The 1,091,339-nt window shown below is 46.7% G+C and overlaps 6 protein-coding genes and 2 non-coding genes across 20 annotated transcripts in view; 4 read left to right on the top strand and 4 right to left on the bottom strand.

Moving 5' to 3' along the window:
* Positions 1 to 93,373, bottom strand: part of PTPRE (protein tyrosine phosphatase receptor type E) — a 184,224-nt gene extending 90,851 nt beyond the window's left edge. For 2 of the 9 annotated variants that reach the window (XR_011564340.1, XR_011564341.1), the window contains exon 1: positions 93,175 to 93,373. Coding sequence is in view for 2 of the 9 variants with exons in the window: in XM_070781095.1 (XP_070637196.1) it covers positions 93,175 to 93,236 (62 nt within the window). In the remaining 7 variants the exon portion in view is untranslated. Of the gene's footprint in view, positions 910 to 17,576; positions 21,184 to 21,382; positions 21,406 to 43,884; positions 43,981 to 93,174 lie in introns of those variants that run through there. The other 7 variants (XR_011564339.1, XM_070781095.1, XM_070781097.1 and 4 more) reach the window with 6 other exon arrangements.
* Positions 93,374 to 109,038: 15,665 nt separating this feature from the next.
* On the top strand, positions 109,039 to 126,649 carry CLRN3 (clarin 3). Its single transcript, XM_070781092.1, has 3 exons — positions 109,039 to 109,771; positions 118,657 to 118,836; positions 126,369 to 126,649. Exons 1-3 carry the CDS (start codon positions 109,543 to 109,545, stop codon positions 126,647 to 126,649), a joined length of 690 nt encoding a protein of 229 aa, XP_070637193.1. The 5' UTR covers positions 109,039 to 109,542.
* A 104,948-nt stretch (positions 126,650 to 231,597) lies between these two features.
* FOXI2 (forkhead box I2) lies at positions 231,598 to 233,209 on the bottom strand. Its single transcript, XM_019988613.2, has 2 exons — positions 232,714 to 233,209; positions 231,598 to 232,040 (listed from the first exon to the last, which is right to left on the bottom strand). Exons 1-2 carry the CDS (start codon positions 233,207 to 233,209, stop codon positions 231,598 to 231,600), a joined length of 939 nt encoding a protein of 312 aa, XP_019844172.2.
* A 150,762-nt stretch (positions 233,210 to 383,971) lies between these two features.
* Positions 383,972 to 387,464, bottom strand: NPS (neuropeptide S). The gene is made up of 3 exons (XM_070780466.1): positions 387,327 to 387,464; positions 387,137 to 387,250; positions 383,972 to 384,151 (listed from the first exon to the last, which is right to left on the bottom strand). Exons 1-3 carry the CDS (start codon positions 387,462 to 387,464, stop codon positions 383,972 to 383,974), a joined length of 432 nt encoding a protein of 143 aa, XP_070636567.1.
* An 88,576-nt stretch (positions 387,465 to 476,040) lies between these two features.
* On the bottom strand, positions 476,041 to 1,033,038 carry DOCK1 (dedicator of cytokinesis 1). Of its 4 annotated transcripts, none has more exons than XM_070781087.1 (53): positions 1,032,840 to 1,033,038; positions 976,912 to 976,995; positions 969,792 to 969,832; positions 969,529 to 969,561; positions 965,992 to 966,047; positions 963,453 to 963,549; positions 960,077 to 960,225; positions 956,520 to 956,655; positions 955,474 to 955,631; positions 954,024 to 954,105; positions 953,467 to 953,602; positions 949,812 to 949,884; positions 946,619 to 946,761; positions 942,864 to 942,989; positions 938,026 to 938,150; positions 936,803 to 936,901; positions 935,797 to 935,869; positions 930,872 to 930,975; positions 929,539 to 929,722; positions 923,576 to 923,673; positions 917,146 to 917,235; positions 916,714 to 916,814; positions 912,162 to 912,296; positions 902,292 to 902,400; positions 848,910 to 848,980; positions 845,847 to 845,953; positions 821,397 to 821,524; positions 818,220 to 818,315; positions 689,638 to 689,739; positions 677,466 to 677,560; positions 594,751 to 594,829; positions 586,613 to 586,713; positions 574,639 to 574,697; positions 565,214 to 565,362; positions 556,055 to 556,140; positions 555,713 to 555,869; positions 547,918 to 547,958; positions 546,547 to 546,637; positions 542,230 to 542,349; positions 524,987 to 525,076; positions 523,890 to 523,994; positions 517,635 to 517,776; positions 517,453 to 517,531; positions 515,825 to 515,909; positions 512,222 to 512,308; positions 509,339 to 509,515; positions 508,290 to 508,373; positions 502,384 to 502,521; positions 493,611 to 493,756; positions 489,480 to 489,678; positions 485,419 to 485,572; positions 482,601 to 482,758; positions 476,041 to 477,223 (listed from the first exon to the last, which is right to left on the bottom strand). In XM_070781087.1, the coding sequence occupies exons 1-53, from the start codon at positions 1,032,883 to 1,032,885 to the stop codon at positions 477,128 to 477,130; spliced, it is 5,700 nt and encodes a 1,899-aa protein (XP_070637188.1). In that variant the 5' UTR covers positions 1,032,886 to 1,033,038; the 3' UTR covers positions 476,041 to 477,127. The 4 variants fall into 4 exon arrangements, with proteins under 4 accessions (XP_070637188.1, XP_070637190.1, XP_070637189.1 ...); XM_070781089.1 differs by having other exon boundaries at positions 946,619 to 946,698; XM_070781088.1 differs by lacking the exon at positions 969,529 to 969,561.
* TRNAR-GCG (transfer RNA arginine (anticodon GCG)) lies at positions 523,589 to 523,661 on the top strand. Its single transcript has one exon. It is a non-coding gene; the product is annotated as a tRNA-Arg (tRNA).
* On the top strand, positions 729,741 to 729,813 carry TRNAG-CCC (transfer RNA glycine (anticodon CCC)). Its single transcript has one exon. It is a non-coding gene; the product is annotated as a tRNA-Gly (tRNA).
* Positions 748,869 to 811,323, top strand: INSYN2A (inhibitory synaptic factor 2A). Of its 2 annotated transcripts, XM_070781091.1 has the most exons (4): positions 748,869 to 749,062; positions 770,297 to 771,494; positions 792,726 to 792,797; positions 808,708 to 811,323. In XM_070781091.1, the coding sequence occupies exons 2-4, from the start codon at positions 770,302 to 770,304 to the stop codon at positions 808,889 to 808,891; spliced, it is 1,449 nt and encodes a 482-aa protein (XP_070637192.1). In that variant the 5' UTR covers positions 748,869 to 749,062; positions 770,297 to 770,301; the 3' UTR covers positions 808,892 to 811,323. The 2 variants fall into 2 exon arrangements, with proteins under 2 accessions (XP_070637192.1, XP_019808366.2); XM_019952807.2 differs by lacking the exon at positions 748,869 to 749,062 and having other exon boundaries at positions 770,191 to 771,494.
* Positions 1,033,039 to 1,091,339: the final 58,301 nt, after the last annotated feature.

Below are 1,091,339 nucleotides of genomic sequence, written 5' to 3'. Positions count from 1 at the left end.
TCTGTTCACTGAGTACTTCCTATGTGTCAAGGACTGTGGTAGGTAGTTATATACTCTTTCGTTCAAGTCCCAGTTATTTCTGCCTCCAATAAAGCAAGAATCCAGAGGTGGAAAGGCCAGGAAAGACGGCAGCACAGGTTGACAACAGTCCTGTCCTGTTCGGCAGGACCACTGACCAGGCTTCCAGCAGGTCCTGGAAGAGCAGCGTGCACCGATTGCCCTTGGCACCTCCTCATCGGCTAGTCACATCATCACCCTGCCTTCCCAGATGTCTTAGATGATCACGTTACTTGTCTGTAAATCCATTCATTTTCTGAAGACGCCACTTCTTGTTCATTTTCTGTTGATAAGGAATTTCTGAAACAATCATCGGAAGCCATCTCTACTGCAGACAACCAATGCTACTTGCCTGCAACAGGATTTGAGATCTCTTTTATTCCCGAAGGGGGCCATTATTTCCACCCGTTGCCATGGTGATGTGATGCTGCAGTGTCGCTGCCGTGGTTTCACTGCTTCCCGATGCAGTCACACCACACACTTAAGTCAAACCATTTGTCTCACCTCTCGCAGGCTTTTTGGAAAACAAACACCTGACTGCAAAACTTAGACGAACGCTTCGTCTCACACGATGATGGACAGGGACAGCTGAGAGGGTCCCCGCGTGCCAGCACCCAGGTCGACAACAAGATTTCAAACAAGGAGAGGGAGCATCCAAAAATACCTTAGTTTTTCCCTTTGATAATTTAAGGAGAGATTTCTTACTATATCCAGTGACTTAAGAAATGCTTTTCAAAACCCAAAAGTAAGGAGTTTGGGATAAATGGATACATACTACTTCGTATAAAATAAACAACAAGGCCCCACTGTATAGCACAGGGAGTTGTGTTCAATATCTTGTAATAACCTATTATGGAAAAAATCCGAAAAATATGTATATACATATTATATATATATATACACACACATCTTAATCACCTTTCTGTATGCCTGAAACTAACACAACATTGTAAATAAACTTTACTTCAATTTAAAAAATGGAGAAAAGATGCAGAGCAATAAGTTGCCTGAATCTATTTACTTTGTAATGCAACCAATGTTTATTGAATGCCAGAAAAAAAAAATAAAAGCAAAAGCAACACAACTAAATGAGGAGCTGTGCATTTTTATTTTGGGGAGTTCACGTTAACTGAACCTCTGCCATATTCTTTTTTAAAGCAGCAACTGAATACTCCTATTTGTACCTCTGTTATCTTGCTTTTTTTTTGTACCTAGTAGACACACGGGGCTTCCCAGGGGGTGCTAGTGGTAAGAATCTGCCCAGGAGATTGGAGATCTCCAGTGCAGGAGACGAAGGAGATGAAGGTTCAGTCCCTGGATCAGGGAGATCCCCTGGAGAAGGACATGGCAGCCCACTCCAGCATTCTTGCCTGGAGAATCCCACGGTCAGAGGAGCCTGGTGGGCTACAGTCCCTGGGGTCACAAAGAGTCACACACGACTGAAGCGACTTAGCACGCATGCAGCAGACACACACGTTCACACACAAATACATGTTCATGTACTTATTTATGAATTCCTGAGGTCTCTAACCTGGGAATTTTGGCTTAAATAAGAAAGGTGAATATGAGCTTCCCTGGTGGCACAGTGGTGAAGAATCCACCTGCCAATGCAGGAGACACAGGTTGGATCCCTGGTCCGGGAAAACTCCACATGTCGAGAAGCAACTAAGCCTGTGAGCCACACTACTGAGTCTGTGGTCTAGAGTCGGGGAGCCACAGCTGCTGAGCACACATGCTTAGAGCCCGTGCTCTGCAACAAGAGAAACCTGTCCGCTGCAACTAGAGAGGAGCCTCCACTCACTGCCACTCGAGAGAAGCCCATGCAGCAGCAAAGACCCAGCACAGGCAAAAATAAATGAATAAAATATTATTATTTTTTTAAAGAAAGATGAATATTACTGATGGGACTTGTCCATCTGTAAGCCCTGATTTCCAAAAGGCTGACCCGTTCAAGCTGGGAACTCACGCTGAACTCAGGATGCTGGTTCTCTGCGGCTCTGGCCCTGAATCCAGGTTGTGGGAGGGTGTCTCCCCACCCTTCGGGACAGCCCCCAGCAGGGGAGGGGATGGGGGGGTTGCCAGGAACATGGCAGGTGGCAGCCTTCCTCCTGACACACGGACTCCCCAGGCTTCTTTCTGAGCAAACGCAGGACGGGTCTGGATTCAGGGCGAGCAGTACTGTGGATAGTAGGGCTGTTCTCCTGCTGCGAATCGTCTGGAGCGCCAGCTTGGACTCCTGACAAGACAGCGTTAATTGAAAGGGGCGAAATCAGATCACCTGGATGAGGTTTCAGAGGCCACTTCTTGGAAAAGGCTGGTGATTTACTAAAGCCCAACTTCCAGGAAAATGCCAAATCTAAGTCTGGCCCCAATTCATTAAGTTAATCTGAGTTGAACTCAGGTTATCTGTGTACCCTGGTCTTTTTTCCTTCCGCCACTAGATTTACTTGTTTGCTATTTGCTTTGTTTTGCTTTTTTCAATTTCTTTTTGCCACGACACTAATATTGGCCAGGCTGGGAGCTGAGAAGCCTTGTTGTGTTGGGAACAGAAAGAAAACTCTCTCCACGTAGGAAGGAATGCTGTGGGGGCCTCAAAAACCAGGCTTCAACAAAGAACAGACACACTTCTCACAACGCCCACTTTACCGAGAAGTGAGGGGGTATGGGGGGCTGCGGTTAGCAGATGTAAGCTATTATCTGTAAAAAGGATAAACAACAAGGTCCTACTGTGTAGCACAGGGAACTGTATTCAGTATCCATATCCTATGGCAAACCATAATGGGGAAGAATATTATAAAAGAACGTGTGTGTCTGTATATATATACACATGCATATATACATATGTATGTATGACTGAAATTGTATGGCAGAAATTAGTACACTGTAAATCAACTATCAATAAAAAACTAATAAAAAATAGCAAATAACACCATAGCAAGTTGAGACAGACCATGGAAGAAAGGAACAAGTTTTTTATTTTGGGATCCTCAGAATTTTTTTCCTGCTTTGCGTGCCTTTTCATTGTGAACTAGGTCCAAAACAAAAAAAGAAAGGGAAAAAAAAATGAGGATTGCAACATTTACAGGGACGCCCAGCAGCCAGGAGGGCTTCCCAGGTGGCTCAGTGGTAAAGAAACCGCCTGCCAACACAGGAAACACAGGAGATGTGGGTTCAGTCTCTGGCTTGGAAGATCCCCTGGAGGAGGAAATGGCAGCCCACTCCAGTGTTCTTGCCTAGAGAACCCCACGGACAGAGGAGCCTGGAGGGCTACAGTCCACAGGGTCGCACAGAGTCACACATGACTGAGCACAGCACACACGCCAACAGCCAGGATGCGTCAGCTGGAGTTGCGTGAGTTCACGGCCCGAGTGTGTGTGGTCGGAGCCATCCCTGGCCCTCTCTGCCTCCTCTTTTTGGGGAAAGAAGAGTCTTCCTGAGCTCAGCTCCGACAGGAAATGAGGCGGAGGGCAGCCGCCGAGTGCTGGGAGGTGTGCTGGATGGGTGAGGATCCATCGACCTGGCTTCCGGACTGAGGCACCACAGTTAGAGAACCTGGGGAACGACTTGAGAAGAAAGTGTATTCTGCTGCTTTTGGATGGAATGTCCAACAAATGTCGATCAAGTCTGTCTGGTCTAATGTGTCATTTAAGGCCTGTGTTTCCTTATTAATTTTGTGTGGAGGAGCTGCCCACTGGTACAAGCAGGGTATCGGAGACCCCACTGTTACTGGGCTACTGTCGATTCCCCCTTTTATGGGGGCAGGAGCAGCAAGCGGGAGGTGATACATGTTTACAGATAGCTGATTCATCTTGTTGTACAGCAGAAACTATCACAACATTGTAAAGCAATTCATTTCAGTTCAGATCAGTCGCTCAGTCGTGTCCGACTCTTTGTGACCCCATGAATCGCAGCACGCCAGGCCTCCCTGTCCATCACCAACTCCCGGAGTTCACTCAAACTCATGTCCATCGAGTTGGTGATGCCATCCAGCCATCTGATCCTCTGTCGTCCCCTTCTCCTCCTGCCCCCAATCCCTCCCAGCATCAGAGTCTTTTCCAATGAGTCAACTCTTCTCATGAGGTGGCCAAAGTATTGGAGTTTCAGCCTCAGCATCAGTCCTTCCAATGAACACCCAGGACTGATCTCCTTTAGGATGGACTGGTTGGATCTCCTTACAGTCCAAGGGACTCTCAAGAGTCTTCTCCAACACCACAGTTCAAAAGCATCAGTTCTTCGGTGCTCAGCTTTCTTCACATTCCAACTCTCACATCCATACATGACCACTGGAAAAACCACAGCCTTGACTAGATGGACCTTTGTTGGCAAAGTAATATCTCTGCTTTTTAATATGCTATCTAGGTTGGTCATAACTTTCCTTCCAAGGAGTAAGTGTCTTAATTTCATGGCTGCAATCACCATCTGCAGTGATTTTGGAGCCCCCCAAAATAAAGTCTGACACCGTTTCCACTGTTTCCCCATCTATTTCCCATGAAGTGAAGGGGCCAGATGCCATGATCTTCGTTTTCTGAATGTTGAGCTTTAAGCCAACTTTTTCACTCTCCTCTTTTACTTTCATCAAGAGGCTTTTTATAGTTCCTCTTCACTTTCTGCCAGAAGGGTGGTGTCATCTGCATATCTGAGGTTATTGATATTTCTCCCGGCAAACTTGATTCCAGCTTGTGCTTCTTCCAGCCCAGCGTTTCTCATGATGTACTCTGCATAGAAGTTAAATAAGCAGGGTGACAATATACAGCCTTGACATACTCCTTTTCCTATTTGGAACCAGTCTGTTCTTCCATGTCCAGTTCTAACTGTTGCTTCCTGACCTGCATATAGGTTTCTCAAGAGGCAGGTCAGGTGATCTGGTATTCCCATCTCTTTCAGAATTTTCCACAGTTTATTGTGATCCACACAGTCAAAGGCTTTGGCATAGTCAATAAAGCAGAAATAGATGTTTTTCTGGAACTCTCTTGCTTTTTCCATGATCCAGAGGATGTTGGCAATTTGATCTCTGGTTCCTCTGCCTTTTCTAAAACCAGCTTGAACATCTGGAAGTTCTCAGTTCACGTATTGCTGAAGCCTGGCTTGGAGAATTTTGAGCATTACTTTACTAGTGTGTGAGATGAGTGCAATTGTGCGGTAGTTTGAGCATTCTTTGGCATTGCCTTTGTTTGGGATTGGAATGAAAACTGACCTTTTCCAGTCCTGTGGCCACTGCTGAGTTTTCCAAATTTGCTGGCATATTGAGTGCAGCACTTTCACAGCATCATCTTTCAGGATTTGAAATAGCTCAACTGGAATTCCATTGCCTCCACTAGCTTTGTTTGTAGTGATGCTTTCTAAGGCCCACCTGACTTCACATTCCAGGATGTCTGGCTCTAGGTGAGTGATCACACCATCGTGATTATCTGGGTCATGAAGATCTTTTTTGTACAGTTCTTTTGTGTATTCTTGCCACCTCTTCTTAATATCTTCTGCTTCTGTTAGGTCCATACCATTTATGTCCTTTATCGAGCCCATCTTGGCATGAAATATTCCCTTGGTATCTCTAATTTTCTTGAAGAGACCTCTAGTGTTTCCCATTCTGTTGTTTTCCTGTATTTCTTTGAATTGATCACTGAGGAAGGCTTTCTTATCTCTCCTTGCTATTCTTTGGAAGTCTGCATTCTGATGCTTATAGCTTTCCTTTTCTCCTTTGCTTTTCACTTCTCTTCTTTTCACAGCTATTTGTAAGACCTCCTCAGACAGCCATTTTGGTTTTTTGCATCTCTTTTCCGTGGGGATGGTCTTGATTCCTGTCTCCTGTACAATGTCACAAACCTCCATCCATAGTTCATCAGGCACTCTGTCTATCAGATCTGGTCCCTTAAATCTATTTCTCACTTCCACTGTATAATCATAAGGGATTTGATTTAGGTCATACCTGAATGGTCTAGTGGTTTTCCCCACTTTTTTCAATTTAAGTCTGAATTTGGCAATAAGGTGTTCATGGTCTGAGCCACAGTCAGCTCCTGGTCTTGTTTTTGCTGACTGTATAGAGCTTCTCCATCTTTGGCCACAAAGAATATAATCAATCCGATTTTGGTGTTGACCATCTGGTGATGTCCGTGTGTAGAGTCTTCTCTTGTGTTGTTGGAAGAGAGTGTTTGCTATGACCAGTGCGTTCTCTTGGCAAAACTCTATTAGCCTTTGCCCTGCTTCATTCCGTATTCCAAGGCCAAATTTGCCTGTTACTCCAGGTGTTTCTTGACTTCCTACTTTTGCATTCCGTCCCTTATAATGAAAAGGACATCTTTTTGGGGTGTTAGTTCTAAAAGGTCTTGTAGGTCTTCATAGAATTATACTCCAATAAAAACACTTCTCTGGTGGCTCAGACGGTAAAGAATCTGCCTGCAATGCAGGAGACCCAGGTCTGATTCATAGGTCAGGAATATCCCCTGGAGAAAGGAGTGGCTATCCACTCCTGTATTCTTGCATGTTGAATTCCATGGACGGAGGAGCCTGGTGGACCGAAGTCCACAGGATTGCAAAGAGTCAGACATGACTGGGCGACTTCCACTTTCACCTTTCAAAAATAAACAAGGTACATGAATAAAATCGTAAAATTCAAAACAAAACAAAAAACCTGGGGAAGCCTCCAGGGCCGATCTTCTAGGAAAAAAAAAATCCTTTAATGCAGAATTCGTATGGTTAAAATCCTAAGCGATTTGAATAGACTTTGTCTGAAGTTAGTATCAGAAATGGGAGCACCACGGTCTCTCTCCACCCTGCCCCCTGATATGTGACATGCAGCCCCCCAACCCCTAATCCTCTCCTTGGGGTTTATTTTCTGCTGTGGAAGCAATGATTTTAGCAGAGCAGGCTGGAGACATCCCGCCTTCTCTAGTACCGCACACATGAGTGTCTTCAGCGCAGTGAACCGCCTTTGGTGAAACAGAAGTGAAGGTGTCCGTTTCAGAGCGACGGAAGTGTCCGACAGTGCAGGTCCTTCTTGGAGGCGTGCTCTCCCTTCCAGACAATTAGACGTCATTTGCTCACTGCTCCACATCCATGCTAGGAATAACAGCCTTTTGAGGCTTCCCTTGTAGCTCAGTCGGAGAAGGCAATGGCACCCCACTCCAGTACTCTTGCCTGGAAAATCCCATGGATGGAGAAGCCTGGTAGGCTGCAGTCCATGAGGTCGCTAAGAGTCGGACACGACTGAGCGACTTCACTTTCACTTTTCACTTTCATGCACTGGAGAAGGAAATGGCAACCCACTCCAGTGTTCTTGCCTGGAGAATCCCAGGGACGGGGGAGCCTGGTGGGCTGCCGTCTCTGGGGTCTCGCAGAGTCGGACACGACTGAAGCGACTTAGCAGCAGCAGCAACAGTTGTAGCTCAGTCCGTAAAGAATCTGCCTGCAATACAGGAGACTCGGGTTCGATCCCTGGGTCAGGAAGATCCCCTGGAGAAGGAAACGACAACCCACTACAGTATTCTTGCCTAGAGAAGCCCATGGACAGAGGAGCCTGGCAGGCTATTGTCCATGGGGGTTGCAAGAATCGGACATTACTGAGCAACTAAATCACCACTTTCCATCATCTTGATACGAGAGGTGAAAGGTGCCACTCCCTGGCAATGACATGTCCCTGATGTGAATTTTCTGAAAGAAACCTGACTCTCTGACACCAAGGCTGGCAGCTTGCGGAACTCTCAGAGAAAGCTCCCTATTGCACGCTAACGCACATTTAAAAACTAGAGGTCAAAACCATTTCATTCAAGGTGGCCCAGGGTTTTTTTTTTCCAGTGCATGCACAAGCATAGCCTGAGTGTCCACACGGACAGAATGCCAAATGAGCCATGTTAAGAATGATCAGGTTCCTGACCTGACAGTTTTCCTCTGACGCTCAGCAAATTCGCCACAACGCCAAGAGGGCTTGCTGTAGTCATTCTGTGATGCCATCCAGAAGTATTAATCAAACACTGCAGCATCATTGGAAAACAGCCTTTCCACGTAGGTGTTTGTAACAATCTATTGCATGGAGCTATTTCTGAAACCACAGAAGCCTTGGGTACCGTCCAGTTCCAAACCCCGCCTGCGGGCTCTGGGCCATCAGCAGAGCACCAGCTGGTAATTCTGCAGTGCTACTCTGGATCCACAGGCCCGGAGAATTTAGGGGCCTCTGGGATCCAAGTCCCTTGCATGGAGGCCCCACGAAGCTCAGGACTCACTAGCTGTTGGGCAGCCCTTGAGGGCAGAGCTGGGGGCTGAACCTGGTCTCTTGGATGTGACAGTCATTTTCTGGCAAGCCTCTGGTCTGCACCCTCTCTTCCTGGAGGAGGGGGCCACCATGGATTAACCTCCTCTGCTTCAGAAGGGAAAACAACGGCTCCATCCAGTAGAGACAATCTCTGAGAGCTAAGGGATATGCCCACCAAGCAAAGCCACCTACCAGCCTTAAACTTCCATGTCTTGAAATGGGATATGTTTGCAGTCTTTTATTTTCTCTTGTTTTTTTTTTTTTTTTTTTTACTGTACCGTGCAGCATTTGGGATCTTAGTTCCCCAAGTGGGGCTCAAACCTGTTTCCCTAGCAGTGGAAGCTCGGAGCCCTAACCACTGGGCCACCAGGGAAGTCCGGAAAAGGTTATGTCTTCAGTCAAGCAACTGAGGATGCATTCTAAATGCACTTATTTTCAGCCACACACCAGGAAGAATGAACCTGCCCTCAGGACCAATCCCGTGCTGCCGTCTCCCATCAGAGCAGAGTGACACCAATCCCCTCCCCAGGAGTCAGCATGGCCCTGGTATTCAGCCTCCAGCCACACAGATCTGAAGCCTTTCTTCTCAGGGAGGAGAACCCCAAGCATGGCTCCTGGCTGAAGGTGCTCTGAAGTTCTGAGGATAAGGAGATTGTGAGAGGCACCGAGTCCACTCATGAGATAAACCGGCCCCCCGGCTACAGCCAGGTTCCCCGGTTTTTGTTTTCCGGGATTTGCTCCAACCGTCTCCTAGCAGAGACGGCGTGCTTAGCCTTTCACTCAATGTGTCTGAAACTCAGCCAGTGAGGAGGCGGCTTCTGCAGCCGGAGCTTCCAGGATGTGACAGAGCCGGGTCAGACGTCCGAGCTGCAGGGCTCACCAGGGCTGTGAGTCATGAGGTGATGCTGCTCTCATGCTTGTAAAAATAACAGTGAAGTGGTGAGACCCAGGTTCCAAATGGAGCTCCTTCCATGAGAATAGGCTGCAAAAATGCCACCAGCTCACCTGCTTGAAATTCAGAGGGTTTGGACCAAATTGAGGGATAACAACACCAGTGTTAATTCTGAGATGCTATCCTCCACCATGCTGCAGGGGCAGTTTGGGCTGGCATGATTTATTTTGCATTCAGGTCTTTGTCATCTCATTTCCTTGTGTTTTCTTCAGTTACCCAATCACCCATTCCCTCAGGACTGGGAGGGTGAGGCGGGGACACCAGCACTTGGCGAAGGAAGGTCATAATCAGGGCTCCTGGGCACTGAGAGCTCTTGGCGTCCAGGTGCCCAGCCCTGCCCGCCTCTCCCCCTGGGCCCTGGGGCTAGCCTGAGAGCTGGTCTGGCCATCTCTTCCCACTCTCCTTCCTGCACGGTGCCCGAGGGACCCAGCTCCTGTGGGGACTTGAACCTTGGTCACTCTTCTCAGTGTGTAAACCCATGGTTGATAACAGGGCCTCACCTTAGCGTGCACGCTCAGTTGCTCGGTCATATCCAACTCTTTTGAGACCCCATGACCCGTAGCCCACTGGGCTCCTCTGTCCATGGCAACAACACTGGAATGGGTTGCCATGTCCTCCTCCAGGGGGTCTTCCCGGCCCAGGAATCCAACCTTCATCTCCTGAGCCTCCTGCATTGGCAAGCAGATTCTTTACCACTCAAGCCACTGGAGAAGCCCCTTCATCTATGACTATACACCTTTAACTGACTGACCTAAAATGTACCCCTTTCAAAGCAGGGAACTTCAAGGCTTGTAGGTGGCTTTGACTGGACAGCCTGCTCCTTCGTTCTTAGGAATCCACATGAAGTGAATGGGGGGACTGGGAAGAGAACTGCCATGCAAAACCCAAATGGGGCTGAAATGTGTAGTTCTGGCCCGGTTTGGGGACCACGGCAGACCCAAACACGGCTCTCCCCTGAGTTCAGGTAGAATGGAGCCAGAAGTACCAGCAGGCCCAGCTGACATCTGCTGCACAGCCACAGAAATCAAACAGAACCAGCTCGGCCTCATCTGTGAAAAAGCTTTACTTCTTACGCTTGGGGGTGCCGCGTGTGTGCTCAGTGGCGTCCGACTCTTTGCGACCCCGTGGACTGTAGCCCATCAGGCTCCTCTGTCCATGAAATTTTCCAGGCAAGAGTACTGGAGTGGGTTGCCATTTCCTCCTCCAGGGGGTCTTCCTGACCCAGGGATCGAACCCGCATCTCCTGTGTCTCCTGCATTGGCAGGCGGGTTCTTTACCACCGAGCCACATTAGTTGCCTTCAATCATTTATTTATGTCTCTTGCTCCAAAAAGGAGGCAAAGCCGCATAGGGAGTATTAAATCACAGTCACTCACTCACACCCCAGCACTTGTATGCAGGCCCAGAGAGACAGGGTCCCTGCTAGAAGACCTCCATGCTAGAAGGGGAGGGGGTGGATGAATACGGCTTTTCCAAAGAGTAGCGAGTAGCAGACAGTCCCCGAGAACCAGAAGTCTCATAGGGAGGACCGGCAGCTCTAGGCGTGATGGGGAGACCTTCTCAGAAACTAATGGTGAAAGCGGGAGAATTATAAAGATGTATCTGGAAGTAGAAGAGAAGGCAATGGCAGCCCACTCCAGTACTCTTGCCTGGAGAATCCCAGGGACGAGGGAGCCTGGTGGGCTGCTGTCTCTGGGGTTGCACAGAGTCGGACATGACTGAAGTGACTCCGCAGCAGCAGCTGGAAGTATATCATGTTCCCAGAAGGAAAAAAAAAAAAAGAAAGTCCTTTATTGCAAAACACCCCGGGGGAACATTCCAGTGCCCTGACCATCACTGCTTACAGCGGAGCTGGCTTCAGAGATTGAGAAGAGACACTCAGAAGGGGCTCAGGGCTTGGGGCTTACTGCCGCAGGCCCTCTCCTGAAATTTGAAAGAATTTTGTCTCTGAATCTGTGTTCAGAGAAGAGAAGTCTGACGGGACAGCTCTGCACTGTGCCGGGGGCTTGGGGGTATCGACTCACACCTTCTGCCACCTTCCCAGGCAGGATCCTGAAGGTCCGTTTCTGGCCCCCGATACACACACGCCTCCTGCTGAGTTCCAGAGCAGGCTCTGGGCATCCCTGAGGATCTTTGCACCCTGAAAGAATCCCCCTGCCCCAGGGAGTGTGGCGTTAAATGGGAGGTAGGAAACACTCTGGCAGGTCTGCAGAGAGGCCACAGAAGAAAGGAAAAAGCTCTTTTCCTGCTTTTTGAACAAGCAATCGGGCATCTTGTGCAACCAACCCTGGTCTTGCTAAGTGCCGCCCCAGGCACTGCAGAGAACGCAAAATGCGGTTTCCTTTCTGCTACCTAGTGGTCTCCTGAGTCTCCCTCAGACATTCGTTCATTTGTTCATTCATCCACGGTACACAGAGGGCTGCCAGGCGCCAGGCCGCCACGGGAGATTCGGACTGGGACATTCTGGGTCCTCCAGAAGGTGGCACGCCCCGATGTGGCCTGGTCAGCCCTGGGGCAGATCCACTGTTTTCTGTGCCTCTTCAAGGGTCCAGTCAAGTGTTAGCTTCCTGTTTTGTGTCCCACAGTACAGAAATCATGGGAAAAGTAAAAAACAGGTATTTTTAAAAATATGCATTTTTGCTAGCTAAAGAGGCAGCTCTCTACCATCTGACCATTCTCTGAATTTGGTTTTCATTCCTCAAAGTTAGCATTTCATTCTCTGTAGACCCTGCCCCTGAAGGAAAAAACCTTTCCTGTGGATTTTTGGAGCACATTGGCCAGGACCTCTGAGGCACCTCTGACACGGTTTTCCGTCTTTCCCAGAATCTGGTGGAGAAATTTCAGTGAATCATTGTCTCAGTTATCTGCTCACCCTTGGTCAAGCCCACTGAGTTCTGTGATTCGGTGCAATTTCAACTTTTTTTTTTTCAAATTCCCCGGGGATACTGTGATATATACAACAGACATATTTTTATGAGTTACAACCCAGCTGAAGTAAAAGTTATTATTATTTCTTTAACCTTTAAAGTGTGGCTCAGATGGTCAAGAATCTGCCCACCAGGCAGGAGAATTGGGTTCAATCCCTGGGTCAGGAAGATCCCCTGGAGAAGAGCATGGCAAGCCACTCCAGTATTCTTGCCTGGAGAATCCCGTGGACAGAGGAGCCTGGTGGGCTACAGTCCAGGGGGTCGCAAAGAGTCAGACCTGACCGAGTGACTAACACGTTCACTTTCAAATTGAGTTTCAGAAAGGGCTCAACCACAGCCACAGTCTGATGAAGAATGAAGACTCCCATCTGTTTACAAATGCCCAGATGCGGTGCTTGATAACCTGGCGAGGTTCTGAATTTCTGACATGATATCTGGATTTCAAGCACGGAATGGGGATGTCTGGAGCACCACCTAGACGTCTGACAGTGGTGACTCTGCTTATGGACAGAGAGAGGGAGGTGCCCACTCCAGGCCTGCAGTTTGGCCCTCAGGGCAGCTGGTTCTTCCTGAGCTTTACCAGGCCTGGGAACGGCCGCCCTGATGAAGATGTGTCTCCTGTGCAGGGAAACAGCTGGGGGAAGCGCTGAACCTGGGCCTAGGATGCTGGTTAGAAGCAGATCGTCCCCACAGAAAAGCAACGGCCTCGTGCACTTTCCAGCATCCTCACTAGGAACACAGATGACTTTTTGGCCATTCACGTTGTACTAGAACTTTTCTAGGATATTCCCTGGTGGCTCAGTGGTAAAGAATCCGCCTGCCAATGCAGGAGCCGCAGGTTCAATCCCTGGGTCGGGAAGATCCCCTGGAGAAGGAAATGGCAACCGACTCCAGTATTCTTGCCTGAGAAATCCCATGGACAGAGGAGCCTGGCAGGCTGCAGTCTATGGGGGTCACAAAAGGCACGACTTAGCGACTACACAACAGCAAGAGAACTCTTCTGTTGCTTCTGCAGCCCCGTCTCGGAAGGACAGAATCCTGGAGCCTTGCAGAGGTGGGTGGTTAAGGAGCTGGGCCACTTGACTAAAGCCACCCAGCCAGTTGGAAGAAAACAGCGAGCCTCCTGACCCCCTAGGTGGGCCCCTCCTCTGCTCCTTTGCGGGTAGCGTTATTTGATCGGACCCACTTCACAGAGCTGCCCAGCTGCCTTGCCATGGCACACCGTCTCCCTTTGTTGTTCTCTGATTGGCACCATCTCCTGCTGCCTCCAGACCTTCCTGGTCCTGGCATGTGCCATCCCGGTGCTCACCCATCTTCTCAGGCAGCACCGTGGAAATTAATGCCGGGTGCCCTGGGCGCAGGGCAGGCACCTAGACTGCTTCCCTGGAGGCTCCCTGCTCTCTGCTTGGCCCTGGTAGGAGTGCATCAAGGTGAAGACAGATGGTCTTCACTCCCCATTCATCTCAAGGAGCCGGGCTGAGCTACCTCTGAGTGGAAGCAGTCTGGCAGTGAGCCCGAGATGGGAACAGAACAGCTCTGTCCCCAAGACGATCCTGGAGCTCCTGTCACTTAAGGTGATGGACACCAGGGGTCACCAGACCCCAGCTGGGCGGACAGAGGCCACGTGGGGGGAGGCCGTGTGAACCGGCATGGACACTGACTCTCTTACTGGGCTTTCTGTTAGGGAAACCTGAAGTGAAGTGAAAGTCGCTCAGTCGTGTCTGACTCTGTGACCTCACGGACTGTAGCCTGCCAGGCTCCTCCGTCCATGGGATTCTCCAGGCAAGAATACTGGAGTGGGTTGCCATTCCCTTCTCCAGGGGATCTTCCTGACCCAGGGTTCAAACCCAGGTCACTCGCATTGTAAGTGGATTCTTTACCGACTGAGCTGCCAGGGAAGCCCTACCGCATGGCATTGCAAGTGGAGCGGATTTGCTGCAACATGGAAAAAAAAAGTTTTAAAAAATTACACAACTTACAAAAACACTGTTACAGAGAGAGATGTTTTTGGCTGTTTGACAAAGCGCCGTTCCCTCCGGTGGAGAGCGTCACAGTCACAGGGTGGCATCACTGCCATTTCTTATGAACCGGCGGAAGCTGGGTGTCTCATCTTAGTGATGCTCCTGTGTCCCCTCGCCCCAAACCCACATTACTCAGGTTCTATCAAAAATAATTTTTAAAAGGAAACATGACTTAATCCTCAGCTGCACAGGAGGAAAACATACAGCCACGGGTAGTGAATCACTCATGAAAAATTAAATAAATCCACCCACGGCGGGAAACAGCACCACAGAATGTCGGTGTTGGCTTCACGTTGGAAGGAAGCCAAAAGCAGGTCCTGGAAATCATGATGCCTCTGAATCTGATCTTGCTCACGTTATGCGCACTTGAGATCTCCAACTTCATCTCAGCAGCACACGCTTCCAGCCTGGTTTTATTTATTTCTTTGGAGAGCTGTCACAAGAGGGGAGCAGAGTGGTACTGGTGTTTCCATGGTATCCGAGGAGACTGAGCAACTCGCCCTCCTTGTCCATCACTTCTGATGAAAGAGACCCCATTGCAGGCCCCCAGAACCCTTTGCCAGGATGGATGGCAAAACAGTGGAAAAGGGACCCTTGTTTTATTAACTAATGCTTCTGCTTAAGTTTTGAAATCAAAACCCACAGTTTCCAACTTTTCTTTCCTGTATGTATGTGAGCAACATCACAGAAAGATTGCTTTTCCAAAATTGTTTTCCGGGAGCCAAATGCTCTTTTATAGGTCCCCACTTCTTCTGGGGGACAGTGGGAGAGCTACTAGAAATAAGAGGGCAGGGGCGAGAAGGCACCAAAACAGACGCTTGCTTTCCAAAGGGAAGATTATAAAACACAGACAGATTTCATCTTGGAATGGAAGGCGATGGGCCCCGGATATGGAGGACACGCAGCAGTGGTTACTTGAGGGGCATTTCTGCTGTTCATGAAAAATCCAGAGAGAAACCATCCCTGAGCACAGACCTTTGTGTCATGAAGGGACCTTTAAAAAAAATCCTCACCAGGCTCTAGACTTTTTCGACAAAGAAAGTGTGACTCAGACATGAAGGGACACGTCTAATTCATTCAGCTTTCTCCAGCTAAACTCTATTTCTGTCCACTCCTTGTCTGGGCTACTGCGCAGAACACACACTCAGAATTGCTAAAGAAAGGACTCTAATAGAGACCGTACAGGCAGTATTTCCTGAAATCAGAATGAGGATCTACCACTGTGTTTTTTCAAGGTCTGGCACAGTCATGAGCCTGCAGGAGACACCTGATAAACGCCGGGCGGGTGAATGGACAGGCTATTGGCCACAGAGAAAGGAAGCCTGGCAAGAGTGTTGGAAGAGATTAGAAAACTGGATTCAGTCAGCAGATAACATGTGGAAACATTTTGGAACCCTGGCCAAAATCAACTTAGGCGATCATAAAACTGTTCCCAAATAGAATTATCAGCCAGAAAACTGTTTGCAGAATCCATGGGATACGCTCTTAGTTAGTAATGAACTCTATTACTTTCATAACAGTAAAATCACATTTTCCATAAAAGTGTGATTTCCATTTTCGACAGGTCTGCCCCCCACCTTTGGAGAAGATGTTGAGAGCTGATTGGTTTCCAGGTGTGAAAGGAGCCTGGGCTCCGTGCAGGGGACACGGGGACTGTGAGCCCCCTCCCTACTCACTTCTCCACAGCCCCCCAAGTGTGCTTCCTCATCTTTCTTGTAGAAGGGAGAATGCACCCTAGACTGACTCCAGGCGTCGCGAGGCTCAAGGAGCTCGCTTTGCAAGCCGTTCTCTGCCCCGAGTGCGCGTGGGCTGTCAGTGCCACTCAGTTCTCAGGATAAGCCTTTTACGACATTATCTGGCAAGACAGGAAAGAGATCAAGTCCTGTTTCGGGGAATGATAATTTCCACCAACGTGATGTTTAAAAAAAAAAATTAACTTCTCAACAGCCACACAGTAGCTTTAAAAATATGTATACATATCTAACACCTGAACACAAAATCAGCACCATTTCTGAGAGCAGATGTATCTTGGGAGAGTTGTCTGAAATCAGTTAAATACCGTCAACATGTATTTTTAAAATGTTGTTAGAATGCCATCGGCCCCCATCACGAAATAACACAAATCCAAGTTCTGGCTTTGGTTTATGCTCATTTCAGTTCAAAACAAGGAGAAAAGCTACTCAGAGAATCCATTATGTGACGCATTTTGGTTCAGCAATTCGACGGGGATCTTTTCTTTTCCAACATTTTAAATAGTTGATAGCAAACTCTGCGTCGTAAGAAGCAGTCTTTAAAACAGTCACTTCCAACTGGCAATTTTGGAAAGAATGCACAGACTCTCACGGTGCCTGCATGACCCAGTTCACACAGGGCTGCCCCCCACCCCACCCGCCGCCCCTGCCGCCCAGGATGGGGCTGAACTGGGGGCGAGGCCCCCTGTCCAATGGGGACTCGTCCATGGTCCTTCAGGACTCCTTCCTGACTCTGTGGCTCAATGGGTCTGAGAATATGTTCTCCGTAAGTCACGCCCCCAACAGTTTTATAAATGTCTTATCTTCCTTCCCCCCAGCGTCAACGCTGCCTCTCGCCAGGCAGTGGGCACAGATCTGCAGCTGACTATGCCATCTGTCCCCGCAACGTCCGCCACACGGACCGGACAAGCTTGTCCCCAGACGGTCAGCCCCGCCTCGTGAGCCCAGACACCAGCTCCCGGGAGACCTGCTTGCTGCTCGACCACCCAGGCACAGCCCGCTTTCTCAGCGTGCCACCGGTAACTAAAATGCCACCCAGGCACAGCCCGCTTTCTCAGTGTGCCACCGGTAACTAAAATGCCACTTCACAAATCTAGTTGTTAAGGGAAATGAAAGGGGTGGTTTTGACTATAAAAATAGAAAATGTCTGATTTAAAACGGATAGGATTTTGATGTGTCATCCAGGCAGCCCAGGGCCCCAGCGATGGTTGGGGATTGTTTTCCTAAAAACTGAGCCTCACATGACTTCCTACCAGCCCCCAAGCAGACTGCTCTCTGGACCATCCCCACGCAGCACTTGGCCCAGCGTGGCCAAGAATCCAACAGGGCGCCGTTAAAACAGTTTCCTGAAGCATCGGTTCCAGATTTCCTGCCCAGGGCGGCACAGAGTTAACCCAAGGGCTTGCTAATGTTTCATTTAATGGATGCTTCCTGATAATATTCTTTAACCCAGTTTTTAAATACCTTAGGAATGATTGGGGTGGCCAAAAACTTCGCTTGGGTTTTTCCGTCAGATGTTACAGAAAAACCCGAACAAAGGTTTTGATCAACCCAAAATATCACATAAATATAAAACACAGCATGATTCCCCGGGGATAAAAAAGGCTGCTCTTCGGCTTCGCTTTACCTCGTGTCCCACGTCGACGATGCTGGGCACCCATCCTGGCCCGAGAGAATCCATGTCTTCCTGCCAGCTGGAAAAGGATTTCTAGAAGAATTCCAGCTCTGAGCTGGGTCTGCTGGGAGCTCAGAGATGAGAAGCGCATTTATATAGGAGATCTGTGTTCCTATTTTCCCTAAGCGGAAACTCTGACAGCTCAATATCCCTGCCTTTGCTATATGACAAATGAATACCTAGCAGACACTTTCAGGAGGCACTTCTTGGAAGAATGTTGAAACTTTCCTGGGGGTGGGAAACGGAAATGGAAATAAGCGAGGGATTAATGCATTTGTCACCATCAGATCCAAAGGCATTGTTCCAACTGGCTGTCAGCTTCTACTCTCGTCTGCGGGAAAGGAACGGCTTCATTGTTGGGAGAAACACATTTTGCTTGGACAGGACAGTCCATTCCCCAGGACGTGCCGAATGAAGGAAATAGGAATCGGATCTCTTAGAAAGTTTTCTAATCTCCTGTGCTCTGCACATGATGTTTCTCTCGTCTTCCCGTAGACTCGGAAAGCGGCACAAGCCACAGAGCCCCTGTCCTGCCAGCAGGACTGCAACCCAAGACGGACAGAAGGCACGCTTGAGGTGGTCCCCCTGCCCCGGGAGAGCAAGGCCCCTGCCCGTGATTTGAAAACCTTCAGATTCTTCATTCCTTTCAGCCAGGAAGAAAAAATGACTTGGCAGAGGACAATCGTGTGTATTGAAACTGGTAGAGTTGGAAGCACAGAGCCTTACAGAGGACAAGGCTAGTGAATGGATATTCTAAGTGAGTTTTAAAATTAAATTCACCGTTACTTATAATTAACACTTCAAATTTTCTTTTATTCCTAGGGCATTTCCATGAACCACAGTGAAATCACCAAGCTGCAGTATCATTTAGTTTTACTTACTGGTGGATACCGTTTGGTATAATAATGTATTTAACAAGACCTCAAAGAGCCTGGAGAAAATATTTAAACCTTAATTGTGTATCTTCCGTACACTCTTAATTCTGAAATTCCACTACATTTTTTTAAAACACTAAGCAACTGAGATCCTTAGAGTTGCAAGTATTCTCCAGTTGAGGGAACTTTGGTCATTTTTGATCGATATGAACTACAGTTATTACTTCCACATCTATTTAAAAATATTGAAAAAAGAAGAAAATAAGAGAATGGGTGGTTGTACTAAAAAGACTCCTCTTAATCCAGTTTAAAATTGATCTTTTTTTAAAAAAAAAAGTCAAATATTAAGCCAGTGTCTTTTTTAAATGAAAAAATCATGTTATTGCTAGACAAGGAAATGATTTTTGATATCAATTATAGTACAGCAAATATATCACTACCTTGTTACATGCCTTCATTATTTTTTTAAATAGTTTGATTTACTTATTGGTTTTGGCTGTGCCGGGTTTTCGTGGCTGAGCATGGGTTTTCTCTAGCCACCGTGTACGAGCTTCTCATTGTGGTGATGACTCTTGCTGCAGAGCACGGGCTCCAGAGCACAGGCTCAGTAGTTGTGCCGCCTGGGCTTGGTCGCTCCTGGCATGTGGGATCTTCCCAGACCAGGGATCAAACCCATGTCTCCTGTGTTGGCGTGTGGATTCTTTACCACTGAGCCACCAGGAACAAAAACAATTTTATTAAACGCTTATTCTTGGGGTCATTTCACTTAAAGTCACAAGAATCCTGGGAATTGCTGAGAGATAAGAACGAGGTTGGCAAGTTCACCCCTCTGGGGCCACTGGCCCGAGTGTGGACGGTGGCCTGGGATGGCCTCCAACCTCAAGCGGCCTTGGCCTCCAACCAAGGTGACCTATTTATTTAGCTCTAAATGACTCAAAAAGCAAGTATTCAACCTCATGAATTAAAAATAAATTCCTTTCTATTGGTTGAAACCCTGAAGCTCTGGAAGAGAAGCTCTCAACAGTTTAGCAATGAATTTGCCACAGGCTAAGAGACCTATGATTCCAAACAAAGGCAGCAATAAGCTAGCTGTGGTAGGTAGGCAAGTTCGTGCTTCTAACAGACTTCCCTCACATTGAAGAGGAAGATTCTGGAAATCAGAAACACTCTTAGTCTAAGGATTCACAGCACCCTGAGCACAACTCTACCTTCCTGCTGAAAAGGAGGCTGGGACCAGGGGGAGGAGATGCTGCCTGAAGCTCTGGCTGCCAAGCGCCCCTGGCGAGACAGAGGTCAGAAGTCGGACTCCCACACAGTCACCCAGCAGCTTTCAGGGAAGGAACTTCCAAATCTGTGACTGGTTTGAAACGGTGGGAGCTAGGGGCTCCCAAGTCATGGGGCCACTCAACTGAGAGCCAGGCTGACCCAGGCACAGCCTGGCAGCAGGTCGACCAGCTGAAAGGGCAGGAAACCTTCGGGCAAGCGGCTGTGGCAACTGGCGTAGAGGGGCTGATGCTGAGCCGAGAGCCGAGGGAGGCGAAGGTTGGCCACGTTTAATACATCACGATCCGCACCTAGTTTCAGAAGGAGATGAGTCTGGGGGCCCGCCCTCCCGCATTTCATCGCAGCATGGTTGGGACCTGCAGCTTTTCATCGGCAGCAGGTTTAACATCCTTGCCAACCCATTTGAATGAACAGTACCTCTCGCTTGGGATCCTAAGACAAGAAGGGATGGTGGACTTCCTATAATTAAGTCTCCATCCCACTAATATTGTTCCTGTAATGACCCTTTGATTCCCACCCTGGACATTTGCCCGAGGAAAGCATGCCACTCAGAACCATCCACATCCAATAATTACAGGGTAAAGAACATGGACAATGGAATGAGTTAAGTAGGAAACAGAAGTTTTCCTCTTCTTTGTCTTGATAAATCATTGACTATATTTAGCACTTTTCGAGATAAGCAGAAACAGTCCATATGACCAGAACATCCTTGATCATATACCAGGAATAACCATAAGCATGGATGCCCAGATGAAAGGCACAGCCTTGAAAAAAGGGGGCCAAAGAATTGACCCATCGGCCTTAGAATAATTCTGAACAGAGTCAAGGCTTTTCAAACAAGGTGATACATTTGAGAAAGGCAACTGCCCACATCCCGGTTCACTCACGAAAGGCACGCACACAGGAGGGCAGAACAAATGTTCCCTGCCCATAGGCTGCAGCCCCTTCAAAAGCTCTTAGATGGTCTTCCCTCAATTTCTTTAGGAACCTTGACCGCAGTAAGTTGATGAAGTGAACACAGAAAAGGTGACGGGGTTTCTTTCCTAAGTACCAGGACCTGGAGGCTGTAGCATACTGCCTCAAAAGGCAAAAACCGATGGAATGCCAACACTGGTTTTTCTTTCTTTCTTTTTTTTTTTTTTTTTTTACTAAAAGTGCAATCCAGAAAAGCTCCTTTTCAGCAGTTTTCCCCACAGTAGATCAATTTAAGAAGCAATTACCATCAAAGCAATTATGTCCCTGTGCTCCCAACAGCCCCCGAATGTGTGCCACTGAGATAAGACGAGGCCCTTTTCAGAGTGAGGACAAGTCAGTGACGGAAAGCATGTGGACACTGTGTTCTCAACAATGCATTTCAGGGCTCTGAGGAGCTGAGCCAGATTCGAAAAACCAAAAAAAAAAAAAAAAAATTATATAACCAAAAGCGTGATATGGGCCTGCTCAAGCCAGTGAAGGCATAAAATTCAAATATAACACGCTGACCACATGGCCTTCTTTCTCTAGAAGATAATGCTTCTCTAACAATGAAAGCCAACACATTCTTTTTTTCCACTAGTTAATTACACACCAGAGATAATTTTTGAAAAGTTTTGTACTCACCAAGGGAAAACGAGGGCTATAGTCTGAAAAAGAAAGAGAAAAAAAGAGAGGGTCAGTTTTCTAGCTAAAACCAGTGCTCTTTTTTGCCACTGCTTTCTCCACAGCACTGTTTGAATATGCTTATTTTTCCCTCATGATTTGGGAGCTTCAGGAGACGGAGGTTTAATTCCTGGGTCAGGAAGGTCCCCTGGAGAAGGGGATGGCTACCCAGCCCAGTATTCTTGCCTGGAGAATCCCATGGACAGAGGAGCCTGGTTGGCTACAGTCCATGGGGTCACAAAGAGTTGGACACGACTGATGAACTCACACACACACACTGACACCTTTTAATCCCGACAATAATAACGCCTTTTCCCCACAAATATCAGCTTTCAAAAGCATCCTGCCCTGAGCGCTCCTGTAGTCTCTGCTTGTCCACGGACGGGTGACCAGGAAGCGGGCACCCTGGATCTGAAGTGTTGGCCTCTGGCACCCAAGGCTCCATCTGTCAGGGGCTCCTTCTGTGACCAGCAGTGTCCCTTCCTCCCGAGCCACCCCATCAGCCCGTCTCTCCACAGACAGCCTCTTCAAACCCGCTGGGGACACCTCCCTGCACCCCAGTTTTCCAGCTCAGTCAGTATCCAGCTTACTCACCATTCATCTAGCTCTCATGCTCTTTTGGTATTCAACAACTCTACTGGGATATCATTTACATCCCATACAGCCCACCCAATTAAAATAGATAATTCAGCGGCATTTAGCACAATCACAGGCTTCCCAGGTGGCACTGTGGTGAAGAATCCACCTGCCAATGCAGGAAACGCAGAAGACGCGGGTTCGATCCCTGGGTCAGGAAGATCCCCTGGAGGAGAAAATGGCAACCCACTCCAGTATTCTTGCCTAGAGAATCCCATGGACAGAGGAGCCTGGTGAGCTACCGTCCATGGGGTCGCAAAGTCAGACACAATTGAGTAACTGAGCACGCACACGACACCCGGAAAGTCCCAGTGAATCCCCACGTGCGCCCATGCAGCACAGCCACAGTCTCACCACCTTCCTCACCATCTACCTGGAGCACACTTCATCATCCCAAAGGAAACCCCCTACCCTAGCTCCTAATTCCCCCAGCCCACCCTCTCCCCACCTATTGGCCCCAGGCAACCACTAATCTGTTTTCCGATATGGATCTGCCAATTCTGGAAAATTCATATAAACAGGGTCCAACAGCGACCGGCTGCTTTCACGGAGTACGCTTCTGAGGTTCACCCATGCCATGGCCTGTACTAGTTCTGACTCCTTTCTATGGAAGGGCACCATTCCATTATGTGGACGGACCACCTTCTGTTTATCTGCTCAGCCGAACAACATGACCGTGTTCTAGGATCTTGTGTGAGTGGCCAGTAAGGCAGCCTCGTGCCGGGGCTGGGAGCTGCACCTCCCAGTGGCTGGAGGCCTCACCCTGCTGGCATCGCCTTTCTGCCCTGGCGGACGTGGAATCATGCTTTGATGTCACTAGTGTTTAAACAGCAAACGCAGTATGCGGCATTTTCCACCAAAAGAGACTACTCATCTTAGCCACGGCCAGGCTAGACGTGTTAAACCAATTGCATTGATAACAAGTTGTTGCGCTAATTGAAAAGTTGACCTGGGAAGTAGGTTTGAAGCCAAAGCAGCAGAAGAAATCACTCTAATATTGAGGGACCTTGCGTCCGTGTATGCGTGTGTGTGTGTGCTTAGTCGCTCAGTTGAGTCCGACTCTTCTGCGACCCCAAGGACTGTAGCCCATCACGCTCCTCTGTTCAAGGAATTTTCCTGGCAAGAATACTGGAGCGGACTGGGATTGCCATTTCCTACTCCAGGGGATCTCTGACCCAAGGATAGAACCTGTGTCTCTTGCATCTCCTACATTGGCAGGCAGATTCTTCACCACTGTGCCACCTGGGAAGCCCAGTCTTGCATCTACTTATCTGTAATGATGGAAGACTGAACGCTCCCCACTAATACTGAGACAGAGGCAAGGGGGTCCACTCTCTCACTCACATTTAATATTGTCTCGGAAGTCCCAGTCAGTGTGATAAGGCAAGAAAAAAAAATACGTAGAAGTTGGAAAGGAAAAATAGGACTTTATGCTCAAATGACAAGATCATGTACATAGAAAATTCTACACATCTACAAAGAAGCAATGGAGGCCCAATCTGTTGTGTAGCCAACAGATTGTGTAACTCGATCTGTTTAAAGTCACAGAGTTCCCAGAGTGCAAAGGAGCCCAGAATCACACAAAGTGCACCGGAGCAAGACAAGTGGCCACTGAGTGTTGGGTGAGAGGGAATCACTGGGGGTACAGAAACCACTTTTATATAGAAATAACGTATTACAAGAGTCCACTTCTTCCAATCCTGCAAAAGAGCTTGGGAAGATGCTAGAAAGAGTGACTTCTGGTCTTTGTCTGGGGCCAAGTACGGGGAGAGGCCAGGGGTCCCAGGCACGCTTAATACATCAGGAGGATTCGTAGAAATGCTCACAACTCTCTTCCAATACAATGCTGAATCGTCTTAATGTAAAACAAAACCCCAAGATGTGCAGAAGCAGGCCCGCAGCCTTGAATCAAGCCGAGCTAACAACCACAAGACCAAAAGACCAGTTGGATGTAGAACCAGTTGGGCACGGTGTCAACGGATGGTTAAGGAAATGAGAAAGTACGACGGACTACATCCTAAACGAGCCCGGTCATTAATCATTTTGAATTAAACTTTGAAGCGAACTTTTTTAAACAGAGCAAAAATACACGAAACAGTGGGCTCTACAGAGAGATCACACATTGCGTTGGCTCTGGGCTCACACATGCTCGCTTGAAACCACAACTACCAGCTTCTGTGAAGGACAGAATTAGAGCAAAACCCCAGCAACCAGAATATCCTCTGAAGTCAGCTTTCATCACACAAACACTTCCTTTAGCCCAAGCCCCTTGTGCAGATGGCTACTGTCACAGTGGCCCAGATCTGAAAAGGTGAAATAAGCATGTTATATGAGGGTAGGGGAAGCTGGTCCCCGTGGGCAAACCCACTCCTCTCGGAAAGGGGTTGTCCCTGGGGAGCTTACAGGGCACAGTGCCACGGCTGGATGGGCTCCTGGTTCTCCTGGAACAGCACGATCCTCCAAAAAAGGAGAGGAGAGAAGCTGCCACTTCACTGGGCCCATCGAGTGCCTCGGTGCCTGTTTGCGGCACCCACAGCCAATAGCCACTCGCAAGAGGCAAGAGGAGGCCCATTTTAAGGATGAGAAGACTGAGGCTCGGCGAGCTCTCTGACCAGTGTCATCCAGAACAGGGAAGCAGGGGTGCTCACCCAGAGATGCTGGGACCACTCTTGGCTGGCCGCCCAGAGGAAGGCAGCCTACACCGTGGCTTCCCCTGCTTTGCTTGTGTTTTCTTTTCTCATCTCCATACCCCCACCCCCACCCCAGGGAAGCTGTCACTTCTCCAGGGACCACCTTTCTTTTCTTTACATTCCTAGTGTCTGGGGCGCTGCCTGCCAGGAGGAGGACCCACAGAAGACTTTTTGTCCAGGGTGACAGGGATACTGGAGAATTCCTTAAAGCCTCTTCTAACTCGAGAAGGAGCTCCACTTCGGTCTAAGGGCCGGAAAGATCTAGAAACGCCCAGGCTGGCCACACACTTCCTGTGGGGAAAAACAGTTGTATGGGAGAGGCTGGGCTCACAGAAGCCTGGGCTTCTGACCACAGACGTGTGGAAGTCTGTCCCCAGGATGGACAGGGCCAGCCGCTCCGCTTCAGAGAGCAGAGGCAGGGGGGATGTGGCCAGCTAGAAGCCCGGGAAAGAGGCTGTGCTGAGCGAGGCTGTGGAACAGGGGAAGTCCACCAAGGCAGGCGGGGAGGGCAGCCAAGGTCAGGCGGGCGGGCACTCCTCTGGGAAGTGACCTGGCCACAGGGCTGGTCCCGATCGCTCACGAGATATGGAAAGACCCAGTGATGTCACTGTGCATCCAGACCTCGCTCAGAAGAAAGGAAAACAGCACCATGCAGAATCAATCCATCGGGGCTGCTCCATTTAAGGCAAACATGAAGATTATTCTGACTTGTCAAGCTCTGAGCTGGGCAGCCTTTCCAAGCTCAGACAGAAGTGAAAGATCCTTTCCCTGGGCCTGAAGCATCGTATACATTCCAGTGGTTAGACTGTATGTTGCCAAGGGTGTATTGACAAGTTTTTCTTTTAAATTGGCAGTGGAATTTTTAAAAATTTTGGATGCACATTTGCATTTTATTTTTAAATATGTATATATATATATTTCTACATGTACAGTGTATCTAAAATGTGAACTTTTAGTGATGGGTTAAAATGTTATAAAACAAGGGCACACAAATAAAAATCTAACACAGGCGATTAGATACCATAAACTCTGGCCTTGGGGTCACCTTCCAGGAATGATCAGACCCTACAGTGAAGCGCCTCCATCCTGGCCGTGTTCTCTTGGGCTCTGTGTCCCCCAGAACATCACCTGGTCCCGAAGTGTTGGTCACAGCCCTTGGAAGTGTCATTTACCCTCAGTCACGGTGACGCTCCAGCACCACGACCAGGACCGTTAATGTGGATGGGGTCCCCCAGGAAGATCCCTACACCTGGGAAAGCAACTGAGAGCCCATGGCATCCACCAAAGGCAGTGGAAATGGAGGAAACCCCCCAAATGACCCATCGCTGCTTTAGCCTCATGTCCTGGGCAGAGCTCACCCTGCTTCCTGGTGCTGATCCGAAGGACAGGAGAGTAGAGAGACGCCTCTGAATCATCCGCCGCAGATCCTGGCTGACCTCATAACTCTGCCTAGTCTCGCAGCTTCCTTGTTTACCTTCCCGGCATCAGCAAAGCTGTGAGTTTCTGTATTTTCTAACGCACGAAAGGAAGGCTGGAAGTTGCTGCTGAACAGGGGACGTAACCTCCCTGAACGATGAGCAGTTTGGTAGACTCTTCTTCTGCCCACCCTGCAGAAGCAGGAGGAGGGTCCCTAAACCGACGTTGCCAAGGCTGAAAAAAAATCCATTTTCTCAAGCTCCTGTTCTGTCACTCTATGACGGACAAGCTGGCCTTCTAAATATTTGGCAACTTTTAACAATTATCCATGGGCAGCTGCTCGGAAGAAGATCCATGCCTGCTTTCCAAGAGTGTTTTCTGAGGCACAATCCCCTGCCCCCCAAACGCACATATCTCTAATTACCCCACAGTTGGGGGTCCCCTCTTTGGATGAGGAAACTATGCAAATTGGTAAGCCCAAGACTCCACTTTCAGAAGTACAAACAGCTTCTGGTTTCCACTCTTCCACGTCTGTCTAGGCCATGATCAAAGAGATGTTTTTCTTGGTCTAATGAACGTTCAGCGAAGCTCAGAGAAAAGGATTTCTGTTTGGAGGCGTTATTTCTTGGAGAGTCAGTTTGAAACGCCCTCACTTCTCACCAGGTGGCTCGAAGCCTGTGAGCAGGGCACTGACTGTGTGTGATCACCCTCCCCTCCACCATAAACGGCAGCGAGGTGCAGACGCCCGCGGCAAAGCCCTGTTCTCCAAGGGGTGGGCCACCACATTAACTCACTGTTCAGGAGGATCATTCTTCCTGTGGTCCCAGGATGAAAGGAAACTTATCATGTGCTTCTTAATTTAAAAATATCAATGTTGCTGTTATTTAAAATGTCAGTTACTAGCAATGATATACAGTTGGCAAAGGGACTAGGAAAATGTGCCACCTGGTTCGTATTAAGGGATGTGTTTGGGGGAGAAGGGATCCAGGTGTGTGTGTGGCTCAGTCCCTTCACTGTTCACCTGAAACCATCACATCATTATTAACTGGCTATATCCCAATACAAACGAAAAAGTTTTTTTGTTTTAGAAAAAGGAAAGAAATACATCAACGGAACATAATGGACTCTGAAAATAGATCCCAATAAATATGGTGGTTTATAACAAAAAAAGAGATGCGATTTTATTATTACATAGTAATAAGTATTGCTAATGATAAAGGCAACAGACTTCTGCCCATCAGATTGGCATCAGTAAGAAGAGCCAAATGTGTTGGGAAACACCCGCCCTGGATTACTTCCCAGAGCCTGAATTTCCCGGGGAAGAATCTCAGGATGCGGAGAGGCCACAGAAGTGGTACCTGGACACTCTGCAACTTGGGGGTCTACATCCTACTTCTAAGGCCTCCTACTTCTAATGCCAAGCTCCCCTTTCGGCATCCCCCTCCAAAACCCACAACGTGCTTCTCTCAACATTGTCCAGGGTAGAAATTTCTAGAGGGCTCTTCCCCAGAGAAACTGTTTTACTGCCCTCCAGACACACCAAGGTCTCCCCACACCATCCCTTTCCTCACGCTCCTCCCTGACCCAGAAAGCTCCCATCTCCCCCAGACTTGTCAGGGGGTGCTCAAGCCCTGCCCTCTCATCGAAGCCCTCTCATCGAAGCCATCAGGCTACCTTGGTCTTCTTCCTCCTGCCCCAGGGACACGCAGCTGTTCTCTGCTTCACCCTCTGCGTCTTCTTTCTCCAGCCCCATCTTTACATCAGCGTGATGTACGAGACAGTGGATGGAGATACGGCCACCCTGGCTGCCGTCTCGGCTGCCCTGTGATGTGGGCAAGCCCAGTCTACAGTTCACCGCTGACAAAAGCAGGATGCAGACACTCACCCCAAATCCACAGTCTGTGGTGAGTTCGCTGCTTTCTGAACGGACAACCTTTATCTCTAACTCGAACTTCTCTGTTACATACACAGCTCTGTGCACATACCAGAAATCCAGAAAATACTGGTTGGAAGAATGAGTAAGTGCTTTAAATCAGATGTGACTGTTCATTAAGCGTTTACATATATGCTAGGGTCATGCCAAGCACAGAGGATTTAGAGATTTTTTAAAAAGTACGTGGATGGAAGCTCCAGGTGTTTACTCTAAAGGAGTCCAGAGACAGGCTGATCAACAGGTCACTGAAGCTCTGGGGCGAGCAGGGTCTGCTCTGGTGGGTCCAGGGGCTTATGAGAGATGACAGTAGCAGTCCTAGGCCACGTGGGCTGAAGTCAGGTATCTTTCTCTGAGGATGAGATTCCCAGGCAGATGGCACAAACAGAGGCTAGGAAGCTGGGCAGCTCGCGGAGCATTCTAAGAGTAGCAAATAATTGGAATCCTGGCTTTGACCTCGGAACAAGTCGCTTCCCCTTTTTGAGCCTTAGTTTCCTCCCCTGCAAAATAAGGATACACATCCCTACTGTGCTGGGCTGATAACTGAGAGATGAACCCCACACAGGACCCTGGACTGAACTCTGTAGACACCCGAGTCACTGAGGAGGATCTGGAAGGTGAGGCAGACGGGGTCTGGGAAGCCACAGAGGCATTGGTTTGGATTTCGGCTGAAGCCACAAGTGGACTGCAGAAGTATGCCAGCCTGGAGTCCCTTTCTGCTCTCCTCCAAGGTCACTGTGGTGGCTGTGGGGTTGAGCTGAGCATGGACGGTGGGTCCCTGATGGTCCAGGTGAGGGGTGGAGGGGCACTCCTGACGTCAGTGGCATTGGGGACGGAGCTGCGGGGAGGTGACTACTTAAAGACCCAGGGGGCAGAGCCCACCAGCCTTGGGGAATGTATGTGAAAAGGAAATCAAGGGAGGAAGAAATCAAGGTGACCTTGGACTTGGGCGCCCGAAAAGACGTTCGCCACTCCTGGAGGTGGGGTGCTTGTCTCAGAGTTGCCAGGGAGTGATGTGAGTGCAAATCCCGGAGACACACAATGTCCCCAAGAGACTGAAAGCAGACACCCACATCAAAAGAGAGAGAGAACACCTTTTTGGAAATGGTACGATCATTTTTCAGGAACGTGGTACCCAGAGCAGAGAAGTTTGTCAGGTATTTCCAAGAAAGACTTTGAAAATCTGTAAACCAGCCAACCAAAAGGTCTACAGATCAACCAGTTATTTTTCCCCAGACCCCTCAAATACTTCACGATTTCCCCCCTATTTAACTGGCTTATCTGAACCATCTAACTATATTATTAAGAATTTGTGGACAATGCACAGAGAAGAGGCTGGCTTAAAACAACATGGGGAAAGGGAAGATCTCCCATATTCACTGCGTTGTCTTAAAGAGAAAAAGCTCAGTGTCTTCATCCAACAGCGAGCTCATGATGGAAGGTGAGCTTTGGGGAAATTCATCCATCGCTGAGCTTCTAACAAGAACGTCTCCAGGCTCGACGTGCGTTGTCGCTGAGGACAAGCCCCGATATCCCCCCCGGCCCGCCACAGAAGAAGTCCTGTGAACTTGTGATGAATCCCTCCTCCACACGTTAGGAACACTGCGGCATTCATGTGCAAACAAAAACGGCATTATGACACAAATATGCAGCCTCGCATCGGCAACAATATACTGCCACAGACGTGTCGTGTTTGACTGGCATTCTGTTTTGTCTACCTAGAAAGGTCAGCCCTCCTCTTCCTCAGGGAGGCAGCACACCCATCATCCTCAAGGAAAATGGTTTTCTTTCTTTACGGCTCAGGGAATCATCCTCCAATGAATGGATCTGAGCTGCTTCTACAGGCAAGCTGTACGTTCCCGGACACTGGGGCAAACGTCGTGATGTCAGAAGCAGGAAATGGAATGAGGACCCCGAGGCCCTCCCTGCCTCCCACGTGGCCGGTGGTCTGCCCTGAGGTCCGAGTCAGAGGGAGGTAGGGAGAAGCAGCGCCTTTGCGCCCCAAGTCAGGCCCTGCCCCCTGCCAACACGGGAGGCGGGGTGACCTTCCCAGCTAGGCGACCTCGGGCAGGCCTCTCATTCTCCCTGTACTTCCACGGTCTCCAGGCAGGAGGTCCCGGATGGCCTCGGAGGAAGACCCGACGTCTACAGCACTGTGAGAGGAGCTGGTAAACCGTGCAAGTGAGGGGGAGGTCCAGGTAAGGGCAGCGCAGGATCGGGGGGGCTCCTGCTGGCTCCCTGGGGGTGGTGGCGGGCTGGGGCCATGTGCACAGGGGTCAGAGGGGCCTTGATGTTCCGTCAGCCTCAAGGCTGGACACACTTACTGCAGGGGCCCCTCTAATCTGCGCGACGACCCGGAAGCCAGCTGCACGGGGTTATGAGATCAGAAAGAATTCAAGGCTGAGACCAACCCAGCTGGATTCATGCTCCCCAGCCCAGGGCAGTAAGACCCCCGAATGTTCGGGAATCCTGATGCTTCGATTCCCCAGGGCCAGGAATCACTTCCTGGGAGACGGGCTGCGTCCGAGGAGTGGCCCCCCTGGACCACGGCTGAGGAAGGGATCCTGGCCCAGCCGGCCAGAGATGCCTCCTCAGCCACAGCCCACTCACTTCCTTAAAAACCACCGTCAACCTGATGCATTGCAGCCAAGGACACCAGAGAGCCCTCTGCCTGCCTAACCTCGGGTTAGGAACTCAGGTCAGTGATTTGGGAGCAAATTCAGCTCCGCTTGATCAACACAGAGCTGGTCTCTGAAAAGGTAAAGCTCTGGGAGCTGGATTTAAAGAAGCTGTGCAGAGTTCAAGGCTAGGCCTGAGCGTGGCAGGACCTCAGGGAGTCAAGCAGACCCTCTCTCCGTCCCCTGGCCACCCCAGGAGGTGCCCCTGATTGGCCTGAGCAAGTGCCCACCCTCCTGCCCACATCTTTGGCCAACAGAGAGCTGGGGGTCTCACTCCAGGGCTGCCAAGTTTGTAACAAACCTCATTCAATTTTTAAACAGGAAACCACAGGCTCCTGGGAGCCTCTGAGAACCACCTCATGAGACAGACGCACTCAGGGCAGGACTGGACAGGACCCGCCTTCCCAGGGGTCTTTTCTGTCCGAGAACTGAAATCACTATGACCGTGAGCACAGCAAGGCTGGGGTTGCCATGCACGGGCCGGTGCACATGTGGCTCCACTGTGTATCCAGCCCCAGCTTCTCCCTGAAGCCTCCCCCTAGAGTGAAGACTGAGGCCAGCCCTCCCCGTGACCGAGGAGGAAACAGAAGCCCTGAGACTGGGTGACAGCCCTCCGTTTCGAGACAAACCTCACTCTCCACCCGAGTCTGTTACTGTAAGAGCCGTGTTCCCAAAGTTGCCTCACCCCTTGCCTGGGGCCGGATCCCACCTGTGCAGGGGACTCAGCGGGCTGTGCACATGTGGGTGACCCTCTGTACAAACGTGCCAGCCTCTGCGACCACCATGTGCATCGGGGTGCGGTGCTCACGAGGAACGAAGCTCACATCACAGGTCACATTAAGACCCTCCCTAACACTTCAGTTCCGTGTGACACAGAGGCGAGGCCTCTGCGTGCGACAAAGGAAGGGGGCTGTGCTGCTGTGTGTTAGGACAGGACGTACGATTCAGGATAATGACCACGGGTGACTTTGCTATGTCACCTACTTTTATGTACATTAAAAAATTATTTATTTGGCTGCTCTGGGTCTTAGTTGCAGCATGTGGGATTTAGTTCCTTGACCAGGGATTGAACCCACCACCCCCCTGCATTGGAAGCGTGAAATCTTAGCCCCTGGACAACCAGGGAAGTCCCCGTGTCAACTAACTTTAATGCATAGAAGCCAATCTATCCAACTACTGGCCCTAGGTAAATTTCACCTGGGGAATGGGTTATTTTTAAAATGACTAACCATTCATAACTAAAACGAAATGATCTTTCTCCCATGGGGCTTCCCAGGTTGGCTCAAATGGTAAAGAATCTGCCTGCAATGCCAAAGACGTGGGTTTGATCCCTGGATCAGGAAGATCCCCTGGAGGAGGGTATGGCAACCCACTCCAGTATTCCTGCCTGGAAAATTCCATGGACAGAGGAGCCAGGCGGGCTACAGTCCATGGGGTCACAAAGAGTCGGACATGACTGGCAAATGACTTGAGTAGGAATACTATCTACCTAAAATCTCCAGTAAGGAGGGAAACATCAAGTTATTTCATTTGTGAATGCAGCTGTTAAATGCATTAAATGTTAAATTAAATGGATAATTTAGAATCCGTTAGTGAATTTTGTATGCTGTTGGATTACTGAAAAAACTGTCAACGTTTTCAAGCTTCAGAGTTTAGAATAATAATTAAAAAAAAAAATAGGAGTCTGTAGTCTCTTTCCATCTGTGACTGCAACATGTAATCAGTTGACCAGCAGATTGTTTCTTGAATGCCTACTATGTTGTCCTGGAGCGGAAATGGCAACCCACTCCAGTACTCTTGCCTGGAAAATTCTGTGGACAGAGGAGCCTGGCGGGCCACAGTCCACAGGGTCACAAAGAGTCAGACGTGACTGAGCGCGCACGCAGGCACGCAGTCTACTACGCTGAAGCATTTGATGAGGTGCTTTGGGCCTCGCAGAACATTGGCACAGACGAGCTGCCAACAGTGGCGAGGGAAGACCCTCTCATCCTCCCACCCCCGACTCCAGGCAGCAGCCAGGGAGGACGGGGCAGCTGCCTCTCAGGACAGGACTCTGAACCCTGGTCCTGGGCGGGTGGAGGGCAGGAGCGGCGCAGTCCAGTCCCGTAGCTCTGATTCCAGCCAGCTCTGCCAGTGCAGACCTTTCACCTGCAAGGCTGGGGTTACAGTGAGAGGATCCACCCCGCCCCCTCCCGCCGCTGCCCTTCCCCGGCTTGGCCGGCTTTGAGAGCTCCGGTGCTCTCTGTGAGGCAGCAGCTTGGCTCCTGCAGGCCCCGGGAGGACAGTCCCCAGGATCCTCACAGTGCAATGGCCTCTACTTTCCCAGCCCCTCACCTCTGATTCTCCAGGTCCAGAGTCTCCATGTGTGTATGGCGGGCTCCCAGGCCACGGTGGGCCAGGGAAACCCCTTGGTTACCACCATTCTGTGTGTGTATGTAAGTTCCTCTAGGGAAAAGAAATAAAGAACTCAACCGCAATGATGTGGGCAAATGAATTCTCGTGTTTCCAGGCAGGGGAGGGGAGACACCCGTGCTTCCTTCTGCAAGGCTCCTGACCCTGGACCCGGTGCCCTTGAGCCTGGGCAGTGGAGCCCACCATAGGCACCGGCATTTCCATGAACACTGAGGACTGTGGCAGCCGCTCACTCTGGTCCTGACCGACCGGATCCTACAGATCCCAGTGCAATCGGCTTCTCTACAGATGCCGAGCCACGGGACCACCGGGTGTGGGTGTGCACGTCACCTCCTTCACCCGCACAGCGACCCTGGAAGGCTCAAGAGCACTGGGCGAACTCAAGGCTCCTCTTGTTCCTCCAGACTACACAACCTTCCATTTATGCTGTCCTTATAAGATTCCACCAGAAAGAAAAGGCGAAAGAAATGGAAGAAAAAAAAAAAAAAACAGAGTTTACTGAATCCTATGCCAAGGTATTAGCTTTCCATCCTTAGTTCAGTACGACATCCTCAGGTCTGTATTTTTTAAGTTAAGGGATTAATCCATGCTGCGGAGATAGGAAAGGGATTTCTCCACCTTCTGGGAGGGGGAGGGGCAGGCAGGGGAAATCACTGTTGCAAGCGCCATCAGCTGAATGACTCAGACTTTCAAAATAAAGTCCTCACAGAATCCAGCACCAGGAAAGTGTTGACGTTTCCTGAAAAACTAGGATGTTCTTTTAATCGTACTGGAACAATACAAGCCATTGTGTTTTCGTTTTTTGCCATGTCAGCCAGGAAGCTTAGGACTGGATTTAAGGCACAATTACAATCACATCTTATCTCCAGGGAAAGGGAGCTGGCATTTGTGGAATGCCTTACTTGTACAGGGCGCTTCCAAACAAATATTTTTAATTGAATGCTCGCAATCGCCCGGTTATTATTCCAGCTCACAGAGTAGAGCAGCGGAGTTAAAGAGGCAGACTCACCAGACCCAAACCCGCCCAAATCATGAACCACTCTGACACCGTGCAGCCTCTTGTCCCTCTGGCGTCCCGGAAACTTCTCGGTGATAAATAGCACAGGTTATCAAGACGTCACTATGGTAACTCCATCCCCAGGATGGGAATGGTGGGTGCTTCCGGCCCCAGGCTCTGACTCACAGTTCCCTCCCTGGTCCTCAGAGGCGGCCTCGAGGTGGCCAGGATGAGTGAGCGCTTTATTGGGTAGACCCCAGGCTAGGCAGGGTCCGTCCAGACAGCTGTGCCTTCGCTGGACGTCAGGCCCTGGGTGGCGGCCCCGTAAGACGATGCCCCTCCGCTTCCCCTTCCATCTCTCACTAGCGGCTGCCATTCTCCGTCATCCCCACTGGCCTTCTCCAGCCCAGAGCACAGATGACTTCAGCGTCCTGGAGATTTCCCAGCAACACAGAACCCAAAGCACTCTGCTGGATTTGTAGTTATGCTGAACAGTAAAGGGCCGATTCCCATAGCGGTGACGCCTTCCCTGAACGCACACAGCGTGTCAGCTGGTCATCCAGTGAGAACTGGCCGCTAAGACGACGACTCCGTGACCTACACAGGGACACCAGCGCCCGTAAGGACCAACTGGGATGCGGTTGAAGCCAAGCCGCAGAGATTCACTGAAAATCTGCACAATGCCTCGCGCATCGTGGGTGCTCATAAAACACGGGGGAAAAGGTGGTACACGCTCTCTGATTCCGTTTATATAAAGTTCAAAAGCAGATTGAACGAAGGTGAGGAGCAGAAGAGGGGAGAGGTGGGGAAGAAGCGGGAAAAAGCAGCAGGAGGCTTGCGTGGGGGCAGGGCCTGTCCTGTCCTCTGGCCAGGCTGGTCACCCAGGGCCTCACTCTGTGAAAATCCAAGGTTCCGCGCATTCCTCCCGACTCGTGTGTTCAGTTCTGTAGGTATGAGTTAATCTGCTATTTCAGATCACTGCTAGTACTACTTTTCGCCCTGTATAAACAAACAAATCAATTAACAAGTGTGGCTTAAAACATCAATTTGCAAATACGGTCAACTGCAAAACGTTCTCACTCAATCTGCTCCTCACTCAACAGGGGGACAGATGACCCTCAGCACTGAGAGACTTAAAGCGTCGAAGGGCACAGGACCCCTGGCCTGACTGTGCCCCAGGCGTTCGCTTGTTTGACATCAGAAGCCCGATTTCTTAGAGAGCAAGCTTGTTTACCTTTAATCATGAACTTTATTTGAAATGACTTCTGATTCTTACTGTATTTGTGTTTATTTTGTTTTTATTTCTTTCTAACCTTAACCTTTTTATTTTGCACTGGGGTTGTTCAGTCTCCCAGTCATGTCTGACTCTTTGCAGCCGCATGCACTGTAGCTTGCCAAGCCTCCCTGTCCCTCACCATCTCCCAGAGTTTTCCCAAGCTCACGTCCCTTGCATCAATGATGCCATCCAGCCATCTCATCCTCTGATGTCCTCTTCTCCTTCTGACCTCAATCTTTCCCAGCATCAGGGACTTCTTCAGTGAGTCGCTCTTCGCATCAGATAACCAAAATACTGGAGTTTCAGCTTCAGCATCAGTCCCTCCAACAAATATCCAGGGTTGATTACCCTCAAGATTGACTGGTTTGATCTCCTTGATGTCCAAGGGATTCTCAAGAGTCTTCTCCAGCACCACAGTTTGCAGGCATCAATTCTTTGGCTTTCTGCCTTCTTTATGGTCCAACTCTCACAGTCTTATGTGACCACTGGCAAGACCATAGCTTTGACCATACGGATCTTTGTTGGCAGTGTAATATCTCTGCTTTTCAACACAGTCTAGGTTGTCATAGCTTTCTTGCCAAGAAGCAAACGTCTTCTGATTTCATGGCTGCAGTCACCATCAGCAGTGATCTTAGAGCCCAAGGAGAGGAAATCTGTGACTACTTCCACCTTTTCCCCTTCTATTTGCCATGAAGTGATGGAACCAGATGCCATGATCTTAGTTTTTTTAATATTTAGTTTTAAGCCAACTCTTTATTTGAAATGACTTTTTGATTTTTATTGCATCTGTTTTTACCTTGTTTTAATTTTTTTTCTAACTTTAAACTTTTTATTTTGCATTGGGGTACAGCCCATTAACAACGTGTAATAGCTGCAGGTGAACAGTGAAGGGACTCAGCCATACGTACACGTGTCCATTCTCCTCCAAACTCCCCTCCCGTCCAGGCCGCCACATACGACTGAGCAGAATCCCATGTGCTCTACAGTAATCCATTTTAATATAGCAGTGCAGTGCGTACATGACCTTCCCAAACTCCCTGAGTATGCCTTCTCCCCGGCAACCGTAAGTTTGTTTTCTTAGTCTTCGGTAAGTAAGTTCACTTGTAGGCACAGGAATCTCCACCTTGAATGCAAATCTTTATGATGTTGACCTTGACCTTGACCTTGACCCCTCAGTGGTGGGAGAGATTGCCTCTTAGGGGCTGACTGGGTGCTCTGGTCAAAGCACCTGGATTCGGATGCCTCCTCCTGCCAGGGCAGGAGCCGGGACCGCTAACCTCCCCTTTCTGAGCTGTGGGGTTTCCATTTACAAAATGAGGGGAGTTCCCTTTGTCCTGGGGAGGTGGGTGGGGGGACTGACTAGCCCAGCTTTGCCTGGGACTTTCTGGTTCTACACTCAAAATCCTGTGTGCTTAGTTGCTCAATCATGTCTGACTTTTTGCAACCCCAAGGACTGTAGCCCGCCAGGTTCCTCAGTCCATGGGATTTCTCAGATAAGACTGCTGGAGTGGATTGCCATTTCCTTCTGTAGATCTTCTTGACCCAGGGATTGAACCCATGTCTCTTATGTCTCCTGCAATGCAGGCAGATTCTTTACCACTAGAACCACCTGAGAAGCCCACACTGAAAATCCTAGGGGCCTGTAAACCCCTCAGTTCAGTTCAGTTCAGTCGCTCAGTCGTGTCTGACTCTTTGCAACCCCATGGACTGCAGCACGCCAGGCCTCCCTGTCCATCACCAACTCCCGGAGTTTACTCAAACTCATGGTCATCGAGTCGGTGATGCCATCCAACCATCTCATCCTCTGTCGTCCCCTTCTCCTCCCGCCTTCAATCTATCCCAGCATCAGGGTCTTTTCCGATGAGTCAGCTGTTTGCATCAGGTGGCCAAAGTATTGGAGTTTCAGCTTCAGCATCAGTCCTTTCAATGAATATTCAGGACTGATTTCCTTTAGAATTGACTGGTTGGATCTCCCTGCAGTCCAAGGGACTCTCAAGAGTCTTCTCCAACACCACAGTTCAAAAGCATCAATTCTTTGGCACTCAGCTTTCTTTATAGTCCAACTCTCACAGCCATACATGACTAGTGGAAAACCCCTCACTCCCTGGCAAACTGAGTGGCTGGTCACCGGGTGGGAACGTGAGATGTGCCAGGGAACATTTGTACTGGACCCTCTGTGTATGGGGTCCGGTGCAGGCCGTGAGCTCAATAAATACAGACTCTTTATCATTACCAAGACCACAACCTTCTCCCGAAAGTCTCCCTCTGTGTGTGCTTCGACTGTCATGTCTGTTGATGCATTATACCCAAGACATCTCCCCTAGACATCCCTCCCCTTCAGTTTCCTGACCCACTTTAAAACAGAAACGCACACACCCCTTCGCGTGAACTAGAAGGTTCATTATAGTGTGTTCACTCATAACATGAGTGTTCAGAGGGGAGCGGATGCTGGCCAGAGACAGTGAACCCCGCTGACCAGGAGGCAGCGCCTGGCCTGCTGAGCTCCACTCCTCGTGTTAAAATGAGGATGAAAGCCCGTCCACATCCTCAAGTGGCTGGATGCTGTGTGAAGATCTGGTGCGCCTGCTCATTGCCCTGTTCCGTGAGTGTGGGAGCTGGTACGGCACGCAGAGTGGGGACCAGCGTGGAGACCAGCGACCATCAGAGGTATCTGGGGGCTGGGGAACTAAGGTCAGGAGGAGGGCAGTGCAGGCAAAGGAGCCAGTGAGACACAGAGGAGACCTCAGTGATCAGGGCTGTGGTTCACAGCCCATGAGCAAGGTCAGACACAGTCCTGACCCTGAGCTGGCCAAGGTCTGAACAGCGGGAACCAGACTGAGATAAGGTTTCTGGGCTCAGACCCTCACTGTATCCGATGAAGAGCTCCCCTGCTCAGCTCAAATTATGCTAGTTTTTTCATCTGATGTCTGGCCACTAAAATACATGGATACTTGTATTTTAATATAAACTGTAAGAGGAATACAAAAGGAGACTGGTTATGTGTTTACGTTTACAAAGAGCAAAAGAAAAGAAGTCATGGCTTCTTCCTAATGTAAGGAAATGGAAGCATTTTTTATCGGGGTCTGTCTCTTACCTTCTACCGCAAATACCTGGGGAAGAGAGGAAAGGAGATGGTTTATAACAGAAAAACTCCCGGCGGAGTGGACGAACTCAATCCATGCTTTTTTTTCACATTTCCACGGGGATGCAAATCAATTTAAGTACTTAAAATAGCCACAGAAAGGGGGAAAAAAAAAGATCAACCTCTATTAGTTACCATGGGAATTACTAATTGAAGCACTTCTTTTGTCTTTTCAAGATCCTTGCCATTCCTGTGACATTTAGAATGATAAAATTAAGGGAGCCAGCATCTATTTCCTGCCATTTGATGATTATTAAAATATCATTATGGAAGTTCAAATTGAAGAAGCTTCTTCGGAAGTAAAACTCACTTATTGTAGTGACATACTTATTAAGGAAAACCACCTTGGATGGAATTTCGCAAGTAGAGTCTAGAATCTTCATAGGGTTATGAGATTTGGGAAAAGAGTCATTTAAAGCCCAAATGCTTCCAGGGCGTTTCAGTGGGAGAATACACGGAAGGCCGGCTGGCTGGACCCTGTCCCTCACCCAGATCACAGCTGCCTGCCAGAGAACCTTTCCGAAAAATGCCAGCATCTACAAGAGTTCTGAAAATCAGACATCTGACCACGAGCGCTTCTTGAAAATGAAACTTTTGATGGCATTCATTAGGACAGTGCCTTTGGGGGTTGTTTTTTAAATCATTACTTGCACAGAGTCTGCAGTACCCAAAATAACACTCCCAAATGTTACCAACCTGCGTCTTCACAGGATGGACAGCCCTGTAATGCGAACACCCTTGGAATATGAGATGGGTTGCTGAGGCACTTGGGTTTAGGAACAAAAATGTAAATCTTTCCCTTAAAATTGAGAACTGTTTACTGTTAGACTCGGGCTGAATGAAGAACTTTGCTAATACTTATAGGTGACTAGACTTACCATCTATGAAAATAGATTCTTAAAAGTTTAAATTTAATAAAGAGAAAGGATACCCTGGAAGCCAGGAGTAGGCAATGAACTGCTATTACACTGGGTTCAACTTCAAATGCAATTAGCTTTGCAAGGAGTGGTCTGGACAGGAAAGAGGTTGGACAACACAAGTAGGAAGGCTTAAAACCTGGACCTGGTACTAACCCTAATGCTTGCTTTAAGAAAAGAAGACTGATTCCCTGAACCAAAGGATGAGCAGTAAAAGAGACGAAAGGTAGGGAAACTGGTTTCTCCTCCAAGAGGGAGAAACCACCTTTCCATCTTGGCACAGAGGGCAAGGCAGCTTGGGCATGGGGGTCACAGACCCTCAGCTGGGAGCAGATGCCCCTTCCTTCCTCTTGCAGAGAAGCCAGGGCCCAGGAGCCAGGCTTTCCCAGAAGGTGAGCATGCGCTGTGGTCTCAGACTGCTGGAGAGCACCCCAGCCCAGCAGCTTCTGCACACACTCACTCTCACATGCACACACAGAGACACACACACACACAAACACAGATGCGCACAGACACACAGTTACACATATACACAGATCCTTCCCCACACATACACACAAACACACACATACACACATATGTAGACACACAGACACCAACATACACAGACCCACACACACACCAACACATGCAGACACACACATATACACACAAACACACAGACATGCACATATACACACATACAGATACACACAGACACACACACACATACACAGATACACACAAACCCACAGACACACACACACACACAGACATACATACACACACAGTCACACATATAGACCCACACATACACACATACACACACCGACAGACACACACAGAGACACACACACACACACACAGTCACACACATACACAGACCTCCCTACACACAGACACACACATATACAGACACAGAGACACAAACAGACACAGACACACACAGGCACACACGCTGCTCCTCTAGGAGAGGCAGGAGGAGACCTCTCCAGGATTGGAAATGCTTCCCTCGCCCACTTTGGACTTGTCAGCTCCACTTTGTCACACAAGTGACGCAAAGAAGACCCTTCCTGAGTTATCAGAGACAAAGTGCACTCACGTATGAAGCCTTTTCTACATGCTGGGCTCTTCGCCAGCAATGGTCCGTATAGCCAAAGCTGTGGTTTCTCCAGCAGTCATGTACATGTGTGAGAGTTGGACCAAAAAGAAGGCTGAGCACCGAAGAACCAATGCTTTCCAACTGTGGTGTTGGAGAACACTCTTGAGAGTCCCTTGCACTGCAACAAGATCCAACCAGTCCATCCTAAAGGAGATCAGTCCTGAATATTCACTGGAAGGACTGATGCTGAAGCTGAAGCTCCAATACTTTGCCACCTGATGCGAAGAGCTGACTCATTGGAAAAGACCCTGATGTTGGGAAAGATTGAAGGCAGGAGGACAAGGGAGCAACAGAGGATGAGATGGTTGGACGGCATCACCGACTCGATGGCCATGAGTTTGAATAAACTCCAGGAGATAGTGAGGGACAGGGGAGCCTGGCCTGCTGCAGTCCATGGGGTCACTAAGAGTTGGGCACGACTGAGCGACTGAGCAACAACTGAAGATGCCAACGCAGTATCGACGGGCCCACACAGAGGCACCCCTGGCTCTCAGGCAGCTCACAGGGTGGGGAAGACAGACAGGAATCATGAGTTGACATCAGCAAACAAGCTGACCCAGACTAGTAGTCAGCGAAGCCTTCCTGTAGGAAGCATGGAAGTTAATTAGATGGGAGGCGGGTGGGAGAGAGCATTCCAGACAGCTCATGCAACCAGCGTGTGGAGAAAGGGCCCACACCTCCGGCCTTGGCTGCATCTGCTGGTCACAGCCCTTCGGGGGTAGGAGGCAGACCCGGGTATCTGGGTTATCTACATTTCTACGTGCCCAGGGCAGGGTGGGGCCTAACTGCCATCTCAGCGGCTGTCTGCCACGGACCCCCTTCCTCCAGTGCGCGCCTCCTCCAGCCTCAGCCAAGCTTTCTCGGCCCACGCCTGCCCAGTCGAGGTCTCTGGACCCACGTTTCTACTTCCACAGAGGAATCTGCAGGTGCCATGACTAGGCAGCACAAAGATCCCAGCCCTGGCTCCTGCGGATGGCACATCCCTCCTGTCCACCTGGCCGCTACCTTAGCCTGCGGGTTCTCCGCTTTGGCAAGATGATATCTTGGACCAGATGACCCTGTGTCCTAGGGTCTCTGTCCTGGAGTCACCGGATGTTTGGTAGTGTCCCTGCCCCCTACCCACTAAACGCCAGCAACGTCCCTCCCCCCACCTTCCCTGTCAGGACAATCAAACGCTTCTCCAGCAAATGACGGCAGGGGAGGATGCAAAATCCCCCGCAGTGAGAACCCCCGCAGTGAGAACCACTGCCATGGGCCACTCTCCCGACCCCTCAGGGCGTCCTCGGCCTCACCCCTGCCAAAGAGGATGCTGAAAGCGATCCGATCTCCACCACCTGCAGCCTCACTCAGTTCAGCTCTGGCTGCTTGTGTCCGGATTTGATCAGAGGCATCACCATTTCCAATTCACTCTCCCAGCTCTCAACACAAGCCCTGGTATACACTTCACATTTAACACACGTCTGTCTGTGTGATGAATGGACTCCTGTAATAGAGTCCCAAACACTCTCACAAGCCTCATCTCCTCTTGCCCATCTGCTGTCTTCTAAGGTGCAGAGCTGACCACACCGTGACCTTGCTCTAAAACATTCTCTGGCTCCCCACAGATGTTACGAGTTATCAGACTGGTTAACGACTTTTCCAAACCATCTCTGACTCATCTCCACGTTTACCTTGTTACTGCGACCCCACGGACTGCAGCACGCCAGGCTTCCCTGTCCTTCACTGTCTCCTGGAGTTTGCTCAAACTCATGTCCATTGAGTTGGTGATGCCATCCAACCATCTCATCCTCTGCCACCCCCTTCTCCTTTGGCCTTCAATCTTTCCTAGCATCAGGGTCTTTTTCAATGAGTAAGCTCTTTGCATCAGGTGGCCAACCCGGAGAAGAGAATGGCAAATCACTCCAGGGTTCTTGCCATGAGAACCCCATGAACAGTACGTTTGCCTTGAAATGACCTTAAACCAAATGATTGCTTTTTCACAAATATCCCTTGCCTCATTTTCAATGGTAAATGCTTGAGATCCCAGAGAGCTTGGGCATTGCCCTGGAACACACCGATGGGAGAATGGGAGAGGGTGTGGAGACTCTCCAGGTAAAGCTTTGATGTCCTTCTGAGGCCAAGAAGATAAGCCTTCATCTGTGGCACTGATCACAGTGATGAAAGCATCACCCATCCTAATCAGCCAGGGAAGCGAAACACTAGCCAAGAACTCTCTCTGTCTGGACCTATTTATTAAAGTGGTCTAGGATAGGCTATCCCAGAGGCTTGACCCAGAGAGCAGACTGTAGGGAAAAAAAAATCAACCTTCTTGATAGCAAGCATCATCAGTCTCTCAGGGCCAGTGGCATGAGCTGTCAGAGGGCTTCTTGGGATGAGGTTCATTCCTCCTTCTCCCGTAGAATGGGCAGGGTCCTAACCCCGAGCACATAGGCGTGGGGGATGGGCGGGGATCCCAGAGACCGCCTGTTGCGACTGCTCCAGGGCACCCAGTGCCGTGCTCTGAACTATAACTACCCCATAAACATTGAACTGTCATTTGACTGCAGCTGATTAAAGATGCAGGGATCTCGTCCCAACAGTGAGCTGACAGGGCAGAGGATGTGATGGTGCCTGGGAGAACCCGGAGGGGCGTCTGCAGGCCTGGCCAGTCCCCAGCCCTGCATGCGTTGCACATCAGGGCACCGCCCCTGCCCTCCGCATCAGAGTAGCCTCTGTTCCCCGGGGCAGAGCAGCTGCGGGGGGTGGGGGACCCGCTCTGGCCTGGACTCACTGTCGGGTGAGCAGGGCCGAGCCAACTGACCCTTGGGCCCAGGCTCCCTGGCTGGCCTCTCGGCTCCCTGAGAGTTCTGAGAAAGAACCCGGGACCAGGCTCCACCTTCCTGCGGGCGCAGGGGCGGTACCCGGGGCATCCCTCCCCTGGTGAGGGCCAGAGCCTTGTGCCCTGAGTGGCCAGACTTCCCTCGACCCCTGGGGCCGGGCGAGGAGGACGGGACGGACAGGTTGTTTACTGCGCTTCCCTGTCGTTACCCTAAACTTAAAGGAAAGGAAGATGATGAAGGCTTATTGTCCAATGAAATTAAAGCAACCCAGGAGTACGTGAAGGAGAGTTCGGGTCTCTCTCCCAGCCCCCAGGGCGAGCATCTCCTGGGTGGTCACTGTATGCTGGGCAGCATGCAGGGTGTGTTTCCTGCTTTCTTTCACTCATCCATTCATTCATTCCGCACTCACCTGCCAAGTATCCGCACTCAACGACCGACCTGCCCTGCCCAGGACAGCGTGGGAGCAAGAGGGTCCCGGCCCTGCTCAGTGCGGCTCACCATCGTGTGTGTCTGCGTGTAGAGAGGGACGAATGACGATGTTAACACACAATGACACATGTAACAGTGATGAAGAGATGAAGCTGGTGGGGGCAGTCACACGGCTGCAAAGGCAGCCTCCTGAGGAAGGGGAGTCCACCATAGTGAAGATGCCTCCACCCCGGGCGCCCCCTCTGTTCACTCTCAGGTGCCGGGCCCCACCTCCCACAGCCTCCTGGGGGAGCCCCATCTCTGCTGGTTCAGTGTCCTGTCGCACTGTCCCCAGTCCTGGGCAGAAAAAGAGGCGGCATCTTCCCGCAGGGAAGTGCCAAGGCTGCCATTGGCCTTTACCAAGACCCCCTTCCAAACACCACCTCCCCGCACCCCGGCCCCGAAGAGAGGGCTCTAAGGAAGCATTTCAATTCTCCAGCACCGGCGCCTTGTGGACGGCTCCCCAACAAGCCCACACTGTTCTCGCTCCCCTCCTGCTAACCCAGCTCCCAAAAGAGGAGGCTGTCACCGCTCACGGTATGAAATAATTAGGCTGCAGCTGGGATATCTTGCTGAATGTCTAATCGTTTTCATTTGTGGGAGCTTGAAAACGAGCACTTATATGCCCCAGAGAAGGCCATATGCATGCGGGACACGTGGGGAGGAGCAAAGGCTGCCTGAGACCCGGGGCTCGGCCTGGACCGGGGAGTCTCTGGCATCGTGTGAATGAGTGCTCACAGCCAACGGGAGGCGGTGGGGACCACCTGCTTCCGGGTAAGAAAAAGCTTCACATTTGGGGGTTCATAAATTCCAGCAAGGCCTGGGTGATGGCAGATTCACAAGGAGTCAGTTAGGGGTCCAAACAGGACTCGGGTCCACTCCTGGCTCCAGGGACACAGCTATGTGGTGATGAGCAAGAAGGGATCCTGAGAGGCCTAAGTCACAGCAGAGATGTCATCCTAGGGCCCAAGACCAGCAGAAGATGATATCACTGACTCCATGGACATGAGTCTGAGCAAACCCCGGGAGACAGGGAAGGACAGGGAAGGCTGGCGTGCTGCAGCCCACGGGGTCGCGAAGAGTCAGACACGACTTAGTGACTGAACAACAGCGAAGAAGTCTTGGCTTAGGAAACAGAACAGGCTTTCCTCTCTATGGTCCTTCTTGAACTTCTCTGTCTCTCTGAAATCCAGCTCAGCACCCGTTTACTCCGTGTCTGCTCGACGCAGAGGCCAGTGTAGACGCTGCAGGTGGGGGAGGTCCACTCTCCCATGGACGTCCCACTTCACCCTTCTAAGGACACTTCAGATGCCACCACCTGACCACTGAGGACCAGGCACCCTGAGTCTACCAGGCACAGGGAACGCCAGGAAGCCTGACAGGGGAAGTGGGTCTCCCTTCTGACCAGCTCTGTCACGCATTCACTTCCCTTGAACTCTGATCACTTTTCATCTGCTATAGCAACACTATGCATGCCATTCTAGCTTCCCAGGCAACTGTATTCTCCATGAGGACAGGCGCTGTGCACCCGCTGCAGCTCTGGGGAGAATCCCAACATAGCTCCACTCACATGACTTCAGAAGTACAAGAGCTTCCCCGGTGGCCTGCCAAGCCTTGTGCTAGGAGCTCTGTAACACTGTCCCATTTATCGTCACAAGTGGCCTGCATGGTTGGTATTATTTGCGTTTCACAAGTGAGATAGGGCTTCCCAGGTGGCACTAGTGGTAAAGAGCCCACCTATCTATGCAGGTAGACTTAAGAGACATGGGTTCGATCCCTAGACTGGGAAGATCCCCTGGAGGCGGGCATGGCAACCCACTCTGGTATTCTTGCCTGGAGAATCCTATGCACAGAGGAGCCTGGTGGGCTACAGTCCATGGGGTCGCACAGAGTCAGACACGACTGAAGCAACTTAGCATGCACACACGCACAAGTGAGATAAGGGAGGATTAACGGCTTCCCAAGAGCCGATTCATTGGAAAAGACCCTGATGCTGGGGAAGATTGAGGGCAGGAGGAGAAGGGGACGACAGAGGGTTAGATGGCTGGATGGCATTGCCGACTCAGTGGACAGGAGTTTGAGCAAGCTCCAGGAGACAGTGAAGGACAGGGAGGCCTGGCATGCTGCAGTCCATTGGTCACAAAGAGTCAGACATGACTTAGTGACCTAACAACACCATCACCAAGGTGGCACAAGTGGTAAAGAACCTGCCTGCTGATGCAGGAGACATAAGAGACTCGGGTTCGCTCCCTGGGTCTGGAAGATCCCCTGGAGTAGGAAATTGCAATCCACTCCAATATTCTTGCCAGGAGAATCCCATGGACAGAGGAGCCTGGCAGGCTACAGTCCATAGGGTTGCAAACAGTCAGACACGACTGAGTGACTGAGCAGACAGGACTGAGCAGTCAAGACAAGACACTAGAGAGGTGAGGAGACCATCCTAGGTCTCCCTGCTGGCAAGTGGCTGAGCCAGGGTCACTCCCAGTGTGTCTGGCTCCAGCCATGTCCGAAACCACCATGAAGAATGTGCTTAAAGCGATTTGAACAGCCTGCTGTTTCCCAACAATGGACTTACACTTCTGACTTGCCTGGTGATCCTTTTCTTTGCCTTCAGGAAGACTGCCTTCTATCAAGCTTATTTCAGTGGTTATTACAAAGTATAGAGTAATTAAATCTTAATTATTGAAGATGTGCACTTACAATTTAGAAACAAAAAGGGGTAAGAAATTCAAGAAAAAGCACAGGAGGACCCAAGAAATGCAGACACTGGCATCTTGATGCCGGGTCATCACTGTTAAACTGGCTCATTGGGTGACTGTGGAGTGAATGAATGTGAACACGAGTGGTGAGTGAGTGAGGAATGAGTGAGCCGGGTGCACATGCCTTGTACTTCTCCACTTCCCTCAAGCCCTAACCTGCAATTCACCTTGATTTTTCTTTTTTTAAAAAAATTAAGAAATAAGACAAGTTGAATAGAACTGTATCTATTTAAAGAAATTTGAAGCAATAATTAATAACCTCCAAAATCAGAAACCACCAGGCATAGACAGGTATATTCTGTTAATACCAAACATTTAAGGAATACATTATATTATACCATCTGTCTATAATCTCTTCTAGAAAGAAGCAAATACTTTCTAACCCATTCTATGAAGCCTGCATTACCTTAATATCAAAATCAGACATAGACATTACAAGAAAAGAAAACTACAGACAAATATCCCTCATGAACATAGACGCAAAACCTTCAACAAAATATCAGCAAACAGAATCCAACAATGTGTAAAACAAATTGTGTACCACAACTAGGTAGGATTTATCCTAGGTGTGTAAGGCTGGTTCAACATTTGAAAACCAATGAATGTAATCCATCACATTAATAGTCTAAAAAAGAAACATCCCATGACCATATCAATAAAAATGGAAAAACCATTTGACAAAACGTAGCACACATAAATGATAAAAACTCTCAGCAACTAAGAATAGAATGGAACTTCCTTAACTTAATAGAGAACAGCTACTAAAAAAAGCCTACGGCTTGCAATACTTGATGGTGAGAAACTTGAAGTTTTCCCATAAAAACAGGAACAAGGCAAGCATGTGCTCTCTCATTGCTCCTTCTCAACATCATACTGGAAGCCCTAGCTAACGCAATAGGACAAAAAAAAAAAAAAAAGGAAATAAAAGGTATAGTCAATGGTAAGTAAGAAATAAAAACTTTTTGTTCACAGATGACAGTAATTCTTTATGGAAAAAGTCTGAAAGAATTGGCAGGAGGAAAAGCAACTCCTGGAACTAGCAAGCAATTACAGCAAAGTTGCAAGACACAAAGCTGAGGGCAAAAGTCACTGCTCTTCCATACACCGGCAATGATCAAATGAAATGTGAAATTGAAAACACAATACCATTTGTACCAGCACGCCCCCAAAATGAAATACTTAGGTATAAATCGAACAAGATAAATTTCAAAATCTAGGTGAGGAAAACTACAAAACTATAATGAATGAACTAAAAGAATAACTCAATAAATATATATTTCATGTTCATGGGTAGGGAAACATAATATTGTGAAGATGTTCGCTCTTCCCAACTTGAGCTATTGATTCAGTGCAGTCCCAATCGAGATACCAGCAAATTATTTGTGGATATTGACAAACTGATACTACATTTATATAGAGAAGCAAAGGCCCCACAATACTAAAAGAGAAGAGCGCTGGAAGACTGACATTACCTGGATTTTATGGTTTACCATGAAACTATGGCAATCAAGACAGTGTGATGTTGGCAGAAGGACAGAAAAATGGAAGACACCAGAGAGCCTACAAAGAAACCCCCATCACTGTAGTCAACTGATCTCTGACAGAGGAACAAAGCAATGCCGCAGAGTGAAGACAGCCGTTTTCAGCAAACGGTGCTTGAACAACTGGACATCCACCAGCAAAGAAATGACTGCAGACACAGAGCTTACTCCCTTCACAAAAAGTCACTTCAAATGGATCCGTCTTGTAAAACTTAAAACTATGAAACTTCTAGAAGATAACACAGGAGAAAGTCTAGACAATCTTAGATACGATGGTGACTTTTCAGATGCAATACCAGAGACATGATACATGAGAGGAGGAACTAATAATCTGGACTTCATTAAAGTTAAAAACTTCTGCTTTGTGCAAGACAGTGTTAAGAGAAGAGAGGACAAGCCACACATGGGGAAAAGTATTTGCAAACGCCATATCTGATAAAGGGCTTTTCAAGAATATACAAAGAATCCTCAAAACTCAACAATAAGAAAACAAACAGCCTGATTAAAAAATGGGCAAAATGCCAAACAGATGCCTCAGGGAAGAAACATACAGATGACAAGCATATGAAAAAAAAATGTTTCTACATATACGCCATCAAGGAAATACAAATCAAAGAAACAAGAGATTCTACTACACACCTACTGGAATGGCCAAAACCCAAAACCCGACAGCACCAAAGGCTGGCAAGGACACGAAGAGCAGAAACTCGTTCCCCGCTGGGAATGCAGAACGGCACAGCCACTCGGAAAGACAGTTTGGTGTTTTCTTACGAAACTATAAACAGGCTTTTATCGTGTGATCCAGCACTCGTGCTTCTTGGTATTTACCCAATGAGTGGAAAACTTATGTTCACACAGAAACCTGTATACAGACGTTTACTCACAACTGCCAGAACTTAAAAGCAACTGAGAAGTCCTTCCACAGGTGAACGGATAAATAAACTGTGGTCCATTCAGTGAAACACTGGTGTTAAAATGAAGCGAGCTGTCAAGCCAGGAAAAAACATGGAGGAATCTTAAATGCACATCAGTAAGTGAAAGAGGCCAATATGAAATGGCTACATGTAGGTGTGATTCCAACCATGTGCCATTCTAGAAAAGGCAAAATGATGAGACAGTGAATAAAGATCAGGGGTTGCCAGGGGTTAGGAAGGAAGGAAGGATGAAGAGACAGAGCCAAGAGGGTTTTTAGGGCAATGAAACAATTATATAGGACACTGTAACTGTGGACACACGCCATATGCATTTGTCAAAACCCATAGAGCATAACATCCAGAGGAAACCCTAATGTAAACATGGGCTTTGGATGACACATGTCAGCGTAAGTTCACTGACTGTAACACAGGTACAGCCGTGAAAGTAAGAGACACCTGCTCCTTGGAAGAAAAGTTATGACCAACCTAGATAGCATATTACTAAAGAGCCTCTTGATGAAAGTGAAAGAGGAGAGTGAAAAAGTTGGCTTAAAGCTCAACATTCAGAAAACTAAGATCATGGCATCCGGTCCCATCACTTCATGGCAAATAGATGGGAAAACAGTGGAAACAGTGTCAGACTTTATTTTTCTGGGCTCCAAAATCACTGCAAATGGTGATTGCAGCCATGAAATTAAAAGACGCTTACTCCTTGGAAGGAAAGTTATGACCAACCTAGACAGCATATTAAAAAGCAGAGACACTACTTTGTCAACAAAGGTCCGTCTAGTCAAGGCTATGGTTTTTCCACTGGTCGTGTATGGATGTGAGAGTTGGACTATAAAGAAAGCTGAGTGCTGAAGAATTGATGCTTTTGAACTGTGGTATTGGAGAAGACTCTTGAGAGTCCCTTGGACTGCAAGGAGATCCAACCAGTCCATCCTAAAGGAGATCAGTCCTGGGTGTTCATTGGAAGGACTGATGTTGAAGCTGAAACTCCAATACTTTGGCCACCTGATGCGAAGAGTTGACTTATTTGAAAAGACCCTGATGCTGGGCAAGATTGAGGGCAGGAGGAGATGGGGACGACAGAGGATGATATGGTTGGATGACATCATCGACTCAATGGACACTGGTTTGGGTGGACTCCGGGAGTTGGTGAGGGATAGGGAGGCCTGGCGTGCTGCAGTCCATGGGGTCTCAAAGAGTGGGACACAACTGAGTGACTGAACTGAACTGAACACATGTTCTACTCTGGTGGGGGACAACGTGTGGAGGCAAGGGCTAAATAAGTCATCTCTTCACTTTCCACTCAGTTTTGCTGTGACCCTGAAATTGTTCTAAAAAATGAAGTTTATTTAAAAAAAACAAAAACAAGAGGCCATGGGGTGGGCGTGGCCCCAGCTCAGGCTCTATGCTGGTCTCTGGAGCCCAGGCCTGCCCTCCTCAACCTGCTTGCTCTTCCCCAGAGCGCTCCATGCCTTCCCAGCAGAAAACCTAAACACTTGGCCTGAGAACCCCTTCATCATGAGGTCCCCACTAACCTGAGGACTCCACCTTCCCCAGCCACATCATTCCCTTGAACTCCAAGAACACTGAGCTTCAGCGATCCACCACCAACCGTGTTCTTCCCACTTCTGGTTCCAGGGTAATGCCATTTTAGTTTGTATACTAAATTTTAAAGCACATGCGATCCAGTGCAGACACGTTATAACCCGCAGTGTGTGCCTGAATATCTTTGTCCTTGCCCACAAGTACAGAAGGACAGGTGCTCACAGGTGCAGGCTTTGGGATAATGATGCATTTGTGTATTTTGTTCTTCTTACTTATGAAGCATTGCAGACCCCCCAACCCTGCCAGCCTCTAGAGATCTGACAGATGCCTCCAAAGGGCTGCATCGTGGTCCATGATGCTGACGTGGAGACAGTCTTTTATCAACCTTTCCCTATTGACGGACCTTCACATTTTTTAAATAATTTTTATCTTTTGCCACAGGAAACATCTTTGTGCACCTGTTCCTACTTGTTGTTGCTGTTCAGTCACTCAGTTGTGTCCTCTCTTTACAATCCCATGGACTGCAGCACACCAGGCTCCCCTGTCCATCACCATCTCCCAGAGTTTGCTCAAATTCATGCCCATTGAGTCAGTGCTGCTATCTAACCATCTCATCCTCTGTCACCCCCTTCTCCTCCTGTCCTCAATCTTCGCCAACATGAGAGTCTTTCCCAATGAGTCAGTTCTTCGCATCAGGTGGCCAAAGTATTGGAGCTTCAGCTTCAGCACCAGTCCTTCCAATGAATATTCAGGGTTAATTTCCTTTAGGATTGACTGGTTTGATTTCCTTGCCATTCAAGGGACTTGGCCCTGAAATGAAGGCAGAGAGTCTGACTTCGCATCTCTTTCTTCCTATAGCCTTGAGCAGGACTGGCCACTGAGGAGGTGATCAATACTGCTCTGTAATGGCATGAATGGCTATCACACTCTCACCCGCCATGTGTTCAATGCAATTTTTGCTTTGTGTTTAGGCCTTGTGGCAGAATCTCCCACCAAATACCTAAGTAATTTGTTACTGAAGCTAAATTGGCACACATTCATTTTTAATCATTTGAGGCTTTCAAAACATTCTATGTGTTTATCCTTCAATATAAACATGGAAACTTTTAGAAGCAGCATTTCATTCACACCACGACAATTTGTCCCGAGGACAATTTTCCCAACCTTAAGCACCAACAATGTTAGATAGCATTACTGACTCACTGCACATGAATCTGACAAACTCTGGGAGATAGTGAAGGACAGAGGAGCCTGGCATGCTATAGCCCAAGGAGTTGCAAAGAATCAGACACGACTTGGCAACTGAACAATGTTACCACATTTTGGGGACAGTAAATAGAGAAAATTGAAATTCCTTTGAAGCGAGATAAGGGAAGTTCGAGAACTAAAGCTTGATGTGGGTTTTCTCAGGATGCGCTGAGCTTATGGGATCTTTCCTTTTTAACCTTTTATTTTATATTGGAGTATAACTGACTTATAACATTGCGTTAGCTTCAGGTATATAGCAAAGTGATTCAGGTACAGGTATACATATATTGATATTTTTCAGGTTCTTTTTCCATATAGGTTATTATAGAATATTGAGCGTAGAGTTCTCTGTGCTATACATAAATGGGTACTTGTTGCTTATTTGTCTTATGTATAGTAGGGTCTGTCTGCTGATCCCAAACCTCTAAATTATCCCTCCCCTAATCCTTTCCGCTTTGGAAACCATAAGTTTGTTTTCCAACCATAAGTTTGTTTTCCGCATCTGTGAGTCTGTTTTACGAATAAGTTCACTTGTGCTGTCTCTTTTAGATTGTACATATGAGAGGCGCCATCTGTATCCTTACCTTTCTCTGACTGACTTCACTCAGTAGGATAATTTATCGGTCCATCCATGTCGCTGCAAATGGCATGATTTCACTCTTTTTCATGACTCAGTAATATCCCCCTGTATATATGTGCCACACCTTCTTTATCCATTCACCCGTCCATGGACATCTAGGTTGCTTTCCCATGTCCTGGCTAATCTTTCCAACTGGACTCTGACAAGAGGGGCCCACTGAGTGCAGCTCAGCTACTTTGTCGGGAAGATGAGCGGGGACCCTGTGAGTCACCTCTGATGGTCTCAGAAGCGCCGAGGGCAGCAAATGTATTTCTGGAGTCACCATGAGGAACAAGGAGGCCCCTCTTTCTTCTGTCACAGCAGCGGATTATCAGCTTGACCCAGGTAGCTGGAGGAGCCCCACCGCCTCCTGACGCGCCTGGCCTGTCAGCCCTCACCTTCCCACGGGACGGACGGGGAGTCCTTCTCCTGACCCTGACCCACCCCCATCCCTCTGGGGCTTCCCTCAAGCCTCGGCCTCCGCACAGCAGGCCCCTCTCAGAGTCCCTCAGAGACGCCTCAGGCTCACGGGGTCACTCAGATCCAAGGCCAGTGGCCCCCAGAGGTGACGCCCCACCCTCTCCTCAGCTACAGCACAGGACCAGGAGCAGGCCCAGGGTCAGGAGGGATGGGGACAGATACACAGAGCACACGCCTGCGGGTCCGTCCACCAAAGAGCGAGCAGACAGGGAGCGGGTGACGCGTCGGGGAAGGAAGTGTGTCACCGACAGGAAAACAGAATGGCTCTGGCCCCCACCGTCGGGACTCCGAGAGGAAGCCTCGCTCAGGCCCTCGTCTCCCGGCGGCCTGGCCCCTGGGACGGGCCTGGGGACACCTGACCCACCTCCCCGAGGCCGTGTCACGGAGGTGGCTCGGCTCAGAGGCGGAAGAGGGAGACCGGTGAGTCCATCTTCAAACCCCCTGAGCTGAGCCTGGGGGACGTAGGGACATGAGCGAGGGCAGGGCAGGCCCTCAGGCCCAGGAGAGGAGGTGCTGGCCGCCAGATGGACGCCATCGCGCCTGCAGACGCTGTGAGCCTCCCAACGACCCCTCCGTTTTGCCAACCTTACCCCCTCCCTCCCGCGGCCCCCGGGCATGGTGGTGTTGCTCCCCCAAGCTGTCCAGTTGACTGGAGGCTGTCCTGATGCCTCCTGCTCTTACTCCAGTCATCTAACTAGTCATCTGACTAACTAACTTAGTGATCTAACTAAGACACTGCATCCTGAGAGCTCTGCTTCCTGAATTAATTCATGGACCTGGCCCACTGGCAGCATGCTCATGTCCCTCAACCTGACTGCAGGGCACCCACATGGCCTCTCCCCACAGCTCCTCTTCCAACTGTTCTTGGCTTCCAGCAGCCTCTTGCCTACATGGAGCCAGAAGGGACACTCAGACACAGAGATCTCCCGCTTAAACTCCGCATGTGGCTTTCCGCACTGTCCCCAGGCTTCTTACAAGCCCTTCATGATCTGATCTTGGCTCCTTTTCCAGCTTCATCAACTTTCGCATCCAGGGGTTAATTCACACACCTACCTATCCACCCACCTCTCCCTGCTCCTGCATCCAGCCACCGGTCCAATCAACGTCTGCATCCCAGAGCTGCTCACCTGGGCCTCACGGCGCTCTCATTATGACGACAGCAGCTAAGGTCTTCCTCTTAGTCCTAAGTCCTGCTTTATCCCTAGGCTGCTTTCCTAGATCCCCAGGGCACCCTCTGTGCACTTGGATCTCGGCCCTGCCGTCAGCGGGGCCCTGCTCTGCAGCCTCCCTCCACCCCGTCCACTGGTTGATGTGTGTCCCTGATAGGGACCCCTTTGTCTTCTCTTGAGCTCCCCCCACCCCTGACTTGCTGGGACAGCCGCAGGGCTCCTCACCAGGCTCCCCAGCCCCGGTCCCCGACAGGGACCCCTCCTCCTCCTTCCCCAAAGTCTGCAGCCTGAGCGGCAGACTCCTCCATGTGCCTTCCCCACCCCAGCCCTCACTGCCCACCCCAGTGGGCAGGCCCAGCTCCAGGCAGGGCCACTGCCAGCCCAGTCCGCCTGTCCAGCTACCCAAGAGCAGGGCCTCCCCAGCTCTATCGGAGTCAAAGGAGGACAGAAAAACCCCCGTGGGAAGTGCCAGCCACAGCACAGAATAAAGTGGTGCAAGTCTCCTCCCCAGCTCCATCTGTCTCAGAAACGAGATCGGGGGCACCTCTCCAGCTAGGAGACCTCCAGACCTCTCCAGGCAGCAAGACTCCCGGGGGCCCAGGTTGGGGTGGGGGTCCTCAGGTGCCTGCAGCCTGGCCTGGGTGGGGCGGGGCCTGCACCGTGCTCCCTCCCAACAAAGACTCTGAGTGAGGTGCTCCCAAGCCCCGCCCCTCCTTCCCTGCCCTTCCTTCCAAGTGTGGGAGGACACAGGGCAGGGAACTCCAGGAGTCAACAGAACAGGAACCAGAACTGGAGGGATCCCGGGGGCCCCTGTGGGAGGATCCCGGGTCCAGTGGGAGGCAGCAGCTAGGTGGGGACCAGCTGGACACTGTTCCTCCACACAGACGTCACAGACGCGCCAAGATTGGCCAGGGGAAGAATGAGAGCCTTTTGACACGGTCCTGATTTTTAGAGATGAACATCCATTTATCCAAAGCTGATGCAGACAGGACCACATTCTGCTTGGAACCACAAATGCAGAGAGGGTTTCCTTAAAAGGCCTCTTATCAAGTTTAAAGAATCTTACTGCTTTTGTTAGGACAGGATGTGGTAGTACCTGGCTGAGCAACAAGAGACGGATAAAACGGAGAAAAAAGATCACTGAGGTTTCTGCTAGACTGAAGAGGGAAGAAAATAATTCTCAAGAACCCTGTCTGTGTGATAAAAAAGAGTTTGGAGTTTCCCAGATGCTGTCCTCAGATTCTGGCGCTGGTAGGAATTTTTAAATTGTGGTGGGGACTGCTTCCCTTGTGGCTCAGTTGGTAAAGAATCCGCCTGCAATGCAGGAGACCTGGGTTCGATCCCTGGGTTGGGAAGATTCCCTGGAAAAGGGAAAGGCTACCCACTCCAGTATTCTGGCCTGGAGAATTCCATGGACTGTAGGGTCCATGGGGTCACAAAGAGTCAGACATGACTGAGTGACTTTCACTTTCAACATAGACTGAACATAAAATTTACTATTTTAAGCCTTTTTGAGTGTACAGTTCAGTGGCATTAAGTCCCCTCACAGGGCAACCTTCACCACCAGCATCTCCAGAACTTTTTCATCTTCCCAAATGGAAACCCCACACCCACTGAACATTTCCCATCCCCTCCTCCTCCAGCCTCCGGGAACCTCTTCTCTGCTTTCTGTCTCTGTGACTTTGATGATCCTAGGGACCTCCCCTGAGTGGAATCACACAGCGTTCATCCTCTGTGTCCAGCTAATCTCAATGAGCCCTCAAGGTTCACCCATTACTATAGCTGTGTCAGCATTCCCTTTTCAAGGCTGAATAATACTCCATTGCGTGGACAGACCCCATTTCCTTTATCCATTCTTCTGTTGATGGACTCTTCGCATGGCTTGGCTTTCAGATCTAAAGACAAAGGGTCAAACTGAATTTGATCCAGTTGACCTTTCAAAGGCATGGGCCTGTCAGTTAATTCAATTTTCAAAATCAAGGCTATCATACAAGTGAATGAAAAATTTTTACTTTATTAAATTTCACTACAGACAGGCCAGTACCCAGCACCCACCCCCATGACTCCCTCATTTCCTCAGTCCTCTTCCAGCCCTAGTCGTTTTTACAGCCTCTGATCACAAGCAGAGGGAGCGAGATTCCTGGATTCTCTTTCGTTAAAATGCCTTCCTACAACGTGCGGGTCTCCTCTTATTACTTCCGGCCGGGCGGTCTCGGGCTCCCTGGCAGGTCAAGCGGAGTGTCTGCATACAGTTGACATGCAGGAAAACCAGGCTGCACTGGGCGATGCTGACCTACTTTTCTCTGTGAGATATTATAAGAAGATGCTCAGCGTGGCAGCTAAGTGACAACATTTTGCTTGTCTCCTTTGCCTTTTTTTTCTCCTTCTAGGGACAGAGTCTACAGCCTCGCATCAGCTCTGCACTTGGCCTGGGGGAGGGCTGGGCTGCCTTGCCGCCTTACCTGTTTCCCACTCTTCAAATCACCTGGCTGCAGGCAAGGGCACCTGGGGCCTGAGTCCATGAGTCAAAGGAGCCTGGATATAAAGACAGAGCCTTCGAGGATGCCCGTGGGGACTTAGGGAGATGGAGGAGGCAGAGGTGCACTGTGGAAAGGACAGAGGGATGGATTTCCAGAGGTAAAGAAATGAACCAGGAATGAATCAGTTATGGGAGGAGAAAGCGACTGCCCAGAGACCACATGCAGCCAGGAGATACAGCCTGTTTAGCTCACCTGGTATAAAGAATATCCTACTCAGTTGTCTGCATTTTAAAATTATATCATATACATACACAAAGGAGATGGCCATTTATCTTGAAAAATCAGATGTTCCCCGCCCCCACCCCACCAGGCTTACCCTGAGCAGGACGCCCCCTGTGGTCAGGGCAGGTGCTGCTCTTCCCACCCCTGCTCTCCTGGTGCCCGAATACACCTGCCTTCCAGGCCTGTGCCCCATGACCTCAGCCAGGGCTAGGGGACAGGGCATAGGACAGAATGGGCATGCCGGAAATCGCTCCCATGAGCACTGGCTGTCCAGGAATGCCAGGGCGAGGAAGAAGGCGATTCTAGCTGGAAAGAAAGTTTAATCTGAAGTTCTCGACTTTAACATTTGGAGACATCCAGAATCAGTGCACTTTCTGCAGCCTGGCGCAAGTCTAGCCTTTTAAATGGTCTTGACCTTGACCTTGACCTTGATGCCTGTGGACACTGCAGAGCCTCCTGCTTCCACCAGCCCTGCCCCTCCCTCCCATCTGGTCCAGCCCTGTTCCTGGAGCTCCTGCAGACAAATGCCTGCCTCTGCCAGCTCACTGCCTCCTCCCGGCCGATGTCCTGCCCCGCATGGACCCCTGGGGAGGCCCTTCACTGTTGGTTCCCAGGCTCGTGCTGGGCCCCTTCTGAGTGCCAGGGGCTGCTCACTCACGAGGAGGGAGTGAGCCAGAGAGCATGCAGAGGATGGCGGGATTGGGGGCAGGGCGGTCAGAGGTCAGGAGGGGCCTGGTTGGAACTTGACCCTGGGGCTGAGAAGATAGGATCCTTGCACGAGGATGACAAGGGGCCTCCAGGGTGTTTAATCAAGGAAGCACCCAAGTCAGGGCAGAGTTTTCAGAAAGATGTTCTGGGAATGGACGTGCGGAGTGGACCAGAAGTATGTGTGGGCTGTCCCCACCTGCTTCTCCTCTTGACAGGGACGGAGTAAAGGGACTAAGTAGGTGATTAAATAGTGAATCCCACTAGGGGACTGTGGATGGAAAAATATGGGCGACCCCTGTAAATTAGTGATTCCTCAAGAAAGCAGCTTTGCTTAACCACAAAACCAAGCAGGCTTGCTCAGCAACAGAACCAGGAGGCAGAAGGACGAGACAAGCCCCCAGCACAACAAAACCACGGTGGCAAGAGACCCACAAGCTGCCCAGTGAGCTCTGAAGGGTAATGATCCCTAGGACACGCTCTCTGCACATGTGAAAAACAGCAATTTGTGGACCTCGCTTGACCACGCAGAGACAAGAAAATCCCCCTGCTCAGCCTGGAGGAGGAGGTGATGGTGGGAGCATGACATCTACTCAAGAAAGACAAAGAAGCTCTTCTGCCTCCCCCACTTTTCTTTTGATTATAAAACCAGAGCCCACTAAGTTCTCAGGCGTGGCATCTCTTGCCTTCCCCACTGTAGGCCTCACGAGTGTCCTATTCTAATAAATCACTTCTCACCTATCACTGCCTCTCCCTGAATCCTCCTCTGCACCGAGACATAAGGGACTGTGGTACCAGAGCTCTTCAGAGCCCCCGAAATGACAACCACATGGGTCCACTTTGCTGCCCATCTCTTCCCTCTGCTCCTCCAGGCACTGTCCCCACCCTGCCCATGTGGAAAAGTCTCCGAGGTTGCTTTCCACTTCTCACGTATCTGAACTGCCTGCCCACCTGGACTAGAATCCCAGCGAGCACTGGGCCATGCTTCCCGCCCCTCAAGTCCCCTGCAAGGAGATAGTGACCTGGGCTGAATGGACCCTTCAAAGCGTGTGCTGCACAGTGGAAACGCAGACTCAGAGAACAGACTGTGGACACAGAAGGAGAGGATGGGATGAGCTGAGGGGCCGGCATGGAAACATACATTACCACATGCAAAACAGACAGCCAGTGGGAATTTGCTGTAGAGAGCTCAGACTGGGGCTCTCTAACAACCTAGAGGGCTGGGATGGGGTGGGAGGTGGGAGACAGGGTCAGGAGGGAGGAAACATGTGTATATCTATGTGTGATTCATGTCGATGTAAGGCAGAAACCAACGCAACATTGTAAAGCAATTATCTTCCAATTGAAAATAAATAATTTAAAAAAATGTGCACTGCATGGCTGGCGATCACAAACAATCCTGTGCGTGGGCCTCTTCCTGGTTTTGTTTTTTTCTGGAATAACTAGATCTAAAGTTTGAGATTCCTTTTTGGAAAACTGCACCCTGGAGTCATCTTCCACAGTTAATCATGTCCTGCCTGCTTTTGCTATAGGAGACTAGAACGTTCGAAAAAAAAAGAAGGATGAAAGAATTTAAAAAAAAATCCCCCAAAGAATCCTACAGTTGAAGGATTGATTCCCTTTCATTTATAGGAGGGAAAAGTTCTAAGTCATTTTACTGAAAAAGCTGTACCATGAAGCACAAACAAGTGTTTCACTTGTCGAAATACCTGGAAAAGCACTTCCCTGGAATGTTGTGCTATTTAAAGATAATGAACAGTGGGGATTAGTTCATAGCTTTTGTTCAGAAAGGCATTTACAATTTTGTTTGGAGAAGGAAGCAGCTGTCTGGGGTAGCAGGCCCCACACATCAGGTTCCTCGAGTTTTTCACAAAAGGTCTGATATCAGGACATCCTAACTCACACCAACCTGGAGCACCCTGGGATTTCGAGGTCCATGCCACGTTGAAGTACACAGATTTGGGGCCTGAGGGTGGAGATATTACCTTAACAGAGGTGATGGGCTCTGTTTCTGTTTTTCCAATTTGAAATGCAGAAGCAAGGATACTAATTTCATCAATTTACACACTTCCATCCATAGCAAAAAAGAATACTAAGAGGTAATACCATGTGAAATGTACCACAATGCTGCTTTAAAAAAAAGTAAAGAGAAAAGTAATATTGATCCAGTAATCTCAGTTCTGGGTAAATATCCAAAGGAAATGAAATCATTATCTCAAAGAGGTATCTGCAACCCCATGTTCATTGCATTTATATATAAATATATCGAGACAGAGATGATTGAATATTACTCAGCCTTGAAGAAAGAAAGAAATCTTGCCATTTGCAACAACATGGGTAAACCTGGAGGACTTCATTCCGCTGAGTGAAATAAGCCAGACACAGAAAAACAAATACTGTATGATCTCACTTATATGTGGAATCTAAAAAAGTTGAACTCAGAAGCAAAGAGTTGACTGCCAGGTGGTTGCCAGGGGCTGCGGATGGGGGAGATGGAGAGATGTCATCTGTAGACACTTTCAGTTACATGATAAGTAAGTTCTAGGGATCTAACGCACAGCATGGTGACTATAGTTAATAACATGGTACTGTATACTTAAAATTTGCTAAGAGAGTAGAGCTCAAGCGTTCTCACCACACAAACACTAAAAGGTAATCACTTAACGTGAAGAGTTAAAGTGTTGATCGCTCAGTCGTGTCCAACACTTTGTGACCCCATGGACTGTAGTCTGCTAGGCTTCTCTGTCCATGAGATTCTCCAGGCAAGAATACTGGAGTGGGTAGCCATTCCCTTCTCCAGGGCATCTTTCCAATTCAGGTGTATATTAATTAGCTGGATTGCGGCAATCCTTGAAGGCAATGGCAACCCACTCCAGTACTCTTGCCTGGAAAATTCCATGGACAGAGGAGCCTGGTAGGCTACATACAGTCCAAGGGGTTGCAAAGAGTCAGACATGACTGAGGCACTTCACTTTCACAGTGTATACGTATCAAATCATGTCCTACAACTTAAACATATACAACAAAAAAGTAATGTCAATTCTAAAAATATTTTGGATCAAAGAAAACATAAGATTACTTTAAAAATGTCCATTATAACCAGCAGTTAGTCACGACTGAGCTGTGCTTCATGATTAGAGCTTAGAGGATCCCAGCTCCAAGCACACGCCCCCTAATTAAGGGGCTGTCAGGCTGGTTCGTTCACAACTATTATTTTATTGAGAAATTTTGTCAACTCTCTTCACAATGAAGAAATTGGGTCCCAACACGAAAGCAATTTTACACACAAGATTCAACAAGTACACCGGGGCTCTTGACTTTACTAGGCAGCTAGTCTGAGATATAGGAAAATGAAAGCTTTTCTTAAAAAAAAAATATGAGGACTTCTCTGGTGGTACAGAGCAGGCAATGGCACCCGACTCCAGTCCTCTTGCCTGGAAAACCCCATGGACGGAGGAGCCTGGTGGGCTGCAGTCCATGGGGTCCCAAAGAGTCAGGCACGACTGAAGCGACTTAGCAGCAGCAGCAGCTGGTGGGACAGTGGATAAGAATCTGCCTGCCAACACAGACAGAGGACATGGGTTTGATCCCTGGTCCGGGAAGATCCCACGTGTCTCAGAGCAACTAAGCCTGTGCAGCGTAACTGTTGAGTCATTACTCTAGAGGCCAGGAACCTCAACTGAGCCCACGCGCCCCAGAGCCGGTGCTCTGCAAAACAGAAGGCGCCGAAACGAGAAGAACCCGCACCACCGCGAAGTTATCCTCCACTCACCACAACCAGAAAAAGCCCATGTGTGGCAACGAAGACCCAGCGCAACCAAAGATAAACAAAGAAAAGTAAATGTTTAAAAATACGAGATAATATTATCAAATTGAATATTAGCTATACATCTTTATTAATACCTCTAGGTAGGAGCTATCGAGTCTACACACACACAGGCACACACACACTCACAAGTGCTTTATTAAAGGCACACACCAAACTAGTATATATAGAATGGATAAACATCAAGGTCCTGCTGTCTAGCACAGGGTATAGCATACTCAATATTCTGGGATAATGGAAAATAATATGAAAAAGAACGTATACATGCATAACTGAGACACCTTGCTGTACAGAAGAAATTAACACACTATAAATTGACTGTACTTCAATGAAAAAAAAAAAAAGATACACTCAAGAAATTCCCTTTTCCCCCCAGCTGAGATATTGGTTCTACTTGGGTGAGAACTGATCCTTGGGATTTCTGTCTCCTTATGAGCAATATGTCATCTCTGGTTGGGCAATTGCTAGAACTTCCATTCAGCTCAGAAAGTCTAGGTTTCTATCTACAAATTATGCTCATAGTTTTATTTGGGCAAGTGCAGATTTGCAGATCACCTGATTTTCACCAATTCCAACATGAGTGAACTGTATAGATGCTGGAAAGGCGCCAAATGATTCATGACAAAGTGCCCTTGATTTCTTCCCGAGGTGAGGTTAAGGTTATGCAGATTTTTAAAAAGAGCATTATTACCTGAAAAAAATATAGTTTAAGAGACTTCCTTGGTGGCTCAGTGGGTAAAGAACCCGCCTGCAATGCAGGAGATACAGGAGACTTGGGTATGATCCCTAGGTCAGGAAGATCCTCTGGAGAAGGGAATGGAGACCCACTCCGGTATTCTTGCCTAGGAAATCCCATGGACAGAGGAGCCTGGCAGGTTACAGTCCATAGGGTCGAAAAAGAGTCGGACATGAATTTAAATCACACGTTTAAGACCTTAATCCCATTCATAAAAATTCTGCAGCCAGAGCCTCGCAATCAGGCTTCCCAGGAGGCACTAGTGGTAAAGAACCCGCCTGCTAAGGCTGGAGATATGAGAGGCACAGGCTCGATCCCCGGGTCGGGAAGGTCCCCTGGAGGAGGGCACGGCAGCCCACTGCAGAATTCTAGCCTGGAGCACCCCATGGACAGAGGAGCCTGGTGGGCTTACAGTCCATGGGGTTGCAAAGAGCTGGACACGACTGAAGTGCCTTAGCACACACACCAGCATCGGCACCTTTAATTCTGTGTTGTGTTTGTTTTCCAAGCCTTTTCAGGCATAAAAACATCAGAGCTCTGTCTGCAGAAGGATGGAATTGCCTATGAAAGGAAAAGCATATAGATGTAGGGATTATGAGTCTCAGCTCTCAATACTCCTGACGGTTCCTACACAGGCCACATCCACTGTACCAAGAATCATTATTTCTGCCTTTTACAGGACAGCAACAAACACTTGGCCATCTTTAAACTGAACTGGAATTAGAAATTCCCAGCTAACAGCCGCTAGAATATCAGAGAATGGTTCTGAGCAGTCAGTGACTCTGGTAAGCAGTTCTGAGAGTTACAACAGCCACTAGCCTCAGAGTCAGAATCAGCTCTCTCTTCAAAAGGGTTGATGATCCAGACAAACTCAGGTACACGTCTGTGTGTGATGTACATATATACACACACACACTGGCCACTCTTAATTAAACACCATGAATGTCGAATGAACAGCTCAAATAATGTCAGGTTTCAAATTACATTTTACTTAAAAGACAAATGCCCCAATTCACAGGCATTTACAAAACAGTCTTGACGTGAACTTCATTACAGGATCACTTCTACCATGCTGTGATTGCTCGTAAGACTGTCTTCGAGTATCACATAGAATACAGTACAGTCACCATTTAAAAGGTGACATCAGATCTCCTGGGATGTCATACAAACAGAGAGTCATTTTCAAATGTATGTAAGAGATAAGAGGTGGGTTGTGTTCAGTGAAACATGATGGACTGGGCTGCAGTCTGGGGGGCCAAGGAAAGAGCACCCCAACTTCCCCCACCCACACAATGCTCTGTGGCACCAGGAGACCGAGCCCCAGAAGCTGCACATCTGAGGCTCAGGGGCCACCGTCACCGGAGCATCAGCAGTCTATAGTTACTGCCTTTGTAAGAAATCATGTGGTTTCAGGGCTTAGTTTAAATGACTGACACCAGAGCTCCTTCCAGGAGCTTCTGCCTTGGCGAGGACCCTGAGGGCGGTCCCTGGGACGGTCCAGCCTCTCAGAAGACCCTGTCTTGGGCACCGGAGGGAGACACCCTTGCCCTGATGCCCTCAGTGTGACCCTGCCAGGTGGCTGGAGCCTCTCCAAGCCAGGAGCCCTGCATAATGTGTCAAAGAAGGTGCCCCTGGGTGGAGATGGGTTGGGTCCTGAGGGAGAAGGGGGTCCCCTGGGACAGAACTGGGAGCAAAGGATAGAGCTGCAGGGTCCAGACACCAGCAGGCGGGGGGAAGGGCCCGTGTCATAATCCTTTCTGGGGGCGGGGGTTGGGGGGGGAAGGGGAGCCCCAGCCCCCACAGCACCAGAGGGCTGCTCCAGGGGGAACACCGCATGGACACTCATGTGGCCCCACTGCCAGCCCCTCCAGGGAAGCCGGAGGAGAGAAGGGCGGACGTGTGGGGGCACCCGCTAAGTAGTGGAGGTGCCAGCCCCTCCAGGGAAGCCGGAGGAGAGAAGGGCGGACGTGTGGGGGCACCCGCTAAGTAGTGGAGGTGCCAGCCCCTCCAGGGAAGCCGGAGGAGAGAAGGGCGGACGTGTGGGGGCACCCGCTAAGTAGTGGAGGCTGGGGTAGGATGGGGAGGGCAGCATGGGGGCAGAGCGGGCAGGAAATCCCCTCTCAGGAAGGATGCTCACTGTGCGGGCCCCACCCGCCAGCCCCGCGTTCAGCGCCGCCGCCAGTGAAGGACAAAGCAGGAGAAAGAAGGAGGCTGCCCAGCGGGTGCTGTCTGTGGCCACAGCCTCACAGACACCTGGCTCCCTCCCAACCTTGTGTCCCTAGGGGACAAGCGTCCATTCCCCATGAAAGGGAACAGGGGATAGAGGGAGTCTTATGCAAGCTGCATGGCGTCAGCTTCTGAGTTTCCTAAACCAGAGGGCTTCCCTGAGACCTCCGTTGGTAAAGAATCCGTCTGCAATGCAGGAGACCCCGGTTCGATTCCTAGGTTGGGAAGATCCTCTGGAGAAGGGATAGGCTACCCACTCCAGTATTCTTGGGCTTCCCTTGTGGCTTGGCTGGTAAAGAATCCGCCTGCAATGCGGGAGACCTGGGTAAGATCCCTGGGTTGGGAAGATCCTCTGGAGAAGGGAAAGGCTACCCACTTCAGTATTCTGGCCCGGAGAATTCCATGGACTGTATAGGCCATGGGCTGGCAAAGAGTCGAAACCCTAACTTTCACTTTTTCTAAACCAGGGCTGAACTAGGAGGGTGAGGAAGGGCCATCCTAAAGATGCTCTTATCCCTGGGAAGGAAGCAGAACTCAGGGAACCAGAGCCACGGAGCAAACGAGGGTTCCCAGTTTGGAGAGACAGCCCAGCTCAGTTTGCAGGCAGCATCGTATTTCCTGAGGGTGGGTTTCACAGACAAGTCCCAAATGGCAAATGTGTGTGCCTCTCTCTCCAAAGCAAAGGAACAGTCGAACCCGGGAAAAGCCAGGAGCATCCTCTTTATATAAGAGCTTCACTCTCAGGCTCTTGACTGGGAAGCAGTGACATAGAGACTGGGGAGCCCACACCCCGCCTCAAAGAAGCTGCTCCAGGGCTGAAGAAATGGCGAGGCGAACCCCACCTTTTTTGCTTTTGATTTCAAGATTAGCCCCTGCAGAGAACCTTCAGGTGAGAAACCCCATCTCCTCTATACTGGTTCCAGAAGTTGTCAGAACAAGTGTGGATTCTCTCTCTATGATTGCTTAACTTGCTCAGTCGCTAAGTCATGTCTGACTCTTTGCAACCGCCTGGACTGCAGCACGCCAGGCTCTTCTGTCCTCCAGTGTCTCCCAGAGTTTGCTCAAATTCATGTCCACTGAATCAAAGATGCTACTTTAACATTTTATCCTTAACTTGTGTGTGTGCTAAGTCACTTCAGTTGTGTCTGACTCTTTGCAACCCTGTGGACTGTAGCCCGCCAGGCTCCTCTGTCTGTGGGATTCTCTAGGCAAGAATACTGGAGTGAGCTGCCATTTCCTTCTCCAGGGGACCTTCCCCACCCAGGGATCGAACCCACCCCACCCTGGGGCTCCTGAATTGGCAGGCGGATTCTTTACCACTGAGGCACCTGGAAAGCCCTTAAATAGCAGGTATCTAACTCTTCCTGATTCACAAATTATCTTCTTCAATGCTACTTCATTTTAAAGCCTAGTCAGAATTATTCCCAGATAGTAAGACTGAGACTTGAGAACACAGAACTTGGCCCAGCCAGGAGGGGAGGAGGACTGGAGGGGGAAAATAGGATCCATTCCCTCTGGGGACGTCCCTGGCGGTACAGAGGATAAGAACGCTTGCCAGTGCAGGGGACGCAGGTTTGATCCCTGGTCCGGGAGGATTCCACATGCTGCAGGGCAGCTAAACATGTGTGCCAACTCCTGAGCCCTGCGCCCTGGAGCTGTGCCCTGCAACAAGAGAAGCCCCCACAATGAGAGGCCCACACATCTCAACTAGAGAGGAGCCCCCGCTCTCCACAGCCAGAGAAGGCTCAGGCACAGCAGTGAAGACCCAGCGCAGTCAAAAAAAAAAAACAATCCATATCCTCTGAGCCCAGCACCAGACCTCCACCACATGGGGGTGATCCGTCTTCCCAAGTGACAGAGGTGGTCCTGGGCAAGCCCACCGAGGAAGATAATATGTGTTTAGGATTCCTTTCTCTGTTAAATGCCAGAGAATCTCAGACACATATTAAGATACTAGATGATCTCATAATTAACTAGTTTGGCAATATTAATTTGTGGTTATACTGACAAGGAGGTTCCTAGGAAACCTAAAATATGCCATAGACTCGAGCACATTTCCATCTATCCTACTTCAGAATTCTCCAAGAGTTTAATTTGGTCCCTGATGTAAACAATCCCTCATTTTCATCCAGAATGTGTGGCATGTTGCTGTTTTCAGGAAAGAGACAAATCATCTTAATTTATGTAAAGAGTATTCCTAAAGATATGTATAATGGAGTCTGCAAGGCGTAAACACCAAATGTGTAAATAACACAGAATTATCTCTGCACATATTGTCTCAGAAATGGAAACAAATCCCTTTGCTGCGAACAGTCACTCAGGAGAACCTTAAATTTTGTCATTTTGATGTGAACGTGGGTGTGGAGGGAGCTGGGAGGCAGAATTTTAAAAATATCCCCCAAGAGTCCCACCCAGCGTGCAGTGATCCAGGTGCTGCTGGGAAGGGGCTTAGCAGGGGAGTTGAGATTCCTATTCTGCCGACTTTAACGTAGGAGAGAGGATCCTGGATTCTCGGGGTGGCTCCAGGGTGGTCACAGGAGTGCTTAAAAGCAGGAAAGGAGCAGAGGAGAGACATGACGGTGGGGTGGGGTCGGGGATACAGATGGTGGAAACAGGAGAGGGACTGCTGAGTCTGATGATGGAGGAAGCAGGCCTGGAGCCAGGGAATGGGGCAGCCTCTAGAACACGGAGACCACCCTCCACTGTCAGCCACCGTGGACACAGACCTCACCTGCATGACCTGAATGCAGGTCCTTCCTCCCAGAGCCTCAGCTGGGAGGCACCCTGCTGGCACACTGATCTCATTCTATGCGACCCTGGGCAGAGCCCTCCCGAGAGAAGCGTGGGGTCAGAACGGGCTGTTGCTTAAAGCTGCTAAGCTGGTGGGAACTTAACCGCAGCAGTGAGAGGAAACTGATTAAGATGAGCGGGAAGCTGGCCACGGGCACACACGTGTGTGCAAATGAGCAAAAGAGCCTTTCCCTACCCTCCTTTCTCCAAGAAAACCAGAGACGGGACAGCGAACACTGTGACACTGCGCCCACGAGAGGCCCACAAGCCGGGCCGCGGGCTCCACGAGGCGCCGCCTCACAGCTGTCCCTGTCCCTTCACCTGTGCGGCTCTGCTTCCCCAGAGGGACTGTGCACAGCTGGGAGGTACTTTCTACATCTCTGATTTCCCAAATTATAAGCACTCAACATATATTTGCATACGCTAATGTGCCAAATGTAAAATGTAGGGCATCTATTTATCACTAAAATCCACTCTAAAGCAATAACTAACACATGGAAGAATTCTTCATCATGGCATCATTTTGGGTGTGTGTGTGCCAAGCATTCATTTTCAGTACGTACACTGCGTGTACTTTTCCAATTTTTTTCTCTCCAGCGGGGAAGAAGAGAATCCTACGTAAGACACTTCATTGTAATATAATAAAATAGTGTGGCACAAATATCTGTACCTTATATCTTCTGTATATCCCTTAACAGAAGAACCACAAAACAAGACTAATCTGTTGATCATAAACAAGGATATGATTCCTAAAAACGTCAGCCACTCAAGATTATATTGAAACTTGACTCATAGATTCAGATATGACTGAGTCAATATTTAGCTACCCACTTAAAGAGTCTGCAGAGCCTTTAAAAAATAGCTCCAGTAGATTAAAAAAAAATTTTTTTGCTGGGAGATGAGTTCTGTTAGGGAGCTGGATGAAAAAGACAGATCAAGGCAGAAAAACATGTCAGTCCTCCGTGTCGTGGAGATAATCACAAACAGCCTCGTGGAGATAATCACAAACAGCGATCAAATACACAGTCAAACTTGTCTCCTGCCTGAAGAAAGAGCTCTTAATTTTGAAGGTGGAACTGGACTATTCTCTTGGAATATGTTGGTTCACTTTTTCCTACAACTTAGGATTTCTTCCATTTGGGTTAAGAATCAAAGAGGGCCAAGGGATTTCAAAAATAAAAATAGAAGAAATGCTTTACGGTTCACCAAAGAGGAGGGAGGCATAAGGGATATTGCTCACAGTTGAGAGTGATGTTGTGAAATCCTATTTTATGTACACAGAACAGAAAAAAAAGAATGATGTTATGCTCTATCATGGACAAGCTACCCACCACTTGGGACTCCATGGACCGCAGCAAGCCAGGCTTCTCTGTTGTTCACTATCTCCCTGAGTTTGCTCAAACTCATGTCCATTGAGTTGGTGATGCCATCCAATCATCTCATCCTCTGTTGCTCCTTTCTTGAAGGGAGCTAAAAATGTAAATGCCAAAGATATTTCAAAGATTGTGTGTCTCCCAAGGGCTCTTAATCTTTTTGGTGACTTGGATCCTTTTGGCCAGTGAGTGAAGAATGTCCTTGGAATAACGTTTTTAATTGTATAAAATAAATTATATAGGACTAACGACTCAATATTTTTAATGGGCAAAATATTTAAACAGACACTATCAAAGAAGATGTACAGTTAGCAAATAAACCCAGGAAAAGAGGCTCTAAGACACTGGACATTATGCAAATTAAAACTGCAACTAGATATTATGACTCACCTATAAGAATGGCAAAATTAGAAAAGTAAACAACTCCTGAAGAAAATTGGCGACATCAAGGGCACACCTCATCCAAGAACAGAAATGGTATGGACCTAATAGAAGCAGAAAAGAGTAATTTTAAGAGTAAGAAGAAGTGGCAAGAATACATAGAGGACAATAAAAAAAGGTCTTGACCCAGATAACCACAATACACTCAGAGCCAGACGCCCTGCAGTGTGAAGTCAAGTGGGCCTTAGGAAGCATCACTACAAACAAAGCTAGTGGAGGAGACAGAATTACAGCTGAGCTATTTAAAATCCTAAAAGATGATGCTGTTCAAGTGCTGAGCTCAATATGTCAGCAAATTTGGAAAACCCAGCAATAGTCACAGGACTAGAAAAGGTAAGTTTTCATTCCAATCCCAAAGAAAGGCAAGGCCAAAAAATGCTCAAACTACCGCACAACTGTGCTCATTTCACATGCTAGCAAGGTTATGCTCAAAATCCTTCAAGTTAGGCTTCAACAGTATGTAAACCAAGAACTTCCAGATATACAAACTGGGTGTAAAAAGGCAGAGGAACCAGAGATCAAATTGCCAGCATTCACTGGATCATACAGAAAATGAGGGGATTCCAGAAAAACATCTCCTTCTGCTTTATTGGCTACTCAAAAGCCTAGACTGTGTGGAGCACAACAAACTGTGGAAAATTCTTACAGATGGGAATACCAGACCACCCTACCTGCCTCCTGCGAAATCTGTATGCGGGTCAAGAAGCAACAGTTAGAACTGGACATGGAACAACAGACTGGTTCAAAATTGGGAAAGAAGTAAGACAAGACTGTACATTGTCACCCGGTTTATTTAACTTGTGTGCAGAGTACTTCATGTGAAATGTTGGGCTCGATGAATCACCAGTTGGAATCAAGATTGCCGGGAGAAATATCAACAACTTCAGATATGCAAATGACACCATTCTAGTGGCAGAAAGTGAAGAACCTCCTGATAAGGGTGAAACAGGAGAGTGAAAAGGCTGGTTGAAACTCAACATTCAAAAAACTAAGATCATGGCATCTGATCCCATCACTTCATGGCAAATAGAAGGGGGAAAAGTGGAAACAGTGACATATTTTCTTTTCTTGGGCTCCAAAATCACTGTAGACGGTGACTGCAGCCATGAAATTAGAAGACGCTTGCTCCAAGGAAGGAAAGCTATGACAAACGTAGACAGTGTATTAAAAAGCAAAGCATCACGGTGCAGACAAAGGTCCGTATAGTCAAAGCCATAGTTTTCCCAGTAGCCATGTGCAGATGTGAGAGTTGGACCACAAAGAAGGCTGAGTGCTGAAAAATGGATGCTTTCAAATTACGATGCTGGAGAAGACTCTTGAGAGTGAGTCCCTTGGACTGCAAGGAGATCAAACCAGTCAATCCTAAAGGCAGTTAATCCTGAATACTCATAAAGAAGGACTGATGCTGAAGCTGAAACTCTAATGCTTTGGCCACCTGGTGGGAAGAGCTGACTCACTGGAAAAGACTGATGCTGGGAAAGATTGAAGGCAAAAGAAGTGGGCGGTGGAGGATGAGATGGTTAGATAGCATCACTGACTCAATGGACATAAATCTGAGCAAACTCCAGGAGATAGTGAAGGACAGGGATCCTTGGGACATGACTTAGCAACCGAACAACAACAAAACAACAGACAATAACAAATGTTGGCGAAGATGCAGAGCAACTGAAACCCTCCTCCACTGCTGGCAGGAAAGCAAATAGCACATCGCTATGGAGGACCACATGCTTTTTATTTTTTTTAATAATGTTACACGCATGTGATTCAGCAATCCCATCCTGCTTACTTATCCAAGTGAAACAAAACTAGATTCACAGAGAAACTAATACGCACATGTTACAGCCATATTATTAATGTGTTTGTTAATCACTCAGTCATGTCTGACTCTTTGCGACCCTATGCACTGTAGCCTGCCAGGCTCCTATGTCCATGGAATTCTCCAGGTAAGATATACTGGAGTGGGTTGCCATTCCTTCTCTAGGGGATCTTCTGAACTCAGGGATGAAACCTGGGTCTCCTGCATTGCAGGTAGATTCTTTACTGTCTGAGCCACCAGGCAAGCCTTACTTTCTTTATAAGTGCCCCCAGCTGGAAACCACCCAAATGCAACCCCATGTGGAGAATGGTTAACCACAAGAGTATATCCATACATAGAACACTATCCAGCAATATTGATATACTCAACAGCAAGAATGACTCTTAAACCCATATGCTAAGTGAAAGCAGCCAGACCCAAAAGGCTACATATTGTCTGATTCTATTTATAGAACATTCTAGGAAAAGCAAACACTCTAGGAATGGAGGACAGATCAATGGTTGCCAGGAGTCAGGGGTGGAGTTAGAGAATCTGTAAACATACAGCCCAGGAGAGTTTTTAGTTGGGGAGGCAAAGCTTGTTTCTGGATGGTGGTGGTTACATATCTCTATGCATTTGTGAAAACTCATGCAGCTGTACACCAAAAAGAGTGCCTTTTAAAGTTTGAAAAAAAATTTTAATTGTTCCTAAGTGAAGTAAGCCAGGCACAGAAAGACCAGTATCATATATCACTTTTGTGTGAAATCTAAAAATGATACAAATGAACTTACATACAATGCAGAAATAAACTCACAGACATAACAAAGGGATGGTTAGCAAACAGGCAAGTTAGGAGTTTGGGATCAACATTAACACACTACTGTCTATAAAAGAGATAATTAACGAGGACATGCTATACAGCACAGGGAACTCTTAGTATCTTGTAATAATCTCCAAGGGAAAAAAAAATCCCCCCCAAATATATATGTGTAACTGAATCACTTTACTATACACCTGAAATTAACACAACATTGTAAATCAACCCTATTTCAATAACAAAGAGAAATTAACCATAAATTTAAAAATATATATATACATACATATTCTTCCGACCCCGAAAAAAAATGTTTAAAGATGTGAGGAATGACAAAGGAAACCAATTATATGGAAATAAAGGTGTAAATTTCCCCCCTAATCTAAATTTCCAGACCCTCTGAATTCTATCCATCGACTCCCAGGAGACTCCAGGTTAAGAATCCCAGAGTGCAGACCAACACGCTCAGGGATGTTACCAGAACAGTCCCTATGGCCAAAACTGTTTGGAAATGCGTGCTGCCTCGCTTCAGTCGTGTCCGACTCTTTGCGACCCCATGGCTGTAGTCCGTCGGGCTCCTCTGTCCATGGGAATCCTACAGGCAAGAATACTGGAGTGGGTTGCCATGCCCTCCTCAAGGGGACCTTCCCGACCCAGGGATCGAATCCACATCTCTTATGTCTCCTGCGTTGGCAGGCAGGCTCTTTAGTGCTGGAACCACCTGGGAAACCTGCTGGTGTCCTCACACCTCCCGAAGTGGTACCTGCCGCACCTACAGCTCTCAGCGCACCTGACCACACCTGGCAGAGACGCGTGGGGAGGGGATGCAGTCACCAGAGAACCCTTTGGAAATGCCGTGCCGGATCAGCACTCCTGGGCGCAGTGCCCATGGTTGCTTGCTCTTGCGGTCCCCAGCACCTGGCCCAGGTATAGACTTGATAAACACCTATATTTGTTAAACAAGGGAAATATCCATCTTTGTTGATTTCTTTACAAAAATAAATTTTACCTATTTACCATACAACTCATACTTCTGAGTAATTTACTTAAAATACCTTGTTGTTTTAACACTAAGTATTTATATAACGATTTTAACATGAATCATGATTAATAACTGTATTATTGGGGCTTCCATGGTAGCTCAGCTGGTAAAGAATTCATCTGCAATGCAGGAGACCCCAGTTCGATTCCTTGGGAAGATCTCTTGGAGAAGGGATAGGCTACCCACTCCAGTATTCTTGGGCTTCCCTGGTGACTCAGATGGTAAAGAATCTGCCTGCAATGTGGAAGACCTGGGTTTGATCCCTGGGCTGGGAAGATACCTTGGAGAAGGAAATGACAACCCATTCCAGCATTCTTGCCTGGAGAATCCCCATGGATAGAGGTGCCTGGTGGGTTACAGTCCATGGGGTTGCAAAGAATCAGATGCAATTAAGCACAGCACAGCATCTTATGGCTTTAATACTAAGGATTTATATAATAATTTTAACACGAATCAAGATTGATAACTTTATTTACATGACATATACCATGGAAATAATTAACCTGAAAAATTACAGTTGACAGAATCTAATTACATAAATCACCATGAATGCAAAGCATCTTCTAATTTTTATTTTACAGTGCATATTCAACTCCTTCCTCCCGAATACAATGGCTTACAGTTGTAACTTGAAATGTATACCAATCCAAGGTTTAATTTTGCTTTTAAGATTAAGTAGCACATGTGTTTGAAACAGCAAACAATGCCATTGGGCTTACAATTAATGAGGTTTTGACAACTGCAAACAAATTGAATGCATAAATCTATTCAAAGCAATCTCTGTATTTAACAGGCATGTCACTGTGTGTGACTATACAGTTAATTTTCGTTCTTCAGTGTGAAAGCTGATTTACAGTGACATTGACCTCATGCGAAGAGTTGACTCATTGGAAAAGACCCTGATGCTGGGAGGGATTGGGGGCAGGAGGAGAAGGGGATGACAGAGGATGAGATGGCTGGATGGCATCATGGACTCGATGGACATGAGTTTGAGTAAACTCTGGGAGTTGGTGATGGACAGGGAGGCCTGGCGTGCTGCGATTCATGGGGTCGCAGAGAGTCGGACACGACTGAGCGACTGAACTGAACTGAACTGACCTCTAATACTGCCCTCAGCATTTGGTTCACTTATGAAAGTTAGACTGGACAAAGAACATTATGAAATCAAATGCCACGATTTCTTTCTTTCTAACTTTTTTGGCCATGCCACATGGCATGCGGATCTTAATTCCCTGACCAGGAACAGAATCCGGCCCCCTGCTCTGGAAGCAGGAAGTCTTAACCACTGGACCACGAGGGAAGTCCCATGATTTTTTTTTTTTTTTTCCTGTGACTTCAGTACAGCCCTTATCTACCAAACACTGTGCTTTCCAAAATGTTATTTCAGAGATGGATACACGTTTCCAGTCCACACCTCTGAGTCTGTACTCAGAGTAAGATGTTTCCTATTTACTCAGACTGTAGACAGACTCGGCATAAACATGCGTGTGGAGCTAACCCAGCACACAAATCTGTCACACCCCCAGAACAATCGGTTCTAGGTACACAGAGAAAAACCAGTAAAGGCATGAAACAGGGGAATGGATTGGCACTGGAACGCTTCCGAAAGAAGGCCCCATGGAATCAATACGAACCGATGAGAATATGTGCATTTAAAAATGGTTAAAGAATTGCTGTATCTGCACTAAGGTTTCACCTATTTCCTTCCCACTTAGAAGTTCCAGGCTCTAAGGAAACAAAATGGCCTTGTCAATACCAAACACGATTTACTGAAAGGGAAAGAAGGCCAGGAAGCGGGCGCACAGATGAGAACTGGATAAACAAAACAGGAGAGGCCACTTTCTCTGTGAAATGAAAGGAATTTTAAAGTTTGTTCGGATGGCTGTGTGAGAATGGCTAGAAAATGAGTGAAGAACAGCAAAAAATCTTCTTTTGAAATTCTGCTCTAAGTATAAACCTGAAGGCTACCACTAACGTAATTTGCGAATCTTGGAGGGAGGAAGCAATTCAGGGTTATTGTATTAGGAAGTCAATATTCCCTCTAATAGTTTTTGCAGAGTACATTAATTTTCTTGGCCAAAAAAAATGATGGTGCTTTTTCTTATACCAAAATATATACAAAAGTATGGGGAAATCCATTTAAATAACAATAGCAAAATAATAATCATAATAAATTACACACTAAAAGGCACCCAGATTAATGGAAATTGCTATTCGCTCTTAAAAGTAATCACTTCCCGGGTGGCACTAGTGGTAAAGAACCTGCCTACCAATGCAGGAAATGTAAGACACACAGGTTCGACCCCTGGGTCCGGAAGATCCCCTGGAGAAGGAAACGGTAATCCACTCCAGGATTCTTGCCTGGTGGGCTACAGTCCACAGCGTCGCACAGAGTCGGACACGACTGAAGCGACTTAGCACGCACTTAAACGTAAAATTAAATCAGGAAAGTAATTCACTCTATGTCCCACCACAGAATCAGAATCATTTGTATTCTGACATACAGACTAAAATAACCCACTGAAAAATGTTATTTACTGTACGTTCTTTAGCCACATCTTTTATCCAAAGGGGTGGCCATCTCAGGATGTTCATCCGGAATTACAGGAGGCTCAACACAAGCTCCCTAGGTTCCCAGGCACGTCTCCTCCAAGCTGTTCTGCTCATCACAACCCCTCCTGCCTGTGTGTCGACAGGCCCTGCTCGGAAAGCCGACAGACCTGGGATGGAAGCCCAGCTCTGCCACCTTCTAGGGGACAGGGCCCTGAACGACTCATGTCCTTTGTCCAAGGCTTAGTTTTGCTAACCATAAGATGGGCTGACATCTTACGCACATTCAACTTAAGAGAATTCAGCGACACGAAGTGAATCCACTCCATCCTCCTGTGCCTTCTTAGAGGGGGCATCTTGCCACAAGGAGTATGATTCCAGGGTCTAATGTTTTGTTGTTCTTTTTAAAAAAAAAAAAAAAAACATTATTTTAAAAGGGAATCTATGCTTTAATAACAATCTCTGAAAACAGAAGTCAGTGCCTCCTCGAGTGTTCACTAATGACACTGATGGGTCCCAACTCCGGAGGAAAAAAGGGGCTGAATCAGTCTTCAGTTCAGTTCAGTCACTCAGTCGTTTCGGACTCTCTGCGACCCCATGAATCGCAGCACGCCAGGCCTCCCTGTCCATCACCAACTCCCGGAGTTCACTCAGACTCACGTCCATCGAGTCAGTGATGCCATCCAACCATCTCATCCTCTGTCGTCCCCTTCTCCTCCTGCCCCCAACCCCTCCCAGCATCAGAGTCTTTTCCAATGAGTCAACTCTTCGCATGAGGTGGCCAAAGTACTGCAGTTTCAGCTTTAGCATCATTACTGATGTAGTAACATACGTGTCACTTCCCTACAGGTGTGAGAGATCCCCCTGGGGTGGAGGTCGCCCCAGCTTTCCTGTTCCCCTTACTCTGTGCGGATGGAGACAAGAGCAGATGGACACATGTGGCACGCGGGGGCACTTGAATGGCAGCTGTCTGTCTCCAGCGTCTCTCCCCGTCTCTCCGTCTCCAGCGTCTCTCCCCGTCTCCAGCGTCTCTCCCCATCTCCAGCGTCTCTCACGTCTCCAGCGTCTCTCCCCGTATCCAGCGTCTCTCACGTCTCCAGCGTATCCCCCCAGTGTCCAGCGTATCCCCCCAGTCTCCAGCGTATCCCCCCAGTCTCCAGCGTCTCCCCCCCGTCTCCAGCGTCTCCCCCCCGCCCCGCCCCCCGTCACCACTGTCTCTCCCGTCTCCAGTGTCTCTCCCATCTCCAGTGTCTCTCCCTTTTCTCTGCATCTCTCGTCTCTCTAGTAGCTTCCGACACTAGCTTCCTGACTGCCTCCCACCCCGTTCCTCACCCGATGGCTCTCCTTGCTCCTGTTCCACCCGGATTCCTCTGCACACACGGAACCTGTCACGGTCCCCGCAGAGCTGTGCCCATGTCTCTGCCCTGCTCTCCACACCCCTCCTGTCCAGGCTCCTGCACCCAGTTAACCAGGAAACCTGAATACAGCTCTTGGAAATGGAATCAAATTTTCCTGCTATGATGTGGAAGCCTCCCACAGAAGGGGGAAAAAAAAAAACCACTAACATTAAAGGTGAATTTTCCAAATCTAATTTCCCAGGCAGAACAACTAAAAATGCTTGCTTCTTCCCTTGTTCACCACTAAACATGCTCATGTTACAACAGCCTTGTAGGCAAGAACAAAATAAAAACAAGCTCTTTAAAAATTTTAATAGCCTATGCTTCCTTCCAGAAGACAATCAATTACAGTAGAGAAGGAAAAATGAAGAAAACAAACAAACAAACCCTCAGTGCTCTTTTCTTCCGCACAGCATGAGACACTGCTAACAGTTACACATAAAGCTGTCATGGTCCCTCACTATGAGCAAAAGAGGAAACCTGAGCGGATCCTCTGCCTTGAGAAGACACAATACGCAGAGTCTTGACCTTAAAAAAATCATTACGAAGTGATTATTTGTTCCCTAAAAGGATTAGCTGCTTTACAAAAGGATTATCTACAGACTTCTAGAAGGTATTAAGCTTAGCCAGTGTATATAAACCACGATGCAAATTAACATAACTTTTCAGGAATATATTAATATGTAATACAGGGTGTACTTGGAGACAAAAATAACCCTTGGCTCAGTGCAAACCTTGCAGCATGAACGCCAGTGTTTGGGGATGCCCTCGGAGCCTCAACGCTCCTCCTGCTTTTCAGCATCCCTCTTAGGTGCACCATCGGCGGTTCAAAGCGCTCCACCTCCCAGCGCAGGATCCCACCAACACCCCGCCCTCCAAGCACCTGCAGCCCAGTTCCATCAACCCTACCAGGACTGACTCTTCAGGGTGAGCCATGGATCCAGGGAAGTCCCGAAACCACGGGCAGAGGGCGCAGCTGCAAGAGTCCAGTAGCAGCAAGGCCCAGCAGCCCCACAGGCCACATCCTCTCTGAGAGCTTCCGGTGGCCCCGCCTTGACTGCAGTTCAGACTGTGAGCCTGGGCCCTGCCCCTTTTCTGAAACTTTATCCAGCCTTCCCAGTGATTCCAAGGACCACTCTGTAACCTTCTGCCAGTTCCTTTTCTCAATTCTGTGTGGTTACAACTAAAAGCCACAACTAACACACCCAGGATAGTAAAAGTATAAAGGTTCCTCACCAACACCTTCCTCATTGGAAGGACTGATACTAAAGCTGAAGCTCCAATCCTTTGGCTACCTGAAGCAAAGAGCCAACTCATTGGGAAAGACCTTGATGATGGGAAAGACTGAAGGCAGGAGGAGAAGGGGATGACAGAGGATGAGATGGTTGGATGGCATCACTGACTCAATGGACACGAGTTTGAGCAAACTCAGGTAGATAGTGAAGGGCAGGGAAGCCTGGTGTGCTTTGGCCCATGGGGGTCACAAACAGTTGGACACGACTTCATGATTGAAAACAAGAACCAATACCTACTCTTTGGAAAGGGCTGGTCATTCTTCTCTGCATAAGTGGGGCTAACCTGTATGACCAATGGAATACTGCAGGAAAGACCCTGTGATTTCTGAGGCTAGGTCTTGTTTCAACTTCTGCCTCACTTTTTCTGGGACCACTGTCTCTGGGGAAACCAGCTGCCCCTTATGTGGATGCTCAAGTGGTCCTTTGTATGTCTCCACATGGGAAGGAACTGTGGCCTCCAACCCACAGCCAACATCAGCTTGCCAGCCATGGAAGTGGGTCTTCCAGCCAAGCCTCAGATATGCTAGCTTCAGATAGGTGTGTACGTTCAGTTGCTCAGTCGTTTCCAACTCTCTGTGACCCTATGGACTGTAGCCTACCAGGCTCCTCTGTCTGTGGGATTTTCCCATCAAGAACACTGGAGTGAGTTTCCATTTCTTCCTCCAGGGGATCTTTTTGACCCAGGGATCGAACCCGTGTTTCCTGCATTGCAGGCAGATTCTTTACTGCTGAGCCACTGGAGAAGCCCCTCAGACAGGTGAGAGGAGACAAAATCGCCAACTCTGTTCCGGAGCTTGGAAAACTGAAGTCTATGCCAAAGGCTGCATTTGGCACAGACCTTGTTTCACAGAACCACATCTTCAGTGCCCAGGAGTGTGCACTGCAAAGTAGCCCAGGGACTCCTCTGAAGGCCTCTGCTTAAAACAGCAAGGGTACTGAGGGCGGAGGTTTTCTGGCTTTGCTCATTCATTAGAGCAGCTACTTTCTAGCAAGCTCAGCTACAGTTGTACCAATGCTCCATTACTTCTAGATGTAAAAATGATACACTGTCAATAGTTTTTAGGGAAGATGAAAGCACCAAGATGAGTGGGTCAGAGCCAACATTTCCATGTTCTGTAACCAAATGGGACCCTATTGAACATCTCACCCACACTGTCCTGGTTAATCTTGCAGTTTTTATTGCTTAGGTCATGAAATAGCCCTTGAACACAGAAAGGGAAGTTGGACAGAGGGGACAGAGGGGAACAGACTGGCTGTAGGCTGACGGTGAAATCCTACTGACAATAGTTGTTTAGCCACTCAGTCCTGTCCAACTGTTTGCAACCCCATGGACTGTATCTGGCCAGGATCCTCTGCCTATGGGATTTCCCAGGCAAGAATATTGGAGCGGGTTGCCAAATTCTTCTCCAGGAGATCTTCCCGACCTAGGGATCAAACCCACATCTCTTGCATTGGCAGGCAGATTCTTTACCACTGAGCCACCAAAAACTATACATGTGCCAAATCACACATCTCAAAAACACCTTGTCCCCCTTCCCTTGTCCCCCTTCCCTTGTCCTTCCTGATGAAGAACCAGGTCTGTGACCCTATAAAAGTTAGTCACACAGTCACGTCTAACCATGTACTATAGCCCGCCAGGCTCCTCTGTCCATGGAATTCTCCAGGCAAGAATACTGGAGGGGATTGCCATTTCCTTCTCCAGTGACCCTATCACTCAGCGCCATTTCCAGCCCAAACTCTTTCTTGATAAAAACACTTAGGAGTTCGTTCCCACATGTTCCTTTGATTTGTTCAGACACGCAGTTTCCCAGAGACATGGCCCGCCTCACACCATGGTTAATTGTATTTTTTATGCATCTTGACACAGTGTTTAAATCTCCACCCAAAGGCTCCTTGTACTTGTCATGGATATTTTCCAGCTTAAGCCTCCTGCAGGCAAACATTCCCCTCCAGCCAGACCAGACAGCCCCGCGTTTACACAGACTTTATCCGGATCTGTGCTGCTCGATTAAGGGGCTAAACTCCTACCGACCAGAAATCAGGCTGGGTGGGGTGAGGGCAAAGGAGCGGGCACCCCACCTGAAGGTCAGCTCCAATCCCAGGTTCATCCAGACTCTGCCAGAGGCAACAGGAAGTGAAATATATGTTGTTTGAATTTTGCATTAAAGAAAGACCGTGACTCCAACACTAGGGTATCTCGATAGAATTTTTCCCAACGTGGAAACTCTCCATGGAGCCATTAGGACTAATTCAAAATGATTCTCCAGTCAGGAGCAATTGGGCAAATTGTTCTGGTATTCGGTTCTCCCGGGCTTGTAGCCCTCGGCCCTGGGTATCTGTGGTCCTGTGGGCAGGGTCTCTCCCACGGCCCCTGGGTGGGGGGTGGCCCGTTCCCGGAAGTCCGTCCCCCTGGCCTCCTCACATGATGAGGCAATCGGGTCTTTTTTATTTTTTGGAGACTGGACAACAGCAGGCAGGGAACAATGGGCATTTCTTGGACCAGCTTGGCTGTTACTCATTTCAAAGGAATGGCATACCAGCGGTGAAGTGCCAGCTCCCAGGGCCGCCAGCCCGGGCAGGCGTGCAGCAGGCAGGAAAGCTGCCCAAGGCACGAGGCCACAGCCCTGCCGCCCGTGGGTCCTCACTCCACAGCGTGAGTGTCCCCGATGCAGTAGGGCGAGCTCAGGAGGGCTTGGGTTCTGGGAAAAAGAAGCCCCAGGGGTGGAAGTGAGGATAGGGAAACGTGAGAGCCCAGTGGGGAGGAGGGGGCAAGGCTACTGGGTGGCCCTGCCACTCTCCCCATCTGGCCTTAAGAGTCCAGCCTCCTTCAGACGTTAAGGTTAGGAACAGAGTCCTAGGAATCTGGGTTCACTGCCAGAGAGATGGGCTCTTGAAAGAGAGCCTGGCAGAACTGCAGTTCTGTGGGGTGAGGGGGAGGGACAGTCACTCAGCCATCAACACCCAGTAGAGATGGGGTCCCCCGTGAACACACGCTGCTCCTGATTGACAGGAAGGGAGGCAGGCGCGGGAGGCCCTCTTGGTCCCGCAGGGGTGACGCCAGGACCCCGGGGTGGCCCCCTGGCCACACATGGCCTCCTGAACGAGGCTGAGCTGTGTGCCACTGGCCTCTGAGGGGAGTCCTGGGGGCAGATGGACAGACAGACAGACAGACACAGGAGCCCGGGCCCCAGGTAAAGGCTGCAAGGGCAGGATCAGTGCATTCTGTTCAGCATTGTAGCCCCAGACCCAGTAGGTCTCTCCCATTCACATTTACTGAGTGGATGAGTGGATGGATGTATGTACATGACTATGAGTCTCCTGGGGCTCACAGCGGCAGGGAGGAACGCCCTTCCCCACCCCAACCATCACCACCACCATCACCACTGCTATACACCCTTATCACCACCACAATCACCAACATCACCACCACAATCACCAACATCACCACCACAATCACCCTCATCACCACCACAATCACCCTCATCACCACCACAGTCACCCTCATCACCACCACAATCACCAACATCACCACCACAATCACCCTCATCACCACCACAATCACCAACATCACCACCACAATCACCCTCATCACCACCACAGTCACCCTCATCACCACCACAATCACCAACATCACCACCACAGTCACCCTCATCACCACCACAATCACCCTCATCACCACCACAATCACCCTCATCACCACCACAGTCACCCTCATCACCACCACAATCACCCTCATCACCACCACAGTCACCCTCATCACCACCACAGTCACCCTCATCACCACCACAATCACCCTCATCACCACCACAGTCACCCTCATCACCACCACAATCACCCTCATCACCACCACAGTCACCCTCATCACCACCACAGTCACCATCATCACCACCACAATCACCCTCATCACCACCACAGTCACCCTCATCACCACCACAATCACCCTCATCACCACCACAATCACCCTCATCACCACCACAGTCACCCTCATCACCACCACAATCACCAACATCACCACCACAATCACCCTCACCACCACCACAATCACCAACATCACCACCACAGTCACCCTCATCACCACCACAATCACCCTCATCACCACCACAATCACCCTCATCACCACCACAGTCACCCTCATCACCACCACAGTCACCCTCATCACCACCACAATCACCCTCATCACCACCACAGTCACCCTCATCACCACCACAATCACCCTCATCACCACCACAGTCACCCTCATCACCACCACAGTCACCCTCATCACCACCACAGTCACCCTCATCACCACCACAATCACCCTCATCACCACCACAATCACCCTCATCACCACCACAATCACCCTCATCACCACCACAATCACCCTCATCACCACCACAATCACCAACATCACCACCACAATCACCCTCATCACCACCATAATCACCCTCATCACCACCACCATCACCATTATCACCACCACAGTCACCCTCATCACCACCACAATCACCCTCATCACCATCACCACCATCACCCTCACACTGCCAGGAACCAACCCTCCAATGATTACTTGGCTTAGTCCTCCTCGTTCTGAAACTGTCATCTTTTAAGAAGAAACACTTGAAACTGGCCCCCAGTGAGTCCCCAACACTCGTCATGGGTCAGTCTGTCCAAGAGCTCTCATTTAGGATGGAAGTGGCTGGAGCAGGACTGAAAGAGGAGCAGAACGCAAACAAAGGAGATTCCCAAAGTTTCCAGCCGCCCTCAGGGCAGCACTCAGGACTGGTGCCCTCCCCATGATGGTTCCATTTTGGTCCTGCGAGCCACGGGTACCAGGTAACACCTCAACCCCACTGTCAGCCCTGAAAGGCACTGGTGCTTCTTCTCCACCTGCCTGGGCAGCCACGGTGCCACCCACTGCCCTCTGCCACCACGGAAAGTCCTGACCTCATTCCTGGGCCCCTGAAAAAGCCCCTGACTTTTTCTACCGGGCTACAGGTTGGGATTCCCTGGGGAGCTTTGTAAGAAATGCAGCTCCTGACCTCACGATATGCAGGGAGCTCTGGGACCTGCCCTGTGACTCAGAGGCATGGCCTCACTAGAAAAGACCACCCAGAGACTCTCCTGCCCCCTGCCCACCCCTCATCAACCGCCCCCAGAACACATTCATCATCAGCGCTTCCCTTCCTCAGAACTCTTCTTTGCGTCCCCCAGCCCAAGATGGAGCCCAAGTCCACCCACTAATTCTAAGACCATTCCTGGGTAGGTCCTAGGGATCCTCTCCTCCTCTCCCTGCATGGTCCACCCTCTTCCCTTCCCCTGAAGGCCCCAGCTGCTCCCCCCGAAGGGTACAGTGGTTTGAGAGGAGCTACTCCACCCCCGACCCCTGGCAGGATGCAGGGCCCCAGCCTGGACAATCAGAATAGGGCAAACTCTGCCCCCCAAAGTGCAAGCTTTGAGGGTAGCGAGTGACCAAGGCCTGGTGCATCAGAGCCAAGGAGACTCACTCTGGAGTCCACGGCCTCACCTGCTCGGGCAGGGGGTGGGGCTCTCTCCTGTGGGGATGATGGATACGAGGCTGCTGGAGACACAGGAGGAAGAGCCTGTCCCGAGAATGAGGAAGCGCTGGGGCCTTGACGGTGACGCTGAACCACTGGATGCCGCGCTTTCCCAACCTTCAGTTATGTAAGTCGTGAGGCCCCTCGTGAGATGAACTGTGTTCCCGTCTCTGACACCCCAAGATCCCTGATCACACGGAGCCTGCCTCTCCTAGCCTGCGGAGTGACCTCACACCTTTCTCAGCACTAGGGCCCCCGGAACTCCGGGCGGAGGGTGGGGCTGGGTGGAAGAAAGGTGGAGCAGCACCCTGAGGTCCAGACTCTCTAGCAGACCCTCCCACAGGTGGCCCTGGAGGCCACAGCCACATCAGCCATGGAAGTCGTTTCCTCTGCCCCACCACCAGGACCCCCCTCCTGGAGAGGGTGGTGACGGCAGGGCGGTGGCACACGCACCAGCATCCTGGGGACAGGCACCCTGGCTGGGGGCGGGGAGCGCAGCGGACCCTCAACCAAACTCAGAGTGGAGGCTGCAAGGGGCTCATGGCAGAAGGCACAGCCTGCTCAGGCTCCGGGGGCCACGCCTTTCCAGGGAGACCAAGGGACTCGTCTCACGGGAGCCTAACCAATGGCCCGTATCAGAGGCGACAGGGGCTAACCCCAGGTGACCAGACGCCAGTCACTCCACAGGTCTCCACACACACTGCTGCCATCGATTAGGCAACAGTGACGCGCGCACAGCCAAGCCATCCCCACTCTGTCGTTCAGGCCATCAGCTCAGAAGTCACCCCGGGAAGCACGGCCACACTCCCCACCTAGGGGGCCTGGAAACAGAGAGCACATGGAGCCTGGCTGCGCCAGTCTCCAGAATACCGGTCACGAAAGAAAGTGCCATCTCTGTACAGCACTTACAGATCATTGCCATACTGAAACAAACAAACAAACAAAAAACAAAAAAAAGGAAGAAAAGCCTTTATGCAGTACAGTAACTAGGATTGATGTCATTGATTTCTGCCCGGCACTGCCCATTCATTCAGGATGTGCATTTTAATACAACATATAATAAGTCTTCTGCTAAACAAAAGCCTGCCAGGCACAAGAAGAACATGTGTGACTGACCGCCTTCTGAAATACCGCCTGGCTGCAGCTGGCCAGGCAGAAGCCACACCCAGAGGGCTGGGCCGGCGAGACGTAGGCCAGGCGGACAGCAGAGGCAGGCCTGGGCGTGAGGTAGGAGTCGCCCCCCTCCAGGCTCCGCTGGGCAGGAACGTTCGACTCCTGGCGAAACAGACAGATAGGCTGGGCTTTCAGGTGATGGAAGTAGATGAGGGGCTTCCATTTCCTGAGACCCCAAAGCATGACCAGGGGGTCAGATACGGGAGGGAGGCGAAGGGGTCAGCCTACCTCTCATGAGAACATGAGAAAGAGGCTCGGTCCGAGTCGGGACGTGGTCCCGGGAATGGGCATCGTGACCCCGGCAAGTCTTAGGATGCTCAAAGCGGGGCAGGCATCGCCCTCGGGCTCTAAACGGGGGGATCATGTGGGTCCCCAACCACCTCAGATAAAGCCTAAAACAAAAAGGGCAGAATTGGCGTTGTCTTTTAGTTACTTCTTTATGGAGGTTTTTTTCCCATGATGATTTATCACAGGCTACTGAATACAGTTCTCTGTGCTGTACGGCAGGACTCTGCTGATTGTCCATCCTATAAATAATACTTGGCGTCTGCGAACCCCAAACTCCTACTCCGTCTCTCCCTCAACCCCCTTCTCCCTGAGAAAGCGCCAGGCTGTTCTCTCTGTCTGCGAGTCACTTTCTGTCTCATGGATCAGTGCACTTGTGGCATAGTTTAAAGTCCATATTAGACAGAGCCCAGGTGCTGGTAAGGGGATGGAGAAGGCCAAGCTCTTCCGTCTGTTTGGTTCCAGCCTCCTCACCCCTGGGCTCCAGGTCCCCTGAGTCACCTGCCGTTCCCCAGAGAGGTCATGCCACTTCTCACCGCTGGGCAAGCACAAGGAAGTCCCTCTGTATGGAATGTTCTAGGCCTGTTGGCTGCCAAGCAAACATTCTTGAAAATGATGCCTGCTCGTTGGCGAAGCTCTTCCAGGCCCCACTTCACAAGCCCTTCGCAGCAACTGTGCTCTGCCTCTGTGGCCATGCTTACATTATATACGCCCTGGAAACGATCAAGTTTGCCCTCCTATGGGTGGAGGGCAGGGGACTCCAACCTCCAGGATCTAATGCCTGATGATGTGAGGTGGAGCTGATGCAATAATTACAGAAATAAAGTGCGCAGTAAATGTAAGGCCCTTGAATCATCCCCAAACCATTCCCCACTTCCCACTTACAGAAAAGCTGTCTTCCAGGAAACCTGGTCCCAAAAAGGTTGGGGACTACTGGACGCCAGGGCGCCCGCAGGACAGGTGTCGTGACTGCATTGTAATGCCAGTGTTAAGCCCAATTTGAGTATACCACAGATACTCAATAGATGTTTACATCTCCATTTGTCCCTTCCATCCCACCTTACAGACTACTTTCCAATACTACCCACATTTGATGAAAACCAAGAAAGATCCTTTGAAAGAATATTGTTGGCTGGCTAAGAATAGGCCTAGCTTGGCACAATTCTGTGCAAAATTATTAAATTTCTGGCTCTTGCATCTTTATATTATGCTAAGCCAAAATCAGGACTCTGCTCCAAGGAATTTAAATGAGCAGAATGATACCATCTCCAATACATGACTGAGCTTTAGCTGATGTTCGCAACACGGCTGAAAAGTAATTTATTGAATTACTGATGCACTTAATAAAGTGCTGCCAAAAGCTCAGAAGGAGAGGGTGCTGAGCCAACTGCACTTGAACTTGAAGGACAGGGTGACTGTTTCAAAGCATTTTTATGTCCAGGACTTAAATGTTTGGCTGTTTATAAAACTAAGGCCACTTTCAGAGCCAGAAAAACCACCTATTGAAGAAAAGTGTCCATCACAAGGAATCATTTTATTAGTAACCAGGCAGGTTTTGAGACGACTTAAAATAACATGGTTGGAAAGGAGAGTTTCTTTTGATTAGCCAACATCTTAACGCAACTAAGATGGGTTTATTTGCACATGTTAAGAAGTTAAAATATTTAATCTCCTTGGAAGAGCACTTAAGTGTCTAAGTAAGTAAGTGTTAGTCGCTCAGTCATGCCTGACTCTTTGCGATCCCATGGACTGTAGCCCATCAGGCTCCTCTGACACTGAGATTTTCCAGGCAAGGATACTGGAGTGGGTTGCCATTTCCTTCTCCAGGGGATCTTCCTATCCCAGGGATTGAACCCGGGTCTCCTGCACTGCAGGTAGATTCTTTACCTACTGCGTTACAAGGGAAGCCCAGCAAGTGCCCTAAGGCAACAGTTTTGGAGCCCAAACTGAGTTCCTGCAAACCCTTGAATGTCATAAAAGGACACACATATTGTGGCTTCTGGTTAATTCACACTGATTCCCAACGCCTGGGATTGTGAGAGTTTCTCCTTCTGTGATTCAGTGAGCTTGGTCTAACTGGTAGCGCCTTGCTTAAAGGGAGTGACAAGTCACCCTTTTGCTCTCTGAAACCATCTGAGACTACACCCTGGAATTTAATTCCTGCCTACAGGTACCTAGATCCAGGCCTCCCATTCTGGATTGAAAGGGAGTTTGGAGGCCTCCTTAGATGACGACTGGAAGATAAAAGCTCAGTACCGGAGTCTCTCTGTCTCTCTGCTTTGTACCAAGTGCATTAGTATGAAATGGCTACGAGCAGGCCAGCCCTGGGAAAACTGTAAGAAAAACTGACCCTGGTATCCTCAGAGCCCCTCCTGAGCCATATTTCAAATGACAAAAGAAAAGCTTTATTCCATGACAAGCATCCAGACAGACTGGTGAGTGGGGTAGGGCAGAGCCGGGTAGGGTGGCCTATGACATCAAGTCACGGAAATGGGTGCCCCACTTCAAGACCAGCCTTTGGAACGGGAGCAGAAAGCAAGGCCGGAGCTCCCACAGTTTAACGGGGAGCCTGCTGGGCCAGGAGCCTGCACCCACCAGACTCTGCGCCCCCCAACTCCCAGGGCCCTCGTGCACGTTGGCCAAACAGTCAGGGCCAAGTCTGCTGGAAGCCAACTGAACTCGGCCGAGCCGACCCGTGGGAGCCCCAGCCCAGGGACACTGCCTGAAAACACCAAGTCCCTTTGGGGCAAGGGACAAAATTAAAAGGCTGAGTCCAAAGGTCACTCAGAACAACACATTGTAACCAAGTAGCTAGGCGACAGGGACATTCACAAATCCCTGCCTAGGAGAAAAATGGAACTCGTTGGCTCTCAAGTACAAATATCAGTGACTAATGTTTGGTTGGAAATGACCAAATAGATCTCAGGACATTAATAACCAAAAATGACACCTGCGTCTTAGACAGTGGACGTGGCGAGACTTGCTTTGAGGACACAGCAGATGCATCCGAACAGAGATCAGAGCTCAGGTCACCTTGAGCCTGGACACGAGGCAGTGCCGTGACCCCCTGGAAGGCTCCCACAGGTGACAGCAATCCATCCACATGACAGCCCTGTCGGGGACGTGTGATCGCGCCCATTGCAAACAGGGAGGATCACACTGGGAGGTGTGTTAAGTCACTCACCCCTAAACGCAGCGCCCGGAGCCCCAGCCTTGACCCTGTCCCTCTGGTCCAGTCTGTGCTCTGAGCCCTGGGCTGGGCGCCTCCCAGGGACGAGTGGAGCCCGGGGCTTAGATGCACTGCTGGTTCTCAGACGGAGTGAAATGACTGCAAGCAGGGAAGAGACCTCAGCACGAAGCCTCCTCCCCTGGTGCACTCTGGGGTCTGTCCACTTCCCTCAGAAGCTGGGCTATTCTGGGAGCTCCGGATACCTGGCGAGCATCCTTCATCCCTTGGGAGGATGATACAGCCACGCACCTGCCGGAGGAGGGTGGCTGACGCTCAACACTCATTCCAGCACATCACACTTACTGCTGCTGGAGCCCAGCCCCAGGGTCCAGACTAGCTTTCCTATCAATTCCTCATTCCCCACCCAATAAACATAACAGCAAACGCTTGCCCAAATCGCTTCTGGTTTTTAGCTCATGAAAAGTGAAAGTGAAAGCGTTAGTTGCTCAGTCATGTCCAGCTCTTTGCATGACCCCACAGACTGCAGCCTGCCAGGCTCCTCTGTCCATGGAATTCTCTAACCAAGGATAATTTTTCCCCTTCTGTCCCCAAATGGAGTTTATATTTGTTCCAGGGAGAAAGAAAACGTTGGTCCCTTTTTTGGTTATCTCATCCAGGTTACACCCACTGGCTACACAAACACGTCACTGACTGGGGGATTTGTGCAGAAGCTAATGCCTACAGTCAATGATGCGCTAATTGGGGTCCTTGATTATACTTGAAACATATTTAAAACACACATTGAAAAAATATATTTATTTGGTTCTTATTTTCTGGAGATCAATATAAAAGGATATGCTGCTTTTCTGAAAGATAATGTTGAAAAAAAAACTTTTTTTTCATAAGCTTCGACAACTCCTTTGAAGTGTCTGAGGAGTTGAAAGAAAGACATCAGGCTCGCATTTCTGGCTCTGAGCTGGGAGCTGTGTGAGTTCAAAGAGGCTGCGAACCACATCAAAACTCCTGGGTTTGAACACCTGGGTGGGGCAGCCCTTGATGGACGAGGTGTAGGGAACAGCAGCCAGACCGAGAGAAGCAAAGAAAGCCAGCATGGTAATCCCCAAACGAGGGCTCTCTTAGCCCAAACCCAGCAGACGCTGCCCCCCACAACTGTGAATCTGCATCTGTGAAATTCACCGAAACCCCTCCACCTCTGGTACAGCTGATCTAAAACCCCATCCATCTAGAAGGTCATCCAGCACTCTGCTATCGGAGAAAAATGTAAGTGACATGAAAAAGTGAGAAGTTAACTCTCCAGAGAAGCCTGCTGGTGTGTCTGGGGTCAGCAGGTAAAATTAGCAGCACACTAAATGTGCCTATGAGCCTACTCGTCCCCTGGGTAGGCCTGGCACCCAGAGCAGACAGAGACGCGGCCCCTGTGACGACCCAGCAATGGGAGGCAGCCCAGCTGTGGATGGGGTCGGGGGCTTGGGGGGCACTGCAGCACCTGGACCGAGTGAACAGTGTGAAATCGGTCAGCACCCCGGGGTTAGGAGGGGCTCAGAGATGGCCCAGTGCCACGCGTCTCTCTCCGGAGAAAAGAAGTGTGAAGTTCTGAGGGTTTGGGGGGAAGTCCGTGGCTTCACAGCCTTTACTTCCTAGAATAAAGAAGTCCTTCTCTTGACCCTGGGGCCACCGTAGTTCTAGATCACACTGCTTCTTGACCCCGGTTCAGCTGGCTTGCATCTTGCACACAGCCTGGTTTAATCCAGCCCGTGGACACAGGCTAATGTGCATAAATGATTGCATCTCCGCCTCCCAGACCACTCTAACATTCAAGAGTCAATGGTGTGTGTTAAAGAATGGATTGGTTCAAGGCGCACAGTTCACGTTATGAGATTAGAATACTAAATCACACAGATCTTACATCCTTCTTCAAATTATCACTAAAAAAAATAAAGTTAACTGGCATATCTCACTGCATTGACTTGAACGAGCACTTTGGATGGCATACAAAAGGCATGTTATGTATCCGTTAGAGTGGATTCTGCAAACACTAATGACCTTAGGCAGAGGGGTTAGGAAGGCTTTGTGGAGACCCGGGCTATTTGAAGCGGGCCTTGATGTATGGGTAGGAGTCCCAAAGATGGAGATAAGGGGGAAGGAGATTCAGATTAGGAGGCTGAGCAGGCTCTACCCTCAAGGATCTAGAAAGCCTGGGGGTGCCTTCAGGGAGCATGGACCCATGGGTTCACTAGAAGGCAGGATGCCAAGGCAAGGAGTGAAGGTGAACTTGGAACACACAGTTTTTCCCAGTGATCATCAAATATTAAGAAGGCCAGTCTTTATCTTAATGGATATATGTGTTCCTGTTTTGACAGCAGAACCTCTATAAGGGTAACTCAAACATTATAAATGGAAAAGACGTGTCAAATAAAGGAAGGAAAGGGACTTCCATGGTGTCCCCATTGCTCTGCAACTTGCCTCCTGGGGAGGTCATCTGAAGTCGCTTTGGTCCAAGTCAGACAGTCATTTTAGCAAGTACGTTCAGCATCTCTAGAAGCACTGGCTGTTTGGTCCCTAGGCAGGCGTCTCTTCTCTTTCCATCAATGTTAAAAAAAAAAAAAAAAAAGGTGGCTGCCTATCAGCCACAACAGACATCCCCTAAAAATACACAAACGTCTCTACATCCTCAGACCAGTTCCTAAAATGTTTCCATTTGTCCACTGATGAGTTACCAGAACCTCCTGTCAGATGCCTGGCTGGGTGCTGAGAACACGGCATTTTCCTTGGGGAAATAACAATCCAGCCCATCTTTCCACAGCAGGATGGAGGCTGGTGTGATTAGAAGGATAAAGGAAACATTAGGCAGTGTTGGGCTGGGTGGGAGGTCACAGGTGTGATTTGACACGTGTTGAGTTGGGGGCATTTGCCATCCCAGAAGAAATGTCAAGTGGGCACCTGAGCCTGGGACTTGCAGAGGACTGGCCTAGGATAGGACATGCTTCTGACCTGGAAGGAGGGAGTTTTGTTAAAAGCAGGCAGCTTGGCCTGGAGCGATGCTGCAGGAGAGACAAGCGCAGCATAGAGGAGACCCGTATCCACGTTTCAGCTCCACCACCAACCATCAACCGCGGCCAACTCCTCACACATCTGCCTTCAACACGCCCCCTCTGATGGACCCTGGGCCCCCACCCCATGGCCACTGCAGCCCCTCTCTGGGTGGATGATTTGCGCACACACACACACACCCCGGATGGACAGGAGGGGTAAAGCATGAGGCCACGGAGCTCCGGAAGGCGTCCACTGGCTTCCTTGGGGCACCGGCCGGGTCATCTCGGGGCTGGGGGAGGTCCCTCCATAAAGCTGAGAAGTGGCCCCAGCGCAGGGCTGTGGACCTGCCAGCAGCTTCACACCCTCTGCGCCTCCACAAGAGGCCTCCCAGTGACAGTCACGGGACCTCCTCATTCAGTGCCTACCACCCACGTGGCTAGGGGCGCTGAGCGGCTACGGTTTTACATCTAAAACCATCTGGATTCAGCCAACGACCCGGCCTTCTACAGGAACAAATCTAGATCTTAGCTCTTGCTGACATGCAGAAAGTTTCCGGGGTGGGGTGGGGGGACATGGTTGGTTCACAAGCATTGCTGACACCAGTGAACAAAGGCCAGAGGTCACGGTCAGAGGCAGCGCCACATCTGGGAAGGGCCTGTCCCATGTCACCACCTGGCCTGTTGCTCCCAGAAGCCTTTGAGCCTATCCTCAGAAAGCCTGGACTCCCAATGCTCTTTGCACACAGAGGGCTGCCCCAGGCCACGAAGGCTGAGTGACCGCAGCAGTCAGGACACCCACGCCCTCCCCTTTGCATCCTCCTTTGGCTGAGAGCTCTCCTTCTGCAAAGGCTCAGCCCTCCCTTCACCCGCCCCATCCCACCCCACCCACAGCTGAAATAGGCATAGGTCTTTATTTTGCAGAATCAGGATTTCACTGACCTTTGAGACACAAAGACCTCCAGGTACCCCAGGTCAAGGGACACCCAGGGTCAGGAGCTGGCTGGACAGGGGCATAGGGAACTTCTGAAACACCTGACCAGCCTTTGCTGGTTGTCATCCTGCCCCACCACCTTTCGCTCTAGAGCACAATTGAGCCACAATCCTCTTTCCTGGAGTTTCCCGGGTGGGAACTCTGGTAGAGTGGTCCTCATCTGAGATGATGGCATAATTCTGCAAGTATAATTGTTTCACCTTTCTAGAAAGGCTTGCCGAGCCAGGAAGGAATTTAGGTCAAGTTCAGCGTGATCACTCCGGGTTTGGCTCTGCTTCTCCATCCGAGGGGCTGTCCAGCCCTTCCCAGATGGTCCCGGGGAGCTGGCAGGCTTGGCTTTGTGCTGCGCTCGGGCCCAGGCGCTCTGACAGGTCACCCCGCGGACACCGTGGGCCAGCCTGGGCCAGAGGGGAGTGCCCACTTGCCCCAGAGCACCCTGCCGCATCTCTGAAGCCCCACAGCGGCACCCCACTCCCCTGCCCTCCCTGGGAAGGCCAGGGGCGCCCGGACAGCAGCCCATGCCGCTCGCGGAGTTGCTGCAACTCGGAGTCACTTTCTCCGAAGGCTCGGGTCTGACCCCTGGGTGCTGCAGCCCCCAACACACGCGCCGGCACCCCCTCTGGGTCTCGCCTGCCTTCACACACATCGCCCTGTCGCCATCGCCACCCGCAGGCACACTCACTCTGCTGGTCCGTTTACCAAGAGGGAGCCCGAGAGAGCTGCCTACCTGGTCGCCAAGTTGGGCTGGGGGGTACCCCCCCCGGGGGGGCCCGATGGCCGGGGTCGCGCGCTCCCCCAGACGCCGGCACCGGGCGCGCTCCCGGGCCGGCAGAGACCCGGTCGGGGACCCTGCACCCGGGCGCGGCCCCTCCTTCCCGCGGCGTCGGCCGAGGCGGTGTGTCCCCGGCCTGCTCGGACCGCCCCGGGCGCACGGCCACCCGCAGGGGTTCGCGGGGGCCCCGGTCCGCGCACCCTCGCGCGCGCACTCACCTCCTGGGAGCCGGGGCGCTCGCGCCGATCCCGCCGCCGCCGCCGCCGCGGCGACTCCGCATCTCCCGGGGCGCCCGCCCGCCGCCCTCCGGGGCGCCCCGCCGTCCCCGCCGTCCCCGCCGGGCGCGCAGGAGGCTCGTGGGGACGCGCGGAGGCCGCGGGGTCCGGGCGCCGCCTGCGCCGCCGCCGCCGAGCAGGAAATTTGTGGGGCCGGGTCCCCGCCGCCGCCGCCGCCGCCTCCGCGCCGCTGGCTCGGGCTCCGCGGCGGGGGCGGGGGCCGGCGCAGCGAGGAGCGGAGGCGACGCCTGGTGCCCGGCGCGGGGAGCGCACCCGGCCCGCCCCGCAGGGACCGACCGGCCGCCCCGGACCTTGACCCACGCGGCCGCCCCACGCGCGGGGACCCTGGCCGCGCGGCCCCACTGCCCGGACCCGGGCGAACTGTCGGTATCAGGGTGTGACCCTCTTGCAAGCGGGAAAGTCCCTCCCTTCTCAGCCGTGGTCCTGGACACCAGGGACTGGAGTGGCTGGACACCCGCTCTGGGTCATGCCCTTGGTTCAGGAGGGCTGAGGGCAGGCGCCCAGAACCTAGGAGAGCCCAGAAATCTCTTGAGCTGCTGTCTCCCACCCTGCAAAGAGGGAGTAAGGGTAGCCCTGGGTGGATGTTGCACAGGCTCAATTTGCCTGCAATGCAGGAGACACGGGTTCGATCCCTGGATGGGGACAATCTCCTTCAGGGGGGCATGACAACCCACTCCAGTATTCTTGGCTGGACAAGAATGGACATAGGAGCTTGGCAGGCTACAGTCCATGGGGTCGCACAGAGTCGAACAGGACTTAGCAGGCAGGCATGCATTTGTCATTAAGGCAGTAACCTGCAGGCACAGGAAGAGAGGGGACTACCAGGAAGGGTCTGAACCAGGTGTTCTCAGGGACTGCTTTCCAGAAGACTTCCTGAAAGCTCCTTGGAGAAGTTTCAGAGTGAAGGAAATCCCACGGGGAAGGGCAGAAAGGACACCTGTTGTGTCAGCTTGGTTTGAGCCTTGGTGCTGTGCCCTCCAGGTTAGTCCCAGGCTCCCGCCCTCACGTGGGAGATGCATCCTCCTTGCAGGGACCTCACCCTGGAGGGCTTGTGAATGCTGGGACCAATGGTGAGAAGGTGACACTTAGGGTATGGCACCCTACCTGCATCAGTAGCCAGCAGACACCTCCTGGGACCCCCGGCACCTGTTCTGGACAGAGCTGTGGACTCCAAGGCTGGGGAGGGTGGCCACCTATTGGCTGGGACCATTTGCAATGCTATATATGCCTTCCACATGGCGTAGAGAGAGGTGAAAGAGTGCAGAATTTGAACTCGGCGCTTTGCCCATGCTGTCCCTGGGAATCTTGTCTGGTGCCAGGGCTTTAAATACCATCTGCATGGAGGGAGCTCCAAAACAGCACAGCCTGTGTGGCCCTCTCCTCCACGCTCTGGCCTCCTGGCTGTCTGCCAGGCAGACCCAGCCCTTGCTCTGACTCTGTTTCTCCGCAGGCTTCCTGTCTCCACCTCACATCCCGCCTCTAACGCAGCCGTACGTCCAGGTCCTGTCTCGCTCCTTGGTGCCTCTTGACTATGTCCCCTCCTTTCTGCTCCACCACCTTCATCTGATGAGTGCAGGGTCCCCCAACTCCAGACTCATTCTTTTTTTAGGCAGTCCATTCTAAGCACACCATCCAGGGAGACCCCCTACAAATGAAACCAGGTCCTGCCAGTTTTCTGCTTAAAAGCTTCCATTTGGAATAAAAGCCATATTGCTGGGAGGCTCTGCCTGACGTCTCAGCAGCTCCCGGGCCCTGGGTTCCAGCCCCCAAGAACCCTCTCTCAGGGTCAGAGTCCAGCTCTTCCCCATCTGGGACTCCCCGCCTTGGTACCTGGCCTGCACCTTCCTCCTGACCGCCTCTGGGAAATGACCCTGCACCTCTCCCTTCTGCTCTGCATGTGAATACACACACAAGGTGTATCCCCTTGTTGGGACTACACTGATTCCCTTGTTGGGCATCAGTCTTTCCTCCCTCCCTGTCCTCGGGGCTGTGAGCTCTGAGACAGTCTGCGCGGTGCCTGTCTCCATCACCTCTCCATCTCTAGCTCCTGACATAACACCATAGCTGGGAGGCGCCCAATAAAAGCCTGTGGACTGACGGAGGCAGAAGGGCCCCAGCTGCAGCGCCAGGCAGCCCAGTCACCCTGGAGCCCAGCAGGGCGGTTGGCTGCCTCCAGAGCATGCCCTGGGGGGAACAGCCCAGGTCAGGCAGGGCCAGGTAGGCCGGTGACTCCGCCCAGCAGTCAATTCCCAGCCTCCGTGGCCTCCGGAGCCAGACTTCCGCACAGGAGGAGATCGTTTCAAACCCTGATGAGCACAGTTTTGCTTGTTAACACTGCAGGGCTGCAGAGGCGGAGACTGTGATGCAAGACGAGAGGACAAGTTGCCTTTGTCAGACATCTGCTGCTGGAAAGTCCACAGCCGGGGGAACACGGCGCAGGGCAGATGGCCCCACTCTCCCGGTAATGTCCTCTCTGCAGGACCCCAGGGATGCTTCCTGGAATTAAGCAATCTCCCTCAACCTCTGAAGTCTAAAGACATTCATCGCTGTCACACAAGAGCGTGTTGTCAGAGGCATGGATCCAGGGTCACGTTGATTTCCCTTTGGAAGCCCTTTGACCCTCCATATCCATCTTCCTTCCGCCCCTCCTGACATCAGAGTCAGCTCCCTTATTCCCGAGGCTCTGAGGGCCACCCCCAGCCTCTTGCCATCCTGAACACCTATGCACTCTCATCTTTATGACCCCAGAACACGGCCCTTCTTACCAACCCAGCTTCCTCTTTAACCCCCAATGCACTTCCTGTTTAAACTGTCTTCCGCCCCACTCAGGCTCTCCTCCTGCCTGTCTCCCCGCCTCCTCCTCTTCCCCAAGCCCTGCAGCCCCTTTCCTTTAAAACACAGCTGGAGGCAGTCTTCCTGTGACTGGTGAGGCGAACTGCGGTTGTGTGTCTCCCATTTTACTGGAGGACGGGGCTTCTGGATTTCTCTGCAGCAACCCAGATAATGCTCATCACGCTTTAAGGGCTCAACAGATGCCAATTAACGTTAAGATGTTGAGGCCAGAAATGGTCTCTAGAAGAAGCAAAAAAGGGCAAACTTGGGTCTGTAGAGAGAAATGAGCTTGCGTTTAAACATCAACCAGAAACATGAACATAAAATCACTCAGTGTTCAGAGATAAAAGCAGAAGGCCTTGGTGACTCTTGACTGCAGAGCAGGGGCAGGAAGGAGGGCTGGTTTCAGGACAGAAGCAGTTCAGGTTGGCTACTCCAGTCTCTAGAATATGCCAGAATGAGTAACTCTAGGGGATCCAGAATCTTCCATTTTCACATTGCCCATCTATCCTTATTCCTCTTCTTTTCCCAAATTATGCCCAGGTGTTAACACTGACTAACCAGTGAACTCACGAGGCCAGGCCCTTTGCTGGAAGTTTCCTCTATTATCCCAGAAAAACCAATAATTCTCTCCTCCAGGTCCTTGCAGCATTCTAACCCCCTTTTCCCACCTTGGATTACTTTTTGTTGGTGAATAATATGTCGTGTATTATAGAGATCACTCAACATTCAGAAAACTAGAATTATGGCATCTGGCCCCATTGTTATCATTCAGTTGCTAAGCCGTATCTGACTCTGTGACCTCATGGACTGCAGCATGCCAGGCTTCCCTGTCCTTCACTCTCTCCTGGAGTTTGCTCAAACTTGTGTCCGTCAAGTCTGTGATGCCATCCAACCATTTCATCCTCTGTCGTTCCCTTCTCCTCCTGCCTTCAATCCTTCCCAGCTTCGGGGTCTTTTCATCTTTGTATCAGGTGGCCAAAGTATTGTAGCTTCAATTCAAGGCAAGTAGTTGGGGGAAAAGTGGAAATGGTGACAAATTTTATTTTTTGAGTTCCAAAATCACTGTGGATGATGACTACAGCCACAAAATTAAAAGACATTTGCTCCTTGGAAGGAAAGCTATGACAGACCTAGACAGCATATTAAAAAGCAAAGACATCACTTTGCCAACAAAGGTCTGTAAAGTAACAGCTATGGTTTTTCCAGTAGTCATCTACAGATGTGAGAGTTGACCATAAAGAAGGCTGGGTGCTGAAGAACTGATGGCTTCGAATTGTGCTGGAGAAGACTCTTGAGAGTCCCTTGGAGAGCAAGGAGATCAAACCAGTCAATCCTAAAGGAAATCAACCTTTCAATATTCATTGAAAGGACTGATGCTGAAGCTGAAGCTCCAGTACTTTGGCCACCTGATGCAAGGAGCCGATTCGTTGGAAAAACCCCGATGAACAACAACAAATGTGCAATTTAATGAATGAAGACAAACGCATCTATCAAGATACTGAACATACCATTCTAGAAAGTTCTCTTGTGCCTTTTCCCTGAAAACTCTCCACTTCTGCTAAAGGTAGCTCCTGTTTTGATGTCTGTTACCATAAATAACAACATGATCTAGATCTTCATATAAATGGAATCATAGAGTATATACTCTTCCAATTCTAGTTTCTTTCACCCAGCAAAATCTCTTCCAAGTTTCACGGTATATTACCTATATCAGTAATTTAGGCAATGTATTTTTTTTTCCTCTCTCTACTTTATAGATTTTCTCATTGTGATTTTTTAAAAATTTTGATTAAATTACATCTGAGTGCAGTTTTCTTTGTCTCTTTCACACTTGGGATTAGTCCTGCTTCTTGGTTCATAAAGTATATCTTACAGGTTATAATATCAGTTTATAGTTTTCATCAAATTTGGAAACTTTTCAGCCATTATTTCTTCAAAAATGTTTTCTGCATGCCCCCTTTTGGGGGATTTCATTTATATGTTCATAGTATCTCCTAACATTGTCCCATAGGTCCCTGAAGCTCTTTAAAGTTTAAGACTTTTTTCTTCTGTTTCAATTTGTCCAGTTTTTACTGCTATGTACTTAAGCCTGACAATCATTCCTTTTACAGTGCTTAATCTTCTCTTAAGTCCTTCCGGAGAAATTTTCATTTCAGATATTGTATCTTTAGGTCTTAGAATTTTTATTTGGTTTATTTATTTATTTATTTATTTTAATTTATTTATAAGGTTCTTCATATTGTTTTCAGCTTTTCCTTTAAACCCTTTAATATATTCATTATAGCACTTCTAAATTCTTGGCTAATTTTAGCATCTGTGTCATCTTTGAGTGTGCATCTATTGAGTTTTTTGGTTCTTGATTTTCCTGCTTCTTTGCAGGTCTATTTTTTTTTTATATATCATTTGCTGGATGCAACACTGGTTAACTCTTTTGTTAGAATAGGTCTGTAGAAATCCTTACTGTAGGGCTAGAATACATGCGTGAGTGGTCAGTCACCTTAGCTGTGTCTGACTCTTTGCAACCCTATGGACTGTAGCTTGCCAGGCTCCTCTGTCCATGGGATTCTCCAGGCAAGAATACTGGAGTGGGTCACCATTCCCTCCTCCAGGGAATCTTCCTAACCTGGAGATTGAACCTGTATGTCTTATGTCTTTTGCATTGGCATGCAGGTTCTTTACCACTAGCATCACCTGGGAAGCCCAGGACCCTGGGAGGCCTAGGAAGACTGGCCTTCTTTCCTTTATTTTAAAATTGTATTGCATTGTTTTGTAATTATCTGTATGGATCCCTTCCCCCAAGGCTGAGTCTAAGTCATTTTTGCATCTTTAACACCTATCAATCACCATAAATGGTCAGAGTGTCAGAGTGAATGCTTTTTGAATGAATGAACTAATACTGGTGACTCAGATGGTGAAGAATCTGCCTGCAGTAGGAGACTCGTTCAATTCCTGGGTCAGGAAGAGCCCCTGGAGAAGGAAATGGCAACCCACTCCAGTATTCTTGCCTGGGAAATCCCATGGACAGAGGAGCCTGGCGGGCTGCAGGCCATAGGGTCGCAGAAAAGTCAGACACAGCTTAACAACAAATACACACAGATATATGGCAATTCAAATTTTATGTTACATGCTGTTCAGAACTGAGGTTAGTTTAGTAAAGTGCTTGTGTTATTTAAATAGCAATTGAAAGTGAAAGTGAAGTTGGTCCGACTCTTTGCGACCCCATGGATTGCAGCATGCCAGGCTCCTCCATCCTCGGAATTTTCCAGGCAAGAGTACTGGAATGGGTTGCCATTTCCTTCTCCAGGGGATCTTCCTGACTCAGGGATGGAACCTTGGTCTCCTGAATTGCAGGCAGACGCTTTACTGTCTGAGCCACCAGGGAAGCCCTTAAATAGCAGTTAACTTTATACTTAAAAAAATCAGGAACACACATGCATGGCTCAAAATGAAAAAGGTTCAACAAGTATAACAATGAAGAATCTAAGTCTCCTTGCTTCCTTATTCCCCAGACAACCAGTTCGCCTTTTTTGAGACAAACTTAGTTACCAGTTCCTCGTCTGTCCTTCCAGAGTAAACATATATGCATATGGATTTTCTGTTACCTAAGTTGCATGATATGGGTATTTTTCCACACTGGTACTTCTAGACTTGCTTTGTTCATTTAGCCACTGGAGCGAAGATGCGGTGCCACACAAAGTGTTTAACTCTGCTTCTGTTGTAGACCACACAGGCTATTCCCAGTCATTTTCTAATGCAGTGTGGAGTATATGTGTTCATATGTCATTTCAGGTATATGAGAGTATGTATGAATATAGAATTATTGGCCACCATATAGTTTTTTATTGGAGTATAGTTGATTTATAATGTTGTGTTGATTTCTGCTGAACAACCAAGTGACTCAGCTCCATGTAGACATAGACCCCCTCCCTCCTGAACCTCCCTCCCACTTCCCCACCCCACCCATCTAGGTTATCCCAGAGCGCTATGCAGAGGTTATCTCTCTTGTGCACTATACAGGTTATTTTTTAAAAACAGATGAGCAGTATGTCTCTCTCTCTCTCTGTGATTCTTTGGAGGTAAGTTTTCACAAATGTGAGTATGAGTGCAGTGGCCAGTCCACCTGTAATGACAAATTGCTTAATTACTTCTTATATGATTAAAAAAGTTGGAATCAATCCCTTAAGTAAACGGACATCTAGAAGTTGGAGTAAATTCCACCAGAAGGCCAAACAATGAAACAATTCAATGCCTTCCATGACCCGCTTCAAGTGATGCATGGAACTCCCACCTAGACCTCATTCAAAAAATCATAGAGCTTTATGCTTTGGAAAAGTGTCTTTCCCCCTAACTTCTTTGAGAAACTTGAAGACCTTCAACAGATTTCTAGCAGAAAGAAATGAGTTAATTTTTTTTCATCATGAAGTTAATATCTGTAATCCACAGAAAGTTTTCACTCGTGGAATGATTTAGTATTCACCTAGTTTTTGCCTTACTTTTGGTTTGCTTCAGGAGCCAAGGAAAATGTTGGTAATGTAATATAATACAGAATTGAGATACCAAGTAAAGTTTCTCAAGAAACAGGAGATAGAGAACCATTTCTTATCAGCTATTAAAGCAGGATAGAAATTTGGTTTTTAAATATTTAGTTGTATGAAACATCTCAATGTTAAGAAAGACTTGTATGTATTAAAAAAATGACTCTTTGAAAAACAAATGCCACATGATATCACTTACTTGTGGAATCTAAAATAGCACACAAATGAACTTATCTAAGAAATAGAAACAGAGAGACATGCAGATTAGACCTGTGGTTGCCAAGGGGGAGGAGGGAGAAGGGAGAAGTGGGAGTTTGGGGTTAGCAGATGCCAATTATTACACACACACACACACACACACACACACACACACACACACATATATATATAGACAGAGAGAGAGAGAGAAACTGGATAAACAAGGTCCTACTGCAAGATGGGCTGGTCATGGTGGAGAGGTCTGACAGAATGTGGTCCATTGGAGAAGGGAATGGCAAACCACTTCAGTATTCTTGCCTTGAGAACCCCATGAACAGTGTGAAAAGGCAAAAAGATAGGACACTGAAAGATGAACTCTGCAGGTCAGTAGGTGCCCAATATGCTACTGGAGATCAGTGGAGAAATAACACCAGAAAGAATGAAGAGATGGAGCCAAAGCAAAAACAACATCCAGTTGTGGATGTGACTGGTGATAGAAGCAAGGTTCGATGCTATAAGGAGCAATATTGCAAAGGAATCTGGAATGTTAGGTCCATGAATCAAGGCAAATTAGAAGTGGTCAAACAGGAGATGGCAAGAGTGAATGTCAACATTCTAGAAATCAGCAAACTAAGATGGACTGGAATGGGTGAATTTAACTCAGATGACCATTATATCTACTCCTGTGGGCAGGAATCCCTTAGAAGAAATGGAGTAGCCATCATAGTTAACAAAAGAGTCCAAAATGCAGTACTTGGATGCAATCTCAAAAACGACAGAATGATTTCTGTTCATTTCCAAGGCAAACCATTCAATATCATGGTAATCCAAGTCTATGCCCCAACCAGTAACGCTGAAGAAGCTGAAGTTGAACAATTCTATGAAGACATACAAGACCTGCTAGAACTAACACCCCAAAAAGATGTCCTTTTCATTATAGGGGACTGGAATGCAAAAGTAGGAAGTCAAGAAACACCTGGAGTAACAGGCAAATTTGGCCTTGGAATGCAGAATGAAGCAGGGCAAAGGCTAATAGAGTTTTGCCAAGAGAACGCACTGGTCATAGCAAACACCCTCTTCCAACAACACAGGCGAAGACTCTACACATGGACATCACCAGATGGTCAACACCGAAATCAGATTGATTATATCCTTTTCAGCCAAAGATGGAGAAGCTCTATACAGTCAGCAAAGGTAAGACCGGGAGCTGACTGTGGCTCAGATCATGAACTCCTTATTGCCAAATTCAGACTTAAATTGAAGAAAGTGGGGAAAACCACTAGACCATTCAGGTATGACCTAAATCAAATCCCTTATGACTATACAGTGGAAGTCAGAAATAGGTTTAAGGGACTAGATCTGATAGAGTGTGTGATGAACTATGGATGGAGGTTCATGACATTGTACAGGAGACAGGAAGCAAGACCATCCCCAAGGGAAAAAAAAATGCAAAACAAAATGGCTGTCTGAGGAGGCCTTACAAATAGCTGTGAAAAGAAGAGAAGTGAAAAGCAAAGGAGAAAAGGAAAGATATACCCATTTGAATGCAGAATTCCAAAGAATTAGCAAGGAGAGATAAAAAAGCCTTCCTCAGCAATCAATGCAAAGAAATAGAGGAAAACACTAGAATGGGAAAGACTAGAGATTTCTTCAAGAACATTAGAGATACCAAGGGACCTTTTCATGCAAAGATGGGCTCAATAAAGGACAGAAATGGCAGGGACCTAACAGAAGCAGAAGATATTAAGAAGAAGTGGCAAGAATACACAGAAGAACTGTACAAAAAAGATCTTCATGACCCAGATAATCATGAAGGTGTGATCACTCCTCTTCATCTAGAGCTGGACATCCTGGAATGTGAAGTCAAGTGGCCCTTAGGAAGCATCACTACGAACTAGTGGAGGTGATGGAATTCTAGTTGAGCTATTTCAAATTCTAAAAGATGATGCTGTGAAAGTGCTGCACTCAATATGTCAGCAAATTTGGAAAACTCAGCAGTGGCCACAGGACTGGAAAAAGTCAGTTTTCATTTCAATCCCAAAGAAAGGTAATGCCAAAGAATGCTCAAACTATCTCACAATTGCACTCATCTCACATGCTAATAAAGTAATGCTCAAAATTCTCCAAGCCAGGCTTCAGCAATATGTGAACTGTGAAATTCCAGATGTTCAAGCTGGTTTTAGGAAAGGCAGAGGAACCAGAGATCAAATTGCCAACATCCACTGGATCATCAAAAAAGCAAGAGAGTTCCAGAAAAACATCTATTTCTGCTTTATGGACTATGCCAAAGCCTTTGACTGTGTGGATCACAATAAACTGTGGAAATTTCTGAAAGAGATGGGAATACCAGACCACCTGACCTGCCTCTTGAGAAACCTGTATGCAGGTCCAGAAGCAACAGTTAGAACTGGACAAGGAACAACAGACTGGTTCCAAATAGGAAAAGGAATACATCAAGGCTGTATATTGTCACCCTGCTTATTTAACTTATATGCAGAGTACATCATGAGAAATGCTGGGCTGGAGGAAGCATAAGCTGGAATCAAGATTGCCAGAAGAAATCTCAATAACCTCAGATATGCAGATGACACCACCTTTATGGCAGAAAGTGAAGAAGAACTAAAGAGCCTCTTGATGAAAGTGAAAGAAGAGAGTGAAAAAATTGGCTTAAGACTCAAGATTCAGAAAACTAAGATCATGGCATCTGGTTCCATCACTTCATGGCAAATAGATGGGGAAACAGTGGAAACAGTGTCAGACTTTATTTTTCTGGGCTCCAAAATCACTGCAGATGGAATTTGCAGCCATGAAATTAAAAGACGCTTGCTCCTTGGAAGGAAAGTTATGACCAACCTAGACAGCATATTAAAAAGCAGAGACATTACTTTGCCAACAAAGTATGGCTTTTCCAGTAGTCATGTATGGATGTGAGAGTTGGACTATAAAGAAAGGTGAGCACCGAAGAATTGATGCTTTTAAACTGTGGTGTTGGAGAAGATTCTTGAGAGTCGCTTGGACTGCAAGCAGATCCAACCAGTCCATTCTGAAGGAGATCAGTCCTGGGTGTTCATTGGAAGGACTGATGTTGAAGCTGAAACTCCAATACTTTGGCCACCTGATGCAAAGAGCTGACTCATTTGAAAAGACCCTGATGCTGGGAAAGATTGAGGGTGGGAGGAGAAAGGGATGACAGAGGATGAGATGGCTGGATGGCATCACTGACTCAATGGCATGGGTTTGGGTGGACTCCAGGAGTTGGTGATGGACAGGGAGGCCTGGCATGCTGCAGTCCATGGAGTCGCAAAGAGCTGGACACAACTGAGTGACTGAACTGAACTGAACTGAAACTCACAATGAACCTAAAGCAATTCCAGTAACAAGACCCCCCTCCCTCCAACTCTAGGATGTAGGTGTGCAACAGCATTAGAGCTAATAAAGTGCAAAGAGACTTCTGGGGCAGAGGCATTTATTTTACTTATGTTTTTGCAATAGTTTAAAGCTGAGAGGTTGAAAGTTCTGGACAAGGATGAAAGTTCATGAACTCAGGAGCAGAGCGTAAAGAAACGTAGCCAGGAAAGAGAACAAGACAGGTGCCCTGTCTCTGGCCCTGCAGAAGATTTGCATGGGCTTCCATTACCTGAGATGTGTGTGAGCTTACGTCAACTTGATTTACGTATTTTGTCAAAGCTCTGTACATTCTTTCTTCCTGGATGCATTTGGAGAGAAAAAATGCAAGAAAGTCATCCAGCCAAAAGCTGAAGCTTGGGGAAGATGAGACAAAGTGACCCCAGATAAGGTAAGAAAAATTTCAAGGGAATCATTTGCAACCTACTAGAGCACAGCAATGGTTGGACAGAACTGCCCAGGTTAAAAATAAGCAAGATAAAAAAAAAGAAAGTGCCAAGGCAACTATGCAGATATACAACAAAAGGAAACAAAGACAGAAGAAACTACCTTCAGCTGGGAAAGCATGCAATTCACTGAATTGTTTTTTCTGCATGTATTATGTGGCTCCCCTGGTGGCTCAGATGGTAAAGAATTCTTTTTGTAGCTCAAACAGTAAGGAATCTGCCTGCAATGCAGGAGACCCAGGTTCGATCCCTGGGTCTGGAAGATCCCCTGGAGGAGGGCGTGGCTACCCACTCCAGTACTCTTGCCTGGAGAATCCCATGGACAGGGGAGCCTGATGGGCTATAGTCCATGGGGTCACAAAGAGTTGGACACGACTGACTGACTAACTACTACTACTACTACTACGCTATGTAAGGACTTATAATAAGAGTTTATTAAAGTAAGAAATGAATGATGAGATGGCAAAGGAAGAAAACCCAAATGAAAGGAAAGCTTCAGAGCGAGGGAGAGAAACTGAAATTCCAAACTGCACCATTTTGGATTAAATACATAAGCTAGAATAAGACTTGACTGAAAGATGAGCTAGCCTCACGGAAGAAAGGAACGGTGAGGCAGGAGAAGAAGACAAAGAGACCAAAGCTATCAGGAGAGATGGTGGATGTGGAGGTCAATGATAACCCAACGCGTGAGTGACTGGTGTGCCTCAAGGTAGGATTTCAATGAATACAGAAATAGGATACAAAAAAAAACACAACAACTGTATCTGCAATGAACCGAATGAGATCTTGAAAAGACAATCCCAGAATAAGAAGCAAAAAGAGATACAGAGCAATCTATACAAAATACATTCAGGTCAAGCAACTGCATTTCATGAATAAAGACTTTGGCAACTATGCTATGAGAATAAGAAAGTCATAATCAGAGAGAAGAAACAGATCTGACCCCAGACTCCTGCATGGCAGCATTCAATGTTAAAACACAACAGCGTAATACATGCAAAATTTTGAGGGGAAGAACATGGGGCAACCATGCTGATTCAAGAATAAACACTGACTGCCTCTTCTGGCCCTGATGGAAGAATAGGGAGCAGATTGGCCCTCGGCAATAAAGCAGAAAATTACACATAAAAGGATGGTTTCTAGACACTGGACATCTGGCCACATACGGGCTTTCATTCCTGAGGGAAAAGAAAGGAATGAGGTGCAACTGACCCCTGCATCAGAAAGTTTCCAAGGAGGATTCCTCAGGGCATGGTAGAGAACCAATAGTCATCTTGAGGTGAAGAGACAGAAATCAGAGTTTGGGGAAGCAAAAGTGGCTAAAATTGGTGTAAGACCCTGGAGAGAGAAAGAAGCAAAAGCAAGCTCTCAAGATCTGCAGAGGGCATCCCTCGAATCTTTGAGGGTTGGTCCATACAGGTGGGAGGAACGTATCTGAGGTCACAGATAAGAGCCTCTGGAAAGCAGGGTGACCAACAGTGCTTGGAGTTGACACAGAGCTGGGAAGATAGACTTTGTAATGGAGAATCCAGAAAGAGACCCACGCAAATGTGGTCATCTGATTTCTAACAGGGACGCCAAGACGATCCACCAGGGAAAGGATACATTTTTCAAGAAATCAAGCTTAAACAATTGTATAGCCACATGTATAAGAGTGAACCTCAGCCCTTACTTCATACTATTTTGAAAAAAACTCAAAATAAGAAAATAATCTTAAGTGTAAGAACTAAATTCATGAATATTCTAGAACAAACCAGGGGGAAAATACCTTTGTGATCTTGGGTTAGGCAAAGCCCACATTGCAGGCGGATTCTTCACCAGCTGTGAGCCACAAGGGAAGCCCAGACATTTAAAGCACAATCCATACAATGAAAGCAATTGGTACTTAGTGTGTGTGTGTACGTGTGCTCAGTCACCCAGTCGTGTTCAACTTTTTGCAGCCCCATGGTCTGCAGCCCACCCAGCTCCTCTGTCCTCTGTCTTACTGGTACTTAGACTTCACCCAAATTATAAAATGTTTCTCTTTGAAAGATACTGTAAAGAAAATAAAGATGCAAGCCAGAGATTGGGAGAAAATGTTTGCAAAACATAAACCTAATAAATGGCTTATACGAAAAACACACGTGTGCTGCTGCTGCTAAGTCGCTTTAGTCGTGTCCAACTCTGTGCGACCCCAGAGACGGCTGCCCACTAGGCTCCCCCATCCCTGGGATTCTCCAGGCAAGAACACTGGAGTGGGTTGCCATTTCCTTCTGCAATGCATGAAAGTGGAAAGTGAAAGTAAAGTTGCTCACTCGTGTCCGACTCCTAGCGACCTCATGGACTGCAGCCTACCAGGCTCCTCTGTCTATGGGATTTTCCAGGCAAGAGTACTGGAGTGGGGTGCCATTACCTTCTCCGAAATACACGTATAAAAAGCTCTTAAAACTGAACAAAAAGGACTCAAACCAATTTAAGGAAAGAGCAAAAGATTCAAATAGATACTTCTCCAAACAAAGGATATAGGTAAAAAATAAGCTCATAAAAAGATGTCCAACACCATTAATATTTGTGAAACCATCAAAACCATAGTGAGATACCACGAAGCACTTGTTACAATCCCATTTTTAAAAAACACTGGTAATAGCAAATGTTGGTGAGGACATAAAGCAACTGGAAATACCACGCATTGCTTGTGGGAATGCATATGGGTACAGACACTTCGGAAAACGCTCCATCAGTTTCTTCAGCAGTTAAATACGGTTACTGGATGTCTGGGTCGAGAAGATCCTCTGGAGAAGGAAATGGCGCCCCACTCCAGTACTCCTGCCTGGAAATCCAATGGACAGAGGAGCCTGGGAGGCTGCAGTCCGTGGGGTCACAAAGAGTGGGACACGACTGAGCAACTTCACTTTCACTTTATGTCCCAGCAATTTTTCTCCTGTACATTTAAGTAAAAGAAAGGAAAGTGTATATTCACAGAAAGACTAGTACTTAAATGTTCAGAACAACTTTATTCAAAATAGCCAATAACTTTTAGTTCAGTTCAGTTCAGTAGCTCAGTCATGTCCGACTCTTTGGGACCCCGTGGACTGCAGCACACCAGGCCTCCCTGTCCATCACCAACTCCCGGAGTTTACTCAAACTCATGTCCATTGAGTTGGTGATGCCATCCAACCATCTCATCCTCTGTCATCCCCTTTTCCGCTTGTCTTCAATCTTTCCCAGCATTAGGGTCTTTTCAAATGAGTCAGTTCTTCTCATCAGGTGGCCAAAGTATTGGAGTTTTCAGCCAATAACTTAAATTTACCCAAATATCCATCAATTGCTGAACAGATAAATTTAGAGGTAGTCGGGTGAATCTCAAACTGGGAAAGGAAGACTACATACTGTAAGGAACCATTTCTATGAAATTCTGGAAAAGGCAAAACTGTAGGGACAGAAAATCATAGAATTGCAATATAATGCAACATTTCCTATAAAAATTGCCACAATTTATGAACTTAAGAGCCAGCATCTTCTAGTCCTGTAGGAAAGAGGACTTCCATTGCTGGCGGGCTTATCAGTGAGAGGCCTATTTGGCTTTGGTATTGAAATGTCCGTTTGAACCAGCAACTCTTAACCTGTTCTCAAGCAAGTTTATATGAACAAAAAAACTAATAATACGCAAAATGGCCAGAAAAGAGCATTTTTAAATGAGTGATGGCCTGGTTATTTTACTGGGAAAAACAGACATTATCAACTCATTCCACAAACAAGTTAGGTGCTACCCAAGAAAAGCGCAGGATGAAAATGTATATATACAATATGACTTTAACTTTAGAGCCAGAGAAAAAGTGTTAGTCACTCAGTTGTGTCCGGCTCCTTGAGACCTTGTGGACTGTAGCCTGCCAGGCTCTTCTGTCCATGGGGATTCTCCAGGTAAGAATACTGGAGTGGATTGCCGTTCCCTTCTCCAGGGGATCTTCCGACCCAGGGATTGAACCCGGGTCTTCTGCATTGCAGGCAGATTCTTTAGTCCATGAGCCACCAGGGAAGTCCTGGATACAGAGTATAATAAAAAGAAGTGTACCTAATATGCTGTGAACATCTGTTTATTAACTCAAGAAATGATCTTCTTGACAAATGGAGGACTTCCTCTAAGGGCCAGAAAGGATCGTTTACAAACTATTCACCGCTCAACAGAGAGAACGGAGTCGCAAAGACAAAGCAGGATTGTTCAGAATCAGGTCCATCAGAGAACTAACGAGAGAGATGAAACCTCTCAAGTTACAGTTTAACGGAGGAGTGTGATCCAGTTTGAAAGAGGAAATTTGAAAGGCGCACTTCTTTATCAAAGTCTAAAAACAAGGTGTCAGCTTTCCTCTTCCCAATCCCTAGGACCTGCAGCAAGAGCTTCATCTCCTTAGGATTTCCTTTGGAACCTTTGTTAGGGTCACATCATTAACCCTCGGCTGATGGGACTCTGTGTTGTTGGCTGCTAGAATCGGTAACATTTGAGGGGTACAGGGCACATTATTTAGGAATTCTACTTCTGTCCTGATGTGGTAGGCTGATTTTGTTTCCAAAGCACTTGAAAAAAAAGAGCCCTAAGTTAGTTGTGTGATTGGCGATGTCTCGGGAAGACAGTGTTTATCCCTTGTTCCTCCCGGTTGGCTGTAACCATAGCAACCCGTCACTCCAGACCAAAGTTCAGCTACCGTAAATCTTTATGGCCGTAGTCACAGTCCAATGTTCATCAGTGTAACCCTTCCTCTTGAAGAGTGAGGTTTTATATCTCACAAGAAAGTGTGAGACTCCATTTCTAAACACTGGACTCCAAATGAGAAGGCCCCAAAATAGTGTAAAAAGATCTCTGCTTAAAACCCGAGGACCCTTATTGTCCTGAGAAAATGCCGACGGCAAAGAAAACACTGACGTTCTTACTCAGCTTCGTCACCAGCCTGGGGGCTTTCATCGTCCTTTGCTTCGTTCTGGCGACCCAACAGTGGATCCGCAGTACGATCGCCATCAGCGACTCTTCTTCGAATGGTAGTGTGATCATCACCTATGGACTCCTTCGTGGGAAGAGTGTTCAAGAACTGAATCACGGACTTGCAGAGTCGGACAAAAATTTTGAAGGTAATTATAGCTCTTTGAATGCGCGCAGTGAGGCTGAAATAACTGGGTAAAATTCACGCCATCCTGTATTCTGGTCAAATAGCCCTTCAGAAATAATTTCCTGGTAAATTTTAATTGGGCTGTAGATACGATCTCATATTTTTAATCTTGAAAATTCGCCAAATTTTTTCAGCTTCCTCCGGTCTGGTTGGGTCTATTAGCAAAACAGTTTAAATCCTTCTAGTAGAGTTGTGTTTAAACAGTGTGTGTGTGTGTGTGTGTGTGTGTGTGTGTGTGTGTGTGTGTGTGTTAGTCGCTCAGTCATCTCCGACTCTTTGCGACCCCATGGATCTTAGCCCACCAGGCTCCTCTGTCTTTGGGATTTCCCAGACAAGAATACTTGGGTGGGTTGCTGTTCTCTTCTCCAGGAGAATCTTCCCAACCCAGGTATTGAACCTGAGTCTCCTGCATTGCAGGCAGATTCTTTACCATCTGAGCCACAGGGAAGGCTTAAACAGCACCAGAGTTTATTGACAAGAAAATATGAAGTAGAAAATATGGGCAATTTCTTACCCCTGTATCTCAGCCTCATTTCTTTCAATGATTTGAATTTGCATTCTTACTTCCAAACAATCTCATTGCTGTTGGAATTGATATCAAATTTCCATCACTTATATTAATTGAATATTTTACAGAAATTCCTATTTTTTTTATTTTGTACACACTACTGCTCTACTCTCAATGTGTAGACAACAAAAATTCATTGCGAATAAGCAGAATTTAGCTACTTACTTGGCATTCGAAGTTTAAATACATACCATTGCTTTCTAAATTTAAAAACATAATTTATAAACTATTTAGCACCTTAAATAGATTTTGTTCTGAATAATGTTTCAATGCAGCTTACTATACAGGCTTTATCAGGTATTAGGCAATCATCACCTTTTTCCTTGTAAACATACGTCATTTTTTTTTAAACTAGTGTTTCCTGAGGCCATAAGATGGTAGGTTTATAAGACACAAAAAGCTCTCAGCTATATTACAGAAGTCTAATTCTGTTCAAGTGCTGACTTGCCTTTTTTAGTGTTTATTTTTATTCATTTATTTATTTTCAGCACCAGATCTTAGTTGTGGGACTAAGTTGTGTGACTCCCACTTGGTCGTGGGACCTTTTACTTACAGCATGTGGCTCTTTAGTTGCTGCGTGTGGGATCCAGTTTCCTGACCAGGGACCGAACTTGGGCCCCCTGCACTGGGAGCTTGGAGTCTTAGCCGCTAGACCACCAGGGAAGCCCTAAACTTGCATCATTTTCTGTCTTTCGCAAATGGAGTGTTTAGTCCTCATGCCACGCATAATGTTGGGAGTTTGAGCCTTTGACCGTAACTCCAAGTTCTAGCTCTAATTCGTGACCTTATTAATGAAATGATTTCCTTAATTCCAGAGCAGCATAATTATATTTAAAAATTATGAATCTGCATTTTAGACCTTAGCAAAAGCAGTCTCTGCCAGTATTTTAGCAGCGTTACACATCTCTTCTGGTACCGACCTCAGCTCCTCGGGAAAAGGAGAATTCACTTCGTGGCAACAAGAGACAAAGACTTTCAAAGACTCAGTCCCACTTTCAGTTCTGTGAATACAATTTGCGAAACCAAAACTCCCTCCAGCTCCTGAATTTCCAGATACGTGTTCAAGTCTGAAAGTACGAGTTAACAGTCTGGGAATTTTTAAATTTTCGTAGTGTCTGTTTACAGCCAGTTGGTTCCCATTTGAGGTAAAGGGCTTCAGTGGGCTCCCTGACTCCCTGCCCCCTGGGGCGCTCAGAGGAGATCTGGGTGGGCCAGCCTGTCTCTAGAGCCCTGTGGGGGTGACGTGAGCCCGGTGACTGTCGGAGGGTGGGGACAGCCGTGGGCAATGATAACCCTGAAGGCGGCAGGGCCCGGTGGGCACTGCAGGGCAGTGTGTGCCCACAAAGGAGGCAGAGTATTTGCATTTGCCTTGCCTGGCTCTCCTTTTTTATTCTCGGTCCCCAGAGACCCACATTCCAGCTTCAGGTCCTTGCCTCCAGCCACACAGGTGTTTAGACAGCACTCCACCTCCCAGACACTGAGGTGCTGCTCAATTTCAGGGGGTAACAATCTGCTTGGGACCGCTCAGAACCCAGGGGGCCTTCAGTGCAGGCAGCTTTAGCAGTCATTGAAGTGGGAACACTTGCCAACTGTCCTTGCAGAGAGGGGAAAAGCCACTTAGCCACAGGGTAGATGGTGCCTTGGCTGGTGTAGGTGTGTGGACACAGTCCCCAGGGAGCAGAGTTACAAGCCTGCAATGAGATGGTTTCCTCAGGACCACACAGGCTCATTTCCAATCAGAAACCGGCCATTGGCAGCACAGTAAAGTCATTGATATGAATGCCACTTTTCTGCCCTGCAGTGATGGATTGCCTTTTCACATAAGAAGTTAACCAGGTCAGTTTCTTAGCCAGGAAGAGTTCTGACTGAAACCTCCAAAGCGTTATAAATATTGCTAAAACCCTGTTCTGTTCCAGCCTAAGATTTATCACATGGTGCCAGTCTGGGGCTGTCGATTTCTGAAATGAAAGAGCAGCATGAAGCGACAGTGGCTGAGCTCAACGTGCAAAAATAATTCAGCCAACGGTGTGTCACCCGGGGGAAAATAATCAGTCCAACCTGGGGAGGAACCTCTCCATGGTATAACTAGACTGTTTGGGCAGCTCAGCTTCACCGGGAGCTCCACCAGCCTCATCCTGAGAATCCCAGCTTGCCCAACACCCAGATGAAAAGGACCATGTGTCCATGAGTGAGCACGTTGCCTGGCTACGCCAAAAGTTCTAGTTATTTAATTTCAGTTAAAAAAAATCCTCCCTGGGCAGCTGTTACATAAGTGAGGGGCTTGGATCCTGAGTGGAACTGCACAGAGCCCCTGCCTGGGTGGATTCACCACTCGGTCTTCCTAGAGAAAGACACCCTTATCGGTTAAATCCAGGAGCCTGCCCTACTTGTAGGTTAAAGGCATGTGCAGGTCGCTATGAGAACACTGGGGTGTTTCACCCCAAATGTGCCTCTCCTCCTCCAAGTCTATTTCCCATCCCTTTTTGTTCTCAGGGAACTTAGAGTTGTACTATTGGCTCACATTTAAAATGATGAAGGAAGTGAATCTGGAGCAGAAAAATCAAGTAACTGCAAGAACAAAGAAAGGAGGTTTATCTCTCCAGAATGTACAAAAAGTCCCTTCTTAACACTCCAACCCACCAGTCCTACCCCACATACATCCCATACTTTCCCTCGGGTAGGAGTGACTTCTTATTTGCCACTAGAGATGTGACCCCACTGGGAGGTGGAGCATAAAGGGGCAGAAAAGGCTTTTCCCTACTCTTCTCACAGAGATGTGTGTGTATGCATGCTCAGTCGCTCAGTTGTGTTTGACTCTTTGTGACCCCATGGACTGTAGCCCACCAGGCTCCTCTGTCCATGGACTTTCCCAGGCAAGATAACTGGAGCTCTCCACTTCAGCCCACTGAAGTGGGTTGCCATTTGCTCCTCCAAGGGATCTTCCCAACCCAGGGATTCTAAACCACTGCATCGAGCCACCTTGGAAGCCACCTGCCCCCCTTCCCCGACTGAGATAACCCTGGTCAGTTTCCCAGGCCAGCAGCTGGGACGTCCCGGGAGAGCTCCCAGGCCACACTCTGGTGTCTGTGAAGTCAATGAGCCCTTCCAGGGGTACACTGGGGCCCAGAGACTCAGGAGTTCCCTTGGGTCAGGCCCCCTGGTGTCCAGATGCTTGAGTGGGGCATGGAGGCTGCTCCTCCCCAATAAAAGCCAGCGGCTCTGCCTCAGTTTCTCACAGACTAGAAGGGCCAGGTGGCCAGCGGGGCTTGAATATAAATCTTTAGGCCCAGGAAGCCCGGATGTTCAGATGACCCCTCACTTCCGCACTGCCCACCTCCCAGTGCATTCTGGCCTCTTTGCCGGAGCTGCCAGAATCCGGACAATTGGGTCCAATTGTGAGATGGCTTTCTCAATTCTGACGCTTGGGCCCCTCAAAACAAGAAAAAAAGAACTGAATGTATTTGCTAATTTTGTAGGCAGAAAGCAGCTGTCAGATGCTGTGGAGGTTGATTGTGATTTCATTCTTACTCAACTTTCACCGAATTTCTAGCTTTCACTCTCTGAGTTCTAAGCGGGGTTGAGAGGAAGGTTGGGTGGCTGGAAGGTGCAGGAGATACGGCTGTCACACCTGTGCGGCAGGGGACTCAGAAGCTGAAATACAATTTTGAAATGTGGCAGTTAAACTTAATATAAATTGTCACATTAATTCATAGAAAAGTATGAGTCAAATTGACTCCCCTTTGAGAACTGATGTCTGGGTATGTGCCCAGTCGCTCGGTCATGTCTGACTCTTTGTGGCCCCATGGACTGTAGCCCACCAGGCTTCCCTGTCCGTAGGATTCTCCAGGCAAGAATAGTGGAGTGGAATTCCTACTCCAGGGGATCTTCCCAACCCAGGGATCGAACCCAGGACTCCTGCATCAGCAAGTGGATTCTTTACCACTGAGCTTCACCAGATTGTTCCTTTCTAATTTACTCTAAAATGTTCACCATTCACAAATGACCCCCCATTTACAGAGTTAGTAAGAAAGTTTCCCTAGGGGACTTCAGGCACTTGGACACGTGACATTTTTCCCATGCTGAAATTTTTATTTTCTAGTTGTGCCCGGTTGCTCAGTCATATCCGACTCATTGCAACCCTATAGACTGTTGCCTGCCAGGTGGCTCTGTCCATAGAATTTTCCAGGCAAGGATACTGGAGTGGGTTGCCAGTTCCTCCTCCAGGGGACCTAGGGATTGAATCTGCATCTTCTGTGTCTCCTGCATTGACAGACGGGTTCTTTACCACGAGTGCCCTCTGGGAAGCCCTATTTTCTAGTTAAGTATCCAAATTATGTCCCATTGGCTAAGGACAGAGTTCCCTTAGTCCCCAGGAAACTCCTGATCTGGTGCTGGAGCTTCCTCCTTGATGCTGAGGCAGAGCCAGAGGGTCGTGGAACGCAGGAGAAGCAGTTCTTCCCGGGGATGACTAAGTTTGGAAGGATCCACAGCATTTGACCTTGTGCCTTGAAACAGGTGTGTCCTGCTTCTTGTTTTTTACTCTGGCGTCATCTTCCACAAGTTGTTAAATACTTGTGTGCTGCCTCACAGCCTGGCAAAGCTCCTCACTCGTCTCTGGGGTGAGACAGACCAAGAAGCCCGAGCCTCGGGCTTGAGGGCTGGACCCTGGAACAGTCTCAGTGCAGGTGGTCCCTCCTCCCGGGAGGGCAGGGCTCCTCACCTGGGCATCAGTGGGTGACAGAGAGGACCATGTCCTCAGTTAAGCCAAGGCCTGTCAGAGTTCTTACCGAGCGCATCACCCAGAGGACATATCCAGAGTGTGTAAACCAGCGAGCTGTGCAGAGCACTGAGCCCCGCCCATGGGTCACTAACAGAAATCCCCGCCCATGGGTCACTAACAGAAATCCCCGCCCATGGGTCACTAACAGAAATCCCCGCCCATGGGTCACTAACAGAAATAGTGACAGGGCCAGACAGTACCAGGGAGGAGCGGACCAGCCGTGTGTGCGCTGGACTCTGCCCCCAGGGCCCGGCTCCCTGGGCAGTGAGCTCATGGCCTGCATGTTGCTGAGATGGTATTTCCCTCTCCCGTCCTTCCTGGTCTCCTGTGGGGTTGGCAGGGCTGTGGCTGCTCACCAGAGACCACACCCGTGTCTCCCTCCTGGCCGTTTCCTTTCCTGCCTCTGTCCTCTTCTGCAGGCTTCAGCTGCCACGCTCGCCTACCTTCTGCTCAGCCCTGCACGCCTGGCATTGCGTCCCTGCTCCATCCAGCCAGGGACGCTTCCAGCCCAGGCCGGGCCACGTGACCTGACCATCAGGATGAATTCTCTCATGCACGAGGGTCTTTACGACCATATCCCCACTGCCGGGATGTCTGAAGGCAGACTTGCTGGTTCAAATCTCTTTCACATCTACCCTCTGTCCGTTGATGACAAATTTAGCTCCTTCACAGAATACTGCTGGTTTAAAATAAAAATGTCTGAGCAACTAACACGTAGGTGTTAGAGATAGACAGAGGATGGCGCAGGGAGTGTCACATCTTAACAGGAGTGCTGAGCCCATCTGGCCATCATGAATGGGAAGGACGGTCAGACTAGAGTGTGTGTAGAGTCAGGGCCAGGATGGCAGGAGCTGTGGGATCTCATTTTATGAATAACACACTGGGTTTACATCCTCTTTTCAAATATTGGGAGAAGCTCCAGGCAGGAGAGGATGGAGTGGATTCTGCATTGGTCCCAAAGGAGCATTAAGACCCAGGGTTAATATCATAGAAATGCAGGATGAAGAACCTTTGAATGGATACGATACCACAGGGATGAAAAGGGCCACCTTGCAGATGGAGGGCTCCTTGTTCCCAGGACACGGGCTGGCATGACACTCTGCAGCTCCTGCTTGCACAGCATCCGGGGTCCCCTCTGGCTTCCAGGGCCCTGTTCCTTAAAACTCGCCACCCACAGCAGAACAAGAAATCTTCCGTGGCTGTTTCGGTTTTTGTTCTTTTAAGCTGCTTTGGCTGAAGGTGTGAGAAACTCCGGCTGTCTCCTCGGGGCCCTGAGAAACAGGAATGAAAAGAAGGAAGCTCTGACCCTTTCTCTCCCGCCCCCACCCTGGTTCCTCAGTTCAGTTCAGTCACTCAGTCGTGTCTGACTCTTTGGGACCCCATGGGCGGCAGGCCTCCCTGTCCATCACCAACTCCCAGAGTTTGCTCAAACTCATGTCCATTGAGTCGGTGATGCCATCCAACTGTCTCATCCTCTGTCACCCCCTTCTCCTCCTACCCTCAATCTTTCCCAGCATCAGGGTCTTTTCCAATGAGTCAGTTCTTCACATCAGGTGGCCAAAGTATTGGAGTTTCAGCTTCAGCATCAGTCCTTCCAGTCAACACCCAGGACTGATCTCCTTCAGGATGGACGGGTTGGATCTCCTTGCAGTCCAAGGTACTCTTAAGAGTCTTCTCCAACACCGCAGTTCCAAAGCATCAATTCTTCGGTGCTCAGCTTTCTTTATAATCCAACTCTCACATCCATACATGACTACTGGAAAAACCGTAGCTTTGACTAGACAGACCTTTGTCTCTGCTTTTTAACATGCTGTCTAGTTTAGTCATAGCTTTTCTTCCAAGGAGCAAGAGTCTTTTAATTTCATGGCTGCAGTCACAATCTGCAGTGATTTTGGAGCCCCAGAAAATAAAGTCTATCACTGTTTCCATCGTTTCCCCATCTATTTGTCATGAAGTGATGGGACCGGACGCCATGATCTTAGTTTTTTGAACGTTGAGTTTTAAGCGAGGTTTTTCACTCTCCTCTTTCACTTTCATCAAGAGGCTCTTTAGTTCTTCACTTTCTGCCATAAGGGTGGTGTCATCTGCATATCTGAGGTTATTGATTTTTCTCCCGGCAATCTTGACTCCAGCTTATGCTTCAGCTTGCTTGACATTTCTCGTGATATACTCAGCATATAAATTAAATAAGCAGGGTGACAGTATACAGCCTTGACATACTCCTTTCCCAATTTGGAACCAGTCTGTTGTTCCATGTCTGGTTCTAACTGTTGCTTCTTACCTGCATTCAGATTTCTCTGGTAAGGTGATCTGGTATTCCCTTTTCTTTCAGAATTTTCCACAGTTTATTGTGATCCACCCAGTCAAAGGCTTTAGTATAGTCAATGATGCATAAGTAGATGTTTTTCTGGAACTCTCTTGTTTTTTTCGATGATCCAACGGATGTTGGCAATTGATTTCCAGTTCCTCTGCCTTTTCTAAATCCAGAATGAACATCTGGAAGTTCTCAGTTCACTTACTACTGACGGATTCTGAGCATTCCTTTGCTAGCATGTGAGATGATGATAGTTCTTCTGTGTATTCCTGCCACCTCTTCTTAATATCTTCTGCTTCTGTTAGGTCCATACCATTTCTGTCCTTTATTGAGCCCATCTTTGCATGAAATGTTCCCTTGGTATCTCTAATTTTCTTGCAGATATCTCTAGTCTTTCCCATTCTAGTGTTTTCCTCTATTTCTTTGCATTGATCTTTAAGGAAGGCTTTCCATCTGAACTCTGCATTCAGATGGATATATCTTTCCTTTTCTCCTTTGCCTGTTGCTTCTCTTCTTGTCTCAGCTATTTGTAAGGCCTCCTCAGACAACCGTTTTGCCTTTTCCAGTCCTTTTTCTTGGGACTGGTTGAGCGCTGAGGAAGGCTTTCTCATCTCGCCTACCAAGGTTCCCACCCTTGCTCTTCCCGTGATGCTGTTAGCGGATTACTGAGGACTCCGAAATCTTACTCCCAGTCTGGTTCTACCTTCTTTCACGGAACGTCCTGGTAAACACTGTACTGACTGTAACGGCAGTCTCCTAAGGGGCTCAATGCACAGACAGCTCTTGGAGATGTGCTATAAACGCGTGGCTGGGCTTCCAGGTAAGAGTGGGGCCACTGCGCCTCTGGTGTCTGACCATCTTGTATTGTAAACGCGAAGGGAACGGGGAAAGCAGATGGACTCCAGGGGAGGCTGGCTGGTGGTCAGAGAAAGGAGGGTGACAAAAGCAGGAACTGATGGCAGAGGGCACAGGACATCCGTGTTTCATTTTACATGTGTGCAAATCCACGTTGGGCACTCCCCTGCACTCCAGAAATATGGAACTGTTATGAAAAGGCTGAGGGTGTCTAGCCCCAGTGCCTAAGCAGGCGAAGTGGGAAGGGGCCCCGGGAGGGTGGAGCAGCCCTTGGGCCCAGAGCTGGTCTTTGGGTTGGGGGCACCACATACTTACCAGACCTTGTTTCAGTTTTAGGGACATTGACCAATTCTTCTCCGAAGACTCTTCACTCGGTGGTCATCGTGTTTCTGGCGCTTGGTTTGTTTAGTTCGCTGCTGAGTGCTGGGTTCACCTTCTGCAACAGCGTCAGCAACCCCTACCAGACGTTCCTGGGGCCGACGGGCGTGTACACCTGGAGCGGGCTCAGCGGTCAGTACCGGCCAGTCCCGGCCTCTGTCCCCCTGGTTCCCTCTCACACAAGGACACACACGCTCACGGTCGGACCCTGGGCGTTAAGAGTGTGCTGAGTCGAGTGTGGAGGGCTGAGGCTTATTTTCGCAAACCTACAGCATTTATTCAGCATCTTCAGATGTGTTTTGGGTGCCCTGGGGAGGGGCAGACTGTGGGTAAGTTGGGCGTGTTAGGTGTTAAAAATGTATGATATACCCAGTCTTTGCCTTAGAGTATCTAGGGTGAGGCGTTAAACAGAAACACGCACGTCAATAAAGCATTCACTGGGCTCCTGCTGCATGCTTGACTGCAAAGGAGGCTCCATGTGATGTGGAGAGGCACACACGTGCACACACACACATGCACATTTATTTAGCCCGCTTCTTTTTTTTTTTTTTTTTTTTTTACAGAATAAAAAGTCATTTACTTAGAAATATCATGAATATATTTTCATCTTAAATTTCTCATAGCAGGAAGCACCACATGTATATTCATTTTTCCACAATACCTGACAAGAAGAAATGCTTATTTATTTTAATACACTAAGACTACTCACTAAAATAAGTACCTGAAAAACTTTGAATATTTGTTAATATTGAAGAAAAAGTTCATGCTTGTTACCACTTCTTAAGAATGATGGAGACCTGACTTCCTGTTGCTGTTGTTAATCTGCATCATGTTAGAAAGAAGGAATAGGCAGAGGTTCCAGGAAGGTGTGATGATTCTTAATTCGGTTTAGAAGCTGCTGTGCCACCGGTCTGAATTCTGTTTCCCAGTGGAGTTTGTGATAGTTTTTTAGGTCTTGGTCAAAACTCCCATTCAATGCTAGTTCTTCATCTAAAAATGATGACAGCAGGGCTAAGAGTGTGTTGGCAGCCTCATCTCCAAAACAGGATGAAGCATTGGTAATGTTTTCACTGAAGTTCCATAGCGTTTTGCAAACCAAGGAGGCCAGCTGCCAATCAGTAGGCCCAAAATCTCTTAAACAATCCACTAACTTTTTAATGCCGCCTCCTTCTTTTAGGATGAGTCGCTTGTCTCTATCCACTGTGAGGTTTAGGAGAACACCACAGGCAGAAAAGCAAATATCCTGATGCTTAGCATCCAGCAGAGCAATCATGAACTTGTGGACTGCTCCCCGCCCCCCAGGGTCCCTGTTCCCAGGTACTGCTGTATCCACCGCAGCATCAGCTCTCCCTTCCAGTGGTAAAGTCCCTGCCCGTGGAGAGGAGGGAACCACCTCCTATTTAGCCCGCTTCTTGCCCCCATAGAACAGCAGTCAACTTGGCCTAACATCTGAACATGATGGTGGTGCAGAGCCTCCAAGAAGGCCATTGGAGCATCTGGGCCAACGCCCTTGCTGTGGGCGACCTGTGAATCCCGGGTGTTGGCTGGGTGGTGCTGCGAGGTTGTGTTGTCTGTTTGGGGGGAAAGGTGTTGGGGTGGGGAATGGGAAGTGGGGTCCAGTTGCGGTCACAGTGTTTTGAACTCTCTGAGGTCTCATGGGTTCTGGGGCCACTGTGTTTGCCCAGGGGCTTGGTCCAGTGGGAGCCTTGTTGCCCCTGCCTGACAGTGGGGCTTCTCCTGCTCTGTCCTTCTCTCCACCACAAGAACCTGATCTCAAGAGTGGATCAAAAATGGCCCATCCTACTAATGGGATGCCGGCCTGGATGAACCACAAGCTGGAATCAAGATTGCCAGGAAAAATATCAATAACCTCAGATATGCAGATGACACCACCCTTATGGCAGAAAACATAAAGGAACTAAAGAGCCTCTTGATGAAAGTGAAAGAGGAGAGTGAAAAAGCTGGCTTAAAACTCAAAATTCACAAAACTAAGATCATGGCGTCCGGTCCCATCACTTCATGACAAATAGATGGGGAAACAGTGGAAATAGTGAGAGACTTTATTTTCTTGGGGCTCCAAGATCACTGCAGATTTTGACTGCAGCCATGAAATGAAAAGATGTTTGTTCTTTGGAAGAAAAGTTATGACCAACCTAGACAGCATATTAAAAAGCAGAGACATTACTTTGCCAACAAAGGTCTGTCTAGTCAAAGCTATGGTTTTTCCACTAGTCATGTATGAATGTGAGATTTGGACCATAAAGAAAGCTGAGCGCCGAAGAATTGATGCTTTTGAACTGTGGTGTTGGAGAAGACTCTTGAGAGTCCCTTGGACTGCAAGGAGATCCAACCAGTTAATCCTAAAGGAGATCAGTCCTGAATATTCATTGGAAGGACTGATGCTGAAGCTGAAACTCCAATACTTTGGCCACCTGATGTGAAGAACTGACTCATTTGAAAAGCCCCTGATGCTGGGAAAGATTGAAGGCGGGAGGAGAAGGGGATAACAGAGGATGAGATGGTTGCATGGCATCACCGACTCAGTGGACATGAGTTTGAGTAAGCTCTGGGAGTTGGTGATGGACAGCGAGGCCTGGCATGCAGCAGTCCATGAGATCACAAAGAGTTGGACACGACTGAGTGACTGAACTGAACTGAATTAATGGGATGGCCCTGGCAGTGGTCATGTGTGTGTTGCAGGTGGTATATTTAAACACAGACCAGGAACTTTCAGGGAGAAGATAGGAGCTCTGGATATGGGGGTATCAAGACGCCTCGGATGACGAGCTCTAGGCAGCTTCCTGTCCTTCTGTGAGGCCATCGTCACACTGGCCAGTGTAGGTGGCTGGAGGCGCCGCTGTGCTGTGGATCCCCACAGTGCTGTGCTGAGACCATGAACACCTGGCTCTCCGGGGAGGGAAGCCCTGAGCACAGCCCTGGCTGGTGTGAGTGCACACACACTTCCGCTGTGGCCTTTTTCAAGCTCATATTTAAGAAGCCAACCCCATTCTGGCATGGATACAAGGGAGAGCCTCTCAACACTCTGACCAAACAAGCTGGGATTCCTAAACATCATGCAGGACAACAGGTGGAAATCCGGGCTGCCCTGGGCAGGCCTGCACACCCACCTCTCAGCTCTGAGAGTCTGGGATCAGGCTGGTGTAGCCACATCTGCACATGACCAGCCCTTTCCTTTCTTTCTGTGCATTTGTGATCAAAACAAGCAGATGCCCAACTTAAAGGGCATGAGCTGCCAGCCAGGACTGAGCGTTTGGGCTTCCCATCTCTCGGTGGACCTGGAGGGGTTGGTTCCAAACTCAGAGACCCTCATCTGGACACCAGGGTTCTGTGCCCCAAGCTGCTTCTATGACTGTAGTTCACGTCTGTCAACCAAACCAAAGGCAAGACTCATTGGCACTCATTCCCAGGGTGAAAAAAATAGATTGTTTTAATTCTTGCTCATGTGATGAAGAAGCTGAGGGAAGTGGTGGCTTCAGGTACAGCTGGATCCAGGATTTCAGCCTGAGCCATCAGACCTCTGCTTCCTCCAGTGTTCCCTCTGTCAGTAGGTAGCCGTCCTCCTAAAGGCAAGACATCTGCCAGTTCTTTCTGGCCCATCACAGATGCAGCAACTGCAGGAAAAAAGAAACTTTTTCCCCCCAAAACCTGACTCTTGCTGGAGTTGGCCTCCTCCATTTCTGGAGCCATCTCCATAGCTGGCAGGGTTGAATTCACTGACTGACCCACCTTGGCTGAGGACACTGAGCACCTGGAGCTGGGTCTGAGGCGGGGATCTGAGAGCAATGTCAATCACTAGGACCAGAGGGGTGGGTTGGGTGTGAGGCCAGCAGGACAAAATCCACCCTCGTTGCTCCGTCTACACCCGCAGGGTCCAGAACCCATCCCCTCGTCTCTGCAGGAGGAAGCCCCTGGCTTCAGTGTCTTCCTCCACTGTTGAGTATGAGCTGGCTTTGCCCAGGGCAGAGGCCTGATGCATGTTTGTCGAGGAAGACACGGGAAGCAAGGCCAGCAGCCTCCCCACCCCCAGTCCACACCTGGTTCTAACAACAAAGAATTGTTTGACGGGCAGCAAGCTCCTGCCACATTCCTCCCCAGGCTCGGGGCAAGTTCTGACACACAGAGCGGCTGTGAGGTGGGCAGAAGCACAATCAGAGACTTTGATGTGTAGGGTGGAGGTGAGCAGCCTCCAACTCTCAAAGGGCAGACTTGGGCCCTGTTTGGTTGAAGAACTTGCTGAAAACTCGGGTCCCTCTGAGGCTCAGCCTGCAGCGGGCTTTGTGCACAAATATGCCATCTCTGGGTCCCTGCCTTGGGTCACTCTGGCACCGGGGGCGGGGTCAGGCTGCCCTGAGGTGCCCTGGAGGCCGAGAGAAGGGCCGCACACGCCTCTCCAGGCTGGGCTTGGACACAGGCTCCTTGGCTACAGGAGGAAGGGGAGCAGTTTGCTGGCTTGTCTCTGAAGCAACAGGAAGAGATGCTGCTTTGAGGACAAAAACATGAAGTGCAGCCTCACCTCCCGGGCCCCTGTGCCCTCTGAGCCCAGCCTGGCGTGGTGACCCTGACCACAGGGGACAGAACTGTAGTCTGAGAGGTGCTGGAGATGACAGCGGAGCCAGGGAGAGCACTGCAGATGGTCTGCTCCGACACGCTTGGTCCTCAGCCCGGGAACCCGAGAGCAGGGAGGAATTTGCGTGCCGACTATTTCCTGTGCTTCTTCCTCACACCTCCGTCTCATGTCTGTCGGCTGATCTGCAGGCTGGAGCCCTCGGTCTGGAGGAAGTTCACAGCAGTACTGTTGAACTTTATGCAAAACTTCGTTCAGGTCCTTGTTCAGCTGTTCAAGCTCTAAAACAAACCATTGCATATCTCTGTTGAAATTCAATGCCAATGGGCATGGAATATGATTTCACTTGAATAAGGAATTCTACTGGAAAACCACCTAGTGTTTCAGTGTCAGAGCCAGGAATTTTAAGGGCTTCCCTGGTGGCTCAGATGGTAAAGCATCTGCCTACAATGCAGGCGACCTGTGTTCGATCCCTGGGTCAGGAAGATCCCCTGGAGAAGGAATTGGCAACCCACTCCAGTACTCTTGCCTGGAAAATTCCATGGACAGAGGAACCTGGTAGGCTACTGTCCATGGGGTTGCAAAGAGTCGGACATGACTGAGCGACTTCACTTTCACTTTCAAGGTGACTGCCCTGATAAGGGATCATTACCTGTAATCGGCAGGTCCCATGCCCACAGGGACAGGCCAGGGGGGTGGAAGGCCAGCGCCCTGAGCCCTCCGGTGCTCCTCCATCTGCCACGGGGCTTCCTCCAGGCCCCGTAAACCTTCTGTCCCAGGAACCACAGAAGCAGGCAGTGAGCGGCGTCCCCTTCTGCTGGGGGCTCAGCTCAGTGTCTGTGTCCGTTGGTGGGTGCCCCTCACGGTTCAAGTCAAAGTCGTGAGCATACACTTCAGAGAACAGCGTGTAGCCCATTTCTGGGTTTTGCTCCTTTCTGACTAAAGCTTTTAGAAGAAACTTCCCAAGAGCAGAATGAGGGATAATTGTGGGGTGTGAGACACAGTGCAGAGGGGAGGGGCTTCGTGCACTCCCACTCCTGTTATTATTAAGAAATAAAAGCATTAGGTTTAAGATGAAAGACTCATCACGGGGAATGAAAACGCCTCACCCAGAAGCCCTCTAATTAGGGCCTCTGGAGGGCTGCTCCCTGGGTCTGGGTTATGACCAGGGCACGCTGGGTGCCAAATGTCCTCCTAGTTTTGGGTAAATGTCAGCAGAGGAAGAGTCAGAGAGCGTGTGTCAGTCTGGACCTCTGTCCTGGGGACTCCTGGATGGCCGCCTGGCACGGTCAGCCCGACTCCGCTGCACGGCTCATCACAAATCCAGCACAGCTGCCGTCTGACCCTCCTTCCTCTGCCTTTTTGAACAATCTATTGAGATATGACTCACATACTGTACAGTCTACCCATTTAAGGGCACCATTCAGTGATTTCTAGTGTATTCGCGGATCTGTTCAACCATCACCACCATCACCACGGTTGATTTTAGGATATCCTCCTGACCGCGAAAGGAAACCCATCCCCCAGCGACCCCCCCCACAGACCCAAGCAGCCTCGAAGCTCCCTGGGGTTTGTAGCTCCCCACCTTTGGAAGATGAGGATCGAGGTTCAGAGCAGCTGAGCGCATCTCCCAAGACCTGCAGCTGGAGGCCTTGACCCTGCTCTCTCTGACTCCAGAACCACGGTTGAAGCCAAGGGGGCTTTCCGAAGCCAAGACTGGGGAAAGTTCTCTAGTGCAGGACATTGTGAAGAATAAGGATGAGTTTACTAAAGAGGGCTTCCCTCATAGCTCAGTTGGTAAAGAATCCACCTGCAATGCGGGAGACCCTGGTTCAATTCCTGGGTTGGGAAGATCTGCTGGAGAAGGGATAGGCTACCCACTCCAGTATTCTTCGACTTCCCTATGGCCCAGCCGGTAAAGAATCCACCTGCAATGTGGGAGACTTGGGTTCAATCCCTGGGTTGGGAAGATACCCTGAAGGGAAAGGCTACCCACTCCAGGATTCTGGCCTGGAGAATTCCATGGACTGTATAGTCCATGGGGTCGCAAAGAGTCAGGCACGACTGAGTGGTTTTCACTCACTTACTAAAGAGAGCTTTCCTGGTTAAATGCTGTCCCCTGTTGTGGGTGGAATGAGACCCCAGTTGCCAGGCTGGTGCTCAGAGCTGCCCAGGTGGGCTCGACCTCTGTATCCGGTGCTCAGAACCCTCCAGACCCCTCCCCATCAGCTGGACTTGTGTCTCCCAGACCCAGATGCTCTGAGCTCACTGTGCCTCACGATGGATGGATGTTCGGGCTGGCTCTTTTCCTCGTCCTGCCTCAGCCTCCCCACCACACTGGTCCTCTCTGGACAGTTGTCCTGTCGACCCCTGTGATCAGTCACTTGTCCCGTCGCTCACGCAGTGCACAGGCTCAGTTCATCGCTCTGGGAAGTGGGCAGGGTTCAACTCGTTCTGAAAGGGCTTGAGCTGAATGTTTGCTCCTGGGCACAGCTGCCCTGTGTTATCGTTAGCTTTTGGGGTCTAGAGTCTAGCATGCGTTTTTCATTTCTTTTACCTTCTCCCTAACGCGGAGAAGAGAGTAAATCCCAGTGTAGATGGTCAGTGAATGCCCACAGAGTACATGTTTGATAAAGGGGAAAAAAATGAACTTAAAAATGTACATTAATACATATATATGGAATCCAGGAAAACGGTACAAATGAAACTATTTCCAAGGCAGAAATAGAGACACAGATGTAGGCAACAGGGGAAGGGGAGGGTGGGAGGAAAGGGGAGATTAGGCGGACATACACACGCCACCGTGTGTAAACAGGTAGCTTGGCGGGAACCTGCTCTATAGCACAGGGAGTCGGCTCAAGGCCCTGTGGTGACCTAGAGGGCTGGAGTTGGGGTAGGGGGGCGGGACGTCCAACAGGGAGGGGACACATGCACGCATGGGGCCGATTCGCTTCATTGTACAGCCGAAACTAACACAACGTTGAAAAGCAACTAACCTCCACTAAAAAAAGGTCTTAAATATAAAAATATTCATTGAAATATACCACCGTGTTATTTACAAACTCTTTCTTCCCTTCAGCATCCTTCACATTCATAACCATGGTGCTCTTTGTGGGGAACACGCAGTCCAATCGTCTCTCGGAAGAGCTGGCCCAGAGGCTGTACCCACTCTATCCAGCTGCCACTCAGCAAGGGACGACCCACGCTTACAGATACTCGTTCTGGCTCACCCTGCTGGTCATCCTCCTAAACGTGGTCACCACGGTCATCATCATCTTCTACCAGAAAGCCAGATACCAGCGGAAGCAGGAGCAGAGAAAGCCCATGGAGTCTGCGCCGAGGGATGGAATTTTATTCTGAAGTGTGTGTCTTCGTTTGGTGGCTAGGTTTCCTGTTGTACGCCAGCTCTCAGAGCAGTAACTGGCTGGCGTGGCTGAGTCAGTCAGCAGGTAAAAGTGTAGCCCTGTCCGACTGCCACTCGGGGATAATTTTCACATCTCACGACACTACACTCTTCATAAATGATGCACCCTTGACAAAAGACGCTTCCCATGAGGGTGGGGAAGGTGAAGAAGAAAGCTCTGTGGTCCGTGTCGTGTTCAAAGCAGGGCCATGATTCTGAGCCTGTCGACCTTCTGACCCGGCCTCACTCTCTTAAGTAATAAAGGCTTGTGTTACACGCCTCCCCTTTGAGTTGCTCAAAGCACTTTGCTACCTGTGACCTCATTCCCCACAGGAGGGACCACGCATTTTGATTCCACTCTGTGAATGGAGACTTGTAGACACAGAGGATCCAGAAATTGTTTTTCCTAGACTGGGTGTTAGAAGGGAAAGGAGAGACTTAGGGGTGTGTGACCTGGGCTTCTGGACCCTCCGCCTCTGATCTAACTTAAACCCAGTGCTGGGTAGAGACGCTGACATTCAGTTTTGAGTTTCCAAGGTAGACTTTTGGCAGGGAAAAGACGAGGAAGGGAGAAGATCAAGGAAAGATGGAAATTATAGCCCCATAGCCTCATGCTAAGAAGCTTAAATATGTTTTTGCTTTAAAAAGACTGTGGTTAGTTCAGTCAAAATAGAAATGTCATTTTGTGGTGAGTTCTGAAAACCCCATCAGCTGACGCTCTGCTCGGTTGCTGCAGTGTCCCCGATATGGGTGAGAGAGCATCACCCATCGCAGACTCCTGGCGGCCGGAGGCTCAGTAAGCAGTGGGGTCCTGGTCTGTGACTTGCAGGTATATCCTGAGTCAGAGCCAGGGCAGGTGCACAGTGCAGAGATGGGTTGCCTTCCAAGCACAGGCGGGAGGAACTAGCTCATGGCTCACGAGGGGACGGTGGATGCCCTGGGATATTTTTTAAAAAACACCAGGTGGATTTGGCCTACTTTGCCTGTAGGATATTCTCTCAGAAAATCACTTTGAGAATCTTTTAGGCTTGAATATCCTACACTTTAGCCGGGTCAATGTTGTCAGGATTCTGAAATAATCACCTTTCACATTGTGATAGAACCAGAGCCTAAGGGAACAGAATTCCCATAGTGTAATTTACAAAGCAGCAGTTCTTTGGACAGAAGGATACATCCTTTAGGAAACTAGCAGAGATGAACAATCTGCCCTAGAAATAACATTGTTTTCCTTCGAGAAGCTCTGCGTACCTGCGATGTGGTTAACACCTAAGCCAGGTACCCGCCCCCAGGGAAATTGCCGTTGAACAGTCAAGACAGATCATCAAAAAGCAGTCAAAATTCCCTGTGAAATGTGTACTTAGTCACAAAATTGTGTTCAGTCTTTGAAAAGTCAGTTCTCCATAACCTCTCACCCCCAAGTTGTACAAAGTCAAAATTATAATTCTAATAAATTATTCTAATAATTCTAATAAATTAACCTATTGTGAAACTGAATGTATTAAAAATATGATTAACCTCAGTGAAAATGTTCTAAATTCTTTGACACTAAAAGCATCTATGTTCTTTGGAGGCTTGAACTTTATATCAGATTTTAATAATAGGGACAGGTAACAAGGAAGCTAAGGGTAATAATTACATCTCATTTCATGTATAACATTTGTGCAAAGGACACGGCAAGAGGTAAAGCCTGCATTTACTCATCTCAGCGTTTGAGCAGAGCTTGGTGTCTCTAGAGGACAAACTATCTCACTCCTTAGATCATACAGGGATTTGAGGAAACATTTAAGACATAGGAAAATCAGGTAAGTGGAACTACAGCTCACAGTTAGGGCGATGAAGAGATAGGCTCCCTTATTACGTCTGAAGGTAGAAGGTAAAGAAGCCATGTGTGTATTCAGTGAAAACCTTGGGCTTCCCCTGTGGCTCAGCTGGTAAAGAATTTGCCTGCGATGCAGGAGACCTGGGTTCAATCCCTGGGTTGGGAAGATCCCCTGGAGAAGGGAAAGGCTTCCCACTCCAGTATTTTGGCCTGGAGAATTCCATGGACTGGTCCATGGGGTCGCAGAGTCGGACACGACTGAGCGACTTTTACTTCACTCACTTCTTAAGGAACAACCAGGCCAGCTGCCTCTTCCAGACTCAGCCACTCCTGACAGACCCAATCCTGGCCTCTTGCCCCGGCCTCCTGTCCAGGGAGCTGTGAGGGACTTTTTTTTTCAGGGAAAAAGGGCCACTGAGTAATGCTTTGCTGCTCTTTCGTTGTTCAGTTGCTCCCTGGTGTCTGACTCTTCTGCGACCCCATGGATGCCCCCCACCAGGCTCCTCTGCTTACGGAATTTCCCACTCCGTAAGGAGTGGGTTGCCGTTTCCTTCTCCATCTTCCCGACCTAGGGATCAAACCTTCGTCTCCTGCACTGCAGGTGGATTCTTTACCCTGGGCCACCTGGAAAGCCTTGCTCTTCTAAACCTGCTTAACAAACGTGCCTTCTCTTACTTTTGTGTTAATGGAACCAGCTGAAATATTATTTGGCAGGGGTCCAGACTGTTCTATGAAACTTGAATGTTTCAGGGATTGTCGTAGGAACTCCAGTCAACCCACGTGGTCCTGTTATGATGAGCTAGGTTACAATAGAGAATACTGTGCTCTTCCATTTTATAAGAACATAGAGGCTATGATAATGATGCTAGAGAAAGTTACTAATTAATGTCAAAGGGATGGGATTTCTCTAATGAGCTGATGCTTGCAAAGCATGCTGGGAGAAAGGAGTGACCTCCAGGTAATCCAGGTTAGCTTGACCATCAGCAATACAATTTCATTTGATCATCTCACCAAAGCCTGTGGATTGGAGTTGTCTCCTTGGGTCTGACACTTCTCTGGGTCTAAATAACCATCCTGCAGCCAGCCCCAGGTGCTGTATTGGTGCCCCTGTGTGTGGCTCGTAGCCACACAGGTAGACCCGGCAGCCTCCTGCTTTCTGGTTGGCCTCTTGGAAGCCCTGGAAACTGGCTGTTCTGCAAAGTGTAGGCAGACACCTACCAATTTCCAGAACAGGCTCTCCTACTGCCCTCATCCACCCTGAGACCATCTTCTTCGTCCCTGAAACCAGCCACTGAGTGCAGACCTGAAGCCAGGTTCTTAGTGGTCTAATCTGATGGCTTTCTACAGCGTGGGAGAGGATGTGTGGGAGAGGATGTCTAGAGTCAGTTCAGAATCGGGAGAGGATGTGTGGGAGAGGATGTCTAGAGTCAGTTCAGAATCAGAAACTCTAGCTTGGAGAGGAGCCAGGCTCCTTGGTCCCCAAGCCCCTCCAGGCTCTCCCAACCATGGCACCCAAGTCCCCCACCCCAGAAGGCATGGTATGCATAGGTCCCCTGGCCAAGGGTGCTGAGGGCCAGTGCCTCCCTAGCAGCTGGGGCTGTGGTCTGTCGTCTGGTCCTCATCCTCTGTCCTCACCCCAAACCCCTCCTCCCCCAGGACACGGGGACCCAATTGGAGACTCCATTTGTAGACTGCTCTGACATCTCATCTTTTCTCTTCTCCTTTGCCTTTTGCGTCTCTTCTTTTCATAGCAATTTGTAAGACCTCTTCAGACAGACATTTTGGTTTTTTGCATTTCTTTTTCTTGGGGATGGTCTTGATCCCTGTCTCCTGTACAATGTCACGAACCTCCATCCATAGTTCATCACACACTCTATCAGATCTAGTCCCTTAAATCTATTTCTCACTTCCACTGTATAATCATAAGGGATTTGATTTAGGTCATGCCTGAATGGTCTAGTGGTTTTCCACTTTCTTCAATTTAAGTCTAAATTTGGCAATAAAGAGTTCATGATCTGAGCCACAGTCAGCTCCCGATCTTGTTTTTGCTGACTGTATAGAGTTTCTTCATATTTGGCTACAAAGAATATAGTCAATCTGATTTTGGTATTGACCATCTTGTGATGTCCATGTATAGAGTCTTCTCCTGTGTTGTTGGAAAAGGGTATTTGCTATGACCAGTGCATTCTCTTGGCAAAACTATTAGACAGAGAGGCCTGGTGTGCTGCAGTCCATGGGGTCACAAAGGGTTGGACACGACTGAGTGACTGAACTAAACTGAATTGAACTGATATCTCATAGCTAGCCACGAGAAGCCAGCAAAGCCATCAGCTTCTCTGAGCATCTGTTTTCTCAAGATGAAAAAACAACAAATAATTAATATTAGAAATGACAACCAATGTGGGGTTGAGCAGAGGAAGTCTGCAGTCAGGGTGCCTGGACTGGAGGAGTTAGTCTCAGCAGGCCTCCTTCTAATTATCTGTGAAATGGGATCACAGTAGTAGCAGCATTGCTCTCAGAGGTGTGAGAATGAACTGCGATGAGGGATGTAAAGAGGTCTTGATAACTGACAGCTAGGCCCCTCCCCATGGAACCGGGAGCAGGCAGAGAGTGATGGCGATTGCAAAAGCTAGAGCCTGTTGCCCCTTTAGCAACCACATTAATAATTCTTTCGTTCTGCCAACGAGCAACAAACAACTTAAACCCAGGGAGGTTAGTAAACTTGCCCAGGCATCCAAAGCTGGCAAGTGGCAAAGAGACAAGAAACACAGGTCTCCAGGGCCTTGTTCTTTTTTTTTTTCTTAACCAATATTTGATTCTGTTCCACAAACATGTGTCTGTGTCTTAGTGAGGGTAGAGGCTGAGGGTGGAGGCTGAGAGTAGAGGCTGGGGGTGGAGGCTGGGGGTGGAGTGCAGGGACCAAGGAAGGGGTCCCTGCCCCTGAGCCCTGCCCAGCAGAACCCATAGCCTTCCTGGCATTGCCCATGGGGCTCAGCCCCTCATTTCCACATCTGTGTGCCTCACAGGGGACCCAGATCTGGTTCATTCAGAACAAAAAGGAGCCGCTTGCTCAGGTGAAACAGATCCAACTTGCTTCAAGTACATCCTCTGCCTGACCGCAGAGGGTGGAGTCTCCCCGACATGACCCTCCCAGGCACGCCCAGACCAGGCAGCAGCCAGTGACCTCAGGACTTTGTGCTTTCTTAAAATAGAAAGCGAGGCCCGGTTAGTCATGCTGACCTGGGTCACTGGATTATTAAAGCTGAACCCAAGGAGGAACCAAGACCTGGGAAGTCTGTGGAGCATTCAGTGCCCTGAACGCGATTTTGCACGAAAGGACGGTCAGCCCAGCCCAGGCTGCTCCTTGCCCTTCCTGCACTGGGGGCTCACGCCACCCACAGACTGATCATCCTTAGAGCATCACTGAGAATTCCAGACCACGTCCTAGTCACCAAAAAAGAAAAGTGAATTTGTCCTTGTGACAGGCTTCAGACCACAGAAGTTTCATTTTCAAAGTGCTTACATGTTTAGCAGAGACCTTACTTTGCCAACAAAGGTCTGTATAGTCAAAGCTATGGTTTTTCCAGTCGTCATGTACGAATGTGAGAGTTAGACCATAAAGAAGGCTAAGTGTCAGTTGCTCAGTTGTGTCCGACTCTCTGCGATCCCATGGACTGTAGCCCACCAGGCTCTTCTGTCCATGGGATTCACCAAGCAAGAATATTGGAGCAGGTTGCCATTCCCTTCTCCAGGAGATCTTTCCACCCAAGGGATCGAACCCAGGTCTCCCCCATTGTGGGAAGATTCTTTACCGTCTGAACTACAGGGAGGAACCAGAAGGCTAAGCGCCAAAGAATTGATGCTTTCTAATTATGGTGCTGGAGAAGACTCTTGAGAATCCCTTGGACAGTAAGGAGATCAAACCAGTCAATCCTAAAGGAAATCAACCCTGAATATTCATTGGAAGGACTGATGCTGAAGCTGAAGCTCCAATACTTAGGCCACTTGATGTGAAGAACTGACTTCATTAGAAAAGACCCTGATTCTGGGGAAGACTGAGGGCAGGAGGAAAAGGAGGTGATAGAGGATGAGATGGTTGGATGGCATCACCGACTCAATGGGCATGAGTCTGAGCAGGGATAATGAAGGACAGAGAAGCCTGGCGTGCTGCCGTCCATGCGGTGGCAAAGAGTCAGACACGATTGAGCAGCTGAACAACAACACAAATAAAGATGCAGCTAGAAATATGCTGTCTTTTCTGACTGCTCACTTAGAGGAACTACTTTAAAAACAGACATCTCTCGCGCCTCCACCTCCCACTGCTCACCACGAGGGGTAGACATAATTCTTCACCTTGACTCTTTCCTCTGCCCCTCTGGCTGGCCTGAAGCAGGACACTTCCCCCACACGGTCAGCTCGGGCACCTCTCTTCTGGAAGAGAGGGTTCTGCTTTTCTAATTCAGTGCACGGATGGCGGGGTTTCCAGAAAAGTGTGGCCCCACAGACATCGCTGCCTGTCCGTGTGTGCTTCCCCTAAACACCCTGCAGGAGGGAGTTCAGTGAATCCCGCTGAAACCAGATACCTCAGACTGGGACTCTAACCCACGTGGCCGGGACTCAAACCCAGCCAAAAGCCAGGGTCTTCCAAGATCACAGACCTGGTTTCAGGATCTGATGAAGCTCAGCTTCTTGATGTCTCATTGCAGAAAGAATTCAATGAGAGACAAAGTGATAGGTAAGAAGTGGATTTATTCAGAGAGAAACACACTCCATAGTCAGAGTGTGGGCCATCACAGAGGGCGAGTGAGGCCTCGAAATGTGGCGTGGCTAGCTTTTAAGAGCTGGTAATTTCACAGGCTAATGAGTAAGAGGATTATTCCAACTATTTTGGAGGGGTAGAGATTTCCAGGAATTGGGCCATGGCCTACTTTTTGGAAACCCAGCAAAATTGGGCACCGGTTTAGAATTAACCCATTTCACAGATGAGGACTGAGGCTTACACTGGTGAAACGCTGTGTCTGCCATCCCAAAGCAAGGGAGAGACTGAGCAGAGAGAGATTCCAGCACAGACCATCCGCCATATCTCAGGTGAGACATGCAGCCTGGGCCGATCACCTCCAGGTGGGCCCTTGTGTGTGTGTCAAAGCATCGCACAAAGTCCCAGGTGTGCATTCAAGCACTGGGCCCTGCCCACCAGAAGGGTCCTCCTGGTATGTGACCCTTAGGGTCAACTGAGTGGGCTGAATTCTTGATGTGCTCAATCATCTTCCTGTGACGCTGACTGTTTTCACCAGTGTTATCTTTATGATCTCATCTTACGACAGACAAGCTTCTTGATGGCTCCATCACTGTGCTAAGCAGGGATTATGTGTTCTGTTGACGGCAGGTGGTGACGTGCAGAAAGCACATGCTTTCTGTGTTGAGACTTGGGTCTTAGTGAGGGTTGGTGAGCAAATAGTTACTGAGTGCTTGGTCAATTTAGGGGCTTCCCAGGTGGCGCAGTGGTAAAGAACCCATCTGCCAATGCAGAAGACACAAGAGACACAGGTTTGATCCCCGGGTGAGGAAGACCCCTTGAAAAAGGAATTGGCAATCCACTCCAGTGTTCTTGCCAGGGAGGGCCCCATGGACAGAGAAGCCTGGTGGGCTACAGTCCACAGGGTTGTAAAGAGTCAGACATGACTGAGCATGCATGCTCTTAGTCCATTTAAGACAGGAGACAGGAGCTGGGAACCTAGCTGGATGGACATGGAGTCAGACCTGATGAGGCTTTCAAGCAGAAACTCTTTGGGAGCATCTTGAAGGGGAACCTGAACTAATTGGGAATGTTCCCCTGAGAAAGACCTGGCCTTCACTCCACCCCGAATTCTGGACCTTAGAGAAGAGCTAATCTAATCTGCTGGTCATATGGAAAGCCAGGGGAGCTCAGATCTAGGAACTCGAGAGATTCATGTCTCTGTTTCCTCATTTGAAAAGAAATAAAAGGGTAGAAGGAGATTTAAAATCCTTTAGGTTTTTTCTTTTTTCTTAATTTCATCAAGCTTATTGTTTAAAGAAACATTTGCATAAACAAACAGAAAATGTGAACAGGTCAATGTTCCAAGTACAGGATGCATGGTAAGTGTTTCTGAGAGAACGTTTCTATCAGTATTTTTTGTGAATTCTGCTGCTATTATATTCCATGAGGATATGATCAGCCTTTTATGTGGGGGTCTTACTTTGCGGTATGGTGTTGTTGAAACGTTCCCTTCAGCATTTGCCGAAAGAAAAGTCAAATAATGTGGTCTGCAGCAACATGGATGGCCCTAGAGATTATCCTACTAAGTAAGACAGGCAGAGACAGACAGATGTCACATGATATCACTTGTATGTGGAATCTAAAATATGACACAAATTAACCTATCCCTGAGACAGAAACAGACTCACAGACATAGAGAACAGACTTGTGTTTGCCAGGGGGAAGGAGAGCAGGGGAGGGATGATGAGAGATTGAGATTAGCTGATGCAAATTAGCATAGACAGAATGAATATACTACAAGGTCCTACTGTAGAGCACAGGGAAATATATTCAGTATCCCGTGATAAACCCTAATGGAAAAGAATATGAAAAAGAATATATAAATATATATATATATATATGTATATCTGAGTCACTTGCAGCAAAAGGGATACATAGTATACAGTAGAAATTAACACAACATTGTAAATCAACTACACTTCAATAAAATACATTTAAAAAAGGAAAAGCAGGCCCAAGAACCGCGAAAAAGGGACAATGAGTGAATGATGATGACATTCATGTACACTTAACAGAGTATGAAAAAGTTATTCTTTTGGGGAAAATGAGGGTTCTTTGAAATAGATTCCTAATTTCCAGAGTCCTCCATTTTTTATACAAATAAATGCCCTGGAGCTGGTGGTATACTGTTGAGGCAATTCCAAGGTCATGTGTCTGGGAGCTCTGGCTTTTTACTGAGTGTCCCAACCCATGCGTGTCTCATGCCCTGCTGTGAATACAGCGCCTATGGCAGGTTTCTTTGGCTATAATATGACCCAAGTCAGTTAACTGGTAAACCGCCACTCCCAACACTGCCCAATGAATGCAAACATCTAGCTTAATACCTTTATGAAAATGTGGCCATCATGGATGCCTTCAGTTAAATAAAATCTTGTAGAGAATTTTGATAACCAGATAGATGACGCATCACTTTTTCAGAGGATAGTAGAGATCAGTGGCATTCAAGATGCTCAGGGCTGAAGACAAACCTTCTGGGCTCAGGAGGACCCCTTGAAGGTGTCCACAGATGGCTTGAGAACCCTAGGGAGCTTTTCTTCATGTGGGCTGATGCTGTCGGTAGCATATTAGAAATTAGAACTGCTAAGTGTTCATCTTTTATTTATTGAAAAATAAATCCATGGCATGTTAATATAAGCAACATGTTTTAAAGAAAAATAGCTATTTCTAAAAACAAAAAGTAATTTAGAGAGAAGAGTGGCATTCTTTTGTGTTTCTGTGGATCTCTACAACGTCTGACTTAACAGAAAACGGCTGGATCCTTCTGTCTGCTCCGTCTACCATCTGTCATCAGTTGTCGTGGTTGAAGAAAATTTAGCCTTGCGTGGAGATGCGGTCAGGACAGAGTAGGGTGTTTTATGGGCCTTTATGTGTCTTTGCTTTAAGGTCAGTTTCAATATGGAATCTAAAACCGTATGAGTGCATTTTCCCTTCTCCGTTACGTTAACACATTGCATTCTTTGCACTGGTCTCTTGCCTACTGTGCCTGGATCATTTAACTGTGCATGCTTTTCTAACATCACATATTGATGACTTAAAAAATACTGGTTCACTGACTTACACAGATCTTCCAAATGTTGACACATTCATTATATATACTGAAAATTCACGTTTGTTAATTTTACCATCTATCTCATCAGAAAGGTCTTTAAAGATTGGGAAGCTGGTAAGCTCAGAATGGCAGATACAAGTTCTCCAGGATTCGAATCTTTGCTTGAAAGCTCAGATTGTTTCATTGGCAACAAATACTGTCAGTTGTTTTCCGTGAAGTGACAGACTCACTTTATTCATTTCTGAGAAAATGTTGCCGAATACTGCACACTGAATAACCGTCGTTTGTCAGTCATTCTTTCGGATCGAATGGAGCTGCATGGAAAAGGCAGTAAGTTTAGTTCACGATTCAGCCGAGTTCACAAGTGCTTTTCCTGGAGACAATCACTGTGCTTCGATATGTAGCAAACACACTGTGTGCAGATTTCTGTTTTGATCAAAGGTGTCCTAACTAGAACTGACCCCTCGACCCCCCACCATCTGGTGGTTTGATGAGTACGTCTTGATTTGTGCCAAAGTGGAAGTGTTGGTCATTCAGTCATGTCCAGCTCTTTTCTACCCTGTGGACTATAGCCCGGCTCCTCTGTCCATGGAATTTTCCAGGCAGGAATACTGGAGTGGGTAGCCATTAGCTTCTCCAGGAGGTCTTCCTGACTCAGGGAACGAACCCCGATCTCCCGCATTGCAGGCAGATTCTTTACCGTCTGAGCCACCAGGGAAGCCCCTGATTTGTGACAAGGTGCAAGGAATTTTACCCACCAGTGCAAGTATCAACCTAGTTCAGAAGGCAGGTAGCATTTCCCTTTGTTGCTGTTCGGTCACTCAGTCGTGTCTGACTCTTTGCGACCACGTGGACTGCGGCACTCCAGGCTTCCCTGCCCTTCACTGTCTCCCAGAGTTTGCTCAGACCCATGTCCATTGAGTAGGTGACGCCATCCAACCATCTCATCCTCTGTCATTCCCTTCTCTTCCTGCCTTCAGTCTTTCCCACCATCAGGGTCTTTTCAAATGAGTCAGTTCTTTGTATCAGGTGGCCAAAGTATTGGGGCTTCAGCTTCAGCATCAATCCTTCCAATGAATATTCAAAGTTGATTTCCTTTAGGATAGACTGGTTTGATCTCCTTGCTGTCCGAGGGACTCTCAAGAGTCTTCTTCAACACCACAGTTCAAAAGCATCAGTTCTTCAGCCCTCAGCTTTCTTTAGAATCCAGCTCTCACATCCATACACGACTACTAGAAAAACCATAGCTTTGACTAGACGGACCTTTGTCCGCAAAATAATGTCTCTGTAGCATCTTACTACCATGATGAAAATAGTTTTGACCAGAACACAGAACTCTATGGGAACAATATTTGAAAAGGAAGGTTAGACAGTTTCCAAGATGTAAGTGAGAATCTATGTCTTTAAAAAGCTTCAGAAATGGACAGCCATGTCTTTCTCTGTTTCTCCAGATACTGACAATTCTGGGGGTTGGAAACAGGTAAAATGTAATTATATCCACATCATTGGATGTAATGAAGCCACTGAAAGTGATGATTGAGAAGAAAATATGTACAAATAATGTTGTGTGAAAGAGGCAGTTCTCCTATCGATCGGGGTATCTCTCCAGATGGGGGGAAGCAGTGGGTTTTATTTTTTCTTACATTCTCCTGTGGTTCCTACAATCGGCATGCATTACTTTCATATTTGGAAATGACCACCAACATTCTTTCATTCTTTTTCAAAAGGCAGAGGACTTCTCAGGCGGTCCAGTGGTTTAGAATCCTCTTGCCAATGCAGGGACACAGGTTTGACCCCTGGGCCACAGGGCAACTAAGTCTGTGCCCCACGACTACTGAGCCTGCGTTCCAGAACCTGTGAGCCACAACTGCCGAAGCCTGAGGGCCTGAAGCCCAAACTCTGAAACGAGGGAAACCACCGCAGTGAGAGGCTTGCTTGCTGCAGCTAGAGAAGCCATGTGCAGCAACAAAGATACAGCAAGGCCAAAAATACATAAAATTTTTAATGCTAAAAAAGTGAAATAAATAAATAAAATAAAAAAGGCAGAGAACAGGAAATGAGGAAAATCACTCACTGATCACAGGGTCTATAGTGTCATAGACTAAGGCATGTCATAGACTTGTCATGTCCAAGTGTCATAACCAGACTCATAGAAAAAAGGTAAAATCTGAGTTGTGCACCTTCTTGAGTCTGAGTCCCATGGCAAAGCTGGAAGGACAAAAAGATGAAGGTCACCCCCACCGTGGAGGGGGTTCACTGGGATGAGAGATGGCCCCGCCTCGTCACTGTCAGCTGGATGCCGGCAGTGGCGGCTCTGGATGTTTATCTGTAGTATTTGTATATGTAAACAGTCTCCTGTGTTTATCTGCTACAATCCCCAGTGGCAAGAGGTATCTCCCAGGATGACCTTGAAAGCTTCCCACATTCTTTTGGTGAAGTTCTGTTGGGGGCTAAATGCTTACATCTCTCCAAGTTCTTATGTCAAATCCCTAAACCCAACATGATGGAACTTGGAGGTGGGCTTTGAGGTGGAGCAGACTCAACGGATATAAGTTTGAGCCAACTCCGGGAGGTAGTGGAGGACAGAGGAGCCTGGAGCGCTGCTATCCACAGGGACGCAGAACAGCAGACAATAGCAAATGCTGACAGAGATGGAGAGCAAGTGGAACGCTCCGCCACTGCTCGCGGGAAAGCAAATAGTATGTTACTATGGAGAACAAAGTTGCTTTTTAAAAATATTACACATGTGATTCAGCAATCCCATTCTGCTTACTTATCCAAGTGATTTAGATGAGGTCCTGAGGCCAGGCCCTCCTGATGGATCAGGATCCTTAAGGAAAACGATGAGGACCCAGCTCTGTCTGTCCCTCTGTGAGCATGCCCTGAGGAAAGGCCAAGACGTCAACAAGGTGATGTCTGGAAACCAGGACGTGAGTCCCCACGAGAAGCTGAGTCTGCAGGGACCTTGACATTGGACTTTCCAGCCTCCTGACCTGGAAGAATTACATGTCTGCTGTTTGGGCCCCTAGAAGGTGGTACATTGTTAGCAGCCTGAGCTGACAAACATGGGCTCTTTGGACCCATTCATTGGTGGAGGGCATGGTGAACTTGAGCAGACTGGAGACGCAAAGGTAGCTGTGTTTTCTGATAAGCCCTGGAAATCGGGGCTTATTAAACAACATGCGTAACTAGGCAATGGAATAGTATTCACCCACAGAAAGGACTGAAGTACTGACATTTGCTGCAACATGAACAGGCCTTGAAAGCATGATGTTCAGTGAAGACTGCAGACTCGAGTCCACATGCTGTAGAATTCCAGTCATATGTGATGTTCACACCACAGAGAGATCAGGAAAGACAGAAAGAAGACCAGTCACTTAGAGCTGGGAGTGGGGACAGATGGAGCCAGGAGTGATCCATCAAGAGTACAAGGTTTCTTTGTGAGATTGTGAAAATTTTCTAAAATTACAGTGATAATTTCACCTCTGTGTAAATATACTGAAAACCATTGAACTGTACATTTTCAGTGTGTGAGTTGTATGGTATGTTAATTATATCTCCATAAAGTATCTCTTCCAACAACACAAAAGAAGACTCTACACATGGACATCACCAGATGGCCAATACCGAAATCAGGTTGATTATATTCCTTGCAGCCAGAGATGGAAAAGCTCTATACAGTCAGCAAAAACAAGACTGGGGACTGACTGTGGCTTAGATCATGAACTCAGATTATGAACTTACTGCCAAATTCAGACTTAAATTGAAGAAAGTAGGGAAAACCACTAGATCATTCAGGTATGACCTAAATCAAAGCCCTTACGACTATACAGTGGAAGTGACAAATAGATTCAAGGGTTTAGATCTGATAAACAGAGTGCCTGAAGAACTATGGACAGAAGTTCGTGGCATTGTATAGGAAGGAGGCAGGGATCAAGACCTTCCCCAAGAAAAAGAAATGCAAAAAAGGCAAAATGGTTCTCTGAGGAGGTCTTACAAATAGCTGAGCAAAGAAGCGAAAGGCAAAGGAGAAAAGGAAAGATACAGCCATTTGAGTGCAGAGTTCCAAAGAAGAGCAAGGAGAGATAAGAAAGCCTTCCTCAGTGATCAATGCAAAGAAATAGAGGAAAACAATAGAATGAGAAAGACTAGATATCTCTTCAAGAAAACTAGAAATACCAAGGGAATATTTCATGCAAGGATGGGAAAAATAAAGGACAGAAATGGTATGGACCTAACAGAAGCAGAAGATATTAAGAAAAGGTGGTAAGAATACACAGAAGAGCTATACAAAAAAGAGCTTCATGACCCAGATAACCACAATGGTTATGTGATCACTCACCTACAGCCTGACATCCTGGAATGTGAAGTCAAGTAGGCCTTAGGAAGCATCACTACAAACAAAGCTAGTGGAGGTGATGGAATTCCAGCTGAGCTATATCAAATCCTTAAAAATGACGCTGTGAAAGTGCTGCACTCAATATGTCAGCAAATTTAGAAAATTTGGCAGTGGCTACAGGACTGGAAAAGGTCAGTTTTCATTTCAATCCCAAAGAAAGGCAATGCCAAAGAATGCTCAAACTACCACACAACTGTACTCATCTCACATGCTAGCAAAGTAATGCTCAAAATTCTCCAAGCCAGGCTTCCACAGTACATGAACCGTGAACTTCCAGATGTTCAAGCTGGTTTTAGAAAAGGCAGAGGAACCAGAGATCAAATTGCCAGCATCTGCTGGATCATGGAAAAAGCAAGAGAGTTCCAGGAAAACATCTATTTCTGCTTTATTGACTATGCCAAAGCCTTTGACTGTGTGGATCACAATAAACTGTGGAAATTTCTGAAAGAGATGGGAATACCAGACCACCTGACCTGCATCTTGAGAAATCTATATGTGGATCAGGAAGCAACAGTTAGAACTGGACAGGGAACAACAGACTGGTTCCAAATAGGAAAAGGAGTACATCAAGGCTGTATATTGTCACCCTGCTTATTTAACTTCTATGCAGAGTACATCATGAGAAACGCTGGGCTGGAAGAAACACAAGCTGAAATCAAGATTGCCAGGAGAAATATCAATAGCCTCAGATGTGTAGATGACACCACCCTTATGGCAGAAAGTGAAGAGGAACTAAAAAGCCTCTTGATTAAAGTGAAAGAGGAGAGTGAAAAAGATGGCTTAAAACTCAACATTCAACATCACTTCATGGCAAATAGATGGGGAAACAATGGAAACAGTGAGAGACTTTATTTTGGGGGGCTCCAAAATCACTGCAGATGGTGACTGCAGCCATGAAATTAAAAGACACTTGCTCCTTGGAAGAAAAGCTATGACCAACCTAGATAGCATATTAAAAAGCAGAGACATTACTTTGCCAACAAAGGTCTGTCTAGTCAAAGCTATGGTTTTTCCAGTAGTCATGTATGGATGTGAGAGTTGGACTATAAAGAAATCTTAGTGCCAAAGAATTGATGCTTTTGAACTGTGGTGTTAGAGAAGACTCTTGCGAGTCCCTTGGACAGCAAGGAGATCCAACCAGTCCATCCTAAAGGAGATTAGTCCTAAATTTTCATTGGAAGGACTGAGGCTGAAGCTGAAATTCCAATAGTTTGGCCACCTGATGTGAAGAACTGACTTACTGGAAAAGACCCTGATGCTGGGAAAGATTGAAGATGGGAGGAGAAGGGGACGACTGAGGATGAGATGGTTGGATGGCATCACTGACGCAATGGACATGAGTTTGAGCAAGCTCTGGGAGTTGGTGACGGACAGGGATGCCTGGCCTTCTGCAGTCCATGGGGTCACAAAGAGTTGGACACGACTGAGCAACTGAACTGAAAGTTATTTTAAAAGTCTCTTACATTCTCTTCTAATATTTTTACATAAAGTAAGGAGATCCACCCAGTCCATTCTAAAGGAGATCAGTCCTGGGTGTTCTTTGGAAGGAATGATGCTAAAGCTGAAACTCCAGTACTTTGGCCACCTCATGTGACGAGTTGACTCATTGGAAAAGACTCTGATGCTGGGAGGGATTGGGGGCAGGAGGAGAAGGGGACGACAGAGGATGAGATGGCTGGATGGCATCACCAACTCTATAGACGTGAGTTTTCGTGAACTCTGGGAGTTGGTGATGGACAGGGAGGCTTGGCGTGCTGCGATTCATGGGGTCGCAGAGTCAGACACGACTGAGCGACTGAACTGAACTAAACTGAACTGAAGTGAAAACAAAAAATTGCTGAGAATATGGGTGGAAGCCTCCTTTCTACCCAGTTCCCGGGTCTGCTCCCCTCCTTCTTCACCAAGGCAGCCACGGTCACGGATTCTGTCCTTCTGTCTGTGGTCTAGGTCACTGTTCCACAGCTTCAAAGCGTCTTTTATTTCCACCACAAGAGTTCTGGGAGACAGAATCATTATTTGCTCATGTACACTTGACAGATGAGCAGACTGAGGTCCCAAAGGTCAAAACTGAGCTGCCCAAGGTCAAAACTCCAAGTCAACTCCCACAAGACACAATTGTGCTGTGTTACCAACCTGTTTCTTGTTCCCTATTTTCCAAGCCTCTTTGGCAAAATCTCACAAGTGATCCCATTAATCTGTTTCCATGAAAAGAACGTTATGCATAACATTAGCAGTGAATATGTTACACACAGAAATCTCAAAACATCTCCGGTATTTTTCAGGAAACATTTTTACAGTCTTAAGGTGATTTTACAAATCCTTCTCTAAAAGGTGAGAATTGCTATTCTGAACAGCTCGAGCAGACGATCCAGGTTTCTTAAGTAGAATTCGATTAATTCACACCTGCCGGACCTGCAAATGTCGCAAATCTCCCAACAAGCCTTGAACATTTTACAGCTTTTGTCGGCAAAGGGTGAGAAACAGGAGGAGCTGAGAGGCTTTGCATTTCACATATTTCATCACAGAGGCAATGGACGTGCTATGAGCCATGAAATATGTGCTCGGAAAGGGATGAATAAAACCCGCAAACTCTGCTAGAATCCTAATTCGGGCAGCCCCTGACCACTTCCACACCAGCACCCCTCTATGACTCACCCTAAAACCAGCCACTGTGCCTCGGACAAGCCACTATGCCCGCTGACTTTCGTGGGGCCCCCAGGATCTGCAAGGCATCCTGGGTAGACACAGAGATGGACAAGACTTGGCCCTTGCCTTCAGCGTAGTGTTACTTGTTAATTGATGCTGACTTGCTTCTTACGAAACTGTGGCCCAGAATAGTGAGAAGTAACGTTTTTTAAAGGGGCCCTTTATATCCACGAATAGAGATGCACACATTGGCTGGGGCCTCAGTGCACGGCGTCTGGCAGACGAGCCAGAGGCCCCGGAACCCCAGCTCCACGTGGACAATCCAGGTGCCTGTGACCTTACATGACCTTGTATGGAAACGGGATCCTTGCAGATGGCATTAGTGAAGATGAGGTCTTCCTGGATTTAAGTGGGCCCTTAATCCAGCTTCCCTGGTGGCTCAGTGGGTAAAGAGTCCGCCTGCAGTGTGGCAGAGCCGTGTTCGATCCCTGGCTTGAGAAGATCCCCTAGAGAAGGAAAGGCAACCCACTCCAGTATTCTTGCCTGGAGAATCCCCTGGACAGAGGAGCCTGGCGGGCTACCGTCCATGGGGTCAGAAAGAGTCGGACACGACTGAGCGACTAACACTTTCACTTTCACACCTAATCCAGTACGGTGTCCTTATAAGACCTGGGGAATTTGGACAGAGAGGCACTCACCGGGGAGACGGAGACGCTGGGATAAGACAGCTACATGAGAACAAGGCAGAGACGGAAGAGATGCAGCCACAGCCGGGGGATGCCTGGGACCACCGGGAGCTGGAAGAGGCAGGAAGATCGCCCGGGTCTCAGAGGGAACGTGGCCCTTCCGTCACCTGGATTTAGGATTCCTGGCATCCAGGACTGTGAGACTATAAGCCCCCCAGCATGTGGCACCGTGAAACGCAGCCCTGGCAAAGCAGCATTCATCCATCTGAAATCCCGAGGTCCCCTCTCCTGGGACCCTGTTCCTCACCTTGCTGAGCATGGTGTCCCGGACTTGGTTTTTTCCCTGCTCTCCGCTATGCTAGGTGGTCACCCCCACTCCTGAGCCCTGGACCCTAACCCGCCTGCCTGCCCTCGATGACCAGGGGTCCTAGCCTAGCCTCCTCCATCCCAGGGCCCCCCCAGGAGCCATGGAGCCACGCTTGTGGGTTTCAGGAGCACAGACCTCGCCGTCCCTCCCTGAGAGGCTGTGACAGGGACAGGACACAGAGCCGAACCGGCCGAGCCTCCTGACTAGGCAAGGTTCTCAATCAGGGGTCCAGACAAGTTCCCCCAGGACTGGAGACGCTGGTCTACTATTTCCAGGAACCCGGGGGCCCAGGCCCTGCAGGACCATCTCAGGTTTCCAGGCCCCTGCAGCCTTCTGTCTCCGGTTCTGCAGCTTCCAGCCTCCCTGCCCCTCCCAGAGGTGTGGTTCTCCCCAGCAATGGCACCCATCTGGTAGGAGGTCCCCTATCCTGGACCTGGGTCCTTGCGCCCCCCCAATGGTGCATCTGCAGCTGTGCTGAGCGCTCCAGCCAGACGGGGTTCCCGGTGACCCAGGGCCACTCCTGAGGGGACACTCCTCACCGGTGCAGCAGCCACCAGTGACCGTGATCGCAGGGACAGGCACGGCCACAGCACTTCAACCAGAGCACCAGGCCCTGGGTTCCAAGGTGCGTCCTGAGAATGATGATCCCCAGACCTCAGGAGCACCCCCCGCCATCCCCGGCTGACTCGGCTGACCCGAGCTAAGGTTGCAGACAGCTTTGCAAAGGAGCCAGAGGACCCTTTCCAGACTTGGGGCCACAGGCCTTTTGCTGTCTGCCCATTGGGAGGCAAAGAGAGGGACTGATGGCTTAGAAAGTTTAACAGACATGCAGCAGAGTGAGTTGATGCCCATTTAATCTAATTATACATCTGATAGGCTTTTTTTTTTACAACATTTTCCAGCTTTCATATTTAATGATTTTTTTCAGAAGTATCAATCCAAGAGGAACTGAACAAAAGAAACAAAACCTATCCTTAACCACAGAGCGTTTGGGATGCACTGGTCTACATCTCGGCCCAGAAGCAAGTAGATCCTGGGTGTGCGGGAACCCTGGTGGTGTGGCTGGGGGGTTGGCCCCACCAGACTGTATGGCCAGGTCACGATGCTGAGTACCTGCTTCGGGACCAGATGCCCTGGGAGACGTGGAGGCAAACAGGAAAACCCCAGAGCTGCCCGTGTGGCTGCTGGGGGAGCTGGGGCGCTGGCCACTGTCTCTAAGGCAATGGCTGTGCCCTGAGGGGGCAGGCTCGGTGGGAGGGCAGGCCTGAGGCCGGAGTGAGCAGGTTCACCAAAGGCCTGAGTGAATGAATGAATGAATGAGCGTTGGAGTGGGTCAGAGGGCGCCTGGAGGGACCCCCGGGGTCGGAGCTGAGCCCACTCCTCATCACCCCTCACCCCCCTGACCCTCACCACACCCAGCTGAGTGACACACTGGGGGCTCCAGGCAAGGAGGGGTGGGGTCAAGGAACTTGGCTTTGCTCTCACTGGGTCAGAACCTCATTCTTAGCCTTGGCCACTCTCTGCCTGCTCGCCCCAGCCCTGCACCCATGGACAGCCACCCCCTCCCAAGTTTTCCTTACCTGTAACTTGAAGCTCTAGACCAGGGGTCATGGGTTAAATCCAGCCAGGCCCCTGCTTTTGCAGACATTTTACTGGCATATAGCAAAGCTGGGTGGAGGTCCCCTAGGGTGAGGGCTCGTGATGACAACCCACAGACCCGCAAAGCCCTTGTCTATAAGCGAAAGGCACTCAGTCATGTCCGACTTTTTGTGACCCTATTGATTATACAGTCCATGGAATTCTCCAGGCCAGAATACTTGAATGGGTAGACGTTCCCTTCTCCAGGGAATCTTCCCTACCCAGGGATCGAACCCAGGTCTCCCACATTGCAGGTAGATTCTTATCAGTTGAGCCACCAGGGAAGCCCAAGAACACTGGAGTGGGTAGCCTATCCTTTCTCCAGGGGATCTTCCCAACCCAGGAATCGAACTGGGGTCTCCTGCATTGCAGGTGGATTCTTAACTGAGCTGTCAGGGAAAGTGAAAGTGAAAGTGAAGTCGCTCAGTCATATAGGACTCTTTGCGACCCCGTTCACTTTCATGCATTGGAGAAGGAAATGGCAACCCACTCCAATGTTCTTGCCTGGAGAATCCCAGGGATGGGGGAGCCTGGTGGGTTGCTGTCTATGGGGTCGCACAGAGTCGGACATGACTGAAGCGACTTAGCAGCAGCAGCAGACTGCAGCCCACCAGGCTCCTCCGTCCATGAGATTCTCCAGGCAAGAATACTGGAGTGGGTTGCCATTTCCTTCTCCGGGGGATCTTCCCCACCCAGGGATTGAACCCAGTCTCCTGCAATGCAGGCAGACGCTTTAACTTCTGAGAGACCAGGGACTGCTGCTGCTGCTAAGTCACTTTAGTCGTGTCCGACTCTGTGCGACCCCATAGACAGCAGCCCACCAGGCTCCGCTGTCGCTGGGATTCTCCAGGCAAGAATACTGGAGTGGGTTGCCATTTCCTTCTCCAGTGCATGAAAGTGAAAAGTGAAAGTGAAGTCGCTCAGTTGTGTCCGACTCTTAGTGACCCCATGGACTGCAGCCCACCAGGCTCCTCCATCCGTGGGATTTTCCAGGCAAGAGTACTGGAGTGGGGTGCCATTGCCTTCTCCGAGACACCAGGGAAGCCCCTCTCAAAATAGTCTGAGGCAAAATAGTTAAGGCAAAGCCCTTAACTATTAATATTTGCATATTTACTCTGAGTCTCCTGCGATAGATGCACCTTTCTCAGTCGGAGCAGCACTGTCTCCTAGCAGGCAATCTGGAAACTGTTTCTGGTGAGTCACGGAAATACTCTTTCTAGTATATTTAACTTATTTTCCTTTCTGTTCTTGTACCTCCGCTGCCTAGTGGAGTCAAGGAAATATGTTTATCTTTTTGAAATTCGGCGCATAAGCAGGTGAGAGTCTCTATGCGTTCGTGGCAGAGGCCTCAGAGACGATTTTTCACAACAGGGGGACCACCGCATCCCTCCAGCCCCCGGCATCCGCATCCCGCTGCCCTTCCGAGGCGCAGCCACGAGAGGGCGGTACAAGCCCGCGAGAGCGCGGCGGAAGCCTGGCCCGCGGCCCCGCTGATGTGCACGCGCCCGGGACTGGCAGGCGGTCCTGAGTTCTCAGCGGGAGTCGCTGAAAGGTCTGCGTCCGAACCACTGAAGGGACCGCTCTAGTATGTGAGACACACGCTGGAGCAGATGCCCATCTGGATGCTCCCGCCCCCAGTGACTCGAGATGGCTTGTCCTCAGGGAATCTCTTGGCCTGCAGTTCAGTTCAGTTCAGTTCAGTTGCTCAGTCGTGTCCGACTCTTTGCGACCCCATGAATCGCAGCAAGCCAGGCCTCCCTGTCCATCACCAACTCCCGGAGTTCACTCAGACTCACGTCCATCGAGTCAGTGATGCCATCCAGCCATCTCATCCTCTGTCGTCCCCTTCTCCTCCTGCCCCCAATCCCTCCCAGCATCAGAGTCTTTTCCAATGAGTCAACTCTTCGCATGAAGTGGCCAAAGTACTGGAGTTTCAGCTTTAGGAGATCCAACCAGTCCGTCCTCAAGGAAATCAGTCCTGGGTGTTCCTTGTAAGGACTGATGCTGAATCTGAAACTCCAATACTTTGGCCACCTGATGCGAAGAACTGACTGATTTGAAAAGACCCTGATGCTGGGAAAGATTGAAGGCAGGAGGAGAAGGGGACGACAGAGGATGAGATGGTTGGATGCTATCACCGACTCTATGGACGTGAGTTTGAGTAAACTCCGGGAGTTGGTGATGGACAGGGAGGCCTGGTGTGCTGCAGTCCATGGGATTGCAAAGAGTCGGACACGACTGAACGACTGCCCTGCCCTGCCCTGCCCTGTCCTCAGAGATACTCCTCCTGGGAGGGTTCTGCCTGGCCCTCCCCTGCAGAGTCACGTTTACACTCTCATGCTCCCAGAGGTCAGGCAGTGAAGGCATCCGCCCCTTCAGCTAAGCTGAGTCTTCCTCCAGTGTATTTGATGCAAGGGTCTTGTGTGTGTGTGTGTATAACACCCACAATATAACACCCACACCATGAAACATACATTGGTAAATGCTAACTGGCCATTTTGGAGAACACTTGGCTTTGGCTTTGGCTTTTGCTTGTTTTAAGTTGGGTTTCTTGTTCATTTTCCAGCCATCTTTGCCAGTAACCCAGGGCTGGGGGGTGGGCGGTGGAGCCTGCTCAGTGCTGGTTGGCAGGTCCTGTCCCGGCAGCACTGGAGGGAGCAGACCCCAGGTTGTGGGGTGAAGGAGCACCTGCCAAGAAGGGGAACAGGGCTGGTGGAGTCCACGGGCTCTGGGACCATGTCCGTCACCACCGGGCGTCAATCTGTCTCTCCGGATTTCCATGTCTCCCTTCAGCCCCCTCTTGTCTGGGGAAGAGAGGGATGACTGGTAAAAGCAGCAGGTGAGTAACAAGAGAAAGTTACCCAGGAAATGAGCAAGGACCGCCCCTCTGAGCATCGTGGTCCTGCTCTTCCCCTCGGCCTGAGGATGGTGAGCCGCCTGGGATGGCTCCTGGGATGGGCGATGGGAGGGCTGGGGGCCGTGTAGTCCTCCTCTCCACCTCCCCAGCCTGGGAACACAGACGGGGCCGTGGATGAGGTCACTGGGTGATGCGACCAGGGGACATGCAGACCTCTGCATCCCAAGGCTGATGGCCTCAGGCTGGCGGCAGCCCCTGAGCAGCTGGACTAACATCCCTCCTCCAGGAAGTGGAGGGTCTCCTGCCAGACAGCTGCCCAGGGATGTCGCCATCGCCCTAATGGGTGTCTCTGTGTGGCTGACTTTTGTTGAGATCCTTTTGAAATTCCGTGCCTGTTACATCCTTGTAGATTGGGAGTGCTGGAAACCACCCCTGCATTCTCCCCCTGGCCTCAAGCGCTGACCTTGAGGTGACCTCATCACCCCGCAGGGGGCCTTCTCAGCTCCACCTCACGTGACCATGAGAACCTAAGCCTCTTCATTCTTCCGCAGCGCGTTGTTCAAGGCCGTGAGAGTATGCCACTTCCTCCAAGAAGCCCTCTGGGACTTCCTTTGTGTTATGCACCCCCAGGGTTTTATTTGCATCTCCTGGGGGCCCACTATGACAGACTGGGGGTGGGTGGGGTCCTTCTTGTGTGGAGCAAGCTAATTGGATTAAGCAAGCAGCAATGAAATAATTTGTTTCTCCTGAAACTGTCACTTCTGAAGAGAGACGCGTTCCTCACAGCTGCTCCAATGAGCGGGAATACTGGTCCCTAACAAGAGTGTTGTTAGACACACCATGAGTAAGCAGGCCTGCAGCTCTACCAGGACTTAGCAGCGAGGCTGTGGGCTCTGTGTGGGGGGTTTGTCCCCTTCCCATTGACCAGCCCCCCTTGGGGGTCCCTCCCCCCATGGGCTGGTGTCCCCCCCACTGCATCCAGAGGGGCAGTTCCCTGGTTCCCCCCTCCCTCAGGCCCCTCTGCCCTCTCCTCATGGCGGATGCTGCCTTTTCCCAACTGGGGTCTGTCTTCTCCTAGCAGAAGAGAGGGGAGAGTAACCGGGGGGTCCTGCCTCCCTCCGGAGGCTCAGTCCTTCCACTGTGGCCTGTCCTGCTGGACACCACTTCCTCCTGCTCCCAGGATGCTCTCAGACATCCCCACCAAGGCGGGGCCTCGTCACCTCCCGTCCCTCCAGGAAAGCTCTCAGCTCGGAGTGGAGACTACGGAAAGCTCTGCAGAAGGCTGGAGAAGTCTTTGCACCCCAGACAGAGCCCCCTCTCTGACCTGGCTCCTCCTTCCTGAACCCCTACCTCCCCATCTGCAGCTCCACACAGCACCTGTGAGCATCCTCTGGGCCCTGTGTTCAAGGCAGGCCTCTCAGGGAGCCTCACACCTGGCCTTACCTCCCCGACCTTCTTGTGGAGCCCCTGCCGCAGCCCAGCCTTCCCCTGCCTGCCTGCTGCCCTGCCCCGGCCCGTGGCCCCAGGCGGCCTCATCACCCCATGCTGTGCTCTCCCAGCTCCACCTCCTGTGACCTCAGCCCTTGCTTCCTCTGGGGCATCTGAGCTCCTCTGGCACCACATCCCAGCCAGGACCCTGTACCCCCATCTCTCTGCGCCCCGCTGCTGGCTGCAGCCCTCAGGGTGCTCCTGGGGTTGGGAGGCGCTCTGGAGGTGACGTCTGATCCCTGCTTACCTTTGATATGGGCTGGTGGGACCTGCCCAGAATTCTGCGCCCCCCTAAATCTCGGACTTTCACCCCTACACCCAGCCCAGCCGAGGTGCATCCTCTGCCTGACCAAGTCCCCTGGCTCCTGTGGACAGAAGGTGACAGGGGCCGCCCCAGAGCAGTGGTTAGGGGTTGATAGACCCCACTTGGAATTTACCTGAAATCCGCGTGCTCTGACCATTTGATGGCATACGCACGCTCAGATTTGAGTGTTCACTTCGTCCATCTCAGAGAGTGACTTTTATGAGAACCTCTTTCTTCTCTGCCTGTGAGATGGACGGTGGCCACCTCTGGCCTCTGACCATCTGTCCTCCCGTGAAGAGCAGTCACCACCAGCAAAGCCCCAGGAGTCCCCGATGCAGAAAGCAAGTCCCCACAGCCTGCGCCCCTGGGCCCCTGACCACCTCCCCACCTCCACGCAGGCCTCCTTTCTTTCTCACAGAGGCTTCCACCAGCCAGGGCGCTGCTTGGGGAGACCAGCTCTCTGGTGTGGAAATTGAGCTGTAAAAGTTAATTGTTTTATTGGGCTTTAAAGAGCAGAAGAAGAAAACCACACAGCAGAAGTGCTTGGGAGTTGTTTTCTAATTTATTTTTGTAATGAGTTTTCACTTGTTATTGATTTTCGCGGGCTCTGGGGGGGCGAGGGGGAACCTGTGCCTTGGCCCCTCTGAAGGGCTCACGGAGTGGAAGGGCAACGTGGCTTCTGGTTTATAATTAATTCCTTTATTTTTTAAGGAAAATAATCAGGAGGGCTCTCATGAAGTTGAGTATTTTCCCAGAGTGGAATAGCCTCAGAGGCATTGTCCCGGGCTTTCTGGAACAGATCAGAGCAACTCCTGGGGGCCAGTGGAGCAGAACAGCAGCTAGGGGGGCAGTTATCAGGAGCTTTGGGTTCCTGTGAGTCTTGCTAATCCTTCCTGGAGTAGAAATCTGCTTGCTTTTGGAGCAAAGGACTTCCTTCCCGGCCCGTGGTGGGGTGACCACACCGGCTCCCCCCAACTCTCTCTCCCTGCTTTGATGGGATTAAGTGGCTGGGGAGATTCATTTCAGCTAACAGGCTCTGACTGACAGCCTCTGGCAGGGTCAGCACCGAAACATCCCCCGGCCCCAGGGAGAAACTCACGTTTCCTCTTCTTGAAAAATTACTCCTCGCAGGCTCCATTTAAATTCTTTCTCAATAGAAATTTCCCATAAATTTACCGCTCTTAGAGAGTCTCATTTTCTCCAACAGAACCCGAGGAAGGAAAATAGATTCTTCTTTTTTGTGGGGGCGGGGGGGGATGTCTTTCCTTTCAGGTGTTAAATGTCCATGAGTGATTTATTTGAACGAACACGGGTGGGTTAATTCTATAAGCATGGACCCCAGAGGGGCCGGCATTGCTGTAAACGCAGCGGAACTGTTTAGAGAGACAGGCTGTGGAACGGCGTTGACGGGCTCAGAGGATGTGTACACAACGCCTCCGCCAGCTGCCAGCCCAGAGGCTACTGAGCAGGACCTGGGAAGGCTGAGGACCCAGTGACCCTCAGGGGCTGCGGCTGGCTCTTCCCTGCGCTGGTCACTCTTCCACCGTCCGTCCTTCTCACCCGCCAGGCCTCTGAGCAGGCCCACCCCCCCAACACCTCTCCTCACCCCCTCACCCCTGACGCTCTCTGCCTGGTACCCCTATATCCCATCACCAGCACTTTATCTTCCACTTGGTCTGATATTCCGTCTCTACCTTCTGGCTCTAAAACCTGAGTTGCTGGAGGGCAGGCTTAGGGCTGGCTGTGCCAGAAATGGCCCTGGACCACAGTCAAGCCCCGGCTGGTGGCTGATGGGTGAGCAGAGGATGTGGACGACCTGGGCGGGGGGCGTCTGGTTAAGGCAGCCCTGTCTGGCTCTCGGGGGAGCCTTTGGAGTCCAGACATCAGAGCCCCACCTGCGCTCTGTAGCTGCTCGGGGAGGGCTAGAAGGGGGCTCCGGAGCCTACCTCCTGGCCCCGAGGACTAAAGGGAGAAGGGCGGACCCCTTCTCTCCAGGTCCTCATCGTGGGACGGGGCAGGGAGCACCAAGGTGAGCAGAGAAGCCTGAGCACATTCCCTGATGGGAAGTGTAAGGGGGAGGAAGCGTCCAGGGCGATTGGATGGAAGAGACCATGTTTCTCGGACATGGACGCAGGGGCCAGGCTGGGGCGGGGGCTCCTGAGGAGCGTCCCTCAGGGATGAGGCGTTGTCTCCTGGGAACCGCTCTCCGTGGACTCCCGGGGCGCCGGGCACCTCTGGGCACTTTGTCACACAACAGCATCCTTGTCCAGTTGCCTGTGGCCCCCGCCTCCTGCCCTGACCTGCCAGCTTGTGAGACGGACGCGTCTTGTTGATGTTGGCATCCCGGTGTCCAGCAGAGTGGGTGCCACGCAGGAGGACCCCCTCAGCCAGTGGCTATTCAGTACAGGTCTGAGATGGGCCCCAAGGCGGCAGTGGGGTGCCTGTGTGTCTCCATGCACTAAGTCTCTGATGGGTAGGGCAACGGGTGAGGACGGAGCCGGAAAAGTGGCCAAAGGCAGGGGTCGAGCATCCTTTCAAAACTGCTGAGCGGCCTGGGGTCACTCGCCGAGTTCTGTCTTCTCAGGATCTGCCCTGCCGGGCCGCTAGCTGCCCAAGCCCGCCACTGGCTCCAGGTGACAGGCAGCCCGTCCTACACGATTCAGCTGGGACAGGACACCCCGGTTTTCCTCTTCCAGGTAGATTCTAAGCGAAAACTATTTGAGAAAAGAAAAACAGGCAGAGTCCCCCTTGTGGAGTAATGCAATCCTACAACTGCTGAGAGGTTGCTGTCCAAACACCCCGCACTTCGGGGTTTGAGAAGAGTGCATGGAAATGTAAAAAGATGAATCTGCACAGCCTGTCACTGAAGACCACGGGGAGGAGACACTCGGCAGAGGAACATGGGTGAATCTGCACAGCCTGTCACTGAAGACCACGGGGAGGAGACGCTCAGCAGAGGACACGGGTGAATCTGCACAGCCTGTCACTGAAGACCACGGGGAGGAGGCCCTCGGCAGAGGAACATGGGTGAATCTGCACAGCCTGTCACTGAAGACCACGGGGAGGAGACGCTCGGCAGAGGACACGGCTGTTAGGTTAAGTGAAACAGAGCCAGAGAGCTGTGGTTCCCCAAGCCAGAGCTCCTGGACCCCTGTCTTATTATGGCATTATATAACTTCATAGATGTAATATGAATATGAACACAACTTCATAGATGTAAAGTTGTATGTTCTATATGTGTGTGTACATGTGTGTGTACATGTGTACATGTGATAAAGATGGGCTATAAAATTTGTTATTTTGTATACATGTAAAGGCAAGAGGAGAAGGGGATGACAGAGGATGAGATGGCTGGATGGCATCACCAACTCGATGGACATGAGTTTGAATAAACTCAGGGAGTTGGCGATGGACAGGGAGGCCTGGCGTGCTGCAGTCCATGCGGTTGCAAAGAGTCGAACATGACTGAGTGACTGAACTGAACTGAATACATGTAAATATAATCACATATATAACACACATATACACTATACCTGTGCCTGCTAAGTCACTTCAGTCGTGCCTGACGCTTTATGAGCCTATGGACTGTAGCCTGCCAGGCTCCTCTGTCCATGGGGTTCTCCAGGCAGGAATACTGGAGTGGGTTGCCATGCCCTCCTCCAGGGGATCTTCCTGACAAGGAGGCCCTCGTGGCTTCTGGGGATGGGGCAGGGTGTAGGGGGTGGGCCTTCCCCTCGGGAAGGGTGGCTGAAGGAGGAGCAGGTCCCGGCTGGTGGGGCACACTTCACTGTTGGAGATGCTGGATTCAGGTGTGTGGGAGACGTGGGAGGGAGGCAGGCTGTCCAGGAGGCAAATAGATGGTCATGCCAGCTGGCAGCCCGAGGATGATCTGCGGATGCTTCTGGAGTCATTGTTCTGGGGACGGTGGTGGAGGAAGACACACGGGAAGACATTCCTCGGCCAGAACACGAGACTGGGAGCTGAGTTCAGGAGGTGTGAAGTCCCTGCCCCAGAGCACACTCTCCAAGGCCCAGGAGGCGGTCCCCCTGATACTGCAGCCCTGAGTGGGGGGCGGAGAGTGGGAGGCCCCCTGCCGCCCCCCAGGACCCTCTTTCCAGCGCTGGGAGCTGCTCTCAGTCCAGCAGACTGTGCCCGAGGAAAGGTGAACCTGCAGAGCCTCTGGTCCGTTTCAGAGCCGTGGCCGCTGCAGAAGGGGCGGCTGACAGCCTACCCTAGAGATCTCTTCCTGTTTACCTGAAAGCAGAAACCTGCTAATCTCTTCCTCTCCTGCCCTTTCATTAGGCAGAAGGTGATGGGGATGAAAAGGTCCCCAGAGAGGGCAGAAGTGTTGGGCTTTGTTCTTTTCTGAGGGAGATGGGGGCCTGGAACCGTCCCCCACTCCATCCAGGGACTCGTTTCCCTTTTCTGTCCACGCAGTCCCAGCACAGGTTTTGAGCCAAGCTGGTTGTGGACAAACTGAGCACGTGGACTGGTGAATAACAAAGGGAATGTGAGTCAGGTTTCTGCAGGAAAACTTGCTGTTGAACTGTGGTGCTGGAGAAGCCTCTTGAGAGTCCCTTGGACTGCAAGGAGATCCAACCAGTCTATCCTAAAGGGAATCAGTCCTGAATATTCATTGGAAGGACTGATGCTGAAGCTGAAAATCCAATACTGTGGCCACCTGATGCAAAGAACTGACTCACTGGAAAAGACCCTAATGCTGGGAAAGATTGAATGTGGGAGGAGAAGGGGATGACAGAGGATGAGATGGTTGGGTGGCATCATCGACACGATGGACATGAGTTTGAGCAAGCTTCAGGAGTTGGTGATGGACAGGGATGTCTGGTGGGCTGCGGTCCATGGTGTTGCAGAGTCGGACATGACTGAGCGACTGAACTGAACTGAACTGAATCAGGTTTCTGCAGGAAAACCGATGAACTTGGAGATGCTACCACTGGGGGCGCTGAGGGGAGGAGAAGCTGATTGCCCCAGAAGTTGTTGGCAAAATGCCTTGCAGGGTGTTCTCTGGGTAAAGGGGCTCCCTCTGCTCTGGCAGAGTCTCCCCAGGTTGACCTCTCACCTCTACCACACAGGATGGCCCTGGAACCCCAGTTCCTCTCTTTGTCTACAGGGAAGAGAAAGCATCTTGTGCAGAGTTTGCAGCAGGGTCTCTGCTGGGCTTCTGCATTTTCTCATTTACCTCTCATTTCTATTGATTGCACTTATTCTTTGGCTAAAATTCTGAAGACGAGAGACGCAGGAGGAGGGCATAGAGCTGGGGTGTTTTATGGGAAGGCCCCAGAGGGTCCTGCTCAGGTCCAGCTGGACCGTCTCTCATCATCTTCTTTTTGTTTTAATATTTATTTAGGTATTGGCTGTCTTGGGTCTTCCTTGCTGCACAGGGCTCTTCTCTAGTTTCGGTGACTGGGGGCTCCTCTCTAGTTGCGGTGTGCGGGCTTCTCCTGGCGGTGGCTTCTCTGGTCATGGAGCACCGGCTCTAGGGTGCACATAGGCTCGTTAGTTGCTCTTCCAGGCTCTAGAGCGCAGGCTCAGTAGCTGTGTCCTATGGGCTAAGTTGCTCCATGGCATGTGGGATCTTCCCGGACCAGGATTGAACCCATGTCTTCTGCATTGGCAGGTAGATTCTTTACCACTGAGCCAGCAGGGAAGCCCCCTTCACTCAGCTTGTGTTGTCTGGTCTGGCCAGATCGGCTGTGGTGTCCATCAGCGGGAAGGCTCACAGCGATCGCTCAGCACACGAACCTTCATTCACTATTTGTTTACACACCCTCTGCTGAGTGCGGTCTCCTGGGTAACAGGACACAATGACCAAGGACAGGACTGTCCCGCAGACCTGCCGGCGTCTCATAAGCCTCCCTTAAACCTCTGCACACTCGCCTGCTTTCCAGGTTTACGGAGGAAACAGCTGTAGGATAAACCCTTCCCTGAGAAGCACTCTTTCAAACTAGGCGCGCGCACACACACACACACACACACACAGGCACACTGTCTCTGTCACACAGACACGCATTGTGTTTTGCAAGTCACTTCAGCGTGCCCTAGAAAACCTCAGTCATACATTCTGCACTTATGTGATGGGAGATTTCCAAATACCACCTTTATTTTAATCTCGGGATATGGGCCTGTGGTTTTCTCCTTCTTTCAAAGCACGTATTTATAAAACAGAACAAAAAAAAGTCTCTTTCAGAGACGGAAGCGTCATTCGAGGGAACAGCTGAAGTCAGGTTCCCGCTTCCGGGTGCGTCACGCCGCACTAGGGGCTGACCCTGGGGACAGCACTGAGCGCGTACGGCGTCCTCAAGGGAACCGTGGTCACCACAGCCCTGCTTTCTAAGCTGGCCTCCCCAGATCAGGTCAGTTCCGCTCAGCTCAGTTCAGTCGCTCGGTTGTGTCCGACTCTTTGCGACCCCATGGACTGCAGGACGCCAGGCCTCCCTGTCCATCACCAACTCCCTGAGCTTGCTCAAACCCACGTCCATTGAGTTGGTGATGCCATCCAACCATCTCATCCTGTTGTCTCCTTCTCCTCCCACCTTCAATGTTTCCCAGCAACAGGGGCTTTTCCAATGACTCAGTTCTTCACATCAGGCGGCCAAAGTATTGGAGTTTCAGCTTCAGCATCAGTCCTTCCAATGAATATTCAGGATTGATTTCCTTTAGGATGGACTGGTTGGATCTCCTTGCAGTCCAAGGGACTCTCAAGAGTCTCCTCCAACACCACAGTTCAAAGACATCACTTCTTCGGCGCTCAGCTTTCTTTATGGCCCAGCTCTCACATCCATACAGGACTCCTGGATCAGCAGCGGGTGATCCACTTGCAGAACAGTGACGCCTGCTAACAACCGTGGTGGAGGAGGAGGCTGTGCTGGGGGGTCCAGGCCTGTGACTGGCTTGAGCCTGGCTTTGCTTTGCTGCTCATCAGCCCTGGAACCTTGACACGTCGGTTCTGTGGCTCCCGCCTGTTTCTCCCTGGATCTGAAGGGTCAGTTTCCTGCAGTTCAGAGACAAATGACTCCAGGATGCAGAGCCTGGGGACCCATCCTGTATCCTTACTGACCTGTGCTTTGGATTCACCTGGCCCCCTGGTGAAAGCCACATCGAGGTCCCGTAAATCACACTGACAGGGCGCCTGCCAAGCCTGCCCCGTCTGTCTTCATTTATCCTTCACCAGCTCGGGAAAAGGGCTCAGCCAGTGGGGCCTCCAGCCCACCCTGCCCTCGTAGGAGGGGATTTTAGAAGCCCTCAAAACAAACAGAATGAACCTGCTGATGGCGATTCCTCACGGAGTTTCTGAGCTTGCCTTCTCTTTCTGAGAAGAAACATATCTACCTGAACACACTTACTGGGCGTTGTTGACGGAGTGAGATGAACACTCTCCCTCTTGCCCCAGGAACTCCTTGCCACTTCTGGTTTTAATCTTTAGGAAAGGAACGGCCGTTCCTATTACAAACTAAGTGACTAGAGAAATTTTAAAAGCACTGTAATTTATATTTAAGAATATCGTGGCTTATATGCCCCATGAGGAAGGGATGGGAAGCACACAGTGAAAATTCCATTCTCTCCAGAGTAAAGGTTTTGCTCAGATATTGTGTTTAATAAACCTGCTTAGTAAAATGCAGGGACAGCCTTCTCTTCTCAGAACAAGGTAGTGTTTTCAGCTTTATATGAGTGCATGCGTGCTTAGTTGCTGCATCATGTCTGATTCTTTGCAACCACGTGGATTGTAGCCCACAAGGCCCCTCTGTCCATGGGATTTTTCAGGCAAGAATACTGGAGTATTCTTCCAGTATTTCCTCCTCCGGGGGATCTTCCTGACCCAGGGATCAAACCCAGGTCTCTTGCACTGCAGGTGGGTTCTTTACCGTCTGAGCCACCAGGGAAGCCCCTTTCAGCATTATGCAAGGGTTATTTTTGGCCATACTTGGTCTTCATTGCAGCGAGCGGGCTTTCTCTAGTTTTGGCCCATTGACTTATTTGCCCCGTGGCATGTGGGATCTTAGTTCCTCGACCAGGGAGTGAACCCATGTCTCCTGCCTTGGAAGGTGGATTCTTCATCACCGGACCACCAGGGAAGTCCCAGCTTTATGAAATTGATGTAAATACCTGGGAGCTAAGGACCTGTGGGATGAGTGATGCTTTGAAACTGAAGCCAGAAACCAGCATCTGCCTGGAAGGAGGGAGTCTGGGAAGCAGGTGTTGGGGGTGGTCCAGAGGGAGCCCCAGGAGGTGATGGTCTCCTGCAGACCCCCTCTGACTGGACTGAGTGCTGCTTTCCCTACGGAATGTCAACTCTCGGCAAGTCCAGTGGATTCCTTGAGTCCTTGTAGTTGTTCAGTCGCTCAGTCGTGTCTGACTCTTCACGATCCCATGGGCTACAGCACACGGGGCTTCCCTGTCCCTCACCATCTCCCAGAGTTTGCCCAAGTTCATGTCTACTGAATCATGTCCATTGCATCCTTGAGTCCTATATTTCCCTAGACGGAGGTCTAGGCAGCTCTGTCCCACGAGGCTGCAGCTCTGGAATGGAGTCTGGGTCTCCCCTGGAGCTGAATCCCTTCCACCTCCCTCTGGATCCCACTTGGCCCAGTCTTGGCTGCTTCACCTCTTGCCATCACAGGAGGTACCAGAAAAAGCATTTCTGCAGAGCTCGCTTTGCTGCACCTGTTCTCCAAGAAGAGTATCTAGTGAAGAGGTGCGTTTCTTCCCTAAAGAAACTATTTCAGGCAAGTGTCCAAGGATCTATCTGTTGTATACTTTCAGTAGTAAAAATTCATCAGGATTTCTTAAACTGGTGTTCTGAGAATTTGGAAAGCTTATCAGCACACACACAAAAGAAAAAAGAAAGGAGAAGTGAGCATGTTTGGAGGTTCCTTTTTGTTGTATCTCTTTAAACAGAAAACCAGTTGAAACCTCCCCAGGGAAGTTCAAGTGTCCCGTCCTTAGAGCAGTCCATTCCCTACGTACTTTCAAAGACGCGAACGAGCCTTCGGTCGGTGTCAGGTGTGAGTGAGCTGGCAGCTGGCCCGCCACCTCCTGTTGCTGGCGATGCTTCAGCTCTACCATCTCCCATCTCCTCTCCTTCCTCCAGTCACTGAGCCTTCCTGCCTGTTCGCTCGATGCCAGCCCCCGCATGCCAGCTCTTGCCCTGCATCACCGAACTTCTCAGGGTGCTCTGCTGTAAGGTCAAAAGTGTTTCTGTATTCCTTGTGCTCGTTTTTATGCATCATTTGTGTGAAAAGTACGATAACCCATTAGAGTGGGACACTGCTGTATAGCCGGTTGAGTTAGCTGGGTACCTAGGCTAACTTTGTTGAACTTGCAAACAAACTGGACTCACAAACACGCTCCAGGGATGGAATTTGTTTGTATGTGGGGGACTGGCAGTGATTCACACCACCAACCAGGAGAAATGAAGGAGAACTGAATTTCTCCTTCAAACTCTTCCAAATTGAAAGAAGAGTTTCTAGGATTTTTAAAGCATGATGTCACAGCCATGAGAAAACTGGACACTCCCTCCATCTGGCTTTTCCTCAGGGTTTCAGATGAAGACGAGGAACCAAAGTCCCTGAGCGAAGAAGGCAGAATGCTTTTCTCTGCAAGAAATTTGCTTGGCGGCCTTCATTTGTACTGAAAGCAAGGCGACCCTGTTGAGAATCTCCATGGCAGTGGAGGGTAATTGCAGTGAAAAATGAGGCTAAATTAGTGAAAAGACAAATGCTGCCATCTGTCAAGTGACATTTCAGTTGTCTTAACATCATCATCCATCTTTTAAAGTTTGAGCCTTTCAACCCGAAGAAGCTTTTGAACACCAAACAGAAAGAAGATGTACTCTCGATTCGTATTTCCACTCTGCATATGAGGGGGCAAGAAATTACACCCTCACATGGATCACACCATCCTGAGAATTTTTCTAACTTCCTTAGTGACTGGCAATTTTTAAGGGCTCTGAGTGTGTCTCTGTGATCACTCTCAACATTGCCAAAGGGACTGGACTTAGGGTTTCCACTAGGAGAAAGAAATAGGCTGTGTGTTCTCAAGGGAAGGTGTTTGGTGTGTGTGTGTATATGTGTGTGTGTGTGTGTGTGTGTGCACCTACAGAATCTCACAAAGTGGTTGAGAAAGAGGGCTGACTTTATCAAAAGCAGACATCTGCATAGACTGATGTCAACAGCGCATGTATGTATGACTGGTAGAGCCTTGCCATGGTCCTTTCAGGGAATCGGACCAGAAATCTCAAGGTCTTTTTAGCACAAACTTGTAGGCGGCTTCGTCATTTTAGAGCAGGGATTCTCACCCCCAGTACAGCTGACGTGTCGGGCCCGATGATTCTCTGTCTCAAGGACTGTCCGCTGCATCACAGGATGTTTAGCAGCACCCCTGACCGCTACTCACTGGGTACCCGTAGCATCCTTCCCCACCCTAAGCTGTGACAAGCAAAGATGTGTCCAGACGTGGCTTCATGTCCCTGGGGGCAAAACTACCTGAGTGAGGTCTACCAGTGTACCGACATGTGTGTGTTGGCGGGGGGGCGGGGGGTGGGGAGTGTGTGTGTTTCTGGTGATGAGATGTTAAAAGGCCCCACGTACCCCAGAAAGCCCTCCATGGGGCTGTCTGTGTACGAGCCATCTGACACGTCTCTAAAGGACAGTGATCTCTTTCGTCCTGTTTACCTTACTGGCAGGTGGCTGGCCAGGGTCTTTGGAAAGATCAATCAGATGCCTCCAGAGAAGCTGCCCTGACTTTGCCTTCGGGCTCTGCCTTCTGCCCCGCTAAGCCCCTTTCCTCCACCCCTATCTGGTCCTCGGGATTCTTTGGGACGATGGTGACAGGGAGTGTTGATTTCAGAAGATGCATGAGCTTGGGGAGCGCCTGGCGGTTCCCAGGACCCGTGTCTCTGCCCTCAGCCCTGCCCTGACCCACCTGGCCAGTCTCCATGGCCCCTGACACCACTCTCCTGATCGGTGAGGGACAGCTCGCCCCAGGACACGGCTCCTCCTTCACGTTCTCTGAGGCCTGCGGACCGTCCTACGTCCCCACGGGTGTGACCGCCTGGCTTTTGTGCAGCCACATTCTGCCGTCCCCTGGCCCTGGGAACCACCTGTGCTCTGGTTCCTGGCGGTGATGCTGTTGATTACAAAGCTGGAAAAGGTTAGCACCAAACAGACCATTCTGGAAGATGAGGGAAACCGAGTCAGCTAGCGTGGACTGAGTGCCCACGTGGGCTGCCTGTTCTGAGTCTCTCTTGGCCTCCACGAAGCCAGAAAAGGGTGCCATCTATCCATAAGAAAGACCACACAGAGCAGGTCCATCAGCCGTCCCTTTGGGATGCGTCGCCACTCTGAGGACCAGACCCCAGGGATTCAGAGAGGAAGGACCCACCTGTCCGGGCCTTGAGGATAGAGCTTCATGGTGCACAGATGGAGGTGGGGAGAGGGGGGGTGATGAGGGACCCAGATTGATCTCCAAAGACTTTTCTCAGTGATCTGCCCACCAGCCAGCCACAGATCACAGACCACCTGCTCTGCCAAGCATGTGTGTTTGTGTTAAGTCTCTTCAGTCGTGCTGGACTCTTTGTGACCCCATAGACTGTAGCCCACCAGGCTCCTCTGCCCACGGGCTTCTGCAGGTGAGAATACTGGAGTAGGTTGCCGTGCCCTTCTGCCGGAGCTCTTCCCCACTCAGGGACGGAACCTGCATCTCTAATGTCTCCTGCGTTGGTAGGCGGGTCTCTTTACCCCCAGCGCCACCTGGGAAGCCGGCCAAGCATTCTGCTGGGACTCAAAGATGCAAGAGATGGCTCCTTCTCTCCAGGGGCTCAAGATCAAGTGGACCATCAACACTACTATGATCAGACGTGGGGACCCTGCAGACCTGGGCAGGCAGCTGGCACGCACCTCCTCTCCCTAAGGAGGGCCCCCACCCAGTCCCTGGAAGGTGACTGTCCCTGCCAGGATGGGCTTGGCAGAGCTCTGAGCCTGGTGGGCAGAGATGTGGCCCGCTCTGCACCCCTGGGGGAGCCTCCTTCAGAGGACCTTGGGTGTTGCTGAGGAATCTAAGTGGTTGTTTAGAGAAAGAATTAAATGACCACCTTTTTGAAAAGGGGGCTTCCCTGATAGCTCAGTTGGTAAAGAATCCATCTGTAATGCAGGAGACCCCAGTTTGATCCCTGGGTAGGGAAGATCCACTGGAGAAGGGATAGGCTACTCACTCTAATGTTCTTGGCTTCCCTGGTAGCTCAGCTGGTAAAGAATCTGCCTACAATGCAGGGAGACCTGGGTTCGATCCCTGTGTTGGGAAGATCCCCTGGAGAAGGGAACAGCTACCCACTCCAGTATTCTGGCCTGGAGAATTCCATGGGCTGTACAGTCCATGGGGTTGCAAAGAGTCGGACACGACTGAGGGACTGTCACTTTTCACTTCTTTTGTTTAAAGACAAATATCATATGATATCACCTATATGTAAAATTTTTAAAAAAATGATATAAATGAACGTATTTACAAAGCAGAAACAGACTCACTGATGTAGAAAATAAACATATGGTTACCAAATGGGAAAGGGGAGGAGGGATAAATTAGAATTTTGGGATTAACATGTATACATCATTATATATAAAACAGATAACGAATAAGGACCTGCAGTATAGCACAGGGAACTATACTCAGTATTCTGTAAGAACCTGTAATGAAACAGAACCGAAAAAAGAACAGATGCGTATAAATGTATAACCAAATCACTTTGCTGTATTCCTGAAACTAACACAACTTTGTATATCAACTAAATTTCAGTAAATTTCTCTTTTTCTTTTTTTTTTTAGAAAAGAAAGAATTACTTGGCTGAGGACCAGGGGGAGCGGGCTTGAGGACAGGGGCTATGGCTCTTCTTAAGCAGCGTCATGCAGATGCTTGACCATGTCTCTGCTCCCTGGGGACTGACGTCTGGTTCTCTGGCCTCGTTCGGGGGACAGAGGATGGTGGAAGCCTGACAACACAAGAAGCTCAACTGGAGAGTCGTTTGCCCCTGGAGGCCTCGGCCAGCCCAGGGCCCGGGCAGCAGAGTTGCCCCGCTGAGCAAATAAAAATACAGGAAAACCAAATTAAATTTGAATTTTGGATAAGTAACAAATGAGACACATTTATACTAAAATTATTTGCTGTTTCTCAAAAATTCAAACTTAACCTGGCACTCCCACCTGGTGCACGGGGTCAGTGGTCTCCTAGGAGGCCCCCGCACCCCGGGTCTTACCCCAGGGGCGCCCAAGAGGTGGGTGTCCATCTCAGCCCCATGCTAACTGCCATCAGGTGACCTGAAGTGATTCATTCACGTCTCAGCTTCCCCTTGTGGACAAGATAAGCTTACCCAAGCCATCTCCAAATTATCAGTTCACAATTTCATCTCCCTTTGCTTTTTAAAGGGTACCATCCATTACACTGGCCTACCCCAGTGGCTCAGTTGGTAAAGAATTTATCTGCAATGCAGGAGACATAAGAGATGTGGGTTCAATCCCTGAGTCAGGAAGATCCCCTGGAGAAGGGAATGGTAACCACTCCAGTATTCACGCCTGGAGAATCCCATGGACAGAGGAGCCGAGCCGGCTATATGGTCCATAGAGTCACAGAGAGTCAGACACGACTGAAGCGACTGAGCACGCATGCACCCATTACATTAAAGCCTATACAAGTTGGTAAAAAAAACACCTTCCCTGAAGCTGCCTGGTTTATAGATCCAATGTCATTATTTTCCAAACTGTATTCTTTCAGTTCAGTTCAGTTCAGTCACTCAGTCATGTCCGACTCTTTGTGACCCCATGAATTGCAGCACGCCAGGCTTCCCTGTCCATCACCAACTCCTGGAGTTCACCCAGACTCACATCCATCGAGTCAGTGATGCCATCCAGCCATCTCATCCTGTGTCGTCCCCTTATCCTCCTGCCCCCAATCCCTCCCAGCATCAGAGTCTTTTCCAATGAGTCAACTCTTCTCATCAGGTGGCCAAAGCACTGGAGTTTCAGCTTAGGACAGCCATAGTTTAGACAAAAATGAAATATATTTTCTCTACCCAAAAGTACATTAAGAATGGCCAAAAGGAAACTGAAACTATTCTACAACTCTCTTTTCAAAGAAAAGCTACCTGTCAACATGAAGTAAGGCATGCCAGTTGCTAAGCCCAGTATTCAATGAAGTTGCAAATACATTTTAAAATGAAATTTGAGTAATCTCTAGCAAGTCCTTAATTTATGCAACTTACATGGGGTCAGTCAGAAGACATTCTAAGAGAGAAACAGTGTGATTGATCTGCATCCAGTTCTTCCCAAATGCATGCTCCAGAGTGGGTATGGGCCGTGGTACACCCTGAGGGCCTGCAGGTCTCTGCTGCAGGCGGGGGAGTGGGATTCTAGCCCCTGTGGCTGTGGATGCAAAGTTGGCCCATATGGCACCTTGAGATACAAGGTGATTATTTCAACTGCACTCAGAATGGACCAGCCCTGCTCTGCACATACCAGTCTCCAATGGTACCTTGGTAATTCCAGCCGAGTTACCTAAGGGAATGTCATGTTAGTTTCCAGTGAGGCATCCCCTTAAAGAATGTTCAAAGTAATGTTCTAGGCTAATTTTGATCAAACTCTCTCTCTTTCAAAAATATTTATTCATCACTTTGGCTGTGCCAGGCCTCACTTGTGGCAGAATCTTCAGTTGTAGCTCTTGAACTCTTGGTTATCATTTGTGGGATCTAGTTCCCTGCCAGGGATCCAACCTGGGTCCCCTGCAGTAAGAGTGAGGATTCTTAGCCACTGGACCTCCAGGGAAGTCCTGATGGTCTCTTTAAACTTAGCAGTCAATTATTGACCTCCAACTAAGCACCTCAAAACTACAAAAAATCAGCTTTTACCTCATATTCTCTATTATTATTATTATTATCTCATGTTGTCTCATGTTGCTGCTGTGGGTCAGGAATTTGGGCATTGCTTGCTGGATGATTCTATCTTGGGATGTCTTTTGAAGTTGCAGTGAGGATTTCAGGAGGCTGTGCAAGGATTCACAGGGATTTCAGGAACTGGAAGGGGGCTGAAATTAGCTACCTGCAGGCTGGACTGGGGCTGGAGGAACCATGTCTGAGATGATGCCTTCATGTAGCCACTGGCAGGAAGCCTCAGCTCCTGGCCACGTGGAACTCTCCAAAAGACTGATTGAGCATCCTTACAACATGGCGGCTGCCCTTCCCCATAGCAAAGGAACCAAAACAGAAAACAAGGAATGTTCTAGCCAGGGACCACGGTAGCCTTCTCTGTATTTTTCCCTTCTATTATATGCACTGCTCTACACCTGAAGCCCTGGTGGCTCAGACGGTGAAGAATTGGCCTGCAATGCAGGAAACCTGGGTTCTACCCCTGGGTCAGGAAGATCCCCTGGAGAAGGAAATGGCAACCCACTCTAGTATTCTTCCCTGGAGAATTCCATGGACAGAGGAGCCTGGAGGGCTACAGTCCATGGGGTCACAGAGTCGGACACGACTGAGTGACTCATACTGAACTACTGGACATCTGAAATGAATACACTGTTAATCAACTATACTCCAATATAAAATGAAAAAGTTCCTGAAGCCTTTTATAACTTAGTCATACCCACCATGGTTTATTCATTGGCACTGAACAGCAACATCCAGCCCACGCCCACAGGGAAAAGAATTGGGGCCCACGTGTTGAAGAGAACTGTGTTGGAGAATGCGTGTAAGCAGTTTAGAACTACCGCAAGGGTGACAGATTCTAAAGCGACTCACCTAAACCTCAGACAGGCGGGGCTTCAGGCTTTAGCTGGAGGGAACGCAAGGGTTGGATCTGGGCTCCTGGATCCTCAGCTCCCAGGTGGCTGGCTCTGCCTCTGCTTGGTGACCGAGAGGTTGCCTCTCAGGGCCCCTCGGGGGGCATCCCCGGAAGCCCTGGGCAGGGGGAGTCACACCTGCAGCCTGGGAATCCGGAATGTGAATGAATCTCCCCCAGGGCAGTCCCCTTGGTGCCCACAGGGCTGAAGGCAGAGGTACTGATGGGGAAGGGCAGGCCACATGGGCTCGGGGTTCCCCTTTCTTCTAGAACAGACCGTGCTGAGTGGGGGCTCCCCAGAGCCCCTGAGGAGTCTGGGAAAGGACATTCTGAGACCAGCTAGGGCTTGAGAGAAAGGAAAAGGAAGCGAGAAATGACAACACAGAGGCTGGGCCCGAGGGACCCATTTCTGGAGAGGCTGTCGTGGACAGGGACAGACGGAGGCAGGCTCAGCTCTCAGGTCTCAGCGATTCTGACTCTGGGGAACAGGAGGTCGTCTGGCCGATCCACTGTTCAAGACTAGGGCTCACTAGGAAGCCCAAGAGCCTCTTCTGGGCCACGCAGCCTGGGCCTCCGTGGCACCCGGGGTTTGTATGTTGTACTGAGCAATTTTGGGATGGTCCCAGGACAGTATGCGACAGCCGTCATAACTGTCCCCCTCAAGCAGCATCTCAGGATGAGCCCCCGGGTCTGAGGAGCATCATAGCTCCCTGTGCCCCTGTCCCATCTGCTCAGACCCCTTCTTCCCCACCCCGAGGCTGGTGAGCAGGGGTCTCTCCTGGGCCCTGCAGCCCTCCGCTCTCCTCATCACAGGCTGCATCTCCTCTGGGCCTGTTTCCCCCTCGGGGTGGTGTTCTCTGGTCCAGTGAATCACCCTCTTCCAGGTCTCCTGGGGGCTTTTGTTCATGGGCAGCGCTCCTGAGGACTCCAAACAGTAGCAAAGCTGACGGTCGGTTACCGATTCTTACATGTGGTGCTGGTGGTTAAGAACACGCCTGCCAATACAGGAGACATGAGAGCTGTGGGTTTGATCCCTGGATTGAGAAGATCCCCTGGAGGAGGGCAGGGAAACCCACTCCAGTATTCTGGCCTGGAGAATCCTGTGGATACTTCCTCTGAAGCACAAGCCCTGAAGACCTCCCTCCATGCCTGAACCTTGCAACAACCCCAGGAGGAGGAAGCAGGAGGTGGGCGGAGCTTCCAGACCCAGTGGGCGGAGCACCAGCCCTGGGAACTCAGGGCCTCTGACCCAGTGCTGCCTCACAAATCTCTCAGCCAAGGTGGAAATGCTGTGTCGCCCGCACTGTCCAATATGCAGGCATCAGTCACAAGCGGCTGCTGAGCCCTTGAAGCATGGCCGGTGCAACTGGAGAGCAGAGCTTTCACTCTTCTTTAATTTTAACTTCCTTAGACAGCCACAGCAACTGTGGTGCAGGAGAAGACTCTTGAGAGTCCCTTGGGCTGCAAGGAGATTCAACCAGTCCATCCTAAAGGAACTCAGTCCTGAATATTCACTGCAAGGACTGATGCTGAAGCTCCAATACTTTGGCCACCTAATGTGAAGAACTGACTTACTGGAAAAGCCCCTGATGCTGGGAAAGATTGAGGGCGGGAGGAGAAGGGGACGACAGAGGATGAGATGGTTGGATGGCATCACTGACTCGATGGACATGAGTCTGAGCAAGCTTCGAGCGTTGATGATGGACAGGGAGGCCTGGCGTGCTGCAGTCCACGGGGTCGCAAAGAGTTGGACACGACTGAGCGACTGAACTGAGCTGAACAGCCACGTCTGGTGGTCCTGCCCCTTCATTTCACGCCCATGGAAACTGAGATGCAGTGAGAGGAAGTGGATGGCATCAGACCCCTCGGGAATCCCAGAGAGGAGATTCCCTCTGGCAGCAGGGTCCTTGTCACCCACAGCAACTTGCTCACAGAGGTCAGCATCTGCCGGGCTGACTGGCTGGTGGGGACAGGGCCCAGGTGGGCAGGGAATCCCTGCTTTGTCCGGACAGATGCTCAACTCTGCTGAGAGTGCAGAATCAAGACCCTCGACCTCTAAACAGCAGGGGAGGGTCAAGTGCTGGGGCCTCACAGCTTGGGGTCCCAATGTGGCCCCCATGAGGTCCGGCCTCCTTTGGGGTCTTCTTTGGAGTCTCTTTTTGGGCTTGAGCACTCTGATGACTCTCCCCAGCCGACTCCCTCAGACACACAGAACCCTGAATGGATATGCAGCCTGCACTCACCCCTCCAAGCAAAGTAAAGGTCTATGAAAGACGTGCCAAGCAGTGAGTCCCGGGGGGATTTATTTTTTCCACTTAAGCACAACGACGATGCTCTTTTATTATGTAGCCATTTGGGGACCATACAGGCCAGGGACGTAGGCAACGCAGTCAAGCCTGTTAGCCTCAAGCAGTCGGAAAAGCCCAGAGTCACTACTCCTCTTAAATGAAATGGGGATCAGGGTGAGGAAAAGACTAACTTGAGCTAAATGTTTATAATTTACAAAATTACGCAAAAGTCAAAGACTTCAATTTCCTTCCCATCAAGGCATATTCTGTGGGAAAAATCAAATCGCCTCATATCTCTGCATTTGTGCTGTTAGGTGCTAGGACTAATTTGAGGGAATTATTTTGTTGAACTCTGAGCAGTTCACCCCAGGAAGCCTATGAAAACTCTCAGGGGCTACTTCGGAGTGCTGCAAACACAATGAACTTCTATCAGCAATAATTTGCCCTCATTTCCTGTGGGCTGTTACCCTGGCAACCCTCCCGTGGTACCTCATTGCTCCTCCCTAGGTGTTCTAGAATGAAGAGCTTCTTTTCAGAGCTGGGGCAGCTCTCAGGTGCCAGATCCTCTGCAGGAAATAGCTTTACTTTCCTGAGAGTAAAATCCCACTCTTACACCGTCCTAAATTGACAAAGACAAAACTTAATTTTGTGGTCTGAGGACCCTAACAGAAGCCAGCAGTGAGCTCCACAGGATTGTTGTTCCCTGATTGTCACCAGCCCCCTGCCCCAATCCATTTCCAGCCTGTCTGTCCTGCTCTGGGCCCAGGAGACCCACCTCCCCGCTGTTGGAACAGAGGACTGTGTGCCTGCCTCGAGTCCCAGCGCTGCCCTGGAGGTGTTGGGTCCCTCGGTGACTCTGTTCCTTTGAAATGGGCCCTGTGCACACAGGATGTCGACGGGCCCCTCATGTCACAAGCATGCACACACATCGGTGTCCTGTGGGACAAGAGGTCACCTCTGCCACTGGAGAAGGGGGCTGGAACCCCCACCCAAAGTGGGCCTCTCTGTCATGGCAATTATTTTGATCTAAAGGCAACAGAGAAAAGGCAGATGCGGGGAAAAGCTCTTTACTTCCTTAACTGCCTAAAAATAGAGTAAATTCCTCTGCCGTAAAGAGAATTTCCACTTAAAAAGATTTCTCCCTCCAGGAAGACAGCGATTCCTGGAGACAAAGTCCATCACCTGAGAAAATGTATCTCTGCTCAAGAGGACCCGTGTTTAACGTACATTTCCTCCCCTCCCAGGACTCCCCTCCCAACCTAGAGGCCTGATCCCGTTTTCTATTTTTTTTTAATATAGTTTGAATTAATGCTCACATTATTCATCTACTTATGTATCTTTGGCTGGCTGGGTCTGCGTGGCTGTGCGGGCTCTTCTCTGGTTGCAGTGAGCGGGCTTCTGGTTGCGGCGGCTTCTCTTGCAGCAGAGCATGGGCTCTCGATGCACCGGCTGTGGTAGTTCCAGCACTTGGGCTCAGTAGTTGTGGTTCTCGGACTCTAGAGCTCAGGCGCAATAGTTGTGGCACGCAGGCTTAGTTGCTCCACAGCATGCGGGATCTTCCCAGACCAGGGATCCAACCCGTGTCTCCTGCATTGGCAGGTGGATTCATTACCACTGAACCACCAGGGACACCTCTGAGTACTCTTTCTCTGTTTAGTCTAAGATGATATATAAGTCCCAGTCTCCTGGCTACCTCCAAGAGCCACATTTTTTCATGGCAATCTCCTTTAAAACTGTGTTCTCTTTCTTGTCTGGATTTGGGGGCTGTACCACCTCCAAGAAAAGTCAGAGGAGAGTCAGATTAATTCCTCACCAAAACCTTCCTCTCAAGGGCAGCTGGGTGCCCTTGGACTGCAAGGAGATCCAACCAGTCCATTCTGAAGGAGATCAGCCCTGGGATTTCTTTTGAAGGAATGATGCTAAAGCTGAAACTCCAGTACTTTGGCCACCTCATGCGAAGTGTTGACTCCTTGGAAAAGACTCTGATGCTGGGAGGGATTGGGGGCAGGAGGAGAAGGGGACGACAGGGGATGAGATGGCTGGATGGCATCACTGACTCGATGGACGTGAGTCTGAGTGAACTCCGGGAGGTGGTGATGGACAGGGAGGCCTGGCGTGCTGTGATTCATGGGGTCACAAAGAGTCAGACATGACTGAGCGACTGAACTGAACTGAACAATACCATATTACTATTTCAGTTTTCTTTATAGAATTCCAGCACTGAAAAATTTGAAGGAGGAAAGAAAAACTTACACTGAGTACATCTATATGTTGTTTTAAGATACATGAAATTGCTTAATAAGTAAGAGTAATTTACATGATAATCTTAACACATTGTGAGTGTTTTTCAGTAAGGAAAATTTATCATGGGAGATCCCATTATAATGTATTAGTGTGATACGTAAAATTTGTGGTTTCTTTGTGAATTTAATCATTGCTTAAAATGTTATTGCCTGTTCCAGTTGCTACTGCCTCAGCAAGGCAAACATCCCCCAAATTGAACTTAAGAAAATATGTAACTAAGAACTACATTAACTCTAGAAATGTTGTCTAACTTGGCATTATTGTCTATATTAAAAAAAAGAGTACAACTTTTCTTTTGTAAAACTTTTCTTTGTGAAACTCTTTTATATTAAACATAATTTGTGATTTTCCTAAAACAGAACGAAGGAAAACAGATCTTGTGGGTTAAGTATATTAAAATGTATGGATTTACATAAGCATTTTGCTATTCATCTGTATATGGCTAGCCTATCAGAATCCTCAGAAAGGCGTAATAGTAATTAAATTTAGTTAAATTCGTTGGTATTTTGTTGGCTTTATAGCTTTACCTGTACTTTTCTATTTAGTCATCTTGTGGATCCATTTATCATGGTAGGAGGGTAAAACAAGCTTTATCTAGCAATTTGCTAGCTGAGAACATCACATGAAGATGTTTAGATTTGTGGCACGTGGGCCTCTGTCTCTGCTTGCTGGGGCCTCAGGGCTCCCTTTTCCACCCCCAGGCTCTCTGTGACCAAGTTTCATCCTCTCCCAGCCCCTTCAGGCCCAGAAGGTTCTGCCTGCCTCTTGTTACTAGTTGCTGGGGCCTCAGTCTCCTTGGGGATCCCCAAAGCCAGCCCATACCTCCACAAGGGCCCTTTCCTTCAGCAGTTTTCAGATCATCTTCTTAACCCCTAGCCAGCCTCTCTCCAGAACCCTAACTGATACCCCTGGTGTTAGAACATTTAACAACACACCCCATCGTCACGCATCTTGCATCCTTCCAAATTGCTGCGTTTTCTTCACAACACTGATCTCCTCTTGACATTCTAGGATGTCCTGGTGGATGCTGGTTGCTTGTCTCTGCCCTAGGCTGGGAGCTCCCCAAGGGCAAGTCTCTGGCTGGTCTTCTGCCGGAGACCCAGAGATAGGAAGGGTGCCCGTCACTTACATGCTTGATAAAGATTTGCTAAGTGACTTTGATGGAAGAAGAGCACATATAAGGAAGGTCTGTAAGAACATCCAGAATTCTAAACAACATCTAAAATTCTCCAAGAACTGGCCCAGGGTATGATTTTATATATAAGTCAGGGAAATGTGAGTGAAAGTGGGAAATGTCTCAAAAGGACCTAGACACCCACCAACCATGGAGTGTCTGACCACAGCCATCTCAACAGCAGAATATGGTTGGTGGGTGTCTAGGTCCTTTTGAGACATTTCCCACTTTCACTCACATTTCCCTGACTTATATATAAAATCACACCCTGGGCCAGTTCTGGCTTCTGGCGGGCATTCAATCCGCACAGTTTCCCAAACGTCCTTTTCTTTGTTAAGAAACGGGAAGGGGGGCTTCGCTGATGGTCAGTGGTGAAGACTTTACCTTCCAATGCAGGGAGTACGGGTTCCATCGCTGGCTAAGACTGACATGCTTCTTGGCCAAAAAATAAAACAGAAGCAATATTGTAACAAGTCAGATAAAGACTTTAAAAGTGGTTCACACTAAAAAAAAAAAAAAAAAAAAATCTTCAAACAAAGAAACGGGAGGGATTTCTCAAGGTTGATCCCTACATCAGTCACTTTCTTGAATCAACTACTTTAAAAGTGGGGTACAGGATGCTAAATCAATGAGGATAAAATTGGCTGAGTGGAGAATTATAATCTTAAGTTGAAACAAACAGCATGTGGATCAGAAGTGCCCCATGTGTCCATTTAAATAGGACTTTTATTAAAATAAAAGTTGCCTGATGTTTGACTCACCTAGATCTTTTTTTTTTTTTTCTTTCTCCCATAATGAGCTGCCAAGAACTGAGATGTGTAATCACACAGCAATTATTTAGAACCTGTGACCTGATGAACAGTGTTTATGAGTTGCAGGGATTCCTGCAAGGAGTGGATGGAATTGTGCCAGGGTTGGGCTGCCTGATGAGGCCCACTCTGATCCCTGCCACTCACAGGAGAGCGGGTCAACAGCTCCAACTAGGGAAATTGCTACTTGGCAGCTCAGGGTGACAGGCACGCACGGCGGGACTGTTGGAGCGGCATGGGAAATAAACGGGTGTCATGGCGAGGTGTCAGGAGGTAATTAGTAGCCCCTCGGCTGTCTGTAAACAAACATTTCTGATGCATGCCGTGAAGAGCTGGAGCTATTTTGGTGATCAATTTTGCACTCGCGGGAAGTGGAATTTAATTACTTGTCTGATCTCCAGAGCCCGTCGTCAAGCCTGCACCAATGCAGGAAACAGACACCCCACCTGCAGAGGTGGCAGCTCTGGGTCTTTATTGGGTCGTTTTTTTCACTCGTTTACAACAGATCGTCTGTCTCCACCAGTTCTTACTTAAGAATAAATAAGATTTTTAAGTTTTCGTTTCTAAAGTCAATCAAGAAGGCTCAAAGCATCATTGAAAGGCAGCAGGAGATGAATATAACAGTCACACAAACGTTTACTGAACGTCTCCTATGAACTGCATTCCTGGCTCTGTGTAGGGGCTGCGAAGACGAAGCGGAGTCAAGATCCAGTGTCCAGGCTCCAGGAGCTTATCGTGAAAGGGGAGAGGTGGCGCATTAAACACGAAATGTCGATACATGGTTTAGAATAGAGTTTCATTTCCCATCTCGTGTGTCTTAGCCCCAACTAACTCCAATACTTTGGCCACCTGATGCAAAACACTGACTCACTTGAAAAGACCCTGATGCTGGGAAAGATTGAAGGTGGGAGGAGAAGGGGATGATAGAGGATGAGATGGCTGGATGGCATCACCGACTCAATGGACATGAGTTTGAGTAGGCTCCGGGAGTTGGTGATGGACAGGGAGGCCTGGCATGCTACAGTCCATGGGGTTGCAGAGAGTCGGACACGACTGAGTGACTAAACTGAACTGAAGTTTATCTATGTGTTTTTTACTTTATCTATTTATTTGTTGGCTATGCTGGGTCTTCGTCGCTGTGCAGGACTTTCGCTCGTGGCGGGTAGGGGCTACTCTCACGTGTGTGTGGCTTCTCTTGTTGCGAGAAGGCGAGAGGGTTTCAGTAGTCTTGGCTCCGGGGTTCTAGAGCACAGGCTCAGCAGTTGTGGCGTGCCCCGGCTTAGTTGCTCTGCAGCACGTGGGATCTTCCTAGATCAGGGATGGAACCCGTGTCTCTTGAATTGGCACATGGATTCCTTACCACTGAGTCACCAGGGAATCCCAGCACATTTTTTGGTTGTTGTTGTCTTTTTTAAATCTCTGCTTCTGTCTGGGCCTCTGCTGCACCATCTTGGGTCAAAGAGTGAAAAGTAACCAGGCTGCACATCACCTTCCAGTTAAGAACTCTCCTCAGACTAAGTCGGTCTGGGTATCTTTGAGTTGTCTGCTGCTGCTGCTGCTGCTAAGTCATTTCAGTTGTGTCCGACTCTGTGTGACCCCATAGACGACAGCCCTGAGTTGTCTAGAGTGAACGAATCAGAAAGGTTCAGACCAGCTACTGGCTTCTTTTCTCTGGAGTCAGCTGTGGTCTTTCATCCCATTCGGTACAAACAGAGCACCCGAGACAGTGGGAGACAGATTCTCCCAGAAGACTGTGGGCCAGCGAAGGCAACGACAGGCCTCGTGTGGGCTGGGATATCTGAAACAGGGAGCCTGGGAGTGCAGATCTGACAAGAAGAGTCACCAGGTGCAGATTTGCCGAAGTCCGGGGGACGTGGGCTTAAAGGTGAACACCCTCTCATTTTCAAATCATTCTCTCCAACCTTTGAGACGTTTTACCAGGAGAGAGAGTATGTTTTCAGCCATATGGGTTCAACCTTTCTAGTTTAATACCTGTCTGAAAATTAGGGAGCATTAAATCTCTCAGTTAATGACCCTTTTCCCTCCTTTCATCTAAGCAATTAAATATCTGCTAATAGTGTGTATCTCCCAAAACTAAGAGGACTTCACCTGTAAATGTATTTTTAGTCCAGCAGCTGCCACAGCTATGTACCAGTCGCTATTCAAATTGTGCTTTTAATGAGCCACAGTGAGAACTTTCCTCTTTCTTCTTTACCCACTCTCTCTGTCTGTCAAAATGAGGCAATAAGACAACCCCAAACTTGACGTGTGATTCAGAAAGCGAAGAGGACAGCTGTGCAGACTCCAGAGATCCGGAAGTATGTGGAGTTCGTGGAGGGCCCACAGGGCTTTCCTTCTAAAAGATACATGCGGGCATCTTCTGTACCTTTGTCTCTGCAGCCAGAGGTGGAAAAGAGCTGAACCTAAGTTTCCACGGGCTCCTGACCGATGAACGCCTGAGCCATTCTGACATCTCACTGATCAAGGAAGTGAGATGTGTGTCTAACAATGAACGCCTGAGCCATTCCGACATCTCACTGATCAAGGAAGTGAGATGTGTGTCTGACAATGAACGCCTGAGCCATTCCGACATCTCACTGATCAAGGAAGTGAGATGTGTGTCTAACAATGCAGGTTTTCTGTAATGCTTGTGGCCTTTTTATCAATTGGCCACTCTTTGAAGTTGGAACACGCTCAGGTTCAATCCCTGGTCACAGAACTAAGACTCCACATGCCATGTACCCCCCAAAATGATTATATTATTTAAAGCAAAACAACCCCAACTTTCTCCCTGCCTACTACCCTCAGAGATGTGGTAACAAGGAACTTCAAGATGTTGGCACAGTTTTTCAGAACAGAAGGGCTCCCTGCCCCAACTACATGCCAAGCCTCCAAAATGCAGTAACAGAACACATTTCTTCAAAATCTTATTTGAAAGCAGGTTTAACATTGGTAAGTAGAGAATGGTTAAGATGACCTTACAGAAGCTCTGTGCCCTAGAGGAGATGGGAGGCTGGCCTCACCCTTGAGAGGCACACTCATCAGCGGGCAGCAGGAGAGAAACCCAGCGGCAGTGAAACCAAATGGTCAGTTAGGATTTGTCAGCCTGGCCTTCCACAGAAGGAATGAGCTCTGGGCTGGCACCAGGGGCCGGCCTGCCTTCATCTTCTTACAAACTCAGGTTCAGCTGCTCAGCACTTGAAAGTCAATACTCAAAAGACAAGTGTCAATAGGAAAGGAAAGTTTGCTTTATTCTGGAGGCCAGCAGCCTGGGGAGAAGACAGACTCATGTCCAAAAGCCAGCTCCCAACAGCTGGTCAGGGAGTAAGAGCTTCTCATGGAGAATTTCAGGGGTGCTCAGGCGGAGGGGGGCTACGTACATGAAAGCACAGTCAGCTCCAAAAACCAACTTGAAATTGGTCCTGGTCAGCATCATCTGGATTGTCTTAAGTACAATTAATCTTCAGCTCCAGGGTTGGATTGTTCCTATTTCTTTAAAATCAGTTCTCGGAATTGTGCAAGATGGAGTAGCTTATGTTGTAGCTACAGTCTGGTCATCAAGTAGCTAACTTCTTCCACCTGGTGGGAGTTTCAGTATCTGCAAAACAGCTCAAAGGTTATGGCTCAGAATATCGTCTACAGCCCCCGAGGAGGAGCTGAAGGTACTTGACTTTATTTAATGACTAAACCACGGGGTCACAAAGAGTCAGATGCAACTTAACGAGTAAGCACGAGCAAGAATCTGTTAGTATTTTGTCTTACTTGACTGTTTTCATTTGTTTCTGCATTTTATCACTTCTCTTATTAAACTTGTTCTTTGGCTAAAGTTTTTCTACAGACAAAAGGCAGGTGGAGGATCTTGGTGGCGGGGCGGGTGGTGGTGGGGGTCTGTCCTGAGAAGGCCCCGCAGGGTCCAGCCCTGTTTCTCTCTCTTTCACTCTTTCTTTCCTTCCATCCATCCTTCCCTTTTTATCCCTCTCTGCCTCATTCTTTTCCTCCTCTTCTTCAGTCAGTTCATTTCTTCTTTCCCTTCCTTCCCTCTTCCTTCCTAGTCTTGGTGAATCCCAAACATCTTCCAGCAGAGGTCACACTTTCCTTTGAAATGAAGCAAGGCATTTTTCGCTTTGAGAGAATAACTTAGCTGCTTACTCTGGGCTGGAAATTTCCACACTGCTTGGAGAGACTCCACAGTGAACCGAGGCCATTGGAGAGCCAGGGGCATAGTTTCAGAAATACAAGACCACCGACCAGCTGCACATCACACATCATGAACAAGATGATAACACCCACGCTGACCATGTCCGGGTGCCCAGGACTGGCCTTTCATGAGACCTTAGTGTTTATCCCCTCTTGATGTGTTGGCTGAGATAGTGATGGGGACCCCTGGACATTAGCCTTTCCTTCAGGGGTGTAGGTATCACTGGGGCTTATCAAACCTACCTTGTCCACAGATGGAAGGGGTCCCATGAATTCCTTAGGACGACTGCTGAGGGGTCTGACCTTAACAATAGCTGTCTAGGTACTTCTGGTTTGGTGGGATGTGAATTCATCATTCATGAGTTTAGAGAGGGCTTAATGGTAGAGGTGAGAACAGAGCACAGCTTTAGGAGATGTGTCAAAACTAGACTGGCAGAGGGAAAGAGGTGAGACATGACTCGGGAAAAGTCCAAGCAGTTTCCTTGGGAAGTCACATGGGGCATGTTTCTGGGTGACAAGTCCATTTGGCTTCTAGCTCTAAATGCATTGGAGAAGGAAATGGCTACCCACTCCAGTGTTCTTGGAGAATCCCAGGGACGGGGAGCCTGATGGGCTATCATCTATGGGGTCGCACAGAGTCAGACATGACTGAAGCGACTTAGCAGCAGCAGCAGCAAGATTTACTGAGCACGTCCTAAATCCACTCCTCTGAGCTAAGTACCTTCTATTCATTAGCTTGATTGGGTTCTACAGTTAGGAAAACCAAGGTTAAGCAGCCAGCTTGAGATTGTGCAGCTTCTCAGCAGCAGAGTCTACAGTCAGACCCAGCAACCTAATTGAAGAGACTGAGCTTTTAACCTTTATTCTAACCTGTCCTCTTGCCACAGCTCAGCTCATAGCACGATCACTCAGCATTGCTTGGACTGGTGAACTGGTGTTTAATACATTTAAAATATGACAATCTTTTGTCATGGTCAGCTTCCCAATACTACCCAACTCCCTTCAACTTCTTTACACTCAATTTACAAACAATTCACACACACATGCACGCACCTACCTACCAATTTTAATACTTTAAAATGAGCTGTATATAAGTTTCCTAGAGTTTGGCTCTTGAGTACTTGACTGATGTAAATTTGATGTCACATATCTACAAAAATACCCTGATGTTGGGAAATATGGAAGGCAGGAGGAGAAGGGGACGACAGAGGATGAGATGGTTGGATGGCATCACTCACTCGATGGACATGAGTTAATACAAGCTCCGGGAGTTGGTGAAGGGCAGGGAAACCCGGCGTGCTGCAGTCCATGGGGTTGCATAGAGCTGAACACGACTTAGTGGCTGAGCAACAACAAATCTACAAACTGAAGGTCCCAGGACTCCAAAAAGAGATAAGAGCCGGTGATGCCCTGATGCGTCTTCTTCTAAGCTTCCTCATTCCTTACAAGCTACAGCAGTTCCTGCCAGGATTTATGACCTCCTTGTGCTGCTGGTGTATGGATTACAAAGAAGAAATATTCTTCAGTGGCTGATTTTGGGGACAGGAGGAGAGTTTAATGGTGTCACACAGGAGGTACCATGAACTTACCCAACAGAGGCCCTGTTTTTCACTTGGACTGCATACAGATTTCTAAGGGATTTCTCCATCTCTCTCTTATCAGCACCGCCCACAGAACCCTGCCCATGGCAGGAGATTTGGGACAAGGTTTGCGCTGGAGTGGTCACGGAGCAGAGGCCAAGTAAGTGGTGAATAAAGCATGGTGTTTCAAGGCTGGTCCCAGCAAGGTGTGAAAATGTTCGTCGCTCAGTCGTGTCTGACTCTTTACGCCCCCATGGACTGTAGCCCACCAGGCTTCTCCATTTAGGGAATTCTCCAGGCAACAATACTGGAGCCATTCCCTTCTACAGGGGATCTTCCCAACCCAGGGATTGAACCTGGGTCTCCTGCATGGCAGGCAGATTCTTTACTGTCTGAGCCACCAGGGACCCAAAGGCTAAGACACACAGATGGAACTCACAGAAGAAAACCCACCAGAGCTGTGCCTGCAGGCCCTGACAAGGGCTATCACCAGTCCCTCAGGGAGAAGAAACTAAGATTGCACCTCAGGGCCTGCTACGTATACGCTTCGCATGACCTTGCATAAAGATACGCAGAGGAAACACACATAATTGTCATTGAGAACCGCCTAGACCCCAGTCGTTGGCTACCAATGTTTCTGGCTCATCTTGGAGTCTTTAAAAAAGAACCCCTTGAAATAGTTTTATATTTTTACCTAAGGAGTCTCTGTGTAACCATAAAAGTATAGATTCTGGAATAATGAGTGGGCAAACTAGAAAAAAACAAAGCACCCCAAAAAAACCCTATCTCCTACCACGAGTTTGTCCTAATCGCAGCCATGTGGTCTGACTCCAGGTAGACTCCATGCACACAATCGAGCAGTTATTTCTTTTCCTTTTTTTTTGGAAAAAATTATTAATTTATTTTTGGCTGTGCTGGGTCTTTGTTATTGGGGGCAGGCTTCCTCTCGTTGTGGTGAGCAGGGGCTACTCTCTAGTTGGGACGTGAGTGCGTCTCATTGCTACGGCTTCTCTTGTTGCCGAGTACAGGCTCTAGAGTCCGGGCTCAGGAGTGGTGGAGCACGGGCTAGTTGCCCCTGGGCATGTGGAATCTTCCCAGACCAGAAATGGAACCTATGTCCCCTGCACGGGCAGACGGATTCTTATCCACCGGACCACCAGGGAAGTCCTTGAATGGGTACTTCTAACCTAGGTTTTTTATGCCTTGCACACATTTGAAGGTTTCAATTCACTGTCTACCTTAGGGGAAGGAGCACAAATGGGGAAAGTTCTTGTACGGGGTGGGCAGGTAGGCATGCTGGAAAATCAGAATGCTAGCCCATCAAGATCAGAGATCAGATCAAGATCAGAGGGTGATCATTCTCGCCCACAATGGACACTCCATGTGAATGAATAAAAATTACACTTTAATCCCATCTGTGAGGATCCTGGAGTTAACATATACCCTATACTACAGAGCCTATGTACACAGATCCTATATATATGAGTTCTATACTTTATACAGAAACCCAGAGAAAGTCTGAAATGCTGAGCAGAAGAAAAGGCTGGAACATCAAATAGTCTGAATATAGAGACTCTGAAGGAGCTTCCCAGGTGGTGCTAGTGGTGAAGAATCCACGTGCCAATACAGGAGACATTAGAGACGTGGATTTGATCCCTGGGTCAGGAAGATCCCCTGGAGGAGAACATGGCAACCCACTCCAGTATTCCTGCCTGGAGGATCCCATGGATACGAGCAAGCTACAGCCCATGGACACTACTGGAGCAACTTGAGCACACGTGCAGACTCTAAAGCACCTCCTTGCGTGGACAGCATCCGGTGAACCGCGTGTCAGATCCAAAGTGCTCAAGCGCTTTGGAATTATTCATTAAAATCTCTGTGACACAGAGTTTTCTTCTAGAACAACCCAGAACCCAGGTCCACTCGGAGGAGCTGGAGGAAACTAAGTCTTCTCTGTGGTCAATTTGGGGACACCAGGTCACTTTTCAGAGAAGAGTTGCTTGCCCTGGGGTCCTGACCAAATCTGTGAATTTTCAGTGAAAACTCACAGAAGCCTCAAACCAACTCTTCTTTACTTAGTTTGTGGGGACTGCCTTCTGACTTGATGGTTTGTCATCTCCTCTAATGTTTCCCCTTTTAAGGGGATTAACGCCTCCAATATTTTCTGGTTAAGTGATGATTTGTTGATTTCCTGTCCTCCCATTCAGTCTCTGGAATGTTGACACGTGGTTAATTTCAGCTTCTGTTAAATCACCATGGCCCTTAGGGCTCAGATCCCATGGTCCCGGGGCCTAGCTAAGACATTTGAGAGCCAAGGTCTGGGGCAGGGGAGGTGAAACTGGAGAAGCCTGGGTTTAAACTTACATTATCTGTCACACTGCTAGTGGGAGGTCACGGCTGCACTGTTCCAAGATTTTTGGTCTCCACAGCAGGGTGCTTATCACAAGAAAATGTTAAAGGAATTACGCTGTGGGCTTCCAGAGTCACTACATGGATCTCGGGAGAACCAAGAACTGGACCTTTAATCTCCTTTCTTGGCCTTCTCTCATCTGTGCAAACCTGAGATTGAAATGCAGGCGGGTGGAACTCACCCCACGAAGAGTGGAAGCCCCAGGAAGCAGAGATCCGGCTGTTCTCTGAAGGGTTTGAGTCAGTGTTATCTATCGACTCAAATTGACCACAGCAGCAAAAGATTCCTTTTTCAATTACTTATAATAGTCCAATCACACACTAGCTTACTCTACACATTTTTATTTCTCCCTTGTACAGACTCTCCCAGATTTTCCAGGCTGTTTAGGAAATAATTGCCGTATAGCACCATTCGCTCCATAGGTTAACAACTCCTGAAGCTTTTACCCAGTACCAGGTACCATTGAAGTAAAAAGTATGCTTTTCTTAATCATTTGCTCCTGAGATAATAGAGGTTTTTTCCAAAACAGAGCAGCATTCCTTTATTCAACAAGTTCTTATTAATAACCTACTATGCTCCGGAAACTCAGCTTGGTGCAGACAAGCCCTTCCTGCCATCCGTCCTATATGACATTGTTAGTTAAGCAAACTGACATGATATGTGAGCAAAACACAGTGTGGTGGGAAGTGCTGTGGAGCAGCTAAGCAGAGAAGGGGGCTTGGAGAGCCAGGAGCCTCTTTCTGAGAAGGCGACATGTGAGTTTCAATGCCAGATGCTCCATCAACAGCTCAAGGCTTCTCGTGGTGGAGTCTGGGCCGCTCGAAGCTTGGATTGGACTAGATGTGCCTAAAAACAGTAAAAGGCTATGACTGGAAGTGCCCCTGCTGTGCAGCCCTGTCCATTGCACTAGTAGAGACACCAGCCCCTGAGAGGTTACCTGACCTGAGTGTCCCCACTCAGCCACGCCCCTGTACACTGTGCCTCACGTGTGGACACTTAGGTCTAATTACCTTTCCTCTCCCTGAGAATCTGGAGTCCACTTGCCCTACCCTGACATTGCTTATGGAACAACCTCTAGTCTTTGCCAGGAACCAAAAGGCAAGCAACACCCCGAAACCATGTCCCTTGTCTTGGACCCAGCATTGGCTGCAGCTCCCCATCAGGGTTCATCAGGACATCTTCTCCCTGGAGTGGAATTTTACCTTTACCTCTTTAGCTTTCAGAGCAGGTATCGTGCGTGCTCCCTCAGGCACCTGAAATATAAGCTGCTACCTGCCTTGATCTCCAAGCAGGAGGTGAATTACATAGAGGACCATGCACACCTCTGCTATCTTAACACACCAGCACATCTTTAGCTAACGTGTTATGACGCTAAAAGCGCTGGCTCTTCTCTCTATGGTTTTATAATGTATGTCAAACATCCGTGCCTTCTTTCTACCTGCTTGAGAAAGAGCAGGTGCAGTATTTGACACGTGTAAGTAACTGGGGCTCTTCTGCGGTCAGCGTGTGCTACAGGGTGGCAGGTCTTCAGTGTTCTATCAGCCAAGCCTATGCAGCCCAGGGGCTGTCATATCTTTGAGCAAAGTGAGAGTGAGGCTTCTGCTCAACCATCCAGACAAATAGGGGACAAAAGAAGACACTCATACTTTGGATGACCTGTCTCCTGAGAAATCTATATGCAGGTCAAGAAGCAACAGTTCGAACTGGACATGGAACAACAGGCTGGTTCCAAATAGGAAAGGGATATGTCAAGGCTGGATATTGTCACCCTGTTTTTTTTAACTTATATGCAGAGTACATCATGTGAAGTGCTGGGCTGTATGAAGCCCAAGCTGGAATCAAGATTGCCAGGAGAAATATCAATAACCTCAGATATGCAGATGACACCACACTTATGGCAGAAAGTGAAGAGGAACTAAAGAACCTCTTGATGAAAGTGAAAGAGGAGAGTAAAAAAGTTGGCTTAAAACTCAACATTCATAAAACTAAGATCATGGCATCTGGTTCCATCACTTCATGGCACATAGATGGGGAAACAATAGAAACAGTGGCAGACTTTATTTTGGGGGTCTCCAAAATCACTGCAGATGGTGACTGCAGCCATGAAATTAAAAGATGCTTGCTCCTTGGAAGAAAAGTTATGACCAACATAAACAGTATGTTAAAAAGCAGAGAGGTTACTTTGCAAACAAAGGTTTGTCTAGTCAAAACTATGGTTTTTCCAGTAGTCATGTATGGATGTGAGAGTTGGACTATAAGGAAAGCTGAGCACTGAATTGATGCTTTTGAGCTGTGGTGTTGGAGAAGACTCTTGAGAGTCCCTTGGACTGCAAGGAGATCAGACCAGTCCATCCTAAAGAAATCAGTCCTGAATGTTCATCAGAAGGATTGATGTTGAAGCTGAAACTCCAATACTTTGGCCACCTGATACAAAGAGCTGACTAATTTGAAAAGGCCCTGGTGCCGAGAAAGATTGAAGGCAGGAGGAGAAGGGGACGACAGAGGATGAGATGGTTGGATGGCATCACTGACTCAATGGATATGAGTTTGAGTAAACTCCAGGAGCTGGTGATGGGCAGGGAAGCCTGGCGTGCTGCAGTCTATGGTGTCACAAAGAATCAGACACGACTGAGCAACTGAACTGAACTGAGCCGATACCTTGGATGAAAAGCTCGTAAGATGCTAGTATTTGCCGGGATATTAAAGTTAACATATCATCCTGATCCAGTTATCCTTTAATTCCTCAAGTGGGGGGAAAGAAGTCCTGTGAATAAATAGTTCAGCTTGCTAAATGCTATAAATGTGATAGGTTACCAAATCCCATAGGGTTACAGAGAAGAGGAACATAAGCCCTGCTTGGGTTGGAGTCAAGGAAAGCTTTTTACAGGAGGTGAAATTCAAGCTGGGTCTTGACGGATGGGAACTCATTGTTGGAGGAAAGAAAAGGCATTGGGGGAAGCAGGCACACCACGCATGAAGGCATGGAATTCTGCGAGAATAGACATGGGTCCAGGAACAGGAGTCATTCCAGATGGTTGGAGTTTGAAGTGTGGACAGGACAGTGGAGTGAGCGCTGAGGCCACAAGCCAACAGGACCCCAGGAAAAGGGTCTATGTGTCCCCTGTTCTTTGGTGGGTGGATCGTTACCTGTACAAATCCCCATCTTCAAAGGTGAAGACTGTCTCAACCACGTGCCCATCAGAATCATGAACTTACACTTCACACCAGGCTCCTACGAATGTCCAGATGTGCCCACTGCTTCCGAGGGTCGTCATCTTTCATGGGTCCACGGCAGAGCAGCAGGTTTTCAGCTGTTCTGGAACTGGTGAGCTTTAGCTCTTTACCAAAGACTGTCTTTGCACACCAGCTCTTGCCAGCATCACTGGGCAGCCTGAGCTCTCTCAGTGGCTGCGATCGCTATCATCCTAATCATGAGATGGGGCCCCATCATGGAACCAGACCTTGTTACACACAGGTGCTCAGCTTAGCCTGGGGTCTCCACGTCACCGTCGGATGCGGCACTGGCAGACAGAGCTCACTGGGAGCTGGCAGCTTCGCCAGCCCTGAGACAGGACCGCGTCACTGCAGTGATTTCACAGGAGAGCGGAGGGCAGCTTTGGGTGGTCTCCATCTTTCTCTGTGAAGCAATAGAGCTGTTTGAACGTATCTTGGGGCAGGAGCAGAGGGTGGGCAAAGCTGCAGCAGATGTGACAGCCGGACCTCCAAGCGGAGTCCTTCATGTGCTCCTGATGGCTGCCTGGACCGAAGATGGAGACAGATGGAGGCACACTTTCTTTCTTCCTCTGCCTCTGCGGTCCTCCTTCCCAACCGCACCTTTTGTGTGAGGGGACAATCAATTAGACCACAGCCAAGAAGCACCCACATGCTAATCCCCTCTTAAGGAAACCAAAGGCACATTTAAAATCCCTTACAGTAAACCTCAGTGCAAGGAACAAACCTCATTTAAAAAAAAAAAAAAAGCCTATTCACACTCTTCCTAGAGTATTGGTTTCATGGCTGTAATTAAAAAACTAGGATCTTATTAAAAACTTATATTCCATTAAAAACACACACACAGGATGAACAATCCCACACACACGGGCTCAAAAATAGAGGGCTGTGGATGGAGGAGGTTGCATTTTAAAAGTACAGATGGAGAGAACCAAATGGTTGTCGTGGTAGAAGTGCCCCCAATCTGTCAATCAACTCTATAAGATTTACTGAGGGCAGAATAGGGCATTATTGCTTAGGATGAAAATAAGCAGAGAAGACAGTATCCTTACCCAGTAGGAGAAAAAGCTTTTTTTGAGGAATATTTGCAAGAAGTCCAAACAATAGATGTGTTCCAAATAATGGAGTGCATTGTAGAGTGATGCAGTGGACAGCACGCAGAGGGGGGCTCTGACCATGAACCTGTCCCCCCAGACAGGTCGGTTCTGGAGACCCAGCATTCTGTGGTTGCGGGGAGACTGGCAGAGATTGGGAAGCAAAAAGACTCACAGGCTGGGCAGTGAGGTTCCAAGACCCTGCTTAGGAGTTTGCAGAGGGAAAGGGGAGTCTGGTCAAGGAGGAGGTGGGGCACATGGCCAGGGCTGGGCAGAAGTTGTCACAGGGAGAGAGGCAGGAAGTCTTCCCAGGAGCCTCAGATGAACCCTCCTCAGTTCCCTGTGGAGGCCCAGGGCTGTTTGCTTTGCACATCTTCCCATCTGCTGGCATCCAGACTCAACGGATTCCCAACACTTTCCTCTCTCAGAGTAACCACAGAGCAGCCACAATTATGATCCCGTCTTATCCACTGTTTCTCTCCCTTCCCAACTCCAGTCCACTTCCGGGTTTATTCCCCCAGATCTTCAGGAAGGAATGCCATGGGAGTTTCGAGAACAGAAAAACAAAAAACAAAAAACAAAACAAAACAAAAACCCTCTTTTGGACTTTTTCACTAGCCCTGTGGTTGGAGCACCGCCTTTGGAGGCTGAGGTCCTAATGATGCCCACTGGAGGTGACCTTGGGAGGTGCCCCTGTGCTTTGCCCACTGTATTGACAGTCAACAAGGAAGGAGTTGCCCAGCTGTTTAGAATGTCAGTGAAGGCAGGTGTGGTGGTGTTATTCTCACCAGCATAAAAATAATATTTACTGTAAATCCTTTGAGTTGCTTCCTATCTGCCAAACACAATCAAAAAGGAAATTAGGTTCTCTGTTCGATAGCAAATATTATATCCCAGGTAAGTGACTGGGCGGTCAATTCACTTTCATCCTGGAGCTCTGGGCATTGGGGTGGAAAGAGAAAAACTACAGAAGGTTCATTGTCAACTCCAACGTCATTGAAGGAAAGCTCTGGTGTTGGACAGCCTAATATTTTAGTCCCCAGAGAAATACTCTGATGAAGAAATTAAGCCAGACTGATATGCCTCACATCAGAGTTCTGAACACAGATTTAGGAAAGCTGTGTTGTTTTTTCACTGGAAATGAGACAACATATCGGTGTTTACCAGGCTGTAGGCTGTGTCAGAAGCTCAATGCTGTTACCGTGGCAACCAGATGCGCTCACACATCTCTGCAGTACAGCCTTGGCTTTGCTCGGGCCATTCCCCAAAGTGTCCAGAGGGTTATTTCCAAGTGCTTATTCTGACCTGACATTGCACTTACAAAATCTACCAAAGAACTCATGCAGAGTATTCATCTTAGATTCAGAAAAGCCCAGAAATTTCACCAAAGGAAAAAAGAACAAACGATGGTCACTCAAAAGTCCATGTAAAGTCTAGCTTAGCAGTTGGGCCAAGGTAAAAAGTCAGCACATTCTCTACTGAAGAGGCATGAATTTGGTCCAAGGAAAAACAAAGGAACCATTTGTCATACATTGTAGATAATGTCAACCTTAAGAAAAAGCGAAGACCCAACACAAGATCCCAAAGCCTCTGACTGAGCTTGCAGAAACCCCAGAGGAAAAAAAAGCAGGAGCAGCTAGAAGAAGAGAGAGATTCTAGAAAAATAGATACACAGGTGTAATCTTGAGAGACTGTTCAGTTCCGCCTAAGAGGCTGTGGTCTTTAGCATAACATGGGCTATGCTTGCTATAGGTTCTACCAAGTATTACTTCAATAACTTTGAGAAGGTTACTTGACCCTTCTGAGCATCAGTTTCCTTATTGGAAAAGTGTAGTTTATAATTTTAACCTCTGCAGGCTTTTGGGAGACGCCATTACTGTACCACAAGCACTGTGTCATGGGGTCTAACATGCTGTAAGGGCTCAGTGACCCCACCCGGCTTTCTCATTCACTGTCTGTTGGGTGTTGTCAAGTGAGGCAGACATGCACATAAGCATGTTTCAATTCCTACCATCAAGGAGCTGAAAATTTAACTGGGGTGGGAGGAGGGGGATGGGTATTCATCGAATGGTCATGCACCGTGACCAGTCTAAGAGCAAAGGAACAGATGGAGTGGCTAACCATATTAGAGGAGTTGGGAAAGGCCCCAGAAGAAGAGGGCCCTGAACCCTGCCTTGCAAGAAGCACCAGAATTTACCAATAGAGGCGTAGCTGAAAGGGGATTTTTGGCCAGAATGGCACTGGTGCAGAGAGTGGGACTTCCTGGTGCATGGAGGAGGTTCAAGTGCCCAGATGAGGTTGCCACACTGGGCGGTCACCCAATGCCCTTCAGCACCAAGGCCTCTTGGACAGTTCCCTGATCCCTGTGTGTGTTTGGGGGTGGGAATGGCTGGGGTGCTGAGGGACCATAGTCCACCTTGTCTAAAAGTAATCAACATACACTAACCACCAACAGGAAGAAAGACTTCTCTTTGGGCCTGACAAGGAATCAGCCAATGAAAAGTCACAGATTTCTTGTTCACTCCTGACTTCCTTGTCCCCTCTATAAAAGTATCTCCTTTCTTTGCTGTTCAGCAACTTGCACGTGGCTCACCATGGTTGCAGGCTCCAAGTTGTAGTTCTCTGCTGACTCTGAATAAACCCATCTTTGCTGAAGAATATCTGGCAGTCTATTCACTTCAGGTCAACACATCCAAGGTCACACAGTAAATTGTGAAGTGGAATGGATTTGAACCCAGAAGGTACTGGCTCCGATACCTGTTCTTTTTCTACCATGAATGTATCATACCATCATAATGCATAAAAAGTCTTGCGGATAATTTTGTTAAAACCCTATTCTACAAAGAGCACTCACAGAGTGTCAAGTGATTTGGTGGAAACTCAGAGTAAAGGAATCAATGATATTTCCTGAAAGTGTGAGGTTATGAGGTTTTCTTTCTGTTGTTTGCAAGTTGAAACTTGTCTGGATGCCATTTGATTAATGACATAAAATTTCACTTATGAATTAAATTCCAGAAAAGAGCATTCTAGAGCAAGAGGGGAAGTCAGCCAAGGTGATGAAGAGGGTATAGGGAGGTTGATGTGAGAATTGCATAATATCAGAGGTGAAAACCACCCCTCCCCCTAGAATGAATGACACTTCTGGCACCTCATTTTTCAGAAGACCTGGTCAGAGGGGTGGTGGCTTGGTGGAAGCTCTTTGCAGGGCTCTTTTGTCCTTGGCATCAACCTGGTAATGTCGCCTCAAGCAATTCATCCTGAGAAGCCATTGCAGTAGACCCTAGAATCAGAAATTGATTATTTTGATGTGGACCAGATGTGAAGAGCTGACTTACTTGAAAAGACCCTGATGCTGGGAAAGATTGAAGGCAGGAGGAGAAGGGGACTACAGAGGATGAGATGTTGGATGGTATCACCAACTCAATGGACATGAGTTTGAGTAAACTCAGAGAGTTGGTGATGGACAGGGAGGCCTGGCGTGCTGCGGTGAATGGGGTCGCAAAGAGTCGGACACAACTGAGGGACTGAACTGAGCTGATTTTTAAAGTCTGTACTGAATTTGTTACTATATTGCTGCTTCTTCTTCTTCTTCTTTTTTTTTTTTAATGCTTTGGGTTTTCCTGGCCTGGAGGCATGTGGACTCTTAGCTCCCCATCCAGGGATTGAACCGGCACGCTCTACATTGGAAGGTGAAGCTTAACCACTGGCTCACCAGGAAAGTCCCATGAAAGTAATTATTTTGAAGTGCTGGTTAACATGCACTTTGGCAGGAGTGGAATGCTGCAGGACCGTGAGTTTAACTGATTACAAGAGGTGGTTTTTTCTTGAAATGACAAGCCGCCTCATGCATTCATTTTCTGCTGACACATGTCAGGCAGGCAGGATCTGAGAGTGGGAAGTCTTTGCTCCCTGCGAGTGGGAACGACATTCATTAAGGTGACCGATTTCCTCGCTGGTCCTGGGGCAGTTCCTGTCCTGAGTGATAAGGAAGCATTTAAGGCCCCAACAGCCCCCTTGAAAAGGCTCTCCGCCAGGACTAAACCAGCATCCCTCCCCCAGTGCCCTGGGTTCTGGCCTCCCTGCCCCATCACTGTGCAAATCCAGGGTGCCGGCTTGCCCTTCCCCAAGCCAGAGCAGGCGTCAGAGTTGGCCCCGGGGCTGCCAGAACCCGGGTCAGCGTCACCCCCCGCTGTTTCTGTACCCGGAGGGTGGAGCTGTGCTGGGCTGGGCTCCCCCGTGGACCCGGCTGGAGTGGTGCCTGGGGTAAAAGCCCTCGGTCCGAAGCACCTCTCCCCACGGCACCGTCTACCTGGCAGGAGGGAACCGCAGAGTTCTGCTTTTCACGTTTAGTTTCCTGTCGAGTTCATAAACGTTTCTATGTTTCTGGGGACACTGCCAATTCCTCCAGTGGAAAAAACACCCTTTCAGCTATTTCAAGTGTGATTTGGCCTTTGGACAAAATCCCTAAGAAGAAAAATTTCCCAAGACTGCCTTTTTTTCCTTCTGATGAACAGCACCAGTTTCTGTGCAAAATGAAGTTTGGGGAAAACAAAAAGAAACAAAAATAACAACAAAAATCCCCTAACTGTTGCTTTAGACTAAATGAATGCTTGTCCCAAGCCTCCAGCTTTCCAAAGACCACATTCAGGTATCTGTGAAGAACACCGGTGGTTCCTGGCAGGCTTACACAGCCTTTGCCCTGGAGGGATGCTCATAGGAGGGTCTGGCCCACTGCCAGCTTGCAGGCAAGGAGGCCTCTGACCCTGAGCCCTCCTTCCATCGCAGGGAGGGACAGCAGCTGTGTGGCATCCTTGGACGCAATTTCCATGGGAAGTTCTGCTCTGCTCCAGGGAGGTGAGGTTCCCTGGTCCCCAAGGGGACCTCACCACTTCCCTACTCCTTCATCTCTTTCCAGTTCTGTTTTTAAAGAAGACCCATCTGGTGGCATAATTCAGAGATGTTTCTTAATCATTGATAATTTATTTTATCCACCAGGTGACATCCTTCATGGATGAAGGGAATGTACAGATAACATTACCCAGGCCTCTTAGTTTTAGAAATAAGACCCAGAGAAGTCAATTTTCGGTTCCAGTCACGGATGGCAGACCTAAAACTAGACCATGGTCTCCTGACTCCCATCCAGGGCTTGCTTGGCTGAGACGGTCTCCATATTATATTTTAAATGGTGGCCAGGTTGGGGCTCAGCATTGAGGCGGTTGGAGACTGGAGGAACAACATGGTTTTGACCAAGTGAAGTAACTGACAAAATGGTGGGAAGTTCAGACCAGCTGGGCCTCTAGTCTTCTCTCCCAGACCAAGAGGTCAGTATCTCCAGCTTCAGGCAGGCTTGAAGGGTAAGGAGCGCAAGGAAGGGCTTAGCTTATGTTGAAGAGTGGCTTAGCTGACTTTCTTCACGTGTTTGATTCTCAAGATCACTAAAATGACCAAAGCCTAGTGCTGGCGGGATTTGTGAATTTTAAGTCGCAAAATGAACCTGTGTCTTTAAGGCCCTCGAGGAAGTGGATGCGATGTCATTGCTTCTGCCGTCTTTATCCTATCTGGACCCGAGTTGTCGTTCGCGTCCAATTTTCCTCGTGTTCTGGCATTCTCTAACGCGAGGATGGAGACTGAGAATGTTTGTCCAAACTCCTGTCACCTTGCACACTATTGACTTGATGTGAAATTTTAAGAAAGAGCAAGTGTCTGATACTAGGGATTGAAATGTGCTTTGAAATGTTCTCATGAACAAGAATGTCCAATATCGTTGACTTCCAGAGAGACTGGAGAACTGTTTTCATGAAAGAAATCTCCTTGACCCCTGGTGCCTAAAGGTGTCTGGGCCTGAGGGAAAAAGCCAATAAATGTATTTGCAAAATGAAAGCTGGAGCCCTTCAAAGACAAGTCTGCCCCAGCCTTGGCACACGTTCCTATGGGCATTGGGTTTCAGTTGAAAAGTATCAGTAAATAATATTTGCTTTGCAGGTAAATAGTGGGTTAGGAGGCTAAGGAGCAACAACTAGTTTGCTCTGCTGCTGCTAAGTCAGTTTAGTCGTGTCCGACTCTGTGTGACCCCATAGACGGCAGCCCACCAGGCTTCCCCGTCCCTGGGATTCTCCAGGCAAGAACACTGGAGTGGGTTGCCATTTCCTTCTTCAATGCAGGAAAGTGAAAAGTGAAAGTGAAGTCGCTCAGTCGTGTCCGACCCTCAGCGACCCCATAGGCTGGAGCCTACCAGGCTCCTCCATCCAAGGGATTTTCCAAGCAAGAGTACTGGAGTGCGGTGCCATTGCCTTCTCCTAGTTTGCTCTGGTTGTATGCAAATTGCTAGCTAAGGTACAAGCCAAGGGCTCTAAGTGGTTAAACCCATACAGCACTACTGGGCTGAGCCACCCCAGATGGTGTGTGTGTGTGTGTGTGTGTGTGTGTGTGTGTGTGTGTGTTGTGTGTGAGTGTGTGGTTGGAGTGGGGTGGTGGTGGTTTAGTTGCTAAGTGGTGTCTCTTGTGACCCCATAGAGACCCCATAGACTGTAGCCTGCCAGGCTCTTCTATCCTTGGGATTTCCCAGGCAAGAGTGCTGGAGTGGGTTGCCATTTCCTTCTCCAGGGGATCTTCCTGACCCAGGAACCAAACCCAGGCCTCCTGCATTACAGGCAGATTCTTTACTGACTGAGCTATGAAGGAAGCCAGAATTTAAAAGTTATTGTCTCTAGGCAGATGAGTAGAACCTTCCTCCCCAACCCACCCCTGTTTTATATCTCTTCTTTCTTCCTTCCCTCCTCAATGAATCAAGCCTATGAAGTATCTCTCCAACCCAGGCATAAAATGATGTTTTCAATGTCTTCTCTTTGCCAACACAGGTTGGGCTCCAAGCCCGAGTGGCCTGACACCAGGGCTGGCATGCCACTGCTTGTCACTGGATCTCCAGACCCCACGCATGGCGCTGCATAGGCTGGACACTCGACGAACGCTTGAGGAAGAGTTGGGAGAACTGGCCCCCCCATCGTCATCTTCTTGGCGGCGCGATGCAGGTGCAAACTGGCCATTTCCCTTGGTCCAGTCTGACAGTGAGTGAGGCAGAGCTTGGTGCGCCTTCATCACCTGCTCCCACCCTCACATGCCACTTTCCAGGCTACAAGAGCTTTTCACGTCCCATACATTTATTTTGAATTTTGAGTAATTTTCCTTGGAAAGTCATGTTGAGGATGAGCTGAGAGTTTGCACACTCTAGCCAGACTAAATAGAACTCTTGTTTTGCTTTGATGTAAAAATCATCTGCAGGAGGCCAGTCAGGCCTGGTAAGGTAGTGTTTCCACAAAATCATCCAGGCTTCAGACACCTTCCACCTTCCTTCTTTGCCATTCTCCAGGGATGCCGCTCATTCTTGCGCTCTCCAAGTGGCTTCTGGGGCTCCAGCCTGTATTCCAGGCAGGGCAAAGGGGCAGCACACAGCCTGAAAATGCCCCTCCCGCCCCAGTTGTAAGATTTTTCCAGACCTTCACCAAACAACTTATTATCATATTTCATTTATCAGAACTTAGTCACAGGGTTACTGTATTTCCATAGGAGAATGAGAAATGCAGGTTTTTTTTTTTTTTTAAAACCAGGTATGTCTCCGCCTTCCCCAATAACAATGAGATCTTATAGATAAAAAAGAGGAGATTAGCTATTAGGAATGACTATCTCTATTTTCAACTGAAGCACTTGATGAACTTGGAGGATGAAGCCCTGTCTCCCATATACGTAAAATATATATAAGCCACTAAATTAAAACACACATGACAATAACCTTTTTGTCATGACTCAGTTACATAAGCAGTTTAAAAACAACTGGGTGACATTGCTGGGTATTTTTAAAAGGAGACTTTGGCTTAGAAAACAAAGTTGGAATTGCAAACGTTCTAACAGTGCATTGTGATCCATGTCTAAGATTTATTACATTTCGTAAGACTCCTTTAGAAACTTTTTAAAGAATGTTGTTAGTTAAAGGGTCATTAAAATGTTAAACTCAGAATTTCATCCCAAAGGCGGAATGACACGGCGAGGAGAGTTCACGTAACTGTTTGAAGAAGGGGGGGCTCTTAATGTTTGTGTGTCGACAGCTCCGTTTTTATTTTAAGAGTTGCACTTACTGAAATTCATCCGTATACAGCATTTTAAAAGCCCTGGGATGTGTTCTCCATTTAGCCATCAGTTATTATTTAGACTCAGAATGTACAAAATAGCATGAGGCTCTAGAATGCCACATTGTAAAGAATTCATACTTGCTTTTCTCTATTGTGTATCGCTGTCCTTAGAGCAACCACTGAAAATCATGCCAAGAGCTATCTACAGGAACCTCCTGGTGGTCCAGTGGCTAAGACCCCATGCTCCCAACGAGGGGGGCCCTGGTCAGGGAACTGGATGCCGCATGCCACAGCTAAAGATCCCGAGTGCTGCAATGAAGACCCAGTGCAGCCAAATAAAAAAATAAAAGAGAAATCTACAAAGCCACCAGATAAATTAAAAATGAAATATAAACATGTCTGATGAACACCTACACATACGCATACAGGGGAATAAAGAAGAGATGAAAAATACACTGACAACAAATAGCAGAATGACAATCTTAAATCAAATGTCAGTATTAAATTAAAGGCAAATGGACTGAATGCCTGACCAAATGACAGGATAAAATTCAAGAACTAACTTTATAATGTTACAAGATATTTACTGTGTATACAGAAACAAATAGACTGAAATAGACGATAAAGACATACGATGAAAATTTGAAACAGAATTGTCTACATTAGCATCACACAAATACACCTGAATGTATTGGCCACCTGATGCAAAGAACTGACTCATTTGAAAAGACCCTGATGCTGCGAAAGATTGAAGGCGGGAGGAGAAGGGGACGACAGAGGATGAGATGGTTGGATGACATCACCGACTCAATGGCAATGAGTTTGAGTAAACTTCAGGAGTTGGTGATGGACAGGGAGGCCTGGTGTGCTGCAGTCCATGGGGTCACAGAGTCAGACACGACTGAGGGATTGAACTGAACTGAACTGAACACTTAAGTGAACCTATTTGCAGGGCAGCAATGGAGACAGAGACACAGAGAAGAGACTCCTGGATACAGAAGGGGAAGGAGAGGGAAGGATGAATGGAAACAGCAACACTGAAACATACACATCCCCGCATATGAAAGATCACCAATGGGAATTTGCTGTATGATGCAGGGAGCTCAAACCCGGGGCTCTGTGACCACCTAGAGGGGTGGGAGGGGGTGGGAGGTGGGAGGGAGGTTCAAGAATAAGGGACATATGTATACCTATGGCTGATTCATGTGGATGGATGGCAGAAACTAACACAATAGTGTAATAATTATCCTCCAATTAAAAATGTTAAAAATTATTTTTAAAAAGCCAAGGAATATTACTACAAAGAAGAATGCTTTTTATATCAAAGTGAAGTTGCTCAGTCGTGTGCGACTCGTTGCGACCCTGTGGACTGTAGCCCACCAGGCTCCTCCATCCATGGGATTCTCCAGGCAAGAATACTAGAGTGGGTTGCCATTTCCTTCTCCAGGTTTTATATCAAGGCAGTATAAATTTACTGTTTTTGCAATGCAAAACTCTTCTTGTGAAATCAAAGTTATCTTTATCCTTATTGATTGTGGATTTTGAGTTTTTCGCACTTAACCTGTATCAACTTATATAGAGAAATTCATTTAGATTTTCATCCAGTATTTAAAAGTTTTTATTCTTAAAATATTTATATCTCTGATCCATTTTTATAGGGATTTAAACTGTAGAATTGTCATTAGAAATTCTTGCCTCAAAATAAACAAAAGGTCTTGATTCGGTGCAACTGAATTAAGCTGACATTTGTTAGTTAAGAATGATTGTATTTTTACAATTGCATTTTCCTGTGCATTTAACTGACGAATAACCAGCATTTTATTGGATATGAAAGCAAAGTTCTCCAAACACAGTCCCTTTTCACTATCAAAGGGTGGGAAATTTTACAAGCTTGAACTAGCTCAGGCTCCTTACTGCTTTCTGTTAGCTTACTTTATAGTCAGCCGGAATTTGCTCAGGTGTGGTTTGGAAAGGATCATTTCTAGAAAAGACTGCGCTGTGACTTTGGTTTCCCAGCGTGATCACAGCCCTTGAGTCCCTCTTTGGAATAAGTCACTTTCAGCGTCTCCTGTAACTGTCTAGCAGGTGATGTGTGGCTCCATGCTAAGCCCTGCCCTAAAGCATGAAGACGGGTCAGGTTATACAGTAGCAATGAGCCAGGCAGACACCCGTGGAGGAATGGATGAGGCTGTCTTGATTCCACGGGGTTTCCATGTCTGGCTTTTCACAGCTATAATTTCTTAAAGGCGTTAGTGAAGTCCTGGTTAAGTTTCTCATTTTACAGAGGACTCAGGAAGCGCGTATTTTTGCCTTTTTAGAAAACTACTTTCAGGATTAGACTATACATATACATGTGCACACAGACACAGCCTGTCTTCTATCTCATCTGTCTCTAGGATCAAGATTCAGTGCTCTGTTGCGTCTTTTGAAAGCCAAGTTGATTTGGATATCTATAATTATTATCAAATAGCCTGTGTAAATAGTATATGCAATTTATGTATAAATTATATGTGATATTATATATATATGGCTTTTCTGTTGGCTCATTTGATAAAGAATCCACCTGCAATGCAGGAAACCCAGGTTGAATCCCTGGGTCAGGAAGATTCCCCTGGAGAAGGAAATGACAACCCACTTTAGTATTCTTGCCCAGGAAACCCCATGGACAGAGGAGCCTGGTGGGTTACAATCCACGAGATCACAAAAACTCAAATATGACTTAGCAACTAAACCACCACCACCATACATATGTATATATATGTATTGAGTTAGCTAAAAAGTTTGTCCAGGTTTTTCAGTAAGATAGTACAGAAAAATGTGAACAAACTTTTTGGCCAGCCCAATAAATCATCAGTATAAATCACAGTTCCTGTGACATACAAATGTTGGAACATGTGAAGACCTCACAGTCAAAGGCACTAAGTCAAACACTGTTAATGTCACACAGGCACCAAGCCTGGGGAAGGAGGGTGAGTGATCTTGGACTATCCCTCAGTTACTAGATGTTTTAAGAGAGTGGAGAACAGATGTGTGTTCCAGCAGTGAAACTTGAGTCTGCTTTCCCTTATCTCTGGGAGGTGGGCCTCCCCTAGAATACGGTAGAAAGGGTCCAGAAATCAGTCCTCTGGCCGAGTGCTGATGTGGATTCCTCAAGGTTAACTGCTCAGGCAGAGACCAGCCACTCAGACTGTCAGCCTTGACTTCTGCGTGTGGAAGGTCATGATGAAAAGAGCCTCCCTTAGGGCTTGTTTGGTAGGCTCATTTATATGTAATAGTCCAGCTGCTTTCATGGTGGACTCGAGCTGCACCATACGGGTTCACATCCCAGCCCTACACTTAGTAGCTGTGTTGTTTGGGCGAGTTACTCAGACCTCTCTGAGCTTCAGTCTCCTTGTCTGTAAGATGAGCGACAAGTCATATTTCACTGGGTGGGAGGGTTACACAAATTCATTGACAAAAACCAGTTAGAATAAAGTCTGGCACATAGTATGTTAGCTATTATGATTACAAATAAAGACAATTTTAGAAAAATCCTAGAAGTGTAGAGCTTTCTTTGGCATTGCCTTTCTTTGGGATTGGAATGAAAACTGACCTGTTCCAGCCCTGTGGCCACTGCTGAGCTTTCCAAATTTGCTGGCATATTGAGTGCAGCACTTTCACAGCATCATCTTTCAGGATTTGAAATAGCTCAGCTGGAATTCCATCACCTCCACTAGCTTTGTTTGTAGTGATGCTTCCTAAGGCCCACTTGACTTCACATTCCAGGATGTCTGGCTCTAGATGAGTGATCACACCATCGTGATTATCTGGGTCATGAAGATCTTTTTTGTACAGTTGTTCTGTGTATTCTTGCCACCTTTTATTAATATCTGCTGCTTCTGTTAGGTCCGCCACTTCTGTCCTTTATCGAGCCCATCTTTGCATGAAATGTTCCCTTGGTATCTCCAATTTTCTTGAAGAGATCTCTAGTCTTTTCTATTCTATTGTTTTCCTCTATTTCTTTGCACTGATCACTGAAGCTCAGTTTGGCTTAAAGCTCAACATTCAGAAAACAAAGAGCATGGCATCCAGTCCTGTCACTTCATGGCAAATAGATGGAGAACCTGGAAACATAGCATTTCTGGGCGCTCCAAAATTACTGCAGATGGTGACCGCAGCCTTAAAATAAAAAGACACTTCTCCTTGGAAGAAAAGTTATGACTAACCTAAATAGCATATTAAAAAGCAGAGACATTACTTTGCCAACAAAGGTCCATCTAGTCAAGGCTATGGTTTTTCTAGTGGTCATGTATGGATGTGAGAGTTGGACCATAAAGAAATCTGAGCACCAAAGAATTGATGCTTTTGAACTGTGGTGTTGGAGAAGACTCTGGAGAGTCCCTTGGACTGCAAGGAGATCCAACCAGTCCATCCTAAAGGAAATCAGTCCTGAATGTTCATTAGAAGGACTGATTTTGAAGCTGAAACTCCAATACTTTGGCCACCTGATGCAAAGAGCTGACTCATTTGAAAAGATCCTGATGCTGGGAAAGATTGAAGGAGGAGAAGGGGATGACAGAGGATGAGATGGTTGGATGGCATCACCAACTCAATGGACATGAGTTTGAGTGAACTCTGGGAGTTGGCGATGGACAGGGAGGCCTGGTGTGCTGCAGTCCATGGGGTCGCAAAGAGTCGGACACGACTGAGGGATTGAGCTGAACTAACCTGAGAAGCATTGAATAAGTAATTAAGAGGTATTGTGCCCCTACCAAGTACCAGGCACATTGCAAGTGCTTTATGTACATTCTCCATTCGATTCTCCCAGAATTGCTGTAAGGTGTCTTTTACCCTGGGGGAAAGAGAGACCCAGGGATCTTAGGAATTAAATGATTTCCTCCAAATAATCCTGATGGTAAACGTAGAGCCAGTGTGTGAAGCCAACGTCCAGGGGCTATGCACTCGACAAAAACTGCTTCTAAAAGAGACCACTATGTCTAATCACATCTTCATGAGGCCAGTCCTTCTTGGCACTGAAAAGTGAAAGTGAAGTCGTTCAGTCGTGCCCAACTCTTTGTGACCCGGTGGGCTGTAGCCTACAAGGCTCCTCTGTCCATGGGATTTTCCAGGCAGTAGTCCTGGAGTGGATTTCCATTTCCTTCTCCAGGGGATCTTCCCAACCCAGGGATCAAACCCGGATCTCCTGCATTGTAGGCAGACGCTTTACCATCTGAGCCACCAGGGAAGTCCTTGGTACTGCAAGGACCTACCCTTTTCCCCTGGGGGTCAAGTCCTAACTGCCCAGAGGACTCAGCCCATGTTTAGCCTTTCGCCTCTTCTTTTATCTACCTATTTATATCTACATTATATCTCTTTATATGTATATGTGCGGATGTGCGTGTGTGTGTGTGTGTGTGTGTGTTATTTACTCAGTCATGTCTGAGTCTTTGCAACCCCATGGACTGTAGCCCATCAGGCTCTTATGTCCAAAGGATTTCCCAGGCAAGAATGCTAGAGTAGGTTGCCATCTCTTTCTCCAGGGGATTTTCCCAATCCAGGGGTCAAATCTGGGTCTCCTACTTTGCAGGCAAATTCTTTACCTTGTGAGCCACCAGGAAAGCCCATGTGTGTGTGTGTGTGTGCGCACGCACACTCACACACATTAAGTCACTTCAGTGAGCCCACCAGGCTCCTCTGTCCATGGGATTCTCCAGGCAAGAGTATTGGAGTGGGTTACCATGCCCTCCCCCAGGGAATCTTCCTGACCCAGAGATAGAAACCAAGTCACTTGTGTCTCCTGCTTTGGCAGGTGGGTTCTTTACCACTAGCACCACTGGGGAAGCGTGTGTGAGTGTGACCGTGTGCGTGCGTGCGTGTGTGTGAGAGTGTGAGCGTGCGTGTGTGTGTGTGCGTGTGTGTGTGAGTATGAGTGTGAGCGTGTGTGTGTTTGTGTGAGTCTGTGTGCGTGTGTGTGTGTATGCATATATTTGGCTGTGCAGGATGTTTAGTTGCAGCGTGTGGGATCTAGTTCCCTGATCGGACTTGGGCCACTTGCACTGGCAGCTCCAAGTCTTAGCCACCAGACCACCAGGGAAGTGCTCAGTCTCTTCTGTTAGTGCCCCCACGCTGGGCACCACCACACTGATCTTTCATGTCCCTGGAACATGCTGGCTACTTTCTTGCTTCCAGGTCTTCATACAGTCCTGCTGCCAGGAATTCTTTTGCATTCTTGTTCAACATTTTATTTATACAAAAGTATAGGTCACCATGAAACACAGGCAAAAGGCTTGGAAAACAACCTCAAGGGCCTAACAAGCCTTCCCTTTGTGAGTGGGCTGTGCTGAAAGTTGTCTTACTCTGCAAGAGAAAATAGACAAGGACGCAGAATATTTATTACTCGGTGGGCTAAACACAGAAAGCTGTTTATCTGACTAATCAGGATGAAGCCGTGGACTTAAGGAAGAATCAACTTGACTGTCCTTTGTTCTCTTTCGTTAATTAGAGATTCTCTTCTGTGTTCCTTGACATTCAATGTACGGAAGGCATGACTCCCTGAAATGTCAACTTATTTTACTACAGAGCCTGTTTTAATTTCTTAGGAATATAACCTTTCAAGGAAAGGCTTATGTGAACTCTGAAGTTGGTAAAATATGTTTTGGAAAAGTAGCATGAAATCATTAAAATGTTGATTCCAGGATAAAAGAATATACAGCAGTACTTCATAAAAGACATCTGTGATTATTGGATTACACTGGAAGAAAACACCCTCGGCTTTTATCTTTTCTTCTTTTGTTCCTCCAAAAATGGAGCTATATCTTGGGAACTTACTGGTGAGGAAAAAAATACACCCACGTCCAGCTACTTGTGTTTAAAAGGCCTCTGAAAGTTTCTGATGCAAAAGATAACACACAGATGTCTTTCTTCCATCCCCTAAATCCTGTGTCAGAGACAATTTTCCGATGCTTCCAACTGCCAGGCCCAGAAGGTGCAGCTCTGTCTATGCCAGTTTGCTCATGGGTCGTGAAGAGCACTTCTCCAAGACAGCGCAGTCCATGTGCACACAACTGTGAACACTTGAATCATAAGAAAATGTTTAGAGTTGTTGTTCAGTTGCTAAGTTGTATCTGACTCTTTGCGACCCCACGGACTGCAGCATGCCAGGCCTCCCTGTCCTTCACCATCTCTTGGAGTTTGCTCAAACTCATGTCCATTGAGTTGGTGATGCCATCCATCCATCTCATCCTCTGTTGCCCCCTTCTCCTCCTGCCCTCAATCTTTCCCAGCATCAGGGTCTTTTCCAACGTGTTGGCTCTCTGCATCAGGCGACCAAAGTGCTGGAGCTTCAGCTTCAACATCAGTCCTTCCAGTGGATATTCAGGGTTGATTTCCTTTAGGATTGATTGATTGGATCTCCTTGCTGCCCAAGGGACTTTCAAGAGTCTTCTCCAACACCATAGTTCAAAAGCATCAATTCTTCAGCACTCAGCCTTCTTTATAGTCCAAGTCTCACATCTGTACATGACTACTGGAACAACCATAGCTTTGGCTATATGAACATTTGTCAGCAAAGTGATGTCTCTACTTTTTAATATACTGTCTAGGTTCATCATAGCTTTTCTTCCAAGGAGCAAGCATCTTTTAATCTCATGGCTGCAGTCACCATCCACAAGCATTTCAACAAGGACAAGGAAATGCTTACTGAGCACTTACTAGGGGCCAGACTGCATTCCTACCAGAGCTCCAGGCTTTGCAAGTCACACAGAGTGTCATTAGATGTCCTTCTTTGTTCTTTCTTTGTTTGACTTTGTTTCCGACCCTCTAGGAACTTAAAACCCATTCCTAGCTCAGGGCTATACAAAAACAGGCAGTGGACTGCATTTGGCTCCTGGTGATATTTCCAGGTGTTTCGGTAATGATAAATCTAAATACAGCGCCATCCTCTATAGGTGATGGAGAGTGATGAGTCATCTACGGGAGGAAGTAAGGGGTTATGAAAACAAAGACCCAAAGACCAAACCCAGAGAGGCTTCCTGGAGGAGGGACACTGCCTGTGGGGGGTTCATCGGGGTTGTGAGGATGACTGCAGTGGGCACCCTGGCAGGGGGAACTGGGGCTGAAAAAGCTGTGTGCACAAAGTCAGTGAGGCAGGAGAGAAAAAGAGTAAGGCCCTGTATGGCTGCACTCAGTAGACGGGAGTGTTGTTGTGGCCTGAGGAAAGATAGCCTTTCAATATGGATTTAAAAGGAAGAATGAGTGACTGCAAAGTGGGCAGCCAGGAGGCCAGGAGTCATCAGCCTGGGGCTGCAGAGGTGGGCAGGCAGAGGGGACCACAGGGCCAGACAGTGTCCACAGAGGGGCGGTGGGGGAGCAGGGGCGAGGCAATGGGGTGTGGACTGACCTTGAGGCCTGCCAGCCCCTCTTAGGTTAATAAGAGGCCAGAGAGAATGACTGGGGTGTGAGCCTAAGCACTCTCCTTGTAGGAGAATTGCTTGGAGAAGGAGAGACGGAGTTTGAGATCAGCCTGGGATCTTTCCCACAGCCCTTTGGACCCTCCAGAGATGAATCAAGCCCCCACACTTCCCCAGTTGCTTAGTGATGGGAAGTGAGATTCTGCTAACAGACAAAAATGTGCCCAAATTTTTGTCCTGTGTTTACTGAGTGTGCCTGAGGCCTGGGCCTTGGGGGTCTTAAAGAGTAGCTAGCCTACTTTTTTTACACAGAGTTAACAGTCCGGTTAGGGTGACAGGTAGGCAACATAGCCACAACACAAGAAAGAATGAAATGAGGTTAATCATTAGTTTTACGAAGGAAATGCTGTGGGAGGAGATGGGATGACAGTCTGATGGGAAGACAGCTTCCCAAAGGCTGGTGCCCGAAGCTGGAAGAACTATTACTGCCTCTTCTAATGGAATGTGAATCCAGAAAAAGGTCACAGTTTTCTGGACACCCCGGATATTTCCGGAGGTGAATCAAGTGACCTCTGTTTTGATCTGAATCACATGTTGGGAAGAGGAGTGACCAGTGCGACTGTTGTCTTTGTTGATTGGTTGCTAAGCTGTATCTGACTCTTGGCGACCTCATGGACTGTAGCCCACCAGGCTCCTCTGTCCATGAGATTTTCCAGGCAAGGATACTGGAGTGGGTTGCCATTTGCTTCTTCATTGGTGGGGCAGAAAGTGAAAGTGAAGTCGCTCAGTCGTGTCCGACTCTTCGTGACCCCATGGACTGTAGCCTATCAGGCTCCTCCGTCCATGGGATTTTCCAGGCAAGAGTGCTAGAGTGGATTGCCATTTCCTTCTCCAGGGGATCTTCCCGACCCAGGAATCGAACCTGGGTCTCCCGCATTGCAGGCAGACGCTTTACCGTCTGAGCCACCAGGGAAGCCCCAAGGACCTACCTAAACGCTGTTGGTATCTTAGCCACCTTGATGAACTTGGCTCCCTGTCCATCAGTTTGGGCCTAAAAAGTAAGGCAACAAAGCAAATGAATCTTCCCTTTCTTGTGTTATTTCAAGCTAACAGCAGCTCCTGTCCTGAGTTCTGGAAGGAGTTGCTAACAATCTTAGGCCAGAAAGATGGGAGCTGCTTGATGATAATGACTCACATCCATTATGGAGTGTCAGTGATGATTCAGGGGAGACCAATGACAAATTTTCTTTCCCTCAAAAAAGCAACTTTGTGAAAACTGGTTTTTGATGAGGCTTGAAAGATACTAAGAGGTCATTAAAACTCTTTTCCCAGTTTTGTGTTTCTGGTGCATAAAACTTTTAAAGAATCAGGTAGATTTACAATGGATAAAAACCTGTAGAACTCTAGATCTGATTTTTTTTTTGGTTATGTATTTGTTGATGAAATGTACAGAAATATACATGTGATTTAGCCAGACCTCTGATTATGCTTTTCACTAATATATTTTCTCCATAATTATGGGATCTTCAGTATGATGCTGAACTGGGGCATAGAAGTACAAACGGGATGCCCTTTCACAGTCTACACTGACTAGAGGACCATTTGCCACCCTCCTGGGAAAACAAAGACCCCAGATAGAGACACATTTTATGGCCCATGGGGACAACCAGATGAAGAGGGGCCCTCTTGTAACTTCACATAGTTCCTGTAGGTGGAGGACTTGGGTTCTATTATTAGGATGAATTACTCCTATTTATAAAATTAGTGAAAATGAAAACTTGGGCTTCCTGGTGGCTCAGATGATAAAGAACTCGCCTGCAGTACAGGAGACCTGGGTTTGATCCCTGGGTCAGGAAGATCCCCTGGAGAAAGAAATGGCTACCCACTGCTATATTCTTGCCTGGAGAATTCCATGGACAGAGGAACCTGGTGGGCTATAATCCACGGGGTCACAAAGAATCAGACATGACTGAGCAACTAACACTTTCACTTTCTTTTCATAAATTTCAGTGAGGTTGAAACAATGAGCCTGTGACCAACGGAGCCGTCAGCTAGCAAGAGAAATGAAATACAGACAATCTTTTTAAAAACCTTTTTATTTTGTATTGGAGTATACTCTATTTACTGACTTGTTGGAGAGGATCCTGATGCTGGGAAAGATTGAAGACAGGAGGAGAAGGGGACGCAGAGGCTGAGATGGTTGGATGGCATCACCGACTCAATGGTCATGAGTTTGAGCAAGCTCTGGGAGTTGGTGATGGAAGGGAAGCCTCACATGCTGCAGTCCATGGGGTCGCAGAGTCGGACACAACTGAGCGACTGAGCTGAACTGAACTGAGAATCTATTAACAAGTGATAATTTCAGGTGGAGAGCAGAGGGACTCTGCCATACATATGCTACTGCTAAGTCGCTTCAGTCGTGTCCGACTCTGTGCGACCCCATAGACGGCAGCCCACCAGGCTCCCCCATCCCTGGGATTCTCCAGGCAAGAACACTGGAGTGGGTTGCCGTTTCCTTCTCCAATGCATGAAAGTGAAAAGTGAAAGTGAAGTCGCTCAGTTGTGTCTGACCCTCAGCGATCCCATGGACTGCAGCCTACCAGGCCCCTCCGTCCATGGGGTTTTCCAGGCAAGAGTACTGGAGTGGGGTGCCATCGCCTTCTCCGTGCCATACATATACATGTACCCATGAGAAGGCAATGGCACCCCACTCCAGTACTCTTGCCTGGAAAATCCCATGGACAGAGGAGCCTGGAAGGCTGCAGTCCATGGGGTTGCTAAGAGTCAGACACGACTGAGCGACTTCACTTTCACTTTTCACTTTCATGCACTGGAGGAGGAAACGGCAACCCACTCCAGTGTTCTTGCCTGGAGAATCCCGGGGACGGCAGGGCCTGGTGGGCTGCCGTCTATGGGGTCGCACAGAGTCGGACACGACTGAAGCGACTTAGTAGCAGCAGCATTCACCCCCAAACTCCCCTCCCATCCAGGTTGCGCATGACATTGAGCAGAGTGCTCTGTGCTCTACAGTGGGTCCTTGTTGGTTATCCATTTTAAATACAGCAGTATGTACATGTCCACCCCCAACTCTCTATCCCTCCCCCCTCTTTTCTCCCCTGGTAATTATAAATTCATGAAAGAGAGACATTCTGACAAAAGCATTTTGGAGGCTTGTCTGATGGAGGAAAGTTGGGTTAGAGGAAGGAGAGAAGCAAGTGTCAACTTGACACGCCCCCCGCCCCCCACTCCAGCTCGTGTCCTGACGCTAGCATGACATTGCCATCGGACTGGGCACCCAGGCATCGGCACCACTGCTGAGACAAGCTACAAGCCTGGTTTGCAGCCAGTATAGCCAAATCGAGCTACCTTAAGTATTTCATATAAAATTCATTTTAAAGAGGTTTTCCTAGTTATATTTTCCTAGTTTATTTCCAATGTTTATCAACTTATCTGTAAGTCTAAGTGGAAAATACTATTCAGAGAAACGACATCAGAAGAAATAGTCTTAAAAGCTATTTTATTGTGTTTTTATCCCTTCTGACTTCAAGAGAACAATAAAACTTGATCATGTATGTAATCCATGCAGATTTTTCACTGTAAACTTATAGAAGCTGTAAGTTTACTATCTTGATTATTGTCAGTTAAATATCTGAAGTCAATAGGGAGGATTTAGGAAAGAATTTTGCCTATCAGATATCACCTTCAGAAGCTGTGCTGCACCATCAGCTCTGAATTACTTCTGCTGATATTCAATGCTTAAGCTTGACTAAATCCGGGTCATGGTAATGCCCCCTACGGCCCAAGTGGTGAGATGTCTCACTTGCAAAAAAGAGACAGCAAGATTTACCCAGTGTCTGACTGCTGGCTCATCATTCATAAAGAATCTGAGTGTCAGTGTTGGGACAGAGTAAACACACCCGTGAAAATTGCCTAGACCAGTTGAAATTGGAGTAAAATAGAAATATGAATAATAGCGGTTGGAGACCCTCTTCACCTGAAAGATTATCATGTTGCTGGGAGCAGTCTTCTTCAGTGGAAGCAACTAGTTCTGGGCCTGGAATGAACAGATGCTCAATATTGAGGGAAGTCAGAAGAAGCAGAGAAGATTCAGTGATGATTAAGTGAAAACAGTTGAACTGAGCTTCACTAAAAAAAAAAAAAAAATCTAGCTCCATTAAGCCCTTTCTGTGGGAAGGTCTGAGAGGTTAATCTGGATTCATCTCTCAGCACCAGTGCCCTTGGACTTGATTTCTAGTTCTTTTTCGTATCAGGTCTGTGACCAGAGCCATCTCATGTTTTACTGCCTCAATCCCCTACTCAAGGGATGGAACCCAGGAATATGGGTCACATGTTCACCCCCACATTCCTCCCACATCTAACTGCTGTTTCAAGATTCTCAAGCCGTAGCTCGCCTAGTTGCTGTCACCAGGGGTGCCTGCCCCTCAGCTTGCGTGGTGAATCTCCACTTAACCTTCTAGGGCTCACAGTGTGAAGTGAAAGTCGCTCAGTTGTGTCCGACTCTTTGCGACCCCATGGCCTATACAGTCCATGGAATTCTCCAGGCCTAGAATACTGGAGTGGGTAGCCTTTCCCTTCTCCAGGGGGTCTTCCCAACCCAGGCATTGAACCCAGCACTGAGGTTGCCCACATTGCAGGTGGATTCTTTACCAGCTGAGCCACCAGGGAAGCCCAAGAATACTGGAGTGGGTAGCCTATCCCTTCTCCAGCAGATCTTCCTGATCCAGGAATCAAACCAGGGTCTCCTGCATTGCAGGCGGATTCTTTACCAACTGAGCTATCAGGGAAGGGCTCACCATGAGGCTCCCTCATAATGAGGTCTTTGCTGGGCCAGATGTTGCCATGGAGATGATAACAGCCCCCTTTCCCAGTTTTATTGACCCTCTTGATTTAGTTACTCCCTTTTTTGATGCTCCTTCAGGCTGTTTTTGTAGAGTCCCAAATATATATCAAGCACTCAGTCAAGGATTTTTTTTTAGTTTTTTTAATTTATTTATTTTTAATTGAGGGCTAATTGTTTTACGGCATTGCGTTGGTTTCTACCAAACATCAGCATGAATCAGCCTTAGATTTACCCATGTCCCCTCCCTCTTGGAGAAGGAAATGGCAACCCACTCTAGTACTCTTGTTCCTACTCAAGGGATGGAACCCAGGAATATGGGTTCCATCCCATATTGTGATATGTGAAGTGACTTTCACTTCACATCGTGAGCCCTAGAAGTCATATGTGAAGTGACTTTCACTTCACATCGTGAGCCCTAGAAGGTTAAGTGGAGATTCACCACGCAAGCTGAGGGGCAGGCATCCCTGGTGGCAGCAACTAGGCAAGCTACGGCTTGAGAGTCTTGAAACAGCAGTTAGATGTGGGAGGAATGTGGGGGTGAACATGTGACCCATATTCCTGGGTTCCATCCCTTGAAAATTCCATGGATGGAAGGATCCTGGTGGGCTACAGTCCATGGGGTTGCAAAGAATCGGACACAACTGAGCAATTTCATTTCACTTCACTTTACTTCCTCCCTCTTGAACCTCCCTCCCACCTCCCTCCCCACCCTACCCCTCTAGGTTGCTACAGAGCCCCAGCTTGAGTTCCCTGAGTCATACAGCAAATTCCCATTGGCTTTCCATTGAAGGGGATGACAGAGGATGAGATGGCTGGATGGCATCACTGACTCGATGGACATGAGTCTGGGTGAACTCCGGGAGCTGGTGATGGACAGGGAGGCCTGGCGTGCTGCGATTCATGGGGTTGCAAAGAGTCGGACACGACTGAGCAACTGAACTGAACTGAACTGAGTGTATGTTTCCATGTTACCCTCTCCATACATCCTTCCCTCTCCTTCCTCCTCCCCTGCCAACCGTGTCCATAGGAGTGTTCTCTATGTCTGAAGCACTCAGTCAAGGCTTGCTGAGAAAATAATTACATAGATTTGTTCATAATTTTATCCAAGTCCCTCCAATATAGCATCAGTTCAGTCCCCAAGTAATTAATCTGCCTGGTATTTCCGCCCCCGCTCCTCAACTATTTAAAATATAGCTTGACTCCAGCTTAATTAACCAGAAGCTGCTGTCTATAGTTTTATGAGGCGAGTCTGACTAGATTTTAAAACACATTAATGGAGAGTTCGCTTATCTCTTCTCTTTCTCAGTGAACGCACAGCAGTCCTTCATGTTGGGTCTCCTACATTTATGTCTCATATGTCCCCAAGAAATTAAAAACATGCAAAATGAGACAAACAAATGTTTAAAGATGCATGGGATCTTGCTTATTTTTCCCAAGTTGTGATATTGGTTAATGCAAAGTCTAACTGTTTTCTCAGTGCCTTTCTCTGAGGCTGTGATAATAAGTGTCCAGTGGGCGAAGGCAGACCTAGAAATCAGCCAGGTGACCTTCAGGCGGGGAAGATGAAGTCAGTGGTAAGTGCAGATCCTTCCATTTTATAATAGCAAGCATGGTTTCTGTGCAATAAAAATCCCATTTTCAACTAAAAATTTCAATTTTCACATTGGGGCTTAGTGGGAGAGCTAATGTTTTTCGCTTGTGGTATACTCTCAGCTCCTCAGATAGCAAGAGGTAAATGGCAGATGCGTGTTCTCAAAAAAAGTGAATTTTTTTTTTTTTTTTTTTAGCGGAAGAGAAAAATAGGACAAATCATGCCTTGGGTGTGCTGCGGGCTGAATGTCCGTGTCTCCCCCGTTATTCATACGCTGAAATCCTAATGTCCAAAGCAATGGTAATAGAGGCAGGGCCTTTGGGAGGGGCTTAGGTCAGTGAGGGTAGAATCCTCACTGAATGGGGTCAGCGCTCTTAGAAGAGACCCCACAGAGCCCCCTTGCCCACCCCTGTGTGGGGGGTTAAAGAGAAAGACAGCCATCTATCAGGAAACAGGCCCTCCCCAGATACCAAATCTGCTGGCACCGTGTTCTTGGACTGCAGGCTTCCAGAATGGTGAGAAAGAAATTTCTGTTGTCTATAAGTCACCTTGTGTGTGGTATTTTGGGATAGCAGGTGAAAGGGACTGAGACAGGGTGTCAGGTGTCACACAAAGTGTGCGTGCAGGGGAGGGGGCGGGGAGACATGGCTAGGGAGCTGATCCATTCCGTCTGGGAAATGAGGTAAGACCTTTAAGGATTAATAGGGATGCGGTGAAAGCTGACGAAAGAGAACAGACACTCAGCAGAGGGGTTTGCCCTGGTGGGGGTGGTGGGAGGAGTCACCGAGGATGGGGACCGAAGCGATGCAGGGTCAGGCAGTAAAGGGCCTTGTGACAAGGTCCAAATGATAAGGAATTGGGGCTTTATCTGATGCTCGTGGTATTTTAAGGATAGTGGTCAAAAGACTGGAGGCCACTGAAGTCAGGACACCATTGGACACCCTAGTCAGAGACGGTAGAAACCTAAGCCAACCTTGGGGCAGTAAGGATGGAGAGAAAGCCTTCGAGTTAAGAGTTCTCTAAGAATTAGGCTTGCTCCTGTGGCTGATTCATGCTGATACTTGGTAGAAACCAATGCACCATTGTAAAGCAATTGTCCTTCAGTTAAAAATAAATAAATATATACAATCCAGCTGTAAATAAAATAAAAAGCAGAAAGAAAAGAGTGGATACGTGTATGTATAACTGATTCACTTTCCTCTACGTCTGAAACTAACATAATATTGTAAATCAGCTATACTCCAATAAAAATGTTTTAAAGTTAAGAAAAAAAATAAAGAATTAGGTTTGTTGACAAAATAGAGAGGAGGAGGAGGGAGTGGTCCAGGGTCTCGGTGGACCGTGGTGAGTACAAGGCTAGCAGTCAGCTTGGTGGAGGGCGCACCCAGGCCCAGGTGGCAACGCGGAATTGGAAAGGCTGATGTGACATCTCCTAGTAGCTGGAGACACAGGTCAGAAGGAAAAGGACAACCTTTCTCAGGGACCGTTGTTCCTTGTGTTCACCACCTCATGACCAGGCGCGTCATGGGCATCCGATAAACTCTGAAAAAGATAGGACGAGGGCTTCCAATGTCAGCTGTATCTGTAAAGAGCTTATAAGTCATCACTCCCCTCCTCACCACAAGAAAAAGTTGAACCCACTGAAGACCAATGACCTATCTGCGAGCCCTCAGAGCGCTGAGGTCACAGAGCAAACCACCACCCTAGGATTTAGAGAGAAAGGTCTGCTTACCTGGAGTAGAAGCAGCCCCTGGAGCTATGAACTGTTAGACACCCTTAAAGTGGGGATTTGATAAATTGCTCAAGGCTGAATGCAGACGAGAATAAGAGTGAAAAGCCTTCGGAAGGTCACAGTTAGAGAGTTGCTCTAGACTTTTCAGGAACCCCTCCACGTTAAAATGACAAGGAGCCAAGACAATCCCTTGAAAGTCAAAAAGAAAAGGACAGTTGCTGAGAACACACTGAGTGCCCTCCCTAGTGAAGCCCTACTTTCCAGGGAAGACGAACACCACCAGAGCCTGGCCTCCCCTGTGTGTGTTTGCTAGTCGCTCACCACCAGGCTCCTCTGTGTATGAAATTCTCCAGGCAAGAATACGGGAGGGGTGGTCATTTCCCTTCTCCAGGGGATCTTTCCGACCCATGGATCAGACTGCGTGGCAGGCAGATTCTTTGCCTTGTGAGCCATGAGGCAAGCCCCACGGTGGAAAAGCACTTCCCTGACTCTAGTGCCCTCTGGCATTTGTGCCTAAGAAAAGTGAGGTGGGTTAGTAAGCAACACCTGTGTCGGTCACAGCACAAGGACACAGACACACTCAGAGACTAAGACGGAAGCACAGAGCGACAGAAATGTCTCCCCTCTCTCACACAGTGGATTAGAGCCTAAACAACTGCAAGATGCAGGCTTCTAAGGAAGGGGGCTTCTAAAAACCCAAGGGCAAGGGGAGCCAAAACAGAGAAATGGGAAGCTTCGGCACCTCCACCAAATGTTAAATGCAGCCCCGCCTCTAGCCAGGTTTCCCCATACAGCCTCACCACGAAGGCCAGTTTATCCCATCTATCGTGTTTGGCTTTCAGCGAAAAACAACCGGGCTTGCTAAGAGGCAAGAAGAAGCATAGTCTGAGGAGACAAAGCAAACATCAGAACAAGTCTCAAATATGACATAGACGTTGGGATTATCAGATAGGTGATTTAAAATAATTATAATTAATATCATTATGTGAAAGACTTTAATGAAAAATATAGACAACACGTAAAAACATGGGTAATGGAAGCAAAGAGATGGACCCTAAGAAAAAATTCAAAGGAAGTGCTGGAAATCAAAGAAATGAAGAATGTCTTTGATTGGCTCGTCAGTAGACTGGCCAAGCAAAGACTCTGTCATTCTCTGAAAAATGTTGGCAAATTTTTTTCTGCAAAAGGCAAATGGTAGACATTTTAAGCTTAGCAGACCAAGGGGCAAAATCAAGGATATTTTGTGATACTTATACAGCAAGAAAGAAAAGAGATTTCCACAAAATTTTATTGATGACATTCGACTTCTAGTACCTAATTACAATAGAACAAAACTGAGGATGAAAGCTAATAGTCTTAAATAAGTTTGTATTTTCTGGACATTTTCTGGGCACATTTCTGCAGTTGCTGCTCTCAAACCTGATTTAATGAACTCATTATGAGTAAAAGTAGCTTTTTTTGCCCAGAAACTTGCTTCAATCGCAGCTGCATTTTCATTTTTTGAATTTTTGTGAAGAAATTCTGCTGCAGTGAGATGGGATACACTTTCTAATTTTTCTGACCATCACCGTGCTGAATGAGGAAATGCTTAGTCTGGTAATACTGATGTAAGAGCGTGTCCTTCCACACGTGTCTGGAGTCATTGCCTGATAAACCTGGTGCCTGACCATAGCAACATAATCCCCCCTCTCTTGTGTCTTAAAATTGCGACACATGACGTCCACTTTTCACTCCTTTTCCTGTCTTTATATGGGCTTCCTGATGGCCCGGGGATAAAGAATCCACCTGCAATGCAGGAGCAACCGGAGACACAGGTTCGATTCCTGGGTTGGGAAGATGCACTGGAGTAGGAAATGGCAAGCCACTCCAGTATTCTCGCCTGAGAAATCCCATGGACTGAGGAGTCTGGCAGGTTATAGTCCACGGCATCCCAAGAGCCAGACATGGCTGAGCTCACATGCGGCTGTTTTGATATAATGGGTATGCACTAGTATCAGGCTTCCCTGATTGCTCAGTTAGTAAATAATCCATGTGCAATGCAGGAGACCCTGGTTCGATCCCTGGGTTGGGAAGATCCCCTGGAGAAGGGATAGGCTACCCACTCCAGTATTCTTGGGCTTCCCTGGTGGCTCAGCTGGTAAAGAATCCGCCTGCAATGTGGGAGACCTGGGTTTGATTCCTGGGTTGGGAAGATCCCCTTTAGAAGGGGACAGCTTCCCACTAAAATGTTCTGGCCTGGAGAATTCAGAATACAGTCCATGGGTTGCAAAGAGTCAGACATGACTGAGAGAATTTCACTTTCACTAGTAGTAAAAAAAAGTCTTGGAACATTAACATGCATGATCCTTAAGATGCAGGCTACAGCTATTGATTCTGTATCTGCCTCTTGGATCTGCAGGGTGGGGCCAGGAGAGGCACCAGGGTCTCAGGAGCAGCTCTGGTCTCCGATGCAAGACCAGTGCAGCCATGGACAGGCATGACCAAGTGGGCAGGCTGTGTTCAGGAAATTTGTATTTACTGGTGCCAGAAAATGTAATTTCATGTAATTTTCTTTTTTTTTTTTTTATATTTAGTATATTTATTTTATTTTATTTTTTTTCTCTAATTTTATTTTATTTTTTAAACTTTACATAATTGTATTAGTTTTGCCAAATATCAAAATGAATCCGCCACAGGTATACATGTGCTCCCCATCCCGAACCCTCCTCCCTCCTCCCTCCCCATACCATCCCTCTGGGCCGTCCCAGTGCACCAGCCCCCAGCATCCAGCATCATGCATCGAACCTGGACTGGCAACTCGTTTCCTACATGATATTTTACATGTTTCATTGCCATTCTCCCAAATCTTCCCACCCTCTCCCTCTCCCACAGAGTCCATAAGACTGTTCTATACATCAGTGCCTCTTTTGCTGTCTCGTACACCGGGTTATTGTTACCATCTTTCTAAATTCCATATATATGCGTTAGTATACTGTATTTATGTTTTTCCTTCTGGCTTACTTCACTCTGTATAATAGGCTCCAGTTTCATCCACCTAATTAGAACTGATTCAAATGTATTCTTTTTAATGGCTGAGTAATACTCCATTGTGTATATGTACCACAGCTTTCTTATCCATTCATCTGCTGATGGACATCTAGGTTGCTTCCATGTCTTGGCTATTATAAACAGTGCTGCGATGAACATTGGGGTACACGTGTCTCTTTCCCTTCTGGTTTCCTCAGTGTGTATGCCCAGCAGTGGGGTTGCTGGATCATAAGGCAGTTCTATTTCCAGTTTTTTAAGGAATCTCCACACTGTTCTCCATAGTGGCTGTACTAGTTTGCATTCCCACCAACAGTGTAAAAGGGTTCCCTTTTCTCCACACCCTCTCCAGCATTTATTATTTGTAGACTTTTGGATCGCAGCCATTCTGACTGGTGTGAAATGGTACCTCATAGTGGTTTTGATTTGCATTTCTCTGATAATGAGTGATGTTGAGCATCTTTTCATGTGTTTGTTAGCCATCTGTATGTCTTTTTTGGAGAAATGTCTATTTAGTTCTTTGGCCCATTTTTTGATTGGGTCGTTTATTTTTCTGGAGTTGAGCTGTAGGAGTTGCTTGTATATTTTTGAGATTAGTTGTTTGTCCGTTGCTTCATTTGCTATTATTTTCTCCCATTCTGAAGGCTGTCTTTTCACCTTGCTAATAGTTTCCTTTGATGTGCAGAAGCTTTTAAGGTTAATTAGGTCCCATTTGTTTATTTTTGCTTTTATTTCCAATATTCTGGGAGGTGGGTCATAGAGGATCCTGCTGTGATGTATGTCGGAGAGTGTTTTGCCTATGTTCTCCTCTAGGAGTTTTATAGTTTCTGGTCTTACGTTTAGATCTTTAATCCATTTTGAGTTTATTTTTGTGTATGGTGTTAGAAAGTGGTCCAGTTTCATTCTTTTACAAGTGGTTGACCAGATTTCCCAGCACCACTTGTTAAAGAGATTGTCTTTACTCCATTGTATATTCTTGCCTCCTTTGTCAAAGATAAGGTGTCCATATGTGCGTGGATTTATCTCTGGGCTTTCTATTTTATTCCATTGATCAATATTTCTGTCTTTGTGCCAGTACCATACTGTCTTGATGACTGTGGCTTTGTAGTAGAGCCTGAAGTCAGGTAGGTTGATTCCTCCAGTTCCATTCTTCTTTCTCAAGATCGCTTTGGCTATTCGAGGTTTTTTGTATTTCCATACAAATTGTGAAATTATTTGTTCTAGCTCTGTGAAGAATACTGTTGGTAGCTTGATAGGGATTGCGTTGAATCTATAAATTGCTTTGGGTAGTATACTCATTTTCACTATATTGATTCTTCCAATCCATGAACATGGTATATTTCTCCATCTATTAGTGTCCTCTTTGATTTCTTTCACCAGTGTTTTATAGTTTTCTATATATAGGTCTTTAGTTTCTTTAGGTAGATATATTCCTAAGTATTTTATTCTTTCCGTTGCAATGGTGAATGGAATTGTTTCCTTAATTTCTCTTTCTGTTTTCTCATTATTAGTGTATAGGAATGCAAGGGATTTCTGTGTGTTGATTTTATATCCTGCAACTTTACTGTAGTCATTGATTATTTCTAGTAATTTTCTGGTGGATTCTTTAGGGTTTTCTATGTAGAGGATCATGTCATCTGCAAATAGTGAGAGTTTTACTTCTTCTTTTCCAATTTGGATTCCTTTTATTTCTTTTTCTGCTCTGATTGCTGTGGCCAAAACTTCCAAAACTATGTTGAATAGTAATGGTGAAAGTGGGCACCCTTGTCTTGTTCCTGACTTTAGAGGAAATGCTTTCAATTTTTCACCATTGAGGATAATGTTTGCTGTGGGTTTGTCATATATAGCTTTTATTATGTTGAGGTATGTTCCTTCTATTCCTGCTTTCTGGAGAGTTTTTATCATAAATGGATGTTGAATTTTGTCAAAGGCTTTCTCTGCATCTATTGAGATAATCATATGGTTTTTATTTTTCAATTTGTTAATGTGGTGTATTACATTGATTGATTTGCGGATATTGAAGAATCCTTGCATCCCTGGGATAAAGCCCACTTGATCATGGTGTATGATCTTTTTAATGTGTTGTTGGATTCTGATTGCTAGAATTTTGTTAAGGATTTTTGCATCTATGTTCATCAGTGATATTGGCCTGTAGTTTTCTTTTTTTGTGGGATCTTTGTCAGGTTTTGGTATTAGGGTGATGGTGGCCTCATAGAATGAGTTTGGAAGTTTGCCTTCCTCTGCAATTTTCTGGAAGAGTTTGAGCAGGATAGGTGTCAGCTCTTCTCTAAATTTTTGGTAGAATTCAGCTGTGAAGCCGTCTGGACCTGGGCTTTTGTTTGCTGGAAGATTTTTGATTACAGTTTCAATTTCCGTGCTTGTGATGGGTCTGTTAAGATTTTCTATTTCTTCCTGGTCCAGTTTTGGAAAGTTGTACTTTTCTAAGAATTTGTCCATTTCTTCCACGTTGTCCATTTTATTGGCATATAATTGTTGATAGTAGTCTCTTATGATCCTTTGTATTTCTGTGTTGTCTGTTGTGATCTCTCCATTTTCGTTTCTAATTTTGTTGATTTGATTTTTCTCCCTTTGTTTCTTGATGAGTCTGGCTAATGGTTTGTCAATTTTATTTATCCTTTCAAAGAACCAGCTTTTGGTTTTGTTGATTTTTGCTATGGTCTCTTTTGTTTCTTTTGCATTTATTTCTGCTCTAATTTTTAAGATTTCTTTCCTTCTACTAACCCTGGGGTTCTTCATTTCTTCCTTTTCTAGTTGCTTTAGGTGTAGAGTTAGGTTATTTATTTGACTTTTTTCTTGTTTCTTGAGGTGTGCCTGTATTGCTATGAACTTTCCCCTTAGGACTGCTTTTACCGTGTCCCACAGGTTTTGGGTTGTTGTGTTTTCATTTTCATTCGTTTCTATGCAAATTTTGATTTCTTTTTTGATTTCTTCTGTGATTTGTTGGTTATTCAGCAGCGTGTTGTTCAGCCTCCATATGTTGGAATTTTTAATAGTTTTTCTCCTGTAATTGAGATCTAATCTTACTGCATTGTGGTCAGAAAAAATGCTTGGAATGATTTCTATTTTTTTGAATTTACCAAGGCTAGCTTTATGGCCCAGCATGTGATCTATCCTGGAGAAGGTTCCATGTGCGCTTGAGAAAAAGGTGAAATTCATTGTTTTGGGATGAAATGACCTATAGATATCAATTAGGTCTAACTGGTCTATTGTATCGTTTAAAGTTTGTGTTTCCTTGTTAATTTTCTGTTTAGTTGATCTATCCATAGGTGTAAGTGGGGTATTAAAGTCTCCCACTATTATTGTGTTATTGTTAATTTCTCCTTTCATACTTGTTAGCATTTGTCTTACGTACTGTGGTGCTCCCGTGTTGGGTGCATATATATTTATAATTGTTATATCTTCTTCTTGGATTGATCCTTTGATCATTATGTAGTGACCTTCTTTGTCTCTTTTCACAGCCTTTGTTTTAAAGTCTATTTTATCTGATATGAGTATTGCTACTCCTGCTTTCTTTTGGTCCCTATTTGCATGGAAAATCTTTTTCCAGCCCTTCACTTTCAGTCTGTATGTGTCCCCTGTTTTGAGGTGGGTCTCTTGTAGACAACATATGTAGGGGTCTTGTTTTTGTATCCATTCAGCCAGTCTTTGTCTTTTGGTTGGGGCATTCAACCCATTTACATTTAAGGTAATTACTGATAAGTATGTTCCCGTTGCCATTTGCTTTATTGTTTTGGGTTCGAGTTTATACACCGTTTTTGTGTTTCCTGTCTAGAGAATATCCTTTAGTATTTGTTGGAGAGCTGGTTTGGTGGTGCAGAATTCTCTCAGCTTTTGCTTGTCTGAAAAGCTTTTGATTTCTCCTTCATACTTGAATGAGATCCTTGCTGGGTACAATAATCTGGGCTGTAGGTTATTTTCTTTCATCATTTTAAGTATGTCTTGCCATTCCCTCCTGGCTTGAAGAGTTTCTATTGAAAGATCAGCTGTTATCCTTATGGGAATTCCCTTGTGTGTTATTTGTTGTTTTTCCCTTGCTGCTTTTAATATTTGTTCTTTGTGTTTGATCTTTGTTAATTTGATTAATATGTGTCTTGGGGTGTTTCTCCTTGGGTTTATCCTGTTTGGTACTCTCTGGGTTTCTTGGACTTGGGTGATTATTTCCTTCCCCATTTTAGGGAAGTTTTCCACTATTATCTCCTCAAGTATTTTCTCATGGTCTTTCTTTTTGTCTTCTTCTTCTGGAATCCCTATGATTCGAATGTTGTAGCGTTTAATATTGTCCTGGAGGTCTCTGAGATTGTCCTCATTTCTTTTAATTCGTTGTTCTTTTATCCTCTCTGATTCATTTATTTCTACCATTCTATCTTCTAATTCACTAATCCTGTCTTCTGCCTCTGTTATTCTACTATTTGTTGCCTCCAGAGTGTTTTTAATTTCACTTATTGCATTATTCATTATATATTGACTCTTTTTTATTTCTTCTAGGTCCTTGTTAAACCTTTCTTGCATCTTCTCAATCCTTGTCTCCAGGCTATTTATCTGTGATTCCATTTTAGTTTCAAGATTTTGGATCAATTTCACTATCATTATTCGGAATTCTTTATCAGGTAGATTCCCTATCTCTTCCTCTTTTGTTTGGTTTGGTGGGCATTTATCCTGTTCCTTTATCTGCTGAGTATTCCTCTGTCTCTTCATCTTGTTTAAATTGCTGAGTTTGGGGTGTCCTTTCTGTATTCTGGCAGTCTGTGGAGTTCTCTTTATTGTGGCTTTTCCTCACTGTGTGTGGGTTTGTACAGGTGGCTTGTCAAGGTTTCCTGGTTAGGGAAGCTTGTGTCGGTGTTCTGGTGGGTGGAGCTGTATTACTTCTCTCTGGAGTGCAATGAAATGTCCAGTAATGAGTTATGAGATGTCTATAGTTTTGGGGTGACTTTGGGCAGCCTGTATCTTGAAGCTCAGGGCTGTGTTCCTTTGTTGCTGGAGAATTTGCTTGGTATGTCTTGCCCTGGAACTTATTGGCCCTTGTGTGGTGCTTGGTTTCAGTGTCGGTATGGAGGCATTTGATGAGCTCCTGTCAATGAATGTTCCTTGGAGTCAGGAGTTCCCTGGAGTCAGGGTTTGGACTTAAGTCTCCTGCTTCCGATTATCGGTCTTATTTTTACAGTAGTTTCAAAACTTCTCCTTCTATATAACACCATTGATAAAACATCTACATTAAAGATGATAAGTTTCTCTACAGTGAGGGTCACTCAGAGAGGTTCACAGGGTTACATGGAGAAGAGAAGAGGGAGGAGGGAGTTAGAGGTGACCCAAATGAGATGAGGTGAATCAATAGTGGAGAGAGTGGGCTAGCCAGTAGTCACTTCCTTATGTGCACTCCACAACTGGACCACTCAGAGATGTTCACGGGGTTATACAGAGAAGGGAAGGAGGAAGGTAACTGAGGTGGCCAGAAGGATAAAAGGGGGGAATGAAAAGGAGGGAGACAGATCCAGCCAGTAATCAGTTCCCTAAGTGTTCTCCACCGTCTGGAACACACAGAAATTCACAGAGTTGGGTAGAGTAGAGAGGGGTTAGGGAGGAGACACAGGCGACCTGGTGGAGAAAAAGGAGGGTCCAAAGGGAGAGAGAGCAGTCAAGCCAGTAATCTCACTCCCTAGTGAAAAATGGGTCCTGAAGATTGGGTCCTTAAAGGTACAAAATTGGTAACAAATACATAAAAGCAAAAATTAAAAATCTAGAGTAGAGTTTGGAATTTCAAAAATACGACGTTAAAGAAAAGAAGAAGGAAAAGAAAGAGAGAAAAAACGAACAAACAAAAACAAACAAGGTCGCGAAAATTATAAAGAAAGTACAGGTACAAAATTGATAACTAATACCAGAAAGCAAAAATTAAAAATCTAGAGTAGAGTTTGGAATTTCAAAAATACAATGTTTAAAAAAAAAAAAAAAAGAAGAAGAAGAAGAAAAATAAAGAGAGAAAACAAACAAACAAATACGAACAATGTCACAAAAGTTATAAAGAAAATATAGGTACAAAATTGACATCAAATACCAAAAAGCATAAATTAAAAATCTAGAGTAAAGTTTGGAATTTCAGATATACAATGTTATATAAAAGAAGAAGAGAAAGAAACAGAGAAGAAGAAAAAAAAAAAAAAAAGTCACAGAAATTATATAAAAAAAAAAACTATAGGTACAAAATTGATAACATATACCAAAAAGCGAAAATTAAAAATCTAGAGTAGAGTTTGGAATTTCAAAAATACAATGTTAAAGAAAAGAAGAAAAAAACAAAGACCAAAAAAAAAAAAAAAAACCAAGGTCAAAAAATGATAAAATATATATATATGAAGTTTGCTGAAGAAGAAAAAAATAGGGTCTTTTTTTTTTTTTGCAAAGTAATAGGTTATAAAAGTGAAAATTGAAGGAACAATAGAGGACTTAAATTTTTTTTTTTTTAATTAAAAAAAAAGAAAGAATGATCGTAAAAATAATAAAAATATATCTAGGACTTTTTTGTTTTTTTTTTTTGTGGGTGTTGTGGGTTCAGTTCATTTTTGGCTAGTTCTTTGGTCAGATTTATATTTCTCAAGATCTATAGGCCCCTTCCTATGTAGTCCGTAGTAACCACAGGGTTTTGATCTATTGCCTGTAGCTTCCAAGGCGTTTCCCTCTGTTATATCTTCTTCTGTTTGCTAGTCTCTTCAGTATCTGGTTTCCGCCCTGACTCAAAGGGCACGGTGGAGGACACTTTTTTTTTTTTTTTTTAGGCTTACTTGTTCAGTCGCGCTGTGGGGAGGAAGGGAGGGATGCTGCAAACAAATAACACTGGCGTGGGCTCGCAGTGCCTCAGCCACCCTGGGTCTGCCCCCGCTCACGGCGCGTGTAGCCTCCCTGTCCACACTGCTCAGACTCTAGGTTGTTCCGCCGGGAACAATCCGAGGCTGGCCCTGGGCTGCATGCACCTCCCAGGTCCAAGCCGCTCAGGTTCAGGCACTCGGGTAGTCCTCAGAGGCACAGACTCAGTTGGGCCTGCGTTTTGTGCTCTTCCCAGGTCCGAGCGCCAATTTGCTCTTCCCAGGCGAGCGCCAATGCTGCGACTTATCGCCTCCCCGCCACTCGGTTATCTGGATGTAAAACCGGCGCACCTTCTCAGGCAGATGTTGACCGTCCAGACCCCCAAGAAGTTTTAGTTAGCAAAGAAGCCTGCTTACAATTTTATAGATAATGTCTCTCTGGGGCTGCGATTGCCCCCTTCCGGCTCTGGCTGCCTGTCACCGGAGGGGGAAGGTCTGCAGCCGGCTATCTCTGTTCAGTCCTTTGTTTCGTGCGCGGGCCTGGCGGTCTTAGGTTAGGGCTGGCTTTTCGCGTGGTAGGTATCCCACAGTCTGGTTTGCTAGCCCAAATTATTTCGCTCAGATAGCGCTCAGGGTATTCAGGTCAGATTCTTACTCTCAGCGATGCAGCCCACGCCGCGCCTCCCTGCCCAGCCCCGGTTTGCTAATGGCGGATGCAGGCGTCTGCGCTGCTTCTCTGCTGGGGGAGTTACCGTAGGGCTCGCAATCTGCGAGTTTTAAATTGTTTATTTATTTCTTCTCCCTGTTATGTTGCCCTCTGTGCTTCCAAAGCTCGGCACAGATTCGGCAGTGAGAAGGTTTCCTGATGTTTGGAAACTTCTCTCTTTTTAAGATTCCCTTCCCGGGACGGAACTCCGTCCCTCCCTCTTTTGTCTCTTTTTTTTTGTTTTTAATATTTTTTCCTACCTCCTTTCGAAGAGTTGGGTTGCTTTTCTGGGTGCCTGATGTCCTCTGCCGGCATTCAGAAGTTGTTTTGTGGAATTTACTCGACGTTTAAATGCTCTTTTGATGAATTTGTGGGGGAGAAAGTGTTCTCCCCGTCCTACTCCTCCGCCATCTTGGCTCCTCCCTCTCTCATGTAATTTTCACGTCATGAAATATTTTTCTCTTATGTTCTTTGTAAGTCATTAAACAATATAAAAGAACTTTTAGTTCATGGGCCATACAGAAGCAGCTGGTGTGCCAAATCCAGTCATTTGGAATTTCCCGGCTATAATTTTCTGTTCCTTCGCTCCTGTTTGAAACTTATACATTGTATTTCTACTCATTCAATGACGTCCCTTAATTTTAAAAATTATGCTACTAAAATTCTTTTCTATAATAAAGAACAGTCATGTTTCTAGTTTTTTAATCATGCCTAAAGAATTATGTTGTTTTATACAATGAAGTCCAAAGATAGTAATGTTTCCTTCCTGTGCCTGAGCTTTCTTGGAAATGGGATCAACATCTCTGGGACTGAATTTGAGGACAGAGAATGTGGCTTTTCTCTGCCGCTCCCTTCCCTGCTCTTTGTTACAAGAAAGGCAGTGTGGATGGTGGGAAAACCAGTGAGTTTTGGAGTCCGGGTAGTTAAGCTTTAAACCTCGGTCTCCAGCACTCTGCCTCCCTCGGGTGAGTCACTTGACCTCTCTAAGCCTAACTTTTGCATTTGTAAAGCTGAGTTAATACCACCCTCCTTGTTTATCAGTTCAGTAGAAGCCATGTCTTTAAGGCCCTTGCTGGCAGTGGGCACTCAGTACCAGGGCACCATCCCTCATGACCCAGGCCTGCCCAGTGCATCTTATAGGATTTCATTTCCACAGCAGGGGTCTGTGTTCCTACATTCAAAACCCCAGCTCTGCAGCTTTGCTCTCTCTTGAAGCTGGCACCTATTTTGGAAGTATGAATGAAGCCTCTAAACTGAACATCTTGACTTCACAACGTCCACAGCACCCTGTCTGGATTTATCAAAGCCTTCTCCAGTGGACGGTGCACAGGGCAGGCTTCTCAGCACCAGCTCTTGTCATTCTACACCCAGTTATGCTGAAAGTCTTTTTTTTTTTTTTTAAAGTGTAGATGCCCCAAAGGGAGCCATGGGTTTGCTGTATGAAAGAGCCCAGGTGAAATCTGAGCCAGAGTAGGGTCCCTCCTGAGATGTCAGAAGAATTCAAAAACATCCATCTTACTAGATACTGGAAAATGTGTGACTTTTTCCTGTTATAAATCTCACTTTAATTTTGTGCCTGCAATGCATGCATAAATATGATATGTGTACTAACAGACTGACACATTCAAGCCCTGAAAATGAAGAAACATTCCTGCCAGAAATGAAAAAAAATTCTTGCTAATTAAGAAATATTATTACTGTAGATTCTTACATGTCTTACATTTCTTTACACATCGTTCACGTATTATATATCCTAGCCAGGACATTGTAGAAAAACTTAAAGCAATTGAATGAAAAAAAAAAAAAAGGTTAAGGATAGTGTATTTCTTAAAATTTGCATTACAAATGATTTTTTTAAAGTTTTCTTCTTTCCTTCCCTTATAATTCCTTTCTTACATTGTATTGTTTAAGTAACATACCAAATTGTTTTTAATTTCACTGAATTAAATGCATGATGAAAAATGTACAATGTGATTTATTCTTCTTGACAAAAATTTTAAAACAGTAAGTCAAACAAACCAAAGTAAGTAAAACAGCAAGGCCATTCTGTTGCACTCAGAATTCCAAAAAGAGCAGAAAGAATTAAGCTCCAGCTTTTCAAGAATCCTGAAACAGAAACCGTTCATTAAAGTATTAATTCTGTTGCCTTGAGAAGTCTAGCTTCCCCTAAACCGACCTGCCCTTAGGCTGCAAGGACTGAAGTGTTCCCAGCCCAGCAGAGCGAGGTCCAGTCAAAGGGCATCCTTTGGTTCAGGTGGAGAAGTTAATGTTCGCCTTAGGCAGAGGCAAACCACCCGTGCGTGCAGAGGTGAGGGCTGGCTGCAGCTGATGAAGTGCTGGGACAGATCGGGGCCCTGGGAGCCAGGCAGACACCTGACTAGAAGATGTCTAGACACCTTCTAGAAGATGCAGTCGAAATTATGAGTCATACACAAACTCAGAAATGGTATGGACCTAACAGAAGCAGAAGATATTAAAAAGAGATGGCAAGAATACACAGAACACAAAAAATCTTCAAGATCCAGATAATCACAATGGTGTGATCACTCACCTAGAGCCAGACATCCTGGAATGTGAAGTCAAGTAGGCCTTAGGAAGCATCACTACGAACAAAGCTAGTGGAGGTGATGGAATTCCAGTTGAGCTATTTCAAATTCTGAAAGATGATGCTGTGAAAGTGCTGCACTCAATATGCCAGCAAATTTGAAAAATTCACCAGTGGCCACAGGACTGGAAAGGGTCAGTTTTCATTCCAATCCCAAAGAAAGGCAATGCCAAAGAATGCTCAAACTACTGCACGATTGCACTCATCTCACATGCTAGTAAAGTAATGCTCAAAATTCTCCAAGCCAGGCTTCAACAGTACCTGAACCGTGAACTTTCAGATACTCAAGCTGGATTTAGAAAAGGCAGAGGAACCAGAGATCAAATTGCCAACATCTGTTGGATCATCTAAACAGCAAGAGAGTTCCAGAAAAACATTTACTTCTGCTTTATTGACTATGCCAAAGCCTTTGACCATGTGGATCACAACAAACTGTGGAAAATCCCAAAAGAGATGGGAATACCAGACCACCTGACCTGCCTCTTGAGAAACCTGTATGCAGGTCAAGAAGCAACAGTTAGAACTGGACACGGAACAACAGACTGGTTCCAAATAGGGAAAAGAGTACATCAAGGCTGTATATTGTCACCCTGCTTGTTTAACTTATATGCAAAGTACATAATAAGAAACACTGGACTGGATGAAGCACAAGCTGGAATCAAGATTGCTGGGAGAAATATCAATAACCTCAGATATGCAGATGACACCACCCTTATGGCAGAAAGAACCCTTATGGCACCACCCTTATGAAGAAGAACTAAAGAGCTTCTTGATGAAAGTGAAAGAGGAGAGTGAAAAAAGTTGGCTTAAAACTCAACATTCAGAAAACTAAGTATAGTTTTCTGAAACTATACTTAGTATAAACATAGTATCTGGTCCCATGACTTCATGGCAAATAGATGGGGAAACAAGGGAAACAGCAACCGACTTCATTTTGGGGGCTCCAGAATCACTGCAGATGGTGTCTGCAGCCATGAAATTAAAAGACGCTTGCTCCTTGGAAGAAAAGTGATGGCCAACCTAGATAGCATATTAAAAAACAGAAACATTACTTTGCCAACAAAGGTCCATCTGGTAAAAGCTATGGTTTGTCCAGTAGTCATGCATGGATGTGAGAGTTGGACTATAAAGAAAGCTGAGCACCGAAGAATTGATGCTTTTGAATTGTGGTGTTGGAGAAGACTCTTGAGAGTCCCTTCAACTGCAAGGAGATCCAATCAGTCCATCCTAAAGGAGATCAGTCCTGAATATTCATTGAAGGGACTGATGTTGAAGCTGAAATTCTAATACTTTGGATACCTGATGCGAAGAACTGACTCATCGGAAAAGACCCTGATGCTGGGAAAGATTGAAGGTGGGAGAAGGGAATTACAGAGGATGAGATGGTTGGATGGCATCGCCAACTCGATGAACATGAGTTTGAGTAGCCTCTGGGAGTTGGTGATGGACAGGGAGGCCTGCCGTGCTACGGTCCATGGCGTCACAAAGAGTAGGACACGACAGAGTGACTGAACTGAACTGATCACACACTCTTTGCCTCTCTCCATCTTTAAGTTGCATTAAGCCCAGGCCCTGTGTGAGGAACACAGAGCATGAACCCATTTGTATCTTTAAATTCTTCCTGCCTTCTTGGAATCTCAGCCTCGTTCTAATAATGGGATTAAAGTCTGGGAAGAGCAGAGGTGGTAGGAAAAGGCCCAGGCATCTTTGGCAAATAAGAACTTGTGTGGCCTTGGAGGTGTCAGCCTGGATTCTCTAGGACATTGTATTATTACAGTTGCTCTCATGTTCAAAGGGAGAGATTAATCAGCCATTCTTGGCCTCAGCATCTCCCATCACATCGCTGGCTTTTCCTACCTGCAGCTCCACACTCCTTGGTACGCAGCCTGTCCGCACAGGGCACTCTGCACAACAGTGGTCTCCAGGGCTGTGTCTGCTCCTGTTTTGTATCTGCAGGGTCCAGCTGAAGGTCTGGCTCTACGTAAGGAGGAATCAGGCCTGTTACAGGAGACTAGAGGACCCACGAAGGGAGGGAGAGTGTGCGGAAAGCTTAGGGTACAACTGCCAGCTCACGTACTTATTCATTCATTCAACTGCTACCCCAGGTGTTTGATTAAATAGAGCATGTGACTCCTGCCCACATAGACCCAAGAGGACCTAGGCAAGACCAGGGCCTTCTGGAGGTATGATACAGTCCATCCAAGGGCCACAGGTACAGAGCAGAGAGACACTTAACTTCGATGCCAGGGAAGGATCCTTGAAAAGTGAGATATCTCTCAGACCTGAAGGACAGAGTTGGAGGGGAGAGAGTGAGGGCAAGTGGTAGGCATGTTCTTGCTGCCACAACTCTATGTAGCTGTGGCCTCTGGGAAGCAACCACTTAATCTTCCTGAGCCTCAGTTTCTGCATCAGTGAAATGGGGATAATAATACTTGCCTCCTTGGGAAGTTGTGAGGGCTTAATGAGATGATGTCCAATAAGCAGGTAACAGAGTCCTTGTCACCTTGATATTTAGCATTGGATGGATGCACGGGTGATTCTTGGGAGAAGAGAAAGCCTCCAAGACTCATCAATTCAATTAGCTCCATATTAAAGAACAGATATAACTCTGATTTTTGTAATGAAAATCTAATTTAATATTCTATTCATTTACCCTCCGCAAACTGAATGAGATCATTTCACATTCTTTGTGTTCAGTCCCTGATGAGCTTACCAGAGAGAGCAGTCAGCTTACGGCAGGTGCCAGGAAATTAGCCTTGAGGAACGTTCTTTAGCAAATTTTACATTAGATTAAAAGAGAGAGTTCTTCAAGCTTCAACGAATGGATGTAGAGATGCACCAGAAGAATCCATACCCAAGGGCCTTGGGGAAAAACCAGCTCGGGTCACATGAGTGGCTGTCTCCTGTGATGCTCAGTTGATAGATCTTCTTCTAAGAGCACAGGAGTTATGTTAAAGTTTTTGAATAAACCTATGGAGAAGGGAGCAGGCCACACTGGCTCCAGCCCAGGGCAGTACTCAACTCCTAGCCTAAGTCACAAGTAAGTTAAGAACCCTAGAAGGCAAACCAACACTTCCAAGCTTTCAGGGTATAGGAAACACAGCATTGCGGTGATTTGGTATTTACAAGTGAGATGGCTTATGGACTTGATCATAAAGCCGTTGTTTTGGAGCCGAATAGCTGCCGTCCAGCCTGTAACTACCCACTCCAGTATTCTTGCCTGGAGAATCCCAGGGACAGAGGAGCCTAGTGGGCTGCTGTCTATGGGGTCGCACAGAGTCAGACACGACTGAAGTGACTTAGCAGCAGCAGCCTGTAACTGCTCCCTGATCTCTGCCTCTCCAACTGGGAGGAGGCCTTGGGAAGGGTGTTCACTGCAGGGCTGAATGCAAAGCCAGACACATAGCTGACACTCAGAAGATTTACTGAACACACCAGTTTTCCTGCGATGTGTGGCCAGGCCCCTACTGCATTCTGTGATCGTTGCACATGCTCCTCTCCACCTAAAACCAAACCCAAGTGCAAATGAGATATTCACACAGTATATCTCAGAAAATACTCACAGAAAACACTGTGCCTCTGAGTATCGTGGGTTGGTGCTGTCAAGGCTTTCCCCTTGAGGATCCTGGCCAAGGCCTGGCTCTATGATTTGCATCGTGTGTGTGTGTGTGTGTGTGTGTGTGTGTGTGTGTGCACGCGCATGCGCGTGGGCACGCTCAGCTATGTACATATGAAGGTGCATTTCTGAGTATGGACCATAAAAAGGTTGCGTGTCTATCAAGAGTCCTTTTTAGTTCTCATTAGATGAATTTCTGAAGATCATCTAACCCTTTCCCCCCCTTTTTTGTTTTTTAATTTGTACAATATTGTGTTGGTTTCTGCCATACAGCAACACGAATCATATACCCTCTGTCTTGAGCCTCCCTCCCTTCCCCACATCTCACACCTCCACATCATCTCAGAGCACCAGACTGGGCTCCCCATGTTACACAGAAACTTTTCACCAGCTACCCACCCTACACACGATAGTGTACCTGTGTTGATGCTACTCTCCCCATTCGTCTCATCCTCTCCTGCCCCCACTGTGCCCACAAGTCCATCCTCTACATCTGCCTCTCTGATCCCTTCCTGCAAACAGGCGCATCAGTACCATTTTTCTTGATTCCATATATATGCATTAACACACTGTATGTGTTTTTCTCTTTCTGACTTCACTCTGTATAGGGCTCTCTGGATAGCTTAAGTGGTAAAGAATCTGCCTGCAATGTGGGAAACCTGGGTTCAATCCCTGGGTCAGGACGATCCCCAGCAGAAGGCAGGAATGGCAACCCACTCCAGTATTCTTGCCTGGAGAATCCCATGGACAGAGGAGCCTGGCGGGCTACAGTCCATGAAGTTGCAAAGAGTCGGACATGACTAAATGAATAATACTTTAACTTTTCTTTCACTCTGTATAACAGGCTCTGGTTTCATCCACCTCCCTAGAACCGACTCAAATTAATTCTTTTTGTGGCTGAGTAATATTCCATTGCATATATGTACTGTATCTTCTTTATCCATTCATCTGTCTATGGACATCTAGGTTGCCTCCATATTCTGGCTGTTGTAAAGAGTGCTGCAATGAACATTGGGGGGTACACGTGTCTTTTTCAATTGTGGTTCTCTCAGGGTATAAACCCAGTAGTGGGGTTGCTGGGTCATATGGTAGATTTATTCCTAGTTTTTTAAAGGAATCTCCATGTTGTTCTCCATAATGGCTGTATAAGTTCACATTCTCACACCAGTCAGAATGGCCGTCATCAAAAAATCTTCACTTAATCCTTTGACTCAGCTTTTCTATTGACAGAATCACAATGAACTTCAGACTCTTGTTTCAGTGAAGAGTTACAATAATTACTATAAGGTTATTTCATTGAATAAAACAAAGTCACTTGATACCACTGGAGGTACTTAGGAAATTAAAGATTGGAAGTTGAAGATGAATATGCCAAGGCAGCATCACCAAAGTGCAAAATTGTATTCATCATAGATGGACACCTTCAATATTTAATCCATACGGGAATTCCTATCTTGAAATCCAGTGCCCACTTCTTAAATTTTAGTTACTACATTTAAAGAAATACTTTTAACAAATATTTGAGTCTTCGTCACAAATGGTTCTTTTCTGCCTGAGGACTTCTTGCCACCCCACTGACAATTTCCATAGGAGGTAATGCCACAATTTACATTATTATTATGTGCTTTGGTTTTCAACCACCTGTAGATTTCCACTACTGTTTGGCAAAACGAAAAGAATTCCTAAGAACCCATAGTAGTTTGGGTTCTTAGGAATAGTTTCAAATAAAGAAACATGCCATTCCTTTATTTGAAACTGTTCAATGCCACCGAAATGCTGATTCAGATGAAGAACTGAGTGTTTCAATGATACTTGTTGCGTGCCTAGACCATCATACCAAGGCACTCTTTTTAGAAAGGTTTGCACTTAGTTTTAAAACAACTTGAAATTTCCTCAAGAGAAAAGCCATAGCTTACAGCACCTACCCTCGATATGCAGAAGCACAGTATTTTACTACTTCAAAGACGCAAGAGACAAACATGTGTAGACGGGGTCTGGGTACCAACACGGGGCTCCAAGGCCCGGGGAGAGGATTCTCCTGGCACAGTCCCTCCATCTATCTGCCCAACAGCAGCTGGTCCTTCGGCTGCCCACATGCAGCTTGCTTGGGAACTAAGGTCAAATTCACGAGACCTGGCCCAAAGAAGATATTTAGTTATAAACCGATGACAAGCTGCTTTGCTTTTCTTACTTATTTTGATTTCAGCAGTTTCTTTCCTCTGAGAAAATCTATCTTTGGGATCATGTGAAGTGGGATCATTTGGGATCATTCCAAAGTTGACTGCCCCAGGGCCCAGGAAATGCATTTTGGCTGCCCCTCACCCCCACGCAGACCCCCTTCATTGTGAAAATACTTCGAGACAAATAAACTGTCATGGAAATGAGACGGTTTCTGATCCCCAAATACCTTGCATTGTTAGAAGTAAACTATGCATTTCTCAGAAGACTCATCTCTTTGGTTATACCATTACCAATTAATGGTGTAAAGCAGGAATGGAAGCACCATTTTTCAACATCAAAAATTGATTTTTAGTCAAACAAACTAAAAGTGGAAAGATCTTTGTGAAGCCCTTTTCAGAAAAATCACTGTTGGAAGAATAAAAATGGCAGCTTCATACCAGTTTCGAACAGCCATGCAGCTTTGATGTGTGATGTTTATATATATTTATCAGCCAATTTTCTGAAAGCTCCATTAATTGTAAAAGTGTGCATTGTACTTTCTCAGTGTTGTCAAGCTTCTTTTTAAAAATTCCTTTACTCCAAGGTTCCTGCAAATGCAGAATCTAGACTGAAAACGCTGAAAACAGTGGAGAATCCCTCAAATGTACAGAACAGCAGGTACATTCAAGTTACAGTCTGTTGGTGTTTATTTTTAGCATTTTTGTTAATTAAATAGGCCTGAGAGAAGAAAATTCTTTCCTTTTGTAATGCGAGGATTTTCCTTTTCCTTGCTGGTTTTCTTAAACTGTATTACCTTTGGGGGAGCACTTAGGGTTGACTGTCAGTTTGGTAACAAAGTATCAGGCAACAGAGCTCCGCAGCAGCTCTCCTTCCCGAGCCCGGAGGCAGAGATGAGATGAGAAGCAGCCACTCTATGCTTCCAGAGAGGCTCGAAGGAACACCACCGGGGGCTCCAAACTCACTCCAACACTTGGCTAGTTCTATTCACACCCAAGCTCCTTCCCTTCCTCTCTCTTTCTCCCCTCCATCCCGCCGCCTCCCTTACACACACGCATCAGGATCACAACTGGCTCAGCCTTAAGAAACCGACAACCCTTTGGCATCCTTTCCAGCGGCAGCGGCTGCGCTGGGCCCCGAGGTCAGTCTTTGGAAAACTGCTGCAGCTCCCTGGAGGCAGCGGCGCTGCTCGGCTCGCCAAATCCTCTGCCCTCCCCCAAGTTCATGGGGTCCTCTCCCCGCTCGGCCTCCCGGGGAAGACACCTCTCCTGCCCAGCGCACAGAGGGTGGGTGTGCCCTGCCAAGAGCCCTCTGCTCCAGGATAAACCAAATGACCCCGGGGCCCGGGCGACAGAAACTCAGGGAGCTACCGAGGCAAACATGTCTCTTCCCAAGGCTGCTGGCTCCAGAGATGACCTTCTGAGCAAATACAAATGAGGGGAGAGGCTTACATTTGCACCGAAGGCTCAGGGGTGGGAGAGCTGAGGCCCAAACTGGGGGGTGAGGGGTGGGCGCAGAGAGGAAAACAGGAGTGGTTTCCCCCGGTGTGAGCTTGGCTGGGGAGGCGGGAGGGAGGCGGGAGGCAGGCGGGGAGGTGGGAGGGAGCAAATCCAAACCCAGCCTGCCACTCCAGGGCGCTAGGCACTGCTCTTGGCTGCCCCCGAGGTGATGACCTGGCCCTAGGACCCGGTGAGGGAGGTGGGAGCTGAGTGGCAGGGAAGGAGCTGGGGTTCGCAGGACCAATGCAGCGTCAGCCATCAGGAAGTCCCTCTTACTAGACTTCAGTTCCAGACCACCCTCGATGGCTGACCGACCGCACACGCCGCTGAGGGTGAGGGGACCCACTCGGCCTCCCGGGGGTGCTCCTAAACCCCGCGGGCTTCCCTGGAGCACCAAGGAAAGGGCCTGTGCGCCGGGTGGGCCAGGCTGGAAAGGTGGGAAAAAATCCCACCCAGACGGGCCCGGGGGTCCCCAGTAGCACCTGTCTAAGACACCAAAGTATCTTTGGGGGTGGGTCAGGCTCCCCTCGGAAAATCTGGGGTGAGCGCCAGCCTGTCGCCCCTTTCAGATGGAACCCTCTGGGAGCATGGGTTCCAGGGACAGGCCAAACTGGAAGGACAGGGGGAGCGCCCACTCGCCCCACCTGGATGGTCGCTGGGTGAGGGGTGCACGGCAGCGGGGACCCTGGGCCCTGCACCCCAGCCCTGCCCTGACCCCTGCCGGGGCGCTCGTGGGGCCTTGAGCTCAGCGCCTGTGGACCCCGCACTCGGGAACACTCCCCGGCCTTCCATCAAACTTCGGTCCCTTCCCGGGTGTAGACGAAGTGACTGACGCGGAAGCCGGTGGCCGCCGTCTGCTGGCCAGCGGCGAAGCCGGGCGCGGGGCGGGGGACCTGGGGGCTGTGAGTGGCGATCGTCGCGGGTCTCCCGAAGGAAAAGTCTCCCGCCAGGCCCCCGGGTAAGGGGTTGAAGCCGCCAGCTAGGGCGCCCACGGCCGAGGCCAAACTGGAGAAGCAGGCTGCGGCCTCGGGCGCGGGCGGGGACGCCGAGGCCCGCAGGTCCGGGGAGGCGGCGCCCAGGGGCTCCAGCTCTGGCGCCCTGGCTCCGGCCTGGCTCCGGGGACCCGAGGGTGCGACTGCGCCCGCCTCCCCCCTCCGCTTCCTCTTCCTTCGGAAGTTCCCGTTGTCAAACATCTTCTCGCAGTTTGGATCCAGGGTCCAGTAATTGCCTTTACCTGCGGAAGAAGAAAGGGACCGGCTCAGAAAAATCGGGGTCTGGCCGAGGTGATGGGTGAGAAGGTGAGAAATGGAGGTCAGCTCCAGAAGGATTCCCACCGGCCCCTCCATGAACCCTTACCCCCACCCCAAACCTTGAGGGGACGCTGTGTACCGGATCGGGCGTCCACAGCGAAGGACGATGCCCGGGAAATACAGAGCCTCGCAGAGGGCAAGGCCAGAGAGAAGGCCTATGAAATGAAGAAAGGAACCTGCTCTCCTCGGGCCACCGCTTCGCCCGTGGGGCGGAGCACACCTCGCCAGGCCTCTCTGCAGCCTCCCAAAGCGGCATCGCCTTTGTCTTAACCTTCGTGGGGAGAGCCGCCGTCTTCCCCACCTTAAGCAGAGGACATGCGCCCCCGAGAGAGGCAATTCCTAAGGTCGCCCCGGCAGGCTAGCTCTCCCGGGCTTCTTCATTCTGGAGAGCGCGCCGAGAATTAGAGACTCAGTTGCCCTGGATGTGAAGTCAGGGCTGCGGGGGTCTGCCGGCTTCCTGGAGCCCGTGCGCGGCTCCCCACCCTCCTCCCGCCTCGGCTCCCCTAGCTGGGAAGTCTGGACGGTCCAGGACCGCCGGGTCCCTCGAGTGCCCGCAGCCCGGAGTCCTGGACTCGCAAGGGGGCGCGCCTCTGTTACCTGGGTCGTCCTCGTCGCGGGGCACCTTCTTGAAGCAGTCGTTGAGGGACAGGTTGTGGCGGATGGAGTTCTGCCAGCCCGCCTTGCTGCGCTTGTAGAAGGGGAAGTTGCCGGCCACGTACTGGTAGATCTGGCTGAGCGTCAGCTTGCGCCGCGGCGCGCTCTGGATGGCCATGGCGATGAGCGCCGAGTACGAGTAGGGCGGCCGCACCAGCCTCAGCAGCTCCTGTTGGCCGGGCAGGCTCAGCCACGCCAGGTCGGCGCCTGCCAGGCCGCCGGGGGCCGCGAGGAGCGGGCCGGGGGCTCCGAAGGGGGCCGCGGGCACTGGGCCCGGCGCGTAGGGCGCGGAGCTGAGAGCGGGCGCGTTCAGCCACAGGCGCGGGCCGGCGCCCGCTGCGCCCAAATCTCCGCGCGCGTATCCAGAGGGGCGCGCGGCCGCCCGGGCCTGGCTCTGCGGGGCCGCAGAGGGCCCCGAGCCGTCGCCGTACTCGGCCATGTCCTGCCGCTCCCGGGCCGGGGCAGGTGGCTCGGCGCCCAAGCTCACGGGCGCACCATCCAGTGCGGCCGCCCGCAGCAGCTCCAGGTGTGGCGGCCGGGCCTCGCCCTCCGCCCTTTAAATGCCGTCGGGGGCCAGAGACCCAGGTGAGTGTCGGCGCACCGAGCCCCCGCCCGCGACAGCTTTGGAGGAGTGCTGTCTGCATCCCCGCCCAGGGTCAGCTTTCCGCCCCGCCCAGGTCCAGATGCGCTCGGGCCGAGTAGCTCCGGTAATTCCCAGACCCCGTGTCTCCTGCGCCGCCTGACACCTGCACCCCGGGCCCCCGGCGATACCACCCCGTCAGACCTTTAGGGCCCCGCGGCCCTGGTTGTCCGCACCCTCCAGCAGCCACCGCGTGTCCTCCTTCAGGCCCCAAGGGTGCAGCGTGGGATTCCCTTCCAACGCGGTGTCCCCTTGCTCGCCCGCCAGAGACTCCCTCCCGGCGTCTTGGGGGACACCCGGCAAGGAGCTAAGGCCCGCTGTGTGAGGCACAGAGTCGAGGGGTCGAGGCAGCGCGGCGGCGGAGGACGCGAAGGCGGGAGGGCAGGCCTGGCTGGAAGCGGACCGTGGCGCTGGAGTCGTCGGATGTCCCCCCGCGATCTGCTTCGAGGTGGATCAGACCCCACTGTAGAGGAGGCTGGAGACGCTGGAAGCTCAGGACACCTCGCTCATCTAGGGAGCCCGAGATGCGGCCCAGCTAGGCTGCGCGGTGGCCTTGGGCACAGGGTGCCGTGGGTGGCAAAACCCTCCGCTGGGTTTCCCAGGACGCAGGGAAAACAGGGACGTCCGGGTGGGGCGCCCGACGCCCTCCCTCGGGCCCTGGCTCCCGGCTTCGCTTCCCCGCGCGGAGGCTGATGCGGGGAAGACCAGGAGCCCCTGTACCCCACGTGCCCTCGCTCGGAGGAGCGATGATCAACGTTCAGAGATAATTAGAGGGGCCCCGAAATTCAGCGCCCGCGGTGGTAATACCCATGTTGGAGAAATCGGTCTCCCCTGGGACTTCCCCAATGTCTCCGCACTTTTGGAGATGAGGAGGGAGCAGGAGGCGGCCCGCGGGTGGCGCTAGAGGTTAGAGTGAAAAGACGGGAGCTCTGGGGGAAAAGGGGGCCAGGCTGGAGTTCCCTGTCTCTCTCCTGTGGTCTTAGGCCGCTCAGGTTGTAATTTAGAATTTAATGTAAAACAACCAGTTTGTGGAACTGTTTCACAAGTAGTGGAAGGGAGGGTCCTCTATTGGCACACGGGATTCTCCTCTAAGAAGTAACAGCCTGTTGGGAAGTGGTTGGTGAACTACTCGAACTACACCTATTTCTGCCTTTGGAGTGAGTAGAGCCAGAAATCCTGGTCATTTGGCCAAGGACAGGAAAGCAACAGACCCAACCAGATCATTGAAGTCAGTGCCTCATCTCTCCCTGCGCCCCCTTCTGGAAGATTTCTAATTGCAAAGGCTTAGGAGATGGGAAGACCCTAAGGCCTTTCAGATCACCATCCCCATCGCTGCAGGGGAGGAGGACAGTAGTACCTTCTTTGGGAAGCATGCCCCTGATTTTTCTTGTTTCTGTCAAGAAACAGCAGCCAGAACCATCGGTCTGCCAGTTAAGAGATCTTCAGAATGTCCTCACAGTGTTAAACACACTGTCTCTGTAGACATGACAAGTTTTCTGGTGGCTGCCCTGCCTAGGAGTCCTAAATAGGACTGGTCCTCTTCCTCGCATCTTTAACCCATACCCTTTTCCTTTATTCTCAAACGTGGCCCCACTGCTTACTTTGCGGGTAGCTCCCCATCCTTCCTCTGTCAGATTTTCAGGCACACCTGTTTTCCTTCCTCTGGTCCCCATGGGAGAGGTGTCCCTGCTTCATCATGTCCATCTCTCCTTGCTTCTCTTTAGCAGCCCAGCCTCCCAAAGGTTTGTCTCTGTCGGCTGTTGATGTCCCTTTTGTCTGGAGAACACTCTAGTGGGGCCCAGATAGGCATCCACCCCTAGGACTCCGCTGAAACTGCTCAGACACAGTCTCCAGTGGCCTCTGTCTCCCCGAGTCCAACGATAGCTCTTCCTCATGTTGCTCAGCTCTCAGCAGCTCCCGACACTTTCCAGAATCAACACCCTCTTCCCACCGGCTTCTGAACACTGTCCTCTGGTTTACCTCCACTTCTGCAGCTCCTTCTCGGACTCAGCTCTATTCCAGGCCCTTTCCTCCCTCTTTTTGCTTGGATTACTGGCCCTTAACTCACGGTTTCTCAGCCTCATCACTATTGGAATATCGGGCTAGATAATTCTGTGCCGTTCTGTGCACTTTAGGATGTTTAGAAGCATCTCTGACCTCAACCCACTAGATGTTGGCAACACTGCTCTGCTGAGACAACCGAAGCTGTCTTAAAACATTGCCAACTGTTGCTTGTGGGGCCAAGTCACTCCTGATTGAAAATGTCTGCATTAACTAATGACTCTGTCATCTTTATCATCCATTTGGATGTCTTCCTCTCCAATACCTCGTGTCTCTTGCTAATTTATTATCTTCTACATGAGAGTGGCCTCCAGCAGATGAGAGCTCCTCTAGTCCCCACAGCCACTGAGGAAGTAGGAACTTCGGTCCTGCAATCACAAGGAATTGAATTCTGTCAGTAGCAGGAATGACCTCGGAAGAGGACTGAGACCCAGATGCAATAACCAACACCTTATTTTAGCCTGAGCAGAGAAGCTGCCATACTTTGCTTGACGTTTGACCTAAAGAATGTGAGATAGTGAATGGGCATTGTTTTGAGCTGTTAAGTTTGTGGTTATTTGTCACAGAGCAAAAAATAAAATAAAAAATTTTAAAAAGCCCTTAAAGATAACAACTCCAAAACCAAAAGGAGCATGTCATCCCAGTTTAGTACCCTACCTTTGTGGTCAGAAGGAGGTTCTCACTTCTCATGGGGGTTGTGACTCCCCCGAGAAAAGCCCTGCTCTGCCCTGACTTCTCACCATCTCCTGTGTTAGAACTCCACACAGCCACTGATGTCCAAGGCTGATTAGTGAGGTCTACGTAACTTTTTTTAAACATTCAAGACTGGAGAGACCTCGAGGGTTTTTCTGTCATTGAATAGATCATTTACAACATCAACAAAAGCCGTCCTTGACTTCTGCAATTCTGTCTACAAAATAATTAGCTATGGGTTTACAGTTCCTCCCTCTAGAAGGGGTCGGGTCAGGGGTAACTGTGGCCAAGAGCCTAGACCCAGGTCAACTGGATTTTGGCTTGAGCCTTGCCTCCATCAATGAGAATTTAAGTCGATGATTCCACCTCTGAGTTCCATTTTTTCTAGCGCCTGTGAAGTGCTTTGAGGTATTAGGTTTCTCAATGAACATACATATCCTAGTTCATAACCAGAATTTACCTCAAACTCTTATCACTTAGAGAAAAACTGAAGCAACATTCAGACTGTGCAGACTTCCAACCTTTTTTCAGCTGACAAATGAAGAAGGTGAGAGCTTTAGCTGCAGATAGACCTGGATTCAAATCCTGGCTCTGGTCCCAAACACCTGTAGGTGTAGTCTGCTTGACTTTTCCAAGTCTTAAGTTTTTCTCTCTGCAGAGTGGGCCTAATACTGCCCAGTTAATAGGTTATTAGAAAGACTAAGTGAACCATGCGTGCCAAACACTTACGCATAAGCAATAAGTGCTTACAGTATAGGATCTACTGGCATTTTCTCTGTGTCATTCAATCATTCACTGGTTTGGAGATCATATCCTGAGCTTATGGTTTGTCTCCTTACATGTTAAGTACACTTTCATACCTAAAAGTGTCATCCACATTCTTAACATGAAACTGAGGAAAGGTTTTATTACGATGTTTTCTCCATTTTAGCTTTTTTCTTTTCAAATCAGAATCCAATGTGCTCACAAGAGCTGACTTGTACTTGTCAGGTCCCTTCAGTTTCTTTTGTTCTAGAACAGCCCCTTGGGCAATGACTGCAGCCATGAAATTAAATGACACTTGCTTCTTGGAAGGAAAGTTATGACCAAACTAGGCAGTGTGTTAAAAAGCAGAGACATTACTTTGTCAACCAAGGTCTGTTGAGTCAAAGCTATGGTTTTTCCAGTAGTCATGCACAGATGCGAGATTTGGACCACAGAGAAGACTGAGCACTGAAGAATTGATGCTTTCGAACTGTGGTGCTGGAGAAGACTCTTGAGAGTCCCTTGGACTGCAAAGAGATCAAACCAGTCAATCCTAAAGGAAATTAATCCTGAGTATTCATTAGAAGGACTGATGCTTAAGCTGAAGCTCCAATACTTTGGCCACTTGATATGAAGAGCCCCTGATTCTGGGAAAGACTGAGGGAATGAGGAGAAGGGGACAACAGAGGATGGGACAGTTGGATGGCATCATTGCCACAATGGACATGAGTTTGAGCAAACTCTAGGAGATAGTGGAGGACAGGGAAGCCTGTTGTGCTGCAGTTCATGGGATCACAAAGAATCGGACACGACTGAGCAACTAAACAACGATAAGAACAGCCCCTACCTCGCTGCTCTCAAATTGCTTGTTTTTAAATGCCTTCAGGCATTGACTCTTTGCAAAGATCAGTCCCACCATCTGGATGTGTCTGTTTTCTCCTGCTGATGTTTAACTTATTACCATATTCCCTCCATTTCCTTTATATAGAAGTTAGGTCTCAACATTGGTGCAGATTCAGGTTACATGGATTTTCCACATCTCATCAGGAAGCACAAGATGCCAGGTTGGTCCTCTCTCACTGACTCTGAGCTTTTTTGCATGTTCAGTTGCGCAGTCGTGTCCGATTCTTTGCAGCCCCATGCACTGTAGCCCACCAGGATCCTCTGTCTCTGGAATTTTCCAGGCAAGAATACTGGAGAGTTACCATTTCCTACTCCAGGGGATCTTCTGGACCCAAGGATCGAATCTGTGTCTCCTGAGTCTCCTGCATTGGCAGGTGGATTCTTTACCATTGAGCCAACTCTGAGTTTGATCACTGGGCTAAAGGAGTGACTCTGGAAATGCAGTTGGGAACTAACCCATGGGGTGATGCTTGGAGATGATAAACGTTCCCTGGTGGTCCAGTGGTTAGCACTCACGTGCGTTCACTGCTGCAGCCTGAGTTCAGTCCCTGGTGGGAGAACTAAGATCCTACAATCCACGCAACACGCCTCCCCCCACACCAAAAACAAAAACAAAAACACCCAACTCCGTGTGTAAAGTTGTCCTTCCCAGGTGAGAATTGCTATTGATTTTCCTTTCCATTGATGGTTGCTAGCTAAATCAACTCTGTTGGAAGTTGCAAAATATAAATTTTCTCATTCTGTCATTCTTTTACATTCATTGTCTCATTTTTCTGTAAAACAGAGCTTTCTGTCACCAACTGAATTTATCTAGTTTCCCTGCTGCTGCTGCTAAGTCGCTTCAGTCATGTCCGACTCTGTGTGACCCCATAGACAGCAGCCCACCCGGCTCCCCCATCCCTGAGATTCTCCAGGCAAGAACTCTGAACTGTATATTAAAAAGACCAGAAAATTGCATGGTTTTTTTCTGTTTATTGATCTATTTTAAGATTATGGTGTTGCTAAAGCAGTCATCTTAATTGGAAACAGTGTTTTCATTTTGCTTCATTGGCTTTCCCTGTGAGTAGCATTATGGACTCCTAAATGTTTACATATTTAATATTTTAATAAGTTATCATTATTTTTGTGATATTTATATTGTCCAAAACTGAGGCATTGGAAGCCCCTTGGAGCCAGCCTCTGTATCCTTTTGTTATGGCCCCAGCAGGCTTTGAACTTTTTTTGCTGTTTGATACAAGCAGGTCTGGGATTATTTTGTACTTTCCTGACCTAGATCTGTAATCAGCTATTTCTCCAGGGGGCCTTGGTTCCTTTTTAGAAGGAATAGTACTAAGAAACTAAAATACATGCCATAGGATATTTTGGTGGAAAAGGGATAGCATTGCTTATAGAGTTTTCAATGGGCAAATATAGGAAATGCATTTTAAAAAATCATGGTTGATATACTTCTTATGAAAGTTTAACCCTTACAAGATTTTTTCTTTTTTAAAAACTTTTACTCTATACCTGTGTCTTCTTTCTCTTACACTGGAGATCTGATTCCTAGTAACTTTAGCACAATTAATTCTTGCTTGATCTCACAGCCTACCTCTGTGGTTTCCAATACCATATCTGTATCATTATTAATAGAGAAACTATTGAATGATTTCCCTGAGCTCTTTTTATCCTTAAAATACATGCAGCCATGAAATTAAAAGATGCTTACTCCTTGGAAGGAAAGTTATGACCAACCTAGATAGCATATTCAAAAGCAGAGACATTACTTTGCCAACAAAGGTCCATCTAGTCAAAGCTATGGTTTTTCCAGTAGTCATGTATGGATGTGAGAGTTGGACTGTGAAAAAAGCTGAGCGTCGAAGAATTGATGCTTTTGAACTGTGGTGTTGGAGAAGACCCTTGAGAGTCCCTTGGGCTGCAAGAAGATCTAACCAGTCAGTTCTAAAGGAGATCAGTCCTGGGTGTTCTTTGGAAGGACTGATGCTAAAGCTGAAACTCCAATACTTTGGCCACCTGATGTGAAGAGTTGACTCTTTGGAAAAGACTCTGATGCTGGGAGGGATTGGGGGCAGGAGGAGAAGGGGATGACAGAGGATGAGATGGCTGGATGGCATCACTGACTCGATGGACATGAGTTTGAGTGAACTCCAGGAGATGGTGACAGACAGGGAGGCCTGGCATGCTGCAACTCATGGGGTGGCAAAGAGTTGAACATGACTGAGCAACTGAACTGAACTGAAGGAAATATAGTGAAAGGAACATTTTATAAAGCCCCTTGAACATTTTCTTTTCTCTGTGAGGTCTGTTGATGTTTTGGCAGATTGTTGAGTTCATTATATTTCATTCCATGTATGTTTAAAGCCTGGAATTTCCTAAGAAGTTGGGAAGCACCTTGGTCATTAAACTACACAATGATTATTTTCTTTCCTGTATGTATTTCGTAAATAGATGTGGTAGAATTCATATGGGGGTTTCCTGACTGTTAAAAGTTATGGGAATACACTGTTAGTGGCACTGTAAACTGGAGCAGCCACTGTGGAGAGCAGTATGGAGGCTATGGAGGGTCCCCCTCCTGGGCAGGTATCTGGAGAAAACCACGGTCTGGAAAGATGCGGGCATCCAGCTTTTCACTGAAGCACTGTGTAGCCAAGATATGGGAGCAACCTGAGCGTCCATTGTCAGAGGAATGGACAAAGAGGATGTAGTACATATTTACAACGGAATATTACGCAGTCATGAAAAAGCATGAAATAATGCCACTTGCAGCAACATGGATGGGCCTAGAGAGTGTCATACTGAGAGAAGTAAGTCAGACAAAGGAGGAGAATTATTGTGTGACATCCTTTATATGTGGAATCTAAAAAGAAATGATAGAAATGAACTTATTTACAAAACAGGAAGAGATTCACAGGCTTTGAAAACAGATTTACAGTTGCTGGTGGGGAAGAGATAGTTAGGGAGTTCGGGATGGTCATGTACACAATGCTATATTTAAAACTGGTAACCAACAAGGACCTGTTGTTTAGCACACGGAACTCTACTTGATGTTATGCGGCAGCCTGGATGGGGGGGGTTTGGGGTAGAATGGATGCATGTATATGTATGGCTGAGTCAAGCTGTTCATCTGAAACTATCACAACATTGTTAATTGCCTATGTTGTTGTTTAGTCATTAAGTTATGTTCAGCTCTTTGCAACCCCATAATTGGCTATACCTCAATATCAAATTAAAAGGTCAAAAGAAAAAGAAAGTAATGGCAACCTTTGGGATCATGTAAGGCACCCCACTCCAGTACTCTTGCCTGGAAAATCCCATGGATGGAGGAGCCTGGTGGGCTGCAGTCCATGGGGTTGCTAAGAGTCAGACACGACTGAGCGACTTCACTTTCACTTTTCACTTTCATGCATTGGAGAAGGAAATGGCACCCCACTCCAGTGTTCTTGCCTGGAGAATCCCAGGGATGGGGGAGCCTGGTGGGCTGCCGTCTCTGGGGTCACACAGAGTCGGACACGACTGAAGCGACTTAGTAGCAAGGATGTTCTAATTTTCATAGTAATATTAATTATCTTGTATCTCTGCAGAGAGGCAGATACTGTCAGACTGAGTGGGACCATGCTAACAGTGGTTGATTTTGATGGCAAGGAACTGTCCGATGGATTCAGGTTTGAATCCTGGTCCCGTCAATTATTAGCTATTTGATTCTGGATGAGTTAACCTGGGCTTTTATTTTCTTCATCAGTAATAGAATAATACTAACCATCTCCCAGGTCCTTCCATCCCCAATGGGGCAGAATGACATCACGCATATAAAGCACTGTGCACGTGTCCTGGCAAAAATACATGGCAGTGAATGTTACTAGGGCATCAAATAATAGTGCTTTTTCTCTCTTCACTAGTTTTTTTTTTTTTTATTTTTTAAAATAACGAATATTCCCTTCCTTCATTGTAGCAAACAAACAGCAAACTACAATATGCTTGGTGGGACAATGATTTTATTCTCTTTAGAATCACGTAATGACTTTGTTTATTCATCTGGCCTCTTCCCTCTGTAATTATGTGACTGTACTGCCATCTAGTGAAAAGTTTTAGAGTCTATTTCCTCAAGTAGCCCCATTTCATAGAGAAAAATCCCATGTTTATGTTGCAAAATGGCTTCAGTTCCATTGCTTCCTTGTTAGAAAGGTAGCAAAATAAACAAGAGGAAATAATAAGATTCAGAACGCACAGTCGTCACCAAAGATGTTTTCAGATGAAAGAAGCAAGGAATACGGACACGACTGAGCGACTTCACTTTCACTTTTCACTTTCATGCATTGGAGAAGCAAATGGCACCCCACTCCAGTGTTCTTGCCTGGAGAATCCCAGGGACAGGGGGAGCCTGGTGGGCTACCATCTATGGGGTCACACAGAGTCAGACACGACTGAGGTGACTTAGCAGCAGCAGTAACCTACACTTCTCAAGGTTTTTTAAACATTTTTTATGTTTGTATTAATTTTAATGTCAATTTTCATGATCATTCTCTTGAATATTTTTAACATAATAGATACACGTGACTTTTTAACGAGTGAAGACATTTTATTGACGAGAGAGACCTATTTAAGTACCATGAATATTCCTTTGATTTTTTTTTTTTAAATGAGTGAGACACTGGGAATGAGTATAACGTCACACCGATCGTGACGCTAAGCCCGTCCAGTGTAGTGGTGACAGCGGGAGTGTCTGGGACCCAGCGAAACAGAGCTCCCGTCTGGGTCGTGCCTCTCCCGTCTCGAGTGACATTTGGTGGGCAGAGTCCCCATCTGAGCTTCATCTGTAAATGGCCAGGTTGGAAGAGAGGGTCTGTCATCTTCCATCTGTTGGATCCTTTAATCCTTGGCTACTGGTTTCTGAAAGTGTGGCCTGCTCCTTATGGCTATGACCAATGTTGTGAATATCTAAGTCATACATTTCCTACGAAATGTGTATGGCCACACACACAAAATAGATCAGGTTGGTGACTAAGATGCTCCCAACTAATGGATGGGACATTTCTGCTCCTTCTTTGCTTCCCGCCCAGCTGTAACTCTGAGCTGCATCTCGTAATGACTAAAGGTCAGAAAATAATTTTCTTTTCAATTTCTCATCTAGTTTATTTCTTAACCTTAATCTATGTCCCCTGATCCCTGACCACTCTGGTTCAGGACTGAAGTGTTCATGTTAGTCGCTCAGTCGTGTCCAACTCTTTGCGACCTCATAGCCTTCCAGTCTCCTCTGTCCCTGGGATTCTCCAGGCAAGAATACTGGAGTGGGTTGCCATGCTCTTCTACAGGGGATCTTCCCGACCTGGAGATTGAACCCTGGTCTCCTGCATTGCAGGCAGATTCTTTTCTGTCCCAGCTGAATCGGACCAGCAAATGCAGAAGGGCAAAGGGGCTGGGTTTCCGGCTGCTTCTCCCCGAGATGCAGATGGAGATGCTGTGAACGTTGAAAGGAACAGTGCCATTTATCCATCACCAGCACTTGGTCTGTCTAGGGGCCACAAAGAGAAGGTCCAGCTGTCATTTCTGGAGACTGCTGCCCCTCGAAGAAGAGAAGTCTCCCAGACCTGGCTGATGCTCAGACTGCTTTTGACTGTTCTCCCATCCTGACCCAGAGTGTAAACCGAGGGTGCTTGTGCCGGGAACCAGAAGGACACAAGAGCTCACACCTTGCCTAAGCAGCAGGGAAATCAGCATTTAAGAGCGTGGGCTCTGAAGCTAGGAAGTCCTGGCTTTGACTCTGGGTCCCTGCCCTGTGCCTTTGCTTAAGATGCTAAACCTCTCTGAGTCTCATTATATTCGTGTGACATGCATATCATGATACTACCTGCTTCGCTGGGTCATGGGAGTGACTGCAAGCACCTGGTTAGTGCTTAACACATTGTGATTAAAGTCATGAGTATACATACATATTATTAAATCAAATATATCAATATGAATAATGCAGTAATTACATCTTTATATTTCATTGCATATTTTGTTGTATGGTATACAATATATACCTATTGTATGAATATACTATTAATATATTAATTATTATATGCTATATAAATTTGGGCTTCCCAGGTAGCTCAGTGGGAAAGAATCTGCTTGCCCCTGGGTTGGGAAGATTCCCCTGGAGGAGGAAATGGCAACCCACTCCAGTATTCTTGCCTGGGAAATCCCATGGACAGAGGAGGCTGGTGGGATGCAGTCTATAGGGTCACAAAAGAATCGGATATGACTGGGCAACTGAGCACATTATATAAATTATTATACACTATATTATTAAGCAATATATTAAATTAGATTAAAATGTTGAATTAACTGTTTATGATAATATAGCATAATACTAAGATGTGAGAATTTATTGATGATTTATTTACTGGGTCGGTTTCCTGGGATTCCTGGCCGAAGAAGACTATGTTCCCGTTTCCACGTAATGATTCCTTGTACCTCAGTCCTAAACCTCTGCCATTGGCATGTGTATGTCAATCAGATCAGTCTGGTTCTCCTCTCTTCTGTTGCCCTTTCCAAAACTGCAGCATTTCTCAGGGGTTATACCTGTAGAGTTTGCTTGCTCAGTATTTTTTAAACCTTTGGATTTCTGCACTTTGGTCAATTTTGCCTGTAGACTCCAGAGACGTGCTCTGGAATGGACTGGTTTTCTCAGCTCATTCCCTCTGACTTCTTGGACTTCATCTGGAGGTCCCCCGTACCCACATCAGCTCAAGCAGATTATCTGTGAGGATCTGGAATTGAATAAAAATGCTCTGAGTCCAGAGGGTTTCCAACCAGAACCCTTTCCTGTGCCAGGCACCGCTTTCGCTCTAGTTAATGGCCGGGCATTGCTCTATGTTCATCAGATTCTCCCAGGGGCCATTGGGAAAGAAGTCATTTTCTTTGGTGTTTTAGGAAGTCCCCTGGGTCTCTGGTTACCATTAGCTGCTTCTCACAGAATGGCAACTCTGCAGACATCTGTCCAGTGAGGTTGCACATCTGTACAGAATTGCATTTAAAAAAAAAGGAAACTGGTCTAATTACAAGACGATAATTAGCTGTGTGTCTCTCCAGGAGCATTGTAGAGGGTGGGGCATGGTTTGAGGTTGGCCCATTTACCCTGAGGCATCACTGGATGGGAGGGACCCACCTGGCCTACATAGGTTATGAGGAACCGGGCTGGTGGTCCAGCTTCCTTTCACACCAGGCCTGGCCTTTTCTGTTTTACTGGCACTTCTCTTACTTTAGAGACGCTCCTGAGGGACAGAGAGCCTGGTCAGGGAGGAGCATGGGCTGCCCCCACTACCCAGTTAGGCCACCAACCTTCCCAGTGCCATTGGGGACATCCCTTCAACTTTTCCCAGCCTCAGTTTCTCTATCTGTGAAACATGCCCTATTTCAGAGGGGTTTTGCAAAGGATGAAAAAAGCAATTGTAAAAGCACTTTTAATGTGCTGTCCAAGACTGTGCTTTTCCCCCACCACCAGAGAAAGTAGTCAGTGTTGATCGTTAAGTCGTGTCTGACTTTTTGTGACCCCATGAACTGTACCCCACCGGACGACTTCTGTTTATGGAATTCTCCAGGCAGGAATACTGGAGGTGGGTTGCCATTCCCTTCTGCAAAGGATCTTACCAACCTGGGTCTCCTGCATTGCAGGCAGATTCTTTACCATCTGAGCCACCAGGGAAGCTCTGAAAAGTAAATATGCACACCTTTTAAAAAGAAATCATATTCAATGAAACTTTTACAAAACCAGCAGCATTTTAAAGGTCTACACTTCTTAGCACTTATTTATAAAAGAAGAAAATGTAAAACTAACTTCAGCATGATGGGTTTAATTTCTCCTTAGAAACCAATGTGGTTGCAGTGATCAGGGCTGGTTACTTTTAAAAACTAACAAATATTTGCTATTTAGAAAGCACATATTGTCTGTAGTACTCATTTATACTTCTTCCCCTTTAGGTTTTTTGTCTGTTCTTTCCTTCTTCCAGGAGACAAGCCTTCAGGAGCAGCTTTCCCTTTCAAGCACTGTTTCAGCTGTTGTTCAGTCACTCAGTCGTGTCCGACTCTTTGTGACCCCATGGACTGCATCGCGCCAGGCTTCCCTGTCCTTCACCAGCTCCCAGAGTTTGCTCAAACTCATGTCCATTGAGTCGGTGATGCCATCTGACCGTCTCATCCTCTGTTGCCCCCTTCTCCTCCTGCCCTCAATCTTCCCCAGCATCAGGGTCTTTTTCAGTGAGTCGGCTCTTCATATCAGGTGGCCAAAGTATCGGAGCTTCAGCTTCAGTATCAGTGATGGACAGGGAATAAATAAATAAATATTTATTTATCCTTCCATTAAATATTCAGAGTTGATTCAGTGTTTCAGTGAGCTGCAAATGGGAGGTTGAACAGGCAGAGGAAGGTAAGAGCTGCTGTATTTCGGATGGTGCCTCCAGCCAAGACGGGGCTGGGGCAGCTGCAAGCCCTGCCAGGAGCACCCGTGGCCATGGCAGGTGGGCTGAGCTCTTTCCATGGAGTTGGGGGCCAGTAGAACATGACTCTTGGAACCCCGCTCAAGAGAGCAGAGACACTGAACCGTGGGCTCAGATGAGCACTGGCTCCAGCAGGGATGTGACGGCTTTCTGCAGCTCCTGATGTATTGTAGCACCACCTTTATGTCATTAGTTTGTTATCTAATTCTCTGTTAATCCTCTCTGTTCATAATACCTGGAGTAGTCTCTGTCTCCTAATTAGACACTGATACTGGAAGAGTTCAATTCAGTTCAGTTCAGTTGCTCAGTCGTGTCCAACTCTTCGCGACCCCATGGACTGCAGCATGCCAGGCCTCCCTGTCCATCACCAACTCCCAGAGTTTACTCAAACTCACGTCCATTGAGTCGGTGATGCCATCCAACCATCTCATCCTCTGTCGTCCCCTTCTCCTCCCACCTTCAATCTTTCCCAGCATCAGGGTCTTTTCCAATGAGTCAGCTCTTCACATCAGTGGCCAAAGTATTGGAGTTTCAGCTTCAACATCAGTCCTTCCAATGAACACCTAGGACTGATCTCCTTTAGGATGGACTGGTTGGATCTCCTTGAAGTCCAAGGGACTCTCAAGAGTCTTCTCCAACACCACAGCTCAATATGGTGCTAATTGTTTGATTATTTGCTGTTGCTGTGTTACTGTTAATGGTATGATTCTGAATCTGTGTGTGTGTGCGTGCACACTCAGTCATTCAGTTGTGTCTGACTCTTTGTGACTGCAAGGACTGCAGCTCTCCAGGCTCCTCTGTCCATGGATTCTCCAGGCAACAATACTGGAGAGGGTTGCCATGTCCTCCTCCAGGGGATCTTCCCAACCCAGGAATCGAACCTGAGTCTCCTGTGTCTCCTGCATTAGCAGGCATATTCTGAATCAGTGCTATCAGCAAAAATGATAATTCTTCTCATCTGGATGTCCTTTGGAACATACAAAACAACCTTACAGATGTTGTCTCATTTGAATTGTTCTGGTAGTCCACGAGACAGGAAAAGTGGGTGGTCTTCTTACCTTTATACAAGTAAGGAAACAGACCAGAGGTGGTTCCGTCAAGTCCCTGATCTGTAAATCTCCTGCTGCAGGGTTGGTTCACCTCTCTGCAGCTGAGGTGTGGTACCCAGAGGCTGATGTGCTACTGTTCATGTACGCTCCTCGAGAAAGCAGTCCCAGAGGGAGAAGGTGATTCTCCACTTTAAACTTCACAGCCTCCTCCACACTTGATTGCACAATGCCCTTGGGATCGTTTATTTTTCCTCAAGGCTTGACCATGGTCATCACTTTAACGAGGTAGCAGCTGCATGAAATGTGCAAGGCTGTGCCAGTTTCTGTGATTTTTTTTCCTTATCCACACATCCTAGTTCTCATAAATTACCACAAGACCACGTGTTAATTCTCAGTCACTGGGAATTTACCCAATACCTACTGTAGGCCAAGATCTGCTAGGTTCTGGAAGGCATGACACTGTTGAGAAGCCTGCAAGCCCGTGAGGAAGATCTGAGGTAAGCGTCTAACTGCAGTGTAGGGCAGCAAAGGATTGGAGGGTGCAAGGGTGTCATATTGACTCACTGTGGAGACATGATGTTGGCAGGGTCATGGGGGCAAGAACAAGGAAGCAGGGAGAGAGACAGCACAAGTACGAAGACAGAAAAACCTAGGCCAAAACTTTGCCGTGGATGAGGACAGCTCAGCTTGTTACGGTGAGATGTATATGCACTAATGTAATACTTGTGTCTCTAACCCAGGAGTTTTATAAGGTCCTCAAGTTGAGCTGGAGGTGGACCTGCCTAAGAAGATATCAAGACTTCTTCTCTGATTCAATTTGTGAGTTTTTTTTTCTGTTTTTGGTAAAGGTTATTGCTATATGTACAGAAAAGCCCACGAATCAGGTGTACAGATTGACAAACTTTCAGGGTGAATTCGTCTATGCCATCAGCACCCAGAATGTTACAGCATGATAGAGAATTCCAGAAGGCCCTCCTGTCCTCAGTCGAGACTGCGCCTTTTGGGGAGTAACCAAGACTCCTAATTTTGATAAGTGTCCCTGGTTCTGACCGTTACATAAACGCTAACATCAGCATCTGCTGTTTTATCTAGTTCCTTCATTCAACAATTATTTTTTATTGGTGAAATTCAGCTATCTTGTTGCAAGGACCATAGCTCGTTCATTCTTCCTTTTTTTCTGTAGCATATTCCACTGTGTGACCATACCAAAATTCATTTACCCATCTCTCCTCTTGGTGGATAGTCTTATCGTTTCCAGTATTTTGGCTATTAGATATAGTGCCCCTATGGACACCGTAGACAAATCTCTGAGTGTAAATGTGTATGAATTTCTAGAGTAAAATTACAGACTCAAGAGGTACATATATGTTCAGATTTATTATCTATTGACAGTTTTCCAAAGTGGTTGTGCAAATTTATATACCAGCCCCATCTGAAATTTCTAATTGCCCTGGTCCTCACCAACCCTTGATACATCCAACTTTTCATTGTATTGGCTCAGTACCCTTGGGTGGATGGTAGATGTAGGGTAGGTTTGTTTTTAAGATGCATAGTGGTTCGGTTCATAAATGAAGTATCTTGCCCTGAACCCCAGTAATTTAGATTGGCAGCGGACTTTCTTTCTCTGGATCACATCACTGAATTTTCAAACCTCTGACTTTTTCTTCCCTGATCGCTCGTATTTCTAAAATGAGAGCTTCTTATAGCCTGATGTAACCAAATACCCTAACACAGACCCCCAAATCCAAGTTCTGGAGGAATATTTTTTTTTCCACATACATGCTTTTATGTGAAGAAGAAGTTTAGCAAAAGTGAAATGTAAGATGTGAAAAGCTAGTCAGAAATGTCTTCAGACCATTTTTCATTTCTGCTGCCATTTTGATAGAGAAAGACCGTGAATCCTTTTTGTATCTGTCTACCTGTGGAAGAGTAACATGGTGATGCTAAGTGGCATCACTTTCTGGCTAGGGATTCAGTTCAGTTCAGTCGCTCAGTTGTGTCCAACTCCTTGTGACTCCACAGACTACATACAGCATGCCAGGCTTCCCTGTCCATCACCAACTCCCAGAGTTTACTCAAACTCATGTTCATCGAGTCGGTGATGCCATCCAACCATCTCATCCTCTGTCGCCCCTTCTCCTCCTGCCTTCAATCTTTCCCAGCATCAGAGTCTTTTCAAATTAGTCAGTTCTTCACATCAGGTAGCCAAAGTATAGGAGTTTCAGCTTCAGCATCAGTCCTTGAAATGAATATTCAAGACTGATTTCCTTGAGGATGGACTGGTTGGATCTCCTTGCAGTCCAAGGGACTCTCAAGAGTCTTCTCCAACACCACAGTTCAAAAGCATCAATTCTTCAGGGCTCAGCTTTCTTTATAGTCCAACTCTCACATCCATACATGACTACTGGAAAAACCATAGCTTTGACTAGACTGACCTTTGTTGGCAAAGTAATGCTTCTGCTTTTTAATATGCTGTCTAGGTTGGTCATAACTTTTCTTCCAAGGAGCAAGTGTCTTAATTTCGTGGCTGCAGTCACCATCTGCTGTGATTTTGGAGCCCAAAATGTCTGTCACTGTTTCCATTGTTTCCCCATCTATTTGCCATGAAGTGATGGGACCGGATGCCATGATCTTAGTTTTCTGAATGTCGAGTTTTAAGCCAATGTTTTCACTCTCCTCTTTCACTTTCATCAAGAGGCTCTTTAGTTCTTCTTTACTTTCTTCCATAAGGGTGATATCATCTGTGTATCTGAGGTTATTGATATTTCTCCCGGCAATCTTGATTCCAGCTTGTACTTCATCCAGCCCCGTGTTTCTCATGATGCACTCTGCATATAAGTTAAATAAGCAGGGTGACAATATACAGCCTTGACGTACTCCTTTCCCGATTTGGAACCAGTCTGTTATGAATCCTCCTCCACCATGACTTGTAACTAATCAAGTTACCTAACCTAAACTTTAACTTACTTATGAGTTAAATTGGGAATAAGTCAGCAGCAACCACCCATGGCATTTTATTTAAACATCAAACATGGTGACTCACTTAAGAGCATTTAGCATTTAGGACCAATTTCAGTAACTGGCCCTCAGTAAGCATTCAATATTTGTTAGTTTGTGTTCAAACTCTCCTTTTGGTGGGTTGCTGGATATTTTGGTATCTATTTTTTAAATTACTATAATAAACTTAAATATATTAATTTTAATCCTGCAGTAATTTTGTTTTTATTTGTTATTAAAGTAATGTGTGCATAATGCTAAAGATTTAAAGTGAAACTTTAAAATCTCCTCCCCCTCCAATTTTTTCAAAAGAAAAAAAACCATTAAAAATAAAAAGATAAAAAACAAGAGTACAAACAAAATCTTCTCACCTATCACCAATCTTATTCCCAGAGGTAATCACTTTTTTTTTTTATTAAATGTATCTTTTATTTTTAAAAAAGTTTTTATTTTATATTAGAGTATAATTGATTAACAATGTTGTGTTAGTTTCAGATGTACAACAAAGTGGCTCAGTTATACATATACATGTATCTGTTCTTTTTCAAATTCTTTTCCCAGTTAGGTTGTTACAGGATGTTGAGCAGAGTTCCCTGTGCTGTACAGGAGGTCCTTGTTGGTTAGAGGTGAACACTTTTCATTCTCACCGTGTTAGATATTCTGAAGTTTCCTCTCTAACTCTAAATTACATGCCTGTACCAGTTTCCTTAAAAAATTTTTATTAATCAGAATAATATTATAGCAAAACCTATCTCCTTTCCCACTCACATGCTACATTCTGCTTCACAGAAATAATAGCTTTTAAGCACTCTTACCTGATTTTTAAAACATTGACCTCCACATTTCAAATAACATGCAGATAGTGTTACTACCCAATTCATCAATTTTCAGCTTTACCCATGGGCTTTAAGAGAGATGAAGTTTTGGTTCACTTATACCTAATCCTCCAACTCATTGCCCCGGTGTGGTCTCTTAATTTTTATTTAAATCATTTTCAGTGTTTTAGCTATTTTAATTATGTAAATATTACTCACTCTGACCAAGCAGAATGGTGTGATTATATTTTATTGTATGTACATTTTTATTTTTCCAAGTTAACAATTGCCTCAGCTTTTAAAATTTACATTGTTTTTCTTGAACAGCTGATTGAGTTTTCTAAACCTCCAGTACTTCCTCCAAGGCTTACTGGTACAATTTTTTACATAGTCTAACTCGTGAGATAATAAATTACCTAGCTTATAGTCTTTCTGGAATCCTTTTAATTAATTTCTCTAAACCTGGCTGTCTGCTGTTTTCATGGGAAATTTTGTCATTATCCTGGGAATTTCTTTTTTCTCTTTCCTTTTTGAATCTCCTGCTTTCTGTATCTCATATCTTTCTCTTTCTTGGATTATTCACTTCTTTGAATGTAGAATACTTCTTGTTGCTTCTCAAAAATGGTGGTTGGGAAGTACTTGCTTTTCAGAATTTCACCCTGTGAAATTTCTTCCTTCACTTTGATTAGTAGTCTATTGGAGTATAGATTTATATGTTGAAAATTATTTTTGCGTAGAATTTTGAAGATATTTTCCCATTATAATCCAGCTTCCAAAATTGCTGAGTTTCTTGATCCTTGGGCTGCGGTGTATTTTTCCCCTTCGAAATATACAAGCTCTTCATTCTGTTCTTGGGATTCTGAAGATTCATGATTATAGTCTATTTTCTCTGATTACCTTTCTATCCAGTGGCTCCTGTCCTTTTATTATGACAATAATCATATTGACATTGTTTTTAGATCATTTTATTCCATTCTTCTCTCCTCACTCTTTCTTTAATGCCTACTGGTCAGATGTTGGACATCTTAGATTGCTCTACTATTTTCTTGTCTTTTCTGTCCTATTAATTCTCCCTTTTCTTATTATTGTTCTATTTCTTGGGAGAATTCCTTGACTTTATGTTTCAATTCTTCTATTAATTTAAAAAATTTTTCATGGATCTTTTTAGTAACATTTTTAACCAGAGTACTTTCTTATTCTTTGACTGTTCCTTTTTGTAGCTTCTTGTTCTTGTTTAATGGATGCAAAATTCTCTCTTACCTCTTTTAGGATATTGGCTGTAATTCTTTTGAAACTATCTTCTTCATCCTGCATTGCCTCTACTTCCTCCAAATTCATTTAAACTTTTAAATGTTTTATTCATCTCCATATCTATCTTTCATGTTGGAATCTGTCATTAAAGGTTTACTTATCCTTGGCTGACCAATCATATCTGGGAGTAAGATAATAAAAATGTTGGTCAGTAGCTGCATGTGTGTGTATGTGTGTGTGTGTATGTGTATGCAGAAATCAGGGCATCTTTTGATTTGAACTCTGGATGTCAACTCAGAAAAAAATATGTTATGGAGCTGGGGAGGGAAGAGGACTTATGTCTCACTGTTCATTTTGTGGACTCCTAGTTAATCTCCCCGGTGTGACATTTTTCTCCCATCTTTCTATGTGTCTGATGTCCTTAGTCTGAGACCCTCTGGTTTAGTGTTCTTTCTTTTTTCTCTTACATTACACTTATCTAATTGTCTTTAAAAGAAAATACTAGCGTTATTTCTTCTATGAATAAATGTGCTCACAAACATTGGATGGTATACCTGGTCTCTCACATGGGCTTTTAAACAAACCATCCCTCTGCCTTTAGCTGCTTAGCCATCCCTGCCTTTCTCTGTTGTAAGTATTTTCTGTTAACATGTATTAACCTGTTCCCAACAACATGTTGAGTCTAAAGTTTTCTAAGGACTAATACTTGGGGACTGTATTCTCAGCATTTCCTGCATCCCAGTCCCTGCCTTAATCAGCCACCCTTTTATCCTTGCATATCTAAATTTCAAAACCTGTGAGAAGTTACAGAATTCCTAAAGCAATGGTTGAAACCAGAGCTTCTGACCTCTTCCCTTTAAAACAGCTAGTCCAGGCATTAGATCGAGACCTCTCTGAGTCAAGACTCAAAGCTTGTTTTACCATATTAAGTGACAGGCGAATAACTATGTGTGGGAACCAGAAGTGTATTGGCTGAGTGTCTGTGATCTTGGGTTAGGGTGAGGTGTAATTTCCCAGACACTTGAGTGTCGAGGAGGAGGAAATGAATGGAAAGACAATCCCCCTTGTGCTTTAGGGAAAGATTCTCCACCTGAGTCTCTGCAGGGCACCGCAGGGGTGCAGGTTAGAGGACGGCCTCTGGTTCTAAGGAAGCAGCTGACACTGCCTCCCAAGCACTAAACAGACCTGTTGGATACCTCTGGGGGGTCATTACAGCATTTGTTCTTAATGAGCAGCTCCCCCTGCCTCAGCAAGAGCCAGCCCCAGGTAACGTAATCCTCAGGACACCTTCACAGATGACACAGAAAACCTGGGAACGGGAGGCTTGAACAAGGACACAGTTTAATTGTTCACAGTGAGCACTGCTCTTGGCTGGTGAGCCAACACCCCAGATGGCAGGACTCCGCCTGTCAGCAACTAATCACTCAGAGGGCAAAAGAACCAGGGCTTCCCATCAAGTCAAAGCAGGATGGATGAACGTGCTTTCAAGAAGTTATCCTGGGGCCTAGAATCTGCGTTGAAGGAATCATCGTTTTATTTTCCAAGTCCCTTCCTTTAAGTACAGAGGTGATCAGGTTACTAATTACAAAGGATAGTTCCAGTTCGGAATGAACAGCCCAAACCACCTTTGAACCTTTGTGGTATTAACTTCCTATAATGTGCTTGAGTGTCATTTTGCCAGAAGCTACAGCAGATTGAATCTCCAGGAAGGCTCTCCAGCTCTGTAACAAGCACTGATGACACTTTAGTTGATAACAGTGTTATTTCTAAAAGAGAAGGTCACGGGCTTAGTCTTTGCTTAAGCAAGGTGGATGTGCATTGTTCGGCCCCTTACAAAGCTGCTGCTTTCAGGAAAAAAAAAAAAAAAACAACAGCTGTATCATGTGTCCTGTACAGTAACTGGTGAAACAGCTGTCAAAACCCAGACTGCATCCTTCTGGTTCTGATTTTGTCAGAGGCATAACTGGGAAGCACGAGGTTTAGTGCAGCATCCCTGAAGCCCTGGGCGGTGACCCCACCTTTCCTGTCCCCCGCTGCCTCGTAGAAGACGTGGCAGAACAAAGTCACTTTTTAGAAAGCTCTGTATTTATTCACCAAGTGTTATTTCTGTATGTTGCATTTCAAAGAAGGGTTCATACATATTGCATAATTCCTTTAAATACTGAATTAGTTTTTGTAAACAGAGAAAGAGATTTTAAAAAGTGTGTCTTATAGTAATTTTCCTGGTGAGCAAATGTACGTGAAATTACTGTGAAGGATGATGTTGTCAGAATGCGTTTTACGGGTTTAAAGGCAAGTGTTAAAATATGTTTTTTTCACAGATGAGTCATATCCTTAATGTAAGAGATTGTTGCTACTTTTTTTCTTAGACTGAAGTCATTGGAGGGGGATTTGTGTTGGTAGAAATTTACTCTTCCCTTAAACTATGTTTTAAAATGTGTCCTGTACACCTGTGAAGAGCAGACTCTTTGGAAAAGACCCTGATGCTGGGAAAGACTGAGGGCAGAAAGAGAAGGGGGCAACAGAGGACGAGATGGTTGGATGGTATCATCGACTCAACGGAGATGAGTTTGGGCAAGCTCCAGGAGATGGTAAAGGGCAGGAAAGCCTAGCTTGTTGCAGTTCATGGAGTTGCAAAGAGTCAAACACAACTTAGTGACTGGACAATATCACCACCTTATAAAGTGGAGTGGTTTTTCATTGGTGTTTGATTAAAGTGCTGTTAATGATTCTTTCTGAAAACATATTTTTTTAAGAAATAAAATATCCCAAATCATCAATATACACTTTCATCTCTTCACTGAAGTTTCAGAAAAAAAAAAAATAGGAAGCAGAGACATCTATATGAGAGTGTACATTCAAAATGAACAGGCAAGCCTAATTTTAGGACTATCAACCTTGACAGCTCCTTTTTAATCATTTGGTTTTGAACAGATATGCAAATAAAGGAGTCAGAAGTAAAAAATTCACAGCTTAGAAGTCACATCAGGGCTGAAATTGCTTGAGAGGTGCATAGATTTGTAATTCATTCATTACGCTCTGATTCCAGAAATCTATGGTTCTATTAAAAATGGAAAGCAGAAACCATGTATAATGGTCAAATCCATATGAATGACATGCTTGTTTGTAAATGTCAAATGTGAGGAGCCACAGACGTGCTCTCCACAGAAAAGCCTAGCCTTGCCTGTGGGTGGAGTGTCCACCCACCCCTTGGCACTGGGAAAATGAAGACTTAAATAAACGTAACCTTTAGCATCCTCCTACACAAGTCTTTAGGGGATAAGATGGCCTTTTTAAAAACACCATAACAGAGTCTTTTAAACTTGAACTTCTCCCAGTCTTCTTATTCCCAAGTCAGAATCGGTCATGTACTTTATACCAGTTGAGTAATGCTATGGTTTAACCTTGATACAAATAGAGGACATAAGAATCTAAAAGGTATATCGTCTAGGGATCGAATGAACCTCACGATTCTACAGTTGTGTATAACATGAAAGTAGAAAGCACTTAGCCAGGTGAGCTCTGTGTTTTATCTTCTAGATGGAGCAGGACGCTGCGTGGCTGGCTGTTGTCCAGAGGCACTTTCATTAAATCACGGGTTCTCTGAGCCCTCAATGCTCAAGATATGGTGCCATGCAAGCCATTCATCTTCCAGGCTAGTAAACCACCGTATGATCAATTCCTCTGCAAAGGATGGTCATAAACATTTTTCAGAGGTAACTGCAGAATTCCCATTTCATGAAACATCATGAAGTGATGCATTATGATCAATGTTTAATCAAAGGCAGGGATTAAAATATACAGCCCAGGCGTGTCATGGCTGAGGAGGTGCCTCTGAAATGCTGGTGCTAAGCAGACACGAAGCAGGTCCAGCCGAGTTGCCAATGGGCCTGGCCATCTCCATCATGCAGCTTCTGTGAAATGACTTCAGGCTTTATCTGGCACGTCCTCCTCCTCACTCCTCCCACCCCATTCCACCCAGCTGGCCCTTGTCCTGTGAAAACTTCACACTTGCATTAACTCATATCTCTGCTGGAATTCTCTGGCCATCAGGTTTGAACTCACCAGGCAGGAGGACTGAGCCACCCACATAGAACCAGGACAGAAAGGATGCTGGATGCCTCAGAGACAGCGGTCCAAGAGGATGCTCTGGGCTGGCTGCATGCTCCAGGGCCAAGTAGCAGCATTTCTCTCTCTCTCTCTCTCAAGTCTCTCCCAACTCTTTGTGACTCCATGGACTATAGGCCACCAGGCTCCTCTGTCCATAGAGTGCCCCTGGCAAGAATACTGGGAGCAGAGAGCCCCTTCTCCAGGGGATCTTCCCAACCCAGAGATGGAACCTGGGTCCCTCGCACTGCAGGCTGATTCTTTAAGATCTGAGCCACCAGGAAGAAGCCCATTTCTTTCTCTATGACCTTTGAAAATAGGAGAGGTATAGGAGTGGATGTTCTAGAAGCCTCTTCAAGTTCTAGGGTGTTGACGTCTCATTACTACTCAGCTTCATCATAGAGAAGCCTGGACAGAATGTGCATACCTCATTATTCACATGGCACCATGTCGGGGGCTCTCATATCACTCTGTTGGGTGCCAGTCTCCCTTGAGGTTTTATGAATAACCTTATAATATGGGGGGAAAGGGCATCCCAGGTGGCTCAGTGGTAAAGAAGCTGCCTGTAATGCAGGAGACTCAGGTTCAATCCCTGGGTCGGGAAGATCCCCTGGAGGAGGGCGCAGCAACCGACTCCAGTATTCTTGCCCGGAGAATCCCATGGACAGAGGAGCCTGGTGGGCTGCAGTCCATGGGGTCGCAAAGAGCAGGACACGACTGAGCAACTGAACAGTAAGAACAAATGGGGAATGAAGAAAACAATAGTGCCTGGTAAAGCACTCTGATTTCAGAGGGGTTTCCGGGAGGAGGGAGACTTGCCTTAACAGACAGGACTTGAACATATACAGGAGCTGATGAATGTTGCCAATTTCAGAATTCCCAGCTCCTGTGGAGTGAACGGCTCGCTCTGCTCCCGCTCTCCAAAATCAGCCAGTGGAAGTGATCGTCTTTTGATGGGATCATTTCTGGCAGCCAGGATGCCCTTAACTCACCTCTCACTGTCAGCTAACACTCATTTTCTCTTTTTCTTTTCCTGTTCTTTCTTCTTCCTTCCAAGTGATACACACACAGCTGCCCTTGTGATGGGCATTTCCTTCACGTGACCTTCCCTTTATGACTTGCAACGCAAAGGCTTCTGCTAGCATTTCCTCCATGGGTAATTCTCACCATCTTTGGAAACGTATTTTATGTGGGTGAGTAGGTTGTCCCTGCTACCTGGCACCCTTCAGGGACGTTGATTTCTGTTTTGTGGACTTTTACAGACACTTGTCTAAATTACCATTTACAGGTAACTTGTGACCTATTGCATAAGAAAGTGACTCAAACATTTTTCTGTATTTCAAAGTTTATGAGTCAGTAATTTGGCTTCCATTCTTGACATAAGCTTTTTGTGTGTGTGAAAAAGTAAAGAAAATCTATACCTAGCCATCATCTTGTTGTGGTTCAGTCACTAAGTCATGCCCAACTCTGCGATCCCATGAACTTCAGCATGCCAGGCTTCTCTGTCCTTCACTTAATCAAACTCATGTCCACTGAGCTGATGATGCCATTGAGTCTCTACTATTGTTAAATATTTTCTGTGTTTTAAAGTTGTATTCTGGTAGCATCAGCAGGCTGATAAAATTATGGTAAATGGTATTTTAAGAAGCTAGATAATATACCTTTCAGTGAAAACATAAAGTGCCAAGTACCATTTTAAAAAGCAGTAGTAGATAAAACTAAAAATATATGCATAAACACATGTCTTTATAAACACACATATATGTATATAAAAACAGACATATGCATAGACGCACATTTGCACATGTAGAAATGTATGTGTGCACACATAGTTTTAAAAAATTATGTCTGTTGCTTGGCATTTTGGTTCCTTAATTTTACAGAGTCTCAGTTGCTTATCTCCTTTGCAAGAGTGAATTGGTTTCTTAAATATTTTCCTATGGTTTATTGCATTTTATTTGCTGCTATTGAAACCCTGCTTCATTTTCTCTGAAAAATAATAAATAGCAACAGGAAAAATGACTCGCATCCTTCTGAGTTTTCAATATGTACTTTTATTTATTTTGTTTAATCACCAATTCCTTTTAACTTTCGTATTTTCACTCATCCCACCAAGAAGTAGATTTCATTGAAAAGTAAAATTTCTGTGGATGTTTAAAACTAACTCAGCTGTGTGTTTCCCGCCCTCTCACTCCAGTACTCCTGCCTGGAAAATCCCATGGATGGAGCAGCCTGGTGGGCTGCAGTCTGTGGGGTCGCGAAGAGTCAGACACGACTGAGCGACTTCACTTTCACTTTTCACTTTCACGCATTGGAGAAGGAAATGGCAACCTGCTCCAGTGTTCTTGCCTGGAGAATCCCAGGGACAGAGGAGCCTAGTGGGTTGCCGTTTATGGGGTCGCACAGAGTCGGACACGACTGAAGCGACTTAGCAGCAGCAGCAGCAATCCTCTGTAGCAGGAATGCTTTTGCATCCAAATAAATAAATGTCAGCAAACAAACATCTTGCATTGGAATGAAATAAAGTCTCCTAAATATATATAAAACTCAGTATTGTTTTTAAGTTTGCAATCCTTAAAAGATATTTTTCACTCTATGATTCTGATTTTCAGCATACTGTAGTTTGGTTTTAGGCTTGTAGGTCATCTGCGTATTCATTTACTCAGTGAATGAATTTATACTTTGGTAAAGATCACTTGTTACAACTGAATAGATCTAATTTTTATAGTATATGAATTTACCTTGATACACTTTTAAAAATGGACTTGGTAAATGTGATTGATATTATTTCGGTGCTTAGTCGCTCAGTTGTGTCCTGCTCTTTGCGACCCCGTGGACTGTAGCCCACCAGGCTCCTCTGTCCGTGGCATTTCCCAGGCAAGAACCCTGGAGTGGGCTGCCATTTCCTCTCCAGGGGACCTTCGCTGTTGCCATGTGAACGCTGTCAGCAGGAAGCTGGCACTTGCTGCAGCCAGATCACCGTAATGGCCATAATTAGTAAATAGGTGTAGAAAAGTGTTCACAGAAGTGGGCTATTAGAGCAGAATACATTTAAAGCAATTGCTCCTTAAGACGAGTCCTAATAGATGTTAACGTGTTAAATCAAGTCCCATTATTGAATCTAGTCCGGCCCTGAAAAAAGGTGGACAATCCACTGGAACAGAGCAGCAGATGAACAAGAGAAACAAACTCAGAAGGTAATTTGTAATATAGTATAGGTAAGTGCTTCAACCAAATAGGGAAAGAAAAGATGAGTTATTCAAAAGTATAACCAAACTATAGACTGGCCTATAGAAATAAGAGAGGGATTTCTATTCGCTTCTTATATCATAATCAGTCCTAAATAGACTGGAGAATAAAGCATAAATACAATAAAATGAAATAAAGCCATAAACGACAAAAACCCTCTACACATGAATTTTCACATAATCTTGCAGTGTGGAAACCCTTCTTAAGCAAGGCATGGAACTCAAAGACATACAAGAATATTGAAAAGTTCCATCACTTTCAAAATTAAAATTTCAGTGTGATAAGATACGGCAAGTAATGTCAAAAGGCAAATGGCAAACTGGGAAGAAATACTTGTGGCATGCACGGCAAATTCAGGGCCAATTTCCTTAATTTACAAAAAGCTTGTAAAATAAACACAAGAAAGATAACCCAATAGGAAATGAAACAAAGGCAGTAAACACAAAGTTTGTGGCAAAGAAAGTCTCTAATCTAAGAAAGTCTTATGCATAATTAAATAAACGTGACATAGCGTCTAAAAATTTATCTGGGGACTTCCCTGGCGGTCTGTGGTTTCCAGTGGTTAAGAATCTGCCTGCCAGAACGGAGGACATGGGTTTGATTCCACATGCCGTGTGGTAAATAAGCCTGCGCACCACTGCTGCTGAAGCCCAGGAGCCTAAAGCCCCTGTTCTGCAGCGAGAAGCCTCCACAGTGAGAAGCCCACACACAACTAGAGTAGCCCCCACTCTCTGCAACTAGAGAAAGCCAGCACGTAGCAAGGAAGACCGGCCACGGCCAGAAACGAACACTCATTTAGAAAATCTACCTGGTGGTTAAAATCTGACAGTGTGAAACCTGGAACCTCAGTGACTATTGCTCAGATTATCTATTATGACGACAATTCTTCGAGGGCTTTGTTCTAATATTTTGAGATTTAAGAAAACATGAACTAAGATTTCTGCTTACACTAATGATGGAGTAGCTTACTTTAGGGGCTTGCCTGGTGGCTCAGATGGTTAAGAATCTGCCTGCAAAGCAGATGTGGGTTCAATCCCTGGGTCAGGAGGATCCCCTGCAGGAGGAATGGCAACCCACTCCAGTATTCTTGCCACTTCCAGTATTCATGGGAAATCCCATGAATAGAGGAGCCTGGCAGGTTACAGTCCATGGTGTTGCAATGAGTCAGATACGACCGAGTGTCTAATACTGCTGCTACTCCTACTAGCTTAGATTAATCCACACAAAAGAATCATCATATATTTTTAAAATAATTATTCAAGTGTACTAGAAAGTGACCCCAAAATACATGAATGCTGAATGTTTACATGAGGGGAATGCATCGGGTGGTATTTGCATCTCTGGAGCCTTTCGCTTGAAGGTGCTCACCAGTCTTCACTGGGTAAGGTAACTAGGAATGAAAATGAAACCTTTTATTGCACTGTGAGCAAATGAGACCCGAAACGAGGGGAGAAAGCCCTTCTTCTGCCGGGCACGTCAGGGCTTGGTGGGCAGAGTTGGGGAGGAGACTTAGACTTCGCTTGACCCCTTGGCTGGGCAAAATCGTCCCCTTTCAAACTGCCCAGCTGTACACACAGCCCTGGAGGAAGCCACAATACCCTGACTCTAGCCAAGGGCTCCAGCTTGGACCTTGGACAGCTGTGATCTTTGTGTCCAACCGCGGCCGCCCTAGCTCCATCACTTGGTAGATATGAGATTTAGAGCAAAATATTTAAAGGCTCCTTAACAAGAGAAGAGAAAGTCTAAATATTACTTTTGCTCATTTATCATTTCTGAGTTTCCCATTGTTTTTCTCTTCAAATGAAAATGTCTGGAGGCGTTTAGGCCTTAATGTTCTTTTTCAAAAAGTAGCAGCATTATTGAGATATTACTCACACGGAATTCGCTCATTTAAACAACTCAGTCGTTTACTAAAAAGGCAGTTCTGCAACCATTGCCACAATTTTCGAACAGTTTTATCATTCCAAAAAAGAAAACCCCTAGTGTTTTAAGAAGACCGAGCTGCACACCCTGACCTACATACATATTCCAGACACAATAGAAGTGAAATCATAAGATATGTGAGCTTTTGTGACTGGCTTCTTACACTTAGCATATTATTTTCAAGGTTCACCCATCCTGTAGCATGAGTCACTATTTTATTCCTTTTTATTGCCAGATAATATTTTATTATTGGACTTCCCTTGTGGCTCAATGGTAAAGAATCTCTCTGCCAAGCAGGGAACACAGGTTTGATCTCTGGGTCTGGAAGATCCCCTGGAGAAAAAAAGGCAACCCCTCTGGTATTCTTGCCAGCGAAATCCCATGGACAGAGGAGCCTGGCAGGCTATGGTCCATGGGGACACAAAAGAGCTGGACATGACTTAGTGACTAAACAAGAACAGTTATTGTATGAATGAAGAACAGCTTGTATGAAGAACAGCTTATTGTATGAATATACTGTCTTTTAAATCCACTTGCCAGTAAATGAATCTTAGGTTTGTTTCCATCTTTCAGCTCTTCGGAATATTGTAGCTATCAACATTCTTGGACAAGTTTTTGTGTGAACATATGTTTTCATTTGTATTTATACTTAAGATAAAACCACAAACCCATGTTTTTATTGTTTAGTTTGCTAAGTCATGTCTGACTCTTTTGAGACCCCATGGACTATAGCCCACCAAACTCCTCTGTCCATGGGATTCTCCAGGCGAGAATACTGAAGTGGGTAGCCGTTCCCTTCTCCACGGGATCTTTCTGACCCAGGGATCGAACCTGAGTCTCTTGCATTGGCAGGCAGATTCCTTAGCACTGAGCCACCAGCAAAGCCCAAAGCCACAAACCCATGTCCTAAAGGCCCCACCTGGTTGTCTGCAGACATTCTTGCTCCTTTCCTAAGCCCCAGACATTTGACAACGTCCAGCTCCTTGAAGAAACCCCACCGGGTTCTCTGCCTGGGAAGTTTATCTGCCTAGAATGACCATCCTGCAGGAGTTCCCTGCCCAGACCTACTCTTTCTTCAGATTTCAAGTTCAGAGTCACTCCTTGGAGCAGCCTTCCCTGATCCCCTTCAGAAACCAGTCCCCTTGGAATCCTCGTAGTCCTTGTGCTTTTTCTCGATAATCTTTATTGCAATCTGTAGCTCTGTTTTTATCTGTGTGATTTTTATTTGTAATGTCAGTCTTCTGAAGGGGTGAGCTCTCCTGTAGGACAGGGGTCAAGTATGCTCTGATTTTCATTGTTTTCCAAGCACTTAATATAAGCCCTGACGTGTGGCTAGAGGGTTGGTAAGTACTGAGTGAGTGAGGGAACAAATGAGTGAATGATGCACGGATGGAGGGATGAATGTATGAGGCAGAGGGAGATCTCTTAGAAAAATCAAAAGCCCAGACATCTAGGTCTTAGGGATGAACCAAGCAAGACTCAGTGTCACAAAAGGGCAGTCTGAGCACAGACAGAAGTGGGTCTCTTGGCATCACTCTCCCTGTGGATTCCGAACATTCATTGCCTTTCACTTCATCCCCTTAGCAATTTAGTGGTTTCTGGTGCTTGATTCCAACCAAGTTAATGCAAATCACATCACAGCCTTGATGTGTCCTTTCTGAGAGCACTAGCAATCAGTTGCCTTCCTGATTACCTCTACCACCATGAATAATTATTAATGTTATTATTAGACTTAAAATGTGACTAACAAACAGCCCTCTTAAAAGGCCTCTTACATTATATATAAAGATCCTCAAGATGCTATTGACATTTGGTCTGTAAGACTGGGAGCTCTCCCTGGACTTTCTTTTAAGGTCGGAGAAGAAAATGGGCTCTTTAAAGGAGGTTTCTAAGACCTTGCTCCTCCAAGGTTAGTTAGTGATAGATTCTGAAATTCTGCTCACTGCATGCAGAGCACCAGCTCAAGGACTCTGCATATGATTCCTCATTGAAGCTGCACATTAACCCAACAGGAGGTGGGTGATATCATTATGGCCATCTTGTGGGTGAAGGAACAAGCCAAGTGGTGTGAGATAGCTTGTTCCAGGACACCCAGGGAACCAGTGCCCAAGCTGGCAGGATCAAACATAGCTCAAGACCACTCTCTCAAGAGCAATCTTACTTGTTGGACTTGAGAGAGAATTCTGCTCCTTGACACCATGAAAAATTCCAGCCATAATCTTTAAAAGGTTCAGCAAAGTCGTATCCATAGTCTTTCCTTAATCACTGTTCACAGTGTGGGTTATTGAAGAAGAGTCTGGACCACCCTGGTATTTCCCTTATAGGCACCCCTGTGTTTCCCATGAGATTCACACGCAAGATCATTTTGGCCCAAGAGGGTAAACAATTATTGTGTCTTTACTATTCTTCACAAGGCTTCCCTGGTGACTCAGTGGTAAAGAATCCGCCTGCCAATGCAAGAGACTCAAGGGACATGGCTTTGATCCCTGGGTCAGGAAGATGCCCTGGAGTAGGAAATGGCAACCCTTCCAGTATTCTTGCCTGGGAAATCCCATGGACAGAGGAGCCTGGCAGGCCACGCCATGGGGTCGAAAAAGAGTTGGACATGACTTAGCCACTAAACACAAAAACAAATTCTTCACAAAGTGGTTAAAATAAAAATTTAATATCCTATTAAAAATACAATTCTTCTAGATTTATATACTTTTATTATCTACTCCTATGAGAAACCGTGAAACTTCACACAAAATAGGTCTTTGCCTAAAAGGAAAGAAATGTGAGGATTTCCGGCTGGTCCAGTGTTACGACTTCGCCTTGCCAGGCAAGGAGCACAAGGTCAGTCCCTGGTTGGGGAGCTTGGATCCCACATGCCTCACGGCCAAAAAACCAAAACATGAAACAGAAGCCGTGCGTAAGAAATTCAATAAAGGCTTTAAATGTGGTCCACATTAAAAAAAAAAAAAACTTCATAGAAAAATAAGAGAAATGGGAAAATTGGGTGTATTAAAGATAAGATTTCTTAATTTAGAGAAGCACAACTATTGTTGATGGGAAGATTAGTGAAATACTCAGGAAACTAATTTCAGTAGCAGGGAGGGTGGATTAATTCCTTTCAGATTGTGAAGGCATTAGGGAAATAGCCAGAGTGAAGGAGCCTCAGGGCTTGAGGTGACATTAGAGATAATCTCACTCAATATGTTCGTTTCACTGATGAAGATCCAAGTGGGATCACTCCCCACATGCACACCTGATTGTCTCTTTAACACAGAGCTCCTCTGCTGAGAGAGGACTCTAATTTCTACCATGTAACAGTGGTATTAAATTGGCAAAACAGGAGAGAATTGTCTTGTCTTGAGTTCATTGTCAGTTGGCTCCTGGCTTGTGTTCAACTCGACTTTCTCTTAAAGCCAAAGGACCCTAGGATAGTTATTCTTTTATGATGTGACTCAAATGTTAAGCTAGATGTTTGTACTTTTTTTTTTTTTTTTTTTTTGTCCTCTCCAGAAGCAACCATGGAGCCTGACGATCCAGCGATTTGTTGAAGGAAAGTGTATAACAGAGACGCTCAAGCAAACAGATCTGCAGGCACAAGAGAACTAAATCATTTTTAGCCCAAATGTTACTGATAGCTTCAGTAGATACAATTTACACTTCAAGCATTTTTATTTGCAAGAGAGTCACAAAAGAGTTTATACATTTTCTTTCCAAGAAAAAAATAACTTGAGGAAAGAAAAATTTGATCTAATATAGTCCATGAGTTGAAGTCAATATTTAGAAACTTTTTATTTTCTGTTCTTGATAGCAAGTGCCTCACCCACTCTTATTTAGAGTGATTCCTGGAGACAGAAAACAAACTGTTTCTGTTTTGTTGTTTCTTTTTACTGTATATTGTGATCATCACTCTACATTACAACACTCAGCATATAGAAATTCAAAAGCCGATTTCCAACCTTCTCATTAGACTTTGTGTGTGTTGAAAATAAGCATGTTCTCATTCCATACCACATTTAATTGGAAGCATTTTGGCTTCATTTTTAATTCCTAGTCAGAACCGTGTGTTACAGAGTCATTTAAAACAGACTTGAGCTGGGTGATGATCAAATAAATTCATTCCACAGAAAGGAGATCTGTTCTGCTGTGTGTTTGGGAATTATACCTTTTAGCTCATATGTACCACACACAGCAAAACTGGTAGCAAGCTGCAGGCTGTGTTGTACTCTTGGGGATTTGGGGAAGGGAAAGAAGTCAAGGACATCTTGCCAGAAGAATGTTTCTACATGAGGCAAAACGCATATGTGATATTCCATGGGAACTTCCTTCCTCCTCGCAGCCTCTAAAAGTACTGCAAGAAGGGTGATTCGGCCTTCTTTCTTTATTTTTTGTTACTTATTTAACTTTTGGTTGTGCTGGGTCTTCCTTGCTTTCTGTGGGCTTTCTCAGCTGCAGCAAGCCAAGTGACGGCTACTTTTCTCATTCCAGTGGCTTCTCTTGTGGCAGAACAGACTCGGGTCTTCAGGCTTCAGCAGTTGCAGCACACGGGCTCAGAAGTTGTGCATGAGTTCAGTTGCTCTGTGTTCTTATGAAATCTTCCTGAACCAGGAATCAAACCCATATCTCCTGCATTGGCAGGCAGATTCTTATCTACTGGGCCATGAGGGAAATCCCGACATCTTCTTTCTGCCTCCCCCCAGTGCCTTGAATGAGAGCCAGGGCCCTGGGCTCCATGTCAGAGCTCTGGGTGGACTGACTGTCTTAGTGAAGGATGGACATTATTGGAATTCATACGAAAGGGCTTTCAGACTCCATTACTCCAGGTCAAGCTGCCTCTGACCTGAGCACAGAAAATGAATTTCAAGAAAGAAATGAAAGCTCAATTTTCAGGCCCATCAGATCCCTGGCCTCTTCATAAGACCCACTGGTCCTGCAGGAGAGCTTCTTGGTAGGTTCAGTTCACTTCAGTTGCTCACTCATGTCCGACTCTTTGCGACCCCATGGATTGCAGCACGCCAGGCTTCCCTATCCATCACCAACTCCCGGAGTTTACCCAAACTCATGTCCATTGTGTTGGTGATGCCATCCAACCATCTCATCCTCTGTCATGCCCTTCTTCTCCTGCCCTCAATCTTTCCCAGCATCAGGGTCTTTTCAAATGAGTCAGCTCTTTGCATCAGGTGGCCAAAGTATTGGAGTTTCAGCTTCAGCATCAGTCCTTCCACTGAACACCCAGGACTGATCTCCTTTGGGATAGACTGTTTGGATCCCCTTGCAGTCTAAGGGACTCTCAAGAGTCTTCTCCAACACCACAGTTTGGGGGGGGTATGATTTGGGAGAATGGCATTAAAACATGTATAATATCATATAAGAAACGAATCGCCAGTCTAGGTTCGATGCAGGATACAGGAAGCTTAGGGATGGTGCACTGGGATGACCCAGAGGGATGGTATGGGGAGGGAGGTGGGAGCGGGGCTCAGGACGGGGAACACGTGTACACCCGTGGCGGATGCATGTTGATGTATGGCAAAACCAATACAATAATGTAAAGTAAAAAAAAAAAAGTATCAATTCTTCTGCGCTCAGCTTTCCTTACAGTCCAACTCTCACATCTATACATGGCTACTGGAAAAGCCATAGCCTTGACTAGACGGACCTTTGTTGACAAGTTAATTTGTCTGACAGAATGTGGTCTACTGGAGAAAGGAATGGCAAACCACTTCAGTATTCTTGCCTTGAGAACCCCATGAACAGTATGAAAAGGCAAAAAGATAGGACACTGAAAGATGAACTCCCCAGGTTGGTAGGTACCCAATAGGCTACTAGAGATCAGTGGAGAAATAACTCCAGAAGGAATGAAGGGATGGAGCCAAAGCAAAACAACACCCAGTTGTGGATGTGACTGGTGATAGAAGCAAGGTCCAATGCTGTAAAGAGCAATATTGCACAGGAACCTGGAGTGTCAGGTCCATGAATCAAGGCAAATTGGAAGTGGTCAAACAGGAGATGTCAAGAGTAAATGTCGACATTCTAGGAATCAGCAAACTAAAATGGACTGGATTGGGTGAATTTAACTTAGATGACCATTATATCTACTACTGTGGGTAGGAATCCCTTAGAAGAAATAGAATAGCCATCATGGTCAACAAAAGAGTCCGAGATGCAGTACTGGGTAGGTTGGGGAACCTTTTTGTGCCTATGGCAGCCTCTTGTCTGGTGGATGGTGAGGGGGTTCAAGAAGCTTCCTTGTTCAAGACGTGTTTCTGGTTGTCTACAAGAGCAGTGTGCTGTCACTGACAATTTGGGCCTCCTTTAAAGTAATTAAAAGATTTCAACTAATGCTCAACACAGGAGAAAGGGAAGGAAATCCAGTGTTAATGCTCTTGAATTTTAGCAGAGAGGATGGGTAGGAATGGGGGAACTGTGAAGTGGGTAAGTCCATAGAATGCTGGAATCAGGAAGGGCTTCAGAAAGTGATGGTGCTAGTGGTGAAGACCCTGCCTGCCAATGCAAGAGACGCAAGGGACATGGGTTCAAACCCTGGGTGGGGAAGGTCCCCTGGAGGAGGACATGCCAATCCACTCCAGTATTCTTGCCTGGAGAATCCCATGGACAGAGGAGCCTGGTGGGCTACAGTCCATAGCATTGCGAAGAGTTGGACACGACTGAAGCGAAACATTCTCATTCCTTCTTCGGAAAGTAAGTATCTGGAACATTTACTCCATTTCATGGATGAGAAAATTGAGACTGTATGGGGAAGAACTTCAAGGTTATGAAGTAAGTTTGCCCTTTTGATCATAAACTTTGTTCAACACTGAGTATAAAGACTGGACCTTTCACAAGATGTGGGGACTAGATGCAGCAAGAAATTCTGGAGACAGAGGAATAGAGAGGTTGCAAACTCCAAGGCTTAGTGGAATCTGGCACATAAAGTAATGGAATGGCTATAAGGCCAGTGGTAACCTCAGTGTTGGGAGGGCGACAGGGAATGGTGGGGTTTCCTATCCAAAGAGGACAGCTCCTATCCAGCTCCGGCTGGCGTTGTCTGTTAGGAGAGAGAACCAGGGTACCACTTCTTTCTCCTTTCCACAAGAAGCCAGGAAATGAAATGTTTGTGTGGAATTCTCAATTTTAAAATGTCAATAATCAGTCTGATTGTGAACTTTGGTTAAGCTGAACCAAGCACGTCTGCATGGGCTTCCCTGGTGGTCCAGTGGCTTGGATTCCATGCTCTCCATACAGGGGACTCGGGCTTGATCCCTGGTCAGGGAACTAGATCCCACATGCTGCAATGAAAGATCCCGCATGCCATAACTGGGACCCAGGGCAGAGCTCTGCTGTGTCACTTCAGTCGTGTCTGACTCTTTGTGAGCCCATGCACTCTAGTCCACCAGGCTTCTCTGTCCATGGGATTCTCCGGACAAGAATACTGGAGTGAATTGCCACGCCCTCCTCCAGGGGATCTTCCTGAGTCAGAGACTGAACCGGGGTCTCTCATGTCTCCTGCGTTGGCAGGTGGGTTCTCTACCACTAGAACTACCTGGAAAGCCCAAGACCCAGTGTAGCCAAGTAACTAAATATCGAGACAAAACAAAACAAAATACCCGTAGGCTAAGTTTAGCTCGTGACCTACAGTTTGAGACTTCTGGTGTAGAGGGTAAAGAGACCTGCAGTCCAGAAGCCCTGTCTCCTAGGGACCTGCCAGCCTATGGACCAAGGACTTTACAGGCATGGAGATCTTTGCCTTCTTGGTTCGTGGGCAGCTGTGAGTCGAGGCTTGAGAGATGACATACAGCCTCTTGGCACAAAGAACTTTGTTCAGCTGTTCCTTTTTCCAGTCGTAGCTATAGCACAGGCCTCTAAGGAAACTTCCCTATCCTTTAGCATTGCTCAGCCCATAGAGGTTTCCATTCATTCATGCTGCTTTTAGGGGCTGGATTTGACACCCAGTGTTGGATACAGAGCATGGATGTAATAGAAGCTATTGTTTGGTTGACCAGATGTTTCTTGTAACTCTGGGGTCCTTATAATTTTGCATTAAAATGCTTCTGCATTATGTCAAGGAAACATGTAGTATGTTAACCTACTTCCAAGGAGAGAGGAAATATTCTGTCCTTTCTCTTGGACTCCCAAATAAGGAAATGCCATAGGGATTTTTAAATGATAAAATATGTTTGCATGTTGTACAAATTTGCAATTATTTCCCTACCCTCCAGATAAAAAGAAACAAAACAATAAATGCTAAATTAATACCTGTAGCTGTTATCAATGCATGAGACTCATTTTTTTTTCATTCTTGCTTCTTCTCTTAAATTTTTTTCTTTCCCTTAGTGTATTTTTCCTTGTGAGCCATTTTATTTTCTAGTAATTCCACCCTGCATGACTTGAAATGAGTTCAATAACCTTTGCCAATGGGAAGTTTCTTTATTTATAACCTAAGAGCTCCCTGTAATGGGTTAAACCTTTATTTATTTTTCCTATAAGGGTTGAGAATGTGATGAGAACCCTGAGATTTAATTCCACATGTGCCACTAATGAATTGGATGCCTTTAGGAAATTCCTTAGCATCCCTGGGATCTGCTTTCTTTGTATAAAATCTGGGTGGGAATATATTGGACTGTGCACTGCTATTAGAATGTAAGCTGGTTAGTGCAACTGTGAAGGCAAGGAAGAAATTTGCTTTACCCAGTACTACGCACTTGCTGGATTAGTGCATGGAACATATATTTAGTCATGAATAAATTGGAAAAGCAATTCAATAGGTGCATATGCTGATTGTCAAGAAGCAGTTTTATATATGAAAGGTATAATAGTATATCAAACATTTCATTAATATAACTCTAAAATTAAATTGCAGCCTGGCTCCTCTGCCTTATTGTCCAGTTCATTTAATCATCTTTATGGCTTTCTTATGGAGCCTGTCACAAAATCCCTGTATTTCTTATATTTTTTACCAAACTAATTTCCATCATCTTTAAATGAAACTTCCAGAGGATAAAAATTTCACTTATATTTACACAATTCAAAACCCATTATTTTATTTTTCTGTTTACTAATAATATTTATCCATGTATCGAACTTAGTATAGGTATCTAATCATGATAAATATTTTATGTTTTGATTTATTGAATCATTTTCAAAATACATTTTGTGCTTCTTCTTCACTTTTATAAATTTTAGTGTTATTAAACTACCTCATGGGCTTCCCAGGTGGCTCAGTGGTAAAGATTCCACCTGCCAAGCAGGAGATGTGGGTTCAATCCCTTGGCTGGGAAAATTCTCTAGAGAAGGAAATAGCAACCCACTCCAGTATTCTTGCCTGGGAAATCCCCTGGACAGAGGAGCCTGGAGGGCTACAGTCCACGGGCTTGCAAAAGAATAGACACAACTTAGGGACTAAACAACAGACGACCTCATAAGTTGTTTCATTAGTGTTAATATACCTTCATTCCTAAAACACTCCTATTGGTGTATGCTTAGGTAGTATTTTCCATGTTTTAACCTTTTATGCCTGACTACAAACTCAGACCCTGAAACCAGGCTTTGTTCACCATTTGTAATTGTCAACGTTCCATGCAAGAGACCAAAAGCAAGATATTTCAAGAAGATAGAGATTTAGTACAGGGAAGTAATGGTTACAACTGTGATGTAAAGGCTAAAGGCTAACAAATGAGGAATTAGAGACAGTCACAGGGACCACTCTTTTAAAGGAAACAACACCTCAAGAAGCCAAGAAGGCTGCCACTGCCCCACCTCGTAAGATCCATGTCTCCACGCCTGGTCTCACTACACGATTAGCCAAGAAGCAGAATCAACAATGGCCTCCACTCACCTTCTCCTTCCTTTGACTCATGAGTACATCGAATTTCTGGGTCATAATTTGCATCTGGGTTCCCAACTGCCAGAGAGTCTATAAAATGTGAGTTCTCACCTTTCCAGCTTCTGCAGTGAGCCTTTCCAGTTTCTTCCCACACTAGAAAGAAATGGGTATAGATGTTGAAAGGCCACTTTCATATCACACACCACCCATCACCATCCACTACCAAGAATGACGCTGGGCATGAGGAGGTGCTCAGTTATTCTGTTCCGAGTGACTGTATTTGTAGCTAGGTCTCCTTTTTGAGGTGTTTGTGGCCCATCTGGCAGACAATATGATTCAACCTACAATACAAAGCCAGTCAAATGATTTCTCAAGGAAGGAAGTAACCACTTGCTGATTAGAAAGACAGAGACAGACCTTTATAAAGGATTATTATTAATTATATGCGATACTAAAAGATACTTAAAAGTGAGCTCAAACATCATTCTTTTGCACGTGGATATCCGGTTTTTTCAACGGCTTCCCTAGTGGCTCAGTGGTAAAGAATCTGCTTGCGATACAGAAGACTCAGGAGGAGATGCGGGTTGGATCCCTGGGTCAGGGAAGATCCCCTGGAGAAGGAAATGGCAACCCACTCCGGTATTCTTGCCTAAAAAATCCCATAGACAGTCCATGGGGTCACAAAAGAGTCAGACATGACTTAGGAAACAACAATCTGGTTTTTTCAGCATCATATGTTGAGGAGAGTATCCTTTCCCCATTGTGTAGATTTGGTTCAACAGAATTTTAAAATAAAGATTGCTTGAGAAGGTGTGGTTGGTTTAAGCTCCGTTAATTTCTGTTGTTTAAACTCCCCAGTTGTGGTCTTTGTTATAGCAGCCCTAATAAAGTAACACAAGAGGGATGTTGTGGGGAAAGTGGTTGAAAAAGGCCATTAAGGGCCACATCAAGGAATTTGGCTGGAAAAGGTCAGTTTTCATTCTGAACCCAAAGAAAGGCAATGCCAAAGAATGCTCAAACTACCGCACAATTGCACTCATCTCACATGCTAGTAAAGTAATGCTCAAAATTCTCCAAGCCAGGCTTCAGCAATATGTGAACCATGAACTTCCAGATGTTCAAGCTGGCTTTAGAAAAGGCAGAGGAACCAGAGATCCAATTGCCAACATCTGCTGGATCATGGAAAAAGCAAGAGAGTTCCAGAAAAACATCTATTTCTGCTTTATTGACTATGCCAAAGCCTTTGACTGTGTGGATCACAATAAACTGTGGAAAATTCTGAAAGAGATGGGAATACCAGACCACCTGATCTGCCTCTTGAGAAACCTATATGCAGGTCTGGAAGCAACAGTTAGAACTGGACATGGAACCACAGACTGGTTGCAAATAGGAAAAGGAGTACATCAAGGCTGTATATTGTTACCCTGCTTATTTAACTTATATGCAGAGTACAGCATGAGAAACGCTGGACTGGAAGAAACACAAGCTGGAATCAAGATTGCCGGGAGAAATATCCTTAACCTCAGATATGCAGATGACACCACCCTTATGGCAGAAAGTGAAGAAGAACTAAAAAGCCTCTTGATGAAAGTGAAGGTGGAGAGTGAAAAAGTTGGCTGAAAGCTCAACATTCAGAAAACGAAGATCATGGCATCTGGTCCCACCACTTCATGGGAAATAGATGGGGAAACAGTGGAAACAGTGTCAGACTTTATTTTTTTGGGCTCCAAAATCACTGCAGATGGTGACTGCAGCCATGAAATTAAAAGACTCTTACTCCTTGGAAGGAAAGTTATGACCAACCTAGATAGCATATTCAAAAGCAGAGACATTACTTTGCCAACAAAAGTCTGTCTAGTCAAGGGTATGGTTTTTCCAGTGGTCATGTATGGATCTGAGAGTTGGACTGTGAAGAAGGCTGAGCACTGAAGAATTGATGCTTTTGAACTGTGGTGTTGAAGAAGACTCTTGAGAGTCCCTTGGACTGCAAGGAGATCCAACCAGTCCATTCTGAAGGAGATCAGCCCTGGGATTTCTTTGGAAGGAATGATGCTAAAGCTGAAACTCCAGTACTTTGGCCACCTCATGCGAAGAGTTGACTCATTGGAAAAGACTCTGATGATGGGAGGGATTGGGGGCAAGAGGAGAAGGGGACGACAGAGGATGAGATGGCTGGATGGCATCACTGACTCGATGGACGTGAGTCTCAATGAACTCCGGGAGTTGGCGATGGACAGGGAGGCCTGGCATACTGCGATTCATGGGGTCACAAAGAGTCGGACAGGACTGAGCGACTGATAGGATCTGATCTGATCTGATTACATTTTAAAATCTATCTGTGGTCTGTGCTTTGAGCCATCAATGACTTCCTGGGGTAGCTATTGCTTCTTTAAGGTGAACTAGTCTCTGAATTCATGACTTGATTTCCTTGATTTTTTTTGTATAGAAATTACATGAAGAGAGAAGTGAGAGTGATAGTTTGGAGTAGAAAAGGGAAGCACGCGCTTTGTGTGTCAGGAAAACATCAAGTGGGGAGCTGGCTGCGGTGGCTGGGATGGGAGGCAGGGAGCTAAGGGACTCGCCCATGGTCCAGGCAGGAGGAGGAGAGCCTGGCAGAGGCAGGGCTGTGGGGCAGGAGGCCTTGTTGCTGACGGATTCAAAGGTTCTGCAGGGGAGGTGGCCAACCGGGTGCTGAGGTTGCAGCCTGGTCAGAGCAAGGAGGAAGGGGGCTGTCAGGGACTCGTTTTGGAAAAAATTGGTCTTGTGAAAAAATCCCTCCATATGGAAACTGCTCAGTCAGTCATCAAGTTGGAACTGGACCTGAGGGCAAAGGTAGAGATGTCTATTCCAGACCTGGCAGCTTTGGGGTGAAGCTGAAGCTGCCACTGTGGACCAAAGCAGAAAAAGCATCAAAGGGAACAATGGGCAGAGGGAAGAGAGCACAGTGTTTGCCTTTAAATAGGTCCCTTAGGTGAGATTCTCAGAAAGTCCATGCACATTTTTATGCCTCTTAAGATGTGTTGCTAAATAGCTCTTGAAAAGGACTGTACCAATTTATGATGTCACAGACCAGCATTGCACAAGTAGATCATTTATTACATTTTACAATCTATTTGTGGTCTGTGCTGTGAGCCATCACTGACTTCCTGGGGTAACTATTGCTTCTTTAAGATGAACTATTCTCTGAAGTCATAACTTGATTTCCTTTATTAGAGTTATACTGTGGTTCACATCCTTTGTTGCTATGTTTTCCATGATCACCATCACCGTTGCCATCAATACCACTACCATGCTGGCAGAAAAGCTTGGGCTCACCCAGTGTTTTGGGGTGGCTGCCCGGGTGGTCCTAAATCCATGGATGCAGTGGTTGCTGTTGTTTAGTTGCTATGTTGTGTCCCCATGAACTCATTGCGGCCCCATGGATTGAGCATGCCAGTCTTCCCCGCCTTTCACTCTCTCCTGGAGTTTGCTCAAACTCACGTCCATTGAGTTGGTGATGCCATCCAACCATCTCATCCTCTGTTGCCCCCTTCTGCTCCTGCCCTCAATCTTTCCCATCATCAGTGGCTTTTCCAGTGAGTCAGCTCTTTACATCAGGTGGCTAAACTATCGGAATGTCAGCTTCAACATCAGTCCTTCCAATGAATATTCAGGGTTGATTTCCTTTATGATTTGGAAATTTTGGTTTGATCTCCTTGCTGTCCAAAGGACTGTCAAGAGTCTTTTCCAGCACCACAATTCAAAGGCATCAGTTTTTTGGTTCTCAGCCTTCCTAATCATTCAGCTCTCACATCCATACATGACTACTGGAAAAACCATAGCTTTAACTATATGGACCTTTGTCGGCAAAGTGAGGTCTCTGCTTTTAATATGCTGTCTAGGTTTGTCATAAGTTTCCCTCCAAGGAGCAAGCATCTTTTAATTTCATGGCTGCAGTCACTGTCCACAGTAATTTTGGAGCCCAAGAAAATAAAATCTGTCACAGTTTCCACTTTTTCCCCTTCTATTTACCATGAAGTGATGGGACTGCATACCATGATCTTAGTTTTTTGAATGTTGAGTTCCAAGCCAGCTTTTTCACTCTCCTCTTCACCCTCATAAAGATGCTCATTAGTTCCTCTTGTCTTTCTGCCATTAGAGTGGTATCATCTGCATATCTGAGGTTGTTGATATTTCTCCTGGCAATCTTGATTCCAGCTTGTGATTCATCTAGCCCAGCATTTCACATGATGCCAAAGAATGTTCAAACTACCACAAAATTACACTGATTTCACACACTAGCAAGGTAATGCCCCCAATCCTTCAAGGCTTCAGAAGTATATGCACCAGGAACTGCCAAGTGTACAAACTGGGTTTAGAAAAGTTAGAAAAGGCAGAGGAGCCAGAGATCATATTGCCAACATTTGTGGGATCATAGACAAAATAATGATCCAATATATAGGCTTGCATATGGGCTTCCCTGATGGCTCAGATGGTAAAGAATCTGCTTGCGATGCAGTAGAGCCTGAGTTCAATCACTGAGTTGGGAAGATTCCCTGGAGGAGGAAACGGCACCTCACTCCAGTATTCTTGCCTGGAAAATTCCATGGACAGAAGACCCTGGTGGACTACAGTTCTTGGGGTTGCGAACAGCCAGTCATTGCTTCTTGACCTGCATACAGGTTTCTCAGGAGCCAGGTAAGGTGATCTGGTATTCCCATCTCTTTAAGAATTTTCTACAATTTGTTGTGATACACACAGCCAAAGGCTTTCATGTAGTCAATAAAGCAGAAGTAAATGTTTTTCTGGAATTCTATTGCTTTGTCTATGATCCATTGATGGCAACATGATCTCTGGCTCCTCTGCCTTTTCTAAATCCAGATTGTACATCTGGAAGTTCTTGGTTCACAAACTTCTGAAGCCTAGCTTCAAGGATTTGGGGCATTACCTTGCTAGCATGTGAATGAGCACAATTTTTTGGTAGTTTGAACATTCTTTGGCCACCTGATGAGAAGAACTGACTCAATGGAAAAGACCCTGATGCTGGGAAAGATTGAAGATGGGAGGACAAGGGGACGACAGAGGATGAGATGGTTGGATGGCATTACCGACTCAATGGACATGAGTTTGAGTAAACTCCAGGAGTTGGTGATGGACAGGAAAGTCTGGCGTGCTACAGTCCATGGGGTGGCAAAAAGTCAGACACAACTGAGTGACTGAACTGAACTGAACATTCTTTGGCATTGTCCTTGTTTGGGTTTGGAATGAATACTACCCTTGTCAGTCTTGTGGCCACTGCTGAGTTTTCCAACTTCGCTGACATATTGAGTACAACACTTTGACAGCTGTGGACCTTCATGTATCGATTCCTTTCTTTTACAATCTCTGCCTTTTCAGACACTGAATATAACAAGGAATGTGGCGTGGGAACAGCCATGCCCCATGCTGGAGTGAGTTCAGTTGGGAACTGAGAAGAGAAGAAATGGAAGCTGAGGCAGCCAAGGAAAAGGAGGCTGGATAGGAAGGAGTATGTTCTGCTGGTGATCCAGTAGCCTGATACCATTGTTCTGTTCAACTAGCAGACAAACAGAAGCATGGAAGGATAGATCCATGCTTACCTAAGTAGGCTCGTGTAGAGCATCCTTTGTGGTCACCAACCTAAAGCACCATTCTGAAGGTCAGACATTCTGCCTTGTTTTCCTGAGAACCCAGCCCACAGCTTCAGGATCCTCTGGGCTCAAGTGCGGTCAAGGGAGGTTGTTCCATGTGCACTTGGAGGCAGAGACTGAGGCTTGGAGAGAGACAGGGAGACCAGCCCCACCCATGGGAGCACTCTGAGATCTACTGGACTGCCGCATTGCTCTCCGCTACCCCCCGACCTCCCGTGATTAGCTTCCTTTGTGACAATTACGTGCCTAATTCAATGCTCAGTGAACACCTCCACCACTGCAAATGCTGCCTAAAGAACTCATCTCTGCCGCAAGACCAATTATGTCCATAGAGAACAGTTTGTAGGGTGGACTTTTTCACTTATGGGCTGTGATCCTTCTATTATTCCTTTACCGAGTGCATTTGTTGTGATGTAAATACTGTGCTTTAATTAGTTTCTATACATCTGCTAATCCAGTTAGCAGCATGTTCTCCATGCCCATGATGAGCGGAGTTTAGCTAATGAAGTGCACATGTGCACAGGGGGCGGGAAGAGATGATCGATGGCCCCACACACGTGGCAGATAAAACATTTGACAAGCAATCTTCTGTTTTTAATAACAGGAAACATTTTGAGGGGAGGGAAACCGGGAGGAAAATAAATCTATTTTTATAGAGCAGAAGAAGCAATGAAACACCATAGGAGAAGGCCAAGTATGTGTTCATAAGATGATCGTTATAGGTGATTTCAATTATTCCAAACTAATTGAAAAATCTCTTAAGATATTCCGCACCACAACCCCCTGTAAGAAAGAGACACGCAGGAGAGAGCTTGGCTGTCTTCTGATTCAGAAACTCCCCAGAGCAAAATTCCACATTCCTCGCCCCTGACCAAGATGGTGCCTGCAAATTAGAATTAGCCAAAGACACCAAGGTCAGATCGAGCTGCAGATTTATTACAAAGATGACGGGAGGTTTAATTTAAAAACAGTATTTCTCTCCACTCCTTGGAAAGTGCCTTCCATCGTTTGGTGCTCGCTGGCTGATTGTACACGGGATAGAAGCCTTCCAGTCGCCTTCTAGGGTACCCGGGCTCTTCTTGAAGCCTTACTTCCGTAAGTAGGGCCATCTTTCCAGTAATACATCATCTGTGTGTCCTGTGCGGATTATTGCACTAATATATCATTAGACCAACAACTTGCCTTGGTGATGGATGGTATAATAGACCCTGGGAGGTGCAATTCGCTCGGTGATGGAATGCCCCCTCGTTCTAATATACACTCACAACACTGCCCTTTGGGTCCTCGGCGAAGGCGAGAGGACGGACTTCAGAGTGGGTTTTGTTTAAGGAAGCACAAATGAAGCACTTCACAGCGGAGTGTTCCCTGTAGATCATCCCAGAACATGATTCATATTCTGATTGTCAGGCGATAAAAGGACAAAAGCATATAAATCCAGCCTTCAGCTAGATTCTAAAAAATCCTTTCTTGGGTAAGCTCTAGGGCAAGTTTCAAAGGGAGTGACCTCTTTAGGACTTGTGTGCCTCGACTCTTGGGACAACACTGCTCTTTAATGCTCATGAATGTGTTACCCTTGGTGTCCTGCATGTAAGCTGTGAGTGGAGAGCTACAGCAGTCCTATTTTCTGATAGATTAGGTCCACTCTTAGGTAAGGGAGACATTCCTAAAAGTCAAGCTGTATCAATTATAAGGGTTTGATTTCTGCCTTCTTTAGCTATGGATTGTAGGTGGGCCCACCTGAGCACGGGAAGAGGGACACCACATTCATATACGGGTGTCATTCACACCCAATCTTCTGCTATTCACAGTCCTCAGGGTTGTCATTCAGTCAGTCAACTAAGATTTCCCAAATGTCTGAATGATTCTTTTAAAAGAAGCTCATAGCGCAAGGGCCAACCTTGGGGGCATCTTTTAACCTTGAGGCTTGTTCCAGTTCAAGATTATTTCAGTGAATAGGCACAGTGAAAGATACTAATATAATATACTGACCTACATGTTTTTTATTGTTATGGAAATGATTAACAACAAACAGTAATCTCTTATTGTGTGACTTCTCTGGTGGCTCAGATGGTAAAGAATCCACCTGCAATGCCAGAGACCTGAGTTTGATCCCTGGGTCGGGAAGACCTACTGGAGAAGGGAATGGCAACCCACTCCAGTATTCCTGCCTGGAGAAATCCATAGACAGAAGAGACTTGCGAGCCATGGTCCATGAGGCTGCAAAGGGTAGGACACAACTGAATGACTAACACTTTCTTCTTAGAGGGGCTTTATAAATGAGGATTTCCAAATGAAGATTTCTTGTGTTTCTATCATTCATGAAAACAGTGGATTGGAATGATTCCAAGAGCATGCTCTTCTTATGTATAATACAGTTTCTTCAATGGGTTAATTTTTCTGGAGAGGTGTACACACTTTGATTTTATTTTTATTTTATTCTGTCTTGCAGAACTTTAAATTTCCTCCTCTTTTTCCACTCATTACCGGCCTCCAAAGTCTCTTCTTTGTTATTCTTTTTCTTTCAGAAACGTAACTTTGCAAACTCTCTATATGGGTCCCAGGTTCAGCTTCACATTTATTCCTGTTAGTGCTCTGGTCTACAAGGACTCTTTTGCAGTATTTTTATACTCACAGTGAAATTTCTATTTCTGAGGGTACTGTAACTCAGATCCTTTTGTTCTTTTCTGTGCAGCTTTTTCAGAGTCTTTGCTAGTCTCCTAACAAAGTTTTGTAGTAGATGTTTGAAAAGAAGTTCTGCTGGACTTGACATACATGGGTAAAGAATCCAGCTGCAGTGCAGGAGAGACAAGAGATGTGGGTTCAGTCCCATGGTTGGGAAGATCCCCTGGAGGAGGAAAGTGGAAATTCATTCAAGTATTTTTGCCTGAAAAATCTTGTGGACAGAAGGGCCTGTCTGGTTAGCATACAAAGGGTCGCAAAGAGTCGGACATGACTGAGCATCTAAGCACAATCCATAAAGGAAGTCCTGTTGTAACCACAGTGTGCTTGGAGAGAGGGAAAACAGCATTTAGTGTTCTCTGGCTTTTATATTTTGCAGAAAACATAGGCTTTATGTCATTTTATATGTTCTTATTGATTGGTAAAGTTTGTGGCAGATGTGTGGAGATCATTTGTTAAGTGTTCAGTCTCCATTGCTTTGGCTGACAGGAAATTCCTTTGATTCAGTTTTAATTTATTCTTTCAGTTCAGTTCAGTTCAGTCGCTCAGTCACGTCCGACTCTTTGCGACCCCATGAATTGCAGCACGCCAGGCCTCCCTGTCCATCACCAACTCCCGGAGTTCACTCAGACTCACGTCCATCAAGTCAGTGATGCCATCCAGCCATCTCATCCTCTGTCATCCCTTTCTCCTCCTGCCTCCAATCTCTCCCAGCATCAGAGTCTTTTCCAATGAGTCAACTCTTCGCATGAGGTGGCCAAAGTACTGGAGTTTCAGCTTTAGCATCATTCCTTCCAAAGAAATCCCAGGGCTGATCTCCTTCAGAATGGACTGGTTGGATCTCCTTGCAGTCCAAGGGACTCTCAAGAGTCTTCTCCAACACCACAGTTCAAAAGCATCAATTCTTCGGCGCTCAGCCTTCTTCATAGTCCAACTCTCACATCCATACATGACCACAGGAAAAACCATAGCCTTGACTAGACGGACCTTTGTTGGCAAAGTAACGTCTCTGCTTTTGAATATGCTATCTAGGTTGGACATAACTTTCCTTCCAAGGAATAAGCATCTTTTAATTTCATGGCTGCAGTCACCATCTGCAGTGATTTTAGAGCCCCCAAAAATAAAGTCTGACACTGTTTCCACTGTTTCCCCATCTATTTCCCATGAAGTGGTGGGACCGGATGCCATGATCTTCGTTTTCTGAATGTTGAGCTTTGAGCCAACTTTTTCACTCTCCACCTTCACTTTCATCAAGAGGCTTTTTAGTTCCTCTTCACTTTCTGCCATAAGGGTGGTGTCATCTGCACATCTGAGGTTTTTGATATTTCTCCCGGCAATCTTGATTCCAGCTTGTGTTTCTTCCAGTCCAGCATTTCTCATGATGTATTCTGCATATAAGTTAAATAAGTAGGGTGACAATATACAGCCTTGATGTACTCCTTTTCCTATTTGCAACCAGTCTGTTGTTCCATGTCCAGTTCTAACTGTTGCTTGCTGACCTGCATACAGATTTCTCAAGAGGCAGGTCAGGTGGTCTGGTATTCCCATCTCTTTCAGAAATTTCCACAGTTTATTGTGATCCACACAGTCAAGGGCTTTGGCATAGTCAATAAAGCAGAAATAGATGTTTTTCTGGAACTCTCTTGCTTTATTGATGATCCAGCGGATGTTGGCAATTTGATCTCTGGTTCCTCTGCCTTTTCTAAAACCAGCTTGAACATCAGGAAGTTCACGGTTCACATATTGCTGAGGCCTGGCTTGGAGAATTTTGAGCATTACTTTACTAGCGTATGAGATGAGTGCAATTGTGTGGGAGTTTGAGCATTCTTTGGCATTGTCTTTCTTTGGGATAGGAATGAAAACTGACCTTTTCCAGTCCTGTGGCCACTGCTGAGTTTTCCAAATTTGCTGGCATGTTGAGTGCAGTGCTTTCACAGCATCATCTTTCAGGATTTGGAATAGCTCAACTGGAATTCCATCACCTCCACTAGCTTTGTTCGTAGTGATGCTTTCTAAGGCCCACTTGACTTCACATTCCAGGATGTCTGGCTCTAGGTCAGTGATCACATCATCATGATTATCTGGGACATGAAGATCTTTTTTGTACAGTTCTTCTGTGTATTCTTGCCACCTCTTCTTGATATCTTCTGCTTCTGTTAGGTCCATACCATTTCTGTCCTTTATTGAGCCCATCTTTGCATGAAATGTTCCCTTGGTATCTCTAATTTTCTTGAAGAGATCTCTAGTCTTTCCCATTCTGTTGTTTTCCTCTATTTCTTTGCATTGATCACTGAGGAAGGCTTTCTTATCTCTTCTTGCTATTCTTTGGAACTCTGCATTCAGATGATTATATCTTTCTTTTTCTCCTTTGCTTTTCGCTTCTCTTCTTTTCACAGCTATTTGTAAGGCCTCAAGACCATTATGGAAGGGAATAAAAGATACCTACAGAATAAATGGAATTACTTCTCTTGAAAATTGATTTTTTGTAAAACAACTACTTAAGAGTAAGATAAATTTGTTTAGTAAACCTTCATTAACATATGATATAAATTTAATTGCTAATAAAGTTGGAATATCATTTAATATTATGTATTCTATTGAAAACCTCATGATTTCTAGAGATAGGTATCAGTAATGGAACCAAGGAGAGTTAAATAAGATTAAACTGTACAATCCACAGGATTTAACCTTGTTGAAAACTTTTCAGTGTTACATATTCATAAATAATTTCTTAACAGTGATGAGAAGTTTGTTTATACAGTATAATTGTGTTCCATAATGAGTCTTTCTGTTACACAGATAATAAAGACAACTGGGATGTACTTTGGAGAAAACGCTGAAGTTTATTAAAGATATAAATTATGTATTCAACAAATGCAGAATAGTAAGTTTGAACCATATTGCTTACATACTCAAGTAATTATTCTCCTATTTTCTTCTAATATCCTGTTGTTATTAAAAATGTTATACCCTATTAATCTTCCTTGACTTTTTCCCAGAGGTAACATTACTATTAAACACACACACGTTTAAATATACTCAGATGTTCACAGACAACCAGGCACCTCGTGAGTATAATTACTAACACTGGTAACAAGGAACAGCACCACTGAAATACAAGAGATAGCAGACATACCTTCCTAGACTATAACAGACTGTTTTCTAGTTTTATCCTAAAATGTGTGAATTAGGAGAATTTGAACTTGGATAAAGATAGATGAATAGAAGTTGGAGGGATATTTCCTGTATGCATATTTGAGCTTGGCAGGAATTCAGGTTAAAGCGATTTCGAACAACATCTGGCAGCCCGAAGATTTCAGAGGTGTTTCTTTCACAGCCACGGAGAAATCTTGATTAAATGAATCTTCCTTATGGATCTTTGTGATTCCTCGTGAGAGGCATGATCCAAATTAATTTAATGTCACCTGAGGAAAAAGATTAAACTTATTGGCTGAGCATCCCTATGTGTGCGTAACATTTATTCTCTAAGTATGAATAATCAACTGTTGATTACAGGATCAACTCAGCTTATTTTAAATCGCACCTTTTTCTGAAATTTCTACATACTTTTCAGAGTATTAGAAAAGGGAGGGATGAAAAGGAAATGATTAATTGCAAAAATCTTCTGTGATGCTTTATGTTTTCTAAAGTGTATTTGTGAGCCCCCCTAAAACTTAACCCTAACCCTAACAGATGAAAGGATAGGTACTGACAACCCATGTTTGATACACGGGGGACCCACAGCCACAGCAAGCTGCAAAAATCAGTGGGCTACACCAGCGTAACTGGGCTTGGGGCAGAAGTCTCTGTCTCCTCCTTCGGTGGTTTCTCAGCTATATTCTTCTGCTTAAGGGAAATGGCAACACACTCCAGGATTCTTGCCTGGAAAATCCCGTGGATGGAGGAGCCTGGTGGACTACAGTCCATGGGGTCACAAAGAGTCGGACACGACTGAGCGACTTCACTTCAGCTGCTTGCAGAGTGAGCCAGCGTTCTCTAGTTAGAGTGCATTTTGGAAGCTGGCACTGAAGCTGTGCTCAACAGCCAAGGCGTCTTCATTGACTTAGCTCTTGAACTGGTTTTTACTTCACAGAGAAGTTTGGAGGATGGATGCAGAGGACACAAGGAGTGGAAGAGTGAGGACAATTATTGATCAGTCAATTACGGATGAGCCATTTGATCCTCACATGCACTCAGAATGGCAGGTTAGACTGTCCTGTTTTCTGATGACTTGGATACTCCATCAAAGAAAGAAAAGTCCCTGATACACTGGGCCTCTATAACCATGTGTGCCTAACCATTTTTCAGCTGATAGAGGGACAGCAATTTCTGATGAAGCCTTCAGCGTCTCAAGTCATTGGGTGAACTTCCTTTCAAACTATTTTCTGGGCCAAATTTCACCGCTGCTCATAAGTCTTGATAAGATCAATATGAACCTAATGCCCACACTTTCTGACACATTCATCTAAATCATTTTTTTTTTCTTTTCCCACTATGGAAAAATCCATCTTTAAGACAAGGGTGAAACCTAATTTTTCCATGTCAAACAGTGCACGCACAGAGTCATATTGTTTTGTTTTGTTTTGTTTTTCTGTCATATGTAATAGACACATTATTTTTACCCAAGGAAGAGTCAGATTTCATTCCTGCAAAGGAGGGGTCAGTAATAAGAACCTGATGAGTTTTTCAAATTTCTAGTCAGACTTCTTTAAGAAAGGTCGGTGCTTAAATATCTTGTCCTGTGGTCTGAAACCCAGTGTGGAAAACACAGACACACATGCAAAGACATATTACTTAGGATTCTCAGCACAAGAAAGAAAATTACTCATTGCATTTTTATATTGGTTTGCACCGTAATTTGGGCTGTAAAGTCAGTATTTGAGGGAAAGTATTCAGGGAGATGAATTCCTTTTGTACTGGAAATTAAGACCCAGTTTTCAGATTCATAGCTTACCCATAGGAATATATCTCAGACATTTGACACACAACATAACACTTGATTTATTGGAATCCACTTTGTGCATTTTGGAGGGATAGCAATTTGGTATCTGAAAATTCACAGCCAAACATGGTAGGTCATATTATTGCTTGCTATGTTATAATGGCAACTATAATTGCTACTGTAATTGAGTCTCCCCAGGGTGTTTTTAAACAATATTTTGATCTAAGTCTGTAAGTATACAAATTCTGTTTTCCCCTAGTCTAAAAGTGAGGATAATTCAGGAAGAAGTGCATCTTGCTTCTGTAGGCAGCACACTCGTCACACAAAAGATAAATATACTTGAAATGCATTAAGTTTACTTTTCTGGAATAGGATAACTTTCAATTTATACATAGGTCGTAAAATAGCTTTGCCAGCATTCTAAGTATTTAGTCAGGCTAAAACTGTATGTCTAAAAGTTTGGAATTCTAGCTGGAATTCTTCTAATCAAGAAAATTCATTTCCTGGGTGTTGAACCTTGGCATTCTGATGTATGTGATATACTGAAAATGGTTAGAAGAAAGTAAGTAGATAGAAATATACCTTTGTGTTTCAGCAGGTTGGAGAATTTAGACATTTTATGATGGCTTTTTCTACAGCGTGATAAAGTGTTGTATGTGTGTGATTAATTTAGATAAATATGCTACTTTGTTATTTAATTCTCTTCTTAAATATAAGGTCTAGATATGACTTTCCGTCATCCTCCTTTAAGTACTATTCTAAATTCTGTTGGAATATTTCTAACTTTAAAATTTTATATTTGCTATAACTCAATTTATATCACTGCTCTCTAAGTTAGGAACTTCAAACTTTCATTTTTCTGAAATCATTTTTCATCTTTCCTGAATTCATCATCCAGCTGAATTTAGATACCTGGACTCCAGGGTAAATCTGTCTTCTCAAGACGGAAAGACTAGCCTTCAGGTCTCAGGGGGACATTTCACATCTCCCACTGTTATTTCCCATGCTCCATCCCTATGTACTTGCTGTGTTATTTCCCATACTCCATCCCTATGTACTCATAGTTACCCTAGCAATTTGAGTTCTACCGGCTGAAAATGCCTGATATGCGAAGGCAGTAGATCACCAGTTAATTTGGTTCGTTCACCCGAAGAGAAGAACTTTGAGAAACAACCCATTCCCTAAAATATTTTCATATTTATATCCAACTGCTTTCATCATATGTGTGAAGTATGCGAACAGGCATCATTCCCAGAATATTGTTAGGATTTACTAAGAATAAAATAGCCTGGCATTCTTTTTCATGGAATCTGATATCATAGTGATTCAATATCCATTATCACCCATTTGAGACATACACAAGCTATTATTTAACAGCTAGAAATTATTTATCATGTATACACACATATGTATAAATGTATTGTTTTTCTGTTTGAACTTGCATTTTCATGACACTTCTGGAACAGAATTTTCTGAGTCTAGTATATTTTATGATTTAATATCTTCTCTCGACCAGTCTTTGATACTTCTTTATAAAAAATAAATATGACAAATACTTAAATTTAAAAATTTTTAAAAATTATTGTGATCATAAGCTGATGTTAAAAAATTTATTCCTGCTGTAACTATTATTAAAAGTATTATTAATATTAACACAAAATTGATCAACATAGTGCAAATTTTATAAGTAATTATTAAACATATGAAATGTTTTTGAAAACACATCGTTTGGTAAAATGGAGATTTTCATAGTTGACTTAAAATGCATAATGAATATGGCTACATATGACATTGTTGGAGAGGCGGCAGAGTCCGCCTCTATTTTAAAATAGATGTAAATGCCGAGGGGACTTGTCGACATCAATGAACAGCTAAATGCTTCATGATAGAAATTCCCTGAAATGCTTCTGAGTTGTATGTCAAAAATCTTACTGACCTAAAATTTTAGGAAATTAATTATGTCAACTGCCAGCTTCTATTAATTTCTCCTCTAGTTTTGCTGAAAGCAAAGATTTGGGAAATACCTGAACTGAAAAGGGGGTTGGTACCTGTCCATTAGAGTGATTCCTGTTCTCAGAGTGTCCTGGATATTTCCAATTACCCTTGTGCAGGGCTGGGCTTCATACCCCAGAGCAATATACCAAGTAAGATATAGTCTTTTTTTCTTTCTGCTGAAGGGAGAAGGTGATTGTGATAGGATAGAAAAGAAAGGAGAACTTGCATTCTCTAGGCCATTTTTAAGAAAAACTAAATATAGATGGGGAATCCTTTCAAACCATGATTGTTGTGTGTCTTTGGGCACCTGCGTGCCCCTCCTGAGGGTGGCTGAGCCAAGGCAACACAATGGGGTATTGTGGTCCAAGGACTTCAGTGTGCGAGCAGAAGTCCTGGATTCGGGGTGAGGAGAGACTGACAAGACAAGTCTCATCAGGTCCCCTCTGCCTCTTATTTCCCACTCCTCATTAAAATTTAGCCTGCCTGGAAGGCAGCCCAGGAATATGCATTTTAGGTCAGACTCCTGAAGCTTTTGTTGCAAGAGTCACAGACAAGTCACCCTTTGAGAAACACTGAATAGCAGGAAAGTGGATGGACTATGACCTTAGACAAGACTGTTCGCTCTCCTACCTACTAGCTATGCACATCCTGGGCCAACAGGTGAGCCTCTGTAAGCCTCAGTGGCTCCGGGCAGCTTTTTGAGGGAAGTGATCCGGTGAGGCAGGAGTAAGAAGGGAGAGAGAGGGAATAAAGATGCTTCACTGGATTGGCCACTGTGGATGGCCAGTGTTCCATGCTGCTGGGACTTTCTGAGGAGCCCTATGAAAGCTGTTTCACGACCATCCACCTGAGAAGATGGATCAAACCAAAGAATCATTCTGTCCTCCTTGACTGCTAATTGTCAGCACTTTCGGGGTGCACAGGTGAGAGTACCTGGCAGGTTCTCAGCCATGGGAAAGGATGGAGAAGAAGCCCCAGAGGCAAGAAGTAAGAAGTATAATTGCTCAGTAATGGCTCTCCACCCAACATACTAGTATGCAAATTGTCTGGGTGGGCGATTTGGCACTTTTTTAGAGTACTTTAGTGTTCTCTTTTAAAAAATAATCTCTATTCCCATCTTGACTTTCAGTTCCCCCTGACAGATTCTCATTCTACAATTTTCAACCAGAAGATCTGGCCTTACAAACAAGAGAAGAGTAACATGGCACCTGAATGGTCCCCCATCACATCATGAGCGCCGATGGCTGGTCACTTCATTTCCTGCTTATTGCTTTGTTTTCTTTTTAACTCTCAAAGCTCTTGGTTGATCCTACATTGGAATTCCCGTTTCCTTCAATTCTTGCTGCTCCTTCTAGTCCAAGAGATCAAGCATCACCACCTCATTTTAAACAACGCTGACTGTCCATTTAAAATTACAACCCGCAGCTCCCGTCAGTCCTGATCCTTCTCTTCTACTTAAGAAACAGCATTTGGCACCTTACAACATGCTGAGATTTGCTCATTATTTATGGTTATATTTAAGTTCCACAGGACAGGGGACTTTAATTTTGGGGTTCACTAGTGTATCCCCGGCAGTCAGAACACTGCTCGCTGACCGTAAGTGCTCAACAAACATGTATTGATTGAATGAATAAATGGTGAAGATTTCCGGCACATTACTTAGTACATAAAAGCAGGGTTTGACTTTCAACAAGCATGGAGGAACTTTGTACGGATTGAAGCTTAATGAATGCAGTCACTGTAATCAATGCCGAGGCCTTAGTTGAATTAATAACTTGCCTTGAGAAGAAAAGTTTAGAGAGATGCACAGAAATAATATTTTTGACTGTTTACCATCAGGAAGAGATGGAGAGCTAGAGTAGGTAGGTGGCTCCCTTCCCAGTCCAAACTTGAAGGTGATAAATAGGGAAAAGGACACTGCGTCTCTTTGGAGAAGGAGAATGAGGCCAGGAGGACCCCTGGGGACTCAGACTGCGGGGGGTGGGAGGGGGTGGCTGGTTTTCCGGGGGAAATAGCAGTGAAGGAGCCGATGGCTGCTAGATGGGGGGAGGAACAGATCGGGCAGGAGATGTTGCAACCCTCTCGTTTTGGCTGCACTGCCCTGGGCTGGCCGTCGCTCTGCGCGTCACCCACGTGGCATGGAACGATGGCAGAAACACCCTGGCACCGTGGGGATGTGTTGGGCACTGACCGTGGACCAGCAGAGAGCCCCAGGGCCAGGCGTGGGAATTCTGGCTCACCCTTCACCTTCTGCAGGCTGGGTGATTAAACGTGCAGGAGAGGGCGCTCCAAGGAGAGGACTCGGAATTTGGTTTAAACACTGAATACGGACAAAGGGGCCACAGTGAATCGGGCTGAGAGGAGATAAAACCAGCTGTCCCCATCTGGTGTGCTCTGTGAACTCAGTTAACAATGACTGTCATTTACTGAGTGCTTACTCCTTACCCGTATTTACTATTCACCATTCAACTTCATGCCAACAGTAACTTTGCAAAACAGGAGGCACGCTCCCATTTTCTAATGGGCAAGCCTGAGGTTTTGAATGGTTGAAGACCATGAGCGCACCCAGCAATACTTAACAAAGTCTAAGAGGGTAAGTTTTTGTTGTGTATTATTTTACCATAATTAAAAAAAAAAAATCATGCCTCAGATTAAATTAACCATTTAGTTACATTTTTTAAAAAAATGGCAATATGTGTCAGAAAAAAGGACTTGGCCCCAGGCCAGTGAGAAAGACCCTGCTTTGCTTTTCCTCCTGTAGGTGGCTTGCATTTTTCCCTGCCTGACATAAGTTGCCTTGTACCATGTTTAAAAACATCCCCTCAAAATTCTGGGGCTTATTATCTTTCCATGGAATTCTGGAGTGGGCCAGTGAATGGTTCTGGCCCGGGGGTCTCTGGTGCGACTCATCTGAGTGTTAGCCAGGGCCGTGGCCATAACAAGGCTAGGCTGGACTGCAGGTCTGCCTCCAGGATGGCATGGTCACAGGACCGCCAGCGTGGTGTTGGCTGTTGGGGGGCGGCCTCAGTTCCTCTCCACAGGGGCCCCTCACAGAGCCGCAGAGGACTTTCGACTGCATAACCTCTGTCCGTCAGAACAAGAGGGTTAGGCAGAATTGGCAGTAACTGTCATTTACTGAACACTTACTCTGTATCTGTACTTGCTGTTCACCATTCAAAGTAGGTGGCACGCTTCCATTTTTCAAAGGGGAAGTCTGAGGTTTTAAGTGATTGATTACACTGTGAGTGTACCCAGTGATACTTAAAGATGGCACTTAAAGATCATTTTCTCTTAATGATCTACCCTTGGAAATGACATGGCATCACGTTTGCCACATCAGACGCCAGGCACTGAGTCTGGTCCACATTTAAAGGAATAAGCATTAGGCGCCACTGTTAGAAGGTAAGAATGTCAAAGAATTTGTACATTTTTTTATTCAATATAGTTTTCCATATTTTTTAAATTGTGGCAAAAAAAAAGTAGATCCTGCTTCAGACATAAGATGTTATAGGTTATGACTTGATGTAGAAGATTAGTACACTTCATAATATTTGTTGCTGTGTTCTATATATTTGCCCCCAAACAAAATTTAGATTCGAGGCTGCAGTTTACAACAATAGCTGTAGTTTCAGTTGATCACAGCATGAAGCAGAGGTCAGTGTATATAACTGGCATAAAATAGATGTTGTCTCATGTGTGAATATTTCAAGTTAATATTTTGTATACATTCTGACTTTGTGATTTGAATTCCTTTCCAGGGTCTTATTTGATCACATGTTGAGAATAATCCTTACGTCTACTGTAAGGTAGATTTATGACTGAAGAACTATAGCATTTTTTTTGTAAGGTTCACTTATTAGGCTATGTATTGAAAAAGAAAGAGAAAAAAGAGAAAGAAAAAAAGAAAGAGAAAGAAAAAAATTAGAATTTTTTTCAGTTGTTTCCAAAGGATTTACCTCTCTCTTTACATATATTTGTAATTTCCCTTTTACTTGTTTACATTTGTCCTTCTTTTCTTTTGGACTTCCCTGGTGGGTCAGATAGTTAAGTGTCTGTCTATGATGTGGGAGACCTGGGTTCAATCTCTGGGTCAGGAAGATCCCCTGGAGAAGGAAATGGCAATCCACTCCAGTACTATTGCCTGGAAAATCCCATAGACAGAGGAGCCTGGTAGGCTACAGGCCATGGGGTCGCAAAGAGTTGGACACGACTGAGTGACTTTACTTACTTACATATATATATATATATATATATAATATATATATTATATGTATGTAAACATAAACCCAAAATAGCTATATAAAATTTATTTAAATTATACTTGCAAATACATATATATATATAGTTTATATTATTTATTATGCCTATTTTGAGTTTGTAGTTTTGGCTGCATAATTTCATAATATTTTTTAATTCAATTGGATAGTACAGTTTGTCAAAGTTTAACTTTGCAGTTGAACATAAGTTTTATTTAGTAAAATTTCAGATCTGCTTAATTTCATATATGTGTAGTAGACACATAGTGTCCGTGAGAATAGCTATTTGTAACAAAAGTAAGCAGTCCAGACACTCTTCAGATGCACACTGGATTAAATTGTCGGAATCCACTCCAGCATATTCACACAGTCACATGCACGGACACTCACCTCATGAGGAATAAAGCACATTCCCCAGGTCTTAAAGTTTCCAGTAAACTGAGCATTTTAGAGCATCTCACCCAGCAGCGCCCAGGATGCTAAGAACCCTAAGAAACTGGTGGGATTTAGGTTTAATAGGAGCCTGCTGAAGGCTGCTTCTGCTTCCAGAATAAGAGCGACTAAGTGCCATTGTCATAACTTCTTAGGCGCAGAGTCCCCAACCTCGTATTTCAAACATATTCAAAAAAGGCATTCAAAAAGGAAAGGAAATAAACAAGGGGATTGAGCCTCTTTGAGTGGTACTAAACTATAATCCCTCAAGCATTTAGCACAGCAAGCAATTGGTTTGTAATGAATAGAGCATCCTGAATAAGAAATGGGACATCTTTTGACAAGGTGAGCATTCTGAGGCCCCAAAGAGAGGTTAGAAAACAGTAGCTTCTAAAAGTGTGAAGAGCAGGCAATTCACGGGGCCACGCTTTCTCTTACGTGGCCTTGTCCTGTAGGCTTCTTAAAAATTAGAGAAAGTGATGGATTTGGGTTTGCTATAGGTCAGCTTCCTCTCCTCTCTCCCTCTCTTCCTTTCTTTCCTCACTATTTTATATATATTTGTAATAAACGTATTCTGCATGCAGGTGTGCTAAGTCGCCTCAGTCGTGTCTGACTCTTTGCGATCCTATGGACTGTAGCCGACCAGGCTCCTCTGTCCATGAGATTCTCCAGGCAAGAGTACTGGGATGGTTTCCATGCCCTCTTCCAATGGATCTTCCTAACCCAGGGATTGAACCTGCATCTCTTATGTCTCATGCATTGGCAGGTAGTTTCTTTACCACTACCGCCACCTGGGAACCCCAAAACGTATTCTGATCACTCTGAATCAAAAAGTGAAAACACAGGAAACCATGTAAAGTCCCGTGATGCTAACAGAATAATTTAATCCCACTTGGAATATTTGTCTCACTTGATTCTGTTGTTGCTTTGATTAAGACACACACAGAGACAATTAACTATAAATTCTCCAGATCACATAAGAGTTTATTCAACTCTTCCTACATTATTCAGCATTCCAACCATTTTTAGTTTTTCTAAATTATAAATAATGCTAAATTATAATACATCCTTATGAATACATCCCTCCAGCCATATTTAGAATTGCTACCTTCAGGAAGTAGAATTATTGAATCAAAGAGTATGAACTTTTCAAAAATGTAATGCCCCTTACAGAATTGCACTCAAAGGAATTGTACCAGTTTACACTGTCCACCTCACCTCACCCTTGCCAGCAGATTAAAATTAAGAGTTCTCCTTACTGTAGTGGAGTGAAATGAAGCCCATTCATTGAGCACACTCTAATTAATCACCTGGTGGGGATAATGATGAAAGACCCACCATCTTGGTCCTTGACAGTCTCCCTGTCTGGTGGTGTGAAGGCTGCAGGTAATGCCTGTTCCCTTCATCCTTGCAAGGGCAACCTACCTAAGCCTCATGGACCAGGCAGAAGGCTCCGGCTTTTTGTCTCCCTCAAGATTGCCCATTGCTGAAAATTTGGTTAGTTTGAGGGATTTTCACACTGTTTCCAAATCTTTGGGGAAGGAACGGGCAAGGGTCACCAAGCCCTGCAGTCAAAGGTGGACATGGATTCTCCTGGTTGGGTTCCTTTGCAAAGTTTTCACCACCATAAGCTGCCCAGGCACACTGAGGACTTACCTAGAACCCACCTGTGGCCATGAGCAGCCCTCTCCAAATCAGTCACTCAGTTTTGAGAATAACTCAGCTTGGATTCAAATTGAGAGGAGCTGGTTTCTTTTCCACGGTCCCATTGTTCTACAGAGGGATGTCTGTTTCTTTCCTGCTTCTCCTGGATCCTGTTGTTGCTGCTGTTGTTTAGTCACTGAGTTGTGTCCGCTTTGTGACCCATGGACTGCAGCACGCCCAGGCTTCCCTGCCCATCACCAACTCCTGGAGACTGCTCAAACTCATGTCCATTGAGTCGGTGATGCCATCCAACCATCTCATCCTCTGTTGCCCCCTTCTCCTCCTGCCTTCAATCTTTCCCAGGATCAGGATCTTTTCCAGTGAGTTGGCTCTTTGCATCAGATGGCCAAAGTACTGGAGCTTCAGCTTCAGCATCGGTCCTTCCAATGAATATTCAGCATTGATTTCCTTTAGGATGGACTGGTTGGATCTCCTTGTAGTCCAAGGGACTCTCAAGAGTCTTCTCCAGCACAATACAAAAACATCAGTTCTTTGGTTCTCAGTTTTCTTTATGGTCCAACACTCACATCCACACAGGACTACTGGAAAACCTGGATTCTACTGATTGAAAAAGGTGAGGAGTGGGTCATGGGCTTCTCCATGCCTTGGGTGTTGTATCTGTAAGGTGGGCATAGCGATCATGGATCATTCTACCTGACTAGTGTAGTGTAAGAAATAAATGAGGTAAGATATGGATAATCTGTAGCCCAGCATTGTTTCAACTATACTTTTCAGCACTTCCTCTACAGGTTATTTTGAAACAAATCTTAACCATATCATTTTATCTATAAAAACATCAGTATATATCACTAAAAGCTGAAATATATTTGTGAAAAAAATCTTTGTAGTACCATCCTAAAGGAAATCAGTCCTGAATATTCATTGGAAGGACTGATGTTGAAGCTGAAACTCCAATACTTTGGCCACCTGATGTGAAGAACTGACTCACTGGAACAGGCCCTGATGCTGGGAAAGATTGAAGGCAGGAGGAGAAGGGGACAACAGAGGATGAGAAGTTGGATGGCATCACCGACTCAAAGGACATGAGTTTTGAGTAGTCTCCAGGAGTTGGTGATGGACAGGGATGCCTGGCGTGCTGCAGTCACAACTGAGTGACTGAACTGAACTGAGTACCATCATCAGACTTTTTTTTTTTTTTATCAGACTTTTTAAATGAGCAATGATTCCTTCATATCAAATATCGAGAGTTTGAATTCTGCATTTTCCCATCCTTGTTTTAAGTTTTTTTTTTGTTTGAAGGTTCATATATAAGTCAATACACAGCAATTGATTTATCTCTTAAATCTTTCAAAATTCTGTCTCTGTCTCTCTTCATTGCTATTTATTTGAGCTCACCACATTTATCTAGATTTTGAACTCACCCAGGGGTCTTCCTTCTAGAAATTTACCTTATAAAAATATTTACTAGAGTTCGTCACTATTCGTATGATCTATGTATAATGGTGTTTATTGAACTCACTCAGGGGTCTGTCTTCTAGAAATGTACCTCATAAAAATATTTAGAGTTTGTCATGATGCATATAATCAATGTATAGTGGTGTTTATTGAACTCACCCGGAGTGTGTCTTCCAGAAATTTACCTCATAAAAATATTTACTAGAGTTCATCACAATGCATATAATGTATACTGCTGCTGCTACGTCACTTCAGTCGTGTTCTACTCTGTGCGACCCCATAGACGGCAGCCCACCAGGCTCCCCCATCCCTGGGATTCTCCAGGCGAGAACACTACAGTGGGTTGCCATTTCCTCCTCCAATGCATGAAAGTGAAGTCGCTCAGTCGTGTCCGACTCTTGGCGTTCCCATGGACTGCAGCCCACCAGGCTCCTCCGTCCATGGGATTTTCCAGGCAAGAGTACTGGAGTGGGTTGCCATTGCCTTCTCCAGCATATAATGTATAATGGTGTTTATTGCCAGAAAAGTGACAATAACTCAAATGAGCATCAGCTGGGAAGTGGTTAAATACAATGTAGACATGTGAATTACTTTCTAACCACATACTCACCGACAGGATTCATGATGTAATGAATGAATTTGTTACAAAGTGTGGAATACTGTGTAGTATGCTTTCTTTGTGGTAAATAAAAGTTATTTTCTAGATACAAAAAAAAAAAAAAAAAAGAAAGAAATATATTTTGAACATAAGGCCTTTTGACGTAAATATAGATGCGCATTATGTAATATATAATACATTCCTCCATTGTGTGACTTGCCTCATTGTCTTCTTAGCAGTGCTTTCTTTTCTTAATTGGGGGTTTTTCTTTTTCCTTTTTTTATGTTTATTTAGTTTTGGCCACATTCATGCAGCATGCGGGATCTTAGTTCTCCAGCCAAGGATCAGACGCGCTCCCCCACAGTGGAAGCCTGGAGTCTTAACCACTGGACCACCAGGGGAGTCCAGCAGTGCTTTTCAAAATTAAAAATTTTGAGTTTTGAGAAAGACCACTTTATAATATCTTTCTTTATGGTTCAGATAAGAAATATTTTCCTAAACCAGGGCCACGATATTTCCCCTATGTTTTCTTCTAGAAGTTTCATAGTTTCAGACTTTACATTTAAGGCTATCATTTATGCCAAGTTTTCTGTATGATATAAGTAAAGGGTCAATGCTTGCTGTTTCATATTTGAAGATCCAGATGTTTCCACACCACTTGTTGAAAAGCATGTTTCCCTCCAGAATCGCCTTTGACAAACATCTGCTGATTTTGTATATGAGGGCTTCTAGATCTAATTTTGTTTATGTCTATGTTTCTTTCAGTGTTCACTATTATTCTTATTACTGTAGCTTTATAGTACATCTTCCATCATGTACCATAAGTTTATTATTTTAAGAATTACTTTCATTACTCTAGCTTACTTGCAATTCTATATAAATTTTATAAATAGCTTTTCAATTTCTATCAAAAAAAAAACCTACTGGAATTTTGATTGAAATCAGATTGAATCTATATACTAGGTCCTAGAGAAGTGACATCTTAATAATATAAAATCTACCAATCCTAACTGGGTATATCTCTCCTTTTATTTGGCTCTTTTTAAATTTATTTCGGCAGTGTTCTGTGGTTTTCAGTGAAGAGGTCCTGTGTGTCTTGTGTTAAATTTATTCTTGAGTATGTTATGTTTTTGATTCTATCACAGTTGGGATGATGTCTTAGTTTTCTGTCTCTGTTTCTCTTTTGCATCCTTTTGACATGCTCTCTCCCCCAGAGTGTGAGTCCAATCTTGCTTTCTAAACAGTGAGATGTACTTTTCTTGCCTCAGGCCTAGAAAGCAAAAGTTTCTCAGATAATTCTAGTTTCCCCTTTAGTGGAGAATGAGATGTACAATCAATGTATTGAGTCAAAAGACACTTGAAATACTGTCTTTTATTATTTAGTTAATATACTGTTGGGTTTATTTGATCCCATTTAATTTCAGTTTTAGGTTTGCTTTTTCCTATTGATTCAATTTCAGTTTTTGAATATGTATAATACTAACTTGGTTCAAAAGTCCAACCTGTATGATATCAAAGAAGTATTATATCTTCATCTCCTCCATTATTTACCATACAATAATCATCCTTATTATCCTGTGCATTATCCTTCTGAAGGCTTTGTTTTTTGCTACTATGGGTTTTTATTTCCCCCTATCTTTAACAAATTTGCCATGATACATAAACTTAATTTTTTCCCTCTCCATTATGGTTTATTAAAGAATAGGAGAAGGGGATGACAGAAAATGAGATGGCTGGATGGCATCACCGACTCGATGGACATGAGTTTGAGTGAACTCCGGGAGTTGGTGATGGACAGGGAGGCCTGGCGTGCTGCGATTCATGGGGTCGGAAAGAGTCGGACACGACTGAGCAACTGAACTGAACTGAACTGAAGAATATTGAATATAGTTCCTCGTGCTGTATAGCAGGACCTTGCTGTTTATCCGCTTTATATCCATCCCTCCCCCAACCCCCTCCATCTTGGCAACCATTCTCTATGTTCGCGAGTCTGTCTCTGCTTACCATGACACATATACTGCTCTGCATCTTGTTTTGACCACTTTGCATATCCTGGAGATTACTTCATATAGAAGAGGATGACCTTTTCATTCATTCGTATTGCTCTATCATATTCCTTTGGGTAGACGTACCATGGTGTTGTCAACCAGCCTCCTGCTGAGGGAAATCTGGGTTGTTCCCCATCTGGAGCTATTGTAAATAATGCCATTGTTATTAACCTAGGTATGTGTTGTTCATATTTGTGGAGGTGTATTTTCCAGGCAGGTTTCCAAAAGGATTGCTGGGTCAAAGGTAAATGCATATGTAATTTTGTTAGATATTGCCTAGGTTAGAGTTTCTACTATTTTGTACCCTGTTAACAATAGTTAAGAATAGCCTCCCTCCCAAAAATGTTGATTCTCTTAGTTATGACTAGACTATATTCTGAAACTACCACAGTTTTCAAAGATTGTGGGATAAAACTCACAAATAAAGCCTGTGATGGTAAGAATTTGAGTGTGTCACCCAATAAGGTAGTGAGTGTGTGTGTGTTAGTCATTCAGTCAGGTCTGATTATTTGAGACCCCAGGGATCAAACCAGGTCTTCTGCATTGCAGGCAGACTCCTTACCGTCTGAGCCACCAGGGAAGCCCCTAAGGTAGTTAAGTTCTATTCAAATCATACAATCAGTGTTTGTTATTTTTACATAACTTCTCACTGCAATCCAAAATATGTCTCATATTTCTTGGCAGTCAAAAATATACTAGATTGGCCAAAAAGTTTGTTTGGGTTTTCTGAAAGATGGCATGGAAAATCCAAATGAACTTTTTGGCCAACCCAATAATAAGCTCAAAGAAGGCAATGGCACCCCACTCCAGTACTCTTGCCTGGAAAATCCCACAGACAGAGGAGCCTGGTAGGCTGCAGTCCATGGGGTCGCTGGGAGTTGGACACGACTGAGCGACTTCACTTTCACTTTTCACTTTCATGCATTGGAGAAGGAAATGGCAACCCACTCCAGTGTTCTTGCCTGGAGAATCCCAGGGACAGGGGAGCCTGGTGGGCTGCCGTCTATGGGGTCGCACAGAGTCAGACACGACTGAAGCGACCTAGCAGCAGCAGCGTTTGATACATGAACATACAACCACATTTACTGAAGATTGTCACATAACATTCTTCACTTTAATTTTAGTTACACATTAGTTAACTATTATGTCTAATCACACATAATCTTAGCTCCACATTAGTGTATAAATATTAATTAAGTGATGAGACATAACTTGTTGATTTGTCTCATCTTCAAAATTAATACAGTTCCTTTGCCCATTTTTTAAATCAAGTTATTTGTGTTTTGCTATTGAACTGTGTGAGTTCCTTATATGTTTTGGATATTAACCCCTAACTGAATATATGGTTTGCAAATATTTTCTCCTATTCACAGGTTGCCTTTTTGTTCTGTTGGTTGTTTTCCAGATTCATTGTTCATGATGCTGACTTTCCTTCTTACTGTGGGGAAAGAAGGAAATTGTGCACTGATATTGAGAATGACAGGCCAGGAGATGATGTGGGAAGTGCAGGCTTCTTCTGCAGTGTTAGCCAGGAGCTGGGGCTGGGGAGCTTGCAAGCCTAATGAGCAGTTCTGTAAATTCGTTGTTTCTACTAAAAAACTTTGCATTACATGAGCAGGAGTAGAGCAACCCTAAGACTTAGTGATGTATCTAATGAAGAAGTCAAAATTCTTAGAAGACAACTATGATTAGATATAAGCATAATTAGAGAAACATTTCCTCAGTTAAAAAAAAAAAGCCTGATTATATGCAGATCGAAAATGGCCACCATGTTCCAGACAGAATTAATTAGAAAATAATTACATTTCTGAACAAGATAATTAAAAGGCAGATCCTAGAAACACCTGAGATAGATGAGGTACAGTGCTCATAAGGACAGAAAACTCAGTGGATCTCAGACGTCTTTGAAAAACCAGAGTCCAGAAAACAGAGAATTGAGGCTTACATGCTCCTGGGGGAGAAGTTTTTCAAGGTCCGATTTTATACCCAGCCAAATTTTGATCATGTGCAAAAGTAACGCAATGATATCTCCAACCGTGCAAGGACTGAGATACAGTCTTTTAAAGCTCATGTTGACATATACACCCCAGCTAACAGAGAAACATGTTCTCATTAAATGCTCCAGGTTGGGGTACTTATTAAAGCACAGCTTGTGAGAGGTAAGCCAATTAAATAGACAGCTAAATGTGAATACTCACCACTAGAGTTCTAGAAAGACTGTAAATATAAGTAAACCTTTTTGAAACCAGAGGACCACACACCATAAGAAATGCATACCATGAGGAATGCATGCTACATGACTGAAATGAGAATAAATGATGATAATAATAATTATAGCTTCAAACCAAGAATATGTGGAATTCTTCCTTTTACTTGGGGCAAGATGAAACAAGAAGAAATAAATTAATTCTTGACTTTGTAATTCAAGAAATGCAGGTTTACCTGTTTCTAAGAATGCTTAAAGTTATACTCCATTAGTATTTAAAGAAAAAAAAAAAAACAGAAAATAACCAAATATAGTTAAGCCCAAGGAGAAAAATTAAACAAAGAATACAAGCATAAAATGAAACTATGTGTAAGATAGGATGAGAGAAATGAAGTGAAAATTATCCTTTGTGGCAAGAAATGAAATGCTTTAATGAAAATTATTAAACATGTTCTATGGCTTGGATGTTTCAGAAAACTGGTTTTCACCATTAAAATGCAGACTCCTGGACTCTACAGGAGTCAGTTTTCTGAAGTAAGTTTATCAGAAGTGAGAACTTGTAGTTGAATTAATTCCTCTGGAAGCTCTGCTTGAGAATCTTGACTTAAATATTTGTAAAAGTTTGGATTAGACTTAAGAATATCCAGCTGTACATGGCCTAAAGATGTATAACCAAAAATACAACTACAATTGAACGTTTCAATCAAAGGATGAATAAACATTTACTAGGCAATATAAACGGAGAAGGCAATGGCACCCCACTCCAGTACTCTTGCCTGGAAAATCCCATGGATGGAGGAGCCTGGCAGGCTGCAGTCCAGGGAATCGCTAAGAGTTGAACACGACTGAGCGACTTCACTTTCACTTTTCACTTTCATGCATTGGAGAAGGAAATGGCAACCCACTCCAGTGTTCTTGCCTGGAGAATCCCAGGGATGGGGGAGCCTGGTGGGCTGCGGTTTATGGGGTTGCACAGAGTCGGACACGACTGAAATGACTTAGCAGCAACAGGCAATATAAAACTCAACATTAAAAAAACTAAGATCATGGCATCTGTCCCATCACTTCATGGCAAATATGTGGGGAAACAATGGAAATAGTGACAGATTTTATTTTCTTGGGCTCCTAAATCATTGCAGATGGTGACTGCAGCCATGAAATTAAAAAAACACTTTCTCCTTGGAAGAAAAGTTATGACCAACCTAGAGAGCATATTAAAAAGCAGAGACATTACTTTGCCAACAAAGGTCCATCTAATCAAAGTTATGATTCTTCCAGTAGTCATGTATGAATGTGAGAATTGGACCATAAAGAAGGCTGAGGGCCGAAGAATTGATGCTTTTGAGCTGTGGTGTTGGGAAAGACTCTTGAGGGTCCTTTGGACTGCAAGGAGATCCAACCAGTTAATCCTAAAGGAAATCAGTCCTGAATATTCATTAGAAGGACTGATGCTGAAGCTGAAGCTCCAATACTTTGGCCACCTGATGCAAAGGGCCGACTCATTAGAAAAGACCCTGATGCTGGGAAAGATTGAAGGCGGGAGAAGAAGTGGACGACAGAGGATGAGACAGTTGGATGGCGTCACCAACTTGATGGACATGCGTTTGTGCAAGCTCTGGAAGATGGTGAAGGACAGGGAAGTCTGGTGTGCTGCAGTTCACGGGGTCGCAAAGAGTTGGACATGACTAAGCAACTGAATGACAACAAGGCAAGTATAATCATAAAAAGGAATGGCCAAATTGATTTCAAACACAGCAAAATTTAATGTCAGAATCATTAAGTAAGAAATGAGTAATTTGATATTGATGAAAGATGTCATTCACAAGGAATATATTAAATAGTAGACAATGTTGAAATAAACAAAAACAAAAAACAAAATATAAATAAGTTACAAGAGCACTTAACTTTTCTCTCTCTCTTTCCCTCCCCTCTCTTTGTATCCTAAAACAAGAAATATTCACAAAAATTAGGAGCATATACTTACTACATAATGTGCTGTGCTGTGCTTAGTCACTCAGTCGTGTCTGACTCTTGCGACCCCATGGACTGCAGCCTCTCCTCTGTCCATGGGATTCTCCAGGCAAAAATACTGGACTGGATTGCCATGCCCACTCCAGGGGATCTTCCCAACCCAGGGATCAAACCCAGGTCTCCTGCAATGCAGGCAGATTCTTTACCAGCAGAGCTACCAGGGAAGCCCTATAATACATAATAAAAATTACCAAATGAACAACTCAATAATTCTGAAAAGCAAAACTTATGGTCCAGATCATCAGACTATGCTTTTAAAAATAAGTTTTTGGCTAGCATCTCTGGAATTTCTATGATGTAGCCATATGTTGGGCTATCTGTATTATATTTATTATTTCCATCCGTACCTTACACCTTTCAGGAAAGAGTATTATATTTACTCAATGGATTAAGAAACTGAATCAGAAATGTTACAAAGTTTTCCCAAGGTCACTAAGAGTGAGAACTTAAAGCTGTGTTGGCCTGAACTTTTTGTCTTATCATCACAGCTCATTCATCCAAGAATTCAACACATTTTTTTTCTGAGCACCTGTAAGGTGCCAGGCACAGTTCTAGACGCTGGAGTCCAGTGATAAACAAAACTCACATGACCTTACCTAATGCTCTTATAGGATGTAAAACAGATATAAAGACAGATGTGCATAATTAACATTTGTGGCACAGGCTAAGGGTACAACCAACTAGAGAGAGGCATTTTTAGACCTGGAGAACAAGGAGACCTCTCTGTGGAGGTGACTTCAAAAAGGAAACTTGAAGGATGAGCAGAAGTCAGCCCTGTAGACAGCTGGGGAGATAGCATGCCTCCCAGGGGAATGGTATGTGAAAGGGCTCCAGGGTGAAAGGAGCTCGAGGTTCACTAGAAGATCCCAGTGACTGAGAGGAAGGGCAGCGACAACCGAGCTTTGAGAGTGGACAGGCTCTTCATCTTGAAAGGACTAAGTTGTTAGGATTTCAAGCAATTAGCAAGGTGGGAGGATCTTCAGGAGGGTTGAAAATCATCCAGTTCTGTCTCTTGCTACTCCCTGGAGAATTGATTGCAAAGGAAGCGGGCAGAATGATTAGAGATCTACTAAAGCAGTCTCACTGAAGTGTAATGATTAATTAGATGGGGTTATAGGAGTAGAAATGGAGAAAGAAAAAAATCAATGCATTCGAGTGTTGTGTTAGGGATGGAATCCACAGGAACAGGTGATGAATTGAATGTGAGGAAGGATGAGGAAGATGCTAGAATGGCTCTTAGTTTTCTGGTCTGAACAATTAGATGGATGGCAGTACCATATTTTAAGATAAGAAGATATTATTTATCATTTTCCAGAACATGCACGTGTATCTGTCCAGAGAAACTAATAAATACTTGAGCTTTAAAAATAGCACAGAGCAATAAAGAGAAATGAGTTGATACACCATAAACAGGCAAGGATGAATCCTAAGTGTATCTTGCTTAGTGAAAGAAGTCAGTCCGAAAAGGCTACATAGTCTACGATGTCAACTGTGTGACATTCAGGAAAAGGCAGAATCACTATTTTAAATAAATAAAATTTAGGGCTCCCTGGTGGTCCAGTGGTTAAGGTCCATGGCCTTGATATGGTCCAGGGAACACTGGTTAGATCCCTAGTTCAGGGAGATCCCATGTCTCGGAGCAACTACGCTTGTGCACCACGACCACTGAGGCTGAGCTCTGGAGCCTGAGAGCTACAATTACAGAAGCCCACGCGCTTAGAGCTGCAGTTCCACAATGAGAGAGGTTGCCATGCACTGCAGCTGGGCGTGGCCGCGCTTGCCACAGCTCGAGAGGAGCTCACCTGCAGCGTCAAAGACCCATCACAGCCAATAAATAGTAAGTAAATCTTTGAAAAAAGTACATTTTATTTTTTTTCAAGTAAATTTATTTTATCAAGCTAGTGTGCAATAGGTGAATTTGTTAATTAGAAGCTATTTTAATTAGTCTATCATTTTTTTATGCAAATGATTCATGAAAACACTTTGTTCTCTTGAGTAGTTTAAGCATTCCCTCTCTAATCTTATTTACATTCTTAATTTGCTTTGCAAATTCTTCATTACAAAGGTAAAATTCAAGTGGTCACAAATGGAGACTAGAAATATCTGAATTAATGAGGTTTTCTCATAACTCACTTTTAGACTGTGTTCTTCCCAGTTTCTTAAAAGACAAGAATTTGGTTCCAATTCCAGTGTCCCCTTGGAGCCTGGCAGACCTCATTGGACTTCCTTCCAGCTCTTCCAGAGTGCCGATGTCTTTGCTAGATACATGTCAATGGCTTCACCTGCAGAAAACATCGATTTGACTGTTTTTCCCTTACAGATGAAATTGTACATTATGAAGAGTAAAGAAAAGCAGAAAGCAATATTTTGGAGAGCTTATCATGATTATTTTATGCAAATCAAGAGCTTGAAGATTAAATTGTGTTTAAATCTTTATTACTTTCATCAGAATGTTGACTTCTCTTCAAAAGTATCCATTTGGTTTGTAATCCTGGATTCCTTTCCAACATCTCCAAGTCATCTGCACCCCTTGGCATGGTAGAGGTAGGGTTGTCTCATTGGTTTAAAGCACTTCCATTCACTTCCCCTCCGCATCCCTGCCCTGGGTCTTAAGTGTGGACCGCCATGCCTGCCTTCCTTCAGGGTCTTCTACAATCCCCTCTCCTCCACTGCCAAGAGATTCCATTCCCCTGATGCTAATTCTGTCTGCAGTGCTTTTTATTGTGCTCACTCATCAGGGGCTCCTTGAGAGCAGAGTCTTGGCTTAATAGAAGCTATGGACTGAAAAGAAATGCATGACCTAAAAGTTGGGAGTTTTGTTTAATTTGGTGGACTTGCTGAGGACTTAAGCCCAGGAGGAAGCCTCCTAGCTCTGAGAGACTGTTCCAAAGAGGCAAGATGAGAGGCCAGGATATATAGAATTTTTGCAACAAGACCAGGTAGTTGGAGCATCAAAAGATCAGGGTTAAAGAAAACCAGGTGTCTCAAGTTGAGGAATTTAGCACTTTGGGGTGTATGGGAAGATGCGAGGGTCCAGACTTACTGAAACCATCCCCTTCCTTTGATCTGCACCTCAGCTCTCTGGGGCCGACATCCTGGGCTTTCTCATCCTGAGTCTCCCCAGGTGCACCATCTGGGGTGGCTGCGGGGGGCTGACGGCTAGACGGTGGGCATCTTGTTTCTGTCCTGAGTCTCCTCAGGGCTCTCCGCTGGGGCGGCTGTGGTGGCTTGATGACTGGAGCATCTCTGTTTACTGATGCAGCAAGTGGCTTTTTTTTTTTTTTAATCGACCTGGGCAGTAGTGGTGAGGCTGGTTTGCCTTTGCAGCAACCTCAACTCACACCTTAGGTCCAAAGTCCTCATGTAAACCTGACATATCCAGCTCCTCCCAGCCATCCTTTAGGGTTAGTTTTTCCCACCAAGTGTGGTAAGCACCTGCTTTGGCTGTAAGAGGTATTCTGGGACCTCAGAGAGACAGAGGACAGCATGCAAAGCTCCTGATTTCATGGAGCTCCTGCTCTAGGAGGGGGCAAAGACAAAACAAAGAAAACAAAACAGGAAGCAAATAATAAACAAAGTGATTTCAGAGGCAAGGGATGGAGGTCCAATTCGATCAGACTAAAGCTAAAAGAGAATTGTTTGGGTCACGTGATTGGAAAATCCAAGAGCTAAACCAGCTTTAGGTGTTAGGTCAACAATGTCCTGGAGGTTTTGCCTTTTTCTATTTGCTGTGTCCTGTCCTGCTGGGCTCATTCCCAGTGGTCTGTCTGCTCACAGGGCAGATGGCTTCTGGCCAGGCCTACCACCCACGTCAGCCTTTTCCTCCAGGAGGACTCTGACTGGCCTGGTTGAGTCTCGTGCCCACCTCCCAACCAATCACTGTGGCTCAAAGGGTTTTGGTTTGCCAGCTGGGTTCATGTGCTCACTCTTGGGACCAAGAAGGTGAGTCCAGGCTCTCTCAAATCAAAGGGATTAAATGGGATTATAATGAGGTAGGGAACTTGGCTTCCCAGGGAGGTGTGCTGGCAGACACCCCATGGCTCACCCCATGGTTCTTTCTTTCGCAACACTCTGCATCTTAGCAATGATAATCTACTACCACATGTCCCCTCAAAGCCCCCAAAAGAGGAAAACTGTCAAAAGAGGAGAGGGGACAGATAGCCTGGCCACAGCTTGCTTGATAGATGAGTTTTTATCTTTTCTCTGGGGGAAGAATGATATCACAGGATTGGAATTCATTCATTGCTAGATCTTGTAAACGTCCTGTTCACTTGCTAGGCAGGATGGGGGCTCCAGGGTCTCTGCCCCAGGGCAGTTTCACCCAATCAGAGGATGAATGCTAAGGACACATTGCAACTCAAAGACAATCCTTTCAGGTTGCAGATGTTATGGACTCCCTTACTAAGCCCTGTTCAAAAAGAACAGATTGTTTATATCTTTAAAAAAAAAAAACCCACAGCTGCCCGTGTACTGAATGGGGTCATCTCACAGGGTTTTGCCAGGGAACGCCAGCAGGCTGGCGTTCATTTCTCCGAGTTAGCCGAGAGCCTGTGTTTGTGTGCAGGCTGACCCGAAATTCACACGAGGCAGCTGTTCATCAAACAGCTGTCATATCACCACGCTGGGAAAGACGCTCTTGATGCATTCGCTGCCAGCCTCGCCAGGTCTTAGGAGAGCAGATTAGACCCTGTGAAGGGGGGCGGAATGCAAAGCTGTAATTTGAGCCAGGATCTCGTCACACTTACATGCAGCTGTTGCATTCAGAAATACAATATATATATATATATATATATTTTTTTTTTTTTTTTCTCCTTCTAAACAGGCTCTGTTCATTTCAACTGCTTCATTTACTGCCTTTTCCTACCACTTTGGCAATTGGGTATAATAATGTTAATTGTTGAACTATCTGCTGTTAACAACATTTTTTCATGGCATTCTTTGAGTGTTTTAGGCACTTTTGTAGAGAGAAATGTTTCCCTTTCTATAGTTTCGTCAATCTTGATTTTCTTTTTAGTAGTATTTCATTCTTCCCTGCATGGTTTAAAATCCCTGGTATAAGCAGAGTCAAACTATCTGCTGATACAAAAAGCCCTAGTTGACTTTATAACATGGCCAGCTCGTTTTGCTATGATGGCATTTGAAGGAAACAAAGGTACTTCTGTCCTGAAGTGCTACCGTCTGAGATACTGAGTCCACTCTAGTGCTGTGGGGTTTTTATGTATGTGTTTGCAACTATGAATTATTAAAAAAATTTTTTTCTTGTATTAAGAAAGGAGAAGATTTCCAGTCTCTGAACTCTGGAGTGATCATGATGTCCCATTTACCTTCAGCAAGTTGATCCATACAATGCAATGTGTTTATTAAGCACCTGCTATGGCTTAAGCCTTTGTGTCTCATGCAAGGAGGGAGGGGATTTAGTGATGAATTGTTCACCCTCTGCCCTGGGGGAGCTTGCGTCCCAATGAGAGGGTCAGACAGAGCAACAGCCCTTAGAGAGCAAAGCAGAACCTGGATATATTATACAATACAGAGAGTATAGCCATTGCTTATGGTAAGTTTAAGTAGAGTATATTCTATAAAAATATTGTATCACTGTGGTGTTGTACACCTGAGACAAATAGAGTATTATGAATCAATTATGCTTGAATATTTGTTGATTTATTTAATTTTTGGCTGTACCAGGCCTTCACTGTGGCATGCGGGGTCTTCCCTGCAGCAGACAAGCTTAGTCGCTCCCCAGCATGTGGGACCTTTGTTCCCCGACCAGGTATTAAACTTGCATTCCTTGCATTGGAAGTCTTAACCACTGGATCACCAGGGAACTCCCAATCAACTATACTTGAATAAAAAATAAATAAGGAACACAGAATACTTGGAGGGTTGTTGAGTAGAGAGATGCCTACTGCCTCACAGACCATGACACTGGGGGAAGCATTCACTGGGCCTTAGAAAGTGAGTGGAATAGATGTCAGTGCATGGAATGGGCAGTTCGAGGCCCAGCAGCATTGAGCTGTTGGTGTTGAGTGGTCAGGATCACGCAGCTAGCTGTGGTGGTAAGGAGATGTGACTACTGGGGTCAGACTTTGGGAGAATCATGCACTAGCTCAGGAGGAAGAAAAGCTTTCCAAAAGAGAGGGATTCCAAAAGAGAGGGCTCATCTGAACTTCAATTTTCTTTTTGGAAGAAGATAGTCCAGGATATCCTTCCCTTGATGTCCTTATTCTCAGGAGGTGCATGTCGAGGAATCTGAGAGTGACTTTCACGGTGTTTGCAGTTTATTCTCAAATTGTGCAGCCAAAAAGGTCACACACACCTACACACAGAGAGAGAAAGAAGCAAAACACTCACAAGTATCAAGCCTAGAGGAAGAATGCATGCATGTTCACTGTACTGCTCTTTTAACTTTTCTGAAAATGTGTAAGTTCTCATGACAAAGCTTGTGAATAGAAAAGAAAGGCCCCTGGGTAGACCAGTTGGTAATACCTGGGTCTTGGAAGCCAGTGTTGCCAGCAACACTAATGAACAGTCCCAGCTTTGCCGTCCGCAAGCTACGGGGCTGTGGTGAAGACACGAAAACCTCTTGAACATCAGCTTTGGCATCCGTCCAAGGAGTGCAGGGACAAGATCTGCTGGCCTCCAGGGCTGTGGGAAGATTAAGACAGAGAGCTTGCAGTGTGGGGCCTGTCCCCCCAGCAGCTCAGGAAATGGAGCTGACTATTGTTATTATTACGACTACTGTTACTAAGCTTTACGCTGAAATTGTCTAAGTCCTATTTCTGCTCAGCATCCATGATGAGTGTTATAGCTCAGAGCAGCTTCCCGATGACTCTGCTGATGCCACATCCTCCGGTAAGTGCTGAGTTATAACACTCACAGCATCTTGCAGTGCAAAACATGCTCTGTCTGTCCAGCCTGATACATGGAACAGGCCTCCCAAACGACACTGGTGAGCAGCTTGTGAATATTCAGATCAAAAGTCAGTGTCATTTGGTTTACATTTAAATAATATTCAAATCAAGTGAGAATAAAATGGCATTGTTCTTTCAACTTCATCAGCAGCCCCACTGTCCTTTTTACAATTTACTGTTTCTAAACAAATCAAACATTTCAGCATGACAATGCTGCTGCTGCTAAGTCGCTTCAGTCGTGTCCGACTCTGTGCAACCCCTAGATGGCAGCCCACCAGGTTCCGCCGTCCCTGGGATTCTCCAGGCAAGAACACTGGAGTGGGTTGCCATTTCCCTCTCCAGTGCATGAAAGTGAAAAGTGAAAGTGAAGTCGCTCAGTCGTGCCCGACTCTTAGCGACCCCATGGACTGCAGCCTACCAGGCTCCTCCGTCCATGGGATTTTCCAGGCAAGAGTACTAGAGTGGGGTGCCATTGCCTTCTCCGAAGCATGACAATAAATTGTCACAAACGTGACATGATGGATTTGAAGACGGCCAGGAAAATCTCAAGGCTCATCTTTTCCCTGGTGCATTCTGGCCTCTTCCTCATCCCACTTGTCCCTGTGAATGGCTTTACCTTGAACCAGGAGGTATTGTGCACAAAACATGGAAGATTTAAGAGCATTGGCTCAACAAAGCAAAAGTAAGCTCAAAAATTCTGCACTGAAGCCACGTGTGTTCTTGTTTTATGTTTGCAGGTGTGCCTAAACATACACGTGCACAGGTGCCTGGAGTACCAAGCAAGATAAAATGAGTGACTCAGCACAGATATTGATACCTGCATAGCTGCAATTTCCCAGGTGGTGCTGGTGGTAAAGAACCCACCTGCCAATGCAGGAGACATAAGAGACATGGGTTTGATCCATGGGTCAGGAAGATCCCCTGGAGGAGGGCATGGCAACCCACTCCAGTATTCTTTTCTGGAGAATCCCATGGACAGAGGAGCCTGGTGGGCTACAGTCCATAGGGTTGCAAAGAGTCGGACATGACTGAAGAGACTTAGCATGCTCGTATGACTGCAGTGCTCCAAGAAAATGGAACTCCAGCTATGAAGGTAACTAAATACTATAACTAGCTAAGCAAAACCAATTCAGTGCAGCTCCACAGGAATTTTGCTGCTGCTGCTGCTGCTAAGTCGCTTCAGTTGTGTCCGACTCTGTGCGACCCCAGAAATGGCAGCCCACCAGGCTCTGCCGTCCCTGGGATTCTCCAGGCAAGAACACTGGAGTGGGTTGCCATTTCCTTCTCCAATGCATGAAAATGAAAAGTGAAAGTGAAGTTGCTCTGTCATGTCTGACTCTTAGCGACCCCATGGACTGAAGCCCACCAGACTCCTCTATCCATGGGATTTTCCAGGCAGGAGTACTGGAATGGGGTGCCATTGCCTTCTCCACAACTCCTTTCCCATTATCTCTCTACTTTTAAGCAGGTTTATTTTTTAGAACAATTTTCAGTTTATAGAAAAATTGGGGAGATGGGACTGATAGTTACCAGGTACATCATACCAATTTCCCTTTTTATTGCATTTCACATTAGTATGATTTGTTTGTTACCACTCACAAACTAATATTGATGTATTTTTAACTAGTCCATGTTTTATTCAGCTAGCCTTTGTTTTTGTTTTTTTTTTAATCGAATGTCTCTTTCTGTTCCAGGATCCCATTCAGCGTTTCATTTAGTCATCACGTTCCCTTAGTTTCCGCTTGGCTGTGGCAGTTTCTCAGATGCCCCTTGTTTTTGGCGACCTCGACAGTTCTGAGGCCTGCTCATCTTGTCATTGGCCTCACTTCTCAACCTTCCTTCTAAACCTTCAGCATTGCTCACATGCTTTCTATAGTCTCTTATCATCGTGTCAGAGCGACCGTGACTGACTCATAGTTATACTTCAAAAATGTGCTCATGTTTAATAATAGGTTAGGGCATTTGCAGTCAAAACTGCTCTCTGGTAATAAGATGTTTTGAGATGTGTTGTAGACCCCCAATTTTCATTTTATTTAAAATTACAGTTCACTATAATTATAAACATACTTTATTTACATCAGATCATTCTGGTAGCAGTTACGCATTATGGGCGTAATTACAACTATCCTGTACTCACGCTCCCCTCATGCTGTAAAAATGTAACAATTGCCAGAAAACTAGAGTTGGAGGAAATTGTTAGAGGGAAGAGCTGATGAATGGCTTGCCATCCTTCTATCTCCTTGCTTCCAGGTCATAAACTCTTAAATCAGAAAAGCCTGTGTCAAGAGTCTTTTGCTCTAAACATAGCTGTTAGGCCCTTGACAGTCCCTGGGCCTGCTTCTCCCACTTATTTAAAAAGATACCCGAGAGCTCTGCACCAAGCGCCTGGCCTGTGAGACCCTGTATAGTATTCATGGCAGATTAGACATTGCAGAAGAGAAGAGTGGTTGAAGACAGAGGAACCACAACTGCCCGTAATAAAATACAGAGAGAGAAAGACTGAAAACAATTAGTAGAGAATTCGTGAGCTGTAAGGAAAAATCCAGTGGCCTACTGTATGTGTAACTGAAGTCTGCAAAGATGAACAGAAGGGGGAAAGACAGGAAAAAAAAAAATGCTAAATTTTCCAAGCCTTCAAACAAAGTAGATTCTAGGGCAAAGGATAGTACCAGAGATGAAGTCATTTCATCATGATATATGGGTCAATTCATCTAGAACATACAACAATCCTAAACAGTTATTTACTTATTAAGAAAGTTTCCAAATATGTGAAGCAAAAGCCTAATGTAATTGAAAAGAGAAATAGACAAGTTCAAAGCTGTCAGAGATTGCACTCCTCTGTTCCAATAACTGCCAGAACAAGTAGACAAAAAATGGAGTAAGGAAATCTGAAATTCACTTTGATATTAATATAGCCAATTCAGCTTTCTTTTGATCAGTGTAATCATGTCTTTTACTGTCTTGTTACTTTTAACCTATTTCTTTTTGTTTCAAGTGCACATCTCATATGCAGCATAGAGTTGAATAGAACCTCATCATAGTCTGATCAATCACATTGCCATAATCAACAATTTTAGGGCACTCCATCAAACATAGCAGAATACACATTTTTTTCAAGTGCACACAGATTGTTTACTCAAATTAACCAAATTCTGAGCTTTAAAATATATCTTAACACATTTAAAAGGATTTGATTCATACAAAGTATATTATTTAGTCACAGTAGTATCTTGCCTGGAAAATCCCATGGACGGAGGAGCCTGGTGGGCTGCAGTCCATGAGGTCGCTAAGAGTCGGACACAACTGAGTGACTTCACTTTGACTTTTCACTTTCATGCGTTGGAGAAGGAAAGGGCAGCCCACTCCAGGGTTGTTGCCTGGAGAATCCCAGGGACGGGGGAGCCTGGTGGGCTGCCGTCTATGGGGTCACACAGAGTCAGACACGACTGAAGCGACTTAGCAGCAGCAGCAGTATTAAATTAGAAATCTATAATAGAGAGATAACAGGTAATTCCCAATTATTTGGAAGCTAAATAATATATTTTTAAATAATCAGTGGGTTAAAGAAGAAATCAAAAGGGAAACAGAAAGTATTTTAAAACAGTAGTTTCAAGCAAAAACACAGCATTTTAAAAATATGTTAATGTATCTGAAGAACAATATGCCAGAATTTGCATGATGCAATTAATGTAATACTTGAAGGAAATTTATAGCACTAAAAATCACAATTTATGAGCTCGGTTCCTCCTGAAGAAAATTTAAAAAGTAGAGAGCCACTCAAACCCAAAGTAAGCAGAAGAAAATAGATAATAAAGATCAGAGTGGAAAACAGTGAAATGCAAAATAGGAAGTCAGAGGAGAAAAATCAATGAAACCTAAAGCTGTTTATTCAAGAAAATAAAAAAAGGTCAAAAAGCTTCTAGCCAGGCTGAAAGAAAAAAAGAGAGCAGGCAATAATGATCTATATCAGGACTGAAATACTCGACAACAAAAACAGATTTTATAGGTATTAAAAATAAAGGAATATTATGAACAACTTTATGCCAATACATTCAGTCAGATCAGATCAGATCAGTTCAGTTGCTCAGTCGTGTCTGACTCTTTGCGACCCCATGAATCACGGCACGTAGGCCTCCCTGTCCATCACCAACTCCCGGAGTTCACTCAGACTCACGTCCATTGAGTCAGTGATGCCATCCAGCCATCTCATTCTCTGTCGTCCCCTTCTCCTTCTGCCCCTAATCCCTCCCAGCATCAGAGTCTTTTCCAATGAGTCAACTCTTCGCATTCAATAACTTGGATACAATGGACAAACACATAGAAAGACATAAAACTACCAGAGTTCACTTAAAAAAGAGATTAAATTTGTAGATTAAAACATCTTCCAGGGAGAAAACTCCAAATAACATCATTGATGATTTCAGGAAGAGATAATACTAATTTTACAAATCCCTCACTGAAGACCTTTCCCTCACCTCCTTTCACCCAGGACCTCATGCCTGCCTTTCAATAAAAAGACTGAACACTACCTAAACAACAAACAAAGACAAGAAGAAGTACATGGGGAAAAAACAGATGCACACATCATCAGAACCGCACATCTTACCGTTTCCAAGGCTCTTACCCTGGTCCCTTGGAGAAGGAAATAGTAACCCACTCCAGTACTCTTGCCTGGAAAAAGCCATGGATGAAGGAGCCTGGTAGGCTCCTGGTAGGTCCATGGAGTCTCAAAGAGTGGGACACGACTTGAGCGACTTCACTCACTACCCTGGCCCCTGGTCTCCGGTCCCAGCCACCATCAATTCTGATTTTTAGTCCTCTTCAACTCTGGTCCCAGCTCTCCTTTACGATTTAGTGTTTCCTCTTTCATCCCCTGGTCCTGGAAGTCAGGACATCCAAATGCAACTTTATCTCCCGAACACTTATCCCTAAACCTGACTTCTCTGGTGAGCAACAAAGGCTTGGCTCATACAACTTCCTCTTTGTGGGGAAGCGGACCTGTTGCATCCACTGTTGAAGACTCAGCTTCCTCTCCGACGTGTACATCCTTTTCTGTCCCCCTCCCCAATTCCTAGCCATTCTGGGGGAGGTCGTTTTGGGCACTTTCCCACTCCACACAAGTGCAGTTCAGCACAAGGCACCCTGAGGGAGGGCATCCCAGCTCCTGTCTGGGATAAAACCCTGGGCAAAAGCCACCAGTGTCTGAGTCCCACTCACTTCAGAACAAAAGGACTATCTCCCCTGTATCGTTACCTCCAGGATTGCTGGGTGAGCTCTTCTGTGAAGGATTTATGAAATAATTTGTTGTTTTAGTCACCAAGTCGTGTCCAACTCCTTTACAACACCATGAACTCTAGCTGGCCAGGCTCCTCTGTGCATGGGATTTCCCAGGCGAGAATACTGGAGTGGGTTGCCATTCCCTTCTCCAGGGGATCTTCCCGACTCAAGGATTGATTCTGAGTCTCCTGCATTGGCAGGCGGATTCTTTCCGGCTGAGCCACCAGGGAAGCCCTTATGAACCAATACAGTGGGGTTAGTAAGAAATGGTGCACAATTATTTTATTTTCCACACATCTGTCTTTTCTCCCTATGAATTTGCAGACTCTTTCTGGGCAGGATCTTTGCATCCTCCTTGGCATGTGCTGAGTGCTTTGTGCATGTAGCAAGCCCCCAGTGCATGCTTTTCTGAACCAGTCACAACTTTGGTGACTCAGAGGTGATCTTTCTGCAGCCTGAGACCACTGGCATGTTATCCCTTCCCTGTCTTTAGCAGCAATATTTGTCATTGCCTGTTATAGAGGGAAATCTCTGCAAACAAAATTCACCTCTGTAATTGAGTTAACATTTCATTATTGCTTTCGATGGTGCTTTGTTTTACAAGCAAAGCAACATGAAGTGGCTTCTCCAATTTTTTAAAGCAAATGAAGAGTCTTTTCGGGCCAGTTGTCTCATCGCATTTTCCTTATTTATCACTTTATAGCAGGCATATTTCTGGTAAAACGGTAGTGACCCTGTGGTCGCTTCTGAGAGCATGAATAAGGCAGATTTCACACAGACTTCTAGCTCTCAGTTAATCAGAATTTCGAAAGGTATGGATATCCATGGGCACCTAAAAGGCTTTTCCTAAAATTACTGTTTGAGGAAGGTAAATGATACATTTCATATTAACCTGGTAACAAAATATATGAAACTGCTCTGACTGTTCTTTTCAATCTTTATCTTTATAACCTATGCATCCGTGGTCATACCAGCCCAAATATTATCTCCAGTCCCTCAGCTTGTTGGTATCAAATTGCCCTATAAGACCCACTTTTAAAAAGGATAAATTGACTGTGGTGTAGTAACTGCTATTCAGGAAAAAGCAAGAGTTTTCCAAATAATATGGGTGAATCTCAAAAATATGATGCTGCAAAATAAAAGAAGCAAAGAACAAAATGAAACATATGATTTTTTAATAGGAATTTCAAAAATTGGCAAAACTAATCTGTGGTAGTAAAAGTCAGACTAGTGGTTATCTGAAAGATGATGAATTGGAAACGTTCGGTATCTTGAGTGGGGTGGTGGTCACCGTGGGTGCCTACAGGTATAAAACATTAGCTGCTCGTTGGAAATGTGGGGATTCTTCTCCATGTAAACTGTATGTCAGTAAGTTGTATTTAAAAGGAATCAAGTGTAGACTTCCTTTTGCTTCTGGAAGGATGAAGTCGACGTACTTTCCCCTCTCTTTCCAACTAAGTACAACTAAATACCCCTGACGTTACACATGCAAAATAAATCTGAGAGAACTCTAAAATATGGGAAGAGGAAGGCAAGCTAGTTAAGGATCTCAGAACCCAAGGAACCACAGAGTGAAGGTTCTTTGGGATTTCTTTTTCCCTCATACATCCCAATCCTGAAGCAAAAGAAGCCACAAGCTGGATCACACATTCATCACTGGTAAGGATACAAAATGGTCCAGTCAGCATGGAAGACAGCCTGGCAGTTTCTTAAAAAAATAGACCTGCAAATACCACTTGACTCAGCAACGCACAGAGAAATGAAGCCTACTATTCACACAAAGATCTGTGCACAAACGTGGATAGCAGCTCCCCTTACAGTAACCAAAAACAGGGAGCCACCCAGGTGTCCTCCAACAACCAAGCGATTAAACAGCCGGGTGCATCCACACCACGAAAGACTCCTCAGCAGTAAAAAGGGGACGACTGGCTTATGCAGCAACCTGGATTAACCTCCAGAGAATGGCAAAGGGTGGGGCTGGCAGGGGCTGGTGAGGAAAGCCAATCTGAAAACCCAACATGCTGCATGATAATATTTACAGACTTTTCTTGAGCAGAGAAAATGATAAAAATGGAGAACAGATAAATGGTTGCTGGAGGTTAAGAGGATGTGGGGAGGGGAGAAGTGTGGCTATCAAGGGGCAACTTGAAGGATCCCTGTGAGATGGAGATGCTCTGTGTCTTGACTGTATCAGTGTCAGTATCTGGTTGTGAAATGGTGCTTCAGCTTTAAAAGATGCTTCCCTTGGAGAAAACTGTGGAAAAGGCACACAGGGTCTTTCTATGTTATTTCTTACAACTGCATGTGGATCTACAATGATCTCAAAATCAAAAGTTTAATGAAAAATTTTTGAACATCATAGCACACCATGGTTTGACTGGGGAAGGGCAGGAGGGAAATTTATGGACTTATGATAATGCTTTGTACCTTGTATGGACTCAAAAAATGATTCACAACCTAAAAGTTGAGAGTTATGTTTTATTAGGTGGGAATTTTAGGACTTCAAGCCCATGAGGTAGCATCTCAAGTAATCCTGAAAGAACTGGTCAGAGCAGGTGAGGGGGGAGCCAGATTATACAGAAGTTTTGCAACAAGAAGCAGGTAGTTAGAACATCAACAGATGCTTATTAAGGGAAGAAAACTAGATATCCTGAGTTAGGAAATTTAGTACTTTTCTATGTATGGGAAGATGCAGGAGGCTGGACTCACTGAAATCATTCCTTTGATATGTACCTTGACTATCTGGGGCCAGCATCCTGTGTTTTCATATCCTGAGTTTCCTCAAGGCTTACCATAGGGAGTGGCTGCAGTCTGATGGCTAATAGATGACAGGTCTTCTTTTCCTTCCTGAGTTTCCTCAGGCTCGCAGGCACACCATCCATGATGGCTGCAATCACCGATGACTGTGACAGCCTTGTTTACTGATATGGCAGGAAAAATCACATTTCTCACTTGATAGGGATCAGAGTCATATAGATGTCTGCGCTTGTCAAAACTCAGCAAATGTGTGAGTTTAGCTGTGTACATATTATTGTATAGTCATTTTACATTTTAAAAAAGAATTAAGCAAAAGTGTCTGGAGCACCAAATCCCTGCTCTAAGAGTGCTGAGAAAGTCCCCAGCCCTTCAAGGATAAGCTGGCCAAAACAGATTTGGAAACAGACACCCTGACAGAAAACTCAGCTGGTGGAGAAAGAATGTGCTTGGAGCATCTCACTGGGAGGTGGGGTTTGAGGACACCACCATCTACAAGTTAAGAATTTATCTCAGGACTTCCATGGAGGTCCAGTGGTGAAGACTCTGTGCTTTCAATGCAAGGGGCATGAGTTGGACCCCTTGTCAGGGAACTAAGATCTTACATGCCATGTAGCATGGCCAAAAAAATAAATAAAATTTTAAAAATGCATATCTCCTTTAAAAAAATGAATTTATCTCATGTGCAAGAGACCCATTCAGGCCATGCGTGCTGTGTGTGCATGCTCAGTCATGTCCAACTCTTTGCCATCCCATGAACCGCAGTCTGCCAGGCTCCTCTGCCCATGGGAATTTCCAGGCAAGAATACTGGAGTGGGTCGTCATTTCCTCCTCCAGGGAATCATCCTGACCCAGATCGAATCTGAGTCTACTGCATTGAAGGTGGATTTTTTAACACTAGTGCCACCTTGGAAGCCTCTCAGCCCAAAGGAAGGCTATCGGAAAAAATGTGTTCACAGAGTTGTGAAATTTACCAATGTGAAATATTTTAACTCCAATCGGCTTTGACTGCTGCGTGTTTCTACTGCAATTTCGGCTCATTTTGGGTGGTATAGAATGGTCACCAGCATTTGGGGGGTTGGTTCTAGGAATCTGATTGAGGATGCATTTTGTTTGGGTTTCATGGCAGACATGATTTTCAGTTACCTTTATGTGTAAAGTTAGTACAGCCAGTTTCAAGCCTGCAAAACATAAAGTTGAAGCCATACTCAGGCTTTCAGTTCAGTTCAGTGCAGTCGCTCTGTTGTTTTTGACTCTTTGGGACCCCAATGACTGCAGCACTTCAGGCCTCCCTGTCCATCACCAACTCCCGGAGTTCACTCAAACTCATGACCATTGACTCGGTGATGCCATCCAGCCATCTCATCCTCTATCATCCCTTCTTCTCCAACCTTCAATCATTCCCAGCATCAGGGTCTTTTCCAATGAGTCAATTCTTCACATCAGGTGGCCAAAATATATCTGGTATACCAAAAACAAGGTTTAGTACATGGAATGGCTCCTAAAAGGCTATAGAAAATGAAGTGACTCTTCTTTAAGTCAGTAAAGAGATTGATTATCAATAAGCATTGGAGCTTCAGCTTCAGCATCAGTCCTTCGAATGAATATTCAGAATTGATTTCCTTTAGGATGGACTGGTTGGATCTCCTTGCAGTCCAAGGGAGTCTCAGATGGGCTGGTTGGATCTCCTTGCAGTCCAAGGGACTCTCAAGAGTCTTCTCCAACACCGCAGTTCAAAAGCATGAATTCTTCAGTGCTCAGCTTTCTTTATAGTCCAACTCTCACATCCATACATGACTACTAGAAAAACCATAGCCTTGACTAGACAGACATTTGTTGGCAAAGTAATGTCTCTGCTTTTTACTATGCTGTCTAGGTTGGACATAGCTTTTCTTCCAAGGAGCAAGCATTTTAATTTCATGGCCACAGTCACTTCTGCAGTGATTTTGGAGCCCCCCCAAAATAAAATCTGTCACTATTTCCACTGTTTCCCCATATATTTGCCATGAAGTGATGAGACAAGATGCCATGATCTTAGTTTTCTCAATGTTGAGTTTTAAGCCAACGTTTTCACTCTCCTCTTTCACTTTCATCAAGAGGCTCTTTAGTTTTTCTTTGCTTTCTTCCATAACAGTGGCATCATCTGCATATCTGAGGTTATTGATATTTTTCCCGGCAATCTTGATTCCATCTATTGCTTCATCGAGCTCAGTGTCTCTCATTATGTACCCTGTATAAAAGTTAAACATGCAGGGTGGCAATATACAGCCTTGACATACTCCTTTTCCTATTTGGAACCAGTCTGTTGTTCCATGTCCAGTTCTAACTGTTGCTTCTTGACCTGCATACAGATTTCTCAAGAGGCAGGTGAGGTGGTCTGGTATTCCCATCTCTTTCAGAACTTTACACAGTTTCTTGTGATCCACACAGTCAAAGGCTTTGGCATAGTCAATAAAGCAGAAATAGATGTGTTTTTTGGAACTCTCTTCCTATTTTTGATGATCCAGCAGAGGTTGGCAATTTGATCTCTGGTTCCTCTGCCTTTTCTAAAACTAACTTGAACATCTGGAAGTTCACGGTTCATGTATTGCTGAAGCCTGGCTTGGAGAATTTTGAGCATTACTTTAGTAGCGTGTGAGATGACTGCAATTGTGCAGTAGTTTGAGCGTTCTTTGTCATTGCCTTTCTTTGGGATAGAAATGAAAACTGACCTTTTCCAGTCCTGTGGCCACTGCTGAGTTTTCCAAATTTGCTGGCATATTGAGTGCAGCACTTTCACAGCATCATCTTTCAGGATTTGAAATTGCTCAACTGGAATTCCATCACCTCCACTAGCTTTGTTTGTAGTGATGCTTCCTAAGGGCCACTTGACTTCACATTCCAGGATGTCTGGCTCTACGTGAGTGATCATACCATTGTGATTATCTTGGTCATGAAGATCTGTTTTTACAGTTCTTCGGTGTATTCTTGCAACCTCTTCTTAATATCTTCTGCTTCTGTTAGGTCCATACCATTTCTGTCCTTTATCGAGCCCATCTTTGCATGAAATATTCCCTTGGTATCTCTAATGTTCTTGAAGAGATCTCTAGTCTTCCCCATTCTGTTGTTTTCCTCTGTTTCTTTGCATTGCTTGCTGAGGAAGGCTCTTCTTGCTATTCTTTGGAACTCTGCATTCAGATGCTTATATCTTTCCTTTTCTCCTTTGCTTTTCACTTCTCTACTTTCCACAGCTATTTGTAAGGCCTCCCAAGACAGCCATTTTGCTTTTTGCATTTCTTTTCCATGGGGATGGTCTTGACCCTGTCTCCTGTACAATGTCACGAACCTCAGTCCATAGTTATCAGGCACTCTATCTATCAGATCTAGTCCATTAAATCTATTTCTCACTTCCACTGTATAATCATAAGGGATTTGATTTAGGTCATACCTGAATGGCCTAGTGGTTTTCCCTACTTTCTTCAATTTAAGTCTGAATTTGGCAATAAGGAGCTCACGATCTGAGCCACAGTCAGCTCCCAGTCTTGTTTTTGCTGACTGTATAGAGCTTCTCCATCTTTGGCTGCAAAGAATATAATCAATCTGATTCTGGTGTTGACCATCTGGTGATGTCCATGTGTAGAGTCTTTTCTTGTGTTGTTGGAAGAGGGTGTTTGCTATGATCAGTGTGTTCTCTTGGCAAAACTCTATTAGTCTTTGCCCTGCTTCATTCCGTATTCCAAGGCCAAATTTGCCTGTTACTCCAGGTGTTTCTTGACTTCCTACTTTTGCATTCCAGTCCCCTATGATGAAAAGGACATCTTTTTTGGGTGTTAGTTCTAAACGTTCTTGTAGGTCTTCATAGAACCATTCAATTTCAGCTTCTTTAGCATTACTGGTTGGGGCATAGACTGGATTACTGTGATATTGAATGGTTTGCCTTGGAAATGAACAGAGATCATTCTGTCGTTTTTGAGATTACACCCAAGTACTGCATTTCGGACTTTTTTGTTGACCAAAATGGCTACTCCATTTCTTCTAAGGGATTCCTGCCCACAGAAGTAGATATAATGGTCATCTGAGTTAAATTCCAGTCCATTTTAGTTCGCTGATTCCTAGAATGTCGACGTTCACTCTTGCCATCTGCTGTTTGACCACTTTCAATTTCCCTTGATTCATGGACCTAACATTGCAGGTTCCTATGCAATACTGCTCTTTACACATCGGACCTTGCTTCTATCACCAGTCACATCCACAACTGTCTTCATCGCCTCCACCATAGTTTGGCTTCAGGTCAAATAACAGGGAGGGAACACAGCCCCACCCTTCAACAGAAAATTGGATTAAAGATTTACTGAACATGGCCCCGCACATCAGAATAAGACCCAGTTTTCCCCTCAGTCAGTCTCTCTTCCGTAAGCCTCTTATCCTTCTCCATCAGAGGGCAGACAGACTGAAAACCACAATCACAGGAAACTAACCAATCTGATCACATGGACCACAGCCTTGTCTAACTCAATGAAACTATGTCATGCCATGTAGGGCCACCCAAGACGGATAGGTCATGGTGGAGAGTTCTGACAAAACACGGTCCACTGGAGGAGGGAATGGCAAACCACTTCAGTATTCTCGCCTTGAGAATCCCATGAACAATATGAAAAGGCAAAAAATAGGACACTGAAAGTTGAACTCCCCAGTCAGTAGGTGCCCAATATGCTACTGGAGATCAGTGGAGAAATAACTCCAGAAAGAATGAAGAGATGGAGCCAAAGCAAAAACAACACCCAGTTGTGGATGTGACTGGTGATAGAAGTTAAGTCCAATGCTGTAAAGAGCAATATTGCATAGGAACCTGGAATGTTAGGTCCATGAATCAAGGGAAATTGGACGTGGTCAGACAGGAGATGGCAAGAGTGAATATGGGCATTTTAGAAATCAGTGAGCTAAAATGGACTGGAATGGGTGAATTTAACTCATATGACCATTATATCTACTACTGTGGGCAAGAATCCTTTAGAAGAAATGTTGTAGCCATCATGGTCAACAAAAGAGTCTGAAATGCAGTACTCAGATGCAATCCCAAAAAATGGCAGAATGATCTCTGTTCATTTCCAAGGCAAACCATTCAATATCACAGTAATCCAAGTCTATTCCCTGATCAATAATGCTGAAGCTGAAGTTGAATGGTTCTGTGAAGACCTACAAGACTTTCTAGAACTAACACCCAGGCTTTAGAGGTCTTGAATTCTAATGATCTTAACCCTGCTCTTAACCCTACAGCCTTTCATATGCTCCCAGTGTGCCAGGAATTACAGAGAGCCTAAGATCCTAACCTCCTTGCATGCCAAAAGTGAGCCTGTACTGTTTCATGAGATGCTGGTGGAAGACACAAGAGCCCCAGGTTAGAAATGAGGAATATAGCGCACACGTCAGACCTTCATTTCCACAGGGAGACGTTATTACCCTGTCAGGAAACAAACTGGCCTTTTGCCACAAGGTACTCTCTCTGTTTTTCACGGTTACTTGCAAACATTCTAGGAAAGCTTGTTGTTCAGTTGCTAATTCGTGTCTGACTCTTTGTGACCCCATGGAGTGCAACACACCAAACTCCCCTGTCCTTCACTGTCTCCTGGAATTTGCTCAAACTCACATCTGTTGAGTCAATGATGCCATCTAACCATCTCATCTTCTGTCGCCCCCTTCTCCTCCTACTCTCAATCTTTCCCAGCATCAGGGTCTTTTCTAATGAGTCAGCTCTTCTCATCAGGTGGCCAAAGTATTGGAGCTTCAGCTTCAGCATCAGTCCTTCCAGTAAATATTCAGGGTTGATTTCCTTTAGGATTGACTGGTTAGATCTCCTTGCTGTCCAAGGGACTCTCAATTGTATTCTCTAGCACCACAGTTCGAAAATATCAATGCTTCTGTGCTCAGCCTTGGAAAGCTAGCCCTGGGAAAAAGCCATCAGTCACTCTACTGAGAAGATGTACAGAAACACTAGAGACCTTGAGGAATTGTTTCTCCAACATAGAGGTTCACATACAGGCCTTGCAGCTTGACCTCGAGGCTGAGGGTCTACTCCCAACCTCTCACAAGCAGTAGACAGCTTCTTCTTTCCCTCCTTGAATCTCACCCACTTTTCACATCTCATCCCCTCGTCCTCCATCTAAAGGGTCCTGCCCAAGCACGTTTATACAGGTTCTTTTTCAAGTTCATGATTCGACATGAAATTCTGACATAAAAGGTAACACAATAAGCCACTACAGTGTGAGTGCTGACAACACACTGGTTAGTGAGGTGTCATCATTTCAAAGAATAGTTAAGATTAATCCCTGCAGAAGAAAGCTTGAAATGCCCTGAAACTTTGCAGCTCATATTTCAGAAAGCTGATAGAAGCTTTTCTAAACATGACACTCACTCTAGTTAGTTCATTACACTACCAAAAACGAGCTTGGGAAAGTTAAAACGAAACTTTCTCAAATATCAATAGCAGAAAACAAGGATTGCTCCTTCGTGGCAGGATAAAGACGGGGTTACCTTCCTAGTCTTGATAAAGCCATTCAGTTCACACCACAGCCACTAGCCACATGCCTGCAGAGCACTTGAGACATGGCTGGTGCGATTGACAAGTGATGTATGGGTAAAACATGCATCAGATTTTGAAGACTTACTAAGGAAAAAAATGTAAAGTAAATCATTAATATTGTATTAATAATATGCCTAAATATTCATTGGAAGGACTGATGCTGAAGATCCAATACTTTGGCCACCTGATGTGAAGAGCTGACTCATTGGAAAAGACCTTGATGCTGGGAAAGATTGGGGGCAGGAGGAGAAGGGGACAACAGAGGATGAGATGGTTGGATGGCATCACTGACTCGATGGACATGGGTTTGGGGGGACTCCGGGAGTTGGTGATGGACAGGGAGGCCTGATGTGCTGTAGTCTGTCGGGTTGCAAAGAGCCAGACATGACTTAGCTACCGAAGAGCAACAAGGTTGATATCACAGTGTAACCAGGAGTGGGGTCCAGCTTCTTGCTGCTCAAAAGCCATTAAAGAGTCCAAGTTGGTGGAAGGGAAAGTTTGGTTTATTTTGGATGCCAGCAATCAGGGGTGAGGAAAGAGTAGACACCTGTCCAAAGGCTGACTCCCTCACCACCCCACTGACAAATCAGGTGACAAGAGCTTTTATAGACAGAGGGAGGGGGCTACCTGTGGAAACAGCACAGTCAGCTCTGACAGTCATCTTGTAACTGATGATCAGTGGTCTGACCAGCTTCATCTTGCTTGTTTTAAGCACAGTTAATCTTCAGTTCCAGGGTCAGTTGGTTTCCATTTCTTTGAGGCCAGTTCTCAGAGTTGTGGCAACTTATGTCATGGCTACAGTCTGGTCATGATACAGTTAACCTCTCCACCTGGTGGAGGTTTCAATATCTGTAAGACAGCTCAGAGGATACGGCTCAGAATATTATCTACAGCCTTGAAAAGGAACTAAAGTTCCTTGACTATGATTAATGACTAATCTATTATTATTTGATCTCCTTTAACTGTTTTCTTTGTTTCTCCATTTTCTCACTTTTCTGATTAAACTTATTCTTTGGCTAAAGTTTTTGCACAGGCTAAAAAGCAGGATGGGGACATGGCGGAGTGGGGTGGGGGCAAGGCAAGGGCCAGAGAGTTCAGCTCCATTTCAGTAACACTTGGGCTATATTGACATAAATGAAACATAGGGTTAAAATACTCCCACCTCTTCCTTTTTCCCCTCCTTACCCTTTTAAATATGACTACTACAAAACTGAAAACCATATATGTGACACATTGGAGATTTGCATGATATTTCTAATGGACAACATTGTTTTACAGAAAGTGATGGCCAAATTGTTTCAGATGAAAAGATAATCAGAGTATGAAGCCAAATACACGGGTGGAGGTTTGCATGATCTTTCTATCATACAACATTGTTTTAAAGAAAGTGATGGCCAAATTGTTTCAGATAAAAAGATGATCAGAGTATGTGGCCAAATACACAGGAAAATGTATTACTTTTTTCCCCCTGGATTTTGTAATGTTTGTGGACTTTTCTGGCTCTTAAAATTTTTTAATTTGTTGTGCTTTGTCATTTTACATAAACATTGAGTTTCATATCTATTTATGTGTTTATAATTCTGCAGTCTTCTTCTTAAAGAAGTACCTCCAGATTGTATAAGCTTCATGTCCCATGAAACCTGGATCTTCCCTGGGATTCAGGCTCCACACTGTGCAGAGGGGCTGGAGAAAACTAACCAGTGCAAAGGTGGGAGCCCTGTAAGTTGATTCAGAGATCTTTTACTATGTTATTTTCAGTTTGTCTCTCATGCGGTTCAAAGCAGCTGTATGGTGGGAGAACGGGGGAGAGAAGGGAGGTGGGGCAGACGGATGGATGGATGGAGAGGGCAGGAGAGATGAGGCTGGAGAGAGGCGGACCACCATGGAGGCAAACACCGCTCTTTATTCCCATGCTGCGGAAAAGTCCTTCCTTTTCATCAGCACTGATGCTAAAGAACAGGAAGGAATGAGTTAATGGAATTCAGTTTATATAAATAGAGCAAGAACAGAGCACCTCTGGAAGGAAAGGAAAATGTTACCATAAAAAAGGCCAAGCAAATTTGCAGGAGTAGTGATGGGGGAGGTCACCCACAGCTCACTGAGGCGTCTGCGTTTACACTGCAGAAGGACAGGCTTGGGAGTTTGCCAGGAAGTGAATTTAAGGACAATGCAGAAAGGCAGGAATGAAAAGAGAGCCAGGTTAACACTGAATCAGAAAGTGAAGTCGCTCAGTCGTGTCCGACTCTTTGCTACCCTGTGGAGTATAGCCCACCAGGCTCCTCTGTCCATGGGATTTTCCAGGCAAGAATATTGGAGTGGGTTGCCATTTTCTTCTCCAGGGGATCTTCCCAACCCAGGGATCGAACCCAGGTCTCCCACATTGCAGGCAAGTGCTTTAACCTCTGAGGCACCAGGGAAGCCCAACACTGAATCAGAGACTTGCTTAAACTTCAAGTTTGTGCCCACTGGAGGCAGGGCTGTGCTTTAGCCCACTAGAATAATAGGAAGTGAGAAAAGAGCAAAAATAGATGCAAAAAGGGAGGCTGGGCATCGCTGAGATATAAGTCAATCCAGAGATGTAGTGTATAGTACGCTACTCTAGCGGTGGACAGCGTGTTATACACGGTGCGTATGTGTCCACAGCATAGTAGGCAGTATCTGCACATAGTCCAGTGCATACCTGGTGCGTATATGCAGCATGCGCATGTGTGGTACACGCATGGTATGTGTATGCACAGTCCAGTGTGCAGTGTGGGCAGCCAGTGGGAGTGGGCACAGCTTTGGGACGAGCAATCATCAACACTGCTGCTTTACCTTCTTTTATATATATATTGAGCTCAAAATGGTACAGATGAACTTATTTGCAAAGCAGAAATAGAGACACAGATGTAAAGAACAAATATGTGGACACCAAGAGGGGAAAGGGAGGGTGGGGTGAACTGGGAGATTAGAATGACATATACATATACTACTATGTACAAAATAGGTGGCTGATGAGAACCCACGGCACAGCACAGGGGATTCCACATGATGCTCTGTGGTGACCTAAATGGGAGGCAATTCAAAAAGGGGATGTGTGTGTCTGTATAGCTGATTCACTCTGCCGTGCAGCAGAAATGAACACAGCACTGTAAAGCAACAATACTACAATAAAAATTAATTTTAAAAAATGTGCCCCCTGAATTTAAACCTTTAGCCCATTCGGTAGATTTGATGGTCATAAACAGAGACAAGCCAGCTGGAGCAACTGCTATGATGTGCTATGAGTGAAGAACGCCGCTATGATGAACGTGAAAGTTGCTCAGTCGTGTCTGACTCTTTGCGACCCCATGGGCTATGCAGTCCATGGAATTCTCCAGGCCAGAATACTGGAGTGAGTAGCCTTTCCCTTCTCCAGGGGGTCTTTCCAACCCAGGGATCAAACCCAGGTCTCCTGCCCTGCAGGTGATTCTTTACCAGCTGAGCCACCAGATGACGTGTCATTAAATCCTCTCGGATCTTCTCCAGAGGGTGCCTGCTGCTGCTAAGTAAGCAGCCCACTCCAGTACCCTTGCCTGGAAAATCCCAGGGACGGAGGAGCCTGGGAGGCTGCAGTCCACGGGGTCGAGAAGAGTTGGACACGACTGAGTGACTTCTGTTTCACTTTCATGCGTTGGAGAAGGCAGTGGCAACCCACTCCGGTGTTCTTGCCTGGAGAATCCCAGGGACGGCGGAGCCTGGTGGGCTGCTGTCTATGGGGTCGCACAGAGTCGGACACGACTGAAGTGACTTAGCCTAGTATCACTTAATTTAACTTTGGTTTCTTGAGTTCTGATCTACAGAAATGTCTTCATTTTTTTTTTTTTTCTGGTTCATGAGGGATAACCAAAGCCCTGCTGTCACATCCCTATCTGCCTGCTGCAGCTCTCAGAATTGCTGCCGCTTTTCCTTTCCAGGAAAAGTGCTTTGCTCTGCATCTTCATTGCATCATGGTGATGCACCCCTCTCTGAGACTGTCTCTTTGAAACTTGAAAGACTTCAAATCCCACAGATTCCCTTCTTTTCAGCTCAAACACAGAAGCTGATGACGGAATAGAGCAGGTGAGCCTGGATAAAGAAGGCCCTGGGAAGACCTCTGGTCATCCCTTCCAGTTGGAGCGGTTATTGGGTAAACCCTTTCCATGGTGAGATTCACAGAACTCTCTCTCAGTCCAGCTCCACGATGATGTCTTTGCAAAGCCCTACTCCAGGTTTACCAGCTAAGCTTCTTAAAGCAATGATGCTGGTATTTGAAAAATCTCCTTTCTTTGAGTTATTTGAAACTTACTTTGAACCTAAGGGTGGTTTCTCAAAGCAGTGTTTTCACCATGAATATCATCACACAACTTAACAACTGTTGCTGTTTAGTTGCTAAGATGTGTCCAACTCTTTTGCAACCCTGTAGACTGTCACCCACCAGGCTCCTCTGTCTGTGGGATTTTCCAGGCAAGAATATCAGAGTGTGTTATCATTTCCTTCTCCAGGGGATCTTTCCAACTCAGAGATCGAACCCAGGACTCCTGGTTTGGCAGGCAGGTTCTTCACCACTGAGCCAACAGGGAAGCCCAACTTAACAATTAACCTCCAGTCTGTTTCCCGGCTCCCATTGAAATAGGACATGGTGATGTAGCTAGATTCTCACTCCTTTGTTTTTTTGCATTTTCCCATGTATAAAAAAATGTATCTGAATCACAGAATTTTATCCTTTTGTAAAGAGGGAACTCTCTCACCAACAGGTTAGGGAATTACATGCATCCTTGGGGATCGCGTAAATTCACATTTAAGCGCATCTCAAGGTTATCCATGGAAAGCACAAATTGGCATCTTCAGAATCCATTTATGGTCTTGGCTTACAAGGGAGACCCAGGAAACCTGTTTACAACATTGCTTTCTGTAATTTGAACGTTCTCTGATTGCTTGAATATTTTTATCAATAGAGCTATCATTTATTGAATGCCTGCTATGGGCATGGCTCCATGCTAAACAATTTCATTTAAATATTACTGCAGGGTAATATATCTGGAGAAAAGCATGATCTGCAGTATGCACTCTCATGTCCATTGTAGCATTGTTTACAATAGCCAAGATATGGAAGCAACCTAAATGTCCGAGAACAGAGGAATGGATTAAAAAAAAAAAGTTGTGGTATATATCTTCAATGGAATATTAGTCATTAAAAAGAATGAAATAATGCCATTTGCAGCAACATGAATAGACCCAGAAATCCTCATACAGAGAGAAATGTCAAAGAAGGCGATATATGGTATGACATCCCTTATATTTGGAATCTAAAATGAAATGATACAAATAAACTTACTTGCAAAACAAAAGAGACTCATTGACTTAGAGAATGAACTTAACGGTTCCCAGAGGGGAAAAGATGGGGAGAAGGGATAGTTACGGGGTTTGGGATGAACACGTACGTATTGCTATATTTAAAATGGGTAACCAACAAGGACCTACTTTATAGCACAGGGAACCCTGCTCAACGCTATGTGGCAGCCTAGATGGGAGGGAGTCTGGGGGAGAATGGATATGTATGTATGGCTAAGTCCCTTTGCTGTTCACCTGAAACTGTCTTAACATTGTTAATCTGCTGTACCTCAATACAAAATAAAAAGTTTTAGAAAATAAATGTTACTGCAGTCTGGGTATAAGCAGAGCCTTATTCAGAAAAGTTTTGTTTTTAATCCTCTTCTGTTCATTTCAAAATTATCTTTAGGTCTCCAAAATGTCACTCAATCTTCACTTTACTGATAAATCAGGCTCTTCAACTAGAGGCAAAAAGGGATCCTTAAAAAGGAAAACCACCCATGTAAGCATTCTAATTCTGAACTGTAATTGGGACCAAAGCTTCATTTTCTGATACGATAATTCAGTGTAATCTACAGGAATGGAAGTCAGCTTGCCTACCCATTGAGGACATGCAGATTTTGCACTGAGTGTGGTGAGAAAGTCCCATGGTTCCTTGAACCAAAGATTTCAGGAGTCTCCAGTCTTGTGGCTGAAAATCACAATCACGGACATAACAATAACTCCTTTTAACTGTTTATGTATATGTATAAGCAGCTGTGTGACAAATTTTCATTTAGAAAATTCACTTTAAGCAGGGCAGTAAGAGAAAGGAAAACATTTGATACTTTAAAATTGTTAATGATGAGTAATAAAAAGAAGCACAAATGAGGTTATTTTGCAAGTTCTGTATAAACAGGGCTTTATTGACTCTGAAATGATGCAAGAATAATAAATGGATATTGGACTCATTTGTCACCGCTGAGGAGATCCTACACTTGAAGCAGTTTATTAATTTTAGACTGTTTCTCCTCACACAACTGGGAGTGTCACACGACAGGGGTGGGTCGTTTTTGTGAACAGCAGTCCTGAGGTGGCAGATACCATTATTTTATCAGTTCAGCTCAGCTGTGTCCAACTCTTGGTGACCCCATGAACTGCAGGACGCCAGGCTACCCTGTCCATCACCAACTCCCGGAGCTTACTCAAACTCATGTCCATTGAGTCAGTGATGCCATCGAACCATCTCGTCCCCTTCTTCTCCTGCCTTCAATCTTTCCCAGAATCAGGGTCTTTTCAAATGAGTCAGTTCTTCGCATCAGGTGGCCAAAGTATATCTGGTATAACAAAAACAAAATTCAGTACATGGAAGGGCTCATAAAAGACCATAGAAAGCAAAGTGACTCTTCTTTAAGTGAGTAAAGAGATTGATTAACAGTATGTATTTTTTAACCTAAGAAAGTGAAACTATTAGTCACTCAGTCCTATATGACTCAGTGACTCTGTGGACTGTAGCCCATCAGGTTCCTCTTTCCATGGAATTCTCCAGGTGAGAATACTGGAGTGGGTAGCCTTTCCCTTCTCCAGGGCATCTTCCCAACTCAGGGATCAAACCCAGGGCTCCTGCACTGTAGGCAGATTCTTTACCAGCTGAGCCACCAGGGAAGCCCCCTTTTTAACCTAGGTTAAAGGATAAACATTTTATTTTCCCCAAAGTTTTGTTTCCAAAGAGCAGCTATTTTTAATGTCCTGGGTTATAAAGTACCTGATGTCTTTAATCACCTGTGGCACATCTGAGTTTAGAGGAGCAGACTGGAGGGCAATGGTAGTGGGTGATACAGAAGAGTGGAATGTGCTTAGACGAGTCTGGCCTGGAGAAGCCTCCACATGGTGTGATGCTCACCCTGGAGCAGCCGCACTCTCATCAGTTTTCACTCACTGGTCTCATTCTCAAGCGCATATAATCTCTTGTAAGTTGGTGCAGCCACTACGGAGGGCATGGAGGTTCCTTATGAAAAATAGAGCTACTGTGTGGTCCAGAAACCCCACTCCTGGGCGTATATCTGGAGAAAATCAGAATTCACAAGACACCTACACCCGTGTTCATTGCAGCACTACTGGCAGTAGCTAGGTCATGAGAGCAAGCTAAGTGCCTATGGATAGAGGAGCGGATAAAGAAGATGTGGTACATATATACAAGGGAATATTACTCAGCTGTGAAAAGGGGTGAAATTGAGTCATGTGTAGAGATGCGGATGGACCTAGATTCTGTCACACAGAGTGAAGTACGTCAGAAAGAGAAAAATAAATATCATATATTGATGAATACGTGTGGAAGCTTTAAAAAACGGTTCAGATGAGCCTGTTTGTAGGGCTGGAATAGAGATAGAGACATAGAGAATGGATGTGTGAACAGAGGGGAGAAAAGGGAGGGTGGGGTGAATTGAGAGATTAGGACTGACGTATATACACGACCATGTGTGAAACAGGCAGCTAGAGGGAGGCTGCCATATAGCACAGGGAGCTCAGCTCAGCGCTCGGTGACAACCCACGGGTGGGGTGAAGGGGCGGGGGAGAAGGAGGTCCAGGACGGAGGGGATATACGTATACACACAGCTGATTCACTTCGTCATACAGCAGAAACTAATATAACATTCTAAAGCGATTACACTCCAATAAAGAGAGGGAGCAAAAAGAGTATATAATCACTTGAAACCCCTTAGGGGCTGTAATTCTGTAATGGGTTTTTAGAAGCGTATTACTTTTGAAATGTATTTCATGTGTAGAACATTTCATTTCTGATCAGTGTACTAATAATGGTTTTATTCAAATTAATTTTACTATAATCTAGGATGTTATTTTATAAACACACTTGGCTTTTTTTCATTAAAATGCATCCTTTCAATTAATTTTAAAAGCCAAGGTATAATTTGACAAAGATAAAAATTTAAATGGCGTCTAGTGTCACCTTTTGGTTAGAGACCAAAAACATACATTGAAACATGGGCTGATGGTTAAATACACACGGCGGCTGTATTCCTTGGATATGACCAGCTGCTTTGACCTTCCCACCTGGAAGGGGGAGATTGGGAAAAGGAGTCCTCCCTTCATCTTTGGCTGCATAAATTCTGCTTCCAGCCCAGCCTCCAACCTCAGGCCCCCACCTGAACCCTTGATAGTAGATATTTCCAAACTCATCCACTGACATTTTAACTTGGATGATCTTTCATTGTGTGCAGCCATCCTGTACTTTATAGGATGTCCTATATTTGGGGGCACCTCTGGTCTGTACCCACTAGATGCCAGGTTCCCTTCCCACAGTCATGTTGGGACAACCACAGAAGTCTGTAGGTATTGCTAGCACCCCATGGGGGACAAACTGTCCCAGAACTGAAGACAGTTCTTTATACCATCATCTGTCTGCTCTCCAGGAGGCCCCAAGCTATAGCCCATGTTCATCCCTAAAATGAGGAGAGGAAATTTCATTTTCTAAAGGCACAAACATGCTAAAATTTTGTTTGAAAATGCTTTGTTTAAAAGATTTCCTCCCAGATACGCTCAAATCTAAAAAGCAAGTGTTTACTTCACACCCATTTTTGCAAAGCACTGAGTTGGTCCATTTTCCTCTATAATTTGTTTTCCAAGTTCTTTTGTTGTTGTTGCTCAGTCACTAAGTTGCATTCAACTCTTTGTGACCCCATGGACTACAGCACACCAGGCTTCCCTGTTCTTCACTGTTTCCTGGAGTTTGCTTAAATTCATGTCCATTGAGCCAGTGATGCTATCCAACCATCTCGTCCTCTGCTGTCCCCTTATCCTCCTGCCCTCAATCTTTCCGAGGATCAGGGGCTTTTCCAATGAGTCACCTCTTCGCATCCGGTGGCCAAAATGTTGGAGCTTCAGCTTCAGCATCAGTGTTTACAATGAATATTCAGGGTTTATTTCCTTTAAGATTGACTGTCCAAGCTCTTTTCATGTTTCTTCATCAAACAAATAATTTCTGAATACAGAAACAGCCTACATGAAGAATATCTTATTTTGCCTTTAATACTTCAAATTTTCCTTTGCAAAAACCACGCTTTTTATAAGAGGCGAGAAAGACCTGGAGCTGCCAGTTTATTTAAACTTGTTTCTTTGTATTTATATTACCATTATGAAGATTTGATTTTGCGAAATTTGGTGAGATTTCACTCTACAATTTTTCCGCTGAAAGTGCAGCGTTATTAATCTCAGAGAAGGGAGACGTGTACAGAGACCTCATTTTATTTGTTCCCTGCAGTGTCACTGTGGACTGTGAATAAAGGACAAGTGGCTTGTGATGCAGGAAGCATCTCTAAACAGCCCTTACATAGAATTAGCCACATGCAGATAGACCACTAGATACATCATCTAACTAATAAGACCAAGAACGAAATGTCATTTGCTTCTAAATAACCTACGCATTCACCTTGCTTTCCTTTATAAAATCCTAAGAATTAAAAGGCTTTGCTAACATTTTTCTGAAAATAAGTTACAAATCTGGGAGGTCAAAATGGAATCTTTTTGTTTCATCCAGCTATTTTAAAATAAGAAAGTGTATCTTCATAATTAAATCTGCAGAGTCAGGAAACAACCAGTTCATAGAAATGCTGCCAATGCAAGGAAAGAAAAAAATAGCTTGAGCTTTCCAAATAAACAAATGGCTCTGAGAATGTCTTCTTTTAACTGGTTGCCTCTCCAAGTCTTTTCCACTAGGACTCGTCCTCCAAGACGTCTTTGTAGTCAGGTTTCTCTTTGGGTTGTTTACAGCCAACTTTGCTATGTAGAGAAAACTCAGTTTTTTATTTTTGGTTGGTAAATTTTTGTCCATCTACCCACCCATCTTATCCAATTATCCATCTCTCTATTCGATTATTTATCAGACATCAGTCCAATGGCTTCTCTTGGCCTCTGTGGGATTTCTTTATGCCAGGGGCCATAGTAGGTGCACAGATTGAGAAATCGGATAGATGCTCTTGTTATCACAGGCTGTACAGTCCTAGTGGGGGGCAGTGTCTACATACCCCGGGCTTTTTAAGACTACCAGAGCCGTGTCTCTCATAGAAGAATTAGGTATGTATCTAGTAAATGTGGTTTATGTAGAACTGGGGAGCTCAGAATCTTTGTGTTTGGAAACGGGTGTCCATATGTTACAAGCATTAGCCAGCCCCCATTCTCTTGTTCAAGTCTGCCTGCAATGCGGGAGACCTGGAATCGATCCCTGGGTCGGGAAGATCCCTGGAGAAGGGAAAGGCTACCCACTCCAGCATTCTTGCCTGGAGAATTTCATGAACAGAGGAGCCTGGTGGGCTAGAGTCCACGGGGTCGCAAAGATTTGGACGCGACTGAGCGACTTTCACTCATTCATCCTCTTGTTTTCAATTTGCAGCAGTGGCAGCAACAGGAAGCAATTTCTTCCCAACTTAACGTCTTATGCTCATTTGCTTCTGTGCCCACTTGCCAAGCCCTTTTGAACAATTGTACAAAGTTCATGAATCTGTCACTTCAGGATATGCTAATAAACAATATCAACCCCAGCACCTTTCTTGCCACAGAATTTCTCGGACATTCCAGTGGCTTATTCAGTGGAATCAAATTTGGCAAAGGGAAGGAAATACTAGAGTTTATTTTCAAAATTCAATTCAATTTTCTAGTCTAGAAGTAGTCATCTTACAGAACAATCAACTGAAAGAAAATCTTTTCTTCTCAAAATGTTAGCTCACCAGAATTCAGTAAAAGACAATTTATCCCATGAAACATTCTAATATTAAGCAGCTTCTAAAGCATTTTACCTGAGTATCTACCAATTAAAATTTCCTTGACTATTCCAGGAAATTGCCCAATTACCCACATCATCACTAGCACTCTCTCTGCTCATCCCTGACTCTCCCCACTCCTGGAGTCACCCCATAAATACACGCACATCAAACACACTGGACTTTGACTAAGAAAATTCACAAACAAAGCAACGCAAAGAACAGCAACAACACAACCTTTTTTAGCAGTATCAGACTGATTCTTTGGGCTCTTTAGAAGCCTGCCAGCCCTCGGGATAGGTCCAAGGAGGATAAAAAGAAGGATAAGCCACAGGCCATCTTGAAACCGACCTCAGTAGGGGAGGTTAAGATGCAGAGTTATTAATTGGGAACTGGGCCAAGGGGGAAACAGACAACCAAGTTTTTGTATCTGTCATAGCTTTAGAAATGGGAGTGTTACTGTCTCCTGGTGGCTCAGTGGAAAAGAACCCACCTGCCAATGCAGGAGACATGGGTTCGATCCCTGGGTCAGGAAGATTCCCTGGAAAAGGGCATGGCAATCCTCTCTAGTATTCTTGCCTGGAAAACTCCATGGACAGAAAAGCCTGGTAGGCTACAGTCCATGGGGTCGCAAAAGAGTCGGACACTACTTAGGGATATCTCAACAACCACAACACATAAAAAGACATCTTACTAAGAAAGCATAGCTTTTCTTTTAATCTGGATTTGCCCTGAGACACCCAAACTCCAAGTAGACTAGGGTTTGAGTCTCAGCAGCTGGGAAACACACTGACTGCCCCCACTGAGCTCTGGGTGAGGACTTTGGGACGGAAACACAGTCTGGAGTGTGAGGAATTCCAAATGTGGAAAATGAAAGTGGATTCTAATGGTGGAATTAACTTTAAGGTCCTGATTCATCATTATTCATGTCAAGGGAGTTTTAAGTCCGTCTAAAACAGATGGGTGAGCACAGACTTCTTTTTCGAGAGTCCTTCAGTTTGCTAAAGTGAGCTCTCCGCTGACTGGCATGGCCCAGTAGCCCTTGGCTGCATATAAATTTGGACAGAGAGCATCTTGGCACGTTGACAGTAGTTAAAAGAGTACCTGGCAGATGGCCCGATTGGTTCAAGTCAGAAATAAACGGGGTTTGGAGAAGTTCTCACTGCGCCTGAGCGTCTCACCCATCTGAACTCCAGGAGGGCGGAGGTGGCTCCTAGTTGCTAAATCTGCTCCACCAGGTCTGCAGGGAACCCTGAGGGAGGGGGTACCTGGCTGCCCACACAGGGCGAAGCAGGAACTGTCAGAAGCAGCTTCTCCTGTCTGCTGGGGCTAGAACCACATCTCCTGTCTGATGTGGTTGACACACAGTAGGTGCTCAATAAATGTTTAAAGCCAGATTTATCCTCTGCTGGTGACCCAGTCTCATTAAAGTGGAGAGTCTTTGTCTTGCGCTCTGGGGAATACTCGTATGGCTCGTAAGTGGGGTCAGTGTCACGCATGGAGGGGCCTCAACTAAGCCCCGCACATTTGTACCCCAACTCCTACTCATTCCAATAATTTCCACCTTTGATCTAGATGTTGTCCACTGGGAAGTTGTGTAGCAGCTCGATTCCAGTTCCCTGGGTGAGTGTTCTAAGGTAGAAACCCCCTGGCGCAGGTCAGCTAGGGCAGGAGTCCCCAACCTCTGGGATGTAATGACAGATGATCTGAGGCGGAGCTGATGTAATAGAAATAAAGTGCCCAATAAATGTAATGCACTCAGATCATCCCCAAACCTCACCCACTCCCAACCCATCCATTAAAAAATTGTCTTCCATGAAACCTGTCCCTGAGGCCAAAAGGTTTGAGGACTGCTGATCTAGAGTCTAGATTCTAGATGGGCATCAGTCTTTGACCCATTGAATATTTCCGTTGAGTGTAACCCCCTGAAGTCCTTCCCTACGAGCTCACTGGAGCTCATTAAACCCCCACTGGAGGGGGTTTAATGTGTGGCTCAGGGCTCACCTTCAACTAAGGGTTGAGATTTCAGGAGCAATGTGATTATCACCCAATGAACTGGTGTTGAATTCAAAGACTGCCCTTGAATCTTGCCAATCAGTTGAAGAAGTTGTGCTCCATCAACACTTTGTTTATAAAAAAATATGACTTAGCTAAGGGTCAGGCACACAGAGTTCCCTGATAGCACAGACACGCTGAAGAGTAGAGGATTTTATGAGTCCCCGTCATTCTTCATTTGCCATTTTAAGGTGTAATCATTTTTTTTTTTTATGAATTGATTCCCTTTTGTGCTTTTTTAAAAGCTGTCATTGGAAGTTTATTTGGAGGAAGTAAAAACTTGTCCTCGGTGCAAACTCTTGAACTGGAAGCCATTTTTCAAGGGAATATGTCACTTCCTGGGCCAGTGTTTGATTACAGAAAATAAAATCGGCCCACACAAGTCAGTTTAACTTCCTGCCATTGTCGTGTTGGCTCAAATGTTCTGTTTATCAAAATGCAACTTTTGCCTGGTTCCAGCTGCAATGAATTCTCATGACAGAAAGGACTACAAATTTAGCTCTTGCTGAGTTAGTGCCATTCTTCATTTGACCTGTTAAAGCACTGTAATTTAAAAATTATATTTTAGATTGGGAACTTGAAATGGGTTGCTTTTCAAAGGGAAGTTAGAAGTCTAACCTCGAAACAAATGAAAATATACCAGATAACGAAGACATTCGGGGCTTCCCTCATAGCTTAGTCGGTAAAGAATCTGCCTGCAGTGCAGCAGACCCAGGTTGGATCCCTGGGTTGGGAAGATCTCCTGAAGAAGGAAATGGCAACCCACTCCAGTATCCTTGCTTGGAAAATCCCAAGGACAGAGGAGCCTGACAGGCTACAGCCCATGGGGTTTCAGAGTCAGGTACGTCTGAGCAACTGTCACTGCTGCTCAAGAGGAAGGGTTAAAATTTGACATAACCTCCTGCTCCTTCTGCCTCTGTAACTCAGCTTGCCCCTTGCAAAGTCTAGATCACGCAGGTCACATAGTCTCAGAAAGTGGGGACTTGCGATACTAGGAACTGGAGTTTATCTCACTCACCCTTGTCCTGCTCTTTGCAACCACCCAGCCCCTGAAAACCTGCCTAATCATGCCTGTCTAGGCCAGGCATCCCCTCCCCATCTTGACTGCTGTTCCCATGCGCGAGTGAAAGCCCTTAGTTTAAACCAGCCAACTGACAGCTAGCGTTGCCCACTACAGTCTGTCTGTAAAAACCCTGTAACCCCTTTGTTCGGGGCTCAGAGTTTGGAGTATTAACTCCTCTGGGCCCGCTGGCGTAATAAACCTGGTTCTCCAACTCTCCTAGCGTGGTGCTTCGTTTCTCGAGTACTGGTTTCTGCAACACTACTACTACTATTGAAGACATTCAGAGCCTTCTGAACGAGGATCAGAGCCATCACTAAGGACTGAGGCGGACTTCCCTTTGACTCCGAAGCTTCAGACATTGAGCTTGCTGTACCAGAGCGTGCTTCCAGCACAGTCAAGACACCAGAGCCAGCAGCATCAGCCAATAAAGAAGGCATGGATGTTCTTAGAAAGTTATCTGAAAGATGGATTTTGTCATTGTGGCAAAGCAAATATGCTTAAATCTTATTGTCCCCTGTTCAACAAAACTGAACAATAAATTATATCAAACCAAGATCATGATGGGATATGTGAAAACAAGACTAAGCTATAAAGAAATCTGAGAATATTTTTGTAGCTATAAAGGGGAGTCTTTTAACTAGAAACAATGAATGAAAAGTACAAGCAAATAAAACAAAAAGAAGTTGCTTGTCTCTTGCATCAAGCTTGATTTCAGGAATCACTTGAACAGTGAAATTTACATTTTAGGAGAAAAACCGGTGAAGCTCTGCCCTGTCAGTATGATGGATTCTAGTTTGGGACCAAATACAAGCCGCTTTGCTGGAAACATACCATTCTCAAACCACATGAGAAGAATGCATTTTATTCTGATTAAAACTCACCTTTGCACAAATAAATGGCTAAGAGATGGAATTTAACTCAATACTTTCCTTTGCAGTTGGCTGATCCCTTTACATCGATCTATGTTCACAGCAGTGCTTATGATGATGATACCTATAAACATTAATTTTGCCACAAAACACCCGATGGTTAGATGTGGTGCAGAAAATTTCAACAGTTGGGGACCATTTTTCTAGTAATTGCAGAACTGACTGGAAAGAAAATGATGTGCATTTAGATGCACTGACCAGTAATAACGACAGCTGAGGTTTCGGTTTGGGTTCCTGAGAGATGCAGATGCCTGTGAAAGTAGTTTATGAAGTGGTCCCGGGAGAACTGATACGGGAATGAGGAGGCAGGACCAGAAAGGCAAGGGCGTCAAGTGAGACGAGCATTGGATGAGTCCCCAGAAGTATAACTTGGCTCAGTCCCTGGGGGAAACTGTGCAGATACGTACAGTCCACCCTTGAAGACGCAGGGGTTAAGGGTGCCCACTCTTGGTGTAGTTGAAAATCTGAGTATAGCATATCATTGGTCTTCCATACAAGTGGTTTCTCTATATGCCTGGTTTTACATCCTCAGATTCAACCAACCTGCAGATCCCTTAGTCTTGTAGTATTTACTACTGAAAAAAGTCTGCATGCAAGTGACCCCCAAAGTTCAAAATCCTGATGTTCAAGGGTCAACTGTAGTTCACATCTCGAGTCATTCCTAGGAGCGTCAAGAAGGCTGAAGCCCTTATGCTGCTGTTTAAGGGCTGACCCTGGGGGATGTAAATTCTCTGTATATAAATAAAGTAGCCTGCCACCACAGCCCTCCAACAAAAAAGCAAAGACACTACCTAAAAGGATAGAAAGGGAGGGCCTCCCAATGGCTTAGCGGGTAAAGAATCCACTTGCAATGAAGGAGACACAGGAGTCACAGGTTCGATCCTTGGTCCAGGAAGATCCCCTGGAAAAGGAAATGGCAACCCACTCCAGTGTTCTTGCTTGGGAAATCCCATGGACAGAGGAGCCTGGTGGGCTACAGTCCCTGGGATCACACACAGTCAGACATGTCTGAGTGGCTGAGAGAGGTTAGGAGTGAAACAGGTGTGCAAAGAATCAGAGGAAATGGGCATTATCGATTCTAAGGCCCACTGCACTATCTAAATCGCACATCTCCCTCAATTAACTTGTGCTTCGATTCCTGCGTGTTTATGGCAGGGTCTCTCCTAGTTGCCTGGTCGATATCCTTTCCCGTTCCCCTCCCTTCCCTGCCCCCTGCTTTTCCTCATTAATGGGGCCTTCATTATGTTTCAGGCACCAGGTCTCCTGCTAAAACAGACACATTTCCAGACTTTCTTGCAGTTACCAGTGGCTGAGGTGATGCTTCTTCACCTCCCTTCCTTCTCCTCTTCTGCACTGAGGTCAGCCTGCAGGAACATTTCATAAGAGGAGACAAGTGTTCTGATGAGGAGGACGGCCACAAAGGCAGTGCAGTGTAAAGATGGAAATGCAGAACTGCCTAGATCCTGGAGGCACCTGACCAGCCTTATTTGGTGGCCTCCTACATTTTTATGTTGTGGGTGAAATAAATCCCAAGCTAAAGTATTGCAGGTCATTATTTTCAGAGTGTTATTTGAAACTGGAAGTATTCTTAACCAAGGCAGCACTAAACACAGTGGTTAAAGCGATATATTGAATAAAATAAACAGTGCTTTTTGGCTTGTTTTTGGTCAAATTTTAATAAAATGGGAAGTGGCCTTGAATTTTTGTCCTGATCCATGAATATTAGCTGATTGTGATGGGGAAAGGCACTGGTCAGGGTTTTCCTCTTCAAGGCCAAATTGTTTTTCTTCAAGGAGAAAAAAATAACAGACATCACTTGGATAAAGGGAATGAATTCATTGTTCATCCAAATGCTAAAGAGTAGCTCACTGAGATGGTTTATTTTAGCAGATGTTTAACACTCTTAATCAACAATTTCAAGGGAAATTGGAATACATTTATTGCAGATGACAAGATTGTTGAAGATGAGCTTGGGAATTGGATGAAGACAATTGATCATGAAGGGGATTAATCATTGGAGACTGTTGGCTCATTTACATGTGATGAGGCACTGCATTTGCAGCAAAATAAAGTAGATCATCAGCTGCCTCTCCTCACTAAGAAACAGTTGTGACGGTCGCGTGAAGGACTGACCACGATGCACTCCTGTGCGCAGCCCCCAAGCCCCTCATTGTGTACCTTGCAATGGGTGAAATCGTCAGCTTTTGCCACCAGGCTCCGAACTCCAGAACAGTTGAGGGATCCCTTGTTTCATTCCTTTGGCCACACAACAAACTTGCAAATATGGAATGAATAATCACAGAGAGGATCGGAGACCCCTTCAGTCTGCCATTTGTGCAAGCAATTGGCCTCCAATCAAGATAAGGTGTTTTTTGAGATCCTCACTAGACGCAGCCTAGACTTTGCACAGTACGATAACCTGGGCAGCTTTGAGGGTGTCTCTCATCAGAATTACTCTAGAGCTATGGATAGAAAAGTGATAAAAAAACAAAAACCAAAACACTGACGCCATTAATATTCAGGCATTTACGCTAGCCTGGATTCTTGAGATACTGAGCTAACAGGTCAGGAGGTAAAAGGACCTGGATATGGAACCTGATATGCAGAGACAGCTTTTTTGCAGTTCAGTCCAGTTTGGGGAAATTGGCAGAATCACTGCATTAACATTTCATCTGTTAAACAATGAAGCAAAAATAAAATATTTTGTTTCTTTGTGATATATTTAAGCTATTATTTTTCATGGTAAAGCATGCATAAATCCTGAACTGGGATACAGAATTTACTTGTAATTGAGCGGCAGCAAGAAACCCCCAGGGGAAAAAACAACTGAAAAAACCAGAAGATGTTAAAATTTTTTTCCATGTAATTATTCTTTAGAGTAGAAGGAATCACTGGTATGCCCAGGGTTATACAGGGAAAGGCAAAGAGGCCCCGGGGATATAAAATTTTCCTGAAAGTCTAATAGTTCTGAAAAACTAGCATTTTATATATTAACTTTCTTTTAATCTATAAAAACCAGACTAACAGCACAAATATTTTGAAGGAATAAGAGTTACATAAAGCGTTTTTGTTATGCAACACTAAATTCTAGTACTAAAGGATTGGCAGTTACATGCCTTTCATCCTCTTGTTTATAAAAGAGAGCAATTCAAGGGGAAAAGAATGCTATTCAAAAACCATGCTGAAATAATTGGACATCTATACCCAAAACATTGGGTATAAATAAACATTGACTTACATTATACTACATACCAAAATTAATTCAGGTGGATGGTTCTAAATGTAAAACCTAAAATCTTAAAACCACTAGAAGAAAACATATGAGGAAACCTTTATGATCTTGAGGCAGGGAAGATTTTGGATACAAGCAAAAACAAGAGCCATAAAAGAAAAAAAAGATAGTTGAAATGCTCTTTGAAATACATCATTTAAAAAATGAGAAAACAAGCCATGGACTGGAAAAACATATTTTCAAAACACAAAATTGATAGAGTACTTGTACCCAGACTATATGAAGAACTCACAAAACCCAAAAGTATTAAGAAAAGAAACAACACCCATGGCTGAAAGTTTGGCCAAAAAGGACTTTACAAGATAGATGGATAGAAAATAAGAACACGAAAAAATGGCCAGCATCATCATTCATTAGGAAAATGCCAATTAGAACTACAATAAGATCCATGGCATTCCTTGCTTAACAACTTAAAAAAAAGAAAACAAACAGTATCGGGCAGCAGGGATACAGAGGAAGTGAAGCACTTATGTAGTACAGAGGGGAATTCAGCACTTGAAAGGCAGCTGAATAGTCTTGTATAAAATTAAACAGATACTTGGTTTTAGTCCCAGGAATCCCAAACCTATATATTTGCCTAAAAGAAATTAGGTGCACAAAAATCTGCACACGTGTGTTCACAGCAGCTTTATTAATCATCCCCTAAAACTGGAAAAAACTTAAATGTCCATCCACTGGTAAATGTATAAACAGATTGTATTCCATTCATGTGACGGAATGCTACTCAGTGATTAAAAGGAACCAACTGCTGATAAGTACAAAGACATGGGTGATTCCCAAAAGCAATGCTAATTTTAAGACGTTAAACTCAACAGGCTACTTACCGTATTATTCTGTATTTATATGACATTCTGGAAAAGGCAAAACCGTAGAAATACAAATTAGATCCGTAGCTTCCAGAGGTGAGAAGGGGCCAAGGACCAGTTATCCAAGGCTACAGGGGATTTGTGGTACGATGGGAGCACCCTGTTTCTTGAAACTACCCCCACGTAGCTTCCTTATTACATGAGCTTGTCAAATGCATAGAGCCACACACCTAAACAGACTGGCTTTCACTCAAACTAAATCCCCCACAATAAACCTGTGCGGTGAAGAAGGGAAAAGACTTGATAACCAAGTGCAACGTGTGACCTCAATTGGATCCTGAGCCAAAACGAGAAGCACATGAACAACATTAAAAAAGGAAAAAAAAAAAAAAAACCAGCTGTAATGACATTATTGGGACAGTTGAGGGGAAAAAATCAATGAACTGTATAGTGGTTCATATTATTGTACAGCATAAACAGTGAATTTCTTGGACATGATAAGTTAACATGATTGTGTAAGAGAGTGTCTTTTTTTTTTTTTTTTAGAGTTTCAGGCTGCAATTTTGAGGAGTGAGCAAATATCATTGTGTGTGGAGGTTACTTTCCAAAGTTTTAAATTGTTCAGGAAAAAGACTGTGTGTATGTGTGTGTGTGTGTGTGTGTGTGTGAGCGTGTGTGTTTGGGAGGAGGGCAAGGGAGGAAAAGTATATGAGCAAAATATTTACAATTGGTCAAATTAAGTGAAATGTTCATTATGCTATACTTTCTATTCTGAGGGAAGGTTTGAAATTTTTTCGAATAAAGACTTGGCAAAAAAAATCTGTTAATCCTTTTCCATCCAACCAGTACCCTTGAACAAATTTATCCTAAGAGATTAATTAAAGTTACACACAAAGATGCATGGGAAAATATACTTAACACTACAAGATTCATAAAGCTAAAATTTAAAATGTCTGAGATGTCTAACAACACATGGCCCCGGACACAAAGTGCTGCTCAATACATTTTATTGAAAAAAAAAAAAAAAAGCATTGCACTAAAAAAATAATGGATAAATAAATTACAGCATAATAATGTAATGGGATAACATGCAAACATTAACTGTTTTGATAAATATTTAATGAAGTGGCAAATGCTTATGGTATGTTAAATGAAAAAAGAAAATCAGAATGCAAAACCTGTATATATTAAGCTATATTCTCAAAATACTCTTAAAAAAGAAAAAAATACATGGAGTGAAATTAAACTAAAAACTTAAAGAAGGTTGACTCTGGTGATAGGGTTTATCTTTCCTTTATAGTTCATTCTATTTCCAGTTTTCTACACTGAGTATTTTCTTTTCTTTTCTTAACCTTTGAAAAAAAGTGAATTTAGCAACAAATGTATCCAGAAGAATGTCTTAAAACAAGTGTTATAGGTAATGAGACAACAAGGAGGAGCTGATAGCAACTTTGTTTGAGTTCAATATAGGCACAGGGAATTAGCTGATTCACAGTAATCTACCCCATTATAGCAAAACTTCTGGACTTAAATTGAGTTGCTACCTTCACTGAGAAAACATTTTCAAATAGGCTTTAATACAATGATAGCACTTTCTAATTTCGTATTACTCTTATGATGTAAAAACAGCATGAAATACAACCTTCCATCAGATGAATCCAGAAGCAATCCAGTTCTGTTTTCCCAGACTTCTCTTGGGGACCCCCTTGACCCCGGCCATGCTCTGCTCTAACCTGGGTGGCAGTGCAGAGGAAGAGCCTCCTTCCAATTTTCTTCCACCTCCAGACTGTTCCTGTGCCAGCTGAGTCACTTCAAAGAGGGGGAAAAAAAATTTTTTTAAAGAAATATGGCTCAAAGGAGTATTTACAAATTTTCCAAGTGGAAAATGTGTAAAGGTGCAGAGTTGTTTGTCAAAATCTCCCAGCCAGGGGCAGTCCTAGCACCTGAATCCTGTCCCCTCAAATCAAGTTTAGGTCACTGCATGGAAGCCTGAGGGCCCTGGATTTCAGGAAAAGGTCCTTTTGTGCAGCCAAGGTTGTTGCGTCTCCTGGAAGGGGAGGGCTGTGCCAGGGCCCCGGAGCATGCAGGAAGGAACTTGGCAGACCCGAAGCACAGTAAGACGTGCTCAAGGTGTGTGTCTGGAAGTCACGGTCCCGGGGTGATGAAGTGGAGGCAAGAGCATCTAATTTGGGAAAACTGGCCTTCAGGAAGGACTTTCCTGGTGGCTCCGATGGTAAAGCGTGTGCCTACAGTGCTGGAGACCTGGGTTCGATCCCTGGGTCCGGAAGATCCCCTGGAGAAGGAAATGGCTATCCACTCCAGTATTCTTGCCTGGAAAATCCCGTGGACAAAGGAGCTGGTCGGCTACAGTCTTCAGGAAAGTGCTGGGGGTGTGTTTGCTTTGGGGATTTGATCACTACGGTGGAGGAGAAGCTCCAGCCGCCCAGACTTTGGACAAGCAGAGCCATGAGAGCCAAGCGCACCCTTCTATGTCTTGGAGAATCTGCTGGGAGGACCAGACACCCGTGGCAGCGAGGACCTGGGATGCCTGTTAAAGAGCTGGAACCATTTAATAATTGATCACCATCTCTTGCTAAAACTAATACCATGAATTCCTTTAGGTCTTGGTATTATTAAAGTGTCAGGCTACCTGGGTGTTAGAGAAAAGGTTGGCAGTACCCCAGCAAAGTTTTCTAAGCAAATTATCCTTTTAAAAAATTGCAAGACTTTTTTTTTTTGAGATAAAAATTTTTGAATAAAATTTAAAAAAAAAATTTTTTTCTGGGAGTCACTGTGAAAGCCTGAGAGAAACTCAAATTGTTTGCTTTGCACCTCATTTTAGAATTAATTCTACCATGAAATTCAAGTCCCATCAGTCATTTATAATACCGTGACATGAACACTTATCCTTAAATAATGTAATGGTGTTGCAAAAGTACTTTTCAAGCCTGTGAATTCAATTGAGTTAAGAATTAAGTGTAGAGAGTTCTACAAATCCATGCAGTTAATAAATGATGTTACAGCTTAATGTGGGTGCTTTGGAATCTTTGAGAGTTTTTATCTTCGTATTTTAAATTCTTAATGATTCGTCTCTCTTTCTTATTAAAGCCTTTTGGAGAAATGAATCCTTTTATTTCAGGAAATTCTTGGTATTTTTCTCTTTAGTTGGAAGGAAAAGGATCCCAATGGATGCCATCTCTCTTCCTTTCTCTCTCTCTGGCTTCTATTTGAGTTCAATTGAAACAACTGAAATTAGGTTTAATGTGAAAATTTGGTTGATATGATTGTGGTGTAAGAGTGGGGAATCTACACACTTCTCCCAGCCCACCTTACTCTACTGGGTGCCCTGTGCTTTTGGTTGGACACACACAGACACACATACACACAATCATGGTTGTGGGAAACCTTGAAACATGAGGAGAGCTAAAGTCTTCAAGCGATCATTGGAGTCCAACTCTTTAAATTTAGACATCAGAAAACAGAGGTTCAGAGAGGCCAAGCAAAGTGTTCAAGCTCCCCAGCAGGTTCCAGAAGCTCCAAGGTCATAGCCCAGTCTCCTTGTCCTTCTGTCTGGCCATGTGGTATGGAAGGGACAGGAACTTATGAGTCTGAATATCAGTCTTCTACTTGCCCATTGAGTGGGCTTCTCTGAGCCCACTTCCCACCCCTAAAGTGGGGCAGGTGTTATCAGCCCCACAGGCTGGGAGGTGAGAAGCATCATGCATCATGGAAGCAGACTCCTAGAAATGTTGGCCGCTCCCTGGCCCCTGTTTTCAGTTCCCCTGTGCTGATTCAGTCTTGCATGGATACGGAGGAGATGCAGCTGGCATGGCCGGTCTCCCAGTGGGCACTCCCTGGACACAGTCCTGCCCCACACTCTGTAAAAAGGGACTTTGTAAAGGGATACATTTGGGGAAGACCATGCATTGTTCAGCTTTGGTTAATTCTGCATTTTCTTGAATGTTCGGACCCCATCCACCAGCACCCTATTGAACTACCGTGGTCAGGAACACCCCAGGCATTGTGACTCCTGCTGAAGGGAGGTGAAATCAAACCAAACCTCACGAAAACAAAACAAAAGCCATTTCCAGGGCTGAGAGCCTCCAACATTGCCAACACTGTCATCCCTCCCCACTCTATGGTTGCCATGACTGAAGGACTGCTGCCTCTGTTCACACCCGTCCACCCTGGCCCCATGAATGATCCATAATTGATCCCTGGCCCTCCTTCACTGCTCACATGAACTTAGCTTCACTCCCTTCCCTGAAGCCCAGCATTTCCTACCTGCTGAGGAAGAGCTTCGAATGTGCATGGTACACGGAGCATGTTCAGGGTGTCCTTCATGAAACGCGAGCTCCCTTGAAGGCTCCCGACTCTCCTAGTGGGGACGTCCTCCTAATGAAGGACGTTTCTGAACCAAGTGAGGGGCTCTTGCTCCTGGTGTCACGTGTGAGCTGGATGAACGCATGCAAGTATTGAGATGGTGGCTCCAGTTTTATAAAGTTTTCTCAGGTCTTGCGTTCTACTTCATATTTGTCAGATGTAGCTGTTTAGGGTTCTCCCCTCCTTTTCTGTTGTTCTATGTCTTAATACCTAAAGAAATCTTAGGTCATTTAAACATGTTCTATAGTGGAAACAGCTTCTTTGGGGGTACGCCATGCACCAATGCAGAGAGAAGCCGGATCCCATTTCAGTGGAGAGGGGAGGACCATGCCCAGGACATAAGGCATTGGAAGCTGCCCGGGGACGTTTGCTGTGCTGGTCAGGCCCCTAAACCAGGAGCCCTTCCTTTTATGGGAGTGAGGATAACTGTCCCATGAACTGGAGGATGGGCTGTGTGTGATTCACAATTGAAATCAAGAAATTCAATGGTTCTGGCTATAAACCATCAGTGTCCTTGAACACGTTTATACTTTTGCCCAGGGGTGGCTGGCATAGGCCTTCTCCAGATCATTTTTTCTCTTCAAAGGACTGAAGAGTAACAGGCATTATGAGATGCACATGATTTTTATGAAAAGAAGAAAAAAACCTAAAACTAGACATTGTGCTCCCTTTTTAAATGAAGGGAAAATGACTCATTCATCTCATTAAAAGAAAAAAAAAAAGTTGTCAAAATCATTTATTAACCAGCTGGTGGCAGTGTTTTCACAAAGAAAAGATAAAGTGAAGTTAGGCACACTTTATTTCTGATCCATTTTATCAAATGTTTAAGAGGAGCAATTTTTAGGTCCTTCTTGCTAAAATGCTCAAAATGCCAACTAAACAATGGAAATCAGAATTCTGGGTAGTTCTTGAATAAGCTTCTACTGCCAGGAAGTAACATAAATTGTATCGGGCAAGGTTGTACTATTTGGCATCTTTTCCATTGCTGATCCCTTTGTTAAGGTTTATACAAATGGACAGAAGTAGCGAATGACTGGGATTATATGCCCACTGACTGGTTTACCAGTTGACTGCCGCTGTATGACTAAGATGTTCCTTTTAAAGTTGAAGGATAGCTAATTTACAATGTTGCATTAGTTTCAAGGGTAAACCCAAGAGATTCAGTTATACATACATATATATATTTTCCTTTTCAGATTCTTTTCCATAACAGGTTATTACAAGATATTGAGTATTTACTTCTCCGTGCTATGCAGTAGCTGAAGATGTCTTAAATATTTCTCTTTCCTGTCTTCTAACAAAAGGAAGAGTCGTATCCAGCTTTCTTCTCTAAAATTATCCAACGAATCCTTTTCTCACGCATTTCCTGCAGACAGAACCACTGAGTCATACGTCACAGACAAGCAGAGCACCCTGTTTTATTTCTGTAAGGCAATCAGGTGGCAAGCAAGCTAGCATCCTTGCCAACGTGTAAGTTCCATTATGCCAGAAAGGACTGCCAATTAGGTCTGGGAATAAGGCTGTCCTCCCACTGAAAGGCACCCAAAATATCCACAGTCTTGACCTCTCCATCTGGGAATAGGATTTCACTCCTTCTCCAAGGGGCTGAATCCTCCCACCCGCATGTGCTACCAGTGCCAGCTGCACTGTCTCCATCTGGGAACTGGATCCCAAACCCACACAGACACACTCAGAGCCAGTGTCTCCACCCAGCAGACTCGCTGACCCCGGGGCTCAGCAGGAAGCACTGAGTGGTACAGAGCAACGTGTCCTTCCGTATCATCCCTCCTCAACTAGAATCTGTCTTCCTACTCTCCCTGGGATCCAAATGGGGCTATTTTGTGTTCAGAGTTTTATTTCCAAAGGTATGTTGGTGCAGTTGGCATTGCATTCAGGATCATCTTTACTAACTGTCGTTGTAAAGCTCCCTTGCTCTCCTTGGCTGCCTGTAGGATGCAAGGCCCTCTGTATGGATGGAAGATTGTGGTCACCTGCCCAGAGTTGCACAGAAAATTACAGAAGGGTGAAACTGGCAGCCTTGAAGTTGCAGTTTTCAGTCCATGAACGCTGGTGTGTGTGAGTGAAGGGCACTTTGTTGATTTAAATTTGCAGGAATACAAAACCTGCTCCAAGAACGGGAGCGACAGAAGCAATAACAAATGGGCCTTGAACACTTTTCTATCGAGTGGTTGCTCCAATCTTCACACTGTTTAATCTCACATGAAGTTGCAAAGATGACTAAGTAAGCATAATGCTTGCAACAAAAGCTGTCACAAAGAACCTATAGCAAGGCCATGTGAGGACCTGGAGAACCCAATATCCTGCAGGATGTATGAAATGGCCATCAGAGAGGAGAAAGCTTCCAAAAGCCCTTGAAAGACACCTTGGCTGATGGTCCAGACACTCGTGTGCTCGTGGGTGCTGGGGCCTGGAGGACAGGTCACACTGACCCAGAAATGGTGATAATTGAGTCTGAGCTTCAGATGGTTGCCTGGGAGTTCAGGAAGGCATAGAGAGTACAGTAGTTACTTCTAAGGGTCATCAGATCAAGAAAGAGTTGACTTCATTAAGTGGCTGATTCCAGCTCAGTGTTTGAAAGGGCTTTCTAACAATACAAACCACCCTTTAGACTCTACACAAGCAAGACTATTCCTGTATGAGATATTAGGATGATTTGAGAGCCTGGGTTCCACTCTTTACCAGCTAGATGACCAGTTGGATGTTATTTAACTCCTCTGACCCTGGTGGCTCATTGGTTAAGAGCCACCTGCAACACAGGAGCTGCAGGAGGGTCAGGTTCAATCTCTGGGTCAGGAAGATCCCCTGGAGGAGGAAATGGCAACCCACTTCCGTATTATTGCCAGGAGAACCCCACAGACAGAGGATCCTGGTGGGTTACAGTCCATGGGGTCGCAGAGTCAGATGTGACTGAAGTAACTTAGCGGGCATGCACGAGCCTGTGATACCTGCTCATCCTACTTTTTAGGACTGCTATCTCTGGTGGCTCAGACAGTAACGAACCTTCCTGCAATGCAGGAGACTCAGGTTCAATCCCAGGGTCAGGAAGATCCCCTGGAGAACGGCATGGCAACCCACTCTAGTATTCTTGCCTGGAGAATCCCAGGGACAGAGGCGCCTAGTGGGCTACACTCCATGGAGTTGCAGAGTCAGATGCGACTGAGCGACCAGCACTTTCGCTTGTACTTCCGTACTGGCAGCATAAGAATGTGCGTCCTGCATCCCAGTTTGAATTGTCAATGGCGCTGCTTTGAAGTGGTCCTCGTTTTTAAAGTCTAGATGAGGCAATTCATCAAGTAATAATAGCTTCGTTCATTGAACAACAAGTATACTAGACACTACGGTGTGCTTGTTCACGTGATCTCAGATAATCCTCTCAGGATCTTCGAAAGAATGTTGGAATCCTCGTCTCATAAGCAAGGAAATTGAGGCTTGGAGATATGACATCAGTTGCCCAAATGAATGTTGTGCTGTGCTTAGTTGCTCAGTCTTGTCTGACCCTTTGCAACCCCATGGACTGGGCCTGCCAGACTCCTCTGTCCTTGGGGATTCTCCAGGCAAGAATACTGGAGTGGGTTGCCATACTGTCCTCCAAGAGATCTTCCCAACCCAGGGATGGAACCTAGGTCTCCCACACTGCAGGCGGATTCTTTACCATCTGAGACACCAGGGAAGCCCAAATGAACAGTAATGCCAAAACTGAAAGTGTTAGTCACTCAGTTCTGTCCCACTTGGGCTTTCCTTGTAGCTCAGTCGGTAAAGAATCTGCCTGCAGTGCAGGAGACCTGGGTTCGATCCCTGGGTTGGGAAGATCCCATGGAGAAGGAAATGGCAGCCCACTCCAGTATTGTTGCCTGCAAAATCTCATGGACATAGGAGCCTGTCGGGCTGCAGTCCATGGGGTTGCAAAGAGTTGGGCACGACTGAGCGACTAAACTTACTTACTTGTGTCAGACTCTTTGCAACTCCATGGACTGTAGCCCACCAGGCTCCTCTGTCCATGAAATTCTCCAGGCAAGAATACTGGACTGGGCTGTCATTCTCTTCTCCCAGGGATCTTCCTGACCCAGGTCTCCTGCATTGTAGGCAGATTCTTTATGGCCTGAGTCACCCAGTAATGCTGAAATTTAAACCTGAATCCAGGGAACCACTTAGCTCCCCTCCCACTCATCTGTTCTCTGCCTCTCCCACACCCCTTTTAGTGGAGAAAGAGGGTTGATATCCAGTGATTCTGACAGCAAAACAGAAGGAGGATGGTACATAGATGTGCACACCTGATTACAAGTCTCCTTCCACTTAAGTCCAGTAACGTTCAGGAGACCAGCATCCATCTGAAGACGGCTTGCTTCTTACTATGCCACAGAGCTGGACCGCTCCTCTATCCACACGGCAGCCAAACCAGCAAGTGTACAAGGCTTGAGAAGATCAAAGGGTTGTCTTCAAAAATCTGTTCTAAAGAGCTGTAAAATACTCCTTTAATCTGAATTGTAAATTCTGCAAACACAGCCGTGGTCTCCCAAGTGTACCACAAATGTGTGAACAGCTGGGCAAAAGCAACCCTGGTGTTAATTGACTCACCTCAGACATGTCCGTCTGAGCCCAGCCTAAATTGGGAGAACTTGCCTGTGATACTCATTTGGTTTGTTAATGAATGATTATAGTCAGTTCAAGAGTGAGCTAAACCCGACAATTAGTGTCGTGAGGAAAGGAGGGGAATGGTGCCAAGGCATACATGGCACCAAGTCGTGCATCCTGAAGACTGCAGCCTGAGCTCCAGAGCCTGGCACGCCATCAAAACCGTGGATCAGTCAACCCAAGGGTGGTCTGCCCGGGAAAGCCCGACCCCTAAGCTCTCAGTAGTGAGTGAAGTCGCATAGTCATGTCCGACTCTTTGCGATCCTGTGGACTGTAGCCTACCAGGCCCCTCCATCCATGGGATTTTTCAGGCAAGAATACTGGAGTGGATTGCCATTTCTGTCTCCAGGAGATCTCCTAGACACAGGGATTGAACCCAGGTCTCCCACATTGTAGGCAGACACTTTACCGTCTGAGCCACCAGGGAAGTCCTCTCAGTAGAGGACCCCTCTATTTAATCATGCCTAATTCCTTTGATCCAAAGACTCCTTTTTATACCTGCCAAAGAATAAACTTGCAGTTTCGGACCATGCTGGGGGGCAAGGTGAGAGGTGATCACAGAGAGTGGGGACAGAATCTGGAGGCCTAACTGCCTTTTTGACGGACTTCTAAAATTCTTCTTGTTTTAGTTACCCTGCTTTAACCTACTTCCAGAGGGACCGAGTGCCACTAATCACCGGGCCATCTGAGGATTATGCATTAATAGTAGAAATCAACTTAATTCTACAAGCTTCCCACTGCCAGTTTAGGATGAAGTTTACAGGGTCCAGTAGGTCATTTGTCCTTTTCTGTCTTCTTTCCAACTCCCTGTTATTTCCTCTCTCGTTCTCTTTAGCCTTGCGGGCTTAAAAGTTACTTTGTGGTCTTCCCTGGTGACTCAGTGGTAAAGAATCCACCTGCCAATACAGGAGACGTGGGTTCAATCTCTGATCCAGGAAGGTCCCCGCAGGCGGCAAAGCAGCTAAGCCTGTGCTCTGCAACTACTGAGCCAGCGCTCTGAGCCTGAGAGCCACAGCTACTAAGCCTGGGTAGGTAGGACTCTGTCTTCTGCAGCAAGAGAAGACCTCACATTGAGAAGCCCTCACACCGCATCTAGAGAGGAACCCTCACTCGCCACAACTGGAGAAAAGCATGCACCGCAATGAAGACCCAGCACAGCCAAAAGTAAAATAAATAAATTGAAAAGAAAACAAGGAAACCGATTTTTTAAAAGTTACTTTGTTGTGATTTTAGTGCAATTGATGGAGTATGTTAACAGACACGTGTTTCTTCTTCCATTTTTATTATAACTGGAAGGCCAATCAACAGTTCCCTGATAAACTTATTAAAAATCAATGTCATCAGCAATCATCTTCTTATGTCTACCTCAAATATAACATATTAATGTCTGACTCACTTTCTCTTGTCGTATTTTCCATGAAGATGAAAGACAGCTAACCAATGTCTTCCCTGTTCCTGTTGTGCTATGAAATCACTATCAAATATAAATGGACTCCTCTCTTTCATTAAGAATCATCTTAATTTTTAACTTGTGCCTAAGTGTAATTCGGAGAAGGCAATGGCACCCCACTCCAGTACTCTTGCCTGGAAAATCCCATGGATGGAGGAGCCTGGAAGGCTGCAGTCCATGGCGTCGCTAGGAGTCAGACACGACTGAGCGACTTCACTTTCACTTTTTACTTTCATGCACTGGAGAAGGAAATGGCAACCCACTCCAGTGTTCTTGCCTGGAGAATCCCAGGGACGGGAGAGCCTGGTGGGCTGCCATCTCTGGGGTCGCACAGAGTCAGACACGACTGAAGTGACTTAGCAGCAGCAGTAAGTGTAATTTATGATCCATTGTGTTTCTTTAGGTCTTTTTTTTTTTTATCCCTACTTATTTCTAGCTAGTCAGTTCTTAAAAATAAAACAAGGTATAAATAAATAATTTATCCATTTAGTCAGTAAGCATTTACTATTTTCCAGTCACTGTGTTAAGTCAGGAGTTGCAAGAGTAAAGAAGAAAATATATATTCGTCCACAAGGACTTTACAACCTATCCTAGTGGAGAATAGGTTCTAGTGTTTACTTTCTAAACCGCTCATTGAGATTGAACACTAAAGTGACCTGTGTTCTTCTGAAGGGTTATTTCTCAAAAGTGTCTGTGGTCATTTGAATTCTCTGCTGAGGTTCTCTTTTGCAGCGTGATAATACCACTGATGTTTCAAAAATTTCACTGAAGAACTGAATAATTAATATAGATGCTATGGGAGCAGAGAAGAACTTAGATGTCAGATTCCATCAATTTGCAATAGGAACATCATTGTTCTCGGGACTTCCCTGGTGGTCCAGCGGTGAACAAACTGTCACCCAAGGCAGGGGACATAGGTCTAATCCCTGGTCGGGAAACAGACCCACACACGCCTCTACCAAGGCAACTACTGAGCCCACACACCAAAACTGGAGAAGCCTGCACACTGCAACAAAGACCCAGCACAGCCAAAAAAAATTTTTTTAATGGATCATCACTGTTCTTCTTGGAATACCAGCTTATATATGCATATGGAAGTGCCACTGCATTAATTTTCTTTCCCAAGTTCTAATGGATGCATAGAAAAGAAAGTAACATATTCTTCTGTGATTTGTTATTGTTGTTCAGTTGGACTCTTTTGTGATACATAATTATAATTTTTAATCTTAAACATTTTACATAATGCATTTAGATTTGCTTGCCACTAAAAGCTGCTAAAATCTTTAAGTGTCTATAATAATCATGTTTGGGACATGGTTATTATTAAAGACATAAAATAAAAAGAGCCAGACATCCTGGAGTGTGAAATCAAATTGGCCTTAGGAAACTTTACTATAAATAAAGCTAGTGGAGGTGATGGAATTCCCGCTGAAGTATTTAAAAATCCTAAAAGATGATGCTGTTAAAGTGCTGAACTCAATATGTCAGCAAATTTGGAAAACTCAGCAGTGGCCACAGGTTGGAAAAGGTCAGTTTTCATTCCATTCCCTAAGAAGGGCAATGCCAAAGAATGCTCAAACTACCATACAATTGTACTCATTTCACATACTACCAAGATTATGCTCCAAATCCTTCAAGCCAGGCTTCAGCAGTAAATGAACTGAGAATTTCCAATGTACAAGTTGGGTTTTGAAGAGGCAGAGGAACCAGAGATCAAACTGCCAACATTCATTGGATCATAGAGAAAGCAAGGGAGTTCCAGAAAAACATCTACTTCCGCTTCACTGACTACTTTAAAGCCTTTTATTGTGTGGGTTACAATAAACTGTGGACATTTCTTAAAAAGATGGGAGTGCCAGAGCACTTTACCTGTCTCCTGAGAAATCTGTGTGCAGGTCAAGAAGCAACAGTTAGAACAGGACATGAAACAACAGACTGGTTCAAAATTGGGAAAGGAGTGTGTCAAGGCTGTGTATTGTCACCCTGCTTATTTAACTTCGATGCAGAGTACATCATGCAAAACATGGGGCTGGAGGAATCACAAGCTGGAATAAAGATAGCTGAGAGAAATGTCAACAACCTCAGATGTGCAGATGACACCACTCTAATGAGAGAAACTGAAGAGGAACTAAAGAGCCTCTTGATGAAGGTGAAAGAGGAAAGTTAAAAAGCTAGCTTGAAACTCAACATTCAAAAAATTAAGATTGTGGCATCCCATCACATCACTTCATGGCAAATGGAGAAAAAGTGGAAGCAGTGACCAATTTTATTTTCTTGGGCTCCAAATTCACTGTAGACGGTGACCGTAGCCACGAAATGAAAAGACACTTGCTCCTTGGAAGGAAAGCTATGACACACCTCAGTGCAGTTCAGTTCAGTTCATTTGCTCAGTCATGGCTGACTCTTTGCGACCCCATGAATCACAGCTCAGGCCTCCCTGTCCATCACCAACTCCTGGAGTTCAAACTCACATTCATCAAGTCAGTGATGCCATTCAGCCATCTCATCCTTTGTTGTCCCCTTCTCCTCCTGCCCCCAGTAGCTCCCAGCATCAGGGTCTTTTCCAGTGAGTCAACTCTTCACATGAGGTGGCCAAAGTATCGGAGTTTCAGCTTTAGCATCATTCCTTCCAATCAACACCCAGGGCTGATCTCCTTTAGGATGACTGGTTGAATCTCCTTATAGTCCAAGGGACTCTCAAGAGTCTTCTCCAACACCACAGTTCAAAAGCATCAGTTCTTCTGCAGTCAGCTTTTTCACCGTCCAAATCTCACATCCATACGTGACCACTGGAAAAACCATAGCCTTGACTAGATGGATACGCTATCTAGATTGGTCATAACTTTCTGTCCAAGGAGTAAGCGTCTTTTAATTTCATGGCTGCAGTCACCATCTGCAGTGATTTTGGAGCCCCAAAAATAAAGTCTGACGCTGTTTCCACTGTTTCCCCATCTATTTCCCATGAAGTGATGGGACCAGATGCCATGATCTTTGTTTTCTGAATGTTGAACTTTAAACCAAGTTTTTCACTCTCCTCTTTCACTTTCATCAAGAGGCTTTTTAGTTCCTCTTCACTTTCTGCCATAAGGGTGGTGTCATCTGCATATGATGGCATACCTTGATGAGGTTATTGATATTTCTCCCAGCAATCTTGATTCCAGCTTGTGCTTCCTCCAGCCTAGCATTTCTCATGATGTACTCTGCATAGAAGTTAAATAAGCAGGGTGACAATATACAGCCTTGACGTACTCCTTTTCCTATTTGGAACCAGTCTGTTGTTCCATGTCCAGTTCTAATTGTTGCTTCTTGACCTGCATACAGATTTCTCAAGAGGCAGGTCAAGTGGCCTGGTACTTCCATCTCTTTCAGAATTTTCCACAGTTTATTGTGATCCACATAGTCAAAGGCTTTGGCATAGTCAATAAAGCAGAAATAGATGTTTTTCTGGAACTCTCTTGCTTTATTGATGATCCAGTGAATGTTGGCAATTTGATCTCTGGTTCTTCTTCCTTTTCTTAAACCAGCTTGACACACCTAGATAGTATATTAAAAAGCAGAGACATCAGTTTGCCAACAAAAGTTGATATTGTCAAAGTTATGGCTTTTCCAGTAGTTATGTTCTGATGTGAGATTTGGACCATAAAGAAGACTAACTGCTGAAGAATTGATGCTTTTGAACTGTGGTGCAATAGAAGACTCTTGAGAGTCCCTTGGACTGCAGAGAGATCAAGCCAGTCAGTCCTAAAGGAAATAAACCCTGAATATTCAATGGAAGGACTGATCCTGAAGTTGAAGCGCCAATATTTTGGCTACCTGATTTGAAGAGCCAAGTCACTGGAAAAGATTAAAGGCAAGAGGAGAAGAGGGCAGCAGAGGATGAGATGGCTAGACAGCATCACCAACTCAACGGACATGAATGTGAGCAAGCTCAGGGAGATTCCGGAGGACAGAGGAGCCTGGCGTATTGCAGTCTACGGAGTTGCAAAGGGTTGGACATGACCTAGTGACTGAACAACAACACGTGCTGCATAAAGCAGACAATTGCAGCTGCTGTACCTTTGCATCAGGCTGGAAAACTGGCATTGAACTTGTACCTGGCAAGAAATGAGAGAATCATATCGAACCTTGGACATCAGTGTGCTCTGTGGATATACATAGCTGTGAAATTACCTAAGGATTTCCTAATTACCCAATGGAAGTGGCTACTCAGGCCAAATGTGCCCATAGCTGTACATGGCCAGGAATCCAGGGAAAGGTGTGTGCCCTGAGGCAGGCACTCTTGATGGCTTCTTCTTCCATGAGAAATTGGCCGCAGTGGTTGCAGAGGCTGGAAGATTTACAGTTTGCTGTCTACATGCTGGAGACCCAGGAAAGCCAGTGGTATAATCCAACCTGAGTCAGGAAGCCTGAGAGCCAGGGGCTTGATGTCTGAAGGCAGGAAAGATGGATATCCCAGCTCAAGAAGAGAGAGAAAGCATTTGCCTTTCCTTCACCCTGGGCCATAAACGGATTGAATGATACCCACGCATATTGGTGAGGAGAGAGCTTCACTCAGTCTACTGATGCAAATCTTTATCTTTTCCAGCAACACCCTCATAGACACACCCAGAAATAATGTTTTACCGGTTACTGGGCATTGCCCAGTTACATTGACACACGTAATTAAGCACCAGGCATCTTTTTCCAATGCTCAGGCCACTGTCCGATTCCAAAAACCTGAGGGGAGGTGTGTAGATATCAAGGATGACCAACCCTGATGACCAAGTCCAATACACAGGACGGGAAAGCACCTGGCTGCTTAATTGTTCTTCCTGACTGATTTGCGCTGGCATCTGGATGTTTTGTAACTCTACAGGAGACTCAGTGAAATGAAAGATCAGTGCACAGCCTTCCATACAGTGCCCCTCCATGGGACGGTCTGCCATGAATGGCTGCCTTCTGAAAATGCCCCTCTGCACCAGGTTTCACCCATAAATGAGATTTGTTCATACATCAGTGTGGTTCATGGGGCTTCCCAGGGGGCTCAGTGGTAAAGAATCTATCTGCCCTGCATGAATGGGAACTCCATGAGGGAAGCTCTTGTGTAGAATTTAAAAAGGATGAGGCCGACACAGAGGGAGAATGGAGGCGAGCTATCCAGACAGAGAGGGTCTGGCTGAGACTACACCCTGGTTCCAGTGGCTTCAGAGGTTCAGCCAGTCCTTGCTCCACATCTTTGTAACACACTTATTCTAAAACCTGTTTGAGTTGGGTTCTTGTTACCTGCCGCCAAAAGAGTCTTAACCAATGCCCTCCCTCCCCCAGCAAGCATCCTTCGGTTTTCCTCTGGAGTAGCTGTTATGATTTCCTGTGGTTCTCCTCCAGCACATGAAGCCAAAACATCTTGGGAGGACAGTGTGCCTCTTCCATTGGCGGTGTTCTTTTCCCAGGGCTCACCTGGAGCAGTGATTCAAGTGAGAGTGAGGAAGGGGAGGACTTCCTTGGCAGTCAAGTGGTTAAGACTCTGAATTTGCGCTGCTGGGGGCACAGGTTCAGTCCCTGCTCAGGGAACTAAGAACCCACAGGCTGTGGGGGGCAGCCAGAAACATAATAATAGTAAAATTAAGTAATAGGGTCTTAAAAAGAAGGGGAGAAAAAAGGAAAGGAGAGTCTGCTTGCATTAAAGATGTCTTGAAATACCCAGGACATACCTTGCTAGCCAGCAGGATGAGGGAGACTGACCACCATGAGAGATCTTGCTGCCCTTAGAAAGGAAGTTTCTTCCTCTACTTATGAAAAAGTTCTTTGTGGAACGTGGAGACAGCCAAGGGCGATTCATCACATTGCTTTCTGCACTGGTTTACCTGCTCATGCAATGTTTCAACAAGCCTCCTACTTGGTGGCAAGTGCTTGAGGACTGGGTTCATCTTCTCTTTCTCCATCTCTTCCTCCGTCTTCTTTGAATCCTATTATATACAGTAGAAGAAGGTCATGACAGATCCTAGTATATTAGTAGATAATCATGTGTCTTACTTCACCAAGGATCTGATTGTCACGCAATAAGCCAAATGTTTTTCCTGGTCCCAAATAATATGAAAATCTTGTTACACGATTATGCCTATATCCCAAGAAACCAGAATTATTATGTTTCAGTGTTTGTATTAGTGGCTTCTCTTGCTTCAAATCCCAAAACCAATTACAGAACAACCAAAAACAAAAACCACCGCCTCCCTCAGAGGGTTGTGTCTGCAGTTTCACAAGAGTTAGAATTTGGACTTTATACTCACAAAGAATTGCTGTAAGTTTCAACAGGATTTTGCATTAACTGTTGTGTAATATATACTTCTTTTTCTAGCTGTAAATATTCTCTGCAAACTAGAGTACCATCCTACAACTAAATGTGGAAAAAGAATATTGTGCATATAACTTAAGCATAGAAAATTTGTAACCCAAAGTAAATAGAAATCCCGCACAGCCATACCACTATAAGAATTCTAAAAGCTTATGAGTTTTCAAAATATATAGTCTAACTTTTATAATTACTTTTCTTCTTTTGAGTGGCTTACTATGGAGAAGAGGAGGGAGAGAAGAGCAAAATAGATTTTTAAAATCTATTATTCTTGATTTTTAACCTGTTTTGTTCCATCTGTCTCAGATCATTCCACCGTGGGGGGAAGGCTTTCTTTTCTTTCACTAAGTCACATATCTTGGAGATTCGAAAGTTTTCAGTAGCACTTTGCATCAGTATTTTCTTAGTGAAAATACCCAGCTGGAGGGGGTTCTCTTAATCCAAAGGGATTTTCTAAGCCATAGCTGTTTTTCTTTGAAAAATACAGTTGATCATAACACAGAGGCATGAGTCAGCAGATCCAGGGCAAAAGGAAGATTTCAGATTTAGCTCCAAGCAAAACAGAGTCCTGAAGTTTCCCCCGGGCTGTGCAGTGTAGTGTTACAGCCCTGTGAGGAGCAGAGTGAAAGAAAAACAGAGCCATCACTACAGATTGCCATGGAGGCCGATTTCAAGCCACTTAGGATTAGAGCTATAAAATGGAAAACACCCACATGACCCACAAATTTGTAAGTCGAGTGTTTGTACAACAACTGAGTCATTTGGCTTGCAATGATATGAGACGAAACATTAGTGTAAAAATGTATATCTCTTATGAAGATGTATGGAGAGAGAGAGTAACATGGAAACTTACATTACCGTATGTAAAATAGAGAGCCAATGGGAATTTACTGTCTGGCTCAGGAAACTCAAACAGGGGCTCTGTATCAACTGAGAAGGGAGGGATGGGAGGTTCAAAAGGGAGGGGATATATGTACACTGATGGCTGATTCATGTTGAGTTTGGACAGAAAACAACAAAATTATGTAAAGCAATTATCCTTCAACAGAAAATAAATCAGAAAATTTATATCTCTTAAGATATTTTATTCTGACTCCTGTGTGCAAGGCTTGAGGTATGTCCGTCATGGGCAGACAAGAAAGTCACAGACCCCTTGATCTACCAAGTTGTGGTAGACCACAGGAAGACAGCCAGCTAGATTTCCCGAAAGACAGACCCAGCTATCCCGATGACGAGGACCACAGCAATGAGGCGGATGTCACTGGTGCTGGGCTAAGATGACCCCAAAAGTGACAGCAACGTTTGCTGAGCACTGACTGGGTCTCGGGCCTCATACTGAGTTTTTATATGCCTTGCCTCCATGGGAGGTTGGGATGAGCAGATGTAAGGTTTTCATATAAAATAGATAAACAGCAAAATTTTACTGTATAGCACAGAGAACTATATTCAACATCCTAAGATAAACCACAATAGAAAAGAATATTATAAAGTATGTCTATAGGTATACCTGAATCACTTTGCTGTACAGCAGAAATTAACACAGCAATCTAAATCAGCTATACTTCAGTAAATGCCCGAAGTGAAAGTGAAAGTCGCTCAGTCGTGTTCGACTCTTTGTGATCCCGTGGACTGTACAGTCCATGGAATTCTCCAGGCCAGAATACTGGAGTGTTTAGCCTTTCCCTTCTCCAGGGGATCTTTCCAACCCAGGGATTGAACGCAGGTCCTCCGCATCTCAAGCGGATTCTTTACCAGCCCAGTGCCCAAGAGGCACATGAAAAGATGCTCAGCATCACTAATTATTAAAGAAATCCAAATCAAAATTATAATGAGGCATCACCTCAAACCAGTCAGAAAGGCCATCATTAAAAAAAAATCTATGAACAATAAATGCTGGAGACGGTGTGGAGAAAAGGGAACCCTCCCACATGGTTGGTGGGAATGTAATTGGTACAGCCACTATGGAGAACAGTACGGAGGTCCCTTAACAAACAAAAATAAAACTACTATATGATCCAGAAATCCTACTCCTGGGCATATATCTGGAGAAAAAAATAATTCCAAAAGATACACATACCCAATATACACTGTCAGTTCAGTTCAGTTCAGTCGCTCAGTTGTGTTCGACTCTTTGCGACCCCATGAATTGCAGAATGCCAGGCCTCCCTGTCCATCACCAACTCCCGGAGTTGACTCAGACTCACGTCCATCGAGTCAGTGATGCCATCCAGCCATCTCACCCTCTGTCATCCCCTTCTCCTCCTGCCCCCAGGCCCTCCCAGCATCAGAGTCTTTTCCAATGAGTTAACTCTTCACATGAGCTGGCCAAAGTACTGGAGTTTCAGCTTCAGCATCATTCCTTCTAAAGAACACTGTAGCAATATACACTGTAGCAATATTCCTAATAGCCACCACATGGAAGCAACAGCAGTGTCCATCAACAGAGGAGTGGATAAAGAAGTTGGGTACATATACACAATGGAATATTACTCAGTCACAAAAAAGCGAAAATAGTGCCAATTGCAATGACACGAGGGGACAGAGAGATTGTTATACTGAGTAAAGTAAGTCAGGTGGAGAAAGACAAGTGTCATATGTTATCACTTACATATGGAATCTAAGAAAATAGTTTAAATGAACTTGTTCACAAAACAGAAATAGAGTCACAGATGTAGACAACACATTTATGGTTACCAAGGTAGAAAATGGTGAAGGATAAATTGGGAAATTGGGATTGACGGCATCCCACTCCAGTACTCTTGCCTGGAAAATCCCATGGATGGAGGAGCCTGGTGGGCTGCAGTCCATGGGGTCACTAAGAGTCGGACACGATTGAACGACTTCGCTTTGACTTTTCACTTTCAAGCTTTGGAGAAGGAAATGGCAACCCACTCCAGTGTTCTTGCCTGGAGAATCCCAGGGACGGGGAAGCCTGGTAGGCTGCCGTCTCTGGGGTCGCACAGAATCGGACACGACTGAAGCGACTTAGCAGCAGCAGCAGCAGCAGCAGTATGTTACTGAGCTTCCTGGATGGGTGAGTGGTAAAGAATTCGCCTGCAATGCAGGAGAGGCAGGAGGTGCAGGTTCGACCCCTGGGTCGGGAAGATACCCTGGAGGAGGGCATGGCAACCCACTCTAGTATTCTTGCCTGGAGAATCCCAGGGACAGAGGAGCCTGGTGGGCTGCAGCCCATGTGGTCACAAAGAACTGGACACGACTGAGTGACCAAGCACAGGCACACACACGGTATATTACTACTAGTAGTATACAGAGTACTATGTATAAAACAGATTCCCAGGTGGCGCTAGTGGTAAAGAACCCGCCTGTCAGTGCAGGTGACATCATCCCTGGGTCAGGAAGGTCCCCCGGAGGAGGGCATGGCAACCCACTGCAGTATTCTTGCCTGGAGACTCCCATGGACAGAGGAGCCTGGTGGGCTACAGACCATAGGGTCACAAAGAATCACACACGACGGAAGGGACTTAGCAAGCAATATATAAAATAGATAACTAGCAAGAACCTGCCGTATAGCATAGAGAACTCTCCTCAAGACTGTAATGACCTATACAGAAATAGGGTCTGGAAAAGAGTGGGTGGTGACTCAGTGGAAAAGAATCCTCCTGCCATTGCAGGAGACCCAGGTTCGATTGCTGGGTGGGGAAGATCCCCTGGAGAAGGAAATGGCAACCCACTCCAGTACTCTTGCCTGAGAAATCCCATGGACAGAGGAGCCTGCTGGGCTACAGTCCATGGAGTAGCAAAAGAGTTGAACACGACTTAGCTGCTAAACAAGAAAATAACTGGTTAACTTTGCTGTACAGCAGAAACTAACACAACATTGTAAGTCAAGCATACTCCAAGGAAAATTAATTTAAAAGACTATAGCTCAATAACATAAATATTGAAAAAAAAAACCTTGCAAAATAGTTTCTGTTGCTAAGGACATTTTGCCAAATAGGAAACTAAAGGCTAGAGAAAACAGCAGTGTGACCAAGGCTGCCAGTAAGTCCATGGTGAGCTGTGACTGCCCCTAGGTCTACGAGACAGAGCTCAGGATGCTGACAGAGAAGAGATGGAATCCAGGGCACCTCCATCCCAATCCCACACAAGTCTGCTTATTGATCTGAGGCCAGGAGCCCAGGGAGATCCGCCCACCTACACTCTATTTGCAAAGTCATAGCTGTTTCTATTTGTCAATTAAAGTACTGTTGTACTTCACCTGTCATCTTGCAAATATCTGTCCCTCCTACCTGATACAATGTGCGGCCTCTGAAATGGTAACCTTAAAGAGGTAGGAATAACGATTTAAACCTTCCGAAAGTTCTTCTAAAACATTGAATGTGGCCTTTGAAAGTAGTTAATTTTAGGAGGTACCGATGAAAGCGTAATAGTAACATACATCTGGCCCTTTGAAAGTCCTTCTACAAATTAGAAATTTCTGGGATCCTGAACAAAAGATTCCGTGTTCTTGGTGGCAAGTTCGTGCATGCTCTGCTTGAAATATAAAAGGTTAATGTCATCTGCAAATTCAGAAACAGACAGTGCTTATGGTGAGAACCCACAGAATTGACTACTAAAAAAGTATAGATTGCTTGATACAACTGATCTTACAAAACAGACTCATAGACTTAGAGAAGGAACTTGTGGTTGTGAGGGTGAGGGGAAGGGACGGTTAGGGAATTCAGAATGGACGTGTACCCACTGCTCTGTGTATTAATAAAACCAACAAGGACCTACTGTATAGCACAAGGAACTCTGCTCAGTGTCATGTGACAGCCTGGATGGGAAGGTAGCTTCGAGGAGAATGGATACATGTATATGCATGGCTGAGTCCCTTTGCTGTTTACCTGAAACTATCACAGCATGGTTAATCAGCTATATCCCAACACAAAATAAAAAGTTTAAAACATCGAGAGGCACAGGCATACATAGGTATGCCTGTGACTGATTCATGTTGACGTCAGGCAGAAACCAACATATTTGTAAAGCAATTATCTTCCAATTAAAAATAAATAAATTTTAAAAAAAGTACCCAGGCTAGGAGGGCTGAAGGGGAAGTGTCTGCAAGGAAAGAGTGAAAAGAGTCAAGAGAATTTTGTTGAATACTTAAAGGTCTGTATCGAATTGGGGTGGAGTTTACACAGATGTATATGTTTGTCAGATAACTATAGAGTTAATGAATCCAGTTTATCATACACAAATTATACCTCAATACGTTGACGGAGAAGGCAATGGCACCCCACTCCAATACTCTTGCCTGGAAAATCCCATGGGCAGAGGAGCCTGGTAGGCTGCTGTCCGTGGGGTCGCTAAGAGTCGGACACGACTGAGCGACTTCACTTTCACTTTTCACTTTCCTGCATTGGAGAAGGAAATGGCAACCCACTCCAGTGTTCTTGCCTGGAGAATCCCAGGGACGGGGGAGCCTGGTGGGCTGCCGTCTATGGGGTCGCACAGAGTCAGACACGACTGAAGCGACTTAGCAGCAGCAGCAGCAAGTTGACGACTAATGAAAAATAAATAATTTTTTGAAAGGTTAAAACAAACAAAACACAGATTTCTAATTAGTTATATGTCCTTGGCTTATTCTTAAGGATCTCAGTTTCATCAACTGTAAAATGGAAATTGCAATATCCTTTCTACCCACGTCAATTCAGATATTGTAAGTGAACTCTCCTCAAGAAATAAAACAATAACAGCCTGATCCAAAAGGAAGACATTACTTTTTATGGTTATACCCACAAAATAAAACAAAAACTTGTAAATGTCTCCTCCTCCTCCTTCTCCTGCTCGTCTGTTACGTCACTGTCCTTCATGCTCTTTGGCAGGAGTTTATCACAGAAGACGCCACCGCCTTTATTATTCCTCACTGCTCTCAATTTATACCAGGCAGAAGCTGAGTGCACATTTGAGATGAAGGGTAATTCAGAGCCTTCTTAGACCCATTCTCTCGCTTGGAGTTTATTAGCCTTTGCTTTGCAGCCAAGGGACGGAAGTCTCCAACCTAAGAGGAGGATTTATCATTGTTTACTCGCTCAGTCGCGTCCGACTCTTGTGACTCCACGCACTGTAGCCCGCCCAGCTCCTCTCTCCATGGGATTTTTCAGACAAGAATGCTGGAGTGGTTTGGCATTTCATTCTCCAGGGGATTTTCCCGACCCAAGGATCAAACCCAAGTCTCTGCATCTCCTGCACTGCAGGCAGACTCTTTACCACTGAGCCACTGGAGAAGCCCAAGAAGAGAATATATTAATTTTGGTTGTTGAAAGCTTTATGGAAGATTTGTAGTGAAACAGCACCCCAAGGCAGGTTCCTTGGGCAAATGAAATACTGTGGCCAAGTTATTAGAGAATATCAAAGTTATTTAGTAGAAACCAAGACCTTGGAAGGAGGGCTGACATCTGACTTCAGCAGAAATAGAGAACAATGAAGTTCTCACTCGGGTCCAAGCTGCAGAGGTGCCCAGGGTATGGTAGAAAGTTTGCCAGCAGCAGGAAGGTAAGCTAAAGCTGTTGAAGTGAAAGGGAATTTTACTGGCTCGCATCAAGAAGAGTGTTGGGTGGATATGACTTTAGGCATTATAAACTCAGGCTTCTCAGGTAGCACTAGTAGTAAAGAACCCGCCTGTCAATGCAGGAGATGTAAGGGACATGAGTTTGATCCCTGGGTCGGGAAGGTCCCCTGGAGGAGGGTATGGTGACCCACTCCAGTATTCTTGTCTGGAGAATCCCATGGACAGAGGATCTTGGTGGACTACAGTCCATGGGGTCACGAAGAGTCAGACATGACTAAAGCGACTTAACACCCACATTATAAACTCTGGGGTCTCCTCCTTTCCTCTGGGCTTTGTTCCCATGTCCCTGTATCACCCACTACCATTTGAAGTCCCCTCCTGGGACTTTCTTGGCAGTCCAGTGATTAAGACTCCATGCTTCCAGTGTCGAGGGTATGGGTGTGATCACTGGGTTGGGAAGCTAAGACTCCACATGTCTCATAGTGTGTCCAAAAAAAAATTTGTTTTTTAGTTTTAAAAATTTAAAATGTCCACTCCCAACATGGAAAAGTGGCTGCCAACAGGACCTGTTCTCACAGCCCAAGACCATGGAAGAAAGGGAATTTTCCTTCCAGGCAAGTTTAGTAAAATTCTGGGCTTCAGGTACTCATGCTGCAGCCCATCCTGTGGAGGGGGACTTCATGTGCTGACGGGTCCAGGAGGAAGGGGGCAGAGCCCCAGGGGAGCACAGGTGGTAAAGAGTGTGCGTCTCCAAGAGAAGTCTTCCCGTTTGGTTCCCAGACCAAGAGGGGGGTGAGGAAGAGCTCGGCAGTTCTCTGGGTCACTATCCAAACCCAGAGAAAGTATAAGAACATCATGACCAAGTCACTTCATAACATCTCCTTGCTTTCTGAAAACAAAGTCCAGATACTGGGCTTGGTGGTTAAAAATCAGGCATCTTGCGGTCCCTAATGGAGAACACATTTCACCAGCTCTGTTCCTACCCACATGCCTAGCATCCTCAGATTTCATCTCTGGAAAACCCGAGGAAGCTGCCAATGAAAAGAATTTTGCAGTTTTTATTTTAACCTGCAGAGCTGTAAACACGCATTTCCCGCCCGTACCCCCCACAACAGGGCAGCATTTTAGGTTACCGAGAGAGCCCGCCTCATCCTGGTCTCACCCAAGATTTACATTTTTGCTGGAGTCTGGAGCTCTGCTGAGGACACAGAGCAAGTACTTGACCTACATGTGGTGGTCAAGAGGGTTTCCTGAAGTGGCTCTTCCTAGAACAAAGAAACCATCTACCCCAAAGCTGTGTTCCACCCTTCAATCTCTGGAAGGCAAAATTCTAGTTTTTTTTCCCTGCTTCTAGTAACTGGTGGTTCATTGCACTCCCCTGCCTAATTGAGAAAATGTTATGGGGACAATGTGACATTTGAGCCCAGTTTTCAAGAGTTCTTTTTGGCAGAAGAAGAGCTAAGAGTGCAGCCTCCCTATTTCAACCCTGGATGAGTAGCAACCCAAATCAGAGTCCAGATTAGGGACTGCAGGGCAGAATATGGTGAAAGAGAGGCAGGTCGCTCTGAGCTGGAGAGAACACGATTCACGCAGTGTCACAGAGGAGGAAGTTGAGCACACGCAGTGCAATCACCCGGCTGAGGTTCTGCCACTAATTTGACAAACAGAACAAGGTTCAAAAGGCAATACGTGGCCTATTTGGGAAGGTGCAGCCAACATCATATGTAGAAAGCACTCAATAAATGAAAACAGGCTTTGGAGTCAGGCACAGCTGGTTTAAGCCTTGGCTTCTCTAGGTTTTCGCTCTGTCACCTTGGGCAGTTTAATTAATCTCACTGTGCCTCTTTGAGATAATACTATGGATGTCACCTTGCAGTTGTGAGGATTACAAGGTAACTTATGCTAAGTGCTTAACAAAATATTTGTCATGGTAAACACTCAAAATGTACAATTATTTTGTTTGAAATGATTATCTTTATTATTTGAATTTTTTAAATATTTAAATTTTAAATATTTTTAAAATATTATTTTATTTATTTATTGTAAAGTTGTTTTTTTTTTTAGTCTTCATTGAATTTGCTACAACTTTGTTTCCACTCTGTGCCTTGGCCTTTTGGCCACAAGGTATGTGAGATCCCAGCTCTCTGACCAGGGAATGAACCAGCACCCCTTGCCTTGGAAGGTGAAGTCCCAACCACTAGACCACCAGGGAAGTCCAAACTTTTTTTTTTTTAACAAGAAAAAGGAAAGAGAACGAGAGCAAATATCCCAAAGCAGTCATTTTTGGAAATCAAACAAATTAGAAAATTTTCTTCATCTCCTTAGAGAGTAAAACAGGACAAAAGACGAAAAGTGAAAGGCGAGAAAAGAAAGAGGTTAACGTAGGTCTGTTGGCCTGAAGATAAAGATAGTCTGATTGCAGAAATTAGAAATATTTTTGAAGCTGCAGTCATCAGAATCAACACTACAGAAGCCAAGCTAGTGACATTCAGGGTAGGAATGAAAAGCTGCAGGTAAATATGGAAGCAAAGCAACAGAAGGGCCGAGACCACGGTCGCGCTGGGCCCGGCAGCTGAGCTCCCCAGTGTCTGGGCTGCACACGTGGGGTCAGACTTCCTGGACCAGGGGCTGCAGGCACACCAGTGTGCAGCCAACACGCCCCGGGCCCCAGGCCCAGCCTTGGCCGTGTCCCCTCCTGTCACTGGCTGTCTGCATCTGCATCCAACCCCCCCGCCAGGATCTGGGGGGGCTCCCGCTCTCCCCGCTTACAGGCTTAGGTGAAGCGTCCACGCTGGGACAGGGCACCTGGTTTCCCTGGCAGCTGCCTTGGCAGGGTTGGGGAGAGGGGCTGAACAACACAGACCAGCAGTGCAGAAAAGGGAGTATTCCTGGGAAAAGCTTTGATGGGAAGGAGCAAGCAGACCAGTGGGGCCACAGACTCAGCGGACAGGGGCCTTGCAGCCCACCCCTTCTCCAGCGACGTGTCCTGAGGCCGGCGGCGCTGTGTGATGACGGCACAACCTTGAGTCTGCTGTTCCTCCCTCTTTGCTCCGCTCGCATTCCCCCGCCATCCTTGCTGTCTTGGGATTCCACTCCAAACAGAGGGCAGCTGTGAGGCTTTGCCCATGTTGTGTGTTCCAGGGAATTCAGACTAAGGTAGTGATCCAAATGTGATACATGCTGGATATTCGATATGGATATTGAGTTCTGTGAATTTGAAAATAAGCAAGTAGAATTAAATGATAATGAAAATTTAAGAGAGGAGAGCATTCAAGGAAGTACCATGACAATGTACCTAGACAATGAATAGAGAATGATAAATACTGATATTTATCCTGGTAAGATTACTGAACTTTCAAACTGAACTGTTAAAGAAGCTTAAAGAATTTTACAAATATGCAATAAGAAGAAACAGGTGACTCACAAGCAAAAAAAAAAAAAAAAAAGTAAAGACAGATTTCTCAATAACATAAGATTCCAATGAAAAATGAAGCAATCCCATCAACTGCAGTCTCAAGGAAGGACTAGCTGGGAGCAGGGTGATGGTGCATGGGTCTTACCCACAGGTGGGGAATGCCAAGCACAATGTGCACGTCATGAACATCTCCACGGGCAAGAAAGTGAAGGGTGGTTCCAGCAAGCTGACGGGCCGCGTCCTTGCTCTGTCCTTTGATGCCCCTGGCCGGCTGCTCTGGGCGGGTGATGACCGCGGCAGTGTTTTCTCCTTCCTTTTTGACATGGCCACAGGGAAGCTGACCAAAGCCAAGTGACTGGTGGTACATGAGGGCAGCCCTGTGACCAGCATCTCTGCCCGCTCCTGGGTCAGCCGTGAGGCCCGGGACCCCTCACTACTCATCAACGCTTGCCTCAACAAGCTGCTCCTCTACAGGGTGGTGGACAATGAGGGGACCCTGCAGCTGAAGAGAAGCTTCCCCATTGAGCAGAGCTCACACCCTTTGCGCAGCATCTTCTGCCCTCTCAAAGAAAAAAAGAAAAATGAAGCAATCGAATGTCTACAAAATTTTGACAGAAAGAGAAATGCTAACCTCAAAATGGTATACTCAATAAGCTGTTATTTACATTAGAAGTCAGCTGAAGGACATTCTAAATATGCAAAGAGGGCTGATGTACCTTTATGTAAATTCACTTGAGGATATAATCTAACTCAGCAAGAGATGATGTCCTGGATCAAAGACTTAAATAAAATCTTAAAACCTTTTATTATCTTGGAACGGAAACACTTTCTTTCCCATGACCTAATAGCCAGGAAAATTGAAGGAGAAAAACTAAAGATACTTGCAAGCTAATAAAGACAAATAAAAGAAAAATATAATTACAAAATATGACACAAATGTTTAATAGCCTGTTACATAAGTAAGTTTTAAAATCAATAAGAAATGACATCGAATTGAAAAATGGACCAAGTACATACAAGGGCAATTCATTAAAAAAATTCCAAACGTGTACATGTATGTAGGTAGGCAGTTAGATTGATAGACAGATGAAAGACAAATGTTTATTCTTACCCATAATGAAAAATGAAAAAAGAAAAAATGTAAATTTAAACAATATGATATTGCTTTTTATCTACCATATTCCCAAAATTGAGAAATATAGCAATAACCAGTGTTCCAAAAGGGATGTGACTTTTTCAGAGGCCACTTTAGCAGCAGATGTTGACATTTTAAATGTGTCTACCTGTTTATCAGTTTTATTGCTTCTAGAGCTTCATCATTACAAGCAATTGGCCAAATGTACAAAAGTATATATTGCAGCGTTTTTCCTATCAACACAACATTGAATGATCAAAATGCCCAGGAGTAGAGGACAATCTAAGCTGTGACACACTCGTGCAGTTGTATACGATGCAGACCTTAAGCACGATGGTGTATGTCAACATTGACAGACATAGAAGCTACGTGTGCCTGTGGTGAATTGATTGAACAGATTCCAGAGTCTGAACTGGGTAGCTACGTTTATGGGCTTCTCAGGTGGTGTGAGTGGTAAAGAGTCCACCTGCCAGTGCAGGGGACATAAGAGACAAGGGTTTGATCCCTGGGTTGGAAAGATCCCCTGGAGGAGGGCATAGCAACCCACTCCAGCTTTCTTGCCTGGAGAACCCCATGGACAGAGGCACCCTGAGGGTTACAGTTCATAGGGTTGCAAAGAGATGGACACAATTGAAGCGGCTCAGCATGCTCTTACACGTTTATATAAAAATACTCACGCAGGCATGTATCTGTGCTCCCATCTGCATCACACGGATGTCTGAAAGTGTTGAGAGATTACTGATGGGTGGTAGTTTAGGGTTAAAAATATATATTTTTTTGCTTTTAGGAGGGTTTTTTTGCAGACATTTTCTAAATGTCTGATTTTTAAATTTACAATAAGTGAATAATAGTGTCTTTTTTAAAAAAAAGACATTGAAAAAATCTTAAGCCAATGGATATTTACTGTCAACCAATATTGTGGAGTTCCTGGGAAGCTTTACTATTAAGTAAAGCTTAACTATTAGGTATAGCTTTACTATTAAGTCGGCCACCTCAGTCATACCTATTTATGGAGACAAATAGATGAGACAAGTTGCAACAAACCTGCTGTTCTTCACAGCTCGCCATAGCAAGAGGCTCAGTCTCCATCACTCACCTCTGGCAGAGGCTTAAAGACAGAAGAGCACAAAGGCTGTTTAGTTGAAAGGGGGAAGCTTCAAGTGTGCCCCTCTGGGCGGCTGCTGGTCTGCAAAAGCTGGAGGGAGGCTAACTAGAATGGGGGCATCTTATCTGATTTAAGAGCATATTTGACTTTTTCTCTTGGTTATGAGGTGGATGTGGGGGTTAAAAAAAAAAACACCAAAAAACAGAGAAATTGGCAGTCATTGACCAAGTCCTGACCGTTCTGCACCAATTGCTGCAGAAATTGGCTTGCTGGGCTGGCTGCCGCAGAGGCATGGGTCTGCATTGTCCTATTTGGTCTGGTTCTTGCTGGTCCGTATCTTTCATCTCTCAATGGATTTCAATTAGTCTACGTTATTGACCACACCATTTCGAAAGGACATAGAAAATTTCCCTTGCAGTCAGCCCTACTGGCATCTACAAGAGCTTAGTGATATACTTGGGATAACATCGAATCTATATACCTCTCATCAACAGACGATCTCTCTGTTCATTGTTCAGTCATACCTGACCCTCTGCGACCCCATAGACTGTAGGCTACTCTGTCCATGGGATTCTCCAGACAAGAATACTAGAGGGGTTTGCCATGCCCTTCTCCAGGGGATCTTCCTGACTCAGGGATCAAACCCATGTCTCCTGTGTCTCCTGCATTGCAGGCAGATTCTTTACCATCTGAGTCACCAGGGAAGACTCAACAAACAATATCTGCCTCCAAAAATCTTCCCCAACTTAATTTGTAAGTGTGAGTTAGATACCCCATTTCCTATGCAACGTGAAGCTGAGATGCTTGGTGCGTTCTGCAGCAGCTGGCTGCCGTTTACGGAGCAGGCAGATGGAGCACTGTGTTAGGTGCCTAATGGATATTATCTCACTTCCCCCTTACTACAACTTTATTGTCCTGTCACTATGAGTTCCATCTGACAGATGAGGAAACTGAGGCTTGGAGAAGTCCAGCGTCATGTCCACAGCCATGGAGCTTATCAAGTGGAATGCTGTCTGAGTGCATATAGGTCTAAGTCAAAGCCTGTGCTTCTAAATCTCAAGAAACAGGAGACCTCTCGGCATTGACTTGGCCATACACAGCCTGGGTCACCAAAGCCCAGAGGAGCCTGGGCAGAGAACACAGTGCGCTGACTCTGAGCTGCAGATTTTGTTTCTTAAAGGCTATAAAAGCACCTTCATCCATAATTCTTTGATGTACCTGGAGGGTTTCCATCATGGTGGCAGGAAGCAGGATTCTAGCTAATGTCATCCTTTGGCAGTGACCATAATTCACTCCGGTAATCACTGACCCGCTTGCCCAGGGATGTGAGAAGGCCCATCATGGACAGGAAGACAAGAGTTACACACCTCCTGCAGGCTGTCTTTGCCAGTAAAACTTTTAAGAGTTTTACTGCTGTAAAAGGAAATACTCTATCTCTTGCTTATTTACAGATAAGTTACTTTCTGATAGCAGGTCAGTGTTAAGTGCAAAGGCAGCTTCTTCATAATTTCTGAATTTTCTGATTGAACTGGAGACATTCATTTTCTGACTGCTTCTTTGCTCTCTCCCATCAGAACACGTTTCATCACGGGAAACCTGCCTTGGAAATTTTAAATGCATCTTCATTTCCTTTCACTGTGCCCTCTTTGCCCCACTGTCTACCCCATTTCTCCTCTACTCCAGCTGGAGCCAGCTTTTCTTCCCCAGCCTGTGCTTTTCAAAAAACGGCTGCACACTCCAGGGAGAAGGAGGCTTTCTTAGCCTAAGGACTTCAACAGCTGAGTTGAGGAGGCTCCTCCACTGCTGGAGTCAGACCACCTGGGTCCCCATCTTGGCTCTAGTGCTCATGAGCTGTGCGGCCCTGGGCAGGTGACTTAACCCCTCTGCCCCTAATGCCTTATCTGTAAAACAGGCCAGTAAGAACCATTGCCTTAGAAGCATTTTACTGCATTTTTAAAGGAGTTATGGGAATTGAATGAGCTCACACATGTAAACTTTTCAACCAGTACCTGGCGTATAGTCGGACTCCAGTAACTGAATTTCACTCTACATTTAAGCCTTAAAATCAGTCTGTCTTCCTCGCAGACTGCCAGTCACCTTTGGTCTGTATCTTACTCCTTGTCAGAGCTCCAGCCTGGAGACAAATGGCTATCTCCCACAGCAAAGGCAGTCACCCATAACTTCTGTATCGACTGTGGTCCCTGCTACTTCGCGCCTCCTGGTGTTCCCACCCTTCTGCAAACCTTCCTCTTGAGTGCAGACAGGACCTGTGACTTGCTTTTAATCACTATCATAAGGCAAAGGTGAGGGATGTCACTTTCATGATGGTGGGACATAAGACTGTCGTGTCCATCTGCTGCAGAATTTTCCGCCTTGCTGGTTTGGATGAAGCTGGCAGCCACGAATAGCTCAGTGGTAAAGAACCCACCTACCAATGCAGGAGATGTGCTTGTACTTGGATTCCATCCCTCAGTCAGGAAGAACCCCTGGAGGAGGGCATGAGAACCCACTTGTACTTGAGTATTTTTGCCTGGAGAATCCCATGGACAGAGGAGCCTGGTGGGCTACAGTCCATGGGGTCATATAGAGATGGATATGACTCGAGATTTTGCATGCACACACACACATGTAGCAAAGACTGACGGTAGCCTCTAGAAGCTGAGAACAATCTCTTGCCAACACCCAGAATGAAACTGAGGCACTGGGGTCCCCAGACACAGAGATCTGAATTCTGCCAACAATTACGTGAGTTTGGAGGTGGGTCCTTCCCCTCTTGAACCTTAGGTGTGGCCACAGTGACACCTATACCGCCATCTTCTGAGGCCCTCAGTTAGAGGACACAGCTCTGTCTGGCCTCTTGGCTGTCACAAGTTGGCAAGCATGTGTTGTTTGAACCACTAAGTTTCTGGTAATCTTTTCATGGAGCAACAGAAAACCAATGCACTTGTTCATCAGGGTTCCTCACAGAAACAGAAAATACAGGATGTATACGGAGAGAGAGGGGAAGATGTGGGAAGGGAGAGAAGAGAGAGGTTGCACGCAGCTGGCTCATGCAGTAGAGAAGGTAAGAAGTTCAGACACAGAAAAGCTGGCAGTACAGGTCCAGGCTGAGTGGTGAGTTCAGTTCCATTCAGTCACTCAGTCATGTCTGACTCTTTGTGACCCCGTGAATTGCAGCATGCCAGGCCTCCCTGTCCATCACCAACTCCATGAGTCCAAACCCATGTCCCTTGAGTCGGTGATGCCATCCAACCATCTCATCCTCTGTCGTCCCCTTCTCCTCCTGCCCTCAATCTTTCCCAGCATCAGGGTCTTTTTAAATGAGTCAGCTCTTCGCATCAGGTGGTCAAAGTATTGGAGTTTCAGCTTCAACATCAGTCCTTCCAATGAACACCCAGGACTGATCTCCTTTAGGATGGACTGTTGGATCTCCTTGCAGTCCCAGGGATTCTCAAGAGTCTTCTCCAACACCACAGTTCAAAAGCATCAATTCTTCCACACTCAGCTTTCTTTATAGTCCAACTCTCACATCCATACATGACCACTGGAAAAACCATAGCCTTGACTAGATGGACCTTTGTTGACAAAGTAATGTCTCTGCTTTTTAATATGCTGTCTAGGTTGCTCATAACTTTTCTTCCAAGTAGTAAGCGTCTTTTAATTTCATGGCTGCAATCACCATCTGCAGTGATTTTGGAGCCCAGAAAAATAAAGTCAGCCACTGTTTACACTGAATATAGAAGACCGATGTTCCAGCTTAAAGACAGTGAGGCAGAGAGAGCCTTTCATGGTACTCGGGCCTTCAGTGGACTGGCTAACACTCACCCACGCCTGGGAGGGCAACCTGCTTTACTTGGTCTGCAGATTCAAATGCTAATCTCACCCAGAAACTTGGACACACCTAGAAAATGTTTAGGTGTTAGCCAAATATCGAGGCTCCCCAAGGGCTGGTCAAAGTGACACGTAAAATTTGCTGTCACAAAAGTCAGAGAAAGACAAATATCCTATTATATCACTTACTTGTAGAATCTAAAAAGAATGATACAAATGAACTTATTTACAGAACAGATAGAGACTTACAGACTTAGAGAATGAACTAATGGTTACCAAGGAGGAGGGTTGGGAAGAGGGACAGATTGGGAGTTTAGGACTGACAAGTCCACATTTCTATATTTAAAACAGATAACCAAGAAGGACTTACTATATAGCACAGGACACTCTGCTCAGTATTCAGTAATAACCTAAATGGGAAAAGAATATGAAAAGAATAGATACACTTATATGTATAAGTGAATCACTTTGCTGTAAACTTGAAACTACTGCTGCTGCTAAGTCGCTTCAGTCGTGTCCGACTCTATGTGACCCCATAGACGGCAGCCCAGCAGGATCCGCCGTCCCTGGGATTCTCCAGGCAAGAACACTGGAGTGGGTTGCCATTTCCTTCCCCAATGCATGAAAGTGGAAAGTGAAAGTGAAGTCGCTCAGTCGTGTCCGACTCTTAGCGACCCCATGGACTGCAGCCTACCAGGCTCCTCTGTCCATGGGATTTTCCAGGCAACGGTACTGGAGTGGGGTGCCATTGCCTTCTCTAAAACTTGAAACTAACAGAACGCTATAAATGAACCATACTCCAATGTAAAATAATTTTTTTTTTCAAAATTAACCATCACATACACTTTCTCTGGTTTCTGATTTCCTTTCCTTCTATTCATGCCTGACACCATTTGCTGTCGTTCAGTCACTGCTTCATGTCCGACTCTTTGCAACCCTGTGAACAACAGCAAACCGGGCTTCCCTATCTTCCACTATATCCCAGAGTTTGCACAAACTGATCTCCATTGAATCAGTGTTGCCATCCAATACCTCATCTTCTTTGCCCCCTTCTCCTACCTTCAATCTTTCCCAGCATCAGGGTCTTTTTAAATGAGTCAGCTCTTTGCATCAGGTGGCCAAAGTATTGGAGTTTCAGCTTCAACATTAGTACTTCCAGTGAATACTCAGGGTTGATTTCCTTTAGGATTGACTGGTTTGACCTTGCAGCCCAAGGGACACTCAAGAGCCTTCTCCAGCACCACAGTTTGGAAGCATCAGCTCTCCAAGGCTCAGACTCCTTTATGGTCCAGCTGACCCCATGACTGTGGTCAGCTGGACATCAGAGACCACAGGGCACCTTCTCTGGAGTCAGGCCAACCTGCCACTTACCAGATATTTGATCTTGATCCCATATGACAAAACCACTGGATCTCCCTGAGCTTCAGTTTGTTTGTCTATCCATGGAGACAAGAGCAACCCAGTGTCTTCTTCCAGGGCTGTGGGGAGTGTAGATGGGGCAGTGTCTGGAAAGCACTTAGAGCAAAGCCCCAAGCCTGGTACACGGGGATTTGAATATCATGGCAGAGAAGACTGTAACCACACGTTGAGTCCCACTGACACCCACTTAGCAAAGATGGCTTTAGGTTTGCTTTTTGTTTGTTTGTTTACAAATTTTCGCCATTGTGGGCATTAGTGTAGATGGGCAGAGATTAGTCAAGAAGGCATCAGCCAAAGGCCCAGCCTAGACTTCAGCATCACGCCATGGAAGGCAGGGGTCAGAGGCAGAAAGCCCAGCAGCTGGATGATGCCTGCAGGGCCTGGTCTGGGTCCCTCAAGGAGGAGTGCTTCCATCTGCACAACTGGATTCATTCATCATAGTTTGTGCCACAGGAAAGAGGTCCTGCCAACCTTCTCACTTTTTGTAGGGCAAGCAGGAGAATGGATTTATTAGCTGGGAAAAAATAGTCTGAGCTGAATTGTCAGCTGCTGCAGACAGTGTCTGCAGCCATGAAATTAAAAGATGCTTGCTCCTTGGAAGGAAAGCTATGACAAATTTAGGTGTGGTTGCGTATTTAGTCGCTCGGTCATGCCAACTCTTCGTGACCCCATGGACTGTATCCTGCCAGGCCTCTGTCCATGGGATTTCCCAGGCAACAATACTAGAGTGTGTAGCTATTCCCTTCTCCAGGGGATCTTTCCAATCCAGGGATCAAATCTGCCTCCCCTGCATGGCAGGTGGAATCTTTACCATCTGAGCCACCAGGAAAACCCATAACAAACCTAGACAACATATTAAAATGCAGAGCCGTCACTTTGCTGACAAATTTTTGTATAGTCAGAGCTACAGCTGCTCCAATAGACATGTCCAGATGTGAGAATTGAACCATAAGGAAGCCGTTGAGTGCCAAAGAATTGATGTTTTGAATTGTGGTGCCAGAGAAGACTCTTGAGTGTCCCTTGGACAGCAAGGAGATCAAACCAGTCAATCCTAAAGGAAATCAGTTCTGAAAATATTCTTTGGGAGGACGGTTGCTGAAGCTGAAGCTCCAATCCTTTGCCACCTGATGTGAAGAGGCAACTCATTGGAAAAGACCCTGATGCTGGGAAAGATTGACGGCAAAATGAGAAGGGGAGCTGCAGAGAACGAGATGGTTAGATAGGATCACTGACTCAATGGAGATGAATTTGAGCAAACCCTGGGAGAGAGTAGAGGAGAGAGGCGTGTGGCATGCTACATGGGGTCACAAAGAGTCAGACATGACTGAGTGACTGACCAGCAACAAGCAATGGCAGGAAAGGTGCGTGTCCTGGCTTGGGCGTGGGGACTGTTGAGAGGATGTTCAGCTCTCATAAAGTGGAAGAAACACGCTGCAGAGTCATCCCAGGCAGCCCAGGGGGAGCTGTCCAGCACCGAGGCGATGGTCTGTCCTCTATAGAAAAGAATTAAAGCACGAGTCTTCCCTCAACAGGGGAATCTGCCTCTGCACTTAGCACGTGAGTTTCTCTGAATATTAGCAGAGAAAAACGCACCTGGAGGAGGAGATGGAGAAAAGCCCCCAGATATTGCCTTTTCCAGATATTTATTGTCTGAGGACCAAAAGGAGATGAGAATATTGAGTGTAGAAATGGGACTTTGATGTCAAACTGCTCTATTCTGGGTCTTACTGCATGAGGGAAATGAAATTCAATTGTTTTCAGATTTTCCTTCTGTAAATTGTTGCTTCTTCTGTGACAGCTCAAAAATGAATGAGTCTGAGTGTTTGGAGTGGAAATTTTGTAGCAGACATCCTTGTTTGTTTTTTAATGCTTCTGCATTAGAAATAAATCACCGCCAGAAGAAAAATGAGAAGAGCATCTTGAAAATTCAAGTGAGTGTGTGAGTCAAAAGCTTAATTCTTGTATCTTTTTTTTGCTTGAGTTTCTAAACAAAAATTTACACACCTCCCTCCCTCCCTCAAAATTTGAGATGTTTCCATGGGAATCTCAATAAATGCTTCACATTCCTACATGAGAGAGAAAGCAGTGAAATAGAAGTTCACCTTTAAGGCGAGTTTTAGTTGATGGGACCCTTTCCCTGATCACTTGCTTCTCAGAATTTGGGGGTTTTACTAATCATTCTGAATGATGATTTTCCTGATGACGGTATCTGAAATCATGCCCCTCCTCCTAGTAGAGAAGGGGACAACAGAGGACGAGATGGTTGGATGGCATCACTGACTCAATGGATGTGAGTTGGAGCAAACTCTGGAAGATGGTGAAGGACAGGGAAGCCTGATGTGCTGCAGTCCATGGGGTCGCAAAGGGTCAGACATGACTTACTGACTGATGACACGAACTGACTTACATGAACAATGACAGCCTATGCCTCTGCCTTTCCTCTCCCACTTCCTCGCTGTTTCTCCTTATCACTTAACCCTCATCTTCATGTAATATACATAATCTTTTCTCCAACTCCCTTCCCACTCCTGTAAAAGGTCAATGAGAGCAAGACTTTGGTCAGTTTTCTTAGCTATTGCATTCCCACTGCCTAGAACACTGTCCCTGGAATATAGCAGGTGCTAACTAAATATTTGCCAAGTGAGTTAATTGGCAAATGAATGGACAATCCGGTAAGGTAAGTCAAATTAGTCCTATTTCACAGGTGTTGAAACTTGGGCTCAAAAGGATTCTAGGAGCTTGAGCAAGGTCACGAAGCTGAGTAGTCGGTGATGCTGAATCCAGGCACCCTGTGTGTGTGGCCTGGGGGTCTTCAGGCTCCTGCATCCCCAGGCTCTGCTCTGCGGCCAGCTTCTCACCAGCATTCTCCCCCTCAGGTGCCCATGGCACTCAGTGTTCAGGAAAGGGGACCCCTTCCAGGGCCCAAGAGAGGGCTCTTGTCTAACAGTCAGAAATGGATTGTCCGAGGAGACACACATGCGGACAAAGCAAGAGACTATTGGGAAGGGGCGCCCGGGTGGAGAGCATCAGGGTAAGGGACCCAGGAAGACTGCTCTGCCACATGGCTCGCAGTCTCAGGTTTTATGGTGATGGAATTAGTTTCTGGGTTGTCTTTGGTCGATCAGTCTGACTCAGTGCTCTTCCCGGTTGCAAACTCATTGCTCAGCCAAGATCGATGCCAGTGAGAAGGATTCTGGCGGTGGCAGGACACATGGTACCTCCTTTCGACCTTCCCCACTTTAGTTCCGTGTTTCTTACCAGGACCTCTTGTCATAAAATAATTCACGCAAATGGTTACTATGGAGCCTGGTCAAGGTGGGGGGTTTCCTCTAACATTAGAGCTCTTTTCCTCCCCCTTCAATAAACTCTTTCTAGGTAAGAAATGAAACTCAAGGGACTTGCTGTCAAGCGGATCAAGATGAAGTTACAGTTACTCCTCCCTTGGAATGTTTGCATTCTGTGGGCCTTTAACACCTTGCCTGGGGCAGCTGGCTGTAAAGGTGCAATTCCAGTTTCATCAACGCTTCAGTTCAGTTCCGTTCAGTTCAGTCACTCAGTCGTGTCTGACTCTTTGTGATCCCATGGACTGCAGCACGCCAGGCCTCCCTGTCCATCACCCATTCCTGGAGCTTACTCAAACTAATGTCCATTGAGTCAGTGATGCCATCCAACCATCTCATCCTTTGTCATCCCCTTTTCCTCTCACCTTCAATCTTTCCCAGCATCACGTTTTTTTCCGAATGAGTCAGTTCTTCGCATCAGGTGGCCAAAGTATTGGAGTTTCAGCTTCAGCATCAGTCCTTCCAATGAACACCCAGGACTGATCTCCTTTAGAATAGACTGGTTGGATCTCCTTGCAGTCCAGGGGACTCTCAAGAGTCTTTTCCAACACCACAGTTCAAAAGCATCAATTCTTTGAGTGCTCAGCTTTCTTTATAGTCCAACTCTCACATCCATACATGATCACTGGAAAAAACATAGCCTTGACTAGATGGACCTTTACAGACAAAGTAATTCCTCTGCTTTTTAATATGCTGTCTAGGTTGGTCATAACTTTCTTCCAAGGAGTAAGCATCTATTAATTTCATGGCTGCAGTCACCATCTGCAGTGATTTTGGATCCCCAAAAATAAAGTCTGGCACTGTTTCCACTGTTTCCCCATCTATTTCCCATGAAGTGATGGGACCAGATGCCATGATCTTCATTTTCTGAATGTTGAGCTTTAAGCCAACTTTTTCACTCTCCTTTTTCACCTGCACCAGGAGGCTCTTTAGTTCTTCTTCACTTTCTGCCATAAGGGTGGTGTCATCTACATATCTGAGGTTATTAATATTTCTCCCGGCAATCTTGATTCCAGCTTGGGCTTCATCCAGCCCAGTGTTTCTCATGATGTACTCCGCATATAAGTTAAATAAGCAGGGTGACAATATACAGCCTTGATGTACTCCTTTCTCTATTTGGAACCAGTCTGTGGTTCCATGTCCAATTCTAACTGTTGCTTCTTGATCTGCATACAGATTTCTCAGGAGGCAGGTCAGGTGGTCTGGTATTCCCATCTTTTTCAGAAACTTCCACAGTTTATTGTGACCCACACACACAGTCAAAGGCTTTGGCATAGTCAATAAAGCAGAAATAGATGTTTTTTCTGGAACTCTCTTGCTTTTTTGATGATCCAGCGGATGTTGGAAATTTGATCTCTGGTTCCTCTGCCTTTTCTAAAACCAGCTTGAACATCTGGAAGTTCACAGTTCATGTATTGTTGAAGCCTGGCTTGGAGAATTTTGAGCATTACTTTCCTAGCGTGTGAGATGAGTGCAATTGTGCAGTAGTTTGAGCATTCTTTGGCATTGCCTGGTGACATCATCAACACTGCTTGGTGACAAAGGGAAGGTCAGAGAGTCAAAAATCTGGTCAACGCACCCTTTGACCCCAGGCCACTCTGCAGGCAGCCCTTGGGAGCAGGCAGCTTTGCTCAGAACCCTGCATAAAGCTGGTACCAATGACTGGATGCGACCCGGGGCCACTCGGGTGCTACCCTCTTGGAGTTCACCTTCTCCAAAGGTTTCCATGGTCATCCTTCATCTCTCTAATGACACTATCTAAGCATGACTTGGAAGTCTTTTTTATCTTAAACACTTTATTCCTAAAACCTTAGCATGAGATATACCTTTTCCTTGGAAAGCAAATTTTCCTGCCTGCCAGGTTTCCTCTGCTACAATTTTTAGAGTGCAAATACTTTCTCATAGGCCTGTTGTCCTGCACTCCCCCCTCGAGGTTAGAATGATATTTCAGATCCAGAAATGGGAAGAGAATTTTTCCAATTATGTTTTTGGTATATTATTATTCCAACCAATCCCTAAATACAAATAGGGAATTAGGAAGATTCCTCTGCAATAAAACCTTCTCTCTTCCCTACACGATGGACATCATGATTGCCATGAGCTTACTGATGCAGTCACTGTTTTTCAGCTTTGCAGAAGGAAGTGATGTCTATTGGCCTATCTAATTAGCTTCCCCACCAACACTGCTGGGAAGATTTTTTTAAGTCCCAAATAAAAAAAACACCATTTTCCTTGACAATCACCTGTCAGATTTTCCACCGTTTCTTGGAAGTGCTTTACATCTCCTCCACAAAGCCTCCCGGGGCTCTGGAGCCTGTCTGTAGGCAGGCAGTGCATGGATTCCCTCCTGGTATTTCCAGATGCCCTGAGGAGAGTCCAGGCTTGCAGTGGAGGATAAGGAGAGTGGAGCTGCCAGTAGAAGTGCCAGGGCGGTTCTAAAACTGCCTTCATCAGGATATTATGAACAGTAAACAGGATAATACATATCAGATGTCTGGTACTTAATATGTGGGCTTCCCAGGGGGCATTAGCAGTAAAGAATCCACCTGCCAATGCAGGAGACACAAGAGACGGGTTCAATCCAGGGTCGGGAAGATCTCCTGGAGTAGGAAATGGTAACCCGCTCCAGTATTCTTCTTGCCTGGGAAATCTCATGGACAGAGGAGCCTGGCAGACTACAATCCATGGGGTTGCACACAGGCAGACACGACAGGCACACACACATGTAGTGTGTGCTCACTAAAGCTGTTACTCTCGTATGCACTTTAAATTAAATTTTAAATATATATGCAAATGTATGTTGAATGTGCCATCAAATTTGTAACTGTTAATTTTTATTTCCTATAAATGTATTTTCCTTAAATCCATGTCTCTCTTTAGAAATTTGATATTTTCAAGAATAATAATAATAAAAAAGCAAAGTTGTCCTCATAGACACAAAGGCCAGGACCTTAGGGATAGAAAACAAAGGGACACAAAGATCCTAAGTCCTAAAATACATTAGGACTTGTTCATCTCATCTGTGTCTGTACTGATAAAGTGAAATGGAAAATATAACAGTTTTCTTGGTTAGTGTTTTTTACAGAATTAAACGTGCACATACATATTTATTAAGGTTATGCATTTGAGGTAACAACTCATCAACCGATGTTGCATTATTCTTTTTTTTTTTTTTTAATTTTATTTTATTTAACTTTACAATATTGTATTGGTTTTGCCATATATCGAAATGAATCCGCCACAGGTATACATGTGTTCCCCATCCTGAACCCTCCTCCCTCCTCCCTCCCCATACCATCCCTCTGGGTCGTCCCAGTGCCCCAGCCCCAAGCATCCAGTATCGTGCATCGAACCTGGACTGGCGACTCGTTTCATATATGATATTATACATATTTCAATGCCATTCTCCCTTTGTTTTTTTTTTTTTTAAAGTAATGTCAAGAGTTTCTATGGAAGGGATGCCTGGTTTTCTCTGGAGCAGGAGGGAGTGGGGCTTTAAGAAGCGCAGATTGGGAGAACTGACTCCCAAGGGACTCGCCCCCCGCCCCCCCCCCCCCCCATAGCAACGACAGGTCTTCAGTAGTTTTTCGGTTGTCTTGATCTTTACCGGCGATATTTCTGTGTTTAAAGATTTAAAAAGAAGACAAATTTCCGAGACAAAACAATGATCCATGTTTAAGTTTATTTGATGGGAAAGGGTGGCAAGAGTTAGACCCAGAGGGCTCTGATCATATTTGTTTCTGGTGTCAATCGACTGAGGAAAACACACTTGTGTCATCAGCCTTAACTTTGCTTCTCACAAGACTTTTTTAGAAGCTGAAATAACACATCCCCAAAGCATTGGCCCAGCTAAGCCATTTCAGAAAACCATATTGAAAAGAAAAAAAAAATCAGTATTATATTACAGGCACGGAAAAAAAAATCGTACCATTGTCATCATAGTAAAAATACCCATACTTTTTGGTCAATTTAAGATCAAAGCAAATGCGTCTATCCCTACTCAGGCAAGCTGCTAACTGATCACATAAATATTTTATTCTCTCACAGTGAACGTTTGACACGGGCTTACATTTTTTAAAACTTAATTTACTCTGTACCAGTAAGGAGAGAGAAGATATTTAAGAACTGACAGTGTACCAATACTTAATGATAAAGATATAACTGACTTTTAGCACATTAGTCACACTATACAAAATTTGAGATTAATTCCCAGAGTCCTTTGCACACTTATTCATGATTTTGCTCTTCGAAAGGAAGTTTTTTTCATCCCTGTGCCAACACCATTGCGAAAGGACCTTTTCATAAGTGTCTTCTCCAAAATTGGCTTTAGAAAATCTAGTCCCACTCTCCTGTCCATCCTGGTTGGGCAGCTGTTCAGCAGAATGACAAAGTAATCAGATTTTCCAGACACCTGGCAGTTAAGATGGGGGAGAGGGAGAGAATACAGCTTTAGGGTTCAAAGCTTATTTCAATTGTAACAATCTTCAGAATCTTATGGTGATAAATCCAATATAACCAATATTCAAAGAGGGTTTTGCTAAAACCCTTTTTAAATATAGACTTTATCAAAATACAAAATACTGTTTGAAGCTGTCTACCCTCTTCTCTAAATTTTGTACTACTTATGTGATTGCAGCTATTCAGTATTTGCATCGTACACCCTACAGTTATCTTGTTGCTATTACTTTATAAAGAACCTTTCAAGTGGCACTAATTCATCTTGGGAATGTTTTTTTTAATTCACTGAGGAAAACAACCCATGATAACCAAACGCCAGGTTTAAGTTGCAGCCACTTTCCTTCTGAGGCCTGTCCTGAGTCACTTTCCAAGTCTCTCCACAAGGATGTCTTTGAACTTGAGAGTCGACATCTTTGTCTCTTGACTTTGGCTCAGTTCCCCCAGGGGCTCAAGGGCCTGAATGATGTAAGATGGCATAGGGAGCACTTAGCTGTGAGAGAAACAAATCTGACGTCTTAGAGCTCAAGTTGGCCATCGAGAACACGCAATTCAATTCCATACTTTGTAGATGGAGAAGCTAAATAAAGACCTGAGGGGCATGATGGGTAGTCTTTGTGCTACATGCTTATTTGTATCACCTGATTTCAACCCCTCAAAAAGCTTTATGAAGTTGGTACTATTATTTCCTTGCTTATAATTTCCCTTAAATAAGGAAATTAATTACATGGCTTATAGGTGAAGCAGGACTTGAATTGAGGAATCAGACTCCAAGCCCATGTTTTTCAACTGTGTGAGAGCTACAAGAGGATAGGGGGCTGAATGTTTTTATGACAGATAAAGAACATTCTACAGTGCCAGAAGCACATATTTCCTCTTCTGGTACAGGAAAACAAGTTTGATTTGGAGTGACTTTGAAAGTTGAGATGGGACCAGAGTGCATCCCAAGATTCTCCACCCCACACTGGGGTGGAGGCTTCCTCAGCAATCAGAGCCCCCAGAAAAACCATTCCCACTGGTCTCTGTGGGAATGCATGGGCATTTAGGAGTTTTAGATCTGGGAGTAATCGGAGAATTTCAGAGGCATTGGTCATATTTGTCATGGGAAAGCCAATCAAAAACTTTTACACTCTGTGTCTTACCCTGTATTAGAGAAGATCTAAGCATGATATAATGCCGTTTATTTTAAACTTCCAACAAGGGCCTATGAGTCATTTCAGGAAGGGGAACACTCCAGTTCTTTCCAGAAATTCTCATAATTCCACATTTACATTGTAAAAAAAAAATATATATATATATATATGCATCAATCCTAGTTACAACAACCCCAAAACATCAATGCCTGTGCGTGCTCAGTCTTTCTGTTGTGTCCGACGCTTCTCAACCCCATGGACTATAGCCCACCAGACTTCTCTGTCCATGAGACTTTCCAGGCAAGAGTACTGGAGTGGATAGCCACTCCCTACTCCAAGGGATCTTCCTGACCCAGGGATCGAAACTGTGTCTTCTGCTTTGGCAGGCAGATTCTTTACTACTGAGCCACCTGGGAAACCCAAAACATCAGTAAACACCCCTAAAAAGATACTTTGCTGATCAATGACGGGAGTCCTTGTCAGACAGACTCATTAACTGCATAATATGGTATATTTGCCTGCTTGATAAACTTTATGAAGTTTACAACAAATATTATAAAGGCCTCTATGTTCTTTGCACACTCACCCTAAACAGTCCAATTGGCACCATTACTTATAATGAGAACAAGACTGTCACATGGAAAAATAGAAATATGGGATGTTCAGTGAAGGAAGAAACATTTCACTTATGGACAAGACGATCTCATAAGAACAATAGAAGAAAGAACATTCTTAATTAAAAAAAAAAAAACACGCACAAGTGCCTTTGTTCAAGAGAAATGTCATGAACAAACCTTCAGGGAAAGAATAGAAAGTGATTAGGAAGGCATTTGAGAAAATATACCAATTTGTGGATTGTTACTCATCTCTTTGATCAATGTGCTGTCTTATAGAATCAATGACTAAATTAGTGTGGAATGCTCATAGGAGTAAACCAAGAAAAAAGAAACTAGATTAAGTAAACAAGAAACAGAAAAATGACATGCAAAGATCGTGAGAAGACTCATAATGTAAATAGCTAGATCATTATGTTGGGACATATAGTTATTGTTCAGAATTCATGTGGCAACTCATTATCTTAAAAGTGGCTTCATAAATTACCCTGATTTCAGTAATTACTGTGTGCCATGTTAACTTGTACTGAAGCAGAGTTAAAGCATAAAAATCTATCAATGACAAAAATATTAAAAAAAAATTTTTTCTATTGACATAACACAACTGAAATATCATGTAGAAACAGCATTAAAAATTCCAAAGAAAGAAAATGTCATGTTTTGAATGTCTTGATCAGTTCAATGAATACAGTTAGGAGTTCAATCAATGTTCTTCAATAAACACATGAATTAGTATTTTATATTATGTTTCATTGAGAACTGACATATTATCTATATCCTGTATCTGAAAAAGTTGCCATTTTTGTAAAATAAGAAATTTGCTGCTTTTGAAAAATAATCCTCTGTATCTTTAATATAGCTTCGAGTGTTAAATGTTCACTTTGATTATGAGTTGATGCATGTGAAACAAACAATTTATCATGAGGAAAGTAACTTAAATTTTATGTTGAAATTATTTTCTTATGCAAGGCCAACTCTTAAATAATTCAAAGCAAAGTTTAATATAACCTGTATTACTATTGTAAAAATGTCCCTTTTTACCTAATTTTATGGTTACTCATATTTCTTTCATTGTAAGCTCTAATAATAAAGGAAATAACTTTTGTCACATATTTCTAGAGATTATTTTGAATTTACATACTCTATAATTTTAGTTATTTAGTCAAGCATCAAAAATAGAGGCAAAACTCTTACCTTAGAAGACGAAATTGGATGACACCAAAACATATGCATTGTAGAAATCAACAGAAATAGAATAAGATTGAATTTTAACGAACTGCAGAGGAGAAAAAAAAAATTCAGAAAAGTCTTATTCAGGCAAGTATAAATTAAAAAGCATATACAAATTTAACATTTTTCTTTGTGGAAAAATGCAATCTCTTACCCAATCATTCTGGACTTCCTGAGATCTCTGCAGATGGGTGATTTTATTCCCAGATTCCTCACTGTTACTGTCAGATCCTCCTTGGGTGATCCTTTTATACCAGAAAAGTTCAAGAGTGAAAATGTCATCATGTCCCATCATAGGTGACTAATTGATTCTGGCTGAGGCCTTTTGTTCTCTTAAGTTGGAAAAGGACAATAACATATAGGCATTGTCATTGACCTACCAACTATTGACTTTATTTAAAGTTTGCCATTAAAAATGTCCTTCAAAAGCCTTGTCTTCTAGACCAGAGGTCTCAAAAGGAACCAAAAGTTTGTTTACCTCAGAGTTTAAATACTTAAGAAGGATGACGTTATTTCCTTGAATATCCAGACGTCTATTTTCAAAGAATAATGCACAAAGAATCCTTACAGGAATGAAGAACATCAACCCAAACACTGTGCATACATTGAGTTTTCCACAGCAGATGCCCTTTTTCAGGACTTCCGAGATTAGAGGAGGGAAACAGACGTCTCCCACCCACTACTTGCCACTCATCCTCTAGATAAGGGGAAGGCACAATCTCTCCTCCCTTTCCATTGTTGTTATTCAGTCGCTAAGTCATGTCCAACTCTTTGCGACCCCATGGACTGCAAAACACCAGACTCCCCTGTCCTTCACTGTCTCCCAGAGTTTCCTCAAATTCAAGTCCATTGAGTTGGTGATGCTATGTAACCATCTCATCCTCTGCCAGTCCCTACTCCTTTTGTCTTAAATCTTTCCCAGCATCAAAGTCTTTTCCAATGAGTCAACTCTTCGCATCAGGTGGCCAAAGTACTGGAGCTTCAGTTTCAGCATCAGTTCTTCCAATGAATATTCAGTATTGATATCCTTTAGAATTGACTGGTTTGTTTCTCTTGCACTCCAAGGGATTCTTGAGAGTCTTCTCCAATACCGCAACTCCAGAGCATGAATTCTTCAAGAGCACCCAGTCTTCTATATGGTCTAACTCTTATATCCATCCATGACTACTGGAAAAACCATAGTTTTGCATCCCCAAAGTCCTGGGGCCAGAGTTCTAGGAGGACCTGTCTGCCACGGCTGCTTTTTTCTCTCCAGGGCATGAAATTCTCCAGGAAGCCTCTCCTGTCCTTGTGTACCACACTAATAAATGGCATCCACATTAATGATGGATGTCACATTAATAAATGGATTCAGGAGCACTAAGGGTGAGCAGATGTCACTGAGGTTTACAATGGAGGGAAACGCCAAGCAAGGTGCTGCTTCCTGCTTGGGTAACTAGTACTTCTGAGACAGAGACAATATTTTTGCAATTCAAAGCAATGGAGGAAAATCCTTGCCTTCTCAAGATCAGCATCTTTTGGAGGACAAAGCTGTCCTATGTCTGGGATCTTCGATGCCCATTGGTCAGTGCTTCATCCCTTTCTTTTGGGAACTGCCCTACAATATGATTCTCATGTGATTTTCAATCACACAGTCACACTCCACCTTCCACAAGGAAAAGTAGTCGACCTGACTCTCAAGAGAATCTGGAAATTAGTGCCAAGCTGGGAGCTGGGACATCTGATCCAAACCTTTGATAGCTTTTTTGGAGACATTCTACAGAGACTTAAGACACCAAGCGACTCAACACCCATGGTTACTTTTGGTCTCTCCTTAAACCCAGCTAAAATTTTAAGAAACAATGGAGAAAATCAATGAAACCAGAAGCCTATGCTTTGTAAAGATTTTTTTTTTAGATAGATTGGCCAAAGAAAAGAAAAAAGAGAGAAAATACTTAAATTGTTAGCATCAGAGATGAAAGAAGCAGGATTGCTACCAATAGTTTAAAAAATTAGAGCTATGAAGAAATACATGGGTACTCAATATCTTGTAATAATTTATAATGGAAAAGAACTTGAAACTAGAAAGAAAGGAAGAGAAGATGACACAGATAGCATTTTGCTGAGTGAGGAGAAATCACTGAAGCAGGCTTGAGGAAGGTGTCTATTGAAACGGAGCTCAGTAACAGACCCACAACAGACTTGAGTATTCATGGAACGTGTTACTGTCAGATGTGGTGAAAGTGGTCCTAACGAAGGAGGATCCTCTGGAATGTTAAGAATCAATTCACTCTCACCTCCCCTCCCCAGTTCCCATGTACAGACACCTTCTGCTTTGTCAGAAGACCATAGGTTTATCCTGAAAAGAGGGTAAGGCAGAGGGCCGCCTGATGGATTGACTCAGGTACAGTGGCATTATGGAGTCCTCTCCCACCAAAAGGAAGGTTAAACAAGCATTTTGCTCAAAGCCAAGCCCCATGGATCAATTCTCTAACTCAGGGCCAAGCACACCATTAGCTCTTTACTCTGGAGACAAGTGAAAGGAAGACTTGTCTCTGAGGTCCGCCCTATGCTGTAAGTGTCTGTAGCAAGGTTTTTCTTTCAACTGGGATTCAATGGTGGGGAGAAGACAGAAATTTGAGCACTGAGTGAGTGAACTGAAAGTCGCTCAGTCATGTCTGACCCTTCGTGACCCCATGGACTATACAGTCCTTGGAATTCTCCAGGCCAGAATAGTGGAGTGGGTAGCCTTTCCCTTCTCCAGGGGATCTTCCCAAACCAGGGATCGAACCCAGGACTCCCGCCTTGCAGCCAGATTCTTTACCAGCTGGGCCACCAGGGAAGCCTGGATGCCTGAAAATGTGGGGTGGAATCCAGGGGTATCTTGGGACAGGGGGATGAGACTGGAGTCAGGGGTATCTAGAAAACTCTGCCAGACACTGGTTCACAGGGCTCTGCTTGGGACCACCACCTCCTTTGTTAACTGTGCCTGTCAAGTGATGTCCATGAGAGGCATTTCTGGCTCAATTGGAACGTGCAGAGACCCATTATCAACACCAAAAGGGCAGGTAAGTGCTCCACTCAACTTTGGAATTTAATAGACTTTTCATTGAAAGTTTATCCTCTTATTTGTCACAACGCAACCATCTTTGAATCACCCAAGCCCTTTTCACACATTTCCTCATGGCATCAGTGTGAATGCCAGAGGGAGAAGGGACACGTTCTTTTTGACTTTTTCTTCTCATTGGTCAAACCTGAAGTCGAGACATGCGTTCAGAACCATGTTTCAGAAGTTCTAGCACATCATGTACTTTGGATCAACAGGAGCCTGTTCTTTTCTAATTTCCAGTGCTTTCTTCCTGTTATGACCCCAAGAAATGTCCCCCAAGCACCACCTTGATCGCTACCGCATTTGGCTCCTTGCTGAAAGCAGAACTTGGAAATGTGTTTAAATGATTTTAAGGGAATAAGTGACAAGCTGGAAAAGGTCATAAGCTCAGATTAATTTAGGGTTTTGGTGTCTTAAAAATAATTCTACAATTGATTCCATTGTCCCTAACTATAACACATATTAAGCCCTGCATCTTTCAGCATATATGGAAAAATCAATTTCATCTTAACGGCTTCTTAATTCATACAACTGCTCTATCCTCTGAAAGTATAATTAAAATGCAGAAAGTGGCTGAGTGCATTTTCTGGTTTTATACCAGAGTAGGGGAAATAAAGGCTTAGGCAGAGCTTAGGTTAATTTATTGAAATAAATCATCTCTCCAGTGCCTGGTTGCTCCTAAAATGCTCTGTTAGAGTTTTCACTTGGGTGTTCAGAACAGGCCCAGTGTTGGAGACTGAGGTTCTACGGAAATAAAAGGCAAAGACAATGCAGAAGGTGCTGGTGGAACATAAAAAGTGCAAGCAAGGCTCCTTGCTTCAGAGCATCATTTCTCGGTGTCGGTGCTGTTGATATTTGTAGCTGATGGTTTTGGGAGGTTGGTTCCTGTGTGTTGGAGGAGGTGGGAGCAGCCTCTGTTCAGTAGAGATTGGTAGAACTCCCCTCTGCCCCCTGAGCTGGGACAACGGAAAATGTCTCTAGACACTATCAAATGTCCCCTGGGTGAAGTGAAGTCGCTCAGTCGTGTCCGACTCTTTGCAATCCCATGGACTGTAGCCTACCATGCTCCTCTGTCCATGGAATTCTCCAGGCAATAGTACTGGAGTGGATTGCCATTTCCTTCTCCAGGGGATCTTCCCAACCCAGGGATCGAACCCGGGTCTCCCACATTGTAGACAGACGCTTTACCGTCTGAGCCACCAGGGAAGTAGGAGAACCAAACCACCTCCATGGAGAACCACTGTTTAGAGATAAGTTCTCTGCTCGCTCTCTGTCCACGGACGTGGAGTCTGTGGGTGGACATACATTTCACAAGCCTGGCATCACTGTCGGATGACAGTATGTTTTTCTTCCTTGGTGATGCATAAAATAGTGGTGCATCTTCTAGTGGATAAAATCTTAGGTTCAATGGAATAGTACCTACTTTTAGAAAGGAACTATCAAAGGCAGTATTTGAGGCATGTTACTTAATATTACATGTTCATTTAGATAATAAGAAGAACTGTAAAAAAAGAACTTCATGGCCCAGATAATCATAATGGTGTGATCACTCACCTAGAGCCAGACACCCTGGAATGTGAAGTCAAGTGGGCCTTAGGAAGCATCACTACCAATAAAGCCAGTGGAGGTGATAGAATTCCAGTTGAGCTATTTAAAATCCTAAATACGGTGTAAGTGCTGCACTCAATATGTCAGCAAATTTGGAAAACTCAGCAGTGGCCACAGGACTGGAAAAGGTCAGTTTTCATTCCAATCCCAAAGAAAGGCAATGTCAAAGAATGCTCAAACTACTGCACAATTGCACTCATCTCACATGCTAGTAAAGTAATGCTCAAAATTATCCAAGCCAGGCTTCAGCAATACGTGAACAGTGAACTTTCAGATGTTCAAGCTGGTTTTAGAAAAGGCAGAGGAACCAGAGATCAAATTTCTAACATCCGCTGGATCATCAAAAAAGCAAGAGAGTTCCAGAAAAAACATCTATTTCTGCTTTATTGACTATGCCAAAGCCTTTGACTGTGTGGATCATAATGAACTGTGGATATTTCTGAAAGAGATGGGAATACCAGACCACCTGACATGCCTCTTGAGAAACCTGTATCCAGGTCAGGAAGCAACAGTTAGAACTGGACATGGAACAACAGACTGGTTCCAAATAGGAAAAGGAGTACGTCTAAGGCTGTATATTGTCACCCCACTTATTTAACTTATATGTGGAGTACATCATGAGAAACACTGGGCTGGATGAAGCACAAGCTGGAATCAAGATTGCCAGGAGAAATATCAATAACCTCAGATATGCAGATGACATCACCCTTATGGTAGAAAGTGAAGAAGAACTAAAGAGCCTCCTGATGAAAGTGAAAGTGGAGAGTGAAAAGTTGGCTTAAAGCTCAACATTCAGAAAATGGCATCTGGTCCCATCACTTCATGACAAATAGATGGGGAAACAGTGGAAACAGTGGCTGACTTTAAATTTTTGGGCTCCAAAATCATAGCAGATGGTGATTGCAGCCATGAAATTAAAAGACGCTTACTCCTTGGAAGGAAAGTTATAACCAACCTATACAGCATATTAAAAAGCAGAGACATTACTTTGTCAACAAAGGTCTGTATAGTCCAGGCTATGGTTTTTCCAATGGTCTTGTATGGATGTGAGAGTTGGACTATAAAGAAAGCTGAGCACAGAAGAATTGGTGCTTTTGAACTGTAGTGTTGGAGAAGACTCTTGAGAGTCCCTTGGACTGTAAGGAGATCCAACCAGTCCATCCTAAAGGAGATCAGTCCTGGGTGTTCATTGGAAGGACTGCTGTTGAAGCTGAAACTCCAGTACTTTGGCTACCTGATGCGAAGAGCTGACTCATTTGGAAAGACCCTGATGCTGGGAAAGATCGAAGGCAGGAGGAGAAAGGGACAACGGAGGATGAGCTGGTTAGATGGCATCACTGACTCAATGGACATGAGTTTGGGTAAACTCTGGGAGTTGTTGATGCACAGGGAGGCCTGGCGTGCTGTAGTTCGTAGGGTTTCAAAGAATTGGACGCGACTGAGCGACTGAACTGAACTGAACTGAAAAGTGAAATGAAGCTAAAGTGTTAGTTGCTCAGTTGTGTCTGATTCTTTGCAACCCCATCGATCAAGTCTGCCAGGCTCCTCTGTCCATGGAATTTTTCAGGCAAGTATACTGGAGCAGGTAGACATTCCCTTCTCTGGGGGATCTTCCTGACTGGGAATCAAGAGTGGGTCTCCCGCACTGCAGGCATATTCTTACTGTCTGAACCACAAGGGAAGCCTGACTAATAAGGAAGTATGCTCTTACTTTTTTTCACTGACTTACATTCTTAGTTGCATACTTCTGCACCTTGTCCTATTTTTCTTACATTTTGATTTTATTTTAATAATACCCTGAAGTTGTTTTCAAGAAGGCAGACGTCATATTAGACATAGTGTCATCATATCATAAGTGGTGTTTTTATAAATAAATTCCATTAATCACTGATGTGATATCTATGGTATACTACTGATGCACCTGGTGAACAGCAGCCAGAAGTGGCCTTTATAAGGAAGCACCGTGAGGAGAGGAAACCCTGCTATAAAGCACCTTGTTCTGCCAGAGACTGGATGCCTCCGGAAAGCATTTTCGGGAATGATCTTCACAGCAGCCAACACTTCATTTATGAATTCATCCAAGGATCAATGAAGGCCCACTCTCTTCCAGGAACTGCCTGAGTTTCTGGGGACACAGCCGTAAAGAAACCTCACAAAGGATAAACACAGCGGGGAAAAGGACAACTCCAAGGTCAGGGTGGGGGTGGGAGCAGCCCCTAACAGGACTTGGCCCTGACTGTGAGGAAGGGCACAGCAGCATGAGCCCCAAGGGGACAGGGAAGAAGCCCGCGGCCATCTGAGGACCCAAAGGAGGCTCAGTCTGGTGACCACAAGGATTCACTTGGGAAGGCCCCGGGGTTCCCCACAGGGCAGGGTGTGCACATCCTACCCTTGAATCTGAGGCTCACAAATGCTGTCAAGCTGGGGAGGAGACCTAATCGGATCTGTGCTTTAGAAGAACGCTCTGGCTGTCAGGAGCGGTGGAATGGGAAGACTGGGCATTGGGACAAAGAGGCCCCCCCATGGGCCATGTGGTCAGGGTATAGACGGTGGTGGGGCTGTGCACCAGGGTGGTGGCCCTGGGGCTGGAAAGAAGTAGATAAAACTGAGATGCTTGGGAGACAGAAATGAATGGACACCGTTAGTGACAAGACGTGTGGGGCAATGGGTGATTCAGAGCAATCTTTTTCACCAGCTCATCATAGCCACTCAGAAGTGCAGCACATCCAAAGGTCAAGAGTGACCAAGCCTGATCACATCCTCCCATCCTCCCAGTCCCTCCTCCCCCCTACTCCTTCTCCAGAGTGGCTAACCACACAAGTGTCCAGCCTCGTTCCAGCTGCATCCTCACCATCCTTCACCCTCATCAAGGCCTCTCCTCCTTCACTCAGCTCAGAGGCCACGGCCCATCATTACAGTGATGCTCCCCCGCCAAAGCACCACCCCCACAACTGGCAAAACTCCAACCTTGAGTGAATCCATGTGACCCCGTCTCTGAGTCTCACTCCAGTTATAACCGTAGCAAAACCTTACAACAGTGGTTCCTGGTATCATGTAAAACTTCATGACCCTAGATCTGCCACGAGCCCCCAACCCCACCCAACCAGCATGATGTATCTGCTAAATAGGCCCCTTCTCTCAGTATGCAAAAAGGAGATTTCATACCTTCTCTCCTCTAATGCTCCTATGGCCCACGGTCCTGTTTTACACCAACTCTGCCTCCACACACACACATACACACAAATCTGTATGTGGGTATGTGCTCAGTTGTGTCTGACTCTTTGCAGCCCCATGGACTGTACCAATGAAGCTTCTCTGTCCATGGAATTTTCCAGGCAAGAATACTAGAGGGGGTTGCCATTTCCTACTCCAGGGGGCTCTTCTCAACCCAGGGATCAAACCCAAGTCTCTTGTGTCTCCTGCATTGGTAGGTGGATTCTTTACCACTCGCACCACTTGGGAAGCCCATACAGAATTTTGAGCTCATGGTTTTTTGCTGAGAAAGCAGAGGCAGAGTCAGGCTCTCTCTGATCTTTCCACTATAAAAAGCATCGACTCCCTCATGTCAGTACCCATGTCCTGACTCTTGCCTTGCTGTGATGGAGTAAAGTCCTTTCTCCTGTTGGGGGCCAACCCCCCTAGCTTCTCAGGAATTTTGTGACCATGGTTCTATCTCCTTGCTCCACTGCACTTTCTCTGGCTCATAGATTACTATCATTGAGCCGTAAGTCCCCTCTTGCACCCTACAGAGGCCACTTCCCAGATGACCTAAGTGTCGTAAAGAGGGAAGCAGATGGGAGGAAAAGGAACCCTGCACCCACACCCACTATGGTGCTCTGGGCCTAGGGTGGGGCGCACATCCCCCACAGAACTTCGCTTAAAGGCTTGGAGTGGAAAAACCCTCAGCCCTTCAGGGATGCTGAGCAGAGAACCAAGGACTTGATTTGCTGAGTGAAGGCTCTTGTCTGTAGGCAGCCATCCAGGACTCGTAATTCCCGTAAATCCTAGCTCTCAGGATGACTCTGCTGACTACATTCTCGGTCTTAACCTCTCTCTTCATCCTTTTCCCCCAAGGTTTAGACAGCACATCCATAGATCCTACCATCTAGTTTTTATGAGCAGCGTAGTTATTTTCCAACTATGTACCCATTTAAACTTTACAGTCTTTTATTAGGGTTGTATTCATGGACAAATAAATACAAGACTCTTGAAACTTTATCTACTGGAAGCTTCTGCCTCTGCCTACGAAACGATGCTGATCTCCCGGCTCAACGAATTTCACGTCATTATCTCTGAGAGAGAGAGTTTTCTAAACTTCAGGTCCCTAAATAGGATGAAGATAAATGTCGATCTGACCCTCTTGTTATTTTGTGGATTTTGTTTTTACGTTTTTGAAGCTATCAATGAATATTAAGTATATATGCTGCTGCTGCTGCTAAGTGGTTTCAGTCGTGTCCGACTCTGTGCGACCCCATAGATGGCAGCCCACTGGGCTCCCCCGTCCCTGGGATTCTCCAGGGAAGAACACTGGAGTGGGTTGCCATTTCCTTCTCCAATGCATGAAAGTGAAAAGTGAAAGTGAAGTCGCTTAGTTGTGTCCGACTCTTAGGGACCCCATGGACTGCAGCCCACCAGGCTCCTCCGTCCATGGGATTTTCCAGGCAAGAGTACTGGAGTGGGGTGCCATTGCCTTCTCCATTTCCTGCAAAAAGGAACATTAACTTGATTATAAGTATGAAATCTACACTACATATATTTTGGGTTTGGGATGGATGACTTAAGATCCATATGACACAGCAGTCCCATTGCCTTATTGCATGTTTAGGCTTCCTACTCACATACAGTCACCTGTGAACATTTCAAAGGTGTCTAACTAATATCTTAGCCATATGATTAGGAACAGACGCAGTAATCTACTCTTGAACAAATGAGAGGTTTTGGAGCCCAATGAGAGCGTCTCATTTGCTTTAAATATGTGTGTCATTTCTCTTGACTGATGTTTAGTTGAGAAAGATTTGTAATACAGGTCAGATGCTGGCCAGAAGGAAAAGGTGAATACCTGAGAAGAGTGGGGAGGAAGGAAGAGAGACGGGAAGTTTCAGGCTTGGAGTTGCTTCATCCAGCTGCTAATCCAGCTGGGTAGGAAAGCCAGAGGGCACGATGTCTCCCCCCAGGACAGAAGTGGCCCCACCGCACGGGTGTGACGAGGAGACTTAGCACTTTTTCCACACCCCCGCCAACACTGGTGATTTGTGGTCTTTTTGCTGACAGTCATTCTGGATGGTGTGAGGTGATATTTTATCGTGGCTTTGACTGGCATTTTTCTGGGATCAGTGGTCAGCATCTTTTCGTGTGACCATCAGCTATCTCTATGTCTTCTTTGAAAAGTCTGTTGAAGTCTTCTGTCTATGTTTAAATCGTTTCTCTTGCTCCTCTTTTTCTTAAAGAACAGGCATGGCTTCCTTGTGCCTACATTTTCTGAATTGCAAGGGATTCCCAGAATGATACCGTGGTCCTTCTTAAGACGGCTGTCTCACTGCCCTTCCCCAGTGCAAGGATGAAAGAGAAACATGAGTGATGGGTTATACAGGTTACAGTTTTGTTTCCCTTATTTAACATTCTCGAACTATAGCCCAGCTGTACGAGACTGGAAGACCAGGGAATATCCCTCCGAGTGGGGACCTGACTTTATTTCCTGTGCTTGTGAAGAGACGATGATGGTGGGAAAATATACTGAAATGGACTAAACTGGTAAAGTTCTTTACAACTGGCTTCCATTACTGAGACACCTAGTTTAGGTGGAGGAAAAAAGTATTCGGAAGTATCGGGACTCTTTGGTTGGCAACAAAGAATTCTGGAATATCCTCTTGATCAAGTAGACCTCAAAGATTTCTTGATTGTAAGACAACTCCCAAAGGTCAGAACTGATGTGGTTTAGGATTCTTGACATGTCTGTCTGCCTCCACGCTCTGTCCCAGAGCCCCACCCTTCTGTTTCCACAGCCCCGTTTCTCCTATTGCCCAGTGGGACCCTGGGGGGCTTTGTTGCAAATCAATTGTTGAGCCTCCATTTGCTCTTTTTTTCTTTTTCCATTTGCTCTTAAACTTCCTTTGGAAGGAACCAAGCCTCCTCCTGAGACAGGCTGGGACCTGGGACCCTTTGCCACAAAACTTGCCCCTGGACGCACCTTTCCTCGAGCAACAAAATACAGAGAAACTGTACTGGACTAAAAATATCTGTGTGCATGTGCATTTTGGGCAAACTCTGGACTAAAAGATGCAAAGACCGAAAAAACCCAATGCCATGTCTGAAGAGCCAGGAGCAAAACACTGGGTGTTGGGAGCAAAAAAAAGGTACTGCACACGCCCCCTGCACTGGCCACCACCAAAGGAGTGGGCACACCACCCAAGCCAGCCCTCCAGCCCGACCCCCGGACGGACCCCTACCCTCATAAGAAACAAGCTGGGCCCCGCTTAGGGAGCAAGCAAGGAAAGCTGTTCTTCACTCTTGCTGCCTCTGCTGCAGCAGGGGCCCCAGTAAAGCCTTGCCTGAATTTCTTGCCTGGCCTGTGATCAATTTCTGTTTACTGGGGGTGACCAAGACCCCTAGTCAGCATCACTCCTTCATCTGAAACTACTCCTCGGGTCTCGTGCTGGACTCTGCTTTGTCAGTCACTTTATCTCCCAGTGGCTGTCCCAGCAGCCTCCTGGAGCTCACTGGGAGTGGGAGGGGGAAGGCGCCCCTCATAAAGGATTCCACTGCCCTCCATAAAGCCCCACCCATCACCCCATTTCTTCGATGGAGAGAGCTCTGCTTGTCTGCCTCAGAGTCTGCCTGCTCAAGAAATTGGCAATAAAACCCGCTGTGGGAAACATTGCCAGTGAGAGGGGCCAGGCTCAAGCCTGCAGAAAGGAACCCGTTAGGGTCCCACTGTTCTGCTTCTCCAGTTTTGCCCCTCAGCCAGGAGGCAGCCCAGGAGCCGGCTCTGCCTGCCTGGGTCCCACCATAGCCCTTCCTGCCGTGCCCATCCTTGTACCAACCCTCTAACGGTGTTGGAAGCTATCCTGGCTTCTTGGTGCTGCCTGCACCTTCTCTGAATGTATGTGCTGCAATCAGAAGATTTGATAAATCAGGGAGGTTTATCAGCCCTTCCCAGGCAGCAAAGTGTAAGAATCCACCTGCCAATGCAGGAGACACAGGTTCGATCTCTGGGTTGGGAAGATCCCCTAGAGGAGGAAATGGCAACCTACCCCAGTATTCTTGCCTAGGAAATCCCATGGACAGAGGAACTTGGTGGGCTACAGTCCAAGGGGCTGCAAACGGCCAGACACAGCTGAGCGCACACACGCACGTGCTCACACACACACACAGGCCTTTTAATAGTTGCATATGTTTTTCCTTCTTTTAAATACAGGTTTATGGGTGAATCTGGAAGGAATGATGCTAAAGCTAAAACTCCAGTACTTTGGCCACCTCATGCGAAGAGTTGACTCATTGGAAAAGACTCTGATGCTGGGAGGGATTGGGGGCAGGAGGAGAAGGGGGCAACAGAGGATGAGTTGGCTGGATGGCATCACTGACTCGATGGACTTGAGTCTGAGTGAACTCCGGGAGTTGGTGATGGACAGGGAGGCCTGGTGTGCTGCGATTCATGGGGTTGCAAAGAGTCGGACACGACTGAGCGACTGAACTGAACTGAACTGAACTTATGGGTGAATCCTCAGCATGGAGCAAGGGTGGCCTATGATTGGGGGATTTCCAACTACAGGATTGAGGTAATCCACAAGGGAGGGGCCCAGAGAGGAAACGTCTCCAGCCCCCACTGGGCAGCGAGAGCTGGGAGGACCTTGGAACAGCCAACTTCAACCCCAGATTCGAATAACAACCACAAATAATGTGGTTTTGAAAGGTCTGTGAGGACTATTGAATTCTGCTCTTCTGGGGATTATTTTACTTATTTTCCATGAATGCCCATTGAAGACTTGCCCCTTTCAGCCTAAAGCATGAACGCATCTACGTGGCAGATCATTCATTTCCTTTACATTCATATATGTGCTCCTGGAAGAGGGCAGGGGATACAGGCAGGAAACAGGACAACCTCACAGTGTTCTGAATGTGGCATCAGGCGCCCAGGCCATACCACCTTTTCTTGGCAGCAACTAGGGGACCTGAGGGTCTGTCCCTGTCTGCCAACACAGATGGTGATTTCACAGGCTACTCTGAGAGATTCTAAAGGAAGCTGCTGCTTGAGAAAGATGTAAGCATTACGAAAAAGACACCTGTCAAAGATGAAACCTCGTTACACTCTGGAATAAAGAGCTCCTTTGGAGTCTCAGCTGAGTGTATGATAAACATGTAATTTCTCAGTGCAGCCGCAAGAATGAATTTCCAGTAATGCTGTGAAAAAGCAAAGTTGCAGGAACGTGAAGAACATATCATCTAACTTTTAACTTAAATGGCTAACACTCCCTTTTTCTGAATCCCTGCTGTGTCAGGTCAGTGCCAGGCAGGATGCAAGCTTCGTTCTGTCACCATAGCCCAGTGTGACAGTGCTTGTCACCTCAGGTATCACAGGGGAGCACCCAAGGCCCTGTATAATGAGGGTTCTATGGTTATAAGAGATGGATGTGGGCCCTAGCTTCATCAAACCTAGAGAGATTGTGTGAGGCTCAAAAGTTAATGGAGGATTTGAACATCTATGCCCGGGACATGAGTGGGTTGACCCAGCATCTCAGTAGCAGGAATGCATGGATCAGCAAAGTAGAACTTAGCAATGCTGCCCTGGGGGAAAATGGCCACAAGAGAAAGTCAGATTGGCCTGGCTGGGTCACAAGACCTTACTAGGTGGGTTCACAGAAAACAAGAACAGCTACATCAGTTGTTCACCCCCTAAATCATATCCGACTCATATCCCCCGTACCCCACTATCTCCTGGAGTTTGCTCAAATTATGTCCTTTGAGTCATTGATGCCATCCAACCATCTCATCCTCTGTCATCCCCTTCTCTTCCTGCCTTCAATCTTTCCCATCATCAGGGTCTTTTCCAGTGAGTCAGTTCTTTGCATCAGGTGGCCAAAGTATTGGAGCTTCAGCATCAGTCCTTCCAATGAATATTCAAGATTGATTTCCTTTAGGATTGACTGGTTTGATCTCCTTGCAGTCCAAGGGACTCTCAAGAGTCTTCTCCAACACCACAGTTCAAAAGCATCAATTCTTCGGCGCTCAGCCTTCTTCATGGTCCACCTCTCACTTCCGTATGTGACTACTGGAAAAACTGTAGCTGTGACTATATCGACGTTTGTCATCAAAATGCTGTCTCTGTTTTTCAGTACACTGTCTAGGTTTGTCATAGCTCTCCTTCCAAACTCAACATTGCATCAGAACCACCCAGAAAAGGGGCAGTGCCTCCCCAGAAGCCAAGCAGAGTGCTGTTAGCACAGAAGCCCAGGGACCCACGGCTGCCAGACTCAGAGAGAGCAAGCTCCCGCCTGAGATGCAGCAGAACACAAGACCATGAGGACTGACCGGGGCCAGGTGGCCCAGAAGGACCCCTGTCCTGCCACATCCTAGCTCTGTGACCCTTGATAAGTGGCCTCACCTCTCTGTGCCCCGGTGTCCTCATCTCTAAAATGCAGCTGATACAAACTCCAGCAACTGTTGTGTAAGCTTGTGGTGGTGGGGGAAGCTTTAATACAAGTAGAATGCTTAGAAAAAGGCCTGGTGCCCCGTGACAGGTTGCTATTATTCTCACAGTCTTGCCCAAGATGCAGGAATTGCTGCATCATTTGTGTGAGTCCAGTGCAAAATGAAAATGTGGGGGTCCTTGTTAAAAAATAGTGGGAATTTCCAGACAACAACAGTAGATGGAGACTTCCTAGGTGGCTCAGTGGTAAAGAATCTGCCTGCCAATGCAGGAGCCACAGGAGATGCAGGTGTGATTGCCAGCTGGGAACATTCTCCGGAGGAAAAAAATGGGAATCCACTCTGGTATTCTTACCTGGAGAATTCCGTGGACAGAGGAGCCTGGTGGACCCGAGTCCATGAGGTCGCAAAGAGTCGGACGTGACTGAGCGCCCATGTGTGCACACACTCGCACTCACACAAACATATATATGCACACAATGGAATACTACTGAGACATAAAAAGAAGGAAGTTTTGCAATTGTACCAAATAAATGGACCGGGGTGGTACTTGCTAAGTGATAAGTCAGACAGAGGACCAATCCAGTATGATATCACCTACTTAAAGAACCTAAAAATACAACTATTGAATATAACAAAAAAGAAACAGACTCAAACATACAGAAAATAAACTGGCAGACAGAAGTCGGGTGGGGAGGACACTGTAGAGGTGGACAGAGGAGTCCATGGGGCTGAGCACGCACACAGCAGTAGACGGTTACACCAGCCCTGGGGCCCGAGGGAGCAGGGGGCCCCGTGGGACTCTGTGGACCACACACACGTGAAAACAGCCCCGCCTGGGTCACACGACCGGCAAAGCTGGAATTTCAACCCTGGACCATCTCCTACCACACCTGTGCATCTCCTGCTTCCCTGCATCACCTCTCTGTACGGTTTATCCTTTTCTAAAGGACTGCCTCTGGAAAATAGCTGGGTCCTCTTGGGAGCCCAGGAAACAAACATCAGAGGCAGAGCATGATGCTGACAACAGCCCCTGGCTCTTTGGAAGGAAGATGAGCAGCCTGACCCTGAAAACTGTGGACAGACTGAGATGCAGGCTTAGGGCCGAAAGCAGCCAGACCACCTCGAAATCTCTTATGCTTGCGGTTCTGTGGGGAAACCTGTGGGCAGAGTTAGATATGACATGATGGGAAGAATGCCAGGTGGAAGGGGAAAGCAGCTGGAGTTCAGCCCCCACCATCTCAAGGTGACACTCTTTATGAAGAAGTGACGGGCAGGAGGAAGAAGCCGCCGAGACTGTAAATGTCAATGGAAGTCCAGAGTTGATGCCTATCTTCATCTGCAAAAGGGTCCCTCTGAAAGAAAACAGAGGTGTCACAGCTGCACACTCCCAGCCAGCGTGATGAGCTTTGTCTGAGTCTGAGCCCCCGGCCCAGTCTCTGCTCTCTTGTGGACACTCGGCCAAGGCTCCAAGACTTTCTTGGGGAGGAGGCATTCCGTTCTCGCCCACTTTGCACCAAGTCCGAAGCTTCCACTTCACAGGCATCGTTTTCTGGATGCTTGATGGTCAGGCTACAAGTAGTGATCTGGGACAACTTGTTGGAAAGCTGGGAAGAACCAACGCATTTCTTCCTTCTCCTAAGCCCCTAAGTTCTGAGTCTCAGCGCTGGCTGTCACTGGCTAAACTCCCCGGTGACCACACGGTCCCTTTTCCATGCATCTTCCCGGCTCCCCACCTAATTTTAGGGGTTGTTTTTCTTTCAACTATGAATGAGGAGTCAGTCCTTTGCAAAAAATGAAGTCTGTAGATAATTTTTTACCCCAAACACCATTACATGGAAAAAAAATACTGACTCTTAATTCCAAGTTTGAGAGAATAAGGAAGACTATTCCTTTGCATTCCCTCACTGTTCAACCATTTAGCTTTGGACGGTGTTGACTTTCAGGAACAGGAAAAAGTCGTTCAGGGCTGGGAATTCAGTGGGGGGGTCAAATAGAGAGCTACTATTAGGATAAAAAATGAGGCAGGGCTAGAAGCCACGAGAGTGATTCTCTGAGTTTCAAATAATGTGGCTCTGAAGAACAGATCAGACAATTGTTTGAGCAATCCCAGAAATGCTGGAAAACAAGAGTCGACTCAAAAAGTGATGTTTTTGAAAGAGTGTGGCACTCTCCTGTATGCATTGGGTCAGGGTTATACTGAAAAGCACATCCTTACCCCGTTGTAATCATATTTTATTCAATGTCTGAAATATGGCCTGTGGTGATGATCTGTTAGTTCTTTAAAAATGTGATGTATTTTTCAGAGTTTAAAAACCAACAAAATAGCAGCTTATCCAAGCACATTGGTAATCACCAATAACAACCTGGGGTGTCACTAACTCCTTATTGCTGTGATAAAGTAAAAATTGGATCACACACACACACTTCATAATGCTTCATTATCACAGCACTGATACTGTTAGGAGGCTGGAACTTCTTCTGTTGATGTGGCATGCAGAGCATTTTTGATCCAGCAAAGACTAAATCTGTATTCAAATTGGCAACAACCAAGAATTTTCACTCTTTTCTCTATATTGTAGGTCCTTGACATTCTCAAGTCTGATTTTCACATTGGAGCGCTAATCTGTGATTTCAAATAACTGCCATATTATTGATATTTTCTTCTTTTAGTAACACTTCACAGCTCACAGTCAGGACCACGTTTTCAGAGCATCTTCATAGTGTAGGTGTGTTCGGCTTCCAACTCTTGTGACTCTGCCCACCCCGGGACTCCGCCCACAATGGGACTCCGCCCACCATGGGACTCCGCCCACAACGAGGACCCATTCCAGATAGCCTGGGACACCCTGACCCCTGCCCCACAGCTACACCTAACTTTCTCTCAGGAACACAAGGACAGCTTGAGACAGGAAGTGACTTTTCAAAATATGCCAAAAAGATGAAAAGAAAAAAGACACCTTCTCCTACATTTTATTTGTCTCTTCTACTGATGAGGATTCTTTGACAGTCATTTCATCTGACACCTGTGAACCAGGAGAAATATTAAAGACAGTTTGTCCTCTCAGAGGGACCTTTTGCCTGACACAAACCCGCTGCCTGTCTGCCTCTGGGAGCTTCTTTTTTTTTTTTTTTTTCTGCCCAAGGAAGAGGTGTTCTAATCCACCCTGAGGAAATTTGAGCATTGGCGTTCTATTGCTCATTTGATGGGACAGCGTCTCTCACTCCTAGATTCTGTGAATTCAGTTTCTTTCCTTTCCCTGAGGAATGTTTTGCCAACCAGAGCTTTTAGCTTTTGCATCATGTTGCAGAGTTGGAAAGAGGTGGGGTGTGTTCACCAAGCAGGTGTGGAGAGGCATCTAAGGAGAGAGAAGCCAGGAGCCAAGAAGCACGCGAGACAGGCAGATGGAAGAAGAGGGAAGATCCTCCGGCACTGTGTAAGCTATTCACACTAGTGAACACACAAGTGAAGACTTGAGTTGGTTTGCAATTAATTTCTGATGACTGAGTGGATACTTGATCTTCTGAGATCAGGCTCTGAGTGTTATGGCTTCAATAGTGATCCATTTTCAACCCAGTCGCCTTTTCCTCCTTCAATCTCAATCAGCCTCAAGCTCCGTCTGAACTCAAGCTCTGTCTGCTGAATCTCTCCACCCACTTGACCTTGTCTTCTTTGCCATTGTCCTACTGGGGCTTCCCAGAGGGCTCAGTGGTGAAGAATCCACCTGCCAATGCAGCAGATGCAGGAGACCTGGGTTTGATCCCTGGGTTTGAAAGATCCCTGGAGGAGGAAATGGCAACCCACTCCAGTATTCTTGCCTAGAAAATCCCATGGACAAAGGAGCCTGGCAGGCTACAGTCCATAGGGTCACAAAGAGTTGGACATGACTGAGCAACTGAGCACCGGCACACACACATACACACACACACACACACACACACACACACACACTGCAAATGACCGGCATCTTCCATCTGGATGATGAAAGCAGCCTTCTAATTGTTGTCTCTGCTGCCACTCTCTAGGCCAGCAGGTACCACGGATCAAATACAACAGACCTTGCCCAGGCATCATCCATAGGCTGCTCCTGGTCAGTGGGTGGCTCTCCTGCCACTTTGGTGAGGAAAGGCTGACATTCCTTCCATGTCAGGACTCCAACTTCATCTATGTCTTGTTGCTGCTCTGAAGTCTTGGTCCTGAGGTGGCACCCATCATGCATTCACCAGATCTCGATCAGATGGCTGCAAGGGGGACGAGAAAGGAGCCCAGGAGAGGAAGTGGGTTTGGATGAAGAACAGCCATCTCTGCCTTGGTGAAAACAGTGAGGTTCCTGGTCAAGGAGAAGGGTTTCCAAGCCAACCTACGCTTGGTCACTACCCACCTGAAAGGCCCAGAGCACTTCACTATGAGGGTTTAGTTTATCAGTCACGTGGGAGAGTGTGATGATGCCTAGGTTCTAAGAAATCATGGCCAATGTTCACTGTGTTTCAGAACCATCCAGAAAGGTGGAGCCAGTGCTTTTAAAAGTGGGGCCTTTTGTCTCTGCTGTCATGAGATTCTTCTCTCTGGCTGTCCCTTAAAAAAAAATCCATGATGGAAATTGCTAATGAGTAGCATTAATTATGAAGTTCTTCTTTGCTCCTAAATCCTTAAACTTTCACTTGTTGTCGCTTCCCTTTATTTTTATACCCATATTACCATTCCCGGTTGGAATTTTAAACACAGGTAATTGAGAGTGTATCTTGTAGCTGGGTAATAAGTGGAGAGCTTGTCCATCTGTTGGCAGAGAAGGTAGGTAGTGCTTGCCTCTCCAGTGAATCTGCCTTCTTCAATTTGGTTTGCAGATGGCATCATCTGTTTCCAAAATCCACTTATCTGCAGTTGAGCAAGAGGGTAATAACCTTCCTGGGCTGGATTCAACCACCCCTCACTTGTGCCCAGCCACCATCCTCCTGTCTCATCTGCAAGAAAGATTGACCACGGACAGCTGGGATCTCAGGCCAGCTCGGCCAGGAGAGCACACTTTCCTCCAACAAAGGGAATGTGTCTGGCTCCTCACAAAACCCTCAATCCAGGGAAGAAACAGGCTGGGAGAGCACCCTGAACTGGCGAATCCCAACACATTTCTGTTGCCCAGGAAACAACTCTTTTGGGGAGCGTGTCCTGGGATCAGCACAGACACACTTTGTATGTTTTCCTCTCAGTGATATTCTCATCTTGCTGACGTGCAACATATTGAGAAAACCCTGACATTTGATAAAACTTGGATGGCAATCTACTAAATCTGATTAACCCTTTTTAGCATTAACTGTCACTTCCTGCCACCCACTGTGATGCTGAAAGCTTTAAGCATGAGTACAACTCATTTCAAGTGATAATACAACATCTCAGTTACAGGGCATCTCACTTTCCAGTGTATATGGAGAGTGGGGGAGGTGGCGGGAATAGGGTTTAAACCATCTGGTGTCTTAGCAAACCAGAAAGAACTTCATAAGATAAGACAGCTGGTTACAAATCAAGCCAAAAAAAGGTTTGGGGAGAGTTAAACTCTTATCGATTCATTTAGTTGAGTCATCTGTGAACAATGGTTAAATATGGGAAGATCATTAATAGGAGATTTACTTCATTGAAATCTGTATAATAGTCAATTCATTCTTAAACACAACTGGTTAAGAATTTGGGGTCATTACTGCTGCTAAGCAGGAGGAGAAGGGGATGACAGAAGACGAGATGGTTGGATGGCATCACGGACTCAAAGGACACGAGTTTGAGCAAGCTCCGGGAGATGGTGAAGGACAGGGAAGCCTGGCGTGCTGCAGTCAATGAGACTGCAGAGTCGGACACGACTGAGCGACTAAATAACAACAATAAAACCAGAGTCACAATTGCCACTTTATCAACAACCTATGCTACATGCTCATTTCAAAAATGTATAATTAAAAAAACCCACTACTGGTGTGCACATAAAATTTCAGCTTTATGTACATAAATTTTCAGGTATTTTTCCCCAGATTGTTGACTACCAGTGTCTCTATCCCATTGGGCTTTCCAGGTGGCGCTAGTGGTAAAGAACCTGCCTACCAGTGCAGGAGACATAAGAGACATGGCTCGGGAAGATCCCCTGGAAGAGGGCATGGTGAGCTACTCCAGTATTCTTGCTTGGAGAATCGCACAGACAGAGAAGCTTGGTGGGCTACAGTTCACAGCATTGCAAAGAGTCGGACACGACTCAAGCAACTTAGCACACACATATGCACGCATCCTACCTAAAAAATTAACCTGTACACTTTAATGCCAGAGTTAGATCATTGTTATTTGTAAATCTCCAACCTGAATAGGAGAGCCTTCAAAATTTTGGAGAGTAGAATAAAAAGAGCTCACGTGGAACTGGGAAAATCCAGCAGAAGGACATAAACAATGGTGAGGTTCGTTTGAGTGAACAGTAAACAAAGCAGGTTCACTGTTGACCCTGGGGCTCCCTGCTGTGAAAAGAGGAGAGAAACCAGACAAGGCTGCTCTCCAAGGGGATTGACAACATGCATAAGAAATTCTGGTTCTACCTAAGCCTGTATTTCTATTGCCATACTCTGAGAACAATAAAACAAACACATCTGTAAAAGGCGTATGATGTGCCAAGCACTGCACCAGGTACTAGAGAATCAAATAATCTTTGTCCTGGTTTCTGTCCTCAGAAGATTTGTAATTGAGCTGGAGAGAGGTACACAGAAGGAAGATGGGTGGTCCAAAGCCCATGAAAATGCCAGCGGGAAGGGAACTTTGTGATGTCACTTCCACCCCTTGTGCCCAGTCAGACAGCACTAGCTGCTCATGGCACTCATTTTGTCTGAAATGAGTTGTAGTTGCTCTTTGTTTTTTGGGGCGGGGGGTTGCAACTATCATTTATTTAAAAAAAAAATGTGTCTCCTTGGAGGGAACCATGGTAAACCAGCTAGTGTCCTGCTTTCATCGCTTCTTTGCTCTTCTTCTCTGGGAAAGGTAGAGAGCTGAGCATTGTGCAAACTGCATCACTTACTTAACATCAGAGAAACTGACACTCCCTGCTCGTTCCCTCCTTACCTGTGGCCTCACCAGAGTGAAAGAAAGTGAAAGTGTTAGTCGCTCAGTCAGGTCTGACTCTCTGCAACCCCATGGACCCGCCAGGCTCCTCTGTCCATGGGATTCTCCAGGCAAGAACACTGGAGTGGGCAGCCGTGCCTTTCTCCAGGGGATCTTCCCAACCCAGGGATCAAACCTGGATCTCCCGCATTGTAGGCCAGCTCTTTACCATCTGAGCCACAGGGGAAGCCCATTTTGGCTTCAGCCCAGTGTCCTGCTCAGGCAAAACTGTTGCCCTTTCTTTACCCACATTCTGGGCCCCGATCTTTACAGTTAGCCTCATGATGCTGGTAGGACAACGATCAGTAGACTTCCTAAATCTGGCTGGCAGTGCTCATAGTGTTCTCCATACGTGTCGTTTGCACTGGTCATAACACAGAGGGCTAGGACTTTTCCCAGCGTGGCCCCCACCCAGGAAGCCATTGACCAGCTGCGGTTGTCACGCACAAGGACACCCATGTGCCATCCCTGGCGTGGACTGTCTGTTGGGAGGAGGAGCTCATGTCTCTGTGGGTTTGTGTTCACTGATATTTCAGAGGTCAGTCTGAAGCAAAGGTGACAGAAAGGTTAAAGCTCTTAGGAACAAAGTAGCTGAGTGTGGAAGAGTCACCGTAACTCCTCTGGGCAAGTTCAGATTCCCTGATGTAGGGCTGGTGAGGTCTGGGATGTGGTTGCATTCTGGGTGACAGATGAGGCCACTTGTTCTTCTTTTTTTTCCAACAAAATTCATTATATTTTTTAGAATAGAAATGTAGCTGATTTACAGTGTTTCAGGTGTACAGCAAAATGACTCAGTTACACATACATATACATGCTTTTTCATTTCCCTTATATGTTATTACAAGATATCGAATCCCTGTGCTTATGCAGTAGGTCCTCGTTGTTTATTTTAGACATAGTAGTGTGTATCCTTTAAAGCCCAATTCCTGGTTTAATCCCTCCACCCCCACCTCCACCTTCTTCCTTTGGTAACCGTAAGTTTGTTTTCTATGTCAGTGGATCTGTTTCTGTTTTGTAAATAAATGCATTTGAACCATTTTTTGAGATTCCATATATAAGTAATATATGATATTTCTCTGTGTTTGACTTAGTGTAATTATCTTTGCTGCTGCTGCTAAGTCACTTCAGTTAGGTCCATCCATTTTTCTGCTAATGGCATCATTTTGCTCTTTTTAATGGCTGAATAATATTCCTCTGTGTGTGTGTGTGTGTGTGTGTGTGTACACACCACATCTTCTTTATCCATTCATCACCTGTTCTAAGTCATTTGAGAGGAGATAGGATGAGGGAGTATGAACTGAGTCCCCATAAACAAATTCAAAGATGAGCAGAGAGTGTAGTCTTGTCTGAAAGGGGTAATGTCAATGTCTCATCAAGCATCCCAGTCCCTACCACTTGCCAAGGCTAAAGTATGATCCTTGAGACAGAAATGAGGGCTGAGTGGCTGTGTTTTGACCTTGAAAAACAGATATCATAGCAGGAAGTAAGACACTCACATTTTGCGTAGACCAGAGGCCAGAAACCACCAGATTGGAAAGATAATGGGTCCTTGAGATTAGCAGGCACTTATCTCAGCAGCAGAAGCTATCTTTGAGAAACGTCCTGAAGAAATTCATTCATTCAGCAAATACCTCCACAGGCAGACCACAGTGGCAAGCAAAAGAGACCTGGATTCTATGCTTGGTGGAGTTTCTATTCTACTGCAAGAGATGGCATTCTTCACTCACACCCACGAATGGTGACATGCCGCTGGGTAATATTTTGATATATTTCTGTACTACTTTTCTATGGCTGCTGTAATAAATTACCACAAATGTAGTGTCTTAAAAAGCAATTCAAATTAATTTTCTTAGAGGTCAGAAGTCCAGAATGAGTCATATGGGACTAAAACCAAGATGTCAGCAGAATAAGAAAGAAGAAAACCCTGTCATTTGCCACAACATGGATGGACCTAGAAAGCATTATGCTGGGTGAGATAAGTCAGAAACAGAATGACAAATACCTTATTTCACTTATATGTGAAATCTGAGAAAGCTGGACTCATAAAAGCAGAGTAGACTGGTCACTACCAGAGCTGGGGGGATGAGGGCATTGGGGAGATGGTATTTAAGGGAAAAAAACTTGCAACCAGCTAATCAATAAGTTTCAGAGATCTAACACCCAGCACAGTGATTCAGACAACAATACTGTAAGTGAACTACAAAGCTGCTAAGAGACTGGATCTTAACTGTTTCTGCCACAAAAGAGAAATGACAGTTATGAGATGTGACGGACGTGTTCGTTAACTCTACAGTAGCAATCATACTGCAATATACAAAGCATTGAATCAGCGCCTTGTACACCTTAAACTAACACAATGCTGCATGTCAGTGGGGCGTGCCTGTGTGCTAAGTCGCCTCAGTCTTGTCTGACTCTTTGCGACACTAGCCGACTAGGCTCCTCTGTCCACGGGATTCTCCAGGCAAGATTCTCTGGGCAGTTCTCCGGGAGTGGGTTGCCATGCCCTCCTCCAGGGGATCTGCATTGACAGGCAGGTTCTTTCCCAATAGCACCACCCGGGAAGCCCCTGTATGTCAATTACACATGCATTTGATTTTAAAAAGGTATCTGCAGGGCTGCGCTCCTTCTGGAGGATCCTGGAGAGGATTTCTTTCCTTTGCCTCTTCCAGCTTCTAGAGGCTGCCCAATTCTTGGCCTGTGGCCACTCCCTCCATCCTCAAAGCTTATCCCTTCAAACATCCTTTCCGTTGTCTCATCTCTTTTTTCTGACTCTGACTCTATCTCACTTTTGTAGGGGCCTTTGTGACTACATTGGACCCATTCAGATAACCCAGGAAAATCTCCCATCTCAAAGTACACACCATAGTCACCTCTGCAAAGTCCCTTTTGCCCTTAGGGTAATGTCACTGGTTATAGAGATTAGGTTGCAGAGATGGTCATCTTTGGGCAGCCATTATTTACCTATAATAATAACTATCTGTTTTCCCTTTTAATTCATTTGACTTCTTCCCTCTTCTCCATCACTCTTTCTCTATGGCAACCCCCAAGAAAAGAAAAAAAAAAGTAGCAGTAAGAAGATAAGAGGAAACTGAAGCATATGATGGTCTTGAAAACTGCAGTGTTTAATTCCAAGAGCCAAGCCCTTGAGAGAGAAAAGTTGATTTGAATACCAAAACGCTTCGTTTGGAAAACCAAAAGCTCAGTTCTGAAGGATGAGGGTGCAATGTTAATCCATATATAATAGATGAGGAGAACTCACTTGTTTCTGTCCAAAAATGGGTAAAGTCTTGCCTACCTGGTCACAAGAGAGAGAACAGAGATGACTGGCATGAATTAGGTCCCTGAGAAGGTCATAGCTCTGAGCCCTGCTAAGGCTGAAACCCCAGAAGTTGAGTGGGCGGGATGAGCCATCAGTCGCCAGGTCCCTGTGGAGTTGCCCTCAAGCCTCTCTGATGTTCGGAGTAGCCAGGGTCCTGTGCACCCCACACTTCTGTGCACCCCACATGAGGCAGGAGGGCACCTGAGACATTGTTTCCCTCCAAATGGGAGTGCAAGGACCTGGAAAGGAACTGATGGGCCCCATGGTTTAGGAAGAAGTGGGGTCAACCTTCAGAGGCAGCTGTTGACGCACAAGGAAAGGACAGGAAGGATGAGCCTCAACCCAGGAGAAATCAGCAAGGAGCAAGGCTGCCCACACCCCGGGCCAGCCCTGGTTCCTGCTGACACTGGAGTGGCTCCTGCTGGATGGCATCTGGACCGCCACCAGAGAGTGGATGCAATGGTGTAGGGAGGGGACCCCGAGTGCTTATGCTCAGACCCCATTCTGACCATAGTTAAAGCAGAAGGCAACTGGGTTACCTTTAGTGGGACTAAGCAGAAATGGGATGGTGATTTAGGTCAGAGAGAACCCCTAAAACTTAGACCTTAAAACCAAGGGTGACTCAGGTCTCGATGGGTTGAGAGAGGGTCACTCAAGAGGAATGGGTGAGAGGGGTCCACTCACGGGGAATGATGCTGAGAGACAGATGGGCAGCTTTTGCATGTTTTGTCATCACCAGCTCTCTGATCCCATTTAACACTTTTGAGGCATCAACCCTGTATCTCATCCATACCCAGGTGGAGAGCGATAGTAACTGAAATAGATAGATGAGAAGGATAACTCATTTTAACTGATGGAGACTTGGCTGCGGGATGTTCACTCGGCCCAGAGCTCTGTGTGCATCATCGCACGGGCTCATCGCCTTAGGTCTAGGAAGTAGACTCCATCACGTGTCTGTTCAGCATATAAGGACACTGAGGCGCCAAGAAATTGTCACTTCCTGAGGTTCCACAGGGAGACATTCTCTATCTGGCCATAGTTTGTGGCTGGAGTCCACAACAAAAGAGGTCTGTGTTCACACCCTTTGGAAGGAGGCAGCGGGCCAGATCCATGCAGAAAGCCCATGGGGAGGAGGGTTTCATTCCCCCAGGCCTGGTGACGCAGAAGCACATCTGGATCTCAGCATCTCGCCAACCATTCCCTACTCCTGACATTGGTGTGCCTGCCTTGGGGTGGGGGGCAGTTCTTAAAGTTTCTGAATAAACAATGCACGATTTCCTACAGCGCCAATATTCCTACAGGATTTAAGAGAGACCAATGAAGTATTTAGTTAGAAAACAATTTTAATGTTTTCTTAATATGATCAAGCATACAAGAAGTTTTAGCATAATCAACATAAAGAAAAGCTGAAAGATGAGTAGCAAGTCCAAATAAAAGTTGTCGTTGTTCAGTCCTAAGTCGTGTCTGATTTTTTGTGACGCCACGGACTACAGCACACCAGGCTTCCCTGCCCTTCATTATCTCCCGAGTTTGCTCAGACTCATGTCCACTGAGTCAGTGATTATTATCTGAGTCCAAATAAATACCCATCATCTAAACACACACTTGTCAATAATTCCTTACCTGTCCAGGTAAGTTGTTGAACCATTAAAGCGTGAGTTGCCCACATCCTGACACTTTAATACTAAATATTTCAACTTGTAGCTCTTGAAAATGTGAACTTTGAAAGTAGGGACGTTGATCACAGCTGAGAGTATGAATGATAAGTTCCCAGTCTTGTCTAATGTTCAGCCATGTTCATATTTCATCTGTGGTCTCCAAATGTATTTTATAGCTAGGCTGCTTTCTCACCAGGAGCCCATCAAGTTTCATGTACTGCATTTACTTAGTTATGTTTCCAAATTCTAATAAATTTTAAGTCTGCCACTTATTTTTACCAACAGTGGCTCTTTGAAAAGACAAGCCCAGTTGCCTCAAATCAATGTCCCATATTCTGTATTTGCTCGATTGTTTCCTTGAAGTGTGGCTTAATTTATCCTTAATTCATAGACAGCCAAGTTTTCACAATTCATATTTTTAATGTCTATATATTTATGAGTGAAGTTGCTCAGTCGTGTCCGACTCTTTGTGACCCATGGACTGTAGACTACAAGGTTTCTCTGCCCATGGGATTCTCCAGGCAAGAAAACTGGAGTGGGTTGCCATTTCCTTCTCCAGCGGATCTTCCCAACCCAGGGATCGAACCCAGGTCTCCTGCATTGCAGGCAGATGCTTTACCCTCTGAGCCAATAATCACAACAAGAGGATGAAAATTTGCTTTGATGCAGGTAACTGTGCATTGCATGCATTGTCTCATGGAGTCTTCACAACAACTTGTGAGAAAGACATCCTGACACTTTCATTATGTCCATTTGCAATGACTTTTATTAGAGGTCAGAAGTCCTTGATGTCCTTCACCTCCACAAAATTTGCAGTGATTGGTCTTTGAAGTGTTCGCTCACCAGTTCACTCACCCGTCTTTGAAATGTTCAATCACTTTCTCTTTTTTCCTTTCAAAGCATTTAGAGGGGTTAGAATGCACCTGGAATTGAGCCCCTTTCTGTCACCAAAGCCCAGGCACACTCAATCCTTATGCCTTTGACCCACACTGAACACAGGTACTTTGAGGATGAGGCCACAATTATTTACAATTAGCTTTGATTGAAGTATATTTGCTTTACAATGTTGCGTTACATTCTGCCACAAAGTGAATCAGCTATATGTGTACAGACATCCCCTCTTTTTTGGATTTCCTTTCCATTTAGGTCACCACAGAGCCCTGAGTAAAGTTGCCTGTGCTATATGGTGAGTTTAATTAGTTATCTGTTTTATACATGGTATCAACAGTGTAAATATGTCTAGAGGCCACTTGATAAGCTCTCTAAACTCCTGACATGTGGCACGAAGGCTCTGGCCTTAGCACAGACTCAGATCCAGGAACACTGAGTAAAGCTCATCCTCTGCCATAGCCCATGATAATGACTGATACACAGGACATGCATTTCCTCAGTGAATGAATGATCATCTTCCAGGTTGTTAATTCAGCCTGAGATATCTAAGAATCATTAAAATCCTCAATGGGGCACAGAGTAATGAACGGGACTGGGTTAACACCTGGCTAGTCCAGGTTGTCCTTAAAGAGGGCTTGGCCACCTCAGGAAGGACATCACTGACCTTACTGTGATCGTGTAATCCTCTTGCAAATATCGCAAGATTTCAAACAGTATATGAATAGGAACAAGTAGCTTTGATGCTTCACACCTTGTCATAGATCCACACTGACTAAAACATTTCTCTAAATTCAGATTTTCCTCACACTGTCCTTTGAAATCATGGCACCCAAAAAGCTGACTTGGGAGAATGAAGAGGCTTCAGCTCTTTGTGGAGCTGGAGCATTTGCAAAATGAGCATTGATGAGTTGAAATTCACCCAAAATTCTCGGGAGGCCAGCGATAGATGGCAGCCATAAGGGAATCATGAACTCCTTGCCTTCCCAGTGGAATGACAGGTGCTCTGGGATCCCGCAGGGTAGATGCTCTAATCTCATCTGGCTTGGGGCACTGACTCTACACTGCCCAGAATTAGAAAGAACGTGAAAAATGAAAGTGAAGTCGCTCAGTCGTGTCCAACTCTTTGAGACCCCATGGACTGTAGCCTACCAGGCTCCTCTGTCCATGGAATTTTCCAGGCAAGAGTACTGGAGTGGGTTGCCATTTCCTTCTCCAGGGGATCTTCCCAACCAGGGATCGAACCCAGGTCTCCCACGTTGCAGGCAGACACTTTACTATCTGAGCCACGTGGGAATACATCCATATGCGTGCATCAAATAGAGTGCATTTTCAGAAGGTATTACAGTATTTTATGTGCTTCTTTCTCCTGAGAATACCAAAAAGAAAAGTATTGCAGAAATGCTCTTACTGTTCTCTGATCACTGTTTCCCCAGCAGGATTCTAGGAGGAAAAGGCCACATCTGATTCACCAGTATTTTGACCAGCAAGAACCTGCAAGGTGTCTGCCCAGCATAGGTCTCATTGCTTGATAAAGCCACATTGAATACGTAAAGGTTCTTGGGAGGAATTGAGATATAAAAGAATGATTTCTCGTGGACTCAAATAGCACACTCCATTTCCTCTGCCTTGTTTGGTTTTTCAAAGGAGAACTCTAGACCCCGTGTTCATTGCTTCTCCTGATAGGCAATCCCTTCAAGAGTAACTAAAGAGGCCTGCTGGCATTCAGATAACCACTTAAAGCTGGGGAGCTTATAAAAGACTCTGATTTCGGGTCTTTGCTCCTAAAGTGTCTGATTCAGCAGACCTGGGATTTTGCTCAGAAATCTCCACTTTTAAATACCTATTGGGATGATTCTGAGCAGGCTTATTGTGGGAGCCACACGTTTATTATTATTCAAAGCCAGCTGCAGGGTCAGCACACTTGGAGGGATTCATCATTGCAAGATAAAAGTTCGATCATCTCAGGCTGTAGCTGAACAGCTGAGGCATCTCAGTCCTGGCTGCACATCTGAGTTACTTGGAGGAGCTTTTTATTTTTTATTTATTTATTTATTTATTTTTTTAGGAGTTTTTTAAAAATAGGATGCTTTGCTCTCTTTCCAAACCACTGGGGTCAGAATTCTTGTGGCAGGGTTTGGGTGTTGTTTATGTTTTAGAGCTTTTCCAGAAGATTCTAGAGCAGCCAAGATTAAGGACAATGGAATTAAACAAACATGTTTAAATACACATCAGATCGGACATCAATATTTGATTGCCTTATATTGACTTTCCAGGTCATTCAGATAAAAAAAAAAAATCCTTGCTTGCCATTTACCTTAATAATGTGAAAAAAAAGTGAAGAGACAGTGAAAGTCGCTCAGTCGTGTCTGACTCACTGTGACCCCATGGACTGTGGCCCACCAGGCACCTCTGGCCATGGAATTCTCCAGGCAAGAACACTGGAGTGGGTAGCCATTCCCTTCCCCGGGAGATCTTCCTGACCCAGGGATCAAACCAGAGTCTCCTGCATTGCAGGGAAATGCCACCAGGGAAGCCCTTATCTTAATAATAGTCTTTACAAAGTACAGTCTGTACCATTCTGAACTAGGTAGGGCTAATTTTACCAACCCCATTTTTTACAGACAAAGAAAGTGATGGTAAGAAAGGTAGAAGTGCCTAAGATAGCACAGCTCCAGGTGATGGCGTCAGCACGAAGGCTTTCAGCCCCTGCCCAGGGATTTTGCTCCTGCACCACACAGCCTTCAAGTTATTGAAGATTTACTGCCGAGTTTGGTCTCCCTCCAGTTAGAGATTATTTGATAATTGCTTGTTACAGATCCATGTGATTCTTTAAGGTTGACTTTGAGTGGTAGGTAAATGTCCAGGGCAGAGGGGGAGAATCCACGTGGTCACGTACTTTCACAGAAGACAGCCAACCAAGGAAGGACTGAGTTTTCTGTGATGTCCGTAACATACATCTGATTAAAATATGACTCAAAGAGAAAATATCTTCAAAGACAAGCAGCTAAGGAAATCAGAAGTTTGCAGGGAAAGGAATAAATCACTTAGGGAAAGAGAGCAAAAACAAGATAACATAATGTATATATTTAGGATCAAGGTTTCTAATTTACTGCAATCTGTAGTACTCTGAATCTGACTACATTGGGTATAATTATTTCTGTCTAAATAATTTTGCAGGCTTGAAGCATAATAACTCAGGATCACAAATAGGAATCAACTCTGCTGTGCTCACAACACAGCAGTAATTACGTTCTTGAGTTGGTACAGCTCCTCACAGCTCACTGCAAAGTAATTATGTTTTTTTTTTTTTTTCCCCTTGGTGCAAAGCATATTAACCTGTGGAAATTACAAACCATGAAGTGTAAAAAGAAGTCTATTTCTAATAGGAAAATACTGAATTTGGCCCACTAAAAATTCCCACCTAAGTGAATTAGCTGGTTCTGTAAGAAGTCGCTGAAAGAAACCAGAGGTCAGTTCATCAGCTTCCCACTTGGATGGAGAGCACTTTTCAGTGGACAAGATATGGAAGCAGCTACCTCCATGGAAGATCCCCTGGAGGAGGAAGTGGCAACTCACTCCAGTATTCTCGCCTGGGAAATCCCATGGGCAGAGAAGCCTGGTGGGCTACAGTCTATGGTGTTGCCAAGAGTAGGATGCTACTGAGTGATTGAGTATGCACACATGTCCAATAAAGATAAAAAATGTGCACTTTCTTGTGGAGTACTTCAGATCTATCCAGGTTGATACCTTTGGTTTTAGTCATTCACTTTCATGGCTGTATTCTCTGTTCTATGAATATACTACAAATTGTTTATCAGCTAGCGGTGGCCTCCAGGGAGTTTGCTAAGGTTGGTGCGGAATTGAGTGAAATGTGATTGAGGAGAAGTACCCCAGTGAGTTTCTGCCTCAGCTGTGATGCTTTACTTCTTAAGCTGGATGGTGGTCATGCAATATTTGCTGTGTTAGTTTCCATATTTTTGGTTCATCTGACATCATTTATAATTTCTGTGATGGTTAACTCTATGTGTCAGTTTGGGCTAAAGGATACCCAGGTATCTGATGAAACACTGTCCCTGGGATGTTTCTGGAAGAGATCAGTGTTTAATTGGTAAACTGAGTAAGTGACCCGCCCTCCCCAAGGTCGTGACCATCATCCAGTCCACTGGACACTCAAACAGAACAAAAAGGAGGGGTGGTGCTGGCATTCTCTGCTTGGGCTGAGATGTCCATCTCCTCCTGTCTCCTCTGAGCTCCTGGCTCTTGACCTTTCAGTCTCAGACCATGGCTTACACCACCAGCCCCCACTTCTCAGGTCTTGGACTCTGGATGGAATTGTGCTACCAGCTTTCCTGGTTCTTCAGCCTGCAGACGGCAGATGGAAGGACTTATTGGCCTCCATAAACACATGAGCCAATTCCTATAATAAATCTCCATTTTTTTCTGAAGAACCCCAATAGTATTTCTTTTTACAAAATTAAAAATACAATTGAGGGAAGATGGCAGGGAGTATATTTTGGGAATTATCCAGAATCTCTGCATAAAAACAGCAGCTGCATTGCAAATCAAAACCCATGGACAAAATTTACAACAAAACTAGGCAGTGAAATATTCCTGAAGACTCCAAGATGCAAGGTGAAGGAGCTCTATGAAGTTGGGGAAGCTACACGTGAACCAAAGTGACAGTCACTCACTCGTGTCTGACTCTTTGCGACCCCATGGACTCTGTAGCCTGCCAGACTCCTCTGTCCATGGAATTCTCCAGGCCAGAATATTGGAATGGGTAGCTAGTCCCTTCTCCAGCGGATCTTCCCGACCCAGGAATCGAACCAGGGTCTCCTGCATTATAAGCAGGTTCTTTACCAGCTGAGCTACCAAGGAAGCCCCATATTTGAGCCAAGCCTCCTTTCAAGCCTTCTTCTAAAAGTTAAGAAAAACTATTTTTCATTAAAAAAAAAAAAACAAATCTAGAATACAATCAAGATCAAATCCAATACAAAGTTACATAAGAAAAAATAGATTATGGAACAGAATAACATCTTTACAGACAATGAAAGCACTCTAAACATTCATACTAAGAAAAAAGAAGCCTGTTTTAAAATGAGCTGAAAGACACGAAGCAAACAGCATAAGACACAAAAGAACAAGGTAAATCAGAATTAGAAAAACTCAGAATGAGACCACAGAACTCAGACAACACTTGAAAATAAAAAATTTTTTACATGTAATTGGAAATGAGGATTAAACTAGAAGGGATGCAAGCACCAATAAGCAACTAATTTCTTAGTAAAAATAGTAGGTTAAAATTAAAAAGAAAGAAAATATTATTCAAACATTTGTGATAATATGACAAATATTGAAGACAGGCAAAGAAGATGCAAAATAAAGACGTAGTACCTAAAGAAAAATCTAAAGGAAGGATGCAGAATAAGTTATATACACTCTAATGTAAGGAAACATTCTTGAAATAAAGACAAAGATCTGAAACTACATACTGAAACAGCACACTGTTTATCTGAGAATACTGCCACAGAACCAATAAGAAGATATTTTCTAGTAAAATTACTAGATTCACTTTAAGAAAAAAAATCCTTCTGATAACTAAGCAAAAATAAAATGTGATTTATAAGGAAAATAAAATTATATTATTATCAGATTATTTCTCCAGTGCTTGTTTGCCTGCCAGAAAAAAAGAAGTAGCATATTTAAAATATTTAAGGAAATAAAATGTAAGCCAGGATTTTATATACAGCAAAACTGATATTCAAGTAGAAATAGCTCAGACAAATGGTTACCAAGATAAAACAGCTCAGAGATTACTGTTTATGTGAGATCTTCTCAAGGACCTGACTAAGGAAAAAGCTTCAGACAACAAAATTATCAGAGTCACGGGCATAAGGACTGTCAGTGAGCATTAATCATATAGTTACTTAAAGAAATAGAAGAAAGATTAAATAAGAGCTAAAAGGGAAATATGTATGTAATGGCTCTATGATCTGAAATATAGCTAGAGGATCAGCACAATGAAGAAATTAAATTAAAAAAAAAAATACAGTCGGCAGTAGTATTAGAATTGTCATCAAAAAACTCCAGTGTGTCTAAGTGGAATGAGGTCATTTTGGAGTATTCTACCTTTATCACCCACTGTGTCCTTTATAATCAAGACTTGGTGTAAAAGAATAGAAACTTCCAGATGAAATTGTTGTTGTTTAGTCGCTAAGTCATATTCAACTCTTTGCGACTGTATCCCACGAGACTCCTCGGGGATTTCCCAGGCAAGAATACTGGAGTGGGTTGCCATTTCCTCCTCCAGAGGATCTTACCAACTCAAGTATCAGACCCAAGCCTCTTGCATCTCCTGCGTTGGCAGGTGGATTCTTTATCACTGAGCCACCGAGGAAGCATGTCATATAGTCCAGGTCAAGTTAAATTCCCTTGTAGCCTTGAAGATAATTTGGAGATATCAGTACGAATTCACAGATTATAATGTCTTTATTCGGGGGTGAAATGCCTATCTCTTCTAATTCTGTACGCTATAGCTGTGTCCATCCTTTAGCACTGATCATTCCGAGAAACCAAACCGTGGTCCTGAAATATCATTTCCCAGGAAAGACAACTAGGACTTAGAGAATTTATTGATACCAGGTCTCACGCAGGAGATGTGTAAGATGAATTTGGAACATCTCGTAACAACCAGATGGCAAGGGAACTACTACAACCACCTCCACTGATCAGATATGGGATAATTAAAGTGAGCTCCAACAAGAAAAAGAGATGCAGTGAGTTGAACTCTAACAAATGTTAAATCCTGGAACAAATGACAGGAATCAATTCACCATCTTGGAAGCTGGGAAAATAGAGAAAAGAATCAAAATTTATCCCAACTTGGTTATGTAAACTATGCCAGTGGTTGACCAAATAGCAGGTGGAGGAAATATCTCCTTAGAAAATTATTCTGTGAATCCATTGAAATGAAATGGTAGAGTCATGTTTCTATAATACAACCTCCAGTGAATTAAAGGATCAAAGCGTTGAGCACCATGACTGCTAACATTTAAAAGAGCATAAGCCAGCTCCTCTTTCCTCCTAATGAACAAACACAGCTTGTGGTCTTTGCCAAAGGTGTTTAACCTGAGTCTGATTCATCTGTCAAGTTCTAGGACATGCAGAAAGCTGGGGCATATTGAAGTACTCTGTGCATTCAGCAAAGTCCAATCTATGGGAAACCATAGGTCAATGACTACACAGATCATAAGGAAAAGAAAAGGATGTTGATTACACAAAACTTCAGAAAATATATTGTTTCAATATACAGGTGAGACTTTCCTAGTGGTCTCCATGGTTAAGACTCCAATGCTGCCAATGCAGGAATACAGGTTCAATTTCTGGTTGGGAAACAGATCTCACATGCCTCGAGGTGCAAGCAGTGTGTGTGTGTGTGTGTGTGTGTGTGCAGCTGCCGCTGCTAAGTCGCTTCAGTTGTGTCCAACTTTGTGTGACCCCATAGACGGCAGCACACCAGGCTCCTCCATCCCTGGGATTCTCCAGGCAATAACACTGGAGTGGGTTGCATTTCCTTCTCCAATGCATGAAAGTGAAAAGTGAAAGTGAAGTCACTCAGTCGTGTCCAACCCTTAGCAAACCCATGGACTGCAGCCTACCAGGCTCCTCCATCCCTGGGACTCTCCAGGCAAGAATACTGGAGTGGGTTTCCATTTCCTTCTCCAATGCATGCATGCATGCTAAGTCGCTTCAGTTGTATCCAACTGTGCAACTCCATGGACAGCAGCCCACCAGGCTCCTTTGTCCACGGAATTCTCTAGGCAAGAGTACTGGAGTGGGTTGCCATTTCCTTCTCCATATATATATAGGCAAGACTAAACTATAATATCTAAAGATGACTTGAGTGAACAAAGAAAGACTCCCAAGTGGTGTTGTAACTCAAAGTCAGATAGTAGTAACTTTGGGGAAGAGGGAGGTCTATGATTGGAATGGGGCACTGGAAGAATTTATAAGGTGGCTGGAAAGCTTCTATTTCTCAATTAATCACTCAATTAATTACCTTCTAATAATTTACTAAGCTATTTCATAAATAAATAAATGACTAGATGGTACAAAGAAGGAAAGATTACTAAATGTGGGATTAGAAACCCAGGGATTAAAAGCACAGCCCCTCTTTCACCAGCTATTTTACTTGGGCAAGTCACTGAGCTTTGCTGAGACTTAGCTTTTCTCTTCATCAAAATGGAGTTCAACTTGCAGAGTAATGGTTAAAAAAAAAAAAATGCTCCTACCTCCATATTTTTGTCAAGATGGAATGAAATGTGATAACGTCAGTAAATTTCTCTGAGCCTCGCTAGCACTGAAAAGATTTTGGAAAATGATCTTGGGACATGAATATGGATCCTAGAGGCAGCTTTGGTTTGGAAATAGGAGTTCTGGATTTGCCAGTCATGGCCTTAGTGACAAGGAAAAATCATTCCTAAAATGAAGATAAAAGTCATACTTGCTTCCCTGGGTGACTGACAATAAAGCAAGAAGACAGGCAGGCGCCCCGAGTGAGCTGTCCACTCACTGTCCTCAGGGACATAGCTTGCCTTTAAGCCATGTTTCCAGCTGCCTAGGGAGGGCCCCTTTGATTGTTACTCTCCACCACGATGCTTCAACATGGCTGCTGCTGTGTTTCAGCACAGATCGACTCTGCAAATGTTCTCATTGGAACACAGACATTCTCATCCCCTGCTGCTGCTGCTACTGCTACTAAGTTGCTTCAGTTGTGTCCAACTCTGTGTGACCCCATAGACGGCAGCCCACCAGGCTCCTCCTTCTCTGGGATTCTCCAGGCAAGAACACTGGAATGGGTTGCCATTTCCTTCTCCAATGCATGAAGTGAAAAGAGAAAGTGAAGTCGCTCAGTCGTGTCCGACTCTGTGTGACCCCATGGACTGCAGCCTACCAGGCTCCTCCATCCATGGGATTTTCCAGGCAAGAGTACTGGAGTGGGGTGCCATTGCCTCATCCTCTACTTCCTTCTTAAAGTGGGAGATAAATAGCCCACGGGGCAAGAGTGTAGATTTGGGGCTTCCATTAACTGAGGTTCAAATCTTATCTCTATCTCACACCAGACAGATGGCCTTGGGCCTGCTCCCTACTTCTCCAGGTGGCTCAGTTACCTCCTTGGCAAAAAGGAAATAATATGGACTACTCCATGGAGCTGGTGCTTGGCACAGCCACGGGCTCGGAGTAAGTGTTCAGTGATCAAAGGCAGCTCTCATTATTGCAACAAGGTCCACGTGACAAGCAGCCTCTGAAGTATTGCAAGGGAAGGTGTGTCCCTTACTTAGCATTGACCCTAACAGAGAAAGCTATTTAAGTCTCACATTTTATGTTCTAAATTCACGTGATTACTTTTTTTTTTTTTTTTACTTTATCTCCTTCCAATTTTATTTTATTTTTAAACTTTACATAATTGTATTAGTTTTGCCAAATATCAAAATGAATCCGCCACAGGTATACATGCGCTCCCCATCCCGAACCCTCCTCCCTCCTCCCTCCCCATACCATCCCTCTGGGCCGTCCCAGTGCACCAGCCCCAAGCATCCAGCATCATGCATCGAACCTGGACTGGCAACTCGTTTCCTACATGATATTTTATATGTTTCATTGCCATTCTCCCAAATCTTCCCACCCTCTCCCTCTCCCACAGAGTCCATAAGACTGTTCTATACATCAGTGTCTCTTTAGCTGTCTCGTACACCAGGTTATTGTTACCATCTTTCTAAATTCCATATATATGCGTTAGTATACTGTATTTATGTTTTTCCTTCTGGCTTACTTCACTCTGTACAATAGGCTCCAGTTCCATCCACCTCATTAGAACTGATTCAAATGTATTCTTTTTAATGGCTGAGTAATACTCCATTGCGTATATGTACCACAGCTTTCCTATCCATTCATCCGCTGATGGACATCTAGGTTGCTTCCATGTCTTGGCTATTATAAACAGTGCTGCGATGAACATTGGGGTACACGTGTCTCTTTCCCTTCTGGTTTCCTCAGTGTGTATGCCCAGCAGTGGGATTGCTGGATCATAAGGCAGTTCTATTTCCAGTTTTTTAAGGAATCTCCACACTGTTCTCCATAGTGGCTGTACTAGTTTGCATTCCCACCAACAGTGTAAGAGGGTTCCCTTTTCTCCACACCCTCTCCAGCATTTATTATTTGTAGACTTTTGGATCGCAGCCATTCTGACTGGTGTGAAATGGTACCTCATAGTGGTTTTGATTTGCATTTCTCTGATAATGAGTGATGTTGAGCATCTTTTCATGTGTTTGTTAGCCATCTGTATGTCTTTTTTGGAGAAATGTCTATTTAGTTCTTTGGCCCATTTTTTGATTGGGTCGTTTATTTTTCTGGAGTTGTGGTGCTGGGAAATCTGGTCAACCACTTGTAAAAGAATGAAACTGGACCACTTTCTAACACCATACACAAAAATAAACTCAAAATGGATTAAAGATCTCAACATAAGACCAGAAACTATAAAACTCCTAGAGGAGAACATAGGCAAAACACTCTCCGACATACATCACAGCAGGATCCTCTATGACCCACCTCCCAGAATATTGGAAATAAAAGCAAAAATAAACAAATGGGACCTAATTAACCTTAAAAGCTTCTGCACATCAAAGGAAACTATTAGCAAGGTGAAAAGACAGCCTTCAGAATGGGAGAAAATAATAGCAAATGAAGCAACCGACAAACAACTAATCTCAAAAATATACAAGCAACTCCTACTTTTTTTTTTTTAGAAGACTTGATTTTTCAGAGCAACTGTAGGTTGACAGCCAACTTGAGGGGACATCCAGAGATTTCTCATATACCCCCAGGTCCCCCACACGTACAGCCTCCCCCATGACCAACACTCTCCACTGAAGCAGTAGATTTGTTACAACTGATGAACCTACGCTGATGCATCGTAATCCCCCAGAGTCCATGGTTCACATTAGAGTTCACTCTGGGTGTTGCTTTCTCTGCGGGTTTGAACAAATGCGTAAGGACACATGTACATCACTGTGGTACCATAACGAGCAGTTTCACCACCATAAAAATCCTCTGTGCTCCACCTATTCTTCCCTCCACCCCTTCCTGCCTATTCATATGCTGTTTACATTCTCCTTCTTTGTTTTCTGGGAGAAAATACTTACATACTAAATCTAAGACAAATAGTTAACCTCCTAAGACACAAAAAATGATTTAAAAAGGAAACATAAAAGGGTCATAAACCAGATTTTAAAAATAAGCACAAAACACAAAAATTTCAAATGAAATAAAGATAAACAGGGCTTCCCAAGTGGTGCTAGTGGTAAAGAATCTGCCATATCAGGAGACATGAGAGATGCCTGTTGGATCCCTGGGTTGGGAAGATCCCCTGAAGCAGGAAATAGTAACCCGGTCCAGTATTCTTTCCTGGGAAATCCCATGGCCAGAGGAGGCTGGTGGGCTACAGTCTATGGGGCCACAGAGAGTGAGACATGACTGAGCATGCATGCATGCAAAGATAAATGATTGTTCAACATATGAAAACATACTCAGTCTCAATCATAAAAACAGAAAGGCAAATTAAAGCTAACTGAAATATTATTTATTACCTATTTTCTGAAAAAAAAATGCAGATATGGAAGAACACAGTCTGTTCATAAGATTGTGGAGAAATAGACTCTCTGGAGGTTGCTGGCAGAAACACACAATTATATGAACTCCAGGAGAATGTGGAATTATCTAGCAAAACTGCTGTATTTGCCCTAGACTAAATTATTTCTTTTCTAAAAGGCTGCCTTGAAGACACACCTCCACAAATACAAGAACAGTCGTGGTCAAGTTTACTAATTGTGGCCTCTTTCTGTAATTGTAGATTGTTGGAACCAATCCAAATGTCAGGAACAGAAACGCGTTGAACAAATGATGGCATGTCGGTGCAGTGGCATACTACGCAGTCATGGGGAAGCTAGGGCAGCCCCTGTGTATTGCTCTGGGGTGTTACAAGAGGAAAGGTGGCGTGCAGAGCAGCTGCACAGAATGAGGCTTTGGGGGTAAAAGGGAAGGGGAAATACAGAGCAATGCATTCTTTTCCTACTTTTGAAAAACACAAAGAAGCTGCAAAGATAGCTAGAAATGAATGAAATGATTGTCTAGAAGAGTTAGGGGAGCGGGAACAGAGTGAGAGGAAACACTGATGAAAATGTGATTTCTCAGAGGATCCCTTTTCATACAATTTAGACGTTTGAATCCTGAAAGTCTTTTTATATATTCAAAAAGGAAAATTATACATAAAAGAACAAAACACAAAGAAAATCAAAGCTAAAAATCAAATGGAATCTATAAAACTAACCACATATCAAGTTGGTAAAATAATTACACAGAAATGAGTTGTTTTGAGTGACATTTGAGCATAATACTCTGTGAGATCTATCTCCTCAACAAATTGAACAGCAAATAAATTTAAACTTCCTTTAGTTATTTCATTTATAGAAATTATATTGGTATAGTAATTTTGAAATATTTTAATGTATGTTGTTGGGTAAAGAAAATAAGTTAATGTGTTATCAGGAACCAAGATATTTAGTGTAAGAGAAAAGAGGAGCTAGAATTATAAAATCTAAAACATTTGTATATGTTAAATTTAAATATCAAGTAATATATTTCTTAGAAATCCTGGCTTTACTTACTGAAAGGATCTATAGACAGGGAACCTACCTAGCACCAAGGTCTTAGTCTCTATATACCATTTTTCCCTGTAAGGCAATAAGGTTGCTCAAGTCAGGAAATAATGATTCAAGATAAAAATAGATGGTGATTGTGGGGTAAAATTTTAAGCCGGAAGACACAGAAATACTCCAGGACTAAATGGATCTTGTCAAGACACCCTAGACATCAAGTGTGTCAAGACACACCCAGACATCATGGAACCTCACTGGCTAAATGGGAGATGGGTGGCGATCTGAACTTCAAAAAGAAAAAGAAAAAGACCAATTCATGGAATAATAAATATCCATGGCTTCCCAAGGGGCACCGGTGGTAAAGGACCTGCTGCCAGTGCAGGGGACATAAGAAACTTATGGGTTCGATCCATGGGTCAGGAAGATGCCCTGGAGGAGGGCATGGCAACCAATTTCAGTATTCTTGCCTGGAGAATCCCAGGGAGCCTGGTGGGCTACAGTCCATAGGGTCACAAAGAGTCAGACACGACTGAAACGACTTGTCAGGAAGATGCCCTGGAGGAGGGCATGGCAACCAATTTCAGTATTCTTGCCTGGAGAATCCCAGGGAGCCTGGTGGGCTACAGTCCATAGGGTCACAAAGAGTCAGACACGACTGAAACGACTTAGCAGGCACAAACGAGTCCATAGGGATACCCTGGAGGTGGCAGGGTTGGGGGAATCACTTCCCAGTGTTGGAGGTGGTTTTACACCAACTTCTTACTCTGAAAATTGGTAAATGAAGCGGGGGGGTTGGGGGGAGGGAAGCATTAACTCTGTGTTTTTTGAGAAACTATAGTTTTACTTCCTGTTTATACTGGCAAGCTCTTCTTTCATAAGATTGGTGAAGAAGATCGCTCAGTCGTGTCCAACTCTTTGCGACCCCATGGACTGTAGCCTACCAGGCTCCTCTGTCCATGGGATTTTCCAGGCAATAGTACTGGAGTGGATTGCCATTTCCTTCTCCAGGGAACTTCCCGACCCAGGGATCAAACCCGGGTCTCCCACATTGTAGACAGGCGCTAAACCATCTGAGCCACCAGGGATGCTACCAAATGTGTATTATAATGAGAAAAATCACAAGAATCACCATTCTGCAGTTCTGAAGGAAATAACTGATACAAGCAAGAAGAGTCAAATGGTTCTAAAACCATTCTGAAATGTTTGGAACAGAATATATTGCCTGGTGCTAGAATATCCCCTCACAGACTCCTGACTTCTCACAAGGGGAAAGCCTACCTTTATAAGGTGAAATCCCACAGTCACCCCTTAACAACGTGGTCAGTCTGAGCATCACTAAGAGAGACATGGGCCAACATCACAGTCCTCCAAGTGATATGTTAAGACCTGAACATCACCTAGCAAACATTCTTTCCAAAATGTTTAACCTGAATATAACCAGGCCACTGAGTGAACTGCCAGTTGACAGCAAATTTAGGGAACATATCAAATGGTGTCACAGGAGACAACCCTATAAAGCCAAACATTGTAGAATTTAGCAGGTTTTATTCAGTCAGTGGGCCTCCCTGGGGCCTCAGTGGTAAAGAATCTGCCTGCAATGGCACCCCACTCCAGTACTCCTGCCTGGAAAATCCTGTGGACGGAGGAGCCTGGTAGGCTGCAGTCCATGGGGTCGCTAGAGTCGGACACAACTGAGAGACTTTACTTTCACGTTTCACTTTCATGCATTGGAGAAGGAAATGGCAACCCACTCCAGTGTTCTTGCCTGGAGAGTCCCAGGGACTGGGGAGCCTGGTGAGCTACCGTCTATGGGGTCGCACAGAGTCGGACACGACTGAAGCGACTTAGCAGCAGCAGCAGCAATGCAGGAGACATAAGAGGTGCAGGTTTGATCCCTGGGTTAGGAAGATCTCCTGGAGGAGGGCGTGGCAAGCCTGGAGAATCCCATGGATAGAGGAGCCTGACAGGCTATAGTCCATGGGGTCACAAGGAGTCAGACATGACTGAAGAGACTTAGCACAGAGGCATTCACTCAGTATGCACATTTCTGTCCTGGGGCCAAGGCAGAGGTTAAGTTACCAGCTCATCCCCAGAGGGTATGTGTTCTGGTGGGAGACACAGGCCTGGTCCTTAGAGCTTTCACTGGCTTTGGAGACAAAAGAGGATAAAATCCTGGTGCAGTCACTCACGCTGTAGGACTGAGGAAGTAACTGGACACCTCAAGGACCATCTCCTCATTGTAAAGTGGACCTGATGAAAATGTCAGGATGACTTTTTCTTAAAGAGTCTGTGAGGAACCCGTGAGACAATGCATGAAAAGCACTTAGCAAGATTATTTGGCTCAAGGCAAATGTCCAATACAGTTAGCTTCCTTTTTCCGAGGTCCATTCTTCTTTTCATAAAAGCCGGAAAGCCACAAAGTGTTGCAGAGCGGCCCTTATCCCCTGGTGATCACAGCTGGGGGACAAGTCTCATCACAGTCGCCAACTCCACTAACCGAGGGGAGAGTCCTACCGCACTGGGTGGGGGAAATTTTTTTTGAGAAAAACACTGGATCTTTTGAAAAAGGAATTACTTAACCTGAGTCTGGTGGTCCAGAAAGATTGTTTCTCAGAGTTTCTTCAGAGACTTTCTGATCTTCATAAGAGATTTGACACAGAAACAGGTGTCCTTCTAGAAACTTGTGGCATCGAGGGGAAATGCTGCTTCTTTTTTCCTCCCAGTTGTAATTCTCCCTTCCTGGGTAGTTGATTTGATGAAGATACAGTTGGGCAAATAGAATCAATAACAAGCTACGTGTGCTGAGATCTCCCGTGTCTGAGGTGATGCGTGACTTCTGTTGCAGAGCTGCTGTAGGAACCGTACAGCCCACAACTCCTGCCCCCGCTCCATCCTCCAGAGGAGCCTGCCTTGATTTGGTTGTGCGTACAAGTGATAACGGCAGTAGGGAGGTGAGTTCAGCCTTGCAAGGCCTGCTTGTGGTTCTCTCTCTGAATCAACTGGAAGCCCATGAAGGCAGGGGACTTGAGTACCAAGTACCTCCTCCTGGTACCCCCTACCCCACAGTTCAGTTCAGTTGCTCAGTCGTGTCCTACTCTTTGCGACCCCATGGACTGCAGCATGCCAGGCTTCCCTGTCCATCACCAACTCCTGGAGCTTGCTCAAACTCATGCCCATCGAGTGGGTGACGCTATCCAACCGTCTCATCCTCCATCATCCCCTTCTCCTCCTACCTTCAATCTTCACAGCATTGGGGGCTTTTCCAATCAGTCAGTTCTTCACACCAGGTGGCCAGAGTACTGGAGTTTCAGCTTCAGCATCAGTCCTTCCAATGAATATTCAGGACTGATATCCTCTAGGATGGACTGGTCAGATCTCCTTGCAGTCCAGGGGACTTTCAAGCGTCTACTCCAACACCACAGTTCAAAAGCATCAATTCTTCAGCACTCCGCTTTCTTTATAGTTCAACTCTCACATCCATCCATGACTACTGGAAAACTATACATACATGACTACTGGAAGACTACTGGTCTGTGTGGGACCCCCTCCCCCCGCCCACAGAATTAACCCAACACAGCCTACTCTATGACCAAAGTTTACAGATTTCAATGTATTCACTGTGTCAGCAATGTAAAAGCATTGCAAAGTCAGAGAATCCAAAGTTTCCCATTTTAAGGATACTTTCAAAGGGTTCAATGGTGCAAAAAATGTACGATAACATAGCATCTTCCTACCCCGGACTCCAGGGTTTATCCGATGGCTCAGTGGGTGAAGAAGCTGCCTACAATGCAGGAGACACTGGTTTGATCCCTGGGTCAAGAAGATCCCCTAGAGGAGGAAATGGCAATCTGCTCTGATATTCTGGCCTGAACAATCCCATGGACAGAGGAGCCTAGCAGGCTACAGTCTATAGGGTTGCAAAGAGTTGGACACGAATGAGCAACTAAGCATGCATAAATAAGTACTCCAGACTGCTAGTCCTAGAAGAAGCCATTTTTCACACTTTCTTTGGTATTCTTTCAGATATTCTCTCTCTCTCTCTCTCTCTCTCTCTATATATATATATATGTAATAAATACATATTTTATATATATAAAATAAACTTACCCTGAGCTTCTTTATATATATTGGAAATATTTATAGTGTCTCACCCACTAGCTGTATGCTAGCTTTTGATCTTACATTGTGGAAAGACTTTTATCACTTTCTAGTTCATTAAGAAAAAGATTTTATATTTCAAGATTGGATGCTAACTTTTTTAACGTATATATTTTGCCACCTATGGAGAAAGCCATTTGATCATTGTTTTTTGTTCAGTTAACATCTTGAATTATATTAACCAAATATATATTTGCCTTATGTCAAAATAACCATACATTCCCAGTAAAAAAATGTGGTAGTAGTAGATTTAGGTTTTGTTATATATTGCTAGAATCCATTGCTAATATTTTATTTTAAGTTACTGCATCAATATTCATTGCCTTAGTCTTTTCCATTGCTTCACATTGTGTTTGTCAAGTTTTATTTTCTATGTGATTCTGGTTTCAGTATATAATTTAGATTACATATATTTTAAGGTTTTGACAAAATTTACCTCTGAAACTGACAATTCTTTTTTCATAGAAATGTGTATACGTCAATGCTCCGTAGCTTTGTATTAGTTTTCTATCACTGCTTAACAAATAACCACAAACGTAGCAGCTTGAAACAGCATTCATTTATTATCTCACAGTTCTGTAGGTCAAAATTCCATGCAGGCTCAGCTACGTCTCCTGCTTAAGGGTGTGCAAAGCAGAAATCAAGGTGTCTTCTGGCCTGGGCTCTTAAGTGGACACTCTAGAGGAGAATCTACTTCCAGTGGCATTCAGGTTGTCAGAATCAGTCAGTTCCTTGTGGTTGTACGACTGACGCTCACATTTCCTTGATGGATGTCAGTCCAGATCCACTCAGTTTCTAAGGCCACCAGCATCCCTTGTCATGTGACCTTCCATCTCTGCTCCAGCAAGGGAGCCAGAAGTTCTGCTTACACTTTGAATCTCTCTGACTTTCTCTCCTACTACCAGCTGGACAAACCGCTCTGCTTTAAGGGCTCATGCGACAAGAAAAAAGTGCATCTACATAATCTCTGTATCTTAAGGTCAACTGTGCCATATCACAGGACATAGTCATGGGAGTGATGTCTCACTGTATTCACAGATTCCAGGGATCAGAGTGGAGTATCTTTGGGACACCAGTTTAGATATTCTACTTCAATACTGTAGGACCAAAGGTTGATTATTAATTTTTTCCAATAAAGCCTTCATTCCACCAATGGTATGGGATTCCCCGTGGCTCAGATAGTAAAGATTCTGCCTGCAGTGCAGGAGACCCAGGTTCAACCCCTGAGTCAGGAAGATCCCCTGGAAAAGGAAATGTCAACCCACTTCAGTATTCTTGCCTAGAGAATTCCATGGACAGAAAAGCCTGGAAGGCTACAGTCCCTGGAGTCGCAAAGAGTCAGACACGACTAAGTGACTAACACTTACACTTCCACTTTCTTGCACTTTCCCTCAATGGTATTTATGCATAGCATTAATGAAATATACTCTTATTCTAGGGCTTCCCCCATGGCTCAGCAATAAAGAGCCCACCTACAATGCAGGAGATGTAAGTTCAGACCTTGAGTGGGGAAGATATCCCAGAGGAGGGGTGGAGTAGGCAAGGCAACCCACTCTAGTATTTTTGCCTGGAGAATCCCATGGACAGAGGAGTCTGGTGGGCTATAGTCCATGGGGTTGCAAAGAGTCAGACATGACTAAAGCATCAGAGTACAAAGGCACACACTTTTATTATAACAATTATTTTAATTCCATTTATACCTACTCTAAACTTTCAATCTCTTTGGTAATTTTTTCTATTTATGTTTCTCTGGAGTGGGTTTGCCATGCACTCCTCTAGGGGATATTCCCAACCCAGGAATCGAACCCAGGTCTCCCTCACTGTAGGTAGCTTCTCTTAATTATTTTAGTTGGAATTTATCTCCCCCACTGCAAAGAACCATCTCTTGAAGTAATATATTCAGTCTACTGGGTTTCTATGTTTCACACATTAATTTCTACTTTTATCTTTATTATTTCATTATGGTTTTGTCTTAAATATGGTTTGTTTTTACACTCATTATTTAAATGACAATTCATTCATTTTCAGCCTTTCTTGTTTCATAACATAGGTATTTAAAGTTATGGAAAATTTTTTAATCCTTTCTCTACTCAGAAGTGTTGACATATACAATTTCTACTTTTTTTGAATTTTAATTGTTTTCAATTTTTAATTATTTTTACTTTTTAATTATTTTAGGGGTTATTATCTTTACCTCACTTATCATCTTTGAAAGCACTTATTAAAAAATGAAGAATCTGGAACTTCCTTAGGGTTTCAGTGGCTAAGACTTCACACTCCTAATGCAGGGGACCCAGGTTTGATCCCTGGTCAGGGAGCTAGATCCCACGTGCTGCAACTAACATCTGGAGCAGCCAAATAAATTTTTCTTTAAATTTTTAAAATGAAAAATCCATGTATTTGCAATTTTTTATACCTCCTCAACACTCTCTGTCTCCTGATATTTATACTTAGCTTATTCTAGATTTCAAGGTTTGCAATATATAGTCTGTTCTGTAGACATAATTATCATATTTAAATAAATTCAGTGCTCACCAGTAATCATTGCATCCTGATTTTTCCATTTTGCTGAATTTTGTTGCCATGTAATATTTCAAAGAAGGGCTCAAATATTCTGTATGTCCTTATATTACCAAATAAGTTCTTTGAGTTTCTTTTGTTTGATACCCATACAATTTATTCTTTGTCTTTAAATTTCAGACCATCTCTCCAGTTTTTCTTCTGTACCAGCTCTTCTTGTTGTTCTTTCCAAGTTCATATTCCATTATCACAGGAGTTATCTTCTGTCATATCTTTGAAAATGCTTTCAGTTCCATTTTGTCTTTTCTTTTTCCCAAGAACACCAGTTTTCTATACTGTGCATCTCCTTGGTCTGTATTCTATATATAACATTTTCCCTATAATCTTTTAAACTTTCCCTTTTTTTCCCATTTTATTTCTTTAGATTTCTTCTTCATATCCCTAACTAGAATTTTGCAACATCAGTCTCCTTTTTCATTGATTCCAATTTGCACTTATTTCTGAACTTTTTCTAATTTTTCTCTTTCATTTATTTCTTAACCTCCGTCAGTTGACTTGTCTCTAGCTTCTGTGTCTTCTCATCTGCTTTGGGGTTTTTACTCATTAATGTATGCTTATTTCAGGGTAATCATACTGTCTTTTGTTTGCTAACACAGAGAAGTGCTTGTCCGTGAATATCTGCTATCTCAGGGCATAATTCTTCAGTTATGTAATCTGGATCTACATTTGGCTTCAGTTCAGTTGCACAAAATGAAGCAGATCAAAGGCTAACAATGCCAAGAGAATGCACTGGTCACAGCAAACACCCTCTTCCAGCAACACAAGAGAAGACTCTACACATGGACGTCACCAGAGGGTCAATACTGAAATTAGATTGATTATATTCTTTGTAGCCAAAGTTGGAGAAGCTCTATATAGTCAGCAAAAACAAGACCGGGAGCTGACTGTGTCTCAGATCATGAAGTTCTTATTGCCAAATTCAGACCTATATTGAAGAAAGTAGGGAAAACCGCTAGGCCATTCAGGCATGACCTAAATCAAATCCCTTATGATTGTACAGTGGAAGTGGCATATGGCTTAGTAAGTTCTTTTTATTTTGCAGTATCATTTTATTTTGCAGTTTCACTTCTGAAATTCATGTAGATTTTTTTTGTTGTTGTTGCTGCTGCTAAGTCGCTTCAGTCGTGTCCAACTCTGTGCAACCCCATAGACGGAAGCCCACCAGGCTCCCCCGTCCCTGGGATTCTCCAGGCAAGAACACTGGAGTGGGTTGCCATTTCCTTCTCCAGTGCATGAAAGTAAAAAGTGAAAGTGAAGTCGCTCAGTGTGTCCGACTCTTCACGACCCCATGGACTGCAGCCTACCAGGCTCCTCTGTCCATGGGATTTTCCAGGCAAGAGTACAGGAGTGGGTTTTGGTTGCTACTCATCTTTAAATGAGCTCTTTTGAAGTCAGTCATTTGCTCAAGAATAGCATGGGAGATGGGCCAGGAGAGAAAATTGGAAGAGAACTGAAGAATGCTGTCCTGCCCAGCAGAAGCTTTCCCTGGCTCACTGAGAAGCAAGTATTTACCAGGTCCTTCTGCTGGTGACAACGTTTACATCTTTTTCTGTTGACAGAGATCCACATCTGCAGAGATGCTCACCTCCAACTGGCTTTCTTACAACGTAACACTCAGATGATCATCTTGCAAACACACTGTGTCTGCATGAGTCCTGCTTCGGCACTGCCTTAACCAGAATTCTGCAGTGTCACAACCTGCTCAGGGACGCTCCACCAGAACCCAGGATTCCAAGTGGTTTCTTCACTCGGTCCTGCAGAACGTGGTTTCCTGCCTAACATCTGCAGAGCTTGTTCCCTTGCTTGGCACCCACCCTGCTTCCTCCTGCCGCGAAATTAGCAGGCTCACAGGTGTGTATCCTCCATGAGCAATGTTTGCATCCTGGCAAAAAAGAGAGACTTCTCACTGGAAACCCACTCATTTTACAATAAGCCAAGACAACACTTCCAAAAATGTTTCTTTGAAGCCCAGAATTAACAGGTGGGGCTCTGAATACAGCAACATAAAGTGACATCTGAGTCTTTGCCGATGTTTATCGTTGACGATATATTGAGCAGGAGTATTAGCATTTTAGTTCTTCCTGAGGTTTTCCGCTGCTTTTATTTTCTGTGAGTCAAGAAAATCAGGCCATACTTCATAATAAAAAAAAAAAAAATCTGCCGTCTACATGTCTTCCTGGGCATTTACACCCTGATCGGACAACTCAGCTGTGATGGCAATATGTCTGATTTCAACCTCCCTAGTGTTAATTGGGAAACTCTGCTGACACATAGCATAATAAAGGTGGAAGTGATGGATGCAGTAAATGATTACATGTCAGAGGCATTATCGGGAGTGCTTAATGTCTAGATCCATTTCCAGCTAATGACCAAGATGGTATTAGGAAATCAGGGAGAGCTAGGCACTAGGGTCAGGCCCCTGTACACTGATGAAACTGATGTAGTGTGGAAATAAGAGGAATAGCTATTGGCAAAAATTAAACTGTGTGACTCCAGTAGGCAGGAAGGAAGCTGGGGGAGCACACACAAGTCAGGGGAGCTCAGATCCTGTGAACAACTTTCATCTACAGAAACAGAACAAAGAGAGAAGCACTGGCCTCCTTGACAGGCCATGGTTTGTTTACACAAGTAGCAATGCAGACACAGTTGCATGAAAATGAAAGGCTGGTTACAGAAAGGCTTTTGCAAGAAATCATATAAATATGCTGCAACATGAAGAAATGGTCATTGCACTCTGAAGTAGAACTGGGCTTCTGGAGTAGAACTGGGCTTCTGGAGTAATAGGGACTCGCTTTGATTAGGGACCAAGGTTGCTGCAGACTGGATTCCTGACCCCACTCCTTCATGCCTGCTGCACGGTTATATATTCATACAAACGCAGGCATGGCCGTGTTACTTTGCAGGCCCTCCCACTGCCGGAAGAAGATTCTTCCCCTGCCCACTGTTTGGGTCTTGGCCATATGACTGGTTTTGGTCGATGGAACGTTAGTGGATGTGACGTGAGCCCAGGACTTAACCCAGGCCTTAACTGCTAGCGTAGTTGGCACCAGTTCCCTCCCCAGGCACCACCCCTGTGGCAGTGCAAGCATGTGCCCCTCCATTGTGCTACTTCCGGTCAGTCCTGCTCACTGCTGCCCAGATGGAATGTCATGAGCACCAAACCCCTGTCTAAGTACCTGCTGGCCTTTGACCCTTAAAGCGCCAACAGACTCCCGAGCTGTTGCCGACCCTGACGCATCATCCTCTTCTTTGCCTCCTCAGCCCCCGGCCAGCGCTGGAGAGAGTAAGTCCTGGTTCCAGCCTCACTTAAATGTCACTGGGGAGAGAGCCCAGACACACCCAAGGCACGGCCTCAGCTTTAAAACATGTCGCTCTTTTCTGGTTTAGAGAGAGTGAGAGCTCAAGTGTCCCATCTCTGCCCAGGCTGGGGTCCTCGTCCCTCCCTCTGTCAGGTCCCAGGTAGGGTTCCTCTTGCCTCCCGAGTCTCCATGAAAGGCCGCTTCCGGCCTGGGTTTGGCACACAGTTTCATCCCAGGAGCGATGCGATGGCAAGCCTCCCATCCTCCAACGCCTCTTTGTGCTGCAGCCAATGTTTCCACCTGCACTTGAGGTGCAGACATGGGCAGGGTCAGGGTATTCATCTCGGACCCCTGGCTGTTGGACCAGCTGCTAAACACCATTCCGCAGGCTGTTCACCCCCGCCCCCACCTCGGGCATCACGGAGGGATCACAGGAAGAAACCAGTGCCCGGGGCCACCAGGATTAGCAAATGGACAGATGGTCTCCTGCCTGGAAACCCTGACAATGTGCTCGGGGTCAGCTGTGTGTGGGGATGGAAGGGTGGAGTGGGGTGGACTGTTCTGGACTCAGCTAAGTCCACTCTGGACCTGCAACCAGCAGTCAGGGTGCTACCACCCAAGGCCTGTGAAGGTGCCGGAAGCATAGCACGCCTTAAGCAGCTATGATCACTGAGCCTGCACAGGGAAATGGAGCGGCTCTCTGAACGCACCAATCATTGGGTGCTGCCGTTGGGGCTCACAAGTCTCTTCAATCATACAAGATTAATTTTCAAGAGGCAAAGACCACTAGGGAAGAGAGGACACATCCCAGGGCGGTGGATCTCAGAAGAGAGGATCCATTACAGACACAGATCCTTACCGGTGCCAGGACTGCTTCCAGAAGCCTCAGTCTAGACTCTCAGGCCCAGAGCCAGAGAAGGGTGGATCTAAACTGCAACAGGTGGAGTCAGCTGGCTAAGGGGGACCAAACCCAGAGACGGTCCAGATGTGCGCTGCAAGAGTAAATTCAGGCCCAGCCCCTTCCTTCCTCTCATCCGGAAAAAAAAAAAAAAATTAAAAATTAAACCCCCTCTGCTCTAGAGAACAGGAGATGGTGCACATCCTTCTCCCGCCCAGAAGGGCACGGTCGGCTTGGGAATGTCCTTGAATCTCTGAAGTGGTCTTAAGACACTGTCAGCGACGTGTGCGTTGTATGACTGACACGTACTACATCAACTATCTGTGTTCCTCAGAGGAAATGCTGATAGACTGCTGCCTGTAGAGGCTCCTGCCTAGGAACTGAGCCCGGAGGACACAGCCAGGAGGTGGGTATGGAGAAAGTGTCAGTTCATCACATAAAGCAGATGCTTCTAACCCATTCAGGAGCCGAAGGGAGGCTTTGCAGCAACCCGGGACGGAAGCTCTGGGGAGGCACGAGCAGGAATCCCATGAGGGCTTAGAGGCTGTCACACCAGTCATCTCGGGCAAGTCACCCACCGGAGGCTGGTGGGGAGTGTGGAAGGGTGGGCAGAGCGCAAAGTCATCAGGGTCCTGCTGGACAGGGAAAGTGCCTCCATGAAGAATTTGGGGGCTGTGAACCACAGAGGGACAGGCCAGAGCCCAGAGAGGGACTGGAATGAAGCCAGAGCCTTTAGGATCTTGAGAAAACAAAGAATCTGAGATGGATAGTCCTAGAAGATGAGGCAGAACACATACGGACTCTTGCCACCAGGGTCCTAAAAAGGCAGTCCACATGGGATTTTTAGGGCAGTGAAACTAACCTGTGTTCAGTTAATTCAGCAGAGCAGCTCACAGAACTCAGGTAAACAGTTCACTGACAGATTACCTGTTTATTACCAAAGGATATAATTCAGGAATTGCCAGAGAGAGGAGATGCTCAGAGCAGGGGGAGGGGTGTGGAGCTATGCTGCCCTCCTGAGAGGCAACTCTCCCAGGACTTCCGCATGTTCGCCAGCCTTGAGACCTGCACTCTGGGGTGTTCGTGAAGGCTTCATCACGGGACTATGACTGATCCTTTAGTCAGTATGCAGCCCCTTCCTCTTCTTGGAGACAGGAAGGGGAAGGAGAGTTCCAAGCTTCTAACCACGGCCTGGTCTTTCTGGTGACCAACCTGCACTCTGAAATCATCCATCATGTCACTGCATTAGAGCTAAGTCACTCCCACCACCCAGGAAACCCACCCACAAGACCTAGGAGCTCTACATTGGGAGTTGGAGTCAAAGACCAAATATTAGAGCAAAAGGTGCTCCTAGTGCCCTGACTACTTAGGAAGTGATCAAGGTTTTAGGGGCTCTGTGGCAGGGGCAGGGAGTAGAGACCAATGCATGCATTAGCTATTATTTCACTGAGACAGAGAGGTGGTCAGGGAAATCCTCTGTGACAGTCCCTTGGCCTGTTGCTGGCTTTGAAGAGTGAGGAAGGCGGCACACACCAAGGAAAGCAGGTGCTGCCAGAAGCTGAGAAAGACTAAAGAGATGGATTTCCCTCTAGAGCTTCCAGGGGGAACCAGCCTTGCGCACACCTGAAGTTCATTTCAGTGAAACCTGTATCACACGTCTAACCTACTGGACCATTAGCTAATACACTCATGTTGCTTTAAACCAATATGGTTGCAGTAACTTGTTCCTTCCACCCTAGAAAACTAATCTGTAAAGAAATAACACTGACTCAACCAGTGCTGGTGGAGCACTGTCCAGGCGCCAAGTACCGTACTTAGGTGTTTTCCTGTTCTATCCTGATAACAATTGTAGAAGGAGAGCACCTTATTTACTCCACTTTAGAGGTGAAGCGACTGAGTCATACGATTACTGCTTCAAATATAAAAGGTGTCGGGACACGAGTTGGAAGGTGGGCGTGTGGAGTCCAGCTGCTTCCCAGCAAGGCTTTACAGTTAGAAAAGGAAGGAGGTAGGAAGGCCTGCAGACCACCCCAGAGGCTCTGATGCCCCTAGAAGAAGCACCTAAGGGGTGGGGGAAGAAGCTGGAATGGGCCACACATGCCCAGCATCCCTCCAGCTAGAGGTCTTGGACCTTGGACCTTGGCTCCCAAGGCTCTCTCAGCACGTTTCTTCTCTGATTATCTGACTCTCTAGAAGGCCCATGAGCAAATCATCCTCCTGATTGACTTTCCATCTACACCTCCCAGCTCAGTGGAAGTTCACCAGAGTGTGGTGGTGACGTCAGCGTGCTGGGGTGCCAGTCCTCCTCTGCCTGCCCAGGTAACCACGACCAGTGTGCATGCAGGACCTGTCCGAGCAGCCAGAGGAGGTGCATGAAGCCCAGGCCACACCCTTCCAGGAAGCTTTGCATCAGCCAATGCAGTGATGCACGTTGATGGGAAAACCTTCTGTCCTTCTGATGAAGTTACGCCACTGATTAAACTGCCAAAGAGAGTGAGACAGTTTGAATTTTCTTTGTTTATTATGACTTCTGCTCAGTTCAGTTCAGTTCAGTTGCTCAGTCATGTCTGACTCTTTGTGACCCCATGAACCGCAGCACGCCAGGCCTCCCTGTCCATCACCAACTCCTGGAGTCCACCCAAACTCATGTCCATTGAGTCGGTGATGCCATCCAACCATCTCATCCTCTGTCGTCCCCTTCCCCTTCTGCCCTCAATCTTTCCCAGCATCAGAGTCTTTTCAAATGAGTCAGCTCTTCGCATCAGGTGGCCAAAGTATTGGAGTTTCAGCCTCAGCATCAGGCCTTCCAGTGAACACCCATGACTGATCTCCTTCAGAATGGACTGGTTGGATCTCCTTGCAGTCCAAGGGACTCTCAAGAGTCTTCTCCAACAGTACAATTCAAAAGCATCAATTCTTCAGCACTCAGCTTTCTTCACAATCCAACTCTCACATCTATACATGACCACTGGAAAAACCATAGCCTTGACTAGATGGACCTTTGTTGGCAAAGTAATGTCTCTGCTTTTTAATATGCTGTCTAGATTGGTCATAACTTTCCTTCCAAGGAGTAAGAGTCTTAATTTCATGGCTGCAGTCACCATCTGCAGTGATTTTGGAGCCCAGAAAAATAAAGTCTGACACTGTTTCCACTGTTTCCCCATCAATTTGCCATGAAGTGATGGGACTGGATGCCATGATCTTAGTTTTCTGAATGTTGAGCCTTAAGCCAACTTTCTCACTCTCCTCTTTCACTTTCATCAAAAGACTCTTTAGTTCTTCTTCACTTTCTGCCATAAGGGTGGTGTCATCTGCATATCTGAGGTTATTGATATTTCTCCCGGCAATCTTGATTCCAGCTTGTGCTTCATCCAGCCCAGCATTTCTCATGATGTAACTCTGCATATAAGTTAAATAAGCAGGATGACAATATACAGCCTTGACGTACTCCTTTTCCTATTTGGAATCAGTCTGTTTTTCCATGTCCAGTTTTAACTGTTGCTTCCTGACCTGCATAAAGGTTTCTCAAAAGGCAGGTCAGGTGGTCTGGTATTCCCATCTCTTGAAGAATTTTCCAGTTTATTGTGATCCACACAGTCAAAGGCTTTGGCATAGTCAATAAAGCAGAAATAGATGTTTTTCTGGAACTCTCTTGGTTTTTCCATGATCCAGCGGATGTTGGCAATTTGGTCTCTGGTTCCTCTGCCTTTTCTAAAACCAGCTTGAACATCAGGAAGTTCACGGTTCATGTATTGCTGAAGCCTGGCTTGGAGAATTTTAAGCATTCTTTTACTAGTGTGTGAGATGAGTGCAATTGTGCTCAGTTGTGTCCAACTCTTTAGCTACCCCATGGACTGTAGCTCCCCAGGCTCCTCTGTCCATGGAATTCTCCAGGCAAGAATACTGGAGTGCGTTGCCATTTTCTTTCTCTGGGGGTCTTCCCCACCCAGGGATCAAACACACGTCTCCTGTGTCCCCTGCCTTGGCAGGCAGATTCTTTACCACTGAGCGACCAGGGAAGCCCTGAAATTGAGTTATTTTGACCCTCATTTTATTTTTCCCTGTGAAATTCTGAAAACAGTGAAATTGGAAAAATAGAACCCTGGTGATTAAAATTCCCAATACAGCCCACCTAGATGTCCCTTCCTTGTGAATTACTGGTTACCTAAAACTAATGGTGGAAGGCAGATTCACCTCTAGATGAGAACGACCATTAGAGATATATCAACGCGCCGCCTGTTGTTGGATAATGAGAAAGAGGAGCCACCATTCTGTCTGTGCAGGATGGTAAGTTACCACCTTGGGGAAGAGGAGCCAGGAGAGGAGGCAGGGACAGGAAGGGAGAGTGACAGCCGCAGAGGAGATGCTCACGAGACACCTGGGAATAAGCTGAGCTGAAAACTGGGAAAAGGGCACCATCTGACTTAACTGAGAGAACACAGCCTTGGATTTAAACGACAATCTATACAGCCCATTGCAACAGATACTAGTTATGAATCCACTGTGCGCCAGCATGGAGATACAAGGGTGTTCCCCGCTCAAGGAGCTCATACCTTGCTGGAGACAGAAGCGAGCCATCTACAAGCAGAAGCAGAGCATCAGTAACCCCATTGCCATAATTTCTTACATCAAGAGGTTAAAAGGGAAAACCATATGGCCATCTATATGGATGCCACAAAGGCCTTTACCAAGATTGCGCATCAGCTTCTGAGAAACATTCTCAGTCCCTGGAGAGTAAAACTAAATTTTCAAAAATTAAGAGCATCTATTAGAAGCATCAAGCAGGCACCATCGTTAACAATCAACCACGAGACATTCCCATTAGACTCAGAGAGGCAAGCTGCCAAAAATGGGCACACACCTGCCTGCCCGCGTGCGTGCCCCGCCGTGGCAGCGCTGCTTTGCTGCTCGTCCCGTAAGTGCCGCCGTGTCTGCCCTGATCACTTGAGTATGAGCTGCGCTTGTGACACGTTTGAACCGTGGGGCACAGAAAGAGTGACATCGTGTGAGTCCAAGCCGAGGACCCTGGTGGACTTGGGTTCCCGTCCGTGCACCCGGGGAACGTGCTCGGAGAACACCCCGGGGGGGGGAGTCTAGCCTCACCCACAGGGGACGTAAGACCACGTGGAGCCGACAAGGACGGTCCCACCTGACAGCCAGCACCAACTGCCAGACTTGTGAGCAAGGCTGTCTTTGGCCACTGTGCCCTGGTCAAGCTGCAGATGACCACAGCGGTACGCGGAATCCCGGGTCAGACCAGCGAAGGACGGACAAGCCCAGACCAAACTGCTAACCCACCGTGTGACGAGCAAATGAAATCGTGGATATTCCTTTTTTCTTTTGTAATGAATTTTTATTGTAGTGTCGTTGCTTTGCAATGCTGAGTTAGTTCCTACTGTACAGCAAAGTGAATCAGCTGTATGATACATATATATATATATATACCTGTACATGGATCCCCTCTTTTTGTGTTTTCTTCTCATTTAGGTGAGCAGAGCGCTGAGTAGAGTTCCCTGAGCTGTACAGTGGGTTCTCATCAGTTACCTACTTTATACATAGCATCAGTATTGTGTATATGCCAAATGCCAACCCCAGTCTCCCAGTGCATCCTGCCACCTCCCTTCACCGTTGGCGTCCATGTATTTGCTCTTTATGTAACAGTGGCTGTTCTAAGCCACTAATTGTGGGGCGATCTGTTGTATGTATTAGATTGTTAGGGCTGCAGGAACTAAGGACCCAACCTGAGTGGCTTCACCATAAAGAGCAGAAAGTATTCTCTCACTCTTCGGGAGGCCAAATGCCTGGAATCAAGGTGTGGACAGTTCTGAAGACCAGGAGGGAAGGGCTTGTTCAGGCCTGTCTCCGTGGCTTGCTGATGGCCATCTTCAGTGCCCACATAGCATTTCCCTGTGTGACCAGTCTTCCTCTCTTTATAAGGACACTAGTCATACTGGATTACCCTCCACCCTTATGACCTCATTCTGATTTGATCACTTCTGTAAGGACTCTGGGTTTCCCAGTTGGTGCTAATGGCAAAGAACCTACCTGCCAATGCAGGTAATGGAGGAGACACAGGTTCGATCCCTGGGTGGGAACTCTCCCCTGGAGGAGGGCATGGCAACCCACTCCAGTATTGTTGCCGGGAGAATCCCATGGACAGAGGAGCCTGGTGGGCGACAGTCCACGGGGTCACAAGAGTCAGACATGGCTTAGTGACTAAACCATGTGTAAATGAATAGTTAGTGGGAAGTTGTTATAGCACAGGGAGCTCAGCTCGGGGCTCTGTAATGACATAGAAGGGTGGGATGGGCAAGTGGCAGGGAGGCTTAAGAGGGGGGCATATATCTATACCTATAGCTGACTCATATTGTCATATAGCAGAAACTAACACAACATCGTAAAGCAATTATCCTCCAATAAAAGAATAAAATGCTTTCCCTTCAAATAAGGTCAGATTCTGACATGCTGGTGGTTATAGCAACATATAAATTGGGATTGGCGGGGGGCAAATAATTCAAACCTTAACATTATATGACAATTTGTGACTTATGTAGTAAGGAACAAGAATATTACTATTATTCAACTTTTGTTCTGAAAGTTTAACTAATGTAGTAAAGAAAGAGAAAGAAGCCACATGTTTAAATATTGAAAGGAAAAGACTAACTGAAAACTATTGAAACTACAAAGAGCATTTCCTAAGATTCCTACATTTAACTTTAAAATATGTTTCAAAACCCTTTCCTTTATATCAGTAATAACCAGTTTGAATATATAATTTTAAAGACTATATTTATACAGAGTTGTAAATAAATGTTCAGATCAGCTTTATTAATAATAGCCCCCGAATAGAAAAAAACTCAAACATCCATCAGTAGTCAGATGTCTAAATAGCAGCATATTCATGTAGAAATGATTATTCTATGACGATTATTATTATTCATACTTTTGATGATTATACATATGTGGTATACATATTTTTACATGAAAATATATTGAAAGTATAAAACTCATCAGCTTAATATGGATGCCTTCATTTTATTGTATGTAAATTATGCCTCAATATATAACTTTCAAAAATTCTGATTTTATTAAAGGGATAAATCTAAAAATATTAGAAGACAGTAAATGCCAAAGGAAAATTTAGAAGAATATTTTTATAACCATATGATAAAAAAATTAATTATCATGACAGCAAAGCAAAAGCCACAAATTAAAAGATTAAAATTTTATGTTATATAAAACATTTCCAATGACTTGTATATCAAAAGGCATCATCAAAAAAGCTTGAAAATGAGCCACAAGCTTGGAAAACTTGCAACATAATCAGCAAAGAGTGGAGCCTCATGAAAAACCCTGGTCTAGGGTGTGAAGTAAGAAAATAAAAAACCATGGGAACTATTGGAAATTAGACCCTGGAATGGAGCAGATGGGGATATTAGATTCAAGTGAGTCTTCCAGGAAGGAAAACAGGAAGGGCTGGCAGATAGGTCCTGCCTGGAGTGTCCGCCCGGGGTTGGGGGGAGCAGTAGGAACACCCCTCCTGATGTGCTTAGCTCAATGCATGGTGACCTGGCTTGGCAGCTAAGGTGATAAATCAGCAACCTACCTGCTCCCCTCTTAGTGTAAGAGTGAGGACATCTTCTACCCCGCTGTCCTCAAACCTTGTGGTCTCAGAAACTCTTGACGTGCTCAAAAACTGCTGAGGAGCCCCAACAGGATATAGATTATATCTGTCAATATTTACTCTAGTGGAATTAGAGCTAAGAATGCTCCTACATGTTGCGACATCCCTGGCAGTCCAAGTGGTTAAAAATTTGAGTTTCCAATGCTAGGGACTAGGGTTCAATCCTTTATCAGGCAACTAACATCCCACATGCTGCTTGAGTGGTATTTATTAATGCATTTTAGAAGAAGAATAAACCCATTATGTGTTAACATAAATCATTTTATAAAAATTAGCTATGTTTTTCAAAACAAAATGTGTGATGAGAAGAGCAGCATTCTGCATATCTCTTTAATTCTGGCTTAATAGAAGACAGTTAGACTGTATTGTCTGTTTCTATGTGCGATGTGTTGATACGTTGCCTTGGTTAAAGTATATGAAGGTAATTAGACCTCACACAGATGTGTAGTTGGAAAAGAGGGCAATGTTCTAATAGCTTCTCAGATCATTGTGGATGTTCTTTTTGCATGCTACACCAAAACTCACCAAGTTATAGGTTCTAAATGTTTAGTTGCCGTGTGGAACCCGAAACCCCATCAATCAACTGTTCCTGCTTCAATCTATTACACGCCATTAGTCCATCGTGTACTTGGAACGGATTTTTTTCTCTCACAAAACTTTGTCCCATCGTGCATTGGTCATTTGGAAAAATTTTGGTTCACTGAGTTTGCAGGTCTTCCGAAGGCTGACACATTTCATTATACAATATTAAAAAAAAAAAAAATTCATGCTTGTTAAAATCAGCACCCATCCCCTAAGTTCTGAAGTACCAGGAAGCTGTCAAGCTCCTGGTGGCTGATACAAGGGTTCCAAAATTCCAATTTTCACTTGAAAGCTTGAATTTTATCACCAGCAAGAAAATATTGCCAGTTGCCTTCCTTGAAGTGACAGGCTCGCTTCGTTTCCTTTTGAGAAAATGTCTAGCGAATACCCGAGTCTGAAGAGCCCCGGCGTGTCTGTCAGTCATTCTTTGAAGGCAAAATGCTGTGCCCAGGAAGAAGCAGCTTGTTCAGCTCTGAACAGAAATAATGGCAAGAAGAAACGAAACGAAGTGTTTTTCTTGAGACGATGCTCATTCCGGGGTGGACAGCGGAAATGGCTTATACACATGGCCCAGGGTAGAAAAGAGATGTGTGCATGAGGGTCAATATTAATAAAATTAATAGTTTTTGCTGCTTTATTAGAGCATTTTGAAGTGAACTTGTTCAGTCGCTAAGTTGTGTCCAGCTCTTGGCGACCCCATGGACTGCAGCACGCCAGGCTCCCTGTCCTTCACTGTCTCCCAGAGTCTGCTCAAATTCATGTCCAGTGAGTCAGTGATGCTGTTCAACTATCTCTTCCTCTGCCATCCCCTTTTCTTTTGCCTTCCATCTTTCCCCACATCTTTTCCAGTGGTCAGCTCTTCACACCAGGTGGCCAAAGTACTGGAGCGTCAGTTTAGTCTTTCTGAATTGTTAAGTACATGAAATGGCCATGAGGGGAGCTTGCTGCCCCTGCTTTGACTCCTGCTGAGTCATCGGCTACGTTACTTACCACTGCCTGCACCCTAGCTACAAATGTCAACATGGAGAAATGCATCTTAGTATAATTATGAAAAAAGTTTTGACTTCACAGACTCCCTGTAAGAGTCCCAGACACCTTTAGGGTCTACATTTTAAACACATTATACTATGATACTCCAAAGAAATAATGAGAAGTTTGTTCGCAGATGTATAGTCAAGCAATTCCACTCCTGGACTCTTATCTGGAAAAAAAAAATGAAAACACTAATTCGAAAAGACACCTGCACCCCAGTGTTCATAACTGTATTATTTACAGTTGTCAAGGTATGGAGGCAACCTATGTGTCTATCAACCGATGAGTAGACAAAAAAGATGGGAGATATATATATATATATATTTAAGCTACTCAGCCTAAAAAAATGAAATTTGACAATTGCAACAACATGGATGAACTTGGAGGATATTATGCTTGGTGAAATAAGTCAGACAGAAAAAAGACAAATACCATATGGTATCATGAATGTATATAATCTTCAAAACGAGGTATCACTAATGTGTATAATCTGAAAAACAAACTAGAGAACATAACGAAAAGAAAGAGCCTGATAGATAAAGAAAGCAAACTAGTAGTTACCAGAGGGTGGAGGAAAGGGAGAGAGGCAAAACAGGGGTAGTAGATCGAGGTACAACAACCACTATGCATAAAATAAATAAGCTACATGTGTATTAAACAGCACAGGGGATATAGCCAATGTGTTACAGTAACTATAAATGGCCTATAACCTTCAAAAATTGTGAGCTACTATGTTGCATGAGTGAGTGAAAGTTGCTCAGTTGTGTCCGACTTTTTGCAGCCCATGGACTATACTGTTCAAGGAATCCTCCAGGCCAGAATACTGGAGTGGGTAGCCTTTCCCTTCTCCAGGGTATCCTCCCAACCCAGGGAGCGAACCCTGTCTCCCTCATTGCAGGCAGATTCCTTACCAGCTGAGCCACAAAGGAAGCCAACTATGTTGCATACTTATGTAATATTGTACATCTAACAATAACGTTTTTTAAAAAGATGTATGGTCAGGGATGTCAGTTTCAATTTTGCTTGAAACAGTGAAGAATTGAAAGTAATCTGAATACCCTTAGGTGAACAGTGTTTAACTAAATGTTGGTACATCTAAGCAATAAAAAAAAGCAGGTTGGATGTCAGGGGAATCAGATAAAAGTAGAAATCTGTACCCTGGAGTTTTGTTGGGAAGTGCACCCGGGAACATCTCTAAGGACAGAGAGGAAGCGGGGTTGAGCTGATGCCGTTAAGAAAGAGGCCTCAGCTCATCACACCTTTCAGCGGTACCCAAAGGACAAGGGCAGCAGGCCTCTGCACCCTCCCATCAGCCAGCTGTGTTAAGTGGCTGGACCACAGATGCTCCCTCCCTCTGTGTCAGCATCTCTCAGGCTTGCTATGAGCCATCAGCAGAGCACGCGCGCTCTCTCGCTCTCTCTTTCTCTATCGGCCTCTGGGAGAAAGAGCGCCCTCTTGCTGGAGTAATGAATCCACTGCAAGCTACTGAGATGAGGCAATCCTGTAACTTTTGATGTGAAAAGATGTTTTCAAGTGGAATAGAAGTTTCCAGCATAAGTCCACATTCTGTACTGAAAAGCAAGATCTCAAGGGTTTGTAATAGAAATGCCTTGAAGGATAAACCACAAACCATTCGCGTAATTACCTCTGGTGATAGCATGTAAGAGGAATGTCTTCTTTAAAAACTCCTGGATTCTTCTAAAATTTTAATTACATCTATACTGCTTTTTAGATCTGGGTGGCACTAGCGGTAAAGAATACACCTGCCAAAGCAGAAGACACAGGAGACGCGGGTTCAACTGCTGGGTTGGGAAGATCCCCTGGAGGAGGAAATGGCTACCCACTCCAGTATTCTTGTCCGGTAAATTCCATGGACAGAGGAGCCTGGAGGGCCACAGTCCACAGGATTGCAGAGTCAGACACAACCAAAACAACTTAGCAACAAAATTATTACTTTATAACCATAAATACATTTCCAGTTAAAGTGAAAGTGTAATAAAAGAAGTGTCCCCTTAGCCACAGAAGCGGGAACACAGGTAAAACCCCGCACAGGGTCTGTCCAAGCCAGATTCCTCATAGGTAAGCTGACTTCACCCAGAGAGGCCGAGGGGGTCATCTGTATCATGCATAAAGCATAAAGTCCCCTGGATCTAGACTCCTGCCCTCCTCAGTCCCTGTTCAGTTCCCTAAGGTGACAGAAGCAAGTTGCTGAGGGGGAAATAGCAGAAGTGCCCCGTGGAGCCCTGGTGCTCTCAGAACTGCGGGAGACGGTGGAAAGGGCCTTCTGAGCAAGAGGAGGTGCCCAAGCAGAGGCTCAGAGGCAGTGAACAGGGAGAGGATCCTGAGGATAAGAAGGGCAGCCACTAGACCCACTGATGAATGAGAAACCGGGCCGTCGGGCTGGCCTGGTGGCCTAGGCAAAACTGCGATGCCTCCAGGACTCACTGCAGGGGACTGACCAAGCAGCAAGGCTGAGGGGTCTGGGAAGTGTTCCAGTGGGCCAGCCTCCGATTTTGGGGAAAGGATGTGTGCTCCAGGAAAAGGAATCTGGCAGCTCATGGGTGCAAAGAGACAAGAGAAGCAGAAAATACCAGCATGGAAAACTGTGCTGTGAAATTGCCATTTCCTCCTCCAGGGGATCTTCCCAAGCTAGGGGTTGAACCCACATTTACTGTGTCTCCTGCATTGGCCAAGTGTCTTCTTTACCTCTGCAAAGTGGAAACGTTAGCTACTGGACTTTGAGAAAAACAGAGTCCTTAGAAATGACGCTCTTGGAACCGTTTAAGTGATTTTTCGGTGCCATTCTGTGTCTGATCGCGGCGGTGGCGCCAAGGGCCATCATCAGAAAGCATCATCAGTCAGCGGGCAGCCTCATTCTTCCCGCTCCGGTTTCATGAGGGTCTCCTCCGTGCTGACAGGTGTTCGATTGTGTTCAAAACGTGCTGAAGCTTCCCATTGCAAGCACGTCTAACCTGCCTACGGAGGTGATCTGAGAAATTTCCAGCCACGTTTGAGGAGATGGAAAAGCACAGTCATGAACTTTGAGAAGCTGCTGTAATTGTGTTATTTAATCCTAGGAACACAAAGGAGTCACCTTTGTAAAATTACCTCTCTAAGAGATTCATGCCAGGAAGTTTAGGACTTAAGTTTATGATTCAGTGAGAACGAGCACAGTGGTGGTGACCGAGCAGGGTGGGAGCCACGGCCTTGGCGGGCCCTCACGGCCTGGCTCAGTATGAAGATGGATCAGCAGGGTACCTGGGGGCCAAGCCAAGCCAGGGGCCCTGGACACAGAGGCAGAGGTTCTGCTGGAGGCACGAGTCTGAGCGGCTCCAGGAGGAGGCCCAGAGCCAGCTCCCAGGCCACGTTCTGCCCGTGGTGCCAACCACAGGCCGTTGCATCTTCTGTCACTGGCTGGTGAGCCCTTTCATGTCCATGACTCTGCATAGGACCCCACTCTGAACTGGGCCAGGCAGCAGGGACTGAGTGAGAACAACCTCCATCCTTGAGGAACTCAGAGGGATTGACCCAGAAGCCACACATGGAGTAAGCTCCAGCCCCGCTCAGGTGCTGGCATGTGTCTGATGGAGGAAGCAGAGAAGGACAAGGACGGTTGGTGGTGACAGCGGGCCTGCTGGAAGCCTTGGCATTTCTGCTGATGAAGTGGTTTTAAGGGAAGGGAAGTGTTGCCATGAGGCTTTCTGAAATATGAGATGCTTTTCCTGTTTTTGAGCATGACATTGTTTGAACACCACTCCCTAGGAATGTGTGAGCCTGCATTTAGACAGCCCCTCCGCCCTCGTTTATCCTGGAAATGATCCCCCTGAGCTTCAGAGCTGGCCGAAAGAATGTTGCTATTTACAATGTTACCCCACAGCCTATATCAAAATCCTGCCATGACCCTGCATTTAAACGCGTTCAAGGTCAATGGAGTTGAGAAATACTCTAAGAGAAGAATGAGGGAGCCCTACTTTTGAAGCAGCTCTCCTAAGACAGGGTGAGGAATTGCAGAGACTGATTCTATTAGAACCGGGGAGGTGGCCCATTGGAGTCCAGGTGAGGACTCTTGGAGCCTAGGAGAGGCAGAGCTCCATGGGTGGGGTGGCAACCCATGAGTCTGGAGGGCTAGGCTTTCCCTGTCTCCAGAAAGAGAGAGAGAGAAGGACATTTAAAGGGGATGTTGGCAAATGGGGAGTCTGCAGAGGGGGCAGAGAGGATGAGGGAGTCTGATCACCATGGAGATGGGAAATGATGGGAAAAGTGAAGTCTCTCAGTCGTGTCTGACTCTTTGCAACCCCATGGACTGTAGCCCACCAGGCTCCTCTGTCCATGGAATTTTCCAGGCAAGAATACTGGAGTGGGTTGCCATTTCCTTCTCCAGGGGATCTTCCCAACCCAGGGATCAAACCCAGGTCTCCCACATTGCAGGCAGATGCTTTACCATCTGAGCCACCAGGGAGCATAAATGATGGGGAAGGGGCGAGGTTTAACCTGGAGAGGGGCCTGTGGGAGCTGGAAGCCTAGAGGTTCCCCAGCAGCAGGAGTGGCATCTCTGTCTGCACCTCCTGAGAGCAGATGGAGGACCAGGAGTGAGAGTCATATGGCATCGTGTGGACTTGCGCTCCATGAGGGGGGCGTTTCTGGGTGGATCATGGCAGACCGAGCAGAGAATCGTTTCTCAGCAACCACAAGCCCCTGCTCTTCCTCATCGTTTGTCCTTCCCCACGTCTCCCACTGGAGACAGTGGCACAGCATCATCACTGGTCCTCAGGCAGGGGACACAGTGGTGACCCGTGGAGACACAGGTCCTGTCCTCATGAAGCGCATGGTCTAGTCTAGAGCAGGGCTCAGCAAGCGACAGCCCTCAGCAGGTCAAGTTCAGCCCACTACCTGCAGGTCAAGTTCAGCCCGCTACCTGCTTTGTGAAATGTTTTGTTGACACCCAGCCACACTCATTTATTTCAGCAAGATCTGGGGTTGCTTTCAGGCTAATAGCAGAGTTGAGTCGTTGAAGCTACAACAGAGACCGTATGATCCACAAAGCCTACAATACTGATATTTAGGAAATGTTTGCCAATCCCAACTCCAGATGAGTAAATGGGCTGTTACACTTTAGTGTGTAGGCTTGAGAAGACTCTTGAGAGTCCCTTGGACAGCAAGAAGATCAAACCAGACAGTCCTAAAGGAAATCAAACCTGAATATTCACTGCAAGGACCGATGCTGAAACTCCAATACTTTGGCCACCTCATGCAAATAGCTGACTCATTGGAAAAGACCCTGATGCTGGGGCAGGAGAAGAAGGGGGTGACAGAGGGTGAGATGGTTAGATAGCATCACTGACTCAATGGACATGAGTCTGAGCAAGCTCTGGAAGATAGTAAAGGATGGAGAAGCCTGGAGTGCTGCAGTCCGTGGGGTCGCAGAGTCGGACACAACTTAGTGACTAAACAACAGCAACGACAGTAACCATACCGGTAGCCTCTCAGGGATTCTGTGTGTATTCATGGAAATAATTTATGTTGAGTGCTTAGCACAACCCTTGTTACATAGTGAGTGCTCAAAAAACTATTGATAAGGAGGAGGAGGATATCCAGGGTGCTATGGGAGCACAGCAATAGCTAGCAGTAGGGGACACCAGGGAAGGCTGCCTGGAAGCAGTGACGTCTGAGACAATATGTGAAGGATTCATCAGTACTACCGGGTGAATTCTAGCTCCCAGGCAGTGGAAGCACATGTAAGAGCCAGAAGTGGAAAGCATGATACTTTGTAACACGTTTGTAACAAATTCAGTCCTGCTGGAGTGACTGACATGAGACAGGATGCTGGGTGAGTCTGAGCTGGGAGAGCCAAGACACATGTGAAACTTACCTTGAGGCTATGGGAATCCAGTAAAGGCTTAATAGGGGTTGGTGTCACCAGGCTTGCATTTTAGAAAGAATTGCTCTGGCTGCAGCATGGAGAATGCATTAAAGGGGCAGGCACAGAAGCCGGGAGACCCCATGGCAGGCAGTTAGGGTGTCGGACTGGAAGATGGAGGTGGTGGACACAAGGGCTGGGGCAGTGGGGATGGAAGGATACAGGGTCTGGAAGAGCTTGAATGGAACGGATATAGGGCTGAGGGAGAAGAAGAAGAAGCCAAGGCAGTATCCCGGTATCCCAGTGTCCCAGCTGGCAAACCTGAGCGGCGATACGACATTCTCTAAACTAGGGGATGGGAATGCAGGTTGGTGCGCAAGGGCCAAGGGGGGCAGGGAAAGATACAGAGCCAGCGGGCACATCATAGCAGGTTGGCAGGGAATGGAAGGCACACCCATCAAGGTAACTCAGGGAGCATGGCGAACGCACCCATGATGATGGTGGGGGCAGGACTTAAGGGGCAGAAGGATGTGAAGCTGCCAGAAAATGGGGTGGGAAGGTCACCACCACCTCGAGGTCGGAAGGAGAGGGGGAACCAGTCAGAGAGGGGAGTAATGCGGAAGGGGTGGGAGGGACCTGGGGCGAAAACCCCTGACGTCAGTCTCTCAATCCCCCACACTCTCCTGAAGAAGAGGGTGAGGGAGCCAGCCACCAGCTGGGCACCAAGCTGGGGGGAGGGGGCACCTCTGAAGGGCCCAGGTGGCATCCAAGTGGAGCTGTGCCCAGGTAGCTGAGTACGGACATGCAAAACCCAGGGCACCTGAGCTCAAGACACAGAGGAGCCGTCAGCCTGGGTCTGGGGCTGGCAGAGGAAGATCCCAGGGAGGGTCCCTGGAGGGGCCATCAAGGAGGTGGGAATCAGGAGGCTGTGGCTTCCTGAAGACCTGGGGAAGGGGGTGTTTCTCCAAGGGAAAGGTGTGCTGGGTGGAGGGCTGGTCAAAGGGTCGGACCCTGACTGTGTAAACACCCAAGACTTTCCAGGCAGTGCTGAAAGCCACCTTGAGAAAATCCCTGGGCCCCCCAGATCCCCCACTGGCATCATGCACTAACTGAAGGTCGTGACAGCCCCTCCGTGGTTTTAGGGTGACAGGGTGACGACCGTCAGGTGCTGGAGACGGACCGGCGCATAGTAAGTGCACAGCATGTAACTTGCTTCTCCAGACTCTGTGCATTTTTGGAAACGCTCATCTTGTCTCTTCCATCAGCAGAGAAGACTTAAAACATATGAAGTCATAGGAAGCAACTTCAGCACCGCAATAGGAGAACAAGACAGATAATAACTCACCCTTCTTCTAAAATGATAACTCACCCTTCTTCCAAGACACCCAAGTGTCTCTATTAGAGGAACATTTTAATCTGCAGACATTCTGACAATGGAAATCCTTAATGACTTAGAGCAATGAAAGAAATGTGCTCTATCAGATAGCATTTCACCTGGTATTTAAAATAAAAACAGAATAAACCTTTTTGTCAGGTTATTCAATTCTTATTTGATGTTGGTTTTAATTAGTTCAAGCTACCTAAATTATCAGGAAAAATTAAACCAAGTCTGCTTTTTTAAAAAAAATTGGCTACTAGCAAACAATTGAAGAGGGCAGGGAGAGGGCATTCTATCTTTTTTTCAGCATCTCTTAACTGTTCTTGTTGGACAGGAAATATTTTATTGTCAACAGATTTGTTACAAATTTATGAACCATTTTAACCTTTTTCTGTTGCACGGAGAACGTTCTCTGGTAAAAGGATTTGAAGAAATTGCTCAGAGCCGACTCTTGGCTGGCGGTTCTCCCACCCTCCCCGGAGGGCTCCTGGGAGGGTGAGGATCTCTGTAGAACAATCACTCGAGTCTGTCGAGGGGAGCGTAATGTTTAGGACATTTAGAAGTCATCTTCGTAATACAATAAATAGAATGAAGCACCAAGAGATTATTCATGCCTATTGACCTATGAAAGTGAAAGAAATGTGACCACATTAAAAAAAAAAAAAAAAGAGGAGGAAATAAAATCCCGTTTATGGAAACATTTTAAAAACACTTTACATTTCATCATTGGTCAAAATGCCCCCCAAACTATTGGTTAATCCACTTTTCCTAAGCAAAGCTGGCCTCTGATAATCAGCAGAGGGCAGAGCCCTGTCCAAGATTAGCTGCTAGAAGCAGAAACACAAGTGTTCATTGAGCTGATTGCATTGTCCTCTTTAGGCAGTAATCTTTGTCAGAGAGCTCTAAAACAAGAGCAGAGGATTACAAACCGAACGGTCACTCTTTTTGCACAATGAGGTAAATGGAAACATTTTCTTTTGTGTAGAAATGTCATCATCTCACTAATGAGTTTTGAGGATAAACAGGAAGATATGATCATTTAGCCAGAGTTACCCCTTCTCGCCTTCAGAACGAAGGCTCTCGAGCCGTTTTAAAAGAAGTGATTAGACTCTGGCTGTGTGCAGTGCCCTCATTAAGCTGTTCAATCTATGACAGGGTTGATCCAACAAGTATTCGGGGAGTCAACAGGACGGCCGCAGCCTTCCCATGTTTGGACATGTTTGCGAATTAAAACAGTCTCCAAAAGGAAATTCTGCATTTAAAAAATCCTTGAAGACTTCTCTGGTGGCACAGTGGATAAGAATCCACCGGCCAATGCAGGGGATAAGGGTTCAACCCTTGATCCAGGAAGATCCCACTCGCTGCAGAGGAGCTAAGCCTGTGCAGACAACTACTGAGCCCATGAGCCCGAACTACGGAAGCCCCGCACCTAGAGCCTGCGCTCCGCAACCGGAGGAGCCTCCGCGACAAGACGCCTGCGCTCTGCAGCAAGAGAAAGACCAGAGCAGCAGTGAAGACCCAGCGTGGCCAAAAGGGAACAGACTTAATTAACTAATTAAAAAATAAAAAATCCCTGAAAGTGAGCATCATAAAGAAGAAAGGGTTACAACCTAAGCTCCTGATCATAAAATAAATAGAAAAGGAATTGTGCTCATATAACATTCAAGGTAGTGGTAAATATTCTTTCTTAAAAATACCTTTATATAATACCATATGGTATTTTATATGTGCCACGTGGAACAGCAGTTAATGCAATGAGGTAGTTCAGTTCAGTCGCTCAGTCTTGTCCGACTCTTTGCGACCCCATGAACCGCAGCATGCCAGGCCTTCTTGTCCATCACCAACTCCAGGAGTTCACTCAAACTCATGTCCATTGAGTCAGTGATGCCATCCAACCATCTCATCCTCTGTCGTCCCCTTCTCCTCTTGCCCTCAATCTTTCCCAGCATCAGGGTCTTTTCAAATGAGTCAGCTCTTCGCATCAGGTGGCCAAAGTATTGGAGTTTCAGCAACTAGGTAAGCATTGGGTAAAAGTTAGAAACCACATCCCAAGGATCTTAAAGCTACCAGGTTCATGAGACCTTCACAGTTCAGTTCAAATGCTCAGTCATGTCTCACACTTTGCAACCCCATGGACTGCAGCATGCCAGGCCTCCCTGTCCATAGCCAACTCCTGGACTTTACTCAAACTCATGTCCATTGAGTTGGTGATGCCATCCCACCAGCTCATCCTCTTTTGTCCCCTTCTCCTCTCTCCTTCAATCTTTCCCAGCATCAGGGTCTTTTCAAATGAGTCAGTTTTTCGCATCAGGTGGCCAAAGTATTGGAGTTTCCGCTTCAGCATCAGGCCTTCCAATGAATATTCAGGACTGATTTCCTTTAGGATGAACTGGTTGGATCTCCTTGCAGTCCAAGGGACTCTCCAGAGTCTTCTCCAACACCACAGTTCAAAAGCATCAATTCTTCGGTGCTCGGCTTTCTTTATAGTCCAACTCTCCCATCCATACCGGACTACTGGAAAAACCATAGCCGTGACTAGACAGACCTTTGTTGGCCTTCACAGGCAGTAGCAATTCACCTAGTTGGCTACCTGTAGGAACCAGGTAATTTGAGCAAGGCAGTGGATGTCTTTTTAACCTCCAACTGTCAGACTGGATTGAGAATAATGAAGTTTGACAAGACTCAAGTTGAAAAAGGGTTCATCACGACAGATCGGCTACAAGGTCTGAATTTTAACACAAAGGTAATACTGTGCTGTGATTGAAAAGTTAGCTAATCTGTGTGTTTTTCTATAAAACACAGCACTTCACAGAAAAAATGTGCACCCAACCGACACTAGAGTTCTTGGCTTTGGAAATACATTATTCAACGAACATTTACAGGTGTATATATTTGAATAACATGTTATTTAAAAAAAAAAAAAAAGAATTTGCTGCTCTGTGTCGCGTACAAAGCCTACCCCTGGGGATGCAAAGAGGAGGGAGCCTAAGCCTGTCCTCAGAACGGAAGGAAGGAAGACATGACTCAAACTGGCTGGGACCACTCCAGTCGAAGTGCTGTGAGGAGCCAGGGTGATTTGGGAGAACACTCTCCTGAGCCTGAGGGTCAGGGAAAGCTCATCGAGGAGACGATGTCTGTTTCATCTCTTAAGGAAGACTGAGGGTATGACAGAGTGGGGAGGAAAAATAATTTCAGGCCGACGGAACAAAGCGATCATATATATTTTTGGCAACCCACTCCAGTACTCTTGCCTGGAAAATCCCATGGACGGAGGAGCGTGGTAGGCTACAGTTAATGGGGTCACGAAGATTCGGACACGACTGAGTGACTTCACTTTCATTTTTCATGTACATCTAAATAAGCAAAATAATGTATAAATATATAGAACTTTATACAGTTTAGGTAGTACACAAAATATACATGGGCTAGGTACAAAATGTTTAAATATTCTAAAAAGTAAAGAATTTTTTTTTTAAAGTAAAGAATGTTTAAGTCACTTTCTCAGATCACAATGCAATCAAATTACAAATGTATGATTTAAAAGAAATCTTAAAATATTTTGAAAGTAAAACTTTTCAGTCCTGTAGTTAACATTTGAGACAAGAGGAGATCAGAATTGCAATCATAGAATATTTATTTAATAATGACAATGGGAACTTCAAATGTAAAATCCTCAGTTATACTCTTATACGTTCTTTATTATTAAATTGAAAAATTGTAAGCATGCTTATCATTCAACTAAAGAAGTGAATGAGAAAAATAACCTGAGAAAAACATGATGAATAAATTAATCAAGAGAAAATAATGAAACTGGAATATATTTTTAAAACTCAAGACTCAGGCAGACCCAAGCACTGTTTCTATAAAAAAAAACAAAAACAAAAACAAAAACAGTGAAACAGACAAGCCTCTCGAAAATCTAATCAGGAAAAATGATTGACGACGAAAGCACACCGTTGTGAGTGAGAAAAGGATAAAAGCCAATGCAATCATTTCAAAGACGAAGAATAAGCAACTCTAAAAAAGCAAGGCATTTTAAAATTTGAATGAAACAGGTGATTGTTTTAGGGAAGCACAACTAAACCAAAACCAATTTCAAAAGAAGGTGAAAACAAAGAAGCCAAAAATAATTTTTAAATCTATCAAGAAGGTATCACAAAAATCAAAACCCCAAGCTCTGATGCTATTGAACACGTCTGTCCATCACGTTTAATTCCGTCACCCTTTGCCATGAATACTGGTATCCCCCACTTACACAGTAATCCCATTTCTGTTTCTAAAGCCAGTTGTTCAATAAGGACTCGTTACCCTTCAACCAGGGGCTTTCCAGATGGTAAAGAATCTGCCTGCTAATGCAGGAGACACAAGAGATGTGGGTTTGATCTCTGGATCGGGAAGATGCTCTAGAGGAGGAAATGGCTATCCACTCCAGTATTCCTACCTGGGAAATCCCATGGACAGAGAAGCCTGATGCGCTATAGTCCATAGGGTTGCAAAGAGTTGGACATGGCTGAACGATTTACCTTGCATGCACGAATCCTTCAGTCACACTTGCTATGATTTGATGACTTCTTGGCATGTCAGGGGTGGGTAAGACCTGGGAGCTAGCACCGGTTGGGTGTCCAGTGGCGCACAGGCCCAGGATGGAGTCCCTGAAGCAGGGAGTTGCCTGGGTTGTTTGCTCTGTGGAGTTCTGAGTCCCAGGTTGAATTAATTCCCAGGATAGACAGGCAGCAGGAAGCTCTGCCAAAGTGGTCTTCCATGTGGTCCTGTAAGTCAAGCCTGCATTTCTGCCCTGCTTGTTATTTCTATTTCCCAGGGAAGAATTCCTCCTCTCTGACATATTCCACTTTGCAGGGGGAGGGAAGTTGTTCAAGCCATTCATCCATTCTGCCTCCCATCCATCATCCTGGCCAAGCACCCAGTACGGGCAGAGGTCCAGGTGCTGAGGGGCTGGGAAGCTAGACCAGCCCCCAGCCCACCCTGATGCATGGACCATAGCCTTGGAGGCTAAAACCAGGCGCCCTCTTGCACTCTCTCCTCTCGTAACAAGGCAATATGCACCCTGGAGTAACGAAACCCTTTTCTCACTGACGAATACTATCCTTAGTAGTGTGTTCAGCTCCTCTGGAGATGAGGTCTATAATACTGCTGAGGACACAGCTGGCAGTCTTCCTGGGAGCGTTGCTTTCACGATGGGTGGACAGCATGCTTAACAATCAGGCAAGTCTCAGGGGCTGTGACGGAAGGGGCCGGGTTGAGAGCAGAGAGCAGGGAATGCTGGGAAACTCCTCTGCCTGTTGTGTGGCCCAGCTGGGGAATCAGCGTCTACACAACCCGGTTGTGAAGTGAGTTCTTCCCTTCTGCTGAGCCCCCAGGGACGGCTTTCCTCCGCATGATCCCAGACCACCTTCTGAGGTGCTTTCTGACTCAGGGGCCTCATCTCCTAAAAGCTCGCCATGTGACCGGACAAGACTGGGCCGGCAGGGGTGCCTGCAGAAGACCTGCAAAGGGAAAGCGGGGCTCAGGACTCAGAAGCTCAACAGTGGTGGTGTGAATGGACCCAGCTGGCACTGACCAGACAGCTGGCATCGTAAGAACCAGGGAGGCACCACTGTATTCATCCTGTTCTGGGTGTCCAGCTGTCGTTTTGAAATAAGAGCTCCTCCAGCAAGCAAGTTCTAGGGTGGACAGAGAGAAGGAACTAGAGGCTGGACCTTGACTTGGTTCATAAAGGTGACAGGCTCTAGACCATGAAGTCCAGAGTGTTTTCCTGGACTCATGGAGCTGACCATGGATCTGTGCAAAATCTGAAGCGGAAGACTCTCTGTGCATAAATACACCTTGGTAAGGCTCACAATGGCTATCATGGCCAGGCAGGGCTCCATACAGACCTATCCTGGATTCTGGAATTCATTATTGAGGAGCTTAATGTTTTATCATACAAAGGAGTTCAGCAAGATAGGCACTTGGATGTTTTCAAAGTCAATATGCCCAGGAGAGAGTCATATATTAAAGATTATGCATTTTTAGTTTTTTTTTTCTTGTTATTATCGCTCCTGACATTGGTTTCTGCTGACTTCGTTTTTCATTCTCAAAAGTTTCTCATAACTTCGTGTGATGGTTTAACTCATGCAGTAATTGTTAGTTGTATGTTTAATGTGGAAAGAGCCCAGAATGAGGGGCTAATGGGAGACCAAAAATGTTAAGGTTATTGAAAGCCAAGTCCACTTTCTTTGGGAGTGGAGTGGGGTGAGCTATGCAGCTGGTGGCAGCTTGGACCCCGTGACCAGGCTCAGTTCTAACTAGGTTTGGAAGGAAATGATGGACGAGGCCCTAAGGATACGAGAAAGGAAGGCGTGCCAGGTAACAAGTGAGTCCAGGCGCGAATTAGGGATGTGAGAGCTGGACTATAAAGAGAGCCGAGCACCAAAGAATTGATGTTTTTGATCTGTGGTGCTAGAGAAGACTCTTGAGAGTCCCTTGGACTGCAAGGAGATCCAACCAGTCTGTTCTGAAGGAGATCAGTCCTGAATGTTTATTGGAAGGGCTGATACTGAAGCTGAAACTCCAATACTTTGGCCACCTGATGCGAAGAACTGACTCATTGGAAAAGACCCTGATGCTGGGAAAGATTGAGGGCAGGAGAAGGGGACGACAGAGGATGAGATGGTTGGAAGGACATGAGTTCGAGTAAGCTCTGGGAGTTGGTGATGGACATGGAGGTCTGGCGTGCTGCAGTCCATGGGGTCTCGAAGAGTCGGACACGACTGAGCGGAACTGAGACAAGCAGACAACAGAGGGACATGGGGGCGCCTCTGAGTCCTGAGTCTTCCCGTGACCTCCTGCGCCCTCTGCTGGCAGATTGTGTGCACTGCGGTTTCTCCTGTGAGTTCTGTTTTCTGATGGCAGGCTGTCTCTCTCTGCCCTTAGTAAAACCCCAAGGCCTTTCCCAGAGCCAGTCCAGCACACAGGTGGAGGGTGGCCAAAGTGTTTCCTCTGGCTTGCTGTCCTGTCCTGGTCACTGACACCTCCTGCCCCTGCATTGATGTGGCTGGCCTGGGTTTCCAATACTTAATCCCTCCTGTGGGGGCAGGGGCTTCTCCCCTGGGACCTCCTTCCAGGGTGGGGAGGAGGCTCTGATTCACACTGTCCCACAGCCTCTGATGTAGCCCAGGTTTTTCCAAAGTGTGGAACCTGAGACAGGTGGTTTGCGTGGGGAAGTGAAAGGTGCATACGGAGGAGATGATGGAGCAGAACTCACCTGCCCACTTCAGCACCGAGGATCTGTAAGCCGGTCACAGACCACACTCTGCCGAGATGGGCGACTTGTCAGTGCGGTTCCTGGGCTGTGTCATATGCCGTGAGGATGCTGTGCCTTTTCAAGCTGTGCCTTTTCCAAGCTCACACTTGGAGCTGCTGCTGATAGAAGGCCTCCTCCTGTGACCCTGTGTGTGGAGGGAAGTGCTTGGGAGGAGGGGGAAGGAGGCTGAAACCCTCACTGGGCCCCAGGTGGATTAGCACATCCTTCTCACTTCCTGCAGACAGCTGGGAGCAGGGTGGAGTGCAGGGTCCTACTCGAAGCCAGTTAGATCCGGGCTGAAGTGCTGGGTGTCTGCTCAGCTTGCTCTCCTGTCAAGTGGATATGATCCTGTCTAATAACGCAGAGAGGGTGTCTGGTGCATCGAGAAAGACACAAACAGGTGCTCCACAAATGACCTTTTGGTTTCAACAGCTAGCTATTTGTTAGCAGCCTCTTCTAAAGCATCTCGCATGCGCTTGTGCACCAACACACGCGCACACACACACACGCTCAGACACCCGAGGTCCCAGGAGACGGGCCTCTGCAGCATCTCCCAGGAGCTAAGGAGGGCTCTGCTGAGTCTTCAGCTGCTGCTCAAAGCACCTGCCTGGCCCCATTGCCTTCACTTACACACAGGGAGGAGAGGAGGTGGCCAAGCATTCTAGAACCACTCGCCTACTCTGTGCAAGCCTCCACTGGCTGCTCCACAGGGCAGAGGTGTCCTGGGAGGAGCTGGGGCAAAGGCATCCCTCTGGAGCTCAGAAACATTAATTCATTTTGCCACATGTCTTGTGCTCTTTTTAAAAAAAATATTTTGTTGAAGTATAGTTGATTTACAATGTTGTGCTAATTTCTTCTGTGCAACAGAGATTCAGTTATATATATATATATATATATACATTCTTTTTCATATGTTTTTCCATTATGGTTTATCAGAGGATGTTGAATATAATACCATGGGCTCTACAGTAGGATCTGGTTGTTCATCCTTTCTATACATAATTGGTCGCATCAGCTAACCCCAAACTCCCACTCCATTCCCCCCTCTGCCCACTTCCCCCTCTGCTCCTCTGAGGCATCACGGGGAACACATGTGCTGAGCGAAACATTACCTGGCCTGTTGGTGTGGAAATGGGGACCTTCCTTTGATGGGAAAGACTTGGCCACATCCTAGGTGAAAATTATGATTAATTGAGAGAACGCCCCCCTCTAGTGTCCCCACTCCTTCATTCATGTGCAAATACCAATGAGGTGGGGCTGGAGTTATCAAAGCAGTTTGGGAAATTCACTGATGTGAGAGTCAGTGCTTTCAGGGTGCGTGGGTCTGGACTCCAACAGCCCCCCAAAAATCCCTTCATTTACCAGCCCGGGTCAAGCTCAGGGTGACGGTGGTCCTGTAAGAACCTCATGCCATCCCAGACAACAGAAGACCTGCACAGCCTGCTCCCACCAAGTCCTGCAATGAGTGTTCCTTGTATCAACACGTCTTCTTCCCCAAGAAAGAACACCCACCCACCCACGGCCGCATGATGACCAGTCAGTTTCAGTCATGCTGCCCTGTCGCTTCATGCTCCTTGTCTGGCAGAAAGGAGAGCAGTGGAGGCAGGGCAGTTCTAAGGGGAAAATTGTTTCTTTAGTGCAACTGTGACCTGAAGAACAAGCAGCGCTCCCAGGGAAGCGACTTAACAATGGGTGAGGAGACACCGTTGCCGCTGGGCAGTGGTGGGCACCGCCCAGAGGAGCAGCGGAGCTTCCGTCAGCCTCCTGTCCATGCCCATCGATAGGGAAGCCATCAGCAACAGCTCACGGACACGCCAACAGCTCACGGACATGCCTCCCCCGACCAAGTCATGGAGTCGTGGGAACGTGGTCTATGTCTGGATAGCCTAACTGAAGAATTCGATCCAGGCTGGAATCCCAGCTTCTCTCCAATGAGCTTGGGGACTTTGGCAAAGAGTCTTGACAGACATGCTGCCCCCACCGCAAATGGAGTCAATCACAGCACCCACTCCCCTAGATGGAGATTTCCAAAGTCCAAGAAGGACACACGCTGCCTCCATTGTGTCTGGCACTGACCGCACGTTACGTCCCCTCAGCCAGACCAGAGGGGTGACCAGGGGCACGCTCGCAGCCGTAAGCAGCCAACACCTGCGAGGAGAACAAGCTAGACACACAGCAAGAAGCAGCAGAGACGTACGGAAGGTGAACGAAGAACAAATGAAATAGAGAGCAGAAAACCAACTGGGGAAAATCACCAGAACTAAAGGCTGGCTCTTTGAAAAGAGACCAAAGTTTAAGATTTTTCTATGATCCATATCCCTAGACTCAAGATGGCATTTCCCATCCTGTCAGAGAAATCTCTAGCAAGAGATGCAAAGGGTGAGATTTAGCCTTGCCATAGAGACAGGAAAAGAAATGGAAAAGAAATACAAAAAAGCAAAATGGCTGCCTTACAAATAGTTGAGAAAAGAAGAAAAGCAAAAAGCAAAGGAGAAAAGGAAAGATATAAGCATCTGAATGCAGAGTTCCAAAGAATAGCAAGGAGAGATAAGAAAGCCTTCCTCAGCGATCAATGCAAAGAAATAGAGGAAAACAACAGAATGGGAAAGACTAGAGATCTCCTCAAGAAAATTAGAGATACCAAGGGAATATTTCATGCAAAGATGGTCTCAATAAAGGACAGAAATGGTATGGACCTAACAAAAGCTGAAGATATTAAGAAGAGGTGGCAAGAATACACAGAAGAACTGTACAAAAAAGATCTTCACAACCAAGATAATCACAATGGTGTGATTACTCACCTAGAGCCAGACATCCTGGAATGGAATGAAGTCAAGTGGCCCTTAGGAAGCATCACTACAAACAAAGCTAGTGGAGGTGATGGAATTCCAGCTGAGCTATTTCAAATCCTGAAAGATGATGCTGTGAAAGTGCTGCACTCCATATGCCAGCAAATTTGGAAAACTCAGCAGTGGCCATAGGACTTGAAAAGATCAGTTTTCATTCCAATCCCAAAGAAAGGCAATGCCAAAGAATGCTCAAACTACCGCACAATTGCACTCATCTCACACAGGGACAGAGGAGACTAGTGAGCTGCCGTCTATGGGGTTGCAGAGTCGGACACGACTGAAGCGACTTAGCAGCAGCAGCAGTAGCACATGCTAGTAAAGTAATGCTCAAAATTCTCCAAGCCAGGCTTCAGCAATACATGAATCATGAACTTTCAGATGTTCAAGCTGGTTTTCGAAAAGGCAGAGGAACCAGAGATCAAATTGCCAACATCTGCTGGATCATGGAAAAAGAAAGAGAGTTCCAGAAAAATATCTATTTCTGCTTTATTGACTATGCCAAAACCTTTGACTGTGTGGATCACAATGAACTGTGGAAATTTCTGAAAGAGATGGGAATATCAGACAATACCAAACCACCTGACCTTCCTCTTGAGAAACCTGTATGCAGGTCAGGAAGCAACAGTTAGAACTGGAAATGGAACAACAGACTGGTTCCAAATAGGAAAAGGAGTACATCAAGGCTGTATATTGTCACCCTGCTTATTTAACTTATATGCAGAGTACATCATGAGAAACGCTGGGCTGGAAGAAGCACAAGCTGGAATCAAGATTGATGGGAGAAATATCAATAACCTCAGATATGCAGATGACACCACCCTTATGGCAGAAAGTGAAGAGGAACTAAAAAGCCTCTTGATGAAAGTGAAAAAGGAGAGTGAAAAAGTTGGCTTAAAGCTCAACATTCAGAAAATGAAGATCATGGCATCTGGTCCCATCACTTCATGGGAAATAGATGAGGAAACAGTGGAAACACTGTCAGACTATTTTTTGGGCTCCAAAATCACTGCAGATGGTGATTACAGCCATGAAATTAAAAGACGCTTACTCTTTGGAAGGAAAGTTATGACCAACCTAGATAGCATATTAAGAAACAGAGACATTACTTTGCCAACAAAGATCCATCTAGTCAAGGCTATGGTTTTTTCAGTGGTCATGTATGGATGTGAGAGTTGGATTGTGAAGAAAGCTGAGTGTGGAAGAATTGATGCTTTTGAACTGTGGTGTTGGAGAAGACTCTGGAGAGTCCCTTGGACTGCAAGGAGATCCAACCAGTCCATTCTGAAGGAGATCAGCCCTGGGATTTCTTTGGAAGGAATGATGCTAAAGCTAAAAGTCCAGTACTTTAGCCACCTCATGTGAAGAGCTGACTCATTGGAAAAGACCCTGATGCTGGGAGGGATTGGGGGCAGGAGGAGAAGGAGACAACAGAAGGTGAGATGGCTGGATGGCATCACCAACTCGATGGACATGAGTTTGAGTAAACTCTGGGAGTTGTTGATGGACAGGGAGGCCTGGCGTGCTGTGATTCATGGAGTCGCAAAGAATTGACTGAGCGACTGAACTGAACTGAACAGTTTGAACTGATAGAGAGAGGGAAGACTGGGATTGAGACTTGCTGATTTGCTTTTTTTTTTTTTGGCTCTTTCTATGAGTCTGTGAAATTAATGGCAGGTTTTTCAGTGAGTGAAAATTAGGCAGAGGTGCAGGGTAGTTGATCCCCTGGGGCCACCCTAAACCAGTGGGAATCCAAGTCTAAAGACCCCATCTCCACACTCACTGTCAGGTCAGGGAGACCTAAGGGCTGGTGATGAGAATATGGCAAATCGTTGGCCACCAAAGGGGCAAGGTGACTGTGTCTGCTGGTCTTACACAGGTTGGAATGAGGACAAGGTGGATTCACTAATGTGGTGAACAGTTACAGTTGACCCAAGCTCCAGTTCCAGAGAAAACAGATGGCTTCTCTCTGCATCCAGCCTGCCCCTTCCCCAGTAGAAAGAGCAAATGGTGTCTGAAGACACAATACCAGGGACAAAGTGGACACCAGACAGCCAGCAGCTCTCCACCTGCAGCAGGAGCTGAGCGTGTGCAGAGGGTCTGGTGGGGGCTGCCCCAACTGGGGAGGAGGGATGCCCAGGAGGAGAAGGGGTGGCAGCTGGCACGAGGGAGGCAGGGGTCTTCGAAGCAGGAAGATGTCCACGTCCTTTCTCAGAGTCATCACTCTTCTTTGACGCACATGTGCCGTAATCACAGAGCAGGAACCCATGGTGGGTGTACAGCCCTTCCGGGGTCCTCCTTGCCCACCCAGAAAGAGTTTCCAGTTGCCAGATGGCTTCTGTGGTCTTCAGGGAGGCTGACAGGACCCTGGGAACAAAGAGTGGAGAACTGGAAGGAAAGACTTCCAACAGAGGGGAGAATGACCCGTGAAAATGCGTAGACACACAAACATTTGGGGGTAGGAAGGTGTGAGCTCTCCCAGAGGTTCCAGAGAGAACAGGGAAAGGGGAAGAGAGTGTAGGGACTCAGGTGCGTTTGGGTGGAGGCTGAAGGGTGACAGGGATGGGGAGAGGGTATTTTTTTTGAGGGGGAGAGGGTATTTTTAAGTTGCTTTGCAGGACTTTCAAAAAACATGCCCGCTGCTCCTCCCCTTCTGTTAGACTCGTGGATTTCCGCAAGACCATTGATTTCAATTCTCATGCTTCTTTGAATCAACTTTTCTCAAAGATGGAGTCACCCAAGGTCTTGGCTACAGTGTGAAGATGGACTTGGCCCCTTCTGTCAGTGAAGGTATGCACCGGCCAGGCTGGGGGAAGACCTGGCCACCCCTGCCCTTAACCATCTTCTTTTTCTTTCATCATAGATATCTGTGAGAGGTAATGTGAAATGGTCACTACCAAATTATTGGAAGGATAATAACTTTGAGTAATTAATACACACACGATTTGGTAAGGTACTGTAGCATGAACAGCCATCTTCAGGAATTGCAGCTCTGGCTCATAATAGCATCGTTGTCAGGAAACTAACTGCAGCCCCATGGGCTCCTTTGTCACACTTGTAGAGAAAAATAAACTGGCCCAGTAAAGCAGCCCAATCTGTTGCTGGGTTTTAGTACTGAGTGATGCTTAACACTAGTTGGGGAGGCTTGGAGCCTTCAGAAAAATGAGACTCGCTTACTAAACCTCCCATTTCTAATCTGAAGTCAGTTCTAAAGTTGTCACCATCAGGACTTCCCTGGTAGTCCAGTGGCTAAGACTCCATGCTTCTAACGAAGGGATCCAGGTTCGACCCCAGGTCAGGGAACAAGATCCCACATGCTGCAACTATGATTCAGTTCAGTTCAGTCGTTCAGTCGTGTCCGACTCTTTGGGACCCCATGAATCGCAGCACGCCAGGCCTCCCTGTCCATCACCAACTCCTGGAGTTCACTCAGACTCACGTCCATCGAGTCAATGATGGCATCCAGCCATCTCATCCTCTGTCTTCCCCTTCTCCTGCCCCCAAGATTCAGTGCAGCCAAATAAATACATAAATACTTAAAGATCTCACCATATAGAAAACCAGCTGTGGGAGGCTGCCCAGTGCCTCGTGCCTGTCAGATTCATGTTACACATCCTGATGAGTGGAGAGTCTCATAACTGAGGATGTTGAGCCATGTGAGCTCTAAGGGTCTCTCCGGGACAAAGTTCTGGGTCTGTTTTCCACTTTTCTAAAGCAAGTGTCTTTTACAGTTGTGGACCCCACACCGTTTACTACTGATGGCAAAGCAGGCAGAAGGATGACCATGGTGAATGTGTGCTCTCCAGTACAGCAGGGTTTGAAGTTCAAGTTTGCCTTGCAGAGGAAGTGGGCCTCCCATTCCTCTCTGCTGGTCCATCCCCCACCCTGAAGTTCTGGGAACTGGGCCTGGAATGACTCTCATATCGTTGAACGTTCTCTGTAATTTATTTCATGTAAACTTTCTCTTCACTCAGCAAGAGGTACTGAGGTCCCTGTTCCATTCAGTTCAGTTGCTCAGTCGTGTTCAACTCTGCGACCCCATGGCCTGCAGCACGCCAGGCCTCCTGTCCTTCACCCTCTCCTGGGGCTTGCTCAAACTCATGTCCATCTAGTCGGTGATGCCATCCAACCATCTCATCCTCTGTTTTCCCCTTCTCCTCCTGTCTTCAATCTTTCACAGTATCAGGGTCTTTTCCAGTGAGTCAGATCTTTGCATCACGTGGCCAAAGTGTTGGTGTTTTAGCTTCAGCATCAGTTCTTCCAATGAATATACAGGGTTGATTTCCTTTATGATGGACTGGTTGGATCTCCTTGCAGTCCAAGGGACTCTCAAGAGTTTTCTCCAACACCACAGTTCAAAAGCATCAATTCTTCGGAGCTCAGCTTTCTTTGTAGTCCAACTCTCACATCCATACATGACCACTGGAAAAACCATAGCTTTGAATAAATGGACTTTTGTCAGGACAGTAATGTCGTTGCTCTGCTTTTTAATATGCTGTCCAGGTTGGTCATAGCTTTTTTTCCAAGGAGCAAGTGTCTTTTAATTTCATGGCTACAGTCACCATCTACAGTGATTTTGGAGCCCCCCAAAATAAAGTCTCTCACTGTTTCCATTGTTTCCCCATCTATTTGCCATGAAGTGATGGGATCAGATGCCATGATCTTAGTTTTCTGAATATTGAGTTTTAAGCCAGCTTTTTCACTCTCCTCTTTCACTTTCATCAAGAAGCTCTTTAGCTCCTCTTTGCTTTCTGCCAAAAGGGTGGTACCATCTGCATATCTGAGGTTATTGATATTTCTCCTGGCAATCTTGATTCCAGCTTGTGCTTCATCCAGCTCGGCATTTCACAGGATGTACTCTGCATATAAGTTAAATAAACATAATGACAACATAGAACCTTGATGTACTTCTTTCCCAGTTTGGAACCAGCCTGTTGTTCCATGTCCAGTTCTAACTGTTGCTTCTTGACCTGCATACAGATTTCTCAGGAGCCAGGTCAGGTGGTCTGGTATTCCCATGTCTTGAAGGATTTTCCACAGTTTGTTGTGATCCACACAGTCAAAGGCTTTGGCATAGTCAATAAAGCAGAAATAGATGCTTTTCTGGAACTCTTTTGCATTTTCAATGATCCAATGAATGTTGGCAATTTGATCTCTGGTTCCTCTGCCTTTTCTAAATCCAGCTTGAACATCTGGAGGGTCATGGTTCATGTACTGTTGAAGCCTGGCTTGGAGAATTTGAGCATTACTTTGCTAGTGTGTGCAACTGTGCAGTAGTTTGAATATTCTTTGGCGTTGCCTTTCTTTGGGATTGGAATAAAAACTGACCTTTTCCAGTCCTGTGGCCACTGCTGAGTTTTCCAAATTTGCTGACATATTTAGTGCAGCACTTTCACAGCATCATCTTTTAGGATTTGAAATAGCTCAGCTGAAATTCCATCACCTCCACTAGCTTTGTTTGTAGTGATGCTTCCTAAGGGCCACTTGACTTCACATTCCAGGATGTCTGGCTCTAGGTGAGTGATCACACCATTGTGATTATCTTGGTCATGAAGATCTTTTTTGTACAGTTCTTCTGTGTATTCTTGCCACCTCTTCTTAATATCTTCAGCTTTTGTTAGGTCCATACCATTTCTGTCCTTTATTAAGCCCATCTTTGCATGAAATGTTCCCTTCAGATCAGATCAGATCAGTCGCTCAGTCGTGTCTGACTCTTTGCGACCCCATGAATCGCAGCATGCCAGGCCTCCCTGTCCATCACCAACTCCCGGAGTTCATTCAGACTCACGTCCATCGAGTCAGTGATGCCATCCAGCCATCTCATCCTCAGCATCAGAGTCTTTTCCAATGAGTCAGCTCTTCACATGAGGTGGCCAAAGTGCTAGAGTTTCAGCTTTAGCATCATTCCTTCCAAAGAAATCCCGGGGCTGATCTCCTTCAGAATGGACTGGTTGGATCTCCTTGCAGTCCAAGGGACTCTCAAGAGTCTTCTCCAACACCACACTTCAAAAGCATCAATTCTTCGGCGCTCAGCCTTCTTCACAGTCCAACTCTCACATCCATACATGACCACAGGAAAAACCATAGCCTTGACTAGACGAACCTTTGTTGGCAAAGTAATGTCTCTGCTTTTGAATATGCTGTCTAGGTTGGTCATAACTTTCCTTCCAAGGAGTAAGCGTCTTTTAATTTCATGGCTGCAGTCACCATCTGTAGTGATTTTGGAGCCCAGAAAAATAAAGTCTGACACTGTTTCCACTGTTTCCCCATCTATTTCCCATGAAGTGGTGGGACCGGATGCCATGATCTTCGTTTTCTGAATGTTGAGCTTTAAGCCAATGTTCCCTTGGTATCTCTAATTTTCTTGAAGCGATCTCTAGACTTTCCCCTTCTATTGTTCTCCTCTATTTCTTTGCATTGATGGCTGAGGAGGCTTTCTTGTCTCCCCTTGCCATTCCTTGGAACTCTGCATCCAAGTAAGTGTATCTTTCCTTTTTTCCTTTGCCTTTAGTTTCTCTTCTTTTCTCAGCTATTTGTAAGGCCTCCTCAGACAGCCATTTTGCCTTTTTGCATTTCTTTTTCTCGGGGCAATTCCATCCTTCTGTCTTCATATTTAATTCCCAGTGATCCTCCCTCAGGGAGGCATTGTTTTCCCCAAGGGGTGATCAAGGGAGGAGAAGCTGCAGCCATGGGCCCCATCTCTGCCCACTCTGTCTCCAGGGCAATGATTGAGCCTCCTCTGGAGTCTGTCAAACCAAAGGAAGCAGCGTCTCTTTACTCGAAGGCTAAAATAATATGAAGAACCCTCACATTACTAATATTTCTGAAACACTGAGAGATGAATCTGATGTTCCTTCTCTATGATGATAGCTTTGCCTTCCAAAGTTTACTTTTCAGGGGAAAAAACTTCAGCAAGGCATTAAAAACCCACGTACATCATCTGTGTTCCCTGCAGAGAAATCAAAAATATGTAGGAGCTTAAAAATAACCCTGCCTTTTCCAGGTAGCTCCTCACTCGATATTAAGTGCCCTCCTCTCCAATGCAAGTGTTCATGATGCTAAATTAACTGTTAACAAGCACTTTAAAATAGTATAAATTATGCTAATTCAGAAATATTCCCGTTCCCAAACTGATTATTTTTAACCTCCCAAATTGCTGTGCTTTTGCATCAGCAGCTGAGGAGTCGGGGCACTGTGAGCAGGCATCTTTCTGAGTGACTTCTGAATTCCTGGCCCTTTCCACACATGGTTTCCAGGGACATCCCTGGCTCATGCCCTGTGCCCTCTGGCTATGCTCCGTTGTGATTCTGGGAGGCAGAAGGACACCTCCAGCCCTGACCTGTGCTGAGTGTCATCCCTTAAGGTCAGGGCCACGTGGGAAAGGTCATCTGCTTCTGCCAGAGCCGCCATATGGGATGGAGGGCTCTCGTTGGCTTGCTGGCCCCTGCTGGGGGTGTACATTTCTCCCCACTCACGCCTTCCCCCAAAATACATCACAGACTCTGATGGTGAGTGGCAGAGGAGTGTGTAATTTCTTCTGTTGTGTCTCGTCACAACAAAAATTTGAAGCGACGGACGAGCTTTATAGCTCTCGGATGGACCAGTGTTACAGCTCCGTGTTACAGCTCAGTTTTATTTAGAAAATAAAGGAAAATACCTCCTTGAGGCTTGAGGGCATGATGACCCAAAAGATGCAAAGAGAAGAGAGAGAGACAGAGACCCCGGCCCTTTGGCCCCTCTTTTCATGTCTTTTCCTCCCCCCTGGGCCTGCCCTGTGTAAATTGGGCTCACCAGGAGTGCTGTTTGTTCTACCTGAGGTCCTCACTCTGGTCCTCAGACCTTCCTTTGTTCTATTTTCATGGGCTTTTCCCTTCCTTGTCTTTTAGCCACCACCATTCTGGACCCTGTTTTCTATTCTAACCCCCTAATGGTGAGGACACCCCCAAAGTCTGTGTGAAAGGCCTCTCTGCTCATCCTTGCCTGGTCTTCACCACATGTCCTTCAACAAACTGAGCTGCCTGTTGGGTGTCCTTCAAACACACAAGGCCCACTCCTGCTGTGGGGCATGTTGCTTTCACTGAGGTGTAGCCATAACGAGGCTTCATTTAATGGAGTGAAGTTTAGCAAAACCCAGAGCCATATCTTCTTCCTTTGAGGGAGAGTCCCACCTGCCCCTCTCTTGCCCTCAGCTCCCCATCCTATGCCCCCCCCCCTCTTCCCCAGCATGGATGCCCATCTTGCTCTTGTCCCAGTCATGGCCTAAAGGCAGAATTGTTTAGGAAAAAAGGGAAAGAAAGAAAAGAAGCTTGATTTTTCGGAGCATGAAATCTCTGAGAAAGTCCTCACAGAGGAATCAAACGTGCCTGGAGTCACCCACGATGAGAAGCAAGTCCACTTGGGGAGACGTGGAGGGGACCCCACAACTGGACGCCACCCAGCTCCCCAGCCTCCCTGAGCTGCCTCCTCCCTGCGGGTCTTCCAGCCGTTCCTTCACAGTGGGGGGCTCCCCCTCATATCTGGGAGGTAGCAATTACTGCTCCTCCCCACTCCTGACTCTCCTGCAAGTCTGTCCAAGTCTACTCATTCTCCGGGTGTCCCCCAACGTCTGTGTGAAAGGCCCCTCTGCTCTGCCCTGTTCTGCCCAGTGCTCACCACTTGTCCTTCAACAGACTGAGTCCTACTTGGCTGAGGTCTCATCCATCCCCTAACCAGACTCTGAGATCCATGAGGACAGGACTGGGTGTCTTCTAGGGCATTGTGCAAAGTACCTGCCATGGAGCTGTAGACATGCTCAAACTGTTTCATAAAATGGCACAGCCAGTTACAAGAAAGAAGAAAGAACAGATGAAATTCGGCCCTCCCCAATACTAAAAATGTGCTGTGCTCAGTCGTTCCATCGTGCCTGACTCTTTGTGACATTATGGATTATAGCCCACCAGGCTCTTCTGTCCATGGAATTCTCCAGGCAAGAATACTGGAGTGGGTTGCCATTTCCTCCTCCAGGGGATCATCGCCACCCAGGGATTGAACCAGCATCTCCTGCATCAGCAGGCAGATTCTTTTTACCACTGAGCCACCTGGGAAGCCCTATATTGAAAACAATTGTTAAGTATTAGCAATGGCTAAACAGGTGGCCCTGGAGAAGGCAAAAAACAGAGAGAGTAAAAGGAATATATCACTGCATCGAGAGAGGCAAGCTGTGCCCTGGAAACTCCTTCTAGAAGGAATGCCTCCAGAAGACACTTGACACAGAGGTCAGTTTTTCCTTGACTAGTTCTGTAGCCCAACCTTGATTTAAAAGGCAAAAAAATAAAAAATTAAAAAACTGTGTCTGCCTAGTTTGAGAAGTTCATTTTTTAAATAAATACACTTACATATTTATATTAGGAAATTTCTTTAACACATGTAAAATGTGTCCACGTTTCCTTTCCTGTTAGATTTGCCATGCACCCAGCCCTCTGGAGCCCAGTGTGGAATTCCTGGCGACTGGGGGGATGAGGACATGGGGGAGGGCCCTGGGTGGGATATGCAGTCCAGGGATTGTCCAGGGAGACTTTGTGGGGTAATTCGTGGTGCAGGGCAAGAACTAGAACCCAGATGCTGTTCTAGAATAAAAACAACCATTTCCAAAGGGCCAGGACTGGTTCTATAAATTTCAGCTATAGCTTCTGCTATGTGAAATGCTGACTATCCAAAAACTCCCTGAGGCCAGGGGCTGGCCCCTCCCAGGTGGGTGTGTCCTTGTAATCATTTTAGGATGGTGGTGAATAGCCAGTTTCTAACATACTCAGAGAAGGCAATGGCACCTCACTCCAGTACTCTTGCCTGGAAAATCCCATGGATGGAGGAGCCTGGTGGGCTGCAGTCCATGGGGTCGCTAAGAGTCGGACACGACTGAGTGACTTCACTTTCACTTTTCACTTTCATGCATTGGAGAAGGAAATGGCAACCCACTCCAGTGTTCTTGCCTGGAGAATCCCAGGGATGGCGGGGCCTGGTGGGCTGCCATCTATGGGGTCGCACAGAGTCGGACACGACTGAAGCAAGTTAGCAGCAGCAGCAACATACTCAGTGGAGGATGAATATTCATATTCGTCAGAGAGTAAAAATTCAAGCAGAAAAAAAATCCATGTTCACGTGTATCTAAAATGTCCTAGGGTGGACTGGACATTGAAGACAAGTTCAAATAAACTGGGGCACCAGCCGTTGAGCCAGAGGAGGCTGCTCTGAGTCTCCTGGGTTCTGTCACAGCCTCCTGGAAGGCCTGGCTGGAAGAGACAGAGTCACAGCCTGTGTTTGAGCCAGGACACATCTGGATAGCATACAGGACTCCAGTGCCTTGTCTGTTTCTTACCGTCTAAGCTTCAGAGAAACCTGGGAAGTCTGATGCCTCTCAAGTGAAATGGCACATCCCAGGAAATGAAGCCCTCGCTCACGTTGGACACTGAGAAGGTTAAAAGGAGAGGTTAACAAGGCTTAGCCAGGGGGCCCTGGGGTTGGGTTGAGGGAGTTCCAGCCTGAGCCAGGCTCAGCTCTGCTCTGTCTGTAAGGACACATAGACAAAGGGTCCTGGGACCTGAGTGCTTTCTGGGCTCCAGGTCCCAGACAGTTAAACAGAGATGAAGAGCAGTGTTTGAGGAAGATGCACACGTGTATAAACATGGATCACAATGCTCTTTAAGAAGGCAGTGTCAGCTACAGATTGGCACTCGCCATCTCCCTCTACAAGGATTAAGTCAGGTAGATGCTGCTGCAACTGCTGACCTTCAACACTTCCGGAAAAGAGTTCAGGGTGTAGAGCAGAAATGAGGCACTCTTTGCTCTGGAACAAACTGGCAGAACAGGTCTTCAGATAGTTTTTCGGGAGCCGATTTTATGAGCCCAATTCTTATATCTCCTCATTTCTAGAAAAGCACTAAAATCCTTCATGGGGATCACTGCTCCTCGTGACTAACAGAAGCCTCCTGCAAAAAATACGTGCTTGACTGCACGTACTCCACTGACCTCCCGCTGCGGTCTCTGTGGAGCAGTCTCTGAAGTGCTATCTGAAGTGCTGTCTCCCTGGCTATAGTTCTCACTTTGCCCCAAATAAAACTTAACTTGCAACTCCAACTCTCACGATGTGCATTTTCTTTTTTTACGTCAGGAGCAGAATATAAGCAGTGGCTTTTATATTCTCCATCAGGGGATAATAACATAGAATGTCAGACACTGAGACTTTTTAAACAACAGTTTATTTTTTGTTGTCAATGACTAACTCTTGGGCCTACTAGAAGAATATCATGATTATAGTCAATAAAAAAATATAGATGATAGAATAAAATATTAGGTTATACAAAGTTAGTTTTTTTTTTTTTTTTTTTTTTAAATCATTGTCCAGGAACATTTTTAGGGCTTATGCTTTGTGGAGGGGGAAAAAAAAAAACAAGAAAATTTAATTTGTGTTTCTTTTTTACACTTCCCTCAGTTACAAGTTAAGAACACATATTGAGAATCATTTGTGGGTGCCTAGGACAATAAACAGAAGGACCACAAAAATTAAAACAAGTTCTAAAGACCCTCATATATACAAACTTCTGTACAGAATGAGCCCAAGAAGAATTCACCCAATTAAAACCATCGCCTGTGGTCTACATATCCTTTTTTTAAAAAGAGAGAAAATGGATCTTCCTACACTCATACTTACTCTTTCCACTTGATCCAGTATTTTTAATGGTGTCTCCACTCCATAAATTAGTAACTGTTCAGTAGCAGAGAAATATCCTATTTTAAATTATACCAAGGGAAATCAGGAACTTCCCGGAAAGGGCTGACCATAGTTGTCTGAAGGAGACTGAAGGAGCCCTCAACCCACAGAAAGCACACCACCAGGTGAAGGCAGGAGCATTCCGTGAGACATCCTGGGAGAGTCACCTGGGGTCTAGTGGGGAGCTGAGGACTTGTCCACTGTTAGTACACAGTTCTAAACTCTCCTTCCTGTGTTCTGCTCAGGTCAACTGGGCTCTTTGCTAATGTGTCATCTGGCACAAACAGGAAGGGCTTTTGGGCAAGACTTAGGCTCTTCCAAGATGGACACACTCAGACGCTGATAAACACAGCCGCGTGTCCCGGGCCCGTACCCGCCTCCTTACTCCCTGATGCTAAAGCCCGCTCACCCTGTGGCTGGAGAAGAAATCCTGTTAGGGAAAAGCAATTGCACTAAAGGTCAGACATCACAGGCCCCATGAGGTAAACGCCAGACGTGGGAGGAGATGTGAGGGAGGGGAAGAATGCCGGCTAGCCCTTCGGGGGATGCCGCGGCTTCACTGCACGATCCCCGAGTCCACGGAGGTCTGCTTGCGCGTCGTCTTGGGAGGGGGCGGCGGCGGGGTCTTGCTGGGCAGAGGAGGAGGCAGATGCTGGAAGACAGAAAATGAGGGGATGGCTCACTGCTGACGCTCTGGCAGGAGAGACGTGGTCTCTGGGAGGTTCTGACCTGGTAGGGGGATGGGCAAGGGAAGCAGCCCTGGGTGGGAACATCCTCTCCCTGCAATGCGGGGCTGGCAGGTCACCACTCTCAGGACTGGGCTGCTGGTGGCCACAGGCCTTTCCAGGGTTTCTGATGAACCACTTTTCACAAAGCACACACATCAGACATCTGAACAGCCTCTGAGAAGTGTAGCCACTGCTCTTTGGGTGGCGGTCTTAATCGTGCATGCTTGCATGTTCTGTTGTGTCCGACTCTTTGCAACCCCGTGGACTATAGCCCGCCAGGCTCCACTGTCCATGGGATTTCCCAGGCAAGAATACTGGAGTGGGTTGCCATTTCCTTCTCCAGGGCGTCTTCCCCACCCAGGGATCAAATCCGTGTCTCTAGCATCTCCTGCCAGGTCTTCAGTTGTGGCGTGTGAACTCTTAGTGGCAGGATGTGGGACCTAGTTGCTAAGACCATGGACAGAACCCAGGCCCCGAAGTGCAGGCGGATTCTTTACCACTGAGCCACCTAGGGTGGTTCTAAATCCATGTGCTCTTGATCGAGGGGCGCCTGGAAATGGACTGGTTTCAGAATTGGGCAGTTGAAATGGTCAAGAACAAGGGAAGGGGGACAACGCAGGACCCAGGGCCACCCAGGCAGCCTGGCCACGTCACAGCTGAGCCCCCCTGGGAAGAGGACCCACAGGCCCTTCCTTACGTCCCTTGAAGATGCTCAGGGACAAACAAGTCCTCAGAGGTGCTCTCTGGAGCTGGGCCAGAGGCCTGCCGTGCTCTCAGGAATGGAAAGGCCACACGAGAGAGGGTCAGCCGGGCTACACTGGCCCCTGCGGCCACCATCCCCCTGACCTGTTGACAAAACAGTCTCTCTCCCACAGTCTCTTCTGCATTGGTAAATAACGGGGATGAGCAAGGTTGAGGGAATGTTTAAACTCTTCATGGAGGAAGCACAGTTTATCAAGAAATGGCTGCAGCTGTCTTCCAATGCTACAGATAAACATTTGCAAAGCAGAACCAGAGACACAGACGTAGAGAAACAATGTATGGACCCCAAGAGGGGCAGAGGGGGTGGGATGGATTGGAAGATTGGGAGTGACACACAGACATTCCTGCATATAAAATAGATAACTAATGAGAAGGACAGGAAAGTCTGCTGTGGTGCAGTCCACAGAGTTGCGAAGAATCAGACACAACTGAGTGACTGAACAACAACGAGAACCTAATGAAGAGCACAGGGAGCTCTGTGATGACCTGAATGGGAGGGAAATCCAACAAAGAGGGGATATATGTGTCTGTATAGCTGATTCACTTTGCTATATAATATAAACTAACACAACATGAGAGTCCCTTGGACTGCAAGGAGATCCAACCAGTCCATCCCAAAGGAGATCAGTCCTGGGTGTTCATTGGAAGGACTGATGTTGAAGCTGAAACTCCAGTACTTTGGCCACCTCATGCAAAGAGCTGACTCATTTGAAAAGACCCTGATGCTGGGAAAGATTGAGGGCAGGAGGAGAAGGGGATGACAGAGGAGGAGATGGTTGGATGGCATCACTGACTCAATGGACATGGGTTTGGGTAAACCTTGGGAGTTGGTGATGGACAGGGAGGCCTGGTGTGCTGCGGTTCACGGGGTCGCAAAGAGTCGGACATGACTGAGCGACTGAACTGAACACAACATTATAAAGTAACTATACTCCAATAAAAAATTTTTTTTAAGTTTTTTTTACAGAAACAGGTGGCTGGCTGGATATAGCCCATAGTTTGCTTTTCAATCTCAAGAATGAATTTACAACTGTAATGGTGACAGGAGACACTGAATGGACCTGCCAGAGTGTGAGTGACCAAGGGCAGCTCGTGCCCTGCGCTTGGTGGGCATGTGACATGCACGAGAGGTCACGTGTTGACCACCTAGGTAAATGAATGAGTGAGTGAACAGATGAATGCATGAATGAGTGAGCAGACGAAGAAATACACAGACCAGGATAAGCAGGCACGAGTCACAGGCAGAACAAAGCAGAGGGGCTCGCAGAGCACTGTCCTCTGTGGGTGAGAGTGCGCTGTTAACAGCCTCTCAGGGCAGGCACACGTTCAGCTCAATGTGAGAAAAGAAGTTTCAAAGGCAGGATGGTGGCAAGGCAGCGTCTAACTCATCACCCAAGTTCTTCCTAATTCACAGGCAAATAAATACTAAAGTGACCAGGGCTTAACAGAGAGAAGAGAGTCAAGGTGGAAAACAGAACTGATATAATGATTTTTAGACATCGTAACAAGAGAGGTAAAAGAATAGATTTGTAGTGCTCAGTCATTAAGTCCTGTCTGACTCTTTACGACCCCATGGACTGTAGGCCACCAGGCTCCTCTGTCCAGGGGATTTCCCAGGCAAGAACACTGGAGTGGGTTGCCATCTCCTTCTCCAGGGGAATCTTTCCAACCCAGACATGGTAAGAATGGTCAAAAGAGGGACTTCCCTGGTGGCCCAGTGGCTAAGACTCCTCGCTCTCCATGCAAGGGGCCTGGGTTCTATCCACGGTCTAGCAACTAGACCCCACATCCTGCAACTAAGAGTTCACACGCCACAACTAAAGATCCTGTGTGCTGCAACTAAGAACCAAATAAATAAATGAATATTTTTAAAAAACGATGACAAAAAGAGAAAAAGAATGGTCAAAAGAAATGCTGATTTCCAGGTCTGATGAGACGGTTGCTTGTTTATGTGTGGAAGTAGACGGTAAGTGTGAGCCATTTTTAAAGAAAGGACGATTTAAAGTGGCAACAGCTAGACAGCTGACTCCAAGCCTGAGGGTGATGACAGGAGGTGGTGGACCAGCCCCCAGAGCAGGCGAACGATCGTAGTCCTACAGCAGATCTCAGGGCCTGCCAGGGAGGCGCCCGCGGACACCGGGTGATGACACCCTGGCCCACAGGCCTGTGTCCTGAAGGCGCGCTCATGCTGCAGGTGAGTCAGAGAGCAGACCAAGAGCAAGGAGACTCGGGTGATTAATATCGTGGCATTCACAATGCCTTTACACATGGAGCCAGAGCTGGTGTGTGTTTGCCCTTCCACTAACAGCTGCGGTGGCTTCCAGGTGGCTCAGCAGTAAAGAACCCACCTGCCAATGCAGAAGACACGGGTTTGATCCCTGGGTGGAGAAGGTTCCCTGGAGAAGCCAATGGCTACCCACGCTGGTATTCTTGCCTGGGAAATCCCATGGACAGAGAGGAGACTGGAGGGCTACAGTCCATGGGGTTGCAAAAGGGTTGGACATGACTTAGCAACTAAACAAAAACAATACAATGCAGAAACTGAGATCATCAAATGTCTCCCCTGAATTGACCTGTAACAAAAATGGATTTGCTCTCATTTTCAAGTTCAGAGTTTTCAGTGTCGGGAGACCCGGAGGACATTCTTGTCTTGCTTTTCCAGTAAAATACAGGTATGAAAGGTGAGGGAATCAGTTAACTCCGCTGTTAGGAAAACAACACCCCAACCAATCAACGTGCCCACTTGGCTCCCTGGGTCTCCTTTTATTCTAACCTGTGGTTAAAACCTGTGGGAAGGGTCAGGCTTACGCTTCCTCAGTTGCTACCAACCATTCCAGCTGCCTGGCCCCTTCTCCAGGGCTGGCCCTCCATTGTGGAATCTCGAGGGACAGAGAGCTGATTCGCAAGTCCCTTGGAAGTACAATCCATTCCTTCAGCCCTGAAGACGAAGCCCCACTGCTTATTTGGTTTTCTTACACAAAAGCAATAATCAAATAAATACGGTGTTGTGGTGATCTCAGTTGCTCAGTCGTGTCCGACTCTTTGTGACCCCACGGACTGTAGCCCGCCAGGCTCCTCTGTCCATGGGATTTCCCAGGCAAGAATACTGTGGTGGGTTGCCCTTTCCTTCTCCAGGAGACCTTCCCAACCCAGGGACTGAACCTGAGCCTTTGTGTCTCCTGCACTGGCAGGCAGGTTCTTTACCACTGAGCCACCTGGGAAGCCCCGTCAAATAAACACAGTGTTAATAAATCCCCTGTCTTTTTCACTCCTTTCACAAGAAGAGAGAATAAACTTGCAAGAAACTTGGTGAGAAAGTTTCCATTAAAAAAAAAAAAAGAAGGATATAGGATTTATATTGTTTTAGAAGGGGAAAGAAAACCCACACCTTGCTGTTATGCAAAGGATCTTGACCACAGAGCCAGCTCGTGTCTCCGACGTCTCCAGGAGCTCGGCTGCTGTGCAACTTACTTTATGGAGACTGACCGATTGATTGCCTGAGTCAGGGAGGCTGCTTCCCTCTTCAGCCCGCAAGGCTTCCATTTCACTGGGCTGTGAGCAGCGTGGCCAGGGGATGGAAGAACCTGGACGCAGATCTCCCGGCACCGTGGGGTCATTTCAGAGGCACACGCTGACCTCTGCATGTGGCCAGGCCAGCCAACAACAGAGCTGCCCGAGTGACCACAGCCTTGAGAAGCAGGAGAGAAGGTGGGGGACCTCAGAAGAGTGTTTCCAGAGCTGCCAGTGGGTTAAAGTGGCTTTTTCGGGGTTTTAGCTGATATTTGCATCAGTAGGCAGGCCCAGAGGCCTGAGCAGTGAGCACACATCAGACCAGATGAATGACAACTTCCATGGGGGGACCAGCCTCAGGACTGATGCGTAGGAGGGCCCTAGTTGGCTGATCATGCTGGTGACAGCCAGCACCCCGAATCTACACGGGTGGGGATAGGTCCCAGGGCTAGAGGCGGGACTAGGAACGGGCAGCCTCGAGGAGCTGGGTTGTGCTCCAGCTGGAGCCAAATCTCGTGCTCGGCACAGTTTCTTTGTGTGGCGCGCACCCATCCTCACCCACACACGGCCAGTGGGAGAGCGAGGCTGCCTGGAATCAGGCTGGAACCAGGGCTTCTTCAGGGCAAGGGCAGTGTCCAGGAGCACGACGTGTCCCCCGCGTGTGGCGTCAGCCAGCTTCTTCAAATGACAAATGTCTTCATACAAAAAGCTACTTTTCAAAACCAAACTTTCATAAGAACTGCACCTCAAGGGCCATGACCTCCAAGGTCACGAGAGTGGCCCCTGGACCCACCGGCTGGAATTCTCCCTGCTCTGCACGGTCCCCCTGGGAATGTACGTTCCCATGGTGATGACACAGGAACCCCAGGCCACATACATCCGCGTTCTAACCACTGCCACAGCTTTCCTGGAAATCAAGCCTTAGCTTGTCCAAAGTAAACACGCCAACATCAGGAAGGAAGGGAGGAGGAACTCCTGTCTTGTGGAGGGAACGAGAGGATGGATCCACGTTCCTGAGCCCTGACTTACCCTCTGATGAGGAGGAGGGGGTGGGGGCGTTGGTGAGCCCGTCAAGTCCAGGTTCTCGTTCAAGGTCCCGTAGTCTGTGCTGGTGCCTTTGAGAGGCAGAGGGGGCGGAACCTCAGCCACATCCAGCCCGGCCACGGTCATGCCGTTCAGCTCCAAACCTGGAAGAGGGCGAGAATGAGAACCACACCCCCAGCCCCACTGGGAGTGATGAGCATCCCTACACGGCTGCTTCGTGCCCTCTCGGGACTGGCAGGTTAGTGGGAACCCTTTATCCCCCAGAAATGCCCGTCAATGGGCAGCGAAGAGATCGGGAGGGGGCAGAGAAGGCTGGGGCTGCGTCCCCTGCAAGGGAATGTTCCAGAAGGAGAATCACAGGATGCTGAACCCCGAGCTTAAAGGGTAGATCAGACCACTGGAAAAACAGCCACATCCACCTGGGACCCCTCTGGTCCCTCCTCGACTGCCATGCATGGGGGCATCTATACAGCTCGCGGGTCACAAGGACCATATCCGCCTGGAGCGTTCCGAATCCGCCAGGTCGCTGACCCAGCCTCCTACAGGGAGCTGCACTCAGCTGAGTCCAACGACACAGCTCACACCAGCCCACCTACCTGTCAAAACCCTCACAACAGGAAAAGCCGCGACCCTGCGAAAGGCAGGCATGAGCGGCAGCTGCCGCTGCGACTGCGGCTTTAAACAAGCCAGAGGGAAGCAGCGCTGGTTTTTTAAGTAAACTGAAAAGCAGTCGTTTTCAAGGGGGAGTGGTCATTGGGACAATCTACTTTCTCAGCCTTTGTTGAGACTCTGAGAAATCATCTGCCTTTTACGTTAAAGACAGAAACGGGCATTTTTGTTGTTGGGTGTCCTACCCGATGATGCAGCAGATGGAGAGTCATTAGGAGTCATTAGCGTGCTCCCTAGGACGAGGGGTGTCAATTGATAAGGAGGCCTTGCGGTTGAATCGAGGTGTGAGAAGGTGGCCTCTGATGGAGTGGTCGCTCTCCTGACTGGCTGGCTGGTTGCTTTTACTCTGGCCTTTATTTAAAATTTGCCACTTTAATCATTTTTAAGGGTAGAAGTCACACTGTCTGTTTGAGCCTGTGTGTCCAGGTCTCCGGGGTGAATGTCTAGGGGCGGGCTTACTGGGGGTAATGGTGACTCTGTGTTTAATTTCAAGGGACGACCAGAGTGTCCTCCACTGCAGCGGCAACGTGCCTATTTATTAACTACTTATTAACAAAATCAATAAAATATTTGTGAAGATCTCGGGTTACAGCATAAGGATGTATGAAGTGAAGCCAGGACACCCCCCTGGAGACTGTCTCCCGTCTGACGCCCAGCAAGGCCTGGCTCCCTGAAGCTCATCCCCGGGGTAGCCCTGACTCCCGACCAGAGACAGTCTTGGGAATGGCTGCTGCTCCCCTTGCAGCAAGAAGAAAGCAGGAGCTGAGGACGACTGTTGGTGGCCGGCACAAACCACTGCCCGGGGCCGGGCTCCCCGCCCCGTCTCCAGCCACGGGGAGGACAGTGGGTCCTCCTGGCTCTCTCGTCTGCTGCATCCTCAGTTCCTGCCACCTCCTTCCTGCCAGGACGTCACCTCTCTGGCTGGCCTGACTTCAGGGGTGAAAACTAGGGTAGCAGTGGCATCCCTCCACGATTCGCATCCACTCGGAACCTCAGAGGGCTTCCCAGGTGGGTCGGCAGTAAAGAACCCGCCTGCAATGCAGGAGACACGGGGGACGGCAGGTTTAATTCCAGGTCAGGAAGACCCCCTGGAGAAGGAAACAGCTACCCACACCAGTATTCTTGCCCAGAAAATCCCACGGACAGAGGAGCCCGGTGGGCTGCCATTCATGGGGTTGCAAAGAGTTGGACACGACTGAGCACACACTCAGAACCTTAGACTTTCTTTGAAAAGAGGGTCTTTGCAGAAGAATCTGGAGATGAGATCATCCTGGATTTATGGGGAACCCTGAACCCCATCTGCAGTCTCCCATAAGAAGAGGAGAAAACAGAGCCTGGGAAGAGAGGGGTGAGGGGACTGGAAGAATGAGTATACAAGCCAAGGAACTCCGAGGGCTGTGGGAGCCCACCAGAACGCCAGTCCCCAGCCTTTTTGTGGAAGACAGCTCTTTTCCATGGACGCGGGGGTGGGGCCGGGGATGGTCTGGGGATGATTCAAGGGCGTTGCATCTACTGTGCACTTTATTTCTATCATTACTACATCGGCTCCACCTCAGGTCATCAGGCGTTAGACCCTGGAGGCTGGGGACCCTGTACTAGATGGAAGCAGGACTGGAGACACCTTGATTTCAGACTCCTGGCCTCCAGACTACGAGAGAATAACTTTTTGATATTTGGGGCCACCAAATCTGTAGGAAGTATGCTGAGCAGCCCTAGAAATCGGGCAGAACTGGAAGGTAAGTTCTACCCTTAGCCCCTCAGCACGGCCTGGAAGGGCTCCTTCCTTCCCATTCCTCCTGCACACAAAAAGGTCCCTTCCCCACTGTGTGGGCTGCATCATCTCATGACACGAAATGGGGGACGCCCCACGTGCTCTCAAGTCATCCCCAGCACACAGGAGGTCCGGAGCGCTGGCCGGGTCCTGCACTGTCCACCCAGGGAGCACAGGAACCCGGGACTCAGCTGTGGCCTGACCCGCTCCAGTCCCGGGGGACACTCCCCAAAGTCAGGGGCTCACCAACACTCTCTCCGGCTGCTGGACTGAAAAGAAGCCGGTCTAAAGTGACAGCCTTCAACAGAGGGGGGAGGTCACAGCACAACGTCAGGAATTCACACGGGACGACGTCTCACTTACTGGACTGCAGGCTGAAGCTGAGCTTGGCCCTTGGCATGACTGGGGGCGGCGTGGACTGGGAGGATGGGGAGGACGGGGACACCGAGAAGCGCCGCTCGCCCCCCATGGCGTTGATCACCTGGCTCTTCGGTCTCTGGGGCCGCAGAGGGCTGATCTACGTGGGAGGGACAGAGAGAGTGTGGTTAGGGTCTGTCCTAGGTGGCTCAGTGGGACAGAGCCACCTGCCAATGCAGGAGATGCGGGTTTGATCGCTGGGTCTGGAAGATCCCCAGGTGAAAGGCATGGCAACCCTCTCCAATATTCTTGGCCGGAGAATTTCATGGACAGAGGAGCCTGGTGGGCTACAGTCCATGGGGTCAGGAAGAGTCGGATATGACTGAGCCGCTGAGCCCTGAGCAGACACTGGGCTGACTTAATGTCACTTCAACAATTCCTCTGTGGAAATCCTGACCTGCAGCGCCGGTGCAGATGACCACATCTGGAAACACGGTCTTGCCGACGGTCAAGGTCGGGTGTCGCTGTTACAGCAGATCCTGATCTAGTGTGACTGGTGTCCTTATAAAGTGGGGAGATTCAGACCCAGACACAAGCGCACGGGACGGTGCCATGTGAAGATGAAGGCAGAGATGCAGGGAGAGGGGAATGCTGGGCGAGGGGCTGGAGCAGACTCCCCACCACAGCCTCAGAGGAAGACAGCCCTGCTGGCACCTTGGCCTTGGACGTCCAGCCTCCAGACTGTGAGACCATCAGCCTCTGCTGAAGCCACCCAGCCTGTGGGATGCCGTTCTTGCGGTCCCGGCAAACTAACCCAGGCCTCACCCCAGTCTCCTTACACAGTCAGGGGGGATGACACATCCGTGTCTCCTGAACAGGAATGTGACGAGGGCACTTGGTGTTGGGGAGAGCCCCACTGGGTTGGGAGTGGACTCAATGACCTGTGCAGTGATCAGAACGCCCCAGGGGACTAATTTCTTGGCCTTTCTTGGCAGGTGTGTTAAAGTCTAGAAACTTGCTGAAGGATTCCTTCATTCACCTTCTCTTTCTTCTCTCAGGCTATGCTACGACTGAATAGGAATTCTTTCTGCTTCTCATTGCATTTGTCTTCCCCATCTCTGACTTTCAGATGCACCTGACTTAAAGCAGCTAAGCCTTTTCCCATGTCTGTAACATTGGGAATTTTTATTTCTCTACGTCTTACAATTTGGTCTCAGATTGTCAGGTCTGGGGGAACATGAGCAGTCCAAAATACTCTCAGGTAGGAGTAACGAGGACAGTTATTAACCCAGCTGAGAAAGAAGAATCAAGATTTAGGCCCCAGGATGGGCAGGGCTTCAGGCTTGGCTCCCGGGGCAGGGGGTGCGGATGGGCCTGCTGGTGAGGGCCAGCTGCAGAGTGGGTGGGCGGCAGCGTGTTCCACTGGGTGGTCTGCAAAGGCAGGGGGAGGCTGGAAGGCTTAAATCCTTTTGTAAGCAGTGTGGTTGAGGGGACACTGGCCAACAGGCTGGCTTCTGGAACTGCCCTATGCCAACAAAGCAGATCCCGGAGTCCAGGTGTCACCACCCATCTGCAGAAACAGCCCACCTGCTGTGGAAGGCCTGGGACAGCCTGGCTGGGCTTAGGGCTCCCCTTGGGTGCATGTGTGTGGGGACTGAAGATGGATCCAGGGTGCTCTTCCCACCCTTCCCTTCCCATCAGGGGACATCCTGACAGTTCAAGGGGCAGGGGATGGTTTACTGGTGAGATGCAAATGGCACGTGGAGGGCCCCTCCCCCCTCCAGGTCCTGAGAGGCTCAACTAGAGGTCATGACATTGCTGATGATGCGAATTCAGGTAGGAAGCTGAACTCAGCCCCAAAGAGGAAGTAGAGAAAAACCTCTGCAGAAGTGTGGAGAGGGGGCAGGTGGGTGCCCAGAGTGCAGCAACCCCAGGGGCCCAGGGCACCACCCTGGGGATGGGGCTGCTGCTGCCACTCAGTCATCTTCGCTCCCTGAGACCCCTGCCCCCTGCCAACCCACTCTGTCCTGCAGCACCCGGCTGGTCACGGGCACATGAAGGCTTGAACGGGAAACTCCAGGTGCCCAGCTGGACCCAGAGACCTTGCCAGCACCTGTCACCAGAGGACAGACTGGGACCTTGCTAGACCAAGAACAGCCAGCCTGCCTCCGGCAAGAAGCCAGAATGCATGGCCCCTAGTACTGCAGCTGTGGCTATTCTGAGACTCCTCAGAGGCTGACAGCAGGGGTCAAGGTTCTGTGCCCTGACCTCGGTGGGTTCTGCTGCGTTTTTGGAGAGCACTCGGGCCCGCTGGAGTTCGGGGGGTGGGAGTGGTGCTTTGGGCTGAACTCAGCCTGTCTCTGCAGGAGAGCGGGACCACAGCGGGGAGGGACAGAACTTATACTGTGACGATGGCCGAAGCTGGCACATCCTTTGTCTTCTTGTCACAGAACTTGATTTGGATCAACTCTGCCACTTGGCTCAAATTCTCTGAGGCCTTCCGCTTTACCATCTTAAAGTAGAGCTCAAAGAAAAACGTCTGACACACTTGCTCAAGGTCTGCACTTAGCAAATGTTCAAAAAACGTTGCTGTTAGTTTGCCCATCCGGGTAGGGTGTCTGGACACTTGGGAGAAGGAAGGGGGTGCTGGTCAGCCCCAGCAGTGTCGCTGGCCACTCGGCTTTCCAGAAATGTGGACGGAGCCCACAGTGGGTGGGGGGAAGGGGCGTCATGAGAAACCTCTGGATAGCACCACGTGAGGTCACATCTGAGTGCCAGCCAGCGGCCAGTCCCTTCCCGAGCCCCGCACCCTGGGCTGCCTGCTTCTGCCATGAAACACTGCAGCCCAGACGCAGTCAGAGCTCTGTCCAAAGGCCTCACAAGAGCATTCACCTGCAGGAAGACCTCGTGTGGTCTGGGGTCTCCTTTCTCCTCTAGACACCCAAGCAGCACGTGACTGCTGGTCTCCATGACAAAGGGTCTGGATGAAACATGCCTTCCGGTGTTGAAGATACAAGCAAGCAGTTAAGTGTGTCTTATTAAACGGTGGCCCCACCTGAGCCCTTTGATAAGCAACCGTTCAGTAACTGCCAGGGTGGGTCAGGGGTCGGGGGCTTCCGCCCAGGGCAGGCACATTCTTGGGCACTGTAGACGCAAACGGCCTTCCACTGCAAGGAGGTGGTAGCTCCAGGCCCAACTTAACCTCTGAAGCTGATGGCCTGTGAGAGCCTCCTCTTTGCTTTGTCTCCAGTCTACAAATAGCACGTTCTGAATGAAGTTCAGCCCAGAAGCTGCCCTCAGTTTGCGACACACTGCTGGGAGCGTCAGCTGGCATCCCTCCCACCCCCGCCCCAGCCCAGGCCGGGAGGAGAGCGTGCACTTGGCTTTCCCTGTTGCCACACACCCTGGTCTCTGGAATGAACGAGAGTCCCTGGGATCCGTTTTTAATGTCAACTGACCAGCACGAGTTAAGTCCCCCCAAATCCTTGTGAAAGATGGCCAAGGGATTTAAGCATGGAACAGATGAGGCGAGGAGGATAACACAGAACCGCGTATGGCTGGCAGAACCTGTGGGAAGGGGCTCTGGGACTCTAGCTGAGCAGATTATAACACTCCCGCCGAACACCGGCTTACGATTTCTGGTCAGGAGGGGGTGGGGGAACGGCATTCGCTGGCCTGGAATTACTGTTTCCTGACAACACAAGCACCCTGCTCATCTCCTGAGACATCTGGGTGTCTAATGAGTGAGCCCCACTTTGCTGTGGAGCCCGGAACCCTGTGGGTCCCGCTGATGGCTGCCCCCCTCCCCCGCACCCGGCCCTGGAGGATGGGGGGATGGAGGGGAAGACCAGCATCCTCCAGAGAGATGCGGGCCTGCTCTGAGCCTCTGATGTCCTGGAGCATCTGTTACACAAGGGCAGGGATGCAAGAGACCCTGGATTCTCAAATGACTATTCACAGCCCATTCAGTGAAATCTGATGGACAGCCCCCTCGGCAAAATGTGGAGCAAAGACAGGCCCCCTGCGGCAGATACCGATGAGCGAGGGAAAGCTCCCTGTGAAATTACCGTTTCTGAAAGGATCACAGCCTCAGATTGCTGCAGGGGAATGTCGGTGGGTTTAAATTCTTTATCGAATATCTCTTGATGTTTGCTGTTCCTTTTTTCCTTCTTCTTGTCCTTCTTCTCTTTGTCAGGGTCATCCTTGTCCAGCTTGTCCTGGGACCGGGAGTGCATTTTCTTCGGCAGGAGGGGTTCCAGAGCGAACCTAAAGAAAATGTTGTTGGTTTTTTTTTTTTTCAATCAATGATGCCTTTCTAGGAGAAACTGTTGCTTTTTGCCCTGCGGATCCATGTAAAGTCACTCACAATGAATCAGGTGCTGTCTGGGGACCGCCCAACTTTACAAGGAAAGAAATAATTTTGAAAGGAAGCTCAAGGGCCACCTAAGATACTTATTACCGATTGCCATGGTGACGGTCTTGCATCGCGATAGAAACAAACTGGGGGAAAAACACAACATGGACAGGACGAAAGCCTGATTGGACTACGGGATGACGATATTCGGAGATTATTGTTGCTTTATGGCCGGAGGAAGGTATTTGAGATCTATTTCCAAAAGGAAGTTCTCACTTTTTAGAGATTCACACTGCCATACTTATGAATGTGAACAGGAGAAACAGGCAGATGCTGATGCAAAGAAATGTCTGCATTGGTACACAGGGAGCTTCCACTCGAAAGCCTTTGATGGCTCAGTGAGAAAGAAGTCAACTCTAGCTCCCAAAGATGTGGAGTTGCCCTGAGATTTTCAGCCAAGAACTGAGCTTGAGAAGGAGGATTTGGGTCCCAGGTCTGCCACCTACTGGTGAGGGTCCACTGCCTCTGAGCACTGGGGACTGGACGACCCATTCACAGAATGAAAAGAAAATGGTATTTAAAAAGAGATGTGACCTATTCAAAGAAGCGAGTCATATAGTCCTATAGGAGAAACAGCACATACTGTGATTTCTGATTAGAGTGTTTTTAAAGTGTGGTCCACACCTCATTCCTATATGGTTAAAAAGAAGCAAAATGGTCTGCTGAGAGGGTTCATGGAAGCTCCTTGCCTTCGAGCTGCTCAGGCAGTCCCAGAGCCCCATGGGAGGGCAAACTCCCTCCCCCGTAACGTGGGATAAGAGGCCAGGTTCCCAAGCCAGCCTATGAGAGCCCGCGGTCCTCACTGCGACCTTCCAAGCCTGACTTCCCAAAACAGCCAGAGAGTAAATTGGTTTCCTCGAGGGGAGAATGATCCTAGGAGAAGGCAACTTAGAAAGCTGGTCGCATTTCCATCCTAGCTCTGGTTTCTTTCAAATTTACTTGTGAACAGGAAACGGAGAACTAAAGCACTGCTCTAATCAAAACACCATTCCAGCAGCTTGGCTCCCTAACATGAGCGAGGTACCACAGACATCCACACTGAGCTGGGTCATTCAGAGAAGCACATTTCAAATCCAGGGAAGATGCTGACCGCTGAGAGAAAGAATCACATCCCCTTAATTTTGTTAAAAAAAAGAAAAAAACTGGATGGGCAGAGGGATTTGAACAGTAATGGTATTGAATGTAGGCATTGATTATCAATAGCTGCTAACATCACTGCAAGAGAGATAGTCAGGCACAATGTCCTTCTGAATGGAAGAACCTATGAAGTCATCCGGCCCCCAAATCAAGCCTGAATCTGTACAAGTCTCTAGATGGGACCACCCACCTGAAGGAAATAGGAGGGACATGGAGATAGAGTCAATAACACTGTCGGGGATGCAGTCAGAAAAATCTGGATTGCACCAGCAGCAACCTGGAGTTTTCAACAAATAAATTACAAGGAAGAGAAATGAAAAGAAGAGAGTGGAAGGAGGAAATCTCTTGATTAAAAGAGAACTAAAGAGATATGGCAGGGCTGCCCAGGTGGCGCTGGTGGTAAAGAACCCGCCTGGCAATGCAGGAGATGTGAGAGACTCGGGTTAGATCCCTGGGTCGGGAAGATCCCCGGAGGGGGGCATGGCAACCCACTCCAGTATTCTTGCCTGGAGACTCCCATGGATGGAGGAGCCTGGTAAGCTATAGTCCATAGGGTCGCAAGGAGTCGGACATGACTGAAGCGATCTAGCATGTATGCAAAGAGGTATGGCAGCCAACTCCAAAGTGGGAGTCTTATCTGGATCAGTTTCAAACAAACTTAAAAAAAAAAAAAAAAAAAGCCATTTATGACCCAACTGGAAATTAAAACCAATATCTGATGATGGTATGGAATGACTGTTCATTTCTCACCTGTGCTAAAGGGAGTTTTTTTTTCTAAGTTCCTACCATTTAGAAAGCCACACTGAAATGTTTACAGATGAAATCACACGATGCCTGAGACTTGCTTCGTGTGTAATATGGAGGAGGGAGAGGGTGGAGTACAGACTGAAGAAGATGGGCTGGGAGGTGATCACTGCTGAAGCTGGCTCACAGGTGATGGGCACAGGGCCTCGTTATGCTATTATGTTTCCCGTGAAACTTTCTCATAATAAAAACCTGAAGATGACTGATGGAATACACCAGTGTTGACTTTGATTATGAAGGCATTTCGGGACATCTAGATATGCAATTAGCAATAAATCAACATCCATTAGGTGTTAAATGTTACATCTCTTATAAACAACAATAATAATAAAAAAAAACCTTCATGATTTTATTCTAGGTTTTACAGAACTTGAGACAATTAATAGAGGGAAATAAAGGATTAATGGACATCTTCTAGCTCGGGGTGAAACCTGTGCTGTGAAATCCAGACAAGTACACAAAGCACCAAAGAGGAGGCTGAGCTGGAAATGTTTCACAGGATGAGGCAACTGCCGGCAGGCGCACTTTATTCTGCACGTCACCAGTGCCATCTGGGACCAAAGTCTCCCTTTTTCCACGTTAGTTGGGTAGCTAAGGGTGACAACCCTGTGAATGAACGAAAATCTGGACTCTAATAAAGACGCCTTCTAGTTTAAGGTTAAACATATGGCTCCAGGGGAGGAGACAATGGTTTCCACTCCTGCAATCACATGTGCAGGACGGAACTCTTCCATCTAAAACCTCTAGCTCACTCTTTGCTCTCGCCCCTACATTCCTGGAAATATAAAACCCTTTTCATAACTAGCCTGGGGATTTACTTGGGGAGAAGTTGAATTAAGTTTCTTTAGCAATCTTGCTCTAAGTGACAAGTGCACTTGATTTAAATACCTCTAAATCAAGAATTTCCATATGGACTTGGCCTTGTAAGTAGCAGACACTGACAAAAATTACTGTTAGGGGAAAAAGAAAAAAAAAAAAAGTGGGAACAGTTTTCTCTCCTCCATTGGGCCTGCTAGCTGTTGGCGACAGAGGGCACTGGGGTTGGAGCTGTCTCTTGGGGTGCTCTGGAGTTTCTGTCTGCAGGTTGCCGGGGCCAAGAGCCTACGGGTTTGATAAGATGATGGATTGTAAACCAAATGGGCTTGGACAAACACACAACTGTGCAGACTCGACAGTAAAACAATAGAAGTTCTCAGATGTTTAAACTGCATGTGACACTTTTTTCTTTCTGTATAATCAGAACAAGCTTTATATGTAGGCTACTCACTAAACACACAAAAATGTCAACATCGAGGCTGTCTTTGCAGAAGACACAGTGGGAGTGCAACGAAATGTTGACTCATCTATTCCATTCCTGTTCCCTTCTTAGTGGCTTTGGCTTAAGAGCAGTGCTCAAGAGCAACACTGGGTCTCAAAAAAGATCTTGCAGCAGGAAAGTGGCCCTGCCGGCCTTCAGGGAAGCCTGCCTGAGTATGACAGGCCTGCCCTAGTGTCACGCCTTGGAAGTGAGCAAGGGATGAAAGCACAGCACACCACTGGCAAGGAACGCACCTCACTGTTCCAGGGCACGTTGACAAGGACTGGACACTCATTGAGGTTTTATAGTTTGATGGAAGTCTCATCCAAAGTGGAGCCCAAAGCGAGAGATTGTTCTCAAAAATTGCTAAGACCCTACAAGTCTTAGTGGCACCGTGGCTGTAAAGGTCTTGGATGATCTCCGTTTCAAAGGGAGTGTTGAGTTTCAGAAATCCTCTCAGCTGTCATCACAAATCCAGGACCCTGGAGAGCTCCTCACAACCCCCCCAGCCCTTCTCTTCCCTCCCTACTGCTGAGCCAGACTCACCCATCAGAGCCAGGCCTGGAAGGGGTGCTGTCGGATGAGAGGGAGGAGACAGAAGCCACGGATAGAGGCCGGGATGAGGAAGGCATGGTGAAGGATCGGACCATGGACCGGGGACGGCTGCCTCTTCTGTCGTCCAGACTTGAGGGCTGGGTTGGGGCAGAGGGGAGAGAAAGAGAGTGACTTGCTTGATGTCCATGCCAAAAGATGTCCAGCCTGGCATGGCCAGACACCTCAGACCGAGTGGTCTTAGCAGCCTGGAGTCTATACCAAAGCAATCTACACTTTTATCAACAGTTGATGTTCCTGTCCAAAGCTGAAGCTGAAAACCATGGTTATCTGGAGATTTTTTGAAATATGATTTGATACTGTGAAATATACCGGAAAGAACTTTCTTGTTGGTTTTTTTTTTTTTAATTTAAAATGCAGTTTTCTTTACCAAGACCACAATGCCTTACCCTGCTCCAAAGTCAGTACAATGCACTGATGGACCAGGAATTGCAATTTATAGAACACATCTAGAATGTGCCTTAAGGACTTGGCAAGATGTTTAGATGAAATGTGTATCTCTGCATGCTGACAAACCAAGCAGATCACCAAAATACATGGAGGCACAGGGACTGAACTTGTCTAGACTGAAGTGAGATGCTCCTGTTGCTTTATTAGAGGCGGGTTTCCTTCCCTGCCAGTGACTGGTACAGTAGGTTAGCTGGGTCCATGGCTGGAGTTGCTGAAGCTCCTCCTTCTTAGCAGGAAGTGGGCCAGTGATGCATCCAGAGAGAAACGGTCTCTGGATACAGTTTTCCACCCTCTGTCTGTCACACAACTGCATATTAACAAAATAAGCATCACTGAAATACAGCACATGTCAACACCTAATTAGCTACAAAATGCTTGTGTACCTGCCCCTCAAGCCAGATGTTGGCACAGCTGGGACAGCAGCTGGTGCAGAAACTTTTTTTTTTAACCCTCAGGATGTGGAAATCAAACTTCTGTAGGGCATTCCCTCTCTGTGTGGCTCAACCTCCCTCAACCCCAACCCCATGATACCAAAGCCGGCGTTCATTCAGCCCATCTCCAATAGAAGAACTGCTTGGGACCCGGGCTGGTTACAGATTATATAACACCACTGATAAGAGGGCCTGTTTCTTAACTACGTTTTGCCCGTGAAATACCATTGGACCTGAACCTTATCTCTTCAATAGTAAAAGGCTCAACAGACTTGTGGGTGCCAAGGGGATGGGGGTTCGCAGGGGACGGGATGGGGAGTTTGGGATTAGCAGATGCAGACTATTACATACAAAATGGATAAACTGTAAGGTACAGGGAACTGTATCCAACACCCTGTGATAAATCCTAATGGAAAAGAATATGAAAAATACATATAACTGAATCACTGTGCTGTCCAGCAGCATTCAACATGGCACTATAAATCAACTATACTTCAATGAAATAAGCTTGTAAAAAATAGTAAAAGGTTCAAAGTCGCAAAAGAACACTTTAAAGCAGGAGCTGGTAAACGTTTTCTGCAAAGGGGAAAATGACAAATACTTTAGACTGTGGGCCATAAGGTCTCTGTCCCAAGCATGAAAACAGCTATACACAATACAGAAATAAATAAGTACGGTTGTGTTCCAATAAAACTTTATTTACAAAACAGATGTCCGGCCGTAGTTTGCTGACCAGTGGCTCACTACCCAGCTGCAATCTGCCAGTACCGAGGGTCTGATCAGCCTTAACTTTAGCACTGATGAAGGTGCCATTGCCCAACTCCAGGGAGACAGCCTTTGCCATGAACTGGCTTTTAGGAGGCAACTAAAAGGAAATGGTGACTTGCAGATTAGCCTAAATTGTAAAAACGTTTCTAGAGACTCAAAGTCTACAGTATCTTCTTCTCAGCCTTTAAGGTTATATTCCATTTCTAATGATTATAAAATACTGGCTATATCCCTCCTGTTTTACAATGTGTCTTTCTTTGTAGCTTAGTTGTACAATGTATCCACTTCTCTGATGAAATGATCTTCACAGCAGCCAGGGTCAAGGGAGTGGGCATACAGGAGCCAGCCAGCCATGGACCAGGAGGTGCATATGGCCACAGGCTGCCCTCATCCAGTTCTTGGGAAGACCCAAGCAGCTGCGAATGCCCCCAACCACACAGGGCTGGCGATGTGCCCCAAGAGGCAGCCCTGAGTCTTGGTCAGGATGCATGAGCATGGACGGGAAGACTGCGAAGGATGAAGCAAGGGGGATGCAGGAGGGGGCTCTGGCCGGGGATGGCCAGAAGCCACTGGTGGTCTTGTGTCAGCAGGGCACCCACTGGGGGTGGCCCTGAGCCCTCCTCCTGGGCCATTCACCTCGCACGCCTTTCTTGACCCAGCAGAGCCTCTAGAAATCGAGCAGCCAGGACTTCTGCTTTTCCATCTGAAACCATCAGGGCCTCCCAGTCCTTACTGGGTAGCTCCAGTGCTAGGAATTGTGAGGGAGGGGACATCTGTGTCCCCGCAGCAGGACAGGCACTAAGTGGGGGGGCGGGGAGACCACCAGGTGGGAATGTCAGCCCCGGCACGGACTGCGTGACCTCGCATAAAACAAAGAACCACTCAGACACCTAGCTCCCTCCTGAGCACACAGGGGATAGTCACGTCACCTTGGGAGGCTGGCGAGGATGACCTGTAATGACACGTGACAGGCAGGGCGGCTACACGAACGGCAGCCTCGTGTCCAGCTGTACAGACACGAAGCACAGACGCGCTCCAGCCCCTCACAGAGCACGCCTGCTTGTCCCAGGACACACGCGGTCACCATACTCATCTCCAGGGTGGTCCGGAAGGCCCCACCCACGCCCACCACAGGTGCAGACTGCCCATGGCATGCTGGGGATGGCTGGTTTCACTGCATTTAATCATGCTGATGGGGTTTCATGGGGGTATGGTGAGACGCAGGCCCGTTTCACAGTCTTCTAGAAATGTCCCTTTCCAAATGCTGCACAAATGCCAGCTGTGGACTGGAAACCCACCGGGACAACAGGCTGGCCCCTAGGAGGGGGCGCATGTGCAGGGGTGCATTAGGAGGGAGTGGGTGGGGAGGTGGGAGGGGGAGAGATGGGGCGCTCTAGGACATGCAGCCTCAGGGTCACCACCCAGAGCCCACACCCTGACTGCCCTCCAAGCCTTATCAGCCACTCTTCTCTTGGTTGGAATATTCTGTTGAACTCCAGCACATAGAAGACGGCAAGGGGAACTTCTCTCTGGAGGTGGGTGTCATCAGCTTACCCTCCCAATGAACACCCCACTTAGTGGCCTCTGAGGAACCCCAGGGTTCCATGGATCCCAGTACGAGAATCACTGGAACAAGGCTCCCTGGAAACGGTGAAGGGGGCCCTCTTGCTGTTGTCGCTCAGTCATTCAAATGTGTCTGGCTCTTTCTGACTCCATGAACTATTACAGCCCGCCAGGCTCCTCTGTCCATGGAATTTTCCAGGCAAGAAGATTGGAGTGGATTGTCATTTCCTCCTCCAGGGGATCTTCCCAACCCAGGGATCGAACCTGTGTCTTTTCCATCTCCCACACTGGCAGGCAGACTCCTTCCTGCTGAGCCACCTGGGAAGCCCCGAGGGAGGGGTGGAGGGGGAAAGTCCTGGAGGCAGGGGTGACAGGTGAGCCACAGCACCGTCTGTGCTCACCATGGCGAGGACCCGAGAAGGATGAACAGCGGCTCCTGGGTGTCTTGTCTGCTAATGGTGGTGGAGCGGGACCAGCCCAGGGAGCTGGAGGGGCTGGCTGGACAGCGTGGGCTCTTCTGGGCACAGGGGTGGAGGGGCCCAGAGGCAGGTGGACGGGTGGGTCTGCGCTCAGGGCCGCAACCAGGTGATGCAGAAAGCGATAGAGGATGACAGTGGAGAAGGGGCAGGGCCATGGGAGGCTCCCTGTTCTCATCAGACTTGAATGAACCAGAGAAGGAAGGAGTGGAGGACAAACTCGGAACTCTTTCAGGAGCCTATGGACAGATGCCTCCTGTACGGCCAAGGGCCAGCAAAGGCACAGGGCCGGTGCTGAACGTGACTGAGGCTCGTGGCCTCCACTCTGGGGGCCCCGGGCTCTTCACACCTCCCTCCCCAAGTAGCAGGAGGAGCTGGGGTTCCTGTACTTTCTTTAAGGAAGTGGCAGCTCCTCAGAGCCCAGGGTTGGCAGGATGAGGCCAAAGCTGAGTGGACTGGACGGGGGTCTGATGGAGCCGCTCACAGATTAGGAGTCAGAGGGCGTCCAAGTCTTCCCTTTCTACGGCTTAGGCTGGCTCAGAAAAATTGACAAAATGGTTTATGTCCTTTCTATGGGGTTTTTATTTTTAAATCCATCTTTTTTTTAAACCGGATGACAGTATATTGCTTTTTAAAGTATTCTGAGATGCTTGAAAGTTCTCAAAGTAGATAAGAAGGGGAAGCCTCATTCCAGACTGCATTTTATCACCACATTTTTCAGAGAATGACAGGGTATCAGGCCTCCTGTTTGCTCAAGGGAGGCTGGCTGCAGAACCTGCCTTTGGGGGTCCCAGGATGAAGCGGGGACACAGGAAGGCAGCTCCAGGGGACAAGGCACCACGGGTGGGAAATGCACCCTTACTTAATTCTGTTCCTGACAGCATTCTCAAGATGCCCTGGCTGCCCCTACAAAGGGGTCGGACATTGGTGGAAAAGATGCCTTCTCAGGGTGTGGTGCAAATGGCTTATCTGCCAGCTAAGGATGGCAGATCGCTGCCCACATGACAGCCCCGCCTTCCTACCCGCCCCGCTACCCCCGCCCCCGTGCTCAAGAGCAAGCCTGCACCGAAATAATGAATCACAGCAGAAGACAGGGATATGAAGGATGTTCTGATGAGCCAGACAGATTTCTGTCATTTTGAAATATACAGGAAATGATTGATCAAAGAGGAAGCGTTTCACTTAGAAAGAGAACACAGAGCTTGCACAAGTGTTTATTTCTTAGAAAGAATTAAAAGTGGCGTCAGACTTTGAAAGAGGTGCACTGTGATGCCCTCTGAAACTCTTCCCGCCACTTGACGCTGATTGTAATGAGTTGTAAGCTCCAAAGTGATGAAGCGCAGCTCGAGGACCCTGACTTGCATGGAGGGCCCTCTGCGGTGGCCAAGCAGGAGAGCACCCTGATTCCTAAGCCAGTTCATCTGGAGCTGCTCCTGTGGGGCTGACAGTCTTGGATTCCTGCCTGCTGGGTCTTCAGACCATAGCCCGGCAACTGAGTTACTCTCAGCTCGTGCTCTGCTTTAGCCAAGGCCACAGACACCTCATCTGATGAGCACTAGGTCCCAGGCTTGGAGGCACTGGGGCCTGGGCATGGCCAGCAGGGCTTGGGGTGGTGGTGGGGGAGCGCAGGGTGTAATCACAGCCAAGTCAACCCATCTGGGGAGGAGTCCTGCTCCTGACTTGTCTCCAACCACAAGGGCAAGAGAAGAAGAGCTTTGCCACTTACGAGCATGAGGCCTCAGGCTATAGGGGCCCTTCTCAGGTTCCTCCACCTCTAAAAGAGGTGGGTTTCCCCACCTCGAAACGTCCGCAGCGCCTCCTTCCTCAGGCTGCACTTCCTACTTGCAAAACGAAAAACTCAGAAAGGTACCAGGCTCATGGTAAGCACTAAATTAGCGTTTGCTAAGTGAGACAGATGTGTGGAAAAAGAAGTCAGTTCAACATAGAGCAGCAAACTTTTGAGAACGGCAGACAGATGGAGCTGGGCTAAAAATGAAGCCAGAATGGCGTGCCTAGTTGGATACGTGGTTCTTTAGGGGGTAGAGGGCTCTGGGTCCTGAGTGGTGGGGTAACTGCTGCAGCCTGCCTTCCCTTTGCAGGATAACCTGTTAGACCTGCTCACAGACACCCCGTCCATGCCAGTGGGCACGGGATTCCAGACCAGAAGAGGTCTCACTGCCTCTTTTTGCCACACTGATGCTCACCTCTGAACGGTGGAGAAATGGGACCATTTGTTTGGGCAGACATCCCCCAAGCCCACAGTCAAGGCTAGGACGCACCAAGATTCCCATAAGGAAGGAAGTGATGCTCTGAACTGCACACCACGGGAGCACTCTGAGGTGTGGTGCCTGGCCCTGCCCCCAGAAATGCTAAGACCCAGCTCGTGAAGACTGTCTCAAGCCCACCACAGGCCTTAAACTGCCAGGTACTTGGCATCAGTAAGGATAGAAACTCTGCTCCGTGTTATGTGGCAGCCTGGATGGGAACGGAGTTTGGGGCAGAATGGATACATTTATGTGTATGTCGTACACCTGAAACCGGGCTTCCCCGCAGGCTCAGCTGGTAAAGAACCTGCCTGCCAGTGCAGGAGGCATAAGAGACAAGGGTTCAATCCCTGGCTTGGGAAGATCCCCTGGAGAAGGAAATGGCAACCTGCTTCAGTATTCTTACCTAAAAAGTTCAATGGACAGAGGAGCCTGGAGGGCTACAGTCCATGGGGTTGCAAAGAGTCAGACACTTGAAACTATCATAACATTGATAATCAACCATTCTCCAACATTAAAAAAAAAACAACCCAAAACCAAAAAAGATGCATACAATATATAAAAAAATTACCAGCCATTCTTTTATGATGCTCTTGATGTTAGCCCTGGCTCAGAAACCTTACACAAACTCTTAGTAAAAGCCCAGGTCTTCCCTTTACCCCAGAACAGAGTCTCCCAGCAGTCCAGGCTCTGTGAGGCTGGGTATCTTTCTAAGTCTGCCCTACGAATTGTATTCTGCCCAAGGCATGGCTGTGTCTGCACCAGCCCCGGGCTTGCCACTCAGATTCCTGCCACCAGCCTTTGCTGAGTGAGTCCTCTCTCTGGGCAGCATCCTGCCCACCTCCTGCAGCTTATCCTTGACTTAGATCAATGGCCACTTCCTCCAGTAGGCAAGTTTCAGACTTCAGTGAATGGCTCCTCCCCTCAACGACTCTGCCCTTGGCCTGGGCACAGGCTCCATCTCAGCTTTGGGACATCACGTGTGCTGTTACCCTGTGTGCGCTTTAACCCTCTGCTTCTGCTGTGTGATTGGAAGTAGGGTTTCCACGAACCAGCCTGAGTCCCATTGGGTTGATGAGATTTTTCTGTTGCTCCCTGACTCTTAGGGGAGATTGCATTCACAGCCATCGGCAGGGTCCTTGGTGATCAAGCACATTTACTCAAGCTTGCTCACCCAGACATTTCCAGTTACTGAAAGGAGGTGACTAGATTCGCTGGCAGAGGACCTGAGGAAGGGGCAGAGGTTCCTTGCCCTACTTCCTAAGCGGGCACCACAGGCAGGACTTGGGTACTCTGCCCTGTGGGCCTGTCATGGTCAGACGGCGTGTGCCGGGAGCTGGCATATTGTATATTGAGTGCATATTGCATATTGAGTGCAGCACTTTCCACAGCATCATCTTTCAGAATCTGGAATAGCTCAACTGGAATTCTATCACTGCCAGGAGCCAGCGTGAGGAGCTCCACCCATGACAAAGGTCATGGGGAAGGAGGCTCGGCATATGCAAAGGCGGGATCGAGCCTCAGGAGTCCCCCTGGAAATTCTCGAGCATCTACCCCCAAAACCAGAGCCTGCCTACTTTCTGCTTTGTGCTTTCACCTACACCTCTGACTTTACGGGGGGCTGTCCCCCACTACCTCTCTCTGAAAAAAGAGTTAGCTTACAGCTCCAGTTAATAATTTCGGGGTGTGACAGTGTTTAACCTACAAACTCCTTTGGAAATCCTCTAGCCTGCCTGAATAGGTTTTTCCGGCCACATGTGATTGTTCAGAGCTTCCCAACTGTGAGAGGCAGGAGATGTTCTAAACTGTCTAAACACAGATTCCTTTGAGTAGTTAAAAGATTGATTAGAAATTGTATTGGTGAAGGGTTTTTTCACTTATTGGGCCAATGTTTGCTGCTAAGTCTCCATACTCCTTACCTACTGTGTCCTTGGCAGTGTATTGATTGATATAATGGGTGTATAGAAATGTAAGTAGTAGCCTCAATGTTTGTAACCTTGGACCCTTGAGTTAAGTCTTTTCTTGATTGATCCCACCTCACCTTTGCCCTATAGGAATGCAGCTTTGTCCAATGCTTTTTTGGAGGCTGGTGCCTGACTTTGGAATAATCACCTTTAGAGAAATATAAGTTTCTTAAAATGTTAACAGGCCTCCTGGCCAGAAGATGATGTAAATCACCTGAACTTTTGCATATGATAAGTTTGAAAGCCTGGCTTCGATTAGGATCAGGAACTGCTGTCCTTGCATGACTCCACTCCTTCCCCCATTATCCTCTATGCACAACTTAAGGTATAAAAACTACTTTGGAAAATAAAGTGCGGGCCTTGTTCACCAAAACTTGGTCTCCTCATCGCTCTCTCTCCCAAATTCTGGCTGAGTCTCCATCTGGAGCGAGGAACCCGCCATGCTTGCTAATTATGCCTGGGCTTCTAAGATCCGACCGGGGAGGCCTCAGTGTCTCCTCTCCTTCGGGAGAGCGGAAGGGCGCCTGTGGCCTACGTAAGTGGTGCAAACTTCTTGTCTTGAAGTTTTATTGGTCTCCCGCGTACACCAAGCTACTCAGCCTCTTTTCTCCACTGAATTTTCCTACTGAGCTATCCTCATTCTATTACTCTTAATATCTTTGATAAATATTTAAATAAATAGGTTGCCTATGCTGTCCCTCCTTCGAATACCCTGGATCAGCCGGGGCTGGACCCCGGCAGGCGTGATGAAGAGACGTGCTCCCCCGACCCCTGCCACACCAGCTGCTCACCATGGTCCGGACGCCATACTGCTTCTCCACTTTCTCCTTTAACTGTCTGAAACAGGCCTCCATTCTCTCATGAAACGGCCTCAGTGCTTCTGTGACTTTGTCTCCATGGATCCTGATCCCTTCGGCCAAAAATGGAATCTGAAAAACATACCGGTTGACATTCCTTATCTCCTGTTTAATGATCTCAAAAGAGCAATGTACACCCGGCAGAAAGTGGCGAGCCACGTGCAAAATGCATCTGTTTCGGTTTTCCAGTCAAACCAGCTGATTAAATTCATCAGCCAGGCATGCTACTTTCCCAAACCAAAATGTGTAAATGAAAAGCATTTGTGTCTTAAGTCGGACACATCTAGTGCAGCGTGCAGGGCACGGATGTGTCGTTGCTTTGCCTGACTTGCATTTGACCATCAACCCCAGAAGAGACGGGTCTGTGCTTTCCACTTGAATTTGAGAAGAACTGCATTTTGGACTTGTTTAGCTGTAACTTGATGTACTCACAAAGGGCCATGTCACAGTGCCAAGATTCCTTTGCTAAGAATACTGCCTCTATAACCCACTCCAGTATTCTTGCCTGGAGAATCCCCGTGGACAGAGGAGCCTGGCAGATTACAGCCCACGGGGTCATAAAGAATTGGACATGACTGAAGTGACTTAGCATACATGCACAGCTATAACTTGACCTACTTGCAAAGGGCCATGTCACTGTGCAAAGATTCTTTCGCTAAAAATATTGCCTCTACAGGCAACTGAGAACTCTATTCCAAAATGTAAAAACCGAATTATATGTGATCTATAGTCCTGAAGGGTATTCTTATTTGGAAAGGAAAAACAAATTTATCCTTCCTTAAAACTAAAAATAATCACCTCTCTGCCAACACTGCTGTCACAAACTTCCACGCCGACGCTTCACATCGGACCGTGATGTAGCTGACCTTTAAACGCATCGTAGGGACATTTTTATTCCCCAGTCCCAGAGACCCTCCAGAGTCCCTGCTGTTGGGGGTGGGTGTCAGGAAGGCGCCTTTCTTCCCCCAGCTTCTGCGTCCCCCGAGGCTCCGACTGGGAGGTACATGCTCTCCAGTGCAATCAAGCTAAGAGGCTTCTTCTTAATAATTTATAATTAAATCAAAATACTGATTAAAAACAGATTTTCTTAATATGACAGAACACCAATGTAGATGAGCAGATTTATTAGTAAGAAGGATAATTAAGTCCACAATTGAATTTCATGTGAACAAATTCAAGAAATCTTATCAGGATGAATCAATGCACAAAATGTATTTGCTGCCATTTATAGCAAGCAGCTGGAGCCTCTTGTGGTGCTCTGGGAGAGGACAGGATCAGTGAGCACCCCCCCTGGGTTGACACCCCTCAGCCTCCTCTTGGGCTGCGCAGGCACAAAGCGTGTTCGGCTAACAGCTGGGTCTACATCCAAGGTAAACTCCGGGCATCCCTTTCTGGCCGTGATCACCAGGAGGACAGTGTACAGCTAGGACTTCAAACGAGATGGGACCTTTTACTTCCCCACGCATATTACTCTCACAGGTGGCAGCCTCCAGGGGCTGGCTGCAGTTTGTTTAGATTCAGCAGGAGAAGATGCTCACAGAAATCTTCTAGATTCCTGGGGGTCGGCAATGGCAGGCTGGGGATAACCTGTTGTGGGACGGGAAACGTGTCTTGTCTATCCTGGAATGAAGGCAAGGATAGGGGTGTGGTTTCAAGGTGACAGCCCGGCCACTCTAGACACTGAAAGCATTTTGCTCTACAATGGAGCTTTCTCAAATGTGCAAAATGAAGTCTAGTCATTTCTGTAATTTTTTGTTGGTGGTCTGACAAAACTCTTAATTGGCCAGATGCTTGACATCAAAGAAGCCACTTGCTGGACTAAAGTGAAGACCTTTTGGTTCAGGTCTTGGGACTGAATGAAGGGCAATTTGGCAGGTGAAACTGATCCTTTCAACTGGTCCCTGACATTGGTCAGTTATAGCTTTCTACAAGAAGGGTGGGATGGGGCCCTTGTTCTATGTCCGCTTGGGGCTGAACTGAAGCTATGAATAAAAAGATGCTCTGTGCAAACACTCCAACATACAAAGTGCTTAGCACACGAACGGAAGCCATGGACTGAGGCCTGGAATGGTCTTTGGATTTCAGCAGGCTGAGCATCAAAATCTCTCAGGCAGATTCCTGAACCATAGTCCTGATCTGGTCTAGAGCAGGTCTCAGGAATCAGAACATCTAAAGAGTTTCCCAGAGCCCAGAGGGGGAGGAGGTCATCCCCAGAAGCCACATGTGTCCTCAGGTGCATGCTCAGTCGTGTCTGAATCTGTGTGACCCCACAGACTAGCCCACCAGGCTCCTTGGTCCAAAGCATTTCCCAGGCAAGACTACTGGAGCCATTTCCTTCTCCAGGAGATCTTCCCCACCCAGGGATGGAACCTGTGTCTTTTGCTTTGGCTGGCAGATTCTTTACCACTCAGCCACCTGGGAAGCCCAGCAAAGTCACATGTTGAGTTCAAAGTGAGCATGTGGCCGGCTCTCAGAATAGCGGTGCTGTATGTGAAATCTGCTCCCGTGTGTCTCCTCCACGGGTTCACGGCCTGCTGGTCGCACAGAGCACTCAGGAGCAGCGTGAAGTGCTCCAGGAGCACTGCCCCCGGTGACCTCAGTCAGGCCTGTCATCAGCTGGGGATGGTGAGAGGGTCTAGGCTTTCATTTCTGTGCATTTCAGAAGACACATATGTGGGCACCTCAGCGGGCTCATCTGAGCCTACACGGATTCATCCTCAGACCCACAGCAGGGAGGCTCTGTAAGACAGCTGTGTCTGCGGAAAGAGCGAGCTATGCCTTTGAAGAAGGGACTGGCGCTTGTGGCTGCAAACCTGGAAGAGCCCCATGCACGCAACCGGCCCCTGACGGACCCCAACTCCCACCCCTAAGGCACTGAACACCCCCTGCTTCAGCAGAGGCAACAACAGAGCTGGGAGCTGCCTGGGACTTAATAACCAGCCTTTGCAAGTGATTTTAGGGACCAAGATGTTCTGATTGCACATCAGGGATGGACACTGCCCAGGAATCCTTGGGATTCCCAGGAGGAAAACCTCACTTTGCCCTGATGGAGCTTCAGGGAAGAAAAACAAATCAAACAAATTAACAAACAAAACCAAAAGAAAGCATCCCAGTAACCCCAAACTTCTTTCTGTTACTGACCATACGACTCGATTACTGATATTAAAATATGGATTTTCAAAACATCGGCAAATGAAAGCAAGATCACAGGTAATGTTTTGAATATGTATTTTTCATCACTCTTTGATTTAATGAAGTGGCTAGAAAACAGATTTTTTTTTCAACTTTCCTGTGAACTGCTTTAAAATTCATCCTTTAATATAGTTATTAGGGGTGATGACATAGTGCTGACATAAAGTTCTCTCTGGGGAACAAATTACTTTCCTCTGTAGGGCCTGAAATTCTTAAAATCCAATTTGCTGTAAAAGCTTACAGGGAAAAAAAAATCAATATAACTTTTTGCAGGCCAAACTAGGTTTTGTGTAGCAATGGTTTTACAGCCTTCAGTAGAGTTTTGAATTTTGTACCTTTTGGTTCCCACAACATCTAAAATGGAATCATTCAGACCTGTAAATCCTCTCCCTCTTTTTCTAAGTTAGAGACAGAGACTGCCTACACAAAGCTTATATCCTGCGCAAAGAAACCATTCTGTAAAAAGTTCCCTTAAATTCAGCTCCCAAGGTGTCTTACCAGAGAAGAATTCCAAGGCCAAATTGATATCAAATGCCTAAGTCACACCCATTAGGATGGTTGTTATAAAACAAAGAAAAAGAAAACCAGAAAATAAATGTTGACGAGGATGTGGGGAAATTGGAACCATGGTGCCTGCCTGGCGGGGGGAATAAAAAGCAGCGCAGCTGCTGTGGAGAACAATGCAGTGCTTCCTCAGAAAGTTAAAGACAGACGTATCACACGATCCAGCTGTCCCCCTGCTGGACACATACCCAAAGGAAGCGAAAGCAGGAAGCAGCAGTTTTTTGTAAACCTGTGTTCATAAAAACATTGTTCACAACAGCAAAAGACGGAAGCAACCCAGGCAGCCATCAGTGAATGAACAGATAAGCAACATGTGGTCCATACAGACAGCGGAACATTATTCAGCCTTAAAAAGGAACGAGATTCTGACACATGACTATGGATGAACCTGGAAGACCAATCCCAACTGGAATGAGAGTCATAAAAGGACAAACAACGCATGAGTCTACTTATATGAGGTCCCTAGAATAATGCAAATAAGAGATGAGGGTTTGATCCCTGGTTGGGAAGATCCCCTGGAGGAAGAAATGGCAACCCACTCCAGTATTCTTGCCTGGAGAATCCCATGGACAGAGGAGCCTGGAGGGCTACAGTCCACGGGGTTGCAAAGTCAGACACGACTGGAGTGACTTAGCAGGCACGCACAGAATAATCAAATGAATAGAGACAGAAAGCAGGGTGGTGGTTTCCAGGGGTGGGGAGCGTGGAGAATTATTGTTTATTGGGTGTTGCGTAGGTCTGCAAGATGAGAAAGTTCTGCAGATGATGGTGGTAATGGCTGTACAATGATGTGAGTGGACTTGTGACACTGGACTGTGCACTTAGAAATGACTAAGGTGGTCACCTGTATGTCACACACACTTTATCACAAAATACACACCCATATATTACATAGATATGAAAGAAGTACTTGTAACTTGGCTTGAAACCGAAACCCAGGCCCGCTCTGCCCTAACAGGTCCCGTAACCCACGGGCTGATGGTGGACAAGCCAGGACAGTGAGGCTCCAGGGAGGTCAGGAGCTGGTGCTCAGAGCGCTCATCAGAAGGAAGAGCTGGGACTCCCGGGCTGTGGAGGGATGCCGCTCAGGCACAGGGTGACCCTGGTCTCTGCCCCCCTCAGCTCTCTGCCCTCAGGCTGGCATGCTGGGCACAGATCAGCAGTGTCCTCCCTGCCTCCCACAGGAGAAAAGGAAGCCTAAAGAAGCCAGATGATGCTGGGCAAGACTGAAGATGGGAGGAGAAGGGGACGACAGAGGGTGAGATGGTGGGATGGCATCACTGACTTCAATGGACATGGGTTTGAGTAAGCTCCGGGAATTGGTGATGGACAGGGAGGCCTGGCATGCTGCAGTCCATGGGGTTGCAAAGAATCAGACATGACTGAGCAACAGAACTGAACTGAACTGAAAGGAGTCAGCTGCCCGAAGTCCAGAGCAGGTGGGCAGAGCTCCCACAGAAGCTGGGTCTGGACATTCCCACTACACCAGGCTCACAAAAACTCCAAAAGCCCAGACACAGGAGCCAGGAATGTCCCACGGAGCCCAGGACACCCTCCAGAGATCCCCAGCCTTTCCAGACCACATCCCTTGAAGGAAGTACTGAGAGCCCCAGGAGCACAAGCAGAAAAGCCCAAGAATATGCAGAAGTACATCTGGGATGCTCCCCGCAACCCTGACCACCGGCGGAGGGGATAGGAGGGTGAGCACTTGGCGGTTCCCCACCCCCACCTGCCATACCACCCGCCTGAGACAGGCTGGGGCCATGACCTCTGGGAGTCATCCCCCGACCTCACCCCCAACATTCTGCTCTGTTGATACCAAAGATTTTCCAGCAGGCAACTCACCGACCGAGGGGAGGAAACAGACCCAGCTCATTTGCAAGAGTGAACGTTCTAGGTGTTCATACTCATGACAATGGCCAGGAGTCCAGTTAATCGCAGCAGCGGTGGGTGGGTTTATCCAGTACAAACATGGCTGTGTACACTCTGTGGCGGCTGGCAGGTGTGCTAAGGAGGCCCAAAGGGATCTGGTCCCAGGCTCAGCTTTCCCCACCCCGACCCTGCAGCTGCTGAGAGACGTTTACCTGCCAAGCAATCAGGTCCTTGAGCTTCTCGATCTTTTCGTGGGCCTCGGGGTGCTCCTGCAGGTACCGCTCGGTGAAGAAGGCCTGGTGGGGACAGAGAGAGTCGCTGAGCCCACCAACATGCCCCGCCCACAGGCAGTTTGGCACATCTGGAGATCCCCAGGCCCAGGGAGAGAGCCGTGGGGAACGCAGACCCACAGCCCTGCCATCACCAGGCTCACATCCCCCCAGGGTGGGGCCCTCTCTACCAAAACATTCGGGAAGGTCAGTACAACAAAAGGACTCTGTTCATTCACTGCGGAGGCCCCGTCCACAGAACCCAGCGAGGCTGCTGCTGACCCCCGCAGCCTCCTTGCTCAGGTCATGGGCAGCATTCCCCAGGTGTGACCATCAGCCGGGCCTGCTCTGCACCTGGGGACGGCTGGGACGCAGCACCACCTCTCTGTCCCTTCACGGCCCACCTTTGGGCAGCGCCCTTCCTGCCTCAGTTTCCCCTTCGTCTATACCGGGGAGGGGCTAGCAAACTCTCCCTGTGAAGAGCCTCAACTTTGCTGCCATTGTATCGGGAAGACAGCCTCGGACACCGAGAAGTGGATGGCCACAGCCACGCTGCAAACTCCATGTACAAAATCAGGCGGACCCCTGTGCCTAGACCACCAGCCCATGACCTTCAACTTCGGCTCCATCTTACTGAGATATTTTTCCAGGGAGATCAGCTGGCTGTCCCCACCGCACCAGTCTCCCAGCTATTCTAAATATTCTAATGCCGTTGTCTTCCACTATAACTGTATATTGTGGTCTTTAATAACCCCAGGTCTCTGGACAGTCAGGAGGGTCACTCTCCATCAGCACAGCATGGTAGGGGAGTGGGGACAATGTCCAGGCCAGCCATGGCCGGGATGGCAGCGGGCAGAGGCTGCCCCCGGGGAGTGGGCCGTGTTCGGCCCACTTCAGCGAGCCCGGGAAGGTCTCCGGGCTTGGAGGCGGGGTTTGGAGCTAGCCCGTCCCCGGGGGCGGAGCTGCAGAGAGGAAGCCGGCGTGTCACGTGCCTTCTCGTAATTGGCAAAACCTCCCATGACGGCGGGGTCCACGATGCCGTTTAGGAGCATGGAGAGCGGGTTGATGGGGAGGCTGGGGTCGTCTAGGTGCTGCTGGACCATGCTGTTGATCTTGTCGTTGGTCAGCTGCATGGTCTCGATGGCGTTCTCCAGGGGGCTGATCTCCACCTGCGGAAGCGGGAGGACGAGGATGACTTGGGCTGGTGGCCACGCCCCGCCCTGCCCTGCGGGGGCCCTTGCCATGCCCCCCGCTCCTCGCCAGAGGACAGGCATCCAGACTGTGGCTCGGGCTTCCTTCCAGTGGACCTTCGGGGCAAGGTCTCTCATGACCCAACAAGAGGAGCCAGGCGTATGAATGTCTTTACATGTTTCCACTGACCCAGTCCCCACGTACAAAGTTCAAAGGCACGATGCAAGGCCGCCTTGTCCCGGGGTGCGTGTGTGTGCACATGCTCAACTGTATACATGTGTGTGCGTGCATGCGTGTGTGTACATGTATGGTCATCCCAGGAAAACACAGCCCTGAGTGCTGCTTGAATACAGCTGCTTCACAGAAGAGGGCTTTTAGCCATGGTCTTGTCTGCTGCTTGTTTTAAGGAATCTGGGACAATCTGTCCTGTCCCAGAGGCAGGAGGTCTGGGCGCTTTGTAAGCCCCCCGGACCTGTTTGGCCCGCGAAGTTGGGGGAGGAGTAGAGAGGTCCCGCCACGGTCTCCACCTGCAATCACGTGCCCTCCAGGGAATAAAAGAGCGCCCCCAGAGCCGGGGCACGGCTTCCGTTGGACCTCACAGGCCTCCCTTGCAAACCTGACGCCAGTCAGCAGGACCTTCAGGGCGGGAGGCAGGGCGGTCCACCTCAGGCCCACCTCTGCCCACACTGCCAAGGCCCTTCTTTCACTGGGGACCCCGCAGGGCTCCGTGATGCTCAGCCCCGCCCTCCTCTCTGGCTCAGCTCTAACCGCCAGGAGAACGTGACTGGGTTTAAAACAATAACACCACCTTCAAGCTGGGTCTCCCTCCAACGGACCCAAGGCTGGGCCCCTGAGCCACGTCTAGGGGTGACCTCAATGTAAGATAACCTGGTCCTTGCCCTCCTCAAGGCTAGTGTGCTGGATCCCTCTACCTGTGCCAGGGACCCGAGGGTGTCTTTAGCAAATGGCAAAGCAGAGCAGCCTGTTTTCTTTTTGCTCCAGCCCCTGGGGGCCGTCTGAGAGGCAGAGGGAGGGATGGAGGTGCAGAGACGCTCAGGGAACAGTTCTGCTTGTGGCCAGATCCTGGAACGACACCCTCAGCTGCTGCGTAGGAAGCCCTGCTTGTCAAGGAGCCTGCCCGCGACCCGATGGAGGGGCAGTGACATTCAGAGAGGAGGCCGACCCTGTGCCGGCCGGTGAGGGTACCCTGGTCCCACGCGCACCCCAGACAACATGTATCCCAGGACTGGTGTCATAGCCCAGCACCTGGCTCAGTCACACCCTGGAACACACCCTCTTGTGCACGTAACTCAGCCACATGGACTCTCCAGGGCAGAATTCCCTCCTGACTGGCTAATGACTCCCTGTTGCGGACCCTGCTGGCCTCAACAAAGAATGGTGTCCTAGATTCATCAAAACAAGAGGGTCAGCTGCTGCCCACACCATATCCCATGCTGGTCTGTCCTGGGAGGCAGACACTCGGCAAGAGGGACCTGTGGTATTGACAGCGGGATTATTTCAGTCATGCCATTCGGGGATTATTCAGCTTCCAGCCCTCTTAGTTCACTAAAAAAAGGGCCAGTACAGCCCACGGCAGAACCACATCCTTACAGAAAATCAGGGATTGCCCCTCTCCACCTCGAGCTGTTAAGCGCCTTCCTCGTACACCCTGGCTGGCTCACGGAATCCCCGATTACAAACGGCTTACGGGCAGAGGCTCATTAGGAAGATAGGATTGTGCTTGTTTATGGAAGGGCCTCCTGGTCCATCTCCCACCCACGTACATCACCAGCTCCAAACGGTGCCAGCGAAGGCTTGCATTTCTGCCACCTGCCACGCGTCTCCTGAGCCTTTCCAGCTCAGGGCCCGAGCCAGAGGCCCAGAACTCAGCTGGTGAGGACAAAGGTCAAGAGTGGAGACAAGGCTGGGAAGAGAGGGTGCGGCCATAACGTCTTAGGGTGAATCAGGAGCATCCAAGGGGCCTCGTGGTAAACTGAACGGCGAGAACCACCCCTCTGGGTAAGATCCTGCCAGGTAAACACCCAAGGCATTGAGACACAGGACAAAGCGTACATATTCTAATCAGATCTTTTTATACCAGCAGTTGTCAGTACGCTGCTGCTGCGATAGTCAACAAGAATCTTTGGCCCAAAACTGGTTCCTGTCATTACAACTGTCCAATAGTAAGGTTTAGCTGATGAGATGTGAGTGATTCTTTCTTTAAAAAGTGTGGGCGGTGGGGGGGGGGGTGGTATATTCTCAAACTATTTTTATTTGAAACGAGCAAGTACTATTAATCAAGTTGTCTGTCATGTAAATGACAATAAGACCATCAGGAAGAAATATCTTAAAAAGGGTATATGAATTGGAATTTGTCTTAAACTTTTCACTTTGTTCGCAGAAAAGAACTGTCAAAACAGCACAGTGAGGGCTGTGTTTAAATATTTTGTAAGAAGGGATGAAATCTTAATTCTTTGGTTTTCTTCTACATTAGAGGTGGCTGTGATTACAGCATGTCCACTGTGGTATTTGTGGGCAGAGATAGAGATTCTGGGTTGTTAAGCCTGACATGGGGTCTGCAGGGTGTGTGCTGGCCACGGTGACCAGGTGACACGCCCCAGGAAGAGGCTGGGTCAGGCCATAGCAGAGGGGTGACGGGCAGTCCTTCTGCAGGGTGTGCTTACCATGAAAACAGACTTGACCTCAAACCACCTCAGGATGCCAGGCAGTTTATATGCAGTGGTGTAAATGGTCCTCTCGATCCACATATTCTGCAAAGGGAACACAGACCCAAGGCGGTTAGAAGAAGGATGTTGTAGGCGGCTGACAGCTTCTGCCCTCAGGGGGGTCTGCTAGGCTCTGGGAGGCAAGGTCACCAGCCACCCAGGGGACACCTCACGCTCTGCTGAAGCCAGACCATCACACACGACACGTGGTCCCCTGTTCCTTGGCCAATGGTGCCCACTTCCCTGGTATTTGGAAAAGAAAAGTATAACAGACGAGTCAGGAAGAATTATCTGCATCCAAACAGGGGAGGTTCCCTCTGAGTGAGCAGATTTTTGGAAAGGCTCTGATGAGTTTAACGTTAGCCTTTCTTAGTGTTCATAAGAAACCTGAGGATGCAAATTCACTGAGGAAGATGGGGCTTCGTAAAAGTGACCTCTCATATTCTAATAAACTCAGTCAGCATTTTAATGATTGTTTTTTTGTATAACATATATTTACATCAGAAAATAAAGATATGGAAATAGAAGGCAGAAAAATCACCCAGTACCCAAAGATGATGGAGAAGGAAATGGCAACCCACTCCAGTATTCCTGCCTGGGGAATCCCATGGCAGAGGAGCCTGGCATGTACAGTCCACGGGGTTGCAACAGTTGGACACAACTTAGCGACCAAACCACCACCATCACCGACCACCCAGAGATGACAACCTATCTATTATTAGGTTTTATTTTTACTTTTACTATCTATTGTTAAGGGTACTTATTAAGCATTCATAAGTGTGTATATGTGTATTTTCAGTGAAAATACCATTTAATAATCTGCATTCTTCCTAAAGAAGTTTCCTAAGTAACACAGTAGTAAAGACTCTGCCTGCCAATGCAGGAGACGCAGGTTTGGTGCCTGGGTCAGAAAGATCCCCTGGAGTAGGAAGTGACAGCCCTTTCCAGCATTCTTGCCAGGAAAATCCCATGGACAGAGGAGCCTGGAGGGTTACAGTCCGCGGGATCACAAAGATTCAGCTACAACGGGGCACACACACACAAGCTTGCACACACTTCCTGAAATGGTACATCTCAGATTGAGGGAAACTGTATATAAGCTGATACACATAACTCCACCTCTGTCCCGTGGCTGCCCTGAACTCCAGTGCAGAGTAAACAGTGGCCCTTCCATCCCGGCCCCTGCGGCAGGATGTCGAGCTGGTGGCGGCCTTTGCTGGCAAAACCTCCAAGTGATAGAGAATCACTGAGTCTGTCCGTAGTGGCCCAGATACACAGAGATGGCATAATGGAACGGCAGCATTTCCAGAAAACTGGGCTAGAGCTTGGAAAGCATTCTCCCCAGACCTCAGACTGCAGAGGAGGGGAAGGGGTAGGCCCTGGCGTGGGCCCAGGGACACAGGCTCCTGCTGCCCCCAGGGGCTGGCGGTCAGGCGCCGGTCTGGAGACAGCATTCTGCACGTTCGGAGCTGCCTGCAGCCACAGCCCACTATTCTCCTCCCCAACGCTTCAAGCCAGCACCCTCCTAGGGGCCTTCAGGCTCCACACTGACTCCTCTCAGCCTTTGGCCTCCTCTTCTCTGGCCCTGGGTTCCAGAAAGTCACCCCCTGGCCAGGTTTGGAGGTGCTGAGCTGCTCTGAGTTCCCCGGCTGGCCTGGTGGGGCAGTACATAGACTCCCCACCTCGGGCCCCAGCCTGGCTTCCTGTGGCCACCAAACCCGCATGCTTATCTGGAAGCCAGGAGCTTTGTCAGGCCCATGAAGGACTAAACCCCGTGGCTTCTGAAAGCCTCATCTGCGTGTGAGAGGACCTAATGGGGCCATTACAGGATTTCAGGGCCATTTAGAAAAAGCCCGGCTCTGAGGCTTAGCGCAGTTCCAGTGTCAGGAGCTGCGGTTATTCTTAGCTCTGCCCCAACGGTTACAGGCTCGTCGGCAATTTGCCTGACCTCCTTGTGTCTCTTCCTTCACAGTATGAAAAACCTACATGGCTGTGAGATGTGAGAGGCGTGAGGGAAATTCAAGGAGGGCCCGTACATTCTGCCTGGAGGATGCTACATCACGGATGGAGTTACTGCCGAGATGATCAGAGCAGAGATTTCCATAGAGCCCGGCCCTGGCCTGGGGGAATGGGAGTGGACCCGTCCCTCTCCCCATCACAGACGATGCCACAGTGAAACCCATCACCAAACAGGAGCAGGAAGCCACAGCAACCAAGAAAGAGGGGACGGACTGGGTTTGAAACCACCAGTGTTGACACAAGGGCTGCCTTAGAATTTCCCGATTCCGAGCTCCTGGTTGACACACAGAGGAAGCTGGGCTGGGGAAGGAAAGGGCCTTTCAGGAGCTGTGGCTGGAGGCCCACAAGTGTGGCCCTGAGGACGGAGAGATCACAGGAAACAGGGAACGTGGTGGAAGCTTTGCTGACTGCGCTCTGAGCCTCCCTTTGAGTCAGCAGATGCTAGTTCGTCTTTGCCCTCCTGCACCCCCAGATACCTGCAGGCAAGGTGCCTGCCAGGGGCCCTCAAAGCTAATGCTGCCTTGAAATGTGGGCCAATCTAGGGATTTCCAGAGGACGTTTTCAGGGCAGGAGGAGAGGGAAATAATAACATTTAAAACAAACAAACAATGTTTGATTTCATGCCTTTTCAAACTGGAATCCATTAAACTGGTTATGCATATATTTTATTTGTATTTATTTATTTTTTAGTTATTTATTTATTTTTTAGGCTGTACTGGGCAGCATGCAGGATCTTAGTCCCCCGATCAGGGATGGAACCTCGTGTCTCCTGCCTTGGGGGTCCGGAGTTTTAACCACTGGACTTCCAGGGAAGTCCCTGTGCCTATATATTTTTTTTTAAAGGCTGCAGGAACCTGTGTTAATATTTCCAGGTCTCTAATGCAGTGTTTTTAACAAGGCACAGACGTTTAGCAACGTGTGGAAACATTTGTGATTGACTGTCATCTGGGAGATTGTACCTGGCATCCCGTGGGTGGAAGCTGAGGATGCAGTTAAACATCCCTCGAGGCTCAGGACGGCCTGCCCCGTGAGAACCACCAGGGCCTCTGCTCAGCTGCCCGGGAACACCCTGCTCCAGCATGTGGTGCCGGAGTACAGTTCAGGCTGGGCACTGCAGAGTGAGTACAACCCTCCTCCAGGCTGTGTGCCCGAACAGCAGAAAGCCACGTCAGCACACGGTGCCTCCATGAACTTCTTTATAACAGAGACACCAGCACCTGCTCCAGGACTCAGAGCCCAGAGGGAGGCTCAGGTACATGCGGCAGGGAGGCGAGTGTGCTCTGAGCACAGGAAGACTCTCAAAGTCACTTTCTAACAGCTAGTCACTTTCTAACAGCATCACAGGGACCTTGGTGACAGCGTCTGTGTAATGGTCATTATTGCACTGAATTTGGAGGGGTCGTATGTCAGGATCTCTGTGCATAACACACATGGGCATCAAACCCTGCACTGTGGGATCTCTGAGGATACGCTCTTTTTTTTTTGACAGGCAGTTTTGGTGGCATGAGGTTGGGGGGAGGGAGGCCATTTTTGCTTTTTTACCGCAAATTCGTTGTCTGGGTTCTTCTCTCCCTTGCGGATCGGACGAGAATATTCAAATCGCTGGACCTCGTTGACTCTGTAGAAACTGTGCAGAGACAGGAAAATCATTAGCTATTTCACCGGAGAAGCAGCTGATTTGCTTTTAGCCCTGGGATCTGGTCTCCCTACACGTCACTGCATCCCTTAAACACCTCCAACCTTGACCTAAAGCGGTAGCTGGGCTGTTGCTCCCCACCAGCCTCACAGGAGAGACGTTGGCAGGTGGAAAAATTACCCTGGGTTCTTTGCCTTCTCTTTGTCCCTGCCAATGCTCAGGGGAGAAGAGATGCTGAGTAAGAGTGAAACGGGCAAAAACCGAGGAAAGGTGAGGCAAAGGAGAGAGGAAAAAAAAAAAAAAAACTTTGTTCTTCATTCTTGTGTTTGTTATTTAAAGTTTTAATTCATGTGTCAATAATCAATGTATTAAATAATTTACTAAGTTTATTAAACTTCTAAGAATGCATTTTGATTATGTTTTAAAGGTTTTGTCTATTTTAACTGCAGGTCTAGGAAGGCAGAGTCTGCAACCACCAGGGGTGGCAGACACGGATGGACAGCTTGCCTTTCTCCCGTGGGGAGGAGGTGGGTTTCACACACACCCCAGAGGCAGGCTGGGAGGCTTACTCATTCTCCTGCTCTGAAACACAGAGGCATTCCACACCAAAGGGAAATACAGGAGCGTGTCCACGGTTCACCATTACTTAATGCCTCTCTCTGAGAAAAACATGTTGCAAAACTTAAAAATCTAAGCCTCATGAAAGCGATCATTCCTCAATAAGTCGAGTCCTGGTTTATTATTTCCCATGTTTGCTGAAGAAAGGTTAAAGAAATCGTAGTGAATTTTGCAGAAGAACCCAACCCGCCAAACTGCAGGATGTAAAACAGCATATCCTGTGCATTATGTGGCCATCAAAGAGGTCACGTTTTTTCAGCAGAACAAGGATGAAGTAGAAAAAGAAACTCTTCACATCAAAGAGACGTCTAGGGTATGTGTTTCTACACTGCTGCTAAGTTAGGAGCAGTTCAATGCAGACACATACAGTCTCACTCAGATTCAGACACCTGGCCTGTGAGTTTGAAAACCCACCTCTGAGTCCCATGTTATGGAATCACCCTGCGGTAGAGGAGAAGGGTCTCTTCACCCGGCACCTGATTCTCCATCAGGAGCATATGTCTGAATCCCTTTGCCTGCCTTCTGGGATCCAAACACTCAGGCTACCATGCAGGCACACAGACTCAGATCTCAGGCTGTGGGGTGGGGCCTGTGCCCTGGAGAAAAAGTCTAAGGGGGTCTCTCACCTGGTGGGTCAAAAGGAGACTGGATTACCCCCTCCTTCCCCTGACTTTCCTTGTCTCAGTCCCAGGTAAGGGACGGCTTCCCACCCTCCCAGCCACACTTGTTAACAACATGTCCCTTCCCTACTTTGATGCTGAAGAAAATTAGCTTCCCCTGCTTTTCAAAGTAAACAGAGCATCTGAAAAGTTCATCAAAGGCTGACATGCATCCTTCTACAGGTGAAGTTATGAAGAAGAGATCTGTGTACGCCTCTTACCCCCCTCCTGTTGGGTCAGGGAAATAGGTTGATTACCTTACAATCTGCTCTGACACGGGCCTGTGAAATTTAGGAGGCAGATCAAGTTTGGGCTTTACTGTGAAGCACTGAATATCTGAAGGTCAAAGGTTAAGGTCATCAACCCCACATACACCCAACCATGTGAACCAACGGCTTGGCCATCATTTTCTATCCCACGTGGTTGCCTGAAAGGATACATTGGCCGGGAGAGTTTTTAATGTCGTCGCCTGGTGGAGACGTTGTCTTCATCTTCTCAGCGTTTGGAAACTGAGTCAGTAGACGAGCTTCAAAATCCTCTCGACGTTCATACTCTTTCCCTCGATAAATGAACACTTTCCCCTGCAAACAATGACAAGCATTAAACAACACCCCAGGGACTGGGCCAGAAAAAGTGCACACATAAATGCATTGGTCTTCAGAGTGGGCTGGACAGTGTTTTAAGTGTCACTAAATCGAAGAACAGCTTGTAATTGCAGTGGTCTTATTAATCAAGAACTCAGGAACAGAAGACAGGTAAGTTGATACTGTTGAAGAAGCACTAAACACGCATTACTGAAGTCTAGCTACACATTTCAGCCTTAACAGCAGTAATCAATTGACAAAGTCATGAAAAACCAAATGAGCGATTAGCGCCCAAATCCTAGAGGGCAGGAAATGACCAGACAGGTTAAGGGCACCAGGGCCAATGGAGAACGGTGTCCAAGTCTTCTTCTTGCTTCCAGATGGCGATTGTTTTTCTTGTTGTTCAGTCACTCAGTTGCGTCCAACTCTTTGTGACCCCGTGGACTGCAGCGTGCCAGGCTTCTGGTCCTTCACCATCTCCCGGAGCTTGCTCAAACTCATGTCCACTGTGTTGATGATGTCATCCAACCATCTCACCCTCTGTCGCCCCCTTCTCCTCCTGCTTTCAATCTTTCCCAGCATCAGAATCTTTTCCAATGAGTTGGCTCTTGGCATCAGGTGCACAAAATATTGGCGCTTCAGCTTCAGCATCAGTCCTTCTAATGAATATTCAGGGCTGATTTCCTTTAGGATGGACTGGTTGGATCTGTTTGTAGTCCAAGGGACTCTTAAGAGTCTTCTCCAGCACCACAATTCGAAAGCATCGATTCTTTGGCACTCAACCTTCTTTATGGTCCAACCCGCACATCCGTACATGACTACTGGAAAAACCAGTTTTGACTATATGGACCTCTGTTGGCAAGGTGATGTCCCTGCTTCTATAAGCAGTTTTCATTTTGCCAGAGAGAATTCAAGAGATCATGAAGTTAAGGTGGGGCCTTGGAGCCTGAGCATGACTTTCCAAGCTGACTCCTACAGGTCACTGCCAGGAGATGAGCAGAACCCAAGGGACAGGGGTCCAGACAAAGTAGAGAGGCCCACGGCTCCTGGTCCCTCTCCTGGTGCTGAGAGGCTCTCATACGAGCAGCTCTGAGGAGTTTCCCAGGTTTGGGGGCTCAAATGGCACCCAAGACCCTCTCGTGCCATCCCAAACGATAATGGACAAGGGGCGGCACCCTCTCCAGTCTGCTGACCGGAACCTGCCGTGCGAGAGCTCGTCTCAGTCTGACCCAGCAGCGGACCCGCCATGAACTGTGGACGTGCTTCTTCCCCAAGGTCGCTCAGCGAAGCTGGCTGGTCCTGAGCCCGTGGCACCCAGCACAGCACTGGAGCTGCACCTGGCCTTGCTCTGGGCTCTCTGCTGTTGTGAACAGTAAGGGGGTCATGGGTCGGTGTCACCCAGCTGGTTGGCAAGGTTCCTGCCTCCGCCCGGAGAGCCCGCAGCTGGGCCAAGTCTACTTCCTGTGTCATGACCTCAGGAAATAAATGCCCTTCCTTGACTTAATAAAAGCCAAAGGAAAAAAAAAAGTCCAGCGGGTGGTGGCTGGACTCCCCTCACTGAATGTTTGGAGCTGTCTTATGGATAATATTCCATCAACAAAAGACAGAGCAGAGCATGTAGCGATCTCCTCCCAAAGACTTGAGTTTTGTCCCTCTCCAAGGCCACATCTGTCACCTCTGTAAATTCTGAAGAGTCCATCTAGGGGTTGTTTCGGGTGATCGGGAAGCCCTCTTCTCCGCTCAGGCTGCCTCGTTGAGACCTGTCTGATGACACGGTCACTCTGTAAGTATGTCGGTAAGGAAAGTTCTGGTTCCAAGAAAAAACAGGTCTCTATACCTTCATGGATTCAACAGGTCTCCATACCATCACAGATTCAACATGGGTATTCTGAGCAGTAACTGAGTCACAAAAAAAGGTGTTAACGGGTAGCGCGATGCCACAGCTCCAGAAGGCTCCTGAATCTCCCCCTCCCCACCCATCTTGCCCCATCTGAGGGTGGTCTCAACATCACCAACTGCAACAAGGAAGGGATCACGAGCAGAAGCCACAGGGCCCGAGGAGCCAGAGGCTGGGGGCTCTTGGTTCTCCTCCCTGGACTTGGTTGTTGCTTCCATCAGGGATTGTTGGGCAAGAGGCTCCAGGCCGGCTGGTCAGGAGTTAGGGGCAGCCTTGTCATCTGCCCTGACCCTGGATGGACGCCAGTGTAGAGGAGGGGAGGAGGGACAGGGTGGGGAGGGGAGGGAGGGGAGGAAGGGGTGAGGGGGCGGGGGATGAGGGGGAAGAGAAGACAGACAGACCAACAGTTGGATCCTGCAGACTCAGCTCAAAGTCAAAATAAAATCTGTCTAATAAATTAAAAAAAAAAATAGAGCTCCTATGAGGCTCCATTTTTCCCCTTCCCTAGTCCAAAGTTATTCTGAGTCCTTTTAAATCACAAAAGAGGGAACAATTTAAAAATTGAATGCTTTTTTTCCCACTTTGTGCTTAGGTATGTCTTAACGCACCCATTACAAGAGAAAAATGTTCTCTTTTCTCTAAAAAAATAATTTCAAGTAGAAACCAAAGTAATACGTAGTCTTAATTAGAAATATAAATACACAGCATGAGCATCTTTTAAGGCTATAAAAAGGCAAACATTTCAGAAATTCAGGATGATTTAATGTATAACAGGCTAGTACAAAACTAGCATGCATTTATTAGGCTTTACACTCGAAGGGAGACATAATAATAAAAGTGTATATAAAGGCTTTAATAGAAAAACACTAGTGAGTTATAGATGGAAACACTAATAACATTTTCTAGAAACATCAATTACTTTGCATTCTGAAGTGGTCCCTTCAAGCCTGAAAAGAGGAGGGGAGTGTAGGTATAGTCAAAGATATTTATTCCTTGTAAGAACCATAAATATTAATATAAATGCAAAAAGCTCCACATGTGATCAGTTCTGAAAGAAACACAAAGGGGAGGGCCAGCGAGTCAGTCCTCCAAGGCTGTGCCCCCAGCGCCACCTGAAGCAGACAAATATCCTGCCCCCTTTCTTGGAATTGCCAATGTCATTATCAGATCGACCCCGGATAGGTAGCCTGTGAAGTATAATAAATATATTGCTATAGCCCCACAAAACCAGCCAGGTGTGGCGGGAAAGCCAGCTCAATATTAATCAAGCCCTTTAAGCTAGTTATTCCTGCTTTGCATTGTCCTTTCGACGGGCAGGTGACCCAGTGTGGTCCTTGGAGTGTGGGTCTCGTGTGCCCTCCCAGGAAATCCCTGGCATCAGCTGGCTCGGGGACCGAGAGATGCTCAGCCCACAGGGTTGCCAGGACAGGACGCTGGGACAGAGCGTGGTGGCCTTAAATCCTAGCAGTGTCCACAGAGGATAGCACACACCCCACGCCCAGCACCACCCAGCTCAGCGTGATGCAGGGCTTGTCTCTCCCTCTCAATCTTTCTTAGACACACACACAGAGGTGTATGTACAGATTCACACACCTTAATTAAAGCCTTATTAATTAAATTAATTAAAGATTGTCTTTTAACTTAATGTCGAAATCTTCCTTAATTCAGGGCTATAACCAAACATCCTTTATTCATTCTTTGGAAGGGAGGACTTTCTCCAGAATCTGAGTTTCTGATCAACCACTCTCTTCGGTGTTCATGGCCAGAGCTGCAGGACCAAGACTTCGGGGTCAAGGAGAGACTGAAAGGTAGTGACAGGGACAGTCCAGATGCCCCTGGCACCCAGTCAGGACCCTGTGTGTGTGGAACAACTGACAGGTCACCTCCTGGAGCAGGTCAATTCTGCAAGGGTCACCTGCTGACATTTCTATAAAGAATGACAGGTCTTCAGCAAGTAAGTCCCTTTTGCTGGTGGCAGTGTGAAGGGATGTCTTATACCCTCAGGGATGCCTGGGGGTTCAGAAACGCTGGGGCCAAAGAAACACACCTTTGAGGCTGGGAGAGTCTCCCAGCTGGATCTACCTGCCCCAGACATCTGGGAGATCTGCCTGCCCCAGACATCTGGGAGACCTGCCTGCCCCAGACAGGTGTGCCCTGGGTACAGTGCCTGCTTCCCTAAAACCAGAAGGATCATGCATGGGCTCCAAGGAAAACAGAAAACCAGGTGCCATTAAAAAAAAAAAAAGATCGAAGATTGTAAGAAATGACAGGCAGACATGGTCAATGGCATCCAAGAAAGAATTTTTGAGAAACTCTAAACAGTTATATTTGGAGAAGGCAATGGCACCCCACTCTATTACTCTTGCCTGGAAAATCCCATGGGCAGAGGAGCCTGGTAGGCTGCAGTCCATGGGGTCGCGAAGAGTCGGACATGACAGAGCAACTTCACTTTCACTTTTCACTTTCATGCATTGGAGAAGGAAATAGCAACCCACTCCAGTGTTCTTGCCTGGAGAATCCCAGGGACGGGAGAGCCTGGTAGGCTGCCATCTATGGGATCGCAGAGTCGGACATGACTGAAGCGACTTAGCAGCAGCAGCAGCAAACAATTCTATTGGGCTATTTTTTCTTCTTTTTTTTCTATTTGAGACACTGTTTCCATCCCTGGGTTGCAAAGATCCCCTAGAGATGGAAATGGCAACTCTCTCCAGCATTTTGGCCTGTGGAATCCCATGGACAGAGGCGTCTGGTAGGGCGGGGGGTGCGGGTCTACCATCCATGGGGTCACAGAGAGTCATACACAACTCAGTGACTAAGCCACCACCACCAAACAACTGTATTAGCAGGCTAGGCAGCATTTATTTACAAGATTTCTGGCCTAAAGATTATTGGGTGATTTGACTGATGATCATACTGTTTCTTCAATCGTGTCAAAGAGAACATGCTTGTCTCAGGGATGGAGGGTGAGTCCGAGTTTCCAGCACTGGAAATTCATGGCCAGTTTCTCATATACTTTAAAATATGCATGCTTGGAAATTCCCTGGCGATCCAAGGGTTAGGGCTCTGTACTCTCACTGCTAAGGACCCAGGTTCGATTCCTGGTTGAGGATCCAAGATCCCACAAGCCACACAGCTAAAACAAGAAGCAAAACTACATACGTTCAGAGCAGCATTATTCATGTTAGCCCAGACAAAGTCTGCCAAGGACGAATGGATAAACAAAATGTGGGACACTGACATGAGGGGATATTACTCTTCCACGACAAGGAATGAAGTTTGGATACACACTACCTTGTGGATCAGCCTTGAAAGGTCTGTAGAATCAAGTAAATTCTGAGACAGAAAGTAAGGTCTGGGGTGGGTGGGGAGAAGAGAAGGGGAAATTATTGTTTACTGGGATTGGAGTTCCAGTTTCGGAAGATGAAAATAATCTGGAAATGGGTGGTGGGAACAGTTGTACAACAGGGTAAATATATTTAACGCCACTGAACTGTACACTTAAAGACAGTGAAGATGGTAACTTCCATGCTATGCATTGCTGTTCTTGAATTGCTCAGTCGTGTCTGACTTTGTGACCCCATGGACTATAGCCCATCAGGCTCCTTTGTCCATGGGATTCTCCAGACAAGAATACTGGAATGGGTTGTCATTTCCTCCTCCAGGGGATCTTCCTAACCCAGGGATCGAGTCCGCGTCTCCTGCACTGGCAGGTGGATTCCTGACCACAGACCACCAGGGAGGCCTATGTTATGCATTTCTTACAATAATTTTTAAAATATACATAAATCTCTGACGAAGAGTTCTCTTTAGGAAAAGAGAGATGGAATGCTTATATTCAATGAAAAAACATTATCAGCCCCTCTCTGGCAACCTGAGGCAAGTACAGAGGTATGAAAACAATACAGACTCGCTTCCCTGGTAGCTCAGTCGGTAAAGAATCTGCCTGCGGTGCAGGAGACCCGGGTTCGATCCCCGGGTCAGGAAGATCCCCTGGAAGAGGAAATGACAAACCACTTCAGTATCCTTGCCTGGAAAATCCCATGGACAGAGGAGCCTGGTGGGCTGCAGTCGTGGGTTGCAAAGAGTCGGACACGACTGAGCGACTTCACTGAGAGACGCACTTGAGAGGCAAACCAAATCCTTCCTTGGAAAGAGCAGGCGCTGGCTGCCCAGGGAGCAATGGTAACCCAGTCCAGACAGAGCCCAGAGTTACCCGGAGGAAGGTGGGGAATCCTTGTCCGTAGTAACCGACGGCAAAGTAGTCAGGCTTGGGACGTATCACCTTGACGATGTTTTCATAAAACTGAGCCTGTTTTTTCTGAAAAGAAGAGAAGAAACGCATTTCAGGTTTGAATGGAGTATCTGAGAATTTGTGTGTCTGGATTCTTCCAGCTTTGCCAATTCTAGGGGGTGGGAGGGGGAGAAGGTGGGGGAGCACTGATGCAGGCGTGGAATTTAATCTCACCACTAAGCTATGACAGTACTTTTCATTCATCGCCTGGCATTCAGCAGGCGAATCTGACCAGAAAGCCAAATTCAGCAACCGGTTGTGATTTACAGGTGTTTTCATCACCAAAGAAGTGCCAGAGAGATGGCTTTTATCCTGATTCAATGTCTGGTCTTTAGTATTTTTAAAACATGGTATCGGTCAGATAATGGGATACATTAAAAAAGGATTTAAAAGGGGAGAGTTCTGTTCCACATTCATGGTACACATTAAAACATCATTAAGTCGATCTGCTGGATACAAAAATGATTCAGCAGAGAAAGCAGTAATTAGAAACTGGTAGGTTCTATGGAAGGACAAAGGGTTGGGCCACCCTCCATCAGTCCTTCATGGAGACGGGCTCAGAGTTGAAACCACTGGAGCCTCCTGGAGACCTCTGAGCATCCAGACCACCAGACACCTGGGCTCAGTGGTTTTCACACGCACATCCTTCAGAGGCATCTTCGAGTTTGATGACGAAAGCTCAGTGGGGAATGCTGCTGAGCCAGAATCAACCAGCAAAGAAATCAAAACTGTCCTCCTGGACAAATGAAGGAGAATCCCAATGTTAAAAGGAAAAGAGGGACTTTCCTGGCGGTCCAGTGGTGAGGACATGTCCATGCTTCCACTGCAGAGGGCATGAGTTCCAACCCTGGTCGGGGAACTAAGATCTCACATGTCGCTCAGGGAGGCCAAAGAAATGAATATAAAATAAATGGCTGTTGCATTAAAAAAGAAGAAGAAGAAGAAGGGAAGGGAAAACTTTGAGAAGAACAAGTTGAGATCGCTTTTTTTTTTTCAAAGAGAAGGAAAGGAAGACCTACCAGCAATTCGCTGAGCTGTTCATAATCAAACATTTCGTTCTCATACTGTTCTGCCAGCTCCTTGCCCAGGGCGATGGCCTCCTCCCACATCTGTGAGGGAAGAGAGAAAAACAAGGGCAAGAGAAACGCAAACCTGAATCACGCGGTCAGAGAGGGAAACAGCAACACCGCCGTTCACGATGCAACAAGCTGGAAACACGCCTGCTTAACCTGAAGACGCTGGAAAAATACAGATCTTTTCTACAGGCTCATGTCCTCTGGCTTGGGCCTGGTTGGCCAGACCAGTCAGCTACTGGCTCATCAATCACACTGGCTGCTGCCCCCGGTCAGAGCAGCCAGCCGGCCGGTCCTGCCCCTCTGCAGGCCGGCCTCTGAAGCCCATCTGTCAGGGCAGCCGTGGAGCCCAGCAGGGAAACCGCAGGGCGAGTTTGAGAGCAGTGTTTGTGCAGAAACCGAGGACCAGATTTTGGTACTTTCCCAAATCATCCCACTTAAAAGAGCTCTGTGTCAGTGGTCAGAAGGACAAGGATCTATTTCAACTCTGATTTAAGGCTTGTAAGAATTTCATGTTATATGGGCAGATACCATTCAAAAAAGTAAGATCATGGCATCCAGTCCCATCACTTCATGGCAAATAGATGGGGAAACAATGGAAACAATGAGAGATTTTATTTTGGGGGGCTCCAAAATCACTGCAGATGGTGACTGCAGCCATGAAATTAAAAGACACTTGCTCCTTGGAAGAAAAGCTATGACCAACCTAGACAGCATATTAAAAAGCAGAGACATTACTTTGCCAACAAAGGTCCATCTACTCAAAGATATGGTTTTTCTAGTAGTCAGGTATGGATATGAGAGTTGGACTATAAAGAAAGCTGAGCTCTGAAGAATTGATGCTTCTGAACTGTGGTGTTGGAAAAGACTCTTGAGAGTCCCTTGGACTGCAAGGAGATCCAGCCAGTCCATCCTAAAGGAAATCAGTCTTGAATATTCATTGGAAGGACTGATGTTGAAGCTGAAACTCCAATACTTTGGCCACCTGATGAGAAGAACTGACTCATTTGAAAAGACCCTGATGCTGGGAAAGATTGAAGGTGGGAGGAGAAGGGGACAACAGAGGATGAGATGGTTGGATGGCATCACCGACTGGATGGACACGAGTTTGAGTAAACTCCAGGAATTGGTGATGGACATGGAAGCCTGGCATGCTGCAGTCCCTGGGATCGCAAAGAGTCGGACACGACTGAGCGACTGAACTGAACCGAACCTGCAAATGTAAAACCTGCCATCATTTTGAAAAGGAGAATTTTGAATGATAATAGTTTAAAAGTGGGTTTCCTAATCAGGTAACATTTATTAAAATGCTGATAAACTTTTGACACATGTAGACTAATTTATTGACACATGTGGTGAGCCTGAATTTCCCTTATTTGGGTGGGAGAAGGAAATAAAATACAGTGGTCTACTTGAGAACAGGAAAATTCGGAGGGACTGTCTCCTCCAGGAAGCCTTCCTGGATGCCACCCACCCTTCTCTGTACTATCACAAGGACCCAGGATTCCCCTCTTTCAAACCTTTGAGTATTAAAAATGACAACTACGGACTTAGAATTAGCAAAGCGTCAGACCACCTCACATACTGGGTCCCCAGACATGAACTGCCCGCTTCTCCACTGGAAGTATCCCCATAAGTTAGTAGCACCAATCATGAAGGCAAGTGATTTCCAGCTTACTCTTTGTCCAGCAAGATGCCACCTGCATCGTCTCATTAAAGTGTCGCGTCAGGTGGGTGTTATTATTACACCTGTTTTGCAGATAAGGAAGCTGGGGGTTGGACAGGCAAGCTACCTGCCCAAGGGCACAAAGTGGGGTAGACTCATCGTTTTCCAAAGTTCCTGCTCTCGATGACCATCTTAGTTGGAGCTGCTGTAACAAAATCCCACAAAACAGACACTATCCTCTCACAGTTCTGGAGGCTGGGAAGTTCAAGCTCAAGGTGCAGGCAGATTCGGGTCTTGGTGAGGGTTCTCCTGACTCTCAGACAGTCGCCTTCTCACTGCATGCTTGTATGGCCTTAAGCAAGATCTCCTTCCTCTCCTCAAAAGGGTACTAATCCCATCATGGGGGTCCCACCCTCATTATGACCCAATCTAAACATATCACATGGGTATATCATCACAGGGGGCAGGAGGTCAGGGTTGTTCAACATATGACTTTTGCAGGAATGCAAGCATTCAGCCCGTAACAATGACCATCTGCCAGCCCTTCCAGCTGCCCTCCACCCCCTCCTCCTGGAATAGGTTTTCAAGGATGCTAAGCTAGTCCTTAACTCCAGGCTTTCACTCGGAACACAGGGAGCTGGTCCCACACCTGGCGTACCCTTGGCGCTGAATCCTCACCTGCCTGCCAGTCTTTGCCTTTTCTTGGCAGAACCACCCAGTCGAGGGCCTTACTTATTACTGAATCACCCAATAGACTTAAAATACTCTTTACACAGCTGCTGCTTAAAGACACCATCTGCTATTTTTGATGAGAAAAAAGCTATTCCGAAATTGTATTTTAATACTTTGAAAGACATCATAAAGATAAGCTCAAAGGAGAGAAAGATTTCAGAGATAGGACCAGCAGCTAGGAGAGAGAGAAAGTGGCTGAGATGCTCTTTGGAGGACCACATGCTTCTCTCCCCAGGAAGCCTCTCCTGGCTCCTCCATCCTGCCGAAGCTCTCACCCTCCGAATGTCTGCACCCTCTGAATGTCTCCAGCTGCTGCTCCAGCGAGCTCAGGTCCTTTGCCAGAGTCCCAGCCTCCATCTCTCAGAAGAGGGAGCTTCTCCACTTTTTATGTTTCTTTTAAGCTCCAGTGACCAATTCCTCCCTCAGTACATTTCCATTTCAAAGAAATCATTACCTCTAGTTGTAGTTCTCACTCAGTGGCGAATACACCACTCCCTTAGCTGCCTACAGTCTTAGGGCTTCTAATTCACTGCTTAATCTGTTTCTAGACAGAGGAGCTGCTTTAGATACCTAGCAAAAGTAATTGTTTTTTTAAAGAAACACAAGTGGAAAAAGAGAACGTTGCTCAGTCATGTCTAGCTCTTTGCAACCCACAGACTGTAACCCGCCAGGCTCCTCTGTCCATGGAATTTTCCAGGAAAGAGTCCTGGAGTGGGTTGCCATTCCTTTCTCCAGGGTATCTTCCCAACCCAAGGGTCAAACCCACGCCTCCTGCATTGCAGACAGATTCTTTCCCATCTGAGCCACGCAGCACAGATGCAAGTCTTGAGTAAATATCCAACTCACTCAGGGGTCACATGGTTGTGCTCTTTGTCAGATTTTCTATAAACATATATTCCTCTCCCCCACCCCTGCATGTTTTAAAGCCTCCTGCGTTAAGGAGATCTGCTTCTACTTTTACTTGGCTAGGGCTTCACAGAGTGTGGGTCACTCATATTTCCCATGTGAATACCTTGGAAAATATTTCTGTGCCAGAGAGAAAACAGATTTCATATAACGGAGATTTAGATTATCTTGGTAGAAGAGTCGCTTTAACCTGTGTGATTGAACATCCTGCCCAGGCCCTGTTCTTAGACGTGCCATAGGTCGATGAGGGTCACCACGGCCGCAAATGAAAAAAGCACCCTATCAGTGCTCAACTTCGTGTTCTGATTTGAAGTCCGGAATCCATTTCATAGTGTCCTTGGCCTTGCAACGTGGAGCACACCCTCCCCACTCCCCGTTTTCATCAGATGACCTCTGGCTATATTCTCTTGAGATGATCACCTTTTACTTCGGAACCTCTCCAAGTTTCATTTCTGCAAGTTTCATGAACAGAAAATCCTTTTTCTCCCTGATGAAACTTCTTCATTAGAACTGGCCACAGAGAGCATATTGGCAGTTGCTTTGACCAAACTGTGAGGTTGACGAGTGACCAGTCGGGCAGGGAGACAACACTGATCTCACCGGGTCAGGGAGTAGCAGCAGGTGCAAGGTGAGATGGCAGCCTGCACAACAGCCCCCTTAAGGAAAGTACAGCCTGGCCATGACCCACGAGGATACTGATGGGCAGCTCTGAGCGAAATCACTAACTAGCTGTGAGCCAATTGCCAGTCAAGATGTTTCATGGGATGCTTGGATTTCAGTCACTCTAAAACTCACCTAGTTTTCTGGGTGGTTGTTGGGAAACGAATCATATTCTAGCACCTTCTAATTTTCCAGGGTCCTGCACAGGTCTCTGACATGTAAAGGGATGTAGATTCAACACTGTGGGATTCCAGAGAACTAGTTTAGGGTCATCAGCAGCGAGGGGGCCAGGGTGGCCCGGAAGTAGCCTTCCATCCTGGTGATTGAGGGCTTCACTGCAGGAGTGACTGAGTGAGCATCTCTTCCCAGTCCCCTGAGGGTGAGGGGCTGGAGTCCTCAGGAAAGATGTGTCTCCATGGCGGCTCTGAGGCGTGTGGTCCAGCAGGGAGAGGGTCCTGCAAGTCCTCTCCTTTACAGAATGGAGACGCCTTGTGGGCTCCTCCCCTCTCTCTCAGCCTCTCCTTCTCTCCCTGAGCCACGCCCCATCCTGGGTCTTCTGCTGGTCTCCCTTGGTTTCCACTGATCTGAGCAAAGGCTGGACACTTTCTGAAGACGTTTCTGAGGTCCAGCATCACCACCCCCACCCCTGCAATGGAGCCTTCTCACTGTGGACTACTCCAAAGCTGCCTGGTTTCACTTAATGACACCACGCTCTCTGACAGCACACACATCACTGCACCAGCCGCCTGAGAAAGGTGGCTGGATGGGCTGCCTGCCCTCCAGTAGGGCAGGACACACAGCGGGATCTGGGACTCGGGCCAGACTTAAGAAACCTTGATGGGAGGCTTCTCACACTGACTCGAAGATGAATCCTGCCTTCTGGGACTGTCACGTACTCAGGAATTACTGCTCCTCAAAAGCATGTTCCTCTTTGCCCCACAGCAAGTCTTTATTAATCTAAATGGAAAATGATTTGCTCAGTTTTAATGCCCCTGGGAGGAAAATAGGAAACGAACAGTTTTTTTTTTTTTTTAAAAACAAAGAGATTTTTTGCCCTTTTCTTTAATAAAGGACCTTTGTAGTTCTGCAAGCCCTTAGAAAGCCTAAACCAGACATTGAAAGAGATAGTTGCATTTTGCTTGGTGGTTTGATCAGGAGGAGAATGGACCCACTCTGCCACTCACCGCTCACTCTGCAGTAATTACTGGGCACCTGTGACGGGGGTGGGTTCAGAGAGCATAAGGAGGGGTACAGACAGTTCTTGGAGGAGGATTTGAGGAAGAAAACAAACAGGCAGTAGCTGGAGAGGGCAGTTAGAATGATAGAGAACTTTTTTAAAAGATGGGGAAATAATAGCATGGTTGTAGGCGAGTATGTGGGCTTCCGAGGTGGCGCTAGTGGTAAAGAACCCGCCTGCCAATGCAGGAGACGTGGGTTTGATCCCTGGGTCAGGAAGATCCCCTGGAGGAGGGCATGGCAAGCCACTCCAGTATTCTTGCCTGGAGAATCTCACGGGTGGAGGACTTTGGTGGGCTACAGTCCATAGAGTTGCAAAGAGTCAGACACAACTGAAGCAACTTAGCAGGCGAGTATGTATTAGCCAGTAGGGAGGAAAACAGTGCGGCCAGTGGGAAGAAGACAGATGGGCCAGAGTGATGTCCTGGATGGGCCTGGGGGTCTGGGGCCTGGGGGGTGGGAGGAGCCTTGGACAGGAGCACAGACAGCCATCCCTGGACCGGAGGGACTGATACAGACCCACGGCCGAGAGTGTGACCGGCCGAGTAGAGGCCAGAGATGTCCCACACAGCCTGGGGACCGCCAGCTAGAAAATCAATGACTTTGACCAAGAATTCCCATGTGAAGGAGAGGAGCCGAAACACTCAGAGCTGCCGGAGCTGCCTGGAAGGGAGTCAAACCTCCCCGGACTGATTGGAAGTTGCTCCCATGTCAGCTCTGCAGCCACGGGAGGCTTGTGCTCAGGCCTCTGAGCCGTGCTGGGTACCCAGCTCCTCCGGGCATGCGCACATCTGACACCGACCCCATATGAGAGACTGTGCAATCAGCTGACTTCAAGCCTCTGGAGCTGTCTCTTGCCTCTCCTAGTCCCCACTGCCCCCACATCCTGTGCCTGGACCCCTGCCCCAGCCCACACCCACCGGGCTTCTGCCACTGTGAGCCCAAATCACTCCCTGAAAGGGGGACAGTAAAGGCAACCTTGCTTATGTGCATAAAATCTCACTGGCTCCTTGGGTCTATGTGCGTGCATGCTTAGTCGCTTCAGTCATGTCCAGCTCTCTGCGACCCTGTGGACTATAGCCTGCCAGGCTCCTCTGTCCGTGGAGTTCTCCAGGCAAGAAAAGTGGAGTGGTTGCCATGCCCTCCTCCCGCGGGTCTTCCCAGCCCAGTGACTGAACCTGTGTCTTTTACGTCTCCCGCGTTGGCAGGCGGGCTCTTTACCACTAGTGCCACCTGGGAAGCCCGCTTCGTGACTATGGAGTAAGTCAAATCTTTAGGAGACATGCAAGGCCGTGGACAGACTGGCTCCCAAGTTCTCTGCATCTGTGTCTCCCAGGACCCCCTCCTCACCCCGCTGATAGACAGACTGGCTTCAGAGGCCCTGGCCTGGATCAATATGGTTCCCACACTTTGGAATCCCTGCCCATCCCCCACTCTTCAGAATCCCAGTTCCTTCCAGCTATCACCTTGCAAGCTTCATCTCTTTCTCCAAGACCCAACTTGTGATGTGTGCTAAGTAGCTTCAGTCATGTCTGACTGCCAGGCTTCTCTGTCCATGGGGTTCTCCAGGCAAGAATACTGGAGTGGGTTGTCATACCCTCCTCCAGGAGGTCTTTCCAACCCAGGAATCGAATCTGCGTCTCCTGTGACTCCTGCATTGTAGGTGGATTATTTACCACTGGGCCACCAGGGAAGCTCAAGACATGGTTTACAGGTCACCTTCTAATGAAGTCTGCCCTTTCTCCTCAGGAGAGGGAATCATTCCCATACCTGTTAGGTTGGTAGACTCTGAACCTGCAATGCAACAGTCAGAGGGCGGGTTTTGCTATTTGCCTGCTCATCCATTAGCCTTGGTTCTAGACTTCTCAGCTCAAGGCAGGCCTTTGGCCTCCCCAAATTCAGGCAGGCAGGTGGCACCTGGCACCCAGGAGACTGGGTTGCAGAAACACAAGTGAGGGGTCGTGCAGGGTGGGGAGATGGGGGGAGCAGGGTTGATACCAAGTCCAAACTTCGATTTTCTCTGCGCTGATCACAAACGGCTCTTTTCTGGGAGCCCAGTCATAATTAACACACGATCTCTATGCTCACTCCAGCCAGATTCTTGCTAATTGAACAGATTCTGGCAAATATCAGGATTTCCAAAAATTCTGGAAATGCTGAGACTATACCAAGAAAGAGGGTGATGGGATGCTCGTACCTGTAATTCCTCTGACTGACAACTGTGCTTTCAAAAAGGAAACTCAGAGGGTGAGAAAATGTCAGCCCCAATACTCAGAAAAGCAACCCAGCCATTTCACTAAAAGTGGAAACTTGCTTCCAAACCCCTATTTTTAGTTCACGGGATGATGTAGGATGCCGCCTTTTTTTTTTTTTTTTTGACTTGGGCACAAGGCAAAGTGCAAACTTCGTCAAGGCGAGGTTATTTTAAGGGAAGAGAAGACAGAGCTCCAGTCGAAAATAGTCCCAGAGCTTCAGACACCACGTGGGCCGTCAGCCACGAGCCCCCTTTGCCAATGCCAGGCTGGTTCCCGGTTTTTGAGGTGGTGAACATCAGGTTCACCGCCTCCCTCACTCTGACTCCATTTCCCTGAGAGCAGGGCTTCTATTTTCAAGGCGCCCTCCATAGAGAAGCCTGGTAATTTTCAGTGAAGTACTTGGATTAAGAGCTTTATTGAAAATTACTAGGCCTCAACCACACACAATAGGACAGACAACTCAGAGCATCTTCGGAACAGAACGCTCAAATGCCGCGATAAGATCTGGCGGCAGGCTTTCCGGAGGGGCTCAAACGGGTGGTGAAACGAGAACAGAAAAGGAGTGAGGGCTAATTATCAGCCCGGGAAGAAATAAGGGCAGAAGAATGAAACGGAAAACAGATGGAAATGACATTTCTTTCTTTTTTTTTTTTTGGTGAGAAAGAAAAAGATGAAAAGACCAAGAGCTGGGCTGAAGGACATTCAAAACTTTTAAACGATGGAAAAGCAAAAATAAAAGAGTGATTTTTGTGCAGAAGAAATACAGAAAGATAACAGAGCCTAATTCAAAAGCTGGAGGGTCCAATATAATGGAGCAGAAAATCCATTCAGCGTTGCTGCTTTCTGAGCACAGAGCTGGGGAGACTTTGAATATAATCCGACCCCAGTCCTGTGCTGGTGCCCTGGACTTTCCCCGCAGATGCTGGTGTCCGATGTCTGAGAGGTCCGACGGGCACCAGTTCCTTTAAGGGCCTGTGAGCACAGTTCCCAGGACACAAATCTGCACTGGATTCTGTAAATCCCTCCTCCCCCTAGGAAGCTGAATGTTGAAAACAGTCACTGAAAATGAGCTCTAGGATGAGTAAGGTTCCCCCCTACTAAGGACAGAGTGAAGGTTTCCTTAACCACCTAAGGGGACAGCCTGTATCAATGGCGCGATGCCCCAGTCACAGCTTTGCCAGGTTCAGATACCATTTATTCTACAATCGCATGGTCCCCAGCCATTTCTAGGCTTCAAGTTCAACTGTAGTATGAAGGCCTCTCGCCTGAATTATTGTTTTTTGCAGCTGCTAAGTTGTGTCCAACTTTTTTGCAACCCCATGGACTGTAGCCCACCAGGCTCCTCTGTCCATGGGATTTTCCAGGCAGGAATACTGGAGTGGGTTGCCATTTCCTTCTCCAGGGGATCTTCCTGACCCAGGGAAGGAACCTATGTCTCCTGAATTGGCAGATTCTTTAACCACTGAGCTGAATATATGGTTTTAAACCAGAATTGCAATTTTAACAGGTGTAAAATCAAACCAAAGAAATTCTTGTGTTTTCAGTATAATGCAGGAGAAAATTCAAATGTGGCTCTTGAATCAGCAATGAAGTCAATGTCTATTTATTTTAGATTTATTTCAGTTTTTCAAATATTCATTTAGGGTAAGGAATATATCTCAACAGGCACGTGAGCAATGCCGCTGCCAGTGAGGACCCCAAACGGAGGGGCAGGCAAGCATCGATTTTCCAACAGTCCGTGGATGGAAGCACTAGCAGAAACCGTCCCCAACAGTAGCAAAGTCTGGCTCAGGGCAGCACCATCCAACGCAACATCGGCCAAGACACACACGCAGTTTTAGATTTTCTAGTAGCCACATTTTAAAAAGTGGCCTTCATTTTAGTAATATTCACTATAGCTGGAATATTGCCATTTCAACACGTAATCAAAAACACAAAATTCATGAGATATTTGACAGGCTGCCGTAACAAAGTACTCAGGTGGCGTGTGTGGTAAAGAACCCGCCTACCAGTGCAGGAGATGTCAGAGACGTGGATTCAATCCCTGGGTTGGAAAGATCCCCTGCAGGAGGGGATGGCAACCCACTCCAGTATTCTTGCATGGAGAATTCCATGGACACAGGAGCCTGGTGGGCTACGGCCCATAGATTTGCAGCAAAGAGTAGGACACGACTTAGCACATACTCATACACACACACACATACACACACGATAAAGATCGGGTGCCTTAAACATATTATTTCCTTCCTGTTATGGAGCCTAGAAACCGAAATCAAGTTGTCAGAAGGCTGGTTTCCTCTGAAGCCTCTCTCCTCAGCTTGTAAAGCAAATCCTCAGCCGTATTCTCACAGGGTCCTTGCTTGGTGTGTCTGTGTCCAGATCGCCTCTTCTATAAGGAGATCAGCCATCCTGGGATCAGAACCCACCTCCAACACAGTCATATTCTGAGGTAGGAAGGTCAGGGCTCCTGCACATGAATTTCCATGGGACACAGTTCAGCTCCTAACAGCATCCTTTTCTCATGCTGAGCCTTAGGATCCAGTGCATGTTGCATATTTCAAGTGTTAATGGCTGCTTGGCGCCCGTGACTCTCACAGCTGACAGCTCAGGTCAGGGTCCCTCCCCCATTGTAGGAGAGCTGGCTCCCTGGGGCGCCTCGGCCGGGAGGGTCCCTTCCTTCCAGTTTCTGTGGGTTGAATCACTTGCCACCTATTACCCATTTTGAGATATTTTTCCCCCAAGAATCGGCAGATAAATGGATAAGGAAGATGTGGCATGTAAACCCAATGGAATAGTGCTCAGCCATAAAAAAAGGATGAAATAACGCCCTCTGCAGCAACATGGATGGTCCCAGAGATGATCATGCTAAGTGAAGTCAGATAAGGACAAATGTCATATGATATCACTTATATGGTGGAATCTAAAATATGTTACAAATGAACTTATTTACACAACAGAAACAGACGCACAGACATAGAAAACAAAGTTATGTTTACCAAAGGGGATGGGAGGGGTTGAGAACAGATAAATTAGGAGTTTGGGACTGACAGATACACACCATTATATATCTAGTACATAACCAATCACTCCAGTACTTTTGCCTGGAAAGTCCCATGGACGGAGGAGCCTGGTGGGCCGCAGTCCATGGGGTCGCTAGAGTCGGACACGACTGAGTGACTGCACTTTCACTTTTCACTTTCATGCATTGGAGAAAGAAATGGCAACCCACTCCAGTGTTCTTGCCTGGAGAATCCCAGGGACGGGGAAGCCTGGTGGGCTGCCGTCTATGGGGTCGCACAGAGTCGGACACGACTGAATCGACTTAGCAGCAGCAGCAGCAGCAGCAGCAGATAACCAACAGAGACCTACTGTACAGCACAGAAAGCTCTACGAAGTATTTTGTAATAGCCTAAATTGTAAAAGAATCTAAAAAAGAATATGTGTGTGTGTGTGTGTGTGTAACTGAATCACTTTGCTTAACCTGAAACTAACTCAACATTGCAAATTATCTGTATTTCAATAAAAATGTTAAAAAAAAAAAAAAAGAATTTCAGTCTGGATGTGCAGAACAGAAACGTAGGCATCCAGTCCTTCCCGATGTCAAGTTCTTCATCTGTAGCAATGACCTCAGCCACTGTCTTATTCCAGAAAAGTCATGGAGGGTGTTATTTCTCAAATCATCACATATACCCATACCTGGCAGGTATAATACGACCATGTCTTGCTCTTATTTCTTAAATGAATGTGTCTGGCAGGAAATGCTGAACTTTATCTTCTGCTGTGACCTCCCGTTGCCCAGACTTCTTGCCTGCTGGGATTTCGGGCATCGTGGCCACTGGTTCTCTGGTGCTCCTTTTCCCTCACCGCCCAGCCGGGACATGTTGTTCCCAACCCCTCCCTAACCCGAGAAAGAAACTCCATATGGAGGAACTGGGCTCAAGGCCCATTACCAGGTTCTGAAGATTGCTCTGTTTTCACATGTCCAGTTGCGGGAAGTGTGCAATTGAGGGATTAGAGTGAATGCTGCCTTTTCTGGAACATACACATACTTAGGTAATTTCCCTGTGCCTTGAGAGCCCTTGGTTAGAACCCCGGCTCACCCGTCTGATTAAGTGTCCTGGCGATCTACCCGCTTTACCTGGTATATGGAGGTGCTGCTACACGGCTCCCCCCATGCGTACTTCCCCACCCGCTGAGGCTCACGTGATTTGCTTTAGTCAATGGCATGAGCACTAGGACTTCCCTGATGGCCCAGTGGCTAAGACTCTGCTCCCAATGCAGGGGGCCCAGGCTGGATCCCTGTTCAGGGGGCTAGATCCCACCCGCTGCAACCAAGTTCACACGCCACAACCAGAGATCCCATGTGCTGCAGCTGAGACCTGGCACAGCCAAACGACAAAAAACAAAGAACACGAGAGCACGGCGCGTGGGTCTTTTCTGAGCTAAGCCTGCAGGGGCCAGGCAGGGACTCACTGTCCCTTTGAGGCTGCGCTCACCTGCGTCCCCAGAAGTGAGGACAGGCAGGCAGCATGAGTGAACCACCTGGGCTGGGTAGCATCACTGAGACATCAAGAGGTTGAGGCCCCAGCCGATTCCAGCCCATCCCAACTGATAGAGAAGATGGATGATTGCAACTTCCTCCTGTTCTTTTGTTCCCAGGAAATTGAATGCTTGTTGATGCCAAAATGATTTTATTTTTTTGCTTCGGAGCTCATCATCCAGGTACTTCAAATTTTGTTTGATGAAATCTTCTCCCTCACCTGCACTCACCCTCATGATAGCTTCACATGGATGAGTAAATGTTTTTTTTAAAAATACTCTCCTGGAGAAGTTATGGGTATTCAAAAGTGACTTTTCAATCGCTTTTGCCAACACAACCCTAACAGCTGCCATGAAGACAATTCTCCTAAACTTTGATGAACAAGTTGAATCAAGTTAACCTTCCCGACTCCAGGTAAGCCAAATGCTCACTTTACCAGAACCATCTTTCTGTCTCCTCCAAAACACAGGAGCATGTGAGGACATTCCTTCAGCCCCTCTCTTTTGGCCAAGAATGCTTTATCACTTGAACTGGCTTTTTCCAAAACCAGGATTTCTCAGCCTGGGTACTACGGACATTCTGGGCTGGATGATTCTGCACCCAGGGAGCTGCCTGCCTTCCATGGTGTCCAGCAGTGTCCCTGACCTTGACCCACTTGATGTCAGTCTCATCCACCCCCCGCCTCAGGAGTGTCTACCTGAAAGGTCTCCTGAGGGTCTGGGTTCAGAGCCACTGTTCTCGGCTGAACGTGCTCATTTTTCCCTCCACATGAAGCTGGGCTGTGCTGCGCTTAGTCGCTCAGCTGTGTCTGACTCTTTGCAACCCCATGGATGGTAGCCCACCCTTTCCCTTTTGGTAGCCCCTAAGTCTGCTTCCTATGGTTGTGGGTCTATTATATTATTTTATCGATATTGTTATTAACAATAATATTAAACATCATATTCAATTTGAAGTACAGTGGTACCTTCCTTCCTGCGTTGCCATGGAGACTCATAATGCCCGGGCAGCATCCAGCACAGTGCTTGGCCCGGGGTGACTGCTGTGCTGTGCTCAGTCCCTCAGGCGTGCCCGACTCTGCGACCCCATGGACTGCAGCCCGCCAGGCTCCTCTGTCCATGGGGATTCTCCAGGTAAGAATACTGGAGTGGGTTGCCACGCCCACCTCCAGGGGATCTTCCCAACCCAGGAATCAAACCAAGGTCTCCTGCATGGCAGGTGGATTCTTTACCAGTTGAGCTCCCACAAAAGCCCCCAATATGAGGCTACACTGGCTTAAAACAAAAGCAAACTCACTTGCCTCCTCAATGTATTATTTACTGAAGGCCAACTGTCTTACCGGCCATGACCATCCCGCATCTGCCAGAAATCATCCTTAAATGCTGAGTATTCACTCATTTGTTCGTTCATTTATTCTCTCATTGATTTCTTTGTCCATCTAACAAATGCCCCCTGCATTATAGGCCTAGCTCGGTCTCAGAGTTAGATTAATGTGCAGGATTAATATGTGTGGTCTGTGTCTTCTTGGGCTCATGGTCTATTGGGAGACTCACTAAAGAAATCTTATGTGCAAATTATTGTTCAGCTGCTAGGTCCTATCGGCCTCTTTATGACCCCAGGGGCTGTAGCATGCCACGCTTCCCTGTTATTCACTGTCTCCTGTAGTTTGCTCAGATTCGTGTCCACCAAGTCAGTGAAGCCATCCAATAATCTCATCCTCTGTCACCCCCTTCTCCGGCCTTCAATCTTTCCCAGCATCAGAGTCTTTTCCAATGAGTTGGCTCTTCACATCAGGTGGCCAAAGTATGGGAGCTTCAGCTTCAGCCACAGTCCTTCTAATGAGCATTCAGGGTTGATTTCCCTTAGGACTGGCTGGTATCCCATCTATCATTGCAAATCGTGGTGAGTGCTATACAGGAACAGAAGGGGGCATGATGGGCGTTGGAGCAGAGGTGACATTAAGCGGAGATGGGACGAAATGACCAAAGGCAGGGGCAGCAGAGGCCTGCTGGGCAGAGGCAGGAAAGTCTACAATGGCTGAGGCCCCAGAAGCTGGGGTGCAGCCAGAAGATGCAGAGTGAGGGGATGAGGAGAGCTGAGATGCGATTGGAGACGTCAGTGCTGGCAGAGAACGTGAGAGCCCCAAGGGGCCATCAGTAGAGACGCACCTTCCTTCAGCCCCAGTGGCCTCTGGCCCTCAGGCTTCCTAGGCCTCTGCAGGGTCCCGCCTCCTGTTCTGCCCGCTCCATAGCACCTGACCACCCTCCATCTCTAGAACACTGTAAGCCAGAAAGCCACTGGGGAAATGAACGGATCCACATTTTTTTAGTAGTTTGTTGAAAAACTGCATTTCTCTGGCTAAGCTAATACAATTTTAATAATTGGCTTTAACTGTGAAAGCATCTCATTTCTACAAAGAAATATATTCTGCTTCTCTACAGGACCAAGTATAATTCACCGACCATTTCCAAGTGGCCTCTGGTCAGTCCCCATGCTATTCTGAATATTTTGACTTCCATCCTGTATCAGGGACAGAGGGGAACAAGTAAAACACACATGATCATTTTAAAAGGGTGTGGTTTATGTTGACAGCCACAGACAGAGCAGCTGTCATCCTTTTCTGATACAGGTGCTGCTGGGGGTTAGAACTGTGTCCCCTCAAAGGACATGCTGAGTCTCAACCCCTGGGATCTTTGAACCTGACTTTACATGGAAAAAGGGTCTCTGGATGTAATCAAATTAAGATGCAGTCATACTGGTTCGCATGGGCCTTAAATCCAAACCGATGTTCTTAGAAGAACATATGGAGACACATAGAGGGAAAACTCCCTGTGAATAAGGAGCCAGCAATTGAGTGATACGTCTACGAGCCAAGGACTGCCGGCATCACCAGAAACCAAGAGGGAGGCAGGGAGCAGATTCACCCCTTGCACTGTCCTCTCTTGGAGAGCACGGCCCTGCTAACACCCAGCTGCAGCTCTGTAGCTTCCAGAACAGCAAGAGCATAGAGTCCTGAGGTTTAAAGGTGCCCAGAGGGCAGGACTATGTTACCATAGTCCTAAGAAATGAATATAAGTAGCTTCATGGAATTCCCTGTTCACTTGTCTCAAAGTGTTAAAAAAAAAATAAAGCAGGTATCTAAGACGAGTTAAAGGGGTTTCTCTGGTGGCTCAGACGGTAAAGAATCTGTCTGCAATGCAGGAGACCTGGGTTCAATGCCTGGGTTGGGAAGATCCCCTGGAAAAGGAAATGGCAATCCATCCAGTATTCTTGCCTAGGACATCCCATGGATGGAGGAGCCTGGTGGGCTACAGTCCATGGGGTCACAAAGAATCGGAAACGACTCAGCCACTAAGATGAGTTATGAGTCCTGATAGCACAGAATCAACTTAGAAGTTGCTTTGGGGAAGATTTTATACCCTGAGGAAACCAAAATTGAAAAAAGACACGTGTATCCCATTGTTCTGGAGAAGGCGATGGCACCCCACTCCAGTACTCTTGCCTGGAAAACCCCATGGACAGAGGAGCCTGGTAGGCTGCAGTCAATGGGGTCTCGAAGAGTCGGACACGACTGAGCGACTTCACTTTCACTTTTCAAGCATTGGAGAAGGAAATGGCAACCCACTCCGGTGTTCTTGCCTGGAGAATCCCAGGGACGGGGGAGCCTGGTGGGCTGCCGTCTCTGGGGTCGCACAGAGTCGGACACGACTGAAGCGACTTAGCAGCAGCAGCATCCCATTGTTCATTGCAGCACCATTTACAATAGCTAGAACATGGATGCAACCTAGATATCCATCGACAGATGAATGGATAAAGAAGCAGTGGTACATATACATGATGGAATATTACTCTGCCATAAAAAGGAATGCATTTGAGTCAGTTCTGATGAGGTGGATGAACTTAGAATCTATTATACAGAGTGAAGTGAGTCAGAAAGAGAAAGATAAATATCATATTCTAACACATATATATGGAATCTAGAAAAATGGTACTGAAGAATTTATTTACAGGGCAGCAATGGAGAAACAGACATAGAGAATAGACTTATGGACATGGGAAGATGGGAAGAGAGTGTGAGCTGTATGGAGAGAGTAACAAGGAAACTTACATTACCATGTGTAAAATAGATAGCCAACGGGAATTTGCTGTATGGCTCAGGAAACTCAAAGAGGGGCTCTGTATCAATCTAGAGGGGTGGGATGGGGTGGGAGATGGGAGGGAGCTTCAAAAGGGAGGGGATATTCGTATACCTATGGCTGATTCATGTTGAGGTTTGACAGAAAACAATAAAATTCTGTAAAGCAATTATCCTTCAATAAAAAAAAAAAAACCCAAACTTCTGAACTGAAGGCACCCACCACCCCCAGCCTTTTTTTCCCCCTTAAAGTGTCTGCTAATTAATTAATTAATTTCTTGGCTGCAGCACAAGGGATCTTAGTTCCCCAACCAGGGCTTGAACCTGCACTCCCTGCATTGAAAGTGCCAGGAAGACCTAAGGAGCCTCCCACCTTTTTAAAAATAGCTACTAGTGATCTGAATCACATGAACTACAGTGATGAGATCTATTGCTGTCTGATTAAAATGATGGCAGGTTTCCATTTAGTAGAGGTCAACGGTTAAATAATTTTGTTTGAGCCAATTAACAGAGAGGCCATCAACGAGAGCAGCATTGGTCTTGCCACGGGATTAATGTTTCAGTGACAACAGAAAAACTCAAACTGTCAAAGGAATGCATTAGCTGTAACACAGCCAGTGCGCATGTGCTCAGTCGCGACCGACTCTTTGTGACCCTGTGAATCATTAGCCCGCCAGGCTTCTCTGTGCATGGGAGTCTCCAGGCAAGAATACACAAGTGAGATGCCACTTGCCCTGGGTTCTTTACCCAGTAGCGCCCCCTGGGAGGCCCAAATTCCCCCATATCAGCGTCCTCTGCAAGGATTATAAAAATCCTCGTGCTCAGTCGTGACTTTCAGCAGAGCATCTATAAAAGGGTGATTGATTTTTTTTTTTTTTTTTTTGGTAGGATTTCTACTTAGAAGCGCTGGCTGGAGGGCCATGCACAAAGCCTTCACATACACAATCTGAAACAAATCTCTGGTTCCACAAACACCATGTGTTAAAAAAAATGTGTTTACAACATGGCAGGAAGGTGCACAGAAAAAAGAAAACAACAGAAAAGCTGCATTTTTTTTTTTACCTTGCCTTTGTCAAAGTAGTGGATGATCTCCTGGTAGAGCCGCTCCTTCAGCTGCCCCTGGGTCGTCGCCTGGTACCCGTCCCGCTGGGTGAGGTGGGCCGCACACACGTCCTCCGACCACTGAGGCAAAAGCAAAGCGTGAGTGGTGCTTGGGGAGGCCCGGCCCCTGCAACCTTTCCCTCCCCTGGACTCAGACTGCACAGGAAGCCCTGAATTCAGGGCAGTGTTCCAGCCATGATTCCGGGGACCGCTGGAGCGGTTCTCATCAGACTTTCAGGCCTGGAATTGAGGACAGAACCTCTGTGCAGAGGCCTCAAGATGAGAAAACACGCGAGGAAGGCAAAGCTGGTCGAGATTCACACAGAAGAGAAACCCAGCAGGTTCTGGAACTGTCAGCTTGCCGATGAAACCTGGGAACCGATGAAACCAATGAGGCCCTGGGTGATTTGTGGCTGCCTCAAGTGGGGCTTCCCCGGGTACTGGCCTGGCTCCTGTGCTGCTAAGTTTTTTAATCAACAGCAGAAGGCACGTGGATCCCAATGAGTCAGGGCTCAGCTGGTGTTTGCAGATGTGGCAGAGGACTTAGGGTACCAAGGAAGGACGCACAGAGGTCTCAGCAAGGAGCGGAGGTGAAGTCGAGGTCATTTAACACCTAAACTCCTGAACTTATGCTCAACAAATCCATGGCGCTGAATGTAAAGTTCAGTAAACTTCACCATTTGGTGGGGACCTACTATGCGCAAGGCATGGGCTTCCCGAGTGGCTCAGCAGTAGAAAATCTTCCTGCCAATGCAGGGGATACAAGTTTGATCCCTGGGTTGGAAAGATCCCCTGGAGGAGGAAATAGCAACCCACTGCAGTATTCTTGCCTGAAGAATCCCACCATGGACAGAGGAGCCTGGCAAGCTATAGTCCACAGGGTGGTGAAGAGTCAGGCACAGAACAGCAGTGTGCAAGGCTCCAGGTCACGGGTGAGCGCCATTACAGACGACAGTGGTGCGGTACACAATGAAAGTGCAAAAGAAAGTGTGAGTTGCTCAGTCGTGTCCAACTCTGTGCGACCCCATGGACTGTAGCCCGCCAGGCTCCGCTGTCCATGGGATTCTCCAGGCAAGTATGCTGGAGTGGGTTGCCTTTCCCTTCTCCAGGAGATATTCCCAACCCAGGGATTGAACCTGTGTCTCCTGCATCTCCTGCGTTGCAGGCAGATTCTTTACTATCTGAACCACCAGGAGTAAGTCTGCAGGAAACATCTCATGGTCATTATGGGCTTCCCTGATAGCCTAGTTGGTAAAGAATCCGCCTGCAATGCAGGAGACCCCAGTTTGATCCCTGGGTTGGGAAGATGCCATGGAGAAGGGAAGGACTACCCACTCCGGTGTTCAGGCCTAGAGAATTCCATGGACTGTATAGTCCATGGGGTCACAAAGAGTTGGACGCAACTGAGTGACTTTCACTTTCACTTTCTAAGGGCAGGAGGAAGGACAAGAGGTCTGGGGAGGCTCCCTGGAGTAAGGAATCAGGATGGGCTTGCTCATTGGTTAGACTCAGGAGGTGACGTCTGAACTGGTCTTATGAGAAGACGTGGGGGATTCTGCCAAGAAAGCAGCAGCTTGCAGGCTGCCTGGACCACAATTGGGATAGAGTACCCCACCAGTTGGGGGGCACCGGATTCAGGGTTGGTAAGGCCACATATGGAGCAATGGGACGAGCCATGGGGCCACATTTTAGGCGGCATGACAAATGGACAGGAACCATGGGGGCAGGGGGAAAGGCCCGAGGGACAGGCCTGCAAAAATGGTGAGGCGAGGCCCGGGAGCACGCTGGGCTCCCTAAGAGGCTGGCTCTCACAGCACATACTGCCCCTACCTTCCGGAAGCCAGAGGGGCTCCGGAGCACCCCAGGAGTGCCCCAGGCTGGACCCCAGGGCTCCAAGGGACAGGGTGCAGAGCATGGGGCCAGAAGGGCTCCCCAGGTCCCGGGGTGTCAAGTAAGAATGAGAAGCCTTTAGGCTACTGCAGTGTTTTCCGTCTTCAAATGAGACATGTATAACCCAACCACAACCCAGAGTTACAAACTCCGCTGAGTGTGGCATTTTCACCACATGGCCAGATTTCGACTTTTCTGAGGGGTGGAAGAATTGCACATGATTCTGAACTGTAACTACAATAAGATAACTAAGAAAGTTCAGAGGCCATATAACTTCCTTGGAGTTTAAAATCGCCTAAAAAAATTTAAACACCAAAAGGAGTTATGCTGTATACTCCCCCTTAAACATAAAGATGAAATAACTTCATTGCTAAAGGCTAAAGGCTGATGTTTTTATTGCCTTTTTTTTTAAATAGCCTTAACCAAAATAGAAGATCCTATTTGAGGATTTTTACTTCATGAACAAGACTATATCAATCATGGTGAATAATTTTCATAAAGATACAAGTAACGTTCTTTAGTGTGCTGATTAACCAGCATGAATTCACATTTACTGCAATATCAAAACATATTTAGGAAAAATTGCAAAATGTAATGATGTAAAAGATATGGAGAGCAATTATGTGTATTTAACTGGAAAATTCAAAACCCCAGTGAAAAAGATAATGGAAATGGGCCAACTGATTTGGTTTGTGAAACATCCTTGAACCGTGTGTGGAAAACCCGACTGTGTTCAATAAATGTAATTATTAAATAAATGATACTTTGCACACACATATACATTCACACACCACAGAAAAGTTTATGTACGATGAGAGAGAGCAAGGGTGCCCAAGCAGCTTGTCAACCCCTTTTTAATTTCCCTGGTGTAAAGGAAATATTTCTGTAGTTTCAAAATGGCCTTGTTACTAAAATTTGGGTTTCTAACAAATGAAAGCCGTAAGAATTCAAAGTGGGACAGCTCGTGTGCAGTGGCCCAGCTGGAATTCCTAGCTTCAGAAACGACGTTCCCTGCAGAGTTTTATGTGGTGCAAAACCACAGGGCTACCACGGATGACTAGAGATGAGGTTCAGACCGAAGCGAGTCTTACTGCGCTTGGTTTGGAATCGACTCTTCGTTTTCAGGTGGAGGTAAATCTCCACACTCCAGCTTCTTTTTATACGTGTCGCGCAAGCGACTGGAGAGCTCAGGACTGGACCAGGGGCTGGGAGATTCTTGCTGGAGGTTCGCTGCCTGACTTGGCCTCTGCCTTGCTCCTCTCATCATCCAACAGGCACTGAGCATCTTTAGCACAATCTCAGCCGGTTTCCTTCCATTCAGGCTTGTCTGGTGGCTCAGACGGTAAGAGGGGGAACTGGCTTGAGTTTAGACACAGGATTTCTTGAATGAGTAGTCTTTACATGGAGACACAACTTAATTCTAATTCTCATACCTCTTCCTCTTTATCTAGTTTATAATTTTTCAATTTTTTATGAGGATATAATGGGAAAGATGATCTAGTGACTTGCTAAAATTTTAAAATATAAAACTAGAAGTTGTAAAGAAATTTCCTCATTTATCCAACTACTCACCCAGAGAGCCATCCACCCACACAGCCATCCATCCACTCACTCGTCCCACCATTCATCCACATTTCCACCCATCCACACAGCCATCCATCTGTCTACCCACACATCCCTCCATCCACCGATACTTCCATCTTTCCATTCATCAATATAAACATCCACCCAGCTGTTTACTGTGAGTTCACTCTGTAAGACTAACTGGGCTGAAACTGGACATGGGGAAGAACATGAATATATTATGGCAACACACACACACCAATGTCCACAGCTATCTACACAACAAAATGATCACTCAAGACAGACTCATGCTCAGGAGCAACACACCCAGGAGTCAGGCAGGAGGTCTAACAAGCACTGATAGACCAACAGGAGATCTCCATGGATGCCCTTGGAGCACAGGGAGAGAAGTCAAGATCTGGTCCCTACACTGTTTTCTAAGATTACAAGCAGTGGGCTCATCCTCTTAGCTGTTCTAACACAGAAATTCCTTCTTACTGATGTCACTCTCCAGCATTACTGGGTCCTGTTGATAGGAATAAAGAAACAGAGAGCCCCTAACTCACTGCAAGCTGACAGACTAATGATGGGTATTTAAGATGCTTGGTGATAACTTGTTCCGACATCCTGTCAAATTTGCATTCAGTGGAGTCAAATCTATAATCAAAGTACTTCCTAACTCTTTGTTAATGTCACTGCTTTGAGTTAATATCCATAAAATCTTGTTACAGGTTTACTAAAAATTTGTCATGGGAAAATCAAATATTAAGTGATCTTATAATTCATAACAACAGAATCATAAAAGTATATGGTGAACTTTACGACCTTCAGAAGCTTTGCATGGAGGAGCAAGGTATAGGCGGCTTCAGTGTAGTTATCACACTCCTTGTGCAGGTCACAGAGCTTGTACAGATACCTGAGATGATAAAACACAGGTATATTCAGAAAGCGTCACAAAATAATTTGTGTTGAGTACTGCAACAGCAAAATTCTACTTCAACAGTAAATCATCTCTATTCTTTCTTTTTACAAAGTTCACAATACATAATGCCTTGGAAGCTTCTGGTACACAAAGCATTAAGAAAAATCAACCGGAGTAATAAATAGATATATTTTTAAAAATTTAAGTATTCTCTTTTCAGGACAAAGCTGAAGATGGCCCAAGAAGGCACAATTGTGCTTCAAGCTTTCTCATTCTTTCTCATCTTTTCTAGACTTTTCTCCATACATTTGAAATGAGCTGACACAATGTTTCATTGTGATTTCTCACATGTCTATTGAGTCTGAATACACACACACAAAATCCATAAAAATACAAATCCATAAGAATAAAGAGCTCCAGTGATCACAGTGAATGTGATCAAAAGAATTCTTCTGCCATAAAGAAAAGGAGGCTTTTTAATACAAAGTAACCTACATTTGGATAAAAGAAACTAATTGTTTTCCCCAAAGTTTATTATATTCACATGTATTGCTTTTAAAGGAGAAAGTTAAAAAGTCTTAGAAACCAAAAGTTAGAAAATCATGACTTTGTTTACTCTTTATACAAATAAATAGAGACTTAAAAAAAAGAGAGAGAGAAAGAAAACCATGCTGAATGTAACTAATCCATCATTAAACACCAATGCCATGTGGATCATGTAATTACTCTGGTCTTCTAAGGGGTAATCTTGCTAAAATTTGACACCGCCACTAAAAGAGACCAATATGGAGAGGGTCCAATCATAGTCCAACATCCTAGAGAAAAAGGCAAGTGAAGCAGAAAATTCCAGCAGAAAATACAAAACTTGAGAATTTGGTATCCAGGTAAGAATGAAAATGTATAATATTGTCCTATTTCTGATGAAGTTAAAACTAGACTTCTCATTTGATCATATGGCTTTCTGTGAAACGCTAAAATTTGTAGTGGTGCCTTTTGCTATAAGGGTCAGTCAAAAGGAACAAAAACCCTTCGCAATAATTTGCTTCTGAGCTGACTATGTATGACCCCCTCCACCCCCAAATCTCCACATCAGCCTGGACACACTGCCCTAGGCTTGACAATACTTCCAGGATCTCCACCAAATTCAAACTCCAGCCTTCATGATTTTCTACAAGATAAACCCCTATGATTATAAAATATTTTTAGCATGGATTTGACAGACAGCAATTATCATCAACAGATCAAGGGTGTAGAGAAGCCTGATGCTTACGTACCGTATATACATTTCTTCCCTTTCAATCTCTTTGTAGAAATTCTGAAAGAAATCAAACCACAATACTATATTAAAAAACCAGTTCTATAAAAGGTATCACGTGCACATTAAAAATTCACAATTCTTCAACTTGTGTTAAAGACAAACAGACCCAACTCTTTGGATCTGAACCAAAAATCCATATAAAATGCAGAAATCGCTTACATTGCTCTTCATTTTTTTTGGATGGGGATAAAAATTCTAATGAATAAGTTTTCTGCACTTTAAATACTGTAGGATGTATATGCTAATTTCAAATTCCCATTTATCCCATTTATCCTTCTATCCTTGTATTCCCATTTATCCCACTATGTTTCCCCTTTGGTAACCTTAAGTTTGTTTTCTATGTCTGTGAATCTATTTCTGTTTTGGAAACAAGTTAATTTCTATCATTTTTTCCCTGATTCCACATATAAATGGTATCATAGGATATTTATCTTTCTCAATCTGATTTATTTCATTTAGTATAATCTCTAGGTCCATCCATGTTGTTGCAAATGTTCATTTTTTATGGCTGAGTAATAGTCCACTGTGTATCTACACCACATCTAAATAGATAACCAACGAGGACCTACGTATAGCATAGGGAACTATACTCAACATCTTGTAATAACTTACAATGGAAAAGAATCTATGCTGTACACCTGAAGCCAACACAACATTGTACATCAACTATATTTCAATAAAATAAAAAGAAAAAAATTCTAATTTTAGAAATTAAAAGATAAAAAAGCCATGATGGCTTAAATCTACTTCTGTCATTTGAATGTCACCTGTTTTCAGTTACAACAAAGCATTACCCAAAGACGTGATATCTTAACCATTCTTAACCACTATACTTTCATTAGGAGTGGGAGACAATTCACTTGGGAATAAGCATCATCAACATGATTTAGAGCACACTGGGTCTGGCCTCACTCACCAAGAGCCATAAGAAGGCAACACACTGTTGTAACTTGATTGGACACAATAGCCACAGATCATATGTACTCAAAGAGAAAGTCAACTTAATTTAAGTTGAATGGAGTTAAAAATTCGCTTCCGCAATGGCACTTGCCACACACCCTGAGGGCTCAGGAGCCACATGGAGCCAGGGCCCCTGCATAGTGTCCTGAGTGCACATAAGCGCGTCTCCATCACCAGGAAATTTCTACTGGAAAGTGCTGTTCTACACAGGCCTTCCAAAACACAGTAAGAAAACCAGTTACTGCTTAATAAAACATCCTGTGTACAGCACTGACAGACAGGAAGGCTAGTTAGCCGACTAGCGACAATGGGCTAATTCTACATGTGTACTCTGCTGCTGCTAAGTCGCTTCAGCCGTGTCCCTCTGTGCGACCCCATAGACGGCAGCCCACCAGGCTCCCCCATCCCCGGGATTCTCAAGGCAAGAACACTGGAGTCGGTTGCCATTTCCTTCTCCAATGCATGAAAGTGAAAAGTGAAAGTGAAGTCGCTCAATCGTGTCCGACTCCCAGCGACCCCATGGACTGCAGCCCACCAGGCTCCTCCATCCATGGGATTCTCCAGGCAAGAGTACTGGAGTGGGGTGCTCAGTCACGTCCAATTCTTTGCCACCGTATGGACGGTAGCCCGCCAGGCTCCTCTGTCCAGGGTATTTTCCAGGCAAGAATACTGGAGTGGGTCACCATGCACTCCTCCAGGGGATCGTTCCCCACCCAGGAACTGAACCCGCATCTCCTGAGATTCCTGCACTGGAGACAGATTCTCTACCCATTGAGCCCCCAGGAAAGCCCTAATTCTACATATTGTAGACTATTTTCAGATGAGCATAAACATTGCTCATAAACAGTTACATTTCTTTATGAGAAATCTCTACGCTTTAAAATCTTTATTGTACATGAGGCCACCAGAAAGGTACAGAACAGTCACCTAACAAGGTCTAAGGCATGGAAACACCACGGCCACTTTCAGTGTGAAATTCAGCACCTGCACACGAAGTGAGCCCTCTAGAATGGGGCCCGAGATAACTAGTGGATATCACTATCATAAATGCATGCAATTATCCAGGAAGATGAAATAGCCTCTTTTATTTCATTAGCCAAAAAAAAGACATTGCTTCCACGATCGATCTGTCTGAAAAGAAATGCTAAATACATGCGGAGAGTAAAAGGGGGCGCATTTAGAGAGACGCACCAAGATTTCCACGTTTTGCAGCCTCTCAGCTGTGAGTGTCCCCTGGTTTCGGGTAATGAGGATATTTTTGGCTGACAACTGGGAGCCACGTAACAAAGGCAAGCTACATCAAAAGAGAAGGATGAGCTGTTCACTTCCAGCTCTGACTCGCCAGTGTTTACAAGCTACGATTTCACACCACTCTCTTTTGCCCTCCCATTTTTAATCCTTTCCGAAGCTTTTGATCATTCTCCTCTACAATTTCACAACAGGGATATCATGCGACTTTCACTCCTCTCCGAGATATGGAAATGTCTTTATTTCCTGCCTGCGCTGAGTTCCGTTCCCTGCATAGGACTTCAAAACCTCCCTAGACCCGAAGGATGTTCATCTCAAATTCCAATTTCTATATAAAACTTTCGAGTTCCTTGTATAAAAGTTCACACTGCTCAGCGGGGGCCCCACTTCTGGGCCCCCCACCCCCATGGTCCTCTCTTTACCCCAGCGCTGCCAGCTGTGTTTCTCCAAGCAACCCCACTGGGACAAGTCTCCCAACTCCAATCCAGCGCTATGTATTAATCTTTCAGAGCACATGCATTTCACTGCATTTCAGTTTTGTACTCCGTCATAACTGAGACACATCCTATGATAAGATTTTCAGATTTCTAGTTGGAAACACCTTAATTAACCTTATAAAAGGGCCACAAAGTACCTGACTTATGTTTGTAAATTAAGAATGATTTTACTACTCTCTGGCGTAGATATGATAATTGCGTAGACGAGCCAGAGGACATACAACAAAATCACCTACCAGTAACTGAAAACTGTGATTATAAGGTGACGATGAAATTCTACTTCATTACAAATCTGCATTTGGTCCAGTGGGAACTGTGATCCACTGTGTATACAGACTTGCTGGTAGAAGTTTGTCTATTTTGTGCTCAGTCACTTAGTCGTGTCCAACTCATCTCAGCCTCATGGACTGTAGCCCACCAGGTTCTTCTGTCCATGGGATTTTTCCAGGCAAGAATACTGGAGTGAGTTGCCACTTCCTTCTCCAGGGAATCTTCCCGACCCAGAGATCGAACCTATATCTCTTGCATCTCCTGCATTGACAGGTGGATTCTTTACCACTAGTACCACCTGGGAAGCCCCAAGAAACAGACTCAGAGAATGAACCTGCAGGTGCCAGTGGGGAGGGGCAGGGGAATGGACAGTAGGGGGTTTGGGATAAACAGGCACCCACTGCTATATTTAAAAGAGATAACCAACAAGGACCTACTGCATGGCACGGGGACTCTGCCCAATGTCATGCGGGGGCCTGGATGGGAGCGGAGCCTGGGGAGAATGGATACATGTATATGTACGGCTGAGTCCCTTTGGTGTCCACTTGAAACTGTCACAACATTGTTAATCAGTTATGCTCCAACGCAAAATAAAAAGTTTAATTAAAAAAATAAAGGACTTAGGCTACTGGCCAGAATAATAGCCTCTGTCTCTTATTTTTTATCTTTTTAAATGATAGAAAGAATAGGATGTTAATAAGCCCACACAACTTAGACTGTCCCACCAACTCCATAAAAAAAGGATAATACCACTGGTTCTAATGGAAATTTGGCAATGGGCTTACATTTCTCTATTGATGAATATATTTTATGTTCTTTGGTTTTTAACCTTAGGATTTCAAGGGAATTTCTACTTAGTAATCAGTTGGGTACATTTTATATTTTTCTAAACATATGTTTATACCTCCATATTCATCTAAAGATAGAAAGACTCTTAGAGTCCCTTGGACTGCAAGGAGATCAAACCATTCATTCTAAAGGAAATCAGTCCTGAATAGTCATTGGAAGGACTGATGCTGAAGTTGAATCTCTAATACTCTGGCCACCTGATGTGAAGAACTGACTCACTGGAAAAGCCCCTGATGCTGGGTAAGATTGAAGGCGGGAGGAGAAGGGGACGACAGGGGATAAGATGGTTGGATGGCATTACTGACTCAATGGACATGAGTTTGAGCAAGCTCCAGGAGTTGGTGATGGACAGGGAAGCCTGGTGCGCTGCAGTCCATGGGGTCACAAAGAATCGGACATGCCTGAGTGACTGAACTGAACTGAACTGAGAAAGACATATTTGCTTCTATGAAACTCTATTTGTTTCATAAGTACCAAGATAAAGGTAAAAATGGACCAGGAGGTTAAAAATATATTTATAAGATTAAATGTAATCTTAGCAGTGAATATTATGAGACAGAATGTCTACCTGTAAAAATCTAGTTATATTTCTTTGAAATCCAGAGATCTATTATATTTTTTAAGTGAAAGAATCGTGATAGGTTGGAATCCATGTCATCCTCCCCAGGAAATGGTTAAGAACAGAACACTTGACTCTTCGTGGGAAGATTCAGGATGTTTCAAGCCGAAGGACGTGAACAATATCAGACAGTCTCAGGACGAGAGAAGAACGCAGGCTACAACGCCAGGAACTCTGAGCTCAGGTGTCCTCACAAACGCTTACTGTTCTGACCCTGACTCTGATTCTGGTAAAAGGCCCGAGCTCATCACTGTATCTCCGCCAGGTTTTGCATCCTGGTTCACTCAAAAAGATTGTGCTTGAAACAAAGATTAATAGTAGTCGAACATCAAAGCTGGAAACCTCATCAACATAATAATAATTCTTCCTTCAGGACACAAAAGGGCCTCTGGATCCCCTTAAAGATCAGAGGACGCACCAGAAAAGGATGTCCATGGAAGGGAATGATTTTGAAAAGTTTTCTGTTTCTCTCATGCAGAAAAATGCTGATTTCTATTTTGTGTTAACCACATTGGCATCATCAAAGTAAATTCTTTTGGACAGAGGAAAGAAGGCAGGGGGCTAAGAGCTGGGCTCATTTCTGAGCAAATGATCGAGGCCTTAACTGGGGCAGAGCTCACTGCCACCCCAGCGCAGTCAGGCTACAGATGGGTGGAGAGGCAAACAGCCGGTGTGGGCCAGATCTCAAGGATGGAAGCCCACTTCCAACAGTGGTCCAAGGCCCTTACGAAGCACATGCAAATGTAGTTAGACGTTTCAAGCTCACTGATCTTTCCTCGACCATGTCCAGTTTATTGATGAGACCAAAGGCATTCTTCATGCTGCAAGTGTTCTGGATTTCTAGCATTTTTCTCTTTGATTCTTTCTGAGAGCTCCCATCTTTCTGCTTATATTACCTATTCTTCCCCTGTTGCTGTTGTTCAGTCACTCAATCATGTCCTACTCTTGATGACCCCATGGACTGCAGCACGCCAGACTTCCCTGTCCTCACCATCTCCCAGAGTTTACTCAAACTCATGTCCATTGAGTCGGTGATGCCATCCAACCATCTGGTCCTCTGTCCAATCGGCCATCCTGACACGCTGGTCTCCCATAAAGTCTACTCTTTCTATTAGTGCCCTTAACATGTTAATCATGACATACTAATTCCCAGTGTGATAATTCTAAAATCTTAAGTCCAAGTCCTGATCTGATGTTTTGATACTTCGAACTGTGTCTTTTGCCTCTAAGACACCTTGTAATTTTCTGTTGAAAGTGCTAGTTAAAAGGAGTCAGGTAGTGGCTCCAGCAGCAGTTTCTGCTGCAGGGAACTGCGATTCTCTGTATCCTCCTGTCTCTTCAAATTGGGGAGCAGGCGTTTTCCCAGTGGATCTAAGACGATGACTCTAAGAAGAGTTGTTGATTTTCAGTCTGGCAGCTTTTCTTCTTGTAGTGAGGATGGGGGTAACCACTTCCAAGCTGCCTTACATACTGGACCAGAAACCTTAAGTCCCCCATGTTTAGATTTTCAAGGAAAAGAAAACTTGCTCTCAAACTGTGTATCACTGGCCAAAACAGATTGGCCTGCCCCAGAATGCAGGGCTGAGACTGCACAAGCTTTCAGCGGCCAGCTCTTGGTGGCAAAGCTCAGATTCAATGTTGATACTCAAGAAGGAAGGTAAAAAGTATTCCCTTTTGCTTAACTTTTTAGTCCAAACCCCTCTGGTGATTTTCAAGAATGAATGATGTGTCCTGCTCCTCTTGGCACAAAAGTCCACTCCCATGAGCTCAAAGGGCCCACAAGTCCATACAAACAGGGAAAGTCAGGGCAGGGCTTCCACCTGCTGTCCAACGATTGGGCAGTGATGAGGACAATCCAGGGAAGTAAAGAGAAGAAAGCAGGAGCAGTGTTTCCTGGCCTTCCTGCGTCGGGACAGGCAGGGGAAATTGATGAAAAGGCTGTTTGTTTGGCTCCTTAAGGGGGAAACAGAGAAGGAAGATGCTGAGAGAGGCAGAGGACTCTGGAGCCAGACGTGGGGTCACGTGGCTCCTTAGGCCATGAGGTTTGCCAACCACTCCCAGCCGCTGAGTTTGTTGTAAAGCTTCCTAAAAGCTCCTCGCCCTGTAGCCTTGCCTGATGCACCACGACTGTGTCAGGAACGGGGTGTCCTCAGAACCCGGCCAAGTCCAGTGACTGCAGCTGTGCCAGAGGCCGATGGATGGGGGTGGTTGAGTTCACCTGAGCCTTCATGTGGCCACGCACGGGTTTCTTGTGGCTGTGCCACAAATCGCCACCATCTTGATGGCTTGACACAATAGCTCTGCGTCCTCTCACCATTTTGGAGGCTCAAGTGTGAAATCCACGTGTCAGCAGGGCCACGTAGCCTCCAAGAGAAGCATCCTTCCTGCCCCTTTCAGCTGTGGTGGCTCCAGGACCTCCTGGCTGTGGCAGCATCCTTGGTATCTCTGCTCCTACTTCACCTGGTCTTTCCTTGGGGTCTCTGCCATCTCCTTTTCTCTCTCTTAAGAATACCTGTCACTGGACTCAGCCCCACCTGGGTAACCCAGTTGGTCTCATCTCAAGATCTTGAGCCACAACCGCTAGGAGCCTTTTTTCCAAATAGGGTCACGTTCACATTTCTGAGGATCAGGATGTGGACATCTCTTTCGGAGGCCACCATTGCCCCCACCGCAGTTTACAAGGATCCTAGTAACAAACACACTTAGCGGGACTTCCCTGGTGGTCCAGGGGTTCAGAATCTGCCTTGCAATGCAGGGGGCACAGGTTGGATGCCCTGTCTGGGAACTAAGATCCCACATGTGGCTGGGGCAACTAAAGCCATGGGCCACAACAACTGAAGACCTCCCTTCCTGGAGCCCGTGCTCCGCAACGATAGAGGCCCTCACGCTGGAACTAGAGCAAGCCCGCGTCCAGCGACGAAGAGCCCATGCACGGCAGCAAAGACCCAGCAGAGCCATCAATAGGTATTCAAAACAAAACACACCCAAACTCCCCACTTAGGATCTGTAATCAGGGAGGGCGCTCCCTGGTTACAAGCAAGACAGATCTTCTTATCTTCTGAGCCAGGGGAAGAACAACTGTGCAGACATCTAGAGCAAAGATGGTTGCACAGACGTGCTTATTGGGCAGACATGCTTAAAAAGCAGATCTGCAAACAGTCCTCCCTTCTTCATTCCCTGCAACAGACAAGGAAACAAGCGAAGGAAGCCACACACTGCCCTGCAAAGCCCTGTGGCCAGCTGTCCCGAAGCTCTGAAATTCTTGGTTCATCTCCCAGGACAGATGGGATATTTAAGCTCTCACTCACCAGCACGTTGACCGTGCAGCTCATGCGGTTTTCTTTGTTCTCATCGTGCATGATGGTTCTATAGTCCAGAAGTCTCTCCATCAGGCGCACGACAAGCTTTACGAAAGTCTCTCCCGTTTTGGCGAGGTATTTGTGTTTCCTGCAGTGCTCCAGGAGGCTGAAAAATAATTACACATACCTTGTTAATCACACTCAGAAAAAGAAACCGGACTGAGGCACAGTTTAAAATATGTCCATCATTAACACTTTTTAATTATTTCTGGGCTACAAAGTTCATTGTCGTCGAATTACAGTCTCTCTGTCTCCATTCTGACATAAATCCCACTGTTAATCAACACTTACATTTTATCAAATAACACTTTGTACTGCTCATCGCCTCTGCCTCCTTCCACTTCATGATCCAGCTTGGTGATGATCTCATTTTCAAACTGTAATTAAACAGAGGAAGTGTAAATAATCAGCACGGTGGCTACTTCATCTCATGACCTGAGCGTCAATAATACATAAATCGCCAACAGATCGTCGTTGGAGAGTTGCCCTGCACCTTTGAAGCTTGATTTTGTTTAAGAGTTGCCCTTCTCGAACCCCTGGGGATTTCTGATGAGCTCCTGTCACAGGGGGAATCTTTCATTTCCCTCCCTGGTTGATGAAGCCTCAATGCATCTTCTGATCCCAGGAGTAGCACCAGAGAGAGAAAGAAAAGGAAATCGTAAGGGGAAAAGATATCAAGGAGCAACATAGAAAAAAGTCTCAAACTTCATCTTTATGAACAAGTAACAACTAAAATAGCTCCTCGGTTCCTGGAAAAGAACAGACGCTGTGTCACTTGGCAGCAGAGTTCTCTGCAATCTGAAAACAGGCAAAGGGCCACTTCCCTGCCACGCCTTAATGGATCCCAGTGATATAGCTCATCCTGGATGACAAACAGTCTGAAAAACAAGAGGGGCAATGCGTTTAAGTCAGACCAGCAGACACCTTAAGCCTTTCTTTGAATCCCCCAAAGCTTCGGATTGAATTTCCAGCATATTATGGTGGGAAAGGACCCTCAGGATTGATGGTCTGTCTGTCTCTTTCTTTCAGGACAACTCTAAATTCTGGGGAGGAGCGAATCTCCAAAATGCTTTCACAGAACTCACGGACTCTGTGGCTGATCAGGCTGGAAACAACTCCTGTAATAAGGATGGATGTGCCCACCCTCCTCAATCCTCGCGGCCCCGTCCCCATCCCTGCCACAATTCAGAGCCACCTGAGTACGGGGATTCTGGTCAGGTGAGGGTCCCTGCAGTTACTCATGGATGTGGGACAGGCAGGAAGGAGAGGCTGCGAGAGCTTTGGTTCCTGAGAGATGAGGCACCCACACTGCACCCAAAGGAAACAAGGGCTGAATTCAGGGTTCACAAAGCAAGCAGACCTGGCAGGTATGCGAGGGTCTCTGGGACCCTCCTTTTAAACAACTGTATTGAAGTAGAGCTGATTTTCAATGCTGTGCAAATTTCTGCTGAGCAAGGGGACTCAGTTATACAAGTATATATTCTTTTTCACCTTCTTTTCCTGGTTTATTACAGAAGACTGAACACAGTTCCCCATGCCTGTTGTGTATCCATGCTCTATATGCCAGTTTGCATCTGCTACCCCGGACTCCCATCATCTCTCCCCGCTCCCCTCCCGCTTGGCAACCACAAGCCCATTCTCTTGGTTTGTGAATCTGTTGTGTTTTGTAAGTTCATTCATGCCATATTTTAGATTCCACGTATCAGTGATGTCATGTGATACTCATCTCTCTCTTTCTGACTTACTCCACGTAGTACGATCACCTCTAGTGGAATCCCCTTACAGTACACACTCAGACATTGCTTCCCCAGGCACCTAGTCCCCCACTGTTATCGGGATTCCGTAAGAATTTAAGCTGCACGAGAAGACTTTTCTTCTCTATTGGTCTCTGCTGTATTCCCAACCCCTAGGATAGCACCTGGCATGGATGCTCTAATGGGATGAATATGCGGTGTACATATAAATTATTGCATAGAGTCGGTGTTAAATTGGAGCTCGGGAGGACTTAATAGGGCCCCCAAGGAGCGGGCCAGTAGGTTGCTAAGGTACAACCTTGGCCACACAAGCCAAGTGGCGAACACACTCATTGCAGTGCTTGCGACTGGTCCGTCCAACACTGTCTACTGCTCTGCGGACCTGGGGCCCCACTGCTGCAGCAATACCTGCAGTGATACCCCTGTGAAGCAGAAGGCAAGGGGGCTGGGGAGACTCAAGGAGCAGCCTCAAAGCACGACCTTGATCGGGACATGCTGCCTGAAGTCACAATTTTATCATGCTATGGATGAAACAAAGGCTTAAAACAGGACTGGAGAGAAGTATTGATTCTTGCTTGACATCAAGGACTTAGCAACATCACAAAAACTGGGACTTCAGTAAATCCCTGCAATTCTTTTCTTGATCTGCTCCATTGTCTCCACCCCCCCCCTCCGCCCCCCAGTAAACACCCTCTTTGATTCTGTTGGGCTTAAGAAGTTCAGAGATTTTAGGAACAGAGAAAAAAAGGTGGTTCTTTCTACTGAAGAAGAGAGAATGAGTTGCATTTTTTTTGGTTCACCTGAGGTCTCGGGAGAATGACTTTTACTATATAATAACAACTTGGATACTAACCCACTATTACTCTTCTCTTTACAGGAAAAAAAAAAAAACCTCTGCAAAAGGTGGTTCTTTCTGGAGACTAGCACAAGAGAAATGGCTTGCTACTGGATCAGAAGTTTGCATTTCAAGGCAGCCCCATCTTCCATGATGGCACCATGACGGGGATGCCAACGATTAAGTGGTGAGTGCTGATTCTTCAGAAGAAGCCATCGTGAGGTAAAGTAAGTCTAAATTTAATTAAAACACACGATTTGATTCCACACATGTTTAAGGAGCATACAACAAAGAAGGCTTAGAGAGTGAAGAAAAACATACCTTATCCTAACACAGGCAAACACATATCAGCATTTCAAATTGCTCATCACTAGTTAATCAGAAAGTATTTGAATTTAGAGTCTCCTTTCTGGAAATGGCATGTTTTCTCTGCTTCTCCACAAACCTCGTTGCCACAAAACAAGGGCAACAGAGGAAGCTCCAGCTCCCTAAGTAGGCTGCTTATCAAATTTTGACTGATGAATTCAATGTTTTCTAAAAAGAGTGGATGAATGATAAGGAAATCAGAAGAACACAGCTGATTCTAATTTCACTAACCTCCAGTCTAAACTCTGTAATTTGCACAAACACTGGAGACCCTGTTCCATTTATCAGCGAGGATTCAATTCCACAGATCTGCAGCTTAGCCTCAAATTCCAGGGCCTTCGTCAATTTTCACCGAATATACCAGCATCCGTTCGCTCCTGTGCTGTGAACGGTTATCATCACCAGGATTAAATAATCCTGTCCAAATAAACTGGAGAAAGTACGTTTGCTGAAAGAGCAGGGCTGGTTTTCTAAGAATCATGTTTATTATCTTACTTGTAAAGGCATGCTGTCTGGTAATTTGAAACAGGATTCTCTATGCTTGGGATAAAATTAGTGAGGGTTTACTGTGTTGCTCGGAAGGTCACAGAGGCTCACTCATGTGATGAGCAGAATCATTATATTATCCCCTCTTTTCTGAAACGCTAATATCGCTACAGAAATATCCACAGGGTGTCCAACTTAAAATATTGAACAGAGCGTCTCTAAGCACCCGATACCGTGGCCCTACGAGAATACGAAACGTAAGAGGCCACGCACAAACATCAGGCTTTTCAGAGGCTTGCTGTTAAGTTGAACACAGTGGAGGCTGAAGGGAGCTATGCTCGGAGGAGTAGTGTATGATATTAACATCGACTCAAGTAACTTAGAAAGAACCATTGCTTTCAGCGCTCAGTGCCAACATGAACCGTGAGTTACTGGCTCTAACTTAAGAGAACACAGAATGAAAGGTCTCAGGACAGGATAATCAAAAAGCCAGCTCTCCTTGGTTTGGGATGCATCATGGCTGTTGGGGGTTAGACCTACCATTCTTGCTATACTACATTTATAAATGTATAAAACCAGGCTTGCATTCTCCAGGTACCCAGGGACACGTTTATAGATGAGATCTGGGGTTATGTCAGAGCAAGGCAGGACCAGGATGGAAGGTTGGAACCGGTAACTCACCACATGGGTCAATAGCAGAGAGAAAGGTGAGCTCTAGGACCGCGGGAAGCGAAGCACATTAGCAAAACGTTCTTTGACCCTTCAAGAAAACCTGAGTGCAGGCAGGCTTCTTCTTACCGCACGTTGCTTTACTGCGCTTCGCAGATACTGCATTTTCACTGACTGAAGGTTTGTGCCTTGAGCATGTCTCTCCATGCCATTGATCAAATAGCATTTGTTCACTTCTCTGTGTCACATTTTGGTAATTCTTGCAATATTCCAAATCCTCCACCAGCCTTTAAGACTCACTGAAGGCTCACATGATGGTTAGCATTTTTTAGCAATAAAATTTACTTTTTTAGCAATAAATTGTTTTTAATTAAGGTATGATCATTGCTTTTTTAGATATAATGGCATTGCACATTTAAGAGACTGCCGTATAGTGCAAACGCAACTTTTATACAAACTAGGAAACCAAAAAATTCATGCGATTCACTTTGTTGAGATTTCCCTTCATCTTGGTGGTCTGGAACCAAACCCACAATATCTCCTGGGCCTGCCTGTCTGGCTGCACTTTGTCCTAATTTGTGTTTTTTAGAGCAAAGCATCTCACAAGATCCTGGAGGTATGACCAAGGTTTTAGACCATCCCCTGGTGTTAGAGAGCTCCAGAAATTAGATTCTCTTCTGTTCTGTGCCCCCAGATGGAACTGTCTAAGCCAACAGCGTTGCAGAACCACGTCCTTCTCTTTAGCATGACTAGAAGGATGGGGTAGGGTGGGTGAAAGTCAGTTAACTGTGGATCACATGGCCAAGAGGAAGGCATAGGCTTAGCAGAGAGCGCCCTGCTCTCCCACACCCTTGGGGCTCCGTGCTTACAGGTTGACACCTGAAAAGTAACTGACGCCCCCCCAGATCTATCACTCAGCCTTCAATCCTGTGCTCAGACACACCACTATTTTGACGTATGTTCCATTCCCCTGGCCTAACCGCTCTGTAAACTTAATTACACACTTAATTAGTCTCTGGCACTCCACAGCCCACATCCTATCAATAAAGTCCCCACATCCCTCTAGGTCTAACAAGCAGGCAGCTCAGTGACCTTGAAGCTTCTATGAAACACCCAGGAACCTATAGTCAAGGCCCAGACCTGCAGTAGCCTGGCAGGGGATTGTCCGCTGCGTGGCTGCAGCTGGCGACACCTCAGACAGGTGCAGCTGTGCCCCTCTGCTCCACAGCACAGACCAGGGGCTGCCTTTGGGGCTGTCTTCATTGACAGTGAACCCCAGGAGCAAGCCTGCACATAAGTCCTGTGGGTTAAAGGGGATTATGGGAGTCTAGGCAGATCTTTCAGAGAAGGCAATGGCACCCCACTCCAGTACTCTTGCCTGGAAAATCCCATGGGCGGAGGAGCCTGGTGGGCTGCGGTCCATGGGGTCGCAAAGAGTCGGAGACGACTGAGCCACTTCACTTTCACTTTCCACTTTCATGCTTTGGAGAAAGAAGTAGCAACCCCCTCCAGTGTTCTTGCCTGGAGAATCCCAGGGACAGGGGAGCCTGGTGGGCTGCCATCTATGGGGTCGCACAGAGTCAGACACGACTGAAGCGACTTAGCAGCAGCAGCAGCAGCACCAGCAGATCTTTGGGCTTCCCAGGTGGTGCTGGTGATAAAGAACCCGCCTGCCAGTGCAGGAGATGCAAGAGACGTGGGTTCGATCCCTGGGTTGGGAAGATCCCCTGGAGTAGGAAATAGTAACCCACTCCAGTATTCTTGCCTGGAGAATCCCAGGGACAGAGAAGCCTGGTGGCTGCCGCCTATGGGGTCGCACAGGGTCGTGACTTAGCAGCAGTAGCAGCCAGTATTCTCACCTGGGGAATCCAATGGACAGAAAAGCCTGGTGGGCTACAGTCCAGGGTTCACAAAGAGTCAGATAAGACCAAAGCGACTTAGTATGCACACACTCACGCATCTGTTCTGGAAAGCTTTTATAATATTAATACGATTCAGTGTCATCAGAACTCGCAGAGGCCAGGGTGTTAGTGTCCCTGACCTCTTGGACCACTTTTGAGTCTGGGGTTCAGTGAAACGAAAGCCTAATTTGGGGGTCAAATCTCCCCTCTAAGCATCCAAAACAACAGAATTAAGTATTATTTTTTAAATGAAAGCAAGAACAAAGCAATCAGCAAAACCCCAAAGAACTGAAGAATAAACAAAAAATCACCACCGAACACATTCACATTCATATTACAGTGCAAACGACACTGGCTTTGCCACCAAGAGGCAGAAGCTGCCAGCACCCACTTGGTTATTCAATTATTTGCTTAAGGTAACCAGCCTGGGCAGCAAGAAGAGATTAATCAAACAGGAATTTGCAACATTTAGGACACAAAGATTACTCATGTTATAATTTTTTACAACTAAATAGGAATTTCTGGAAGTCTTGGAGCGTTTTGCTGACCCTCAGGAAGAGAACAGAAAATAGCTCTGTGACCGAAAACACTATTTTGCTGTGGAGTCTTTTCCATCCCATTTTTATTAATGGTTGAGAGCCCACATGGCCGTTTGCTACAATTCTTAGCTGTTAGTTCTGTATTTTCCAAAGATAGAAGGAATGGAATTCTTCACAAAAAGGTGCCAAGGGAGAATTAAAAAGGTACGCTTTCCTTCTGAATCCAAATCTAGTGAGGCTGAGGCTCAGAATGGACTCAGTTGGGGAGCAGGGTCTGGTGGCTCAGACAGTAAAGAATCCGCCTGCAATGTGAGAGACCTGGGTTCAGTCCCTGGGTTGGGAAGATCCCCTGGAGAAAGAAATGGCAAGCCACTCCTGAATTCTTGCCTGGAGAATCCCATGGATAGAGGAGTCTGGTGGGCTACAGTCCATGGGGTCCCAAAGAGTTGGACACGACTGAGCGACTAACACTTTCACTTTCACACTTTTTCTCGGGGAGATAGGGGAGAGGTTAGTTAAGGCTCATCTTTGCAACCCCAGACTGTAGCCCGCCAGGCTCCTCTGTCCATGGGATTCTTCAGGCATGAATACTGGAGTGGGCTGCCATTTCCTCCTTCAGGGAATCTTCCTGACTCAGGGATTGAACCTGTGTCTCTCACATCTGCATTGGCAGGTGGGTTCTTTACTACGAGCGCCACCTGGGAAGTCGGTTGCCATGCCCTCCTCCAGGGGATCTTCCTGACCCAGGGATCAAACCCATGTCTCCTGCATTGCTGGCAGATTCTTTATCCCTGAGCCATCAGGAAAGCCTGCCTGCCGACATGAAGCAGATTATTTCTAGGTGGGAAGGATTTCTAGAATGCAAGGCCACTTGGTACATATGTGAGCCTCCTAGTTCAGATGCTCCTGTCTTGTCCAAGCTCTTCCACGACAGATCAGATCAAGTGTACCTGTTAGGACCTGCCCAGAGCCAATGGTATTAAGGTCAGGAATTGCCTGCAGCCATTGAGAGGGTCCCAGGCTACCAGGAGGGCATGTGAACCCATAACTCCAGGCCACCCTATCCCACCTCCATGCCAGACCCCCCAGTGCACGAACATTGGGGAGACAGGATGAGCAACACCCAGGACACAGAAAAGGGGATACTTATTTTGAAAGAAGATTCATGCTCCTTCTTGCAGAAATGGAGACAAGGAAGAAGCAGACTCTTGGGGAACTGTATGTATTAGAACATTCTAATGAAATGCTCTCCACTACCGCTGGAGACCTAGGAGCAACAGCCCTGGGGAACTTTTAAAAAAAACCAACATGTAAGACATGTTTTTGAAATTCCAGTGATGGTGTGAGGCAGTTTAAACTTGAGTGAAATGGCAGGTATTTCTTCTGAATGCAGCAGGTCGCTTCTCCACTGTCACTGTAAGAGTGTGAAACAACTCTTTACAGCCCCATTCTGAAAGCTACAGCAACCTCTCAAAAGAGAGGCTCCGTCATATGTTCAAAACAGTAAAGTTTTGTAAAGATGAAAAACCTTCATGCCTTCCCCTCACTCCATTTGGTTTGCACATCTGCTATGAACGCAGAGCCAATTTAAGCCTTGTTGATGTGACTAATAAGGTTAGATAATTGAATTGGTGGCAGATTAGACAGCAGTCAGCCAGCCCTGTCCTAGAAGCTCCCTGGATTGGGCGGGGGGAGGGGGGCAGGGGAGGGCGGCTGTGCCCTGCTGTTCTGTGTATGTGTCAGCTACACATATTCCCCAACGTCACCGACAAGGAAGAGAGGGCATGCCCTGTGCTTCAAGAGAGGGGCCGCTGCAGGACAAGAGCTGAACCGAGAACAGAGAGGAGTCTGAAAAGATACGGCGAGTGGAGAGACAGATGCTGTGGTCCAGGAGAGCCTGGAATGGGGTCAAGGGGAGCTGATGGACCCTGCGGCTGAGACAGAGGAAGAACCATAAGCCATCTCAACCCACCAGCGAGGCCAAGAGAGCAAGCCAAGGCCAGGCCGGTGGAACGGGACACATGAACCAGATGACCAGGAGCCTGGCAGGAACGAGGGTCCTGGGGAAGCAGCAGATTTGGGAAGGATGATATGCCCTGGGGCAGCCACGCGCCCTAACCCCCAGGGAGGCTGAGATAGGTCAGTAGAAAATCTGAGCTGTCCCAACGGAAAAGGAAATTGATCATTTCCCAATTCACAAGACCAGATTACTTTAGCAAAGAGATTTTTTTTTTCTCCCTGATTTTACTTTCAGGGTGTCTTATCACCTGTCCGTGAAGGTACAAACAGGGGATAATATAAAATGAACAAATGGCTAAGGATCCTTGACCGAAAATTTATGGCCTTGGGCATGCAGCTCTGAGTTCCCTGACAGGGACGGAGCCTGCGCCTGCTGCAGTGGAGGCATGAAGTCTGGAGCACCAGGATAGCCCCTACATATACCTTCAGGAATTTCATCTGTCTCACTGCACAGGTGAAAACACCAAGGCACACACTTAGAAGAAGAAAGGCAAAGACTTTAGACTTAAAAATGAGGTAACTCAGCACGAAGCAGCCAGTCAGAAATTAACAGTAAGGTCTGATCAAACCCTCTACTGCACCTTTGAAGGAGGGTGAAAGAGTTTTACCCAATTTTAGTGTGTAAGTAAATCCAGATAAAAGTAACTGAAAGCTAAAACCAAAGAACAATGCTCCGTAAAGCTGAGAGCAGTCCTCCTTAAGAACGACAGGCTTCCTCCACAACGAAAGCCTAGGACTCTTCTCAAGATGTAGGGAAGTGTTCTCCATATTCACCACGTGTAACTGCAGAACAATCTATGAGTCCTTCTCGAGAGGACACACCATAGCACCTTGAGGAAGTGGCTTGTGTCCAAGCCACTTATGCACACCCACGTCCTTACCATCTGGAAGCTTCTGGTGGAGTGGAATTCACACTGCATCATGTCGAAGAAGATGGGGATGGTGGCTTTGCGAAGCTCTGTCTCTGGAATCAGCGTCATTTCCAATATGGGACCGACCATCTCTGGAATGAACTTGATCTTGTGTTGACCTTGAATAAAGAAATGCATTATTCAACAATTTTTTTAAAAAAAAAAGGACTCTGAAATGGGCTTCGGTGGACAAAACAAAACTACACAGATCACTATGATTTTGAAGGCTAGGATCTGGAGAATATATATCCATTTCTCACCCACAGGCAACGATTTTGAATGTGTCCAGCCTGTAGTTTAAGAAGTGGATAGTATTGCAAATTTAAGTAAAGCTGTTAAAAAAATCCATCTAGTACAGGGCCTGCAGTCATGCTTTGTCTGTTACAGACAATAAACGCCATTTCACAAATAGACAGTCACATCACACACATAAGAGCCGTGAGCTGCCAGTGGGTACCCAGATTTGGAAAGAGCAGGGCTGGTAGATGGGACACTGGGCATCTCACTTTGTAGATAATGAACAAGAGTTGATAAAGTGAAGGCAGATAGGGCAGATGGTCTCTTGGGCCCTCTCTGTCTGCAACATCATTTGAAAAACAGTTTACTATTTGGAACCTCTGTAAATAATGTTGAGTGATTTCTGTAACCTTCTGAACGACTGCAATCAAAGAAAGCAATGCTAGACCTCAGAATATGAAGCTGTGAAAACAGAAAGCACTTTGGTTTTTTTTGACTAATGATGTGATCGGAAAATGCTTGTTTATTTATCTTTAATATTTATTTATTTGGTTCCGTTGGGTCTTAGTGGAGGCAGGTGGGGTCTTCATCGCTTCATGAGGGATCTTTCGTTGCAGCTGCGGCGCCCAGGTTCAGCAGTTGAGCATGTAGGCGTAATTGCCCTATGGCATGTGGGATCTTAGTTTCCTGATCAGGGATCAAACTTGTGTCCCCTGCATTGGAAGGTGGATTCTTAACCACTGGACTGCAAGGGAAGTCCCCAGAAATGCTTATTTAAATAACTCCTTTATCTTATATCTCACCTATCTTGTCCAGATATAATTTTTTTAAGCATCAGATTATAATATTCATTATGACTCACAGGGCAATAGTATTTGCTTAAAAACAACTTTTGAGAAACCTTCTCAAATACTATTGCCCCATGACTAGTAATGAATATTACAGTATTAGCTGACATTTACTAAGTACAACTACAAGACAAGCCTCATGGAAAGAGCCTCGCTGATTCTCAGCATCATTTTGTGAGATGGCAACCATGCCTCCTTCAATTTTAAAAACTGAACTTTAAAAAAAAATTTAATAGACCTTATATTTGATAGCAAAACTGAGCAGAAGGTACAAAGATTTCTCCTACATTCCCACCTCATTAGCACCACCCTCTCCCAGGTGGGGGCCATCCTGAACTGTTTTACAGACAAAGAGACTGCAGACTGCCCTAAACCAGCATGCTGTCCACTGGAAATAGCGGGGCAGGATGGGAACCCGGGTCTGGGATTCTGAAACCTCGGCCATGTCCCCCACTCCCTGCTTGCTTGTCACGGCATCTTTCCAGGGGAGTGGCACTCACCAACCCTCCGTTAAAGAAAGGATGCTGGCTGTCCACAGCGCTCCCTTATCTGTCTGCTCTAACAATCACCCAGGCGCTGGGAGCTCCCTAGCGATCCAGTGGTTATAATGGCTTGCACTGCTGTGGTCCTGGGTTCAATCCCTGGTCCGGGACTAAGACTTGGCTGCACAGCCAAACAAAACAGACAGACACACAGCTGAAGCGGACAGGGGCCTGTCATTTTCTCTAACGTTCCAAGATGTGTCCCTCAGAAAGTAGAAACCGGCTTCTTTCAGGTTCCAAACCTGTTTATTTTTCTTTTCTATTTCAATTACTTTTTGGGAAATGTTGGTATTATACCTTTCGAGGGCTCTGCTTTCGACTGCTAACTCAAAAATCTCAGTTGTTTTTTTTTTTTTCATTTTTTTGCTGCCATTTTGCCTCCCCCGGGCAGTGGCTCCTAAACCTTGCTGGACCTAAACTCCTGAGGGCTGGGGGTGATGAGGGTGAGCTTCCAGAGAACCTGCAGTGACAAGAAGCCAGCAGAGGGAAGGAGCTGGGAGACCCTCTTCTTCCCCACACATGCCTGGAAAGAAGATGCTGGAAACCTCATTTCCAAAAAAAGGGGGTGTTGGCCTTATGTGAGATGACATAATTAAATTTAGAGGCAGGGTTATCCAGTAAGAGGTCTTTTAAAATTCCTGCCTTCTTATCTTTAATTTCATAATTTCTGATTTATTTTTATTTCACTCCATTATAATTTATATCATTTCTTTCCAACACATAATAGAAGACTGCATAAGAGTTAAATGCTTGAATGAATTATTTGCAACATTATGTTATTAAGACTTGTAATTTACCCAGAGTTAATTAATATTACTAATATTTTTACATAATCTGGAAACGGAATGGATACAATAAATAATTTAGCTTTCCTTAGAACTCAGCTAATACAGATTTCAGAAAAGAGAGCCATTAAATGAGTTTGGCTATTATAAATGAAGATCCTTAACAAAACATATAATCCTCATAAGTGGCCTAAATGAAATGTATTCTGAGATTTGTACTGAGTGGACATACACACAAAACGTGACATTCAACAAGGAATCTGAATACTACTAAAATCTTATTAAAAAAATCTTATTAACCTCTACTAAATAAATACTTTGACTAAAGTTCTAATATAATGTGATTTTCATCACTTCCCCCAAAGCTTATTGTTTCTGAAAGGCATGTAACTGAGGCAAAGCATTCTCTCAAAAATGCTATTATATTCTGTCTCTCAGGTGTCATTTCTCTTGTATTATGTCTAAAAAAATGCCAGAGCCAGTTTCAGAGAACAGATGCTGGTGACAGAGCACAACTGCAGTTTCACAGAGGACTCTGTCCCCGACAGTCTTTGCTGCTCCAGGTTGGCAGGAGAGGATAGGATAGTAACAAGTGGTTGTGAACGCAGGGATTGGAAAAGTATGTTCCAAGAACAATGGTGTCTCCAAATTCACTGTAATTGTTACAGTGATCATCTCCAATGGTTACTCCTCCTATTAACGCAGGACAGGCTGGCCGGGTACCAGTGATGAGCCTCAGCCACAATGAGGTCCCCGAGTTTAGCCTTGGAGAACCAATGGTCCTCAAGATGAGAGAGGGCTGGATGCAGTTCTTTAGTATTCATCTTTTTATTTTTTTTTTTTTTCTTGTTCTGGCATTTGCATTATGGATTTCCCCTGGAGCATCTCTTGTTCAAATTTAATGATGAAATCAGGCTTGGAATCAATGGGGATCAAGGTGACTCTTGAACTGTAGACTTTAAGAAAAAGAGGACTTATTTTTCTGTTTGTATCCTTTTGAGACAAAGGACGAACACGCTAATTATCGGGTCACAGTGGGACTCTTTCACCTCTGGTCACCTCTGCCAAACTCCTGGTTTGTTATTTGTTGTTTTTCGGTCATTAAGTTACGTCTGACTCTTTGGGACCCCCATGGGCTGTAGCCCTCCAGCCTCTTCTGTCCTTCACTATCTTCTGGAGTTTGCTCAAATTTGGGTCCAAAATTCCTGGTTACCACTCCACAATTCTTAAAACCCCACCGGGAGTCTTTTTTCTCATGACAAAACATGGAGCTCATTTTTTGGGAACCAGACCGCTCTGTCTCAGGGAGGGGCTGGCTTCTGCCTTCTGAGCAACCTTCCCCCAGGGTGTCTGGAAGATCTCTTGAGGATCACGAGTGTTCAGAAATCCGGGACGTTAAATGTTAAACATCGTCTAATTCTGGGAAAATCTTCGTATACACAAGGGTAGGCAAGAGCCAAAATTTCCATCACCCCGTCAAACAGAGTCCGCCCACTGTTTTAACGGGAAACACACAATTTTTCCAAGTCTCCAAAAATACCCCCAAAGGGAATCTCTGCATGACAAATACCCCAGGCCCAGCCTGGCAGATAAAGATCTCCTGCAAGCCCAAGTGTTCTGGCCACATCCCAGCGACTGCAGCTCCAGGGTGCTGTATGGAATAAACAAAGTGTAAATCGAGGTGAGAAAGGCACAGGGAGACGGGGCTCCTGGGCTGCTGCGTGGAGCGCGCTTTGATAAATAACTGAAGAGCTGGGTAAATGAGCACATTTCTCCCCCTCTTTTGGGGAGAGAGTCTGCCTTTGATTTCTCCTTTTGCACTCAAAATATGACAGGTATGGGAGGAAAAAAAAAAGAACCAGGACATGCTGCTCGGTCCCATGGGGCAGCGCTGTCTGTACTTGCATGAAATTCAGGAACAGAGACCCCGGATCCTCGCTCTGAAGCTTGCTCTGTATGGAGGCGGGTTCTGAATCATGCACGCGGCACACAAGACTCAAGGAAAAAGTCTTCTCAGGGTGTATTTGGCTCCGGGTGATAGGTAAGTAATTGTAAGAGGATGAATATATCTGACTTGTATTTTTTTTTATTTTCTCGGTGGAGCTGGCTCGATCAGAATGCCAATGTGGTCCCAAACCTGAACACATTTGAGAAAAAAAAAATTCTATAAAAAGACTGTGTAGAAAATAGGTTGTGTACATCTTGAGAAACTGAAACATGCTGTCGTAAATATCCAGAGTGGTGGCCTCAGCAGTGACACTTAGCGGGCAGGCTCCGACACGTGAGATTCACAACAGCAAAGAAAGAGCCAGGTGGCCGGAGGTGACCCCATGGAGTGACCTCAGGGTGGTGACCCCCAGAGCTGGCCTTAGCCATTTTGAGGGCTGCTTGGGCCTGATCTTGTGAGCAGCTGATATGTTTATTATTCTTTAAACATTCAAAAATAATTATTATTTTATACACAAGGAACCCAATCACGTGGGTTGATGATTATTTCTTTCTGTTACCATATTCCTGCCCTTCATGGATCACGGTCACGGTTTAGGTTTACACTTGACCTCCTGGCCGCTTCTTTTGCAGAGTCAAAGGTCCTAGGTGAAAAACTGCCAAACCCAGCTCTGATGTGTGAATCAGCAGCAACGGATAGGGAGGAATTGGACACATTCTCTCTTAATGGCATCATTTACATTGCAAATCAAAAGTCTCTGTTGACTTGCTCAACTCAGCCTACTTGGAGCAAAAGGACAGGTGATGTTGAGAGAGCCCACCGCACTGACTGGTGGAGCCTTCATGAAGACCCAGAGATGACTTCACTGAGGGGCTCAGACTTCCCTGGGGCCGTCTCACCTTGCTTCACTGAAATCACACAGAGCACGCGAGCAGTCATTTTCAAACAGTGATCAATGTCAGGGATTCCAGAGACGACCTCAAAAACACTTTGAATTAAAAAAAAAAAGAAAGAAAGACAATCCGAGTGTCAGGAGTGCCCATTGGTCTGCTCAGCCAGGGCTCGAGCTGGCTTTTGGAGGCTCCCTCTGTGCCAGGAAGGGGTCCTTCAGTTGAAGGCCAGAGAGGAGGAGACAGTCCTGGGTGAGCTGAGCTGAGACAGCAACTACTAATCAAACAAGAAGGAAGCATTTTAGCGTGTTAATAACGTGTCTGAGTATCTGCCAGGATGGCTGTCTCTTCTTATCCTAAATGAAAAAAAGACTACCAAAAAGGTATTTTGGAAGGAAGCATTTGAAAACACACTTGGAACTGTCCTTTTAGGGAAAACAGACTAGCTCCCAGTTTGGACTTTAGAGTTGACACTGGATAATTCAGAAGAAGGTGCGGCCGCTCTCTCAGGAAGGGCCGGGGTGAAAGGTGAGTTCAGAGAGGGCCCTGGTGCAGAAGCACGTTGTGTGCCCACTGTCGGCCCAGCCACAGCAGGCGGAACCCACAGCATACTTGGACCCTGGCACGCGGAAAAGCCCCGGCTCCCACTTGTCCAGCCAAGAACAACTCCCTCCATCCCTGCCTGCCTTCCCCGGCCCCTCCCTTGAATGGGGCTATCCACGGAACTTTCCTGGCAGGAGGCCTGAAGTCTGTGACCTGCCAGGAAACATGACAGATGCACCCGTCAGAGCCAGATCAATTAAAATGAATCATGAGAAGTCCTCCTTCCTATCCGAGGAGCCTGAGCTTTTCCCTACAGAGATCATCATGTATATATATATATAACAGGAATTATTGAACTTCAGGCTTGGAAGGCTCTTGCAAGCTTCCACTCAACCCCTTTATCTTACAGCCTAGAAAGCTAAGTGAGTCACGTGACAGAGGCCATGCAGCCAGGCAGGGTCACGGCAGGACGGGGGCTGGGGAGGAACTCACTTGGTCTCTTCCCTGGGAACTCAGGGTGCCTGCATTCTCCCCAGGGATGGCAGGAAGATCGAGGACAGGACGGAGCCTGGAGGGCTCTGTGTTGGGGATGCAGCAAAGATCTTTCACATTGAGAGCCAGTACTTTGATTCTAGATGTTTAAGCTGCTTACGGGGTCCCCTAGCAACTCCAGGACTCACACCCATACGTGCACCATCCTGGCTAACATTTTAATAGAGAATTTCTTTGTTATATTAATTCTCTGATTAATAAAATTGCTTTCATTGTGCTAACATCTTATCATTTTACTTCTCTTTTTTATTGTAGAGTCCAACAAGATGAGATCTACCTTCTCCAGTTTTCACACGTACAACACAGCCTCGTTAACTGTTCGTTAATATGCACAACAGCAGATCTCCAGAACGCACGCATCAGGCAAAAAAGAAACATCTTAGCTTCTGATCAGCACCTCCATGGCTCCCCCGGCTGACCCCTACCCCTAGCAACCACCCCTCTGCTCTCTGCTCTAAGGAGTTTGACTCCTTTAGAGACCTCATATAAGAAGACTCACGTGGTGTTTGTCCATCTATGACTGGCTTCAGTTCAGTTCAGTTCAGTTCAGTCGCTCAGTCGTGTCCGACTCTTTGCGACCCCATGAATTGCAGCTTATTTCACATCTAACAACGGTCTTCAGGGTCTTTCTTCCCTTTGCATATGACAGGCCTTCTCTCACTGAACAGTATCTCATTGTACACACATACACACCACGTTTCCTTCACCTGTTCTTCCATCGGTAGACATACAGGTCTCTTCCGCACCTGACTGCTGTGAACACTGTTGCAGTTAACGTGGGAGTGCCTGCCTTATCCAGATTCTGAGTCCAGTTCATCAGGATAAGCAACCTGGAGTAAGATTGCTGGAGCATGGACCCTTCTGTCTTTAATTTATTGGGGAACCTCCATGCTGTTTCCCATAGCGGATGCACCATTTTACAATCCCACCAGCTGTGTACAATAGTCCCAAATTCTCTACCTTCTTGAAAACGTATGTTTATCTTTTTTTTGTTTTGTTTTTAAATAACAGCCATCCAACTGGTGTAAGATAATGGCCCACAGTGGTTTTGATTTGCATTTCCTCGATGACTCGTGATGTTGAGCATCTTTTCATTTACCTACTGGCCATCGGTCTGTCTTCTTGGGAGAAATGTCTATTTAAGTCGGATAATTTTTTAATTGGTTTATTTGCATTTGTTTGTATTTTTGCTACACAAGTGTAGGAGTTTCTCAAATACTGTTGATATTAATCCCTTATCAGACCTGGGGTTGAAAAATTTATTCCCCCACTTCATAGGCTATCTTTTCATTCTACTGTTCCCTTCCTCTGTTGTGTAAATGCTTTTTAGTTTGATGTAGTCTACTTGACTTTTTGGTGTCATTTCCAAGAAATCATTGCCAAGGCCAATGTTTAAAAGTTCTTCTCCTATGGTTTCCTTTTGGAGTTTTGTGGTTTCAGCCCTTAGGTTTAAGTCTTTAGTGCATTATGAGTTGATTTTGGTGTATTTTATTCCTAAATATTTTACTTATTTTTATGCTATTATAAATGGGATTGTTTTCTTAATTTCTTCTATAGATAGTATGTATAGAAAGGCAACTTTTTTTCCCTATGTTGTATCCTACAAACTTTCCTGAATTTATTAGTTCTAATACTTTTTGCTGGAGTGTTTAGGGTTTTCTACATATATGATCATATCATCTGCAAACAGATAATTTTACTTCTTCCTTTCTGATCTGGGTCCTTCTTACTGCTTTTTCTTACCTAACTAGTCTGGCCAGAACTTCCAGTATTAGATGAAATAGAAGGGGTGAGAGTAAGCATCTTGTCTTATTTCCAACCTTAGAGAGAAGTTTTCAGTTCCTCATCATTGAGTATGATATTAGTTGACAATATATGACCTTTATTATGTTAAGTTACATGCCTTCTATACCAAGTTTGTTGAGTTTTTAGCACAAAAGAGTTTTGAATTTTGTCAAATGCTTTTTCTGCCTCTATTGAGATAATCGTTCTTATTATCCTTCATTCAATCAATGCGGTATATCACTTTAACTAATTTTCATGTGTTGAATCATTTTTATTATTCAATCCTTATTATGTCCTTCCTTCTGCAGACTCTAAGTTTTTGTTTGTTTCTTAAGGTCCTTGAAGCGTAATGTTGGGTTGTTTAGGGGAGATCTTTCTTGCCAGCACCACAGATGGTGGACCTAACTGACACAGACAGAACATTTCACCTCACAGATGCAGCAGAATACACACTTCTCTCAAGTGCACAAGGAGCACCTGAGGATATATCACACGTTAGGTCACAAAACCACTAACAAATTCAAGAATATTGAAACCATACCAAGTATCTTTTCCTACCACAATAGAGTTAAAGCTAGAAATCAGTAACAGAAAGAAAACTAGAAAACTACAAACACATGGAAGTTTAAGACCACACTCCCAAACAACCAATGGGTCAAAGAGGAAATCAAAGAGGAAATGGAAAATTATCTTGAGACAAAGGAAAAATGAAAACACAACATACCAACACTTGGCGAGGCAGCAAAAGCAATGCTAAGAGGGAATTCATAGGGATAAAGGCCTATGCTCATTTCTTATCTCAAACACACATAGCCCTGGTTGTTTTGACTGCACAAGTACTCACCCTACCGCCACCTAAAGACGAGCCCAGTTTTGAGTGGGCAAATAAACCCCTTTGAAGGTAGATTATGCGAAACTGAAGACAGTAAGGGATGGCGTGCATACCAGTAGGATGAGCTACATTGTTTGATTCATGGAAAATGGAGGAAACGGTAGCGACACCCAGGAGCAAGCGTTCCGAGGCAGAGCTGTGCTCGCCTGACACGAGAGGGCGCGCTACTGACTTTTCTGTCTCCTCCACGATCAGATCTGCTTCCCTTTACTATGGTCTCCCATCTCTTGTTCCCTGAAAGCACTAACTGCAAAGGTAGCCAGGAGTTGTTCGGATTTTTAAGATACCGCAAAGCTGACAGACGGGGCCAGCGTCACTGCCTACCACTGACTCATGAGGTTCACCGCGTTGCCCTGAAATCCCAGTTACTCACCGAGATTGTACCACATGTCCCTGATCTCGAAGCCAATCTGTCTCCGCATGTCGCCGTACCTGAAAACCAGAGACAGGAAAAACACTGAGTCACTCCATGCAGCATTTGAACATCAGGCTTGGATTACTTTTATTTACTTTTATTTTTGGCTGCACCACGCGGCATGAAGGATCTTAGGTCCCCGGTCAGGTTTTTGAATCTGACCCCTGCCTTGGAAGCATAGAGCCCTAACCTACTGGGCCTCCAGGGAAGTCCAGACTTGGATTATTTTTATGTGCAACGAAAGTCTCCCATCCCTGAGGCCAATAAAGAGGGTGTCAAAGCATCAACTTCTTCTGCCCCCGAAAGGAATTGGAGGAGCAATTCAGCTGAAAACCTCACTTTCCCATCATCACGGATTACATAAGGGCCTCTCCTCTGTGGGAACATGGGGGAGACGGTGCAGAGAAATTCCTTTCCTTTCTTCCATCTCTCATGGCAGGAGAAAGAGAACCTGGTCCCTGGGCCCGAGGGGGAGTTTGCTTTGCATGCATATCATTAGCATCTAGGCACCAGACACCAGATGCCATTGCACAGCCCGGCACACAGTAAACACGCCTCACATGTTAAATTAAGCCCCGGAGTCTTAGGCAATCAGGCCCGGGAAGGCCTCTTCCATGGCGCTCCCAGTTCCCATCCTTCTTCATCATTTTCAGTGTAAGGAAGGACTTAACACCAAGAGATGTCAACAAACATTCCCCCCCGCCCCCGCCCATTTTTGTTTATCCCGGGAAAATAAATGCTAATTTTCTTCCCAGTGGGTCAGCAGAGGGGGTGTTGTTTCATGAGTAAACAGAATTTGATGCTTCAGAAGATAAACCTTTATTAGTTTGTGAGCAATTTAACGTTTCCCTTTATTGCCTAAGGAAAAGGCTGATTATATTAAAAATAATAATTTGCAAAATGATCCCACAGTGTTGCAGCATTGCAGCTGTGGATTGGCACCTGCCCCGCGCATCCCCGTGTCAGCTGACATGGGAAGAAAGCTCTGATTACGGATGACTGAGTTGTGACTCCAGAGGCAGAGATCGGGCTGGTACCTCAACAGCCCCAGCTGGTGCCACCTTTCATCAGGGTCTCGTGTGCCTGAAGCACCTGTCTGTCACTTCCAGCAGGAAAGGACTATGGACCCTGTGATCATCACAACCAAGAAAGATAAACAAACCTGGTAGCTCCCCTTGGAGAAGTCAACCTTGGGAACATCCCAGTCGGACAGGTGCCAGGAGGCTGTACATGTGGAGAAACTGATCAGAGCGGGCAGTGTTACCGCCCTTCCTCCGAGGACAAGCCGGTCCTCCGAGGTGAATGCAGTGCTGCCCAGCGACTGGGGCAGGTAAATTCTGTGAGTGAGAGAGAGGGTCTCTCTGCCCGGGTCTGCGCCCACCACCAAGATACAGTGAGCAGGGACCCGGCCACCCTTCGGTGTCTAGCTGGCACCCCAAAACACCCCAGGGGTACACAATCCGAGCACAGTAAGGGGTGCTTCCTTTTGAGGCTTGGAGAGCTGTTTTTCATCCCCATTTTGCTCCTGTAGGAATGACAAAGGGGTCCCAGCAGCGCAGGCCAGGCGAGGAAGTGGTTGGCTGCGTGATGACTGGGAAGATCATCCTCCCAGCATTTGCCAGGAGAGGAGGATTGGGGAGGGAATACCGTGCTCCATCCAGGGCAGATGCTTCCTCCCCAGGCTGGGGGGATGCTTGCTGTCCAGGGGGATGAGCTGCCTCCCAGCGGAGCACATGTCTGGGGTAGCGGGGAGTGCAGCATTGCAGGGAGGACCCCGAGGATGCCAACACACCAGCCTCGGCCTCCAGGTGCTCAGACTGCAGCACAGCGAGGGGGAGGCCAGAGGCCCTGAGGAGGTGACAGCCTGGTCCTGGGCAGGCGCTGTCAGTCACTAACACAGGCTCTAAAGACCCTGGCAACTGCCAAGCAGTTGCTTCCCGGTCTGGGATGGTAGCTCTTGAACAGTACGAGTGGTGAAACCCAGGTGGATCTCCATCAGTGTCCGAGCCTCTCCCCCTGACCTAACTCCCTCTCTCAGGTCTTACACTGATTCAAATTAAACCCCGAGGTTCAGAAAGGTAACGGGCAGGGGAGCCCCAGCTGTAGCGCCTTCGCCATTTCGGTCTGGATCACCAGGAGGGACCCGATGGATGTCTCAAGCCTTACGGCGACCCTCGTCCAGAGATGGAGTTGATGCAGGGACCGCAGGAGAGGGAAGCCAGCCCCGCCCCCTGCTTCTCCACGCAGCTCACAGTGCTCTCAGTGCTGGCTGAGTGCTGGGCGGGGCTTAAGGATGCTTGCCTTACACTGCTCAGCTACGCTTCACCATCTTCTCTGTGGAAAGTGATGCGTCTTCACAAGTATTTGAGAACAGGGAGGATGAGCAAAGATCTGAGCATATATCCCTCATGAGAGTTAGGCTGCCTGGATAAAGGTGCTAAAAATGCCGTTTTAATAGTCAAGTGAGACACAGGAGTGCGAGGTTGGTACAGGAGGCATAAAGAGCTCGAAGGTGAAGGACAGGACAGCATCTCCCTGGCAGCAAGACTGATCTTTTCTCCAGCTTTAATAAAGCAGGCAGCTTTGATGAATCCATACACATCTCAGCGTAATTCGCAAATAGAGTCACAGCTGTCACCAGAACTTAGGAGGGATTCCTGAACCATTCAGCTGTCGTCTCCCAAGGAGGAGACAAGCAGCAATGCAGAGAACCTGGGATCCAGGGCTGGCGGCTTTAGGGTTTTCGTAAGAGTCCATCCTGAAGACTGATGGTTGAGGGAACAGAGCTAGTCCTCAGGGGCGGGGGAGCAAGATGACTTGGCCAAGGTCACAGGGCAAGAGGAGAAGAGACTGCAAGTCTGCAGACTCCCACAAATCCCCGTCCCTCCCCCCGGCCCGCACCTTGAGGACCAGAGAGGCGTCCACGAGTCACAGCATAGCACTGTCCCATGCCTCAAGCTGTGCGTGTTACGTTTCATTCTTGTGGTAAGCCCACGTGGTGAGGAAAGAGACGTTCCCACAGCCACTTTCCCACTGAGGAAGCAGAGATTCCTGCTGCTGAAACGACACGCCTGTTTCCACAAAGCTGGGGTCACCAGGCACTCCGACCACACCCAGCTGCTCTGTGCCCACCCACACAGTGAGCAGACACCTCGAAAGGGCCAGCCCGATGGGCCCCGAGAAGTAATCCTTTAGATGTGAGCCTGGATAGATCTCAGATCCCACATCCAGGCCTACAGCTCTAACCCAAAACAGCATGACTCTGGTCTCCCCGGCCTCATCTCAGCACCTGCTATCCTGAATCTTCACCCCAAGCAGCAGAAACAGCATGTCCACCAGAGACAGTCATCCAAGTTGAGGGGTCAGCAAACGGAGCCCCAGTCCCAGCACACGGGGAAAGTCACCTGACCACCCTGACCCACGGTCTCTTCATCTGTGGTATCGGGTATTGATGGCGTGACGCATGTCTCTCTCTTCATCTGTGGTATCGGGTATTGATGGCGTGACGCATGTCTCTCTCTTCATCTGTGGTATCGGGTATTGATGGCGTGACGCATGTCTCTCTCTTCATCTGTGGTATCGGGTATTGATGGCGTGACGCATGTCTCTCTCTTCATCTGTGGTATCGGGTATTGATGGCGTGATGCATGTCTCTCTCTTCATCTGTGGTATCGGGTATTGATGGCATGATGCATGTCTCTCTCTTCATCTGTGGTATCGGGTATTGATGGCGTGATGCATGTCTCTCTCTTCATCTGTGGTATTGGGTATTGATGGCATGACGCATGTCTCTCTCTTCATTTGTGGTATCGGGTATTGATGGCGTGACGCATGTCTCTCTCTTCATCTGTGGTATCGGGGTATTGATGGCATGATGCATTTCTCTCTCTTCATCTGTGGTATCGGGGTATTGATGGCATGACGCGTGTCTCCCAGGCTTTGGGGAGAACGAGACGTTGCCCTTGTTTGTCTGAGCAAACAATGAAGTCAGGCTGGTCCTTCCTTTAGAAGCTTAGACTGGCCTTCTCACAGCATCCCCCCATGGTTTCCATGGTCATTGAGACTAATTTTTCAGCAAGCATCACTCATTGCTTCATGATTTACTGAATATGTCCTGGAGGCCAGCACAGAGCTAATATGGGAACAGTAATGTAATGTGCAGAAGAGACACAGTCCACAGACGTGCGGGGCCTGTTCGCATAGTAGCAGAGATGGCCCAGGACATGCAAGTACGTGTATATAGTCTTTCTCAAAGGGCCATGATCATGGTTCGTTAGGAAAAAGTGGAGTGGGTCCAGGTTGGCTGTGGGTGAAGTTTGCTCTGAGAGTAACGTTGACTTTCAGATTTGAAGAAGGAAAGCTGTAATTCAGACAGATATGGGACGCAACCAGCAGGATCAAAGGCCCTGTGGCGGTGGGTGGGCGGGGCGCAGATAGGTAGGTATATGGACCACAGAAGGCTGGAGGACAGGGAGCTTGCCTTACTGCTTCCCCTTAAGAGGAGGGCTGTGTTGTGAACCAAGGCTTCAGAGGCAGATCAGTAAGTTTCAAAAATTTTCTTGAAATGAGAAATATACTAAGAGGCACACACATAAATATATGTGCACAAGAGTTTCATGAGATAATGCTTAACTTTACTACCTGCCATGAACTCTAATGCTTTCTTATATTCTATTTGAGTGGGGGATAAAAAGGAAAGAAAGAGGTATGTTGGTCTTGGCTGGTGTGGGTTGAATTGTGTCCTCCATAAAAATCTGTTAAGACCCTAATCACTGCTGTCTATGAATGCGAGTGTGTCTGGAAGAGCATCTTTGCAGAAGGAATCCTGTTAGCATGAGGTCATGCTGGACGGGGCAGGCCTTAAATCCAACCACTGGTATGCTTATCAGGAAAAGGAGACGTTTAAGGACAGAGACACAGGGAGGAGGGCCATGTGAGGATGAAGGCGCAGCTAAGGAGCATGACCACAGCGAAGGATGGGGCCGCCCCAGAAGGTAGGAGAGAGGCAGGAAGTGCTCCCTCTGAACTTCCAGGAGGAACCAACTCTGTCGATGCCTTGATTTCAACCTCTGGTCTCTGCAACTGGAAGATAATGTATTGCCGTTACTTCGAGCTGCTCAATTTGTACTCATTGTTACCTTACGGCAGATGGCTCTAAAAAAAATTAATACAACGGCCCATTAGGTTGCTATCCTGGCCCAACAAAGGGCTGAGATGCACAAGGGCTGATATTGAAGAATGCTGTCTTAAGGGGAGACCACAGAATCATCGAGACTTGAAGAGCTCCATCACTGAACAATTGGATGGAGGAGTCTGACAACAGTGCAGAGAGGCTGAGATGGGAGAAGGAAAACCTACGACGGGGTTCTGGGAGCCCAGACAGGAGCCGGCCAGCAGCCAGAGCCAGGAGCGGTGGAGGATGGGGAGAGACGGGAGGCATGCAGGAAGCTGGGGGAGATGATGGGTGGGCCGAGACATCTTTGTTTTTATGGGAAAGACTGGAGGTAGGAGGAGGAGGGACCCAAGACTGATGGGAATAAGCCTAACTAGACACAGGGACAGATGTGTCCTCCACTGCATAAAGTTTTATCACGGTCAGTAAAAACCACGTCACTAAAAGAAGATATGGTATATACTGACAACGGAATATTACTCAGCCATAAAAATAATGGAACGACGCCACTTGCAGCAGTTTGGATGGGCCTAGAGATGATCACACTAAGTGAAGGACGTCAGGCAGAGGAAGACAAGTATCACACGATATTGCTTACTTGTAGAATCTAAAATGTAACACAATTGAATTTATTTATAAAACAGAAAGAGACAGAGAAAATAAACTTGGGGCTACCAAAGGGGAAAAGGACAGGGTGGGGTCATAAATGAGGAGTATGGGATTAACAGACGCACAGTGCTAGTATAAAATAAACAGCAGTGATTTACTGTACAGTACAGGGAAATACATTCACTATCTTATAATAATCGATAATGGAAAAAATCTGAAAAAAAAATACGGAGTCACTTTGCTGTATCAATTCAGTTCAGTTGCTCAGTCATGTCTGACTCTTTGCGACCCCATGAACCACAGCATGCCACCCTCCCTGTCCATCACCAACTCCTGGAGCTTGCTCAAACTCATGTCCATTGAGTTGGTGATGCCATCCAACCATCTCATCCTCTGCCATCCCATTCTCCTCCCACCTTCAATCTTTCCCAGCATCAGGGTCTTTTCAAATGAGTCACTTCTTCGCATCAGGTGGCCAAAGTATTGGAGTTTCAGCTTCAACATCAGTCCTTCCAATTAATATTCAGGACTGATTTCCTTTAGAATGGACTGGTTGGATCTCCTTGCAGTCCAAGGGACTCTCAAGAGTCTTCTCCAACACCGTAGTTCAAAAGTATCAGTTCTTCAGCACTCAGCTTTTTTTATAGTCCAACTCTCACATCCATACATGCCTACTAGAAAAACCATATCTTCGAGTAGATGGACCTTTGTTGGCAAAGTCATGTCTCTGTTTTTTAATATGCTGTCTAGGTTGGTCATAGCTTTTCTTCCAAGAAGCAAGTGTCTTTTAATTTTATGGCTGCAGTCTCCATCTGCAGTGATTTGGGAGCCCCTGAAAATAAAATCTCTCACTGTTTCCATTGTTTCCCCATCTATTTGCCATGAAGTGATGGGATCAGATGCTGTAATCTTAGTTTTCTGAATGTTGAGCTTTAAACCAACTTTTTCACTCTCCTCTTTCACTTTCATCAAGAGGCTCTTTAGTTCTTCTTTGCTTTCTGCTATAAGGGTGGTATCATCTGCATATCTGAGGTTATGGATATTTCTCCCAGCAATCTTGATTCCAGCTTGTGATTCATCCAGCTCAGCATTTCACATGACGTACTCTGCATATATGTTAAATTAGCAGAGTGACAATATACAACCTTGGTGTATTCTTTTCCTGATTTGGAAACCAGTCTGTTGTCCCATGTCCAGTTCTAAGTGTTGCTTCCTGACCTGCATATAGGTTTCTCAGGAGGCAGGTCAGGGGGTCTGGTATTCCCATCTCTTTAAGAATTTTCCACAGTTTGTTGTGATGCACATGGTCAAAGGCTTTGGTGTAGTCAATAAAGGAGAAGTAGATGTTTTATTGGAACTCTCTTGCTTTTTCCATGATCCAACAGATGTGGCAATTTGATCTCTGGTTTCTGTCTTTTCTAAATCCAGCTTAAAAATCTGGAAGTTCATGGTTCATGTACTGTTGAAGCCTGGCTTGGAGAATTTTGCACATTATTTTGCTAGCTTGGGAGATGAGTGTAATTGTGCAGTAGTTTGAACATTCTGTGGCATTGCCATTCTTTGGGACTGGAATGAAAACCGAACTTTCCATTCCTATGGCCACGGCTGAGTTTTCCAAATTTGCTGGCATATTGAGTGCAGCACTTTCACAGCATCATCTTTCAGGATTTGAAATAGCTCAACTGGAATTCCATCACTTCCACTAGCTTTGTTCATAGTGATGCTTCCTGAGGCCCATTTGACTTCACATTCCAGGATGTCTGGCTCTAGGTGAGTGGTCACACCATCATGGTTATCTGGGTCATGAAGAAATTTCTGTATAGTTCTGTGTATTCTTGCCCCCTCTTCTTAATACCTTCTGTTTCTGTTAAGTCCAAATCATATCTGTCCTTTGTTGTGCCCATCTTTGCATGAAATGTTCCCTTGGAATCTCTAATTTTCCTGAAGAGATCTCTAGCCTTTCCCATTCTGTTGTTTTCCTCTATTTCTTTTCATTGATCACTGAGGAATGCTTTCTCATCTCTCCTTACTATTCTTTGGAACTCTGCATTCAAATGGGTATATCTTTCCTTTTCTCCTTTGCCTTTAGTTTCTCTTCTTTTCTCAGCTATTTGTAAGGCCTCCTCAAACAAACATTTTATCTTTTTGCATTTCTTTTTCTTGGGGATGGTCTTGATCACTGCATCTTGTACAATGTCACGAACCTCTGTCCATAGTTCTTCAGGCACTTGGTCTATCCAATCTAACCCCTTGAATCTATTTGTCACTTCTACTGTATAATCATAAGGGATTTGATTTAGGTCATACCTGAATGATCCAGTGGTTTTCCCTACTGTCTTCAATTTAAGTCTGAATTTGGCAATAAGGAGTTCATGATCTGATCCACAGTCTGCTCCCAGTCTTGTTTTTGCTGACTGTATAGAGCTTCTCTGTCTTTCGCTTAGAGCATTCATCTTCTCCTGTGAGAACTCCAAAATTATAACTCACTGCTGAATAAGCGTCTATAGGAGAATGTTGGATTCCACCCAGAAAAGATACCCCACATCCAAGGGCAAAGGAGAAGTCCCAGCAAGACTTTGCTATACACCAGAAACTTACTATTGTAAATCAACTATACTTCAGATAAAAGGAATGTAGTATCACTAATGTGCGCAAGCCAGAAGCAGTTCACTTAACTCTGTCAAAAGGACCTTGGCACAGGTTACAGCTTGTTGAGTCTATCTCCTCCGGTTCCCTTCTAATTCTTATTATATAGTGAATTTATTTGCAATAATTTGAGCCTCTTGGGGAAAAAAATAGCACAAACACAAATTAAACATCATATTCTCTTTTATAATTTGGAATGCTCTACCGCAGCTTCTTATTAGGTCGCATGCAAAGCAAGGCTTGTCCCCGTGTACTCTTCCCTTTCGGTTCCCCTAAAAAGTAGTGTGTACATCAGTGTGTACAGACTCAACCCCTCACTAATGTTCTAGAACCCAGTGTTTAGAAAGATGATGATTTTTTTTTTTTAATATGGTATTTGGTCCAGTAGTGAAACCTGTCCTCTAAGAACAGGCAGGTATCTGAGGATAGACTTCTATAGTTAAAACGAACCAAAAAAGAATGAGAAACACTCCGGGACCAAGTGAGGAAGAGGGTAACGGGAATGACACACGTCAGTCACACGAGTTCACCGACCCGGGGTTGCACCGACCCGGGGTTGGCCATCAAGCATTACCCTCTCAGCGGACAGTTGTAAATGAGCATTTTATGCTTAGATCTGCTGGAGGCCCGTTCATGAACCGCTTCCTCTCTCAGAAAGAAGTCTGGTTCTGAATACAGAAGCCCATTTGCTGTCACAGCACCCCATGGTCCCCACCAGGACACATGATATCTTCCAGATTAAAATGTCCACACTGGCTGCTAATTCTAAGCCAGCTCTTTCACACTGGACTCAAACTATCCTGAGCCCCCGGAATGTGCAAAGTGCGTGGGAGGATGGAGGTGGGGGAATTAACGACGGTCAGGTTTCGCATTCTGTCGACTTCTCTGTCCTTTGTTAGGAGTCACTAACACCAAGGATGTCTGAAGGTGAGTCAGTTAAATGTTCTTATTATGGACTTTGATTCCTACGGGTTATTTATTTCGTGGTTCATTGCCAAATCTTGTACTCAGTTTGGGTTGGACATAATCAGTGCTCTGTGCAGTATGGCCCATTCTTTTATGCTACTCCCGTGCGCTTTGGGGAACGCCTCTGGAATAAATATCCTAATTATCTCCCCAACCTAGGTCATCGGGAGGACACGCAGCTGAACAGGAGAGAACAAACAGGCAGATCTTCTGATCCTGGCATTTTCTGTTATTCTGGGCCACAGAGCTGTCGACCCGGAAGATACGAGAAGCTGAGGGGCCTGCAGAGAGGAAGAGGAGCCGGGGGCGTGTGGGTTCCACGGATTCACAAACCCGGCAGCAGCAGACAGGCTGATGGGGAGACAGTCAGAGGCGATGAAACGGGATGGCACAACTCCACTTTCAGACCCCCTGGCCTTCCCTTCTAGAAAAAAGTAGCCACCCGCATTACGATGTCCACTGTGCTGGACATCAGCACCCAGCCACTTGCCCAGACCACTGGGGTTAATCCCTGTGTCACTTGGTCCCTCGTGCCCTGCGCCAAGTCCCAAGTGCCCCAATCCTGGCCACTCTCTCATGCTGCAACAACCCAGAGCACCTCTGCTTAGAGAGGGGGCCACACCCCTTAGGACCGCATAGCCCCTTTTGGGACTGGCTGTTCGCTGGCATGATGCTCTCTGGTAAACAACTCAGCCACCTTCACCACTGAAGCTAAGTACCACCACATGCCAACTCCAGGCTGCAAAGGCACCCAGGTGGCACTTGCGATCTACATCAGTCATGCTTTTTTTTTTTTTTAATCTTTTTATCTTGTATTGGAGCATAGCCACTTAACAATGTGGAAGCCCTCCTAATATTTCTTATGCAGGTTTTGCTATTTAGAAATTAAAATTGCACATGGATGGTAAAGTGTTTAAGGTGCAGCAAGAGGCAGGGAAAATGCAAACCTGCCTTGGGTCTTAGCCACGCGGCCTCATAGGCCAAGAGTGCTCATCACAGACGCCGGAAATGGGGTCTCCTCGTGGGCCCGTCACGGCTGCACACTGAGCTAGCAGCCCCAGAAGAGGAACCGTGAGGCTGCCCCCAAGCTGAGACACTCCTGCAAAGACACTTTCTGGAACGCTTGGGGCTTTTTCCCTCAGGGGATCCATGGGACAATTTCAAAGGGGAAATCCGCATTTCTCCTCCCATGGTTGTGAGAGAGAGAATTCTAAAAGCCCTATCAGAGGCTCTGCCGGGTCAGGGAGGGCAGACACCAACTGGCCATGTTTAATTTTCTGTGGCTCTGAAGCTCAGAAGGTACAGTGTGATGGGGAAGCAAACGTCTCCTTCGGCGGCCAAGGCTCATTTCCTGGCGTTGCTTTAGCTTGAACATTAAGGCTCTTGCCACAGCGAGGAAAGGGCCCAGGAAGCGAGAGGCTGCACCCTGACCTGGAGAATGCTCAGAATCAAGCCATTTTATTCTCCAAAGTGGGAAGGAGATGTCAGCTCTTTTCATGCAGATTTCCAATTTAAAAATACGTTTTCTCCGCAGGTGTCTCTAAGGGTGGGCTGTGCTGGGAGCTTGGTAAAGACAGGGCCCCACTGTCAGCTCGAGCTGTCTGGATCCTAACCTCACCTCCATGAGGGAGACACATGCTCCCAGGATACAGGGACGGCTGAGCAGCTTTCCCCTTTGGAGACGCCTTGGAATCTCTAACCCCTAGACACCAGGCTGGCAACGCCTTGGAACAGCATGGCACAGAAGGATCACGAAATGATGAACAGGGATGCTGACTCATCACCGTGATGTGCTGATGAAATACTGATGTATCGATGAACAGATCCCCCATGAGGGTTCACTGTCTTCCCTCTGGGCACCCACAGAACTGAGATGCTGGTGAAACTGAGGCAGGAAGAGGATACAGGTCCTCAGAGAGCCCAAGGGTTGCAAAGAGCCCCACGCAAGGGTTCTTTTCCTGACCCTGGACCAGGAGCTGTTCAGGACGCACTGCTGAAAGAGCCAGGTAGGAATCTTGTCTTTCCTGGGGCTTCTGAGAGGTTCTTGGGATAATAAAAGGGTGAGTTAAGCCCTTCAGATCTCCTGCTGGGAAAGGCCCAGGGTCATCTCTGGCAAAGAAGGAACCCCAGACCGCTCACCACTGCACGATGGGCTGTCCCACAATTCCAACGTGCAACAGCTTCCATCAGAAGCTTCCTTGTTCGAAGCTTACACTGGAGAATTAAGGCACACACAAACCACACGTGGCGTGACATCAGCACAGCACACAGCAGAAGCAATTACGTCCCCAAACTCCCGTTCTGTGCGGCACTAATAGTCTCGAATGGCAGGGACCGGCAACCCACCAGAATGAATCCAGCAATCTTCAACCTGGACTCATGGGTTAGAAAAGGCAATACCCAATTCATGACCTGAAACCACCCTCTCATTACACCATGATTGCATCTCAGTTGGTACCGAGTTGGCTTAGAGGCCGTGAGATGATTCTAATAGACTCGCAGGCTCCTGCCCGTGAATCCGGAGCTGCGTGGACTTACTTGTTAAGGATTTTCGCTCTCTTAGCACTTGAAAAATTCTCCAGCTGCAAGGACTCTTGAGTGAGGAAAGCGACGGCCAGGTGAAAATAGTTGTTCCACAGCTGAAAACCAAAGAGGGGAGACGCTGAGGTGTCGAACTGATTCACACAGGATCTCAGAAACGGTCCGAGACATTTCGTGTTTGCCCAGCACATGCCTGTGAGATGTTACAAAGCTGTGTCCTCTGCGTGCACCTGGCTGACCAGCCACCCACGGTGCGGCTCAGGGCTGAGTGTGGGCTCTGACTGCACGTGCTCAAATCCCACCCGCTTGGCCACATACTGAGGCAAATAACCCAATCTTTCTGTGCCTTGGTTTCCACAGATAAAGTGGGAACTTCAACAGTACCTACCTGATAGGGCTACTGAAGGAAGGATCGAAGGAATAAAGATACTTAGGGCCCCCCCAGCAGTGCCGAGCAGGTGGTGATGATCATGTAATATGTTTTAGCTCTTAATAACACTTTTGCAGAAACTAATGCCTGTGGCTATAATACATCTCAGGTCAATAATGTATTAATATTGTATCACGGAGTCCCTTACCTAACAGTATATAGATTTCTATAATTTATCATTTTTATGATACTAAACATATATATAAACACTAGACAATTGAGAACAACATAAAAACACCCAACAGTTCGTATTTCAAGGACAGCTGTTGTTCAGTCGCTAATTTGCAAACAGAGGTCAAAGTGAAATTGTCAGTCGCTCAGTTGTGTCCGACTCTTTGAGATCCCGTGGATGGTAGCCGGCCAGGCTCCTCTGTCCATGGGATTCTCCAGACAAGAATACTGGAGTGGATTGCCATTTCCTTCTCCAGGGGATCTTCCTGACCCAGGAATCAAACCTGGGTCTCCTGCATTGTAGGCAGATTCTTTACCATCTGAGCCACTGGAATCATAAGCAAAGGTAATAACTTGCATCAAGTGAGATGATTATAAAGAGTTACATAAAAATAAGGTGTTAACAATAACTGACTATCTTCAGTTACTTCAGGTAAATACTGGCAAGTTTCAAGCATGGATGTAGCTAAAGGCTTCATGTATCTGCTACTCTTCATAAGTGGCATTTCTTCAGGACGAGAGCATCTCATTTGGTTGCCAGGGAACCAGGTAAGTGCTGGTCCCCTTAGCTCACAGATGAGGTTCAGAGACTTGCCCCCAAATGCAGAAAACACAGAACAGAACAAGGTGAAGCAGAACAAGGGTCTCCAGTGGCTCACCCCAGACCTCACAAGCCAAGGCACTTTCTCTTTTATTTAGGCCCTTTGAGCGACTGATCTGATCTGATCTGACTGGGTTGCCGAAATGTTCGTTGAAGTTTTTCCATGGGGTGTCACGGAAGAAACCTGAACAAACTTTTTGGCCAACGCAATATAATAAACAGGGTGGCTCAAATCAGTAAAGTACAAGTTTCTTCTCTTCTTTTCGGAACTAACACCTGCCCTGACGCCCACCCATCCCCTCGCAATGCCCTTCTCTCACAGCTCTAGCAGGGATGTCTGGCCCATGTTGGGGTCAGGGTCATCCTGCTGCTCATAAAAAAAGCATCAACAGAAATACAAATGTGTCTTTTAAAATGCCAGCTTCACTAACTCTCTCTTCCTTCCCTGCATTCACACAGGGCCAGGACGACAGCTTAATTACAGGTAACCTAAAACCCCACCCTAGGAGATGTTTAGGGGAACAGTGTAGTTGAACACCCTGAAGGAGGTTCCCTTGTGGACTGCATGCCTGGAGACTTAGCATGTCCACCTATAAAGCAAGACTGGAACCCACAGGAGATTTTTGTACCCTGAGGAACTAGGAGGTTGACTGCTGCTCACCTCAAAACTCCCCTGGCCACTTTAGAGCCAGAGCAGGGCTGGGGGCCCCCAGGAGCTGGGAGCATCTGGCCTGGGGGAGGTGGGGTGATGACTTCTGTGATGTCTCTCTCCCAGGGTGCAGCCTAAGTCTATGCGTGGGGAATGTGAGGCGGCCCAAGTGTGGGGCAGTCTGCAAAGCCAGGCCTGTGCTCTGCAGATGTGTAGGGGATAGGACAGCCTGGAAAGAGTGAGAAGCTGTTCAAGGCTGGAGCGGACTAAAGTCACACAGAAACTGAATGCACAGGGGAGGGCGGGTATGTAGGAGGAGCACGGGGGGTGTTCAGGGCCATGAAACTGGATGCACGTCATTATACATTTGTCCAAACCCACAGAATGGACAACACATCTGCAGGGAGCCCTGATGCAAAGTAAGCACTCAGGGATGATGACGGGTGAGCGTGGGTGCAGCAGTTGCGTCAAATGCACCATCTGGTGGGGGATGTTGACATGGGGAGGCTCTGGGTGCTGGAGGCGGGGCGTTTCTGGGAAATCTCTGTACCTTCCTCTTACTTTGCTGTGAACTTAGAGCTACCCTTTAATAAAATACCGGAGAAGGCAATGGCACCCTACTCCAGTACTCTTGCCTGGAAAACCCCATGGATGGAGGAGCCTGGTAGGGTGCAGTCCATGGGGTCGCTAAGAGTCGGACACGACTGAGCGACTTCCCTTTCACTTTTCACTTTCATGCATTAGAGAAGGAAATGGCAACCCACTCCAGTGTTCTTGCCTGGAGAGTCCCAGGGACAAGGAAGCCTGGTGGGCTGCTGTCTCTGGGGTCACACAGAGTCGGACACAATTGAAGTGACTTAGCAGTAGCAGTTAATAAAATACAAAAATTTTAAAAATCACATAAAAATACAAACATTAATAAAACCTATAACGGTTTCCCTGGCATTCCAGTGGTTAAGAATCTGGACTTCCACTGCAGGGGGTATGGGTTTGATCCCTGGTAGGGGAAGTAAGATTCCACGTGTTGTACACTGCAGCCAAAAAAAAAAACAACAAAAAACCAACCAACCAGACAAAGAAAAAAAAAAAAAAATCCCTGTAAGCTATGCATGATTTGAGCTGTGACAACTAACAGCATTCACGATGCTGACCTGAGAAGCAACAAGTTCCGTGACTGGGTCAACAGAACCTGAATGTGGTCTGGGGGCCAGTGAGCGCTGATAATGGTGTGAGTGTGGTGGTCTTACTCTAGTTATGTAGCGGAGGGCCTCTGTTTGTATGAAATATGTACTACAGATTGGGGGAGGTGATAGGATGTCAAGCTGGCAGCTCACCAGGAGAATGTTGAGAATAAGAGCTCTTGGTGCTGTACTCGCCGGAAATGAGAAGCAGACTGGGAGGGGCAGAGGGACGCAGAGGGCAGAGTAGCAGCCCACAGGGAGGAGTAGTTCAAAGGAGAAGGAAGTGTCTGGGAACACCAGGATATCAAAACATGGAAATGTGCCTTGTGGGAGGACCTGCTGCCTGGAGCACATGCGGAAGCCAGTCTTGGCCATGCAGCACCCAGGCCTCCCTCTGGGTATGGGAGGATGAGAACCTCCTAGAGTGGAACAATCAAACCACACCTGTCAAGGGATAAGGGCCAAAAGAGCTCATCGCAGCCAAGGCGCTGGGCATGAAGGGAGCTTCCAGAGGACTAAAGGCATGAAGACAGCGCACAGGGCCAGCAGTAACCCGTAACACGCTCTCAGCAGCCACACCTGAAACACACAGCCGTCTGTGTGTGTGGCTCAGCACCTGACGGGCATGGCCTACATGGATAAAAGGAGAAAACCTAATGAAGGACACGAAAAAAGCCACAAATATTCCTGTGTGGGATGGGAAAAAATAAATACTGCCAAGTACTCTCCCAAATGCTGTTACAATTCTACTACAATCTTTTACGAACTCAACAGAACCAATTAAAATGTAAACAGCGTGTTTCAAAAGTTGAACAAGGTGATTTGGAATTTCACATCGAAGAGGAAATGCGCAAAAAGTCAAAATACTTTTGCAGTAACATCCTAGCCAGGAAGACCTGGCTCTACTAGCTGGGTATAAAACCCATAGTTAATAACACAGAAAACAGAACGGATACACACCCGCATCTGTAATTGTGGGGATTCTTGGTGGCATGTAAAATCACTGGGAAAGAATAATTTATTCATAAAATCATGTAGGGAAAAGTAAATGTAAACCAGCTTCCAGCAGATGTAGATAAACAAGGACAGGGGACTACATTCAGTGTCTTGTAACAACTGATAATGGAAAACTGTGAAAAAGAATCTATACATATAGATATACGAATACAGAAATCTATATAGAGGCATATAAAATTGAATCACTTTGCTGTACACCTGAAGCTAATGCAATGTTGTAAAATAACTATACTTTGATTTTAAAAAATGATTAAGGAAAAGAAATCACAGATAGATTCAATGTTAGAATGTTTTTTTTTAAAGCAGAAACACAAAGCATTATCAGATACCAACTATAAACAAAACAGTTAAATTTATAATCAAAGAAGGATTCGCCAAGCAAAAAATAAAACCCAAAAAGCCATTTAAAAGAACTGACAAATTTGACTACAGAAAAATTAAGTATTTCTATACAATAAACCTAAACCCATGACTAGACTACATCAAGAATTTCAACTTACAAAAAATATGACATATAGCACAATAGAAAAATGAGCCGAGAAAATGGACAGTTCATACTAGAAATCCTCACAGCCAGTGAGTACTCTCAACCCAACTAGCAATCAGAGAAATATCAACAAAAATAAGAATCAACAATTTTAAAGAAATTGGTATTGGAGAAGATCTGGACAATGATGCTTTGCAGAGAAGGCTGGTGAGACTGCAAATTGCTAGAGCATTTGAGGATGGTAATTTATCAGTGTCCATCAAACTTAAAATGTCTCACCATCCAGTCTGGCAATTATGCTTCCAGTCACCAGCAATGCTGCCCTGAGACGGCTGTGTCACCCTGTTCACGGAAGCATTGCTGGGAACGGGGAAAAACCGGAAACAGCCTGCAGGTCATCAGAGCAGGAAGGCCTGCGCCAGTGTTGATGCATTTACACCGTGGAATAGGACAGAACTGAAAACCAGGAAAGCATGACCCCACTCACGTGTAAAGCCAAAAGAATCCCGGTCTTGGTCCAGATATAGCTGACTCCTGGGTGTGAATTACTCGAGTCCACTTACAGGTAGATATTCTTCAGTAGTAAATACTACAGTAATGCACAGTCTCTTGTTGGTTGAATTACACTCAGATAAACCACCTTCCCCAACCTTCCCACACTGTTCAAGGGCCAACTGTACATGCTTAAAGAAGCCTCAGAGATAACACACAACAATTATTCTAAAAGTTAACCAGCAGTTGGAAGGAAATCCAAAAAAGAGGGGATATATGTATCCACATGGCTTCCTTGGTGGCCAGATTGTAATGAATCTGTGTGCAATGTAAGAGACCTGGGTTTGATCCCTGGGTCGGTAAGAGCCCCTGGAGAAGGGAATAACTACTCACTCCAGGATTCTTGCCTGGAGAATCCCTTGGACAGATGAGTCTGGCAGGCTACAGTCCCATGGGTCACAAAAAATTGGACACAACTGAGCAATGAACACTTTCACTTTCTTTTCACATGCATGCATGTATGTATGTGTGTGTGTGTATATACACACACACACACACACACACACACATATATATAGAGAGAGAGCTAATATTCATTGGAGGGGCTCATGCTGATGTTGAAGCTCCAATACTTTAGCCAACCGATGCAAAGAGACGACTCATTGGAAAAGACCCTGATGCCGAGAAAGATTGAAGGCAGGAGGAGAAGGAGACAACAAAGGATGAGATGGTTGGATGGCATCACTGACACAATGGACATGAGTTTGAGCAAGCTCACTCAGGAGATGGTGACGGACAGGGAGGCCTGGCGTGCTGCAGGTGGACATGACTTAGCGGCTGAACAACAACATCCAGCTGGCCTTCCCGCGCGGGACAACTGGAAAAGAACCCACGTGCCAGCACAGGAGATGTAAGAGACACGGGTTCGATCCCTGGGTTAGAAAGTTCCCTGGAGGAGGGCATGGCAAACCACGCCAGTATTCCGGCCTGGAGAATCCCATGAACAGAGGAGCCTGGTGGACTATAGTCCACGGGGTCATAAAGTGTTGGACATGACCGAAGGGACTTCGCACACAGCACACAGCTGAGGCACTTCATTGTACAGCAGAAACCAACATAACATTGCAAAGCAACTATACAAAGTGAGGTCGCTCAGTCGTGTCCAGCTCTCTTCGATCCCATGGACTGTAGTCTACCAGGTTCCTCCATCCACGGAATTTTCCAGGCAAGGGTACTGGAGTGGATTGCCATTTCCTTCTCCAGGGGATCTTCCCACCCCAGGGATCAAACCCAGGTCTCCTGCATGGCAGGCAGACGCTTTACTGTACCCCAAGTTTAAAAACATACTATTTGGTAAATACTAAGCAATGAATAAATATTTGTTGACATTAAAAAAAAAAAGCTACCCAGCAGAGGGAGAAAAAGGTGAAAAAATGGGAAGGGAGCTTTCCTATTTTATTCAATGGGCTGACTTACACTGCATAAATATTTCACAAGAATGTATCTGTGTTTTAGGATGTGATAACAAACATTAAGCAGAGAAAATAATAAAAAATTTTAAACTGAAAAAGAGTAACATTTTTACATACACAGTACCTGATATATTACTACATACTTATATTCTATAATGCTGATGAAACATTTTTAATTTAATAAAATGATACAAATGCAGTTACTTAAAAAACAGAAATAAGACTCAAGCTTTCAAGAATGAGCTTATGGTTGCTGAGGAGAGGATGGGGGGGAAGGGGGAGTTTGGGATGAATAGGTACACACTGCTATATTTAATGGAGAAGGAAATGGCAACCCACCCCAGTGTTCTTGCCTGGAAAATCCCAGGGACAGGGGAGCCTGGTGGCTTGCCGTCTATGGGGTCACACAGAGTCAGACACGACTGAAGTGACTTAGCAGCAGCAGCTATATTTAAACTGGATAACCAACAAGGACCTCCTGTATGCAGCACAGGGAACTCTACTCAATGCCATGTGGCAACCGGGATGGGAGGGGGTTTGGGGGAGAACGGACACATTAATCTGTACAGCTGAGTCCCTTTGCTGTTTACCTGAAATTATCACAATATTGTTTGTTAACTGGCTACATCCCAGTACAAAATAAAAAATTTTAAAAAATTAAAATTAAAAAAATGATCTAAGGGCACAGGCACCAAAGAACTTAATCTAATAACCAAGTATCACCTTTAGCTCTAAGTTGTCAGAAGACAAGGCAAATGGGAAAGTAGATGGGTGTCTAATTTTTGTTATCTGTTAATTTTTGTTATCTGTTGACCTAGGTTTGAGTAGGACCACCCTCTGGGTGTACCTAAAGTGGTTCAGGTTCTTTCTCCATGAACAGTCCTACCCAGGAAACTAAAAACCTGTTTGCCCCTGGATGCTTTGATTTGCAAACTTTAGTAAATGAAACAAATAATAACAAAACCATGATTAGCAGAAATATACCTGAAGTTTGGTGGGAATGGGAGTCCCAAATAGTAGATGCATAGTAAGAAATCATGCCAGGCAAAAATCAATCAATCAGTTAAATCACACACACAGGCACATGCACATACACGCGATCCACAAGCACCGGAGGAGGAGGGCCTGGATGGGAGGGATCGGCTCACCACAGCCAAGGGCTGTTGAGGGGCTGGGACCTTGTGCCTGCTAAGGGCCACTTCAGGCAGCACAAAGCCGGCGGGGAATATATCAGGGGAAAATCGAGTTCTACACGCGAGCTGGGCTCAGCGATGCAGACCCACAGTGCCTCCCGGGCTGATTCTCATCACATCAGGATGGCCTGAGACAATCTTGGCAGCCAGGCCGACTGAGACGCGGCCACCTCCCTGCTCAGAGAGTCCCTAACTTGTCACTCTGATTCAAGACTTTCTCCCTGAAACAGCTCCATCTCCTTTCTCGCTAAATTGAGCAAATACCCCAAAGGCATCATTTTCAATCCTCGGGTTCCAGTAGCATGTATTGTAAATTCCATTTCCACACCTTAAATGGGAAACCGATTAAGTTTAAGGATTAGAAATATAAGATATGGGCTCAGACCAGCAATTTGTTTTAACATGATTTCCCAACAAAGGTCGTGTCTACTCCTTCTCTCACCTGCAGCTCAAAGTTGGCTTGATCCAGAAATTTTTTGTTCAGCATATCTGCATACTGATTAATCGCTCGCAGGAAGACTCTGAAAGATCAAGAGAAAATTACATAATTACACACTTCTGCTCTGGCACCTTTGGAGGTTCGGCATTTCAATTAGCTACAATCTGAGACTGTCTGGCAAGTGAACTCTCTAAGTCCTGTGAAAAGCTGCGAAGTTTTGCCAATGCAAAGCCCAGAGAATTATATGCAGAGGTTCTTCAAATTAATCAAGGAAACTAGCACACGCAGAAGAAAAGACACAGACCAAAATAACAGAGTCTGGAAGTAACATATGAAAAGTATCACACACAAAAAAAAAAAACCCACTTTTTTTTTTTTTTTTTAAAAAGAAGAGGTGCAAATTAAATCTCATTCTCGAGTCACAATATATTCATGTTATATTATAAAATTGGTCTTTGCTTAGCTGGCTTTTTAAAGTTAAGCATTCAAAAGTGCTGTTACACACGATCTGGCTTGGATTGATTTGGTATGTAGACTGGAAAAAAATGCAGAACAATCTGAAAAAGGTAAGAATCATGTTTCATTTGGCAGAAAAAACTGAGGACTTAAGCCTGGGACATAGCATCTCACATTGCTCTGAGAGACTGCTCAGAAGACGTAAAGGAGGAACTGGGATACACAGTACTTTTGCAACAAAGATCAGGCACTCAGAACTTCAGAAGATTATTGTTACTTAAAGGAAACCTGATTATCCCAACTTAAGGAATTTATCGGCTTTTCTATAGATAGGAAGACGTGAGTCTGGGATCAAGGAAGCCGTTCCTTTGATCTGCACCTCAGCTCTCTGGGGCCAGAGTCCCGTGCTTTCTCACCCTGGGTTCCCTTAGGGCTCACCGCCCTGGACAGCTGTAATGTGATGACGTGATGGGTGCAACGTTTCCTTTATTTACTGATGCGCCAGCAACATATCTTTTCTATCAATAGGTGAAAAATCACGGAAGCTCGGAAGTATGGTTGACCTCAGTACCATGTGTCCACCAAATGCTAGTTTTAGGCACTGTTTACTTGTTTAAATAAAGAAAGCTTTAGTAGAGATGAGAGTCATTTGCCAAGAGTTTCAGCAGGAATGTGAATTCATCCATTCACCGACGTGGTACCACTGTGACCACGCAGAACAAAATATCACATCCTTCCACACTCTGACTTTTTCTTTTCCGTGATGGAATACGCAACTCGAGGATGTCCTAAGTGACTCCAGTGCTCAGCCTTTCCCAAGCTTCTTCATTCAGTAGATTTGTCTCATGGCTCTGCAGAGTGTTTACAACAAAGCTTAGTCCAGATCCTTCTTTTTAAATGACCCTTCTCCCTCTGCACAAAGGCAGGATGTGAGAGCAGCTAGCATTAGGTCACAGATAATAAACTTCATTATCCTCCCTCCATTTAGACAGCAGGAAGCAGCCACAGAGTGTAAGAGAAATCTAGGTTACTTACTAGGAACTGATGCTGATAAGAGGATCTCTTTAGCTATGCATGCCTGGAGAAGGTCCCCAGCCTGGACAGTCCCAGAGCCACTAAAGGCCAGTTAGCCCGGGAGGACGGGGAGAGGACAGGGCCACCTGGGGCTTTAAGGAGGTCTCCATCACCACCTCCCGCCACCACCTCCTGCCCAACACTCGCTGTTGTGCAGGTTTCTCTGGCACAAGCTCCAAGAAAGAGGATGTGCAGACAGCATTTCATTAAGAGACCCATCGGTGGGATCCACGACCAAACGAGTGTGACAAGTGGCCTGTGCTGGAGCTTGCTATCTTCGTGGCTGAAGAAAAACGTAGCCGGAGTTACTTGAATCCTTCCCTGAGGATGTTAAGACAAAACCAAGAAAGTCGGATCTGATGTTGTAAGTGCCTGCTCAGAGAGGGGCATGGAGATGCTGGCTTGTCCGGGACCAGGAACATGGCCTGGGCAGCGGCATCCATCAGCCACAGGGTGGCTGGATTCTGCCATTGCAGAATGCCCAGGGAAACTGGAGAAATAGCTCTCCTGGATGAATGCTGTAATTTATTGAGTGGGGGCGGCGGGTCGGGGGGAGGCTGAATACAGGGTATTGAAGGATCCTGACAAATTAATCGAGGAGCAGGACAAAACCACTATAATCAAGATGGAAAAAAAAAAAATAAGTGAAACTGTTAGTTGCTCAGTCATGTCCAACTCTTTGCGACCACATGGACTACAGCCTGCTAGGCTCCTCTGTCTATGGAATCCTCCAGGCAAGAACACCGGAGTGGGTTGCCATTCCCTTCTTCAGGGAATCCTCCCCACCCAGGGATGCAACCCTGCTCTCCTGCTTTGCAGGCAGACTTTACCATCTGAGCCACGAAGGGAGCCTTGTATAGACAGGTCGCCTAGCAACCCTAACCAGCCCCCCAGTCTTGGGCCTCAGCCCATATCATGTTCAGCCCTCAGAAGTACAAGCTGCCTGGTTCAAGCGAAGACACGCTCCCTGGCCCAGGCGGCCCCTGGCAATTGTGCTCAGATAGCATCTGTGGGTGTGCCCTGCACTTACCCAGAAACCTGAAGACTTCCTGTCACGGGGAGAGTGGGGCGGTCACACAATACAAAAACACAGGGCTTATGGCCTTGAACATTTTTTTTTCTGCTCAACTTTTCCTCCAGCTTCAGAACTTGGCTGTTCACTGGAGTACCCCATGGCCTTTATGAGGTTTCAGAAAGCCCCTCTCTCCAGCTCTCCATGACAATAACAAGTTCACGTAGACATGCATTATTATTACAGGGCTAATTACTGTGCCTCAAGATAGCACCCAAAGAGTTGCAATATGCTACTTCTAATTAAGCCCTGGAACAACTTCAGCTAGTTAAATAAAGATATTGCTCAAAATGACTGGGGAAAAAAAAAAAGATGCCACGCTGAAAGAATATGAAAGCTGAACAAAAACTTTTTAATGAACTGACAGCTGAGCAAGAGCAGTGCTGAGAGAGATTCTATAATTTAGACTATAAATTTTTTAAAAAGCCAGGACAAAGAAACAAATAACATGGCATATCAGGGCAAAGCTGAAGGGATGATCAAACAAAAGCATCATTGATGCTGTCAACAAAGGCGAGCCACTCAGGCTACAGGTATCAAAGGCCACATCACCTTTACAGAACCATCATTATATCCTACGCTTCACACTTGATGGGATTGAAATCTTAGCGATGCCCCAAGTCCACTTGAAGATAAGTCAACTAACCAGACAAAAAGAAACATACACAGAGGCTAACTTTTTGGAAAGAATATTTCCTGTCTGTTGTAATTCATGAGTTATTTCTAACACATATCAAGCTAAGGGAGATAAATACGAAAATCACATTAGAAGCTTCTGCAGAACAATCTGCTTTCAGTCAATGATTATGAAAGATATCGCAGCTCAGCCAGGCGATCGCACAGCAGGATGCCTACTAGATGGGAGTGAGGGGCTTCAGCCTGGCTCAAGGGAACTGACAAGCAAGTCCTGTCTACCAGGAGAGGGGACATGAGATGGGGAAGGGGTTGCAAGTGGGCTCCGCTCTGCATCCCTGGTGACCCTGTCCACACTGGGCACCACTGGCATTGCACTCAAGGACAGAAAAGCCCTCCAGTCTGTTCCCGAATGGACCTGTTTATTCGCCACTGGCTGCAATGCCTAATTGGCATCTGGCACATCACAGATGTTCACTAGGTATTAGCCACGGGAAAAGAAGGGCATGATGAATATGGGTGGCGCACGGACGGATGGGTGGGTGGGTGGATGGCTGATGGATGGATAAGCTGGCTGACCCACGTCAGAGCGAAACTGTTTACTTCAGACTGGAACGCGAACATAGCCCAAACCCACAGGCTTCCAACTGAGATCACAGACCTGGTTTCAGGACCTAATGAAGCTCAGGTTCCTGATGTCTCATCACATCAGAATTCAGTGAGAGACAAAGTGATAGGTAAGAAGTAGATTTGTTCAGAGAGAAACACATTCCACAAACAAGAGTGTGGGCCATCGCAGAGGCAAGTGTGGTGGCCTTGAAATGTGGCGTGGTTAGTTATTATGGGTTGGGTAATTTCATAGGCTAATAAGTGGGAGGATCATGCCAACTATTTTGGGGGAGGGGTGGAAATTTTCAGGAACTGGGCCACCGCCTAGTTTTTGGACTTTTGACAGTGCCTTGGAAGTGTCAAGGCATCCCTGGGCATGTCATTCAGCTTGCTGATTGAGGAACCAGGTCCAGCTGAAGTTTAACTTGTCTGCCATCTTGGACCCAATTGATTCTAATCGATTTATGTTATGCCCTTGGGCTATGTCATTCTTTTAAAAATTGTGCCCTGCCCCCTTCCCTCCTATTTCAAGAAGGCTCAGGGAGGCCAAAATATCTGGTAGCTCCTGGCTATCCCTGCATTCTGAGATTTTCCTCTGTGGGTTCAGCTGTTAGAGGTTCTTGAAAACCAAATTTTGCAGTAGGCACTGGCATTTAATGGCTGTGCGTTGCCCTCACGCTCCTCTCCACTTCTGGAGTAAGTTCCTGGGCGGAGAGAACCTTGCCTTGTAAAAGGTAAATATCAGGATGCCCCAAGGCATCTGAGAGGACCGGTGGCCTCTGTGTGTATTCAGAAATGTTCTGGTCTAAGGACATTCATTTATGACTGCACTGAGAGACGTCTCAGAGTCAGCGATATGTCTATGAACTCCTCGCAGGCAAACAGCTCACACAGCCTGCTCTCCTGGGGAGAGAGAAGCCACTTTGTGGCAACCTGTTGCTGTTGTTCATTCACTCCGTCGTGTCCAACTCTTTGCGACCCAATGGACCATAGCCCACCAGGCTCCTCTGTCCATGGGATTTCTAGGCAAGAGGGGGAAAGGATGGCTATTTCCTCTGCCCAGGGATCTTCCCGACCCAGGGATGGAAACTGCGTCTCCTAGATTGGCAGGTGGATTCTTCACCACTGAGCCCCAGGGATCACAAGCACGACGTGGGGTCGTCTGGGTTGGTGTTGATGCCCCCATCCATCATCACTGTGCGTGAGCAGCAGGACCCGGGGCACGGAGCTCATGTCTGCTCTTTATAATGTTCCCAGCTTTCAGGAACAGGAGAGTGAGACGCTGGCAGGAGACAGAGAACTCGGCGAGGGGAAGGCAGGGAGCAGGGCAGACGTGTGCTGCTGCTCCCCTGCCAGAAAAGAGAGACGGGGTGGGGGAATGTGAGCCAAGCAAGTCCTGTCTCATGCCCAGCCACGAGCGCGAAGTCATTTCTAAAAAATGAAGTTAATGGTGTAAGAACTAAATGCTTTCATGGATACTGTCCCACAGGATCAAAATGATTAAGAAAAAGGGCAAGCCCATCTTTCACAGAGCTCTTTCCGATCATTTTTAACCTACAAAAGGTTTTATTTAAAATCTAAAAAATTTAAAGGTAAAAAACCAAACACAAGAAATAAATAATGTAGGGAGAGCCAGGGGCAAATCTTACAAAGATTCAGAAGCCCTAAGTTCTAGGCGTACAGTCTCTAGACATTCAAATTATTCAAGGCAATGACTGCAAATTGTCTTGTTAATGGCCCCAAGGAAAGAACTTTATCTCACTCTGCTTGGTAAGTGACTCTTGTCCCCAGAAAGTCAGAGTCACAACCTTCACCAGCCTCCCCACGACGTCACTCACTTTAAACAATCTAGAAATCCTGAGAGACCGAGACCGTTCATTCCCAAAGCTCGTACAATGGAAAACGAACAAAGAAACAAGAAAGCCCAGGAAGTTTCCCTTGACTTCCTTTTCTTCTACCTGGGTATTTAACTACAGCGAGTATTCATTTGCTGGAAACAAGGTGCTGTGCTGTAATTCCTGGTGGTGTCAAATATGAGAGTAACTGTCGTCCACACACACACACACACACACACACATCCAATTACAGTTTTAATCTAATTCTGTTAACTATCATATACCTATCTATCCACCCATCCATCCATCCACCTATCTATCTGTATATCCATCTATCTGGCCATCTCTCTCTCTCTTTTACATCCATGTAAACATTTGGTTACCAGGCCTTCAAAAGTTGCTCAGGTTTTTGAGATTCTCCTATTTTCAAGCAACGCATAAAAGTACGAAACTATGAGCCTTCAAGTTTCCTTGAACTTAGAATCTGTTTGGGTTTGTTTGTTTGTTGTTTTTCTAACTTTGAGATTAAAGGTAAGGACGATGTATGCCACATAATTCAAAGTCATTTGAGCACTGTGACCGTCCCTGACACTCTACAAAACATTAAGTAGCGTTTGCTACAAAGAGGAGGCAAGCCCTGTGCCTTGACTTTGGCACGTGTTGGGGAGAAGGCTGGGTGAGGCGGGGAGAGGCTCTGAGAAGGAGGCGGCTGCTGAGGTTCAAGCCTTCCAACCACAAGCGTTTCCCAGAGGATGCCCCACTGGCCCTGCCTCTCCCCCACGTCCCCTCTGCATCCCAGCACAAAAGCATCCTGATGCCTCCTGAGCTCCATGGGAGACCATCCCCCAAAATGACCTATTGGAAAGCAGTGTCCTGAGCCATCACAGTCCCACAGTCCTAAACAACTGTGTGTTAATTGAGAAGAAGGGAACTCAGAAAGCAGAACATAATCAGACACCAATTTAACTACTGGAAGCTCCTGGCGCGGTTACAGCCCCTAAAATGACTTTATTATGACAGGGCTGCAGGCATTTCTGTGTTTCTGTTACCCAGTGTTTGCTGCCAATAAAACAGGAAGAAGAGGGACCTCATTACTGCAGAGGGAGACGCGTCTATGGCGAGATGCCCCAAGCATCCCGGGTACAAGGTGAAGCCCCAGGTCTTAACGGCTGAAGCTGTGGGGCTTCTCTTGTTCCTCCTCTGAACTGACTGTAAGTTATATAATGAGATTGTACAGTTCAATCTGAGGGCACTTAAATACCTCTGGCACCCACCCAACAGTCGCTCCGGGGGGGAAAAAACTGCATCTTTGAACAAAATGTTTTGCCCAAAGTGGTTGGAAAAAAAGGCAACAAAAGTACAGAGACAGTCTATCCCTGCGGAACACTGAGCCAAGGAGTCGCAGCTGGAAATCTGCCTGAACGTGGTTTCTGCATCGCTCAGGAACGCTGGGAAGGAGAGGTGACCTAGGGTGACGTGAGGGAAGAGGTACAGACTGTGGCTTCAGGCCCACGGGATGGGTGCCTGCCCCCTGTCAACGAGTCTCCTGGCACCTCCCACGAGCAGCTGGGTGTCAGGTCAGTGTCTAAAGCAACAGTTGTTACCTCTGGTGGGATCTTGGGTGAAGAACGAAGACCATGTGAGCACAGAGAACTGACTTCTAAGAAAGACCCTGGTGTGTCCTGACGGGGAGCAATGAGCAGAAAGTGGAAGGCTTAGGTGAGACGCACCTGCAGTCTTTGTGGCTTGGGAAGCAGTGGAGAGACTGGTGTCACAAGAACTGTCTGGGAAGGAGGCTGGAAGTGTTGACGGGGGCCGTGAGAGGTTGTAGACGCCAGGGTACAGAGTTTGCACCTTGGGCGGTGGGTGATGGAGCTCCTGAAGACTTTACAGTGGGGACTGGGCCAGAAAAGCAGAAGGGTTAACCACCTTTGAATGCATGAGATTTGCTTCATTTCTTTCCCTAATCAATAAGCCTACAGTATCCATTAGATTCTTAACTAAAATGCAAATCGCTCTGCACCTTTCTGCTTGGCCAGCTCTGGGAGATGCGGGCTCAGTCTATGAGGCCGGGGCATCATAGAATCCCCAGGGAGCATCCGCACCACATTAAGGTCTCATCCCTGCTGGGGGAGAGGGGGTGACCTGGAACAGAGATCAGTGGGTCCAGGTAGGCTTGTCTGACATGCTCAGTGCACCTGTGCTTTGGATGTGTGTTCTCTAAGTCCCCACCAAAACAGTGCCTGTTGCCCATGAACCACTGCGGCTGAGGGCCAGACGTCCTGAAAGGGGCCGCACCCACCACAGCCCTCTGCTTCCTCTCCCACTGGACCACCCCCCTCACTTTCTGGGGCTTGAGCATCTTCTGAACACCTTGCATGTTCCACACAATGTCGCTACTTCACAGACATCACGGTGTTTGATGCCACAAGTCTTGTGAGGTATGAATTACCTGATATTTTATAAACCAGGAAATAACAGCTCAGAGAGGCACAAAGCATGCTCCCAGTAGGCTTAGAACAAGGTCACAACCGGTTACAATCATGTACTGCCTTCCTTAGGAAGGTTAATCACCACGGTCAGCATGATACAAGTACAACCTTGCCACTGTGTTCCTTTTACACTGCATGGAGGAAAACTTCCAGCAGATTCAAAAGTAGACAGTGAAGGACTTCTCTGATGGTCCAGTGGCTAAGAATCCAAACTCCTAAGGCAGGCTGCCCAGGTTTGATCCCCGGTCAGAGAACTAGATCCCACGTGCTGAAACTAAGAGTTTCGCATGCCACGACTAAATATCCCACGTGCTAAAAGTAAGAAAGATACCTACTGCACGCCGCGATGTAGATCAAAGATCCCGTGTGCTGCAACTAGACAGCTGTGAAAGGTGCTCAGTCGTGTCCAGCTCTTTGCGATCCCATGGACTATACAGTCCCTGGAATTCTCCAGGCCAGAATACTGGAGTGGGTAGCCTTTCCCTTCTCCAACTAAGACAAATACATAAACAAGTAGATGTCTTTTAAAAAGTAGACAGCAAAAGGGACCCGTGTACTCTTCACTCAGCTTCATCGATTATTACTGTCTGCGCATGGTTGACTCATTTCTCCCCAACTTCGTACCCCCTCCCACATTATTATTACTGTTGTCGTTATTTTTAGACAGACTTTATTTCTAAGGGCAGCTTTAGGCTCACAGCAAAACTGAATGAAATGTACATGGAGTTCCCTACTCCACTGGCTCCCCCATGACCGACATCCCACACCGGGGCGGTGCCCACGTTATAAACTGCTGGACTCCCAGTAATTCATCATCGTCACCCACAGTGCAGAGTCTCATTAGGGCTCACTCTTGGGGCTGTACGCTCTACGGCTTTGGACAACATGCAGTGACCCACGGCCCCCATGACCGAATCATACTGAACAGAGTCACTGCCCTAAAGACCCTCTGTGCTTGGCCAGCTCACCGCTCCCTCCCACTGAGCCCCTGGGAGCCACTGATCTTTACCGCTCCATCCTGGCTTTTCCAGAATGGCATACTGCTGACTCCTAGAGGATGTAGCCTTTTCATATTGGCCCCTATTATTTCTAGAATGTTTTCTAAGTTAATTTTCCCCAGGTTTAATAGTCTTAACATAAGACACTTTATGGCAAGGGCTTGAAACACATTCTCTTGTCAAACTCTTTTTCTAACTCGTCTGAGCAACATAAGTGCCTGCCTGAAAGAGTTCAGGGATCATCACGGCCTCAGAGCTCACCCTGCTCCAAAGCGTCCACTGATGCTCAGGAAGCACCTCCTTCCTGATGGTCTGGATTCTTGGGGTGGGTCACTCCATGGAAGAGGGGATATTAACACAGATCTCACGGGCTTTTTTATAAATGTACATATATATTTATTTTCTACATTTAAAAACTGTTTACCTCGATATTTATTTATCTGGGCTTCCCTGATGACTCAGTGGTAAAGAATCAACCTGCTAATGCAGGTAATGTGGGTTTGCTCCCTGGGTTGGGAAGATCCCCTGGAGGAGGAAATGGCAACCCACTCCAGTATTCTTGCCTGCAGAATCTCATGAACAGAGGAGCCTGGCGGGCTACAGTCCATGGGGTCGCAAAGAGTTGGTATGACTTAGTGACTAAACAACAACAATAATTTATTATTTATTTATTTATTTTTGGCCACACCACGAGGCATGTGGGATCTTAGTTCCCCAGTTAGGGATTGAACCCTCGACCCCTGCATTGGAAGGGCAGAGTCGTAACCACTGCACTGCCAGGAAAGTCCATCACAAGGCTTTTCTGAGGGCTCCGTGTCTGTCATGTAGCAGTTGTCTTGTGAATGGCATCAATTACTGTTCTGACTAATATACACATACACGTCTCTCCATGGACGGAGTAACTGGGACAGGGAGCCTCCTCCAGCTTCTTCTCACCACACTCACCTGGTTTCTCCCCACACTGTCTACAACCATCTCTCCATCCTTCACAGCACAGTCCCCAAACCACAACCCCTGCCTTAATTCTGTAAAGTTTTTTGATTTCTTATTTTAATAAAGCCTTCTGAAAAAAACTTGTGGTGAAGATCACGTAACACAGCATTTACTGCCTTCCCCATTTCTAAGTGTACGTATAGTTCAGGGGCACTCAGTACATTCACGGGGTGGTGCAACCATCACGGCCATCCACCCGCAGAACTCTTCACGAAACGGGAACTCTGTCCCCATCAAACAGCCACTCTACTCCCTCCAGTGCCCGGCTGCTGGCAGCCACCCTTCTCCTCTCTGTCTCTATGAATGGGATTGCTCTAAGGACCTCATACAAGCGGAATCGTACAGCGTTTGTCATTTAGTGTCTGGCTTTCTTCCCTCAGCATCAGGTCCTTAAGGTCCATGTGTGTTGCAGCATGTGTCGGAATGCCCTTCCTATTAAAGGCTGGACGATATTCACTTGTATGGATAATGACACGTTGTATTTATTTCATTTATCCCTCATCCACGGATGGACACGAGGGTGGCTTCCCCCTTTCGGCCACCTGGAATAGAGCTGCTATAAACACGGTTGAACAAATATCTCTTCAAGTCCCTGCTTTCAATTCTTTTGGGTCTATACCCAGAAATGGAATTGCTGGGTCACATGCCAATTCTATTTTTAACTTTTTGAGCAACTGCCAAACTGTTTTCCACAGCAATTGTACCATCTTACACGCTGGCCAACAGTGCAAGGTTCCAATTTCTACACATCTTTGCCAACACTTGAGGGCTTTTTTGTTGTTGTTTATTTGCTTGACTGTTTTGGATAGCAGCCATTCTAATGGGTATGAGGGGGTATAAATAAAGTTTTATTAGAACACAACCACGTCCATTCATCGAGAAATTGTCCATGGCTGTCTTCCCATGACAAACTCAGTGTTGAGCTGTGGTGCCTGCAGAGGTACCTGGCCCTTAATGGAAAGCTTTGCCAACTTCTGAAAAGCTGGCTTCAATTCTGACCTGTTCTTCATGCAGGGTTTTGGAGAGTTCTTCACCTATTTCAGGAGGGAGCCAGGGCTCATGTCTGTTTCTTGACATCAAAAAATAAAAGTTGTTGACAAAAAGGTGTTTAAAAGCCCCTTCCAAAGCTTAGAGAAAACAGCTTCCCTCTTTAAACCAGGAGGCGGTGTTGCCAAGAGTTGGGAGAAAAGTGATTTGGAAACCAGTCAGCAGGTTCCCTCCATTTGTGCCTCTGGGAAACCAAGCACGTCAGCTAACAAACTCATTTCAGGGTCAAGTCTTCCGCATGTACAGCCTCCCTCTCCCTCTACTCTCCAGCATCGCCTTCATCGTACTGTCCTCTTCATCGCCAATCCTGCCCGCCTCGCCTATTAATCACACAACATCACACAGTAAGTGGTGAGTGACTTACGGGCATCCGGGAGTTGGTGATGGACAGGGAGGCCTGGCGTGCTGCGATTCATGGGGTCGCAAAGAGTCAGACACGACTGAGCGACTGATCTGATCTGATCTGATCTGGGTAAAGAGGGAAAATCCCCAACACAGACACATCAGGGAAGCCTACCAGCAAATACTGGGAGAGACATCTCTATGGGTGGCGGGGCCACGCGAGGGACAGTCACATCCTCACTCTAGAATCAACCATGGTGAATAAGCAAGGGTCCTGGGTAACCCCAGAGACCCCCACCACAAGCACCCCAGCAACCATCCGGGAGGCCTCATACCTCCCTTCCCAGGGTCCTCCCATTGTTCCTGGGATTACTAGCTGGAGGCATCAGGACAGCCATGGTGGACGTGCCAAGGACTGCCCTGGTGGGGAGGCTAGGGACAGAGGAAGCAGAAGGGAAGGGTGACCGCTGACCTGTCCCTTGGGCATGGGTGCCGACTGCCCTGGAAGATCGGCTTTCCAGGATGTAAGAGTATGCAACTGTCACTGAAGTATTTTCTGAGTTCCTAGTATGTGGGAGTAGGGAGTGAGGGGTAGAAATGAGGACTCAAGAGTCTCTCCTTAGTGAGGAAACACTTGGGAATAAATAGTGGTGGTGATGGCTGCAAAACATGGTGAATAGAATTAATGTCACCAAATTGTACACTTTTGCATGATAAAAATGGCAAATTAGAACTGGACATGGAACAACAGACGGGTTCCAAATAGGAAAAGGAGTACGTCAAGGCTGTATATTGTCATCCAGCTTATTTAACTTATATGCAGAGTACATCATGAGAAACGCTGGGCTGGAGGAAGCACAAGCTGGAATCAAGATTACTGGGAGAAATATCAATAACCTCAGATAGGCAGATGACACCACCCTTATGGCAGAAAGTGAAGAAGAACTAAAGAGCCTCTTGATGAAAGTGAAAGAAGAGAGTGAAAACATTGGCTTAAAACTCAACATTCAGAAAATGAAGATCATGGCATCCGGTCCCATCACTTCATGGCAAATACAGGGGGAAACAGTAGAAACAGTGTCAGACTTTATTTTTCTGGGCTCAAAAATCACTGCAGATGGTGACTGCAGCCATGAAATTAAAAGACATTTACTCCTTGGAAGGGAAGTTATGACCAACCTAGACAGCATATTAAAAAGCAGAGACATTACTTTGCCAACAAAGGTCCGTCTAGTCAAAGCTATGGTTTTTCCAGCAGTCATGTATGGATGTGAGAGTTGGACTATAAAGAAAGCTGAGCGCCAAAGAATTGATGCTTTTGAACTGCAGTGTTGGAGAAGACTCTTGAGAGTCTCTTGGACTACAAGGAGATCCAACCTGTCAATCCCAAAGGAGATCAGTCCTGGGTGTTCATTGGTAGGACTGATGTTGAAGCTGAAACTCCAATACTTTGGCCACCTGATGCAAAGAGCTGATTCATTTGAAAAGACCCTGATGCTGGGAAAGATTGAGGGCAGGAGGAGAAGGGGACGACAGAGGATGAGATGGTTGGATGGCATCACAGACTCAATGGACATGGGTTTGGGTAAACTCCAGGAGTTGGTGATGGACAGGGAGGCCTGGAGTGCTGCAGTCCATGAGGTCACAAAGAGTTGGACACAACTGAGCGACTGAACTGAACTGAACTGATGCTATATGTATTTTAAAGTGGAAGTCACTCAGTTGTGTCCGACTCTTTGTGACACCATGGACTATATAGTCCATGGAATTCTCCAGGCCAGAATACTGGAGTGGGTAGCCGTTCCCTTCTCCAGGAGATCTTCCCAAACCCAGGGATCCAACCCAGGTCTCCCTCATTACAGGTGGATTCTTGAGCCACCAGGGAAGCCCAATATATATTTTACCTCAATTTAAAAACAAAACAAAAAACACTGGGAGAGGAAAGAGAACAGGGTATTTCTAGAAACTCCAGCAGCAGGAATCATGACTTCTCTGTCCATAACCCCAACATCTGTGTGACTCAGGGTCACGATTTAAAAACAAAACACACAAACACAAATAAACAAGCAAATGAACAGAAACAACTTGGGAATAAAAACTTCTGACCTTTACTCCCCAAAGAACCAGGTGGGGCATTTAGAAAAAGCATAAATATAAACAAATAGAAACGACCACGATGACCTGATAATGACCACGACCATCCAGCGGAGGCATTTAAGACCTGCGAGTCCTTTCTCACTTGACAGGATAATGACTCAAATCCACCGAGAGCCCCTTGAAGCTTTGCTACCTATGGCGGTCAGCAAAGCATCTCGTATAAAGCACAGTGTAACTGAATCCATGTAGGAAGCCCAGGAAAACAGGAAGCGGTCAGAGGCTGTGAGCCAGCTGCAGGGTTCAGGGCAGAAATTCTTAAGAGAAACTAAGATAGTTAACCAAAGAGGGTGATTCTTTCCAGCCATTTCATGCTCAGAATGTACTAGCTACGCCTAGAGTTTATTCTGACTCATTTTCAAGACTTGCTAACGGACACTGTCATCCTTTAGCAAACGAATGCAATTTGTTTTAGGCTCATTGGCCAAAGGCTAAACACTGGGGCGAGGTGTTGTGTCCATTCAAGGGCTGGGTGCTTACACGAGTGCCCAGAGGAGCCGCCTGGCGGCTGGTGACGCGTCTGCATTTCCACATCCTTGCTGGCGCTCAGCTACTTCTGCTCATGGCTCATTTAGTTTCCCTTTCACTGGGCTGGTGGGCCTCGTGCATGGGGTACCCCGGGGAGCGCTCTGTGCCGAATCACAACCCACCCCTCAGGCTGTGCAACCTTGGGGAAGTGAACGAACACCTCTGCATTTCTTTTCTTCACTGAGGTCTGTGGATGGGGGACTTAGAGGGCTCAGTGTTTGCAAATGGCTCGGGTCTTAGAGTGTGCATGCATGCTCAGGCGCATAGTCATGTCCGACTCTTTGCAACCCTATGAACTGTAGCCCGCCAGGCTCCTCTGTCCAGGGGATTTTTCCAGGCAAGTATACTGGAATGGTTGCCATCTCCTTCTCCGGGGATCTTTTCAACCCATGGATCAAACCCACGTCTCCTGCACTGGCGGGTGGATTCTTTACCACAGCACCAGCTGGGAAGCCCCTGGGTCCTGCCACCTGCTCAATAACTGGCAGGTGTTATCCAGAGTAGGATAAAGATACAAAAGATGGGCTTCCCTGGTGGTCCAGTGATTAAGAATGTGCCTGCCAATGCAGGAGACATGGTCCTATCCCTGGTCTGGGAACTGAGTTCACACAGGCTGCAGAATAACTGAGCCCTTGCACCACAACTACTGAAGCCCATGTGCCAGAACTACTGAAGCCTGCCCGCCTAGAGACTTCACACCACATCGAGAGAGGCCATCGCAATGAGAGGCCTGTGTATTACAAGTAGAGTGTAGCCCCTGCAACTAGAGAACACCCACGTGCAACGACGAAGAACCAGCGCAGACAAAATTAATTAATTAATATAAATAGACAAGATGATGGCCTCTGCCCTCTTCTCTGCTATTTATTTCCAAGGAGATTCTGAAGGATCTCCTTAGCATGCATTGAGCAGAGGAGACTTCAGAAGACCAGTGTTCATGAAAGCTCAGCTGGGGTTGAAGCTCAGAGAAAAGCACAATATCCTGTAATTTCGCTCTTCGATTTTACTGGGGCTCAGAATCCCCATCACTGACGCTGAGTGGAGGGAACTTTCTAATTTCCCAAGATGGAAAGAGCGGCCTGGTGAGGTTCGTCCTCTGGTTTTGAGACTAACAGTGCTGCAGGGCAGGGCGCCAGCCCAGGGCCGCAGCTCGCCCCTGCACCCATCCGGGCAGGCATCACATGATGGTCACGTGCCCTGGGAGGGCTGCCCTCTTCGAAGGTTGTGTGCTGGTGTGGAACAAATTACTGCAGATGCACTGGCTTCAACAGCCATTATCTCACAGTGCCAGGGGTCAGAACTCCCTGTGGGCTAAGTTGGGTCTTCTGTTTGAGGTCTCAGCAGGCCTTGGTCCAGGAGTTGGCCAAGGTGAGTTCTGATATGGAGGTTCTGGACTTCCAGGCTCATCTGGGCAGAAGCCAATTCTTTGCAATTGTAGGTCTGAGGTCTCCCTTTCCTGCTGCCAGTTGGGGTCTCCTCTCTGATCTTATAGGCCACCTGCATTCCTTCTCATCAAATTCATCATCAAGTCCTTCTGATGCGTCACACCCTCCCTTCCTTCTGCCATGAGCCAGAGAAAATCCTCTCCTTTTCCTGGGCTCCGGGGATGACACGAGGCCTGCTTGGATAATCTCCCGAACTTAAGATCAATTAATTAGTATATTTGCAAAAGTCCCCCCTTTCCAGGTGGTGCAACACAATCATGTAATGATTATGTCTCAGTTCAGACGCCCATCCACACTCCAGCAGGAGCTTCCCAAGGACCCTCACTGATAGCCACAAACCTCTATCCCAAACTGGTTTTTCTGGATCCCACTTCCACTTTTATTCTTCTGTAAGCCCCAGAGAGAGAGAAAGGGGGTGGGGGGAGGCAGTCATCTTAAAACTCTTTCCTTTGTTGGCCCTCCTGCTGTTCTGAGTATTAGCGACAAGAAGAAAGACTCAGCTTAGTAAAGGGGTGGCTGGAAGCTCAAAAGCATGAAAAATCAACCTGAATCAGGTCTTGCAAGAATGAAGTGGCTCTTTCAGGATTCCCTTCTCTGCAATCCACCGAGTGACACTTTCTATTAACAGGCATGACCTTATTCTAAGCCCAGGATGTCGTCTGATTCCAAGCTCATTTGTTCCCTGGATTCAGTGTAGCAACCCAGAACACAAGAGCTCAAGAACTGAATGATGCTTTCCCTCCCCAAACAGTCCATAAAATCACCTAAACAGCCCTTCATATTAACATAATTCCTCTGGTTTATCCTAAAAAGATGAGGCTTTCTTTCTGGCGAGAGTAGCATGGCCTTGAGCATCAAGTATGGGACTGGAATTTCCCACACCCGTGTCATAACCCTAAGCAAGGAAATATGAAATTGTTCAATATCCAATCTCAGAGGGCAGCAAGCTACAGCTCAGGGGCCAAGTCCACCCCTCTGCCTGTGTATGTAAATAAAGTTCTACTGGCCAAGAGCCAGGCCTATTCAATTACAAGTTGCAAACAAGGAAGACAGAGCTCACAAAGCTGAAAATACGGCCTGTTATGTAAACAAATGATATTCAAGGAGAAAAGATATAATTACCTTCTCTGATCTCTAACAACAGTTTCCACTCCATTCCCTCTGTAAACTAATTAATCCTTCCATACTTTCTAGTTAAAATCTGTTTACCTTTTACCATGAAGACCATTTGATCTGTTTATTCTTTTTATTGTTTATTCTTTCCTGGACAGAACAGTGAGCACCTCCACACCCTCAACTACAGTCGTCAAGCAACCTTGAGCATCCTTCTCATTGAAAGTCTTGACATGAGATAGGAAGACTGGGAGTCAAGCCTCAGTAGGTGCTGGGAGGTAGGTGAGCACAGGGGTTAGAGCAGAGACTCCAGGGATAAATGGACTGAGATGAAATCCAGACTGTGCAAGCCTTGAGCTGATTCCTTGTCCATGAAATGGATACAAGAGAATATCAACCTGCTATGTGGTAAAGCTGAAAAGATCTAAAACGTGGCAAGCGCCTGGAACAGTCGCTGGACTGCAGTGAGCTCATGGTGAGTGTCAGGAGGTCTGAAAATTACTCTCCAGTACTTCAACAGAGAGCGCTAGTTGAAGTGATACATTCCAAGTGCTACTATAGACGGTTGGTTACCAACCTTTAACCAGAAACCCATTCTGGAAGACGGCATAGGCTAAGCCTCACCTTGATCAAAAGCAGAAATTCTAGCATAATGTGCATGCTCAGTCACTCAGTCATGTCTGACTCTTTGCAGCCCCACGGACTGTAGCCCTCCAGGCTCCTCTGTCCAGAGGATTTTCCAGGCAAGAATACTAGAGCAGGTTGCCATTTCCTCCTCCAGGGGATCTTCCCGACCCAGGGATCAAACCCATGGATCTTGTGTCTCCTGTACTGGCAGGCAGGTTATGTTACCACTGAGCCACTTGGGAAACCCCATGAATGCAATAATTATTCATAATAGTTTTCTTTTGTGAAAGGTGTGCCTGCTTAATGAATAGTGAACAAATGGCCTGTCCTGGTGGAACTCGAGGCCATGCAAGGTAAGCCAATGAGCTACAACACTGTAGGGACTCTGCCCACTCCTGTGTGAATACGGTGCCTGGTGCCAAGGTGCCCAGTACTGAGACATGGGACCCAAACCTTGGGCTTCTGCTCTGGTCTCAGGTCACTGGTTTGCAGGACTCTGGCTCCTGATGTGACTATAAGCTCGTATGAATCTTGCCTCCAGATGATTCTCTCAACCCCTGAAACGACAGACAAGCAGTGCTTCCTGAAGTCTCAGAGCAGGCTGTGCGCACTGATTGTTGGTGAAAGTGTTTCTTCATGATACCTGTGTGTGGAAGGCTTGGACCTGACACTTTCTTTCACTATAACCTGGTAGTGAAGTGCTGAGTAGCTACCTTTTATCCAATTTTAATGATGAAAAATTGATGGTATCTATTAAACAAAAAAGAACCTAGAACCTACATTTGGTCCATTCCCAATTGTACAGCTCTGTCCCATTCTTACAGAATGCTTGCTTATAAGGCATGATTATCTGCTTGGACTTCCCTGGTGGTTCAGACAGTAGAGAATCTGCCTGCAATACAGGAGACCCAGGTTTGATCCCTGGGTTGGGAAGATTCCCCTGGAGAAGGGAATGTCAACCCACTCCAGTATTCCTGCCTGGAGAATTCCATGGACGACTGAGTGACTAAAGCTTGCTTGCCCCCTTACAGAGTCCGGGCCTGGACTCCAGCTTCCATATCTGCAAAACGGGCTTAGAGAGGATGCTGATGGAGAGATGACACGTAGGGGTCCCCAGTCCTGCCCTGGAACCTCAGTGCGGGCCACGCAGAGCTGTCTTCTCCAGCTGCCCCCTAGGAAATCAACTTTCTAGTCACTTCTGAATTCTAATATTGACACATTATGTTAACAAATGCCCAATTAATGTCCCGCCTGAGATGACAAAGAATGACAGCGAAGGCTGCTTCCTGTCTCCCAGGAGATGTGCCGGGTGCTAGGTTGTCAACTGAATCTGGATGGGTTATGTCTGCTCAGCCCACCTCTGTCATTTTGGGTCCAGGGGTTGAAGGCATCAGAAGCAGACTCCTCTTCCCACACCATGCTCTGAGTCAGCACCTACAACACACTTCTTCCCGAGCGCCTGGGGAACGTCTCTGTCTCCTGACCCAGTGATGGCACACAGTGAAGCTGGGGAGAGCTGAAGGACCTGGGCACCTCCTCGACAACCAACAACCAGCATCAGAGACTTGCCTGGGGAGCCAGTGGCTAAGACTCCGCACTCCCAAAGCAGGGGGCCCAGGTTCGATCCCAGCTCGGAGAACTAGATCCCACGTGCCCCAAATAAAGATCCTGTGTGCTACAGCTAAGACCCAGTGCAGCCAAATAAATAAATAAAAACAAATAAATATATATATTTTTTTAAATAAAGAAGAACCAGCATGCTCCCTGCAGCAGTTTTTTAACCTCTGCTGTGGCCCCTCACCCCGGGGCGATGGCCCAAGACGCAGACGCACAGGGGATTATTCCATGTTGACTTGACAGCAGCCAGCAGTGAGAGAAACACCAGACATCAGGAAGACACTGACACGTGCAGCTGGAGGAAAGCGGGAGCTTGCTCATCCCATGCAGGGGCAAGACAGCTGACACTGACAAGCAGCTCTTACAAGCACCGGATGGGCCAGGACTCATCTGTACACTCAGATACCCTCTACAGAGCACAGGTGGGAACCATGAGATCAGCCCTCGCCCAGGTACCCAGACAGTAGGTGCGGGGCCGAGAAGCCAAGTGACTGTCCATCCTTCTCCCTGCCCCGGGAGTGGAGAAGGTGGGGGTCGATGCCTGGATGGAGGCACCCCCATGCAGGACGCACGCCACAGGTGGGCGGAGCTGCCCGGCCTTACCACGGAGGCACCCTCTATACAGAACTTATCGTTGACTTTTAGAAGATACATAAGGGAAAATGTAGTTTCTACAGCCTGCCTTCCTTTTCTCATGCCATGTCATGTGTTAGTTGCTCAGTCGTGTCCGACTCTTTGCGACCCCCTGGACTGTAGCCCGCCAGGCTCCTCTGTCCATGGGATTCTCCAGGCAAGAACAGTGGAGTGGGGTGCCATTTCCTTCTCCAGGGGATCTTCCCAACACAGGGATCAAACCTGGGTCTTAAAAGAGCACAAAGTCTTTCTCAAAACTTTTCTACAACTGGCTAAAAGGAAATCCATGCACTTGGCTCAAGCTCCAGAAGCAACCACGGGCGAGGCAGCCCTGATGGAAGGGGACGTCCTGAGAGGCATGGAGCAAGAACGCACGCTGGGGCAGAGCCTTGAGAACAGCGGCAAACCTGCCTAGAGGAGCGCGTGGGGAAGGTCACGTCTCCAGCTTTCCTAGGAAACGTTGGTTTGCACGCTGCACCGTGAAGCAGCCACGCAGTCTGGTACTGGGTGCAGCTGGGGGCGCCACGCTTGGTGGGGGGCTGGGGTAAACTGGAGGGAGCCAGAGAACTCAAGGTTACGGCACAGCAGCTGCAGACGCCACCATTCTCCGCTTTACAGGAGAGCGTGGACAAGACGAGGGAGAAGGACGGGGAGAGGAGGCGGGACGCTGTGCCGCGGGGGTGACTGAACGCACCCTCTATACGTGCCCGTATTGGGCTGGATTATTCTTAAGATTCCTGGGGCTCTGATGGGGGCGATGACATCTGGGCATCCAGACTGTGACACAGTGACATCTGGGCACCCAGAATTCGTGACACAGGTTGTGAAGGACCCAAGGGGAAGCCCTCATCCAGGGCCCCATCTCCGCCCAGCCTTCTGCTCCCCACGCCCCCGCCCCAGGGGATGGGCAGGACACTGAAAAAGGCAGCCAAGGGTGGTGGGAGCCAGAGAAGGGCGCAGAGCCTTTTGAAGAGTCCAGGGTATGGGCGAGGAGAAACACTGTCTCTCTCCTCCAGGCTGAGCCATCCCACTTGCCCACTGTGTGAAGCAGCATCGCAAATTCACGACTGTGACACATCTAACTCCTTTTCTACATTGAGACGAAAAACATCTTTACGATGTTCAGAACAAAATCTACGAACATCAAATTAAAACAGGAGGAGGGGGCAGCCGTCCTGCTAGGTGCTGACTTATTCTCAAACACAAGCAGACCTCACTTTCCATACCAGACAGTTTATTCCAGAGAGTGGCAAACGTTTTCTGTAAAAGGCCAGATAGTAAATAAGTTAGGCTTTGCTGGCCATCTGGTCTCTGTTGTAACTGATTGACGCTACTGTTGGGGCAAAAACCAAATGATTGTTTGTGGCTATGTGCTGATAAAACTTCATTTATGAACACCGGGACACTCAGGATTCATATAATATTTGTGTCGTGCTATTTTGACTTTTTGTTTTCAACCCTTTAAAAATGTGAAATGTGGGGCTTCCGTGGTGATCCAGTGGTAAGAATCCGCCAGGCAATGCAGGCGACTCAGGTTCAATCCCTGGTCAGGGAACTAAAACCCTATGTGCTGAGGGACAACTAAAGCCACACGCCACAGCTAAGGTCCCGGCAGCCAAATGAATAACAAAATAAAGCTTAAAACGTTGCTGTGTAACACAGGGAGCTCAACCCAGCGCTCTGTGACAGCCTAGAGCAGTGGGAGGGGGTTGAGGGGTAGGGGGAGGTTCAACAGGGAGCGGGCATATGTATACTTAGGCCCGATTCACGTTGTTGTATGGCAGAAGCCAACACAATACTGTAAAACAATTATTCTCCAATTCAAAATACATTTAAAAAAGAAAAGAAAATTATAAAGTGCTTAGAATCTTGCCCAGTTCAGCTCCAGGCCAGCGTAGACTAAATACCAGAGAAGTATTAGCTTAAAAAAAAAAAAAAAAAACAAGTAAAAACTATTTTATAGCTTGTAGGTCATCAGTTCAGTCGCTCAGTCATGCCCGACTCTTTGAGACCCCCGTGGACTGCAGCACGCCAGGCCTCCCAGTCCATCACCAACTCCCGGAGTTCACTCAAACTCACGTCTGTCGAGTCCGTGATGCCATCCAATCATCTCATTCTCTGTCGTCCCCTTCTCCTCCCACCTTCAATCCTTCCCTTTCTTTGTAGGCCATAAAAACAAACAAAATGGACCCCTGCCCCCCAAAAGGTGGCGAGCAGATCTCGCCCGTGGGTTGCGATTCGCCATCTTCTGGTTTAAACACTTAGATCTGTGTGGATTTTCCAATTACCCCCATTCTCTGAGCACCGCCATGGGATGGGACTGTGCTGATCAGGGAGCGGTGATGAATGGAGCTGGGGTGTGGGTGGAGCAGGAGGTTTCTAAGGTGACCAGGCCTGTGCCCAGCGCACCAGGAGGGCACAGGCACCGTGTTCCGCGGGAATGACATCGAGGGGGCAGAGTGCCGAGACGGCGCCTCTAAGGGGCTGAGATGCTGGCTTCCGGCTCTGGGTCACTGCTGTCAGTGAGGTCACAGGTGGGATCTACCTTTGAAACCAGATCTGAGTCCAGGTACAAAAAGATCCTAGGGAATGGATGGAGAACATGAAAAAGAGATTTCAGAATAAGGAGGAGAGAGGAGGGGGTGCGGAGGCCAAGCAGAGAGTCTAGGGAACTGCAGCCTTTCTGGGCAGAGGAAGATGAATCCTGGAGGGGAGAGAGGAGAGGAGGGGAGGGGAGAAGAGGGGAGGGCAGAGGCGGGGCCGGCGCTGGGCCGACTCTCCTTGCAGCCCCAGCTGTACTGACTGCTCCATGAATATTTCTGAAGCAGACCAATGCCCAGAGGGGCAACAGGAGGCCAAATTTTAAACTGGGCTCTGCCGCCGGTCACACCACTGCTGCTCCAGCTCCTCCGTTGCTCCCCCTCCAGCCTTTGGGCCCACCGCCCTCCCCTGGCCTGCTGCTCAGCCCATCTGCCTTGGGTCCACTTCTCAGCTTGCTCTCCAGGGGACAGCCCCGTTGCCCAGCCCTGACCTCATTCTGGACCTCCATCGGGTCCACGGTGTTGGATTTGATGCTATCACCCCTGACGCGCTCCCAGCCATACGGCCACACGCATGAGAGGGAGCCCTGGACGTCCTGTTCTTACCCAGCCACTCGCTGGCCGCATGGGCCCCGTGTGTGTGTCCACAGCCCCAGCCTGCCTAGCCAGCCTTCTGGAAAGGCTAGAAATAGATTAAAAGAAAAAACAAAAAAAGACTCCACATCTGTCTCTGCTTTCCCTGCCAGATTCCTTCTGTTTCTGTTTTTTTTCCAAATGACCCCTTTAACTCTTCCAGGCTCTCACCCTAATCATCTCTGCCTGTGCTAAAGAGGGAGGGGAGGGAGGGGGAGCTTGAGAGTCTGCAAGCTTAGGCCCCAGAGTCTTGTCCTCTGCAGACAGCCACTGGGACGAAGAGCGGGGAAGGAATCGTGAGCAGAGACTAGGGGCAGAAGTGCTCTAGGCCCTACCTTATTTACCCCTGAGTAAGAAGCCCAACAGGCAGAGTCCACTGCCTGTGAAATAAAAAGGATCAGGGCTCCATCACACAGGTTGACTTAAGATTAACGAGAACCGGGACTTCCCTAGCAGTCCAGGGGTTAAGACTTCACTTTCCAACGCAGGCCGGGCAGGTTCAGTGCGGGTTCAATCCCTGGTAGGGCAGCTAAGATCCTACCTGCCTTGGGCCAAAGAGGCAAAACAGAAAACAGAAAGCAACCGTAACAGATACAATGAAGACTTTAAAAATGGTCCACATCAAAAGAAAATCTCTAAAAAAGAAAAGATGCGAGATGAGTGGATAAGGGCAAACATCTTTTTTTTTTTCTTTCCTTAAATTGTTTTAAAATTGAAATATAGTTGATTTACAATGTTGCATTAGGGCCGGCATCCGCCTGCCCCTTTACCTAGCCGTCCATGAGGCTCCCATGCAGGAAGCAAGCTGTGGAGTGAAGACTGAATTCTGCCTGCTTCAAAGCCCACGCTCCTCAGACACAGTTCATAAAACCACACAGACACATGCAGTCATGCTGAGCTCTGCTTCCAAAAGGCCTGGCAGGTCATGCAAGAGGCTACCTTCTCACATGACCGTGATGGACGGGAGGAGGTAGAATTCAGGATTTTCTTGTTCTATCTGAGTCTGCATATGTGTGTATGTGCACTCAGTCGTGTCAGATTCTTTGGGATCCCATGAATTGTAGCCCACCAGGCTCCTCTGTCCATGGAATTTTCCAGGCAAGAATACTGGAGCAGATTGCCATTTCCTCCTCCAGGGGATCTTCCTGACCCAGGGACTGAACTCGCGTCTCCTGTGTCTCCTGCGCTGGCAGGCAGGTTCTTTACCACTGAGCCACCTTGGGTGCCTTGACACATGGCGTCTGGTCAATTGCGCTCACCAACACAAGGGCTCCATTGTGCGCATCTCTCCACCTTTCACCACCTGAACTCGGCCACGGCCATGGCCATAGAGGCATTTACTCTGATGTTAATGGGAGGCCACCGGGTAATCGGAAGCTAATGATCATCCACCTTCCTAATGCTAAGTGACTTATTACTCATAAGCACATGCAGAAAGAGCCCCGGGAAGCCCCCGCTGGCTGAACACTCACAAGTTAAGCTTCTTAATTGAAAATATAATCTGTATTGCAGAGATTAAAATATATTGGATTCATTTTGGCTCAATTCTTCCCCATTGTCCCACATACATTTTCTTTATGCTACACAATCAAATTAGTTCCCCTGCTACGGAAATTATTTCCACACAATAAATCAATTTTACGGTGAAGCTACGTCTGAATGTCCTATTTAAAGGGAAAGCAAATAAGGGCTGGAAACAATTTTCTTACTGATGCGATCGCTGTTTGCATCATGTGATTTTGGTGATCTCTGCTGGTTTTATCTCTTTTTTAATTCTTAGCTTTCTTGTCTTCCCCTTCATTGTCCTTGGGAAGGTTCGGTTTGGTGTGGTGGGAAGAAGCAGGTAAGAGCAAGTGGAGAGGGAAAACCTTGGTATTCTGGCTCTGATCCAGGGATGGCCCATTCCCACCCTCTCCAGAAGTTTCCCCAGACGCCGTGCCAGGAGTAACACAGCCCTCTAGGTGGCCCCTAGTCCCTCATCATACTCGTTTACTTTTTTCACACCACTTATTAGTTGCTGATGTTATACAATCTAGCTGTATGTTTGTCGGATTAACGGCTGAGCCCCCATCAAAGAGAAGGCAAACCCCAGGAAGGCAGGGGCTTGATCCCTCCTCTTAGGTGTTAGATCCCTCATGTCTACAGCAGAGCCTGGCACAAACCTAGACCAACAGTCCCGACCTTACAAAACGAGGCCCACATCGAGGCCAACGTGCAGGGAGCTTCACTCCTGCTGGAAGGGGGTGAGGCAGGGCAAGTGCTTATCAAAGGTGTCCTTGGGGCCCTAGCACGTTGTGGGACGTGTGAACTCGCAGGATGAGGCCCCACAGACCTTTCAGTGCCTCCTGGGCACAGGCCTTTGCACATGCTGCTCCCAGCCCCTAGAGGGTGCTCTTCCTGCCTGGACCCACTTGGTCAATTCCTTCCAGTTACTCAGCTCCCAGCCTTCCCAGGCCCACTGAACGCTCATAACCTGCTCTTATAGAACCATGAGCTTCTCCGTCAGAGTGCCCGAGTCCTGTTTATCATTAGACGCTTGTTTGTTTGGTGGTCTAAGCCAAGCCCAGGGTTTTCCTGTGGCCTCTCAGCTCCCTGACAGCAAGCTCCACACCTGACTTTGCTCACATGTACTCCCAGCATCAAGCACTCTATGCAACCCTGGTAGGCACCCAATAAACACTTGAATGGAGAAAGAATGAACCAAGGCTGCCACAAAAATGATCCCCAAGCTTATTTTTCATTTCAAATTCAAATGAGGCTGAATTTGCTAAGCAAATTGCAAATCAGGATCCATTTGATTCTCCATGTACACCTCCACATTAAGATGAGACAAGAGAAGGTTACTAACTGCTGGGCACAGACTGTACCCCAGATAGGCCGTGAGCTGCACAACAGACATTCTACCTGCCTTTAGAATAGGGGCTGATCATGACCCAAAAGCCACCAACTTTCTGGTCCTTTAGCATTGCTGAGGGAGAGCCCACAGGTGCTAGAACAGCAGCAAGTTGCCCTCGGAGGGACCACACTGTATCTCACAGCACAACAGCTGCTAGGGGCTCAAACACCCCAAGGTGTCCACGTAAGAACTCAGGAGACCGCCAGGAACACGCGGCACAGGAAGGGCACAAGCATTAGTGGCACGCACAGAATACACAGGCGTGTTCAGAAGTTTGAAAGACTGAATGTTGTCAGGTGTTCACTATCCCAACTCCCCGAACTCCATGAGATGGCCCTAGGACTTGTCACTGTCTTGAACTGCCAACCCAGGATGCTGTAGCCCAACCTAAGCTTTCAGAAAACGACTTTCTCTACGCTGCATGTGTGTGTGCTAAGTCATTTCAGTCGTGTCCAACTCTTTGCGACCCTATGGACTACAGCCCGCCAGGCTCTCCTGTCTAAGAGATTCTCCAGGCAAGAATACTGGAGTGGGTTGCCATGTCCTGCTCCTGGGGATCTTCCCAACCCAGGGATCGAACCCATGTCTCATACATCTCCTGCACTGGCAGGCAGGATCCTTACCACTAGCACCTGCCAGGAAGCCCCTTGTCAGTGTTACCACTGAATAAACTGGAACTAGAATCCAGAGTGCCTAACTCCGGACATTGGACATGGTGCGTGTTCTCAACAGCTGACTGCCACTTTTGTGATTATAAATTAATTTAGGTGATCAGAGCTGCAGTGGTCTGCATGAGCAGTAAGACCCCTGCACTCTGAGTTAGACATTTTAGAATTACCTGTATGAACAGGGCAGGCAAAAGAAGATAGAAAAATTTGTACCATTTATTATATATCAAGTTTGAGGAAAACAACAACAGCAACACTGTTTTAATGCTGTTTTGTAAAAGCTGTAGTGGATTCAGCCTTTCTCTAGGTCTAATCAAACTCTGATGCACAGGATGAGCTGGAAGAGCAGGGCAACTAGGGATCCTGGAATCAGAACAGAGTGCGTGTCATTGCACCCGGGCCCACAGGCTTATACAAAAATACACCCCTAATGAGGTCACAGAGTTAAGATGGAAATGGCTGAAATGCATAGTGTGGGCCCAGAAAAACTGTCAGCAAAGTCTAAAAATAGCTTTACTAAGGTCTGTCAAATTGGGGGCAATAATTCAGGAAAATGATACAAGCACGTATACAGACGCAGCAGCTCATTTGAGTACAAGGCAGCTTGGGGAACCAGGTTTGGGGTGAAATGTTTGATTATTTAAGGGGAGTTTCTTTATTCCATGCTGACACTTTTTTATGGCCTCAGGATTCGGGGGGGTGGTGTTTGTTCTCTACAGGGGTGGCTATTTCCAAGTTGACCTGCACAGATGCCTGCACATGCCTTGGGGGTGGGGTGGGGTCGGGAAGTGGGGCAGCCCCAGAGCTGGCAGCTGCCTGGGGAAAGCGAGGGATCCCTGTCTCGGGCCCTAGTCTGTGGTTGCCCCGTCCTTGGCGTCTGTTTTTTCTGCAGGAAAGCGCTGTTTTTCATAGACTCACACTCAGTTGTTGTCTTGTCAACACTGTCCTTTTGGGTTAAAGTCATATGTCTTTGCTAAAATAACCCATGGTCTGAAAAAACACACCCAAGAAATCACAAAAATAACAGTCCCAACACAGCACTTTAAGATGCGAAAAAGAGAGAAGCAGCAGTGCTTTTTGTTTTTAATGCTCTGTTCAAAATGAATCCAGATAAAAGCAAAACAGAATATGCATGGCTTTTTATACTATCTTCTAAACATGACTTCTGACTTCCAAAAAAAATTAATATTCCCTTCTATTTTTTAGCCAATGTTGTGGAATTTTCGTAGTGAATAAATAAGAGTCCGTCCAGCTCTTTCCTCTGAAACTCTAAATAAAAGTAAGTATTCAAATGCTTGTTGGCTGAGAGGATGCATAAAACCTTGAAATTCAGCTGATATGACTTCAGGGGCTGCCCTTATAAGGGATAAAGAAAACAGGGTTCGGTATTCACTTGCTAGGCTTGCCATAACAAAGTAAAACATCACAGACTGGGAGGCTTAAGACGGAAATGTACTTCCTCACAGTTCTGGAGGCCGGGAATCCAAGATCACAGTGGCGGCAGGGCTAGTTTCTGGTTAGGCCTCTGTCCTTGGCTTGAAGATGGCCGCCTTCTCCGTGTCCACACGAGGTCCTTGCTCTGTGTGTGTCTGTGTTCTGATCCTCTCTTCTTACAAGACACTAGTCACATTGGATTAGTGAAGTGAAGTCGCTTAGTCGTGTCCGACTCTTTGTGATCCCATGGCCTGGTAGCCTAGCCGGCTTCTCCATCCACGGGCTTTTCCAGGCAAGAGTACTGGAGTGGGTTGCCATTTCCTTCTCCCTTAATGATCTCATTTTAACCTTAATTCTCTCTTTAAGGGCCGTGTCTCCAATACAGTCACATCCTGAGATCCTTGAGTGAGGACTTCAACACGTGAATTCTGGCAGAGACACAATTCAGCCTATAACAGGTTCATTCCTGTGGGATCTTTGTATATCTTTTTAACAGTCCACAGAACGTGGTTACTATGATGCCCGTACGGGTCTGGTGATGCTCTTCCCTCTTGCCAAAACTTGATGCCACCAAACCCCATCCTTGATCCTAGGAGAGGGGGGCAGTTCTGAACTGTGCCTGCTGGACAGCACCCTTGGCATAAGGAAGAAAGAGCTGCCTGGTCCAACCCCAAGACCAGGAAGCACCCTGGGCTCAGCACCAGCTCCTGGGTTCTCTGCTTTGCTGGCACTGCCTGTGAGCTACAGTCACCACATCACTGCCACCAGTGTATTCACCCGTCCATCTGCCCATCTCCTTGAAACCAGAGCCTAACTTCATCTCTGAATCCCCAACACACAGAGTGGAGACCCAACACACCTTCTGAACATCAAGCACTGCATCATGTGGACTCACGCAAGCCCACCCGCAGTACCTGGGCTGGTCCTTGGGGGGGCGAGCCAGGTCAGGGCTCCCCCATCAGTGAACATCCAGGTGAGACAGACAAGGCTCCTTCCCCAACAGCCATGTTCTAGAAGAATCTGGGGAGACTCAGACCCCAGCTTCCCTCGGAGGCACTTCCTGAGCCCTTGGGGCCCTTCCCAATTTGCTCACATCATGATTCCTAGTTTTTCAACAGAAACCTAACACCGGAGACAAGAGGCCTGTGGCTTTGCCTGTCTATACACATAGATTCAAAATCACTCAGAGAAGCAGCAGGTCTGGCGCCAGGGAGTATGCAAAATAACTTACAACATAAAGAAACCCACTTACGATGGAAACTGCTGGACTTGTTTCAGACTCTCCCCAACGCCAGCATGATGCTCCTCTCAGAAATCAGCAGGTGCAGCTTTTTGTGGCTCATCCAGAACACACCCCAGTAGAATCATCGTTCATTTCCAAGTGACCTTGGCCTTTCTTATTTCTTTTCCCTTCCCTCAGCTTAAAGTTGAGGAAAAAAAAAAAAAACAAACCTCCCAAATCATACTTAAACACACACAAACCCACAATGCCGACCGACTCTAAATACCACCTCCTCCCAAGAAAAGCATTTCTATGGCCTGCCCTTCCTTGTTTGCAAGATGCACTAAAAATAGACATCATTATGATAACCCAGGTCCCAGGAGGAATTTCATGTCATGAGCAGGCTCATCAGCCAAAGTGTAAAAACAGGTGCGAGCAAGATGCTCTGAGTCAAGAGGAATATTTCCAGTTTCAATATTCCTGGGTATGAAAAGTCATTTTCTCTGAAGGGGTGCAAAGCTCTAAAAAACACCACATAAAATCTGTTCCACACAAAACCTCTTAAGAGAACAAATCAATTCTGTACATCAGAGAGCAGCTGTACAAAAATAACACACACACAGAGACCCAGCTCAAATGCAAACATGCACACGCTCAGAGCCGAGCCAGGAGGGAGGCCCTGATGGAGGGGAGCCTTTGTGATCACAGAGTGGGGCTCTAGTTCTAGATCGGGTCCCTCTGCCCTTGGGCAAATCCATCCCAAGAAAATGCACTTGGCAATTCAGCTCCAAAGGGAGGTTCCAAGCACCCTGCGACAATATCAGAAAATTAGAAATGAACTCGAGGAGGAAATATTCCCTCCGACAAAGTCTCTGATAACGTACAGGGATTTTGGAAACATCACTGACTATTTTGTTAACTTCAAAAAACTCAAACTTGAGCCGTCAGTAGCCTGCCGCCTTTCTAGTCCCCTTGGAAGTCTCCAGGTCCACATGTTAGAGGACTTCGGAGAGTGTGGCTGCCAGCAGGTCACAGAGAAAGGGGGAAGGGCCAGAGGCTTGGGGTCACCCTCTCTGCCAGCATCCTGACAAGCACCTCAGCTCCTCGTCGAGAACTCCTGTCTACAGAATGAGGATAGATGGAGGAGTTGTGTGAGAATCAGAAGCGGAAACCAATGTATTTCAGTGAAAATGAAGCAAAACACACCTTATATTCATTAGGACGGCTATTATCAGGAAGGGAGAGAGAGAGAAAGGAATAAAGAAAAAAAGGAATGAAGGAAGAAAAAGAATTGTTGCTGAGAATTTGGAGAAATTAGTCTTTGTCTGCCATAGTGGGAATATAAAATGGGACACCTACTGCAGAAAATCATATGGAAGTTCCTCAAAAAAACAAAATATAGAATTATTCTCTGATCCAGCAATGACGCTTCTGGGTATATACATAAAAGAACTAAAGACAATTATGCACTCATGTTCGTAGTAGCATTATCCACAAGAGCCAAAAGTGGAAACACAAGACCATCAGCAGATGAGGGGACAAGCAGAATGCAGTCCATCCATACAATGGGATATTTCTCAATCTCAAGAAGGAAGCAGATTCTCACCCGCTTTAACATGAGTGATCCTTGAGGACAGTGTGCTCCGTGAGACAAGCCAATCACAAAAGGACAAGCCGTGTATCATTTTATTCATATGAGGCATCAAGAGAACTCAAACTCATAGACAGCCGGAAGGTGGGTGTCAGGGGCTGGGGGAGGGGAAGAAAATGGAGAGTTAGTGTTTAATGGGTGCGGAATTTTAGTTTTGCAAGATGAAAAAAATTTCTCACAGTCGTATGAATATACTTGATACTAGTGAATTCTGTATTTTAAATAGTTTAAGATGCTAAATTTCATATTATGGATATTTTTGTCACAATTAAATCTTTTAAAGTTTTAATTGAGGGAAAAAAAAAACACACCACCACTGTCAGCATGCCTATGACACAGGAAGGGCTCCAAACACTGTTCTGTTAACATCAGCCCTTTCTGGTGCTGTACCAAAGAATCCGTTACCACTGATCAGCACTGGCTACTCTTTTAAGTCAACAAACCTCAGGTTAATTGTTCTCTTTTCATATTGCAAGATGAGGAAAACCTTATCTCTCTGGGTGCTAGGAGCCCTGGGCAAAGATTAAAGAAGATTCCCAGATGATTGCTGGCTGAGGAATTGGAGGCCAACTCGGATACCCAGGGAGAACGTGAGGGGCCAGTATCAAGATCATGGCTCACAGACTGATCACAACAAGCTCCAGGACTCCTGAGGAAGGGAGCAAGGCTGACTCAGGCCTGAGAAAAGATGGAAAGAAAACAACACTGAAGGAGTTTAAACAAATCCCGGACCCCTCACCTGAAAGGTAGGGACACCTGCCTTCTCTTCACTGGGGTTGAAGCGAACGAGCCTCAGGGGAGAAACAGGGGGAAACCTCTCCTCCAGGGAGGAACAGGGGAACAGGTGGTGGCGGGGAGGGGGGGACATCAGGTTGGGTGGGGGCTCATTCCCCATCAGCCGTGGACAGAACACTCTCTCTAAAGAATGAGTTGTTGCTGGTTTGCCTGCAATCAACAAGGATGATGAGAACGTTGCTCCTCTACGTGTATGCCTCCTGGAAGAGCTGCCTCGGAACTAACTAGAAAATGCAGAGCTCCAGGCTCCTTTCCAGATCTTCTGGATTTGAAGGTGTATTTTGATAACCTCTCCAGGAGATCTGTGTGCACAAAGAAGCTTGGGAAGGACTCGGGGTAGAAGGCCCCTTGGTCTACTCTTCCTTGCATCTCATCATATCCAAATATATGTGCGTAAAGAAAGTAAAATCCACTGGAGGAATATAAGGTCCAAACTCAACTGGAACTTAAGACCAACACAACTTAAGAACCTCCCCCACGGTCCATTAGTCCAGTAGTTCGGACTCACCTCTTCCACTGCAGGGGGCATGGGCTCAATCCCTGGTCAGGAAACTAAGATCCTACAAGCTGTACAGCCAGAAAAGAAAAAGAACAACACGTGTCTGCCTGCATCACACTCATTTCAGATTAATTTTCTGCCATCAGCTTTGATTGGCCTTCTGCTTGTCTTCTGATCATCATCTAATAAGACAAAACGGGAGATAAATCAGCGTCCTAGTTTGGGGCACTAAGAGATTGTAGTAACATGTTCTAGCAGCCCATTGGAGTTTATTTCCTTCCATTTCATGACAGCCGAGGCATTAAATAGTCTTACATCATCAGGCTGTCCCCTGCCTTCTCTGTGACCACTCCTGTGGCTTTGAAAATCCAATATGAGACATCATTCTTTATGGCAACCTCCATAGCTGCAAGCAAAGCAATTTTAGAGAACACTTTTCCGAGAATAGTTTCTACATACTCGGCGTCTGTTACAAATTACTCCCTGGTTTTGACAACACTTGTAAAATACGGAGTTTAAGTAATACAAATGAGTTGTCAAATTTTCATGATGTAAACAGTCAGAAAAGTTGTTTCCTATCAACAAATCCATAATAAGCAGCCATAAAGCTAAACGATTGGACTTCCCTGGCGATCCAGTGGTTAAGACTCCAGGATTCCAATGTAGGGGCAGTGGGTTTGATCCTTGGTCTGGGAACTAAGATCCCACATGTCTCACAACATGGCCAAAAAGAAAAAAAAATTACTTAAAAATTATATATTTAAGAAAGACTCAACTACTTATTTGCTACCCAGCCATTCCTGCTAACTGGGCACTCGGTGGTTGGCAGAGACCTTGAGACCATTTCCTTCATTTCCCAGAGTAAATTCCCAGGGGCAGTGGTGTTTGGGCTACAACATACCCCATCCACAGGAAATCCCAGGTCCTAGCTCTCAGAGTTGATTATCAGCAGAACTCTAATTTAAAAAAAAAAAAATGAAGAATACAGAATTTCCTTGACCTTGAATGTAAGATGTGCAGAGAATTTTTTAACCTTGTGAGTCATCTCGTTGATTCCAAAACATTAACCTTGAAACTGAAGAAGGTCCTCCATAGAGGAACCCCAGTAAGTCTTGGAAACAGTTAAGGAAACAGAGAAACATGCTTGGAGCTGTGTCATTTCCTAGTTACACGGTGTAGACAATCCCAAACTGAGATCAGAGAGTGGATCCTATACCTCAGGTCCCCTCCACTATGAATAAAGAGCAGGATGCAGGGTCACGTATCAGAGAGGCAGCTGGCCAGACGCCCAGGATGCAGACCACGTCCCAGCCAGGTGCGCTCGAGATTAGCAAAAGAAAGAGTGAGCTCAGGTGCAGCCATTGCGTCAGGGATGGCCTAGTGGCAAATCAAGTGGTTCTTGAATTTCCACAAATCGTGAAACCAGCAGGATGGAATTCAGATATACAGTCTGAGACTCACTCTATGAAACAGAACAAGCCCGCCCACCACCAAGCAGACAGAACAATGCCAGCCAGGTCCCCACCAACCTTCTACTGGTTCCAAGTGCAGCCTTAAATAGAGCCAGTCCACCAGGGGGCCGTCCCATTACCAAACCAGACGGAGGGCTACCTGCCCACCCTGTCCACACAGAGCCTCTAGGGAAAGCTGAGATGAGGAGCTCCCAGGAGAAGGCTGGACCTACACGGCAAGGGGGAGAGGAGACCTGGACAGGGTGCTGTCCCAGAGCCGGCAGCCTTGTCTGGAGATATGTTCAGACACTCAGAGGGAGGTCGGGGAAGCAGAGGATTAAACACAAGGCCCAGGAAGTGGGCCAGGAGCTCTGCAGCAGAAGGCAGCCAAGCAGCACCCAGTTCAGAGCAGAGCCACCCTGGGGAGAAGCCAGGGCTGCAGAGGTAGCTGGCTGCCACTTCTGTACAGGCTATGTTGCTGAAGGGTCACCCCAACCCCCTGATCCCCCATCTCCCCTCCAGGATCAGGCAAGGATGCAGACGGCAGACTGGGAACTGCTCACTAGGACAGACAGTGCCTCGGACAGGGGGATTTCTTTCAAGGATCTGGTGTCCAGTTTAGAGACCAGTTGAGATCGAAATCATTTCAGAGGAGATGCAGGGTGGGCAGGAAAGAGTCACAGCTCCCAGAGAAAGTGCAGATCCTGAAAAGGGAAAGGGCCAGAAGTGTGGCACCATGTTTCCACACCACGTGGTCCAAAGGACCCCTCTGCCCAAGTGTGTGGAGAAGAAGGAAGGATTCTCAGCAGTTTCTCATAAAGTGACAAAGCTGTCAACCAAAGTGATGAAAGACCAGAAAAATAAGAAGGGCCTTCAATCTCATGTGGATGGTTACAGTGAGCTGTTTCCACCTCTTTCCACCCACTTTATATTTGTTATGAAATTAACATTAAAAACTAAAATGAAAACACTTTCTTACAAATGGATCTTACTTTTAATCCTAAAATGGTTCCCAAATTATTGTCAGTATATTGCATCTTTTCAATTATGGCTAACTTAACGGTTACACTTTGCACATAACATATGTAAATATTTTTCTTAATTCTTATCCAGAGAGACATTACTGTAAAATTCTTTTTAGGAAATCAAGACGTTCTGACTCTCAAACTTCAATTTTAATGTCCCCCCACGGCTTTACTTTTCGTTTAATTTCATAATAGCTAAAAACCTAACACACAGAGATAAACGTAAAAGCCCCCCAAACAGTGATCCAAGCTTCTCATAATGTAGTCATTATAAACAAAGCGTATTTCCCTGATAAATTCCTGAGACCATAAAATGCCAAAGTCAGAAAAGGAGGCCCAGTGCTGAACTCAGGACAAACTTCTAGGTGAAAGAGAATACACTCTCACTCGTGACAACACAAGCGCATTTTCAGGCAGTCAGCCCCCTGAGTGCCGCAAAGCTCTCCTATGATACCTCAATTTTGGCTTCTACGTGTGTTTATGAACCAGGTTTTAAGATGACTGCTCACAGTCACTGCTCTTGATCATGCGGGCCCGAGGCGCTGCAACAGCACATAACACCAAGAATTCACTGTGATCAAAAAATAAACATCGGGACCTGTCCCTAAGAAGAGCAGTTTCTAACAATCCATGTTTGAGGTTTTCAGATTTCAATCCAACTCAAAATCAAGTATATATCTAAAATATACTGGAGCTAACCACATAAAACATTCAATCTCAGATTACCTTATTTAGATACAAAGATCCTACAATCCTGGGTTCAAGCCATTTAGTCAACCCAGTAAAGCCCAGGGGCCTGGTCTATGAAACGAGCATATGAAAAGACCCTGGCCCTGAAAAACACTACCTCTGAAACCAACCAGAAGAAGCAAATCAATAAACTCCTACCTCAGTTTAGACATGGCTGAGACAATGGACATCTCAATTCTACAGCCTAAACGCAGTCCCTCTGGATTCTTTCTGAATGCAAATAGATGGCCAACCTAACATAAGATTCTGTTCTAGAGGATACATTTTTGAGGCTGGAGAGCATGTTCAGCTACTTTTTGCCTCAGATCCCTGAAGGCATATCAGGGTTTTTGCCTGGGGTTACCAGATTACCATCCTCTGTCCTAAACTGCAAGACCTGGCCCTATGGCGGGGCCAGGTCATGCACATCACGGGTATTCCCCTTGAGACCTAGCTCAGGGCTAGGCATGTATAGGCACTCATGTACCTCAGAAACCCCCTGAAATCATTTTCAGGGAAACCAAGCTCTCCAGGTCACCTATACCCTCTGCAGAGCCTTAGTATAAAGCCTGTGGACCAGTGTCCAGGTCACGAAGACCACTGCAGCCACAGGCTTCTTTCTAGACTCCTGGCTCTTCTGGCCATTCCTCAGGGCACACAATCCCATGGTCAGCTGGGCAATAAATAAGATATGAAGCAACAAATTATGAATGCCCAAAAGGAAGAACTGTCTTTTGAAAACTAAACTGAATGCTTTGGTGGCGGTGGTGGTTTAGTCGCTAAGTCCGACTCCTGCGACCTCAGGGATTACAGCCTGCCAGGCTCCGCTGTCCATGGGATTCTCCAGGCAAGAATACTGGAAACTGCCATTTCCTTCTCCAAATTGAATGCTTTAGAAATATTATAAAGGTAAATAGCATAGAAAAGTCTGCAAAACTAGGCATGGGTGAGACAACTGGAAAAACTAGAAAACGTGAAACTCGCCTAACTCCACTTTAAAGAAATCTGAGACAGAACTGATGGACTCTGCATTACAAAAGTGGATCAGAGGACACTCACTCACTGACTCTACATTTGGTTGTTGTTCAGTCACTTAGTCATGTCTGACTCTTTGCAACCCTATGGACTATAGCCTGCCAGGCTCCCCTGTCCTTCACCTTCTCCCCGAGTTTGCTCAAGTTCATGTCCTTTGAGTTGGTGATGTCATCTAACCATCTCTTTCTCTGCCGCCCCTTCTCCTTTTGCTCTACATAAAAAGATTAGGAAAAAAAAAAAAGTGAAAAAGGTAAATCTCTGTGTTTTATGTAAAAACAAAATAATAAAGAAGTGTGATAATCAAAAGAATAGCTTCTACCTTTTCTTTTTTTTTAAATTTATTTTATTTTTTAACTTTACAATATTGTATTGGTTTTGCCACCTCACTTCTGGGTTAACCACACTGCAGAAGACACCTTCTACTCTGGAAGACCTTAACATTTAACTGGAAGTCACAAGTGCATAAAAGAAACTTCAGGAAAAGACCTGACATTTTCCTCTTTGGTATGACTCCTGAAAAGGCAAAAATACACTTGAATTTTGCGTATCATAAAAGAGAAAATTGTTTTCTGAAGCACATGAAGGCCCCCGAAGAGAATCCCATGTCCCAGAGAGCAGAATAACAAGCTGCTAGTGTACCTGGTTGTAGTTTGGTCACTAAGTTGTGTCTGAGTCCTTGCGTCTCCACAGACTGTAGCCCTCCAGGCTCCTCTGTCTATGGGATTTCCCAGGCAAGGATGCCGGAGTGTGTTGCCATTTCCTTCTCCAGGGGATCTTCCTGACCCAGTGATCGAACCTAAATCTCCTGCGTTGGCACACAGATTCTTTACCATTGAGCCAGGTAAAGGCACGGAGAAGCCCTCTTAGGGTACTACCTCATAGCACAGCATTTTTTTTTTAAATCATTTGCAAACAGTTTTAACTCCTGTCCCTCTGTGCCCCTTGAGCCATGTGGAACTCCACATCCTGAGAGTGAAGAACGCTCTTGTGTTCTTTGCACTGCTTTGCACATGCAGTTCCTTCACTCCCAGGCCCCTTCCAATCTCAAATACTCTTCTCCTGTTAAAACTCTTGTAAGAACAACCCCCACATAGCTTCTCCCCTGAACTCCCCCAGGGCCAGGCTGGCCCAGATCAGTCCTTCCGTCCTTCCAGTTGATAAAACTACACTGGGTTCTGTACATGCTCCATCCATGAACACCTCATGCGCTGTGATTGCATAACACTCTCTCATCCTCCACTAAAAAACAAAAATGAAATCCCAGTACCTAACCCAGAAGAAGTTAGTAACTGTTGGGTAATAAGACGAAGTGAAGTGTTGACAAAGACTCTCTCTTTGACAAAACTTGAGTCTGGCTCCTCTAAAACCTCTTCTTGATCAGCTTTGACTTTAGTCCCCGTTGTTGCAGCCTTAAACAATCCGGTTGTAGCAAGTCAGGTCAGACAGAATCCCTCCTCCTCAATATTAATCAAAGCCTTCATCCCTCACTTTCCATGTACAATCAGTCCTCTATATCCACAAGTTCCTCATCCATGGATTCAAACAAGCGTGGATCAAAACATTTTTTTTATGTAAGGTACGTGAGTATCCTTGGGTTTTAGTATCCACAAGGGATCCCGGATCCAATTACCTGTCTATATCAAGGGACAGACGCAAGTTACTGGTCTGCCTTCAGCAGGAATCCTGGTAAGTTGTTCTAGCAAGATTTCTCCCATAAGCTTCCATCAGAATAACATAAGACTGCACGCTTCCCTGACGACTGGGCAAAAACTGCCACAGCTGAGCTGGTAAGTTCTGATTCATCCACCATATTCACCAGACATTGCAACTTCAGATGTCCATTTATTTCGGTCTTTACAAAATTCTCTTAATAGGAAACATTTCAATTCCCTGGAAGACTGTAAAAGGTACAGTCTGGAACAGTTCTTTGTTCAAAATGATATAAAGTTTTGGGAGGATGAAATTACGAAGTTGTCTGAAAAATGGCAAAAGGTATTGGAACAAAGCAATGAATCTGCTGCTCAATAAAATTCTCGGTGAGAAAAAAAAAGGAATTCCCCAACCCTTTTATCCTCTCAGTAATCCTCCATCCACTTACCCTCCCAAGCCGTTCCTTGGCTTAAATCCCCACCTGTTCTTTTTGTGTTTGGGGTGGAGCCTGGTCTCTCCCTCCTACTACAAGCCTGTCTCTCCTACTACAAGACACCTACCACAGCAGCTCTGAACGGAGGCTTCCTCACCATTTCAACAAGTGTCACAGTGATTATCTGAATAGTGCAAAGTGTTTTTGTATTTTATTGCAAACTTAAACACAATATTTCATCGAGCAACTTTATGATTAAAAAAATGTTAATATCATGCTAGTATTTAAAGAAACTCCCCGATGGCTCAGCAGTAAAGAATTCACCTGCAGGAGACATTGATTCCTGGGTTGGGAAGATCTGCTGAAGAAGGAAATGACAACCCATGCCAGTATTCTTGCCTGGGAAATCCCATGGACACAGGAGCCTGGTGGGCCACAATCAATGGTGTCACATAAGACAACTTAGCGACTAAACAACAACATTTAAAGAAAAAGGCAGCTTTTCTAATGACCTCACACCTGCGTTTTCATTGCACGCAGAGCTAGTATCCCACCTGGAAACTGTCATGATGAGACTTATTTGGAAATGTTTCTGTTCCGTCTGTTTGAAGACCCATACCCCTACCTCCTTCAGGTACAAACTACGCTGAGGTATAAGATGGTACACTTACAGATTATCCAATTGAGCACCAAGACTTCAGTGGAGCAGTAAAGTTAAAAAGCCAGTCTGGATGGTGGCCCTGGGCACTCCACTTCTTAAACACAATGGCCTAGACTTCTGCCATGGCAGCAGGTGAGAATGGATGCTGGGGGAGCTATCCCTGTCATCCTCAAAATGCCTCTAACTATGGAAACAGCTGCAGCTTTGACTCAGAGACAGGCAGAGAATAATTTTCTTTTTAAAAAGCCCCAGGATTCCCTGGGAGAGGCGTGCCAGCCCCACAGGAAATGCCCTCTGGCGCCCGCCTCCAGCTCAGGGCCCACCATGTCCGTCCAGTGATGCCTGAACACAGGGGTCCACTCAGCACTTCCCTCACCCACCTGCCTGCCTGCCTCACAGGTGCGTGTGGAGGGCACACACTTGGGGTTTCAGGTGGGCCAAGGTTGGCTTGAATTTCTCCAGGGCAGACTGAGGCTGAGAAACACAGGCTGTGGAAAGAGGTGGGCCAGCAAGGGACTTGGACGAACATTTGAGATTCTCACCATAGGCAGAAGGGTCCCTGGGTTCTGAGACCTGCCGTACTACCCTGCGGGGCCACCAGAAGGAAGCAGGTGTCTGAGACCAGCCTCAAAGGAAAACTCAGAGGCCTGGGGGCAACACGCTTGCAGCGTGCCTTCATGGACCCTTAAGTAGCTGACTTGATACAAACCCTTGCCCACAACATTCAATTTTTTTTTTTCAAATACTGAAACCTGGATGTTACACGTTCACAGGGGAGTACAGTATTGAGAAATTATTAGCCCACACAATGAAAGGGAAGCTGTTTGGCAAACACTCGTCATTCCTCCTACCCATCCCTTGACAAAAAGAAAAAAAAAGCCCTTAGTACAGTATTCGCGTCAAAGTTAGTTTGACAAACTCACGTTCGCTAAATCAACGAAATATTTGGGTCATTTTGTTAGGGTCAATACACATGTTAGATGCTTTAAAAAGGAAGCAAAATCTACTTTTCAAAGCCCTTGTTGAATCACATTGGTGTAAAATGGGCTCAGAGAAACTCAACCATTAACCTGCAGATCTAGATAAAACCTTCACTTCAACCCCTGTATCCAAGTGCTTTGCAAGCTGGGCCCGGCGTGCGCCCAGAAATGGATGTCAGCCTCTCAGCTGGAAAAAGCTTCCAAAACACTCCTCTGTGTTGATCCTGGCTTCTTTTATAGAGACTCAATCACACAAATGTGTGTTTACTCTGCGAAGATAGAAACCTTGGCTGCTCTTCCCAAGGGAGGTGTGATCCTAACCTCTCAGCTCCAGTGTTTGAATGAGGCCAGAAGGTTAGGAAAAGCTGGGGTCCATTCTGGAGACTGCAAGGAGGGGTGCTCTTGGCTCTCACATCAGCTTGGCCACACGGCAGACCTGAAGTGTCTGCCATCAGCTTCAAAATGGCCAGGAGGGAGCTCTGATAGAACAACCTCTGCTGCTGCTGTTAAGTCGCTGCAGTCGTGTCCAACTCCGTGCGACCCCATAGACGGCAGCCCACCAGGCTCCTCTGTCCCTAGGATTCTCCAGGCAAGAATACTGGAGTGGGTTGCCATTTCCTTCTCCAATGCATGCATGCATGCTAAGTCGCTTCAGTCAGGTCTGACTCTGCAACCGTATGGACAGCAGCCCACCAGGCTCCTCTGCCCACGGGATTCTCCAGGCAAGAATACTGGAGTGGGTTGCCATGTCCTTCTCAAGAACCACCTCTACCACAAACACAAAGCAAAGAATGTCAGATGGTGCGGGGAGAGCACGGGGTTGGGCGGGGGGGTTGGAGCTGGAGAGGAGGGAGGGAAAGGCCTGGCACAGCCATCTCGGGTGACCAGAGTACAGTCCAGAGGTTTCCCCAAGTGAAAAACCATAAAGAATGCAAAGGCAGATATACAAGGAGTCCCAGAGCCCGCGTAAGAAAAAGAAAATGCACTGGACCATAATCCCCGACACCAGCACGACTGTGAACTTCATGACCTAACGTGGAGGGGCAGCCCTTTTCTTTTTTCTTTTTTCCCCAAAGTATCACCCCCAAGATACCCATTAATTGCAAAGGGGAACCTTATAACTTTACAGCAGAGAAACACAACAGGCACAGCCTTGACCAAGTGACCAAGGTTAACCCATCACCAGAAACAAGACTTGTGGACATCGTGTGGGCCCTGATAAGACACCGTGAGGATGCAGCATCGCTTCCGCACTGTTCTTGCCAAAGATGCACAACCTCAAACTAATTCTGAGAAAATCCCAGGCTAACCCAAAGGAAAAGATGGGACTGACTGCTACTCGTCAACTGAAGGCCACGAACAACAAGGAAGGTGGAGAAATTGCCACAGATTCAGTTCAGTTCAGTCGCTCAGTCGTGTCCAACTCTGCAACCCCATGGACTGCAGCACGCCAGGCCTCCCTGTCCATCACCAACTCCCAGAGCTTGCTCAAACTCATGTCCATCGAGTGGGTGATGCCATCCAACCCTCTCATCCTCTGTCATCCCCTTCTCCTCCTGCCTTCAATCTTTCCCAGCATCAGGGTCTTTTCCAATCAGGATCACAGATCCGAGGAGACTAAGAAACAAGTCCTAAACACTGGACCGCCTGCTTGTTTTGTGACTTGACAAAATTCTCCTGGAGGGCAGTCCCAGGTGGATGTGGTCTGCCTATTTGCATAAGACCCTCCTATGGTCCCTGGGTCCTTCATTCTAGAATATACTGACCTTTGCTACTCTGGCTGTCTCTATCTATACCCAGCCTCTCAGGGGCTCTTTTCCTGTTTGACTTTTTCTGTGGAGCTCAGGAAAGAATCAGAATGATCAGGAAAAGCCCCAGGAAGGAGGGGTAGGTGGTGGGGAGGAGGGCGGGGGGTTGGGGGGGGGCAGACATGGGAGGGAGGTCTTCCAGTTCAGTGTCCCCCTCCACATCATGATCTCTACCTGGCAACTCCCAGGAGCCCAGGTGGGGATGCACACTCCCTGACTGCTGCCCACCCCCATCTGCTGCTGGGCACTGCTTCCAGCTCAAGTCTGACGCTGCCACCAGCCTGTGGAATGTACCCGAGAGAAAAGACCAGAACTTGCTGAGCCCATTGAGGACACTGGTTACCTTCCCTTCTGTGGTCCTGCTGGCCTGTCTGCTTAAATCACACTGACTGTGTGTGCGTGGCGGGTGGCGGAGAGCTGGCTTTGCGGAAACAAAGTCCGCTTCCAAAGGCAAGGACGCATCAAGGAAAGACATGAAAACTGGGGGAAGTAACACCGCACAGGTACTTTCTATTTTAAAACCGCATCCCCAGAAAGGCAGGAGACATGGGATGGGGTGCACGGCTTGCTCTCACCAGAGGAGACTTTACGTGCTACAAGAACTTAGTTGAACTGAGCAAGTCCCGTCCACCCTTGACCACAGCATGGTGACCTTCCAAAGTGGCCACAATGGAACCAGGAGGTCACATTAAAACTCAACTAGAATGGCTAAGGTGATGGCCTAGGTGTCCTAGGACTGCGGTAACAACCAACCACAAAGGGCTGGCCTCAAACACCAGAAGTTTAATCTGTCACAGCCCTGGAGGCCAGAAGCCCAAGGATAGGGTGTCAGAGGGTCAGCTCCCTAAGAAGCCAGCCTGGGAGACTCTACTGCACACCTGTGTCTTAATGTGTGGTGACCCTGGCCTCCCTGGGAGACGCTCCACTCCAACCGCTGTCTTCACTGCCACATACTCGCCCTGCGAGCTGGTGTCTGGGCCTGTTTTCACGTCTCATAAGGACACCAGTCACAGGATGAGGCCCCACCCTACTCCAGTGTGACATGCAAACTCGATCACATCTTCAAAGATGCTATTTCCAATAATTCACGGACCCACCCTACTCCAGTGTGACGTCTGAACTCGATCACATCTTCAAAGATACTATTTCCAAATGATGTTATATTCACAGGTCCCAAGGGATAGGAAGTCAAGGTACCGTGCCAGGGACATAATTCATCCTGATAGGTGCTGAGGCAGGCTGCACGCTACCTTCCCCAAGCTCCTCTGCATCATGTGATGCTTTGTGAGTGAAACTTTATGAAACTTTACGAGTGAAGCAATCACCAGACTTCTGTCACTGTCAGGTCCATTTTCTCGTCTCTCACGAGTAGGGCTTCGCGTTCCTTCCCCAGGCCAAAAAAGGCAGGAAATTGCTGACAAATGTGTCCAAAGTGATGCTCTGCTCGCTGCAGGCTCTGGATCTTGCGCCATCAATCCAGAGAAGTTTGTGAGGTGTTTCTCTTGAAATCAACCCATAGCGGCTTTTACGCATCTTCATCAGATTGAACGGAGCCTGACTCTGAGCAGATCATCAGCTTCCGTGCTCCCCGGGGCAGGAGGCAATCTCAGGTGTGAGACAGTTGATGGCACAGTTGGGGAGGAGAGGAACGCTGAGGGGAAATGCTTTCCAGTTGACAATGGTCAAAGCAATTGCTTGGCTCACTCAAGGAGAGCTGAAGGATACACCAGTAAATTTAAAAAGAAAGGAAAACTCCTGATTAACTCAACCATGAGAGATAATTTAATGAACAGATTTCATTTTAGTTAATGAATGATTTATTGAAAATGCAAGCAAATTTACCCTCAGCTACAATTATCACTAGATAATTTCAAAAGAGGGAATGTACTGTCTAATTAGTCACAGTCTTAAACTAACCTTAAACAAAGGGATTTCATCTCTGAAACATTTGATTAGCTGACTTGTGCTTTTTGATACTAATTATCATGCAGGTATTATTTGTATGGCTATTAGGTTTTAAGGTCACAGAACATGGTGTCATTAAGTATACATAAGCAAAGACTAAAATGATGGTGTTCATAACTAGGCATAAATGTGATGTGAATAACAGTTTTTAAATTCACACTGATTCACACCTAAGTGATTATCTCCTTTACAGATAGGTTATCAGACAAGGTGGGAATAATTACTTTTCCAATATGATGTTTGGTGAGATAATTAAGTAGTGTTTGTCTCCCCTCAAGATAAAATAAACAAAACCTTGAAATGAATAATCTTCAGATCAGGAAGCAGAGAAGGCATCTCAACAGGTCATGATGGTGGCATTGGAATCTTGCTGCAAAAGGATGCTCAGAACTGCCATCACTTTATTCTAAAAATGCTTTCTGCCTCCTCCTGTCTCATGGAACTGACTTTCATTGCAAGGGTTTCTTAAGCTAATGGTAGAAGAGTTTGGTTTTCAGTGTTCCAAGATGCTGAAGTCTTACTACAGAGAGTTACTAACATTTATTACTATAAAAGTGATGTAACATGATGGAGAGGCACTTCCTTTCTCTGAGAAACATCATTCTGTTGTTGAATTAGAAGAACTCGGTGAGAACACACCCCATCTGAGGCTTCCTTCTTCAGCATCAGTTACCCAGGTTGGTCCTGCTCTTCCTTCTCCTTCCCTGCTCAGTGGCCCCTCCCAGATCTAACCACGCCCCTGGTCCAGAATTAGGGCTCATTATTCTCATGACCTATCGCCTCTCTGCCTTCCACCAGGATAACCTACGACTTGCTTCTCGGCTCCAGGGCTATACTTGCATGATCCTACTGGTCAGTGCGTCCTACCTGTAGGCGTCTCAAACCACGCGTGCGTACATGCTCGTGCAGTCCCCTCAGTCGTGTCTGACTCTGCGACTGCAGGGACGATAGCCCTCCAGGCTCCTCTTTCCATGGGATTCTCCAGGCAAGAATACTGGAGTGGGTTGCCATGCTCTCCTCCAGGGGATCTTCCCGACCCAGTGATCGAACCCACATCTCTTATGCCTCCTGCACTGCCAGGCAGCGTCACCTGAGAAGCATTTCCCAAGTTAAATTTACAATGACCTTCTTCCCCGACAAGCCAACACCTAGAATTACACATGCTCCTTCCTCATAAGGACATCACCCAAAGGCCACTACCGCTTGCTTCGCTCTCTTCACCCTCATCACCTGGTCCTGAAGTTGGCTGTGCACAGGCCAGCCCTTCCTGGGAACCAAGGTTTGCAGAAGCTCAGCAGTGAGGGAGATGAGCAGAGAACATGCTATGCAGCAGCCACTTTCCAGCCGCAGTGAGCGTGGGCTGAGATCACGGTCACGCAGGGGCAGGGAAGACTCCACCTCCCCTTGGCAGGGCGAGGGGGGCACATTGAGAGGCGATGGCAGGTTTCTGGTGTGCTTGCTTAGCATATGGGCAAAGAGAGAAAAGCAAACTCAACTGCTGGATAATCCTGTGTGGCCAATTATACCACAACGAGTCAAATGTTGGGCACTGACATGGGATGGACAGGGGGCCTTGCTGGGGCTCCAAGAGGAACATGAGACTTCCCAGGAGAGGCAGCTGCCACCCGCTCTGCATAGGGGAGGGGCTCGCTCCAGGTCCCTCACCCTCTTCTGCCTTCTCTCATGAGGAGCTGTGACATTTCAGTGTTTTGTAAGAATCTTCGTGAAAACCATCTGGAGCCTCTGTTTGGTTAATGGAATCCGGTGCCATCCAGCATGCGATCAGGCAGGTGTACGGAGCGTGAGATGTCTAGATAGTGTCACTGACTCAATAGACAGAAGTTTGAACAAACTCTGGGAGACAGTGAACGACAGGGAAGCCTGGAGTGCTGCAGTCCATGGGGTCACCAAGAGTCGGACATGACTCAGCAACCGAACAAGAGAGGAAATCCCACATCAATTAAGCACAAAAGCAGACTTTTTGAGTGAGAAGGGTCCTCAAAAATCATACATCAACAATAACACTCATTCATTTCATAGATAAGGAAAAGAAATCCCAGAGATGTTAAGGAACTTGCCCCAAACTACACAGCACGCTCTAAGAAAGCCAGAGTTTGTCTACCCAAGATAGAACCTTCCTGTACTTAACTTTACCTAAAAGCACAATTATCAGTGTCCCATGGGAGATTTAAATACCACAATCTGACTTTAAGTTTTTCACACTGTCAAGACCTTAATTACACCTCTAAAACTGTTTTTAAAAATGAAGACGATGTAATATATTCTGTCACCCGAATGGGTGACCTAGAGGTGAGGTAGGAATCCGGAGCCTCAGCGGCAGCCCCAGGCCATGTTTGCTAAAGGGCTCCTCTCTGGCTCCAAAGACTTCCCATCGCGGTTGTGTCATCATGATTTAAAAAGAAGAAAATTCACATTAAAGGAAGGCCTTCATTTCATCAAATGGTACAAATACAGGTCTCTGAAGAAAAGGTTCAACTTGTACATAAAATCTGTTCTAAATCCAAGTCTACTTGCGAGAGGCCTTAAAATAAGCAGGCAAGGTCCACCCAAAGGATCATGAGAGTGGGGGCAGGAGAGGTGACATTATTTGAGTTGGGGGGACAGGTGGGCTGCGGGGGAAGGCACCCACACCTGCCATGGAGGCCGAGGGTAGGTGAGCAAGCACTGCACATCCATCCCATGGTCCCCGGAGCTTCCCTGAAAAGCTGAGAGGCTCCACGAACAGGAATGTGGGGGGTAGACCAGATGGTCAGAAAGCGTCTATCACCACACCAGAAGTGGGGTCCAGGGATTCATCAAAACTGGAGAGACTTCTCATCTTTGCTGCTTTCTTTTCATCTTGTGATGCTATTCCACAAGTATCTACTGGGTGCCACCTACATGCTAGATCCTGTGCTGTATCTCAGGGTGATCTGGTCACAGAAGCCATTGAACAGGTTCAGAGGAGCTGACCGTGTGGCTTACTGGGCAGACAAGTGCCCCCGTCCCCACCACACCACAGCCCCACACCCACCCCTCTCAGACTCGCCCAGCAGGTGGAGGGGTCTGACCTGCCCATGAGGGGAACAGGGACAGGAGGGGAGGGGAGGGCTGTGCCTTGGTCAAGGACACGTGTCACATGCACCTCGGCTGCCCCGAGAACGGACCATGAAGGCAGTCTGGGCGGGATGCACCCAAGGAGGATGCCAGTGACCTGCTCCTGGCCCTGCAGGGCCCAGACAAGGGGGCAGCGTTCCTCTCGGACCTGACACTCAGGGATGGGAGAGACACAGCCGCTTGAAGGTTGCCACGGAGGGCTTCTTCTGCAGAGCAGGGCCTTTGCTACTCTTCCCACCTAGATCACTGTCTCCTTGGAGACAACATGAAATGCCAGCCAGCAGGGCTCCACGTCCCCAGGAAGACTACTCCTCCAAGTCTAGGGCTCTTCTGAAGATCCAGGGCAGGGGGAGCCCCGTGTCTGTGAAGCCTCCAGACCCCAGTACCATCCGGCAGTGCCACACAGAAGGCACCCTGGTGGGATGTTGGGACACCCCGCCTCTAATACCCTGCCACCTCCTCTCCGCATCCTGCCGAGTTCCTGGCTGTCAGGTCAGGCAGGGCACTGCTGGGCATCTGGATGTTTTTTAACCCTCAGAGCCTTTCACGTTACAAATTGAACCTGTCAAGTTGGGACTCTCCTGGCCCTGTTTCTAATGTCCCTAACAACTGCGGGGCGGCAAACGGGTGGCCAGGAGACAGGGCATGAAATCTGTCTGCCAATATCAGCTCTCAGGGGGTCGAGAGTCACTTCACATCATCGGCAGGTTTCCTCGGCCAGAGCAACGCATAAAGCGCATCGCTGCCATTGAGCCATGAGAACCGCTTTTATTTCTTCCTAAATGAATGTGGTCGACGGCCGACAAGTGGGCAGGCTGCAGCTTTCAGCAGTCAACAGGAAGGAAAGAGCATCTGAAGAACTTATTTACAAAACAGAAACAGACACACGGACACAGAAAGCAAACATGTTTACCAAAGCGGGAGGCAGGGAACACATTTGGAGTTTGGGATTAATAGACACACATCAGTACACTGTATATAAGACAGACCTACTGAACAGACCAGGGAACCATATTCAATATCTTGTAATAACTTCTAATGGAAAAGAATCTGAAAAAGAATATATATGTAAATATACATCCTAAAGGAAACCAACCCTGAATATTCATTGGAAGGACTGATGATGAAGCTGAAGCTCCAATACTCTCGCCACCTGATGGGAAGACCCGACTCATCGGAAAAGACCCTGATGCTGGGAAAGATTGAAGGTGGGAGGAGAAGGGGACGACAAAGGATAAGATGGTTGGATGGCATCACCGACTCAATGGACATGAGTTTGAGCAAATTCTAGGAGATAGGGAAGGTCAGGGTAGCCTGGTGTGCTGCAGTCCATGGGGTTGCAAAGAGTCAGACACAATTTAGTGACTGAACAACAACAAATATATGTAAAACCAACCAAATCATTCTGCTGAACACATGAAATTAACACAACATTATAAACCAACTATACTTCAATTAAGGAAAAAAAAAAAGATATTCAAAGATGCATGCAATGATGCACGTGAAAATCCGGACTTCACAGGCAGGAACACCATGCAGTTAAGAAGGTCCTTGTCTCCAGTGTTGGGATGGGACTGTGCCCATTGGTCCCTGGCCTCGGTTCACTGTTATTCAGGGCAAGTGACCCCGAGGCCCTCTGACAAACATCAGGGGCCCATCTCTCCTGTAAAGACACACACAGGCTCGGAAGCACTGTTTCACACTCTGGAATCTATGAGACAGAGTAAGGGAACTCTGCAGCCAGGTGGTCAGTGGACAAGGTGTCCCAACTCATGGAGAGTGGCCAAGTCCCTCCGTGTCCAGGGAGGACCTGCAGCTTCCTTCCCCAGGGCTGGCACACAGGGTTGACAGAACCCACAGGGTCTGGAAAGATCCCATCTTGGACAGACGTGGAGATGCCAGCAAACATTTACAAAGGGTTTAAAACGAGAAGGAAAAAAAAAAAAATCAGAGAGCCCAGGAATGGTCTTATTGGGAATGCACATAAATGAGAACTGTGCAGAGTCAGAGATATCTGCTAGAAAGGTTGCCAGAGGCCAACGGTGACTCAGCTCTGGCCAGTGGATGAAACAGACCCACACGCAGACCCTCCAAAGATCAGCGGCCACTCCGTCCTTGTCAAGACACAGAGTCTCGCTCCAGAGTGGCGCCGGGCCCAGGGCCTGCCGCAGCCAAGGGTTGGTGAGAACACCATGCAGGAACAGAGGCGACCCGGCGGGTAACCCAGAGAAATCCCTGTCCTCACCGCCCCCCAACCACTAGCCCTCTTGTTTAACAGCGTGAACATGTGCTTTTTATTACATGTCCCAGAAGATAGCGCACAGAGAAACAGACGGCATCTCGAGGTGCAAGCCAAGTGGCGTGGAATGCAGGCCGGAAATCATGTTTAAAACTGGACATGGAACAACAGACTGGCTCCAAATCAGGAAAGGAGTACGTCAAGGTTGTATATTGTCACCCTACTTATTTAATGTATGTGCAGAGTATATCATGCAAAATGCTGGGCTGGATGAAGCACAAGCTGGAATCAAGACTGCTGGGAGAAATATCAATAACCTCAGATATGCAGATGACACCACCCTTCTGGTAGAAAGCAAAGAACTAAAGAACCTCTTGATGAAAGTGAAAGAGGAGAGTGAAAAAGTTGGCTTAAAACTCGACATTCAGAAAACTAAGATCATGGCAACTAGTCCAATTACTTCATAGCAAATAGATGGGGAAACAATGGAAACAGTGACAGACTTTATTTTGGGGGGCTCCAAAATCACTGCAGGTGGTGACTGCAGCTATGAAATTAAAAGATGCTTGCTCCTTGGAAGAAAAGCTATGACCATATATACCTAGACAGCATATTCAAAAGCAGAGAAGTTACTTTGCCACTAAAGGTCCATCTAGCCAAAGCTATGATTTTTCCAGTAGTCATGTATGGATGTGAGAGTTGGACTATAAAGAAAGCTGAGGACCAAAGAATTGATGCTTTTGACCTGAGGTGTTAGAGAAGACTCTTGAAAGTCCCTTGGACTTCAAGGAGATCCAACTAGTCAATCCTGAAGGAAATCAGTCCTGAACATTCAATGGAAGGACTGATGCTGAAGCTGAAACACCAATACTTTGGCCACCTGATGCAAAGAGCTGACTCATTGGAAAAGACACTGATCCTGGAAAAGACTGAAGGCAGGAGGAGAAGGGGACGACAGAGGATAAAATGGTTGGATGGTGTCACTGACTCAATGGACATGAGTTTGAACAAGCTTCGGGAGTTGGTGATGGACATGGAGACCTGGCGTGCTGCAGTCCCTGGGGTCACAAGGAGTCGGACATGACTGAGTGATGGAACTGAACTGATTTAATAAAATGGTGGTATTTTAAAAACTCTTATTTTAAGAGGGACAACTAAAATATTTATGTATGAACTGATATAATGCCTGAAATTTGCTCCAAATAATGGTAAGAGAGAAAAAGATCAGGAGATACCTAGAACCAGCTTAGCGATGGTTTGTAACAGTTAATGCTGAATGGTGGTTATAACAGAGACACTACACTTCTCTAATTTTCCATATACGTATAAAAAGCTTCCATAATAAAAAGTTAAAAAAGCAAAATACATTGGCATTGAAATCCCACTGGAGAAAAAGACATATCACCTTCAGACAAATAACAAGACTCTGTAGAATAAAGAAAAGCCTAAAGATAGCGGAATCATTGTCTTCAAGAAAATATTTTTTTCAAATAGAAAAAAGTCACTACCAGCCTAAATTTCTTTTCCTAAAATGTTTCAAAAATGAAATATAAACAAAGATATTACATGGTAAAGAGAGAATTCAAAATCAGCAGACCCAGGTATTCCTCGAGCAGGAAAACAAAAAGAAAGGATCCCAGATGGAAAGTAAGGGATACATGAAGGTCATGATTTAATCATCACTGAAAGGAAAGAAGGTGGAGGCCTGCACCAGAAGCGACCCGGAGGGAAGGCAGGGAGAGTGGAAAGGCAGAGAGGAGGGCTGGCAGCTGGCGTGCTGGGGGCCGAGTCAGTCGGAAAGCCCACCAGCGAAGGGCACTGGGACACGTGCGTGGACCACAGGAGAACGGCCGCTCTGGCTTCCACAGGACGCTGTGGAGGGAGGCGCCTCCCCCAGGCTCACGGGAGCCCGAGTCCATCACATCAGCTCATTGAATAAGCAATCCGCTTAGACAGCTCCACCAAGTCCAGAGCGAGGTGTTTCAGGTAATTCCTTGCTCTAAAGCTGCATCGGCACAGACAGCATATTGCCAGGCACTGTGGCAGGGATGCCAAGAGTGTTCTCCGGTCTGAAGGGCATCCTCAGATCCCCCAAGTCACCGCCACCCCGCCCAGCAGCAGCTGATGGAGACTTCCGCTATCAGAGGACAGCATGACCTTGGAGGTCCGAGTATACCTTCAGCTGACCACACCTGCACTCCCTGGGCTAGTCCCCTGCACCGGGATGGACGGCACCTGGAGTCCACAGTGTGGAGTCCGTCTCTGACCTCCAAGCTGGAGGCTGAGCTGTGAGTCCGTCTCTGACCTCCAAGCTGGAGGCTGAGCTGTGAGTCCGTCTCTGACCTCTAAGCTGGAGGCTGAGCTGTGAGGCCACCCCCACCCACCGCCCACGCCAGGAAAGCGGGGGATGTGTGCTCAAGAAAGACAGTGGGGTCTGCTGAGCCCTCCCCGCCGTGTCCTCTGCCCAGCTTTTGTCTCTGGAACACTTAAGTCAAAGAACAAGCTTCATCAGAGAAGTAAAAGAGTAAATTTAAGCAGAAACAAAGGAAAACAGTCAAAGGAGACCGAATAACCATAGTAGAGCCACTAAGCCTAGTCAAGGACCTTCAGTTCCTCTTCAAGGCTATAGATAATATTCTGAACCACATCCTCTGAGCTGTCTTACAGACTCTAAAACCTACACCAAGTAGAGAGGTTAACTGCATGATGACCAGGCTGTAGCCATGACGTAAGCTGCCACAACTCTGAGAATTGGCTCAAAGAAATGGAAATAAATCAACCCTGGAACTGAAGGTTAATTGTATCTGTGATGCTGGTCAGACCACCGATGGCCAACTTGAAGATGACTGTCAGAGCTGACTGTGCTGTTTCTGCATGTAGCCCCTCCCTCAGTCTGTAAAAGCTCTACCCCCTGCTTGTCAGGGAGGGGGTCGGCCTCTGGCCAGATGTCTGCTCCCCTACCCCTGCACAGTTGTCAGCATTTGAAATAAAGCAAACTTTCCTTTCCACCAACCCAGACTGTCTACTGGCTTTTGGGTGGTGAACAGCCAGACCCTACCTTTCAGTAACACATACACCAGAGGGTCTCTATTACATCAAGGTCAGCAAAGTCATTTGCGGGTCATGAGCCACTTCACTTTTTATCTTCCAATATCTTCCATAATAAACATGGATTTCTTTCATGAAATTAAGAAACAAAATATATTATGCATAAAATTCAGTACCATAAAATGTGCCTGCTTCACACTCAGATCTAATGCAAGTCCAATTAGAACTTGAAAAAAATTATTTTTGATAGGAGATTTAACAAACAATTTGAAATTTCACTTGGTAGAATAATAAATTAGAATACTAAAGAAGAATCAGAGGAAGAGTAATAAGAGAGAACTGGTTGATATTAAAACATACCATAAGCAGTAACAATTGAGATGATGTGGTCCTGACCCAAGAATAACAGATTATGTCATAGAAGCAACAGATTGCCTAGGAATGACCAATAATATTACCTAAAACATTTGATGGAAAGACTCACTTTTAAATTAAACAGGGTTACTTAACAAATGTAATAACTAGCTGCAATTTAAAAATCAATTCAGAAACTTTCAGAAAGTCAAATTCAGACAAAACTAAAATCTAAAATAATAAAATAAAAATAAAACCTAGGATTTCTCTGATGGTGCAGTGGATAAGAGTCCACCCGAATGCAGGGGACACAGATTCGATCCCTGGTCTGGGAAGATTCCATGTGCTGGGGAGCAATTAAGTCCATGTATCACAACTCCTAAAGCCTGAGAGCCTAGAGCCTGGGCTCCACAAGAGAAGCTTGACAGTGAGAAGACCACTCTCTGCAACAAAGAGCAGGCGCCACTCGCTGCAACTAGAGAAAGCCCTCATGCAGAAGCGAGACCCAGGGCAAGCAAAAACAAGTCAATAAATAAAGCTTAGAACTGAATATCAAACTTGAAAATAGAGAATGCTATAAAGAAAAAGATGGAGAGACTTGATAAGCTAAAAAATTTGGATATAAAATAACAAAAGCAAATTAAAAAAAAAAAATCCAATGAGGTAGCAAAAAACAACATAGGAAAACCAGCTGTAGAAATATCAAGTAGGTTAATATAATAACCGTCCAAAAACGCTAATAAAATTCTGAACAAAAAACATTAAACCTCAATAAATAACTAGGCAAAGGATATGAACAGTTTGCAGAACAAAAACTGCAGTTAGAAAATGAATGCAAACTATTTTCTCTTGCAGAGAACTGAGAGTGGAAATGTAAACAAAATACGGCCACTTTTTGCCAATTAAAACTTTTTTTTTAAAAAAAGATAATACTAAACTCTGGCAAGCGTGCAATAAAATTGGTAAAAACCCTTTTGGAAAGTAATTCAACAATATGTATCAAATTCCAGTAATCCCATTTCTGGGAATGTGTCCTAGGAAGTAATCCAAAATACAGAAGCCATATGCATGAAGACACTCATCACAATGTTATCTACAACAGAAAAAACTCAAGAGCAACCTAAGTAGGAGAAACGAGAGAACCTCCTGGCAAGACACCAGGTAGATTAACTCAGCCAATAAGAACGCTGGTGATGACAACTCTGTAGTGACATGGAAAACTGTCTGTGATAGACTGGAAAGTAAAAAACTTTAGCACACAGATGATGCTTATGCCAGGGATGGGCTTCCCGGGTGGCACCAGTGGTAAAGAACCCTCCCACCAATGCGGGAGACATAAGAGATGCGGGTTCCATCCCTGGGTTGGGGAGATCCCCTGGAGGAGGGCATGGCAACCCACTCTAGTATTCTCGCCTGGGGAGTCCCCCATGGACAGAGGAGCCTGGTGGGCTCCAGTCCACGGAGTCACAAAGAGTTGGACATGATTGAAGTGACTTTGCACGCACACATAAGAAAGTAAAATATACATGTAAAATGATCTGCCTGAACCCAATGAGAGAAGAGAATTACGTGTACTTTTCCTACTCCTCTCAGGCTAGATATAGGATGGCTTCATTCCTTGAATAATTACTGAATATAACATATTGAAAGCAAACACTGTGCAATTCTCCTGTGCCCTGGGAGGTTGGGAGCAGGCAGCTTGCCTTCTGGAGACTTCTATAATCTCCACAGTGAGAAATCAGGTCAAAACCACAGAATGGGGCTTGGCCCTCGCGCTGGGCTTTGCTCGGATCTCACTGGTTTGCTTGACTGCATGTCTCCTCCTTCCATCCACACTCTGACTTGCTCTTTCCAATAGTGACTGCCAGTGGCAGACAAGGAACCCAGCAGCTCCAACCAAGAGCAGGGCCGTGAAAGCACAGCTGGGAAAAGAAAGCCAATGATTCATCATTCTGTGTAGCAGAGCAAAACTCCAGTGTAGGGCTCCATGAGCAGAACTTGCAAATGGCATTCAGGGCATTTTGCAGAGTTAGGCCAAGGGCACCCTAGCCCAACACAGCCCCAGCAAAGCTCTGGTCTTAGCCAGACATGACCCACAGAAGCACTGCACTTCCAGCACATTTTCAACTCACAGGACACGTGGCCCTTGGGTGGAGAACTTTTCATGTTTATCTGTTCTCACCTGGTAGGAGGAAAAAGGGTGGGGAAGTAGTTGGTAAACCCGAGTTGCCTGGGCCCCCTCTGGCAGACACCCAGCATCACTGTGCAGAACCTTTTTTTTTTTTCTGTTGCTTCTTTTAAAGTCTGCCACTAAAAAATGACAAATGATTGTCACCCGAACAGAGCCTGCTCTCAGGACACGGGGTGATGTTGGAACAAGCTGAGAGGAGAAGGATATATAGCCAAGAGAATGTTGTTGCTGCTGAAGAAGCAAAGAAAGGAATGATGAGGATAGAGGGGAGAGACAGTGACACCCGGGGAAGCCTGGCATGCTGCAGCGCACGGGGTCGCAGAGTCAGACACGACTCAGCGATGGAACAGCAACAAGACGCGAGAGACGGGGGTGGCGGGAAGGAAAGCTGGCTGGAGACACAGAGGGGAACTGAGAGTGGAGGGGTGTTGTCGCTCCCCTCCGGTGGCCTCGCTAGGCCTACACTGCTTCTTTTTTTTTTCCCCTCCCGGTTATGTTGCCCTTTGAGATTCCAAAACTCCCCACAGACCTGCTGGTGAGAGGGTTTCCTGGTGTTTGGAAACTTCTCCTCCTTCATGACTCCCTTCCCGGGATGGCTCTCCATCCCTAACTCCTCTGACTCTCTTTTTGTCTTTTATATTTTGTCCTACCTCCTTTTGAAGAGAATGGGCTGCCTTTATGGGTGCCTGGCGTCCTCTGCCAGCGTTCAGAAGCTGTTTTGTGGAAGTTGCTCAGCATTCAAGTGATCTTTTGATGAATCTGTGGGGGAGAAAGTGGTCTCCCCATCCTATTCCTCTGCCATCATAGGACTTTCCCCTGTTTTCTGTTTCCATCTCTGCAGCAGAATTCTGACCACTGTTCCTGGGCAGACCACTAGCCGGTGGTGGCTGAAGCTTCACGGTTTCTGAGCCCAGGTCCAACAGAACCCAGCTGATGCGTGCTTCCTCACCCAGCCCCACGAGGGCAAAGGCGGCCTGCGCGCCTCAGGTTCACGGGAGCCCACAGCCACGTCCAGGGGCCACAGAGCCCCGTGCTGGTCACAGCCGCCTCTGCCTTTGGCCTGTCCTCCAGAAAAAGGGAAAAAACTAACTCAGCAGAGGGAAAAGGCCCCAGGCCATCTGTACTAAACTCGAAGGCCCAGAAGCTTGGAGCCTTTCAGAAGACCTCTGTCTCTGTGTGCCTGGCATCCCGAGGAACATGACGTCGTCACTGAAAGACGAAGCAACAGCAGTCTTTGCAGGCATGTGGGATTTTGCCATGCAAAGGAATCTGGATCACAGGTAACAAAGGTGTTTCTCTGGATTGCAAACACCAAACATCTCCACTTATTCTTCCAACAGGATCTTAGAAGCAAGTAGGCTTTGAAAACCATCTATCCACTTAAAATGAGTGAATTTTATCGAATAGGCATTATACCACAATAATGTTGGTCAAATTAAAAAGTCACTTAAAGAGGGACTGATTCTAACTCCTCTAAGACAAGGACACTGCTGTACAGCAGCAACTGACTATTTCCTCCTTGCCCAAGGTGTAAGTTTCTGGTTCCTCAAAGAAACCTATAAACCTCCCCTGCCCCCTAAAATAAAATAAAAAGAAGGTTTAACCGCATCAAAACATGAATCATGCTTATTTATCCATGTAAAACTTCACGTACTCTAACCAACTCTCAAGATAACATTGTCTTTGCTGAGTGAAAATCTTGTAACCACCAAAACAAATGAGTCTTTCCTGACGTTTTGGGAGGCTGGGGTGAATGTCATGACTGAATAAGAGTTCATAGGTTCAGAAAAGGGTTAAGCTGATTAAGAAGTTAGCTGACTGGAGACTAACTCAGCTGAGCCAAAGAGTCACCCCAACTTGCCCCGAGCAGGAGACTCAGAGGAAGGAAAACACCTCCACTAAGGATGATCTGGCATGTAATTTGTATGAAAGGAACATTTTTGCTCAGTGCCCCCGTAAACCTTGTGCCAGAACCTCCTAGAATAGAATAGGTACATGAATACACAGACGTATCTCCCAGGGGCAGGAGGAAAAAAAGAAAAAAGAAGGAAAAGCAGACATTCGTGCTCTCCCTACTATGTGCTGTAGGATAATTAGTGAGCACCTACTGAGGACCAGGCCCGTTACAGACCTTCACACACTGGCACCAACAAGACAAGCCTTGCCCATTTCGCTAGGCACAGTGAGAGCCTCCTCCTGCCACGGTCAAAAGTGTCTCTGTTCTCTGCAGGAGCTGGGAATGTGTGTTCGGTGGGGTGGCAAGGGAAGAACGAGGGTGCAGAGGAAATTCAGGGTGCTAATCAGCTGACCTTAGGACCTGAGCTTGTCATCCAGGACTCCTGTGATGCGGCCTGAGCACACCTCTCCAAGGCCCCATCCTGCTGGGCCATCCGGGGTCACCCACAGATCCCCTGACCCAGGCCCCGCAGGGCTGAGTTCCCTCAAGTCACAGGAATCTTCCCCCGCTTTCTGGCGGAATCCTGCTCTCCCTGTATAGCCCAGTTCCCAGATCCGTCTGCTCAGGGATTTTCCTGAGCCCCTGTGAGAGGAACCTGCATGGACCCCACAGTACACGGCGTGCACCTCCATCCTGAGACCACTTCTTCCCCGTCCCAACGGTTTAGCCTTGGTAGTTTACACACCCACCCTAGACTTCCCAGACAGAAGGAGGTAAGAGTGGGGGAGGGTGAGGGCCAGCTGAGCTGGGAGCTGCGACGTCTTCCCCAGTCTCTTCCCGGACACGGCACATCGCCTCTGTCTATAGGGCAGTCAGGGTCTCCATCCCTGTCGCTCTAGCATCAGGGGTGGGGCCAGGGCCCCTTGAGGGTAAGGCAGCATCTGCTCATCTGAATCAATGTGGTCCATTCGGATGTCAAAGCATCCTGTTCAAAGAGGTACCCGATTCTCGAGATGAGGCTGCATGAGCCACGGCTGGCCCCGGGAGTCTTCTGCAGGCCTCTGACTCCCTCAGGCCCTCTGGGTCTCCTCCCCAGCAATGCCAGTGGGGCCCAGAGTCAGGAGGAACCCCGTCCCACCTGGGCACCTGTCAGGGATGTCACACATCGTGTAGCACCTGCCACCTGTTCCCGGGACAGCACTGATCCCCGGTGTGTGATGAGACCCATGCTCCCTAAGCCCTTCTGGAATCATCTGTTCATTTATGTGGCTCTCGCAGGGTCCAGAGCCGTCTAGTAGCAAACTCTCCTAGCAAAGGCGGTCTCTGTGTCACTACCCGGGGGCTCACACACTCTAAATTCTGCATTATGCTCTCAAACAAGCCACAAAACTACCCGAGACCATGCTGGTTTGTTGTGCCACGGCTCAACAAGCTAATCCCCCTTTCTTGGTAACTTTCTACCAATTATGACTTTGGCAACGCCTCTCAGGAAAGCTGCAGCTCTATGAATCTGCTCCTTGAAGGACATTAAACACATCCACTTTTCAATTTAAAAATAAAACTGTATCTGTGCGGCAAAGCCCAGGGGGGCTCCACACTAGAAACACAGAGACAGAATCTCCAGCACAAACCAAACAAGGAAGCCAGGGAAGTTATTTAAAACAAACACTCCCTCGATGGAATTACATTAAAGTAAGGCCTTACTGTAAATTCCAACGGAGTAACTGGCTAAACTAAACAGTGTCAGTGCCTCACCAACCCAAAGAATAAAATAATGGACCATGGGGCTGACCTGATCTTCATTTCCTCTGGACTATTTTATAAATGGAAAAGCTGAAAATATTCCTGAATTTCCCTAGCGTGGAGTGAAATTAAATGAAAGGGAGGGGGAAAAAGACAAACTTATCTTTCATTTCAAACCAATACAGATGACCAATGGCCATATTAAGCCTCTCAGTAGATGCTCAAAAACCAGGGCATTCTGCATTGGTGCTGTACGCTGCTTGCTCACTTACCTGCAGATGAATTTGCCTCTGCAGTCACTGATCTATGCCCTGAATTCTCTGATGTCGAAGTGCCTGGCAAGAGGCTAAATGTCTGCAAGAACGGTGAACAAATCGCCAACTTTGTCCGCAGGAGTTGTCAAGGCTGAGTGAATCCCCAGTATTTGAGCCTTCAGTTTTTATAAGCGCCTGAAAGCTCTCTGACTGTAAGGTGATGGGAAAGGGTGGCGATGATGCTGTGTGAAATGTGTGGTATTTTTCTCTGTGTTTTTAGAAGAAAAAAAATTCCTCTTAAAAACAAAAAAACAGAGCTTCACTGCCAGAGCAGAGCATTTTACTCAAAGCACAAAAGTTTCTTGCTTTTATAAAAGTACAACATAAAAAATAAATGTTTTAAACCACAAACATATTTCTTTTAACAAATGAACGTGCTCTCAAGAGTATGACGTCTAACTCGGTATTCAGGTCGTGTTTCTACAACTCCACTGATGGGGAGATACTATGGAAAAGCCCCTGCTGTGATGAATGAGAGAGGATGGAGTGAAATACACAACCTTGCGTGCGATGGTCCTTCCGGGGCGGCCACGCTCTCAAGTGTAAGCACGTGAGCCGCTCTCCTAACACAGCTGCAGTTTGGAGAAAGGGCATCAGGCTGACAGGACCTTCCTTCTTTCTGTGCTGGCTTCTAAAGCGCGTTGCAAAAAGGCTCTGCAGTGAGCACTGGCATATTTCTTGACTTGAATTCCAGCCACAGTTCTGTCCCCGACAAAGATCTTCTCCTTGACCAGACTCAGGCTCTTCTGAACTCTCTTCTCGACTAAGCCCTGACCTGTGGGCTTCCATATGCATCTCAGCATTTTCCAGTTCCAGCAAGAACTCCCCCCGCACCCTCCGTAGCGGATTGCCCTGGTCTGCCTTCAACAAGAAACCCGCGTGGTCAGTTTAGGCAGGATAACCCCCTTGTTGTTGTTTAGTCGTGTCCGACTCTTCTGCAGTCCCATGAACTGTACCCCTCCAGCCTCCTCTGTCCATGGGATTTCCCAGGCAAGGATACTCGAGTGGGTAGCCATCCCCTTCTCCAGGGGCTCTTTCTGACCCCAGGGATTGAACTCATGTCTCCTGCAGGCAGTTCTTTACCACTGAGCCACCAGGGTAGTCCAGAATCACCCCTTACATCTGATGTTTCTTTTCAGTGATTTTACATCCACTGATTCCACTTTACACCTCTGCCAAAAGGGCCCACTTTTTCTTGTTGTGTTTAGAGCAAGTCAAACCCAATTTCTCTCCGCCACTGAAAAAGCCCACTGTGGTAGTCCCTACACCCATTAGGATGGGCCTGAATAAAGTCTGCCATGCCAATCTCTAACAAGTGAAAGTGAGCGGTGCTCAGTCATGTCCGACTCTTGGCGACCCCATTGACTATACAGTCCATGGAATTCTCCAGGCCAGAATACTGGAGTGGGTAGCCTTTCCCTTCTGCAGGGGATCTTCCCAACCCAGGGATCCAACCCAGGTCTCCTGAGCCACAAGGGAAATCCAATGTCTAACAAGGGTCAGGGGTCATTTTTTAACACCCCAAACATTTATTTCACTGACAATGGGGCTGGAAGTTCTCTATCAAAACAGTAAAGGGAAAAAAAAATGTTTATGCAAGCGATTATGTTACTGGATAATCTCACGCCTTTCTCCCACTCACGCCCCAAAGGGTAAAGAAGGTACAAAGGATGTGAACAATATAACAGGAAATTAAACAATTACAAAGTGAACTGTGGTGTCGGGCAAACCTCGGCCTGAATCTGGTCCCCTCTGACTTGTTAGCCGTATAGCCCGGTGTGAACTGCTAAAATCAGTATCAACTTCACCTCTCTCACCTGCAAAATAAGGACCATATGATGGCCTTCTGTGGCTACTGAGAGGAATGCCAAGGATGGGAGGAAAGTGAGGCCCTGACTAAAGGCTTGATAAATAAAATGCTTTTGCTATGATCTTTATTATCCTTGATGGTAATTCCTGTACAATACCCTTACAAGTCTAAGATTACAGTTGGGGCTTTTGAAGTTATTTCAAAGCATCATGAGTGCTATTTTATTGTGGAAAAAGTCAACTATATTGATTTATACCCCTTTGTAGAGGCCACTACATTGGAAAAGCACTAATTAAATATAAAAGCAGGAACAGGAGGCTCATCAAATGTTTTTTGGGAACCCAGGTGTTCAGGGCACCTAGCAGATGCCCTGGGGACACTGAGAGGTGGGTCTCATGTTGCTGTCAGTTGGTTCACACCTTAAGCATCCGATTAGGTACTTATTTTTGCTCCCATCATCTTGTAAGCAGCAGATCTAACCACCTGATCTGATCTCTTGCTTGTCATACAGAAGGAAGCTTTTTATTTGGTAAACAATGCTCAGAGCATCTCATCAGTTTGCTGACACCAGTGATTACATTTTGACAAGAAACACATCCTCTGAAAGGGAAACAAAAGAACATTCTCTCCTCTCCTCTCTGCCTCTCCCTGCCCTGCCCGCTCCCCTGCTAGTCACGCAGTCTGGGTGATGCTTTACCACGTGACCAGGTACCACGAGAGCTCCTCCGTTACCACATGATCGGCGGTGCTTTGCCACGTGAGTGGCTTCAGTACTCAGGGTTAGGAGAGAACATTCACTGTTTAAGTTAAATCAACCTTCTTTCACAATTTTTTGAACTTACCCTCCTGGTACTCCCGAAACCTCATGCGATCTTCCCCGAGACTGGATAAGAGATATTTCGGAGAAAAGTGAGAACAGAAAACCCTCGGGTCCGTTGAATCCAGTCCTGCTTCAGTTACTATTTTCCTCTCAGAATATAATAAAATTTAGTCTCATTTTCTAGAGATCTGAGCGCTTACCTGCCCGCCATCTTTGAGAGGCTGGCAGAGAGGTAATCAGAAATGATAAAGGCCAGTGACCGCGTAATTGCCAAGACTCTGCTCAAAGTTCGACGATGTCTCTCTTTTGGGGAAGGACCGTCACTACCTCGTTAGGTCTCTTTCTCCTAATGTACTCAGGCTTAAGAAACATCTCTACGCACAATCCTTTACACCCTATACCAACTGAGGAGGACGTGACTTTCACTTTTTTAAAGAATTTTTTTTGTTGTTGTGGGCCATTTTTAAAGTCCTTATTGAATTTTATTACAATGTTGCTTCTGTTTTACGTTCTGTGTTTTTGGCCATGAGGCATCTGGGATTGTAATTCCCCCACCAGGGATTGAATCTGCAGCCCCTGAATCGGAACGCAAAGTCTTAATCACCGAACCAACAGGCAAGCCCCTTGTTTTCACTTTAACAGAGATTCGCCCCTCTCTAACCCGCACAGCAGTGACACCACAGCTCACACTAAACGCTCTCCTGCACTGTGACCACACACACCTCTACAGCCAAGAACAAAGCGCACACACGTCGGGTTTGTACACCCAGTTGCGTGTGTTCCCTGCCTGGTTTATATCCACAAAACCTGCTATCGAAACTGCTTGAATTACTTAAAATTTATACGAAATGAGAAAAACGTGACTGTGAAAAGAAAGCTGACTTCTATGTGACAATGAAGTCAAAGCTTTGAAAGGACCAGACGGCTGACTCGCTTTAAAAACGGCTATTAAATCAGATGGGAGTGAGAGAGCCTTGGAAATCCAGGAGAATTCAAATCACTGTGCCTCTGGTCTTGGATTTTTCACTTTTAAGGGCATGAAAACTCGCTTATTGAAGATGCTTCATGCCAGAGAGACAATGTGAAGTGTTAATCAGTAGACCCATCTTAAAGTGGACTTCCCTGGTGGCTCAGACAGTAAAGAATCCACCTGCAATGTGGAAGACCTGGGTTTGATCCCCGGGTTGGGAAGATTCCCTGGAGAAGGGTATGGCAACTCACACCAGTATCCTTGCCTGGAGAATCCCCACGGACAGAGGAGCCTGGTGGGCTGCAGTCCGTGGGGTTGCCAAGAGTCAGACACGACTGAGTGACTAAGCACAGCATCTTAATGTAAATAAAGTAAAAAAAAATATGGCAAATACTTCTAGATATTTCCAGATTAACCTTCCTTTCTGAAAGGGAAGGGATTATGTTCCAATTGAGCTCCAATCCCGACTCACAACATCAAGGCAGCTGAGATGGGAGCCCTTTCATCAGAGCTGCCCCAGCCAGCATTGGCATTTCCAGCTGGACCAGAAGGAGGAGATACGTCTATGTGGACACCATCAGTGAGAAGCATCGAGGCCATTAGCTCTCCAGACTCCATGCACCCTGACCTGCTGCTCGCCAGCAGCCGAAGCACACATCTCACATGACTGAAGAGCTAGGAAGGTGAAGTCGGCAACAGAAAAAGGCTCATAACACTCAGCATGTGATTTCTAAAATTCCTCCATGCATTCTGCAACCGAGCAGTGGAAAAATGCAATGGCATCACGGAGACTCAAGAGCAACTGGGATGATGCAGGAAGAATGTGCTTCTCAAAATTCTTGCTGCCCCTGGGACTGATCAGGAAGTGCCAAGCAGGGCTGTATACTCTGTGCCTCTAAACAAAACAGAGAAAGGATGACAAGCCTCCAGCATGGGGAGCATCACCACTGGGACCTGAAATGTCCACTGCACCAGAGTGCATCCTGGGTCCCTGTTTTTTCATCCTTAGCGCCTGGAGTTGGGCGGAGGGGGGGGGGGGAGGTGGGGAGAGGGATAACACAAGATCATAGTCTTCAAAGAGAGAAGATGAAACATACAGATGCTCAAACCCAGACATCAGAAAGCCCTTGAGTGCAGAATAGCTGCAAAAGGGAAGGGGGCCCTGGAAACAAGTCCTCTCCAGGGGGCTCTGGTCCCTACTGGTACAGCCGACACCCTGTCCCAGCCTCTCCAGGGACCATGCAGCCATGATGCAAAGATGCAGGAGGAAGCTGGGAGAGGACTATTTTGAGAGACTAGAGGGTTTTGAAGGCTAATAGGGTTTGCTGAAGCTTAAAAGACAAGATCCATCTAGAAATGTTCACAGAAGGGTGATTTTACATGAGTTATTTAAAGCAGTGTATCGTGTTAGGCTCATCTGCTTGTGAGCCTCTCCTGGGCTTTACGTAAGAGGGCGGCATGGACCACAGGAGTCATCCGTCTGGACCCGTGAGTGTGGATTAGCAGGAAAAAGGCTAGAGGGGAAAGCTTCACATGGTCAGCACATAGATACAGGTGCACCATAGCCACTATTCTGAAAACCCCTTCTGATAATCTTGTTTTATTTTTTAGTGAGAAAAAAACCATGTTGAAATTTTCTCATCGTCCAACCGTCACGTCTATGGCTCTGCTGACATTTATACTTGGTCTGTCCTCTCTCTTCTTACAGTGGATCTGTGTCTGGCTCCTATGAAAGGCCAGCCCCTGCCCTTCCAACAACCCCTCTACCCTGCACCCCACAGTTCTTACTGACTTCCTGCACCAAGCCCAGCGCCACTCCTCACCTGTTTTTCTCTCCACTGGATGATTCCTGTGTCAACAACAAACACTACACCCAAGCCAGCCGGCATCACCGTTTCCCCAGACGGCAGCGTCTCACTGCGTCCTGACAGAGCTGCCTGGTCAGCAGGTCCACTCTCTCCATGACCCCGCCCCCTGCCCCCTGCAGGTTGGTTTCCTCCTTGGCAATTACGGGGATACTGCTCCGCTCAGCAGCAGCAGTGACCCCTGCACAGTCGATCGCTCTGGTCACATCTCTGTGCTCTTACACATCCTCTCATCAGAATTCAACCTTGCTTTCCCGCTCCTGGGTTCTCTCCTTTAACGATATCCCTTCCACTGCTGATCCCCTACATGCACGAGTGCCCTGCGGCTGCAGCCTGGTCTGTGTCTCTTCTCCAGCCACGCTCGCTCCCCTGGTGGCCTTGATTTTATCCTGTGAACGCTTGGGGCCACCCCGCTGTATCTCAGAACCAACCCTTCCTTGGGAGTTCCAGCCTGCATTTTGACCCCTAATTGCAACTTCTCTCTCTGGCCGTCTCCCAGACATCTCATTACCAACCAGGCCGTGCATTCTCCACGGGGCACTGTCTCCCTTTGGGCGTGAAAATGGGTTCTCGGGGTGGATGTAGAACATTTTAGACATTACACTGGCCCTTGGCCCTCCACGCAGGCCCCATCCTCCTTCTTAGCACTTAATGTCTCTTCTTAATTAAACTTAAATCTAATTTAATCCTTCTCCTTAGGAGGGTGATAATGGGGAAAAAAGGCTGAGAAACACTGAAGAAGCCAAAACAAAGCTCCGCCCAAACCTGATTTTCCATCTCTCTAAGATTTCCACCTACCCATTCTGGTTCCAGCCAAACATCTAAGACTTTACTTGATTCTCCACTTTCCTTCCCTCCCTACACACAGTTGACCACAGGCCCACTGGACTCTGCCTCCAAATCACGTCCGACACCCCCATCCCTATTTCTCTCCCCGGAGACCATCGGAGCCTGGGCTACAGCATCTCTTACCCAGAGTTTTCCAGAGGCACCTAATGGGCCCTCCAGTTGGCCCAGCTCCCTCTTTCTCTAGACTTTCAGCAAAGCAACCCAAACTGCCTCGTAAAACAAACGTCAGTGATGCCATTTGTCTGATGTAACGTCTCCAGCATCTTTCCATCTCAGTATAAATCTGACAGGACAGCACGACCAGCCTTCCTTCTGCTCCTCCTCTCCTGCATCCGCACCCACCCCAGAGGAGGGTGGGAGAGCTGAGTTTCTCTATAGCACATGGGATCTTCCCGGACCAGGGATGGAACCCACGTCTCCTGCACCGATAGGCAGATTCTTTGCCACTGAGCCACCAGGGAAGCCCTGGATCACTGTTTTGAACTAGACCTCGTGTGATTCAGATTTCACTACCCTTCTCCCCATGTCCGTTCACTGCCTCCAGGTTCCCAGCCAGGGTGCGACATTATTTATAGTCTCTTGCTATCTCTCTGGGTCCCTCTTGGCTGTGACGGTTTCCCAGACTTTTCTTGATTCTTGATGACCTTGACAGGAGCAGCTGTCAAATATTTTGTAGACAGTCTCTCAACTGGAGACGGTCTGAAGCTTTTCTCCCGGGGAGATTCAGCTGTATTCATGTGCTTGACCCTTTGCTTCCTGCCTATCTCTCCCCAAAGCTCTGGGCCCCAGATGCCCTTGAACTGCGATGCTGAAACGCCTTCAGCTCTTGGAGACTGAATCAACTCTGCCTCGCTCATTGTGTGTCCCCAGAGCCAGAACAAGGCCCATCCCACAGCAAAAGATCAATACCTCTGCACTGATACGTGGGCAAGGAGACATATACCCCACAATGGAAGCCACGTGAAATGTTCTCATGCTTTTACAGGATCGAGCAAAATCCTACATTTCATGCTGGGTTAAAGATGCCCACGTGTAGTTAGGATAAAACTCCATCTTCAGTCATTTCATGCTGGGTTAAAGAGGTCCACGTGTAGTTAGGATAAAACTCCATCTTCTGTCTATTTGCAGCATCTTCCTCCTCATCTCAGTGGAACAGTGCACTTTTTAGAAAAGTCTTCCTTCCTAGAGGCACTCAATTCTTCCCCTATTTCCTGGCTTTGCTTCTTGTTTTTTTCTTATATTGAAAGATGGGCTTCCCAGGTGGGGCTAGTGGTAAAGAACCCACCTCCCAATGCAGGAGACATAAGAGACCTGGATTCGATCCCTGGGTCAGGAGGAGAGCATGGCAACCGGCTCCAGTATTCTTGCCTGGAGAATCCCATGGACAGAGGAGCCTGGCGGGCTACAATCCATAGGATCACAAAGAGTCAGACACGACTGAAGTGACTTAGTATTCTGCATGTGTATTAAAAGATCGTGTGTTTCTATTGCAGGCCTGTTCTTGGCTTTACAGTATCTTCTGGAATGCTCCTGGCAAGTCAATATTGTGTCCAGTTCCGGAATGAGGAAGCTGCAACTCCATGAATTAATGAAGTCATCCAAGGCTGTTTTTTTGTTTTGTTTTTTAATTAATTTTTCTTTTGGGTGTGCTGGTCTTCACTGAGGCACACAGGCTTTCTCTGGTTGCAGCGTGTGGGGCTTCTCTTGTTGCAGCTCACGGGCTCTAAAGCGCGTAGGCTCAGAAGTTGTGCTGCCTGGGCTCACTGGCCCTGCAGCATGTGGGATGTCAGGTCCCTGATCAGAGACTGAACACGTGTCCTGTGCATTGAAAGGTGGATTCTTAACCATCAGATAGTGCAGTTTCTATGTGAAGGAACTCAGGCTTGAAGCTACAGCCTGATCCTTGGGTCCGGCCCTGCCCAGCCTTGGGCATCATGCATGCCTCCTGGCTTTGCCTCCTGGAGCAGGCCCGTCATGGGGAGGAGCCGCAGCGTTCACTAGGACAGACGTCCATCCGTGCCTCCAATGGAGGAGATCGCCAAAATGCAAAGGAAAGTGCCACGTGGGCAGCCAGGGGAGGGATGACGGCAATGAGAGCCGGGACCTCAGCAAGTACTGGTGTAAGACAGTGAGGGATGTCAAGAGTATGCAGGCACAACTGGGGTGAGAGTCGAGCGATGGCCAGGAAGAAGGGACACAGGTCAGGAGGAGGGTGACCCAATGCCCGTCGTTCATGGGATGAAAAATAGAGACCGCTCAGGTTGCTTACAGAAGGCGTCCTTTTTGCAAATACAGATTGCCAAACTGTAAAGTCTGGGGAACAGCAAACTTGAAAGCTCTGTTCTATTTTCATCCTTTGTCAAGGATTTCCAGAAGACCAGAGGCATCCTTAGACATCCGCCCCTTCATCTCCAAGTCCATCGAATTACAAATCTTTAAATCCCAAATTTGTGTGCAGCTCTGAGCTAGGGGGTTGGGCTGAAGGTGGGAGAGGACCTGTTCTTGAATAGCTCAGCTTTGAAGCTGAGATGGGTATTTCAAGACGATGAACCTGGAAATTCAAAGGCAATCCCTTGAAAGAAATAAGGACCGAAATAGAGCGCCATGCAGCAGCAAGGCAGAATAGGACCCCCTTGTCTAAACCAGACACAGTCGTGTGCACGCTGCCCCATAAAAGGACGTGAAGGTGGTCTCTGCTGCCTACGGGGGTGCAGCAAGCTGCCATGCGCTCCCCAAAGCATCCATACACAATCAAGAGTGGAAATAAACTATTCCCTCTTGGGAGCGGTAGATTCACAAAGGAATGAACGGACAGCGTGGTGCTTGCTCATGCTCCTTTCATCACAGGGATGCCTCGTGAGCGTGGATGCAGAACCTGTCCTTGGTTCCCAAGCTTCATTACCGCCTCGGGCGGTCCCTAGCCCTGGGAGTGTGCGATCTTGAACTGTCTCTCAGAGAACAAATCCAAAATCCCATCAAATAAAAATAGTTCCCCTTGTATCTGAACTCGAGAATTTTCACTAACCTCAAGGCAATCACTAGGAAATCAGCCTCTAACTTGGTCATCGCAATCACGGCCAGTGATCGTTCATGGTCAGTCCAGCACGTAGCTGACCGTAGGCTGCTATGAGGCTGCCAGATTCCTCTTCCTCTTCCTCAAGCCCAGAGCTCTGAGAGCCACCCTGGCCCCCAGCCCTGGCGGGCTCGCCAGCCTGCGACCCTGGCCACACTCGCTCAAAGGGTGGGTGTCTACTGGACCTCAGCACTTTGATGTGGACGATCACAGCTCCTCTGCTAAGGAGCCCTTGTGTGGCCCCAGGAGACCCTGTCACTTTTCTCCAAGAGAGATTTGTGGATCTAACACCTCACAGATCTGTAAAGGGTAAACAGGAGTCAACCCCAAGGGCAATTTTCTTTTCAAAGCTGCACAGATTGAGCAGGAAGACAAAGGGTGTTGCCCAGTGACAAGCCCCAGGCTTGCAACACAGAGGGCAAACTCTTCGCAGGGTGGGAGCTTAGCATCTTTGCAACTTCCATTGTCGGGGGTGGCAGAGAACTCAGGTTTAAGGGCACCAACACTGCCAGGCCAAAAGAGCTTTGAGAGGTCAGAGGAGATGGGCTTCATTCCACAGGAAGCCCACACACCTCAAGGAATCAGAGAACAGCTTCCTGGAACCTTAAGGGGACACAGAGCAGGGATGGATGAGCCCCTTGCCCTGGCTGCTAGGAGCAGAGTCTAGACCAAAGGGAAAGCTATCCCCTCTGAGGTCAGGGAAGTGGGTGGGTGTGCACTGCACTTCACGTGCGAGGTTATCCCAGCCACTCAGCAGGGTGGGGTCGGGGCTCTCTCAGGACAGGACACACTGAATCACAAAATCCTGCCTCCTGCAGTCCCTGCTGTGATTTATCTCCATCCACTGAGCGGGATGCATGGCAGACAGCCAGATGCAGACAGCTTGCCTGCTGCCCCACCCAACAGGGGAGAGAGAGGGGGCCAGAGCCATCGTAGCTGCTGGATCTCCAAGCTCCCAAAGCCCGACCCTCGCATCTCAGTCATTTAGTGATGACCATCCAATAATGCTCATCATGCGGATGGCGAGGACATTCTCTGGCACTGGGCGATTCTTTGCTGGGCACTGGCACAACCATCATGAATCCTTCCAGGAGACTGTTAGTCTACAGCTGACCAGGGAAAGCAAACCACCGGCCTCAGGCTTCATCTGACAGGCAGGGGTGTGTTTGAACCAGGGTCTGTCTAACTCTACAGTCATCATACTTCTCTGTCTGCAAAGGGATCTCTTACCTGACACGACCCTATTGACCTTGACAACAACATTACAGAACTAGAATTAACTTTTCTATCTTTTCAAAATCCCTGGTGGCTCAGACGGTAAAGGGTCTGCTCACAATGCAGGAGACCTGGGTTCAATCCCCGGGTCAGGAAGATCCCCTGGAGAAGGATATGGCAACCCACTCCAGTACTCTTGCCTGGAGAATCCCATGAAAGGGTGAGCCTGACGGGCTGCGGTCCATGGGGTCACAAAGAGTCGGACACAGCTGAGCGACTTCACTTTGACTTTCCCTCCTGCCCTTCACCTAGGTGATGGTGAGTAAGACAGAAGGCTCGGGCCACCTTTAGCACGTGACATGGAGAACACGTTCGGTGATGGAAGACAAAAGCAACCACAGCCTCACTGCTATGGACAGCGATGAGAAACGTCCTTAGAAATCAACATCAGGGAAACATGGGCTTCCCCTGGAGAAAGCAGGAGTTCCCTTTCAGATCAGACCCCAAGGATGGGGACATCCATACTGCCCCTCAGTTGTCTGGGTACCTGGTGGCTCAGACAGAAAAGAATCTGCCTTCAATGCAGGAGACCTGGGTTTGATCCCCGGGTCAGGAAGATTCCTGGAGAAGGGAATGGCTACCCACTCCAATAATCTTGCCTAGAGAATTCCACAGGCTACAGTATATAGGTTGAAAAGAGTTGGACACAGTTAAGTGACTAACACACACACGCATGCATATATATATATATGAGCATACATATATTTGTTTATGTATATGACACATATATTCATACATATTTGTTTTCGAGTGTTGTATTATATATATGGTTTCTTTAAATTGAGAAACCATTCAAATTCACCATATAGGCAGACTATCCATAATAAGCAGGATGTTTGCCTTCCCTCCCCTTTTTCTCGATATGAGACTCACTTCACAATGCACTGGATATTGGAGAGCTTAGCTCCAGGAGAGAACACCCAAGCACTTGACAAACTCAGCTCAGAAATGCCAGGCCCCCATGAATCACACCGGGCAAACCATGGTTACCTCCAAAAGTGTCTCCCCAAAAGGCATTACTCTATTCCCTCTAAATCAAGCTTAATTTGTGGGTTTAATATCAAATATAAAGAAATTTCTCCAACATGTGGCCGGCTTCAGATACTCCATTTCCAAACCGTCTGCAGGTTAATGGCTAACTAGGAAACACTTTTGGAGAAGGAAATGGCAACCCACTCCAGTGTTCCTGCCTGGAGAGTCTCAGGGACGGGGGAGCCTCGTGGGCTCCCGTCTATGGGGTTGCACAGAGTCGGACACGACTGAAGCGACTTAGCAGCAGCAGGAGCAGTAGCAGGAAACACCCTGCACACAGTACCTCCAGGATCAGACGGGAATGAGGCGGCCGTCTGCGTTAGTGGGGCAATAACATTCAGCCTGAAGAGGCCAATCAGACTCCTGACTCCTAATCCCGGGGATGTTGGCTAAATCAGAAAGGCAGCCAGCTCCTGTGTGGCAGGGAAGGGGGAGCTTCTGAGGGAGGGCAAAGCTGTCCCCTGCCTCCCCGCTGCCTAGCCCTGCACAGCCAGGGCAGAGGAGGAATCATGAAAGAGGTGTGCAGGACAAAGGGGCAGAAAGGCCCCTGTGGTGAAGGCGCCAGGAGAGGTATTGATGGCTCCTGCATGCATGCTCAGTCGCTCAGTCATGTCTGACTCTTCGAGACTCCATGAACTGCAGCCCACTAGGCTCCTTTGCCCATCAAATTTTCCAGGCAAGAATATCAGAGTGGGTTGCCCCTTGCTCCTCCAGGGGACCTTCCTGACCCATGGATCGAGCCCACGCCTTCTGAGTCTCCTGCCCTGGCAGCTTTGACCAGCTGAGCAGTCAGGGAGGCCTACGGAAGGTTCAGCCTTCATCAAAGGAGCCAAGCCCTACAAACCTCCCCCCACCAATGCTTTCAACACACACAACCTACCCACTACATTGCAGGTGAGGAAGTCAACCAGAGAACTTCAGATTTTCTGGCTCTTGCATGAAACCTCACTATGTGTTTTCCCCTGAACACAATGAATCAAGAGAGAATACAGGCTGCTGTGTATCATCACAGGAAAAGAGAGGAGGGGGGCCCCCTAACCACTTCCAAACCTCTGCATCCCAAGCAGCCCCACGTTAGGGATGTGGTAGCCACAGGTCAGAAAAAAATGGGGGAAAGATCATTTCTGCCTATGAAAAATGGATTGAATACTGAGAAAAGCGCCAAATGCTAAAAAGCTACGCGTTGATCAGATGGCTGAAGTCCTCTGGGGATGGTAAACATTTATATTCACAAATTTTAACATGTAGTGCTTTCTATTCCTTCTAAGATCCTGTGTACCCAAGACACGGAGTCAACGGCCACTGGGTCTTGAGCAGGGAGCAGGGCGTCTCTGATACAGCAATGGGGAAAGGCGCGGTGGGGTGCGGGGGCTTTTGTTTTGGAACCATTAGAATCCACTGAACTGAAAAGAGCAGGGCTGTCAGAGTTCATTCTCTTCCTAAATCAACCACACTGTAGAATCACACAAAATATTTCACTTTACAATATAATTTGTATTTTCAATTTTCTTGCAGCTTTGGGAATTTGACAGGTACAGTATTAAGTAAAAACCCTCCTCTGAAGTCTTGCTGGAAAGGTTAAGAAGAAACAGCAAGCTCCAGCAGACAGCAAGCAACCCCCTGCAGCTGCCTGACCTGCAGTCAGTGGCTGGCTCAGTACAAACACAGGTCTCCCGTGCACAGTTTTATGATACACTGAGAACAAATTTCAATTAAGGAAATGCACTAGCTAATACAGCCTCAAAAGAATAAGAGGCTTCATTTGTTTATTGCATACCTGCATCTGGAGTTATTTATTTATTTATTTGTGGACCTAAAAATAACAAGGGTAATGGAGTCTCATTCCTGGAAAAGAACCACTATGGAGTAGGTCATGTGCTTTATCAGCTGACCTTGTAATAACACTTCCTACTGACATTCATTCTTTTCAGTCGGGCAGTTAGTCACTGTTCGTTCAGCACCTACTCTGTGTTGGACAGCGACACTAAACTCAGCATCTCTGAGGATAAGTGACTTCCCCACATAGCATCCAAGAGTCATGCACAAATGCACACGATTCCGTGAAAACATACCACGTGACACATGAAAGCATCTTATACAAACAAAAATGCAGAGAGGCTGTCATAGTCCTAACATTTCGAGTCTACGGAGAAATTATATCAACAATATTATCATTTCTTTATAGACCTACAAATGTATTACATATGTGATTTTTTAAAGTATTCCACTGTCAAGCTGAAGATGGAGACAAAATATTTCTCAACTTTATTTCCGATCTTGGGTCTAGAAAAGAGGAGCTTGACACATAATGATGTCATTCCATGTTCAATCTTCAAGATGATTTCATGTCAAAAACTGCATTTCCTGGAGCTTCCATATAGGAAAAACACTGAGCCTAACTATCTGTATGGTCACCATGCTTGTTATGACAAATTGACCAACAGGAAGTCCACTGACTTTCTTTCTGCAAGAATCCTCAGAGATTTTAAAATTTTATTTATTCATTCATGTTGATGGCTGTGCTGACTCTTTGGTGCAGTGGGCAGGCTTTTCTAGTTTTGGCCTTGCAGCATGTGGGACCTTAGTTCCCCGACCAGGGATTGAACCTGTGTCCCTTGCATCGGAAGGAGGATGCGTAACCACTGGACCACCAGGGAAGTCACCTCAAAGAATTTTTAAAAAATTTTATCAGACAAAAAATTTTAATGTCAACCAACAAAAGCTACTATTCAGTAGGGTGGGGGAGAAGTCACTAAGAAAAAAATGACTGCAACACACATCCCTGAAACGAGGTTCAAGGATGCGTGGATAAAGAAGATGTGGTGCATATTACAAAAGAATGTCACTCAGCCGTGAGATAGAAGGAAATCCTGTCATTTGTGACAACATGGATGGACCTCGAGGGCACTATGCTAAGTGGCATAAGTCAGACAGAAGGATAAACACTGGATGATCTCATATGTATGTAGAATCTAAAACAAAATCCATAACTCCCCCATAAGAGGCGCTCACGAATATTTTACACCTACGTGTCAGGCACCAGGAAGGACAGCCCTGGGATCTCCGATCTTATCAGTGAGATTCCAAAACTGGCCTTACTCTCCTCATCACGTGGGCCATGCCCACAGGGCTGGAGCATCTTGCAGGGCATCTCTGGGAAAACCGTCTTCATTCTTCACCCTATACAGGAAAGCTCAGCCCTGGCGACATTAGCAGACAGCTGCTATTATTTATGTTAACGACTCCTGTCTTCACTGGGGTCATGACACAGAGAAATGGCTGAGAGAAGTAGAAATAAGAAGAGGGTCACTGAAATGGATCACATATTTCTATTAATTACTTAACATTGCTGAGACTCAGTTTGCTCATCCATAAAATGAGGATAAAACTGACATTTGCTGGGGATGGTTCTTGCAGTAGGTGACTGTAATGTACAAGGAAGGGTGTTTTCCCCATTGATAATAAAATTGTTGTCGAGTATCCTCTAGGGGGCAAAATCGCCCCTGGCTGAGAACCACAAACAGATACCTAACACGATGCTGGTCGCAGATGAGCATTCAATTGCCACGGGTTTCCTCCTCTACACATCCCAGACTTAAAAGGATGACCCTAGAGGGACTCGCATTGCATGCAGCCTTTCTTCTAAGTCCCAGGAACATCGGAGGTAAAAACTGAGGATGGAAAGATTTGGGATGCGACCTTAATAAAACGTATTTCCTCCATGAGAGCTGGACCATAAAGAAGGCTGAGCACTGGAGAATGGATGCTTTCAAATTGTGGTGCTGAAGAAGTCACTTGAGAGTCCCTTGGACTGAAAGGAGATCAAACCAGTCAATCTTAAAGGAAATCAGTCCTGAATATTTATTGGAAGGACTGATGCTGAAGCTGAAGCTCCAGTACTCTGGCCATCTGATGAGAAGAGCTGACTCACTGGAAAAGACCCTGATGCTGGGAAAGACTGAAGGCAGGAGGAGAAGCGGGCGGCGGAGGATGAGATGGTTGGATGGCATCACCAACTCAAAGGACATGGATTTGAGCAAATTCCAGGAGATGGTGGAGGAGAGAAGCCTGGCGTGCTGCAGACCATGGGGTCGGACACAACTCAGGGACAGAACAACAGCATTTCCTGCTTTATGTTTTGCACAGAGAGCAGTCTCATGCATCAGATAAAGAGGGTGTTTGGCTTCATTCCTCCTAAAGTGAAGTGCATCCTCCAGCATTAAGTGTCTGCAGGGTGGCCTTGTCGACACCAGCCAAGAGCTCACGGCAAGGTGTGTGCTGTCTCAGAGAATCCTTACACCGATTTTGCCCTTTTAAAACTTTCCTCTAACGGAAGCTTCCCTAAATAAGAGTCCTGGCTAAGAGTGCTTCATCACTGCCATTCCTTGGAGAGTACTCTGATTTTTCATCTCAGGATTAAATAAAGAGGCAGTCTGAAAAGCTGGTATAAAATATCTATGCTGTGTGCAATAAATTGGTTATCAACAACCAGGTAAAAGCTGGAATTATCTGTTTTAATTTTAGGCCAAGTTTAATTATTAAGCAAAAGCAGGCATGCCAGGGAATAACTATATGGAAAATAATAAAATAATTTATGATAATGTCATGAAGGATAAAAAGCACCCTGCGTGTGGGTGCCCCGTCCTGCTGTTGGGACGCAGACGACCATTCCCAGACCCAAGGCAAGAGTTGTCCTTGAAGCCTGGTGCGTCACCATGGCCACCTCTGCCCCAGAAGAAGAGCTCATGTGCTTCTCGGTGAGACCGGCCAGGAAGGTGCTCAGTCACAGTCCGGGTGAGCCCAGCTCCAGAGGCAGGCCTGGGTCTCAGCGCCTACAAACTGGGATCTGAGCTGCAAAACATCTCTGCTTTAGGCCAATTTTCTGGGAGAGGACCAGGCATTCCCAAGGGGCACCAGTGGAAAAGAACCCGCCTGCCAATGCAGGAGATGTAAGAGATGTGCGTTCAACCCCTGGGTCAGGAAGCTCCCCTGGAGGAGGGCATAGCAACCCACTCCAGGATTCTTGCCTGGAGAATCCCATGGACAGAGGAGTCTGGCGGGCTACAGTCCATGGGGTCACAAAGAGTCGGACATGTCTGAAATGACTTAGCACGTCTGCACACGTTGGGAGAAGATTAAGGTTGCCAGAATGATATTATGAAGTGTGTGAGCTAAATAAAATGCCGGCATGCTGAGCTCTTGGGAAATTTTCATTCCAGAATGCTTTCATTATACTGACTTTAAATTCCCGTTTCTTCACTCAAAAACAATACATATATTCTTCCTTTTAGTCCTTAGCTAGTGATATTGTGGCAGAGTTTCTGTCAGCTACTGTATACTGTTTCCAAGGGAGAAATGATACTTAGGTGTGCTTAAAATCTTCAAGGCACCAGATACGCTAAACCTCAAAAGGAACCCCAGTCATTTTCAAATAATAAGTTACAAACATCAACTAAAAGCTTCCGGCAAAGAAAGGAAAAAAGATACTGAAAAGAAATGATTCAAGAATCTCTTGAGCCCCAATGCTTGATACCCTCGCTTTGAATTTGCACAAAGATTTCATCTCCATGCCTTTTCATGGGAGGAGCGTTTCCTGGAAGGAGACTGAGCTGGAAACAAACATCCTGACTCCCAGACCGGCCTGTCTGCTGGCTGGGGCTAGTGCTATGGCCCTCGAGGCAGGCCTCCAGAAATCAGGGACCCCCACCTCCCTCCCTCCCTCCCTGAGGCAAATGGTCTCCGATCCAAGCCCAAGATACAGAGCTGGCAAGGACCAAAAATCTTCCACAGCAATGAAACCAAATAATACAATAACTGCAACCAACCTACCCTGAGAATTTGCCTGCTGAGCATTTTCACAATTTACCCCTAAGAAACCTGGCATCTCAGAGGTGGAATCTCAAAGTCTTACTGCTCTTTCCTGCCCCAACTATACACCAGATTAATTTTGGCAGACGCATCCATGAGCTTGCCTTCCCAGAGGTAGACACATCTGATGGAGACCATTTATCACTGGGGAAAAATGCATGTTTTCAAGGAGGGAAATAGCCAGATTGCAAGCACATGTACGGAGGGCTTCTTTGGTGGCTCAGTGGTCAAGAGTCCGTCTGCCAGTGCAGGAGAGATGAGTTCAGTCCCTGATCTGGAACGATCCCGCAGGCCTCGGAACAACTAGGCCTGTGCGCCACAGCTGCTGAGCCTGTGCGCTAGAACGCAGGAGTCGCAATGACTGAGCCCGGGGCCCCCAGAGCCTGTGCACCACAAGGAGAGAAGCCACCACAATGAGCAGCCCACTTACCGGATCAAAGGGAAGCCCCCCTCACCGCAGCCAGAGAAAAGCCCGCACAGCAACGAAGACCAAGCACAGCCATAAGTAAACGAGATTATATAAAAAAGCATACGTGGAAAATTGACCCAATGAAAGGAGCCATACGCGATTCTAAGTGTATAAATATGTACTGCATGCATCAGGTTGGGGGAAACATAATGCAGTGTGTTGATGGGTTGAGCAAAACACTCCTTGGTCCAAAAATGCTGGACTCACAGGTGAGGGAAGGAGGAGTAGAAACGAGCCAACACGATCAAACAGAGGTAATCTAGAACCCAACCGTGGGCCCATTATGATAGATTGTTCTGCCTCCATGCCGCCACGACCCAAAAACAAGTAAAACCCAGACACACGAAATCAATAGCAACGTGATCTATAAATTCCAAGTTGGGAAGAAATTACAGTGTTTTGTTTTTAAAATATTTATTGAATTTGTTACAATATTGTTGCTGTTTTATGCTTTGGCTTTTTGACCTCAAGGCCATGTGGACTCAGTTCCCCAACCAGGGATCGAACCGGCACCCCTTGCACTAGAAAGGTGAACCCCTGGACCACCAGAGAAGCTTCGATATTTCAGTGTTTGAAAGTACAAATTTAAGATGAAAGCCTGACTTCAGATAAAGTCAAACTAGATAATAATTTTGATTGGTTGGTCTCCAGTATTTGCATGGTCAACAACTTGCCAAGACTAAATTGGGTAGCTCAGAAAATCTACTACATTCAAGAAGCTTTAGGACAGGTCCAATGATGACCGACTGCTCTTAAGGGTCAGTGTGCTGACCCAAAACATCTCAGGCACATCAAAACTGAAATACTAATGCCCTCCATTTCCCGTGGGCACAGTTTTGAATTCTCAACTGATTCCTTTATGGTGATACTCTCTTGCTCAATATGTTATACATAAGGATCTTCACCATAAATTGCCAGTCTTCCCTGACAAACTGCAAGGATCTTTTTTATCAGCCAGTGAGAATTTTGCAACCCATTATATTTTCCTTCGTGCTTCATCTCCCAGGCAGCTTCAAGCATTTTGGCTTCTCTAGTTTCCAGTTTTCTCTATCATTTTACCTGGTCTATTTGAATCCTTACTTGCAAAACATACCAAGTTCTTTATGAATGTACATAGGATAATAAATCACAAATTATAAACATAAGCTCCTTTAGGCCCCAGCTGAACATGGACAAAATCAAGAAGAAGGAGACACAAAACCTATACCAACAGAGAAGGACCCCGGAAAACATTGATAATCACAGCTGCAAACAATGAGACTTCTGAGGAAGTAAAAGTGATTGTTTAATTTATTTTTCATCCTAAGAGAAGAGGACCTGGGGAGAAGCTGAATCAAGGTAGCTGAATTTTAAAAAGTCTGCTGCAAGTTTGAATGGTGGACAGATGTAAGAAAGGTTTCATTTCCACATAAATAAGAAAGTCTAATTCTAAAAATCTGAAGATTACACCCAGTTCTGCCCCTGGTTTCACCCCCTGGTACGCAGTGGAGATGCCTATCACAGGTAAATAAAAGCAGCTGATAACAAATGCTCCTTCAAGGTGAAAAAGGAGTTCAGTCAAACCAGCAGACTCATTTCCTACCAGGTCACTCCTCTGCCTTAGAAATCTAGTCTGGGGACTTTCCTGGCAGGTACAGTGGCTAAAATCTGTGCTTCCATTGCAAGAGGCATGGGTTCAATCCCTGGTCGGGGAACTAAGACCCTGCAGTGTAGCCAGAAAAAAAAAAAATGTAAACAATCTACTCAGGATTATTAGTCCACAAACACTACTGGGATGATGTCAAGCTCTGAGACCAAAAGAAAGCCACAGAAATGCAACCAAGAGGTTGCATTCATGTTAATAACCAGAGAGAACTCTAACAAAGCCACAGCATAATTCTTCACCATGAGACCAGGCTACACACTCCGCAAAGTGTAAACCTGAAAATTCCAGCTGATCCAAGTTCCAAAGTGGTGGAGAGTACTTATATGCCAACAGTGAAGGTCCAGGCTTCCAATCCCACCTGAGATCTTAAATGAAAACCTAGTGTCTGCTTCCCTCTGGGCAGATTAACTAGCACTTCTGCATGCTAACACTCAAGCTCACATCTACTGTATCTGAACCGTGCTTATCTTAAATGTCATCTCACCATCTGGCTCCCGTATATCCTAGAGCAGAGTTATAATGTCAGGCCATCACCAATCACTTGCTCTCTTGAATACAGCAGTTGAGTGACTACTGTCCTTTGGGATATTCATTATATCCTATAAATTTGATTCTTGATTTACAAGCTGTGGCCCCAAAACTAATGGAGGCTGTTTTTAATTACATTTTACAAGCCCCATGGACTGAAGAACAGTCCTATTTGCAGAGGCAAAGCTGAACAAGCACACGAATATTTAAGGGACCACAGAGGCTGGTTCTGTCAGTTTCTGAGCCGTAGGTGGTAAAGCTGCATGTCCAGCTGTGCTGTTAAAACTTAAATACAGACTCCGGAAGCTGCTGGGAATCACTGTTTATCCCAAGGAGGCAAGGAAGTCTGTGATGCCTGCTAGGAAGAGAGGAGCAGGCAAGTCTGGCAACATGTAAGATAACAAGCTCTTACGTTACAGGAATTTGTTGTTTAGTCACGAAGTCGTGTCCAACTCTGCAGCCTCAGGGACTGCGGCACGCCAGGCTTCCCTGTCCTTCACTGTCTCTCGGAGTTTGCTCAAACACATGTCCAATGAGTCAGTGATGCTATCTAATCATCTCATCCTCTGCCGCCCCCTTTTCCTCTTGCCCTCAACCTTTCCCAGCATCAGTGTCTTTTCCAAAGAGCGGGCTCTTTGCATCAGGTGGCCAAAGTATTGGAACTTCAGCATCAGTCCTTCCAATAAATCTTCAGATCATGAACTCCTTATTACAGGAATAAAAAGGGGCAAATAGATAATGACATAGAAACAATGCTCTATGGTATCTATGTAATTTCTACAGGAATTATTTTATGATGATATTCTGTCCTAAAAGTCCACAGTAGGACTCCACAGAGCTCAGGAATGGATGTGATCCTCTGGAACACACACACACACACACGTTTAATGGCACCAAAAAAGCTTAGTAGGAACTCCTTGATTTCTATGCTTAAAAGTCATTCAGGTTAAGTAGTAAATCTTACAGAAAAGTTGTGTTTCAGAGTCTATAGGATTAAAAGCAAAGGCATATTTAAGGGGTGTGTGTGCTAAGTCACTTGGGTCGTGTCCGACTACTTGTGACCCCACAGGTGCCCGGACATGGCCACGAGGCAGGGGACGCAGGGCAAGCCAGTCCACGTGCAGCTGCTGCGCACCCACTGCCTCCCGAGGGCGCCAGAGCCGCCTTTAGTCCTGTGGCTTCACGACTGACGTGGCCAGCGCATCCCCCAGGCCTGGTTAAACGCAGAACGCGCACCGTGTGTGCCAAGTCACTTTAGTCGTGTCCGCGTCTGTGCGAATCTATGGACTGTAGGACACTGGGCTTCTCTGTCCATGAGATTCTCCAGACAAGAATACTGGAGTGGGTTGCCATGGCCTCCTCCAGGGGATCTTCCCCACCCAGGGATCGAATCTGAGTCTCTTATGTCTCCCGGGTTGGCAGGTGGGTTCTTTACCACCAGCACCACCTGGGAAGCCCCTGAACACAAAAGCCCCTGCTTATTTCACTGCAGATGGGAAAGATCGGACTGTGGTTTCCAGCTACAGCATCCAGCAGAGTAAGGAGAACCCAAGTTTCCGTGGGCATCCAAGACAGTGGGTTCCGTTTGTCAGTGTGTTTGTTTTATGTGGAAAACAGACCACTGAAAACATGAAAACTGCAGCTCTCGGGCCTCATGCTAAGCTGTCACTCAAAAAAGTTAATCCCAACAGAGAAAAAGGAAGAGAAGCCCCGTGCTTTAAGTTCCTCACGTTCTGGGTAATGATGCAGATCACCAAAGGCAGCAGGTGGAAACTCAGGAAGCTGGGGCCAGGACCCCTGCTCTGAGCCGCAGGCCGCCCTTGTCTCTGCAGCTGCGGGACGCAGCTCCTGCGCCTCCCCACTTCTCTGGTGTCTTCAGATGCACCGAAGGAGGTTTCAGCCACAGCATCAGATGACTTCAGAGGGAGGACACTCACTGAGGCTCAGCCCTAGCAGAGGCCTGCTTAGAACAGCAGCTGCTGGTTCCCAGGGCCCATTTCATTCCTGTTGTCCCAGAAAGTGGGACTTCCCTGGTGGTTCAGCAGGTAAAGAATCTGTCTGCCAATGCAGGAGATATGAGTTCAATCCCTGGGTCGGGAAGATCTCTTGGAGGAGGAAATAGAAACCCACTCCAGTATTCTTGCCTGAAAAATCCTATGGACAGAGGAGTCTGGTGGGCTACAGTCCATGAGGTTGCAAAGAGTTGGACAGGACTGAACTAAGTGTGCTCATTCCAGAAAGTATTGTAGCATCACCCAGAAAAGGCAAAGGGAAAGATCCGTGCCGCTACGAATCTGCTCATGGGGTGGACAAAATCATCAAAAAGAGGCAAAGTCATCAGGGGAAATGCAAATGAAAACCACGGTGTGACATGGTTCACATCTGCCAGAAGGGCCAGGATAAAAAGGTCAATGACAGCAAATGCAGGTAAGGAGGCAGAGGAGACGGACATCTCTTCAGGGCTAATGGGGATGGAGAGCGATGCAGCCAGTCTGGCAGTTCCTGATAAAGCTAAACACGCAGCTACCACGCAATCAGCATTTATAGGCCACACTAGTGCAAACAGCCTGCCTGCCAAGGCAGGAGGTGCAAGAGATGCAGGTTCAATCCAGGGTCATGAAGATCCCCTGGAGGAGTGAATGGCTACTCACTCCAGCATTCTTGCCTGGAGAGTCCCATGGACAGAGGAGACCGTTGAGCTACAGTCCACGGGGCCGCACAGAGTCTGACACGACTGAAGTGAATTAGCACGAGCACGGCATTTACAGCCCTGGGACATTTGTGCCAGAGAAATGAAGACTTAAGTTCACATAAAAACCTGCACAGGAAGTTCATAACCAATCTAATTGTAATAGAACTATCTGTAATAGCCCCAGACTGAGAATAGACTAGAAGTCCTTCAGTGGTTAAAAAAAAAGGTTAAACCATCTGTGGCACATCCACACTGTGGCCACTCTGCAGCGACGGGAAGGAACCACCGATACAACAACTTAAGTGAGTTCCAGAGGGACCCTTACTGTGAAAGAAACGTTCCGTGTCCTGACCATGGGGGTGGGTTTGAGAACACACACCACATGAAAAAAACTGTAAGAAAGGAAACACAAGCAGGAAGGCATAAAAGTCAAGCTGGCAAAACCTGAATAAGATGGCTAAGTTGTATCAATGTCATTCCCTGGTTGCAGTTCAGTGTTGCAGGTTGGCAAAATGTTATGGTCAACATTTTACCAGGGCCAAGGGCACACAAGCTCTCCTGTCTTTCTTCTTACCACTGCACCGACTATAAACTGACAATCATCTCCATAAAGCTCTCAGTGAGAAAGAAGGGGCAAAAAGAAATCAACAGACATTCCTTCTAGAAACCACATGTGATGGAGAACCCCATGATCTTTGATGGCACTTACAGAAATTATAAAACCCACGCACTAGAAAATTAACCAACAGCCCTCACAGGGAGATGATGAGCATGGCACATGCTTAATATTTAATAAGTATAATGAAAATGCTCATGATTTCTTTAAGCTGAAATATGTGAAATGCAAACACTCTTAAAAAGCCTCCCATAGAACTGAGAATCACTTTGGCTAATAAACACATATGGTTAAAACTGGATGGAAAACAGAAGCCCTGGACAAAGGCAGAGTGAAGGATGGATCATAGTCACGTTTGTCTTCTGGGGGGTGCAGAGTTCAAGTTCTCAACCCCAGAGCCCTGCGCTGACGTAAGAAAAGCACTCAATCTCCAAGCCCATTTTTCCAAAGAACCACTTGCGTCGCAGAAGCGGGGCCACCCTGTGGTACCCAGGCAACACCTCCATTGGCACCAGCCGTGAGCCGGGCACCTCCTCGAGGACAGCCTCCCCCGTACTCACTTATTCTGCATCATGTTCATGATCACCCAATCGAACGGGTAGACATTCTTCCCAATGAGGTTCTTAAACATGATGAATGTCTCCATCAGGAAATCCTGAAATAAAAGCAGAACGTTCAAATAGCCCACCAAGAAAAAGGTGAAAGCCAATGCCCACCTCCATCCCCGGAATAACAGCATTATAAATGACCTTATTATTATTACTTCTTTTTTAGCTGAACGAAAACATAGCACAAAGTAATGAAGATGTATTTCACAGAGCTGCGTATGACGCCTTCTGCCTTTCTGTGTACCTGAGCACCTCATGTCCTGGAGAACTTTTTTAAGGATATACTAAAAGAAGTCTCTGGTCATGTCTCTCTAAGAATTACAAGGAATAAACCCTTGCAAGCTACATATATTCACACTCTTTCTGCTTAAGGAAACACTTTCAATCAAATATAACATGCAGGCTGTAACTATGTCTTATATTTAATCTGAGTGAGCGGAAGTCGCTTGGTTGTGTCCGACTCTTTGCGACCCCATGGAATTCTCTAGGCCAGAATACTGGAGTGGGTTGCCTTTCTCTTCTCCAGGGCATCTCCCCAACCCAGGGAACGAACCCAGGTCTCCCTCATTGCAGGCAGATTCTTTACGAACTGAGCTACCAGGGAAGCCCATATTTACCTACATTTTAATTATAAACAGGGCCCATCAAATTCAACCTGCAGTATTATTATCCTTCCCTTTTTCTTACATAATTCAACAAATTAAAGGTGCAGAAAGGAACTCCTGACCATCTGCTCCTAGTCAGCACTCTGTCAACCAATCAAGCACATGGTCAAGTTGCCAAAGTCTCTTATGTGGCATCATCAAATCCATAAGCTACTCAGTGATGGCTCTCTTGTCTCCTAGACGGTTCCCTGCATTTCAGAGCGGTGGCCTGTGACCCTACCCTGCCTCCACACTGATTATACTGCCCCTGGTGTCAGGAGGGGGTTCCCTACTCCTAGTGGGTCCACTCTGTGCTGTCAGAATTAGGAGATTTTCTTGAATCTGACAGTTTAGAGCTTATTCTGAGCTCACCTGAACAAAACAAGCGGGTGTCATAAAAGTGCACACCCCAGTAATATAGGGCACTTGCTCCCTCAGGATCTGGGTGGAAAGGGGACAAGCGACTGAGAAGTCACATTAGGAAATGAGGCTGCGGTCATAGATGAGCAAATGAATGGATGTTTCCCATTTATTTCATCTACTGATTCATAATTAAGTGCAATGGCTGTGAAGACCGAGGTGGTGAGCAGAATTTAAGCAGCCCAGAAAGCAATTTTCAACACAGAGTTCTACACAAGAACTTCTTGCAAAAAGACACAAGTTCCATTTGATGGTAGGAAAAAGCCAAGGATCAAAGACACCTTCTCAGCCACCTTACCAACAATGGCCAGCTTACAGTGTTACAGCGAGGCATTTCTGCTGCAGGAGGGCCTTGTGGAGCACCCCCCATGAACAAAAACTCCAGGAACCACCATGATCACACTTGTTACAACAGAGGCCTCCAGTGCAGGAGAGGTTAGGACAGAAGGCAGAGTCCAGAGGGAAAAGTGAGTCCTGTGTCCTCCCAACACCGCCCCCAGGAGCCCCGACCAGCAGGGCTTGCAAGCAATAGGTGTTCTCAATGACCCCTGACACAAGGAACACTTTCCTATTCCCAGTTTAATTCCTGAAATTCATATTTCACTACTTAAGTTTCCCCACTTTGTCAAGAGTTTCCTGTTTTAATGACCAGGTTGCCCCTTCTGTAGGCTGAGTGTCATAATTTAGTCACATCTCTATTTGCATGAAATTGCTGGCTTTCTTGCTGATTACTCCTCAAAGCCTAATAATTGAGATACAGGGTCTGGTTTTTATTATTCTGGAAGAGAAGCATATTTTTCCCACACCAACTCCTTTTTTTTTTTTCTCTAGGAAACACAGTCCCATACTTCATTAGTATGGCTCAGCTATTAAATGTTGGTACTTTGCTGATCAAACAAAATGCTGCAGATTGTGGGAGATGAGGTTTTTCAAGGCTTTCCCTGTTGGTCTGAATAAATTACCAGCCATGGCGGTGGTCCCCACCAGTGTATTTGCTGGAATGGCTGATGAGGCTGAACAGGCTATTACAACTGCCATCTCCAAGTTGACAAGAGGAGTTGGAGGATTTAATACACGTTTTGTGAAAATTTCATCATTTTATATCAATCCATTCCTGCTGCATTTTTAGTTAGATTGTACACAAGATGTTCCATATAATAAGGGAACAGCTCTAATAAGAGCCATCAATGCATTCCATAGGCAAAGTCTTCTTATTATAAAACCATCTACTTCTGTCCATCTCTGGCCCCACCCACTTGGATAATTGGTCATCATTTTTCACTGGGACTCCCAGAGGGAAAGCCTAGCCCATCTACCTATGACCATTCTAGTCTGTCTTGATCCCCACACTTCATTCAGAGTGACCTCTTAAAATCTAATCAAGGCACCAACACTTCCTCAATCTTCCACTGAACCTACATCCTCAGTGGCTTCCAAATGTTCTTAGGTAAAAGCCAAAGAGTCTTAATTCTCAGAAGGAAGACACCCTTATCTTAAGTCAAAGAAATAACTATTTCAGACAAAGACCATCAATAGATACTAAACTCAACTGATGAAACTGCTAGAGGATAAGACCTCTGCCAATTTACTATGGATACCAATGTATTACTCAAAGTTTCCATGATGACCTTTAAGGGCCATGTATCTTCACAATGGAGAAGGCAATGGCACCCCACTCCAGTACTCTTGCCTGGAAAATCCCATGGACGGAGGAGCCTGGTGGGCCGCAGTCCATGGGGTCGCTAAGAGTCGAACAAGACTCAGCGACTTCACTTTCACTTTCATGCATTGGAGAAGGAAATGGCAACCCACTCCAGTGTTCTTGCCTGGAGAATCCCAGGGACGGGGGAGCCTCGTGGGCTGCCGTCTATGGGGTCACACAGAGTCGGACACGACTGAAGCGACTTAGCAGCAGCAGCATCTTCACAACAGAGAGATCCAGAAGTTATTCCCTTTTAACCAAGTGATCAAACCCATTATCATCAGTAGTGCTCAGCCTGGAATTCCTAGCCTCCCGACAGACATAACAGGGCATGCTTAACCACAACTTCTCTTCCACTTGCCAAAAGGTGAACTTGAATTTTAGATCAAGCTTCCAGTTTGTGGAGGGCTTCCTTGGTGTCTCAGACGGTAAAGAGTTCACCTGCAATGTGGGAGACCTGGCTTCAATCCCTAGGTCAGGACAATCCCCTGGAGAAGGGAAGGGCTGCCCAATTCAGTCTTCTTGGCTAGAGAATTCCATGGACAGAGGAGCCTGGCAGGCGTCCATGGGGTCAAAAACAGTAGGACATGACTGAGTGACTAACACTTTCACTTTCCAGTCTGCAGGATATATGAATTTGAAGAAAGAAATCTGTACAAAAGGCAGCAATCAAAAATTACAGAATGGGGGCGGGCAAAGTGGGGGGATGGTGCGGGCAAAGTCTGCAAAGCTAATGGCTCTATCTGTTCGAAACAGAAAATAAATAAAAATGAAACTGAATTTTAAAAAGCAATGCCATGAAAGGGAAGGAAAAACAAGGTGATGAACTTATTTTAGAAAAAAAAGAGATTAATGAGAAATAAGCAAATACGATGAGTGAATCTGGACTAGATGCAGCTTTGAGAAAGCCTGTAACAGAAGACAACAGAGACTGGGGAGAATCGAGGGAGAATGTGAATGTAGACGGTGTAAAGAGATGACAGTGATGTTCTGGAAGAACAACGAAGCCCCTGGACATTGTCTTCATCCTTGAGAGCTACCTGCTGAACCACTCACATGCTTCTCACATTCTGACAGGATTTGGCTACATGTTAACAGAAACAGATACCTAGATACATAAGTAAGTAAGAAGGCTGAGCGCCGAAGAATTGATGCTTTTGAACTGTGGTGTTGGAGAAGACTCTTGAGAGTCCCTTGGACTGCAAGGAGATCCAACCAGTCCATTCTAAAGGAGATCAGTCCTGGGTGTTCTTTGGAAGGAATGATGCTAAAGCTGAAACTCCACTACTTTGGCCACCTCATGTGAAGAGTTGCCTCATTGGAAAAGACTCTGATGCTGGGAGGGATTGGGGGCAGGAGGAGAAGGGGACGACAGAGGATGAGATGGCTGGATGGCATTATCAACTCGATGGACATGAGTTTGAGTGAACTCTGGGAGTTGGTGATGGACAGGGAGGCCTGGTGTGCTGCAGTTCATGGGGCCGCAAAGAGTCGGACACGACTGAGTGACTGAACTGACTGACTAAAGTGTTAGTCACTCAGTCATGTCCGACTCACCGCAACCCCATGAACTGTAGCCCACCTGGCTCCTCTGTCCATGGAATTCTCCAAGCAAGAATACTGAAGTGGGTTGCCTTTCCCTTCTCCAGGTAATCTTCCTGACCCAGGGATTGAACCTGGGACTCCCCACATTGCAGGTGGATTCTTTACCATCTGAGCAACCAGGGAAGCCCACTAGAGATAGATAGTAGAGGCCAATATGGCAGAATGCTTGCAACTGATGAATTCAAATGATAGGAATAATGGTTTTCATTGCACTATTCTTTCAGCTTTTCTATATGCTTGACATTTTTAATGATAAGAAGAGGAAAGCTTGCAAGCTAAATGGGGAGACTCAATATGAGACTGTATCACCATCAACATTCTGATTTTGATACTCTTTTATAGATCTGCAAGACGCTCCCATGGGGAGAAACTGATCAAAGCATACGAAGATGCTCTGTATTATTTTTTACAGCTGTGTCTGACTCTACAATTGTTTCAAAATAAAAGTTTACTCAAAAAATACATGCTTTAAAATAATTAGTGGAAAAATAGTAAACCAATGACATAGACAGAGGTTCATAACCTTGTACAGGAGGCCGTGATCAAAACCATCCCCAAGAAAAAGAAATGCAAAAAGGCAAAGTGTTATCTGAAGAGGCCTTACAAAGATCTGAGAAAAGAAGAGAAGCAAAAGGCAAAGGAGAAAAGGAATGATATACCCATCTGAATTCAGAGTTCCAAAGAATAGCAAGGAGAGATAAGAAAGTCTTCCTAAGTGATCAATGCAAAGAAATAGAGGAAAACAATAGAATGGGAAAGACTAGAGATCTCATCAAGAAAATTAGGGAACATTTCATGCAAAGATGGGCTCAATAAAGGACAGAAATGCTATGGATCTAACAGAAGCAGAAGATATTAAGAAGAGGTGGCAAGAATACACAGAAGAACTATACAAAAAGATCTTCATGACCCAGATAACAACGATGGTATGATCACTCACCTAGAGCCAGATATCCTGGAGTGTTAAGTAAAATGGGTCTTAGGAAGTGTCACTATGAAAAAGCTAGTGGAGGTGATGGAATTCCAGCTGAGTTATTTCGATTCCTAAAAGATGATGCTATGAAAGTGGTGCGCTCAATATGCCAGCAAATTTGGAAAACTCAGCAGTGGCGACAGGAATGAAAAGATCAGTTTTCATTCCAATCCCAAAGAAAGGCAATGCCAAAAAATGTTCCAACTCCTGCACAATCGCACTCATCTCACATGCTAGCAAAGTAATGCTCAAAATTCTCCAAGCTAGGTTTCAATAGTACCCGAACAGAGAACTTCCAGATGTTCAAGCTAGAAAAGGCAGAGGAACCAGAGATTAAATTGCCAACATCTGGTGGATCATAGAAAAGCAAGAGAATTCCAGGAAAACATCTACTTCTGCTTCATTGACTATTCTAAAGCCTTTGACTGTGTGGATCACAACAAACTGTGGAAAATTCTTAAGGAGATGAGAATACCAGACCACCTGACCTGCCTCCTGAGAAACCTGTATGCAGGTCAAGAAACAACAGTTAGAGACAGATATGGAACAACAGACTGGTTCCAAATTGGGAAAGGAGTACGTCAAGGCTGTGTATTGTCACCCTGCTTATTTAATGATATGCAGAGTACATCATGTGAAATGCTCGGCTGGATGAAGCACAAGCTGAAATCAACATTGGCAGGAGAGATATCAATAACCTCAGATATGCAGATGACACCACCCTTATGGCAGAAAGTGAAAAGGAACTAAAGAGCCTCTTGATGAAAGTGAAGAGGAGAGTGAAAAAGCGTAAAACTCAACATTCAAAAAATGAAGATTATGGCATCTGATCCCATTACTTCATGGCAGATAGATGGGGAAGCAATGGAAACAGTGATAGACTTTACTTTCTTGGGCTCCCAAATCACTGCAGATAGTGACTACAGCCATGAAATTAAAAGATGCTTGCTCCTTGGAAAAAAAGCTATGAGCAACCTAGACAATATATAAAAAATCAGAGACATTACTTTGCCGACAAAGGTCTACCTAGTCAAAGCTATGGTTTTTCCTGTAGTCATGTATGGATGTGAGAGTTGGACCATAAAGAAAGCTGAGCACTGAAGAATGCTTTTGAAGTGTGGTGTTGGAGAACACTCTTGAGAGTCCCTTGGACTGCAAGGAGATCCAACCAGTCAATCCTAAAGGAACTCAGCCCTGAATACTCATTGAAAGAACTGATGCTGAAGCTGAAGCTCCAATACTCTGGGCACCTGGTGCGAAGAGCTGACTCACTGGAAAAGACCCTGATGCTGGCAAAGATTGAGGGCAGGAGGAGAAGGGGACGACAGAGGATGAGATGGTTGGACAGCATCACTGACTTGATAGTCATGAGTTTGAGCAAAATCCAGGAGTTGGTGATGGACAGGGAAGCCGGGCATGGTGCAGTCCATGGGGTTGCAGAGTTGGACACGACTGAGTGACTGAACTGAATGGCATAGAAACAGAGGTCAGAGAAATAGAAAGACACAAAGCTGCTTAGCATGACCTCTGGGGCCTTGTGCAGTTTGAAACCCCAGTGCCTCTCCAGGCCCACCACCTTCTTTCTCTCCCACCTACAGGACTCCTTCTTCTCTTCCTACACATTGCACAACCCTCTCTTTTGCAAAACAACCCTTCCTGAGGGCTTCCCTGGTGGTCCAGTAGGAAGGGACCTCAGGGCACATGGAATCAATCTGGCCAGGGAGCTACGATCCCATGTGCTGGGGAGGAATTAAGCCCACAAGTGTCAGCTACTGAGCCTGGGCAGCATAACTAGAGAGTCCTTGGGCCACAAGGGAAAACCCTGGCAGCTAAGACCCGACACAGACACATAAATAAATAATTTTTTTTTAAGCCTTCCTTAGGACTTCCGTGGTGGTCCAGCGGTTAAGAATCTGACTTTGATTCCTGGTCGAGGAACAAAGACCCCACATACTAAGGGGCAAATAAGTCCATGCATCGCCATTAATTATAAGCTTGCAACCACTGAGCTCATGTGCCACAAAGAAGCCTCAACACAGCCAAACATAAAGACAAGAATATTTCTTAATTTTGTTTTTTAAAAAGACTTCCGTCCACCTGACTCAGTCCAGTGTGGCTGATTTGCAACGCCCATTCTTTTGGAGCATGGGTAACCTGGGTTGTCTGATGGACTCCCGGGTAAACTGGGATACTCTCTACTACACTGGGGGCCTCAGAGCAAGATGTGTCTGCTCTGCTGCTCTCATTACCTCCACCTTCTTCACACAGTTGCTCTTCACTAAGTAGCTTGTGAGTGAACTCACTGTAAAAGGATTCCGCACCCTTGGACTCAGCATTTCATCTCCGAGGAATGGTCACAGGGATAAAGAAACAGATGCCCAGTGCCAGGCTCCTCTGCCCACTCATGACAGTCTCTACACAGGCTTACAAATCACCCTTTGGTGGCTATTTTCACATGGAACTCAGGGCCTTTAAGGCCAAGCCTGGCCAAGAGCAGAAGGATTCCTAGGCAATGACACTCACACAGCAAACATTCTTGTTTTCATAATCCCTGTGAGCATCATCACCGCTTTCCATCAGTTGAGAAGTCACCCTGGACCACACCAGCACAGGCTGGTGGTTGATGGGGCCAGAAAAGAAACAAAGAAGGGGTAACAGGCGATATCTGCCAGGTGAGACCAAGGTAGGCATCAGGAGGTGTTCTCAGAAGAGGTTGGACAGATGGAGACAGGAGGCATTTCAGGAAGAGGGTCCTAAGATCTCAGGGGGCTGCCTGGCCAGGCTTCCCTAGGTCACCCCACAAGCAGACAGGACTGGGAGAGGCCACAGGAAGGAGGAGGAGCGCGTGGCAGACTGTGGCTTCCCCTGGGTCCTCCTCGGAGATGAGAAGGGCCCTGTAGCCGGGTTCTCTGAATCTTCCCTGTCCTGTCTTCTGGATTCACTCAACCTGTAACTGCCAAGCATCACTTCTACTTGCAACGTTCGTGCATGAGTCCTTACTCACTCAGTCACTCCACAGACATTCCCTTAGGGGCACTTGGCAGGAATCTGGGACACGTGTCATGAGAACAGTCTGCCCTGGAAGGTCCAGAGTACTCCTCATCACCTCGATCTTACAATGGACGCTGAGCAAGCTCTTCACTTGTGGTCCTGACTCTGTGACTTGGACCCAGGACAGCCAGCAGCCGCATCTTCAGACCCGCATCTCCAACGCAGAAGAAGAACTTAAAGACCGTTCACGGTTGCCCATCCTAAAGGGACAATCTCTATTATGACAATTTTGAGCTGAAATGTCTATCCTCTTTCTTTCCTGGCTTAGACTTTCCATTTCATGCTGTGTTCCATCCTCTCACGGTCTGGGGGTCCAAGGGGCCATCTGAGAGGCCGTAAAAGTAACAGTTCTGAGGCTCGTGACTTTGGTGTTGATCATAACTGCAATTTTGTTTGAGAATGACTCATTCATCCAAAAAAAAGGGCTAAATTTGAAAACCTAAGGTAGCACTTTTAACAAGGAAGTAGTCTTGAGAAAAGAGTTGAGGCTCTTTGCACATCGCAGTACCGATTAACTTCCAATTATTTAACACAAAATGCTCTTTCGTTTTTGTGAGCAGTTGTCCAAGTAGAAAAATAGTCAAATCCTCTCTACGGATAGTTAACAGATAGGAACCCATTTTACGAAGGTTCTGACAGATTAACAACAATAAAAAAGGTTTACAATCCTTGCAGTATGAATTCATGATATCCAAAACCACAAATGCCATTTCATAATGGAAATCAAATCGTTTGCAAATAATTGATGCTCTGAACCACTGTGTCTACAGAAATAAACTCCCTTGGGAAATCAGGGCCACAACACATAACAAGTATCTGATGATCTGCTTCCTGCAAGGAGAGAGGGTACATGCTTGGAATTCAGGATGTTACAGTCATTTTTAAACACCATTTTGTAAAATCACTTTTTCATGACATCCTGAAGGTTCCCTATCCACAGCACACTTGAATAATCTGGATTAAATATTTTTAACAGTTTGCATGAATCATAAGATTTTGATCACGTGACTAATCTGTAAAGGACAAATGATTTATTGGAGCCCTGAGTTTTCAGCATGGGTAACACTTCTCATTCTGAAGTTTATCCTTTAGCCTGAACCATTATCTAGGAAATTGCTCATATAGATTTAGCTACAACTGGCTTAAAGCTGAACATTCAGAAAACTAAGATCATGGCATCTGGTCCCATCACTTCATGGCAAATAGATGGGGAAACAGTGGAAACAGTAGCTGACTTTATTTTGGGGGGCTCCAAAATCACTGCAGATGGTGATTGCAGTCAAGAAATTAAATGGAAGGAAAGTTATGAACAAACTAGACAGCATATTAAAAAGCAGAGACATTACTTTGCCAACAAAGGTCTGTCTAGTCAAGGCTATGGTTTTTCCAGTAGTCATGTATGGATGTGAGAGTTGGACTATAAAGAAAGCTGAGCGCCGAAGAATTGATGCTTTTGAACTGCAGTGTGGGAGAAGACTCTTGAGAGTACCTTGGACTGCAAGGAGATCCAACCAGTCCATTCTAAAGGAGATTGGTCCTGGGTGTTCATTGGAAGGACTGATGTTAAAGCTGAAACTCCAATACTTTGGCCACCTGATGCAAAGAGCTGACTCATTTCAAAAGACCCTAATGCTGGGAAAGATTGAAGGCGGGAGGAGAAGGGGACAACAGAGGATGAGATGGTTGGATGGCATCACCAACTCGATGGACATGAGTTTGAGTAAACTCTGGGAGTTGGTGATGGACAGGGAGGCCTGGCAGGCTGCAGTCCACAGGGTTGCAACAGTCGGACATGACTGTGTGACTGAACTGAACTGAACTGATCCTTCCGATGATCAAACAGGAGGCATGAAATGTTTCACAAGGCAAATGGAACTTCACTATGATATGCCTGCTGAAGAATCCCAGGATAACATCACATGTGATATGTTACACGCGTGAGAAGAGTCCTACATGACACTGCTCCTTAATATTACACAAAAACTAAACATATTAAGCCTGAGAATAGTCCTACATTAAACTGCTCATTAATATTACACAAAAACTAAACATATAGACACATCATCACATACACATTCTTGCTCCTTGATTCCTTTGTAAGATTTTTTTTTCTGATGTGGATCATTTTTAAAGTCTTTTTTGAATTTGTAACAATATTGCTTCTATTTTGTGTTTTGGTTTTTTTGGCCATGAGGCATGTGGGACCTTAGCTTCCCGACTAAAGATCAAACCCACACCCCTTGCATTGCAAGGTGAAGTCTTAACCACTGGACCACAGGCAAGTTCCCCTTGACTTTGACTGAAGGAAAATTGGTATGATTTTAAGGTATAAATCCATTTGTGTATCTTTAGAAATTTAAATCCAATTATTTATTATTATCTATTATGTTATTAAATATTACATCAATTCAGTTCAGTTCAGTCGCTCAGTCGTGTCCAACTCTTTGCGACCCCAAGAATCGCAGCATGCCAGGCCTCCCTGTCCATCACCAACCCCCAGGGTCTACCCAAACTCATGCCCATCGAGTCAGTGATGCCATCCAGCCATCTCATCCTCTGTTGTCCCCTTTTCCTCCTGCCCTCAATCTTTCCCAGCATCAGGGTCTTTTCCAATGAGTCAACTCTTCGCATGAGGTGGCCAAAGTATTGGATAAATACAAACTTAAATATACATATGCATACACATAAGCATATATAATGGCAGTGATTAGTGATGTAGCTTTTTTTTATTAGAATTCATCCTTTGAAAAAATGCTTAAATGCCTTGTCTTCTGACCATCCCTTAATAAGGCTGACGTCAAGTGCAATCAACGTTGTTTTGGAAACACTAGCAGAGCTTCCTGTGGTTTGTAGGAATCTAGGGGCCTCAGAACTGGAATCGGTTCTCCGAGACACAGGAGTGGAGGGTGGACATCTACTTGGCAACTCTGCAGACATGCTGGCGGTGGCTTCGCAGACGACATCTGCCATATGGCCCTGTGATGCCAGCTTGTCAGGGATGGTGCCTCCAAGGATACGTTCCTTTCTATTGTACTTCTCCTGATTAAGTTGTATCACAGTCTCACTGAAGATGACTAGAGAATTATTTCCAGAAATGCTAATGAGCCTCCATGATGAAAGCTAATTAATAACGGAGCACAATTTAAGGCTGAAAATTCTCCTTGGCTTCTATCGAGTGTCAATCGATAAATAAACAGGAGCTAATGGTAGCTCTCTGTGGTAACGTCTCCAAATTTACCATGACCCTAAAGCCTGGGAGAGGAAAGAACAGAAAACGGATTTTTCTGGGCTGATACCCTGGGTCACTTTCCAGGTCAGTACAAGGAGTGAGCCTATCGCAGAAAGCTTATCTTCTCTCTCTCTCTTTTTAATTTTAAACCTTTTGTGTTGTGTTGGGTTGTAGCTGATTAACAATGTTGCGATAGTTTCAGAAGGGATCCAGCCACATATATACATGTGTTATCCATTCTCCAAACTCCCCTCCCATTCAGGCTGCCACACTGTTAATATTGAGCCATGCATTATACAGTAGGTCCTTGTTAGTTATCCATTTTAAATAGGACCCTTATCTTCTTACAAACACACTTTTACCTAGACCATCTCTGGGCTTCTGAAGTCAAGTGGAGGCAAGTCTAAAATCAAACTGAAAATGGAAATATTGATATCAGCATTTTGTCTCAAAGGCTGAGCTCAAAACAAGGTTATATGAACAGTCAGAGTCACACTCACCACCACATCGGTCCTCATCTTCCCAAAAGTCTTGATCAAATGGGCATAATGATAGTCTTCCATTTGTCGTAGGATAGCTGTCATGCAGGCCACGAAATTTCCCTGCAAACAAATCAAAAGATATAGTTAGATGATGAGAGAACAACACTCAAAAGTCGATGTAAACCGACAGCCCCTTCTTCTGTTTCTCCTCTGCTGTAACAGTAGGTTCTCATTAGCCATCTATTTTATACATGTGAAAGTGAAAGTCACTCAGTGGTGTCTGACTCTTTGCGACCCCATGGGCCATACAGTCCAGGGAATTCTCCAGGCCAGAATACTGGAGTGGGTAGCCTTTCCCAACCCAGGGATCAAACCCAAGGCTTCCACATTGCAGGTGGATACCTTACCAGCTGAGCCACCAGGGAAGCCCAAGAATAGCGGAGTGGGTAGCCTGTCCCATCTCCAGAGGATCTTCCCGACCCAGGAATCAAACGGGGGTCTCCTGATTGCAGGCGGATTCTTTTCCAACTCAGCTATCAGGAAGTTGGAAAAGAATATACACAGCAGTGTATGCATGTCAATCCTAATCCTTAAAAATGCATTCAAATATACATTAGGTGCAGAAAAATACTGTTGATTCCACTTATATGAGGTATCTAGAATAGTCTGATTCATAGTCAGAAAGCACATTGGTAGATGTACCAGGGGCTGGGGGTTTTGAGGGTGCAGAGTGGGGAGGGGGCGTTAGTGTTTAGTGGGGACAGTTTCAGTTTAGGAAGGTGAAAAATTCGAGAGGTAGAGCAGGAGGGTGAGAGCTGCTTAGTGCCACTGAACTGTACAGTTAAATATAGTTAAAACAGTGTGTGACTTCTACCACGACAAAAAAAATAAAAACTCTGGTCGGCAGAGGGGAGGAGAATTGATGTGAATTGAACTAAGAGTCTGGGATCACAGCCCATCAAGGAGACACCACGAGTGAGGCTGGCCAGCTAGGTGACCAGTCACTTCAGCCTCAGCATCTTCTCTTTTGCTACATTTCTGTCTCTCTGACTCCATTAAATGCTTGCTGATACATGACTGTCCAGTCTGGAAAAAACAAGCTTGAAAGGTTTTTTGCATTAAATATGTGCAAATGGGAGACAGGATTGAAATCACTGCCACTTGTATTTTGTGTTCTCTGGAAAGTCGCTGCCCTTATTATCAGGCCAAGTGTGTGTGCAGCACCTCCTCCTGGGCTGTGGCAAAGAAAGGCCTTTTATTTCTCAAATCTGCCTGTATCCCCCTTGGCCAATTTGGAGGCAATCACCAGTGACTCCACAATGAGTTATGGTCCAATTCTCCTCCAGGAGAAGCATGTGGGGAGGAATGCGGCCTCATCAGAATGTAAAGTGGGAGAGACAGGAATTTCTCAAAACAGACAGAGCTGGCAGGAAAAGGAAAGAAGGGGGAAAAAAGAAACCACCAAAGGAAATCAAGACACGGGACAGGATGGGACCAGGGCATTGAGCAACAGAAGTGCACACGTGTGTGCGCGTGCAGATCTGTGCACCTGTGGGTGTGTGCAGACACACCAAGGCAAATTTGGTCTAGTGAGTAGGCAGGCGGGTAAACTCTCCTGTTGCCATTAATTGGACTCGATCATTTCTGAGGCTCATGGCTGACAGCGTCCTAACAACCTTCCTTGCTTTTAAACATTTCCCCCTAAAGTAATGACATTGCAAGAAACATAGGACATATATTTTCTCCCATCAAAGCAGTACAAGTCTGGTAAAATTACAGGATGAGACATACTCTGAGACATGCCCCTAATTTTGCCTCGCTAAATGAGTTCAGATTGTATTCTTTTACTAACTCTGCTTTTACAAACAATATGATTGAATGCCTGAATATCTCTTGTATGAATTTGGAATGCACGCTCTGAATTGAAATATCAAAGTCCACTATTTTTTTCTGAGCCATTTTATATCTGTAATATACATATATGCTTCCACATGAGTCCTCAGGAAATGCATTACGTAAGTTAGCCAAATAAAATAATGATAATATGGTATGTTCCATTTGCCCAGAAGTGTAAATTATTTGTGAATGATGATAATTGCTGAAATTTAGATTCCAAGTCGGTGTTCAGGGAAAAAGCTTAAATAACGTGTGTTTTCCACTGGAGGAATGATCTGTAAAATGGCAAGATATCCATTTATGAAGATGAACTTTTGTAATATGTAGGTGTTTAGCATCTTCTTGAGCACAAGAGAAGCCGCCTTTGTATTCTTTACTTCTGATGAAAGCCATCTTTTGGATAACAGTCTTCATCATATTACATGTTGATTGATTACCATGTGTCAAGCGCTATGCCAGGGCCACTAGAAACATGGCCTCATTCAATCACACCACAGATTTTCTTCTTGTTCCCAGATTATAAACAAAAGTGTTCCCCTCTCGATGAAAATAAGGAAACCCGGCTGTGAATCCAGAATACCCCCTATGAGGTAGGTGCTGAGGAGCTGGGCTAATTTTCCATCCAGATATGCATTTTAATTATTTTTCTGAGAAATTTGAGGTCACTGCTAACGGCCAACCTGAAACAGAGATTCACTGTCTCAAACTTGTGCAGTCATTAGAGAAAGCTGGGAAGAGCATGAGGAAGCGGAAAAGGTGGCCATAGACAGTGTCTCCAGTTCTCCCCTGACCCAGCTGGCTACGACCTGGACGCCTCCCTCCCAGACAAGGAGCTTTTCTAGAACGAGAAGTTTCACCTGCCAGGGGTTCATATTAATTTTCTGCAGGTCAAAGGGGTTAAAGAATCGGGACTCCCATATTACAGTCACTGAAATCACAAAGCCAGCTGTGTACAATTCAGAGCAACAGACTTCACGTACTGCACTTTAAATATGAAGTTCAAAGTAGAAAGAAGACCCCAGAGCAGTCTTGAAAATGCAAAACACATGAGCAGGGAGTAATATCCATTTAAAAACAACAGAAATACATAGAACATCCAGAATCTGGCCAGACACTCAAACAGGTGACGTGGACATGCTCAACTGAGGGAGCAGACTGCCACGCAATGCTGAAAATTCCATGCAAGGCAAAGGCTGGGGGAGCTGACATGATGCAGAAAATGAAAACCTGAAGAGAACATAGCAATTTCCATAAAGCAAATCCTGGGAAGGCTTCAGTGGCTGGTCGGGAAGCTCTGCATTTGCATGAGAATATCACAGAGAGGGCAGCCAAATGGCCTCTTGTCTAACTGTGATGGGGACTAATTGGAGGACAAGGGCAGGTCATCGCCCTGAGTTAGAGGTCAAAAGGCCACAGGTACAACGCGCTCCCTACTTAATCTAAGGAAACGTTACGGAAAGCAGTTTGTATAGTTCAGTCTTGCTTAGAGGAAGCAAATCTTTCTATTTCAGTGCTTTTCTAAGCAGAAATTCTGCACCCCACCGAGAAAGAGGTAATATACCTGTCAAATTTCACAGAAAGGCCCCCTCTTTCCCTCAGAACGGAGTCCCATGCGAGGGGGCCAGCATCTTTAGAGAAGAAACATGGCGGACACCATGGAGCATGACTGCCTACGTGAACTCAGTGGAACCCTCTGGAGCAGAGTGTGGGTTTCTAAGGGTAGATGGAAAGCAGGTATTTATGGAAGCTGTATTTGAAACCAATCACACACCAGAAACAGAAGTGGGGGTGAGCTGTGACACAAAACTTATTCTGCAGGCTCAGAAGAAAATTACAATTCGATGCCTGGCCATTGATTTATTGGAAATGCATTTAGAAGTCATAGGACGCTTTTAGTTTAGACAATGGGTGGGTGGGCAGGTAGGCTGGGGGTGACTGTACAGAATTCCTCCTAGAAACTGAGCCTGGGGGTCGAGTTCTAGTCCCAGTGGCTGAGTGAAAATGAGCAAATAAATAAAAGTAAGACATATTCCTTATGACTTCAAAGCCATGCAAAATAGGGACAGAGAAGTCAGGAGGCAGAGGCAGAACTTTTAAAAACCAAGACATGGAAGCCTCATAAACAAAAAAATGTGAACTTCATTAGCAATCAGAGATGAAAATGGTATATCATTATTTGCCTGCCAAAATAGCAGAGGAGTATTTAAGTGATGATAATGTTAGCAAGGGCACAGGGGATGAGCACTCTTAGACTCCACTGGTGGGAGCATAAATTGCTATAACCTTTTTAAAAAGCGATTTGGCAATAGGTTTAAAAAGTCTTGGAAAAAAATACTCATCTCCTCAGGGTAATTCTACTTCCCACAAGTCACCTAAAGAAGTAATTCAGAATCAGAAATTTTATGCCCAAAGATGTCCATTGCATCTCTGAAAACATCTCAGTGTTCAACAGCTAGGAACTGTATAAGTAATATGATATTCTGTAAGATTGCAAGGTAAAATATAGGATGCCCAGCTCAATTTGAATCTCAGAAAAATATGTCCCAAAGATTGCATTGGAAATTTTGCACATGACATTCATAATACTACAGAAATGATTTGTTGTTTACCTGAAGTTCATTTTTTATTTGCTAATTCACATAAACATACCATAGTTTTTTGATGAAATATTATGTAACCATCAAACAATAATCATGAAAATATGAACTGTTTTAAGTAGCATAAGAAAATGCTCAAAGATGAAAATCAGACATAATCATGGGAGTTTTCAGCAAAAGAAAAAAATATAGCACAGGAAAAAGTCAAAAGGAGAAACAATTCAAAGAAAAGACACCACATAGTGATGAGGGCGGGAGGATGAGTCCAGATTACTTTAAAACTGGAAAATATACTAGCATTTTAAAAGGTGGGACAGGAACTGAGAATTGCATTGACATACATACCCCACCAAATGTAAAATAGACGGCGGGCGGGAATTTGCTGTGTAGCAAAGGGAGCTCAACCCAGCGACCACCAGTGGTGGGATGGGGCAGAAATTCTGGGGAGGGTGGGAGGGAGGCTCAAGAGGGAGGGGACATAGGTATACTTATGGCTGATTCACATTTTGTATGGCAGAAACCAACACAGCATGGGAAAGCAATTATCCTCCAATTAAAAAATAAATTCTAAAAAAAGGTAGTCATTAGATAAGACAGCTGAGATCTCCATCTTCTCCCCCTGACCCTCAGTGTCCTTAGGGGTTCCCTTATTCTCAAAAAGTTCTTTCATGGGGCTCCCTCTGCCCACGTGGACTAGGTCACTGCTCCTCAAGCCTTGGGCTGAACTTGCGTCTGTGCCCCCCCCTGGAATTTTCTTTCTGGCCCTCGTCCAGCCCATTTTAAATTTGGAACACCAGGGCTCTAAGCAGATGGACAGACAGACTGGAGGACAGGCAGAACGCAGCACTGCTGGTGGGGCAGGGGACGCTGTGTGGCAGGCAAGTGAGTGCAAAGTCGCAACGGGATACAGAGACAAAAGGCTTCTAACACAGATTTTGAAGAACAATCACTTAGGGCGAGTTCTTGTCAATGGTATCTTTGCCATCTTTGCCTAGTCTAGAGTCCAAGACTGTGTACATGAATTGGAAGGGAAAATCCCAAGGATTTGTGTTCACAGTCTTGAGCTGTGAAGGGGCACCTCTTTTATGTAAAGACATCAGGACTGAGTCACGAGGCTCAGAGAATAAAGCTTGACATTGCTCTTGGTAATCCCATCCACGGTCCAGAACGCTTCATACACCCCTGGATCTCACACGTGCATGGAGCCCGCAGCACAGGCAGAAATTGTAAGTCTCTTCCAAGTACTCTAAACGCCAAGGGATTTGGGGGAGCTCCAAATCGCAGAAGCTGTCGGAGCTGCAGACAGAGCTCCAGGGACATGGGGTCTGGAGGGCAGGCAGCAGGCTTGAATAAAAGGAGAAATCTACTATTTGTATTGGGGATTACACTTCTTGGTGGCCAGTGATGACGTGTCAAAAATTTTAAATGTGTTTTCATGAAAGCAAGTGCTTTGAAGAGGAATTCTCATTTATATATTTCATTTCAAATATATCAATGAAAACAAACCTACTTCATAATCACCATCAAAAGTTGAAGACAAAGTAATCCTCCAATGATACTGCTGAAGGACACTGGGCAAGAATTGCAGCAAAGGTGGGAAGAGGTATCACTTGGTGGATTCTAGGTGACTTCCATACTGGGGAGCATTTCAGCCCAAGAATCAATACTGTATGGCAACATTATGAGGACTAGGATCTGGAAAAGGGAATGTGGTTGAGAGTCGAGTGCTCTGTTTCAAAGGCAATTGTTGTTGCTGTTCGCTAAGTCATATCTGACTCTCTGTGACCCCGTGGACTGCAGTACGCCAGGCTCCTCAGTCCACTCTCCCCCGGAGTTGGCTCAAATTCATGTCCATTGAGTCGGTGATGCTATCGAACCATCTCATCTTCTGCCACCCACTTCTTCTGCCTTCAATCTTTCCCAGGTCTTTTCCAAAGAGATGGCTCTTCGCATCAGGGGGCCAAAGTATTGGAGCTTCAGCTTCAGCATCAGTCCTTTCAGTGAATATACAGGTTGATTTCCTTTCAAAGGCAGGGGTGATATGAAATAAATCCCCATACAGATAAGTTCTTGGACAGATAAGAAGCCCTAGAGAGTGCAAGGCTTTCTGTTTTCAAGAGGGAAAGCCAATGGTGAAATGTTTAAAGGTTCTATTTGTTATAAGGAAACTTAAGAGAGAAACATAGGGAGTCCAGACAGATAACACAAAGAATATCTCAACATGGCATTCACTGGCCCAAAGCGTCCTCCAAAGCCTCTGTAGGGATGATGTTTGTGAAAAATACACATGGGGGCATCCACATAACAAATTAAAAACAGCTGTAAACACAGACTCGTCTGTTTCCTCACACTAAACTGACAATAATGTTTCTAAAGTTCACAAATGCACAAAGACCAGGAGAAGAAGAGAGACAGAACCACAGGAGAGAGAATTCTGGAAGCTGACAAGCGGATGCAGAAACGATTACTAGCTGTGCTGGAAGCAGGAAGGGAATGGATATCTATCAGGAATCCTGTTGATTCTGGGCAGAGAGTCCTGGAAAGTCTAGGAAACTAGAGCTGCCAGTTACTCAGAGAGTGAGGCTATGTGTCAACTGGAAATCCAAAGCCCTGATGTCTTTAAAACCTGGCCAATATGCCCACCCCAGCAGGTCCTCTAAGGGGATTGACTCGCTCCCAGGAGGGAACCACATGTTTACCCTCCTGATGAAACAGAAGAGATAGCGGGGCAGGACCACTTGCTGAGACTGTCCCGTGATAGGAAGCCGATTATTCTAAGTCCCCACACTGCTCTGCTCAGCTCGGCTCCCAGCAAAACACCAAGGATAAGCAGCCTGCACTTAAGCCCCGTAACAAACTGGAACAGGCAATTGGAAGAATCCTCTCTGGAGAAACTGACCAGCCCAAGAGAATACCCAATAACTTCCCATTAAGGTTCTGACAGCATGAGGACCCCGTCCGCATGGGCTCCTCATGCAGTGAGGCCCAGAGCCTTCAAGGTCTGTGCATCCAGGGGGAACAGAGGGTCCGAAAGTGACTTCAGTCCTCAGGAGAAAAACCGACCAGATATTAATAAAGGAGGCCAGAACAAGCAAGAACAGAAGCCAGAGGAATGAAAGAAAATTGAGAAAACGTAAGAAAATTCAATCATTATTATCTTCAGCTAGGTAAGAGATGATATCCATAAAACAAGAACATATGTTATAAAAAGAAAAAAAAAAGGAACAGATACAATGAAATGATTATGGAATGTTTCAGCTGTATTAGCAGAAATAAACATCTTAATAGGAGTTTGGGAACATACAATTAATGAAATCCTCCAAAAGCAGAACAACAACACACATGGAGAATAAAAACATCAGAGACTCCATTCAGGAGTCAATATTTAATCAATAGAAATTCCAGAAAGAACACAGAAAATGGGGAGACAAAAGTATTTTTACAAAATGATAGAAGACTCATTAAAGGATTATTAGAACTAATAAATGAATTCACAGATTATAGGATACAGGATCAAATGACAAAACTCAATTGTTTTTCTAACACTGGCAATGAATAATCTGAAAATAAAATTCAAGGGAAAAATTCCTTTCACTAAAGCATCAAAACAAACAAGAATAAATTTAACAAAATTATATAATACTTGGACCTCCAAAACTAGAAGGTACTGTTAAAGGAAATTAAAGGGGACCTAAATAAATAGAAAAATACCCCATGTTCATGAAATAGAAGACTTAATATTGTTAAAAGGGCTATACTCCCCAAATTGAGGTACAGATTCAACCCAATTCCTATCAAAATTCCAGCTGGCTGCTTTGCAGAAATTGACAAGTTAGTTACAGATGACTGTATTTTGCCTGATTTCATTCTAGAAAGTGTCCAGGACAGGCAAACCCATAAAAACATGAAGTTAGACTTGGGATTGCCAAGAGCTGGAAGTTTAAGGAAAGAATGAAGAGCAACTGCCTTTGGGTATGGGTTTCCTTTGTGAGTGACAACAATATTCTAAAGTGGATCATGTGCCTATAGTTAAAACCTTATATTCTTACATTAAATAGATGAATTTTATGGCATAAAAATTAGATCACAACAAAGCTGTCAAAATTCTTAAATATAAATTAATTAACTAAACAATGTAAGATAATTATTCTAAAATGACAAGCATATCCAAAATGACAGGGCCCACTGAGGGTCAAACACAATCAAGACTCACATGTGTGAGATTGTGGAATATTACAGACAGAACAATAATTCTCAAACATTCGAGAACAAAAGAAGAGGTCCAGTGGTTAAGACTCCAAGCTCCCCAAACTGGGAGCCTGGGTCCATTCCCAAGTCAGGGAACTAGATCCCACATGTTGTAACTAAAGGTCCTGCATGCCGATATTAAGACCTGGCACAGCAAAATAAATAAAAATTATAAAAAAAAAAAAAGAAAAAAAGAAATGCACAAGTAGAAATGCAAGCATGGACTAGGAACTGATCATGGAGAGGACAGTGAAGGAGACACCTAGTTCTCAGGACAAGTCAAGCCCTTGTAAACGCTCAGATTTAAAATGATAATAACCCATCTGGAAAACTCCTTCCAAATTCTATGATCCTTGTGAAATTATTCTTTCTCTTTAGATTTGTGAAATAGATACAAGGAAGTTTTTCTCACCTTTGCTTTGTTTCTTCATTCATGTATTTTGACATCATGGGAAATCACTTAACCCTTTTAGGATGGGGTTGGGGGTCATAAGGAAGAAATGATAATGCAGTAGAGCAATGGTGTAGGACGAAGAGAAGACAGTGCCCTTGTGAGATACAGCAGAAGACACAAGTCACTGCTGTGCTTCGCAGAGTATTCAACATCTTGTTAATTAAATATGTGCTTAAGCATAATACATAATAAAAAGGCTGAATCAAGTACTATTGTTAACACTGAGGTTATTGGAAAAATAAATATTCACTCATACCATTTGAACTTAACTACATCTTTCCCCAAAATACAATCCATGGTGAAACTGAGGGCAGTCTTTTGTTTCTTTTCTCATTTCAAGAAAAAGTCAGTCCCATGAATCATCTACCCAAAGTACAGTTAATTTTTACTCATTTAGTTTCCAAACTATTGTGATCTCTTGTTTTATAAAGGACCATAGAGTGAGGAATGTTTGTAAAAAGATGCTATACCAAATTAAAAATAGTATGGTTGAGAAATGAAACTAATGTCGTCTATTAGCTCCTTTCAACTACTAGCAACAAATTAAACCTGCATTTTAAATTTAAATTGAACACTACAGCTCATATCATTGCAGACACGATAAAGAAAAAAACTTTAATTTTAAAAACAAAATCAATTTCAACTTTACGGTGGCAGTAATTGTAGGAAGGTGTTTATAGGAAAAATATACCAAAAGGAACTCTCTGGATCTTGTATTACCCATAACAATTATTTGCTGCTTATTCTACATAATAAATTAAACACGTATTCACATTTGTTATGAAGAGTAAAAATAAATTACAATCAAATTTTATATATACGCAATTATACTTTGTGGTATAAAGAGGAATATACATATATTGTATATAACTTCTTGATATAATTCATTTGTTGCTAACATAAGTCAGATTACTACAGAAAATTTTATATTTATTTTCAGAAACAGTAAATCAGATAATAGCAGAACCTTGGAGCGCTTTCAGATCTTCTCCCACGATATACAGTAACTGTGAACACACCGTAGTAAAACCAAGAGTAATTCAGTCTTAATAGCATTTTGCCTTTGAAGGGGGATCAATTTACTACACATTTTTAAACTCTCTTTTGTCCATAAACGACACTCTTGTCATCATAGTTATAGATTAAAATTGAAACTCTTTATTGGATGAAATGAAATTCCTCTCTATGAATCATAAAATGATGCTGTGCTCAATAGTATTTATATTGGTTAGATGAGTTGATGTGGAGAAAACTGTCACATACAAAATGCTAAAAACAAACAAACAAACTAATGAATCATAAGGAGAACAAAATACCTTTTGGAATATAAGATCATTTTAAAATAGAAGCAATGATAATCTGATTTATAAGATGTTATTTCTTAGGAAATATTTATACATAAACATATAAATCTACAGTGTGCAGATAAGGCTCAAATACCACCTATCACAATCCATCACTAATAGCTTGTCTGCTCATGACCACAAAAGCCCTCAAAGTTCTTTAAGCACTAAATGCCTTGAGGTTTATTTCCAAAATCTCCTACTATGGGGAAGTGGAACTCAGTCTAGGGGGGCGGTACCCAAAAGAAATTCTGCAAAGCAATGTGCCTGCTGAGCAGGTGTGCAAGAAAACACAGGTGGCATGAAAACTCCCCTGTAGGGGCTAGCTGCCCGTCCCCTCGCCCTTTCCCCACAGCCCTGAGGAAATCAAAGCGTCCTCAGATTCGGAGGTGATGGGGCCACTTGGAACATACTAGAAGAAATTGGGGAGATAAGGCAGAAATGATGAGGAGATTCAAAATGTTGCCGAGTATTAGTAAGTGCAACACTCAACAGACACTCAAAGAGACAACACGGAGTTGTGTTGACAACACGGAGTCTGGGGGCTTGGCCAGGTGGGTATACACACAGTGCCCCCAGGATGAGCACACACGGGGGCCTGGGGCCAAAGGACTAAGGCAGGAGGACCCAGGAGGATGCTGGAAGAGACTGTCCTGGCAGAAGTGAGGACGACAGGAGCGATGGATCACGACGCAGCGGCAAGTCTGTGAGTCTACACTGGTACTCAGACAAGGGTTCTTGGCAAGGCAGGCAGTGTTGAAAAGAGAGACAAAGGTAAGACCCTTACCTTACAGATCACAATGTGTAGGTGGAACCAGAAAGTAAGGAAACCATCCGTTCCAATCCCTAAAGCAATGGTTGATTCCAGAAAGGATTCTCAATGGGACTGAAAAGATTCGGATAAAGGTCCTCGGGGATGAAGACACTCAATCTGAAACTATCACCCCCACGTTCTTCCTCATTACAGACTGTGCCCCCAGGGGGTGAAGAACACAGAGGACGCATCATCCCTGAGATCCCTGTGCCAAAAATGTGAGATAATAAGCAATAACTCTTTGAGGAAAACATCCTCACCCTAGATGGGGGAAGAAGTATGGAAGATGATTAACTCCTTTTATAAGTGAGAGTATAGACAGAGTTGGCCAACACACACTTAGGAGATGAGAAGAGCAAGAAACAGGGCTCAGACCCCAAGTTAAAGGAGAAGGAAGAGGAGATGGAGGAGGGGTGAAGAGGGGAAAAGGGAGGCGGAGGCTGCAGACAAAGCAACATCGGATAAGGCCATTGTCCTGCGCCCTTAATGAAAGCCAATGCGGAAACCTCATCTGGGGTAGATATTATATTATAGAATTGTTAATTTTTATAGATGCCATATGATTACCGACTATGCAGCAGAATTACTTTCTCGGGAGATGCAAGAAACAATGAGGGACGAACGTGCCACCATGTCCGTGACAGACTTTTCCACTGGTGAAGAAATAAATTTACATTTGAGATATACAAATACACAATGGAGAGAGGGCGGAGTTAACGCATACCTGACGGACTGCTAATAAAGAATGGATCTAGCTGACAGGTATTCACGTTTTACTGGAATATTTTTCCAACATTTCCATACCTGTGCAAACTCCAAAATAAACTTCTACTCACAGACTACTGGAGGAGGCGGACACGACAACAATTCATTAAGACACAATGCCACAAAAGTTATACAAGGCGGCTATTACAGACTGGCAAGGAGAGTCTAAGGAGCAAGCATTTCTTTTCCAGTCATAGGAATTATTACTGACTGTCATAACAGGAAAACAAGCAATGGGTTAGCTATTTTAAGACATTTAGGGAAGGGAGAGAGGAGGAGTCAAACTTCCCAACTCAGAAATATTCACTCAGGAAACTGTTTGAGGAGCAAGAGTGTAAGTGAATGGAGAGCTTTAAGGCTTTTGTATATAAAGTTCTGACACACGCATTCTTCTTCAATGCAAGAACGATTGATTTATTTGGACTGCTCACTGTAGAAGTGCTTGCTGGCCTTGACAAAATGCTCTTCAGTGACAGAAGGAAGAGTAAAGATATCCCGTCTCCATACAAAATACAGATCTTAATATCACGCACATTCCTTTCATTATTTTACAATCCTTTTCTTTCTATGGTAAAGGTTTACAGGTAGATGATAGAAAATTAGCTTCCAAGACAAGACTAAAAGGCTTGAGGTAGACAGTTTATAATAATCGCCTGACCCAGATCAAGAGGGCTACATAAAGTAGAACAGGCTGTTTAAGCTCTCTGAGCCTCAGTTTCCTCATCTGTAAAGTGGGGACAGTAACTTTAAAATCCAAAATTGTTGGAAGATTTAAATTGGTTATTGATGTAAGGATATTAGCCCAGTGCCTGGCTACATACACAAATGCTAGTTATAATGGTGGTGATCATGATGACAGATAAAATACAATAAAACACAAGAATAAAGTCACAAAAGTATGAAGTCAGGAGACCTTCATAACAGAGTCCAAGAATGCTTAAAAAAAAAACCAAACAAACTGGAGATATATTTATGTTCATGGTCTGGAAGAATCAATATAGTAAAGATGCCAAGTGATCTACAGTCAGCAGGAAGGTATTGTAGAAATTAACAATCTAATTCTAAACTTTATGTGGAAAAGCAAATGATGTGAAACAGCCAAAGAAACTTTGAATGAAGTTAAAGGACACACCACTCTCTGATTTTAAGATTTATTGCAAAACTACAGATATTAAGACTATGGTACTGGTGAAAGGACAGACCGATAGATGACAAAACCTGACCACACACACACGGTTAATGGATTTTCAACAAAAGTGCCAAGAAAATTTAATGAAAAGTATAGTGCTTTTGGAGAAGGCAATGGCACCCCACTCCAGTACTCTTGCCTGGAAAATCCCAGGGACAGAGGAGCCTGGTGGCTACAGTCCATGGGGTCACAAAGAGTCGGACACGACTGAGCGACTTCACTTTCACTTTTCACTTTCATGCACTGGAGAAGGAAATGGCAACCCACTCCAGTGTTCTTGCCTGGAGAATCCCAGGGACAGGGGAGCCTGGTGGGCTGCCATCTATGGGGTCACACAGAGTCGGACACGACTGAAGTGACTTAGCAGCAGTAGCATAATGCTTTTAACAAATGGTATTTTCAAATGATACAATTAGACACATATGAAAAGTCAGAAAGAAAAAGGAGGGAGACATGGAGGAAAATAGGGTTGACTTATACCCTACACCATATACAAAAGTTAGCATAAACTGCATCATAAATGCAAAACCTCCAAAACAGCAGAAATTCTAGAAGAAAACACAAGGAAAAACCTTTCCCAGCCTTGGTTTAGGTATATATTTCTTGGGATACAAAACACATGAAACATACAAGAACAACTGACATCCTCCTATATCACTGGTCTGAAGGCAAAAGGGTACAGATATTTTGGGCAAAGTCTGGCAGTTTCTTATACATTCCATCATGTACTGCCCGTAGGGCCCAATCATCCTGCTTCTAAGTATTCACGCAAGAGAAAGGAAAACATACATCCACACAAAGACCTCTACACAAATGTTTACAGACAGTCTTAGTCTCAAATGCCAAACATCACCCTATATGTCTGTTGCTGCTGCTAAGGCGCTTAGTCGTGTCCGACTCTTAGCGACCCCATGGACTGCAGCCTACCAGGCTCCACCATCCATGGAATTTTCCAGGCAAGAGTACTGGAGTGGGGTGCCATTGCCTTTTCCACCCTATATGTCTATTACCTGTTAAATGGATCAACAAATGCAGGACATCCATATGATGGAACAGGGCTCAACAATAAAATGGACATTTTGCTTATCTACTGATAAACAAATGTAGATCATTCTCAGACACCAAGGATTTCTTTTGTTAAAAACAAAACATCAAACAAACAACAAAACTGTGCTAACTGAAAGATGTCAACACATAAGGTAACACAATGTATAAATTCATGTATGTGACATTCTAGAAACACAAAAGTCATGTATGGATGTGAAAGTTGGACTGTGAAGAAGGCTGAGCACTGAAGAATTGATGCTTTTGAACTGTGGTGTTGAAGAAGACTCTTGAGAGTCCCTTGGACTGCAAGGAGATCCAATCAGTCCATTCTGAAGGAGATCAGTCCTGGGATTTCTTTGGAGGGAATGATGCTGAAGCTGAAACTCCAGTACTTTGGCCACCTCATGTGAAGAGTTGACTCATTGGAAAAGACTCTGATGCTGGGAGGGATTGGGGGCAGGAGGAGAAGGGGACGACAGAGGATGAGATGGCTGGATGGCATCACTGACTTGATGGACATGGGTCTAAGTGAACTCCGGGAGTTGGTGATGGACAGGGAGGCCTGGCGTGCTGCGATTCATGGGGTTGCAAAGAGTCGGACACGACTGATCGACTGAACTGAACTGAACTGACAGTGATAAAAGGGAGAAGGTTGACTCCAGAGGGGAATATGAAAATATTCTAAACCCTGTATTTGGTGGGGCTTAGACAACTGTACATATCAATCAAAATTCAAAACTACAGGGGTGAATTTTACTATATGATCTTATGTATGTATAAATATGTGTGTGTGTGTGTGTGATATGTGCATATATATATACACACACACACAAAGAACACAAATTGAAAATCATAAAATACCCTGTAAGTGATATGCAGCTAATATTGACATTTAGTGGATTCCTTCTTGCTCTCACATATAGAAACAACCTAGTTAATGAACGTAGGATCATAGTTCAGTTACTGTAGCTTTCAAATGGTTCATTATTCACAGTACAAGCCTTACATCACCACCCTTGGTTTTCACATTTTCCATGGGTATCCATGACAATTTATTCTTTCCCATGAACTTTAGAACCACATTATTGAGTTTGAAACAAGTCCCACTGGAACTGACATTGAGATTGCAATGAACTTTTAAACTAATGGAGAAGGCTTGTAGATATTAGCCTTCTCACTTATATATACATGGTGTCTCTCCATTGGTTAGTCTAGTTTGATGTCATTCAGGAATGTTTTGTGGTTTTCATCACATGGATCTTAAACAGTTCATGTATTGTTGATTCCTATAGGAAAGAGAAAAAAAATTCCCCCCCCCAAAAAAAACCTTTAAAATTTTCACGACATCTGTATTCATATATTTGGGAAAACCACTGAATTTGATAAGTAAATTCTATTATTGAACTCATCATTACTCACTATAGCTTGAGCGGGGAAGGATGTTGAAACAAACCGAACCAGCACCTGTCAGTAATTCTGTGTTGTCCTTTCCAAACCACGAAGGCTGTGTTTCTACTTCTGGACCCACTACACAGGTTCTCACGACCAAGTCAACGTTAAATTGTAATAGTGAGAATGAATGTCTTTGTTTCCTTAGAGATGTTAATGGGCAGGCATGCCTTTAAGGTCTAATATTTTATATATATTTTTTAATACTTGAAATAAACTAATTCAACAATTATTTATGGAACACCTGTGCTAAGTTCAAACTACCGCACAATTGTACTCATCTCACACACTAGTAAAGTAATGCTTTAAATTCTCCAAGCCAGGCTTCAGCAATACATGCACCATGAACTTCCTGATGTTCAAGCTGGTTTTAGAAAAGGCAGAGGAACCAGAGATCAAATTGCTAGCATTTGCTGGATCATGGAAAAAGGAAGAGAGTTCCAGAAAAACATCTATTTCTGCTTTATTGACTATGCCAAAGCCTTTGACTATGTGGATCATAATAAACTGTGGAAAATTCTGAAAGAGATGGGAATACCAGACCACCTGACCTGCCTCTTGAGAAACCTGTATGCAGGTCAGGAAGCAACAGTTAGAACTGGACATGGAACAGACTGGTTCCAAATAGGAAAAGGAGTATGTCAAGGCTGTATACTGTCACTCTGCTTATTTAATTTATATGCACAGTACATCATGAGAAATGTTGGGCTAGAGGAAGCACAAGCTGGAATCAAGATTGCCGGGAGAAATATCAATAACCTCAGATATGCAGATGACACCATCCTTATGGCAGAAAGTGAAGAAGAACTAAAGAGCCTCTTGATGAAAGTGAAAGGGGAGAGTGAAAAGTTTGGCTTAAAGCTCAACATTCAGAAAACTAAGATCATGGCACCCGTTCCCATCACTTCATGGCAAACAGATGGGGCAACAGTGGAAACAGTGGCTGACTTTATTTTTTTGGGCTCCAAAATCACTGCAGATGGAGATTGTAGCCATGAAATTAAAAGACACTTACTCCTTGGAAGGAAAGTTATGACCAACCTAGACAGCATATTAAAAAGCAGAGACATTACTTTGCCAACAAAGGTCCATCTAGTCAAGGCTATGGTTTTTCCAGTGGTCATGTATGGATGTGAGAGTTGGACTGTGAAGAAGGCTGAGCGCTGAAGAATTGATGCTTTTGAACTGTGGTGTTGGAGAAGACTCTTGAGAGTGCCTTGGACTGCAAGGAGGCCCACCAGTCCATCCTAAAGGAGATCAGTCCTGGGTGTTCATTGGAAGGACTGTTGTTGAAGCTGAAACTCCAATACTTTGGCCACCTGATGTGAAGAGCTTACTCATTTGAAAAGACCCTGATGCTGGGAAAGATTGAGGGCAGGAGGAGAAGGGGATGACAGAGGATGAGATGGTTGGATGGCATCACTGACTCAATGGACATGAGTTTTAGTGAACTACAAGAGTTGGTGATAGACAGGGAGGTCTGGCTTGCTGCAGTTCATGGGGTTGCAAAGAGTCGGACATGACTGAGCGAATGAACTGAACTGAACTGTGCTAAGTTCTGAGGATAAGCTGATGGACAAAACAGATATACTCTCTATTTGTCCTACAGAAGAGTAAAGTGAAGTGAAGTGAAGTGAAGTTTCTCAGTCGTGTCTGACTCTTTGCGACCCCATGGACTGAAGCCTGCCAGGCTCCGCCATCCATGGGATTTTCCAGGCAAGAATACTGGAGTGGGTTGCCATTTCCTTCTCCAATATTTGTTTTTAAATTGAGATTTAATTGACATAGATTAAGGTGTACAGTGGAATTCTCTGGTGGCTCAGAAGATAAAGAATATGTCTGCGTTGTGGGAGACCCACGCTATCCCTGGGTTAGTTAGAAACCCTGGAAAAGGAAATAGCAACCCACTCCAGTATTCTTGCCTGGAGGATTTCATGGACAGTGGATCCATGAGAACTGGACCATAAAGAAGGCTGAGTGATGAAGAATTGATGCTTTCAAACTTGGGTGCTAGAGAAGGTTCTTCAGAGTCCCTCAGACAGCAAGGAGATCAAACCAGTCAATCCTAAAGGAAATCAACCCTGACTATTCGTTAAAAGCACTAATGCTGAAGCTGACGTTACAATACTTTGGCTACCTGATGCAAAAAACAGACAATGGAAAAGACCCTGATGCTGGGAAAGACTGAAGTCAAAAAGACAAGAGGGCGGCAGAGGATGAGATGGTTGGACAGCATCACTGTTTCAACAGACATGAGTTTGAGCAATTCTGGGAGTTAGTGAGGGACCCGGAGGCCTGGCGTGCTGCCGTCCATGGGATCACAAAGGGTCAGACACATTGACTGACAGAACAACAATGAGGTCTACAGTGTGTTGATCTGACACATTTATATATACAAAACCTTCCAAGATTTTGGGAAAACATTTAAGGGGTATTTCAATCAAAATACACAGCAAGTACCCAGAGTTACATGTGCATTATTCACACCCATCTATTTCTACACAGACGTAATGGAAACAGTAGAAGAAGCCAAAAATGTAGAGCTGTATTTTGTAATTACCAATTATAACAGTGACCATAATAATTTTAATTAGGAAATACAAGACATGGGTTTTTTGAGATTAATCTTCTTGAACCAAATTCATATATGTTGAAGATTAATTTTTAACATGACAATCATCGACATTTTGGTTGTTTGACTCGGACATAAAAATAAAAAGGAGGCGTCACTAATCACATTGGTTTCCCATCACGTGAACCCCAAGCTCTAATCACAAGTCACACTGAGCAGATGCAAATTGAAGGCCACTTTCCAGCAGATGTTCAGCCAAGATTTTTTTTAATTTTTTTTTTTTTTATTAATCTTCCCTAGATGAGACCTTAACAGCATGCAGTGGAAGGTAAATCCACAGTCATACTATAATGACTAATTTTAATTACTTTGCAGAATCATCACTTATTTGCAAAATTGGGTATGTTTTTCACAAGCTAATTATCTGGCTACACAGTTAGAAGCTTGCAAGCTGTAATGCTCCTAGTTCCTATCTCAACAAAAACTGTTCTACATGGCATAATGAAGCCCACTGGTTTTGAATGTAAGTTGGCAGTTTTGGTGCCATGAAGGGGCAAAAAGCTGAACTGTAGGCTGATCAGTTAAAGGGAAGCACGATCAATAGGAGGTATTTGACAGAATCGGAAACCACACACAACTCCATGGGGATTCTAGAAGGGAAATCACCGTTATTTGGGATAAAACAATCACCACAAATAAAAATGCCTACGTGGACCAATGACTAGGTCCACAAGGCCACCCATAAGCTGCCCGCCCCTCCCCAATACCTCTCTGACTCCATCTCTGGTATGATCTGAATTTTATCCCCGCTCATGATCTGTACGTTGAAGTCCTAAGACCCCCAGAACCTCAGAGTGTAAATGTATTTGAAGACAGGGTCTTGGAAGTGACAATTACGGTTAAGGAAGGTCATTAAGAGGCGCGCTCATTCACTATGACCGGCCTCCCTTACAGAAAAGAGACCGGGCACAGACATACACAGTGGGAGGACCACGTGAAGACGGAGTAAGAGGGCGGCCATCCACAAGCAAAGGCAGAGACGGCAGGAGGAGCAAACTCAGCAGGGCACCTGGATCTTGGACTTCTGGCCTGCAGAACCATAAGGGACGAATTTTGGCTGTTTAAGCCACCCATTCTGCAGCTTTTGTTATGGCAGCCCTAGAACCTAATATAACCTCATGGCCTCCGTCACACTCTCCATGGGGTCCTAGAACTTGCCCAGCTTCTCCCCTCAGAAGGCCTCTTGTGTCTTCTGATGAAGGGCCCTCCCCATGAAGACTGCCTGACACTCTCTTCTCCTGCAGAGCCTGGCTCCGAGAATGCCCCCCTCCCCAGTGCTGAGCCTGCTCCATCCCATTAAAATTTGGAACCTTTCCCAGGCCCCAGCACACCCCATCGTCTTAACCCCACTCTCCTGCACAAGCCGCCTCCATACACATCCCCATAATCTCCTACTTATTAGAAACATTGCTCATCAACTCTCCCCACTGGAATATAAACCCCACAAGGGCAGGGATCACTGTTTCACTCACCAACTGAGCTCTAATGACTAGAAAAGAGCAATAAAAACTTTGACAAGGTGGATTGAACACCCTTTCTGTTCTCATTTTAAAAATATATAATAAAGTAAAAGAAAAGGAGGACAAATGTAAACAAGTAAAAGGGAAATTAGTTCAGCAAAGACTGTAATGTGAAATAAGGAAAGATTGATTCTATCAATTAAAAAGAGAATGTACTTCTGATGAAGTTATTGATTTCTTTCTAGTCTTTTCAAAGATCCCTAAACCTACTGGTCAATGATACTTCTCTAAAGGAATTCATGCACCAAAGTATTTTTGACAATCCACTTGAATTGCATGTCCTAATTTGTTGACAATATAGCACAGTTTTTTGGTACCTCGTAGAACTGTGGTGCTGGAGAAGACTCTAGAGAGTCCCTTGGACTGCAAGCAGATCAAACCAGTCAATCCTAATGGAAATCAATCCTGAATATTCATTGGAAGGACTGAAGCTAAAGCTCCAATAATTTGGTCACCTGATTCGAAGAGCTGACTGATCGGAAAAATACCATGATGCTGTGAAAGATTGAAGGCAAAAGGAGAAGGGGGCACTAGAGGATGAGATGGTTGGACGGCATCACCAATTCAATGGACATGAGTTTGACCAAACTCCAGGAGATAGTGAAGGACGGGGAAGCATGGCATGCTGCAGTCGATGGGACAGCAAAGAGTCGGACAAGACTTAGGGATTGAACAACAACAGCAGCAAAGTGCCACGTTCCTGTCTGCAAAACATGTCTGCAGTGAGGTTGCTGTGAGAACCTCTGAGTGTGAGAAACCACCTGGGGATTCATCGTCTAGCTGTTCCCTAAAGAGAGCTTTGTCTCCAAGTTAGCATATCCAAAGCAGATTTAAATGTTGCCCTGGAGAAAAAAAAAAAGATGAGTCTTAAAGCAAAGCTGCCTGATCATTTGAATGGACACTGCATTAATAATGACAGCCTGATATGCTGGAAAACCTGTGCACTTCTGCACCTGTAGCAAAAGCCCAGGGCCCTGTTGTAAGACGTGGTGGGGGAGTCTATTTTGTTGTTGTTATTATTGCTCAGTCACTAAGTCATATCTGACTCTTTGCTCACGGACTGTAACACACCAGGCTTCCCTGCTTTCACTATCACCCGGAGTTTGTAAAACTCATGTCCATTAAGCTGGTAATGCCATCCAACCACCTCATCCTCTGTTGCCCTCTTCTCCTGCCCACGGGGCAGTAACAAGTACATACAGGTGCAGCCCATGGCTTCCACCCTACATGAGCCATGTCAGATTTTTATAAGCTTCGATCAAAACACAGGGCTAAAACCAAAACCAAACATGAATGCCCTGGTAGCCAGCAGTGAGCACAATGCAGCCATATCATCCAGCAAAACTGGAGAAGCAGACAACCTCACTTTGCTAACAGACTTTGTAGAGCACTGGAGAGACCATTCTGCAGAGTGCACTGTGCTGCTCCCTGCCCTGCAGACAAGAGAAGATCTTTCCATCACCTCGGGACCTGTGACTCAGACAGACCTCTCTGCAGGGTTCCCCGGACACCCTTCATCAGGACCCGGGGGTGTCCTGCAGTCAGATGTTTCGTGTCCCCTCCCTCTATAACCTGCGAGCATAATCCATTTGTATGAAAAATGGGCCAGGGAAACTGTGGCTCTTTTTGAAACATTAAAATTATCTTCATAGAAAACAGAATACAGAGAAGAATGTGTTGAAGCCCTGAGGACATGCAAACAGGCTGTGCATATCACTGCTGTAAAAAAAAAAAAAAAAAAGTTTGCCTTGAAAGAACAGAGAAATTCAATAACATACAAAGAAATATGTGTAATAAAAGAGATCTCTAAAATTGGACAGAAAAAAAAACATATTTATTTTTTTCAGATGCTAATGGCTTCAGTAAAATTCTGAGAAAATTTGACGTAATTAGAGTCTTGCTAGGTATTTATATGGTTAACATTTCTTGTGTATTTAATAAGTCCTTATGTTGCCATAATTGCTATGAAATAATTTTTTTCCCCAGTGGTTCAGCAGTAAAGAATCCAGGCCTGGAGGAGTCTATGGGGTCACAACGAGGCAACATTGACTTTCACTTTTCACTTTCAGGAACATCCAATACATCAGGCTTACTCGATACTCGAAAAGCCCCACCTTGTCACATGCTACTCGGAGGAGCTTGAAGGCGTGGCTTCCAGATCTGAGTGTGTTTGAGCCACAGTGAAATCTCACTGTTGGTGCCTGAATGGGAGAGTCACGGATTAAAGGAGGCTCATTCCAATTCTGCCAGCATGGAAGAACTGTGAGATTCTCACTACCTGGAACCCTGAGTGGCTGGGGAAGCAGGGGCTTGGACATCACTGTGGACCCACCCCTTTCTACGCACCACCGTCCCTTTGTAACTGCGAGGGAGGAAGCCTTTTCTAACAGCAGGCAGCATTTCCAGTCCAGGAAGAGCAGGGTCATTTCTGTGAAGACCAGAGTCAGGGTAAAGTGTCCAGACCATCCACTGCAGTCAAGCGTTTCAGATCAGGGGTTGCAGGCGGATGGCTCAGAATGAAGCCAGCAGAGGACACGCAAGCCCATCTCACACCTATTTTGTGTCTGCTTCCTGCCCGTCAGATGGGTGCTTGGAGCAAGTTTGAAGAAACAAAACAGAGGCCTTAGAAACATTACTTGCAAAATGTGTTGGTTAGGGCTTTCTCTGCTGATCTAGAGGTTAAGAATCTGCCTTGCAAAGCAGGGGAGGTGGGTTTGATCCCTGGTCTGGGACCTAGGTCCCACATATCACAGAGCACCTAAGCCCATGGAACTAGAGAATCCATGGGCCATAACATAAGATCTGGCGTGTCTAAGACCTGACGCCACCAAGTAAATGACTAAATACTTCTCAACACATGTTGATTAGTCTCAATCACCTTCCCCCCGCGCTCAGGGGTCCTTGCGATGGCCAGGGGTCTTCACCAGGCATTCATGCTCCCCTGACCCTGAAGAGACAGTATCCAGGACAGAAGCTCTGGAGCAATGGGGTCAAAGATTAAGCCAAGTGCAACAGATAAAGGAGAGGCTGCACAGGGCCATCTTTACAAGTGTGTTGTTCCGAGAGCGCTGGAGAGCTGACTGGTGAGGACGGAGTCAAGAAGAGCCGCCCAAGGCTAGCTGGCTGCATCCATTCACTCATCAACAGGGGCACGTATCATCACTTGCTACAGGCCAGGTCCTTTGCTGGGGTTTGGAATATGAATGGGAATAAGCCACGGGTGCCCGCCCCTGTGTCTGGGGAGAAAAGCCCCATTAGAGAGAACTGTGTGTGAGCGTGGCAGGGTCAGCATGGGGTGACACCGGTGTTGGTGCGGAACGGAACAGGCCCCCCCGCCCAGCAGACGTGGGGAGAGAAGCAGAGGAAACTCAGTCCAGGCAGATTTGTGCTCCCTAATCACCGCTGGGAAGGTCCCAGGAACCTGGGAGCTGGGAGCCCACGAGCCCCTTTAAGGGAACTGATCAAAGGGGGCAGAAAGTAAGACAGAAGCAAAGACAGACGGGGACCTCAGTGCTCAACTTTATTTGCCTCCAAGTTTCCTGTGTCTGATGATCTAGTCGCTAAGTCGTATCCGACTCTTGCGACCCCACGGACTGTAGCCTGTCAGGCTCCTCTGTCCATGGGATTCTCCAGGCAAGAATACTGGCGTGGGTTCCCATTTCCTTCTCCATTCCTGTGTCTAAGACATAGTTATTCAAATTAGATCCTACCTCAGTCCACAATGCCATCAATATGATGGGGAGAGCTAGCTTCCTATTAGGAAAACTTCAAAGCACTTAACAGTTTTGGTGCTCACGTGGGAAGGAGCATATTGTGTTAACTACTTCTTAGGGATGACAGGTTTTATCTGGCTTTCTCTTTGCACTCTCGTGTACAGGAATGCCATTCCTTCCGTGGCAATTACAGAAAGAAATAGTGAAAAAAGTACTTTTGCAGCAGCTTATTATTGTCTAAGCTATATATTGAACAGCTAGAACTCGAAAGGGTAACATCTCCTAATTCTTCCAAACCCTCACTCCTTGGAGACAAATTCTTCAGTCTAATTGTAGTTAATTAGACAAAACTGATTAAGCCCTGCATTTGGTTGCTGGCGGTCTGGATCAACATAAGACGGTGAACAGAATAAAAAGAAAAGGACAGGCTTGGCTGCTTCCTGTGTTGGGTCTCTGCGATCTCAAAGGAAAGAATGGTAGTCAGAGAAAATGTTGCGTCCTCTTCAGGGACGTCTCTGGTACAGCCCTCTCTTGCCTGTACCACTGATGGAGTAAGGAGGAGCACCTCTTTACTTGATTGACTACAACTCACTCCTTTCCTGTCTTTACCAATAAAATATTCTATTATTTAAAAAAAGTCAGTTTAGTACTTAGAAAATTCAATTATGAGGAGTCTGCTAGCAAATTACAATTCTTGTTCCATCAATTACTTTGTATATTTTTGACACAACATATGACTCCCAAACCTCTCTAATTCAGATTTACTGGCAGAGAGAGAACAGAGTTAATTGGTGGAAAATGTGAATTTTGGGAAATATTTTGTAAACATAGATTTTACGTCTATAAAGCACGTGCGTGCTAAGTCGCTTCAGTTCAGTTCAGTCGCTCAGTCGTGTCCGACTCTTTGCGACCCCAGGAATTGCAGCACGCCAGGCTTCCTTGTCCATCACCAACTCCTGGAGTTCACCCAAACTCTTGTCCATTGAGTTGGTTATGCCATCCAGCCATCTCATCCTCTGTCGTCCCTTTTCTCCTCCTGCCCCCAATCCCTCCCAGCATCAGAGTCTTTTCCAATGAGTCAACTCTTTGCATGAGGTGGCCAAAGTACTGGAGTTTCAGCTTTAGCATCATTCCTTCCAAAGAACACCCAGGACTGATCTCCTTTAGAATGGACTGGTTGGATCTCCTTGCAGTCCAAGGGACTCTCAAGAGTCTTCTCTAACACCACAGTTCAACAGCATCAATTCTTCAGAGCTCAGCTTTCTTCACAGTCCAACTTTCACATCCATACATGACCACTGGAAATACCATAGCCTTGACTAGACCGACCTTTGCTTCAGTTCTGTCCAACTCTTTGCAACCTTATGGACTGTAGCCCACTAGGCTCCTCTGTCTATGGGATTCTCCAGGCAAGAATACTGGAGTGAGTTGCCATGCCCTACTCCAAGGAATCTTCCTGACCCAAGGATCAAATCCAGGTTTCCTGCAATTCTTGCACTGCAGGCAGATTTTTTACTTAACTGAGCCAGCAAGGAAGCCCCTTATGTAAAGTAACTTACTCATAAATAGATTACAAAAGTACGTATAGTAATCTTTCTGATACTTCTAGCCTAATGGCTACATATAACTTTTTTCTTATTCCAAAAGACCAGCTAACATATTCAGGTTCAATAAAATATATCTGAACTTTCTATTTTGAGTTTTAGTGATTTTTTTAATATCATATACACTTCTTCTTGCCCTTCCCTCAAAATCCTGCATTAAATTCTCATCTATTTTTCCTTGAATTTCTTCATTCAAGGAATTATTATTCCCAAATAATTTAAAAATTATTCCCAAATAATTTAAGCCATAGTTTTAAAAAAATTATATGCATTTTAAAACATTAGTGTTTTTTAATAGCCATTCTCTATCCTAAAAAACATGGTAAAAAGTTGTCTTTGGATAGAATTAAAAATAGGACATTTTTTTATTAAATAATTGATGGCTTATCAAAAACCCTGATTTTTCAGGGACAGAAAGGAAATACATAAATTTTTAGGAAGGCACATGTGAGCCCAGAGCATAGTTATGAACACATAACCAAGAAAACATGAGTGTCTTATTTTAGTTTGAGTCTCCCAGACATTTTGATAAGATAAGTAGCAGAAAGCAAACCTCAGGCGGTGGAATTCTCAGAAGACTATGGTAGCTCATTTACCACTCAACAGTACTTCTTGGCATCATTGAACTTTATCCTTTCACCCTGGGGTGAACCAAGAAACGTGGGTTCCACCTTGATTTTCACTGTCAGGTCATATTTCCTGGTTTCTCTGGGTACAAAAGAAGATGGTGGGCTAAGGAAAACGGACCAGTGTCATTAAAAATCCAGTGCTCTATAGAGACACACATCACTCTCCCACAAGCTCAGAGCTCCCTGCGAGCTTGTATATGATGCTTGGTCCTCTCCACCAGTTCCTTGCTGAAGAATAATAGGAATTAAATAAGTAGAGAAGAATAATAGGTATTAAATAAGTAGGAATTAAAGTACATTAGCAAACTGTAATTATCAGGCTCAAAAAATTGTGGACTAAAAATAGCAAGGGCATTAAAAGGTGATTTTGATAAGACTAACTGATTTTTAGTTTCTATACAATAAGTATCCAGAATTTAATGGTTAGCTTTTGTGAACAGTTCTAAGCCACTTGCTTTCAAGATATCCTCACAAGCTGCAGGTTTCCATTGTTTCTATTTTTGTTCTGATCATTAAAATGAAATAATCAAACAACTTCATGATTTCATAGTGGTTTTCAGGTCTGATTGCTTACTGTGACACACGTACCATAGTATGTAAGATGCTAACACTGGGGGAGACTGGGCGGCAGCTACAGGTGGACATGCGGTATGATCTCCACAACTTTTCTGTGAGTCGTCTACTTTAAATTACCAAGGTAACCTTTTAAACCAGGAGAAAAGGCAATACCAAAAAGGGTAGATCTCTACCTAGAGAAACTATAAGATTCATCTGCCAAGAAAACATGTTTATTATTTGAAGATTTATAATCAAAAAGGTTAACAAAATGAACCTTGCATGCGTTGCCAATCAAACCCAGTGAAGTTTATCCTGAGGTCAATTTGACACACTCTCACTTAAACAGTCTTTAAAACTTGGGTACAGCAAAGGAAGAAACGCTTGAAAAGAGCTACTGAATAACTAAAAAGAAGCAGGTTTCCAGATACAGAGGACAAACTAGCGGTTTCCAGAAGGGAGAGGGAAGGGAAGAGGCCAAGACGGAGGCTGAGGACTAAAAAGTACAAGCTGTTAGGTCTAAAATCACCAACAAAGAATACACGGTACAACACAGGGAACATATTAATAGCCAGTGTTTTATAATAACTATAAATGTAGTATAATTTTTAAACTGTGAATCACTATAGCGTACATCTGTAACTTAGATGATATTGTATATCAACTATCATTCAATTAAAAAAAAAAAGGAAAAAAGATATTTAAATTTCACAACCCCAGAATTTGTGGGTATGCAGAATACGTCTGTAGTTCCTAAAAGCTCATGGTGAAAAAAAGGCAAACTATGCTGACTCAGGGACTCTGTGTCTTTTTCAGGGATATAGGGAGACCAGTGACAGAAAGGTGATTTATTAAGCTAATTACACAAGTACTTTCAACAGGCTGTTTGTAAGCACAAATCTTGATTAAAAATAAAGGCTGGAAACATCAGCATGTATAAAATTCAGCATCTGTAGCTCCCTGTGCTGCTCCTGGGAGCTCAGACAGCGACTTCCCTCCCTACACTCAGGGCTCAAGACGGCAAAGACAAAAACACCGCCTCATGCTATTCGAATAGCGTCTCCCTGACAGAACATAATTGAAATCAAGACAGTGTCAGACATTCTCCCATAACGGTTGCCCAGAGGCCAGGCACCACATGGCTCAGTTTTTCACTCTCCTCTGATGGAGGCTTTGCAACAGAAAAGCCCTACATCCCAAGATATAGACTGTCCTCCCAAAGGTTTATTTACTTCAAGAGTTTTTAATTGAAAAAGCACCAAGTTCTGCATCAAATTAGGGAAATAACTGAAGGAAACCCAGTAAAGGAAAGATAAGCCATGAGGCTCACACGAGAGACCATCATTCCGAGACACTGTGACTCTGAGCACTGCCCACTTCCCGGGGACAGGTTCCCTTCCCCTCACTCGCTCTGGACAGACCTTACACTACTGTACCTTTAAATGTCATGTCAGCAGAGAAAGGCAACCGCTCATTACCCAGGGAGATAGCACAAGGATCAATCCAGGACAGGGGAGCGGAAGGAACGTGAACCAGACGGCATCTTTGAATACTTGTGCTTGCTTCTGTCATTTATCCCGAAAGCTCTCAGCATTTATTCTGACCCTGTACTCTGTGCCAGGGGCTAGGGGAGAGGTTGAGGATACAGAAACATGAAGAGACTGTCTCAAGACTTGAGACGCTCCATCCATAAGGATGGGGACAATGTGAGCCATGAACAGGGCTGCAGGACAGACAGTCAAAGGGGTAAGGGCTGTCTTCACCTGCCACAGTGTAGACTGGGGGCCTGGTTAGTATCACAGAGCGGTCTGGGCTGGGGGCAGAGATGGACATGAATGGAAGAAAGATAGGGTCTCACTCGGTGCTGGAATCAAGTGGGCTACACCTGTACAGAGAAGAAGACCAGCGGATTCCACACCAAGAAGCGCTTTCACACCCAGCCCTCATCATTACAGTAACCAAATTCACAGACACAGAAAGTAGAAGGGTGCCGGGGTGCCAGGGGCTGACGGAGGGGAAGATGGAGAGTTATTGATTAATGGGTATAAAAGATTCGGTTTGGAAGGATGAAAAGAGTTCTGCTGATGCTTGGTGATGACAGTTGCATAACAGTGTGAGTGTACTTAGAGTCACTGAACTGTACACTTAAAAAGGGGAGGTGGTCATTTTTGTGTTTGTATATTTCATCATAATTAAATTTAAAAAATTAATCATCTCTAGAGGACCTAGTACTCCATCCCTTCTATAGACAAAATGGCCAAGATGTGAGTGAGTGGAATGAAATGGGAAATGAGGAAGTTAGAGAAAAGCTAAGTAAGTAACCCCAAAATAGTAGTTAGGTGAATGAAAACCTTTACTTCTTTGGGGCTGCAATGAACAGATAATGAATCCACAAGTTCACACTTTTTAGGACTTATAAGAATGTATTTCAGCAAGTCCAGTTCAACCACAATGAATGGACAGTTTCTTCTTTGACTTCCAGTATATTTTCACCTCAAAGGAAAACCTGAGGGCAAATCCACAGACCCAACTAAATTTGGAGAACTAAATAAACAAGATCTAGAAATTCAACCCTAATAACACTAATGACCCTTTGATTTGTAAATAAAAGCACAAAATAGGAGGGAAAAAATGGGGAAACAATCCCGAATTTCAATTTGGTAGAGACAATAAGCATCAGCTGTGCACAGTAGAGAGAACTGGCTTTGTCTTGTTAAGTGCAAACTGGAGGGGGTCCTTGCCAAGAGTTTCCTTAGCCAGTGGAGTGAGAAAAGTCTGATAAAAGTCCAGTCTTCTGCCCCTACCTGCGGCAGGTAGGGAGAGTATGGAGGTCAGAAGCCAGCTGTCCTAGTCGTTGACAAGCTCAGTTCAGTTCAGTTGCTCAGTTGTGTCCAACTCTTTGCGACCCCATGAATCGCAGCACACCAGGCCTCCCTGTCCATCACCAACTCCCGGAGTTCACTCAGACTCACGTCCATCGAGTCGGTGATGCCATCCAGCCATCTCATCCTCTGTCGTCCCCTTCTCCTCCTGCCCCCAATCCCTCCCAGCATCAGGGTCTTTTCCAATGAGTCAACTCTTCACATGAGGTGGCCAAAGTATTAGAGTTTCAGCTTTAGCATCATTCCTTCCAAAGAAATCCCAGGGCTGATCTCCTTCAGAATGGACTGGTTGGATCTCCTTGCAGTCCAAGGGACTCTCAAGAGTCTTCTCCAACACCACAGTTCAAAAGCATCAATTATTTGGCACTCAGCCTTCTTCACAGTCCAACTCTCACATCCATACATGACCACAGAAAAAACCATAGCCTTGACTAGAAGGACCTTTGTTGGCAAATAATGTATCTGCTTTTGAATATGCTATCTAGATTGGACATAACTTTCCTTCCAAGGAGTAAGTGTCTTTTAATTTCACGGCTGCAGTCACCATCTGCAGTGATTTCATGTTACCAATTTTTCTCATTTAAAGACAACTCCCCCACTTCCACCTCCAGCTGGAAAGTAAAAAGATCCCTCCAGTTCAAAATTTTATGACTTGATGATCCCATTTTGCATCAAAGTCATCTGGCTCTACTGTTAGTGATATAAAAAAATAGCAGATTCTATATTGACACAACAATATTTTCAATCGTGCAGCCTCCCATATACTGCTGCATATTAACTCAAATTATGCTCATATTGCTATAAAGGAAACCCTTTTTCAAATATTATGATATGCTCTTAGATTAATGAATGTAATTATACTGTAACATTTTTATATTTTCCATGTGACTTTTCCCTGTGATAGATGGTACCAACATATTAAAAAAAAACTTATTCTTCAATATGCAAAAGTATATATTATCATGCTCACCTTGGCAGTATGCTGGCATTACCTGTCCAAAGCAGGACTTTACCACGGTTTCCATGAGGGTCTCCGAACAGGTAAAAAACTGGTAAATGAACTTAACATTTACTGACTGGAAATCTTTTCAAGATACATCTTGGCTGGTTTTTGTTTGTTTGCTTGTTTTTAAGGATAGGACGAGAGATCCCTAGGAGCTGAGAACCTCCTGTCAAAGCACAGTAGGCTCAACACACACACAGTAGGGTTCTCATCCTTTTGGCTTGCAGAAAATCAACATATGATCAGTTTATGAGAATTATAATGCAAACACAGCATCACTAATGAAATAAAACCCAGTGTGAAACTGCTTAAACCGCTCACACTAGGCAGTTCCAAGGAAGCGATGTGCAGAATCCGATTAAAAAGCCAGTCTTCATCTCAAAGCCAGAAGTCAGGGGCAAAGTCAAGTTACACGGAAAGGAGCGGGTCGTAGCGGTCGTCCCGTGAGCGGGGTCTGGGTACAACGGCACCAGGTGCCTGGCGGTGGTGCGTTTCTTGCTTTTCCCTGCCTGTGCCTTTTCTCTCCTCCGCGCTCCCTCTCTCTTATAACAGAACTTCAGTGAGGACAGGGGACAAGGCTGGTGGGTGAAGCACTAAACGCCCGCCACTTAGGACATGGGCATGTGGCAATCACCTACAGTGACAAGTGAATGAATGAGGATCTCCTCCAACCATCCCCCTCTCTACCCTTCTGGCCAGACAACAGCTGGAGGGAAGAGGAGAAATGAAGGTCAGTGCACACTCTGTTTGGACTTGCCCGGATCCGAGCTATAAGATAAACCACGCAAGAACACCAGACCCTGCCCCTGACACAGACCCACGGATGGAGGCTACAACCAGGAGACCACTTCCCCAGCCAACGATTCCTCGCCTTAAGACTGTGCTCAAATCCTCACCTGACTCCATCCATTCCTAGCAGAGCTCACCCATCTGACAACTGAAGGCTTCTATGAATTCCTCTATCTGGTCACACTTGTGAACACTTTTTGTTCTGAAGGCAAAAGAATTTCCCAGCAGGCAAGAGCATCTAGGAAATTAATGAACCAGAATTCAATTACCAGTGAAATCTTGCTTTAGTATAAGGACCAACCTGGGTCCCCACTGTTGGGCTGGGTATCTCAATGGTTGACAAAATGAAATATGGAATGTTACCAAGGAGGAAAGTGATGGAATTCAAGCATACTTGTAGAAATGCGAGCTCCTGACCATGCACTGAGATCCATGATGGGCTTAGAATCAAGGCAACTTGTTGCTTACATGTTGAACAATAATACATAAATAGGCATCTAAATCTTTTCTGATTTGTAGGTAGTATTTCATTTTTAGCTTTTAAGCTTGCACTTTAAATATGATTTTCTGTTTTGTTCATCCAATCTCCAAATTGACACCTCCAAATTAAATCCTCTTTTAAAATGCCTTGGACTCAGCAACACTGCTTGTGGGAGTGGATCCCAAGGACATAAACCTAAATAGAGAGATGTTTTGGCAGAAAGATGGTTCATGAAACGTTCCTTATCCCTAAAAATAACTTAAATATTTCAAAGTTATAAAATAATAAAGAAAAAGAATACTCATCTGGTTGATAAAGTTTATAATTAAAAGTGGATGTTAGGAAGACAAAGCAACAACATGGGGAAAAGGCCCGCTGTAGATAAGAGGTGAACCACTAGCGAGGCAAAAAGCAAGGAAAGGCTTCTGGCAAATGGTGGGACACACAGGTGCAGGGCATACACGCTTGCAGAGAAGTCAAGGTTTGTTCAGGGAGATAAGAAGCAGAAACAAAGGAAGCTGAAAAGAAAATATTAAAAGGACAATATTATAAGGACAGTTATGTGAAAAGATGCCATAAAAAGACAGTGATAAAAAGTGCTGAAAGATGTAAAATAAATAAAAGTTAGGGTCATAAATAAGGGATTACAGTGTATTTAAAAAAAACAACAACCATGTCGTGAAAGAATTCCAATTTTTTCAGATATAACGTAAACCAGGGAGATTACTTAATCTTTCTGAGGATCAATTTATTCATGTACAAATTTAGGGTGATTATTTCTACCCTCAAACGTTTTCTATCCAAAAATAATGGTTAGGCAATTAGGCAATGCGTCCTAGCAACAAGAAAGAAGTAATCTGATGCCTGGGAAACATCCAGAAGGATGATGGGCTATCTGATGGGCATGGGATATACTTACCGGAGGATGCTTGGGATGGCAGGACAGAACAGTTCCAGAAGGGAGGGGTGAGGAGGCAGTGAGTGGGGTGGTAGTTAGAAGTGGCGGCAACAGATGGGTATTCGCTAGGAATTACCAAATGGTGAACAGAACAAGCTGGAATCAAGACTGCTGGGAGAAAATCAATAACCTCAGATGTGCAGATGACACCACCCTTATGGCAGAACGTGAAGAACTAAAGAGCCTCTTGATGAAAGTGAAAGACGAGAGTGAAAAAGTTGGCTTAAAACTCAACATTCAGAAAACTAAGATCACGGCATCTGGTCCCATCACTTCATGGCAAATAGATGAGGAAACAATGGAAACAGTGACAGACTTTATTTTGGGGGGCTCCAAAATCACTGCAGATGGAGACTGCAGCCATGAAAATAAAAAACGCTTGCTCCTTGAAAGAAAAGTTATGACCAACCTAGATAGCATATTAAAAAGCAGAGACATTACTTTGCCAACAAAGTCCATCTAGTCAAGGTTATGGTTTTTCCAGTGGTCATGTGTGGATGTGAGAGTTGGACTATAAAGAAACTTGAGTGCCGAAGAATTGATGCTTTTGAACTGTGGTTTTGGAGAAGACACTTGAGAGTCCCCTGGTCTGCAAGAAGATCCAACCAGTCCATCCTAAAGGAGATCTGTCCTGATATTCATTGGAAGGAAGCTGAAACTCCAATACTTTGGTCACCTGATGCGAAGAACTGACTCATTGGAAAAGACCCTGATGCTGAGAAAGATTGAAGGCGCCATAGAGATGGGGGATCAAGAAGACACGGAAGAGTAGTTGCAGCAAATGCTAAAAAGGTGAGGGGGAGAAATCAGGCACACCTAGAACCGGCTTAGAAAAAGAGACGGCGTACCGGCCTCCAATTCAGGAGAGAACTGGAGGCGGGACAGACAAGAACAGGGAGCTTGAAATGAGTGAAGGCAAAGGAAACCGAGACCACTCGCATCTGCTGGCTCGGACGGACATGAGCTCCGTAATAGCAGATCACAGTGGACGGTCATGTCACCTGCAAGGAAGCACCAGGGGACACAAGCAGATGCTGGGAACAGTAACAGGAAAAAAAAAGTTCTGTCCTGCAAATATCTATAACCTGCAGTGCCAGCGAGCAAAGCAGAGCTGACAGAGTAACCGACACACGCCAACTTCTGAAAGGCAAAGGGCGTGGGCAGGTCCCGGGGAAGGACCGCAAGGCTGCGTTTCAGCTCCGATGGAAATGGTGCCGCCCCCTGCAGGACGCCTGCTCCTCTCGGAAGCGAGACCGGGCCTCACAGGCACAGTGCAACTACTTTCCACTCAGATCTAAATCTTCTGTTCAGTGAGCAAGTTGGCAAGCTTCGTCCACATTGAAAAGGAAGGAGGAAAAGCAACACCTCAAACAACAGGATGGAGACTTAAGTGTGTTTCCTGCACGGTAAAACCCGGGAGCATGTGAGGGCGTGGTGCATTATTATTATTGCACTGGAGAAGTTCTGAGGTTATCGACAGCAGCCTTTCCCTCAAGTATGAGAGTGGGTTTGAGCCTCTTCATTTTCCAGCAGACGGAACAGTGAGGTGGTCCAGCCCAGAGGCTGAAAGGCAAAGTCGCAAGAACATGTACACGGATAACTGCATCTCTACGCTGTACAGCAGAAATTAACACAGCACTGTAAATCAACTATACTTCAACTAAAAAGAAAAACTTCTTTGAAGACAACCTGCCAAGCTCTAAATAAAGGGAGTATTTTTAGGGACTAGAGAAGGAAATAACTTTTATGTCACACACATTAATATATGCAGGCATTTGATACTTTTCAAAATCATACAGTTGCTGAAATTTAAGAAAGCATAAAAGTAAAATGTTTTCTCCTATTAAATATTTACTTTAATCCCCATGGAAATAGTCATTTGTCACAGGCAGATTCTCTTCTTTAAAAAAAGAAAAGATTAAAGAAGAAATGCCAACATTATGCACCAAGATATTTTAAAAATAGATACACTTGCGGACAGCCTCTAATTACCAGTACTACCTAAATACTTCAGTACAATTTATCCTATTTTAGGTCAAGGAACCTAAAAAAACAAAAATGTTCGGAGAATGTCATGCGAATCTTTTGACTTGATAACATGTGACAGTCTCAGTCCAGGACTCCCTTTATTCTTGGCGTAATCTTTGAAAGCATAAACACTCAAGGAATCCAAATATACATTTTAAGAATGTAGCCAACGTAAGCTTTGTTTGGATTTCCAATGCCTTGTCCTCCATACTTCCAACAATTAGGAAATATTTTCTTTTTAAAATTTTGGTTTGTGTATCTATATTTGGTTGTGCTTGGTCTTTGCTGCCACATGCAGACTTGCTCCAGTTGCAGCGAGCAGGGTTCCTCTCTGGCTGCGGGGTGCAGACTTCTCACTGTGGTGGCTTCTGTGGTTGCAGAGCAGGGCCTCTAGGCGGGCTTCAGTAACCGAAACACCGAGCTCAGCAGTGGTGGCACGCAGGCCTAGCTGCCCATGGCGTGGGGGATCTTCCCAGACCAGGGACTGAACTCTTGTCTCCTGCGTTGGCAGGTGGATTCTTCACCACTGAACCACCAGGGAAGGCTCAATAAATATTATCATGAACAGATGAAAAAGGTGGCACCTCCTAGGTACCATGCTCTCTCCGAACGATAAACACTGCTCTGCTGACTTTCCACTAAGTAGCAAGACGTCTTCCCTTAAAAGCTGGGGATGCTTCTAAAGCCAGGTGCTAAACTCCCTTCTGCTTGGCCTTGCTATCGTGTCTGTATCATTCACTTTCAGATTGGCTCCAAGGACTTTTTAAATGTTTTGACCAAATATTTACTTCTGTGTGGAGTTTGGTAGAAGAGCTCACAGAAGCTCCTTTCAAACTTGGTCCTTAAAGAGTCAATGCAATAAGTGACACCTTGACAAACAGGTTCCAGTAGCTCAGGACTCCAAAGGCGGTTTCCTGGGCTCTGTGTCCCCTGATGCAGCCCTAGGATCTGGCCTCCCACACACCTTCTAGATAAGAACATCATTCATGAATTCTGCAGCTGGCTCCCAGGTACCTGGGGTTCCACTGGGCCATCCCTGGGAACTCGTCTTACTGTCACAGCTAAGATTCAGTTAACAGGAAGCTGAGTCTCCATGAGTTAACCTTTCAGATGCAAAGGTGCAGGCAGATAACTCAGCCGCAGAAACACAAATGAATATTCAGAGCCACATTTGAATAGAAGAGGTGCAGTTCCTGGAGGCTGAAAGTACTGGGTAATAAAAGGGAAATCTTGCTCTACTGCTCAGGTTATTTAGACGTTTTTTGCAATTATCTTCTGGCGGGTGGGGGGGGGGTTGTTTGTTTGTGTTTGCAAAGGAAAAAAAATCAAAACTGGATTTTGACTACTTTGAAAATGTCTGTAAATCATCTTATGTGTAAGGTTTTTCTGCCTTTATTTTCTTTAGCTCCATATAATTTATCTTGAAATCAACCTTGTGGAAGCATATTTTAAGCCTCTGAATGAGATCTGGATACGAAAAATGCCCATCAGTCAAAGAGGATTATCAAAGCCATCCTGTCTATTTCAGGGTCTAGAAAAACAAGGCAGAGCTATTTGTTCACAATCCATCATTATTCGTACCTGCTAGCAGGAACTCAAGATAAACAGGGCACAGAATTGAGTTGAAAATTCTGTTCTAAATTGCCTTGGTTTGATGCTCTGGGCACCCAGGAGAGCTGGAAGCTCAAGAGAGACAGAGGAGAGTGCCAAGGTTCAGGTCCCAGGATGTCTCCATCGTATAGAAGGGGTGACTGTACATTTAAATGACTCTATAGATTTAAGTCTGGATTAAGAAAAGAGAAGGAAGATGAGTCAGAGGAGGGATCACAGGGGCTTGTGTCTATGTTTCATGATTACTTTGCAGACTTTTAGAGCTTAAGAAGAATGGGGACGTCTCCATGCCTAAGGATGAATATGCCTAAAAGAGATGTTGACCCAACATTATAACCCCAGGTGCATAACCCGGAGAATCTTTCAAACAGGTGTGCTTGGAGATGGTGAGATGGATAATCTTTTTTATTTTTTTTTTTTGAGATTTATTTATTTGTTCGACTGTGCTGGGTCTTCATTGCAGCACACAGGATCTCAGCTGTGGTATGTGGGACTTAGTTCCCTGACCAGGGATGGAACCTGAGCCCCTTGCATTGGGAGTTCAGAGTCCTAACCATATGTGTCCAAGCGTGAAAAGGGGATAACTCAGTCATAGCTATTCCCACAATGGGAATAGTACACAGTGAAGAAACTGAATGAACCAGAGATGCACCCATCAACATGGATACATTACAAAACCATAATGTGGAAAGTAAAAGCTTGTCACTGAAAAATATGTACTGAATGTTTCAAGGACTAAAGCAGGCTAAACATAAGAAAATATTTTTAAGGAATACATGAATATGTGATGAAATTATACAGAAGAGCAAACGGATAACCCAAAAGTCTGGCTAAAGATTATACCAGGAAATGGTAGAGGGACACACTTGAGGGCCAAGGGCACATCTAACGACCCTGAGCTGAAAATAGCATCGAAGCTCATGTTAATATTTCTTAAGCTCTACACACGTACTGCATTGACTCACTTGAATGCATGCATCTGTCATGTTCTTTATCTAGACTCCGACAAGTTGTTTACAATGCTTTCCCAAACACCTAACTTCCAAGTGTTGTCTTAAAATAATTCTTCCAGGACTTCCCTGGTAGTACAGAAGGTAGGAATTCGCCTGCCATTGCAGGGGACGCGGGATCAATCCTTGGCCACTCCACTGAGTCAGCCTGCTGCAGCTCCCGAAGCCCACGCTCCTAGAGCCTGAACTCCACAATAAGAGATGTCACCGCGGTGAGAATGCCGTGCACCACTACGCAGAGTAGCCCCGGCTCACTGCAAGCCCTCATGCAGCTACAGAGACCCAGCACGACCAAAGATAAACAACAATAAGGTAATTAATTAGAGACACTCTTCCACCAGGAAGAGCAAACACAAATGTATTTGCAGCAAAGATAATTAGTATTAATAAATTTGTTCTAAAAAAGCTAGGGGAGACATGATATAGCCTTCAGTTTAAAGCAGATGAGGAACATTTAAAGACTATTCTGATAAAATAAAACAAAACACTTAGATCTGCATCTCTGGGCTGAAGGGATGCCCATGTTATATTGTCAGAAGAAAAAAGGCAGTTTGACAGAACAACATAGTAAGATTCTGGGGCAATTTTGCTCCTTGAAGCTGGCTTCCCTGGTGGTGCTAGTGGTAAAGAATCTGCCTGCCAATGCTGGAGATGCAAGAGATGTGGGTTCGATCCCTAGATCAGAAAGATCCCCCTGGAGTAGGAAATGGTGCCCCACTCCAGTGTTCTTGCCTGGAAAATTCCACGGGTAGAGGAGCCCCGCAGGCTTCAGTCATGAGGCCACAGAGCTGAATGCAACTAAGCACACACGCAGCTGCAGCCTGAGGTCCACATCAAGACCCGCACGCAGACGTTGATGGGAGCTCACTCACAGATGCCAGTACACTGAAGCAGCAGAGATATCGGTCAGCAGGTGAATGCTTCAGAAAACAGTGGTGCCTCCAGAAAATAGATTGTAATTCAGCAGTTTGGGAAAAAGAAAAAAGCACTATCACACCATGAAAAGACATCAAGGAACCTTGAATGCATATCACTAAGTGAAAGAAGCCTCATAATTATGATTCCAACTATTGGACCCTCGGGCTTCCCTGGTGGCTCAGCTGGTAAAGAATCCGCCTGCAGTGCGGGAGACCTGGGTTCAGTTCCTGGGTTGGCAAGATCCCCTGGAGAAGGGAAAGGCTACCCACTCCAGTATTCTGGCCTGGAGAATCCATGGCCTGTGTAGTCCATGGGGTCACAAATAGTCAGACACAACCGAGAGACTTTCGCTTTCACTTTTATCTGACCCTCTGGAAAAGGCAAAATTATGGGGCCAGTAAAAAGATGGGTAGTTGTCAGGGGTTCAAATCTCAGGCAGGAATGAAGAGCCAAGACACACAAGACTTCTAGGGCAGCGAAATAATTCTATACGACGCTATCATGGTGCATATGCGTCATTACACATTTGTCCAAAGCCACAGAATGTAAAATACGTAGGTATGTTGACAGTGGAGGTACTGTGCGTGTGTAAGACCTGGGAGGATTCTGGAAGCCTCTGTACTTTTCCCTCAGTGTTAATGTGAACCTAAAGCTGTTCTTAACAAATCAATGAAGGGTACAAATATGATACCTCTACTTTGTAAAAACACACACAAATAAAACATCCCCCCATACTCCTCCCAATAATAACCTGAGCTTACATGTGTAAAGAAAATATGTACATATATTTAAAAATTGCCTAGGTACTTATGAACAAGAAGAAAACTGTGTAAAGATACACACCAGCCTGTCAACATTTCGAGTGACAGCGGAGGATGGGAAGGGGGACCTGGGACAGAAGAGATCAGATTTGACTTTGTACAACCTTTCATTGTATTTTTCACTCATTACTAAAAAAACACTACTTATTGCTAAAAATGAAAAAAATAAATAAATAAGGAGTTTGGGATTTCTTCCCCAAGCAGAAACACTTCTCCAAAGTTAAATTCAGAAGCAGGAAATCATCATGGAAGTCAGGTATGGGAAATCAGCCTCAAAGGACACGCGATGTATGTTCTCCATCCTTCGGTGCACAGGGTGGAGTGTGGGGAATTAAAGTACTGACAAAGCAAGTCATCTAGCTAGCAGGGACTCTCAAGGTCCTTCACAGAGAAGCCTCCACCACAGAGGGCACATAATAGGAAAAAAAAAAAGTAAAGTCATTCTTCACTGAGAGGAAAAAGAGTCCACACAAATACTGCGAACACGCAGAAACAGAACGAGAGCTTCTGAATTTCCAGGCAACGAGGCAGGCCCACAGGGAAACGCTTACCTTACCTGGGGGCTTCTGAAAGCACAGAGAGAAAATCAAGTAAGGACTCTGGAAGGAAGAAGCCCAGTCCTCAACAGCCAGCACGTGCCTGGCTTAGAACCTTAAAGCCTTTTCACCTTTTCCTGGAAATCCATTTTCAAATTCTGTATGGATTATATCACAGGCTCACATATTGCTTCAAGCACTCCTATGTACAAAATAACTTATGAAAATAAAATACAGCCAGTGTTGTCACATAGTGGCCACATGTACGTTTGCTTCAGAAAACATTTCTTATGAGTGCAAAGAACAAAAGACATCTTGAAATAATCTCACACTTAATCTTAAGCAGATACATTTTTGGAGGCCAGGAAATAGACAACTGAGAAATCGGTGGGCTGGAGTTAAATAATCCTTCTATCAGGATATTATCTTCCATGTCCTTGAAAAAATGCACACACAAAAAAATAAGCCATTCACTAGAGGTGAGTATTTTTAAAAATATAAAGCAGATCAAATAGAGCTTTACAAATCGCTAAGATGAAACCAGTTTTGAACAATTTTGCAATATGTGCTTATTCTCCAAATAGATGACTCCTTTAAGGAAAAATATTCTCAAAAGTCACTTATGGACTTCCTTGGTGGTCCAGTGGTTAAGACTCTGCACTCCCAGTGCAGAGGGCCTGGGTTTGATCCCTAGGCAGGGAACTAGATTCCACATGGAGCAACCAGGAGCTCACATGCTCCAGCTAAAGATCCCGAATGCCACAAGAAAGATCTAAGATCCCCAAGTGCCCCAGCAAAGACCCAGTGCAGCCTAAGAAAACAGACCTTTTTTAAAAGTAAATTTTATATGGTTTGCAGCTTCAAATCTCTTTACGTTTTCTTTCTGTTATTTTAAATTATGGAAATACGATAAATTTATAGGAAGCTTAGAAAATACAGAACAAAGTTAACATATAGTGCCACTATATATTACAATCATTTGTTTTAAGAAAAGAAATTAAGATTTTTAGTTACCATTTCAGATGTGTTTCTAATGAGCAGCCATGTTTAAAAACAACTGGACTATATGTGATCTTTTACTTTTATATCTAGCTTGTTTCACATTTTGTTTCATATTCAAGGCTCCCATTTCATTTAGTTTATGTTTTCCAATTTCTCTGCCTCTTTTTTTTTTTAATGTTCTTTCTCAAGACTTTATCAAGCATAGTAGAAAAGCTTTTGTATATATATAAATATGTAAATAGCATGTACAATATTATATATATATATACACACATACACACACACATACATACACACACACTAGAAAACCTAAGTCTTTTTAAATGATGCTATTTTCAAACTTTAGAATCACGGCACACCTACAGTGCTTTGGAATACGCAGTAGACTTGGTAACAAGGGCAGGAAATGACCTGCAAGATTCATGTCCACATAAAAAAGGCGAAGTTACGGAGTCAGGGAAGGACGAGTGTTCATAAGAACAGCCCGTACCTGGGAGCACATCCCCATTACGGTTCCTGGCCTTACCTGGGGGATGGCTACAGGTGGAACCCCTGAGATGCCATCTTCCTTTTTACCAACTACATGTATTATCTCTGAATATCTTTTTATAAAAATGATGGTGCCTGAATTTTTCTTATTTGACCAATCATCTAACCTGTCATTTCAACCAGAAAAAAATAAAAATCAACAGTATAAAAACCCATTAAGAAAAGCTGTTAAATGTCAGAAGCAACTATGACAAGCATAAAAAGCACAGAGGATTTTTAGGGCAGTAAAAGTATTCGGTAGGACCCTATCATGATGGATATGAGTCATTACGCACGTGTCCAAACCCACAGAACATACAACGCAGAGCTCTGACTGAGCTGATCTATGGGCTCTGGTGACCGTGGCGTGCCAGATAAGTGATCAGCTGTAACAAACGCCCCCTCCAGCAGGGGTGCTGATAGTGGGAGGGAAGAGGGTTCTGTGTGTGAGAGGGCAGGGGGTGAATGAGAAATCTCTGTATTCCCCTTGATTGTAATGAACCAAAACTGCTCTTAAAAAAAAAAAATCTGGGAAAAAATATTCAGCACTGAAAGCTGTTATGTGTCAGAAACAAATTTGCCAATAATAAAAAGCACACAGACAATGATGCTTCTAAGGAGCACCTGATGCTGGTCAGATCATATCTCAAGACCCCAGATTCACAAACAGGGTCCATCCAGCCTCCCTCGTAAAGGCAGAGACTGGCTTGCTGTTCAGTTGCTCAGTCGTGTGCAACTCTTTACCACCCCATGGACTGCAGCACACCAGGCTTCCCTGTCATTCACCATCTCCCCGAGTTTGCTCAAACTCATGTCCACTGCGTCAATGATGCCATCCAACCATCTCACCCTCTGTCATTCCCTTCTGCCTTCAATGTTTCCCAGCATCAGGATCTGGATTGGTGAAGGTCAATAAATAAGTTTTGGGGGTCACCTGAGCAGGAGTGTTTCTCCCCGAGAGGTGTCTGACAGTATCAGCCTGGCACCCGAGACTATTAACCTGCTGAGTCAATTAAGAGAAATGCCCTTTCTCACAGAGGAGACAGGCAAACCCCATCTGCCCAGTACCTGCACTTGGCGTTCCCTGGCTACGCTGCCTGCTACGGGCGTGCAGGACTGAACAGTCCAGCTGGAGCTCGGAGAAGGATGCCAAAAGCTGCTGGTTGTAATGCATTAAGTCATTAAGCCCTTGTCAGGTTTAGCAACCAGCCCCAAGAATATCCTGAGCTTTTATTTCCCTCTTTGAAAGAAATGTCGTCCTGCCTACAAGAATGCAGCAGAGGGAGGGCGTTTGCCTTGTGCTTTCAGCTGCATGTGCTGAGGAATCCTTTGGGAAGGCAAACAGAAAGAGAGAGACCAGCAGAGGTCATCCTGCTCCCAACCTGGACCGGCAGCTGACTCCTGCAAAGGAGGAGCAGGGCAGAGAGCTTGGCCGGGCACCCACGTCTGAAAGCCTCTGCCAATCACATCGAGAGGGGCAACGTGGGCCAGACCAGAGAATTCAAGGCCAAGAAAGCCAAGGAGGAGGGCCCGAGAAACAGCCTGACTTAGCTCCCGGTGGATTGGCATTTCTGGATCCTAGGCTCAACCTGGGAGACCTTCTCCAGGAATCCCAGGAAGTTCCCTTCTGACCTGAGCATCTGATGGGTCCCTCATCCTTCAGAATCAATTCTCCGGGAGCGGCCCCCTTTACGGCAGCTCTAATGCCTCACTCCGCCTCCTTGGCGCACCAAGGCTTGCATGGGAGTCGTTTGCAGAGGGGAGGAGTGGCCCTTTTTTCCGGGACGAGCACTGGGACCACGTTAGGGGCACCCAGAGCATGTGTTGATGGGAGCGAAATGCAGTCTTTACGGCAGTTTCTATAGGTAATGGGACAATAACCACCAAATTTAAGACTTCATAAAAATTTTCATTCTCACTGTGAGGGAACCAAGGAACTGAGATAGAAATCTTTTCTCTTTTTCCCCTGATTGGGGAAGGAAAAAAAACCCTGGCAGAGCCTCGTAATGTGTCTGAGTGCCTATAAAGCAGGAACGATGACTTATACCAACTGCACAGGAGCCAAGCTGAGGATTTCCTTAAGCCAAGTCTCCACGTCCTTGGGAACCAGGACAGAGGACACTGACGCCCGTGCGGCCCCGCTGGGGTGAACGGACATGAAACGGGGGAGTCAGAGGCAACGGAGCCCAGCTGGATTCGAGGGGCAGGGGGTCTGCGTATCTGGGTGCCCTGCTCAGAGGAGGTTTCCCAGGTGGCCTTAGTCAGAAAGAATCCACCTGCAATGCAGGACACACAGGAGACCAGGTTCGATCCCTGGGTCGGGAAGATGCCCTGGAGGAGGAAGTGGCACCCACTCCAGTATTCTTGCCTGGAGAATCCCAGGGGCAGAGGAGCCTGGAGGGCTACAGGCCACGGGGTCACAGGGAGTCGGGCACGACTGAGCGACTGAGCACAGCTTGAACTGGAACCACACCAGCACTGAAGGCGGCTTCAGGCACAAGTGCGAACAGCAGGCGGGGCACATCCATGTTTAACTGCAGCCACGGTCCCTAGGTCTCTCTGACGTTCTTTCAGTACATTCTACTCGTAACACTTACTTGCCGTGGTCGTGGGGTGTATTTATTTTTACAACTTATTGGATGAAGTGCTTCCTGGTGTGAATCATCTTCTTGCACCTTGACTACTTTTCTGTTTTCCAAATCCACCATTTTATTTTTTTTTAATATTTATTTACATATTTTTATTATTGATTTGGCTGCATCGGGTCTTAGTTGCTGCATGCGGGGATCTTTCATTGCGGCACGCGGGCTCTTTGTAGCTCCAGCCCAGGGTCGGCTCTCTAGCTGCGGCACGCGGGCTTGGTTGCCCCAGGACATGTGGGATCCCAATTCCCCGACCAGGGATCAAACCCAGATCCCCTGCATTGGAAAGGGGATTCTTAACCGCAGGATCACCAGGGAAGTCCCTCAAATCCATCATTTTAAAAGGCTGCTCCAACCAAGGGAGAGGAAAGAGTGGGCTGAGGACTCCTTGTAAGCATCCTTTCTCCGGCTGTATGACAGGAGGTGCTGGATTCTCAGTTCTGACAACGAGGATGCGAGTCACCCTCCCCTCATGTCCCGGCGAGTCATGGACAGCACCCAGTCACCAAAGCCTCCATGGGCTCAAAGCCACCCCAAGCCTCTGCTGTCCCCAGAGCTCCCACTCATCCTTGCTCCTTTCTTCAACCTTCAAGAAACTCTTGAATGTGATTTTCCCACAAAGAATGACCAGATTTTGCCTTCTTTTACAAACACCCAGACCAGGGAAACATACACAGCACACACTTATTTGCCTGTGCTTTCCTTCGTCACTTGCAAAGGCAAGGCCCACCTCCTCCTGACCTCCATGTGTTCAACATTCTGATTCATCAAGTGAAACCTTAGTATAAAAATGGAAAAACTGGTGCTCGAAGCTGCCACTCTTTGTCAGCTGAAGGAGAGTATGAAACCAAAGAACTGCCTCTGGATACTCACAGGAATCTCAGTGCCCCCACGAGTTATGCAGTTAGAAAACAAATTCAAACTTGCTTCCTTCGGTTAAACACACTTGAGAGAAATGCCGTGTACACAGGTTAGGGTCCTCACGCTAGGAAAACACATGTCTGTCGCCAAAGACAGAACATGTTACTTTCAACTTGCTAATTACAGTACAATGCACAATGATCTAATTTTAATTAATAAAGGAGCACCATAGTTCTGCACCAAACACAGTTGCTATACAAAATTAAATTTTAAAAGCTTACCGAATGTCTTTAGAGATTATCACAAAGTACTAACAGATGATATAATACTGACAAATCTCAAACTGAGGTGACAATACACAATGAAGTTTACTGGATTCAATAACTATGTCACATTTCTGGCATGTTAAAATAATTATCAGAGGACAGGAAATCTCTGTTCCCTGGAATATTCAAATCTAAAGAATTAAGGATAACATTAGTAAGGATATTTGACTGATTATTAATTCTTACTTTTTTTTAAATTTTATTTTTAAACTTTACATAATTGCATTAGTTTTGCCACATATCAAAATGAATCTGCCACAGGTATACATATGTTCCCCATCCTGAACCCTCCTCCCTCCTCCCTCCCCATACCTTCCTTCTGGGTCGTCCCAGTGCACTAGCCCCAAGCATCCAGTATCGTGTATTGAACCTGGACTGGCATCTCATTTCATACATGATATTTTACATGTAAAATATCATGTATGAAACATGGCATTAATCCTTACTTTTATTAAAAAATTCATGTGACGCTAATACTTAATCATTTTTCATATGGTTACAAAGACCAATTACAGAAGCTTAACTATTTATCTCAACCCTAAAGGAAATCAACCCTGAATATTCGTTGGAAGGACTGACGCTGAAGCTGAAGCTCCAATACCAAGGCCACCTTATGCAAAAAGCCAACTCATTGGAAAAGACCCTGATGCTGGGAAAGACTGAAGGCGAAAGGAGAATGGAGTGGCAGAGGATGAGATGGTTAGGTAGCATCAGCAACTCAATGGGCGTGAATTTGAACAAACTCTGGGAGATAACAGAGGAGAGAGGAGCCTGGCACGCTACAGTCCATGGGTCGAGAACAGTCAGACCCGACTTAGTGACTGAACAACCACAACTACTACTTATCTCAAATGTTTGGAAACCACCGAAACAAAAGATGGCTCACAGCAGTCACCGTGGGAGCTCCAGTATTAAAAGCCTACAACAAACATATTCCTTCTGGTTTCCTGAAGCACCTCGATAAATCAGCCGTAGATGAAAATCCGATAGTGTCTGCCCAGCATTGTCTTGTCTTGAGTTATACAGTGTTCCCTCCAGGGGTGTGGAAATTCAAAGGCACCAGACACACACACACGCTTTCCTATGGAAGAGATTACTGCATTTTCCTTCCAGTAACTACAGTATTCTCGGAGACCACAAAGCAAAATCCTTCTGGAACACTGAGGCAAAAATGTTGCCATTCCCCGTTTTGTGTGTTTAGTCTTTGCTTTTTCCCCAAGAATGGGAATCTTGAGGCATGCAATTATTGTCTGTTACTCAAACGCTAACAGATAAACTGCTCCATCATCGTATTCCCATCCTGTCAAGGATAGGACACATTGATTTAATTCTGCACAAATCTCAGAGGAAGCGGTATTACCTAGAATCTAGCACATGAGAGAAGCAAAAGGGAAAAAAAAACCCAGTGCTTCATGTGATGAGTCTAATGCTTTATTAACTCATCTTTAAAATGTGGGCCTAAATAAGGCATCAAAATTCTCCAGAACAACTTTTGCTCTGTATCAGAGATCAGAAAACTATAGCCTGTGGACCAGATCTGGCCCACTTCCTGGTTTTATAAATAAAGTTTTATTGGAACTCAGTCATGCCTATTTGTCTACCTATTGTCTGCATCTACCTTTCTGTTTCACCAGCAGAGATGAGTTTTTACAACACAGATTGAATGACACCAAAAGTCAAAACTATGTATTATGTAACTGTAAGAAAAACTCTACCCTCCTCTGCTCTAAACTATTCTTTTCATTAACAATCAGGTAATAAAGTCACTTGCCTGCTAAGGGAACCCCCAAATGAGATAATCATCCATATTCTCAACATGTACAAGAACAAATGATGTTCTGCTTTCCTGGGGGAAAAGGGATAATACTTCCAAGTCTACATAGTTTATTGGCTGGTTATTCAGGTACAAGTCAAAAACAAATACTAATATCTATATTTTGTCTCACTGGAAGTTGCTCCCTGATATTTCTGGAGACGATTCCTGATCACCCACAACTTCTTGATTGTGGTTTTCATGTAAGATTCCAGACCTAGCCAGTCACATGTGTTGACCTCTCAGTGCTTCCCCCCTCACCTGACATGGTGCTAACTATGACCTATGTTCATGGAGCCTTTAGGAAGCTTAAAGTTCTAATTCATGAAAGCGCTAGAACTATGAGCCAATGGGCATACAGTGAGTTAACGAAGATGAGCGAATGAGAGTGGTGGTGTTTCTATCTTCCCAGGAAGCTCCAGAATGCAGTAACAGTTAATGAAGGAAAGATGTCACCCAAAACTGACTACCCTTCACAGAGAACAGAACCTGATATGCCAACACCTGTCTTTCATCCAGAATAAATGAGAATATATTTAAATGAAACATTAATAAGCCAATTCACCTACTTATATTAGGGAGAGGAGAGTGTTGGTTATCTTAAAAACAGGAATAAACTCAACTGGTCAAGGCCGGTGAAGTGTGAAGAACACCTTGCTATACTATGCTAGGTCGCTTCAGTCGTGTCTGACTCCGTGTGACCCCATGGACTGCAGGTCACAGGCTCCTTTGTCTGTGGATTCTCCAGGCAAGAATACCGGAGTGGATTGCCATTTCCTCCTCCAGGGGATCTTCCGGAACCAGGGATTGAAACCACGTCTCTTGCATCCCCTGCATTGCAGGCGGATTCTGTACCATTGAGCCACTGGGAAATGCCCTAAGAACCCCTTCAGATCAGATCAGATCAGATCAGTCGCTCAGTCGTGTCCGACTCTTTGCGACCCCATGAATCGCAGCACGCCAGGCATCCCTGTCCATCAACAACTCCCAGAGTTCACTCAGACTCATGTCCATTGAGTTGGTTATGCCATCCAGCCATCTCATCCTCTGTCGTCCCCTTCTCCTCCTGCCCCCAATCCCTCACAGAATCAGAGTCTTTTCCAATGAGTCACCTCTTCACATGACGTGGCCAGAGTACTGGAGTTTCAGCTTTAGTATCATTCCTTCCAAAGAAATCTCAGGGCTGATCTCCTTCAGAATGGACTGGTTGGATCTCCTTGCAGTCCAAGGGACTCTCAAGAGTCTTCTCCAACACCACAGTTCAAAAGCATCAATTCTTCGGCACTCAGCTTTCTTCACAGTCCAACTCTCATATCCATACATGACCACAGAAAAAACCATAGCCTTGACTAGACGAACCTTTGTTGGCAAAGTAATGTCTCTGCTTTTTAATATGCTATCTAGGTTGGTCATCACTTTCCTTCCAAGGAGTAAGCATCTTTTAATTTCATGGCTGCAGTCACCATCTGCAGTGATTTTGGAGCCCAGAAAAATAAAGTCTGACACTGTTTCCACTGTTTCCCCATCTATTTCCCATGAAGTGGTGGGACTGGATGCCATGATCTTCGTTTTCTGAATGTTGAGCTTTAGGCCAACTTTTTCACTCTCCACTTTCACTTTCATCAAGAGGCTTTTTAGTTCCTCTTCACTTCCTGCCATAAGGGTGGTGTCATCTGCATATCTGAGGTTATTGATATTTCTCCCGGCAATCTTGATTCCAGCTTGTGTTTCTTCCAGTCCAGCGTTCCTCATGATGTACTCTGCATATAAGTTAAATAAACAGGGTGACAATATACAGCCTTGACGAACTCCTTTTCCTATTTGGAACCAGTCTGTCGTTCCATGTCCAGTTCTAACTGTTGCTTCCTGACCTGCATACACATTTCTCAAGAGGCAGATCAGGTGGTCTGGTATTCCCATCTCTTTCAGAATTTTCCACAGTTTCTTGTGATCCACACAGTCAAAGGCTTTGGCATAGTCAATAAAGCAGAAATAGATGTTTTTCTGGAACTCTCTTGCTTTTTCCATGATCTAGCGCATGTTGGCAATTTGATCTCTGGTTCCTCTGCCTTTTCTAAAACCAGCTTTAACATCAGGAAGTTCACGGTTCACATATTGCTGAAGCCTGGCTTGGAGAATTTTGAGCATTACTTTACTAGCGTGTGAGATGAGTGCAATTGTGAGGTCATTTGAGCATTCTTTGGCATTGCCTTTCTTTGGGATTGGAATGAAAACTGATCTTTTCCAGTCCTGTGGCCACTGCTGAGTTTTCCAAATTTGCTGGTATATTGAGTGCAGCACTTTCACAGCATCATCTTTCAGGATTTGAAATAGCTCAACTGGAATTCCATCACCTCCACTAGCTTTGTTTGTAGTGATGCTTTCTAAGGCCCACTTGACTTCACATTCCAGGATGTCTGGCACTAGGTCAGTAATCACACCATTGTGATTATCTGGGTCGTGAAGATCTTTTTTGTACAGTTCTTCTGTGTATTCTTGCCACCTCTTCTTAATATCTTCTGCTTCTGTTAGGTCCATACCATTTCTGTCCTTTATCGAGCTCATCTTTGCATGAAATATTCCTTTGATATCTCTGATTTTCTTGAAGAGATCCCTAGTCTTTCCCATTCTGTTGTTTTCGTCTAGTGCATGCCAATTTACTGTAACTCTGAAAAGTGGTATAGGCAAAAAGAAAAATCTTCCAAGGTGCTACACAAGCAGCTCTGCAATTTACATTTCACGTGCTAGTACTTTGTAACATTGTAGAAAAGATGAAATAAGAGAAAACATGTGAAGCACCCAACAAAACACAGGGTCCTTTGGGAGACAAGTCTATTGTTTTAGCTCTGGTTTCTACTGAGTAAATGTCATCTCTTACTCTGGTAAAGAGAGGGTAAAGGAGAATTTTAGCGAATGAAGAACACTGATGTTTTGCTCTGACAACCCAAATCTGCCCACTATCCTACTCTGGGAACAGGTACAGAATCCCACCACAAGCAATTTCAGAAGTTTCCAGGGTATATACAGGCATTCATATGTGTATATAAACAAGAATGTATGGTAGATGACACTTGAGACAAAAGGTGGAGTCCTGCAAAGTCACATGTTAAGAAGTTTTTGACAACCTGAATCCCTCTAAATGCATAAGAGACGGTGGTTATTTGAAGGCAGGCTTCATCAAAATGAGCCTTTGATAAAGTGAAAGCTATCGGTTCACCTGTTGTCAAGACACCCTTTCATATAAGGAGTTTGTTTAAAGTGGGCTACACCCACGGATGAAAAACTCTTTTAAAATATTGATTCTGTTCTGTATTCAAAGATGGAGATTATGCATGCTTGTCAAGAAATAAAGAGTAAAGACGTCTATGGGAGATCTTTGCATTTTACATGGTATACAGATATTATATGTGCTTTACTGGAGCTTATTTAAATTTCATGGCAACATCAGCCATGTTTCAACACTTGCCACACCTATGTATCACACCTTAAGCTGATTTCAGTACAGTGATGTTTTTAAAATGTCCTTTGAGGACTAACAAAGTATCCTTGGCTGTCATAAAAGCCAAGAATTCAACAAAGAACTCTAAACATGCCTAATGTACAAAAGGAACACATTCTTTGTAAATCCACACACTCTGGGCCATGGGCATCTGTCTCAGTCCACTTATATGACCAGGAGGAGGTGGTGACCACACTGAGCCGTGGCTTTAATCTGCTTATTTTCTTATGAGAGATTGTCTAAAATATCAAATCAAATTAACACAATTTGCCCACAACCGCAGAGCCCAAACACAGAATTCCCAAGGCCAAGACCCAAAGCTTGACGTCAGGACCCTCATTCCTAGTCCACAATGGAGCTGGGAGCAGAGAAAGCTCCAGAAGTGAAAATGCTCATTAACACCCAGGGACTAAAAAGGAAAGAGCCAGTCGCTGATGAACCTGAGGGTGAACATGTTGACTCTACTGTTTTCATGGTGTGAATGAATCACAGCGCTTATTTTAAGGGACTCAGAAGTATCATCAGCATTTCCACGTGACAATATTTACTCCACTGGAGAGAGGAGGCAGAAGATACCATTAAAACAAATTTCTTCATTTTCATGTTCGGATTCAGTAAACAAAATAAATCATCAATGGATTTCATCTTCCACTAGAAATTTAGGGCACAACGCTCATAGCCCAGGACATCCTCATAGAAGGGTAATTTTACATTTGCTCCTGCTGATCAAATGGAGCAAGGTGAGCCACATTCAAACAGGGAAAGATCTGGAGCATGAAGTGGGCCACGAGGGGCCAAATCATGATTGATGAGGACACTCTGAACTGAGGCCAAGAGAGGGCATTTGCGGTCTCAGCTATCAGTGTCCAGAAGCCTCACTTTGACTGCTGAAACACCAAGCCTCAGTGAACATTTCAAACATTTAACAAACTCCGAAACATTAGATGTTGGTGGGAGGGGGTCCAGGGTGGGAACTCACATAAAAATGAGTCAAGATTTCCTTAAAACTTGACACTGAGTAACAGAACTCTCTACTAATCGTCTTTCACCTTTTTGGTGAATCTTCGGTGAACTGCCACATTCACGTCTCAGGTTTATTTTTAAAAAAAAACAAGCTGATTTTCAAATTGTTTCCTTTAAGCCTCTGAAATAGCCAAACAATGAATGCCAGTGAGAAAAAGCTTTGTACAATTTGCCTCCTTGCCTTTCCAGATGGTTCAGTGGTAAAGAATCTGCCTGGCAAGCAGGAGACATGGGTTTGATCCCTGGGTCAGGAAGATTCCCTGAAGAAGGAAATGGCAACCCACTCCAGTGTTCCTACTTGTGAAATCCCATGGACAGAGGGGCCTGGTGGGCTACAGTCCATGGGGTCCCCAGAGAGTCAGACAACTGAGCGACTAGAAAGCAACAGCAGCAGCTGGAATGAAATGCATGTTCTGGCGAATTTACAGTTACCAGTGGGATGGAAGGGCGAAGGGATAACTAGAGGTTTGGGGATGGACATGTACACACTGCTGTATTTTAAATGGGTAACCAACAAGGACCTACTGTACAGCACAGGGAACTCTGTTCGATGCTATACAGCAGCCTGGACAGGAGGGGACTTTGGGGGAGGATGGATACATGTACGCATATGTGTGGCTGAGTCCCTTTGCCGTCCACCTGAGACTAACACAACCTTGTTGAGCAGCTATGTTGTTTAGCCGATATGTCATGTCTGACCCCTTTTCATCCCATGGACTGTAGCCCGTGAGGCTCCTCTGTCTCTGGATTTCCCAGGCAAGAATACTGGAGTAGGTTACCATTTCCCTCTCCTAGGAATCTTCCAGACCCACATGCCAATCTCCTGCATTGGCAGGTGGATTCTTTACTACTGAACCACTTGGGAAGCCTAATAATCAGCTATACTCCAATATAAAATAAAAAGTTAAAAGAAAAAAAGGAGAAATGCATGATCTAGGATATGAAGTGGCAACCCACTCCAGTATTCTTGCCTGGAGAATCCCAGGGACAGAGGAGCCTAGTGGGCTGCCATCTATGGGGTCGCACAGAGTCGGACACGACTGAAGCGACTTAGCAGCAGCAGGATATGAAGATTCCTCCCCTCTTCTGAGCTCAGAAGCCTGGGGGCAGGAAGAGAACCCACCAGGGAGCCTCGGTCAGTGGTGCAGGGACTGCTGTTAACCTTAATCCATTCTTACCATACGCTCTTTAACCTACCACACTGGGTTCTGTATCAATATTAAAAAAAAAAAAAAAAAATTAGAAAAAAAGAGAACCTTAAACAGCATGCATAAATAAAATGTCTTTCTTTTGTTTAAATCCTGCAGGAAGTTTAATTTGTGTAAGAAATACGTTCAGGTATGTTTTCAGTTATTGCTTTAACGTCAGTTAAAGGTGCACTAGTTATTAACAGATGTGAACCCAGAAGAGCTTCCAAGGCAAGCACATGTCTAGAGTCTTACCGCCGCTCCAAAATGTGCCAAAACCCAAATTAGGCAAATTGGAAACGGGGAGCTCTGCAATCCGACAGTGCAGTGGAATTAAAGTAATGGCCTATTTAATTCTCCAAGGATTCGGCAAAATGAAACAGAAATGTTTGTGAAAAACAGGGGACTGAAAGTCTGTGTGTGACCTTAGAGGTCACCCAACAGAAACAGATAGGCTTTTAAAAATTCTGCCCTCTTCCCACTTGCAGCTTGGCGTGAAGGAACAAAATGCTTGCTTTCTGACGGATAGCAGCTGGCTACCACATCACCCGTGATCCTCCTTACTAAATCCAGAAGATCATCAAAACACAGCGTCCAGACACCTAGCCTCGGAAGAATCTGAGATGGTCTTTAGTGATATATACAGAACATGCTGTGATTGATCCTTCTGATAACCGATATCCAATGAAGAAAACGTGGGTTAAGATCATTGAAGTTACACTGCACAAGCATAATGCACCATCCAGATGTGAGACGGTTATGGCGTGTTGCTGTTTCAGAGACTGTTTCTACTCCAAAGTATAACTGATACGGTGATCAGATAAGTTCAGAAGTAAAGGGGAAACAACGCCTGGTCAAAAGCACGCCTCAGTCAGCAGACATGAGTGATGTGCTGTATGACAGCGTGCCATTACAGGTGACATTTCTGGTCAGAATGTTCCATGATGGAGCCAAGCCGACCCCACAAGGGCCTGGAAGGGTACAGCCTGCTCTGGACATGGGTAGTTGGGGTGGCCAGGAATGGATTCCGCTGATCAAGGCCACTCCTCAAGTAGGACCATGATGTCTGACCAGCACGTGGTGCAAACAAGAGAACACTCAATGTGACCCCGCGTGCTAGTACCAAGTTCCTTTAGTCGTGTCTGACTGTTTGCAATCCTAAGAACTGTTGTCCGCCAGGCTCCTCTGTCCATGGGATTCTCCAGGCAAGAATACTGGAGTTGGTTGCTATTTCCTCCTCCAGGGGATCCTTCCGACCTAGGGATTGAACCCGAGTCTCTTTAGTCTCCTGTAGTGGCAGGTGGGTTCTTTATCACCAGCACCACCTGGGAAGCCCCTGAGCAAAGCTCAAATTGATTTAAAAAGAATAAACCTGAGTGGGGCAGGGTAATGCTGTGGCAGCAGGCAGTATTGGGTTTGAATCTAGACTCTATCACTTCCTAGCTGTGTGACCTTGGAGAAATGACCTGTCCGTTCTTCCTCTGGGAGAAGACTGAAAGAGGATCTATTTCCTGGCTGTCTTATGAGGATAACAGGGGATGCTGTGCAGCGCATCAGGCGTGTGGCCTTATGCAGGCACGTGACTAAGGAGAACCACCTTCGCTGTCAAACAGGGTTTTATGGAAGGAAAAGAGTGACAGAGAATTCTGTTTTCTCCTTGCCCCCTTCCTTCCTCCATCTCTGTGACTCCTCAGGTGAGCACAAAAGGCCATCAAGGAAATACCTTCCTGCATACCCCAGGGCAAGTGCTCCCAGGGGCACTGACCACAGGCCTCACGTCGGCCAGGCCAGACAGCTCAAGGAAGGGTCATCCCCAGTCTTGACACCAGTGAAGTGGATTAGCAGAGCAGACACTGAAACGGGAAAGCCATTTTTATCCCTTCTTGACCTAATTCTGGTCAGAGGTATCATTCCTCAGCCTGGGCATATTACCTGGTTTATGAGGGGTTGCCTTCAGCGGCTCAAAGAGCAGCCAGCATTACCAGCAAGGATTAAGAAAAGCCCTTTAGCTTCTCCCTCATCCGGAAGAGACCTGCTCCCAGCAGATTAGATGTGGATAATGAGAAATCCCCACAGACCCCATCACCTAGACCACCCAATGAAGGTCAGCTACATGAGATCCAGGGTATTTATTTCTCAGCTGCTGCTGCTGCTGCTAAGTCACTTCAGTCGTGTCCGACTCTGGGCGACCCCACAGACGGCAGCCCACCAGGCTCCCTCGTCCCTGGGATTCTCCAGGCAAGAACACTGGAGTGGGTTGCCATTTCCTTCTCCAATGCATGAAACTGAAAAGTGAAAGTGAAGTCGCTCAGTCATGTCCAACTCTTAGCGACACCATGGACTGCAGCCCACCAGGCTCCTCCGTCCATGGGATTTTCCAGGCAAGAGTACTGGAGTGGGGTGCCATTGCCTTCTCCGTTATTTCTCAGCACATCCACCTAAAGGAGAGGGAGTGAGTAGTGATAGAACTGGGAGAGGGGAAAGCCTCTGAGTTTGCAAGACCTTGCACATGAGGGGTCCTGAACAGGGAGAGGGGAAGTCAGAAGCCCGTGCCCACCCTTCACCTCTTCTCACTGGTGTGGTGCATTCAAGAAAACCTCCAACCACTTTTGGTCTCTTTACAAATAAAACCATTCCATTTCCTACAGATAAATGAGATACACAATGACGCATCAGAGAAAACCAGGAATTGCAACTCGTCTGCCTGATGTTCAGTTTCTTGGAACCAAATTGTGATCCCGGCCAATACACCATCCCCAGCTGCTCATCGTGGAAGGAAAAGGAACCAGGAGTGGGGAGAGCCCCCGGGCATGGACAGGACTCGAGACACAAAGCTCTGATTCCCACCAGAAGGAAACGCCGCTGTGCTACCAGGACAATGGGAGAGTCGTGCACAGGGGAGTTCGCACAGGGAGATGCAGGTATGAGAAGGAGGTCGGTCCTGAGAGTGGGTGGTAAATGCTTGAGCAGAATGTGAAAAGGGGTTCCTTCAGAGGGTTTCTCACTAGTCTCCGAGGCCAAAGATGAGGTCCAGCTGGAGCCCCGTTGAGCACTAGGTCGTGTTCTTGAAAGAGAAAAGAAAAACGCCCTGGTGTGACTGATCTCTTCACGACAGGCTCAGGTCAAGCTGAGTTACCTCCCTTCTGTGGGAGCTGAGCACGGCTGGACTGTACCCACATCTTTAGAACTGAAGGGTAGAACCTGCCATCACAGACGCAGGCTCACCTGGTAGTCACAGTACAACATCAAAGGACCAGGTAGGGAAGTCATCTCCAACGTGAAGTCTGCTGAGGATACACCTGAGAGTCAAGCAGACATCCAGGAACATGCTAGAAAAAGATGCTCCCAAAGAAGGAAGCTCCAATGCGTGTCTAATCAGAGCCTTACCTACAGCACCTGACTTTTCTCTTGGCATGAGTTTTGGAGAGGAGGAGGCTTCAGAAGATAGAAGTTAATTTCACTGACAGATAGGCTGGTTCAATGAAAGGGACAGATTATTGGGAAACTTGTGTGCAGACATACTGTAACAACACGGGGATAATGCCCAGACAGAAAGGAGGCATTCTGAGAAAAGAGAACATCTTGATGAATTTTTCCATAAGTACACAACCATACTTGAACCTGGTTCAAGATGCACAGAAGGCAGTGTGGCTCTGTGGGATTGGTCTGCTCAAAGATAAGCATCCTTCTGACATCGACCACCACAGGGAAATTTTTCACCCTCTTAGACTTGGTTTCAAAGGAAATGTGTAACACTGACTCTTGTGTCTGGCTTCAGCTGCACAAGGTTTGTGAAGGTCATTCATGCTGCATGCATGAGCAGTCAACTCCTTTTCCCTGCTGTATAGTATTCCACGGTATGAATAAAGCCCCCAAATTGTATGCATTTGGGTTATTTCCAGTTCAGAATTCAGATGGACAAAACTAAGGAACATTCTTTTATATCGTTGACTCCTATATTCTTGTCTTTTTTTAACGCAGAAATTGAGGTCTCAGAATTTACTAAGCTGGAGAGCTGAAAAAGCCAGCATTGCCCTGCATAGCACCTACACATCTAAGAAGGAGGCAAAAGAAAAGAGATGCAAAGATTTTCTTATCATCCGTCTTGTACTTTCTTATGTTTTTATTCTTAGGTACGTCTGCTTTTGGACAATCCCACTTTAAATGTTTAGCTATTTGGGGGGCTTCCTTGGTGGTCCAGTGGTTAATACTCTGGTGTTTCCACTAGTGGGGCTTCAGCTTTGATCCCTGATCAAGGAACTAAGATCCAAAATGCTATGCAGCACAGCCAAAAAAAAGTAGCTATTTTTTCCCTTTGCCAGGGAAAGGGTTAATTCCTTGACCAGGGATCAAACCCATGTCCCCTGCAATGGAAGCATGGATTGCCAGGGAAGTCCCCAGATAATTTTAATAGACTCAGAAAAACAACTGTATGTCTACTACAGCCATGAACAACTAAAAGCAGTCTTGATGATACGAAAAACCTCAATTACATCCTCTGTTCATATTAAGTGGATTTTCTCACCTGCCAATCACAGCTTTCCACTTTCTTCCTAGAATTCCAAATCCTTTGGGTCTTAACACCACCGCCCCCAGAGCTGCATTCTGGCCAGCTCATTCTGCCACCTGTAGCTCTGGTCTGTCCTGCATTTAAGCATTTATGTTTATCTGTTTCGCTCATGGTCCCTAAAACTTCAGTTTTCCATTACCAACAGCACAATTTCAGGATTTCCTGGTAGCTTTATTTACAGTGACATGTTTAAGAGATGGAAGACAGATTTCGATTTTCTGGATTAGCAATAAAGTAAAATTTACAGAAAGTTGCCCAAAATCCTTGGAGAGATTATTGCATCCACAGTGGAAACAGCCCACCCCCAAGGGATTATGTTGAAGGTATCCATGGAGACACTCCCTCCCACCTGGCATTAAATGTCCCCAAGTCCCACACATCCCCAATATCACTTCCCTTCCAGGAAGAACAGCAGGCTACAGGTTTCCCCGCTGCGCACACATCACCTGGCAAATCTCTCCAGCCAGCACCACCAGCACGACTACCAGCCAGAGAAGTAAACAAGCTGAAAATTAGACTGGAGGACTCTAGGTTAAGAGAGGATAGTAAAGAGCCCGGTGACAGAGTTTGGATCCACAGATTCAGGATTCCCTTCTTGGGCATATCTGGATGCCAAGAATTATACAGTTATGTGCTAATGTATGAGGGAAAAGGGGCTTTCAGGATGCTTTGCGTGTGTGCGGTATCTGGATGCATCACCCGAAGCATCCAGGTATAGACGAGGCATTTCCGGTTTCTAAAGACCGGTCACTACATAAAACACCGACCTAGGCTCAACTCAACTCAGCAAACCAGGACCCAACAAAGGCTGAATCGCAGCACAGAGCCGGTGCTCAGGAAGGAACAGGCAGCGGTGTGTGCACACAGCTGAGGCTGAAGGGCTGAGTGAGTGAAAAGACGTCACCGATTGTCCTCCCAATTCATCTCCCCCCCCCACCCCCGCCCTCTAGCCTGGCACTGCCCTCCCGTTTACCATTTCTCTGACCTTTCTTGGGAAATATCAAACCTAATGAACGTGGCTACTTTCAGGTATGCTCAAAGAGGCTGAACTTCAAGCCCCAAGCCTGAGAAAATTTAGGGAGCCAGGTGATCCGCAGCTAGCTGCCTGCCTAATCCCAGGCCTGGGCACCAGGTCCCACAGGGATCCGCGAGGCCCCTGGGCCAGCGGCTCTGAGCTCCAAGGACCTCGGGGGAACGGGGTAGCTCCTGTTGCCTTCCCAAGTGACCTCAACTCTCGCCTGAAACAAACGCAGCAAGTGTCCTGGCCTGGCAGGTGGGCGGTGAGCGCCACTTGGGGGGCGGGGTGGGGGGGGTCTTGGTGCGGAGGCGCCGGGTTCCTGAATGTCAGTGGGCAGCGGACCCCGCGGGCGGACTGCCTTTGATACTCCGGCCAGTTACAACCAGCCTGCCGGGCAATCCCCGCTTAGAGGGGCTGACCCCGGGTTGGACCCAAGGCAGGCAGCAAATCCGCAGATGAAGGGGGCAGCCGCCTAAGCCCCCGACGCGCTCCTAATTTCAAAACCGCGCTCGGCTGGGTCGGCCGCCACCGCCGGCAGCCTGGGCACGGGGTCCCCAGCGACCCCCTCTCTGGAAAAACCGCTGGGTCCCCGCCCTCCAGCTGCTGCTCGGAGGCGGCTCCAGCTCCAGGGCAGGCTCAACAAGTTCCCGGGCCGCGCAGCGCCGCCTGCAGCCCAGAAACCCCGAGGACGCGCCGCTGTGGAGCCCCGCGAGCAGGCGGCGGCCGCCGGCGGCTCCTTCCACCTCCTCCTCGGCTGGGGCTCGGGCGTCGGCGGGCGGGGGGGCCCCTGCACTCCCGCCCGCTCTGCTCCCTCTGGGGCCCCCCCGCCCCACGCCCGCGGCCCCGGCCTGGCCCCGCGCCGCCCCCGCTCCCGCCCCGCTGGGCCCGGGGCTCCGCCCGCCTCGGTGCCAGGCGGGCGCACAGGCGGCAGGCGAGCGGCTCCGGCGCCCCGTCCTCCGGCCGCCCGGCTCGGCGGAGTGGCTGGGACCCGGGGGGCGGCGGCGGCGGCGGCGGCAAGGACTTCCCTCCCGCTCCCTCCGCCTCTCCGCCCCCGCCTCCCGGCCCCGGCGCCCACATCTCGCCGAAGACGATCGCAGTCAATGAGGACATCGGAGGAGCACGGCGCCGGGTGGCTGTGGCTGGCTCCGCCGCGCCGCGAGCGAGCGAGCGCGCGGGCGTCCCCGGAGCCGGCCGAGCCGCTGCCTCGCCGCGCGCCTCGCTGAGCCGGGCCGGAGGGACGCGAGCTGCGGCGCGGGGGGCCGGCCGGGCCGGGCCCCGGCGGCGGCGGTGGTGGTGGAGGGGGGGCGCGGGCGGCGGGCCAAGCCCCCGAAGCCGAGCCTTCCTCCGCGCGAGCCCGGCGAGCCTCGCCGCGGATGCCCTGCCCGGAGTGCTCCGTGCCGCGCCAGGCTTGCCGGGGTCCGCGGCGAGACATGCCCGAGCCAGGCGCTGCACCGACCTCGACTTATCTGTAAGCCGCCGAAGGTAAGCGGAGCCCCGCGCGCCCTGCTCCCGCGCCCCGGCGCCCGCTGCGCTTGGCCGCGGCCAGAACACCGCCCGGACGGGCGCAGACCCCGGGATTCTCGCCCCGCGCCCCCGACCGGGCTGCGCTGAGGACTCGGCAGGCTGCCGGGGGCCGGGGCTGCCGGGAGCCGACCGGGCGGCGGGCGGGGGCGAGGGGCGAGGTTACGCAACTGCATCTGGCCCGGGCCGGGTGGCCGAGGGGCTTCCGGCAACTTTGGCGACGGCCGGCGAGGAGCGGGTCCGTGTGCCTGCGATGTCGGTTCTAGACAAACGCCACAGCCTCCTATAGCACCCGACAGCCCGCGCCAGGCAGAACCGGGGGTGGTGGAGGGGGGCGGGGGGCGCTGGGAGCGGCCGTGGGCCCCGCCGATCTCGAGGTTTTGAAGTCTTTCCCAAACTAAAGCGAGCTGGCAAGTACGGCTGATTAACTTTGGGGGGATGAGTCCGGGCGGAGGGGCCCTGCACCGGCTGCGGAGGAGAGGCGTGAGCACCGCGAAGGCACGATGCCCACGTGAAATGCCCGTCTCCTCCCGAGGCGCCCGGGCTCGCCCGGGGTTGGCACCTTCCAGGGGCTGCGGGCCGGGGTAGGCGCCCGCGGGGCTTCCGGGGGCGCAGCATCCCGAGTCAGACCCAGGACGGGCGTGGGAAACCAACCCAGGCTGCAGACCGAGCGAGCGGGCCGGCCGGCTGGCGAGCCAGGGCAAGAAGGAGGAGGGAGCCCGTGGGCCGGCCCGCGGCCCGGGGCAGCGCCGGGAGCCCCAAGTCAAGAGCGAGAGTCTGCGTCTTGCTGGTTCATGCTCAGGGTTCCCAGCTGGCATCTCCACTGCCAGGATAAAGAGCCTGTCCCTGTGACCTCAGCACAAGGCAAGCCACAGGGGGATGGAGCTCTCTGTAAGGGGATGCCAGGAGTGGGGGTTACTCTGGAGTACACCCGGGCCAGAAGCGGGGCGTTTGGCTCATGTACAGAGAAGGGCCCTGACCCCTCTCCCGCTGCGGGTCTGTGCCTGACGGCTGGACCCTGAACCAGAATCAGCAGTGAAGCAGTTTTAATTTGACCTTGTCTGCTTAGGCGCTTAAATTCTGCGGAGGCATCCCAGGGTGAACTGGCCAAGATGGGGATGGAACTTTGGGCCAGCCCTGCCTTGCCTGGGAACGCAGGAGGTATTTTCACAAGACTGGAGCTCAGAAGAGGAGGGTCCAGCAAGGAGGTTTTCCTTGGATAAGCACTAACAAGGGGAGGTGGGGTTCCCTTTCCATCTGCCAGAGAGAGGGGGGAATGTCAAGGTTACCCGACTGAAGACTTGATTGAAGACTACCACCCACATCACCTGACCCAGGCCATTCTCAGTGAGGAGTACACGTATGAAATCGCTTTAACCTCATTAAGCTTATGCTACAGACCCAGCAGAAAGTATAACCATCATTTCACTTTGCGGAGGCAGAAAGTGCCTGGGTTTTACTATTCACATTTTGTGCTATTTATTACATTCATATTCCTGTTGAATGTTTCTTTTCAAAGAAAAGTTCATATTTATCTTTGCCTTTTTTTTTTTTTTTGCCTTAGCGAACGTGTTGTTAGTTCAAAGGAAAAATGGAAGTCCTGCCATTTGCATGCCTCACCAGATATTAATAATTCACTATCCATGTTTACTACTTACATTAGATGGCACTGCTATTCATGATGGTTTTATTACAGACGCATTTGCAGAAAAAAAAAAAAAGGTCTAACACAGCCATCACTAATTGCATGATTTTGCATAAATTATGTTAGTTACAGAGAGTTCGAGCTTTTCTTCACTAAATTCATCATTTCCTTAAAGATAAGGTGATTCCGTTTAATTTATTTAAAGACAAGGCCTCTCCTGAAAGATAGGTGCCCTTGAAAAGCAGAGGTTACCTTTCGATTTACTGGAGTTTATTAGTGTGATTAAGACATTAGCTTTTACTTAAATCAGCCCCATTGTCCTACTGAGACACAGCCACTGCTGGCCACACAGGTTAGTTGGCCTCAGCTGGGAAGTTGGTACTTTTACTCTTGACTTTGGGGGCTTCTCTATTCTGCCATGGTTGTTTTCCTCAGGTGCAGGGTAGGGAATTTCTGTTTTTTATTTCTCCCTCTGTACGGGGGAGGGGGGGACAACTTTGTAAGTAAATAAGTTAATTAATGGAAGACTTGTGTATGAAAGGCATCAGAGTACCAGGAAGATTCCTGCACAATGAAATAAGCAGTCAGAAAATAAAAATGATTCTCAGATGTAGAGCTGAACCCAGCAGAGCAGTTGGGCAGATGTGTTCACTGAGCTCCACATTTGTATTCTCTTGTCTGTTCCCACCCATGGCTGTCTCATTTAGAGCTACAACTACTGAACTCTCTTGTATGAGAAGCAGATTACTTATGTGGGGACAGGCTGCTTCTCGGGGAATAATAATAAAGAAGTCACAGCTACACTGCAAAGCGGCAGCGCTGAGGCCCGGCATCAGTGTAGGGAGGCAGGGACCGGGTCGTCGGGAACGGCGAATTGTGAAGCTCTGGACCAGCCCACCAGGCACCTGAGTAGGCGCACTGCAAGGCTGCTGCTCAAGCAATCAGATGCTCAGGAAACCACACCAGTTGTGCCTGTTTAAGGCAACCACAGTCATTTGGGGACTGTGGTCATGATGGTGACCCCCCCAGACAAAACTGGCATGGTTACATTAAACATTCCCTTCCTCAACAGTTCCCTGACCAACTCCTCCAAGCCCGTCATTCCCCCACCACCAAAATGAGCTGACATAATTTATGAAGCCGTTTCTTTTTAGTCTCCTCACATATTTGATTTTAATATTTCATAACATGACTTCAATATTTTAAAGCAAAATTTAGTATGATTGATATGACATGACAACACTTTTATTACCACGGAATTTGCATACAAACATTTGGATAAGTCTTTATCTAATATTTGGGCTAACCTATGACATAAATGTCGTAAAGACGTTACACATTTTCTTCAGTGTATTTTTAAAGTATATTTTTCTTGTATATTAAGGACATAACACAGAGATATGATGCCACGTTGTGGGGATCCTGCTGGGATTCATATAAAGACGCTGCTTAGATGTCAATTCATATTAAACAGTAAGCCATACGCATTACAGGTTTGAACCTTTGGGCTGTGTACAATAGATTATGTATCTGTTTCAGGTTCAGGGGCCCTGAAGTGTCTCCAAGCACCCGAGAATCTTACCTGTCAGCTTTACAAAAAACATACCTAGGGAGACATTGCTGGATTCTAAATTCAATTCTTGATATAAACTCTCTCAGACACCCCCTCTACCATAAGCCACTGTGATATTCAGTATGGGTCTGAGTCATACATACCGTAGACATCATTCACACCACAATGAATGAATGAGTTGAGGGATTCTGAGTTAGATAAAGATGTTATCAAGTGACAAACCAGTAATGTAAATAAAAACAAAACACTCTGATAGCTCTGTGGCTTTCTGCTGGACGCATATTCTCAGCTCTAATTGGGAGAGAAAGAAAAAGAACTCGACTACAGAAAAGCAGATAATAGGGACAAGGACTTCTGTTTCTAAATTATAAACCTTTTGGCCAACACTATGTTTCCAAGGGATTTGGGAAGAACAGTCTTCAAATTCATCATTTGCAAATATTGTTTCTGTAGAGTACTGAGCTGATTATTCCAAGTACTGTACATTCACAGACAAGCTCTCTTTGCCGTGTTATCTTGCTGTTAGGAGTTGACACCAAAGGTGAACAGAGATGTTTACGTCTACACACTGACCCTTCACCCAAGTTGTGCTATTATGGCCATGACAAGGTAAAGAAGAAACTTTTTGAAAAATCACAATAGTATGGCAAAAAGCTGGTCAAAGTTTATATTGCAGTTACTATGGAAAATTCCAATTCAACTCTTAATAATCTAGCCTTAGGCATAAAATGAAATGCAGTAAACTATAGCATATGAGAAACATAAGAAAGAGGTTTTGTGAAATACCAGAAATACTATGGGCAGGCAGTCCTGCGAATATGATACTCGCCTCATCAAGACTGCAGAGAGAAAAGGCAGGAAGGGGAAGCTGATGGTCTGAGAGCTTCGTTTCAGCTGCTCAGTTAAGAAACCACCAAGGAGGTACAGCATTATCCACTTTAAACAGAAATGAAACTGACCAATCTTTGTTTGTGTTTCCAGGTCATCATTCCACTGGTGATGTGGGCCCCTCCATACTGGTTGTTCCCTGGGAGGTATCCTATGTTTGTCCAATTCTTTATCTTTCTCATGTGTATTAATACTTTAGTAGTCAGACTCCGAACACCCCGTATTATCTGCATTGTGTTCCCTGGAAGCTGCTTGCTTTTGTAGTAAGCGATTTTAGCATCCTTGGAAATGTAATGGAACTATAAAACCTGGGCTCCGGTAATGGGCAAGCACTGGAAAGTAGATTGATATGCAGATGGCTTGGTCCAGAAAGGAAGGCTGGTCTGTGGAAATGTACCCAGCCGTAGCGGCAGTGGCCATAGCAGGGTGTGAGATATTGCAAGATGAGTGAGCGGTTCTCAAGAGGTTCAAGGCCAGGAAGGCGAGAGGGGGTGGGAGATAGGATGAGGAGAGGACCAGCAGTGTGCTTTGGGGGTTCCCAGGCAGACAGGGTGATGACCTATGGAGAAAAGGGGATGAGATGCACACACAAATCCTGCAGCTGAGCACAGCTGCTGGGTGCTCAGAGTGAGAGACCTGTGTGGGAAGGTAAGAAGCGACGCTGGGCGCAGGCTTCAGGGTGGATATCAGAGAGTGAAGAAGCAGTTTAAAGCCAGTTTACGGAGGAACCAGCAGGGCAGAAAGGTCCTGTGTTCGTTGGTGATAGGTAACCACTGAATGTTTTGAACAACTGCATACATTTCTAGAAGACGAAGTCTTGATAGCTCGAGACAACCAGAGAAGAGGAATTGGAGATCGGTTGAGAGGGTGCGAAGGGTGAGAATTAACTGGTAGCAAAGGTGACTGGTGACCATGGAGATATATACAAGGGGGCATTTGGGAGAGAGACATCCTGGGTGGTGAGTCTGTAACATGGAGAAGGGACTAACGATGCTACTAACCCAGCCTGACACGGGGCTTAGGGATCAAGAGAAGCAGAGAAGCCAGGGAGCCAGTAGGTCTGGAGGAAAAAAGATAGGATTACTATCAGAAATCGGAATGTGAGTTTCCAGCTGGAAACATTATTTTAAAAGATAAGTGCTTCATCATTTCTTGCCTCTTAGAACGTCCATGAGAAATACTCTGAAAGAGGAAAAACTAGACCAAAGGATTCACACCGCAAAGAAATTCTTAAAGGACTAAGAATAGTCCTATGAAATAACAGGTGCTTAATGAATATTTAATGAAGCTATTAACAATAAACCTAGTCAGTGATTTTGCTAGAAATTCACAGACTCCAGATTGGACAATAATTTTTTTTTCCTTCCATTTCAAGTTTACTTGTTTTGAAGTAGGAATTAAAAGGATGAATCATGAGATGTTGCTAACAAGGAAGACAACTTCTAGAGATGCACTATCTTCAAATCTGAGCCACATGGTGATTAAGGAAGACAAAAGTCTCAAAGGTTTGGAGTTTTCCTCCCCCAAACTCAACCTTATGTAGAGCTTCCTTTGGTGAAAGTTCACATGGGTAGAAGTTGAGTTTTTAAAGACAGAATGTAAGTTTAATGACCTAGTAATAGAATTAGAGTGAAAGAAACCAGGGAGGCAAAGTAAGCCTCAATCCAGTAGATTAAATGCTCTTTTATCCCGAATGATGACAGTTTTTGGCTGAAAGGAATTTTCACCTTACCAAAATACGAGTCCATAGAATCAGTTCAAGACAACTAGAAAACATCTATCTTTTAGCCTTGACCCCACCTCTCAATTTTATATCATGGCATATCAATTTCATTGGGTTTGTGCCAGACTCACCAATGTATCTCTTCTTTTTTCAAGCGATACGAGAGTGGTTCGTAAAGATGTGGCTTTTTGCTTTTCTCTTTTTTCCATGTTGAAATGGCATGGCACAAACAACTAGACAACTGGCTTCCCATCAATCGTGAACTTACAACTCGCATTCCTTGGAGAAGTGTGGCAGGGAAGCACTCTCCAGAAAAGTTCATACACACGCAAGTGTAGAGCGTTTGAAAATCTCAATATGCTAGGGACTTCCCTGGTGGTCCAGTGGCTAAGACTCCAAGCTCCAAAACAGAGGGCTTGGGTTCAGTTCCCGGTCGGGGCACCAGAATCTACACAGGGCAACTAGAGCTCACACGTGCTGCAACTTAAGGCCAGCTGCAGCCAAGCACACGAGTGTTTTTAATAAAAACATTTATTAAAATATTTTAATAAAAATGCTAAGAAAGATGAGTTTCTCACTTTTAAACCATATTTTTCATCTGACTTCTCAGGCCATTGAAAAATCCCATGATAACTGCTTTTCTCAAACATTTATTGTCTCTTTGTTTTGAAAGTAGTTGTTAGTTCAGAGGCTTCACAGAAGGACTTTCCCTCCTGGTTTAATTTTTATTGTTGTTTTTGCTATTTCTAGTCATCTCCACGCACACTATTCACTCTCCTCTAAGTATGTCTTTGCTTTACATATTGTTTCTATCAGATTTACTAGTGGGGCGAAAACCCCCAGGGTTAGGCTGCTGCTGCTGCTAAGTCGCTTTAGTCGTGTCCAACTCTTAGCGACCCCATGGACTGCAGCCCACCAGGCTCCTCCGTCCATGGAATTTTCCAGGCAAGAGTACTGGAGTGGGATGCCATTGCCTTCTCTGAGGGTTAGGCTACAGGATGGAATTGATCACAGGGTTGCAGAAACTGGCTCTGTGAACACACCAGCTGGTCTTCTTGGGCAGGGCAAGCCAAGGGAGGCATCCTTTCTCCAGAAGGCAAGGTCAGCCGCTGAGTGAGTGGTAGAGGATGGACTGGAATCCAGGGCCCCTGGCTCTCATTTCATTCCTCGTGACCATTAAGTTCCACATCAAAGACTCAGTCCCAACTCTGGATCTAAAGCGTCTGTGAAAATGACCACTGGCATGCCCAGTTTTCAAATAAAAACCTACAACTGTATACTTTATATAATCAGCCATTCAAAGTGGCTTACCAACCTTACAGGGGGTTCTCAAACCTGTTTCTCTCAAATAACTTATCCAGTGTCGTCCACAGATGCACCCTATTCTTAAGTGCACTGTCCTCATCAGCATCACTTCCTCATCGGCGGCAGCATCACCAAGACCACATACCTGGGGCTTCACAGATACCAGCCACCTGGGCCCGCATCACAGATGAGAGTGCTTACAGGTGCATTCGGGGGGCACTGCCCACACCTGCACCCCCAGTTCTGCCAGTTACTATCAGGGTGATGTGGGCACAGGTTTACCTTGCAGTGCCTCAGTTTCTCCCCCTTTTAAGAAACAATAACCGGTCCATCAGAGATATTTGGTAGAACTTCCCTGGCGATCCAGTAATTAAGACTCCAAGCTTTCACTGTAGGAGGTTCAGGTTAGATCCTTGATTAGGGAACTACAATCCCGCATGCCATGTGGCATGGCCAAAAAACAAAAGAAAAAAAAAAAAGTATTTGGAGAATGCAGTATTAGAACATGGACAATGTGGGGCTTCCTTGGTGGCTCAGTGGTAAAGAATCCCAGGTTCGATCCCTGGGTCGGGAAGATCCCCTCGAGGAGGGAACAGCTACCCACTCCAGTATTCCAGCCTGGAGAAGTCCATGAACAGAGGTGCCGGCAAAGAGTTGGAGACGACTGAGCAACTTCCACTTTCACTTTTTTACTCGCCCAGGTTATATAATCTGAGCAGTATTTTGAGCTAGTTTGTGGAAGGGGCAGAACTCAAAAGCAGGCAGGCAGTCTCTACACCCCAGTTCTGAAGCACCCTGTGATATGACAGAGCCAGGAAGGATCATGACAAGAGAAGACCAGAATGACAGAATGCCAAAGGGATGACCTTGCACACCCCCTCGCCAACTTATAAAATCCTACACGTAAATCATTCACTAATAATCAACCTCCAACCCCTGACCCCTGCTGAGAAGAGCTGCCTCCGCCCCCGGAATTTCTAGGAATGGACCAAATTCTAGATCAAGAGAAAAAAAGGTGTGAATATACCTTATTCTGGCTGTGGACCTGCCAGGTGACAATTTACTTGGCATTCACCATGTGATCATGAATCCACCATGCAGAACACCTGTGTTTTGAATGGTGACAGTCACAGGTCACTCATTGCCCTCTGGGAGGAGAATCCATGTCCACTGTTGATCCCAAGTGGGGCCACTGGAAGCTCACCGTACTGCCCTCAACCTGGGCTCTGTTTGGTGACCAGCACCCCGTGGCTAAGTTCATCCTAGAAAAAGTATTACAGAAGGGGGCGGCTCTCCTTGCTCCCCTGGGACATCACTCATTCATCCTTTCATTCAGTAAATATTTACGGGTACTTTTTATGTGTCACGTGTTGCTCTAAGCTTTAGGAATGCCGCAGGAAATACAAGACAATGAGGGGAATAAAACAAAACACGGAGACTGGTGGGTCTTCATCTTGCCTGCGTTATCCCGGTCATCTTGACTCCCCCGGCACCCCTTTCCCTGGGTGCCTGCTGGGGTAGGGACCAGTATATTTCTTCTAGAGAGTCAGGTTCAAGGATGGAGACCCTGAGGAAGATGCATGTCTTCCTACTTCTGAGAGAAGAACAACCTCCCTTAGGATTCTTTAAAAGGCTGTCTTTAAAAACAACAACAAACCTTGTAAAAGCTTCCACTTCTTTAACACTTACGCTCTCCTCCAAAGTTTCAAGAAGGTCAAGTGTAAGAGGGGTCATTTAAAGTTTTGGAAAGACATATGTTTTCCTTTTAAAAAATTATTTTTAGGATTCTGAGGGGAACAGAATCATTTCAAGATCAGCAGTACTGCTTACGCATGGCAATGCCAACTTCCCTTCTTGAACCTACACAACCTTTCCCCTCTGTACTCTATTCCTTTTCCACAATCCCCGTGAAGGAAGAGGTGTCCAGAGATCAAAAGGCAGAAGCCGAGCATAGAGCATAGACTTAAAATGGGATCATTCGTCCAGTCCAACACTCGCGCTCATTGCATGCTGGGTGCTTCATAAAACGTGAAACTGTGACAGTCCGGCCTCAGTTGCCTAAGAGGAACTGTCCAGCTCAGTTCTGAACAGGAGAAGGGTCGCTGCAAACCGCCTGATCCGGAGCAGTGCAAAGCCGACGGCAGTGGCTCTTGCTAGCAGGAACCCTTTGCCTTTGTCCCACTGAATAGCACTTGGGATGTAATTCCCCGAGCACCGCCCCGTCCTCTCTGTGTTTGCCTGTCTGTCTGGGCAGTTCCAGGCCTCACTGTTCCCCTCACATTCTCCATCTTGTTTCATTTCTCCATCTCCCTTTTCCTTCTGCCCCATGTTCATCACAGAATGTAGTGTAGAATTATTATTTCTGAGTATTGATTTTATTGAGTGCAGTTTACTGAGTGCAATTTTATTTAGACTCCAAGTTAAAAAAAAACAAAAACAAAAAAACGACTTCACGCAACACCATTGGGCCAAAGCACACACACTCGGAAGTAACCCAGTGCAGAGGGGTGATCCCGAACTCTATTGATTTCCCCCCAGAACGTCAGGGGTTCCTCCTCTATAGCAAAATCCAGGATTCAGTTAGAAGGCTAGGTTACAATGATTCCACCCTAACATGTTCATGTTATCCCACATGATTGAGATTTTCTAATTAAATTCTTATTTTGCAATAGCCACATCCCACTCCGAAGATGAAAGCCAGGCACTATAAGAACAAGCCTACTGGTCACATTTACTGTAGCAAATCTGTTGTAAGGGCCTTGACGTACTTTAGGAGAAAACAGAAAATACACGTCACTGCTGAACCATCTACTCATTTTCGTGCGAGTGTGGGTCATCTCTTGTCCCTGCATCAGCACAGAAAAAAAAATTTAAAGTAATACTTTGTAACAACCAAATTTGAGAGAGTTACACCAAGGTTCAAAAGATAAAAATCTGTGGAACGTGGTTTCTCTTAAACTAATGGAGCTCTGTCCCTTTACCCTTCCATTCATCTGATCCCTACACAGGATCCAGGCTCCATCTGATTGAGGATCCAGGTTATAGAGAAAGAATCCATGGAAACCAATAATATTGAGTACCCACCCTAAACCTTCTTAAAATGTCCTGGGTAAGGCCCCTCCTGTGAGGATACTGGGATGCATATCATTATATTCTTTAATTAGCAAGGATCAAAGGCTGATTGAGTTCGAGAGAAAGAGGAGATACTTAGCAGAATCTAGTCTGCAAACACTTACATAAGTGTAAGCAGAGAGAAGGAACACATCAAAGCAAAGCAACTGAGGCTTGAGGCCCATCTTTCCATGTCCCCCAGGGGATGCCTGCCCTGACTTCCCAGGGAACACTCTGGGTCCTTTCTTCTTCCTGCTCCCAGGATGGTCCTCAGCGCAGCGGGCTGGTGCTATCCACAGAAGAATGTCTTTTCCATGCTGAGCTCACAGCACTGAGGACTGGGCCTCGTTTTCCTGGGTGCCCAGCGCACGGTATGGTGCCTGCATCCCCCTTCACATGCAGGCACCATTCACTGCATCCGTGAAAGGGCCATGAAGACAGGCGTAGCTGGGGGGAAGGAGGGGGCAGGCAAGACTAGACTTGAATCATTAAAGAGGAGGATGGGGCCAAGGCCAGAACATGAACCACTGGGAGCAAAGACATGAAGGAGGGAGTGACCCACGTATACTCCAGAGACACTGTAAGCACTGGCTTGAGCAGACAGAGAGCTTGTGAGTAGGTCTGAGATATCCAGGGGGATAAGCGGGATGGAAAAGGTTACAGAGGACCCTTACAAAAACTGCTTTTTGGAAGTGCTACCCAACTAAGACTAGGCGGGTACTCACAAAGAGAGATGTTTGCAGTTGAAGGTGGGACTGAGGATGTGCAGGATGGAGGGACGGAGAGCTGAGAGCAAGGGACGTGAAAACACCAAGGTCGAGCTTGGGATGGTGAGGATGAAGGGAAGAAATCAATAGTGAAGCAGTAGGAAGGTAAAGCAAAGATCAGTGGGACCTAGCGATGGCCTGGTTAAGGGGGATTACACTAGGGAGTCTGGCAGGTAAAGCACTGTCAGCAGCTGTTAGGAGCCCTCAGAATCAAAGGACTCAGAGACATACAGCACCCTACGACGGGTGGGCTGGGGTCTCTTGGCCGCCGGGCAGGCCAAGTTCAGTCCTGCGTTTAACACTGGGCGCCTTTGCTGCATGCTCGGCTGGGGCGAGCGCAGCAGCTTTGTTACTGGGTTGAGCACAGACTGTTAGGGTCGCAGGCCGTTCGCCCCCGTGTCAGCCCTCCTCCCAGAAGGGCACAGAGGCCTCCAGGCTGCAAGAGACACTGCTGAGCTGCTCAGGCACACGGAGGCAGGCTTCTAAAGACATTAGAGCAGAGCGCGGTGGCTGGGGAGGGGGGAAGTGTGGCTTCATACTTTTTATGAGGCTACATAACGTTATGTACAGAAAAGAGAGAAGTTCATAATAGCTGTTGGTCAAGGAAAAACATTAAAGAACCAACTGACCCAGCAGAGTTAAAAAAAAAAAAAACCCATGGGGACTAATGAGAAGTCGAATTTATGTTAAGAAATAAAAAGTGAAAGCCATTTGGACATCAAAGGATGTGACACCCAGACATTTTTTATTTTTTTTTCACCTCCCACCCCTAAGAATATTTTGGGCACTAAATGCAGAAAGTGCACCCTAAGTGCTCCTGCAGTTGCAACTATTAGCTGCTACTGGAATATTCTCTCTGTTTCTACATCTCCAGCGACTGTACACTGTCTCCCTGACAAGTGTGGTCTACGCTGACAGCATCTCTCTTCAGGGTGATGAGTTATTTCTGAGGTCCCTCTCATTGTTCATCAGCTGCAGTGGAAGGAAAGGGGTCTTAATTCATTTCCTTAATTCATGTCCCTGGTGCACTCAGATTAAATAATTCCTGCATCATCTTGTGTGATAGCACAAGTATCCCAGAAAAGGAGAGTTCGTTCAGACCAGGCAACCATCCCACACTGGACCATGGCTGACAAACGTGAGCCGTATTTGGGAAGACCATGCATGCTGCCTCTGACTACGGCTTTTTGTTATGATTCTGACCCGGACAGTCATCTCTCTACTGATAAATAGAAGCTGATTACAAGAAATACTCATTTCTCCCCTTCTTTCATGGCTTGTGCTACCTCAGCAGTACACCCAAGACCTTGCAAAGTCTACAGTTTGACCGGGCCAAGGTACCAGGGGAGACACACTGCAATGAAAAACGCACGGGGGATCCGTTTTGATGGTAATAGATGGACACTCCCATGGCCGTGCCAGAGAGATGGATAGCATCTTTAACTCTAATTGATTGCAGTTGTGGTGAATGGTCACCCCCAAGCAGAAACCCTGCCCGGGTGTTCCAATGTGATCTGAGATTGAGCCGGTAGAAGCAGCAGGGAAAACACACTCTGTTGACAGTTATTTTTTGGGGAAATTACTGTTCTAATTTTAGCTTCAGATATATGATGAGTCAAAACATGTCATTTAGCAAAAAAAAAAAAAAATATATATATATATATAAATATATATATATATATATATAAAAATATATATATGGATGGATTCATCATAGTTCATCAGTAAGGCAAAACAAGCACAAAGTGCATTCCAGTGTGCACGTTCTCAAAAGAGTGAGACTTTCATAAATAATCTAAGGAAGAGAAGCCACCTCTCTTGCATCCTACTAATTCCAGCTCTTGCGATCAGGCCCCACACCATCAACTAATTGTTGCTTAATAACTGGGAGCCTTTGGGGAATAGAGTAGGTGGGCTATTTTCTACATTCATCTAAATGCACTGAGAGCTATGCTCAAAACGAAAGGCCTTATTTTTAACATTTTCTGTAACTGTCATACTGAAGGGGGAGTGAAGAGGAATAGGGAAATCAGTTCCTTTTCTAGTCTTACAGATGACTTTGGTGAGTGGCTGTTAGCAGTTTTACTGAATTCTTTCTGGACACAGTTAATTAGCAAAGCTAACTGCTGCACATAAAGTTTCCTATGTTGATATAACATCTCAATTGGAGGAGGTATTTTTTTCCAGTTGATTTTGGCCACCGTCACAAAAGGTTGCTAGTCCATTTCTACGAATTTAGATCCCATCTGGACAGAGGATAAAGGAAGGTTAATGTCAGGATAAGCTGAGCACAGAAACACTAAGTAAACAGGCCAAACGAAGAGGAAAGTCAGGTCCAGTGAAGACAGCATCTTCCGGTCCTTCTAAAACCTCAACACCAAACCCAAACATCCACGTAGAAAATTCGTGCTTTACTTCCTCTGCTCCCACTAATTAGAAACAGGCCAGTGAGAGTCAGTTTATGCTTTGTGGCTGAAGTAATGGAGTAAAAGTTTTTCTGTAGGTAAAAATGAGGGTTTTTTGTTTTTTCTTTCTTTTAAGTCAAGAACTTGCCTTAACTACATTAGAAGGGGAAAGAAGCTCATGTATTTGAGGATCAATCATGATTTTGATGTTGTTGAGAGTAAAAAATAACATAGAACCTCCTCATAACAACTGATGCTAAAGCTTGAAACTGCAATACATTGGTCACCTGATTTGACTCATTGGGAAAGACCCTGATGCTGGGAAAGACTGACGGCAAAAGGAGAAGGAGGCAGCAGAGGAGGAGATGGTTGGATGGCATCAATGACTTAATGGACATGAATCTGAGCAACTCCAGGAGATAGTGGAGGACAGAGGGGCCTGGAGTGTTGCAGTCCATGGGGCTGCAAAGAGTTAGACACAACTTAGTGACTAAGCTACAGCAACATAACAACTAAAAAATTTTATTATACGAGCATAGAATGCTACTCAATAGAGGCATTGCATAAGACAGCAGATATGAAAGTTCTCATTTAAATATTTGCTATTGCCGAAAAAGAAATGTAGACTAGAAACAATGAGTACTGTCAGCAGTGGGAAGGACATAAAACTAACTTGGTCAAAGAGCCCAGGGGCTCCGTTTCACTCTTTACTCATTCTAGCAAACCTTTAAAAAACGTCTGCCCATTGCCATCAAGGGAAGTCCAGCTTCTTCACCCCAGAATCAAAGCGTATTCAGAATTAGATCCATAAAATGGATTTTCTGAAATCAGAGATATGCACGAGCCGGGTGTCTCCACTGAGCAGCTCTTTCTTCTGCCCAGGACCCTCTGTCCTGCTTCCCAATGGATGATCCTCAGGTCTTAATGATGGAGACCTCATGGCAATCATCCACCAGCCCAGAGGATGGGGCATGGCTTGGGTATTTCTCACAAAGGGCCACAGCTTTGGGGGCTGGGACAGGAGCGGCTCCCCTGCCTACAGCTCAGTTTCAGAGGGGTGTCAGCGTTCTTTTTTTTTTTTACACCCCACTTCAGCCTTCATAGGCAATGACTTCTGAAGAAGGGAACACATGTCTGGAAAAATATCATTTCAGTGTATTAAACAAAATTAAACTGGATAATGAATCTCACTAAGACACAGTCCAAAAGCTATAGCAGTTAGCTTTGCCCAGGGGAGAGGACTTTTGCTTTGGAAGAATCAGTCAGTGTGATAACATAGGTCTTAACGTTAACTATTTCAGAAGGCGGATGAATTCATGAGCAGGTGTGGGGTCTCTGCCTCACTTCCTTTTCTGCCCAGGAAGCAGCGTGTTAAAACAGGGGATATTCTTTTTCATCACTCCCCCGCTCCCAGTTCAGGCATTCCCTCTGCATATAGAATAAAATGCTGACCCAATTAATCCTGAATCCCGGCCAGCATCTTTGACGCCAAGGTGTCTCAACAGCGGGAAAGCCACAAGGAAAACCAATAATATCATGCAGTCCCTTTCCAAACTCATCAGTTGCTGGCCTTAGCTCTTCTGCCGTATCCACCAACTGAGGGGACCCTGGGAGGTGTCCTGGCAAGGCCGGCCTGCTCCCCGGCCGCCACTGGCAGTCGACTGCATTATGCTGTTGATATCACAGCTGGAGCCCAGACTGGAAAGCTCCGGGTCCCTGCAGACAGTAAGAACTGAGCTCACCCAATGGAGATTCTCTCTCATCAGCTGCTGAAACCAACCAAGTTTGCCTCAGATGCTAGCTGTAGATTATAGGGCAAAACCGTTTGATTTCTAATTAAAACAGATGGCAAATTCCACCCAACCGTGAGTTTTCTCACATATTGATATATTTTCAACTAAACACTCCCTGGCTCTCCCAGCCGATCCACATACATACAGAGGGATGTGTGTAGATGTCTACACCTCGGCAGACATGAGGCAGGAGGTAGATGCCCCCCAACCCCAAGGTGAAGCGATTACAGATTCATTCCCTATGGACTGAAACTCGAAGAAGAGAATGCTATGCCAAGCTGCTTCAGTCAAGCCCGACTCTGCGACCCCATGGACTGTAGCCCACCAGGCTCCTCTATCCATGGGATTCTCCAGGCAAGGATACTGGAGTGGGTTGCCATTTCCTCCCCCAGGGGTTCTTCCCAATGCAGGGATCGAACCCGAGTCTCCCACACTGCAGGCAGATTCTTTACCATCTAAGCCACCAGGGAACCAAGAAGAGATGAGCAGGACAATTAAGGGAGGAGGAGAAAAGCAGGACAATTAAACTCCAGACCACATATTTCTCATTCCCGAAGTCAGGAGACCTCCCCAACCACAGGTATGCAGAAAGGCTCCTTGGAAGTCAATGGAGAGTGATGCTAAAGGATGCTCTACCCAGAGGCCTTTGCAGTAGAATCCATCTTGGCTAAGAAATGCACGCTCACACATGGGAAGATCCTGAGATATACCTCATGTGGACTGTGAACTGGGCAAATCAAAATGACTGGCCAAGAGAAACCCGGAAGAAATACCCCATAATAGTAATTCACACTGCCATGAGGGTGCGACTCAGCAGTTCAGGGACTTTCCCTCTGAGCAAATCTATCTATACATACTGCACTCTTGTTCCTCTTAACAAAAACTTTACCTGCTTCACTTCTTTCTAGCTTTGTGGGAATTCTTTTCTGCAAAGCCAAAGGACCAGGGCCCTTGCCACTGACCGCTGGTCTAGAGCTTAGGATCTGGCCTCCATCTCTGCCTGGGAGCCCAAGTCAGGGCAGGCCGAGCCCACCCGAGATCAGATACACATACACACACATGAATACCATCAGGATTTTGAAATTCATTTTCTTTCTTTATCCAAGGCTTCCTCAAAACAATAAAAGATGACCTTTGGGAGACTGCTTGTACCCAAATCTAATCATTTCTGGGTTTTCCTTACTCGATCCAAGTGTTTCTAGTTGGCAGAGGCCTGATCCCCTCACGCTGCCTAAGGTGTGGACCGAGTTTGCTCTTTTTTTTTTTTTAAATTGAGAAACAATATAAGGACACTGTAGGTCCTGCACCCAAACCAGAAGAAAGAAGGGGAAAAAAAAAAACACCTCCCCAAACGTACCATCTCAGTGCCACGGTGACAACCAATTTTTGGTTACTTTTTTCCAGTACAATTTGGTAGATGGCTTCCCTTCACTTGACATTATTTCACAAGCGTTTTCCTCCAATACTAAATAATCTTTATAATTATCATTTTAATGGCCGCACTGAGTGAATGTAACCATAATTTACTTAACCGTTTACCTATTGTTAGGCATTTAGTTGCTTCCATCTTTCACTCCTTGAAGCTGGAATGAACATTTTTATATAAGCTATTAATTTAAAGCGGCAGGCAGAGATGACTCTCCATCACTAATCTAAAAATACAGGGTTTATATATTTACAACTCACATTTGATTATGAAATTTAATTTGAGGGTAATTAAGACATTTATATTCCAAGCAGCTCCTCGACATCGCGCACTCCCCGAGCCAGCCAGGCACAACCGTGACTTGGCGTTTTTACCTCAAGACAGCACAGTCCAGTGAATCTAAAACACAGTTTTCTTATGAAAAATAAACTTTCTGAACTCCTTCAGCTTTAGAGCCAGTAGTTTAACTCTGACAGTCCATGGTTCTCCGGGGTGACCCGGACAAGGCAAGCCACCATTGAAAATGGCATTTTGGCATCACGATCAATCCAGAACTCAAGGCAACCCGGGCTGAGTCTGCTGCAGGACCAGCTGTGCTGCTGGGACCTACGTGGTGGTGCCCTGAGAAACCTGCACCCAGATCCTTTGTGGAAACAGGCCAAGGAAAGGGCCCGCCCTGAGTTCCAGTGTTTGATGCTTCCTGTGGTTTCCCATGGGTCATTTCAGGTTACAAATTTCCCCAGGCCGGGAACTTAAAGGGATGTACTGGCAGTGTGATTCTGAGCAAGATCCGGAAAAAAAAAATCGAGTGCCTGAGTTCCTCTGTTTCCAGCTTGAGGGTAACAATAGTGTCGTTGCTGTGAGGATGCTGTGAGATCAGGGAGAAAATGAGAGTGAAGTGCACAGGACAGGGCCGGCCTTGGTTTAGCACCCAGAAACCGGGAACGTACGGACTGAGTGTTGAGGCTACACAGTAAGGCGTGTATGAACAAATGCATGAAGAAGTGAAAAACAAGCACGCCAGGAAGTTCCACTTGTCTCCTGGACTCTTATCTAGAGAACAACCAGTTTTCTTGCATGACACAATCATTTTCTTTTTCTTTAAATTTTATCGAAAAATAGTTGATTTAGAATGCTGTGTTAATTTCAGTTGTACAGCAAAGTGACTCAGTTATACATATGTATTTTTTCATATGCTTTTTCAGTTCAGTTCAGTCACTCAGTCGTGTCTGACTCTTGGTGACCCCATAGACTGCAGCACCCCAGGCCTCTCTGTCCATCACCAACTCCCGGAGTTTACCCAAACTCACGTCCATCGAGTCGGTGATGCCATCCAAGCATCTCATCCTCTGTCGTCCCCTTTTCCTCTTGCCCCCAATCCCTCCCAGCATCAGAGTCTTTTCCAATGAGTCAACTCTTCGCATGAGGTGGCCAAAGTACTGGAGTTTCAGCTTTAGCATCATTCCTTCCAAAGAAATCCCAGGGCTGATCTCCTTCAGAATGGACTGGTTGGATCTCCTTGCAGTCCAAGGGACTAGGAATTTATTATTATTATTATTTTGCCACCGGCAATTAATTCTTCTGATTTGTTTTATTAGTTTGATGGTTGGGTCCAAGACCAGAATATCTTTCCAAACCAGCAGACTGATGGAAAAAAATTATTTCAGTGCAGTTCTTGGCAAATCGTGATGATGAATAGCGTGGTAGGACAAACTTATTCAGACACACATTTTTCAGTCGTGGCAGGGAAAAGGCTGAAAAATTACTAGTAAATTGCTTTTTGTAAAGATGCTCTCTCTTTCAAATTTTCCCTAGTGTGAAGGTCTTCTGCAGGATGAAGGCACAATACATTCTGACACACCTGGACAGCTGAGGCTTTAGAGAATGAATACAAGCTACGAGAGAGGGTTAAGGTTTCCTTTCCTTATTACCCCCACTGCCCCTATTCTCTCCCTCACACGAGGCCCCTTGTGTGCATCTTTGTAACCTTATGGGATAAGTGTCTCTCAACTATATCTATACACACATATATAATCTACCCTTATCAGGCACGCTCTGTCCCCATCACCCATGATCTTGTTCAGTCTGTATCTCTGCCTTTTCCGTCTTTCCAAAACGGCCTCATTTTTCAAGTTTCAAATGACCGACATCTCCAAATACCCCCAGTGCCCAGTAGAGCGCCAAAGACGAAAGAAGACCTGTTCTCTGTCTTGCTCCTGCCTCCCCCCAGATATGACTGTTTCAGATCAATTCTTTTGTCAGAGGACACACAGCTGCCGTGGGACTCACCTCCGTGTTGGCTGAGCTCCGAGCTACATCTTTTGCAGACTAGAGCCTCAGAGCTGGCACTCTGCATGCCTCCTGGGGAGGTGGGACACTGTGATGCCTTCCTGGTCTCTCACGTGGCTTTCCACCCCTGCCTTAGCTTCAGGACACACTCTAGCCACACAAGGTTAAAGGTCTGATGCAGTGGTTCTCAATAGGAGTCAGTTAGGCACCCCCAGGGCTACTCGTCTGGAGACCTTCTGGCTGTTACTTTAGAGTGGGGGTGCTGCTAATATTGAGAGACGCCAAGACGCTAATGCATATTTTACACGGCACAGGACAACCCCCAACAAAGACTCACCTGGCCCGTAACACCAAGAATGCCAAGGCTGGGAAACCTGATGTGATTGGAACCAAGCTCTGCAGGGATTACTTCTGATGTCCTCTAACGTGATTACTGGCTCACTGTTCAAGGCATAATTGATGAAGTGCTTGCATTTTTTCTCTAAGCCTTTCATTCAGTAACACTAGTGAACTTTCAGAGCACACCAGTGCCATGCTGGCCTGCAATGTCAACTTAACGGAGTCCCAGACTCTGCGTGGCGGGAGGGGGGAGGCGGATCTTTAACTCCCTCTTGGCCAAGGGCTCTGGGCTCCTCCCTGAAACACCAGCCCTGTTGGCCTGCAATTGTAACTCAGGGACGTAGGGAAGTGGCCTGCCTCTCTGTTCACTGGACTCCTGAGGTATGAGAAACAATGTGGACTCGAGGGGGCAGGTAGATCAGGATCCTGCCTGTGTGTCTCACTTGCTGTGTGACTATGAACAAGTGACCTAACCTCTCTGAACTCGAGTTTCCTCCTTGCAACGGGATGAGTGGCACTGAAGGTATTAGGCATGGCTCTCCTCTACCAGCAGAGCACCTGAAGACCGCACACCCCTGAATCCCAGAGCGGCAGTCACGTGATCACAGGGCCTATGGCATTTCACAGGAAGTGCCATGGGAGGCTCCATGAGGGTCCCTGGGTGGTGGGTGGGTCATGGCAGCCTGAGCCTGTTCTTGCATTGCTCTCACCGGCTCCTGTCAATGACCCTGCCTCTCTGGTCACCTCGCTTGGACACCAGGGCCCTCCACACCCCAGATTCCTCCCTTCTGCTTTCTTCTCGAACACAGGGAGGGGAAAAAGCAAACACTAACTCACAAACGGCATACTTAACTGTATTTTCTTGCTTTCAGTTCAGCCCGCAAGAAAGTCCTTCCATGTGTGATAAACAGCTGCGAATCTGCCTAATAAAGTGAAGGCATTTTACCCACTGGTATTCCCCCAGAGCAATCACTGGCCACCTGCATCTTCTTAGTTGCATTTAATAATTCAGCCCAAGATGAATTTGCATGATTAACATAAAGCCTTGTGATTTTATTTTCTTTCAGAATTTAAATCCTGAAACAACCACCATTGTGTTCATTTGCAGAGGTTGTGATCAAAACACAAAACTTGATTCTAGAATGAATAATTTCTTTTTTTTTTTTAAGTATTTTCAAATACCCCTCTCCACAGAATCAAAGAAAAGAGTTGCTAACACAGACTTTGTAGAAACCAGGAAACCCATGCCCTCGCTATGGCTGATGTTAACCCATGAGAAGCAAGCCATACTGCTGAGACTGTTCCCTTTACAGTTTTCCCATAAACCAGCCCGGCACCCTATCACATAGCATCCAGAATGGCTAACATAAATAGATATAGTTCAGTTCCTCATCGGAGGACTCTCCACATTTATCCGATCAGGAGCTAGAATCCCCAAGATGTCTTTAAGAGAAAATAGCAATCCTCTCGGATTCCAATAATAGATTAATCGGTAGCCCTCAAAAAAGTAGTAAAAGCCCAAACCAAGTAAGTTGCATTTTGAAAAACCATCTGCCTGTGAAGTGGAGATGTGCCTGCAAAACAGCAATCTGCAAGAAAAAAAAAAGCAGAAGAGGCAGAGTCGTTGGGCTTCTTGATGAATATAGTAAAACAGGTTTGTCTGATGGGGAAACATGCCTTACTATCAAAGGAAAAACGAGTGTATCCTACATGGAGAGGGAGGCAAGCTTTAATATCTGAGAAACATTTCAAACTGTGCCTGCCAGGGATTCTCTGCCTGTCTGATTTTCCTTAACATAAAGGCCGACCTCACCTGTTTAAAAATAATTAGGGAGCAGGCATCCGTCATTCTGGCCCAAAGCCTGCGCTGCCTGTGGTTTCCTGTGGGTTTCTGTTCCACTGACAAGGTCTGTTGTTGTATCCGCCTGCAGGAACCATGGTCAGTAAGGAACCCAGCAAATGCGTACTCACGACCTCTGCGAGTGAAGTGGAGCCTGCCGCCTGTCTGGCCCTGGAGATGAAATATGCCCTGGATCCCAACCGGCAGATTAAGAAGCGGAATAAAGCCCTGCAGGTGCGCTTTAAGGACATCTGCGAGGCGCAAAACGAGCAGAGGGACACTCAGCTCGCCTCGGGCCTGCAGGGTGACAAGCGGGAGGCCAGGCCTGCATCCTGCCGGGCTGCCTACCGCAAGTACATGACCGTGCCGGCCCGGCGGTCCATCCCCAACGTCACCAAGAGCACAGGTGTGCAGACCTCGCCCGACCTCAAGAAGTGTTACCAGACTTTCCCTCTGGACCGCAAAAAGGGGACTCTCAAAAGCATCCCAGGCACCGAGGCCTTTAAAAGTCAGAACAACGGGTTGGTAATTGACGCGAAAGAGAAGAGCCAGGAAGGGCCGGGCGAGGAGGCCCGGCCGTGGGGCGCGGGCCGGGTACAGAAGACCACAGCCTTGGTTTTCCACTCCGACGAACACGTGAACGCGCTGGGGCCGCCCACCGGGGTCAACTGCGCGGAGCCGTGCAAAACCCCTGACCGGCACAGCTACCGCGATGCTCCGGTGCAGAACTCCACTCGGTTGTCCTCCCAGGAGCTGGAGTACCAGCTGCTCGGGAAAGCCAGGCAGGGCAGGGCGACCCCGGACACCGAGGAGCCGGCTCCATCGGCCCACCGGAGGGTGTTTAAGACCGAGGTGGCCACCGTGTACGCACCCGCCCCAGGCGCCAGGGCCCCTGCGCCGGCCTTGTCGAACTCCGCTCCCTCGAGCGAGTGGTCCCTCTGCCCCGCAGCCGACCTGGAGCGGAGAACGGCTGCGCAGGCCAGCGGGCTCCAGGCCCGGCCGGTCGTCGCCCCGGCCTGCTCGCCCCCGACGCAGTGCCTGTCCCCGGAATGTAGCGAAGAAGACGCCTCCCTGCAGACTCAGGCCCCCTCGGGGCAGGAGCGCCAGCCTTGTCCCCAGGCGCTCGCTGCAGATGAAGAATGCCGACAAATCGTGCCTCACACGGAAGTGGTCGACCTGAAAGCCCAGCTTCAGATGATGGAGAACTTGATCAGTTCAAGCCAGGAAACCATCAAAGTGCTCTTGGGGGTCATTCAGGAGCTGGAGAAAGGAGAAGCCCACCGGGAAGGGTATGTATGTTCCCGCCGGTCTTACAGTGCCCGTTGCAGGCTCACCACCCTCTGGGGGTGGGGGTGGGGGGGGGGCCACTGCCAGCCCCCAAAGCCCAGACCCCTAAATGAGACCAGAGCCAGCATTTCTGAGAACAGATTCAGGTCTGAGGATAGGTGGGAGGGGGCAAGTTCAAAGGGGCCCCAGGTTATTCTGTGATCCTAAAACTCATTCATCCTCACCTGCAAGGTTGACTTGTTGGCTAGCATTCATGGGCCTGGTCTGGACTTGAGTACATTTTGAATGAATGGATGGAGCATCCCTTTTTAGCTCTGGGGGCTAAAGTTCATGACACTGATGAAGTACAATAGGTATGCCAGTCCAGAATATCTAATCTGAATAAGAAGCGACTTGCCTTTTAGTAATGGAAAAGAAATTCGGATGGCATTTTGAAAAGTAAATGCTGACTCACTTATGCTAAATAATTGGAATAACATTGACATTCAGGACTATACCAGGTTTTATATTTTATACAACAGACAATATGGTTCCCCCCTGCCCCCATCTTACTTGGAGCTTACAGAAGCGATGTCCATTCTTAGACAGATGCTATCTGTATATGATTAGGAGAGAGACGCCTTTCTCCATGAGATGCCCTGTGTATCCAGATGGGCAGGAGAGAGAATGTTAACAGCCAGGACTGTCGGCCACTGATAACAGATTGCTGAACTTTGTTTCCCATCTTTTGAACTTGAAATTGTGCAGCAGAGAATTTAACAACAAATGACCTAAAGATGGGACGTTAGTCTTGAGCCTCTTAGCTAGGAAGGCCAGGCCGTGTGCTAGGCTGATGGGAAACAGCCAGCACTGCTCTGCTTCTGTGCTTCTTGAAATAACCTTGTGGTTCATTGGCTTTGTTGAGATGGCCGATCAGCTCTTTCCCATTCCCCTGTGATGCTGTCTGGATTCTTCCAGCTCGTGTTTTGGAGGTGGCAACTGAGACAGTGCCCTCTGGCCTCATGTGATTAGCACCCTTCACCCTGTGGGCCCCAGTCCCTGGTTAAGTGAGCTGACAGGCAGGCCAGCATGATCTAAGCCCAGAAATGCACTGTCAGGACCGCAAGCCACCCTGTGCACGGGATGGCTGTGACTGAGTCACATCGTGTTTCCATCTTACAAACTAAGGGGAGGAAACAACCTCTGTGTTCCAAGGTAGCAGAGGAGGCTTAAGGCCTGGCCCCAGAGCCAAGCTGCCTGATGTAGACAGCGCCCTTGGCATCTGGCTTCATGCAGGTGGTCGACGTACAAAAGGAGTTGATGGTCAGTAACCTACCCGCCACCCCCTGCCCCCTGCCTGGCACGTCCTATGACCTAGCATTGCTTGCAGCTGACAGGATGAAGCAAAATGAGCAGCCAATTGTAAACTACTCTAACAGGAGATTAGTAGTAACCTACCATGACAGAAGGCTTTCAAAAGTCTTTGTTGAATTTTGGGTTTGCATCTCCATTTTCATCCCATTTCAATCATTTGGACTTGAATAAATACACAGCCAAAAGCAACCCAGTGCAGTGGGTCTATAAGGGATTTGTTGATCAGCAGAGCACATTCCATAGAAACATTAAAAGCCCAGACAGGACCGATCACAGACCTCGATACAGCTGCTCGTGATTTAAACCAGACAGCAAAACAGAAAGACACCAGCATCACCAAACGGGAAATAAAATTCAGCAAATGGTGTAAAACCAAATGTGTATCTACATAGCATGCTTCTCACGGGTGTACATGCCCAAATAAAGCCCTGCATGGGTTGATCATCCACAAACACTGTGCAAGGACAACTGTGTTCTAGATCGAGGCTCCTTCTATTAGAACAAGGGTGGAGAGCTACTTGAAATCTGAGTTTTCTGAGGCTACGTCAGTCTACCAAGTGGTGTTGAGTTTATTAAGACACGTCTAGATGGGAATTCTGGCTCTGAGGACTTGGGGCAGGGGCTTCGCCTCTGTGCCCCACCTCTTCACCTGTCCCTTGCTCATCGCCTGTCCTGCAGATGGGAAGGGGAGCAGGACAAGGGGTGCATGGAACCCAGGGCCAGGCGCCTCTTCATTTCTCATGGTGGCACGAGGGCTGCCTTGCTGGTTAGCAGGGTTGGGTTCTGAAAGCTCAGAAAGGAGGTGCAATCCATGTTTCTGCTATACCTACGCATTCACTGTGATGAGTGCACTTCTACATGCTCCACACACAGGCCGACCCCCAGCGAGGTAACTGCAAGCCCTGGGCTGCTCTGTCCAATACAGGCGCCTTGGGTGGCTACTGAAATGCACCCTCAAATTAATTACAATTGAAAATGCTTTACTCACATCAGCAATCTCACAGGTGCCCAAGAGTCACAGGTGGCAACCGACCCTTATACGAGACAGAATACTTTCATCATCATGAAAAGGCCTTGGCCCCAGTGTCCCCAAAACAAGGTCCAGTGCCTGGCTCCTAACCTGTTGAGCGGGCACCTTAGATCAAGGCAAAGGATGTTCTGACTTAGAAATCAACCTCTAGTTCAGTTGTTGTCTGCACGGGTCAAGTTACTGGTAGAAAGGCAGGACCGTATCGGGGTGAACTCCCACATCCGTTCCTAATACAGTAAGTCCCTACATAGGAAACCTACAAGCTGCAAGCTTTCAAAGAAATGAAGGTGCCCCTGTATGCCAGCTGTGGTACTGTACTACTGGACAAGGCACTGTACTATAAGATTAATGTTTTCTATTTTGTGTTTGTTTTTTATGTCTTATTTGTCGGGAAAGTATGATAAACCCTTTACAGTCCAGTACTCTATAGCTGATTGTGTTAGCTGGGTACCTAGGCTCAAACATTTTTGTACTTATGAACCAATTGGACTTATGAACACGCTCTCAGAACAGAACTGATTCATATGTAGGGGACTTACTCTAATCTTCATTTCTACCTCCCTCTCAAGCTCCCTGGATAATGGTGAGACAAGTGGTTTCATATTCCAAGACCCACGTTGAAGGTGACCCCTCTAGTTCAATGCCCAGGGTCATTCATTCGCCCAGAATTTGAATTTCCGCCACTGTTTTCCGTGTCAGAATATACTAGGAGACAGCAGCCTCAAAGGTGGGCACATGAGAGGCACACTCCTTCTCCATCTCCTTCTCAGGGGTCTGGGTGCAGGACAGAAGTGCTGGGGGATACTGATACATTTTTAACCACTGACTCTCGAGGGACGGGGGAGTAAGCCGCATTTGCTGATTTCCATGGTGTGAATGCTATGGTGGCCAGAATCAACCAGCTCACAAAATCCTGAAAATTTAACCTTCTGTTGCCCTGAGCCCTAGACCAATTCTCCGAAGGGTGTGCCCTGGACAGTCGCTTTAAAGGAGGAATTCACAGGACTCATTTTATGTACTCAATCTGAGCTGGAGAATAGGAGTTTTAGTAGAATGAGGAATTCACGGGACTTACTTTATGTACTCAATCCAAGCCAAGAAATGGTATCTTTGCATCTCATGATGAAAAATGGGAAAACTCACTCTACTGTACGTAGATGATTACGTACTCATTATGTAACCCGACAAGGAGTCTCATGACCAAGTTAAAATACTGGGAAACACTCCAAGTCATCACCCGTGAAGGATGATCAGAATCCGGGTTCAGTCCACTTCACCCCCCACCCCCAAATCAACGAGAAAAGACCTGCTTTGTATAAAACTGTATCCACAGCCGGAGGAGTCTCAGTGAGGGCAGGAATGCTGTGTGCACTGCCAAGCTCACTGCTTTAAAACCAAGTGACACATTTTGTCCCCAAGTTCCCACTATATCATAGGCTTGACCCAGGCCCAGCAAGGCCTCAGGCTTGCTCTTGTGGGTGAAGTCAGGACCCAGCGAAGGAAGACAGAGTACGCTGAGCTTGGCTCAGTGTGGCTGTGTGCAAATTATATTGAATGTCTAACTTGAATAGAACTTCTTTGCACTGTTGAGCTTGTTTATGTAAACTCACTATAGAGTTTAAACTGCATTACCAAGTCTGCCAGGCAAGCCGTGTATAACAGTTCTTCCTCTGTGCATAGAAATTTCTGTATCACAAACCAAGACCATTTTCAGTAGCTTCCAAATTACTTTTCAGAAGGGACTCTTTCATGACTCTCGTTTGATTATACCGATTTCTGAAAGGCCTCAGCAGAGAAAGTTTTCAGTGTAGGCAAGTTAATCTCAGCGAGCTTCAATTCCACCTTCTATTAAGCAGGGATGCTGGAAGCTTAAAGATGCTGTCCACAGAGGTCACTAAGAAAGGGCTCTGTCCTGAGACACTCATTTCCATGGGATGCATTCTGTAAGTGGGTAGATGTGCAAAAAGTGTTTGAAACCCTGCCTTTTTTAGCCCCTTGTAGAACATCTGGGCAATTCACGAAAACGGCTCCCTTTATGCAGTGCAGGCAGCCTTTGATCCCTCTATTTGCGTGAATGCCAAGAATGATCCTGCTTATTTCAAAGCTCTCAGCATTATTCTTGTCTCTTCCCGGGAAGTTCAGAGTCACACAGACTATCTAAATGAGCCACAAATGTCGTCGTTGAAAGCTGAGAAGCAGGCAGATGGGACACTGAGTTTAGACACCCAGCCAATTCTTCTAACGGTGGTAATTCCCCAGGGCAGCCGTGGGCTGCTGGGCAGGTGACCCCCGACCCAGGACTGTGGGGCCATTGCCCTTGGCTCAAGTGCTGCACCCTCACCAGGCATCTGGCAGAGACGGCTGCTCACTGCTAACACGCTGGCACCCACACATTTCATGTCTTGAGGGACTCATTGGCTGGTGACAACCCCATGGTATTCTGGTCTTTGGAGAAGACCTGCAAACAAGATGGGAAGCTTGATCCCAGCCATCCAGCAAGAAGGAAGGATCTGCTGTTGCCCAGAATGTAATGGGCCCTTTCGTTGGTCGGGTCTCTCCTAGCATCCTGGTGGTTCAGTGGCAAAGAATCCACCTGCAATACAGGAGACCCAGGTTTGATCCCTGGGTCGGAAAGATCCCCTGGAGGAGGGCATGACAACCCATTCCAGCATTCTTACCTGGAGAATCCCATGGACAGAGGAGCCTGGCGGGGTACAGTCCATAGGGTTGCAAAGAGTCAGACACGACTGAGTGAGCATTCCAGCATCAGCCAGGCGTCACCTGCCGGCTTAGGTGTGTGTGGAAGAGGGAGGAACAGCCGAACCAGGTCACACGGGCCCCTGAGATGTGACTAACGGGCAGACAGGAAACCCTAAAGCTCCGGGGGCTCTGTACTGACTCAGAGCAGATGTGGGGCCATCGTGTAAGAGGAGGAAATCTTAAATAACCAGGAAGCCCCAGGAGCCTCGTAGCCTGCAGTGGCGGTGGTTTAGTTGCTTAGCTGTGTCCAACTATTGCAACTCCATGGACTGGAGCCCGCCAGGCTCCTCTGTCCATGGGATTCTCCAGGCCAGAATTCTGAAGTGGGTTGCCACTTCCTTTTCCAGGGGATCTTCACAACCCAGGGATCGAACCTGGGTCTCCTGCTTTGGCAGGCAGATTCTCCATGGACTAAGGCACCCACCAGGGAAGCTGCAGCAAGGGTTCTAATTCCAGTGCTTCAGTCTCCCCGCCATGGGCTCTTTTTCAGCCTCCCTGGGAAGGGGGTTTTTCCATGGCAGGGATCCAGGGCACGCAGCGATAGGAAAACACGAGCCAAGGGAATCGCCCTGAGATCAGGGGCCTTTGAGAACAAAGCTCTTGGTGGGCTTGCAGGCATAGGAGATAGGAATAAAGATCTAAGGGACGGTAGACCCAGCGTGGAACCCTGCAGTCATGTTTGCTGAACTTTGTTTTTCATTTTAATCACTGAAAAGGAAGCCACAGAATGGGTGCAGGTGTGTGCAGAGCGTGTACATGTAGACATAAGGACCTGAGCCTACAGGACCTGTGTTTTTAAGAGATTTCAGGGTCAGTTTCCAATGTAACAGACGTCAGCAAAATTTTTCTGCAAAGGGGCAGATAGTATCTATTTCAGGCTTTGCGGGCCATGTGGTCTCTATTCAAATGATTCAGATCCACCACTACATCATGAGCACAGCCGTACACAGTACATGTATGAATGGATACGACCATGGTTGCATGAAACGTCACAAAAACAGGCGCAAGCCGGACGTGGGGCATGGGCCAGTTTGCCAGCTCCTGCGACATGGTCTTGTAAATGTAGGGACCACAGTTCCCCAGCTAGAAACCAGGTTACCATATCGGGCGCAGGGCAAACTCAGAGGTGAGTGTCCTACAGACGGTGTATCGTTCATTCACAGGTTCAGAAGGCTTCTGTTAATAGCAAGAGTCTCCAAGTGTTGTTACTGTGCCAGCCGAGGGCCGGGGGTGCGGGGAGGTACTCGTCAAAGAACGCAGGCCCTCCTCTGAAGAGTCCACGGGTCACTGACACTCATCTGTACTAGCCTACACTTAACTGCTCACCAGCCCATAAAACCGGAGAAGGCAATGGCAAGCCACTCCAGTACTCTTGCCTAGAAAATCCCATGGATGGAGGAGCCTGGTAGGCTGCAGTCCATGGGGTTGCTACGAGTCGGCCGCAACTGAGTGACTTCACTTTCACTTTTCAGTCTCACGCAATGGAGAAGGAAATGGCAACCCACTCCAGAGTTCTTGCCTGCAGAATCCCAGGGATGGCAGAGCCTGGTGGGCTGCTATCTATGGGGTCGCACAGAGTCGGACACGACTGAAGCGACTTAGCAGCAGCAGCAGCCCATAAAACCGTCAGGATTCTGCTGGGGAACTCTGTGTGTGTGTGTGCCTCCACACACATGTCTTATACACATACCTATAATTTCTATGTATATACATACACGACATAAAAAAGGCCTCCCTCTCCCACCAGCAGCAATCAGAGGTCATCTCCACACCCAGTCATACGACGTGACCTGCTTTCACCTAGGTATCGATGCTAGATGGAGGGAAATTACATCCTGGCTTCACCTGTGTCCTTCTATTGACAAATCCCTCAGCATCAGGCAGTCTTCAGAGAGCCCTGTCGGGGGATGAGAAATCTCTCCGAATTTCCTCTCATTACCCATGCCCAAACAGAATAAATACTGCATCGAAATTACACAGGAAGCATAAGGGGGCAATTTAATTTCAATCACAGCACAGAAAGAACCCACAGGAAAACCCAGCATCACCACCACAGCTAGGGAGCTGCCTGGGGTCACCGAGGTCCCAGCAGGAGGCATGGGGGCCCCCATCTCAGAGCGCAGGGGAAGTTGAACACCTTAGGTGACCCTGTCTCAGGGTGGCTGTGTGCCCTTCTAGGAGGAGACTGGGTTCCTTTTGCCCAGATGCACCCACGTAGCTGAGATGGAGGTCTTCCACCTGGTTAGCTGGAACGGCCACGATTTCCAACAGGGGCGAGGGTGGGTGCCCTTGCGGTCTGCTGAGGATCCTGGCAGACAGATGTCTCTGGACTGTTGAGAACTGTCCGGGCAGTGCGTCACAGAACAGAGTGCTGTGAGCCGCGGAGCGAGGCGGTGCTCAGCTCCGAGCTCAGAAGCAGAAAGGTCCTCCCCTGGCCGCCGCACTCCTGTCCCTTCCTGCTTCAACAGGATGGGCATGTCAGAGCTTCATTTGCTAATGTTCTCGAGACATCAGTTTCAGTGTCTCTGCCCATTTCTTGCAACCCCCAATATTTTAAAACATGCCACCCAGCAGACGAAGGTTCCCTCCTCCTGTGTTTTTGGCCGAGGTTCCACAGCCAGCCAGTCCTGAGCTGGAGACTTTGTGCCCGTCCTCCCTGCGGTACCTGTGCTCGGAGATGGTTATTACCCTCTCCAGCCTCAGCTTCTGACTCTGAAAGAAGGCTGAGAACACCAGCCTCCTGGGCTTCCCGGAGACATTAAGTAGCATACGGAGGACCAGGCCCTCAGCCCAGGGCTGTGTGCGCAAAGTCGCATCCTTCCAAGTTGTTTTGTTGCTGAGACGCAGCCTTGCAGGTGCGAAAACGCAGGCAAGTGATCCAAGGGTGCAGGTGGGACACTTTGGAGAGAGATTCTTGCTTTCCTCTACAGGTGGGTTTCCTTCCAGGGATTAGTGGCAGGGCTGAGGATTACAGAAGGAAGAGATCAGGCTTTGTACTTGCTTTCAGAGAACTGTGCAGGCCAGGGTTACTTGGTGTCATGGACGAGACAGCTGACGTGGACTCAGGCACGCGGGCTTGTTCCCAGCTCAGCCTCGACCCTCTGAGCCCCTCCGCAGGAAGGCAGGACGGTCCACAGGAGACGAGGGACCCCAAGGGTCCTTTCTGATCTAAGAACGGATTCTCCAGAGAAGTCCAAGAACTTCATAATCTCAGCCAGTGCCGCAAAAGACACATACAAGTTGGGAGAGAAAGAGAGAGCAACACACCCCTCTATGGACGCTGGTTAACAAATGCGTATATGGTAGTCCCTCTGTTAGGCTTTCTTTCTTCCCGTCACTTCATTCATCCTTTATCTCTCCCACGGCTACACATGCTGCAACCGGCCTCTGTCCTTCTAGCTCACAAGCCTTTGAATAGCTTTCAGGGAAACCCCCCTTTTTTTCTTCTATAACTAACGGCTTTTATATACTTGTGATAAAATATTCAAGTTCCAGAGTCCAAGTATAAGTTATCGTGTTTATGATTTTGAAATATAAGCACACATCGTATTCTCTTCCACCATTCTCTTTATTTGATCCACAGGGCTGTGCCGAATCTTTTCTGCGGCTTAAATTTATATAACATTGGAAATACTATTTTTGAGTTCTTGAACAATAATAATCCTTTCCATCCTTAATATGAAAAATGAAGCATATATATTTGTGAGGCTATAAAACAGTTTCCAAACTCTTGCTTTGTACTTCATGTAGGTATCACACATACTTGAAAATACAATTTAAATAATCTTCCTGTGCAGAATCCCAAAGGAGATTTCAAATACCTCCCTAGCCTTTTAAGTTGGTAGGTGAATAAAAGCCTTGCCACTGAGGCACTAGGCAATTCAGACACCCCGTTTGTAGGTAAAATGAGCAATTCAAGGCATGACATGAACGTTTATGGAATTTATGGATTTGTGTCCCAGAATTTGGATTAAAAGAGAGAGAGAGAAATGAAATGCAAGTTCTACTTTTCAAATACTTTTTTTTTAATCCCATGCAATTTCTGCTAAGCTATGCAAAAATGGTTTGAGCTCTATTTCCCGCTGCGCTCTGGGGGCCAGTTCCACTGAAATGACTGTCTCTGGGCAGAGCACCAACAAAGCTCTTCCATTCTGAGCTCCTACAGTATAGTGGCCATTCTGCACTGTCTCATTCAATCCCCAAAATAAAACTGTAAGGTAGGAGTTGTTTTGACCAGGAAACTAAAGTTTGGATATGTCAGTAACATCCCCAAGGTCAAAAGACTGGAGCGAAACAGTACAGACAGGACTCACCTCTAGACCCATCACGCCCCAGTAGCATCTTCTCCCTCCTCCGAAAATGGGAAACATGCGTGTCTGCACAGACTTGAAGGCGCTTTTGCGGTCCTGCAATTCTGAGTTCTTCCTTATACTTGAAAGGGTCAAGAGAGTCCCGCTCTCAGACCCAGTAAGGTCCCTGAGAATTTATGTCCTGGAGAAAGCATACTTGAACCCTGGAGGCAGCAGAGAGCACCTTGGAAAGGATCCCAGTAATAAAGTATGGTTTTCAGGATTCCTAATCAGTAAGAGGAGTCCCCTCCATGAGGTTGTTTCAGAAAAATCAAAGCCATTGCTCTAGAAGTCCAGGTACTGATCCATCCATGAGCAGCCTTCCCTGGGGAAGCCACTTCAAAGCTTTCCCATACCGCCTTTCACCTGAGTGTCTTGGTGAGTGACCACCTCATGCCACCCAGGCTCTACTTTAACCAAATTTATGTCCAAATGTATGTGAACAAACACCAAAGAAAAGTCCTCAATAAACCATAAAAGCAAGCAAACGTATTTTGAAAGCCATATTTGAACAGACAATTATGAAAAATGAGTTCCTCTAGGTAAAGAAAGTCTAAAAATGGGCATATTTCGACCAAACATGGAGTCAGATTCTTTTGCCAGTATCTCACTGGTTATAGCACTAGACTATCTCCCCAGATAAAAGTCTCATAATTGGATATCAAGAATTTTATAAATGATGACACCAAAATTTAAAGATTTTAATCTTCAGCTACAAGAGCTCTGAACCATTTGTTCAAAAAACAAGCACAATGTCAAGCCTCTGAAACAAAGCACAAAAGCTTCACGAAGAGGAAGTTCTGATTTAAGATTGTTAACTAATGTGCTCTAAAAAATACATCAAAAGAAATTACAGATCAAAGATGAAAGCTCTGTGGTTATTTACCGTCGGAGCCACTGCCCCATGCACATCATTAATGCTTTCAAACTAAAACCTCTGAAAGTGAGATAAGTGGCAATACTAGAGCTGGAGAAAGTGGCATTCCAGAAGGAAAATCTGTTTTCATGCAGTATACTCACATTCCTATTTTCATTCAAGTTTGGTAGCCAGTGCCACCAAGATTCATTTTCATTAATTTTCAATAAATTATAGCTTTAGCTTTATCTCTCCTCCAGGAAATAAGTTAATCAACTCAGCTTCAGCTCAACCCTAAAAAAGTTTTTTCCTTTATTAATAGTTACTCCTGATGCCCCGTAGGGCCAGTGACGTTTCTGTCATTATTGTCATCATTTTGCAACTAGCGTCTCCTTGATTTCAGAAACATATGAAACTATAAGCTTTGCCCTCCCTACTAGCATCTCCTTGATTTCAGAAATACATGAGAGAAACTGTAAGCTTTGCCCTATTTGTAATATAACCAGGCAGTTCTATGTGAAAATAATAATTACCAGCTGCCCCAGTTTTTACATATTATGCTTTTATTGCATGGAAACAGGGTTAGAAAACACTAAAGAAAAAAGACCTGCCCTAACGAGAGTGTTCAGCTCTGAGTCTGTCTCTGTCCAAACCGGCACACAATTCTGATAGGAGCAATGATGACTATGCAATAATAAGGATATATCCCGTCTTCGTCATGACGAAGCAGAGAGCTGGGGCAGGGCCTGGGGAGAAGCAAGGCCCAGGAGAAGCGGCGCTGGAGGAGGGGCAAGGTGGCTGAGGGGGAAAGCAACAGGGACCGCCTGGCTCCCGCCGACCCCCGGGGGAGGGGGACCGCGTGGCCCGGACCTCCACATGCCTGCAGCCACGCTGCACCACTCACCACCATTCCTGTTTCCCTTTCATTCTTTGTAATGAACACAAGCATTAAAAGCCTCCCAAACAGTCAGAGCCTCCCAGAATTATAGTGTCACCACATCTGGGGAGCTGCTGGGCCAATAAAAGTTAATTTGACAACAGCGTCTAAAGAAAAGCCACTGAGTTCATTATGAATAGAGTGTTTCTCACCGAAACTCGTTCGCCTGGATTGCTTCTGGGATGAAGAACTGACGTCTCCCCGGGGTCAGCAGGGGAGCTGGTTTAGGTGCAGACTAAGCCATTTATTTTAATGACTGAGTGTGGGAAGCAGGAGATGACTGACCTCTTCCACTTGTTTGGGGGATATTTACGATGGGATCGTGGTAATACGTTAAGACAGATGTTTTCACCTGATCCAGCCAGGAACATCGCAGAATTGACCCTACTGTGGGTGGGTATCAGTTAATCCTGGAGAACACTCAGGCAGATTCTTCATTCATTCATTCACTCGTCCATTATTCAGAGTATTTCTGAAGCACTCACTACACTTCAGACCCCAGTGTGAGCACTAAATATCCGTCAGGGAACCGACAGAGAAAGCTCCCTGCCCTCAGAGTGCTGATGTCATGGAAGGGGAGACAGATTAGAAAGCAAAGCCGTAATTTTCTGGCATGTTCCATGGTGAGAGGTTTAAAGCAGAGAAGGGAGTAGGGTACTCACTTTCTATTAGTCAGGAAAGAAGCTGCATTTTTGAAGCACACCTCCAGCCCTGCTCTCTGGAAGGCACCAAACTACATGTTGGGTGGGACGGGGGAGACAGAGGAAGTCACGTCTGTGGCCACCAAGATGCTCTCGGTCACACGGGAGCAAGACATCTCTGCTGGACAAGGTCAGCATCCACTGTGGAATGCTCTGGAAGAGAGTCACAAAAGGGTGCTGGAGATTGGCCAGAAGCCATCCGAGCTGCTGACGAGTGACCAGAGGAGCTGGTCCAGGCCATGGATGCTGGCATGAACGAGTACAGAAATTGCCCCATGGAAATAGGGCTTCTGCTGGAGGCCATACAGCTTACTCCCTTAACGTAGAAGCAAATCCTTTACCTTGGAAACATATGTGCTCTAGATTTGAAGTGTCTTGTGGGCAAGGTCTGTGTTTTATTCATCCAAGCAACTGCTCCCCAACAAAGGGCGGTGCACGAAGTTGAGAATAGGAAGCATCCAGTGATCTGAGCATGCAAACACAGTGAAAGCCATACAGTTATTTTGGCTAGTTTAGAGTACGTGCTTGGAAGTCTGTCATCAGAACACTGCATGAGTGCTCGCTCAATCACGGCCGACGCTTTGACCCCATGGACTATAGAGCCCGCCAGGCTCCTCTGTCCATGGAACTATCCAGGCAAGAATACTGGAGTGGGTTGCCATTTCCTCCTCCAGGGGATCTTCCTGACCCAGGGATCGAACCTGCATCTCCTGCCTTGGCAGGCGGATCCTTCACCTCTGTACCACCTGGGAAACCCCAAGCAGGACACTACATAGAAATGACCATGATTCCTGAAAATTACCCAGGTGTGTTTAATAAGCTCATATGGGGTTTACATAAACAGCTAGTTCATCAAGAGTCCACATCTCAGTTCCTGACTGGGAGAATGGTGCATGTATAATTCTGAGAACTTCACCGTCCAGTGGAAAAAAATTAAGAGTAAGATGATGAGGGATTAGAAGGGGAAGTGGAAGGCAAAAGATCCAGCTCAAGCTGTGATTGGGCTATGTTCCAAAAACATCATTTCTAAGCAACTTGTTTGGACCACAGAGCAATTTGCAAAAAACCAAAATCATACATGCTGTCGGGGTTCCCAGGCCAGCCGTTGGGGTTCCCAGGCCAGCCGTGAAATGTTTTCTGGCTGTATTGAGACTCAACACAGAATGCTGTAAAATCTAAGGATCTAGCTCGTAGAGTCATTATTCCTTCTAACATGGGACTCCAAAAATAGATCTCCTTTAATGGTTTCAACCAGAGCAACTCTTATTTTATACAAATGACCTCTGGAACATACATATTCAAACTCAGGGGGGATCACATGAGTGTGTCTGGAAAGAAGTATTTAATATCCTTAAATCTAAATGAGAACCCTTTTCTACAAAAAAGAAGTCCAGAGCAGAAAAAAGAGGAAGCCGGTAGTTAATGGTGCTGGCCTTACTCTCTGACCTCATGCCTACAGGCAGTAGAGAAGGGGAAGAGAGAAACCAGGGTCCTAGAATAAGTGACTGCTGGCTGAAACTCTCTAAATACAGACAATGCAGCCATTATAATCAGGAAACGCTAATGCAGTCACTGCCCTACCATACTCATCGCACTGAGTATGGAAACACGGGTCTTTTAAAATTTTCTGTAAATTTCAAGGAAGAGCTGCCAAACTCCAGTGAAACAGAGATCAATCCTCATAGACCGACTGAGACAAAGTTACCTTCCCAAATCATTTCATTTTTCATTTGCTCTGTCATTCACCATTCCGTGTATCCTAAACCTTGATTGCCACCTCTCCCGCGACCGACAAGCCAGGTTTTGGCTGGGCAAACAGAGAAGACAAAGCATGCCAGGACAGTACCAAATGCTATGAGTTCTGGTGGAAGGAAGTCACTGGGAGCTGGCTAAAGGGGACCTGAAGAGCAGGTGATGGCAAAGACTGATGCACTGCCGACTGCACTAAGAAGGCAGACATAAAGAATTCTCAGAAGGGTTCAAAACAACTGACCCACTTAGACACGGCTAAAGGCGGGGGAAAGCAGAGGGTGGCGCGAAGGTTTGGGGGGGTCACTGTTAGTCTGTGTTTCTCAAAACGCAACCTCAGTTTTTAAAACACACTGCTTTGTCAGCTTGGGGATTCTAGGCCACTAATGAACAAAGAATTGCTCAGCCTAACATAGCAAACCTGCCACTGGCTAGAAAAAGGCTCCTCTCAGCTACTGGAAAAAAAGGGGACCTAGTCAGACCATCACCAATGAAGGCCAGTACTGCCTTCTACTGACCAGTGGGTGTTCTCGGTGTTTGTTAGGAAAATCGACTTCATGTTTTTTCAACAAATTTACATTGGATGTTCCCCAAATCCTGGCACTTAGCAGCTCAAGTGAATACAATAGATATAATTGAGTTTCCATAGATAAATGAGGAAATTCCAGACACACTTGAACCACCCAACAGCTGATACAGGAACTAACTACAATTTCAGGGCATAATCTGGCAAATTCCTAGTGAGAACTCAGACTTAAAAAAGCAGCCAAAACTACTGGCAGAGGTGGGCTTAAAACGTAGGAGAGGGTCTATGAAAACAGCTGAGCCTGACTCTTTGAAATTTCATTTCCCCCAACAAAAACAGAGGTATCACTTAATGCCTCTAAATTAATGTCACTTTGAGACTATTAAGCAGAAAAGCCCTTTAAGATGCTGATATAAATGATGGCTCAGTTATCAAGAAAGCGCAGCTGGAGCACAAACCTGGCCTAGACTAAGGAAAGGAAAAAAAAAAAGTTTTTGGCACACAGTGAGAAAGAACAAGAAAGATCAAAATTAGGAGAATAAATTAAACAGGGGCATAAAATGATCACTGAGAGCAGTGACCACTGTCTAAGCAAAGAGCCTAACACCCAGCTTTGAGTTAATTCAAAGTGACAGCTCCAATACCCTATGTAACCAGTGTTTTGAAGACCCCAATTAAAGGATCACATCCTGATTCTAGCACACATGTCTTTTGCTTACATGCTAGGAGATCTGAACTTACTGTAAATCACCACGTCACTTAAAAGACGAACAACTTGGCAGCGGGGTCTCCTGTGCCTCTGTCCTGTGCCCCGAAGCCGAGGTGGAGGAGGGCCCCCTCTGGGGGATGCTGGTTGAGAGCAGGATTCTTTTCTGAAATCTAAAACCAAACACTCCATCCACAAGCCCCCGGGGAAACACGAGAAGAGAATTTTCCTTGGAATTTAAGATCTTCTGGAGAAAACAGGGCTGAGGGACGGGGCAGGAGAAGCATGCGGGAAAGTCAATCCAGTGCCCGTGATCACAGTTCGCTACCCCAGAATCATTTCCACTTGCCAGCCATGCTCCTCCCGAGATGCTTTTAACTTTGTTGGAACTTTGCTTCTGATAGCAGGCACAGTCAGAGACCTCTTTTTTTTTCCTTTTCCTGACCTTTTCACCAGTTTTCTTGGGGGGCGGGGGATGGTAGAGACACGCAGTTGTCAGTCTCGTCTCAGGCCCCATCTTCAAGGTCTCAGAGACACTGAGCCACTCGGATATGGGGCCAGGAAGAAAGCCTTCCGTGACCTTTCTCTGACATTTCGCAGCACCCTCTCCTACCCCCCAGGGCTCTGGTATCTTAGATCTCCCTGTGAGGCCTTCATGAAAAGGCAGATGCTGCCTGTCACCGGCTCCTCATCCCTACCTCCCAGGACACAGCCGTGGTCCAGCTCAGGCGGGAGCTGGCTGACATCTTTCTGCCTTGATCATTCTATGGCTTTGTTACAAACCTTGCCACACCAGCTCTGCCCTTTGCCACCCCTTCTTCATTTTTTTTTTTTAATCCCAGTCCTCCTTGTCTCTTTTGTTGTTGACCTGCAACAAGAATAACAGAAGACTTACAGACCCTGAATTGTTAGCAGTGCCGTCTATTTTATATAAATGGGCAAAAGTATATTTTTACATTCACAAAATTTTTATAATGACAACTAATGAATTGGAGGAAAAAAGAATTGGGGCAGATGTCTGCAGAAGCCAAAGGTAGCTAGAGAAACTGGTGAGATGCATTCTGAATTAAACCTAAATATTCTAGACCATTAAAGAAAGGAAGACCCTATGTTTTCTTCAAAAGGGGGTGCCTTAACTAGAGTTCTGTGCTGTCTTCTATAACAGACATTCGTTATACTTTCTTTAAAGTACAGCAAGGTCTTCTGAAGAAATCTGTTTCACTACAAAGCAGAAGTGGAAATGACTCTCCAACTGGACCCCACCAAAACTGCTTTGTAAAATTAGCTTGAGTAAAGCCTTCTGATATAAGAAATCAAGAACAATAATCCCTCTTCTGTGAGCTATCAACCAAGTCCATGCTTTTACATCCCTATTAATTTCCTAATTTGGGTCTAGTGTCCTTTACCTTTCAATAAAGCCCACCCTGACCAGTGAGTGTCCAAAGGGCATCAGGCAAGGAGAGGATCAGGGTTCCAGAAATGTCCCTGGGATAGAACTGTGATCTGCAAGGATGGGAGTCAGGAGGTCAGAGAAACAGAAAATAAAGCATCTTGGACTCTTGGCGCTGTCCTTGGTGCTGAATGTCATACTTTCTGCACCCGCCTCTCTCCGTACCTCCCCAGGTAGTACACATTGTTGAGTACAGGGAATACTAACAAATGGCAACTAACTGTAAAGGGACAATAAACAGCAAGTGTTGTAAAGATCAGTGCATTAAAAAAAAAAAAAAAAAACTCCACGTTTACAATAAACGTGCTTATCATTGGGATCCAAAGAGGCTCACACTAGGAAGTAAGTGAGGACCAAAGTGTTCATAATTTATGCATTTCACTTGCTTATTGCACTCAGTTGGATTTTTTCCCATAGATTTTTCTGTTACTGGACTTCAATATGGGAGCACAGAGACTGACCGCCTTATTTGATTAATAAAATAATACTGGCCAAACACCCAGAGTGTACCAGGCATTATGGCAGACATGGGTTATAAACCTACCAAAGGTATAAGTTCTTCAAAATAAAAGAGGAGAGAGCTTTATAAAGATAGCAATTAATGTGCAAGACAGAATGTGTCATTTTTGATCAAGATGTTCTTCCTCTGCAGCTGTGATATCAATGATCGGAGCTCTCTCTTCTCCAAACTTCTAACCACAAAAGGCCTCTAGCCATACCATCTCTGGAGAAGTATCTGCCCCAGCAGCTCAGTTTCTGGCTGCTTCTCTTCATGGCAATGGCCATCCACAAAGATAATCATTCCAAGTATTGCTTTTATGACTTGTTTCCAAGTGAGAAGGAAAACAGGGGCATTCCATAATGGCATTCTGTGTTCCCTGTCCTGTAGAAAGAACTTATCTGTTTGGTCTGCATTTGGAGAACACATGCATTCAGATGCTGCAACACAATCATTATTTTGACCATAAAATTATCAGCGAAGCCAAACCCTACATCTTGGAAGCCCCAGGGACAATTAGATGGATTATCAAAGCAATAAGCACACTAGATTATACACATTCAGTCCTCTGTAAAGAACACTCTCGTGTTTAATAAAACTGCAGTGGACATACCTTGACTGACAACAGCTACTGAAGGCAGCCTGTGACTTAACCACAGGATACAAGGGCAACACTTTAACTTTTATCCACAAATTAATCTCTCATCGATAGCCATTTTTATGAACTACATTTTTGGACTCCAAACATCTGAACCCCTTCAAAAACAAAAGGTCCCAAACAAACATCTTGAAGGGTCTTCCCAAGGAAAGTTCATGGCAATGAGATCCTGAAAATACTTCTCATGTACGGTGGAAATTTGATGGACCACCAATTTTTCATTTAAATTAGCTTTAAAAAAAAAAGTGACCACAGACATGTTTCCCTATAAGGTAGATATTATGACTCACTTGCTTCTAATCAACAAACATCAGCACACCATGCTGTATTTCAGGAATGAGTGAGTTAGGATGGGTTATAAAGAAAAGAAGGAAGAAAAAGGAAATTGAATGAAAATTATATTTTAGAAGGAGAAGAGTAAGAGTTAAAGTTAAGAGGAGATATGTTCTGTGTCATCCTGGGCTCTACGTATAAAAACACAGTGGCTTCCCATTACATGTAAAGCAGATGTCCAGAGAGTTTCCTATTTTACATGATCTGATCTCACCTCCCTCCTCTCTCGTGTGCTCCTGATTTTCCAGCCACACTGGCTCTTTTTCTGGCAGACATGCCAACATCATTCCCATTATGATGTTCACAAGTGATGGTCCTTTTGTTTGCAAAACTCATCTTTAGATCTGGAGATGACTACCTGCTCTTTTATTATCACCCAGTTCTCTATCCAGATGCAAGGTCCTCGGTGTGTGAGCCAAAGCCACCCTCCCACAACATGTCCTTAACAGAGCAGCATCCAAACCCTTTCTTTCATTCATCCATCTGTTTACACATCGCCCATCTGGTTCTCCCAGTGTGTTTTAAGCTTCCTGAGGACAAGGACTCGATCTTATTCCAGAATGTCTCCTTGGTAGGCAGAGTAAGGTCTGACACCTAATAGGCACTTAATAACTATTTGCCTACTGACTATAACAGCGCAAAAGTGTGTGCTTTTTGCAAAGTGATAAGAACAGTCTGTTCAGAAAGGTCTTTAAAAAGAGCAATTTATCACTGAAGAGCCCCAAGGTCCGGGAAGACAGTTCTCTCGTGCATTTCGGGTGCCTGAAGCCTTTGTCCCGTCGCTGCTGGATTCACTGACTACCCCAAGCTGCCAGTTACACCCAGTGCAGGACACGGGCCCCGAGGCTGGAGCAGGTCACAGAGCATCGGAAGCCTGGGGTCCAAGAATAATGAGATCCCAGACCTGAAGTGTTGCTGTATTCTCCTCTGTAAAATGAGCTAGCGTAATTAACTGCAGGACTCAAGGCTCTAATGTAAGTGAGACACTTGGGAACTCCACAATCCTGGGCGAGGAAGGGGTGTGGTGCTGATGAGAATTGATGGCGATTTGAGATCTGTCCTGAGGTCTTGAGCAGGAAGGTTCTGCAAGCGTGGAAGTTGGACGTTCTGCAGAGCCAAGTAAGAGTGCCCCTCTAATAATGGTTAGGAAATGCCCCTGATGTCCTCTGTTTTCTTTTAAAATCCTAACCTGTAGAATGTGACACAGACAACTATCATGCACCCTCTTCCCGGCTGGTGGTTAGCTTACACTAGTGCAGTAGGCAGAGCTGCAGCCCCTCGTCTGCAGCCCAGCCCCACAGCAGGACCGCAGGTCCTGCAGCAGATGCGTCATTGCTAGATGTGTGCTCAAGTCCTGTGCTTATTACACTGCACACAGCCACTGTGGTGAGACATGAGCTGAGGACCGAGCTCCAGAAAAACCAGTGGGATGGAGAAAGGCCTGTTACATATGATAAGGCATGGAAGAAGGGAGGTAGTGTCAGACAGGGAGGAACCTGGTGTGAGTGTGATAATCTAGAGTCAGGGGGGAAAGCTCAGGAAGAATGTACCCTTGGCGTTTGTTGTCAGGAGGAAAGGGCTAAGGAAAAGGGGGAAGTATGAGGCACAAGCCCTTTCCTGCTCCCCTCCTGACAAAGCCCAGAGGGCAGGAAAAGACCCCAGGGGGGCATTCAAAGGTGCCCTCTATGGGGAACGGAGGTCCACACAAATACAGCCACAGGGCGACTCCAGTTGTGGCTCAAATATCATGGATCGCAGAGACTGGCAACCCTATAGGACAGAATGTGGTCACTTGGTTAATAAACACAATGCACAGAACTCAAAGGTCAAGTTCAAGTTTAGCAAAGCTCGCTGTGAAAACAGCATGGAGGGGAAAAATCCTTTTGTCAAATGTTTATGTAACACCAAACATAATGAGGAAAACAAAAAGTGAGTTTCAATTCAAAACCCATCACGGGAGGAAAGAGACATTTACACAGGGAAGGTGATAAAAATATCCCCTCTGTTGACAGAAAACCTTCTGGGCACTATTATTATGTTGAGTCGCTCTCCAAATGTAAATGTGCCCCCAAAGTGTGTGTCTAAGCCAATTCAGATGGAAGCCCTGCTTCTGCTACTAATCTAACAGGTTCTGGTTATCACGTCTGTCCCTTGGTACAAAGCAATATTCAGAATAAAATAGGCCTGCACATGAAAAGTAAGAGAGAGGATAGGTCAGTCAAAGTGGCAGGAAAAACATCAGGAAAGCTCCCCCAGACTAGCTTTTTTGGGGTGACTGGGCTGAGGAAGACTCAAGAAAATCCTCTCATTAAATCTTTAGGGCTCTGGATGGCAGGAGACCTGGGGGGAGAATGCACACATGCAGATGGGCGGCTGGGTCCCTTCACTGTCCACTATCACAACACGGTCATTGGCTGTACCTCAAAACAAAATAAAAAGTTTGCCAAAGAAAATCTTAACGGCTGTACACCTTTCCAGAATATACTCCCCAAAAAATAAATGAGTAAGGTTCCGTCATTTTAATGAGAGGACGGGGAACACTGCCCTACCGCGCCTCCAACAATGTCTAGTCCGAGCTCTGACAGGCTCAGCAGAGAACACAGCCATAGAGGGTGTCAGAAGGCTTGACAAGGCATCCGATATGCTGCCACACAGGTCAGCACATTTTTTACTCTAAAGAGCTAGAGAGGGAGTATTCCGGAATTTGCAGACCAAGGATATTGTAGCTACTTACGTAAGAATTTTCACCATTTTTTACTTTCAAAATTTAAAACTTTATGAACACTGAAATTTTAATTTCACAAGTTTTCACATGTTCCAAATATTGTTCATTTTTTTAAACCATCTACGAACGTAAAATCCAATCTTAGCATGCTGGATAAAATCAGGCCAAGAGCGGGATTCACCTGAGGACCATAGTCTGCAGACCCCTCCTCTCGAGGGTGAAGAGATTGTGGGGCAGAAACAAGCCATCAGGTCAAGAAGATCTGAGGCTGGTTTCCTTTTCAAGTTTCTTTAAAATGCCATGAATATCACTGCCCTGAAACATCCCCAATTCCCCTTGCTTATAACAAAATCAGAATCTTTGCCTCATCTGCTAGGTTATGTTCACATCCTAGATTTTAATTTAAATAGCAGCCGCAGTGGTTGCCCTGATTGTATACAATGCACACAGAGACCGGAGCGAAGTGGGAAATGCCTGGCTCAGTCTCCACTCCCGCGAGGAGCGATGGCAGTGGGAAAGCGCGTGATGGGAGCCGCGTGCTCTAGAGAGGCCAGGGGCCAGCAGCCGCCACGTGTAATGCTCTCCTGTTCTTATCTTGTAGGCTTTCATATCGGACTGGGCAAGACACAGCTAACTGTGACACATGCAGGAACAGTGCATGTATTATCTATAGGTATGTCAACGTTCTCCTCTTCCCGCTTTGTTATTTTGAGTGACAAATGATGTTTACCCACGGATGCAAGAATCGTCTGGGGCCCCGCTGGGATGATGACATCAGACAAAAAAAAGTCAAGAGCCTTTCCTGACCTTAATTCTAGGCAGCTTCTAAATAAGCAGCCTCAGGCAGAGAGTCACGGGGTGAGGGAGAGCGTGAACCCATGTATCTTGCAAATGCATCTTAGCGGCGTTTCCGAAATTGGTGTAAGTTTGACGGCTTGTTCCCTCAGAATCGATAGTCGTGAACACTGTTCTGTGTGTTCCGCAACGGCTGTGAAATATAAGCCCTTCAGATGGTATAGATCAAAGGCTGCAAACCACACTGTATGCGCTAAGAATACCACAGGAAACGCAGTGTGCGAACCACACTGTATGTGCCGGGAGAACCACCGAAAACCCAGTATGCAGTCTGTTTCCTGCGAACTCAGCAGGATTGTGGCACTTGGGTTCCTTGGGAAATAATCCCCTGTCTAGGGCTTCCCTGCAGCTCAGCTGGTAAAGAATCCGCCTGCAAGGCGGGAGACCCCAGTTTGATTCCTGGGTTGGGAAGTTCCCCTGGAGGAGGGCAACCCACTCCAGTATTCTTGCCTGGAGAATCCCCATGGACAGAGGAGACTGGTGGTACAGTCCACGGGGTTGCAAAGAGTCAGACATGACTGAGCAACAAAGCCCAGGGCTCTGTGTCTGGTCTTACCATTTTTCGATTCCAAGTATATTTAGATTATTCACATTGACAAGAATTCAGCAGGAACTTTCAACAAGCAAAAACCATGTTAGGCTTTTGGCAATAATTTGGGATTTTAAGACACAATCACGACCTTCAGAGAACTTACTATGTTTTTTTTTTCTTTTTGGAAATGTAATTTTCATAAGCAAAATATGAGAGCAATAAGAGATGTTATGATTTTGTTCATTTTAAAAAAATTAACCCTGAAGAACAATTTTAGTTGATTGCCAAATTATCAAGAATAAAAAGAAGCTGTATAGTTATATCTCTAAGAATGTGTAAAGGAACCCCAATCTCAACCAAAAAAAAAAAAAAAAAACCCTTCTAAAGAGATCTTCACAGTTACCACTCTCTTATCAAGAAAGGGGAGACAGAAAAAGGGTATAAATGTCTTAATAATGGCAGGAAGCTCTCGTCCACACAGTCGTGGTCCCACCAAGTCTCCAGTCCAGACAGCGCATCCCAGATGGGGCCCCAGGCTCTTTCCAAGTCGAGCTGGATCACCGTGACCGCTGTGGTTGCGGCAGAAGAAAGCACAGGGCAGACAGGAGCTCCAGTCCCATCGTAGAGGTTCTCAACCCAGAGGGGTTTTGCCTCCCAGAGGACTTTTGGCAAGGACGGAGGGAGACGCTTTCAGCTGCCACAACTGGGACATGCTACATCGACTAGCTAGAGGTCAGAGCTTGCTGACATCCTGTAACACGTGGGCAGCCCCCACGACAAAGAGTCAGCCCACCCAGAATGTCAACTGTGCCACGCCTGAGAAAGCCTGCCTTGCAGGAACCACGGCCTGGTTCCGGGCTAGCAAAAGGCACACCCTAACTGCTAAGGCCTTGGGGCCGCCTGCAGGGAGCCGGGCCCCCTGCAGCAGCCCTGGCCCAGCCTCTCAGAGGCCTGGTGGCTCCCCACTGTTAACAAGGACGTGAAAATGAAGCCCCCATGCAAGAGAAGTCAAGCACTCTGAATATAAACCTACGGAGATGTCTTTTCACTACATTCATATTATGGGAGAAAGCTTTGAGTCCAACAGTGAAGGGATGTAAGTGACATAAAATGAAACGCCTGCACTCAACCAGTCAATTAGGCAAAGAAACAAAGAATCGAGAGCTCCTGGCAGAAATATCTTCACCAGTTAGCTTTTGCCACTCAGGAGCTAAAACGCCTCCAGTCTCCGTGCAACAGAGCAGAGTGGTCACAGATTTGGAAAGTGAGCTTGATGACATAAACCCATTGAACATGTTGTGGGTGATTGAAAGAAGAACGTATCTGGACACTCTTCAATGTAACTGAGGTAATTTAGATAAATTTAGCTGTATATCCAGAAGTAACTTACATTTAAAAAAAAAAAAGTGATATTCAAAATGATTCAACAATCAAGTGCAGGAATTAGCCTTGAGGGGTTACTGCTTAGATGTGGCTCACCCAGCAAGCTGTATGAACCCCAGGATACAGGCCAATGACAAATTTTTCATAAGAACTGGGAGTTCCAGCATCACAAGAATTTAACAAAATTTAGTAAGACTCACTTGGAGAAGGAAATGGCAACCCATTCCAGTATTCTTGCCTAGAGAATCTTGTGTCCAGAGGAGCCTGGTGGGCTGCTGTCCAGAGGGTCGCACAGAGTTGGGCATGACTAAAGAGACTTAGCGTGCATGCATGCATTAGAGAAGGAAATGGCAACCCACTTCAGTATTCTTGCCTGGAGAATCCCAGCGACAGAGGAGCCTGGTGGTTTGCCGTCTACAGGGTCTCACAGAGTCGGACACAACTGCAGTGACTTAGCAGCAGCAGCAGCAGTAAGACTCAGTCACCCGGTAGAGGGGTTGCAATCACTCGGCTCATCCTCTGCACACTGGGGAAACATGTACCTACTCACAGAGACCTCGTCATCAAAGACGTGATGGTAGAAGGTGGGCTGCAACCTCAGGAACTGGGCAGAGTAGGCACCCTCAACAGCCACACCACCCAACTGTCAGTTCCCTAAGTGCACTGAGCGTCCCAGGAGAGGCAGGACTAGAGAAAAACTGGAGTTTTCAATCTCTCTTTTGGGAAAGTATTTTAAAATACCCCGTTAGCACATGTGCGTGCATGCTCAGCTGCTCAGTCATGTCCGACTCTTTGGGACCCCATGGACTGTAGCCCGCCCGGCTCCTCTGTACATGGAATACTCCAGGCAAGAATACTGGAGTGGGTTGTCGTTTCCTACTCCAGGGGATCTTCCCAACCCAGAGACTGAACCTGTGTCTCTTGTGTCTCCAGTACTGGCAGGCAGATTCTTTACCACCGAGCAGCAGGGAGACCCAACAGAGTGATCAACAAAAACAAAATTTTCTGACACCCAAACTTCTGCTGCAAAGGGAAGTTACTCTGAAGGCTTAATAGTAACATTTCAGCTGGACTCCCACTGCCCCACAAAAGCAGTCTTCGTGCTACAAATTCAAACAGAAATCTCCATATTATTACTAAGTCAAACACAGATACTCATCAAACTGTTTCCCAATTTTCCTATCACTTTATAGAGGATATAACTTAAAATTATAACCCTAAAATTGAACAGTTACTCTCAACATGGGTTATTAACATTAGCACGAGTTTTCTGAGCGCTAGAGATGATAAGAGGAGACAGCCCACTTCTGGTCCACTAATTGGAACACCCGTCAAAAATGAAATCATAAGCATGTTGTTTGAATTTGAATCATAAAACTTGGGGTCTCACATTTAAGGTTATGCCAGTCTTTTGAGGTGAGGACCAGATGTCTTCTGTGCCTGTGGTCACCCCAGCTAGACTTCCGAGTTATCTGCCACGAACCACACCCGCTTCCCTGCAGTGGAACATGGTCTTGAGACAGCATCTGAGTTCGGGAGCCTTCTGGGTGTCGATCCACCCCTCCGTTTGTCACACTCAGTACTTTGTAGCAGCCTCCTCGTTCCAGAGCATTTCACCCACAGAAATAATTCCCTCTTGCCTCCAGTGTAGTGGTTTATGTAACACTCAGATAAATTACATCATTTCGATGGTGAGAACAAACAGCATATGCAGATCCAAGCCCAGCGTCCTCTTGTTGAGCACACAGCTGGAGAAGTGAGGACAGAGGGTCAGGGATCAAAGACAGAGAAGTCTCTTTGCCAGGAGCATCCAGCCCCAGGTGGGTGGCAACACTGTCCCGGGGGGCACAGTGGTGGCTACTCCAGTCCTTACACTGCCATCAGAGCACCAAAGACGGATACAAGAGTGGTAACCGGCAGCTGTTGACACACCCAGATAGGAACCTTCCCTCACGGTTCTCTTTTGCCAAAAAAAGCATGGCAATTGGGGAAGAAGGGGGGATTCAGCCAGATGACGTCTTCGTGTTCGTCAGCCCTGTCAATCCTCAAATGTCAAATGCTCCCTGAAGAATAGAGGTTTCTTTGACAGAAAAGCATCCAGAACTCAATAGGGCAGAAGGACTCACCTGTCCAGGTAACCCTGCTGCACTGCAGTTGGGCAGGCAGACATCTCGGAGGTGAGCCAGAGGAACTGTCCAAATTGCAAAGGCTTTAAGAAAGAAGTGCCTCTTTTCTCATGGAAGAAACTGCAACGCCCCTCCATCAATTCCGGCAAGTACCTCTGTAGAGACAAGGCCATCGGGAGGAGACAGGTTCCAGCTCTGAGTCTCTGCAGTTGGCTCCATGCCTGGCTCCGGCAGCCAGGTCCTCAGCTATCAGGGCCTGCACCCTAGACTTCAGGAACGCTCTAGGGGCCCCCGGACCACCATCTCTGCTGCTCTTCCAGGTCCTTCCCGTAGGATGCCTGTGGCATCTCAGGACTGAAGAGGTGAAAGGAGTTTCAAAATGAAGACCTCCTCCAACGTCGGAGCCTGTGGTTGTCCCAGAGCCCAGGTGAACACAAGGGGCCCTAAGAGCTGCCAGTCTCTCCGTCTTGCAATTTGTCATACCTGCGTGCTGGCAGGCCCAGAGCCCTGGGGGTCAATGAATGTGACCCCGCCTGTCTTGCATTTACACATTGCTTTTCACCCGAAAACCAATTACTCTCTCCGAGCCATGTAAGAATCCACCGTGTTGCCAGTAACACTTGGCCCAGGGACACGCAAAGGGGGTCGTGTCCAAGATGCGGCTGCCTGCCTGCATATTCAGCAACACAGCCCTTGAATAAACGCGTGCCTCTGCCAGGGATACGTATTTCTCTATAAAACAACAAGTCTGCCATGGAAATATACAGGGCATGGAGGGGAAAAAAAAAAAAATCAAAGGGACAAAAGATCTTGAAGCAATTTCAGGGGAAAGGGGACCACCAAGACCACAAGCAAAGGGTTGGAGACATCAACCTGCCTGGGACGGAAGTTTAGGTAGGGGGCCCCCAAGAGGTTAGGGCTCAGCTGCCATCCTCAGTCTTCAGAGGGGCGTCCATTAGATCTCTCAGTCCTGTGGGACTGCAGGAAGGGGTCGGGTAGGTCCTTTCTAGCTCTGAAATCCCGTGAATCAGTGGTCTACAATAATGAAATGGATGGAGCTGAGAGCTTCACAGAAAACACATTGTTAGTCTCTCAGTCGTGTCTGACTCTGACACCCTGTGGAATGTAGGCCACCAGGCTCCTCTGTCCATGGCATTTCCCAGGCAAGAATACTGGAGTGGGGTGCCATTTCCTTCTCCAGGGGGTCAAACTGGCATCTCCTACATTGCAGGCAGATTCTTTACCACTGAGCCACCTGGGAAACCCAACAGAAAGTCTACTTGGAGATAAAAGTCTGGGCATTCACAGGCATTTCTCAACTGAAAACATCCATTCCTATATTGGCAAATCAATTTACATAGAGCCAAACATCCATCCTTGGGCAATGGGTTTGTTCCGCTTCCTAGATGTTGAAACTCCAAGCCTCCAAAGTGACATCTTCCATCCCTGGGAATTTGGAGGTGGTTAGCAAGACAACATTTTTTTTCCCCCCTAAAATGACACTCCTTCCATTGTGATCTGGACCAACTGTGAAATTCTAATTGAAGACCATCTCAGCATGAAACAAGATAACAAGAGATACAAGTTTTAGTTTTCTGTAGTAAAACTTTTTCTGACTTAACATCCATATTCCCTGTCAAAATAGGCTGTAATTATTTCAAAAAATGTTTGAAGGATAAATTACTAATATAATCTTTGCTCATAAGCAGTTGAAATGCTTTGTACCCACCCTATCTCGGTAAGTCTCTTGTCAGACTAATCTGATGAGTCATGCCAACTGATGACTCATCCTTTGTTCAGATTTTGCTTCAAGAAGGAACAATGCAACATACCATTTCCCCTGCTTAACTGAAGTGGTAAATTCGTAAAATAATACCACAACAAAATGGCCTGAATTCAAATGTGTGCATTGTGATGAGAAGAGCCTCTGCTAGCCTCAATTCAAAGGCTTTGGGGGAATAAAAGCGAGATTTAAAAGATAATGATGATGATGATTCAGATTAATTAAGTAGAAGCCTTACCAGAATTTCAAATCTTCCTGTAAAGTGTTAGAATTCCTACCATCAATACCTTCCGGAGGAGGAGGCTGCCCACACCTGCGTCCTCTCTGTATCCTCAGGGCCATGGCATGGCTGACCTCGAGCCACACTACTAATTATGCAGTGAATTCCTGGATGTACTCAGCACCCAAAGGGAAGGGAACGCTGCTGGTCTGCAGGTCACTTTGTTTTCAGCACCCCAGAGGGAGGCAGCTTGCAGGATGCCCTGTTGTCCATATCATATTTTCATCTTTTGATATGAGCCACTGATGGTCAAGAATAGACAAAATTTCAAACCACCATTTTGATAAAATACTCGAGTCCCTTCCATTCAGTGTTTGTATGCATTTCTTCAGCAAGCATTTTTCATGGAACTCCCAGGAGATGACGGGCTTGGCCCCGGACAACAGGAGACGAGGAATTGGTGAGCTGGCTGAAGACAGCCCCACAGAACCCCTGCCATAAGATCCCTATAACAATAGAGCGGTGACAACAGGGAGCCTTCTATTCCAAAGCTGAGGGCCACGGACCCAGTGAGGAAAGGCAGAGGACGGGGAGCCGAAGGAAACCAGGATGCTCCGGCGGGGGGATGGTGGACTCAGGAGATGGGACCACCTTGGAGGGGCACCACATTAGAGCGGGTCTAGATGCTAGAACACCTCTCCCATCTCCCAAGCTAGAGGGTTAGAAACAACCAGAGGGATCCAGGGGGATAAACAGCCAGAGCATTTCCAAGGATGGAAGGGGAGGGCTTGTGGCTGGCACATAGCATTCATCCTTACAGCAGCTGGGGAACTCTCCACTGTGCTGCAATCTTTAATTGCTTATCAAAGAGGCTCCCAGATTCTACAAGGTCTTCTCCAAAGAGACTGGAGGATTTCAGGAAAGACGAGAAAAATACTCTCATTTTATGAGACTGAAACAAGGATTTCACAGAATTAACGGTTTGCATTTTCTCAAATCGTCGATGGAAATTCATTGCATCATCTATAAGAACATAAACCTGAAGCTGCAAAGATCCCACATGAAATGTGCCTGGAAGTGTCGCTGATCCCAGAGCACTGCAAAAAGGGAGCTGGTGAGGGTGGCAGCCGTCAGGGCAGGCAGCAGGACTGGGCGTCTGGAGACTAATGAAGTCTTATTGTTAAGAGAGGTAATTGCATTTGTATGCAGAACTGGGGCCAGTGTTGGCCTGTCCAGAGCCCACTTGGAGTGGAATCTTTGCCGTCTTTGTCCTTTAGTGATTATCTCTTACTGGAAGTGGCTTCCAGCCCTGCTTCAATTACCACCACTTGTGCATATTAACTTCTTAAACAACATGAACTGATGTGGAGGAAATTAGCCTTTTGTCTAATACTTAGTGCTCTTGCCTAGAATTTACAGTGAGTGATGGGGCGGGAAGAGAGAATAGATTTCCCTGGAGAATATAATACCTTAGGTGATGTTGCTCTGATGTAAGGAAATATGTTTTAATAAAGTAAATTAAAAGTGAGAGGAAAAAAAAGTGATTTAACAGACCTCAAAATTCTCCCTGAAAATTCCCCAACCCAGTAATCCAAGCTTTGTCTGTTCTATTAGAATTCTATTTTTTCCCCCAGTATGTAAGGATTAGGTTTGAAGATCTTTAGTGACATTTTACTAACCTTTCGTATCAAAAATTCTAATGTGTAACTGAGTACAGCTGTAAAATTGAAAACTGATTTCTCATCTCAACATATTATTTGTAAAGCAATTAGTTAACATTTATTCAGCAGAGAAAGGCTAATTATACTGCCAGCCCTCCTCTTAAGACCCTCAAAAGTCAATATTAATGAGGTAGTCATCTATGTCCAAAACAGTGTGAAGGGGTTACGTTGTTAGTGTCATGAGCAAATCAGTGTAATTCATTTTTTAGACGACCGTGGAAATTTTCCTTTGGGGTAGATATAGCATCCGGTCCTTAAAGCAATGACCATGTAAAGTTCCTGGGTGACTCAATGACAGGAGAAGCCACCTGGAGTTGGCAGGGGTCCCTCAACTGAAACTTCTCCCCCATCAGCCTCCCTGAAGGTACTGGTCCCATAGACATCACATCTCTGGGGAGGCAGTGGAGAGCTTGGGGCTTCAGGCTGGTCACTGCTGACACCACAGGACATACACCGGAAGCTAATGTTCCTCTGGTCTGTCTGCTGAGAGCTGTCACGGGTCCATATCTTGGCTCTCTCTGCTCATGTCAGAACATGGGGAGCTCCTGAGAGTATCTTCAACTCGGGAGGCTTTGAGGAGCTGGGTTGCTTTGCATGTTAGCTCAAGCACTGTGACCCCAAGAAAGCATTCTTCCCTGAGCAGCAGACTGTCCATCCTCGGGATCCAGAACAGAAGACGGTGATGGCCAAGACCTCGGCTGACCTGACTCAGGTCACCTGGCTGGGCGCTTCAACCCTGGCACCTGCAGGACTCACTGCAAATGATTTTGGAGAGTCCTGTGTTCTCTCCTTTTAACTGCCCTTACCATCCATGTCCTGCCTAAAGATGTTTGTTCTTTTTTTTTTTTTTTTTTAATTAAAAATGTGTGCTCTTTGTTGAGGCCAGGAACAGCAGCAGATTGGCAGTCCACATTTAATACTTATCCACCCCTTCTAAATATAATCTCTGATCTTGATGACTTGCTAGGAGTGTGGCCTCAGTTACGCTTGATACCACTCGTTAGTGATCTGGTCCCTTTCTTACCCAAGAAATTATTATGGGTAGAGGTTACAAACAGTATTTAGTCTTTCTGCTTTGACCTCTCTGTGGCTCGAAATTATGGGAGGCTCAAACACAGTTCCCTCATCCCTGTGCACCTGGCCAGCCCTCAGATTTGAGCTCTTAGCTGCAGCATGGGTGGTAAATCAGTCTTTCTACTCCAGAGGAAGTCACAGATAAGAAAGATACCAATGGTGGGGCTTCAGCCAAGCCTAAAAGGAATGACTATTCTCCTGTGTGGGCAGGACACGTAACAGGATGTATTCAGAAAGGTCACAGTCCAACTATAATTTTAGCTATTTCAGAGTATAATTTATAGCTAGCCAGCCAATGTTTTGCTTTTTATACCCATAATTTCTTTGCCATAGGATATCATGAAAAGGGGATAGATCTTATAGTTCAGGGATTAATATTACTGAAAGCCCATTTATTTCTGGTATTTTAAATCTTACAGTGATTCTGTAAACTTTTATCATGCACCTACTGTGTGCGAGAGTGGTGGCAAAAGAGGTTCATTATAATGAATCATTTCTATGTTCATAGCCTTAATATTGGAAACGATCAGAATGAGATCCATGTACACATAACAGGTATATAACATGGGCACATTCTGTGTATATATGTTCATTTTTTAAAGATTTTTTGATGTAGACCATTTTAAAGTATTGAATTTGTTACAATATTGCTTCCGTTTTACATTTCGGTGTTTTTGACCCAAGAGGAACGTGTGATAGATCCTAGCTCTCCGACCGGGGATCAAACCCACATCCCCTGCATTGGAAGGTGAAATATTAACCACTGAACTGGCAGGGAAGTCCCCGTATGTCCCTTCTAATGAGTATTATAACTAGGGAACAAAGCAGCAGCATTCTGCTGAGAATGGAATTGATGGGATATGGGTTTAGGTCATCAGTTTATTTCAGTAAACCGAGATTCTGTGCTGAGCCTGTCACAGTATTAAAGGCACCACAGAAGACGCTGACGTCAACACAGCCTATCCCTCGATGAGTGAGGGAACTGAGAAAAGGCGCTACGATCAACATGAGCCAGAAGTGCTCTGGTGAACATGTGTAGAGACCCTCAGAAGTTGGTCCAGAGGGGTTTGGGGCAGGTATACGTGATGGGTCTGGAACATCCGTGGAAGGAAGAGGCAACGGTGACCTAGGTGCACAGGATGAGCAGTCACGGGGTCTCAGGTTTTCCTAAGGTGGCTCGGGTACTTGGAAATCAGGTTAGGGTGGGGGCGAGGTGGAGAGAAGACACACTGGATGGCTGTTTCCGCAGCCAGAGTGAAAACAGCTGAAGGTCTGTGAGGGCAGAGGAAGTCCCCGGAGCTTGCTGAGAGGCGGCTGCCCCAGACCCAGCAGATGTGAGCGGGCGGGAAGGGCACGTCCAGCCAGAGCCAAGGTGCCCAGCTCGCCGGCTGAGTCTGGGAAGGACAGAGCAGGAGGCTGTGGAAACTACGCAATTCTGGACATGCTGGCTGGATGGGACTCGCCAGGAGTCACGTGGAGATGTGTCCGGGGAGGAGGATGGCTGTCTTGGGTCCTGGTTCTTCTACTCTCTGAAGGCACAGCTGGGGTCGTGTATGTAAACCCGTGCCCAGAAGTGAAAAGTGACCTGCCTGCTCCACCTGGCCTGCAAGGGGGCGCGCCTGACCTTCAGCTTCCTCTGAACAACGCTGTGTCCTCCTTGGGGCTATCAGACTTGATGTATTGTTCTGGGGACGCTGTCTGTCCCACCCAGGCCCACTGATGACAGCCTTCCCACACCCCAGCGAGCTGGCTGCCCTGGGCTTGCCCCAATTTCCACGCACATTTGGTGGCTCCAAGGAGCCCCCTGGCAGTGGGGGCATCTCCACCGTCACTTCCCAGCCCAGGAAGCTCCAGTGCCCGAGGGTGGCACGATGTATCCACAGTGGCAGAGCGTGAGTCAGACAGAGCTGCACGGAGCCCCAATGACTGTGATCTGATGCAAAGAGAATGAAAAACAGAGGCCTCTGCTCCGCAGCCCACTGAGCCCTGCTGACACTATCAAGATTGGAGAAGTCAGACATCTCAGGTTTTCTTCCAGTCCAGGACACACACAAGTGCCTGGGAGCCAAACTCACCCGCTCTTGACTCTTCACGGCTACCCCCAGGGGGGGATGGAGAAAAGGATGCTCTATGTCCATTTCCCCTTAAATTAACTCGAGGAGCAGGCAGCAGCTTGCTTAGGCAACTGTGGCAAGGCTTGGGTATTTATAGGAGCAGCAGACGCCAGAGCGTCTGCAGAGACGCCAGGACCATGCTCCTCTGCAGAATCGTGTGACATCGTGGGGAGAAGCGTTACTACAAGCCCGGCAGAGATGCCGGGAGGACAACAAAGCCTGGGCCGGTGGCCAGAGCAGCCGGAAGTCCAGAGCAGATTTTTATTTCCTTGGAAATGGACAGAGTGATAATTCTGTTAGTGAAGTCCCTATACATAAAACTTCCATTTTCAAGAGAAAAAGACTAACCAAAGACGTGAGGTGTGTGTCCTCTGGACACACATACATCATACATCATACATCACAGGGAGTCCTGTACATGTGGCCATAGGTTTTAGTGGGCACGTCGGCCAGTGCGGCGTCACTGCCCACTCAGCTCTCAGAATGTGCATTTGGCTGGATGGATGCAGGCAAGGAAAAGAGAGATATAAAAGGTAAATACTAAAAGAACCCAGGGGTTCATATCTTGTAAACAGTTCAGGGACTGCTCCTGGATGACCCAGCACAGTCTTCAGGCTGCCTTTGAACTCAGGACCAAAGGAGAGAGCACGCAGGTTAGGTGAGGCTGGCTTGGCTCCAGCCCCTTCACACTCTGGCTCGGAACGTCCCGAGTCAGGACTTCTTCCAGAATGCTTATCCTCCGGAGGCGTGAGGGCTCAGCCTGCTGTACGCGTCCACTCGACAGCCCATCACAGACACCAGATCTCACCTGCAAGAGTCGGGCGGCACCACCAGTAGCCTCCTGCCTCGTGTGCGGCTGGACCCTGAGACCCCGGAGGTGGCAGGAAGCTGTGTAACCCCCCACGGAGTCCTAAGAGATGAGGCGAGCCCCAGAGGTCAGACTTGGAACACCGGGGGATGCGTCTCTGAGCTGGAGCTGGGGTGGCATGTCCCGCCACATGATGGACGCACGCCCCCTTGATGGAGCTTAGATGCGACATCCTGCCGAAAGCCACACCAGGGCCTGTAGCCCCCAGGGCAAGTGGGAAGGGACTCAAAAGATGCTCCTAGGATCTCCTTCGCAGAGCACAGCTGGCCATTGGCCAGCGCACCCTCGCACCCCACCCATCCTAAGATCTTACTGCAGACCCTCCCAGAAAAGAGAACGTCAGGAGTGGAAGTGGAGGCAGCAGGCTCTGAACAGATCCTGGTGTGCGATTTGCAACAGAAGTTTCAGAATCTTCTTCAATTAGGTTCAGACAGAAGACAGCCTGGCCACAGATTCCACTGGGAGAGGACTCCAGCGCCACTGCCTGGGGGAGAAGCCCTGGTTATCTTTATGAGGAGGGGGCTCGCCAGGGGGAAGAGCCAGGGGGCACCTCCAATATCATCAACCAAGACAGAGCAGCCCAGGGCAACTGGGATGAAAGCTGCTATGGGATTTGTGTTTTAAGGCTCATGTGTTAATTCAGTAAACATCACACAGGTGACTGCCGCGGCTCAGGCCCTGCTGTAGGTGCTGGGGGCAGAGACAGGTGGCATTCACCCCGGCACAGCGGCTCCGTTCAGGGGATGGAGACAAAATGATACAGAGCCAAATTCATAATCATGCATCATCGGTAGTGGGTGCAGAGGAAGAAGAAAGGACGGTTCTGGGGAACCTTGAAGAAGGTGCTAGAAGGTCAGAAGGCCCTGTGTGTCTGGGGACAGAGGGGTGAGGCGTGGCTGCCACCCCCGAGCCAGGACACGTGCCCCAGGCCGGGGAGAAAGTAACATGGTGACTGCGGCCCCACACCCAGCTCTGGGACGGTCACAGCCGCCACCGCCACCACTCACACAGGCAGCGTCCCCGTGATCAGGGTCCAGACCCAAAGCGAGGGCCGTTGCCCCTCCAGAGGCAGTGCCCCTATCCCCACTGCCAGGCCCCATCCGGACCGCTCACTATGTTAAACAGGGAGGCATGGGCACAGAGTCCAAGTGCCCTCGAGTGCCCACCGCTGGCTTCCGTCCAAGTCCTCTGAGCGAACAGGGGCAGCAGGTGCGGCTTTATCCTGGCCATTTGGCCACTGAGACTGAAGGGACATTTTGCCCTGTGTCAGCTAGAGTCAGCCAGACGATTAACCTTCGGCCACCGCCCTGTCCAGCCAGCTGTCTGCTTCTGACTCACCCCGCTGACCCGGTGAGCTCCCTCCTAAACGGGAAAAGCCCCACTGGACTGAGCCCTTTGCATCATTCTAATCTGACCGCAGGGCACGGCGCTCCATAGTCTGCCTGGCGGGTGCCGGAGCACCACCTGACAGGCAGGTGTGCAGTCACCTGGGGCAACAGATGGGGAGGGAGGTGCCGGGCTCAAGGTCACCTCGCTCCAGGGCACTCCAGGTCACTCCCCGCACAAAGAAACTGCTCTGGACGGCAGCTTCTTGGGCACGGGGGACTCCAGACAGGAGTCAGCTGACAGATGAAGTCGAGTCATCTTGTTAACAAGGACTCAGATTAGATTATGCTGTGATTACATGGTTCTGCGGTGTGATAAATTGGTTAATAACAGGATTCCCACTGTAGATGCTTAATGGGAATTCAATAATTACAGGTACCAGAACTGTACCGTTGGCCCAGGAAATGCTAGTGCCCGCCCTCTGATCTAATAACACGAAAGCTATTTGGGCCTATTGAGATGGTTATGATCTGGAGAACACGCTTTCAGTACTAAACCTGGACAGATACTAGCCTTGACAAAACGACTCTTTTGTGCCTACGCTACCATATTGGATACCATAACATCTCACAGACTCAATGGCAAGGTTCTTGTTTTCTTTGTTAAATGTCCAAGTCAAAGAACACTTTCATAGATTGTTGCCATTATACAATTAGTGACCAACAGATGATAAGGAGAAAGTAATATTTGAATCGCATTTTATAGTTTAGGAAGTTTTTATTTTTCAAGGGAGACAGTACGGGAGGATCCTTATCGCTTTCCAGTGAAATATCAGAGCAGCCATTCTTATACCCCTTTAAGCGAAGGGGACTGAACCTTGAGGAGGTGAAGGGGTTTATCTGAGCTCCCCTGTCCCACACCCCCACCACAGCATCAAAGGGGAAAGCCACAACGGAGATCCCCGTTCTTCCTACTGAAATGATAGCCAAGGCTCGCGTTTCACAAAGGCAGCGTGTCCTGAGGTTTGCACTTTTCACAACTGTCCCCAAGAGGAACCAAACCTCCATCAACCCCTGTTGTAGACTAGCAGGTCATGAGTTCACGGGGTTTTATTCTATTTCCTATAAACTGCAGCATAATGCAAAGAGGCCATTTCAAATGAAGGGGGGGAAAATCATTGTTTTGGGAGCAGAGAGAAAACTAGTCATAAACTTCTCTGATGGTATTTTTAATTTTTCACTAATATAGCCTATGATGATAAGAAAAATGGACCAGTGGATTTAAAGCATAAAACGGTCCATTAGATGGGTCTTGAACTTGTTTTTAAAGCTCCAGATAATATAGCTTTGCTGTTTTGTCTTTCCAAAACGTCAAAATGTGGCTAGGATTAATGGTTCTCTAAATCAATGGAATATCATGTTTATAAATGGTTTACAGTTCCACTGGATATAAAATGTTATGAGCACATGTATTATCATCACTGCTGAGCCTGTACTGAAGTCTACGGGCATTTCGATGGGCACCCAGAGCAGACAGGGAAGGGGCACGGAGCGGAGGTCTCCAGGGGCCTGGTGACACAGCACCCAGGTTAACGTTACAAGGGTCCAGGCGAGGAAAGCAGAAGGGAGCCGGGCCCATCGCCCCTTGGCTGACCACGGAAGACTGACACTGGAGCAGGGGGTCCTACGCAAAGTTAGGGGCCTGCAGTGGTCCTTCCCAAAGCCATGGAGAGCTGGGAGGACTCCAGGCAAGCTGCAGCATTATTAGGAGAAATTTCATGGCAAACAAGATACACTTAAAAATCCGCTTTAATGCTGTCGTTCTAACACAAACACTGTCCCTGCTGGTGAACGTCCTTTCCTATGGCTACATGTTTGCACATCATGGCTTCAGGCGTGTAATTACAATTCTACGTTATTTGCACCGAATACTACATTTTTGCCAAAAAAAAAAAAAAAACTATCTTTGAGAACCACTGAGTGGCGTTCAGTGGTGCTGACTTGATAAAATACACATTTTTTGGATATTTGGGTTCTTGCCACTTTTTCAAGCAGATGAGATTTTTCAAAGGAGCCCAGAAGCCAAGGTCATGTCACTTAACAACAGTTTCAGGTGAGATGAATGGATTACTCTGACCTTGTGAAAAGCTGCACAGAGCTTCCAAGCACCTGGTGCAAATGTACTAAGATGACCCCTAAACGCTCCATATCTTTGCTTAACTATTTATTCCATGAAGCACACTTATGTAGTCCATTGACAAGCAAAAAGGTTATTCACATGTCACATTTATGGTTTCAACAGCCTATGCTTTCACACCATGTACACTAATAAAGCTTCAGGGGTGTGCGATGAATGTTGTTATTTTCAGAAGAAAGTGAACTTTTTGGAGATAGTTCATAATGATTGAGAGTTCAAACATATTCTCGCCAATTGCTTAATGTTGAGCCTTAAAATGACATCATGAACATCATCCAAATGATCATTACGCGGGGAGGATGGCACCGAAGTCTGCTGTCACTAAGGGAGCTCTTTAGACAGGAAAGACCGAGCCACTAAATCCGTCCCTCTCTTTGCTTTCTAGTGTGGAGCTAGATTTCAAGCAGCAGGAAGACAAACTCCAGCCAGTTCTGCGGAAACTTCACCCGTTCGAGGAAACTCAGGTCGCACCCTCGCCTTACACTCAGGAGACGTACTCCTCAACTCCCAAGCAAAAATCCAAAACTGAATCTAAAAAGCACGGACGGTGGAAACTCTGGTTCCTTTAACCCTCGCGGTGTTTGGAGTCTGAAGGCCGTCTTGAAAACCCACTGGAGCTCAAAGTAAAGCCTTTTCCAAAACTAACAGGATGGAGTGAAGGGTGGCTGGGCCGGGCGTCACCCAGTTCTCCCCCTGCTTACCAAAAAGGCCTTTGTGACAGATCAGCTCACAGAGGCAAGGGAGTGCAGGTCATACCTTGCCAGCTGTCTCTGCAGTTCGGGGGTGTGGGATGTAAAATCGGAAAGGAAACCTAACACAGTCAAAGGTGATACCTAAAAATTCTATGCCCCTACCCCCAGATCGGCAAGGATTAGGTTATCAACCTGCAGAACGGCAGGCTGTCACTCTGTAACACAGCGAAAACTCATAATTATTTTCAAGCCTTTATTTTTTTTAAATACTGAGAAGAAAAAGTAGCCCTTACGTTTGCAAAGGACTTCATTTTTACGTTTAATTTTGCAAATAAGCGGGGGTGGGGGGGAGGGGGGTGTGCGAGTGCAATTTTCAGCACATCAAATTCCAGAGAAAGCACAATTTTTTTCAAGTGGTCGGAGACCATGAATAATCTCTAAAATGTGACTCTATGTATATTTGCCTTCATGTGCTGTAGCGCTAAGCCAAGTGGCATCTCACTGTCACACTGACACCTCGTATTCAGCGTCTCCTTCATCTCCAGACCGGCGACACGCTTTCTGCTCCTGCTCAAAATGGCCAGCAGCAGCCAGGAGTCCCCCAGAGTCAGGACATGCTTTTAATCACTGCGAGTTGACAGGGTCAGCGCTATCGGACACTAAGCTTTCATAGATCTCATTTTTTAATCTTTTGGTACCCAAAGGCCAAATGATAAATCCTGGCAAGAATCTGAAAACCCACATAGAGATACACAATGGATTATACAGACACCGATAAATCACAGGCATTCTCTGCCACCGGAAAGTGTTTCTGTGGATCAATCTCTGAGACACTGTTCATCACGAAAGCCTAGCCAGATGTTTGAGACCATTCGTTATGCTTTGTAACAGCTGGGGAAGATCTGACCATCTCTAAGCGAAACCCTGTGCTTAGTTTAGCTGCTACCGACAAACCACCTTAATGTCACCCACATTTAACCTGTTAGTGAGCTGTACTAAATGACAATACCTAGGGGAAAGCTGTGAATCAAATGTTTTTAGCTCTTTTTTAAAATAAATCGTGTCACCTCGAGTTCTCTTTTGATTACACGTTGCAATATCAATCTCAGTTCCTTTCTTTTTTCACTCATTCCTTTGCACCTTTGCAGGTACCTTTTATAGAATTCAAAAGCCCCTACTCTATTCATGACTCTGTCTATCAAATTTTGGCTTTTCACAATAGGAAGTAGGCATCTTCTTTTGCCTTTTTTTGGGGGGGGGGAGGGTACAACTTCAATTTTGAGTCATTTGTGAACGTACAAGGAAGCGGAGTCTCCTAGTCTCTGTCCAGCCGTTTCTGATCTAATCTCATGCTCACACGCACACCTTATTGATCAGATGCCAATAGGGTGGTCAACCTTGGTAAAAGGATCCACCTGCATTTCTCAGATTGGAGCTATTTCTTGCCATGCGTTTTCCTTCTGACTCAACAGCAAATCTATTTTTTGTTCTCAGTGTTCTGATTCTACAAGGACCTTAGTGGGCTTGAAAAAAAAGAAAAGAATGACAGGAGTATCTCACGTAAGCATTCTTTGGGGGTTACTCCAGCTCTCTCGCAGATGTACGCTTTAATTAAAAGAAAAAACATGCATCTTTTATGGAATCGATATATGAGGATATGAATCCTTGAATATCACTTAATAGAATTGAGAAATATTTTTGTGCAAGGAGAAGACTGAGTTAAGTTGATCAAATATCATGAAGGAAGTGCAATTGTTTCGTGTAGAGATAAAATTTGAAAAAAAAATGTGTTTCATGTATTTTATACTGTTTTTAACTAAAGTTATAAAAACATGTTTGCAACAAGTTATCTCTCCTTGTGTCTTCAGAACCCCGACTGTCTCAGTGAATTGAAATGAGTGTTAGCAGCTTTCTGCTTAGTACCATAATTCTGTCTACACAAGAGGACATCCTCGTAAACAAAGTAATATCACTGTCTGAAAGCAGTCTAGACCAAAAAAAAAAAAAAAAAAAATTTTCAGAATCTAAAAGGAAACTGAAGATAAATGAATTCCCATCTAAACATGAAACTATCTTCAGAATAGGAAAAAAAATATTTTCAATCTCATTTCATGACTGCAGCGTGTCACTCACAGGTGATGACTCTTCTCTTAGAAAGATTTACGTAAAATCTTTGATACAAAACCAAGGTAAAAAGTACCGTGTTCCCGCATATGTAGATGTACACGTGGCATTACGTATAGAGATTAAATTATTATACTTGTCACTAAGTTCTTTATTAATTTTTAAATAAAAAAAATCAAAGGTCATGTTTTGTGCGGCTATTAAACTTATTTCATAGTCTCATTAGTTTGGGAAAAGAGAAGCCATTCATCTAAGGAAATAATAATGAAGGAAGGGTGTTCAGGCTGAAGAGAACGTCACAGAGTCTTCAGAAGAGGAGAACATTCCCAGGGTGCGGGCCTGGCCTGGTGGGGGCGGGGCAGGGGCAGGGCTGGAATCCAGCTCAGACTCAGTTGACCAGGTCACATCCGCTGGCACAGCCTTCAGCTGCCAGGAGGGCGTGATGGCTTTTGAGATCAAAGGGCACCACGCACAGGAGGATCTGGCTGAGCTCTAATTTTTGAAGAACCTCAGGGACAACCAATCTCACTGGTATTTCCAGGGCAAGTCCTCTCATCCCCCCGCCTCCCCCGAGGCAGATTCTAGACCATCCGTCCAGCAAGTGCCCAGCCCCAGGAAACTGGCCGCCTCCTTCCTTTCTTCCTCCCTCTTTCTTCCTCCCTCCCCAGGATGGAAGACCAGGGCCTCCATTGGGCTGAGCACTCTGCCTCTCCCATGAAGACCAGCCCAAGCCAACCTCCTCTCCCAAGGGATAAGGCCCTGCAGAAACCTAGGAGGGGAGAGTCACCACCTGCTTTCGCGGGCTCTGCAATAACAAAGTCCGCTCACAAGGATGGGGCTGGGACAGAAGGCCCCCGCTGCCCTCAAGTCCCTCTGGGCAAAGAAGGGGTCAGGAGTCAGGATGGAGTCAAGATGGGGAGGAAGAATCCATGCCTGGAGCACCTGGGGAAACTCCAAATCACACTCGACAATCATCTGTGAGCCGCATGCGGCTCACACATGTGCTCACACCGTGCTGTGTCACAGGTCCTCTCTTATCGATAACCAGATTCAAGACATTCTGCACACAGGTGCCCACCTATCACACTGCAAGTGTGTGACTAGCCTCCAAGGAGCAGTCCCAGGGCTCTGCATATGGCCCTTCAGTCTCCGACGATCCCCCAAGCGGAGTATGATCAGGGGGAAGTCAAGACGTGGGAAAACCTTGCTCTCTGGGAAAGGGCACAAGAAGTTGGCAGAAGTTTCCCCCATCCCACGAGGTTGCCGAGATGTCCGTTGCCATGGAGACCTGAGGTGTGGCAGTCATGGCGTCGTCGTTCATGGACCCACACCAGGCTGACTCCAGTCTCAGATGGTAACAGTGAGCACGCCTCGCAAAGCCATTCTCCCTGGGGTACCACCATGGGCAAGGCGGATCTGAGATACACCACGCTCAGTTCCAACCCAGAAGACGCACCATGCAATTCAAGTGCTTGCTTTGTGCTTCTCACTGAAGACAGCGAGAACAAAAGAGGAGAGACAGGCCGTGAACCTCTCCGTTCCATGCTGTCTGTGAGGACACAACGTGTTTACAGAGCCCACCACAGCTGGAATGGTTCTTTGGGAGCATTTTTATCAGCGAGCAAAATTTGACATGATTACACGTCACCTAAAGGTCACAGCAGCTGCCTTCCACACTGATGCGTCTCCTTTTATCTAGAAAATCTCTATCATTGGCACACTTGGCGTGGGATAAGCGCACAACCCATTTACTGAGCGGAAGAGAAGAGCTACACGGCTCAGGAACGACGTCGCGCTCTGTGAACTGGCGGTAACTCATCGTGCTGTTACGCGCACACACGTTCCGACAGGTGAGACGCCCAGGTGCGAGCAGCACACTGCCTCTTAAGGAACTCAATAATTAAGGGACAGTTTGGGATGAATATGCAAGAACCGCACAGCATGTTTTACCCAGGGAATGACGTGGTCTTTATTTCCTCGGCAACAAATCCACGGTCAGTAACCATGCTTGAAAAAATAGGAGGGCCACAGAAAGGAGAAAGGCAGGAAGCACTGCTGTACAAATACCAAATGGGAAGGAATCGATAAAGTCATCACAGCTCATGTGTGCGCCCACATCAGGATGGTTTTCTGCGAGTCAGATGTGTTCTGAGTAGATTTATTAACAAACACACATTAGAGACACTTTTTGTAACACTCACATAGAAAAAGCAGATACTGTCCACTTGAAACTTTTATAATGTATTGTTTTCTTCTGCGAAGCAAGGTTAAGATCAGCACTTTGTTAAAAGCACATTCATACGTAAAGTCCGTTAGAACAGATATTGCAAAATGAATGCACGTGCATGGGGACAGAACGTCTTTGTGAAAAGTCTTGGTGATAATCTTGGTAAAGGGGCTGAATGCTGGGGGAGACCATGTCTCTTACAGTATTTTTTGATGCAGAAGCATGTCAGGTCCTTGTAAGTCACGCAGGCTCAAAGAAAGCAGTGGGTTTTCACTAACAGCATCTTCCCTATCATCGGTGCTACTGCCACAAGGAAACACCGCACCCATCAACGACCCCTACAGCTGGTTCTCAGAGCGGAAACAAAAGAACTTCCATCCCTTGAGTCTAGGGAATGAGGAGGTCTGCTGCTCACAAGAGCAAGTGGTGAACGCAGGCAGAGTTTTTCCCATTGCTAAGCCTACGTCTGCCAGTCTTCCAGGGGAATCTTTCTTTTGAAGAGGCCCACATTCTCATGTTAGTGAATTAGTCATTTTCAGTCTTCTGGTGTGTATCCAGGCCACAGAAAAAATCTTTAAAAGTCCTCACTCAATTACATTTTTAAAGGACCCATTAACGAATGTAAAGCTGAACATCTGAAAGTAGCAGCAGTGGCTAACATCACAGGAGAAGGAACAGTCATATGTATTATCCTCTATGCTCTCAACCCAGCTTTATTTACAGCACTCGTTCCAACAAAGACACAGTCTGTGTTTGTCCGGAGGTCTTGTGTGAGGGTCGGGGTACCCATGTCACTCACCAGGTAAGTGGTTGGGTCACCTGCCCACCAGACAAGAGCACCTAAGCCCCCAGGGCCCCTACTCGGAACCGAACACAATGACCGAGAAGGTGCCGAGCGCTGTCAGCCTAGAAATGTTTTCAAAGAGGAAGAGAAAAATCAAATCTGAAATCAGACAATGTAAAACTCGGCATTTCAACCCAGAACTCTACAGCATCAGACAATCCTGGAATAAAGATGAAATGGCATCTTAATTCTGTGGTCAGATACTGCAAGTCTTCTGTGTTAGGGCCCATGGTCAACATCCAAGCCATCCACAACCCTAAACTTGCCAAATGCAGTTTCCTTTGTCAAAAAGGCATCCACTCAGTAGGATCACGGCATATTTTTATCCTCTGCCTGAGATGTGCTCCAACGGCCCATTTCAAATACGAAGTTGAAAGGTATAAAATGAACTAAAACAAGTGACATATAACCAACTGCATGGGGTTTATAAGATACCACAGATACAGGTAAAAGAAAAGGCTTACACTGTACATCACAGCTTAGCCAGTAACGTGTGAAGTCCCCCAGTTCTCAGTCCTGGATATGAATGGATGGGAAAACTGCCAGGCCACAACAGCATCCCCAGCTGATGAATAATTCTGTTGGAAACAGAGGTCACACGTCTACTCCTACTGTTGACAATATCATGAAATAAATTATTAAGTGAAACACAGCTATTTAAAACTTTTTAAATCACTTGGACTTTTTAGGTCCCTCTTCAGCAATCATGCAGAATCGGTGAGCTGATTCGTGGTTATACCACTTCCGTTCCACTGATGCAAAAAAGCAAAGAAGACACATAAGTCCTGGAATCTCTGTGTCACACCAAGGACGGCACAGCTGACCCTAGGCAGGCTGATAAACCACGTGCTGCTCGTTTCTCACTCTAGAAGGGCCCCGATGAAGTTTTTTTTGTCCATCTTGTCAGGGATATTTTCCCCCTCTGGATCCTCCTCTCACCTAAATTCCCAGAGCAACCACAGTGACATTAAGAAGCCGCTGCACAAATCTGCACAGGAGCTGACGGGCAGAGCAAGGTCCAGCTCGCCGAGCAGGGCAGCCTCTCAGTCTCACCACTCTGCGGCTGTTTGGACTTGTGGCCCCGTAACTCCCAAAAGAGCTTCCTGAGCACCTCCAGTCGGAAATGGTGAATGTCCTTTCTGCAAACATAGTGACGCTGTCACCACTCATGAAATAACCATAGGATATTCAGATTTTTTTTTTTTTTTGAGAGTCCTTCCCTGACAGCTTAATTCATTTTAAGGGAAGGAATGTCTAGGCTTCTTGTATGCACATTAGAGATGTGAGAATTGGGAAGAGTCAGGTTAGGACCTAAGTCCTGTTCGTGCTTCTAGAGACTTCTGCTGGACACGGGCTGGGCGGGGGTGATGAGCCTCTGTGTGGGCAGCTTGCTATAGTCTATCCCCACTGACTCCCCACAGTGCCCTGGACCCCGCCACCTGTGCCGCAGGAGCAAGGCTGCGGCTAGGTCAGACGGAGCCTGGGTCCTCGCTTCCTGCGCCCTGGTTGACAGTGCAAGGGCTCTTCCCAGGAACCCCCAAGGACTCCGTAGGCCACAGGCATCCCTCCAAGCCCTTCAGGAAAGCGGCTGCCAATCTGTGGTCTGGCCCCTTCTCCCTCCAGGACATCCTGGCATTTGGTCCACGGACGTGACTGAAGGCAGCAAACAGCAAAGTGTTTACTTCCGTGGGTAGCTGCCCGCCAAACAAGGATGTGGATCCAGGAGGAACTCAGAGTCCTCCAGCGGACCTGCTGGTCCACCACTGAGACGAGGCTCACAGATCTCAGTCTTCCAGAAGAGACCAAAGAAAGCCAGCTCTGGTGCCAAACCAGGGCTCCCCACGAGCCCTGCCGTGCCAGCTGTGGGTCTGGGGACATTTCCCACCTCCCTGCAGGGCATTTCTGCAGGAGCCTATGCACAGGGAAGGGGAGGATTAAGCGAGGCTCTTCCATGCATTAACCAGTGCCCAGCACACACAGATGCAAAGAGCTGACTCATCTGAAAAGACCCTGACGCTGGGAAAGATTGAAGGTGGGAGGAGAAGGGGACAACAGAGGATGAGATGGTTGGATGGCATCATGGACTCGATGGACATGAGTTTGAATAAACTCCAGGCGTTGGTGATGGACAGGGAGGTCTGGCGTGCTGCAGACTATTGGGTCGCAAAGAGTCGGACCTGACTGAGCGACTGAGCTGAACTGAAGTGAGCACACACAGAGGAGGAGCAGCTACTATATCAGCACTGTTATCACTGTGCCTGAGACATGGGAAATTTCCCAAGGGCCCCCTGGACCACATGGTCTGAGAACAGTCACCACGTTCTGCCCGCAAGGTCGTCTAGATCCTCAGCTTGAGCTGCGAGCGCGTCTCACAGTCTCACCACTTCCCAAGGTCCCGTCCAAACTGCTCTGAGTGTCCTCCCTGCTCTCCTCTCCCCAGTGTAACTGCTGGCCAGTGGGCTTTGATCCGAGTGAACACACTGCTACCCGGAGACAGGACTGTCTCACCTGCTCACCGGCCACACGCCAGCCACCTCCCCCATCTGCCCACCAAGACTGCCCATAGCACACTCACTGTGACTCCGTGCTGGCCACAGTGTCACTCCCACAGCGGTCTCAGCACAATGACACCAAACTCAGGTCAGCTTCGAGCCACACATCCTTCATTCTACTGAAAGCCCTCCTGAGTTCCACTACGACAGAGTATCCCAGGGCCGACTGGGGCACAGCCCCAAGGAGACAGGAACACCGGGGCCCTGGGGTGCCTCTGCAGCCACCCCAAGTCTTCCCCCACGGGGCTCCCTCTCCACCAACCTATATGAAAGCATTTCCAGATTACAGAGAAGAAGAGTAACAATGAAGACATCAAGAAGCAAGTGAGGTTTATAGGATAATGGAAGAGTCCGTGGTACATAACATCAATTTACAAGGAAAAACCCTTAATTTAAACACGTTAAAGCATAAACCGAAAAGAGATGTACATTAGAAAGGAAAACCTGCACACAACATGTGCTAAAACTCAGAAACATAAACTAGACAATTTTACCGCATGGAAACAGACAAAGGCAACGATTATTCTCTGGGATGCATCCCAAGCCACACGGCACATCCTTAACTGTGATGCAGCCACAGAAAGCAACACAAGCCCAGTGCCCCATTCCTGCCTTATGTCTGAAGGAAGCCGATGGGTCACCAGACCCGATCCAGACCCAGGCTACGTGGACAGAGCTAAAGTCAGCCAAGGGAGACCAGTGTGCCTAGTCTGACTGCCAAGAGAAAACTCTAACTGGATTTTTCTTATTCCTTGATTAGGAAAGTGATTTTTTTGAAATAGGATCCACCAAACTTAGTTAAATAGTAATACATACCAGAAATTAAAGAAATTAAATGAGACCTACAAATGCCATCTTTTGCCCATAAAACCAAATTTAACAATCATGATGGTAGCAAACTCTGGGAAAAAGCGCCACAATATGAAACTTGAAAGACTGCCACAGTATTGGTAAAAACCTTGAGAAAAAGAATAGATCCCGTGCTTTGTATCCACGTAAGAGGAACATCTACAATACATTAGAGAAGACATAAAATAGCTAACTCAGAGTGCCTCAATTACTTTTTAAGGCCCTTCATAAAATTTTATTAATGGGATCTTAAGTGTAAATACGTAGAAAGCAATGACCTGGAGTGTGGGAACTTAGAAGAAAACAAACACCCTTTGCTAGAAGCTAGCAACGACAAAACTAGACCCAAATCCTCCGTCTACAAAACGTGGGCATGCTTGCTCTTCACCTTCGACACTTGCTTCTAGAATCATGGGAAATGAGCCCACTTAACCTACTAGGCTGTAAATAAATGCATTGCAACTGCTTGCTATACTGTAGTAAGAGACAGTTTCAAAGGCAGGTGCAAGAGGACCACGTGGATTTTCAAGCTTGAGAGTAAACGACTTTCCCAGGAAAGATGCTCTCAGCCACGATGAGACCCCCAAGTGTGTGTCACCGAACACTTACGATGAGTTCCGAGTCCCGTCCCATGGAAATGACGGTTCGGTTCACTGTCCGGAGAAGCTTCTCCATGATGATCTGAACGTGCCTCTGCGTTGGCCCCTGCAGGAGACACACACGTGTAAACCAACAGCTAAGACAGTCATTAACATGCCAGCCCCACGGCTGTTACGGAACCCATTTACCCTGTAAAGAGTAAATCAATTACAACCCTTAACGAGATGAAAAATGGCCCTTGTCACAGGCAAAAGCCTTCACAAAGAAAACTCAAGGCATTTTATTAATTATAGCCCATTAATGGTAATGTTATATAATCACAGTAATTTAATTGAAGCAAACCTTAAAAATAAAAGCAAATCTGTCTAAACAATATAATGTTTATGATCCCTGATTAGCTCACCAATTAGCTTTGGAAAGACACTTGCCCATTTGTACACAGAGGCCCAGCAGCTAACAACCATACAGCTCATGCTGCATGTCAGATCCCAATAAGGTGGGTATGCTTGCATAGAATCAAATGTTTAAATATCACCTTAGCACAACACCTAAAATTCAGCATGCCAGAGCATCTCCGATCATAAAAGTGTGCTCCTTCGTCTCGTGTGTGATGGGACTGTTGATTCTTCTTCATGAATTCTGAATGTGTTTAAATCGGTTTTCCAGACGCTCCGCACAGGCCAGGCAGGCACTGCCTCCTCCATAAGGCTTGGCCTTACAACTTTTCATGTACAATCTTTTTCTTTTTTTTCACCCTTTTCTGTTTTTAATTGGAAGCTAATTGCTTTACAATATTGTGTTGGGTTTTGCCAAACAACAAGGTGAATCAGCCATGTATACATATGTCCCTCCCTCTGGAACCTCCCTCCCACCTTCCATCCCATAGCCCACCCCTCTAGGTTGTCACACGGCCTGGTTTGAGTTCCCTGGGTCATACGGCTAACTCCCACTGGCTGCCTACTTTACACGCACTAACGTATATGCTTCCACACTGCTCTCTCCGTTTGTCCCACTGCCCTCCTTCCCCCGCTGAGTCCACAAACCTGTGCTCTAGTCTGTGCCTCTATTCTTGCCCTGCAAGTACTTTCATCAGTACCATTTTTTCTAGATTCCATACTTACGCATTAATATGCAATATTTGTTTTTCCCATTGCCGACTAACTTCACTCTGTATAACAGGTTCCAAGCCCATCCACCTCACTAGGACTAACTCAAATGTGTTCCTTTTTATGGCTCAACAATATTCCATTGTGTATATATATAAACACACCTCAGCTTCTTTATCCATTCATCTGTCAATGGGCGTCCAGGTCACTTCCAGGGTCTAGCTACTGTGCATAGTGCTGCAGTGCACCTGGGAGTGCATGTGGCTTTAAATGACGGTTTCCTCAGAGTATACGCCAGTAGTGGGGTTGTTGGGTCACATGGTGGTTTCATTCTCAGTTTCAAAGAACTCTCCATACTGTTCTCTATAGTGGCTGTATCAATTTACATTCCCACCAACCCTGTAAGGGGCTTCCCCTTTCTCCAAATCCTCCCCAGCGTTTGCTGTTTGTAGATTTCTTGACGATGGCCATTCTGATGATTGAAGTGAAGGAATAACTTCACTGTAGTTTTTATTTGCATTTCTCTAATAATGAGTGATGTTGAGCATTTTTCAAAAGGCCTGGACTGGGATGATTGAAGCCTGGCCTTTGGGTTAAGGCTGGCAAGAGCTTTGAGAGACAAAGCCTGGGGAGGGTGGACATAGCCACAGTCACAGTTAACTAACTTACTGTAGTTCTCTTTTCAAGCACACCACCCAGACTCTGAGAAGATACACCAGGTGCAGCAAAGAAGTGGACAGGACAGGCACATGTGTGTGTGTGTGTGTGCGTGCGTGCACACATGTGTCTGGACTGGGGCGTTGTCCAGAGGTCACATGGGGGAGAGCTAAGAACAAGCCCTACTAACTGAAAAACCTTGATTCATCTAGCCACTGCTAGAGACAGAGACAGACGCGGCTCTGTGCAGCTGTCCAGACATGCCTGGAGAACCAGTGACTTTACATGCACGCACACACGTGCACAACTGCGTACGGTGGGTACAATGGCGTCGGGAGGCAGAGAGTCAGATGTTTCCACATGTGCTTGCGCCAGCTTTTTATTAGGACAAAAAGGTCAGAGGAATAAGCATACAATTGAGAAATGCAAAAGAAAATACCATTTAAAAAAGAAACAGCAAAGAAAGCACAGGAAAAAACGGGCTGTACAGAAAGGAACCTGCAAAAAGGGGCAGAGAACTGCTCCAAAATTCTGAGGCACCACTGACTTAAAGCAACAACAGCTATGCTCCTATATAAAATAATAATACTAAGTGTTATTTATTAAAGATAATGATTGAAAGAAGGTAGGCAATTAGCCGCCCTCTGTTTATTTCTAATTTTTAACATCAAAGCCTCTGACCTTAAGTATCAAATCTCAGTCTTGGGAGTCACTGTGCTGAGAAGTCACAGGAAACAAAACAGTATCTTTAATGTGGAAATACACACACGATAATACAATCATCACGCTTTGCGTGCTCAGTCGCTCAGTCGTGTCTGACTCTGTGCGACCCCATGGACTGTAGCCCACCAGGCTCCTCTGTCCATAGGATTTGCCAGGCAAGAATACTGGAGTGGGCTGCCATTTCCTCCTCCAGGGGATCCTCCCGACCAAGGGATCAAATCCACATGCCTGCACCTCCTGCATTGGCATGAGGATTCTTCACCACTAGGGAAGCCCCATCAAGCTTTATACATAAATAAAAAATAATTTGAGGACGCAACCCTACAGAGAAAAAGAGAAAGGTGTTAGTCGCTCAGTCATGTCTGACTCTTTGTAACCCCATGGACGGTAGCCCGCCACGCTCACTCCTCTGTTCATGGGATTCTCCAAGCAAGAATACTGGAATGGGTTGCCATTCCCTTCTCCAGGGGATCTTCCTGACCCAAAGGATTGAACCAGGATCTCCTGTATTGCAGGCAGACACTTTACCATTACAGGCACCAGGGAAGGCCCAAAGAAAAAGAAAGGGTAACCCTTAAAATTCAGGCCATTCTCTTTTAAATGAATCAAACGTGATTCAGTCCATCGAGGCCAGGTCTCAGGAGGACCACAGGCCCACGCCTGCCGAGGGGTCCATGGAGGCAGCCCCGTGGTTACTCACCACGTCCTTCCGGTACAGAACCTCAAGGATGTTGCTGAGCAGTTGGCAGCAGGCCTCCAGATCTTCCTGTCTCTCCAGATGGTACTTGAGCTGATCCGTCATCATGGGAAGCAGGATCTCTCTGCAGTCTGCAGGGGACACCAGGTTACCAGTCAGCAGGAGACCCACCGAGACGCAACTCTGTTTGCTAGAAGCTTGTTTTCCTAGCTCATGACAGGGCACGTAGCACCAACACTCTCTGCAATGTGACACTGACGTCTGGAGGGGGTCGGACCAGCTGACTGGGCAGAAATCACTTGTTTTCTTATCAGATAACTCACACACACACACCCACACGTGCACACATGTCCATGTTGTCACCATGTAAACATAAGATGAGTTAACAGACACATGCGTACAGATACGTATTCACACGCATCCCACGGTGTGCACGTTGACACAAACACAAGCATGCGGTGATTCTAACTAACTTTCTGTGCCAAACTACGAATTGACTGATTGGCCCTTTAAAAGAAAGACGTGTTAAAACACAAATGATTTGAATTGCAACTATTCTTGTTGTTTCCTAGGAGGACTGGAGCATGGTTCCTTTCTGCTTCCATGCACTTCCCACACCTTCCTGAGCTTGGCCAGTTCACAACTCACTAACTTCCACACTTCATGTTTACTTGCTCAGGGACAACTTTCTGCTGGGTTCACACCTGCAGAGGACAGTCTGCAGAGGGCTGAGAGCTCAGGCTCTGGAGTGAGGTTGTGTGGGTTTAAATTCTGCTGTTTTCCGTGCAGGGTAATCTTGGGCTACGCTGGTTAACTCTCCAAGCCTAGGTTTCCTCATCTCTAACATGGACACACTGGCACTAGTTACTCACAGGTTTGGGGCTCAGTGTCCTCCTGCAAGATTAGGCATGAAGGCCTGGGCCTGGCACAGGTGAGATGCTCTGGACAGGTACTTGCTCTTATGATGAGACATAGATACTGGTGAAGAGAAGCCCCCCCCACCCTCCCTGGCCTCGTAGACCCCTGGGCTAATGAGCAGCCCCCCACCCTCCCTGGCCTCGTAGACCCCTGGGCTAATGAGGGAGGGAGCAGTGGGGAGCAAGTATTGACCTTGGAGGTGAAAGTTAGGAAGGCCTCCTTCAGGACACAGTGCATTCACCTGCTGGGAAGAATATCCCGCATAGGAATATCCCACATAGGGTGGGCAATCCTAGGCACAAATTCAGGGGGACAGGAGTAGATGACATATTCACAGAGCCACAGGCAAAGTTCAGGAGGGTGGGAAGAGGAGAAACAGAATAAAATATCAGATGGTAAATCAGGTTTCATTCTGAACATGATGGGTGAAATGGAAACAGATGGAGAATTGGAAGAAGCTGATGGGGAAGGGATGTGATAATACAAAAGGCCAGAGAGAGCGTCTGTGATGGCACCCAGGTAGGGCAGTGCAGATGGGGGGCACAGAACTGGCTAGTTAGCTACTGCAATAGTCCAAGCAAAAACTAGCCTGACCACCTGCTGACAACAGAGGATGAGATGGTTGGATGGCATCACCAACTCAATGGAAATCAGCAAGCTCCAGGAGTTGGTGATGGACACGGAGGCCTGGCATGCTGCAGTCCACAGGGGTCACAAAGAGTCAGACATGACTAAGCATGATGATAAACAGAGAGGAGGCCAGGAGCTAAACGAGAGTCAAACATGACGCCCAGTCCAGCATGACCCCCTGATGAGCCACCCAAGGCAAGATGTGGAACCTGGGAACAGAAGGGTACCGCAGGGAGGAGAAAAGGACCAGGGTTTAGTTTTGGACAAGCTGCGTTTGAGTTGCCTGTTGGATATTCAAGTAGCTCCACCTAGTAGGCACATAGAGAGAGGCTTCTAGACCTTAGAGATCTCCAGTCTCACGGAACAAAGAAGTAACAGCTCTTAGACGGTAATAAATGCCAAGGGTGTGGGTAAGACCATTAAAGAGGAGTACGGAGAATGAGAAGGGAGCGCTATGAGCGGCAGTCAGGAGGTTGGTATCAGAACAGGAGATGGAGCGAGCAGCGACGTGGGATGAGGCAGAGATGAGTGACGTCACCCAAGTCGAGGGAGGGCAGGTGGCCTGCGTGTGGCAAGAACCAATCCAAAAGAACAGCCCTGGGAGGTGGCGACTGAAGGCACACAGAGGCCTGCTCAAGACGGCTTCCTGGAGTGGGATGAGAAGACAAAACTGGGAGTGCAGACACAGCTCCGGAAGCACAGCTCTGAAAGGTGTCTAAGGATCAAAGATAATTTGGGTTTTCATTTGTTTTTCAGATAGGACCATGGAAAGGATGCTCAGAAAAAAAAAAAAAAAACGAACTAGACACAAATAAGACTGGAGATGAAATGTTGATTACTAATTGTCTCTTCCTGGTGGGGCATCCCACTGAACTCCAGCACATCCACCCTCCAACGGGAGCGATCTGCTGACAACAGCAGTTCTGATGGTGAAACAAGCTCAGCCACTGTCGTTCCCCTTAAAATGTGGAGCACGAGAGAAGAGACAGCAGAGCTTGGAAACATTAAATATCTCACGCTTGTTTTTAGAATTTTACATTTTAGGACTTCCAGTGTTAATGATACATAAAAGCATGTCTCTGCATTAATGTTTTCTGAGTTTTTTTAACATAAAGAAAACAAATGAGCCTGCAACACTGGAAACATTTCTGAAAGTATGCAGAGACCTGCTTAGATTTTGCCAAGAAGTAGGGGCTTCCCTGGTGGCTCAGGTGGTAAAGAATCTGCCGGCAGGAGACTTGGGTTTGATCCCTGGGTAGGGAAGATGGCTTGGAGAAGGGAATGGCAACCCACTCTAGTATTCTTGCCTGGGAAATCCCATGGACAGAGGAGCCTGGCGGGCTACAGTCCACAGGGTCGCAAAGAGCTGGACACGACTGAGTGACTCACACACGTGTGGTAAAAGACCTCAGGATGGAGGAGGAGGTAGGTCAGACAGGGAGATGCAGAAACAGCCCACATCCTTCTGCTCCTCCACTTTCCAGGGGGCTGCACGTAGGAAGCTCATGCTAAGGCTTTTTCAAGCCGCATTTTGATTTAATCCACAGAAAAGGAACTGATAACAACTCCATTTTTCCAGACGGAGTTTTCCCCAAAGAATATATGAATATATGCATTTGCTTGCTGATGTCACCATTTCAGGAACCCATACTCGCTCAGTCGCTAAGCTGTGTCCAATTCCTGGGGACCCCATGGACTGTAGCCCACCAGGCTCCTATGTTCACGGGATCTCCCAGGCAAGAATACCGGAGTGGGCTGCCATTTCTTCCTCCAGGGCATCTTCCCAGGACAGGGATCAAACCTGCCTCTCCTGCACTGCCAGGTGGGTTCTTTAGCACTGAGCCACCAGGGAACCCAACAAATATTTAGGTAGAAGTAAGTCAGAGATGCTAAAGGGCTGAGCATCTTCCGGGCAGAGGCCGGGTGGGCTTGGCTGACTGTGATGTCAGGAATCGCAGGCGGGCAGGGCGTGAGAGCGCAGCACAAGGAGAAGGCGCTCTCGCACGGGGACCAGGACAGGCTCTCCTCGTCATGGCTCCTGGATGTCAGAGGCTGTCACACGATTCCTTCCCCTTCCCACCCAGCCCTTCCTACAACGTCCGGGGTGAAGGCCTGGCCCTGCAGAGAGCATCTCCCCCAAATGCCACCACCCCTTGAACTCATGACAGAAGCGCTCCAAAGCTGAGATGGGCCTCCAGCCTAGGAGAGGGCACAGGCATCAGTCTCCCCAGGACAATGCCAGTCCAAGGGACAGGCCACAAGATGACCTCATGGCAGTGAATCCAGCCTGAACATGCAGATGCCCAAAATGCTGAACCACACACACACGAACTCCACAGGCATCCCAAATCCAACGTCTTACTACAAAATCCTAAAGTTCACAAGTCGCAGCAGCCTGCAGTAGCTCTGCTGACCTTAACCGCAACACGACGTACAGTGTAGAGCTACACTCCAGCTCCCAGAAGCCACAGGGTGGGGCGGGGCCCTCAGCCAAGCCGTCTGAGTCCAGCCCTGATGCATTCACCCTCAAGGTCCAGGTGGAACATCTCCAGCTGCAGTCCCCCTTCCCTCTCACCCGAAACACATCACCAGTATGGCCACCCTCAGTAGATGAGCCCTCAGCCACCCCGGCCACTTGGTCATCCCCAGCAACACTGCCACCACCGCTCTGGAGGTAAGTCTAATTTCCAAGTAGGTGGGGAAGGAAGAGCCACGAGAAGCTGAGCAGGCAGAGGCAGGTGCTGACCACAGGACCAAGGAAAGCAGGACCTCGGAGGCTGAGCAAAGCCAAGCTTGGGAGGGAGCCCACAGCAGCAGCAGGCCAGATGGACTTGCCAGGCCAACGGGGCAGCAGGGCTGTGTCCACAAATGATCCTAGAAAATCAGAGGAACACAGCTCGAGACTCAGAGACGGCTGAAATGGCTCCTTGGGATCTGGCAACCCAGAGGCCCTGGCCGCAGTCCATGCCGTAAGGCCCCAGGTATGTGTCATGCTGGACAGACAGGGCTGGACTTCACCGTTCTGCAAATAATCAAGTGTGTTGGTGTCATCTGTCAGAATCACTCCAGGGTGAGGGAAGGGATGACCGCCTTGTCCATCTTCTGCTGGGAGAGATGCCGTCAACCATTCCTGGTTCCCGGTGCGAATGCCCACCTGCCACCCAGCCCAGAGCTCTGTGATAGCTTTGTTCATTGATTACCCAGCCTCTTTTGAGGAAAAAGGACCAAATTTTGGACACTTTGCTGCCATTTTGTCATGTTTAAAGACTTTCATCCTGTTTCTGAGAACATAAAAATCCATTTGTTATAACCCTTCATGGGTCCATAGTATCGAGAGATACTATGGAATACACACAGGATGTTTTCAACATCCACAGGATAACTGTGGTTCTAACCTTATCACTGCCACCCACCTCTGGCTGGTCAAGATAAAGGGGGCCATGGGGATAAGCCTACGTCACCGAGAGGATGGAACAAGACCACGTGAGAAGGACTTTGGGAGGGTCCAGCACTCCTGTCCAGAGGACCACCACTGGCCCCTGACCACACGCCCATACAGGACCAGCTCACCGGGAGGGAGCGGCCATGTGCCCGGGGCTTCCGTACAGGCGCACGGACCACACCAGGCATCTCCTGAAGTCTCCAAGGACAGAGGGTCACAGGGCAGCCACACCTTCAAAAGCATGACCCAGGCCTCCCCACGAAGAAGAGCAACGTCCCAGGTCCTGCAGTGGCTGCGAGGACCACAGCTGGAAGCAGCCCAAGCTCAACTGATCCACCTTCCTGGTGACCCATGACTGGCAGGCCCCAGCCCTGGCCCCCGACAGACCTGGGGACAGGTGGGCTTCTGGTGCCAGGCCTCAGACTGCTGGGATCTAAGACTGGCTCTGGGAGCTGCTTGTCCCTCTGGAACAGTCTCTGTTAGAGGAGAGGTCTGGCTCTCAGCCAGGGGAGGGGCCCTGCACATGCCCTAAGATCTGAGAGTGGAAGTGTATGTTTGTGTGTGTGTGTGTGTGTGTGTGCCTGTAACTTCCTGCACATGTGTGGGCATGTGTGAGCAGGCATGCATGTGCTCAGGGGGAGAAGTGCTCTCTTCCCAACAAGACAGCCGCACAGGACTCCGGTCCACCATCTTAAGCATGGGTGAACCCCATGCTCTGCTTGTTTGAGGTGGGAGCAAGGACGTGCAGCCAAGGGCCACTCTGTCCCGTCCTCAGAGGACGTCGGGGCAAAGCCGTCACTGCAAGCTCCCACCTGCCTCTGGGGACTCAGTTGTACTGAACAGTGTCCAAGCCGATCCCCACAGCAGTGCTTGGGCTCAAGTGCACATGCACTTGCACATGTGTGTGCGTGCACATGTGTGTGTGCGCACACGTGCGTGTGTGCAAGTGTGTGTGCGTGTGTGTATGTGTGCATGTGTGTGCGTATGTGTATTGTGTGTGTGTATGTGTCTCTGTGTGTGTGCACACATGTATGTGTGTATATGTGTCTGTGTGTATGTGTATGTGCGTGCGTGTGCGTATGTGTGCATGCGTGTGTGTGTATATGGGTACTGTGTGTGTGCGTGTGTGTATATGTGTCTGTGTGCATGTGTGTATGTGTGTATATGTGTCTGTGTGTCCGCATGTGTGTGTGTGTATATGTGTCTGCATTTGTCTGTGTGTGCATGTGTGTGTGTGTGTGCATGCACACAGGAGTGTTAGTCTGGGTTCTCTGTACCTACAGGTGCAGAGGACCACAGGAGAGGGTCTGCAGTGAGAAGCAGGTCTGCCTCCTGGTGCTGCCCAGCCACCCAGCAGCCCTCCCCACCCAAAGCAAAATGAACCTTATTTTACAAAGGACACCACTGACTCTGCATTTATGCTCCCTTCAGCTTTCTCAAGAAGTGGTGGGACCAAGTTTGCAATAACACTAAAGATCCTGAAAATTTTTCTAAGTCAAAACAAAACATTAGGAGCATAGAGGAAGGTACCCCCCACACAACCACTCATGCACCCACCCACCCACTCACACACGCACACACATACCCACCCATACACTCACACCTGCAATGAGCTGTTTTAAAGCATCAGACATATATCTGGCAGTCAAGGAAGAGGAATCCCCTGTCATATTCTGCGTGTCTCAAATCGGTGACTCCAGTAACCTTCTCCATGAACAGAACACCATTTCTACAGCAAGATATAGTCCTACTTGGTTCAGAATGGATGTCTGAGGAAGCTGACAATCTCCCCACTCAAAGGAAAAAAAGAAAAAAAAACCAACCAACCAAATACTGAAATCAAGAAAACACATTTTAAACCAACTACCCACAGATCAACACATGGAGAAAAGCTGTGACCAACACGTGACTGAAGCCTAGGAACCTGAGTCAGTCTATTTGATTTTGTTTGTTTGCTTTTTCACTAAAGTAGAGTCAAGTCCCCTATGATGAAAAGGACATCTTTTTTTGGTGTTAGTTCTAGGAGGTCTTGTAGGTTTTCGTAGAACTGTTCAACTTCAGCTTCTTCGGCATTAGTGGTTGGGCATAGACTTGGATTACTGTGATACCAAATGGCTTGCCTTGGAAACGAACAGAGATCATTCTGTCATTTTTGAGACTGCACCCAAGTACTGCATTTTGGACTCTTTTGTTGACTATGATGGCTACTCCATTTCTTCTAAGGAATTCTTGCTCACAGTAGTAGATATAATGGTCATCTGAATTAAATTCGCCCATTCAAGTTCATTTTAGTTCACTGATTCCTAAAGTGTCAATGCTCACTCTTGCTACTTCCTGTTGGACCACTTCCAATTTACCTTGATTCATGGACCTAATATTACAGGTTCCTATACAATATTGTTCTTTACAGCACCGGACTTTACTTCCATTACCAGTTTATTTATTTAACGTATAAGCAGATACATCATGTGAAATGCCAGGCTGGATGAACCACAAGCTGGAATCAAGATTGCCAGGAGAAATATCAATAACTTCAGATATGCAGATGACACCAACCTTCTGACAGAAAGCAAAGATGAACTAAAGAGCCTCTTGATGAAGGTGAAAGAGGAGAGTGAAAAAGCTGGCTTAAAACTCAACATTCAAAAAACTAAGATCATGGCATCTGGTCCCATCAATTCATGGCAAATAAATGGAGAAATAATGGAAACAGTGACAGATTTTATTTTCTTGGGCTCCAAAATCACTGCAGATGGTGACTGCAAACATGAAATCAAAAGATGCTTGCTCCTTTGAAGAAAAGCTATGACAAATCTAGACAGTATATTAAAAAGCAGAGACACTACTTTTCCAACAAAGGTCTGTTTAGTCAAAGCTATGGTTTTTCCAGTCGTCATGTATGGATGTCAGAGTTGGACCATAAAGAAAGCTGTTAAGTCGCTTCAGTCGTGTCCAACTCTGTGTGACCCCACAGACGGCAGCCCACCAGACTCCACCATCCCTGGGATTCTCCAGGCAAGAACACTGGAGTGGGTTGCCATTTCCTTCTCCAATGCAGGAAAGTGAAAAGTGAAAGGGAAGTCGCTCAGTCGTGTCCGACTCTTCGCGACCCCATGGACTGCAGCCCTCCAGGCTCCTTCGTCTATGGGATTTTCCAGGCACGAGTGCTGGAGTGGGGTGCCATCGCCTTCTCTGAAAGAAAGCTGAGCACTGAAGAACTGATGATTTTGAACTGTGGTGTTGGAGAAGATTCTTGAGAATCTGTTGGACTACAAGGAGATCAAACCAGTCAATCCTAAAGGAAATCAACCCTGAATATTCATTAGAAGGACTGATGCTGAAGCTCTAATACTTTGGCCACCTGATGCAAAGAACTGACTCCTTAGAAAAGACCCTGATGCTGGAAAGCATTGAAGGCAGGAGGAGAAGGGGACAACACAGGATGAGATGGTTGCACAGCATCACTGACTCAATGGACGTGAGTTTGAGCAAGCTCCGGGAGTTGGTAATGGACAGGGAAGCCTGGTGTGCTGCAGCCCATGGGATCACAAAGAGTTGGACACAACTGAGCTACTGAACTGAACAAGAGTTGGTTTACAACAATGTGTTAGTTTCCGGTGTACAGCAGAGTGATTCAGTATACATATATCTATAAATGTTTTCAGATTCTTTTCCATTATAGGTTATTACAAGATATTGACTATAGTTCCTTGTGTTATACAGTAGGCTCCTGCTGTTTATCTATTTTATATATTAAAGTGTGCTTCTGTTAATCATAGAAAACAAATTTATAGTTGACAAAGGGAAGGAAGAGGGGAGGGATAAATTGGGAGTTTGGGACTAACAGTCTAATTGATTTTGGAAAAGCCTTTTGGTCTGATTAAAGTTCTGTTTACCCATGCACATAAGAAAATAATAATATCTACCTGTCTCACTCTTTGCCTTGAATCTTGGGCAAGTTACTTCAACTCTTGAAGGCTTAATTGTCCTTCTCTGCAAACGGGCATGCTACTGTTAACCCTTCAGGCTTACTGTGAGAATCAAATGATATAATGTGTGTATCTGGCAAGTAGTCAGCACTCAGTCAAGCGTAGCTGTCAAAAACTGTAACGGAAATAATATTATTCTGCAAAGTCAGCTTTTCCAACAAAGTACACAGCAAAAACTCCTGCCTTAGAGTTTCTTAGTCAATAGGGTAGCCAGTGAGCCCTTGAAATACAGCCTGTTCCACTGATGAGTAGAATTTTCAACTTTAGTTACTTTCATGTAATTTTTTACATTTAACTTTTTAACTTAAATGTAAAAAATGGACACCTGATTCAGTTCTTGCAAACAACTATTTGGAACGACGGAACAGCATGTATATATGAATCTCCTTTCCTGTGGTGAATTTTATTAAATGTGAAAAATACAGATCGAGAGTCTGTGATGAAAATTCAGCATCCAAACTGAGATATGATATACATGGAAAAACCACACTGGATTTTAGAGAGTTCCTATAGAAAAAACAAAAAACAAAAAAAGAGTGTGAAACATGCCATTTGTAATATTTAGATCAAGGTCGTGTTGACATAGTTCAGATGAAATATATTATTAAAATCAATCTCACCAACTGTCTTGCACTTTTTTTTTTTACTGTGGACTGTATAAAATTATAAATTGTGTGTGTAGCTGGCATTCTATCTCTGTTGGACAGCGCAGTCTGGGAGTGTGCTAGGAAGCAGATGTTGGAGGCCTCCTGTGCGATTTCTCATTTTAATGAACTAGTGTTCATCTCTGGAAGGAGAGTCAAGGCCACAGCTTTCTCCTGGCGGATGGTCTTCAGTCACAGATGTGACTGCAGGCCTCATCAATGCCTGTTAGTCTGTGTCAAGGCACAGAGCTGACCTACAAGCGAGCCAAAGCCCGGCAGCTCAGTTGTCCTGGCTTCTCTCTGCCACTCACAGAGTGAAGGCTGACTGCCCCGCCCAGACGACCAGGAAGGCGCAGGCGGCCCTGGGCTCAGACCCCTCGCAAACCAGCCATGGGGATCAGAGCCCTGCAACACACCAGCCAGCCTTCCACACCCATTTCCCCAGTGCGATCCACTTTGATTACAGACAGCAATAACGTGACATCTGCTCATTCTCAGCTGTGCAGGCTCAAGCCATGATGATTAATGCTCTGGTAATGGGCACAGAGCAAAAAATATTAATCTTTATAAAAGGTATTCAACAGGCATCATCAGCTTATAAATGTCCAAGGAGAATATCCGTCTATAACTCCATTACAGCTCTACATCAAAGCAGGATGCAAATACGAGAATGAATCTGTCTGTTTAAAACATTCATTTTATGAACACTGAATAATGTGCTTCTTAATTTTTAGTTTGGTCACATTAAACAAATGATCCATAAAGTGCGTTTAATAACCTTGAGCCTGTTACACAGAACTAAGATCCAGACGAATACTTTTAATGAGAATTAAACAGCAAGAGTCATATAAATGGGGGATGCTTTGCTATCCATCTTTTTCAGACAATCATCCGATTTTTCAACAATCTGAGAACTCTGTGCCCACATGATTCAATTTGTTCAAATAACTCTCTCCCGCTATACAAATCTTCCAGTGCCAGAAATGCGGAACACAGAGCCAGCAATGCAAGGGATCACAGGAGCCATCTATTCATGTCCCAGCTGTACAGACATGGGGACAAGCAGCCAGTGTAGGGACCAGGCAACAGCTGAACTAGAATGAGATGTCTGATCCCGAAGCCAGATGACTATGTATGTAAACGTGTGTAAACATGTGTGATTCAGGTAACTTTACATGTCGAACGCAGATTAAATTTTTCCAAGAACCATTTTAATTCGCTTTAACTAAACTGTGATCATTAGCAGTCCCAGCAGGGTAAATTCGCATCAAGTAACCCTAAGCATACCAGTTTCCCTTTCTGAACTTTAGATCTTGGTCATGAAATGGAGTAAATACAACTGCCCTGCTCTGTTTCTATTCCTACCAACAGGCAGTCCCTTTGTAAGTATTCTGGTCAGAGGATTCTCAGCACCACTTGGCCAAGTGCTGCAATGATCGGAAATAAGATAATCTGCCTGTCAGCTCTGAGGGACCCAATGTCACAAAACTTTAACTGAGAGAGTGACAGAGCAATTAAAAGCATCTTGAAAACTGGAAGGGAATGGGGCAAGATACAGATTGTAGAACAAGAGAAAAAGAAGTTAGTCAAAGATATGTCTTCTGGCCGAAGCCAAAGGGCCTAGTAAAAAATGTGTCATCTTTTAAAGAAGGGAGAGGTGTAGCAGATATTTTGTATCCCACAGTTTGGAGAAGTATAATTGTAAAGAGTAACTGTTCATTAATATTATGTTGTTGTTGTCAGTCACTAAGTCATGCCTGACTCTTTGCAATCCCATGGACTGCAGCACACTAGGTTTCCCTGTCTTCCAACATCTCCCAGAGCTGCCCAAGTTCATGTCCATTGAGTTGGTGATACTATAGAACTATCTTATCCTCTGCTGCTCCCTTCTCCTTCTGCCTTAAATCTTCCCCAGCATCAGGATCTTTTCCAATGAGTCAGCTCTTCACACCAGGTAGGCAACGTATTAGAGCTTCAGCAACAATCCTTCCAATGAATACTCAGAGGTGATTTCATTTATGATTGACTGGTTTGATCTCCTTGAAGTCCAGGAGACTTTCAAGAGTCTTCTCCAGAACCGTAATTTAAAAGCATCAATTCTTCAGCAAATTCAGATTATAATGATAAATACCTTGTCAAATGAAAGAAGAATAACTGGAGAAAAATCTCAAATGAATCCCATTTAAAAGCAGATCCAAAAAAAAAAAAGGCAGATGAAAATATTAGTAAGACTCAAGCAAAATGCCAGGGAAGACAGTGTGCAAAGTACTGGTCAGACCAGGAATTTGTTCTCTGGATAGAAATGCATCAAGGAGGTGTCTCAGGACCTTTTAGAGGAATGCTATAGGCTTGCCAGTCCTTGGGCAGAACTGTACTGTGTGGAAGATGAGGAAACAAACACAGAAAAATGGGGCTGGGGAGTTGTGTGCATTTACCCAAGTGTGTGAAGGAACCAAGAACACCGGTCTTGGCCTGTGCAGCCCAGCACACACTCTTCTACTAGTTGCCCCAGTGATGAGCTATATGGTTAAAAACAATGTCCAAACCTTACGGTCGGTCCCATCCAGCTTGAGGGAAGGACTAGCCCTCAGGGAGGAGTTTATGCAACAACAAGAAAAAAAGAGCATCTCAAAAGAGAACCCAGGAGACAGCAGGCTGAGCTGAGGACCCTCCAACTGTCCCAGGCAAGTTTCTGTAGGCAACACGAGGGACCATGAACTGGGAAGACTCAGAGTCCTAGCACCAGTGTGAGCATGACTCGATAAGGGACAATCAAGCCGGCCTCTTTTAAGACTGCTCCTTGTGCCAGTAATATCAAGCAACAGGGACAGAAGTTCACTCAGAGGGGAGCACAGAACAGAGAACCAATAGACCATCAATAAAGGTTAGACCAACTACACCCTGAGGAACTTGATGCCACCAATTTAATCACACAGAAAGAGAGAGACAAGGCTAGGAAAACTCCATAAGCACAAGAGCACAACACGCTACACGGCTTATGTTTCATTTATGTATGTGCTTATTCATTCACATACTTGTATTTTATCTTGTTCCATATGGCATTTGAAGTGAATTCAGTGTTCAGAATGCATTACTCGTACAGTGGATGTGAATCAGCTTAAGAGTAGGTAATGGATTTGTAACAAGGAAAGTCCTTAATCAGCACCACGGTGGTGGACAGCTCCCTGCCTGAGAAGCTGCTTACCAAGTACAACTTGCCAGTTAACTCCTGGGTGGTTATCTGTAAATTAAGAAAATTACTCTTTTCCAATTAAATATTTTTAAATGGCTCTGAAGCCTCTCAGAGGACTCAAATTCGCTCACCAACAGTCCTGAGCACATGCTAGGTGCTCAACAAATTATAATGGAATTTAAATGGATATAATTAAGAAACTGAAATTGAGTTCACCCTCCCAGATTCATTAAACCACTTCTAAAAGGCTGCCCTGTTTTAACAAGTGATGTTTTCAAAACACATACAATGAAAGCTATAGAGTGACATATTGAATTAGGGATGAAAAAAAGTATACTATGTTACAGATAAAGATTAAAATTTTCTCAGGGCATGATTTAAATGGAGAAAATTATATTTATATTCCATCATTATTTAAGAAATTAGTCTTTGGGTTTCACAGCTGGTAATGTTCATTAGAAGTCTTCAGCACAACTATCTAATTAAAGTCTCCCAGAAAGCTACACAAGTGGTGCATTAAGTAACTGCCACAGACAACACTACCAGCCCCAATTTTTCTTTCTGTGTAACATCCGTCAAGTTAACAAAGCTACGACAGAGTGCTTCTGGTTTTAAGATCCCTTTCAATGAAGAGAAATCTCTTTTGAGATTTGCTTATGGATCAAAGCATCAAGAAGGTATATTTTTCTACAGGTCTGTATTAAACACACAGTTTCCCTTTCTACGATTTAAAGCACGACAAACTGATTAACAGGGTAATTTTTTAGAGATATAAATTTTCTATTTTGGATGGAATGATGATGAAAACAGTCTAGAAGCCTGAACCAATAATTCCTACTAGGAGTCCCACTAGGCATCTGAGTCTTTGCTCTCAGATTTTCAAGGGTTGCTGTAACTTATGTTCTCACCTCTGCTTGATAACTGAAGGACTCAATCGCCTGAAAATAAGAATGAGGGAAATGAATTTTAAGCTCTCTAGGCCTACATTTTAAAGAAGCTCTTTATTGTTCAAAAATGGAAGACAAATGAGGTTTGATGAGGCTGATGAACACTATCTAAAGGGAGCCTATTCGTTATATTGAAGGACAGAGCCACAGGAACGGCCAGAGAATGAGGGAATGACACATTTTCCATTCCTCCTCACTGCTAGATGGCAAACATCACAGAAAAAAATAAAAACAAGCAAAGGGGTCCCAGTGAATAGTAAGGTAAAACCAAAGTAATTCACTAAGAGTACTAAACCAAACTACTATTAAGACGGGAAAGAGACAGTGTTGCCACTAAGTCTCTAAATCTTTATTCTCCAAACCATACTACCCTGCAAAATCAACTTATGACACAAGGTAAGTATATGTAAGTTCTAAAGGAAATACTGTTCATGGGGTTCTCAAGGCAAGAATACTGAAGTGGTTTACAGTTCCCTTCTCCAGTGGGCCCATGTTGTCTCAGCAGGCCTTACAAATAGCTAAGAAATGAAGAGAAGCAAAAAGCAAAGGAGAAAAGGAAAGATACTCCCATCTGAAGGCAGAGTTTCAAAGAATGTCAGGAGAGATAAGAAAGGCTTTCTAAGGACTCAATGCAAAGAGATAGAGGAAAACAATACAATGGAAAAGACTAGAGATCTCTTCAAGAAAATTAGATATACCAAGGAAACATTTCACGCAAAGTTGAAAGAGCATGATGAAGCACAGAAACGGTATGGACCTAAGAGAGTCAGAAGACATTAAGAAGAGGTGGCAAGAATACATAGAAGAACTATACAAAAAAGATCTTCATGATCCAGATAACCATGATGGTGTGATCACTCACCTAATGCCAGACACCCTGGAATGTGAAGTCAAGTGGGCCTTAGGAAGCATCACTATGAACAAAGCTAGTGGAGGTGAAGGAATTCCATCTGACTAATCTCAAATCCTAAAAGATGATGCTGTGAAAGTGCTGCACTCAATATGCCAATAAATTTGCAAAACTCAGCAGTGGCCACAGGACTGGAAAAGGTCACTTTCCATTCTAATCCCAAAGAAAGGCAATGCCAAAGAATGTTCAAACTACTGCACAATTGCACTCATCTCACATGATAGCAAACTAATGCTCAAAATTCTCCAAGCAAGGCTTCAACAGTACGTGAACCGAGAACTTCCAGATATTCAAGCTGGATTTAGAAAAGGCAGAGAGATCAAATTGCCAGCATCCACTGGATCATAGTAAAAGCAAGAGAATTCCAGAAAAATATCCACTTCTGCTTTATTGATTACATGCCTTTGACTCTATGGACCACAACAAACTATGGAAAATTTTTAAAGAGATAGGAATACCAGACTACCTTACCTGCCTCCTGAGAAATATGTATGTAGGTCAAGTATCAACAGTTAGAACCAGACACGGAACAATAGACTGATTCCAAATTGGGGAAGGAGTACGTCAAGGCTGTACACTGTCGCCCTGCTTATTTAACTTATATGCAGAGTATATCATGAGAAATGCCAGACTGGATGAAGCATTAGCTAGAATCAAGGTTGTTGGGAGAAATATCAATAACATCAGATATTCAGATAATACCACCCTTACAGCAGAAAGCAAAGAGGAACTAAAGAGCCTCTTTATGAAAGTGAAAGAGGAGAGTGAAAAAACTGGCTTAAAACTCAATATTCAAAAAACTAAGATCATGGCATCTGGTCCCATCACTTCATGGCAAATAGATGGGTGAACAATGAAAACACTGACAGACTTTACTTTCTTGGGCTCCAAAAGCACTGCAGATGGTGACTGCAGCCATGAAATTAAAAGACACTTGCTCCTTGGAAGAAAAGCTATGACAAACCTAGACAGTATATTTAAAAGCAGCGATATTACTTTGTTGACAAACTTCTGTCTAGTCAAAACTATGGTTTTTCCTGTAGTCATGTATGAGTGTGAGAGCTGGACCATAAAGAAAGCTGAGTGCCAAACAATGGATGCTTTTGAACTGTGTTGTTGAAGAAGGCTCTTGAGAGTCCTTTGGACTGCAAGGAGATCAAACCAGTCAATCCTAAAGGAAATCAGTCCTGAATATTCATTGGAAGGACTGATGCTGAAGCTGAAGCTCTAATACTTTGGCCATCTGATGTAAAGAAATGACATTTTGGAAAAGACTCTGATGCGGGGAAAGACTGAAGGTAGGAAGAGAAGGGGACGACAGAGGATGAGATGGTTGGATGGCATCACTGACTCAAGGAATGTGACTCTGAGCAAGCTCCAGGAGTTGGTGATGGACAGGGAAGCCTGGCGTGCTACAGTCCATGGGGTCGCAAAGAGCCAGACATGATTGAGCGACTGAACTGGACTGAACTGAACTGAAAGAAAATCTGTCAGTTACTTCTGTCACTTTCAATATGAGAATATAAAAAAACTAGATCCTGAAAGGCAAGGAGATTCGGTGTTACTGGAATGAGCTTTCCCCAGGTCTCAGGTGCAGAAGCACAGCGGAAAGGAGCCCATGTGGGTAATAGAATGTCTCCCACTTCAGCTGTTTGCAAGTATGCCCAATGTGCTTGACAAATTTAAGTCAATGCTATCTCAACTTGATTTCTTTTATTCCAGTTTTTATAACATTAATGTGAAATATTTTTGTCAGCATAAATCCCAAACCATGGTGTCCTTGTGTTTATGTTAATTTAATTACACTGCAACCTTTCATTTCTATAATAGGATGGAAGCTTTAATCTTCACAGCTTTTGTCAGATAGGTGAGCAACTATGTAATCACATGGGAACGAAGCTACAAATACACAAAGGATGACGCTTTGACCTTTCCTTCTATTTTAACTTGATTTAAAAGTCTGCTCACTCCATGCCACAGGTTATTTGGAAGAGTTACCTTTTTGTGAAGCACATAATCTATTTAACCAGCTTTCAAGTAGTCAGATCATATGTCTAGACAATGCTTGGAGCCATTCCTGCCCATTCCCTGGCTGTCCACAGAGGGCAGGATAAAGAGCCCGAGCCCTTCCTCTTAGCCGGGGACCAGGAGCGGGAACGGCCCAGGTGGGTTCCTAACATCAGCACAGGGACCAGCCCCTCCACACCTCGTCCCTCTTCTGAAACAATGCCATCTACTCTGACTACAAGGTCACATTTGAAAAGCCACCTTCCCGAAACACTGTGAAGGCTAGGATTTGCTTCAACCTATCTGGGTGAGGGTGGGGGGAGGAATGGATTGGGATTAGTTGGGATGAATTTGGGATGAGCAGAGGCAAGCTATTAGACATAGAATGGATCAACGACAAAGTCCTACTGCATGGCACAGGGAACTATATGCAATATCCTAGGAATAAACCATAATGGAAAAGAACATGAAAAAGACAGTGAAGGGCAGAGGACCCTGGCATGCTGCAGCCCGTGGGGTCACAGAGTCAGACACGACTGAACAGCAACAAATGTAGTGTGTGTGTGTGTGTGTGTGTGTGTGTGTGTGTGTAACTGAATCACTTGGCTGTACAGCAGTAATGAACAACACCGTAAGTCAACTATATTTCAATAAAATATATTTAAAAATAAAAATATCTAGGGGAGAAGTACAGAGATAAAAAATGGGACTATGACTTATTAGCATTTGAAGCCCAGTGAGGGGTACATAGGCATTCGTTATTACACTCTTCTCATTTTCCTGTCTGTTCAAGTTTCTTTGTAATTTTAACCAAAAGCCATCTTGAACTGTCCCTTGTTGAATGTCTTCTTTCCACAAAACAGGGAAATAATAAAATCAAAATCAAAAAGACCAAGACCTTAATTTTATACAACTGCTCACAGATGACCCTCCATATCTCAAGGCTCTCACCATCTTCCTTCTCTCCTTCTGTTCCTTCTCCTTAAAGACAGGTCCTCCCCACTCCATGATCAACCCACTCAGAGCCTAGACAGGGAGAGAAGGCCACCTTCCCCCGTGCAAACACAGGACTTCCCCTCCCTTAGAGCAAGTGAACCTCTACTTCTGCATCATCAACTACGGGAAAGCCTTTGACTGTGTGGATCACAACAAACTGTGGAAATTTTTTAAAGAGATGGGAATACCAGACCACCTTAGCTGTCTCCTGAGTATGCAGGTCAAGAAGCAACAGTTAGACATGGAAAAACAGACTGGTTCAAAATTGGGAAAGGAGTATGTATATTGTCACCCTGCTTATTTAAATTCTATGCAGAGTTCATCATGTGAAATGCCAGGTTGGATGAATTGTATCCCTGGTAGCTCAGCTGGTAAGGAATCCGCCTGCAATGCAGGAGACCCCCATTTGATCCCTGGGTAAGGAAGATCCACTGGAGAAGGGATAGGCTATCCACTCTGGTATTCTTGAACTTTCCTGGTGGCTCAGCTGGTAAAGAGTCATGCTTTCTTCTCTGCAATGCTCCCCAGGGAAAGACGTGCTGGACGTGAACATTCAATAAATATGCATCATGAGCCAAGCCCTGTTTTGTTGCTACCAAATCACTACCAAATCCTTGCAACTCCATGGACTGGCACACGAGGCACCTCGGTCCTGCACTGTCTCCCAGAGTTTGCTCAAATTCATGTCCACTGAGCCAATGATGCCACCTAACCATTTCATCCTCTACCACAACCCTCTCCTTTTGCCTTAAAGCTTTCCCCTCATCAGGGTCTTTTCCAAAGAGTCAGCTCTTCTCATCAGATGGTCAAAGCACTGGAGCTTCAGCTTCAGCATTAGTCCTTCCAGTGAATATTCAGGATTGATTTCCTTTAGTATTGACTTCTTTGATATCCTTGCAGTCCATGGGATTCTAAAGAGTCATCTCCAGCACCACAATTAGAAAGCAACAATTCTTTGGCTGTCAGCATCCTTTATGGTTTAACTTTCAAATCTATACATGACTACTGGGAATACCACAGCTTTGACTTTACATAGCTTTGTTGGCAAGTGTTATCTTTGCTTTTTAATCCACTGTCTAGGTTAGTCATAGCATTCCTTCCAAGGAGCAAGGGTCTTTTAATTTTACGGCTGCAGTTACCATCCACAGTGATTTTGGAGCCCAAGGAAATAAAATCTGCCAATGCTTCCACTTTCTGCCTTTCTATCTGCCATGAAGTGATGGGACCAGGTACCATGATCTTAGTTTTTTCAATGTTGAGTTTCTAGCCACCTTTTTCACTTTCCTCTTTCACCTTCATCAAGAGACTCTTTAGTTCCTCTTCACTTTCTGCCATTAGGGTGGTGTCATCTGCATGTCTGAGGTTGTTGATATTTCTCTTAGTAATCTTGATTCCAGCCTGTGATTCATGTGAAAGTCACTCAGTCGTGTCCAACTCTTTGCAACCCCATGGACTATACAGTCCATGGAATTCTCCAGGCCAGAATACTGGAGTGGGTAGCCGTTCCCTTCTCCAGGGGATCTTCCAGACCCAAGGATCGAACCCAGGTCTCCTGCATTGCAGGCTGACTCTTTACCAGCTGAGCCACCAGGGAAGTTCAAGAATACCAGAGTGGATAGCCTATCCCTTCTCCAGTGGATCTTCCTGACCCAAGGATTTAATGGGGGTCTCCTGCATTGCAAGCTGATTCCTTATCAGCTGAGCCACCAGGGAAGCAATTCATCCAACCTGGCATTTCGCATGACGAACTCTGCATAGAATTTAAATAAGCAGACAATATACATTCTCCTTTCCCAATTTTGAACCAGTCCGTTTTTCCATGTCTGTTTCTAATTGTTGCTTCTTGACCTGCATACTCAGGAGACAGCTAAGGTGGTCTGGTATTCCCATCTTTTTAAAAAATTTCCACAGTTTGTTGTGATCCACACAGTCAAAGGCTTTCCCGTAGTCAATGATGCAGAAGTAGAGGTTTTTCTGGAATTCTCTTGTTTTCTCTATGATCCAACAAATGTTGGCAATTTGCTCTTTGGTTCCTCTGTTTTTATTAAACCCAGCTTGAACATGTGGAAGTTCTCAGTTCATATTTGAACTGGCTTGAAGGCCTTGTTCTAGGCAGCAGCAATAGAAAAATAACAGGGCCATGCTCAAAGCCCTCTCATTTTAAGGAAGGACCACAAAAACAAGCCAAGAAGGAAAACTGGACAGTGAGCACGCAGTGTGGAGAGTGGCAAGAGGGGCCATGGGGCAGCATGTCTGGGGTATGCTCTGCACGGCGATCTGAGCGCCTCTCGGGGGAAGCTCCCTATTTAATCCCTTTCAGTATTTGATCTGAATCTATCTTCTTTCACCAATTTTCTTTCATCACGTATTTGACATGATAATACCTTCCTCAACGAGACAAGTTCTCATCTGCTATTTTTCTATGAAATCTTCAACAAAAATGAAGACACGGGCCTAACATTTATTGAACGTGCATTAAATGCTGAGTGCAGATCTCAGTATCACACATGTATCAATCTGCAGGTAATGTAATCTTGGCAAGAAGAAAAGGGCAGCTGGAGAAACTGAAGCCTGGAGAGTAACTTAGCGGAGGTCACTGAGTTAGCAGGTCACAGAGGCGGGATGTGAATGCAGGCAATCTGATCACAAAGTCCACACACGCTCGCAATCCTCTTACAGGCTGCCTGCCCTCATTACAGAAAGGAGCTCAGAAACATGTAGTTCTTTAATAATGAGGAAGCAAAATCACTACCCTGGTGGCTCGGGCAGTAAAGAATCTGCCTGCAATGTGTGAGACCCAGGTTCGATCCCTGGGTTGGGAAAATCCCCTGGAGAAGGGAATGGCAGGTCACTCCAGTATTCTTGTCTGGAGAATCCCATGGACAGAGGCGCTTGGCGGGCTACAGATCATGGGGTCACAAAAGAGTCAGATACAACTGAGTGACTAACACACACAAAATCATTTATAGAAGAAATGATGCAAGCGCCAGTCATTCATTTCCTTTTGTAAACAAAGCAAACGGAGACAGGCAGAACACAGAGAAAAGGCTGATGTGGCCGACAGCCAACCCTGAGCTCTGAGTTCTCCGGAGGCCTCCGGAGGGGCTGAGACACTGATGCCATCAGCCATCTACTACAGCCCACACGCAGGATGGCCAGGTCCACGCTCCAGCTTCTGAATAGCCTTCTTATACTGGGGGGAGATTTCTACATTACAAGCTCTGTTTCCCGAATACAGACGCCAGAACTCAAATCCACGGCCACGCTTGCATCTACAATGCAGAATACATCCTCCGTTCTGCCAAGGAGGTATAGTCTTGTAGGGATGGCAACTGTTAAGGAGCAGTGGGAAGGACAGCTCTGTAAAGAACCCCAGTTTCCTTCAGATCAGGGTAGAGGATACGGAGGTAACAGGAGCTATGAGGACCTGACTCAGAAGGAGCACTGCAACTCGTATAGCTGTGAACAGATGGCAGCGACAGTGCCCGTAATCTCCAGACTGGTTCGGGCCAAACACAACTGTCTTTGCCAAAAGACACCTCTCCTGCTGTAGCCTAACAAACTCAGCTGGATCCTCTGATTCCAGGTCCTTGAAGGGGACAGAAGAGGAGCAGGCTGAGCTAACCTGCACCCTGTAAGCCTTGGCCAGCTGGGACCCACACCTGGCAAGGGAAGGCTTTCCTGCAGAGGGGCAATGCCACTCTCAGAATTCACTGCCAGCCTCACTGCACCCAAATCAGCTTGCTATTCCCATCAAAGTGAGACTGGAATATCTTTGATATTGGAGGGAGATGGAAAGAAGCGTTTTGGAGCAAAGCCACAGAGTCTCTGCTATGAGAGAACCAACACGCATGCTGATGAGCAAAGACTCACCCCCGGAGCCCAACAGGGGAGCCAGAGGAGCCAGACAGGGAGCCCTCCAACCACACCCCCCGAGAACGCAGACCATCCAGCGCAGTCCGCAGCTTGAGCTGCCAAATCTGGCCAGAACGCATTCTAAAGATCTAGACACAAAGGGAGCTAGTTTGAGTGATTCCACTTGGATCAGGAAAGAGGACATGGACAACTACATTTTTTACAAGTTAACAAGAAACGGAACAAGGGAAGACACTCACAGCCATCATATCTCATCAGAAAATGGTTTGCCTTTAAATATTTATACCAAATGTGGCACAGAAGATTTTGCACAAGTAATGACATTGTAAGAACAGACCAACTGGAAGATTTCCAGTGCTATATCTTTCCTGACAAGGAGGTAAGATGGCTCTTGGTAACTCCGAAGATGCAGGGAGCCTGAGGTGAGAAAAATCAAGGTTGTCTTTGCTGTCTTTACCCAGAAAGATTGTGAAAACTCACAGCCTATACACGGGCCCATTTTCACATCAGACAGCACATTCTGAAATGCTTCCAGGCAGCCGGAGAGCGTCTGGAAGTAGATTTGGGGAGCCAGTTATGGCTCAGAGACCATCTAATAATGGGACAGTTCTGGAGCTTCTTGTAAGACATGAAGCTTCAGGCTACTTTTGGCTCATTCATCACTGCCCATAATAATTCTGGATTCATTTATTTCCTGCGATCTCATTGACTAGCTCGGGTACATCTGGCTATTGAGATTCAATTCCAACCTTTGTAATATCTAGAAAGATACTAAGTTGATCATTCTAAAATATGATATATCCTGGTAATTCCCTGTCAAACAAAGCTAAATATTTATTTTTATGCTCCATGTTTCTAAAACAAGGCTTAAGGCAGTCTAAGATTTAAAAAAAAAAAAAGACTTATAAAACAAGAATGAGAACAGAAATCGAGAACAGTAAAGAGAGCAACTGCCAAACACACAGACTGACATAATCCTCAAAAGCAAATCCTACGTTTGGCTTCGCGCGATCTACTAGCTAAAAAACATGTGTAAGTTTCCACAGAAGAAAGCACTTCCCTGAAATACATTCTTAAAAGAAGATCTATTTTAGTATGTTTAACTGAACTGTTTACGCCTTAGGTCGTTACTCAAAAGGACCTCATTCATTTGGCATGTGGGACAAGAGTGTTCAACAGAGATTTTGAAATAGTCATCATTTGTCTGCAAGAAGGTCTTCCCTATAAAAACACTCAGTAAAAGCCAAGTACGAAAAGAAGTGAAGTCACTCAGTCATGTCCAACTCTTTGCAACCCCATGGACAGAGGAGCCTACCAGGATTTTCCAGGCAAGAGTACTGGAGTGGAGGCCATTTCCTTCTCCAGGAAATTTTCTCGACCCAGAGATCGAACCCAGGTCTCCCGCATTGCAGGCAGACGCTTTACCATCTGAGCCACCAGGGAAGCCAAGTACAATTAATCCTTAATAATTGTTACTTTTTGACAATCGTTAACTCAGAAAAGTTGATGGTAATAGTGGTAGAGGTGTGTGTGTGTTTGTGTCTTCGGGTTGGATGGCTGGAAGAAGAGATATTAGTAATCTGTCTAATAAGATCCAGATATAAAATTTTCAGGGGATTTTTACCTGCTGTGGCATCAAGTTTAGTTTATATGGAAAGAAACACTGAGGCCGCGTCTTCACAAATCACCTCTACCACACGCCCCGCGCCAAGGGCCACAAAGAGTCCCCAAGCTTTAGTAACACCTGAAGAACGAGCAATTCAATACCCAGCCCTCCAAGGACAGCTTGAAACACGGACAGTCGGATTACCGGTTTAAGGAGCTGTGTGAGCTCTGAGTTGCAAGCAATGGTAGCAGAGCTGACTTTCTTTTATGCAAGTGACAAATAGAGAACGATGTTTTGAAGGGCTGCAGAAAGCCACTCACTTCTTGGTTTCATGTGCTTTCTCCAGAAAAACACTCCCACTCAGATGAAGTCTTAACATTTCCTCTTAACATAAGCCTTAGCTGTAAGTATAGACTACAGGGCACTGTATAAAGTTAAATCAAGAAATAAGATTAAAAACATAGGTTCCAGTGGTCCAGATGGAACAAACGATTAACCAGACACACTGAGTCCTCCACAGGAAACTGAGCTGCTCCATCTCTGGAACAATACCACACATGAGGACAGAAGAAAATGAAAGGAAAAGCCAAACAGCAGGACAGAAATGGAGCAGAAAAAATGTATGCCGTTCCATCAGAAAGTCACTCAACAGTCTTCCCGTCTCCCTCCAATAAATGAGGAAGACCGTGGGATTATGCAAAGGTCTTAAGCTTTCAATAAAACTTCTTGACAAGTGTAAAATATTAATTCAATCTGTCCAAACAGAAAGAAAGTGATTAATAGAAAAGCGTAGGGAGATAACATGTGGAAATATAAAGTGTCCTCAGGGTAAATGAGTTGAGGAGTCATTCAAATTCTTTCTCCTTTGCGTTGGGTTTGAGGAAGCCCTGTCACAAAATGCTAAGTTCAGGCTAAGACAGAACCATTACTTCGAGGCTGAAAGAAAATTTGAAACTTTTCATTGCAATCATCTCAATGGAAGTCAGTGATTGCCTCCCCAGGATAGACAATCACACATCTTAGAGGCTACAATGTATGCTGATTATCCGAGGGCCTTGGTATACACCTAAATTCCAAACTACGAGGATTGGCCTTCATTTCTCAATGATCTATTACCTACAGTAGATGTCAATTACCATTCTCTGGCAAGGGCTAAATCTTCCTTTCTTGTAACGGAGCTGTTTTAATTGGGGGCAACTTCCCCACTCCTTTTGACAAAGAGAGAATTCAGAAGGGTCAAGGCCTTCAGACAATGATTAATGTGACAATTTAGTGATTCTCAGGGTTTCACTCACCATGCTGTGTGAAGAGGTCACTGTGAATTATTTCAATCAAGCAATACAGCTTCTGAATGGTCAGCAAACCCACGGGGACATTTAGGATGAAATCAGTAAACATTTTGCTGTAAAAGGAAAAAGTCAAGGGAGAGAGTTGAAGGATATACTACAAAATGACCCAACAGAATACAAGACCGTACTGAGACGTGAGCTCACTGAATGGTCACTGAATGCCACCAGAAAGCTGAATGAGGCCCATCAATATGGACCAAAATCTCACCCAAAAGAATGATGCTTTATGATGTTACTTTTCATTTCACACCCACTAAAATGGCCATAATTCAAAAGAGCACCAATACCAAGTGCTGGCTAGGATGTGAAGGAGCCGGTACCCTCATACCATGCTGCTGGGAATGCAGCACGGTGCAGCCACTTGGGAATTCTGTCTGGCGGTTCCTGAACATGTTACCATAGTTACCATCAGACCCAGCACTTCCACCTCTAGGTGCACACACAGAAGAAATGAAAATATATTTCCACACAGAGCCCTGTGCATGAATCAAAGAAACATTACCCATTACACATGAAAAATAGAAAAACCCAGAGGTCCATCAACTGATGAATGCAGAAGCACTTCACCCATTAAAAAAATGAATCTCTGACATTCACAGACCTTGAACACATTACACTAAGTGAAAGAAGCCTGCTACAAAAGGCCATGTATTGTGTGACTTTATTTATATGAAGGCTTCCCTGGTAGCTCAGAGGTTAAAGCGTCTGCCTGCGATGTGGGATGTTCGATCCCTGGGTTGGGAAGATCCCCTGGAGAAGGAAATGGCAACCCACTCCAGTATTCTTGCCTGGAGAATCCCATGGACTGAGGAGCCGGGTAGGCTACAGTCCACGGGGTCGCAAAGAGTCGGACACGACTGATGACTGCACTTCACTTATTTATATGAAATGTCCAGAAAAGGCAAACCTATGCAGACAGCAAGATTAGCATTGCCGAGCACTGGAGTGGAAGTGGGCAGCGACTCTTCACGGGCACGAGAAATCTTACTGGGGTGATGAAACTGTTCTGACGCAAGATTATGGTAATGGTGTAGAAGTCTCCTTCGGGATGTGGGAAAACAAGATGTCTTCAGTGCAGGAAGTCTATCGTAAGCTACAAAATGTAATGCGGAATTCATTTGGAGGTGTATGTGGGTGTGTGTGAGTTTGTGGGTATGTGTGTGTGTTTGTGTGTGTGCGTGCACGTGCATGCACAAAAGATAACCGGAAGGATCCAGATCATCATGGAATCATTATAACTCTAAGCTATTCTCCTCTGTGATTTCTTCTGTATCATCACAACATGACTCAGTCTTCCAAAGAAGGAAAAACACATCCATGATTTTCAAAGTCATTGAAGAGGAACCCACGCAGGCAGAAAGAGTCAAGGGCCCAAGAGCAGATGGCACTGGTCCTGGGGAAGGCGGGGGGCGGTGGTCTTCAGGCACAAGGCACACGCACCAGCTGTGAACATCGAAGTCACCCCCGTAATGAGCGGAGGCCTGGCCCGTGAGCCCCAGGAAGGCAGCCCAGAGTGAGGCCATGACCCACCCAACCTCAGCTCCTTGTTCATCCCGTTTTCTCCATATCTGAGGTTCTCAAACAGGAGCATTCATTGGAAGCACCTGGAGGGATCTTTGAAACCAAATGGCTGGACCCCACCATAATTTCTAATTCAGAAGATCTGGGAAAGAGCCTGACATTCAGGAAGTCCCCGGACCCGCTGGGGCTGCTGTTGCCTGGACCACTGTCTGAGAGCCGGGTGTGCAGAGACCCAAGTGGGCAGACACGGTGCCCAAGGGCCCGTTTGTTCCTCCTTTTCTCATCGAGCGCCTGTTAAGCTAGAACTGGCACTGTCGGTGTCCGGGGGCCGCAAACAAATGTGTCCACGCGGGACGCTAAATCCTCGGGCACATCAGACACGAGATGACTCATGAGGCGAGCAGCTCCCCAGGAGCCCCTCGCCCCTCACTCCCAGGGCAGGAGTGACCTACGGTGGACATAAAGTGCAGGAAGGATGACCGCTTTTCATTCCGTTTAACCACCCAGGGGACACATGGCCCTTTACCAATATTTAGGTGGGCTTTGCTGGCTAGTCAAATGGTGCCATCACCTGGAGATAAGTATACTGTATCAAATGTTAAATCAAGTCGCCAGTCCAGGTTCGATGCATGAGACAAGGCGCTCAGGGCCAGTGCACTGGAATGACCCTGAGGGATGGGATGGGGTGGGAGGTGGGTTCAGGATGGGGGACACATGTATTCCCATGGCTGATTCATGTCAATGTATGGCAAAAACCACTACAATATTGTAAAGTCATGAGCCTCCAATTAAAATAAATCAATTAATTTTAAGAAAATCCAATCAAGGATCAGACGAGGACTGTGCTGTGATGTCTGGGGTCACAGAGGCCATGGACCCACTTGCTCACGACACCTCTTTTCCAAATGCAGTGACATCTGCATGGTATACACCCGAGACTGGGCTTAGACAGCGATGGCAGCAATACTGAAAGCGGAAAGGAAGGACTCCATCGCCAGCGTGACTCCGAGGTCTGACAGCCAATGTCCACCTTGCCTGGAGTTTTGTTTGGTTTGGTTTTGGTTTTACTATAACCTGAACTGACAACCTCTGGCTCCTCTGTCTGAGGTTCACTGCTCTCGGTCAGGAACCCCCGGGGAGAGAAGCTGTGTGGAGGAGGTGAGACGCGAACATTAAAGTTCCTGTGTCAAAACGTTTAGGTTCTGAAAACAAAACCCAAACCCAAGAACCACATATTGAATTTTCAACTCTAAAGGATGCAAAATGCCAAATTTGTATTATTTAATGCGTGAAGCTAAAATTAATCTTCTAAAGAAACTATTGTGACTGTTGATAAATGATTCCTTTTTCACATAATGAGCTAGAACATGTTCCAGAAGGATCCAGGGCACGGACCTTCGTGGACATGAACCAGAACCCTGGGCATCCCATGAACTAAAGGAGTCCAAGCATGGTATGGGGGAAGCCTTCGCCCTGGGTGCTCCTTACCTGAGCTCTTTGGGATCAAATACCAATTTCACATCGTTGACAATAGTTGGCAAGTATTTCAGCGCTGCCCCCTGCAAACCAAGAGCAGAGAAGAAGGTTGGGCATCATGCAGTTTGGCAAATGTGAATACAAAATTGCAATCACTATGAAGAACCAGAGGCAGATCAAGAAGGCAACACTTTCCAGATGATGCTTAAACACAACAGAAATAGAGGGGGTAATAAAAAGCCTCTGATCCACAAAACAATGGAGATTTATTACATGGTTATCCTGACACATAATAATAACAACAGCATTAGCTAAAGCCAATATTCTCCGCTTGCTCACTGAATGCCTGAGAAGTGAAAGTTGAAAGTTAGTCACTCAGTCGTGTCCGACTTTTTGCGACCCCCATGGACTGCAGCCGGTCAGGCTCCTCTGTCCACAGAATTCTCCAAGCAAGAGTACTGGAGTGGGTTGCCAATGAATGCCTATACTGCGCTAAGCTTTTATGTGATTTTCTCCTTAACTCTAAGGAAGTTATAGCAAAAGAATACCTGTGCCCTCAAGCCATCAGATGCACTGCAGCCTCACACTGTCAACAATTACAGTGATTGCCTTTGTTCCATTCCAAAAATGACTGCCTGTATATCTAGGTCTCTTAACTTGGAATCATTTTCTTCTTTAGTACCTTTATTTCCCATATTTATATTCCATATCTTCTAGGAAACCCTACTTTCAAAAAATAAATTGACGGTAATAACGATAGATTCTAATACATGCCCTGCACTATGCTGCTGCTGCTGCTTTAGCCATTAAGTCGTATCTGCCTCTATGCAACTGCATGGACTGCAGCCCGCCGGGTTCTTCTGTCCGTGGGATTTTCTAGGCAGATTGCCATTTCCTCCTCCAGGGGATCTTCTTGGCCCAGGGATTGAACCCATCTCTTCTGCGTTGGCAGGTGGATTCTTTACCACTGAGCCCCCACCTGGGAAGCCCCTGCACTGTGCTAAATCCTTATATAGTTTATCTTTAATTTCAACATAAATCCTACAGGGAGTTAGCTGTGTTGGAAGGCAAGGTAACTGACAATGGGGATGGTAATGACTTTGCCCCTGATCTCGCAGTTAGTACTGAGCTGAGCTAGAATTAAAATTTAGTTCTGTGGGGGGGCGAGGGGGGAATATATGGTGGGAAGCCAGAACCTCAGTGCCCATCATTTATAGCTGGTTGGGGAAAAGTCCTGGAATTTTAGAGTCCTGACCCTGGCTGGGATTGCCCCCCACCCCTGCCTGTCACTCTAAAGGACTCCTTCTATCAGGCTGGGCACCCCCTTCCTGAACGAAATGGAGGGAAACTATTTTCATCCAAATACCTCCAGGGGCTGCAATAAAGCTCAGAATCTAATTGAAAAGAGCACTGGATGAACAGATAGTGCCACACCTATTACCAAAAACAGTTGTCAGCATTGTTTTCCAAAAGCAAGTAGGCAGAAACCCATTTTTAAAAGAATACCCTGAGTGTATATGGTCGACTGGCTTGCAGCAAAGGGACAAAGGCGCCCCCTCCTCCAGCACCAAATGAAATTCCTTCCACACCTCACTCCCTATATAAAAATTCACTTTAAACGGAACTTAGACCCATAGATCTTCTATTCTAAAAACTATAACATGGAAGAAGATACTTGTGAATTTGGGCTAAGCAAAGATTTCTTTCGCATGACAAAAGCATAGTCCATAAAAGAAAAAAAAATTAATCAATTATATGTCATCAAAATAAAGAATTTCTGCTCTTCAAAAGAACTTCTGCTGAGATAACAACAGATGAGGCACACACTAGGAGAAAATAACTGCAAATCACACATATGATAAAGATTTATATCCACCATATACAAAGAATTCTTAAAACTCAATAATAAGAAAGCAATCTTCCACCTAAAATAGGCCAATGATTTTTTGAAGAGGCGCTGTTTACAAAGAAGATCCGTGGGTGACAAATAGGTACGTGACAAGCTGGCCACCAAGGAAATGCAAATTAAAACCACAAAGAGATCCCACTAACATCTACTAGAATCGCTAAGCCAAAATAAAATAAAACTAAAAATCTGACCATACCATGTGCTTTCTGCAGATGCTACAGGTCTGAAAGAAAACTGGATCTGCAAGTTTGAGAAAGCACTCCCCACGCAGCCCAGCAATCACACTCCTGAGAGGGGCCCCACGGAAATGCAAACTCAGGCTCACACAAAACCTTGTGTCTGAATGTGTACTGCTGCTGCTGCGAAGTCTCTTCAGTCGTGTCTGACTCTGTGCATCGACGGCCTGAATGTGTACAGTTACTTGAAATTGTCAAAAACTAGAAACAACCCAAATGTTTTCAAGAGGTGAGTCCCTACAATGGAATACTACTCAGTCATGAAAAATACCAGGATGCTATTATATCTGACACGGATGAAACTCAAGTGCATTCTGAGATGGAAGACAAGCTTAAAGCTTCAAACTGATTCCATTTTTAGAACATTCAAGAAAAGGCACAACTAGAGGGAGGGAGCACACCTCAGGGGCTTCCCGGGGATGGAGTCTGGGGAGAGCTTATCCCTAGTGAAGGACTGAAGAAGGCAGGGGGTGGGCAGAACTCTCCTGTATGACCATGTACAAACTATACCTTACATGTTTAAATGAATAAAAATATATTAACTGGAGGGACAGCCATGGAAAATGCCTGAGAGATTCTTGGACCTTTTAACACTGGTGTCCAAGAGTTAAGCGGTCAGATTCAAGTAACTTCAAAGATGAGTTCAGGTTTCCTCTGGTATCACCTGTGAATTTTCTGTAATTGCCAGACACTTCTCTAGGAGCTTGCCTCTCCTGGCAATAAGCCCTCAGCACGGCCAAACGAGAGAGGTCTTCCACCAATGCCTTTCACAGATGAGAAAGTGAAGCCGTTTGCCAGATTGTGGAGCCAGTCTATCCACCTCCAGGGTAAGAGTGAAACCACCCCACAAAAGCTTCCACGCTCCACAGTCAAGATGCTCAAGGCTGGGGAACCCAAGTTTACCTGTCAGTCTGCACTACAGGGCTTCCCTGGTGGCTCAGTGGACAAGAATCCACCTGCCAATGCAGGAGACACGGGCTCAGTCTTTGGTCCGGGAAGGTCCCACGTGTCTCAGAGCCACTAAGCCTGTGCACCACAGCTACTGAGCCTGTTTTAGAGCCTGGGAGTTGCAACTTCTGAGCCCATGAGCTCCAACTGCTGAAGTCCGTGTGCCTTACAGCCTGTGCTCTGTAACAAGAGAAGCCACTGCAATGAGAAGCCTGCACACGGCACTTAAAGAGAAGCCCCCACAAGCAGCAATAAGAGAAAGCCCACGTGCAGCAACACCCAGGACAGCCAAAAATAAAATACAAATACATAAATAATTTGTAAAAAAAAAGTCTGCACAACAGACTTATTGGTGCCTTTTCCCCCAGCGGTAACCCCGTCCTTCAATGCTGACCAGGTCAAGGAATCCCAACTCCCCGCTCCGAGAGGCAACTTCTGAAAAGAACCTTCAATGGAAACAATTTCATTCCTGTTTCCGAAGTTCGGCTTCAACTACCTCGGAGTTGCTTTGAAAAACTGAAAGATATTTATTGTGACATTTAATAATAAACGTTTGCACCGCTGAGCGCTCAGGCCTGAAACTGTCTTGTCTAGTTTGTGAGGGTCCCCGGGGGGAGAGGACCCATCAGCACCACTCTTTTCATCCTGAACCCCACGAAGCAGCATCTGCCTTCAGCAGGTGATAAATACCAGCTCACGAGGACCGACAGACAGCGGCAAACAAGGCGGGCCTTCGTGGTCCACCCCCAGCTGCCCAGGGCTCCCAGGCTCTGCCACCTGACATCACCGCGACGCCCACAGAGGGAGGGCTGGACCCGCTATGACCCCCAAAGGCTGGTTAACAGGGCATCCTTCCGGGTGATCTGGATCCCAGGGACGTCACGTCTCAGTTCGTGAGGATGACAGAGATCAGAGAAGAACACAAACCCACATGGGTCCTGGAGAACACAACAAGGATGGGCAGATGGAACGATGTGAAGGCAGGGCGTGTCTCCTCCACACCCCATCTCCAGCTCCCCATCTCTGGTGGTCCTGGGCTCCACGCCACCCTTCGCTTTGCCGTGGTGACCACTTCAGCCTCTCTCGTCTCTCCTCCAGCCCAGGATCCCAGCCCCTCCCCGCTCAGCTCACCTCCGCCTTCAGGGGAAACCAAAACCCTCAGGAGAAAATGGACAGGCAGCCCTGCCCACCACTCAAGCCGAAACAAGTCTACATGGACGCCCGGCCTCTGCCCATGCTTCCAGGTGAAGGGAGGCAAGCACCCGGCCCCACGGAGGGGACCCCCCGCCCCACCGTCTGCTCAAGGGCCGCCTACGTTTCCCACCCGGCACTCTCCAGGGGGCCCAGATCTCACCCCAGCGGCCCCTTCCTGTCACACGTGTGCGCACCCTGAAACCACCCCAGAGCCCCACGCCCCGCACCTCCCTGCCCTGTACAGACGGTTCCCAAGCTGAGGGCTCAGTTCTGCCGCCCCACAGGTGCCCCGCAGGCTCCCTGCACCCGCCCTCAGCCGCCACCCCACCTCCATTCCTGCCCGGGCCCCGGGCCCCGGGGACACCAGGTCTGGCCCCAGGTGACTTCCCGTGACACCGCTGTGACCCCTCACCTCCCGGGGCAGCCACCTTCCTCTGTCCCCTGCCCCTCCCTTAAAGGTGGGTGTCCTAGCTGTCCTATTCTAGAGTTTTCGCCTTTGTCCACATACCCCCGGGGAGGACCCCCTCCATCCAGCTTGACTCCTAGTGTCTGTCTCTGGGGTCAGCTCTCTCCTGAGCACCACACATACACACACACACACACACACACACACACACACACACACCCAGCAGCTGGGTTCAGGGCAGCCTCACAGAAGCAGCAAACCCCCTGCCTCAGATGAGACCCCACCCCATGCCCTGGTGCTCCAGGCTCAGAGCACTGCACCCTGAAACCCCCAGATCACAGCCTCCTACTCTGTCTTCCCTAAAACCCACTTTGGACCAATCACAGAGCCTGGCAGATCCTCCTGATCCCACACACCTTGCCTTTACTGCTTTCTCCATTCTTAGAGCTCCCACCCTGGTCCAGGCCACTTCTGTGTCCCTCTGTCAGGAAGCCACCCCCTCCCAAGGGAGCTCCCGCCGGCACTCTGAGCCCCTCAAGGTCACGGCCCATTCGCAGCTGGAGCCGCTTTCCTAAGAGGCAAGTCTAACTGACATCTGAGGGCGGTACTGCCCTGCTCCTGACTGCCCAGCAGCCTCCGAGGCCCTGGCCCCACTTCCTCCCCAGCTCTCCCGGTCGGCGGCCTCCAACTCTACCAGCAGGACCCTCTCCAACCATGTGGAGCCTCTCCCAGTCTCCCCCCTGTCCCGGGGCCCTCTGCTAACTCCGAAGCTGTGTCCATGCTGTCCCCTCTTCCTGGGTCACTGTTCCCATCCCTCCTGTCCTTGCCCCCAAACAGAGTTACCTTGGTAACTTCTCAGTCCTCAGCTTAGCCATCGTTCTCTCCAAGGCACACAGATTCCAGGTTAGGCATCCCAAGTGTCTGTCTCGCCCAGACCAGGGCCCCACAGCTGTGGTCTGCCCAAGGACCCTGGACACAGTAGAACCCCCAGGACTCACTAACTGACAGCTGTTTAGTTGCTTAGCCATGTCCGACTCTTTGCGACCCCCTGGACTGTAGTCCCCCAGGCTCCTCTATCCGTGGGATTCTCCAGGCAAGAATACTGGAGTGGGTTGCCATTTCCTTCTCCAGGGCATCTTCCTGACCGAGGGGTCAAACCCGCATCTCTTGGGTCTTCTGCTTTGGCAGGCAGATCCTTTATGGCTAAGCCACCAGGGAGGCTCCACTGACTGACAGACCTTTGCACAACAGCACCTTCATCTTCAAGACTCTCTCCCTCCCTGCTTTCCATGCACAGAAATGGGCCATATCAGCTGATACACGAAATGTATCCCCTCCAGGCTGACCAGCTGCCAGAAGAGGCAGAGCGAACCCTGAGGTTCCCCTACCGACCCCGGGCAGCCTAGGTCTCCTGAAAAAGCACGTGCCATCGCCCACTCTCGCTAAGGGCCCAGCCAGTTTGTTTGGCCCAGTTCTAATATTGGTTCTTTGACGAGATCTCTAAGTGTTTGGGTTTCTGCTTGCGCCTGCAGAAAAAGGCTCTGGGCTCCTTGGTGGAGTCCAGCTGCTCCACTGAATTCAGGTCTCTTTCAAGTGCATGGGGCTGCCGCTTCAAGAGCCCCTTGAGATGTGAGCTCCGGGCAGACAAGGCGGGGCTCCTGCCTCTGATGGAGGCAGCTGGGAGGAATCTCACCTGCAGAAGATACCTCCAGAAACGGAAGTCCCCAATGCAGACAGGACAGGGAGGCAGGCGGCCGACACCCAGGAGCTGGGGCCCCACCCTGGACAAGCACGCCGGCTCCGAGCCAAGCTGTTGCCTGCGCCTTGTAGTGTGTGGACTCAGGAAGAGGGCTTTCCAGATACCTCCCAGTGGGAAAGGATGCAGCCTAACAGTGGTTAACGGGGCAGCCTCCAAAGACGGTCAGGAGGGTGGAGGGTCCCCACAGAGATGATGGGACACCCCCAACTCATCATAAGTGCTCACAGATGACAGCCAGGGCCACCCCTGGGTGAGGAGACCAGAGAGCATGCAGCTGTGTGCAAATGTGAACACACAAACCTTCATGGGGCCTTCCCTGGCCTTCCAAGGCAGGGCGTGTGGGTTCAATCCCTAGTTGGGGGAGCTAAAACCCACACATGCCTCAGGACCTAAAAAACCAAAACATAAAACAGAAGCAACAGTCTAACAAACTCAATAAAGGCTTTCAAAAAATGGTCGGCATGAAAAAAAACAAAAAAACAAACTTCTTCAACGTGCAAAACTCTCCATTCAGTGAAAACCTTTATAAAGTCCTGATTAAAGTGGTAAATAATGTGTAGAATCATTTGCCAACTCTCAGAGACAGGAAGGATAATAGGAATACAGAGCACTGGGGAGGTCTGTTTTCTGCTATTATTTTCTTTACATTGCTTTTGGTAAATCGGTTTCTTTTTCAAACAAAGTCTTGCTCAAAATGTGCAAGGCTGTTTTGAATGGGAGAGGAGAGGCCGGGACCCCACCCAGGCCCTGGCAAGGTTCCCTGTGGGCCATCGGAGGGGCAGCCTCAGTTCCCTGAGGCTGAGGGGCAGGGAGGGGACGGGGCCTCTGGGACGTGCCCAAGACACAGGGCTGAGCTTGGAGGAGGGTCTCTTCCTCTGTGCCCTCTGAGGGCGTGAGCTGGGGACCACATAACCTGGGCGAACACACCCCTGGGATGGGGTCTAAGCAGGAACAGAGATCAGCACAAGAGGAAAGTAGACGAACTCACTGTCTTCAGCTTTGTGTATTCGTCTCCTGCTTTTTAAGTCGTCAATGAACTTACCCATGTTTGCTTTCTAAGGAAGTTTGTTCCTTCAGATTTGACTTTAAATGTACCTAAATTAAGGAAATGGCAGCTTAAGTCCTGGCTGGCATTTCTCTTTGAACTTGGGAAGGCTTTGATCTGTCCACGTGAGGAGGGACTCTAATTCTAAATGTATTTGGGCCTCAAACACAACTGAAAAAAATTGACCCACTGACACACTGAGAGCACACACTTGAATTGCCTGCACACTTGGGCACATAAAGGCTTTAGGTAAAACTGTGAATTACCACCAAAACCTACAATAGGGCTCCCCGCACCACTGAGCAGGGACTGAAAGGCTGCAAGACACAGAGACAAGAAACAAAACTGGGGCGAGTGGCAAAGCTATTTCTACTTCTGTTAGGGGAAGCACGCTGACTGAAACCTCCACCCTGGCCAGGCACCATGGTCACCATTTCCATGAGTTGTCTTATGACAGGAGGTCCTGGTAAGGAACACGGAACAAATAAGCCACCACCGACCGGAAGAGTTCAGGAAAGGTCAAAAGGAGACACCACATGTCCGACCACCTCCCAGAATCCTTCTCTCTGGCATCCATCTTGGCTGGACATGGCGGGCGCCACCAGGAAGGACTCTGAGTCAGAATGACTGGCTAAGGACAACCCAGAAACTAATCCCATCACCATAAAAGCGGAGACTGCGAGCCACATGGCAGAGCAGTTCTCCTGGGTTCCCTTACCCTGTTGCTCTCCACCCAGGCGCCTTTTCCCAATAAAATCTCTTGCCTTGTCAGCACATTTGTCTCCTCGGACATTTCATTTCCGAGTGTTAGACAAGAGCCCAGTTTCAGGCCCTGGAAGGGGTCCCTCTTCCTGCAACTCGTGCATTTAAAAGACAAGCAAGTTGCTGAGTGTCCCTCTTAATATTAGCATCCTCACTTAACATTCAGGCAATCAAGAACTTATGGTATCCACAGACTTACCCTATGATCCAGGAATCCCACTCCTGGGCATTTATACAGATAAAAAACTCTAACCCAAAAAGATACAGGCACACTACTGTTCACAGCAGCACTATCCATAATAGCCAAGGCATAAGCAACCTAGACGTCCGTTGCCAGATGAACGCATAAAGAGGATGTGGTGTATATACACAGTGGAATTCTGCTCATCAGTAAGAAAATGAAATAATGCCATCTGCAGCAACATGGATGGATCTGGAGATGGTCACATCAACTGAAGTAAGTCAAACACAGAAGGTCAAGTGTCATATGCTGTCATTTATGTGTGGAATCTAAAACAAAATGATATAAAAGAAAGTGAAAAGCGTTCATCACTCAGTCGCATCCAACTCTTTGTGACCCCACGGACTGTAGCCCACCAGGCTCCTCTGACCGGGGGATTTTCTAGGCAAGAATACTGGAGTGGGTTGCCATTCCCTTCTCTAGGGGCTCTTTCTGACCCAGGGATTGAAGCCGGTCTCCTGCCTTGCAGGCAGATTCTTTACCACTTGAGCCACTAGGGAAGCCTGATACAGAAGAACTTACTACAAAACAAAAATAGACTCATAGAAAGCAAATGTGTAGTTACCAAAGAGGATTAGGGAGGAGTCATTTAGGAGTTTGGAACTAGCACACTACCCTGTATAAAACAGATCAACAATAAGGGCTTTATAGCACAAGGAACTATACTCAGTATCTTATAATAACCTACATGGAAAAGAATCTGAAAAAGAATATACATGCATATATAGGCGTGTGTGTGTGTGTAACAGAACCCCTATGCTGTACACTTGAAACTAACACAACATTGTAAATGAATTATACAGCTTAAAAGAGAGAGAGAGAATCATCTCTGAGAAGGGTAACAATAAAGTATAATTTAAAGTTAAAAAAAAAACTCATGATATCATAACTCTGAGGAAGCAAAGTGTGGTCAGAACTGAATTAAATGGACAGAAAACACACTGAAACCAAAGTCGTAGAGACAAAGAAATGAAACGCATAGAACTATGAAATGGCAGGAAATGCCCTAAGTTTGCTAATTGCCGGAACACTTCAGGTTAAAGAAATTACATTTTATACTCTTCTCTAAGCAAATTTAATTGTCATGCATCTCATGAGAATGCCAACTTAATCCAAACTGTAAAACAAAACAAAAAAAACATATTTTCCATCTAGTATTGGTTTAATGTTGTAAGTGTCTCTCTGTCTAAAAATATTACTACTGATGAAGATTAATAGACACTATTTTAGGGTAAAGTTCAGGCTACATTATTCAGTATAATTATTTTAATTAAACCCATTAGCATATCTTTATATAAGATTACAAGAGCTATCGGTGATACAAAATAAGTTTTTCTTGAATAATGTATGAAGCAATTATTAATTTACATATTTCTCCAGAATATGCATAAAAATGATTCCATTTGGAGGTTTGAAGTTAAAATATATACGGTCCACAAATTCTCCTTTCAGACTTCAACGTTCCATCTTTGGAAGATGTGGGACATGGCCAAAGAGGCTCAGAAGAACCAGGCTCATAAGCAGTTAGCAAACTTTGAGCGTTTCCTGTCGTTTCATGGTTCTTTTAGCTGTTTCATTTCTTTCTCTCTAGGACTTTGGTTTCAGTGTTTTCTGTCCATTTGATTCAGTTCTGACCACACTTTCCTTCCTCAGGGTTGTGAAACCATGAGTTTTGCTGTTTTTTTTTAACTTTCCTGATACAGATAAGTGTAATAAGACCAGTTCAGCCAAGAGGTGCCCCTGGACCAGAGCTTGCATCTTTCATAGGGAATAAATTAAACAGAGCAGATGACTGGACATGATGGCTTCATGCAGTTAAATGATGGAAACACGTTGGAGAGATTCCAGAATGTGACAGTCTGAGCCACAGTTAGACACATAAGAATCCAGAACAAAACGAAAGACAATGCTTCTGTTCCTTACACCGCATTCAATCAAGACTACCTACATCTTCTGTGTCTTAACTCAAAAAATACCTCTTCTCTTTGTAACCAAGCTTCCTTGAAGCAGACTCTGGTCTTTCAAATAGCATTCCCCATCTCAAACGCCAACGCGTCAGTTCATGCAATCCTGAATGACAAGTGAGCAGTCAGAGGAAATCACTAGAGGAGTGATTCATGGAGCAGTTTCAGGTTTCACTATCACAAAGTCCAAACCAAAAAGTTAACAAGGAAAGCATTCTTCAGTGAACCCAATGCAAGCTCCTACTCTTAAAAATCTATTTGTTATGGCCAATAGGCATGAAATGGTGGTCAACATCACTAACCATTAGTGCAAATTAGCCTCAGTGAGATGTTACTTCACATCCATAAAGATGGCTACTATCAAAAAACCAAAAATAGCAGGTGTGGGCAAACACACTGAAGCCCTTGTGCACTGTTGATGGGAAGGGGAATGGTATAGCCATTAAGGAAAACAGTATGCTGCTGCTGCTGCTAAGTCCCTTGAGTTGTGTCCAACTCTGTGTGACCTCATAGACGGTAAGTCCCTTGAGTTGTGTCCAACTCTGTGTGACCTCATAGACGGCAGCCCACCAGGCTCCCCTGTCCCTGGGATTCTCCAGGCAAGAACACTGGAGTAGGTTGCCATTTCCTTCTCCAATGCATGAAAGTGAAAAGTGAAAGTGAAGTCGCTCAGTCCTGTCTGACTCTTAGCGACGCCATGGACTGCAGCCCACCAGGCTCCTCCTCCATGGGATTCTCCAGGCAAGAGCACTGGAGTGGGGTGCCACTGCCTTCTCCAATGCATGAAAGTGAAAAGTGAAAGTGAAGTCGCTCAGTCCTGTCTGACTCTTAGCGACGCCATGGACTGCAGCCCACCAGGCTCCTCCTCCATGGGATTCTCCAGGCAAGAGCACTGGAGTGGGGTGCCATTGCCTTCTCCAAGGAAAACAGTATGGAGGCTCTCAAAAAATTAAAACCAGAGCTACCATATTGTTGTTGTTCAGATGCTAAGTCATGTCCAATTCCTCGAGACCCCATGGACTGCAGCATACCAAGCTTCCCTGTCCTTCACTATCTCCCAGAGTTTGCTCAAACTCATGTCCATTGAGTCGGTGATGCCATCCAACCATCTCATGCTCTGTTGCCCACTTCTCCTCCTGCCCTCAATATTCCCCAGCATCAAGGTTTTTTCCAATGAGTCGGCTCTTCATATCAGGTGGCCAAAGTATTGGAGCTTCAGCTTCAGCATTAGCCCTTCCCAGTGAACATTTGGGGTTGATTTCCTTTAGAATTGACTGGTTTGATCTCCTTGCACATCTTTAGAGACATCACTTTACCCACAAAGGTCCATATAGTCAAAGCTATGGTTTCTCCAGTAATCATGTACAGATGTGAAAGTTGGACCATAAAGAAGACTGGGCACCTAAGAACTGCTGCTTTCAAACTGTGGTATTGGAGAAGACTCTTGAGAACTACCATATGATCCAACAATCCCATCTTGGGTGTTTATTCAGAAGAAATGGAAGCAGAGTATGAACGATACATAGACACATCTCTACTCACTGCAGCCTTATACACAACTGCCAAGAGGTGGAAGCAATGCAAACATCCATCCACAGATGAATGAATAAAGAAAACATGTTGATACACACCATGAAACATAAGTCAGTCTCAAAAACAAAGGTGATTCTGATGCACGCTACTAGACAGATGAACTTGAGGGACATTATGCTAAGTGAAATAAGCCAGTACAAAAGGTCAAGGGCTGTATGATTCCACTTATATCTAAAGCAAACTCACAGGAACCAAAAGCAGGATTGTTGTGGCCAGGGGCAGGGGCTGGGGAGTGGTTTCTAAAGGGGACAGAGTTTAAAGTATTGCAAGATGAAAACCTTATAGAGATCTAGTGAATATAACTACACCATTGAACTGTACACTTAAAAAACTTTCGATGGTAAATTGCATGTTACCTTGCTTTTATTAGAATTAAAATGAAACAGATAAAGAACGTGTTATGCCTCCCCTGGAGAACATCCACAGTGAGGAAAGGTCTCACCGTGCTTCTCACAGGTCATTTTCACTGGGCAGGTCCACTTTTACGACCCCTGGCTCCAGCCCATCAAATGTCAGGTAATCTTACACAGCACACACACACACATACACGGACAGACTCACTGTCACAATTGAACGATGTCTCTGACTTTCCCAAACAGCCCCTGGTTAAGCACCACCAGGTTAGACAGGAGCCTCCCTCCTGTGTGACTGCCTCACAAACGGTCCCCAGAGGGCAGAAGCCCTCAGTCCTTCGGTCAGTTGGGCCTCTGGAGGGAGGAGCTAGCCCCCTCTGCACTACACAAGGATGCGCCCGTGGATGGAGACCGTGGGGAAGCAGGGGTCATGTGCTCCGTCCTGTCTCCCTCCTGTCAGTGGTTAAGACTCACTCCTGGAGAGACCTCCTACACCTGTTTCATCCTGGTTCCCCTATTCTGGGCACTCAGGGTCCCAGGAGAGTTTGGTCAAGGATGGAAGGAACCGGAAGATGACAAAGGGCCAGGGAGCCGCCCTGACTCAGGGAGTGAGGCCAGGCTGAGACGCTCAGCAGAGCACAGGGGTCCCCGGAGCTGGGACCCAGTGGCAGGACCACGTAGCACTAAGTACACAGCAAGAGAAAGAGAAGGGGACCCATTAGCACCTTCCAGAACAAAGCCTGCTTCTTTGGAGTCACTGTGCTCTCCTCAGCCTTCTAAAACCCATTTGCTAGGAACTGACTCATGCAAAACAGAGGAGTCTTACCGGAATCTCGGCAAGAACAAATCCGAATTAAATTATGAACTTCTTTTTTTTTCACTTTTTACCAGCATAGCCATATAGTGAGGAGGCCCAGCAAGAAGGGGGCAATCCTTTGAACAGGCCTCCGCTGCCTCCAAATTGGTGAAAATTGGTTACCTGTCTAGACAGTTTCCAGGAAGCAAAGCATGCCTTTCAAATGATGGCAATCCCCTGAAACACACTTGAAATTCAGAGAGGAAAATGGTCTGTTCAGAACATCTTAAGGGCCGGCACCACAGTGAGGCAGTTTGGAAAACAGCGACTGAAGGACACGACATATCACCTTTGTGTTCTACTCATGCACTGAAAACTCTCACGACGGAGACTTGGAGGAACATAAGCGGGTGGGCCAAGGGGCCCGGCAGAGAAGGCAGGATGCAGGAGGGAGCCTGCCTCTCTCTGCCCTCCCAGCACCTCCCACTGCTCCCAAGCCCCAGCCTACCCCAACTACTCCCAGAAAAACCATTAGAGATGATGGTCAAGGCTATGGAGACACTCAGCATCAGACACAGCCAAACAGGTAAAGAAAGTCCTCTCGTGGAAAGAGAGGAAACCGTGAAACAAACAAGGGCCCGACACTCAGAGCCAGGCCCTCCCTCCCACTCCTGCCCTAAGCCCACGCCCTGCACACACTGGCTGCCCTGTACCCAAGGCACAAACCAGCCCGTAGTGCGTAGAACTATGTCCCCTCCTCAACAAAGCATGTCCCACTGCTAACCTCAGGGACCACAGAAGCAAACGTACTTAGAAATAGGGACTCGGCAGCTGAAATCAAATTAAGATGAGCGCACACTAGATCAGGGTTGTTTATTTATTCACTGGGCTTCTCAGGTGGCTCAGCAGTTAAGAACCCTCTTGCCAATGTAGGAGACATGGCTTCGATCACTGGGTCAGGAAGATCCCCTGAAGAAGGAAATGGCAACCCAGTCCAGTATTCTTGCCTGCAGAATCCCACAGACAGAGGAGCCTGGTGGGCTACAGTCCATAGGGCCGCAGAGAGTCAGACATGACTTAGCAACTATACCACCACAAGCTGGAGGAGAAGAGAGAAGACCCTCAGAGTCTTCAGAGAGAAGGTGGCCCTGCAGACGCTTCCAGAAGCATGAGAGAACACATTTCTGAAGCTTTAAGCCATCCAGACTGCGCTCATTTCTTAAGGCAGTCCTGGGAAATGAACGCACCTCCCATCCCAGGACCAAAGGAAAAGACTTCTCCCGCTCCCTCTAGTGAAAGATGAAAGTGAACTTTTATTTTCCATCTGTCTCCAACCAACAGTTTTGCAAAATAAAATTAAGATGATTTTCCAGTAAACCAAAATGCCACTTGGATGACATAGCAATGTCCATTACTGCAGACATCTGTCAGCATTTACTGTCAATGCTCCTGCTGATCACACTCGGAGGAATAAACCATGCACAGCAAGGGTTTGAGACCACCTGCTTTGAGTGACACAAAGAGCAGCAGGTCCAAGCACCCACACCCCCCCAGCAGGGGGAGGGACAGGCCTTGATCAGGGGTGACACCCCCGACAATCCAGAGCCGAGAGACACACCATAGCTGCATCCCGCAGTCTGCTCCTTTTATCCCAAAGTTGGCCCCTGAACCCCGAGGTAGGGCAGTATTGATTTCTCTTGGTTTCTCCCAGAGGATGAATCTTGTGAGAATGAAATGGGAACCTGCAGGGAAGAGGTCTGATGCACGGCCATGCTCAATCATTTCCTAGAAGACAGGGTTCAAGTCTTCTTGGCCCAGGGGCCCTCCCATGTCACAGGTTCCACGATTTAGGAGGCTGTAAATAATGCTGATGTTGCCATCTTTGATTAGGAATCCTGGGTTTTGACAGGAAGCCCTCCTGGAAAAATATATCTGTTGTGATTTCTAACTTCTCAAGATTGATTTGCTGTCCCGTGACTCTGACCTCACGTGTCCTCCTCTTCGTTCCGGACACCCCCTCTCCTGCTCAGGGAAAAACGCTGCGTGAACTTGAACCCCTTGGGCCTCGAATCTCAGTGAAGATCCTAGATGTCCAAAAACATCAAAGACGGCCCTGCATTTGCCCTAGAGAGAAAGGTTTCACATAAAGAAGGAGGGGGCACGTTTCCACATCAACTTGCATATGTAATTCAGTTCATACAAGAAAAAGAAATGCCCATTCCTCAAGGAATTAAAGAGAATTATCGTATGACCCAGCAGTCCACGCTCAACTCTCTCTCTGAAGAACAAAAACAGGTGTTACAAGAAAACCTTGTAGCAGACTGTTCATAGTAGTATGACTCACAATAGTCAAAAAGTGAGAACTAATGTCCATCAACTGATGAATGGATATAGTCTATTCATAACATAGAAATATGATTCTGCCATAAAACTGAAGGAAGTACTGACACAGGCTACAACACAGATGAACCCTGAAAATATACTAAGAGGCCAAGAGACAAACAGATGTGGAAAACAAACATATGGACACCAAGGTAGGGGAAAGAGGGCTGGGATGAACTGCGAGATTGCAATTGACATGTATACACTATTGATATTAATACTATGGATAAAATAGGTCCATACAGTAAAGGCTATGGTCTTTCCAGTTGTGAGAGTTGGATCATAAAGAAGGCAGAACACCGAAGAACTGATGCTTTCAAACTATGGTGCTGGAGAAGACTCTTGAGAGTCCCTTGGACTATAGGGAGATTAAACCAGTCAATCTTAAAGGAAATCAACCCTTAATACCCTTTGGAAGGACTGATGCTGAAGCTAAAGCTTCAACAGTTTGGCCACCTCATGCAAACAGTCAACTCACTGGAAAAGACCCTGATGCTGGGAAAGACTGAAGGCAGGAGGAGGGGAAGGCAACAAAGGATGAGATGGTTGGCTGGCATCACCAATGCAATGGCATGAACTTGGGCAAAACTCCAGGAGATGGTGAGGGACAGGGAGGCCTGGCATGCTGCCAGGGGTAGCGAAGAGTCGGACACGACTTGGTGACTGAACAACCATAACAATAACATACATAACTAATGAAAACCTACTGCAGAGCATAGGGAACCCTACTCAGTGCTTTGTGGTGACCTACATTGGAAGGAAATCCAAAAAAAGGGGGATATATGTATATGTATAGCTGATTCACTTTGCTGTACAGCAGAAACACGTTACTGCAGTTAAAATTATACCCCAACACTAACTAAAATCCAATAAAAAATTTAATAAAGAAGCCAGACCTAAGAGGCCACACACTTCACTGTGTCACCTACACGACCCACCCAAAATAGGCACATTCTTAGAGAAAGCAGATGAGAGATGGCCAGGGGCTGAGGGAGGGGGGACAGGGAGTGATCCTCACAGGTTTCCTTCTGGGTGGTGAAAATGCACGGGAACCAGATAGCAGTGACGGGCTCACAGTATCATGAGTGTACTAAGGGGTCGCCTTTAAATGGCTAAGATGGTAAATTTTACCTATGTACATTTCACCACCAGAAAACTAATTGAAAAAAAAAAAAAAAAAAACAGAATGTGCTGTTCCCTACCCCACCCCCACCGACTATAAATGGCACACAGGACCGCCCTTTCTTTACTTAGTGATTCAGAGGCACTGTCTGTCCCTCGAGCTGTAACACGGGGGACTGACCCTCATGATGGTTTCCAGCCAAAACAGACCAGCACCCTGGAAACAGCAGAGTGCCTCAAACTTCCTCCAAAATGAGGCATGAAATTAGTCACCGCAATGATGATTCCAATGTCACTGCCTGGTTCACCGGGAAAGCCACGTCTCGCCTGGAGCAAGCCACCATCAGCGCTTTAATTAAAGCAAAATGCGAGACAATCCGCTAAAGCATAAGTCCACGGAAACCAGAAAGGAGAGGCATGCAGACTTCCCAACACCGACCATTGTCCTGAAATGTCACCCCGGAGACCCCTCTACAGACTCTTCCATAGCTGCATCTCGGCAACCAGTGACGAGGCAGGTCAGAGATTTAAACCACGCGCACAAATTAAGAACTCTGTAAAAATGTACTCAGAGGCAGAGAAAGGGGAATTTTTATCAATGCTGTCCAAAAAAGAAAAGCTCGGGGTTAGGTAATTAAAAATATTTCCGCAGGTCAGTCTCTTCTTCTCCAAAGGAAAAGTTGGTCGGGAAGACTAACTATGGCTATTCCAGACACCAGCTCTGGGCGACGTCTCTCCTGGAGACCCGAGTGCCCGGTCCCCTGCTCGCCCGCCCACCCCTTACCCCACGGCCACCTTGGCCTCTCAGCCAACCATCCCCGTGGTCTGGAAAGGCAGGGCCGGCCCGGAGCCGGGACACAGGCAGCGGCCTCCCCTGGCCGGGGATTACTCTCCTAGAATCTTCCGTGCAGGGCGCCTGACTCCTCAGTTATCCCGAGGTTCCCCAGAACCGGAAGAGGTTCCCCAGAACCGGAAGAGGTTCCCCAGAACCGGAAGAGGTTCCCCAGAACCGGAAGAGGTTCCCCAGAACCGGAAGAGGTTCCCCAGAACCGGAAGCATGCTGCCATGGCGGGTAGACAGAGGAATGGAAGGAAATACAGTGGGTGCACCGAGGACGTGAAAGCAGAAAAGGAGGGGGGCTGAGACCAGCCAGCAAGGAGGGGGATGGCTGAGGAAGCCGTGGGTCCATCTGTCCTTCTGTCTGCATGGAAGAGGGGGACGGCGAGGAGCTCGTGGGCCTGCTCCAGGAACACGGGCTCAGAAGGGACGGGGCCCCAGGACAGGGCTCCATGGGCCCAGAGGAACAGGCACGGGAGGAGGAAGTCACAGAGAGAACAAAGCGGGTGGAGCCCCGAGGACAAAGGAAACCTCAGCAGTGTTGTTTCCAGGAGAAGAGGGTCAAGGGCCTGGATCATGCTCTGGCCACCTCGACAAGATCCCTTCCCCTGGACGGCAGGTGAATCGGGGTGAGGAGGAGGCTAGGAGGTCAAAACCAAGCTCAGGAAACTCATCGGTACTTGCAGTTACAGGGGTGAGTCAATAAGGGATGTTATAGCATCCATGGACCAAGTGACTTCCAGAAGCCCCAGACCAAGGTGTCAGCAGGTGGGCACCCCCTTGGCTTGTAGACAACTTCCTCCTCCCTGTGGGTTTCCTATGTGTCCATGACTTTTTTTTTTTAAGTTTTTTTTTTTTTTTTTTTTTTGATGTGGACCATTTGTAAAGTCTACTGAATTTGTTACAGTACTGCTTCTGTTTTACATTTCGTATTCTGGCCCCGAGGCATCTGGGATCTTAACTCCCCAAGCCACACACCCCAACATTGGAAGGCGAAGTCTCAACCACTGGACCACCAGGGAAGTCCCGGTCCATGTCGATTCCCTCCTCTCACAAGGGCATACGGGAACAGGGCCACCCTAACTACCTCACTTCCCCTTAATTGCCTCCCTAAAAGCTCTGTCTCCAAATACAGTCATACTCGGAAGGACTCAGAACAGAGCTTCCAATATGGATTTGCTGGCTGCACAATTCAGCCCAAACGTACTGTTACCTCTTCTCCCTTCTTTGTGCAAATGTACTTGTTTATTCATAAAAAGATGCTTTTTCCTCTACTTAATGGCATTCTCATTGTTATAAGTTGTTCAGCATAGAGCACAGACAAAACCTCTTTTGAAAGAAAGTGGGGAAAGCTCAAAATCTGCCAACAAATGGATTCTTTCAGAAGTACCTTCTCCAACCACCCCCACCCCAGCCACAGAGCATACAAGCTCCCATCAGGACCACACACAGATCCCTGGCGCCCTGGCCTCTGACAACAGCACCTCACAGGTCCCTGGGGAATCAGTCCTGGCGATTAGAGCCCACGGGTTATGAAACATCAGAGTGTCTTGAGGCCAGAGACTGTGCTTCTGTTCATGACTGAATTCACCACAAGGCGCCCAGCATCTGGCACCCGGGAGAGGTTGGGGCACACTGGTGATCATGGTGGGGTGGGGTGGGGGAGGTTCTGTCTAGTTCCTGCTGGCTGCTGGACAAGATGGAGAACAAAGTCCAGAGCAGGCTGCTGCCCGGCCGATGTTCTCGAGAGCAACACCGTCCCCACCCAGGAGCAGACGTCATCTGGATGTCAAGACCTGAAGAGCTGGCCGGGGGGCTGTGATGACACACAGAGCAGGCGCACACGACAGAAGGGCAGACCAAGAAAGACGGCCCCTCTGCACACAGGGCCCTTCCTCCCACTGGGTCTGCTCACCAGCCCTCCCCTGCCCTCCACGCCAGCTCAGGAGCCCCCACATACTGGGACTAGTGAAGTCGCTCAGTCGTATCCGACTCTGCAACCCCATGGACTGTAGCCTACCAGGCTCCTCCATCCATGGGATCCTCCAGGCAAGAGTACTGGAGTGGGTCGCCACTTTTCCTTCTCCAGGGGATATTCCCGAGCCAGAGATTGAACCCAGGTCTCCCACATTGCAGGCAGATGCTTTATCCTCTGAGCCACCTGCCTGTGTCCAGTTCCACCTTCTGCTGTGCCCAGGCCACCTCCCAACAAGTGGGCTGGAAAGTTCTCCCTCCTGCCCACTCCGCCATCTGCACCCGCTTTGCTCAGGGCCTCCTCCACCAGGTTGAGGCACCCATAGCCCTGCAGTGCTCCCCAAAAGATGCTGATTGGGGGCTTTTCCCAGGAGAGCAGGGAGATGGTGCCCGTGTTCTTTATAGCCCAGCAGAGCCTGAAGAGCTCTCCATAGATACAGCTTCCGCCACTGCAGACACCCAGTAGGTGGGCCAGCCTGGCTCAGTCTCTTCTCTGCTGAGCACCTTCAGGGACCTGGAACTCCAAGATGCCCAAGTCCCAGCTTCTTTCCCGAACACACGAGACAGCCACAGCCTGGCCACTCCCCGAAGACTTATCTATCCCCCAGCCACGTTCCAGCCACATTTCTCTCCTTCCAGATTCCAGAGAAAGCCAGGTGGTCCCCCATCTGCCCCTTGGCATCTACCACCCCTGCTCCCTGACTCACTCCCTGAGCCCCTGACCAGGCAGCTGAAATGACCCAGCACTGGGCATTCAGTCTTTCTTCAGCTAAACACACAGATACGACCCAACACCAAGACCAGGGCGAGTGGGTCCATGACCCGCTGTGAATGCCATCGATTTGTCCACCTGGCCAGGCTATAGCACCTGGCTGTCAATCAATCCAGGTGTCCCATGAAGGAAATGTGCAGACGTGATGACTAACTCCCATGAGGTGACTACGCAAAGGAGACCATTCTGGGTAAGCTGGGTGAGCTGGACCCAAAAAGCTGAAAGATGTGAAGAACAGAACTGGGGCTTCCCAGAAGAAGGGAGATGTCGCCCTGAGGACCACAGCGTCAGCTCATGTCCCAGAGTTTCCAGCCCACCCTACAGACTTCAGGCTTGGCTAGGCGACCCCACGGTCATGTAAGCCAATTCCTCGTAATTCACAAATATATTAATATACCCTACTGGGACTTCCCTGTGGTCCAGTGGTTAGGAGTTGGCTTGCCAATGCAGGGGACATAGGTTGGATCCTTGGTCTGGGAAGATCCCACATACAGCAGGGCAACTAAGCGCATAAGCCCCAGAGCCCACGCCCCCCCCCCAGGAGATGCCACTGCAATGAGATGCCCGTGCACCACAAGCAGGGAAGAGCACCTACTCACTGCAACTAGAGAACAGCCCACGCAGCAACGAAGACCCAGCACAGCCAACACTAAATCTAAAAACTTTAGAAATATATATATACCCTACCAATTCTGCTTTTCAGCGGACACGGGACTGACACACCTCTGGCACATCTCCATCAGAGCCCTGCTTGGACATGCCTGGACCCCTTTGACCAAGCTCAACAGGATGGGAAGGGTCTTGCCTAGTTCTGCTGGTCATTCCAGCCCCTGCCCCTCCCCTCCCCCGACAGGACACTCAGGGAAGAACGGTGGACCAGAAGAGACTGGTGCTCAGTAATCACACACTAAATTAATAAAAGGGGAAAACCAGTAAGTGCTCAACCCATTTACAAAGGCAAGCACCCCTGCTCCAACTGAGTGAGTCACTCACTGACTCACTCATCCAACCAGAATGCACTGATGAGCAAAGATGAGTTAAAATTCCAAAGGGGATGCTCAGCAAAGCTCTTGAACCCTCAGGAAGAAATGTTCAAGCACAGGGCTTTCCTTTTTAATAGCTTTGACTCTGGAGGAAGGTGCCGTCTTTGACCGCTCAGTGGACAGTCTGTCTCAGGCCTGAAGACCTCCGAAGGGGATGCAATTAAACATGAGAGTCACGGGAAAAGGCAACACGAATTCACTTCAACTGACTGCCCTCAAACCTGGCTTCAAATCCATTTTTCCAGGAAATGCTAAAAGAAATGAGATGTCCCTCTCATGTTTTCTTTCCTAGGTAACAGTTCAAATAAATCCTAAGCACCATAATCGTTACTTTCAGATGCAATAACAGGAATGATAGCTCCATTTGAACCAAAACAAGAGTTCATAGAAAGACATAAAGCCAGGGCAAAATCAAAAAAGCAATGTTGAGACATTTACTATAAACATAAACAGTAGTCAAGTTAACAGCTTTTAATGATTTTTGAGGGGTATGTTCAACAGACGTGGGAGGGACATCCTCATTTGCAATCATGAAAAAAAAATGGTATTTTGCTCCAGAAGAAGACCGAGCCGGCTTGCAAAATGGACTGAAGGGTAGAGAAAATAGCAGAGACAGCAGTAAACAGTGCAGTAATGAGTGAGAAGGACAAAAGCACCGACCTTCAATTTGTGTAAAGTTTGTTGTTTGAAGACTCCACAGTGTGCCTGCACAGATGATAAATGAAATCTCAGGCACTTGATGGCAGCTAACTGGTTATCAAGTTAAATAAAATTTGGAATGAATTTTACAATTACACTTATAATTGCTGCCATCAAAACAGAAAACCTGCTAGCTTTCACTTGGCATTTGTAAAGGATGGTTTAGAATGAACTACAGAAAACTTTGGAATTAAATACGAAAGCAACTGCAAGAAAATAATGACATTTATTGGAAAATAAAATGACATGATCATCAGAGAAAATGAAATAATTTCGGCTCTGGATCTTCAAAGGTCTGGAATTTGACAAACACAAGAGTGTATAAAAATAAAGCTGTGAAAGAGAAAGCTCAAAATGAGGCTCCTCGTTTTGTCCAACATTTGTATTGATAACCAAAAGTCATTTATCTCTTTTAATGACCAATGAATACCAAAATTATTTTGGATCTACTTAACACAGATGGCCCTAAATGATGCAAATTTTTAGCTCTCTAGTGCCACTTGATTTCATCAGATGAACCTCTCAACAGCTTGGCTGTGATCCCAAGCCCCACAGAACCCTTGAGAAAGAGGGGGAGGCGGCAGTGGTTCTTGGGAATGAAGTCTGCAAACTAATGTTCCTTCACTGTCTTCACATTCAAGAAGCACCCCCACGCCCACCCCTGGTCAACCTTTGATGGTTTATGGAAGAGTGAGCACCCATGAAAAACTCTGAGGCACCTGATGGTGGCTAACTGGTTATCAAGTTAAACAAAATTTGGAATGAATTTTAAAATTACACTTATAATTACCACCATTAAAATATTAATAGAAAACCTGCGGGCTTTCACTTGGCATTTGTAAAGGATGGTTCAGAGTAAACTAGAGAAAACTTTGGAATTAAACACAAAAGTGCGTGTGTATGCTTGTGGGCTGTGTTGCCTCAGTTGTGTGCGACCGACTCTGTGCGAGCCCGTGGACTATAGCCCACCAGGCTCCTCTGTCCATGGGATTTTCCAGGCAAGAGTACTGGAGTGGGTTGCCATGCTCTCCTCCAGGGTAGTTTCCCAACCCAGGGATCAAACCCACATCTCTTATGTCTCCTGCATTGGCAGGCAGGTTCTTTACCTCCAGCGCCACCAGGGAAGCCCAAATGCAAAAGCAAGTGCAAGAAAAGAATTACACTCCCCGCTCAACCACGCTCAACCACAATCCATCCTGACGTCTGCAGGGACCAGCCCCTCCTCTCCCCAAGACGGGTCTACAGAGCAATGCCCTTCCCTCCCCCATCCCCACGAGCACCGTGAACTGAATCCCAGCATGAATTTCGGGGACTTGATCAACACCAAGATAAATGTGACGAAACAATGATCCGCCTTATTTGATGCTTAAATACCACAGAGCTTCTCAGCATCCAATGGAGAAGGTGTTTCGGTGTGCTGCTGGGGAAATGACAACCCCACCTTCTGAAAACTGACGACTTGGGCAAGCATCCTGTGAATCTAACATACGTATCAGATAAAGGCCCTGCCCAATGGCCAGTGCTCTAAGGGTGCTTGCCCTTCCACCCAAACCAGGTTCCTTCACTTTCTGGAGGCTTCTGGAGTCCACCAGGAACATCTCATGCTGTAACCACTCCCACCTACCCGGCTGGGTGGAACTTCCTATGAGTCAGCTGACCCTGTATGTAAGACTGTCCCTCATTTTCAAATGACAGAATTTCAAATTTTGGCCAGGACGAACATATATACTTTTATAGACAGAGATAAAAGTCAAGTGTCTAATTATAATACTTCATTAATTTAACTATGCATGCCTATATGTAAGGAGAAGGCAATGGCACCCCACTCCAGTACTCTTGCCTGGAAAATCCCATGGACGGAGGAGCCTGGTAGGCTGCAGTCCATGGGGTCGCTAAGAGTCGGACACAACTGAGCGACTTCACTTTCACTTTTCACTTTCATGCATTGGAGAAGGAAATGGCAACCCACTCCAGTGTTCTTGCCTGGAGAATCCCAGGGACGGGGGAGCCTGGTGGGTTGCTGTCTCTGGGGTCACACAGAGTCGGACACGACTGAAGCGACTTAGCAGCAGCAGCAGCAGCAGCAGCCTATATGTAATAATATCATGATATACAAATATTACTTTAGAAATATTTTTTGTCCACTCTCAGGTTTCAAGAAATTATTCTATATTAACTTTTTACTTACCTCTTTGATAGCAGTGTCTTAATCATCAACACTTTTGGTCATCATTTTACACCAATCTAAAACGCTTACACCATGGGACTCTTTATGAACCACAATAAATTTGTTCCCAAGCCATACGTCCCCATTTATATAATTAGCAGTTTCATGTTTTAAATTTACACGTTAAGTACATATTCGTGATCTTTCATGATCTCTGCAATGCAACCAATTACTCTATTTTCTAAATGACCTTTAAAAGGCTTTATCACAATGACAACATTTGAGCTCACACTAGCGGAAAATGGCAAATGTGCTCACTCCTTTGCTTCTCTTCTGCCCATTCTATCAGGTAACTCGTAAAAATATGGCAAACTAGCATCAAGGTTTCTGGCTAATGTAGTTTAGTATTTTATTTAAACAAAATAATGAGAAAGATGTTACAGGTTCTTAGAAAGAATATTACATAACGTCAAGGATTGGGAGGCATCTGTGGGGTGCAGAGAGACAGGCTGTGACATTGAAGAGAACAGGCTGGGCTCCTCTTCCTGAATGTGGGGACCTTTCGAGATCCGGTTCATAGGACCGCACAGCAATTTCCTCCAACCTCCCCACGTCCCAGGACTGCAGGGGCCCTGGTCCTTCTCACTGGGGTCCCCTTACACCCCCTCAGTCACTCAGGACCTCTTGAGCTGACACCCGCTGATTTTTCTGCATCCTCAGCATCTTCATATTATCTGGCCTTGAGCTGGTGCTGACAAACACTTGTTGAATGGATGCATGTGTGAATAACATCACCAGAATGCTTTTTTAAAAAACAAAAGAGGGACACAGTAGCTTGGGGTAAGATTTGGGGAACAGAAAGGAAGACTTTGGTAGAAAGAGATCTGAATTCAGAAGTCCTGAAGACCTGTGAGCACCCTAAGGTGACCCACCTCTCTGCCCCCACTTTCTTTCTTTCTGAAAGGCGCTCAGTCGTGTCCAACTCTTTGTGACCCCATAGACTCTACAGTCCATGGAATTCTCCAGGCCAGAATACTGGAGTGGGTAGCCTTTCCCTTCTCCAGGGGATCTTCCCAACCCAGGGATCAAACCCAGGTCTCCCGCATTGCAGGAGGATTCTTTACCAGCTGAGCCACAAGGGAAGCCCAAGAATACTGGAGTGGGTAGCCTTTCCCTTCTCCAGGGGATCTTCCCAGCCCAGGAATCAAATTCAGGTCTCCTGCATTGAAGGAGGATTCTTTATTAGCTGATTCCACAAGTGAAGCTCCGACTAGACTGTGACAAAAGAAGGAAAATGGACATAAAGAAAAGGCTTTAGAATAGCCAAATATTTTAAAAGTTTAGACCTGCTTCCTATTATGAGATTGGGGCCCTCCTTCTCTAGGAAAGTCGGGAGGTCCTGACTTAGGTAGAAGCAGGTACAGGACGTTTCTTTTTATTGTTGTTTATCACTAAGCCAGTTCTATAAGCCAGTTTTATTGTTGTTGATCACTAACTCAGTTCTCTGCCCTGGATTAGAATGAAATGCAGCTTGTATACACCCCGTACTCCACGTCTTGACCACTGACACAGATCTCCATGCCTAGAATATGGCCTAGCAGATACAGGGGCTCAGAAATCTGGCGAATGTAATTTTTTGATCAGTGGCAATTTTTTTATAACTCACCCATCAAATTCAGCTATTGCACAAAACCATCCTGGAAGCCACACAGAAAAAAAGGTCAAGGGTAACAAGGGTTCTTAACCTCCCTCTTTCCACCAAACCTTCCCCAAATTTCAGGCTGTTCTAAGGCTACCCACTCCATTATTCTGGCCTGGAGAATTCCAGGGACTACAGTCCATGGAAACTAGGAAGTCTCTGCCTTTTGATTCCTGGCTTGTTCATTATCATCTGCACCCATCTCTGCATATTAGCCCCTGTCTACCCTGTCTATTCTTAACAACATAGTTAAGAATCAGCTTAACCCGTCCCACCAACCCCTGGACTTTTAAGTGTGTAGAAAGTGAAGGTGGAAGTGAAAGGCGCTCAGTCCTCTCGGACTCTTTGCAACCCCAAGGCAGGGGGCACCAGGAAATAGCCCTAGGGGTGGGTGTACTTTGCATAGAATCTACTGTAGCGTGTGAGGTCTATCCCTTGAACAGGCAGGCCAATTCTTAACCACTGGACCACCAGGGAAGTCCTGTATAAAGTCACTTTCGGCTACGTTCTCTGCTGCATCCCTGGGGAGGCTTCTGGTTACCTTCTTACCATTATTTCTGTTTTCACTTTTTGTTAAGGAAAGGCATCTGATCCAAAGCCCCTCTCTGAGCAGCATGTGCAAATGTTAAATTTGGTCATGGTGTAGAAGACCCTCTCCCTAGAGGGATCTGGGAGCATAGTGGGGTCGGGGCTATTATCCTCACAATGTCCAGCGGCTTCTCTTTGGGAACCTAAATGGGAAACTACGCGTGCTGCTAATGGTCCTGTAGGCGGTCTTCTCTGCAGCACAGCAGAGCTGCCTTCCTGAGACGGGAGGGCACCACAACGACTGAGCCAGCACTCTAGAGCCCAGGAGCCACGGTTTCTGGAGCCCATGTGCCTCAAGCCCGTGCTCAGCCACACGAGAAGCCACAGCCACAAGAAGCCTGCGTGCTGCAACTGAAGAGGAGCCCCCACCCACCGCGACTAGAGGAAACCCAGGCAGCAGCGGAGGCCCAGCACGGCCACAAGTAAACACATTTCTTAATTATTTACAAGATGGCTTTATACATTATCCTCCCAGCTGCAACATGTACCATTCACACACCAATGAAGAATTAGTCATCTGTAAGTGATGAAACACCCACAGCATGGCCGGGAGACAACTGGGTGAAGAAGTTAAGGACAAAGAGGATAAAGGAGGTTTAAAAGAATAGTATTATTTAATCATCAGACAACAGGACAAAAAGGAAGATCCCCTGAATGAGCCCATGGCAACCCACTCCAGGATTCTTGCCTGGAGAACCCCTTGGATAGAAGAACTTGGCAGGCTACAGTCCATGGGGTCACAAAGAGTCGAACACGACTGAAGTGACTTAGCACACACACACAAATACAGAAAGCTCCAGAAAGCAAAACTTGAATGTGCTGCACCCTAACAAATATTGACATAGCATTTACATTGCATTTACAACTATTTACATCTCATTTACATTGTATTTATAACTATTTACATAGCATTTACATTGTATTAGGTATTACAAGTAATCTAGAGATGATTTAAATTATACAGGAGGATCTGCTTAGGTTATATGCAAATACTATACCATTTTACGCAAGGAAGGAACTTTTAGCAGCCGCAGAATTTTAATACCTGAGAGGGTTTCTGGAGCTAATTCTCTGCAGATACCCAGGGATGGACTATGAATGGGATTTGGAAAGATTTAGATTCATTAAGAATACTGGCGCTTTTTGGTGGCAATATAGCAAAAGAGGGAAAATATTTGTTAAATCTAAAGACTCACCATTCTGCTTATGACAAGTGCCAGTAACTGGATACTGTCATCAGTAAAACATCTAAGAACACTGTCACCAGGTTAACAACGTACAGAAGAAATGGATGTCTATACTTTTTTTCTCCTATGTCAAAACATAATAAAGGGACAAAAATTACTCAGTTCTAAAGCCTTAAACAGCTTTGTAAAAATGTTAAGTAACTTCTAATGGGCTTATTCCTTTTCTTCTCTGTATCATAGGAATCTGTTTGGAAGATTAAGAAATCACCTTAGGAAAAACGGAAAACAGGATTCACTAATCATCTTCCATTTAGCCTTTTATATGTGTAAATAGGGATATCATTTATAATCATATCCATTATAAAGAATTCAAATTATTCCACTCTGCTTTACTGAGTATCAACAGGAAGCATACATCCTCACTATGAAGTTCAGTTAGTGTGTTGATCGTGTCATGAACTCCTACTATAAATAGCCAAAGGGTTTGTCAAGCCCAAGCAGTGAGGTGAGGAGTCAACACAAAGAAGGCGTGAGAGGTGAGATGCAGGCACAGGGCACGCTAGGGAAAAAGGAACCGTGGAGGAAGCAGCGATGCTCAGCGTGTCTGGAGGTGTCCCAGAAAGTGACGGCTCCAGGTGTTTCACATCTCCGTGGACACCAGCAGCAGGTGTGCTTTCTGAGAAATTCTCTAACCTCCAGTTTATGTCTGTAAAGTGCCAGGCCAGAGCTCAGTGGAAGTCTTGATACGCAGGACAAGCAGGATGTGCGACCAACGATTGCCAACACATCTGATGGCCAAGGTTTAATAAAAATGTGGTGTCTTGCAGAGGACACTGGCGGGAAGCACAGGAGGCCACGACAAACTGGTACAAGCAGCTCCAGCACCAGCTTCCAGAGACTGACTGTCGGGTCCCCAGGGAGAGACGAGGGGCGCACGCATCCCAGGGAGAGAGCTCTGCGTGTAAAGACTCAGAGACAAGCAAAAGCACAGCACGGCCAGGCAGCGTGAGGCCACAGGGTAGCGAGGGAGGAGGAGGAATGACAAGGGCTCAGAGCCGGTCAGGAGTGGACTGCAGGGGTGGAGGGGACCGATGCCCCGGGCACGTTCCAGCTCCTTCCACTCCTGCCAGACAGACGCTGTCAGTTCTTATTCTCCCACATAAGCCTCTATCTGTTCTGCTCGCTGCACGCCAGACCTGGGCAGACACGACACGGACATTCTGACCCAGCACACAGGCGTGTCCTCCGAGTCTTGGATTCAGGCCAGGAAGTTCACAAGGCTATTGAAGCGGTTCTGCCTGACAAGGTAGCGACCAGTGCGAGCTCCATGGACCAGCACAGAGAGCACCAGAAAAGAGATGGAAGCAGTTGAAAGACGAGTAAAGAGAGGAAAGACCCACGCTGACCCTTGGGTTTGGTCTATTGTGGGGAGAGCTCCCAGGGACACACTCTTTCTCAGCCCTGGGGCCCTAGAAGCAGTGTGCAAAGTCAGTAACTGCCTATCAAGGCAAGAAGTCTCAAATGAACAAAAAGCGTCCAAGAAAGTGCAAATCAGCAGGCAGGGATTATCATACATATAGATTGCAAATCTGCAGGCAGCCACTTCTTCCCAGGTGAACAATGCTCATGGTTCACGCATCATCAGATCATCCTACTCACGCCTCATCAGATCATTATATCTCCTAATAAAAGGAAATATAAACGGATGGATTGCAAATTCTCTGAAAATAGTATTTACTTTGCTAAAATATAGCACCGTGGGTTCAGGAACATTTCAAATAGAGATGACATGTTTAATTCATAGAGAGAGCAAAACCCCATTTAACTACCTTGGAGGGGTCACAGAGGGCCGAAAGTAAGATCACACCAGACTCCGAGAAGGTTATGAAAACAATTATGAGCTAATGAGTAGATGCTGGGAGGGTGAAGGGGAGAGCAGCAAATTGCAGGCTGGCTAACTCCATCCTCGCTCACGACAAATCAGAGACCAACAGTGTCATTTTAAAAATATTAAATTATTGGGTAGGGAACTCCAAATTCAAACACAGAATAAATAAAGCTGATTTGTAACAGCCTAGCGAGGAAGACAGGCTGGTGGAGACAGACTCTGTGTGAATGATGATATGGAATGGTAAGGACCTACTCAGGGTTCCTTCCAGCAAGAATATGCATGCTCAACTCAGTGAGAGGCAAGAGTCAGCTGGGCCAGATAACCCAGAGGGCCAGAACTACCCAACCCAACACTCCAGATGATGCAACATTTTCTTATCAGTGGAACAGAGCTGCAGGGAAGAACTTCTCGATGGTTAGACATTAACTAGCAATTATAATACAAAAGCAAGTATCAATCAAACTCTGGAGCGGGGACAGGAAGCAGGGGGCTAAGAGATAGTCTGAGGAAAGAAGGGCAACTTTTTCAAAAATGAAATTGCTATCACTTTCAAGTTTTCAAAGGAAACTAATGTCCCAGTTTCTTGCCAGCATGATACTGGCAAGAACTCAGAACTTCTGAGCTGTAGGAGGACCTAGAATTTATCACTTCTAAAGTCCTTGGTAGAAATCAGGTGGAAAGAAGAGTTGAGGACTGATGTACACTGCCATACCGAAAAAAGATGCTATTCTCTGGGGAGGTATACGCCCACCATCAGGGACCTAATCCCACTCGCAATACGGATTCATCTGGTAAAGCTTCATTTTCCTGCTGGAAAAGGTGAATGGCGGCCCAGCACTGCCTTAATTATCCCAAATTATGCATGAGTGGGGTGTGAATGAGACTTTGCTCCACTAAACTTACCACAGTGTCAAAAATCATGAGCTAGGCAAAAGCTGCACAACTGGTATAGTAATTTTGGAGCTCTGATTAGTTTAAAATACAAAGACAAAGCACTTCTAAAGGACTGACTACCATATTACACACTCAGCGGACTTCTTTTAAACATCCATGTCTGTATACACTTTAAAAAAAACATGCCCCAGTGCCAGCTGAGGATGGCGTTTGACCTTTCAGCCTATCCGAAGTTTGTCTTGGTGTTCATGGTCCAATTTAAAGGGGTGGTCATTTCTGGAGAGAAGATCACCGGCTGGAAATGGAGACAGAACAAGAAAGTACAGGCTAAACCCTTTCCCTTTATTTTACAGATGGAATAAGAAAACTCGGAGGAGTGAAGAGAAATAAATTTACAATATAGAAAACATACACTTACCAAAGGGAATTAGAAGACTGGGATTTACGTACCCACACCTCTATACATAAAACAGATAAACAAGAAGGATCTACTATATAGTGCAGGGAACTATATTCAGAACTTGTAACAATCCATAATGGAAAAGAATCTGTAAAAGAATATACATGGGCTTCCCAGGTGGTGCTAGTGGTAAAGAACCCACCTGCCAATGCAGGAGATGTAAGAGGCATGAGTTGGGTCCCTGGGTTGGGAAGATTCCCCTGGAGGAGGGCATGGAAACCCACTCCAGTATTCTTGCCTGAAGAATTCCATGGACAGAGGAGCCTGGTGAGCTACAGTCCAAAGGGTCGCAAAGAGTCGGACACAACTGAAGCGATTTAGAACACACGCATACATGTATGTATAACTGAACCACTCTGCTGTATATCTGAAACATGTAGGACATCGTAAATGAACTACACTCTCATTTTTTTTAAAGTGGTTTTAAAAAGTTTCTGTTTAAAAGAACCAGAGCTGCTGAGGCAAATGGGATTGAGAGGTTCAGATTGCAGAGAGAAAAACAGAAATGCACCCAAGACCATCAGTCAACATACCCAGTGTACAAAACTGGTGGCGAGAAAGTTCTTTATTTTGATGGAGGTGTGGGTTGCATGACGCAATCATTTCTCAAAACCGGAGTAAGCTGGACACATCACATTTGTGCATTTCAGCATGTATGAATTATGCCCCAATGTAAAATTCAGCTTTTGATTAAAGGATTGTAAACAAAACGAAAACAAAATAAAGTAAGTAGATAGAATACTCCAAATAAAAGACAAAGGTTTCAGGCTGGGAAAAACTACATAAATAAAAGAGCAAAGAAAGGTTGAAAATAAAAGGATGAAGAAGCTATTCCACACAAATAGCTCATACACGGAAAGTTGGTGCAGTCTAATACATGAGAAACAGTCTAAGCCTTCATGCCTCAATAACACAGCTTCCACCATTTTCTGGGTGAAATAGTGTCTCCTCCTAATGCAGTGTTCTCTCCACTCCACCAAGAAGGGAAAGGCTTGGCAGTGTGGAAGTTGTTGGCAGAAAAGGAGAGCAAAAAGCCTGCAGGGCAGGCTGATGGGCTGCAAAGGTCCCGGACAGGGATAGGAGCCAAGGAGCAAAGAAGATGGAGCACAGAGCCGTCTTTACATCACACGATGAATCAAGACATGCCATGTTTTTTCATTTGTATTGTCCTGACATGTTTTTTTTGAAATGAAAAACAAAACAAAAATAAAAACAAAGAAACAATCAGGACATGACATGTCACATCCACTAGCAAAGACGACTCACTTGGGAAAAGGTCGTGATTTTCTATAAATACATTTCACATTGATTTGTTCAGTCGCTAAGTTGTGCCTGGCTCTTCGCGACCCCATGGACTGCAGCATGCCAGGCTTCCCTGTCCTTCACCATCTCCTGGAGTTTGCTCATACTCATGTCCATTGAGTCGGTGACGCCATCCAACCATCTCAATCTCCATCACCCGCTTCTCCTCCTGCCCTCAATCTTGTCCAGCATCAGAGTCTTTTCCATTGAGTCAGTTCTTCACATCATGTGGGCAAAATATTGGAGCTTCGGCTTCAGGATCAGTCCTTGCAATGAATATTCAGGACTGATTTTCTTTAGGATTGACTGGTTTGATCTCCTTGCAGTCCAAGGGACTCTCAAGAGTCTTCTCCAGCACCACAGTTCAAAAGATCAGTTCTTCGGTGCTCAGTCTTCTTTATGGTCCACCTCTCATATCCATACCTGACTACTGGAAAAAATTATAGCTTTGACTATATGGACCTTTGTCAGCAAAGTAATGTCTCTGCTTTTTAATATACTGTATAGGTTGGTCACAGCTTTTCTTCCAAGGAGAAGCGTCTTAATTTCACGGGTGCAGTCACCATCTGCAGTGATTTTGGAGCCACTGTTTCCGTTATCTCCCCATCTATTTGCCATGAAGTGATAGGACCAGATGCTATGGTCTTCGTTTTTTGAATGTTGAGTTTTAAGCCAGCTTTTCCACTCCCCTCTTTCACCTTCATCAAGAAGCTCATGTCACATACACAGGACATAACCTCTCCAAGTGAAGGGAGCACCCTGGGTGAAAGACAGGAGTCTTGCCTACACATCCCAGTGGCTTCCCTGGACAGACAGTCACTAGTCCCTGGTAGGGCTCTCAATGGACTTACAAGATTCCAGGGAAACTTCTTTTTTTCTATTAAAAACATATGACTTTAAAAAACAAATGAAAAAAAAAAAAGTACCCCACGACACAACTAAAAGAACAAAGAATTCTCTGAGGTAAAATTTCTAAGAACTTGTGTAATTTTCACATTGAGAGACCCTTGTGGGGGAAAGTCCTTTTTTTTTCTTTTACCTCTATTGCTTCCTTGGGAAATCCTGGCCTTTTCTAAAAGTACAAGAATTTTTTTTTTTTAGATTAAAATTTTATTTTTTTTTAGATTAAAAAATAAATCTACATGGCAGTGCTGAGGGAGTCAGGTCAGAATCTCAGAGATAACTGTCTGGTTATCAGAACAGGACCGCATTCATCTCAGCTCTGAGGCCTTGGGATGGGACCACGGCTGCCTAACCCCCTGCTCCCAAGGCAGCTCAGCACTCGGCTCCTGGGATGCTGTATTCCCTAAACACCATCATTCCTGCCATCTCCACCTTCTCCTCCTTCTTGTTCTCCCTCCCGTTGTCACCCTCTGCCTCCTCTCTGGAATGTTCACCCATCTCTACTCCCTCCAACCCTTAGAGCTCTGAACCAGCCCTGCCTGCTCTGATCATGCCTTATCTGGTGATCTCAGGCCACCTCCACTTTCTCTGGGTCCTTGTCTGGCTTGCAGGCTCCTATCTGGATACCCAATGCTGCAATAACACATCACCTCATCTGTTACCTATTCTGGGGAACCAAAATACCTGCTTTCCTCGGGCTCCCCTGGTGACTCAGCTAGTAAAGAACGCATCTGCCAATGGAGGAGATGCAAGAGATGCAGGTTTGATCCCTGGAACAGGAAGATCCCTAGGGGAGGGAAAGGGCAACCCACTCCAGTATTCTTGCCTGGAGAATCTCATGGAAGAGGAGCCTGGCGGGCTATAGTCCATGGGGTTGCACACAGTCGGACATGACTAAGCTCACAGGCACACGTGAACTACTTTCCTAAACTGCAGACAGCAAGCTACACCGTTCCGTGTATATCCCTCACAGCCTTGGGCCAGTCCAAATCCACAGCTGGCACCAAATAAGCATTTCATAAACTCCTAATATCGATAACCTCAGATACGCAGATGACAACACCCTTATGGCAGAAAGCGAGGAGGAACCAAAGAACCTCTTGATGAAAGTGACAGAGAAGACTGAAAAAGCTGGCTTAAAACTTAACATTCAAAAAACTAAGATCGTGGCATCTGTTCTCATCACTTCATGGCAAATAGATGGAGAAACAATGGAAAGAGTGACAGAATTTATTTTCTTGGGCTCCAAAATCACTGCAGATGGTGACCGCAGTCATGAAATTAAAAGATCCTTGCTCTTTGGAAGACAAACTATGACCAACCTAGACAGCATATCAAAAAGCAGAGACATTACTTTGCCAACAAAGCTCTGTCTAGTCAAAGCTATGGTTTTTCCAGTAGTCAGGTATGGATGTGAGAGTTGGACCATAAAGAAGACTGAGTGCCAAAGAATCAATGCTTTTGAACTGTGGTGTTGGAGAAGGCTCTTGAGAGTCCCGTGGACTGCAAGGAGATCAAATCAGTCAATCATAAAGGAAACCAATCCTGAATATTCATTGGAAGGACTGATGCTGAAGCTGAAGCTCCGATACTTGGGCCACCTGATGCGAAGAGCCAATTCATTAGAAAAGACCCTGATGCTGCGAAAGATTGAAGGCAGGAAAAGAAAGGGATGACAGAGGATGAGATGGTTGGATGGCATCACTGACTCAACGGACATGAGTTTGAGCAAGCTCCAGGAGATAGTGAAGGACAGAGAAGCCTGGCATGCTGCAGTCCATGGGGTCACAAAGAGTCAGACAAGACTGAGGGAACTGAACAACGACAACAATATAAAGTCAAGCGATCAAATCCACACCATCTCTGCATTCGTGTCAAAAGCACATGTATATTAAAATACTAAATCTGACAGTAACATCATGAAGATCACAACATCTAAAGCAGACCTAGAGAATCACTCACGGTTGTTTTCTCAGTAAGAACTTAATAAACATTAGGCAAACACTACACAGATGTTTAAGTTACTGAAACATTTTCTTCCCCAAGATTAATCCTCCTGCCCTCTCCTAACAGAGGCACTAGGTCCATCCATACTGTGGACACACAGGCTACACGTACCTACCCGACTTCAAGACTAAGACTCCAGGCAAGAAGGCAGAGAGGGAAGTACTGGAGTCTTTGAAGAAGTTCTGTGCCCACAGAGAAATAAGCAGGAGCAATCTCAACCTGGAATACCCCCAAGAAGAACAAAGAAAGCAGCTGGACCAGCAGGAAGATGAGGAAGCCGGCTATGGGGCAGCGGGCGTGATTGAAGGTCAGTGGTCGGGGCTGGGAGCAGTGGGTGGGGTTGAGGGAAGGGGCGGGGCTGGGAGCAGTGGGTGGGGTTGAGGGCAGGGGCGGGGCTGAGGGGCAGTGGGTGGGGCTGGGTTGCAGTGGGCGTGGCTGAGGGACAGTGGATGGGGCTGGGAGCAGTGGGCGGGGCTGGGGCCCATCAGGAGAGGCAGGACCCAGGTGGAGTAGGCACCAGAGGCATCCCCAGGACCAAGAAGAGGGCCAAGGGAAAGGGAAGGGCCTCCGGGACCTGGAGGTCGTTAGGAAAAACCAGGGCTGCTGCAGAGCTGCAGAAACACCTGCACATCCTCCCCACACCAGAAGCAGGGGACACTGCCTTAGGCCTTAAATTCCAAGATCCCTGTTGAGGTTTACCCCAAGACCCCTGCTTTCTGGTTCTTTGCTTTTCGTTAATGATCACTGCTGATTATTTTGGTTGAGCTTTTTGGTGTCATGTAACATCAATTAATTCCTTTTTTTTTAAGATTAGTTTTTGACATGAACTACTTTTAAGATCTTGGACTTCCCTGGTGGCTCAGACGGTAAAGCATCTGCCTACAGTGAGGAAGACCTGGGTTCGATCCCTGGGTCAGGAAGATCCTCTGGAGAAGGAAATGGCAACCCACTCCAGTACTCTTGCCTAGAAAATCCCATGGACAGAGGAGCGTAGTAGGCTACATACAGTCCATGAGGTCACAAAGAGTCGGACACGACTGAGCAACTTCACTTCACTTCACTTTTAAGGTCTCTATTGAATTTGTTATAGTATTGCTTCTGTTATTTTATGTTTTTGTCTTTTCTGGTACCAAGGCATATGGGATCTTAGCTGCTCGACCAGGAATCGAACCTGTACCCCCTGCATTGGAAGGCAGAGTCTTAACCACTGGACAACCAGGGAAGTCTCAGTAGTTCTGAATTTGTCAGCATCTCGTTGGATACTGGTTTGGTCCAACCAGCAAGTCTCTCTGCAACAGGATGGTATCACCTACTCTGTGAAAAGAAGTTCAAACACACTGTGTGAGGAAACCAAGCAGGGAATGGCACTGGCCAGGTATTTATCACCGGCTTATTGTAAATCACATGCATAATCCTTATAGAAACAGAAAGAATTCAGACAAGATCATGACCAAGTGGCTGACAGTGAGTAACCACACAGCAGTAGATTTACGTGTATTATTTTAGAGGACTTTCCTCTTTTGTTCGGAGAAGGCAATGGCACCCCACTCCAGTACTCCTGCCTGGAAAATCCCATGGACGGAGGAGCCTGGTAGGCTGCAGTCCATGGGCTCGCGAAGAGACAGCCAGGGCTGAGCGACTTCACTTTCACTTTTCACATTCACGCATTGGAGAAGGAAATGGCAACCCACTCCAGTGTTCTTGCCTGGAGAATCCCAGGGACGGGGGAGCCTGGTGAGCTGCCGTCTATGGGGTCGCACAGAGTCGAACACGACTGAAGTGACTTAGCAGACTCTTTTGTTGTTACCTGTCTTTGAGAAGCAATCAAAATAAAAAAATGAAATTTTCATTTAAAAATAGTCTTCTAGTTTCTGTTGACTCAAGACTGTGTGTGAGGAAAAGTTTTAACAATGAAGCACAAAAAACACTCAGCTCCCACCCCAGATCACTGCAACACAGCGTTGCTGGCTGCCCTGGAGGTACCTCCGATTGTAGAGGAAATTGTAGGAACACGGGAAATGAGAAGGGGTAAGTACCTGACACATATCCAAGACACACCTAAAGGGGAAATTGCAGTAAACAAATCTTATAACATGGAACTCTGCTGAACCAGTGGTTTGTCTTCATGTCCCAAAAAAAATATGGCAGAAAGAAGAAGGGGCCAACGGGTAGACCACATAAATCAGCAAAGTGATTGTCAAGGGGGATGGAGCCACAGTGCTGCTCCCCTGAAGGACGCATTGATGGGAACACATCACGAGAGCCATGACCCACCAGGAACCAACCAGATGATCCGCCTGACAAATAGCAGCAAGAATAGTATTTTTTTTAACTTAAAATGAATCATTTAAAAGAAAAATAATGAAAGGACTTGGCAGTCACCTAATTTCTCAGTCATAGCACCTCTGTACTTAATCTTGAGTGGTGACCCTATAAAATGTGTAATGCCACAATGTGTATTTCCCGGAATTCTATGAAAATCTCATTTTCCAAAATTAATTGCACTTTAGTTACATTTTATTTAATCAGATGATGAGAAGTGCTGCTCTTCCTTAATCACATTGGAGAGAAGACGATTTATGCTTCAAAAAAAATTAGCAAGTCTAACTAAGAATCAATCACTGTATCTACAGGTTACACAGGCAGGAATGAAAGCTGCTTGATTTTAATAAGATATGCCTTTTATAGCCTTCTCTTTCCTTTACCGCGCCCCTAATTCAATGTACCATATTGGATGTGTAGGATTTCCCAAGGGAAAAATAATTCTCCTTGAATTATAAAACTGTCACATTCACAGTTCATAGAGAATAATACTACTCAGCTTCTCATCAAAATTGGTCTGCCTGGCACAGGATTCTAAAGTTTACAGTGTAACTTATAAACTGATTTGGGGATATCACAGAAAAGCCATGGGCTGAAGAAGGGAAATTCAAGGACTGACCCTCCCTCCCAGGACAACTCTGGTTATGGTTTCGTCACTAAGTCATGTCTGACTCTTGTGACCCCATAAACTGTTGCCTGCCAGGCTCCACTGTCCATGGGATTCTCCAGGCAAGAATACTAGAGGGGGTTGCCATTCCCTTCTCCACAGGACAACTCTATCCCTGCGTAAATTCCTGAAAAAACTCAGATGTGACTTTGCGTGCATGCTAAGTTGCTTCAGTCACGTCCGACCCTTTGTGACCCTGTGGAGCATAGCCCACCAGGCCCCTCTGTCCATGGGATTCCCCAGGCACGGATGTGAACTTCCCACTCCCCAGCTCCCATATTAACTACATACCAGTGTTAACTACTTGAGAGCTTTTAAAATTCAACATCTAGTCCAAGATTTCATCCATACACACACGAAAGTAATTTATTCCATCATAAAGTTCTGAAAAATGGCTTTAATGAAACTTTGAAATTATTTGATATAATGGAGCTGATCATTTTTTAAACTCAATTATGAATTTATTTTTTCATACTTTCCAATGCTCTAGCACTAGCCAACTTGTTTCTCAGTAAAATTCTTCCTGGGCATATTTAAGGGCTGATCTCTTCTCAGGTCTCAGCCTGGGCTACTTGGCATGCAGGTTGGAACACCAAACCTAAATGAGGGCTTTAAGTACCCTTTCCATCAGCCCAGTAGACAGGTCTGGAGAATAGCTACAGAAACCATTTCACAAAGTCACAAATTAGCATTGGCTTCAGCTACACTCACCAATGTCAGGTCAACCCCCCTGCTGGCTGCTTTATCCCTCTCTCTCCACTCTTTGCAGCAGGAAGCCTCTACTTCTCTTTCAACCTCCTTGAGTGTTTTCCTTCCAGGGATGGTCCCTCCTTTACAGGAGGAAGGTTAATGAGGGGGTCTTTCTGAAGATAATTTTAGCCTTGAAAAGCTAGACAATCTGGGTCTTCTAGGATTATAAATAGTAAGAAAAAATACAAGCCTCAGACTAGTGGTGGCCATTCTTCCCTCAAATAGACAGAAGAGAGTACTGAGCCTGTGTGCATGGGTACTCAGTAGCTGAGTTGTGTCTGTCTCTTTTGCGACTCCATAAACTATAGCCTGCCAGACTCCTCTGTCCATGGGATTTCCCAGGCAAGAATACTGCAGTGGGTTGCCATTTCCTACTCCAGGGGATCTTCCTGACCCAGGGATCAAACCTGTGTCTCCTTCATGGGCAGGTCGATTTTATACCACTGAGCCACCTGGGAAGCCACTGAGCCAAGAGCAAGGATTTCTTTTCTTCTGGGTGGTGGGGGCGGGGGAGGCACTCTACGCGGCATGTGGAATCTTAGTTCCCTGACCAGAGGTTGAACTCACACCCTCTGCAGTGGAAGCAGGAGACAACCACTGAACCACCAAGGAAGTCTCCAAAAGCGAGGACGTCTTTCAGCCCCTCCCTGGGCACAGTCATGACCAAAGCCTTGACCTACCCAACGACATGAATCAGTTACTGTCCTTCTTTCTGAAGTGAATATGAATTGAGTTTATACATTTAGACTACTGCAGCTTTTCAGTAAGTCCTGAAGTCACAGAGTGTCAGTCCTCTGATGTTCTCCTTTAGAACAGAGTGGAATATTCTGGGTCTTCTGCTTCTGGTGTCCCTTTAAAATCAATTTGTCAACAGCAACACAGTAACTTGCTGAAATTTTTGACTTGGGATGACATGGAGTCTACAGATCAAGCTGGAAAGACCCAACACCTTAAAAATATTCAGTCTTCTTACCCAAGAACTGGAATATCTTGCCATTTACTTAGCTCTTGTTTGAGGTTTATGTTATTTGCAATTAAAAGGGGCTACTATCCACAGAAACTCAGTAAAAACCTACAAACACATTCAAGTGTTTGTAAAACACTTGAATAAAAAGCAGTCGACAAGCAAGGTACACAGGAGACCCTGTGTCTTCAGTTTACTGGGAGACCTAGGTTTAGATGGGTCAGACTGCTTTAGACTCCATTTAAAACTCCCTCATTTTTCCTAGAACAAAAATCTCAGGAGGAGCCCCAAGGGACAGCCGCAATCAATGTGAAGATCCCAGAGAAGAGTCAGTGGACCTGGGCTCCAAATGTTTCCGACAATGACTCTGCTTTTAAAACGCAGTGACTTTACATGATCGTGTTTTCTCCCCTCCTTTTCTGATGCCTTTTCGTTATCACTTTGATTGGGCACCATGGCGGTGCTGGGAGCATCATAAGTGATGACATGCATGGAAAGGTTCTGATGAGGGAGAGTGCTCCCCAAATGGAAGGGATTAGGATTATCTCCTGGTCCCTAATCCACCTGAACAGAAGCATCAGATAAGCTCTATCCAAAGCCTATGGGAGTCTGGGTTTGGTACTTTCCTTTTGGCCACCTGATGTGAAGAACGAACTCATTTGAAAAGACCCTGCAGCTGGGAAAGATTGAAGGCAGGAGGAGAAGGGGACAATAGAGGATGAGATGGTTGGATGGCATCACCACACCAAAGGACATGAGTTTGGGTAAACTCCAGGAGTTGGTGATGGACAGGGAGGTCTGGCGTGCTGTGGTCCATGGGGTCGCAAAGAGTCAGACACAATTGAGCGACTGAACTGAATGGAGCCAAGCATCTAAAGCAACAGGCTCTCTATCTACATAAGCACCTCCAGTCACCCAGCCAGCAGCACCACTAAGGAGACAGGAGACAAAGGGTGGAAACTGGACACTGCCTAAAGAGAATCAGAAAATGAGAGGCCGGTCCTAAACGATGGCCGTGCAGTTAGAAATGGCAGAGGGATATCCACGCAAAAGCATGTAAATAAATTATCAGCACATGAAAGCTGCCCAGGAACCCATTTCCCACAATGGAGTCAGGCAAAGTTACTAACACAGTGGCTCTAAGAAAGAGATAACTTTCAAGCAGGGTCTCAGGAGAAGCCCACCCTCAACGTCTACATATTGTAGAACCTTCACCGTTTCTTAAGATGTCTCTCCATCACACCTGCATGCTCAGTCGTGTCCAACTCTTTGAGACCCTGTGGACTACAGCCCGCCAGGCTCCCCTATCCATGGGATTCTCCAGGCAAGAATACTGGAGTGGGTGGCCATTTCCTCCTATAGAGGATCTTCCCAACCCGGTTATCGAAGCTGCATCTCCTGCATCAGCAGGCAGATTCTTGACCACTGCGCCACCAAGGAAGCCCTGTCTCTCCATCACACAGTAGCTTAAGCTAAAGATTTGGGAGATGACACCCCCTCTGCTTTTTCTCACCTCCCACATCAGAGCCACCACCACAGTTTGTAAACGACACCAGCAAGTCTCAACCCTCCTTTCAACACTCGTCACCAATCCAGGAACCCAATGTCTCAGCCACAGGCCATTTTGCCCCCAACCCCCACCCCAGGAGACACTTACCAATGTCCAGACACATCTCTGGTCGTTATTCGAGGAACTGCATATAGTGTGTAGAGGCCAGAGATTCTGCTAAATAACTCTGGTGTGCAAGACAGCGCCACAGCCAAGAAGGATGGGCCCTGGGTGTCAACAGTGTTGAGGACCTCACTGTAGTCCAGCCCCACGCAGGATCCATTACCCAGACCTGATGTCAGCCTCTCACCTTATCACGGCTGCCCCCATCCCTTCTGTAGACAGCAGTCAAATGGCCCTTTGAGAAGCCAAGTCAGGCCTGAGCATGACCTTTCCTGTGGCGTCCATGGATCCTGAGTGGGACCACAGGGCTCTGCCCTCACATGCTCACCTGCTTCCCTACGCTCTCCCAACATCCCACCTGGCCTCACGACCCATCTGTCCACCCACAACTGCTGATCGTACGGCCAGTCCTTGAAAGCAGCAAAGACCTTCCAGGCTGCTCTTCCTGGGGGAACCCAGGACATGTTCCCCCACCTAGTGCCTCTTTCACTCCTGAAAGGAAAGTGAAGTTGCTCAGTTGTGTCCAGCTCTTTGCAGCCCCATGGACTGTAGCCCTACCAGGCTCCTCCATCCATGGGATTTTCCAGGCAAGAATACTGGAGGGGTTGCCATTTCCTTCTCTAGGAGATCTTCCCAACCCAGGGATTGAACCCGGGTCTCCTGCACTGTAGGCAGATGCTTTACCATCTGAGCCACAGGGAAGTCAAACCTTCCTTGAAACAACCTCCCACCTAACCCTAACCCTAACCCCTGATACGCCTTGTCATCCTATCCCTTACTTCCCTCAACAGGACGCAAGACAATCTCAAATTAGAGATTCATGTCTGTGCTGTGCTTAAAACCATACAACTACACACGTATGGGTTGGGTGATTTAATTTATATCTGTCTCACTGACTTAAATGTAATCATCATGAGGACACAGCCCACATCTGTCATATATGCTCTGTGTCCAGTGCCTGGCACACAGAATGAACATATGAGTAAATGAATTTCTGAAACAAATGAGTAAATAAATGACATGTGCTACACATAAAGCCATCCATGAGACCTGCTCATTTTCACAGAGCACAGAATAAACCCTGACTGCAACGGTGGAAGGAGAAGAGGGTGGGGTTGTGTCTGGTCCAGTGCCAGGGGGACACACAGGAGGCAGAGAGTGCAGATGAAGGGAGCTAGGGGAGAGAGCCCTGAAAGCCAAAGGCAAGGGGAAGGGGAAGGGGAAGGAATCACGTCAAGGGCCTGAGCACTGAAGCCAAGAACTAAAGAGAGCACTTTTCCGCCAGTGAGCATCAAAGGGGACAGGCCAGGTGGCTGGGAAGGGCCTGGAATCCTGCAATCTCAAATCAAAGGCTGCTAATCCGACAGAGGCAGGAACATGTGGTAATCAACACGGAGGAAATTCATCACAAAATTAAACAAAAGATCAATGCCACCAACTACTCAATAAAATCATTCACTACAGGCTTAAACATGAACAGTTCCATGTTCACTACATGGAACAACAGACTGGTTCCAAATAGGAAAAGGAGTACATCAAGGCTGTATATTGTCACCCTGCTTATTTAACTTATAGGCAGAGTATATCATGAGAAACGCTGGGCTGGAAGAAGCAAAAGCTGGAGTCAAGATTGCCAGGAAAAACATCAATAACCTCAGATATGCAGATAATATCACCCTTATGGCAGAAAGTGAAGAGGAACTAAAAAGCCTCTGGATGAAAGTGAAAGAGGAGAGTGAAAAAGTTGGCTTAAAGCTCAACATTCAGAAAACAAAGATCATGGCATCCAGTCCCATCACTTCACGGCAAATAGATGGGGAAACAGTGGAAACAGTAGCTGACTTTATTTTTCTGGGCTCTAAAATCACTGCAGATGGTGACTGCAGCCATGAAATTAAAAGACACTTACTCCTTGGACGGAAAGTTATGAGCAACCTAGACAGCATATTAAAAAGCAGAGACATTACTTTGCCAACAAAGGTCCATCTAGTCAAGGCTATGGTTTTTCCAGTGGTCATGTATGGATGTGAGAGTTGGACTATAAAGAAAGTTGAGTGCAGAAGAATTGATGCTTTTGAACTGTGGTGTTGGAGAAGACTCTTGAGAGTCCCTTACTGCAAGGAGATCCAACCAGTCTATCCTAAAGGAAATCAGTCCTGGGTATTCATTGAAAGGACTGATGCTGAAGCTGAAACTCCAATACTTTGGCCACCTGATACGAAGAGCTGACTCATTTGAAAAGACCCTGATGCTGGGAAAGATTGAGGGCAGGAGGAGAAGGGGACGACAGAGGATGAGATGGTTGGATGGCATCACCAACTCAATGGACATGAGTCTGAGTAAGCTCCAGGAGTTGGTGATGGACAGGGTGGCCTGGCGTGCTGCAGTTCACAGGGTCGCAAAGAGTCAGACACGACTGAGCGACTGAACTGAACAGGCTTAAAATGCTAAAAGCAAAAATCGCAGTATTCAACAGTGGAAAAATTAGGATGATGAAATATCATTTGATTAAGCAAACAAACGCACATCAATTCAGGCATCTGTTCTGAACTGGTATAGAGCCAGTATATATATGATTATAACTACTCATTAATATGGAAAAACACTCATGATACAATGATAAAAATGGAGTAAAGCAAACTGTATCTAGGTTGTAACAACTGATATAAAAACTCTCACACATGTGCACCATAACTTGGATAAAAAGTCAACACAAAAAGGAGATCATGAAATAATGATAAAAGGGGGTAAAGTGAATCTTATCTGGGTTGTAAGTCTAAAAACTCTCATGCACATGCACTATGACTTAGGTAGAAAAACAATACAAACTGCTGGTTTGATTAGAGTGGAGAACAGAAATCATCTTGCTTCCCTCTAAGGCTGCATTTCCGCTATTGCTGCAGAGTCTTACCCACTTCCAATGGGGGTGGGGAGGCAGATGGCTAGGAAACATTGTCTGCATCCAGACAGCTCCAGACAAAGTCTGCCCACATGGGTGGTCTCTCAAGTCTCCTAGGACAGTAGCCAAGATGATTGTGGAACTCCCCACCAGGAACTCTGGCCAAGAAGGAGATTCCAGAAATCCAACACTGGGCAAATGCTTTCCAAATTATAAATTGGAGGCAGTTGGAAGCCCCCATGTTGGGTAAGTTCAAATCACTTAGCCAGACTCTGGAACTCTGAGGAGTCTAGAAACCACAGACTGGAAAGCAGCATGGAAATGAACAACTGGAAGCATTTTGAGCCAAAGGTTTACCAAGCAAATGCCCTAGAATATTTTCTTCCCTTTATTTGTTCTTGCTGCTGATGCTTCTTTTTTGATGTGAATCATGACTTCACTTGTGTCTTATCATCTGTATACATGGAAAACTTGTGAAATCACAACAGTCTAGAACATTGGGCAGCGGAGGGCTAGTCCACAGGTGAAGACAGCCTGCAGGGGAACATCAGCACCTGCCCAGACTCCCACTCCCCACTCCTCCACTCTGGGGCAGCCAGGATGGTCCTAAGCACGAGTCCTGGCCCCGCCCACCTCAAAGATTGGCCAAGGATCAACACCAGCAGCACTCCTGGGAATGACTAGGAGGGAATCTGCACTTTCACAAGACCTCCAGGTGATGTGTGTACACACACTGGGAGCTGAGAAGCTCTAGCCCCTCTGGGGCCCAAACAGCTATGGTCCCAGGGTCAGCATGGCTCTGATGCTCCTCATGTATTTAGAATACATCCTTATCTCTGATGGTTGCCCCTTGGAAGGAAAGCTATGACAAACCTAGACAATGTATTAAAAAGCAGAGACATCACTTTGCCAACAAAGGTCCATATATTAAAAGCCATGGTCTTTCCAGTAATCAGGTACAGATGTGAGACCTGGACCATACAGAAGGCTAAGCACCAAAGAATTGATGCTTTCGAACTGTGGTGCTGGAGAAGACTCCTGAGAGTCACTTGGACTGCAAGGAGATCAAACCAGTCAATCCTAAAGGAAATCAACCCTGAATAGTCATTGGAAGGACTGATGCTGAAGCTGAAGCTCCAGTACTTTGGCCACCTGATGCGAAGAGCTGACTCATTAGAAAAGACCCTGATGCTGGGAAAGACTGAAGGCAAAAGGAAAAGGGGATAGTAAAAGATAAGATGGTTAGACAGCATCACTGACTCAATGAACATGAATCTGAGCAAATTCTAGGAGCTAGTGAAGGACAGGGAAGCCTGGCGTCCTGTAGTCCATGGGGTCACAAAGAGTCAGATACAACTTAGCAACTGAACAACAACTATGATGGTTCCCATATCTCACTGGCTGGCTTCCTTGGGGTCCAGAACCATCTGAGCTAAAGGAACTGGACTCAGCAGAACTCTCATCTCCTTACCTGGTTTGGCCACCAATCCTGCACGGAGACACCAAGGTTATGTAAGCAGGTGACTCCGTAGGATCAAATAGCTCCCAGGGCACCCAACACTGCAGTCCAGTCCTCAGTCCCACGAAGCAGGGGATGAGTGGAACCCCAGACAGAACCTGGGTTCTAGTGTGAAGGGCAGGCAATCACATAGAACACCACAGCCCGGGAGAGAAGGGCGCAGATTCACCGGGAGGGCAGCGAGTCACAGCCCAGGTGAGAAGGGTGCAGATTCACTGGGAAGGCAGCGAGTCACAGCCCAGGTGAGAAGGGCGCAGATTCACCGGGAGGGCAGCGAGTTCTGACAGCTCTGCTCCCGACCTCATAGACCTTCAGAGCATTTGGAAATCTGGATGGGCCCAGCTAAGCAGACAGAACAAGCTCTTTGCCATAGAGAAAGGGCCTGCCAGGGAGGTTACCGAGGCACTGTTCATGGAGAGGGAAGCTAGAAACAATCTAAGTGCCCAACTATAGCAGAAAACTAGTAAAATAATCTATGACACAACCATGAAGCAACATAACCTTAAAAAAGATGTCCTTCATGGCGGGCACAGTGGGGGAAGGGGACGATGGGACAAAATGAGAGAGTAGCAAATTGGCATATATACATAACCATGTGTAAAAGAGATAGCTAGTGGGAAGCTGCATTATACAGCACAGGAAGCTCAGCTCCACGCTCTATGATGACCCAGAGCAGGAGGATGGGGAGGCTCCCAGAGGGAGGGGAGATGTGTATACTTCTGGCTCCTTCATGTTGCTGTGCAACAGAAACTTACACAACACTGTAAAGCAATTATCCTCCAATTAAATCAATAAATGAATAGATGTTCTTCAAAAATACTAAAGGATACATGTAAATGTATGTGAATAAAAGGCAAGTTGTAAAAGTATGTATATATAAACATTCACATGTGTATGTAAATATCTGTACACATATATATGTAATCTCATACATCATCATAGACATATCACGATGCGAAGTAAGGAGGAAAAGCCCACAATTAGAAAGGAAAACACGCTGACACTGTAATTTATGGGCGGTGAGAAGACCAGTGAGTCTTGTTTTTCTTAATTGACCTTTTGGCATTTTCCACTTTTCTAACAAGATCACATTTTATATTTATACTGAGCTCAAGGACACAACAAATCCCTGATTTGTTTAAAACTGATAAGACTTCACATCCTTATAGAAATCTTGAATTCAGCACATGAAGTGGAAGATAGAGGGGTTCGGGAAATAGGGGCCAAGGCAGAACTGCTATTACTAGAGCAGAGGCCCTGAACAGGTCAGCAGTTAACCTGTGAAACCTGAGTTTCCCATCTGCAAGGAAATCGTATTATTTGTTTGTCATCATTCCTGGACTTCCCTGATGGCTCTAGTGGTAAAGAGCCCATCTGCCAACTCAAGAGACTCAAGAAAACGTGGGTTCAATCCCTGGATCTGGAAGATCCCCTGGAGGAGGAAATGTCAACCCACTCCAGTATTCTTGCTTGGAGAATCCCATGGACAGAAGAGCCTGGCAGGCTACAGTCCCTGAGGTCACAAAGAGTCGGACAAAACTGAGCAAGCACAATCAAGATCTAAGACATTCAGAGAGTTTTTCAGAGGGCAAACATATATGAAACTTACAAGTTCATGAGAAGCAGTCATGAACCCCAGATGCTAGCTTAGAAATGGACATAAAGTAGCCAAAACTCTTGATAAGGAAAAATTTTAAATAAAATAGAAGACAAATATGTGTACTTCAAGTCCAGATATTAATTTTTAAGCAAATGAAAACCATACTGACTGGAGGGCAAAGACCATCCCACAACTGCATTTACTACTATGCCAGTACAGCTTATTTCCAGCACACTTCCTTCCTGAGAAGGCCAGGCAGACGTGGGACCACCAGTAGCAAGAAAGGCGAGAGACGAGGAAGCTGGTGCCCCAGGAACGAACCCCTGGAAGGACGGCAAAGTCTCACGTGTCTGTGTGCCCAGCTCAGCTCAGGGGCCTCAAATTCAATCCATCCTCGCCCCAGTCCAGACTACACGCTGGGCAAGAAATTCACTGAGCGCCAGGAACCTGTGCCTTTACTTGACGATGGAAGACACACAGAAAACTAATAATATTTCATATGAAACCAAACAGGAAAGACGGCGAAAGAAATAGAAAGGATGGTAAAGAACAGTGTTCTTCAAATGTGGGTTGAGATACACTTGCTCTTTAGGAAATAAATTTAGCGCCTGTCAACCAGAAATTTTTTTTAGTGAAATACATTAGTTCAGAATAGACTAAAAAATACCAGAATAGAATAGAAAATGCCAGAATACATCACATGGGATAAGGGGTAAGCACTGCTGCATGAAAGACTTTCCAGCTTCACACACACACCACACACAGCAATGCATTTTTTCCTGTGGATAAGTATCACTGTAGCCCTCGATAGAAGGTTCGAGAATCCTCTGGGCAGACTGCCCAGTTTGCAGGGTAGTCTTTCCTAGGATAATCCCACAGAGCTGTAAGATTTGTGGACTGGAGTTAAAATGTCAGTGCTTGTATTAATTCTGATGGCTACACCCCAAATGCCCCAAATCTAGCACTGAGATCCACGTGTGGTAAAGAAACTGAAGCCCCTGCAGTAAACATGGGTGGGGGGCCATCACTGAGACCCCTCAGGAAGCCTCAGGACCAGCCCACTGAACTGCCTTTATCCTCCTTCGGACAAACCCAACGTCTGGGGCACGGTGTCAAAGTTTTTTAGTTGCTTTACACCCCCACCAAAAACAAAACTTAGGACATATCCATTTCAATGAAAAGCTCCATGGGAAGTGAAGCTGATGTCTTTATAGCCCTAGAGGATATGATCCAGACCTGCTATCTGTCAATGTGGATGATCGGTCATGGGTCCTGTTTCTGATCCATGGGATCACTGGTGCCCAGGGACACTCTCTAGGGGAATGGAATGTGGCTCTGGAACCAGGCAATCTGGGCCTCCGTCATCCATACACCCAGTCCCACAACTTCGGGCAAGTTCATTAATAACTCTAGATGTCTTCATCTAAAATCCATGACCGTACCGTGGAACAGGGTTACTCTTAAGGATCACACAAGATGCTAAAGATAAGAAAGCACTCAGAACAGCAAGTGATCAGTGAACATCAGCTGTGGCTGTTCCGGCCGTTAGAGTTCATGCTTCTTTCTAGCCACTGTTGGAATCCATCCTTCCAGAGGCTTCTGGGCATCCAGAGGGATGCTCTACTTGTGTTTCTAAAAACCAAAGGCTAGGAGAGTTGACTGCATTGACTGTGAAGCAGAAACTGGAAGCTGACCCATTTCTCCAGGCAGCTGGAGAACATCACGACTTCATGAGAAAAAGAAGGCCATCGCCGGATGTGAGTTTGGGGAAATGCTGAAATACAGTCAGGGAACAAGATGGTCAGGCACAGCACCGAGGGCGTAGAGGGTACAGAGAGGGGCTGCCATAACGTCATCCAGAGCACCCGAGCACCTGGCTCAGCGTAGTCACGGTCGTGGTGAGCAGAGGAAGAGACAGCAATGGAAGGGGATGACCACGTCTGGCTTGGAGAGGCCGCAGGTGAAGGGTCACTGGGATATACCTGGAGGAGAGGCAGACAGTGAGCACGCGGGGTGGAGCAGAGAACAGAAGCAGAAGACACCTGCCACAGGTCCAAGGGTCGGCTCACAGGGAGGAGGACACGGGGAAGTGTGATGGCCAAGAGGGCTCCGCGAAGCGCCTGCAGAGAATGTCTGGGGACGGCTGTGGGCAGGTGAAAGGGGCCATCTGATGTGCAGACAGAAGCTTCTAGACTAAATATATGTTGAAACTTCCACGCAGATTCCGTGTGTTTCCTGAAGTTAATTATGATCTGAATCTTCTCTTGCCTCCCCCTTTACTGAGATGTAAAATGCTAAGCTGAATCCAGAAGGTGGGTGTCAGTGGTGGCTTCAGTTCTGAGGAGTTGACAGCAGGGAGCTCAGAGTGGTCACATCAAGCCACCCTGAATGACACCGGGAAGGTATGGACCAGGCTGACCTCCTGACTCACTCCTAACTGAAGTGGTGGCTTCAGTTCTGAGGAGGTGACAGCAGGGAGCTCAGAGCGGTCACATCAAGCCACCCTGAATGACACCGGGAAGGCATGGACCAGGCTGACCTCCTGACTCACTCCTAACTGAAGTGGTGGCTTCAGTTCTGAGGAGGTGACAGCAGGGAGCTCAGATCAGTCACATCAAGCCACCCTGAACGACACCGGGAAGGCATGGACCAGGCTGATCTCCTGACTCACAAATGGGTGCCTGCAGATCACCTCCTAGATCAAAGCAGCCAACCAGGACCACCCAGGGGAACAAAGTTTAACCCCCAAGAAAGGCTTTTTTCATAATTCCTCTACGTGAGATGACTCACAATTGTACTTCCATTTCCACAGAGCAAAACTTAGAAAGTTAAAAACTACAGAAAAACAGGATCCCATGATGGGAATTCTTAACTTTGGGAAGCTGAGAAAGCACCTATTGTGAAAGAACAAAATACAAAATTAGCAGAAGGGTGGCAACATTTCACACAACACTCAGTCATCTGTCTTGCAGATGTAAGCCTTGCATCAGTGCACAAACGTCACTGAATTCACCGTGTCCTATAATAAAACACCCACCAAAGGAAGGACTTCCAAGTCTACAGTTACTAAATGTCTTGACATCCAGAGAGGTGGGCAGACACAAGTCAAGCCCAATCAAAGTTAATAATCTAACAGTATATTTAGAAATCTAAAAGAATTTCTGGGCTCAAAAATCTAAAAGAATTTCTGGGCTTCCTGTCATTTGTATCTATTCTTAGACTCCCAGCCTCTGTTTTTTCCGAAATGCCACAGGATTTAGGAGTAAATGTACCAAACACACTGTTAATTTTAACCTCAGGACAACAAGGCAGCTTTAGGCAATAAGTTGGACTTCCCTGGTGGCTCAGATGGTAAAGAATCTGTCCGCAATGTAGGAGACCTGGGTTTAATCCCTGGGATAGGAAGATTCTATGAAGAAGGAAATGGCAAACCACTCCAGTATTCCTGCCTGGAGAATTCCATGGACAGAGGAGCCTGGCGGGCTACTGTCCATGGGGTCGCCAAAAAGTCAGAGACAACTGAGCGACTTTCACTTTCAGGCAGTAAGTTGCCAAAATAATTAAGCCACAACTTGAAAATAGGCACGATGCAGCTTTCTCTGTGGACCACCAGCTCTACATCACGACAGAAATGATGCCAAGGGACCACAGCTCCTCCAGACAGCAGCATCACCTCTGAGATGAAAGGATCATTATGACTCCTCACGTTAAGTGACACTGGTTCCCCTGGTCACAGCAATGCAACACACACCTGAGTACATGGACATGTTTGTTTGACACTTAAAAGCTGGGAAACCACTTTCCCACAACAGTTTTAAGACAATAGCCATAAGGATGCTTCCTGAAATGACACATTAAAAGAACATTCAAAAAGGAACATGAGAACACAGCAGGCTTCAGGAAGCAGTGGAACGAAAGCTAAGAGTTAATCATTTGGAAGACTCTTGTCCTCAGAATCACAATAAACGAAAATTCTGAAAGAGATGGGAATACCAGACCACCTGATCTGCCTCTTGAGAAATTTGTATGCAGGTCAGGAAGCAACAGTTAGAATTGGACATGGAACAACAGACTGGTTCCAAATAGGAAAAGGAGTACGTCAAGGCTGTATATTGTCACCCTGCTTATTTAACTTATATGCAGAGTACATCATGAGAAACGCTGGACTGGAAGAAACACAAGCTGGAATCAAGATTGCCTGGAGAAATATCAATAACCTCAGATATGCAAATGACACCACCCTTATGGCAGAAAGTGAAGAGGAACTCAAAAGCCTCTTGATGAAAGTGAAAGAGGAGAGTGAAAAAGTTGGCTTAAAGCTCAACATTCAGAAAACGAAGATCATGGCATCCGGTCTCATCACTTCATGGGAAACAGAGAGGAAACAGTGGAAACGGTGTCAGACTTTATTTTTCTGGGCTCCAAAATCACTGCAGATGGTGACTGCAGCCATGAAATTAAAAGACGCTTACTCCTTGGAAGGAAAGTTATGACCAACCTAGATAGCATATTCAAAAGCACAGACATTACTTTGCCAACAAAGGTTCGCCTAGACAAGGCTATGGTTTTTCCTGTGGTCATGTATGGATGTGAGAGTTGGACTATGAAGAAGGCTGAGCACCAAAGAATTGATGCTTTTGAACTGTGGTGTTGGAGAAGACTCTTGAGAGTCCCTTGGACTGCAAGGAGATCCAACCAGTCCATTCTGAAGGAGACCAGTCCTGGGATTTCTTTGGAAGGAATGATGCTAAAGCTGAAACTCCAGTACTTTGGCCACCTCATGCAAAGAGTTGACTCATTGGAAAAGACTCTGATGCTGGGAGGGATTGGGGGCAGGAGGAGAAGGGGATGACGGAGGATGAGATGGCTGGATGGCATCACTGACTCGATGGACGTGAATCTGAGTGAACTCCGGGAGTTGGTGATGGACAGGGAGGCCTGGCGTGCTGCGATTCATGGGGTCGCAAAGAGTCGGACACGACTGAGCGACTGATCTGATCTGATCTGTCCTCGGAAGGAATCAGCATGGGCAACACATGCAGACTACATGGCTTCTTCTGCAGTAAGTCAGCCACATGGAAATTTCCAGAAAGGGGGATGCTAGGGAGTGTGTGGGCTCTGGGTTGATCTGTGGGCTTCCCCCATGCCCTGCCCCCTGACACCTCTACCCCTAACATGTCCTGAAGACCACCCAGACCCCACCTTTGGGATAAAGGCATCTTGATCCCACAGAGGACCACAGGGCAAGAACAGATAATGAGGTGATGAGAAGAGCAGGACCACGGGAAGGCTGGATCCAGACTTGCTGGAGGACGAAGACGTACCACTATGGGCACAGCTTCGCCTGAGGTCTGGCGGATGCCTGGGGCCCCTACAGCCTCAGCCTCCCACTCCCGCTCAGATACTGAGATGCCCTGACAACAGACACAAAAACACTGTTCTCATCCACTTCCCCACCCTTCCATGAGGAAACTGAGACCCTCTCCCCACGGAGAGACAAAGAGCAAGGGCAGGGACTTCCCTGGCGGTCCAGCGGTTAAGACTCCATGCTTCAACTGCAGGGGGCGTGCGTTGAATCCCTGGTTGGAGAACTAAGATCCCACATGCTGAGCGGCGCAGCCAAATTTTAAACAATCAAATTTAATTAAAGAAAAAAAAGCAAGAGCAATGGTAGCAAAATTTAAGAGCAGCTACAGAGAAAACAAAGAGAATCCCATTACAGGCACCACGATTACGGTCATTGCAAAGCCACTCCTGGGAAGTCCAGGTTTCGTAGGACGCGCAGTCCCTGCTTTCCTGGGCCCGCGGGGAACCCCGCGTCTAAGAGCGGCCCGCACGCAGTCGGCGCTGCCGCACCCGAGGGCCTACCTTCACCCGGACGGTCTGGTCCGACACGCTGCTCATCATATCGCTGATGGACCGGAAGAGCTGCAGCAGGGACTCCACGAAATCAGCCTCTCCTTTGTTCTCATAGAGCCTGCAAAGGAACACACGGGATCTGTGGGCCGGGCACAGGCACACGGCCGCCTTCTGCTCCCACGTCCACAGACGCTAGAGGTGCCGCTGGGCTGGTAAGGTAGACCGGGACAGAACGTCCTCAGCGTCCACGGAACACGGGAGAGGACTGGGCAGTGAGGGCATGATCTGGACCATGCAGCCAGGAAGGTCTGCCTCCGTGCTGAAGAAGCTGATCTTCAGTCACTCTATTTATTGTCTTTTGTCTACATTCTACAAGTCTGAAAACCAGAGAAATGTAGTAAAAAGGGAGGGAAGGAGAGAAAGGGGAAGGAGGAGAGAGAGGAAGGAAGAAGGGAGAAATCCAGCTTTAATGTTGCCCCGCAGAGATCTCATTATTAACATCTCAGCATATATTCTGCGCGTGTTTCTTAAACCCATGTCAAATAACAGACTATCACAAAGACAACAAGTTTACTGTGATTTCAGAATCATTCAAAAATGACACTGTAAGAATAAATGCAAAAAATTACTTGATCTCAGAGTAATGATACTATATTATCATTGAATGATATTCTTTCATCATAGAATTGGTGGTTCTGGGAAAACATTCAAAAGGTAGAACATATTCAATAAATGGATAATAAAGAAGTTGTACATTGGTTCCATGCATGCAAATACATGTTGCTAATTGTAAATAAGTTTCATCTATAAATAATTTATTAGCAGATACTTCAAGCTGCCGTGTTACTAAAAACCAACACATTTGCATTTTAAAATGCTGCAACGCAGATGTTTTATTAATATAGACTAGCTTTCTGCCTAATTAAAAGTATACCATACCTGAAAACTTGTGTACAATGGAAAATTTTGTAAACTAAGTGATAATTAATTACCCTAGAGGTAATCTTATATTTAAATGAGTTCCATTGTAAGGAAACAAAGTCTGTCTAAAATGGGGAATTGCAAACTAGTGTATCTGTTTTGCAAAAAACTTTCAAAGAGGGGCTTGTATAAACAGTACCCAACAATGACACTTATGAACTCATGAATTTCTGCCTGCTGGTAAAATTAAGCACAGTTTGACAGACTGGTGCAAATACTTGGGGAGGTTTCTAGCATATACTCAGCCATTCTCCTCCACCCCCTCTGCCCCAGTATATCTGCCAATTCCTAAGGCTCAATGGAGCTGGGGACTGAAAACCAAACTGAAAATATCTGTAAAGCAAAGTAGAGTTTTTATCAGTCTCCAGAGATAAAGAACTCAGTTTGAAAAATGCCAGGGAGAAGGGCCCAGATAACACAGCAGACTCTCAGTTGAAAGCCCTGGAAAACCAAAGGAAAACTGCATAAGACTGAGGCTTACAAAGGCTACACACAGCCTCTGTAGCCTAAGAGTTCAGTCCACTTTCTCTGCCTAGAAAAGATCAGTCCTCTCTAGAAGAAGATCACATCACCTGGGGCTTTGACAGTTGTATATGTTCACAGTGCCATATTCAAACAAGCTACTAAACACAGCAAAATACCATGTGGCCAAATCAAAGAAGGAAAAGACAACAGAAACAGATACCCAGGTGGTCAAGATACTGTAGTTAGCAAGTAGTTACATCTTGTCACAAGAATGTCAAAATAAATATAAGCATTATAGCATTATGCTGCAAAACAGAAAAGATGGAAAACATAGAAAACTGGAAATATGGAAAATAGAGAGATGGAGAAAACAGAAGGCAAGATAAAAAAATTCTTGTAGAAAAATGAATGTATAAAAACGAAAATACAATATCTAAAATAAAGAATTCATTATATGGGTAAAATTGAGATTAGACATTGTTAGAAACAGAATCAGTGAAATGGAAGACAATCAACAGGAAAATAAACAGAAGAGAAAGAAAACCTAGAAACGTGTGCTAAGATACGTAGGACATATTGAAGAGCTCAGATACATGTAACTGAAGTTACAGAAGAAAATGACAGGTACAATGTGACAAATGCAACATTAGAAGTGATAATGGCCATGAACTTGTTGAAACTAATACAAGCGACAATCCAAAATTCAAGAAACTCTCAGAATCCAATGTAGGGTAGATAAAAACCAAATCATTCCTAAGCAATCCATAGTAAAATTGCTAATAACCACAGAAAAAAAAAGAGAAAAATGGCAAACAAAGCTAGAAAAGAGTTGTTAAAGACACCAATAGCTTCAAAGATGTAGCAGTAAGTCTGAAAGTTGACTTCTCACCAGAAATGATGGAAACCAAAAGAGAAAATAACACCTACAAGGAGAAAACAGCTGTCAATCTAGAATTCTCTATTAAATGAAAACATCCTTCAAAAACAAAAATGAAACCAACAATTTTCATTTAAAAAAACCCCCGCATCAGACTTATACCAAAAGAAACGCTACATGATTCCTCTACACTGAAGGAAAATAATTCTATAGAGAAACATAAAATTAAAAGAAAGATCGAAAAACAACGATAAGTATAAAACATACCGAATGAATGCCGACTATACAAAACAATAACAGCAATGCTTTATGAAGTTTAGGGTATTTGTAGACTTGAAATGCATGACAATAATAACACAAGAGAGAGAAAATGGGACGAGGAAAAGAAAATTTTGATTGGTACTAAAGAAGGCAGAAAAAAGCATAATATAGATAAGCAAAACAAAATTAATAGAAAGACAATTGATATAAACTTAATATGTTACCTGAGTGTATTAATAGTAAATTAAAAGGATTTTTACACTGGATAAAAAAAAAAAAACAGCTCTATATTGTGTATAAGAGACACACCTTAAATATAAGAACACAGGAAGGCTGAAAGTAAAAGAATGGGAAATGGTATTCTGCGAAAATACTAACCATAAGATAAAGGGAACCTTTTCACATTAAGCAGTAAGTTCACAACAAAGAGATCACAGTTCTAAATCTGCATGCCCCCAATAATACAGCTTCAAAATCTACAAGGTACAATTCATGGGTCTTTCTTATATTTAATATTCCACTAGGAATCCCTCAAGAATGAAAATTTAATTATTAATTCCTCTGCTGCCAACCACCATTTAAAAGATATATATGGCAGTATTTTACAGCAAGCACTTTGGAGCCCCTTTCTGTAAGGAAGGCGAGGTCTCTAGAGACGAATAAACCAAGAGTCCCTTGTTCACCCCACACTGAGGTGGGTAAGAGGAAAGGACTCAGAGGGCGACTGGTAAATACACAGACAAAGCCTAGTCATCATACCTTGCTCTATTTAAACGTTGTTAAGTATCTATTAATAAGGAACAGCTTGACCTTTGTTTATTAACCACATCCTACAATTGTGGCCGAGGAAATGATAGCAAAATGACAGGTCTACAACTTATTCATGATCAATGACTAACTATTCAGGAAGCTAACACCAGGTGAGACAGGCAGCAGGCAGCAATAACCAGCTTCAGTGACTGGATTCAGACAGCCTCGTGCAGGCTGCATCTGTTTTCCGGCTTTCCAGCCAATGTGATCCACCCACACAGGAAGCACAGACAAGCCAAACCAGCGGAGAAGTGCCCCTGGCTGTCAGGAGTCTCTCCGTGGCTTCCCCAAGAACCAAATGTCTTTGGACCAGAGTTTTAAAAATGCTGTTCTCATCTCTAAACAAACAAACAAAGTATGGATTTGTATAGTGAGAAAGCAAGTGGGGTGACAAGGATTAGTTTCAGTATCTTCATCTCCAATGTTTCACCCCTTCCTTCTCCAGAAGAGTAATTACTGTCAACGTGGAATTTTACAAAGCTACTACATTATGTGAAAGCACAGCATACCTGTTTGAAAGGAGAAGAAAAACAAAAGACCTCCGAAGTTTATTTCAACTGCAAATAGAAAAACACACTTGATTCCAGCTGTGAGCACAACTGTTTTTCTCTCAAGGTAATAGATGCTTTGCAGGTAAGAAAACGGGAACCTGAGTTTGCTTTCTCCCTCACCCCTGAAAAAACCATGCGTCAGAGTTGCTCAGAACTTGTTAGGAATCAAACATCCCGGAAAACTGGGCGGGACACAGGACGGCTTTTCCCCTAAACAGTATATACACAATAGGAATGTTATTTCATGTCAATGTAATGAAGACAATGAAGACTACCAAAATGGGTCTCAGGGTGGAGGGTATTTGAGGACAGGAAACAATTGAGAGACTTTAGCCCCATGTCTGTGATTTCAACATCCTGGTTTCTTTTTTCCTATCATACATTCTTCTCAGAAATCTCAGACTACAGATTGAAATTTAAGCACTATCATATTTATACAATGCAACTACAACTGTGTTCTAGGCTCTGAGAGGAACATATGTCCTTGTCTGCCCTCAAGAATCATAAAGGCGGCCAAGATACACATTTAAGAAACTAGAGAGAAACTAAGGTCAATATACTTTAAAAGTCTGGGACAGTCAGGGCTCCAAAGCCCATTAGGCTCTTGGAAAGGAAGGATTCTGGTGGGACAGTGTCTGGTGAGATGAGGTCAGGGATATCAGGACAAGGATCCTGGAAGGTTCGTGAAGTCTTCTGGCAACTGCTCTACTGGCCTTCTCAACTCTTGGCACTTTGTGTCCTGAACGGCCTCAGCTCTTCACAAACACATGAACCCAGCAGAGAGACTCGGCTGGGGATCAAGCCTGGCTCCCCCAACTCCAGGAAAAAGGCTGGCACCAGGACCACGGTCTCTGCCAACACCGAGTGGCCGAGGGCCAAAACAAAGGCATTCCTAAGGCTGTCCAGACATAAGGCACTGCCGAGGCCGCGGGCAAGGGTCTGTTCAGTATTCCGCTCCATTTCCATGACACAATAGGACTGAATCACCCTTGTGCGACACTTAGGGCTCGGTGGCTCAAAGTCAAAGAGAGAGTGGAGACCGGAGTCTCACAGACTGACCCCAAAACTAACGAGGAAGAAAGGCTGTCAGGGGCCTAATTACATGGGATTTACAAAGCTGGGGCTTGGTCTTCCCAGGTGGCGCAGTGGTAAAGAATCCCTGTGCCAGTGCAGGAGATGCAGGTTCGATCCCTGGGTCGGGAAGATCCTCTGGAACAGGAAATGCAACCCACTCCACTATTATTACCTGGAAAATTCCACAGACAGAGGACCCTGGTGGGCTACAGTCCAGGGGGTTGCAAAGAGTTGGACACTTCTGTACCCACTGCACTGCGTTACTAACCTGAGATAAGTTAGGGATATTACGCTGGAAGGTAACAGGAATTCCTGATTAAAGGTATGAGAAAGAGTGTCAATGCCCATTCAATATATACTTCTCCTTCACTACTTTACTAAAGGAAATCTGATTTTGTTGAAAAGTGAAGTCATTCAGTCGTGTCTGACTCTTTGCCACCCCATGGGCTGGAGCCTACCAGGCTCCTCTGTCCATGGGATTCTCCAGGCAAGAGTACTGGAGTGGGTTGCCATTTCCTTCTCCAGGGGATCTTCCTGACCCAGGGATCGAACCCAGGTCTCCTGCATTGTGAGCAGACACTTTACCATCTGAGCCACCAGCATCAATAAATTCTTTCCCATCTCCCTTGCATCTAGGATGGCCAATAGGAGGGAAGCACATGACCCACTGTAGGCAGTGGGGACAATGTTCCTTAAGGAAAGTAACTGAAAGAGCTGTTGACATCCACTTTGCCTTCTCTGCAGCCTGCAGTGAGGTCTTGACACCAGGAGGAGCAGGAGCCACTTTGGGGCCATGAGACAGACAGAGATTCCTAAGGACAGTGGGGCAGAGAGATAGAAGGAGCCAAGGATGAAATAAGTAAGCAGAGACCAAGTGCACAAGCTCCAGACTCTTCCGCTGGGTTCCACGCCATGTGAGGGAAACAAGCGAACCTCATCTGTTTCTCTAACATGTAGCCAGTCATACTGCTAGCCCCAAGAAGATCAATCAAACTCAGTGCTGTTTACAAGACCATGGTCCCAAGATCGCACGCCATTTGTATTTTCAGGCTGAAAGAGATTAAGGAGAAACAGATAGAAACAATTTGCCACTGGTCCACTTGGGTGACCCCAATCTTTTCTAAGCAGCATTATTTTGTAAAAGATTATAGCATTTACAACAATAGCAGGAACACACTGACCTTGAACATACCTTTCTTTTCATTATTAATCTCTGAATGAGAAGGAAAATCAGCAGTGTGTTTGAAAAGGAGATGCCGGGCATCAATGAATCCCTGACCCAGGGCCATACTGATCACAAATTGTACATGATGAAAATTTTTTCACATAAAACATGACATAATCCACACCACCTGATTGTTCCACTCTTTCAAGTTCATCCTTTCACCTTAGTGTCGATGTTATTTTAGAGTAATCAAAGACTTAAAATTAGTGGGACACATATAAAAGCAAGATTTTGTCTGACTCTTCTGCAACCCCATGGACCGTAGCCCACCAGGCTCCACCATCCATGGAATTCTCCAAGCAAGAATACTGGAGTGGGTAGCCATTCCCTTCTCCAGGGGATCTTCCCAACCCAAGGATCAGACCTGGGTCTCCTGCATTGCAGGCAGATTCTTTACCATCTGAGCCACCAGGGAAGCCTCTAAATAAAAGCAAGACCAGATCAGATCAGTCGCTCAGTCGTGTCCGACTCTTTGCGACCCCATGAATAGCAGCACGCCAGGCCTCCCTGTCCATCACCAACTCCCAGAGTTCACTCAGACTCACATCCATCGAGTCAGTGATGCCATCCAGCCATCTCATCCTCTGTCGTCCCCTTCTCCTCATGCCCCCAATCCTTCCCAGCATCAGAGTCTTTTCCAATGAGTCAACTCTTTGCATGAGGTGGCCAAAGGACTGGAGTTTCAGCTTTAGCATCATTCCTTCCAAAGAAATCCCAGGACTGATCTCCTTCAGAATGGACTGGTTGGATCTCCTTGCAGTCCAAGGGACTCTCAAGAGTCTTCTCCAACACGACACTTCAAAAGCATCAATTCTTTGGCGCTCAGCCTTCTTCACAGTCCAACTCTCACATCCATACATGACCACAGAAAAAACCATAGCCTTGACTAGATGGACCTTTGTTGGCAAAGTAATGTCTCTGCTTTTTAATATGCTATCTAGGTTGGTCATAACTTTCCTTCCAAGGAGTAAACGTCTTTTAATTTCATGGCTGCAGTCACCATCTGCAGTGATTTTGGAGCCCAGAAAAATAAAGTCAGCCCTGTTTCCACTGTTTCCCCATCTACTTCCCATGAAGTGATGGGACCGGATGCCATGATCTTCGTTTTCTGAATGTTGAGCTTTAAGCCAACTTTTTCACTCTCCACTTTCACTTTCATTAAGAGGCTTTTGAGTTCCTCTTCACTTTCTGCCATAAGGGTGGTGTCATCTGCATATCTGAGGTTATTGATATTTCTCCTGGCAATCTTGATTCCAGCTTGTGTTTCTTCCAGTCCAGCATTTCTCATGATGTACTCTGCATAGAAGTAAAATAAGCAGGGTGACAATATACAGCCTTGACGAACTCCTTTTCCTATTTGGAACCAGTCTGTTGTTCCATGTCCAGTTCTAACTGTTGCTTCCTGACCTGCATACAAATTTCTCAAGAGGCAGATCAGGTGGTCTGGTATCCCCATCTCTTTCAGAATTTTCCACAGTTTATTGTGATCCACACAGTCAAAGGCTTTGGCATAGTCAATAAAGCAGAAATAGATGCTTTTCTGGAACTCTCTTGCTTTTTCCATGATCCAGCAGATGTTGGAAATTTGATCTCTGGTTCCTCTGCCTTTTCTAAAACCGTGAAGTTCACGGTTCACATACTGCTGAAGCCTGGCTTGGAGAATTTTGAGCATTACTTTACTAGCGTGTGAGATGAGTGCAATTGTGCGGTAGTTTGAGCATTCTTTGGCATTGCCTTTCTTTGGGATTGGAATGAAAACTGATCTTTTCCAATCCTGTAGCCACTGCTGAGTTTTCCAAATTTGCTGGCATATTGAGTGCAGCACTTTCACAGCATCATCTTTTAGGATTTGGAATAGCTCAACTGGAATTCCATCACCTCCACTAGCTTTGTTCGTAGTGATGCTTTCTAAGGCCCACTTGACTTCACATTCCAGGATGTCTGGCTCTAGGTCAGTGATCACACCATCGTGATTATCTAGGTCGTGAAGATCTTTTTTGTACAGTTCTTCTGTGTATTCTTGCCATCTCTTCTTAATATCTTCTGCTTCTGTTAGGTCTCTACCATGGGCTTCCAAAAAGTTCCTTTTTGTAGAAGCAATTTTACTGAAAAATATGATAAAATACAGAGAAAAAAAAACACCCTACTTTCTTAGTCATCTTTCACACCTTGACAGTGAGAAAATCATCAACAGGTTTCACCCTGACAAAAACAGAAAGCTTAGTGACCCTCATCAAGATTCACACCTATCCATGATAAGCAAAGTAAAAGAGTGTATTCTTCAGTCAAGGAGCAGAGCATGACGGCCTCAAAGCACGGGTCTGAACTCACAGGAACCGTTGAGTGACCACAACACAGGCCATCCTTGTCCAGTAACACAGGGGCTGTGGCCACTGATCAGTGGAGGGCACCACCCCGTTTGTGACTCTTACAGCTCTACACACAGTCTCCTGCTCCTCTGGCTTACGTGCCCCACAGGGTACACGAGACTGGTTCGTGAATACCTCCCCTCTCTCCCTGGCTGTTCTGGAAAGCCAACTTCAGGCCAACAAAATGAAGAGTCAATAAGGAGGTACCGACTTGGGTCCACACTCCCTCAATTCCCCATATTCACTGATACGTTTCAAGAGGGCTGTGCTTTTAAAGGTGACATGTACTCTGTGAATCAGAGGGACACTGATTCTTAAACTCCGTCTCTGTGTTTCGGACTCACACAAGAACATCACCCTCCCATAACTGACAAGGAGCAGCATCACCCACTGTAGGGCACCCTAAGCAGGAGCCTCCGCAAACAGCAGCAGCGGGAGTCGGCTTCAACGCCCCAGCGTCCCATCTACCCCTGCTTCTCCTCTCTGCATTCAGAGCTAAACATTGTGGACCGACTGAAACCTCATTTATTTTAGCCCCATTCTTTCATCTATAGATATCTAGGAAAAAACACTAATGTTTTCTATAAAATGATGAAGTCATTATTTTAAAGTGGATCGGAAATACCCCAATCCACTTTAAAGTTTGAAAACAACTCATAAATTTGCCCAGATAATCCATGAAACACATCCCTAAGTTAAAACACTGAATGTCCATGCACAAGGCCATTTCGTATATAGGAACCTCTCTCTAGAAACAAAACATGATTCTAGTTGAAGGAAAGAGGGCGGAAGCCCCACCATCTTCCCAGGTGAGTTAATTTACCTTGCTGTTTATTATTGTTGATGTGGCTTGTTTTAATTTTGTGTGTTCTTCAAGGGGTTTTTTTCCTCTGTAAAATAACACTGAAAAGAACTGTAGAACTCTGGGTGTTCAGTCTGTACTGTGTCGGACAAAATGCCAATGCTTTCAGGAGACAATGTTTGACTCACAGGCACACAGTTCAGACTCAGGGCTCAAGACTCAAACTCAGAGAGCTTGCCTTTTACTCCACTGGGGAGCAGTTAGGGTGAGCGTGGACAGCTCCAGCCCAGAATTGCTGTCTGTTAACTGCCATGTTCTGCTAGACCGCAGGGAAAGGAAGGGGAGGAGGAGAGAGAGGCAAAGAAGAATGAGGCAGGGGAAGGGAGAAGACGCAGGAAGGAAGGAAGGAAGGAAGAAAAGGGTCTCCTCCCAGCCCTCTGGAGAGCTGGCACGGGGACACGCACTGGTTGAACAGGATCCGGGAACGCACGATGAACTTGAAGATGTACTCTAAAGCCTTCATGGCTTTATACAGCTGGTCACTTATTCCCGGCTTCTCGGCATTGTCCACATAGTTCCGCAAAACTTTCGTCAGCTTCCTGTTTGGAACGGAAACACACATCAACAAATTCAGATGACTACAGTATCTCATTTCTTAACTGGGGCAGAAATATACAAGTGGATATTTGGGTTCTTTTTAGCTGGGTTCACAAATTATCAGTATGTGCATATTTGTGAAATGTATTCGAAACAGATTAAAAGTGACCCATAAAACAACTCTCAGAGGAGCGAGATCTGAGCATTTAACAAGCATTTTCTAAGTTTTAGATGTCCTCCTAAGCATTTAAGAGTATTATATAATTTATTCTCCACAGCAACACTGTATGACAAGTGTTCAGTTTTACCCCTAATTTGCAGATGGAGAAGCCCAGGACTCGGTGGGTGATCTAGCATTCCAATGCTCAACAACAAAATCAAAGGGGTTTTCTTTACAGACATATCTGTTTTCATAATGCTCTTTTTTTTCAATTGAGTGCTATTTTCAAATGATAGAGGCAGTAAGAGTAATAATCAGTTTTTAATTCTGTCCAAATGTCTACATTTTCTACCTCTATGCATGTACGCTCAGTCATGTCTGACTCTTCATGACCCCATGGACAGTAGTATGCCAGGCTCCTCTGTCCATGGGATTTCCCAGGCAAGAATACTGGAGTGGATTGCCATTTCCTCCTCCAGGGGATCTTCCCAACCCAGAGACTGAACTCACATCTCCTGCATTGGCAGACAGGTTCTCTACCACGGAGCCAACTACTGGCCCATAAACTAATAATCTTCAAGTCAAGCCTTTTAAATCATAAAGGAATAATTAAATCACTTCAGTGTATTTTCAGCTTGTGGTGCGTTTGGCTACACTGTAACTTCAAAAACTAGCAACATACGTAAAACTTGTATGACGACAACCAACAAAATTACCCCCAAACCAAACGTCTCCACCCCCTAACTTTTTCAGTAATCAACAAGAATTCCTTCTGGCTTTTAAATATTCATAAAAAACAACAACAACAGCAACAACAACCCGCCAAGGTACTGACAGCTCTTCTCGTTAAGTCAGGAGCCAGTGTGCACCAGCTTGTTATTTGAGATTAGTACAAGTCACTCATAAGAGCAACTGAAACTTGGCTCGTGGATGACCTCGGAAGAACCTAAGAGAAACGATTTTACTGATAAATCACAATAAAAAGGCTGTGGGACGACTGAGTGGATGTGAAATCATTTCTAACACTGATCAAGATGAAGAACTCAAGAAACCTCACAATGCTGTCACAGGAGCCTTCCTGGCAGTGTGTCCTGAAGAAGTGAGGCCAGAAAGATCCCCTCCCGTTAGGTTCCCCTGATCCCGACCCTGGGAAGGTATCTACCCTTACAAGTCTTGTGATGGTTCTCGAGGCCTGGCAGAGCCTCTCAAGTCCTGGCATAAAAGCTGTTTCACCCAGTTTAACAACATACTTTCCCAAACTGACAGCCCCACACACCCTGTTCTCTTAAACCCTACTGATAGCCCAAGAAATATACATTCCATCTGGAGAAGGGAATGACTACCCACTCCAGTATTCTCGCCCAGAGAATCCCATGGATAAGAGGAGCCTGGTGGGCTACAGTCCATGGGGTCGCAAAGAGTCAGACATGACTGACCGACTGACGCTTTCACTTTTCACATTCATTCCATAGAAACAGATTTTGGAAATCCTTCCAAAAGTTCAGTCAAAGGAAAGAACAAAAAGAAGGAAAGCATGGCCCAGAATCAGAAAATAAATCAGGAAGTCACAGGACCCGAATCCACACCCGTCACACCACTTGTAACTATAGAAAGACCAAACTGCTCGGCCCCAGGTGAGAGAACCAGACCAATGGGGCATCGGTTCAGTGGGGAGGAGGCCCGAACCAGCTCCGGGAAAGGCAGGTCTGTGCACAGAAGGAGCACGTCCTGCTGGTTTTGGGGAAGAACCGTCCCAAAAGCTGACGCCTCCCTCCCTCCTGGCTTGGACCAGCCCCGGTCACTCTGCCCCGTGAACCACCCATACAGCAAGCACCTGCTCTGTGACTTAGAAAGCTAAGAAGTAACACCCATTGCCTCTAGTCTTCGTTAATTTCTTCTCAGAGTTGTTTGCAAAGAAAGGCTCCAGATCTCAACATTTATCAAAGGAAAGAGGTAAAGAAACTGCCTGGATGGGAATCTAATCTAAGCCTCCGCCCACCTCCCCCCCAAGCAGGGGAGGGGAGAGACTGTTTGTGATGATGCTTGGTACTAGAATGTCCCCTGGGCTGGAGAACGCTGCAAACACTTCATTAGGGCAGAGGCAGCCTTCCTGATTGCGTTAGAACTGCGTGAACCTCAATTATCTCCTCTGGCATTTCAAGGCGAAATGCTCAGATTCCAACGGCTGAAGAACCACTTGGGGTTGCTGGTTAGTCAAAACAAGATAAGAACACTTATTTTCTGAAATTAAAAATTTTTCTGCAGATGACAGACTGGATGAGAGGATACGGATTCTTGGCTCCATCCTGTTGTAACTTAACAGTAAGATGGTACTTTCTGTGTCTTCCATGGACTAACCTGCCCAATGCTCCCCAGGTATGCATCCCCCTTTGAGAATAAGGGCAAGGGGACGCCAGAAAGAGGACCTGGCCTGCAGCACGGTGACCTTGCCACCGTTCTGACTTTCTAAAATGAAAGTAAAAACTCTAATCTGAGAACAGTTGTTGGGCCCAGTTTCAGTAAAGGAGGATGGTGGCGGTGACACAGCAGGAGGTCACATGGGACCCAGAGCAGCATTCAGGCCCCCCCCCGAACCCTGCACTGACTCCTTTTGGTTGCTATAGCGAGATGGTGCCACCCGACCAGCAGTCTGCAGGTCTGAAGTGCGGGCCAACTGGGCTTCTCCACAGAGAGAACTGAAGGTCTTAAACAAAGGTTGATTAGCCAGCAAGCAGCAAGCTTGTCACAGCTTGCCCTGTGTGCCTGAGGACACCCCTGCTTCCTGGCCACGTGGGGCTCCACCAGCAGCCCTACAATAAACAAGCACTACTGAAGATACAGAAGAGTCCGAGACCCAGGGACAGGCCCGCTGACCTTGAGTTCCCGCAGCCAGGGACAACAGGTTCTGACCTAAGTAGGGGCAAGACACAGATGGGAACTTCGATTCAAGTTCCTGGCCCTAAAAGGGAATCATTTCTAAGGAATCTAAGTGAAATGTTCTTTAAAATATTAAACCTTTCTTTTTCACTGCAGCTCACACAGAAAACAGTCTGAATCAGTGCCAATAAATCCCACTGTGAGAGAACGAGGAACTCGCCCTAATAATTCTAATAATAACGGAATATAACTACTGCTTGGTGCTAAGTGCCACGGATTATTCCAAACACTTGACACGTTAAGAACTTATTAAAATTCTCAAGAAAACCTACAACCGTGCTGTTGTGCAGATAAGAAGGCTGAAGCTCAGAGACGCGAAGCAACCTAAGTTTGCAAGTGACCGTGGTAACACAAGCCGTGGCAGCAAGTCCCAGGGCTGTGGCCTTGACACCAGGCTCCACACCTTCCCCTGGGAGCCCTACTCCCAGGGACCCGAGAGGGGGCCAGGTAGGGAGCAGCTAGGTGAGTGCAGAACAGCTGGGTGGGGAGTCAGAATCCTAGTTAGTCAGAGCTGAAGCTTCTGGAACAGAGGAGAGGAACTCTTTAAAGAGCAAAAAGAATCTGAAAAGGAATATATGTATATATTATACACACACACATAACTGAATCACTCTGCTGTAACCCTGAAACTAACACCACCCTTCAAATCAAGGCCACTTCAATACAAACAACTATGTAAAGAAAAAATTTTTAAAAGAAAGAAATGTAGGAGTATTAAAAGCCAAGATCCAGATGAAGTTTAAAAATAATTGCCAAACCTGCAGATGTTTTATCTGAACAACATTAACATTCTGCCTCTTTAAACATCACTAAACCACTTTAAAAGAAAAAAAAAATTACTTTATCCAGCTTGATCCAGCAGAGCAAACATAAACAAATCACCTGCAACCTTAAAAAATAAAGAGTGAAGAAATAGATTGAAAAGTATAAGACTGAATTTTATTAATATTCACGCTAAATAACCAATCATCTCAAGACAAGACCACATCCATTCATTCATTCATCAAATGGCTGTGAGGAAGCTGCAGTGTGGCAAGCACTCTGTATCCATATATCCATTTCATCAAACATAGAGGGAACAACTCAAAGACAAAAGAAAGGTGTAGAGAAGAACAAGAATTTATTCCAGAATCCTATAATGCATCCCCTATCTTTTCCAAGATTTTTAGGTCTGTTAAGAGGAAAATAGTAATAAAAATGATTCCAGGAAACTCACCATTGGGGAAGGGAAATGTAGAACCATAGGCAAAAGTACACGGAAAAGAGTCTTAACAAAGATACAAAAAGAAGAACTGGTTTTAAAACAACAAAAAACAACTTACGTGTAGGCTAAGGTTGCACTAAAGTGTTTCTTAATGTAGGTTTCCAAAACAGGATTAAAATGCTGAAATTTTCTATCAGCAATTAGTCCAATGATAAATACCTGTTAAATTAATATTTTCATTAGCAAAAGAGATGCAAACCATTTTGGAATCTTCAGCTGAATCACCTGCACCTCTGTGCGAGTCACCTGGGCACTAACATTTTCAGACACAGGCTGGCCAGCCAGTTTATCTCTTCTTCCACTGACAATTACATCCATAACTACAGCACTACATTACAAGAAACTTTCTACCTCTCAATTCATTTGCTTTGATTGGGCTTACAACTGAAAACGTTTTCAAGGTTACGGTGACGGCTCCCGCCCCAGCTTCAAAGGTTGCAACATGAAAGCCCCGTAATTTCTAAGCAGATGCAAAGTCAAGGTCCCTTACCAGAGCATCAAACACTAACGTATCAAAGGTCTCGCTCTCCGAGTTCTCCATCATGATGTTGAAGAGGGCATCCAAGGTGTCCTGGAGGAACTGGAGGGACACAAAAAGTCAACAGGCGATACCAACTCTCCAACTCTCCCCAGCCGATCACCTTTGGCAGAACTCCCAACACCCAGCTTTCCCGAACAGCACCTACTGATTCTTCACGGCCACGACACACATGTGACAAAAATCTGAGATGAGCGAATTCAGAACAAAGACAAGCCACCCTAAGTTAAGTGGAGGATGTGCAGCAAGGAAATGCACAGAGCTCATCCCCCACCCCCCATGGGACCTCTCCAACCCTTCTCCTGGTTTTCACCAAGACCAGGAGTTCAACAGCAACCCCAGGAAGACTGAATCTGACTTATCCCGTTCACCCTGGGTGGGACCTGAGCTAGCGAGTGGGCAGTTCCACAAAGGGACAAATTCTAGTTTAATAAAGGATCTTCTGTAAATACAGGTGCTATGTGATTCTGAAACTGGGGTACAGAGCAGGGGGCCAGGAAGTGCTTAATTTATGTAACAGTAATTTAGAAATCCTATTATAGCCTACTATGTCACCAAATAAATATTACAGCATAGAATGACAAAATACTAGGAATATAATTTTGAAAAAATTAGGAGACTTCAAAGTTATGTCACACAAGAAATTATCTTTGAATCCTTCCCCTGTTCTCCCTAGAAAGAAGTATAAGATGAACTAAAAAGGCTGCATTGGAAGTAATGAGTTCCCTGTGGGTGGGGTAGGCAAAATGCCACACGGTGGACTAGTGACCATACAAGGGAATGAAGTACGTGTATGTTCATCGTGAAGTCACTATGGATCTGCACACTGAAACCAGGGTGAGCTATCACTTCATCCAGAGCGTGGTGACTATCATCAAACAGATGGACAACAGTTAAGCATGAGAAAGGCAGAGAGAAACCGGAGCCCTGATATATATACTGGTAGAAATGTAGAATGAGGCAATGGCTTTGGAAAACCAACTGACAATCCATCAGAGAGTTAAATGTAGATTTACCACGCAACTCAATAATCTCATTCCTGGGTGTGAAACCAAAAGAATGGAAAACGTGTATCTACACAAAAATGTGGGCACATATTCAGAGGAGCTTTATTCACCATGGTCAAAACGTGGGAACAACCCAACGTCCATCACCTAATGAATGGAATGCTTGCATGCTAAGTCACCTCAGTTGGGTCTGACTCTTTGCAACCCCGTGAACTGCAGCCTGCCAGGCTCGCTATCCACGGGATCCTCCAGGCAAGAGTACTGGAGCGGGTAGCCATTTCCTCCTCCAGGGGATCTTTCTGACCCAAGGATTGAGCCCTTGTCTCTTATGTCACCTGCACTGGCAGGCAGGTTCTTTACCACGAGCACCACCTGGGAAAGCCCATCAACTGTGGCATATCCATACAGTGCAGTATTTATTATTTAAACAGAAAAAGGAATGAAGTTCTGATACATGCCACCACCTGCCTGGAAAGCACTGTACTCAGGAAAAGAATAAGAAAAAATGTTATATATTGTCACTCGATTTACATAAAGTAGCTGGAATAGTCAAGTCTATGAAGACAGCTGGTGGCAGGCAGAGTGGAGTGATGGCCAACAGGTACAGGGTTTCTTTTTCTGGTGATGGAAATGTTCTGAAATAAGATCGTTCAGGTAGTTGCACAACTTTGTGGATATACTGAAAACCAGTGAACTGTATGAATTAAAAGGGTGTTTTCTGGTATGTGAACTATGTCTCGATCACGTGGTTATTAAGAACACAAGGAGTAAGTGAGACAGCCCCACAGCTAGGACAGAGGAGTGGCTGTGTGAGATCCCTGGACCAGGTCTTCCTCGGCTGCTTGGCCCACACACAGAACTCCAGGGCCTCTCATGTCCCCAGAGGATCTCGAGACTGAGAAACCAAAGACCTGCCCTCCCACCAGAGCTCACCCCTTAGTTCCCCAAGCTGTGGAAGCTTGCACATTCAGGGTCCCACAGCTCTTCCCTGGTGGCTCAGATGGTAAAGAACCCGCCTGCAGTGCAGAAGACCCGGGATGGCTCCCTGGGTCTGGAAGATCCCTTGGAGAAAGGAATGGCTACCCACTCCAGTATCCTTGCCCGGAGAAGTCCATGGACAGAGGAGCCCAGCGGGCTGCAGTCTATGGGGTTGCAGAGTCAGACATGACTGAACAACTAACAAAGCTCTTCTTCCCAAGAGACGACAAGCTCCCAGACCTAGCAAGCAATCCGAGACCCATCAGGCATAAAATCCTCGTTCTGTCCCACTGTGCCTCCAACCCCCTATTCCGTGCCAGGAAGTGTCACACAGAAATGGGCAGGGGAATGAGACCAGCCGGACCAGGAGGCATTCTGGCCTAGACATCCGTGGTTCTGTCAACTCCGTAATTATGTAATCCTGCACCACCTTCATTACTTTTGTATCATTTCCCATCATTTTCAGATTGTAAATGCTTTGCAAAGGTCAAAACTTGATGCCATCTGCTAAAAGCCCAATGTTCCTGCCAAGAGACTCAACAGGTGCCAAGCCCTGGCTTGGCACAGTTCGAGGAAATAGGTCCACCCGCCCCACCCAGATGAATGGCACAGAAACAGGGGCCGGGGCCTGGATCGCTGCAGCACTGCAGGGACAGGAGTGTCCTGAGGGTGGGCCCCACCCAAGGCCTGAAAGGGCTGCTTTTGACTCCCACTCTCTCCAAGACCATCCACTGGAAACCACGATCGCCATTTTCATAGGAACAAATATTTTCTTCAAGCAATGTCACTTTTTCCAAATGACCAAATACTTTCAACAGTCTATCAGGCAATGTCATCTTTCTAGTAAAAGTTACAAATACACAGGGACTTCTCCGGTGGTCCAGTCGTTAAGACCTCATCTTCCAGTACAAATGGGTACAGGTTCAATCCCTGATCAGGGAGCTTAGGTCACACACGCCTTGAGGCCAAAAAAACCAAAAGACAAAACAGAAGCAATAGTATAATAAAGTTGATAAAGACTGTAAAAAATGTTGCTGTTGTTCAGTTGCTAAGCTGTGTCCAGCTCTGCGACCACATGGACTACAGCACACCAGTCTTCCCAGTCCTCCACTATCTCCCAGAGTTTGCACGAATTCATGGCCATTGAATCCGTGATGCCATCTAATCATCTCATCCTCTGCCACTCCCTTCTCCTCTTGCCCTCAATCTTTCCCAGCATCAGAGTCTTGTCCAATGAGTTGATTCTCTGCATCAGGTGGCCAAAGTATTGGAGCTTCAGCTTTAGCATCAGTCTTTCCAATGAATATTCAGAGTTGATTTCCTTTAGGATTGACTGCTTTGATCTCCTTGCTGTCCAAGGGACTCTCAAGTGTCTCCTCCAGCACCCCAATTCAAAAAAATCAATTGTGTGGTGCTCAGTCTTCTTTATGGCCCAACTCTCACATCTGTCCATGACTATTGGAAGAATCATAGCTTTGACTATATGGACCTTTGTTGGCAAAGTGATGTCTCTGCTTTCTAATATGCTATCTAGATTTGTCATAGCTTTTCTTCCAAGGAGCAAGTGCCTTTTAATTCCGTGGCTGCAGTCACTGTCCTCATTGATTTTGGAGCCCAAGAAAAGAAAATTTGTCACTGCTTCCACTTTCTCCCATTCTACTTGCCATGAAGTGATGGGACTGAATGCCATGGTCTTAGTTTTTCTAATGTTGAGTTTCAAGCCAGCTTTTTCACTCTCCTCTTTCACCCTCATCAAGAGGTTCTTTAATTCCTCTAAAGAGTTCCTAAAAAAATGGTACACATCCAAAAAAAATCTTAAGAAAAAAGTTACAAGTATACAAAAGGGGAGTCTTAAATAAGTGGAATAAGATGCACAGCCTATAAATGTTCTTCCATATAATGGAAAGCAGCCCCCCATGCAGGCTGGGACCCTGTGTGGTCCTCAGATGAGTCCGTTCTCCACTCTAGGCCTAAGGGTATTTAAGACATGCTGGTGACTGGAAAGAATAAACCTTCCAGGTAAGGGCCAGACCGGTCCTCCAGGCCTGGGCAGTTCCAGTGGACACAGGAAGGGTCACGAGAGAGGTGAAAAATCACCTCCAGGGATGAACAATAGGAGATGATAATAGATCAGCTAAAAGGAACAGAGGAAGGCAATAAAACCAGATGGCTCTAGATTTTCCCTGGTCAGTGTAACAAAAGTTCAACAGAAATACAAGTAATCCCTGATGTGATACAGGGGCCGCAAAATGAAAGAGGACACAATTTCATTAACTGCGGGTCTTTTAAAGAAGTGCTGTGAAGTTATTCAGCCAGTGTTCATCTGAATTAGGGAATTCATAGAACCCTGGGAAGTTTAAAATACAATTAACATTGTCCAAGCCCAGAGAAGAAGACAAGGGCCGGGAAAAGATGATTAAACTTTGAAGATTAGCAAGGATATGTTTGAATGGTTATACAATGAATTCAGGAGAGCGACGCCACCGAATTAATTTATACTGAAGCTAACCACACTGCTGTTTAATTGAGACCATTTGAAGTAATTAATTTTTAGAGAGATAAGGTTGTCTCCCTCCGCAAGCATCTCACGGAGGGTACGGGACTGAGGCAGCAGCACAGACCTGGCAGCAGGGAGCCTGCTCAGGGGGCCAGCCTGCTGCCACCAGCCCGGGTGGAGCCCAGTGGCCACAGACAGGCACTGCCTTCCATACAAGGAGGAGTCACCGAGCAGACGGGAGACAAGCAGAGCCTGAAGAAAATATCAAAAGTGCCAACAAGGACCAAACTTGAGCATTCCAAGGGACCTCCAATCAAACCAGTCTGACTGTCCGATCTCAGGTGAAGATTCGGGAGGGCAGCCAGCATTGCTCCAGAGCTTGCTCTGTGAGAGGCTAAGAAATAAACCAAGGCTGCAGAGGGGGAAAGCAGCTAAGACTGAAGACTGCGACTTCACGGACACACCATGCAGTTCTCCACATCGACGACAGGGCTTCTGCGTGAGTCGAGAGCCAGGACGGCAGGACAGTGATGACCATAAATCGTGACACTCTTGGACCGCCTCCCAGGGCCAGAACCTTACGCAGCCTCCACAAGGTCATCTGAACACGGCACTCTGGTCCTGTCCATTTTACAGCAGGGAAAGTGCGTGTGTTAGTAGCTTAGTCGTGTCCGACTCTGTGACCCCATGGACTGTAGTCTGCCAGGCTCCTCCTCTATCCATAGAATCCTCCAGGCAAGAATACTAGAGTGGGTGGCCATTCCCTTCTCCAGGGGATCCTCCCAGCCCAGGGATTGAACCCAGGTCTCCTGCATTGCAGGCAGATTATTTACTGTCTGAGCCACCAGGGAAGCCCAGCAAAGACACGGGCTATGGCAGGGAAAGCAAGGCTTAAACGAGGTTATTCAAACTACGGTAGCCCCACAGCGAGAACCCAGAGTCCTAGACTCAGTTGATTCCAAAGACCATTTCCCTCACAGTGAAGCCAGGCCACCCTCCCCGACCAGGGTCCAAGGAGGACTGTCCTCCTAGAGGCATGCGTCAACATCCCAAAGATACTAGTGGTTTAAGGGGTCAGAGCCAGAGCCCCACACGGGCAGACCGCGTTTCATCACACTCGGCAGGCATGCTGGTTTTTACCACCCCAAGGTTTGTGACAACCCTGGATCCAGCAAGTTTATCGGCCCCATTTTTCCAACAGCACTCGCTCACTCGGTGTCTCTGGGTCACGTTTTGATAATTTTCACGTTATTTCCAGCTTCTTCATTGCTATATTTGTGGTGGTGATGTGATCAGTGATCTCTGATACGACTACTGCAAAAGGGTTATCAACCACTGAAGATTAGGGTGACGGCATTTCTCTCAACAAGGTATTTTTAATTAAGGTATGGACATGATTTTTTTTAATTTTGGAAGGTTTATCGGGGGGGGGTGTTTTTACTGAAGTATAGTTTATTTACAATGTGTTCGTTTCAGGTGTACAGCACAGTGGTTCAGTCATACATATATATCCATGTACATATAAACACACATATATGTTATATATGTATTATATATTGTACATAATACATTATATAATATATTATATGTTATAGTTTTTAAAATTCTTTTCCATTACAGGTTTTTATAAAATAACGAGCTTAGTCCCCTGTGCTGTACACGAGGTCCCTGTTGGTTACCCATTTTATATCGTAGCTAGCTTTTCTGACACGATGCTACCACACACTCGAAAGACTACAGCGGGGCGTGAGCATCCCTTCGATCTGCATCGAGAAACCAAATCATTCATGTGACCTGCTCTCCCACCACAATGTGAAACCGAACCCCCGTGTCTTGGAGGCGCGGCTGTCCTGGGAGGCTGCACCGACCCCTGTTCCTACACTTTAGGACTACGTGTTACCTTCACCACCTCTCCGCCGTCCACCTTCATCAGCTGCCTCAGGTTCTGCTGCAGCAGGTTGGTGTTGGATCGCCACTTCAGGAGCCCCAGCAGGTCCACTGAAAACGAGAAATGACAATCAGTTCCTCCCAGCAAGGACCCGGTCCCCCTCATGCACCCATCACATCAGGTCTCCAACATCACTTTTTGAACAGAAAAACCAAGTCTATTTGGAAATGTTCGCCAGCTAAACATTTCAATACTTTTCTAGAGGCATCCTTGATGCCCAGTGCAGCTGAATTCATTACTTTCAATTACATTTACCATGAAATGATTTACAAACAAAAGCTTCAGAAAGGCAGCTAGGAGCCCATGAAAGGAAGACCAGCCTTTCCACCTCCAAGAAGGCAAATCAGAGCAGCAGCAGGCCTGCGAAGCCGCTCCTGGCAGCTTCTCCCCAGAGGCTATTCCCTGCTTGAGAATAAGACTCTTACTTTTTAAGATAAAATAATATAAAATACGGGCCTCCCCGACGGCTCAGCAGTAAAGAAACTGCCTGCAATGGGGGAGACGCAGGAGATCTGGGTTCAATCCCTGGGTTGGGAAGATCCCCTGGAGGAGGAACTGGCAACCCACTCCAGTATTCTTGCCTGGGAAATCCTGTGGACAGAGGAGCCCAGCGAGCCACAGTCCAAGGGGTCGCAAAGAGTCGGGCATGACTGAGCGCCTGGGCATGCGATATAAAATAACCAACTCAAACGCAGTGCTGAGAATGCAAGGGGGCAGTCCCTGAAGGAGACAGGACGCTGGCCACTGCTGTACTGAGCCTGCCGCCCTCACCAAGGCTGGGCCTTTCCGGAGTCTTTATGTTTGTTTTCTAACAGAAAAACCACAAGTTGAATGCATTGGTTTTTGCAGACTAAAGACATTGTGTAAGACAATGTTGAGAAATGATTTTGTTTAAGGCATGAAGACAGACTCCAAAACATCTCGAGGAAAAGACGTGGGTCTACACAACTCTCACTTGAAGTCATATTAATATCCCATTACGTGAAGAAACACAACTAGCAAGACACATCTAATGTACTGTTTATGCTCATCAGGAATGAGCTTCTGCTACAGACACTGTCTCTATTAAAAAAAAAAACCCTAGTCAATACTGAAAAGAAAAACATAATTTTGGCAATAAAGTAGAATTTCAGTGAACACAAGACAATTATAATTTAAGGATGTGAAAGCGTCAGTCGCTCAGTCATGTCAGAGTCTTTGCAACCCCATGAACTGTAGCCTGCCAACCTCCTCTGTTCCTGCGGTTTCCCAGGCAAGAATACTGGAGTGGGAAGCTATGCTCTCCTCCAGGAGACTTTCCCAAGCCAGGGATCGAACCCAGGTCTCCTGCATTACTGTCAGGCAAGAATACTGGAGTGGGTAGCCATGCCCTCCTCCAGGGGATCTTCCTGACCCAGGGATCAAACCCAGGTCTTCTGCATTACCATCTGAGCAATCAGGGAAACTCCATAAAGGTCAAACCACATAAAAGGTGATAAGCACCAAACACACATTCTCATTTATATGGCCTCACCCAAGCACAGGTGTTGAAGGTAAGCGTTACAAACAGGAAAATGCAGGGGGACATCCTAGTGTATTTGGAATAGCATAGATTCAAGCATCAGTTGGGCCATGCTGAGAGTTGGACCATAAAGAGGGCTGAGCACCAAAGAATTGACGCTTTTGAAGTGTGGTGTTGGAGAAGACTCTTGAGAATCCCTTGGACAGCAAGGAGATCAAACCAGTTATTCCTAAAGGAAATCAATCCTGAATATTCATTGGAGGGACTGATGCTGAAGCTGAAGCTCCAAAACTTTGGCCTTCTGATGTGAAGAACTGACTCATTAGAAAAGACATTGATGGTGGAAAAGATTGAAGGCAGGAGGAGAAGGGGATGACAGAGGATTAGATGGTTCAATGGCATCACCAACTCAATAGACATGAGTTTGAGCAAGTTCCAGGAGATGATGAAGGACAGGGAAGCCTGGCATGCTGCAGTCCATGGGGTCACAAACAGACATGACTGCGCAACTCAACAGCAGCAAGAACCGCTTTATGACCTTGGACAAGTACCTTCACCTCAGTTTTCCTATCTGAACAATGGGTGCATGGTTCCCTAGTCACAGGGTTGGTGCAAGAATTAAATAGTAAGACATGAAAAAAGCACTTAGCATGATGGCCAGCAGGAAGACCTGCAGCAGCCATCCATCAAAGAGATGAACATTTTAGTCATCCATCAAGAAAGCTGACACATTTTAATTTCTAATCAAAAGGGAAGTCATGAGAAAGGCTACATCCTGCTCAGTCATGCTCTCAGTCCTGGGGTTAAGGGAGCTTTCTGCTGCTGCTGCTGCTGCTAAGCCGCTTCAGTCGTGTCCAACTCTGTGCAATCCCATAGACAGCAGCCCACCAGGCTCCCCCGTCCCTGGGATTCTCCAGGCAAGAACACTGGAGTGGGTTGCCATTTCCTTCTCCAATGCATGAAAGTGAAAAGTGAAAATGAAGTCGCTCAGTCAAATCCGACTCTTCGCGAGCCCATGGACTACAGCCTACCAGGCTCCTCCGCCCATGGGATTTTTCAGGCAAGAGTACTGGAGTGGGGTGCCATTGCCTTCTCCAAAGGGAGCTTTCTACCTCATAAGAATTACCAGCATTTTTTTTTAAACAGAGGCTAGTTAATAATCTGAATCCGTTCAAGCAAAGTTAGTGGCACTTTGGATTAGAAGGAGGCTGAGGTTCACCTCTACATTGTTCTTTTGAGAAAAGATCATCATGTTAGTCATTCAGTCATGTCTGGCTCTTTGCGACCCTATGGTCTGTAGCCCCCCAGGCTCCTCTGTCCATGGGATTCTCCAGGCAAGAATACTAGAGTGGGTTGCCATGCCCTCTTCCAGGGGATCTTCCGGACCTAGGGTTGGAACCCAGCTCTCCTGAACTGCAGGCAGATTCTTTACCATCTGAACCACAAGGGATGCCCTTGAGATGTTGGGAAATGAGAGAGGTCAGAGAGAGCAGGGACCTAGGGAGCTGGCCAAGCTCCCCCTCCTCAAAGGTGTCTGCAAACTGCTAATTGGCCCAGCTGTATCTTTCTGAGAACACCTTTGAGGAGGGGGAGCTTGACCAGCCCCTAGGTGCCCAGCGCTCTCTCAATCCCCAGTAGCCACTGCAGTCTGGCCTGTAACAACACTCTGTGTCAGGATTTCTCTGTTTCTTACTCGGCAGTAAGCTGATTCAGGAGAGGAACCACATCTCCTGCTTTGTCTGCTCTCTCCCACAGCATCCAGCATAGTGCTGAGAACAGAGACATTTCATACAAATCTCGATGAGTAATGCAGCCACTCCTTTTCCCTAAGTAACGGACCTTCGCAGGAACAAATCACGGTCTCGGAAAAATGACTCCCTCAAATGAGAATCTGGGACTCAACGCCAACTGGGGCAACTCCATCTCGCACACCTGACAAGCCACCATCCCGAGAAGAGGCATCGCTGGCTGGTGTGAAATGAACAACAAAAGACGGGTCCTCCTGGCTCTCAGTAAGCTGCATCGCTGAGAGCTGCAATTTCCTGGTTGCCCAGCAACAGCCGCTGCGGAAGCCAGGGTGCCCTGCCCTCAGTCCCAGGCAGAGGACTACCCTGAGACTGGTGGAACTCGAAGAGTCAGGAAGTCAGAGACAGCGAGACGCATCTCCCTGGGAAATTACTGTGACTTAATACCTTGAGAATATCCTGGTTCGCAGTCCTCTTCTCCAGGGACATGAGGGTTAAGGAGGATTCTGTGGGTGGGCCCAACCTACCTGCTATTCAGAACACTGTTTAATGGGGAAACATATTCAAATTGCAAATAACAGCTTCCAAACATGCTTCTGGAATATGACCCATAGGTAAGAGGGTGGCTTATGATGCAGTGAAGATGCCACGACACAGCAGAAGCTAAAGTACTCCATGAGAGAGGCTGCCCTGAGTTCAAAGAGGCCCTAGAATAGGAGTCCCCAACCTCTGGAATCCAATGCCTGATGATCTGAGGTGGAGCTGATGCAGCAACCACAGAAATAAGGTGCACAATAAGTGTGATGTGCTTGAATCACCCCAAAACCATCCCACCCAGCCCTCTACCCCCAGTCCGTGAAAAACTGTCTTTCACAAAACTGGTCCCTGCTGCCAATAAGGTTGGGAGCTGCTATCTAGAAGGAGTAGCTGGTCATCGAGCGAATGGACTGTGAAGGCTGTATCCAGGGTGACATGTGACCTATGGGGTCATACTCGCTATAACCCAGGCTCAAACCCACGCCCAACCTGCCAGTGGCATCTTTCCCGGGGAATTAAACTTGCAAAGTGCCTGCACATAACCTACCCTTCCCCAGGCATGCGGGGAACCCAATGCCCCTGGGCAGGGTTTTCACCTGCTCAGAGCAGGACCCCAGGCTGGGAGAATTCAAAATGCACCAGGCAAACCGTGGTAAGAAGGTATTGTTAGAAAGATGTATCCAAATGGCCTTCAAGCATCTGAGTGCCATGCTACTCTCTGCCACACATCCTCCACACCCCACCCGGCCCCGCCCCACCCCGCAGCCGGTCCCAATTTACTCCTGAGACAAATGGCGAGAAACAAAGCTTGCAGAGCCCAGTACAACCAGGAGGAGACAGCAGGTGGGGAAAGTCTAAACGGGGCCCACATACCCCACCCCAGTGCACCCTCCGCTACAAAGCAGGGGCTTCCAGAATATGGGCTACTTTTGGCCCTTGATTATCCTGTTAAAGTCCAAACGATGACTGTCCCTTGGGCCCCAGCTTTAAGGACAACCCCTGGGACACAATTCATGACAACAACAGACATTAATAATCAAAATCCATATCAGGTGGCTAAGAGGGAAAAATTGGATTTTCAAGCTGACTTTCAAGAGAACATGAAGGTACTCCGCACAGTTGTGAGACGGTCACATTTGGGAAGCTGGATTATTCAGTGTAGGGTCTGTGCAGAGGGGTCTCTGCCTCAACCAGATGGTGTACTCGGAATCAGAAGTGGCCCCCGGCCAGGCGGCCACAATGCAGGGAGGCTGCGAGCAGTGGGGACGAGGCCAAGGAGCCTCGCCGCCAGAGCAGGGAAGCCGGGCACCATCTGATGCTGCCTTAAGACCATGCTTTGGTGTGAGTGCTTCAGCAAGGGGCGCCTTATCTCCCCGTCGGGGGGACTAGAAATGTTATCAACAGCAGCTTTTAAAAGTAAACGTAACTGGTAATTATTTCAATGAACAAAGAGGAGAGGGGAAGACCCAAGAGGGTGGAGTCTCACACCCTACACCTCCCATAGCCCTCATAGAGTCCTAGGAGACAGGCATATAACCAGGACACAGATAAGGAACACTAGCTTGGGGACCCTAGTTCAAGGTCATTCCCAGGGTTCAAGCCTGGGGCATTGGTCTGACTCCCAATTATGCAGACTTTGCTTTATGCCATGCTACCTTCTCTTGGCCAAAATTCTTTTTCAAAAGTATATTCAGGGACGTCCCCAGTGGTTCAGTGGTTGAGACTCGGTACTCCCAGTGCAAGGGACCTGGGTTCAATTCCTGGTCAGGGTACTAGATCCCACATGCGGCAACTAAGATCCAGGACAGCCAAACAAATAGATATCTAGATACGTAGATGGATAATTTTTTAAGAAAAAGTAAATCCATCACTTTGAGGTTCATCCTTAGGGTAAAAGCAGAATGTGAGTTTCAAAGCAGAAGGGCCGTCAGCCCCGCCCTCTTTCCCCGTCAGCCCCGCCCTCTTTCCCCGTCATCAGCATCCACACAGGCCGTCACAGAGCAATGAAGGGCTCATGGGTAGGAGTCAGGCACCTGGGGAAGCCTCCTGCATCCAGCAGGGAGCACGAGAAAGAGGCGGCAGAAGGAAAAAACATGCAGAGAGGCGTGCAGCTCTCCACGCCCCACACCCACCGTTCTGGGTCAGCTTGGTGGAGCACACGAGCGTGGAAATCTGGAAGGAGTCCTTGCTGATGGTGCAGCTCCCGAGGCTCTGCATGCTCTTGCCTGTGGCCGAGTGGCCCTTCTCCTCCAGCTCGGCCTTGGTGGAGGGCAGGCTCAGGTACGTGCCCGCGTCCTCCAGCTTCTTCGCTTCCGCCTGCGGGTTTAAGGCCGCCACAGGTCACACGCGACTCATGGCCCCAGGCAATTTTTTCTACCCCCTTGTGATTCTTAATCCTTTGAACCATCATGACATTTGTTCTCTATTATTTCCTAAACAGTTTACTTAATTTTTTAATGTTTTCTATTGGAGGACAGTTGGCTGCCAGCGCTGTGCTTACTTACAAGCACACGACAAAGTGATCCGGTTACACGCGTCGCTGCTGTTTAGCTGCTAAGCTGTGTGCGACTCGTCTGCGACCTCGTGCACTGTACCTCACCAGGCTCCTCTGTCCACGGGATTTTCCAAGCAAGAATACTGGAGTGGGATGCCATTTTCTTCTCTAGGGGATCTTCCCAACCCAGGGATTGAACCTGCATCTGCTGCATTGCAAGTAGATTCTTTACCACTGAGCCACCAGGGAAGCCTACAGTTACACGTCTACATGTGTCTATTCTTGTCTAAATTATTTTCCCGACTAATTTGCTAAATAATATTGAGCAGGGGACTTCCCCAGTGACCCAGTGGTTAGGACACCTCACTTCCACTGCAGGGGGCATGGGTTTGATCTCTTGTCAGGGAACTAAGATCCCACATGCTGCACGGTCAAAAAATAATAATAATAGGAAAAAAACAGCCATAATATTGAACTGAGATCCTGTGATAAACTGCTTATTTTTAATATTTCCCTGTCCCTCTAGATGAATTCACACTCACAGAGCATTTTTTTAAACAGAATCTAATGTGTTATTATGGGCTTCCCAGGTGGCTCGAGTGGTAAAGAATGTGCCTGCCAATGCAGGAGATGTAAGAGATGCAGGTTCAATCCCTGGGTCAGGAAGATCCACTGGAGAAGGAAACGGCAGCCCACTGCAGTATTTTTGCTGGAGAATCTCATGGACAGAGGAACCTGGTATCCATGGTGTCGCTAAGAGTCAGACATGACTTAGCGACTAAAACAAACAAACATCTCCCCTTAGGAACAGCTAAAAAGCTGGTCATCTGAAATGTTCATTTTCAGAATTAAAAGTTGCTAGAGAGCACTGTTGCCACAAAGATGGGAGATGTCCACTCAGGCCAGGAAGCCCAAAGAGGCTTGAAGCAGTCAACATCAACAGCATCACACCAACAGAAAGAAGAACGTACCTTGTAGACAATCAGATCGTGCTCCCCGTCCCTCAGGGTGGTCCCATCATAGCGCATGAGCTTTACAAAAGCGAGGGCGAATATTTTCTCAGATTTGTCCTTAGCTGCAACAGAGATCAATAATCATTTTCAACAGCCGTCACGACAAAAATAACATCATAAAATGCCATGAGAGCTGCCTTTCTGAAAAAGTTACAAAACTGTTTTGACAGATGTTGAAGTAAACATAAATACACGGAGATGGAGACAATGTTCACATATCACAAAGGGATCCTTGGGCTCAAACTAATCTGTAAATTCAGAGCAATGTTAGAGTTTCCTCGTGGAAGTTCAAGTCAGAACCTGGAGGAAAGGGCCAAGAGCAGAAGGATGTTTGAAGGGGAACATGGAGAGGAGTCTGCAATACTGAAAGGCAAGAGTAACTGGAAAGAACTCACAGTGAAGACGGTGTTTGCAGCCTAGAGATTCACAGATAAACATGGCAGAACACACAGGCCATCACAAGTGACCACTATAAGGGGCAAATCCTTCCCTGAGAAAACAGATGGTCAACACGGAAGTCAAGACAGAGAGATGCCCACCTTAGGCCTCCACTGCACAGGCGGACTAAACACCTGAGCATGAAATTTCATTCGCTTTGGCGAGGAAGTTCTTCCCCCAAAATCAGCATGGGAGACTCAGTTCTTCATTTCATTCAAGATTCCACCAAGGAGTCACCTGCTTGGAAGCGACCAGCCTGCCCAGAAGAGCAATCGCAGACCCTGGTCTTCCCTGGCACTCAGCTGACCGGTCTTCACAATGGCCAGGAGCTGAACTGTTAGGTTTTCATTTGTTCAACAAAATTGTCAGGCTGAAGCCTAATCCCCGCACAGCTGTCCTGGAGAAAAGGCCTAAAAGGAGGCTCTTAAGATTGAGTGGTCACAAGGCTGAGGCTCTGACCCCATAGAACGGGGGCCCTTATAAGAAACAGAACAGACACCAGCTCTATCCTCCTCCATGTGAGCTCACAGCGAGAAGGTGGCCATCTGCAACTTGGAAGAGGGTTCCCACCAGACCCGACCACACAGGTGCCCTGAGCTCAGACCTGCAGCCTGCAGAACTGTAAGAAATCTCCACTGTTAAATCACCCAGTCTGTGGTATTCTGCTGTGACTGCCCAGCAGATTAAGACAAATCCCTATCACTACCAGATTGCCAAGCCTGTACTGTGTGTGTGCATCTGCGTGTGTGTGCGTGTGTGCATGCGCCGAGTGTGTGCACACACGTGTGTGTGTATGTATGTGTGAAAACTTATCATTAGCTTCATCCACTGGGTTTTCCCATGAAAGAAACGTTGTGTATTTTTTCACTGCTATTTCCCCAGTGGGTAACGTAGTCCCGCTATATATCAGATACTCAATAAACATTTGTTCTAGTTGGGGAGACGCCAACAAACGAGTTCTTTCAGATAACAAAGAAAACAAAGTCAGGAGCTTGTTAAAGCGTTATGATGGGAACAGGGACGACCCAGCTGGATGGTCAGAAAGGTCTCTCTGAGAAGACAGACTACGTATGACCCAAGATGTAAACCCTCCAGGAAAAGAGATGGCCAAATACAGAGGCCCTAACAAGGAGCGGCCTGGCTTGCTTGGGGGCCGACAGCCAGTGGGGCTGGTGAGCAGAGGGGAGTGCAGGCTCCAGGGTGGGCAGGTGCCCGATCAGGTAGACATGAATGAGGCCTCTGGGCTGAAGAAATGGATGTGTGATGAATTTTCAGAGATGCAAGCTGAACACAGCATGGAACCATTGAGTTCAAGGCTAGAAAATAACTTTAAAATTACAGATCCCAGATTCTATATTTAGAGATGAAACAACAGAGGTCCAAGAGCAATACATCTGCCCACCTTGAGTCAGAGGCTCAGAATACTCCAGGACATCACTGCATGAGATAGTACATCTCATTGATCTTTGCATTCCTGGAATATAATAGGTGCTCAATAAATGCTAGCTAATGAGGTGGGTGATAAGTGACTAACCAAAGATAAAAGGACAGATAAAGGCAAAATATATGTACGCTAGGAATCAAAAAATAACTTGGTGAAAGGGTTCTTGAAAACATAAAACTTCTCAGTGTTCAAGAGAGAAGGAAGAGATCCTTCCAAATTTGTGCTGTGCTGAGTTGCTCAGTCATGTCCGACTCTTTGTGACCCCATGGACTGTAGCCCACCAGGCTCCTTGGTCCATGGGATTCTCCAGGCAAGAATACTGGAGTGGGTTTCCATGCCCTCCTCCAGGGGATCTTCCCAACCCAGGGATCAAACCCAGGCCTCCTGCCTGGCAGGTGGACTCTTTTCCATCTGATCCACCAGGTTCTAAGTTTGGGCAGACATGAAGAACATTAAAGCATGTCTCTGTGAAATCAGCCGTGGTTCAAGACACGTGACCATACCTGCCAGCAGACAGCTTCCCCCAGCCCTACTATTAAGTAGGACAGAATTTTAAAGCGCACCTTTAAATTATTAACACTCTGCCTCTTTACATCAGGAATGGACTGCAATTATCACATGTTCATTAGCAGCCATGACGAGGCAGACAACACATTTACACGTCAGGAGTCACAGGAGAAGACCTCATGCCCCAGAGGGCAGGCAGGGCTGCCCACCCAGCCAGCCCCCCTACAAAGAAGGGAAACTCCTGGGAGGTCGGCCTCAGAAGGCACACATGTGCCCACATCCAGAGCAAACACCAGCTGATGCATCCGGAATTGCTAACAAGTTGCAGAACGGCATTAGACAGCTCACATACCAGCACCAAACTTTCCCAGCAACCCCAAGGACGGAGCCCAGCGTGAGAAACCCCGTCACCTGCTTCCAGAAGAGGTAAAGCAACATGTTTTGCTGGGGAGAGTAGGGAGGGGGTGCAGTGTGGCCTCAGCTCACCCCATTTCTGCCCCAGAGTGTGCGCAGACGAGGCGGCGTCAAGGGCCCCCCTGTGGCCCTCATCGCTAGGGTGGCCCACCGACTTCACCATCATCACACTTGCTAAGCTCCACACGTTCCCCCAACCCTGCCAGCTGTGGCTGGGGAGACTTCATTAATTATGCAACTGTATCGTGATAGCGTCATGTCTGTAATGAGTACTTAAAAACTGACAAGGAAAACAAGGATTTGGAAAATTGAAATGCTACCGAAGAGATCCCTCTGCCCTAGTCTAATCTATTAATTAGGGGGAATGATGGTGTTCTAAAGGGGGAGCATGCTTCTGAGAGAAGTCCTCTGTGCATTCGAGAACTCTGCCTGCCCTGCAGTGGGGCTCCCCACCCTCACCTCCCCAGCAGCTCCTGCCCCCCGCCACCACGACTTCCACTGTGCAGGGTGCAGAGCCAACCACAGCCTCCAGGACTTGCCTCAGGTCCATCTAGTCAAGGCTGTGGTGGTAGTCATGTATGGATGTGAGAGTTGGACTATAAAGAAAGCTGAGAAAGTTGCTGGGAAAGTTTGGTGCTGGTATATGAACAGTCTAACACCATTCTGCAACTTGTTAGCAATTCCAGATGCATCAGCTGATGGTTTCTGTGGATGTGGGCAGATGTGTGCCTTCTGAGGCCAACCTCCCAGTGGTCATGTACGGATGTGAGAGTTGGACTATAAAGAAAGCTGAGCGCTGAAGAACTGATGCTTTTGAACTGTGGTGTTGGAGAAGACTCTTGAGAGTCCCTTGGACTGCAAGGAGATCAAAGCAGTCCATCCTAAAGGAAATCAGTTCTGAATGTTCATTGGAAGGACTGATGCTGAAGCTGAAGCTCCAATACTTTGGCCACCCGACACAAAGAACTGACTCACTGGAAAAGACCCTGATGCTGGGAAAGATTGAAGGCAGGAGGAGAAGGGGTTGACAGAGGATGAGATGGTTGGATAGCATCACCAACTCAATGGACATGAGTTTGAGTAAACTCCTGGAGTTGGTGATGGACAGGGAAGCCTGGCGTGCTATCGTCCACAGGGTCCCAAAGAGTCAGACATGACTGAGCGACTGAACTGAACTGAACTGATTCTATGCCAAGCACTGTGCCAAGGGGAGGGCAGCTTCCACTTTGCCTGGTCATCAACCCCCCCTCCCCGGGCATTTCCCCCTCAGGCTGAGATATTTGGAAACACACACAGAGTCAAGGCTGAGGACCCCGCCCACCCCTGTGGCTCTGGTCCCCACAGGGTCGTGGGTGATAAACACGCCCACTGAGGCCACCCTTCCCCTGATGCCACTACATATACAACTGTATCATCACTTGCGTTCCCAAATCTTAGCTGACGGCCAGATGGATACAGCCCACAAAGGGCAGTAATGCGTCTTCCCCGTGTAACTTTGTACTTGGTGGCTAACAGAGAGCTAGATCCTTAGCAGACAATGAATTCAACACAGGCTATGAGACAAACTTCATCTTCGATGCTAAATCCTTCTGGAAGGTGAGTGATGTGAACAGCCGTTCTTTCCTCCCAAAGTCTTGGCATCATGTCCAAGGCTATACCAACACCGGCGAGAAAAGGTCAGCCTGAGTTCCAGATGCCAGTGGCCGCCAGCAAAGCCAGAGAGGGCTCAAGGTTTTCAGCACCAGCACAAACAGCATTAAAAGCAATTTGTGAAATCTGTCTGTTACAGCTCAGCGATTTTCTGACGGATAGGACAGGATCACAAAACAAATGGGAAAGACGAAACCCAAGGGTAGAGTAGGAAGGAAGGGCACCTCACTGGACAAATTCGAGTAGAAAATGAAGATCTCCAGGGAGCAGCTCAACCAGAGTAGACAGCACTTCACAGGACTGAGTTCACCCTGACATGGAGCTGGAGTGTCAAGACCTCCCTATATTATGGTAACCACCATCTAGAACAATCCAGAATAAATGCACAATAATAAATACACACGGGCTAACGAAGCGTGTGGCTACTCACAGTCCTGGGATGATCTGTGTCGGAAGGTAAACCGGAGGTGACTGCGGTTCACGTCCTCGATGGGGATGGCCACCTGCGCAATAAACAGGGAAAGTCAGTACCCTTACGGCACCTTCCCCCACAATCGGCTTCATTCCGCTGAGACATCCTAGAACACTCCACACACTTCTACCCCACAGGGTGTGATCTTCCCAAAGGCAAATGCCCTGAACACCAAATAACGCTGTCCAGGATACCACGTGGATTGGAAGAGGAAGCTGAATTTTTTTTTTTTTTACGTGCTGATCCTCACAGTGAAGCGTCTATTTTTTAAAGTTGCCATTTATGTTTTTAGCCCCAATTTGGAGGTACCTATGTTCCCTCGTAACTGTGGAGACCTGCCGTTGGCTGCAGCAAGAAGGCTGTTCTTTCAGGACTTAGAGTAAAAGGAAAAAGACCCAACACATGCTGCCTTTAAGCCAAGAGTGTCCGTAATCTCATAGCTGACGTTTGCATTCCAGAGCCAGCCACTGGCCTGGGGTGCCGATACCCAAGCCCGCGGTGTGCGGGCTGGTTCACGGTGGGCGGGGTGTCGGGGGGTGCGCTAGGAATCTCGGAGCATCACAGCTGAGGGAACAGGATCCATCTCCCCAGTGATGTCCTCCATGTACTACCACCACTATTTTTTTTTCCATTTGCTGTAAAGACAGCACGCCTTACATAAAACAGACCTGAGAAGAGACAGACAATAGCTGTCTGTAAAGGACTCTGTCATTTGTCTCCAGGAAAGTCTTGCTTTTACATCCAAAAGGAGATGAGAGTAAATGTAAATTCCAAGAAACCCCAGCAAGGTTCCTTAGCAACCTTCCTGAACGACTTTGTTGAAAGCGCCCCAGGGCTGGCAGAAGGTACCCACTGGCAGGCAGCCCTGGGGAGCGTGGGGAGGTGCGAGGGGGCGACGTCCTCAGGATACAAATGAGCATCTCATAACCCGCCCCATAGGAGAACAGGGTCATGGAGATGATACCTTAACCGTCTCAAACCAGCGTGGCTGTTTCACTTGGTAGTAAATCACCGACTTGTACTCTGAAATCGCTTCATCACCAGCGCCCGGGAAAATCACATGCTTTAAAAGAAGCATAAAGAGTTCGCATCAGCCCTCGTCGAGCCTGACACTGCATCCATCTCCTCCTCCCGCCCCTGTTAGATGAGACGGGAGAAGGAGCAAGGTTGCCCCGGGAATGCCAACAACCCGGGGCCCACAGAACACGCCCCACCCAGTGACGGGCTGGGGCCGGCGGCCAGCAGAAAACCTTGCCTGCAGACATCCAAATCTTGATGGCCACACGGTCTGGAGATGCTACTGTCTTCCACCCTCCGTACCCCTAGTAACGTTCACCCTGATCTGCAGGAAACCGCCTGTCTCCTGGTGGCTGGAGAAAAGAGCTACAGATCAAAAAGGAGCTGACCTTTCTCCATCCTCTTCCTCCAGACACTGACCATTCGGCTCTAAGGAAACACCAGAAAAGCCCAGGAGCAGCGTGGCCTGTTTCCAGAGAGACGCAGGGCAGGGCCACTGGATGTCGGCCAGAGACAAAGGATGCACCCACCCCAGGCAGAGCCGAGCCTCATGGGTACCCGCAAGTTACTGCCCTGGGCCACGTGGGCCCCGGGAAGCCCAGGATGCAGTCATGGTCCAGAGAGGCAGCTGGCAGGGACTCCTGCTTGCGCTCAGCCTCCAGTCCTCAGAGGAGGCCATGGTCTCCAAGTCCCTCCCAGGACAGCTGCAGGGCGCCGTGACCACACAGGAGGAGGTCTCCCCGACCACCACCCAGGAAAGCACAAGGTCAGAGGCCCCGACTCCAGCCCGAGTTCCACCTCTCACAGGCTCTCTAACCTTGGTCAAGTTGATTTCTCTGGGCCTCAGTTTCCTCCCATCTCAAAAGATGCTAACAACAGTATCTGAACATCTAGTGTGGCCACTCGCCCTCCAAGCCTTGGGTTTATGCTGGCAAGCGGGGATCCAGGAGGGGTTTGGCAAAGGTGGTTAGGACCCCAGGGACATCCAGAGACTGTCCAGTTGCGGGACCCCGGTGGAAACCAGCCCTTTTGGGTAAAGGAAAAGGAAGAAAGAGCAAACGTTCTTCCCGAGAAACAAGACTGGCTTTTCACATTCCGAAGCAGAGGCAAGGCGCACACAAGGGAGGTAAGACCCCAACACCACAGGTTCAGCTCTGCAACAACAAATACCTCCAGCCGTTTTCCATCTTCATCGTAAACAGACACCGTAACTTCGACGTTCTTAGCTGTCGTCTTGCTTCCTTTATCAAAATCTCCTTGAACTAATGTTACATAGATATCATTTCGAACATCACCTGGCGGGGGGAAAATTACACCTTTGAAACCAATCCATTATTCATTGCGTAACTGTGAATTTTGCCAAACTCACTGTCCCTCTGAGCAGAGTATCATAAATACTGTATTAGGTGATTATGAAGTATTTTCTACAAAACAGTCTCCGCATTTAATAGCATGACAAAGGCAATTTGCATCATCACTGTAAGACTCGCAAGAAAGAGGAAAATGTCTCAGCCTCCAATTATCTGCTCGGGGCTTCTCGTGGGCAGGGGGCTCCTACACTCTGTGGGCAGCCTGTGCCCAGAGCAGCTCAGATGCGGTCAGTGGGTCTGCACTGACCCTACTGTCACCCCAACCCTCAGCATCCATGGCCCACTGCAACCCACATCACCAGCCCTTGTCATCTGCGACTCAGCAGTCAGCACCCCGAGGATCACCAGCAACGCTGGCCTCCTTTCCATTCCACTATGGAGTTGAACAAAAAGCAGCATTTGAACCACAGGCCAATGTCCTGAGTTGACACCCAGGATCGGGGACTAGGGATGGGTCAAGAAACTTTCTGCAAAGGATCATCTCTCCTCCAGGCAGGCAGCTGTCCAGCTCCTGAATAAGGCCACAGGGAGCAGAAGAAAAGACTCAGACATTTGAAAGTGAGATGGGCCTTAAACCGTGCAAAAAAAAAAAAAAAATTATAAGACCACACGCATGCAACAGATGAGCTCAAGACGCTTCCTCCAGCTGAGAACACATGAAGCCCCTGGTAAGGGTCCGATTGGGAAAACTCTGCAAGCTTCGTTAGCAGCATGATTTAGAGGAAGCACCGCTACCCTCTGAAGGCTGCTCTGCCGTCTGTCTGGCCGCCTCCCACGTCTGACACAACTTCCCTCCCCCGGGGCATGAGCAAGGGTCGTGTCAAGAGCGGCAAACGACCTGCTCTGGGCAAAGAACAAGAGTCCCAGAAGGAAAAAAAAAATCCCGCTGGTTTCTTGTTTTTCTTTTGCTTTTTAGATGGCTCTATTCTGGCTTTTAATGTATGTGACTATTAAATTAAGCTTTCGTTTAAAAGTCATCATTGTAATAATCCCTGTGGGTGGCTACCACTGCCACAGCAGCTGCTGGAAGGAAGCAGGGCTGCGATCGCTGATACGGACCACGGAGAAGTTCAGAACGATGGTGCACACGGCCGGGGGAGGAGGCAAGGCTGCAGGTCCAGGCTGCTGCTGTTCAGTTGCCAAGTCCTGTGCGACTCTTTGCGGCCCCATGGACTGCAGCACGCCAGGCCTCCCTGTCCATCACCATCTCCCGGAGCCTACCCAAGCTCATGTCCATCGAGTCGGTGATGCCAACCAACCATCTCATCCTCTGCCACCCTCTTCTGCCCTCAATCTTTCCCAGCATCAGGGTCTTTTCCAGTGAATCTGCTTTTCACATCAGGTGGCCAAAATATGGAAGCTTCAGCATCAGTCCTTCCAATGAATATTCAGAGTTGATTTCCTTGCTGTGTGACCTCAGACAAGTCGCTTAACCTTCAGGGCCACTTACCACTAAACCACCTTACTGATCAGGCAGGTGGTCTGCACAATCTCTCCACCTGAAAATTCTATCAGAGCACCAAGGCCGTCATCAAAAAGGGCTACAACAGCTTCACAGGGGGCTTCAGCAGCCAGAGAAGCAGCTTGTGCTGGAGAGCGGGGTGGCTGAACCTCAGAGTCTCCTCGTCTGATTGGCCTAGAGATTCTGGCTCCAGTCCAGAAGTAAGATCCCATACGGAGGTCAGCATCCCTAATGGGCACTCATGAGAGGGTCTTAGCAAATGCCTCCCGGGCTCTCATTCTGGGGAGGAAGGAGCTGGAAGCAGACGCGGTGGGCCCATCCACGCCTCCAGCCACCTTCCCCACCAGGATCCCTCAGAAGGACCCCAGGATTTCCAGGGGGCCACGAGAAGGTGTGAGAAGCAGGGACAACGGTGGCACGGCCAGCTCTCCCACTGTGCAAAGGAGATGCGTGTCTCCATAAACACGCGTGTGGCGGGATGGCATGGGTTCTACCAGGCTAAACGTAGGGATCTGAATGAACGTGCCCCGCAAGGGTAAGATGCTTCCAGCCTCTCAGCATCCCTCAGCCCGAGAGAACATGGTTGAGTCCCTCAAGCCGGGCTTGCTCACTGCAGGAACGCCAAGCGCCAACTCAGCACACCAAACAAGCCAGAACAATGGTCAGCTGTACAGGTTTCCCACAAACCTACTAGGAGATTATCTTAGAGGTTTAGACTTACTCTTTAAGTCTGTCAATCGTAAGGGAGACACAACCAGTGTGAACTAGAAGTTCCCAGGTTTCCCAGTCACTTGGAGAGAGAGAGGGAGGAGAAAGAACATGCCCCTGAAATGCCCTTAAAATAAACAAGCGCTAACTCTGAAGCACCCTTGTGCACACAGGGCTCCTGATGACAGTGACGCTGTCCTCATGTATAAATTTGCGTCTCAAATCCACATGTAAACGATACGTCCGCTAGAAGTCCAAATCCGTTAGCTGTGTACGGAGCAGACGACTTCCACAAGCAATAGGTGTCCCATCGTCTCTAAACGTGCTGTGTGCCTCGCTTTCGTCCTGTACAGGTGAGACTGGCTAACACTCCATCTAGCTGATGTTAGATGTCTTTTCCTATCAGTTTAACAGCGTTGACAATGAGCCATAATTGCCTGGAGGAACAGAGGTAACATGTCCCTGAAATGCCCTATAATAAACAAAGGGATAACTGTGAAGCACCTGAGTGACCGGCTCTTCCCTGGGAACCTACAGCAAAGCCCTGCGCCAGGGGCTGCAGGCAAGTGCTGACCACAGGGTGGTTTGCCCTCATTTCCACTGCTTATTAGCCATGTGACTTGAGGCTGTGGCTTAATTGTGATGGCAATTAGTTCAACACCCATGTGGAGGCTTCCAGGATCCTTTTGAGGATCAAGCTAGGTAATTAATGGCAACATTATCTGCAAACCAAAAAGTGTCCCACAGATATCAGAGATAAAGATTCACAGGCTTCCCAAGATCTCATGATATCAAATCTGATGATTAATATGAACATTATTTGGAAACTGAAATCATATTGTAAATATCACAGATTAACCTTAATATGGGGTCTCATTATCAGTATAATAAGCTTAACCACGGTTGGATGGGGGCAGTACTGGCAAGGTAACTCACACACCTGAGTGAGAACCAGGTGTAAACATCACGGGCTTCCTCACGGAACCTGTATATTCATGCATGCTGGCTGTCCCTTCCTGCTCCTCCTGCCTCCTCTTAATCAGATGTCCATCCAGACTGTGTCCATGTCTCCCTCATCCAACCTTTGTCTTCAGGAGGAGCTGCCCCCTCCGAGAAGTCCGAATGGCCGACATGCACCTGTCCCCACCCCGGCCTGTCACTGTCCAGGGCGCCCAGGAGTCCTGAGCAGGCCGGGTCAGATGACAATCAGTCTCCCTGTTTGGAAATACTGGATGGAAAGCATGTCATCTGCTTCAGGACACTGGGATTTGGGAAGAAGCTGGGTGCCAGCATGACCTATCCCCAGAGGATAAAGTCAAGTTGCAAAGGAGACAGTGGAAACACAAAGAAACAGCTGGCAGTCCAGGCTGGCCCGGCAGCAGGCTGTCTCTCTCCCTCAGCCACATGACCGACAAATATCCCCAGGGTGAGGCTGTCTGAGCTGGTCATGTGCTTTCTGATACTTAAACCCTAAAGCATCCTAAACTCCAGCCAGATCTCCAGGTAGGAATAGTATTGTTCTCATGCCTGGGAGGAAACACAGATCAGAGAGATGGGGTAACCTGCCCAGGGCCACAGAGGGGCAGAGGTGAGACACCCAGCAAGGTGTGTGACCCCAGCCTGCACACTCACAGCTGAGGCCAGGGGGTGGGGTTTCAGGGTGGTGGATCACTCTGGGGGAGAGTCATTTAACCCGTAACCGACCCAGAGGGCTATTTTCCAAACGTGGAACATACTAGGGTGTATTTACCCAAACTGCACTCCCTTCATTGTGAACAGATTCTGGACAATTCAAATGCTGTTAGGGATCACAGAACAGACCTGGGGGCATCACTGTAAGCCTGCCCCACTATCATCATCAATCCATTCCTTGCAGCCAAAAAGTGAATTCTGCACAGGCTCTCCGAAAGGTCCCCTGCCTGCTCACCCTCTACCACATCACTAAGCATTATCACCGGCCAAACACTCTCCGTGCTCTCAGCCAGGGTGAGTGGGATGTCACACACCCATCCTTCCCTGCCAGACAAGGCGGGCAGAAGACATGGCAGGCATCTTGACTGGGGCGACAACAGAGCACCAACCAGCGGTGGGTTTGCTTGCGATTGCGGCAGCGTTTTCCCGAGCCGGTGACAGAAACCACCTGGATGTCTCTTTGGCCGATGCTCATTCCGTCCTCTTGTCCCCGTTACTGCACCACCAGGAGTCACTCCACACGACTGCTCCCAGATTACAATTAATATAGCCAAGAGAGACCTCCTCCCCTGGCCTGATCCCTGGTTAGCTGTCCCTCTGACCGCAGTCCTGTCTGTGGGAATGACCCACCACCACGCCGGGCTTTACATGCTCCGCTCTCTGCTTGCCTGAGTTCCCATGTACACATCTCTCTTTGTGGCAAGCTACACAAACACTCCCATTGCGGCTGCATCCAGCACATGCGCAGAAGGACTAAAGGATGCATCCGTTCTTACCAGGCATGATGATCTCCGGGAAGCCCGTCTTCCGAGCCACCGCTGTGGTCCTGTCCACCAAATGAGGAAACTCTTTTCTAATCTGATGGATATCTCCAGGAAGTAATTTCAACGTTACCCACAAACCTAGGAAAGCAACAGATGCGTGAGTCATGTTATATCTCGTACATATTCATATCTTGTACGTTTTTAGAAGTCTTCACGAAATCTATTTCAATGAATCAGCGGTTTTTAATTCACCAGGCAATGTCTTAGGAGAAAGTAGCGGTGGATGAGAAAAAGGAGAGCTTCCAGGGAAGAGCAGCTTGGCACGGGGGAGGTTCCAGCATCTGACCACCTGGGACACGAATCCCGCATTGGCACACCCTAAGGACATGGCAGCACTTACGTGCTGCCCTCGCCCAGGCCTGATGACTCTTCAGAGTTGATAATATGTTGAAGATAAATCAGAAGGTAGCATTTTGCTGGGAGGGGATTGAGAAGGCTATCATTTCCCATGCTCCCAAGAAGGATGATAGCAGAGGAGGATTTGGGAGGTACACAGGCAGCTTCATGAACCCACAAAAATACCCAGTCCCCTCGGGCTCTCGAGAAGGGAAACCACGGAGATCACGGAGCACCGGGCGGTGGGCACCAGTGGACCACCCACACGGCTGGGTGGCGCAGTCAGGGCGGCCCCGTCCCTGCTTCACGATGTCACAGCGAAGGGGGACTCACGCCACCCAACCCCCTTCTCCAAGGGGGAAACAGGGACTTCCAAGGCCTAGAAACAAGATGCACGGATCCCCAGGAGAGAGCACGGTGACCCTGTGAGCCCTGCCTGCCCGCCCCCTCTCCCTCCCTCTGCAAAGCTAATGCACTTTGTATAAAATACTCCTGGAGCAGCGATCAAACAATAAAAGGGGAGAAAGCCAACACTTAATGAAGTCAAAGGCAGGAGGCAAAGCAGTGGCTCTGTCAGCTGTCTTCAACGACATGCCGTGCTGGCAGGGGTGGAGGGGTCACTCTCAGGAGGCAGGTCAGGGTCTCCCCATCCTTGAGCCCTTGGGGGCCTGGCCTGCTTACTCAGCTCTGCGGGACACCCCCCTCCCACATCCCCCCACCCATCAGAAGATAACATCAGTACCAGTTTGCTCAACTCACTGATAAACCGGTAAGTAGGTAACATCCCTTGTTATAATTTAAACACAGAGATTAATTTTTCCTGTTTATGCTAGGCTTAAAACACTTCCTCAGGGGAGGAAATGAGGCCAATTTTCAAAGGAAAAGTGCATTTCAGGTTGACTTTTGCTTAATCAGAGTAGCTAAACACAAGGGAATTAGCATATGCTGTATTTCAAACAGGGGCCGATCCCTAGGTTGGGAAAATAAACTGCATGAGGGTACAGCAAGCCACTCCGGTGTCCCTGCCTGGAGAATCCCATGGGCAGAGGAGCCTGGCAGGCTGCAGTCCATGGGGTCACAGAGGTGGACACATATGAAGCAACTTAGCAGGCATGCATGCACGCATTTCAAACAACAGGAGCAGATGGATGGACGCACGTGAGGATTCAACGTCCTGATAAAATCCCAGGACCTCTGGGTCCAGGCTTCAGAATAACTTGGGCTAAATATAAGAGATGTTGTCTACTGTGAAAAGGAAAGAGGTAGATGCAAACCTAAACTAGGCCAAAGCCTGGAAGCCAGCACAAAAGGGACAGGTCATGTTTCTCCAAGTCCCTCCCATGGCTCCATGAACTTGACTGTGACTTGAGGGGTCACCACTGATGGGAATCGGAGCTCCGCTGGGCAAAACCCCAGAGACCCTGCAGCTTGCTCTGTGCTGCATTTACTGGGCCCTGCCCAGGTCTCCCTGGAAAGCACTGAAATAGGCCTAAGAGTGGGCCCTAGAAAAAGGTCACTCCCTCAACGTCTGTTTCAAGGCCAACGAGCTAGTGACATGGCCCAAGGTCATTCTGGTTCAGAAAGCCACAACGGTCCGCTTGAAAGCAGTCAATGCCCTTGTCACTTAGCTCTTACCATGACCTGAAACCACCTCTCCTCCCCGAGAAGTTCAAGGAATCGGGGCCTGGCCTCAGCCCATCTCCGTGACACAGATTTTGGCCACAGTAACAAGGAGACGGACAGAGGCGGGGCTTGGGTCCTCTTTTTCAGCAAGTTCCGGCTGGCCTGCCAGCAGTCTCCACTTTTCCCAGGTGACCCTGTAATAAAACTGGATCAAAACTCTGATGACACTGCAAGAGAAGCCAGAGGCCTGGGGACCCCGCCCCAGAGTGACTCCAATCAAACAGCTTTAATTGGGTCTCCCCGTGGTTTTCAATTAAAGTGCAAATTGGGAGGGCTGGTAATTGATGAGAAGACGGGTCCTGGGTCAGCTGAAAATTGCTCTGTCTACAGGGGCCATGGTTCAATAACGTTTGGGGCTGAGGTTTCGGTTTTGTTGTTTTCCGGGGGGGAGGGGCGGTTCAAACCAAAAGACAGTCCGGCAGAGGGACAGGAGCAGCTAATTCCTGCAGAACGTTCTTCAGACTTGATTCACACTCTCCCTCAGGGCAATGGGAAAAGAATCAAGATAATTGTTTCTTAAAAATCGAGTGACGTAAGGTAACCAGACAATGAAACAGGTCCGTTCACCTGAGCCCCACTGAGTCCATGGCAAGCCTGCATCTAATCAAGGACTAACAAGCGGATTGTCCCACCAGTCTCAGGCCTGGGAGATTCTGAAGGTGACTTCCCCTCCGGCTGGAGGCAGGGCCTCAGCAAACACTTGTTTTCCAGCAGCCCTCCCGGCCAGGCGAGTGCCAACTGTCACCAGCCCAAGGTGATTGATTCATAGCCTCTGCCAACAGAAGGTCAGCCCCTGGGAAACTTGTCAGCGTGGGATTAAAAACGATGACTGCACGCCAGGTGCGCGAGGGAGGATAACTCCCCTCAGTTACAAACCTGAAGGGGAACTGGCCTGCAAAACGGAACCGCTTTCTCAGGGGTGTGGAGTGGGGAAGCCCCACAAGACAACATGGCAGGGCTTAGCTCACAACACGAGTGAGGAAAAAGCAGCGAGAAAGACTGCGCGCATGGGGAGGTGGGCTGCGTTGAATGTCTGTGTGTCTCTAAGCAGCAAGGTGAAATCACAGGCAGGGGATGGCTATTTCATTCTCTGCTGAAGTCACTCAAGTGTTCTGAATAGCAGAGATGGCTGGAGAAGTCTAAGGAAGACAGACAAAGGAGTTGCTTCCTGGCCCATCGACTCTGGGCTCTTTGCAAGCGTTTAATCCTAGTATCCCAGTCAGCGTTCTCTCATCCAGGAGCTTGGTTCTCAGTAGTGCTTACAAAGATGACCAGTGAGGAGAGCCTCACAGGCTGTACGTACATCCGGGACAATGGGCAAACACCATTACCCTACACCACCAGCGTTATCAGCGTCAGCGGCATGACCGTCAGTATCTTTGTAATCATTACTGCCATCTTTGTTATCATCATCACCATCACCAATATCACTGTTATCACCATTACCACCATCAGTATTATCAGTATCATTGTTATCATCATGACCGTCATCAGCATTATCATCACTGCCGTTACCATGATCACTGTTATCATCACCATCACCGTTTCCACCACCACCATTATTATCACACACGATCATCACCATCATCACCGTCATGATCATCATCAAACTAAAATTCAAACCACACAGGACATTCCCAGGCTCATGCACACGGACACTTAAAGGAATGAAACCATAGGATACGTACCCTGGCCCTTGTGGTTGACTTCTTTGGCAGCAATGACTTTGTTTATAACAGTCTGAAGGAAGTCATTCTCCCCCGCCACCCTGGGTGAAAAACGGGATGACATGTTCAGCGGCTTGTGTCGGATGGCGTCGTCCAACGCGAGCCTGGAGGGCACGGGACGACCAAGACCACAGGAGACAAGGGGCACGGGGACCCAGAGGTGACGGGAACAAGGGAACACGAGAGAGCATCACCACCGAGCGTGAGAGAGAGTCGGCACGAGGCAACGCACGACAAAGGACAGGATAGGTGACAAGAGAGACAGGGAAGAGCATCGATCAGGAAATGCTGAACCACACGAGAGAAGTAAAGCAAACAAGCCTGACTCTACCCCGGGGATAAAGGTGCACCAGAGCTACACTCCATGCCTGTCAGACAGTTTACAAAGAAGGGAACTGATCTGAAAGCAACACGACTGAACAGCATCTAATCCCAAGGCATGTTTATGACCATGTCTTCTATTTCAGTAATTCCTGGCCAGAGCATAGGTCGAGCGGTGGGTGCTTTGAAGGGAAAAGCAAAATCAAGATGAAAAAAAAAAAAAGATCCCTTGGACCCAATTGCTTGGGAAGCTTAAGTACAGACTCTGCTCCATCAGACTATGTACTCCACATAGCCTAAAATAATTAAATGTGAAAACAATGGAATAATCTTCAGAGAACACAACAGCCATGTCTGAGCAGTTAAAAACTGTGACACAATTATGGATATAAATCATCAGTGTTCAGGGGACTCATGAATCAGGAGCTTTCTGCAGAAAGTGTACCAGGACTGAGGAAATAAATACAAACAGGCGACATGGGCAAAGAGAAATACCATGTAGCACAGCCAAGCGCAACATGCAGTGAGCAAGGAGATAAGTGTGTGATGTTTAAAATGATCTCCAAAAACAAGGACAAGTGTTATTTATCCCGTGAGCCCACGTGACTCAAGGGAGCTGAGGGCTGTTTTCATTTACTTCCCCAAGTTCAAAAAGACAGAGAAAGAGAGAGAGAGAAATGTACACTATGATTCCTCCCCTAGAACTTACCCTGTGATATAATAAATCAGTTTTAATGGAGCAAAAAATGGGTTTCATTAGCATGGCATTTCCCAAAGAACTACTTCCCCTGCTTATTTTGCTATTAAAATCATGTTTCTGTTTTGTCTCTAACACTGAACATATGAATCTGGATATCAGTCTTCCTTTAATGGAGCAAGAACTCACAAACTACAATGCGAGTTGAACATGTGATTTTTTTACAAGTGGACATTTCACTACAGGACAGAAAAAGATGGCAGCAACCTGCCATCTCCAGGTCATAACATGTCCCAGTGAAATTTAGATTAGTGAGTCTAAAACTAATAACCCTCTCACTTTTCAAACCATAACTCAAAAAAACTTTTTTCTTTGACTTTTCCCAGAAGACAGTAGTAGGCAACAGGTAACTTTAACGCAGTGGTTCATTTGGACATGAAGAAACTCTGATGTCTAGTATCTAAACGGCATTCTAAACAGCACTGGGCTGCACTTTTTTTCTCATGGGCAACTCACTATCATTTCATACTCGTGTGCTTTATTGATTACCATGATACCAGCTCATATTCCAAGATGACGTTCCTCTTGTTTACTAAACAAACTTCCAGATTTTGTAGAACCGAGCTCCCTCTGTAACTCTCATCACTGGCTGTGATTCCACAGTATTAATATCACCACCCAACAGAACATTCCATGATGAGAGGAACGTTCTCCATCGGCACTGACTGATCTGGCAGCCACTAGCCACTTATGGTCCTGAAGGCTTTAGATGGGACCACTGTGATGGAGGCAGGAAATATCTGATTTCAGTTAATTTTCATGAACTCAAACCGTTACACGTAGCTAGAGGTTACAGTGTTGCACAGAAGAATCGCTCTAAAGCAATGAAGCCACAACAAACCACTGCCTCCAGCTGTGGGGTGAAATACACAAATGTGAACCCCAATTTAGAGCACATTCATGCTTTTCTGTTATCCTAACTTCCTACTGAGCCAGGCCTGGGGATGCTGTCTGAATAGATCAGCTGCCTGCAAAGGAACCACTCTATTCCACCTGGAACACGTGCTTCTCCAGCCTGGGACTAAGAGCGTGGTCCGTCCTGCAAAGACAGGATGCAAAGGGAAAGCACCCCCTGCCTCCTGCCCTCCCACCCCCTGCCCCAGGACAGGATTCATCCCACCACCCACCAGCATCACGGGCCTCAAAACTCCCTTGGTTAGCACCTGAAAACAATCAAAACTGCCTAAAATAAAATTTCTCTCAAGCCCGGAATCAAGTAGAAACCAGAAATGAGGAGAAAAGACAAGAACGCAGGGCACTATGACAGGTCACTCTAACTCGATTTATCATTTGCTCCTCTAAGGTTTCACACCGCCAGGAGGAAGCCGCCTCTTGCAATTAACCTAAACCGCTCTAATTCCTCCTCCTCTCTCCCCACCTCTGTGTGAGGCGGAGAAGTGCCCTTGAAGGGACTACAAACCATTATCCAAGTGCCCTCTCTGGCTTTAATCTCCAGGGAAATAACACCAATTCTTTCAACCTTTTCCACGGAAACTGCCTTCAAATCAGAGAGTCAATTTAATGAAGCTCCCCGGAGTGCTTTCCAAGCTCGCCACACCTCTTGACAGACTTCAGGTCAGAACTAGACAAACCCTAAACATAGCAAGCACAGGCAGCGTCCACTTGAAGCAACCCAGGGGACAGAAAAATCACAAGGATTATTTCTCGCTTTACAAAAGAATTCAGTCTTATTTTGTTTGGTTTTTTTATTTGGAAGACAGCAACTTATCATGATGAATTTGAAGTACTGTATTTTGAAAATGTGAATACTTTAAGTTCATCCGTGGTGTAAGGAGATGTTCAAGTCCAGAGAGGAACTCTAACTCTGCATGTCCTACGTGATAAGCCAAGTCAGGGATCACACGTAAAACCTTGTACTTCAAGACCATAAACTTTGACCCAGGTTTCTTATGGCTACAAAAACGCCCTACACTAAGTGACTAAGATGTCTCGTTATTATAAAATAATCAATTGCTATTCATGCTGAATTTATAAACTGAACTATAAAGATAACTATTACAAACACACATTTTCCATATTCTATGGGGTTAAACACTTGGATTGTCTCATACTTACGGCTGAAACGGAATGAAATGTTGTTTGTCTTCATCATCTACTTTTCCATTTATTATATCCGTTACATCCATCACTGGAGACAAGAAAAAAAGAGAGACGGCTGTGCTTAAAGGCTGCCATTACAGAAAACAAACAAAAGAACTTCAGAATGTCTTCTGACCAACAAGAAGCATGAACTGACCCGTGGAATTTTTTTCTATATTCAAGTTTAAAGCATTTCCACGTTTGAAAGACCAATTAAGTTACCTGAAAAATACCTGCCCAAATAGGGATGGGGCTTAAACAGCAAAGCTCCATTTAACAAATTCCTCTATTAACCAATAGGCACCAGTTAAGCTTCTTTGCTCCAACAGGACTTTGTGAGATGAGGAAATACTCTATTTTTGTTTACTTATTGATTTCTTTATTTTCGGCTGTGCTGGGTCGTCAGTGATGCCTGCAGGCTTCGCTAGCTGCAGTGAGCAGAGGCTCCTTTCTAGTTGCGGTGCTCAGGCTTGTCACTGCATTGGCTTCCTTTATGGCAGAGCGTGGGCTCCAGAGTGGGGCCTCAGCACCTGCGGTCATGGGCTTAGCTGCTCCGCAGCATGTGGGATCCCAGACCAGGGGTCAAACCCCGCATTGGCAGGCGGATTCTTAACTACTGGACCACCAGCAAAGTCCAAAATGAAATGTTCTATCGCAAGCAGCACGTGAGATATGGCAAGTGTGATGGAGGGACTGAATTGTTACTTTGATTTCATTCATTTCTGCCAAAAGAGCCAGCTGGGGCAGGGTGACCACACCAGGCAGCACTGATCCGCAGCCGCATGGCAGTCACCCGGCCCCCGAGTAAGGAAGCAGTAATAACGTGGCGACAGTTAGCCGCCTCGTGCTGGCGTCTGTGGACAATGTTTCCAGAAACACTTGGCATCTAATCCTCACGCTTACCTCCTCTACGGTGGAGGAGACTAGGCTCAAAGACCTAAATGAATTCGCCCAAAATCTAGTGGCTAGAACATCTCCCATGCCCCAGCTCAGACCAACACAGTGAGGAACCCAAGAAACAGCCCAGGGTGCTGGACACAAGCTGTCTCTGCTCAGCCTCCTTACCTGACTGCAGGTAAGTGAGCAACAAGTCCCGGGTATTTCCTTTTGCACAATCCCTTCCCTAATGACATACGACCAAATACTAAATATGAACAATTTCTATCTCTACCACCCCAAAACAGGAAAAGGGATCTGTAGGGGGAACAGAAGCATCCCATCTAATGTTAAGATGCTCCTATGCAAAAGACCACATCTTGACGGCCAGTTCCGAACCACCACACACAGCGAGTGTTTTAGCCCAAGTCCCATCAGTCTTTCGGCATCTGCAGCAGCAGCTCAGACAGCCAGCTCTAGATGGGTCATAACAAGTGAGTCTGTACCCAGGAGACCATCTCCCACAGCCCAGTCCGCAATGAGCCACCTTCCTGCATCCACAGACCTCTCTCTATCATGGGGCTCATCCCACCAGCTGACTATAAGGCCCCCTGATGGTCCAGCTTTCTTGTCAAAGCTCCCTAGTCCCTAGCTTGGACACGTCTAGGGGCCCAGCAACTACTGGCAAGAAGGCAGCATGTGAGCAAGAAACACACCCTTGGTCTGAGCACCGGTAACTTGAAAGCAGCCTCCGTTCTGCTACTTTCTAGGAGTGACAGTCCCTTTGGGGCTCCCCCAGCCCAGAACTCAGCAGAGAAAGCATTGAAATCGCCCGTCACCATGTCCTTCCCTCACTGGTCTTGCTTTGGTGAGGACTTTGAGCGTTCAAAGGTTCCTGCTGTCAAAGGAAGAAGTAAAGGACTTGGGGGCGTCACCCCCAATCTGGGAGCCCAAGTATTTCTATTTTCAGGTATGAGGGTCCGTCATAAGGAAGCCAGGTGTCCAGCCATATGTAGTTACCATGGGCGTGTGACGGAGGAGGACCTGAACACCCCCGAAATACGACATCATAGGATGCAGGGGCAGAAGGAAGGGGACGTCGGGATGCTGCTGATGGAGGAGGGACAGCAAAGGCAGGAAGCCAGGCAGGCACCATGAGAAGTGATGAGAAGCACGAGGCTGAGGCAAAGGGCCGGGTCGGCTCAGAGTGACGCCTCCCCACAGCCTGCTCAGAGCAACCTGGCACTGAGCGTCCAGGTGGCCAAGATGCACAGCAGCTGTTTGCAGGGGCTCATCCTCTGCCAACAGTCAGAAGAGACACAAAGATCCAAGTTCAAGGACAGGCACGGGGTACCTAGGCAAGAATATGTTTTAACACCTCCCTGTGTATATGAGTGTCTAAGTGTAATGAGAAATACACTTAAGGCTGAGAATCACTGTCTTAAAATATGTACCTCTTATGCCCCAAATGTACCATGACCACATTGCCTGATGACATTTACCCCCTCCCTCTCAGAGTGGAGATACGAGTAGGAAGTTAGGAAGTACACAAGCAGAATGCTCAGGTCCTTACGTAGCATCTACAGAAACACACCAGCCCACAGCTAAGGAGAGCCAACCCTCTGGGCTGAACGCAGAAGGTAAGAGATCACTTGCCCCCTCCCTACCTCATCCCCATTGGGCACTTTTGCTCTGAACCTAAAACGGCTCTAAAAAAATCTGTTTAAAAGGGGCTATGCACACGTGCTCAGTCGCTTCAGTCCTGTCCGACTCGTTGCGATCCTACAGGCTGTAGCCCACCAGGCTCCTCAGTCCATGGAACTGTCCAGGCAAGAATGCTGGAGTGGGTTGCCAGGCCCTCCTCCAGGGGATCTTCCCAACCCAGGGATTGAACCCAAGTCTCCTGGTCCCCTGCATTGCAGGTGGATTCTTTACTGCTGAGCCACTGGGGAAGCCCTTAAAAGAGGCCAAAACAAAACTCAACATAATGATGAAAGCCCGGAGCTTCCTGGTAATGCAGGTAAAGAACCCCTCCATTGCCACTGAAACAAGAAATCATGCGATGCATCAGAAAGGAAGAGTTTTTCTCACGTATGTATATAAACCCCAAGAATCACAAAAAAGGACAAGAACTAGAAGGCTGTGCAGTGAAGGGCGGCCATCTAATCGTGAGGGAACATTGTTTCCCAAATTGTGAAAAATGAGTGACACCAAAAGAGGTCAGCTAACGAGGACGTCCCGGGGACACTTTCCTGTCCTTCCACAGGGACGGCTCGTTTCTCCCTTTTCCTGCACCGTCACCAAAAACAAAACAGAGCTCACGTCCGCAGAGAAAAAAAGCCCCTGTGTGAAGAGAGCTCTGTCCTCTCTGAGCTTTTGTCTTCTGCCTCTTCATCACTTAGACCATTCTGTACGGACTCATTCCTAAATCAATCCATCACCAAGTCAGAAACACCACAACCCTCCTTGGCTGGCTTCCCTCCAGGATGAGGGTGTGGGAATGTGGGTCAGGGTCTCTGCCAGGAAACGGGCTCCACTGTCATAGCAAAGACGGGATTTGTGCCTGAGGCTGGTGGACAAAGCCCCCGAGCCACATGTCGACGTGAACCCACACAGAGAAGAACAGATGTTCCCTCTCTCCAGCGGACAAGCTTGTACACCAAGCGGCCCACGGTCCAGTATTCAGCAGCAGCTCGTATTCAGGGTGGAGGTGCTGATCTCCAAAGTCTTCAGGAAGAGGAAGGAAATGGATTACCGGCCACCCCGAAAGGCCGTCGCAGGCCCGACGTCAGCTTCCTCGTGTTGTTGTCCCTCAGCTCCATGCGACCCACGCGGACGATCTGACACACAAAACTGATTTTCTCCCTTTTCAGGTCTTTGCTTCCCAGGTCCTGGAAATATTAATTTCCGTAAATTATTGTGGAGAAGCATTACTCAAGGCAGGTTCAATTGCAACAGACAGTAGAGAGATAGATTGCCACTCTTCACTCCAACCAGTTTTTACTATTTTAATAAGTGATTCACAAGACAAAGAGGAGCTGAATTACAAAAGTCAATTAGCATTAAATGAATTTAAGATCCATGTTTAAGAGACATACTCAACACCACGGAGTACATCTTTGTCATGGGGCCTCGAAGGGTGGCTAGAGGCCCAGAAGGTTTCTGGGCAGCTACGTTATTACAGGAAATTAACAAGGAGTCCCGGCATCCCAAGGACCCACGCTCCAGGGTGGTGAGAAGTCAGACAGGGCTCATTAAAAACAGTCATGAGAATGGTGAGCAATTCAAGTGAACATCTTTGGATACACTCACCGTGAAAACAGCTCGCAAATTGTGTAACCTGTCTATGTCTTTAGGCAATCCTGAACTTGACCAGCGGACAAGGTAGTTCTCACTTGGGAAAAAAGGAAATAAAAGCAAATTAATTTTCCAAACAGATCAGGGAACCAAATGTGCATCCTCAGTGGATTTTCATTAGTATCACAGAGGTCCATTATGCAGACAATGGTAAGGGTTCAGAAACATCAACCACATCAGACGGAGCAGCTCTGCCATTGACATACAAGTACTCTCCATACAGCATCTTACTCAAGGTCTGCCCGTACAAAATCCCTGAGGTTTTCAGTTTGGATGTCCAGGATTACAACTGCAAAGGACCTATCTGCAAATGGCATTTCATAGTTTTTATTATATTTTTAACAATGTTTTAAATTCAATTTACAGTGTTGTGTCACTTTCAGGTGTAAAGCACAGCGATTCAGTTACACATATATGCTCTTTTTCAGATTCTCTTCCATTATAAGTTATTATAAGACACTGAATAAGGTTCCCTGTGCTATACAGTAGGTCCTTGTTGACTTTATACAGAGTAGTGTGTACATGTTAAAAATTTTTTTATTAAAAGCATACTCGTTCATTTGGAATGACTACAGTCTCAAATTCACTATTTATTCATTTATAGTACAAAGTAAAACTTCATGATGATTTCCAAGCCTGCCATAAGCCAAACATGACCTAAAAATATATATTAAATCCTATGACAGGAAGAAATAGTCTTTGTCAGAAGTGGCAATGAAATTTGTTCTCTTTTCTGCCATATACTAAGTTCTTAAATTTTCAATAATGTGAGTGAAGATTCTGGAGCTTTATACCCAGACACACACACACACGTTTACTACACAGACAGTCCAAACCATACTTTTTCCATCTGGACAAAGAGAAAGTTACACCAAGGAACAAAGACAAGAACTAGGAAAGACAGCACATGAGACGATGAGAAATGACAGACTGGATTTACAATATTTTATTCAACACGTATTCACTGACAGCCTTTATGCAGCAGGCACCGACCTAGACACTGTTTCCCATCCAATCACCTTGGAGGAAAAACAACAGGTCAAAGGTCCAGGAATGACACTCACAGAGAACCAAAGCTCAAAAAGGCAACATCAAGATCAGAGCACTACTGGAGCGAGGGAGGGGGCCATAAACAAAGCACCCCATAAAGACAACGCAGGAAGCGTGACTTCAGTCCTTAGTCATGCAGTTGCCAGGTTGTGAAAACATTACAAGACTCCAACTGTTCAATCGAATATCCACGTCCTTGCCGGAAAGCTGATCCTGGCCCAGACTCCAGCTGCTTGGGGGAAGTCTGGCCAGCTGATCACCCCAAGGACTCCCCGCAAGAGCGAGACTTTGGGGTGATTCTGAGGCCATGTTCCCAGCGGTGGCCAAAGAGGAAAGACAGGGGCTCCTCACTGACCTGATAAACTTGGACTCCACAGGGTCGTACAGAGACATGAGCACCTCGGCATCTTCTCCTATTTTACAGACCACGTTCTTGAGGTTGACAAACAAGGCCAGGGAAGGGGTGGCGGCAAACTTGGCTTGTCTGTTAATGTCTATGTTCTGCTTCTGAGACTGTCAGTGGAAATAAAATAAGAAACAGAAAGGTGACATGAGCCACACTCGTGGCTAACTCTTACTCTGTTCATCCCCTACAGAACAGAAAACCATGCGAACCCAGTCACACAGCAAAGCCCTTCATGCAGAACAGAAAACCACGCGAACCCAGTCACACAGCAAAGCCCTTCATGCAGCTTCTTCCTTGATGTTATCAACATGACCACGAGCCGAGCTGAAAAGAATATGCCCGGGGCGATGATCCCAGCACTGTGAGAAGTTATACTGAGTATTTACTTCCGATACAAAACGTTTAGGGGCCCAATCATCCATCAGAATGGAGATTACACGTGCAGTTGCTTATTCGATTTTTGATTCTCCCATCAGGTCAAACCCTCTGAGGACATCTCTGTGTTATTCATCATTATGGCCTCAGGACCTGGCACACTGTAGGCGTTCAGCAGTTGCTGAATGAATGGATGGCTCAATCACCCAACTGAGTTCTGAGTATAGACTGCATACAAGTTACCATTAACGGCCATGGGAAATGAAAAAGATCAGTAAGACGCATGTTCCCTGCCCTCATCACACTTAGACACATCCCTTTCCTACTCCTATCAAAGAGGAAACGCAGAATGGAGTACTGTTGCCCATGAGTTAAGACCACAAAGTCAGTGTCATTAAACCCTCAAGGGATGAAAAGCCTTCAGGTCATCCACAGCAGGTTTAGACGCTGGGCTCCATTCCATCCATCAGTGTCTGAAATACATGCTGAAGCTGGGCCTTTTCATGGTGTAGCTAATGCAATCGTCATGTTTTACTGGTGACGTTTCACTAATGTTGTCAACTGTTACTGAGAAAACGTACCCTGGGTGTAAATGGCATAGTACAGAGAGCTGAACTTACTTTTTCTTCTTGCAATCTTTCCTCCACTTGTTTGGAAGCTACTTCATGAGCTCTGAAAAGACTAATTGTGCTAGTTAGTTCTGGATCCAGAATGTTCCCATCCTCATCTCTCACCACCAAGTCCAAATCGAGGATTCTAGAACAAGAAGAATTCAGAACTTCACCAACAAACTTCAGTCCTAGCAACTGAGCAAGATGAAATCAAAAGTCAGGGTCACTCTCACAGTATCAGAAAACATAGTTCTGTGAGGTCACTGTCATTTAACTTTCTTTGTACGCCCTTGGAATTAAAAAAAAAAAAATTACTCAAATCTTACTTCCATTGCTGTAGTGACTTTTACTTACAGATCTAGAAAGCCCAAATGAAATGTATGTCGCTAATTACTACATGAACAGTATGGACAGTTAAGCGCACACACGCTATGCACATACTGGGGGGGGGGGGTGCATATAAATTTGTGGGTATGTATACACAGCCCCATGCACACCCCTATGCCCAAATATATATACAGTTGGAGGTTGGGGAGAGGTGGAAGGGAGGAAAGCTGGAACAGAGGCATACTCACCACTCTCTCTGGAAGGTTCCATGGCACTACTTTCCTTCTGCCTAGAATCACAGATCTAATCCCTTAATTAGCCTATCAGAAGATTTTCAATAAAGACGTTCTACTGTTTCAACGTGGAACATATGGAAGTCATCCACAGAAATGTTAAGAAAGTTTCTGGCCAGATGGCTAAATGTAGTAGCCAACTTAAAACGCAGGCAGCATCTGGCTAATAAATCTGTCCATCCTATATCTGGAAGTGTTTTTTGGCAACAGTCTCTCCATTTCCCGTTAGGTGGTTTTTACCAGGATTTTATTTAAAGACTAAACAAAGGTGACTATATAAAGTAAGAAACCAAGAGTTTTACTAACAGTGGTGTGTTCTGGTTTTCTTTTAATAAGATACAAGGATCTTCACCACAGACGCCTGTTACTTTGCCTTTGGGACTTTTCTTCTTATTAAAAGGCTGTTGTTCAGTCACTAAGTCGTGTCTGACTCTTTGTGACCACGTGGACTGCAGTGCGCCAGGCTTCCCTGTCCTTCCCTTTCTCCCAGAGCTTGCTCAAACTCATGTCCATTGAGTCAGTGATGCCATCCAACCATCTCATCCTCTGTTGCTCCCTTCTCCTCCTGCCCTCAATCTTTCCCAGCATCAGGGTCTTTTCCAATGAGTCGGCTCTTTACATCAGGGGGTCAAAGTACTGGAGCTTCCGCATCAGTCCTTCCAGTAAACATTTAGGGTTGATTTCCTTTAGGATAGACTGGTTTGATCTCCTTGCTGTCCAGGGGACTCAAGAGCCTTCTCAAGAGCCACAGTTCAAAGGCATCAACTATTCAGTGCACAGTCTTCTCTATGGTCCAACTCTCGGCAGCAAATTTTTTTTATTTTTTTAACCATAAGACATAAGAAAACATCTTTTGAAATAAAGATAAATTAAGTCAGAGAATGTCTTTTTAACAGTTACAAGTCGAAGAGTTGACAGACTGACTTTGCAAAAAAGCCTCCACTTAGACGAACTAATCTCCTACTTGTCTCCTGTGAAGGTCACACACCTTAAGCTCTGTGTGAATGAGTCTGATAACACATCAGGCAGGTTTAGGTTTGTGAGCTGTGCTGGACTGCACTATATGAGTTCCTTGGACAAAAATCTGTCTTGTTAAGGACCGCATTTCCTATCCAAGCAGTAAATCACGTTTGGAAATACTTCCTTTCCTTAACTAGATTATTCCATGACATAATGTATTTTGGTAGCTTCCCACAGCCAAATTAAGCAGGTGGTTTCTGGACGTAAGTTCAAAACATGATACTCCAGCAGAAAATAAAATCAAAGCTCCAGAAGTTTAGTTTTCAAGCAGGTGGTCTTGAAATGAGTTTCACTGCAACAACATCTAATATCCTATACCCAGCAGTCTCTAGGTTTCTGGGGGGGGAACCTTCTCCTGTAGTTAATCCAAACACTACATCTTACTGATAATGTAGCTTTTAGAAACTTTTCACACTTGAAACTCTGAATTACCAGAAAGCAGAATTGTTATAATTCCGATTATACAAAATGCTTCTGTAGTTTTTCCAGGGCTTCCTTGGGTTGAATGGCTCAGGGTGAAGCTGTACTATTCTCTGAGCTTTATATCCTAACATGTAAAATGAGGGGGTTGGACTGAACCACTAGCTTCCCAATCTGCCGGCCTTCACGATCCAAGTCTATTTTTACAGACAGGGATTTCCAGTCAGCATTCCAGACGTGAGAAATCAGGATCTTAAGGAGTGGGGCCCAGCATTCTGTATTTTGAAAGTTTTCCAAGTGCCTCTGATATAGACCAGCATCTGGGAACCTTGTGACCACATACTTTTTAAGGCTTCTTGCAGCTCTGGCATTAGACGAATAGTTATCCAGTAGGAAAGGGCGTAGCCTCCCTCTGATTACAGAAGCTGGAAGGCGGGGGATGACCGTGCTGGGGGGATGACCGTGCTGGGGGGATGACCGTGCTGCAGGCAAGAGTGCCAACACCAGAGCACGCACCTCGATGGGTGGGTGAGCAACCACGGCTGAAGGCATTCGAGCAGAGCTGGGCGGTGCCCTGCTGTAAGAGGGAATTTCTGCATGAGACCTGCTCCTGTAGAACAGTTATATGATCTTTATATCAGAAGTACAAATTTAGGGGGCTGGATTTCTTTTTCCCAAAAGGTCTCACAAAACCACTAAGCCAAAGCACTGGTGCAGAAAATCTTACACACAGAGAAAAATCACCTTCCCGATAAAACATGCTCGGCTGTTCAGACAGCAGTGATGTTCTCAGAGTGACATGGTAAGATGCCAGTGACCTGGACACAGCATAAACGTGTGTGCCACCTCAGATGGGAGGCTCCTTATAAACTCAGCTTGTGTCTCCTCCAAGGTCTTCTTCTGGAGTTCTACCTGATTTTATTACCAGTTTTCATTCAAATCCATTGGGGAGTGAGACCATTCTGCTTTTGTGTCTTGGCCAGGCATCACCTGATCCTGAAAGTCTTGTGAGAAGACATGGCGAGGAACAAACTCGACCGGACACAGGATGGCAGAGAAAAGAAAAAGAGACTTGCTGGCTTTATTTTTGTTTGCCAGATCCCTACACTGGTAACAAATTTCCAGGTGCCCTTTGAGGTCTCCTCCAACTTGCAGAACGTCGATTCCACAGAAAGAGACCTGATGCCTGCTACTACACAAAGTACCCTCATATCTAGACTCAGGGTTGAATGCTGTCAGCAAAAAGGAAAAGTTCCTGTCGGGGGAATTGTTGTGATAAGGACAGGTTACCCCATCTTCTTGAAGAGAGTATGTTTTAACAATGACTCAGAAAACTCCAGATCCGATAGAAAACACCTCATGCTTTTAAGAAAAAAAACTGTGCCGTTATATGGACATTAGAAATTTTGTTGGTCGTAAGATAGGATTTTAGTCTCCTAAACGCTTAATGGTGATACCATTATATTGGTTAACATAAGCGTGAAATCATCTTTTGAACAAACAAACCTGTTTCCATAATCAATTTTGGCAGTGACCTTCTTCTTCAATTCCTTGAGCTCATCCTGCGGCAGAGTTCCAGAAAGAATCTGCGACCGCCACTCGATAAGGTCGTAGATCATGTGTCGAACGCTCCGGAACATCTCCCTGTTATCTTGCTAGATGAGGGGGGGAAACCAACTGTTAAGTTCTTGACTTAAAAGAGCATTGTAGTTGCTGTTTATGTCGGATTAATGGTGTTTTCAGCTTGGAACTGAACACATTAGATGGAATTAGGCTCCTATCACACGTGAAAAGATTAAAAGGATTAAAAACCACGACGATCTTCCATATTCAGGCCAGCGCTCCGGAGTATGTAGCCCTACACCCAAAGCGGACCCAGGGCAGGATCTGCACTTGGGGATCCCAACCAGCCCATGAACTTCCAGTCTCTGGACCAGGAAGGGGCAACCCTTGAAGCTCCCTGAGGAAGTGCCCGGTCTACAGGTCTTGCCTAAGGAATCTTCAGAATGGCCTTTGCCCCGATGATTCTCAGCACTGAGAAACCCAACCCGGAGCCCCGGCTGTCAGCTGACTACACGAGGACCTAGCCCGAGGCTATGGTGCATTCCGAATGTGCAGAGAGGCTTCTGCAAGAGGCACTATCTGGATCTACAAGCTCTTGGTGCATGTATAGCAAAAGGGAAATACACATGAGATTCAAACTTCACACCTACTTCTCACTTTCTACATATTTCGAGGGATTTGATGGTACCAAGAAAAGCAAGTTCTGCAACAGCATGAGAACAACTCATCAAGAAAATGAAGGATTAACCAAAGGAAAACAAACCCAGTGGTTCTTTCCAAGAATAGAAATCTAGGTGAAATCCAACTATTTAGATTTATAAATAGTTTTAGATTTATAAAACTAAATCTATAAATAGATTTAGGTTTATCTAAATCTGAAATTTAGATAAAATTCTAAATGTCAGGGTGCCAAAAAAAAAAATGTAACTGTGGTCATTGCTACCTTTTAAAATAATGTCTTCTCTGCATAGCTGAACTTCACACCTCCGCTCTTTATAGCATTTGACCTTCTTCTTAGGAATTTCTAGGATCCCCTCCACTCACTCAGCCTATCACGCCCTAACAGATTATTTTCTATCCTGTAAGTTCTCCTTGTTAGTATCATCCTAACCCTAAATTCCTGTTTATGTATTTATTTATTGGCCATGCCTTGTAATATCTTAGTTCCCTGACCAGGGATTGAACTTGGGGCCTAGCAGTGAAAGCACCAAATCCTAACCACTGAACCACCAAGGAAATTCAATAATCTTGACTTCTTAAATGAAAACTAATAATCAAAATTAATGGTTTATTATAAAATTATGTTTGTTTCCCTCATTAATTCTCCTTGTCTATTTTCATAAAGCATTACCAAATAACTAAAATCCTTAATATTTTCTTAATCTTGTCTATTGCCACAGAGCAGAGGGAAACAGAACATATAAAAATATTATAAGCAACAACAATACATGTGCATATATATAATAAGCATATCTCTTTGGCTTTGCACAAACCTAACAGTGTAAATCCCTAACAGGCAAAGGTAGATTTTTTTTTAAAAAAGGAAACCAGGTGATGGTTAGGAGTGTCTGTTATGGAGCTGTATGGCTAAAACTGTGTCCACTAACATATTAGTCAGCATCAGCTCCTGTTTGTTTTGCCATATTTTTGTCTAAAAATTGCTAACATGAAATATCAACTCCAAAATTGCTCAGATTTATACAAAATATTCATGGTTAACTTTACGCCTCTAGGTTTTTGAGAACATTTGATGAACAATTACTGCAACTGCTTATTACTGTGTATTTATAGGAAACCACTGTATAATCAAAAGCAATGAGGCTGCCCAGAGAGCAGCTGTGGGACTGAGAAGTCTTCTATGTTCCCCAGAAACTGATGCACGGCCTTCCCTCCAGCGTCCAAGCTTTGCGCTGACAATATTAGCAGATGAGAAATCAACACCCTTAAGAGGAATACAGACCTAACAAAAGGTAATCTTCTGCAAATATGAATTTATGTGCAAAGAAAATGCCCCCGGGGATACACAATGGAAGGTGTCAGGGCCCCAACCTGCCACATTAATAAGGCTTCTTCCACAATCCGGAGAACTGGGTATCTCACACGAAGCCAGAATGGAAACCATCTCCCTGCCTCTAAACAGACTCGCTGAGACCTGGAAGACTATGTCACTTTCCTCAAATGGTAAGAGGCACCATCTCCAGGCAAACAGTGGTAGAGAGCCCTCACCCTCTACCGCATCCATGAAGATGCAGCTGCAACAGTTTAAAAGCAGATTCTCATGTTCACGATCGACATATAAACTCAGGGAACTCCAGCTCCGGGGGCCTCGGTCAGTGTTCCACAGCCTAAAAGCAGCCCAGTTCCCTTTTCAGTACAGGGAAAGGTGAAACCCACGGTCCCTTCCTCGACGGCCACTTCACTGCCATCAGCATGGCCGCACCTGGCACAAAGCTGGTGGAAGGGCTGCGGCCCCGAGGGCGGCCAGACTATAGGGCAAGGCTCCCGAGCGTGACTCGCTCCCATAAGTTCTGCTTCTGAGGGTACCAGAAAAAGCAAAAATAATCCTTTGGCTCATCAGAGTTCAAAAAGACCTATTCTCTATTACTAAGCTCTGATTCAAAATCCCATCTTCAAACCTAGAGTCTATTATGCAGAGTGAAGTAAGTCAGAAAGACAAATATCGTATGTTAATGCCTGCATATGGAATCTAGGGGCTTCCCAGGTGGGGCTAGTGGTTAAAGAACCCGCCTGCTGATTCTGGAGACTAAAGAGATGCGGGATTGATCCCTGGGTTGGGAAGATCCCCAGAAGGAGGGCATGGCAACCCACTGCAGTATTCTTGCCTGGAGAATCCCACGGACAGAGGAGCCTGGCGGACTACAGTCCACGGGGTTACATAGACCCAGACCCTGAAGCGACTTAGCACGCATGGACTCTAGAAAGACGGAACTGATGAATCTATCTGCAGGGCAGCAAGGGAGACACAGATATAGAAAACAGAAATGTGGACACAGGAGAGGAGAAGGAAGGGGAAGGGGAGGGGGGGACGAATTAAGAGAACAGTACGGAAACATACACATTACCACACGTAAAATAGACAACCAGTGGGAATGTGTTGTGGGACACAAGCTCAACTCAGTGCTGTGACAACCCACAGGGGAAGGATGGGGTGAGAGGTGGGAGGGGGCGCTTCAGGAAGGAGCGCACATATGTTACACCTGTGGTGATTCATGCTGATGTATGGCAGAGGCCAACAAAATATTATAACGCAATTATCCTCCCATTAAAAGAAACACCCACAAAAGCCCCATCTTCTCACCACATAGAGCTGCCTCCAGATGGTAGACCATTCTCGCAGGGTCGTGGTGACCTCCTGTATGAGCGGGAGGTCGCCTGGGATGACCGTTTCATGTTGCCTGGGAGGAGAGGAAAGGGCAGAGACGGCAACAGCTTCATTAAACAGAAGGGCACCTTGTCAACTTTACACGCAGGTCATAGCACGGAGAGAAAACATGCAAATAAGACTGAGCCCACGTAGGTCTCCATACGTCTCTAAGAACGACAAGTAATTTCTATACAGAGCCCGAGAACGTCTACCTCACACGTCAAGGTAAGATGAAAGAGGCAAATAATATCCCATCAGGACGTCAAGGTCTGAGAAGTGGAAAGTGTATTCATAATATGTGTACCCATCTATTTTATAGATGTCATAAATTACCACCAATCTGTGTGGCATTAAAACACAGGCTTGGGATAAGATGATTTTTTTTTACATTTTCATCCTGCCTAAAACTCACTCTGTGATAATACACGAAGCACTTATCCTTGGCGAAATACGGGCGAGGTTACAGCTTTCCAGTGTCCACAGGCGCCCTGATCACCAATTTTGATTATCCTCTTTCCCTTGTCTCTCCACCCCAGAGAGTTAACCCTTGCCTTATTCTTGACTCCTGATCTATTTGTCCATTGCTTTTTATTCAGCAAACTGCTGTTTTCCGGTTACTTGCTCTGGGTCAGACATTGCACTAAGCAGAACTCCTAATATTTGGGACTGAGTCAGAGACCGAATTTGGTGGCTTGTGAAGTAAGACCACCTGGGCCCAGAGGCCCTGAATAGACAAGGCTCCCACACAACATGCAGTGTCCAGGGGGCACTGAGATAGGTCCCCACGGCCCGGGCAGGATCCTGACTGTAGCTCGAAATGGAGATTCAGGGCTGCAAGGACTCAGTGATTGGGGTTGAGGGGCAGGGGGTTCTCCAAGGAAGAAACACAGGAGTTCCTGAGAGAGGGCCACTCCCTCTGGAGAGGTCTGACCATGTGCACCAGCGGGAGCAGCAGGGACCAGGAAGGGGTACGTGGGAGACCACCCCTCACAGGAGTGCTTTTAAGAATAAGCCTTTGATGGGACATCCTCAGCGTCTCTCACAGGACATGACTGTTTCCCAGTAAGGATGCTGATGAAAGTGTGATTCACTTCGCTCTGTGATGTCATCCTTACAAAGCTGCTCCACTCACAGTGCGAGGACATTCAGCAGTGGCTGGGCTGCCTTCATCTCACAGAGCTTGAGTTCCGTGCGAAGCCCACTGGGCTCTTCCTGCTGGCCAGCAGGGACCTGGAGCTCAATGAGACCTCAGTTTCCCACATGGAGAGGACCTCCCTTACCCACTGCGTCCTGACCTCCGCTCTAGAGCCTTCTTACCTTCCTTCCTTAATTGGTCTGATCCGTCTCTTGGACTAAGTGCCAACTGGTTCTCAGTCTTAACCCAATGTCTGCCTGTCCACCTGTCTGGCAGGGTGTGACTCTATCTATCGAGAATCAACAGTCTCTTGCACCCTTTTCTATCACTCTTCCTAATTACATTTTACATACACTGATCTGTATACCTCAACGTGCATTTACAAAAATTATCCCTATACAGCCCAGCATCCATGCTGATCCTGATGCAAACTGATGTAAAATACATGAAGAAAATATTTTATTCAACATTGTTCACAGTAGGGTGAAAAGTTTCAAAACTTTCCTCGTTTTACTTCCCTCTGAAATTTCACCTACAAAACAATTTCTCAGTAGAAAAAAGGACCCTCTTACAGGTCATCACATTGATGCTTCTAAATTATTTCCCTCGTTTTAATGATGCACCATGGAACCTCAGAGCCCGACCCAGTCCTTCTCATATGTTCAAAGTACACTGCTTGGGAAAGCAATTTCTCAATCAGCCGCAGAGATGCCATTATGCAGTAATCATATGATTAGTAATTTTATCATTTACATATTTAATGGAGTGCAAAGATGTAGCAGAGACAAAAAGGAAAACATTTTACTGTTCCTTCTCCAAGTTCACACCTGGCTATTCATTTGCCATTCCTGCCTAACGGGTTCCTGTTCTACAAATGTCCTCTTAATGATCTTATACATCAGTTTTATGACCTCTAAGAAACATACATCACAATCAGGCAAGACGTAAATTCACACACGCCCCAACCGAACAACTGTTGCTTCACTCCCCACTGAATTTGTATCACAGCCTGCAAAGTCTTCCAGAAAAATGGATTCAGGGCTGGGGGGCTGTGCAGCCTTTGCTAGATGGGCTAGCTCACAAAGGAAGAAGCAGGAAGCTTTCCAAATCCACATGGCATTCTAGGCAGTTGGCTGTGGTTCCAGTGCTGACTGAAGACTCCCTAAAGGCTCAAAGTCATGTTGTAGACAGCTCCAGATCAGAAGTCCTCCCCTGCTAAACTCCTGTCACCCTGGATCAAAGGCACCCACTGTTCAACCCCAACGTCGCCCTGCAGAAAGCAGCAAGGTCAAATGCAATCACTACACAACTTCATTTAAACATCAAGACCAGACTCACCCTTTTCCTTCAACTATGGCTTCTTTAAGATGGATGTACGAAGCAGGAAATATACCCTTTGGGAGGAAAAGAGACAAGAGGTTGTAGCATTGATATGAATACTAACTGTCACTCAAACAGCTGTACCCCCAAAAAAGGTGGAGGTGAGGATGACTGGATCACTATGAAATCCATAAGCCTTTATGCTAAGTCACAGCATGGCACAGAAAACAAAGTGTGAAAGACGGCAACTGAATTCACGTGTGTTTCAAAGAGGCTGCAGAAGTCTTAGAAGAAAACAGATGCACACTCTGCTCGCAAAGTCCCACGGGACCTTCCAGTGTCTTCTCCGTAGGTCACACCTCATGTTGACTGTGGACACAGGCAGATCAAAAGTCAACCGATGCCTAAAAACAATTTCTGATGATGGCCTCTGACAGCTCTTCCTTTCGAAATACTAAAATTGTCATCAGAAAGTGAGTTTACACAGTCGATCATCACATACGCGCTGACTACTTACCTGACCCATGGAGACTCTCTCATCCATCTCCTAACAGAGGAGCCAGCCAATAAAATACAGCAATAAGGTACATTTCACCCACCCTGTCCGGCTCCAGCGGGGGGACATCAGTTTATCTGCAGATGGTGCTCAGCAACCCCCGAGTGAACAGCACACAAGGCCCGACAGACAATTCTGAGGGGACGGCTCCTCAGGAGGACTGTCAGTCCTAGTCACTGTACGTGAAGGGCCAGGAGCTTCCCCAAGAGTTCTGGGCCTGCTTCCTGAGCAAGCACAAGTCCCCTCCTGGAAGGAAGTAGAGGTGAGCACCTGGAGGGCAAGAGCGGGGCACTGGGCGCGGGGGTCTCGGGCAGCGTGGGGGTCTCGGGTGGCGTGGGGGTCTCGGGCAGCACAAGGCAGACAAGGTGCAGCTTCCTGAGATGCCACACATGCAGCAGAAAGTCAATCAGCAGGAACAGTCACCTGCTGTGAACACAGGAGCTTCTGACTGGGTTTCCCAGGCTTCTGACCCCAAAGAATCAACACAGGAGATCCAGAAACCACGCAACTCATCCTGCTTGGAATGGAAGCGGGCACCACTGGTCCCTGCTCCTCCTGTCTACCAAGAAAGTGGCCGCACTTCGTGTAAAAAAGAATTATCACAGAGAGGGAAGGAGTCAGACAGAAAGACGGAGGCTGGGCAACACAGAGGACCAGGCGGACCTGCTACGGGGACACCTCCAGCCACCAGGACGGATCCCGGGTGCACATTTAAGGTCAGCAGGTGAGCACTGGTTGGTAGGTGGGATACATAAAGCAATGAGTCTCGGCCATGCCCACGTCCACAGGTAGAGACACCTCTCAGTTTCAGTGAAGCTGCTTTCGACAACCATGGGGTCACAGAAGGGACAACGGAAAAATGAGGCTGGACACACCTGGAGGCTTGAAATGAGCAGCTTCTTCAGCTACGGTGATCAGGACTGGCCAGATCTAGAGCTCATTTGTGAATACCGGTAAGAGGATACTTCCAGAACACAGGGTCAGGTGCCTGGGAGCCAGTCAAGTCCCTTCTCTGCCACTGTGGGAACTGGATGGGCCAACGCAAAATCACAGCGTCTCTAAGGTGTCAGTTTCAACTGTTAATGAAGGTTTTAGATGGAATGATAAACACACCCCTACCCAGCTTTGTGAGCTACAAAGTCAGGTCTCTCCAGTGCAGGGCAGGAAGGACGAGGGCTCACGGAGGCACTGGGGAACCAGGAGACACCCCTAGTTGGGGAACGTGGTGAAAGTGAAAGTGAAGTCGCTCAGTCGTGACCGACTCTTTGCAACCCCATCGATTGTAGCCTATCAGGCTCCTCCGTCCATGAAATTTTCCAGGCAAGAATACTGGAGTGGGTTGCCATTTCCTTCTCCAGGGGATCTTCCCGACCCAGGGATTGAAATGGGGTCTCCCGCATAGTAGGCAAACGCTTTTACCATCTGAGCCACCAGGGAAGAGGTACCTGACACCAAATACCAAGCAAGCATCAAAAGTGAACCACTTCCCTGGGACATACCTGACCTGTGAAGTTGCAACTTTGTCATGGGTGGACGGGGAGTCCATGAGCCTAAGGTCGTTAATAAAGTTCTCAATTGTGGCTTTCTCAGATGAAACTGAGGTTTTCATCTGTAGGAAAACATTCTTCTTATTTTTTCTTAATTAAAGTATAGTTGATTTACAATGCTGTGCTTATTTCTGCTACACAGCAAAGTGACTCAGTTATATATTGTTCTTCATCTTCTTTTCCATTATGATTTATCACAGGATATTGAATACAGTTCCCCATGCTATATAGTAGGGCCTTGTAGCTTATCCACCCTAAGGGATTAGTTCGCATCTGCTAATCCCAAATTATGGAAGAGACAATCAGAGTGAAAACAGAACTTTCTCTGGAGAGAGCTATTCCTCCAGCCACCAGGTTGGCATAGCCCTCATTCAGACTTCAAGACGCCAGGTCATTGGATATGAGAGACTCACAGTCCAGTCTGAGCTCAGCAGCATCAGGATGGAGGTCCTGGCTCCAATCTGCAGAGCTGGCTCAGCAGGTTACCCAATTAGCATCTCTCACATCAGGACAGACTGCCCTAGAGCTCAGCCCGGACACCTCTGAAGTGACTGCTACCACAGGATGGACACCTTTCACCTGTCCAGCAAGGGCTGATTGCAGAGAGTCTGGGGGAAAAATAGAGCAAGAAGGCCCTGCACTTGGACAGCTGGCCTTCAACAGCCTTAGTCACAGGCTCAGGACCACAGAAGGAGCCCAGCCCAATAAGGAGATAATGAGATGCCAAGTTAAGAAACAAAAGCAAAAGGAACCATGTGTCAAGCATAATTAGATTTTATAAGGTAACGTGGACAGCCTAACCACAGCTTAGAGTGAAGGGAACAGCCATCATTAGGTTCTGTGAAACTAAGAATGGAAAAGCCACAACAGAACCACGCACGGGTGTGTCCATGGCAATGATCACGGTGTAATTGCACGTCTTCACCCCAGAAATTCAAACAACCACGCATGCAAACTGTCCAGGAGGCAGAACCTCTTTCTTCGGCCAGCAGACGTCAGTAGTATAAAAATAATTACAAGCAAGAAGGGAAGAAGCCGGCATGAGCGCTGTAGATCTGCTAATTTATCATTAAGGATAATGCAAAACTGAAAATTGTAAGCGGTAGTCAGTCTACCCAGATCATTCTCTTACACAACCTGTTCTTCAACAGGATGCAGAATTCTACCAGGAAAAGAAGGTCCCAGCTCTCAGGACAACAGGTTAACATCATCCCACACAGCCCAGCCATTCACTCATAGACACGAAATGACAATTTCTACATATATATGCTGTTCAGAAAACCATACGGGGGAGGGAGGGATGACTTAGGAGTTTGAGATTAACATATATTCACCACTTTATGAAACAGACAGCCAACAGCAATACTTGTTCCAACCAAGCACAGTATGGAACTCTATATTCTGTAATAACCTGTAATGGAAAAGAATCTATAAAAGAATAGAAATACATACATGTGTGTATAACTGAATCACACTGTTGTATACCTGAAATGAACACAACATTGTAAATCAACTATACGTCAATTAAAAAATAAAGGTTTTTTAAAAAATTTTTTAAAGAAAACAATTCAGGGTAGCCTACATTTCATAAATTCTCTTAATTCAGAGAAAGAGATATATAAGGACAACTCTTAGGCTCCATGAGATAGAACTGATTTCTTCTCCTAGGGTGATTTATGAAGGGATATGCACTGTGGTTAATAACAGGGACTTACCTTCTTAGACTTTTTTCTTAAGGTGTAACCTCTGTACCACCCTAAACAAACACAAAGGTGAGATAGTTAGTACAAGGGACATTACAGGGTCCTAAACAGCACCTACCCACTGCCTAGAACTCACTATCTGCAGAACCACGGGAGTCAGCCTGTCATAGAATTCAGTCATCCTAAGGTTTGCAGAGATGCTTTGGGGGTTTGTAGAGATCATCTCAAAACCAGGCGTGAAGCCTTGGCAGGGGGCTTCACACAAAGATCTCCAGCTCCTTCGTCTCCATCGGCCGCACATGGTCCTGAGGGTGGCAACCAGCTCCAGGAGAAGAAGCCGCCCTTTGACCACGGAGCCCTGGGCAGGATCCGGGGTGCGCGTTTTCCTGTCTGTCCCTCGGCCGGATGGAGCGGGGTCACTGCCAAGCACACATACCAACACCCTCAGATCATCAGCAGCGGCAGCACAACAGAAATCCTATTGAGAGCCGACTTCCTCCCCCTTCGAGATGGAGGGGGGTCTGGGGGTTGCCGTGCAGCAGTCACATCGCACAAAGTGCTTCTGTGGTGAAGACTCAGCCCCCAACAGGAAGCACCAGGCCCAGGAACACGGGCCCACCTACCCCCTCGGGGGCTGGCCTAGATTCAAGTTCCCATTCTCTCCGCGTGGGAGGGCAAGCAAACAGCAGAAGACAGAGGGAAATGCCCAGTGGAAGAGACATTCAATGCTGGGCAGGATCTGACCACACCCTCAGCCCCTCCGATCAGGCTGAGGGCAGAAATCGTTCCTGCCAATGCTCAGGGGTCACTCACGGCTGGTCACTCACCTCCCAATGACTCTGCCACACACTGAATGTCTCCAGAAACACTTTGAGGGTGCTTCAGGCCACCTCGCTCCAGGAGAGGCAATCAAAAGCCTAGACAAGTTCCACTGTGCTCCCCAGGAGCAGAAGGACATCAGCCCCCAACAGAATGACAAAAAGACTGGGAAAGCACCAGCTGGGTCAGCTCCCAGAGACTAACTAAATACTAGGGTTTTAAAGAAGGCCGAGCACTGAAGAATCGATGTTTCTGAACTGTGGTGCTGGAGAAGACTCTTGAGAGTCCCTTGGACTGCAAGGAGATCAAACCAGTCCATCCTAAAGGAAATCAGTCCTGAATATTCATTGAGAGGACTGATGCTGAAGCTGAAACTCCAATACTTTGGCCACCTGATGTGAGGAACTGACTCTGAAAAGACCCTGACGCTGGGAAAAACTGAAGGCAGGAGGAGAAGGGGACGAGAGAGGATGAAATGGTGGGATGGCATCACCAACTCAATGCCCATGAGTTTGAACAAACTCCAGGAGATGGTGGAGGACATCACATGCCAGAGGAGCCTGGCGTGCTACAGTCCACAGGGTTGCAAAGAGTCAGGCACAACTTAGCGACTCAACAAAGTCACCAATAATAAAGTAACAAACAGTCAAATGCTGGAAATCAGGGATGCGTGAACGAAGATGCCCAGAAACTGCAAATGGACCTGTATTCCACCAATGACCAGACACCTCTCATAAAGCAATGACTTAACAACCAGAGGAGGAGTGGAAGCAGGAAGGGATGGAGTTAAAATCCTCCAGGGATTATGAACAGAAGCTTTCTGAGCATTCAGAAACGAAGCTGCAAATCGCCAGGAGCCTTGCGAAGGATTTGCTAAGACCAAGATTCAACCAGTGAACCCACTTCATTCCTGACAAGGCGACTACACGGTGATAACGGAGCACGGTGGACCCAATGTCGAGGTCTCAGGGCGCATTTGGAGGATTATCTCCTGATAGCCCTCCACCGTCTCCTGGGTGGTTTCCATCTGCCCAGCCCACAATCGGTGCCCACCTGGGTCAGTGTTCACAGACAGAAATGGGAGAAGACAGAGGGTCGATGCAGTAAGCTGTTCAGAAGGCCATATTTAATGTAGAGGACTGCCCATTTTCCTGTGATTTTATCCCTCCCATATTTTCAGTGTTACCATGCCCTTTCTTTCCTGAAATTGACATGGGATAAATGTCCCAGAACATCTAAGGAAATACTTCTAAGGGACGAGAAAAAGACAGAGCCCAAGACAAAAATAAGCAAAGTTTATAAACACTGTGGAGAAGAAACCCAAAAGAATTACATATGTATGAAGAGATGCTCAAACTTACTAATAACCAGATTGAAACACATATTAAATCGACAGTTTAAAACACAATTCACTAGAGTGAGGAAAATTCTAACGCTGCAGGAGTCAGGCAGCCACCGGCACAGAGGAGGGGAGTGTAGACAGCATGACCAGTGTGGGCAGGACCCTTCTTCCCCGAAGTATCCATCCCCGCACCCCGGAGCTGCCGCGTATCCAAAGACACTCGCACACCTACTGCGCTCCGTGGGGCAGACGCAGGAGGCAGGACAGGTGCCCATCACTGGGAGGGTGGCTAGTGAAACGTGAGGGTCACACAGAGCACTGAGCGCCGGAGACTGCAGCCTTACCAACAGGGCTGTGTCTCAGAACACAGCACTGAGAAACAATGTAAACACAGAAGGAGTGCTTGCGCGTGTTACTTGCTCAGTTGCGTCCGACTTTTTGTGACCCCATGAACTGTAGCCCTCCAGGCTCCTCTGTCCATGCCATTCTCCAGGTAAGAATACTGGAGTGGGTTGCTAGGCTCTTCTCCAAGGGATCTTCCCATGCACTGTGCAGGCAGATTCTTTACCATCTGAGCCAAATGAGCACTACAACCACATTTATATACACAGAAATATATGCGTGCCAGCCAGTGCAGGCGACACAAAAATTCACTTCAAACACAGCAGAAGGGTTTCCCAGGAGGGACTAAAAAAAGATGAGGAGCCTTTTTCTTTTCGTTTATGATAATAGATGGTGGTTTCTCTTTTAACACCTTTCCCAAGCAAAAGGAAAACCTAGGGTTTCCCTTCTCAAGAATTTTTGCATGCGTTATTCCTTCCAGCAACTGAGCCCCCAGACTATGTGCCAGAGGTCTCACCAGAGAGAGCAAATGTAGAAACATTAGACCCAATTATTTCTAACCTCCAAGAGCAGATTCCCCTAGGACAAGCAAGGTTCAAACCACGAGCAAGGGCAGAGACTGGGGATCAAGGACAGAAGACAACCCCTCAAAGGCTTCATGGAGGGCAGCAGGGGGACATGAGAGGATGACCTGGCTGCTGCTCTGGGGGGGACAGGCCAGGCACAATGAAGCCAGGAGCAGGGAGATGCATGGCTCGTTGAATTAACAAGCTGACTCCCTTCTTCCAACCAGGCCTCAACCAACCAGCTCCAAACAAGACACACCCAGCTCCCCAAGAGACACCCGCCCAACGGCAAGAAGAGGTCAGACGTGGTCCTCAAAGTCAGGGAGGGCCCCATCCAGCCCAGGAAGACGGAAGCCACATCCGTGCACATAGCAGAGCGTTTCCAGCAGAAGGACCAGTGCGCGCACACTCAAGCGCAGGGCGGGTACCAGTGAAGACAGGACCAGGCAGAGCGGAGGAGGGGGGCGGCGTCAGAGAGAAGCCCAGGGAGGATCACTCAGACAGAGTCTTTGAGGATGGCTCCAGGTTATAGTTAGGAGGAGAAGGGGGGTGGCGGGTGGGCAGAGCAGCCTCTGCAAAGATCTGCTCACACAGCATCTGAGAAGCCCCCAGCAGCAAGGCTAGGACACACCTGAGGAAAAGGCTGGGGCTCAGGTGAGACAGGGGCTTCCCAGGCAGCGCAGTGGTAAAGAATCCATCTTTCAGTGCAAGAGACACGGGAGATGCTGGTTCGATCCCTGGGTCGAGAAGATCCCCCGGAAGAGGAAATGGCAACCCACTCCAGCATTCTCACCTGGGAAACCCCATGACAGAAGAGCCTGGTAGGCTACAGTCCATGGAGTTGCAAAGAGCTGGACATGACTTAGCAACTACACAGCAATAACCAGGGGTTGGGAATCCGCCTGCCAGTGCAGGCGACGTGGGTTCAATTCCTGGTCCCGGGAGATGCCGCCTGCCGCAGGGCAACTAAGCCCAGGCACCTCAACTACTGAGCCCACGCGCTCTAGAGTCTGGGATTCACAAGAGAAGCCACTGCAACGAAGGGCAGCCGCCAGTCGCTGCAACTAGAGACAAGTCCACGCAGCAATGAAGACCCAGCACAGCCAAAAATAAACAAAACCAGAAGCATTTTAAGTAGTTTAGGAATTGCCCTTTAAAAAAAAAAAAAAAGGACCTAATGCTACACATTGTCCTTATTAAAAAGGAGAAATAGACAGAGCCAAGCAGCGGGAGACTGCCGCGTGATCCTGAAGACAGAAACCAGGGCGCCGCACCTGCGGGCAAGGAACGCCAATGAGGACAGCAAAGGAGCAGAAGGCTGGAGTGACCCGTGGGGCGGCCTTGCATTCTCAGCCCTGCCGACCTTGACCTGGAGCCCTTAGCCCCCAGAACAGTGAGAGAACACATTCCTGTTGTTTAAACGCCCCACCATGCAACACTTGTTACCTCCGCCCCAGGACACCCAGAGGCGGTCTTCACAGGACCTGGAAAGAAAAGGGATGAAGGTGTGTCGTGGAAGAAAACAGATGATGATCACTTTGAAAAATCCGAATCAAGTTCGAGCGCTGCGTTTTCATCACAAGAGCACTTTCCTAATCTGGGTGCAATGCTGCCCTGTCCCTCAGCACAGCATACACCCCTTGGAGATCCTTCTGGAAATAAGCAGGTGGCAGGACCTGCGCCTGCTTGGGCACTGGAGAGTCACTTTATCAACACCAGGGACCTGGGTTCACTTCTCCTGTCTGACTGACCCTGGACCCTGCTTATAGGCAGGGACATAGGCAGGGGTCCTTATAGAAAGGACCCCCCAAAGTTCCGTCCACCTCCACGGTGACCTGGAAAGTTCTTTTCTTTGCTCTGTGCTCCAAGCCTCCATGAGCCTGAGACGGACAAATTATCCATAACTTGCAGGTAAATGTGTTCTCTGAACCTGAATATAAGGAGTGATCATCTAGAAATTATATTCTCTGGAGCAATCCTAGCAGTATCCTACCCTGAACAGGATCACAAAGAAAAGGGAAATGAAATTTGACAAACAAATAAATTTTCTTAGGGGGAAAATGTGGAAGGGGCTGAGAAGAAAAGAAGAGAATGCCACAGGCTAACACAATCCACAAAATTTAAACAGAATGAGAGCAAAGAGCAGGAAAACAATTATTCCATTGTAATCCAATGACAATTAAGTCACCAAGTTTCCCAAAAGCAATGCGTTCCCCCCACGCATTTCTCTGATTGGATTTTAACTAAAACCAAAAAGGCTGTTGTCAAAGAAGGGGAATTGGTTTTCCATTACAGGGTCTTTACAAAGACTGGAATATTGTAATCAACACTTGGAAGATGGATGAGCCCAGAAACCAAATGCTCACTGAAGACTCCTTTATCATGATGTTGGCCAAAATGTCGATGCCTGCCACCATTTTCGTTTAAGTTAAACGTACAAAAAGGATCACTGACTTGCCGAAGGAGTCTCCTGTTTAAAGAGCGCATTCTTCCTATGAAGCAAAGAAACAGAAGTCACAGCCCCCACTACCCGGGGTTGCACAGGAAATTGCTATCTGTTCAGGAATGACGTCACTGTCCACTGTTTATTAACCAGGATTTCAAATGCAGCTGACCCGGGGCAGAAATGAAAAAAAAAAAGATATAAGCGCGTTCTTCACCTGAGATCAGAAAAGTGTCTGAGATGAGAGGTTTGATCCTTAACCTCTAGCTAATTTCTCCGTTTCCTTCCAGCCACTGGCCATATAAACTGGGGGCAGATAAGGCGATCCAACTGTCAGCTGTAAAAACTGAAAATAAGCAGAGGATACCCACGGGCAGCTACTCGTTCACACAGTAAGGAGTATGTCTATTTCTGCATCATATCCGCTTCTAAGCTTACGCCACGGAAGCTGATTTCCACCCCCAGTGGGACATTTTTTAGGGTAAAAGGTGCAAATGGAATGGAATTCTAAGCCAGATGAGGAAGTAAGGGACACAAACATGGGTGTTTTAATGAGTTTGTGTTTCTCCAGGTACACGGGAGCAAGCTGCAGCTTGCCTGATGCAGAAGCTGAACGAGGCATCACTCATGTGCAAAGAGGATTCCGAAGACTGAGTGTGAAGTTCAATCTGTGATTACTACAGGATGTCTGCAATTTTCTCGCCCCGCATCTCCAGCCCACCTCCTCCCGGGAGGGGTCTGGCTAAACCCGATCTGAAAGCAATTTTGCTGTTGGAATTACCAATTTTAATCAGTTCTCTTTATTCCTTTGTTACATGGGAGTTACCCTTCCAACAGGAAATAGAGCCACCAGTGCCACAAGACAACCTCACAAAACATCCAGATGTCAAGCCCATCACTGCTTCTTCTCTGTGCAGCGATAAACCGCAGCATGAAATGAAAGGGGTCCCGTTTTAATGATTTGCGAAACACTAATACGAAAACCAACAGCCTGAAAAACCATGGACACTGGGAAACCACTGTCCCCAACAAGGGTATTTATGGGATAATTACAACAACTGCTTCACTGGACCATATCGCACACAGCGGCAACAATCTTTGTTCACCCCTCAGAAAATGGGGTCACAGATTTTTTTAAAAAGGATTTAAGACATGATAATTTTGGTTCCTCTCAGGAAATTGTTAACAAGTCTAAGTGAGAACATAAAAAGTCTTACCATTCACATCAAACACCTCAAAACACTAAGCCAAACACTAAACTAACCTTAAATGTATTTAAAAAAAAAAAAAAACTTTTTTCAAGCAGTTATGAACAGTCAAGATGTATATACATTCATTTGCAAAGAAAGGAAACAACAGTGTTTTAAAATAAGGAAAATGACTATTTCAACAGAAAACTTCAGAGGTTAAAAATTTAGGAGTTTAATTTTAAGTTCATCTTAATTTTTTTTTTTTAATGAGTTCAATAACAGAAAACCTCACCACTGCCCGCTCCTGACACTGTGCAAGAAAACCAGAAGTTAAGTGCTTTCCTAACAAGGTAATGATTGGCCCATTAGGTACTGAAAGTGTCCTAACCACACAAAACATAAAAGGAAACACACCAAAATAAATACGCACCTTCGTATGTTTCCAGGATGTGCACAGCGTCTCCTATTTGTAAAGAAAGTTCATCCGCTCCCCGTGCATCATAGTTATAAAAAGCTGTTCAGAGAGAAAACAGCAAAGAAGCTATTAGTAAAGGTGAGATTATGCTGGCTTGTTTTTCCTGTTTTTAAGACTGAAATATTCTGCCTTTGCCTGGATCATCCTCTCTGATATCCACAAAAGGAGCCTTTTCTTTCAAGGGTCCTCAGTTTAAGTAGAAGAAATTCTTAACCACTTATAACACCAGACAACCACAAGTGGTTTATTGTGGTAAAATGATGTGAAATTTGCCTTTTTAATCATTTTTAAGTGTACACTTCAGTGACGTTACATTCATAATGTTGAGCTGCATTACCACTATCAATTTCCAAAACTTTTTCATCACTCCAAACAGAAGCCCTATAACCATGAAGCAATAATTCTTCACCCCTCCCCCTGTCCGCCCCTGATAACCTGTAACCTACTTTCTGTCTCTATAAATCTGATTGCTCCTGCTGACCGGAGCAGGAATCATAGAATATTATCCTTTTGTGTCTGGCTTCTTCTGTGCTGTGCTGTGCTTAGTGGCTCAGTCATGTCCAGCTCCTTGTGACCCCATGGACCATAGCCCGCCAGGCTCCTCTGTCCACAGGGATTCAGGCAGGAATACTGGAGTGGGTTGCCATGCTCTTCCCAGATCTTCCCAACCCAGGGATCGAAACCAGGTCTCCCACATTGCAGGCAAATTCTTTACCATCTGAGCCACCAGGGAAGCCCAAGAATACGGGAGTGGATAGCCTTTCCCTTCTCCAAGGGATCTTCCTGACCCAGGAATCAAACCAGGGTCTCCTGCATTACAGGCGGATTCTTCACCAGCTGAGCTACCAGGGAAGCCTGTGGCTTCCTGTTTTCAAGGTACATGCACATTATTCCATGGATGAAAACCTCATTTCTTTTCACAGCGGAATAACATTTATAATAGGAAGAAAACTGAAGCTATTGTCAACAACATTTCAATTATCACTTCATATACTACCATATATTTCCATTAACGGACTTTTCTACTAGATGACTTTTTCCTGTCGATGAGTCAATGACATGTGGACTGAGAATTCCTTGAAAATCAAATTGATTTTAAAAGTATCATATAGCCAAAGTTGCTATTAAGTCAAAAAAAAAATTACAAAGAGGCAAAAATATGTCTTATGTTAAGAAGAAATCCTTCAAAGGGACAATACACAACACATGTCTGAAATCCCAAACGTTTATCTGACATAAAGCAGTTCTGTTCCTCCTCGCTGAGCATGCAAAAGTCATCCCATTAAATTCAGGTCATGCTTTTGCTCAAGAATGGAGATAAAGGGAAATATCACAGTGAAAAAAGGATGTTTACGACTCCCAAATATTCAATTAGCCCACTCTCAATTTAAAAAATTACAGTGATGTTATTCCTTCCCAATGGATTCTACCTTAAAAGATTTTTCAGACTTGAGGTAAATAAAACTCATCAAAGCATTTCCTCGAGCAGGATCAAACTCTCACCCATCCATCCTGAACACCCTGCTGGATAGACTACCCTTTACAGGCACTGTGACCGGGTCCATCGCTGGAATTCTCCCTGATCTCATGCAAGCATGGGGGGCCCTCCTGCCGACCGACCACCTGGCCTTCCTTCCAACCACACACTCCTGGTCCCTGTCCCTGTTTGTCTCTGAAAGAAAGAATCTGCCCGTCCCTGTGTGTCCCTCCTTATTCTTCCCCCACGAACGGGGTCTTCCCAACAATGCCCCCTCTTCCAGAGGGCCAACTCCAAGTATGCGTTGGCTCTTTCAACCCCTTTCTGCAAAAATGCCCAGCAGCACAGCACACTTCCTGTCGCAGCTCCATAACCAAGCTGCTGAATGTGAGTGTGGCCTCTGGAAGCAGAGAGACGAGGCATGGTACCACCTCTATCCATAACCAAGCTGCTGAATGTGTGTGTGGTCTCCGGAAGCAGAGAGACGAGGCATGGTACCACCTCTATCCCTGTAGATCTGAGTGGCCTCCAGCAAATGATCTAGCTCTCCCTCCTCAGCTTCCCCGGCTGTAAAATAAGGAGACTGATTTCTACCTTATAGGAGGGCATGAGTATTTTGTGTCTTAAAGAAAATAATGCTGCCGACGGCTCTGTTGATTTGATGCATGGGTTGCCCCCTGTAAACAATCATGCTTAGTCACTCAGTCGTGTCTCTTTGCAACCTCATAGACTGTAGCTCATGAGGCTCCCCTGTCCATGGGATTCTCTAAGCAAAAATACTACAGTGTGGTACCATTTCCTTTTCCAGGGGAATCTTCCCAACCCAGGGATCAAACCTGTATCCCCTGCATTGCAGGCAGATTCTTCACCATCTGAGCCACCAGGGAAGCTGTAAACACTCAGTAAATTGTAAAACCTCTTATTGTGTTTGGGGGCATTTTGTTTTTACTGCTATGAAGACTTCTCTTACTACCAGAATCCTTTTTTAAAAAGCCAAAATGAGCAGATTATCGCAACGAACACAAAAATTCTAAAACATCAGTAACCATACATACGTAGAAAATTCTATCTTCCCAGGTATTTTCCCATATTTTCACCCAAATTCATAAAATTTAAATGGCCTCAACTGACATTAATGTTATTGGAAGTTATTAAGTTTATTTAGCATTTTATGGTGAATCTTTTAACAAGAAATAACTGCATTAGAGAAAGGAAGCTCAGAACATATGCCAGCCTCTCCCAGCCCCGAAAAACCACTTCCGAAGCCTTTAGAAATCATAAATGCATTTATCACCATTCTTAACAGCATCCCTGCCAGCACGTCTATTCTATTACTGATGCAGAAAAAAAAATAAACACATCAGAAACAATACAAATAAAAGAAAATGAACACATCCACTGTAAATACATTCAGGTCCCTGTGAATTTGCAAGGCCCACACGCAATAGCCTTTAAGTAGTGACCTCTCCATCTCTGAAGTAGGCAGAAAGGCAGCTGTGAAAAGCTCATACAAGAACACAAACAATTCTGAGACTCCCCTGGTGGTCCTGTAACTAAAATTCTGCGTTCCCAATGCAGGGGTCCTGGGTTCAATCCCTGGTCAGGGAACTAGATCCCACATGCTGCAGCTAAGACCTGGTGCATGCAAATAAATATATACTAAAAAAATAAATAAAATAAAAGTAGTAGAGGAGCCTGGTGGGCTACAGTCCATAGGGTCACAAAGAGTCGGACGCAATCGAGCATGCATGCACAGCAGATTTAAAGAAATAAACTCAATTGATCAACAACCTTAAAAACAAAGGACAGAGCCATTCCACATTTAACTATGACAGTGTGAGTCACTAAGTCGTGTCCAACTGTTTGTGAGCCCGTGAACTGCAGCCCACCAGGCTCCTCTGTCCATGGGATTTTCCAGGCAAGAATACCGGAGAGGGTTGCCATTTCCTCCTCCAGGGGATCTTCCTGACTATGAAATGAGCCTTAAAGACCCACGATTTCACAGATGAAGGGGAAGGGGGCCTCAGAGAGTTTATGCCATGTGGCCTCAAATGACACAGCGGAGCCTGGACCGCAACACTGGCCGCCCCCGCCCACAGCCTCAACGATACCACGTTAAAGGCAAATCAAAAGACTTGCACATATATTGGTACAGTGTTGAACAAGGAAGCAGGAGGAGGGGAAAGTGTGGTAGACAGAATAATGGCCCCAGAGACGTTCACATCTGAATCCAGAGCCCTGTAAGGCAAAGTGGCCTGTGGCCAGTGAGATGCGCTTAGAGGTCTAGAGACGGGGGGCCCAGGGTAATCACAAGGCTCCATGAGAGGGAGACCAGAGCGTCACACCGAGACATGACCACGGAAGCACAGGTCCGAGTGGAGCAAGGCAGGGGCCGCGAGGCAAGGAATGCTGCTGCCTCTAGACACGGGAGAAGGCGAGGAAAGGACCCTCCCCGGAGCTGCCGGCAGGAACACAGGCTTGCCTGCCACAACCTTGATCCTAGGACTTTTGACCGTCCAGAACTGTAGGGTTGTACATCTGTGATGTTTTAGACCCCTAAGGTTGTAATTTCTTACAGCAGCAATAGCGAACCTATACAAGGAGCTACGTGGAAAACAATTTAAAGGAGGCCTTTTGAGCTTGACTCATTCACTGCTGAGCAGGGCCCCCAAGAGTAAGCATCTGACAAGTCCGAGGGCTGAGGGTCCCCACTTCCTGGGTGATAGAAAAATGAGAACAATACAGTGAATTTTTTCTTAAATAAACCCAAAGGTCTTCAGTGTAAAAGACTATGCCCTACTCTGATCACTTGACCTTTCAAATCTGCCCCTCTTTTGGGAAGTGGTGGGTAGGAGCCGAGACGAGAAAGACCAGAGGCATCTTCTCCTTTACGAAGGATACTGGTGATGGATGGCTTCTGGGTTTTCAAATGTCTTTACGCGACACAGGCACAGGGACGGCGGCCTTGCTGCTGTTTGTCTTCTTTATCTCTCTGGTCTGTTAAGATGCGGGAACACCCCCACAAGAGATCAGGGTCATCGTGCCTCCGTTCACAGCTTCGGAGAGAGTGGCCATCACCTCCCTCTGGCTGGTGGGTGGGCGCTTAATCGATTCCTCCTCCTAAAGCCATTTAGCTTGTTTAATAGCCTGACTTGAGACGGGTGTCGCTGAGTATAAATGGACCTCCACGTGAATCTCTCAATCCTGGACCACAGAGTCCAGCGGAGCAGCTCAACTTGTTATTTGTGTGAAAAGTGAAATGGGAAAAGGAGGTGGACATGAACCCAAGTCGAAGCTCCTTTCTCAGGAGGACACAGGTTTGTTTTCTTTTGGGGAAGGGGAGGGATTTTGTTTTCGTTTTTGTTTTTTTCTCTCAAAGAGCCAGCAGCAGCCCAGAGTGAAGAAGCACATGGATCTTTTTTTCCAAAATAAAAAATGAGCACCCTAGTCCATACTCCACACAGCTAAAATGCATCAGAGATGTTGAAAAGCCAAAGCCATCTCCTCTGCTCAGTCCCCTGATCAACCTAAAAAAAAGCTGCCTGGGAACAGAAGGAAAGAACTGTGGTTCATAAATCAGAGAGGAGGGCTTCTATTCACATCGAGACTTTGAATAACACTGATGGTGACGATACGGCAGATGAAGATGGTGATGATGGTGATGGTGGTGACAATGCAGCCGATGGTGATGGTGGTGAGGGCGATGGTGATGGTAACGACAGTGAGTACATTCTCTGGGCTAGCCGGTGGGCTAAGAGCTTCCCTGAGCCACCTGGGAAGCCCAAGAGCGTCACATGTTCAGCTAATTCAATTTTCCCAACAGTCCTAGGAGATGGAGCTAGAATTCTCCCCATTTCCCTCATCAGGGTTTATAGCAGCTCAGAATCAGCCCATACATGAGCAGCCAGGGGCCCACTGGATGAGATGCCAGAATGCCCAAGCTGCAGGGTCTCTTTCTCAACCCCAGTCCTCTCTGAGCCTTGCCCTCCTGATGGCTCCCTGAAAATTCCAACATCCATCCTGGATCCACGACAGGCAAACATGTCCAGGTATTCCTCAAGTCCACCAGAGTCTAAAACGTCAGGCTAGTGGATTTCACATTCTTTACACAGAATAACCCAAGCTGGGGTAATTCCAGAAATGCAAGACGGGTTTAACATCCAAAAACCAATCAATTAATTTACCACATTAACAACAGTAAATAGTAAACAATCATATGATCAATTCATTTGGTACAGAAAAAGAATTCAGTGAAATTTAAATCCTATTCAGGGAAAAACAACAACAAAAGAATTAACTTGACTATTCTGACATTTGTTATTGTGGTTCAGCCATTTAGTCAAGTCCGACTCTGGGAGACCCCATGGACTGCAGCACGCCAGGCTTCTATCCTTCCTAATCTCCTGGAGTTTGCTCAAAATCAGGTGCATTGACTCGGCAATGCCATCCAAACATCTCATCCTCTATCGCCCCCTTCTCTTCCTGCCTTCAATCTTTCCCAGCATCAGGGTCTTCTCCAGTGAGTCAGCTCTTTGCATCAGGTAGCTCCAGGTATTGGAGCTTCAGCATCAGCCTGATTTCCTTTAGGATGGACTGGTTTGATCTTGCTATCCAAAGAACTCTCAAGAGTCTTCTCCAGCACCACAACTAAAAACCATCAATTCTTTGGAGCTCAGTTTTCTTTATGGCCCAACTCTCACATCCATACATGACTCCTGGAAAAACCATAGCTTTGACTAGGTAGACCTTTGTCAGCAAAGTGATGCCTCTGCTTTTTAATATGCTGTCCAGGTTTGTCATAGCTTTCCTTCCAAGGAGCATGCATCTTTTAATTTCATGGCTGCAGTCACCATCCACAGTGATTTTGGAGCCCAAGAAAATAAATTCTGCCACTGTTTCCACTTTTCCCCCATCTGTTTGTGATGAAGTGATAGGACCAGATGCCATGATCTTAGGGTGGGAAAAAAAAAAACAAAACACTACAGTCCATCCATCCATTTAACAGATGAGAACACAGAGCCCTCCAGAGGAGTCACGAGTTGCTCAAGGAGGCACAGTGATGGACAGCAGCCCTGAGACCCTGGGGTGTCCCTTCCAGACTGTCCCCACCACCCCATTCTTCCTGACCCAAGCCTTCAACATCTCTCACTGAGATGAAAATAACATTTCAGCGGGTTTCCTATATAAAATCTTTTCTTCTCTCCATCACCAAAGTTACCTTCCTTAAATCTTACTCCAAAACACTACACGATTTCTCTTGGCTTTCTGAATCATGGCTAATCCTCCAGCACAGCATCGAAAGCCCAGTGGGACATGACTTCAGTCCATCTTTCCAATCCCCTTCTCCCCCACTCACCCTCCTCCAGCTCCACCTCCTCCCACCCCAGGCCTGCTCCTCCCACTGGGAATGTCACATCCCGCTCCGCCTCTGAAGACCCCACTTGTCTACAAGGGCCGCCCTTGCTGGATTCTGACTTTTCCCCCTGAACCAAAAAAAAGAAAAGTACATGCACACCTGAATTAATTGCTTGCTTCCCAACTGTTCTATAAACTCTGTGACAGCCCACACGTTGGGAGGCTTACTTATCTATCTATCTGTCTTCTCCTCCAGACCGAACTCCTTGGGGGAAGTAAACATTTGCTCATCATTGGATTTCCCACAGTAGCTAACACCATGCCTTGCAGGCACTCAATAAAAATTCACTGAATTTAACCAGACCACAAAGTATTCTTTCTTGTGAGGTTTGCAACAAGAGAGAAAGCAAACATTGTATCATGTGTTCCTCTTCAAAATGATCTTGACCTCTACAGACAGATCCAGGAGCCCGAGACGGATTCAATCAATAAGAAAGAGAGGCACAATATTAGCTTTCTGGGCTCTGTTTTGGGTCTCTTCCATCTAATGAGATAATCAGCCATCAGTGCTTGGGTTCAAAGCTGCCTTAATGCACCAAAGACGTGGGATTGACCACACATCACTTTTCAAAATCTGCTCAGCTCCGAGCTTCTCTCTCTCTTCCACACACTGTCCCCTTGAAACATGACTTCAGCATTTCAAGGAGCAATTTAAAAGTTAATTAATTCTTTCAGAAAGTCAATTTGTGAAAATTAATTGCTCTGTTTGTGATCTCATTCCCTTTGTCCTGCCATCAGTGGTTAAAAAAAAAATTTTTTTTTCCAACAGCACGCATCTTTTCGGTTCTTAGGGCTGGGGAAAATGCAGACCATGTCCTTAAGGGTATAGGGCACAGGTCCTGGCTGTGGCCCCTGCAGGGTTTCCTTCTAAAAGGCTGGCTGCCTGCTGCCCTTTGGTTTCACAAGTCATCACATGGTCATCTAGTCCATGCCAACCACAGACGTGTGGTGTTTCCCAGACTCTGTCCAGCTCCTGCTGTGGTCCAGCAATGGGCTGGGGCTGATGCTGCAGAGATGGGCAGAACACGATGCTACCCCAGGATGTCTGTGCAGCCTGGTCTCTAAGGAACATGCTGGACCCATTGAGGAAGAGCAGTGCAGAAAGAATCAAATCATTTATGTACATCCACTGAACTTGACTCTGGGCAGAAAGCAGCTCCCCACCCCCACCCTATATCAGAGCTGGGATCTGGGTTGCCTAAATTTTACTGTCACAAAAGAGACTGGTGCCCATTCAGTTGCCACTTTCTATGACCCAGAGCCCAGTCCTTCCATGTCTCTGATTTGGGGGCAGACGACTCAGGCAGGGTTAGAGCCTCCCAGAGCCCTGGTCCATGATGACTTAGAGCAATGCCTTCACCATTGACTTTACTTGTGCCCAGCACCTAACAGTACTTGGCACATAGAGAAACTCTAAAGTGGATGGAAGGAAGGAAAAGGAACAGGACAGAAAAAAGGAAAGGAGGGAGGAAGAATATTAGAACCTGTTCCGAAGGATGCTGTTACAAGTGTTGTCTCTTAAAGATATAAAATACTTAGGAACAAACTTAACAAAGAAGGCAAAACACTTGCACACTGAAAACTACAGAACATGCTGGAAGAAATTAAAAGACGTAAATACATGGAAAGTCATCTCACGCTCATGGACGGGAAGACTCCATATTGTTAAGACAGCAGCTCAACCCAAAGAGATCTACAGATTCGGTGCAATTCTTATTAAAATTGCAATGACATTTTTGCAGAAATAGAAAAATCCACCCCACAGCAGCCCAAACCGTCAAAACAATATCTACAAAGCATAAAGTTGGAAGCGTCACACGTCCCCATTTCAGCACTTTCTACAAAGCTCTGGTAATCAAAACAGTGTGGTTTACGCAGACATACAGACTAATGAACAGAACAGAGAGCCCAGAAGCAAACTCTCACACATACGGTTACACTGTTTTGATGGGGATGGCTAAACCGCTCAAGGGAGAAGACTGTGTTTTCAACAAAGGTGTTGGGGAAACTGGGTACCTGTATGCAAAAAGATGAGGAATCAGGCATAAAAAGTAACTAAAAGTGGATAGAAAACCTAAACAGGAAAGCTACAACTACAAAGCTCCTAGAAGAAAACACAGGAGCAAAACTTCATGGCACTGGAGCAGGCAAATGTTTCTCGGATGTGACCCCAAAAGCACTGGCAACAACAGTGACAGAAAAACAGATGCAGGCTCCATCAAAATTAGAGCCTCTTGTGCCCCCACAGGAAACCGTCGAAAGAGTGAAAAGGCAACCCACAGAATGGGAGAAATATGGTTACAGATCCTGCATCTGATAAGGAATTGATAACCAAAATATATAAGGAATTCCTATAATTCAATAATAATAAGCAAACAATGCAATCTAAAAGCAGTCCAAGTGCTCGAATAAACATTTCTCCAAAGATACCAGAGGGCCAAGGGGCACATGGGAAGATGCTCAACATCGCTAATACAATCAAAAACTACGATGAGATACCACTTCGCATTCACCAGGATGGCTATTTTTTTTAATAGAAAATAAAAGGTGTTGGCAAAGACATGGAAAAATTACAATATTTCTCGTGGGAATGTAAAACGGTACAGCCACCGCGTAAAACAGGTAAATGCTTCTTTAAAACGTTAAACTTAGAATTACCCTGCCATCCAACAATTACACTTCTGGGTATAAATCAAAAAAAAAAAAAAAATGAAAGCAGGGACTTGAATAGATATGTATACAGCCATTATTCACAGTGGCTAAAATGTGGAAGCAACCAAAGTCTCTATCAACAGAAGAATGGATAAGCAAAATGTGGCCTACACATCCAGTGGCATTTCATGCAGCCCTAAAAAGGAGACATGCTGACACATGATACCTTGAAGACACTGTGCTAAGGGAAGTAAGCCAGACACAAAAGACCAGATATGCTACCATTCTGCTCCTGTGATGTCCCTAGAAGTGTTAAAATTCATAGAGACAGAAAGTAGAATGATGGTTGCCAAGCGCTGAGGTGGAGGGGAAAGGAAGTGAGTGTGTTACAGGTGGAAGAGTTTCAGCTGGGGAAGATGAAAGCGCTCTGGAGATGGCAGGGTGATGCCTGCACAGCCGTGTGAGTGTGCTTAATGCCACGTACTGTACAACTAAAAATGGTAAGCTTAGGTCTCTTTTACCATAATAAAAAAAAAGATGAGGTGGATAGAAACAAAGACTGATCAAGTGAATGAGGATCCAGCATCTCTCACTTCTGTTAGCTATGAAGCAAACTCCCCATGGGCATAGCAGCTTCCCTGACCTGGTTCAAACACACGAGGTTCAAACCAGAAAGAGAAATAAAGGAAAACGAGGGGTGATGAGCTCAAAGTCCGAAAATACCTCCAACTGCATTCGCGAGTGTGGGTCTGATAGAACCCATGTTTCTAAAACAGATACCACTTTCAAAGTCATGAACTTACTTCTTTGGGGTTCGTATCTTTCTTTTATAGGAATAGATTCTGTTTCCCTGCCAATAAAGTTCCCTGCAGCAAGACTTCATGCAGTGTTTGAATATCAGACTCAAGGAACTCATCTAAATAATTAAAGTGGTGGGCAGGAACCTAGTGAGATAAAGGGGATTGTCTTTGGTGATTCATTATTTCTTTCTGCCTTTTGGATGGAAACAGGTGTGCAGGATGGTCAAGATAAGATTGTGAAAAGAAATACATAAAAGAGTCTTCTATCACATTCTCACTGAAGTGACAGACACAATTCTAAGATACTTTAATATCTTTCTTTAGAATAAAGTATCCTTGTATGCCTTATCCACAACTAGGCAGCCACTACCTCATTTCCATCTCATTCAGAGGGTTGCAGTGCCCCAAACATGCAGGTTGTCTTAGCAAATACGCTGGGTTGTCCGTGGGTCTGGCTTTATTGCTTTTCTGTGACAGGAAAAATGAGTCCACTTTTCAACACTTTTGTCTTTCATAAAGTCAGTGCCGGTAGAGAAAACCACTGACTTCATTATGGATGGTCTTTGCAAATCCACCCACAAATCAGAAAAGACTGAGCTGACCTGAAAATTATCTATTTCTGCATTCAATTTTGCTCAGCGACAAAGAGATGCAGAGAAGAGATACGGGGAGGGATCTAATCTCTTTAATCATCCTTCTTCAGGCAGAAAGGTGACTGCAGTTTGGCGAAATATATGCCAGTGAAACGACCTGGCTCCTACCCCCTCCCCACCCCTACCCCAGCCATGGACACTTTACAGTGACCTCGCCCCAGAGGACTGGGCAAACCTCAGCACAGCGAGTCCCCAGAGGTCCCCCACAGATGGCACTGCACACCCGCCGGCCACGCGGGACGTGTGTCCAGGGGACTGGACACCCAGGGGCAGCTGGTCCCAGTGAGAACCCTCATGAGGAAGACCGGCAGCTGGGAACCCTCTGAGGCTCACCGTCTCTGCCACGGACCTGGTCAGGACTCACAACTCCCCATCACTGGTCAGACTGGTTCCACCTAAAGCACGCGCTGGAAACACACACGGGCCTGGGGACTTGAGGAGGCAGAAATGAGCCAGCTCCCCACCAGTAAGGACACCTCTGAAGGAAAGGAGAGAGGTGAAAGAACTGGGCTTGGGCCTATTTATCTGTGATTCTCAACAATAAGGTCTTAGTCACAAGCCCCAGTTCCTCTTCCTGGGCTTAAACTTTGACTTGTTCTATAGAATGGGGTCATGCTTTCTACTCTCTTCTTTTCAAATCATCCAATCTGATATTAATGGTGATGAATAAAGGGAAAGACAATGGGAACACTGCAGAATGATGCCAATTTGTTTTTCTTCATGGCAAAAAACAAATACATAGCTGTTGCTGTTGTTTAGTCGCTAAGTCATGCCCGACTCTTTGCAACTCCATGAACTGCAGCACACTAGGCTCCTCTGTCCTCCACTATCTCCCAGAGTTTGCTCAAACTCATGTCCACTGAGTCGGTGATGCTATCTAACCATCTCATCCTCTGCCGCCCCCGTCTCCTTCTGCGCTCAATCTTTCCCAGCATCAGGGTCTTTTCCAATGAGTCACCTCTTCACATCAGATGGCCAAAGTCTTGGAGCTTCAGCTTCAGCATCAGCCTTTCTAATGATTATTCAGGGTCGATTTCCTTCAGGATTTACTCTATATAGGGTAGGGTAGTCCCCACCCCATTCCAGGACTTTGTCCCAAAGCCTACTTCTTTCTGGGATGCTCTTTATTCCCCTTCTTCACCTGGAGGCTTGCTCCTCCAGTTCATCCAACACCTGTAAGGAAACCTTGCCCATCACTTCCCGCCCAAAGAAGGGGTAAGCGACCTCATAGGAGTGCAACAGCGCCCTCTGCCCACACTGATGAAGCATCATCAGAAAACTGCCCATCTGCTACCCACTGGACGACATGATCCTCATGAAACAGGTACCCAATAAATGGTACCCAATAAATGCTCATCACGGGGGGCCTGCAGAAGGGGCCCCCTGGCTCCCAGTCCACGAGCAGCTCTTCTACAAGACCCTGAAATAGTTCATTCTTTACCTCTCCGCTCCCAGACTCCTGCCACACCTGCCCAGCGTCTTTCCATCCGCATCCGTGCTTCACAATGCCTGGCACCCAGAGTGAAACCAGTGTTGACTGGATGAATCATGTAACAGATCAATACAAAGTTTCAAGACAGCAAAACTATTACTTAAATCTTAAATCTGTTGGGAAACACTGCAGTTTTATTTGCATCTGTTTCCCATTAGAAAACTCAAGACCAGACCCGGGGTCTTAAATAGCAGAGACAAATTCTAACATCTCAGTTTTGACAGTCTCACCAGAGAGGTATGTCCCAGACGGCTGACTGTACATGCAGAATAAGCACAGTTTCACTTGGACAAATGGTGCCAGTGATCCCACCCAGGGCACCTGCACACTCAGCCCCGTTAGCAAACCACCTGCCCTGGACGGGTTCTGAGAGGCAGCAAGACTGTGCACGTCTCGCTTGGCTCTGGGTGTGGAGAAGATGCTGCCCAGGCAACCCAGCCCATCACTGGTCCACCTTTCCAGGACCCTTCAAGAAGAGACTTGAGTGCAGTGTGTCCGAGCCCTGCCTCAAAGGAGGGAGCCCAGGGTCCTGAGATGGCCAGACCAGGGCCACCAGCCTGTCATGTCTGTTTTCTTGGGCGTGTGGGAGAGTCTGATCCAAAGGCCTTCCTCCCGCCAAAGCCAACAAGCGTGAGATCAAAGTCCCCCGAGGACCCAAGACGAATGTTTCCTTAGTTAACCGCTTGATAAATCTGCCTTCCACAGATAGTGTGCAGACAGGAAGCGGGCAGCCTGGTCACGGAGAGGGTGCTTGTAGCTGGGTTACCCTTCCCAATGCAGACCCCAGGAAGTAATTGCAGATCTCATGTGATGGGGACATGCAGGCAGGAATGTAGATGAGACAGTAAACAAACCCACGCAAGCTGGGAGGGTGTCCCCTACCCGCCTGTTCACTTCTCCAAGGGCTCCGCTCTGACCGGCCAGGAGCTGCCTTTAGGCCCAGACAGTAACGAGCCTCCATCCCTCCCACCAGGCTGCTAAGCCCAGGCCTGGTCAGACCCTCTCTCGCGTGACCATGATTGTGAGTCCACAATGAGGCAGTGCGCCCTCCCAGCAGAACCGGCTACACACTTCTCAGGGCCCAGTGCAAATACAAGTGTGATATCCCTTGTTCAAAAATGAGTAAAATTTTTAAGACAATTAGAATGGCTAGCATCTTTTTTTTTTTTTTGGCCTCATCTCGTAACATGAGGAATCTTAGTTTCCCAACCAGGCATCGAACCTGTGCCTCCTGCAGTAGAAGCTAAGATTCTTAACCATTGGACCACCAGGGAAGTCCCAGCTCTCAGCTTTTAAAAAGGCAAGTGTTAGTGAGGATGTGGGGAAACCGGACCCCCCGAGCACTGCCGCTGGGAACGTAAAATGCTGCAGCTGCCACGGGAAGGTTTGGTGGTTCCTCAAAAAAATCAAACATGTGATTAATATCTGACCCATAAAGACCCTGATGCTAGGAAAGATAGAAGGCGGGAGGAGAAGGGGGCAACAGAGGATGAGATGGTTGGATGGCATCACCAACTCAATGGACATGAGTTTGAGCAACTCCAGGAGTTGATGATGGACAGGGAGGCCTGACGAGCTGGAATCCACAGGGTCACAAAGAGTCAGACATGACTGAGTGAACTGAACTGAATATCTGACCCAGCAATTCCACTTCTGAGTATATATCCAAAAGAACTGAAACAAGGACTCGAACAGGTGTTTGTATCGCTGTGTTCACAACAGTGTTATCCACAATAGACAAGAGGTCAAATAAACTCAACTGTCCATCAATGGAGGAATAGATAAGCAAAACGTGGTCCATCCATACAATGGAATATACTTCAGCCTTAAAAAGGAAGGGAATTCTGATATAGGAGACAACAAAAATGAAACTTGAGGACATCATGCTAAGTGAGATAAACGTGCATGCATGCTCAGTCACGTCCCGACTCTTTGCAACCCCATGGACTGTAACCACCAGGCTCCTCTGTCCATGGGATTCTCCAGGCAAGAATACTGGAGTGGGTTGCCATGCCCTCCTCCAGGGGATCTTCCCAACCCAGGGATGGAACCTGGGTCTTCTGCATTGCAGGCAGATTCTTTACTGTCTGAGCCACCAGGGAAGCCCAGGAAATAAGCCAGTCACAAAAGGACAGATATTCTATGATCCCATTTATACGCCATACCAGAGGAGACACACTCAGAGAGACAGCAGAACGCTGGTTTCCAGGGGCTAGGGGTGGCGGGGAGCCACAGCTTCATGGGTACAAAGTTTCAATTTGGGAAGACCGAGAAGTTCTGGAGATGGATGGAGGTGATGCTTGCACAACAATGTGAATGGACCTAAGGCCACTAAACTGGACACCTAGAGATGGCTAAAAGTCATCAATTTTGTGGCATGCATCTTTTATCATAATTTAAAAAATAAGTAAGTAAAAGTTAAGTGTAGGGTACACGTCTCAGGCCTGTGAGTCTGGCTCTGGCTCCCAAGCAGGGCTCCCTTTCCAGGACGAGGCTGCCCCATTTTGCAAGGGCAGTGCTTCTCCAGAGAAGCGCCTGCAAGCCTGACTGCAGTGTTATATTTTAATAGTCATTTCAATTGACTATAAAAATACAGCCTCACATAATAAAATTGGTTTTGCACCGTGGTAGAAATACTTAGCAAGAGATGAGAAATACTTAGCAAAAGGCTATAAAAACCTATTTGCTTGCTTATAGAGCTGCTGCTGAACAGGACAAAAGCAGAAGGGGATAAAGGCAGAGGCTCCATCCCAGAATATGCACACAGCAGCGTGTCCACCACCAGCCTCAACATACAGGATCCGCTAGGTGTTTTTCTTTAAAACATTGAACCGAAAATTGACTACCTTTCCATTATTTGTTTCATTTTTAACTTTTATGGCTCTGTCACATTTGACATCGGGAAACACTCATCTCCCTGCAATTCCCCATTGTTCCCTCTCACTCACTACAGCAGGCTCTAAATAACACCACAGCTGACCACTGGAGCCACAACACCCACCTCCACCAAAATAGCTCCTCCACCACAGCAGTTTCCTGGGAGAAACCCCAACCACACGTGAGGTACACGCTATTCAGTGTTCCCATGAGGCCTTCGCTTCAGAGGCATCCGGTGAGAAAGATGGGGGCTCACCGGCACCACCATGAACCATCGTCATCACCAACAATACCAACGTCAACACCCCGTCACCACCAGGACCACCACCAACAATCACCATCACCAACAACATCAACACACCAGCAGCACCAGCACCAACCATCACCAACAATACCAACATCAACACACCAAAACCACCAGGACCACCATCAACAATCACCACCAACAATGTCAAGATCAACTCAAGGGAGGTTGTACTATTCCCATCTCTCAGGTAAAGGAGCTGAGGCACAGAGATGTGAAACTGCCTGCTCAAAGGCACAGATGTGTTGGGTTGGCCAAAATGTGCATCCGAGTTTGCCATAACCTCTTATGGAAAGACCCGAATGAACGTTTTGGCCAACCCGACAGAAGCACGGGAACACGGCGTTTTGGAGTCAGGCATCAGACATCGGCATATGTGTCGTTACAAAACACCCTGGCAACGTTCTAACAGAGTGCCACCCCACATCCCCTGGGTCAGCTGGACACTGCTCTTCCTCCCTGGTCAGCCTCCCCCTGGTGCTCCCTGAATAGCTCTCATAAAACCAGACAGAAAGATGTCAAAACAAAAGTCACACAAAATATCATCCAATATCACACAAGGACTGTCATAAGCAAACCTTGTCACCAGGTCCTTTTTAGGTGAAATATTCCCTAGTAATACTTTTCCCCTCCAGATCCTTCCCACATCCGTCAAACTGCTACACTCTCCTGTCTACCATGGATTTATAGTTATTGCACAAAAAGGACATTCGATACCCCACAGTCTCATCACACAGAGAGATCTATCCGTGTCCCAGCTCTGCCCTGCTCCCTTGGAACAAAACAGGGGCGCACTGATGGCCTGGGGAGAGGGAGTTTGCAAGAACAGAGCCCATCATATGAGCATTCCTTACCCTCCTACACATTCAGGACCGTCATAGGCGGTTGGGCAGGTTGCTGACTGCACAAAGGCTCGGGGTCGACGGGCGTTTGTGGGAGGGAGGCCTGGGTGAGGGTCAGGGTTCTGGCGAGCACACCAGCTGGGCCTGCCGTCTCACCAGCTCCAGCCGTGCCGTGGCCGCTCGGAGGACCAGGAGAGCTGACGCAAGCCACGCTGGCACACAGAGCCTCCACCCCGGGAGGGCGGACAGGGAGGAAGGGCCCTTGTGAGAGAGTGGATAGAAAAATCAAAGGACCAGAAGAGCTAATATACTTGCAGGGGCAGAAAGTTTGGGACTAATCGTAGCTGAATAGCTGGACTCGGGAATCACAGGTTTCTTAAGAGGTTGAGACCCTGGGGAATCAAAGTGGCTCAGCTGATAAAGAATCTGCCTGCCAATGTAGGAGATGAAGAGACACGAGTTTGATCCCTGTTGGGAATATCCCCTGGAGAAGGGCATGGCAACCCACTCCAGCACTCTTGCTTGGAGAATCCCATGGACAGAAGAGCCTGGAGGGTTACAGTCCATGATGTTACAAAGAGACAGACATGACTGAGTGACTGACACACACAAGGCCCCAGGGAGATACAGCCTCTGGTCCAGGGTGCTGGCCATTGGACCCTGGACCTTGGATCTTCCTGCTGCATCCTGGGCACTGGAGGGCCCTCTCCCATACTCCAGCACGCCATCCCTGATCCTGCGGCAGGGAGCAAAGGCTTAACATGTGTATATAGTTTATATATATATATTTTAGTTTTTAGTATCATTGCAGGAGATATAAGAGACCAGGGTTCAATCCGTTGGTCAGGAGGATCCCATGGAGGAGGGCACGGCAACCCGATCCAGTATTCTTGCCTGGAGAATCCCCATGGACAGAGGAGCCTAGTGGGCTACAATCCACAGGGTGACGAAGAGTCGGACACAACTGAAGTGACTTAGCATACTAAATCCATAGGCTTCCCAACTGAGCACCTTTCACACACTCACACATACTTAATCTATATGAGATATGTAATGCTTTTTTTTTTTTTTTTTTAGTTTTTAAGCTAGGGAAGGTTGGCAAGCCTTTCATCTTTAATAAGGAGCAGTGCTACCCTAGATAAATCGACTTAGATTTCTCATCTTTTTTAAAGAGTTTTAATTACGCTAAAGAAAAGAGCACAACTGCAGCAAACTGTTTTCCACTCAGATGCTCTCATTTCTTCCTCCCTTCCAGTATTATGAGACTCTTAAAGTCAATGCTTGCAACGTCTCTTTGGACATTTGTACTTTACAACAGACAGCATCACCATTAAGAAACAATGGAGGACGGGATTGCAAAAGAATGTCACGTCTAATGCTCCGCTGTCAGCTCTTCTGCACTTGTCACGCTTTTAAATCTAACTTTGCACACGAAAACCCATGCGAAAAATGCTATGCTGTTCAAAATTTCCAAATAAAAATACCTATGTGTGTAGGGACCTGACTCTGCCTCATCTTCCCCAGAAGCACAGGGGGTTCTCCTGCCCGGTGCGCAAGAGTAAAGGGTCTTCCCACGGGCAGGTGACCCCCACCCTGGAGCCTGGCGGGAGGTGCAGCGGGCAGAGATGCAGTGTCAGGGAGGCGAGGTCACAGAGAGCCCTGCCCCTCGAGGTACCCCACCCCTGGCCAGGCAGGCGGGGGTTGCCAGCGCTCAGGATGTGGGCGCCCCTCCCAAAGGCTGCCTCCTTCCCTGGGGGTCACCTTGCCAGAAAATGCCTATGAGGATCCCCAGCCAACGAAAGGCTGATGCCAGAACACAGAAGGCCAGGCCTGTGTCTCAGTGGGGAATCCGATCCTGGTGCTTTTCAAGCTGGGAACTTCTTCCCCCGTCCCGTCTGCTTCCCCGAGGCCCTTCACGCCTCTCCCCCGAGAGCCAGCCCTGCCCCTACAGCCAACCCCTGTCAATCACTTGACCAGAATGCCATCCTCAGGCTCTGCTTCTAAGGTCCCGGCTTAGAAATGGGGGTACTCTTGACAAAGACGAAAGTACAACCTCACCTCAGAAAATCTAAGTCCCATAGATTCCCAAAAGAAGAGAAAGTTCAAACCATGGGCCAAAAGGAAGTGAGAGAAGGGGAGGAGAGGAGACGGGGTATGGGGAGAGAGAACAGAGCTCAACTTTTGACACAGACACAGAGACGTTAAGCAGCTTGTCTGTGGTCCCACAGCTCAGAAGCAGCCGTGTCAGGGAAGCACCGCCCTAGTCACCTCTCCCCAGAGCCTTGCGAGAGGGTCCAGACGATCTCCGCCAACCCTGTGTGCGAATGTCAAGAGGGATGATAAAACACAGCGTAAAACTCTACATGTGTGTCGATGACCATCAGCCAAAAGCATCTGAGGCATTTTATTTCCTCATTCCATAGATCAGGAGTCAGAAGCCACAGCCCCAAGGCCAGTCTGGCCTGCTGCCTGTTTGTGCAAAATAAAGTTTTATTACCCGCGGTATAATGGGAGAGTTGAGTATTTGCCCCAAAGCACCCAAACCCCTGCTTTGGAGAATTGATCTGGGAGGACTCCAGGCCCAGGGAGCGTCTCACCCCGTCATCCTCGGGTGACGAGCAGCCTAGGAGCACCTCCTTCCTCCCCCCATGCCCCACAGGTTCCTTCCCGGGACCTGACAGGCGGCGACCTGCTCAGATCCACACACCGAACCCCACCCCCCTCCCTCGGGAAGGAGAGCAGAATGCCTCCCCTCGCCCCAAAATGTGAGCGCACTCGCAGGATATGTTATAACAAGATTTTTCTCCATGACGTAATCTCTGCCTCCGAGGGGCACCTCCCTGTCAGTCTCAGTGTCTGTAGGTTCAGGTCCTTCCTACACGCACCCCGACTGGGAACCGCGCTTCCTACACGGTCATCAGGGTGTGTGCAGGGAGTGTGCAGAGAGTGTGTCACCTCAGGACGGAGACGTCACTGGGACCCCTCCCCCGCAAGGGGAGTCACAAAACTCAAGAGACTGGGACGGACAGACCTTCGAGACGTCCACCACGATCCCACCCACTGTGGGTCACCCACATGATCCCCTCCCTGTCGGCATCAGCTGGACCTCGGGACAGGCTTCCAAGCCAATAAAACACAGCAGGTGATGGATGTCATGCCTGTGATGAGGTTACTAAAGGACTCTGGCTTCTTCTCTCTTTCGGTGTGTACGCATCCGTCTGTCTCTCTCTCTCATTCACTTTGATAAAACCAACTGCCCCGTTTGAGCCTCCCCCCAGAGAGGCCCACGAGACAAGGTCTCCAGCTAAGAGCCACCGAGGGACCCGCCAACAGCCCCTGTGCACGCGTGGAAGCGGGTTTCCTCCCCACAGCTGAACCAGGAGGTGCCTGGGCCTGGCCCGCAGCAGCCTCACGAGGGTGCCGGAGCTGGAGGACCTTGCAAAGCCGCATTCCTGACCCACAGGAACTGAGATAACAAGCAGTGTGTTAGGCCACCAGGCTGTGACGTGGTTCGTCACGCAGTGGCCGGTAACTGACACAGAGGAAGCAGGGCAGAGCTAGCTGGGCCCTTCTGCCTTCAGCAGCCTCCGGCCCCCAGGCGCCTCAGGCACATTCCTCTGCAGTCATGTCCTCGGCCCTCCTGCCCGCTCGGGCTCCGGCCACCACGCCACTGCAGTGCGCTCCTCAAGCTCACTGAGGCTATCTGACTTCGATAGGCTATCCTAGTCAGATAGCCTCCATCCGCTCTTCCAGATCACTTCCTCCCGGGCCCGCACTTTGCGGGTTTCCCCTCTTCAGTCCCGACCCCTGATGCTCCTCGGGGTCCAGAGGCCTGAACGGCTTCATCTGCCTTCATCCGCCACCATCTCACCATCCACATGGTGACGTCCAACCCTATTAACGGTGCCCGGTGACTCTGCAGCCTATGAGTGGTCCAGGAACACCTGGCACTCAGCCCTTCCACACAGAGCGGATGCCCATCATCAAAGGCAGCGAAGACATCCTGAATGTCCATCTCCGAGTCCGTGCTTCTCCAGGACCACCCACCTGGATACCAGCTGAACCGCCCACCCTGCCCCTCCCCGCCACAACCATGCATCCCCTCTCCTCCTCCTATTTCTCAAATGCAGCCCCTTCTCCCAACTCCTCCTGCACCACCCCTGCCCAGGCCACCATCCACTCTCACCTGGTCGGCCACCACAGCCTCATTCCCCCGCCCTTCAAACCACTGCTTACAGGATCCTCCTAGAACCAAACCTGATGACGTTACTCTCAGGCTTTAAACCCCTTGATAACTACTCACCGACCTGAGGATAAAGTCAGATTCCTCAGGGAGGCTTGCAAAGACCCAACTTAGCTACTGAACCTCAACTTGGACATCCATCCACCTCCGCCCACCCTCAGAGGTATCCAGGCTGAATGTCAACGGGCCATGCACTCCTGTGCCCCTGGGCCATCAGATATATTTATGCTACGTCTACCTGCCCGTCTTCGTCTCATCAATTCATACCTGTTCTTCCAATCTCCCACTAAGATGTCACCTCCTCCAGAAAGCCTTCCCTGATAGCCCTTTCTCCCTCCCACCATTCCACCACTCTGTCCTGTAGTTGCCTCCTTACGAGCCATCCCTCCATATCTATCGAGGTCTACACTGTCTCCTCAGGCCCAGCCAACTGAGTGACATTTTATTAGCACTTGGTAATTATTTGCTGAATATATATGTTTAGCTAACTTGTTAAAGGAAAAAAAAACAAGGCACGCAGGACAGAGGTCATCTGGCCTGAGGTCACCCAGGGGCAGAGCTGTGACTTGACCCCAGGCAATCTGGCTCCAGAGTCTGTGTTCCCGACCACAGAAATAGTAGTCCTTTAAAGAAAGTAAAACAGTCAGATTCAAAGAAGGTCTTAAACCCTTTGTTTGTTCACTTTTAATGACCATTTCTAGATGAAAAAGAAATCAATATTTTTTAGGATACTAATTAAAATCACAAGTGCTCATGAAAACTGAGAAAAAATCGATAACGAGGTTGTGAAACACATAATCTATTTTCTGGAAAGAAACGCCTTGTAAATAAATACCCAGCCAGAAGAATCATCATAGAAAACTATCCTCTGCTTTCTATTACAAGCTTCCCAAAAGGACAGATCGTGGTTATCTTTTAATGAATTTTTGTAATGGTGAGTGTCTTTACAGGAAAAATAAACAGGATGATATGTCTCTGCTTCATCACAGGTCCCAGGTTCCCAGAGACTGTGGATCCCTCGAGGCCAGCTCATTCCATTAAAGCCAACTTCTTACAAATCAGAAATAAGGAGCACATTCATCCATTACTTTCTGAATCCCATGCTTGTAGGTCTTCCAAGATTTATTTCCACTGTAACAGCAGGCACCCCGCACACCGCTTCAACCGGATACGAAAAGTGAATTTCACTCCCCTGGCAACAAACGAAGAGACTCTGAGTTCCCCAATCTTTGCATCCATAACTCAGACTCAGTACGTCCGGACGAGGAGCAGACATCCCAGAGTACCTGCACCCTCCAGATCCTGGGCTCCTCACCACCAGAGCTCAGCACCCACATCGAAACACTCCAAACAAAGCACGTTCAAAGACACGCAGAGAACCACTGGCAGAATCGTCACATGGGGGTTTTGAACTCTTAGCATCCCACCCGCAGAGCTGTTAAGAAAGAGAGTTTTCCAGGAAAGGCAATTATACTCAGACAGGTAAAGATCCACACACTCTGTTCGACTCTGACTTTGCCAGATTTTTGTTTGCTTGTTTTCCGCTGTTGCTGGGTTGATTGACTTTGTTTTCTGTTTGTGTTTTAAAGGATGACTAGAGTCCATACTACTGACTTCCCTAGTGACTCAGTGGTAAAGAGCCCGCCTGCCAGTGCAGGAGACACAGGAGACGTGGGTTTGATCCCTGCATCAGGAAGTTCCCCTGGAGAAGGAAATTGCAACCCACTCCAGTATTCTTGCCTGGGAAATCCCAGGGACAGAGGAGCCTGGCTACAGTCTATGGGGTCACAAACAGTTGGACATGACTGAGCAACTAAACGACAACAGAGTCCACACTAGCACCATAAACCAAAAAATGTGATCAGGACTTAGGTACTTGTAATCTTGAGAAACCCATATGCAGGTCAGGAAGCAACAGTTAGAACTGGACATGGGACAACAGATTGGTTCCAAATAGGAAAAGGAGTACATCAAGGCTGTATATTATCACTCTGCTTATTTAACTTATATGCAGAGTACATCATGAGAAACGCTGAGTTGGATGAATCACAAGCTGGAATCAAGATTGCTGGGAGAAATATCAATAATCTCAGATATGCAGATGACACCACCCTTATGGCAGAAAGTGAAGAAGAACTAAAGAGCCTCCTGATGAAAGTGAAAGAGGAGAGTGAAGAAGTTGGCTTAAAACTCAACATTCAAATAACTAAGATCATGGCATCTGGTTCCCTCACTTCATGGCAAATAGATGGGGAAACAGTGATAGACTTTATTTTTTTAAGCTCCAAAATCACTGCAGATGGCGACTGAAACCATGAAATTAAAAGACGCTTGCTCCTTGGAAGAAAAGTTATGACCAACCTAGACAGCATATTAAAAGCAGGGATATTACTTTGCCAACAAAGGTCCATCTAGTCAAAGCTATGGTTTTTCCAGTAGTCATGTACAGATGTGAGAGCTGGACTCTAAAGAAAGCTGAACACCAAAGAATTGATGCTTTTGAACTGTGGTGTTGGAGAAGACTCTTGAGAGTCCCTGAAGGAAATCAGTCCTGAATATTCATTGGAAGGACTGATGCTGAAGCTGAAACTCCAATACTCTGGCCACCTGATGAGAAGAACTGATTCATTTGAAAAGACCCTGACGCAGGAGAAGGGGACGACAGAGGATGAGACGGTTGGATGGCATCACTGACTCAATGGACGAGTTTGAATAAACTCCAGGAGTTGGTGATGGACAGGGAGGCCTGGCATGCTGCAGACCATGGGGTCACAAAGAGTCGGACATGACTGAGTGACTGAACTGAACTTGCAATCTATCTACAAAATGCGTTCCCTTTTGTTTCTGTGCAGGGCTTCGTTACACAGCGCAGCATGCATTCATAACCTCAGAACACATGCCATCCAGCTTTCTCTTCCTCTCTGTCCACTAGATACCAATAAAAGCATGAAGCTACAGTTCTGGAAGGTTAAACTGCTGAAACGCCCTCTGGTCGGATCTCAGGGCAGATGAACCACCAAACAATATTACAAAGACTATCCTTTCAGACAAAGACCTAGCAGATTACTCTGGACCAGCAGGTCCTTGAAATATTGTGATGGAAAATGTAAATGTACAGCTGATAATTACTTTGGTGGCTTATCCATCTGTTTGCTTTCTCATATATACGGTTTCATGATTACATTTAATCACCCTCAAAAGAATTATCTTGGTGAGTTCACAGAGCAACATAATAGAGTCACTATAATTCAATATACACTTTTGATTTCCCTGATAAGATAAAGAGTCAGCAATTACTGTTTGTTATCACAACTCCAGTTCTTGTCAATATGATTCAAATTTTACTTGATACACTAATTACATAAACCCTGGCCAACTACAGAAGTCCGCTCTCTGAATTATTTGCAGTGAAGGGCTTGTTTACTGAAACAGGTACTTTGAAAAATTACATTGAATATAAAATGCCCCAGATTCCCTCTGTTATCTAATTTGGAAAATCACCCTGGTTTGAAAGAATACACAGAATGGCGGCACGGATCTCCTCCTCCTCGGCTGGTTTCTTCCAAATCATTTTCAATCAACTCCCAACAAATTAACCTAAATTACAAAGCAAAGCAAGCCCCTGAGTCCTCAAATGCCCCGTGGCCTGCCACCATTCCCAAAACCATGCTTAATTCACTGGATCAATTTCTTGTCAGTTACTGAAGCAACCAAAAATGTCCACATCAGAAGTAAAAATATCACAGATGGGAGGGCTTTCCAAGGTTAGAAAGGCATTTGCATGCATGCTCAGTTGTGTCCAACTCTGTGCGACCCCATGGGCTGCAGCCCACCAGGCTCCTCTGTCCATGGAATCTCCCAGGCAGGAATGCTGGAGTGGGTTGCCATTTCCTTCTCCAGAGGATCTTGCGTCTCCTGCATCGTCAGGCGGACTCTTGACCACTGTGCCACCTGGGAAGGCATTCAGGAGGAAGCAAAAACTTCCCACTTGCTTCTCTTTCTGGCCTCTCCTCCAAATCTGTCTTCCCCTGGACTGTCTGCCACTCGAGCCCTGACCCAGGGTGAGGGCCAGCCACCAGCTCATGGTCATGCCAGCCTCCGGCATGACCCCCAAAGGACAAAGGGCCAAATAAGGCCGTCTGCTTCATTCAGGAACATGAACCACACTACGGCCACCAAGAGAGGGACCCAAATACAGAAAGGCTTCCTGTGTGACTTGTAGGACTATCAGTACAATACCAAAGCACCCAGGAAGAATGCCACACGAACCCAGGTCTCTGAACTCGTCCATCAGAGAACACTGAGCTGGTAACCAAGGGGAGGCTATTACTGAAGCAAGTCATTGCCAGTCATGGAAAGGGGATATATGTATCCTTATGGCTGCTTCATGCTGCTGTATGGCAGAAACCAACACAACACTGTAAAGCAATTACTGCTCCAATTATAAATAAATATATAAAAATAAAATAAATTTTAAAAAGATAAATATCTTTTTTCAAAAAATTAATTATCTGTATTTTTAAATTTTTTATTTATTTTTTACTTTGGCCGCACTGGGTCTTTGTCGCAGTGTGTGGGCTTTCTCTAATAGCAGCATGTGGGATCTTAGTTTTCCAACCAGGTATCAAACCCACGTCCGACATAATTGCAAGGCAGATTCTTAACCACCGGACCACCAGGGAAGTCCCAAGATAAACACATTTAAATTAAAATATGCAAAAATATTGACACCCCTCAAACTTTCAGCCAAGAAATAAGTCAACAGTGAACAGGCACAGGCAAGGATAGAAAAATCTATTCAAAAACGCACAAGGAATCCCAAAATGATCCCGAATATGAACAAAGCTGCAAGACTCACACTTCCTGGTTTCAAAATTTACCGCAAAGCTACAGCCACCAAAACGGTGTGGTACCAGCAGAAAGAGTCCCTTCCAAGCCGATGGGATAGAACAGAAGGCCCAGCAATAAACCCTCACATACACTGTTGTTCTTCAGTCCATATGTCATACTCGACTCTGTGACCCCAGGGACTGCAGCATGCCAACCTTCCCTGTCCTTCACCATCTCCTGAAGTTCGCTCAAACTCATGTCCACTGAGTCAATGATGCCATCCAACCGTCTCTTTCTCTGTCACCCCCTTCTTCTCCCACCTTCAATCTTGCCCAGCAGCAGGGTCTTTTCAAATGAGTCAGTTCTTTGCATCAGGTGGCCAAAGTACTGGAGCTTCGGCTTCAGCGTCAGTCCTTCCGATGAATATTCAGAGTTGATTTCCTTTAGGATTGACTGGTTTGATCTCCTTGCTGTCCAAGGGGCTCTCAAGAGTCTTCTCCAGCTCCACAGTTCAAAAGCATCAGTTCTTCAGTGCTCAGTCTTCTTTACAGTCCAACTCTCATACCCGTACACGACTACTGGAAAAACCAAAGCTTTGACTATATGCACCTTTGTCAGCAAAGTGATGTCTCTACATTTTAATACGCTGTCTAGGTTTGTCATAGCTTTTGTTCCAGGGAGTAAGTATCACATGTATGGACAAATGATTTTCAGCAAGAGAGCCAAAACTAGTCAATGGAGAAAGGATAGTCTTCAACAATGCGTCAGGGAAGACAGATATCCACACGCCAAGGAATGAAGTTGGACCTTTAACTAACACAGTACATGAAAATCAACTCAAAATGGATCAAAAAGCCATTTCTTCAGGTAAAATACATATACCATATAAAAAAAAAAAAAACTAACAAGTTCAACAGGAAAATTTTAATCCACTTCTCCTGACAGGTTCAGTCATTTCTCTTTGATTACACACTAACATTTTCTATTCTTTTTAAGTGGGAATTCTGCCCTTTTGGGGAAAGATCTTGAATGCAACCCTAAGCCTTAGCAACACTGAGACCAGAGACCAGCAAACTGTAGGTCCGCCCAAATCAGGTCTGTCGCCGGTTGGTTTACGGCCATGAGCTCAGGTGTTCACATTTTTAAATAACTGAGGGAAAAAAATCAAATAAGAGTATGTCACGACACAGTCCTCCAATGAAGACATACAGATGGCCACGAGGCTCATGAAAAGATATTCCACACTGCTAATTACGAGAAAAATGCAAACCAAAGCTACAGTGAGGTATCGTCTCACACCAGTCAGAGTGGCCATCATCAAGAAGTGTATACAGATAGCGAATGCTGGAGAGGGCGTGGAGAAGAGCGAACTCCCCCTCCTCTTAAACTGCTGAAGGGAACGTGAATTGGTGCAGCCAGTATGGAAAACTGCATGGCAGTTCCTCAAAAAACTGAAACTCGAGTTACCGTATGATCCAGCAAGGGATTCCCAGACATACACCCGGACAAAGTTCACAGAGGTACATGGGGGACCTCCCTGGTGGTCCAGTGGCTAAGACGTTGCCTCAGGGAACACAGGCTTGATCCCTGGTCAGGAAACTAAAATCCCACGTGCCAGGGAGCAACTACAGCCCTCAGGCAGCAACTGCTGAGCCCAAGAGTCCAGAGCCCATGGACCACAGCTAGAGAGTCCACACACCACAATGAAAGATCCCGCGTGCTGCAACTAAGACTCAGTGCAGCCAGATAAAATAAAGATACATATCTCTAAAAGATACGTGCATCCCTATGTTCACTGCAGCATTATTCACAATAGCCAAGACATGTAAACATCCTAAATGTCCATCAGCAGACGGATGCCCCAAGAAGATGCGGCATGTCTACGCACTGGAATACGACTCTGCCACAAAAGAGAATCAAACAATGCCATTCGAAGCTCCACCGATGGACCTAGAGATGATCATACTACATGACGTAAGTCAGAGAAAGACGAATATCATATGCTGTCACATACGTGGAATCTTTAAAAATGATACAAACAAACTTAGATACAAAACAGAAACAGACTCAGAGACATGCAGAACAAACAGGATTACCAAAGGGGAAAAAGCGTGTGGTGGGTGGGGAATAAATTAGAAATTTGCAATGAACATGTACGTACTACTACTACTATATATATAAAATAGATAAGGTTCTACTGTATAGCACAGGGAACTACTATATTCAGTATCTTACAACAAACCACAATGGAAAAGAATATGAAAAAAGACTATATACATGTGTATGTGTGTATACATATATACACATAACTGAATCAGTTTGCTGTACACCAGAAACGAACACAGCATTGCAAATCAACTATATCCCAATTTAAAAAAAATTTTTTAAGGAATATGTCATGACATGCAAAATTCATACAGAATTCAAATTCCGGTGTCCACAAATAAAGTTGTATTGGATAAAAACCATAAACTCGGTCATCAGAAGCCAATTAAATGTGTCAACATCACAACTGCTCTTTAAACATCATGGCATTCTCAATAGAAAATTCTAGATGAAAATCGGCAACATCTCAACGAAGGGTTTTTATGGAGCCACACAGGAGTGCACACCTTGAAAGAAAAGTTCTCTACGTTTCACGATCCTTATCATCATTCCCTGCCTGTAAGGGCTCCACCAAGTAGACAAGACAAAAATAAAAACTAAAACCCCATAAATTCCAAATAGGCTTGGCTAGCCGTGACACTGAGCCACATCCAAAGTCAACTCAGAGCAGGTGGGAAAACAGATAAAAGTCGACGCCCATCCATGAAGCAGGAATCAAACCCTAGAAAGCAGAGTCGTGGATTTAAAGCCCAGTCTTGCTACAGTGTATTTCTCCACGTCAAGTAACAGTGATGTTTTTAAGATAAAGTTAAAACTCATCTTCAGGTATTTGCAGAATTTATCAGGCTTGGATCCTCAAGTGTTATGGTCAAGAAAAACTGAACCAGTGATCCACGGCTTCTTGTAGAAAGTGGGGGTCTGTCACGGAGCCACTGTGACGGAGCAGCTGGTGGGTGATGGTGTGCGTAGCACCCTCAAGGTCACAACGAAGACCCTCATTTGCCACACAAAGGCATCCCTCTGGTTTCCAGCCTCAACGGTAGAAGGGCAAATAAATGACAAGGCACGTGCCCTGCTATTTATTTGGCTTTAAGTTTGGGGGCAATGAAAAAGTAAATGTGGGGAGACCCCTGGAGGCCTAGTGGTTAGGACTCCAGGCTTTCACACCATGGCCTGGTTCAATCCCTGGTCAGAGGACTGAGACCGCACAAGCTGTGCAGCATGGCCAAAAAAAACCAAAACTAAACTAAATCGTATTTAGACAAAAAGATCATGGATCATGGTGCACATAAAATCTGAGCTTATATGTAACTGGCTTCCCTCGTAGCTCAGTTGGTAAAGAATCTGCCTGCAATGCAGGAGGCCCAAGTTCAATCCCTGTGTTGGGAAGATCCCCTGGAGAAGGAAATGGCAACCCACTCCAGTATTCTTGTCTGGAGAACCCCATGGACAGAGGAGCCTGGCAGGCTACAGTCCACGGGGTCACAAGAGTCGGACACAACCTAGTGTCTAAACCTATAAGTAATTAATGCCACCATGTTAATAGTAAATAGTGAAAGTGAAAGTCACTCAGTCGTGTCCAACTCTTTGTGACCCCACGGACAATACTACAGTCCATGCAATTCTCCAATGATCTCTCCACCTCCCTACACTGTTTGAAGCTCCCCGGTCTCACTTTATCTTCAGCGAGACCCAAACAGTGTCCCCTCCACTGGCTCCCCAAACTTCCAGGAGCTGTAACTGTCAGCCCAGCAAGTCAAGAGTTAGGGAACTCAGCTTTAGCGGATGGAAGCTTCCAGCAGGTACCCAGAGAGATAATCTCTAGGTAACCTCCAGGTGTCCGCAGGATCTCCCCTGTCCCCACTCTAGGTCTCCGTAGGATCTCCCCTGTCCCCACTCTGCCCTCTAAGCCTGTCCCGTAACAACATCAGGAGATCACAACAGGGGCGCGTCTTCCCAGGGTGTCACCATACACCCAGATTTGTGGTCTGTGGTCTTCTATACCTAACTTTCCAGTAACCTTCTGGAAATGGGGTTTCTAAAAACCTGGACTCAATGGACACGAGTTTGAGCAAACTCTGAGAGATGCTGAAGGACAGGGAAGCCTGGTGTGCTGCAGTCCATGGGGTCGAAAACAGTCAGACACAACTAAGCGACTGAACTGAACTGAATAACCTGGAAATAGATCTAATCAAGATCTAATCTGTTCGATCTGTTTATTTTGAAACAGTCATAATTAGTAGCAGTGCTGGGTTAAATGTTGTCCCTCCCTCCTAAAAGTTATATTCAAATATTTAATCCCCAGTCCCTATGAAAATGACCTGCTTTGGAAATTGGATTTTTGTAAATGTAATTAAACTGGTAAGGGGTCATATTGAATTTGCTGTTGTTATTGTTCAGTCACTCAGTCGTGTCCAACACTTTGCGACCCCATGGACTGCAGCACACCAGGCTTCCCTGTCTTTCACCATCTCCAGTAGTTTGCTCACACCCATGTCCATTGAGTCAGTGATGCCGTCCAACCATCTCATCCTCTGTCATCCCCTTCTCCTCCTGCCTTCAATCTTTCACAGTAACAGGGTCTTTTCCAATGAGTCAGTTCTTCACATCAAACTGGTCAAAGTATTGGAGTTTCAGCTTCAGCATCAGTCCTTCCAATGAATATTCAGGACTGATTTCCTTTAGGATGGACTGGTTTGATCTCCTTGCAGTCCAAGGGACTCTCATGAGTCTTCTCCAACACCACAGTTCAAAAGCATCAATTCTTCGGCGCTCAGCTTTCTTTATAGTCCAACTCTCACATCCATACCTGACCACTGGAAAAACCATAGCTTTGACCAGATGGATCTTTGTCGGCAAAGTAATGTCTCTGCTTTTTAATATGCTGTCTAGGTTTGTCACAGTTTTTCTTCAAAGGAGCAAGCGTCTTTTAATTACATGGCTGCAGTCACCATCTGCAATGATTTTGGAGCCCTGGGCTTCCTACTGTCCTTCTAAGAAAAGGGAATTTTGGACACAGAGACTCAGAGAGACACAGACAAAGCATCCTGTGAAGACAAAGGCAGAGTAAAGACAGTCACCATCCTGTGAAGACAGAGGCAGAGTAAAGACAGTCACCATCCTGCCTGCTGTCCACTGCACAAAATGGGGTGTGACTCTGGGACCTGGCTTCACGTGCATAAGCTCTCCCATCTATTAAACTGCTGCTGTCACAAAAAAAAATAAACAAAAGACAGAGGCAGAGACTGAGGTAATGTTGTCATAAGCCAAGCAACACCAAGGTCCACAAGGAGCCCCAAGAAGACACTAGAGCGGAAATCCAAACCTCCAGAATGAACCCACCGGCCAACACCTGATCTGAGACTTCTGGCTTCCAGAACCGTGAGAAACGTTCTGTGAGAACGTTTGGCTGTTCTAAGTCACCCAGTGTGTCCGAGCACGTTAGGACGGCAGCCCGAGGACACCAACAGGAGAGCTGCGGCCCACGGACCACGCTCACCACCCGACAGGCACGGTCCGTGTACTCTGCACCCTTTAGTTCACGTCGTGGGGTGCATGCGGTAACGAGCCCAAGAGAACACAGCTCACTGCGAAGTACCCCCCCACCAGCCCCCTATCCAGGATTCTGTGGTGCTGCCATCTTTGACGCTCAGCCAGCATTTGCTGCGGCTCAAACGGTAAAGAATCCTCCTGCAATGCAGGAGACCTGGGTTCAACTCCTGGGTCGGGAAGATCCCCTAGAGAAGGGAACGGCAACCCCCTCCAGTATTCTTGCCTGGATAATTCCATGGACAGAGGAGCCTGATGGGCTACAGTCCATGGGGTTGCAAAGAGTCGGATACAACTGAGCGCCTAACACACACACACACCAAAAATCTTGCCACTAACTTAAACACAGGATTTCCATATGGTCTGGCAATTTCACTCCATGGTATGTACCCAAAAGAACTAAAAACAAGAATTCCAACAGTTATCCCTGAATATTCATGGCAGTTTTATTCACAACACCCAAAAGGTAGAAATAACCCAGATGTCCATCAACAGATACGTGGAGAAACAAACTGTGGAACAGATACATATGGGGAGATATTGGGCTTCCCTGGTGGCTCAGAGGGTAAAGAATCTGCCCACAATGCAGGAGACCTGGATGCGATCCCTGGGTTGGGAAGATTCCCTGGAGCAGGAAATGGCAACCCACTCCAGTATTCTTGCCTGGAGAATCCCCATGGACAGAGGAGCCTGGCAGGGCTACAATCCATGAGGTCACAAAGAGTCGGACACGACTGAGCAACTGAGCGTAGCACACAGGAGATATTACTCAGTCACAGAAAGGAATGAAGCTTTGACACATGCTCCAGTGTGGATGAACCTTGAAAGCAATATGCCGAGACAAAAGAGCCAGACAAACGTCACATATCATATGATCCATAGACGTAAGTCCACATAGACCGAACAGAGATTAGTGGCTGCCAGGGCCTCGGAGGAGGAGAGAAGGGGGGAGAAACTGCTTAACGGGTGAGACATTTTGTTCTGGAACGATGTAAATGTCTAAAACGAGACAGAGGATACTATACAAGGCTGTGAGTGTAGTCATGCCACTGAACCGCTCACCCTATCATGCTTAAGAGCGTGCCATGTGAATCTCGCCCCAATACCTCACTTTTCGTGTAAATCCTGCACCTGATTCATAAACCGACAACGACGTCAGAACGTGCTCCCTTGTCGGCCTCCTCACTCCGCTCACCCCTGCAGCTTTCAGGACCGAGTCTCCACTCACCAAGCCAGCCTGCGAGCCCTTGGCCCACATGGCCCACCACAGCCTGGGCAGAACCTCCCATGAACACCTTGCCATCTGCTGCCCCTTCCCAACCTCAGCATCCACGAGGCCCACCAGGAGTCCTCGGTGAAGACCCCCAGAGACAGCCCACCAGCCACAACCAAGCCACAGACCCCTTCAAGACCAAGGGCCAGCACCTGAATCCCCATCACTGCAACCGACACCCTGGACTCTTCAGAGCAACTCCAACAAAAAAACCCATATGACGTGGGTGTCGACGTTTAATCCATGCCAACACTAGGGTAGCAACCAGTATTAATCCCCAGTTGAGTGGGTTGCCATTTCCTTCTCCAATGCATGAAAGTGAAAAGTGAAAGTGAAGTCGCTCAGTAGTGTCCGACTCTTAGTGACCACATGGACTGCAGCCCACCAGGCTCCTCCGTGCATGGGATTTTCCAGGCAAGAGCACTGGAGTGGGGTGCCATTGCCTTCTCCAAAAGGAAATGCACTGTCCACGGCATGGAGGGGAAAGTAAATTCTAAAAATTACCCAACCAGCAAGGTGGCCAGAATTCACCCCCAGCTCAGTCCAACGGTAAACAGTCCCTTAACCCTCTGGGACTCAGCCCAACAACTACCCAGCCACAACAGGCCCTGACAATGAGCTGCCGAATCAGTTTTGACGCAAATAAACTTGCAGGGATTTTCATCTGTGCTCAACAGACCCACACATGGCTGCAAACCCCGGTTCCTTCCGCCTCCCCGGACAACATCGCCTTTCATGTTTAGCACATTTTCTTCCCTGCAGTCCTTCCGGACAGAGGCGCCACCCTCAAACAAGACGTATGAAAATGCTTCTAGAGATTAAATGCCTGCAGCCAGGCTTCTGAAAGTGACCTGATTAAATACTTAGCCATAATACCAGTCTAGACTCAATAGATCAAACCTTTCTGGCTCAGGGCAACAGTGGCTGTGTGGCAATTGTGCAAAATAACGCTTATAAATGAAAGAAAGGAAGCCCATTTCTTTTGATTTTCTGGTAAATTGGGGGTTGGAGACTTAATAACGCCAGGCCAGTTTACAAGTCAGACAGCAGCCTCTGTGGAGGCCCCCTGGGGGCAGAGACCAGCCATCAGCCCGGGACACAGCTCTGGGAATAAATGAAATGAATCATGGCCAGGGGAATCAATGCCCCCACCCCCCAGCTTCCTTAAGTGCCCTTCTTTCCAAGTGGGGCTTGGAGACCGTCACTTCATTCTGTTTTAGGCTTCTGAATCCAGGGAACAGCCTCACTCCGTTCATCTTTTATTCTTTCAGCTTCTCCAACAAGCCACTCAACCCAGCTCCAAACCTCATACACACAGTCCCCTCTGCTGCGATCACTCGTCCTGACTCTTCTGCCGGGTACCTGCTGGAGACCCCCCAGGTCTCTATTAATGATACTTGCTCCTACCAGCGCTCCTAGACTGTCCGGCCCCTGGGTAGGTGCCCAGGGGCACTGCAGATGCCATCACTCTTAGAGAACGCTCACTCCTGGCATCAGTATCGACTTTACAGCCAGACAGCAGGCAACCAAGGGCACACACTATGTCTGCCTGAATCTTTGGTGAGTCCCCAGCACCTCGAAGGGTGTCTGCCATGTAGACCCTGACTCAGTGTCGACTGAGTAATGAAGTGATGAAGAATTAAGGAAGTAACTCAGAGACAGTCTCTCTGGAGGGAAAGAGATGACCCAGACTTCCGTGGTGGTCCAGCGGTTAAGACTCTTTCCTTCTAATGCAGGGAGCACTGGTTTGATCCCCGGTCAGAGAATTAAGATCCCATGTGCCATGAGGCACTGTCAAAAAATTAAAAAAAAAAAAAATTAAAGTAAGAGATCACTTACCAAGACGCCAACTGGAGAACAGGCTGCATCAGACAAAGGTCCCACACACACTTCAGGGCCTTCACCCTTGGGAGGGATGGCCGTTTATTAAGCATTGCCTATTCACCTCAAGAAACTGGCCAAGAAACTCCTCGTCACATCCAAATTGAAGGAAAAAGCAAATCAAAGAGAGTAAAAATCTACCAGCGATTTCACACACTCACACGTGAGACACCATGAGTCTGCAGACAATTCTCTAAAAATATGAAGAACAGACCGGGACACACGGTTTCTGAGCATCCCCTCCCTCCCTGAATGAAGACCAGCAACACCTCTGCACCTATTTCTCAAATGCATCTGTGCCCGAACGCTCTGGATTGGGGTCACCATAATAAATGACTGCAAACGTGGTGGCTACGAATTCTCTCCCAGGTCTGGGAGGCCAAGGGTCCAAAATAAAAGGTGGGGTGAGGGGGGCTCCCTCCTCGCAGCCTCCAGCTCCTGGCAGCCCAGGCGCTCCTCAGGGTCCCTTGGCTCCTGCAGCTCAACTCTAATTTCTGCCTCTATCCTCACGAGGTCAGGGGTCTGCCTCTTCTTATAAGGACCAGCCACCTTGAATTAAAGGCCAACTCTAATCTAGAATGACCTCATCTTAACTAATTGTGCATGTATGCATGCTAAGCCACCTGGGTCGTGTGCAACTCTTCGACCTTATGGAGCCCGCCAGGCTCCTCCATCCATGGAATTCTCTAGGCAAGAATACTGCAGTGGGTTGTCATGCCTTCCTCCAGGGGATCTTGCCAACCCAGAGATCAAACCTGCGTCTGCTCCAGCTTCTGCACTGGAGGTAGGTTCTTTACTGCTGAGCCACCGGGGAAAGCCCCTTAACTAGTTAAGACAATTATATCTCCAGTGACCCTATTACAAATAAGATCACAGTCTAAGGCACTAGGAATTGGGACTCTTTTTTTGGGGGGGGGGGCACAATTTAACCCATAAAATCCTACATCTTCATCCTAGAAATTGGATTAAATGATCCAGGCAAGATCCTGAAAGCATTAGGAATTGTGTTCTCCTCGAGTTAATACGCAAATATATGCAAATATATATATATATGCGAACTGGTAGTTTTTCAAAGTTTAATTTTTTTCTTCTGTCTACTTTTCCTGGCTATCTAAATTCAGACTGAAGCTTACAAGTAGCTGAGAACTGAGAGCAAACGTCAAGTAATTTATGTGGGAGTCGAATGGTTCTACCCAACAGCTCTCTAATCCTTAACCTTTTCTGATCCTCTGGAGAAGGCAATGGCACCCCACTCCAGTACTCTTGCCTGGAAAATCCTATGGACGGAGGAGCCTGGTAGGCTGCAGTCCATGGGGTCTCGAAGAGTTGGACACGACTGAGAGACTTCACTTTCTTCTCTCTCTTTTTTTTAAACCAGAAGACAGCAGTACACTAAGCAGAGGTGGCTTTGTCACCAGGGACCTATTTTCAGGCTTAATGTGGTGCCAACGATGGTGCTCCCAAGAACTGAGTGATGAGCGGCGCTGAGCATTTAACACTTCTGTCACTCCTCCCCTCCACGTTTATAGCAAGTGGGCACCATCATTATCCCCATTTTACAGACGTGTAAACTGAGGCTCAGAGAGGTGACGTAACCAGCCCAAACTCAAACGGGAATCCAGGGGTCTGAATTCAAACCAAGTGGGACTTCAGGGCTAGAAGAATCTCACTGTTACCTGGTTCAAACCCCAGCCTCTACACACACACAAATGCACACACACACACAGCAGGCACACCCCACATCACATCCCTGCCTCTCGGGGAAGTCTGCCATTTTTCCATTCCTGCCTGTAGGATTCTAACAGCTACAGGTGCACAGCCTCCTGAAGGCTCCTCAAGAGGGTGCCCACCCTGGCCGGTTACATGGTAGTCACATCAGCACTGGCCAGGCCCCCCAGTCCTCGGTAGGCAGTCACACCCAGGGCTCCTGTTGGTCACCAATGACGTTTTTACTTTCGATTTAAAATTGCCATGGGAGCAAGTGGGGGGAGGTGGGGTAGGGGAAATGTGGGAAGAAGACTGGATGAAGGCGGTCAACTTCCAGGTATAAGAGCATAACTGGAAATTCTACTATAGTGCTAGAAGTACTAAGGATGTAATGTATAACCTGACAAATATAATTAATACTGCTGCTTGTTATATGTGAAAATGGCTGAAAGTGAATCCTAAGAGTTTTTATCACAAGGAACACTTTTTTTCTATTTTCTTTAATGTTGTATATAACATGATGTGTGTACATTAGCCGCTCAGCCATGTCCGACTCTTTGTGACCCCATGGGCAGTAGCCCACCAGGCCCCTCTGTCCATGGGATTCTCCAGGCAAGAGTACTGGAGTGGATAGCCATTCCCTCCTCCAGGGGATCTTCCCGATCCAGGGATCGAACCCAGGTCTCCTGCTTTGCAGAGAGATTCTTCACTGTCTAGGCCACCAGGGAAGCCCAATATATAACATGATGGATGCTTAATAAATACTGTGATTGTCATTTCATCATGTATGTAGTTTATATCAATATGCTGTACAGCTGAAACTTACCCAGTGCTCTATTTGAGCAAACTCCGGGAGACAGTAAAGGACAGGGAAGCCTGGAGTGCTGTAGTCCACGGGGTGGCAGAGAGCCAGACACAACTTAGCAACGGAACAACAGTGCCAATTATATCTCAGTAAGACTGGGAAATAAAGGGGTGGATGGACACACAGACGGACGGATGGATACACAGACGGATTCAACAGCCAGTGTTTTATTCCACTCGTGGAGCTCCCCACTGATGTCATGGGACAGACTCCTCCGATCAGGTCTGTACTCCAGGGCAAAGTCAGCCATCCCCTCCCTGCTCATGAGGGTTTCCCCAGCTTCTGAGATGAACACGGTACTCATTCCATTCACCAAAAGCAATAGTTCAAGAATATCTCATTCCGTTGTTAAAGAGCTGTCTGTACTAAGGGGAACTGGGAGGAGGAGGCGCGGAGCAGTGGGGGGGGGCGGGGAGAGAGAAATTTGGAATTAACAGATACACACTATTATATACGAAACAGGAAAATAATACAGACTTACTATATAGCACAGGGAACTATTTAATATCTTGTAATAATCTATAAAAGGAAAGAATCTGAAAAGGAATCTATATGCATATGTGTAACTGAATCACTTTGCTTTACACCTGAAAACTAATACAATACTGTAAGTCAGCTTCCGTTTAAAACTGCTGTCTCCACTGGACATTTTAGGTCTTCCTCCCACTTGTCATCTTCTCAGGAAAAGAAAGAATCAGAAGCTTTCCTGCTCTGGGAGCATCCCACGAAGGTTTTCTAATAACATCGCTTCCTTTGGTCTCAGCTGCCCCTTGAGGTTTTGGGTCGTCCACATGGCTGTGACTATGACACAAACACCCTGCCGCGTGTGTATTTTAGAAAGGGGTTCATGACCTCCCTGCATGGTAAGAAAAGGTAACAAGAAGGGTGAAGTGCAGAAGCTGGACCAGGTAATGCTGGGATTTCACCCAGCTTTGTGCATGTATGTGCCTGGGGTGTGTGTGTGTGTGTGTGTGTGTGTGTGTGTGTACACAATTAAAAACATTTTAGAGCATAAGTAAAAGTGAAGTCGCTCAGTCGTGTTTACTCTTAGCGACCCCGTGGACTGCAGCCCACCAGCACAAGCAGAGGGCAAATTAGGCTCACTGCCCAGGCAGTCAGGCTATAAGACACAAGATATTGTTGCTGTTTAGTTGCTAAGTTTTGAGACCCTGCAGTCTGCAGTCTGCCAGGCTCCTCTGTTCATGGGATTTCCCAGGTAAGAACACCGGAGTGGGTTGCCATTTCTTCTTCCAGGGGATCTTCCCGACCCAGGGATCGAACCTGCGCCTCCTGCATTGGCAGGCAGGTTCTTTACCACTGAGCCACCAGAGAAGCCCTGTATGACACAAGAAGCACTCATTAAAAAAAAAAAAAAAAAAAGGGAAACAAGACTCAACACCACCATTCTATTTCTCCAGGCTGTGATGCAACCGCAACCACGAGATGAAACATCATTAACTCAGTGATAAAGGCGGGAAACCCTGTGAAAATTTTATAAGCCGGTCTCAAGTTTGTGTAGGCTGACACATTTAAAGCAAAGCTGCAAAGCTGCTGCCCATAGTTGCAGGTGACCGGCAGACTTTGGCAGGTAAATAAAAGATCAATTTTAAGAATGGAAGAATAATGCCATACTATTGATGCCAAGATTGCTGAAGCTTCGTCCTTAGGAAACAATTCCATCCATCCTTCATTCCCAGGGCCTTACATTCTTCACTCTGAAGGCTGAGTCCACATTAATCCCACCTTCAAGCGCCTGCCTGTAAATCATAGGCATCGAAGAAGGAAATTGTACAGACAAATGCTTTTGAGCCCTTGACCATATGTGGTCCCCACCGGTAACTACTGATCAGGTGAAAACTGGAGATTTTATTTTCTGTTCAACTGAAGGCAACACAGCTGAAGAGGCAGGAATCCTATGGAATTGGATTTCTGTTAAATCACTTTTTTAAAAAAAAAACTTTCACTCAAGGTTCACTTCCCCTTCCCCACACCCAGCACTTCAGAGGCCTCTTGTGTTCATTAAAGCTCTAAACGGGGCCTGCCAGCAAGGGTCCCCGTCCAGCTCCACACTCACTCCCTGGCCCCTCAGTTAGGAAACCAAGATGATATTGCCCCTTTGGCTCTAAGAGCCTGTGAATTACTGCAGAGGTCCCCAACTGCCCCCAGGGACCCGTTTTGTGGAAGACAGTTTTTCCACGGACTGCGGGCGGGGGAGGGGATGGTTTGGGGATGATTCAACTGCCTTTATTTCCATTATTACTACATCAGCTCCACCTCAGATCATCAGGCATACAACCCCAGAGGTTGTAGGTGCACGCTAAGTCACATCAGTCGTGTCCAACTCTTTGCGACCCTATGGACTGTAGCCCACCAGGCTCCTCTGTCCAAGGGATTCTCTAGGCATGAATGCTGGAGTGGGTTGCCGTGCCCCCCTCTAAGGGATCTTCCCAACCCAGGGGTCAAATTCAAGTCTCTTATGTCTCCTGCATTAGCAGGTGGATTCTTTACCACTAATGCCACCTGGGAAGCAGCTGCGGACCTCTGAATTACTATATACAACATAGATAACAAACAAGGACCGACTGTATAGCACAGGGAACTATACTCAGTATTTTGTAATAACCCACTGAAGGAAAAACAACTTGAAGAGAATATATATGTGTACGTGTGCACACGTGTATATTTATATCCACACGTAGGTATAATGAACCACTGCGCTGCACATCTGAAACAAACACATTGTAAAACAAGCATGGAAAGTGAGAAAAAGTGAAAGTGCTCGTCGCTCAGTCAAGTCTGACTCTGCGCAACCCCATGGATGGTAGCCCGCCAGGCTCCTCTGTCCATGGGATTCTCCAGGCAAGGATACTGGAGTGGGTAGCCATGCCCTTCTCTAGAGGACTTTCTCCACCCAGGGATTGAACCCAGGTCTCCCACATTGCAGGCAGATTGTTTACCATCTGAGCCACCAGGGACGGAATCTAAAGTATGACTCAAAGGAACTTACTGACAAGACAGAAACGGACTCAAAGACACAGAGAACAGACCGTGGCTGCCGGGGACGTGGGGGGGAGCAGTGGGTGGCGAGTTTGGGTTAACAGTCGCTGACTATTTTATGTAGAATGGATAAACAGCAAGGTCCTCCTGTTTCGCTCAAGGAAATACATTCAGTATCCTGCAACAAACCATACTGGAAAAGAATCTGAAAAAGGAAGGCACACATGTATAACTGAGTCACTTCGCTGTAGAGCGGAAGTTAACACAACGCTGTGAATCAACTCGACGTCAATAAAATAACAGAAAGATGTATAAGCTGAGCTGAGCCCGGAAAAGCTTGACAGGGGGAGGTAAATAAAGGGATTTCCAGGCAGACAAAAGAGCGCGTGCAAAGGCACTGTGACATGACCAGAGCACACAGGTGGGCGTGCCAGAACGTGTGTAAGGACGCACCACCAGGCACAGTGAGGTCAGCTGAACGAAGCCCCTTTCCCTTCTGTACCTGGGAGTCGTCCCCAGTCCCGGTTCCCACAGCCGTCTCTCCCTTCCTCTGCCTCTCCAGGCTGATCCTCAAAGCAATACCCGCCCTGTCACCCCCAGGAACAATCCGAAGGAACTTGGCTGCCTGGTCACGGTGCCTGGGAGACCAAAACGCATTCCTGCCTGTGAAAGACGGGCAGCACAACACACATGACATTAGAAGGACTTGAAAATAAATCTTGCGAAGTTAATAGAAGCACAGCAATTTGGAAGAAAAATAATCACATTTCCCTCCTGCTAAATCATTATTTGCCCCTGGTAAAGTCAATTATGCTAAAGAAAATAAGTTATTATTTTCGGGGAGCAGGGGGGAATGGAGTCTTGATAAGTGCCTTGACTCCAGCAAATAAAACTCCAAGAGCGAATGCTTGACTTCCCGTCTTGATGAAGGTCTGTGGGGAGCCTGAACGGTATTTCTTAGACAAGATGCTGGGGGTGGGCCATCACGCCCCTGGTAATCTGTGCATCTCTGCCAGGACCCGACCTCAAGACTGCTGCTTGTCTCTCAGAAAGAAGGACAGGGCAGCCCGGCGGGCTGCAGTTCATGGGGTCACAAAGAGTCTGACCCAGCTTAGCGACTGAACAACACCAGGGAAGAAACACAGCTGTCAGCTGACCACCCGCAGACAGCCCAGGTGCCGGCTGTAAGTCCCACCCCCGCACTCCCGCAGGCTCCCTTCTCTCAACACTCTTGCCCAAAGCACCGCCTTTGGAAGCAAGTCCTACAGGTTTCTAACTTTTCCTCCCAAATGTGTGGCAAAGACTTTGCTTCTAGCAACACAGGCACTAGCGCAAACAACCACACCACACTGCGCCCGCTACGCGATACTGCTGCTGCTGCTGCTGCTGCTAAGTCGCTTCAGTCGTGTCCGACTCTGTGCGACCCCATAGACGGCAGCCCACCAGGCTCCCTGTCCCTGGGATTCTCCGGGCAAGAACACTGGAGTGGGTTGCCATTGCCTTCTCCAATGCATGAAAGTGAAAAGTGAAAGTGAAAAGTGAAAGTGAAGTTGCTCAGTCGTGTCCGACTCTTCGAGACCCCATGGACTGCAGCCCACCAGGCTCCTCCGTCCATGGGATTTTCCAGGCAAGAGTGCTGGAGTGGGGTGCCACTGCCTTCTCCACTACAGTAAATACACAGAGTGCTAGGTAGCAGTTGGGGTGACTCCCAGCGCTCCGTTGACGCCGGTGGGAGCCATCCGGCCCCCAGGGGGACACGTGGCAATGTCTGGATCTATCTTGGGTTGTCACCACTGAAGGAAGGGAATTCTTAGTGGGATCAAGTGAGTAGAAGCCAAGGGTGCTGCTAACTACCCCACAATGCACAGGACCAAAATACAGCCAACCCAGAAAGTCACTAGTACACAGATCACAGAAACCCACTTGGCATGAATTCGCCCATTTAAGCCTTGAGCAACTCTGGGAGGCAGAAACTGTCATCCACAGTTGACAAGGAAGGACAAACGCATGGAGGGGCTACGGAGTCCCCAATGCATCGCAAGCCAGCGCCACATCCTGGCTGGGATGGGGCCGCCTCCCCTAGATGGACCTTCTTTGCAGTGATGTCACTGAATACTTGAGGCTTCCCTGATAGCTCAGCTGGTAAAGGATCCACCTGCAATGCAGGAAACTCTGGTTCGATTCCTGGGTTGGGAAGATCCACTGGAGAAGGGATAGGCTACCCACTCCAGTATTCTCGGGCTTCCCTGGCGGCTCAGCTGGTAAAGAATCTGCCTGCAAGGCAGGAGACCTGGGTTCAATCCCTGGGTTGGGAAGATCGCCTGGAGAAGGGAAAGGCTACCCACTCCAGTATTCTGGCATGGAGCATTCCATGGACTGTATAGTCCATGGGGTCGCAAAGCATCAGACACGACTGAGTGACTTTCGCTATCACTGAACACTTCAAAGACAAGGCTGTGGGCTTCGGGCTAGTCCCCTCCCCCACATTCAGGGCAGCTGCTCCGAGTCCCTAACCAGGCAGCAAGGACTAGGACTCCTGGTCCACCAGCCCAGAATCTGCTGTATGGGACTCAGGCTGATGAAATTAAGAGGGAAACCAGTGTTGGATGGCATCACCGACTCAAGGGACATGAGTAAACTCCAGGAGTTGGTGATGGACAGGGAGGCTTGGCCTGCTGCAGTTCATGGGGTCACAGAGAGTTGGACACAACTGAACGACTGAACTGAACTGAGAGTGCTGTGAGCTTGGGGGAGGGAGGCCTCTGGTCTCTTCCATCCTGACTCCCTGACCCCGGGGCCTTCTTGCCCCCTGCCCAGGCTCTCCCCCTGCTGCCCCCCTCCTCATCCCTCAAGACTCCTGGGCCCTTGCGGCTGAGCACCATTCTCACTGGGGCCTCAGCCCTCACACATCCCTGTCCCCCCAGCCCCAGGTTGGGAACCATGGGGACAGAGGGACAGAAGGGATCAGGAGGCAATGCCAGGACAGGGAGACCCTATGGAACTAAGGCAGGAGATTGCAGACGGTGCTCCAGGGCCAGCCAGGCAGCCAGCAGGACAGAAGTGCGTCAGGAAATGAGGCCAAAAAGGCTGGGGAGGGTGTCTTAAAGGATGCCCTTTCCACGCAGGCGGCAGCCACCTCGGTCTCAGAAATCCGATCAGAGATCCCAAGAGCTGGGCTGGACACAGCTCAGGGCTCAGAGGACACAGTCTAAGACAAACTGAATGAGTTAGTTTAGGCATGAAATTAAAAAAAAATCAAACAGATCCACATCCTTGCAATCCCCAAAGCCCCAAAGACCGCAGAGTTGTGGGTAAGTCACTCAAAGGCAAGAATCCAGCGGAGATGAGACACAGGGTAACTCTGGATCCTCAATGTCTAAGAACAAAGCTGGCAAGTAAACAAGAAGGAAGGAAGAGAGGGAGGGAGGGAGGAGCTGTACCATTTTCTTCTCTGGCTAATCTCCCTGGGGCTGGCGACGGCCGCGTTCACCCCTGAAGCGGGGACACACTTACTCCGTGACTACATCACTGCTCAGCCCTACACACGGGTTCAGCTGCCCAGCTAAGCAGATCATTCAGAATGCTCAGCTGCCCAGAAGGCTAATCAATTATCAGACAACCTGTCGCACATAAAATAAAAGTTACAAAACTTGATGAAAAGTAAAAGCTCACACGGTCCTCTTTCAGTTAAAGACAGATGAAAACCATCACCAGATGCTGCCCATGTTCTCTATAATAAGTGAATGGAACACGGCGAGCGAGCCCGAGTGACGCTTCTTCCTGGGGCAGGCTCTTCTGTACACGTGATCTGGGCTCCTCCAGGGCGGCTGAGAGGTGAGCACAGGCTCTGGGACTCTGCCAGTGCCCAGGTGCAGGGTCTGAGGTCGGGGAGGTGGAAAAGGCTGCACGAGGCATTGGGCCCAGACCTGGATCCCAGACCTTCAGACTCCTGGTCCAGGGTTCTCTAATATCCCACACCATCCAGCCCCCTCATGCCACTTTAAGTTACTGCAGTTCTGACCAATCCACCCGTCCAGCCCTTTTCAGCACCCACTGAGTCATAAAGACAAACGCTACTTCAGAAAATGAAGACTCGTTCACTGCAGTAGTCTTCACAACAGCCAAGATAGGGAAACAACCTCAAAATAGGGAACCTCAAGATAGGGAAACCTCAAGATAGGGAAACAACTTCAACGTCCATCGACAGATAAAAGGATAAAGAAAGGGTGGTGTGAATATATACAAATACAGTGAAATGCCACTCAGCCATTAAAAGAAAGAAGGAATGAAATAATGCCACCTGCAGTAACATTTAAAAAATGAAGATCATGGCATCTGGTGCCATCACTTCATGGCAAACAGATGGGGAAAAATGGAAACAGTGACGGATTTTATCTTCTTGGGCTCCAGAATCACTGCAGATGGTGACTGCAGCCATGAAATCAAAAGATGTTTGCTCCTTGGAAAAAAAGCTATGACCAACCTAAGCAGCATATTAAAAAGCAGAGACATTACTTTGCCAACAAAGGTACATCTAGTCAAAGCTATGGTTTTCCCTGTGGTCATGTATGGATGTGAGAGTTGGACCATGAGGAAGGCTGAGCACTGGAGAATTGATGCTTTTGAACTGTGGTGTTGGAGGAGACGCTTGAGAGTCCCTTGGACTGCAAGGAGAGCCAACCAGTCCATCCTAAAGGCAATCAGTCCTGAATATTCATTGGAAGGACTGATGCTGACACCGAAGCTGCAATACTTTGGCCACCTGATGAGAAGAACTGACTCTGGAAAAGACCCTAATGCTGGGAAAGATGGAGGGCAGGAGGAGAAGGGGACGACAGAGGATGAGATGGTTGGATGGCATCACTGACTCGGTGGACATGAGTCTGAGTAAGCTCCGGGAGTTGGTGATGGACAAGGAAGCAGTCCATGGGGTCATGGAGAGTCAGCCGCGACTGAGCGACTGCACTGAGCAGTAACACATGGACCTAGAGACTGTCACACTACGTGAGTTAAGTAGAAAGAGAAAGGCAAGTATGTGTTACCACTCACATGTGGAATCCTAAAAAACGCTACAAATGAACTTATTTGCAAAACAGAAACAGAATCACAGACACAGAAACAAGTGTGCGGTCACCAAAGGGGAGGCCGTGTTGTTCAGCTGCTAAGTCAGGCCGCACTCTTTGTGACCCCATGGACTGCGGTCCGCCAGGCTCCTCTGTCCATGGGATTTTCCAGGCAAGAATCCTGGAGTGGGGTGCCATTTCTTCCTCCAGGGGATCTTCCCGGACCAGGAATCGAACCCTCAACTCCTGCACTGGTAAGTAGATTCTTTACCACTGAGCCACCAAAGGGGAAGGAGGGGTGGATAAATTAGGAGTCTGGGATTAGCAGAGGCAAACTACTCTATATAAATCAGACACACAACAAGGACCTACTGTATAGCACAGAGAACTATACGCAACATCTGACAATAAACTATAACGGAAAAGAATCCAGAAAAGAATATACGTATATATATGGACACACACAGTATACAGCTATGAAACTGAAGCTGTACTTTGCTGTACACCTGAAACTAACACAACGTTGTAAATCAACAGTACTTCAATTTACAAAAAAAGAGAAATGATTCCATTCTTATAAGGAAACAAACGCCAACACTGAGGCAGACGCGGTTCTCAGCAGGCTTTAGTAAACATCTTCTGAAGCCAGAAGACTTCAACAGACTTCAGGGGTGGGAATGGGGTCTGGAGGTGCTAAGTACATTTTAGGGTGGTGAGAATGGGAACTGCCAACAAATATGAAGATGACCAGTTTAGAAGGCAGCCTTCTTTATGCTCTCGGGCCCACTCCCCCTGCCCCAGGACCCTTCTGGGTTAAGTACACAAAGAACATCCTGAAATGCTATAGGACTTAAGTAGTGGAACAAACATCAAAGAAAAAGGCAGCAGCTGCCCCCGTTTACATCCCTTCGCATCTTTGCAGGGGTCTGGCCATCTGTTCTGCCACCGGACTGTCAGGGACTAAAAGGTGTGAGATCTTACAATCCGGTGTTCAATGCCCGTATTTCTAACCAGTCCACCACAGTTCATGCTGATCAATGGAAAATGAGTATTTATAGGAATAGGTGGAGGAGACCCACCTCATCCTCCTCCTTTGGGGCACACAGCAGGACTCTATCTCTGAGTCCCACGTGCTGGCCAGGGATGGAGCTCTGAACACAAGAATGAGCGCAGAAGTGTGGGTACCAGTCCTGGCCAGGAAGAATCTCCTGTGAACTGTCCTGCATCTCTGTCTTCCCCCATCCACAAGTTAAAAAGGCAAGATGCTGCAGACGGCAGAGCCACAGGATAGAAAAACCCTTAGTCCCTGAACGAGTAGACAGAACAGAGCCCCTGGGTCCCCTCCCCACCCCCACTTGGGCTGTGACGTGAAGAAAAAACGAACTTTCATGGTATGAAGCCAGCAAAACGCTGGGGCTGTTTGTTACAGCAACTGCTGCTGCTGCTGCTGCTGCTAAGTTGCTTCAGTCGTGTCCGACTCTGTGCGACCCCATAGACAGCAGCCCACCAGGCTCCTCTGTCCATGGGATTCTCCAGGCAAGAACACTGGAGTGGGTTGCCATTTCCTCCTCCAATGCATGAAAGTGAAAAGTCAAAGTGAAGTTGCTCAGTCATGTCCGACTCCTAGCGACCCCATTGACTGCAGCCCACCAGGCTCCTCCGTCCATGGGATTTTCCAGGCAAGAGTACTAGAGTGGGGTGCCATTGCCTTCTCCAGTTACAGCAACTAGCCAACCCTAATTCAGAACAGAAATCACAACAGTTACACGTGTACCTAAAAGTGTACTTAACGTATCCACGTTAAGTTAAACAAAATCACTCCAGAAGGCACATAAACTTTGTATCACACTCCCGAGGACAGGCAGGAACAACTGTGCACAGCAAATGGGCCAGGAAAAAAGACAGAGCAACATTTTTGATGAGAGATGTATCCCTGGAAGCTTCAGGGATCTGCCCTGGGAATCCGTAGGAACTCAGGCTGCTGGTCTGACCTCAGTGTGAACATTAAAGTTTTAGGGAGGCCATGAAACATCTCTCCCCATCCTCCACCCACAGCTCCCAACCAGCAGGAGATGAAAAGCAACGGGGTCAATGTTGCTTTGGTCCCCCAGTCAGACTGGGGAGCCGGGCAGAGCCCGAACTCACTAGAGCAGCCTAAGGCTTCTCACAATCAATAACAAAAGGAACTAACCTTGGCCAAGCACAGCCCAGGGGCCAGGTTGGAAGTGGGCTATCTCTTTATCCCCAGAACTGCCCAAAGAGGCTGGCGTGATCACCAGTTTTTACAAAAGAGAAAGCTTAAGGCAACAATTCAGCCAAGTCACTTGGCTAGGAGGAGGTGGAGCTGAGATTCAAAGAGGAATCTCTCCTACCCCAAACCTGTGATCTCTTGGCACACACCGCATGCTAAAAGAAAACATCTTTTTCTCCTTAAGGCACCCAGATGAAAATTTAACAAGCTGATAGGCATCTGTCTGGGGTGAAACCATCTGCCTTTTGAAGGCAGAAAGCGCCTCTGTGTATGTACTTGCAGCAGCCCACCAGCATGCAGGTAGGCGGATGACTGCAGTCTTGAGCTAACACAGAGCTTACACTCAATCATCCAGACGACTGCCACCAGCAACACCCTGCCCTGGCCCGTTAGCTACCGAGATCAAAGCGCCGCACGAGCACCCCGGGGCCACTGCACACTGGGCCTGCGGTGACTGTTGGCAGAGCCAGCCTCCTGGTCCACAGAGTGAAGAGCAGCCCCTGGGATTGTCTGCTGGGCCAACGTGAATGAGCAACTTGGGTACCCAGGGCCTCCTCGCCATCACGGGAGAACTGGGATTCCGGATCCAGCATGGTCTGGCCACTCTATTCGAGCCACAAAAACACAGTTGGTAAGAGACTACAAACAAACCTAAGGGGGATGTCACAGTCTCCTGAGACTCAGCCAGGTGAGCACAGGTGGGTGACGCTCGATGAGTCATCCATCTACACCCCGCCAGGCTGTGACACCACACTTCAAAACTGCACAGCTTCCTTTCAGGTCCCAAATGACCAGACCTTAAAGTCCTGTCCATAACTGGATAACAAGGACTTTCCACATCTAACACAGAAACTAACTAGAGTCCTGAACTAGATTCTGTGAGCCTTGTGACCAAAGCGGGGGGAGCTTCCACCACGAGCGCCCACCTCCCACCTCTCACCTCCCTGGGGTCCACCCAGCACTGGGGACCCACACCCTTACAGAAAAAGTCACCCAGATGGTGACCCCCGCAAAGGCAGAGTGAAACGTAAGAGGAAAAGCCTTAATGTCGTGATAATCACACTGTCAGGGGCTGTGTCCCCCAAAACTCAAAGGTTGAAGCTCAAACCCCAGTATCTCAGAATGTGGCAGGATATGGAGACAAGGTCTTTAAATAAGTGATGAGGGCAAAACAAAGTCATCAGGGTGGATTCTCATCCATGAGGGGGGTCTTTACAAGAAGAGATTAGGACAGAGACACACACAAGGGGGGACCATGGGAGGACACAGCAAGATCTGCAAACGGACGAGAAGTCCCAGCAGGAACCAGCCCCTTCGACACCCGGGTCCTGGACCCCGGCCTCCAGAACCAGGAGGTAAGAAATTCCTGCTGTTTAAGCCACCTAAGTGTGTGCATCGGAAGGCAGCAAACCCACAGTCACCCCCTGCCCTGTATCCACAGGGGACTGGTTCTAGCACACAGATACCCAACTCCGTGGATGTGCGAGTCCCTTGTGTGAAATGGCACCCCCTCTTCACCACGTTCCTCTCTGAGGACGACCCCAGGACACAGAGAGTCTGAAAAGTGAGCGTCTGGGTGAGCCGTTGGCCAGCGGTGTGCAGCACTGTGTACCTCCACACCGCCAGACTGTCTCCAGCCTCCCCTCCAGAATCTTCCCTGCAAGCTGGACTTCTGGCCCTTCCCTGAGCAGACCCAACTATCTCACCAAATCCATCAGCAGCCCCCCGCCTCCACCCAGCACCCAGCCCGGCTCGTCTCCCAAATTACACCAAGATCTCCGTCAAGGTGCACTGCAGTGAGGGAAACGCAAATTCCAACCCCAACGACACACCGCTCAGACTGGGGAAAACAGAAACACGTGTCAGTAAGGATGCGGAGAGACTGGATCTCACACACACACGCATGCACATGCACATACGCACGCACCTGCACACGTTCACATACACATGCACACACGTGCACACATGCATGCACACACATACCTTCAAGTACACACGCACGCACATCACACCTTCACACACACACACATGCAGACACGCATGTACACACACCTTCACATCACACACAAGCACACACCCATGCACATGCACAAACAGGCACGTATACACACAGCTGGTGGGAATGTAAAACGGCCAAGCCACTGGGGAAAAGTCTGGTATTAATAGTGTCTTAAAAAGCCAAACCACCACACAGTTCAATAATTGCACTCCTGGGACTTCCCTGGCAGTCAGGTACTTAAAGACTCTGTGTTCCCAATGCAGGGGGCATAGGTTCAATATCTGGTCTGGGAACTAAGATCCCACATACTGCACAATGTGGCCAAAAAAATTTTTTTAATTAAAAACAAACAAAACACAACTGCACTCCTAGGCATTTATCCCAGAAGATGGAGATTTCCGTTCACACACACACACACAAAACCTGTGCATGAGTGTTCACAGCAGCTTTACTCACAATAGCCAAAACCAGACATCCTTCAACGAATGAACAGTTAAACCATCTGTGGCACGTCCAACATCACGGGACACTACTCAGCAAAGAAAAGGAACAAATCGCTGATACACACAGCAACCTGATGACTCTGGAGAATTATGCTGAGGGAAAAAGGCAATCCAGAAAGCTTACATACTCAAGATGCCATTCACAGAACATTCGTGAAATTACAAAATTGCAGAAATAGAGGTCAGATTAGTGGTTGCCAAGGATTATGGGGCAGGGAAACGGGAGGGGGGTGCGGCAACAAAAGGACCACGGGAGGGGTCCTGGGGGGGATGGAGACACTCTGTATCTTCAACGTCTACATCCAGGTTCGGACACTGTTGGAGTTTTACAAGATAGAACCTCAGGGAAAACCGGCGATGTGTACGTGGGGTCTCTGTATGACTTCTTACAACTGCTGTGTGTAATTATATGGAAATCCAAAGTCTAACGAAGAGAGAGGAAGGAGGGGAGAAAGGAAAGAAGGAAGGGGGGAGAAAAGAGAGAAGAGAGAGAGACAGAGACAGAGAGAGGTCACAGGGGCCCTCGGGCACAGGCACTTGGCTTCTGGGCTGCACCCAGCTCAGGACTCACCACTGACTATTTCTCTACCTGCATCCTCAGAGGTCACAAGAACACAAGCGAAAGAACAATTCACACACCCTCAGGCAATCCTGATAACACTCCGCTATTCTGGGCTGACCCTGGCACAACAATACATTTAAAATGTGTATAATGTTTCCCAAGTAAAATCAGATTTGCAGAAATATAATACGCTCTTAAGTTTTGTTTTTCTGCAACTCCGGTGAATGAAAATGTCTGCATTTCTATTTACTTACGATCAAATGTAATTTTTCATCCCCCAAAGTAGCAGCTTGCTTGCTATTCCAGGCAACATGAAGGATCTCTCTGCAGCTCCACACTCCCAAACTTATTGGAATACTACCATATTCCTAGCAATTACCATTGCTCAGAGCTAATCTGAATACACACGTCATAATCTCTATTATCAAGCAAATGTCACACTCCCCGGTAGAAAATTAACTTTGGAAGAAGAGCCTTCCTTCAGCCATGGTGACTGTCGAATCCAAAGAGGAAATCACTTGTCACCACATTTCTAAACTGCAATTCATTAAATTAAAAAAATTACTAAAAGCGTTGCTGCACGGACTGCCTGGCTTATCTCAAATGCTGACCTCAGCACTTTGTGCTCTGAGGACACTATCTCAATGAATCCCCACTGGTCTCTGTGGAAGGCAGGCTTGAGTCCCCTTTCCAGATGAGGAAACTGAGGCTAAGGAAGCAGGAGTCATTTGCTCAAGGGCCACATGATGACTAAGACCCAGGAGTCAAAGATGTCTCGGTGCCAATACCCACATTCCCTGTTTGAGTTTGGCCTGGAGTGAAGAGCGAAGGACATGTGGAGGTCAACCTGCCTCCTGGCAAAGCCAAGGCTGGAAAGAGAACCCAGTCTCGCCCAGGCTGCTCACCACACCACCTCCATTCCCGCCCGACTGCTGCCATAACCCATCACCACGCCCTTGGCAATTGAAAACCACCCACGTTTATTATCTCACTGTGCTCCAAGTCAGACGCCCAGTGTTCCTGGGTCTCAGAGCCAAGGTGCTAGCCAGCTGGGCTCTCACGGGAGGCTCTGGAATGAATCTGTTTCCGGGCTTACTGGGGGCGCTGGCAGAATCCAGCTGTGGCTGCAGGACCGAGGTCCCCGTTTCCTTGCTGGCTGTCAGCTGGGCCACCCTGAGCTCCCTGGGGTCCTAGCAAGTGGCCTCCTACATCTCCGGGCCAGCAAGGGGGCGTGGAGCCCTCCCCAGCCTCGGAGCCTGAGTCCACTTCTACCGCACCTCTCTACTGCGAGCAGTCAGAGAAAGTCCTCTGCTCAGGGGACCCAGTGTCTGCTGCCGTTCAGTCACTCAGTCGTGTCCGACTCTTTGTGACCCCACAGACAACAGCACACTAGGCTTCCCTGTCCATCACCAATTCCTGGAGCTTGCTCAAACCCATGCCCATTGAGTTGCTGATGCCATCCAACCATCTCATCCTCTGTCGTCCCCTTCTCCTCCTGCCCTCCATCTTTCCCAGCATCAGGGTCTTTTCCAGCGAGTCGGCTCTTCACATCAGGCGGCCAAAGTATTGGGGCTTCAGCTCCAGGTGAGTAACTTAGGACTAATCAACCCATTTCAAGGTTCGTAACCGTAACCACACCTGCCAAGTCCCTTCTGTCATGCCACACATCATATTCATAAGTCTTGGGGATTAGGGAGTGGATATTTGGCAGGGGTTGGGGGGCATGGCGGGGAATATTCTGTCTCCCACACCGTCAAGGAGATATGAGCCCACCATCCTCAGAAAACTTCCCAGATCAAATATATGACTTAAGTGAATTCTTATAAGGCAAACACCATCAGGCTGAGAATTAGAACACTGCATCTTTTCACCTAATCTTAGCAACTGTATCCACATGAACACAATTTTACAGGTATTGGGACGTTATGACTCAACTTAGTCGGGGGTGATGGAAAAGTTCAGCTGGCCCAACCCCTGACTGTGACTGAGTTAGGTCAAAGTTCATGCCTTGTGTTAATAAGCCAGTCTGTAAACACTGACCCACCAAACTCACACCCAAGGGGAGACAGGAACAGGCTGGTCAATTGCACAGGTGACCATCACCACCGCCCCCGCCCTGCCCCAACCCCATGAATCCCCGGGGGTGCCGGGATTTCCTGCCTTTGCTGAGGAAGCACGAGATCAGCTGTTTACTCCTTTCCCGACTTTACAGAACAAATAAATAACTGAAGTGTCTTACTTACAAACAATGCTTCTAACAGAACCTAAGTACTTGCAGACAATGAGCTGTGATTCATGTTTGCAAATGAGATAAGAGTTTTACCATTTTCTCTCCCCTCGTGATCTATTCACAGGCCAAGTCGCTGCAAGCATGGCTCGCCCACAGACCCACCAGAGCCCATCTAGGGAGACACAGTCTCCTTATGAGACTCCAGCCAAAAAAGTTTTGTGGTTGGTGAAAGGGCTCTCTAGGAGTTTTCCCTTAGGCAGAAAGAGCCAGTTAGCTTGGGGAAATGGATTCCTACATACAGCACTTCCATCTTCCCAGCCAGCCCAGGCCCTGAGAACCAGGGGACCCCTCCCCAGGCAACTGCCAGACAGGAGGGGCACCTGGTTCAAGCACCCTTGGCTTCCTCCTGCCCCAAATCAGGAGTTCTAAGCCTGCCCGCCCTCCTTGACAGGATGTATTTAAAGCTCCTTCTGCTGCTCAGAGATGGGTTGTCTTGTCATCTTCTCCTGGTGACACTAAGTAGAACAGCCCCCTCTGGGTCCCCTGACTGCCTGACTGCCACTCACATCCTTCCCAGAACTGCCTCCAAAACCATCCAGGAAACTTCTCTTCTTTGAAACTCTTCACCTTGGGAGTTTTCTTCAAACCAAAGTATGAGCCCAAGGTGTGATATCAGAAGGCACTGCCATGCATGCATGCTAAGTCACTTCAGTCGTGTATGACCCTTTGCGACCCCATGGACTGTTGCCCAGCAGGCTCTTCTGTCCATGGGACTTCTCAGGCAAGAATACTGGAGTGGATTGCCATGCCCTCCTCCAGGGAATCTTCCCAACCCAGAGATCATTGCATCTCCTGCATTGGCAGGCAGGTTCTTTACCACTGAGCCACAAAAGCTTCCAGAAGGCGTCTGCCTTACTGCAGAAAGGACACAGCCACGGTCACGCCCAGAGCCGCCTCCCCAGTGGGCAGACCCTGCTCGTGAATGTTCCCCTCGGTCTTGAGACACAAGCCACTATTCAACCATCTACACCTACAGGGTGATCACTGACACCATCCAGGTCACCCCAGGAACCAAGAGGATCAAGGTGTCTTAAAATACGGTGTCCCAGGATCAACGTGTACACCTGACTATATTTAAAATGGATAACCAACACGGTCCTACTGTTTAACACAGGGAACTCTGCTCAACCTTTGTGGCAGCTTTGGATGGGAGGCGAGTTTGGGGGAGAATGGATACAGGGGGAGAATGGATACATGTATCTGTACGGCTGAGTCACCTTGCTGTAGACCTGAAGTATCACAATATTGTTAATCAGCTAGACTCCAATATAAAATACAAAGTGTAAAAAAATATATATATAGTATCCTAAAGAGAAGCCCCTTCCCCATCACCTGGTGGGGGGCTGGGGGAGTTGACCATTAATGAGCTCTAGAGCCACCACCAGGGTTTCAATGGCATTCGTCTGTCCTCGGCCTCTGTGAAACGGGGGGGACAGTGAGTAGACCCCAGCACACAGGACGAGGGGCCAAGTCCCAAGCAGGACGGTGGTCTCCTGCCCTCTGCCTGCCTCTCCCCAGAGCTCCAGCTCCTCCTTCACCTCTCAGTGCAAGTTCCCCGAGGGTCGCCCTCAGCCCTCAGCCTAAACACAGCATCCCAACAGGCTCCCCACAGCCCAGACCCCCCCCCACCCCCAGGTTGCAGTTACCCCAGCAGGAAACTCCACTTCCCCAAACCTCCCTCATCCAATGCAGATGGATGGGGTTATTTCTATGGGTCTGAAACCATCTGAATGCACACAGGATGCCACTTAGAAGTTTAGAAACAGAGCTGCCATCGGAAAGCCCAGCTCTGTTGGGCTATTGACATTTGTAAACAAGCCTGAGTCTCAGATGCCTGAGTCTCTAAAAGGCGGTGGGGAGGGAATTCAGCCACTGCGGTCCTGAAACAGGGCCGCTCCTGCACTAAGACAGCACAGGCCCAGAGGGGACCTAGGACCGTCCCAGTGCCCACTCTGCATCTCTGGCATCTCGCAGATAAGCCACTGGCATCACAGAAAAAAAAGAGAGTGCCCTGGGGACGAGCAGCACCCAGGAGGCTTTGCAGTAGCAGGCGGCCTGAACCAGACCAGCAGCGGGAGTGGGAAGACACTCTGGGTGACCACACTGCAAAGGTTCAGAGCCCCAAAGGCAAGACAGGGGAGGGACCAGGAACCCCAGGGAGGTATCCCCTGCCTTCGGAGGAGGCCCAGGTCAGGCAGAGTCCAGCCTGGCCTCTGAGGAGATGGTCTCCGCTTTGGACCCTGGAGCAGGAGGAAAGAGACTGAAAACCAACTGGGAAGCTGTGGAGCTGGGGGACCAGCCGCCCACCCAGACAGAAGCCTTGGGTGGGTAAGTCAAGAGAAGACAGGAACCCACAGGCCCCGGCAGGCCAGGCCCCGCCAGAAGGGCTGCAGGGCGCACAGGGCCCAAGGGGGCCGTTTGTTTGGCCCTTAAGGAAAGTGTCTCTGGAATGTATGTGTACTTGGGCAGAAATGTAAACTTGCAACCGGACTCCCCTCACTCCCCTCCGCAAACGACAAAGAGCCACGGAGCCAAAACCCGTCCTGCCCTTCCCAACTCCGCTCCCCGGCTCCGGGGACGCGCTCGGCTGCCGGCCCCAGGGTCCTGCGCCGTCCAGGGCAGGACCACCAAGCTGCCGGGTCGTGCGATGGGCCGCCCCGGTTGCACGGGCCACCTCCTCCCGCCCACCGCCCCGGAGGAGAGCACAGTTCTCCTCTCCTTGATCGCTGCAACTCGAAACTGTCCACCCGGGAGCCCCAGACGCTGAGCACAACTTCACCCGAAAAGCAAAAAAAAAAAAAAAAGGCGCGGCTGAACAATGCCCCCGGGGGCCTCCCGGCCGGGCCCGGCCCAGCTGGGATCGGGAGTCCGGGGGCAAGCCCCGGGAGGCTGGAGGGTTCGGCCGCCGCGGTGCCCGTCCCGAGAGCTGGGTGTCGGAGGGGACACCCTCGGGACGTGACACAACCCGCCGTGTACCCCCCCAAACACACACCCAAACACACCCGCGTGTCCCCGGCCCGGCTCGCGCGGGCTCCGGAGCGAGCTCGGGGACGGCGTGCGCCCCGGGCGCCGAGTGGGCAGTGCCCGCCGACGGGAGCGCGATCGGACCCCCCGGGCAGAGGGGGAGGGCTGGGGACGCGGGGCTCCGGGCGCCGCGGTCACTCCGCGTCCCCGCCCGGGCCGCCTGCAACAGGCTCCGGGGTGCGCCCCCGGCGGCCCGGAGCCCCGCGCGCGGCGCGCGGAGGTGCTCACCCACGCCGTATTTCTCCTCGCGCTTGGTGGGCACCCAGCGCGTCATGCTGCCGCCCGCGCCCCCCGCGCCCAGGCCGCCGCCGCTGCGCCAGGAAACTCCGCGCCTAGGCCGCCATTTTCCATCCCTCTCGGGCCGCGGCAGGATGGGGTGGAAAAAGTTTGCGGCGGAGGCGGTGTCATGTGGGACGGGGCGGGCGGGGCGTCGCGGGCCGGATGGGAAAGGCCGGGAGCGCCAGCGGGAGGCGGGCCGGCGGCGGGAGGCGGCGGGCGGGCGGGGAGCCGCGCGCGCGGCCTCGGCCCTCGGCGGCCCTGCCCCGCGCTCCGCGCCCACGACCCCCACCCCCAAAGGAGCGCCCCCCGCAGGGGCTGTCGTCTCCTCCTGATGTGCGGGACTTCTGCGAGTCGGGGTGCCCTCCCGAGGGCTGGATCTCATACACCCAGAAAGGGGGTGCCCCCTGGCCGGGAAGCGGGCAGGGGGAGTCTTGGCAATTCGTGAAACTTCTACATCAGACCGACTCCCAGTGATGTGAGGTTCCCCCCCAATCCCCCACCCCTGGTTTGGGGGACAGGCCTGGAGCTGAGCAAACGAGCAGGATCCCTGGGAGGAAGCCTTCCCCGGAGCGCGTGGTTCATTCATTCATTCGTTTGGCAGAAGTTAATTGAGCACCTACCCAGCGCCCAGTGCGCTGAGCACCAACTAGCCAAGTTAGGGAGGGGGAGGTGATGGGTAGAATAACAAGACATAGGTTGGCTCCTAGTGCTTGGGTGGAGACACCCAAGGAGAGTGGGAAGAGCCAGCGCAGTGCTGGCCTGGGGTGGGGCGGGGGTGGGAGGGGGGGGCCGGTTAGGGGGCGTTGCGGGAAGGTGACCTCTTGCTGGACTGTGGAGTGAGTGCGTTGACCCAGAGACCTCAGCCTCCTTTGGTCCCAGAAGCCTCTGCAAGCTGAGTAGGACAGGAGGTCTGTGACGAGGGGGGAGTCGGGAACTGGAGAGAGGGTGCTAGCCTGGAAAGGAAACCCCAGTCCCGGCCTGGAGCAGACACACTGGCCTCTTAGGAACTTGGTATCCACTGTGCTAAGCGTCCTCAGGCTCTTGTGTTTACCGCACCAGGAAAAGATTGGGGGGGGGGGCTTCAGATTTTCTTCAAGTTAACACACACACATTTATTTTTACCATAATTTCAGAAAAGAATAGAAACATCAAAACCAACAAAAGGAGGAAGGAGACAGCCTCAGGATGGAATACATTTGGTGTCATGGAATAAACTCATACCCCCAAGAACCACTGACAATGGTAGTAGGCTGGGAAGTTTTCAAGAATTTTTTCTTTTTTTTTTCTGGCTGCCCCAGGTCTTAATTGTGACATGTGGGATCTAGTCCCCTGACCAGGGATTGAACCCCAGCCCCCTGCATGGGGAGCTCCGAGTCTTAGCCACTAGACCCCCAGGGGAGTCCCAGCCTTCAAGGATTGGAGGAAGGATGGTAAAAAGATTGGAAGGCTCCATGGGGTAGGGACAGTGCTGGGTGGGGGAGATCAGGGAACGGGCTGGGAGGGCCTGGGGAAGACCCGGAAGGCCACCATCCTGATGTAGAGAAGGCCTGCCACCTGCCTTCCGGGCTACTTTGAGACAAGGAAATCTCCGCATTCCACCCAGAATACTGATTAAACGCCTGAGGATTCCTTAAGAGCTTATCCGTTTGGGTGCCTGAGAGGTAACCTCCTGTACGCAGAGGGTAACATATGACTTGAGAGTTCACAGAAAAAACCACAGATTCATAGAAAGTCACAGGCCCTGTTTTACTGATAAAGAACCTGAGTCCCACAGACGGAACGGACTGGGCTCCAATCACACGCAGCCACATGCGGGCACTTAAAACCTCCTGTGGAAATTAGAAACCTCAGGAGCTCAGGCCCTGAACCCATGGCCTGGTCACCCTGACCCCTGAAGGTGTGAAGGTGCTATCCAGGAGAAGCAGGACACTCTGAGACCAGTGACATGATGGCCTGACCTACTCTAGGTCAGAACAGGCTTTCTGGGAAAACAGAAGCTGCCCAGACTTTAAGGAAAAACAGAGACTAGCAGGGGGAACCACATGTGGGAAGGCACTGGGGTGGGAAGGAGCACAGATGCTTCAGGGGACTTCAATCTTCCCTGAAGCACAGGAAACCAGGGGAAAGGCCACGGAATGAGCTTGCAGTAGAAGGGCCTTGTTGGTCTTATCAGGAATGTGGAATTCTGCAATGAAAACCTGGGAAACATTTTAATGATACTGATCTCTCTTGTGTCCAATGTTTTGGTTTCGCTTGTGTGGCTACACATGGAGGCATATGGCATATTGTAGTGAAAGATGAGGAGCTTGAGAGCCATATGCACCTCGGAGTCCTGGCCTTCCTTTGCCAGCTGTGTGACCTTCTCTCTCCGTTTCTAGCCTGTTCTGCTCCTAAACCTTAGGGTTCTGATAGCTCTGTGTATAAGCTACGGGCAATGATGCCAGCCTCTTCTAAGGATCAAAGGAGAAGATACAGCTGCACAGGTGAGACATCCTCTAGTTATACTTGGTTTTCTTATCTGATGCTGCCCCCAGGGATTTTGCCTAATAACGTCATGCTTCACACTTACTATAAGTTTCCACTTTCACTCTGATACAAGAGACACACTGAAAAAAAATACATATATATGTTATGGGACTTGCATATTTTTGTAAGACTGTGATAAAAGTAAATTTCTTGGAACTGCCTTGGTAGTTCAGTGGCTAAGCCTCCTCCCTCTCAATGCAGAGGGCCCAGGTTCAATCCCCGGTAAGGGAACTCGATCCCACACGCCACGACTGAAGGTCCTGAGGCTGCAACTAAAGATTCTGCGTGCTGCCACTAATACTTGGCACAGTCAAATAATTTTTAAAAATAAAGAAATTTCTGAAACAGAATTTTAAAACTCCAGATGAACCACAGACCACATGTTGGAGACAATGAGGTTTTGATCCCATTACTTCGATATGTACCCAAGCTTGGCCACCATCCATGTGGCTCTGGGAGGTTTGTCTGCGTTCCCTGGCTGACTGCAGCAGTGGTCCCATCTAGAGGCTGGAAACTGAGTCCAGGCCTGGCTCCTTGCCCTGTGGTTGCATGAGCTCTAGGTTGGCATCGTCTCCAACTCCACGAGCCCTGGGGGTTTTAGTGAGTTGGTGTTTTTAACTCCTGAGTCGCCATGGGTGGGCCCCTGATCTCAGCCATCCCTCCCGGGCTTCGCACAGCAATCGGGTCTCTGCTGGCTTGCAGGTATGACCTGCCCAACAGCACTGCGGTTCCCGGCAGGGGCCAGGCCTGAGGATCAGTTCAGACTAGGGGCCCCTCCCAAGATAAGGCAGAATCCTAAGAGGGGGCCGTGAAAAAGCGTAATCGACTTTGCATTACACGTTATTTAGATTTTGAAAATTAAAATTAATTTGTTTCGTTGGAAAAAGTTTTCCACATTCACAAATGCAAACCTAGGAGACCGATTCAGCAAAATCTTGCCTGGTGGAGGTGGCAGAAGGCACAGTGAATGGGGCAGGAACAGAGGAGAGTGAGACAGAGATGTGGGGATTTCACGCACTTCATCAAGGGGCTTCATCACAGTCTACTCACCACCTGAAAAGCTAAGAATGCGGTGTGCAGTGAGGCATGTACTTGCCCCCGCTTTGATCCAGTAGCAGATGTTAGCATTGTATTACATGACCCAGCATGTGGTCACAGCGCCTAATGCCACACAGAATGAAAAGGTATAATCCCCCTTTCCCCGCAAAAAAAAAAAAAAGTATACGCAAGACTTCACATCTAAATTCCAGGTTACAGGAAAAAGAGAAGACTGAGGAAAAAGTTAAATGACCCCACAAGAACCCTTGAGAACCCCTTGTTTAGAATGGTGGGACTTAAGGTCTTTCAACTTAAGAATGGTACGAAAGTGCTGTGCATTCGGTACAAACCTTAGCTTGAATTCTGAATTTTCAATCTTTTCCAATACTTTGGTCACTTGATGCAAAGAACTGACTCATTTGAAAAAACCCTGATGTTGGGAAGATCGAAGGTGGGAAGAGAAGGGGATGACAGAGGATGAGATGGTTGGATGGCATCACCAACTTGATGGACATGAGATTGAGTAAGCTCCGGGAGTTGGTGATGGACAGGGAAGCCTGGCATGCTGCAGTCCATGGGGTCGCAAATAGTCGGACACGCCTGAGCGACTGAACTGAATTGAATCTTTTCCTGGGCTAATAATACAGTTCTATCTCCTGACGCTGGGCAGCAGGTGGGAGCCACAGCTCCCAGTCAGCCTTCAGTCAGGAGAGGAAATGACCAATATACATACAATCATTCTGTGTCCAGACAACCAACCATTCTGCTCTTTACTTCAGTACAGTGTCCAGTGAATTACACAAAATATTCAACACCTTCTTATAAAACAGGCTTTGTTTTGCCCCACTATATATAGGCTAACTTAAGTGCTCTGTTAAGGAAAGGAAAGTCAGGGGACACTTCCCTGGTGGTGCAGTGGTTAAGATTCCATGATTCCAATGCAGGGGACACACGTTCAACCCCTGGCCGCAGAACTAAGACCCCATATGCCTTGTGGTCGGGCCAAGGATTTTTCTTTTTTTTTTTTTAATATTCTAAGTGTGTTTCACATAGACTTGGCTAAGTGATGATGTTTGGTAGATTAGTGTGTTAAATATATCTTCAACTTAATGATATTTTCAACTTACAGTGGATGTATTAGGGTGTAACCTTGTTATAAGTTGAGGAAAACCTGTATAGTTACATGAAGATAGAAGGAAGGCTCTTATAGGACAGTGGTCTGGTGTCAATGAAAGTGAAAGTGTTAGTCACTCAGTCATGTCTAACTCTTTGTGACCCCGTGGACTGTAGCCCGCCAGACTCCACTGTCCATCCATGGGATTCTCCAGGCAAGAATCCTGGAGTGGATTGCCATTCTTTTCTCCAGAGGATCTTCCCTACCCAGGGATTGAACCTGGGTTTCCTACAGTTATGGGCAGATTCTTTACCGTCTGAGCCACCAGAGAAGTCCAATAAGTCAGTATAATTAAAAAAAAAAATGAGAAAGAACTCTTCTAAGTTTAAAAAAATTTAACAAATATAAGAAATGCGCTTCTTGACTGGATACTGATACTGCTCTTAGCAAACCAACTCTGAAAGTTGTTAAGGACAAGAGACAATTTTAACTGTGAACCAATAGTACATAATATTTTTAAATTATTTATTTTGCCAAGTGTAATAATGGTTATTATTATTAATATAACTATTAATGACAGTTATTGTTACATTATTATATAATAATATATTATAGATAATATATCAAAAGAAATCCTTAGGACTTCCCTAGTGGTTCAGTGGTTAAGAATTTGCCTGTCAACGCACGGGACGTGGGTTCAATACCTGGTCTGGAAGATCACGGTTGCCTCAGGGCAGCTAAGGCCACACGCTACAACTACAGAGCCTGAGCTCTAGAGCCTATGACCTGAAGCTGCTGAGCCCTGGAGCCCGAGCTCCGCAATAAGAGAAGCCACCACAACGCAACAAAGAGTAGCCCCTGCTCACCACAACTAGAGAAAGCCCACGGGCAGCAGTGAAGACACAGCCCAGCCAAAAATAAATACATTTTTTGGGAAAACTCCTTATGTTTTAGAGATGCATGCTGCAGTGTTTGGAAGTATGTCATTTACTTTAAAATACTGCAGCAAAAAAAAAAAAAAAGATGAAGCAAAATTATTCAGTCTAGGTGATAGGTTTATGCGTGTTTCATCTTTATGTTTGAAATTTCTTAATAAGTAAAGTTAAAGCAGGGGAAGGGAACGGCTTGAGATGTGATAAGCAGCTTATGAAACAGTTTCCTGGACCAGCCTCGCTGCAGTCACCTGGGTTCTGCTGTACATTTCAGGTGCCCTGCTCAGCATTCTCCATGAAGATCATTAAGGCAGACCCTTGATGTTAAACTTCAACCAGCCCCGTAGAGCAAATAGGTTGTTCGGTAGAGGATGCTGCCTGCAGAGCCCGTGTGCCTGGTGGGCAGATGTGCCTGTGAATATAAATGCAGAACAAGCAGTCCTCCCCACGCTGAGCACACACAGAAATGAGCTCTGGGACTGCGGGCCGGGATGCCTGCAGAAAGGGGTTGTCGTTGTGCAGTCACTCGGTCGCGTCCGAGTCTTTGTGACCCCATGGACTGCAGCATGCCAGGCTTCTCTGTCCTTCACTGTCTCCTGAAGTTTGCTCAAATTCATGTCCATTGAGTTGATGATGCCATTCAGTCATCTCATCCTCTGTCACCCCCTTCTCCTCTGGCCTTCAATTTTTCCCAGCATCAGGGTCTTTTGAGTCAATTCTTTGCATCAAGTGGCCAAAGTATTGGAGCTTCACCTTCATCGTCAGTCCTTCCAATGAATATTCAGGACTAATTTCCTTTAGGATGGACTGGTTGGATCTCCTTGCAGTCCCAGGGACTCTCAAGGGTCTTCTCCAGCACCACAGTTTGAAAGCATCAATTTTTCGGTGCTCAGCCTTCTTTATGGTCCAACTCTCACAGCAGTACATGACTACAGGAAAACCCATAGCTTTGACAAAGTGATGTCTCTGCAGATATCTCTTCAGGAGGGGGAGCATCCTGAAACAGAGGGAGCCTTGGGTGCAGGTGGCAAGGCCTGAGACAGTCGAGTTCTTGCTCTTGGAGGCTGGATTCTCTCAGGGTCCAGTCGGCACAGGGTAGTGTTCACAGAGTCAGGCAGACACATGACCAACATCTTGGCAGCTGTCTGACTCTGGGAAAGTTACCTGAGTGTTTCAAGTTTCCTCATTTTAAAAGTAGCCTGACTTCTAGAGCATCTGGAAGATTTAATAATGGTGCAGAGCTTCCACTGGGAGGGGATCCAGATAAAGTGATGGTTTCCAGACACGAGGCACTGCAGGGCTGTGACCCTGAAGAAGAGAAATGAATGAGGTGCGTCCTATGGAGCCCAGCTGGCTTCCTGGAGGCAGTTTCTGGGCTGCAGCACAGGAAGGAGAACTAAATTAAGCCTGGGGTCTCACTCACTGAAAATAGATGTTAGAGTTCAGAGATGCCAAGGCTGCTAGGACTTGCAGGTCATGGGGTCCAGGAGAAGGGAGCTGTCCACACTGAGAAAATTCCAGAGATCTGCAGATGGGCTCCACTGAGTCTCTGAGTACTACGCACATGAGGATTGAAACCCTATGAATCTGTTTGTGGAAAGAACACAGGAAGAAGCAGGCCCCAAATAATTCCCAGAGCTCACAGGGGAGTTGGTGTTACCTTCACCCTCAGTGGACAGACCTCATAATATACAGTGGAACAAGTAGAGACCTCCTAAGGATCTCACCTTCATAGTGCGACTACATTAGACCTAGACCAAAGGCTGCTCTAGTAAAGTATAAAGCCAAAAAGCAAGCTTAGATGAGTGAAACTGAGCTCAAGTAACATAACAGAATACCATACAAAATCCAGTGCTGTTTAAAAGAATACAATAAAATCCAGCACCCAACGATATAAAGTTCACAATGTCTGGCATCCAACCAAAAATGACCAGACAGGCAAAGATACAGGAAAACATGACCTGTAACCAGGGAAACAAAACCATCAGTAGAAACAAACAGAAATGACAGCAATGATGTCATTGTTAACAGCAGACAAAGACCTTAAAACAGGGTTGTCAACATGCTCCAAGTGCTCAGAAGTGTAGTGGAGAACATAAAAATGGTGAGGAAAGAAGGGGGACCATAAAGTCGGAGCCAGTACTCGTAAATGGGAGCAGTGTTATTGTCATGGTGGGATTAGCAGCAGAGGATGAGACGCTTAGAAAGTATCACCAACTCAATGGACATGAACTTAAGCAAACTCTGGGAGACAGTGGAGGACAGGGAAGTCCGGCATACTGCAGTCTACGGGGCTGCAAAGAGTCGAACACACCTTAGCAACTGACCAACAACAGGAACCTCTAAAGTACCTTATTCTCTTTGGGAAATTCTGGGATTCTCCCAGCGTCTTCCTTTTAAACTTATTTAGAGGAGCAACTTCCGGTCTCTGGCTCTCAGAGTGCTCACAGCTTTCAGCGGGGGCCTGGGTGAAGAGGCAGTCAGGAATCATGGTGAGTATCTGCCCTTCCCCCACCCCTCCATCTTTGGGCAGTGCCATTCTGGCTGTCCTTTGGGGACCCATGGTTATGCACTGAAGTTTGTCCCCCTAAATTCTTGTGTTGAATCCCCAATACCCAGTACCTCAGAATGTGACTATAATTGGAAATAGGGCCTTTCAAGAGATGATCAAGTTAAATTGAGGCCATTAGGACGGACCCCGCTCAATCTGACTGGTGTTCTTGTAAAAGGAAAAAATTCAGACGCACAAAGCGACCTCAGGGGGTCTTCCCCAGTGGTCCAGTGACTAAGACCTCACACTCCCCATGCAAGGAGCCCAGGTTCCATCCCTGGTCAGGAAGCTAGATCCCACATCCCGCAAGTAAAAGTCTGCATGCTGCAACTAAAGATCCCGCAAACCACAGTGAAGCCCTGGCACAGCCAAATAAAGAACTTTATATTAAAGTGGAAAAGGGAGAGAAAGAGGCATCAGGGGCGCAGAATGGAAAGAAAGGCCGTATGGGGACACCGCCTGCAAATGGCCACAGAGAGCAGCTTCAGGGAGGCGCCAGCCTGCTGACACCTCGGTCTCAGACTCACAGCCTCCAGAGCAACAAGCAATTCACCTCTGCTCCCCGGTTTCTTGCAGGGTCTCCTGCACAGCCACTGCCCAGGGCTCCCGCTGGCATCCTCACCAAGGCCACTTTGAGAGCCCAGGGCAGGATGTGGGCTGCAGGGTGGGAGTCTGGCCCAGCTCCAGGACCTGGCTGTTGCCATCTGACAGTTCAGACCGCAGAAGCAGCACTTCCTCTCTGGAGCCTCACAGCCTAACCCCTGATCAGAGGGTCCTTCTTGGTCACCACAAGGAGTCCAGGTGAGTGCCTACCTACGAAAGGCAGGCCGGGGCTACCAGTCAGGGCCCTCTGGGGGCCCAGTCACTCAGTCATGTGACTCTCTGTGACCCCACGGACTGTAGCCCATCAATCTCCTCTGTCCAGGGGATTTCTCGGCAACAATACTGGAGTGGGTGGCCATTTCCTGCTCCAGGGGATCTTCATGACCCAGAGATCAAATCCATGTCTTCTGCATTGCACCTGGGAAGCCTACAGGGCCAGATACACATGCAAACCCACACCCTGCCTCCGGAGGCCTAGGGGCGTCCAGAGGAAGGAGACGTTCATACCACCTGGAGGGATCAGGGAAAGCAGACCAAGAGGTGGCCATCGAGGTGAGAAGGCGAGACACGGGTGTCCCTTCAGGCAAGAGGAGCAGTGTGAGGGGTGCCGGGGCCTGGAAAGCCCTCCGGGCCTGGATGCCTGGATGGAGCACGGAGGTGAGATGAAGGGTCAGGGTGGACATGGGCCAGAGGGCAAGGCCATGACCCCCAAGCCAAGGGGGAAGCAAGGCCCAGATCTGTGCTTTAGGACGCTCACCCCAGAGGCCCCAGAGACGATGGGCTGAGAAAAAGAAACTGGATCTAGAAAGTGAGTTAAGGGAAAAGGAGGGGTGAATTGGGGAAGTCTTTAGAGTTTTGAATTTCACAAATGAAACAGGTGCACGATTACACTTAATTTACTGAGAACACGCCCACCGACGCGCTAAGAGCTTGTCATCCTCATAATACTAACCCGGGAGTTAGGAGGTATGGTTAGCCCATTTACGGATGAGGAAACTGAGGCTCCTAAAGGTTTCTCTGTAACTTGCCCAGAGCTCACAGATAGGAAAGCAGCGGAGGGGACTTTCCGGGTGATCCAGTGTTTAAGAATCTGCCTTGTAATGAAGGGGACACAGGTTCTATCCCTGGTCAGGGAACTAAGATCCCACATGCCATAGGGGCAGCTAAGCCCACACGCCACAACTACTTAGCCCTTGCACTCTAGAGCCTGTACACCACAGCAAGAGAAGCCTGTGCACCACGATGAAGAGCTCACACAGCCAAGAAATAAGAAAGAAAGGCAATAGCGTTCAGATGGAGCCCAGTCATCTCAGCATCAGATCCAGACTCTGAGCCACCTGCGTGGATTTGGTCTTGACAACGGCCCATCTATGGGGTGGGCAGGATGGGCAATGCTCTTGTGCCCACTCCGCACATGTTGGCAAGGTCACTGGGCCTGCAGCCCAGGCTCCAGGCTTCTATTATCAGGGACCAGTGCTCCTTCGATCTCCCTGTCTCTGGGTCTTAGTGGCACAAAGGCCCTCATAGAAACTGTAATTCTCATCGACCAGTCAACACAATGGCCACCTTAAGCCCCAGTGCCCCGACACCATGACTGGATAGAGGTGCAGGCCGGCAGGCAGCCAGGCGCTCCTCTGAGCCCAGGGCAGCCTGCTGGGAGTGGCCACCACACCCAGAACGTACCTCCCAGCTCACCACCCTCCCACGGGCATATGCCCAGTTGACCAGGACAAACGTGGTGCTTCTGAACAGACAGGCCCTGCTAACCTCAAGGACCACACCCCTCCAGCCTGCCTCCAGCCAGGCCCTACACAACTTTCCCAGGCCCTCAGTTCAGTTCAGTTCAGTGGCTCAATCGTCCGACTCTTTGTGACCCCATGCACTGCAGCACGCCAGGCCTCCCTGTCCATCACCAACTCCTGGAACTTGTTCAAACTCATGTCCATCGAGTCAGTGATGCCATCTAACCATCTCATCTGTCGTCCCCTTCTCCTCCCGCCTTCAATCTTTTCCAGCATCAGGGTCTTTTCCAATGAGTCAGTTCTTCACATCAGGTGGCCAAAGTATTGGAGTTTCAGCTTCAGCATCAGTCCTTCCAGTTAACATTCAGGACTGATTTCCTTTAGGATGGCCTGGTTGGATCTCCTTGCAGTCTAAGGGACTCTCAAAGCCAAGGACACCCATGCCCTAGAGGGCACCTAAACGGAAGACACCCTAGCCCAGTACTTGTGAGCCTCGCTCCCTCTGGCTCAAGGTTCATGCCATCCCAGCCTGGGTCAAATGTCAGCCAGTGAGGTTTTTTTTTCATCCCCTAAGCAGTTGATCCCCCCACTCCCTCTGTAGCACTCATAGAAGCCCTCTCTCCTGAGAGGGCATCTACCTGGACTGACTTACCTGGTCCTTTAATTTAAATCATCTGTGACTGCCCCACCGGCTGGGAGAGAGGCTTTATGCATCTTATCTGCAGAACCTGCACTCAGGGCTCACAAGAGCAAGATGAAAGCAACAATAATACAAAAAGGCAGCCTCTATTGAGCTCATGTATTATCTCATTTAATTACAGCCTATCGTTGCAGATAGCCATGTGGGAGCACTTCACATATGGCCTGGAGGAGGGTGAGGTGTAATAACTGTCAGCTGCTGTTATCAGTGGAGTTGGAGCTGGGTAGATGGCTGTTGAGTGTGAGGGACTGAGTGAGCACCTGGGGTGACTCAGCCTCAATTCTGGGTGTTGCAGGAGACACACACAAGGCGGGCTCTTGGTGACTCAAGCTGGCATCCCTGGCTTGAGGATCCACTGATGCCCCGGGCCAGGGTACAGCTAAGTGACCCTGGGGACAGAGCCCACTTCAGTTAACACTTCCTTGAACCTGCACAGAACTCCTGTGACTCAGCGTCATGGAAGGCCCACTCCCCAGCTCTGCTCAAGGAAGAGAGCAAGCCTGGGCTCGCAAACATGCCCACCAAGACACCCTTTTAACTTTCGGGCCCAGAGGCAGGGCCATGCCTGGATGCAGGCATACACCCATGCCTCATGCCTGCCTGGCTGTCCCTAAGGACCTGTTGTTAAGTCACTAAGCCGTATCTGACTCCTTGAAACTCCAAAAAGTGCAGAACCTCAGGCTTCCCTGTCCTTCACCATCTCCCAGAGTTTGCTCAAACCCATGTGCATTGAGTTGGTGATGCCATCCAACCATCTCATCCTCTGTCATCCCCTTCTCCTCCTGCCTTCAGTCTTTCCCAGCATCAGGGTCTTTTCCAATAATTTGGCTCTTCGCATCATGTGGCCAAATTATTGGAGCTTTAGCTTCAGCACCAGGAGACCGGACGATGAGGAAGTGGTGTCTGGCCTGAGTCAGACACACACCCAGGCCCCGCAGAGGATCCCAGAGCATGCCGGGCTCAGCTCAGGGCAGTAAGTGTGCACAGCACTCCCTCTGTGTGCAGCTCCTGGATACACTGTGATGACAACCCCTCAGGAGTTCCTAGGCTGGAGGACCCCAGACCAAGAAGCAGCTGAGGAATCTTGTAAGCGCAGGTGAGCACAGAACAGCCCAGGCCATGCTTCTGAACCCACTCCTCTCCTACCAACCGGAGGACGTCTGCTTGCCCAGCATCATCTGTGCTACGACTTGCACGTTCCTTAAAAGCCAAAAAAGTAAGTTGATTGTAAAAAGGAGAACTAGTCCTACTTGCTATAAACAGAAAGGAAGTGAAAAATAAAGGGCTGGCTATGGAGAGGGAAGTCCATTCACAGGTCCGCGGAAGACCCTCTCCTGTTCCACTCTGTTCTCTGTAAGGCCCCTTCCCCCCAGGGGGAGACAGAGCTGAGGGGTGGGGGCTTGGGAAGGGTTTCCAGGAGAGGGTGGTTCTGCAGCAGAGGCCTGGTCCTGCAGTGGTCGTGAGGCTGCGGGGTCAACAGGGCAAGAGTGAGTGAGGAAGGGCCCCACCAGCAGAGGGTGCAGCAGAGCCCAGGGGTGTGTGTGCGAGTGTGCGTGTGAATGTGAGTGTGAATGTGCGTGTGTGTGTGTGTGTGTGCACGTGTCCCTGGGAACTGTCTTGATCTCTTCTGTGGCTGTGTAGTGTCAGTCGCTCAATTGTGTCTGACTCTTTGTGACCCCATGGACTGTAGCCCATCAGGCTCCTCTGTCCATGGGATTCTCCAGGCAAGAATACTGGAGTGGGCTGCCATGCCCTTTTCCAGTGGATCTTCCCAACCCAGGGATGGAAGCCAGGTCTCCTGCATCGCAGGCAGATTCTTTACCATCTGAGCCACCAGGGAAGCAAGTCTATTGCATTCTGTTACAGCCACCCATAGGGGCTTCCCTGGCGGCTCAGATGGTAACGAATCTGCCTGTAATGCAGGAGACCCGGCTTCCATCCCTGGGTCAGAAAGAGACCCTGGAGAATGTATGGATTTGGGGGGGAACAGAGACACCAAACGTGGAGATTCTGTGTTACCAGCAGGCAAAGGCATGGAGAGCGGTCAGCAGGGAGCAGAGCCTGTGATGAGACGTGAGTTAGCCTTTCCGCGGGGTTGGAAGTGGCACAACCCTGTAGCTGGAGAAACAGAGGCAGAGGTCCAGCCTTCAGTGCAGTTTCAGGTCTCTGGATCTGGGGACATACATTCCTGAAGAAACAGTTTCTGGGCACTCCCAGCCCCGGCTTCCCCTCTGACCCAACTGCTGGTGAGGCACCAGGTAGAAGGGTACTCTGGAGGCATTTGGGAAGAATTCTTTCTGCATCTACCATGCTCGACATTAACTCTCAAATCCCCGGTGGCTCAGCCGTAAAGAATCCACTTGCAATGCAGGAGACGCAGAGACGCGGATTTGATCTCTGGGTCAGGAAGATACCCTGGAGGAGGAAATGGCACCCCACTCCAGTACTCTTGCCTGGAAAATTCCATGGACCGAGGGGCCTGGTAGGCTACAGTCCATGGGGTCGCAAAGAGTCAGACAAGACTGAGCAACTTCACTTTAATTTTAGTATGCATGGAATTCCAACTTTGGGTGAATGCAGCTTTCAAAGAGAGCTTCATTCTCTCTTTCTCTTTTTTTTTTTTTAAGTCCTTTTCTTTTTTTTGCCAGACTGCCTGCGAGGCTTGTGGAATCTTAGTTCCCCAATCAGGGATTGAACCCAGGCCATGATGGTGAAAGAACCAACTCCTAACCACTGGACCATCAGGGTTGGGACCTCGTGGGACTATCCCACCTTTTTTTAACCAGCGGAATGAAACAGTTTTAAGAATCAGGTGCTCTTGGTGTATTCTAGGCATCCTTGATTTTCTTCTTTTCTTTCCAGTAGAAATAGTAATGGAGAAATTCTGCGAGAAACAGCATCACTTGAATGGGATTTCCTAAGGCTATAAAATCTATAGCTTGAGGCTCTCCTGCTGCAGGTGAAGGAAACAGTGAAGGAAAGGACTCGGGGTGGTGGTGGGTGGGGGAGCTGTAGGCAAAGGGGCCTCATCTCCCCGTTCTCCCTGCTGGTAATAGACAAAACCTCGAAGTCTGTGTAGCTAACCCCAGGGGCCACGGGGCTCCTCAGGAGTGGACGAGGGTGGCCTAGTCTCTTTTATTTCCCCACGGCACCCAGCACACCTGTAGCTGAGAGCTAGCAAGACTGCGCGCTTGCTTCAATGATAGAACATTTGAGATATTGATTTGGGTTCATCCCTGCCCGTTTTTCCTTATTATGCTTTTGGGGCAGAGCGGAGGTCTTCCAGACTGTGGTCCTTCCCTCCAGGAGCTCCTGCAGGTAGAACTCTGAGGCCGCTTGAAGTCAAGAGCCCTGCCTAGATGCTGACTTAGAGAACCGACGTGTGGACACGGCTTGGGAAGGAGAAAGTGTCAGCAGCTCAGCCGTGTCCGGCTCTTTGAGACCCCACGGACTGCAGCCAGGCTCCTCTGTCCATGGGCTTCTCCAGGCAAAAATACTGGAGTGGGTGGCCATTGCCTTCTCCAGGGGATCTTCCCAGGGATTGAACCCAGTCTCTTGCATTGCAGGCAGATTCTTTTCTGAGCCACCAGGGAAGCCCCTCTGAGCTTCCTCCCCGCTGGGAAGGAGAGGGTGGGACTAACTGAGAGAGGACCACTGACGTATACACGCTACTATGTGGAAAATAGCCAGTGGGAAGCTGCTATGTAACACAAGGAGCTCAGCTTGGCGCTCTGTGATGACTTGGAGGGGTGGGCGGCTCAGGAGGGTGGGCATATGTGTATACATAGAGCTGATTCACGCTGTCGTACAGCAGAAACTAATATAACATTGTAAAGCAATTATTAAAAGATTAATTTAAAGAGAAAGAGCCCCGCCCAGGTCCCTTGACCTGCAGCTGCTATGAGTGTGGGCTGTTCCCTTGGCAGTATCGCCGCCCCTCAAGCTCGAGGAGAGTTCCCATGGTCCCCTAGACTGAGCCAGTGACTTACAGTACGTGACATAGAATAGGACTTGATGCCTCCGAGTGGGACAGCCACCCCGCCCCTGCCTCCAGCCTTGCGTTTGTCTGAAGCCGGTCTTCTGGCTGAGTTCCTCCCCGCCTTCCACTCATTCCTTCCCGAGAGCCATCACCTTAGCACAGCATCACTCAACAATAGATTTTCCATTTTGGGCTACTTCCAGAGAAACTGCCCTCTGGAGGTTTGTTAAAGAGGCCAGTGTCCAGGGTAGGAGGGAGAAAGAAGAGCATCTGTAGAGCCCAAGAGAGAAGGGGGTGTGCCCCAAGATTGAGAAGGGGACCTAGGAATTCACAACCCCTGGCACTGGGCTGCCCGCTTAAGCACACAGCGCAGGCCCAGGGGAGAGACCTTGAACTCCATGCCTGGTGGGCGGGGATTATGCTGGTGACCGTAAGGGCTGGGGAATTCCAGTCCCTAGAAGGGGCTAGGAGTGCCCTAGTGCTAGGGAGTGTCCTGGGGCTCAGGACTGGAGGTGACAAGAATTCCTGCTCTGATGGGGCTTGCAGCCCAGAGAGGGACAGGGGATGAAAGGGCCAATCAGCTAGATGACGGGAGAAGATGACATCTGAGCTGACCTGAATAACAAGAAGAAAGGGGTTTGTGAAAAGCTAGGGAAAGAAGGTTTTGATTGAGGGAACAGCGACTGCAATGGTCCAGAGGCAGGAATGCACGTGCTGGATGCTGGGGTCAGTCTGGGATGGAGGGGAGGGGAAGAAGGTGTGAGTGTGTGTCGGGGGGAAGGGGGGGAGGCAGAAACCATGCCTTGGAATTACTCAGCACCAGATATGATCATTTATTTATATGCGTATATTGTGTGCTAAGTGGCTTCGGTAATGTCCACCTCTGTGAGATTCCATGAACTGCAACTCTCTAGGCTCCTCTGTCCGTGGACTTTTCCAGGCAAAGATACTGGACTGGGTTGCCATTTCCTCCTCCAGGGGATCTTCCTGACCCAGGGATCAAACCTGTGTCTCTTGTGTCTTCTGCATTGGCAGACGGGTTCTTTACCACTAGCATCATGTGGGACACCCATGAGTGGGCTTTTAATATAGTGAACACTTCTAATATACACGTAATGTAGTATATTGTTGTTGGTAATCACTCAGTCGTGTCCGACTCTCTGTGACCCCATGGACTGTAGCCTGCCAAGTTCCTCTGTCCATGGAATTCTCCAGGCAAGAATACTGGAGTGGGTTACCATTTCCTTCTCCATATAGTATATACGTATATAGTATATATACCATATGTATATAATATATAGTATATATTATAAAATTATGTATTATCATTCACGAGGACCTCTGCCATGCTGGGCTTGAGCTGCAGGCTAAGGGCTCTGGGACTGCGGGAAGCCTGGGTTCCCCCCACTGTCAAGGAGCTCCTAAGATCAAGTGGCTCAGTGGTAAAGAATCTGCCTGCCAATGCCAAAGACAGAGGAGACGTGGATTTGGTCCCTGAGTCTGGAAGATCTCCTGGAGAAGGACACGGTAACCTACTCCAGTGTTCTTGCCTGGGAAATCCCATGGACAGAGGAGCCTGGTGGGCTACAGTCCATGAGGTCACAAAGAGTCAGACATGACTGAGTGACTGATTGAGCAGGCACGCATACTGGATCTGGAACCCTAGCTTTTTTGAGGTTCATCATAATGGCATCGTTATGGCTCAGAGGTTAAAAGCATCTGCCTGCAATGCGGGAGACCTGTGTTCAAAATCTGGGTCGGGAAGATTCCCCTGGAGAAGGAAATGGCAACCCACTCCAGTATTCTTGCCTGGAGAATCCCATGGACGGAGGAACCTAGTGGGCTACAGTCCACGGGGTCACAAAGAGTTGGACACGACTGAGCGACTTCACTTTCACTTTCACTTTCCACTTTTAAGAAATGACAATACGATAGTCTCGTTATTCTTTAGGTTCATGTCTACACTCACAGGCTCTGGGGGACGGATGCTTCAGCAGGTAAAGTTACCTGGGCAGACATCGGCAGTGTCCACAGTTCAGTTCAGTCGCTCAGTCTTGTCTGACCCTTTGCGACCCCATGGACTGCAGCACGCCAGGCCTCCCTGTCCATCACCAACTCCCGGAGTTTACTCAAACTCATGGTCATCGAGTCGGTGATGCCATCCAACCATCTCATCCTCTGTCGTCCCCCTCTCCTCCCGCCTTCAATCTGTCCCAGCATCAGGGTCTTTCCCCATGAGTCAGTTCTTTTCAAATGAGTCAGTGTCCACGCTGATGCAGGAAACGGCCTGAACTTTAAGAAAGGCAGCGCTTCATCTTGCTTTGATGCTGGTCCCCCTTGCCTAGATGGATGCCCAGGGGTGTTTTTCACTTCAGCAGTGGGGTTAAGGCGTCAAAAGGCAAGCCCAACGTCTGTGTAGGGTCCCAGTGACTGGGTTTGCCAGTCATTGGCTCTAGAAGCTCAGAAGCAAGGTTCCCATGGAAGGATGATGCCACAGGGCATGGGACGAAGGTGGGGCAGAGCCAAGACAAGTCCACAGTGAAGTCTGCTCCTAGCTACTTGGATCGGAGGCAGGGAGCCCTTGGCTCACGTCCAGATGGGCATAGGTGACCTTAAGTGACCAAACTGGACTCTACTTTTCTAAGGAAATCACAGAATCTCGGATCGTCTCACTGGTTATCTCAAGCAGTTAATAGAGAAGTACGGTTTTGTTCTATTGAAGAAACATGACTTAATCCTGGACCTGAAAACAGGAGCTGTGTGGGTGGATTTCTCTATTCTGCAGACTAGAAAAGCCATGCGGAGCCCGGTAAGACAAAGCTAGAGGACACGTTTTTTGTGCATTCTGATTCCTAGAGAGGTTTGAAATGAGTCTTTGTCTTACAGACATCATTATTCCATAATGTGGAGAACAGGACACAGATGAGGTCTGAGCTTTCAAAAGGTGGCTTGTCCTTATGGGGTAGGACTGTGTTTTTATGTTTTAAGATCTTTTTATTACAAAATTACTAAAAAATTCAGAAAACTCCCCAAACTGAATAGATGACTGAGCAAATTCTTTCACAGCAAACTTCACTAGGTTGAGAAATAAAGCTCTGCCCGCTATCCTGAAGCCCCCGCAGATAGATGCCTATCCCAATCAAAACCCCTTCTCTGGCCCCAGTTGTGACTGCTATCCTGACTTTTAATTTCTTGTGCTTTTTGATATTTTTTTTCTTTTTAAAAAAATAATTGGAGAATAATTGTTTTCAATATTGTGTTGGTTTCTGCCATAGATTAACATAAATCAGCCATCGATGTGTCCCAGCCCTTCTGAACCTCCCTCCTCCCATCTTCCACCCCGTCCCACCCTCTCGTGCTTTTTGAAACGAATTCTTCAACCACTCAAATTTGCATCACTATCCACTCTTGAAGCAAAACTGTTTCTCCATTCACAACACTTCTGACAATAACTATGGATTTTCCACATCGTCCAGTGATTCTGCAGTTTTCCTACACCAGCTGGTGTCCTAGGGTTTAATTCAATCTTGACACTTCCTGCCGGAGTTAACCCCACACCCCACAGGCTAAGGGCTGAGTCCCCCAAGACTGCACCCTAACTTCAGATGCCAATTGCCAGGAGTGGCAGCCCAGGCTTCCTACATTTCTATACGACTTAGCTACGGTTCGGAGGTTCTTGCCACTGGCTCCTCACAAGTCATAATTTGCTACATCGACTCAAGGGACTCAGGGACACTACTTATTATTACTCATTTATTATAAAGGATACAAATGAACAGCCAGATGAAGAGGTGCAGAGGTCCAGGGGGGTCCAGGGGGTCCCAAGGACAGGAACTTCTGTCTCCATGGAGTTTGGGACGCATCACCTTCCCAGCAGGAGGATATGTTCACGAACGCAGAAGCTCTCCACACCCTTTCATTTGGGGTTTTTATGGATGGTCCATTATGTAGGCACAACTGATGAAATCTGTGGCCATTGGTAATCACCAAAACTGGGGGATGGGGCTGAAATTTGCAACCCTCTGGTCTGGTTCCTCTGTCAATCTGCTTGGATTCTAACAACCTACATCCTGTCCAGAGACCCCTCAGCTAAGAGTCATCTCATTAGCACGATGGAGAATAGGAGGGAGGTGCCTTAAAACTAAAAATAGAGCTACTCTGTGACCCTGCAAGTCCACTCCTGGGCATATATCCAGAGGAAAGCAGTGTCTGAAGGGACATATGCACCCCAGTGTTCATTGCAGCACTGTTTACAGTAGCCAAGGCGTGGAAACAACCTGAATGTCCATCAACAGAGGAATGGACCAAGAAGATGTGGTGCGTACATGCAATGGAATGTGACTCAGCCACAGAAAAGAATGAACTAGCGCCCTTTGCAGCAACACGGAAGGACCTGGGGATGATCGTACTACCTGAACTAGGTCAGACAGAGAAAGACAAATATCAGGATATCGCTTATATGCAGAACCTAAAGAAATGATACAAAGGAACTAATTAATAGTCACGAAACAGAGATAGACTCAGAGAACAAATTTATGGTTACCAAGGCAGGAAGTGGAGGAAGGATAAATTATAAGGTGGGATTAAAATATACACACTACTATATATAAAATAGGTAATCAACAAGGACCTCCTGTCTAGTGCAGGGAACTAAACTCAATACATTGTAATAACCTGTAATAGAAAAGAATCCCAGAAAAGAACATTTACATATTATATGTATAACCCGCTCACAGTTGCTGTACACCTGGAAGTAACACAACATTGTAAATCAACTATGTATCGATTGACATTTTTAAAAAAGAGTCATTTCGTCAGCATGCCAAAGACACGTGGAGCGCTTGGACGCTTCTAGGCTCTTAGAAGCGCTGTGCTAGGAATTGGTGGGGTGGGGCAGAGACAGAATATGTATTTCTTACTGTATCACAACGATAGTCTGTCCAGGTGGTTCAGAAAGTAAAGAATCTGCCTGCAATGCGAGAGACCAGCATTCAATCCTTGGGTGAGGAAGGTGCCCTCAAGAAGGGAATGGCAACCTACTCCAGTATTCTTACCCAGAGACTCCCATGGACAGAGGAGCCTGGTGGGCTGCAGTCCATGGGGTCACACAGAGTTGGACACGACTGAGTGACTAACAGATGGCAGATGATAGTCTTACATTTAAAGCACTTTTGATTTATTTTTCAAGTCCTTTATAATCTCTAGGTTACTCTTTCTGCCCGTTTGTTTCCATAGTCTCTGTTGCAGGGCACTCGGGCTGTAAAATTTCTCACAGTCTGGGCTTTGCTAATTGCATGTTTATGGTACAATTTAATATGTTTCTCTGTCCCTGTATGTCTGGAAAATTTGAGGCTGGATCTAGTGACTGGATCAGATTCAGGCTAGGTCCCTTTGGCCAAAATACAGGCTGTCCTTCATAACTAGCTGTCTTTCCCTTTATAATGTTTGCAGACTTGGATGCTTAATGCTTTCATCTGTTAAGTTATTGGAGATTGCTAAGTGGTGATATTCTAATTCCATCATTTCTTTTTTTATTTACTAACTTTTTAAAATTTCTTTTTATCTTTTGGCCAAGACACATGCATATGGGATCTTATTCCCCAGCCAGGGCCTGAACCTGTGCTCCCTGCTTTGGCAGAGCAGAGCCTTAACCACTGGGCCACCAGGAAAGTCCCTGTTTTCATTTCTTGAATCTAGTCGTTTTACTAGATCCTGTCTTGGTGTTGATTTTTCTGGGTCAGTAATCTCAGGTGCATACTCTGCTCTTTCAATATATAGTTTCATATCCCTCTTTTATTTGGGGGAATTTTTCTTGAATTATGTTTTTAATATTTGTTTTCTTGCCTTGCCTTGATTTTGTTCTTAAGGGACTCCTATTATCTGCATGTTTAATCTTCTTTGCCGACTTCAATATTTGCCACTTTTTCTCAAATATTTTTTAACATTTCTTTTTGATTGAAAATTATTTTTTTAAAAATCTGCTCTTTCTCTTCAGGCATTATTTCTGTCTACTCATCACTGTGTTCCTTCTAACTTTTATATAAAGGTTTTTTTTCTTTGACTTCCAACTCTTCGGTAAGTTCTGTTATCTCTTTCCTGAATGTTCCTAAATGTTGTTTACTCATGTATTTTAGCTTATCTTGAAATATTAGGTTAATTTTTATCTCTTCTCTTATCTGTCTCTCTGTCATGCTTTGATCATCTATCCGGATGTTTATTCTGCCCCTTTTGTTCTTTTACTTAGTCACTTTGGGTGAGATTTGACTTCCTTCCTTGTCTGGTGCTCATTTTTAAGTGGAATTAGTTCTCCTGAACTTTATAAGTAAGGCTGCTGCTGCTGCTGCTAAGTCGCTTCAGTTGTGTCCGACTCTGTGCGACCCCACAGACGGCAGCCCATTAGGCTCCTCTGTCCCTGGGATTTTCCAGGCAAGAGTACTGGAGTGGGGTGCCATTGCCTTCTCCAATAAGTAAGGCATGTCCAGGAAAACTTTTCTAACTCCAAAGAGCACCCCCCTCTGTTGTGTCTGTGTCTTGGTAAAAGATATGGCAACAGCAGTGAACACGGGCACATGTATTCTTTTAAATGACGGTGTTCTCGGGGTATATGCCCAGCAGTGGGCTTGCTGGGTCATATGGTAGCTCTATTTTTAGTTTTTAAAGGACCCTCTGTACTGTTCTCCATAGAGGCTGTATCAGTTTATGCAAGGAGCTCAGCGGGGTGCTCTGTGGTGACCTAGATGGGTGGGATGGGAGTAGGGGAGTGAGAGGGTTGTCCAAGAGGGAGGTTTGTGTGTGTGTATGTGTGTGTTATCACTCAGTAGTGTCCGACTCTATACGTATAAATATAGCTGATTCATTTCGTTGTACAGCAGAAACTAACCCAACTTTGTAAAGCAACTATACCCCAATTGAAAGAAAAAGATATGGCAGCTCGCTTTCTGTGCAAAGTTTCTGGGATCCATTCCCGTTTCCCACTGAGATCTGGATCTCCTCGTCTTTGTCTCTATTGTCCTTGATCAAATACATTCCGTTCCCTGAGGTTTCTCCTCCTTGTGTGCTCTGTTCTAGAAGGAACCCCCAGCAGGGTCAATGTGAGAGCTCACGGGCCTGACTGCCTGGCCCCTCCTGACCTTCTTCCCAGGAGCACCTGGCAGCCACTTGCTATCGGAAGGGGCAGCATCGCTCCTGGTTTCAACGGCTGTTCTCAGAATCTACCTGTATCTTTGCTTTTGGGTTTGCTTTTAATTATGCTCCTCCCTTTTTTTGGCCGCTTCATGTGGCATGCAGGATCTTAGTTCCCCAAAGAAAAGAAAGTGTTATTGGCTCAGTTGTGTCTGACTCTTTGAGATACCATGGACTGCAGCCCACCAGGCTCCTCTGTCCAAGGAAATTCCCAGGCAAGAATACTTGAGTGGGTTGCCATTTCCTTCTCCAGGGGATCTTCCCAGGAGACCCAGGGACAGAACCCGGGTCTCCTGCATTGCAGGCAGATTCTTTACCATCTGAGCCACCAGGAAAGTCAATTTGATCCCTGGTTAGTTCCCCAACTGCTTTCACTGCAGGGAATCTTAAACCCCTGAACCACCAGGGAAGTCCCAGTCCCCTCTTTCCATAATTACACTCCAGCTCAAGGTAGCAGGCATGAGAAACTTTGTCTCTGTCATTTGTAGGTAGACGGCGAACAAAGACTATACTCTAGAAGCTTGAGCTTGGCAAATGAACTTTTCCTAAAAATTAATAGTTTATAATGTGGTTGAATGAATACTTTAAACAAATATTAGGTTGACTGACTTCATAATCATAGCTGAAAGGAGTGATGTTTCAGTATCATATCTTAATTTGGAGATTTTTGACTTAATTATAATTTAGGCCCAATTAATAATTTTTAAAGCTTTCATTAAGGTCGATAATAAATATCTAATTCTAAGATGTTCTTTGGTTGAAAAGATAACATCTTAAATCTTGGGTAGGTCTGTTAATCTCTGTACTAAAATAGAAATGAACTGCAAGTTTATTTTAAATATCACTACTTTTTTAGGGGCTGGTTTAAGTTTAAAAATTAATCTTTAAAATGAACTGAAAATTCATATTTGTGACAGGTGGGGAAAATCAAGTTATGAATCTTTTATAGCCCATGGTGAATAGAAATATTATGAAGAAAAGAACTGTTATAAAGGAATATCACTATTATTCTTGCAGTTGAATGCCTTGGCTAAACGTGAGGAGACCAAGAAACTGGACTAGCGAATTAAACAGAGGTCATTGGGAGATTATTCTTCAAGGGGAAGAAAAAAGAGTTGAGAAAAGACCCTGATGCTGGGAAGGATTGAAGGCAGGAGGACAAAGGGGATGACAGACGATGAGATGGTTGGATGGCATCACCGACTCAATGGACATGAGTTTGAGTAAACTCTGGGAGTTGGTGACGGACAGGGAAGCCTGGCGTGCTGCAGTCCATGGGGTTGCAAAGAGTCGGACACAACTGAACGACTGAACTGAACTGATTAGCCAATTAGCCATTTATGGATCAATTTATCTGACTGTAAATGTGTGACCCATGGGATCTGAGAATAACCAGCTGTAGCATCATCCATGGGCCCACACGAATTTTTCTGTACCTGCAGACATCCCAGCTCCTGACAATGCCCCACCTTGAACTCTGGATTCTGTCTCTTCCTGTCTGCTTGAAGGCTTTCTTTGGCACTTGAAGCAGGCCTAGGAGCACACAGGTATAGCTTGGAAGGGAGAGGAGAGCAAGTGCAATTGCTTCCAGGGATAAACTTCAACCATTGAGCAAGAGGATCAGTGGGAAAATGCTGTACTGACCATGTCCACCTGGTTACCTCAGGTGACCCCCAGAGGTGACCAAGGAGCATTCCGACCATCAATGAACCTTCATCGACTTTTCTTTTTGTTCACTCTCCTCCCTTCCTCCCCTGTGCTTCCTGGGATCACCTTCCAAAAATCTATCTTCACTCCAGTCTATGTCTCTGTGCCTGCTTTTGGGAGCAACCAAACTATGACACTGAGTAATTGGGGTTATTTCCAGAAGTCTTCAACCTCATCCCCTATGTCCAGTCTGAGGCAGGGAGAAAGTGAAAGTCATTCATTCGTGTCCAACTCATTTTGACTCCATGAACTATACAGTCCATGGAATTCTCCAGGCCAGAATACTAGAGTGGGTAGCCTTTTCCTTCTCCAGCAGATCTTCCCACCCAGGGATTGAACCCAGGTCTCCTTCATTGCAGGCGGATTCTTTACCAGCTTAGCCACCAGGGAAGCCCAAGAATATTGGAGTGGCTAACCTATCCCTTCTCCAGGGGATCTTCCCAACCCAGGAATCTAACCAGGGTCTCCTGAATTGCAGGCAGATTCTTTACCAACTGAGCTCTCAGAGAATACCACTGGGCTAGAAAAGGTGCAGGTAGAAAGCAAGGATTGGTCTGCTCAAATACAAGTTTCTGATGGTAGGTTTGGATGGGTGTTAGTCACTCAGTCATGTCCGACTCTTTGTGACCCCATGGATGTAACCCACTAGGCTCCTCTGTCTATGAGGAGGCAAGAATACTGAAGTGGGCTGCCATTTCTTCCTCCAGGGGATCTTCCCGACCCAGGGATGGAACCCAGGTCTACTACTTTGCAAGCAGATTCTTTATCATCTGAGCCACCAGAGAAGCCCCTGGTTGGTTAGAGCCTACCTTACAATGAAGATGGAGCACTGGCTGGCAGAGTCTCTTGGCCTTGACATCCCCCAAGCAGCAGCCTTTCCTGGGCTCTATGCTCCTTCTGCCCCTCACCGGACAGTGTGACTTCCCTTGAGGTCTCCCTCTAGGGAGAACATGAGAGAGTCACAGACATGAGCCCTGCAGGGGGCACAGCCTTTTATTTCTGGGAGCCTGTGCTAGTCTACACATTGGCCTCTTGGAAATTGTGCTAATCTGAATTTGTTCCAAAGTCTGGTCAACTCTAGATTCAGTTTCTGCTCCTGCAGTGTTGCTGTCCTGTACCTGGCACGTTGGGGCATCCCTGGGACACACCTTGGAAAGCCCAGCACTCACCCTGAGTGGCCTCCTGGCATAGTCTCTGCCTGTTCTCCCATTGCCGAAGGAACTTGGAGATGTCAGTTGCTGGTCAATCCCGGGACTGCCCTGAAGCAAGCTTGACGGCTCAGAATTCCTCCTGGAGCTCCTCCAGAAGGAAGACCCGCCTCCCAGCTCTTGCGGTTGTGGCTCAGGGCACAGACCCTGCGGCGTCTGTGGGTGTCTCCCCATCGGTCTTGTGTTGAAAGAGTGGGTTGTTTGTATACCTCAAGGGCTCTCCTTTAATTCAGTCATTATTTTTAAATACCATAGTTCTTCACGTCTCTGCTTTCAGATTCCTTTTCCAATCCCTTTCTTCTTTCATTTTGGTTCATAGCCCCTTCGAGCAAATGTCAGTAGGTCAGGAAAATTGTCTTCCTCCTTGAAATGCAAGTTAGAGCCCCTAGTTTGGCACCATAAAGACGGCTTCTCCCTTTGACTCCTGTGTCCACCTGCATGGTGGCCTCAACGAGTGAGTCTTATGTCCCCTCTACAGCTCTGCTCCAGACCAGATACTGGCTGCTTGTCTGGATCCTTTTGGTCCGGATGACAGGAGCTGACATTCTTTAAAAAAAGAAAAAAAAATGTTGGCAGTCACTGTAATAATAGGCCCTGGCTCATTCATCCATCCAACCTTCATTCGGTTAAGCTTTGTTGAGCGTCTGTTCTGTGCCAGAAAGCACTCTGACCCTGACCTCAACGAGATCACCGTGTATCTGGGGTAAGTGGACCAGAAAATATTTTATTGGGAACACATTGTATGCACTGGGGATGATAGGCACCCAGGGGAGCAGCCTAGAGCCAGGTCTGAGGACTCGGGAGACTCACCAGTAGAGGTGATGCTATGCTCTGGGGGATGAGTAGATGTGAGCTGGGCAGGGAGGTGGGCAGGGGAGAAAACTCCATTCTGTATAAAGACAACCATGGTGTGAATAAAGTGAAGAAGACACGAAGCCGCCCGTGGTCTAGGGGAGCTGAAGTGAGGATCTAGACAGAAGGTGAAGAGTGATGAAGGGAAACTGGAAAGGTGGGAAGAATGAAGGTCAGGGTGCGAAGGGGGAAGGTCATCAGCTCACTTCAGTGGCTCAGTCGTGTCCGACTCTTTGCAACCCCATGGACTGCAACACGCCAGGCTTCCCTGTCCATCACCAACTCCCGGAGTTCACTCAGACTCATGTCCATCGAGTCGGTGATGCCATCCACCATCCCATCCTCTGTCATAGGGAAGGTCATAGCTGCTCCAGTTTAAAGACTTCTCTTCTAGGCATCTTCCCCTGTCGGGTGAGTCTTAACATGGTGATTACATTTGTCCTGCACACCAGTCACAGGGGCTGCAAGGGGAAAGCTGGGCTTCAGATGCCTATCCAGAGGGTGAGCTGTCTGGGCAGTGGGACAGGCGAGTGTTGCCAGGGAGAAGCGATGCGGGCCCGGCCCTGGGCAGGGAGTTAGGTTGGAGTTGATAGAACAGATGGAAGGTAAGATAACAGACCACAAAGAGCGCAGATCCTTCTCAACAGGACTCTGGTTGTTGGCACAATGAATGACCTCATCCTGTTATTCAGGAGCGACACGTCCTCAACCAAAGGTCACACAGGAGCAATGGGATGGCCACAGAACCCACATCTGGATGTTGAGAAGTTGATCATTAGCATTTGTATAACATGAATTATGTTATCCTCATCAGGCTTTAAGCTAACACACATCATAAACTGAATTAAGATTTTAAAATATGAATTTTAAGGAGAAAGTCTCTGGCTCTGGGTCAAGGGGGGTCTGAGCGTTCCAACTGATATCAAAGAGCAAAACCGATCTCTAAGGGGAAAGTCCTGCCTATTTTTCACTTAACAAGCCCAGACCTTCTTCCTTATTAACTGTGCTCATCACACATCCAAAGAGATCGCCTCTTTGAACAATAACAGCAGTAAGTTTTGACTCTGCACAGCTGTGGGCCACTCTGACCTCTGGATTATTATATGATAGAGGTTCATGGAACCTTGCTTGTCTCTGTGCATTTTTTTTTAATGTCTAAATTTAAGACCTATACTTTTGACTTCAAATATGATTTCCTACTGAAATATAATCCTGACACATAATTATAGAAAAATGAGAGATCAAAACCCAAATCTTTATGAAAGAAAACCCAAGCAGTTGATCAATGCCACAATCGTAAAGCTATCACTCAATGCAGAGCACTGAGTGGCCAGCACAAGACTGACCCCAAGGACTGTACAGTCTGTGGAATCCTCCAGGCCAGAATACCAGAGTGGGTAGCCTTTCTCTTCTCCAGGGGATCTTCCCACCCAGGGATCGAACCCAGGTCTCCCGCATTGTAGGCGGTTTCTTTACCAGCTGAGCCAGCAGGGAAGCCCAAGAATACTGAAGTGGGTAGCTTATCCCTTCTCCAGCGGATCTTCTTGACCCAGGAATTGAATCAGGGTCTCCTGTGTTGCAGGCAGATTCTTTATCAACTGAACCGTGAGGGAAGCCCAAGGGTTAAAGAGGAAACACACAATTCCATGAAGTCTGAGCCCGAGGATTGTACGATGGGCCCACTTATTCCGTAATTCCCGGTGTCACTGATCTACCTGGAGCTCAGGTTGACTCGGTAACCTGCTGCTAAGTCGCTCCAGTCGTATCTGACTCTGTGCAACCCCAGGGACAGCAGCCCACCAGGCTCCCCCGTCCCTGGGATTCTCCAGGCAAGAACACTGGAGTGGGTTGCCATTTCCTTCTCCAAAGCATGAAAGTGAAAGTGAAGTCGCTCAGGTTGTCTACTTGAAAGTTACAGTCGTGTCCAACTCCTAGCAACCCCATGGATTGCAGTCTACCAGGCTCCTCCATCCATGGGATTTTCCAGGCAAGAGTACTGGAGTGGGGTGCCATTGCCTTCTCTGGACTCTGTAATGTAAAAGGAGCTAATTGCAATGATGAGATTGATTTAGAGGAGGAATTAGAAGAAAATGTCCTTGACTGGTTGTCTGGATATGCCTTTCATTTATCATCTGTCTTTGGGGACAGAAGAATGGTAATCTCACTGTTCTTGTAGGCTGCTTAGTTCTCAGATAACTTTGGGGGCTGTTTTTTTTTTTTTTTTTTTCAATTTATTTGACTGTGCTGTGTCTTAATTGCAGTATGTGGGATATCATTGCCTGACAAAGGATGGAACCAGGGCCCCCTCCATTGGGAGCATAGTCTCAACCACTGGGCCACCAGGGGAGCCCCAGGATGTCTGGTTTTGATTCCCCTTGGTTTGGGTCAATACAAGCATTTGTCTATTCTGAGTTCACTCAAGTGCTTCTCGGTTACTACAAGGTTCAGTCACTCCTGTGAGAGCTGATGAGACCACAGTGAATAAGCTTGGGCAGACAGCGAACAAACAACCACATCTCCAAGCAGGAGAACAAGGAAGGCGATGTCTGGGGCGCTGCAGAGAATGAAAATGGGAGGGGATAACAGAGGGAGGGAATGGGGAGAGGACATTTAAGAAGGGCCTCCCGACGCCATGATAGGGGAGTCCGTTCCAAGGAGAGGAACTGGGACAACCAAGCCCAGTGAGAAGGACGAACTTGGTGTATTTAAGGAGCAGATATGCAGCGTGGTGGGCAAAGCTTAACCTAGGAGAGGGTGACATAGGGGCATAGCTCAGGGCTGAGAGGTAGATGGCCTAGAGACCTGGCAGGCCATGATAAAATTTGGGTTTTATTGTAAATGTGGTTTCAAGCTTTGGATTTTAGGCTGAGAGAAGTATTAGTAAAGCATTTAATGCTTTAATTTAATTCTTTTATTCTTAATATGTATTTTACCACAAAGCTCTGTTGTATTTTTCTGTGTACCTATGAAGGAACTTTTTGTCAAATTATTTTATTACACATACTTTCTTTTCTGTCCCCCACCCCACCTTCACCGCTGGTTTTTTTTTTTTTTTGCTACAATTCAGGTAGAACTTCCCCAACCAAGACTTGAACCCATGCCTCCTGCATTGGAAGCCTGGAGTCTTTTTTTTTTTTTTTTATGTGGATGATTTTTAAAGTCTCTATGGAACTTATTACAATATAGCTGCTGTGTTATATTTTGGGGTTTTTTTTTTTGGCCATGAGGCATGTGGGATCTTAGCTACCCAACCCGGGATCAAACCCACACCCCTCACATTGGAAGGCTAAGTCTTAGCCACTGGACCACCAAGGAAGTCCCACATTTAGTGTTTTTAAAATTCTGCCTCCAAGAGTTGAGGCAGGATACCCACTGTGTTTAGTCGCTCAGCCGTGTCCGACTCTTGCGACCCCATGGACTGTAGCCTGCCAGGCCAGAACACTGGAGTGGGTAGTCATGCCCTCCTCTGAATACCCATTAGGAGGTGCTGAAGATTCCTGGAGATTAGGGTGCTGAGGTCCACCCCAAAGTGGGGGATAAGATAGGACTCAGATAGGATTCAAGTAGGGACTGAGAAAAAGAGGGGATGCCACAAAGACTCCTGGATTTCTAGCCTGAAAATCTAGGTGACTGTTGGAGTGATGATTAGAGAGATGGAGGAGATGCAGGAAGTATGCAGGCTGCAGGCAAAGGGTGGCGGCAAATGAAGAATTCTGCCTTCTTAAGTCTGAGATCACACTTACGCATCTGAGGAACCCTGTTAATAAGATCTAGAAATCTGGAATTCCAGGAGATGAAAGCAGGGGATATCGACCCAGGGGTCAAATACAAGGCATTTAGAGCCTGGAGACAGGGAGGATGAGATGACCCGGAAAGAATGTGCGGAGAGAAAGGAGAGGCAACTCAGAGCAGCCCCTGGAGATGCCCTCAGTGTGGGTCAGAAAGAAGGGGAGGAGTCAGCAAAAGGGGCCGGGAAGGAGCACAGAGGAGCAGGAGGGAAGGACAGGAAGTGCAGATCCTAGCAGGAAGCGGGAGGCGGCGTCTCAGCAGGAAGGAGCAGCCTTCTGTGAAGGCTGCTGAGAGGCTGGGATCAGGACAGAGGCGGGACCACTCGACTGCTACATGGAGCCCATGTTGGCCTTGACAGGAGCAGCCTTGTTGGAGTCATGAGGTCTGTTTGGAGCGGAATAGGAGACAGTTGTTCAGTTGGTTGAGTCCAGCTCTTTGTGACCCCATGGACTGCAACATGCCAAACTTCCCTGTCCTTCACTACCTCCTGGAGTTTACTCAAACTCATGTCCATCAAGTCGGTGATGCCCTCCAACCATCTCATCCTCTGTGCCCCCCTTCTCCTCCTGCCTTCAGTCTTTCCCAGCATCAAGGTCTTTTCCAATGAGTTGACTCTTTGCATCAGGTGGCCAAAGAACTGGAGTTTCAGCTTCGTCCTCAGTCCTTCCAATGAATATTCAGTTGATTTCCTTTAGGATAAACTGGTTTAGTTGAGCCACTTATTTCCAGTTCAGGTCTGCATGCTGATGGGGAAGAAGGTGTTGAAACAGGAGAGAAAGCCAGCCCTTGCCATAAGCAGAGGAGGCAACCCAGAGCACCAGGGGTGCTCACTGAATTGGGAGGAAACTCCTGTGAACGTGGTGCTTTAGAACTGTGGAGGGCGGGGGGAGCAGGAGGGAGGACCAGGTGTGGCTCAGATGCCCAAGGACTGTGGAGTTCAAGACGAATCTTTCGGAAATCCTTTGAAGGGCATGAACGGTTAACACAGGAGGAGATCTGTCTATAGGCTGGGAGTGTGTCCTTATCCCGGCCTGTTCTCCAGAGCTCCTATGACTTGTCTCATGTCACCTCCAGGTGACCTAGCTCCTTCCAAAGTTGCAGTGCTCCGAGCAGATGAGGTGTGGGAAGCAGATCATTTGGGCAGTTTACTTGTGGGTTAAAAGGAGGAGGAAATTGTGCTGGTCTGGGTGCCTCCCAAGGGGCCTGTGACATTCATTTGGAAGATGTTCCCATAAGCATCATGGTGCAGAGCTGACACCCCTGAATCCCAAGGGTGTGTGTAGTAGGGAACAGTGGTGTCTCTGGGGTGTGGGGCAGACTTCTGTAAGGACTAAGAGTCTGGAAGGGGTTGGAGAAGACTCTTGAGCGTCCCCTGGACTGCAAGGAGATGAAACCAGTCAATCTTAAAGGAAATCAGTCCTAAATATTCATTGAAAGGACTGATGCTGAAACTGAAGCTCCAATACTTTGGCCACCTGATGCAAAGAGCTGACTCATTGGAAAAGACCTTGATTCTGAGAGAGACTGAGGGCAGGAGGAGAAGGGGATGACAGAGGATGAGATGGTTGGATGGCATCACTGATTCAATGGACATGAGTTTGAGCAACTCCAGAAGATAGTGAAGGACAGAGAAGCCTGGTGTGCTGCAGTCCATGGGATTACAAAGAGCTGGACATGACTGAGAGACAGCTGGAAGGGGCACTGTGTGGCCCTACATGAGTCTTCATGAAACAAGATTCAGACCAAATGCAGCCGGGTCGCCAAAGCTCAAATTCCGAATAACTCTCCCTGACGAGGGGCTGCTGGGATCAGAGGAGAGAGGTGAGGATACCAGATGACATCTGAGGTGCATCTGCCCTTGGAGATGGTGGCCATGCAGCCAGGTGGCAATGGACCAGCCCTCACCCACTTGCCCTTCACGGCCCTCAGACCCTCAGCTGGATCAGGCTGAATTCTGCTTGAAGTTCTTGCCAGAGAGCTATTAATATGGGGTCTTGGCCAGGTCCCCAGACCACCCTGCACACCTCAGACCACAAGACCTGAGCCAGACACTGGTCCCAGGGGAGCCAAAGGTCTGAGTTGTTTGGAAATGGTGTCCAGCTGCACTGTCTAAATCTACCATGACTTGTGGGAGTGGGGTGCATACCCCACTTCCTCATCCTTCGGGGGATAGCTCAGAGGCAGGTGTGTCTTACCCTGGTTCCCAGCAGGACGACACTCCTTCAATCCACAGGGGTGCTGGCTGGATAGTGCATCCTTCATTATCTGCTTTCCTCCCTGGTCTTATCCTCCACACTCTCCTAGCATCCCTGGCACCTGCTGATTAGCTCCCTGTGTTCCAATTCTCACCTCGAGGTCTGGGTGCCCCCAAACCTGGGCAGCAACCCACTACTGTGCTCCTGCAGAGTCCACATGCATTCCTGATATGTCATCCCCAGAACTGTGGGCACCTCAAGGGCTGAGCCCAGGTCTCATTTGACCTCATAGCCCCAGGATGCAGCATAGCTAGCTCCTGACCCACAGGCGACCCCACTAAATGTGTGTCGAGTGTGAGATATGGTGTGAACCTCACCCACACGGCACATCTCCAGGGCTGAGATGATCTGAGTGAGTGTACTTCCCCAGGATCTGCTGGGGAACGCACTTCATCATTTTCATTGCTGGTTCTACTGAGTGATCATTAAAAATTAAGCCTGTGTTCTCAAGCAGATTTTGTTACAGATTCTGGAGAAGGTGCAGGTGGAAGATTCTGGAACTATGGAGGCAGAGTCCCCAGAGGATTCTTGCTGAGGGGCAGCCCTCTCCTTTCCCCTGAGGATTTGGATGTCCGTGAGCCATGAGCCGTGAGCTGCCAGATCTGGACAGCTTGTGCTGATGGCCACCATCTCGCTGGGGTGTGTGGGAGGGGACCCTGGGGTGGCAGTGTGCCTTCCCTGTCCGCAGCAGCTGCTTTGGGTCCCCCGATTGCCAGCGCACTGCCCACACCTCGCCATCCCCAGGTAGGCACAGCCTGTGGGTCTCACCCCCACTTCCTCCACTGCCCCCTTTACTGAAGCACCAATCTGATTAACATGAATGCTTAACATCTGGATGATGCTCCGTGTCCAGCTCTGGACCCTCTGCCTGTGGGTGATGACAAGTACTGGCATGTTTCTAGCATACGTTTCCACAGCTACCCAGCCCCAGGGTTGCAGCTCTTCATCTTGATTCACAGGGGATCCCTTCTGGCCTCTCTATGTCGGTGCTGATGTCACATGGGTCCTGGAGCTGGTCACTGGATTTCTCTGTGCCTCACTTTCCTGGACAGAAAAGTGGAGGTAGTTCTTGGAGGATTACACGAAATAGCCCACTTAAAAATGCTGGTCAGAGTATGTGGCTTTAAGCAAGTGTTCAGTCAATGTAAGTTATCATGGTTATTATCAGCAAAGCCATTTAGTTGGGTCCAGGGACTGCTGTTTGCTCTAGGATCATATATATATATATTTTTTTAAATTTTTTGGCCATGTTATACAGCATATGGGATCTTAGTTCCTCCACCAGGGATCACACCTGTGCCCCCTGCACTGGAAACACCACGTCTAACAACTGGACTGCCAAGGAAGTCCCTTCCATCCCTTTTAAAGACTCATTTGCCCTAGAGGTCCTATATACGCTGTGCTAGACCCCCGGGTGACCTTGGCTCTGAGAGATTCACTTGCAGTCAACTGCAGCCACTTCACCCAGCTCCCAGCGATCAGCCCTCTCCTTTCATATCTCGGGGTTGACCGCTCACCCCTCTTTGGGGCACTTGCCCCATTTAGATGTCTCGTCTTTACATCCCAAACCAAGATTAGAGGTTGGCCATAGGAGGATGGAGAGGGAGGCTATGAGAGCACGCGGGGACTTAGTAACACCTCACCCTGGATCCAAAGCACAAACCCCGAGAGAAGGAGACAGCTCAGGAGGAGGAGGCGCCCAGGGATGGTTCCTGGCCTCAGGGGCTTTCCTGCCCCATCCTTCCTTCTGCCCTCCAAGACACCTTTACGCCTGGATCCCAAAGCCCAGGCTGGTAATGAACTATTGTGGGAGACGGCCTGTCTCCTGTCCACCCCTCGCTGTGATGCACCCTCCACCTCTTCTACAGACACTTTTATCACCGTGGCTGACTTCCCTGACTCTCCTGGTCACATGTCACTGCAATATTTATGGGCTTGTGGATTGCAGATCCTGATAAGGGGAGGAAGGCTTTGGAGGTGCATTAGATGCCAACAAAGCAAAGTTGAGCTGGGCAGGACTCAGCTCTTGTTAATGTCTCTGTAAATCAGCCCATGGCTTCAGGATGCTCAATATTTTCTTATTCATCTCCATTTTTCAAGGGGAGAGTGTTCAATCTGTCAAGCCAATTCTTTACAAATGGCTTGTCAGTCTTAGAGGCATCGTGGACCTATGATTATTTCCAAAAGCTGGTGAAGGCTTGACACCTCCTAGTAACATCCTACTTAGGGTCCTAATTGAGCAGCAATCGTTGTCCAACCATGTGCTCGCATAGGGGCTGCAGCTACAGAGACCCATAGCAATCAGGCTGGTCCTTCATTTGCTGAAGACAGCACTTTGGTGTTAATAGTTCCATGGTGGTCAGCACACTTCAGAAGAAGTGTGTCCAGAAGGTCATAACCAGACCTGGCTGGGAGGAGTGAATTGCCTCAGTGAGGGCTCCCAGAAATCATTACCAGAGGATGGAGTTTTTAAAAAATATATTTAAAAAAGTTTAAAAATATTTTTCCAAATTGTAGTAAAATGCACATCACATAAAATTGACCATTTTAACCATTTCTCCTTTTTAAAATTTTTAATAAATTACTTATTTGCGGCTGCCCTGGCACACAGGCTGCTACGTGCTGGCTGCTCTCAGGTTGCAGTTCGTGGGCTCCTCACCGTGGTGGCTTCTCTCGCTGTGGAGAGCGGGCTCTAGGCTCACAGGCTCTGTAGTTGCAGTGCATGGGCTTAGTTGATATCCGGCATGTGGGATCCTCCCGGACCAGGGATCGACCCCACATCTCCTGCTTTGGCAGGTGAATTCTTAACCACTGGACCACCAGGAAACCCACTGTAACCATTGCTAAGGGCACAGTTAAGTAGTGCTAAGTGTATGTATTCATTTTGTTGTGCAATCAATTTCCGGGATGTTTTCTTCTTCCCAAACTGCAGCTCTGTACCCATTAAACAATAACTCCCCTCCCCCTAGTTTCTCTCCTCCCCCCACAACCTGGTGTTCTACCTTCTGTCTTTGTGAATTTGACTGCTGTAGGCTGCAGTCCATGGGGTCACTAAGAGTCCGATACAACTGAGTGACTTCACTTTCACTTTTCACTTTCATGCATTGGAGAAGGAAATGGCAACCCACTCCAGTGTTCTTGCCTGGAGAATCCCAGGGACGGGGGAGCCTGATGGCCTGCCGTCTCTGGGGTTGCACAGAGTTGGACACGACTGAAGCGACTTAGCAGCAGCAGCAGGGACCTCATATAAGCGGAATTATACAGCATATGTCTTTTTGGGTCTGGTTTATTTCACTTTGCATAGTATCTTCAAGGTTCATCCATGTCATAACGGGCGTCAGAATTTCCTTTCTTTTTAAGGTTGAATAATATTCCACTGTGTGTATGTACCAGATGTTGTTTATCCATTCGTCCTTTGATGGGCATTTGGGTTGTGGCAATCGCTTGGCTATCGTGAATACTGCAGCTGTAAACATAGATGTAGTGACTTTTATTTTCAAGTCTTGACGAAGTAGGACTTTCCTGGCAGAGCAGAGGAAGGCAGGAGCCAGGAAACACACGCAGCATATGTAAAGGCACTGGGTCATGACATCATGGTGGCCTGGGGATGACTCGTGGCTCTGTGTTGCTGGGGCCCACAAGGGTGGTACAGAACAGGGGAAGATGAGGCTGGGCAGCTGAGTGATAGGGAATCATGGCAGGCCTACATGCTATGAGGTGGCCCCAGGACACAATATGTCATGATATGAAGGTCGCCATTTGATGCCCAGGTTCAATTCCTGGGCCGGTTTGGGAAGATCCCCTGGAGAGGGAAACGGCAACCCACCCCAGTTAATCCCATGGACAGAGGAGCCTGGTAGGCTACAGTCCATGGGGTTGCAAGAATCGGACATGACTTAGAGATTAAACCACCACCACCAATTTGATGCCATTTCACCTAGTGGACCACATTAAAAGTTTTCTGGATCTCAGTGGAGCGCACTGAAGTACACAGTTCTACGTTCTTAATCATCAATCATGGGGGCTGAGCTCAGTATACTGTGTACTGGGCTGCTTATAAAACTGGTCTGAAGCCTGAGCACGATTGACACCCCCATTGCACTGTGTTGCCCACAGAACTTTCCATAGCTGCCCAGTCCTGAGAATTCCTGAGCGCTGGAACCCAGTCTGATTCTCTTAGCTCTGTGATCCTGGGTGAGCTAGTCAACCCTTCTCAGAGTTTTTGCTTGTTCCATCAAGGATGTGGATAACTTTTAAGATTCTTTAAAGCTCCCCAACCAGTAACACTGCAGAAGCTGAAGTTGAACGGTTCTACGAAGACCTACAAGACCTTCTAGAACTAACACCCAAAAAAGATGTCCTTTTCATTATAGGGGACTGGAATGCAAAAGTAGGAAGTCAAGAAACACCTGGAGTAACAGGCAAATTTGGCCTTGGAGTACAGAATGAAGCAGGGCAAAGGCTAATAGAGTTTTGCCAAGAGAACGCACTGGTCATAGCAAACACCCTCTTCCAACAACACAAGAGAAGACTCTATACATGGACATCACCAGATGGTCAACACTGAAATCAGATAGATTATATTATTTGCAGCCAAAGATGGAGACGCTCTGTACAGTCAGCAAAAACAAGACTGGGAGCTGACTGTGGCTCAGATCATGAACTCCATATTGCCAAATTCAGACTGAAATTGAAGAAAGTGGAGAAAACCACTAGACCATTCAGGTATGACCTAAATCAAATCCCTTATGACTATACAGTGGAAGTGAGAAATAGACTTAAGGGACTAGATCTGATAGAGTGCCTGATGAACTATGGATGGAGGTTCATGACATAGTACAGGAGACAGGAATCAAGACCATCCCCAAGAGAAAGAAATGCAAAAAAGCAAAATGGGTGTCTGAGGAGGCCTTACAAATAGCTGTGAAAAGAAGGGAAGCAAAAAGCAAAGGAGAAAAGGAAAGATATACCCATTTGAATGCAGAGTTCCAAAGGATAGCAAAGAGAGATAAGAAAGCTTTCCTCAGGGATCAATGCAAAGAAACAGAGGAAAACAACAGAATGGGAAAGACTAGAGATCTCTTCAAGAAAATTAGAGATACCAAGGGAACATTACATGCAAAGATGGGCACAATAAAGGACAGAAATGGTAGGGACCTAACAGAAGCAGAAAATATTAAGAAGAGGTGACAAGAATACACAGAAGAACTGTACAAAAAAGATCTTCATGACCCAGATAATCATGATGGTGTGATCACTCACCTAGAGCCAGACATCCTGGAATGTGAAGTCAAGTGGGCCTTAGGAAGCATCACTATGAACAAAGCTAGTGGAGGTGATGGAATACCAGTGGAGCTATTTCAAATCCTGAAAGATGAGGCTGTGAAAGTGCTGCACTCAATATGTCAGCAAATTTGGAAAACTCAGCAGTGGCCACAGGACTGGAAAAGGTCAGTTTTCATTCCAATCCCAAAGAAAGGCAATGCCAAAGAATGCTCAAACTACTGCACAATTGCACTCATCTCACATGCTAGTAAAGTAAAGCTTAAAATTCTCCAAGCCAAGCTACAGCAATATGTGAACCATGAACTTCCAGATATTCAAGCTGGTTTTAGAAAAGGCAGAGGAACCAGAGATCAAATTGCCAATATCTGCTGGATCATCGAAAAAGCAAGAGAATTCCAGAAAAACATCTATTTCTGCTTTATTGACTATGCCAAAGCCTTTGACTGTGTGGATCACAATAAACTGTGGAAAATTCTGAAAGAGATAGGAATACCAGACCCCCCGACCTGCCTCTTGAGAAACCTGTATGCAGGTCAGGAAGCAACAGTTAGAACTGGACATGGAACAACAGACTGGTTCCAAATCGGGAAAGCAGTACGACAAGGCTGTATATTGTCACCCTGCTTATTTAACTTATACGCAGAGTACATCATGAGAAACGCTGGGCTGGAGGAAGCACAAGCTGGAATCAAGATTTCCAGGAGAAATATCAATAACCTCAGATATGCAGATGACACCTCCCTTATGGCAGAAAGTGAAGAAGAACTAAAGAGCCTCTTGATGAAAGTGAAAGAGGAGAGTGAAAAAGTTGGCTTAAAGCTCAACATTCAGAAAACTAAGATCATGGCATCTGGTCCCATCACTTCATGGGAAATAGATGGGGAAACAGTGGAAATAGTGTCAGACTTTATTTTTCTGGGCTCCAAAATCACTGCAGATGGTGACTGCAGCCATGAAATTAAAAGACGCTTACTCCTTGGAAGGAAAGTTATGAGCAACCCAGACAGCATATTAAAAAGCAGAGACATTACTTTGCCAACAAAGGTCCATCTAGTCAAGGCTATGGTTTTTCCAGTAGTCATGTATAGATGTGAGTTGGAGTATAAAGAAAGCTGAGCACCAAAGAATTGATGCTTTTGAACTGTGGTGTTGGAGAAGACTCTTGAGAGTCCCTTGGACTGCAAGGAGATCCAACCAATCCATCCTAAAGGAGATCAGTCCTGGGTGTTCATTGGAAGGACTGATGTTGCAGCTGAAACTGCAATACTTCGGCCCCCTGATGTGAAGAGCTGACTTATTTGAAAAGACCCTGATGCTGGGAGGGATTGGGGGCAGGAGTAAAAGGGGACGACAGAGGATGAGATGGTTGGATGGCATCAACAACTCGATGGACATGGGTTTGGGTGGACTCCGGGAGTTGGTGATGGACAGGGAGGCCTGGCATGCTGCAGTTCATGGGGTCGCAAAGAGTCGGACATGCGTGAGCGACTGAACTGAACTTAAAGCTCCCCAGAAGCCCAAGTACTTATGAATTCTATCGACGTGCCTGTTAAATATGCTGCTATACGCCCCTATGGCCCTGCAGGAATATAAATCGACACATCGTTGACCTTAGACAAATTGCTTAACCTCACTCTGTGTCTTTGAATCACCATCTGTGAAAAGGGATGTTGGAAACAGTGCCTTCCTGGTTTTTTCCTACGGGTTGCTGTATGTATCCATATGTAACTTACAAAAGAGAGCATTTAGCTGTGTCTGTAGCTATTTATTTCATCATGTCATTTTCTCCACCTCTCAGACCTCCACACTGAATACACATAACCTTTCCCAGCTCTTTTTCCCGAAGTTCCTGATTTTCCTGAGGTCCTAACATCTTCCTTGACTTACAGGAGAATGTCCCCACACAAGATGACTCTCATCAGCAGGCTCCTCCCAGCTTGGGGACGCACCAGGCCCTCCCCTGCCTTCTCATCTATCAGGTCGGCCCCTTCTGGGGCAATGCCCGCCTACCTGTGACCACTGGAAGTCCTTCTTGTGCTTTATGTTTCAGATAAAATCTGTCTGGCCCCCCAAAACCAAGACCGCTCAGGAAGATAACTTTCCCCTCCTCCTGGTGGGAATCACTCAGAGTTGTCTTATCATTGCTTTTGAACTTGTATGGCTGTCCCTTTGTCTGAGGTCAATTACCAAGACACTGTGAAGGAGATTTGTGTGCGAGAAGATACTGGGAAGAATCTTTGAGATCAACCCTACGGGGGAGCCAGGGGTGGGGAAAGCAGGGTTGGGTGAAAAGGAGGAGTTGAACTGTGATACAGGGCTTTTTAAAAATTTTTTTTAATTAAAAAACACACATACTATAAAACATACTATTTAACCATATTTAAATAGTGCAGTTTAAATAGTACAGTTCAGTAGGACTAAGTGCATCTCATTGCTGTGCAGCTTCACCGTCAGCCATCTCTGGGATTTTCCACCTTCCTAAACTGAGACTCTGGCCCTGATAAACACTAACTCTCCGTTCGCCCTCCCCACCCCATCCCCAGCCCCTAGCATCTACCAATGTACTTCCTGATCCTATGAACTGGATTGTTGTCGGTACTGTGCCAAAGCAGAATCAAACAGTATTTGTTTGCACCTACTGCATATGCCCAGTTGCTCAATCGTGTCCGACTCTGTGCGACCCCGTAGACTGAGCCCGCCGGGCTCCTCTGTCCGTGGGATTCTCCAGGCAGGAATACTGGTGGGTTGCCTTTTCCTTCCCCAGGGGATCTCTCAGACCCAGGGATCGAACCTGCATCTCCTGCTTTGGCAGGTGGCTTCTCTACCACTGAGCCACCTGGGAAGCAGCTACTGTGTAGGGCAATGCACTTTTGAGGTTACCTTATTATATGTCTGTGAGCAGGTTGCACCTCCCCCGCCCTCCCAGTGCTGCACAGTAAGTTCTCATCAGTTACCTGTTCTACACATGGTAGCGTAGACACGTCGGTCCCAATTTCTCAGTTCATCCCAGCGCCCCTTTCCCTCCTTGGTGTCCATATGTTTGTTCTCTATGCCTGTGTCTCTCGTGTTACAGTTTAACACAAGCCTCAGCATGTTCCCTGGGGGCTCTGGAGATGGAGTGACTTCTCGGGGATCACCTCCTTGGCCAGGCCTTTACCATGGGCTGGTTGTTGGATGTGGGCTATCCCCAGGTGGGAGGCACGATCTTAGACTTCAGATGGTCTTTGTGATGCTGGGACGGAGACCCAGCTGAGCGACATCCTCTGCCAACACTCCCAGCGCTTGAGAGAAAGAGTGACTCTGTTCTGAAGGGGCCCGGGCGGCACACGTTGGCATCCAGCTGCAGCTCAGGGGTGAGAGGAAATCGGTCTTGTGTGTGTGTGTCTGTCCAGCATGTTTTGCACAACTTCTGATACCTGGTTGCTGCTGTTCAGTCGCTCGGCTGTGTCCAGCTCTTTGAGACTCTGTGGACTGTAGCCTGCCAGGTTCTTCTGTCCGTGGGATTTCCCAAGCAAGAATATCGGAGTGGGTTGCCATTTCCTTCTCCAGGGGATCTTCCCAACCCAGGGATCGAACCCCTGTCTCTTGGGTCTCCTGCTTTGGCAGGTGCAGTCTTTAACACTGAGCCACCTGGGAAGCCTCTGACACCTGGTAGGTCCTTAGTAAACATATGTCAGATGAAAGAACAAATCAACAAAGGAGCAGCCCAGTGGCATCAACAGATTCGTTGCTTCAAGCAGGATCTTTAACTGTGGCATGTAGAATCTAGTTCCTGACCAGGGATCAAACGCAGGCCCCCTGCTTTGCAAGCATGGGGACCTGGGCCTTAGCCACTGGGCCACCAGGGAAGTCCCACTCAGTTCTCAATTCTACTTCCTGTCTCTATAAGTTTGTCTCTGTTGCTGCTGCTGCTGCTGCTGCTAAGTTGCTTCAGTTGTGTCCGACTCTGTGCGACCCCATAGACGGCAGCCCACCAGGCTCCCCCGTCCATGGGATTCTCCAGGCAAGAACACTGGAGTGGGTTGCCATTTCCTTCTCCAATGCATGAAAGTGAAAAGTGAAAGTGAAGTCGCTCAGTCATGTCCAACTCCTAGTGACCCCATGGACTGCAGCCCACCAGGCCCCTCTGTCCATGGGATTTTCCAGGCAAGAGTACTTGAGTGGGGTGCCATCGCCTTCTCCATTGCCTCTGTTAGGTATCTCATATAAGGATGATCATGTAATATTTGTTCTTCTGTGTCTGGCTTATTTTACTCAGCATACTGTTTTTAGGGTTCGGCACCCCACTCCAGTACTCTTGCCTGGAAAATCCCATGGACGGAGGAGCCTGGTGGGCTGCAGTCCATGGGGTCGCTAAGAGTCGGACATGACTGAGCGACTTCACTTTCACTTTTCACTTTCATGCATTGGAGAAGGAAATGGCAACCCACTCCAGTGTTCTTGCCTGGAGAATCCCAGGGACGGGGGAGCCTGGTGGGCTGCCGTCTATGGGGTCGCACAGAGTCGGACACGACTGAAGCGACTTAGCACTTGTCAGAATTTCATTTCTTTTAAGGCTGAATAACATTGTACAGATAGACCATATTTGTTTATCCATCAATCCATCCATGGACATTTCAGATGTCCACACCTTTTGGCACTCATGCTTCTGTGAACTTTGCTCTGCGTGCATCTGAGTCCCTCCTTTCAGGTTGCCTCAGTTCATTTTTAAATGAGGTGTTCTTTTTGTTTGTTTTTTAACCTTCTTTTTCTAGAGATGAACACCTTGGCCTGAGGGAATAAAAATCTTCTGTTTGATATTTGAAACTTTTGTTTGTGGGACCATTCTAGTGGGACAAGAGAGCCTTTTTGAAACAAGGCCTCTGCTTTAGGCTGTAAACCAAGAGAAACGACAACAGGATTGGAAATGTTCTTAATTGTGGCAAAGTTTTGCATGTATATGTTTATGTTCTTCGGAGGTAGGGGTGTCAATAGCTTCCGTCAGATTCCCAAAGTATCTACAAGAAATTGTTTAAAGGCTGTTGGATTATAAAATTAAATATAAAAACTGAAATCATGAAAAGCTCTAAGGGACTAAAGGGTATACATGGGCTTCCCTGGTGGTGGTCTAGTGGTTTTAAGAGAATGTGGGTTTGAGCCCTGGTCTGGGAAGATCCCACAAGCCATGGAGCAACCAAACCTGCGTGCTGCAGCTGCTGAAGCCTGCACGCCCTGGAGCCCGTGCAACAAGAGAAGCCACGGCGATGAAAAGCCCACGCCCCGCAATTAGAGTAGCCCCCGCTCACCACAGTTAGAGAAGAGCCTGCACAGCAGCGAAGCCCAAAAATGAATAAATAAATAATCTTAAAAAAAGGGGTGCACATATGCCCTTCTATCAGGAGGAGCTCTAGGCCCTCCGTGTGTCCCTCTGCCTTCACGTGGCCCCTTTCTCTCCTGTGTACCTGTGTGCCCTTTCTTCTTTTAAGGACACCGGCCTTTGGATTTAGAGACCGCTCCAATCCAGTGTGGTCTCATCCCAGTGTAATTCCATCTCCAAAGACCCTATTTCCAAGTAAGATGCTCTGACTTTCTGGGGGGACACGGATTTGGGGGGACACCAATCAGTCCACTCCAGGGGGGCATTACTCTGACTGCTGTGGATGTGAGAATGGTTCCCTGAGCTCAGAGTGTTCCTACTGAGATCACCCACTCCTGGGCCTCAGCTGTGCTCTTGCAAGGACTTGAGGGAGATCCTCAGAGACCCGAGTGGCCCTAGGAAGCCCACATTCCTGGCCCCCAAGCGCCCAGGAAGTCAGTTCAAGAAAGCATCTCTAACCACAGTGGAATTTCTCTCCTCTGCAGCTGGTGGAGACTTCAGCATCTGCATAAATGACCATTGGACACCTTGACCTCTCAGCTGCTTCATCTTCTCATTTTCCGCCTTCTCTTTGACTAACTCTCTTTATCTCCACACTCTTATGTTCTTACCCTTCACCAGCAGTTCTCAGTCCTCAAAGCAGACTTGTGTGGAGAGCTTTTAAAATGTGCTGATGCTGGGACCTCATGCCCAGAGGTTCTGACTGACACCATCCAGAGGCCCAGGCAACGATGTTGTCCACATTCTTTGGAGCTGCTTCTAATGCATAGCCGGGCTTCTGAGCTTCTGCCTGGCTCAGTCATTGGAACTCTTGGAACTTTTTTGTTTTTAAGCCCCTGGTCAGTTGTAGATTCGCAAACGTCTCCCGGTCTGTCACCTTTCTGTTAACTTTGCCAATAAGTGCACCGCTTATCAGGCACTCCTGATTCTAACGCATATCCCTTCTAAGTCTCCATCTCACTCTTTTGTTTCCTGCTTTGTAGCTTACTTCCCACAATGTTGTCAACAGGACTAAGTTTCCCTGAATCTTCTACCTGGTCATTTGTCATCAGCAAAGTCCTTAATTGAATGTGTCTGAGACGCATGCCCCGTGGTCACCATCTCTATCTTGTACGTGCTCTGATTGGAGGGTCTGAGTACAAGAATGACAGCATTTTATGTACATGTTAAAGATCGTGCTGGCTTCTGCGTGGGAAACAGACTATAGGCCAGGACAAGCAGCAGGGAGATTTTTGGAGGCCTGGGCAGTGACCCAGGAGAGAGGGGACCGTTTGAGGGGTGTTGCACAGGTCATCTTGGGATGCGTGGTAAAGGTGGCACCTTCAGGACTTGCTGATGCCTGGAGTGCTGGTTTCAAAGGAAAGCACAGAATCAAGAGGAACCCACGCTTTCTGCTGGATGTGTAGGAGTGGAAGGGCCTGGAGCTCGGCCTTGGGCACACCACGCGGGAGAGGCGCTGGGCCTTGGGCACACCACGCGGGAGCGGGGCTGGGCCTTGGGCACACCACGCGGGAGCGGGGCTGGGCCTTGGGCACACCACGCGGGAGCGGCGCTGGGCCGTGGGCACACCACGCGGGAGCGGCGCTGGGCCGTGGGCACACCACGCGGGAGCGGCGCTGGGCCTTGGTTGTGGCACTCGAGGTCTTCCGCTGCCACGTGGGCTCTTTCACCCAGTGCGTGAACTCTTAGTTGCCGTGAGTGGGCTTCATTGCCCTGGAGATCTTAGTTCCCAGACCAGGGATGGAACCTGCATCCCCTGCCTTGCAAGGTGGATTCTTAACCACTGGACTGCCAGGGAAGCCCTTGATTAAGGGTTTCAAGATGGGAATATTGTCCTGGGTTGTCTTGATGGAAGGGTAACCATAGTGGTCTTTATAAGAAGCTGGACAAGGGAAGGAAATGGATTCTCTCCTGGAGCTCCAGAAGGAACACAACCCTGTTGACACTTGACTTTAGTCCAGTAAAAACCTATTTTGGACTTCTGACTTCCAGAACTGTAAGACAATATACTTGTGTTTGAAGCCACTAAGTTTGTGGTCTTTGGCGATAGCAGTCATGGAAGAAAATCCCAGGAGATAAATCTCTAGGTGTCTGCATGGTGTTGGGGATGGGATGTTCTAGATCTGGTGAAGGTCTCTGAAGATTCAGGAGAGGAAGCAGAGAGGTTTTAGGAGCAGCGTCAGTGAGTCAGCAAGAGAGGCTGGGATCCAGAACCTAAGTGGAGGGGCTGAACTTCACTTATATGGCAGGGAGGCCAGACAGTGTGACGGTCCAGGTGAATGCAGATGGATGGACTTGGTCAAGAGGAGGTAAGAAAGTTCTCATCTGATGGCTTCTGTCTTCTCATTGACATCAAGAGGGAAGGTTATCAACTGAGATGAGGAGGAGGAAGGAAAGAAGGAAGCAAGAAGATGTTATGAAATGGTCCTTTAGGGAGTGGATTTAAGTCATCCTATTCCTGATAACTTTTCTTGCCTTTCTTTTTTTTTTTTTTTTTTTGCCATATCATGAAATTTTAGTTCCCTGACCAGGGATTGAACCCAGTTCACCACAATAAAAGTGTTGAGTCGTAACCACTGAACTTCCAGGAATTCCCCAGAATTCTAACAGGAATAATTGGAGACAGGCACAATATTTTACACATAAGAACATCTCTAACAACATTGTTTAAAAGAGTAAAATATTGGAAACAGCCAAAAGGGCTGACAAAATGTTATTTATTGAAGAAATATGTTATGTCCATAATGGATTACTCGGCAGCCATTATAAACCATGCTTTAGAGGACCATTTAATTAAATATGAAAATGTACTTACTGTCTTGTTAAGTGAGACTGGTTCCAAAACAAATATGTACAGAATGAAACCAATTTTGCAGAAATAGTGTATGTAAATATATGCATTGAAAAAGATAGTCAGGAAACAACATAAAAATTTAAATAACGATTATCCCTGGGTGAGGGAATTACAAACATTTCCATTTACTTTTCACGTTTTTCTTCATTCTTATATTAAATAGAAATGATTTCTAATGAGAGTAAAATTGTCAAAAAAGGAAGGACTTGGAAAACAACATTTATTGATTAGCTACTAAGCACTCAGTAGATCTATTATTTACTGATAAAAGCAACCCAAGACGTAGGCATTAGTCTCATGGGACTAGTGAGAAAATTAAGGCTCAGAAAGTGAAGTAACTGGGGCTTGCCTGGTGGTCCAGTAGTTACGACTCCATGCCTCCGCCGCAGGTGGTGTGGGTCCTGGTCAGGGAACTAAGATTCAGCATGCTGTGTGGGGCATTCAAAAAAAGAGTGAAGTAACTCCTTCTGCCACCCGTGGTAAGAAACTTTAGTATCAAATCCAGTTTCTCTTGTCTTTCAGCATCCTCTGTACCTCTGTACCCAGACTTCTGCTAATTAGCTCAGGGCCAACCGACCTGGGAGAGGTCGTATCTCTGCCTCAGGACCTGCTCTTCGATTAATGAAAGCAAGTTTTCCTGAATGTTAAGGGCTCAGTAAAAGTGGGCACTGCAGGGATGCTGCTGCCTTTGCCACGGGCAGGACATGGTAAAAACCCTGAAATGGAAAACACACACACACACACACACACATATGCATGCACACCTGTGAACACACACAGAAAGACACACACACACAAATGAAGTTCAAGATAAATCCAAGGTGAAGCCATACCTGGTCTGGAATGCTCTATGCCAGGAAAGGAATTCTGTCCAACAATGATTGGGGTCTTTTATGGATTGAATTATGTCCCCTGGAAAGATGCACTCAAGTCCTGGTACCTTGTGAATATGACCTTCTTGGGGAACTTGGATCTTTGCCGATGTGATTACATTAAGGTGAGGTTGTAGTGAGTGAGGCTAAAGAGAGAAGTTGTTCAGTCATGTCCAACTCTTTGCAACCCCATAGACTGTAGCCTACCATGCTTCTCCGTCCATGGGATTTTCCAGGCAAAAGTACTGGAGTGGGTTGCCATTTCCTTCTCCAGTGCCTGATCCAAATTCCAGTGTCCATACAGAAGAGGGACATTTGCACACAGAGACTCAGAGAGACACAGACAGGAAGACGCTCTGTGGAGATGGAAGAGGGAGGCAGAGATGGGAGTGTTGCTGCCATAGGCCAAGAAAAGAGAGGGTGCGCTGAAGCCACCGAAGCCAGAAGGGGGACATAGACTAGGTTCTCCCTACAGCAGCTGAGACGGACCTGGATTTCAGACTTCTGGTCTCTGGGAGACAATCAATTTCTATTGTTCTAAGATACCAGTTGGCTGTATTTTGTCCGGGCAGCCCTAGGATACTGACAAATGGTCATAAGGGAAAAAATTGGATTGTGTTGAAAAGAGTTTCCATGAGCACGTGTTTGAGATTACTTCTGAGTAAGATGCCTGTTGGCAGTGGAGCTTACCAAGGCAAGCGGTTACCAGTTGCAGCTCAGCATGCCTTTTCTGCTGCCTGGAGGAATCTCTGGATGGTGCTGGGGCAGGAGGTCTGTCTCAAGACTGGATTGGAGCTTGGGACAAGGGCATTAAACTTGTGGCAAGGTTGCTCCTCAAAATTTGTGGTAGCCAAGGAGGGTTGGACTGCTCAGCAGAGCTGGAGGGAACGGGACAGGGCATCAGCATTCTGTCCTTAGCATGCTGTCCCTGCCAGTGAGGCTGCAATGTACTTAATTATCGCAATGGTTTGTAGAAACATTTCTAAGCTTAATGAATCTGTTGGTCAGGAAAATCCAGTCACATCAATGTTGAGGCAAACGCAGGTAGATCTCTTAAAGTGATGGTCTAAGGCTACAGAAATAATATGGTAGCCACTAACCACATCTTTTAAATTACATTACAATTACATCTTTTAAAAGTTTATTTGCAGTCTGTGTACAATAAATCATTTTTTTTTTTTTGACTGCACTTCGAGACTTGTGGGATCTTAGTTCCTTGACCAGGAATTAAACCTATGATTCCTGCAGTAGAAACATGGAGTCCTAACCACTGGACTGTCAGGGAAGTCCCAGTAAATCACTGTTTTTGATGAAGGTTTCCATGAGCTTTGACAAATGCATAGAACCAAGTATCTGCCACTCCAGTCAAATGCAGAAGTGTTCCATCAATCCAAATTATTCCATCAGGCTGCTGCTTTGTGGTCAACCTTCTGCCCAGCTCTAGCCCCTGGTAACCACTGATATGTTTTTTAATCCCTATAATTTTGCTTTCACAAAATTTAAATTAGTAAAAATTAAATAAACTTAAAAATACAACTTGTTAGTTGCACTAGCCGCATTTCATGTGCTCCATAGCCATGGTGGCTAATGGCTACCATTTTGGGTGGTGCAGATACAAAGTAGTTCCATCATTCTAGAAGTTCTATTGGATGGCACTGGTCAAAGTACATGTATTCAGTGATTCTTAAATGTTTTGGGGCAGTATTCCCTCTGAATCCTCTTTCCTGAAAAAGGCATGTTAATACAGATATACAAAAAAATCTGGTGCACATTTTCAGAGCATCTGTTTATCCTTCCAATCCCTTCCCTAGGGGTTAAAATTCCCAAATTTCATGTAAACTTGAAAGTCTGAAAGCATTTTCCTTAAGCCTAGTGTTCTGCTTTGTATCTTCAAGTTAAACATCAGACCAAGACACTGTCTTGTAATCTTGCTGTTTCTCTTTAGTATGCCACGCTGACAGGCAATTATTCATGGAGATTACTCCACGCACGGGATCTGCCTGCTGGGCCGCCTGCGCTGAGTCGCAGGAATGAGCTTTTGGAAATCATCATTATTAGTAAGTATGAATCGGGGGTGTTCGAAGCGACTTAATGGAAGTTTAGCTTCTCTCCCATTAAATCTTCTTTGTTAAAATGTAATGGTAAAGTCATTTCAGAATAAGCTTAGTTTTTTTTTTTTTTTAAGGTAGATTATTCCTTAAAATAGTGTTCTTGGCAATTTTTGCCCATATCAATTTCACTCTAAAAGCTGCCTTTTTCCATTCTGCAATTTAGGTGCGGTAATTGCTTTTGCTTACTGATGGTGTCCTGTCCACAGTTTCTGTTTCACGTTGGATCCTGCTCAGCTCCATGGGAAACATGGAGAAAACTTCCTCTCTGGTTGCACGTCCTTTGGTTATAAAATGCCCCACGAAAAATGGGAAAGGGCCTGGCTTACATGTTGTGAGGAGGTGCTTATGTGTGGGTCCGGGATCACTGTGTAATGTGATTTCATCAAAGGAAAACAATTTAGTGACTTGTGTACATACCCATCCCCACCCACACACACTTCCTTAGTGCAGAATGAACTATAACACCTGAAGAAGTTATCTGGTCCACATTTTACTGTCATCTCTGATAACAAGTCTTGTTCTTTGTTACCCCAGGCATCTTCTGGGATTGCCAGGCCCCACACCATCTAAGTAACCGTGGCTCAACTACCCATTCTGGGCTGCGTGGAAATCAGAAAGTCTATCCGTCAGTTTCTGCAAATGGCTGAGCTTCCCACGAGGGGTCAGACCAGGATTCTTGATTCCCCCTTGGAAGATTCTCCATCTGTGCTCTGCCTCTTGTGACGATTCCTTGTGTCTGCATGCTGGTGAGTCCACCTGTGAACCCAGGGTTCATCACCTTGTTCCAACTGCCTTGAATATAGCCTGTTTCCACGTGAAAGAACTTTTCCCGATATTTACAGTCACAGGGAGCAGTCCCTTTGCCCATGATGCAGCAAGCATTTGAAACCCCATCTTCTGTACTGCTGTTCTTTTTTTTTAAAGTGATTTGAAATTTTTGTTTATTTCTTTCTTATTTTTTATTTATTTGACTGCACGGGGTCTTAGCTGCAGCATGTGGGCCAGTTCCCTGGCCACGGATGGAACCCAGGCCCTCTGCATTGGGAGCGTGGGGTCTTGGTCACTGGGCCACTAGGGAAGCCCCTATACTGCTGCTCGTAAGGCACATTCGGAGCCTCTGCAGAATAAGCCGGTGTCCTGGCTCCACTCTCCTGCCTTACTCTGTCCCCTTTCTCTCTTATCTTCCCTGAGGTGTGAATAAATCTTACTATTAGCTTTTACTAATGCAGAAGAGTTTGTGCCCTGTCTCGTGGCTCTTGCAATCCCATATCCTTGGGACTTCATTCCACCCTATAATCACTAGGACTGGGGTTGGAAATAATAGAAACGGAACTCAGATGAGCTTAAGGGGAAAAAGTACTCTGTTGATTCATAAAACCCAAGGGAAAATATCAGGGTAAGGATTGATTTCTGAGCTGACTTGAAGGCCTGGAGAGTTTTCTCTCTGTCCTTTTAGCCTCTCCCAGGGTTTTGTTTTTTTTTTTTTTTTTTAACAAAAAACAAAAAACAAACAGCTTTCTCCAGATAGTGGAGACTTGGCATTAGGCAGTCAGGAACTTCCATTTAGCCTACTTGCTTCCAGCAAGGAAATCAAGGCCTTTCCCTGGTACCTGTGGGTAAAGCACTCCAGGCAAAATTCTGATGGACCCACCTTGGGTTACACACCCAGCCCGGGACCATTCACAGTGGACAGAAGACTGCCGCCTTGGCTGGGGGCCCTTCCCCACAACTAGAGAAGTAGATTCCACATCCAGACACAAGGGCTGGGAAGCCAGCAGGATGGAAGCAACAGATGATGCACATAGCAAGCTGCTCATCAACATATTTACCTCCACAGGGGCAGCTCCAGATGGGAAACGGGCTAGAGATACCAGCACCTTGCAGATCTCATGACTCGCCCACAACAGAGGCGAGGCAAGAACCAGGTGACTCCCCTTTTCTGCCTCTAGGAAGGGTCTACATAAACGAGATAGTGAAATTATTTTGGAAGCCTAGAAATTGCATGCGCGTCTCTGCACTCAGTCACTCAGTCGTGTCCGATTCTTTGTGGCCCATGGGCTGTAGCTCACCAGGCTCTTCTGTCTGTGGGATTTCCCAGGCAAGAAAACTGGAGTCCATTGTTATTTCCTCCTCTAGGAGCTCTTCCCCACCCAGGGATGAACCCCTGTATCTTGTGTCTCCTCCATTGGCAGGCGGATTTTTTGTCACTAGCGCCACCTAGGAACCCCATCCTTCTCTAAGAGGCGCTTTTAGTACAACAAATAAGGCAGGAAGGCTTTTCAAAGAGATCATTTTACTCATCTCATTATGTCCTCCACTCAGGCTGCTCCTAAAAAGGACAGAATGGACAGAATTTGTCATCCTCTGAACCATTTCCAAAAAGGTGATGCTGTGGCCCTCTCAACACTCAGTATTTAATAACTCTAAGCATCTGGAAAGTCTTCCTTATTTTCCAACCTAAACTCTTCCTGATGCAATTGAAAATCATTTCCCCTCTGTGCTCAGGAAAGGGAAACCAGATGGCCAGTATCCTATGTGAAATAACTTTCAATCAACTTGCTGGAAATTAGTGACCCATCAAGCAGTCTTTTTTTCCTCTGGGTTAAACAGTCCTAATTCCATCAATTTTTTTCCCTTTCAGGTCTTGTTTTCCATGTCCTGAATTATCTGACTTTCTCTTCTCTAAAAGAGACTTTCAGTTCTTGTAATTACTCAGTGTGTGTTGATGTGTGGGATGGTGTTAAATACTCATTAGGCAGGAAAGTATCAGCAAAGGGATTTCCAGCAAGAAATGAACCCAGCTCCAGAGCAGTGATCCTTGAGGATGCTCTAAGTATGGCAAAGGTTGGTGGCCCTGTAATCTATCGGTGACCAACTGGACATTTTCAAAAGTCACAGCAGGTGCTTTCTCGTGTCTGTTTTATTTATGAGGTATTTTTTGTCAGATCTAAATCATTTGTTGGCATGGAATTGTTTTTGCTGGACCTAAAATGAGAGCATGTTTCATGGAGTAGTTCTAGGTCAATGACCCGGGCAGCTCTTTTTGTTCTGTTTTATTTATTTATTTATTTGCCATGTACCTACTGCTTAATTAATTAATTTTTAGCTGCGCTGGGTCTTCTTCGCTGTACACAGGCTTTTCTCTAGTTGTGGACAGTGAGGGCTGCTCTCTCCTTGTGGCACATGAGCTTCTCATCATAGTGTGGCTTCCCTTGTTGCGGAGCACAGGCTCAGTAGCTGCAGCCCAGGCAGGGGCTCATTCATTGTGGCTCTCAGGCCCTAGAATGTGCAGGCTTCAGTAGCTGTGGTGCATGGGCTTAGTTGCTCCATGGCATGTGGACTCTTTTCGGACCAGGGATCGAACCCATGTCCCTTGCACTGGTGGCAGATTCCTGTCCACCGTGCCACCAGAGAAGCCATTTAACTTTCTGCTGGGTAGCATTAGGAGCCTATCATACAGGACAGAGGAGGACATGGCTGAACCGTTTCTCAGATGCAGATCCTCAAATGGCCAAAGCAACCATCCCAGGTGCTAGTCAGAATGATGCACGAGTTCCGACCCACAAACCCTAGGGTCTAAGAAGGACGCACCCAGGAGCAGGAGTACGGGAGGAAGAGCGTCCAGCTTGCTGGTGACATCATGGGTCCCAGGTGAGAGCAGGCCCAGAAGTTCAGTTCTCTCCATGATGCAGGCATCCGCAGGCACCCCCGAGATGGTTCTAAGGGGGAATTCACAACTTTCAAGGGAGTGAAAGTCCCTCACTCATGTCCAGCTCTTTGTAACCCCATGGACTATACAGTCCATGGACTTCTCCAGGCCAGAATACTGGAGTTCCCTTCTCCAGGGAGTCTTCCCAAACCAGGGATCAAACCCAGGTTTCCCGCATTGCAGGCGGATTCTTTACCAGCTGAGCCGCTCACTTTAAAAGCTGAATGAATAACGAGTGAGTACATGAATGAGTGAATGAATAAATGAATTGTGGGTAATTACGATTTCTAGGGAAGTTTTTTTTCTTTTAACACCTGGAAGTACGTACCTGTTTATTCCTTTACCCATTTCACCCCTAACCTCTTGGGCTTTCCGTATGGCTCAGGGAAGAACCCGCAGCTGGTAAAGAATCTGCCTGCAGTGCAGGAGACCTGGGTTCAATCCCTGGGTTGGGAAGATCCCCTGGAGAAGGGAAAGGCTATCCACTCCAGTATTCTTGCCTGGAGAATTCCACGGACTGTATAGTCCATGGGGTCACAAATAATCGGACACGACTGAGCGACTTTCCACTTTCTGGCAACTACCATTCTGTTCTCTGCATCTATAATAAACTTTTTTTTAAAGATTCCATATATAAATGAGACATGCTATTTTTAATTTTTTGAGGGGCCTTCATACTGTTTCCCGTAATGGCTGTCCCAATCTGAATTCGCATCAACAGTACGTGAGGCTTTGGGTTTTCCTTTGTGGTCGTGTTCTTTAGGGGATTACAGGTGGATTCCGCTTCTCCCTCAAGGTGATGGCTCAAAAAGAATGCCTTATGCTGTGCGGGTTGTGTGCTGTGAACTCCAGTGGATGCCTTTCACATCGTCCTCTACGGCAAAGGGGTGTCCTGTAGCTGTTCAATGCACAACCTGCCCAGCCGTACGTGGTGGCCCCATTAGTCTCAAACCCCACAGACCCTCTCATCAAATCACCGCATCCATCTGTGAGTGGGCTCAGCACCATCCGCTGCAGGAACAGTGAGCGGACCCATGCAGGGGAGCATCTGAGTGCAATAGACAAAACACAAAACGTTATGCAGTTCTGTTAAATTTCTGTTGATATTGGTAGACATCTACCGCCTCATAAACTTTGTTTTCAATTATGTATGCTCACAAGCTGTTCCATTTTTGATATATTTAGGAAAAGTTCAGTCACATATTCAGAATTGTAATGATTTCCCATAAAACATCTGATTCCAAAATTTTGTATCTGTACAGCACAAATAACATAATGGCAAGCCAATCAGGCTACATATTACCTTCCTTTATGCTGTAGTTAAAGTTATTACAGCTTTCCAAACAGTTTTTTTTTTCCCCAATATTATAAAGATCCTGGGGGTACAGGCTATTTAAAAAAATAGACATGATTTGAAGGCCCTGTATTTACATACCTTTCTGATACACACTGTATTTCTTCACAGTCTAATTTCTTCAATAATATTTGTATGGAAGTGGAACCTTTAAACTTGCTCTCTTGCCCAGGGGCCCAGTACAACTATAGTGGGCAGAACAGAATTCCTGGGTGCTGGATTGGGGTAGATCATGGTATAGAGGTTTAGCTGGAAGAGAACCAGCTATCTTGGCAGATTCCAGTTTAATCACCTAAAGAAGGAGGGTTTCTGTTTTTCTAAAGGAGAGGCTGAAGATGGGTGGTCAAGGGAGGTTTGACATGACCAGGGAGTAACCTTTCTGTTCTGCTTTTTTTTTTTTTTTTTTAATATTTGTTTATTTGTTTTAGTTGTGGGACTCAGGATCTTCCATCTTTATTGTGGCATGAGGGATCTTTAGTCGTGGCACCCGAATTCTTAGTTGTGACATGTGGGATCCAGTTCCTTAACCAGGATCAAACCCAGAGACCCTGCATTGGGAGCGCAGGGTCTCAGCCACTGGACCACCAGGGAAATCCCAACCCTTCTGTTCTAAAGATCTTCACAAAAGCTAGCATCGTCTCTATCCTTTAGAAATGTGATAAGGAGGATGAAGAGGGCTTCAGGGAACGGTGGGGACAGCTGGAAGCCGGATGTGTGAGGCGGGCCCATGTGGCACTGAGTGACAGTGGATGGCAAGGAGTCTCTCCTCATTCAGTCTTTGATGCCCAGAGGTTTCCAAGGGCACAGCCAGCTCTGGGCCCTGTGGGCGGCAGCAGAAGCAGGGGCCTTTGGACCATGAAAGCTGGCATTCCCTCCAGTGCTCATTCGTTCTTTTATTCATCCACACTTCCATCTAGTTTCTTTACCACCACCGAACTTGCCCTGACTCTCTTTCGAAATAACACAGGTTTGAAATCAGGCAGTGAGGTAGGTGGCAACTGTGGTACCAACGGCTGCCCCATGTGCTGGTCAGGGAGGTACCTAAGGCCTAAAACTGCCTGCAAGATGCTGCCAGGCCAGCAGAAGGATGAGACTCATGAGGACAGAGAAGCCACGGTGGAGGGTAGAATGATGTCTTCAGTAACAGAAAATGGAAAGAACAAGGACGGGTGGCAAATGGGGCAGTTCGGCCTCCTGGGCTGGAGGGTGGGTGGTTTCTTCTAGCCCTAATCGTTTCCTGCAGGACCTTCCAAGACCAAATCTTTGATCACATCACTCCTTTGTTTCTAACCCAGGAGTGGCTCCCTTGTATGTGCAGACTGAATAAGAGCCTTGGCATTGCATTCAAGGGTGTGCCAAAGGGTTCCGTTTCTATCTTTCTTGAGGGATCTCACAATCTCTCCCTTCTACCTTTTATGCCCTGACCTGATGACCACAAAGTCTGTTTCCTGAACATGTGTTTTGCCCTTCCTCTCCTTTTCCCCGAAACTGGCACGGGGATGCCTCCTCCCCGAACCCCATAGAGGGGTGGGGCCAGAAGAAGGGTGATGATGCGGTGGATCTGCCTGGAAGCCTGTGGAGAGGCAGACAACTGGAGAAGAGAGAGAACCTGACTTTCAGAGGACGCAGCATTCATGGCACCATCTGGGGCAAGAGAGGAGGTGCTACTGGTGTTTGTCTGCAGGATGGCTGAGGCTTGAGGAGACCTCAAAGGGAACCCAGGCTGTGAGCATCATTCACTTGGCCAATTTTTTTTTCTTCTCCTTTATTTTTTTAAAAATTTGTTTATTGGCGTATAATTGCTTTAGAGTGGTGCATTGTCCGTGCGTGCTAAGTCGATTCATTCATGTCCGACACTTTGTGACCCCACGGAGAGGAGCCCCCCAGGCTCCTCTGTCCATGGGATCCTCCAGGCAAGAATACTGCAGTGAGCTGCCATGCCCTCCTCCAGGGGATCTTCCTGACCCAGAGGCTGAACCCGTGTCTCTTATGCAACCCAGGGACCAAACCCATGTCTCTTATTTCTCCTCCGTTGGCAGGCATGTTCTTTACCACTAGCACCACCTGGGAAGGCCATATAATGAAGTGAATCAGCGATACGGATCCATCTGTCCCCTTTTTCTTGGACCTCCCTCCCCTCCCCACCCCACTTGTCTAGGTCATCACAAAGCCCCGAGCTGAGCTCCCTGTGCCATACAGCAGGTTCCTACTAACTGTCTATTCTGTGCATATACAGTGGTGTACATATGTCAAACCTGCACTCCCAGTCCCCCCCACCCTCAGCTCCCCACCCGTGTCCATCCACTAAAAAAGGATGCGTCCTTTGTGCCTGCCCCCTTTCTAGCAAGTTTCATCGCTGGATTTCAGAAATACTGACAAATCAAAAGAAATGTGCCCTGAGAGTTCTGGGGGAGATGAATTGCAAGTGCTTCTATAACTAAATGGTACTGTGATAAAAATTTTTTATCCTATCTTTGTGAACTCAAATGACGAATGTTTCAATAAGCAATTTAAAAAGGGATTTTGGTCCCCATGACAGCAATGTTTTCGACATTGTTAAATAAAACCTTCAAAATTTTTCTTTAGAAATGAAACATTATAGAAAGTATTAATATATGAATATAGGCTGGTTTACCCTGAGCATACAATCCAGAGGTATGTCCACGTGGGGGAACATTAGCAGTAATGGCCACAATGATTGGGTCTCTCTGGCTATCATAGGACTTCCAAGGACCCTTGGAAAATCCTCTCCACCACACTGTTACCAGAACCCCTAGAGTGAATATTCTCACCGTGTACCCTGTGAAATTTCCTTGCTGGAACTCAGAACGGCCCCTCCTCTCTGACCCCAGTAGCTTTGCTTTGGGGCAGCATTTAGGAGTTCCTGCCTGACTCCCTTCCTCTCTCTTCTGTACCAGGAGTATCCATAAACCCTTCTCATCCCCTCGCCCTGACCATTTCATCCCAGGGGCCCCAACCAGAGCTGAATACCAGTGTCAGTCATGGGTTTAGCTCAAGCTGCATTTTAACGAGATGAAAAATAATACGTAACTATTTCTTGTACTGTGCTTAATCGCTCAGTTGTGTCTGGTTCTTTGTGACCCCATGGACCATAGCTCACCAGGCTCCTCTGTCCATGGGGATTCTCTAGGCAAGAATACTGGAGTGGGTTGCCATGCCCTCCTCCAGGGGATCTTTCTAACCCAGGGATCAAACCCTGGTCTCCTGCATTGTAGGCAGATTCTTTACCATCTGAGCCACCAGGGAAGCCCAAGAATACTGGGCTGGGTAGCCTATCCCTTCTCCAGGGGAACTTTCTGACCCGGGAATTGAGTCAGGGTCTCCTGCATTACACACGGATTCTTTACCAGCTGAGCTACTAGGGAAGCCCCAGAAGTCGCTCAGTCATGTACAACTCTTTGTGACCCCATGGACTATATAGTCCATGGAATTCTCCAGGCCAGAATACTGGAGTGGGTAGCTTCCCTTCTCCAGGGGATCTTACCAACCCAGGGATTGAACCAAGGTCTCCCACATTGCAGGCAGATTCTTTACCAGCTGAGCCATCAGGGAAGCCCAAGAATACTGGAGTGAGTAGCCTATCCCTTCTTCAGCGGATCTTCCTGACCCAGGAATCGAACCGGGTTCTCCTGCATTCTTTACCAGCTGAGCTCCCAGGGAAGCCCAATATCACTTTCCCTACCAGGGACTGAACCAGTGACCCCTGAAGTGGGAGCGCAGAGTCCTAACCACTGGACCATCAGGAAAGTCTGATGGCAAATAAATTAGTTATTGATTGTATTATACAATGCCTTGGAAATGTACCAGGAGAGGCAGCGCAGTGTAAAGGCATAAATAACTAATGGGAAAAGCAGGGCAGGGCTTCTGACCCCAGTGCTCCACTGATCCTGTTATCTGCAGACTAACTCAGCCCTCGATCACTAGAAAGGGGCAGCTGCAGGGGGTGGGGGCCCGCACTTCTCTCAGCCCACACCTCACAGCCCTCCGGGTATGGAAAAGCCTCCAGAACATGAGGTGTCATGAGAACCCCCTCTTTAGGAAAACCCAAAATAGCAATCACAGCCGGCTGAGGGCAGAGGGGTGACTATAGATCACCTCCTCTCAGAAAAAAAGCGTTACGATTTCTTTATACAGTAACAGTGGCTATAGAAAACCTAGCAAGCACCAAGCAGCAGAAAGGAGAATCGAGCGTCACAAACTCATCACCCAGAGACAGTTAACAGTCTTGCTGTTTTCTTCTGGTTTTATATTAGAATTCTTTGATTTAAAAAAAAATGGATGCACCATAATAGTCTTCATATAACTTTATATGGCACAGATTAGTTTCCTGTTAATATTAGATCATAATGATTTCTAACATTATTATAAGTCCTGGATAAACATCGTTTTAAATTGCAAGTGAGTGCACTGCAATTCTATTATTTCCTCAACCGTTTCTCGATTGTCAGGCATTTAAGCTCCAGATCATTTGTTTTCAGTGATAATAAGCAAATGAATGAGCAGAACCTCCAGATGATGGGTTTAGAAATTAACACAAACCCCACAGCAGGAGGGGTCCTTCCCTTCTCAACCTCCAGGGGGAGCAGTCACTGGAGCCACAAGGGTTTCCTTGCAGCTGATTAACACTGGAAACCCTTGTGGCTCCATGACACTTGACTTTGGGGATCAAAAAAAGCACCGCTGGCTCAGATGGTAAAGTGTCTGCCTA

Source organism: Bos indicus, chromosome 26 (genome assembly GCF_029378745.1).
Source record: "Bos indicus isolate NIAB-ARS_2022 breed Sahiwal x Tharparkar chromosome 26, NIAB-ARS_B.indTharparkar_mat_pri_1.0, whole genome shotgun sequence".
NCBI classification, from domain to species: Eukaryota; Metazoa; Chordata; class Mammalia; order Artiodactyla; family Bovidae; genus Bos; species Bos indicus.
Note: the sequence above shows the minus strand (reverse complement) of the source record. Positions and strands in the feature narration are given on the sequence as shown.

Coding starts and splice junctions, on each gene's coding strand:
- FOXI2 (XM_019988613.2), bottom strand. CDS start 233,209: ATGGCCGAGTACGGCGACGGCTCGGGGCCCTCTGCGGCCCCGCAGAGC. Junction 232,041..232,713: donor CCGCGACGAGGACGACCCAG/GTAACAGAGGCG, acceptor CTTCTTCCGCAG/GTAAAGGCAATTACTGGACC.
- NPS (XM_070780466.1), bottom strand. CDS start 387,464: ATGGGACATGATGACATTTTCACTCTTGAACTTTTCTGGTATAAAAGG. Junction 387,251..387,326: donor AGGAAGTCCAGAATGATTGG/GTAAGAGATTGC, acceptor TGCCTGAATAAG/ACTTTTCTGAATTTTTTTTT. Junction 384,152..387,136: donor ATCCAATTTCGTCTTCTAAG/GTAAGAGTTTTG, acceptor CTTAACTGCCAG/GTGTCTGGAAAATCTGATTA.
- DOCK1 (XM_070781087.1), bottom strand. CDS start 1,032,885: ATGACGCGCTGGGTGCCCACCAAGCGCGAGGAGAAATACGGCGTGG. Junction 946,762..949,811: donor CATTTCATTCCGTTTCAGCC/GTAAGTATGAGA, acceptor CGTGCCCTCCAG/GCTCGCGTTGGACGACGCCA. Junction 477,224..482,600: donor CCCCTCCTCCTCATCAGAGG/GTAAGTCAGGGC, acceptor TCTGTCTTCCAG/CATCTGCCTCCTCCTCTGCC.
- CLRN3 (XM_070781092.1), top strand. CDS start 109,543: ATGCCGACGGCAAAGAAAACACTGACGTTCTTACTCAGCTTCGTCACC. Junction 109,772..118,656: donor GTCGGACAAAAATTTTGAAG/GTAATTATAGCT, acceptor ACCTTGTTTCAG/TTTTAGGGACATTGACCAAT. Junction 118,837..126,368: donor CACCTGGAGCGGGCTCAGCG/GTCAGTACCGGC, acceptor TCTTCCCTTCAG/CATCCTTCACATTCATAACC.
- INSYN2A (XM_070781091.1), top strand. CDS start 770,302: ATGGTCAGTAAGGAACCCAGCAAATGCGTACTCACGACCTCTGCGAGT. Junction 771,495..792,725: donor GGAGAAGCCCACCGGGAAGG/GTATGTATGTTC, acceptor CTTATCTTGTAG/GCTTTCATATCGGACTGGGC. Junction 792,798..808,707: donor AGTGCATGTATTATCTATAG/GTATGTCAACGT, acceptor TTTGCTTTCTAG/TGTGGAGCTAGATTTCAAGC.